The sequence below is a fragment of the Haematobia irritans genome, chromosome 1, assembly GCF_050003625.1.
Source record: "Haematobia irritans isolate KBUSLIRL chromosome 1, ASM5000362v1, whole genome shotgun sequence".
NCBI lineage: Eukaryota > Metazoa > Arthropoda > Insecta > Diptera > Muscidae > Haematobia > Haematobia irritans.
The window spans coordinates 210,304,314-211,434,180 of record NC_134397.1 but is presented as its reverse complement, the minus strand read 5'-3'; the positions used below and the strand labels follow the sequence as shown (position 1 = coordinate 211,434,180).

Sequence of the window (1,129,867 nt, the reverse complement as noted above, 5' to 3'; positions counted from 1 at the left end):
TAGGTCGCTAAAAATTTTTTTTATTTTAAAGAAGCTGCATCTTTGGCTCGGAATCAATACCGAAATCCGAAGGTCGAAATCTTTTGATCGAAGTAACCATTTTTTGAGTGTAATAGTTAAAATTTTGGAAAAAAATTTACATAGACAATTTTGTCAAATTTTTATTTCTATTCAAAATTTTTATTTCTATTATGTTATGCTGTCATTCGGGATCGATTTTTCAAATCCCAGGATTCGGAATTTGAAAATATTGAATCCCGGGATTCTGAAGGTTTCGGGATTCTTTAAATATTTTAAGTAATAACAATCTACAGCGCAAAAAAATTGTTGCACATTTAACCAATTTAGTTTAATTCAATTATAGTTCATCTCAACATTGTGAAGAAAATATTATGACAACAATAAAAAGAAAAGCCATTTTATATCGCTATCTTACTCAGCAAAACATTTTAGGGATTAGTTTGGATTAGGTGAATTTTTGTACACCTGTGGTAATCCTTTTATTCTTTGATTTAAGTAATAATATCAAGGCGTCCAAATTTTTATCAGATAAAACCGAACTTTCCATATTTTCGACTGACCTTTTATTTAGGTATGTATTTATTTATGTATTCAGCTATGGTAAGTCAGATTAAAGATAAATTCATGAATACAATAAGTTTATAATTACATTAGAGTTAAAATAAATACGGACCAGAAAAAAATTATTAAGGATTAAAAAAACTGGGTTTAATGATCAAAACAGATTTGTTTTAATAAATTGGTTCTTATATTGCTTTTTATATTATGAGGCACGAATTCCATTTCACATGAACTCATTATTCAAAGGACATTACCGTTTACTACGATTTTTGATGAAATTGTGCTATTTAGTATACCTTATGTATAATGAATTCTTACTCAAGGTGTACCATAAATGTTTATTAACTCCCGGGGTTTTCAGGGATTTCGGGACGGAATTTATCCCAAGTGACAACCCTAATTTTTCAACATTTTATTTCTATAGAAAATGTTGTTAACATTTTACTTCTATAGAAAATTTTGTTAACATTATATACATTATATATATAAATGTTACTTCTAAAAAAAATTTTGTCTAAATTTTATTTCTATAGAAAATTTCGTCAAAATTATATTTCAATAGAAAATATTGTTAAAATTTTATTTCTACAGAAAATTTTGTCAAAATTTTATTTCTGTAGAAAATTAAGAAAAACCGATTTAATGAAAATGGACCAAATTAAAAATTAATAAACATTGTGGGCCAACTTTGATCCGATCGGACCAAAATGCAACCCTGATCCCCAATATAAAACTATCAAAAACTAAAGAGACTTATATAGGCATTTAATCTGCGTTTTTTGTCTTATATATCGTCATATGAAATCAAAAAAGTAACAAAAAAATCAAAATCGACTTTTTGATTGATTACTATCCACCACATCAAAAAACACCTACCTCCAACGGTTTAAAGTCATACGACTAAAAACGAAAATTTTATTATCAAAATTATAAAAGCCACAACAAGCAAGCGCAAGGAACTGCAAGAAAGTTTTTTGCTTCTCCTGTAAAATGGTTGCAATGTAAGATACGTCTTTTTTGATTTCATATGACGATATACACCATATAGACTAACTTACAATTTAGAAGACGACGTGAAGAAGTTCTAAGATACCTTGCCATCGATAAAAGTTACCACAACCGAAGTAATTCGATTTTGGGTTACAGCCCCAGTAAAAAAAATTGGAAGTTGTTCCACAAACATTTCTTTTAAAGCGCATCCCAAAATCCCCCATCGACTTTTTTAACTTCCGATGAAGTCCTTCTGGACAAGTCCGCAAACATTTCTTTTAAAGCGCTTCCCAGAATACCCCAACGAGTTTTTTCAACTTCCGATGCAGACCTTCTGGTCAAGTCCACAAACATTTCTTCTAAAGCGCATCTTGGGATCCCCAAAGTTTTTTTTTTCCACTTTCGAAGCAGTCCATTTGGATTAGTCCACAAACATTTCTTCTAAAGCTCATCTTGGGACCCCCCAATGATTTTTTTCTACTTCCGATGTAGTCCTTGTGGACAAGTATTAGAAAGAACGCAATCAGGCTATTTTAAAATTTTGGACAGTTAAATTTTACAAAAAAAAAAAAAAAAATAGAAAATTATTAAAAAAAAAAATAAATAAAAAAGCAAAAAAAAAATAATAAAAATAAAAAATTAATTTCATCCCTGCTGTGATTTGAAACTGTGCCGTTTGACTTTTTCACTTCTATGGAAGTTCTTTTAAGAAGGTTTTGCAAATTACGAGAATTTTTATTTTATTTTTTACTTTTTTTTTTTTGATTTTTAATGGAAAAATATATTTAGACGAAAATATATGCCGAAAATAAAAAATAAAAACGATGCATAACATAAAAATATATTTTTTAGAAAAATATTTGATAAAAAAATTGCCGCTGGTGAGATTTGAACATGCGTTTCTAATTTTTTCGTTCATAATAAAGAACATCTGGAGAAGCAATTATAATGTTATTACTGACCGAACTTACGACTAATTGACTTAATGTTTTTAGTCTGAGAAAAAAATACTTCCATCAATTAATTTTTTAATTGAAACACTTTTCAGCTTCAATCAACTTTTTATTTTGATATATTTTTTTTATGCTATTAACTAGACCTGACTTTTACCTCGCATTAAAATTTTTAACACGAATGACCACGAGAAGTAAAACAGTGAAGTTTTAATAATATTTTCACTCAATTTGGATCCGTGCGCCTTCTAGACCCTTAAAGTAGTTAAATCGGGAGACCATATCAGGATTATGTATATCAAACCCTTTTCGATATAAACGAACTTTGAGATATCTTATTATTATATTTCAGCTCTTAAACAGTCCTAAAAATTACGTTTTCTGGAAGACCCAGATGTTAAATCCGGAGGTGGTCCTTTATGGGGACTATACCACTAAATGGATCGATGCACATCACCATTCTGACCATTGGAGGGTACAACATACCTCCAGATTTCCAATTTCATACAAATCGGATACAAATTGAGGTGTCTGGAAGCCAAGGAAGTCAAATCGGGGGATCAATCCATATGTGGTCTATACTAAACCATGGACCGATATAAACCATATTTCGTCCATCTATTTGTGGACCTAAAATACCCCGTATATTTCCAATTTCAGGCAATTTAGGTTTATATGGGTGCTATATCAAAACATTAACCGACATACCCCGTATTTGGCCTTGATCTCCAAGTAGATAAAAATCAAGAATATATGAACTTTACACCGAGAAAAAACATGTTCGGTTCCAAATTTTAACTAATAGAAAATAATCTTTGCTTTAAAACATTTTTCTTTAAATTTAGGGCAGGAAATTTTGGAATTCGCATACGCCCGCATAGCGGGCTACTTGAATTATATGTTGTTTATGTCTAAATCTTGACTGATTTCAATCAAATTTGATACATACTATCAATTGTACTTCTTGTGTAAAATTTAAAGAAAATCACGGCAAAAACCTACCTTTTGTGGCCATATAAGTGCATATCGGGCGAAAGATATATGGGAGATACATTGAGGCGATTTCTTTCAAAATCAATAGGGTTCTATTCTGACCCAAACTTATACGAAATTTTAAGTCGATTGGAATAAATGTCGATTGGAAAAAACTTTGATCACAAAAATGTGTTTATAGGCAGACGATCTAGCCATCGACTCAGTGGCTGAACATTATTGCCACAGCTTTGTTAAGATATCAAAAACGAGAAATACAATTTTGGTAGCGTTCCATGCTTTGGCAAATCTTCCATATAGATCGATCTCCCGATTTGTTAATGCTGCAAAAAACTTAAAATAAATTTAAGATGAAAACTATATTTGAAGAGTTTTCATCTTAAATTTAAAAAAAATCAATACGTCAGTTGAGTTAAAGACGATCTTTAAATTAAAAATGTTTTTCTTATTTGTTGTTTTGGATTTCGGCTTTAAACCATTGTGTTGACTAAACTACAAGAGTAGCCTAATCAATAGAGGAATGGACGCGCGTTTCGGAATGACCACATTCCTCTTCAGCATCCTTTACTTGCAGTAAAACTATCAACCAATTATCAGAATAAATTCAGGCAGTTCATTAAATCAATACTGAACCACACTTGAACCTCCCGAAAAAAGGTTTTTTATGATAGTCGACTTAGCCGAAATAAATTACAAACATTTTTCTTTTCCTTTGCCACCCTCAAATCATCGATTTGAATGCAGTTGGCTGGGTTAAATAATAAAATCCCAGCAAAAAATAGGTAACATCTCATTACAATTGACATTACCAGGAGTAAAGCTGTCATTACACGTTGCATTACATTGCGGTGAGTTATAATGACTAACTTCACTGAAAAAAAAGCATACTCGGTTCCAAAGATTTTGTCTTTACTTTAAAAAATTTGGTATTGATTCCGAGCCAAAGAAGCGGAGAATACAAGTAAGGATACTTTTAAGACACAATTCTCTTTCAAATTTAGGTTTTGTGTACTTGCTTCTAGGAAGCAAATTTTAATTTTTCGCTTTCTCAGCTTTTTTCTTCATATGCTATCAAAGTCCTTTAAAAACGAGTTAACGGCAACTTTATTTTCCAAATTAGGACTCGACTTCCAGTAGAAATTATGCTATGTTTGAAGTAAAAAACTTCTTTAAAATAAAGTTTTGAAAAACATGTCCTATATTTGAACAATTTTTTGCTTTGTAGTCAAGATGCAAAAAGACAACAAATTTAAAGACAATTTCATTAAATTTAAAGAATTTTTCTGAATTAATAAAGTCAAGTTGACCTTAGCCTATAAATATTTTCTTTCATGTTAAGATACCAATTTTTAAGTCAAATCACTTTATTATAAGGACAATACGACTTCATTGAAAAGTTTATCGACTTTTGGACAAGGAAAATAACTTTATTTTAGAGAAATGCGTCTTCTATGCTAAGCAAAATTTGTATTCGTATTTTAAAGACATGAAATCTTTGACCTCACGACAATATTTTTTTCAGTGTTGTAATGACAAAAATAACTACTTCTCGGTAATTTTCGAATTGTTATTCTCAAATTTTTAGGCAGTTGTCTGTTAGTGACTAAAGGTCTGCACAAGCATATTTGAATTTTCAAATTTCAAAATGTTCTGCAACATGAATAGAACTTTCAAAACATAGCTACAAGCAAAACATTCAAACATCAAATAAAACAAATATCAGAACATAACCTACCCATATTTGGTTGCAAACGAACGATGTTCTGAAGGTTCTATTCGAAACCAAGCATCAAAGTTGCAAGCATTATAGAACCTGTATGCATGTTCTGAAGTATTTGCAACATTTTGTTATGCTTGAAACATCTTCTAAAAGAGCTGAAAGCAAAAAATTAAATGCTGGGACAGTTGGTGCGTGCGTTTTGGTGAAGATTTAGCATTTTTGGTTTACATTATTTTTTTGGAATTAAGAAAACATCTTTACTTTGTAGTATACGCTATAATTTGAATTTTTAAACTGGCATTTATTTGTACGTGAAAAGCTTTATTAATCTACCGCGAAAATGAAATGAAAGATCTAAATCCTAATTTTAATTTTATTGATCCCAGATTTAAGGCCATATAGGTTTATTTTAAAGAAGCCGCATCTTTGGCTTGGAATCAATACCAAAATCCTTAAGGGAAGGTCAAAATCTTTGGATCCAAGTAAACTTTTTTTTGAATGTAAAATCCATGTGATTATTTTTTTTATATTGTTATAAATAGACTAACAAAAGGTATAATTTTAGACATCCAATCAATCAGATTCTCAATATTCAGAAATTAAACAAATTTATTTCAAATCTAAAAAGACAAAACAATTGTCTTTTTTTAAGAATTGATAGTTTTATTAAATGAAACGGTATTGAAATGGTATTTTATTTTCCTTTATTTTAAATGAAATAACTATATTTTTTACTATAAACTTATAAATAAAATTAAAAATTATTTTATGTTAAAATTGAAAGTCAATGTAATTTATTTTCATTTTTAATCCTAAAAGTTCGACTCTAGAAATAAACAAAATTAAATCACACCAATGTGCTGTGCTGCTTGAGGTTCTGTAGAACATGCATAACCCAAGTAGCAACATGTTCTATGCTACATGTATTTGATATTTGTTATGCTTGCTTTTGTTTTGATTGCCTTTTGTTGTGCTTGTGTTTTCAAGCCATGCTGCCGTCGAACGATGTATTTGTTCGGTTTGTTTTGCGAAGCTCTGATGTTTTGAATGTTCTATAAAAATTCAAGCCATTTGAAATCGCTTTCAAGCATACTTGTGCAGACCTTTATTAGTGACTTAATAAAATAGAATAAATGATGGTACCATTTGGTATAATCATTCACATAATTGAGCATTTACATAAAAAATCAAAAAGAATATGTAATGCAACGGTAATTCTGAAGATTTTTTTGTTAAGAAATTTTTATCACAAATATTTCATAATAATTGGGTTTAAATTAATGGCATTATCATATTATTTTTAAATAAATGATTTCTTATATCTCATTCACATTACACTTCCAAAATGCACTTAAACTAAATTTCAAATGCCGTTTGCCTTATACAAAAGGGACTTAAAATCCACTTTTAGTAGATTTCGAACCTAATGTGAATTGGCTATTGGATGTATTATAACGTAATTCACGAATCCCTCCCATAAACAACCTACATTTATTTCTATTTTAAGTGTGAAAGTGATTTGCGTGTAATCTTATTTAGATGATTTAATAGAGTTTTTGTTTATTTATACAATATTCGTTTCTATTCAAGTAGTGCTCCTATTACAGCATTAATTGCCATATTTTGATCCATTGTAATCGGCGATAGAAATCAATATTTTCGAGATTGGGTTCCCTGACTATTTGTTGTATCTACGAATAAGTCATTACATATTAGGTGATTATATGCTTTAAAAGCACTACTTATTTCATGGCCGAAGGTATGCCTGGGGTGAAGTACTTTCCTCATAGGGCATGTGTATGTAAATGTAATCCGAAGCGATGCCAATTTTAAATAGGCTTACCTACAAGATTACCGGGTAATGAGAGCTTTTGCTGGAATAAGATTAAAGCAAAAACCAACCAAATAAGACTAAAGCAAAAACCAACAATAAAAAAACAAAACACGAAATGTTTTTCTTTATTTTAAAGAATACTTGCCTTACTTCAAAGATGTACAGCCTCAGCAGACAGACTCAAAATTTCAAGATTTTTGTCCTAAATTTAATGAAAAATTTTTTGCAACAAGGATTATAAACTTTCTTTTAATTAAAATATCATTGTTTAAAAAAATGTTGCCCTTAACATTGCGTAAATTTCGAGTCCTAAAATTTAAGTTGCATAATCTTCCATATTAGATGAATATTTTTTTCAGTGTAGGTTCCTTTAGCCAGATTTGGCTTCTTGACATAAAAGCCGCAAAATCTATTCCATTTGCCTGAAACTTGAGATGTAGAGTTGCAAATTGATATGCCAAATATGGTATGTATGGGTCCATATTCCGATGTAGCACCCAAATAAACCGATCTCTCGATTTGACTTCTTAAGAGAACAAATACGGTATATGTTTTTGTACTACCCCATATAGCCAAATTTCCCGATTTGATGACATAAACGTCGCAACTTTTATGCGATTTGCCTAAATTTGGAAATCTAAAATCATTTTGTTAGTCCATAACAAGTAAGTAAAGTCTATATTATACACACCACTTTGTGGATCCATATTTTCGATACCATCTCAAATCCTTAGTTGCGTTATATACCTAAAGGAATATACTCCCAATTGGAAAGTTTTTAAATCTACAGACATTTGTGTGCAATTTCGAAAAACTTCATTTACGATTTATTAATCGAAAGATATGTATTAGAGGTATAGGAAAATTTGATTTTTACTCATTTTTACATTTGCATTGCCGATTTCATAAGGAAAATTTCAAGTAAAACTGTAGCTTCTGGGGCCATATAAATAAGTCCATATCGGGTGAAAGATATATATGGGAACTATATTTAAAGCTGAACCGATCACTAGTGTTCTATTCTGATCCAAAAGAGAAACTTGTGCCAGTCGATTGGAATAAAACTGCGACCTGGACTTTTATTACAAAAATGTGTTCACAGACAGACACACGGACAGAGGGACATCGACGCAGGGACCGATGTGTCTATCTCGCTACCATGTGGGTGTTACAAAAATATGCACTACCTTACACACAAAAAATAAAATATGAATTTGTACATAAATGTGTACATTTTTGAAAATCTATGGACTCTTTCATGAAATAGATGTACGTTTACGTTATTTTTTATTCGTAAATACTTGTTATTAAATTAAGAAATTTTTAATAATACGCATGGATTCTTTCATAAAATTAATGTAACTTTACATAATATATCCAAAAATACTGGTTTTCTCTTTGCATGAGAGAGCCACAACATAGTTACTCTCATATGTATACAATACAAGCATATAATACAAGTCAAAAAACCAAACATAACGTTTTTGTAGGCAACACGTGGCTTTGCTTTGTTTGGTTTTTTCTATTCAGTTTGGGTCGTCGTCGCGATTCAAAGATTATTTATTTCTGAAAAAGGTTGACGAAATAAAACAATTTTATTACTCAACTGGAAGCATTGGTGCTCATATTTATAAGTAATAAAATGTTTTATACTCGCAGGACTTTAATGCGGTTTTAATAAATGGGTTCATACAGTTTGACCAATTATGCAGGCATTAGAAATTAGGGAAAAAATCAAAAAGAAATGAAAAATACATTTAATGCATGACGATTTTAGTATATATTATGTAAAAATACATATTTTTCAATGTCGAAAATTATTTATATTTCATTTATAATATTAAACATTTCATCAATATTATGTATACATTCGTAGTCTATGAAAACCTGTATTTTTTAATTTATGAACTTTTTTCACTATTCATAAAAAAAATTAATTATTTTTTTGTGGGTATAATAGTCTGTTCCATAGTGTAAGGCTGGGTATAAAAGCCTGTTCTTTGTTATATCGACTGCTTCATTCCAAAGTACGCTAAGTCGACTTAGTGTGTTTTGAAGGAGTTCGCTGTGTTTTCTTCGGATTTTTGTGAATTACATCCTGTCAAAATCTCTAATTTATTGGACACTTCTACCAAAAGTTATGATTAATATTGTACTTAGTCTGTGACTAAAGTTTTAAATAATATTCAATGTAAAAAGATCAATAGGCTTTGATCGGTTAAAGTGGTCTAAGTAATTTTTAGCCATGTTCTATTATCATTATTTTGAGAAAAACTATAATAAATATGATTTTAAGACCTAAAACAAGGGAATTTCTATCTTATACGTGTTTTGAGAAATTTCAAAAACAAAACTTTGAACTTGTTTCATGTCAAATTCACTTTTTAGACTTAGCAGTCAATATATCAGTCTATACACGGACGGAAAAGACTGCTTGAGTGTAAAAATTACATGTTTCGAACTCAAATTTGTTAACACAATATTTTTAGGTGAAAGCATATAATGTTAATAAACTAGCATAACATGTTTGGGACATATATTTTAATATGTTGGAACATATTACGATTGGAACTTGTTTATGCTAAAATTCATTATTTCAATTTGAACGCTGTGCTTAAATACTTTTGTAAAAATCCCCATATTTCAGTCCCTTCAAATCGGTTTGAAATACCTAATCGATTACTAGAAAACGATATCTATATTGAAGATCAACTTTTAACGAATCTATCGACTGCCAGTCATACCACAACACAACTTCCGCCAAAAAAAATCTACTTGTTCTGTTACAACATTCCTACTGGTAAGATCGACAATCTAGAGAAAATAAAATCTGAAGTTGTCAACAAAATCCTAATATTTTGTTTTCATTTGTTTTTCTCCTTTAATTGTCTGATCTACACTTCACCAATATAAACCCGTCTGGAGAGAAAGATCCACTATCGTGGCTGTGATCTATTTTTCGCTTTCCTCACTCATAGAGATTCTTGGCCCTTCTCCAAATCAAAGACGCTGCCGTTCTTCATAATCAGGACTTAAAATGTTTGTAAATATAATATGCTTGGATGCAAACATATATTAATTTAGAAATAGCCTATAAACATATATGTGTTTAGAAAGAGAGACCTAGAGAGTATGCTACAAGTAAAATAATGGAAGAAACCAATTGGCGCCTTAAAGACAATTTCATTAATTTAAGACAATTTCATTAATTTTTGTACCAGTGTATGCCTGAAGTGAAACGTAATTTGTTTTAACAATACAAACAATATTTTGTTTGGACCAATTCTGAAATTATATATGCTTGCAGCAAAATGTGTTTGGGGCATATGTTACAAAAGCTAGTTTCTTGAGCGTACGTTTGATGAGAATTTTACGATTTCCGTAGAAAAATGCTTCTTATAGATTATATTTGCAAATTTTAAATTCAGCTTCGTTAGCCATACAATTTTAACTGTACTTTTGGATGAAATATGTCTCACTATATGAAAATAAGTTATTATATTTGATCGTTGGCTGTTGGTATGATCCAGAATAAAAATGAACCAATACCAGTTTTTTAACAAAAGAAAAGTAATTTCCACCGCGTATAGAGGGGAAGAAGATTTGCGACATTTTGTATCTGCATAACCTTTTTTGCACTTTATCTTCTACAATATACAAACAATTTAGAAATATTTATTAGAATTCATAATTTCAAAAAAAATTACTCTGCATCTCCCGGACGGAGGATCGAACCACGTACCATCAGTTTTCAAGCCGAGCGTATTATGCATTGAGCCACATAGCCATCATACGCTCTATTAACCAAATGTGGCTTTGTTCACCATTCATACATAATATGTGTATTTGTATACAAACACATACAAGCATGTGTTCTATTTATAGAATAGTTTCAAAAACAAAAGCTAACACATATTTCCAAGAAGTAGATTTAAAATCACCTAACTACAGGGTGAATCATGTTTAATTAATTAATAATAAAAATGTGGTTTTCGAAATAATGCACATTAAAAGTTTAGTATGGACATATATTAAAGAATTAAATTACGTAGTTAAACTAACGCTAAATTTAACTTATTTTTATTGCACAAAAATATTTGTTTGTAATTAAATTGTTTATTTTTCTTCAAAATTTTCTACAGCCCAATGAAATTTTCCGTTTTTGTCTCAAGCTTTATGAACTAAACGTAGGTATTTAGTTCATTGACCGTATACATAAGTTCAATATGAACTAACTCAGAAGAAAATTTTCATATGATTCCCGCAAAAATAGTAAGAACGAACTACATAATGGTTAAAAGGTCATGGTTTTTGTTCGATAATTTTAGTTCATTTTACTTCTATGAGAGGATGTAATTTCGTGAAGAGCAGTTAAAAAGTACTCCAGGTTATTAAACTCTACCTATAATACAGTTTACCTTTTTCCGTGTATATATAAACTGTATATATACTATAGTATTATCGAGAATTTACGTATCCTTGTTAAATTTGGACACAAACGCACGCATCAATTGAGTAAAATTTAGTTTAGAATTAATTATTTTAAAAACGAAAATTAAATGCAGAAAGCGAACAAACAATCTGACTATTGAAATAAAATTTTCTACGCTGGTGTTTCGCAGGTGAAAATAAAAAAAATCGTTGTTACTTTTGTTTACTGTACTAAAAAAGTCGTAATGTTTACAATTGGTGTTCAAAGAGTAAAGGTTGTATTAACGAATTTGTACATCGGTTCATTGGTTTTGTATTACGAAATTAAGAGAAATTGAAAAATAGTTAATAGCTCGACTATTTTTCGCTTAGTGTATGTTATGCTTTGGACTTGATAGATTGGACGATTTCTTCGATGTTATATTTCGATTAGAAAATATTTATTGTTGTTTTACACCTGTAATTTAGGTTTGGAAACACGATCTTAGTACCAACCAGAGATGGTCCGAGTAGCAACTTGTTGGGCTTTCTACTGTCAAAAAGTTGTAAACGTCGAAAACGTCATATACCTGTATAAAACGTGAAAAACGTAGTAAATGTCAAAAACACCTACAGGATCCTTGGATTTGATTTCAAAAACCATTTTTTATATTTTAAGTCATGAAAACATCAAATTGAAGTATTTTAGAATTTTTTTATAATAACATTTTGAAATTTTTAGTCAAAAGCAATTTGCACAATTTTCAGACATAAACGTTTGAATTCAACGCGTTTACAAATTGCTGAAACAGTGAAGATTGTTGTGGCAAAAATCGGATTTGATACAACGTGTACGCCTATATTTACTATATTTTATAAGGAAAAGGCCTTCTCCAATCAAGTAAGACATAATGGTACAAAAAACGAAGTATTTTACGAAGTTTAGCATTTTCTTTTAGCGAAAAGGTATTTTTTTTATAATGAAAAGGCATTCGTAAATAAAAAATTTTTAAAACAAGTGTGAAATAAACGGTTCTAAAAAAGTATATTGTACAAATTCTTATATTGTCAAAAACTAAGTATTTTACGAAGGTTTACGACGTTTTTGACGTATAGTAAAATACGTCGTAAATGTATGTCAAATACCTTACAGTTTATGACAGACCATCTCTGGGACCGACCTTATGTTTGGTACTACATTAATAGAACAAATTACGTTCCACGTTCGTGGACGAACGGTGACAAAATGAAACGGAAACGTGCACAAAAAAATCAAAACAGAATGTCCCCAATATCGTCCACGGGCGTTCATGATTTCATGAACGGCATTTGTTTTTCTTTGTCTATGAAAAGTCTTAAAATAATCGTTAGACGTTATTGTGACAACTCCCTCTGTGGTGCAATGTGCTAAGGCGGCTGTTAACGTAACCAAAACGTCTTCAGATCATGAACGCTGGTTGTTGTTCCGTCATTTTATCATTGTCTGATTGACACCGCCCGATCTCAGTTTGACACCACATGTGTTTTGATTCACTTTCATGAACGAATCGTTTTGAAATGAGCTCGCCGTGCACGATTTTTTTATGAGTGTAAAAATATCACCAAAATTTGTCCAATAAAAATGAGTAGCAGTTTAAAATTTCAATTAATAAATTGATTGAAACAATTAACTTTTCAATCAAAATAGAAACATTAAGTTAATTATGCCACTGTTTGAAAATGTTTTAAATTTTTAATTAAAAAGGTAATTTATACAATTAAATTAAAAAAACTGGCAAGAAAAAGTAATGGAACATTTTTTTAATTTAAAATTTATTTAAAACAATGAGTTTAATATTATCTTGATTACAGACATTTCAATTCAAAAAATTACTTGATCAATTAATTTCCTGATATAATCAGAAAAAATTATTGCATATGTTCGATTTTTTTCACCAAAACTCGTAAATAACCCTGCAAAAATATGCATGGTAATGAGGGTATTTTTAGCATAGCTTGCAAATTGAAAGGTAATCTTTGAAAAACGATCCAAAACAGGACATAGTACCACCGTATAACTAAAAAATGTAGTATAAATACATATTTTATATAATTTTAGACGATATTTTCTTAATGGAGACAAGTACTTGATGTTTTCTCAATAAAAAAAACTGACGTCGAAATTCATTACTTCCCATCAATCCAACATGAAATTATGTGAAATTATCGATACATGGAATTTGTAAACTATAAAGGAACGTATGAACCGTCCTGTATAGAAAGTGGAATAAAAAGTATGAAACACCCTGTAAAAACGGTGAAAATAAAGAACGAAATGTGAACATGTGGCAACATAGCCAAGTAACGGCTAGTCGCCAAAATATACGCGAAACATACTATGTGGTTCAAAGTATACGTTCCATATAAGAAATAGAATATATGTAAGAAAATAATGTAAATCGGATGAAAATCGGATATACATATATGATAGATATTCTTGCCAACGCATGTATGCAAAAAAAATGTAGCATTTTTACTGTCGCCAAAGTATGCGTTTCACATACATATATATATATATATATATATATATATATATATATATATATATATATATATATATATATATATATATATATATATATATATATATATATATATATATATATATATATATATATATATATATATATATATATATATATATATATATATATATATATATATATATATATATATATATATATATATATATATATATATATATATATATATATATATATATATATATATATATATATATATATATATATATATATATATATATATATATATTAGACCTGTCCAGATTTCCAAAGTTCAAATTTTTTAATGAGCACTTACAGTTTTTGAATCTCTCAATGATTGTAATAAGATCTATGAAAAAAGATTTTGGAAAAACTTTTGCCAAAAAGTTGCTCAACGCGGTTGGTTTCAGAATTACCACATTCCTCATCAGCATCCTCTACATGCAGCAAAACTATCAACCAATTATCAGAATAAATTCAGGCAGTTCACTAAACCCAAAAGTAAACCACACTTGAACCTTCCGAAAAGGTTTCTAAATTCGTACAAACATATCTCTTTTCCTTTGCCACCGTGGAATCATCGATTTGAGTGCAATTGCTTGGGTTTATTTTGAGTGTGATTCCTCTTTTTATACCCTCCACCATAGGATTGGGGTATATTAACTTTGTCAATCCGTTTGTAACACATCGAAATATTACTCTAAGACCCCATAAAGTATATATATTCTGGGTCGTGGTGATATCCTGAGTCGATCTAAGTATGTCCGTCCGTCCGTCTGTTGAAATCACGCTAACTTCCGAACGAAACAAGCTATCGACTTGAAACTTGGCACAAGTAGTTGCTATTGATGTAGGTCGGATGGTATTGCAAATGGGCCATATCGGTCCACTTTTACGTATAGCCCCCATATAAACGTACCCCCAGATTTGGCTTGCGGAGCCTCTAAGAGAAGCACATTTCATCCGATGAAACTTAGTACATGGCTGAAACTTAGTACATGGTGTAAGTATATGGTCTCTAACAACTATGTAAAAATTGGTTCACATCGGTTCATAATTATATATAGCCCCCATATAAACCAATCCCCCGATTTGGCTTACAGAGCCTCTGAAATTTGGTACATGGTATTAGCATATGGTTTCTAATAACCATGCAAACATTGGTCCATATCGGTCCATAATTATATATAGCCCCCATATAAACCGATCCCCAGATTTGACCTCCGGAGCCTCTTGGAAGACCAAAATTCATCTGATTCAGTTGAAATTTGGTACGTACACACACAAAAAAAAAATTTCTGACTCAATCACGAAATTAATTGATCCAATTAATTTTTTAATTGAAATGTCTTCAATCACGAAAATGATAATATCAATCACAGTTTTAATTGGGCATAGAAAAAATTCTTGATTAAAAAAATAATTGATGTCACTAGCAATTTTCAATTAATTTTTTAATTGATTCAATTAAAAATTTAATTGATTTTGAATGCAAACCCCAATTAATTTTTTATTTAAAAAGGTAACCATTTTCAATTACTTTCTGAATTGGCTTAGAGTTTTTATTTGGATTAAGAAATGTTCATCACTTTTTTTTAACTAACTTAGTCTTCCGAATTTGATTAAAACGTTAATTGTATCATTTAATTTTTTAATTAAAAATTTTAAAATTTTCAATCATTGACTTAATTAACTTAATGTTTCTATCTTTATTAGAAAGTTAATTGTATCAATTAATTTATTAATTGAAAAAACATTCAACTTCAATTAACTTTTTAATTGGAAATATTTTGGTGATATTTTTTTCTGTGTAATGTTAGTATATGGTATCCAACAACCATGCAGGAATCGGTTCATATCAGTCCATAGTTTTATATAGCCCCCATATAAACCGATCCCCAGATTTGACATCCGGTGCCTTTTGGAGAGACAAAATTAATCCGATCCGACTGAAATTTGGTACGTGGTGTTAGTATATGATATTTAACAATCATGCTAAAAGTTGTCCATATCAGTCCATAATCCTACTCGTATATAGCCCCCATATAAACCGATCCTGAGATTTGGTTTTGGAGCCTCTTGGAGGAGCAAATTTCATCCGAGTCAGTTGAAATTTGGTACATTGTGCTAGTATATGGCCGTTAACAACACTGAAAAAACAGTGAACCCTTTTCCATTGCAAAATGAACTAAACTGTAGTAATATTGACCATGATTTAGCCCTTAAGATTTTTTTCAATTTGTCTAGTTTATAATTCTCTTAAATTTTAGTTAATCTATAACATTGTATTTTAGTTCATTTTTACAACACCATAAGATTTATATACCCCTACCAAGTTAAAAGGTCAGTATTATTTTGGTTTACCTGCTTATTTTTTGGGAAACCCGATAATAAAAAGTGGTTAACAGTCTCTTTAAAATGTCGACGACTAAACTATTTTTAAATCAATCATTCCACAGTACAGAGAAATTAAATAATTAAAGGAACAACAACCCGTTTTACTATTATGAAAATTTTCATACATTAAAATTCAACTTTCTTTAAGCAAAAGTACTTTATTATAAAAACTTATGATGAGAGTTCTTAATACAATGTTTTTGTGAATAAAAATTATGACCACGTGGAACAAGAAAGTAGTTTATTTTAACTCGCTATTTGGACATTTTGACTTTTCCTTAGTTTTTTATTCATCGTTACATATCTTGCTGAAAAAAAAATGGAAGGAACAATGAAAATTGTTAAAAATTAACATGTAATAAAATATAATTTTTAATCTCTTTAAATTAGCTTGTAACTTACCATATTTGGGGGCATTTTATTAAATGGTGTAAGGAATTCAACTTTTCTTAGATAAAAGTACTTCATAAAGTTTGTACCTGAAACAATTAGAGAAATAATGAATTAAGTAATATATTAACTCATAAAACTGTGTTGTTATCGATGTGAAGGACATAATACAATAAATATTCTTGTCAAAAGAAAGCCAAAGTTTTAATATAAAGCTTACCAATTCTCTATTAAATTGTACGCTGAGGTTAAAAAGTTATCGAAATTCATTTGGGGATACTCTGAAATTAAATATTTATTTTTTACATTAAATAGAAAACATTAAATTGGTTTCCAAAAAATCTAATTAAAGAAATAATATGCATAAAAAACTACATATTCTGGTTAAAAGAATGTTAAAGAAAGCTTACCAATTCATAAAAATGTTTCCAAATTGTTATTCTGAAATTAAATATTTGTTTTTTACAATAAAAATATTAAATTGCTTTCCAAAAATATTTGATTAATGTAATACTAAAATAAGGTATTAAAACATGTAATTTTGGTCATAAAAAGGTCATAAAAATTTAAATATTGTAGTGAAAAGAAAGCCAAATTTTAAAAGAAAACTTACCACTTCTCTATTAATTTATACGCTGAGGAGGAATATAAAAATATGCCCGAATCCATCTTGGGGTTGCTCTGAAATTAAATATTTGTTTTACAACAAAGAAAAACATTAAATTAGTTTCAAAAAAAAAAAAAAGAAAAATAATAATAATTAGCAAATAATGATATAAATAAAAAATGTCCTTTTACAAATTTATGATTAAACTATATGCTGAGGTGTAACAAAAATTTTCCAAAAATATTTGATTAAAGTAATACCAAAACAAGGTATTAAAAACCTGTCATTTTTGACAATAAAAATGTCATTAAAACGTAAATATTCTAGTGAGAAGAAAGCCAATATTTAAAAGAAAACTTACCACTTCTCTATTAAATTATACGCTGAGGAGAAATATAAAAATTTGCCCGAATCCATCTGGGTTTGCTATTAACTTAGATATTTTTTACAACAAAGAAAAACATGAAGCTTGTTAAAAAAAATAATAATAATAATTAGCAAATAATACTATACATAAAGAATATTATTAAAAAAAAACACATTGAAAAAGAACTCTTACCTATTTATCATTAAACTATACGCTGAGGTGTAACAAACAATTTTCCAAATTCATCTGGAGTTATTCTGAAATTGAATATTTATTTTTTACATTGAATAATAAAAATTAAATTAGATAAAACAATTTCAATATACTTTCCATTTCAGCATTTTTCCTAAATATTGAACATTCTTAATAACTTTTTTCTAAGCTACCGATCATCACTTCGCCATCGTACATCTCATCGCAAAAATATTAATAACTTTCATTTCAAAGTTTTAATAAACAAACACCAATATATGTCGCAAAAAACCAAAATATTCCATACCTTTATATTCCCTTGTTACATACTTGCTAAAAAGATGCAACAGCCCACGCCAACGCCAACTATACAACTGAAGCATGCCAAACAAAACCAAGCAAAACCAAAACATTCCTACAACAACAAAAACACATGTGCCTTCATTGAAAACAACACCTCATCCAGACAAATAAACAATTCGCGAATAATAAACACACACACAGAAACCACTGAAAGAACAAAAACAACCCCACGCTCAGATATACACAACATCCCCATCATTCGCTACGATTTCTCATTATTGCATTGCATGCTCTCACTCTCAAAAAAATTTCAAGTAACATCATCTTTACATTAAACATATTCCACTTTGCCGAGAAAGATATCTGTACTATGCATTAGTTCATCGCATCTGTCCATAATTTACTCTAAAAACAATACTCTTAAATGCATATCAGTATAAGAACGATGAAACGTTTAACTTAAAATTAGCAAAAACTTCATGAAATGATATCTACCCATTTTTGACGAAAATGTCTATAAATTTAATTACATGTGAACTAAAAATATTTCATCGGGTATTTTTTTACCAACAATTATTAACTATAGGAATTGTCAGTAAGAAATTGCTATCCACTTTCAAGTTCATTTTTCGTAAAAAAATATTTTCCCATACAAAAAAATCTTATGGTAAATTGCACTTATTATTTAGAAAATACTTTACATTTCACAAGTAGTTTTATAGCATGACAAACGAATTTTTAACTACCAGTTAAGAAATTTTTTAAGGAAATTTCCATCGTATTTTGTAGGCCATGAACTAAACGATTGCTACTTAGAATTTGTAAAATTTCCTTTCGAGTAGTTAATTTTCGTTGAAGATACGAAAAATGAACTAAAATTCTGGAAAATTCTTGTAATAAATTATTGTAAAAATCTTCTTAAATTTACGAGACACTTTTTTTTCTGTGAACCATTCCTACCTAGCTCAATATCGATCTATAGTTATATATATAGCCATCATATAAATCGATCCCCAATCACACAAAAATTGGTCCATATCAAATTCATAATTATATATAGCCCCCATATAAGCGACCCTCATATTTCAATTCTGTCTCTCTACGTACCGTGCAAAAGTCCGTATCGATTAGTAATTATTTGTAGATTTACCTATACATACCTTTTTTGTCTAATATATACCACTTATGGACTAACTCACAATTTAGAAAATGATGTTAAGAAGTTTTAAGATACCTTGCCATCGGTAAGTACTACCACAACACAAGTAATTCTCCACAGTCGAATTACTTGGGTTGTGGTAATACTTACCGATGGCAAGGTATCGTAAAACTTCTTAACAGTCTTTCGTAGAAGTTTCTACGCAATCCATGGTAAGATAAGATTCGGCCTGGCCGAACTTACGGCCGTATATACTTGTTTTGTTTTATCGATTTGTACCCACGATTGCAACTCATGCCAAAAATAATATACAAAAATTTTAAGAAAATTTTACCAAAAATCTACCAATTTTCAAAAACCTTATTTTTAAATTTTTTGGTTATTATGAAACAAATATTTTTTTTCGAAAGATTATGATCTCCCCTATTAACAACAATTTTGTTGCGCATGGACTTTGATAGTATGACCTTACACGAAAATTAACATTTTTAAACGATATTGAAATTATATCCATAGAGAATTTTCTCAGAATTTAATTTCTATAGAAAATTTTTTCAAAATTTTATTTCCGTAGAAAATATAGTCAAAATTTTATTTCTATATAAAATTTAGTCAAATTTTTTTTTTTTATAGAAAATTTTGTCAAAATTTTATTTCTATAGAAAATTTTGTCAAAATTTTATTTCTATACAAAATTTAGTCAAAATTTTATTTCTATAGAAATTCTTATCAAAATTTTATTTCTATAGACAAATTTGTCAAAATTTTATTTCCATAGACAATTTTGTCAAAATTTAATTTCTATAGAAAATTTTGTAAAAATTTTATTTGTATAAAAAATTTTGTCAAAATTTTATTTATATAGAAAATTTTGTCACAAATTTTTAAAAACAAAAATACAATAAAGCAATTTTCGACAATTAATATTTGTTTTTGTTCTCTAACTCTCGAATTGCAGAAAATTTCCAGACACATATGAATAAAACTGATAACTTGCTCACATATAGAACGTGCTCATTATTTGTTTATATAAATTAGAAAAGAAACACACACTTATTATTCACTCAATAAAGCATATTGGGCTTTATCTTATTTCCTTCTAATGAACATTTCGCATGTTGTGAAAGAAATTCCTTCAAGTGCAGAATAATGGAATATACCTATCAGCTCTTAATGTTTTCTTACTGTTAATCAAATGCACTCAGGGTTGCCTTTGTTAGCATGTGTGCGTGAATTTTAACTAAGTCTTCGGATTTTTTATTCCTTTTAACATTGAGGGTATATAAACACATACAAAAGAATTTGATAACCATCGAAAAATTTACTCGACAAGACAAATATTTTGGTTCTTCTATAAATCAAAGATTTTTATCTGCTATAGGTAAGGGTATAGAATTCTTGGTATTACTTGAAAAAATTCCAATAGATAGGGTTGTCAATTTAGTGAATATTTTTTAACTCTACTTTGACTTAAACCCGCTTAGAAAATATACAACAAAAGAGAATATGTATTAAGATATTGAATTCCAATAAGAGAGAATTTATCATCTTGCTAAATTTTATACTGAGATTAAGTGATCGATATATTCGCTTACCATCTTCGTAGGGAACTTACCTGAAAAGAGAAAATAAAATAATATGAAATTTTACTGTCATTGGATTAATAATAATTACATTTTTTTTTTTTTAATTTTCTGAATTTTTTATTATTCAGAAATTAAATTTCAATACTACATTGAAAAAATATGTACGTGATATTAAAAATTACCCAACGTAAATTTTATGATGCACAATTTACACAATATTACGGACAAATTTCTTTAAAGTATTGAAATTTCAATTAAAAGAAAGTTTATCATCATTGTTTCAAAACAAAAAAAAAATATAGAATTTAGGACAGAACTTTTGTAAGTTGATGTCCCTCCGTTAAAGTCGTATCTTTGGTTTAAATTCCAAAATGGAATTAAAAAACCATTTGTTACTTTGAAGTGTCTGCTATAATTTGAATTTTTAAACTGGTGATTAGCTTTATTAAAGTACTAGGAAAATAGAACGTAAATTCGATAAATGGAATCTGTATCCTAATTTTAATTTTATTAATCCTAGATTTAAAGCTAGATAGGTCGCTTAAAAATATCTTTGTTTTACAAAAAAAAAAACCGCATCTTTGGTTCGGAATCAATTGATTCAACTAAACTTTTTTTGAGTCTTCTGCGAAAACAGGAAGTCTACAACTTTTTGAATTTTCTAATCGAGCAAATAAAAAGCTTGAGAAGCGAGTGTAGGCCTATGAAGGTGTGGACCTATCATAACTAAACCACGCATTTTTCTTAGTTATGCACTGAAAAAAAAATATTATCGTAAGACTGAAGATTTCAAGACCTTAAAATACCTAGCAAAAAAATAAATGGAAGTAATTTTAAAGGCACAACTTTAAAAGCACTTCGAAAAATGTCCTCCAAAAATTGTGTTTTATTTTAACTACACAGGAAGTTCGTTTAAATAACTTTTTTACAACTGTCTTTTTCATATTTTTAATGAGTAATTTTAAATATTTTTTTTTTTTTGTAAGAAGGTACAAATTATTAAAATTTTGTCAAAAAAAATGCTAAATCCTTTCTAGAAAAATTGAGTATTTTTAAAACGATTTTATTTCGACAAGCGTTACGATGCATTAACCCTTAAATGCGCACTGTCTCTTTTAAGATACGACCAGAAATCATGTTTGAAATCAAGTTTGTTGCATTTAAGACATCCTAACGCTATTTCTAAAAATATACTTTTCCGGAAATTTTGTGGTACTTCTGAGTAATCTGCAGTCAAAACTGAAAATCAAATTTTGACCCAAAATTCAAAAAACTACAAAATTTCAAGTTCAATAATATGTACCAGAAATGAAGGAAAAAACTCTGTGGTGTAAAAATTTCTCTATTCTCTACTAAAATCAAATTGTTTATTTGTAAATAAAAACTTAGTTTAGTACGCACTGTATTTTTTAAGATACAAGAAGCACTATTAAAAAAAAACACATAATTTTTGAAAAATTTTGGGAAAAAATGTAGTATGCATATGTTCTTTTTTTTACCATTTCGCATATTATATATTTTATATATTAAGGGTTAAAAATCATAAAAAATATGAACCTTACTTATTCGTATCATATTACAAAATATGACAAAAATTTTTAATTCACATCCACAACACTGATTTCGGATCACACCATAAGAAGTGATTCAAATTCAGTGCAACGGCTTTTGAAATGGTGGACATCTGTCCTATGACAAGCCCATGTTAAATTCATCGCTTATGCACCAATTTTTCACCACTTCCGTATCCAAAAAGAAAATTTTCATTACTTTTTTGGCGACGCTTTTTTGCTGGTTACGAATGCGAATTTTTCTTAATATAGAAGACGCATTTCTCTGATATAAAGTTTTACTTCCTTGTCTAAAAATCGATCAACTTTTCGTTTGGTTCTTACAGTTAAGAGATTTAACTTAAAATTGGATATCCTAATATGAAAGAAAATTTAGTTTTACAAAATCCAGCTAATGAAATCGTCTTTAAATTTGTTGACTTTTTGCATCTTCCCTACACAGCTAAAAAACGTTTAAAAATGAGAGATGTTTTTAACATAAAGACGTTTTTTACTTAAAACATAGCATCATTTTTACCTGTAGTCGAGTCTGAATTTAGACAATAAATTTGTTGTCAACACACGTTGGTGGACTTTGATAGCTCATGAAGAATATAGTTTCCTAGGATCAAGTACGCAAAACTCAAATTAAAATAAAAGAGGATTATGTCTTAAATGTGTTCTTACTTCAATTCTCCGTTTCTTTGGCTCAATATAAAAATCATAACCATAAAAACAAAATCTTTAGAAGCGGCCATGTTTTTTTGAATAAGGGCATCAACAAGACTGTGCAAAGTTTTGACTTCCTAAGATGCCTCCCTCTAATTTAGTTCACTCGTTGTATAGGATCACATCCACGGATGGTAGAATTCTACCACAAATGGTAGATTTTTTACTGTTTGGTAGATTCGTAGAATTCTTTATGTTTCGGTACATTCTTTTAATAAAAATTTGACAAAATTTTCTATAGAAATAACATTTTGATAAAATTTTTTATAGAAATAAAATTTTGACAAAGTTTTCTATAGAAATACCATTTTGACAAAATTTTCTATAGGAATAAAATGTTAACAACTTTTTCTAAAGAAAATTTTCTATAGAAATACAATTTTGACAAAATTTTCTATAGAAATAAAATTTTTACAAAATTTTCTATAGAAATAAAATTTTTTTTTTTTATAGAAATGAAATTTTGACAAAATTTCCTATAGAAATAAAATTTTTACAACATTTTCTTTGGAATACAATTTTGACAAAATTTTCTATAGAAATAAAATTTTGACAAAATTTTCTATAGAAAAAAAATTTTGACAAAATTTTCTATAGAAATAAAATGTTGACAAAATTTTCTATAGAAATAAAATTTTGAAAAAATTTTCTATAGAAATAAAATTTTGACAAATTTTTCTATAGAAATAAAATTTTGACAAAATATTCTATAGAAATAAAATTTTGACAAAATTTTCTATAGAAATAAAATTTTTACAAAATTTTCTATAGAAATACAATTTTGACAAAATTTTCTATAGAAATAAAATTTTGACAAAATTTTCTATAGAAATAAAATTTTGACAAAATTTTCTATAGAAATAACATTTCGAAAAAAATTTCTATAGAAATAAAATTTTGGCTAAATTTTCTAAAAAACAAACATTTTGACAAAATTTCTTATAGAAATAAAATTTTGACAAAATTTCCTATAGAAATAAAATTTTAACAACATTTTCTATACAAATAAAATTTTTAAAAAATTTTCTATAGAAATAAAATTTTAACAAAAATTTTTGTGGTAGATTATTTTTGTCTCGAGCGGCAACCGTGATCACAGCATTAGGACGCATATCAGAATTTGCACCCACTTTTCAAAACGCCTACAAATTTAATTTAAAAAATCTTTACCGACATCCCTAATTTTCATGAATGAATCCTGATTCTTTTTCCCCTAACTCTCTCGCTCAGTAAAGATAAACAGACCATATTTTACATACAAAAGAATTTTTTGTTGACACAATTTTTTTTTATGATTTTCATTTTTTTCGCCTTGCTCAGCGTAATGATGTTGATGGTTGGTAAAGAATGAGAATGGCGATGACGACGATATGACTGCCAATGACGCTGACGAGGCTATGTTTGAATGCCATGACTTGGCCATATATAAATATGGCTAAGAAAATGGAATGACAAAATGAGATGTCTAGAATACCGGTGAATGTCATGTCTGCACTGTGGGTGATGAAGGTTGAGTTGATTGTAAGAACCAAAGTGTGAGAATGATGATAAAGTAGGGCTTTATCATAGCAGCTGGATAAGAAACCCATTGAGAATCCTTCATTTTTATGTAAAGTAAAATTAAAATCATTAGACAAACAAAAGGTTTTTGTTTATTGAGTTATTTGTATAGAAAATATATTTTTGTTTGTTTTAGAAAAAGTCAAAAAATTTGCCGAGGCTAGAGCATGGGAAATAGGGCTGAAAATAGATGACTTTTTATGCAAAATCTTTCTTTCGTATTCCAAACGACAAAAATGATTTTAGATCTTCTCCATAACTTCATGTAACCATTCTGCCGCAGGCACTTCTTAAGGGCACATACTATATATTTCAAATTCTACCAAATTATAGTTCCATTGAACGATTTGCATGTGGTTGCATAAAATTTGGTAAAATTGTACTTTTTTATCTCAGATCCTGGCTATGTAGGCATTGAGAGAACATCTTCGAAGAAGATAAAACAAATCATTTAATAACCTAACCGGAGACACCAATAGAGTGAAAATCCAGGTGTAAGCGAAGACGGTAAACGATGAAAACATTATATGATCATATATTTTGTTTTTAATAGTCTACCTTTTTTATACCCTTCACCACTACTGTGGTACAGGGTATAATAAGTTTGTGCATTTGTATGTAACGCCAAGAAGGAGTAATCATAGACCAACCTTTTAGTATACGGATCGGCTTAGAATTAAATTCTGAGTCGATTTAGCGATGTCCGTCTGTCTGTCTGTCCGTCTGTCTGTCCGTCTGTCTGTCCGTCTGTCTGTCTGTCTGTCTGTCTGTCTGTTGATGTATTTTTGTGTGCAAAGTACAGCTCGCAGTTTTAGTCCGATTGTCCTAAAATTTGGTATTGGGTCCTGTTTCGGCTCAAAGACGATCCCTATTGATTTTGGAAAAAATCGGTTCAGATTTAGATATAGCTGCCATATATATTTTTCGCCGATCTGGTCATAATTGGCGTGTATATCAACCGATCTTCCTCAAATTCCGTACATCCGAATATTTTATGGGTCTCGAAAAACTTGCAAAATACCAGCCAAATCGGTTCAGATTTAGATATAGCTCTCATATATAGATTTCGCCCGATTTACACTCATTTGCCCAAAAAGGCCAATTTTTAACTCCGATTTGGTTGAAATTTTGCACAGGGAGTAGAATTAGCAGTGTAACTATGCGTGCCAAATTTGGTTGAAATCGGTTCAGATTTGGATATATCTCCCATATATAGCTTTCGCCCGATTTACACTCATATGACCACAGAGGCCAATTTTTTGCTCCGATTTAGTTGAAATTTTGCACAGGGAGTAGAATTAGCATTCTAGCTACGCGTGCCAAATTTGCTTGAAATCGGTTCAGATTTGGATATATCTCCCATATAAAGCTTTCGCCCGATTTACACTCATATGACCACAGAGGCCAATTTTTAACTCCGATTTAGTTGAAATTTTGCACAGGGAGTAGAATTAGCATTGTAACTATGCGTGCCAAATTTGGTTGAAATCGGTTCAGATTTAGATATAGCTCCCATATATATGTTTTTCTGATTTCGACAAAAATGGTCAAAATACCAACATTTTCCTTGTAAAATCGCCACTGCTTAGTCGAAAAGTTGTACAAATGAATCTAATTTTCCTAAACTTCTAATACATATATATCGAGCGATAAATCATAAATAAACTTTTTCGAAGTTTCCTTAAAATTGCTTCAGATTTAAACGTTTCCCATATTTTTATACCCTTCACCACTACTGTGGTACAGGGTATAATAAGTTTGTGCATTTGTATGTAACGCCAAGAAGGAGTAATCATAGACCAACCTTTTAGTATACGGATTGGCTTAGAATTAAATTCTGAGTCGATTTAGCGATGTCCGTCTGTCTGTCTGTCCGTCTGTCTGTCCGTCTGTCTGTCCGTCTGTCTGTCTGTCTGTCTGTCTGTCTGTCTGTTGATGTATTTTTGTGTGCAAAGTACAGCTCGCAGTTTTATTCCGATTGTCCTAAAATTTGGTATAGGGTCCTGTTTCGGCTCAAAGACGATCCCTATTGATTTTGGAAAAAATCGGTTCAGATTTAGATATAGCTGCCATATATATTTTTCGCCGATCTGGTCATAATTGGCGTGTATATCAACCGATCTTCCTCAAATTCCGTACATCCGAATATTTTATGGGTCTCAAAAAACTTGCAAAATACCAGCTAAATCGGTTCAGATTTAGATATAGCTGTCATATATAGCTTTCGCCCGATTTACACTCATTTGCCCAAAGAGGCGAATTTTTAACTCCGATTTGGTTGAAATTTTGCACAGGTAGTAGAATTAGCATTGTAACTATGCGTGCCAAATTTGGTTGAAATCGGTTCAGATTTGGATATATCTCCCATATATAGCTTTCGCCCGATTTACACTCATATGACCACAGAGGCCAATTTTTAACTCCGATTTAGTTGAAATTTTGCACAGGGAGTAGAATTAGCATTGAAACTATGCGTGCCAAATTTGGTTGAAATCGGTTCAGATTTGGATATATCTCCCATATATAGCTTTCGCCCGATTTACACTCATATGACCACAGAGGCCAATTTTTTGCTCCGATTTAGTTGAAATTTTGCACAGGGAGTAGAATTAGCATTGTAGCTATGCGTGCCAAATTTGGTTGAAATCGGTTCAGATTTAGATATATCTCCCATATATAGCTTTCGCCCGATTTACACTCATATGACCACAGAGGCCAATTTTTAACTCCGATTTAGTTGAAATTTTGCACAGAGAGTAGAATTAGCATTGTTGCTATGCGTGCCAAATTTGGTTGAAATCGGTTCAGATTTAGATATAGCTCCCATATATATGTTTTTCTGATTTCGACAAAAATGGTCAAAATACCAACAATTTCCTTGTAAAATCGCCACTGCTTAGTCGCATAGTTGTAAAATGACTCTAATTTTCCTAAACTTCTAATACATATATATCGAGCGATAAATCATAAATAAACTTTTGCAAAGTTTCCTTAAAATTGCTTCAGATTTAAATGTTTCCCATATTTATACCCTTCACCACTACTGTGGTACAGGGTATAATAAGTTTGTGCATTTGTATGTAACGCCAAGAAGGAGTAATCATAGACCAACCTTTTAGTATACGGATCGGCTTAGAATTAAATTCTGAGTCGATTTAGCGATGTCCGTCTGTCTGTCTGTCCGTCTGTCTGTCCGTCTGTCTGTCCGTCTGTCTGTCTGTCTGTCTGTCTGTCTGTTGATGTATTTTTGTGTGCAAAGTACAGCTCGCAGTTTTAGTCCGATTGTCCTAAAATTTGGTATTGGGTCCTGTTTCGGCTCAAAGACGATCCCTATTGATTTTGGAAAAAATCGGTTCAGATTTAGATATAGCTGCCATATATATTTTTCGCCGATCTGGTCATAATTGGCGTGTATATCAACCGATCTTCCTCAAATTCCGTACATCCGAATATTTTATGGGTCTCGAAAAACTTGCAAAATACCAGCCAAATCGGTTCAGATTTAGATATAGCTCTCATATATAGATTTCGCCCGATTTACACTCATTTGCCCAAAAAGGCCAATTTTTAACTCCGATTTGGTTGAAATTTTGCACAGGGAGTAGAATTAGCAGTGTAACTATGCGTGCCAAATTTGGTTGAAATCGGTTCAGATTTGGATATATCTCCCATATATAGCTTTCGCCCGATTTACACTCATATGACCACAGAGGCCAATTTTTTGCTCCGATTTAGTTGAAATTTTGCACAGGGAGTAGAATTAGCATTCTAGCTACGCGTGCCAAATTTGCTTGAAATCGGTTCAGATTTGGATATATCTCCCATATAAAGCTTTCGCCCGATTTACACTCATATGACCACAGAGGCCAATTTTTAACTCCGATTTAGTTGAAATTTTGCACAGGGAGTAGAATTAGCAGTGTAACTATGCGTGCCAAATTTGGTTGAAATCGGTTCAGATTTGGATATATCTCCCATATATAGCTTTCGCCCGATTTACACTCATATGACCACAGAGGCCAATTTTTTGCTCCGATTTAGTTGAAATTTTGCACAGGGAGTAGAATTAGCATTCTAGCTACGCGTGCCAAATTTGCTTGAAATCGGTTCAGATTTGGATATATCTCCCATATAAAGCTTTCGCCCGATTTACACTCATATGACCACAGAGGCCAATTTTTAACTCCGATTTAGTTGAAATTTTGCACAGGGAGTAGAATTAGCATTGTAACTATGCGTGCCAAATTTGGTTGAAATCGGTTCAGATTTAGATATAGCTCCCATATATATGTTTTTCTGATTTCGACAAAAATGGTCAAAATACCAACATTTTCCTTGTAAAATCGCCACTGCTTAGTCGAAAAGTTGTACAAATGAATCTAATTTTCCTAAACTTCTAATACATATATATCGAGCGATAAATCATAAATAAACTTTTTCGAAGTTTCCTTAAAATTGCTTCAGATTTAAACGTTTCCCATATTTTTTTTACTAACATTGTGTTCCACCCTAGTGCATTAGCCGACTTAAATTTTGAGTCTATAGATTTTGTAGAAGTCTATCAAATTCTGTCCAAATCGAGTGATATTTAAATGTATGTATTTGGGACAAACCTTTATATATAGCACCCAACATATTTGACGGATGTGATATGGTATCGAAAATTTAGATCTACAAAGTGGTGCAGGGTATAATATAGTCGGCCCCGCCCGACTTTAGACTTTCCTTACTGGTTTTTACTAACATTGTGTTCCACCCTAGTGCATTAGCCGACTTAAATTTTGAGTCTATAGATTTTGTAGAAGTCTATCAAATTCTGTCCAAATCGAGTGATATTTAAATGTATGTATTTGGGACAAACCTTTATATATAGCACCCAACATATTTGACGGATGTGATATGGTATCGAAAATTTAGATCTACAAAGTGGTGCAGGGTATAATATAGTCGGCCCCGCCCGACTTTAGACTTTCCTTACTGGTTTTAATATATGGATTTTTTGGTCGAAAATTCGGCATAATTACGTGAATGGTATAAAATAACGAGTGACACGATTTTCGTCCAGTTAAAACAAGTATATACGGCCGTAAGTTCGGACAGGCCGAAGGTTATGTACCCTCCACCATGGATTGCGTAGAAACTTCTACTGAAGACTGTCATCCACAATCGAATTACTTGGGTTGCGGTAACACTTGCCAATGGTAAAACTTCCTAACACCGTAATATATACCACATAGTCCATACGTGGTATATATTAAACTATTAAATTAAATACGTATATAAGCAAGTTTAAAGTTTCTATAGAAATAAAATTTTAACAAAATAAAATTTTGACAACATTTTCTAAAAAAGTAAAAAAAAAGTGATTTACACATGAAGTAAAATTTGGAAAAAATTTTCTATAGAAATAAAATTTGGAAAAAATTTTCTATAGAAATAAAATTTGGAAAAAAAATTTATAGAAATAAAATTTTGACAAAATTTTCTATAGAAATAAAATTTGGAAAAAAATGTTCTATAGAAATAAAATTTTGACAAAATTTTCTATAGAAAGTACATTTTGACAATGTTTTCTATAAAAATAAAATTTTGGTAGATTATTTTTGGCTTGAGTGGCAACCATGATTATGAACCGATATGGACCAATTTTGGTGTGATTGGGGATCGGCTATATATAACTATAGACCGATACGGACCAATTTTGGCATGGTTATGAGCGGCCTTATACTAACACCACGTTGCAAATTTCAACCGGATCGGATGAATTTTGCTCCTCCAAGAGGCTCCGGAGATCAAATCGGGGGATCGGTTTATATGGGGGCTATATATAATTATGGACCGATATGGACCAATTTTGGCATGGTTGTTAGAGACAATATACTAACACCACGTACCAAATTTCAATCGGATCGGATGACTTTTTCTCCTCTAAGAGGCTCCGGAGGTCAAATCTGGGGATCGGTTTATATGGGGGCTATATATAATTATGGGCCGATGTGGACCAATTTTTGCATGGTTGTTAGATACCATATAGTAACAACACGTACCCAATTTCAGCCGGATCGGATGAAATTTGCTTCTCTTAGAGCAATCGCAAGCCAAATTTGGGGGTCCGTTGATATGGGGGCTATACTTAAAAGTGGACCGATATGGACCGATTTTTGCATGGTTGTTAGAGACCATATACTAACACCATGTACCAAATTTCAGCCGGATCGGATGAAATTTGCTTCTCTTAGAGCAATCGCAAGCCAAATTTGGGGGTACGTTTATATGTGCCTCTTAGAGGAGCAAAAGTCATCCGATCCGATTGAAATTTGGTACGTGGTGTTAGTATATGGTATCCAATAACCATGCAGGAATTGGTCCATATCGGTCCATAAATATATATAGCCCCCATATAAATCGATCCCCAGATTTGGCTTGAGGAGCCTCTTGTTGAAGCAAATTTCATCCGATCCGGTTGAAATTTGGTACGTGGTATCAGCATATGATACCACGTACCAAATCATGGTTGCCACTCGAGCCAAAAATAATTTACCAAAATTTTATTTCTATAGAAAATTTTGTTAAAATTTTATTTCTTTAGATTTTTTTTGTTCCAAATTTTACTTGTATAGAAAATGTTGTCAAAATTTTATTTCTATAGAAAATTTTTGTTAAAATTTTATTTCTATAGAAAATCTTGTCAAAATTTTATTTCTATAGAAAATTTAGTCAATATTTTATTTCTATAAAAATTTTTGTTAAAATTTTATTTCTATAGAAAAGTTTGTTAAAATTTTATTTCTGTCGAAAATTTTATCAAAATTTTCTTTCTATAGAAAATTTTGTGAAAATTTTGTTTCTATAGAAAATTTTGTTAAAAATTTTTTATGTCTATAGAAAATTTTGTCAAACTGAATTATAGACGTATTTGATCGATCTTTTTTGATATAATATAACCACGTATGGACTTACATACAATTTAGAAGACGGTGTTAGGAGGTTTTAAGATACCTTGCCATCGGCAAGCGTTACCGCAACTTAAGTAATTCGATTGTGGATGGCAGTGTTTAGAAGAAGTTTCTACGCAATCCATGGTGGAGGGTACATGAGGTTCGGCCTGGCCGAACTTACGGCCGTACATACTTGTTTTACTTGAAAGCTTATAAATTAAAAGACATCATTTTTTTTTTTTTGTTACAAGCCACTATGTGCCACCAAAATGGCCTAAGAATATAAATGTTTTAATATTTTTTGAAAATTATGTATAATTTAAAAAAAAAAAATTAGCAGAATTGTAGTTTTTATTTGATTAATACAAAAATAAAACAAAATTGAAGACTTGATCCACAAGTCCAAGATGAAATAAGGAGCCGCATCAGGGATGATTGGATCTGGCAACAATATAATACAACAACAACTGTAATGGGGTTTTCTCGTCGGCTGAGGCAAGCTCAATCGCCTTCAGGGTCTCCATAAAGACCCCCTAAACCTTCCGGAATAAGAACAAAATTGTTTACCTATTTCGAGTTAAATATTAATTAATTCGGGTTTATTGATAAAAAAAAAATTACAATCTACTTGTGTGATATTTGACAATCTCTCTAATATGATTGGAATCTTATGGGAGCAGGCATTCGGGATGTCTTCGATATGGCAACTGGTGTCTTGGTGAGATGAAGAAGGAATTCGATTCGTAGATAATCGCAAGTATTTCGATTATTTTTTGGTTGCTTGATAATCGGGATTTGATGAGAGATTCGGTTCGTTGATGAGTGCATCGATTTCTTGATGGTCAGTGGTCGTTGATTATTCGGCTTGTTGATGAATGGAGATATATGGGGACGTCGGCTTTTAAAGCTTCGGTAATTGATGAGGTATTTGGTTCGTATGTAATCGGTAGTGGAGGAGAATATCGTTTCGTCTATGCTGCGTAGTTTATGATTCGTTGACAATCGAAGGCGATTGAATTCGTTGAGACGTGGAAGTTTGGTCTTTGCTAAGTAGTTCAATGCCTATTGGGACGTTCGGCATTCGTCGATTTGTAGTTGATCGAGAACTTAAAGGTTGGTTAAATTGTAAGGGCCTATGTTGAATGTGAACCACACCTAAACGCCAAGTTTGTTTCCGAATTTTATTTGACATTTCTCTATTTCAGACTTACTCAATTTGAACCATGGACGTCGTGAATGGGCAGAATGGTTCCAACAAATGGCAACAGTTGATGATCAATTTTCGAAGAAAATCATCTTCAGTGATGAGGCACATTTTCACCTCAGTGGATTCGTCAATAAACAGAATTGCCGCATTTGGGCGAATGAGAATCCAAGAGTGATTGTCGAAAACCAATACACCTACAAAGAGTGACTGTCAGATGCGGTTTATGGGCTGGCGGCATCATCGGGCCGTATTTTTTTCCAAAATGAGGCCGGTCAGGCAGTTACTGTGAATGGTGTTCGCTATCGTGAGATAATAACGAAATTCTTTTTTGTCCCGAATTGGAAGATGTCGATGTGGACGATATGTGGTTTCAGCAGGACGGTGCCACTTGCCACACAGCTAACGAAACAATGACTCTTTTGCGCAACAAATTCAATGGCGGTGTTATCTCACATAATGGCGATGTCAATTGGCCGTCAAGATCATGTGATTTGACACCGTTGGACTTTTTTCTTTGGGGTTATTTGAAAGAAAAGGTATACGTCGATAAGCCAGCAACAATTCAAGAGCTAAAGGATGAGATAATTCGGCACATTAACGGCATAGAACCTCCATTATGCCTCAGTGCCATCGAAAATTTGAACCATCAGATGAAGGTGTGCCACCGAGGTCGCGGCGCCCATTTGGTCGATATTTTGTTCCATATATAATTGAGTAATACCAATATATCATAATAAAATAAAATTACATTAATTTCCTAAATAGTTTGTGTTTTATTCAAAATCAACATAGGCCCTTGAAATTTTAACCACCCTTTACTTGTTTGTCGATTTGTAGATGATCGGGCATTGCCGATGAGATCTTTGGCCTTCAGACGGTTGCTAGAGTTGCTGCAGTTGATTGTTGTAGAGACGGTGTGGCAGTGGTGATCAGGTACAGGTCGGTAATCGGTCAAGGTCGGCGTTTAGTAATGCAGTAGGCCCGAAGGTCTCTGTGTAATATTTATTTCGCATCTGGGAATAAATTCCTCAGACGACGCAAAGAAAATATCATCGAACTTCGATCGGAACGATGTGCAATGAGCCACTCTTAGCACGATCCGCACATAGCTGTATAAAGTAGATCCAGATGTTTATCCAGATGTTTATGACTGAGAATTATCCCTCCTTGAATCAAGTATTTAATTAATTTTTGTCACCAAGAATCATTCATATGCAGTAAAAAACAGCTACTAAGCTGTTCATCAAATACATAGTGGCGGTTTGTGTATGAGTGTGTGTTGGTCGGTTGACTTTTTGGTAACGTAGGTTAGATTGATAATGTATGGCAAATTAACTAAATTAATTTTGTCACGTTACACAACATTTTTATACCCTCCACCATAGGATGGGGGTATATTAACTTTGTCATTCCGTTTGTAGCACATCGAAATGTTGCCCTAAGATCCCATAAAGTATAAATATTCTGCGTCGTGGTGAAATTCTGAGTCGATCTGAGCATGTCCGTCCGTCTGTTGAAATCACGCTAACTTCCGAACGAAACAAGCTATCGACTTGAAACTAGGTACAAGTAGTTGTTATTGATGTAGGTTGGATGGTATTGCAAATGGGCCATATCGGTCCACTTTTACGTATAGCCCCCATATAAACGGACCCCCAAATTTGGCTTTCAGACCCTCTAAGAGAAGCAAATTTCATCCGATCCGGCTGAAATTTGGTACATGGTGTTAGTATATGGTCTTTAATAACCATGCAAAAATTGGTCCACAGTGGTCCATAAATATATATAGCCCCCATATAAACCGATCCCCCGATTTGGCTTTCGGAGCCTCTAAGAGAAACAAATTTCATCCAATCTGGCTAAAATTTGGTACATGGTGTTAGTATATGGTCTTTAATAACCATGCAAAAATTTGTCCACATCGGTCCATAATTATATATAGCCCCCATATAACCCGATCCCCCGATTTGGCTTGCGGAGCCTCTAAGAGAAACAAATTTCATCCGATCCGGCTGAAATTTGGTACATGTTGTTCGTATATGGTCTCTAACAACCATGCAAAAATTTGTCCACATCGGTCCATAATTATATATAGCCCCCATATAACCCGATCCCCAGATTTGGCTTGCGGAGCCTCTAAGAGAAACAAATTTCATCCGATCCGGCTGAAATTTAGTACAATGGTGTTAGTATATCGTCTCTAACAACCATGCAAAAATTGGTCCACATCGGTTCATAATTATATATAGCCCCCATATAAACCGATCCCCAGATTTGACCTCCGGAGAAATTTGGTCTGTGGTGTTAATATATGGCCTCAAACATCCATGCAAAAATTGGTCGAAATCGGTCCATAATTATATATAGCCCCCACATAAACCGATCCCCAGATTTGACCTCCGGAGCCCCTTGGAAGAGCAAAATTCATCCGATACGGTTGAAATTTGGTACGTGATGTTAGTACATGATATTTAACTACCATGCCACAAGTGGTCCATATCAGTCCATAACCATATATAGCCCCCAAATAAACCGATCCCGAGTCAGTTGCAATTTGGTACATTGTGCTAGTATATGGCCGTTAACAACCACGTCTAATTATGTCCATATCGGTCTATAGTTATATATAGCCCCAATCACACAAAAATTGGTTCATACCAAGTTCATCATTGTATATCGCCCACATATAAGCGACCCCCATATTTCAATTCTGGCTCTCTACGTACCGTGCAAAAGTCCATATCGATTCGTAATTACCTTACCACGTATGGACTAACTCACAATTTAGAAAACGATGTTAAGAAGTTTTAAGATACCACAACCTAATTAATTCGATTGGGGATGACAGTCTTTCGTAGAAGTTTCTACGCAATCCATGGTGGAGGATACATAAGATAAAAACTTCGACTTTTTCTTAGTTTTCATCATCCACAAAGCCATGCAAAGTTTCCTTTTCTTACGACGCATCCTTCTATGTTTGTACATTCGTTGCATAGGATTGAAGCACTATAGTGCTATATATGAGTAGCTCACGGATACAGTTCTAGTACCAATATTTCCCTTCTATTGAAATATTGATTAGCGAACATGAAAGAGAATAATGCCCAGAGAAATCATATAGGGTCTGTCTCAATTGCGACTCGTTTCCTCGAACTGGATGTAGAAAATTTAATATTTCATTTTCTTTAATAATGATGAAGAATTTTTACTAGAAATTTAGCTAAATAAAACATTGAAATCCTTGTCCTTCAGAATCCTGGGGAATTTCTCAACAATAATAATCGAATTGCACATAATATTCATTCCTTCTCAATCGATTGAAGCCGTTTTACCTGTTCATTGAAACGGTAGGTAAAATTTAATGTTAAAGTCCTGTTTACAATCATGTAATCGAATGTGAATATGCTGAATATCGTTTTATTTTTTTTTTTTTTTTTGGTGATTTTTCCCTTTTGTTGAACATGAAAAATTACTTGTTGTTCGCAATTAAATTAATTAAAAACAACATCAGTGTTACAATGTGAACAAAGGAATTGCATGGCATTACTATCCAACACATAACCGAATCATGTTTTTGTGTCCACATTAAAATACAATACTGGGTGCCTTTTATTCCCCCCGTAATTATTAATGTGTTATTTTTTGTTTTTCTTTGTTAAAATATTCGTGAAAATGTAAATGACACAAAGGACCTTTTCTGTGACCACTTTTTTCTTTGAAGTTCGGTAATTAGTCTGAAGATTTAAATTAAAAATAAATTAGGTTTCTTTACTAACAATTTAAATTTAATTGATTAGCCAAAAATTAGAGAAATCATGTGCTTATAATGGGAGGAAGGGTGTTGGTACAATGGTAGCCTTTAGCTAAGGCAATTTTCTAAAAAGTTTTCATAATTTTAATTTAAATTATTTTTTTGTTTTTAATTCCTTAAATTTGTGCGTTGTCTGCACAAAATAGGAACGCTTTTCCTACAATTTCTTCTATTTGTCTAAACTGTGTTACTGCATCATTTGCATTTTTCAGTCGGAAAACTTTTTGTGGGTCTAAAAACCCCCTCCAACCATATCATTCTCGTATAAAAAGTTCAATGTTTTTCATTTAATCACTTTACAATACAGCGTCGTCGCTTTCTAATTATAACTTGGTTTATTGTATTCATTTGCATTAAATTAAGAATAAAGTGATTTTCATTGTCTGCCTTTGAGTTTTCCTCATACCAATGCCAAAATTTGATTTCTATAAAACATTTCATTAAAATTAATTTTTATATTAAAAGAAATCAAAATTTTATTTCTATAAAAAATTTTGTCAAAATTTTATTTCTATAGAAAATTTTATCACAATTTTATTTCTAAAGAAAATTTTGTCAAATTTTATTACTATAAGAAATTTTGTCAAAATTTTATTTTTATGGAAAATTTTGTAAAAATTTTATCTCTATAGAAAATTTTGTCTAAATTTTATCTCTATAGAAAATTTTGTTAAAATTTTATTTCTATGGAAAATTTTGTCAAAATTTCTTTTTGGTATAAAAATTTTGTCAAAATTTTATTTCTATAAGAAATTCTGTCAAAATTTTATTCCTATAAGAAATTTTGTCAAAATTTTATTTCTATAAAATTTTGTCAAAGTGTCATTGCTATAGAAAATTTTGTCAAAGTTTAATTTTTATTGAAATGTTTTCATTATTTTATTTCTATAGAAAATTTTATCAAAATTTTATTTCTTGTGAATATTTTGTCAAAATTTTATTCCTTCAGAAAATTTTGTAAAACTTTTATTTCTATAAAAAATTTGTCAAAATGTTGATTCTATAGAAAATTTTGTCAAAATTATATTTCTATGGTAAATTGTATCAAAATTTTACTTCTATAGAAAATTTTGTCAAAATTTTATTTCTATAGAAAATTTTGTCATTTTTATATTTCTATAGAAAATTTAGTCAAAGTTTTATTTTTATAGAAAATTTTATTTCTATAGAAAATTTTGTCAAAATTTTATTTCAATAGAAAATTTTTCAAAATTTTATGTCTATAGAAAATTTTGTCAAAATATTATTTCTATAGAAAATTTTGTTAAAATTTTATTTCTATGGAAAATTTTGTCAAATTTTTTTGGTTTAAGAAATTTTGTCAAAATTTTATTTCTATAAGAAATTTTGTCAAAATTTTATTTCTATAAGAAATTCTGTCAAAATCATATTTCTATAAGAAATTTTCTCGAAATTTTATTTCTATAGAAAATTTTATCAAAATTTTATTGCTATAGAAAATTTTATCAAAATTTTATTTCTATTGAAAATTTTGTCAAAATTTTATTTCTATAGAAAATTTTGTAAAACTTTTATTTCTATAGAAAATTTTATCAAAATTTTATTTCTATAGAAAATTTTATTTCTATAGAGAATTTTTTTAAGATTTTATTTCTATAAAAAATTTTACCAAAATTTTATTTTTGTTGTTGTTTTTGATTTCAGCTTAAAACCATGCATTGACTTAACTACAAGTGTAGCTTAACCAACAGATGAAACGAATGTTTGTCAAATTTATTTGGACAAAGCCCTATAGACTGCAAGATAGTTGATTGATCAGCATCCTCTACTTGCAGCAAAACCATTAACCAATTATCAGAATAAATTCGGGCAGTTCACTAAACCCAAAAGTAAACCACACTTGAATCTTCCGAAAAAAGGTTTTACATGATAGCCGGCTTATGCCGAAATAAATTCGTACAAATATATCTCTTTTCCTTTGCCACCGTCAAATCATCGATTTGAGTGCAGTTGGCTGGGTTTATTTTGAACGTGCTTCCTTTTTTTCATTCGTTTTGTATTGATATTGTTGGTTGTTTTCTTTCAATCATTGATGTTGTTTTTTTGTCTTCAGCTTTAAACCATTTTTATTGACAACTTTGCCAAAGTTTTATTTTTATTGGAAATTTTGTAAAAATTTAATTTTTATAGAAAATTTTATTTCTATAGATTTTTTTCAAAATTTCAGTTCTATAAAAAAATTTGCCAAAATTTTATTTCTATAGAAAATCTTGTAAAATTCTATTTCTATAAAAAATTTTTGTCAAGATTTTATTTCCATATAAAATTTAGTCACAATTTTATTTCTTTAGGAAATTTTGTCAATATTTTATTTCCATCGAAAATTTTGATAAATTTTTTTGGTGTAAGAAATTTTGTCAAAATTTTATTTCTATAGAAAATTTTGTCAAAATTTCTATAGAAAACTTTATTTGTATAGAAAATTTTATCAGAATTTTATTTCTATACAATGTATTGTCAAAATTTTATTTCCATTGAAAATTTTGTCAAATTTTTTTTCTATAGAAAATTTTGTCAAAGTGTCATTGCTATAGAAAATTTTGTCAAAATTTTATTTCTTGTGAAAATTTTGTCAAAATTTTATTTGTATAGAAAATTTTATCAAAATTTTATTGCTATACAAAATTTTATCAAAATTTTATTTCTTGTGAAAATTTTGTCAAAATTTTATTTCTTTAGAAAATTTTGTAAAACTTTTATTTCTATAGAAAATTTTGTCTTTATTTTATTTGTATGGCAAATTGTCTCAACATTTGAAAATTAAGCACTATATTATAATAACATACAAAAAATTACTGTTTCCCATCCAATAAATCGGAAAAAGCAAAAATAGTAAAAAATTTTACCACATTAGCATTTGCTAAAATGTTGGAAAATGATGCACCCTCTACGTTGGCTGCCAATTTCATGTAAATTTAAGTTCTTTACTAAAAAGAAGTCTGGCAGAAGCCTGTGCAAAAATCATAAAATTATGTACCGAGTTCTCATTTACGGCCAGCCCTCTACTTTCAATTTAAGAAAAAAAAGAACAAAAGGGAACCCTCTCCCCACCATCACTCCATTGCGACCTGATATCGTTCTATCACATACCCTATATTAATTTCAAAAACTACTCAATGGTCCCTATAAATTCTATCGAAGTAAATCGACAAAGTTTATTTCAATTTTCCCCTTCCCCAACCAGATATCGAAAAATCATATACTAATTTAAAAATCATGTATAAATTTAATCACCTCCTCCCACGTTCCCTGTAAATTTCAAGTAGATCGGCGATGTTTACATTTTGCTCTACTTTTTTTAAAGGGACGTCACTTTCCCCGATACAATATCAACAAACACCGTAGTGAATAGCACCCCTAACCTTCCCTGAAAATTCTTGAAACTTTCCTTCAAGTGTGGGGGGGGGAGGGAAGGAAGTGTCCTCTTCGTTCATAACCTTCCCCCACTGCCTATGTAAATTTCAAGAAAACTTAAGAATTGTTTTTTTCCAGTTTTAGAGGAGGACCTCCTCCCCGACTAAATATCGAAAAGTGATGTAGCGTATCTTTTGTAAACGTCCCAGAAAATGTCAAGCAACTTATAAGCCTAAAAGGGCGGCCTCTCTTTCGTCCAAATATCACAAAATCAGGTATCAACTATTAATATCGTAACCTCTCCTCAGTCCTCTGTAAATTTCAAGTAACTCGGTAAAAGTTTAATTGTTTCTCTGTATGTACTTAAGAGAAGCGGATGTCTCCCTATGCCCTTTTATTTTTATTAAAAAATCAAGAACCTGATATAAATTTCATAACCCATTTTTTCCGTAAAATTTCAGTCGGGGAGTTTAGTTTTGTTTGTACTTTCAAAAAAAAAAAACGGGCAAAGGAGTGGTCCCCCTCCCCGACCAAATATCGAAAAATAATGTAGCGGATTTTTGTCTAGATGCCAACCCCAACATTCAATGAAAATTTCAAGCAAATCGCATAATTTTGTTCCAAGTTTCAAAAAGTAGGGCAAGGGGGAGGTCCCCTCCCCATCCACATATGACATCATCGGGTAACCCATATTAATTCCATAACCGCACCGCATGTTCTCTGTAAATCTCAGATAATTTAGAGAATTTTAGTTTTTTTACTGTACTTTAAAAAAAGTCGAACAAAGGGGAGGTCCCCCTCCGTCACCAAATATCGAAATATAAAGTAGCGGATCTTTGTCTAGATGCCAACCCCAACCTTCAATGAAAATTACAAGTAAATCGGTCAACTTTGGTCCAATTTTCAAAAAGTCCGACAAAGGGGAGGTCCCCCTCCGCGACCAGATGTCAAAAAATGAGGTACCCTATTTTCAACACACGAACGCCCCTTACGATCTCTGAAAGTTTCAAGTAAATCGGTTCAGACGTTTCGGAGCCAACTCGGAACATACAAACAAACACAGATTGAATTTTATATATATATATATATAGATTTTGTAAAATTTTATTTTTATAGAATGTTTTATAAAATTTTATTTCTATAGAAAATTTTGTCAAAATTTTATTTCTATAGAATATTTTGTAAAATTTTATTTCTATAGAAAATTTTTTCAAAATTTTGTTGCCGTGGAAAATTGACTCAAAATTTTTTTCTATTGAAAAATTTGTCAAAATTACTCTAATTGAGAAGAAGTTGCGTCCTTTGCTCTTAACTATAGTAAATTTTTTACATGTCTGCATATATTCTACAAATTATATTAAACTTTGTATATTTTACAAAGTTTCATAATATTTATTCAAAACGTCCAATATAAAGGCAACGTTGAGAAAAAATAATTACACCACATCCTTAGCATCCATTTAAAGTTTCGCATATAACTAATACTAGCCCATATTTTCCTCTCTAACAGGAACTCCTTTACATAAAATGTGCCAAGGGATAAGAAACCCTAGTAACTCGTATCACTTTTTTATTTCACAAAGAAGAAACACAAACGTCATACTTTAATCTCATTATGTAGTAAAACATATCCAGTGAATTTTTTTTACAACTGTAACTTATAAATAAAATAACTTTCGTAATTCCATAATAGTAAGAGTAACGAGAAAATCGTTTTTGTAGCAGGCAGATTAAAAAGCATCACTACAACATCAACCAGGAAAACTGATGGCCAACATTGCGATGGTAGGAAAAAAGTGTAGAACTTTCTTCCTATTCGACGTACATATGGTATTAACAGATGCCATGGAATAGAGAAAAGAAAATATGATATGGACAGTGGGATTAAATGGGATTTATTTTATATCACGACAATTGCCGTACCAAGACAATTTTAGCCATGGATGGCTACAGCCCCTCTACCTATACTACAGTATAACAATATATTCTAGGGGGGCTAACATTTTTCTGGAGCGGTCTAAGCCCTCCCCCCAGAGGCCTTTCTACGCTTATGATGCGAATGCATGAGAATGAAGCCGCCGAGTCACGTTGCCGATTTCTGTCGCCACCGACCATTTTTTGCCAGTATACGCCGCCGCCGCCGAATATGTCGACTCATCTCGGCTCAAATTTAGCCGGCAATTAATCAAAAATCTCGATTTAAATCAGAAAAATGTATTTATAATTGTCATATTTTTTTCCAAATTTCTATACCTTCCACCAACAATTGATCATTTTCAAGCTGCTATAATAATTTTGCAAAAATTTAGCTCAGAAAATTTGAATAAAATGTAAATTTGTTTGTAAGATTGGTTGTACAACTAATCTCAATACCATTCGAATAACTTTAAATTGATTTTATAGTGGATAATTGTTCGCCGCCAAATGGGCAAATTTATATCGACTTAGTCGGCAAGCCGCCGCCGCAAGAGGCAAAAATTTGGTGTCAGCTGCCGGCGGCAAAAATGCGTCGGCATCATTCTCGACCGAACACCAAAAGTTTTTCAGCGGTGGATTTTCACCTTTCAGTAGGTAGCCACCTTGGCGCATGTCCGACTTGCTTACAAAGTGTCATAAATTCACTCCCAGTTTCGACCGAACACCAAAACGTGGTGCACCCAAAGAAAAATAGAAATAACGAAACTCCCCTTTGTTTTGAAGTATTTTCGTTTGGAGCAAATACAACCGAATTTATGACAATCGTTGCAACACTTGTCACAAATATTTTTTATTTGTTTCTAAAGAATTATGTTTCACGTCAAATAAAAACTTCATTTTTTTTTTTCAAATATCATTCCCCAAGAGGCAAAACTCTTCTTGCCGTGTGGTTTTACCGCATTGTGAAACCCTCTCCCATCAGATGGGGTCTCTGGAGTAGCAAATATATCATACAGGCCTGAAAATGAAGACACTGTATCTTAAATAGGTGAAGGAATAAAAGGTTATTCTTTTTTCCCCCAAGAAATTTCAAGGTATAAGTCTGGTCTGGTTAGGATTCATGTGTTCTCATAAATCCTAATCAGACCAGACTCCTCAAAAAAAAAAAAAAAAAAAACAAGTATATACGGCCGTAAGTTCGGCCAGGCCGAAGCTTATGTACCCTCCACCATGGATTGCGTAGAAACTTCTACTGAAGCCGATGGCAAGGTATCTTAAAACTTCCTAACACCGTAATATATATACCACATAGTCCATACGTGGTATATATTAAACTTAAAAAGGCCGATTAAATACGTATATAATTAAGTTTAAAGTTTCTATAGAAATAAAATTTTGACAAAATAATATGTTGACAACATTTTCTATAGAAGTAAAATTGTGACAAAATTTTCTATAGAAATAAAATTTGGAAAAAATTTCCTATAGAAATAAAATTTGGAAAAAATTTTCTATAGAAATAAATTTTTGACAAAATTTTCTATAGAAATAAAATTTTGTCAAAATTTTCTATAGAAATAAAATTTTTACAAAAATTTCTATAGAAACAAAATTTTGACAAAATTTTCTATAGAAATAACATTTTGACAATGTTTTCTATAAAAATAAGATTTTGGTAGATTATTTTTGGCTAGAGTGGCAACCATGATTATGGACCGATGTGGACCAATTTTTGCGTGGTTGTTAGAGACCATATACAAATACCATGTCCCAAATTTCAGACGCGTCGGATGAAATTTACTTCTCTTAGAGCAATCGCAAGCCATTTGGGGGGTCCGTTTATATGGGGGCTATACGTAAAAGTGGACTGATATGGACATGCTCAGATCGACTCAGAATTTCACCACGACCCAGAATATATAAAGGGTGATACTGTCAAAATTTGGTCAAGGGATAACTCGTGTAAATCGGTGAAATTGTTTATTTAAAAAAATCAAATTAAATTTCTTTTTCAAGTTCAATTAGTATAAAATTCAGGAAAAATATTCAGTTAGGCTTTCGCTTTTCCAAATCCGAATTGCCGGGCCTCACGCTTGACACCTGCCATCAGATTTTGTACAGCCACCTTGTCCACCTTCTTCGCCGCAGAAAGCCAGTTTGCCTTGAACTGCTGCTCGTCCTTAGCAGTTTTTTTGGTCTTCTTTAGGTTCCGCTTGACAATAGCCCAGTATTTCTCAATTGGGCGGAGCTCTGGCGTGTTGGGAGGGTTCTTGTCCTTGGGAACCACCTGCACGTTGTTGGCGGCGTACCACTCCATGGCCTTTTTACCGTAATGGCAAGATGCCAAATCCGGCCAAAACAGTACGGAACAACCGTGTTTCTTCAGGAAAGGCAGCAGACGTTTATTCAAACACTCTTTCACGTAAATTTCTTGGTTGACAGTCCCGGAAGCTATGAAAATGCTGCTTTTCAAGCCACAGGTACAGATGGCTTGCCAAACCAGATATTTCTTTGCGAACTTTGACAGTTTTATGTGCTTGAAAATATCTGGTACTTTCCCCTTCCTTTTGCCGTATAAAACTCCTGTCCCGGAAGCTGCTTGTAGTCGGCTTTGACGTAGGTTTCGTCGTCCATTACCACGCAGTCAAACTTCGTCAGCATCGTCGTATACATGGACTGAATATCACAATGGACTGAATAGTCTAAGTGAGCCTGAAATTTAATCGGGCTGCCACTTTAACCTAACCTAACCATCGTCGTATACAGCCTCCGGGATCGCGCTTTGGCCGTCGTATTTTGTTTATCATCGCGGTTTGGAGTCACTACCTTCTTGTAAGTCGATAGTCCGGCTCGTTTTTTGGCTCAATGCACGGTTGTAGACGATACACCCAGCTTATTTGCGGCATCTCGGAGAGAGAGGTTAGGGTTTCGCTTGAAACTACCGGCAACTCTCTTTGTCGTCTCAGCGGCTTCCGGTTTTCGATCCAGATCCAGACTTCCTGGCTGTCGACAAACGTTCCCCAAACACTTTAATTACATTTGTAACGGTTGATTTGGCAACTTTTAGCGATTTTGCCAGCTTTGCGGGCGAGTAGCTCGGATTTTCGCGATGCGCGATCAAAATTTTGATACGCTGCTCTTCTTGCTTGGACGGCATTTTGACAACTGAAGAGTGAATTCCAAAATCAAAATAGGAGCAACATTCTACACACACACACACCTTCAAAATGAGGGGTGTTCAGGTTTTTTAAATGCAAAATTGAAAGAAATACGTCAAGTTTATATTGACCAAATTTTGACCGTATCACCCTTTATACTTTATGGGGTCTTAGAGCAATATTTCGATGTGTTACAAACGGAATGACAAAGTCAATATACCCCCATCCTATGGTGGAGGGTCTAAAAATGATTTGAATCTCCAACCTGTGATCTTAAAACGGTACGAATTTTGATCGTCTAAAGTTAAGTTTACGTGGAATTATCATAGGACGGAAGTATTGCATTTTCGGATCGTTTGCAATGCTTCAGGAGGTATGTCAGTACTACAACGCCCGGCCACATGTTGAAAAGCCCTACAAATTTATTTGGAAAGCCTAAAATAGGATGTTCTACACGCAAAAAAAATTCTTTCCTCCCAAACCAAATTTTAGAGAAACAAACATCGGTTCCTATTTGCTTTTCGCTGTAAGGAACTTTGTTTGGAAGAGTTTTTTTCTTTTCTGGCTAATTGCGACCCATACAGTTTGTAAAATAGGATGTTCTACACGCAAAAAAAATTCTTTCCTCCCAAACCAAATTTTAGAGAAACAAACATCGGTTCCTATTTGCTTTTCGCTGTAAGGAACTTTGTTTGGAAGAGTTTTTTCCTTTTCTGGCTAATTGCGACCCATACAGTTTGTAAGCCAACACACTACTTACTGGGCTACGTAGCTTTTATTGTCATCAAGAGACAATTATCACTATAGCCATCTACGCGAACAGTCAAGCAGTCACATTTATGAAGCATATTTTTCGGCGCTCTCGAGCCGATGTAAAGAAAGTTTTTTTGACAGAAACATACCTTTAGTTGGCCACCTTGGAGCAATGGTAAGCATGTCCACGGTCGTGCGTTCAATCTCTGCTCCGACCGAACACCAAAAAGTTTTTTTTTTCGACATTCGTTTTGTACTTTTTCTTTTGCACAAAATACTCTTTAAAATTGTAAACCAAAAATCCCACTATGTGGAAATCCTTCTCGGACAAACTGAAAAACCCTCGTTGACGAAGAAAATTTCTTTGACATTTTACTAATGAAACTCCCTCATACACAATCAAATTGACTTACGTTATCACAAAAAACACAAATCCATAATCTCCAGAAGACATGCTGCACAAACTAAAATGTCAATCAAAAAGTTTCATGTCTCTTAATTATCGTCTAAATCCATTTCATGTCGTTTTGCGCATTGCGAAAAAAAAACAAGAGAACAAAACGAAACTAGAAAGAACATCAGATTACGAGTATTGTTAACAAAGATCATGACACTTACAAGTTTGCCAAAAAAATTAATTCATGTCGCAAACAAACTTCAACAAAATAATGGAATGAAAAATAATTAAATATTTACAAAAAATATTGATAGTTTGACAGCTAGAAATGTAGCATATAAAAATGTCCCTAAGAAAATTAAATATTCAGGAAATACATGACGTGGAATCTATTTCATGGGGAAAGTTTTATAAAACTTCTTGGCGCATAGAGGATATAATTGCCTGAGATGGATGGGCAAATGGGAAATTCAAATATTCGAATGAAGAAATCGTGAAGAATAGATCAAATTCATTTAAGTTGTAGATTTCATTTGAATATACAGTACTGTTCAAAACATTTGCAACTAGCCCTACCATGAACTTATTTAATCTTGGTATATCTCCCATAATAATAACTTTATTGTTTCGCTTCCACTTAAAAAATAATCGTTATGGAGCGGCATTTCCAAATTCTAATTGGGAAAATAAATGGGCTGTTATAAAAAATTGATATTTACCGAGGTAAAGAATTTACATTCCGTTTGTAAAACATCGAAATATTGCTCTAAGACCCCATAAAGTATATTATTCTGGGTCGTGTTGAAATTCTGAGTCGATCTGAGCATGTCCGTCCGTCCGTCTGTTGAAATCACGTTAACTTCCGAACGAAACGAGCTATCAATTTGAAACTTGGCACAAGTAGTTGTTATTGATGTTGGTCGGATGGTATTGCAAATGGGCCATATCGGTCCACTTGTACGTATGGCCCCCATATAAACGGACCCCCAAATTTGGCTTGCGATTGCTCTAAGAGAAGCAAATTTCATCCGATCCGGCAGAAATGTGGTACATGGTGTTAGTATATGGTCTCTAACAACCATGCAGAAATTGGTCCATTTCGGTCCACTTTTACGTATAGCCCCCATATAAACGGACACCTAAATTTGGCTTGCGATTGCTCTAAGAGAACCAAATTTCATCCGATCCAGCTGAAATTTGGTACATGGTGCTAGTATATGGTCTCTAACAACCATGCAAAAATTGGTCCACATCGGTTCATAATTATATATAGCCCCCATATAAACCGATCCCCCGCTTTGGCTTGCGGAGCCTCTAAGAGAAACAAATTTCATCCGATCCGGCTGAAATTTGGTACATGGTGCTAGTATATGGTCTCTAATGACCATGCAAAAATTGGTCCACATCGGCTCATAATTATATATAGCCCCATATAAACCTATCCCCAGATTTGACCTCCGGAGCCTCTTAGAGGAGCAAAATTCATCCGATCCGGTTGAATTTTGGTACGTGGTGTTAGTATATGGTCTCTAACAACCATGCAAGAATTGGTCCATATCGGTCTATAGTTATATATAGCCGATCCCCAATCACACAAAACTTGGACCATATCGGTTCATAATCATGGTTGCCACTCGAGCCAAAAATAATCTACTAAAATTTTATTTCTATAGAAAATTTTTTCAAAATTTTATTTCTATAGAAAATTTTGTCAAAATTTTACTTCTATAGAAAATTTTGTCAAAATTGCATTTCAATAGAAACTTTTTTTTCCAAATTTTACTTCTATAGAAAATGTTGTCAAAATTTTATTTTGTCAAAATTTTATTTCTATAGAAACTTTAAACTTAATTATATACGTATTTAATCTGCCTTTTTTAGTTTAATATATACCACGTATGGACTATGTGGTATATATTACGGTGTTAGGAAGTTTTAAGATACCTTGCCATCGGCAAGTGTTACCGCAACCCAAGTAATTCGATTGTGGATGACAGTCTTCAGTAGAAGTTTCTACGCAATCCATGGTGGAGGTTACATAAGCTTCGGTCTGGCCGAACTTACGGCCGTATATACTTATTTTAACCTGAAATAGTTATAACGACCTATGTGAAGATGGATTAAATATATAAAAAGGGCATTGCAGTAATATCGTTAAGTTCATTGCCAAATTTGGTCGTCATAAACTAGGTTAGCGCGTCTTCAATTTTCACAAAAATACCTTAAATGGCCTCAGGAGCAGTGGATATGTGCTATATTTTCCTACGATTCAAAATTTAACTTGCATGGATCGGATGGTAGCAATTTAATACGAAGGCTGCAAGGAAAGCCTTAATCCAAGAAATACAAAAAGTTACGTCAATCATGGGAGCCACCGTGGTGCAATGGTTAGCATGCCCGCCTTGCATACACAAGGTCGTGGGTTCGATTCCTGCTACGACCGAACACCAAAAAGTTTTTCAGCGGTGGATTATCCCACCTCAGTAATGCTGGTGACATTTCTGAGGGTTTCAAAGCTTCTCTAAGTGGTTTCACTGCAATGTGGAATGCCGTTCGGACTCGGCTATAAAAAGTAGGTCCCTTATCATTGAGCTTAACATGTAATCGGGCAGCACTCAGCGATAAGAGAGAAGTTCACCAATGTGGTATCACAATGGACTGAATAGTCTAAGTGAGCCTGATGCATCGGGCTGCCACATAACCTAACCTAACCTAACCTACGTCAATCATGGTGGGGCCAATATTATGGTCTGGGGGTATTTTTCTGGACAAGTTATTGGCCCGATTTATAGAGTCGTGGGTATTATGCTGTCGGAAGTCTACAAAAAAAGTTTATCTAATGTGATATTGCCGTAAGCATTCCGAGAAATGCCATCTGCATGGATTATTCAGCGCGATCATGACCTCAAGGACACGTGTAACGGGGTAAAACAATGGATTTCCGATAAAAATTTGCGGGTGCTTGACTAGCCTGATCAGTCGTCTAAAGTAAAAGTCATAAAACAAGCTTTGGAAAGCTGTGAAATGAAAAATTGGTACGAAATTTTTGCAAAAGACTTACGAAATCTATTTGAACCTGAACCATAGGATATCATTGACCATTTAATCCTAACCAATGGCAAAAAGTTGGGCAGAAGTAATCAAACGGCATGGCTATAGTATTAACTATTAACATTTATCGTTAAAAGTTACAAATACTTTCTCATAAAAAAAAATTTATAAATTATCAAAAAACCTTTATCGTTAGTTCCGTTATTTCCTTGAATCTTTAAAACTGATATATAAGCAACAATATTGCATTAAAATTTGTATTTTAATATTTTTATTTTCATTATAATTACGGTTTGTTTTCAACAGGGAATGTGGTTGCAAATGTTTTGAACAGCACTGTTTGTATGTATTAGTTAGTTGAAATGGAGAGCGAAACATTTATAGTGATAAGTGAGTGAGTGAGAAAAATTTATAGTGAACAAGTAAACAGAAACTGAGGGTAATGGTAATAAATTTGAATTAATCAAGAATATCTCAATTTCACGGACGAGAAAGACAATTTTTCATATGTTTCTGTGTAAAAATAATATAGTTGGAATTGGGACATATATGTTAATATGGGACATTGGGACATATATGTTAATATGTTAGGGACATAACGTTGTTTTAAATATAATGCCTCTAGATCAGAAATGGTATTTGACACACATTTACGACGTATGGTGACAAAAATGTCGTAAACCTTGGTAAAATAATTCGGTTTTAACAATATAAGGCTTTGTAAAGTATACGTTTTTTAGAACCATTTATTTTTACATTTTTATACCCTGCGCCACACTGTGCAACAGGGTATATATATTTCGAGCGATAAACCATAAATAAACTTTTGCGAAGTTTCCTTAAAATTGCTTTTGATTTAAATGTTTCCCATATGTTTTACTTACATTGTGTTCCACCGTAGTGCATTAGCCGACTTAAATTTTGTGTCTATATATTTTGTAGAAGTCTATCAAATTCTGTCCAGATCGAGAGATATTTAAATGTATGTATTTGAGACAAACCTTTATATATAGCCCCCAACACATTTGACGGATGTGATATGGTATGGTATCGAAAATAATAATTTACATAATACATAATTTACTGACAATTTATTGCTCTTGAATTCACCTACTTGGACATATTGAAATCGATTTCTCAAACAATCTTTACGAAGGACCACTGTACCCTGCCAGCTACTCCAATATAACTTAGCTTTTTTAGCAATATGTCCTACTGTACCAAGTCGAAAGCCTTTGAATAGTCGAAAAATACTCCAGCCATTCCTTTATATACAGAGTCTAATCCAGCACAAATATATTTTATTACATACCCCGAAGCTTCATCCACAATCTTTAGTGAAACCAAACTGATTTTCATTTAAAAAATGAGAAAACTGATTGCATATGATTTTTTCAACAATTTTGTCAATAATTGGTAAGACTGCTACTGGCCTAAAATCTGCAACTCATCTCGAACCTGCAACTTTAGGTACAGGAATAAGTTTATGAATTTTCTGCACGTCTGGATTTTTGTCAATATTTCACCAACCAATTCCTTTCTCATACAAATCATTCTCACTGTTAAGCTCATGTTTAGAGCTTCGATAACAGTCATTATATCCGATCCACAAATCCCAACTAAGTCCCACGTAGTAAACTCCTGTACTTATGTACCAAACATATTTATGTCATCATCTTGGTAAAGATGAATACCATTTTTTAGATCAATAATCGTTTTAATAAAATATTCATTTAAGGTTGTAGCTTTCTCCACATCATCACTAATTGATCTTCCATTTTCATTAAAAAGTTCTAACGTTTGATTTTTCTGCCTCGCCACTTCATTATTTAAAAACTGCCATGTTCGTTTTAAATCTGTGCCAAAAAATCCAAAATTTCGTTGGTATTAATCATCCATCAGTTTTTTAGTACATACCCTACGGCAAATTGGTGCAAATTGCCACTGACGGACCTATCACTGGACTGGTACCGGTGATCCAGTTTGTCGCAGTTTTTAAATAGTGATTATTGGAACTACACATTTAGTGAAGTAGAATTACCAGATTTCTAAGAGTTTGTCCGAGACTGGTTCATGAGGACCTGTCTATGGAATGCTACTACTAAAATCTCCCAGGACGTGTCCTTAGAACCGAGTTCAAGGCGTGTCCTAAAGTGTAAATTTACCCCGTCAATGACAAACCCATGTTAAAGTGACCGAACCCTTTCATACGTCTTGACCAGAACTAGGACTGGTCCATGCACACCAGGGACTAGTCCTGTACCAGTCCTGTGTTGGATTCATTTCCCGTAGGGTAACTTGATTATTTTGCTTATTCTTTTCAGTTGCTCATTCAAACTATAAACAGTTCTCTTTCTCATTCTCTTGTTTAATAAATATTCCTTAAGACATTGCAAGTTATATAAAGCTTCATTAATCCAGGAGGCCATTTTCATTCTCATATTTATTCGTTTCGTGGATGTTTCGGTACTACGACTTGCAGTAGTTGATAGTAACTGAAGATAAATCAGAAGAAGGAGTCCGATTATGTAATGAGGAAAAAATAGGATCTATAAGTTGACCAAATTTTGTACAATTTATTTTCTCTTGATATTCCGTAAGATATTCATTCTTATCCGAATGTAATGCCACATCACAAAAAAAAACAAAATTATGATCAGAGAGTGTGTTTTCAACATTGTAAACCAAAAATTTCGAAGGGTTGTTGAAAATCATCAGATTTCCAACAAATTCAGTGACCGATTAGGTACCATCAAGTCTACGTTAACATCACCAACAACCAAAATATAACAAGATCGAAATTCCTTTAAGGCCATCTCCAACTGAGGAATAAAATTAGTGACAACGCATCGTTGGGATTTATATATTGATAGTATCGTAATTTTCAAATGTTCTAATTTTATCTCAGGTAATTCAATCGTAACAATATCCAAATTATTTTCGTTTTTATTTATAACAGTATTCTGTTTTAAAGTTCCATTTGTTGGTATGTTACGTGTATGGCTTTAATAATATTCAGCGCAAAGAGAATGAATATTCGACAAATGAGATCTGTATCTTAATTTTAATTTTATCGATCCTAGATTTAAAGCCAGATAGGTCTGTAAAAAAATGTCTTTATTTTAAAGAAGACCCATCTTTGGCTCGGAATCAATACCAAAATCCTTAAGCGAAGGTCAAAATCTTTGGATCCAACTAAACTTTTTTTGTGTGTGCCGTTCAGAAAACAAACTCGATGCAAATTTCTTAAAAATATTGTTATGCACTGAAATTTAAGTGGATCGAAAATACAATGACAGTCATAAAATCTAGCAAACCAAGTAATATTACTGATGGACATCGTGTAACACATAAAGTATACTCTCTAGCTTAGGAGACACATTTTATATAGACTATGATATTTTTGATATAAACATTATATTTATTCTCTTTTGACATGAAAATACAACTAAACACAATTATTGTATTTTTGTGTGTGTGCAAATGTGTCTCTTCTTTATGTGCATAAACACAAACAAAAACAGTATCTTGCACGTAAATCCCTATCTCTTTTTCATTCTTAATGAATTCTCTCACAAAATATTCTATCGATAATGAAGTTTATAATAGTAAACCTCTGTGTATATATGCATGAGTGCGTGTGTGTCTATGCTTCATTACCAGTCGATATGCTTGAGGCTAAGTTAAGACTCATCTATCCTCTGCTACTGTGAGCCTAAAGCGAATATGTATCAAAGCTAACGAGCAGATAATCGCTCTTAATACACATACACATGGTTGGTCACCCTGGTAGTTACCGGACCCCAACCGCCCCTTGACCATTGTATATGAATAGGGTATATTTATTTCCTAAATTTAGCATCCCAAACTACCACCCATAACGATTGGAAATCGATACTTTGTGTAGTGACAATGTCGATATTGTTTCTACATGCCTGCGCTTTTTTATTTAAATGACAATAGTAAATGTGGATAATACCTCCAAAATGCACAAAGGTATGGGCAACGTATTTTCAACATAAATATTTAATACGTTTACAATACACAATTCTGGCATATAATACTCTACGTGCTTGTACATAAATGTGCTTAAAATATATATTACGATAATGGACGGGGTCGAAATGGTAGTTTTTTACTAGGTTTATCTACTATAGAAAAGACATGCATACTTTTAGGCGGAAAAATTTCGACAAAATTTTCTTTAGAAATAAAATTTTGACAAAATTTTCTATAGAAATAAAATTTTGACAAAATTTTCTATAGAAATAAAATTTTGACAAAATTTTCTATAGAAATAAAAAAAAAAATCCATAAAAATAAAATTTTCTATAGAAATAAAAGGTTGATAAAATTTTCTATGAAAATAAAATTTTGAAAAAATTTTCTACAGAAATAAAATTTTGAAAATATTTCCTATAGAAATAAAATTTGGCAAAAATTTCTATATAAATAAATTTTTGACAAAATTTTCTATAAAAATTCTTAAAAATAAAAATTTTCTATAGAAATAAAATTTTGACAAAATTTTCTATAGAAATAAAATTTTGACAAAATTTTCTATAGAAATAAAATTTTGACGAAATTTTCTATAGAAATAAAATCTTGACAAAATTTTCTATAGAAATAAAATTTTGACAAAATTTACTATAGAATTAAAAAAAAATCTATAAAAATAAAATTTTCTATAGAAATAAAAGGTTGATAAAATTTTCTATGAAAATAAAATTTTGACAAAATTTTCTACAGAAATAAAATTTTGACAATATTTCCTATAAAAATAAAATTTGGCAAAAATTTCTATATAAATAAATTTTTGACAAAATTTTCTATAAAATTCTTAAAAAATAAAATTTTCTATAGAAATAAAATTTTGACAAAATTTTCTATAGAAATAAAATTTTGACAAAATTTTCTATAGAAATAAAATTTTGACAAAATTTTCTATAGAAATAAAATTTTGACGAAATTTTCTATAGAAATAAAATCTTGACAAAATTTTCTATAGAAATAAAATTTCGACAAGATTTTCTATAGAAATAAAATCTTGACAAAATTTTCTATAGAAATAAAATTTTGACAAAATTTTCTGAAGAAATAAAATTTTGACAAACTTTTCTATAGAAATAAAATTTTGACACAATTTTCTGTAGAAATAAAATTTTGACAAAATTTTCTGTAGAAATAAAATTTTGACAAAATTTTCTATAGAAATAAAATTTTGACAAAATTTTCTATAGAAATAAAATTTTGACAAAATTTTCTATAGAAATAAAATTTTGACAAAATTTTCTATAGAAATAAAATTTTGACAAAATTTTCTATAGAAATAAAATTTTAAAAAAATTTTCTATAGAAATAAAAAAAAATTCTATAACAATAAAATTTTCTGGAAAAATAAACTTTTGACAAAATTTTCTATAAAAATAAAATTTTGAAACATTTTCTATAGAAATAAAAAAATTTCTATAGAAATAAAATTTTGAAACATTTTCTATAGAAATAAAAAAATTTCTATAGAAATAAAATTTTGACAAAATTTCTATAGACATAAACTTGTGGCAAAAAAATAAAGTTTTGACAAAATTTTCAATAGATATGAAATTTTGACAACATTTTCGATAAAAATAACATTTTGACAAATTTTCTTTATGAATAAAATTTTGACAAAATTTTCTTTATTAATAAAACTTTGACAAATTTTTCTATAGAAATAAAATTTGACAAAATTTTCTATAGAAATAAAATTTTGACAAAATTTTCTACAGAAATAAAATTTTGTTAAAATTCCATAGAAAAAAATTTAGAAAAAAATTTCTATAGAAAGTAAATTTTGACCAAATTTTTTTTATAAATAAAATTTGACAAAATTTTTTATAGAAATAAAATTTTGTATAGACATAAAATTGTGGAAAAAAATAAAATTTTGACAAAATCTTCCATAAAAATAAAATTTTGACAAAATTTTCTATAGAAATAATTTTGACAAAATTTTCTATAGAAATAAAATTTGACAAAATTTTCTATAGAAATAAAATATTGACAAAATTTTCTACAGAAATAAAATTTTGTCAAAATTCTATAGAAACAAAATTTAGAAAAAAATTTCTATAGAAATAAAATTTTGACAAATTTTCGTTATGAATAAAATTTTGACAAAATTTTCTCTAGAAATAAAATTTTGACAAAATTTTCTATAGACATAAAATTGTGGCTAAAAAATAAAATTTTGACAAAATTTTCAATAGAAATAAAATTTTGAGAACATTTTCGATAAAAATAAAATTTTGACAAATTTTCTATATGCATAAAATTTTGAAAAAATTTTTTTAGGAAATAAAATTTGATAAAATTTTCTATAGAATTAAAATGTTGACAACATTTTCTATAGAAATAAAATTTTAACAACATTTTCTATAGAAATAAAATGTTGACAACATTTTCTATAAAAATAACATTTTGTCAAATTTTCTTTATGAATAAAATTTTGACAAAATTTTCTTTATGAATAAAACTTTGACAAAATTTTCTATAGAAATAAAATTTTGACAAAATTTTGTATATGAATAAAATTTTGACAAAATGTTCTATAGAAATAAAATATTGACAAAAGTTTATATAAAAATAAAATTTTGACAACATTTTCTATAAAAATAAAATGTTGACCAAATTTTCTTTATGCATGAAATTTTGAAAAAAATTTTTTTATTCATAAAATTTTGATAAAAATTTTCTTTATGCATAGGTTAGGTTAGGTTAGGTTAGGTGGCAGCCCGATGTATCAGGCTCACTTAGACTATTCAGTCCTTTGTGATACCACATTGATGAACTTCTCTCTTATCACTGAGTGCTGCCCGATTCCATGTTAAGCTCAACGACAAGGGACATCCTTTTTATAGCCGAGTCCGAACGGCGTTCCAAATTGCACTGAAACCACTTAGAGAAGCTTTGAAACCTTCAGAAACGTCACCAGCATTACTGAGGTAGGATAATCCACCGCTGAAAAACTTGTTGGTGTTCGGTCGAAGCAGGAATCGAACCCACGATCTTGTGTATGCAAGGCGGGCATGCTAACCATTGCACCAATGTGGCTCTTTATGCATATTATTTTGACAACATTTTCTTTATCCATAAAATTTTGACAAAATTTTCTATCGGAAAATTTGCTCCAAATTTTGGTAGCTTAGTTTTGGCTGGAGTGGCAACCGTAATTGCGGTACAAAAAAAGAAAAATTGCTCAAAAATATAATAATCGTCTCGTGAACTCGATTAGTTTTTAAGCATCCTAACGGATCTGTAATCCTCACGCTATTTTGATATATATCGGTCAATATTTTGATATAGCACCCCTATATTATTTAATATCCCAGCAAAAAAAGCGTCGCCAAAAAAGTAATGAAAATGTTCTGTTTGGATCCGGAAGTGGTGCAAAATTGACGCAGAAGCAATGAATTTAACATGGGCTTGTCATAGGGCAGAAGTCCTCCATTTCAGCAGCCGTTGCACTGAGTTTGCATCACTTCTTTAGGTGTGATCCGAATTCAATGCTTTGGATGTAAATAAAAAAATTCTATGATATTTTGTCAAATAAATCATTTTTAAATTTTTTTATAATTTTTAATGGATTCTAACGCTTGTCGGAAACGTTTGACTTCAAATATTTTCAAAAATGCACAATTTTTTCAGGTTGGATTTTGCTTTTTTTTCGACAAAATTTAAGTGATTGGTAGCATTTTATGAATTCTTACTCTGTTTTTAACCTATTTGAAACAAAAAAAGTTAAAATTTCCCATTAAAAGTATAAAAAAACAAGATATAAAAAATTGAATTAAAGGAACTTCCTGGGTAGTTAAAATAAAGAACATCATTGAGAGTGCATCTTCTGGAAGTGCTTTTAAAGTTGTGCCTTTGGAAGAACTTCCAATTTTTTTTTGCTGGGATATTACATTATATATTGCAATTTTTATCCGATTTGCTTGAAAATCCAGAGGTATTTTAAATCCCTAAAAAGCTGAGCTAAATTTAGAATATATCGATGTAGTACTAAAATTTTCTTCTGCTTTACGTAGACTTATTTGTTCAGTCATTGAATTTACGACAATAAAGAAAATTGCATTGCACTTTGGAAAATTAAAAAAAGCATAATGATAATAAAATTAAACTAAAACCTAGCAAATTTACCATCATTTTAACAATTGACGAGTTTTTCTGTATACGTCATTGAATCTGCACAAAGTCGACCTAACCCAGTATATGGTTAATCCAAATCTGAGGTAACAACAAAAGCAAAATAACTGGAAGCAATGCATTGGATTGCTTTATTGCTTCTCGAGCACATCTGAACTATTGTTTCGTAAAGAAACCTAAAACATTTCGGTATTTGTTCTCATGTTCGATGGGTAGATGAATTAAGTTCAGGTGTACTACACAAATATCGATATTTTATACCATATATTTAAATTATTAGGTGTAATACGGAAATTAAATATTCATACGTGAATATGAGGAATTTTATTTAGAAGCGTCAGTCAAGTTTGTTTTTATAGAAGAAGAAACTAAGTTGAATTTCGTAATATATATTATATTAAAAACTTCGAATATTTAAAACAAAAACACATTGGAAAAATTTATTGAGAACACGCAGATTTCTTGCCCTTAAAAAAAATGATCAAAATTTTATTTCTATAGAAAATTTTGTCAAAATTTTATTTCTATAAAAAATGTTGTCAAAATTTTATTTCTATAGAAAATTTTGTCAAAATTTTATTTCTATAGAAATATTTTGTCAAAATTTTATTTTTATAGAAAACTTTATCAAAATTTTAATTCTATACAAAATTTTGACAAAACTTTATTTCTAGAAAATTCTATCAAAATTTTATTTCTATAGAAAATTTTATTTCAAAAATTTATTTCTATAAAAAATTTTATTTCAAAAATTTATTTCTGTAGAATTGTAAACAGTTTATTTCTATAGAAGATTTTGTCAACATTTTATTCTTATAGAAAATTTTTGAAAATTTTGTCAAAATTTTCTCCCTACAGAGAATGTTGTCAAACATTTGTTTCTCTAGAAAAATTTTCACAATTTTATTTCTATTTTTGTCAAAATTTTATTTCTATAGAAAATTTTGTCAAAATTTTATTTCTATAGAAAATTTTCTCAAAATTTTATTTCTATAGAAAATTTTTTCAAAATTTTATTTCTATAGAAATATTTTGTCAAAATTTTATTTCTATAGAAAACTTTATCAAAATTGTAATTCTATAGAAAACTTTATCAATTTTTTTTTTCTATACAAAATTTTGTCAAAATTGTATTTCTATATAAAAAAAGTCAAAATTTTATTTCTATAGAAAATTTTATCAAAAATGTATTTTAAAATTTTATTTCTATAGAAAATGTTGTCAGCATTTTATTTCTATAGAAAATTTTATAAAAATTTTATTTTAAAATCTTATTCCTATTGAAAATTGTGCCCAAATTTATATAGGCAATTTTTTCAAAATTCTATTTCTATAGAAAATTTTGTCAAAACTTTATTTCTATAGACAATTTTTTCAAAATTTTATTTCTATAGAAAATTTTTTCAAAATTTTATTTCTATAGAAATATTTTGTCAAAATTTTATTTCTATTGAAATGTTTTGTTAAAATTTTATTTCTATAAAAAACTTTATCAAAATTTTATTTCTAAAAAAAATTTAGTCAAAATTTTATTTCTATAGAAATATTTTGTCAAAATTTTATTTCTATAGAAAATTTTGTCAAAATTTTATTTCTATAAAAAATTTTGTCAAAATTTTATTTCTATAGAAAATTTTCTCAAAATTTTATTTCTATAGAAAATTTTTTCAAAATTTTATTTCTATAGAAATATTTTGTCAAAATTTTATTTCTATAGAAAACTTTATCAAAATTTTAATTCTATAGAAATCTTTATCAAAATTTTTTTTCTATAGAAAATTTTGTCAAAATTGTATTTCTATAGAAAATTTAGTCAAAATTTTATACCTATACAAATATTTTGTCAAAATTGTATTTCTATAAAAAAAAGTCAAAATTTTTTTTTTATAGAAAATTTTATAAAAAATTATTTTAAAATTTTATTTCTATAGAAAATTTTTTAAATTTTTTCTTAAAATTTTATTCCTATAGAAAACTTTGTCAACAGTTTACTATAGAAAATGTTGTCTAAATTTTATTTCTATAGAAAATTTTGTCAGCATTTCTTTTCTATAGAAAATTGTGCCCAAATTTAATTTCGATAGACAATTTTTTTCAAAAATTTATTTCTATAGAAATTTGTGTCAAAATTTTATTTCTATAATAAATTTTGTCAAAATTTTACTTCTATTTCTATAGATTTTTATTTTTTTTCTATATTTTACTTTTATTTCTATAAAAAATTTTGTCAACATTTTATTTCTATAGAAAATTTTGTCAAAATTCTGTTTCTATAGAAAATTTTGTCAAAATTTTATTTCTATCAAAATTTTGTCAAAATTTTATTTCCATAGAAACTTTTGTCAGAATTTTATTTCTATAGAAAATTTTGTCAAAATTTTATATCTAAGAAAATTTTGTCAAAAATTTATTTATATAGAAAATTTTGTCAACATTTTATTTCGGTGAAACCACTTCAATAAGTTTTGAAATGTTAAGAAATGTAAGCATCATTTCTGAGAAAGGATAATCCAACATAATATAAACTAGGACCCTTGGTATGCAAGGATGGCGTGCTAAAAACCTCTTTCGACCGCAGACCATGGACATTCTAGCAGGACTTAGCAACATCGCACTCAGCACGCATCAACAATGAATGACTTAAAATGGAAGTTCCTCGCATCATTTCTACCTCAGAATGGTCACCAAAGTTTCGGTGTCTCAATCCGTTGGAGTGTAGCGTCTGGATTATTTTGGAGAGCAAGGTTGGCACTATAAAAGTACTGATCAACTTAAGATGTCGGTTTGCTGGGAATGGAGCAAGATACCGCTGAGCCACTTTGGCGAAAATTAAAAGATAGGGATTTCATCGCTAAATTTCTCAAAATTGGGCGATACACATATATGGCAGTTATATATAATTGTGAATCGATTTCGATGATTTTTTTGTCGGTATAGTCGGTACCATAGAAGAGTACAATGGGTAAAGATATTAGGGTATTATGACCGAATTTGGGGAAATCGGCCGATATATGAATGTATGGGAGCTATATCTAAATATGAACCGTTTTTATGATTTTTTTGCAGGTATACCACAGGTAGTACCACAGCGCAATATAATGTGTCAACAGTCGAACACCAAGAGCTAGATCCACTCAGGAGGTGATTTTTAGTCGATTAGTATATATTTTACGGGGTCTAAAATCAATATTTCTGTTAGTTATTATAAAAATGAACAATTATAGCGCTTTACATTGTTGCATTACATAGCACACACACTGTATATATTTCCCTCACAATTTTTCTCCCCACCATCATATTTTTAACATGCATTATCTCTTCATGCGATTGTCATACGGGCGCGCTATGTCTTGAGATGCTCTTTCAATTCGCGAAATTTAATCTGTGATTGTCAGTTTGTTCCGTTTTATTCTTGCGCATTCTGTTTTTTTGTTTTGCCTTTTGTCAGCCGCAACTGACACATGTCATATACAATCTAACACTTGGTGATATTTGTTCCATCATCTGTCATTTGCATTGAGGACCAAATAGATTTTCCATTTTATCTTTTTGCTATTTTGTATGCAGCAGCTTAAAGGAGAAAATAGAATATCTCAATCAATTACAATTAAGTCAATGTCAGTTAGCGATAGGCCGACAAAATAATAAATTTCAATTACAACACATTGAACGGAATTTTTTATTTTCTGTTGGAAAAGTGTTCAAGCATGCTGCGATTAAAATCGTTTTTAAATTCAATATCTATGTGAGTTATATCGCATGGGGAAATTGTGGAATAAATAAGTATTAAAGACCCATCTCCCGACCAGTTATAATAACAAGAGGTCGCTGGTCGTTGATCCTAATATAGAATAGGGCAGTTCTCAATGATGAGAGAAAAATAACCGCTACAGGTATAACAATGGACTTGGCCATAAATATATGGTAAGTTCAAAATTAACTTATTTCTATAGAAAATTTTGTCAAAATTTTATTGATAGAGAAAATTTTGTCAAAATTTTATTTCTATAGAAAATTTTGTTAATATTTTATTTCTGATTATTTTGGTCAAAACTTTATTTCTATAGAAAATTTTGTCAAAATTTTATTTTTGTAGCAAATTTTGTCAATAATCGATTTCTATAGAAAATTTTGTCAAAATTTTATTTCTATAGAAAATTTTGTCAAAATTTTATTGCTATAGAAAATGTTGTCAACATTTTTTTCTGTAGAACATTTTATCAAAAGTTTATTTCTATAGAAAATTTTATTTCTTTAGAAATTTTATTTCTATAGAAAATTTAGTCAAAATTTTATTTCTACAGAAAATGTTGTCCAAATTTTATTTTATTTCTACAGAAAATTTTATCAAAATTTTATTGCTATAGAAAAATTTATTTCTTTAGAAAATTTTGTCAAAAATTGATTTCTTTAGAAAATTTTGTCAAAATTTTATTTCTATAGAAAATTTTGTCAAAATTTTATTTCTATAGAAAATTTTATCCAAATTTTATTTTATTTCTACAGAAAATTTTATCAAAATTTTATTGCTATAGAAAAATTTTGTCAAAAATTTATTTCTTTAGAAAATTTTGTCAAAAATTGATTTCTTTAGAAAATTTTATCAAAATTTTATTTCTATCGAAAATTTTGTCAAAAATTTATTTCTATAAAAAATTTTGTCAAAAATTATTTCTATAGAAAATTTTGTCAAAATTTTATTTCTCTTAAAATTTTGTTAAAATTTTATTTATATTGAAAATATTTTCAAAATTTTATTGCTATAGAAAATGTTGTCAACATTTTTTCTGTAGCACAATTTATTAAAATTTTATTTCTATAGAAAATTGTGTCCAAATTTTATTTCTGTAGAAAATTTTGTTAAAATTTTATTTCTATAGAAAATTTTGTCAATTTTATTTCTATAGAAAATTTTGTCAAACATTTATTTCTATAGAAAATTTTGTCAAAAAATTTTTTTATAGAAAATTTTGTCAAAATCTTATTTCTGTAGAAAATTTTGTCAAAAATTATTTCTATAGAAAATTTTGTCAAAATTTTATTTCTCTAAAAATTTTTTTTAAAATTTTATTTCTATTGAAAATTTTTTCAAAATTTTATTGCTATAGAAAATGTTGTCAACATTTTTTCTGTAGCACATTTTATCAAAATTTTATTTCTATAGAAAATATTGTTAAAATTTTATTTCTATAGAACATTTTGTCAAAATTTTATTTCTATAGAAAATTTTGTCAAAAAATTATTTCTATAGAAAATTTTGTCAAAAAATTATTTCTATAGAAAATTTTGTCAAAAATTTATTTCTATAGAAAATTTTGTCAAAAATTTATTTCTATAGAAAATTTTGTCAAAAATTTATTTCTATAGAAAATTTTGTCAACAATTTATTTTTATAGAAAATTTTGGCAAAAAATTATTTTTATAGAAAATTTTGTCAAAAAATTATTTCTATAGAAAATTTTGACAAAATTTTATTTCTATAGACAATTTTGTCAATATTTTATTTCTACAGAAAATTCTGTCAAAAATTTATTTCTATAGAAAATTTTGTCAAAAATGTTTTTCTGTAGAAAATTTTGTCAACAATTTATTTTTATAGAAAATTTTGTCAAAAAATTATTTTTATAGAAAATTTTGTCAAAAAAATTATTTCTATAGAAAATTTTGTCAAAAAATTATTTCTATAGAAAATTTTGACAAAATTTTATTTCTATAGACAATTTTGTCAAAATTTTATTTCTACAGAAAATTCTGTCAAAAATTTATTTCTATAGAAAATTTTGTCAAAAATGTTTTTCTGTAGAAAATTTTGTCAACAAGTTATTTTTATAGAAAATTTTCTCAAAAAATTATTTTTATAGAAAATTTTGTCAAAAAATTATTTCTATAGAAATATTTGTCAAAATTTTTATTTTTATAGAAAATTTTGTCAAAAATTTATTTTTATAGAAAATTTTGTCAAAAAATTATTTCTATAAAAAATTTTGTCAAAATTTTACTTCTATAGAAAATGTTGTCAAAATTTACTTCTATAGAAATTTTTTTCAAAATTTTATTTCTATTTAAAATTTATTTCCAATTAAAGCGAGACCTTAAGAGTAAAAGATAAGTTTTGTACAACTTTTAAAAAAATATTCTTTGTAACGTTAGAAGGTGAATAAGGTTCGACCTGGCCAAACCTTCGTTCTTGTTTACTTGTTATTGTGAAATAAATAATTCACTTAAAGTATATTTATAAAAAAAATTAAATACAATTGTTTCCTAACATCTCATGTAAATATAGAGCTGTTAATGAATAACAAATATGATCTCTAGAGAAATAAATGGAACAATGGCACCATCATCCATGTGTTGTTGATAAAAATCTAAAATGTATGGCCTTTAGTTCAAACTCTGTGAAAATGTGCATTTGTGATGAGACGCTAAATGTAAACTTAATGTTTGGGATAACAAAAGTCATTTAAAACAAATTGCTGAATATTTTTACAAAAACAGATAATCGTTTCTTTTTTTTTTGTTTTTTGTAAAGCAGGTTTGAAGGAATGAAAATCCGACTTTTTAATGTCATACACTAGCGTTTGTTCAGGTACACTCAACCAAATGTGAACCCACCATGAAAGATGACGATGAACAAACACAGGAACCACTGTGCTCCCTTATAGGAAATAATGCTGCATCCTTCTTTCGATTTAGATATCAATAAATTTGTGAATCCTTAGGGTGTCCGGGGGCTGTCCTTTTTGCTGATATGTAATGCAATAACGTAGGTTAGGTTTTTGTATAGAGGCAGCCCGATATTTCAGGCTCACTTAGACTATTCCGTCCATTCTGATAACACAGTGATGAACTTATCAACTCTTATCACTAAGTGCTGCTCGATTGTATGTTAAGCTCCTCCTTTTTATAGCCGAGACCGAACGGCATTCCACATTGTGGTGAAACCGCTTAAAGAAGCTTTAAAACACGCATAAATGTCACCAGCAATATAGAGGTGGGATAATCCGCCGAAAAACTTTTTGGTGTTTGGCTGAAACTGTGTTTGAACCCACGACCATGTGTATGCAAGGTGGGGATGCTAACCATTGCACCACTGTGGCTCCCATTGCGCTGTTATAGTGGAAGGTGCTAATTTTTATTAAATATTTTCTATTCCCAAATTGTAATTAACCCATTAGATGGACAGGCAAAAACTACCTAGTTTGTGTCTCGGATAGTTAAATTTACTATTTATCTTCACGCACATGATTATCCCTTCTCAGTAATGCATGTGTCATTTCTAAGTGCTTCAAAGCTTTCCCCAGTTCTTTCACTGCAATGTCAAACGCTAAACATAAAATCGGCCAGCACTCACTGATAAAAGTAAAATTCATCACGTGTGGTATCACAATGGACCTATAACTAACTTAACCCAATTGAATTTTTGGTGACACTCTTTTTTGATGGCATATGGCATAATGACTCTATCGTAACACGGTTGCCACAGTTGGTAGAATTCTACCAAAGATGGTAGACTTCATTTAATGCGTGGTACAATTCTTGATATTGTGGTAGATTTTGCAAATCATTGCTCTCCAACAAATTTTCTTAGAAACAAAATTTTGATAAAATTTTCTATAGAAGTAAAATTTTGACAAAATTTTCTATAGAAATAAAATTTTGACAAAATTGTCTATAGAAATAAAATTTTGACCAAATGTTCTATAGAAAGAAAACTTTGACAAAATTTTCTATAGAAATAAACTTTTGCCAAAATTTTCTATAGAAATAAAATTTTGACAAAATTTTCTATCGAAACAAAATTTTGACAAAGTTGTCTATCGAAATAAAAGTTTAATCAAATTTTCTGTAGAAATAAAAATTTAATAAAATTTTCTATAGAAAAAAAATTGACAAAATTTTCTATGGAAATAACATTTTGACAAAATTTTCTATGGAATAAAATTTTGACAAAATTTTCTATAGAATAAAATTTTGACAAAATTTTCTATAGAAATAAAATTTTGATAAAATTTCTTATAGAAATAAAATTTTGACCAAAAATTTTTATAGAAATGAAATTTTGAAAAAAAATTCTATAGAAATTGTTCTTGTTCTTTATTTCAGCTTAAAACCATACATTGACTAAACTACAAGAGTAGCTTAACCAACAGAGGAAAAGAATGTTTGTCAAATTTATTTGGGCAAAGCCCTATAGACTGCAAGATGGTTGGATGGACGCACGTTTCGGAATTACCACATTCCTCATCAGCATCCTCTACTTGCAGCAAAACTATCAACCAATTATCAGAATAAATTCAGGCAGTTTATTAAACCCAACAAAAACTATAGAAATAAAATTTTCATAAAATTTTCTATAAGTAATTGGTACAATTCTACCAAAAATGGTGGCTTTTTTACTGTATGGTAAATTAGTAGAATTCTTTCTCAAAATTTTCTATAGAAATAAAATGTTGAGAAAATTTTCTATAGAAATAAAATTTTGTCAAAATTTTCTATAAAAATAAAAATTTGACGAAATTTTCTATAGAAATAAAATTTTGACAAAATTTTCTATAGGAATTTTCTATACAAAATTTTCTATAGAAATACAATTTTGACAAAATTTTCGGTAGAAATAAAATTTTTGCCAAATTTTCTATAGAAATAAAATTTTGACAAAATTTTTTATAAAAATAAAATTTTGACGCAATTTTCTATAGAGATTGAATTTTGACGAAATTTTCTTTAGAAATACAATTTTGACAAAATTATCTTTAAAAATAAAATTTGGATTTGGATTCTATAGAAATAGAAATAAAATTTTGACAAAATTTTCTATGGAGATAAAACTTTGACAAAATTTTCTACAGAAATAAAATTTTGATAAAATTTCTTATAGAAATACAATTTTGACAAAGTTTTCTATGGAAATAAAAATTTAATAAAATTTTCTATAGAAACAAAATTTTGACAAAATGTTCTAGAGCAATAAAACTTTGACAAAATTTTCTATGGAAATAAAATTTTGAAGAACATGTTCTATAGAAATAAAAGTTTGACAAAAATTTCTATAGAAATAAACGTTTGACAACATTTTCTATAGAAATAAAATCTTGACAAAATTTTCTATAGAAATTGAATTTTGACGAAATTTTCTTTAGAAATAAAATTTGGACAAAATTATCTATAAAAATAAAATTTGGAAATTTTTTTCTATAGCATAAAATTTTGACAAATTTTTCTACAGAAATAAAATTTTACCAAAATTTTCAATAGAAATAAAATGGCAAAATTTTTTATAGAAATGAAATTTTGAAAAAAAGTTATATAGAAATGAAAGTTTGAAAAAATTTTCTATAGAAATAAAATGTTGACAAAATTTTCTATAGAAATGAAATTTTGATAAAATTTCTTATAGAAATAAAATTTTGACAAAGTTTTCTATGGAAATAAAAATCTAATAAAATTTTCTATAGCCAGCCAACTACATTCAAATCGATGATTTGAGTTTGGCAAAGGAAAAGAGATATACTTGCAAATTTGTTTAGGCAGTAGCCGACTATCAAACCTTTTTTCGGAAGGTTCAAGTGTAGTTCCCTTTGGCTTGAGTGAATTACCCAAATTTATTCTGGTAATTGGTTGATAGTTTTGCAGCAAGTAGAGGATGCTGATGAGGAATGTGGTAATTCCGAAACCGCTGTACATCCAATTGTAGTCTATAGGGCTTTGCCCAAATAAATTTGACAAGCATACTTTTCCTCTGTTGGTTAAGCTACACTTGTAGTTTAGTCAATGCATGGTTTTAAGCTGAAATCAAAAACAACAATAATGATTGAAGAGAAATCAACAATAACAAACAAAACGAAATAAAATATTGGCAAACTTTTGTGTAGAAATAAAACTTTGACAAAATATATAAATAAAACTTTGTATAGAAAATTTTGTCAAAACTTTATTTCTCTAAAAATTTTGTTAAAATTTTATTTCCATAGAAAATTTTGTCAAAATGTTATTGCTATAGAAAATGTTGTCAACATTTTACTTCTATAGAAAATTTTGTTAAAATTTTATTTCTATAGACAATTTTGTCAAAATGTTATTTTTATAGAAAATTTTGTAAAAATTTTATTTCTATAGGAAATTTTGTCAAAATTGCATTTCTTTAGAAATTTTTTCAAAATTTTATTTCTATAGAAAATTTTGTCGAAATTTTATTTCTATAGAAAATTTGTTCAAAATTTTATTTCTATAGAAAATTTTGTCAAAATTTTATTTCTACAGAACATTTTGTCAAAATTTTATTTCTATAGATCATTTTGTCAAAATTTTATTTCTATAGAAAATTTTGTCAAAATTTTGATTCTATAGAAAATTTTGTCAAAAATTTATTTCTATAGGAAATTTTGTCAAAATTTTATTTCCATAGAAAATTTTATCAAAATTTTATTGCTATAAAAAAAATTTTGAAATACATGTTCTGCAGAAATAAAATTTTGACAAAATTATCTATAAAAATAAAATTGGGATTTGGATTCTATAGAAATAGAAATAAAATTTTGACAAAATTTTCTATGGAATAAAATTTTAACAAAATTTTCTATGGAAATAAAATTTTGATAAAATTTCTTATAGAAATAAAATTTTGATAAAATTTCTTATGGAAATAAAATTTTGACAAAAGCTTTCTATGGAAATAAAAATTTAATACAATTTTCTATAGAAATAAAATTTTGAAAAAATTTTCTATAAAAATAATTTTTGTTGTTGTTTTGATTTCAGCTTAAAAACAACAAATATGATCGAAGAACAAACCGACAATAAAAAAACAAAAGAAATGAATTTTTGACAAAATTTTAAATAGAAATAAAATTTTCGCAATATTTTCTATAGAAATAAAATTTGAAAAAAAATGTTCTATAGAAATAAAATTTAGACAAATATTTTTTTTAAAAATAAAATTTTGCAAAATAAGATTTTTTGTTTTCAGGTAAAAATTTCTCCATATTTTGGTAGATTATTTTGTGCTTGAGTGGCAACCGTGATTTCGAACAGAATTTTTTCAACTCTCCTTTACATTTCTACTTATCGTCTTCACTTGTAGACAACGATAGTACAAAAAAATCTAACTTGTATCTTGAGAATAACAATCAAGCGAAAGGACGAACAGACAACCATACACCATTGAATCAGCTAATTCTGATTATGAGTTGGATTCTAGAAATAATAAATAACTTTACCAAACTAAATAATTCCTTGGGGTTTGTAAAGAAGCGAATTATAATACAGCTATATACTCACTCCCCCTTACGCCAGCAGCAAGGACATTCGTTCACCATTTTAATTATATGGACATTAATAAAAGATGACCACAAGTTATGAAATCTCCATTTATTTTTGGATAATTAACAGTTAATAGATGACCATTATGAGAATATCAGTGTAATGGTAAATTTCGATTAGACACCTAATTACACGTTGCTAGTAAAGATATCGGTTTCTCATATCCTTCTTAGAAACCCACCACAAATTTCCCTTTCTCTCTCTCTGTGCAAATCATTGATCATTATTGGAGTTAATGGCAAAATGTTTACGTTGATTTGGTATCGCTTTAATGAATACCTGTCATAATATCCGCCTACATCAACATCATTGCCGTCGAAATCCATCACAAACATTTTGTAAATTTGGATTTTCATCTCGTGTGAATTTTTGCTGAATTCTGTTGAACGCTTGAACAGCTTCTGTTTTCTTAAAGCCATCGTGGGCGGGGGAGCTACATAGCCAACTTTATCCAACCATCCATTGGTGAAAAGAAAACAAAACTCAATGCAGTAAAATGGAACAATGAGTCAAGGAAATTGTGTGGCGACATGAACTACAAACAAAAAAAAAAAAAGAATTGTTTTGTTTCGTGTTTTTTTTTTATTTATTTCATAAAAGTTTGATGTCTGTGCCTGTGAGAGCTGTTTTACTGTTTAGATAAGATTTTCATTATTGTAAGGAAAATATTGAAAAATCTAAAAAAAACGAAGATCCATTATCGGTTTGCGTTAAATAGGGTTTATGGATTATTACGACATTGAAGAGGTAGATAACCTTATGCCCAGAGGTATTTGGAATATATACCGGATAAGTGAAACAATGCTCTCAGGATAGGTATCTACTGATGAATTCTTAATTAAGTATGTATCTAATCGTATATATGTATCGTATATATGTATGGCTAGAAAATAATATTTTACGACAAAAATATTCCCATTCCCATATGTTGGAGTATTCTAAAAGACCCCTGAATGTTTCAGGAACATATTATTTTTTTTCACTGGGAACATCTAACAATTTTTCGCAACGTCGTTATTTTCTTGGGAATTATGTATCTGATTACGTCAAGAATGTATAAGTTTGGTAAGAAAACAATATTTTTGCGACAAAAATGTTCCATATACTCCGTGAAATAGTAACATTATACACTGGCAACATATCAGATGTGATCATATTATATCTGTGTGTGTAGTACACACACGGGTAGAGAATCTGATTCCGGTTCAGATGTAAACGAAAGCATTTATGTGGCGAACCCAACATAGGACGGGGACCATGACGTGAAATAGAAGAAATTATCTGGGGCACAACGAGGAAAGTTAACAAGTATATACGGCCGTAAGTTCGGCCAGGCCGAATCTTATGTACCATCCACCATGGATTGCATAGAAATTTGTACTAAAGACTGGCATCCACAATCGAATTACTTAGCTTGCAGTAACACTTGCCGATGGCAAGGTATCTTAAAACTTCTTAACACCGTCATCTCAATTGTAAGTTAGTCCATACGGTCCATAAGTATATACGGCCGTAAGTTCGGCCAGGCCGAAGCTTATGTACCCTCCACCATGGATTGCGTAGAAACTTCTACTGAAGCCGTTGGTAAGGTATTTTAAAACTTCCTAACACCATAATATATACCACATAGTCCATACGTGGTATATATTTAACTAAAAAAGGCCGATTAAATACGTATATAATTAAGTTAAAATTTCTATAGAAATAAAATTTTGACAACATTTTCTATAGAATTAAAATTTTGACAAAATTTGCTATAGAAATAAAAATTGGAAAAAATTTTCTATAGAAATAAAATTTTGACAAAATTTTCTATAGATATAACATTTTGACAATGTTTTCTATAACAAGTAAGAAAAGTCTAAAGTCGGGCGGGGCCGACTATATTATACCCTGCACCACTTTGTAGATCTAAATTTTCGATACCACATCACATCCGTCAAATGTGTTGGGGGCTATATATAAAGGTTTGTCCCAAATACATACATTTAAATATCACTCAATCTGGAAGAATTTGATAGACTTCTAAAAAATCTATAGACTCAAAATTTAAGTCGGCTAATGCACTAGGGTGGAAAACAATGTTAGTAAAAAATATGGGAAACGTTTAACGGCCATTTTCATGTAGCTCCGTTAGGCTTTAACTGCCAGTTAACAGAAAGTAAATTGCAAATATCTTCTCTCCAGTTAACTTTAACTGAAAAATTTTTGTCAGTTAAGTTCCTAACTGGCATATGGAATATATATGCAAGATGACAGCTTTGTCCATAATAGAGTTTAAAAGTTGGTTAGTTAACGGAACACTAACGGAGCTTTATGAAAATGGGGGTAAATCTGAAACAATTTTTAGGAAACTTCGAAAAAGTTTATTTATGATTTATCGCTCGATATATATGTATTAGAAGTTTAGGAAAATTAGAGTCATTTTTACAACTTTTCGACTAAGCAGTGGCGATTTTACAAGGAAAATGTTGGTATTTTGACCATTTTTGTCGAAATCAGAAAAACATATATATGGGAGCTATATCTAAATCTGAACCGATTTCAACCAAATTTGGCACGCATAGCTACAATGCTAATTCTACTGCCTGTGCAAAATTTCAACCAAATTAGGCTAAAACTCTGGCTTCTGGGACCGTATTAGTCCATATCGGGCGAAAGATATATATGGGAGCTATATCTAAATCTGAACCGATTTCAATAAAATTTGGCACACTTGACTATAGTACTAATTGTTCTTCTTGTGCAAAATTTTAAGTAAATTAGGGTAAAACTCTGGCTTCTGGGACCATATAAGTCCATATCGGGCGAAATATATATATGGGAGCTATATCTAAATCTGAACCGATTTCTTCCAAAATCAATAGGGATCTACAAAACACATACTTGTGCCAAATTTGAAGTCGATTGGACTAAAACTGCGACCTAGACTTTGATTACAAAAATGTGTTCACGGACAGACGGACATCGCTATATCGACTCAAGAGCCCACCCTGAGCATTTTTGCCAAAGACACCATGTGTCTATTTCGTCTCCTTCTGGGTGTTGCAAACATATGCACTAACTTATAATACCCTGTTCCACAGTGTGGAGCAGGGTATAAAAATAAAATTTTGGTTCGAGGGCCAACCATGATTATGAACCGATATGGACCAATTTTTGTGTGATAGGGGATCGGCTATATATAACTATAAAGCCGATATGGACCAATTTTGGCATGGTTATTAGCGGCCTTACACAAACACCACGTTGCAAATTTCAACCGGATCGGATGAATTTTGCTCCTCCAAGAGGCTCCGGAGGTCAAATCTGGGGATCGATTTATATGGGGGCTATATATAATTATGGACCGATGTGGACCAATTTTTGCATGGTTGTTAGAGACCATATACTAACACCATGCACCAAATTTCAGCCGGATCGGATGAAATTTGCTTCTCTTAGAGCAATCGCAAGCCAAATTTGGGGGTCCGTTTATATGGTGGCTATATGTAAAAGTGGACCGATATGGCCAATTTTCAATACCATCCGACCTACATCAATAACAAGTACTTGTGCCAAGTTTCAAGTCGATAGCTTGTTTCGTTCGGAAGTTAGCGTGATTTCAACAGACGGACGGACATGCTCAGATCGACTCAGAATTTCACCACGACCCAGAATATATATACTTTATGGGGTCTTAGATCAATATTTCGATGTGTTACAAACGAAATGACAAAGTTAATATACTCCCATCCTATGGTGGAGGGTATAAAAATTACAAACTACATGCACTGAAGGAGCACTTTAAATGTACTCTCAATCCCACGGTATAGAGGTTAAGAAAAGCATAACATTGGAACGCCCGGGAAGAAATCAAAATCGGGTATATTGGGAATACCAAGTACTACTCCCAAGACAGCCTCTACTAATCAAAATTCGATGGAGGGCGCCAAGATCGGTCCGAATACAAATCAAATTCATCCACCAAATCACTTGCGAAGAAGAGGAGGACAACTATCACTCCAGAAGAGCAATATATTGAAACACCGAAGAAGGAACAAGAAATTACACCGCTTTCAGGTATATTAGAAAGACCAAGTACTGCTCCAATCAGAAATTCAAATAAGAAGAATCCTATGGAAGACCACAAGATTTACCCGACCACGAAGCGAGCCCATCCTCCGAAATTATTGCAAAGAAGAGACTAACAATGGCTAAACCATGTTCACAGAAGAGGTAACAGTTTTATGACATGTTGCTAAGGACGCTATTGAAAGGAGTTCAGATATCTTTTGATCAACAGAAATAGCAGACATCGAGCACGTGGTCGTGTGTAACCCTACAGCAAAAAGTCAAAGCAATTCTCTCGCATGGCAAAGGAGTCAAATTGAAACCAGTACGGCATGGCGATGTCCCAAAGCTGGCGAAGACTTCGGTCTATGTAAAAGAATTGGATTGCAAGCTTTCGACCTACTGAAGAGCATAACATTGAAAAACTGGAAAGGAACGATAAAAAACTGTTCCTAAGAGAGACTCAAACATACAAAATTCTGTGGAGGGCGGTAAGGTCCTTCCGAATACGAAACGAGCGCATCCATTGAATTGAAGAAGGGTACGGTGCTACCTTCCTAACTGGTGACTACATTTTAGTCCAGATAAGTCGGCTTAATCGTCGGAGGTCTCGACTCGCCAATAATAGTCGGCGTTGGTTTAATTAAGCGGTGCTACTGGGAGGCTTCCTGATCGGGGCTTATAAACTCATAGAGATATATACTAAATATGGTTTAATTCCCTTGTCTCTCATTAATTACTGTTAATTTTTAGGGATGCAAATATTTTATAAAGCATGGAACTTCTCTCGGGAAGCGGAATCTGATTCCATCTGTGTCGATAAGTCGAAGAAATTATCTGTGGGACAACCATATGCTAAATAAAAGGGTTTTGGCGTAAGATGCTCCGAAGCAGAACCTTAAATTTCCTCTCAATCCCACGGAATAGAGGTTCAGATCTCCGGAAAAGCGTAACATTGGAATGCCGAGAGAGAAACCAAAAAAGAGCCCTGCATCCAAGTATATTGGAAAGACTAGGTAAGGTTCCCAAGAGAGATACCAATAAACAAATCCGATGTAGGATGGCAGAATTGGTTCGAATACAAAGCCAAAATATCCACCGAATCAATCGCGAAGAAGAAAAGCCCAACTGTTGCCGCAGAAGAGCATACCATTGAAGAATAAACAAAGAAGAAAAACGCTTCCAGCTGTATTGGGAATACCAAGTAATGCTAACGAAAGGAAGTTCAAAATAAGCAAAATCCGATGGAGGGAGACTAAATCGCTCCGAATATGAAACGAGTGCATCCACCGAATCAATCACGAATAAGAGAAGATCAACTATTACCAAACCAATAATGGCAAATGAAGACGATTCACCGGTCTAGATAACACCTTTTAAATTCAAATAGGTTTCCCCATGTTGAGGCATGCAGACGTGTGTCAAGACTCCACTGCAAAAAGTAAATGCATTTCTTCCCATAGCGAAGGAGCCACTCTGAAATCGGTAAAGCATGGCGATATCCTACAGCCGTCGAAGGCTTAGATCTACGCAAAAGAATTGGGTAACATGTTGACGTCCTCCGGAAGAGCATAAAATTGATACGACGAGAAATGAATAAACTACAAAACATCCTTCATGTATATTGGAAAAACTAAATACTATTTCCAAGAGAGATTGAAATATGCAGAATTCCATGAAACCAGTGAAGCATGCAGATATCCCACAGCTGACGAAGACTTCGGTCTTTGTACTGCATCCAAGGGAGACTCAAATATGAAGAATCCGATAGTGGATGACAAGGTCGTTACAAATACGAAACGAGCGCATCTATTGAATTAATCGGGTAGAAGAGAAGGCCAACTATGACCCCCCATCCTATGGTGGAGGGTATAATAATAGGAAAATTGAAATATTTGTTTGAGTTTTCTGGTGAATTCACGAAATTTATTTTAATTATGGGGTTGATTGTGTCGCTGCAATCGTCCATCTAACCGTCTTGCTGTCTAAAGGGTTTTGCTCCAATCACTTTGACACACATATTTTTCTTCTTTTGATCCTGATACTTTTGTAGTTGCCTTAAAGCTTAAATTTCATTTATTTTCTTGAAAATAAATGCAAAGAATTGTAAAACGAAAATTTATGCTCCTTTTCTCCCTAATAAAAAACAAGCAGAATTAATGAAGTGAATAAGTTGTAGAAATACTTGTCGGGGAAGGGGAATTTTGTGGGAAGAGAAGAGGAGAGTGAGGAAGAGAGTTAAGTAAGTAAGTACAATGCTTTCAATTTTCCCAAAGAAAACATTTAATACACTGAAAAAAGGATGCCTGGTTCCAAATATTTTGTCTTTACTTTAAAATTTGTTGGTATTGATTCCGAGCCAAAGAAGCGGAGAATACAAGAAAGGATACTTTTAAGACACAATTCTCTTTTAAGTTTGGGTTTTGTGTACTTGCTTCTAGGAAGCACATTTTAATTTTTCGCCTTTTTTCTTCATATGCTATTAAATTCCTTCAAAATAAGTCTTAGTCTATATTTTTGAAGCATTTTTATACCCTCCACCATAGGAAACACATCGAAATATTGCCCCATATAGTATATATTCTGGGTCGTGGTGAAATTCTGAGTCGATCTGAGCATGTCCGTCCGTCCGTCCGTCTGTTGAAATCAACGAACGAACGAAACAAGCTATCGACTTGAAACTTGGCACAAGTAGTTGTTATTGATGTAGGTCGGATCGTATTGCAAATGGGCCATATCGGTCCACTTTTACGTATAGCCCCCATTTAAACGGACCCCCAAATTTGGCTTGCGATTGCTCTGAGAGAAGCCAATTTCATCCGATCCGCCTGAAATTTGGTACATGGTGTTAGTATATGGTATCTAACAACCATGCAAAAATTAGTCCACATCGGTCCATAATTATATATAGCCCCCATATAAACCGATCCCCCGATTTGGCTTGCGGAGCCTCTAAGAGAAGCAAATTTCATCCGATCCGACTGAAATTTGGTACATGGTGTTAGTATATGGTCTCTAATGACCATGCACAAATTGGTCCACTTCGGTCCATAATTATATATAGCCCCCATATAAACCGATCACCAGATTTGATCTCCGGAGCCTCTTGGAAGACCAAAATTCATCTGATTCAGTTGAAATTTGGTACGTGGTGTTAATATATGGCCTCAAACACCCATGCAAAAATTGGTCGAAATCGGTCCATAATTATATATAGCCCCCATATAAACCGATCCCCAGATTTGTCCTCCGGAGCCCCTTGGAAGAGCAAAATTCATCCGATCCGGTTGAAATTTGGTACGTGATGTTAGTATATGGTATCCAACAACCATGCAGGAATTGGTTCATATCAGTCCATAATTATATATAGCGCACATATAAACCGATCCCCAGATTTGACCTCTGGTTCCTTTTGGAGAAGCAAAATTATTCCGATCTGTTTGAAATTTGGTACGTGGTGGTAGTATATGATATTTAACAACCGTGACAAAAGTGGTCCATATCAGTCCATAATCATATATAGCCCCCATATAAACCGATCCCGAGATTTGGTTTTGGAGCCTCTAGGAGGAGCAAATTTCATCCGAGTCATTTGAAATTTTTCTAGTATATGGCCGTTAACAACCATGCCTAACTAAGTCCATATCGGTCTATAGTTATATATAGCCTACTGATAAATCGATCCCCAATCACACAAAAATTGGTCCATATCAAGTTCATAATTCTATATATAGCCCCGATATAAGCGACCCCAATATTTCAATTCTGGCTCTCTACGTACCGTGCAAAAGTCCAAGTCGATTCGTAATTATTTGTAGACTTACACGCAAAAAAATAATTCTTTCCTCACAAACGAAATTTTAGACAAACAAAGTTCGTTTATCATTTGTTTTTCGCTGTAAGGAAGTTTAGTTGGAAGAAAAGTATAGACTTTTTGTGATAAACGTTTATTCTTTTCCAGGATGTAAAAACAATTTCATAAAGTCTAACTCAAAAAACAATCTTTTCTGGCTAATTGCATTTTCCCTCAAATCTTTCTCACTTCCACGAGGTTTTTTAAGTTCTTAGCACATTTTTCTGTAACACAAACAATGTAGAAGAAATTATTCGATTTTATAATTTTTTTTAAATTTTACCTTTCGCCTGGACGGAGAATCGAACCGCGGATCATGCAATTTGTAAGCCAACATACTATCCACTGAGCTATGTAGCTGTTATTGTCATCAATAGAAAATTGTCTATATAAGATATATTTATGTAGCATAGCTTGCGGCGCCCACGAGCCGATTAAACAAAGTTTATTTAACAGAAACATACATTTAGTTGGACACGGTGGAGCTGTGGTTGCTACGTCCGCCTTGCTTGCCAAGGGTCGTGGGTTCGATCCCTGCTTCGACCGAAAAAAGTTTTTTTTTTTTCATATATTCCAGATATGTTCGAAAGATTCCGAAAAGATGTTCCACATTACATACTATTATATTAAATTTTTACTAGAAACTGTAAAATGTGTCTTATTAAAGACTTAAAGTCAGAAAAGAACAGTGCTTGATATAAACGTAATGGACTGTGTTGTTGTTTCAAAAATAATTTTTTTATTGAAAAAATAAAAATTTTGTAACAAACGATTTTTTTTTTGGTGATAAAAGTTTAAAATTTTCGAAGCAATTCAAAAAAAACTCTAACAAAAGAAAAACGTTTTCGGTACACGTTTTCCAAACGTTTTTTTTTCTTTGCGTGTAACTAGGTCCATATCGGTCTATAGTTATATATAGCCCTCAGATAAATCGAACCCCAATCACACAAAAATTGGTCCATATCAAGTTCATAATTTTATATAGCCCACATATAAGCGACCCCCATATTTCAATTCTGGCTCTCTACGTACCGTGCAAAAGTCCATATCGATTCGTAATTATTTGTAGACTTACCTATACATAACTTTTTTGTCTGATATATACCACGTATGGACTAACTCACAATTTAGAAAAAGATGTTAAGAAGCTTTAAGATACCACAACCCAAGTAATTCGATTGTGGATGATAGTCTTTCGTAGAAGTTTCTACGCAATCCATGGTGGAGGGTACATAAGATTTGGCCTGGCCGAACTTACGCCCGTATATACTTGTTTTTTAATTGAGTTTTTACTTTTAAGTATCCATTATAATTTAGAAAATTTTAACCTTCATTTGTTGGTACATGAATAGCTTTATTAATATACCGCGAAAAGAGAACGAAAATTCGATAGATGAGATCTGTATCCTAATTTTAATTTTATTGATTTTAGATTTAAAGCCAGATAGGTCGCTAAAAAATGTCTTTATTTTAAAGAAACTGCATGTGTGGCTCGCAATCAATACCAAAATCCTTAAAGGAAGGTCAAAATCTTTGGATCCAAGTAAACTTGTTTTTAAGTATTCTCCAAGTTTCGTTCGAAAGTAAGCTTGATTTCAAGAGACGGACGGATGGACAGATATCACTAGAGCGACTCAGAATTTCATCAAACCACAGAATTTATATAGATTACTAGCGTAACCCGGCCCGCTTCGCTGCGCCTTCCGAAGCATATTTGGAGGAATATTTTGCGTTAACTTAGTCAACTATATCCTTCGTGCTGAAAACAAATTCGAAAAGATTTGAACTCTTTTAAACAAATCGGACTACTTGATTTTTCGTTTATAGGTACAAATACGGCGGGAGAGGGTGTACCTTCTTCTATATTTCTTGTGAATTTTAAGTGTGGTTTGTCAAGGAAAGGTATCCTTCTCCTCAACATATCTGAAAATTAAGCACAATATTATAATAAAAATTACTATTTCCCATCCAATAAATCGGAAAAAGCAAAAATAGTAAACAATTTTACCACATTAACATTTGCTAAAATGTTGGAAAATGATGCACCCTCTACGTTGGCTGCCAATTTCATGTAAATTTAAGTTCTTTACTAAAAAGAAGTCTGGCAGAAGCTTGTTCAAAAATCATAAAATTATGTACCGAGTTCCCATTTACGGACAACCCTCTACTTTCAATTTAAGAAAAAAAAAACGAACAAAAGGGAACCCTCTCCCCACCTTCACTCCACTGCGACCTGATATCGTTCTATCACATACCCTATATTAATTTCAAAAACTACTCAGTGGTCCCTATAAATTCTATCGATGTAAATCGACAAAGTTTATTTCAATTTTCCCCTTCCCCAATCAGATATCGAAAAATCATATACAAATTTAAAAATCATGTACAAATTTAATCACCTCCTCCCACGTTCCCTGTAAATTTCAAGTAGATCGGCTATGTTTAAATTTTGCTCTATTGTTTTAAAGGGACGTCACTTTCCCCGATACAATATCGACAAACACCGTAGTGAATAGCACCCCTAACCTTCCCTGAAAATTCTTGAAACTTTCCTTCAAGTGTGGGGCAAGGAAGGTTGCCTCTTCGTTCATAACCTTCCCCCACTGCCTATGTAAATTTCAAGAAAACTTAAGAGTTGTTGTTTTTTTGCAGTTTTAGAGGAGGACCTCCTCCCCGACTAAATATCGAAAAGTGATGTAGCGTATCTTTTGTAAACGTCCCACAAAATGTCAAGCAAATTATAAGCCTAAAGGGGCGGCCTCTCTTCCGTCCAAATATCACAAAATCAGGTATCAACTATTAATATCGTAACCTCTCCCCAGTCCTCTGTAAATTTCAAGTTACTCGGTAAAAGTTTAATTGTTTCTCTGTATGTACTTAAGAGAAGCGGATGTCTCCCTATGCCCTTTTATTTTTATTAAAAAATCGAGAACCTGATATAAATTTCATAACCCATTTTTTCCGTAAAATTTCAGTCGGGGGAATTTAGTTTTGTTTGTACTTTCAAACAAAAAAGTTCGGGCAAAGGGGTGGTCCCCCTCCCCGACCAAATATCGAAAAATAATGTAGCGGATTTTTGTCTAGATGCCAACCCCAACATTCAATGAAAATTTCAAGCAAATCGCATAATTTTGTTCCAAGTTTCAAAAAGTAGGGCAAGGGGAAGGTCCCCCTCCCCATCCACATATGAAATCATCGGGTACCCCATATTAATTCCATAACCGCACCGCATGTTCTCTGTAAATCTCAGATAATTTAGAGAATTTTAGTTTTTTCACTGTACTTTAAAAAAAGTCGAACAAAGGGGAGGTCCCCCTCCGTCACCAAATATCGATGCCAACCCCAACCTTCAATGAAAATTTCAAGCAAATCGGTCAACTTTGGTCCAATTTTCAAAAAGTCCGACAAAGGGGAGGTCCCCCTCCGCGACCAGGTGTCAAAAAATGAGGTACCCTATTTTCACCACATGAACGCCCCCTACGATCTCTGAAAGTTTCAAGTAAATCGGTTCAGCCGTTTCGGAACCAACTCGGAACATACAAACAAACAAACAAACAAACATAGATTGAATTTTATATATATAGATTCACCCATAGAAGGAATATGATCACCTCAAACATGTTTTAAGGGCAAAATGTTATTTTTGGGTGGTGACCATGTAACATGGTTTTCGCAACCATGTTAGTTTCTCGGAAATCATGTATCTGATTTCGGCAAGCATGTTATATTTGACGAGAAAATAACATTTTAGTGACAAACATGTTACATGGTCACCATACAAAAATAACATTTTGCTCTTGAGACATGTTTGAGGTGATCATATTCCTTCTCTGCGTGTTTCTTTAACTCAAAAATGTTATTCTTTATTTTAAGGAGTGTTTGTTTATTTCAAGGACATATGAGTTTATCTGAGGAACGCAAATTTTAAAAATTCTTTAAATTCCCTACACCCAGAGAAGGAATATCTCAAACATGTTTCAAGAGGAAACTATAATTGTTTGTCGGGGAACATGTAATATGTTCGTCTCAACCATGTTATTTTCCCAGAAATTATGTATCACATTTCGACAACCATGAATATTTTTTGTCGATAAAATGACATTTTTGGGAAAAACATGTTGCATATTCTCCGTCAAAAAAATAACATGTTGCTCTTTTGGGGTGATCATATTCCTTGTCTGCATGTAAATTAACTTTCTTTTAATTAAAAATTCTTTATTTTAAAGAAATTTGCCCTTGGTATTTAATATTTAAAATTTCGTCAATACTATGTTATCGTATGTATATAATATAGCTATTTTAAGAAATAGGTAACATTTTGGTAAAATATAAAATCTAGGTCAAACCTATCTGGGCTGTGACCCAGTATAAAACGATTTTTTTTTTCAAATGTATATACAAATTTTGAAAATAAAAAAACACAGATGTACTTACCGTTGAATGTTCATCGCAATTCAACAGGCCATAGAAATCCTCATTGGGATCACGTTTAAAATTTATAATGGAATCGACAGCACTCATTTTGATGGGTTATAGATTTGTTTTGAGATTAAAATATCTGTTTTTTTTTAATTTTATTTTATAGCAGATGATTCGGATATGTGAGTCGTTTTATTTTATGATTTTCTCAGCACACGCTCGAAACACTAAAATTTGCAAATTGAAGGATTTTTCTTAAATTAAAAATTTCACAAAAAAAAAAAAAAAAAAAAAACTAAAATGAACTCATAAATAGAAAAATATGGAAATTGTGGGAAAATAGCAATATTGCTATTCAGAAGTGTTGTAAACACATTTGAAGAATGAAATAAATAATTTGATTAGATTTGCTGTAATTGAAAATACAGTGACATCCTCTATGAAAAAGATAAAAATAGTTGAACAGCTAAAGTGGGTGATAGCATCATCAATTATCTATTGCCACTTCCGATAGCAATTGACGTATTTAGGAGATAGTGATGATAAAAAATTCAGATCCCTATGGATGATTGATATTTAGGTAGATATTTATAATAGATTCCCGGATGGATTGCGAAGCTCTGTTTTTCTATTTTATTTGTTTTTTATTTATTTTTGAATAGTTTTGTTTACTTCTGTCTTATCAGTGTTTTTTTTTTTTTTTGCACATGCTTTAAAAATACCAACAAGTGGCAACCACGCTTACAGTAATTATACACCAAACGATTTCCGACACGATTTTGAATTTCAATACTCGCTTGAATTTATTGCATTCGATTTCCTACAGACGGTGGTGAGTGACTTAAAAACAGATATTTATTGACCTTAGTAAATTAAAGCTTAATTCCATGAAATTCAACAGAGCTAAGAAACTCACACATTTTATATTAAAAAAAAAACAAAAACATTAACAAAAAAAAAATCTGGTTTTCTAAAAACCAGACTTTCACTTAAGAATAACCCTGAAAGCGGAATAAATTCACTTGAAAAAAAAAATATCTTTTAAATTCTTTGGAAATTACAATCATTTATTTTTAATGTTTTCAAAAATATTTCTTTAATTTTCCATTGTTTTCGTATTTTTTTCTTAAAACCATTAATAATCAATATATAGAGAGTAAACAATGAACAAAACAACACAACACTTCTTTTTTTTATTAAACCAACCGTATTTATTTATTTAACTAAAAGGTTTCGCGTTGTTGTCTTGGCCGCCTTGTTGCTGGCAATAAGTCAAAATTATTACTGCCACAGCCACTTGTTCGTTTGTTGTTTTGTTGTGAGTAAAATCATAACAGAATACCAACCAAAATAAGCTTCTCTCAATAATAGTAGAGTTGCCAACTCTATTTTAGTCTGTGGATGGAAAGAGAAACACTCTTGATGGCTAAGAATAAAGCTGCTCTCTGCCCAGTGTTGTTGTTAGCAATGGTAATGATGACGTTAATGAAATGAAGCACTTACCTTTGTGGTCTATAAGAAAAAAACTATGTATTGCATTTAACTATAGATCTATCGAATATTACAACAGCTTCACCACCAAACATATGAAAATGAGAGGAGAGAAAAAGGGAAGTTTTGTTATCTTTGAGCCACTCACTTGACATAGTAAACCAATTGTTGTGTATGTCAAACATACTCTCGCTTTTCCTCTTTTTTTATCCCATGACATGCATTTAAGTAACTCAGAGCTTTAAGCCTTTATTATGTCGAGGGTTGGTATGAAAGTTTTGAGAAAGTAATTATCGGTTTCAAAAAATAATTATAGGTTATTTTCTTACGATAAATACACCGAAAGAATTCTCTTCGTTAATTTTACGAAGAATTCTTCATTAACTATTCTTCCTGAATTCTTCATTAAAATAACGAAATTTTCATTCATTTTCGTAAATTTTACGAAGAACATTTTACGAATATACGAAATTTCTACGAAACATTCTACATTAACTTTTCTTCGTAAAAAGTTCGTACTTTTAACGAAACTTTATTCACATTTCATGAATTTTGTGAAGAAGTTTTTACGAATATTTTACGAAACCTTCTGCGTTAAAATTTCTTCATAAAAAGTACGAAACATTTTCTTTGAAATAACGAAGAAGTTTCATTGAAGTTGTAAAATTTCCGTTCGCGGCATTAAATTGTCTTTTATAACGTGCTTGAGTGTATTCCTTTATTCTATTTTTTTATGCAAGTCTATGCTACTTCTCATTTGGGTGATAGCGCGCTATGAATAAAAGTGAAGCAATGAAACTAAAAATTATTCAAAAACATAAGATGTAAAGTAGTGATGTCATTTTTCACACTTGCAACTACAACCAAATGCGCTTTCGACCATAATTTTTTTTTTTTCTAAAAGTTCGAACATTTTTCAGAAAAAAGTACGAAAGTTTTTCATAAAAAGTACGAACATATTTCATAAAAACTACGAAAATTTTTCATAAAAAGTACGAAACATTTTCATAAAAGGAACGAAATTGTTTCATAAAAAGTACGAAGATTTTTCATAAAAAGTACGAAGATTCTTCATAAAAAGTACGAATTTTTTTCATACAAACTACGAAAATTTTGGAAGAACTTTTCTTCGTAAAAAGTACGAAATATTTCGTACTTTTAATGAAAAGTTTCTTTGGTTGTAAAACAACGACAAATTTCGTACTTTTAACGAAATTTTTCGTTCTTTTTACGAAGAAAATTCTTTCGGTGTATGTAACATTTTCATTACAATTATGTTTGTCCACACTGAAAAAAAAGTGTGAACGGTTCCAAAAAGATTTTGGCAATACACTAATGATTTTTATATTGATACCGAGCCAAAGAAGTGGAGAATTGAAGTATTGATATTTTTAGGATACAATTTTCTTTTAAATTTATGCTTCGCTTACTTGATACTAGGAAATTTGAATTTATTAATTTTTTTCTGATTTTTTTGCTGTGCTAGAAAAGTCATTCAAAACGTGACATCGAAAACTTAAATTTCCGTATTTAGACTGGTCTTCAAGTAGAAATTATATTATGCTATTTGTCATGTAGGTTAAGGTTAGGTTAAAGTGGCAGCCCGATCAAGATGCAGGCTCACTTAGACTATTCAGTCCATTTGTCATGTAAAAACCATCTTTAAAATAAAGCCTTGAAAAACATCTCCTATTTTGGAATGCATTTTATTTGTAGTCGCGATGCAAAAAGTCAAGAAATGTAAAGACTATTTCATTAATTTTCAAGAATTTTTAGAATTAATAAAAACAAATTGGCCTTAGTCCAACAAAATTTTCTTTCATGTAAAAATACACATTTAAAAGTCGAATCAACTTTTACTATAAGGACAAAACGTCTTCATTATTCCCTCCACCATAGGATGGATGGCATATTATTCCGCTTGTCACACATCGAAATATTGGTCTCAGACCCTACAAAGTATATATAGTCTGGGTCGTGGTAAAATTCTGAGTCGATCTAGCGATGTCCGCTCGACCATCCGTCTTTTTAAATCACGCTAACTTCTGAACGATACAACACGCAGAGAAGGAATTTGATCACCTCAATCATATTTCAAGAGCAAAATATCATTTTTGAACGGTGAGCATGGAACATTTTCTTTTAAATTTGGGTTTTGTACTTGCTTCCAGTAAGCAAATTTTAATTTTTCGCCTTTTCAGCTTTTTTTCTTCATATGTTATTAAAGTCCTTTAAAAACGAGTTCAAGACAACTTTATTTTCCAAATTCAGGCTCGACTTTCAGTAGAAATTATGCTATGCTTCAAGTAAAAAACATCTTTAAAATAAAGAGTTGAAAAACATGTCCTATATTTGAATGATTTTTTGCTTTGAAGTCAAGATGCAAAAAGACAACAAATTTAGAGACAATTTCATTAAATTTAAAGAATTTTTTGAATTATTAAAGTCAAGTTGACCTTAGCCCAAACATTTTTTCTTTCATGTTATGATACCCATTTTTAAGTGAAATCACTTAATTATAAGGACAACACGACTTCATTGAAAAGTTTATCGACTTTTGGACAAGGAAAAAACTTTATATTAGAGAAATGCGTCTTCTATGCTAAGCAAATTTGCATTCGTATTTTAATGACATGAAATTTTTGACCTCACGACAATATTTTTTTCAGTGCGGATTTGGCAAATTTCATCCGGTCAGGTTCCTCACTATCCCAGCAAAAAAAAAGCGTTGTCAAAAAAGTAGTGAAAGTGGTGCCAAATTGACGCAGAAGCGATGCATTTAACATGGGCTTGTCATAGGACGGATGGATATCAACAGCCGCTGCACTGAATTTGCATCACTTCTTAAGGTGTGAGGTGAATTCAGTGTGTTGGATGTGAATTAAGAATTTTTGTGATATTTCGACAAATAAATAATTTTTATTTTTTTATGATTTTTAATGCATTATAACGCTTCTCTGGAACGGTTTTACAAATATTAAAATATTTTAGTAAACATTTTTTTTAAACAAACCTAAATTCACTTTTTTCTGCTGATACCCATTTTAAAGTTGAATCTTTCCTAAGTACAAAATGCTAATGACAAAATGCTTTCATTAAAAATGTATCGGCTTCTGGTCAAGGAAACAACTTTGCGTCGGAAATATGCGTTTTTATGGTAAGAAAAATACATTTGCATTCGTCGACATATTCAGCTGCGGCGCCGACTGGCAAAAAATTGTCTGCGGCGACTGAAATCGGCGGCGTGACTCTGCGGCTTCATTCTCTGTTCCGAATCTTAAATTTAATCGCCAACCACTTTTTGGAAGCTATTGTTTTTCTGGCAAGTAATATTTTAACTCCATATCGAACGTTGACAGCTTATGTTATGTAAAAATAAAAAAATGCTGCTAAATAATATTTCGTAAACTTTGAAGTCGTACCTCGTTCCACCTTTAACTCGAATTTACTTTCAATCAAAGCAAAACAAAAATTACACTGGGGATTTTTTATCTCCACACACTCTCTGCCTCTCCTGTTGGTTACTGGTCCAACTACACTGAGATGATAGCTTGCCCATTCTAAACTTGTTTGCTTTACTTTTGAGTATTTGTTTATTAAAATAATTTCAATCACGAAACTGATAACATCTAGCAGAAACTAATTACAAATGAAGAATTCAAGCACTTTCTTAAATTTATTAAATGTATCAATTATTTTTTAATTGATTACGTTTTCGCCTTCAATCAACTCATTAATTGGACTATTTTAATGATATTTTTGATGTGTATGCTACCAAACAATTCGTATTTTTATACCCTCCATCATAGGATGGGGGTATATTAACTTTGTCATTCCGTTTGTAACACATCGAAATATTGCTCTAAGACCCCATAAAGTATATATATTCTGGGTCGTGGTGAAATTCTGAGTCGATCTAAGCATGTCAGTCCGTCCGTCTGTTGAAATCACGCTAACTTCCGAACGAAACCAGCTATCGACTTGAAACTTGGCACAAGTAGTTGTTAACGATGTAGGTCGGATGGTATTGAAAATGGGCTATATCGGTCCACATTTACGTATAGCCCCCATATAAAGGGACCCTCAGATTTGGCTTGTGGAGCTTCTAACAGCATGTTTCATCCGATCCGGCTGAAATTTGGTATATGGTGTTGGTATATGGTCTCTAACAACCATGCAAAAATTGGTCCACATCGGTCCATAATTATATATAGCCCCCATATAAACCGATCCCCAGGTTTGGCTTGCGGAGCCTAAAAGAGAAGCATATTTCATCCGATCCGGCTGAAATTTGGTACATGATGTTGGTATATGGTCTCTAATAACCATGCAAAAATTGGTCCACATCGGTTCATAATTATGTATACCCCATATAAACCGATCCCCATATTTGGCTTGCGAAGTCTCCAAGAGAAGCAAATTTCATCCAATCCGGTTGTAACTTGGAACATGGTGTTAGATCTTTAACAACCGTGCCAGAATTGGCCCATATCGGTCCATAATTATAATTATAGCCCCCATATAAAACGTTCTCCAGATTTGACCTCCGGAGCCTCTTGGAGGAGCAAAATTCATCCGATCCGGTTCAAATTAGGAACGTGGTGTTAGTATATGGTCTCTAACAACCATACCAAAATTGGTCCAATCACACAAAAATTGGTCCATATCGGTTCATAATCATGGTTGCCACTAGAGCCAAAAATAATCTACCAAAATTTTATTTCTATAGAAAATTTTGTCGAAATTTTATTTCTAGATAAAATTTTGTTAAATTTTTATTCGGTTCATAATAAAATTTTCATCATTGTCAAAATTTTATTCCTATAGAAAATTTTGTCAAAATTTTATTTCTGTAGAAAATTTTGTTCAAATTTTATTCGGTTCATAATCATGGTTGCCACTCGAGCCAAAAATAATCTACCAAGATTTTATTTCTATAGAAAATTTTGTCAAAAGTTTATTTCTATAGAAAATTTTGTTAAAATTTTATTTCCGTAGAAATCTTTCTCAAAATTTTCTTTCTATAGCAAATTTTGTCAAAATTTTTATTTCTATAGAAAATTTTGTGAAAATTTTATTTCTATAGAAAATTTTGTTAAAATTTTATTTCTGTAGAAAATTTTGTCAAAATGTTATGTCTACTTTGTCAAACTGAATTATATACGTATTGGATCGATCTTTTTTGATATAATATATACTACGTATGGACTTACATACAATTTAGAAGATGGTGTTAGGAGGTTTTAAGATACCTTGCCATCGGCAAGCGTTACCGCAACTTAAGTAATTCGATTCTGGATGGCAGTGTTTAGAAGAAGTTTCTACGCAATCCATGATGGAGGGTACATAAGCTTCGGCCTGGCCGAACTTACGGCCGTATATACTTGTTAGTATATTAAATCTTTGAACTTACAGCAATATTTTTTTAGTGTAGTTTCTCTTGTCAGGGAAATTCCCAGTAACCTATAAAATAAAAGTAACAACTACATTGTACCTCCCCCCTCCCCATAACCACCCACCACATACATAACAACAAATCATCAGAGCATCAATAAATCCGTAGACCAACTCATTTCTTGTTTTTCAAACTGTTGCTTGTATTGGCGCAGTCTGAATCAGTGCTGCCGCTACTACTTCAATCGAAGTATTTTGCTTCATTTTCACAAAATTTACTTCGTCACTCCTTCTTCCAAAAATCTGCTTCACTTTTTGTTCTGCTTCAAATTTTTAAATTTTTTCCAATATTACGTAATTGTTCTTCCTATTCCTTTAATCATTGAATTATTAACCGATGTGGACCAATTTTTGCATAGTTGTTAGAGACCATATAGTTACACCATGTACCAAATTTCAGCCGGATCGGATGAAATTTGGTTCTCTTAGAGGTTCCGCAAGCCAAATCGGGGGATCGGTTTATATGGGGGCTATATATAATTATTGACCGATGTGGACCAATTTTAGCATAGTTGTTAGAGACCATATACTAATACCATGTACCAAATTTCAGCCGGATCGGATGAAATTTGCTTCTTTTAGAGGCTCCGCAAGCCAAATCGGGGGATCGGTTTATATGGGGGCTATATAATTATTATTGACCGATGTAGACCAATTTTTGCACAGTTGTTAGAGACCATATACTAACACCATGTACCAAATTTCAGCCGGATCGGATGAAATTTTCTTCTCTTAGAGGCTCCGCAAGCCAAATCTGGGGATCGGTTTATATGGGGGCTATATATAATTATGGACCGATGTGGACCAATTTTTGCATGGTTGTTAGAGATCATATACTTACACCATGTACCAAATTTCAGCCGGATCGGATGAAATTTGCTTCTCTTAGAGGCCTCGCAAGCCAAATTTGGGGGTCCGTTTATATGGGGGCTATACGAAAAAGTGGACCGATATGGCCCATTTGCAATACCATCCGACCTACATCAATAACAACTACTTGTGCCAAGTTTCAAGTCGATAGCTTCTTTCGTTCGGAAGTTAGCGTTTTTCAACAGACGGACGGACGGACGGACATGCTCAGATCGACTCAGAATTTCACCACGACCCAGAATATATATACTTTATGGGGTCTTAGAGCAATATTTCGATGTGTTACAAACGGAATGACAAAGTTAATATACCCCCATCCTATGATGGAGGGTATAAAAATACGAATTGTTTGGTAATTAAACCAAAAAAAAAAAATCCAGTCTTTAGGAAAAATGATTCTTTTATTTCGCACTTTCTGATTAATCGATTTCTTAAGATTTTTTATACACTCACAAAAAGTTTACTTGGATCCAAACGGATTTTGACGATCCCTTAAAAATTGGAGGAAAATATTATATTTTAATTAAAACTTAAAGAAAACAAGTAAAGAAAAGTCTCAAATCGGGAGGGGCCGACTATATTACCCTCTGCACCACTTTGTAAATCCACATTTTCGATACTATATCAAAGCCGTCAATGGTATGAATGATACTCTATGTTAGTAAAAAACAAGTAAGGAAAGTCTAAAGTCGGGCGGGGCCGACTATATTATACCCTGCACCACTTTGTAGATCTAAATTTTCGATACCATTTCACGTCCGTTAAATGTGTTGGGGGCTATATATAAAGGTTTGTCCCAAATACTTAAATTTTCTGCAAAATCTATAGACTTAGAATTTAAGTCGGCTAATGCACGTTTAAATCAGAAGCAATTTTAAGGAAACTTCGCAAAAGTTAATTTATGATTTATCGCTCGATATATATGTATTAGAAGTTTAGGAAAATTAGAGTCATTTTTACAACTTTTCGACTGAGCAGCGGCGATTTTACAAGGAAAATGTTGGTATTTTGGCCATTTTTGTCGAAATCAGAAAAACATATATATGGGAGCTATCTCTAAATCTGAACCGATTTCAACCAAATTTGGCACACATGGCGACAATGCTAATTCTACTCCCTGTGCAAAATGTCAACTAAATCGCAGTTAAAAGTTTGCCTCTGTGGTCATATGAGTATAAATCGGGCGAAAGCTATATATGGGAGCTATATCTAAATCTGAACCGATTTCAACCAAATTTGGCACGCATAGCTACAATGCTAATTCTATTCCCTGTGCAAAATTTCAATTTAATCGGAGTAAAAGATTGGCCACTGTGGTCATATGAGTGTAAATCGGGCGAACGATATATATGGGAGCTATATCTAAATCTGAACCGATTTCAATAAAATTCGGCACACTTGACTACACTACTAATTGTACTCCTAGTGCAAAGTTTCAACCAAATTGAGCTAAAACTCTGGCTTCTGGGGCCATATAAGTCCATATCGGGCGAAAGATATATATGGGAGATATATATAAATCTGAACCGATTTCTTCCAAAATCAATAGGGTTCCAACTTTGAAGGCGATTGGACTTAAACTGCGACCTAGACTTTGATCACAAAAATGTGTTCACAGACAGACGGACATGGCTAGATCGACTCAGCGACCCACCTTGAGCATTATTGCCAACGACACCTTGTGTCTATCTCGTCTCCTTCTGGGTGTTGCAAACATATGCACTAACTTATAATACCCCGTTCCACAGTCTGGCGCAGGATACAGAAAATGTCCTTAATATTTTGTAAATTGCATATCCTGAAATTTAGGTTGCGTAATCCTTAATATCACGTAAATATTTTTTTTCAGTGTAGGTTTGAGCTTAAAATTATTTAAATAAAATATCGTGGGTCATTATAGTCATGTCAGTCCTTCTGTCTGTTTGACTTATGAAATTGTTCTAACTTGGGAATGAGTGAATGAGAAGATGTAGCCTTCAAATTATGCTATTCATATTGGCCCATATTTGCTTTGAGTTTTGTATGTTTTATTTATATGTGTCCTCCAATTATGCCAAAAGTATTGGCATTGCTGAGAAGGACTTTGCCCCCGACCGAAGGCCGCCAAGCAAAAACCAACCTTGCTTCAGTTCATTGTGTGGAGCTCATTTTCAAGGAGCCCATATTCATTACGGATCATCGCTCTATATTTCGGGCCCTAACTTAGTATTTCGTGCTTCATTTCCGTGTAATGGATATGGACCTCAAAATCTAAATGAAGTAGAACTCCAAAACAAATAATATGGAGAAGAACAGCAACACCTCATTTGTAAGTTTTTGGGGTGCAACTTCATTTAATTTTTTGGGCCCGTTTGCATTTATAAAATTAATCCTAAATTTCTAAATGAAAACGAACCCCAATTTACTTTGTGGGATTATGCTTCGTTTTCAAGGGGATCGATTTTCTAGGGTTTGATAAGTGAGGTTGATTTTCTAGGATTTAATTTTTGCTTCTCCGGCATTCGACCGAAACCTCAAAATGAAAAAACCGATACGGACCTTTTTCGACACACCTCTTTATGGTCCTAAGATACGTCTATATTTCTAATTTCCGGCAAATTGGATAAAAACTACGGATTCTAGAAGCCCAAGAATAAAAATCGGGAGATCGGTCTGTATGGCGACTATACCAAAACATTGACCGACACGGAGCATTTTCGGCACACCTCTTTATGGTCCTAATTTTAGCCAAATCGGATTTCTAGAAGAAGCGAAATCGGGAGATCGGTCTAACAGGTTGGCTGATAAGTCCCCGGTCTGACACATAGATGGCTTCGCTAGTATTAAATGCATATAATTTTTATATAGTACCAACCTTAAAATGATTCGTATGAAAATTTGACGTCTGTAAGTCAATTACTTTGTGAGATAGAGCGTCTTTTGTGAAGCAACTTTTGTTATTGTGACAAAAAAAATTGAAAAAAAGGAATTTCGTGTTTTGATAAAATACTGTTTTCTGAAGGGGAAAAATACGGTGGAAGCAAAAACTTGGCTTGATAATGAGTTTCAGGACTCTGCCCCAGGGAAATCAACAATAATTGATTGGTATGCAAAATTCAAGCGTGGTGAAATTAGCACGGAGGTCGGTGAACGCAGTGGACGCCCGAAAGAGGTGGTTACCGACGAAAACATCAAAAAAAATCCACAAAATGATTTTGAATGACCGTAAAGTGAAGTTGATCGAGATAGCAGAGACCTTAAAGATATCAAAGGAACGTGTTGGTCATATCATTATTCAATATTTGGATATGCGGAAGCTCTGTGCAAAATGGGTGCCGCGCGAGCTCACATTTGACCAAAAACAACAACGTGTTGATGATTCTGAGCGGTGTTTGCAGCTGTTAACTCGTAATACACCCGAGTTTTTCCGTCGATATGTGACAATGGATGAAACATGGCTCCATCACTACACTCCTGAGCCCAATCGACAGTCGGCTGAGTGGACAGCGACCGGTGAACCGTCTCCGAAGCGTGGAAAGACTCAAAAGTCCGCTGGCAAAGTAATGGCTTTTGTTTTTTTGGGATGCGCATGGAATAATTTTTATCGATTATCTTGAGAAGGGAAAAACCATCAACAGTGACTATTATATGGCGTTATTGGAGCGTTTGAAGGTCGAAATCGCAGCAAAATGGCGCCATATGAAGAAGAAAAAAGTGTTGTTCCACCAAGACAACGCACCGTGCCACAAGTCATTGAGAACGATGGCAAAATTCATGAATTTGGCTTCGAATTGCTTCCTCACCCACCGTATTCTCCAGATCTGGCCCCCAGCGACTTTTTCTTGTTCTCTGACATCTAAAGGATGCTCGCAGGGAAAAAATTTGACTGCAATGAAGAGGTGATCGCCGAAAATGAGGCCTATTTTGAGGCAAAACCGAAGGAGTACTACCAAAATGGTATCAAAAAAATTGGAAGGTCGTTATAATCGTTGTATCGCTCTTGAACACAAAAAAATATGTTTTTCTTTGTTAGACCGGGGACTTATCAGCCAACCTGTTATGTAAAAATAAAAAAAAATGCTGCTAAATAATATTTCGTAAACTTTGAAGTCGTACCTCGTTCCACCTTTAACTCGAATTTACTTTCAATCAAAGCAAAACAAAAATTACACTGGGGATTTTTTATCTCTACACACTCTCTGCCTCTCCTGTTGGTTATTGGTCCAACTACACTGAGATGATAGCTTGCCCATTCTAAACTTTTTTGATTTACTTTTGATTATTTGTTTATTAAAATAATTTCAATCATGAAACCGATAACATGTAGCAGAAAATTAATTACAAACGAAGAATTCAAGCACTTTCTTAAATTTATAAAAGGTATCAATTACAGTGAAACCTCTCAAACTTGGACACTCTGAAAACCGAACACCTCCCAAACGTGGACAGTTGTCTATGGACGTCTGCTATATTAACACATTAAAATTAACCTCTCATAAGTGAACACCTCCCAAATGTGGTCAAAATTTAGGCGACCGTGAGTGTCCACCTTTCAGAGGTTTCACTGTATTTTGATAATTGATTACGTTTTCGTCTTCAATCAACTCATTAATGATATTTTTGATGTGTATGCTACTAAACAATTTCATTCGTATTTTTAGTATATTAAATCTTTGAACTTACAGCAATATTTTTTCAGTGTAGTTTCTCTTGTCAGGGAAATTCCCAGTAACCTATAAAATAAAAGTAACAACTACATTGTACCTTCCCCCCTCCCCCTTAAGCACCCATCACATATATAACAACAAATCATCAGAGCATCAATAAATCCGTAGACCAACTCATTTCTGGTTTTTCAAACTGTTGCTTGTATTGGCGCAGTCTGAATGAATGGAGAAACAAACGTTTGTTGGATGTTGGCTCTCTCTCTCTCGTCCTCTGCATTACAGACAAGTGAAAGTAATCTAGATTCTATGGTTAGGGCGCCACCTCTCGTGAAGAGTTGTTTTTGTCAATGTTTAAACATCTCATATGCTCTCTGTTAAATATGCAACATGCGCATTAGATCTAACTCGAAAGCTTTTTCTATGCATTTAATTTGATTGTAGGGTTGCCATTACATTTATTTTTAACCAACATTTTAAAAAGTGCTAAAATCATTTTAAAGCGAAAACCCTGAGTACCGCTGTAGACGAATTCCTACAAATTTATCTTTTTTTATTCTATTGCATATTTTTGTATTTCAGCCCTCAAAAACAGTGAACGAAAAATTTTATACCAAATTTAACTTTAGTTCATGTTGATTTTAGTTACATTTTGCAAATGTGAGAAATTTTTTTCATATCTTAATTTTCCATAATTAATTATACCCTTCACCACTACTGTGGTACAGGGTATAATAAGTTTGTGCATTTGTATGTAACGCCAAGAAATAATTGTCATAGACCCATCTTTTAGTATACCGATCGGCTTAGAATTAAATTCTGAGTCGATTTAGTGATGTCCGTCTGTCTGTCTGTCCGTCTGTCTGTCTGTCTGTTGATGTATTTTTGTGTGCAACGTACAGCTCGCAGTTTTAGTCCGATTGTCCTAAAATTTGGTATAGGGTCCTGTTTCGGCCCAAAGACGATCCCTATTGATTTTGGAAAAAATCGGCTCAGATTTAGATATAGCTGGCATATATATTTTTCACCGATCTGGTCAAAATTGGCGTGTATATCAACCGATCTTCCTCAAATTCCGTACATCCGAATATTTTATGAGTCTCGAAAAACCTGCAAAATATCAGCACAATCGGTTCAGATTTAGATATAGCTCCCATATATAGCTTTCGCCCGATTTACACTCATTTGCCCACAGAGGCCAATTTTTTGCTCCGATTTAGTTGAAATTTTGCACAGGGAGTATAATTAGCGTTGTAACTATGCGTGCAAAATTTGCTTGAAATCGGTTCAGATTTGGATATATCTCCCATATAAAGCTTTCGCCCGATTTACACTCATATGACCACAGAGGCCAATTTTTAACTCCGATTTAGTTGAAATTTTGCACAGGGAGTAGAATTAGCATTGTAGCTATGCGTGCCAAATTTGGTTGAGATCGGTTCAGATTTAGATATAGCTCCCATATATATGTTTTTCTGATTTCGACAAAAATGGTCAAAATACCAACATTTTCCTTGTAAAATCGCCACTACTTAGTCGAAAAGTTGTAAAAATTACTCTAATTTTCCTAAACTTCTAATACATATATATCGAGCGATAAATCATAAATAAAGTTTTGAGAAGTTTCCTTAAAACTGCTTCAGATTTAAACGTTTCCCATATTTTTTTACTAACATTGTGTTCCACCCTAGTGCATTAGCCGACTTAAATTTTGAGTCTGTAGATTTTGTAGAAGTCTATCAAATTCTTCCAGATCGAGTGATATGTAAATGTATGTATTTGGGACAAACCTTTATATATAGCCCCCAACACATTTGACGGATGTGATATGGTATCGAAAATTTAGATCTACAAAGTGGTGCAGGGTATAATATAGTCGGCCCCGCCCGACTTTAGACTTTCCTTACTGGTTTTTTACTTACAATAATGGCGTGAACAAAAAAATGGGGACAAAATTGTAAACAAATGAGTACACAATTTTACTAAATATCGAAATAGTTCACATTTTTCTAAAATAGGTGAAGTTTACTTAAATTGCATTCATAAGTTTCTGATGTGCAGAGTTTCAAAATGCTCAGAAAAAATATTTACGTGACATTAAAGATTTCGCAACCTAAATTTTAGGTGCGAAATTTTCAAAATATTAAGGACAAATTTCTTTATAATAATGAAATTTTAATTGAAATAAAATTTATAATCTTTGCTTCAAATTTTTTTTTTATTAAATTTAGGACACAAATTGTGTAAATTTGCGTCCCTCCGTTAAAGTTTAAACTAAGGCTAATTTTCCTTAAAGTAAAGAAACACATTTTTGATTTAAGAAAATTGTCCTTAAATTAACTGAAATATTGAAACTTTAGATTTAAGATAAAAACGCTTCAAATATAGGCTAAGACTTATTTTGAGGATTTAGCGTCTTTGGTTTAAAGTTTTTTTGGAATTAAGAAAACGTTGTTTTACTTTGAAGTATCCGTTATATTCGTTATTTGATAAATGAGATCCTAATTTTAATTTTATTGGTCCTAGATATAAAGCCAGATAGTTCTTTATCTTTATTGTCTTTAAAGAAGCCGCATTTTTGGCTCAGAATCAATACCAAAATCCTTAAAAGAATGTCAAAATCTTTGGATCCAAGTAAACTTTTGTTTTGAGTGTGTGCACAGTCAATTTACCGGGCGTGGCCCCGTCACTCATTTTACACAGTAGCTAGTGCAGATGGTAACACTTTCAAACAGCTCTTGAAAACGCTTTTATTGTTTAAACTAAATAATAGCGTGGATGAAAATACAAAAGAAAGTTTATTACGCATTCGTTTTCAAACGCAAAAAATGTACCATTTGTATGCCACACTTTTTTGCAAAATGAAATCAGTTTTCTTTTTAACATAGTATATTTTTAGGATGGTGACGGGGGTATAATAAGTTTGTAATTCCGTTTGTAACACATCGAAATATCGATTTCCGACTATATAAAGTGTATATATACTTGATCTGGGAGAAATTCTAAGACGATATAACCATGTCTGTCTGTCTGTCGTAATCACGCTACAGCCTTCAATAATGAAGGTTAGGTTAGGTTAGGTGGCAGCCCGATGTATCAGGCTCATTTAGACTATTCACTCCATTGTGATACCATATTGGTGAACTTCTCTCTTATCACTGCGTGCTGCCCGATTCCATGTTAAGCTCAATGACAAGGGGCCTCCTTTTTATAGCCAAGTCCGAACGGCGTTCCACATTGCAGTGAAACCACTTAGAGAAGCTTTGAAACCCTCAGAAATGTCACCAGCATTACTGAGGTGGGATAATCCACCGCTGAAAAACTTTTTGGTGTTCGGTCGATTCCTGCAATCGAACCCACGACCTTGTGTATGCAAGGCGGGCATGCTAACCATTGCACCACGGTGGCTCCGAATAATGAAGCAATCGTGCTAAAATTTTGCACTAACTCGTCTTTTGTCTGCAGGCAGGTCAAGTTCGAAGATGGGCTAAAGGGTGATACGGTCAAAATTTGGTCAATATAAACTTGACGTATTTCTTTCAATTTTGCATTTAAAAAACCTGAACACCCCTCATTTTGAAGGTGTGTGTGTGTAGAATGTTTCTCCTATTTTGATTTTGGAATTCACTCTTCAGTTGTCAAAATGCCGTCCAAGCAAGAAGAGCAGCGTATCAAAATCGCGAAAATCCGAGCTACTCGCACGCAAAGCTGGCAAAATCGCTAAAAGTTGCCAAATCAACCGTTACAAATGTAATTAAAGTGTTTGGGGAACGTTCGTCGACAGCCAGGAAGTCTGCATTGGTGGGAAATCGAAAACCGGAAGCCGCTGAGACGACAAAGAGAGTTGCCGGTAGTTTCAAGCGAAACCCTAACCTCTCTCTCCGAGATGCCGCAAATAAGTTGGGTGTATCGTCTACAACCGTGCATCGAGCCAAAAAACGAGCCGGACTATCGACCTACAAGAAGATAGTGACTCCAAATCGCGATGATAAACAAAATACGACGGCCAAAGCGCGATCCCGGAGGACGACGATGCTGACGAAGTTTGACTGCGTAATGGACGACGAAACCTACGTCAAAGCCGACTACAAGCAGCTTCCGGGACAGGAGTTTTATACGGCAAAAGGAAGGGGAAAGGTAGCAGATATTTTCAAGCACATAAAACTGTCAAAGTTCGCAAAGAAATATCTGGTTTGGCAAGCCATCTGTACCTGTGGCTTCAAAAGCAGCATTTTCATAGCTTCCGGGACTGTCAACCAAGAAATTTACGTGAAAGAGTATTTGAATAAACGTCTGCTGCCTTTCCTGAAGAAACACGATTGTTCCGTACTGTTTTGGCCGGATTTGGCATCTTGCCATTACGGTAAAAGGGTCAAGGAGTGGTACGCCGCCAACAACGTGCACACGGATGAAAAAGACTGTTTTTCATATGTTTGGCTATAAACATTATATGTTTGGAACACAAATTTTTAAACACAATATTTTTGAGTGCAAGCATATAATGTTCATAAACTAGCATAACATGTTTGGGACATATATGTTAATATGTTAGAACATATTATGTTTGGGACATAAAATGTTTGTAAATATAATATGCTTGGATGCAAACATATATTAATTTAGAAATAGCCTATAAACATATATGTGTTTAGTAGCTTGGAGCGCTATTTAACAGGGAGCTATATTGAATTAAAAAAATTAACATTTTATTTTCCCTTGGGCAATTGATCAGCTACTTCTTTGATCCTTACAAACTGTGTGGTCCGCTGTTCAATCCCCGTCCGGCAAAAGGTAAAATTAAAATAAAAAAAAATCATACAATTGAATAATTTCTTCTACAATGTTGTATTACAGAAAAAGGTGCTAAGAACTAAAAAATCTCGTGGAAGTGAGAAAGATGTGGGGGAATATACAATTGGGCAGAAACAAAATTTTGAACATTCAGGTCGAAAACCTATGTTGTTAGCACCTATATTACCTGTTTTTTCATAATTCATTAGGATTGTAAATATATAAATAAATAAATAAAATTTTGAGCACAATATTGTTTGGGAGAATTTTTTTTAAGCATATAATATTTTTGGGTGCAAAATGCTTCCAAACATATTATATGTTCACATAATAACATATTGTTTTTTGGAAGACAACATTATTGAATTTGGATGCAAAAATACACTTAGACTACCCAAACATATATTGTTTAGACCAATATGCTTTCAAACATATTATATATTGGAAGAGATCAAACATATAAATGTTTGGGCAATACCCAAAAATATATATGCTTGAAGCAAAATATGTTTGGGAGTATATGTTACAGAAGCGATTTTTTGTGAGCGTGCAGGTGGTTCCCAAGGACAAGAACCCTCCCAACACGCCAGAGCTCCGCCCAATTGAGAAATACTGGGCTATTGTCAAGCGGAACCTAAAGAAGACCAAAAAACTGCTAAGGACGAGCAGCAGCTCAAGGCAAACTGGCTCTCTGCGGCGAAGAAGGTGGACAAGGTGGCTGTACAGAATCTGATGGCAGGTGTCAAGCGTGAGACCCGGCAATTCGGATTTGGAAAAGCGAAAGCCTAACTGAATATTTTTCCTGAATTTTATACTAATTGAACTTGAAAATATATTTAATTTGATTTTTTAAATAAATGATTTCACCGTTTTACACGCGTTTTCCCTTGACCAAATTTTGACCGTATCATCCTTTATATTGGTCCAGGTTTTCATATAGTCCCATATAAACCGGCCTCCCGATTTGGGGTCTTGGGCTTAATCGTAGTTTTTATCCAATTTGCCTAAAATTGGAAATCTAGAGGAATCTATTTTAGGACCACAAAGAGGTGTGCCGAAAATTGGGAGTATCGGTCCATGTTTTGGTATAGCCCCCATATAGACCGATCTCCATATTTTACTACTCGGCCTTCTAGAATCCGCAGTTTTTATCCAATTTGCCTGAAATTGGAAATCTAGAGGTATTTCAAATCAAGTCGTTATTTTATAATATTCTTGCACACTTACAAGAAATGTTAATGATTCCTCTAAAACTCAAACAAAAATGATCCAGAATCTGATATAGTCTTCATAGGTAAAATCTTTAAATTTATCTACTGGTTGAACTTCTCTGCTTGATCTGTCATCAAACCCCCCTGAAATTTCAAAGGAACCCATAATATTTGATTCATGGTTGTGGTTATTTAAGATTCTGCCGGGCCGAACTTACTGCTGTACATATTTGTTCTTGGTTAGTTTAGGGTATGCTATATTAGTCTTGGCCAATACTTTTTTATTTGGAAAATGCACAATAATTTAATGTAAGGTGATATGTAACATCACTCAAACTTTTGTAGAATTGTGTTATTTGACGACACTACTTATTAGTATTGCCACTCTCCATTGTCAAAAATGTGGGTTAAAAATCGGATATTCGTTTTTATCCCAACAGCGAAGTATTGTCGGAGACAACCACCACTGTTTTTAGTACATGTCTTGGTTTGTGCCTCCGCTAAAGTTGTCAACCTTGCCAACGAAAACAATATTTGATATAGTGTTGAATTCACACCAAATAACAAATCAATAATACTAACGGCCAGCACTAGCATATTAAACGGCTTTTGCTTAATATTCGTCTGAATATAGGTAAACCGAATTATCCGGTTTTAGTTAAAAATTTATATCATATGATGTATGTATATATTAAACTGTTACGTTAACTAAAATGTATGGCATGTGTAAAAGGCGCTTGTTATTGAAAATCATTATTTCTTCTATGAATGTTCTACACTCTTAATAAAATGAACCTTCCCCTTTAAACAAACCGAAACATTGTGTATAAATATTGGAAAATGTAACCACTTGAGAGTGAACCAAATACAATAGAAGCGAAGAAGATGGGAAATTTGGCTACTGAGAACATCAAACCATTGACGTCGCTAGATCCCTACTTGTCATTGACGCGTTTGGCTCGACACATTAAAATACAAATAAAAAGAAATTAAGAGTTGGAAACATCTTGAAACAAGCGGGAAAAATATATTTTTTTTTTATTTATTGCTCAAAATCTAACATTGTTTAATTTAAAAAAAAATAAGTTTTTCATTAAAAAAGAAATTCATATAAAAAAATTACAAACATTTATGGGCCTAGCGCCGTCAATGCAACATTTGGTATGACGCAAGCCAATTTCCCATCTTATAAAGTGTATTGTCTTTGGAGTGAACTCATCACCTCTTCTTCCACCAACTAGTTCATCAATTCATACGAGTATATCAATGTTGATATTTGTATTTATGTTTACAAATATCCTCTCAGAATATAGCCATAATCAACTGACACTACACCATTTCTTAACAAATTTTCAAAAAACAGTCAATAGATAGTGAAGGAATATGTTTTTTTTTTTTCAAATATTGGCATTGTTCTTTTAGTTTGATAGGCTGTTGTTTAGTTGGTTCTCTGTGTGTTTGTGTTCGACGTTTATTATTCTAGAATGTAAAAACAGTTCGACAGTCATTGGGAGAGCATTGATAGCAAGAGAGTGAGTAAACGAATTTGGTATGCACAATAAAAGTAACAGACGAACGTAGTGATACTACTCTAGTTTTATACCCATATTCATAATAATTTACTGACAGTTTATCGAATGAATTTGTATGGTAACAGTAGGTTTAAAGTGTACGTTAACTTTTATGAATATGGGGGTTAGGCTTTATGTATTGATGTTGTTGTTTTCCACTTGAATGTTTTGTATACATCTACTCCTGATGATGCAATTCAATGTAATTGCGAAATATTGAAGAATAAAGAAACCAATACATACAAAACAAGTAAGAAAAGTCTAAAGTCGGGCGGGGCCGACTATATTATACCCTGCACCACTTTGTAGATTTAAATTTTCGATAACACATCATATCTGTCAAATATGTTGGGGGCTATATATAAAGGTTTGTCCCAAATACATACATTTAAATATCACTCGATCTGGACAGAATTTGATAGACTTCTACAAAATCTATAGACTCAAAATTTAAGTCGGCTAATGCACTAGGGTGGAACACAATGTTAGTAAAAAAATATGTGAAACATTTAAATCTGAAGCAATTTTAAGGAAACTTCGCAAAAGTTTATTTATGATTTATCGCTCGATATATATGTATTAGAAGATTAGGAAAATTAGAGTCATTTTTACAACTTTTCGAATAAGCAGTGGCGATTTTACAAGGAAAATGTTGGTATTTTGACCATTTTTGTCGAAATCAGAAAAACATATATATGGGAGCTATATCCAAATCTGAACCGATTTCAACCAAATTGTCACGCATAGCTACAATGCTAATTCTACTCCCTGTGCAAAATTTCAACTAAATCGGAGTTAATAATTGGCCTCTTTGGTCATATGAGTGTAAATCGGGCGAAAGCTATATATGGGAGATATATCCAAATCTGAACCGATTTCAATCAAATTTGGCGCGCAATGCTAATTCTACTCCCTATGCAAAATTTCAACTAAATCGGAGCAAAAAATTTGCTTCTGTGGGCAAATGAGTGTAAATCGGGCGAAAGCTATATATGGGAGCTATATCTAAATCTGAACCGATTTGGCTGATATTTTGCAAGTTTTTCGAGACTCATAAAATATTCGAATGTACGGAATTTGAGGAAGATCGGTTGATATACACGCCAATTATGACCAGATCGGTGAAAAATATATCTAAATCTGAACCGATTTTTTCCAAAATCAATAGGGATCTCTCTGAGCCGAAACATGACCCTATACCAAATTTTAGGACAATCGGACCAAAACTGCGAGCTGTACTTTGCACACAATAATACATCAACAGACAGAAAGACAGACGGACATCGCTAAATCGACTCAGAATTTAATTCTAAGCCGATACGTATACTAAAAGGTTGGTCTATGATTACTCCTTCTTGGCGTTACATACAAATGCACAAACTTATTATACCCTGTGACACAGTAGTGGTGAAGGATATAAAAACGATCTCAAGCTTGAATAATTATTTTCTATTGAATAAAACAAAGATCGAAAAAAATCAAAATTTCTAAGTTAATATTTTACTGTTTTGTAGACTGGTAGAATTCTTGATTTTGGTAGATTTTGCAACGAGGTACTTCTTCATATTTTTTTTGAAATAAACTTTTGACAAGGTTTTCTATAGAAATAAACTATAGAAATAAAATTTTGCCAAAATTTTCTATAGAAATAAAAATTTAACAAAATATTCTATAGAAATAAAATTTTGACAATATTTTGTATAGAAATAAAAATTTGCCAAAACTTTTTATAGAAATAAATTTTTCTGCAGAAATGAAATTTTGACAAAATTTTCTCTAGGAATAAAATAACTCAAGGGAGTTAATAAAACTCCCTTGAGCTAGACGTTGGTTGGGAGATAAAATTTTTCTATAGGAATAAAATTTTGACAAAATTTTCTATAGGAATAAAATTTTGACAAAATTTTCTATTGAAATAAAATTTTGATAAAATTTTCTATAGAAATAAAATTTTTACAAAATATTCTATAAAAATAACATTTTTACAAAATTTTCTATGAAAATAAATTTTTTACAAAATTTTCTATAAAACTAAAATTTTGACCAAATTTTCTATAGAATTAAAATGTTGACCAAATTTTCTATAGAAAAAAACTTTTGACAAATTTTTCTCTAGAAATAAACGTTTGACAAAATTTTCTCTAGAAATAAACTTTTGACAAAATTTTCAATAAAACTAAAATTTTGAAAAATTTTTCTATAAAACTAAAATTTTCTATAAAACTAAAATTTTGACAAAAAAATATAAAACTAAAAAACTATAAAATTAAAATTTTGACAAAATTTTCTATAAAACTAAAATTTTGACAATTTTTCTATAGAAATAAAATTTTGACAAAATTCTCTATAGAAATAAACTGTTGACAAAAGTTTCTATAAAAATAAAATTTTGACAAAATTTTCTATAGAAATAAAATTTTGATAAAATTTTCTATAGAAGTAAAATTTTTACAAAATATTCTATAAAAATAACATTTTTACAAAATTTTCTATAAAAATAAATTTTTTACAAAATTTTCTATAAAACTAAAATTTTGACCAAATTTTCTATAGAATTAAAATGTTGACCAAATTTTCTATAGAAAAAAACTTTTGACAAATTTTTCTCTAGAAATAAACTTTTGACAAAATTTTCTCTAGAAATAAACTTTTGACAAAATTTTCAATAAAACTAAAATTTTGACAAATTTTTCTATAAAACTAAAATTTTCTATAAAACTAAAATTTTGACAAAAAAATATAAAACTAAAAAAATATAAAATTAAAATTTTGACAAAATTTTCTATAAAACTAAAATTTTGACAAAAAATATAAAACTAAAAAACTATAAAATTAAAATTTTGACAAAATTTTCTATAAAACTAAAATTTTGACAATTTTTTCTATAGAAATAAAATTTTGACAAAATTCTCTATAGAAATAAACTGTTGACAAAAGTTTCTATAAAAATAAAATTTTGACAAAATTTTCTATAAAAATAAAATTTTGACAAAATTTTCTATAAAAATAAAATGTTGATGAAATTATCTATAAAAATAAAATTTTGTCAAAATTTTCTATAGAAATAAAATTTTGACAAAAATTTTCTATAAAAATAAAATTTTGACAAAATTTTCTATAGAAAAATTTGGATAAAATTTTTTATCCAAATAAAATTTTGACAAATTTTTCTGTAGAAATAAAATTTACAAAAAATTTTCTATAGAAATAAATTGTTGACAAAAATTTCTACAGAAATAAAATTTTGATAAAATTTCCTATATAAATAAAATTTTGACAATTTTGACAGAAATAAAATTTTGACAAAATTTTCGTAGAAATAAAATTTTGACAAAATTACCTATTGAAATAAAATTTTGCAAAATAAGATTTTTTTTAGAAAATCTAAAAATAAGTCGGAATCGGCCTACATTTATATATACATATACTTTTACAATAGTTTTTAAATTTAATATTATGTAATTTTAGCACGTTTTGGCTTTGAATAGCACATTGTTATTACATTTTTAGTACTTATTCGTTAACATCCTTTATCATCCCTGATAGTATACATCGACCGTGGGATCAATATAAATACCGAATATTATGGGGAAATATCCTACATAAAAAAGAAATAATTTCTGATTTAATCACGAAATTAATTGATCCAATTAATGTTTTAATTGAAATGTCTGCAATCACAGCAATGAAATTATCAATTAAAAAATTAATTGATCCAATAAAAAAGTAATTGATACTATTAATTTTTGTGGTTGATTTTTGTTTCAATTAAAAAATTTGTTGATTCAATTAAATTTTTAATTGAATATTTTTTAAAACTCAATTAAGGCTTTAATTGGAAAAATTTCAGTGAAATTTTTTTTTATGTGTAAAGACAGTATTGAAGCCTTGGACAGTCAAACATTTCGTCGGCAGAGCATGGACGATCAGCATCACTGCACTCAGGAGGAGAACTTCGCTTCAATGGATTTCAATCCGTTGGACTTTAACTCCTGCGGCATTTTGGAGGGTAAGGTTGGCACTAAAAAACATGAAAGGCTTGATCATCTCAAGACCGTTCTTCACCGGGAATGGGTCAAAATACCGTAGAGCTACTTTCGTACAGCGTATGCTGGCGTTTAAAGGCCATAATTCGTGCTAAAGGTAGCCAACTGGAACAAATCTAAATTTATTCTACAATTTGATATTGTTACCCGCTTTTTCTCCGTCATTATTGTTGAATAAAGAACAACTAGAAAATAATAAAATGCCATATTAGCTAAGACCTTCATTTTAACGCACTGGAGTTTCGAGTAATGGGTAGGCTGTAACTAATTAGCAGAGTGCCCCACACTGTGGTAAGGGGTACGAAAATGTAGATATCCTGTGAACATATAGCAACATTTCCACTGCTCGCATTGATTTTAAACTCAAATAACAAATGTCCTTAGCATCTAGTTTAAAGGAAAATTAATTTCCGCATATGCTAACCTACGAAACAGTGTAGTATCTTCTAATAAATGTTATTGTAAGATATCATATTTGATGATGGGAAAATCCATTAAAAGTATTTTCAAATGTTTAAGCACGACGCATGGCAATCCGACAGACAGACGTATTCATTGAACTACACTCATGCAAAATTAATGGGATTCCCCTTAAGCGAATACGCAATGGAGAGAGTTTCGTTTGTGTGTGTGTGTGTAAAAATTATGTACACATAGAGCATAACCCCGCTGTCATTGTATGTTACGGAATTCGAGTTGAATCCATTTGAATTTCTTATAAATTATCTTATCTTCGAATACACGCACTGAATGAGGAAAAAATATGAGATCTAAAAAAAGACTAAAGGTCAATTGAGTGCATCGTTGAATTCATTTTCATTTAGTTTTTGTAGATCCTTCTCAGTCGATGGGGGCAATAAAAAATTATGTTTTTTTATTTATGACTACAAAATATTTTCTATTAAAATGTTTGTGTGTGTGTTTTTTTTTTGTTTTTTTTTTTGATTGAAGAAGTAGGAGGGTCGGCGATTATTTAGCATACACATGTAATTCATTCACATTTCTCTAGTATTGTATCTGAAGTGTTGAAAATATGTCTAATGATATGATTTGAATTTTTTATTGGTATTCAAAACTAAAACAAAAGATAATATTTATGTTATTCTTTCATCATATTTCAGACGAGGTCATAGAATAGACTCAAAAAAAAATTAACAAGAAAATCTCTAATCATTGATTTACAAATTATCATGCACACAAACATTTTTTTTTGGATTCAATCACGAAATTTATTGATTCAATTAATTTTTAATTGAAATGTCAGAAATGATAGTATCAATTAAAAAATTAATTGAAAGTCAATTAAAAAGATTTATTAATCCAATTAAAAAACTAATGGATACTATAAATTTTTGTTTCAATTAAAAAAAATTGTTGAATCAATTAAATTTTTATTTTAATATTTTTATACCCTCCACCATAGGATGGGTGTATATTAACTTTGTCATTCCGTTTGTAACACATCGAAATATTGCTCTAAGACCCCATAAAGTATATATATTCTGGGTCGTGGTGAAATTCTGAGTCGATCTAAACATGTCCGTCCGTCCGTCTGTTGAAATCACGCTAACTTCCGAACGAAACAAGCTATCGACTTGAAACTTGGCACAAGTAGTTGTTATTGATGTAGGTCGAATGGTATTGAAAATGGGCCATATCGGTCCACTTTTACGTATAGCCCCCATATAAAGAGACCCTCAGATTTGGCTTGTGGAGCCTCTAACAGAAGCATATTTCATCCGATCCGGCTGAAATTTGGTACATGGTGTTGGTATATGGTCTCTAAGAACCATGCAAAAATTGGTCCACATCGGTCAATAATTATATATAGCCCCCATATAAACCGATCCCCAGATTTGGCTTGTGGGGCCTCTAACAGAAGCATATTTCATCCGATCTGGCTGAAATTTTGTAAATGGTGTTGGTATATGGTCTCTAACAACCATGCAAAAATTGGTCCACATCGGTTCATAATTATATATAGCCCCCATATAAATCGATCCCCAGATTTGGCTTGCGAAATCTCCAAGAGAAGCAAATTTCATCCGATCCGGCTGAAATTTGGTACATGATGTTGGTATGTGGTTTCTAACAACCATGCAAAAATTGGTCCACATCGGTTCATAATTATATATAGCCCCCATATAAACCGATCCCCATATTTGGGTTGCGGAGCCTCAAAGAGAAGCAAATATCATCCAATCCGATTGTAATTTGGAACATGGTGTTAGTATATGATCTTTAACAAACGTGCCAGTATTGGTCCATATCGGTCCATAATTATATATAGCCCCTATAAAAAAACGTTCTCCAGATTTGACCTCCGGAGCCTCTTGGAGGAGCAAAATTCATCCGATCCGGTTCAAATTTGGAACGTGGTGTTAGTATATGGCCGCTAACAACCATACCAAAATTGGTCCATATCGGTCTATAGTTATATATAGCCGATCTCCAATCACACAAAAATTGGTCCATATCGGTTCATAATCATGGTTGCCACTCGAGCCAAAAATAATCTACCAAAATTATATTTCTATAGAAAATTTTGTTGAAATTTTATTTCTATAGAACATTTTGTCAAAATTTTATTTCTATAGAAAATTTTGTTAAAATTTTATTCGGTTCATTATCAAATTTTCATCATTGTCAAAATTTTATTTGTCAAAATTTTTATTTCTATAGCAAATTTTGTGGAAATTTTATTTCTATATAAAATGTTGTCAAAATTGTATGTCTATTTTGTCAAACTGAATTACATACGTATTTGATCGATATATTTTGATTAAATATATACCACGTATGGACTTACATACAATGTAGAAGATGGTGTTAGGAGGTTTTAAGATACCTTGCCATCGGCAAGCGTTACCGCAACTTAAGTAATTCGATTGTGGATGGTGGAGGGTACAAAAGCTTCGAACTTACGGCCGTATATACTTGTTTAAAACTCAATTGAGACTTTAATTGGAAAAAGTTTCGTGAAATTGTTTCTAGGTGATGAACATTGTCCAAGAGTATCAAAGAGAATCAAAGAGTTTATTAAAATTTTTTCCCAAATATGAACAATCCTAAAGCCTGAGCCTCCCGAAATTTTTTCCAGAATAAATTTTCTCTAACACCTTTGCGAGGAATCCTCTCAAGCTTGGCAAAAGGGTCGATGTGATGGGTACGTCGTAGGAAATTTAGGGTGCACCAGGAGGAGTTAGACTATGCATGGTTACCAATAAATCGAAGACAGCAAAATATAACAAACCGAATTATTTTTTTGCAAGGTTTAGTTTGATGCCAACGAGAACATACTGGATATACGAGAGCATATCCAGCAAAAAAGCGTAGCCAAAAAAAGAATGAAAATGTTCTTTTTGGATCCGGAAGTAGTGCAAGCATGGCTCAGAAGCAATGAATTTTACATGAGCGAGTCATAGGGTGGAAGGTATATATTTTAGGTATATATAGATATGATTCTATTTCAGTATTTCGGAGTTTATTTAAAAAAGGAAAAACTTGAAAAATATACATATTTTTAACTTTTTTCGACTTTTATCTCTACGTACAGATGTTTTGAATACTGCTGGCAAATATTTTTCACGTTTACCGAGAAATGGATCGGCACATTTTTCACTTATTTTTTTAGGAAATCGCCATTATATTATTTATTCGTACACACAAAAAATATCAATTAATTTGATTGTCAATACAATTAAAATTATGTTTAAATTTGAGCTAACAACGCAATTTGTAAATACAATTACGATTTTAGTCACTTTAGCAACCAATTTTATTATATGAACAAACATTTTGTTATATCAACAAAAATTTTGTTGAACTTAAAAATTTTCTGTTTATTGTTAGCTCAAAAATTTTAATATTATTTTCTGTGTAGTATATTTTATACACGCCAATCTTAAGTAAATTAAAATTTATTGCAGAAATCGCCCAAAACAGAAAATTTTTATATAACACTTTCAAAGAAGTTCTTGTGAATAGTGTAACATAAGAATTTTGTAAAAATGTCAAATTGACCAGGACTATGAAGGCGACGTTAGCTGGAACCTAGAAAAGGGTACTGGACTTTAAATCTATAGATATACAGATCCAAATCGCAATGTCCATAAGTGAAACAATGTGTGGAAAAAAGACAAGGAAAAAATGCGGTGATTCAGAACTTAGTCCTTCCGGAGGAGGACCTCTGTCATTGGACTAAACTGTGGTATCACAATGGACTAAATATATCGGATGGGAATTAGGACTTTGCGTTTTTTCTTTAACGTTTACTTAAACATTGCAAAATTAGGCGATGCTATGAAAAGAGAGCAAAGATTATCTAAGTTTTTATAGAAATAAAATTTTGACAAAATGTTAAATAGAAATACAATTTTTTGAAAATTCTATATAGAAATACAATTCTGACAAAATTTTCTAAAGAAATAAAAGTAAAAAAAAATCTATAGAAATAAAATTTTCAGAAAATTTTCTGAAGGAATACAATTTTGAGAAAATTTTCTATGGAAATAAAATTTTGACAAACATTTTTTTTTTAAATAAAATTTTGACCAAATTATCTATAGAAATAAATTTTTGACAAAATTTTCTATAGAAATACAAATTGGAGAAAATTTCCTTTAGAAGAAAATTAAAAAAAAAATTATAGAAATACAATTTTGGAAAAGTTTCTATAGAAATTTGGAAAAACTTTTCTATAGGAATAAAATATTGACAAATTTTCTATAGAATAAAATATTGACAAATTAAAAAAAAAAAAATTTACCATATTTTCTATACAAATAAAATTTTTCTATGGAAATAAAATTTGGAGAAACATTGCTATAGAAATAATTTTGTTTGGAAATAAAATTTTGACCAAATTTTCTATAGAAATAAAATTTTGAAAAAATTTAGAAAAAAAAAATCTATAAGAATAAAATTTTCGGAAGGAATAAATTTTTAAGAAAATCTTCTATAGAAATAAAAGTTTCGGAAAATTCTCCATAGAAAAAAGTTTTGAAAAAGTTTTCTATAGAAATAAAATTTTGGGAACATTTTCTATAGGAATAAAATTTTGAGAAAATTTTCTGTATGAATAAAATTTTGAGAAAATTTTCTATAGAAATAAAATTTTGACAAATTTTCTTTTTGAAATAAAATTTTGACCAAATTTTCTATAGAAATAAAATTTTGAAAAATTTTTTTTTGAAATAAAATTTTGACCAAATTTTCCATAAAAAATTTTTCTAAAGATATAAAATTTTGAAAAAAAAATTTAGAAGAAAAATGTTGACAAAATGTTCTATAGAAATAAAATTTTTTATAGAAATAAAATTTTGAAAAAATGTTAAATAGAAATACAATTTTTTGAAAATTCTATATACAAATACAATTCTGATAAAATTTTCTAAAGAAATAAAAGTAAAAAAAAATCTATAGAAATAAAATTTTCAGAAAATTTTCTGAAGGAATATAATTTTGAGAAAATTTTCTATGGAAATAAAATTTTGACAAACATTTTTTTTTAAATAAAATTTTGACCAAATTATCTATAGAAATAAATTTTTGACAAAATTTTCTATAGAAATACAATTTGGAGAAATTTTTCTTTAGAAGAAAATTTAAAAAAAAATTTATAGAAATAAAATTTTGAGAAAAGTTTCTATAGGAATTTGGAAAGACTAAAATATTGATAAATTTTTCTTAATAAAATAAAATTTTGAGAAAATTTTTTATAGCAATAACATTTTGATAAACATTTCTATAGAAATAAAATTTCGACCAAATTTTCTATAGACATAAAATTTTTAGAAACATTGCTATAGAAATAATTTTTTTGGAAATAAAATTTTGACCAAATTTTCTATAGAAATAAAATTTTGACAAATTTTTCTATAGAAATAAAATTTTGAAAAAAATCTATAGAAATACAATTTTCTGAATGAATAAAATTGTAAGAACTTTTTCTATAGAAATAAAAGTTTCGGAAAATTCTCCATGGAAATAAAGTTTTGATAAAGTTTTCTATAGAAATAAAATTTTGAGAAAAATTTCTACAGGAATAAAATTTTGAGAAAATTTTCTATAGAAATAAAATTTTGACAAACTTTTCTATAGAACTAAGATTTGGAAAATTTTTCTATGGAAATAAAATTTCGAGAAATATTGCTATAGAAATAAAATTGTGACAATTTTTTTTTTGAAATAAAATTTTGACCAAATTTTCCATAGAAATAAAATTTTGATAAAATTTTCTTTAGAAGAAAAATTTTGAAAAAATTTTCTTTAGAAGAAAAATTTTGAAAAAAAAATCTTTAGAAGAAAAATTTTTAAAAAATAAATCTATAGAAATAACATTTTCAGAAAATTTTCGGAAGAAAAAAACTTTAAGAAAATTTTCTATAGAAATAAAAGTTTCGGAAAATTCTCCATAGAAATAAAATTTTGAGAAAGTTTTCTATAGAAATAAAATTTTGACAAAATTTTCTATAGGAATAAAATTTTGACAAATTTTTTTTTGAAATAAAATTTTGACAATTTTTTTTTGAAATAAAATTTTGACCAAATTTTCTATTGAAAAAAAATTTTACAAAATTTTCTATAGAAATACAATTTGGAGAACATTTTCTTTAGAAGAAAATTAAAAAAAAAATCTATAGAAATAAAATTTTGAGAAACATTGCTATAAAAATAAAATTTTGACAAAAATTTTTTTGAAATAAAATTTTGACCAAATTTTCCATAGAAGTAAAATTTTGATAAAATTTTCTTTAGAAGAAAAATTTTGAAAATTTTCTTTAGAAGAAAAATTTTGAAAATTTTCTTTAGAAGAAAATTAAAAAAAAAAAATCTATAGAAATAAAATTTTGAGAGAAGTTTCTATAGAAATTTGGAAAGACTTTTCTATTGAAATAAAATATTAGAAAATTTTCTTTAGAATAAAATTTTGACAAAATTTTCTACAGAAATAAAATTTTGAAAAAAAAGATCTATAGAAATAAAATTTTCTGAAGGAATAACATTTTAAGAAAATTTTCTATAGAAATAAAAGTTTCGGAAAATTCTCCATGGAAATAAAGTTTTGAGAAAGTTTTCTATAGAAATAAAATTTTGAGAAAAAATTCTACAGGAATAAAATTTTGAGAAAATTGTCTACAGAAATAAAATTTTGACAAACTTTTCTATAGAACTAAGATTTGGAAAATTTTTATATGGAAATAAAATTTTGAGAAACATTGCTATAGAAATAAAATTTTGACAAAAATTTTTTTTGAAATAAAATTTTGACCACATTTTCCATAGATATAAAATTTTGATAAAATTTTCTTTAGAAGAAAAATTTTGAAAAAATTTTCTTTAGACGAAAAATTTTGAAAAAAATTTTCAGAAAATGTTCTATAGAAATAAAATTTTCAGAAAAATTTCTGAAGGAATAAAATTTTAAGAAAATTTTCTGAAGGAATAAAATTTTAAGAAAATTTTCTATAGAAATAAAATTTTCGGAAAATTCTCCATAGAAGTAAAATTTTGAAAAAGTTTTCTACAATATGGAAAAAATTTTCTTTAGAAGAAAATTTAAAAAAAAAATCTATAGAAATAAAATTTTGAGAAAATTTTCTATAGGAATAAAATTTTGAGAAAATTTTCTACAGAAATAAAATTTTGACAAAAATTTTTTCGAAATTAAATTTTGACCAAATTTTCTATAGAAATAAAATTTTGACAAAATTTTCGATAGAAACACAATTTGGAGAAAATTTTCTTTAGAATAAAATTTAAAAAAACATCTATAGAAATAAAATTTTGAGAAAAGTTTCTATAGAAATTTACAGAATTCTACAGAAATAAAATTTTGACAAAAATTTTTTCGAAATTAAATTTTGACCAAATTTGCTATAGAAATAAAATTTTGACAAAATTTTCGATAGAAACACAATTTGGAGAAAATGTTCTTTAGAATAAAATTAAAAAAAAAATCTATAGAAATAAAATTTTGAGAAAAGTTTCCATAGAAATTTGGAAAAACCTTTCTATTGAAATAAAATATTGACAAATTTTCTATAGAATAAAATTTGACAAATTTTTCTTAAAAAATTAAATTTTGACAAAGTTTTCTATAGCAATAACATTTTGATAAACATTTCTATAGAAATAAAATTTTGACAACATTTGCTATAGAAATACAATTTGGAGAAAATTTTCTTTAGAAGAAAATTTGAAAAAAAAAATTCTATAGAAATAAAATGTTGAGTAAAATTTCTACAAAAATAGACATAGACATTAGACAATAGACATTAAAGTTTGAGGAACATTTTTATAATTCAATATCTGAAAAAATTTAATTTCATACTATAAAGGTCATTGCGAATAAATTCTCCCTTTTTGTAGAAGTAGCAATTTTCAAGGTAAAATCGTTAAAACATTTAAAAGTTAATACATTAACGATTCAGGGGTATTTATACACCCAACAAATTTTAGCTAGTAGGAGGGATCATTCATTCATTCGAAGAAACAAAACAATCCTACTAATCATAAAGATTAAAAAAAAAGACTATTTTAATTTGGTAGATTGTGGTAAAAATTTCTCCAAAATTTGATAGATTATTATTAGCACCAGTGCTCAGGGCCGCCCCTAAGCAATCTTGCCAAAATCCACTATGCGTTTATGTCGTCTCCTTCTGGGTGTTGCAAATATATGCACTGACTTATAATAACTTGCTCTACAGGGTATAACAATTCCCAGTTCCACAGGGTATAAAAATCTGGTATAACAATTCCCAGTTCCACAGGGTATAATAATTCCCTGTTCCACAGAGAGATAACAATCTACCTCTTGTCTGACATTTTAATAAATCTAACTAAGTTATAATTTTTCGAAATATTCGGAGTTTGTAGAAGTTTTTGTCTCATGATACCATAAAGTCTCATGGGGAAAATCTGGGGAATATGGTATATGGTGTAGAAATTCGTTATTTAAATAGACCAATTTTAGCTTTACCACGTAAAAGGTGTAAGCCTTCTTCAAATATACATTTCATCTTTCTCCGATTGTGCTTTATATCATGTAAATTAACGAAAATCTTTCCTTTCCAGACTATTCTTCAGTATAAGATGTCGACTGACCGAAATTTCGACCATATTTATTTGTTAATATTAAATTTTTCTCAATTCTATACTCACAGCCTGTACTGTTTATTTTATCTTTCAAAACCACACACACGCACATAGACTCACCAACATATACATAGAAACATCGTTATTGTTTATTTAGAAATGCCACTTGTAAGGCATTTGTTTAGACGACTTACTGAGATTTTTGTGAAAATAAATATAAACAATATTTCGGCCGTAGCTTAAGTGTTCAATAGAAATGCCACAATTCAATGGAAAATAAATAACAAGGCATTTAAGAGTAACCCCAACATACACACACGCACAGACAAATAGAAAACATTTTTGGTAAAAAGTCCTTAAAACTTGATTTTCTTTGGATTAAAATGCTATTGTCCAGAGACATAATTTTTTTTCTCTCCCCAGGGAGGAAAGAACTGTAGTGAAATAATGCTCAGAACTTTACTTTACTTTTACTGGAACGCACACACACACACACAAGCAAAATGTCCTTGACAGAATTTTGGGTCCCCTCTTGGCCATAGTAAATCCTCTTAAGAAGGACATCAAATTTACATTTATTGATGGTAAGTCCTGGCCATCAAAATGACTGACTGGCTTAAGAATACCAGAAGTGGAAGTATTTCTCTACCACGTATCCTACGTAGAATGAGGATGCGTGTATGTGTAACTTGGTATACTTGGTATTAGCAAATGTTGTCCTTAATTCCTTTGGTTGCTTCTCCACCCCAACGATGACTATGACTAGGATGTTGATATGGTTGGTAATTTCAAATACTCCTGGTATTTGTACTCGATTCTATTCTCCGAAACTCCCTCTTATCCCTCTGTGTCCCCGATACGTTAAAAACGGCAACACAAAACAAATCTTTATTGGCAATAGAGTTCATAAAACTGTTACAAACCAAATTATGGCAATTTGCACTAGAACGAAAACGACGTTGTTGCACATCAAATTGAAAAAGGAAATGGAAAATGATTTTTTTTTTTAGAATCGTATTTACCGCAGGAAATTCTATGAAAGAAAATAAAATGAAAAGTAATGTCGTATTGAATTAACACCGTAAATACTATTAAGGGAAAATATCAAAGGACTAACAAGTGAATCAGAGAATTTGAAAGAAAGCACCACTTAGATACACTCGAAAAAACACACACACATACAGTACACATGTATTTTTACCCTCTGCGCTTCCCAGGGTGGTGAAGCTGACACTGCAAAACATATAGACCTAACATGAAAGATTATGTAGCCTAAATTTTTGGATCCGCAATTTTCACGATTTTAAAGAAAATTTTCTTAATTAAAGAAATTTAAATTAAAAGAAATTTCTTGATCTTTTCTTTAATATTGATTTCATTATCGGAAAACTTTTACGTATAGCCCCCATATAAACCGACGCTCAGATTTGGCTTGCGAAGCCTCTTGAAGGAGCAAAATTAATCCAATCCGGTTGAAATTTGGTACATGGTGTAAGTATATGGTCGCTAACTACCATGCAAAAATTGGTCCACATCGGTCCATAATTATATATAGCCCCCATATAAACCGATACCCAGATTTGGCTTGCGGAGCCTCTAAGAGAAGCAAATTTCATTCGATCCTGCTGAAATTTGATACATGGTGCAAGTATATGGTCTCTAACAACTACTCAAAAATTGGTCCACATCGGTCCATAATTATATATAGTCCCCATATAAACCGGTCCCCCGATTTGGCTTGCGGAGCCTCTAAGAGAAGCAAATTTCATCCGATCCGGTTGAAATTTGGCACATGGTGCAAGTATATGATCTCTAACAAGCACGCAAAAATTGGTCCACATCGGGCCATAGTTATATATAGCCCCCATATAAACTGATCCTCAGATTTGACCAACGGAGCCTCATGGATGAGCAAAATTCATCCGATCCGTTTGAAATTTGGTACATTGCGCTAGTATATGGCCTCTAACAACCATGCCAAAATTGGTCTATATCGGTGTATAGTTATATATAGCCGATCCCCACAAATAATCAGATAAAATTTTATTTCTGTAGAAAATGTTGTCCAAATTTTATTAGTATAGAAAATTTTGTCAATATTTTATTTCTATAGAAAACTTTGTCAAACTGAATTATATACGTATATAACCGGCCTTTTTTATACCCTCCACCATAGGATGGGGGTATATTAACTTTGTCATTCCGTTTGGAACACATCGAAATATTGATCTAAGACCCCATAAAGTATATATATTCTGGGTCGTGGTTCATTCTGAGTCGATCTGAGCATGTCCGTCCGTCTGTTGAAATCACGCTAACTTCCGAACGAAACAAGCTATCGACTTGAAACTTGGTACAAGTAGTTGTTATTGATGTAGGTCGGATGGTATTGCAAATGGGCCATATCGGTCCACTTTTACGTATAGCCCCTATATAAATGGACCCCCAAATTTGGCTTGCGATTCCTCTAAGAGAAGCAAATTTCATCCGATACGGCTGAAATTTGGTACATGGTGTTAGTATATGGTCTCTAACACCCATGCAAAAATTGGTCCATATCGGTCCACTTTTACGTATAGCCCCGATATAAACGGACCCCCAAATTTGGCTTGCGATTGCTCTAAGAGAAGCTAATTTTATCCGATCCTGCTGAAATTTGGTACAGGGTGCAAGTATATGGTCTCTAACAACTACTCAAAAATTGGTCCACACCGGTCCATAATTATATACAGCCCCATATAAACCGATCCCCAGATTTGGCTTGCGGAGCCTCTAAGAGAAGCAAATTTCATCCGATCCGCCTGAAATTTAGTACATGGTATAAGTATATGGTCTCTAACAAACATGCAAAAATTGGTCCACATCGGTCCATAATTACATATAGACCCCATATAAACCGATCTCCAGATTTGGCTTGCGGAGCCTCAAAGAGAAGCAAATTTCATCGGATCCGCCTGAAATTTGGTACATGGTGTAAGTATATGGTCTCTAACAACTACTCAAAAATTGGTCCACACCGGTCCATAATTATATACAGCCCCATATAAACCGATCCCCAGATTTGGCTTGCGGAGCCTCTAAGAGAAGCAAATTTCATCCGATCCGCCTGAAATTTAGTACATGGTATAAGTATATGGTCTCTAACAAAAATGCAAAAATTGGTCCACATCGGTCCATAATTATATATAGCCCCCATATAAACCGATACCCAGATTTGGCTTGCGGAGCCTCTAAGAGAAGCAAATTTCTTCCAATCCGGTTGTAATTTGGAACATGGTGTTAGTATATGATCTTTAACAACCGTGCCAGAATTGGTCCATATCGGTCCATAATTATATATAGCCGCTATATAAAACGTTCTCCAGATTTGACCTACGGAGCTTCTTGGAGGAACAAAATTCATCCGATCCGGTTCAAATTTGGAACGTGGTGTTAGTATATGGCCGCTAACAACCATACCAAAATTGGTCCATATCGGTCTATTGTTATATATAGCCGACTCCAATCACACAAAAATTGGTTCATAATCATGGTTGCCCCTCGAGCAAAAAATAATCTACCAAAATTTTCTTTCTATAGAAAATTTTGTCAAAATTTTATATCTATAGAAAATTTTGTGAAAATTTTATTTCTATAGAAAATTTTGTTAAAATTTTATTTTTATAGAAAATTTTGCAAAAATTTTATGTCTATGGAAAATTTTGTCAAACTGAATTACATACGTATTTGATCGATCTTTTTTGATTTAATATATACCACGTATGGACTTACATACAATTTAGAAGACGGTGTTAGGAGGTTTTAAGATACCTTGCCATCGGCAAGCGTTACCGCAACTTAAGTAATTCGATTGTGGATGGCAGTGTTAGAAGAAGTTTCTACGCAATCCATGGTGGAGGGTACATAAACTTCGGCCTGGCCGAACTTACGGCCGTATATACTTGTTTTGTTTAATATATATCACATATGTACTATTTTAAAAGCGAATTTTTTAGAGCCTAGATTTATAGCTAGATAACATCAATAATAGGTTGCAAAATTTGCCTTTATTATAGAAGAGTGTATCCTATGACTGAAAGATCAGCCAGGCCGAATTTCATTTACCCTCAAAATTGTGGTAACAATTTCCGATGGCAAGGTTTAGTTGTATTTTTAATATGTTCTTCAAAAGTCAGTTGACATGGAGATAAAAAAAGGCAGATTATGTATAGAGGAGTGTAAAAATAATAATTATGAACGGATATGAACCAATTTTCGCATGGTGAGTAGAGAGCCAAATTCCACACGTATCGGATGAAATTTGTTCCACCATGAGGCTCCAAAAGTCAAATTCGGGGTTCGGTTCATATCTGGGTTATACATGGGTTAGGGTAATTAGGTTTAGTGGCAGCCCGATATATCAGGCTCACTTAGACTATTCAGTCCATTGTGATACCACAGTGGTGAACTTCTCTCTTGTCACTGAGTGCTGCCCGATTCTATATTACGAGTATGTAATGTCAAACATATTTTCGGTATCTTCCGAAAATATTTGGAATATATGTTGGTTTTCGGTTGGAGCAGGGATTGAACCCACGACCCTTTGTATGCACGGCGAACATGCTAACCATTGCTCCACGGTGGCCAACTAAAGGTATGTTTCTGTCAAATAAAGATTCTTTACATCGGCTCGTGGGCACCGAAAACTATGCTTTATAAATATAACTGTGTGACTGTTTGCGTTGCCTGTGCGTTGATGGCTATAGCGATAATTTTCTGTTGGTGACAATAACAGCTATGTAGCCCAGTGGATAGTATGTTGGCTTATAGATCGTATGGTCGGCGATTCGATTCTCCATTCAGGCGAAAGGTACATTTAACAAGTATATACGGCCGTAAGTTCGGCTAGGTCGAATCTTATGTACCCTCCACCATGGATTGCATAGAAACTTGTACTAAAGACTGTCATCCACAATCGAATTAGTTGGGTTGCGGTAACACTTGCCGATGGCAAGGTATCTTAAAACTTCTTAACACCGTCTTCTCAATTGTAAGTCAGTCCATAAGGGGTATATATTAAAAAAAAAAACAAAAACAAAAAAGGCCGACTAAATTAGTATATAATTCAGTTTGACAAAATTTTCTATGAAAATAAAATTTTGACAAAATTTTCTATAGAAATAAAATTTTGACAAAATTTTCTATAGAAATCAAATCTTGACAAAATTTTGTATAATAATAAAGTTTTAAAAAAAATTTCTATAGAAATAAAATTTTGGTAGATTATTTTTGGGGATCGGCTTTATATAACTATAGACCGATATGTACCAATTTTGGCAAGTTTGTTAGCGGCCATATACTAGCGCAATGTACCAAATTTCAACCGGGTCGATGAATTTTGCTCCTCCTATAGCTCCGGAGGTCAAATCTGGGGATCGGTTTAAATGGGGGTGATATATAATTAAGGCCGGTATGCACCAATTTTTGCGTGGTTGTTAGGGACCATACACTAACACCACGTACCAAATTTCAGCCGGATCGGAAGAAATTTGGTTTTCTTAGAGGCTCCGCAAGCCAAATCGGGGGATCGGTTTATATGGGGGCTATACGTAAAAGTGAAACGATGTGGACCAATTTTTGCATGGTTGTTAGAGACCATATACTAACACAATGTACCAAATTTCAGCCGGTTCGGATGAAATTTGCTTCTCTTAGAGCAAACGCAAGCCAAATTTGGGGGTCCGTTTATATGGGGGCTATACGTAAAAGTGTACCGAAATGAACCAATTTTTGCATGGTTGTTAGACACCATATACTAACACCATGTACCAAATTTCAGCCGGATCGGATGAAATTTGCTTCTCTTAGAGCAATCGCAAGCCAAATTTGGGGGTCCTTTTATATGGGGGCTATACGTAAAAGTGGAACGATGTGGACCAATTTTTGCATGGTTGTTAGACACCATATACTAACACCATGTACCAAATTTCAGCCGGATCGGATGAAATTTGCTTCTCTTAGAGCAATCGCAAGCCAAATTTGGGGGTCCTTTTATATGGGGGCTATACGTAAAAGTGGACCGATATGGACCAATTTTTGCATGGTTGTTAGAGACCATATACTAACACCATGTACCAAATTTCAGCAGGTTCGGATGAAATTTGCTTCTCTTAGAGCAAACGCAAGCCAAATTTGGGGGTCCGTTTATATGGGGGCTATACGTAAAAGTGGACCGAAATGAACCAATTTTTGCATGGTTGTTAGACACCATATACTAACACCATGTACCAAATTTCAGCCGGATCGGATGAAATTTGCTTCTCTTAGAGCAATCGCAAGCCAAATTTGGGGGTCCGTTTATATAGGGGCTATACGTAAAAGTGGACCGATATGGTCCATTTGCAATACCATCCGACCTACATCAATAACAAGTACTTGTGCCAAGTTTCAAGTTGATAGCTTGTTTCGTTCGGAAGTTAGTGTGATTTCAACAGACGGACGGACGGACATGCTCAGATCTACTCAGAATTTCACCACGACCCAGAATATATATACTTTATGGGGTCTTAGAGCAATATTTCGATGTGTTACAAATGGAATGACAAAGTTAATATACCCCCCATCCTATGGTGGAGGGTATAAAAAATTATAAAAATTATATAATCTTTGTATTACAGAAAAATATGCTAAGAACTAAAAAAGTGAGAAAGGTGGAAGTGAGAAAGATGTGAAGGAAGATGCACTCAGCACTCAGAAAGTATTTTTTTATTGAGTTATCATTTATGAAATTGTTTTTACATCCTGTAAAATAATAAACGTTTATCACAAAAAGTATATACTCTTCTTCCAAATAAACTTCCACACAGCGAAAAGCAATATTTGTTTGTCTAAGATTTGTTTTGGGAGGAAAGAATTATTTTTTTGTGTAGATCAAAGACATAGAATTTTAACGGAGGAAAGCAAATTTCCAAAATTTTTATCTTAAATTTAACAATTTTTTTTGCAACAATGATTATAAACTTTCTTTTAACTGAAACTTCATTATTTTAAAGAAATTTTCCTTAATATTACGAAAACTGCGCAAACTAAATTTTAGATTGAGTAATCTATAATACCATGTAAATATGTTTTTCAGTGTGGGAGATATACACAACAATTAGATATTCCCAATTTTTATTGTTGATATTTGATAAATGTATTTTCTTAAAACTATTAATTGTTGTATGGATCATTAAATTCATGTCAATTGGAATAGAGTCAATATTCTCAGAAATTTAATCTTTTGATTGATAGGGCATCCAAAAACCGTAACGTCGCTAAATACTGCCAATAAACAACATTCACCCAATATTATCATCCAGAAGAATTCCAAAGGTCTGTCTGTCTTTGACAGTCTTTTTTGCTCTGACTCTTTTAATTACTCCTAAAGGTCAAATAAACATGAAAACTTTTTTTGCTTCGTTTGTTTTTTTTTTGTATATTTCTCTGGCTGTTAAAATGTTATCAATTATTTAAGTCTGTACATAAGTTTTGGGCTATTCTTAGTTACATCCTTTTGTTTATTCTTTGAACAGATCCTGATTTATGGTGGCGCTAAAAGTCATTAAGTTGCCAATGAAAGTTGAATGAAAATAAATAATGGACACTTGGCAGCAATTACAACAGTCTCCTCCAGTCATTGTCCAAGGCTATTCTTGTCTGGGAAAAGTCATTGCAGTCTTTAGCTTTTTGGACATTATTTGTAGATAGAGTAAATGCAGTGGCAGTATAGAGAATGAGTTAAATACGAAATATCTATATCACTTGGGGTATAATTTACATTGCAAATGCCATGAATTAAAGATTTAAAGGGCTATTAAGCTCCCGGAAGGTTAAATTCCCAGAAAAAATTGGAAATAGTTGCAACAATTGGTGGCTCTTAAGTAAAAATGTCTTACAGAAATGTTTCACCAGAAAATATACCAACATATCTTCATCTTCTTTCACGATTTTTTTGTCTAGTCATGTCAAGAATATCTCAACTGTTACTGATATCTTTATAGCCTTAGACAGCAGAACTTAATCCTCCCAACCAATGTCTAGCTCAAGAGAGCTTTATTAACCAGCCACCTACCTATCCACCCAGTCAACCATCAGCCATAATTAAGAGGCAAAATAGAAACCCAATGAGTAGAACCCCACAAAATCAACATTTTATTTCTGTAGAAAATTTTGTCAATATTTTATTTCTATAGAAAATTTTGTCAATATTTTTTTTATATTCTTAGTTTTATTTCTATAGAAAATTTTGACACAATTTTATTTCTATAGAAAATTTTGACACAATTTTATTTCCATAGAAATTTTTTTCAATATTTTATTTATATAGAAAATTTTGTCAATATTTTATTTATATTCTTATTTTTAATTCTATAGAAAATTTTGACAAAATTTCATTTCTATAGAAAATTTTGTCAAAATTTTATTCCTATAGAAAACTCTGTCAAAATTTCATTTCTGCAGAAAATTTTATTTCTATAGAAAATTTTGTCAATATTTTATTTATATAGTAAATTTTGTCAAAATTTTATTTCTATAGAAAATTTTGTCAACGTTTTTTTTATAGAAAATTTTGTCAAAATTGTATTTTTATAGTAAATTTTGTCAAAATTTTATTTCTATAGAAAATTTTGTTAAAATTTTATTTCTATAGAAAATTTTGTCAAAATTTTATTTCTATAGAAAATTTTGTCAAAATTTTATTTCTATAGAACATTTTGTCAAAATGTTATTTCTATAGAACATTTTGTCAAAATTTTATTTCTATAGAAAATTTTGTTAAAATTTTATTTCTATAGAACATTTTGTCAAAATTTTATCTAATTATACAATTATTTTTTTTCTTTTATTTCTATAGAACTTTTTTTCCAAATTTTATTTCTATAGAAAATTTTGTCAAAATGTTATTTCTATAGAAAATTTTGTCAAAATTTTATTTCTATAGAAAATTTTGTCAATATTTTATTTATATAGAAAATTTTGTCAAAATTTTATTTCTATAGAAAATTTTGTCAAAATTTTATTCCTATAGAAAAATGTGACAACATTTTATTTCTATAGAAAAATTTGCCAAAATTTTATTTCTAAAGAAAATGTTATTAATATTTTATTTCTATAGAAAATTTTGGCAATATTTTATTTATATTCTTATTTTTATTTCTATAGAAAATTTTGACAAAATTTTATTTCTATAGAAAATTTTGGCAATATTTTATTTATATTCTTATTTTTATTTCTATAGAAAATTTTGACAAAATTTTATTTCTATAGAAAATTTTGTCAAAAATTTAATCCTATAGAAAACTCTGTCAAAATTTCATTTCTGCAGAAAATTTTATTTCTATAGAAAATTTTGTTATTTTATTTTATTTATATAGAAAATTTTGTCAAAATTTTATTTCTATAGAAAATTTTGTCAACGTTTTATTTTTATAGAAAATTTTTTCAAAATTTTATTTCTATAGAAAATTTTGTCAAAATTTTCTTCCTATAGAAAATGTTGACAAAATTTAATTTCTATAGAAAATTTTGTCAAAATTTTATTTCCATAGAAAATTTTGTCAATATTTTAGTTCTATAGAAAATTTTGTCAATATTTTATTTATATAGAAAACTTTTTCAAAATTTTATTCCTATAGAAAATGTTGACAAAATTTAATTTCTATAGAAAATTTTGTCAAAATTTTATTTCCATAGAAAATTTTGTCAAAATTTTATTTCTATAGAAAATTTGGTCAACATTTTATTCCTATAGAAAAATGTGACAACATTTTATTTCTATAGAAAAATTTGCCAAAATTTTATTTCTAAAGAATATGTTATTAATATTTTATTTCTATAGAAAATTTTGGCAATATTTTATTTATATTCTTATTTTTATTTCTATAGAAAATTTTGACAAAATTTTATTTCTATAGAAAATTTTGTCAAAAATTTAATCCTATAGAAAACTCTGTCAAAATTTCATTTCTGCAGATAATTTTATTTCTATAGAAAATTTTGTTATTTTATTTTATTTATATAGAAAATTTTGTCAAAATTTTATTTCTATAGAAAATTTTGTCAACGTTTTATTTTTATAGAAAATTTTTTCAAAATTTTATTTCTATAGAAAATTTTGTCAAAATTTTCTTCCTATAGAAAATGTTGACAAAATTTAATTTCTATAGAAAATTTTGTCAAAATTTTATTTCCATAGAAAATTTTGTCAATATTTTAGTTCTATAGAAAATTTTGTCAATATTTTATTTATATAGAAAACTTTTTCAAAATTTTATTCCTATAGAAAATGTTGACAAAATTTAATTTCTATAGAAAATTTTGTCAAAATTTTATTTCCATAGAAAATTTTGTCAAAATTTTATTTCTATAGAAAATTTGGTCAACATTTTATTCCTATAGAAAAATGTGACAACATTTTATTTCTATAGAAAAATTTGCCAAAATTTTATTTCTAAACAATATGTTATTAATATTTTATTTCTATAGAAAATTTTGGCAATATTTTATTTATATTCTTATTTTTATTTCTATAGAAAATTTTGACAAAATTTTATTTCTATAGAAAATTTTGTCAAAAATTTATTCCTATAGAAAACTCTGTCAAAATTTAGTTTCTGCAGAAAATTTTGTTATTTTATTTCATTTCTATAGAACATTTTGTCAAAATTTTATTTCTATAGAAAATTTTGTCAAAATTTTATTTCTATAGAAAATTTTTTCAAAATTTTATTCTTATAGAAAATGTTGACAAAATTTAATTTCTATAGAAAATTTTGTCAAAATTTTATTTCTATAGAAAATTAGGTCAGCATTTTATTTCTATAGAAAAATTTGTCAACATTTTATTTCTAAAGAAAATGTTATCAATATTTTATTTCTATAGAAAATTTTGTCAAAACTTTATTTCTATGGAAAATTTTGTCAAAACTTTATTTCTATGGAAAATTTTGTCAAAATTGTATTTCTATAGAAAATTTTGTCAAAATTTTATTTCTACAGAAAATTTTGTCAAAATTGTATTTCCGTAGAAAATTTTGTCAAAATTTTATTTCTATAGAAAATTTGGTCAAAATTTTATTTCTATAGCCCATTTTGACAAAATTTTATTTCTATAGAAAATTTTGTCAAAATTTTATTCCTATAGAAAATTCTGTCAAAATTTCATATCTGCAGAAAATTTTATTTCTATAAAAATTTTTGTCAAAATTTCATTTCTATAGAAAATTTTGCCAAAATTTTATTTTTATAGAAAATTTTGTAAAAATTTTATTTCTATAGAATATTTAGTAAAAATTTTATTTCTATAGAAAATTTTGTAAAAATTTAATTCCTATAGAAAATTTTGTAAAAATTTGATATCTATAGAAAATTTTATCAACATTTTATTTTTATGGAAAATTTTGTCAAAAATTTTTTTATACATAGTTTTGCAAAAATTTTTTTTAATAGAAAATTTTGTAAAAATTTTATTTCTATGGAAAATTTTGTAAAAATTTGATATCTATAGAAAATTTTTTTTTAATATTTGATTTATATAGAAAATTTTTTCAACATTTTATTTCTGCAGAAAATTTTATTTGTATAAACTTTTGTCAATATTTTATTTCTATAGAAAATTTTATAAAAAGTTCTGTAAAAATTCTAGTCCTATAGAAAAATTTTATCTCCCAACCAATGTCTAGCTCAAGTGAGTTTTATTAACCAGCCAGCCCACTACCCACCCAGTCAGCCATCAGCCATAATTAAGAGGCAAAATAGAAATCCAATGAGTAGAACGCCACTAAATCACAGAAAAGACGATATGGCCGACACCAGAGGGTGTGAGTGACATAGAAACAAAAGATGAACATTTCCACTTTTGATGTTCATTTAAGGAAAACTCTTACGAATCTCTATAGAGCGTAAGACAAGGAGGATGAAGATTCGAGGAGATGTCATAAAAACGACATTAACGCTGTGTTTATGGCATTATCCCATTGAAAATGTTATAAATAAATCATTTTAAACAAAATGTCTGAAGTGTGAAATTAACAGAGACCTCATAATTTCGATGTCAGACGAGTCAAACAAAAAAGCTAAAAAACAAATATTTGCAAAGAAAAATTTCCAAATTATCAACTGACCATGTTTTTCTTTACTTAATTGTTTTTATTTTTCTTTTTGCGGAGGAAAGGTCAGGGTCTTTGGCCTTTTGTGAAAAGTGAATGCATAGCAGCGTATGGCGCAAATGCATTCAATGTTATTTAATTAATTATGTCGGTTGTGCGTTTTGTATTTTCCGCTATTATTTTATTATTTTAAAAAGGAAAAAAACTATAAATTTTTAATTTCACAAACATAGTAGATGATGATCACACACACACTCCCATACAAAAATACCCATTTATTCATTATTTTTGATATGTAGGTGCCTGTGTGTTCAAAACATTTCCATTTATTCATTGTTTGAGGCGTTTCGGGCACTGACTTTTTCAAGATTTTTCCGTTGAAAATCATGCGAGCTGAGAAAACCATTAAAGGTCTGCGCTACAGTGATTTCAATCGAGTGATTATTATTCATATAAAGAACTTAAATACAAATTTTACCACAAAATTTGTTTTCACAATTACAGGATGGCTAATGGAATTTTTAAACTTATTGAATTTATAGAAAATTTTGCCAAAATTTTATTTCTATAGAAAATGTTGTCAAAATTTTATTTCTGTATAAAGTTTTTTTCAATTTTTTTTCTGTATTTTGTCAAATGTTATTCCTATAGAAACGTTTGTCAAAATTTAATTTATATAGAAATTTTTTTCAAAATTTTATTACTTTAGAAAATTTTATCAAGATTTTATTTCTATAGAAAATTTTGTCAATATTTTATTCCTATAGAAAATTTTGTCAAAATTTAAGTTATATAGAAAATTTTTTAAAAATTTTATTTCTTTATAAAGTTTTATAAAAATTTTATTTCTATAGAAAATTTTATGAAAATGTTATTTCTATAAAATATTTGCAAAAATTTTATTTCTATAAAAATTTTGTCAACATTTTATTTCTATAGAAAATTTTGTCAAATTTTTTTTCTATAGCCAATGTTAACAAAATTTTATTTTTATAGAAAATTTTGTCAAAATTTTATTCCTATAGAAATTTTTTTGTCAAAATTTTTGTTTATAGAAAATTTTGTCAAAATTTTATTTCTATAGAAAATTTTGTCAACATTTTAGTTTTATAGAAAATTTTGTCAAAATTTTATTTCTGTAGAATGGTTTTTTTTTTTGGATTTTTTTTTAAAGAAAATTTTGTTAAAATTTTATTTGTATAGAAAATTTTGTCAACATTTTATCCCTATAGAAAATGTTGTCAAAATTTTATTTCTATAGAAAATTTTGTCAAAATTTTATTTCTACAGAAAATTGTGTCAAAATTTTATTTCTATAGAAAATTTTGTCAGAATTTTAGCTGTACAGAAAATGTTTTCAAAATTTTATTTCTGTAGAAAGTTTTTTCAAAATTTTTTCCTATAGAAATTTTTGTCAATATTTTATTCCTATAGAAAATTTTGTCAAAATTTAATTTATATAGAAAATTTTTTCAAAGTTTTATTTCTTTAGAAAGTTTTATCAAAATTTTATTTCTATAGAAAATTTTATTTCTATAAGATATTTCGCCAAAATTTTATTTCTATAGAAAATGTTGTCAAAATTTTATTCCTATAGAACATTTTGTCAAAATTTTATTTTTATAGAAAATTTTGTCAAAATTGTATTTCTATAGAAAATTTTGTCAAAATTGTAGTTCTATAGAAAATTTTGACAATATTTTATTTAAATGGAAAATTTTTTCAAAATTTTATTTCTGTAGAAAGTTTTTTCAAATTTTTTTCTATAGAAAATTTTGTCAAAATTTTATTTCTATAGAAATTTTTTTCAATATTTGATTTCTATAGAAAATTTTTCAATATTTTATCTCTGTAGAAAATTTTTTCATTTTTTTTCTATAGAAAGTTTTGTAACAATGTTATTCCTATTAAAAATTTTGCCAAGATTTTATTTCTATTGAAAATTTTATCAAAAATTTATTTCTATTGAAAATTTTGTAAAAATTTTATTTCTATAGAAAATTTTATAAAAATTTTATTTCTATAGAAAATTTTATTTCTATAGAATATTTTGCCAAAATTTAATTCTATAGAAAATTTTGTCAAAATTTTACTTCTGTAGAACATTTTGTCAAAATTTTATATCTATTGAAAATTTTGTCAAAATTTTATTACTATAGAAAATTTTGTTAATTTTTTTTGTAAAAATGTTATTTCTATAGAAAATTTTGTCAAAATTGTAGTTCTGTAGAAAATTTTAACAATATTTTTTTTTAATCATTGTTGTTGTTTTTGATTTCAGCTTAAAACCATGCATTGACTAAACTACAAGTGTAGCTTAACCAACAGAGGAAAATAATGTTTGTCCCTATAGACTGCCCTATAGACTGCAAGATGGTTGAATGGACGCACGTTTCGGAATTACCACATTCCTCATCAGCATCCTCTACTTGCAGCAAAACTATCAACCAATTATCAGAATAAATTCAGGCAGTTCACTAAACCCAAAAGTGAACCACACTTGAACCTTCCGAAAAAAGGTTTATACGATAGCCGGCTTATGCCGAAATAAATTCGTACAAACATATCCTTTTTTCTTTGCCACCGTCAAATCATCGATTTGAGTGCAGTTGGCTGGGTTTATTTTGAGAGTGCTTCCTCTTTTTTCATTCGTTTTGTTTTGTTATTGTTGTTTTTTTTTTCTTTAATCATTGTTGTTGTTTTTGATTTCAGCTTAAAACAATGATTTGACTAAACTACAACTGTAGCTTAACCAACAGAGGAATATTTTATTTATATAGAAATTTTTTCAAAATTTTATTTCAATCGAAATTTTTTTCAATATTTTATTTCTATAGAAAATTTTTCAATATTTTATTTCTGTAGAAAATTTTTTCAAAAATTTTTTTTCTATAGAAAATTTTTTCAATATTTTGTTTCTATAGAAAAATTTTTCAATATTTTAATTCTGTAGAAAAATTTTTCAAACTTTAGAAAATTTTGTCAAAATTTAATTTCTGTTTTTTGTTGATATTGTTGACCTTTTATTTTAATTTTTATGATTTTTATCTCATAATCTCGGCTGTAGGTCTATAAATTAAACTCGAAATTGTTGGTTTCTAGTTTTTTATTTTCCGATATTTCGGTTGACTTCGTCAGACCGTTTTCAAGGCTACAAATTACAAAATTAAACAAAAGTTAATTACAAAATTCACAAATTAAAGTCAAACTATTGTCATTTACATTTTATCCGATGTCTTGTTACTTCGCTGTCTGGTTTTCTACTGGTGATCACTTTCTCCTGTGTTTTTGTATCGTATGTCGATATATTCTCGCGCAGTTCTCAATATCTTTTTTATAGTTTATTCTCTCGTTAGTGGGAGTGTTAATTATGTGTAACATTTCCAGAGTAAATCTTCGTCTGTAGTTGTTTTCCTTGCATAGGATTTCTACGTTATTAAAGTTAGGTTTGTGACCAGTCAATGTACAGTGGGCCGCAAGTGCTGTTTTTTGTTCCATTGGTTTGTCTGTTGTTTTTATATCCGATTTATGTGAAGACAATCTTGTTTTTAATTTTGTCATTGTCGTACCAATATATGTCTTTTGGCATAAGTTGGATTTGTCACCGTTGCATTTTATCTTATATACTACGTTGTGTTGGTCTTCATTCTTAATTTTTGTTTTTGTTTTACTAAATAATCCGTTGACAGTGTTTTGTAGTTTTTAACGCGAGTTGATATTTTTCTTTATTGTATATGTCAGACTTGGACAGTCTCTCGGAGAAGTTTGGTATATATGTCACTGGTTTGTATACTTTTGAATCCTTTTTCTTGGTCAATTCTCGGTTGTTGTGTAGGTTGGCTTTTTACTTTCGATAAGAGTTGATATATCGTTCGTTGTGGGAAATTGTTGCCTTGGAGAATTCGTTTAATTTTATTTTCATTTTCGGAATGAAATTCTGGATCACTAATATTAAATATCCTTCGTATGAAATTTGTCGCTGTATTGATTATTATACGTTTACTGTGCTTAGAGTAAAAATTGAGCAGTCTCCCAGAAGCCGTTGGTTTTTGGTACCAATTTAGTCTCAGTTGGTTTCCTTGTCTATGTATTATTACGTCAAGATATGGTAGTTTATTGTCCTGTTCTAATTCCTTTGTAAATTGAATTTGTCTATTAAATGAGTTTAAGGCCTTTAGTGTTTCGTCGACTTCTGATGCCTTTATGATTGCGAAGATGTCATCTACGTATTTTGTTAATATCGGTGGTTTAGTAATATTTTTAAATACTTCGTCTAAAAGTTCCTCCATAATAATGTCTGCTACAATTGGTGAAGCAGGGGAACCCATTGGCATACCTTTTAATTGCTCATAAATCTTGTCCTCAAATTTAAAATATCTGGTGTCCTTGATACAAAATGTAATTAAATCTATGAATAAATCCTTCGTCATGTTCGTATACTGCTCAATTATGGTCCATTTTCTTTCAATCGTCTGAATTGCTAGCTTTACCGGAATGCTTGGAAATAATGACACCACGTCAAAGGATATTAAAACTTCATCATCTTCAATCGTCATATTTTCCAATCTTGTCTTAAAATCCGCAGAGTCCTTAACATTATATTTAGAGTCAAGTGTTATATTTCTTAATATACCTACTATGTATTTACATAAATTGTACGATGGCGAGTCTATCGAAGAACAAATAGGTCTTAATGGTGTGCTCTCCTTATGTATTTTTGGAAGTCCGTAAATCCTTGGAGCTACTGCGGTCCTATAAAAAACAACAGACAAACCAATGGAACAAAAAACAGCACTTGCGGCCCACTGTACATTGACTGGTCACAAACCTAACTTTAATAACGTAGAAATCCTATGCAAGGAAAACAACTACAGACGAAGATTTACTCTGGAAATGTTACACATAATTAACACTCCCACTAACGAGAGAATAAACTATAAAAAAGATATTGAGAACTGCGCGAGAATATATCGACATACGATACAAAAACACAGGAGAAAGTGATCACCAGTAGAAAACCAGACAGCGAAGTAACAAGACATCGGATAAAATGTAAATGACAATAGTTGTTTAATTTTGTAATTTGTAGCCTTGAAAACGGTCTGACGAAGTCAACCGAAATATCGGAAAATAAAAAACTAGAAACCAACAATTTCGAGTTTAATTTATAGACCTACAGCCGAGATTATGAGATAAAAATCATAAAAATTTAATTTCTGTACAAAATTTTTTTTGAAAATTTTATCTCTATAAAATTTTGTTCCAAAATTTTTGTCAAAATTGTAGTTCTATAGAAAATTTTTACAATATCTTATTTATATAAAAAATTTTGACAATATTTTATTTATATAGAAAGTTTTTCCAAATTTTTTTTATAGAAAAATTTGTCAAAATGTTATTTCTATAAAAAATTTTGCCAAAATTTTATTTCTATAGAAAATTTTGTAAAAATTTTATTTCTATAGAAAATTTTGTAAAAATTTTATTTCTATAGAAAATTTTGCCAAAATTTTATTTCTATAGAAAATTTTGTCAAAATTTTATTTCTATAGAAAATTTTGTCAAAATTTTATTTCTGCAGAATGTTTTTTGGATTTATTTCTATAGAAAATTTTGTCAAAATTTTATATCCACAGAAAATTGTGTCAAAAATTTATTTTTATAGAAAATTTTGTCAGAATTTTATTTCTACAGATAATTTTTTTTAAATTTTATTTCTGTAGAATTGTTTATCAAAATTTTATTTCTATAGAAACTTTTGTCAAATTTGTATGAAAATTGTATTCCTATAGAATATTTTGCCAAAATTTTATTTCTATAGAAAATTTTGTCAAAATTTTATTCCTATAGAAAATTTTGTCAAAATTTTATTTCTATTTATTATTGTAGAAAATTTTGTTAAAATTTTTTTTTGTCAAAATTTTATTTTTATAGAAAATTTTCTCAAAATGTTATTTCTATAGAAAATTTTGTAAAAATTGTAGTTCAATAGAAAATTTTAACAATATTTTATTTATATAGAAAATTTTTCAAAAATTTTTTCTATAGAAAATTTTGTCAAAATTTTATTTCTATAGAAAATTTTGTCAAAATTGTATTTCAATAGAAATTTGTCAAAATATTATTTCTGTAGATGGTTTTTAAATTTTATTTCTATATAAAGTGTTGTCTATCGCCTGTAATGTTCTATGGTGGTGATTCCTTTTGGAATGCCCATGGTCATGTTTGTCTGGCCAGGGCTTCAATACAGACTTTAAGACATTTTCCCGATAATATTTGGCATTTATTTTGACCCGACCCTGGGGTACGAGCGCTCTGTTGCATTACATATCAATCACATTGTATACAATATTGTATATTCTTAATTTATTTCGAATGTTTTGTACATGCCGCATTTTCGTTAATTTTATTTTCACTGAAATTCCACTGTTCCTCAACACTCACATCGATATAGCAGTACCTTCTGTGTTCGTTGCTCTTTTGCTGCTGCTCGACAAATAGTCGTTGTCGATTAAAAGTGCATTAAATGCATCGATGTGGAAATATGTGTCTGACAAAAAGAATTTGTGAATTGTCTGTCTTCTAGTTGGAGTGCGTCATATGCGGCAGGTCCCTATAATCACCCGCTCTTGTGAATTCACATTGGGGAACGAATGTCGGTCGTAAGTTTGTTGTGTTGGGCCAATGCTCTGGGCCAACCTAGAAAGCCAAACCAGCGGAATTGTATGTGTATATATGTGTGTGTTGATATATTCGTTGCCTTCATTATTGGCCATAAGAAAACTATAGACATTGGGTCATGTCACTCACTTAACAATGTCGCAAGGGGAAGAGGAAAGCTAGGGTCGGTTTGATGGCTAGAGGATGTGTGGATGTATAGTCGATTGTTTCCTTTTTGCTGTGCTCCTTTGCCTTGTGGCGGGATTTTAATGAAGCCTTTTGTTTTTGCGTATTGACGCCATACTCGCGAAACGATGACATGTATTTACCAAGAACAACAACACAACAGAAATAACAACGAAGTCAATGAACGCCATACTGACCAAACCTATTTGGTTTATGTCATCTCTGTTCCAATGGTTGGCGGTTGTTATCACTGTTAAATTGCAGTGAAAATCCGCCTTCAGAATGTGGCATATGGCAAAATGCGTCGTTGTGGTGAAATGTACATCGAACTATGGATCTTCGACCATCCTCATTAACACACTCAAAAAGAAGAATGGTTAAGCAATCCTTCAAAGGATTTACTTTTATCCTCAAAGGAGTTTTAACTTTTTCCTTCGTTGCCTTCATGATTGGTAAGTGAGATTTCAACAAAACCCAATGGTTTCAGAAAGCCTTCAAGTTTTTGCTTTTAATCAAGTTAACCACACCATGAATGTAAATGTGGTTTATAAGAAAATTTGGCAATTTGTGGCTCGTTTTTAGGATAGTATTTTTTTCTGGGGCTTAAACGGCCCCAGCAGAAAAAAAACTATTTTTGGAAGTTCTTCCTAAGACATTACATTTAGCGTAGTTTTAAAAATGATCTTTGTTTTAACTTCACAAGAAGTTCTTTTGAGTTGATATATAAAAATCCATTTTAAGCAGGATTTGCAATAAAACAAAATTTTCTGGGTTTTACTGGAATCGGGCTCAAATTTTGGCTATCCCAATATCTGGAAAGGGGATTCGTTTTGTAGGGTTGAGGCGAATGCTCCTAGAAATTCCTCCCAAAAACCCATTATACATGTTTGACATCTATTTGTAACAAAAAAATGTTTGACATCTATTTGTAGCGAAAAAAAACAAGTATATACGGCCGTAAGTTCGGCCAGGCCGAATCTTATGTACACACCACCATGGATTGCGTAGAAACTTCTACGAAAGACTGTCATCGACAATCGAATTACTTGGGTTGTGGTATCTTAAAACTTCTTAACATCGTTTTCTAAATTGAGAGTTAGTCCATACGTGGTATGTATTAGACAATACATAGAGAGCCAGAATTGAAATATGGGGGTCGCTTATATGGGGGCTACAATTATGAACTTGATATGGACCAATTTTTGTGTGATTGGGGATCGATTTATCTGATGGCTATATATAACGATTGACCGATATTGACCTAGTTAGGCATGGTTATTAATGGCCATATGCTAGCACAATGTACCAAATTTCAACTGACTCGTATGAAATTTGCTCCTCCAAGAGGCTCCAAAACCAAATCTCGGGATCGATTTATATGGGGGCTATAAATGATTATGGACTGATATGGACCACTTTTGGCATGGTTGTTAAATATCATATACAACCACCACGTACCAAATTTCAACCAGATCGATGAATTTTGCTTCTCCAAAAGGCACCGGAGGTCAAATCTGGCGATCGGTTTATATGGGAGCTATATATAATTATGGACTGATAGGAACCAATTCCTGCATGGTTGTTGGATACTATATTCTAACATCACGTACCAAATTTCATTTGAATAGGAAGAACTTTGTTCTTCCAAGATGCTCCGGAGGTCAAATCTGGGGATCGGTTTATATGGGGCCTATATATAATTGTGGACCGATATCGACCAATTTTTGCTTGGGTGTTTGCGGCCATATATTAACACCACGTACCAAATTTCAACTGTATCAGATGAATTTTGGTCTTCCAAGAGGCTCCGGAGATCAAATCTGGTGATCGGTTTATATGGAGGCTATATATAATTATGGGCCGATATGGACCAATTTTTGCATGGTCATTAGAGACCATATACTAACATCATGTATCAAATTTCAGCCGGATCGGATGAAATTTGTTTCTGTTAGAGGCTCTGCAAACCAAATCGGGGGATCAGTTTATATGGGGGCTATATATAATTATGGACCGATGTGGACCAATTTTTGCATGGTTGTTAGAGATCATATACTAACACCATGTACCAAATTCCAGCCGGATCGGATGAAATTTGCTTCTCTTAGAGGCCTCGCAAGCCAAATTTGGGGGTCCGTTTATATGGGGGCTATACGTAAAGGTGGACCGATATGGCCCATTTGCAATACCATCCGACCTAAATCAATAACAACTACTTGTGCCAAGTTTCAAGTCGAGAGCTTGTTTCGTTCGGAAGTTAGCGTGATTTCAACAGACGGACGGACGGACGGACATGCTCAGATCGACTCAGAATTTCACCACGACCAAGAATATATATACTTTATGGGGTCTTAGAGCAATATTTTGATGTGCTACAAACGGAATGACAAAGTTAATACCCCCATCCTATGGTGGAGGGTATAAAAACAAAATAAATAAAAATTTATTGATTTACTTATAGAAATTAAAATTTATAGAAAAATCAATTTTTATCGAATAGGGCTTTCTTTTTCTCTGACTTTTTTCATTCCAGGCACATCGGGAACCCGCTCAAAGAAAAACTTCCTTTGATATGGTTAATTTAATTTTAGACATTTGAAAAATTAACAAGTATATACGGCCGTAAGTTCGGCCAGGCCGAATCTTATGTACCCCCCACCATGGATTGCGTAGAAACTTCTATGAAAGACTAACATTCACAATCGAATTACTTGGGTTGTGGTATCTTAAAACTTCTTAACATCGTTTTCTAAATTGTGAGTTAGTCCATACGTGGTATATATTAGACAAAAAAGTTATGTATAGTTAAGTCTACAAATAATTGGGAATCGATATGGACTTTTTGCACGGTACGTAGGGAGCCAGAATTGAAATATGGGGGTCGCTTATATGGGGGCTATATAAAATTATGAACTTGATATGGACCAATTTTTGTGTGATTGGGGATCGATTTATCTGAGGGCCATATATAACTATAGACCGATATGAACCTAGTTAGGCATAGTTGTTAACGACAATATACTAGCACAATGTACCAAATTTCAACTCACTCGGATGAAATTTGCTCCTCCAAGAGGCTCCAAAACCAAATCTCGGGATCGGTTTATATGAGGCTATGTATGATTATGGACTGATATGAACCACTTTTGGCATGGTTGTTAAATATCATATACTTCCACCACGTACCAAATTTTAAGCAGATCGGATGAATTTTGCTTCTCCAAAAGGCACCGGAGGTCAAATCTGGGGATCGGTTTATATGGGAGCTATATATAATTATGGACTGATAGGAACCAATTCCTGCATGGTTGTTGGATACCATATACTAACATCACGTACCAAATTTCAACCGAATGGGAAGAATTTTGCTCTTCCAAGGGGCTTTGGAGGTCAAATCTGAGGATCGGTTTATATGAGGCCTATATATAATTATGGACCGATATCGACCAATTTTTGCATGGGAGTTTGAGGCCATATATTAACACCACGTACCAAAGTTCAACTGAACCAGATGAATTTTGGTCTTCCATGAGGCTCCGGAGGTCAAATCTGGTGATCGTTTTATATGGGGGCTATATATAAATATGGACCGATGTGGACTAATTTTTGCATGGTTGTTAGAGACCATATACTGAAATTTGCTTCTCTTAGCGGCCTCGCAATCCAAATCGGGGGATCGGTTTATATGGGGGCTATATATAATTATGGACCGATATGGACCAATTTGTGCATGGTTGTTACAGACCATATGCTAACACCATGTACCAAATTTCAGCCGGATCGGATGAAATTTGCTTCTCTTATAGGCCTCGCAAGCCAAATTTGGGGGTACGTTTATATGGGGGCTATACGTAAAAATGGACCGATATGGCCCATTTGCTATACCATCCGACCTACATCAATAACAACTACTTGTGCCAAGTTTCAAGTCGATAGCTTGTTTCGTTCGGAAGTTATCGTGATTTCAACAGACGGACGGACGGACGGACATGCTCAGATCGACTCAGAATTTCACCACGACCCAGAATATATATACTTTATGGGCTCTTAGAGCAATATTTCGATGTGTTACAAGCGGAATGACAAAGTTAATATACCCCCCATCCTATGGTGGAGGGTATAAAAGTAGCCAAAAGAGTATATTCTAAGGGGCTATGTGGAAACCAGGGCTGTGGCCCCGACACCGACACCAGCATTTCTTATTAACCTCGACTCCGACTCCGGAGTCGACTCCAGGTCTCATTTTAACAGTATTCCAGTTGTAATTGTGATGAGTAGTATTCCAAAAATAGACCGATATAAGTATTTTATTTTGCCATATGTGTTTGTATGTCCTAAAGAACCCTAATTTTAAATTTTGATACGACTCGACGACAAATCTCACCATTTTAGGGATGTAAAGAACTCTACATTTTTATGTCAGGCCAATAAATTAAAATACGACACAAGACTATATAGAGACCACATCAAAATATGGGTTGATAACAACAATCTCCAGAATATGTATTTATAAAAACAAAAAATTTCAAAAAATAATTAAGCTTCCAGAATTTTAAGACTCCGGCTCCGACTCCGAATCCAGCAAAATCTTCAGACTCCGACTCCTACTCTACCCAAGCATATATTTGATTTGAAAACCTTAAATCAATGAATTATCCAATGATTAGGACAGTCTCAGTAGAGGTTTCATTGTCAATGGAACAAGAGATGTTTTGTTTTGTACAATTCAAAAATTAAAAAAAGGTGTTTCAGTAATATGATCGTAAAACGGAGTCAGATGTAATGACGCCATGAAAATTAGTTTTATAGAATTGAACGTAATGTGTTGTTAATATTACTCAAAAACTATGAAATCGTTTCAAATTGACTCTAAAAATAATGTTATCACAAAGGATGTCATTTTAATATATAATAAATACTTCCTTGCAATAATTTTGCAGATATTTTGAAATTTTGTAATCATGAAATTAGTCGAAATGCGAGTTCATTGAGGTAACACTGTAGTAACTCAGGAGGATAAACCTTCATTGAAAAGTATTGGGAGTCCGTTACAATTTGGACTAGGACACGATAAAAATGGTAAATTTTTTACCGCTTGGTGAATTGCTAGAATTTTTCATGCTTTGGTAGATTTTGCACAATATTCCTCTCCAACTAAGACGTACAAAATTTTCTTACAAATAAAATGTTGACAAAATTTTCTATAGAAATAAAATTTTTATACCCTCCACCATAGGATGGGGGTATATTAACTTTGTCATTCCGTTTGTAACACATCGAAATATTGCTTTAAAACCACATAAAGTATATATATATACATTCTGGGTTGTGGTGAAATTCTGAGTCGATCTAATCATGTACGTCCGTCCGTCCGTCCGTCTGTTGAAATCACGCTAACTTCCGAACGAAACAAGCTATCGACTTGAAACTTGGCACAAGTAGTTGTTATTGATATATGTCGGATGGTATTGCAAATGGCCTATATCGGTCAACTTTTACGTATAGCCCCCATATAAACGGTCCCCCAAATTTGGCTTGCGGGGTCTCTAAGAGAAGCAAATTTCATCCGATCCGCCTGAAATTTGGTAAATGGTGTCACCATATGACCTCTAACAACCATGCAAAAATTAGTCCACATCGGTCCATAATTATATATAGCCCCCATATAAACCGATCACCAGATTTGACCTCCGGAACCTCTTGGAAGACCAAAATTCATTTGATTCAGTTGAAATTTGGTACGTGGTGTTCATATATGGCCTCAAACACCCATGCAAAAATTGGTCGAAATCGGTCCATAATTATATATAGCCCCCATATAAACCGATCCCCAGATTTGACCTCCGGAGCCCCTTGGAAGAGCAAAATTCATCCGATGCGGTTGAAATTTGGCACGAGATGTCAATATATGGTAGCCAACAACCATGCACGAATTGGTTCATAGCAATCCATAATTATATATAGCCCCCATATAAACCGATCCCCAGATTTGACCACTGGTGCCTTTTGGAGAAGCAAAATTCATCCGATCTGGTTGAAATTTGGTACGTGGTGTTAATATATGGTATCCAACAACCAGGCAGGAATTGGTTCATATCAGTCCATAATAAATATATAGCCCCCATATAAACCGATCCCTAGATTTGGTTTAGAAGTCTCTTGGAGGAGCAAATTTCGGGCGAGTCAGTTGAAATTTGATACATTGTGGTAGTATATGGCCGTTAACAATCATGCCTAACTAGGTCCATATCCGTCTATAGTTATATATATATATATATATATATATATATATATAATATATATATATATATATATAATATATATATATATATATATATATTATATATATATATATATATATATATATATATATATATATATATATATATATATATATATATATATATATATATATATATATATATATATATATATATATATATATATATATATATATATATATATATATATATATATAATATATATATATATATATATATATATATATATATATATATATATATATATATATATATATATATATATATATATAATATATATATATATATATATATATATATATATATATATATATATATATATATAGCCCTCAGATAAATCGATCCCCAATCACACAAAAATTGGTCCATATCAAGTTCATAATTGTAATATAGCCCCCATATAAGCGACCCCATATTTCAATTCTGGCTCTCTACCACGTATGGACTAACTCACAATTTTGAAAACGATGTTAAGAAGTTTTAAGATACCACAACCCAATTAATTCTATTGTGGATGACAGTCTTTCGTAGAAGTTTCTACGCAAGCCATGGTGGAGGGTACATAAGATTCGGCCTGGCCGAACTTACGGCCGTATATACTTGTTTTGGTTTTGTTATTGTTAGTTTCTCTTTAATCATTATTGTTGTTTTTGATCTTAGATTAAAACCATGCATTGACTAAACAACAAGTGTAGCTTAACCAACAGAGGAAAAGTATGCTGTTCAAATTTATTCGGGCAAAGCCCTATAGACTGCAGGATGGTTGGATGTACAGCTGTTGCGGAATTACCACATTCCTCATCAGCAGCAAAACTATCAACCAATTACCAGAATAAATTCGGGTAATTCACTCAACCCAAAGTGAACTACACTTGAACCTTCCGAAAAAAGGTTTGATAGTCGGCTACTGCCTAAACAAATTTGCAAGCATATCACTTTTCCTTTGCCAAACTCAAATCATCGATTGAATGTCGTTGGTTGGGTTTGTTTTTGAGCGTGCTTCCTCTATCTTCATTCGTTTTGTTTGTTAAAATACAATTTTGACAAAACTATCTATAGAAATAAAATTTTGACAAAATTTTCTATAGAAATAAAATTTTAACCAAATTTTCTATAAAAATAAAATTTTGCCAAAATTTTCTATAAAAATAAAATTTTGACAAAATTTTCTATAAAACTAAAATTTTAACAAAATTTTCTATAGTAATAAAATTTTGACAAAATTTTCTATAGATATAAAAATTTTGACCAAATTTTCTTCAGAAATAAAATTTTGACACAATTTTCTATAGAACAAAATGTTGACAAAATTTTCTATAAAAATTAAATTTTGACCAAATTTTCAACAGTAATAAAATTTTGACAAAATTTTATATAAAATTAAAATTTTGACCAAATTTTCAATAGGAATAAATTTTTGACAAAATTTTTTATATAAATTAAATTTTGACAAATTTTCTATAAAAATAAAATTTTGACATCAGTTTTCATGGTACAATAATTTTGACATCAGTTTTCGTGGTACAATTATTTTGACAAAATATTTAAATTTTTGGAGATACGATTAATTATTGTTTTGTGTGTAAAAATTTTGCGAAAGAATAACATTTGGATAAAATTTTCTATAGGAATAAAATTTTGACCAAATTTTATATAGAAGTAACATTTTGACCAAATCTATAAAAATAAAATTTTAACAAAATTTTCTATAGTAATAAGATTTTGACAAAATTTTCTATAGATATAAAATTTTGACCAAATTTTCTTCAGAAATAAAATTTTGACACAATTTTCTATAGAACAAAATGTTGACAAAATTTTCTATAAAAATTAATTTTTGACCAAATTTTCAATGGTAATAAATTTTGACAAAATTTTCTATAACCATAAATTTTTGACCAAATTTTCAATAGGAATAAAATTTTGACAAAATTTTCTATAGAAATACAATTTTTACAAGATTTCCTATAGAAATAAAATTTTGAAAAAATTTTCCATAGAAATAAAATTTTAACAAAATTTTCTTAGAAATAAAATTTTGACCAAATTTTTTTTTGAATAAAATTTTGACACAATTTTCTATAGAATAAAATTTTGACAAAATTTTCTATAAAAATAAAATTTTGACTAAATTTTCAATAGGAATAAAATGTTGACAAAATTTTCTATAAACATAAATTTTTGACCAAATTTTCTATAGAAGTATAATTTTGACAAAATTTTCTATAGATATAAAATTTTGACCAAATTTTCTACAGAAATAAAATTTTGACACAATTTTCTATAGAACAAAATGTTGACAAAATTTTCTATAAAAATAAAATTTTGACCAAATTTTCAATAGTAATAAAATTTCGACAAAATTTTCTATAACCATAAATTTTTGACCAAATTTTCTATAGAAGTACAATTTTAACAAAATTTTCTATAGAAATCAAATGTTGACCAAATTTTCTATAGAAATAAACTTTTGACAAAATTATCTCTAGAAATAAACTTTTGACAAAATTATCTCTAGAAATAAACTTTTGAAAAAAATTTTCATAGAAATAAAATTTTGACAAAATTTTCTGTAGAAATAAAATTTTGACAAAATTTTCTATAAAAATAAAATTTTGACCAAATTTTCAATAAAATTTTGACAACATTTTCTATAAAAATACAATTTTAACAAAATTATCTATAAAAATAAAATTTTGACAAAATTTTCTATAGAAATAAAATTTTGACAAAATTTTCTATAGAAATAAAATTTTGACAAAATGTTCTATAGAAATAAAATTTTGACAAAATTTTCTGTAGAAATAAAATTTTGACCAAATTTTCTATAAAAATAACATTTTGACAAAATTTTCTATAGGAATAAACTTTTGACCAAATTTTCTATAAAAATAAAATCTTGACCAAATTTTCAATAGTACTAAAATTTTGACAAAATTTTCTATAACCATAAATTTTTGACCAAATTTTCTATAGAAATCAAATGTTGACCAAATTTTCTATAGAAATAAACTTTTGACAAAATTTTCTCTAGAAATAAACTTAAAAAAAAAAATTCATAGAAATAAAATTTTGACAAAGATTTCCACAGAAATAAAATTTTGACAAAATTTTTTATAGAAATAAAATTTTGACCAAATTTTCAATAAAATTTTGACAAAATTTTCTATAAAAATATAATTTTAACAAAATTATCTATAAAAATAAAATTTTGACAAAATTTTCTATAGAAATAAAATTTTGACAAAATTTTCTATAGAAATAAAATTTTGAGAAAATGTTCTGTAGAAATAAAATTTTGACAAAATTTTCTGTAGAAATAAAATTTTGACAAAATTTTCTATAGAAATAAAATTTTGACAAAATGTTCTATAGAAATAAAATTTTGACAAAATTTTCTGTAGAAATAAAAGTTTGAAAAAATTTTCTATAGAAATAAAATTTTGACCAAATTTTCTAGAAATAAAATTTTGACAAAATTTTCTATTGAAATAAAATTTTTACAAAATTTTCTATAGAATAAAATTTTGACAAAATTTTCTATGAAAATAAAATCTTGACCAAATTTTCAATAGGGATAAAATTTTGACAACATTTTCTATAAACATAAATTTTTGACAAAAATTTTTATATAAATTAAATTTTGACAAATTTTCTATAAAAATAAAATTTTGACATCAGTTTTCATGGTACAATAATTTTGACATCAGTTTTCGTGGTACAATTATTTTGACAAAATATTTAAATTTATGGAGATACGATTAATTTTTGTTTTTTTGTGTAAAAATTTTGCGTAAGAATAACATTTGGACAAAATTTTCTATAGGAATAAAATGTTGACCAAATTTTCTATAGAAATAAAATTTTGACCAAATTTTCTATGGAAATAAAATTTTAACAAAATTTTCTATTGAAATAAAATTTTTACAAAGTTTTCTATAGAATAAAATTTTGACAAATTTTCTATAGAATGAAATTTTGACAAAATTTTCTATAAAAATAAAATTTTGATCAAATTTTCAATAGGAATAAAATTTTGACAAAATTTTTTATATAAATTAAATATTGACAAATTTTCTATAAAAATAAAATTTTGACATCAGTTTTCATGGTACAATTATTTTGACAAAATATTTTAATTTTTTGAGATACGATTAATTTTGAGGTATTTTTACTTGCTGTGACGTGGGCTTTTGTAGAGTAAGCATTTATACTTGATTCATGTCGGTGGGTATTTTATACTTGATTCATGTCGGTGGGTATTTAATATTCGAACCACCAGAACTTACGGCTTCACATACTTGTTAATACCAAGATGTCCACAGCATTGAACGACCCACCTTAATATTTTGACTGTGTTCTTACGGAAATATATGTATGAGCATAGCGTATTGAACGTATGCTGCAATACGATTTTAATCCGTTTTGACAAACGAAAAAATGTTGTTGTCAATTTTGTCTTTCTCTTTGTCGCCATAGCGAATAAACGAATGACACCAAGACTAACAGCTTGCAGTGCAAATCTTAGGATATTCATACTCACTCTACATCTCTCTTTTTCGTTCTCTTTATCATAAATGCATAGATACTTCATGGGAAATTTATTAAACTGACACCAAAGGAAGTGATTGTATGCGTATGATACGACTACACAAAACCGGATTTTACAATGAAAATATGAGAAACAAAGAAAGCAAAACGAGAAAATTGTTTTATGGGAAGAAATAACTAACTCGTGCAACAATTGAAATAAATAGTACTCCATTTTTTGAGAAAGTAAGGAAAAAATCATTTGCGCCAAACCATTACCACGCCGTAGTTCATTCTTAATCTATAGTGAAAACAATATTGTCGTGAGCCGAAAAATTTCTTATCCTCAATATACGAATTCGAATTTTGCTGCATAGAAGACGCATTTCGCTGACATAAAGTTTTTTTTCTTGTCAATAAACAAAAAGCTTTTCAATGAAGTCGTTTTTTCCTTATAGTTAAGCAGTTCGTCTCAGAAATGGGTATCATTACATAGAAGAAAATTTTGTAAGGACAACTTGGCTTTAATAATTATCAAAAATTGTTCAAAATTAATTAAATCGTCTTTTAATTCCTTTACTTTTAGTATCTAGACAAAGCAAAACAGCGTTTAAAAGTAAATGTTTTTCAATACTTTATTTTAAAGACTTTTTTACTTAAAAAAGAACATAATTACTACCTGAAGTCGAGTTCGAACTTGGACATTTAAATTGTGTTGTAAAGCCGGAAAAACGAAGGAATTCAACATTGTTTCCTAGAAGCAAGTACACAAAACTCGAATTTAAAAGTGAATGGTGTCTTAAATGCATCCTTATTTCAATTCTCCGCTTCTTTGGCTCAGAATCAATACCAAAATCATTTGTGTAAAGGCAAAGTCTTTGGAAACGGACATATTCTGAAAATTGAAATGTATACCCACGTTTAGTGCATACATTTTTTGAGACTTGCTTGGAATAAAAAATTCTATTGGGATGGGGAAATTTTCTGAAAAAAAAAAAAAAATAAAAACAAAAAAAAAGAATATTTATTTTCTACAATAAAGAAGATTTTTTTTTATTTTTCATTGCATTCACAACTCAGCTTGTTACATTTGATTTTAATTTTGGACTAGAATCTAGTTTTTACACTAAAACAAGCAAGGAAAGTTTAAAGTCGGGCGGGGCCGACTATATTATACCCTGCACCACTTTGTAGATCTAAATTTTCGATACCATATCACATGCGTCAAATTTGTTGGGGGCTATACATAAAGATTTGTCCCAAATACATACATTTAAATATCACTCGATTTGGACAGAATTTGATAGACTTTTACAAAATCTATAGACTCAAAATTTAAGTTGGCTAATGCACTAGGGTGGAACACAATTTTAGTTAAAAAATATGGGAGACATTTAAATCTGAAGCAATTTTAAGGAAACTTCGCAAAAGTTTATTTATGATTTATCGCTCGATATATATGCATTAGAAGCTTAAGAAATTTGTACAACTTTTCGACTAAGCAGTGGCGATTTAACAAGTAAAATGTTGGTATTTTGATCATTTTTGTCGAAATCAGAAAAACATATATATGGGAGCTATATTTAAATCTGAACCGATTTCAATCAAATTTGGCACACATGACTATTTTACTAATTGTACTCCTAGTGCAAAATTTCAACCAAATTGGGCCAAAACTCTGGCTTCCATATTGGGCGAAAAATATATATGGAAGCTATATCTAAATCTAAACCAATTTCAACCAAATTTGGCACACATGTTCCACAGTGTGGCGCAGGGTAGATACAGCTCCCATATATATCTTTCGCCCGATATGCACTTATATGGACCCAGAAGCCAGAGTTTTACCCGGATTTGCTTGAAATTTTGCACAAACATAACACTTGATCGTATAGTCAAGTGTGCAAAATTTTACTGAAATCGGTTCAGATGTAGATATAGCTCCCATATATATCTTTTGCCCGATTTTCCGTCATATGACCACAGAGTTCAAAGTTGTAGTCCGATTTACGTGAAATTTTGCACAGGGAGTAGAATTAAAATACTAAGTATTCATGTCGAATTTGGTTGAAAACGGTTCAGTTTTCTATATAGCTTCCATATATATGTTTTTCCGATTTGGGCAAAAATGACCAAAATACCCACATTTTCCTTATAAAATCGCCACTGCTAAGTCGAAAACTTGTAAAAGTGACTCCAATTTTCCTTTATTTCTAATACATATCTACATTGTTAGAAAAATATTTTTTTCATATGTTCCGATATGAACAAAATGTGTTTCGGGCATAATTTTTGAACACAATATATTTAAGTGCAAACATTTAATGTTCCTAAACTAACACTAAATGTTTGGAACACATATGTTGGAATATATTATGTTTGGGGCATGAATATTTCATAAAAATAATATGTGTGAATGTAAACATATATAAATTTACAAATTTCGAGTAGAAATATATATGTTGTGATATTTTATTCAGAGAGCGACAGAGAGAGAGAGAGAGAGAGTATAGAGAAAGAAATAGAGATGGAAACCGGGAGGGTTAACGAAAGATATCAACATAACACATCGAGATAATCAAAAGGGAGCAATTTCTGTGAATCCGCTTGTATGTGGTTTCGGAAAACTGTTTTATGATAAGGCCATAAATGTAATATGCTTAAGTCTAAATATTATTTAATTTGAATATTAGAATGAGTATTCGGAGTAAAGAGAATAGACATTCGGAACCAAGAGAATAGACCAAGAGGAGTTGACGGACACCTTCAAGTAGAAAAGCGGACATTAAGTTTTAGGGAGCCACCGTCTTGCATACACAAGGTCGTGGGCTCGATTCCTGCTTCGACCGAACACCAAACAGTTTTTCAGCGCTGGATTATCCCACCTCATTAATGCTGGTGACATTTCTGAGGGTTTCAAAACTTCTCTAAGTGGTTTCACTGCAATGTGGAACGCCGTATAAAAAGGAGGTCCCCTGTCATTGAGCTTAACATCGAATCGGGCAGCACTCAGTGATAAGGGAGAAGTTCATCAATGTGGTATCACAATGGACTGAATAGTCTAAGTGAGCCCGATGTCTGCCACCTAACCTAACCTAAGTTCGAGTTTTGCAGCTAAAACAATTGAAAAAGTTTATTTTCTTTAAAATAAATTATTAAAGAAAAGTAAAAGGCAAAACATTTCCATTTTATAGTGATAATGACAACTTAATACCGGCCTTAAAGGTAAAAATGAAATTAAGTACAAATGTGTAAATTAAAAAAAAAATGGTTTTCGGTCGGAGCAGGGATTGAACCCACGACCCATTGCATGCAAGGCAGACATACTAACCACTGATCCACGTGGCCATGTTTCTGTTAAATAATGTTATGTTTGCATGGGCTCGTGGGCGCTGCAAACTATGCTATATAAATGTAACTTATAACGATATTTGTCTACACGTGACTATAACAGCTACGTAGCCCAGTGGATAGTGTGTCGGCTTACAAACTGTATGGTCCTCGGTTCGATTCTCCGTCCAAGCGAAAGGTAAAATTTAAAAAATTAAAAATTGAATAATTTCTTCAACATTATTTGTATTACACAAAAAGGTGCCAAGAACTAAAAAATTTCGTGGAAGTGAAAATTATGCGAGGCAATGAGCACAATCTTCTTTGGGGAAAATTCTTCCAAGCATATAATATTTTTGGGCTCAAAATGCTTCCAAACATATAATATGTTCAAATATTATATATCCAAACATATAATATGTTCACATAAAACAAACATTAATGTTTCGGCAGTATCCAATAATATATTTGCTTCCTGCTAAATATGTTTGGAACATGTGTTAGAGAAGCAATTTTTTTGAGGGTGTATCGACCGATAAATCATAAATACACTTTTGCGAAGTTGCCTCAAAATTGGTTGAAATTAAAATGTTTCCCATATTTTTTTACTAACTAGTGTACTATCCCAGGGCATTAGCCGACATAAATTTTAAATCTATAGACTAAAAATTTTGTTCAGATGGAGTCAGATTTAAATGTATGTATTTGGAACAAAGACCTTTCTATAACACCCAACACATTTGACGGATTTGATATAGTATCGAAAATGTGGATTTACAAAGTGGTGCAGGATATAATACAGTCGGCCCCGCCCGATTTTCCTTACTTGTTTTTTGTTAAATTTAGGACATAACACGTGGATATTTGCGTCCCTATGTTAAAGCTGTATATTGTATAAAGAACAAGTATATACGGCCGTAAGTTCGGCCAGGCCGAAGCTTATGTACCCTCCATCATGGATTGCGTAGAAACTTCTTCTAAACACTGCCATCCACAATCGAATTACTTAAGTTGCGGTAACGCTTGCCGATGGCAAGGTATCTTAAAACCTCCTAACACCATCTTCTAAATTGTATGTAAGTCCATACGTGGTATATATTAAATCAAAAAAGATCGATCCAATACGTATATAATTCAGTTTGACAAAGTAGACATAAAATTTGACAAAATTTTCTACAGAAATAAAATTTTAACAAAATTTTCTATAGAAATAAAATTTTCACTAAATTTTCTATAGAAATAAAAATGTTGACAAAATTTTCTATAGAAAGAAAATTTTGACAAAAGTTTCTACAGAAATAAAATTTTAACAAAATTTTCTATAGAAATAAACATTTGACAAAATTTTCTATAGAAATAAAATCTTGGTAGATTATTTTTGGCTCGAGTGGCAACCATGATTATGAACCGAATAAAATTTGAACAAAATTTTCTATAGAAATAAAATTTTGACAAAATTTTCTATAGAAATAAAATTTTGACAATGATGAAAATTTTATTATGAACCGAATAAAATTTTAACAAAATTTTCTCTAGAAATAAAATGTTGACAAAATTTTCTATAGAAATAAAATTTTGACAAAATTTTCTTTAGAAATAAAATTTTGACAAAATTTTCTATAGAAATAAAATTTTGACAAAATTTTCTATAGAAATAAAATTTTAATAGATTATTTTTGGCTCTAGTGGCAACCATGATTATGAACCGATATGGACCAATTTTTGTGTGATTGGACCAATTTTGGTATGGTTGTTAGCGACCATATACTAACACCACGTTCCTAATTTTAACCGGATCGGATGAATTTTGCTCCTCCAAGAGGCTCCGGAGGTCAAATCTGGAGAACGTTTTATATGGGGCCTATATATAATTATAGACCGATATGGACCAATTGTGGCACGGTTGTTCAAGATCATATACTAACACCATGTTCCAAATTACAACCAGATTGGATGAAATTTGCTTCTCTTGGAGACTTCGCAAGCCAAATCTGGGGATAGGTTTATATGGGGGCTATATGTAATTATGAACCGATGTGGACCAATTTTTGCATGGTTGTTAGAGACCATATACCAATACCATGTACCAAATTTCAGCCGGATCGGATGCAATGTGCTTCTCTTTGAGGCTTCGTAAGCCAAATCTGGAGATCGGTTTATATGGGGTCTATATATAATTATGGACCGATGTGGACCAATTTTTGCATGGTTGTTAGAGACCATATACCAACATCATGTACCAAATTTCAGCCGGATCGGATGAAATTTGCTTCTCTGTGAGGCTCCGCAAGCCAAATGTGGGGATCGGTTTATATGTGGGCTATATATAATTATGGACCGATGTGGACCAATTTTTGTATGATTGTTAGAGACCATATACCAACATCATGTACCAGATTTCAGCCGTATCGGATGAAATTTTCTTCTCTTTTAGGCTCCGCAAGCCAAATCTGGGGATCGGTTTATATGGGGGCTATATATAATTATGGACCGATGTGGACCAATTTTTGCATGGTTGTTAGAGACCATATACCAACACCATGTATCAAATTTCAGGCGGATCGGATGCAATGTGCTTCTCTTTGAGGCTTCGCAAGCCAAATCTGGAGATCGGTTTATATGGGGTCTATATATAATTATGGACCGATGTGGACCAATTTTTGCATGGTTGTTAGAGACCGTATACCAACATCATGTTCCAAATTTCAGCCGGATCGGATGAAATTTGCTTCTCTGTGAGTCTCCGCAAGCCAAATCTGAGGGTCCCTTTATATGGGGGCTATACGTAAAAGTGGACCGATATGGCCCATTTTCAATACCATCCGACCTGCATCAATAACAACTACTTGTGCCAAGTTTCAAGTCGATAGCTTGTTTCGTTCGGAAGTTAGCGTGATTTCAACAGACGGACGGACGGACGGACATGCTTAGATCGACTCAGAATTTCACCACGACCCAGAATATATATATACATTATGGGGTCTTACAGCAATATTTCCTTGTGTTACAAACGGAATGACAAAGTTAATATACCCCCATCCTATGATGGGGGGTATAATATACTGAAATATTGAATCTTTTTTCAGTGTATCATGCAAATCAGAAATATTTTTTTGATTTCGGCAACCACGTATATGTTTACTGAGAAAACAATATTTTTCCAAGAAAAACTTTCCATGTTCACCGTCCAAACATATCAATTTGTTCTTGAAACATGTTTGGGATGATCATATTCTCACCCTGCGTATACACTCAAAAAAAAGTGTGCTTGCATCCAAAGATTTTGCCTTTCCTTTAAGGATTTTGGTATTGATTCGGAGCCAATGGCGCAGTATCTTTAAAATAAGAAAAATTTTTTGCGACCTATCTGGCTGGATCTATAAAATTAAAATCAGGATACAGGATACATTTATCGAATCTTCATTATATTTTTCCGGTATATAAATAAAGCTATTCACGTACAAACAAATGCCAGTTTAAAAATCCGAATTATGAAGGATACTTCGAAGTAAACAATATTTTCTTAATTCCAAAAAAAACTTTAAAACAAAGATGCTAAATCCTCAAAATAAGTCTTAGCCTATATTTGAAGCGTTTTTATCTTAAATCTAAAGATTCAATATTAAAGTTAATTTAAGGACGATTTCTTTAAATCAAAAAAGTGTTTCCTTACTTTAAGGAAAATTTGCCTTAGTTTAAGGACATGTCCTAAATTTGATGAAAAAAAATTTGAAGCAAAGACTATAAACTTTCTTTTAATTAAAATTTCATTATTTTAAAGAAATTTGTCCTTATTAGTGTGTAAATTGTGCATCCTAAAATTGAGGTTGCATAATTTTTAATATCACGTTAATATTTTTTTCAGTGTAGGTATTAAAATGAGTAAAATTTTCTTATTAAAAAAATTTCGCCACTGTGCGTAGTATAATTGATCAACACTTTGTTTTGTGGCTTAGAAGAAAGACATCTCACAAAATCCTAAATTTAATTATTTCTATACTCCTTCTTTGCCTTGAATACTAATGGCTCAAATGTATATGTTTTTTTTGTTTGTTTGTGGTTTAAATGAATCACAGGCTGCTCCACTGATAGCCACATATTTTGAAACAATGACAACATTTTTTTCTTCCCAAATTGGAAAAGTCAAGACAGACTAAATGGACATGAAACAAATGAGCATTCGTTGTGATTATCGTAACAAACAGCATACATGGCAAGCCTTTAACAGATTCAACATCCAAATAGGAAGTAACAACATATTCATTTAGGTGACATTGGTGCACAGTGTCTATAGACACTGAAACTGAAACGGTGATGAAACTAACAATGTATTAGAATGCGTTTTAACCCATAAATGCACAAGATCACCGATTCCTCCGAAAAACATTATTTAATATGCGAAACTGTATGTTAAAAAAGAATGTCTGTAAGCAAACTAAGTTTTTATTTTCAAATAAAAAATTTGATTTTAGTAAAGAGTGATACAGTCAAAATTTGGTCAAGGGAAATCGCGTGTAAATCGGTGAAATCGTTTATTTAAAAAATCAAATTAAATTTCTGTTTCAAGTTCAATTAGTATAAAATTCAGGAAAAATATTCAGTTAGGCTTTCGCTTTTCCAAATCCGAATTGCCGGTCCTCACGCTTGACACCTGCCGTCAGATTTTGTACAGCCACCTTGTCCACCTTCTTCGCCGCAGAAAGCCAGTTTGCCTTGAAATGTTGCTCGTCCTTAGCAGTTTTTTTGGTCTTCTTTAGGTTCCGCTTGACAATAGCCCAGTATTTCTCAATTGGGCGGAGCTTTGGCGTGTTGGGAGGGTTCTTGTCCTTGGGAACCACCTGCACGTTGTTGGCGGCGTACCACTCCATGGCCTTTTTACCGTAATGGCAAGATGCCAAATCCGGCCAAAACAGTACGGAACAACCGTGTTTCTTCAGGAAAGGCAGCAGACGTTTATTCAAACACTCTTTCACGTAAATTTCTTGGTTGACAGTTCCGGAAGCTATGAAAATGCTGCTTTTCAAGCCACAGGTACAGATGGCTTGGCAAACCAGATATTTCTTTGCGAACTTTGACAGTTTTATGTGCTTGAAAATATCTGCTACCTTTCCCCTTTCTTTTGCCGTATAAAACTCCTGTCCCGGAAGCTGCTTGTAGTCGGCTTTGACGTAGGTTTCGTCGTCCATTACCACGCAGTCAAACTTCGTTAGCATCGTCGTGTACAGCCTCCGGGATCGCGCTTTGGCCGTCGTATTTTGTTTATCATCGCGATTTGGAGTCACTACCTTCTTGTATGTCGATAGTCCGGCTCGTTTTTTGGCTCGGTGCACGGTTGTAGACGATACACCCAGCTTATTTGCGTCATCTCGGAGAGGTTAGGGTTTCGCTTGAAACTACCGACAACTCTCTTCGCGTGTCAGCTGCTTCCGGTTTTCGATTTCCCGCCGATCCAGACTTCCTGGCTGTCGACAAACGTGTTGGGAGGGTTCTTGTCCTTGGGAACCACCTGCACGTTGTTGGCGGCGTACCACTCCATGGCCTTTTTACCGTAATGACAAGATGCCAAATCCGGGCAAAACAGTACGGAACAACCGTGTTTCTTCAGGAAAGGCAGCAGACGTTTACTCAAACACTCTTTCACGTAAATTTCTTTGTTGACAGTCTTGGGAGCTATGAAAATGCTGCTTTTCAAGCCACAGGTACAGATGGCTTGTCAAACCAGATATTTCTTTGCGAACTTTGACAGTTTTATGTGCTTCAAAATATCTGCTGCCTTTCCCCTTCTTTTGCCGTATAAAACTCCTGTCCCGGAAGCTGCTTGTAGTCGGCTTTGATGTAGGTTTCGTCGTCCATTACCACGCAGTCAAACTTCGTCAGCATCGTCGTGTACAGCCTCCGGGATCGCGCGTTGGCCGTTGTATTTTGTTTATCATCGCGATTTGGAGTCACTACCTTCTTGTAAGTCGATAGTCTGGCTCGTTTTTTGGCTCGATGTACGGTTATAGACGATACACCCAGCTTATTTGCGGCATCTCGGAGAGAGAGGTTAGGGTCGAAAACGTTCCCCAAACACTTTAATTACATTTGTAACGGTTGATTTGGCAACTTTTAGCGATTTTGCCAGCTTTGCGTGCGAGTAGCTCGGATTTTCGCGATGCGCGAGCAAAATTTTGATACGCTGCTCTTCTTGCTTGGACGGCATTTTGACAACTGAAGAGTGAATTCCAAAATCAAAATAGGAGCAACATTCTACACACACACCTTCAAAATGAGGGGTGTTCAGGTTTTTTAAATGCAAAATTAAAAGAAATACGTCAAGTTTATATTGACCAAATTTTGACCGTATCACCCTTTAGAATACCTCTAGATTTTCGATTTGAGGCACATTGGGTAAAAATTACGGATTCTAGAAGACCAAGAAATAAAATCGAGAGATCCGTCCATATGGGGGCTATACCAAAATATGGACACTCTGTGATAAGAGAAGTTTACCAATGTGGTACCACAATGGACTGAATAGTCTAAGTGAGCCTGATACATCGGGCTGCCATATAACCTAACCTAACCTACTATAGCAGTGAACTAAACATTTTTTCAATATTTTCTTATGGGCTTTAGACATTTGAGTCTTCGATTTGAAAATAAATTCCAAATAATTTCCCTATAGAAAATCTAAATTGGCTATTCCCAATGTGTATAAAACCGACTACGTTCCATAGTTTTTTAAACATAGTGCCTTGGTGGCAATCAATTTGAACATTTGTATATTTAATTGTTGTTGGTGGTCGTAGTGTAGAACGAACAAAAGTCCGTACGTTGTATCCATATATATATATATATATATATATATATGTGTATGTGTGTGTATGTATACGACTCTGGCCATGTTTATATATCAACATGAACATGAGCATTCGTTTTAATTTCATTATTTTCTTCGACTTGGCTTGCAGAGCAACAAGAGTGAAATTATAAAAGACGGAAAAATGAAATGAAAAAATCTCAAAAAAAAAAAAACACTTACGGCCGTCCAGGCCGAATTTTATGTACCCTCCACCATGGATTGCATATAAACTTGTACTTAAGACTGACATCCACAATCGAATTACTTGGGTTGCGGTAACTCTTGCCGATGGCAAGGTATCTTAAAACTTCTTAACACCGTGTTCTCAATTGTAAGTTCCCGTATAGACTAACTTACAATTGAGAACACGGTGTTAAGAAGTTTTAAGATACCTTGCCATCGGCAAGAGTTACCGCAACCCAAGTAATTCGAATATTAAACAACAAAAAAAGCCGATTAAATACGTAAATAATTCAGTTTGAAAAAATTTTCTATAAATATAACATTTTTTATAGAAATAAAATTTTGACAAAATTTTCTATAGAAATAAAATCGTGACACAATTTTGTATACCCGTGTAAAAATTGGAGGATCAAATCCTATCTAATAATATCAAATTTTATCTAATTGGATCTGTTCAGATATTGGTTCAGATATAATTAGATCTGCACAGATATGCTATGTATGGCGCTAGATCTGGTTAAATATAATCGCAGATCTCATCATATATAGTGTAATATCTAATTATATCTCCCATATCTAATAATATATGCTTGGATAGACCCATGTATAGCACTATATCTAATAAGATATGGTATATATAACATCATATCTGACTATATATGGGGTTAAATACGGTCCAAAAGGTAAAAAAAAAATTTTGATGGAGTTCGTTGTTTTTTATTCGCATTGATGTGAATTTCATCCTTTCAAATGTTCGAATTTATTGGACACTTCTATCAAAAGTTATTGTTAATATTGACGCAGTCTGTGACTAAAGTTTTACAAATTTCCAATCCAAAAAGAGCAAAACAATTTGTTCGGTCTAAAGTGGTCTAAGTTCCAAAAAAAAAACTTTTAACTTGTTTCCTGTAAAATTCACTTTTTAGACTTTTTAGCGTACTTTGGAATAGAGACATCGATATTTTCTAATAAATGGGTTTTATACATTATAAGAGTCCTTCATGTTTCCATTAAATTCGACAAACCAATTCGGCCTTTAGTGTGAACGGCCCATCAGTCTCAACAAAAACCCATTAATAACACAAAGATAACACAAGAAAGGCGAGAAAATTAAGAAATACTTAATTGTTTTAATTTGGTAAATTGTAGTTTCTTTTATTGCGGAGATTATGTAGGTAAGTAGATTGTATTTGTCATTTCCTTCGTAGTCCTTTTCATATATTGTTTTAATACTTTCTAGATTAGGAAAAAGGAAACCACGGTGGTATTGGTTACCATGCCCGCTTTGCATTCAAAAAGTCATGCGTTCAATCCCAGTTCCGACCAAAAATTATCTCGGCGGTGGAGCGGTGGATTATCTCCTCACAGTAATGTGACATTTCTTACTGCTTCAAAGATTCTCTAAGTTTTCTCAACCCAACGTGATTTGCCGTTCAGACTCGATTATAAGAAAGATGTCCCATGTTATTGAACTAAACATTGAATCGCACATCACTCGATATGTTGATCACTGTTCACGAATTCTCTTTAAATGTGAGTATTAAAAGCAACATAAAATTATAACCTTTTTAGCAACTTTTATTGCAACTTAAAGAAGAAAACAATCCTTATACTAGCTTACATAGTTCAATTTAATTCCTAATACTATTTACTAAATTTCATTACAGATTGCCTTAAAGAAAAAACAAACGAAAAAACCCCTGGACAACAATACCTCCTTAATTGACTTTGATGGAATTCAATTTATATTAAATTTTTTTTTGATTATGGTTAGGTTATGGAGTGTTTGCATATACTTTTTGTATTTTTAAATAAATTAATTGATCTCATATTATATACAAATTATGGGCTTTTATTATGAGCAGGTATCCTATGCTGTTGACAGATCTCGAAAGATACAAATGTATCAAATAATATACAATTATATCAAATTAGATCTGATTAGATGTGTCTCATTTTTGAGATCTGATCAGATCCAATTTCATAGTATTTAGATCTGAGCAGATATAACCATTTTTCGGATCTGCTCAGATCTGACCATATCTTGGCACAGATCTAACCATATCAAATCAGATCCCCCAATTTTTACACGGGTAGTAATAAAATTTTGACAACATTTTTTATAGAAATAAAATTTTGACCAAATTTTCTATAGAAATAAAATGTTGGTAGATTATTTTTGGGAATCGGCTATATATAACTATAGACCGATATGGACCAATTCTGGCATGGTTTTTAGCGGCCATATGTTAGCGCAATGTACCAAATTTCACCACGTACCAAATTTCAACCGGGTCGGATGAATTTTGCTCCCCCAATAGCTCCGGAGATCAAATCTGGGGATTGGTTTATATGGGGGCTACATATAATTATGGACCGATATGAACCAATTCCTGCATGGTTGTCAGAGACCATATACTAACACCACGTACCAAATTTCAACCGCATCGGATGAATTTTGCTCATCCATGAGGCTCCGGAGGTCAAATCTGGGGATCGGTTTATATGAGGGCTATATATAATTATGTACTGATGTGAACCAATTTTTGCATGGTTGTTAGAGACCATATACCAAATTTCAGCCGGATCGGATGAAATGTGCTTCTCTTAGAGGATCCGCAAGCCAAATCGGGGGATCGGTTTATATGGGGGCTCTATATAATTATGGACCGATGTGGACCAATTTTTGCATAGTTTTTAGGGACCGTATACTTAAACCATGTACCAAATTTCAGCCGGATTGGCTGAAATTTGCTTCTCTTAGATGCTCCACAAGCCAAATCTGGGGATCGGTTTATATGGGGGCTATATATGATTATGGACCGATATGGACCAATTTTTTCCTGTTTGTTAAATACCATACACTAACACAATGTACCAAATTTCAGCCGGATCGGATGAAATTTGCTTCTCTTAGAGGCTCCGCAAGCCAAATCTGGGGATCGGTTCATATGGGGGCTATATATAATTATGGACCGATATGGACCAATTTTTTCCTGTTTGTTAAATACCATATACTAACACCATGTACCAAATTTCAACCGGATCGGATGAATTTGGCTCCTCCAAGAGGTTCCGCAAGTCAAATCTGAGCGTCGGTTTATATGGGGACTATACGTAAAAGTGGTCCGATATGACCCATTTGCAATACCATCCGACCTACATCAATAACAACTACTTGTGCCAAGTTTCAAGTCGATAGCTTGTTTCGTTCGGAAGTTAGCGTGATTTCAACAGACGGACGGACGGACATGCTCTGATCGACTCAGAATTTCACCACGACCCAGAATATAACATATATTCTTTATGGGGGTCTTAGAGCAATATTTCGATGTGTTACAAACGGAATGACAAAGTTAATATACCCCCACATCCTATGGTGGAGGGTATAAAAATAATAATTTTAGAAAATTCATGCCTTGTGCGTGCCCATATAGACCCAAATGTCGGTTTGCTAGTCAGTATGCCGTTTAGTCGTACAGAGTATATGTACGTACACTGAGTGTTGTGCTATATGAATGGATCGATGGATGGATGTATGCTCCTCTATGGTAGATTTTCTCTGAGTGGTGTTGTTGTTGTTGTTGCTGTTTGTGGTGCTCTTGTGGTTGCCCCGATGCCTGTAAAATTCGTTCGTCTTATTCTTCTTCTAGGTCTTCGTTCTCTCGGTTATTACGACTATTATTATTATTATTATTGCCTGTTTGCTGGCTGGCTGGCTGACTTGCCTGTTTGGTCTTTGGTCTTTAGCCAAACTAACATTAATGTGTATTTGTAAAATTTTGATGATGTGTGGTTGTTGTTGATGCGCTGCACAAATTTATAATGGATCATGGTGTTTGTTGTCGTTGTATTTAGTGTCTCGTACAAACTAGAGGTGTGCGCGTGACACGAAATTTTCGTGACACGCGTGATTCACGCGTGAGTCACGTGATTCGTGAATGAAATTTTGACCAAATCACGTGAATGTGCGTGAATGGGACTGAACAAAAATGTGTCGTGCGTGATCGTGCGTGAACATCAAATTCTGTTCGTGAATGTGCGTGAGTAAATTTTTTTCAAAATCACGCTCACGACAAAATTCACGTTCACGAAAAAATTCACATTCACGAAAAATTCACGCTCACGACAAAATTCACCCTCACGAAGAAATTCACGTTCACGAAGAAATTCACATTCACGAAAACTTCACACTCACGATGACATTCACGTTCACGAAAAAATTCACGTTCACGAAAAATTCACGTTCACGAGAAAATTCACGCTCACGAAGAAACTCACATTCACGAAAAATTCACGCTCACGATGAAATTCACGTTCACGAAAAAATTCACATTCACGAAATAATTCACCCTCACGAGAAATGACACGTTCACGAGCCTATTTACGCTCACGACAAATATTATATTTACAAAAACGTCTTGCTCACGATAAAAATTATGTATGAACAAGTAAGTAAAGTCTAAAGTCGGGCGGAGCCGACTATATTATACCCTTCACCACTATGTAGACTCTCAACCACTTCAAATTTGCTGGGAGCTATATAAAGTTTTGCATTTCAATATACAAATACTTTTAATGGAGACAATTTTTTGTACTTTTACAAAAACTCTAGAATTACAATTTAAATCGGCTAACGCCCTGGGATGAAACACAATGTTAACATAGTAAAAAAATATGAGAAATATGAAGCGAGAGAAATTTTAATGCAATTATACAAAAGAGCATTTATGATTGATCAGGTGATACATATGTATTCCAGATATAGGGTAATTTTAGTAATATTTACAATTTTTGATACTTAGCAGTGGCGACTTTACAGGGATATTGGTAAGATCCCGCCAAGATATATAGTCAAGTATGGGTTATGATATATTATTTGGTCAAGTCGGGCGACTTGGAGCCTTATTTAAAACTCAACCGTTCTGTGGAAATTCTGGCATTACAGTGTTTAGAATATGACTAAGATATGGGGAAATCATCACAGAATTTTGTGTCAAGTGTGGGAATTTTTGCCATATTTATATAAACCGGAAAAACGAATATATTGAGGCTTTATCTAAATCTGAACCAAATTAGATCAAACTTGACACACTTAAATATCATATTAAATATATTCTCTGAGGAAACTATCCAGTCAATTAGAGGAATATCTCATTGAAAATAGGTCTAAAATATGAAACAGTCTACCATATTTCCCCAACTCTGGTGTACATATAATGGGAGCTATATATAATCTGAACCGATTTCGACTAAATTTGACATGCATAGTTAGAATAATAATTGTTATCTCTTCACGTAAATGGGTGTTTAACTTTGGCCCCCGTAGTCATTTGAGTATAAATCGGGCGAAAGATATATATGGGAGCTATATCTAAATTTGAGCCAATTTCAACCAAATTTGGTACACTTATCGATACTATTAAACGTACTCCCTGTGCAAAATTTGAACTAAATCACGGCAAAACTCTGGCTTTTGAGGGCATATAAGTGCAAATCGGACGAAAGATATATATGGGAGCTATATCAAAATCTGAACCGATTTCAATCAAATTTACCAAGCATTGGTAGAATGTCAATTCTACTCTTTATGCAAAATTTCACGAAAATCGGTAGTAACCTTTGGCCTCTTTGTTCATATGAGTCTAAATCGGACGAAAGATATATATGGGAGCTATATCTAAATCTGAACCGATTTAGCTGATATTTTGCAAGTTTTTCGAGACTCATAAAATATTCGAAATATTGAAATATAAAATATTGAAGAACATCGGTTGATAAATACGCCAATTATGGCCAGATCGGGGATAAATATATATGGCAGCTATATCTAAATCTGAACCGATTTTTTCCAAAATCAATAGCGATTGTCTTTGTCCCAAAAAACGACCCTATGCCAAATTTGAGGACGATCGGACTTAAACTGCGACCTGTACTTTGCGCACAAAAATACATGAACAGACAGACAGACGGACGGACAGACAGACAGACAGACAGACAGACGGACATCGCTAAATCGACTCAGAATTTAATTCTAAGACGATCGGTATACTAAACGATGGGTCTCAGACTTTTCCTTCTTGGCGTTACATACAAATGCACAAACTTATTATACCCTGTACCACAGTAGTGGTGAAGGGTATAATAATGATTGAACATTTTTACATTTTTAAATTGAAAACATACTTCCAAATAAAAAATTAATAATTTTCGGAAATAATTGGTTTCATTGGTTGCCTCAATTAAAAATTAATTAAGTTTTTTTAAAAAATTAATAATTTTCGGAAATAATTGGTTTCATTGGTTGCCTCAATTAAAAATTAATTAAGTTTTTCGGCCAAAATCAATCCAAATTTTAATTGAATTTATATTTTGATTTGATTAAAATGTTAATTGTATCTGTTAATTTTTTAATTGAGTACGTTTTCAACTTCAGATTTTTAATTAGAAATATTTTGGCGAATTTGTTTGGGTAGCTCATTTGTATCACGAGCGAGAGTGAGTAAGTTTTTAAGTTCGCACTCATTCGTGAATTACATTTTTTCGTTTGTTTTGTAAGTATAATAGTCGTGAACCTTCGTGAGTTGCATTTTACATCGTGAGCGTGCGTGAATAGTTTTTTTATGAATCGTGAGTGTGTGGATGTACGTTTCCTTGTTCGTGAACGTGCGTGAGTAGTTTTTTTTTCGAATCGTGAGTGTGCGTGAATAAGTTTGTTGTTCGTGAACGTGCGTGAGTTGATATATCCCGTCGTGAGCGTGCGGTAGTCACTATTCTGCAATCGTGAGTGTTTATCTTTGCAGGATTTTGGTTCGTGAACGTGAGTGAGCGTGAATCAATAAAAACCTTCGTGCGTGAATGTTACGAATTCATTCGTGAGCGTGCGTGAGTGTGAGCAATCCAAAAACGGGCGTGCGTGATCGTGCGTGAATGTTATGAATTCATTCGTGAGCGTTCGTGAGTGTGAGCAATTCAAAAACGGGCGTGCGTGATCGTGCGTGAATGACATTTTGAATTTGTGAGCGTGCGTGAGTGTACGTGAAAAATCCCTCACGCGCACACCTCTAGTACAAACTGTTGTTGATGTACACATTGAGTCTATGAGTGCGTATGAATGTTGTTACTTGAATAGCTTAAAAACGTGAAACAGCACACTTGCCTCTCATATATTTTAAATGAATTATGAAATGTCATACAGGGTGCTAAACACCATTTGCAGAATCTCAAATTTGATTGAATTTGCAATGAATTATGAATAAAATATATTCGATAACATTTTTTTTTTTTAATTTATATTGGCAATATATTAGAAGCTAAGTTTGCTACATCCCAGCAAAACCTGAGTAACCTCATGTTATTCCTTTAGCATTATAAGTATCCTAGTAATTGAGCTCAAGTACAAGAGTTTTAAAAATAAAATTATCACTCACAATAAATATCAATTACAAGTGGCCGACTACGAAACACATAATAATTTGGGGTGCAGTTTCGAATCTTGGCACAATACTTCCTTTTTAAAACGATTCTATTATACCCTGCGCCACACTGTAGAACAGGGTATTATAAGTTAGTGCATATGTTTGCAACACCAGAGTTTTACCCTAATTTGCTTAAAATTTTGTACAAGAAGAACAATTAGTACTATAGTCAAGTGTGCCAAATTTTATTGAAATCGGTTCAGATTTAGATATAGCTCCCATATATATATATATATATATATATATATATATATATATATATATATATACCGTTCGCCCGATTTACACTCATATGACCACAGAGGCCAATTTTTTGCTCCGATTTAGTTGAAATTTTGCACAGGGAGTAGAATTAGCATTGTAGCTATGCGTACCAAATTTGGTTGAAATCGGTTCAGATTTAGATATAGCTCCCATATATATGTTTTTCTGATTACGACAAAAATGGTCAATTACCAAAATTTTCCTTGTAAAATCGCCAGTGCTTAGTCGAAAAATGACTCTAATGTTCCTAAACTTCTAATACACATATATCGAGCGATAAATCATAAATAAACTTTTGCGAAGTTTCCTTAAAATTGCTTCAGATTTAAATTTTTCCCATATTTATACCCTGCGCCACACTGTGGAACAGGGTATTATAAGTTAGTGCATATGTTTGTAACACCCAGAAGGAGACGAGATAGACACATGGTGTCTTTGGCAATAATGCTCATGGTGGGTCCCTGAGTCGATATAACCATGTCCATCTGTCCGTCCGTCCGTTCGTCTGTCTGTGAACACATTTTTGTGATCAAAGTCTAGGTCGCAATTTAAGTCCAATCGCCTTCAAACTTGGCACATGTTCCTAATTTGCGTCAGAATAGAACCCTATTGATTTTGGAAGAAATCGGTTCAGATTTAGGTATAGCTCCCATATATATCTTTCGCCCGATATGCACTAATATGGACCCAGCAGCCAGAGTTTTATACCAATTTCTTGAAATTTTGTACAAACATAACACTTAGTCGTATAGTCAAGTGTGCACAATTTGATTGATATCGGTTCAGATTTATATATATAGCTCCCATATATATCTTTCGCCCGATATGGACTTATATGGCCCCAGAAGGCAGATTTGTGGCCGAATTTGGTTGAAATTTTGCACTAGGAGTACAATTAATAGTATAGTCAAGTGTACAAAATTTGATTGAAATCGGTTCAGATTTAGATATAGCTCCCATATATATCTTTTGCCCGATATGGACTAATATGGTCCTAAAAGCCAGAGTTTTGGCCCAATTTGGTTGAAGTTTTGCACAGGGAATAGATTTAGCATTGTAGCTATGAGTGCCAAATTTGGTTGAAATCGATTCAGATTTAGATATAGCTCCCATATATATCTTTCGCCCGATATGCACTTATATGGATCCAGAAGCCAGAGTTTTATCCCGATTAGCTTGCAATTTTGCGCAAGGAGTACAATTGGTGGTATAGTCATGTGCGTCAAATTTGATTGAAATCGGTTCAGATTTAGATATAGCTCCCATATATATATGTTTTTCTGATTTCGACAAAAATGGTCAAAATACCAACATTTTCCTTGTAAAATCGCCACTGCGTAGTCGAAAAGTTGTAAAAATGACTAATTTTCCTAAACTTCTAATACATATATATCGAGCGATAAATCGTAAATAAACTTTTGCGAAGTTTCCTTAAAATTACTTCAGATTTAAATGTTTCCCATATTTTTATACCCACCACCATGGAATGGTGACGGGCGTATAATATGTTTGTCATTCCGTTTGTAACACATCGAAATATCGATTTCCGACTATACAAAGTATATATATTATTGATCAGGGAGAAATTCTAAGACGATATAACGATGTCCGTCTGTCTGTTGTAATCACGCTACAGTCTTCAATAATGAAGCAATCGTGCTGAAATTTTGCACAAACTCGTCTTTTGTCTGCAGGCAGGTCAAGTTCGAAGATGGGCTATATCGGTCCAGGTTTTGATATAGACCCCATATAAACCGATCTTCCGATTTGGAGTCTTGGGCTTATAGAAATCTTTATTTTTAACGAATTTGCCTGAAATTTGAAATCTACAGGTATTTTATGACCGTAAAGAGGTGTGCCAAAAATGGTGAGTATCGGTCCATGTTTTGGTATAGCCCCCATATAGACCGATCTCCCGATTTTACTTCTTGGGCTTATAGAAACCGCAGTTTTTATTCAATTTACCTGAAATTGGAAATCTACAGGTATTGTAGGACCACAAATACGTGTGCCAAAAATTGTGAGTATCGGTCCATGTTTTGGTATGGTCCCCATATAAAACGACCTCCCGATTTGTGGTATTGGGCTTATAGAAACCGTAGTTTTTATCCAATTTGTCTGAAATTGAAAATCTAGAGGTATTTTAGGACCATAAAGAGGTGTGGCGAAAATGGTGAGTATCGGTCCATATTTTAGTATAGCCCCCATTTTGACCGATTTCAAGAGTTTACTTATTGGGCTTCTAGAATCCGAAGTTTTTATCCTATTTGCCTGAAATTGGAAATTTAGAGGTATTTTCGGGTCATAAAGAGGTGTGCCGAAAACGGTGAGTATCGGTCCATATTTTAGTATAGCCCCCATATGGACCGATTTCCCGATTTTACTTCTTGGGCTTCTAGAATCCGAAGTTTTTATCTTATTTGCCTGAAATTGGAAATTTAGAGGTATTTTCGGGTCATAAAGAGGTGTGCCGAAAACGGTGAGTATCGGTCCATATTTTAGTATAGCCCCCATAAGAACGATCTCCCGATTTAACTCCGTAGTTTTTATCTGATTTGCCTGAAATTGTAAATATTCTGGTATTTTAGGCTCACAAAAACGTGTATCGGATTAAGTTTTTATCGGTCCATTTGGTAATGCCTCCATATAGACCGACTTCACTTCTTGAGGGTGTAGAAGGCGAACTGATCATGAAAATTGCTTGAAACTCAATGTAAAATTTCCAGATTTTACTTCTACAGATTTAAGATTTCAAATCAAGACGTTATTTTATAATTTTCTTGCACACTTACAAGAGATGTTAATGATTCCTCTAAAACTCAAACAAAAATGGTTCTTATAAATCCAGAATCTGATATAGTCCTCATAGGTGAAATCTTTAAATTTATCTTCGGGAAGTGTCCTCAAGTCCTAAAGCCCTCCTGAAATTTCAAAGGAAACCCTAATATTTGGTTCATGGTGGTGGGTACTTAAGATTCGGCCCGACCGAACTTAGTGCTGTATATACTTGTTTTTTTACTAACATTGTGTTCCACTTTAGTGCATTAGCCGACTTAAATTTTGAGTCTATAGATTTTGTAGAAGTCTATCAAATTCTGTCCAGATCGAGTGATATTTAAATGTATGTATTTGGGACAAGCCTTTATATATAGCCCCCAACACATGTGACGGATGTGATATGGTATCGAAAATTTATATCTACACGCAAAAAAAAAAAAAACGTTTTGAAAACGTGTACCGAAAACGTTTTTCTTTTTTTAGAGTTCTTGAATTGGTTCGAAAAGTATACACTTTTATCACCAAAAAATTCGTTTATTACAAAATTTTTATTTTTTCGATAAACAAAGTTATTTTTTAACCAACAACACAGTCCATTTCGTTTATATCAAACACTGTTCTTTTCTGACTTTAGGTTTTTAATAAGACACATTTTACAGTTAATAGTAAAAATTTAATATAGTAGAATGTAATGTTGAACATTTTTTCGGAATCTTCCGACCATATCTGGAATATACGTAAAAAAATAAAAAAACACTGTGGTCGAAGCCGGGATCGAACCCACGATCCTTGGCATGCAAGTCGGACGTAGCAACCACTGCTCCACGGTGCCCAACTAAATGTATTTTTCTGTCAAATATGCTATATAAATATAACTTATATGGGTAATTGTCTATTGATGACAATAACGGCTACATAGCTCAGTAGATAGTGTGTTGGCTTACAAATTGCATGGTCCGCGGTTCGATTCTCCGTCCAGGCGAAAGGTAAAAAAAAAATTTAAAATTTATAAAATCGTATAATTTCTTCTACATTGTTTGTAACATATTACAGAAAAAGGTGCTAAGAACTAAAAAAACTTCGTGGAAGTGAGAAAGATGTGAGGGAAAATGCAATTACCTCGAAAAATTTTTTTTGTGAGTTTGTCTTAATGAAATTGTTTTTACATCCTGGAAAAGACTAAACGTTTATCACAAAAAGTATATACTTTTCTTCCAAATACACTTCCTTTCAACGAAAAGCAAATGAGAAACGAACTTTGTTTGTCTAAAATTTCGTTTGGGAGGAAAGAATTATTTTTTTGCGTGTATATAGAAATCTTAACCGATTTCAACTAAATTTGACATGCATACATACACAGTCTCACATAAGTTTACATACCCTTGAGGTTTTTACCTTAGAACTAAACATGTTTCTTGTTGTTGTTTATAATCCAGACTAAAAACATCTTCTTGAAAATGGACAAATACTTTGTTTTTCAAATTAATTTACAAAATCTAAAGCATATATATGCATATTTTATTATATTTTAATAATTAAGGAAAATACAATTTCTTAAACCGTATGTAAACTTGTGTAAGACTGTGTAGTATTTTAATTCTACTCCCTGTGCAAAATTTCACGTAAATCAGACTACAACTTTGAATTCTGTGGTCATATGATGGAAAATCGGGCAAAAGATATATATGGGAGCTATATCTAAATCTGAACCGATTTCAATAAAATTTAACACATTTGACTACACTACTAATTGGACTCCTAGTGCAAAATTTCAACCAAATTGGGCTAAAACTCTGGCTTCTGGGGCCATATAAGTCTGTATCGAGCGAAAGATGTATATGAGAGCTATATCTCAATCTGAACCGATTTCAATCAAATTTGGCACACCTGACTATAGTACTTATTGTTCTCCTGGTGCAAAATTTCAAGCACATTAGGGTAAAACTCTGGCTTCTGGGGCCATATAAGTCCATATAGGTCGATAAATATATATGGGAGCTATATCTAAATCTGAACCGATTTCAATCAAATTTTGCACACTTGACTATACGATGTTTGTGCAAAATTTCAAGCAAATCAGGGTAAAACTCTGGCTTCTGGGTCCATATAAGTGCACATCGGGCTAAAGATATATATGGAAGCTATATCTAAATCTGAACCTATTTCTTCCAAAATCAAAAGGGTTCCATTCTGACCAAAAACAGGAACTTGTGCCAAATGTGAAGGCGATTGGACTTCAACTGCGACCTAGACTTTGATCACAAAAATGTGTTCACAGACAGACGGACGGACATGGCTAGCTAGACTCAGGGACCCACCCTGAGCTTTATTGCCAAAGACACCATGTGTCTATCTCGTCTCCTTCTGGGTGTTGCAAACATATGCACTAACTTATAATTCCCTGTTCCACAGTGTGGCACCGAGTATAAAAATGTCACCATAGCGATGATTTGAAGTTGTGCCGTTTAGCTTTTTCACCTCAATTGAACTTCTTATGACAAAGTTTTCCACATTAGTCAAATTACTTAATTTTCATTGAATTTTAAATATACTTGTATTTCAAAAACGGGCAAACCTGATTGCCCTCACATTGTACCAAATTTTAGTCAAGGGGACACCTTACAACTGCAACAAAAATTTCGTGGAAATCGTGGAAAATTCGAATTAAAAGAACCTCCCTTATTTACCATCTGTTACATGATATTGAAGTCTATTTAGTGAAAGATTGTAAATAATGCCAGCCATACACTAGAATATTTAATAAATGCTGAAAACACCCTGTATATTCTAGAACGTATCGGCTTAATAATATTGTAGATTTTCTTGTGTGGAAAAACTATTAACTAAACGCAACCACATAGTGTGTTTTATAAATATAAAACAGCCATACAAATCATAACATTATCAAGAAAGGGCATTGTTTTTCTCATTTTCTCTGAGCATCCAACAATATGTCCTACGTGGTAGAGATCAACTCAGAGAGAGATAGAGAGAGAATGATATCATTCTTTGTTTTGATTTACCCGCGCATTTGTCCTCTTACACATACATCTATAGCCAATTGGAAAATCCAAATTATAAAAAAAATGGGAAATTACAATCTATCCCTTTCTTACATATGGGTTTGTATAAAGAAAATAAAATTAAATGTTTCTTTCTCCATTTGTATTCATAAAATGAGAGAAGAAAGCATTGCAATTTTCCTTTAGGGTGAGTAAATCTATTGAGTTGTCAGTGGTAAGGAGAGTGAGCAGGGGGGTGCATACACTTGTCGCCTGTTTTTAGTTTTGTTTAGTATGATTGCGTCTTCGCATAGTTAGTCTCATTTTGTCGGCATGTAAATTTTATTCCTATGGATTTTCTCTCTCGCACTCTCTCTCTCTCAAATTTAGATGATCATGAATATTTAATGTTGGGAATATATTGGTGTGTTAAGGCAAATGGAAATTCTCTGCTTGTCATCCTCATATGAGTATGAATTCTTTGTTATTTTATGAGGACTATGGGAGAGTATTTATACAGTTGTGTATATATATATATGTGTGAGTCTGTGTGTGTATAGATGAGTTTTCCTGTCTATTCTTTATGCAGCGGCAGATTTAGCATATGATTGAAGTGTGCTTTTGTACATGGTGTACAAATTATTTAAACATTTCAATCGTTTTGTTCAGATTCTCGCAGCGACGTCGTTAGATCCGCCCAGGAAACCTGTCAAATAAATTCAAAAGGTTTTATTTAAAATCGTATAGTTTACATGTGTGAACTGTTTTTTTTTTTCTTTCTTGAAAACGATATTAAAATATTTTGGAATTTAAAAGATTAAAAACAAACCCACATTTTTTTTTTCAATTAAAACAAGTTTAAAAACTTAATTTCCAAAAAAAATTAATAGAAGTTTTATATACAAAATTATATGACACATATGTGCCCGTGGAGTAGAACTCCATTTAACAAAACAAAAATTAATTAGTTTATACATTTCTTTGGATTAACAAAATTTCGCCATCTGTTTACTGTGTGTGTGTGTTTGGCTTGGTGTCCATTGGTATTTGTGCTTTGAAAAATTGTGACCAAATCTTCTTTAATGTTGAGAAATCTGCCCATGTGTTTTTGATGGTGATAGTGTTAAAGATACATGATTTTTTTTTTTAGCCATAACAAAAGTGTTGACATTGTTTCTAAAAATTTTAGTAAAATTTTAAGATTGCAAAAATTCTTAATAATTAAGACAAAAAATTGATACAAATTAACAAAAAGCATATGCAAATTTAAATTATAAATCAATATTTCTAAAAATACAAAAATCCCTTACATTTTCTAAGCACGAAACAACCTCTCGAAAAGTTTATATAATTCAAAATGTTATGTGTTTGAAAAGGAAAAAAAACTAAAAAAAACTAAAAAAACATAAAAAATCCGTATATACTAATTCCTCTCGTGAACTATATCATAGAAGAAAATAATAATAAATAACCAGAACACCCAAAAGTAAAAACTATTGTCCGTGTTTTTTTTTTGTTTTCTTTGCCTTCCATTCCAGTTGATTGAAGGCAATTTCCATTTCATTCATTTGAAAATCTCAAACAGAGCAAAAATCAAACGAAATAATTTCAATTCAAAATTTTCCAAAACCCCCACAATTTCTTAATGTTTTTCTCCAAAATATTTTTTTTTTTAATTTTTTCACATTTAGTTTTCTCTTTAGTATTTAAAAAAAAAAATCTGCGTGTGTGTTTTTATATGAATTTTTCTAATTTTTTTCTCCAACATTTTTTTTTGTTTCTTAGTGCCCCCAAAAGAAATAAGCATATACATAATAACATAACGTAATAACCGAATAGAAAAAATAAAAAATACAAAAAAACCTGACAAGTAAATATTTATATACCCCATCAAAGGTTAAAAATATATACGAGTCTCCATCTCTCTATACATATATATATATACAACAAAGAAATATCCAAATACATACTAAAGAAATATTTAAGAAAAATAATCTAAATAGAAAGAAAAAAAATATAGTGCGTTTATATTTTTTTACGATTTGCCGCTTTTGTGTTTTGTTTTGGTGTTTTGACAAGAAAAGTTTTTCAAAAAACAAGAAATCAGAAACATAATCATGTCTGAAGTAGAAGAAGTTATGGCCACCGAGGAGCAAACCTCTCCCGATACTACCGAAGTCAATAATGATACTTCCTCCAAAAAGGAGGAGTTAGTTGATGAGACCATGGAGTATTTACCACCCGAAGAAATTGTCACCGATGCCATTGATGAAGATGGTGATGAGGTCGAGGAAATTACTCAAATCACCAAGAAAGTCGTCAAGAGGACTATGAAAATTACTGAGGTAAGTTTTTGTTGATTTTAAGATAATATTAAAAAAAAAATATTATTTTTTTATTTTATTGCTATTTTCATTTCCCTCCTATTTCATATTTTCATTTCCCTCCTATTTCATATTTTCATTTCCCTCCTATTTCATAGTGAAAAACATATTAGGGTTTCTTCTGTCTGTAGTATAAAATATCTCAAAAGTAAACTAAAATTGTTCTATTTTTATACACACTTTGTGGTGTTCACTTCACTTCAGGGTTAACAACCTCTTTAAGAAATTATTCTTTAAGATTTGAATATGTTGCACAGTGGTTAAATAATGGAATTTATTATACCCTCCATCATAGGATGGGGGTATATTAACTTTGTCATTCCGTTTGTAACACATCGAAATATTGCTCTAAGACCCCATAAAGTATATATATTCTGGGTCGTGGTGAAATTCTGAGTCGATCTAAGCATGTCCGTCCGTCCGTCCGTCTGTTGAAATCACGCTAACTTCCGAACCAAACAAGCTATCGACTTTAAACTTGGCACAAGTACTTGTTATCGATGTAGGTCGGATGTTATTGAAAATGGGCCATATCGGTTCACTTTTACGTATAGCCCCCATATAAAGGGACCCTCAGATTTGGCTTGTGGAGCCTCTAACAGAAGCATATTTCATCCGATCCGGCTGAAATTTGTTACATGGTGTTGGTATATGGTCTCTAACAACCATGCAAAAATTGGTCCACATCGGTCCATAATTATATAGAGCCCCCATATAAACCGATCCCCAGATTTGGCTTGTGGAGCCTCTAAGAGAAGCATATTTCATCCGATCCGGCTGAAATTTGGTACATGATGTTGGTATATGGTCTCTAACAACCATGCAAAAATTGGTCCACATCGGTCCATAATTATATAGAGCCCCCATATAAACCGATCCCCAGATTTGGCTTGTGGAGCCTCTAAGAGAAGCATATTTCATCCGATCCGGCTGAAATTTGGTACATGGTGTTGGTATATGGTCTCTAACAACCATGCAAATATTGGTCCATATCAGTCCTTAATTATATATAGCCCCCATATAAACCGATCCCCACATTTGGCTTGTGGAGCCTCTAAGAGAAGCATATTTCATCCGATCCGGCTGAAATTTAGTACATAGTGTTGGTATATGGTCTCTAACAATCATGCCAAAAGTGGTCCACATCGCTCCATAATTATATATAGCCCCCATATAAACCGATCTCCAGATTTGGCTTGCGAAGCCTCAAAGAGAAGCAAATTGCATCCGATCCGGCTGAAATTTGGTACATGGTATTGGTATAGGGTCTCTAACAACCGTGCAAAAATTGGTCCACATCGGTCCATAATTATTTATAGCGCCCATATAAACCGATCTCCAGATTTGGCTTGCGAAGCCTCAAAGAGAAGCAAATTGCATCCGATCCGGCTGAAATTTGGTACATGGTATTGGTATAGGGTCTCTAACAACCGTGCAAAAATTGGTCCACATCGGTCCATAATTATGTATAGCCCCCATATAAACCGATCCCCAGATTTGGCTTGCGCAGCCTCAAAGAGAAGCAAATTTCATCCGATCCGGCTGAAATTTGGTACATGGTTTTGGTATATGGTCTCTAACAACCATCCAGAAAGTGGTTCACATCGGTTCATAATTATATATAGCCCCCATATAAACCGATCCCCAGATTTGGCTTGCGGAGCCTCTAAGTGAAGCAAATTTCATCCGATCCGGTTGAAGTTTTGAACATGGTGTTAGTATATGGTCTCTAACAACTGTGCCAGAATTGGTCCATATCGGTCCATAATTATATATAGCCCCCATATAAACCGATCCCCAGGTTTGGCTTGCGGAGCCTCTAAGTGAAGCAAGTTTCATCCGATCCGGTTGAAATTTTGAACATGGTGTTAGTATATGGTCTCTAACAACCGTGCCAGAATTGGTCCATATCGGTTAATAATTATATATAGCCCCCATATAAACCGATCCCCAGGTTTGGCTTGCGGAGCCTCTAAGAGAAGCAAAATTCATCCGATCCGGTTCAAATTTGGAAAGTGGTGTTAGTATATGGCGGCTAACAACCGTACGAAAACTGGTCCATATCGGTCTATAGTTATATATAGCCGATCCCAAATCACACAAAAATTGGTCCATAATCATGGTTACCACTCGAACCAAAAATAATCAACCAAAATTTTATTTCTATAGAAAATGTTGTCAAAATTTTATTTCTATAGAAAATTTTGTCAAAATTTTATTTCTATAGAAAATTTTGTCAAAACTTTATTTCTATAGAAAATGTTGTAAAAATTTTATTTCTATAGATTTTTTTTTCAAAATTTTATTTCTATAGAATTTTTTTTTCAAAATTTTATTTCTATAGAAAATTTTGTTAATATTTTATTTCAATAGAAAATTTTGTTAATTTAATATATACTACGCATTGACTTACTTACAATTTAGAAGACGGTATCAGTAAGATTTAAGATACCTTGCCATCGGCAAGCGTTACCGCAACCCAAGTAATTCGATTGTGGATGGCAGTGTTTAGAAGAAGTTTCTACACAATCCATAATTGTACTCATACCTGGTAATACGAGTTTTGCTGTGCAATTTAAATTAATCCCATGAATTTCTCGTAACTAATTCGTAATTATGTGTGGTAAAATGTTCATGATAATAAATATTTTCAATTTATTCCAATGAACATCATTAATCGGCCAATAATGTACATTTTGCGTTAATTAAATCGATTCTACGTAAGCCTAGCACATTTTCCCAATATGCATTTGGCTTTTTATGTGAATTTAACATCTATAAATTATTTATATATTTATTTTTATTGATTTGGATGTTAACGAATGTGTATGACATGAAATTAATCCATTGGCTCGCTTGCTAATGAGTGAGTAAGAAACCCCATCGCCACCACCAACATTATGCGATTGTGTGAATAAATCACACAGGAGACATTAATCAAATATGCAATAAATAACAAAAATGGTGGGTAGCATGTGTAATTGCAAATAGCTGAAAATAGGATTTAAATCGAATAGCAGCAATTGGATACGATTTATATCTAATGATACTCAAAGGAAAATTGAAAATATTGGAAGAGGTAATAGGAAACGGTATTGTAATTGTAACATAACGTACATGGTTATGGGAAACATATACTGCTTATATCTGATTTTATACACCCTCAAAAAATCGCTTCAGTAACATATACTCCCAAACACATTATGCAACACATATTCCTCCAACATTTATGTTTTTAGCATTGGTCCAAACATACTATTGTTTGTATTGTTCAAACATATTATGTTTCATCTTAGGCATACACTGATAGAAATAATTTTTACTGAAATTTTCTTTGTGTGCACAGAAAAAAATATCACCAAAATATTTCCAATTAAAAAGTTAATTGAAGTTGAAAATTTTTTCAATTAATAAATTAATTGATACAATTAACTTTTTAATGATTGAAAATTTTAAAATTTGTAATTAAAAAATTAATTGATACAATTAACTTTTTAATCTAATTCGGAAGACTAATTAAAAATGTATTTCAAACAATCATTTGTTAATCCAAATAAAAACCCTAAGCCAATTCAGAAAGTAATTAAAAATAGTTACCTTTTTTAATTAATAAATTAATTGAGTTTTGCAATCAACATCAATTAAATTTTTAATTGAATCAATTAAAAAATTAATTGAAATTTGCTGAAAAAATCAATTAATTTTTTAATCAAGATTTTTTTCTATGCCCAATTAAAACTGTGATTGATACTATCATTTTCGTGATTGAAGACATTTCAATTAAAAAATTAATTGGATCAATTAATTTGGTGATTGAATCAGAAAAAAAATTTTTTGTGTGTGTGTGTATATAATTTAAAGACGCCAATTGGTTAGTTACATTTGTATACCCTCCCAGCAAAAAAATTTGGAAGTTCTTCCAGAAGCAGAAGTTCTTCCAAAGGCACAACTTCAAAAGCACTTCCAGACGATGCACTCCCAATGATGTTATTTATTTTAACTACCCAGGAAGTTCTTTTCATTCAATTTTTTTAAACTTGTTTTTTTTCATAATTTTAATGGGTAATTTTAACTTTTTTGTTTCAAATAGGTTAAAAACAGAGTAAGAATTCATAAAGTGGTACAAATCATTTAAATTTTGTCGAAAAAATGCTAAATCCAATCTGAAAAAATTGTGAATTTTTGAAAATATTAGAGGTCAAACGTTTCCGACAAGCGTTAGAATCCATTAAAAATTATAAAAATTATTTATTTGACAAAATATCACAGAATGTTTTAATTTACATCCAAAACATTGAATTCGGATCACACCTAAAGAAGTAATGCAAATTCAGTGCAACGGCTGTAGAAATGGAGGACTTCCGTCCTATGACAAGCCCATGTTAAATTCATCGCTTCTGCGTCAATTTTGCACCACTTCCGGATCCAAAAAGAACATTTTCATTACTTTTTTGGATACGCTTTTTTGCTGGGCTGCGCCACACTGTGGAACAGGGTATTATAAGTTAGTGCATATGTTTGCAACACCCAGAAGGAGACAAGATAGACACCTGGTGTCTTTGGCAAAAATGCCCAGGGTGGGCCCCTTAGTCGATATAGCCATGTCCGTCTGTCAGTGAGCACATTTTTGTAATCAAAGTCTAGGTCGCAGTTTTAGTTCAATCGACTTCAAATTTGGCACACGTATGTGTTTTGGCTCAGAATAGAACCCTATTGATTTTGTAAGAAATCGGTTCAGATTTAGATATAGCTCCCATATATATATTTCGCCCGATATGGACTTATATGGCCCCAGAAGCCAGAGTTTTACCCCAATTTGGTTGAAATTTTGCACTAGGAGTACTATTAGTAGTGTAGTTAAGTGTGCCAAATTTGATTGAAATCGGTTCAGATTTAGATATAGCTCCCATATACATCGTTCGCCCGATTTACACTCATATGACTACAGTGGCCAATCTTTTACTCCGATTTAATTGAAATTTTGCACAGGGAGTAGAATTAGCATTGTAGCTAAGCGTGCCACATTTGGTTGAAATCGGTTCACATTTAGATATAGATCCCATATATATCGTTCCCCCGATTTACACTCATATGACCACAGTGCCCAATCTTTTACTCCGATTTAATTGAAATTTTGCACAGGGAGTAGAATTAGCATTGTAGCTATGCGTGCCACATTTGGTTGAAATCGGTTTAGATTTAGATATAGATCCCATATATAGCTTTCGCCCGATTTACACTCATATGACCACAGAGGCCAATTTTTTGTTCCGATTTAGTTGAAATTTTGCATAGGGAGTAGAATTAGCATTGTAGCTATGCGTGCCACATTTGGTTGAAATCGGTTCAGAGTTAGATATAGCTCCCATATATATCGTTCGCCCGATTTACACTCATATGACCACAGAGGCTAATTTTTTGCTCCGATTTAGTTGAAATTTTGCACTGGGAGTAGAATTAGCATTATAGCTATGCGTGCCACATTTGGATGACATCGGTTCAGATTTAGATATAGATCCCATATATATGTTTTTCTGATTTCGACAAAAATGGTCAAAATGCCAACATTTTCTGTTTAAAACGCCACTGCTTAGTCGAAAAGTTGTAAAAATTACTCTAATTTCCCTAAACTTATAATACATATAACAGGTTGGCTGATAAGTCCCCGGTCTAACACAGAAAAACACATTTTGTTTGTCAAAATTCGTTTTTATTATTCAACATAGTTCCCTTCAAGAGCGATACAACGATTATAACGACCTTCCAATTTTTTGATACCATTTTGGTAGTATTCCTTCGGTTTTGCCTCAAAATAGGCCTCAGTTTCGGCGATCACCTCTTCATTGCAGCCAATTTTTTCCCTGCGAGCATCCTTTTCAGGTCTGAAAGCAAGAAAAAGTCGCTGGGGGCCAGATCTTGAGAATACGGTGGTTGGGGAAGCAATTCGAAGCCCAATTCATGAATTTTTGTCATCGTTCTCAATGACTTGTGGCACGTTGTGTTGTCTTGGTGGAACAACACTTTTTTCTTCTTCATATGGGGCCGTTTTGCCGCGATTTCGACCTTCAAACGCTCCAATAACGCCATATAATAGTCACTGTTGATGGTTATTCCCTTCTCAAGATAATCGATAAAAATTATTCCATGCGCATCCCAAAAAAACAGATACCATTACTTTGCCAGCGGACTTTTGAGTCTTTTCACGCTTCGGAGACTGTTCACCGGTCGCTGTCCACTCAGCCGACTGTCGATTGGACTCAGGAGTGTAGTGATGGAGCCATATTTCATTCATTGTCACATATCGACGGAAAAACTCGGGTGTATTATGAGTTAACAGCTGCAAACACCGCTCAGAATCATCAACACGTTGTTGTTTTTGGTGAAATGTGAGCTCGCGCGGCACCCATTTTGCACAGAGCTTCCGCATATCCAAATATTGATAAATGATATGACCAACACGTTCCTTTAATATCTTTAAGGCCTCTGCTATCTCGATCAACTTCATTTTACGGTCATTCCAAATCATTTTGTGGCGTCCACTGCGTTCACCGTCCTCTGTGCTCATTTCACCACGCTTGAATTTTGCATACCAATAAATTATTGTTGATTTCCCTGGGGCAGAGTCCGGAAACTCATTATCAAGCCAAGTTTTTGCTTCCACCGTATTTTTTCCACTTCAGAAAACAGTATTTTTTATCAAAATACGAAAACAGTATTTTTATCAAAACACAAAAGTTGCTTCACAAAAGACGCTCTATCTCACAAACTAGTTGACGTCAAATTTTGACAAGAATCATTTGAAGGCCGGTACTATATAAAAATAATATGCATTTAATACTAGCGACGCCATCTATGTGTCAGACCGGGGACTTATCAGCCAACCTGTTATATCGAGCGATAAATCATAAATAAACTTTTGCGAAGTTTCCTTAAAATTGCTTCAGATTTAAATGTTTCCCATATTTTTTTACTAAAATTGTGTTCCACCCTAGTGCGTTAGCCAACTTAAATTTTGAGTCTATAGATTTTGTAAAAGTCTATCAAATTCTGTCCAAATCGAGTAATATTTAAATGTATGTATTTGGGACAAACCTTTATATATAGCCCCCAACAAATTTGACGCATGTGATATGGTATCGAAAATTTAGATCTACGAAGTGGTACAGGGTATAATATAGTCGGCCCCGCCCGACTTTAGACTTTCCTTACTTGTTTTTTTTTTTTTTTTGGGAATTAGGAAGAAAAAAAATTTAATTTAAAGTATCCGTTATGAATTTGAATTTTTTAATTGGCATTTGTTTGTAAGTGAAAAGCTTTATTAATAATCGGAAAAAAGAATCAAAATTCAACAAATGAGATTGTTATCTCAATAGCAAAAGCCTTAATAGAATGTCAAAATCTTTGGATCCAAGTAAACTTTTTTTTGAGTGTAGGCTAAAAAAGAGGATCAAAATAATAAATATTGCTTACATTATATTTATCAAATCATAAAATTTTAAAATTAGCCACATAATATATATGGATCGATTGCTTACATTAAAATGGATTTTCATTAATGAAGTTTCTTATTTTTATAGTTCCATAAATTGACCCTATTACGCCCCCACACTTAATCTCAGGCACTATAAAAGCGCATAGCCTACGGAATTAGTGCATTTGCCATAGTCTCTCATAGACACAAGCAATTGCAATTAATTAAAAAACAATGTTAACATATTTTTTAAATTCACCCCCACCGAAACTACAGACTTAGAAACTCAAGCAATTATGGCAAATAAACGCACGCAAAAGATGAGTAACGCATTTCGAATTAAATCAAAACGGATATTTGTCCTCTTCTTATATGCAAAAAAAAAAAAAAAAACACAAGTCCGAAATAGAAAAAATAACCAAAATGGCCAAATGTTGAACATGAATTTCCGGTTGGTAGAACATTTCAAAACCCAGCCAAGCATACAATACTCATTCATCTCTTTTTGAGTGTGGGGGCTCATCCTTCCCGCCCTACCCATTGTCCAACACCATCATCATCACTACCATACTGTATCGATGCATTTGAAATGAAACAGTGCCCAGTAAACATTTGGGAACCCATAAAATAAAATTCAAAGTTCTTCCCAACTCATACTTTTAATGTAGATCCAAAAATGATTTTTCAGAGATGGACTTTTTATTTTGCATTTGAGGTGATATATTAAAATTAATTGTTTTCCTATTCAAGCAATGAATTTAAATTTTATAAATTTTATAAAATATGGACAAATAAAAAACTTTAAATTAAAAAAAAAAAATATATAATTTAAAACTGAAATTTATATAAAGATTCAAAAACATTCGACTTAAGCGAAATAACGCAAATTTCAAAGATAAGTGTCCTAAAGTTAATTCAAGATTATGAACCTTCTTTTCTTCCATGGCAAAATTATTTCCATATACCCATTCAATAGAAATTGTTTGCTGGGTAATCATATACATTATGTTTATAGATTTGTATGTGTACGTATGTATGTACTTGTGGCACCAGTTTTGGTTTTTATAGGCAAAAAAATCGCTATCATTTTTATTTGCAATCGACGCAAATTTGAAATTATGATGGCGTATACATTTGCGTAGTGATCCTAATTCGATTTATTTATATTAAACAAATACGCCAATGAAGATATTTTATTCACACACATCCATTTATGAACATGCAATCATCTGAAAAGTGTTGGAAATAGAATAATTTTTTAGTAGCAAGTTTTAATTTTTGTGTTTTTTGTTAAATAGGCTATGAAATCTAATTTGTATATGTCAGAGAACCACTATGGCACAGTGGTTTTTATACCCCTCTAGTAGTGTGTGGAACAGGGTATACAAAGTTAGTTCATATTTTTAAAGCTTCCAGAAGAAGATTTAATGACAGATACAAACCTATATAACATCAGGAGACTTAAAACATGGGGGTTATATCAAACCTTAGACCGATCCACACCATATTCGCTACACCTACTTACGGACCTAAAATTCCTATAAATTTTGAATTTCAATAAATTGAATAAAATTTTGCCGATTTACCTGCTTTATCATCCAAATTTATTACTCGTTAGAGTAATGGGGTTAAATAAGGCACGCTTGGTGAGATGGTAAAGATTGCTCTAAAAATCAAACGAACATAGAAATATTATCTTGTCAAAATATTCCATAGAAGTATAATTTTCTATAGAAATAAAATTTCCACAAAAATTTCCATAGAAATAAAATTTGGACAAAATGTTTTATAGAAATAAAATTTCCACAAAATTTTCTAAAGAAATAAAATTTCGACAAAATTTTCTATAGAAATAAAATTTTGACAAAATGTTCTATAGAAATAAAATTTCGACAAAACATTCTATAGAAATAAATTTTTGACAAAATTTTCTCTAGAAATGAAATTTTGACAAAATTTTCTATAGAAATAAAATTTCGACAAAATTTTCTATAGAAATAAAATTTTGACAAAATATTTTATACAAATAAAATTTTCACAAAATTTTCTATAGAAATAAAATTTTGACAAAATATTGTGTAGGAATAAAATTTCGAAAAACATTCTATAGAAATAAAATTTTGATAAAATAAAATTTCCACAAAATTTTCTACAGAAATAAAATTTTGACAAAAAAATGTTTAATAAAAATGTTTAAAGAACTACAATTTTGACCAAAATTTCTATAGAAATAAAATTTCGACAACATTTCTATAGAAATAAAAATTGACAAAATTTTCTATAGAAATATAATTCTGACAATTTTTTTTATAGAAATAAAAAAAATATATATAGAAATTATATATTGACAAAAATTTTCTACAGAAATAAAATTTTAAGAAAATTTTCTATAGAAATAAAATTATGATATAATTTTCTATAGAAATGAAATCTAGACAAAATAAATAAAATTTTGACAAAATTTTCTATAGAAATGAAATTTTACATAATTTTCTATTGAAATAAAATTTTTACATAATTTCCTCTAGAACTAAAAATCTTTCACAAAACTACAATTTTGACCCAAATGTCTATAGAAATACAATTTTGGAAACATATTGTATAGGAATACCATTCCGACAAAATTTTCTATAGAAATAAAAATTTTATAATATATTCTACAGAAATAAAATTTTGACAAAATTTTCTGTAGAAATAAAATTTTGACAAAATTTTCTATAAAAATAAAATTTTGAGAAAATTTTCAGTGGAATAAAATTTTGACAATCTTTTCTATAGAAATCAAATCATGACAACATTTTCTATAGAAATAAACTTTTTACAATATTTGCTATAATAGGTTGGCTGATAAGTCCCGGTCTAAACACATTTTTTTGTCAAAATTCGTTTTTATTATTCAATATAGTTCCTTTCTAGAGCGATACAACGATTATAACGACCCTCCAATTTTTTGATACCATTTTGGTAGTACTCCTTCGGTTTTGCCTCAAAATAGGCCTCAGTTTCGGCGGTCACCTCTTCATTGCAGTCAAATTTTATACCTGCGAGGTCTGAAAACAAGAAAAAGTCGCTGGGGCCAGATCTGGAGAACACTGTGGGTGGGGAAGCATTTCGAAGCCCAATTCATGAATTTTTGCCATCGTTTTTGCCAGACCGGGGACTTATCAGCCAACCTGTTACAAATACAATTTTGGCAAAATGTTCTATAGAAATTTTCTATAGAAATAAAATTTGGACAAAATTTTCTATAGAAATAAAATGTTGACAAACTTTTTTTATAGAAATCACATTTTGACAAAATTGTCTATAGAAATAAAATTTTGACAATATTTTCTACAGTTTGTGATGCTCTTTACTACAGCTAGTGTGTTAAGTGTTCTCGATTTATTTGAAAATGAAATGTGCTACAATTGACAAAATTTTCTATAGAAATAAAATTTTGACAACATTTTCTATAGAAATAAAATGTTGACAAAATTTTCTATAGAAATAAAATTTGGAAAAAATTTTCTATAGAAATAAAATTTGATAAAATTTCCTATAGAAATAAAATTTTGACAAAATTTTCTATAGAAATAAAATTTCGATAAAAATTTCTATACAAATACAATTTTTACCAAATGTTTTATAGAAATAAAATTTTCACAAAATTGTCTATAGAAATAAAATTTTTACAAAATGTTCTGTAGAAATAAAATTTCGACAAAATATTCGATAGGAATAAAATTTTGATAAAATTTTCTATAGAAATAAAATTTTGACAAAATTTTCTATACAAATAAAATTTTGACAAAATTTTCTATAGAAATAAAATTTGGACAAAATTTTCTATAGAAATAAAATTTGATGAAATTTCCTATAGAAATAAAATTTTGACAAATTTTTTTTTATGGAAATAAAATTTGGCAACATTTTCTATTTCTTTCTATTTTCTCAAAATTTTCTATAGAAATAAAATTTTGACAAAATTTTCTATAGAAATAAAATTTTGACAAAATTTTTCTATAGAAATAAAATTTGGACAAAATTTTCTATAGAAATAAAACTTTGACAAAATTTCCTATAGAAATAAAATTTTGACAAAATTGTATATAGAAATAAAATTTGATAAAATTTCCTATAGAAATAAAATTTTGACAAAATTTTCTATAGAAATAAAATTTCGACTAAATTTTTTATACAAATAAAATTTTGACCAAATGTTTTATAGAAATAAGATTTTCACAAAATTGTCTATAGAAATAAAATTTTTACAAAATGTTCTGTAGAAATAAAATTTTGACAAAATTTTCTATAGAAATAAAATTTTGACAAAATTTTCTATAGAAATAAAATTTTGACAAAATTTTCCATACAAATAAAATTTCGGCAAAATTTTCTATACAAATAAAATTTTGACAAAATGTTTTATAGAAATAAAATTTTCACAAAATTTTCTATAGAAATAAATTTTTTACAAAATGTTCTGTAGAAATAAATTTTTACATAATTTTCTATTGAAATAAAAACGTTTTAAAGAACTACAATTTTGACTAAAATTTATAGATAAATAAAATTTCGATAAAATTTTCTATGGAAATAAAAATTGTACAAAATTTTCTATAGAAATACAATTTTGACAAATTTTTTTTTATAAAAATAAGAAAAAATTGTAGAAATTATATATTGACAAAAATTTTCTATATAAATAAAATTTTGAGAAAAATTTCTCTAAAAATAAAATTTTGACAAAATTTTCTATAGAAATAAAAGTTTGATAAAATTTCCTATAGAAATAAAATTTTGACAAAAAACTCTATAGAAATAAAATTTTGAAAAAATTTTCTATTGAAAATTTATTTTTGAAAAATTTTCTACCGAAATAAAATTTTGACAAAATTTTCTATAAAAAAAAACAATTTTTGACACAAGTTTTTATAGAAATAAAATTTTGACAAAATTTTCATAGAAATAAAATTTTGACTAAATTTTCTGTAGAAATAAAATTTTGGCAAAATTTTCTATAGAAATAAAAGTTTGATAAAATTTTCTATGGAAATAAAAATTTTCTATAAATTCAATAGTTTTAAAAGTTCAAAAACTGCAAAATAGGTTTTTTTAATTTGGTATATTTTTGGTAAAATTTTCTTAGAATTTTGGTAGATTAATTTTGGCACGAGTGGCAACGGTGGTTTCAAGTGTAACCATTATATTTAATTCATATGTTAGTGTTAGGTTAGGTGGCAGCCCGATATTTCAGGCTCACTTAGACTATTCAGTCCATTGTGATACCACATTGGTGAATAGTTGATCCATGGTGGGATATTTAAAGTTCGGCCTTGCCGAAGTTATGAACCTATATTCTTTTTAATATTTAAATTCAATTAATATATTAATTGGACAAATATATGTAATATTTTTCTATGTAATAATTATTGTGCCTTAAAATGTTGTTTTGTAATGGAAACATTTTATATCTTCTCTCTAGTTATATTGGCCCATATAAAATGGTTTTTGTTTAAGTAAATATCTTCACACCATTCATTCGAACACAATTAAAAATTTCTGCAAAATTTCCTTTCGACATTTTAAAGTGTTCTACATTCAAATCCAACAGAGTACAAATTAAGTGAAACAAAAATTCTAGGAAATTGTTGTTGGTCATTTATACCACTTTGCAATAATCCATATAGCATTAATGATCATATAATCCTTTAAGCACTCAATTTTGTATGGTAAATCATTTTTTTTGTGGTGATTTTTTTCTTTTGCTTTTTTTTTGTATTGTACACCCACACATTGGCAAACTGAACAACAGTGATGGATAAACAAATACGCTTTTACGCTTTGCAGTTTAAGCACAATGACAATCATTTTTTCCGCAATTAAATTTAATTAAAATTGATACAAATTGCAGTTGTGCGCACTTTGTTAAAAAAATACGAAAAAAATAAAAACAATGCTGTTTATTTATATCACAAATAAAGTCTCAGATTAATATCTCTCCACACCTCTCCCACCACTCATTGCTGTTCTGTGGTAACAGTTTGTGATGCTCTTTACTACAGCTAGTGTGTTAAGTGTTCTCGATTTATTTGAAAATGAGAAGTGCTACAATATCCGCACACACACAAACACATACCCATTCACAATTATACACATTTTCTATGGCTCTTTAGGCGAAAATAAGAAATTATCATTACTTGTTTTATGCAAAAGAAATATATTCTGTTTTTTTAATAGACCGTTTTGGTGGGGGAGGGAGGTGGGTTTTGAGTTGGCGTTAATATGACAAGACGCCCCAAGAGAAAACAAATTTCACCACATGAATATATGCACCCAACCATCAATCGCATCATGTCTTATATTCATTCATTTATTTATGCATTTCACATAGTCACAATGTATTAAAATTTAAATGTAGTTGCTGTAATTAAATTTAAATTATTTCTTTATTTGTAAGTCATATATTCAATTTAAAAACAGAAGTCTCAACCCAAAAAAAAAATGGAAGTTCCCTCCAAAACATTGCGTTTCAAGTGCATCCCAGGATCTTCTACCACTTTTTAATCGCTTCACCATATGATGGATTCTGAGTAGAGTTTTTTCCCGGATGGCGGGAAGGTGTTTTCGAATTTCTTGGTTCCCGATTAAAGCTATCTTTCTTTCGATATGGCATGCATGTTAGACTTTGAAACAAATTAGAAAAAGCCTAAAGAAAGGTTCTAAGGCGCTGTGTGGAAACCTTGAATCTTGGCATAGGTAGTTGTTATTCATGTAGGTCGGATGGTATTTCAAATGGGCCATATTGGACCACTTTTACGTATAGCCCCCATATAAACCGGCAAATTTGGCTTGTGGAGCCTCTTAGAGAAGCAAATTTCATCCGATCCGGTTGAAATTTGGTACGTGGTGTAAATATATAATAACCATGCAAAAATTGGTCCATATTAGAGGTGTGCACGCGAGTAATAGTTTACTCATGCTCACGCACACTCAAGACGGAAATATCTTACTCACTCACACTCACGCACATACCGTTTGGTAGGTCTCACGCACACTCACGAAAAGAAAACTTGTACTCACACACGAAAATGTCGCGACTCACGAAAAATATCGTGACTCGCGAATAATTTTATGAGTAATTTACCTGTGGGACGTGTCTGAAATCATGAGCATGATTAAAATCGAGAGCGTTATTAAACTCTTAACATCGTAGATGTCACTAAAATTGCAAATTAATTTAACTTTTAAGCGCGGGATTATTTTCGTGAGCGTAATTCGTTACTAACGCACACTCACGAAGATATTGTTTCCGTAACTCACACTCACGCACGACATTTTGATTTGTTAATCACGCTCACGCATACTCACGCCGTTGACGTTGACGTGACGAAAATTTTCGTGACTCACGACAATTTCGTGTCACGTGCACACCTCTAGTCCATATAGGTCCATAATTATATATAGCCCCCATACAAGCCGGTCTCCAGATTTGACCTTCGGAGCCTTTTGGAGCAACAAAATTCATCCGATCCGGTTGAAATTTGGTACGTGGTTTCAGTATATGGTCTTTAACAACCACGCCATAATCGGTCGATACCGGTCCATAATGCCCCATATAAACGGATCCCCAGATTTGGTTTTGGAGCCTCTTGGAGGAGCCAATTTCATCCGACTTGGTTGAAATTTGGTACATTGTGTTAGTATATGGTCGCTAAAAACCATGCCAAACTTGGTCCATATCGGTCTATAGTTATAAATAGCCCTCAGATAAACGGATCCCCAATCACACAAATATTGCCACTAGAGTCAAAAATAACCTACCCAAATTTTATTTCGATAGAAAATTTTATCAAAATTTTATTTATATAAATATTTTATCAAAATTTTATTTCTTAGGAAATTCTATTTCTATAGAAAATTCTATCAACATTTTATTTCTATAGAAAATTTTGTCAAAATTTTATTTCTATAAAAAATTTTGTCAAAATTTTATTTCTATAGAAAATTTTGTCAAAATTTTATTTCTAAAGGGTGATTCTTTTGAGGTTAGGATTTTCATGCATTAGTATTTGACAGATCACGTGGGATTTCAGACATGGTGTCAAAGAGAAAGATGCTCAGTATGCTTTGACATTTCATCATGAATAGCCGAACGATCTGCCACAACGTCGAATTTTCAGTGAATGGGCCCTAGAAAAGTTGGCAGAAAATCCGCTTTTTTATCGACAAATTTTGTTCAGCGATGAGGCTCATTTCTCATTTCTGGTTGAATGGCTACGTAAATAAGCAAAATTGCCGCATTTGGAGTGAAGAGCAACCAGAAGCCGTTCAAGAACTGCCCATGCATCCCGAAAAATGCACTGTTTGGTGTGGTTTGTACGCTGGTGGAATCATTGGACCGTATTTTTTCAAAGATGCTGTTGGACGCAACGTTACGGTGAATGGCGATCGCTATCGTTCGATGCTAACAAACTTTTTGTTGCCAAAAATGGAAGAACTGAACTTGGTTGACATGTGGTTTCAACAAGATGGCGCTACATGCCACACAGCTCGCGATTCTATGGCCATTTTGAGGGAAAACTTCGGAGAACAATTCATCTCAAGAAATGGACCGGTAAGTTGGCCACCAAGATCATGCGATTTGACGCCTTTAGACTATTTTTTGTCGGGCTACGTCAAGTCTAAAGTCTACAGAAATAAGCCAGCAACTATTCCAGCTTTGGAAGACAACATTTCCGAAGAAATTCGGGCTATTCCGGCCGAAATGCTCGAAAAAGTTGCCCAAAATTGGACTTTCCGAATGGACCACCTAAGACGCAGCCGCGGTCAACATTTAAATGAAATTATCTTCAAAAAGTAAATGTCATGGACCAATCTAACGTTTCAAATAAAGAACCGATGAGATTTTGCAAATTTTATGCGTTTTTTTTTAAAAAAAAGTTATCAAGCTCTTAACAAATCACCCTTTATAAAAATTTTTGTCAAAATTTTATTTCTATAGAAAATTTTGTTAAAATTTTATTTCTATAGAAAATTATGTCAAAATTTTATTTCTATAGAAAATTTTGTCAAAATTTTATTTCTATAGAAAATGTTGTCAAAATTGTATTTATTGGGGAGGAATATTTTGCAAAATCTACCAAAACATAAAGAACTCTATCAATCTACCAAACAGTAAAAAATTTGGCATTTTTGGTAGATTCTTCCAACTGTGGCAACTGTGCTCATAAGATACCTTGCTATCGGCAAGTGTTACCGCAACCCAACTAATTCGATCCAATTATCACAGATCCAATTATAAACGATTATTCGTCATGTTAATACCTTTTATTTAAGTACCAACAACGATATAATCGGACATATCTAACTCGAGATATAATTTGTTTAGTAAAAAAAAGAGCGAACAAGTGAGTAAAGTAGAAAGTCGGGCGGGGCCGACTATATCATACCCTAAACCACCCCTACTGAATTAGTAAACATAAGCATTTGTGGGGTATCATTGGTATAGGTTTTGGTGAACATAAAGGGGGGTACATGTTTATGGGTGTCTTGTCACAATCTGAGCAGAAATGTATAATATTCGGAGCTATAGATTATTTTGCACCAAAAGAGTTAGTATGCCACTAATATTGAGTCCATTATTAAAAAAAGAGGAAATCGGTCAATTAGTTGTGGGTAATAAATCCAAATTTCTGCAAATAGGGCAATAGATTTATGTAAGAGCTACATATAAGTCTAAATACGATCAGCTGGTACATCAAAATTTGAAATTTGAATAACATATGTTATGTTAATAAATAAGAGTATTATGGCCAAATATGACAAAATCGAGCGATGCATATATAACATATGGTACCTATATCTAAATCTGAACCAATTTGTATAATATTTTGCAGGTATGATTGATACCACAGAAGGTCACTTGGTGTAAAATTTGAGTACGATCAGTTAATAAATGAGGCCCCTATGGTCAAAAATAAGGTTATTAGGGGCAAATTTTTCAAAATCGGGCGATACATATATATGGGAGCTATATCTAAATTTGAACCGATTTCGATGAAATTTTGCACATACAGTTAGAGCTATAGAAGATTACACATAGCCAACCTTGAGTACGATCGGTTGATAAATAAGGGTTTTACGGCCAAATTTGACCAAATCGGCGATACATATATATGGGAGCTATATCTAAATCTGAACCGATTTCAATGAAATTGCGCACATACAGTTAGAGGTATAGAAGATTATATTTAGCCAACTTTGAGCACTATCGGTTGATAAATAAGGGTTTTACGGCCAAATTTGGGAAAATCGGGCGATACATATATATGGGAGCTATATCAAAATCTGAACCGATTTCGATTATATTTGGCACATATTGTCAGTACCATAAAAGATTAGAGTAAGCCAAGTTTGAGTAAGATCGCTTAATAAATAAGGTTTTTATGACCAAATTTGGGAAAATCGGGCGATACATATATATGGGAGCTATATCTAAATGTGAACCGATTTCGATGAAATTTTGCAGACGTAAAAGGTGATGAACAAGTTTATTATGTGCAAAATTTGATGACGATCGGTTAGTAAAAAACCGCAACGTGACTCCATTTGTCGAAACCGGGCGATACATATATATGGGAGCTATATCTAAATTTGATCCGATTTATTCCAAACTCAATAGCATTCGTCCTTGTGCCCAAAAAACACCCTGTACCAAATTTCATCAAAATCGGTTACTAATTGCGACCGGAATCCTGTGAACAACAAATACATGGACAGACGGACGGACACCAAGCGCTAGATCGACTCAGGAGGTGATTCTGAGTCGATCGGTATATATTTTATGGGGTCTAAAATCAATATTTCTGGTAGGCACATTTTTTGGCCGATCAAACTTATTATACCCTGACCACTATGTGGTTTAGGGTATAATAAAAATAATGGGATTTCGCAAAAACTGTTCCATATATATTTTTTTTTTTTGAATTCAGAGTTGCCTCTCATCAAGTGTACATAATTTTTTTTTTGTAAACTAGTGTTATTTGATAAAGCTTCAAACGAATTATTTCCAAATTCTATGACCATAGAGGGAATTTTTGAGACGAGGACAAATAATATCTGGAGAGGGACGTACCACATTGCTTTATAGAAGCCCCATCGAGAGAAGTTCTTGCGGCCATTGTCACTCTTTCGCACCTTTTTCAATCCTTCACAATTTCTGCGGTACGGCAGTATTATAAGTTTGTGAGTTTTTATTTAAATCTCAAAAGCTGAAGTCTAAAACCGACAATGTAGCATATTAATTGCTTCAGAGGTAATTTCTGAGCCCATGTAGCGATGTTTGTATGACAGTCTATGCAGTTTTGTTTTCAGCTTGCTTAGCATTAATACTGTTACTAACATGGGCAAAATTGAGAATTTCATAGGTGATATTATATGATAATATCATTGATTTGCTAGCTATAATAATTAACTCCGTACCACACTAAATGGATTCGAATAATCTTAAATAATTAGGTTTAAAATATAAAACGAGATTCTATAATCAAAAGTGCACATATTCTTCTACCCCAGAGTGTATATAAAATTTGCTCTATATGTTATATTCAATAAAAACAAAAAAAAAAAAACTAAATAAAATAAAATCAAAAATGTTTCCATTTAATTGCTTTATTTTGAAATGCCAAGATTAATTTCTGTGAAACATCTGTATGGACATCGTAAACAATTTGTCGGCATAATAAACAAATGTCGTCTTTCAGTTTTACAAAATGTGTAAAATTTATAAATATCTTTTTTTATTCGGATTTTATTCTATGGAAAATTTAAATTTGATTTACTTATTTGAAGATTTTTAATTTTTGATTACAGTAATCCCTCGATTTACGTCGTCTCGGTTTACGTTGTTTCGATTTACGTCGTCAAATTTTTTGTTCCATTAAACTTCGATTTACGTCGCAATTCGATTTACGTCGTCGATTTGTTTGCCAACTTTATCGGAAACGCCTTCCATACGTAAAATATGTATCAACGATGATGACATCGAAACATTTTTTTTTTTTGAAATTCTTACCGAAAATACTGAATTACCTTTATTTTTGAAGTTTTTTATTATGTACACGCACATACATACATAAGTGGACTTAGGAGTAAGTAAGAGCAATTGTTAATTCGGTTTACGTCGTTTCGATAACGTCGTCAAATTCCGGAACCAATCACGACGTAAATCGAGGGATTACTGTACATTATTGTTATGACATTCACCTACATGCAAGAATAAAAGAAATGTATCTTTATATTGGATTGAAATAACAATTAGGAAATTTCATACCTACATAACATATGTGCACAATTAGTCAATCATAATTTATGATTGACAAACATTTACCAATAAAAGGGAGAAGTGATTAAATTAACCACACACCATTGAGAGTAGAAATTAAACAAACCCAGGGATATGTTGAATGTCTTTAGTCTTTATTTGGATTTAGAAGGAGTCCTTCTTTCTACTAGTTTTTTAAGGATAGTCCAATAATTAAATTATGCGATTTATTTAAAAATTGTAGGTAAATTTTGCAGGGAAGAAAAAATAAAGACTTGCACAGATTGGTTACTGATTCAATCTTGAATATGATCAATATAAGGTTAAATATATAGCAATAAAAGTATATTAGTCTTTTAATTAAATGTACAATTAGTTTTTGACATATGATACTAAAATAAATTTTATTTTATTTTTATTTCCAGGTGAGTTTGATAAATAAGCTAAAGTAAAAAATGGTTGTAAATGTAAGTTAAAGTTATACAAATTAAATTGCTTATTTAAATTATGAATTTATAACATTGGGAAGAATAGGTATTCTTGAGGGTCCATCCTACGTGGGTTGTGCAATAAATAGGATAAGTACTTTTTAGACCATCTTTGTACCACGCAAACATATAAGTTCCCAGCAAAAAAAGCGTCGCCAAAAAAGTAATGAAAATGTTCTTTTTGGATCCGGAAGTGGTGCAAAATTGACGCAGAAGCGATGAATTTAACATGGGCTTGTCATAGGACGGAAGTCCTCCATTTCAACAGCCGTTACACTGAATTTGCATCACATCTTTAGGTGTGATCCGAATTCAATATTTTGGATGTAAATTAAAAAATTCTGTCATATTTTGTCAAATAAATAATTTTTATATTTTTTTATAATTTTTAATGGATTCTAACGCTTGTCGGAAACGTTTGATCTCAAATATTTTCAAAAATTCACAATTTTTTAAGATTGGATTTAGCATTTTTGTCGACAAAATTTAAATGATTTGTAAAATTTTATGAATTCTTACTCTGTTTTTACCCTATTTGAAACAAAACAAGTAAAAGCAGAGTTATGTTCGGCCCGGCCGAACCTTAAATACCCACCACCATGAAAATGCACTGAGATCTAAATGCCAGCATATTTTCAATTTGTGGCAAATCGGACAAAAACTACAATTTCTGGAAACCCTAGGAGTTTAATAGGAAGATCGAGACATAATATCTTCGGTTATGGTACTAGATCCAATTTCTGCCAAATTAGATAATAACTACGGATTATAAAAGCCCAACAATAAAAATCGTCAGATTGGTCTATATGAGGGTTATATTAAACCATGGTTGAATAATTACCATTTTCGGTACACCTCTTTATGGTCCTAGAATACCTCTGGATTTCCATTTTCAGGCAAATTGGGTAAAAACTACGGATTCTAGAAGCCCAAAAACTAAATCGGGAGCTCGGTCTATATGGGGGCTATACCAAAACATGGACCGATACTCTCCATTTTTGGCACACCTCTTCACAGTTCTAAAATACCTAAAGATTTCCAGTTTCAGGCAAATTGGATAAAAACTACGAATTCTATAAGCCCAAAAAGAAAAATCGGGAGATCGGTTTATATGGGGACTATACCAAAACATGGACCGACACTCACTATTTTTGGCACACCTCTTTATGGTTCTAAAATACCTCTAGAATTTGAAATTGAGGCAAATTGGATAAAAACTACGGATTCTATAAGCCCAAGAAGTAAAGTCGGGAGATCGGTCTATATGGGGGCTATACCAAAACATGCACTGACACTCACCATTTTTGGCACACCTCTTCAAGGTTCCAAAATACCTCTAGATTTTCAATTTCGCGCAAATTGGATGAAAACTACGGTTTCTATAAGCGAAAGACCCCAAATCGGGAGGTCGGTTTATATGGGGGCTATACCAAAAGATGGACCGACACTCACCATTTTTGGCACACCTCTTCAAGGTTCCAAAATACCTCTAGATTTTCAATTTCGCGCAAATTGGATGAAAACTACGGTTTCTATAAGCGAAAGACCCCAAATCGGGAGGTCGGTTTATATGGGGGCTATACCAAAACATGGACCGACACTCACCATTTTTGGCACACCTCTTCAAGGTCCCAAAATATCTCTAGATTTTCAATTTCGCGCAAATTGGATGAAAACTACGGTTTCTATAAGCGAAAGACCCCAAATCGGGAGGTCGGTTTATATGGGGGCTATACCAAAACATGGCCCGATATAGCCCATCTTCGAACTTGACCTGCGCGCAGACGATTCTGTGCCAAATTTCAGGACGATAGCTCCATTATTGAATGCTGTAGCGTGATTACAACAGACAGCCAGACAGACAGACAGACGGACAGACGGACATGCTTATATCGTCTTAGAATTTCTCCCTGATCAAGAATATATATACTTTATATAGTCGGAAATCGATATTTCGATGCGTTACAAACGGAATGACAAACTTATTATACCCCGTCACCATTCTATGGTGGTGGGTATAAAAAGTTAAAATTATCCATTAAAAGTATGAAAAAACCACGTTATAAAAAATTGAATTAAAAGAACTTCCTGGCTAGTTAAACTAAATAACATCATTGGGAGTTCACCTCTGGAAGTGCTTTTAAAGTTATGGTTTTGGAAGAACTTCCAAAATTTTTTTGCTGGGTTATTATGTCAATCTCTCTTTCGACGAAAAGAAATTACTGTCAACAAGTATTTGTTTAGTGTAGTAAGGCATACAAAAAGATATTTGCTAATAAAAACATTTGACAATCTTCATGGTTTCTGAGACAACATTCAAGTTCATCAAATGCACCATTATCAATTTTGATTTTAAAAACAAATATATTTTTTCGCTTGCTTGACTTCATATATCTCATACCAAATTAATTTAGACAGTATTTATTTCTTTTCAATCATATCATTTTCTGCTTCGATGCGACAAAATTTGTTTATTTTGGCCAGTGACTATTGGAAATGAGCATATGAATGACGAATTCTTTGATGCTATATGCATAAACAATTCTACCTTTTGAATTTTTTTCAATAGACACTACCGTTTGCTGATGGTCTACAGCAGGTGTTACTGAAAATATTCGAGGATGACTGCATTGATGAGTAGGTAAAATAAAATTCAACTTTTTTATTTAAGAACAAGTTTCTGGGAGGAACTTTTGGCAAGTAGGAAAAATAAAAAAACGCACGTATAATGCAAAATATACTAGTACAGGTGCAACCAGAGAAGACTTTGGTTTGTAGGGACGTTTTGTGGTAGCACCTTTATAGGTAGTAGAAGGGGACAGTAGGAATCTCGTTTATCATTCACCTTGGTGCAATCCTAGTTTCATTATAAAATGTTTCAGTTTCTCACCTCTATCATAAAGCTCAAGATTGATTTGAGTAGCACTCATTGATAAGAGGAATCTAGGTAATGACTCGTCAAACAACAAATGTTGTATTGATTACTGCAGAGTATTTCCGTTCAGAACATACGGATATAACCACACCCAGATCAGGAATATGATCACCTCAAACATGTTTCAAGAGCAAAATGTTATTTTTGGATGTTGACCATGTAACATGTTTGTCGCAAAAATGTTATTTTCTCGCCAAACATAACATGCTTTCCGAAAACACATACATAATTTCTGAGAAAATAACATGATTGCGGTGAACATGTTATATGGTCACCATCCAAAAATAACATTTTGCTCTTGAAACATGTTTGAGGTGATCATATTCCTGCTCTGGGTGTGGTTATATCCGTATGTTCTGAACGGAAATACTCTGCAGTGTTGATTGACGAGTCATTACCTAGATTCCTCTTATCAATGAGTGCTACTCAAATCATTCTTGAGCTTTATGATAGAGGTGAGAAACTGAAACATTTTGTAATGAAACTAGAATTGCACCAAGGTGAATGATAAACGAGATTCCTACTGTCCCTATCTACTATCTGCAAAGGTGCTCCCACAACACGACCCTACAAACCACGAACATACATTGTGCACCAGTGGTGATTTATATTTCAAAATATTATCCTTTTAAATCAGAATAATTCGAATAGCAATACTCCAACTTTTTAATCCGACTAGGTATTCCAATAAAAATTAACAATTTGACTTTTGGAATTTTTTCCACTTTTTGAAATGTTGACTGTAGACGATGTGTGTTTTTCTATTGTCGAGATTTTTCAACTCGGGAAAAGTTGATTTTTTAGGAAATGTCAATATAATAAGATCTATTACCATGCAATTTCGATTTTTTTCGTTATTTTTGCTTTAAATTTTAGTTCTCATCAAAAGTCATTCGACTGTTGGCTAACACAAAAGTTCGATTGGATGATTTAAATAAAAAAAAAATCAAAAGGTGATTAGTCGATTTTGTTGACTTTTTTGGACAAATACCATTCCAAAAATATAAAAAAAGGATTGAGATAATAAAACTGGTCAATACCCTTCCAAAAATATATAAAAATGTATTGAGATAATAAAACTGAATTAACTGTTTATTGGAGGCATTAACAACATTCATTTTTTTGGCCATTTTAAAGATTCAATTAACAAGATAACTGCTGCCCCTATCTACGAATTAACGAACATTTAGCTAAGTGAAGGCTCTAATGCGGCGGTACGCCAATGGCCCAAGGCAAACCTCAGAGCCTCAAATATGACATAGTCATCCATGCATCCAATGCAATAAAATGATATTCGGAAACAAATTGGTATAGTGTCCACCATTCTCATAAGCCAAAAAGCAAAACTATGTCCCATTTCAAAACGAAGGACAATGCCAAAATGGAATAGGTTAATTTTGGTTTTAAATATTGGGGTTTATTTTCAAAATTCAAACGGCCCAAAAATAAAATGAAATTGCCATCCAAAAAAACATGACAATTTTATGTTGTTTTTTTATAAAAATTTTGGGGTACCACCCATACTCATAACGCCCTCTATTGAGCTTAGCTTTAAATTTTATCAAAACCCAATTATTCGCGTCATTCACTTGGGATTGTTAATTTAAAGTAGCTCCTACACTCCTGTGATAGAACGACCCTTTTCACTCAAGTTGGATTTGCACACATTTGTACTATGAAAATTATATGTTGACAAAATTTTATATAGAAAATAAATTTTGAGAATATTTTCTATATAAATAAAAATTTAAGAAAATTTTATATAGAAATAAAATTATGACAAAATTAAAAAAAGTTCTTTAAAAAAATTTTTTGACAATATTTTCTATAGAAATAACATTTTTGACAAAATTATGATTACAAACTTCAAAATAATTTTTTTTTTTAATTTGGTAGATTTTTGGTAAAATTCGACAAAGTTTTCTATAGAAATTAAATTTTTTGACAAAATTTTCTATAGAAATAAAATTTTGACAAAATTTTCTATAGAAATAAAATTTTGACAAAATTTTCTATAGAAAGAAATTTTGACAAAATTTTCTATAGAAATAAAATTTTGACTAAATTTTCTATAGAAATAAAATTTTGACTAAATTTTCTATAGAAATAAAATTTTGAACAAATTTTCTACAGAAGCAAAATTTTCAATAGAAATAAGGTTTTCGCAAAATTTTCAATAGAAATAAAATGTCTATGGAAATAAAATTTTGACAAAATTTTCTATAGAAATAAAATTGTGACAACATTTTTTATAGAAATGAAATTTTGACAAAATTGTCTATGAAATAAAATTTTGAAAAAAATGTCTATAGAAATCAAGTCTAGAGAAAATCTTCAATAGAAAATCTTCTAAAATTTGTACAAAATTTTCTATAGAAATAAAATTGTGACTAACTTTTGACAGAATGTTCCATAAAATAAAATTTGACAAAATTTTCTATAGAAATGAAATTTTAACAAAATTTTTTATAGAAATGAAATTTTCAAAAAAAAATCCATGCAAATACAGTTTTTATAAAAACAAAATGAAAATTTTGACAAAATTTTCTATAGAAATAAAATTGTGACTAACTTTTCTATAGAAATAAAACGTTGACAAAATGTTCTATAAAACAACATTTTGACAAAATTTTCTATAGAAATAAAATTTTGACAAAATTTTCTATAGAAATAAAATTTTGACAAAATTTTCTATAAAAATAAAATTCTGCCAAAATTTCCTATAGAAGCCAAATTATAATAAAAATTTTTTTTCGTGAAATCAAATTTCGACAAAATTTTCCATTGAAATAAAATTTTTATAAAATTTTTTATAGAAATAAAATATTGACATAATTTATAGAAAAAAATTGACAAAATTTTCTCTAGAAATAAAATTTTGGCAAAATTACATATTGATAAACATTTTCTATACAAATAAAATTTTGACAAAATTTTACGTAGAAACAAGTATAAACAGCACTAAGTTCGGCCGGGCCGAATCTTAAATACCCACCACCATGAACCAAATATTAGGGTTTCCTTTGAAATTTCAGGAGGGCTTGAGGACTTGAGGACACTTCCCGAAGATAAATTTAATTATTTCACCTATGAGAACTATATCATATTCTGGATTTATAAGAACCATTTTTGTTTGAGTTTTAGAGGAATCATTAACATCTCTTGTAAGTGTGCAAGAAAATTATAAAATAACGTCTTGATTTAAAATCTTAAATCTGTAGAAGTAAAATCTGGAAATTTTACATTGAGTTTCAAGCAATTTTCATGATCAGTGCACCTTTTACACCCTCAAGAAGTGAAGTCGGTCTATATGGAGGCATTACCAAATGGACCGATAAAAACTTAATCCGATACACGTTTTTGTGAGCCTAAAATACCAGAATATTTACAATTTCAGGCAAATCAGATAAAAACTACGGTTTCTAGAAACCCAAGGAGTTAAATCGGGAGATCGTTCTTATGGGGGCTACACTAAAATATGGACCAATACTCACCGTCTTCGGCACACCTCTTTATGACCCGAAAATACCTCAAGATTTCCAATTTCAGGCAAATAGGATAAGAACTTCGGATTCTAGAAGCCCAAGAAGAAAAATCGGGAAATGGGTCTATATGGGGGCTATACCAAAATTTGGACCGATACTCACCATTTTCGCCACACCTCTTTATGGTCCTAAAATACCTCTAGATTTTCAATTTCAGACAAATTGGATAAAAACTACGGTTTCTATAAGCCCAAGATCCCAAATCGGGAGGTCGTTTTATATGGGGACCATACCAAAACATGGACCGATACTCACAATTTTTGGCACACGTATTTGTGGTCCTACAATACCTCTAGATTTCCAATTTCAGGTAAATTGACTAAAACCTGCGGTTTCTATAAGCCCAAGAAGTAAAATCGGGAGATCGGTCTATATGGGGGCTATACCAAAACATGTACCGATACTCACCATTTTTGGCACACCTCTTTATGGTCATAAAATACCTCCCGATTTAAAATTTCAGGCACATTGGATAAAAACTACGATTTCTATAAGCCCAAGACCCCAAATCGGGAGGTCGGTTTATATGGGGACTATATCAAAACCTGGACCGATATAGCCCATCTTCTAACTCGACCTACCTGCAGACAAAAGACGAGTTTGTGCAAAATTTCAGCACGATCGCTTCATTATTGAATACTGTAGCGTGATTACAACAGACAGACAGACGGACATCGTTATATCGTCTTAGAATTTCCCCCTGATCAAGAATATATACTTTATATATTCGGAAATCGATATTTCGATGTGTTACAAACGGAATGACAAACTTATTATACCCCCGTCACCATTGTATGGTGGTGGGTATAAAAATTATCTATTGAAATAAAATTTTGACAAGTTTTTCTATAGAAATAAGGTTAGGGCGCCACCGAGGTGCAATGGTTAGCATGCCCGCCTTGCATACACAAGGGTTCGATTCCTGCTTCGACCGAACACCAAAAAGTTTTTCAGCGGTGGATTATCCCACCTCAGTAATGCTGGTGACATTTCTGAGGGTTTCAAAGCTTCTCTAAGTGGTTTCACTGCAATGTGGAACGGCGTTCGGACTCGGCTATAAAAAGGATGTCCCTTGTCATTGAGCTTAACATGGAATCGGGCAGCACTCAGTGATAAGAGAAAAGTTCACCAATGTGGTATCACAATGGACTGAATAGTCTAAGTGAGCCTGATACATCGGGCTGGCACCTAACCTAACCTAACCTAACCTTCTATAGAAATAAAGTTTTGATAAAATTCTCCATAGAATTAAAATTTTGACAAAATTTTCTATAAAAATAAAATTTAGAAAAAATTTTCTACAGATATAAAATTTAGAGAAACATTTATATAGAAATAAAATGTTGACAAAATTGTCTATAGAAATAAAATTTTGATAAAATTTTATATAAAAATAAAATTTTGACAAAATTTTCTATAGAAATAAAATTTTGACAAAATTTTCTATAGAAATAAATTTTTATTCGTTTTGTTTGTTATTGTTGGCTTCTCTTCAATCGTTGTTGTTGTTTTTGATCTCAGCTTAAAGCCATGCATTGACTAAACTACAGCTTAACCAACAGAGGAAATGTATGCTTGTCAAATTTATTTGGGCAAAGCCCTATAGACAGCAAGATGGTTGGATGTACAGCTGTTTCGGAATTACCACATTCCTCATCAGCATCCTCTACTTGCAGCAAAACTATCAACCAATTATCAGAATAAATTCGGGTAATTCACTCAACCCAAAGTGAACTACACTTGAACCTCCTAAACAATTTTTTTTTTTTTTTTACCAGCATATCTCTTTTCCTTTTCCAAACTCAAATCATCGATTTGAATGTATTTGGCTGGGTTTGTTTTTGAGCGTGCTTCCTCTATCTTCATTCGTTTTGTTTGTTATTGTTGGCTTCTCTTCAATCTTTGGGTTGAGTGAATTACCCGAATTTATTCTAATAAATTTTTTCCAAAATTTTCTATAGAAATAGAATTTTGACAACTTCTGATGTTTTCTTTTTGGATTTCAGCCAAAACTCCAATAGAATCCATGATTTTTTTGTGAAAGACTGTCTTTCTTACATCACATTGGATGAGTGAACCAGATTCCTACTGTCCCTTTCTACTATATATAAAAACCACAGCCTGTGACATGCCTTATTTTAATTAGTTTCTAAAATCTTTTGATAATACATTACTATTATATACATTGCTCGTCATTGTTGTACAATAAAATATGTGTAATAGAACATTTAATAAATTTATTCGATTGTTTTTCTTTTGTCTATCAACAAGTCCATTGTCGGCTTGGTTTCCCCACATTGTTTTGCAAATAAATTCAAATCATGATCATGAATATGTTATGTATTTCATTTTCTATACAGTTTCGTTTGTTGTTGCTATTTTATGTTCGTTTTTTTTTTTGTGCGGAAATTCTTTTCTAGTCTAGGCCATCGTCATCGCCTTTTTGTTGTTGGCTTAGTTCTCGAGTGAGATGTTTATGAGACAAAGTTATTTATTTTATTGAAATATGACGTCTATTATATTAGGGTTTTGCTTTGCATTAAATATCTATATAAGTTTCACATATGTATGTATGTGTAACATATATTGTATTTTCCCCCCGTTTATTTACCACAATAAATCTCATGAGAAAACAGAAGAAATACAGATTAACAACGAATGAGAAATTGAAAAAGAAAAAAGATGAACAAATAAAGACCACAGACCTATAAAGACAAAAATTGCACATAAAAAAACTCGTAAATGTGGTATGGAACCATTGGGTTAATGTGGTAGTTTAATGTAATACAGACCCATTGTAATCCTTTCAATAAACCAACAATGTCACGAAGAAATAAGGCAACGATGACAATCGCATTCAGACAAAGACCAATCCCATATAGGCAATGCAAATCATTGATAATGACCAAGGAATACGTATAAACCAGAAAATAATCAAACCGCATCAAAAGTAATGAAATAAAATGAGGGGACCATAAAATGGTCAGCAAAAAAGTAAACGGAAAATGTAAAGAAAACGAAAAAGTGTATATATGCCATTGAAAAGAGGAGATTATTGAATTGTAAAGGGGAAAGTAGTAAATTAAACCAAAAAAAAAATCCAGTCTTTAGGAAAAATGATTCTTTTATTTCACACTTTCTGATTAATCGATTTCTTAAGATTTTTTATACACTCACAAAAAGTTTACTTGGATCCAAACGGATTTTGACGATCCCTTAAAAATTGGAAGAAAATATTATATTTTAATTAAAACTTAAAGAAAACAAGTAAAGAAAAGACTAAAATCGGGCGGAGCCGACTATATTACCCTCTGCACCACTTTGTAAATCCACATTTTCGATACTATATCAAAGCCGTCAATGGTATGAATGGTACTCTATGTTAGTAAAAAACAAGTAAGGAAAGTCTAAAGTCGGGCGGTGCCGACTATTTTATACCCTGCACCACTTTGTAGATCTAAATTTTCGATATCATATCACATCCGTCAAATGTGTTGGGGGCTATATATAAAGGTTTGTCCCAAATACATACATTTAAATATCACTCGATCTGGACAGAATTTGATTGACTTCTACAAAATCTATAGACTCAAAATTTAAGTTGGCTAATACACTAGGGAGGAACACAATGTTAGCAAAAAAACCTTTATATATAGCAAGGGTATAATAAAATATGGGTATAAATATGGGAAACATTTAAATTTGAAGCAATTTTAGGGAAACTTCGCAAAAGTTTATTTAGTTATGATTTATCGCTCGACATCTATGTGTTAGAAGTTTAGGAAAATTAGAATCATTTTTACAACTTTTCGACGCAGCATTGTCGATTTTACAAGGAAAATGTTGGTATTTTGACCATTTTTGTCGAAATCAGAAAAACATATATATGGGAGCTATATCTAAATCCGAACCGATTTCAACCAAATTTGGCATACATAGCAACAATGCTAATTATACTCCCTGTGCAAAATTTTAACTAAATCGGAGTTAAAAATTGGCCTCTGTGGTCATATGAGTGTAAATCGGGTGAAAGCTATATATGGGAGATATATCTAAATCTGAACCGATTTCAACCAAATTTGGCACGCATAGCTACAATGCTAATTCTACTCCCTGTGCAAAATTTCAACTAAATCTGAGCAAAAAATTGGCCTCTGTGGTCATATGAGTGTAAATCGGGCGAAAGCTATATATGGGAGCTATATCTAAATCTGAACCGATTTCAACCAAATTTGGCACGCTTAGCTACAATGCTATTTCTACTCCCTGTGCAAAATTTCAAATAAATCGGAGTAAATGATTGGCCACTGTGGTCATATGAGTGTAAATCGGGTGAAAGCTATATATGGGAGATATATCTAAATCTGAACCGATTTCAACCAAATTTGGCACGCATAGCTACAATGCTAATTCTATTCCCTGTGCAAAATTTCAATTTAATCGGAGTAAAAGATTGGCCACTGTGGTCATATGAGTGTAAATCGGCTGAAAGCTATATATGGGAGATATATCTAAATCTGAACCGATTTCAACCAAATTTGGCACGCTTAGCTACAATGCTAATTCTACTCCCTGTGCAAAATTTCAAATAAATCGGAGTAAAAGATTGGCCACTGCGGTCATATGAGTGTAAATCGGGCGAACGATATATATGGGAGCTATATCTAAATCTGAACCGATTTCAATAAAATTTGGCACACTTGACAACACTACTAATTGTACTCCTAGTACAAAATTTCAACCAAATTGGGGTGAAACTCTGGCTTCTGGGACCGTATTAGTCGATATCGGGCGAAAGATATATATGGGAGCTATATCTAAATCGGAACCGATTTCAATAAAATTTGGTACACTTGACTATAGTACCAATTGTTCTTCTTGTGCAAAATTTTAAGCAAATTAGGTTAAAACTCTGGCTTCTGGGGCCATATAAGTCCATATGGGGCGAAATATATATATGGGAGCTATATCTAAATCTTAACCGATTTCTTCCAAAATCAATAGGGTTCTATTCTGACCCAAAACACATACTTGTGCCAAATTTAAATCGATTGGACTAAAACTGCGACCTAGACTTCGATTACAAAAATGTGTTCACGGACAGACGGACATGGCTATATCGGCTCAGGAGCCCACCCTGAGCACTTTTGCCAAAGATACCATGTGCCTATCTTGTCTCCTTCTGGGTGTTGCAAACATATGCACTAACTTATAATACCCTGTTTCACAGTGTGGCGCAGGGTATAATAATTGGAAGAAAATATTATATTTTAATTAAAACTTAAAGAAAACAGGTAAGGATGGTCTAAAGTCGGGCGGGACCGACTATATTACCCCCTACACCACTTTGTAAATCCACATTTTCGATACTATATCAAAGCTGGCAATGGTATGGATGGTACTCTATGTTAGTAAAAAAATATGGGAAACATTTTAATCTGAACCAAAGATTAATAATTAATAAAATGGTACAAATTATTTAAATTTTGCCGAAAAAAATACTAAATCCTTTGTAGAAAAATTGCGAATTTTTGATAATATTTGATGTCAAACGTTCCAGACTATAACGCTTGTCTGGAACGTTTGACATCAAATATTATGCATTTATGCATGCATTTAAAATTATAGAAAATTTTAAAAATTGTTTATTTGTCAAAATATCACAAATTTTCTTAATTCACATACAAAACACTGAATTCGCATCATACTTTAAGAAGTGATGCAAATTCAGTGCAACTGCTTTTGAAATGGTGGACATCCTTCCTATGTCTAGCCCATGTAAAATTCATCGCTTCTGCGTCAATTTGGCACCACTTCCGGATCCAAAAAGAACATTTTCACTACTTTTTTGGCGACGCTTTTTTTGCTGGGAAATAAAGGAAATTTTGAGTCACTTTTACAAGTTTTCGACTTAGCAGTGGCGATTTTATAAGGAAAATTTGAGTATTTTGCCCAAATCGGAAAGAGATATATTTGAAAGCTATATAGAAATCTTAACCGATTTCAACCAAATTTAACATGCATACTTAGTATTTTAATTCTACTCCCTGAGCAAAATTTCACGTAAATCGGACTATAAATTTGAACTATTTGGTCATATGACGGAAAATCGGGCGAAAGATATATATGGGAGATATATCTAAATCTGAACCGATTTCATTAAAATTTGGCACACTTGACTACACTACTAATTGTACTCCTAGTGCAAAGTTTCAACCAAATTGAGCTAAAACTCTGGCTTCTGGGAGCTATATCTAAATCTGAATCTGAATCGATTTCAATAAAATTTAGCACACTTAACTATAGTTCCAATTGTTCTCCTTGTGCAAAATTTCTAGCAAATTAGAATAAAACTCTGGCTTCTGGGTCCATATAAGTCCATATCAGGCGAAAGATATATATGGGAGCTATATCTAAATCTGAACCGATTTCTTTCAAAATCAATAGGGTTCCAACTTTGAAGGCGATTGGACTTAAACTGCGACCTAGACCTTGATCACAAAAATGTGTGCACAGACAGACGGACATGGCTAGATCGACTCAGGGACCCACCTTGAGCATTATTGCCAAAGACACCATGTATCTATCTCGTCTCTTTCTGGGTGTTATAATACCCCGTTCCACAGTGTGGAGCAGGGTATACAAAATTTCCTTAATATTTTGTAAATTGTGTATCCTCAAATTTAGGGTGCATAATCTTTAATATCACGTAAATATTTTTTTTGTCAGTGTAGGTTTGAGCTTAAAATTATTTAAATAAAATGTCGTGGGTCATTATAGTCATGTCAGTCCTTCTGTCTGTTTGACTTATGAAATTGTTCTAACTTGGGAATGAGTGAATGAGAATATGTAGCCTTCAAATGGATATGGGCCTCAAAATCTAAATGAAGTAGAACTCCAAAACAAATAATATGGAGAACAGCAACACTTCATTTGTAAGTTTTTGGGGTGCAACTTCATTGAATTCTTTGGGCCCGTTTGCATTTATAATATTAATCCTAAATTTCTAAATGAAAACGAACCCCAATTTACTTTTTGGGATTATGCTTCGTTTTCAAGTGGGGTCGATTTTCTAGGGTTGGACAAATGAGGTCGATTTTCTAGGATTTAATTTTTGCTTCTCCAGCATTCGACCGCGGTTTCAGACTTGCACCTATGGACGGAGTCCAAAGTGGGGCTATCCCAGTGAAAGGAATGGTGAGCTCAAAGTGGGCTACCGCAACCTCAAAATGAAAAAAACAGATACGGACCATTTTCGACACACCTCTTTATGGTCCTAAGATACGTCTATATTTCTAATTTCCGGCAAATTGGATAAAAACTACGGATTCTAGAAGCCCGAGAATAAAAATCGGGAGATCGGTTTATATGGCGACTATACCAATAAATAGAGTTTCTAGAAGCCCAAGAAGCGAAATCGGGAGATCGGTCTATATGGCTACTATACCAAAACATTGACCGATACGGAGCATTTTCGGCACACCTCTTTATGGTCCTAAAATACCACTAGATTTTCAATTTCAGGCAAATCGGATTGTAAATAGAGTTTCTTGAAGCCCAAGAAGCGAAATCGGGAGATCGGTCTATTTGGGGCTATACCAAAACATGGACCAATATGGACTATTTTCGGCACACCTCTTTATGGTCCTTAAGTACCTCTAGATATTTTAATTTCAGGCAAATCGGACAGAAAATACAGTTTCTAGACGCCCAAGAAGCAAAATCGGGAGATCGGCCTATATGGGGGCTATACCAAAACATGGACCAATAGGCACCATTTTCGACACCTTTTAATGGTCCTCATGTTCCTTTAGATTTTCAATTTCAGGCAAATTGGATAAAAACTACGGTTTTTATAAGTCCAAGACCCCAAATCGGGAAATCGGTATATATGGGGACTATATCAAAACTTGGACCGATATAGCTCATCTTCGAACTTGACCTGCCTGCAAACGAAAAACGAAGCTGTGCCAAATTTCAGGACTATAGCGCCATTATTGAAAGCTGTAGCGTGATTACATCAGACAGACAGACGGACATGCTTATATCGTCTTAGAATTTCTCCCTGATCAAGAATATATATATATATATATATATATATATATATATATATATATATATATATATATATATATATATATATATATATATATATATATATATATATATATATATATATATATATATATATATATATATATATATATATATATATATATATATATATATATATATATATATATATATATATATATATATATATATATATATATATATATATATATATATATTTTATATAGTCGGAAATCGATATTTCTTTGCGTTACACACGGAATGACAACTTATTATACCCCCATCACCATTCTATGGTGGTGGGTATAAATAATAAGAATATAACGCACTGAATATGATACTTGTTTATCAAATGCCACCAAGTGTCTTTGATTATAGATCAGATGCAGTATAAAGATATCATACGTGTATTTAAAATTACAAAAATAACGTGTAGCTCATAGTTGTTTGACTTTAAACGAGGTGTCCTCATATGGGGACAGATTAAATCATAGCGTTTTATTCTTAGTGCTTTTCGATTTTTATTTTCAAATAAAAATTCTATATTTTTCGAGCTTGAGATGTATATGTTGTATCTTCAAATAATTCCCCTTGATAAAATTTTTATATATTATGTTAAAGGGTCTAGAAGCAACATTGGTAGTAGGTAAATTTTCGATGCAGATAACTCATTTTTTGGTCAAACTTTGAATATACATATGTATATATATCTCCAAAATATAGTGTAAGTAATAAATATATGTTTTTTGTTAAAATTAAAATTTTTAAAATTTGTTTTTTGTTAAAATTTGTTGCCTTGTCATCGAAAATAATTTTAAAATGAAAGTCAATGATCCAAAACAAAAAAAAAAAAAATAAAATAAAAAAGGCTAGTGTCACATAAAGAACAACAAACCCGACCATAAAGGCCATTGTATGATGCAAATTGAGTCATTGCTTTGTTTGCAATCCAATGCAATGCAAGGTATTCCATCAAGGTGTTTTCGAAAGCTCATCCATCCTGAACTGCCACGCAATGTGAGGCAGGTCTCAGGGTTTTTTTTATTTTTCTTCGCGATATTTTCTGTCTCTCTCTGTTTCCATTGTTTTATGCAATCACTGATGATCCATCACGGGTAACATATATGTTATACGGTATATATGGAAACACATATATTAGAGTGTAACGAATAAAAATATAAATTTTAATAATAATAAAAACAAATATAAACGACCGTAAGTTCGGCCCCGAATCTTATGTACCCTCCACCATGGATTGCGTAGAAACTTCTACGAAAGACTGTTATATACAATCGAATTACATGGGTTGTGGTATCTTAAATCGTTTTCTAAATTGTGAGTTAGTCCACACGTGGTATATATTAGAAAAAAATGTATGTAAGTCTACAAATAAATACGAATCGATATGGACTTTTGCACGGTATGTAGGGAGCCAGAATTGAAATATGGGTGTCGCTTATATGGGGGGTATATACAATTATGAACTTGAAATGGACCAATTTTTGTGTGATTGGGGATCGATTTATCTGAGAGCTATATATAACTATAGACCGATATGGACCTAGTTAGGCATGTTTGTTAACGGCCATATACTAGCACAATGTACCAAATTTCAACTGACTCGGATGAAATTTGCTCATCCAAGAGGTTCCAAAACCAAATCTCGGGATCGGTTTATATGGGGGCTATATATGATTATGGACTGATATGGACCACTTTTGACATGGTTGTTAAATATCATATAGTAAAACCGCGTACCAAATTTCAATCAGATCGGATGAATTTTGCTTCTCCAAAAGGCACCGGAGGTCAAATCTGGGGATCGGTTTATATGGGGGCTATATAATTATGGACTGATATGAACCAATTCATGCATGGTTGTTGGATACCATATACTAACACCATGTACCAAATTTAAACTGAATCAGATGAATTTTGCTCTTCCAAGAGGCTCCGGAGGTCAAATCTGGTGATATGTGGACCAATTTCTGCATGGTCATTAGAGACCATATACTAATACCATGTACCAAATTTGAGCCAAATCGGATGAAATTTGCTTCCCTTAGAGGCTCCGCAAGCCAAATCGGGGGATCGGTTTATATGGGGGCTATATATAATTATTGACCGATGTGGACCAATTTTTGCATAGTTGTTTGAGACCATATACTCACACCATGTACCAAATTTCAGCCGGATCGGATGAAATTTGCTTCTCTTAGAGGGTCTGAAAGCCAAATTTGGGGGTCCGTTTATATGGGGGCTATACGTAAAAATGGACCGATATGGCCCATTTGCAATACCATCTGACCTACATCAATAACAACTACTTGTGCCAAGTTTCAAGTCGATAGCTCTTTTCGTTCGGAAGTTAGCGTGATTTCAACAGACGGACGGACGGACATGCTCAGATCAACTCAGAATTTCACCACGACCCAGAATATATACACTTTATGGGGTCTTAGAGCAATATTTCGATGTGTTACAAACGGAATGACAAAGTTAATATACCCCCATCCTATGGTGGAGGGTATAAAAATAATGAAATATTCTTTTTATCGGATATATTTTTATACCCACCACCATAGGATGGGGGTATATTAACTTTGTCATTCCGTTTGTAACACATCGAAATATTGCTCTAAGACCCCATAAAGTATATATATTTTGGGTCGTGGTGAAATTCTGAGTTGATCTGAGCATATCCGTCCGTCCGTCTGTTGAAATCACGCTAACTTCCGAACGAAACAAGCTATCGTCTTGAAACTTGGCACAAGTAGTTGTTATTGATGTAGGTCAGATGGTATTGCAAATGGGCCATATCGGTCCACTTTTACGTATAGCCCCCATATAAACGGACCCCCAAATTTAGTTTGCAGATCCTCTGAGAGAATCAAATTTCATCCGATCCCGCTTAAATTTGGTACATGGTGTTAGTATATGGTCCCTAACAACCATGCAAAAATTGGTCCACATCGATCCATAATTATATATAGCCGCCATATAAACCGATCCCCAGATTTGGCTTGCAAATTTCATCCGGTCCGGCTGAAATTTGGTACATGGTGTCAGCATATGATCTCTAACAACCATGCAAAAATTGGTCCACATCGGTCCATAATTATATAAAGCCGCCATATAAACCGATCACCAGATTTGACCTCCGGAGCCTCTTGAAGGAGCATAATTCATCCGATCCGGTTCAAACACGCAGAGAAGGAATATGATCACTTCAAACATGTTTCAAGAGCAAAATTTTATTTTTGTATGGTGACCATGTAACATGTTTGTCACTAAAATGTTATTTTCTCGTCAAATATGACCTGCTTGCCGAAATCAGATACATGATTTTCGAGAAAATAACATGGTTGCGAAAACCATGTTACATGGTCACCACCCAAAAATAACATTTTGATCTTAAAACATGTTTGAGTTGATCATATTCCTTCTCTGGGTGAATTTGGAACGTGGTGTTAGTATATGGCCGCTAACAACCATACCAAAATTGGTCCATATCGGTCTATAGTTATATATAGCCGATCTACAATCACACAAAAATTTGTCCATATCGGTTCATAATCATGGTTGCCACTCGAGCCAAAAATAATCTACCAAAATTTTATTTCTATAGAAAATTTTGTTAAAATTTTATTTCTATAGAAAATTTTGTTAAAATTTTATTTCTATAGAAAATTTTGTTAAAATTTTATTTCTATAGAAAATTTTGTTAAAATTTTATTTCTATAGAAAATTTTGTTAAAATTTCATTTCTATAGAATATTTTTTCAAAACTTTATTTCTATAGAAAATTTTATCAAAATTTTATTTCTATGGAAAATTTTGTAAAATTTTATTTCTATAGAAAATTTTGCCAGAACTTTATTTCTATAGATAATTTTGGCAAAATTTTATTTCTATAGAAAATTTTAGTTCCATAGAAAATTTTGTAAAATCTTATTTCTATAGAAAATTTTGTCAAACTGAATTATATACGTATTTAATCGATCTTTTTTTATTTAATATATACCACGTATGGACTTACATACAATTTAGAAGACGGTGTTGGGAGGTTTAAGATACCTTGCCATCGGCAAGCGTTACTGCAACTTAATTAATTCGATTGTGGATGACAGTGTTTAGAAGAAGTTTCTACGCAATCCATGGTGGAGGGTACATAAGCTTCAGCCTGGCCGAACTTACGGCCGTATATACTTGTTCAGATTTAATTAAATTAGACCCAACTAATTTTTTAATATAGTATATATAGTATCAATCATAGAATTATTTAGGCTCAAAGCAAATACCAAATATCTTCTTCGTGATCAAAAAAAGGTTTACCTGGATCCAAAGTTTTTGACCTTCCCTTAAGGATTTTAGTATTGATTCCGAGCCAAAGGTGTGGCTTCTTTAAAATAAAGACAGACCTACTTGGCTTTTAATTTAGGATCACTAAAATGCTAAATCCTCAAAATATTTAGAAGCGTTTATATCTTAAATCTAAAGATTCAATATTTCAACGAATTTAAGGACGATATCTTTAAATAAAAAATGTTATTGTTTACTTTAAAGACATTTTGCTTTAGGTCAAAGACATGCGTCTTTAACGGACGGACACAAATTTACAAAATTTCTGTCCTAAATTTAATGAAAAAACTTTTTGAAGTAAATATTATAAATTTTGTTGTAATTAAAATCTTATTATTTTAAAGAAATTTGTCCTTAATATTTTGTAAATTGCGCATCCTAAAATTTAGGTTAGGTAATCTTTAATATCACGTAAATATTTTTTTTTAGTAGAGACTCCTATTTTTTAGTACACACAAATAATTTTTTTTCAGATTCAATCACAAAATTAATTGATCCAATTAATTGTTTAATTGAAGAAATCTTCAATCACGAAAATGGTAGTATTCAATCACAGTTTTAATTGAGAATCAAAAAAGTACTTGATTAAAAATTAATTGATTTCATTAGCAAATTTAAATTAATTTTTTAATTGATTCAATTGAATTTTTAATTGATGCTGATTGCAAAATTCAATTATTTTTTTAATTACAAACGAAACTATTTTCAATCGCTATACTATATTTCAATCACTTTCTATAACTTAAACTTTATAAGTTTGATTCAAAAATGTTTGGTTTCAAAAATTTTTTAATTAATAATTTTGAAAAAAATGCATAATATTATAACTGTCTTACTCTTCCAAGTTTGATTAAAAAGTTACTTGTATCAATCAAAATAAAAAATCAATTAAAATTTTAAAAATTTCAACCATTGACATAGATGACTTAATGTTTCTAGTTTGATTAAAAAATTAATTAATGTCAATAAATTTTTTAATTGAAAATCTTTTAATTGGGAATATTTTGGTGATATTTTTTTCTGTGTATAAAGACACCGAACTATACTTTGACACACCCTAACATATATAGGCAAGTACTCTTGAAACTTGCTACAACTTTATACTCGTGGCCATATATTTTAATGGCAATGCATTACAATTCTCCATGGCCAGATGGTGCGTTTACAAATTTCCCCATATGGCCATTTTTGGCTTACTTCGATGAATTTTTGTATGTTCTTTATAAATGGGGTTAAAACATTACAATATACATTTTTTTTTTTCAAAAGAGAGAAATTCTGATGTTTAATTAAAGATACTGCAGTCTCTTCATTGTTTTTTCTCCCTATGTTAAAAAAAAATTTTTCGCATTTGAAACACAGTGTTTAAAGACGAAAAAATAGTTTATTCAATAAGTAATAGTTTTAAATAGTTTTTGATGTCACAATATATTACACTGTAGGCAACAAAATATATAACTATCCCAGCAAAAAAAATTGGAAGTTGTTTCACAAACATTTCATTTAAAGTGCATCTCAGAATCCTTCACCAATTTTCTTCCACTTCCGATGCAGACCTTTTGGACAAGTCTACAAACATTTCTTTTAAAGCGCATCCCGGGTTCCTTTCGATTTTTTCCCACTTCCGATGCAGTGCTTTTGGACAAGTCTTAGAAAGGTATGGAATTAGGTCGTATTAAGTGAAAATTTATGTTTTGGATTTATGTTTGTTTGAAATAATAAAAACAAGTATATACGGCCGTAAGTTCGGCCAGACCGAAGCTTATGTACCCTCCACCATGGATTGCGTAGAAACTTCTACTGAAGATTGTCATCCACAAACGAATTACTTGGGTTGCGATAACACTTGTCGATGGCAAGGTATCTTAAAACTTCCTAACACCGTCTTCTAAATTGCAAGGTAAACCATACGGGATATATCATCAACTAAAAAAGGCCGATTAAATACGTATATAATTAAGTTTGACAAAATTTTCTATAGAAATAAAATTTTGACAAAATAAAATCTTGACAACATTTTCTATAGTAGTAAAATTTGGACAAAATTTTCTATAGAAATAAAATTTTGACAAAATTTTCTATAGATTAAAATCTTGACAAAATTTTTCTATAGAAATAAAATTTTGACAAAATTTTCTATAGAAATAACATTTTGACAAAATTTTCTACAGAAATATAATTTTGACAAAATTTTCAATAGAATTAAAATGTTGACAACATTCTCTATAGAATTAAAATTTTGACAACATTTTCTATAGAAATAAAATTTTGGCAAAATTTTCTATGGAAATAAAATTTGACAAAATTTTTTTTTGTAGGAATAAAATTTTGACAAACCAACCATCTTGCAGTCTATAGGGCTTTGCCCAAATAAATTTGACAAACATTCTTTTCCTCTGTTGGTTAAGCTACACTTGTAGTTTAGTCAATGTATGGTTTTAAGCTGCAATAAAAACAACAACAAAATTTTCTATAGAAATAAAATTTTGACAAAATTTTCTATAGAAACAAAATTTTGATAGATTATTTGTGGCTCGAGTGGCAACCATGATTATGTGATTGGGGATCGGCTTTATATAACTATAGACCGATATGGACCAATTTTGGCATGGTTATTAGCGTTCCAAATTTCAACCGGATCGAATGAATTTTGCTCCTCCAAGAGGCTTCGGAGATAAAATCTGGGAAACGGTTTATATGGGGGCTATATATAATTATGGACCGATATTTACCAATTTTTGCATGGTTGTTAGAGACCATATACTAACACCACGTACCAATATTCAACCGGATCAGGTGAATTTTGGTCTTCCAAGGGGCTTCGAAGGTCAAATCTGGGGATCGGTTTATATGGGGGCTTCATGTAATTATGGACCGATATGGACCAATTCCTGCACGGTTGTTGGATACCATATACTAACATCACGTACCATATTTCAACCAAATCAGATGAATTTTGCTCATCCATGAGGCTCCGAAGGTCAAATCTGGGGATCGGTTTAAATGGGGGTAATATATAATTAAGACCGGTAAGGACCAATTTTTGCATGGTTGTTAGAGACCATATACTAACACAACGTACAAAATTTCAACCGGAATCGGTGAATTTTGCCCTTCTAAGGGGATTCGGAGGTCAAATCTGGGGATCGGTTTATATGGGGGCTACATATAATTATGGACAGATATGGACCAATTCCTGCATGGTTGTTAGAGACCATAAACTAACACCACATACCAAATTTCAACCAAATCGTATGAATTTTGCTTGTCCATGAGGTTACGGAGGTTAAATCTGGGGATCGGTTTATATGGGGGCTATATATAGTTATGGACCGATGTGGACCAATTTTTGCATGGTTGTTATAGACCATATACTAACACTATGTACCAAACTTCAGCCGGATCGGATGAAATTTGCTGCTCTAAGAGGCTCCGCAAGCCAAAACGGGGGAACGGTTTATATGGGGGCTAGATATAGTTATAGACCGATGTGGACCAATTTTTGCTAGTTATTACAGACCGTATATTAGCACCATGTACCAAATTTCAGCCAGATCGGATGAAATTTGCTTCTCTTAGAGGTTCCGCAAGCCATATCTGGGGATCGGTTTATATCGGGGCTATATATAGTTATAGACCGATGTGGACCAATTTTTGCATGGTAGCACCATGTGCCAAATTTCAGCCAGATCGGACGAAATTTGCTTCTCTTATAGGCTCCGCAAGCTAAATCTGAGGATCGGTTTATATGAGGGCTATATATAAAGGGTGATTCTTTTGAGGTTAGGATTTTCATGCATTAGTATTTGACAGATCACGTGGGATTTCAGACATGGTGTCAAAGAGAAAGATGCTCAGTATGCTTTGACATTTCATCATGAATAGACTTACGATCTGCCACAACGTCGAATTTTCAGTGAATGGGCCCTAGAAAAGTTGGCAGAAAATCCGCTTTTTTATCGACAAATTTTGTTCAGCGATGAGGCTCATTTCTGGTTGAATGGCTACGTAAATAAGCAAAATTGCCGCATTTGGAGTTAAGAGCAACCAGAAGCCGTTCAAGAACTGCCCATGCATCCCGAAAAATGCACTGTTTGGTGTGGTTTGTACGCTGGTGGAATCATTGGACCGTATTTTTTCAAAGATGCTGTTGGACGCAACGTTACGGTGAATGGCGATCGCTATCGTTCGATGCTAACAAACTTTTTGTTGCCAAAAATGGAAGAACTGAACTTGGTTGATATGTGGTTTCAACAAGATGGCGCTACATGCCACACAGCTCGCGATTCTATGTCCATTTTGAGGGAAAACTTCGGAGAACAATTCATCTCAAGAAATGGACCGGTAAGTTGGCCACCAAGATCATGCGATTTGACGCCTTTAGACTATTTTTTGTGGGGCTACGTCAAGTCTAAAGTCTACAGAAATAAGCCAGCAACTATTCCAGCTTTGGAAGACAATATTTCCGAAGAAATTCGGGCTATTCCGGCCGAAATGCTCGAAAAAGTTGCCCAAAATTGGACTTTCCGAATGGACCACCTAAGACGCAGCCGCGGTCAACATTTAAATGAAATTATCTTCAAAAAGTAAATGTCATGGACCAATCTAACGTTTCAAATAAAGAACCGATGAGATTTTGCAAATTTTATGCGTTTTTTTAAAAAAAAAAAGTTATCAAGCTCTTAACAAATCACCCTTTAGTTATGGATCAATGTGGACCAATTTTTGCATGATTGTTAGAGACCATATACTTACACCATGTACCAAATTTCAGCCGGATCGGATGAATTTTGCTCCTCGAAGAGGCTCCGCAATCCAAATCTGAGTGTCGGTTTATATGGGGGCTATACGTAAAAGTGGCCCGATATGGTCAATTGTCATACCGTCCGACCTACATCAATAACAATTACTTGTGCCAAGTTTCAAGTCGATAGCTTGTTTCGTTCGGAAGTTAGCGTGATTTCAACAGACGGGCGGGCGGACATGCTTAGATCGACTCAGAATTTCACTACGACCCAGAATATATATACTTTATGGGGTCTTAGAGCAATATTTCGAAGTGTTACATACGGAATGACAAAGTTAATATACCCTATGGTGGAGGGTATAAAAATTACCGCTGGTGAGATTTGAACCAGCATTCTTTATTTTTTCATTCATAATAATAAAGAACATCTCACAAAGTAGTTAGAATGACATGCCGAGTTGAATAGTTTGTGTAGGTATTTGTGGTGGTTTTTAAACTAAAGCCAAAAAAAAAAAAATAGCCATTTTAAAATATTAATTTCAATTAAAACATTAATTTAATTTATTTAAAATATTTTCAATGATTTGGGATTTTTCTAATTTACAAAGGACGAAAAAAAAATATATATGTTATAGATATAACTCGCTATTTTATATATTATTGAATAAAAAATAAAATTCCGCTATTTTTGATTTATATGAAATATTTTTTAAATATTTTTACTTTCGGAGTATATTTTCGGTAAAACCACCTCATTCATAACAACGAAGGATGATGAACAAGTTTTTGTCATGTATGGCGTTTAACGTTAATTTTATTAGGTTTGAGTTTTCGAGGGGACCAATTTTAGTGGCCTGTAAGTACACACAAAAAAATTTCACGAAAATTTTTCCAATAAAAATTTTAATTGAGTTTTAAAAAATATTCAATTAAAAATTTAATTGATTCAACTAATTTTTTAATTGAAACAAAAATCAAACACAAAAATAATAGTATCAATTAATTTTTTAATTGGATCAATTAACTTTTTATCTGACCTTCAATTAATTTTTTAATTGATACTATCATTTCTGTGATTGAAGACATTTTAATTAAAAATTAATTGGATCAATTAATTTCGTGATTGAATCAGAAAAAAATTTTTTTTGTGTAGGGTTCCTGTTCAAAATTTGACTCAATATCTCGGATCTAACCATACAAAATTTCGAAGAGGGATCTGAAACCGTTACCAAATGACGGTCATTTTGCCTCACCCTTTTATGCAATCAGATATTTTTGATCCCTTTGTAAGGGTGGTACGTGCAGGGGCTGTGCGGTCCAAACTTTTTTCAAATTTTTCTGAGTTTTGACCATCAACAAGGCCCTTCAAAGTTTCACTTTTCTACGATGCCCTCTTCTACTTTTGTCCATTCGTTGTATGGGATCGAAACACTTTGCTCCGTTTTGAGGTGATCCACACTTTTGTATTTTTTAGTGCCAACCATATGCTCCAAGATGCAGCAGCAGGCGCAAAAGTCTAACGACCATTGTGGCCATTGTGTGGTAGAAATGAAGCGAGAAACCCCTTATTTAAGCTATTCTTAGTTGACGCGTGTTGTGTGAGATAGTGCTGAACCAGGTTGGAAAGTCCATGGTCTGTGTTCGAAATATTTTTCTGTCTTTGGGACATTTTGTGGATAATATTCGCCTATATTGATTTTCCCTCCACGGTCGATGTATACGAGGCGGGGGAGAACATCGGCATTTACAGCTGCCTACTACGATAAGGGAGGCTTTTAAGTTGGTTGCCATACATATCAGCTACCCCTACTAAATCTTAGTAAAAATCTAAGGCAATTTAATGATGTCCTCCCGTTTGTATATTAATGGTGAACTATCAGGTATTTTCTGATCTTCCTTATAATAAAACATTTATTCGGTCCATCAAGGGACAATGCTGAACTAAAAATCAGTGGATTGTTTTGTTTGTTTTTCCCAACTTTTATTTGTTTCTATTTTTCTATGCCGAAAATTTTATTTACTACAATGTAAAGTTTAATGATGCATTCAAGTTGCATATGCTAAAATTAAAAAGAAAAAAAAACGAAATTAATAAAACTAGACCAATTTGTTATTCTACGAAATTTCCTTCAAATGTATGTGTGTATTCGTTTGTGTATGTGATCAAAATAAATAAACATATTGAACAGTCAGCCCCACACAGATACGCTAAAAACACAAATCATCATTGTATCTACCATGAATAATGAAAACATGCAATATTTCCTCGCATCTAAAGATAAACAATAACTCGGAAAATATATAGCCAGCTGTATATATTGTATTCCAAATTTTATAGGGCTATTAAATGTACATATGAAGAAAAAAATTACAAAAATTATACAATACAATTTTAGTGAGCATTACATGTTTTAATGTATTAGTGTATAATTATTTGAGTAATGACAGAAAATCTATTCTAAAATTTTCGAAATCTTACCGGAGCTTGGCATGGTTCTTAGAATTTGAAATATTTAAAATTTATTTATTTACTCTGGATTAACATTTTATTAATCTTACAAATACTTATTTGTTCCTAAGAAACAAACCGAACTTTCGATAAAGAGGAGAGAATGAGTTTTTTCGGTTAACGGATTTACGAATGGAAAAATTCAAAAATAGGTTAAATTTTATTAAATAAATTTTTAATAGAAATGCTATAATATTAATCACCGAAGTAAACTAAAAAATAATTAATAGGAAAACTTTAGGAAAACCTAGGCTACTTCTTCTATAACCCTATGCAGTAATACAAAAATACAGAAATTACGTTATTCTATACAAAATTCATTCAATGTGATAAACTAAAATTAGACTTTCAAAATCGTATAACCATTCATGGAAATATGGTTATATGAAAATCGAAACTTATAGACTTCCCAACAAAACAAACATAGGAAAAAAATAAACAATGAAAGTGTTCTTTGTGGATCTAGAAATGGTGCAAAATCGGAGCATAATCAATGGTTTTTACATGGGCTTGTCATAGGGAGAAAGTCATCATTGTAACCATCCACTGCATTGATTTCGCATTAGTTCTTCAAAATTTTATTTTTTAGAATATTTTGTCAATTTTTTTTTTATAGAAACTATTGTCTAATTTTATTTCTATAGAAAATTTTGTCAAATTTTATTTCTATAGAAAATATTGTCGAATTTTATTTCAATAAAAAACATTGTCAAAACTTTATTTCTATAGAAAATTTTGTCAAAATTTTATTTCTATAAAAAATATTGTCAAATTTTACTTCTATAGAAAATTTTTTCGAATTTTATTTCTATAGAAAATTTTGTCAAAATTTTATTTCTAAAGAAAATGTTGTCAAAATTTTATTTCTATAGAAAAATTTGTGAAAAATTTTATTTCTATAGAAAATATTGTCAAGATTTTATTTCTATAGAAAATATTGTCAATATTTTATTTTTATAAAAAAAAACATTGTCAAAATTTTATTTCTATAGAAAATTTTGTCAAAATTTTATTTCTATATAAAATATTGTCAAATTTTATTTCTATAGAAAATTTTGTCGAATTTTATTTCTATAGGAAATTTTGCCAAAATTTTATTTCTATAGAAAATTTTTTCAAAATTTTATTTCTATAGAATATTTTGTCAAAATTTTATTTCTATAGATAATATTGTCATTTTAGTTCTATAAATAATTTTGTCAAATTTTATTTCTATAGGAAATTTTATCAAAATTTTAATTCTTTAGAAAATTTTGTTAAAATTTTATTTCATAGAAAATATTATCAACATTTTATTTATATAGAAAATTTTGTCAAATTTTTATTTCTATAGAAAACTTTGTCAAAATTTTATTTCCATAAAAAAATTTGTCAAAATTTTATTTCGATAGAAAATATTGTCAAAATTGTATTTCTAGAGAAACATTTTTCAAAATTGTATTCCATAGAAAAATTTGTCAAAATTTCATTTCTATAGAGAATTTGGTCACAATTTTGTCTAATTTTTTTTTTTTTTAAGAATATCTTGTCAAAATTTTATGTCTATAGAAATAATGTCAAAATTTTATTTCTAAAAAAAATATTGTCCAAATTTTATTTCTATAGAAAATTTTGTCAAAATTTTATTTCTATAGAACATTATGTCAATTTTAATTTCTAAAGAGAATGTTGTGAAAGTTTTGTCAAAATTTTATTTCTAAGAATATTTTGTCAAAATTTTATTTCTATAGAAAATATTGTCAAAATTTTATTTCTATATAAAATATTGTCAAAATTTTATTCTATATTGAATTTTGACAAAATTTTATTTCTATAGAACAGTTTGTCAAAATTTTAATTCTATAGAAAATTTGTCGAAATTTTAATTCTATAGAAAATTATGTTAAAATTTAATTTTTGTAGAAAATTTTGTCAAATTTTTAATTCTATAGAAAATTTGTTAAAATTTGATGTCTATAGAAAAATTTGTCAAAATTTTAATTCTTTAGAAAATTTTGTTAAAATTTTATTTCATAGAAAATATTATCAACATTTTATTTATATAGAAAATTTTGTCAAATTTTTATTTCTATAGAAAACTTTGTCAAAATTTTATTTCCATAAAAAAATTTGTCAAAATTTTATTTCGATAGAAAATATTGTCAAAATTGTATTTCTATAGAAACATTTTTCAAGATTGTATTCCATAGAGAAATTTGTCAAAATTTCATTTCTATAGAGAATTTGGTCACAATTTTGTTTCTATAAAAAAATTTGTCAAAAATTTTTTTTAAGAATATCTTGTGAAAATTTTATTTCTATAGAAAAATTTGTCAAAATTTTATTTCTATAGAAAATATTGTCAAAATTTTATTTCTATAAAAAATATTGTTCAAATTTTATTTCTATAGAAAATTTTGTCAAAATTTTATTTCTATAGAACATTATGTCAATTTTCATTTCTAAAGAGAATGTTGTGAAAGTTTTGTCAAAATTTTATTTCTAAGAATATTTTGTCAAAATTTTATTTCTATAGAAAATATTGTCAAAATTTTATTTGTATAGAAAATATTGTCAAAATTTTATTCTATATAGAATTTTGACAAAATTTTATTTCTATAGAACATTTTGTCAAAATTTTAATTCTATAGAAAATTTTGTCGAAATTTTAATTCTATAGAAAATTTTGTCAATATTTTATTTCTACAGAAAATTTGTCAAAATGTTATTTCTATAGAAAATTTTGTTAAAATTTTATTTTTGTAGAAAATATTTTCAAATTTTTAATTCTATAGAAAATTTGTCAAAATTTTATTTTTATTGAAAATGTTTTCAAAATTTTATTTCTATAGAAAAGTTATCAAAATTTTATTTTTATTGAAAATGATGTCAAAATTTTCTTTCTACAGAAAAATTTGTCAAAATTTTACTTCTATAGAAAATTCAACGTTTTGTTACTATTGAAAATTTTGTCAGAATTTTTTTTTATAGAGAAAATTTTGTCAACATTTTATTGCTGAGAATATTTTGTCTAAATTTTATTTCTATAGAAAATATTGTCAACATTTTATTCCAAAGAAAATTTTTTCAACATTTTTGTTCCATAGAAAATTTTGTCAAAATTTAATTTCTATAGAAAATTTTATTTCTGTAGAATATTTGGTCAAAATTTTAATTCTATAGAAAATTTTGTCATAACTTTATGTTGGTAGACCTTTTTTAAGTTTTTTTCTATAGTAAATTTTGTCAAAATTTTATTTCTAAGATTATTTTGTCAAAATATAGAGAAAATTTTATTTCTATTGAAAATATTGTCAAAATTTTATTTCTATAGAAAATATTCCATAGAGAATTTTGTAAAAATTTCATTTCTATAGAGAAATTTTTCAGCATTTGATTTCTATAGAAAATATTGTCAAAATTTAATTTCTATAGAAAATTTTGTCAAAATTTGATTTCTATAGAAAATATTGTCAACATTTTATTTCTATAGAAAATGTTGTCAAAATTTTATTGCTATAGGCAATTTTGTCGAAATTTTATTGCTATAGAACAATTTTGTCAAATTTTTATTTCTACATAAAATTTTGTCAGCATTTTATTTCTATAGAAAATGTTGTCAAAATTTTATTGCTGTAGACAATTTTGTCGAAATTTTATTTCTATTGAAAATTTTGTCAAAATTTTAATTCTCTAAAAAAATTTGTCAATATTTTATTTGTTTTAAAAAGTTTAAGTTCCTTTTAGGTGGAGAAGAATATTTTGCAAAATCTACCAGAACATCAAAAAGTCTATCAAACGGTAAAAAATCTACCAATTTTAGCGAATTCTAACAACTGTGGCAACTGTGCATTCTACCCTAGAAAAAGATCGCCCCCAAAAAATTAAAAATTTTTATAGAAAAAAAAAACAAACAAATTTCTATGATAATCCTAAACAAAATTCACATTATGGAGATTTCAATTGTGCAACATTTACGTTTGTTTGCAAAATGTCAAAAACTGCACTGTGTGCTTAGGCTGGCCATATCATCCCAAATACGCGTCCTGGATCAAAAGTCAACATCAAAAAATTTGAATATTTTGAATATTTCTTACAAAAAAACTAAAATTACTTACTAAATTACCCCTCTCAGTAATGCTCGTTATATTTTCTAGTGTTTCAAAGTAGAGGTGTGCGCGTGACACGAAATTGTCGTGGCACGCGTGAATCGCATGAGTCGTAAATAAAATCTGAATCAACTCTCGTGAATGTGCGTGAATGGGACTAAAAAAAATATGTCGTGCGTGAGTAATAAAATCGGCTCGTGAATGTGCGTGAATAAAATTTCTGCAAAATCACACTCACGAAAAAATCTAGATTTAAGTCTTACTCGTATGTTAACTGAAATTGATTTAGTTGTCGAACTATATTTTATTTATGAATTTTGTTACCTTTGCTCATTCTCGGTTGGAAAATGTCGTGAGTCTCGTGAATTTGTCGTGAGTCACGTGAATTGTCGTGAATCGTGCGTGAGCGTGAGTCTGTAAAAGTAGTTTGTGCGTGCGTGAGTACAGCTTTTCATTTCGTGAATGTGCGTGAGTGTGAGTGGCTAAGACACTTATCGTGCGTGAGCGTGCGAGAATAAATTATTGGGTTCGTGAATGTGCGTGAGTGTGATTGAAATTTCACTCACGCGCACATCTCTATTTCAAAGCTTCTCTATGTAATTTGGTTTCGTCTAAAAGAAGGACGTCCCTTTTCAATGAGCTTTACGTAGAATCGAGCGTACCCATTGATAAGAGAGGAATTCCCCATATGTTGTATGACAATTGTCTGAATAGTCTAAGTCAGCCGAATATAATGGACTACCACTATACCTATCCTAATCTATTCCTATATCCTGGTTCCGGGAAATAGACTTGTCGATAGTCTTAAAACAACAGCACTTGCGGATTTTTACATATTTATCAGTTTGCTTCGTTGAACAAACTAATCGATTTTCAAAAATTAAAAAAAATAACATACATCAATATTTTCTTGTTTCCCTTTTACACACCTGTTGACATACGTATTCATTTAAATGGAAAATTATCGAATTGACAATTATTGTCCACTTTTACAATATTTAATATTTACTTGACAAATAATTAAATATACACAAAATGTCATTTTATAGAATATATTTAAAATAGGAAATGACTAAGTAATAATAAATTGGCAATTTAATCCAAGGATGCAAAACAATGCAAACTTGTTGCTTTGATTAAAATTTTAGTTCATTTCTATTGTGGTGGCAAATTCGGTAGAAGACAGTCTCTCTTTGTCATTGTTCAATGGTAGGATACGTAGGCAAATCCGTATATAATCTTTTGGCATCAGTCATAGGCATTTTTAAATATTTAAATAAATGTATATTTGCATAATGTAAGAACAAAAAAAAACAATTAAATTAATTCAAATCATATACTAACACACATATACACTCACGTAGCCCCAAGCTGTAATAGGCTTTACATTGTTTGTCACATTTAGGAAGTACTCATACGATGATGATGATGACTTTGTTGTTTATTTGTGTGCGTGTGTCTGGGTTTGTGTGTTTGTGGCATTTGGTTTTGTTTGATTTCAATTGAGGCCATTAAAATTACAAAATTTTGCTTGACATGTATTTCCGATATGTAACAAAACAACAACAAAATTAATCCTCTACATGAAATAAATAAATTTAAAATTACATCAACTACAGATTGTGTCACGATATTTAAATCAAAAGAAAACAAAACACAAAAAAAAAACGGAAAGTCCCTCAAACAAAAAGCCCAGATACCAACCCCGTACTGACATATTTACCCATAGTAATGAATTTTTTAAATTTTCCAAATGATGCGGTGAAGGTGTAATTGTCAAACATGCTATTGACATTTGTATTTGCATAAAATTTATTCTCAATGAATGTTTAATTAAGTGGATTTATCGTTGAATGCCGCTTTTCGAAATCATTTATAAATTAAATGTGGAATTTTTAATTTTGTTTAATAGGACGAAAACAAAATGACTTTAAAGTCCTACCGGATTATGTTTTCAATTTAAATTAAGTTTTAATTTAAATGCAAATCCCCTAGAATTGTTGTCAGTAATTGATGAAAATGTTAAATCTTTAAATTATGAAAGTCAAAGCAAATAAAATACTACATTACCCTGATAGTATTTTACTGGGTCTTATCCCCAAATTGGGACACTTTCATCCCCAAAAAAATTTATTAAAATTTCTCAGAAAAAGTTTTATGAAAAAATGAATTAGACTATCAGTACTAATTTTAAAATTAAACACCAGCTGCAATAAAATCAAAATTTCAAATCATAAAACCACATTCAAAAAAATTTTAAATAGATTCAAATGTTTTGACCTTCCCTAAATGATTTTTGAGGTATTGATTTCGAGGCAAAGATGCGGCCTATCTGGCTTTAAATTTAGGAACCCCAAAATTAAAGTTGTATACATATCTCTTTTATCAAATTATCGTTCTCTTTTCGGGGTATATTAATAGATTTATTCACGCACAAACCAATTAGTTCAAAGACATACGACTTTAATGGAGGGACGCAAATTTCCAAAAGTTGTGTCCCAAATTTAATAAAAACAAGTATATACAGCAGTAAGTTCGGCCGGGCCGAATCTTAAATACCCGCCACCATGAACCAAATATTAGGGATTCCTTTGATATTTCAGGAGGGCTTGAGGACTTGAGGACACTTCCCGAAGATAAATTTAAAGATTTCACCTATGAGGACTATATCAGATTCTGGATTTATAAGAACCATTTTTGTTTGAGTTTTAGAGGAATCATTAATATCTCTTGTAAGTGTCCAAGAAAATTATAAAATAACGTCTTGATTTGAAATCTTAAATCTGTAGAAGTAAAATCTGGAAATTTTACATTGAGTTTCAAGCAATTTTCATGATCAGTGCGCCTTCTACACCCTCAAGAAGTCGGTCTATATGAAACCATTACCAAATGGACCGATAAAAACTTAATCCGATACACATTACTGTGAGCCTAAAATACCAGAATATTTACAATTTCAGGCAAATCGGATGAAAACTACGATTTCTAGAAACCCAAGGAGTTAAATCGGGAGATCGTTCTTATGGGAGCTATACTAAAATATGGACCGATACTCACCGTTTTCAGCTCACCTCTTTATGGCCCGAAAATACCTTTAGATTTCCAATTTCAGGCAAATTGGATAAAACTTCGGATTCTAGAAAAAATTTTCTATAGAAATAAAATTTTGACAAAATTTTCTAAAGAAATAAAATTTTGACAAAATTTTCTAGAAATACAATTTTGACAAAATTTCCTAAAGAAATAAAAGTTTGACAAAATTTTCTATAGAACTAAAATTTTGACAACATTTTCTATAGAAATAAAATTTTGACAAAATTTTCCATAGAAATAAAATTTTGATAACATTATCTATAGAAATAAAATTTTGACAAAATTTTCTAAAGAAATAAAATTTTGACAAAATTTTCTAAAGAAATAAAATTTTGACAAAATTTTCTATAGAAATAAAATTTTGACAAAATTTTCTACAGAAATAAAATTTTGACAACATTTTCTATAGAAATAAAATTTTGACAAAATTTTCTATAGAAATAAAATTTTGTATAGAAATAAAATTTTGACAACTTTTTCTATAGAAATAAAATTTTGACAAAATTTTCTAAGGAAATAAAATTTGGACAACATTTTCTATAGAAATAAAATTTTGACAACATTTTCTATAGAAATAAAATTTTGACAAAATTTTCTATAGAAATAAAATTTTGACAACATTTTCTATAGAAATAAAATTTTGACAACATTTTCTATAGAAATAAAATTTTGGCCAAATATTCTATAGAAATAAAATGTTGACCAAATTTTCTTTGGAAATAAAATTTTGAGAAAAATTTCTATAGAAATAAAATTTTTACAAAATTTTCTATAGAAATAAAATTTTGACAAAATTTTCTAAAGAAATACAATTTTGACAAAATTTTCTATAGAAATAAAATTTTGACAAAATTTTCTATAGAAATAAAATTTTGACAACATTTTCTATAGAAATAAAATTTTGACAAAATTTTTAAAGGAAATAAAATTTTGACAACATTTTCTATAGAAATAAAATTTTGACAAAATTTTCTAAAGAAATAAAATTTTGACAAAATTTTCTAAAGAAATAAAATTTTGACAAAATTTTCTATAGAAATAAAATTTTGACAAAATTTTCTATAGAAATAAAATTTTGACAACATTTTCTATAGAAATAAAATTTTGACAAAATTTTCTATAGAAATAAAATTTTGACAACTTTTTCTATAGAAATAAAATTTTGACAAAATTTTCTAAGGAAATAAAATTTTGACAACATTTTCGATAGAAATAAAATTTTGACAACATTTTCTATAGAAATAAAATTTTGACAAAATTTTCTATAGAAATAAAATTTTGACAACATTTTCTATAGAAATAAAATTTTGACAAAATTTTCTATAGAAATAAAATTTTGACAACTTTTTCTATAGAAATAAAATTTTGACAAAATTTTCTAAGGAAATAAAATTTTGACAACATTTTCGATAGAAATAAAATTTTGACAACATTTTCTATAGAAATAAAATTTTGACAAAATTTTCTATAGAAATAAAATTTTGACAACATTTTCTATAGAAATAAAATTTTGTCAAAATTTTCTATAGAAATAAAATTTTGGCCAAATATTCTATAGAAATAAAATGTTGACCAAATTTTCTTTGGAAATAAAATCTTGAGAAAAATTTCTATAGAAATAACATTTTGACAAAATTTTCTATAGAAATAAAATTTTGACAAAATTTTCTAAAGAAATAAAATTTTGACAAAATTTTCTAGAAATAAAATTTTGACAAAATTTCCTAAAGAAATAAAAGTTTGACAAAATTTTCTATAGAACTAAAATTTTGACATTTTCTATAGAAATAAAATTTTGACAAAATTTTTAAAGGAAATAAAATTTTGACAACATTTTCTATAGAAATAAAATTTTGCCAAATTTTCTAAAGAAATAAAATTTTGACAAAATTTTCCATAGAAATAAAAGTATGACAAAATTTTCTAAGGAAATAAAATGTTGACAAAATTTGCTAAAGAAATAAAACGTTGACAAAATTTTCTATAGAAATAAAATTTTGACAAAATTTTCTATAGAAATAAAATTTTGACAAAATTTTCTATAGAAATAAAATTTTGACAAAATTTTCTATAGAAATAAAATTTTGACAAAATTTTCTAAAGAAATAAAATTTTGACCAAATTTTCTATAGAAATAAAATTGTGACAAAATTATCTAAAGAAATAAAATTTTGACAAAATTTTCTAAAGAAATAAAATTTTGACAAAATTTTCTACAGAAATAAAATTTTGACAAAATTTTCTATAGAAATAAAATTTTGACAAAATTTTCTTTAGAAATAAAATTTTGACAAAATTTTCTAAAGAAATAAAATTTTGACCAAATTTTCTATAGAAATAAAATTGTGACAAAATTTTCTAAAAAAATAAAATTTTGACAAAATTTTCTAAAGAAATAAAATTTTGACAAAATTTTCTACAGAAATAAAATTTTGACAAAATTTTGTATAGAAATAAAATTTCGACATTATTTTCTATAGAAATAAAATTTTGACAAAATTGTCGAAAAAAATAAAATTTTGTGTGGTAACCGTGGTTACCACACATTGTTAAAGATCAAGTCTTGTCAAATTTCTATAGAAATAAAAGTTTGACAAAATTTTCTATAGAAATAAAAGTTTGACAAAATCTTCTTTAGAAATAGAATTTTGAACAAATTGTCTATAGTAATAATATTTTGACAAAATTTTCTATAGAAATAAAATTGTTACCAAATTTGCTATAGAAATAAAGCTCTGACAAAATTTATGATAAGATTTTCTTCACATTTTGGTAGATTTTTTGGCACGAGTGGTAACCGTGCTTACAACACATCGTTAAAGATCAAGCCTTGCCGGCTTTCAATTTCCTCCTCCAGAGCCACCAAAATGTAAATTTATTAAAAATAATGTTGAGTGAAAATGTCCCCACATTGTGCCCCTACGTTCCCACGCTAAATATTAATAAAAATGTCCCCTACTTCTGACAACGCTGTATTGAGGAAACTGTAGACCAAAAGTTTCAATGTTGAAACTGAGGCCCGAAGGCCTCAGAGAAACATTTTCGAAATTGGCTATAACATATAAACGACTTCGACAAGGGTTTGGACCTAGACATACCCAACATATCCTTAATCCATGTTTCTCGTTAGAAAACCAATAAGAATAATTCGTGTGGTAGAATCACATGAAATATTCCCTCAGTGGCGGTTATTTGTATAAACGAAATCTTTTCTTTAATAAAAAATATATACATGCTAGCTTCTCAATGGACACGCTAGCACGGTTGAGGGGCTAGCAGACTTGTGATGCCTTTATTATTTTGCTTCCTGGAGTCCCAGTTAGCACTCCAATGTATGTGTGTGTTCGTCATCATTGAACTTTCACTTCTCCAAATTGAAATTGTCCCATTACATACTGAGAGGACCTTACGTCCCTGAACTATTGAAAAAAAACTGTAAAAAAATTAAATTAACATATTATCAAAACCTATTATAGAGTATTAGCACAACTTATTACACAGTAATACATTTTTATTATAAGAGGCAAGGAAATGTTCCATATCGTTGGGGTATTGCAAGTCTATTCACCCTTATTCGAATAGTGGATCTCCACATGCATTCCCAAACATTTAAACCAATTTCAGACACACAACCCTAAGCTACGTCTATAACCTTTCTTCGGTGGAAATTATAAGAAACATAAATAATAAAAAAATTATATCTATATATATAACATACATAACAATAATTAATATAACAACATTTTGTTAAAACATGGATATAAACTATTAATATGGATATAAACTATTAATATCTATTTTCTCTTTTATTCCAGGTAAGTGACAGTCTCTATAATTTCAAAACTGTAAGTTGTTTCAAAATCCCAAAATTGAATTCTATTAGCCTAATGGATTTAGCTAAAATGGTCCACCACATAAAATTAATGTAACCCATTTGCAATCATTTCATCAATCTTCATTTTTTTTTGTATCAAATCGTTTGTAAACAAAGTTCATTCATTGATTACATAGCTGGTTGGTTGATTTGTGGGTGAAATTGAAAGCAATGATAGATAAAACCACAAAATAGCAATAACAATAGACGAATAACATTCAAAAAGAAAATTTTGATAAAATCTACAATTAACTAATTGCCAATTTTTGCGAGAAAATTAAATTCGCCAGTAGTTTAATAAAATTCAAAAAGATACGTTGTACGAGCTCGTAGATAAAAATACGCGGCGTCAGCGGTTTTATGACAAAACAAAACAACAACAAAAACAAAGAGAATTCAAAATTAATAGTGAATTATATGAGTTTAATAAATATAATAAATAATAATTAAACAATATTATAAAATTCTTCTTTGACAACTATAACAAAAATTAAAAAAAAAAATTATACAAATTCTAATATTAAAATTAAAAAAAAAAATATATATATATATATATATATATATATATATATATATATAAAAATTCCGAAATTTAAATTGTTAATTATTTTGACTTAAAAATTAATTGACAAGGCAACCACAGTGTTAAAAATTAAAAAATAATTATAATAAAATACTATTGATCTTTGTATTTTCATGTGGCATTTCTAAAATATTCCTCATTTTCGGCGACTAAATTTAACTAATTGTGAAAATTTATTTGTATCATTAGAAACGAGTTTATTTACTTATAGGGTCCATAAATAAATTCTAATTTCATTGTGTAATTTTAGACAGTCATAATTCGATTTATTTTAAAATAAAACGCAATTTATATCTGGAAATTTGTCAGAGAAAAAACAATAACACAAAGCAGATTCAATAGAGAAATTTTGACAATAAAAAAAGTTGATTGTAATTGAAAATAATTTTGCGCATTTACTTTGAACATTTTACAAAAAGAAAAATCGTATCAAAAGTTTTTGCGCCTAATTTCTAATTAAAGAAAAATAATTACAAATTTTAAAAAATATTGAATTTGATATATTCAAAACTAAATACAAGATAACAAATATTGGAGTAGAGCCAGACTATTTGGAAAATTTAAAAGTAATATCTCATTTTAAAAATGGCTATAATTGATGAAGAGGTGAGTTGTAATTTAAGTTTAATCTTACAGTATCGAAAACTTCAAACAAAATCTTTGATAATTAATATTGTAATAAAAAAATGTATTAAAAAGTTGGGTACGCTAGATTGTTTCAAACTAGATTTAAAATTTTTGTTACATTTTTTTGGTCCTGAGCTCGATTCCAACTTCACCCGAAACCCAGAAATGTGCCCAGAAATTCTGGTGACATGAATTAATGCCAAGAAACCCATTTTTAATTAAAAGAATTAATTTATAGAAGACACATTTCACTGATATAATTTTTTTTTCTTGTCCAAAAGTAAAACTTTTAAATGAAGTCGTTTTGTCCTTATAGTTAAGTGATTCGACATAAAATTGGGTATCCTAAAAAAAGTACACTCAAAAAAAAGTTTACTTGGATCCATTTTGATCTTCCCTTAAAGGTTTTGGTATTGATTGCGACCCAAAGATGAGGCTTCTTTAATATAAAACAAGTATATACGACCGTAAGTTCGGCCAGGCCGAATCTTATGTACCCTCCACCATGGATTGCGTAGAAACTTCTACGAAAGACTGTCATCCATAATCGAATTAATTGGGTTGTGGTATCTTAAAACTTCTTAACGTCGTTTTCTAAATTGTTAGTCCATTCGCGGTATATATTAGACAAAAAAGGTATGTATAGGTAAGTCTAAAAATAATTAAAAATCGATATGGACTTTTTGCACGATACGTAGAGTCAGAATGGAAATATGGGGGTCGATTATATGGGGGCTATATACAATTATGAACTTGATATGGACCAATTTTTGTGTGATTGGGGATCGATTTATCTGAGGGCTATATATAACTACAGACCGATATGGACCTACTTAAGCATGGTTGTTAACGGTCATATACTAGCAAAAATTTCAACTAACTCGGATGAAATTTGCTCTTCCAAGAGGCTCCAAAACCAAATCTCGCGATCGGTTTATATGTGGGCTATATATGATTATGGACTGATATGGACCACTTTTGGCATGGTTCTTAAATATCATATACTACCACCACGTACCAAATTTCAATCAGATCGGATGAATTTTGCTTTTCCAAAAGGCACCGGAGGTCAAATCTGGGTATCGGTTTATATGGGGGCTATATATAATTATGGGCTGATATGAACCAATTCCTACTTGGTTGTTGGATACCATATACTAACATCACGTACCAAATTTAAACCGAATCGGATGAATTTTGCTCTTCCAATGGGCTCCGGAGGTCAAATCTGGGGATCGGTTTATATGGGGCCTATATATAATTATGGACCGATTTCTACCAATTTTTGCATGGGTGTTTGAGGCCATATATTAGCACCATGTACCAAATTTCAACTGAATCAGATTAATTTTAATCTTCCAAGAGGCTCCGGAGGTCAAATCTGGGGATCGGTTTATATGGGGGCTATATATAATTATGAACCGATGTGAACCACTTTCTGCATGGTTGTTAGAGACCATATACCAAAACCATGTACCAAATTTCAGCCGGATCGGATGAAATTTGCTTCTCTTTGAGGCTGCGCAAGCCAAATCTGGGGATCGATTTATAAGCAGACTATATATAATTATGGACCGATGTGGACCAATTTTTGCATAGTTATTAGAGACCATATACTAACACCAAGTACCAAATTTCAGGCTGATCGGATGACATTTGCTTCTCTTAAAGGCTTCGCAAGCCAAATCGGGGGATCGGTTTATATGGGGGCTATATATAATTATGGACCGATGTGGACCAATTTTCGCATAGATGTTAGAGACTATATACTAACACCATGTACCAAATTTCAGCCGGATCGGATCTACATCTATAACAACTACTTGTGCAAAGTTTCAAGTCGATAGCCTGTTTCGTTCGGAAGTTAGCGTGATTTCAACAGACGGACGGACGGACGGACATGCTCAGATCGACTCAGAATTTCACCACGACTCCGAATATATATACTTTATGGGGTCTTAGAGCAATATTTCGATGTGTTACAAACGGAATGCCAAATTTAATATACCCCCCATCCTATGGTGGAGGGTATAAAAATTGACACAATATGGCAAACAACGGCACAAAAATATATAAAGTATGAAATTTAGTGGGACAACAAGAAAGTGACATAACAGTATCACCGCTTGAAAAATGTGGCACAACGGTACCACCAGAGATGGTCTGTATCAAGCTTTTTTGGGTTTGCGACTGTCGCAAAGTTGTAAACGTCGTAAACGTCACATACGCGTCGTAAATGTAGAAAAAGTACCAAACATCGCAAACTCAAAATACTTCAGTCCCTTCAGCTAGGAAGCGAATGATATACAAGATGATGATATGTGCGAAGAAGTTTCAATTCTCAGGAATGTTCATAAAGTTATTGTTTAGTTGACTACTTGTCTTTAATATAAGTAGACTATAATTTATAAATTTGAACTTAGGTTCAGACGTATACCGAAGTACACGTATGGCAAAATGGAGCTTATGTTCCGAGAGATTTGTAAGAGAGTGGAAATCTGTGAAGGTTTCCAACTCTGCTTCAATTTTGTGTCCAACAAACCGGCAACCCAAAGACAATATCAACACAACAAAGTTTCGTTGAACTTACATTTATTATATATAGGGATATGTGTGTATGTATGCAACGAGAGTACAGAACGCAAAAGGGTGGCTGTTCGATCTGGTCGCACTGATGGTTAATAACTGTTCAAAAGTAAGTTGAACAGTTATTAACTTTTTTAACACGTTCAATTGGAGACTCCAAACCAAAATTACTATGACCTACTTGATGGCGCTGTAAACGAGACGGTAGTTATTTGCTCATCCTTTCTTTCCAAAAATTCTGCAGAAACTGGAAGGAAGGAAAACTACTTAAGTCTTGCATAAGTGAATTTTTTTTAGAGAGAATTTTATAAAATCATTTTTTGGCTTATTAGAGCCAATTTCCATACTAATTAAAATTTTTCAAAATTTTAGCTAGTCATGCGCTGATGCAATTAAGGCTTGATTTGAAGTTGCGAATGAGAGATGTAAAACTAGTAGAGGTTTGAATAAATACAATATAAAGCATGTTTTGCATTCTTTTTTCGGGGAACCTAACTAAATTAAATTAAAAAATATTCACAGTTTCTTTATTTCAAAATTAGGTTTTTTACATTAGGTTTATGACTTTTGCAACATACGTATTATATCGTCGTAAACGTATATCGCAAAAGTCACAGTTTGCGAAAGGCCAACCCTGGGTACCACTTAGGACAACACGCCCTCAAAAAAGCTTATCAACTTTTGGTTAAGTAAAAAATCTTTGTATCAGAAGAACGCATCTTCTATGCCAGGCAAAAATTATATTCGAATTTCAAGGGCACAAAGAAAAATATTCCCAAAATATTTCCAATTCAATAGTTGATTGAAGTTGAAAATTTTTTCATTTAATAAATTAATTAATGAAATTAAATTTTTAATCAAATTTTTAATCATTAATTAACTCAATGATAAAAGATTTCAAATTGTTAATCAAAAAACCTTACTTGATATATAAGTAAAACTCGGAAGACTAAGTCAATTAAAAAAGCGATGGAAAATTTTTAAATTTTTTACTAAAAATTTATTTGAAACAATCAATCAAAATCAATTAAATTTTTAATTGAATCAATTAAAAAATTAATTGAAATATGCCAATGAAATCAATTGTTTAATCAAATATTTTTTAATGTCCAATTAAAACTGTAAACTCAGAAAAAAAATTTTGTGTACATGCAAGCTTTGTGCTTACTACAATTTCTGGTTTTCATTAGGGTATATGTTAGAATATTTCATTGCAATAAAATTTTCACCGAAATAGATACTTAACATATTTATATTTTTCCTTAATTTTTGGAATCTTTCTAGCAAATAAGCTAATTTTGTATCATAGTTATAAGCCTTCGATAGTAAGGGCATCAAACCTTTTCCACACAAATTTACCCAAATAAATCAGTGACGTCAATTTTTTACAACCACTTATTAAATACGTATAAACATATAAGCGAAAATTAGATCAACAGACTAAAATAATTTATCAAACTAAATATTTATTTTAACCCTTTTCTATGCCTTAAGCTAACGAAAATACCTCAAACATATTCTCGAAATTTATTCTGGCAAAAATGTTACAAAAAAAAACTAAATACAACAAAGCCCGAAAAACCGAAAAGAGTTTTGTAAGAAAAATTCCTCCATTACAAATGCCAATAAATCAATGTGACCTTTTCACGTTCTAGGTAGTCACTCAACATTGCTATTGCCTCCTCAATTCTCTATTGATGCGATTGTTTGACTACCTCAAGGTCTATGCCCTACATTTGCCCATAGACATAATTCCCCAGACGCAGAAGGGCATGCAATGGAATGTGATGTGATGTGACGTGAACAAAACATAGGATATTAATAAATTTAGCATAGTCTTAGAGATATGTTGCTTTCAAGAGACCACACATAATAAAATGCCAATGAAAATCAAAAGAAAACCCCCCACAAAATACAATGATCAAATATGAGAAGACACTACAACGATGAGGAAGGTGATGCTATGAATGTGACTTTGATGTGAAAATGTCACACCAAATGGCTTCTAAACAAGAAACATAATAAAATACTGGTTAATTCTGTAGCCACCAACACCACGGATACCACAGTTGGTTGAATTCTACCACAAAAAGAAAATTTTTATTGTTTGGTAGATTGGTAGGATTCTTGATGTTTTGATAGATTTTGCAAAATATTCCTCTCCAAAAATTTTTGTAGGAATAAAATTTCAAAAAAAAAATTCTATAGAAATAGAATTTTGACAAAATTTTCTATGCAAATAAAATTTCGACGAAATTCTATAGAAATGAAATCTTGAAAAAATTTATTTTCAACAGAAACAAAATTTTGGAAAATTTTCTATACAAAAAAAAATTTGACAAAATTTTCTAAAGAAATAAAATTTTAACTAAACTTTCTATAGAAATAAAATTTTAACTAAATTTTCTATAAAAATAAAATTTTGACAAATATTTTTTTATAGATATAAAATTTCGACAAAATTTATTTTCTATATAAATAAAATTTTGCTATAGAAATAATTTTTTTACAAAATTTTCTATAGAAATAAAATTTTGAAAAAATTTATTTTCTATAGAAATAGAAAATTTTCTATCGAAATACATTTTTTACAAAATTTTCTATAGAAATAAAATTACGACGAAATTTTCTATAGAAATAATATTTTGACAAAATTTTCTATAGAAATAAAATTTTGAATAAAATTTTGACCAAATTTTCTATAGAAATAAAATTTTGACTAAATTTTCTATGGAAATAAAATTGTGACCAAATTTTCTATGGAAATAAAATTTTGACAAGATTTTCTATAGAAATAAAATCTTGATAAAATTTTCTATAGAAATAAAATCTTGATAAAATTTTCTATAGAAATAAAATCTTGATAAAATTTTCTATTGAAACAAAATTTTGACAAAATTTTCTATAGGAATAAAATTTTGACAAAATATTCTAAAGAAATAACATTTTGACAAAATTTTCTATAGAAATAAAATGTTGGCAAAGTTTTCTATGGAAATAAATTGTGGCAAAATTTTCTATAGAAATAAAATTTTGATAAAATTTTCTATAGAAATAAAATTTTGGTAAAATTTTCTATAGAAATTAAATTTTGAAAAAATTTTCTATAGAAATAAAATTGTGGCAAATTTTTCTATAGAAATAAAAGTGTGATAACATTTGCAATAGAGAAAAAGAATGTTGACAACATTGTTCTATAGAAATAAAATTTCGACAAAATTTATAAAAATATAAAACTTGGACAGAATTTTCTATAGAAATAAAATGTTAACAAAATTTATATTCTATAGAAATAAAATATTTACAAAATTTATTTGTTATAGAAATAATATTTTGACAAAATTTTCTACAGAAATAAAATTTTGGCAGCATTTTCTATAAGAATAAAATTTTACAAAATTTTCAATTGAAATAAAATGTTGACAAAAATTTTTATAGAAATACAATTTTAACAAAATTTTTTATAAAAATAAAACTTCACATAATTTTCTATTGAAATAAAATTTTGACAAAATTTTCTATAGAAATAAAATTTTGACAAAATTTTCTATAGAAATATTTTTTTTGCTGCAAGTAGAGGATGCTGATGAGGAATGTGGTAATTTCGAAACGTGCGTTCATCCAACCATCTTGCAGACTATAGGGCTTTTCCGAAATAAATTTGACAAACATTATTTTCCTCTGTTGGTTAAGCTACACTCGTAGTTTAGTCAATGCATGGTTTTAAGCCGAAATCAAAAACAACAACAACGAAATAAAATTTTGACAAAATTTTCTATTGAAATAAAATTTTGACAAAATTTTCTATATAAATAAAATTTTGACAAAATTTTTCTATAGAAATATATTTTTTTTTTTTGAACACATGACAGATAAGGTTATTGATTTTCTTGGTTTTTTATTTGAACCTTACGTTTTGTCGCGGAGATTAATGTTTTTCTATAGGATGAAAAGAAATGGGTTGTTACATGAACTTCTTCAGGGATTTGTTTTTTCCAGATCGGTGAGAAATCCGCAGATAATTATACCACGAATAAATTGTTCCCTTTTTGAGAGGGGGTTTATTGTTACTACTGCTAGGGTTTGGAACAATCTTCCTGTAGCAGTAAGGGATTTTGGGTTTCCTGAGAATCAATTTAGGAACTTGCTACTGACTAGTTTGAATGAATATATTTAATGTTGACTGTTATTTACCAATGGTAGGTGTTAGTTTACCTTTATTAATATTAGTTTCTATGTGACTTTGGCCAAAGTGAGGATGGTGGAGTGGTAGGCATAGTAGGGTAATTTAAGTATTAATGATTAGGATTGATAAATTTACAATTACTATTAATGTATTTTTTTTAAGAACAATACGATTTATTGGCCACGAAGGCTTACTGTATTGTTAAATAAATGAAATGAAATGAAATAAAATTTTGACAAAATTTTCTATGGAAATACAATTTTGACAAAATTTTCTATAGAAATAAAATTCCGACAAAATTTTCTCTAGAAATAAAATTTTGACAAAATTTTCTATAGAAATAAACTTTGACAAAATTTTCTATAGAAATAAAATGTTAACAAAATTTTCTACAGAAATAAAATTTTGACAACAAATTTTCTATAAAAATAAGATTTTGACAAAATTTTCTATAGAAGTAAAATTTTGACAACAAATTTTCTATAAAAATAAGATTTTGACAAAATTTTCTATAGAAATAAAATTTTGACAACAAATTTTCTATAGAAGATTTTTTTGTATGGTAGTTTTTTTGTAGAATTTTCTTCAAGTTTTGCTAGATTATTTTTGGTGCTATTGGCAACCGTAATCAATACCCTTGTGGTGGTGCTTTAAGGGCCAAAAACCGTTTGCTTTTGCAAACCTCTGTTCTGTAAAACTGGCTTTCATTTTGCTATACCAGCCAGTCTAGAAAAATATTTTTGGAGGTTTTTTTTGGCGGAAACGGATATATACAAAGAGCTGAAAATTCCTTTGTTTATTTTAAGAAGCTTAACACAATGCGATAGAGGGTTCTTCTTGGGTCACACTGATGAATTTTTCTGCCTATTCATTGAATGTCTTCATAGCAAGCGTGGGATGCTTTATGAAATCCCTTGTATGGTATCTAACATTTTAATAAACCTACAAGTCAGACAAAAATCTTTAAATATTTTAAAGGTTAACAAACAATTTTTTCACATTTTAGGCAATTTAATGCTTTTCGATTTTTTAGCTGTTGAAAAAAAACATACATTGTAATATATACGCTTAAGTTCAAAATAAAATCCCCTCAAAAGACTGTTAAAAAGAATTGAAATATTTTTGTAAAAAATCGTAGGTGCCAATTTCCTGTCTCTCTGATTTTCGCACATACTAGAATCGCATGTGTGTATATGTGTATTTATGTTTACACTTAATATACACATATGTATTGACAGTTGAGTTGTTTTTTTGTGAATGTTATCACACATTTAACATCTTTCAATCAGTGTTAAAAAGTTCACCAAACTGTATTGACAATTCCACTATAACAAACGATGATATTGCCGACAGAATGATGATAGCTTACATTGGCTCAAAGGGATTGAGAAACAAAACAAATAGGATACGTATAATTTTCATACAAACAATTAACTAATGAAAATTGTTCAATTTAAAAACAAAATGATATTAAAATCCCCTAGTTTTGATATATTTGTCAGTTATTCCATAGTTTGTCACCAGATGCCGATGGTGTCGTATATTTATTTATTTATTTACAAAATTAGACTTATAGTATAATATAAGAATAATATTACAATAGTAGCATTGGCTACAGAGGCCATCAGCTAATGGTGTCGTATATCTGCAATGTTTCTAATAACATTGCTAATAAAAGTAATAAAAAAAAGTTGGAAGTTGTTTCAAAGGCACAAATTAAAAAGCTCTTCCAAAAAGAGTAATGGACATTTTTAAATTTAACACAGTGATAGATACTATCACTTTGGCGATTGAATTAAAAAATTAATTGGATTAATTAATTTCGTGATTGAATATGTGTGCACAGGAAATTATTTTGATTCAAATTTTTATAATGAGCAAGCAAGGAATGTCTAAAGTCGGGAGTGCAGACTATGTTATACCACACACCATTCTGTAGATCAACATTTTCGATACCATATCAAATCCGTCAAATGTGTTGGGTGCCACATATATAAATATCTTTGTCCCAAATACATACATTTAAATCTGACTCAATCTGGACAAAATTTGTTAGACTTATGCAAAATCTATATTCTTAAAATTTTAATTTTGAATTTTAAAATTTAAATCTAAACCAATTTTGAGGCAGCTTCGCAAAAGTGTATTTATGATTTATCGGTCGATATATATTTATTAGAAGTACAGTAAAATTGGATTCAATTTTGTAAGTTTTCGACTTAGCAGTGGCGATTTTACAAAAAAAATGTTGGTATTTTGCCGAAAAAAGAAAAGCATATCTATGGAAGCTATATCTAAATCTGAACCGATTTCAATCAAATTTGGCATGCATAGTTACAATATTAATTCTACTCCGTGTACAAAATTTCACTTAAATCGGATTACAAATTTGACCTCTGTTGTCATATGAGTATAAATCGGATGAAAGCTATATTTGGGATCTATATCTAAATCTGAACCGATTTCAATCAAATTGGGCACACTTGACGAGAGTACTAATTGTGCTCCTTGTGCAAAATTTCAAGCACATCAGGGTAAAACTATGGGTTCTGGGGCCATATAAGTCCATATCAGGCGAAAGATATATATGGGAGCTATATCTATATATCTGAACCGATTTCTTCCAAAATCAATAAGGTCCTATTTTGACCAAAAACGGAAACTTGTGCCAAATTTGAAGTCGATTGGGCTGAAACTGCGATCTTTGATTACAAAAATGCATTCACAGACAGACGGACGGACGGACACAAGGACATGGCTATATCGACTCAGGGACTGATCCTGAGCAATATTGACAAAGACACCATGTGTCTATCTTGTCTCTTTCTTAGTGTTGCAAACATAATAGCACACATTCATTTACGAGTATAATACCCTGTTCCACAGTGTGGCGCAGGGCCAATTATTCACGACTTCCGGATCCAAAAGGAACATTTTCACCATTTTTGGCGATGCTTTTTTTTTTTTTTGCTGGGCAGTTATGTTGAAGTCCGATTTTTTTATTCATTTAAAAAAACATTAAGTGAACCTATAACTACATTTGTGCGGCAATTATAGAGCCAGAATTGAAATATGGGGGCTATATACAATTATGAACACGAGTCTACCAAAAATGGCAGATTTTTTACTGTTTGGTAGATTGGTAGAAATCTTGATATTTTGGAAGCTTTTGCAAAATATTCCTCTCCAACTAAGATGTGCTTCGTACATTTTGTATAGAAATAACATTTTGACAAAATTTTCTACAGAAATAAAATTTTGACAAAGTTTTCTAAAGAAATAAAATTTTGACAAAATTTTCTATAGAAATATCATTTTGACAAAATTTTCTACAAAAATAAAATTTTGACAAAATTTTCTAAAGAAATAAAACTTGAACAATATTTTCTAAAGAAATAAAATGTTAACAAAATTTTCTATAGAAAGAAAATTTTGACAACATTTTTTTATAGAAGTAAAATTTTTGACAAAATTTTCTATAGAAATAAAATTTTGACCAAATTTTCAATAGAAATAAAATGTTGACAACATCTTGAATAGAAATAAAATTTTGAAAACATTTTCTATTGAACTAAAATTTTGTCAAATTTTCTATAAAAATAAAATGTTGAAAAAATTTTGCTATAGAAATAAAATTTTGACAAAATTTTCTATAAAACTAAAATTTTCACAAAATTTTGTATAAAACTAAAATATTGACAAAATTTTCTATAAAACTAAAATTTTGACAAAATTTTCTATAAAACTAAAAAACTAAAATTTTGACAAAATTTTCTATAAAACTAAAATTTTTGACAAAATTTTCTATAAAACTAAAATTTTGACAAAATTTTCTATAAAACTAAAATTTTGACCAAATTTTTTATAGAACCATTTGACAACAGTTTCCATACGAATAAAATGTTTACAAATTTTCAATAGGAATGCAATTTTGACACAATTTACTATAGTTATAATTTTTCTAGAATTAAAAATTTTACAAAATTTTCTCGAGGAATAAGATGTTTACAAAATTTACTATAGAAAACAATTTGTTGACAACATTTTCCATAGTAGTTAAATTTGTACAAAATTTTCCTCTGGTCGGTTGAATTTTTTTTTTGAGTGTTGCCAATTTATTTCAGAAATGTTCAAAACTTTTTTGTGACCCATAGTTTGGAAAATATCTTGTAATTTTTTTTTTCAATAAATTGTTATTATTTTTATAAGGCTTCGCATCATCAGAGTTGTTGATAATGATAAAATAGCGTCATTGTGAAAAATGCAGACACACTCAGTAATGCAAACAATGCTGAAAAAACCATGAACATTTTGTTTCCCATAGATGTGTTCCCGCATATAACTTAAAATGTATATTCACACATTGGCTCGCCTATGCTGAACCCACAAAAACCCTCAAAGTCCACACGTGCTGATGCTCGCAGACCACCATAGTGATTGGCATTTGGTGATAATGAGCTCACCGACGACTTTTGAAATTGATGAGATTGTTGTCTGAAATGAAAAACCAAAAAAAAAAAAAAAAAAAAAAACAGAGGATGAAGAACAAACAACAGAGCAACAGTAATAGAATCAGCAACAACAACAGCACGATATACATATATAATAAAATTGAATTTTTTTCTTGCGTTTTGTTTTATTTTATATACTGGTATTCATTCGTGTTTTTGCTTTAGGGGCTATGGGTGGTGGATAAATTCAATTCAACTTTCTATAGATCATTGCCAAGGATTTTGTTTTGCCTACAGCTGTTTGCTTTGGTTGCTGTTATCGATTGTCATTGGTGGTCTCTCTTTGCAATGGGATGCTTAAAAGTTTTTATTTTATTTTATTTTATTTGTTTTATTTACTTCCCTCTTTTTTATTGGGTTTTCTTTAAAATTTAGTTGAAATTCTTTTTTTTTTATAATTTTATTTTGTTCTAGTTTTAGTTGTTGATATTCTTAGAAACTTTTGTTGGGGGAAAAATTAAATAATATTACAAACAGGATGCTACTTGGAAGTTGTTTGGGCGACATAAAATATAACTTCAAAGGGTGATTGGTATGGGAAATATTTATATCATCAACGATATGAAATCTCTATATAGGGGCATTTATATTTAGAATTCTCTAAGTGAAATATACTACGAAATAAATACTTTTTTGCATGTATCATCATTTTGGAGAACTTATTTATGTATTCGTACATGGTGACGTATGAGTGACAGCTGCTTTAATGTCGATAAAGTATACGCATCATGGTACGAAACCTAGTTTCTACTGCTTGTCTTAAGCACAGACTAGACCTGCTCTCTAGGGTTTTTCCCCGGGATCACGTTCCCGGGAATTCGCTGTTTTTTCGCTCCCGCTTTCAAAGAAATTAAGTGCTGGATTTCCCTGGAAGTTTTCTTTGCAGTATTTTATATAAAATCGAGGGATAAATACCACAAAATATTATTTTTAGTACCATTGGGTAAATCATCATTCTCAGTACAATTCCAAAATCTAATTTAACTATTTTCAACTGTCATTTTCCTTGTAAATAAGGGACTTCAAATCCATTTTGAGTCTCATGTGAATGGGTACAATTTAGCCGAAGTAGAGAATAATATTTTTATACCCTGCGCCACACTGTGGAACAGGGTATTATAAGTTAGTGCATATGTTTGTAACACCCAGAAGGAGACGAGATAGACACATGGTGTCTTTGGCAATAATGCTCAGGGTGGGTCCCTGAGTCGATATAACCATGTCCGTCCGTCTGTCCGTCCGTCTGTCCGTCCGTCTGTCCGTCCGTCTGTCCGTCCGTCTGTCCGTCCGTCCGTCTGTCTGTGAACACATTTTTGTGATCAAAGTCTAGGTCGCAATTTAACTCCAATCGCCTTCAAATTTGGTACATGTTCCTAGTTTGGGTCAGAATAGAACCCTATTGATTTTGGAAGAAATCCGTTCAGATTTAGACATAGCTCCCATATATATCTTTCGCCCGATATGCACTAATATGGACCCAGCAGCCAGAGTTTTATACCGATTTGCTTGAAATTTTGTACAAACATAACACTTAGTCGTATAGTCAAGTGTGCAAAATTTGATTGAAATCGGTTCAGATTTAGATATAGCTCCCATATATATCTTTCGCCCGATATGGACTAATATGGTCCTAAAAGCCAGAGTTTTGGCGCAATTTGGTTGAAATTGCACAGGGAGTAGATTTAGCATTGTAGCTATGCGTGCCAAATTTGGTTGAAATCGATTCAGATTTAGATATAGCTCCCATATATATCTTTCGCCCGATATGCACTTATATGGACCCAGAAGCCAGAATTTTATCCCGATTAGCTTGAAATTTTGCACAAGGAGTACAATTGGTAGTATAGTCATGTGTGCCAAATTTAATTGAAATCGGTTCAGATTTAGATATAGCTTCCATATATATTTTTCGCCCGATATGGACTTATATGGCCCCAGAAGCCAGAGTTTTGGCCCAATTTGGTTGAAATTTTGCACTAGGAGTACAATTAGTAATATAGTCATGTGTGCCAAATTTGATTGAAATCGGTTCAGATTTAGATATAGCTCCCATATATATCATTCGCCCGATTTACACTCATATGACCACTTTGGCCAATAGTTTAATCCGATTTAATTGAAATTTTGCACAGGGTGTAGAATTACCGTTGTAGCTATGCGTGCAAAATTTGGTTGAAATCGGTTCAGATTTAGATATAGCTCCCATATATATGTTTTTCTGATTTCGACAAAAATGGTAAAAATACCAACATTTTCCTTGTAAAATTGCCACTGCTTAGTCTAAAAGTTGTAAAAAGACTCTAATTTTCCTAAACTTCTAATACATATATATCGAGCTATAAATCATAAATAAACTTTTGCGAAGTTTCCTTAAAATTGCTTCAGATTTAAATGTTTCCCATATTTTTATACCCACCACCATAAATGGTGACGGGGGTATAATAAGTTTGTCATTCCGTTTGTAACACATCGAAAAATCGATTTCCGACTATATAAAGTATATATATTCTTGATCAGGGAGAAATTCTAAGACGATATAAGCATGTCCGTCTGTCCGTCTGTCTGTCTCTCTGTTGTAATCACGCTACAGCTTTCAATAATGGCACTATCGTCCCGAAATTTGGCACAGATTAGTTTTTTGTTTGCAGGCAGGTCAAGTTCGAAGATGGGCTATATCGGTCCAAGTTTTGATATAGTCCCCATATAAACCTACCTCCCGATTTGGGGTCTTGGGCCTATAAAAACCGTAGTTTTTATCAGATTTGCCTGAAATTGGAAATCTAGAGGTATTGTGGGACCCTAAAGAGGAGTGTCGAAAATGGTCCGTATCGGTCCATGTGTTAGTATAGCCCCCATATAGACCGATCTCCCGATTTTGCTTCTTAGGCGTCTAGAAACAGTATTTTCTATCTGATTTGTCTGAAATTGAAAATCTAGAGGTATTTTAGGACCATAAGGAGTTTTGTCGAAAATCGTTCGTATCGGTCCATGTTTTGATATAGCCCCCTTATAGACCGATCTCCCGATTTTGCTTCTTGGGCGTCTAGAAACTATATTTACCATCCGATTTGCCTGAAATTGGAAATCTAGAGGTATTGTGGGACCATAAAAAGGTGTGTCGAAAATTGTCCGCATCGCTCCATGTTTTGATGTAGCCCCTATGTAAACCAACCTCCCGATTTGGAGTCTTGGAGTCTATAAAACCCGTAGTTTTTATCCAATTTGCCTGAAATTGGAAATATAGAAGTATTTGGGGACCATAAAAAGGTGCTCATCGGTACATGTTTCGGTATAGCTCCCATATAGACCGATATACTGATTTTGCTTTTAGGGCTTTTAGAATATTTACCATCCGATTTGCCTGAAATTGGAAATATAGAAGTATTTGGGGACCATAAAAAGGTGTGCCGAAAATGGTGCTCATCGGTCCATGTTTTCATATAGCCCCATAGAGACTGATTTCCCGACTTTGCTTATTGGGCTTCTAGAAACTATATTTACCATCCGCTTTGCCTGAAATTCTTGAGCTACAATAACTGTATTTAGTACATAATTTGCCTGAAATTCGAAATCTAGAGGTATTTTTAGACCACAAATAAAAGTGCCGAAATTGAGGTATATAGGTCCATTTTTTGGTATAACCCCCATATAGACTGATCTCTCGATTTTTACTTCTTGGGCGTCTAGACACTATATTTTCTGGCCGATTTGTTTGAAATTTAAAATGTGGAGGTATTTTAAGATCACAAATATGTGAGTAGCAAATGATGCCTATCGGTCCATGTTTTGGTATATCCCCCATATACACCGATCTCCCGGCTTTATTTCTTGGGCTTCTAGAATCCGTAGTTTTATCCGATTTGCTGGAAATTAGTAATCTATAATAAAATTTTAGACAAACGAAATTTCTTTTTCTTATAAAGTGTTTTCGTTTATTCAACGATTGTATCTAAAATTTGTGTCAAAAGAAAACTTTGCTTGTCTAAAATTACGTTTCTCAAAAAAGAAAACACTTCTTTCAGGGTATAGCAGGCGCACTGATCATGAAAATTGCTTCAAACTGAAAGTAAAACTTCCAGATTTTACTTATCGTATTTAAATAAATGTGGAAAAATCTACAGATTTAAGATTTTAAATCAAGGCGTAATTTCAACATATACACGATATGTTTATATTTTCTCTAAAACTCAAACAAATTTGGTTCTCCTAAATCCAGAATCTTATCTGGTCTTCGTAGGTAGAATCTTTAAAGTTTGTCTTCGGGAGCTGGCTCGTTTGGGAGAAGATTTGTCGTCAAACCCCCAACAATTCTATATATTATCACATAACCCACTACGACGAAGAGTTTTCATAGTAAACTATTATACTTGATTCATAGTGGTGGGTATTTAAAATTCGGCCCGGCCGAATTTACTGCTGTATATACTTGTTTTTTACTAATATTGTGTTCCAACCTAGTGCATTAGGTTAGGTTAGGTGGCAGCCCGAAGTATCAGGCTCACTTAGACTATTCAGTCCATTGTGATACCACATTGGTGAACTTCTCTCTTATCACTGAGTGATGCCCGATTCGATGTTAAGCTCAATTACAAAGGACCTCCATTTTATAGCCGAGTCCGAACGGCGTTCCACATTGCAGTAAAACCACTTAGAGAAGCTTTGAAACCCTCAGAAATGTCACCAGCATTACTGAAGTGGGATAATCCACCGATGAAAACCTTGTTGGTGTTCGGTCGAAGCAGGAATCGAAGCAGGAACCATTGTACCACGGTGTCTCCCCATTAGCCGACTTAAATTTTGAGTCTATAGATTTTGTAGAAGTCTATCAAATTCGGTCCAAATCGAGTGATATTTAAATGTATGTATGTGGGACAAACCTTTATATATAGCACCCAACACATTTGACGGATGTGATATGGTATCGAAAATTTAGATCTACAAAGTGGTGCGGGGTATAATATACTTTCCTTACTTGTTTTTTATTGCAAAAATAACAATTTTGTAACCAAAAACTGTTTTTGGTATAAACGTTTGAAATTTTGGAAGGAATTCAAAAACTCTAACAAAATAAGAACGTGGAGTCGAGTATAAACATACATAAATACATACATACATACTTTATGGGGTCTTAGACCAATATTTCGATGTGTTACACACGGAATGACAATGTTAATATATCCTCCATCCTATGCTGGAAGCTCCCAACTACCTACACATATATCGAGAATACTAACACACATGTGATCATATCGATAATATTCCATATATGTGTAAAACGTATGTTTTGTTTCGGTGATTTCTTATTCCCCTATCGGCTGTCTATTCCGGCTTATTTCCATGTTTCTGTGTCATTTTGTGGCTCCTTTCATGGGCTCAAAGAGATTTGCGGATTGTATTATTTTGAGATAAATACGCATTATGCGTAGGCCCTTTATAAGAAAATACAAGTTAGAATGGGTGTGTGTGTGTGTGTGTTTGTAAGAACCTTAAATATTTGTAGAGTTTATGCATCAATACATAGAACACAGGGACATATTCTCTCTAGCTCTCTATCATTCTCTTGTAAGGTTAGGACTCTTTGTATGAGAATGAAGGTCTCATGTACATATGTGCATATGTAGTAGTCATCTGTTGTACTCGATGGTTCGTTTATTACCAAATTTTATATTCATAGGCTTCTAAGAGTCAATTTAAAACTTGTGTTTCATTGATTCTTCCGTCTTCCTGCCGTTAGAGTGTTTACCGTGTGTGTGCGTGTGTGTATGTGGGAGCATCTTTATAGACTGAAATCATTTGTAAACGAATACCCCAAATAGGCATATAAATATGTACGTGCTTATTTGAAGAGATTACTCGGATGTATGTAACAATAGACACTTGCGAATGTGTTTGCATATAATTTTTTGCCACTTTGTGTTTGTGCGTATGTGATCCTTTTGTGTTTATTTGATTTTGTTGTATGTAATAAATTTTATTTACGACCTCCACCAATAAAATTATATGTTTACATCACTAAGTAGAGACAGACATATGCCAAAGTCTAAATAATGGGATATATTTCATTTTTCCGATTGTTTTGTTGCATGAAATTTAATGGTGTTTTAATGTCTTTGGGAAATCACCTCGCATTATATGAAAATAATAAGGGAAAACAGGAAGAAAGAAAGAAAGTCATACATGACTGTTATTTCTCTATGGCGATTTACATTTGCTTTTTAGAAATCAATCGTTTAAGTCCCGGAGGCACAAATACAGAATTAAAGACGAAACAACATTGGTAGAGGATTTTAATGTCGAAACAATGAACTTAAATTCTTTAATGTTTGATTATGTTTTTAGAATCTACGGGATAAATTGAATGATTGATACAATAGAATATTAAACTAAACAAATATATACGGCCATAAGTTCGGCCAGGCCGCAGCTTATGTACCCTCCAGCATTTATTGCGTAGAAACTTCTACTAAAGACTGTCATCCAGAATCGAATTACTAGGGTTGCGCTAACACTTGCCAATGGAACGGTATCTCAAAACTTCTTAACACCGTCTTCTAAATTGTAAGTTACTCCATACGTGGAATAGGTAAGTTTGCAAATAATTAGGAACCGATATGGACTTTAGCGCGGTAATTAGAGAGCCAGAATCGAAATATAGGGGTCCTTTATATGGAGGCTCTGTACAATTATGAACCGATACACGCAAAGAAAAAAAACGTTTGGAAAACGTGTACTGAAAACGTTTTTCTTTTGTTAGAGTTTTTCGAATTGCTTCGAATATTTTAAACTTTTATTACCAAAAAAATTCGTTTGTTATAAAACTTTTATTTTTTCAATAAAAAAAGTTATTTTTGAAACAACAACACAGTCCATTTCGTTTATATCAAACACTGTTTTTTTCTGACTTTAGGTCTTTAATAAGACACATTTTACAGTTCAAAATTTAATATGCTACAATGTAATGTTGAATATTTTGTTCGGAATCTTCCGAACATATCTGGAATATATGTAAAAAAAAAAACAAAAAAAAACTTTGGTCGAAGCAGGGATCGAACCCATGACCCTTGGCATGCAAGTCGGACGTAGCAACCACTGTTCCACGGTGCCAAACTAAATGTTTGTTTCTGTTAAATAAACTTTGTTTATTCGGTTCGTGGGCGCCGCAAGCTATGCTATATAAATATAACTTATATGGAAAATTATCTATTGATGACCATAACAGGTACATAGCTCAGTGGTTAGTGTGTTGGCTTAGAAAGTGCATGGTCCGCGGTTCGATTCTCCGTCCAGGCGAAAGGTAAAAAAGAAAATTAAAATTTATAAAATCGTATAATTTCTTCTACATTGTTGGTATTAAAGGAAAAGGTGAACTAAAAATCCTCGTGGATGTGAAAAAATGTGAGGGCCAATGCAATCAGCAAGAAAACAATGTTTTTTTGAGCTAGTCTTTATGAAATTGTTTTTACATCCTGGAAAAGAATAAACGTTTATCACAAAAAGTATATACTTTTCTTCCAAATACACTTCCTTACAGCGAAAAGCAAATGAGAAACGAACTTTGTTTGTCTAAAATTTCGTTTGGGAGGAAATAATTATTTTTTTGCGTGTATGGACCAATTTTTGTGTGATTGGGGAACGGTTGGTTGGTTAATCACGTTCATGCACACTCACTCCGTTTCCCTTAGCATGACTCACGACTCACGCGTGAGTCACGAAAATTTTCGTGAGTCACAACAATTTCGTGTCACGTGCACACCTCTACTATATACCGATATGGACCTAGTTTGGCATGGATGTTAACGGCCATATACCAGCACAATGTGCCAAATTTCAACTACATCGAATGAATTTTGCTCTTCCAAGAGGCTCCGGAGCTCAAATCTGGGGATCGGTTTATATGGGAGCTATATACTCGTATAACTATGGATCGATATGGACCAATTCCTGCATGGTTGTTAGAGACCATATACTTACACCACGTACCAAATTTCAACTGAATCGGATGAATTTTGCTCTTCCAAGAGGCTCCCGAGGACAATTCTGTAATCGATTTATATGGGGGCTATATATAATTATGGACCGATGTGGAGCAATTTTTTGCATGATTATTAGATGCCATATACTCGTACTTACACCATGTACCAAATTTCGGCAGGATCGGATGAACTTTGCTCTTCCAAGAGGCTCCGGAGGGTTAAGTTTATATGGGGGCTATATATAATTATGGACCGATGTGGACCAATTTTTGCATGGTTGTTAGAGACCATATACTTACACCATGTACCAAATTTCAGCCGAATCGGATGAATTTTTCCATTCCATTAGGCTCCGGAACTCAAATCTGGGGATCGGTTTATATGGGGGCTATATATAATTATGGACCGATATGGACCAATTTTGTCATGGTTGCTAGAGATCATATACTGACACCATGTACCAAATTTCAGCCGGATCCGATGAAATTTGCTTCTCTTAGAGGATCCGCAAGCTAAATCTGGCGATCGGTTTATATGGGGCTAATTATAGACCGATATGGACTGATATTTGCATGGTTTTTAGAGACCATATACTAACACCATGTACCAAATTTCAGCTAAATCGGATGAAAGATGCTTCTTTTAGAGGCTCCGCAAGCCAAATCTGGGGGTCCGTTTAAATGGGGGGCTATATGTAAAAGTGGACCGATATGGCCCATTTGCAATACCATCCGACCTACATCAATAACAACTACTTGTGCCAAGTTTCAAGTCGATAGCATGTTTCGTTCGGAAGTTAGCGTGATTTCAACAGACGGGCGGACGGACGGACATGCTTAGATCGACTCAGAATTTCACCACGACCCAGAATATATACTTTATGGGGTCTTAGAGCAATATTTCAATGTGTTACAAAAGGAATGAAAAGTTAATATACCCCCCATCCTATCATGGAGGGTATAAAAATTATCTGTTTTACTTTGATTGTTATCGAGGGGGGATTCTCTTTGATACCTTTTGAAAAATCAATTGAACTTAACTGATTTTTCAGTACCAGAACACTATCAAGTACCAGATATTTTATACCTTATTCTCCAATATAATACGACTCTTTCATACTCTTCTCGAAAATAATGATTTTGGTTTTTCTATTGCGAAAAGCACTCTGGAAAATTTTGAATTCAAAATTTTAATGAGTTTTCAGACCACAAATTTGAAAAATCTTCTTTTTTGATTATGAATGTATTGCCATACAAAGAAAAGAATTTTCAAAAACATTGGGAGAGCAAAAAATAAATAAAATAAAGGAAGGAAGTAAAATGGAATTTAAGAATTTATTCCGAAAAATATCTAATTATACGAAAAATATTGCAACGTAGTATTGTCTACTACAAGGGTGGGTACTATGCCAAAAACATGGACCGATACACAACAAATACAGCACACTTAATTGTGGTTCTGAATCTAAAACCTACAGAATCTACATCCCGTGTTTATAAGGGGGATATATCAAAATCTGTACCGATATACAATATATTCGGAACACCTATTTATGGTCCTAAAAACCAGGGCTGTGGAGTAGAGTCAATTTTGCTCGACTCCGACTCCAGTATTTTTTATTAGCCTCGACTCCGACTCCGGAGTCGACTCCAGGTAGTGTACCTAAATCTCATTTTAACAGTATTCCAATTGTATTTTTAAGGTTCCACAAATAGACCGATATATGTATTGAATTTTGCTATATGTGGTTATATGTCCAAAAGAACTCTAATTTTCACAAAATTGTCCGGTATGACCTATTTTCGAACTCAACATGCCTGCCAAAAGGTTGTACTGTTATATTGCCTTAAAATTGTACCTTTATCAAGAGTATATATAGGGTCAAAAATTGATATTTTAATATGTTAAAAATTGACAATGCAATCGACCAATTGATTCCATATTCTAGTCAAACTTAATTTTTACACGACCGTGAAATTTCACCCGTATAAATACACTTTGAGTGGACTGGAATCCAGTATTTCGTTTTTCGTTGTTCGATGGAAAACCCTAATGGAATCTAATTTGTCGAAATATCTCTTTAGTTAGAAAGATATGAAGTGTTTTTTTCAAATTTTCGCCGGAGTCGGAATCGAGCAAAACTTCTACGACTCCGACTCCGGCTCCGACTCCACAGCCCTGCTAAAAACCCTCAGATATCAAATTTCAGGTAAATTGGATAAAATCTTCGGTTTATAGCAAACCATAGACCGATACACACCATATCCAGTATATCTATTTGTGGTCCTCAAATACTTCTAGATTTCCAATTTCAGGCAAATCGGGTAGAAAATATGGTTTGAAGACACCCAAAAAGTAAAATCGGGAGATCGGTCAACATGGCGGCTATACCAAACCATGAACCGATACCATAAACCGATACCGATTTAAATTTTGAGTCTATAGATTTTGTAAAAGTCTATCAAATTCTGTCCAAATCGAGTGATATTTAAATGTATGTATTTGGGACAAACCTTTATATATAGCACCCAACACATTTGACGGATGTGATATGGTATCGAAAATTTAGATCTACAAAGTGGTGCAGGGTATAATATAGTCGGCCCCGCCCGACTTTAGACTTTCCTTACTTGTTTTAATTAAATTTAGGACACAAACCTTGAAATGTTGCGTCTCCCTGCTGAAGTTGTAGATCTTTGAAGGAAGGCAAATTTTCCTTAAAATAAAGAAAAACATTTTTAATTTAAAGAAACTCATCTGACATATTGAATTTTTAAATTTAAGATAAAAACGCTTCAAATATAGGCTAAGACTTATTTTAAGTATTTGCATCTTTGGTTTACAGTTTTTTTTTTAGCCACCGTGGTGCAATGGTTAGCATGCCCGCCTTGCATACACAAGGTCGTGGGTTCGATTCCTGCTACGACCGAACACCAAAAAGTTTTTCAGCGGTGGATTATCCCACCTCAGTAATGCTGGTGACATTTCTGAGGGTTTCAAAGCTTCTCTAAGTGGTTTCACTGGAATGTGGAACGCCGTTCGGACTCGGCTGTAAAAAGGAGGTCCCTTGTCATTGAGCTTAACATGGAATCGGGCAGCACTCAGTGATAAGAGAGAAGTTCACCACTGTGGTATCACAATGGACTGAATAGTCTAAGTGAGCCTGATACATCGGGCTGCCACATAACCTAACCTAACCTTATATTATTTTGAAGTAGCTGTCATAAAGTTTTTTTATTTTTATTTTGAAGTATATGGCATAAATTGGATTTTGAAATTGGAATTTGTTTCTACATTAATACCTTTATTAATATATCGCAAAAAGAGAATAAACATTCGATGAATGAGATCTTTATCCAATTTTAATTTTATTGATCCTAGAATTAACACAAGTATACACGGCCGTAAGTTCGGCCAGGCCGAAGCTTATGTACCCTCCACCATGGATTGCGTAGAAACTTCTACTGAAGACTGTCATCCACAATCGAATTACTTGGGTTGCCGTAACACTTGCCGATGGCAAGGTATCTTAAAACTTCGTAACACCGTCTTCTTACAAGGTAGTCCATACGTAGTATATATTAAACTAAAAAAGGCCGATTAAATACGTATATAATTAAGTTTAAAGTTTCTATAGAAATAAAATTTTGACAACATTTTCTATTGAAGTAAAATTTGGAAAAAATTTTCTATAGAAATAAAATGTTGACAAAATTTTCTATAGAAATAAAATTTTTACAAAATTTTCTATAGAAATAAAATTTTGACAAAATTTTCTATTGAAATAACATTTTGACAATGTTTTCCATAAAAATAAAATTTTGGTAGATTATTTTTGTCTCGAGTGGCAACCATGAATATGAACCGATATGGACCAATTTTTGTGTGATTGGGGATCGGCTATATATAACTATAGACGATATTGACCAATTTTGGCATGGATATTAGCGGCCTTATACTAACACCACGTTGCAAATTTCAACAGGATCGGATGAATTTTGCTCCTCCAAGGGGCTCCGGAGATCAAATCTGGGGAACGGTTTATATGGGGGCTATATATAATTATGGACCGATATGGACCAATTCTTGCGTGTTTGTTAGAGACCACATTCTAACACCATGTTCCAAATTTCAACCGGATCGGATGAATTTTGCTCATCCAAGAGGCTCCGGAGGACAAATCTGGGAATCGATTTATATGGGGGCTATATATAATTATGGACCGATATGGACCAATTTTTGCATGGTGATTAGAAAACATATACCAACACCATGTACCAAATTTCAGTCGGATAGGATGAAATTTTCCTTTCATAGAGGCTCCGCCAGCCAAATCGGGGGATCGGTTTATATGGGGGCTATATGTAATTATGGACCGATATGGACCAATTTTAGCATGGTTGTTAGAGATCATATACTAACACCATGTACCAAATTTCAGCCGGATCGGATGAAATTTGCTTCTCTTAGAGCAATCGCAAGCCAAATTTGGGGGTCCATTTATATGGGGGCTATACGTAAAAGTGGACCGATATGGCCCATTTGCAATACCATCTGACCTACATCAATAACAACTACTTGTGCCAAGTTTCAAGTCGATAGCTTGTTTCGTTCGGAAGTTAGCGTGACTTCAACAGACGTACGGACGGACGGACATGCTTAGATCGACTCTGAATTTCACCACGACACAGAATATGTATATATACTTTATGGGGTCTTAGAGCAATATTTCGATATGTTACAAACGGAATGACTAAGTTAATATACCCCTCCCCCCATCCTATGGTGGAGGGTATAAAAATAATGACATTTTAATTAAAATAAAATTTATAATCCTTGCTTCAAAATTTGTTTTTTAATTAAATTTAGGACACAAATCTTGAAATTCTGCGTCTCTCTGCTGAAGTTGTATATCTTTGAAGTAAGGCAAATTTTCCTTAAAATAAAGAAAAACATTTTTAATTTAAAGAAATATTCTTTAACTTATCTGACATATTGAATTTTTAAATTTAAGATAAAAACGCTTCAAATATAGGCTAAGACTTTTTTTAAGGATTTGCATATTTGCATTTTAAAGTTTTTTTTAGCATTCAGAAAAATATTTTTATTTTGAAGTACCTGACATAATTTGGATTTTGAAATTGGAATTTGTTTCTACATAAATAGCTTTATTAATATATCGCAAAAAGAGAATAAAAATTCGATAAATGAGATCTTTAAACAATTTTAATTTTATTGAGCCTAGATTTAAAGCCAGGGAGGTTCGTAGAAAAAATCTTTATTTTAAAGAAGCCGCATCTTTGGCTCGAAATCAATGCCAAACTCCTTGAGGGAAGGTCAATATCTTGGACCCAAGTAAACTTTTTCTAAGACTACTTTTTTGTAGTCTTAGAATTTCTCCCTGATCATATATTCTTGATACTTTATGTAGCCAGAAATCGATATTTCGATGTCTTACAAACGGAATGACAAATTTATTATATCCCCATCACCATTCTATGGTGGTGAGTCTAATGAATTTAATTCATAAATTTATTATTATTGATTTTACGAAATTGTCCCCAAAATATTGGCGATATATTGAATTTTGTATTTTAGGAATTTATTTAATTTATTTGGGGTATAATTTAGTAAAATATTTAGAGGATTTGATATGACAAAGAAATAAGTCCCCAATTTTGGAAACTTTTTTTCATTTCTGCTTTTGGGGATTTTTTCCAGAGAGTCGTTAGTGTTTTATGTGATTATGAAAATGTTTCCGTGGCCTAGAGTTTTTGTGGTTCATATCCTGTGCTTTTATATTGTACACATTTGTCGATTTACTCTCGTATTTTATTATGCTGAACCCAGTAATGTACACTTAACGACTTTAAATATAAAATTGCATCTAAGTGAATTATGGCCTTGAGTTGCGCTCTCATCATGTCCTGAAATATAACTGATGCTGTCCTCCAAAGTCATTAGAGTGAAATATCAATCTCACACAACTTCAGTTAAGGGTGGTAACATTTCCAAAATTATGATGACAACGACAAATGGTAAAGAAAATTTTTTGAATGTTACCAGAGCAATTACAGCACACTCATAAAATAAATCGTTAAAGTTTTGAAAGTTAGTAAATAGCTCAGATACAGACATATTTCGGGCTTAATTACTTAAATATAATATTTGCTTAGTGCTTCCATTTTGTATATTAATTTCGATATTATTTTAAGATGAACTTTACTGTTTCCTCTGTAAAAGAGTTAACAGAGCTCTGCTAAAGCTATGCTAAGTAGAAAGACGGTATTAATATTAATTTTAAAGAGAAATTTATATTCAAGTAACTTCCGAGATACATAATCTTCTAGTACATTTGGAATCGTTACAAAATGTGTACATCTTCTGATTTTTAAGCGTGTATTGAAATCTTGCTACAAAACAAACCAAAAAAATTAACATTCATGTCATTCTATGAGTGTGCCTGATATTTGCTGTATATGGAGTAATTTCTATGGGGATGTTGGTGTCTCTACATCCCATATAACCCCCATCATCACACTTTCAAAATCCATCCCAAAACTAACGAAGGAATCATTAGAGAAATGCATCGCATTTCCCTCAAATTTGTGGTGGTCTAAATGTGGGGTTTTTTTTTAAAGGCAAACGAAATATGAGGAAAAAGAGCTGCGACAAAAAAAAAACTGCGATCGCCACACGTCATGTCGAAAAGTGATGTTTTGTGAACATGTGCCGGCTGCCATTTGGTGAATGGTTTAGGGCTATATTAAATGCAATGGCCACTGCATCATCAGAGCATCTTCTGAATTTTCTTCTTTTTCGCTTAGACACGACAACAACTACTCAGTCGTTGGAGGATGGCGGTAAGGGTGGGGGGTGGTGCTGTAATGTTCTACTATGTTCTGAACTTATAGGCTAATTAGCCTTTCCTAAATGCAATTTTGATGTTCCTCCACACACTGCTGGTGACGTCTGTTGCCACTGCCAGCACTATTGAAAATCATTTATTTTAGTAGTCGTAGTAGTCCTCCTGTAAAGCTCATGTAATGTCATTAGGATTGTCTATAGCATTTCGTTAAGTTTTTTTTTTGTGTAGATGTTATCTTTTCTTTTTTTCCTTTTGGTATAAAATTTGATATGTTGGGACATTTGGTTTTTTTTTTTTTGATTTTGTTTTATGGCCGTTCTGTATTTCATTAAATTACATTTAAAATCGTTTTTCGATTTCTAATGATTTTTTTTTTTTCATATGCCACAGTGTGTCAATATGTATGTATTAGTGTGAATTCTATATCCTATTAATTAATGGATTATAAACTAATGGTTGATTATAAAAGATTTTTTAAGGGGAGAATAAGAAAATAAAATATTCATACGACCTATTTTATATGATATTAAGGATGTATTTCTGATGGTTGATTATAAAGATTTTGTTAAAGGGAGAATAAAAAAAAACTATTCATATGGCCTATTTTATATGATATTAAGGATGTATTGCAGACTGATTGATGTAAAAGTGGAAGTGGTAGAATATAAAACAAGCGGTATGTTCAAGTTGTAAGAGAGAAAAAGAATTTAATAGAAAATAATTTTCAGTATATAAATCAATGCCTACTATATACTATTTATTATATTTCAGTACAAGTACAAATATTACAGGTTCATTTCAACACCGCCCCTGAACATGTAATATCATTGCTTTTTGTTATTATATATATTGAGAATAAAACAGTGAATGAAATTACTGTAAGCCAAACTCCTTCGTAAACTTGATTAACTTGTCATAAATAACGCCTTTTGTAAGCATGTCAGCAACCATTTCATTAGTGGATATATATTGCAATTTTATAGTATCATCATTTAAATGTTCACGAATAAATTTGACTTTTATGTCAATGTGTTTGGTTCTGGACGAGTATGCATTATTATAAGCAACATGTATAGCACTTTTGTTATCGCAGTTCAAAATTAAGGTCTTTGGGGGATTGACTTCAAGCTCTTTTTCTAAGCGTTTTAACCAAATAGCTTCTTGAATTGCGGCCACCATGGACATAAATTCGGCCTCGGTTGAGGACAAAGCGACAGTTTTTTGCCTTTTAGTTGCCCATGAAATTGCGCCAGCTTGGTGTATAAAAATGTACCCAGTAGTTGAACGTCTTTCATCAACTTCACTGGCCCAATCCGCATCGCAATAACCGGATAGTTCTTGTCCACTATTTTTGTACACAATTCCCTTGTCCATTGTTCCTTTTAGATAACGCATCACTCGTTTACACGCTTCCCAGTGACCCTTCCCTGGATTGTCACAATATCTACTTAAAACGTTAACAATGTAGCAAATATCAGGTCGAGTGACATTTGCAGCAAAAAGCAAACAACCAATTGCTTCCATGTATGGTACTGTTGACATTTGCTCTTCGTCCTCGCCTGTTTTGGGACAAAAATCTTTTGAAATTTTTTTGATTACAATCAACTGGAGTCTTCGTTGGATTACAATCGAGCATTTGAAATCGGTTGAGAACATTCTGAATATATTGGGATTGATCAATCTTTATTGAATTTTTTGGTCGAGTTATTCGAATTCCCAAAATTGAAGAAGCTTCACCCATATCTTTCATTTCAAAATTCTTCATTAGTGATAACTTAATGCGATTAATATTATTAAGTTCATTTGATAAGATTAACACATCATCTACGTAAATCGAAACATATGTAATTTCCCCATTCTGAGTTCTATAGTAAATACACTGGTCAGTATCACATCGGGTAAGACCCATTTTCAACAATACGCAGTTCAATGTTTCGTTCCAAACTCGACTAGATTGTTTCAGCCCATATATAGATTTCTTGAGTTTACAAACTCTGCCAGTTCCATCATCCATTCCTTCGGGTTGTTGCATATAGATTTCTTCTTTGAGATTTCCATTTAAGAATGCTGTAACCGCGTCCATTTGATGTACACAGTCTCACATATGTTTACATACCCTTGAGGTTTTTACCTTATAACTAAACATGTTTCTTGTTGTTGTTTATAATCCAGACTAAAAACATCTTCTTGAAAATGGACAAATACTTTGTTTTTCACATTAATTTACAAAATCTAAAGCATATATATGCATATTTTATTATATTTTAATAATTAAAGAAAATACATTTTCTTAAACCGTATGTAAACTTGTGTAAGACTGTGTATATGCAGATTATGTTTGGCTGCTAAAGAAATTAGATATCTTATGGACTCGTATCTAACTACTGGTGCAAAAGTTTCGTTGTAGTCTATACCTTTTTCTTGACTGTAACCTTTTGCTACCAGTCTTGCTTTTCGACGCACCACCTCACCATTCGTACCAATTTTTGTCTTATATACCCATTTGGCAGGAATTGGTTTCTTATTTGGTGGTAAATCAGTAAGGATCCATGTTTTGTTACTCATCAGAGAATCATACTCTTGTTTCATAGCTTTCTTCCAGTCGTTACCATAGGAAGAAGAAATAGCTTCATTAAAATTTTGCGGATCATTTGACACGAACTCTAAAGCACTGAAGTTGTACGAAGTTTTAGGCCTGTTAGATATTCTCTCAGAACGTCGTAGTTGCCCATTTTCATTAACAGATTCAGGAGTTGGTCTTGGTGGAATTTCCTCACCATGTCCTACTACATTTTCTACCATTATGCTGTCATAAAAATCTTCGTCACTACTTGCTAAATCGTTCTCGGTATTCGACGGTGCATCCAGAATCTCACAGTCTAAATCCCGGTTCGTTGGCAATTCTCCATCAGTATTTCCCTCCGAATTGGCATTATACGAATTCAAATTATTACTCCATTCAGGAAAATAACAAATCTGTTTATTACGAGGGGTTGCTTCAACAAACTCATTTTCAAAAAATTCCACATCTCTACTTGTAATAATTTCTTTAGTGGCTGGGTAAAAGAGACGGTAAGCTTTCGACTGTAAACTGTAACCAACTAATATGCACTGGATGGACTTCTTTGACAATTTAGTTCGTTTCTGCTTCGGTACATGAACCATAGCTTTGCAGCCGAATACTCTCAAATGCTTTAACGTAGGTTTTTTATTTGACCAAATTTCCTCAGGAGTTTTCTCATTTCCTCTGCATGGAACACGGTTTATTAGATAGGCAGCAGTTACGGCTGATTCTGCCCAAAATTTTTCACTTAGGCCACTATCGAATAACATGCAACGCATTCTGTCAACCACAGTCCGATTCATCCTTTCTGCTACTCCGTTCTGTTCTGGAGTATATGGACAGGTTTTCTGATGGATTATCCCATGATCTCTTAGGAATGAAGAAAGTCGGTTGTTGACGTATTCTGTTCCATTATCCGTACGCAATATCTGTATTTTTGAAGAACATTGATTTTCGACAAAAGTTTTAAATTCACAAAATTTTTCGAAAACCTCTGATTTACGCTTCATGGGATAGACGAACACTTTTCGTGAAAAGTCGTCAACAAATGTTAATAAATAACAATTTCCCGAAAAAGACTTTTCTTTAAAAGGACCCATTAAATCAGAATGTATTACTTGAAGAAGTTTTGTAGCTCTTTCACCAACATCTTTAAATGGCTTTCGAGTTTGCTTTCCTTCAAAGCAAATTTCGCATTGATCATTTAAATTTATTTCGCAATTTAAGCCAAAACAAGCTAATTTCACTTTCCGAAGATTGTCATTGCATATGTGACCTAGCCGACGATGCCATAAATTTGAATTTTCCTTTACAATGAGAGATTTTCCTTCAGGAAAAACAATGTCACATTTCAAACGGTACAACCCATTAGACAAACAAGCTTTTCCAATTAAATCTCCTTGTTTGTTAAAAATTTTGCATGTTTTCTTTTCGAATACAACCTTATTGCCATTCTGGGTTAATTGGCAAACCGAAAGTAAATTTGCACAAAGGTTTGGAACATATTCAACATTTTTAACCACTGCATTCCGTGTGCTTTTTTCAAGTTTCAGAGACAATTGGACATCTCCCAAGGACGAAACTCCCATTTTGTCATTGTTAGCTGCAATTATTTCTTTATTGTAAACTTGAGTCTTGTTATAAAGGATATCCCGATTATTAGTCATATGCGACGTCGCACCCGAGTCTACGTACCAATCATTTGATTTTTCTGTACTCGACATAAGAGCAGCGTATAAAACTTCACCACTGTTTTTCGTGGGTTTCTTCGAATTATTGTAATTCTTTTTTGGGCAATTTTTACTAAAGTGACCAATTTCGTTGCACGAGTGACATCTAAATTTCCCGTTTTTGAACTTCTTTTTTGAAACCAAAGCACTATCTTTCTTACCATTATCGAATTTTGCATCTTGTAATAACAAATTCTTCACAGAATCGACTGTTAGTTTTGCTTTTGAATTTTCCACTGCCATTACCAATGATTGAAATTCTTCAGGCAGACCGGCCAACATTAATGACGCCGTTACCTCTTCGTCAATATTTAGGCCTGCATTATTTACCTTAATTGAAGTAAGAACCATCGCGTTGACATATTCTTCCATCGACGAAAAATCAGAAAGTTTAAGTTGCACCAATTGCTTCAGTAACTCAACTTTCCTGGTCAATCCTGTGTCTTCATAAGCACGTACCAGTGAATCCCAAGCCTCTTTAGCTGTTGTTGCTGTTGCAATGTGACCGAAATTGCTGGGTTCTATCATGAGTGTTATCTCAGCCAAAGCAAGTTCATTCGCTTCATTGTCCCCGGCATCTTTGACTCCGTTTTGTACAACTTTCCAACATTTTTTTATTACCAAGCAGGACTTCGCATGTCTTCGCCACACATCGAAATTTTCTCGTCCACGCAATCTTTCAAATGGAAAATTAATGCTTGAAGCCATCTCGTTTTATTGAAACTATTTGATTTACGGTTTAATATATATCGCGAAACAATTCTACCAATCAGTACAAAAGGCCAATAACCTGATGTAAAAGTGGAAGTGGTAGAATATAAAACAAGCGGTATGTTCAAGTTGTAAGAGAGAAAAAGAATTTAATAGAAAATAATTTTCAGTATATAAATCAATGCCTACTATATACTATTTATTATATTTCAGTACAAGTACAAATATTACAGGTTCATTTCAACACTGATAAAATAACAGTTTTGGACGTCATGGACGACATGTCAAGGGTATCAGAGGAGCAATTAAATATTTTTCCTAGGCTAGGTAAGGTAAGGTGGCAGCCCGATGTATCAGGCTCACTTAGACTATTCAGTCCATTGTGATAACACATTGGTGAACTTCTCTTTTATCACTGAGTACTGCCAGATTCCATGTTAAGCTCAATGACAAGGGACCTCCTTTTTATAGCCGAGTCCGAACGGCATTCCACATTGCAGTGAAACCACTTAGAGAAGCATTGAATCCCTCAGAAATGTCACCAGCATTACAGAGGTGGGATAATCCACCGCTGAAAAATTTTTTGGTTTTCGGTCGAAGCAGGAATCGAACCCACGACCTTGTGGGTGCAAGGCGGGCATTCTAACCATTGCACCACGGTGGCTCCCAAAATATTTTTACTAAATTCCAAATGAACGAAATTTCGACAATATTGGAGTCATTTTTCATATGAAAGCCCCCATTGCTACGATGCCATTGTCATTCAACTGATATTTATACTGAAAAAGTGATTTTTCTAGATTTTAAAAGAAGTCGTACGAGGCTAAGTGGGGAGAATGTCATTGTTAAAAAGTACTGTTTTCACCATGTGAACACTGACTGTAATTATTATATGTAGCCAAGTTAGATAACGTATATTGAGTCCTTTTCAGGACACATTTACCGGAGACAATATTACGGTTGTCACAGTTGGTAGAATTTTACCAAAAATTTGCGAGTTTTTACTGTTTGGTGGAATTCTTGTTGCTTTGCTAAATTTTGCCAAAATATTTCTCTCAACCTAAGAACTACTACACAAATTTTCAATAGGAATAAAATTTTGACAAAATTTTCTAAAGGAATATAATTTTAAAAAAATTTTCAATAGGAATAAAATTTTGACAAAATTTTCTATAGGAGTATAATTTTGACAAAATTTTCTGTAAAATAAAATCTTGACAAAATTTTCTATACGAAATTTTTTGTTTTTGATTTATAGACTGCCAGACGGTTCGGTGGACAGCTGTTTCGGAATTGCCACATTTCCCATCAGCATCCTCTACTTTCAGCAAAACTATCAACCAATTATCAGAATAAATTCGGGTAATTCACTAAACCCAAAGTGAACTACACTTGAACCTCCCGAAAAAAGTGCTGTTTCGGAATTGCCACATTTCCCATCAGCATCCTCTACTTTCAGCAAAACTATCAACCAATTATCAGAATAAATTCGGGTAATTCACTAAACCCAAAGTGAACTACACTTGAACCTCCCGAAAAAGTTTTTCGATGCCTAAACAAATTTGCAATCATAAAGGGTGATACGGTCAAAATTTGGTCAAGGGAAAACGCGTGTAAATCGGTGAAATCGTTTATTTAAAAAATCAAATTAAATTTCTTTTTCAAGTTCAATTAATATAAAATTCAGGAAAAATACTCAGTTCGGCGTTCGCTTTTCCAAATCCGAATTGCCGGGCCTCACGCTTGACACCTGCCATCAGATTTTGTACAGCCAACTTGTCCACCTTCTTCGCCGCAGAAAGCCAGTTTGCCTTGAGCTACTGCTCGTCCTTAGCAGTTTTTTTTTTGGTCTTGTTTAGGTTCCGCTTGACAATAGCCCAGTATTTCTCAAATGGGCGGAGCTCTGGCGTGTTGGGAGGGTTCTTGTCCTTGGGAACCACCTGCACGTTGTTGGCGGCCTTTTACCGTAATGGAAAGATGCCAAATCCGGCCAAAACAGTACGGAAACAACCGTGTTTCTTCAGGAAAGGCAGCAGACGTTTATTCAAACACTCTTTCACGTAAATTTCTTGGTTGACAGTCCCGGAAGCTATGGAAATGCTGCTTTTCAAGCCACAGGAACAGATGGCTTGCCAAACCAGATTTTTCTTTGCGAACTTTGACAGTTTTATGTGATTGAAAATATCTGGTACCTTTCCCCTTCCTTTTGCCGTATAAAACTCCTGTCCCGGAAGCTGCTTGTAGTCGGCTTTGACGTAGGTTTCGTCGTCCATTACCACGCAGTCAAACTTCGTCAGCATCGTCGTGTACAGCCTCCGGGATCGCGCTTTGGCCGTCGTATTTTGTTTATCATCGCGATTTGGAGTCACCACCTTCTTGTATGTCGATAGTACGGCTCGTTTTTTGGCTCGATGCACGGTTGTAGACGATACATCAAGCTTATTTGCGGCATCTCGGAGAGAGAGGTTAGGGTTTCGCTTGAAACTACCGGCAACTCTCTTTGTCGTCTCAGCGGCTTCCCGTTTTCGATTTCCCTCCGATCCAGACTTCCTGGCTGTCGCAAACGTTCCCCAGGGGTGTTCAGGTTTTTTAAATGCAAAGTTGAAAGAAATACGTCAAGTTTATATTGACCAAATTTTGACCGTATCACCCTTTATCTCTTTTCCTTTGTTTAAGCAAAGTCTTTTCTCGGCAGGTTCAATGTTGATAACATTTTCTATTGGAATAAAATCTTGACAAAATTTTCCACAGGAAAACAATTTTGAGAAAATTTTCTATAGGAATACAATTTTGAGAAATTTTTCTAGTATTAAAATTTTGACAAAATTTTCTTTTTCTATAGAAAAAAAGTTTTTGACAACATTTTCCATAAAAATAAAATTTTTACAAAATTCTCAGTGAATACAATTTTGACAAAATTTCCCATAGGAAAAAAATTTTGACAATAATATATCTAGGAGTAAAAATTAGAAAAAATTTTTCCATAGGAATAACATTTTTACAAAATTTTCTATAGATATAAAATTTTGACAAAATTTTCTATAGAAATACAATTATGACAAAATTTTCTATAGAGATACCATTTTTGGCAAAATTTTCCATAGAAATACAATTTTGACAAAATTTTCTATAGAAATACAATTTTGACAAAATTTTCTATAGATATACAATTTTGACAAAACTTTCCAAAGAAATACAATTTTGACAAAATTTTCTATGGAAATAAAACTTTGACAAAATTTTCTATAGAAATACATTTTGACAAAATTTTCTATAGAAATACATTTGGACAAAATTTTCTATAGATATACAAGTTTGACAAAATTTTCTATGGAAATAAAACTTTGACAAAATTTTCTACCGATATAAAATTTTCACACAATTTTCTATAGAAATAAAATTTTGACAAAATTTTCTATGGAAATAAAATTCCGACAAAATTTTCTATAAAAATATAATTTTGACAAAATTTTCTATAAAAATATAATTTTGACAAAATTTTCTATAGAAATGAATTTTTGACAAAACTTTCTATAGAAATACAATTTTGACAAAATTTTCTATAGAGATAAAACTTTGACAAAATTTTCTACAGAAATAAAATTTTGACAAAATTTTCTATAAAAATAAAATTCCGAAAAAATTTTCTTTAGAAATAAAATTTTGACAAAATTTTCTATAGAAATAAAATTTTGACATTTTCCATAGGAATAATGTTTTCACAAATTTTCTATGGGAATACAATTTTGACACAATTTTCTATAAGAATAATTTTTCTAGAAATAAAAATTTGACAAAATTTTCTCCAGGTATAAAATGTTTACAAAAATTTCTATAGAAAAAAAAATTTTGACGAAATTTTCCATAGGAAGAAAATTTTTACAAAATTTTCTATAGAAAAAAAATTGAGCAAAACTTGTATAGAAAGAATGTTGACAATAAAATTTTGATTGATAAAATTCTTTGTGTTTTGGTTGATTTTGAAAAATATTCCTCTCCACCTAAGAGGTATTTCACAAATTTTCTATAGGAATAAAATTTTGACAAAATTTTCCACAGAAATAAATGTTTTGCAAAATTTTCGATAGGTATACAATTTCGAGAACATTTTCTTTAGGTAAAAAATGTTGACAGCAATTTTTCTAGGCATAAACTTTTGACAAAATTTTCTCTAGGAATAAAATGTTGAAAAAAAAAATTCTCTAGGAATAGAATTTTGACAAAATTTGCTTTAGGAATAAAATGTTGACAAAATTTTTTATCGAAAAAAAAATAGTTTTGACAAAATTTTCCATAGGAATAAAATTTCACTTTTATATTATTACTAGCGTAACCCGGCCCGCTTCGCTGCGCCTTCCGAAGCGTATTTGGAGGAACATTTTGCATTAACTTAGTCAACTATATCCTTCGTGCTGAAAACAAATTCGAAAAGATTTCAATTCTTTTAAACAAATCGGACTACTTGATTTTTCGTTTATAGGTACAAATATGGCGGGAGAGGGTGTACCCTTTCCTCCAAATTTTTTTAATAATGTTCTGTATTCAAGTAGTTGGACAATCTTCTATATTTCTTGTGAATTTTAAGTGGGGTTTGTCAAGGAAAGGTATCCTTCTCCTCAACATATCTGAAAATTAAGCACTATATTATAATAACATACAAAGAATTACTGTTTCCCATCCAATAAATCGGAAAAAGCAAAAGTAGTAAAAAAATTTACCACATTAGCATTTGCTAAAATGTTGGAAAATGATGTACCCTCTACGTTGGCTGCCAATTTCATGTAAATTTAAGTTCTGTACAAAAATCATAAAATTATGTACCGAGTTCTCATTTACGGACAACCCTCTACTTTCAACTTAAGAAAAAAAAACGGACAAAAGGGAACCCTCTCTTTACTAAAATGAAGACTAAAAAGAAGTCTGGCAGAAGCCTGTACAAAAATCATAAAATTATGTACCGAGTTCCCATTTACGGACAATCCTCTACTTTCAATTTAAGAAAAAAAAAAAACGGACAAAACGGAACCTTCTCCCCACCTTCGCTCCACACCGACCTGATATCGGACTATCACGTACCCTATATTAATTTTGCAACTACTCAATGGTCCCTATAAATTCTATCGAAGTAAATCGATAAAGTTTATTTCAATTTTCCCCTTCCCCAACCAGATATCGAAAAATCATATACTAATTTAAAAATTATGTATAAATTTAATCACCTCCTGCCACGTCCCTGTAAATTTCAAGTAGATCGGAGATGTTTAAATTTTGCTCTATTGTTTTAAAGGGACGTCACTTTCCCCGATACAATATCGACACCCCTAACCTTCCCTGAAAATTCTTGAAACTTTCCTTCAAGTGTGGGGCAAGGAAGGTTGCCTCTTCGTTCGTAACCTTCCCCCACTGCTTTTGTAAATTTCAAGAAAACTTAAATTTTTTTGTAGTTTTAGAGGAGAACCTCCTCCCCGACCAAATGTCGAAAAGCGTATCTTTTGTAAACGTCCCAGAAAATGTCAAGCAAATTATAAGCCTAAAGGGGCGGCCTCTCTTCCGTCCAAATATCACAAAATCAGGTAGCAACTACTACGGTTGACGGAGGTTACGATCTCTCCCCAGTCCTCTGTAAATTTCAAGTAACTCGGTAAAGTTTAATTGTTTCTCTGTATGTACTTAAGAGAAGCGGATGTCTCCCTATGTCCTTTAATTTTTATTAAAAAATCAGGAACCTGATATAAATTTCGTAACCCATTTTTTCTGTAAAATTTCAGTCGGGGGAGTTTAGTTTTGTTTGAACTTTCAAAATTTGGGCAAAGGGGTGGTCCCCCTCCCCAACCAAATATCGGAAAATAATGTAGCGGATTTTTGTCTACATGCCAACCCCAACATTCAATGAAAATTTCAAGCAAATCGCATAATTTTGTTCCAAGTTTCAAAAAGTAGGGCAAGGGGGAGATCCCCCTTCCCATCCACATATGAAATCATCGGGTACCCCATATTAATTCCATAACCTCACCACATATTCTCTGTAAATCTCAGATAATTTAGAGAATTTTAGTTTTTTCACTGTACTTTAAAAAAAGTCGAACAAAGGAGAGGCCCCCCTCCGCCACCAAATATCGAAATAAAAAGTAGCGGATCTTTGTCTAGATGCCAACCCCAATCTTCAACGAAAATTTCAACCAAATCGGTCAACTTTGGTCCAATTTTCAAAAAGTCCGACAAAGGGGAGGTCCCCCTCCGCGACCAGGTGTCAAAAAATGAGGTACCCTATTTTCACCACATGAACGCCCCCTACGATCTCTGAAAATTTCAAGTAAATCGGTTCAGCCGTTTCGGAGCCAACTCGGTACATACAAACAAACAAACAAATAAACAAACATAAATTGAATTTTATATATATAAATTATCTACTAATTACAATTTTAAAATGTTTATATTACCCCCGAACGCCATGGAGCACAAATCATTGTAACTTCAATTTGATATAATCGTAATCGTGACACCAAGGTATAACATTCTAACTTCTTCAAGAGATGGTATGTAGTATTACGAATAAAAATTAAAGCCGTCAAAGTCGTATGTCTTTGAACTAAGTCACATTTTCTTTAAAGTAATGAAAACCATTTTAGATTAAATATATTGTCCTCAAATGTACTTAAATGTTGAATTTTATATTTAAAATGAAAACGCTTGAAATATAGGTTAAAATTATTTCGAGGATTTTGTATCTTTGGTTTAAATTTTGTTGTTGTTTTAAATAACAAAACATTTTTTATTTGAAATTGCTTTATTAATTTATCGCAAAAAGAGAATGAAAATTCCATAAACGATATGTATCCTAATTTAATTTTTTTAAGGTACAAAGGTCCCTAAAATTGTCCTTATTTGAAAGATGCCGCATCTTTGGATCGGAATAAATACCAAAACCGTTAATGGAAGGTTAAAATCTTTGGATACAAGTAAATTTTTTTGTTTTTGTGCAGGGTCAATTTTTAAATTTTATTTTTATTTATTTATTTTTTTTTTAATTTTTTAATAACACCAAAAAGAGGAATTTCGAAAACTTGTTCAAAGGAATATCATTGCAAGAGAAAAAAAAATTATAGGGGACCCAGGGAAGCAAAGTTTAAATTTACAAAACGAATCTGACATAATTATGTAGGACTTACAACGAATGTTAAAATTCTCTTCAGTTTGTGTGAAAACTTTAGGATTATCGATTTGAATATTTACAGTAAATACGAAATTTAATTAAAGATAAAAACAATTTTCATATGCGAAATATTGACAATTCAGTAATCAATATTTATAAAATAACATATTCAACTTTTAATAAAAAAAAAGTAAAATTAATTACCATATTTCAACCATTTATTTATTCATGATATTTTGTTTACTTACAGGTATGTGATGATTACCATATATTCATAACCATTATAAAAGTAAGTTTGTCTTTTATTAATTTGTGATTTATAATGTAAAATAATAATAGATATCATAGATCTTTTTGAAATTGATCAGTTTTTTTAGATTAAGATTTTCTTGTATTTTTAAACAAAAAAATCTCGTATCTTCCTTGTCTTATTAAACTCCATCAGACTGGCCGTTGAACATGCCACTAGTGATGTGATTGATATTCTTATGTTATTTGGTCCATTTACCCGTCTGCTCACACTCTCGACTAACATCAGCACATGTACAAAGCAATTCTTAGAGCACATTGCACAAAAAAATATTTCATTCCCTTTCAACATTCAAAATGTTTACCAATCTCCCTTCCCTTATCACTATCATTCTTGATTTGCGAGTTGTGTGCCATTGTGTGTATTTGTGAGAGAGTGAGATTTTTTTCGTAATGTAAATATTTTGATGTAAAATTCCGCGTTCCTTTCAAATTGTTCTACATCAAATAATCTTCTTCATCATCAGCAGAAGCAGCAGCCGTAGCACTAAGAAGCATCCTAACACCAGTGCTTGTCAGTTTTATAGGGCATCAGTACAACCGCATAGTGCAAAGCAATACTGAAGACCGCAGGCAGAGGCGTTTTAAGTTTCCTTATGTACATTAGTGAAATGGATACAGTTTATGGGCATTACATCGAATATAATATACATTTTCTTTTAATAATAAATCTATCAATTTAAAAATTAATTGAAAGTCAATTAAAAATTAATTGATACTATTAATTTTTGTGATAGATTTTTGTTTGAATTTGAAGAAATGAATAAAATTTTAAGAAAGATTTCTACACAGCAATAAAAATTTTGACAAAATTTTCTATAGAAATAACATTTTGACAAAATTTTCTATAGAAAAAAATTTTAACAAAATCATAAACCAATTATCACAATAAATACGGATAATTCACTAAACACCAAGTGAAGTGGAAGCTACACTTGAAGGTTAGGCAGCACATTGATTTAAGCGTAAATCAAAACAACAAAAAATAAAATTTGGAGAAAGATTTCTACAGCAATACAATTTTGATAAAAATTTCTATATAAACAAAATTTTGACAAATTTTTCTATAGAAATAAAATTTTCCATTCTTTTTGTTTTGTTATTGTTGGTTTTGTTCTTTAAGCATTGTTGTTGTTTTTTATTGCAGCTTAAAACCATACATTCACTAAACTACAAGTGTAGCTTAACCAACAGAAGAAAAGAAAAATAATGTTTGTCAAATTTATTTGGGCAAAGCCCTATAGACTGCATGATGGTTGGATGGACGCACGTTTCGGAATTACCACATTCCTCATCAGCATCCTCTACTTGCTGCAAAACTATCAACCAATTATCAGAATAAATTCATGCAGTTAATTAAACCCAACAATAAACCACACTTGAACCCTCCGAAAAAAGGCTTTCCATTGATAGCCGGCTTATGCCGAAATAAATTCAAAACAAACATATCTCTTTTCCTATGCCCAAATAAATTTGACAAACATTCTTTTCGTCTGTTGGTTAAGCTTCACTTGTAGTTTAGTCAATGTATGGTTTTAAGCTGCAATAAAAACACAACAACAATGCAGAAATAAAATTTAAAAAAAAAATTTTATAGACATAACATTAAAAAAAATTGTCCTTAGAAATAAAATTTTTACAAAATGTTCCATAGAAATATAATTTTGACAAATTTGTCTATAGAAATAAAAATTTGACAAAAATTTCTATAGAAATAAAATGTTGACAAAATTTTCTATAGAACTACAATTTTAACAAAATGTTCTATAGAAATATAATTTTGACAAATTTTTTTATAGAAATAAAATGTTTGCTAAATTTTCTATAGAAATAAAATATTAACAAAATTTTCTATAGCAATAAAATTTTGACAACATTTTCTATAGAAATAAAATTTTGACAAAATATTCTATAGAAATAAAAATTTGACAACATTTTCTATAGAAATAAAATTTTGTCAAAGTTCTCTATAGAAATACAATTTTGACAAAATGTTCTATAGAAATATAATTTTGACAAAATATTCTATAAAAATAAAATGTAGACAAAATGTTCTGCAGAAATAAAATTTTGACAAAAATTTCTATAGAAATAACATTTTGACAAAATTTTCTTCAGAAATAAAATTTTGACAACATTTTCTATAGAAATAAAACTTTGACAAAATTTCCTATAGAAATAAAATTTTGCCAAAATTTTCTATAGATATAAAATTTTGACAAAATTTTCTATAGAACTACAATTTTAACAAAATGTTCTACAGAAATATAATATTGACAAAATTTTCTATAGCAATAAAATTTTGACAAAATTTTCTATAGAAATAAAATATTGACAAAATTTTCTATAGCAATAAAAGTTTGTCAACATTTTCTATGGAAATACAATTTTGAGAAAATTTCCTATAGAAATAAAATTTTGCCAAAATTTTCTATAGCAATAAAATTTTGACAACATTTTCTATAGAAATAAAATTTTGACAAAATATTCTATAGAAATAAAAATTTGACAACATTTTCTATAGAAATAAAATTTGGTCAAAGTTCTCTATAGAAATACAATTTTGACAAAATGTTCTATAGAAATATAATTTTGACAAAATGTTCTATAAAAATAAAATGTAGACAAAATGTTCTACAGAAATATAATTTTGACAAAAATTTCTATAGAAATAACATTTTGACAAAATTTTCTTCAGAAATAAAATTTTGACAACATTTTCTATAGAAATAAAACTTTGACAAAATTTCCTATAGAAATAAAATTTTGCCAAAATTTTCTACAGAAATAAAATTTTGACAAAATTTTATATAGAAATAAAATTTTCTACAGAAATAAAATGTTGACGAAATTTTATATAGAAATAAAATTTTGACAAAATTTTTGATAAAAGTGCAAGTTTGATAAAATTTTCAATAGAAATAAAATTTCGACAAAATTTTCAATAGAAATAAAATTTTGACAAAATTTTCTATAGCAATAAAATTTTAACAAAATTTTCTATAAAAATAAAATTTTTGCAAAATTTTCTAAAGGAATAAAATGTTGACAAAATTGTCTGTAGAAATAAAATTCGGACAAAAATTTCTGTAGAAATAAAATTTTGACAACATTTTTTATAGAAATATAGGTCTGACAAAATTTTCTATGGAAATAAAATTTTGATAAAATTTTCTAAAGGAATAAAATGTTGACAACATTTGCTATAGAAAAAAAAATTTCGACAAAATTTTCTGTGGAAATAAAATTTTGACAAAATTTGTATAGAAATAAAATTTTGACATAATTTTCTATAGAAATAAAATTTTCACAAAATTTTCTATAGAAATATCTTTTGATAAAATGTTCTATGAAAATAAAATGTTGACAAATTCTTCTATAGAAAAAAATTGTAACAAAATTTTCTATAGAAATTAAATTTTGACAAAACTTTCTATAAAAATAAAAGTTTGTCACAATTTTCTATGGAAATACAATTTTGAAAAAATTTCCTATAGAAATAAAAATTTGTCAAAATTTTCTATAGAAATAAAATGAAATAAGAGGAAGCACGTTCAAAATAAACTCAGCTAACTGAACTCAACTCATTGATTTGATGGTGGCAAAGGAAAATAAATTTTCTATAGAATAAAATTTTGACAACATTTTTTAGAAATAAAATTACAAAATTTTTTATAGAAATAAAATTTTGACAAAATTTTCTATAGACATAGAATTTTGACATAATTTTCTATAGAAATAAAATTTTCACAAAATTTTCGATAGGAATAACTTTTGACAAAATTTTCTATGAAAATAAAATGTTGACAAATTTTTTATTGAAATACAATTTTGACTAAATATTCTATAGAAATAAAATTTTGAAAAAATTTTTTATAGAAAAAAAATTTAACAAAATTTTCTATGGAAATTAAATTTTGACAAAATTTTCTATGAAAATAAAATGTTGACAAATTTTTTTATAGAAATAAAATGTTCACAAAATTTTCTATAGAAATAACTTTTGACAAAATTTTCTATGAAAATAAAATGTTGACAAATTTTTTTATAGAAATAAAATTTTGCCAAAAATTTTTATAGAAATAGAATTTTGACAAAATTTTCTACGAAAATAAAAGTTTGTCAGTCTTTTCTATGGAAATAAAATTTTTACAAAATTTTCTATAAAAATAAAAGTTTGTCAAAATTTTCTATGGAAATAAAATTTTGACAAAATTTCCTATAGAAATAAAAATTTGCCAAAATTTTCTATAGAAATAAAATTTGGCAAAATTTTCTATAGAAAGAAAATGAAATAAGAGGAAGCAGTCTCAAAATAAACCCAGATAACTAAACTCAAATCGATGATTTGATGGTGGCAAAGGAAAATAGATTTCCTATAGAAATAAAATGTTGACAAAATATTTTTTAGAAATAAAATTACAAAATTTTTTATTGAAATAAAATTTTGACAAAATTTTCTACGGTATAAAATGTTGACAAAATTTTCTATAGACATAGAATTTTGACATAATTTTCTATAGAAATAAAATTTTCACAAAATTTTCGATAGAAATAACTTTTGACAAAATTTTCTATGAAAATAAAATGTTGACAAATTTTTTATTGAAATACAATTTTGACTAAATTTTCTATAGAAATAAAATGTTGACAAATTTTTTTATAGAAAAAAAATTTAACAAAATCTTCTATAGAAATTAAATTTTGACAAAATTTTCTATAAAAATAAAAGTTTGTCAAAATTTTCTATGGAAATACAATTTTGACAAAATTTTCTATGAAAATTTCTTTCTCTCTTGCCGTCTATAGGGCTTTGCCCAAATAAATTTGACAAACATTCTTTTCCTCTATTGGTTAAGCTACTCTTGTAGTTTAGTCAACGCAATGGTTTTTAAGCTGAGATCAAAACAACAAAATATAACCAACAATAACAAAACACAACGAACAACAATTTTGACAAAATTTTCTTTAGAAATAAAATTTTTACAAATTTTTCTATAAGAATAAAATTTTGACGAACTTTTCTATAAGAACAAAATTTTGACAAAATTTTCTATAGAAATAAAATTTTAACAAAATGTTCTATGGAAATAAAATTTTGACAATATTTTCTATTGAAATAAAATTTTCTATAGAAATAAAATTTTGACAAAATTATCTATAGAAACAAAAAGTTTGACAAAATTTTCTATAGAAATAAAATTTTGACAAAATTTTCTACAGAAAAAATTGGAAATTTTTCTACAGAAAAAAATTGGAAATTTTTCTAAAGAAATAAATTTTTGGAAAATTTTTCTACAGAAATAAAATTTTGACAAATTTTTCGATGGGATACAATTTTAACAAAAATTTATATAGAAATAAATTTGTGGGAAATTTTTCTACAGAAATAAAAGTTTGAAAAATAAGATATTTTTGTTTGTTAAAAGTTGCTCCAAATTTTGGTAGATTATTTTTGGCTAAAGTGGCAACCGTGATTGTAGTATGAATTTCCTCGTAGCTACGTTTGCCTACGAAATTTTCGGTAGGTTCAATAAACTTCGTACCACAAAATCTTGAATTCGCATTATACGAGTAGATAATAAATGCATTTTGATTTAAACATTAGGTCTTCACGCATATCTTCATCAATTTTACCACAGTGACTCTTTAATGGATTGAAACATTCCGTTGTACTACTAAAATCATACTAAATGATCTAATTCATATTAACAACACGATTGCATTAAATAAAAATAGAGAACAAGTATATACGGCCGTAAGTTCGGCCAGGCCGAAGCTTATGTACCCTCCATCATGGATTGCGTAGAAACTTCATCTAAACACTGCCATCCACAATCGAATTACTTAAGTTGCGGTAACGCTTACCGATGGCAAGGTATCTTAAAACCTCCTAACACCATCTTCTAAATTGTATGTAAGTCCATACGTGGTATATATTAAATCAAAAAAGATCGATCCAATACGTATATAATTCAGTTTGAAAAGTAGACATAAAATTTTGACAAAATTTTCTACAGAAATAAAATTTTAACAAAATTTTCTATAGAAATAAAATTTTCACAAAATTTGCTATCGAAATAAACTTTTGACAAAATTTTCTATAGAAATAAAATCTTGGTAGGTTATTTTTGGCTCGAGTGGCAACCATGATTATGCACCGAATAAAATTTGAACAAAATTTTCTATAGAAATAAAATTTTGATAAAATTTTCTATAGAAATAAAATTTCGACAATGATGAAAATTTTATTATGAACCGAATAAAATTTTAACAAAATTTTCTCTAGAAATAAAATTTTGACAAAATTTTCTATAGAAATAAAATTTTGACAAAACTTTCTATAGAAATAAAATTTGGTAGATTATTTTTGGCTCTAGTGGCAACCATGATTATGAACCGATGTGGACCAATTTTTGTGTGATTGGACCAATTTTGGTATGGTTGTTAGCGACCATATACTAACACCACGTGCCTAATTTGAACCGGATCGGATGAATTTTGCTCCTCCAAGAGGCTCCGGAGGTCAAATCTGGAGAATGTTTTATATGGGGGCTATATATAATTATGGACCGATATGGACCAATTCTGGCACGGTTGTTAAAGATCATATACTAACACCATGTTCTAAATTACAACCGGATTGGATGAAATTTGCTTCTCTTGGAGACTTCGCAAGCCAAATCTGGGGATCGGTTTATATGGGGGCTATATATAATTATGAACCGATGTGGACCAATTTTTGCATGATTGTTGGAGACCAAATACCGATATCATATACCAAATTTCAGGCGGATCGGACGAAATTTGCTTCTCTTTGAGGCTCCGCAACCCAAATCTGGGGTTCGGTTTATATGGGCGCCATATATAATTATGGACCGATGTGGACCAATTTTTGCACGGTTGTTAGAGACCATATACCAATACCATGTACCAAATTTCAGCCGGATCGGATGCAATTTGCTCCTCTTTGAGGCTTCGCAAGCCAAATCTGGAGATCGGTTTATATGGGGTCTATATATAAATATGGACCGATGTGGACCAATTTGTGCATGGTTGTTAGAGGCCATATACCAACATCATGTACCAAATTCCAGCCGGATCGGATGAAATTTATTTCTCTTTGAGGCTCCGCAAGCCAAATCTGGGGATCGGTTTATATGGGGGCTATATATAATTATGGACCGATGTGGCCAAATTTTTGCATGATTGTTAGAGACCATATACCAACACTATATACCAAATTTCACCCGGATCGGATGAAATATGCTTCTGTTAGAGGCTCCACATGCCAAATCTGAGGGTCCCTTTATATGGGGGCTATACGTAAAAGTGGACCGATATGGCCCATTTTCAATACCATCCGACCTACATCGATAACAACTACTTGTGCCAAGTTTCAAGTCGATAGCTTGTTTCGTTCGGAAGTTAGCGTGATTTCAACAGACGGACGGACATGCTTAGATCGACTCAGAATTTCACCACGACCTAGAATATATATACTTTATGGGGTCTTAGAGCAATATTTCGATGTGTTACAAACGGAATGACAAAGTTAATATACCCCCATCCTATGATGGAGGGTATAAAAACACCTTTTTATACAAAAAAATGGTTTTATTTATATCCCGACATCCATTAATTTTATAATATCGCTCTTGTAATTTATGAACCTAAATCGACATTCTATCCTGATGCTGTAGGGCATTATTCATGCAGAAAAACAAACTAAATCTCTGATTGACGTATATTTGTATGAGCATGTATGTGTGTGTGTCTTTGCACAGAGATCACATGATGAATCTTCACAAATGTGCATTCAAAGATACTCACATGCATCCACAAACGTATATCATTTTACCATGCATACTTGGGGGATTTAAATGCTGGTATGTCTCTTCTCTGGACTTGGACTCAATGGATGTGTGTTGCATGCATTGATGAGAACAACAATAACGACACGACGCACACATACATTCACTTTTACTCGAAATGAAATTGATATGAAAGCATTTCGAAGAGCCATGTGGAATATGTGTGTGTGTGTGTGTTTCTATGCACGGCATTTGTTGAATGCTTTTGAAAAATCATTTTAATGATTTCAACATGATTGATTACAGATACGAAAGAAATATTTAGACGTATGTTTCATTCAGATATGTGAGTTGGTCTAAGAGAGAGAGAGGGAAAGATTTGTTTACCCCTGATATTTTCCGTGGGATTTCCATTTTCATCATCATCTTCCCGGTAACATCGTCATCTTTTATTGACTTCCAAATGGATATTTTTCTTCTTGTTGTTTTCTTTTCTCTGGTGTTTTTGTTTGTTTAGCTTCTAGTTTTTCATTTGCTTTGTTTCATCGGATGTTTGTTTTGTTGCCAGCATCCGTTCATCTGTCTTTATTTGGATATTGCAACATGTTGCATATCGTCATAGGTCTTAGCCAGTATTGCTACTGAATTTTAATTTAAATAATGCATATGTCCAAATTGATGATGTGAAATTGTGTGAGAATTCTTTCTTCTCACCGTAAGAAGGATTATGCTTTGCTGTAGTGTCTTGTCAAAAGGATAGAAAATAGCTTTCAGCATGAATAGATTTTGAAGAATCAATTAAAATGTTATCGAAAGTGTGTAGGAAAGATTGAATATGGGCATAGTTATTTGAAAATTTACAAAGTATTTATTTATGATAAATGGGAGACTTGTATACCCTACAACATAGAGAGGGCTATGCAAACATGGTGACTGCACAGAAAAAAAAATATCACCAAACTATTTTCCAATTACAAATTTGATAGAAGATGCACATTTTTTTACATTAATATATTAACTAATACAATTAACTTTTTTAAAAAATTAGAAACATTAAGCTAATTAAATTGTTGATTGAAAACTTCAAAATGTTTGATTAAAAATGAATTGAACTTTTTAATCAAACTTGGAAGACTAAGTCAGTTAAAACAAATATATACGGCCGTTAAAACAAGTACATGTACCCTATACCATGGATTGCATAAAAAGACTACCATCCACAATCAAATTGCTTGAGTGGTGGTAACACTTGCCCATAGCAAGGCATCATAAAGTATTTTAACATCGACTTCTAAATTGTAAGTTAGCCCATACTTGGTATATATTAGAACAAAACAAGTATAAATGGCCGTAAGTTCGGCCAGGCCCAATCTTGTTTACCCTCCACCATGGATTGCGTAGAAACTTCTACGAAAGACTGTCATCCACAATCGAATTACTTGGGTTGTTGTATCTTAAATCGTTTTCTAAATTGTGAGTTAGTCCATACGTGGTATATATTAGACAAAAAAGGTATGTGTAGGTAAGTCTACAAATAATTACGAATCGATATGCACGGTACGTAGGAAGCCAGAATTGAAATATGGGGGTCGCTTATATGGGGGCTGTATACAATTATGAACTTGATATGGACCTATTTTTGTGTGATTGGGGATCGATTTATCTGAGGGCTATATATAACTATAGACCGATATGGACCTAGTTAGGCATGGTTGTTAACGGACATATACTAGCACAATGTACCAAATTTCAACTGACTCGGATGAAATTTGCTCCTCCAAGAGGTTCCAAAACCAAATCTCGGGATCCGTTTATATGGGGCTATATATGATTATGGACTGATATGGACTACTTTTGGCATGGTTGTTAAATATCATATACTACCACTACGTATCAAATTTCAACCAGATCGGATGAATTTTGCTCTTCCAAAAGGCACCGGAGGTCAACTCTGGGGATCGGTTTATATGGGTGTTATATATAATTATGGACTGATATGAACCAATTCCTGCATGGTTGTTGGATACCATATACTAATATCACGTACCAAATTTCAACCGAATGGGATGAACTTTGCTCTTCCAAGGGGCACCGGAGGTCAAATCTGGGGATCGGTTTATATGGGGGCTATATATAATTATGGACTGATATGAACCAATTCATGCATGGTTGTTGGCTACCATATAGTAGCATCACGTACCAAATTTAGACCGAATCGGATGAATTTTGCTCTTCTAAGGGGCTCCGGAGTTCAAATGTGGGGATCGGTTTATATGGGGGCTATATACAATTATGGGCCGATTTCGACCAATTTTTGCATGGGTCTTTGAGGCCATAAACTAACACCATGTACCAAATTTCAGCCGGATAGGATAAAATACCGTCTGACCTACATGAATAACAACTAATTGTGCCAAGTTTCAAGTCGAAATCTTATTTTGTTTGGAAGTTAGTCTGATTTCGACAGACGGACGGGCGGACATGGGTAGATCGACTCAGAATTTCACCACGTCCCGGAATATATATATATATATATATATATATATATATATATATATATATATATATATATATATATATATATATATATATATATATATATATATATATATATATATATATATATATATATATATATATATATATATACTTTATTGGGTCTTAAACAATATTTTGATGTGTTACAAACGCTAAAGGGTGATAGGTCAAAATTTGGTCAAGGGAAAACACGTGTAAATCGGTGATATCGTTTATTTAAAAAATCAAAGTAAATTTCTTTTTCAAGTTCAATTAGTATAAAATTCAGGAAAAATATTCAGTTAGGATTTCGCTTTTCCAAATCCGAATTGCCGGTCCTCACGCATGACACCTGCCATAAGATTTTGTGCAGCCACCTTGTCCACCTTCTTCGCCGGAGAAAGCCATTTTGCCTTGAACTGCTGCACGTCCTTAGCAGTTTTTTTGGTCTTCTTTAGGTTCCGCTTGACAATAGCCCAGTATTTCTCAATTGGGCGGAGCTCTGGCGTTTTAGGAGGGTTCTTGTCCTTGGGAACCACCTGCACGTTGTTGGCGGCGTACGACTCCATGGCCTTTTTACCGTAATGGCAAAATGCCAAATCCGGCCAAAACAGTACGGAACAACCGTGTTTCTTCAGGAAAGGCAGCAGACGTTTATTCAAACACTCTTTCACGTAAATTTCTTGGTCGACGCTATGAAAATGCGGAAGCTATGAAAATGCTGCTTTTCAAGCCACAGGTACAGATGGCTTGCTAAACCAGATATTTCTTTGCGAACTTTGACAGTTTTATATGCTTGAAAATATCTGCTACCTTTCCCCTTCCTTTTGCCGTATAAAACTCCTGTCCCGGAAGCTGCTTGTAGTCGGCTTTGACGTAGGTTTCGTCGTCCATTACCACGCGGTCAAACTTCGTCAGCATCGTCGTGTACAGCCTCCGGGATCGCGCTTTGGCCGTCGTATTTTGTTTATCATCGCGATTTGGAGTCACTACCTTCTTGTAAGTCGATAGTCCGGCTCGTTTTTTTGGCTCGATGCACGGTTGTAGACGATACACCCAGCTTATTTGCGGCATCTCGGAGAGAGAGGTTATGGTTGCGCTTGAAACTACCGGCATCTCTCTTTGTCGTCTCAGCGGCTTCCGGTTTTCGATTTTCCCCCGATCCAGACTTCCTGGCTGTCGACAAACGTTCCCCAAACACTTTAATTACATTTGCAACGGTTGATTTGGCAACTTTTAGCGATTTTGCCAGCTTTGCGTGCGAGTAGCTCTGATTTTTGCGATGCGCGAGCAAAATTTTGATACGCTGCTCTTCTTGCTTGGACGGCATTTTGACAACTGAAGAGTTAATTCCAAAATCAAAATAGGAGCAACATTCTACACACACACACCTTCAAAATGAGGGGTGTTCAGGTTTTTTAAATGCAAAATTCAAAGAAATATGTCAAGTTTATATTGACCAAATTTTGACCGTATCACCCTTTATTACAAAGCTAATATACCCCCAACCTATCGGTTCATTTTTAGTTATAGCCGCCATATAAACCGACCCCCAGATTTGGCTCCTCTTATAGAAGCAAATTTTTTCCGATCCGGTAGAAAGATTTGATTTCCGCAGCTTTCTGAAGATGCACATTTCATCTGATTCGGTAGCAGTTTGGTACGTGGTCTTAGTATATGGCCTCTAACAACCATGGACATTTTTTTCCATGTCGGCGCAGAATTATATATAGCCCTCAAATAAAGCGAACCACAGAGTTGACTTCTGAAGTCAATCGGTGTAAGAAGATAAACCGGTCCACCGGTGGTTCCACAGTGGAGAACTTCTCTTATCTTATCACCGAGTGCTGCCCGATTCCATGTTTAACTCAAGATATCACCTTTTAATAGGCGAGTCCGAACGACATTTCAAGTTGCAGTGAAGAAGCTTTAGAACACATTGGAAATGTCACCAACATTACTGAGGGGTGGATAATCCACCGCTTGGATTGAAGCCACATCCCAACACCATGTACCAAATTTCAGCCAGATCGGATGAAATTTGCTTCTCTTAGAGGCTCCGCAAGCCAAATCGGGCGATTGGGGGCTATATATAATTATGGACCGATGTGGACCAATTTTTGTATGATTGTTAGAGACCATATACCATACCATGTACCAAATTTCAGCCAGATCGGATGAAATTTGCTTCTCTTAGAGGCTCCGCAAGCCAAATCGGGGGATCGATTTATATGGGGGCTATATATAATTATGTACCGATGTGGACCAATTTTTGCATGGTTGTTAGAGACCATATACTAACACCATGTATCAAATTTCAGCCGGATCGGATGAAATTTGGTTCTCTTAGAGGCTCCGCAAGCCAAATCGGGGGATCGGTTTATATGGGGGCTATATGTAATTATGGACCGATATAGACCAATTTTTGCATGGTTGTTAGAGACCATATACTAACACCATGTACCAAATTTCAGCCGGATCGGATGAAATTTGCTTCTCTTAGAGCAATCGCAAGCCAAATTTGGGGGTCCGTTTATATGGGGGCTATACGTAAAAGTGGACCGATATGGCCCATTTGCAATACCGTCTGACCTACATCAATAACAACTACTTGTGACAAGTTTCAAGTCGATAGCTTGTTTCGTTCGGAAGTTAGCGTGATTTCAACAGACAGACGGACGGACATGCTCAGATCGACTTAGAATTTCACCACGACCCAGAATATATATACTTTATGGGGTCTTAGAGCAATATTTCGATGTGTTACAAACGGAATGACAAAGTTAATATACCCCCCATCCTATGTTGGAGGGTATAAAAATTTAATAAGGACTGTTTATTAAAAATTTTAAAATAAAAGTTATTTATTTATTAAAAATAATTCAAAATTTTGAAAACAAATTTTACTAAGAGTAATACATAAAAAAAGGTTAAGTGAATTCTACCCCCTCTATTAACTGGGTTAAAGAGAGAGTCGAATTTTGTGAATTGTGTGAAAGCAAAATACATAATTAATGCTACACTGAAAAAAAATATTGGTTTGATCCCAAAGATTCCATGTCCTTTAAATACGAATTTTGTTAGCATAGAAGACGCATTTCTCTAACAAAAAAAAGGGTTTCTTCTTGTCCAAAAGTCGGTACAGTTAAGTAAGTCGACTTAACTAAGGTCAAATAAACTTCAATAACTCCGAAAAAATCTTCAAAATTATGAAATCGGAAATTGAAGTTGTCGTTAACACGTTTTAAACGACTTGATAGTACATGAACAAAAAAGCTGTAAAAAAACGATTCAAAAAAATTTGTGAGCATGTTTTTTCAGTGCATTCAGAAATGGTAAAAGTCAGTTACAAAAAAAACTAAAGTACATCAAAGCTTGTGAAAATTAGAAGATTTGACTTATTTTAATTATATATGACTTTTAAATAAGGACAATGACTAAAATCGTGACACCTCCTATTAATAATAAAGAATTTGTACAATTGCAATTTTTTTAACAAATGTATCCCTAACCCTGAAATGGCATCCTTATACGATAACATGTTGCAAACCCGGTTGCCACTCGAACCAAAAAAATCTACCAAAATTTGAATTTTGTAAAAATTTTATTTCTATGGAAAATGTCAATATTTTATTTCTATAGAAAATTTTCTCAAAATTTTATTTCTATAGAAAATTTTGTCACAATTTTGTTTCTAACGAAAATTATGTACCTTTTAGTAGGAGAGGAATATTTCGCAAAAACTACCAAAACATCAAGAATTCTTCCAAACAGTAAAAAATCTATCAATCTTGGTAGAATTGTACCAACTGTGGCAACCATGGTTGCAAATATTCTCACACAAATTATAGAAGTTCTAACTCACTTAACTATTCCGAATGTAAAAATCAATGTGTGTATGACATTTTCCGATATCATTGTAACAACATAAACTATTCATTTTATAATATACAGTCATATTTATAAACCTTTTAATATTGAAACTAAAATCGCTTTTAATATTCCCATGCTCACTCGCTGTTAATCAGTCTGAGCCATAAAATGTGTCAAAAACATTTAAAATTACGAGCAGTAAAAATTATTTCAGATTAACAGATGCGAAAAAAATAAATAGAAAAACTTTAGCCATAATTAAAACATAAATTATAAAATCATAAGAAAGCAATAATAAATCGGACCAAAAGCATATATGAGCAATGCATTTTATGATGGGATAAAAAAAAATAGGAGACAGAGCGAGATGTTGTTGACATGCAGCAAGAAAATTTGGGGAGAAAAAAGAGCAAGAATTTTAGGGTATTTTATTGAGAATATCATAATCATTTGGGTATTTGAGAAGATGCTCACACAATAACTCAAATCACAAAACAAAGAATCTCAAGAGAGAGGCAGTTTGAGAACAATTATAAACTCAAGAGTATGCTAATTTATTTTTGAAGAGTATAATATTAAGTCCTCTAAGAGATGCTAAAATTGCAATGCAAGAGATTAGAAAAATTCTCTTATATCAAAGAAAATTTAAAGAGATAGATCTCTGGTAACTCTTCTTAAGAGATGAATTCATTTTCTGGTTAGATCAGTGAAAGTCTCTTAATATTGATCTCTTCACCACTCTTAGCTCTTCAACTCCACAATATCATGATTTCCCACTTTGCTTATTTAATCAAGACGCGAGAGTAACCACAAAAAAAAAATCCAAACGAAAATTCTAAACAAAGCAGAAATGGAAAGACGCGTGGGTGCTTTATTTTTTGAAAATACCTCCTATTGAATATACACATTCGTATATATAAATAAATGAACGAAACAAAAAAATATATAGAGAAAAAAGCATAAACGCAAAGATATTGAAATCTTTAATTTTCACAAAACAATTGGTATATTTTCATACATATTTCAATGTCTTTTAGTGTCGTATATGCACTTGAATATTTTTGGGAAAATGAATAAGCATTTAAAAAAATTAAAAGTTTTAAACTGGATAAAAGATGTATTCAATATGTTTTAGGGAAATCTTTACTTTTGTTACAAACGTCCTATCTGAGAATTTAGGAATATCAGCTGTTGACATTTCAAAATATTTTAAAACTCCTATAAATGCTAAGACTAGGCTAAAACCCCCCAGTCACTTGATTAACTATATAGTTCAACTCATTTAATACGAGTAATTGCAAAATATTGGGCAATATATGAAAGACAGTGTGACACTCCACAGTTGTACAAAACTTGCTCATGGGAAAAGATGCAACAAATTTTCAAACGTAAACTTGAACTAAAACCATAAAAGTTTCAAAAACCCAGCAAAAAATTTGCAAATTATTCTAAAAGCACTTCCAGAGTAAATAATAATGAAATGGTACACATTATTAAAATTTGGTCGAAAAAATGCTAAATACATTCTAGAAAAATTCCTAAGTTTTGAAAATATTTAAATTTAAACTTTTCAGAATAATATAAACATAAATATAAATTCGCATCACAAATTAAGTAGAGAAGCAAATTCAGTGCAACGTCTGTTGAAATGGTGGACATCTGTCCACGCTTTGTTTTCTGGGAAGTGCAAGGTGCACTGAAAACAATATTGTCGTGAGGTCAAAGATTTCATGTCTTTAAAATATGAATGCAAATTTTGATTAGCATAAAAGACGCATTTCTTTAGTATAAAGTTTTTTTCCTTGACCAAAAGTCGATAAACTTTTCATTGAAGTCGTATTGTCCTTATAATTAAGTGATTTGATTTAAAAATGGATATCATAACATGAAAGAAAAAATATTTGGGCTAAGGTCAACTTGACTTTAATAATTCAGAAAAAATCTTTAAATTTAATGAAATTGTCCTTAAATTTGTTGTCTTTTTGCATCTTGACTACAAAGCAAAAAATCGTTCAAATATAGGACATGTTTTTCAACACTTTATTTTAAAGACGTTTTTTACTTGAAACACAGCATAATTCCTGCTGGAAGTCGAGTCTTAATTTGGAAAATAAAGTGGTCGTTATTTCGTTTTTAAAGGACTTTGATAGCATATGAAGAAAAAAAGCTGAAAGAGCGAAAAATTAAAATTTGTTTCCTAGAAGCAAGTACACAAAACCCGAATTTAAAAGAGAATTGTGTCTTAAAAGTATCCTTATTTGTATTCTCCGCTTCTTTGGCTCGGAATCAATACCAAAATTTTTAAAGTAAAGACAAAATCTTTGGAACCGGGTATGTTTTTTTTTTCAGTGTGACCAAAAAAATTTAGAATAAAACAAGTAAGGAAAGTCTAAAGTCGGGCGGGGTCGACTATATTATACCCTGCACCACTTTGTAGGTCTAAATTTTCGATACCATATCACATCCGTCAAATATGTTGGGGCCTATATATAAAGGTTTGTCCCAAATACACACATTTAAATATCACTCGATCTGGACAGAATTTGATAGACTTCTACAAAATCTGTAGACTTAAAATTTAAGTCGTCTAATGCACTAGGGTTGAACACAATGTTATTAAAAAAATATGGGAAACATATAAATCTGAAGCAATTTAAAGGAAACTTCTTCAAAGTTTATTTATGATTTATCGCTCGATATATATGTATTAGAAGTTTAGGAAAATTAGAGTCATTTTTACAACTTTTCGACTAAGCAGTGGCGATTTTACAAGGAAAATTTTGGTATTTTGACCATTTTTGTCGAATTCGGAAAAACATATATATGGGAGCTATATCTAAATCTGAACCGATTTCAATCAAATTTGGCACACATGACTATATTACTAATTGTACTCCTAGTGCAAAATTTCAACCATATTGGGCTAAAACTCTGGCTTCTGGGGACATATAAGTCCATATCGGGCGAAAAATGTATATGGAAGCTATATCTAAATCTGAACAGATTTCAATGAAATTTGACACACATGGCTATACTACCAATTGTACTCCTTTTGCAAAATTTCAAGCTAATCGGGATAAAACTCTGGCTTCTGGGTCCATATAAGTGCATATCGGGCGAAAGATATATATGGGAGCTATATATAAATCTGAATCGATTTCAATCAAATTTGGCACGCATAGCTACAATGCCAATTCTACTCCTTGTGCAAAATTTCAACCAAATTGGGCCAAAACTCTGGCTTTTAGGGCCATATTAGTCCATATCGGGCGAAAGATATATATGGGAGCTATATATAAATCTGAATCGATTTCATCCAAATTTGGCACACATAGCTACAATGCTAAATCTACTCTCTGTGCAAAATTTCAACCGAATTGGGCAACAACTTTGGCTTTTATGACCATATTAGTCCATATCGCGCGAAAGATATATATGGGAGCTATATCTAAATCTGAACCGATTTCAATCAAATTTTTCGCACTTGACTATACGACTAAGTGTTATGTTTGTACAAAATTTCAAGCAAATCGGTATAAAACTCTGGCTGCTGGGTCCATATTAGTGCATATCGGGCGAAAGATATATATGGGAGCTATATCTAACTCTGAACCGATTTCTTCCAAAATCAATAGGGTTCTATTCTGACCCAAATTAGGAACATGTGCCAAATTTGAAGGCGATTGGACTTAAATTGCGACCTAGACTTTGATCACAAAAATGTGTTCACAGACAGACGGACGGACGGACATAGTTATATCGACTCAGGGACCCACCCTGAGCATTATTGCCAAAGACACCATGTGTCTATCTCGTCTCCTTCTGGGTGTTACAAACATATGCACTAACTTATAATACCCTGTTCCACAGTGTGGCGCAGGGTATAAATATGGGAAACATATAAATCTGAAGCAATTTTAAGGAAACTTCGCAAAAGTTTATTTATGATTTATCGCTCGATATATATGTCATAGAAGTTTAGGAAAATTAGGAAAGCTATATATGGGAGATATATCTAAATCTGAACCGATTTCATCCAAATTTGGCACACATAGCTACAACGCTAATTCTACACCCTGTGCAAAATTTCAACTAAATCGTAGCCAAAAATTGGCCTCTGGGGCCATATAAGTCCATATCGGGCGAAAATATATATGGGAGCTATATCTAAATCTGAACCGATTTCTTCCAAAATCAATAGGGTTCTATTCTGAGCCAAAACACATACTTGTGCCAAATTTTAAGTCGATTTGACTAAAACTGCGACCTAGACTTTGATTACAAAATGTGTTCACGGACAGACGGACATGGCTATATCGACTCAGGAGCCCACCCTGAGCATTTTTGCCAAAAACACCATGTGTCTATCTCGTCCCCTTCTGGGTGTTGCAAACATATGCACTAACTTATAATAACTTATAATAATTCAAATGCTTATTGCAACCATACATTTTTCTCAGCTCTAAAACTATATTTACAAAGACAAAATACATGGTTTTTGCGGCAATTACATGCTCTAGATAAGCATTAAATGGATGCGACAACCATTTCCTGTGCATGCAGAAAGTTGCAGTTTGAAATCTGGTGCGCTGAACATGGTCGGTATGGGTTCTCTTTTTATGGATATCAAGAAATGTTTTAAAGCGATAATTTAATTAATATGTATAGGTCTTTGGTCGTGAGTAACATTTATTTCTGTGCGTTGACGACTATAATACAGTAATGTATTACACCTATAATGGTTTTTGGATACCGTATTCCGCGAGACAGGTAAAAAATACTGATGGATTCCAAGTTACCAGCGGTTCAATCTGCATTGCCCGTTCATTCGACAATCCTGCTGTAGGCTACATGAGCTTCATCTAAAACCGTCGCGGATACTTAAATGTTTAAAGAGGAATCGTTTATTTTCATTTATATTAATATATAGATCTATAATATTTTCATCATAAAATAGAATATTTTTGGGAAGCACATTAATTTGCAATTCGGTTGTGGGTGCTATTTAGGTTGGGTAATGCAACCGAATGAAGAAGGTAGTTACGACCAATTGCATAGATTAACACAATCAATATCACATGGAGTATTAAAGGGTGATACGGTAAAAATTTGGTCAAGGGAAAACGCGTGTAAATCGGTTAAATAGTTTATTTAAAAAATCAAATTAAATTTCTTTTTCAAGTTCAATTAGCATAAAATTCAGGAAAAATATTCAGTTAGGCTTTCGATTTTCCAAATCCGAATTGCCGGGCCTCACGCTTGACACCTGCCATCAGACTTTGTACAGCCACCTTGTCCACCTTCTTCGCCGCAGGAAGCCAGTTTGCCTTGAACTGCTGCTCGTCCTTAGCAGTTGTTTTGGTCTTCTTTAGGTTCCGCTTGACAATAGCCCAGTATTTCTCAATTGGGCGGAGCTCTGGCGTGTTGGGGGGGTTCTTGTCCTTGGGAACCACCTGCACGTTGTTGGCGGCGTACCACTCCATGGCCTTTTTACCGTAATGGCAAGATGACAAATCCGGCCAAAACAGTACGGAACAACCGTGTTTCTTCAGGAAAGGCAGCAGACGTTTATTCAAACACTCTTTCACGTAAATTTCTTGGTTCACAGTCGCGGAAGCTATGAAAATGCTGATTTTCAAGCCACAGGAAAAGATGGCTTGCCAAACCAGATATTTCTTTGCGAACTTGGACAGTTTTATGTGCTTCCTTTTGCCGTATAAAACTCCTATCCCGGAAGCTGCTTGTAGTTGGCTTTGACGTAGGTTTCGTCGTCCATTACCACGCAGTCAAACTTCGTCAGCATCGTCGTGTACAGCCTCCGGGATCGCGCTTTGGCAATCGTATTTTGTTTATCATCGCGATTTGGAGTCACTACCTTCTTGTAAGTCGATAGTCCGGCTCGTTTTTTGGCTCGATGCACGGTTGTAGGCAATGCACCTTATTTGCGGCATGCTTATTTGCGGCATCTCGGACAGAGAGGTTAGGGTTTCGCTTGAAACTACCGGCAACTCTATTTGTCGTCTCAGCGGCTTCCGGTTTTCGATTTCACCCCGATCCAGACTTCCTGGCTGTCGACAAACGTTCCCCAAACACTTTAATTACATTTGTAACGGTTGATTTGGCATATATTTGGCCATAATTCGATTGAATCGACCGAGTTAGTCAGGTGACCAACAGATAGTTTCTACAACACCCAAAATGAGGTTGGCAATAAATTCGGTTATCACAACCAATCTGTATTCTCTGTGTAACATGCCGCAACACACCATTATGAATATTGTACACATATAAAAACCCGAATTCTATTACCCAGCAAAAAAAGCGTCGCCAAAAAAGTAATGAAAATGTTCTTTTTGGATCCGGAAGTGGTGCAAAATTGACGCAGAAGCGATGAATTTAACATGGGCTTGTCATAGGACGGAAGTCCTCCATTTCAACAGTCGTTTGCAGTGAATTTGCATCACTTCTTTAGGTGTGAACCGAATTCAATGTTTTGGATGTAAATAAAAAAATTCTGTGATATTTTGTCAAATAAATAATTTTTATAATTTTTTATAATTTTTAATGGATTCTAATGCTTGTCGGAAACGTTTGACCTCAAATATTTTCAATAATTCACAATTTTTCCAGATTGGATTTAGCGTTTTTGTCAACAAAATTTAAATGATTTGTACCATTTTATGAATTCTTACTCTGTTTTTAATCTATTTGAAACAAAAAAAGTTAAAATTATCCATTAAAAGTATTAAAAAACCAAGTTATAAAAAATTGAATTAAAAGAACTTCCTGGGTAGTTAAAATAAAGAACATCATTGGAAGTTCATCTTCTGGAAGTGCTTTTAAAGTTGTGCCTTTGGAAGAACTTCCAAATTTTTTTTGCTGGGTAGTTTTGTTGATTTTACTCTTACTCTTATTTTCCGAGTAACTCTTACACTTATATATCCATTCCAGCATACCAAAAGCAATATTACTCGTACTTTGCAATATTACTATTGATCATTTTAACACGTAACAAACCCACCACACTCCCCCACCCACTCTAACTATTTCCATCGTTTACATATACAAAATACATTCGTATTACTCCCATTGCTTTAACTCACTGTCCTCTCCCTATAAATATTCTCTCAATGACATTTCGCTAGTGTGGGTTCTCAGCATCGTCAGGAGAGTGTAGTTATTTGAATTTTCTATCAAACATGCAATATACATATATTAACTTATTTTTTGGAATTTATATATTTAGTTTAGACTTACGATTCGGTTTACATATTGAAGCATATTCTCTTTTATTTATAAAATTCCTATTTAGAGGAAAACCTCAAAAGTTGCGAAAATTCTCTTCTAGCCATTCGGTTATCCGTGGATATATTAACCATCTTTAGCCTTATCTTCCTACATAGCCATTTGACACTTTAACTTCCGCCTCTTCTTGTTGATTCTCTTCTACATGTAAAAAAATGTTTTTATTTGTATTTAAATACAAAAAACATAAAAATTTAAATACTTACAATGAAATCTTTTGCTAAATCCCTTTCAAAAGATGCTACAATTTAAAAATAAATCAATTTAAAGCGCCTCAATTTGCTTTACTGTTGGGTTAAACCACCCACAGTATTCGCAAATGTTTTTCATGAAGTGTTTCCTGGAATCTCTCCCACTCTCGCGCGCGCTCCATATATTTACCTGTTCAGCCATAATTCAAAACGTTTACCTTTTTGACAGCTTACTGTCCCTGCCACGCTGCCACGATATCATGAACAAAGTCAGCACCCTAAAGGTAGGCACTGTCTGTACAAAATTGGGGTTAAAGTTCTTTTGACTTATTCCTACGATTTATTTTGTTTACAAGAGAATTTTTGGTAGAAGGTTGAAAACAAAAGCGAGAAATAAAAACGACCATTCAAGCAAGGCAAGGGGTTAACACCCCCTACGAAGAGTTTTTTGTCTGGACATAATAAACTGTTTGCCTGTATGGGGCTGATTCATGCTGCCTCTAGTGAGGCGATGTTCCTGCTATCTGACACATTACACCCAAAAACAAAAAAAAAACTAGGGGAAATGCACTCTGGCAGTAAAACAGGAAGTGTTGCCACAACAACGGTAGTCGCGTCAAAAAGTCAATAAAAACATAAACATTTTAAAGTTTTCGGTGTTGTAAGAATCCAACTAAAATGCTTCCTTAAATAGCATGAGGTGTTATTCTTGTATGGAGTTGACTATAATGAATAGCTGATGAAATTTTCGCATGGAAGCAACAGGAATGCCCAGGAAATTTAGGAATTTAATAACCGACATAAAAAACTATAGTACTGAAAAAATGCATAGTCAATTCAAAACATTCGGACGAATTCACGAATCGACCCAATTTTTGGGTTTCTCAAAAGAATGAAAATGATGAAAAGATCCGAAGAAGTCGTAATCAGAAGGTGTGTCTTCCAATACCCATACGCTCTTTTCACTTGGGATTATCGTAGTGGATCCACACTTCATCACCAGTAACGATGCGATGTAAAAAACCTCCCTTTGGAGCAGCTGTTCTTGGTTTCAAGTCCTGTGGTACCTCATTCCCATGATTTTGAATCATTCCCAATAGTTTCAATAATGTCTCCGATTCAGATCCACACTTCATCACCAGTAACGATGCGATGTAAAAAACCTCCCTTTGAAGCAGCTGTTCTTTGTTTCAAGTCCTATGGTACCTCATTTCCATGATTTTGAATCATTCCCAATAGTTTCAATAATGTCTCCGAATCAGTATTTTCAAACTTCAGTTTTGATTTGTTCGAACTGACTTCTTTGGCGCGAGTTTAGGTAAGGTTAGGTTAGGTTAGGTTAGGTGGCAGCCTGATGTATCATGCTCACTTAGACTATTCAGTCCATTGTGATACCACATTGGTGAACTTCTCTCTTATCACTGAGTGCTGCCCGATTCCATGTTAAGCTCAATGACATGGGCCCTCCTTTTTATAGCCGAGTCCGAACGGCGTTCCACATTGCAGTGAAACCACTTAGAGAAGTTTTGAAACCCTCAGAAATGTCTTTAGAGTTTAAATCTTCAAATTACCGTCAAGACAGTGGCTCTGAGGTATTTTGATCCATAATTTTGAGCAAATTTTCTACACTGAAAAAAAAGCATACTCGGTTCCAATGATTTTGTCTTTACTTTAAAAAATTTGGTATCGATTCCGAGCCAAAGAAGCGGAGAATACAAGTAAGGATACTTTTAAGACACAATTCTCTTTTAAATTTAGGTTTTGTGTACTTGCTTCTAGGAAGCAAATTTTAATTGTTCGCTATCTCAGCTTTTTTTCTTTATATGCTATCATAGTCCTTTAAAAACGAGTTAACGGCAACTTTATTTTCCAAATTAGGACTCGGCTTCCAGTAGAAATTATGCTATGTTTGAAGTAAAAAACTTCTTTAAAATAAAGTTTTGAAAAACATGTCCTATATTTGAACGATTTTTTGCTTTGTAGTCAAGATGCAAAAAGACAACAAATTTAAAGACAATTTCATTAAATTTAAAGAATTTTTCTGAATTATTAAAGTCAAGTTGACCTTAGCCCATAAATTTTTTCTTTCATGTTAAGATACCCATTTTTAAGTCAAATCACTTAATTATAAGGACAATACGACTTCATTGAAAAGTTTATCGACTTTTGGACAAGGAAAATAACTTTATTTTAGAGAAATGCGTCTTCTATGCTAAGCAAAATTTGTATTCGTATTTTAAAGGCATGAAATCTTTGACCTCACGACAATATTTTTTTCAGTGTATAGAAATAAATAATTGATAAAATTTTTTATAAAAAAATGAAAAAATTTTTCATAGAAATAAAATGTTGACAAAATTTTCCATAGAAATAAAATTATGACAAAATTTTCTATAAAAATAAAATTTTGACAAAAATTCCTATAGAAATAAAATTTTTGGCAAAATTTTCTACAGAAATAAATTTTTAACAAAATTTTCTATGTAAATAAAATTTTTACAAAATGTTCTATAGAAAAAAATTTTGACAAAATTTTCTATAGAAATAAAATTTTTACAAAATTTTCTATAGAAATAAAATTACGACAAAATATTCTATAAAAATAAAATTTTGACAAAATTTCATATAAAAATAAAATGTTGACACAATATTCTATAAAAATAAAATTTAAAAAAAACTTCATTAGAAATACAATTTTGACAAAATTCTTATAGAAATAAAATTTTAACAAAATTTTCCATACAAACAAAATTTTGACAAAATTTTCCGCACAAACAAAATTTTGTCAATATTTTCCACACAAACAAAATTTTGAAAAAATTTCTATAGAAATAAAATTTTGACAAAATCTTCAACAGAAATAAAATGTTGACAAAATTTTCCATACAAATAAAATTTCGACAAAATTTTCTATAAAAATAAAATTTTGAAAACATTTTCTACAGAAATAAAATTTTGACACAATTTTCTATAGCAATAAAATTTTGAAAAAAAAACCTACAGAAATATAATTTTAACAAAACTTTCTATAAGAATAAAATTTTGACAATGTTTTTTATAGAAATACAATTTTGACGAAATTTTCCATAGAAATATAATTTTAACAAAATTTTCTATAAAAATAAAATTTTGACAATATTTTTTATAGAAATAAAATTTTGATAAAAATTTTCCACAGAAATAAGATTTTGACAAAATTTTCTATAGAAATAAAATTTTGACAAAACTCTTTTTTAATAATTTTTTGGTAAAATTATTTTTGGCAACCGTGCGCCATATATGAGCCATCACTGGATCTAGCAGTCCCCAAACCCAGGCAACGAATCCTCCTCTGCCATTGCTTAATCCACTCCATCTGGTATGACGAAATGTCAAGCCTGGCTGGGAAGGCGGAGCAAACCAGCACATGTGAAATAGTGTACCTTAGCCCCAGCTGAAACCCTATCCACATGACCGACAAAATCTAATCTCCCGCCAAAATTTACACCCAAATAAATGATGGAGGACTAGACACTAACGCTATCCTCACCAACGAGCAAATCCGGCATGAAACCCGATTTCCATCTACAATAGTAATGGCGCAATACCCCCAGATGAGTTTTCATCCACCCAACAGTAGTCATCGTAGGTCCTGAGAAGGCCAAAGGCACATCGCCGGCATATGCGAGGAGCAGAAACCCAAGCTGGGGAACCGGCACATCACTGACGAAAATATTAAATAACATCGGCCCAAGCAAAGAGCCTTGAGGGACACCCATCAGGACCGGCCTTTCGTCGGAGAGACTTTCGCTAACTCGCTAAACCTCGGCACCATCCTATAAACCTACTGGTCAAACCTCAGATACCTCTGCTTCCACAATAAACCGCTGGTTCTACAATAATCCGTCGTGTCAAACGCCCTGGCGAAGACAAACTTAAAAGCAATCACAGCATGCCTCCTAGCCAACACCCCGACAACGTAACCCGTCAATGAAAAAGAACACCTGCGAAACAGAGTGGCCACACCTAAACCTGAACTGAAAGTCCCGCAAAATGTGCCCATGCTCAACAAAATCCCTAATCTGGTCCATAAGTAACGACTCGAGAAACTTCCCAACAGAAGAGAAATCGGTGTGTAGCTACCAAACTGAGAGGAGTCAGAATCCTTCTTCAACACCGGTACCATCATCGCGGGTGGAAAATAGCCCAAACTCAAACAGTGATTGAAGAGAATCGCAAAGATGCACCACACCATATCTCCCGCCCTCTTCAAAGACACATCTGGAGTCCCATTAGAAGCGCAACACCTACTGGCAGGCCTGGATGCAATCTCACCACCCACCCAATCAGCACGAAAAAAGTCACCTCTCCACAGAGCGATTTATCATCCATCGCAGAACCGTCTGCACTGAAGGCAGGAGAAAATTCTACCAAAGGAGAATTGTCCCTGATCTCCTCAGAAACAAGTGTACACAAATCATCATTAGAAATAGCACAATCAGCCACTTCACTTTTAGCCCGTTCATAAGTCCTGTAATCCTCCCAAATATCAGAAGATAATGACAGACAATATGCCAAGCAACGACGCTCTCCTTTTATAGGCAACAGCTACATAACGCATGCACACTCACATAATGGACATCAACTGGCATTCAGCTGACCACCGAAACATAACTGTATGTACAGTTGATGTCCGACAGATGGCGTTCCCAGATGGTTCCCATAAGGTTCGTGTTGATTCGTCAAAAGAAATGCTCCAAAAATACGATCGCGGTGCCTCGACACACGTTTATGACAACATGACAGGTAATGCATCGCGGATGTACACTTACGAGCCCGAGAGTTAACAGCATTCTTTGGTACTTGAACTTGTATCCAGATTAAGGAACTCTGCGACTAAGGTAACATAGGCGCAGGGACAAGTAAGTAGTGGTCAACAGTGAGAGCCTTCTCGAATCCCACTACTAGAGATGATGGGATTTCAGTCACCTTTGGCGACATGACAGTGACTGATCTGAAGAGGTGCGCGAGGTTTTTCAACAAACATTTGGCACATGGCACAAACAGGAGTGCCATTCTTGACCAGATTCATCAATTTGTCCTTGGAATCGCTCATCATAATCGATGTCTGGAAAATGGATTGGATAATTCCACTATTGAAGCAAGGCCAAGACTCGAGTAAGGGTGAATCGTATAGATCGATTTCCCTTCTCTCACAAGTAGCAAAGATACTTGAAGCACTATTCCTCCCTAGGTTAGATTAGTTATATTGGCAGCCCGATTTTTCAGGCTCACTTAGACTATTCAGTCCATTGTGATACCACAGTGGTAAATTTTTCTCTTATCACTGAGTGCTGCTCGATTCTATGTTAAGCTCAATGACAAGGGACCTCCTTTTTATAGCCGAGTCCACATAGCGGTGAAACCACTTAGAGAAGCTTTGAAACACTCAGAAATGTCACCAGCGTTGCTGAGGTGCGATAATCCAGCGCTGAAAAAAATTTTTGGTGTTTGGTTGAAACTGGGTTTGAACCCACGACCCTACGTATACATGGCGGGCATACTAGCGATTGCACCACGTTGACTACTCCCTAGCCAACATGGTTTTCGCGAAATACATAGTTTGCTGAAATGGCTTTACTTGCCATTTCAGCTTACATAAAATCGAAGGCATTCGTCAACCATGCCAGACCACGAGTATTCGAGGACAGCGAGAACACGTCCCTACCGGCATGAACCAAGCGTTGAGTTACTAATTATCTGTGCGAGCGATAGTTGTACATGTAATTTAGGGAGACCACGTAGAGTGAAAAAGGGAACATGGAAGACCCCGTAGGGTGAAAGTGTGAGGTGTAAGCAAATTTTAGGGGCTTTATATTACTGGTTGTCCTAGAAAATGTTAACTAAGCAGCCTGCTAAAGTTTTTTGGAAAAATTAGCTTGGTTCATATAATCGGGTGGTTACAACGGTAACAACTAGAAGTTCCTGTACGTAATTGGTATTTTTATATAATTTGGTATCACAAGGGATTGAATAGTCTAACGGTTGGCTGATAAGTCCCCGGTCTAACAAAGAAAAACACATTTTTTTTTGTCAAAATTATTTTTTATTATTCAACATAGTTCCCTTCAAGAGCGATACAACGATTATAACGACCTTCCAATTTTTTGATACCATTTTGGTAGTACTCCTTGGGTTTTGCCTCAAAATAGGCCTCAGTTTCGTCGATCACCTCTTCATTGCAGCCAAATTTTTTCCCTGCGAGCATCCTTTCGCTGGGGGCCAGATCTGGACAATACGGTGGGTGGGGAAGCAATTCAAAGCCCAATTCATGAATTTTTGCCATCGTTCTCAGTGACTTGTGGCACGGTGCGTTGTCTTGGTGGAACAACACTTTTTTCTTCTTCATATGCGGCCGTTTTGCCGCGATTTCGACCTTCAAACGCTCCAATAACGCCATATAATAGTCACTGTTGATGGTTTTTCCCTTCTCAAGATAATCGATAAAAATTAATCCATGAGCATCACAAAAAACAGAGGCCATTACTTTGCTAGCAAACTTTTGAGTCTTTCCACGCTTCGGTCGCTGTCCCCGCAGCCGACTGTCGATTGGACTCAGGAGTGTAGTGATGGAGCCATGTTCAGATATCGACGGAAAAACTCGTGTGTATTACGAGTTAACAGCTGCAAACACCGATCAGAATCATCAACAAGTTGTTGTTTTTGGTCAAATGTGAGCTCGCGCGGCACCCATTTTGCACAGAGCTTCCGCATATCCAAATATTGATGAATGATATGACCAACACGTTCCTTTGATATCTTTAAGGCCTCTGCTATCTCGAACAACTTCATTTTACGGTCATTCAAAATCATTTTGTGAATTTTTTGGATGTTTTCGTCGGTAACCACCTGTTTCGGGCGTCCACTGCGTTCACCGTCCTCCGTGCTCATTTCACCATGCTTGAATTTTGCATACCAATCAATGGAAATAATGAGTTTCCGGGCAGAGTCCGGAAACTCATTATCAAGCCAAGTTTTTGCTTCCACCGTATTTTTTCCCTTCAGAAAACAGTATTTTATCAAAACACGAAATTCCTTTTTTCCATTTTTTTCACAATAACAAAAGTTGCTTCACAAAAGACGCTCTATCTCACAAACTAATTGACTTACAGACGTCAAATTTTGACACGAATCATTTGAAGGTTAGTACTATATAAAAATAATATGCATTTAATACCAGCGACACCATCTATGTGTCAGACCGGGGACTTATCAGCCAACCTGTTAAGTGGGCCTAAAAAAACGAAACAAAACGGGTTGCCACTTAAACCTAAACTACTGTAACCATCATCCAAAAAGAAGATCATAAACGATGCTTTGATACTTCTTTCAGAATTTTTGAACTCAAAGACGCTCACTTCAATTTTCAGCTGTAACTTCGATATACACAATGATAGGATCCTCTCTAATTGTTTCCTTTGAAAATTTTGCTACATATCTTAAACAGTTTTCATGCCTAGCTCCATTTTGGGGGGTTTCAATAAAATTCAACCCAAAATTGTAATAATAAATTCAAAAAATCTATAAACACAGCAATCAATTACATTGTACACAAAAATAAAAATTTTGCAAGTTTCCCATCATCATCATCATCATCGTCATCATAGAATCCTCAGCCCATCTAATCCAAATAAATGTTCACACCAATCGATGCATATCATTTAGCCATATTTCAGAAGATTTCACAATATTTTTTACATTGGGATCAATTATTGTTTCATTTTTGGCTGCATAACCAAAAAATTGCATAGACCAGCGAACAAAACATTCACGGGCTATATGCCCGCTTGTAAAGGCTATTAAAGACCACCCCCATGACAATAGCAGATAATTGCGTTGCAGTTACAAAACAGCAGCTGCAACCCATTGCATTTGGATAGTCAAACATCAACACCCTAGATTTTAAGCTTATAGGCTCACTTCGTCTTCACCTCCCTTCCTCCCTTCCTCTCTGTCTCTCGATCTGATGGTAGAAGACAAAACAAAAAATGCATTATTCGAAAATCATTTAAAAACTGCCGTTTTTCCAAATCGTTGGATATTTTTGGCATACCCCTAAATGAATTCGAAAATAAATTCAGTGGCTATATGGTGGTCAGGCTGTAATTTTTGGTGCGTTTATTATGTCCGATGTCGAGACTCCCTGCGTCTGACATATCAGCAGGCTATGTGCGTATATGGGATGAATGAATACGTCTGTCTAGTGGCATCGTCTGCTGGCGATGGCGGCAGGCGATTATCCAAAATTAGTTTTTCATACATTTTCATTTGTGAAATGGTTTTTCATTCAGCCCCATTGAGTTGCGTTCAACGAATATAATTGCGAATATTGTTCTTGCAATTGTTTGTTTTGCTATTTTTGCCAACCAAAAATTATAAACAATATTCCAACAATCACAACAACACCAATACTAGTCATACATAAATATCACCCCATACCCGGAGAGCCAAAAACGATGAAAAACAATTTGCCAATTTACGCAAAACTGACCACTTTTGGCTAAAGAAAATAAAACCAAATGCAAATTTGTGGGCCAACATTTACGCATATGCTTATTCGGTTCAATGAGTTCCGTTTTGTGTTGGTCCAGATTTGCCCACTTGTAAATCGTCATTCAATCGTGTAAACAATGTATTAAAGTGTACATTAGGGTGGTTTGTGGTTAAAAGTAAGTTTACTTTATAATTTGATTATTAAATTCATTTAGTCCAAATATTCATTAAAAAAAGTTTACTCGGATCCAAAGATTTTGTCCTTATTTAAAATAAAGATATTATTTAACGACTTATCCCGGCCTTAAAACTAGGATCAATAAAATTAATATTAGGATACAGATTTCATTTATCGAATTTTCATTCTCAATTTGCGGTATAAAATTCAAATTGTAACAGATACTTCAAAATAAAAAAAAATTTAGCATCAAAGATGCTAAATCCTCAAAATAAATATTGGCCTATAGTTGAAGCATTTTTATTTTAAATCTAAATATTCCATATCTCAGTTAATTTAAGGACGATTTCTTTAAATCAAAACTGGTTTTCTTTACTTTAAGTAAAATTTGACTCAGTTCAAAGACATGCGATTTTAACGGAGAGACGCTCGAACTAAATCTAATGGAATAAGTTCTTGAAATAAAAATATAAACTAAAAATATAAAATTATAAACTTCTGATGTGATTCGTGCCAAAAAGGAAACAAATTCCAAATAGTTTATCCTAGACTGGTTCATGTCTATGAGGTGCTCCTACTCAATTGTCGCAGGACGTGCCCTTTTGAATGAGTCCAAACGTGCCCTAGAGTGTAAATTTACCCCGTCAATGACAAAGTTAAAGTGACCGGTCCCCTCCATACGTTTTGACCAGAACTGGGTCTGGTCCATATACACCAGGGACTAGTCCTGTACCGATCCTGTGGATGATCCATTTCCCATAGGGAATTTGTAAATGGGACATCCTAAAATTTAGGTTGGGTAATCTTTAATATCACGTAAATATTTTTGCAGTGTAGGATGGTTGTTATACAAGCTTACAAAAGCAATTTGGTCTATTGCATTCTGAAATCACTTGTGCGTTATAGTGTAATTGCTTTATATTTTGCTGGGAACCCTCAAGTGGCTATCGTTAAAGACCTCTCATTAATCTTTCATTTCTCATACCACAGGTTAGCTTAGGTAGATAAGCAGCCAGGTATTTCAGGCACAATTAGGCTATGCAGTCCATTGTGATACTACAATGGTGAACTTCTCTCTTATCACAATGGACCTCTTTTTCATAGCCGACTCCGAGCGCTTTGCATTGCGGTGAAATCACTTAGAGAAGCTTTGAGACACCCAGAAATGGAACCAATGCTATACATAAATCTGAACCGATTTCAATCAAATTTGGCACACATGACTATACTACCAATTGTACTCCTTGTGTAAAATTTCAAGCTAATCGGGATAAAACTGTGGCTTCTGGGTCCATATAAGTGCATATCGGGCGAAAGATATATATGGGAGCTATATCAAAATCTGAATCGATTTCAACCAAATTTGGCACGCATAGCTACAATGCTAAATCTACACCCTGTGCAAAATTTCAACCAAATTGGGCCAAAACTCTGGCTTTTAGGACCATATTAGTCCATATCGGGCGAAAGATATATATGGGAGCTATATTTCAATCAGAACCGATTTCAATCAAATTTTGCACACTTGACTATACTACTAATTGTACTCCTAGTGCAAAATTTCAACCAAAATCGGCAAAAATCTGGCTTCTGCGGCCATATAAGTCGATATCGGGCGAAAGATATATGTAGGAGCTATATCTAAATCTGAACCGCTTTTAATCAAATTTTGCACACTTGACTACACGACTAAGTGTTATGTTTGTACAAAATTTTAAGCAAATCGGTATAAAACTCTGGCTATTGGGTCCATATTAGTGCATATCGGGCGAAAGATATATATGGGAGCTATATCTAAATCGGAACCGATTTCTTCCAAAATCAATATGGTTCTATCCTGACCCAAATTAGGAACATGTGCCAAATTTGAAGGCGGTTGGATTTCAAATGCGACCTAGACTTTGATCACAAAAATGTGTTCGCAGACCGACGGACGGACGGACAGACGGACATGGTTATATCGACTCAGGGACCCACCCTGAGCATTATTGCCAAAGACACCATGTGTCTATCTCGTCTCGTTCTGAGTGTTACAAACATATGCACTAACTTACAATACCCTCTTCCACAGTGTGGCGCAGGGTATAATAAAATTTTCTATATAAATAAAATTTTGACAAAATTTTCAATAGAAATAAAATTTGCAAAAAATTTTCTATAGAAATAAAATTTGAACAAAATTCTCTATAGAAATAAAATTTGGAAAAAATTTTATATAAAAATAAAATTTTTACAAAATTTTTTGTAGAAATAAAATTTTGAAAAATGTTTCTATAGAAATAAAGTTTTGACAATTTTTTTTTATAGAAATAAAATTTTGACAAACTTTTCTATAGATATAAAATTTTGACAAAATTTTCTATAGAAGTAACTCACTTTGAGTTTGGTGCACTACCAGAATTTGTTCTGATAATTGGTTGATAGTTTTGCTGCAAGTAGAGGATGCTGATTAGGAATGTGGTAATTCCGAAACGTGCTTCCATCTTGCAGTCTGTAGGGCTTTGCCAAAACAATTTTGACAACCCATTCTTTTCCTCTGTTGGTTAAGCTACTCTTGTAGTTTAGGCAACGCAATGGTTTTTAAGCTGATATCAAAACAACAAATATGAAATAAAATTTTGACAAAAATTTTTATAGAATAAAATTTTAACAAAATTTTTTATAGAAATGAAATTTTGACAACATATTTTATAGAAATAAAATTTTTACAAAATTTCCTATAGAAATAAAATTTTGACAAAATTTTAAATTTTGTAAATTAAGATTTCGTTGTATGGCGGGAGCAATGGTTTCGTTGTATGGCGTGGTTCAATGGTTAGCATGCCCGCCTTGCATACACAAGGTCGTGGGTTCGATTCCTGCTTCGACCGAACACCGAAAAGTTTTTCAGCGGTGGATTATCCCACCTCAGTAATGCTGGTGACATTTCTGAGGGTTTCAAAGCTTCTCTAAGTGGTTTCACTGTAATGTGGAACGCCGTTCGGACTCGGCTATAAAAAGGAGGTCCCTTGTAATTGAGCTTAACATGGAATCGGGCAGCACTCAGTGATAAGAGAGAAGTTCACCAATGTGGTATCACAATGGACTGAATAGTCTAAGTGAGCATGATACATCGGGCTGCCACCTAACCTAACCTTTGTATGGTAGTTTTTTTGGTAAAGTTTTCTTAAAATTTTGGTAGATTATTTTTGGTTCGAGTGGCAACCGTGATGACCACCCACGGTGTTAGAAAATAAAACTATTATAAAATCTTTTATTATTTTATTTTAATGGACAGAGACCAATATCATGATTAGCTCTTCTCATCGATCCCCTCCCTTAACCATTATTTTGTACAAAACATCCATTTGAATAATTTCATTTGCTTGTAAAATTTCTTTGATTGCTTAGATGTTGCAACTTTGTTGCATGCACTTATATTTAAAGCTAAAGAAATTTGCACAACAGCCTCATTATTATTACATGGAAGAAATATAGAGCACAATAAAAACTTGCATGCGATAAAAAACATAATTCACAACTTGTTGGTATATGCTTACATTATGTGTTGTGGTAATAATAATAATAATAAAGAAGATATAATAAAGTCCATATAAATTTTTAGTTTTGAAAATGTTAATAAATATAAAAGTAAGAAGTTATTATCCGATACCTTTGGTGGTATAATAAATCACGCTACAGCCTTCAATAACGGACCTTTCGTTCTGAAAGTTAGCATAGATTCCTTTTGTGTCATCAATCGGTCCATAAACTAAATAAAAACGCTCCCACGATTTGGTTCACATTGAGCATATGTGGGGGCTATATCGAAACATGGTCCGATAATCACCATTTTCAGCACATCTCTTTATTTTCCTAGAATACTTCTAGGTTTCCAATTTCAGGCAAATTGGATAAAAACTACGGATTCTAGAAGCTCAAAAAGTAAAATCGGGTATCGCTTTATATGGGGGATATATCAAAACATGGGCCGATAATCACCATTCACATCTCTTTATGGCCCAAGAAGTAAAATCGGGAGATCGGTCTATATGGGGGTTATATGAAAACATGGTCCGATACTCATCATTATCGATTTCGATACTCACCTCTAGATTTCAAATTTCAGGTAAATTGGATTAAAACTACGGATTCTAGAAGCCCAAGAAGTAAAACCGGGAGATCGGTCTATATGGGGGCTATATCAAAACATGGACCGATACTCAACATTTTCGGTACACTTTTTGATGGTCCTAAAATAACAGGTTGGCTGATAAGTCCCCGATCTGACACATAGATGGCGTCGCTAGTATTAAATGCATATTATTTTTATATAGTACCAACCTTCAAATGATTTGTGTCAAAATTTGACGTCTTGTGCAGTAACTTTTGTTATTGTTAAAAAAATGAAAAAAAAGGAATTTCGTGTTTTGATAAAATACTGTTTTCTGAAGGAAAAAAATACGGTGGAAGCAAAAACTTGGCTTGATAATGAGTTTCCGGACTCTGCCCCAGGGAAATCAACAATAATTGATTGGTATGAAAAATTAAAGTGTGGTGAAATGAGCACGGAGGACGGTGAACGCAGTGGACGCCCGACGAAAACATCAAAAAAATCCACAAAATGATTTTGAATGACCGTAAAATGAAGTTGATCGAGATAGCAGAGGTCTTAACGATATCAACGGAATGTGTTGGCCATATCATTCAGCAATATTTGGATATGCGGAAGCTCTGTGCAAAATGGGTGCCGCGCGAGCTCACATTTGACCAAAAACAACAACGTGTTGATGATTCTGAGCGGTGTTTGCAGGTGTTAACTCGTAATACACCCGAGTTTTTCCGTCGATATGTGACAATGGATGAAACATGGCTCCATCACTACTCTCCTGAGTCCAATCGACCGTCGGCTGAGTGGACAGCGACCGGTGAACCGTCTCCGAAGCGTGGAAAGACTCAAAAGTTCGCTGGCAAAGTAATGGCCTCTGTTTTTTGGGATGCGCATGGAATAATTTTTATCGATTATCTTGAGAATGGAAAGACCATCAACAGTGACTAGTGTATGGCGTTATTGGAGCGTTTAAAGGTCGAAATCGCGGCAAAACGGCCCCATATGAAGAAGAAAAAAGTGTTGTTCCACCAAGACAACGCACCGTGCCACAAGTCACTGAGAACGATGGCAAAAATTCATGAATTGGGCTTTGAATTGCTTCCCCACCCACCCACCGTATTGTCCAGATCTGGCCCCCAGGGTCTTTTTCTTGTTCTCAGACCTCAAAAGGATGCTCGCAGGAAAAAAATTTGGCTACAATGAAGAGGTGATCGCCGAAACTGAGGTCTATTTTGTGGCAAAACCGAAGGAGTACTACCAAAATGGTATCAAAAAATTGGAAGGTCGTTATAATCGTTGTATCGCTCTTGAAGGGTACTATGTTGAATAATAAAAACGATTTTTGACAAAAAAAATGTGTTTTTCTTTGTTAGATCGGGGACTTATCAGCCAACCTGTTACCTCTAGATTTCCAAATTGGCAAATTGGATAAAAACTACAGTTTTTATAAGCCCAAGACCCCAAATCGGAAGGTCGGTTTATATGGGGACTATATCAAAACTTGGACCGATATAGCCCATATTCGAACTTGACCTGCCTACAAACAAAAGACGAATCTGTGCCAAATTTCAGGACGATAGCGCCATTATTGAAGGCTGTAGCGTGATTACAACAGACAGACAGGCAGACGGACATGCTTATATCGTCTTAGAATTGCTCCCTGATCAAGAATATATATACTTTATATAGTGGGAGATCGATATTTCGAATATCAAACTTATTATACCCCCTTCATCATTCTATAAAAATAATAATTTATAATTACGCAACTATTGCTTGCCTAAACTTTTACTAATTATGTTTAACTCTTCTGATTTCAGGTAAGATATATCAACTTTAATAGCCAGCCGGTTTCAAGTATGTATACAAACAAACAAAAATCCTAATGCAATCACGAAATTAATTGATCCAATTAATTTTTTAATTGAAATGTCTTCAATCACAGAAATTATAATATCAATTAAAAAATTAATTGAAGGTCAATTAAAAAATTAATTGATACTATTAATTTTTGTGATTGATTTTTGTTTCAATTTAAAAATTTGTTGAATCAATAAAATTTTTAATTGAATATTTTTTAAAACTCAATTAAAATTTTAATTGAAAAAATTTTCGTGAAATTTTTTTCTGTGTAACATTCATAAATGGATAATTTCTTAAGTCATTGTTTTTTTTATTGGGTATAGTTTTATTTCCGTACTATTACACTTACGGGAATAGGACCAATACAATGCCAGTCCCAGATGTGTACAGACCGGACACGTGGTGGACTCATCCTAACTTTGTACACCCTCAAAAAAAATCGCTTCTTTAACATATGTTCCAAACATATTTTGCAGGAAGCACATATATTATTGGATACTGCCGAAACATTAATATGTTTGTTTTATGTGAACATATGATATGTTTGGAAGCATTTTGAGCCCAAAAATATTATATGCTTGGAAGAATTTTTCCCAAAGACGATTGTGCTCATTCCCTAACATTATCGTAATTTTCACTTCCACGAAATTTTTAGTTCTTGGCACCTTTTTCTGTAATACAAATAATGTTGAAGAAATTATTCACTTTTATAAATTTTTTTAAATTTTACCTTTCGCCTGCACGGAGAATCGAACCGAGGACCATACTGTTTGTAAACCAACACACTATCCACTGGGCTACGTAGCTGTTATGGTCACCAGCAGATAATTATCGTTATAAGTTACATTTATATAGCATAGTTTGCAGCGCCCACGAGCCCATGCAAACATAACATTATTTAACAGGAACATACATTTGTTTGCCACGTGGAGCAGTGGTTAGCATGTCTGCCTTGCATGCAAAGGATCGTGGGTTCAATCCCTGGTCCGACCGAACATTTTTTTTGTTTTTTTTTAATTTACACATTTATATTTATACTATATTAAATTTTTATTATGAAACTTCGAAATGTGGGTTATTAAAGATTTATAGTCAGTAACAGTGCTTGATATAAACGAAATTGGCTGATTTTTGGATAAAATATTATTTTTTTATTGCAAAAATAACAATTTTGTAACAAAAAACTGTTTTTGGTACAAAACTTTAAAATTTGGAAGGAATTCAAAAACTCTAACAAAAGAAGAACGTGGAGTCGAGTATAAACATACATAAATAATTTTATAATATAAACATAAATTTATTTAGGCGTGAACAGTTTTTTACTAGCATTTAATACCATCGCTCTAAAATGCCTTTTATTTTTCTTTAATAATTCATTTTAAAGAAAATAAACTTTTTAAATTGTTTTAGCAGCAAAACTCGAACTTAATGCCCGCTTTTATATTTGAAGGTGTCCGTCAACTCCTCGTGGACTACTTATTAATAAAGAGGAACTAAACTTTGTTTTATACATTTTACTGCGTAATTTTTCACTATTTCCTCCTTATTTCATTTTACTGTCCCAACTCTAAAAAGAGTATAGTGCCCTCTTTGTTATTTTTATGAAGACCACTGATTTCTTTTAACGAACCAAGAAAAAAATTGTGCCCATAATGCCAAAATGATAAACAAAACACATGTCCACACATACATAAAATGCTGCTCTCAAGGCGAAAACGTATGCTGTTTGTTTTTCAAATGTCTATTCTCTTGGTTCGGAATGTCCATTCTCTTTATTCAAATTAAATAATATTTAGACTTAAGCATATCAAATTTTTGGCCTTATCATAAAACAGTTTTCCGAAACAACATGCAAGCGGTTTCACAGAAATTGTTCTCTTTTGATTCTTTCGGTGTGTTATGTTGATATCTTTCGTCAACTCTCCCGGTTTCCATCTCTATTTCTTTCTCTATACTCTCTCTCTGTCGCTTTGAATAAAATATCACAACATATGTATGTTTAGTCGAAATTTGTAAATTCATATATGTTGGCATTCACACATATGATTTTTATGAAACATTCATGCCCCAAACATAATATATTCTAACATATTAACATAGATGCCCCAAACATTTAGTGTTAGTTTAGGAACATTACATGTTTGCACTTAAATAAATTGTGTTTAAAAATTGTACCCGAAACACATTTTGTTTATATCGGAACATATGAAAAACATATTTTTCTAACAGTGTAGGATTACCCTATAGACAGATCCTGAAACTCTCGACCAGAAAGGAAAAACTTTTGGAATATATCAAACAAAAGATTATTCTGGTAATTGTAATTAAAAAAATATGCAGGTCCGATAAGATTTGAATATTAAGAGAGTATACAAATCAATAAATTATGTAGAAAGTTAAAAATTGCGAAAAACTGGAACCTATAGTCATGAACCCATAGTCAGGAATTTTCATCAAATAAAGACAAATGCAAAAATAATACCCTATTAAATCGAATTCAATCACAATAACTATATTGGCTATATAATCTATGTAAAATTGCATTTAAATTGGTATACAAATGTTCTCTCTTGATATTATTTCCTAACAAATATAAAATAATATACAATGACTAATATAGGTAATATCCATATATTTACTATCTACATCGCTATGTAAGATGTCAACACATTCCGGAATCAACAGATTTCATATCTCATTAAATTAAATTAATTCACTTTAAAGGCCAAATATATCGAACAAAGACAATGAACTTTTTTTGGTGTGAACAATAAATTTTTTATCAATGCATTACACCTTCCTTCAAAATACGTAGAGGTCAATAAAATGTTGCAATCCATCAATGGTGAACAATGAATTGAGTTCATATTCAATGGACTTAAATCGTTTGCATGTATTTGTGATTACATTTTTGCATATGAATGAGAGTGTAAGAGTGAGTGCAAGAGAGTGTTGTGTTGATAGGCAATAAAAATCAAATGTCATATATTTACTGTTGTTTATTACTGAGAGTGTTGATGCGATTTTATATGGAAAGAGAGAGAGAGAGAGAGAGAGAAGGAGAGAGAAGTTATGTTACAAGTACTTTCGAATAAACGTTTCCTTATACTGTGACGTTACTTGGATATAAATAACAAAAGCTATGTCATCCTTAAATTGCAAAAAAAAAATAATAATGAAGGATAAAGATGGAAAAGTTCATTTGCATGGGCCATAAACAACGACATTAAGTGTGTGTAAAAATGTATGAATTTCTCCCACACATTTATATTCAATCAAAATCATTTATACGCATTCATCTCATTGAATCATGCCTGCTGCAATACGCATTGCGAACAATAACAATCATACAAACACTTATCTTATGAAGAGCCTAATGAAGTGTGATGGTATGAATGGATCATCACAATTATCAACATCATCATCATCATCATTATTATCAGCTGCAGCAGAAGCAACAACTTGAGAAAACATTTTGTTCCAAACACTTTCTGTTTACAATCCAAAACAGTATTGCTTTGAATACAACGGAGTTCAGAGAGTCTGATTAAAATCGTACAACAAAATAACTCAACTCGAAAAACGGAAAAAAACCCCGAATTTCCTTGTGTATTTTTTTTTTTTTGTATAAAGGAAAAAATAAAACGGAAAATCGATTTCGAAAGGAAATTACTACTGAAAATGTAAATGAAAAATTGTGCACAAAATCAAATTTATAAAATTTTAAAAAGGCAAATGCAATTCAAACGAAATTTAAATATAGATTTTCTTCTATGAAAGCAAACCACATATAAAACGATCGAAAGCCAAACCGAATAAAGTACATATCAAAGTAAAACAAATTATATTAAATGGAATTATCGATTATAATTCTGTACAAGATTTTTGCAAAATAAAACAAAGTTGTGTATTTATTTCAGTGCAACGTAATTAATTTTAGCAACATGTGATGAGTGATTTTATTCAGTATTACAAACTACATTGTGCATATTTTCTGCCTCCTCAAATTGTTTGATGGTAGACCAGCTTTCATTCTTCTCGCAACGAATTATCGTTTCATCATCAAAGCATTAAATATCGAAGCTATTGACTAAATATCTTAAAACGTGTGAAGTTCGATGATTACCAGCAAAGTATATATTCGATTAACCGAACAAAATTCAAGTGCCTTTGTTGCTTAATAATTGAGCTATATAATCTAGAATCTTTAATATCTGTACACGGTGGTTCGTAGGCATATTCCAAAAACTCTGCTCAATAGACACATTTCCAGGAAACCAATCAGAATTTCGCATATATGGTATTTTAACATTTCCTAGAAATCAGATAAAAAATTCGTTTTCTAGATGTTCATGAAAGCAAATTAAAAAATCGATATATGACGGATTTATCATATTATTGATATTTTGAGAAGATGATGAGTCCTTAGGAAATTAACATATAATACCCAAATTAAATCATCTCACCCCGCCGGATCTACACTAACGACTATGGAAACTTGCATTATATCTAATTATACAATTATTTTTCGAGCTTTATGGCAGATATAGATTAAGGAACATGGTTAATAGAGCCATTGAAAAGAAAACGCCAGATACCAATCTATACACGCCTGGACTGTACATGTTTCGGTTCGGGCGAAACATAAAATAAAAATAAGATTAAGGGACTTGTAAGTTATATGAAAAGATGATGTACAGTGGGAGAAAAGATGATTCAATTTGTAAGAGGAAATTTCCCAAATGTTTTCTCCATAAGGACTTAGCATAAAGGTCCCAAAATTGAGTTATCTCTCCCAGCCAGATCTATACTAAAGGCTGTGGAAAGGTTCATTCGCCCGAAACGAAACATGTACAGTCCAGGCGTGTATAGATTGGTATCTGGCGTTTTCTTTTCAATGGCTCTATTAACCATGTTCCTTAATCTATATATGTCCATATAGCTCGAAAAATAATTGTATAATTAGATATAATGCATTTGGACGTCAATTGCCTGTTTCATTATCAGGCTAACATGAAATATAATAAGCAACGATGAGCCCGTCGTAAAACTAGGAAAAACACGACTAATGTACGGGTTAGAATTGTTGTTGTATCCTGGAAACCACTTTCTGTTAATTGTCATATGTTGTAGTTGACTGTAGAAACAATAAGCATTGTTCGACTGTTCACCACTTAGGTGAATTCTAACAAATTAGCTTTCTAAAAATAAATTTCGTGTTGTTGCATTACTATGTAACAAAACGAAATAAAAATAAGATAAAGGACTTGTAAGTTATATGAAAAGATGATGTACAGTGGGAGAAAAGATGATTCAATTTGTAAGAGGAAATTTCCCAAATGTTTTCTCCATAAGGAGTTAGCAAAAAGGGCCCAAAATTGAGTTATCTCTCCCAGCCAGATATATACTAAAAGGCTGTGGAAAGGTTCATTCGCCCGAACCGAAACATGTACAGTCCAGGCGTGTATAGATTGGTATCTGGCGTTTTCTTTTCAATGGCTCTATTAACCATGTTCCTTAATCTATATCTGTCCATAAAGCTCGAAAAATAATTGTATAATTAGATATAATGCATTTGGACGTCAATTGCCTGTTTCATTATCAGGCTAACATGAAATATAACTTGCATTAGCTAACATACAAATATATGCCTAGTTAGGCTCGTGGTATTGGTATCTGGAGTTTTATTTTCAATAGCTTCATAATCAATCAATTCCTCAATCTTTCATGTCCAACCAGGGATCCGGAGCGGAGCGTGGAGCGGAGCGGAGCAAGCCCTTTTTTTGCCGGAGCGGGAGCGGAGCGGGAGCGGAGCGGGAGCGGAGCGGGAGCGGAGCGGGAGCGGAGCGGGAGCGGCATTTCTAAAATCCGGAGCGGAGCGGGAGCGGAGCGGTTTCCAAATGAAAAACCGCTCCGCTCCGAATAAAATATTACTTGAATGAAATGTGTAACTTTGAAATTACACTGTGTAGGTAATTTCAAATTTAGCTAGTACTTAGCGTAGTGTGAGTAAACGTTTAAAATGTACGATATGTATTTTTGTACGTACGTACATTGGGGAAAACACAACGTGTTTTTTAGTAATTGTTTTCAAAAACGGCAAATGTCAAAATATATATCTAGTATGTGTTGTAAAAGTAACAACAGTACTTTCGATCAATTTCATCCCGTATTACTACAAAGATGTTTGTAATGAACGTCAAATAAATGCAATTAAACGATCTTATATATATTTATTTTTTTAGTTTTCTACACTGAAAAAAATATTGTCGTGAAGTCAAAGATTCCATGTCCTTAGAATAAGAATGCAAATTTTGCTTAACATGGAAGACGCATTTCTCTAAAATAAAGTTTTTTATACCCATCACCATAGAATGGTGACGGGGGTATAATAAGTTTGTCATTCCGTTTATAACACATCGAAATATCGATTTCCGACTATATAAAGTATATATATTCTTGATCAGGGAGAAATTCTAAGACGATATAACGATGTCCCTCTGTCCGTCTGTCTGTCTGTCTGTTGTAATCACGCTACAGTCTTCAATAATGAAGCAATCGTGCTGAAATTTTGCACAAAATCGTCTTTTGTCTGCAGGCGGGTCAAGTTCGAAGATGGGTTATATCGGTCCAGGTTTTGATATAGTCCCCATATAAACCGACCTCCTGATTTGGGGTCTTGGGCTTGTATAAATCGTATTTTTTATCCAATTTGCCTGAAATTTGAAATCTGGAGGTATTTTATGACCGTAAAGAGGTGTGCCAAAAATGGTGAGTATCGGTCCATGTTTTGGTATAGCCCCCATATAGACCGATCTCCCGATTTTACTTCTTGGGCTTATAGAAACCGCAGTTTTTATTCAATTTACCTGAAATTGGAAAACTAGAGGTATTGTAGGACCACAAATACGTGTGCCAAAAATTGTGAGTATCGGTCCATGTTTTGGTATGGCCCCCATATAAAACGACCTCCCGATTTGGGGTCTTGGGCTTATAGAAATCGAAGTTTTTATACAATTTACCTGAAATTGGAGATCTAGAGTTATTGTAGGACCTCAAATACGTGTGCCAAAAATTTTGAATATCGGTCCATGTTTTGGTATAGCCCCCATATAGACCGATCTTCCGATTTTACTTCTTGGGCTTATAGAAACCGCAGTTTTTATTCAATTTACCTGAAATTGGAAATCTAGAGGTATTGTAGGACCACAAATACGTGTGCCAAAAATTTGAGTATCGGTCCATGTTTTGGTATGGTCCCCATATAAAACGACCTCCCGATTTGGGGTCTTGGGCTTATAGAAAGCGTATTTTTTATCCAATTTGTCTGAAATTGGAAATCTAGGGGTATTTTCGGACCATAACGAGGTGTGCTGAAAATGGTGAGTATCGGTCCATATTTTGGTATAGCCCCCATATAGACCGATTTCCCGATTTTACTTCTTGGGCTTCTAGAATCCGAAGTTTTTATCCTATTTGCCTGAAATTGGAAATCTAGAGGTATTTTCGGGTCATAAAGAGGTGTGCCGAAAACGGTGAGTAGCGGTCCATGTTTTAGTATATCCCCCATAAGAACGATCTCCCGATTTAACTCCTTGGGTTTCTAGAAACCGTAATTTTTATCTGATTTGCCTGAAATTGTAAATATTCTGGTATTTTAGGCTCGGTCCATTTGGTAATGCCTCCATATAGACCGACTTCACTTGAATTGCTTGAAACTCAATGTAAAATTTCCGGATTTTACTTCTACATATTTAAGATTTCAAATCAAGACGCTATTTTATAATTTTCTTGCACACTTACAAGAGATGTTAATGATTCCTCTAAAACTCAAACAAAAATGGTTCTTATAAATCCAGAATCTGATATAGTCCTCATAGGTGAAATCTTTAAATTTATCTTCGGGAAGTGTCCTCAAGTCCTCAAGCCCTCCTAAAATTTCAAAGGAAACCCTAATATTTGGTTCATGGTGGTGGGTATTTAAGGTTCGGCCCGGCCGAACTTAGTGCTGTATATACTTGTTTTCTTGTCCAAAAGGCAATAAACTTTTGAATGAAGTTGCAATGTCCTTATAATTAAGTGATTTTACTTAAGAATGTGTATCATAACATGAAAGATAAAATTTTTGAGGTAAGGTCAACGTGACTTTAATAATAAGAAAAATTCTTTAAAATTAATAAAATTGTCTTTAAATTTGTTTCCTTTTTGCATCTTGCCTACAAAGCAAAAAATCGTTAAAAAATAAGACATGTTTTTCAACACTTTATTTTAAAGACGCTTTTTACTTGAAACATAGCATAATTTCTACTGGAAGTCGAGTCTTAATATGGAAAAAAATAACTCGTTAACTCGTTTTTAAAGGATTTTGATAACAACTGACGAAAAAATCTAAAAAAATGAAAAATTAACATATGCTTCCTAGAATGCTTCCTTTAATGAAGTCAAAATGGATTTAATATTTCTGAAAAAATCTTCAAAATTAATAAAATATTTCAACACATTGTTTTAAAGTCATTATACCCTAAACCACATAGTGGTTAGGGTATAACAAGTTTGATCTGCCAAAAAATGTGCCTACAAGAAATATTGATTTTAGACCCCATAAAATATATACCGATCGACTCAGAATCACCTCCTGAGTCGATCTAGCGCTTGGCGTCCGTCCGTCTGTCCATGTATTTGTTGTTCATAGGATTTCGGTCGCAATTATTAACCGATTTTGGTGAAATTTGGTACAGGGAGTTTTTTTGGGCACAAGGACGAACGTTATTGAATTTGGAAGAAATCGGATCAAATTTAGATATAGCTCCCATATATATGTATTGCCCGATTTCGACAAATGGGGTCACGTTGCACTTTTTTTACTAACCGATCGTCGTCAAATTTAGCACAAAATAATCTTCTGTATCACCCTTTAAGTCTGACAATTTCATCGAAATCGGTTCAGATTTAGATATAGGTCCCATATATATGTATCGCCCGATTTTGTCAAATTAGGTCATAAAACCCTTATTTATCAACCGATCTTACTCAAAGTTGGTTAAATATAATCTTCTATAGCACTAACTATATGTGCAAAAAATCATCGAAATCGGTTCAGATTTAGCTATAGCTCCCATATATATGTACCGCCCGATTTTTCTTCATTTGGCTATAAAACCCTTATTTATCAACCGATCTTACCCAAATTTGGCTAAATGTAGTCTTCTATAGCACTAACTATATGTGCAAAAAATCATCGAAATCGGTTCAGATTTAGCTATAGCTCCCATATATATGTATCGCCCGATTTTGTCAAATTAGGTCATAAAACCCTTATTTATCAACCGATCTTACTCAAAGTTGGCGAAATGTAATCTTCTATAGCACTAACTATATGTGCAAAAAATCATCGAAATCGGTTCAGATTTAGCTATAGCTCCCATATATGTACCGCCCGATTTTTCTAAATAAAATAAAACTCAATTGAACAAATAATACAATGTTTGTACTATAATTTTCTCGAAGAGGAGCGGAGCGGAGCGTGGAGCGGAGCGGAGCGATTTTTTTTTTCTCGGAGCGGAGCGAGGAGCGGAGCGGTTTTTTTTTCTCCGGAGCGGGAGCGGAGCGGAGCGAAAAAAATGGACCGCTCCGGATCCCTCTGTCCAACAAACTCATGTCCAAATCCAATAAGCTCGTATTAAAATTGTAATAATAATATGTAATATTTTTGTTCTGTATAAAACTATATCAATTTTTTTTGATAAGCATTACGAATGTCTTACTTAAAGGAATAAGTCTTCTCAATTGGAAAAAATTACGCCAAATTAAATCTAAAACCATTATGAATGAAAAGGCTGGTCTTTCGATATTGATATTGGTAAAAAAACACTCCAACAAAAAATTATGTTTGCTGATGAGTTCCATTTTCCCCTCAATTGATATGCAAGCAAAAGTTTCGTATTCGACAAATTTTTGAAAACCACAAGAGTTATGGTTGAGAAGTCTGTTCATCCTCAACGTGTGACAGCTTGGTGAGGTTTATTGTCCGGCGGGGTTATTGAATCATGGACCATCAGTCAGAGTGAATGAATTGCGCTATCAAAAGCTTATTATTGATTTTTTATGGTCTGAATTGGTTGGTATTAATCTGGACTAAGCAGATCAGATCAATTGTAAGCTTCCTGAAATAAATTTTAGATGAATTTCCGATGAAACAACGCCTTTCATATAATTTGAAATCATATTTCTATGGAGTTAGAATACCCCTACATCAAACATGGACCGCTATACACCATGATCGTAAACTTATTTACGCATCTAAAAACCTCTAGATACTCAATTTAAGGAAAATCAGATGAAAATTGGGGTTTCAAGAAGCACAAAGAAATAGCACCCTTGACAAATCAGTCATGGGTGCTATATCAAAACATGGACCGATACACACCATACTGAACACACATAACCGATTGCCACAGTTGGTAGAATTCTACCTCAAAGTGTAAATTTTTTTATTGTTTAGAAGATTGGTAGAATTCTTGATGTTTTAGTAGATTTTGAGAAACATTCATCTCTCACTAAGTGGTACTTCAATTCTCTACAGAAATAAAATGTTGACAAAATTTTCTATAGAAATAAAATGTTGTCAAAAATTCCTATAGAAATAAAATTTTATCAAAAATTTCTATAGTAATAATATTTTGGCAAAATTTTCTATAGAAATAAAATTTTGAAAAAATTTTCTATAGAACTAAAATTTTGACAAAATTTTTTTTAGAGATAAAATTTTTACAAAATTTTCTTTAGAAATAAAAAAAATTGATAAAATTTTCTGTAGAAATAAAATAGTCATAAAATTTTCTACAGAAATAAACTGTTGACATAAATTTCTATAAAAATTAATTTTTGACAAAATTTTCTATACAAATAATATTTAGTGAAAAATGTCTATAGAAATAACATTTTGGAAAAATTTTCTATAGAAATAAAATTTTCTTTAGAAATAAAATTTTAACAAAATTTGATAAAAATATCTGTAGAAATAAAATTTTGACAAAATTTTCTATCCAAATAAAATTTAGTCAAAAATATTGGAAAAATTTTCTATAGAAATAAAATTTTGACAAAATTTTCTTTAGAAATAAAATTTGAACAAAATTTGATAAAATTTTCTGTAGAAATAATTTTTATGGAAATAAAATTTTGAAAAATTTGTTTATAGAAATAAAATTTTGACAAATTTTTTTTATATAGAAAAATTTTCTATAGAAATAAAATTTTGACAAAATTTTCTTTAGAAATAAAATTTGAACAAAATTTGATAAAATTTTCTGTAGAAATAAAATTTTGACAAAATTTTCTATCCAAACAAAATTTAATCAAAAATTTCTATAGAAATAAAATTTTGGAAAAATTTTCTATAGAAATAAAATTTTGATAATTTTTTTATGGAAATAAAATTTTGAAAATTATTTTTATAGAAATAAAATTTTGAAAAAATTTTTTTATCAAAATAAAATTGTGACAATATTTTCTATAGAAATAAAATTTTGACAAAATTTTCTATGGAAAAGAAATTTGACAAAAATTTCTATAGAAATAAAATGTTGACAAAATTTTCTATGGAAATAAAATATTAAAAAAAATTCTGTAGAAATAAAATTTTGACAAAATTTTCTTTAGAAATGAAATTATGACATTTTTTATAGAAATAAGATTTGACAAAATTTTCTATGGAAATAAAATTTTGACAAAATGTTCTATAAAAATAAAATTTTGACAAAATTGAATTTAGAAAAAAACGAAATTCTCTATAGATATAAAATTCTGACCCAATTTTCTGCAGAAATAAATTTTGACAAAATTGCATTTAGAAATAAAATGTTGACAAAATTTTCTATGGAAATAAAATTTTGAAATTTTCTATAGAAATCAAATATTTAAGACATTCTTTAGAAATAAAATTTTGACAAAATTTTCTTTAGAAATGAAATGATGACATTTTTTATAGAAATAAGATTTGACAAAATTTTCTATGGAAATAAAATTTTGACAAAATGTTCTATAAAAATAAAATTTTGACAAAATTGAATTTAGAAATAAAATGTTGACAAAATATTCCATAGAAATAAAATTTTGACAAAATTTTCTCTAAAAGCAAAATTTTGAAAAATTTCCTATAGAAATAATTGTTTGGCAAAGTTTGCTACGGAAATAAAATTTAAACACAATTTTCAATAGAAATAAAATTATAACAACATTTTCAATAGAAATAAAATTTTGACAAAATTTCATACAGAAATAAATTAAAAAAAAAAACATCTATAGAAAAAAATTTGCACAAAATTTTCTATAGAAATAAAATTTTGACAAATTTTTCTATGGAAATAAAATTTGAACACAAATTTCAATAGAAATAAAATTTTGGTAAAATTTTCTACAGAAATAAAATTTTGCCAAAATTTTCTACAGAAATAAAATTTTGCCAAAATTTTCTATAGATATAACATTTTTGACAAATTTTATCTATAGAACTAAAATGTTGACAAAACGCTTGTCCGAAACGTTTGACCTCAATTTTTTTCAATAATTCACAATTTTTCCAGATTGGATTTAGCATTTTTGTCAACAAAATTTAAATGATTTGTACCATTTTATAAATTCTTACTCTGTTTTTAACCTATTTGAAACAAAAAAAGTTAAAATTTTCCATTAAAAGTATTAAAAAACAAATTATAAAAAATTTAAATAAAAGAACTTCCTGGGTAGTTAAAATAAAGAACATCATTGGGAGTTCATCTTCTGGAAGTGCTTTTAAAGTTGTGCCTTTGGAAGAACTTCCAAATTTTTTTGCTGGGTAACGATAACATTGTAACCCTTTCAGTTGTTTTATGCCATGGTATATGATATAGCCAGTTTTTGAAGCCATTTTTAAAGCAAAATATTTATGGGATAATTTTATTAATAAATCCAAATTTTTTTATTTTTGTGAATATGGCTCATATATTTATAAATTAAAAAAATATATATATTTTTTTTTTACTAAAAAAGATAAGATTTAACCAAGATAGCTCCAAATACCTTACTGACATATTGCATGTACTGTCAACAAATGTTATGGACAACCAGTGCACCGCATCAACCGTCTTATGGTTACAAGAGCGAGTGCTTGGAAACTGAACACTGTTAAAAAATCAATAATCAAAACTTTTGGCAGAAGCAGGTTTTTTGCATATACGAAGGGTAGGTAATATTTTTTGTAAATCTTAATTTAAATGAAAATATAAATTTTATATATTAATATAAATTTTATCTGGCGAATTGGAAACTGATGCACATATAGTCAGGACTAAATTCGATTGATGAATATGCTTGACCGATTTTTTTCGGCACATTTATGTTCTGCTATTACACTTTTAATTAGGGTCCTCTATAAATCCTTGGAAAAGCGAGTTTGCATTATAATCTATATAAGCTTATAGGAGTGATCATAAAGGCTTTAGCCTTATCAATCTCACTTAGAAAATATGCCATTAAAAAAATTAATTGCAAAATTGATTTAGTCACTTTTTGTTTTCTTTCGCGGCAATGGCCAAACCTCAATTGCATGATTAAGATATAATTAATGGAAAAATTCTGTGTGCAAAAAAATTGCAAAATAAAATTAAGACATTTAACATGGGACATAAATATTTCAACGTTTCACCTTTGTTTTAAAACAAATTACAATGGAAATTTATGATCGTCTCGAAAGAGTTTTATCCCCCACAATGAATGGCGAAAAATGCTTGAATGAGAAAAGGTGCATTGTTAATGGACCGACTGAAATTTTCGGGTAGCATAGACTATACAAAGAAATCAGACCATATGACCATATTTTAGTGCCTCCCCCAAATACGAGACTGTGAGACATTCTCACCCCCCCCCCTGATTTCTTCCTGATTATGCCTTTTTACAACGTCTAAGGATTTATATTTTGAGGGTAGACAACATTAATTGTTAGTCATAACCATAAGCAGAAAATGTGGAGGTGAGTCCACTTAGGTATTCATCATAGCACATGAGACCAATTTGTTTTCTATCTTCATAATCAAATCATCAAGCCAGTGATAATGATCTTGTTAATAATGAGGATGATGATGGCGGTGACGATGACTTTGATGATAATGATAATGATGAGGATGGTCATGGCGTTGAATTTGATGATTATCGTTTTTGATGTCCCATCTCCATGGGAGATAGATCTTCAAAAGCACACACACACACACAGATGGCTATAAACAAAAATCACTCGAAATTCACTTTGGTCTATAATTCGGAAAATAGCTCTTAATATTGGAAATATATCTCTTAAATTATTTGTCTATCATCTTCACCAACGAAAAAACAAAAAAGGGTGCCAGGCATATGAAAAATACTTTGGCTGCCTCTGCATACTTGTGGAGAAGTGTCAGCAATTGTGGCATTAGCCAGTAAATTTGTTTTGGATGATTTCTGGCCGATAGAAAAATAGAACTCTTGATAAAGTGGTAGTGGTGGTCGAGGATGAATTGGAAGAGGCCAAGGCGGAAGTGTTGCTATTTTCTTGGGGGTTTCGCAAAAAAATATAAACACATTCGAAACATACGTTCGCAGTTCTTGAGTGAGTGAGCGTTAAAGGCAAGAAAGCGAAAATAAAGCTAATTTGCGCGTGGCAAATTTGGAAAGAAAAAAAATATAACGGGAAAAATGGAAAAATTTAAATTTTGAAATACACAAAAATTACATATGGGTATATTAGTAAATAATAAACAAAACAACAACACAACACAAAATAAAACAGTGCAAAATGAAAATTCATCATAAATATACACAAAAAAACGAAAACAAACAAATAAACCAAAAAATATAACAACATCACAAATTTAACAAAAAAAAAAAAAAATAAATCAATTTCAATTAAAACCAAGCAAATGTCAATTTAAAATTTGACACCTTCAACAGCAACTATCTATCATACAGTGACACAAACCATAGTGCTATACCAAATTAAAATACACAAATTACACATGAAAATCATAAAAATTCTAAAGAAACAAAAATATTATATTTGTTGATTTTATTTCAAGCGTAACACGAAACACGAATACAAAAAAAAGAATCCATAAAATCATCATCACATTGTAAAAGTGCCTTATTGGAAAGTGAAAAAAAATAAACCACATATATGTAATACAAAATACATTTCACTCAATAAATTCCCACACAAAATACACACACAGTATAACTGGAAATTAAATTAAAGAATATGTAAAAATATTTGTTTGTAAAAATTATTGAAATACTTTAAATAATCGCCTACAGATTTACGATGGAAAAGTTCAATGGAGCATTTTAATTGTATTTATTTTGTATATGATACAGTCGAGAAGATGTATAAATAAAATTGCCTTTTATGACTGATTTTCTATAGGAATTCAATACGAAAATATGTCAATTTGTCATTGGTTCAATGGGACGTATGACTATTATTAATTTCGAACATACATCAAAGCACAATGGTGCGTATGATGTATATTAATATAAATGACAGTGACGCAAAGACTTGTAAATGTTGAATGAGCCATGAAAAAAAAATAAAATAAAAATAAAAAATAAAAAAAAATTAATAAATACAAAATCTTTACACTATCGAAGAATTAATCCCGTCAGTTTTAACTTAGTCGACGATTTGAAATATTTTTTTTTAATTGAAGAAGTTTTAAACCAAATTAATTTGCACCACTTTATTCAATGGCTACATCTACTGTTCATGGCTCTGCAAACGAAATTTTGGGTTATTGATGAAATTAAAAAAAAAAATTGTGAAAAATTAAGTAAAGCTCAATAAAAATAAAAAAAATAAAAAAAAATTAATAAATACAAAATCTTTACACTATCGAAGAATTAATCCCGTCAGTTTTAACTTAGTCGACGATTTGAAATATTTTTTTTTAATTGAAGAAGTTTTAAACCAAATTAATTTGCACCACTTTATTCAATGGCTACATCTACTGTTCATGGCTCTGCAAACGAAATTTAGGGTTATTGATGAAATTAAAAAAAAAAAAAATTGTGAAAAATTAAGTAAAGCTCAATAAGTGCCCTTTAAATATCCATGTAATAATTGGATTAAATAATGATTTAATTTTTAAATTAAATAATGCATTTATTATTAAAATATGTGTAATGCCATTGTATAAAAGAATTTTGGTTGCATTAAATTTTTTTACAACTATCACAGATTAATCATAAGTATATTTTTTTTTTTTATTAATTTTTTTAAAGAAATTCTGTACTAGGATGTATGCCTATTGCCAACTGCCAATTACAGACATAAATCACTGTATATAGATACGCCCTTATATACATATAAATATGAATGCGCCACAAAACCAACCAAATATGTAAAAATGAAAATAAGAAATCTCATAAAAAACTCAAGAATACGTGGAAATTTTACAAAGAAAACTTTTAAAAAAATATTTATTTGATGTTTTAAATTTTCGTAAAAACAAGTTAAATAATCACCTACAGATTTACGATGGAAAAGTTCAGCCGAGTATTTTATTATTTATTTTTTTTTTATTTTATTTATTTTCTATATAATACAATTGAGAAGATATACAAATAAAATTGACTGTTGATCTGTATGAATTCACTACGAAAATATGCCCATTTATCTTGGGTCCAATGGGACGTATGACTATTATTAATTCCGAAAATACATCAATGTCTAAGGGTGCGTATGATGTCTCGTAATAGAAATGACAGTGACGCAGAGAATTGTAAATGTTAATTGACCCACGAATAAAAAAATAAATACATAAATAAACAAGTAAGGAAAGTCTAAAGTCGGGCGGGTCCGACTATATTATACCCTGCACCACTTTGTAGATCTAAATTTTCGATACCATATCACATCTGTCAAATGTGTTGGGGGCTATATATAAAGGTTTGTCCCAAATACATACATTTAAATATCAGTCGATCTGGACAGAATTTGATAGACTTCTACAAAATCTATAGACTCAAATTTTAAGTCGGCTAATGCACTAGGGTGGAACACAATGTTATTAAAAAAATATGGGAAACATTTAAATCTGAAGCAATTTTAAGGAAACTTCGCAAAAGTTTATTTATGATTTATCGCTCGATATACATGTATTAGAAGTTTAGGAAAATTAGAGTCATTTTTACAACTTTTCGACTAAGCAGTGGCGATTTTACAAGGAAACTGTTGGTATTTTGACCATTTTTGTCGAAATCAGAAAAAACATATATATAGTAGCTATATCTAAATCTGAACCGATTTCAACCAAATTTGGCACGCATAGCTACAATGCTAATTCTACTCCCTGTGCAAAATTTCAACTAAATCGGAGTAAAAAATTGGCGTCTGTGGTCATATGAGTGTAAATCGGGCGAACGATATATATGGGAGCTATATCTAAATCTGAACCGGTTTCAATAAAATTTGGCACACTTGACTATAGTACTAATTGTTCTTCTTGTGCAAAATGTTAAGCAAATTATGGTAAAACTCTGGCTTCTGGGGCCATATAAGTCTATATCGGGCGAAAGATATATATGGGAGCTATATCTAAATCTGAACCGATTTCTTCCAAAATCAATAGGGTTCTATTCTGAGCCAAAACACATAGTTGTGCCAAATTCGAAGTCTATTGTGCTAAAACTACGACCTAGACTTTGATCACAAAAATGTGTTCACAGACAGACGACCATGGCTATATCGACTCAGGAGCCCACCCTGAGCATTTTTGCCAAAGACACCATGTGCCTATCTCGTCTCCTTCTGGGTGTTACAAACATATGCACTAACTTATAATGCCCTGTTCCACAGTGTGGCGCAGGCTTTGATCACAAAAATTTGTTCACAGACAAATGCACATGGCTATATCGACTCTGGAGCCCACCCTGAGCATTTTTGCCAATTACACCATGTGCCCATCTCGTCTCCTTCTGGGTGTTGCAAACATATGCACTAACATATAATACCCTGTTCCACAGTGTGGCGCAGGGCATAAAAAGTATTTCATGTAAACCTGATTTATTATGCTGAACTGAGTTCGATATTATCTTCAAAAAAATTCCAAAATATTTTGTGTTCACAGACAGAGGGACACCAAATCCCTAAGTCGCAAACTTAAAAATGTCGTCCCCATCCATGATAATATATTTCCGATTTGGTGAAAAATTTCTAAACTGGTAATACTGATATGACTACATATGTATATATTTACGGTTCTATGGGACGTATGACTGTTATTAATTACATATCATTGTGTAAGGGTGCGTATGATGTATGTTATTATTACTATTGAAATGGTTTTGTACTACGGAAATGAAGAATTAATTTTAATTATTAAAAAAAAAATAAAATAAAATACCACAAATAATCAATTAAAAGTGGATTTCACAGTTAAAATCAAGTTAAAGTGGATTTTGGAAGTGTAATGTGAATGAGGTACTAGATTTTTCCAAATTGTCTTCGTCCTTATGAAAAAAATATGTTGACCACTCAATTTCACTAAACTTTAATTCGATAGACAATTGTGATTTCTATCTTTTAATAAGAACAGAGATAAACGGACAATTACCACACACTACACTAAAAAAACAGTGAACCTACCAGGAAGAAAACTTTTTGTTAACTTTAGAAAATTTTTTATAATTTATAGAAAATGTTAACTTAACATTATTACAATCGCTAGGATCACGCCGATATCACAAAAATATGTAAATATTTTTCGACAAATTCAAGAAAATTTATTAGACATAATTAATTTTTTTTCACTTGTTAAATAAAAATTTTGTAGTTTGAAGGAAAAAATTGAAATTCCAAAATGCCAGAATGTCTTTAGTGACATACGAAGTTCATGATGGTCGCATTTTTAGGTAAAATTTACAAAGTTAAAGAAATTCTGAACTATTTTGAGAGAAGTACGAATTTAGTAAATTTTTTTGCTTAATTTGTATATAATTTTTTCCGGTTTTTTAGTTTATTTAACTTTCGTACGCAAAAAATTATTATTATCCATGAGCTAAACTAAAGTTAAATTGGCTTTAGTGAAATAGAGAGCTCACTTTTTTTGAGTGTAGCTATACTCAGAAGGACCCATAATGTACTGATCAAAATATTATGGAATTTAGCACATTTCCCACAGACCAAATTTATACTCTAACCACATAGTGATTTGCCATAGAAGAAATATGCATTCGGCATGAATTTTTTTCCACGACAACGTAAATTTTTTATTATTTTCAAATACATACACTTAATATATATTTCCTATTGTTTCAATCGCAAATATGCCAATATATTCCTTATGAATTTTAATAATAAATTTACAAATTTTATTAGATTTTTCTCACATTGATATAAATTAATTATCAATATATACTATATACGAGATAATCATCATTAAATATGTGACAGGTGATTCATAATGGATTTAAATGGTGTCGCTTTATTCTTTTGTTCGTATTAGTCATATTAATCCATGACGTATTAATTTATATTCTTAGCACAGTGACTCCAAGAATGTTCAAACAAAAACACAAAATTATAAAGCCCCTGTGGATATCAGTGCGAGAAGATTTGTTTTTAACATATATTATAAAAAAAAATATATTTACAATAGATTATGAATATATGGTAAATAAAATATAACAAAGGTTCTGTGTGTGTTGAGTGGAAGAGCAATAAGATATGACCTTTAAATAATTTTCTTTTTGTTGTAAACATATTCAATTTTATTTAAAGAAAAAAAGTAATAATATATATTTTTCAAAAATTATAACATAAAGGAAAAATTACAAATATTTTTAGTATCTACATTTTTCAAAACAATTTATATAGTAATTAAAAAGAGATTCTCTATTGATAATTATTCTATTTTCTTTTTACGGACGGACGGACCAAACTCTCTGACAAATCTATCTGACCCAAGAACCATTTTTACTTAGCTTCATTAAGCGTAATCTGTCAGTTAATAGAAATTCCCAGCAGAAAAAGCGTCGCCAAAAAAGTAGTGAAAATGTTCTTTTTGGATCCGGAAGTGATGCAAAATTGCCGCAGAAGCGATGAATTTTACATGGGCTTCTTAAGGTGTAGGTGTAAGGTAGGATTTTTCTTTCGGCAAAATTTAAATAATTTTTACCATTTTATTAATTCTTAACCTATTTTTAACCTATTTGAAACAAAAAATTTAAAATTTTCCATTAAAAATATGGAAAAAGCATGTTATAAAAAATTGACTTAAATGAACTTCCTGTGCAACTAAAATAAAGAACTTCTTTGGGAGGTCATTTTTGGAAGTGCTTTTAAAGTTGTGGCTTCAGTTCTTCTGAAAATTTTTTTGCTGCGTTGTAGATAAATTTTCGTCACTTTTCTCACTAAAAAAAGTGAACACTTTTTTCACGAAAGCCAATTTAACCTTATTTTAGTTCATGGAATTATTATGTTTGTAGAATATTTCCTTGAGTTTTATAATATTTTGCGTACGTTAGTTAAATTAACTAAACAACGGGAAAAAATTATATTGAAGCATAAAGATTTACTAAATTCGTGATTCTCACAAAAAAGTTCGTCATCTCTTTCAATTTGTAAACAAAAAAATAATTAAAACAAGTAAGGAAAGTCTACATCTGACCAGATCTGGACAAAAATTGTCAGAGTTCTACAAACTGTACAAACTTTAAATTTAAGTCGGCTAATGTCCTGTTGTAGAACACAATGTTAATAAAAACAAGTAAGGAAAGTCTAAAGTCGGGCGGGGCCGACTATATTATACCCTGCACCACTTTGCAGATATAAATTTTCGATACCATATCACATCCGTTAAATGTGTTGGGGCTATATATAAAGGTTTGTCCCAAATAAATATATTTAAATATCACTCGATCTGGATAGAATTTGATAGACTTCTACAAAAGCTATAGACTCAAAATTTAAGTCGACTAATGCACTAGGGTGAAACACAATGTAAGTAAAAACAAGTATACACGGCCGTAAGTTCGGCCAGGCCGAATCTTATGTACCCTCCACCAAGGATTGCGTAGAAACTTCTACGAAAGACTGTCATCGACAATCGAATTACTTGGGTTGTGGTATCTTAAAACTTCTTAACACCGTTTTCTAAATTGTGAGTTAGTCCATACGTGGTATGTACTAGACAATACGTAGAGAGCCAGAATTGAAATATGGGGGTTGCATATATGGGGGCTATATACAATTATGCACTTGATATGGACCAATTTTTGTGTGATTGGGGATCGATTTATCTGATGGCTATATATAACTACAGACCGATATGGACCTAGTTAGGAATGGTTGTTGTCATTAGGCTTAACATGGAATCGGGCAGCACTAGTGATAAGAGAGAAGTTCACCAATGTGGTGTCACAATGGACTGAATAGTCTGCTCCTCCAAGAGGCTCCAAAACCAAATCTCGGGATCGGTTTATATGGGGGTTATATATGATTATGGACTGATATGGACCACTTTTGGCATAGTTGTTAAATATCATATACTACCACCACATACCAAATTTCAACCATATCGGATGAATTTTGCTTATCCAAAAGGCACCGCTCTTCCAAGAGGCTCCGGAGGTCAAATCTGGGGATCGGTTGATATAAGGCCTATATATATAATTATGGACCGATTTCAACCAATTTTTGCATGGGTGTTTGAGGTCATATATTAACACCATGTACAAAATTTCAACTGAATCCGATGAATTTTGGTCTTCCAAGAGGCTCCGGAGGTCAAATCTGGTGATCGGTTTATATGGGGGCTATATATAATTATGGACCGATGTGAACCAATTTTTGCATGGTTATTAGAGACCATATACTAACACCATGTACAAAATTTCAGCCGGATGGGATGAAATTTGCTTCTCTTAGAGGCTCAGCAAGCCAAATCGGGGGATCGGTTTATATGGGGGCTATATGTAATTATGGACCGATGTGGACCAATTTTTGCATGGTTGTTAGAGACTACATACTAACACCATGTTCCAAATTTCAGCCGGATCGGATCAAATTTGCTTCTCTTAAAGCAATCGCAAGCCAAATTTGGTGGTCCGTTTATATGGGGGCTATACGTAAAAGTGGACCGATATGGCCCATTTGCAATACCATTTTACCTACATCAATAACAACTACTTGTGCCAAGTTTCAAGTCGATAGCTTGTTTCGTTCGGAAGTTAGGGTGATTTCAACAAACGGACGGACGGACAGACATGCTCAGATCGACTCAGAATTTCACCACAATCCAGAATATATATACGTTAAGGGTCTTAGAGCAATATTTCGATGTGTTACAAACGGAATGACAAAGTTAATATACCCCCATCCTATGGTGGAGGGTATAAAAAGAGATTATATATTGATAATTATTACATTTTCTTTCTACGTCGGACGGACCAAAAAACTAAATTCAAGAACCGAATTTATCTGACACTAAGAACTATTTTTACTTAGCTTCATTGCGCATAATATGTCAGTTAATAGAAATGAAATTGTAGAAAAATTTTCGCCACTTTTCTCACTAAAAAAAGTGAACACTTTATTTCACGAAAGCCAATTTAACTTTATTTTAGTTCATGGAATTATTATGTTTGGAGAACATTTCCTTGAGTTTTATAATTTTTTGCGTACGTTAGTTAAATTAACTAAACAACGGGACAAATTTTATTCAAGCATAAATATTTACTAAATTCGTACTTCGCACAAAATAGTTCGTCATCTCTTGAAATTTGTAAATTTTATAATATATTTTATTACAAATGTGCCCATCTTGAACTTCGTTTGGCACTAAAGACATTCTTACATTTTTGAACTCCAAGTTTTACCTTCACACTACAAAATTTTCTTAAAAAAAAAAATTAATAAAAACATATATATGGAATCTATATCGAAACCTGAACCGATTTCAAGCAAATTTGACATGGATAGTTATACTACGTTAATTCTTTTTCCTGTGTACAATTCACATAAAAAAATGTTCACGTAAATCGGACTACAACTTTGACCTCTGGGGTCATATGACGGAAAATCGGGCGAAAGATATATACTCGTATATGGGAACTATATCTAAATCTGAACCGATTTCAATCAAATTTCGCAGACTTGACTATACCACCAAGTTTTATGTTTGTGCAAAATTTGAAGCAAATCAGGGTTAAACTCTGGCTTCTGGGCCCATATAAGTCCATATCGGGCGAAATATATATGTAGTAGCTATATCAGATTTAGATTTCTTCCAAAATCAGTAGGGTTCTATTCTGACCCAAAACACTGGACTAAAACTGCGACCCAGACCTTGATCACAAAAATGTGTTCACAGATAGACGGACGGACAGACGGACATGGCTAGATCGATTCAGAGACCCACCCTGAGCATTTTTGACAAAGACACTATGTGTCTTTCTCGTCTCCTTCTGGGTGATGCAAACATATACACGAACTTATAATACACTGTTCCACAGTGTGACGCAGGGTATAAAAATTAGTGAAAAACAAGTAACGAAAGTCTAAAGTCGGGCGGGGCCGACTATATTATACCCTGCACCACTTTGTAGATCTAAATGTTCGATACCATATCACATCCGTTAAATGTGTTGGGAGCTATATATAAAGGTTTGTCCCAAATACATACATTTAAATATCACTCGATCTGGACAGAATTTGATAGACTTCTACAAAATCTATAGACTCAAGATTTAAGTCGGCTAATGCACTAGGGTGGAACACAATGTTAGTAAAAAAATATGGGAAACGTTTAAATCTGAAGCAATTTTAAGGAAACTTCGAAAAAGTTTATTTATGATTTATCGCTCGATATATATGTATTAGAAGTTTAGGAAAATTAGAGTCATTTTTACAATTTTTCGACTAAGCAGTGGAGATTTTACAAGGAAAATGTTGGTATTTTGACCATTTTTGTCGAAATCAGAAAAACATATATATGGGAGCTATATCTAAATCTGAACCGATTTCAACGAAATTTGGCACGCATAGCAACAATGCTAATTCTACTCCCTGTGCAAAATTTCACCTAAATCGGAGTTAAAAATTGGCCTCTGTGGTCATATGAGTGTAAATCGGGCGAAAGCTATATATGGGAGATATATCTAAATCTGAACCGATTTCAACCAAATTGGGCACGCATAGCAACAATGGTAATTCTACTCCCTGTGCAAAATTTCAACAATATCGGATTTAAAAATTGGCCTCTGTGGTCATATGAGTGTAAATCGGGCGAAAACTATATATGGGAGATATATCTAAATCTGCACCGATTTCAACCAAATTTGGCACGCATAGCTACAATGCTAATTCTACTCCCTGTTCAAAATCTCAACTAAATCGGAGCGAAAAATTGGCCTCTGTGGTCATATGAGTATAAATCGGACGAATGATATATATGGGAGCTATATCTAAATCTGAACCGATTTAGCTGATATTTTGCAAGTTTTTCGAGCCTCATAAAATATTCAGATGTACTGATTTTGAAGAACATCGGTTGATAAACACGGCAATTATGACCAGATCGGGGATAAATATATATAGCAGCTATATCTAAATCAGAACTGATTTTTCCAAAATCAATAGCGATTGTCTTTGTTAAAAAAAAAAAACGACCTTATGCCAAATTTGAGGACGATCGGACTTAAACTGCGACCTGTACTTTGCGCACAAAAATACATGAACAGACGGACAGACAGACAGACAGACAGACAGACAGACGGACAGACAGACAGACAGACAGACAGACAGACAGACAGACAGACAGACAGACAGACAGACAGACAGACAGACGGACAGACAGACAGACGGACGGACGGACGGACGGCAAATCGGAAAAACATATATGTATATGGAAGCTATATCGAAATCTGAACCGATTTCAAGCAAATTTGACGTGCATAGTTATACTACGTTAATTATTTTTCCTTTGTACAATTCACATAAAAAATCTTCACGTAAATCGGACTACAACTTTGACCTCTGGGGTCATATGACGGAAAATCGGGCGAAAGATATATATTCGTATATGGGAACTATATCTAAATCTGAACCAAGTTTTATGTTTGTGCAAAATTGCAAGCCCATATAAGTCAGATTCAGATTTAGATTTCTTCCAAAATCAGTAGGGTTCTTTCTGACCCAAACCACTGGACTAAAACTGCAACCTAGACCTTGATCACAAAAATGTGTTCACAGACAGACGGACGGACATGACTAGATCGATTCAGAGACCCACCCTGAACATTTTTGACAAAGACACCATGTGTCTTTCTCGTCTCCTTCTGGGCGATGCAAACATATACACAAACTTATAATACCCTGTTCCACAGTGTGGCGCAGAGTATAAAAATTAGTAAACACATATTAGGGACATTTTTATACCCACCACCATTGAATGGTGACGGGGGTATAATAGGTTTGTCATTTCGTATGTAACACATCGAAATATTGCTCTAAGACCCCAAATAATATATATTCTGGGTCGTGTTGAAATTCTGAGTCGATCTAAGCATGTCCGTCCGTCCGTGTGTTGAAATCACGCTAACTTCCGAACGAAACAAGCTATCGACTTCAAACTTGGCATAAGTAGTTGTTATTGATGTAGGCCGGATGGTATTGCCAATGGGCCATATCGGTCCACTTTTACGTATAGCCCCCATATAAACCGATCCCCAGATTTGGGTTGTGGAGCCTCAAAAAGAAGAAAATCTCATCCGATCTGGCTGAAATTTGGTACATGGTGCTGGTATACGGTCTCTGACAACCTTGCAAAAATTGGTCCACATCGGTTCATAATTATATATAGCCTTCATATAAACCGATCCCAAAGATTTGGCTTGCGGAGCCTCAAAGGGAAGCAAATTTCATCCGATCCGGCTGAAATTTGGTGCATGATGTTAGTATATGGTCTCTAAAAACCATGCCAAAATTGATCCAAATCGGTACATAATTATATATAGCCCCCCATATAAACCGATCCCCAGATTTGGCTTGCGGAGCCTCTAAGAGAAGCAAATTTCATCCGATCCGGTTGAAATTTGGTACGTGGTGTTAGTATATGATCTCTAACAACCATGCCAGAATTGGTCCATATCGGTTCATAATTATATATAGCCCCCATAGAAATCGATCCCCAGATTTGGCTTGCGGAGCCTCTAAGAGAAGCAACTTTCATCCGATTCGGTTGAAATTTGATACGTGGTGCTAGTATATCATCTCTAACAACCATGCCAGGATTGGTCCATATCGGTCCATAATTATATATAGCTGCCATAGAAACCGATCCCCAAATTTGACCTCCGGAGCCTCTTGGAGGAGCATCCGATCAGATTGAACTTAGTACGTGGTGTTAGTATTTAACAACCATACCAAAATTGGTCGATATCAGTCTATAGTTATATATAGTCGATCCCCAATCACACAAAAATTGGTCCATATCGGTTCATAATCATTGTTGCCACTAGAGCCAAAAATAATCTACCAAAATTTTATTTCTATAGAAAATTTTGTCAAAATTTTATTTCTATAGAAAATTTTGTCAAGATTTTATATCTATAAAAAATTTGTCAAAATTTTTTTCTATAGAAAATTTTGTCAAAATTGTATTTCTATAGAAAATGTTATCAAAATTTTATTTCTATAGAAAATTTTATCAAAATTTTATTTCTATAGAAAATTTTGTCAAAACTTTATTTTTATAGACAATTTTGTAAAAAAATTTATATCTATATAAAATTTTGTTAAAATTTTATTTGTATAGAAAGTTTTGTCAAAATTTTATTTCTATAGGAAATTTTGTAAAAAAAATTATATCTATATAAAATTTTGTTAAAATATTATTTGTATAGAAAGTTTTGCCAAAATTTTATTTCCATAGAAAATGTTGTCAAACTGAATTATATAAGCATTTAATCGGCCTTTTTTTGTTGAATATATACCACGTATGGACGAACTTACAATTTAGAAGACGGTGTTAGGAAGTTTTAAGATACCTTGATATCGACAAGTGTTACCGCAACCCAAGTAATTCGATTGTGGATAACAGTCTTTAGTAGAAGTGTCTGCGCAATCCATGGTGGAGGGTACATAAGCTTCGGACTGGCCGAACTTACGGCCGTATATATTTGTTTTTAACTAAAACATTAAAATTTCCATGAAATAAAATAATGTTATATGGAATTTGGTCACCCCGTTTTTTGAGTGTATACATTTTTTTAATATACGATTATAGTTTTTACCATGTGAACCTAACACGTGCGTAAACAACCGCCACTTAAAAATTTGCTATGTTTTTTGTTTCCAATTTTCCATTTGGTATTCTCACAGTTCTATAGATGTCTTAAATATATATTTTTTGTTAAATCGTAAAATTATATGTACATTTTCATATCTTATTCTGTTGTTTTAGGGATTATATATGCGTTTTATTAAAATTTTCTTTTGCTTGTTCTGTTCTGTTCTGTTTTTTTTTTTTTGGTTTTTTTTTAAGTACTAGAAATGTGAAACAATAGAGAAAAAGTAGATTTAAAGCAAATAAATTAAATTTATTTTCTTCTAGAATATCGTGATAGCATATTTCAAGGATTTTTTTGTTTCGTACTAGCATGAGGAAATAATTCGCTTAAAGTGCAAGGAAATTCATAATACGGCCAATATCCTACGAAAATCCCAAATCTAACTGCTCTGTATTACCAGTTTTTGGATAGATTGGAAATTTTGAAATAAGAGATGAATATGAAAAAAAAAATATAAATTGTTTTTTATATAATTCCTATGGCCAAAATTTTCTTTGCTAATAGATATTGTGATGGTTATTTCATATTTCACATTTTTGAACCTAAATCATTTTAATTTATTGAATACATCATCATACGCATCTCAATGATATTTTTGTTTAAATAAATTTCAAATATGCATCAATGACCCAGAAAGAAAACGATTATTTGTTTATTTGTTTGCCACTTATAATAAAATGTGTTATATGGTTTATGGATTCTTTTTTAGAAAAACAACAAAAAATAATAAAATAAATAAATAAATAAAAAACAAATTGAAAGCAATATAAACAAATCTTGTGAAACTAAACAAAAGAATATTTCACAGCAAAATGTGTACAAGAGATAAAACCTCAAAAAAGAAGTAAATGCAATTGTTTGTGTTTTCATGAAAGCCACTCAAACTAAAAGAGTTAAAGTGGAAACATATTTTTCAATATTTAAAAATATATAGAAAAAAAATCACTTATTATAAATATACAAAAAATCAAATATTTATTACAAAAAATATATAACAAATATAAATAATATTTATGAAATAAATTTAGTAAAGGGTTACAAAACAATATAAAATTCTTAATGTGTAAAAAAAGTGAAAATTAATTCTAATGTTCATCGTTTGAATTGTGTTCCAAAAAATAAAGTAATCATTTCAAAATTCCCCTGATGAAAAATCCATTGAAGCCATAAACCATTTAATCATTCTTTCCTATTATTTGTTTCGTTTCACGCTTTGTTAAACATCCAACTACTTTTTACAAAAAAAAATAAAAAAAAAAAAACAAAATATATATATTAAAAAAAAAACACAACAACAAAAAATTCATCTACCTTGCAACCAACAGTAAAAATTGATCGCTATAAATCACATATCAAATACAGTTGCAAAAGAAATAAATAAACAAAAAATACGGAGACACACATACTCATACACTTTGTGTAGTTGCCAGTAACTTGGAGCAGGAGTAGAAGGATAACAACACACTTACATATGTGTCGGTATATGTTGTGCTAAAAACGAAAAAAAAAGACAACAACAAACCTACATTCATTTGTACACAACAGCGTTATCCATAGCATAAAGGATATCAACGAACGCATACACATTCAATCACACAGCTCAATTAAAGCACACATTCTCACACATACACGCACATCTCTAACTATGGCCGATACCGAAGAAATTGTTGAGGAGCAGGAGACCACTACTACTTCGAAATCAACATGGAAGAAAACTAAAACAACAGTAACGGTGGGTTTTTATTTATTGCAAAATTTTTTTTTTAATTTAGTTTCTATTTTTTTTATTTGGTTAACATAAAAACTATAAAATCGTATTGAAGTGTATTTTTTTTCTCTCAAATAATTAAAAATCACCTCTTTATATATTTTTATGAATAAACCCAAAAATGATTCAAAAGAAATAGCTCTAAATATGGGAGGTATTACGAAATTGAGATTTTAAATTATTTTCTCCGAGCCTTTTTGGGGATTGCTTAACCATTAAATAAATAGATAATTTTTTGCATACACATACCATTGGAAAAAATACAATACAAGTAAAACGGGTCTTCCAGTTCACTGCAAGCTCCACCATACTTAAAACTAACACTGGTAGACCGGTGTAAACAAGTCTCCAAAATGCCAATTTGTAGATCTATGAGAACATCATATTAATATCTTAGGAAATTAAATCAACAGATTGTTGAGAGTGATTCCGATAAATAATAAACATTAAAAAAGCCAAATTTTATACCTTTAGGTATCCTAGCAAAAAGAGCTTCACCAATAAAGTGGTGGAAATGTTCTTTTTGGATCCGGAAGTGGCGAAAAATGAAGCAGAAACGATAAATGGGCCTGTCATATGACGCAAGTCCACCATTTCAACAACACTTGCACTAAATTTGCATTACTTCTTAACCCTTAAATGCACAAGACCACTGTTTCTTCCGAAAAAAATATATAATAAGCAAAATGTTAAAACAGGCTCATCAGCAAGCCACATTGATAAAAAAAAATATGTGTGTATGGTTTTTGTTTTTGTTTTTTTTTTTTTTTTGCAAAATAATGGTTGTATCTTAAAAAAAGTACAGTGCTCATTAAACTAAGTTTTTATTTACAAATAAACAATTTCAGTTTACTAGAGAATAGATAATTACACTACACAACTTTTTTACCAATATTACAATCATCTCTGGTTAATTTTATTTAACTTCCAATTTGTAGTTTTTTGAATTTTTGATTAAAATTGCATTTTCAATTTTGACTGCAGGTTACTCAGAAGTACTACAAATTTTCCGGAAAAATATATTTTTAAAAATAGCGTTATGATGCTTTTTAATGCAGTAAACCTAATTTCATAGAATTCGGTCAAAATTTTAAGACGTAAAAATTATTTTCTGGTTGTATCTTATACATTGTGCATTTAAGGGTTAAGGTGTCATTCGCATTCAGTGTTTTGGATATAATTTTTAATTTCAATTAATATTATTGGCACCCGAGCCAATAATAATCTACCAAAAAATTTAAAAAAAAATTACCAAAAAACTACCAAACCAAAATATTTTATTTTGTCACGATTTTATTTCTCAAACTTTTATTTGATTTATTTTTATCTATGTTTTGAAGATTTTGTCAAAATGTTATTTCTATAGAAAATTTTGTCAAAATTGTATTTCTACAAAAAAATTTTCAAAATTCTATTTTTATATGAAACTTTGTCAAAATGTTCTATAGAAAATTTTATCAAAATTGTATTTCTATGGAAACTTTGTTAAGATGTTATTTCTATAAAAAATTTTGTCAAATTTTATTTCTATAGAAATTTTGTCAAAATTTTATTTTTATACGAAACTTTGTCAAAATGTTCTATAGAAAATTTTATCAAAATTGTATTTCTATGGAAACTTTGTTAAGATGTAATTTCTATAAAAAAATGTTGTCAAATTTTATTTCTATAGAAATTTTGTCAAAATTTTATTTTTGTAGAAAATTTGGTCAAAATTTTATTTCTATAGAAATTATGTCAGAATTTTATTTCTGTAGAAAATTTTGCCAACTGCACTCAATTCGATGATTTGATGGTGGCAAAGGAAAAGAGAAATGTTTGTATGAATTTATTTCGGCATCAGCCGGCTATCATAAACCTTTTTTCGGAAGGGTCAAGTGTGGTTCACCTGGGGTTTATTGAACTGCCTGAATTTATTCTGATAATTGGTTGATAGTTTTGCTGCAAGTAGAGGATGCTGATGAGGAATGTGGTAATGCCGAAACGTGCGTCCATCCAACCATCTTGCAGTCTATAGGGCTTTGCCCAAATAAATTTGACTAACATTATTTTCCTCTGTTGGCTAAGCTACACTTGTAGTTTAGTCAATGCATGGTTTTAAGCTGAAATAAAAAAATACAATTTTTTTTTAAATTTTACTTCTACAAACATTTTTTTTTTTTTAAATTTTATCTCTATAGAAAATTTTGTCAAAATTTTATTTCTACAGAAAATTTTGTAAAATTTTATTTCTATTGAAAATTTTGTCAAACTTTTATTTTTATACGAAATTTTACCAATATGTTATTTCTATAGAAAATTTTGTCTAAATTTTATTTCTATACAAAATTTTGTCAAAATTTTATATCCATAGAAAATTTTGTCAAAACTTTATTGCTACAGAAAATTCTTCCAAATTTTATTTCTAAAGAAAATTTTTTTGTCCATATTTTATTTCTATAGAAAATTTGTCAAAACTGTCTTTCTAACGGAAATTTTATTTCTATAGAAAATTTTGTCAAAATTTTATTTCTATAGAAAATGTCGTCAAAATTTTATTTCTATAAAAAATTTTGTAAAAATTTCATTTCTATAGAAAATTTTGTCAAAATTTTATTTCTATAGAAAATTTTATCAAAATTGTCTTTCTAAAGAAAATTTTGTCAATATTTTATTTCTATAGGAAACTTTGTTAAAATTTTTCTTCTATAGAAAATTTTGTCATACTTTTATTTCTATAGAAAATTTTGCCGAAATTATAATTCTATAGGAAACTTTGTCAATATTTAATTTCTACAGAAAATTTTATCAAAATTGTCTTTCTAAAGAAAATTTTGTCAAAATTTTATTTCTATAGGAAACTTTGTTAGAATTTTACTTTTATAGAAAATTTTGTCACAATTTTATTTCTATAGAAAATTTTGTTAAAATTTTATTTTTACAGAAAATCTTGTCAAAATTTTATTTCTATAGAAAATTTTGTCAAAATTTTATTTCTATAGAAAATTTTTTCAAAATTTTATTTCTATGGCAAACTTTGTAAAAATTTTATTTGTATAGAAAATTTTGTCAAAATTTTATTTCGTTTTGTTTTGTTATTTTTTTTTTTTTTGGTTCTGTAAGCATTGTTCTTGTTTTTTTATTTCAGCTTAAAACCATGCATTGACTAAACTACAAGTGTAGCTTAACCAACAGAGAAAAATAATGTTTGTCAAATTTATTTGGGTAAAGCCCTATAGACTGCAAGATGGTTGGATGGACGAATGTTTCGGCATTATCACATTCCTCATCAGCATCCTCTGCTTGCAGCAAAACTATCAACCAATTATCAGAATAAATTCAGGCAGTTCAATAAACCCAAAGTGAACCACACTTGAACCTTCCGAAAAAAGGTTTATGATAGCCGGCTTATGCCGAAATATTTGATGGTGGCAAAGGAAAAGAGAAATGTTTGTATGAATTTATTTCGGCATAAGCCGGATATCATAAAAAACAACAACAAATTTTATTTCTATAGAAAATTTTGTCAAAATTATATTTCTATAGGAAACTTTGTCAAAATTTTACTTCTACAATTTTTATTTTTATTCAATTTTATTTCTATAGAAATTTTTGTCAAAATTTTATTTCTACAGAAAATGTCAAAATTTTGAAAATTTTGTCAAAATTTTATTTTTTTAGGAAATTTTGCCAATTTATTATTTCTATAGAAAATGTTGTCAAAATTTTATTTCTATAGAAAATTTTGTCAAAATTTTATTTCCATAGAAAATTTTGTCAAAATTTTATTTCTACAGAAAATTTTTTCAAAATTTTATTTCTAAAGAAAATTTTGTCAACATTCTATAGAAAATTTTGCAAAATTATATTTCTTATATTTCATGTTAGCCTGATACCGAAACAGGCAATTGACGTCCATATGCTATATGTCTAATTTTACAATTATTTTTCGAGCTTTATGGACAGATATAGTTTAAGGAACATGGTTAATAGAGCCATTGAAAAGAAAACGCCAGATACTGTCCATAAAGCTCGAAAAATAATTGTAATTTTATTTCTATAGAAAATTTTGTCAAAATATTATTTTTGTAGAAAATTTTGTCAAAATGTTATTTTTGTAGAAAATCTTGTCAAAATTTTATTTCTATAAAAAATTTTGTCAGAATTTTATTTCTATAGAAAATCTTGTCAAAATTTTTTTTTTATGGAAAATTTTGTCAAAATTTTATTTCTGTAGAAATTTTTTTTAAAATTTTGTCCAAATTTTATTTCGATAGAAAATTCTTTCAAATTTTTATTTCTATAGAAAATTTTGTCAAAATTTTATTTTTATAGAAAATTTTTTCAAAATTTTATTCCATAGAAAATTTCGTCAAAATTTTCTTTCTAAAAAAAATTTGCCAAAAATTTATTTCTATAGGAAACTTTGTTAAAACTTTACTTCTATAGAAAGTTTTGTCAAAATGTTATTTCTATAGAAACTTTTTTCAAATTTTTTTTCTAAAGAAAATTTTGTGAAAATTTTATTTTTATAGGAAACTTTGTTAAAATTTTACTTCTATAGAAAATTTTGTAAAAATTTTATTTCTATAGAAAATTTTGTCAAAATTTTATTTTTTAGAAAATCTTGTCAAAATTTTATTTCTATAGAAAATTTTATCAAAATGTTATTTCTATAGAAAATTTTGTAAAATTTTATTTTTATAGAAAATTTTATCAAAGTTTTATTTCTATAGAAAATTTTGTCAAAATTATTTCTATAGAAAAATTTGTCAAAATTTTATTTCTATAGAAAGTTTTGTCAAAATTTTATTTCTATAGAAACTTTTGTCAAAATTTTATTTTTATAGAAAATTTTGTCAAAATATTATTTCTATGGAAACAAATAGAAAGCAATTTACACTGCCGGTTGAATATTTGTTTTGAATGGGATACACCCTCAAATTGCTATAGTGTTGCATATAAAGGATGAGCATCATCCTTCTGGTTATTGGGATGATATAAAAAAATTTTCGTTTTATTTTTCTAGACCTAAGAAATTGTCTCTGAAATCTTATGAAAAGTCTATTTGCAATAATACATTAAAGTTATAAACTAAAATCTCTAATATAAATCTATACAAAAACTTTCTTTGTTTTGTTTTTGTTTTTGTTTTTTTTTTTTTTTTTTTTGAATGAAGCTCTTTTAAATGTTTCAATTATGATGTCCTTTATTTCATATTCAAAACTATTTGCATATTTGCTCTTTATAAAAACAACCCAACATGAATGATGTACACATTGTTCACAAAATAACCCAATACTCTGAAAAAATAGACGAAGAGAAAAGCACAACCACAATGTTTATTTTGTAAATGAAGTGCAAAAAGGGAACGAGTACGAATATTTGATATCATATGAAACGCAATGTGTATGAGAGACAATTTATTCTTGACATTTGAAAAAATGTCTTTATTATTTATGAAAAATATTTGCATTATGTTTTTTTTCTGCTCCAAAATCTCCATGGTGTGAATGAAAAAAATAAATGAAAATTTTAAATTTTGGTTTACATGGCCGATGAAATACAATTGAGTCTAAGAAATATTTGTAATAATCTGTCTAAGATATTTAAGAAAAGCCTTAACGTTAGCTGGGACCAAAATTCATAAGACCCATACGGTTTTTAGATTCAACAAATGAAAATTCCCTTTATTGAATGATTTCGTTTTTTTTAGATGACATTTAGGAAAGGAGACACCAGCATTACTGAGGAAAGGAGACACCAGCATTACCGCTGAAAAACTTTTTGGTGTTCGGTCGTAGCAGGAATCGAACACACGACCTTGTGTATGCATGGTTAGCATGCCCGCCTTGCATACACAAGGTCGTGGGTTCGATTCCTGCTACGACCGAACACCAAAAAGTTTTTCAGCGGTGGATTATCCCACCTCAGTAATGCTGGTGACATTTCTGAGGGTTTCAAAGCTTCTCTAAGTGGTCTCACTGGAATGTGGAACGCCATTCGGACTCGGCTATAAAAAGGAGGTCCCTTGTCTTTGAGCTTAACGTGGAATCGGGCAACACTTAGTAATAAGAGAGAAGTTCTCCACTGTGGTATCACAATGGACTGAATAGTCTAAGTGAGCCTGATTCATCGTGCTGCCACAAAACATAACCATATAACCATAGGAAAGGAGATTTATAAATTAAGACCAAGTTAATGGTAGACCACCCTAAGGTCATATCCAATATGAATTGGATCACCTCTCTTGTTATACAAGTTATAAAAATGTTGTATATTTGTATGTTACACCAAGAATTAAGAGTCTGAGATTCATATACACACAAAAAAATTTCACGAAAATTTTTCCAATAAAAATTTTAATTGAGTTTTAAAAAATATTCAATTAAAAATTTAATTGATTCAACTAATTTTTTAATTGAAACAAAAATCAATCACAAAAATAATAGTACCAATTAATTTTTTAATTGGATCAATTAACTTTTTAATTGACCTTCAATTAATTTTTTAATTGATACTATCATTTCTGTGATTGAAGACTGGCTTCAATGCTCATACTTTATAATAAAATTTCATTAGCATCGGTTTGTAATCAGCAAATATAAACTGGCTCATTTTTTCAGGCATATTTTTATGCAGATCAAAGATAAAAAAGAAATTCTGTAATTGTAACGATTTGCATTTTATGACTCTTTCACTTTAACTTCGTTTTTTTTTTAAGACAGACAACAAAATCACCATGTTATCTTATTCGTTTGTATGTGTATACATTTGTAAATATGCAAATTCGGATAAATTATATGTTTCCCCAGAATGTAGAGAAAAATGAAAAAAAAAAATTAAGCAAATCACAATACTGATGAAATGAAATTCAAAAATAAAGAAATGACAAAGAGAAATCAAAACATATACAAAAAAAAATAAATAATATGTTCTAATACTTAAGTTAATTTCTGTTAATTTTTCATGTCTTTTTTTTTTTGTTTTATTTTTCATTTTGAAATTAAGCAAACAGAAAATCCATATAGATATTTTCTTTTTTAATAAATCTCAGACTAGTGGGTGTCAATTTTTGTCTGACAACAAAACAAAATAGATTCTCTATAGAAAAAAACATCGAAAGCAAAAAAAAACAAAATGAAAATCTTTTCTGAGAGTCCATTAGAATCTTTTCTATGCCATGGAGACCAAGGGGTTTGATCGGTCTCCAAGGGATGACCACACGAAGTACATATGTATAAGCAATGATTTGATGTTCTCAACATATTAGAAAATAATTAGTAATTGCTTTAAAAATAAATATTTCGAAAAAAATAGAAAATACTCGATTTTTAATCATCTGCCATAACAATTTGAATTCAAAGGAAATTTAAGAACATGAAAAATGTTGTGACATTTAGTGAATTAAGAATAATAAGCACAAGTGTGCAAAAAAAAACTATTTCATATATCAAATGAATTAGGTCAGTTATGGCGCAAAAAAAAATTAAATGCACATGGCTTAAAAATGTCATTAGAATTTCTGCATAGATGGATTCAAATATGGATAACTCCTACTTGGGTGAAAATGCCTATTGGACCTGAATCCACATTAAATGTAGTGCAAGTCCTTGGATCGCCTCCTAAATCGATATCCGTGTGTCTATCCATATTTTAATGACCAACATTTTTAACCGATTTTTATGAAATCTAGTACAGATCCTTTTTTATACACAGCGAGCCAAAAAAACGGAGAATTGAAGTAAGAATACCTTTAAGAAACAATTCTCTTTTAAATTTAAGATATATGTACTTCACAAGGTCGTGGGTTCGATTCCAGCTTAGACCGAACACCAAAATGTTTTTTCAGCGGTGGATTATCCCACCTCAGTAATGCTGGTGACATTTCTGAGGGTTTCAGAGCTTCTCCAAGTGGTTTCACTGCAAGGTGGAACGCCGTTCGGACACGGCTATAAAAAGGAGGTCCCTTGTCATTGAGGTTAACATGGAATGGGGCAGCACTCAGTGATAAGGGAGAAGTTCATCAATGTGGTATCACAATGGACTGAATAGTCTAAGTGAGCCTGAAATATCGGGCTGCCACCTAACCGAACCTAACCTAGGTACTTCACTGAAAAAACAGTGAACCCTCCAGGAAGAAAACTTTTGGTTAATTTTGGAATATTTTAATTATTTTTAGAAAATTTTAATTAAACTGTATAACAAACGCTGACATCACGCTGTTGTCATAAAAATAAGAAAAAAACAAATTCACACTGAAAAAAAATATTGTCGTGAGACCAAAAATTTCATGTCCTTAAAAAACGAATACGAATTTTGCCTAGCATTTCTCTGATATAAAGTTTTTTTTTTTTGCCTTCTCCAAAAGTCGATAAACTTTTCAATGAAGTCGTTTTGTCCTTATAAATAAGTGATTCAACCTAAAACTGGTTATCATAACATGAAAGAAAACGTTTTTGGACTAAGGTCTACTTGACTTTAATAATTCAGAAAAATCCTTTAAAATTAATGAAATTGTCTTTAAATTTTTTGCCTTTTTGCATCTTGACTACAAAGCAAAAAAGTGTTCAAAAATAGGACATTTTTTTTCAAAACTTTATTTTAAAGACGTTTTTACTTGAAACATTGCATAATTTCTACTGGAAGCCGAGTCTGAATTTAAAAATTTATGTTGTTGTTAACACGTTTGTATAGCATATGAAGAAAACTACTTCAAGACACGAACAATTAAAACCCAAATCATTAGGGTAAATACATAATCTACACTGTTAGAAAAATATGTTTTTCATATGTTCCGATATAAAGAAAATGTGTTTCGGGCACAATTTTAAAACACAATATATTTAAGTGCAAACATGTAATGTTCCTAAACTAACATAAAATGTTTGGGACATCTATATTAATATGTTAGAATATATTATGTTTGGGGCATGAATGTTTCATAAAAATCATATGTGTGAATGCAAACATATATAAATTTACAAATTTCGACTAAACATACATATGTTGTGATATTTTATTCCAAGCGACAGAGAGAGAGAGAGAGGGAGTATAGAGAAAGAAATAGAGATGGAAACCGGGAGAGTTGACGAAATATATCAACATAACACAGCAAAAGAATCAAAAGAGATCATTGTCTGTGAAACCACTTGTATGTTGTTTCGGAAAACTGTTTTAAATATTAAATATTAAAATAAGTTTAAATATTATTTAATTTGAATAAAGAGAATGGACATTCGGAACCAAGAGAATAGACATTTGAAAAACAAACAGCATATGTTTTCGCCTTGAGAGCAACATTTTATATATGTGTGGACATGTGTTTTGTTTATCATTTCGGCATTATGGGCACAATTTTTTTCTCGGTTCGTTAAAAGAAATCAGAGGTCTTCAGAAAAATAACGAAAGGGCACTATACTCTTTCTAGAGTTAGGACAATAAAATAAAAAAAGGAGGAAATAGTGGAAAATTAAACATTAAAATGTATAAAAACAAAGTTTAGTTCCTCTTTATTAATAAGCAGTCCACGAGGAGTTTACGCACACCTTCAAATATAAAAGCGGGCATTAAGTTCGAGTTTTGCAGCTAAAACAATTTAAAAAGTTTATTTTCTTTAAAATGAATTATTAAAGAAAAATAAAAGTCATTTTAGAGCGATGGTTTTAAATGCTAGTAAAAAACTGTTCACGCCTAAATAAATTTATGTTTGTATTATAAAATTATTTATATATTATACTCGACTCCACGTTCATCTTTTGTTAGAGTTTTTGAATTCCTTCCAAATTTTAAAGTTTTAAAGTTAAATTAAAAAAAAGTGTTCGTTCGGAGCAGGGCTTGTGGGCGCTGCAAACTATGCTATATAAATGAAATTTATAACGATAATTATCTACTGGTGACTATAACAGCTACGTAGCCTAGTGGATAGTGTGTTGGCTTACAAACTGTGTTGTCCTCGGTTCGATTCTCCGTGCAGGCGAAAGGTAAAATTTAAAAAATTTATAAAAGTGAATAATTTCTTCAACATTATTTGTATTACAGAAAAAGGTGCCAAGAACTAAAAAATTTCGTGGAAGTGAAAATTACGAGTATGTTAGGGAATGAGCACAATCGTCTTTGGGAAAAATTCTTCAAAGCATATAATATTTTTGGGCTCAAAATGCTTCCAAACATATAATATGTTCACATAAAACAAACATATTAATGTTTCGGCAGTATCCAATAATATATGTGCTTCCTGCAAAATATGTTTGGAACATATGTTAAAGAAGCGATTTTTTTTGCGGGTGTATGGAAACGAGTATGTGTTTTTTCAGTGCAAGAAAATTTATTTCACATAATACTTTTTTTTTACTTGTTTAATAAAATTTTGTAGTTTGAAGGAAAAACTTGGATTTCAAAATTGCAAAAATGTTTTTAGTGCCACACGAAGTTCAAGATGGACTGTTTGTAGTAAATTTTAAAAATTTTAGAGAAATTATAAAATATTTTGTGAGAAGTACTAATTTAGTAAATTTGTACACACAGAAAACAAATTTGTTGTGCCAACCAATTTTTTTGCCAACCAAATTATTTGGTCCCATCTACTATCAGAATATAACCAACAAAATTTATTGAAGCAACCAATTGTTGTCTGACACAACAGTATGTAAAATAGTTTGAAGAACTACAGTTTGGGCACATTAACAGTCTAATTGGCAATCACAACCAATAAAATTGAATTCGTTTGGTAAAGCAACTAACTATTTGCCCGATAACCAATGCTTGCGAATTTAAAGAAAAAATCCGTTGAATTCATTTTAGTTTTTATTTTATTATAACATATATTAATGTATATTGTAGTTATTGACCAAAAAGGATAAACCCATGAAATAGCTAAGGTGGAGATTTGCAAAATCTTCAAAAGCACAATCAAATATTTCCAGTTGTTGTTGTAGTAGCATATTATCATCATTGGAAGCGTCCCATAGCAAATTAATAACATGGATTTTCCCAACTTCCGCCAATACTCACGCCCATACATTAACTTTGTTAGTTCGACCACTCACAATCACGTGATCAATTTTCAGTGTGACTTGGGATTCAATCAGGCTCATGAAATTTTTCTTATATATCGGCAGCAGGGGAATGTTGAGATTTTGAGACCGATGATGAGGCAGACAAACCCTATATATACCTTTCCCAACATCTGTAATGGTCACATTTGCTAAGATATATCTACATATTTTATGGAAATTAAGAGAAATGGTGAAGAGTGAGTTGTAATTTGATGTTTATCTTACTTACCTTGAAAAAAAATCTAACTTGATTTTTAAAATTTTATGTAATTAATGAAACAAAAGATTATTTGTTGTCATAACACATATGTAGTCCATAGCAACAAGTTTCCTTTATAAATCTGTTAACACAACCAACTTATTGGCCAGACAGACTTTCTGTTGGGTTTGGTGACACATTGGCAAAACAAATTAGTTATCGCAACAATATGGAATATATTGAAATGGTTGCTTACTTCAATATATAAATAACGACCAATATTTGGTCGGGTGTACGAACTTTTAGTCACACAGCTATTATATTGGTTATAGAAATCGTTAAACAAGGGAAGTAACTAACATTTATTCCAAACAACTAAAAATTGTAGGTCTCCACTATCTATTTGTTGTCGTACTCGAATTCCAACCAATCATTTCTCTGGGTGTATGCATCATGTGCGTCTCCCGTACGTAAAAAATTATAAGAGTATAGGAAACTTTCCCCAAACATAATAAATCCATGAAATAAAATAATCGAATTACTTGGGTTGCGGTAACACTTGTCGATGGCAAGGTATCTTCAAACTTCTTAACATCGCCTTCACAATTGAAAGTTAGTCAATACAGGGTATATATTTGGCAAAAAAAAACGTACATTTCTAAAGCAATAAAATTTTGACAAAATTTTCAACAGCAATAAAGTTTTGACAAAATTTTCCATAGCAATAAAATTTTGACAAAATCGTCTATAGAAACAAAATGTTGACAAAATTTTCTATAGAAATAAAATTTTGACAAAATTTTCTATAGTAATAAAATTTTGACAAAATTTTCTATAGAAATAAAAATTTTGACAAAATATATAATAAATAAAACAAATATATAGAAATAAAATTTTGGTAGATTATTTTTGGGGATCGGCTATATATAACTATAGACCGATAATTTTGGCACGTTTGTTAGCGGCCATATACTAGCGCAATGTACCAAATTTCACCACGTACCAAATTTCAAGCGGATCGAATGAATTTTGCTCCTCCAAGAGCTCCGGAGGTCAAATCTGGGGATCGGTTTTAATGGGTTAGCTTAGGTTAGGTTATGTGGCAGCCCGATGTATCAGGCTCACTTAGACTATTCAGTCCATTGTGATACCACAGTGGTGAACTTCTCTCTTATCACTGAGTGCTGCCCGATTCCATGTTAAGCTCAATGACAAGGGACCTCCTTTTTATAGCCGATTCTGAACGGCGTTCCACATTCCAGTGCAACCACTTAGTGAAGCTTTGAAACACTCAGAAATGTCACCAGCATTACTGAGGTGGGATAATCCACCGCTGAAAAACTTTTTGGTGTTCGGTCGTAGCAGGAATCGAACCCACAACCTTGTGTATGCACGGCGGGCATGCTAACCACTGCACCACGGTTTAAATGGGGTTATATATAATTAAGCCCGGTATGGGCCAATTCCTACATGGTTACTAGAGACCATATACTAACACCACGTACCAAATTTCAACCGGATCGGGTGAATTTTGCTCTTCCAAGGGGCTCCACTATGGATTGCATAGAAACTTGTACTAAAGACTGTCATCCACAATCGAATTACTTGGGTTGCGGTAACACTTGCCGTTGGCAAGGTATCTTAAAACTTCTTAACATCGTCTTCTCAATTGTAAGTTAGTCCATACAGGGTATATATTTGGTACATTAGAGACCTATATAATTCAGTTTGACAACATTTTCTATAGCTACAAAATTTTGACAAAATTTTGTATAATAATAAAATTTTGACAAAATTTCCTATAGCAATAAAATTTTGACAAAATCTTCTATAGAAATAAAATTTTGCTACAATTTTCTATAGAAATAAAAGTTTGACAAAATTTTCTATAGTAATAAAATTTCGACAAAATTTTCTATAGTAATAATATTTTGACAAAATTTTCTATAGTAATAAAATTTTGACACAATTTTCTATAGTAATAAAATTTTGACAAAATTTTCTATTGTAATAAAATTTTGACAAAATTTTCTATAGAAATAAAATTTTGTAGATTATTTTTGGGGATCGGCTATATATAACTATAGACCGACATAGACCAATTTTGGCATGGTTTTTAGCGGCCGTATATTAGCGCAATGTATCTAATTTCACCACGTACCAAATTTCAACCGGATCGGATGAATTTTGCTCCTCCAAGAGCTCCGGAGGTCAAATCTGGGGATCGGTTTACATGGGGGTTATATATAATTAAAACCGGTATGCACCAATTTTTGCATGGTTGTTAGAGACCATATACTAACACCACGTACCAAATTTCAACAGGATCGGGGGAATTTTACTGTTCCACGGGGCTCCGGAGGTGAAATCTGGGGATCGGTTTTTGTATGCGGGCTACATATAATTATAGACCGATATGGACCACTTCATGCATGGTTGTTAGATACCATATACTAACACTACGTACCAAATTTCAACCGAATCGGATGAACTTTGCTCATCCATGAGGCTCCGGAGGTCAAAACTGGGGATCGATTTATATGCCGGCTATATCTAATTATGGACCGATGTGGACCAATTTTTGCACGGTTGTTATATACCATATACTAACACCATGTACCAAATTTCAGCCGGATCGGATGAAATTTGTTTCTCTTAGAAGCTCCGCAAGCCAAATCGGGGGATCGGTTTATATGGGGGCTATATATAATTATGAACCGATGTGGACCAATTTCTGCATGGTTGTTGAATACCATATGCAATACCATCCGACCGACAGAATGACAAATTTAAATGTTTTTATACCCTCCACCATAGAATGGGGGGTATATCCTATGGTGGAGGGTATAAAAACATTTAAGAAAAATTTCTCTTTTAAATTTGAGTTTCGCGTACTTGATACTAGGAAACAAATTTGAATTTATTCGTCTTCTTTGTTTTTTTTTTCTTCGTGTGCCATCAAAGTCCTTTAAAAACGTGTTAACGAAAAATTAAATTTCCAAATTCAAACACGACTTCATCTAGAAATTTTGGTATATTTCAAGTAAAAATCGTCTTTAAAATAAAGTGCTAAAATACATGTCCCAGCCACTTTGAACTTAGTCAAACACTATTTTATTTCATGTTGGAATACCCACTTTTAAGTCGAATCACTCAACTATAAGGACAAAACGACTTCATTGACAAGTTTATCGACAAAGGAAAAAAACTTAAATTTCACAGAAATGCGTCTTCTATGATAAGCAAAATTCGCATTCGTATTTTAAGGACATGAAATATTTGTGAGTGAAACCAAAATTGCACGTAATTTGTCCAGTTATTTTTTAAATGGATAATTTAAAAAATATATGCGACTGGGTGAGTTCGCATTTGAGAAGTTTCACTGTCTTCTGTATCTTGGGATTTTGACAAATATGGTCTACTACTCTCACACAGAAAAAAAAATATCTACGTGATATTAAAGATAATGCATCTAAATTTTAGGATGCGTAATTTATAAATTATTAAGGACAAATTTTTTTAAAACAATGCAATTTTAATTAGAATAAAGTTTACAATCTTTGCTTTAAATTTTTTTTCATTAAATTTAGGACACGTATTTTAGAAATTTGTGTCCCTCCGTTAAAGTCGCATGCCTTTGAACTAAGGCCAAATTTCCTTAAATTAAACAAATACATTTTTGATTTAAAGAAATCGTCCCTAAATTATCTGAAATATAGAATCTTTAGATTTAAGAAAGAAACCTTTCAAATATAGGCTAAGACTTATTTTGAAGATTAAAAAAATATTTTTTACTTTGAAGTATCCGTTATAATTTAGAGTTTTAAATTGGCATTTGTTTGTACTTAAATAGTTCTATTAATATACCGCGAAAAAATAATGAAAATTCCATAATTGAGACCTGTATCCTAATTGTAATTTTATGGATCCTATATTCAAAGCCAGATAGGTCGTTAAAATTGTCTTTATTTTAAAGTAACTGCATCTTTGGCTCAGAATCAATACCATAATTTTTAAACAATCTTAGTCACATTTGAAAACAAGTTTTCCTTTGTAACATTCCTTATATCTGTACTTTGGATTAAACTTTTAAAATATTTTTCTAAATTTTTAAATATTAACTAAAAACAAAATATTTTTTTGTTTTTGCAATTAATTTTAGCATTAGTTTTACAACGGACTTTTCTTGTATAACATATGGCCAGTTTCTGAGGTTGTAAATTTTACAATCTTAAAAAAAAAATTCATTTTGACAATACCTAAATGAAACATGTCAGCGTGAACTAGCATTTATCTACAAAAGTATTCACATAAAACCCTATAATTTAAATTGTTTTGTAATATGCCCCAAAAACATTTTCGCATATAAAAATAAATACCATTTACAGCAGTTTACGCTATACCATTGGACATTTTTTTCTGTTATAAAATTTCTCCTAAAACTAAAAAACGATTATGTTTTATTTTCAACATAGTTTTAATTTCATTTACCAAAAAAAATTAAAACTAAGCTTTTACCAAAATTAAAAAAAAATACAGTTTTAGTTATGTCTGTTAACAGAGTTCCTGCTGTTCTATGAAAATTGTTTATATTAGAAAAACAAATATTTTTTTTATCAGAATCCATCATGCAATTCAATAGCTTTTAGCCATAACGAAATACATATCGAAACAATACTGCACATGGTAGTTTTAGATAGAGATTTTTTTGTCATTTCTTTCGCAAATGAATAAATCCTTACTACAAAAACCCTGCTATTGGGATCAGAGTTCATGACAATGTTGGTCGGAGATCAAAGCACACATAAATGCTGAGATGGCCAGTGGGAAACTACATAGGGCCTTCTTGTGTTCAAGCTATTCCAAAAAAATTTATATTTTAGAAAATTTATATTCTTATATACTAAAATGTGCCTTAAAATACTTCCGCTAATATATTAAGATAAGGTGGAAGTATATATATAAAAAAACAACAACAATATATATATGCCTAATTAGTTCTGTCCTTTCAACTAAAAATGTGAGCAAAAGAAATATACAACAAGTATATACAGCAGTAAGTTCGGCCGGGCCGAACCTTAAATACCCACCACCATGAACCAAATATTAGGGTTTCCTTTGAAATTTCAGGAGGGTTTGAGGACTTGGGGATACTTCCCGAAGATAAATTTAAAGATTTCACTTATGAGGACTATATCAGATTCTGGATTTATAAGAACCATTTTTGCTTGAGTTTTAGAGGAATCATTAACAAGAAAATAAGTGTGCAAGAAAATTATAAAATAACGTCTTGATTTGAAATCTTAAATCTTTAGAAGTAAAATCTGGAAATTTTACATAGAGTTTCAAGCAATTTTCATGATCAGTGCGCCTTCTACATCCTCAAGAAGTGAAGTCGGTTTATATGGAGGCATTACCAAATGGACCGATAGAAACTTAATCCGATACACGTTTTTGTGAGTCTAAAATACCAGAATATTTACAATTTCAGGCAAATCGGATAAAAACTACGGTTTCTACAAACCCAAGGAGTTAATCGGGAGATCTTTCTTATGGGGGCTATACTAAAATATGGACCGATACTCACCGTTTTCGGCACACTTCTTTATGGCCCGAAAATACCTCTAGATTTCCTATTTCAGGCAAATTGGATAAAAACTTCAGATTCTAGAAGCCCAAGAAGTAAAATCGGGATATCGGTCTATATGGGGGTTATACCAAAACATGGACCGATACTCACCATTTGTGGCACACCTCTTTATAGTCCTAAAATACCTATAAATTTCCAATTTCAGGCAAATTGTATATAAACTACGTATTCTAGAAGCCCAAGAAGAAGTAAATTCTAATTTTGGACAAATTGGATAAAAACTACGATTTCTATAAGCCCAAGACTCCAAATCGGGAGGTCGTTTTATATGGGGACCATATCAAAACATAGGCCGATACTCACAATTTTTGGCACACGTATTTGTGGTCCTACAATACCTCTAGGTTTCCAATTTCAGGTAAATTGAATAAAAACTGCGGTTTCTATAAGCCCAAGAAGTAAAATCGGGAGATCGGTCTATATGGGGGCTATACCAAAATATGGACCGCTACTCACTATTTTTGGCACACATATTTGTGGTCCTACAATACCTCTAGATTTCCAATTTCAGACAAATTGGATAAAAACTACGGTTTCTATAAGCCCAAGACCCCAAATCGGGAGGTCGTTTTATATGGGGACCATACCAAAACATGGACCGATACTCACAATTTTTGGCACACGTATTTGTGATCCTACAATACTTCCAGATTTCCAATTTCAGGTAAATTGAATAAAAACTGCGGTTTCTATAAGCCCAAGAAGTAAAATCGGGAAATCGGTCTATATGGGGGCTATACCAAAATGTGGACCGATACTCACCATTTTCGGCACACCTCTTTATGGTCCTAAAATACCTTTAGATTTCTAATTTTGGACAAATTGGATAAAAACTACGATTTCTATAAGCCCAAGACCCCAAATCGGGAGGTCGTTTTATATGGGGACCATACCAAAACATAGGCCGATACTCACAATTTTTGGCACACGTATTTGTGGTCCTACAATACCTCTAGATTTCGAATTTCAGGTAAATTGAATAAAAACTGCGGTTTCTATAAGCCCAAGAAGTAAAATCGGGAGATCGGTCTATATGGGGGCTATACCAAAATATGGACCGATACTCACAATTTTCGGCAGACGTATTTGTGGTCCTACAATACCTCTAAATTTCCAATTTCAAGTAAATTGAATAAAAACTGCGGTTTCTATAAGCCCAAGAAGTAAAATCGGGAGATCGGTCTATATGGGGGCTATACCAAAACATGGACCGATACTCACCATTTTTGGCACACCTCTTTATGGTCATAAAATACCTCTAGATTTCAAATTTCAGGCAAATTGGATAAAAACTACGATTTCTATAAGCCCAAGACCCCAAATCGGGAGGTCGGTTTATATGGGGACTATATCAAAACCTGGACCGATGTAGCCCATCTTCGAACTTGACCTGCCTGCAGACAAAAGACGAGTTTGTGCAAAATTTCAGCACGATTGCTTCATTATTGAAGACTGTAGCGTGATTACAACAGACAGACAGACAGACAGACAGACGGACATCGTTATATCGTCTTAGAATTTCTCCCTGATCAAGAATATATATACTTTATATAGTCGGAAATCGATATTTCGATGTGTTACAAACGGAATGACAAACTTATTATACCCCAATCACCATTCTATGGTGGTGGGTATAAAAATTGGGTATCGTATTCAAAACAAAAATTTACCAAAATTTAAATTTCAATTTAATTTCAAAAATCATATCACAAAAAAATCAGCTGCCTGCCACTTGTCAAACCTTTAATATCCCATTAAACTTGAATCATATACTATCTTGCTTCAAAATCCATAAGAACTCAACACAGGAAATCAATTACTCCCACCTTAAATCCCATATACCAGATAGCATTCTTAGAAATATATAATGTTTTAAAATTTTCCTTATTCCAATAAATAAATTATTAGATATTATAAGTGATCCTGTCAACCATTCCTAATGTTATTTTTTTATTTTTTTGTAAGTTAATTTTGCACTAAATAAATAAGTAAAAATTTCAAGAATATTATGGATATAAATTGAATCTATTTAATATTGTGAGGAAAATTTTTATTTTTTCAGTGTATGTTAATTCAACCTCAATAACAGGAGCTCCAAGACTTGATAGTGAAGGAGAACGGTCAAAGACTAGGTCTCCGTCTCCTTACAAACGTCCCAAAAAGGGGTTTCCTATTCTCCGTCCTACTTCACCCAAATAATGGTTTATCTATATTAATTTAAGAAAGGAGCTATAATGAATAGGACAAAATGGGTCATGTCTTACTAAAAACGATACCTACCTACACTGAAAAAATTTGTATGCAACCTAAATTTTAGGGCCTGCAATTTACACAATATTATTAAAGAAAAATTTCTTTAATATAATGAAATTTTAATATTCAAAAATTTATAATCTGCGTTTCAAATGTATTTTTTATTAAATGTTTACCACATGCTCAATTTTAACTTATCCTCTAAATTTAAAGAAAATCGTATGTGATTCTGTGTTTATGTATTCGTGGAAAAAGTGGGAATAAAGTCGGCAAGAGCGACCACCTTTTAGTATTTGAAAGTTTGCAAGGGGGAAATGTCCCTTCTCGACAGGGTATCCCAGTTTCACATAATGGTCTTTCACTCGCTGGACCAATATCCACTTTACTGATAAATTTTAAAATTTTATTTTTATGTTCCGTGTTAAGGCTGCAATTATACCCAAAATAATTATACATTGCGCCACACTGTGGAACAGGGTGTTATCAGTTAGACACATGATGTATTTGGCAATAATGCTCAGGGTGGATCTCTGAGTAGAGTTGTCTGTCCGTCCGTCTGTCTGTGAACACATTTTTGTGATCAACGTATAGGTCGCAGTTTTAGTCCAATCGACTTCAATTTTGGTACAAGTTTCTGTTTTGGGTCAGAATAGAACCCTCTTGATTTTGGAAGAAATCGGTTCAGATTTAGATATAGCTCCCATATATATCTTTCGCACGATATGCACTTATATGGGTCCAGAAGCCAGAGTTTTATCCTAATTTGATAGAAATTTTGCACAAGGAGAAAAATTAGTACTATAGTCAAGTGCGCCAATTTTTATTGAAATCGGTTCAGATTTAGATATAGCTCCCATATATATCTTTCGCCCGATTTACACTAATATGATCACAGAGGCCAAATTTGTACTCTGATTTACTGTGAAATTTTGCACAGGGAATATAATTTACATTCTAACTATGCTTGCTAAATTTGGTTCAAATCGGTTCAGAGTTAGATATAGCTCCCATATATCATTCGCCAGATATAGACACGTATAACCATAGAGACCAAAGTTTTGCCCCGATTTACTTGAAACTTTGCACAGGAAATAGAATTAAGGTTCTGGATATACATGCCAATGGTAGTTGAAATCAATTCAGATTTAGATATAGCTTCCATATATATCTTTCGCCCAATTTTGCGTCATACGACCGCAGAGGTCAAAGTTGTAGTCCGATTTACGTGAAATTTTTCACGGGGAGTAGAATTAACATAATAACTATGCATGTCAAATTTAGTTGTTACCGGTTCAGATTTCCATATAGCTTCCATATATATGTTTTTCCGATTTGGGTAAAAATGGGCAAAATACCCACATTTCCTTATAAAATCGTCACTGCTAAGTCAAAAACTTGAAAAAATTACTAAAATTTTCCTTTATTTCTAATATATACCCAGAAAAAAATGGAGCACTATTTCAGCAGGATTGCAAGGGAGAGAGGCAGTACCAACTGCTTACAAAACAAACGAATCAGCGTTGATTTTTGTGGGCGATATACAAAATATACTCAAACGAAGCATAAAGATTAACTAAATTCGTGCCTTCCACAAAATAGTTCAGAATTTCTTTAAATTTGTAAATTTTACCAAAAATGCGTCCATCATGAACTTTGTACGTCACTAAAGACATTCTTGCAATTTTTAACTCCAAGTTTTTCCTTCAAACTACAAAATTTTCTTTAACAAGTGAAAAAACTTAGTTATGTCTAATAAATTTTCTTGAATTTGTCGAAAAATATTTACTTATTTTTATGACCTCGGCGTGATGCCAACGTTTGTAATACTTGTAAAAAATTTTTTTTTCTACAAATATTCAAAATTTTCTAAAATTAACCAAAAGTTTTCTTCCTAGTGGGTTCACTGCTTTTTCAGTGTGGGTATCTATCTACCGATAAATCATAAATACACTTTTGCGAAGTTGCCTCAAAATGGGTGCAGAATTAAATGTTTCCCAAATTTTGTTTTGCTAACATTGTGTTCCCACTGCCCAGGACGTTAGCCAACTTAAATTTAAAGCCTTTAAATTTTTTAGAACTCTGACAAATTTTGTCCAGATCTGGTTAGATTTAAATATGGGTTAGGTTAGGTGGCAGCCCGATGTATCAGGCTCACTTAGACTATTCAGTGCATTGTGATGCCACATTGGTGAACTTTTCTCTTATCACTGAGTGCTGCCCGATTCCGATGTTAAGTTCAATGACAAGGGACCTCCTTTTTATAGCCGAGTCCGTACGGCTTTACACTTAGAGAAGCTTTGAAATCCTTAGAAATGTCACCAGCATTACTGAGGTGGGATAATCCACAGCTGAAAAACTTTTTGGTGTTCGGACGAATCAGGAATCGAACCCACGACCTTGTGTATGCAACGCGGGCATGTTAACCATTGTACCACGGTGGCTCCCAATTTAAATATATGTATATGGAAACATAAACCTTGTGACGAACCCCCTTACGGTTTCTACCTCTTTGAACTTGGCTATCTTCTTGTTCTCGGCCATGCTCAGTCTTGGGAGAGTTCTTGTTCAAGAGGAAGAGATTCGGATCGGTCATCATAAAAGAAAATTTTAAGATAGCTCTTTTATAAAAAAAATAAATCGAATATAGATAGTTCTATTTTTATGCTTATAGATCGACTTGGCATCAGATGGAATTTAGCCAATAAGTCCCTTTATCGTTGCCTCATTATGTCATTGTTACCTTTCGTAAATTAAAATTTCCGGATTTATAGGAAAAACATGATGGTAAATTATATTAAAATCATGAAATGTTTAACAGAATTGATCAATTAATTAATGTTTAAATAAAAAAAAAAAACAAAAAAATCTATGTATTAATGCTGTGTTAATGTGAATTAAAGTGATAATATGAATAACTAAAATAGTAATATATATATGGGGGAATGTTTGTATATGACTAGGTGTGGATTTAATATACAATAGATGACTCACCAATTTCCTCGTAATCTTCGGGCCCGCTGATGTTGAGGTCTGGATCGCAAATATTATTAAAACTATATGACATTGAAAATAAATATATGTTTTGGAAATATTTAATTCCTAGTGTTCAATCGTGTAATTCAAGATTAGATAAAAAAGTTCTTATAATCCTTTAGTTGTAGCATCTTTATCAGTAGGTAATATTTAGTAAATAATTTTGTATTTCTTCTTAATATAATTTATCCGCTAATTTCCTTCCATCCTTTAAGTTCATATTGCGTTTTCTTTTATGATTAATTAATTCAATTTATAATGTTTGATGTACCAAATGTTCTACAAAACGATTTACTTCCAAAGGTACAGCTGATGTGGCCTGTGGGATCCCCTTGGGTCCCAGACCTATAACAAGATTAGTAATAAGTCCTATAACTTACCACACCAAATTGTAAATAAATTTATTATTATTATAATGTTTTCCTTTTTCCCTCTTTTGTTAATCGGAATTTTCGCTAAAATTTGTTGATATTCTTGATTTTCTTTAGCGATGCTGATAATACCAAGGATCGAATTCCCGGCGATGTAAATGTATTTTAATTCTTTTTTTGCTTCCCCAAATTTAATAAGGAATTTATCTTCAACTCAAATTTCTTACTTATATTTCAATGAAATATTTTTTTCTTTTTGTCAGATTTTTTTTTTTTATGAAAGCTTTTGAAATAAAATACTTGGGGTTCCTTTTTTATTTAGATATTTGTACAAATATTTTTTCCAGTCACTTACAACCTTTATATATAGCACCCAACACATTGGACGGATTTGATATGATATCGTAAATGTGGATCTACAAAAAGGGTGCAGATTATTATATAGTCGACCCCGCCTGATTTTTGACTTTCCTTACTTGTTTTGAATTATAAGATCTGTCATATCGTCTTTTTACAATGTCTCTTATTCCTACTGGGTATGAATAGCCAAAACACATACTCAAATTCACACACACACTCACAAACATACCGACACACAATTCCCAAAAACAAAATCTCTGCAATATCCGGTTAACTGTCATTTCAAAGCATATCCTGCCACAAAGCTTTAGACCAACTAAATTATTATTTCTCTTATGAATATTCACATACACATATACACAGAAACATATGAGTGCTTTTTGGGATGAATATTTGAAGCCTATAGATTATGCCTCTCACATCAATATGTCAAGCATACAAAAATTGATTAATAAATTGAACAAAATACGAACAACATCGATTTCTAGGGTCATCATATAAAAGCAAAAGAGGCCAAGTACACACAAATACATTAAGGTCTTTATAGCAAATCTCTTAGTCATTCGATGTTGTCTCAATGTGTCCGTGTGTGTGTGTGCGTATGTGTGCATTTATGTACGATAATAAATAGGAAAGTTTACCACCCCCTACATACATAGATCCATTATAGACGACATAATCAACCTCTTATACACTAAGGTTAACTAGATCGACGGACGGACGGACAGCACACATAGCCAGAAAATTAACATCATAGCCAATGTGACAGATAAGAAGACCAGAATTGAAAATGGAATTCATATCCATTATAGCTAACAGTTATGGTAGTAAATGGATAATGGGCAATGGGTAACAAGTGTAGGCGACGAGAAGATTCAAAGAGGATATAAATACTAACATTAATATTCTTTAGCAGCATATGCTAACAGTGTCAGTGTATTATGGCTTGCGTTGTATGTTTCTATGTGTTTGGGTGTGCTGGTTTTTCATTAGTGATTTCATATCCTTTGGATACTATGACGATGATGATGATGATGAAAAGGGTTAGGCTTCTTCTGGCTTAACGATATCTGTACCAATTAATTATTGTGTCTGTTACATGTAAGACCTGCATATTTAGATACTTGTCTAATTTTCTATGTATATAAGCTAATATAGAAGGTACAACAGTGATAGTAATGCTTATTAATATACCCTACCTTCTTACTAAGCTATTATGAATATCAAATGTTAATGATTGTGGTAAAGGAAATTAATTTCGTCTTGTATACATTTCAAATATTAGAAATTATTGAAGAATTCCATGGGTGTTGTACTAAATAAAAGTTTAGAAATTCAATATGACATGTAGAAGAGTTAAAGTTGAAATTATGATAGCATTTTCACACAGACAAAACTATATCTCCAAAGTTAAGTAAAAAATTAACTGATACAATTAAATTTTTAATCACATTACCAAATGAAGTCCATAAAGAACAAGTAAGGAAAGTCTAAAGTCGGGCGGGGCCGACTATATTATACCCTGCACCACTTTGTGGATCTAAATTTTCGATACCATATCACATCCGTCAAATGTGTTGGGTGCTATATATAAAGGTTTGTCCCAAATACATACATTTAAATATCACTCGATTTGGACAGAATTTGATAGACTTTTACAAAATATATGGACTCAAAATTTAAGTTGGCTAATGCACTAGAGTGGAACACAATTTTAGTAAAAAATGTGGGAAACATTTAAATCTGAAGCAATTTTAAGAAAACTTCGCAACAGTTTATTTATGATTTATCGCTCGATATGTATGTATTAGAAGTTTAGGAATATTAGAGTCATTTTTAAAACTTTTCGAGTAACCAGTGGCGATTTAACAAGGAAAATGTTGGTATTTTGACCATTTTTGTCGAAATCAGAAAAGCATATATATGGGAGCTATATCTAAATCTGAACCGATTTCAATCAAATTTGGCACACATGACTATATTACTAATTGTAATACTAGTTCAAAATTTCAACCAAATTGGGCCAAAACTCTGGCCTCTGGAGCCATATAAGTCCATATCATATATATGGCACGCATAGCTACAATGCTAAATCTACTCCCTGTGAAAAATTATATCTAAATTGGGCCAAAACTCTGGCTTTTAGGACCATATTAGTCCATATCGGGCGAAAGATATATATGAGAGCTATATCTAAATCTGAACCGATTTCAATCAAATTTTTCACACTTGACTATACGACTAAGTGTTGTGTTTGTACAAAATTTCAAGCAAATCGATGTAAAACTCTGGCTGCTGAGTCCATATTAGTGCATATCGGGCGAAAGATATATATGGGAGCTATATCTAAATCTGAACCGATTCTGACCGAAATTAGGAACATGGGCCAAACTTGACGGACAGACGGACATGGTTATATCGACTCAGGGACCCACCCTGAGCATTATTGCCAAAGACACCCTAGATTTTTTGGTATCAAATGAAAGCTCTTGACGAGTACTATAAACGCAAGTGGTTCTCATGTTCGAAAGCATCATAGAAATATCGATTTTTATCAAAAATATAATTAATATGTCAGAATTTAAAATATAGTGCACGCGTGCCCACTGTGCAAAACCTGCTTTATAGTACTCGTCAAGAGCTTTCATTTGATACCAAAAAATCTAGAGCAGGTTTTGCACAGTGGGCGCTGGTGCGATATTTTCTAAAATTTCGCAAATTAATTTTACTTTTGCTTAAAACAATTTTTTTTGGGAAACTTTCGAAAATAAAAACCACTTGGATTTATAGTACTCATCAAGAGCTTTCATTTGATACCAAAAAATCTAGAGCAGGTATTGCACAGTGGGCGCATTTCAGTTTTATTTCAAATTGTGGCGATTAAATTTAAAAAAAATTAACAAAAACCTACATTTCTGGGATGTTTTAGAAAATAAAAAATACTTGCATTTGTAGTACTCGTCAAGAGCTTTCATTTGATACCAAAAAATCTAGAGCAGGTTTTGCACAGTGGGCACGGGTGTCCTATATTGTAACTTCGTGCAAACTAAGTTTCTTTTTGATAAAAATCGATATTTCTGTGATGCTTTCGAATATAACAACCACTTGGATTTATAGTACTCATCAAGAGCTTTTATTTGATACCAAAAAATCTAGAGCAGGTATTGCACCGTGGGCCCGCGTGCACTATATTTTAAATTCTGACATATTAATTATATTTTTGATAAAAATCGATATTTCTATGATGCTTTCAAACATGAGACCCACTTGCGTTTATAGTACTCGTGAAGAGCTTTCATTTGATACCAAAAAATCTAGAGCAGGTTTTGCACAGTGGGCGCTGGTGCGATATTTTCTAAAATTTCGCAAATTAATTTTACTTTTGCTTAAAACAATTTTTTTGGGAAACTTTCGAAAATAACACACCACATCGGTGCATAATTATATATAGTCCCCATATAAACCGATCCCCAGATTTGACCTCCGGAGCCCCTTGGAAAAGCAAAATTCATCCGATCGGGTTGAAATTTGGAACGTGGTGTTAGAATGTGGTCTCCAACAAACACGCAAGAATTGGTCCATATGGGTCCATACTTATATATAGCCCCCATATAAACCGTTCCCCAGATTTGATCTCCGAACCCTCTTAGAGGAGCAAAATTCATCCGATCCGGTTGAAATTTGCAACGTGGTGTTAGTATAAGGCCGCTAATAACCATGCCAAAATTGATCCATATTGGTCTATAGTTATATGTAGGCGATCCCCAATCACACCAAAATTGGTCCTTATCGGTTCATAATCATGGTTGCCACTCGAGCCAAAAATAATATACCAAAATTTTATTTTTATAGAAAACATTGTCAAAATGTTATTTCTATAGAAAATTTTGTCAAAATTTTATTTCTATAGAACATTTTGTCAAAATTGTATTTCTATAGAAAATTTGTTCAAAATTTTGTTTCTATAGAAAATTTTGTCAGAATTTTATTTCTATAGAAAATTGTATCCAAATGTTATTTCTATAGAAAATTTTTTTCAAATTTTACTTCTATAGAAAATGTTGTCAAAATTTTATTTCTATAGAAACTTTAAACTATGGACTATGTGGTATATATTACGGTGTTAGGAAGTTTGAAGATACCTTGCCATCGGCAAGTGTTACCGCAACCCAAGTAATTCGATTGTGGATGACAGTCTTCAGTAGAAGTTTCTACGCAATCCATGGTGGAGGGTACATAAGCTTCAGCCTGGCCGAACTTACGGCCGTATATACTAGTTTTTTTTACAAAATTCAAATAAATTGTTCCATGTTATTAATTCTTACTCTGTTTTTAACCTTTCATGAAAAAAATCGAGTTATAAAGAATTAAATTAAAAGAACTTCCTGTGTAGTTAAAATAAAGGACATCTTTTGGGAGGAAATTTTTTGAAGTACTTTTAAAGTTGTGCCTTTAGAACAAGTTCCGATTTTTTTTGCTGGGAGACTTACAAAAACGCTAAATTGCCTTTAGTGCCCCCTTTTTCTCAGTATACCTTTTATGGAAGGCTTTCATACCAATCAACCACATGATTCTTAATCAATGTCATCGTAACCCACGTCCATATTACGAAATTGCTTTTATATGCTGTCCGTCCAAAATTTAATGACTTCAATTTTTGGTCAATTTTGCGTCACAACCATCCCACACACTCTGGATGCCATCGGAAGACTACGGTACATGGGTTTTAACACCAATTTATTTAGCATATGGTGTTACTTTCCCAAAAAATCACCACAGAACCCACCATAACTATAGCGACCCAAAGGGATCATCAAAGAGACCATGGTGCTGGTTCATTGCAGGAATTTTTTCTACTGAAACCATAACCTGTGTCTGTGTATGTCCGTATGTAATATGCATATTGGTTTGTTATGGTGTTGGTATTTGGTGGCTAGATTACAACCCCATATGGTTGAATGACCAAACTTTAAGGGTCGATCTGAAAACTTTTCATTTTAGTTTTTTTTTCTGTTTTGTTGGTTATTTTATCAATTCATTTAAAATTTTCCTAGCCATTGGCTATAAAAAGTCCTTTAACTAATATTTAAGCTTATGTTTTTGTTTGTCTGGTTGATGTTTAAAATAACATAGAAAATTACATTTTCTGTAAAAGGGAAATTTTCCAATAGACTATTTATTGGACATTGATTATCATAGGAGAATATTCCTATAGACTTTTATCCCTTATAGGAAAGCCTATAAGCAATTTTGAGTTTGTAATTTTCCTTTTTATTGACAAACTTTCTACGGGTGGAGGTTTATTTTTGAATGTCTAATAAGAAATTTACTTGGTAAATTTCCAATGAGAGTAAATAGAAAAAAAACATGAAAAGCATCTGTTGGTGTCTGTTTCCTAATAAACTTTGGTATTCATTAGTCTGAGAATTTTTGTAAGGGTTTTGGAAGAATGGATATGAAATTCCATACCCATTAAGAACAAAGAATAAAAATTATTCTAGACTATACCTAAGGTATATAACATAATTCAATTTTTATACCCTGCGCCACACTGTGGAACAGGGTATTATAAGTTAGTGCATATGTTTGCAACACCCAGAAGGAGACGAGATAGACACATGGTGTCTTTGGCAAAAATGCTCAGGGTGGGCTCCTGAATCGCTATAGCAGTGTCCGTCTGTCCGTGAACACATTTTTGTAGTCAAAGTCTAGGTCGCAGTTTTAGTCCAAAAGACTTCAAATTTGGCACAAGTATGTGTTTTGGCTCAGAATAGATCCCCATTGATTTTGGCAGACATCGGTTCAGATTTAGATATAGCTCCCATATATATCTTTCGCCCGATATGGACTAATACGGTCCCAGAAGCCAGAGTTTTACCCCAATTTGGTTGAAATTTTGCACAGGTAGTATAATTATCATTGTAGATATGCGTGCCAAATTTGGTTGAAATCGGTTCAGATTTAGATATAGCTCCCATATATAGCTTTCGCCCGATTTACACTCATATGACCACAGAGGCCAATTTTTAACTCCGATTTTGTTGAAATTTTGCACAGAGAGTAGAATTAGCATTGTAGCTAAACGTGCCAAATTTGGTTGAAATCGGTTCAGATTTAGATATATCTCCCATATATAGCTTTCGCCCGATTTACACTCATATGACCACAGAGGCCAATTTTTAACTCCGATTTAGTTGAAATTTTGCTCAAGGAGTAGAATTAGCATTGTAGCTATGCGTGCCAAATTTGGTTGAGATCGGTCCAGATTTAGATATATCTCCCATATATAGCTTTCGCACGATTTACACTCATATGACAACAGAGGCCAATTTTTAACTCCGATTTTGTTGAAATTTTGCGCAGGGAGTAGAATTAGCAAATTTGGTTGAAGTCGATTCAGATTTAGATATAGCTCCCATATACAGCTTTCGCCCGATTTACACTCATATGACCACAGAGGCCAATTTTTAACTCAGATTTAGTTGAAATTTTGCACAGGGAGTAGAATTAGCATTGTTGCTATGCGTGCCAAATTTGGTTGAAATCGGTTCAGATTTAGATATAGCTCCCATATATATGTTTTTCTGATTTCGACGAAAATGGTCAAAATACCAACATTTTCGTTGTAAAATCGCCACTGCTTAGTCGAAAAGTTGTAAAAATGACTCTAATTTTCCTAAACTTCTAATACATATATATCGAGCGGTAAATCATAAATAAACTTGTTCGAAGTTTCCTTAAAACTGCTTCAGCTTTAAACGTTTCCCATATTTATACCCTTCACCACTACTGTGGTACAGGGTATAATTAGTTTGTGCATTTGTATGTAACGCCAAGAAGGAAAAGTGTGAGACCCATCGTTTAGTATAGCGATGGTCTTAGAATTAAATTCTGAGTCGATTTAGCGATGTCCGTCTCTCTGTCTATCTGTCTGTCTGTCCGTCTGTCTGTTGATGTATTTTTGTGTGCAAAGTACAGCTCGCAGTTTTAAGTTTTAGTCCGATTGTCCTAAAATTTGATATAGGGTCCTGTTTCGGCTCAAAGACGATCCCTATTGATTTTGGAAAAAATCGGTTCAGATTTAGATATAGCTGCCATATATATTTTTTACCGATCTGGTCATAATTGGCGTGTATATCAACCGATCTTCCTCAAATTCCGTACATCCATATATTTTATGAGTCTCGAAAAACTTGCAAAATATCATCCAAATCGGTTCAGATTTAGATATAGCTCCCATATATATGTTTTTCTGATTTGGACAAAAATTGTCAAAATACCAACATTTTCCTTGTAAAATCGCCACTGCTTAGTCGAAAAGTTGTAAAAATGACTCTAATTTGCCAAAACTTCTAATACATATATATCGAGCAATAAATCATAAATAAACTTTTGCGAAGTTTCCTCAAAATTGCTTCAGATTTCAATGTTTCCCATATTTTTATTTTTTACTAACATTGTGTTCCACCCTAGTCCATTAGCCGACTTAAATTTTGAGTCTATAGTTTTTGTAGAAGTCTATCACATTCTGTCCAGATCGAGTGATAGTTAAATATATGTATTTGGGACAAACCTTTATATATAGCCCCAAACACATTTGACGGATGTGGTATGGTATCGAAAATTTAGATCTACAAAGTGGTGCAGGGTATAATATAGTCGGCCCCGCCCGACTTTAGACTTTCCTTACTTGTTTTTTACTAAAATTGTGTTCCACCCAGGGCTGTGGAGTCGGAGTCGGAGTCGTAAAAATTTTGCTCGACTCCGACTCCGGCTAAACCAAATTTTTTAAAATACTTAACTAAGCAAGTTTTTACGCAAATTAGTTTCCATTGCGTTATTCATTCGATCAATGTACAGCATGATTGTAAATGAAAATCAACTTCCAATTACGGCTATCTTTTTATGTTTCCTAGAATGCTAGACTAGCAGATGGGCTGGATCGATCAATTTTAATGCCCATATCAATTTATTTGAAATATTTCGAACAATCGAAATTATTTTGTTTAATTTTATCTTAAGGCCATATACATATGTGGAATATTGACAGAAAATATTTTCAAAGTTGTTTTTTTATAGAAAAATTGTCAAAATGTTATTTCTATAAAAAGTTTTGTCAAAATTTTATTTCTATAGCAAATTTTGTCAAAATTTTAGTTCTATAAAAAATTTATTCAAAATTTTATTACTATAGAAATATTTTTTTCTGTGGGAAATTTAGTCAAAATTTTATATCTATAGAAAATTGAGTCAAAATTTTGTTTCTATAGAAAATTTTGCAAAATTTAGTTTGTTACACATTTTTTTTTTCAAAATTTTATTTCTATTGATAAGTTTATTTCTATAAAAATTTAAATCAAAATTTTATTTTTTTGAAAATTTTGCCAAAATTTTATAATAATAGATTTTTTTATTAGAAAATTTGATAGGAAATTTAGTCAAAATTTTGTTTCTGTAGAATATTTTGCAGAATTTTATTTTCTACACAAAATTTTTTCTTAAATCATATTTTTATTAAACATTTTATTAAAATTTTATTTCTATAAGAAAAAATTGTCAAATTTTATTTCTATAGCAAATTTTCTCAAAATTTTTTTTCTTACTGATGCTCACTGAAACTCACTGCTATAAAAAATGTATTCAAAATTTTATTACTATAGAAATATTTTCTTCTATAGAAAATATAGTCAAAATTTTATTTCTATAGAAAATTTAGTCAAAATTTTGTTTCTATAGAATATTTTGCAAAATTTTATTTCTATACAAAATTTTGTAAAATTAATACACAATTTTTTTTTAATTGTATTTCTATTAATAATTTTTTCAAACTTTTATTTCTATAAAAAATTTAGCCAAATTTTATTCTAAATTTTATTTCTATATATTTGGTCAAAATTGGATTTCTATAGAAAATTTTGCCAAAATTTTATTTCTATAGAAAATTTAGTCAAAATTTTATTTACTAGACAAAAATTTTTCCAAAATTGTATGCTTACTGATACTCACTGCTAAGTCGAAAACTTGTAGAAATGACTCAAATTTTCAAATTTTTCAATGAATGAATCATAAATGCATTTTTGCGAATTTGTCTAAACAATTATAAATATTTCCCAAATATTGCCCGTGATTTTGTAGAAGTCTGATTTGAGATTTTATCAAAATGTACACAGAAAAAAATATCACCAAAATATTTCCAATTAAAAAGTTAATTGAAGTTGAAAATTTTTTCAATTAATAAATTAATTGATACAATTAACTTTTTAATCATGATAGAAACATTAAGTTAATTAAGTCAATTATTGAAATTTTTAAAATGTTTAATTAAAAAATTAATTGATACAATTAACTTTTTAATCAAATTCGGAAGACTAATTCAGTTAAAAAAGTGCTGATTTTTTTTTTAGTTTTTTAATTAAAAATGTATTTCAAACAATCATTTGTTAATCCAAATAAAAACTCTAAGCCAATCTAACTAAGTAATTAAAAATAGTTGCCTTTTTTAATTAATAAATTAATTGCGTTTTGCAATCAACATCAATTACATTTTTAATTGAATCAATTAAAAAATTAATTGAATTTTGCTGAAAAAATCAATTAATTTTTTAATCAAGAATTTTTTCTATGCCCAATTAAAACTGTGATTGATACTATCATTTTCGTGATTGAAGACATTTCAATTAAAAAATTAATTGGATCAATTAATTTGGTGATTGAATCAGAGAAAAAAAATTTTTGTGTGTAGATCTAAATACAAAGTTGTGCAGAGTATATTATAATCGGCCCGCCCGACTTTAGACTTTCCTTAAATTTTTATTTTTTGTTAAAATTGTGTTACGTCCCATAACGTTAGTTTTAAATTTTAAGTACATAGATTTTGTAGAAGTATATACAATTTTGCCTAAATAGATTCAGATTCAAATTCATGCATATAGTTCGCAACAAATTTAAAGGATTTGAGATAGTATCAATAATTTTGGTCCACAAATACATATACTGTTGGTATCTTCTCATATTATGATGGGTATTTATATCATTATTTGATTTATTAAACATTGCCCTAAATTTGAAATATAGAGTTCAATTGGCATCTAAAGTGAAATTAAGACCTTTTTTGCACACATAAATAAATACGATACTTTATATCGATCCACTTACGGCACCCCCACAATAGAACTACAAATTTGTGGTATTAAAATGAGATTTAGTTATATTACCCGGAGTCGACTCCGGAGTCGGAGTCGAGCTGATGAAAAATGCTGGAGTCGGAGTCGAGCAAAATTGGCTCGACTCCACAGCCCTGGTTCCACCTAGTGCATTAGGCAACTTAAATTTTGAGTCTACAGATTTTGTAAAAGTCTATCAAATTCTGTCCAAATCGAGTGATATTTAAATGTCTGTATTTGGGACAGACCTTTATATATAGCACCCAACACATTTGACGGATGTGATATGGTATCGAAAATTTAGATTTACAAAGTGGTGCAGGGTATAATATAGTCGGCCCGCCCGACTTTAGACTTTCCTTACTTGTTTTTATTACCACAATATTAAATTTATGAAAGTGTTTTTCATTTTTATTTTAGTTAGTCATCGAAATCCTCTTCACATTTAATTTGAACTATTTTTTGATGTTGACATTTCAAATGACATTATTTATAATCAGCAGTCAACGTCAGTGTAGTTGTATTTTTTTTTGTACTACGTAATAAGCTTGTTAGCTACAAATATGGGGCAATGTGACATATTGCACCATTTGTCAATAATTTGTCAATTACCAATACGCTAATTATGCAAGTACATGCAATGCAGATTTCCATTATTTATTAGAATATAGAAAATCAAAAAAAAAAAAAAAAACACACCGTACAAAATGAATTATGAATTTTATTAATGAATTTTTAATATTTCTTCTTCTCATTTTAGGTATGTTCATTAATGAAATAAATTTGTACATGTATATGTATATGTATATGTACATAGATCCTTACAATTGTGAGTATGTATTGATGTATCGGAACTTAGAAATAGATGTAAAAAAATATATAAATAAAATTCTTATACGCATATAAACGAAAATACGCAAATTCGAATAAGGATTAAAATTGTTGATTGGAGGATCCTTCGTTATTTAATATAAGGAAGGAAGAAGACTAATGTTTATATTATATCGAAAAAAAGTAAATATTCATGGTCGCCTATTTTCTTCAATTTATTAATTTATTAATTAATTTGTAGCATGTTTTAATTATTAAAATATTTTTTAAATAAACCTACGTTTTCTTTTGTGGAGCATTGCCTTTTTTTTTTTTGGATAAAACCTTCAAAGAAAACTGAATTTAATTTTTTTACTTACCCTCTTTTTCCCCAAAAATCTCCATCGAGTAAGAACCAATTCAAATACCCTCACAAATACATTTTGTATTAATTTCTCACATTGTCCATTACAATTGTGAAGTTAAAGGATTTTTCTCATTTGACATTTCCTTTTGATATATGCATACATACCAACACAAACCAGTTGAGGGTGTTATAATTTTGTTTTCTTTTTCCAATTTTCAATTCGTTTGAAGCACCAATAAAACAATTTTGCCAAATTGTCTATCAATCAATTAAATCATGTTCTTAATGATCAATAATAAAAATGAATCACATGGGAAAATGAAAATATCTTCGATGGACTATAAATTTCCATTATCGTTAAATAAATTTTCACACAAACAAGAAACAGAGCATTTAAATATACAGCAAAACAAAAGAGGCAAAATATAAAAATCGAGACATATAGAAAAATACCAACATTGTGTTGAATTTTTTTTTCCTTTAGACAAATTTTATTCGTTGTGATTTTTGCATTGAAAAGAGAATTTAAAAAAAAAGTTCATTATTTAAGAGTTGCCATACTTTTGCTAGTCATATATTTATAGGATACACTTAAACTCTAATTTTATTCAAATACAAAAATTTTCTTGAACCAGAAAAAATATATATTTTACATTAAAAATCAACAAAAAAATTAAAAATTATCGTAATTTGCAAAACCTTCTCAAAAGAACTTCCATGGAAGTGAAAATGTGAAACGGCACAGGTTCAAATCCCAAATCCGGGGGATGATTTTTTTTTATAATTTTTTTCTTTTATATTGAAAAATGTTATTTTGAAGTACCTGTTATAATTTTGAATATTTTAATTGGCATTTGTTTGTACGTGAACAGCTCTATTAATATATCGCAAAAGGAAATGAAAATTTCATAAATGAGATCTGTATCCTAAATTTAGTTTTATTGGTCCTAGACTTACAGCTACATAGGTCCCTAAACCTCCTTTTTATAGCCGAGTCCGAACGGCGTTCCACATTGCAGTAAACCACTTAGAGAAGCTTTGAAACCCTCAGAAATATCACCAGCATTACTGAGGTGGGATAATCCACCGCTGAAAAACATTTTGGTGTTCGGTCGAAGCAGGAATCGAACCCACGACCTTGTGTATGCAAGGCGGGCATGCTAACCATATAGAAAAAAAATTTGCAAAATTTTATTTCCATAGTAAATTTTGTCAAAGTTTCATTTCTATACAAATAATTTTTTTTAATTAAAAAAAAAAATAAATTTTGATAAAATTTTCTATAGAAATACAATTTTGACAAAATTTTCTAAAGAAATAAAATTTTGACAAAATTTTTTACAGAAATAAAATTTTGACAAAATTTTCTGCAGAAATAAAATTTTTACAAAATTTTCTAAAGAAATGAAATTTTGACTAAATTTTCTAAAGAAATTAAATTTTGACAAAATTTTCTAAAGAAATAAAATTTTGACAAAATATTCTATAGAAAAAAAATTAGACAAAATTTTCTATAGAAATAATATTTTGACAAAATATTCTATAGAAAAAAAAATTGACAAAATTTTTGTCGAATTAAAATTTTGACAAAATTTCCTATAGAAATGAATTTTTGACTAAATTTTCTATAGAAATAAAATTTTGACAAATTTTTTTTTTTTGAAATAAACTTTCGAGAAGAATTTCTATAGAAATAAAATTTTGACAAAATTTTCTATAGAAATAAACTTTTGAGAAGAATTTCTATAGAAATAAAATTTTGACAAAATTTCCTATAATTTTGACAAAACAAACTTTGACAAAATTTCCTATAGAAATAAAATTTTGACAAAATTTCCTATAGAAATAAATTTTTAACAAAATTTTTTCCATAGGAATTGCGTCACAATCTTATTTCTATCGATTCTTGTCAAAATTTTTTTATATAGAAATTCTTGTCGAAATTTCATTTCTATAGAAAACTTCGTCCACATTTTATTTCTATAGTAAATTTTGTCAAAATTTTATTTCTATAGAAAAATTTTTCAAAAGTTTATTTCTATAAAAAACTTTGACAAAATTTTATTTCTAGAGAAAATTTTGATAAAACTTTATTTCTACAGAAAAATTTGCAAAATTTTATTTCTATAGAAAATTTTGCAAAATTTTATTTTGTCAAAGTTTCATTTCTATAGAAATATTTTTTTTTTAATTTTTAAAGAAATAAAATTTTGACAAAATTTTCTAAAAAAATTAAATTTCGACAAAATTTTCTACAGTAATAAAATTTTTACAAAATTTTCTAAAAAAATTAAATTTCGACAAAATTTTCTACAGTAATAAAATTTTTACAAAATTTTCTAACGAAATGAAATTTTGACTAAATTTTCTAACGAACAAAATTTTCTAAAGAAATAAAATTTTGACAAAATTTTCTACAGAAATAAAATTTTGACAAAATTTTCTGCAGAAATAAAATTTTTACAAAATTTTCTAAAGAAATGAAATTTTGACTAAATTTTCTAAAGAAATTAAATTTTGACAAAATTTTCTAAAGAAATAAAATTTTGACAAAATATTCTATAGAAAAAAATTAGACAAAATTTTCTAGAGAAATAATATTTTGACAAAATATTCTATAGAAAAAAAATTGACAAACTTTTTGTCGTATTAAAATTTTGACAAACTTTCCTATAGAAATGAAATTTTGACTAAATTTTCTATAGAAATAAAATTTTGACAAAATTTTCTATAGAAATAAACTTTCGAGAAGAATTTCTATAGAAATAAAATTTTGACAAAATTTTCTATAGAAATAAACTTTTGAGAAGAATTTCTATAGAAATAAAATTTTGACAAAATTTCCTATAATTTTGACAAAACAAACTTTGACAAAATTTCCTATAGAAATAAAATTTTGACAAAATTTCCTATAGAAATAAATTTTTGACAAAATTTTTTCCATAGGAATTGCGTCACAATCATATTTCTATCGATTCTTGTCAAAATTTTTTTATATAGAAATTCTTGTCGAAATTTCATTTCTATAGAAAATTTCGTCCACATTTTATTTCTATAGTATATTTTGTCAAAATTTTATTTCTATAGAAAAATTTTTCAAAAGTTTATTTCTATAAAAAACTTTGACAAAATTTTATTTCTAGAGAAAATTTTGATAAAACTTTATTTCTACAGAAAAATTTGCAAAATTTTATTTCTATAGAAAATTTTGCAAAATTTTATTTTGTCAAAGTTTCATTTCTATAGAAATATTTTTTTTTTAATTTTTAAAGAAATAAAATTTTTACAAAATTTTCTAAAAAAATTAAATTTCGACAACATTTTCTACAGTAATAAAATTTTTACAAAATTTTCTAACGAAATGAAATTTTGACTAAATTTTCTAACGAACAAAATTTTCTGTAGAAATTAAATTTTGACAAAATATTCTATAGAAAAAAAATTAGACGAAATTTTCTATAGAAATAAAATTTTGACAAAATATTCTATAGCAAAAAAAAAAAAATTGACAAAATTTTTTCGAATTAAAATTTTGACAAAATTTCCTATATAAATAAAATTTTGACAAAATTTCCTATAGAAATAAAATTTTGACAAAGTTTTCTAAAGAAATGAAATTTTGACTAACTTTTCTAACGAAATGAAGTTTTGACTAAGTTTTCTAACGAAATGAAACTTTGACAAAATATTCTACAGAAAAAAATTACACAAAACTTTTATCGAAATAAAATTTTGATAAAATTTCCTATAGAAATAAAATTTTGATAAAATTTCCTATAGAAATAAAATTTTGACAAAATTCTTTCCATATGGAATTTTTTCACAATTTTGACAAAATTTTCTAATGAAATGAAATCTTGATTAAATTTTCTAAAGAAATGAAATTTTGACAAAATTTTCTATAGAAATTAAATTTTGACAAAATGTTCTATAGAAAAAAATTAGACAAAATTTTCTATAGAAATAAAATTTTGACAAAATATTTTATAGAAATAAAATTTTGACAAAATATTTTATAGAAAAAAAAATTGACAAAATTTTTGTCGACTTAAAATTTTGACAAAATTTCCTATCGAAATAGAATTTTGACAAAATTTCCTATAGAAATACAAGTTTGACAAAATTTCCTATAGAAATAAAATTTTTCTAAAGAAATGATATGTTGACTAAATTTTCTAAAGAAATGAAATTTTGACAACATTTTCTATATAAATTAAAATTTGACAAAATATTCTACAGAAAAAAAAAATTACACAAAATTTTTATCGAAATAAATTTTTGACAAAATTTCCTATAGAAATAAATTTTTGACTAAATTTTTTCCATAGGGAATTTTGTCACAATTTGATTTCTATAGATTTTTGTCAAAATTTTATTTCTATAGAAATTTTTGTCAAAATTTCATTTCTATAGAAAATTTTGTCCACATTTTATTTCTATAGTAAATTTTTTCAAAATGTTATTTCATAGGAAATTTTGTCAAAATTTTATTTCTATAGGAAATTTCGTCAAAATTTTAGTTCTATAGAAATTCTTGTCGAAATCTTATTTCTATAGAAAATTTTGTCGAAATTTCATTTCTTTAGAAAATTTTGTCAAAATTTCATTTCTTTAGAAAATTTTGTCAAAATTCCATTTCTGTAGAAAATTTTCTCAAAATTTTATTTCTGTAGAAAATTTTCTCAAAATTTTATTTCTTTATAAAATTTTATTAAAATTTTATTTCTTTATTAAATTGTGTCAAAATTTTATTTCTATAGAAAATTTTGTTAAAAGTTTATTTCTATAAACAATTTTGTTAACATTTTGTTCATATAGATAATTTTTACAAAGTTTTATTTTTAGAGAAAATATTGTCAAAATTTTATTTCTATAGAAAACTTTGTGAAAATTTGTTGTATAGAAAATTTTATCAAAATTTAATTTTTATAGAAAATTTAACATTTTTTTTGTAAAAATTTTGTACAGTTAGTAAGGTGTATTAAAACAGTAAACTTCAATTTACTCTTTTTTTATTTAATTACCTGGCCCTGATGAAGATTGACGATGTCAATTCGAAATATTGGCTTCAATAAATTAAATTAAAGCTCAAATAAAAAACATCTGGATTTTTTTCATTAATGACCTCGAGCTGTATTAAAACCAAAAATATAATAAAATTTTATACCTATAGAAAATTTTGTCAAAATTTTATTTCTATAGAAAATTTTGCCACAATCTATCACTTTTGAGAAGTTCACCAATGTGGTATCACAATGGACTGAATAGTCTAAGTGAGCCTGATACATCGGGCTGCCACCTAACCTAACCTACCACTTTTGGTAGAACTGTGGCAACCGCGATACCCATAAAAAAAACAAATCCCCCATCATATGTAATAGCCAACGGCCAAAAATCAACACTCATACTCACCATTGTCATTATTTTGTTTGTGTTGTGATGTATTCATTGGGAGTCGGACACTTTTGTTGTTATTATATTGAGAGGAAAAAGCTGATGGGGGAAAACTCTTTGAGAAATGTATATCTATCACAGGCTGGCAGTCAGGCTGTTTGAAGCAGACACCAATACAAAATTCAAATAAAAATTTTCTATATATCTTCTGTTAGTCTTTGGTTTTTTTTTTGTTCTCGAGACTGTGATCCATGTTGTCATTGTTGTTGTTGTTTTTGGAAAAATACACTCATATACAAATGCGTTCACATTCGTATTCATATACACATAGATTTTCAAGCATTTCTTGCTTGTTTTTTCCAATGTTTGTGTGTATTTGTGTTTTGTTTCAGTGTGAACATTTTTCGTTTATAAATAATTCTGGCAAAAACTCAGCAAATTTATTTTTTTTCTTTTTTGTTCATTTTGGTTTATCTTTTTCGTTTTTTTTTTTTTTTTGTTTCTTCGTTTTGTTCGATGATCTCCAAGTATAGAGCTTTGGCTATGGGCCAAATGAAATACAAAAATTATTCGTTGTTTATTTTTTTGTTTTCTTTATTTTTTATTTCTTTAGATGTTAGTGTTTTTGTTGTTGTTGTTACATTTGAAGTTATTGTATGTGTCGTCGCACTTGTACTGAACAATGATCAGATGAAGCAATGCAAAGAGTGGGGGCATTCACTTTTTTTTTTTGTTTGTTTTCTTCTTCCTCATGTGATGCTAGTAATGGATGATGGCTACAATTTTAATTAATTGGAAGATTTGGAGGAAGAATGATCAATAGTGGATTATATTTTACTGGCTTCTAATCCAATTCCAGGCATGCATTGATAAATCTGGATTTTATGCATCCACATTAGGTGAAAATTGAACTCCTCAGCCATCTAATTGAGCGATTTGAGTAAGCACACCCAGAAAAAAAATATGATCAACCCAAACATGTTGCAACAACAATGTTGCTTTTTCACAAGGAACATTTATTATTGTAGCCACAAAAACATCCTTGCCGAAATCAGCTACATAATTCGCCCGGTCATCTTCCTTATCCAAGATCATTACCACAGGTGAGAAAGCAGAGAAGATAAAATTCTAAGGGCTTTATACTAAATTTAGTGACAGAAAAGTAATGATTATAGTCCAAATATGTAATTGAAGCCCATTATAATTTTTGTTTTTATACCCTGCGCCACACTGTGGAACATGGTATTATAAGTTAGTGCATATGTTTGTAACACCCAGAAGGAGACGAGATAGACACATGGTGTCTTTGGCAATAATGCTCAGGGTGGGTCCCTGAGTCGATATAACCATGTCCGTCTGTCCGTCCGTCCATCCGTCCGTCCGTCTGTCTGTGAACACATTTTTGTGATCAAAGTCTAGGTCGCAATTTAAGTCCAATCGCCTTCAAATTTGGCACATGTTCCTAATTTGGGTCAGAATAGAACCCCATTGATTGTGAAAGAAATCGGTTCAGATTTAGATATAGCTCCCATATATATCTTTTGCCCGATATGGACTTATATGGCCCCAGAAGCCAGATTTTTTTACGAATTTGGTTGAAATTTTGCACTAGGAGTACAATTAGTAGTATAGCCAAGTGTGCAAAATTTTATTGAAATCGGTTCAGATTTAGATATAGCTCCCATATATATTTTTCGCCCGATATGGACTAATATGGTCCTAAAAGCCAGAGTTTTGGCCCAATTTGGTTGAAATTTTGCGCAGGGAGTAGATTTAGCATTGTAGCTATGCGTGCTAAATTTGATTCAAATCGATTCAGATTCAGATATAGCTCCCATATATATCTTTCGCCCGATATGCACTTATATGGACCCAGAAGACAGAGTTTAATCCCGATTAGCTTGAAATTTTTCACAAGGAGTACAATTGGTAGTATAGTAATGTGCGCCAAATTTGATTGAAATCGGTTCAGATTTAGATATAGCTTCCATATATATGTTTTTCTGATTTCAACAAAAATGGTCAAAATACCAACATTTTCCTTGTAAAATCGCCACTGCTTAGTCGAAAAGTTGTAAAAACGACTCTAATTTTCCTAAACTTCTAATACATATATATCGAGCGATAAATCATAAATAAACTTTTGCGAAGTTTCCTTAAAATTGTTTCCCATATTTTTTTACTAAAATTGTGTTCCACCCTAGTGCATTAGCCAACTTAAATTTTGAGTCTATAGATTTTGTAAACGTCTATCAAATTCTGTCCAAATCGAGTGATATTTAAATGTATGTATTTGGGACAAACCTTTATATATAGCACCCAACACACTTGACGGATGTGATATGGTATCGAAAATTTAGATCCACAAAGTGGTGCAGGGTATAATATAGTCGGCCCCGCCCGACTTTAGACTTTCCTTACTTTTTTTTTTTTTTATAAAATTGGTAAGCGATAAAAGAATTTTCGTACCAATTTGTAGATTTCGAAATAGTAAAAATATCGAGCCTATGTTGGATCGAAATTAGGGCTAAGTTTAGTTACATGAATGAGCATAGCAGTTCAAATGTTTTCCTTAATGGATGTTTAACCCTTTGACTACCGATTTCCACTTAGGAGGACATTCGAAAACGACACCAAACTCTAATTCCAAAATTAGTTTCGATTTATTTCTCGACGTGACGGTGTCTTTTTTTCGACAACAACTAGCGTACTCTTACTGTCATTACTAAAGCTGACTGCTTAGCCAATATATCTAATGGCAATAGATGCAACACGACATTAAGGGAATATGGATGGCGTATCCACATTTGAATTGCCACAGTGGTGAACTTCTCTGAGTTCTGCCCGATTCCAGGTTTAGCTCAATCCAAATGGTCTTTCACATTGCGTTGAAAACACTTAGAAATGTCACCAGCACTGCTGTGAGGGGATAATCAACCGTTGAAAATTTATTGGAGTTCGGTCAAAACTGAGTCCATATCCAAGATATAAGTCCAAGAAGTCAAATCGGGAGACTGATAGTCTATATGGGGATTATGCCAAAATACGGAACGATACAAACCATACTCCGCACACCCATTTGTAGATCTATATGACCTCCGAATATCAGCCATTTCAAAGAAAACTTGGGATGGCTAGAGCCCAAGAGTCAAATCGGGAGATTAGTATATATGGGGAACTATACCAAAACATGAACCGATACGCACCATATTCGGCACACTTTGCTGTGGACCTAAGTTATCCATAGATTTTCCATTTTCGGCAAATCGGATAAAAATTTCGGTGTCTAGATGCTCAAGACTCCAAGTCGGGAGCTATCTTAAAACCAGGACCGCTATAGTATATCTTCGAACTTGCCCTGCGTTCAGATGAAATATGTATCTCTACTAAAGTTCAGAACGATTGTGTGATTATTGAAGGCTATAGCGTGATTACAACGGGCAGACGGACATGGCCATATAGTCTTAAAGGCACCGGAGGTCAAATCTGGGGATCGGTTTATATGGGAGCTATATATTATTATGGACTGATAGGAACCAATTTCTGCATGGTTGTTGGATACCCTATACTAACATCACGTACCAAATTTCAACCGAATGGGAAGAATTTTGCTCTTCCAAAGTGCTCCGGAGGTCAAATCTGGGGATCGGTTTAGATGGGGCCTATATATACTTATGGACCGATATCGACCAATTTTTGCATGGGTGTTTGAGGCCATATATTAACATCACGTACCAAATTTCAACTGAATCAGATGATTTTTGGTCTTCCCAGAGGCTCCAGAGGTCAAATCTGGTGATCGGTTTATATGGGGCTATATATAATTATGGACCGATATGGACCAATTTTTGCATGGTTGTTAGAGACCATATACTAACATTATGTACCAAATTTCAGCCGGATCCGATGAAATTTGCTTCTCTTAAAGACTCCAAGCCAAATCGGGGGATCGGTTTATATGGGGGCTATATATAATTATGGACCTATGTGAACCAATTTTTGCATGGTTGTTGGAGACCATATACTAACACCATGTACCAAATTTCAGCCGGATCGGATGAAATTTGCTTCTCTTAGAGGCTCACCAAGCCAAATCGGGGGATCGGTTTATATGGGGGCTATATATAATTATGGACCGATATGGACCAATTTTTGCATGGTTGTTAGAGACCATATACTAACACCATGTACCAAATTTCAGCTGGATCGGATGAAATTCTCTTCTCTTAGAGGCTCCGCAAGCCAAATCTGGGGATCGGTTTATATGGGGGCTAGATATAATTACGGACCAATTTTTGCATTGTTGTTAGAGACCATATACTAACACCATGTACCAAATTTCAGCCGGATCGGATGAAAATTGTTTCTCTTAGAGGTTCTGCAAGCCAAATCGGGGGATCGGTTTATATGGGGGCTATATATAATTATGGACCGATATGGACCAATTTTTGCATGGTTGTTAGAGACCATATACTAACACCATGTACCAAATTTCAGCCGGATCGGATGAAATTTGCTTCTCTTAGAGGCTCCCCAAGCCAAATCGGGGGATCGGTTTATATGGGGGCTATATATAATTATGGACCTATGTGAACCAATTTTTGCATGGTTGTTAGAGACCATATACTAACACCACGTACCAAATTTCAGCCGGATCGGATGAAAATTGTTGCTCTTAGAGGCTCTGCAAGCCAAATCGGGGGATCGGTTTATATGGGGGCTATATGTAATTATGGACCGATATGGACCAATTTTTGCATGGTTGTTAGAGACCATATACTAACACCATGTACCAAATTTCAGCCGGATCGGATGAAAATTGTTGCTCTTAGAGGCTCTGCAAGCCAAATCGGGGGATCGGTTTATATGGGGGCTATATATAATTATGGACCGATATGGACCAATTTTTGCATTGTTGTTAGGGACCATATACTAACACCATGTACCAAATTTCAGCCGGATCGGATGAAATTTGCTTCTCTTAGAGGCCTCGCAAGCCCAATCTGGGGGTCCGTTTATATGGGGGCTATTCGTAAAAGTGGACCGATACGGCCCATTTGCAATACCATCCGACCTACATCAATAACAACTACTTGTGCCAAGTTTCAAGTCGATAGCTTGTTTCGTTCGGAAGTTAGCGTAATTTCAACAGACGGACGGACGGACGGACATGCTCAGATCGACTCAGAATTTCACCATGACCCAGAATATATATACTTTATGGGGTCTTAGAGCAATATTTCGATGTGTTACAAACGGAATGACAAAGTTAATATACCCCCCATCCTATGGTGGGGGGTATAAAAACGGAATGTTCACGATTTCGTCCACGGGCGTTCACGATCTCATGAACGGCATTCATTTTTCTTTGGTCATGAAAAATCTTAAAATAATCGTTAGACGTTGTTATGGCAACTCCACAGGCGTTGCGTGTTAAGGTGACTGTTAACTCATTTGGTGCAGACAACACAGGCTTATAAACTCGTAACCATAACATTTTCAGATCATGAACTCTGGTTGTTATTTTGACAACGCATGGTGTCATCTAAACGCCTGTTCTCCGTTTGATACCACATGTGTGTTTATTCACCTTCATGAACGGATCGTTTTGAAATGAGCACGCCGTTCATAATTTTATCTATATATTCTGGGTAGTGATTCTGAGTCGATTTAACGATGTTCGTTCACCCGTCTGTTGAAATCATGCAAACTTCCGAACGAAACAACCTATTCTCTCCAAACTTGGATTAATTCGATGTTATTGATGTAGGCCGGATGGTATTGCAAATGATCCATATCGGGCTTTTAGGCTTTGCGTAGCCCCTTGGAGGAGAAAATTTCATCAGATTAGAAAGATTTCATTTCGGAGCTTCCTGGAGGTGAAATTTGAAATTTGGTAAGTGATTTCAACATTTGACATCTAACCACCAAGTAAAAATTGTTAATATCGGTGTATAATTATATATAGCACCCATATAAACCGAACCTCCCATTGAAATTTGGTACGTGATGTCAATATATGTTTTCTACTAATCATGCAAAAATTTGTCCGACCCTCATGGAGGAATAAATTTCATCGGATCCAGTTGAAATTTGTCTCTTTAATACCGTGCTAAAATTTTGCACCACAACCGGATCCGTTTTTCACTACTCCTGATCATGAATTGAATTGGCTTATATTGGTATTTCTGCCATTTTTTGTCTATCATAGACTCCATATGGACTATAAATGTCAACGTAGGATTCAGATTTTATTTGTCGAACTTTTGTTCTTTATTTGCGTTATGTATCCAAAGGTCAGTTTAGAACCCAAAATTACAACAGATGTTCAAGGCGAATCTCTAAAATAAATATTAGCCTATTTTTGACGTTTTTATTTTTAAAGGGTGATACGGTCAAAATTTGGCCAATATAAACTTGACGTATTTCTTTCAATTTTGCACTTAAAAAACCTGAACACCCCTTATTTTGAAGGTGTGTGTGTGTAGAATGTTGGTCCTATTTTGATTTTGGAATTCACTCTTCAGTTGTCAAAATGCCGTCCAAGCAAGAAGAGCAGCGTATCAAAATTTTGCTCGCGCATCGCGAAAATCCGAGCTACTCGCACGCAAAGCTAGCAAAATCGCTAAAAGTTACCAAATCAACCGTTACAAATGTAATTAAAGTGTTTGGGGAACGTTTGTCGACAGCCAGGAAGTCTGGATCGGGGGGAAGCCGCTGAGACGACAAAGAGAGTTGCCGGTAGTTTCAAGCGAAACCCTAACCTCTCTCTCCGAGATGCTGCAAATAAGCTGGGTATATCGTCTACAACCGTGCATCGAGCCAAAAAACGAGCCGGACTATCGACTTACAAGAAGGTAGTGACTCCAAATCGCGATGATAAACAAAATACGACGTCCAAAGCGCGATCCCGGAGGCTGTACACGACGATGCTGACGAAGTTTGACTGCGTGGTAATGGACGACGAAACCTACGTCAAAGACGACTACAAGCAACTTCCGGGACAGAAGTTTTATACGACAAGAGGAAGGGGAAAGGTAGCAGATATTTTAAAGCACATAAAACTGTCAAAGTTCGCAAAGAAATATCTGGTTTGGCAAGCCATCTGTACCTGTGGCTTGAAAAGCAGCATTTTCATAGCTTCCGGGACTGTCAACCAAGAAATTTACGTGAAAGAGTGTTTGAATAAACGTCTGCTGCCTTTCCTGAAGAAACACGGTTGTTCCGTACTGTTTTGGCCGGATTTGGCATCTTGCCATTACGGTAAAAAGGCCATGGAGTGGTACGCCGCCAACAACGTGCAGGTGGTTCCCAAGGACACGCCAGAGCTCCGCCCAATTGAGAAATACTGGGCTATTGTCAAGCGGAACCTAAAGAAGACCAAAAAAACTGCTAAGGACGAGCAGCAGTTCAAGGCAAACTGGCTTTCTGCGGCGAAGAAGGTGGACAAGGTGGCTGTACAAAATCTGATGGCAGGTGTCAAGCGTGAGGCCCGGCAATTCGGATTTGGAAAAGCGAAAGCCTAACTGAATATATTTCCTGAATTTTATACTAATTGAACTTGAAAAAGAAATTTAATTTGATTTTTTAAATAAACGATTTCACCGATTTACACGCGTTTTCCCTTGACCAAATTTTGACCGTATCACCCTTTAATCGAAAGCGTCAATATCACAGTTTATTTAAATTTGATATCTTCTAAACAAAAATGTTTTTCTTTTCTTTTTTCTTTACATTATTGAAAATTTGGGTACTTCTACAATTTAAATAAAATTTTCTTCAGATTTCTACTACTTGATATTACTTCAATAAAACTGTGTATAATACAAAAAAAACACGCTAAGATAAATAAATTAAATTTACTAAAGCTTCATCATATTTAAGTATTTTTACTTCGTACATAAATAAACGTTATTTCAAAATTTAAGGAGGAAAACACTTTGTTAGATTATTTTTCTTTTGATTAAATATATCAAATATGGCATCCCTTAGAATTAGAAGAGAAGTGAGATTCATTTTAAAAACTCTTATATTTACCTAAAACGATCCATCTAAAAATTGCTTTCAAATAAAAAATCTCTCCAAAATCGAAATACGAATTCTCTTAATACAACAATGTATCTTGAGAGACCTAGTAAAGATCTTTTATTTATAAACAAACAAAAAAATCATGAGAAGAAAAAATTCGGAAAATTAGGCTAAATTTAGATTTCTCCATATTCAGAAAAAGAAATGTAAATAAAGGGTGATTTGTTAAGAGATTGATAACTTTTTTTTAAGAAAAAAAGCATAAAATTTGCAAAATCTCATCGGTTCTTTATTTGAAACGTTAGATTGGTCCATGACATTTACTTTTTGAAGATAATTTCATTTAAATGTTGACCGCGGCTGCGTCTTAGGTGGTCCATTCGGAAAGTCCAATTTTGGGCAACTTTTTCGAGCATTTCGGCCGGAATAGCCCGAATTTCTTCGGAAATGTTGTCTTCCAAAGCTGGAATAGTTGCTGGCTTATTTCTGTAGACTTTAGACTTGACGTAGCCCCACAAAAAATAGTCTAAAGGCGTCAAATCGCATGATCTTGGTGGCCAACTTACCGGTCCGTTTCTTGAGATGAATTGTTCTCCGAAGTTTTCCCTCAAAATGGCCATAGAATCGCGAGCTGTGTGGCATGTAGCGCCATCTTGTTGAAACCACATGTCAACCAAGTTCAGTTCTTCCATTTTTGGCAACAAAAAGTTTGTTAGCATCGAACGATAGCGATCGCCATTCACCGTAACGTTGCGTCCAACAGCATCTTTGAAAAAATACGGTCCAATGATTCCACCAGCGTACAAACCACACCAAACAGTGCATTTTTCGGGATGCATGGGCAGTTCTTGAACGGCTTCTGGTTGCTCTTCACTCCAAATGCGGCAATTTTGCTTATTTACGTAGCCATTCAACCAGAAATGAGCCTCATCGCTGAACAAAATTTGTCGATAAAAAAACGGATTTTCTGCCAACTTTTCTAGGGCCCATTCACTGAAAATTCGACGTTGTGGCTCGTTAGTAAGTCTATTCATGATGAAATGTCAAAGCATACTGAGCATCTTTCTCTTTGACACCATGTCTGAAATCCCACGTGATCTGTCAAATACTAATGCATGAAAATCCTAACCTCAAAAGAATCACCCTTTATAAATGAATTTTTGTTAGATCAAATATAATATAGAGTATGGATCTCTGTTAGCCATTGTGACCAACTGACTAAATAGTTTTCGATTTGTGTCTGTTTTTGTGTTTTCTTCGCTATTTTGTTTTGTGTTTATGATTTTAGTGTAAAAAATATTATGCCACCAAAAAGGTGAAGGATAAATTTTGTTGTATGATTTCTCGTTGTTATACACTTCTATTGGATGCAAGCAAAAAATAATAATAAAAAAATTATAAAAAAATATTACAACAACATTGGCATCACCTCCAACACCGATAGCGGGGAACAGACAGACAAAAAGACAAACATAAATGTATTATGACTTGTCACCGTGTATGAAATGCCACCGGACATCACTCAACAGATTTTCCATCGTTTTCAGTAGCGCTTCATTTGTGGCATATCTTTCACTACTTATGAATCTGCAACAGTGAGTTGTTCATGGACATTAGGCCTCTATTTATATGGGGCCATCTTAATGAGTTGACTTTCTAGGTGTTGCGGTGATATTTGAGGGGATTGCTCAGTGTTGAACTTGGTGTTCATTCACTTTTCATATTTCTGTTGATTCCACTCTCCTTGTTAAAAATAAATGAAAATTAGTTTTCACTTGTTTTTACCTGTGTTTTTTTTTTATTTCTTTCTATGTTGCTTTTATGTGCTTGGTATTTTGTTTTGTCAACTTTTTTGATTTTTTTTTACGATGATATTTGCTCTTGAAAATCATTTTGTTGACATTTTTTGTATATGCTTATGTGTTGTTATTGGCTTTAAAGGTGTTTAGTGGTTCGGTAGGTGAATATTTGTGTATGTTTGTATGTGTGTGTTCGATCATTTTGGTCATATTAATTTACATGTAGGAGTGAGCGAGTAGAGTGGGTGATGTTTGTTGTCATTTCAATATCACCTGCTGCGTTTCGTGTTGTCTGTAAATGCATGGGAGTGTATTTCGATGTGTGTGAGTAAAAATATCCTCTCTGTCTTTCTCTCTCTCTCATACAATGTTGACAAATTAATATTTACATGTGTTTTCTTCATTTGTCACACAGGTGGAACAAATTAATTGGGGACCTTCAACCACATCATACAGTTTTTGATTTATAGACCTCTTATATATACAAAAAAAAAATATTTCAATAGAAAAACTTTTGTTGTAGAATATAAAGATAGAAAAAGGAAATAAAATTATTCTTTACGATTTAAATATTTCAATGGTAAAAGCTGTCGATCAAACACATTGAAATACATTTTAGGGTGTCTTTCGTCAAATGAAATATATTTGGCTACCAATGAAAGATGCAATTTAATTGGTGTTCTGTATTGTGTTTGTCCAAATGCGTTAGTAACCCAGCAAACAAATTCAAAGCAATTTCCATAGCTTGTTTTTTTTTTTTAATTTAATTTTATTAATGCCTTCTATCGCTATTTTGATACAGTCGAAGCTCGGTTAAACGAACGATGTATTGTCAGGCCCTTTCGTTATTAGAAAAATTCGTTAAATCGAACGGGAATAGTTCATGTACTTTGGAATGAATCCAAGCCGTGTCCTGCAGTGTAAATTTACCCCCGTCAATGACAAACCCGTGTTAAAGCGATCGGTCCCTTCCATACGTTTCGACCAGAACTAGGATTGGTCTATTCACACCAGGGAGTAGTCCTGTACTGGTTCTGGGGCAGATGCCACTCTATCTAATCTAACTTTACCTAGTTACCCGGCCATTGAATATGTGTTTCCAAACTTTTGATGGAATCTAAATATCTTGGGAAAGCCATGTTTTGTGGACATTTCCTAAGGACTTAAGCCATTCGCACAATCATCAAATATTGGTAATTTTTTGTTGTTAATTTTCTTAAGAGTAAAAACATTTTCGTTTCGTGAATTTTGGTCAATCGTTCGTTATTTAGAATACTCAATGTTAAGAATTTGGACGTTCGTTAAATTGGATTTTTGCTAAATGGGATATTCGTTAAACAGAGCTTACACTGTATTTACGTTATTCTGGATGTTATTCCTATAATATATCTTTACCATGGTGCTCACCCATTGGTGAGCCCACATTCACCTATTTACGGATTAAATTTATTAATTTAGTAAAACAAAATAGATTTAAAGTTCAAACGAGATCCTGTGGTGCTCTTCTTCGGAGCCGTGTAAAAGTTGCCGGATTTGCCATTAGGCCTGCTGCAAGTGAATTTATATGTGCTTCTATTCTTAATTTGTAGTTTTGTAATTGGTGTACTATTTCTTCCTTAACCGTTCTCATATTCAGCTCCTCCGGTAGTCGCTTGTTTCTTATGTATTGAGGTGCTCCGGATATTTTCCTCAGAGTTTTTGACTGAAATTTTCCCAGTACTTTTATTATAGTATTTGAAACAGTTCCCCATAATTGGATTACATGCGTCCAAACAGGTTTTATGATACATTTGTATATTCAAATGAAATTTTGGATGCCGGCCCAATAAGAAACTGCATCTTATTGACCTGAATATCGAAAGCTTTCCTTTTTGTTTTAATGTGGGTAGTCCATTTCATTTTTTTTTTAAGTGGAAACAAAGATATTTGACATCATCCTTCATAGGTTTCTCTATTTAATTCATGCCAACTGGGAGACAATTTCCTTGATTCAGTGTGAATGTTAGGTTGGGTGGCAGCCCAATGTAACAGGCTCAGACTTAGACTATTCAGTCCATTGTGATACCATATTGGTGAACTTCTCTCTTATCACTGAGTGCTGCCCGATTCAATTTTATGCTCAATGACAAGGGACCTCCTTGTTTAGCCGAGTCCGACCGGAGTTCCACATTGCAGTGAAACCACTTAGAGAAGCTTTGAAACCCTCAGACATGTCACCAGCATTACTGAGGTGGGATAATCCACCGCTGAAAAACTTGTTGGTGTTCGGTCGAAGCAGGAATCGAACCCATAACCTTATGTATGCAAGGCGGGTATGCTAACCATTTCACCACGGTGGCTCCCAATGGGTGTTTGTTACATGGGTAGATTTTTATTCATTTGCTTTAATGCGCCAGTATTTATCGCCAGTATTTATTTCAAATAGTTTTGCAGCAAATTGCAAAAGTACAGTTTTTATTTGTGGCTAAAACAGCTGTGTAGCGTCAGCAAATAAGTATTTCAATGACAGCTGTTTCTGTTTGGGGAAGGTCGGACATGAACAGAAGTTATAAGATCAGTCCCATTACTACCCTGGAGGACGCCAGCTCTTATTCTTTTCAAGTCACTAATTTCACCAGATTCATGAACATAAAACAGTCTATTTTCTAGGTATGCTTTAATAAATAGGAAATAATTTGTTGGAAGGAGCCATCATGCCAAATTTTATCAAAAGCCTGACAAATATCTAGGAATGCCGAAGTGCAATAGCTTTTAGATTCAAAACCTATATTAATTGTCTCGACGAGGCGATGTATCTGTTCTATTGTTCCATGTTTTTTCCTGAAACCAAATTGGTGATAGGGAATAATGTGTTCAGTTTCAATAGTAGACATTAACCAACTAATAAAAAGTTTTTCCCGAAGTTTGGATAGTATTGGTAATAGACTCTCTACGATTTCACTTGATCTAGCGGTTTTCCAGGTTCTTGTATCATTATAATTTGTGCGATTTTCCACTGTGGAGGGATAAAATTTCGAGTTAAACAAGCATTAAAGATAAAAGTGTTGCAGTCTATGCCTTCAGTGCCTACAAGGTTTACGACGTTTTTGACGTATGGTAAAATGCGTCGTATATATATATATATATATATATATATATATATATATATATATATATATATATATATATATATATATATATATATATATATATATATATATATATATATATATATATATATATAAATATATATATATATATATATATATATATATATATAATATATATATATATATATATATATATATATATATATATATATATATATATATATATATATATATATATGTCAAATACCTTACGGTTTACGACAGACCATCTCTGACCACGACCCAGAATTATATACTTTATTTGGTCTGTTTGTAATATTTCGATATTAGTATGGGGGGTATACTAATATCGAAATATGGTGGAGGGTATAAACAATGAAAGTGTCCAGCTTACGAATTTAGTTTTCTCCAATGAGAAACCATTCCAAATTGAGCAGTATGTGAACAAACAACTTGATCGGGTTTATTTGCCAAAGGGGTCAGCTGAAAATTTACAACTTCGATTGGCCACCAGAACTCCAGAGCCGTCTATGGTAATAGTGTGAGCCGCCACCGAACGACAGCCCCTGCCCGCTCGTATTGATCGACTATGGTTTCAAATTATACGGCCAATATTATCTGGAAAATATCCTAAATACAGTATTGAATTCCTTGGCAGACAAAGAAACATTTCGGTCGCAGACATTTCAACAGGACTCGGCACCATCACACTCAGCACTCTTCAACCAAAAATGGCTTGAGTATTTTAAGCTCATTTTGACTATTAAGTCCATTGTGATACCACAAGTGGTGAGTTCCCCTCTTATCAATGAGTGCTGCCCGATTCTATGCTAGTTACTCTATGACCTGGGACTTTCTCCTATAGCCGAGTCCGAAATACGTTTCACATTGTCACCAGCATTAATGAGAGGGGATAAACAATTGCTTAAAAACATTTTGGTGAGTGGGATTGAACCATGATCCCTTGTATATACACGCGGAGAAGGAATATGATCACCTTCTAGCGCAAAATTTTATTTTTGAATGGGGAGAAAGCAAAATGTGTATTATTTCTCGCCAAACATACAATTGTTGTCGAAATCAGATACCCAATTTCATACAAAATAACATGATTGCGAAAAACATATTACATATTCATCGTCCTAACCAAACCTAGGAGGTGATCATATTCCTTCTCTAGGTGTATGGCAACACGCTAACCATTGATCTATTCAGACTCCCCAGAATAGCTTAAAAAGGAAGATTCTGGCTTCATTGCTACCACTGTATGTCCCTCAAAATCTACGGATCTCAACTTAATAATACCAAAGTGTCAAGACGGCATTTTGCCGGGAATGGGCCAAATTAACGCAGAGCGATATTCGTGCAGCGTGTAATGGTTTCGTCGGCCATTAAATGCCATAATTCATGCCGAAGCTTAAGCCTAATAGCCTAATTACCCCTTGGAGGTATCTAAGAGAGCATGAATGCATGCTTTAATCCGATAATTACCCAAAAGATTGGAAATTTTCGCATAATTAATTAAGTAATACTTATAATTCTGTACTTCTCCAAATCAAATACTCATCCAAAAATCCTGAACTGCACTCTGCAAAATTTTGAAAAAATTTAATTAACCATTTTCATTTCCAAAAATCAAAGACCGTAAATCATTTTCCAGTTTTTTGTACACTAATTTTTATATCCTTCACCATAGGAGCTATATTAACTTTGTCATTCCGTTTGTAACACATCGCAATGTTGTTCTAAGACCCATTAAATTATATATATTCTGGGTCGTGGTGAAATTCTGAGTCGATCTAAGCATGTCCGTCCGTCTGTTGAAATCACGCTAACTTCCGAACGAAACAAGCTATCGACTTGAAACTTGGCACAAGTAGTTGTTATTGAAGTAGGCCAGACAATATTGCAAATGGACCATATCCGTCCACTTTTACGTATAGCCCCCATATAAACGGACCCTCAGATTTGGCTTGCGAAGCTTCTAAGAGAAGCATATTTCTTCCGATCCGGCTGAAATTTGGTACATAGTGTTGGTATATAGTCTCTAACAACCATGAATTGGACCAAAAATTGGTCCACATCGGTCCATTTTTATATATGCACCCATATAAACCGATCCCTAGATTTGGCTTGCGGAACTTCAAAGAGAAGCAAATTTCATCCGATCCAGCTGAAATTTGGTAACTTTGGCAACCGTGCAAAAATTTGTCCATATCGGTCCATAATTATATATAGCCCTCATATAAACCGATCCCCAGATTTGGCTTGCGGAGCCTCAAAGAGAAGCAAATTTCATCCGATCCGGCTGAAATTGAAATTTGGAACACGATGTAGTATATGGTCTCTAACAACCGTGCGAGAATTGGTCCATATCAGTCCATAACTATATATAGCCCCCATATAAACCGTTCTCCAGATTTGAACTCCGGCGCATCTTGGAGGAGATAATCATAATAGGGGCTCTTCTATACATCCAAACGGTTATACAAAGGGGAACCCTTTATTTTATTTTAGGACGATTGTATTTTTTTTTACATAGAATTAAAATCCGAGCTTTTCACTCGTAGATCCAATAAAGGTTCCCATGTTATTTTAAACCTGGATATTAAGGGAGTCCTATGAGTCCAAAATAAAATCTAAATTTGTAATGTAAAATTTTTCCAATATTGTGGACAACATCGGTGTCGGTCCTTAGAGAAATTAATTGTAACAAAAGAAATTTAACAGAATTTTAAAATTTACCCATCCGAGATTAAATACATTTATAACAAAAAATTTTACAAAAAAAAAACTATGACATTTACATTTCTAAATAAAGGGACAAGCTCGTCACTAGCACATAACCCATTTATAAAATTCTTAAATGATTCCTCAATTTAATTAATTGACATTGTCTCTAATTCTCTCATTTCCTACTCTCAACATAAAAAATTACAATTTCTACTGGACTTCTATTCAAATAGAATAGGAAAAAAATTCAATTAATGAAAATTCATTTAAAATGCCAAACGACTAATTGAGAAGTCGAAAATCTCAACAAAATAATTAGCTAATTCTAATAAATGATTCTTTGTTGTTGGACATTGGGAAAAAAAGAACATTGACTTTGATGCCAATTACGATGGTAAATTTTCTACCTCTGTGTTTTGTCTTTGCCCGGTAGTCCAGCATTCAGGAAATCCCTCTGTATTTTGGTTTTTCTTCTACCCTTTCATTTGTTCTTCTACCCTTCGTTTGTCAACTCCTATTCACAGTCTAGTTTGAATTTCAAATAAAATTGAAATTAATATTATCATCGTCCAGTTGGGCAAATAGAAGCGAGTCCAATGCCATAAAAACTCCACTCAAAAACAGGCAAATGAGAAGATAAAAAAAAACAATGATGAAAAATTACTTTTCCTACAGTGTACAAAAAACTTAAAAAAGAATACCTTTTGAACAAGGAACAAGAATGACATTTACGAAAAATAAGCAAAAAAGAAAAGGGTAGATTACATAGGAGAGATCAAATATTGGTTTTGTAAGTTCTTTAAATTGGGTTTGTAAGTTCTTTAAATTTCTGCATATACCCTAAAAAAATGTTGACCTAATATGAATGATAATGTAACGCTTTTACACAATACTAACCGAACTCGGCCCGCTTCGCTGCGCCTTGCCAATTTTTTTAAAACTGAGATACTAGTAAGTACATTTTTAATGAACATTTTGAGCTAACTAAGTCAACCAGATCTTTCAGAGGTAATTGACAAGGATAAAATCATAACACAATCGTTCTGAAAAAAGTCGAAGGGGGTGGTCTCTCCCCAACAAAATATTTATAAACTATATATCGTTGGATTATCCTCCACAATTTTCTGCGAATTTCGGGTCAAGTAGCCTATTTTTCAACATAAAAAACTATTTTCCTGTAAATTAAATCGAAGGACTGGTGCAACTATCAAAAAGTAAAATTCAGAGCTCCCATTTAAAGCCCACCTTCTGCCTTCTTTAAAAATGCGGGCCACATATGGAAAAATCAGGTATCCCGAAATAATTTCCAGATTAAATTCCAAAATACCTTACCCAGATTAAATTTCAACTAAATCGTAGACGTTTAGATATTTCACAATTCTTTCAAAAAGAAAGTCGGGCAAGGGAAGATCCAATTTCCCGAACAGATATCGACAAATCAGGTATGTTGTATTAATTTCGTAAACTCCCCCCAAAAATCGGTGACCAAGTATCAGAAAGTATAGTAGAGAATTTTTTGTCTCGACCATCCTAAACAATCTCTGAAAATATAAAGGAAATTGTAGAACTTTTCTTAAATGGGGAAGACCCTCAACACATCCAAAAACCAAAAAATTAAATACCCCAAATTAAGTTGCTAACCTCACCGACCAACTACGGAAAACTAACATAAAGCGGTGGATCTGTGAGTACGTCCCCAACATCAACATTAAGCAAATCGGAGAACTTAAGTCCAATTTACAAAAAGCCTTGCAAGGAGCAGATCCTCGACCCGACCAGTTCAAAATCAAAAATGTCGGAAGAAATAGAACTGACAACCTTCGAATTATGGCCTTGAAATGGCCGATAAAGCTGTACGAAAGTTGCTCTATGGTTTTTCGACCCATTCCCGGCGAAGCGTTTTGAGATGATCGACACTTTGATATTTTTATACCTTCCACCAATCGATGGCCGGTGTATTAAGTTTTTAATTCCGTTTGTAACAGAATGGAATATTGATCTCAGACCCCATCAAGTATAAACATTCTGAGACGTGGTGAAATTCTGAATCGATCTATCGATGTCCGTCCGTCCGTTGAAATCTATTGAAATCGCGCTAATTTCCGAACGAAACAATCTATCGAAAAATGGCACAAATAGTTATTATCGATGTGGGTCGGATACTATTGCTAACGGGCCATATTAAACGGCTTTTAAGTATAGCCCCCATATAAACCGACACTGCAACGAACAACCTTTAAATAATCCAACATATCCAAGAATTTTCACAAAATTTTTTATTGAAAAAAAAAAAATTATCCAAATTTTCTATCGAAAAAAATTTTGACAAAATTTTCTATTAAAAAAATTGTAACAAATTTGATAAAATTTGCTATAGAAAAAAATTGGGTGAGTTTTTTATACACAAGGTAGCTGCCACAAAATGTTAAGAAATAAATGTTTTTTGTATGAGAATATTTTTGTTGCTACAAAACACATATCTAAATTTTAGAACGACCACAAGGGACCGATTAATTTATTTTGTAAAATATATCTCTCCAAATAAGAGGTAAATAAATTTTCTATAGAAATCCACTGTTGAGCAACTTTTTTTATAAAATAAAAATTAACAAAATTTTCTATACAAATCCAATTTTGATAAAAATTTCTACAGAAATAAAATCTTTATAAAATTGTCTATACAAATAAAATTTTCTTTAGAAATACAATTTTGACAAAATTTTCTATAAAATAACATTTTGACAAAATTTTCTATAAAATAACATTTTGACAAAATTTTCTATAGAAACAAACTTATGACAAAATTATCTACAGAAATAAAAATTTGACAAAATTTCCATAGAAATAAAAATTTGAAAAAATTGTATATATATAAAAAAAAATTGCAAAAATTTTCTATAGAAACAAAATTTAGACAAAACTTTCTATAGAAATAAAATTTTGATTAAAATTCAATAGAAATTTTCTACAGAAATTAAATTTTGACAAAATTTTCTATAGAAATAAAATTTGTTAAAAATTTTCTATAGAAATAAAATTTTGACAAATTTTTCTATAGAAAAAAATTTTTGAAAAAAAATTCTATAGAGATAAAATTTGGCAAAAATTTTCTATAGAAGTAAAATTTGTTCAAAAATTTCTATAAAGATAAAATTTGGCAAAAATTTTCTATAGAAGTAAAATTTGTTCAAAATTTTCTATAGAAATAAAATTAGAAATAGAAAGAAAATTTCCATAGAAATAAAAATTTGAAAAAATTGTATATATATAAAAAAAAATTGCACAAATTTTCTATAGAAACAAAATTTTGACAAAACTTTCTATAGAAATAAAATTTTGATTAAAATTCAATAGAAATTTTCTACAGAAATTAAATTTTGACAAAATTTTCTACAGAAATAAAATTTGTTAAAAATTTTCTATATAAATAAAATTTTGACAAATATTTCTATAGAAAAAAAATCTTTGAAAAAAAACTTCTATAGAGATAAAATTTGGCAAAAATTTTCTATAGAAGTAAAATTTGTTCAAAAATTTCTATAAAGGTAAAATTTGGCAAAAATTTTCTATAGAAGTAAAATTTGTTCAAAATTTTCTATAGAAATAAAATCTTCACAAAATTTTCCATAAAAATAAAATTTGTTAAAAATTTTCTATAGAAATAAAATTTGTTAAAAATTCTCTATAGAAATATATTTTTTTTCAAAATTTTTTATAGAAATAAAATTTTGACAACAATTTTGACCAAATTTTCTAAAGAAATAACATTTTGACAAAATTTTCAATAGAAATAAAATAATGACAAAATTTTCAGTAGAAATCAAGTTCTGATATAAATTTCTATGGAATTAAAATATTGACAAAATTTTCTATAAAAATAAAATGTTGACAAATTTTTCTATAGAAATAAAATTTTTCATAGAAATAAAATTTTGATAAAATTTTCCATAGAAACAGACATTGCAAATAACAAGCTTTAAATAATCCAACATGTCCACAAATTTTCACAAAATTTTCTATTTAAAAAAAAAAATTGACAAAATTTTTTATTGGAAAAAGTTTTGACAAAATTTTCTCTTGAAAAATATTTTAAAAAATTTGATAAAATTTGCTATTGAAAAAAAATAGGTGAGGTTTTTGTACACGAGGTAGATGCCACAAAATGTGAAATGTGGAGTGAATTTTTTTTTTGTACGAAAATATTTTTGTCGCTACAAAACACATATCTAAATTTTTGCAAAATATATCTCTCCAAATAAGAGGTAAATAAATTTTCTATAGAAATCCACTGTTGAGCAACTTTTTTATAAAATAAAAATTTTAACACAATTTTCTATAGAAAAAAAAATAATAAAAATTCTATTGAAAACGAAAATTGACAAAATTTTCTATAGAAATAAAATCTTTATAAAATTTTGTATAAAAATAAAAAAAAAATAGAAATACAATTTTAACAAAATTTTCTATAAAATAAAATTTTGACAAAATTTTCCAAAGAAACTAAATTTTGACAAAATTATCTATAGAAATAAAAATTTGACAAAATTTTCTATATAAAAAAATGCAAAAAATTTTCAATAGAAACAAAATTTTGACAAACTTTCTATAGAAATAAAATTTTGATAAAAATTTCTATAGAAAAAAATATTGAAAAAAAATTCTATAGAGATAAAATTTGGCAAAAATTTTCTATAAAGATAAAATTTTGATAAAATTTTGGCAAAATTTTCTATACATTTCTATAGAAAATTTTGATAAAATTTTTCTATAAAAATAAAATTTTTACAATATAGAAATAAAATTTTGACAAAATTTATATAGAAATAAAATCTTCACAAAATTTTCCATAGAAATAAAATTTGTTCAAAATTTTCTATAGAAATAAAATTTGTTAAAAAATTTCCATAGCAATATTTTTTTTCAAAATTTTTTATAGAAATAAAATTTTGACAAAATTTTCTAAAGAAATAAAATTTTGATAAAATTTTTTATAGAAATGAAATTTTGACAATTAAAATATTGACAAAATTTTCTATAAAAATAAAATGTTGACAAATTTTTCTATAGAAATAAAATTTATCATAGAAATAAAATTTTGATAAAATTTTCCATAGAAACAGACATTGCAAATAACAAGCTTTAAATAATCCAACATGTCCACAAATTTTCACAAAATTTTCTATTGAAAAAAAAAAATTGACAAAATTTTTTATTGAAAAAAGTTTTGACAAAATTTTCTATTGAAAAATATTTTAAAAAATTTGATAAAATTTGCTATTGAAAAAAATAGGTGAGGTTTTTGTACACGAGGTAGATGCCACAAAATGTGAAATGTGGAGTGAATTTTTTTTTTGTACGAAAATATTTTTGTCGCTGCAAAACACATATCTAAATTTTTGCAAAATATATCTCTCCAAATAAGAGGTAAATAAATTTTCTATAGAAATCCACTGTTGAGCAACTTTTTTATAAAATAAAAATTTTAACACAATTTTCTATAGAAAAAAAAATAATAAAAATTCTATTGAAAACGAAAATTGACAAAATTTTCTATAGAAATAAAATCTTTATAAAATTTTGTATAAAAATAAAAAAATAGAAATACAATTTTAACAAAATTTTCTATAAAATAAAATTTTGACAAAATTTTCCACATAAACTAAATTTTGACCAAATTATCTATAGAAATAAAAATTTGACAAAATTTTCTATATAAAAAAAATGCAAAAATTTTCAATAGAAACAAAATTTTGACAAACTTTCTATAGAAATAAAATTTTGATAAAAATTTCTATAGAAAAAAAATATTGAAAAAAAATTCTATAGAGATAAAATTTGGCAAAAATTTTCTATAAAGATAAAATGTTGATAAAATTTTGGCAAAATTTTCTATACATTTATATAGAAAATTTTGATAAAATTTTTCTATAAAAATAAAATTTTTACAATATAGAAATAAAATTTTGACAAAATCTATATAGAAATAAAAATCTTCACAAAATTTTCCATAGAAATAAAATTTGTTCAAAATTTTCTATAGAAATAAAATTTGTTAAAAATTTTCCATAGCAATATTTTTTTTTTCAAATTTTTTTATAGAAATAAAATTTTGACAAAATTTTCTAAAGAAATAAAATTTTGATAAAATTTTTTATAGAAATGAAATTTTGACAAAATTTTCTAAAGAAATAACATTTTGACAAAATTTTCAATAGAAACAAAAGTTGGCTAAAGTTATCTATAGAGATAATATTTTGAAATACAGAAATAAAATGTTGACCAAATTTTCTATAGAAATAAAATTTTGACAAAACTTTCTATAGAAATACAATTTTGGCAAAATTTTCTATAGAAATAAAATGTTGACAAAATTTCCATAGAAATAAAAATTTGACAAAATTTCCATTGAAATAATAATTTAACAACATTTTCCATAGAAATAAAATTTTGACAAAATTTTCTATAGAAAAACAAATTTTGCAAAAATATTCTATAGAAATAATATTTTGACAAAATTTCCTAGAAATAACAATTTGACAACATTTTCGATAGAAATAAAATTTTGGCAAAATTTTCTATAGAAAAACAAATTTTGCAAAAATTTTCTATAGAAATACAATTTTGACAAAATTTTCTATAGAAATAAAATTTTGACAAAATTTTCTATAGACAAATTTTTGACAATTTTTTCTATAGAAATAAAACTTTGATAAAAATTTCTATAGAAATAAAATTTTTAAAAAATTTTCTATAGAGATAGAATTTGGCAAAAATTTTCTTTTTAACATTTTGACAAAATTTTCTATAGAAATAAAATTTTGACAAAATTTTCCATAGAAATAAAATTAATTTTTTATGTTTGGTAGATTTTTAGTAACATTTTTTTCAAATTATGGCACACTCTTTTTGGCACGAGTGGCAACTGTGATGCTGAGTCCCGTAGGAATGGCCCATGGCCGAAATATTTGTCTTCAATAGCTTCAATGCATCTTTAGGTAATTTTCCCGATAGTATTCGACTTCAATTTTGACACAACGAACGAGAAATACCAAAGGAAGTGATCGTCGGCCAACACGGCAGACTGAATCCTATATATTACAAACCGGAATGCCAATCCTATTATACCCTCCATCCTATGGTGGAGGATCTGAAAAACATCAACTCAAATAACAATGAATCAATGTACATAAAAAGTCAACCAATTGTGTATATCAGATTGTATCACCATTCAAGCAAAAACAAGACAGTAACAAAAAAAAATCGATTAATCTTCCATTGAATTTCTGGATAGAAATAGAAAAAGGAAACCAGAAATGAATCCTTTTCATCCCAGTACAAACAAGTAAAGCATAACAATAAAAGAAGAAAAAACCAAACGAAACGAAACACAATTAAAAGTCCAATTATTGAAATAAACCCTGACCGAAATAAAGTCCCCTTGGGGAAAATGTATGTATATAAATAAATTTGGTTAATTAACTTTGATGATTTTTATCTGTCAAAAACACGAATCTTTAATTATGTCAAAAAAATTTGTATTATTATTTTTTCTATTAGCATATAATTACAAAATGTTTAAAACACACATTTGCCTCAAGTCATAAACAGTTAAATAATTTGCCAATTTTCCATAGATAATATAGATGTTTTCCATACAAATAATAAAGAGAAATAATTAAATTCATAATAACCAGCTACTATAGTTAGTGGTTGTTGCTTTTTGTTCCATCCACATGGCCATGGACAATGGATATGGATGCTTATGTGTGTTCTCTCTAAGAGTCCATTTATGGTCATTTGTTTTATTGCGTTTCATTGTGTTTGTTTATTGTTAACATATTATTATCTATAATTGAAATTATTTTTCAACAATTAAATTTTTGGGGGCAATCATTCCCCAAACGGTAATTTTGGCCTACCGTAGAATATTTTGCACACATTCATGTGTCTATGAGTGTGCATGTGTTTGTGTGCGAGAGAATCAGAGATTGTATCAGCAAGGACTCATATAATGAGCACTACAATTGTTTTTATTTTCACTCACACACACACATACACTCACATGCTTGTTGACCATATGACATACTGATCTCTGAGTGTTAAGAGTATTGCGCACATTGGGTCCCATTGCCATTGTTTAAATCAGGAAATGTAAACAAAACTATTTTGATTGGCATTAATCCAACCAAAAAGAATTTGTTCGATATTTATTTTCAGACATTGTGCCGGTCAATGAACAATGACATGCAATGGTTTTTGTCTTTTTTTAATTGTAATCTTGCGAAAAATCCTATCCCAAAAAAAAAATACGTTTACTTCCACGTTCAAATATCAAGAGTTTACTTAAAGTTTATGTAGTGAAACCGTTTTTACTATACCTTAATATAAAACTTGCCTATGGGAAATTGGTGGAAATTGCCACTGACTGACCTATTACAGGACTAAAATCCAATTGGATCTAATTTAACAAATTATCAGAATGAGATACTGTTCAACATATTCCAAAACTTTTTCCCTTTTGAAGCCCACGGGATGCTCAAAATTAACAAGATACCTAAGTTACCAAAAAACTACCAAACAAAAAAATTTTATTTCTCTAGAAAAATTTGTCAAAATTTTATTTCTATAGAAAATGTTGTCAAAATTTTATTTGTATAGAAATTTTTGTCAACATTTTATTTCTATAGAAAATTTTGTCAAAATTGTATTTCTATAGAAAATTTATTAACATTTTATTTCTATAGCAAATTTTGTCAAAATTTTCTTTCTCTAGATAATTTTGTCAACATTTTATTTCTATAGAAAATGATGTCAAAATTGTGGTTCTATAGAAAATTTTGTCAAAATTTTATTTCAATAGAAAAATTTTCAAAGTTTTATATCTATAGAAAATTTTGTCAAAAAGTTGTTTCTATAGAAAATTTTCTCAAGATTTTATTTGCATAGAAAATTTTGTCAAAATTTTATTTCCATAGAAATTTGGTCAACATTTTATTTCTGTAGAAAATGTTGTCAAAATTGTGTTTCTATAGAAAATTTTGTCAAAATTTTATTTCTGTAGAAGATTTTGTCAAAATTGTGTTTCTATAGAAAATTTTATCTCTATAGAAAATTTTATCACAATATTATTTCTATAGAAAATTTTGTCAAAAATTTATTTCTCTAGAAAATTTTGTTAACATATTATTTCTATAAACAAATTTTTGCACAGTTTTATGTCCCTATGGAAAATTTTGTCAAAACTTTATTTCAATAGGAAAAGAGATATGTTTGTACAAATTTATTTCGGCAATGGCCGGCTATCATAAACCTTTTTTCGGAAGGTTCAAGTGCGGTTCACTTTGGGTTTAGTGAACTGCCTGAATTTATTCTGATAATTGGTTGATAGTTTTGGTTGATAGTAGAGGATGCTGATGAGGAATGCGGTAATTCCGAAACGTGCGTCCATCCAACCATCTTGCAGTCTATAGGGCTTTGTCCAAATAAATTTGACAAACATTCTTTTCCTCTGTTGGTTAAGCTACTCTTGTAGTTTAGTCAACTCAATGGTTTTAAAGCTGAGATCAAACCAACAAATATGATTAAAGTACAAACCAACAATAAAAAAAAACGAAAGAAAATATTGTCAACATTTTATTTCTATAGAAAATTTTGTCAAAGTTTTATTTCTATAGATAATTTTGTCAAAATTTGATTTCTTAGAAAATGTTGTCAAAATTGTGGTTTTATAGAAAATGTTGTCAAAATTTTATTTCAATATAAAATTTTTGCAAAATTTTATCTCTATAGAAAATGTTGTCTAAATTTTATCTCTATAGAAAATTTTGTCTAAATTTTATTTCTGTAGAAAATTTTGTCAAAATTTGATTTCTATAGAAAATGTTGTCAAAATTGTGGATTTATAGAAAATGTTGTCAAAATTTTATTTCAATAGAAAATTTTTGCAAAATTTTATCTCTATATAAAATTTAGTCTAAATTTTATCTCTATAGAAAATTTTGTCTAAATTTTATTTCTATAAAAAAATTTGTCAAAAATTTGTTTCTATAGAAATTTTGTCAAAATTTTATTTCTGTAGAAAATTTTGTCAAAATTTTATTTCTATGGAAAATTTTTGACAAAATTTTATTCCTATAGAAAATTTTGTCAACATTTTATTTCTATAGTAAATATTTGCACAGCTTTATTTTTCTATGGAAAATTTTGTCAAAATTTTATTTTAATAGAAAATATTGTCAACATTTTATTTCTCTAGAAAATGTTGTCAGAACTTTATTTCTATAGAAATTTTTTTCAATATATTATTTCTATATAAACATTTAGTAAATTTTTTTTTTTCTATAAAAAATATTGTCAACATTTTATTTCTATAGAAAATTTTGTAAAAATTTTATTTCTATAGAAAAATTTGTAAAAATTTTATTTCTATAGAAAATTTGTCAAAATTTTATTTCTATAGCAAATTTTGTCAAAATTTTAATTCTCTAGAAAATTTTGTCAAAATTTTATTTCTATAGAAAATTTTGTCAAAATTTTATTTCTATAGAAAATTTTGTCAAAATTTTATTTCTATAGAAAATTTTAACAAAATTGTGGTTCTATAGAAAATTATGTCAAAATTTAATTTCAATAGAAAATTTTTCAAAATTTTATCTCTATAGAAAATTTTGTCAAAAAGTTGTTTCCATAGAAAATTTTCTCAAGATTTTATTTGCATAGAAAATTTTGTCAAAATTTTATTTGCATAGAAATTTGGTCAACATTTTATTTCTGTAGAAAATGTTGTCAAAATTGTGTTTCTATAGAAAATTTTGTCAAAATTTTATTTCTGTAGAAGATTTTGTCAAAATTGTGTTTCTATAGAAAATTGTATCTCTATAGAAAATTTTATCACAATATTATTTCTATAGAAAATTTTGTCAAAAATTTATTTCTTATTATGTCAAAATTTTATTTCAATAGAAAATTTTTCAAAATTTTATCTCTATAGAAAATTTTCTCAAAATGTTCTTTCTATAGAAAATTTTGTCAAGATTTTATTTGCATAGAAAATTTTGTCAAAATTTTATTTCTATAGAAATTAGGTCAAAATTTTATTTCTGTAGAAAATGTTGTCAAACTTGTGTTTCAATAGAAAATTTTGTCAAAATTTTATTTCTGTAGAAAATTTTGTCAAAATTGTGTTTCTATAGAAAATTTTATCTGTATAGAAAATTTTATCAAAATATTTTTTCTACAGAAAATTTTGTCAAAAATTTATTTCTCTAGAAAATTTTGTTAACATTTTATTTCTATGAAAAAAATTTGCACAGTTTTATTTCTCTGTGGAAAATTTCGTCAAAACTTTATTTCTATAGAAAATTTTCTTTTTGGGAAAAGATATATGTTTGTACAACTTTATTTCGGCAATGGCCGGCTATCATAAACCTTTTTTCGTCAAAACTTTATTTCTATAGAAAATTTTCTTTTTGGGAAAATATATATGTTTGTACAAATTTATTTCGGCAATGGCCGGCTATCATAAACCTTTTTTCGGAAGCTTCAAGTGCTGTTCACTTTGGGTTTAGTAAACTGCCTGAATTTATTCTGTTAATTGGTTGATAGTTTTGGTTGATAGTACAGGATGCTGATGAGGAATGCGGTAATTCCGAAACGTGCGTCCATGCAACCATCATGCATTCCATTTGGGCTTTGCCCAAATAAATTTGACAAACATTTTTTTCCTCTGTTGGTTAAGCTACTCTTGCAGTTTAGTCAACTCAATGGTTTTAAAGCTGAGATCAAAACAACAAATATGATTAAAGTACAAACCAACAATAAAAACAAAAACGAAAGAAAATATTGTTAACATTTTATTTCTATAGAAAATTTTGTCAAAATTTTATTTCAATAGAAATTTTTTGCAAACTTTAATCTCTATAGAAAATTTTGTCAAAATTGTTGTTCTTTAGAAAATTTAGTCAAAATTTTATATAGAAAATTTTTGCAAAATTTTATTTCAATAGAAAATTTAGTCAAAATTTTATATAGAAAATTTTTGCAAAATTTTATTTCAATAGAAAATTTTGTCAAAATTTTATTTCTATAGAAAATTTGTCAAAATTTTATTTCTATAGAAAATGTAGTCAAAATTTTATTTCTCTAGAAAATTTTTGCAAAAGTTTATGTGTATAGAGAATGTTAGCAAAATTGTTGTTCTATAGAAAATTTTGTCAAAATTTTATTTATATAGAAAATTTTGTCAAAATTTTATTTCTATAGAAAATGTAGTCAAAATTTTATTTCTCTAGAAAATTTTTGCAAAAGTTTATGTGTATAGAGAATGTTAGCAAAATTGTTGTTCTATAGGAAATTTTGTCAAAATTTTATTTATATAGAAAATTTTGTCAAAATTTTATTTCTATAGAAAAGTTTTGCAAAAGTTTACTACTATAGAAAATGTTGTCAAAATTTTATATAGAACATTTTTGCAAAATTTTATTTCAATTAAAATTTTTTTGAAAAATTTTATTCTCTATAGAAAATTTTGCCAACATTTTGTTTCTATACAAAGTTTTTGCACAGTTTTATTTCTCCATGAAAAATTTTTTTAATTTTTTTTTTAAATAGAAAATATTGTCAACATTTTACTTCTCTAGAAAATTTTGTGAAAATTTTATTTTTAATGAAAAATGTTCCCAAATTTTATTTCTATAGAAAATTTTAGCAAAATTTTATTTCAATAGAAAATTTTGTCAAAATTTTGTTTCTATAGAAAATGTTGTCAAAATTTTATTTATATAGAAAATTTGTCAAAATTTTATTTCTATAGAAAATTTTTGCAAAATTTTATTTCAATAGAAAATTTTGTCAAAATATTATTTTTTTAGAAAATGTTGCCAAAATTTCTTTTCTACAGAATATTTTATCACAATTTTGTTGTTTTTTTTTTGTAGAAAATATGTGGTGAAAATTTTTATTTCTCCATAAAAATGTTGTCAAAATTTTATTTCTCTTTATGAAATACATCTTAGTTGAAAAAAAATATTTTGCAAAATCTAGAAAAATAAAGAATTCTACCAATCAATTAAACAGTAATCTACATTACCACAATGTACTGAATAGTCTAAGTGAGCCTGAAACTTAATCGGGCTGCAACTTTAACCTACCAACTGTGGTCCTAAAGTATAACTTTACCTCGTGAATGACAAACCCATGTTTAAGTGGCCAGTCCCTTCCATACGTTTTGATCAGAACTGGGACTCATCCATACACATCATGGACTTTTCTTTAGGGTACTAAATTGTTACACAGTTTTAAACCGGACCCTACGAAAAATGGATAAACCGTTGGACGGTGCCAAACATTGCGGCCACAAACCATGGACACTCCAAGATAACTCAGTACCATGGTAGGATGTTGAAATCGTTTACAGTTAATTAGTGTATATTTTGGGCTTTTTGGAAAACAGATCGGCTTAGCAATCGGTTTGCCATTTGAGAATTTTGTAAAATATTATTGTTGTTTTTATTTCTGCTTGAAACCATCCCAGCAAAAACTCTCATTACCTGGTAATCTTGTAGGTAAGCCTATTTAAAAATTAATAACCACTTATTAATTGGCATCGCTTCAGATTACATTTACATAGGCATGTCCTAGAAGGAAAGTACTTCTCCCCAGGCATACTTTAGGCCATAAAATAAGTAGTGCATTTAAAGCATATAATCCCCTAATATGTAATGACTTATTCGTAGATACACCAAAGCTAGCAAAATAGCCACTTATTGTCTGAGACAACCAAATCTCGAAAATATTGATTTCTATCGCCGATTACAATGGATCAAAATATGGCGAGTGATGATGTAATTGAAGAACTACTAGACTAGAAACGAATATTGTATAAACAAAAAATCTAATAAATAATCTAAATAAGATGCAAATTAATTTCACACTTAAAATAGAAATAAATGTAGGTTGTTTAAGGGAGTTGGATTCGTGAATTACGTTATAAATATGCAATAGCCAATTCACATAAGGTTCGAAATCTACTAAAAGTGGATTTTAAGTCTCTTTTTCATTTGAAATTTAGTTTAAGCGCATTTTGGAAGTGTAATGTGAATGAGGTATAAAAAAGCATTTATTTAAAACCTAATATGATAATGTTATTAAACACAATTATTATGAAATATTTGTGACAAAAATTTCTTAAGAAAAAATTTTCAGAATTACCGTTACATTACATATTCTTTTTGATTTCTTATGTAAGTGCTCGATTATGTGAATAATTATACCTAATGGTACCATCATTTATTCTATTTTATTAATTCGTTAACTACAACTGCCTAAAAATTTGAGAATAACAATTCGAAAATTAGCGAGAAGTATTTATTTTTGTCATTACAAGTTAGTCATTATAACTCGCCGCAATGTAATGCAACGTGTAATGACAGCTTTACTCCTGGTAATGTCAATTGTAATGAGATGTGGTTACCTAGTTTTTGCTGGGATACACTGATTTAACTACAAGAGTAGAAATGATATTCTACTTGACCAACATGACCTAACATACATAAATCGTAAAATATTATTAGCTAATGTTCTGTAAGAAACAAGCTTAAAAAATGGTCAAAAATCGGTATTTTTAGAAATTCCAAATTAAAGAGTCTATAACTTTTAATTTAAATCAAATAGGTGCACAATTGTTTTGTGTACCTATTTTTGTTCAAACAAAAATCCACCCAAAAATATTGTAAATATTTTGAAAAAAAAGGCTCATATCTCACGAACTATTAGAAATATTCGCACACCAGCCATAAAGTGGCAAACTTCGAGAAAAATACCTCAGCAAACAAAAGATTATATTGATATCTTTATCCATTCAAAAGTTGCAGATTTAAAAAAAAAAAATATTTTGAACTTTCAATTCAAACAAATATAAACTGATTCTAAAATTTGATATTATTTCCGCCATCTTCTGCATTTGGACAATTAAATCGATTTATTATATATTTGAGAATTTACATCCCAGTAATATATCGATTAAAGATTTAAAAATGTGTCTATTTTATTCATGAAATTCTTATTTTCTATGGCATCAATATTAAAAAGCATGTACAATTTCCAAACATCGTATGGGCGTTAAACTTAAGTGCCCACTTCCAAACATCGCATACGATAAATTTCCCTGAAGACTCTAGATCTGGAGCCATGTAGGAAAATTAGGGTTGCTAGAGCCAACCAATATCGGCACATGACCCATTATAACTGATTTCCATACTCAAAATGAATGTAAAAAAAATAGTGAACATGTGTCAACACTCATGGCAAAATCTCTCACATAACTACAAGAAGAAAATATAATGGCATAATTCAATTTTATCAGAATTTCATCTTATAGAAAAATTTATTCAAGTCTATTTTTTTCACGATATTCTAACTGGCTTATTAATATCATCATTCTTATAAATATAATCAAGAATTGTTTTTGATTTCCTCGAATTTAATAAATAACATCAAACATCCTTAACACAAGCAAACAATATCCCTGCGAAGAAACATCATTAAATGACACTCATATAGAATGTAAGCCATCCTTAAATACTTACATACATTTTCATATGTATGCATGTGATAGTATAGTAGGTATTTTGGAATTTACATCCCGGTAATATATCTTGAGCTGTTTTTCTTATTAAGTGAAATCTACTTTAAATTGGAAAAACACAAATAAAATATAAGAACGTGTTTTTTTTTGCCATTGCCATGCCCTAATATGTATGCTATCTTTCTTTCTACTTCTTCTTCGAATATGTGGGAATGTTTGTTTTTCATTCAAGTTCCCATTGTACAAACTCACATGCCATACACACACAAAAACACTCTTACATGAAGATACTCCTCATTCCGTAATAACATGAAATTATACAGAAGTAGATTTTGTAGGAAGATTGACATTGAAGTGATTTAAGCTCTGCATAACAAAAAAATATCTAAACCAGCATTTCACATACATTCAAATTACACCCATTCTCAGTATTCTCAGAGGCTATATCCCCATGCTATCATTTTCTCCCTCCTTCTCACACTCTCTCCCTTTCTCTTTGGCATGTTTTTGCTAACATTTTGCTAAATGTTCTTGAGGGTGAGCTTATCATGTAAAATGGAATATCATTTGCAAAAAAGACGAATGCTTATATATTCAAGCACTCTCTCACACAGAGGACACTCACACACAAACACATGAGAGTGGATTTCTACACTTGCAAATCTCTTCTCAACAACAATCGTCGTAAGATAAATGTTTAGATACTTAGCCCTACTACAGTGGCAAATTGTGAGTTCATCCATCACATTATTCAAATACTCACACTTGAACTTGTGCTCTTTACGCTGCTGCATTCCAGGAACAGCGTTGGGAGCCCATCACCATGAAAAGTATAAACATCATTCTGAGGATTTTCTGGTATTCAATTTACATGTAATAAACTGTAAAGCACATGTTATTATTCGGGTGCCCTTGCCGAAAAATTAATGTTTAATATTTGAGAAAAGTTTTCGCTAATTAAATTTAATATATTTTTGAAATTAGTTACTGCAACAACGGGAGAAAATTTTGCCAAGGAGATCATATACAATACACGGCAAAACATTTTGCTTTTCTCTGGTAAACCCAATATAGTTTTTATTTCGGAAGAACCATATCAAAAATATCCTTAGATCCCCTTGACAATAATGTATTATATGTATCTAAATACAGTGCAGTGTTATCATGTTCCCCTAGAAATAAATTATTGATAAAAGTTGCTATAGAAAAAAAATTATGACTAAATCTTCTGTAGAAATAAAATTTTGACAAAATTTTCTACAGAAATAAAATTTTGACAAAATTTTCTAAAGAAATTAAATTTCGACAAAATTTTCTAAAGAAATTAAATTTTGACAAAATATTCATAAGAATAAAATTTTACAAAATGTTCTATAGATATTCATTTTGACAACATTTTCTAAAAAAATAAAATGGACAATTTTTTTTATAGAAATAAACTTTTCTATAGAAATAAATTTTTGACAAAATTTTCTATAGAAATAAAATTTTGAAAAAAAAATGTTCATAATTACGGATCAAACGCTGCAAAATAAATTTTTTATTTGATAGTTTTTTGGTAAAATTTTCTTAAAATTTCGGTAGATTATTTGTATCTCGAGTTGCAACCGCGGCTGCCTCTCAAGTCAAAAATAATCTACAAAAATTTGGAGATTATTTTAACAAACAAAACAAATTTATTTTGCAAAATTTTATTTCTACAGAAATTTTCAAAATTTTATTTTATAGTGGCAGTCGGGGTTGCAACTCGAGCCAAAAAAAAAATCAACCGAAATTTTAAGAAAATTTTAGCAGAATAAAAAATTTTGCCAACATTTTATTTTCTACAGAAAATTTTGTCAACATTTTATTTTCTATAGAAAATTTTGCCAAAATTTTATTTTCTATAGAAAATTTTGCCAAAATTTTATTTCTATAAAAAATTTTGTCACAATTTTATTTTCTATAGAAAATTTTGTAAAATTTTATTTTGTATAGGAAATTTTGGCAAAATTTAATTATTTATAGAAAGATTTGCCAAATTTCTTTTCTATACAAAATTTTGTCAAAATTTCATGTCTATATAAAATTTTGTCAAAATTTTATTTTTATAGACAAATTTACCTAAATTGTATTTCTATAGTAAATTTTGTCAAAATTTTACATCCATAGAAAATTTAGCTAAGATTTTATTTCTATAGAAAAATTTGTCAAAATTTTATTTCTATAGAAAATTTTGTCAAAATTTTGTGTCTATAGCAAATTTTGTCAAAAGTTTACTTTCTATAGAGAAATTTTGTCAAAATTTTATTTCTGTAGAATTTTTTCAAATTTTATTTCTATAGAAAATTTTGTCAAAATTTTATTTCCATAGAAAATTTTGCCAAATTTTTATTTCTATAGAAAATTTTGTAAAATTTTATTTTCTATAGAAAATTTTGTAAAATTTTATTTTCTATACAAAATTTTGTAAAATTTTATTTTCTATAGAAAATTTTGTCAAAATTTAATTATTTATAGAAAATTTTGTCAAAATTTCATGTCTATATAAAATTTTGTCAACATTTTATTTCTGTAGAAAATTTTGTCAAAATTTTATTTCCATAGAAAATTTTGCCAAATTTTTATTTCTATAGAAAATTTTGTAAAATTTTATTTTCTATAGAAAATTTTGTAAAATTTTATTTTCTATACAAAATTTTGTAAAATTTTATTTTCTATAGAAAATTTTGTCAAAATTTAATTATTTATAGAAAATTTTGTCAAAATTTCATGTCTATATAAAATTTTGTCAACATTTTATTTCTGTAGAAAAATTTGCCAAAATTGTATTTTTATAGAAATTTGGCAAAATTTTATTTCTGTAGAAAATTTTTTAAAAATTTTATTTCTATATAAAATTTTGTCGAAATTTTATTTCTATAGACAATTTTTTCAAAACTGTATTTCTATAGTAAATTTTGTCAAAATTTTATCTCCATAGAAAATTTAGCTAAGATTTTATTACTATAGAAAAATTTATCAAAATTGTATTTCTTTAGAATTGTGTCAAAATCTTATTTCTATAGAAAATTTTGTCAAATTTTATTTCTGTAGAAAATTTTGTCAAAATTTTATTTCTATCGAAAATTTTGTCAAAATTTTATTTCTATAGACAATTTTGTAAAATTTTATTTTCTATAGAAAATTTTGTAAAATTTTAGTTTCTTTACAAAATTTTGTAAAATTTTATTTTCTATAGAAAATTTTGCCAAAATTGTATTTCTACAGAAATTTGCCAAAATTTTATTTCTGTAGAAAATTTTGTAAAAATTTTATTTCTATAGAAGATTTTGTCAAAATTTTATTTCATATTTGTTGTTTTTATCTCAGCTTTAAAACCATTGTGTTGACTAAACTACAAGAGTAGCTTATGATTGAAGTACAAACCCACAATAAAAATCAAAACACGAATGAAGTAAGAGGAAGAACTCTCAAAATAAACCTAACCAACCTCTCTTAAATCGATGATTTGATGGTGGCAAAGGAAAAGAGAAATGTTTGTATGAATTCATTTCGGCATAAGCCGGCTTTCATAAACCTTTTTATCGGAAGGTTCAAGTGTGGTTCACCATGGGTTTAGTGAACTGCCTGAATTTATTTTGATAATTGGTTGATAGTTTTGCTGCAAGTAGAGGATGCTGATGAGGAATGTGGTAATTCCGAAACGTGCGTTCATCCAACCATCTTGCAGTCTATAAGGCTTTGCCCAAATAAATTTGACAAACATTCTTTTCCTCTGTTGGTTAAGCTACTCTTGTAGTTAGCCAACACAATGGTTTTAAAGCTGAGATCAAAACAACAAATATGATTGAAGTACAAACCCACAATAAAAATCAAAACACAAAATTTTATTTCTCTAGAAAATTTTGTCAAAAATTTATTTCTATAGAAATTTGGCAAAATTTTATTTCTATCGAAAATTTTGTCAAAGTTTTATTTCTATATAAATTTTTGTCAAAATTGTATTTCTATAGTAATTTTTCACTTTAATTTCGATAACAAATTTTGTCTAAACTTTACTTTCTATAGAAAAATTTTGTCAAAATTTTATATCTATAGAAATTTGGCAAAATTTTATTTTTATCGAAAATTTTGTCAAAATTGTATTTCTATAGTAAATTTTGTCAACATTTTATTTCCATAGAAAATTTAGCTAAGATTTTATTTCTATATACAATTTTCTCAAAATTTTATTTCTATAAAAATGTTTGTCAACATTTTATTTGCATGGAAAATTTTGCAAAAATTTTATTTTTTTAGAAAATTTTGACAACATTTTATTTTCATAGAAAATTTAGTCAAAATTTTATTCCAATAGAAAATTTAGTCAAATTCTTATTTCTATAGAGAATTTTGTCACAATTTTATTTCTATAGAAAATTTTGTCAAAATTTTATTTCTATAGACAATCTTCTCAAAATTGTATTTATATAGAAAATTTTGTCAAAATTGTATTTCTATAGTAAATTTTGTCGAAATTTTATTTAAAAATTTAAATTTAAATTTTATTTCTATAGAAAATTTTGTCAAAATTTTATTTCTATAGAAAATGTTGTCAAAATTTTATTTCTATATAAAATTTTGTCAACATTTTATTTCCATAGAAAATTTAGCAAAAATTTATTTTTATATAAAATTTAGCCAAAATTTATTTTTATAGAAAATTTTGTTAAAATTTTATTCCAATAGGAAATTAAGTCAGAGTTTTATTTCTATGGAGAATTTTGTCAAAATTTTATATCTATAGAAAATTTTGTCAAAATTCTATTTCTATTCTATTCTATCTTTCCAAAATTTTATTTATATAGAAAATTTGGTCAAAATTTTATTTATATAGAAAATTTGGTCAAAATTTAATATCTATCAATCTAGTCATGTCACATTTTTCCTCACCTGACCTATCAATAATAGCCACCCTAATATTGCTGAAATATTTATTTTTATGCAAAATGTTGGCAACATGTTATTTTCATAGAAAATTTAGTCTAAAATATTGACTAAATTTTCTATGAAAATAACATGAATCCAATAGAAAATTTATTCAGATTTTTATTTATATAGAGAATTTTTTCAATATTTTATTTCTATAGACAATCTTCTCAAAATTTTATTTCTATAGAAAATTTGGTCAAAATTTAATTTCTATCAATCGAGTCATGTCTGTCCGTCTGACTGTGAACACATTTTGGTAATCAAAGTTTAGGTCGCATGTTTAGACCAATGGACTTTACAAATGTATATATGACATAGCCTTACGAAATAACATTTCTATCAAAATTCAAAATCCTTGATCCTCTATATCACATTTTTCCTCGCCTGACCTATCAATAATAGCCAACCTAATATTACTGAAATACAGCTAGTATTTATTTGGGTATCAACAAATCCACAGGTTTTATTTTGATTCCAGTTAAAGAAGATTTGTTTCCTCTAAGACCATACCACAACATTAATATTAGTGTCGACCAGTAATCGTAACATTATTATTCATGGAGGTATCTACCATATAAGTACGTACGCACATGTATATATAAGAATATGTGTATGACATAGAATCTCACATCCCCATAATATATAGATTATCACTTACCCTGTTGGTATTAGAAAGCAGACATACCAATCATCATCATCATCATCATAGACGATTTGTTTAAATGTGAGTCCTTGAAGAGAGTATTAACCTCTCCAAAGACAACGTATGCCTATTTTTGATGAGACTTTGCCATAGGCTTTCCATTTATAAATACAAACAACAAAAAAACACTTACCATGATTTCCTTTCGATTTTTATGCCTGGAAATAACTTGACTATACTTGGCCATTTAAAGGAAATAATACGAGATTTGAGGGATGTTGTTTTTTTTTGTTAATTTATTTATTCTCTTTTTAGTCTTTCAATGTTTTTGTGGTTATTTTTATTTTTTTAATAAAGATTAGTACTATTATTATTATTATTTTTGTTTTTTGTATTTGGTGGTATGTAAAAGTGGGAGTAAATGTTTAAATAATATATAATTGTTGGTTAGAGGGTGATTCCACAACACTTAGACTTAAACGGGATGATGGAATTCTTATTGACCACTAAAAGTAAATAATATGAATATTAGCTATAAAAATGATCTCCGTATATTTAAAGATAAAAACATTAATTTTAAATACTAAATTTCTACAGCCAAATATTTTTTATTATTACTATTTTTTTAATTTTATATAATCTGAATCATAATAGACCTCAATTAAAAAATACAATATAGGTTCTATTTTAAAAGGACAAAGATATTTAATTAATTTAATCTTGGATAGTCGGTGTAACGTTGCATATGATTTATATTAATAGAATCTGTCTTTATTACATTTTCTTTTTAATTTAAACTAAAGTCTTGGAATAAAAAATTTCTAATCCTAAATATTAAACACAAAATTCAATTTAATATTATGGAAAAATAAAAAGCCATAAATCGTATTGTCGAAATCGCCTAGTTGATTCCCTCGTGCATAGGTCAATAAAAAGGAAATATGATTTTTCGAGCATTCAGAGACGTAGTCTTCAACCGTTCTGCTTATTACTACACGAATATTTGTCCAGACCCATAATTATATGTAGCATAAACACATTTTTTAAATTTGTTTCAATTGGTGTTCTGAAGGCATATTACAACTGGTCCTTTTCAGATTTTCAGAAGCCTTTGAATATTCACATATATTAAGATACCAACACAGAAAAAAATTTCACGAAAATTTTTCCAATTAAAATTTTAATTGAGTTTTAAAAAATATTCAATTAAAAATTTAATCGATTCAACAAATTTTTTAATTGAAACAAAAATCAATCACAAAAATTAATAGTATCAATTAATTTTTAAATTGGATCAATTAATTTTTAATTGACTTTCAATTAATTTTTAATTGACTTTCAATTAATTTTTTAATTGATACTATAATTTCTGTGATTGAAGACATTTCAATTAAATAATTAATTGGATCAATTAATTTCGGGATTGAATCAAACATTTTTGTTTGTGTTCAGGCCTAACTTGCATTCTTTTTATACCCATTGTTATCTAGAAGCCTTTTTTGCATCACATAGATAATTTCAAATCTTGGGAAAAAAGGGAGATTTCGAAGATGACTGATCATCATGCCGTATTAGTTATATTTATAACCCATCTGTTTATCATACGCCTACAGGGCTTAATTCCATGGATTAATAATAATCATTCGCAACACGGTACTTGTAATTCCAAACTCTGGAGTGAGATTTAAATGGATCAATAATGAATAATTGTGTGATTGAAACTAATTTTTTATGCCCTTGTATATGGGTTGGTAGAATTCTTGATATTTTAGTAGATTTTACAAAATATACCTCTCTAAAAATGTTCTGTAGAAATAAAATTTCGACGAAATTTTCTATACAAATAAAAATTCGACAAAATTTTCTTTAGAAATAAAATTCTGACAAAATTTTCTATAGCAATAAAAGTTTGACAAAATTTTCTATAGAAATAAAATTTTTGGCAAAATTTTCTATAGAAATAAAATTTTGACAAAATTTTCTAAAAAAATAAAATTTCGAAATTTCGACGAAATTTTCTATACAAATAAAAATTCTACAAATTTTCTATAGAAATAAAATTTTGGCAAAATTTACTATAGAAATACAATTTTGACAAAATTTACTATAGAAATACAATTTTGACAAAATTGTCTAAAGAAATACATTTTTTGGCAAAATTTTCTATAGAAATAACATTTTGACAAAAATTTCTAAAGAAATAAAATTTTGACAAAATTTTCTAAAGAAATAAAATTTCGAAAACAAAAATTCTGAAGAAATCAACTTTTGACAAATTTTCTTTGACAAATTTTCTATAAAAACAAATTTTGGCTAAATTTTCTATGGAAATAAAATTTTGGCTAAATTTTCTATGGAAATAAAATGTTGACAAAATTTTATATATAAATAAAATGTTTACAAATTTTCCATAGAAATAAAATTATAGCTAAATTTTCTATAGAAAAAAAATTTCGACAAAATTTACTATAGAAATAAAATTTTGACAAAATTTTCTATAGAAACAAAATTTTGTCTAAATTTTCTATGGAAATAAAATGTTGACAAAATTTTCTATAGAAATAAAATTTTGACAACATTTTTTATAGAAATAAAATTTTTGGCAAAATTTTCTATAGAAATTAAATTGTGACACAATTTTCTAAAAAAAATAAAATTTCGAAATTTCGACGAAATTTTTTATACAAATAAAAATTCGACAAAATTTTCTATAGAAATAAAATTTTTGGCAAAATTTTCTATAGAAATAAAATTTTGACAAAAATTTCTAAAAAAATAAAATTTCGAAAAAAAATTTCTAAAGAGATCAACTTTTTATATTCCATGTTAGCCTGATATCGAAACAGGCAATTGACGTCTCTCCCAGGCAGATCTATACTAAAGGCTGTGGAAAGGTTCATTCGCCCGAACCGAAACATGTACAGTCCAGGCGTGTATAGATTTGTATCTGGCATTTTCTTTTCAATGGCTCTATTGACCATGTTCCTTAATCTATATCTGTCCACAAAGCTTGAAAAATAATTGTATAATTAGAAATCAACTTTTGACAAATTTTCTATAGAAATAAAATGTTGGCAAAATTTTCTATAGACAAGCAGAGGAGTTACCTTACACAACGACTTAGTGCTCTTATACTTTGCTGACCAAGGTTAGGTTAGGTGGCATCCCGATGTATCAGGCTCACTTGGACTATTCAGTCCATTGTGACCACAGTGGTGAACTTCTCTCTTATCACTGAGTGCTGCCCGATTCCATGTTAAGCTCAATGACAAGGGACCTCCTTTTTATAGCCGAGTCCGAACGGCGTTCCACATTGCAGTGAAACCACTTAGAGAAGCTTTGAAACCCTCAGAAATGTCACCAGCATTACTGAGGTGGGATAATCCACCGTTGAAAAACTTTTTGGTGTTCGGTCGTAGCAGGAATTGAACCCAAGACCTAGTGTATGCAAGGCGGGCATGCTAATCATTGCACCACGGTGGCTCCCTTGGCACTTTCCAAGAATCCAATCACCAACCGATATTGCTCTTTTCGATTTCTAAAGGATCCCCGACAATCCTGCTGCCACATAGGGTGAAAACACAAATAAGGATCCGATCTGGCAGGCTGTTATCCAGCTACCCCAAAGAAGTTTACTGAAGAGGATCTAGTCATATATGATGTTAGATATTAACCTCAGAGAAAACGCCAACTTGCTTCAATTAGCCCGAAACTTTAACGCACAACCATATAATAGTAAAATTTTGGGAAAAAAATTCTTTAGTAGATTTATGCCCATATTATAACAAGTAATATACGGCCGCAAGTTCGGCCAGGCCAAAACCTATGTACCCTCCACCATGGAAGACCGTCATCCACAATCGAATTACTTGGGTTGCGGCAACACTTGCCGATGGCAAGGTATCTTAAAACTTCCTAACATCGTTTTCTAAATTACAAGGTAGTCCATACGTAGTATATATTAAACTAAAAAAGGCCGATAAAATACGTATATAATTAAGTTTAAAGTTTCTATAGAAATAAAATTTTGACAAAATAAAATTTTGACAACATTTTCTATAGAAATAAAATTTGGAAAAAATTTTCTATAGAAATAAAATTTGGAAAAAATTTCTATAGAAATAAAATTTTGACAAAATTTTCTATAGAAATAAAATTTGTACAAAATTTTCCATAGAAATTAAATTTTTACAAAATTTTCTATAGAAATAAAATTTTGACAAAATTTTCTATAGAAATAACATTTTGACAATGTTTTCCATAAAAACAAAATTTTGGTAGATTATTTTTGGCTCGAGTGGTACCCATGAATATGAACCGATATGGACAAATTTTTGTGTGATTGGGGATCGGCTATATATAACTATAGACCGGTATGGACCAATTTTGGCATGGATATTAGCGGCCTTATACTAACACCACGTTGCAAATTTCAACCGGATCGGATGAATTTTGCTCCTCCAAGGAGATCAGAATCTCCGGATCGGTTTATATGGGGGCTATATATAATTATGGACCGATGTGGACCAATTTTTGCATGGTTGTTAGAGACCTAACACCATGTACCAAATTTCAGCCGGATCGGATGAAATTTGCTTCTCTTAGAGCAATCGCAAGCCAAATTTAGGGGTCCGTTTATATGGGGGCTATATGTAAAAGTGGACCGATATGGACCAATTTTTGCATGGTTGTTAGAGACCTAACACCATGTACCAAATTTCAGCCGGATCGGATGAAATTTGCTTCTCTTAGAGCGATCGCAAGCCAAATTTGGGGGTCCGTTTATATGGGGGCTATACGTAAAAGTGGACCGATATGGCCCATTTGCAATACCATCCGACCTACATCAATAACAACTACTTGTGCCAAGTTTCAAGTCAATAGCTTATTTCGTTCGGAAGTCGGAATTTCACCACGACCCAGAATATATATACTTTATTGGGTCTTAGAGCAATATTTCGATGTGTTACAAACGGAATGACAAAGTTAATATACCCCCATCCTATGGTGGAGGGTATAAAAAAATACTGACAGGTTATCGAAGGATTTTATTATAGAAAAAAATAGGATTAAAGTTAAATGTTTTGAATATGGGGATTAGGATGTATATGCTGCATTAAGTTACCACACCACAATCAAAAAACAACCAACCGACAATATTTTAGCTTTTACATCGATGCGTATACGTTATATTAATATGTCATCTGTCAAGTATACGCCTAAAACGCCACTATATTTCCATTTATATAAATCATACGCCATCTGTTACAACAAATAAAATTCAATCAATACATTTCCATGCCTATTTTCCCTATTTTCTCCTCATTTTTCAAACGTGTTATCATGGAATTACCCTCATTTTGAATATGTATTTGTTTTGCAATTTGCAAATGCTTGGGGTTTTCTGGTATTAAATTTTAGAGAGTTTTTCTTTTTTTTTGTTACTTTCACTCTCTCTCTCTGCGATATGCGGTATATATGAGTGAATGAGTTTATGGTGAATATTTATTTTTCATGTTTTGGGTTTTTTTTTCGTACGTCTCGTCTTTTTTTCTGTGTTTTCTTCCAAGAGCATTAAATGTAATGTTATTGTAATCGTTATAATAATAATAATCGTAAAATTTTATTTCAGTTTGATTCTTCTTTTTATACTGTTGCTGCTGCTATTTTGTGGTAGCTTTTTTCATATTTATTGATTTTGTATTCTTGTATACATTTGAATGTCTTTTTTTGTTTGGTTTTGTTATGTATTTGAATATTATTGCTAAAAATAGATATACAAATAATAATAATAATCGGAATGTTATGACAAGGCTGGGAAACACTTGAAAATATTGAAAGTTAATCTTTGAAAAGGTTTGGTCGAAGATACCTGACAATTTAATACAAATAAAAGATCCCTAAAAAAATTTTCTCAAGATGCTATTGAAATTTTGGAAAATTGAAGAAACTGTTAAAGTTAATATTTTGAAAGCATCTTTATGGCTCTTCAAGTCTTCAAAAAGTTAGATATGGGACAATAAACTTAATTGAAATGGATAAAAATAGATAAAAGCCAAGATATTCCAATTCCAAGGAATTTTACAATAAGGTAATAAGAAATTGGACTTACCGAATTAGCAAAAAATTCTGTCCTTTAATTTTAGATTTTTTTTTTTAAGTTTTAATTTTAATTAATATCTTTTGAAAAATCTTCAAAATTTTTGTAAGTTTCCCTCAGCCATTTTAGTTTACAAATAAAAATTTCTCAGTTTTTTTCTATATTTTCTTTAAGATGTTTGATTATTTTTAATGTTATTTCTAACTACTCCAATTTTTTTTGTTTTTTTTTTATTTTGATATTTACAATAATTTGGAATTTCTGTTAACATTTATTGTTTACCATTTTGCATTGATATTTTCTTGTTCTCTTTTCTTGTGTTGTATAATATATTATATCATAGTTTAATAAATACGATTATAATGATCTTCTCTAAAATTATTATTGTTTCATTGTTTGGTGTATGTATAATATAGTATATAAGTATTAATTAAATATTTATTATTTTATTTATTAAAAACAAAAGCATTAAATCACATATTCATTTAATATTATTTTTAATTATATTTTAATTCTATGAAAGAACATTGATATACATATCATTGTTTACCAAAGAAACGTATAGAAAATATGGATGACCAATGGTAATAATGTGATATGGTTATGGCATTTATTTAATATATTTTCAATAAAATTTGTTTTATTTATTATTATTATTATTTTCTTCATAAAGAATAAATAACAAGCGCAACCATTTCTTCCATCCATATAGTGATAATTTTTGCTACAAATATAATAGAGCACCTTTAGGTTGAGCTGATATTGAATTCAAAATTTTATATTAAAAAAACTTATTTAATTAAAAATCAAAATAATTTATTAAATAAATATAAAGAGTATCAAATGAAGGGAAAAACGTATGTTAAAAATCCCCATAAAAATTTACAAAACATATAAAAAAATCATTTCAATATAGAACACATATTTCAGTATTTATATAATTTTAAAATATATATTAACATTATAGCTTGATACATAAATTATTATAATTTTCTTTCTTTTATTTCAGGTAAGTTCATAATTTTTGTTCAATTTTGATTACTTACAAAGTAAGTACAAATGTGATAAAGTTTTTGAAACAAAATAACATTTCTTTGAAGGTACCTAGCCAATATTCTATTTTTTAAACCTACTTCAAAAATTGAGCATAGCTTATTTATTTGAAATTTACAGAAAACGTAGTGGGAGGCCTTGAAACAACAAAATGTGTACCTCAACAAATATGACCTAACAATAAAATTTTTGAAGATGTTGAAGTGATGGAATTTTGTCAACATTTTATTTCTACAGAAAATTTTGTCAAAATTTTATTTCTACAGAAAATTTTGTCAACATTTTATTTCTACAGAAAATTTTGTCAAAATTTTATTTCTGTAGAATATTTTATCAAAATTTTATTTCTATAGAAAATTTTGTCAAACTTTTATTTCTATAGAAAATTTTGTTTTTTTTTTTTTTTTTTTTTTATACTATTTTTATTGTTTGAATGAATTCATTTTACACAATAATTTAATAATTCTATTTTAAGAGTTCAGTTACATAACACAACTTTTCAACTTAAACATAATTTTTAAACTTTGAATAATTTATGGTATCTAAATAACAAATGAAACGGGGAATATTAATGAAGGAAAAAACCCCGTGAATCTTTAGAAAATTTTGTAAAAATTTTATTTCTACAGAAAGTTTTGTCAAAATTTTATTTCTGCAAAAAATTGTGTTTTTATCGAAAATTTTATGTCTATAAAAATTTTTGTCAAAAATTTATTTCTACAGAAAGTTTGTCAAAATTTTATTTCTATAGAAAATTTTGTCAACGTTTTATTTCGCAAGAAAATTGATTTTCTATAGAACATTTTATTTATTTCTATTGAAAATTTTGCTAAAATTTTATTTATATAGAAAATTTTGTTAAATTTTTTCCATAGAAAATTTTGTCAAAAATTTATTTCTACAGAAAGTTTTGTCAAAATTTTATTTCTATAGAAAATGTTGTCAAAGTTTTATTTCCTCAGAAAATTGCGTTTCTATAGGAAATTTTGTAAAAGTTTTATTTCTATAGAAAATTCTGTTCAAATTTATTTCTATTTTGTCAAAAATTTAGTTCTCCAGAAAGTTTTGTCAAAATGTTATATGTATAGAAAATTTTATTTCAATAGAAAATTTTGGCAACATTTTTTTCCATAGAACATTTGTCAACATTTTGTTTCTATAGAAAATTTTGTCAAAATGTTATGTCTATAGAAAATTTTGTCAAAAATTTATTTCTACAGAAAGTTTTGTCAAAATTTTATTTCTATAGAAAATGTTGTCAAAGTTTTATTTCCGCAGAAAATTGCGTTTCTATAGAATGTTTTGTAAAAATTTTATTTCTAGAGAAAATTCTGTTCACATTTATTTCTATTTTGTCCAAAATTTATTTCTCCAGAAAGTTTTGTCAAAATGTTATATGTTAACTATAGAAAATTTTATTTCAATAAAAAATTTTGTCAAAATTTTTTTCCATAGAACATTTGTCAAAATTTTATTTCTATAGAAAATGTTGTCAAAATTTTATTGCTATAAAAAATTTTGTCAAAATTTTATTTCTGCTGAAATTTGTGTTTCTATAGAAAATTTATGTCTATAGAAAATTTTGTCAAAAATTTATTTCATCTGTGTTGTTGTTTTTGATTTCAGCTTAAAACCATGAATTGACTAAACTACAAGTGTAGCTTAACCAACAGAGGAAAATAATGTTTGTCAAATTTATTTGGACAAAATCCTATAGTTCTAAGCTGAAATAAAAAAACAACAAAAAAGATTAAAGAAAAAAACCAACAATAGCAAACCAAAACGAATCAAAAAAAGTATTTCTATAGAAAGTTTTGTTAAAATTTTATTTCTATAGAAAATTGTGTCAAAGTTTTATTTCCGCAAAAAATTGCGTTTCTATAGAAAATTTTGCAAAAATTTTATTTCTATTTTTTCAAAAATTTTTTTCTCCAGAAAAATTTGTGTATATAGAAGATTTTATCAAAATTTTATTTCTATAGAAAATGTTGTCAAAAATTTATTTTCCATAGGAAGTTTTTTCAAAATTTTATAGCTATAGAAAATTTTGTCAAAATTTTATTTCTGCAGAAAATTGTGTTTCTATAGAAACATTTATGGCTATAGAAAATTTTGTCAAATATTTATTTCTATAGAAAGCTTTGTCAAAATTTTATTTCTTTAGAAAATTGCGTTTCTATGGAAAATTTTATGCCTATAGAAAATTTAATTCTATAGACAATTTTACTTCTATAAAAAATTGCATTAAAATTTTATTTCTATAAAAAATTGTATTAAAATTTTATTTCTATAAAAAATGTTGTTAAACTTTTATTTCTAAAAAAATTTTGTCAAAAATTCATTTCTCTAGAAAGTCTTGTCAAAATGTTATTTCTACAAAAAATTGTATTTCTATAGAAAATTTTGTCAATTTTTTCCCCACGAAAATTTGTCAAAACTTTCTTTCTATTGAAATTTTTGTCAAAATTTTATTCCTATAGAAAATTTTGTCAAAATTTTATTTCTGTAGAAAATTGTGTTTCTATAGAAAATTTTATGTCTTTAGGAAAAAAAATTATTCCTATAGAAAAATTTGTCAAAATTGTATTTCTGAAGAAAATTGTGTTTCTATAGAAAATTTTATGCCTATAGAAAATTTTGTCAAAAATGTATTTCTATAGAAAGTTTTGTCAAAATTTTATTTCCATAGAAAATGTTGTCAAAATCGTATTTCTGTGGAAAATTGTGTTTCTATAGAAAATGTTGTCAAAATTTTATTTCTGTAGAAAATTGTGTTTCTATAGAATATTTTATGCCTTTAGGAAAAAATTTTATTCCTATTGAAAAATTTGTCTAAATTTTATTTCTGCAGAAATTGTGTTTCTGTAGAAAGTTTTATGCCTATAGGAAATTTTGTCAAAAATATATTTATACAGAAAGGTTTGTCAAAATTTTATTTCTATAGAAAGGCTTTGTTTCTATAGAAAATTTTGTAAAAAATTTAATTTCTATAGAAAATTTTGTTAAAATTTTATTTCTATTGAAAATTCTGTTCAAATTTTATTTCGGGAAAAAATTTTGTCAAAAATTTAAAAAAATTTAGAATCTTTTATTTCTATAGAAAATTGTATTTCTAGGGAAAATTTTGTCAAAATTTTATTTCTATAGAAAATTTTGTAAACATTTTATTTCCATAGAAAATGTTGTCAAAATTTTATTTTTGTAAAAAATTGTGTTTCTATAGAAAATTTTATGCCTTTAGGAAAAAATTTTATTCCTACTGAAAATTTTGTCAAAATTTTATTTTTGCAGAAATTGTGTTTCTGTAGAAAATTTTATGCCTATAGGAAATTTTGGAAAAAATATATTTATTTTGAAAGGTTTGTCAAAATTTTATTTCTATAGAAAGACTTTGTTTCTATAGAAAATTTTGTAAAAAATTTAATTTCTATAGAAAATTTTGTTAAAATTTTATTTCTATTGAAAATTCTGTTCGAATTTTATTTCTATAAAAATTTTTTTCAAAAATTTATTTCGCTAGAAACTTTTGTCAAAATTTTATTTCTATAGAAAATTTTATTTCTAGTGAAAATTTTGTAAAATTTTTTTTTCCATAGAAAATTTTGTCAAAATTTTATTTCTATAGAAAATTTTGTCAAAATGTTATTTCCATAGAAAATTTTGTAAAAATTTTATTACAATAGAAAATTTTATTTCTGATTGATTATCGTTGACCTTTTTATTTTATTTTTAAGCAATACATATTATACTTTCGGCTATAGGTCGATTAAAAAACATAAAATTGATGGTTTTATTTCAATTTTATTTTCAATATTTCGGTTGAGTTCGTCAAAACCGTTTTCAAGGATTTATTCTGGTGTGCACAGCTTCACACTCTGTTTTACACTGTAAAATAGAAAATTTTGGCAAAATTTTATTTTCCATAGAAAATTTTGTCAAAATTGTATTTCCATAGAAAATTTTGTTAAAATTTTATTTTCCATAGAAAATTGAAGTACCTCTTCATTGGAAAGGAATATTTTGAAAAATCTAACAAAACATCAAAAATTCCACTAATTTACCAAACAGTAAACAAAATCTACCATTTTTGGTAAAATTCTTTCAACTGTGGCAACCGTGCTTACAGTTCCACAACTAAGATCTTCGGACCAAAAGCTATCCTAATGAGACATTCGAGTCTACAGTTCCTACACTTGCAGTTCCCACACGTGGGTTCTAAGTAACTTCAGAAAGAAATTTGGGCTTAATCAGGAAGATGTATACTTGACTATGTTTGGTCAAGATATTTTTCTATGGATAGGATTTTAGTAGAAAAAAAAACATGGAAATGATAAAATTTAAAGCCATTTTTATGGCATTTGACAAAAGGATATTTATGATTTAGTGAAAGCACGTATTTTTAATACACTGTTTATTTTAGGATTATGAAAAGCTCTTTCAAGATTTTAGTGGTGAAGGTTTGTTTTTTTATTATTTTTTTTTTTTTAACTTCAACAATTTTTAAATATTTAATGAGTAGCCAAAATAAAACCTATACATTCGATAAGTATTCTAACATAGCAAAAATAAAGAAATGTATTGGAAAATAGGTTTGCATTGGTCATCCCAATTGAACTGAAATGTCCCATATGTATATGATTATGTCTAACATTTTGATCCTTTACAGACACTTATAGCTTCTAAATTATTTTTTTAATATATTTATATTTATAATTTTTATTACATTTTTTGTTTATACTATATTATACGAATATGCAATTGGATATGTTAGTCTATATATGATAATTATACATATATTCAAAATATAATATAACACTTACATATGTATGTCTGTGTTTGTGTATATTTGTATAATATTAATAATTAATCAAGAAAATCAACTTATATATTAATGCATGGTGGTTTTTCTCTTTAAAATATTTTTTTATGGAAGACTCAACTACATACAAATATATATATTTTTTTTTCTAAAATACAATATTACATTTACAAAGCAAATGAAATTTTAATAAAAAACAATAATTTATATGATATCTAAGTAACTTCATATCAAAAAGAGGGAATGCAAAAAATTCAAAATGTTTTTTATCTCACTTTCTGCATGGCTCGTATGTTGTGCTTTGGCATAATTTCCTATGTTTTCACCAATTTCGTACGCGTGTGTGTGTATTTTTTGTATCATTTCCCTAGCACTGGGGGGCACGTATGAGTGATATTAATATGGTCTAACCAAACAAAATTAATCATACGCTCCCCCTAGCATCCTTATGATTTTACTTTGCTTTGCTTATGGAAATTAGCAAATATCCTGATGATGTTTCTTGGGAAATTAGGCAAAACATTTTACAAATTATCCCTCCATAGCTTGTATGGTTTTTGGACAAAAAAAAAACATGTCTGGTAGAGATTTCATTTTTGTAAATTATGCCAAGCATTAAGATAATAAAGGAGATTGCAAGGAAACAGAATTTTTGGAAAAAAAGCAAAACAACAACGAAAAAAAAAATACATCAACAACCACAAACATATCAGCACGATAGTCGTTATGGGATTAGGTGAAATGTGAAAGGCCTCCATACTACAACGAAACAAGAGAATAATGATGATGAAGACTCAAATGGAATATTTCATAGGTAGATATGAGAAACTAGGATATGGTTAACAGGTGCAAGGAAAATTACCAAATTTCCTGGATTTCTTATTTCCTTTAATTTGAACTTTAACATAAAATTTTCTCACCACACAATTTTCCCAAATTTTAGTAATTATTTCCCTCTTGTTTTTTTGTCACTGGCATTACAAAATTTTCAATTTCCGTCACATGAAAATTGTTTACATCTTGAATATTAATTGCTCATCAATGATATTACATTTTTGCCGCACTCTTCCGTATGTCATGGGCATTTGCTGAATAAATTTTCAATTTATTTTTGCATTCACGCAAATGTGATAATTTCCAACCAAACCACATATTCGGTGTACACAAAATTTCCTTCGGGCTTTTCCTGAGCCTTATGTCGTTTGGCAAGTCAACTGAATTTTAATTTTGGTAGTCACAACAAAATGAAAAAAAACACACATTTAAATATATAGTATGCATATTATTTTATATTTGCTCATTGCTTTAATAAAGGTAAGAGTTTATTTAATTTTCAGAGAAAACGCAATATATAAATTATTTGTTTAAAATGCAGCTTTTGGGAATTTCAAATATTCCCATAGTAATGTGAATGGAATTTTCTTTGGAATAAAATATAACACACAAAAATAATGCAAATAATCTTTTTGGGTTCCACATAAGCGTTAACTTGAATTAGAAGAAATACATTAGAATTTGCCAAGGGCACCACATTTACCAACAGAAATGCCACAGGCACCCCTGTGGCATCGGATCACATAGCCTATGCAATAAACGTACTGCAGGCAATTGGAGAAATCAGTATCAAACTCGCGATCATGGCGCCACTCGTGCCAAAATTAAAATCTACCAAATTTGTCAACATTTCTTTTCTATACAAAATTTTGTCAAAATTTTATTTCTATAGAAAATTTTTTCAAAATTTTATTTCTATAGAAAATTTTTTCAAAATTTTATTTCTATAGAAAATTTTGTCAAAATTTTATTTCTATAGAAAATTTTTTCAAAATTTTATTTCTATAGAAAATTTTTTCAAAATTTTATTTCTATAGAAAATTTTTTCAAAATTTTATTTCTATAGAAAAATTTTTTAACTTTTTATTTCTATAAAAAAAATTTTGTCAAAATTTTAATCCTATAGATAATTTTGTCAACATTTTATTTTTATAGAAAACTGTTGTCAAAATTTGATTTCTATAGAAAATTTTATCAAAACCTTATTTCTATAAAAAAAAATTACAATATTTTATTTCAGTAGAAAATGTTGTCAAAATTTTATTTCTATCGAAACTTTTCTCAAAATTTTATTTCTATAGAAAATTTTGTGAAAATTTTATTTCCATAGAAAATTTTGTCAAAATTTTATTTCTATCAAAAATTGTGTCAAAATGTTATTTCTGTAGAAAATTTTAACAAAATTTCATTTCTATAGAGAATTTTATCAAAATTTTTTTCTATAGAAAATTTTGGGAACATTTTATTTCTATAGCAAAATTTTGCGTAAATTTTATTTCTAAAGAAACTTTTCCAAAATTTTATTTCTATAGAAAATTTTGTCAAAATTTTATTTCTATAGAAATTTTTTTCACAATTATATTTCTATACAAAATTTTGTCAAAGTTTTATTTTTATGGAAAATTTTGTCAAAAATGTTGTCAGAATTTTATTTTTATATAAAATTTTGTCACAATATTATTTCTATAGAAAATTTTGTTAAAAATTTACATCCACAGAAACAATGTTGCCAAAATTTTATTTCTATAGAAAATGTTGTCAAAATTTTATCTCTATAGAAAATTTTCTCAATATTTTATTTCTATAGAAAAATTTTTCAAAATTTTATCTCTATAGAAAATTTTCTCAAATTTTATTTCTATAGAAAAGTATCTCAAAATATTATTTCTGTAAAAATTTTTTTTAAAATGTTATGGCTATAGAAAATTTTGTCAAAATTTTATTTCTATGGCAAAAATTTGGCCAAAATTTTATTTCTATAGAATATTTTGTCAAAATTTTATTTCTATAGAAAATTTAATCAAAATTTTTATTTCTGTAGAAAGTTTTGTCATAATTTTATTTCTGTAGAAAATTTTGCCAACATTTTTTTTTATAAAAAATTTTCGACAAAATTCTATTTCTATAGAAAGGTTAGGTTAGTTATAGTGGCAGCCCGATATTTCAGTCTCACTTAGACTATTCAGTTCATTGTGATACCACAGTAGAAAACTTATTTCTTATCACTGGGACCTCCTTTTTATAGCCGAGACCGAACGGCATTCCACATGGCAGTGAAACCACTTAGAGAACCTTTGAAACCCTCAGAAATGTCACCAGCATTACTGAGGTGGGATAATCGACCGCTGAAAAATTTTTGGTGTTTGGTTGAAACTGGGTTTGAACCCACGACCCTGTGTATGCAAGGCAGGTATGCTAACCATTGCACCACGGTGTATCCCATTTCTATAAATATTTTTGTCAAAGTTTTATTTCTGTAAAAAATATGTCAACGTTTTATTTCTATGAAAAAATTTTGTCAAAATTTTATTTCTATCGAAAATTTTGTCAAAATTTTTATTTCTACAGAAAATTTGTCAAAATTTGATTTCTATAGAAAATTATGTAAAAATGTTATTACTCTAGAAACTTTTGCAAAAATTTTATTTCTATAGAAAATTTTGTCAAAATTTTATTTCTATAGAAAATTGTGTCAAAATTTTATCTCTATAGAAAATTTTCTCAAATTTTATTTCTATATAAAATTTTATCAAGATTTATTTCTATAGAAAATTATCTCAAAATATTATCTCTGTAAAAATTTTTCTTAAAATGTTATGGCTATAGAAAATTTTGTCAAAATTTTATTTCTATGGCAAAAATTTGGCCAAAATTTTATTTCTATAGAATATTTTGTCGACATTTTATTTCTATAAAAAATTTTGTCGAAATTTTACATCTGTCGAAAAAATTTTGGAAATATTTTATTTCAATACAAAATGTTGCCAAATTTTATTTCTATAGAAAATTTAGTCAACATTTGTATTTCTGTACAAAGTTTTGTCATAATTTTATTTTTGTAGAAAATTTTGCCAACATTTTTTGTTTTTAAATATAAAATTTCGACAAAATTCTATTTCTATAGAAAGGTTAGGTTAGATATAGTGGCAGCCCCATATTTCAGTCTCACTTAGACTATTCAACCCATTGTGATACCGCAGTAGTAAACTTATCTCTTATCACTGAGTGCTGCCCGAATCTATGTTAGGCTCAATGACAAGGGACCTCCTTTTTATAGCCGAGTGGGAACGGCGTTCCAGATTGCAGTGAAACCACTTAGAAAAGCTTTGAAACACTCAGAAATGTCACCAGCATTACTGAGGTGGGATAATCCACCGCTGAAAAACTTTTTGGTGCTTAGATGAAACTGGGTTTGAACCCACGACCCTGTGTTTGCTAGGCGGATATGCTAACCATTGCTTCACGGTGGATCCCATTTCTATAAAAAAAAAAGTTGTCAAAATTTTATTTCTGTAGAAACTATGTCAAAGTTTTATATCTATAAAAAATGTTTGTCAAAAGTTTATTCCTGTGGAATATTTTGTCAAATTTTTATTTCTATAGAAAATTTTGTCAAAATTTTATTACTATAGAAAATTTTGCAAAATTTTTATTTCTATAGAAAATTTTGTCAAAATTTTGACAAAATTTTATTTCTATAGACAATTTTGTCATAATTTTATTTCTATATATAATTTTGTCAAAATTTTTATTTCTATGGAAATTTTGTAAAAAAATTATTTCTATAGAAAATTTTGTCAAAATTTTTATTTCTATAGAAAATTTTGTCAAAATTTTTATTTCTATAGAAAATTTTGTTAAAATTTTTATTTCTATAGAAAATTTAGTTAAAATTTTTATTTCTATAGAAAATTTAGTCAACGTTTTATTTCTATAGAAAATTTTGTCAAAATTTTATTTCTATAGAAAATGTTGTCAAAACTTTATTTCTATGTGTAATTTTGTCAACAGTTTTATTTCCATGGAAATTTTGTCAAAATTTTGCTTTTATAGAAAATTTTGTCAAAAATTTGCTTTTATAGAAAATTTTGTCAAAATTTATTTCTATAGAAAATGTTGTCAAAATTTTATTTCTATACACAATTTTGTCAAAATTTTATTTCTATATATAATTTTGTCAAAATTTTTATTTCTATGGAAATTTTGTTAAAATTGTATTTCTATAGAAAATTTTGTCAAAATTTATTTCTATAGAAAATTTTGTCAAAATTTTACATTTATAGAAACAATTTTTTCAGCATTTTATTGTTATTGAAAACTTTATCAAAATTTTATATCTATAGAAAATTTTGCCAAAATTTTATTTCTATAGAAAATTTTGCAAAAATTTTATTTCTATAGAAAATTTTGTCAAAATTTATTTCTATAGAAAATTTTGTCAAAATTTTACATTTATAGAAACAATTTTTTCAGCATTTTATTGTTATTGAAAACTTTATCAAAATTTTATATCTATAGAAAATTTTGCCAAAATTTTATTTCTATAGAAAATTTTGCAAAAATTTTATTTCTATAGAACATTTTGTCAAAATTTTGTCAAAATTTTTTTACAATTTTGTCAAAATTTTATTTCTATATATAATTTTGTCAAAATTTTTATTTCTATGGAAATTTTGTTAAAATTTTATTTCTATAGAAAATTTTGTCAAAATTTATTTCTATAGAAAATTTTGTCAAAATTTTACATTTATAGAAACAATTTTTTCAGCATTTTATTGTTATTGAAAACTTTATCAAAATTTTATATCTATAGAAAATTTTGCCAAAATTTTATTTCTATAGAAAATTTTGCAAAAATTTTATTTCTATAGAACATTTTGTCAAAATTTTATTTCTATAGAAAATTTTGTCAAAATTTTATTTCTATAGAAAATTTTGTTAAAATTTTATTTCTATAGAAAATTTTGTTAAAATTTTATTTCTATAGAAAATTTTGTCAACATTTTATTTCTATAGGCAATTTTGTCAAAATTTTATTTCTATATATAATTTTTTCAAAATTTTTATTTCTATGGAAATTTTGTCAAAAATTTATTTCTATAGAAAATTTTGTCAAAATTTTGCTTTTATGAAAAGTTTGTCAAAATTTTGCATTTATAGAAAATTTTGTCAAAATTTTTATTCCTATAGAAAATTTTGTTAAAATTTTTATTTCTATAGAAAATGTTGTTAAAACTTTTATTTCTATAGAAAATTTTGTCAACGTTTTATTTCTATAGAAAATTTTGTCAAAATTTTATTTCTATATATAATTTTGTCAATATTTTTATTTCTATGGAAATTTTGTTAAAATTTTATTTCTATAGAAAATTTTGTCAAAATTTATTTCTATAGAAAATTTTGTCAAAATTTTACATTTATAGAAACAATTTTTTCAGCATTTTATTGTTATTGAAAACTTTATCAAAATTTTATATCTATAGAAAATTTTGCCAAAATTTTATTTCTATAGAAAATTTTGAAAAAATTTTATTTCTATAGAACATTTTGTCAAAATTTTATTTCTATAGAAAATTTTGTCAACATTTTATTTCTATAGAAAATTTTGTTAACATTTTATTTCTATAGAAAATTTTGTTAAAATTTTATTTCTATAGAAACTTTTGTCAACATTTTATTTCTATAGACAATTTTGTCAAAATTTTATTTCTATAGAAAATTTTGTTAACATTTTATTTCTATAGAAAATTTTGTTAAAATTTTATTTCTATAGAAAATTTTGTCAACATTTTATTTCTATAGACAATTTTGTCAAAATTTTATTTCTATATATAATTTTTTCAAAATTTTATTTCTATGGAAATTTTGTCAAAAATTTATTTCTATAGAAAATTTTGTCAAAATTTTGCTTTTATGAAAAGTTTGTCAAAGTTTTGCATTTATAGAAAATTTTGTCAAAATTTTTATTTCTATAGAAAATTTTGTTAAAATTTTTATTTCTATAGAAAATGTTGTTAAAACTTTTATTTCTATAGAAAATTTTGTCAACGTTTTATTTCTATAGAAAATTTTGTCAAAATTTTACATTTTATTTTATTACTATAGCAAATTTTATTTCTAGAGAAATAGACTCCATAAGTGTCATTTTTATATTAAACTTCTGCAAACAAAATGTTTAATGTATGGCTCTACCATATTATATATGTAGAGAAAAAAATTAAACGTAAGACCAAATGACGTGCTATTAAAAAAAATTTTAAAAATCGGAATAAATTTTATCACTAAAATTATATATATAAATCCAAAACACTTTAAATAGCCCCTATAATGTTTTGAATCAAAATTGGGAAATTGTATCCATATTGAAAATGTTGAATATTCAAAACAAAATTTAGTTACTTTAAATGTTAAATACAAATCCTCTTTTTGTTTGAAAAATTACAAAATTATGTATTAAAAAAACTATATCTAAAGGTGGGTATTAAGTTCGAGTTTAGCCGCTAAAATCGCCATTTTTGCACGATTTCTTTTCTTAATTGATCCACCATAAGGAATACAAACTTTGTGAAAATTTGCTTTGGGGTATTCCCCATCAAGTTATAATAAAATTTGCAACAAATGCCGTTTTTTTACTGATTTAGTTTTCACTTTAGCGATTTTGCGGCTAAACTCGAATTTAATACGCACCCTCAACTTAAAAAAAAAAACAAAAACATTGAACTCAAATGAAAAAAAAATTATTTTTTTATCTAGAACCTAAAACAAAAATAAAATCATAAAAAAATGCTCATATTTTTCATTAAGATGGCACCTATGCGTACATTTCCTTTTTTGCCTTACTTACAGTTACCTTCATATATTTTTTTTTTTTTTTTGTTACAAATATTCGATTTCTTTATGAAATATGGTTTCTTAATGTCTTAATTTTATTCTAAATTATTGCTAAAAAATATACACAATTTTATTGTGATATATATATTTATATTGTTGTTGTTTTTTTTTAATCTACATTTGTCGTTTCACGTTACGATATCATTTTTATTATTTATATTTAACATAATTATCCTTTTCAACTTCCGTTTGACATTTTTTGGTGTGACATAAATTATCATAAAATGCTTGGCAGAGATGATGATGGGAAGAAGAAGAAGAAGCCGAATGATGACAATGGTGTTGGTGGTATTGGTAGAGATGGTAGTGGTAATGGTGATGGCAATGACACCGCTGTCGTTGTAGTAAAAAAAGAAGATTCGTTGGTTGTAGGTTCAACATCCGTTTCCGCTGCTAGCGAAAGCCAAATGTTACCAACATCAGCCATAGTCATAAACATCATGATTGCGTGGTGAAGATGAAAAAAACAACAACAAGCACACACACTGACACACTCAGGCAAATAAATGAACTTCTTTTACATTAAGGCTGATTCAATTGTCGCTCTCTCTCTTGCTCACGCTCTTTGTCTCTCTGTTGCTATTGCTTTTGTCAGCACACACAGACAAACAATCTCTCACACTTTTAATTAGCCATTTGAAAAGGAAACAACTTGAGTCTGTTCCATTTTATTTTACTTGTTGTTGTTGTTTTGCATTGCAAATCATATCGTTAGTTAAAATGAGATGGAAGAGGAGGAATGAGGGAGAGAATAGCTTGCTGCTGTGAGTTTACATTTTTATAAGGACTTTATGAAATAATAATTTCTAATGGGCCTCATCGAAAGTCCGGAAAATTGTGGACCAAGGTTGAAGACTCTTTGACAGTTTAGTCAAAATGTTGACAAACTTTGCACACCTTTTGAGTAAATCAAGTTACCGCGACTACCTTCTGCTCTTCCTTCATTATTTTTCGTTTTTTTCAGATGCTTAGGCCTGTGTATTTTTGAAACTTTTTTTTTCCTTTTTTTCATCTTTATTGTGAATTTTTTTTTTTTTTTTTTTGGTTTTGTTTAAAGTCTGACCAACTGTGGTTTTCTTTTGTTTACCATTTGATGGCCTTAAACGAAAATTATATCATTACGCTCTGAATTAGGCTTAGGCACCGGTGGTTGTCGTTGAAATGCATAAACATTGACGATTAACTGGGCCAGGAAAATAAAGAAAAATAAAACGATGAGTGTTAAATATAAAAATATGTCGCGCCACATTACAAACTAAATGGAAAGGTGCATATAGATTTAGGTGATATGGAGATTTATAATTGTTCTCCTAAGTGAAGGATTTTTCGGAAATTTTCTCAGAAATTCTTTTTTCTTTATATTTTTTTCCAGTTTTCTGTTTTTTTTTTTTCTTTTATTTTACTTCACTTTTCTTTGCTTTTCTGATAGAAGCTAAGTGTCATAAAATTGCTATGCTGCAAATTAGATTTTCTTCATTCTTTTGTTATTTAATAACTGTTGTGCCACTGCCACTGCCTCTGGCCCTATGGAATCTTGATACCAGAGCTGAGTTTGATCCTTGCCTCGGTAGTGTAAGTCTGCAGATGACAATGATGATTGTTATTAATGCAACCGCAACATTATGCCCTTAGGAGATGTTTCCGGACCAAAATGTAACCACTCTCTCCCCACCCTGTGCTGGATATAAGTCAAACACACTTATCCAATAAGGCTCCTTGCGACCAAGGCTCTATTATTCCGTTTGATAGAGTGAGAATTGCTGCTGCAGTTAGAAAATGCCTTAGCAGTCACTTTTGCTTCAGTGGTTAGTTGGATTAACGGTAATTGCACTTAAACACTTCGATGGTCCTCTCTCTTGTTGTTCATTCACAAAACACTCAACTAGAGCAGCTAATGGTTTCCTATGGGTTTTACTATAACTGTATTAGATCCGTTTCCGTTTCCTTTTACACACTCTTGCTCTCTCTCGCTATCGTTGATATACTTCAAATTGTCATATTTATTGCCATTATAGGAGTGTCGATTTTTTTCTTCCTTAGTGCATGAACTTCTTTTTGTAAACTCTTTAGACCATTGTTGGAATTCCTTTGGAATTTGGTTGTAGATTTTTTCCAAAGCTTGTTTCTCTTGTTCTGTTTTTTTTTAAGCAATGAACACTATTTTTCTGCCAATCTCTTTTGTGTTGACTTTATATTTTTACATCGTTCATACTTTGAGAGTTCTTCGTAGAAGTTCATCATTTTAGAGTTATTGTTAATAATAATCATTTTTATTTGTTGTGTAATTATGTTATGCATTGCCTTGATGGGGTTTTTATGAACTTCTTCATGAGGTAATAAATGTTTTTAGTTTTTATTATGGTTTTAGATTTCCGGTCTGAAAAAGAAGAAGAAAAAAAAAGAAATGCTTAGAAAAATAGAAATAGAACAAGTATATACGGCCGTAAGTTCGGCCAGGCCGAATCTTATGTACCCTCCACCATGGATTGCATAGAAACTTCTACGAAAGACTGTCATCCACAATCGAATTACTTGGGTTGTGATATCTTAAAACTTCTTAACATCGTTTTCTAAATTGTGAGTTAGTCCATAGGTGGTATATATCAGACAAAAAAGTTATATATAGCTAAGTCTACAAATAATTACGAATCGATATGGACTTTTTGCACGATACGTAGAGAGCCAGAATTAAAATATGGGGGTCCCTTATATGGGGGCTATAAAATTATGAACTTGATATGGACCAATTTTTGTGTGATTGGGGATCAATTTATCTGAGGGCTATATATAACTATAGACCGATATGGACCTAGTTAGGCATGGTTGTTAACGGCCATATACAGCACAATGTACCAAATTTCAACTGACTCGGAAGAAATTTGCTCCTCCAAGAGGCTCCAAAACCAAATCTCGGGATCGGTTTGTATGGGGGCTATATATGATTATGGACTGATATGGACCACTTTTGGCATGGTTGTTAAATATCATATACTACCACCACGTACCAAATTTCAACCAGATCGGATTAATTTTGCTTCTAAAAAAAGGCACCGGAAGTCAAATCTGGGGACCGATTTATAGAGGAGCTATATATATTTATGGACTGGTATAAACCAATTCCTGCATGGTTGTTGGATACCATATACTAACATCACGTACCAAATTTCAACCGAATCGGATGAATTTAGCTCTTCCAACGGACTACGGAGGTCAAATCTGGGGATCGGTTTATATGGGGCCTATATATAATTATGGACCGATTTCGACCAATTTTTGAATGGGTGTTTGAGGCCATATATTAACATCACGTACAATATTTCAACTGAATCAGATGAATTTTGGTCTTCCAAGAGGCTCCGTAGGTCAAATCTGGTGATCGGTTTATATGGGGGCAATATATAATTATGGACCGATTTCGACCAATTTTTGCATGGGCGTTTGAGGCCATATATTAACACCACGTACCAAATTTCAACTGAATCAGATGAATTTTTGTCTTCCAAGAGGCTCCGCAAGCCAAATCGGGGGATCGGTTTATATGGGGGCTATATATAATTATGAACCGATGTGGACCATTTTTTGCATGGTTGTTAGAGATCATATACTAACACCATGTACCAAATTTCAGCCAGATCGGATGAAATTTGCTTTTCTTAGAGTGCCCGCAAGCCAAATTTTGGGGTCCGTTTATATGGGGGCTATACGTAAAAGTGGATCAATATGGCCCATTTGCAATACCATCCGACCTACATCAATAATAACTACTTGTGCCAAGTTTCAAGTCGATAGCTTGTTTCGTTCGGATGTTAGCGTGATTTCAACAGACGGACGGACGGACAGACGGACGGACGGACTTGCACAGATCGACTCAGAATTTCACCACGACCAAGAATATATATACTTTATGGGGTCGTAGAGCAATATTTCGATGTGTTACAAACGGAATGACAAAGTTAATATACTCCATACTATGGTGGAGGGTATAATTAAATGGATCAATTAATTTCGTAATTAAAGACAAGAGATATATTTTTTCAAAAGAAACACCAACTTGAGTGAAATATAGAGTATAATGAAATACATCGACATATCTTAGATATAACAAAAAATGAGAGACCGGGGCCAGTGTGAGATAGTGAATCAGTGCCCAGCAAAAAAAGCGTCGCCAAAAAAGCAGTGAAGATGTTCTTTTTGGATCCGGAAGTGGTGCAAAATTGGCGCAGAAGCGATGATTTTAACATGTGCTTGTCATAGGACGGATGTCCACCATTTCAACAGACGTGTCACTGAATTTGCACCACTTCTTAAGGTAAGATGCGAATCCATGATTTGGATGTGAATAAAGAAATTTTGTGATATTTTGACGAATAAATAATTTTTAAAATTTTTTAAGATTTTTAATGCATTATAACGCTTGTCTGGAACGTTTGACATGCAATATTTTCAAAAAATTAGCAATTTTTCTTGAAAAGATTTAGCATTTTTTTCGGCAAAATTTAAATAATTTGCACTATTTTATTAATTTTTAATCTGTTTTTAACTTATTTGAAACAATAAAAATTTAAATTTCCCATTAAAAATATAAAAAATTTACTCAAAAGAACTTCCTGTGCAGTTAAAATAAAGAACATCTTAGGGAGGACATTTTTGGAATTGCTTTTAAAGTTGTGCCTTAAGAAGAACTTCCAAATTTTTTTGCTGGGTGAATTTTACCAATCGCCGATATATCGAAAGGTTACACTCATATATAAAATTGTGTCAAAAATAAAATGTAAAATTCCCACCATTGTTGTTGTTATTGCAAATTTAAATTTAAAAAAAAAAATATCTCAAACAACGACGAATTTACCCCTTGAGCATATAGACACCGCTATTTTTATCCGATTTTAATGAAATTGGAAATCTAGAGTTATTGTAAGTACATAAAGAGATATGCAACCAACTTCAGGTTGATATCTAATCCGCCCATCTGTGCTGACAGATTTATTCCACTGACAATTCATTTTATTGTTTACAAGCTTACTAAAAGATTTTATTGCACAAACCTTTCGTTTCTCGAACCATTGCTCATGATACTTGCAATGTTGCATTGCCTTCACAATGAGGATGAAAAAAAAAATTAAAATGGACTGAACGGTCTAAGTGAGCCTGAAATAAATCAGGCTGCTACTTTAACCTTAACTCTAGAAAAGATCAGAAAAGTCATATGTGATAGAAATCTACCCTGCAGTTGTAGAAAATACGTGATCGTGAGCTGAACATATTACTAAAATGGATGCTATACATATTGAAAAATGAATCAAAGCCATCTAAGTTCCATGAAGTTCAAGACCTCACCGATGCAGAACAATAAGGAAGACTGAAAAGAGGCAAGTTGCTTCCCTTGCATGAAAGTGGCCAATTGCAGAAATTAGTTTTCTTCCACAGAAGCCATTCGAAACTGAGCAAAAATTCCAAATTGTGAACAACCAAAATGGTCAGGTTTACATGCCAAAACTGTCAGCTGAAAATGTACACTTTCGATTGGCCAACAGAATTCAATCGCCACCGGCAATAATGATGTAGGCCGCCGTAACGGACGAAGGTCATTCCCCTCTCGTACTCATCGAACGTGGGGTAAAAATAAATAACGAATATAATCGCAGAAATGTCGTAAAGACAGTATTGAAGTACTTAAGAGATGCACATTTCGGCCTCACATCATGGATATGGACATGGGTGCTGGGAATGGGCAAAATACCGCAGATCCACCTGCGTGCTACGTGTGATGACTTTGTAGTTCATTCCTAGGCCATAATACAAACTTCTTAACATTTTCTAAATTGTGGGTTAGTCCATACGTGGTATATATTAAACAAAAAAGGTACATGGACGATATTGACTTTTGCACGATACGTAGAGAGCCAGAATTAAAATATGGGGATCGCTTATACGGGGGCTATAGACAATTATGAAATTGGTCCATAGCAATTTTTGTGTCATTGGGGATCGATTTATCTGAGGGCTATATATAACTATAAACCGATATGGAGTACTTAGGTATAGTTGTTAAATCTGGGGACCGGTTTATATGGGGGCTATATATAATTATGGACCGATATCGACCAATTTTTGCATGGATGTTAGGGACAATATACTACCACCACGTACCACATTTCAACCGAATCGGATGAATTTTGCTCTTCCAAGGTGCTCCGGAGGTCAAATCTGGGGATCGGTTTGTATGGGGGCTATATATAATTATGGACCGATCTCGACCAATTTTTGCATAGGTGTTAGGGACAATATACTACCACCACGTACCAAATTTCAGCCGGATCGGATAAAATTTGTTTCTCTTAGAGGCTCCGCAAGCCAAATCGGGGGATCGGTTTATATGGGGGCTATATATAATTATGGACCGATGTGGACCAATTTTTGCATGGTTGTAAGAGACCATATACTAACACCATGTACCAAATTTCAGCTGGATCGGATGATATTTGCTTCTCTTAGAGGCTCCGCAAGCCAAATCCGGGGGATCGGTTTATATGGAGGCTATATATAATTATGGACCGATGTGGACCAATTTCGTTCGGAAGTTAGCGTGATGTCAACAGACGGACGACGGACGGACAAAAAATGTTTCGATGTCATCATCGTTGATACTTATTTTACATATGGAAGGCGTTTCTGATGAAGTAGGCAAAAAAATCGACGACGTAAATCGATGGAACAAAATATTTGACGACGTTAATCGAAACAACGTAAAGCGAGACGACATAAATCAAGGGATTACTGTTTATACTTTATTGCATTATATATCTGCTATTCTGTATATTCTTGATCAAGAAAATTCCAAGATGGTTAGGTTAGGTTAGGTGGCAGTCCGATGTATCAGGCACACTTAGACTATTCAGTCCATTGTGATACCACATTGGTGAACTTCTCTCTTATCACTGAGTGCTGCCCGATTCCATGTTAAGCTCAATGACAAGGGACCTCCTTTTTATAGCCGAGTCCGAACGGCGTTCCATATTGCAGTGAAACCACTTAGAGAAGCTTTGAAACCCTCAGCCAGCATTACTGAGGTGGGATAATCCACCGCTGAAAAACTTTCTGGTGTTCGGTCGAAGCAGGAATCGAACCCACGACCTTGTGTATGCAAGGCGGGCATGCTAACCATTGCACCACGGTGGCTCCCAAGATGATCTAAATATTTCCGTTTGTCTATTGTAATCGCTACAGTCTTCAATAACAGAGCTAACAATCTGAAAATTTTCAGATTCGTATTTTCTCTGCAAGCACGTCAAGTTCAAGAATATGTCTCCCTGTTCTGGTTTTGATATGACCCCCACATAAACGGAACCCCCGATTTAATTTTTTGAGCATCTATATACTGCAATTTTTATCCAAATTGTCTGAAATTAGAATTCTGAGTCCATAAATAGGTGTGCCGAACATGGTGGATATGGGCCAGTGTTTTTTAAGTATTGAAAAAAAACGAGTTTTAAAAAATTTAATCAATCTTCCTGTGTTATTAAAATAAAGAACATCTTTGGGAGGGCATTTTTGGAAGTTTTTTTAGAAGAAATTAAAATTATTTTGCTGGGTACATATTTTTTTTTTATACCCTCCACCATAGGATGGGGGTATATTAACTTTGTCATTCCGTTTGTAACACATCGAAATATTGCTCTAAGACCCCATAAAGTATATATATTCTGGGTCGTGGTGAAATTCTGAGTCGATCTGAGCATGTCCGTCCGTCCGTCCGTCTGTTGAAATCAAGCTAACTTCCGAACGAAATAAGCTATCGACTTGAGACTTGGCACAAGTAGTTGTTATTGATGTAGGTCGGATGGTATTGAAAATGGGCCATATCGATCCACTTTTACGTACAGCCCCCATATAAACGGACCCCCAAATTTGGCTTGCGATTGCTCTAAGAGAAGCAAATTTCATCCAATCCGGCTGAAATTTAGTACATGGTGTTAGTATATGGTCTCTAACAACCATGCAAAAGCTGGTCCATATTGGGCCACTTTTACGTATAGCCCCCACACAGAAAAAAATATCACCAAAATATTTCCAATTAAAAAGTAAATTGAAATTGAAAAAATTCAATTAATAAATTAATTGATACAATTAACTTTTTAATCAAGATAGAAATATTAAGTCAATTAAGTCGATGATTGAAAATTTCAAAATTTTTAATTAAAACATTAATTGCTACAATTAACTTTTTAATGAAATTCGGAAGACTAAGTCAGTTAAAGAAAGTGATGCATATTTTTTAATTTTTAATTAAAAATGTATTTCAAACAATCAATTGTTAATCCAAATAAAAACCAATTCAGAAAATAAATGAAAATAGTTACATTTCTTAATTAAAAATTAATTGAGTTTTGCAATCAACATCAATTAAATTTTTAATTAAATCAATTAAAAAATTAATTAAAATTTGCTAATGAAATCAATTAATATTTTAATCAAAAATTTTTTCTATGACCAATTAAAACTGTGATTGATACTATAATTTTCGTGATTGAAGACATTTCAATTAAAAAATTAATTGGGTCGATTAATTTAGTGATTGAATCAGAAAAAAACATTTTTGTGTGCATATAAACGGACCCCCAAATTTGGCTTGCGATTGCTCTAAAAGAAGCAAATTTCATCCGATCAGGCTGAAATTTCGTACATGGTGTAAGAGTGTCTCTAACAACCATGCAAGAATTGGTCCATATCGGTCCATAATTATATATAGCCCCCATATAAACCATTCCACAGATTTGATCTCCGGAGCCTCTTGGAGGAGCAAAATTCATTCGATCCGGTTGAAATTTGCAACGTGGTGTTAGTATAACGCCGCTAATAACCATGCAAAAATTGGTCCATATCGGTCTATAGTCATATATAGCCGACCCCCAATCACACGAAAATTGGTCCATATCGGTTCATAATCATGGTTGCCACTCGAGCCAAAAATAATCTACCAAAATTTTATTTTTATAGAAAACATTGTCAAAATGTTATTTCTACAGAAAATTTTGTCAACATTTTATTTCTATAGTAAATTTTGTCAAAATTTTATTTCTATAGAACATTTTTTCCAAATTCTATTTCTATAGAAAATTTTGTCAAAATTTTACTTCTATAGAAAATGTTGTCAAAATTTTATTTTGTCAAAATTTTATTTTTATAGAAGCTTTAAACTTAATTATATACGTATTTAATCGGCCTTTTTTAGTTTAATATATACCACGTATGGACTATGTGGTATATATTACGGTGTTAGGAAGTTTTAAGATACCTTGCCATCGGCTTCAGTAGAAGTTTCTACGCAATCCATGGTGGAGGGTACATAAGCTTCGGCCTGGCCGAACTTAAGGCCGTATATACTTGTTTGTATTTAATTTTGTTATGATGTTAATTAATTAGAAAATTCACCACCATTTGAAACCAATTCAATTATCTTTACTAGTAAAAAACAAAACCATAATCCTGCTATGGCAATTCACTCTGAGCTAGGTACCTATTAAAGCATTCGCAAAACTTTTTTATCTTTAACCAAGTCCACTGAAATATAAAATCGCATAAAAATTCCACAAAATTCCCCACAGGCAATGTGACTTGTAAAACTTTTAATGCATTTTACCAAGTAAAGCAGAAATTCTTTTAAATCACTCTCTTAGTGCAAACTTCAATTAAAATTATCCAAATCAAGTGGTAACTTGGAATGAGCAACAATTCAAAAGGGAAAACGGATATTGTGAATAAAAGAGAGGAAAACAACAACAACAACTTGTAGGAAAAAAATAAAAAACAACAACAACCAGAAACGATGACAGGCATTAACACCAACAGCTTTAGTCAAAACATTTTTATTTCTACACACACAATCGCACATATTCGTACATGTATGCATTTATCTTTCAAAATCATTTGCCCCTATAGGTTTGCCTTTACACAAACAAATACACACACACGCACATATATACACTCTCATTCACTTCATTGAGAAGAACTTTGAAGGAAATGAAAACAACTTTGGGCATAAATACTCCCAGTGTGGCTGAAAACGAATAGCGAGATTTATGTGTTGGTTGCCTTGATGTTTGCGATTTCGAGTAAAAGTTCTATAAGAGTTTACATGTGTGTGTGTGTGTTTGTGTATGAGAGTATGTATGGTTATGGGAATGCGAATGTTTTGCTATTGTAGTATGTTTGTGACAAGTACTACAGGCAACATTTACTTTATCACACATGGATTCAGTTCACTTCATCCTAAAAATTCCAAGCAAATTCTCCCAAATGCTATGCGATGCAGTGGACTAGAGAAACTCCTCCTTCAATTTCTTCGTGTTTTTTTAGAAATCGCATAACAACTTTTCTACTTAAAAATTTTGTGAAGTGTGAATATGATTTCGTGCATGGGTATTTTTTTTCTTTGCCACAGTTGTTTTTGTTGTTCTTTTTACTCTAGTCCACCGAGAAAAAAAAGACCAAAAACTGAAGAAGTTTCTTTGTAGTGTTTACAGAATTCTTACGTCTTCTACTCTCTTGGACCATCAACAATAGGAATAGCACTGATAAGGAACACAAGCAATTTTTTTTTTTTTTTTGAGAAATGAAGGTAATATCAACAAAAAAATTACAAAATACACTTCAAGAGTTGTAAACGCGACATTTTTTTCTTCAAACAGAATTTTATTTTATTTCCCTTGATGTTATTTGCTAAGAGGGAATTCTCTATGTTGAAAACTATTACACCATTTCCATTTAAAATATTGGAGAAGTAGTAGAACTGTATTAAACATGAATTTTGAAGTACACTTGACAAAAAAAAACTTAGAATTTAAGCGTGTAAAAAAATCTAACGAGGAGGAAATAGAAAATGATTAATAATTACATCTTCTAAGTTAAACCGAGAGATCGGTCTATGTGGGAGCTATACCACAACACATAATATGCGACACACCTATATATATGGTCCTAAAATAACTTCGAGGGTTGGCATTCCAATATCGGGAAAATCGGATAAAAAATTGTGGTGCCTAGAGGTCAAATCTGTAGATCTGTCTATATGGGGGCTATAAACTTTTGACCAATACACACTTATGGACTTCTAATTTGAAGCAAATCGCATAAAAATTAAGGTGTATAGATACTACACCCAAAAAAAAAATAATTATTTCCCCAAACAAAATTTTAGACAAAACAAGTAAGGAAAGTCTAAAGTCAGGCGGGGCCGACTATATTATACCCTGCACCACATTGTAGATCCACATTTTCGATATCCGTCAAATGTGTTGGATTCTATATATAAAGGATTTTGTTCCCCTATTACATACGTAAATCTGATTCGATCTGGACAAAATTTGTTAGACTTAAAAAAAAAACTGTTGACTTAAAATTTCAGTCGGCTAATCCCTTGGGGTGCAACAATGTTAGTAAAAACAAGTAAGTCTAAATTCAGGCGGGGCCGACTATATTATACCATGCACCACTTTGTAAATCCACATTTTCGACACTATATCAAATCCGTCAAATGTGTTGGGTTCTATATATAAATATATAATCTATAGACTTAAAATTTAAGTCGGCTAATGCCCTGGGATGATACACTATGTTAGTAAACAACAAGTATATACGGCCGTAAGTTCGGCCATGCCGAATCTTATGTACCCTCCACCATGGATTGCGTAGAAACGAAACGAAAGACTGTCATCCACAACCGAATTACTTGGGTTGTGATATCTTAAAACTTCTTAACATCGTTTTCTAAATTAGTCCATAAATGGTATATATTAGACAAAAAAGTTATGTATAGTTAAGTCTACAAATAATTATTAAAAATTGACATGGACTTTTGCACGGTACGTAGAGAGCCAGAATTGAAATATGGGGGTCGCTTATATGGGGGCTATATAGAATTATGAACTTGATATGGACCAATTTTTGTGTGGTTGGGGATCGATTTATCTGAGGGCTATATATAACTATAGACCGATATGGACCTAGTTAGGCATATTTATTAACGGCCATATACTAACACTATGTACCAAATTTCAACTGACTCGGATAAAATTTGCTCCTCCAAGAGGCTCCAAAACCAAATCTCGGGATCAGTTTATATGGGGGCTATATATGATTAAGGACTGATATGGACCACTTTTGGCATGGCTGTTAAATATCATATACTACCACCACGTACCAAATTTCAACCAGATCGGATGAATTTTGCTTCTCCAAAAGGCACCGGAGGTCAAATCTGGGGATCGGTTTATATGGGGGCTATATATAATTATGGACTGATATGAACCCATTCCTGCATGGTTGGTGGATACCATATACTAACATCACGTTCCAAATTTCAATTGAATCAGATGAATTTTGGTCTTCCAAGAGGCTCCGGAGGTCAAATCTGGTGATCGGTTTATATGGGGGCTATATATAATAATGGACCGATGTGAACCAATTTTTGCATGCTTGTTAGAGACCATATACTAACACCATGCACCTAATTTCAGCCGGATCGGGTGAAATTTGCTTCTCTTAGAGGCTCCGCAAGCCAAATCGGGGGATCGGTTTATATGGGCGCTATATGTAATTATGGACCGATGTGGACCAATTTTTTCAAGGTTGTTAGAGACCATATACTTACACCATGTACCAAATTTTAACCGGATCGGATGAAATTTGCTTCTATTAAAGGCTCCGCAAGCCAAATCGGGGGATCGGTTTATATGGGGGCTAATGTAATTATGGACCGATGTGGACCAATTTTTGCATGGTTGTTAGAGACCATATAGTAACACCATGTACCAAATTTCAGCCGGATCGGATGAAATTTGCGTCTGCAAGCCAAATTTGGGTGTCCGTTTATATGGGGGATATACGTAAAAGTGGACCGATATGGCCCATTTGCAATACCATCCGACCTACATCAATAACAACTACTTGTGCCAAGTTTCAAGTCGATAGTTTGCTTCGTTCGGAAGTTAGCGTGATTTCAACAGAAGGACGGATGGACATGCTCAGATCGACTTAGAATTTCACCACGACCCAGAATATATATACTTTATGGGGTCTTAGAGCAATATTTCGATGTGTTACAAACGGAATGACAAGTCGATAGTTTGCTTCGTTCGGAAGTTAGCGTGATTTCAACAGAAGGACGGATGGACATGCTCAGATCGACTCAGAATTTCACCACGACCCAGAATAGATATACTTTATGGGGTCTTAGAGCAATATTTCGATGTGTTACAAACGGAATGACAAAGTTAATATACCCCCCATCCTATGGTGGAGGGTATAACAAGTAAGGAAAGTCTAAAGTTGGGCAGGGCCGACAATATTATACCCTGCACCACTTTGTAGATCTAAATTTTCGATACCATATCACATCCGTCAAATGTGTTGATAGACTTCTACAAAATCTATAGACTCAAAACTTAAGTCGGCTAATGCACTAGGGTGGAACACAAAAAATATGGGAAACATTTAAATCTGAAGCAATTTTAAGGAAACTTCGCAAAAGTGTATTTATTTATTTATCGCTCGATATATATGTATTAGATGTTTAGGAAAATTAGAGTCATCTTTACAACTTTTCGACTAAGCAGTGGCGATTTTACAAGGAAAATATATATGGGAGCTATATCTAAATCTGAACCGATTTCAATACAATTTGGCACACTGGACTATAGTACTACTTGTTCTTCTTGTGCAAAATTTTAAGCAAATTAGGGTAAAACTCTGGCTTCTGGGGCCATATAAGTCCATATCGGCCGAACTATAACATATATAAAGGGTGGTTAGATTGTAAGGGCCGATGTTTAATGTGAACCACACCTAAACGCCAAGTTTTTTTTCCGAATTTTATTTGACATTTCCCTATTTCAGACTTACTCAATTTGATCCATGGACGTCGTGAATGGGCAGAATTCCAAGAAATGGCAACAGTGGATGATCAATTTTCGAAGAAAATCATCTTCAGTGATGAGGCACATTTTCATCTCAGTGGATTCGTCAATAAACAGAATTGCCGCATTTGGGCGAATGAGAATCCAAGAGTGATTGTCGAAAAACCAATGCACACACAAAGAGTGACTGCTTGGTGCGGTTTATGGGCTGGCGGCATCATCGGGCCGTATTTTTTCAGGCAGTTACTGTGAATGGTGTTCGCTATAGTGAGATGATAACGAACTTTTTATGGCCCGAGTTGGAAGATATGGATGTGGACAATATGTGGTTTCAGCAGGACGGTGCCACTTGCCACACAGCTAACGAAACAACGGCTCTTTTGCTCAACAAATTCAATGGTCGTGTTATCTCACGTAATGGCGATGTCAATTGGCCGCCAAGATCATGTGATTTGACACCGTTGGACTTTTTTCTTTGGGGTTATTTGAAAGAAAAGGTGTACGTCGATAAGCCAGCAACAATTCAAGAGCTAATGGATGAGATAATTCGGCACATTAACGGCATAGAACCTCCATTATGCCTCAGCGTCATCGAAAATTTAGACCATCGGATGAAGGTGTGCCACCGAGGTCGCGGCGCCCATTTGGCCGATATTTTGTTCCATACATAATTGAGTAATACCAACATATCATAATAAAAAAAATTACAATAATTTTCTAAATATTTTGTGTTTTATTCAAAATCAACATCGGCCCTTGAAATATTAACCATCCTTTATATGGGAGCTATATCTAAACCTGAACCGATTTCTTCCAAAATCAATAGGGTGCAATTCTGAGCCAAGACACATACGTGTGCCAAATTTGAAGTCGATTGGACTAAAACTGCGACCTAGGTTAGGTTAGGTTAGGTAAGGTGGCAGCCCGATGTATCAGGCTCATTTAGTCTATTCAGTCCATTGTGATACCACATTGGAGAACTTCTCTCTTATCACTGAGTGCTGCCCGATTCCATGTTAAGCTCAATGACAAGGGACCTCCTTTTTATAGCCGAGTCCGAACGGCGTTCCACATTGCGGTGAAACCATTTAGAGAAGCTTTGAAACCTCAGAAATGTCAAAACTTTTTGGTGTTCGGTCGAAGCAGGAATCGAACCCACGACCTTGTGTATGCAAGCCGGGCATACTAACCGTTGCATTTTGAACCTTATTTGAATAATTTTAATTTTTTAAGAAATTCGTCCTTAATGGAATGTAAATGGCGGTTACCTACATTTTAGGTGGGTACTCTTTCATATTAGATCGACAATTTTCTCAGTGTAGAATTGCATATGCATAAATGACTTTAGGCATTTAGGGATTATCATTTGAAATGCATCTCTCACTGTAGCATTACATTGCCTTACTTAGCTACTAACTAAACTATGGCATTCCAAAGACTTTTGACATCTTCTGGAGATTTTATTCGTATTTTGCTTTTACTGCTATTCATTGCTTTCCATCCATTCTGTAAATGGAGAAATGTTAAAAGGAGTGAGTGCATCATTTGTTTGCCATTTGCATGAACTCAACTTACACATCCATACTCAGCTTCAAGAACACAATTAAACACACATCCACACACTCAGAGCTCATTTTGAATATACGCATGTATTAGCATGACCAGAATCAGAATTAAAAGTTTCTACATCATTGTAACTATTAATGCCATACAACGAAGCTTTCAACTAAACTCCCCTATTCACAAATGTCTGAAGGATTTTTCCAACTCAGTGGAAATGAAAGTTGGCTACATAATACACTCATGTAAATGTATGCGCGTGTGTGTGTGTGTTTCCTCAATTTCCTTGTGAGATATTATGCTATGGAAAAAAAATACAACTCTATACAATGTTCTACATATCTTCCTATTTCTCTTGTTTCCTCTCATGCACTCCCTCTTTCCCACTCTCTCTCTCTCTTTCTGTGTGTATAATTTGAACTAGCTCAAAGTATAACGTTCATATGTCGTATTTAAGGATATAGTTAGACAAATTATCACAGAGTATTTCGTAGAATTTTTCTTGTGTTTTACATTCAATTAAACCCAAGAGCCCAACTTTAATATGGCAAAAATGTGTGGCAAACGGTGCTCTGCTATGCTGTGCTTCTCGTTACTGTAGTAGGCCTATTTCATTCTACTTCCTATTCTTGAAACTTTTTTGGTCTTTGCATGCAAACAAGTTTCCTTTGCGTCAGTAGAGTTGGGTATGTAGTACGGGTGGAATGCGCGTATGCGTAATTAATTGAATATTACTCATACGCTTATGGTAGAACTTATGTCAGGTTTCATTTTGATTAAAATTAATTGAATTTAATTATTTTCGTCAAGTAGTTAAATGTACTTATATGTAATATAAGAAGAGTTCTTCAACTCATACATACATAAAAACGCACAAAAATATTCGTATTAATAAACACCAATACACATACATAAATATGTTTTTTATACGCATTACTATCATAAATGGCTTCATGCAATATAGTTAGCAATTAAAGTACATTTTTATAGATCAACATAATTAAGTGGTAACTTAGCTGTATTTTACTATGATCTCAATATACAATAATATAGACCGAATCTTATGTATCCTCCACAATAGATTATATGGGCAAAATTTTAAACAAATACCGTATATCAAAACTGGGGATCAGTATATATGAAGGCTATATGTAATTATGGACATGGACCTCTTTTGCATGGTTAATAGAGAACGTATACTTACATCACATACCAATAAAACCAAGAATCCTCTAGCAAATGAACAACGCGTTTGGTGTTCAGCTACGAAGCTAATTTTTTGCTCAATGAATTCGAACACAATGCATCCTGAAAATGTTACAGTTCGGTTCGGTTTATGGGCCGATGGCATCATTGTACCGTACTTCTTCAAAGATTATGCGAATTGTAACGTAACTGTTAATGGCGAGTGCTACCATGAAATGAGAGCTATCTAACTTATTTGCCCAAAATACAAGAGATTGAATTGCGTGCACGGTTGCCACAGTTGGTAGAATTCTACCAAAACTGGTCGATTTTTTAGTGCTTATTCTACCGGTAGAATTCTTGATGTTTAGGTATATTTTACAAAACAAACAAAATTTCCTATTAACAACGAAGTTTCGACAAAGTTTTCTATAGAAATGAAATTTTAACAAAAATTTCTATAGAAACAAAATTTTGACAAAATTTTCTACAGAAAGAAAATTTTATTTGTTGTTTTGCTATTAACAATGAAGTTTTGACAAAATTTTCTTAAAAACAAAAAATTTTTTGACAAAATTTTATAAAGAAATAAAATCTTGACAACATTTTCTATAGAAATGAAATTTTAACAAAAAATTCTATAGAAATAAAATTTTGACAAAATTTTCTATAGGAATAAAATTTTGACAAAATTTTCTATAGAAATATAATTTTGACAAAAAATTCTATAGAAATAAAATTTTGACAAAATTTTCTATAGAAATAAAATTTTGACAAAATTTTCTATAGAAATATAATTTTGACTAAATTTTCTATATAAATAAAATTTTGACAAAATTTTCTGTAGAAATAAAATTTTAACAAAATTTTCTATAGGAATGAAATAAAGTTTTCAATAGAAATAAAATTTTGACAAAAATTTCCTTCGAAATACAATTTTGATAAAATTTTCTGTAGAAATAAAATTTTTACAATATTTTCTATAGAAATTAAATTTTAACAAAAAATTCTATAGAAATAGAATTTTGACAAAATTTTCTATAGAAATAAAATTTTGACAAAATTTTCTGTAGAAATAAAATTGTGAAAAAGTTTTCTATAGAAATAAAATTTTGACCACATTTTCTATAGAAACTAAATTTTGATAAAATTTTCTGTAGAATCGAAATTTTGAAAAATTTTTCTTTAGAAATAAATTTTGACAACATTTTCAATAAAAATAAAATTTTGACAACATTTTCTATAGAAATAAAATTTTTGACAAAAAATTCTATTAAAATAAAATTTTGACAACATTTTCTATAGAAATAAAATGTTGATAAAAATTTCGGTATAATTGAAATTTTGACAAATTTTTCTTTAGAAATAAAATTTTGACAACATTTTCTTTAGAAATAAAATTTTGACAACATTTTCAATAGAAATAAAATTTTGACAACATTTTCTATAGAAATAAAATTATTGACAAACATTTCTATTAAAATAAAATTTTGAAAAAATTTTCTATAGAAAAAAATTTAATAAAATTTTCTATAGAAATAATATTTTGACAACTGTTTAGCATAGTGCTATAATTTTGGTCATTTTTGTATATACACTGGTTGTGCTAAAATTTTAACCAATGATGTCTCTAACGGTTGCTCTCATTTGCATTCATGTATGCGTATGTGATCAACCACCTGATGCATTCTCATTGCTGTTGATGTTGTAGTTTGCTGAATGTCAAAAAAGAGGACTGAAAAGACAATCAACAAAAGATCAATAGGGCAGTTAATTGTCATCGCTCTTCAACCGTGTACGTAACCCCCCGTGGCTAGTAAAAAGTATACAAAAAAGGGAAAATATATAAATAAATAGACATTTACCAATAAGAAAATAAAAGTTTTTAAACAAAATAACTAAATAAAATTGCCCTATACTTACCTCAGTGTAACCTTATACTTACCTGTGAAAAACCATCATACTTACCCGCTTGTACATATTTTATACTTACCCTAAACTGAATTTACATGAAAAAGAAAACATTTACAAGCTAAAATTGTGAAATAAAATATAACTTAAAAACTAATATTGCACTTTACGTTCATTAAATCTAGTTTTATTGCACATTACATTGCACATTGTAATTAACTTAAACTACTTACCACCTTTGAATTCAAACCTAATTCAATACTTACCTATCCATGAACTTGTGAAAGCTTTGCTATACCTAGTGATACTTACCAATAAATGAAATTGAACTCAATTTAAAGTGTTTTTACAATTGGAAAATCAAATTAATAAACAAAAAAAAGGTTCGTAAGTAAACATTTTGGTCCTTCGAACCGGATGGTGTAAAAAAAAAACACGAATTGGCAAACTTTGGTGAAGTTTTTTGTGAAAAGCAAAGTGAGAAAGTCAGTGTGTTAAAACAAAAAAAGGTCAAAAAAAATCTGAATTTTCGGTTCGATTTACAAAACAACAACAAAAACAAAAGACGTTTGTTAAACACATAACATAAAGTTCACAAACATTTAAAGAAGAACATTCGAGAAAAAAATTGTGAATTCAGTGAATCCGTTGTAACGGAAAAACAAAAAAGGAAAAAACATATTCAACCACCAGACACATCAACACACACGGCTGCTGAGATTTTCGACACACACAAACAAATCCACACAGCAAAGTGAGTACCCCTTTTTGTGTTTTAAATCAATAACTGGCAAACAAGTTAAGGATACCGGGTGAAGCATCTATTGACCCAACTTTCTGGCAAAATCGAGAAAGTTTTGTCCATTTACGCCTGAACCCGTATGTTGCACTTGTTACTTGGAGAAAAATCTTTTTGGCGGTTTTTTGATAGCGTCTGTTGGTTCGCCATATTAATTTATGACACGTATACATAAACCCTTTTTATTGAGACACATACAATCTAGCGACCGGTACATATCAGTGTTTTTTTCTTTTCGTGTATATGTTCGTTGGGAATAAAGTGACTTAAATCGAACTACGTGAAAGAGACGGTAATACAGTTCCAAAGTTTTGAAATCTATCTCGTGTTCCAGAACCGATTTCATAGTGTGCTTGTGCGAGATACATTCTTGGTACACGCAAAAAAGTTTTTCTACATTTTGAGATCCGGAAATAGCGAGTTTTTAATGCTGACCCTAATGTTTTTTCGTCTCTTGTAATGTTACATAGTGGTCCCAGTACATTAAGCCTTCGTTTACCTCCATTTGCGTATGAACTCAAACTTAACTCGGAATTGAAGATTCAATAGAGATCCGTAGACAGCAGTTGTTGGGGATTAATCGACATTTTATAATTTTCACTGTCTTCTTTTTGTTTATACCTGTCGTTTGGAATAATATCAGTAATTTGTGGGAAAGAATTATATATATAGTCGTGTGATACAGGGGTTCTAAACTACGGCTCCCTTTGCAGTGGTTCCCAACCTCAGTTGATTTCAGACCCCATGTGTTCAAGTTGCAGTGGTTCCAACTAGCAGGGACTCTTGTTTACAGGGATATCCCAATTCGGAAACTGTTCGAAATTTCCATTTCTTTGTTCAGCTTCAATTGGCTTTTCGGGTTTGATTTTCACCGCGAGTTGTGGGCTTGTATATTGAGGAAAGTTTCGCCATAATAAAAATCTGTGTGGTTTTTTGATAACTTTCGATTGCCTCTACTCAAGTACAATATATTCGAGATTTGTAAATTGTTCGCTTGAATCAATTTTCACCATTGGGAAATTAACCCTTCCAAAAAATTAGCTTTTGGTAGCAAAGAGGTTTCAGACCCAATTTTACGGCGTTTTTTTTTTTTTTTTTTTTTTGCTTCGTCTTGGCAACGTTTGCTCTCAAACTTTGACGCAAGACATTACCATATACGATGGAGAAAGCAAAAAGTGAAAAGTTCGCAAATAGTTTGAATGATTTAAATGACTATGAAAGTACTTATGCAGTCTCAAAAACAGCAGTTGATATTCATGCTCTTGAGTCAATTCGGGTAGAGGCCACTACTTTATGGTCGAACGTTAAAAAGACCTATTTCAATTGTCGAGATCACGTCCAACAAGAGGGAGAACAACCTATCGACAAGGTAAAACTTCGGACCCTCTATAGTGAAGCTATGGAAACTTACAAGCGTATAATGGCCGCGGTCAATGATGATATATTGGCGTTGAAAGAACAAATTGACACAGACAAGAAAGAAAGGGAATCTCTTGAATCTCAGTCCACTAGTTTGGAGTTTTCGCCAGCACTGAAGCTTCCTCCAGTTGACACCGACACTTTTAAAGGGGGATATACTGCGTGGCCCACATTTCGTGATCTTTTCTCTGCTATTTATATTAAAAATTCGCGACTTAGTAATGTGGAGAAACTTTTTCATCTGACCCAGAAGACTACAGGTGAAGCAAGGGAAGTCATTAGTAATGTGCCTCTTACGAACGAGGGATTTGCGTTAGCGTGGAAGAACTTGACCGACAGGTATGAAAATAGAAGGATGCAAGTCAATGAACAGTTGCATGTTCTCTTTAACTTACCCCATGTCACATTAGACTCCACTGAAACCATACAGAGGTTACAGCGGACAGTTAATAGTAGCATTCAGACCCTTGAGACACTTGGAGTTGAAGTGAAGGAATGGGACCCGATTTTAGTTTACATTTGTTCATCCAAATTACCAAGACCTTTTCTGGAAGAGTTTGAGAGTTCATTGGATGATTGTAAATCTCTTCCGAAATGGACAACATTTGATACGTTTTTGACACACAAATTCAAAACGTTGGAATCGGTTGGCAACATCAAACCACATTTTAAAAAGCCAACTCAGAATAAACCCGAAAACAATCGTTTTAAATTAGGTCCAAATAAATTCGTCAACAGTTTCCAGACCAATATTTCACAAAGGTCACAAGGTAGAGTTGGAAGAAATAAAGCTAGCTCAAGACCCGCGACAATAAGCCCTGACCCGAATATTCTAAATTGCCAACTCTGTAAAGCGGTCCACTTTATTCGAGATTGTCCACGGTTTATTGAAAAGAATGTTAATGATCGTATACACATTGTTAAAGTTTCACATCTTTGTTATAATTGTTTATCGTCGAGCCACGGGGTAAAAGAATGTAAAAGTAAATACGGTTGTAGGGAATGCAAGATGCGTCATCACACGATGTTACACAAGGGTACCGAGACCCAAACAAGTTCTTCAGACACAAGAGATGTAGCACGACCTAGTACTAGTGCTGCAGCACTTAGTACACAGATACAGTCCGCTCCTCCTGTAGAGAACAATATAACTTCGTTGACCCTTCAGGATAATCAGCATCCTTGTGGAACGGTACTTTTTACTGCCTTGGTACTAATTGAACATCGTGGACAATTATTTGAGGCCAGAGCTATAATTGATTCTAGATCTCAGTCCACATTCATTTCAGAGAAAGTTAAGAATAAATTAAATCTGCCAACTAAAAGAAATTTAATACACGTCACGGGAATTAGTCAAGAGGTGGCAGAAACATCCACAAAGTCTTGTCTTTTCACTTTACGATCACGTTTCGACCCCAATTTTGCCTTAGACGTTTGGGCACCAGTTTTGAAAACCCTCCCTTCACATTTACCGCCACGAAACTTAGCTGTAACAGGGCTAAATGAAGTAGCTAACCTTGATTTAGCCGACCCTAGATTTCACATTAGCCAACCGGTGGATATGCTTATAGGCATGGACATTGGTCCTTTAATTTTCGAGATGGGGACCCCTATGAGATCCATCGGTACACTGATCGCTCAAAAAACAATTTTCGGGTGGATCGTTGGAGGGCCAATAGTACATCGAGCCTTCAACGATAACCGAATTGTATTACATAACACAGTTTCAATTGAAAACATTATCACGCGCTTTTGGGAGGTGGAGGAAATTCCAAAAAAGATCTTAAGGTCAGAGGAAGACACATTCTGCGAAACGAATTTTAGACGCACTACTAGGCGTAATGAGTTTGGAAGATACATCGTGACCCTACCTTTTAAAAGTTGTGAAGAGCTGGGAAGCTCTCGTAACATCGCAATGGCACAATTCTACAGAATGGAACGAAAATTGTTGAGAACCCCCGACATAAAAGAACAGTACGACAAAACCATATTAGAATATTTGGAGCTTGGTCATATGAGGAAAATTGCAGCCCATGAATTTGCTAAAACTCCAAACTATTATTTGCCACATCATGCAGTGATCAAACCTGATCGTCTTACAACGAAACTGCGTGTGGTTTTCAATGCCTCTAGTCCCTCTTCTAATAGGCGCAGTCTTAATGATAACTTGTTTGCTGGACCTATTCTTCAGCAAGATCTTGTTCTTCAAATTTTGAAATGGAGGTTTTTTAAGTATGTTTACAATGCCGATGTTACAAAAATGTACAGACAGATTCTTCTGGACCCTTCTCAGACACAATTCCAGCGCATACTCTTTAGGAAATCACCCACGGACCCACTGGAGGAATTTGAACTCCTAACGGTTACCTTTGGAGTAAATTGCGCTCCATTTCTTGCAATCCGAACACTTCTTCAACTTGCGGAAGATGTGTTGGACTCATACCCCTTGGCTTCCAAAATCATTCGTGAAAATCTTTATGTTGACGACGTTTTAGCTGGTGCACATACTATCGAAGACGCTATTAGATCACGAGAGGAATTGATTTCGGCTTTAGACTCGGCTGGGTTTCAACTTATGAAATGGACGGCCAATCACCAAAAAATTATCCAAGGGTTACCTACGGAACATTTACTTCCAGTGAATTGGTTAGACTTGTCGGAGGATTCATCCACAAAGACTCTGGGTGTTAGGTGGAATATTTCGGGAGATTATTTCACTTTTAATCAGCCTACAATCGAGATTAGGAAAAATTATACGAAACGAGATGTTCTGTCCACTATTGCCAAATTATTTGACCCTTGTGGTTGGTTAGCACCGGTAGTTGTCGTAGCCAAGTTAGTAATGCAGCAGGTATGGCTTGACAAAATCGACTGGGATGACCCACTAAAAGCCATCACCTTAATGAATTGGAACAAGTTCGTAAAAACCAGTAGCCATATAGAAACTGTAAAAATTCCAAGATGGATTCATTATGTACCCTCTTCACTAGTACAGATTCACGGTTTTTGCGATGCATCTGAGATTGCGTATGCTGCTACATTGTACATTAGGGTGGAACATAGTACAAACCAAGTTGACACTCATTTATTGGCCGCCAAGACACGAATAGCACCTATTAAAAAACTTTCCCTACCAAGACTCGAATTGTGCGGGGCGGTGTTATTATCAAAATTAGCCTCTTCCATTATTTCCAATCTCCAGATTTCAGACTTTACGACACACTTCTGGACTGATTCAACTATTGTATTAGCCTGGTTGAAGAAGCCTCCTTGCTCTTGGAGCACTTTTGTGGGAAATCGAGTTTCCGAAATCCAAGATACGTTTGCGAATAGTCAATGGAGTCACATAGATTCCGAAAACAATCCGGCTGATTTAGCTAGCCGGGGTTGCACACCACAGGAACTTCAACGTCACAATTTGTGGTGGCATGGACCAGAGTGGCTGAAATGGCCAAAAGAGCGATGGCCTATTTGTGAAGGCATCAATGATACAAACTTAGAAGCCAAAGCAGTAAAAGTCCTAACGACCACCACATTTGAAGATCCATTGTATAGATTTTCATCGTTGTCGCGAGCTTACCGCGTCCTGAGTTATGCTTTAAGGTGGTGGAGAAACACAGGCTCAAACCGACAGCATCTGAGGCTACCATCAGTTGAAATAACGCCGGAAGAAATTCACGAGGTAAAACGACGCTTGCTCAGAATGACACAGAGACAATATTTTCCCAAAGAATATAATGATTTAGAACAAAAAATTAGGATTTCACCCGACAGTGCGTTGCTTACAATGAACCCTTTTTTAGATCAACATGGTATTATGCGAGCTAATGGGCGCCTTGTTCAGTCACCCGTTTTAACGTATAGTGAGAGACATCCTATTCTGTTGCCATATGAGGCACGGTTAACTCAACTTCTAGTCGAATTCACACATAACATAACTATGCATGGGGGAAATCAGCTTATGACCCGAGTTTTGAGATCTGAATTTTGGATCTTTCGTCTAAAGCCACTTGTAAAGAAGATAATTCATAATTGCAAAATATGCATCTTGTTTAAACGACGTAACCAATCTCAAATTATGGCCTCGTTGCCTCCACAACGTTCACTACTTTCGCGACCCTTCACAAATACCGGGGTAGATTTTGCCGGTCCGGTCGACATTAAAAACTATAAGTCCCGTGGGTGCCTAATTACGAAGGGCTACATTTGTATTTTTGTGTGTTTTGCGACAAAAGCGATCCACTTGGAAGCGACGACTGATCTGTCCTCTCAATCGTTTCTTGCGGCTTTTGCACGTTTTATTGCTCGTCGAGGTTGTCCTTCATGCGTCTATTCAGATAATGGAAAGAATTTTGTAGGAGCGGTGGAGCTCCTCAAAAAGGATCGTCTTGAATTTCTTAAAACCATACAGACCCAAACTCTTAGCCAATACTCTCACCAAGATCTCGCATGGCAATTTATACCTCCTGGAGCTCCGCATATGGGAGGCTTGTGGGAGGCGGGAGTGAAGTCTCTAAAATCCCATTTGCGCAAATCTATTCCGAAAATGAGTTTCACATTTGAGGAACTCACCACAGTGTTGGCTCGTATTGAAGCCTGTTTAAATTCCAGACCCTTGTGCAGGTCTAGTGAAGATCCAAACGATTTCTCGGCATTGACCCCAGGCCACTTTTTGATTGGCACGTCAATGCTGGCGCCATCTGAGCCCAATTTTTCGGATCAAGAAGTAACATTAGCAAATAGATGGAAACGGCTTAAAATAATTTCGCAGTATTTTTGTTTGAGGTGGAAAAATGAATATTTAAATGAATTACATCGTAGGACAAAGTGGAAATACCAGCAGGAGAATCTTAAGGAAAACGACCTTGTTGTGATACGTGATGACAGATTTCCTCCAACAGACTGGTTAATGGGTCGCATTGAAAAAACATACCATGGGGTTGACGGCAATGTACGGGTCGTCGATATACGAACGTCGAACGGAACAGTAAACAGACCCATCACAAAAATTGTCAAATTGTTTTCCTCCTGACTAGGGTACTTTTCTCTAAACAAACAAACTTGGTACTCGCAGCGGTTTTTAATTACAGATATGGCAGCCTACTTACCACGACCAGAGTCTCGCGATGAGCGCCGCGGTCGCGAGCGGGGAGGTAGATCTGATGAAAGGCCACATACCTTAAACAGACAACGTTCGGTCAGTCGTCGAAATGGGCATGTGGACTGGAGAGGAAGACCCACGTCATGGCAATATTCATGCGGCATCTGCCAGGAAGATCACGCTCTGAACACATGCCCTCGGTTCCGTGAAAAGAATCCGTCGCAAAGGTACGAGACGGTAGAGCGTCGTGGATATTGCCGGAACTGTTTGGCACGGAGCCACTTGGCCCCGGACTGCCCCTCACTCACCGGCTGCCGTCACTGTAACCGGCGTCATCACTCTCTACTACATGGAGCCCCTCAGTTTGAAGACCCTTTGCGGCCGGCTCATCTCTTTGAGGATAATGTCATCGCTGCCGCCGCTCCGCCGGCTAATCCAGTCCCATTCAGGTGGGACCTGGTCTTTGTACCAACAGCCATGGTACGGGTATCTGAGGACGAGGTTGACCGGTATACCACCATACGCGCCGTTGTCAGTCAATCGGCAACTATGACACGAATAGCGTATTCAACTTTACGTCGAATTGGACTGAGGTCGTTCAACCATCGAGGGCAGCGGTTCACTACATTCAGGTTGATGCCTCGTAGTACTAGTGGAACGTGGGCTTTGAGGGTTAATGCCCTTATTACAGATGAATTGCCTACTAGACCCTACTCTGACCCTATCTTAGAAGACCCGACCCGAGACCTCGCCCAGGATACTTTAGCCGACATGGACCCTCGATCAAATTCACCTATCGATCTGGAACTTGGTGCTGATGTTTACCCCGCTCTTCGAAGAGATGGACACGTATTTACGGGCCTTGGCGACGTTCATGCATACCTCACAACACTCGGCTATGTCTTTGCGGGGCCTATTAGAAATATGCCGAGGGACTGAAGCTGTCACCAACATCTTTTCAAATAACACTGGTCACGGGGGGGCGGGATGTTTAGCATAGTGCTATAATTTTGGTCATTTTTGTATATACACTGGTTGTGCTAAAATTTTAACCAATGATGTCTCTAACGGTTGCTCTCATTTGCATTCATGTATGCGTATGTGATCAACCACCTGATGCATTCTCATTGCTGTTGATGTTGTAGTTTGCTGAATGTCAAAAAAGAGGACTGAAAAGACAATCAACAAAAGATCAATAGGGCAGTTAATTGTCATCGCTCTTCAACCGTGTACGTAACCCCCCGTGGCTAGTAAAAAGTATACAAAAAAGGGAAAATATATAAATAAATAGACATTTACCAATAAGAAAATAAAAGTTTTTAAACAAAATAACTAAATAAAATTGCCCTATACTTACCTCAGTGTAACCTTATACTTACCTGTGAAAAACCATCATACTTACCCGCTTGTACATATTTTATACTTACCCTAAACTGAATTTACATGAAAAAGAAAACATTTACAAGCTAAAATTGTGAAATAAAATATAACTTAAAAACTAATATTGCACTTTACGTTCATTAAATCTAGTTTTATTGCACATTACATTGCACATTGTAATTAACTTAAACTACTTACCACCTTTGAATTCAAACCTAATTCAATACTTACCTATCCATGAACTTGTGAAAGCTTTGCTATACCTAGTGATACTTACCAATAAATGAAATTGAACTCAATTTAAAGTGTTTTTACAATTGGAAAATCAAATTAATAAACAAAAAAAAGGTTCGTAAGTAAACAACAACATTTTCTATAGAAATAAAATTTGGACAAATTTTTCTATAGAAATATAATTTTGACAAAATTTTCTATAGAAATAAAATTTTGACAAAATTTTCTATAGAAATAAAATTTTCTGTAGAATTGAAATAAATTTTTTGACAAAATAGAATTTTGACAAAATTTTCTATAGAAATAAAATTTTGACAACATTTTCTATAGAAATAAAATTTTGACAAAATTTTCTTTAGAAATAAAATTTAGATAAAATTTTCTGTAGAATTGAAATAAATTTTTTGACAAAAAATTCCATTGAAATAAAATTTTGGCAAAAAAATTTAGAAAAAAATTTGATAAAACTTTCTATAAATATAAAATTTTGACAAAATCTTGTCAAAATGTTCTATAGAAATAAAATATTGACAAAATTTTCTATAGAAATAAAATTTTGACAAATTTTTTTACAGAAATAAAATTTTGACAAAATTTTCTATAGAAATAAAATTTTTTGATAAAATTCTTTTTGACAATCTTCAAAATATTTTCTATAGAAATTAAATTTTAACAAAAATTCTATAGAAATAAAATTTTGACAAAATTTTCTACAGAAATAAAATTTTTACAATATTTCCTATAGAAATAAAATTGTGATAAAATTTTCTACAGAAATAAAATTTTATTTGCTGTTTTGATTTCAGCTTAAAACCATGCGTTGACTAAGCTACAAGAGTAGCTTAACCAAGAGAGGAAAAGTATATTTGTCAAATTTATGTTGGCAAAGCCTCACCAGTATCCCTTACTTGCAGCGCAAACTCAGAATAAATTCGAATAATTCACAAAACGCAAAGTGAATTATACTTGAACTTCCCGGAAAGGGTATCGATAGCCGGCTTTGTACAAATATTTATGCAAATATTACAGTTTTTCTTACACTATTTTGGACAATATTTTCTATAGAAATTAAATTTTAACAAAAAATTCTATAGAAATAAAATTTTGACAACATTTTCTATAGATATAAATTTTTGACAAAATTTTCTATAGAAATAAAATTTTGACAAAATTTTCTATAGAAATAAAATTTTGACAAAATTTTCTATAGAAATAAAATTTTGACAAAATTTTCTACAGAAATAAAATTTTGACAAAAATTTCTATAGAAATAAAATTTTGACAACATTTTCTATAGAAATAAAATTTTCACAAAATTTTCTATAGAAATATAATTTTGACAAAATTTTCTATAGAAATAAAATTTTGACAAAATTTTCTGTAGAAATAAAATTTTGACAAAATTTTCTATAGAAAAATAATTTAAAAAAATTTTCTATAGAAATAAAATTTTGATAAAATTTTCTATAGAAATAAAATTTTGACAAAAATTTCTATAGAAATAAAATTTTGACAAAATTGTCTACAGAAATAAAATTTTTACAAAATAAAATTCTAAAGAAATAACATTTTAGCTGTTGTTTTGATTTCAGCTTAAAACCATGCGTTGACTAAACTAAAAGAGTAGCTTAACCAATAGAGGAAAAGTATATTTGTCAAATTTATTTGGGCAAAGCCTCACCAGTATCCCTTACTTGCAGCGCAAACTCAGAATAAATTCGGATAATTCACAAAACGCAAAGTGAATTACAATTGAACTTCCCGAAAAGAGTATTTCGATAGTCGGCTTTGTACAAATATTACACTTTTCCATTTTTCTTACACTATTTTTGACAAAATTTTCTATACAAATAAATATTTTGACAAAATTTTCTATAGAAAAAAATTTTGACAAAATTTTCTATAGAAATACAATTTTGACAAAATTTTCTATAGAAATAGAATTTTGACAAAATTTTCTATAGAAATCAAATTTTGACAATTTTTTCAAAATTTTGACAACATTTTCTATAGAAATACAATTTTTGGCAAAAATTTCTATTAAAATAAAATTTTGACAAAATTTTCTATAGAAATAAAATTTTTTGATAAAATCCTTTTCGACAATCTTGAAAATATTTTTTATAGAAATTAAATTTTAACAAAAATTCTATAGAAATAAAATTTTGACAAAATTATCTACAGAAATAAAATTTTTACAATATTTCCTATAGAAATAAAATTTTGATAAAATTTTCTACAGAAATAAAATTTTATTTGCTGTTTTGATTTCAGCTTAAAACCATGCGTTGACTAAGCTACAAGAGTAGCTTAACCAAGAGAGGAAAAGTATATTTGTCAAATTTATGTTGGCAAAGCCTCATCAGTATCCCTTACTTGCAGCGCAAACTCAGAATAAATTCGGATAATTCACAAAATGCAAAGTGAATTATACTTGAACTTCCCGAAAAGAGTATCGATAGCCGGCTTTGTACAAATATTTATGCAAATATTACAGTTTTTCTTACACTATTTTGGACAATATTTTCTATAAAAATTAAATTTTAACAAAAAATTCTATAGAAATAAAATTTTGACAACATTTTCTATAGATATAAATTTTTGACAAAATTTTCTATAGAAATAAAATTTTGACAAAATTTTCTATAGAAATAAAATTGTGACAAAATTTTCCATAGAAATAAAATTTTGACAAAATTTTCTATAGAAATAAAATTTTGACAAAATTTTCTATAGAAATAAAATTTTCACAAAATTTTGACAAAATTTTCTATAGAAATAAAATTTTGACAAAATTTTCTATAAAAATAAAATTTTGACAAAATTGTCTATAAAAATAAAATTTTGACAAAATTTTCTATAGAAATAAAATTTTGACAACATTTTCTATAGAAATAAAATTTTGACAAAATTTTCTATAGAAATAAATTTTTGACAAACTTTTCTATAGAAATAAAATTTTGACAAAATTTTCCATGACTATAAAATTTTTTTAAAAATTTTAATTTTTGTTTTATTCATACGATATCGGCAGAAATGTTGTAAAGGACATGCGAATATTTGTGTAGGCGGATGAACCATTTAAGGCGCAATCGCGGTCAACATATGCCTGAAATAAATTTCGAACATTAAATTATATGGACCGTAATCTCGATTCAAATAAAGTTTTCATGCATTTCGCTGAGTTTTATATTTTTCTCTTTAATTCTTTGTAGCTCTTAAAAATCCACTGTTACTTGTACAAATTCGATAGTTTTTTTGGAAGTTAGCGTGATTTTAACAGAAGAAAGGACATTGCATTTACATTACATTTTCTTTATGGGGCCTAAGACTAATAATTCGATGTGTTACAAATGGAATAACAATATTAGTTTAACACCGTATGGTGGAGGGTATAAAAGGCATAATGCTTTCGTGAAATTAGAAGTTCTTTATATCATTTAAATGTTTATAATGAAACCGAACTAATTTATATTTATTTTTCTTTATTTCAGGTAAGCAACACTTATATGTTACAGCAGACACACTGGTTACAGGCCACATGTTAAGTAAGATAATAATTGGTTTCCTTTGATAACTCCTTCCGCGGTAGGTCTGATATAGATCAAAATGTGTATGGTTTAGAGAAATTGTATCGATCAATCGATATTTTGGTGATTGATACATATATAAAACACGTCTTCGCTAGAAATGAAAAGTTTGACGCTTTGACAATGCATTGAAATCGTCAAAATTCACTTCAAACAGATGAGAATCTTGCAATTACAGTTAATTAAATTCCATCGAATAATAACCTTAATTGTTGAAGCCCATTTCCACTTCACTGGACATGCCGTCAAGTTTAGGCTATTAAAAACATAGGATAGTCACTTTGCAATTTAGTCAGGTATGAGTGATCGTGGTGACATTTGGCTTATATAGTTTTTAATTATTAACGACATAACATAATAATCATTAGTACACCCCCGATTATTTAGCTTTAAAGATTACATATTTTTGTTTGAAACTAAAATAAAACCTGTCAGTGGAAATTCCTTTATATTAGGTTGCTAGTCGATGAGAGAAGAAACCCTGTAAAACATGTTTTTTTTTGCTAATGTCTTCGCTCGAATAAAACAGAAATCAATCCTTTTTTCTATACACAATTTCATATATTGGAAAATTAATTATTTTTTTACTACGTAGATTCGCGCTAGTTTCTGATCTGATTCCATATCATTGCAATACGTCATATTATGCATTCTTTTTTATTTTTAAAAAAAAATTAATAAAAACTAATTTTTAGTGTTACTCAATACTCATGCCAACCCAATTAATTTCCCTCTGATGATAATTTCCAGTTCAATAAATGGATTTAAATGATATAGAAAATATTCTGGCGGTATGCTAATATAGCCAATTACATGATATCAAAGTGTAGATTAGTTATATTTTGAAATTCACTTAATTAGAATGCATTGCATTTTATAGAACTTCATTAGATGTGGCCACAAAACCACATCATTTGCACCACCACGACAACATATCCACACCATGTTGGCTATGTTATATTTACCACACAAAGAGAATGCTAATGTTGGTCTACTATGAGCTACAAAAGAAAATCTATGAAATTATATAAAATTAAGATATACATGGACTAAATGATTAACAGTGTGTTTGTAGGCGTAGGTACACTACTCAAGTAAGATGTTTGGTATACCAAAACCATATTAACTCAGTAATCTAAGGAATCTTCAAACTAACCGATATATTTAAAAGACCACAGGCCCAAGTAGAATTTTCAATGATCACAAATTTAAAACTTTTCAAAAACTATGAAGTGCAACAAAAACAATTTTTATTAAGGTATAGGAGAAAAATTCTAACCGTATAGGATACTGCACTGAAGATTGCATACCAGAATCTACAATCCAAATGAAATCAAGTACCTCTATTACATCCAAAAATAATCTAGGAAAATTTGAAAAAAAAAATTACCAAAAAACTACCAAACAAAACAACATTATCTTCCAAAATTTTATTTCTTTAGAATATTATGTCAACAGTTTTGTTTTATAGAAAATTTAGTCAAAATTTTATTAAAAAAAAAAAATGTCAAAATGTTATTCCTATAGAAAATGTTGTCAATATTTTATTTCCAGAGAAATTTTTGACACAATTTTATTTCTATAGAAAACTTTGACACAATTTTATTTCTACAGGAAATTTTGTCAAAATTATATTTCCACAGAAAATTTTGTCAAAATTTTATTTCTTAAAAAAAGCAAAGTTTACCAAACAAAGCACTATTATCTTGCAAAATTTTATTTCCACAGAAAATTTTGTCACAATTATATTTCTAAAGAAAATGTTGTCAAAATTATATTTCTATAGAAAATTTTGTCAAAATTTTATTTCTATAGAAAATTTTGTCAAAAATTTTATTTCTGTAGAAAATTTTGTGAAAACTGTATGTCTACAGGAAATTTTGTGAAAATTTTATGTCTACAGCAAATTTTGTCAAAATTTTATTTCTATAGAAAATTTTGTCAAAATTTTATTTCTATAGAAAATTTTGTCAAAATTTTATTTCTATAGAAAATTTTATCAAAATTTTATTTCTAAAGAAAATTTTGTCAAAATTTTATTTCTATAGAAAACTTTGTCAAAATTTTATTTCTATAGAAAATTTTGTCAAAATTTTATTTCTATAGAAAATTTTGTCAAAATTTTATTTCTATAGAAAATTTTGTCAAAATTTTATTTCTATAGAAAACTTTGTCAAAATTTTATTTCTATAGAAAATTTTGTCAAAATGTTATTTCTATGGAAAGTTTTATCAAAATTTTATTTCCGTAGAAAATTTTGTCGAAATTTTATTTCTACAGGAAATTTTCTCAAATTCTAAATTCCATAGAAAAATTTGGAACAATTTTATTTTTATAGAAAATTATGTCAAAATTTTATTTCTATGGAAAATTTTGACACAATTTTATTTCTATGGAAAATTTTGACACAATTTTATTTCTATAGAAAATCATGTCAACATTTTATTTCTATAGAAAATTTTGTCAAAATTTTATTTCTATAGAAAATTTTGTCAAAATTTTATTTCTATGGAAAATTATGTCAAAATGTTATTTCTATGGAAAATTTTGACACAATTTTATTTCTATGGAAAATATTGTCAACATTTTATTTTTATTGAAAATTTTGTCAAAATTTTATTTTTATAAAAAGTTTTATCTAAATTTTATTTCTACAAAGAGGAAAAGTTTACCACAGAAAAAAATATTATCTTGTAAAATTTTATTTCCATAGAAAAATTTGTCAAAATTTTATTTCCAAAGAAAATTTTGACAAAATTTTATTTCCATTGAAAATTTTGTCAAAATTTTATTTCTATGAAAAGTTTTATCAAAATTTTATTTCCGTAGAAAATGTTGTCAAAATTTTATTTCTAAAGAAAATTTTGTCAAAATTTTATTTCTATAGAAAATTTTGTCAACATTTTATTTCTATAGAAAATTTTGTCAAAATTCGAATTCTATAGAAAATATTGTCAAAATGTCATTTCCATAGAAAATTTTGTCAAAATTTGATTTCTATAGAACATTTTTATTTCTATGGAAAATTTTGTCAAAATTTTATTTTTATAGAAAATTTTGTCAAAATTTTATTTCTATAAAAAATTTTGTCAAAATTGTATTTCTACAGAAAATGTCACAAATTGATTTATACACGAAATTTTATTTCTATAGAAATTTTTGTTAAAAATTTTATTTTTATGGAAAATTTTGTCAAAATTTTATTTTTATAGAAAATTTTATCAAAATTTTATTTCTATGGAAAATTTTGACACAATTTTATTTCTATATAAAATTTTGTCAAAATTTTATTTCTATAGAAAATTTTGTCAAAATGTTATTTCTATGGAAAGTTTTATCAAAATTTTATTTCCGTAGAAAATTTTGTCGAAATTTTATTTCTACAGGAAATTTTGTCAAATTCTTAATTCCATAGAAAAATTTGAAACAATTTTATTTTTATAGAAAATTTTGACACAATTTTATTTATATGGAAAATTTTGACACAATTTTATTTCTATAGAAAATTATGTCAACATTTTATTTTTTTAGAAAATTTTGTCAAAATTTTATTTCTATGGAAAATTTTGTCAAAATGTTATTTCTATGGAAAATTTTGACACAATTTTATTTCTATGGAAAATTTTGTCAAAATTTTATTTTTATTGAAAATTTGGTCGAAATTTTATTTCTATAGAAAATTTTGTCGAAATTTTGTTTCTACAGTAAATTTTCTCAAAATGTTATTTCTATAGAAAATTTTGTCAAAATTTGATTTCTACAGGAAATTTTATCAAAATTTTATTTCTATGGAAAATTTTGACACAATTTTATTTCTATGGAAATTTTTGACACAATTTTATTTCTTTAGAAAATTTTGTCAAAATTTTATTTCTATAGAAAATTTTGTCAAAATGTTATTTCTATGGAAAGTTTTATCAAAATTTTATTTCCGTAGAAAATTTTGTCGAAATTTTATTTCTACAGGAAATTTTGTCAAATTCCTAATTCCATAGAAAAGTTTGAAACAATTTTATTTTTATAGAAAATTATGTCAAAATTTTATTTCTATGGAAAATTTTGACACAGTTTTATTTCTATGGAAAATTTTGACACAATTTTATTTCTATAGAAAATTATGTCAACATTTTATTTTTATAGAAAATTTTGTCAAAATTTTATTTCTATAAAAAATTTTGTCAAAATTTTATTTCTATAGAAAATTTTGTCAAAATTTGAATTCTATAGAAAATATTGTCAAAATTTCATTTCCATAGAAAATTTTGTCAAAATTTGATTTCTATAGAACAATTTTATTTCTATGGAAAATTTTGTCAAAATTTTATTTCTATGGAAAATTTTGTCAAAATTTTATTTTTATAGAAAATTTTGTCAAAATTTTATTTCTATAAAGAATTTGTCAAAATTTTATTTCTACAGAAAATGTTGTCACAAATTGATTTCTACACGAAATTTTATCAAAATTTTATTTCTATAGAAATTTTTGTTAAAAATTTTATTTCTATGGAAAATTTTGTCGAAATTTTATTTCTATAGAAAATTTTGTCGAAATTTTGTTTCTACAGTAAATTTTCTCAAAATGTTATTTCTATAGAAAATTTTGTCAAAATTTGATTTCTACAGGAAATTTTATCAAAATTTTATTTCTATGGAAAATTTTGACACAATTTTATTTCTATGGAAATTTTTGACACAATTTTATTTCTTTAGAAAATTTTGTCAAAATTTTATTTCTATAGAAAATTTTGTCAAAATGTTATTTCTATGGAAAGTTTTATCAAAATTTTATTTCCGTAGAAAATTTTGTCGAAATTTTATTTCTACAGGAAATTTTGTCAAATTCCTAATTCCATAGAAAAGTTTGAAACAATTTTATTTTTATAGAAAATTATGTCAAAATTTTATTTCTATGGAAAATTTTGACACAGTTTTATTTCTATGGAAAATTTTGACACAATTTTATTTCTATAGAAAATTATGTCAACATTTTATTTTTATAGAAAATTTTGTCAAAATTTTATTTCTATTAAAAATTTTGTCAAAATTTTATTTCTATAGAAAATTTTGTCAAAATTTGAATTCTATAGAAAATATTGTCAAAATTTCATTTCCATAGAAAATTTTGTCAAAATTTGATTTCTATAGAACAATTTTATTTCTATGGAAAATTTTGTCAAAATTTTATTTCTATGGAAAATTTTGTCAAAATTTTATTTTTATAGAAAATTTTGTCAAAATTTTATTTCTATAAAGAATTTGTCAAAATTTTATTTCTACAGAAAATGTTGTCACAAATTGATTTCTACACGAAATTTTATTAAAATTTTATTTCTATAGAAATTTTTGTTAAAAATTTTATTTCTATGGAAAATTTTGTCGAAATTTTATTTCTATAGAAAATTTTGTCGAAATTTTATTTCTACAGTAAATTTTCTCAAAATGTTATTTCTATAGAAAATTTTGTCAAAATTTGATTTCTACAGGAAATTTTATCAAAATTTTATTTCTATGGAAAATTTTGACACAATTTTATTTCTATGGAAATTTTTGACACAATTTTATTTCTATAGAAAATTTTGTCAAAATTTTATTTCTATAGAAAATTTTGTCAAAATTTTATTTCTATAGAAAATTTTGTCAAAATGTTATTTCTATGGAAAGATTTATCAAAATTTTATTTCCGTAGAAAATTTTGTCGAAATTTTATTTCTACAGGAAATTTTGTCAATTTCTTAATTCCATAGAAAAATTTGAAACAATTTTATGTTTATAGAAAATTATGTCAAAATTTTATTTCTATGGAAAATTTTGACACAATTTTATTTCTATGGAAAATTTTGACACAAAATAGAAATAAACTATAGAAAATTATGTCAACATTTTATTTTTATAGAAAATTTAGTCAAAATTTTATTTCTATGGAAAATTTTGTCAAAATATTATTTCTATGGAATATTTTGACACAATTTTATTTCTATGGAAAATTTTGTCAAAATTTTATTTTTATTGAAAATTTTGTCAAAATTTAGTTTTATAAAAAGTTTTGTCTAAATTTTATTTCTACAAAGAGGAAACGTTTACCACAGAAAACAATATTATCTTGTAAAATTTTATTTCCATAGAAAAATTTGTCAAAATTTTATTTCCAAAGAAAATTTTGACAAAATTTTATTTCCATTGAAAATTTTGTCAACATTTTATTTCTATGAAAAGTTTTATCAAAATTTTATTTCCGTAGAAAATGTCGTCAAAATTTTATTTCTAAAGAAAATTTTGTCAAAATTTTATTTCTGTAGAAAATTTTGTCAACATTTTATTTCTATAGAAAATATTGTCAAAATTTTATTTCTATAGAACAATTTTATTTCTATGGAAAATTTTGTCAAAATTTTATTTCTATGGAAAATTTTGTATTTTATTTTATTTTTATAGAAAATTTTGTCAAAATTTTATTTCTACAGAAAATGTTGTCACAAATTGATTTCTACACGAAATTTTATCAAAATTTTATTTCTATAGAAATTTTTGTTAAAAATTTTGTTTCTATGGAAAATTTTATCGAAATTTTATTTCTATAGAAAATTTTGTCGAAATTTTATTTCTACAGTAAATTTTCTCAAAATATTATTTCTATAGAAAATTTTGTCAAAATTTGATTTCTACAGGAAATTTTATCAAAATTTTATTTCTATGGAAATTTTTGACACAATTTTATTTCTATAGAATATTTTGTCTAAATTTTATTTCTATAGAAAATTTTGTCAAAATGTTATTTCTATAGAAAGTTTTATCAAAATTTTATTTCCGCAGAAAATTTTGTCAAAATTTTATTTCTACAGGAAATTTGCTCAAAAATTCCATTGAAAAACTTCATTTCTATAGACAATTTTGACACAATTTTATTTCTATAGAAAATTATGTCAAAATTTTATTTTTAGAGAAAATTTTGTCAACATTTTATTTCTATAGAAAATTTTGTCCAGATTTTATTTCTATAGAAAATGTTGTCAATGTTTTATTTCTACAGAAATTTTTGTCAAAATTTTATTTCTATAGGAAATTTTGTCAAAATGTTATTTCTATAGAAAATTTTATCAACATTTTATTTCTGTAGAAAATTTGTGCCTCTTAGTTGAAAAGGAATATGCTGCAAAATTTATCAAAACATTAATAATTCTACCAATCTACCAAACTGTAAATAATATACCATTTTTGCTAGAACTCTACCAACTGTGACAACCGTGATTACATATATTCTGACCAAAATTTTCTATATCAAATAAAATCAAATTTAAATCATAATAGATTTTCATAAATCCACCATTCTGAAATAAAATGCAATCTAATCATAATAATACACATGTGCTAGGTCAAATACATTTATTTTAAACTCATATTCCAGTGACTAAAGGTTCCACATATGCAAAATGTGTATTAGATTTTTCAGCAACAACAACACCTAATTTAATTTCATAAACAAATCAAATTAAATTGTTACACACATAAATCACATTTAAAAATTTTTCGCAATTTGAAGCATCCTATGAATCCTGTTTATAACTAAACACGCACTCACATAAACCATATCACACAAAAGAAAACAAATACCCATACATATGAGAAATTTCAGGAAATAGTGTAAAGAAGAGATTAAATATGAATATATTGAAGATTCAAAATTAATTTCATAAATACAATGAACATTTTTGTTGTAATGAAATTTCTATTTAATAATGAAACTTTTCATACTATTAATGAACAGTAACATTGTCTCAATGCAACATTTTCATTATACTAATGCAAAAGTTTCATGCGGGAAATTATAAATAAATATACAAAGAATATATAATGGTATATACTGTCAGCACCATTAAAAAGTATCTAAATATTCTATAGAATTTTTTTTTAATTTTTTTTCATAAAATTATTAAAAAGCATTTTAATATCAATGTTTTTCTTTCGAAAGAATTAATTCCATCAATAGGTTTTTATTTATTTTTTTATATATATTTTATATCCTTTTTAGGGATCGTAATTGTATTCCCAAACAATTTAGTTTCGCTTCAATACTATCTAAAAACCTAAACAATTATCTGCATACATTTGCCATGTATTTGGGTTAGCAAATGAGAGGTTTGCATTAAGCGTAACGAAAATACAAACTTTCATAGGAAAATAAAAAGTCAATAAGATTGCACTGACTACTGTATAGCCTGTTTAAACGTTCTATTATTCCTGACACAACAATGTCAGGAATGGCACAAAACCACATACACATACATGAATATGGAAATGGAAAATATGAAAATCTAATAGGATATCCCGCAAAAATTAACTTGATTTCTCCAAATTAATTTCCCCTGTATGGGTCTGGCCAGCAAAAGTATATTATAGTGGGTCAGGGATTTTAATATTCCGTCTATATTTCAAAAAATTATGACCAACTTGCAATCTGGAAATACTATAAGTTTTTATAATTTTCCATAAAATTTGTTCGTCATATGAATTGAAATTTAAAAATAAAATGCCTTTCATAATTTTTCTTCTTTGATTATCATATATCTCACCATCCTTCATTTCAGGCTTTGGCATATACTGAACATCTGTTAAGGGGGTTTTTCAATTCACAACACAAATATCTGTATCTTAATGAAATTTTGACAAAATTTTCTATAGAAATAAAATATTGATAACATTTTCTATAGAAATAAAAAAAATTTTTATAGCAATAAAATTTTGACAAATTTTTTTTTTAGAAAAAAATTGGCAAACATTTTTATAGAAATAAAATTTTGAGAAAATTTTCTATAGAAATATAAAATTTTGATAAAATTTTTTATACAAATAAACTTTTACAAAAATTTTTATAGAAATAAAATTTTTACAAAATTTTTTATAGAAATAAAATTTTCTGTAGAAATAAAATTTTGACAAAATTTTCTATAGAAATAAAATTTTGACAAAATTTTCTATAGAAATAAAACTTTGACAAAATTTTCTATAGAAATAAAATTTTGACAAAATTTTCTAAAGAAATAAAATTTTGACAAAATTTTCTATGGAAATAAAATTTTGAGAAATTTTTTTATAGAAATAAACTTTTACAAAAATTTCTATTTCCATAGAAAAAATGTGGCAAACATTTTTATGAAAACAAAATTTTAAAAAAATTTTCTATAGAAATAAAATTTTGATAAAATTTTGTATAGCAATAAAATTTTGAGAAAAATTTCTATAGAAATAAAAGTTTGACAAAATTTTGAGAAAAGTTTCTATATAAATAAAATGTTAACAAAATTTTTTATAGAAATAAACTTTTACAAAAATTTCTATTTCTATAGAAAAAATTTGGCAAAAATTTTTATGAAAACAAAATTTTGACAAAAGTTTCTACTAAAATAAAATTTTGACAAAATTTTTTTATAGAAATAAACTTTTACAAAAATTTCTATTTCTATAGAAAAAAATTGGCAAACATTTTTATAGAAATAAAATTTTGAGAAAATTTTCTATAGAAATAAAATTTTGATAAAATTTTTTATAGAAATAAACTTTTACAAAAATTTTTATAGAAATAAAATTTTTACAAAATTTTTTATAGAAATAAAATTTTTACAAAATTTTCTGTAGAAATAAAACTTTGACAAAATTTTCTATAGAAATAAAATTTTAACAAAATATTGTAAAGAAATAAAATTTTGACAAAATTTTCTATGGAAATAAAATTTTGAGAAATTTTTTTATAGAAATAAACTTTTACAAAAATTTCTATTTCCATAGAAAAAATGTGGCAAACATTTTTATGAAAACAAAATTTTAAAAAAATTTTCTATAGAAATAAAATTTTGATAAAATTTTGTATAGCAATAAAATTTTGAGAAAAATTTCTATAGAAATAAAAGTTTGACAAAATTTTGAGAAAAGTTTCTATAGAAATAAAATGTTGACAAAATTTTTTATAGAAATAAACTTTTACAAAAATTTCTATTTCTATAGAAAAAATGTGGCAAACATTTTTATGGAAACAAAATTTAAAAAAAATGTTCTATAGAAATAAAATTTTGACAAAATATAGCAATAAAATTTTGAGAAAAGTTTCTATAGAAATAAAATGTTGACAAATTTTTTTATAGAAATAAACTTTTACAAAAATTTCTATTTCTATAGAAAAAAATTGGCAAAAATTTTTACAGAAACAAAATTTTGACAAAAGTTTCCACAAAATTTCTATAAAAATTAAATGTTGAAAAAATTTTCTATACAAATAAAATTTTGACAATTTTTTTTTTATAAAAATAAAATTTTGACAAATTTTTCTATAGAAATAAAATTTTGATAAATATTTCTATAATGCTACTATTGTAATATTATTCTTATATTATACTATAAGTCTAATTTTGTAAATAAATAAATAAATATTTCTATAGAAATAAAATTTTGACAATATTTTGTATAGAAATAAAATTTTGACAAAAATTTCTCTAGCACTAAATTTTAACAAAATTTAATATAGAAATAAAATTTTGACAAATTTTTCTGTGGAAATAACATTTTGACAAAATTTTTTATAGAATACCATGCATTGACTAAACTACAAGTGTAGCTTAACCAACAGAGGAAAAGAATGTTTGTCAAATTTATTTGGGCAAAGCCCTATAGACTGCAAGATGGTTTCGGAATTACCACATTCCTCATCAGCATCCTCTACTTGCAGCAAAACTATCAACCAATTATCGGAATAAATTCAGGCAGTTTACTAAACCCAAAGTAAACCACACTTGAACCTTCCGAAAAAAGGTTTATGATAGGCCTTTGTCGAAATAAATTTGTACAAACATATCTCTTTTCCTTTGCCACCGTCAAATCATCGATTTGAGTGTAGTTGGTTGGGTTTATTTTGAGCGTGCTTCCTCTTCTTTCTTTCATTCGTTTTGTTTTTTTATTGCTGAAAATACAATTTTGAAAAAAATTCTATATATTCAATATATGTATTTAACAATTTTAATTTTAATGGGTCTGGAAGATGGAAGAAGTCCCATATTCTTAACGAATACTTGCTATACAACACCAAAAAAAAAGTATTACCTCACCATCCGCAGAGTCCGCACATGATTCTTATTCAACACCTGTGGACATATATGAAAACAAAGCTGAAGAACTATTATTATATTTTTAGCAAATTTTAATATTTCATCATATCAATGAAAAAGTTCATTGGCTCATGACATTGTTTTTCTCGTCTACAAAGCATGGCTATTCATCGAGCCACCCTACAAAATAAAGTGCATGTCGACATTAAAGTGTTTCATAAATCAAAAAATCTAAATTCATACAATTCTCACAAACGCTCTCACACCCATGCCCATACACATACACAAAACAACTCTAAAATAAAACCAACGCATTTATTTGAGAGCTGTTTGTGAAGATTGCTGCTGATAGGTGTCGTAGGTTCCTGCAATATTCATTGTCATAGAAATGGCCAAAGGGGGGGGGAGTAAGGTACGGTGAGTGAGTGAGAGAATAAAAGTAGGGAATCAATAGCAAAGCTCTAATCTAAGCATGGCCATAAAATGAATAGCGGTGCATACTATATGTGGGCTTGCATATCAAGCAAATGCATTTAAACACGCACTACTATGTGGCATATAAATGAACGAACGAATGAATTGGATGTCTGAACATGCCTCTATGCGAACATGCAAAAATGCCCCCTAGGTAGGTGGAAGGATAGATTTTCATTCCATTATATCCTTGTTGATATTCAACAGCATTCAGCCTTTTCACTGTAATCGTTGCAGTCAGTATTGCAATATTACTAAGGTCTCCTTTGCATACTCGGCTATGCAGTAAGCTACAATTGTAGGGATTCAACGATAATATGGAGATGGATGCATGCATAACAATTTGAGATTATGTTCGTTCCCTATAAATTTATAAAAATAAATTTTTGTTGATATGTTGAACATCAGCTCTTGAATATTGCTGCTCAAGAGAGAGAGAGATCAAATGTATGTTATGGTGTTGGCATAGTTTGTGCTATAAATAAAATATTTTGCCCACAACCTATTTCATCACAACAAGTCCTACATATAATTGAAATATGCCCTTTTCAAATGAATACAATGCAAAATGAATTCATTGGATTCATGCAAACGCACAAATCGTTAATTTCATATGTGTATGACTGGAAATGGGAATTCGTGTTCTCGAATATTATTATCTTCCTGTTTTTGAATTGAAAGGATATGATTAGACCTTATGAAAATTTATATTACAAATTATAAAATGTGAATTGTAATGCAATATTAATGCCTTGCGTTTTCTCTCTCAAAATACTTTAGAAATCCAGAATAAAATTTAATCAAAAAATATTTGAAAAAATTTTATAACGCAACTTCGAGTTACTCGAAAGTCTTCTGAGCAACTTTAGAAAAATTGAATATCAGGTCACGCCAGGATAATAATTAAACTTTTAGAAAAACAATATGTAAACATTTTGCTACTTTTGCATATCCAAAAATTTATAAAAAAATATATAAAAAACCGATATGCGGCCAGACCGTATCTTATGTGCCCTCCACCATGGATGGCTTAGAAATTTATATTAAAAACAATCGTATTACAGTTGCCGATGGCAAGACATCTTAAAATTTCATAACAAGAATTTACTGCCGTAAGTTCGACCGGGTCGTATCTTAAATACCCACAACCATGAATCAAATATAATGGTTTCCACTGAAAGTCTCTCATCCTAGCGGGTTACTTGAAAATATATAGAATTTCAAATGGATGTTAAGAAACATACTACCTCAAGAAGATCGGTTCAAATGATACACTTCCCCAAGTTAAAGTAAAAGTTTCTACATATGGAGACTATATCAGATTATGGATTTAACATATAAAAAAAAACTATTTTTGTTTGAGTTTTAGAGAAATCTTAAATATCAGTCTTTGTGAATCTAAAATAACAAACCATGGACCGATATACATAATACTCGGTACAACTACTTGTGGATCTAAAACACCTCTAGATTTAAATTTTCTGGCAAATTGGGTAAAAATGCGGTATCTAGAAGGTTAAGAACCAAAACTTGGAAAGACACACCTATTTTCTGATCTAAAATACTTCCAGATAAATATTTTCATTAAAATCGAAAAAGTCAAATCGAGAGATCGGTCTATATAGAGGTTATTCCAAAATATGGACCGTTACACACCATATTCGGTGCAGCTATTTGCAGGAACACAAATAGAAAATACCTTTTTAGATTTCCACTTTCAAACCAATTGATTAAAAACTATGTTTTCTGGAAGCGGGAGATTGGTCTATATGGTGGCCATAACAACGCATGGACCGACATACACCGTATTCGGCACACCTATTGAAAAGTACAGAGTTTTTTTACAATTTTTTTTTTTAGAAATAAAATTTGGAAAAAATGTTCTATAGAAATAACATTTTGACAATATTTTCTCTAAAAATAAAATTTTAACAAAATTTTCTATAGAAATAACATTTTGACAAAATTTTCTATGGAAATAAAATTATAACAAAACTTTCTATAGAAATAAAATTTTAACAAAACTTTCTATAGAAATAAAATTTTGACGAAATTTTCAATAGAAATAAAATTTTTACAAAATTTTCTATAGAAATAAAATTTTTACAAAATTTTCTATAGAAATAAAATTTTTACAAAATTTTCTATAGAAATAAAATTTTTACAAAATTTTCTATAGAAATAAAATTTTTACAAAATTTTCTACAGAAATAAAATTTTGACAAAATTTAGTCAAACTTTTATTTTTGTAAAAAATTTTCTCAATTTTTTTTTATAAAAAATTTTCTCAATTTTTTTTATAAAAAAATTTCTCAATTTTTTTTTATAAAAAATTTTCTCAATTTTTTTTATAAAAATTTTCTCAATTTTATTTCTATTGAAAATTTCGTCAAAATTTTATTTCTATAGAAAATTTCGGCAAAATTTTAGTTCCATAAACATAGAAAATGTTGTCAAAATTTTAGTTCATAGAAAATTTTGACACCTCTCGATTTCAATTTTCTGGCAAATGGGGTAAAAATACGTGGAAAGACACGCCTATTTTCGGATCTAAAATACTTCCAGATATCTATTTTCATTAAAATCGAAAAAGTCCAATCGAGAGATCGGTGTATATTGGGGTTATTCAAAAATATGGACCGTTACACACCATATTCGGTGCAGCTATTTGCAGGACCACAAATAGAAAATATCTTTTTAGATTTCCACTTTCAAACCAATTGATTAAAAACTATGGTTTCTGGAAGCTCAAAAAATCAAATCGGGAGATTGGTCTATATGGTGGCCATAATAAACCACATTCGGCACACCTATTAAAAATAAATAGTACATAGTTTTTTACAAAATTTTCTTTAGAAATAAAATGTTGACAAAAATTTCTATAGAAATAACATTTTGACAAAATTTTCTATAGAAATAAAATTATAACAAAACTTTCTATAGAAATAAAATTTTAACAAAACTTTCTATAGAAATACAATTTTGACACAATTTTCTATAGAAATAAAATTTTTACAAAATTTTCTATAGAAATAAATTTTATAGAACTAAAATTTTGCCGAAATTTTCTATACAAATAAAATTTTAACAAAACTTTCTATAGAAATAAAATTTTGGCACACTTTTCTATAGAAATAAAATTTTGACAAAATTTAGTCAAACTTTTATTTTTATAAAAAATTTTCTCAATTTTTTTTATAAAAACTTTTCTCTATTTTTTTATAAAAAATTTTCTCAATTTTTATAAGAAAAATTTTGTCAAAATTTTTCTTATATAGAAAATTATGTCAAAATTTTATTTCTATTGAAAATTTCATCAAAATTTTATTTGTATAGAAAATTTCGGCAAAATTTTAGTTCTATAAACATAGAAAATTTTGTCAAAATTTTAGTTCATAGAAATTTTTTTCAAAATTTTACTTCTATAGAAATTTTTGTCAAAATTTTATTTATATAGAAAATTTTGTAAAAATTTTATTTCTATAGAAAATTTTGTCAAAATTTTAGTTCTATAGACATAGAAAATTTTTTCAAAATTTTGTTTTTATAGAATATTTTGTCAAAATTTTATTTCAAAATTGTATTTCTTTAGAAAAATTTGTCAAAATTCTATTTCTATAGAATATTTTGTCAAAATTTTGTTTCTATAGAAAATTTTTTCAAAATTTTATTTCTATAGAAAACTTTGTCACAATTTTATTTCTTTCTATAGAAAACTTTACCACAATTTTATTTCTATAGAAAATTTTTTCAAAATTGTATTTCAATAAAAAATTTTGTCAATTTTTTATTTCTATAGAACATTTTGTCAAAATTTTATTTCCATAGAAGATTTTGCCAAATTTTTATTTCTATAGAAAATTTTGCCAAATTTTTATTTCTATAGAAAATTTTGTCAAAATTTTATTTCTATAGAAATTTTTGTCAAAATTTTATTTATATAGACAATTTTGTAAAAATTTTATTTCTATAGACATAGAAAATTTTTTCAAAATTTCATTTCTATAGAAAATTTTGTCAAAATTGTATTTCTATAGAAAAATTTGTTAAAATTTTATTTCCTTAGAAAATTTTGCCAAATTTTTATTTCTACAGAAATTTTTGTCAAAATTTTATTTATATAGAAATTTTGTCAAAATTTTATTTATATACAAATTTCGTCAAAATTTTATTTTTATAGAAAATTTCGCCAAAATTTTATTTTTATAGAAAATTTCGCCAAAATTTTACTTCTATAGAAAATTTTGTCATAATTTTATTTTGATAGAAAATTTTATAACTATAGAGTGAATTACCCGAATTTATTCTGATAATTGGTTGACAGTTTTGCTGCAAGTAGAGGATGCTGATGAGGAATGTGGTAATTCCGAAACAGCTGTACATCCAACCATCTTGCAGTCTATAGGGCTTTGCGCAAATAAATTTGACAAGCATACTTTTCCTCTTTTGGTTAAACTACACTTGTAGTTTAGTCAATGCATGGCTTTAAGCTGAGATCAAAAACAAACATAACGAAATAAAATTTTGACAAAATTTAATTCTATAGAAATAAAGAAATACATTTTTGACAAAATTTTCTATAGCAATAAGATTTTGACGAAATTTTTTATAGAAATAAAATTTTGACAAAATTTCTATATAAATAAAATTTTTACGAAATTGTCTATATAACTAAAATTTTGACAAAATTTCTATATAAATAACATTTTTACGAAATTGTCTATATAAATAAAATTTTGACAAAATTTTCTATAGAAATAAAATTTTGACAAAATGTTCTATAGAAATAAAAATTTTACAAAATTTTCTATAGAAATAAAATTTAGACAAAATTTTTTATTGAAATACAATTTTGAAAGAATTTTCTATAGAAATAAAATTGTGATAAAGTTTTCTATAGAAAGAAATAAAATTTTGACAAAATTTTCTATAGAAACAAAATTTTGACAAAATTTTCTATAGAAATAAAATTTTGACAACATTTTCTATAGAAGTAGAATTTTAACAGAATTTTCTATAAATATAAAATTTTCTATAAAAATAAAACTTTGACAAAATTTTCTATAGAAATGAAATTTTGACAAATTTTTCTAAAGAAATACAATTTTGAAATAAAATTTTGACAAAATTTTCTATAGAAACAAAATTTTCTATAGAAATACAATTTTTACAAAATTTTTTATATAAATAAAATTTTGACAAAATTTTCTATATAAATAAAATTTTTACAAAATTTTCTTTAGAAATAAAATTTTGGCAAAATTTTTCTTTAAAAAAAAATTTAGAAAATTTTTTTTTTAAATAAAAGTTTGACTAAATTTTCTATAGAACTAAAATTGCTGCGAACAGCGACGAATGAATGGTTTATGGTCATCATTTACACTAGCCGATTAAGTTAGCACTTGAGATGTTTAAAAAAAAACGCTACTGAAAGTAGATAAACTTAAATTAAACTAATACTTATTCTTTCATTATTGTAATTGCCAGTTCAGAAGAGTAAACCTGTTTACCTATTGTATACAAATGTTCTCTAATGCATACATTTAGGCTGTGAACGAGACCGCATTCAAGTGATATGATAAGAGAACAAAAAAGTAGATCTCTAGGGCAAAATGTCGAATTTTCGAAATTTGAAAAAGTCGAGTTTTCTACTCGATTTTTAAAAATATAAAAATTTGATTTTCTAGCTTTGAATAAGTCTAGTTCCATTTTTGTATCGCTAACACAAAATTCACAATTCGAAAAAGTGGCACTCAAATTTAAATTCTATGGCATTTAATGACACAAAAATAAACGATCGAACGACGAAATGAAGGCAGTATTGAACCAGAATTTTATATAGTTGACGATTATATAGATTTAAAAGGAAATAGTGGGTTTTAGATATTTTTTATAACACTATAAAAAAGGGATCAATAAATTCTGAAAAAATTTTCATTCATCTACTGTTGTATTCTAGAACTTAAAATGATTGAAATTAAATTGTTCGAATCGCTCGAATCAAATATTCATTGCTCACTATGAATATGTCAACCCATTCATAAATCTTACACTGTGCATTGATGATCCGATTAGTCTTTGGTTTTTTTCTAGGCTATTTTTAGGTTACAGTCAGTGAAATAGAAGCAATGATGGAATTACGGTCTAGTAGAATGATTGTGTGGTGATAAAATAAATGTGTATGTGTAGAGTTGAGTAGAGCTGTGTAGGTGTTTCTACTTCAGATGTCAATGTATTTGTTACATACTCCAGGGGATATTCCAGTTTTTATTTGCGTTGTTGTTTTTGTTTTTGTTGTTTTTTTTTTTTGTCATACAGAAGAATGTCAGAGTTTCAAGTATGACTATAAATGAATGCTTCACTGACAAACTGAATGACTGACTGAGTGACTTAATGTCGGTCTATCTTTCTATCTGGATGTCCTTTTATATTTGAATGGAAATGGGTTTTTGAAGGAAAGGAATTTCTACTGTAACTTCTTTTCATAGTTTCTGAGGATTTTTTTTGTTTGTTTTGTTTTGCCATTGGTATTTTCTCTGGCTTTGACGTTGCCATATGCCTTATCACATAACTTGCACACATTTCTCCAGTAAAAATGAAATTTATTTTATTTTGTGTGTGCTTTTTTTGTCTATTAAGAATTTCATTGGGGAATGCAAAAAATTAAAAGTAATGGAGAATTCCATAGTGGCACATATGCCTAGGGATAATTTTTGTACACTTGGAAAAACTATAGAAAAAAAGTTGATAATTTGTTTTCCTATTAAAATATAGCATACTTTGGGGAGGCAATTGAAGTTTATAAATAATGCATTTGGTCTTTATAAAGGAGAAAAATTAAGTTAAGATATATATATGTATAAATTTATACAAATGCCGATATATTTTAACGTTTTTTTTTCTTAGAATTGCTAAACTATATCTTAGAAATTTATATGAGCCACGGTTGCCACAGTTGGTAGAATTCTATAAAAAATGTTAAATTTTTTATTGTTCGATAGATTGATAGAATTCTTGATGTTTTCGTAGATTTTGCAAAATATTCCACTCCAACTAAGAGGGTGCAATGGTTAGCATGCCCGCCTTGCATACACAAGGTCGTGGGTTCGATCCCTGCTACGACCGAACACCAAAAAGTTTTTCAGCGGTGGATTATCCCACCTCAGTAATGCTGGTGACATTTCTGAGGGTTTCAAAGCTTCTCTAAGTGGTTTCTATAGAAAAGGAGGTCCCTTGTCATTGAGCTTGACATGGAAGCGGGCAGCACTCAGTGATAAGAGAGAAGTTCACCAATGTGTGGTATCACAATGGACTGAATAGTCTAAGTGAGCCTGCTACATCGGGCTGCCACATAACCTAACCTAACCTAACTTAAGAGGTACTTGAATTTTCAATATAGAAATAAAATTTTGACAAAATTTTCTATAGAAATAAAATTTTGACAACATTTTCTATAGAAATATAATTTTGACAAAATTTTCTATTGAAATAAAATTTTGACAAATTCTTTTATAAAAATAAAATTTTTAACAAAATTTTCTATGGAAATAAAATTTTGACAAAATTTTCTATAGAAATAAAATTTTGACAAAATTTTCTATAGTAATAAAATTTTGACAAAATTTTCTATGGGAATAAAATTTCGACCAAATTTCTTTATAGAAATAAATTGTTGACAAAATTTTCTATAGAATTAAAATTTTGACAAAAATTTCTATAGAAATAAAATTTTCTACAGAAACAAAATTTTGCCAACATTTTCGATAGAAATAAAATTTTGACAAAAATGAACTGTTGCAACAATTTTCTGTAGAAATAAAATTTTTGCAAATATTTGATGCAAAGCTCAAGTTAAGATTAATTTTTATTTGGTAAAAATAAATAGAAATACAAATTTGACAAAAACTTGATGCGAAGCTTCAAGTTTAGATTATTTTTAATTTAGTAAAATTGTCTCCAAATTTTGGTAGATTTTTTTGGCATGAGTGGCAACCGTGATGCGAGTCTGCAACGAGTTTCACTTTTTGTTTGTCTTTTATTTAAAAGGGTTTTACGTTAGTTATCGTTGTAAATGGCAACCACTAGTAGTTTATATTTTTTAGAAAAACAAACACCACAACTTTAAAGCAATCAAAAATATTTAATGTTACGATTAGGAGGATTACTACTGTGTGATGGGGGAGGGCTATAAATATATTTTTTGACAAAATTTTCTATATAAATAAAATTTTGAAAAAATTTTCTATAGAAAAAAATTTTGACAAAATTCTCAATAGAAATAGAATTTTGACAAAGAAATCAAATTTTGACAAAATTTTCTATAGAGAAAAAGTTTCGAAAAAATTGTCTGTAGAAATAAAATAATGACAAAATTTTCTATAAAAAAGTTAAAAAATTTTCATAATAATGAAATTTTGACAAAATTTTCATTAGAAATTAAATTTTCTAAACAAAAAATAAATTACCAAATTTTCATTAGAATGAAATTTTGACAAAATTTTCATTAGAATGAAATTTTTACAAAATTTTCATTAGAAATTAAATTTGGAAAAATTTTCAACAGAAATAAAATATTAACAAAACTTCCTATAGATATAAAAATTTGACAAAATTTTCTATAGAAACAAAATTTTAACAAAATTTTCTATAGAAATAAAATTTTAACAAACTTTTCTTTAGAAATAAAATGTTAACACAATTTTCTATAGAAATAAAATTTTGACAAAATTTTCTATAACAATAAAATTTTGACAAAATTTTCTATAGAAATAAAATTTTAACAAAATTTTCTGTAGAAATAAAATTTTAACAAAATTTTCTATAGGAATAAAATTTTGTCAAAATTTTCTATCGAAATAAATTTTTAACAAAATTTTCTATAGAAATAAAATTCTAACAAAATTTTCTGTAGAAGTAAAATTTTAACAAAATTTTCTATTGAAATAAAATTCTGACAAAATTTTCTATAGAAATAAAATTTTGACAAAATTGTCTATAGAAATAAAGTTTTGACAAAATTTTCTATAGAAATAAAATTTTGACAAAATTTTTTATAGAAATAAAATTGTGACAAAATTTTCTATAGAAATAAAATTTTGACATAATTTTCTATAGAAATAAAATTTTCACAAATTTTCTGAAGAAAGAAAAGTTTGACAAAATTTTTTACAAAAACAAAATTTTGATAAAATTTTCTATAGAAATAAAATTCTATAGAAATACAATTTTGTCAAAATTTTCTATAGAAAAAAAGTAGAAATACAATGTCGACAAAATTTTCTATAAAAGAAAAATTTTAACTTGAATGAAATTTAGACAAAATTTTCATAAGAAATTAAATTTTCTATAAAAAAAAAAAATGACAAAATTTTCATTAGAATGAAATTTTGACAAAATTTCATTAGAAATTAAATTTGGAAAAATTTTCTACAGAAATAAAATATTGATTTATTTTATTTCTATAGAAATTTTTCTATAGAAATAAAATTGTGACAAAATTTTCTATAGAAATAAAACTTTGACTAAGTTTTCTATAGAAATAAAATTTTGACAAAATTTTCTAAGAAATAAAATTTTGACAAAATTTTCTATAAAAATAAAATTCTATAGAAATAAAATTTTGACAAAATTTTCTATAAAAAAAGAGTTTCGACAAAATTGTCTGTTGAAATAAAATATTGACAAAATTTTCTAAAAAAAAATAAAAATTTTCATTAGAATGAAATTTAGACAAAATTTTCATTAGAAATTAAATTTTCTATAAAAAAATTACAAAATTTTCATTAGAATGAAATTTTGACAAAATTTTCATTAGAAATTAAATTTGGAAAATTTTTCTACAGAAATAAAATATTGATTTATTTTATTTCTATACAAAGTTTTCTATAGACATAAAATTTTGACAAAACTTTCTATAGAAATAAAATTTTGACAAAATTTTCTATAGAAATAAAGTTTTGACAAAATTTTCTATAGAAATAAAATTTTGACAAAATTTTCTATAGAAATAAAATTTTGACAAAATTTTCTATAGAAATAAAATTTTGACAAAATTTTCTATAGAAATAAAATTTTGACAAATTTTTCTATAGAAATAAAGTTTTGACAAAGTTTTCTATAGAAATAGAATTTTGACAAAATTTTCTATAGAAATAAAATTTTAACAAAATTTTCTGTAGAAGTAAAATTTTAACAAAATTTTCTATTTAAATAAAATTTTGACAAAATTTTCTATAGAAATAAAATTTTGACAAAATTGTCTATAGAAATAAAATTTTGACAACATTTTCTACAGAAATAAAATTTTTACACAATTTTCTATAGAAATAAAACTGTGACAAAATTTTCTATAGAAATAAAATTTTGACATAATTTTCTATAGAAATAAAATTTTCACAAATTTTCTGAAGAAATAAAAGTTTGACAAAATTTTTTACAAAAACAAAATTTTGATAAAATTTTCTATAGAAATAAAATTTAGACAAAATTTTCATAAGAAATTAAATTTTCTCTAAAAAAATGACAAAATTTTCATTAGAATGAAATTTTGACAAAATTTCATTAGAAATTAAATTTGGAAAAAATTTCTACTGAAATAAAATATTGATTTATTTTATTTCTATAGAAATAAAATTGTGACAATATTTTCTATAGAAATAAAATTTTGACTAAATTTTCTATAGAAATAAAATTTCGACAAAATTTTCTATAGAAAAAAAGTTTCGACAAAAGTGTCTGTTGAAATAAAATGTTGACAAAATTTTCTATAAAAAAAAATTAAAAATTTTCATTAGAATGAAATTTTGACAAAATTTTCATTAGAGATTAAATTTTTAAAAATTTTCTACAGAAATAAAATATTTATTTATTTTATTTCTATAGAAAGTTTTCTATAGAAATAAAATTTTGACAAAACTTTCTATAGAAATAAAATTTTGACAAAATATTCCGAACAAATAATATTTTTACAAAATTTTCTGAAGAAATAAAATTTTGACAAATTTGATTCTATTAGTTTTAAGGGCGTTGAATACGATTCTTAAAATTGCATGTGCTTAGCTGGGTTTTAAGTCTGGGAGAGTGTAAATTATATTTAGACCACGTTTGTGGGTCGATTTGCTGGCATTTCTAGGAAGAGATAAAAGGTAAAAGTTTGTATAGCATATTAGACCCAAGCTAACAGAATATCCCTTTAAAATGCAAGAGGCGTAGATCATATAGTTAATGAAATAAAAGTGGGGGTATTAATTTACTTTCTACCAACTAAGAAACATAGCTGTGGCATAATCAAATACAAATATTAATTTGTTCGATTAGCCTTAAGGTCGTAGAATACGATTTTAAGTCTAGGAGGAGGTCAATTATATTCAGACCACTTTTACTATTAACATTTGGATGAAAAATATGTATAAATCAATACCGTACTCATCGTATTTTTCCTTGGAACTTCCCCAAACAAATTTATGCTTTATATTATTTGAATTCATCCTTGTTTTTCTTTCTCTCCATGTAGTAGAGGTAATACCACCATGGTATTCCATTAACCCTATATGCCATTTATAAAGTCCTCCCACGTATCTTACATTACTATGGTATAATTGGGTTATCATCACTCCATCTAAAAGGAGCTTGAGTATTGCTAACCACCTCAGGTCCATTGTCATACTCCTTTATTGATGCATACACATACAGCGAACGTCATTATTAAGTGTGCATAAGCCTTTATTTAAAAATATCTTTTATTGCAGGCTTTATATTTACAAGTTTGTTTAATTATTTTTTTAGTTTACCAAAAGCATATGTAAATCTAAAAGTAAAAACCACTTCTAGAGAACTCAAAACACTTTGTAAACTTTATTTCGACGCTTGCTGTAAATATATTGTCGCATACTACATTACTTCCTGTTTCCTTTTCTACCACAAATTGTGTGGTTGCTAATGAAAAGTTTTTCAATGGAAATAAACTTAGTTGGACATTCTAATGCATGTGAAGTCATGAATTAAATATATTAAGTTGACCAATGTGGCACACATTTGCCATTAATAAAAACTCATTCGTTTGCTGATGTTGTATAAGAAAATTAAAATTTTCATTTAAATTGAAAAAATAATAGATTAATTTAGGATGTGTTGTGTGGCCAACAGCACTTAATATAAATTTCATAATAAAAAACAGATAAATTAAGAGTATAGCTTTTAATTACCCATAATTTTTTCTGATTTTTCATTTTTGTTATGAATAAAATTCCTAGAAAATGACAATTCGGTTCAGTTTACTATAACTAAAAAAATTTAATAATTGAACAAAACTAATTAGCTTTTTGTTGAACCTAAATGACTTCAATTACCAGATACAAAATCCCAATTGATTACTAATTACTGCGATACATGGTATATATTTGTAACTTACAAAAAAAAAACGAAACCGTTGGCTGCCAACTAAGCAAAAGCAATAAAAGTTGCATGAAATTACCAAAGCAAAAATATCAAAATTTATTTGGAAAAAATCTATATTAGTCTTGTTCCATTATTGAAAAAGGACAATACCAATAATTTAATAGAAATTTTCCATGTACATTAAAACTACTTATGTGTACCTAAAAGTATGCCACATTTCTACGAGAGTTTTTTCCAAGAAGGCCTACTTAATCATGTGACCACACAATTACAAATTACAAGTCTAAATAGAAAAAACAACACAAAACTGTTTTGGGAAAAATAAATTGTGCATAAAATTTTTAACACATATTTGAGATGATAAAAATTGCAAGGATTGTAAAATAAAAATAAAAAAGAAACACTCAGAAATATCACCAGAATTACTGAGAGGGGATAATCCACCACTGAAAAACTTTTTGGGTTTAATCGAGACCGTCTTCGAACCCACGATCCATTGTATGCAAGGCGGCTATGCTACCACGGTGAATCTCTTACTATATGTGCCACTTTTTAAAAATAAGTGTTCTGCTTTTTGTGCCATTTTTTTCAAAATTTTCAAAGGTAATATTGGCTCTCATACATAAATATTGAATATTATCCTAAATATCCGCCTAAAAGTGTGCCAATTTTCTAAACAGAAATATTTACATACTTTCATAAATTAGGGAAAATAATAGGGTTGTTGTATCAAGCAGTCTGAAGAGACTTTTTGTGTCACCTTCTTATAATACACGGTTTTTAATGCCACAAAGTATAGCGCTATATTTTTTACTTTTATTCAAAATGGCCCCGGCCCCCGGTCCAACGAATTGAGATCCGGCGATTTCGGTGGTCATTGTACTGTAGAAATGAAGCTAGAAACCTTTCCTTAAAGTCATTATGAAAATTTTGTCAAAATTTTATTTCTGTAGAAAATTTTGTCAAAATTTCATTTCTATAGAATATTTTGTCAAAATTCTATTAATATAGAAAATGTTGTCAAAATTTTATTTCTTTTGTCGAAATTTTATTTCTATAGAAAATTGTGTAAAAATTTTATTTCTGTAGAAAATTTTGTCGAAGTTTTATTTCTATAGAAAATTTTGTCAAAACTTTATTTCTATAGAAAATTTTGTCAAAATTTTATTTCTATAGAAAGTTTTGTCAAAATTTTATGTCTATAGAAAACTTTCTATAGAAATAAAATAAATCAATATTTTATTTCTGTAGAAAATTTTTCCAAATTTAATTTCTAATGAAAATTTTGTCAAAATTTCATTCTAATGAAAATTTTGTAATTTTTTTATAGAAAATTTAATTTCTAATGAAAATTTTGTCTAAATTTCATTCTAATGAAAATTTTTATTTTTTTTTAGAAAATTTTGTCAATATTTTATTTCAACAGACAATTTTGTCGAAACTTTTTTTCTATAGAAAATTTTGTCAAAATTTTATTTCTATAGAATTTTTTGTTCTATAGAAAATTTTGTCAAAATTTCATTTTTAAAGAAAATTTTGTCAAAATTTTATTTCTATAGAAAATTTAGTCAAAATTTTATTTCTATAGAAAGTTTTGTCAAAATTTTATGTCTATAGAAAACTTTCTATAGAAATAAAATAAATCAATATTTTATTTCTGTAGAAAATTTTTCCAAATTTAATTTCTAATGAAAATTTTGTCAAAATTTCATTCTAATGAAAATTTTGTAATTTTTTTATAGAAAATTTAATTTCTAATGAAAATTTTGTCTTAATTTCATTCAAATTAAAATTTTTCTTTTATAGAAAATTTTGTCAACATTGTATTTCTACTTTTTTTTCTATAGAAAATTTTGTCAAATTTGTATTTCTATAGAATTTTATTTCTATAGAAAATTTTATCAAAATTTTGTTTTTGTAAAAAATTTTGTCAAACTTTTCTTTCTTCAGAAAATTTGTGAAAATTTTATTTCTATAGAAAATTATGTCAAAATTTTATTTCTATAGAAAATTTTGTCACAATTTTATTTCTATAAAAAATTTTGTCAAAATTTTATTTCTATAGAAAATTTTGTCAAAATTTTATTTCTGTAGAAAATTTTGTCAAAATTTTATTTCTATAGAAAATTTTGTCAAAATTTTATTTCTGTAGAAAATTTTGTCAAAATTTTATTTATATAGAAAATTTTGTCAAAATTTTATTTCTATAGAAAATTTCGTCAAAATTTTATTTCTATAGAAAATTTTGTCAAAATTTTATTTCTATAGAAAATTATGTAAAAATTTTATTTCTATAGAAAATTTTGTCAAAATTTTATTTCTATAGAAAATTTTGTCAAAATTTTATTTCTATAGAAAATTTTGTCAAAATTATATTTCTATAGAAAATTTTGTCAAAATTTTATTTCTATAGAAAATTTTGTCAAAATTTTATTTCTATAGAAAATTGTGTAAAAATTTTTGTTTCTAGAGAAAATTTTGACAAAATTTTATTTCTATAGAAAATTTTGTCAAAATTTTATTTCTATAGAAAATTTTGTCAAAATTTTATTTCTATAGAAAATTATATAAAAATTTTATTTCTATAGAAAATGCTGTCAAAATTTTATTTCTGTGGAAAATTTTGTCAAAATTTCATTTCTATAGAATATTTTGTCAAAATTCTATTTCTATAGAAAATTTTGTCAACATTTTATTTCTATAGAAAATTTTGTCAAAATTTTATTTCTATAGAAAATTTTGTCAAAATTTTATTTCTATAGAAAAGTTTGTCAAAATTTTATTTCTATAGAAAATTGTGTAAAAATTTTTGTTTCTAGAGAAAATTTTGACAAAATTTTATTTCTATAGAAAATTTAGTCAAAATTTTATATCTATAGAAATTGTTTTCAAAATTTTATTTATTTAGAAAATTTTATCTAAATTTTATTTCTATAGAAAATGTTGTCATCATTTTTTTTCTAAAAAAAAATTTGTTAAAATATAATTCCTATAAAAGTTTTGTTTTATTTATTTCTGTAGAACATTTTTCCAAATTATTGTTGTTTTTTGATTTCAGCTTAAAACCATGCATTGACTAAACTACATGTGTAGCTTAACCAACAGAGGAAAAGTATGCTTGTCAAATTTATTTGGGCAAAGCCCTATAGACTGCAAGATGGTTGGATGTACAGCTGTTTCGGAATTACCACATTCCTCATCAGCATCCTCTACTTGCAGCAAAACTATCAACCAATTATCAGAATAAATTCGGGTAATTCACTCAACCCAAAGTGAACTACACTTGAAGCTTCCGAAAAAAGGTTTGATAGCCGGCTACTGCCTAAACAAAGTGTGAATAATAAAATTTTGACAAAATTTTCATACAAATAAATTTTTAGACAAAATTTTCATACAAATAAAATTTTGACAAAGTTTTCATACAAATAAAATTTTGACAAAATTTTCTATAGAAATAAAACTTTGGCAAAAATTTTAACAAAATTTTCGATATAAATAAAATGTTGACAAAATTTTGTATAGAAATAAAATTTTGACATAATTCTATATATAAATAAAATGTTGGCAAAATTGTATATAGAAATAAAATTTTAACAAAGTTTTCTATAGAAATAAAATTTTGAAAAAAAATTATATAGAAATATAATTTTGAAAAAAAAAAAATCTCTTGCAATAAAATTTACAAATTTTCTATAGGAATATACTATCAAAGACTATTATGGATAAATTCTCCCTTTTCGTAGAAGTAGCAAATTTCAGGTGCAAGTTAAAAATATTTAAAACTTCGATACATTTATAATTCAAAAATATTTATACACCCAAATAAATTGTCGCTTATAGGAGTTATCATAAAATAAAAAAAGCATCACAAGTATATGGGTTTAAATTTAAATATAACTCCCAAAGCGGTTATAGGTTATCCCGACTTTAACTCTTTCTTACTTCGTTAAAATTAATTTCCTTTATTTTTTGTCTTTTCTTTTTCAGGTGAGTCTACTTAATTTATTTTAAAATGTACACTCTCTTTAAATCTGTGAATCAATTGTATCTTTTCACAAGGTAAGGTTTTTGTTATTCTGAAATGTATAATTCTTAATTGTTTTTTTTATTTATATAAAATGTAAAACCATAATAAATTATGATAGTAAATGGGAAGGTACTAAAATAAATAAATTTTTTGCTCAAATATATTTACAATTTAAATAAATTAAAAGTCAATTGCATAATTATTCACGAGTAAAATAATTTTCTCAGCGTTATAAATAAATTTACTAAATAACTATCCTTGATCTTAAAGATAATCGAAAAAACTTTTTTTTTTAATTTTCCATTTACTCTTTAATTTTCTTAAAATATTTCGAAGATTAAAAAAATACGAAACTAAATTGTTTTGTAGCAAAAATCTAAACAAACTCTCTTTCTAGAGTTCTCCCACACAAATAGAACTTTATTTCATTTCCTTAACATCCGTTTGCCTTATAACAACAATCCAACACAATCCAAAAAAAAAGAAATAAAAATACATCATTAAAGCCATCAACTATAAACGAATGTGAAAAAGGCAGAATCAAATACAATGATAGCAACGAAAAAAAAAAACTGCGTAGCTTCATATCAGAACGAAGTAACAAGTGGTATGATGGTGAATTTTGGGATTATGACGTTAGTCTTGCTATCGCGTCGTTCACAGTACAGATGTTAGACTAAAGAACAAAAACAAAAAAAAAAAACAAAAAGCAGAGCCTGCTATAAAAATTTGCTACCAACCGGTAATATAGGCATCGTCATACCACAAAAACTGAAAATTTATGACTACGAAAAAGGGGGTTTTTTGAAACTCTCACCATTGTTTTGTAATTGTATGGTATACATGTGTAATAGTTATGGGGTATTCTATAAAGCAATATTTCTTAAATATATAAAAATTTAATATGAGCCTACTTTTAGGCAAAATTTGAAATTTGATACTATAATCAGGGTTTCCATTTTGGTCCGATCGGACCAACATTCATCCAAAAAATTCTTAAATTTTAAATGGAATTTGGTTGATTTTGGTTCATTTTCGTCAATTTTTCTATAGAATTAAAATGTCGACACACATTTCCATAGAAATAAATTTTTTTTTTCAAAATTTTGTACAGAAACAAACTTTAACAAAATTTTGTATAGATACAAAATTATGCAAAAATTTTGTATAGATAGAAAATTATGGAAAAAATTTGTAAAAAATTTATATTGAAATACAATTTTGCGATAAATTTCTATAGAAATAAAATTTTTGCTAAATTTTCTATAGAAATGAAATTTTTACAAAATTTTCTAAAGAAATGAAAAATTGACAAAATTTTCTAAAGAAATAAAATTTGGAAAAATTTTCTAGTGAACTAAAATTTGGACTAAATTTTCGATAGTAATAAAGGTTGGACAAAATTTTCTAATCAACTAAAATTTGGACAAACAGAAATAAACTCAAAAAAATTTTTGTATAGATAAAGAATTATGCAAAAATTTTGTAAAAATTTTATATAGAAATAAAACTTTACGATAACTTCCTGTAAAAATAAAGTTTTGGCTAAATTTTCTATAGAAATAAAATTTTATTATATTTGTTTAGTTTGGCTTGAGGTCATGTAAATAAAAATATATGGTGTTGTTTTATTGAGTTGCAATTTTTATTTGAAAATATCGAATATTTCGAGACATCTCCAATGCTCGTCTTCAGGGAAATTAATTTAAATTGAAAAAACAGTAAACTTGCTCAGCTGTAAATATTCTCTCTTCTGAACAAGTTCACTGTTTTTTCAATTTAAATTAATTTCCCTGAAGACGAGCATCGGAGATGTCTCGAAATCTATATATATATAAAATTCAATCTATGTCTATTTATTTCTTTGTTAGTTTGTTTGTATGTTCCGAGTTGGCTCCGAAACGGCTGAACCGATTTACTTGAAACTTTCAGAGATCGTAGGGGGGGTTCATGTGGTGAAAATAGGGTACTTCATTTTTTGACACCTGGTCGCGGAGGGGGACCTCCCCTCGTCGGACTTTTTGAAAATTGGACCAAAGCTGACCGATTTGCTTGAAATTTTCATTGAAGATTGGGGTTGGCATCTAGACAAAGTCCGCTACTTTTTATTTCGATATTTGGCGGCGGAGGGGGGCCTCCCCTTTGTTCGACTTTTTTTAAGTACAGTGAAAAAACTAAAATTCTCTAAATGATCTGAGATTTACTGAGACCATGCGGTGAGGTTATGGAAATAAAATGGGTACCTGACGATTTCATATGCGGACGGGGTGGGGGACCTCCCCCTTGCCCTACTTTTTGAAAATTGGAACAAAATTATGCGATTTGCTTGAAATTTTCATTGAATGTTGGGGTTGGCATCTAGACAAAAATCCGCTACATTATTTTTCGATATTTGGTCGGGGACGGGTACCACCCCTTTGCCCGAATTTTTTTGTTTGAAAGTACAAACAAAACTAAACTCCCCCGACTGACATTTTACGGAAAAAATGGGTTATGAAATTTATATCAGGTTCTTGATTTTTTAATAAAAATAAAAGGACATAGGGAGACATCCGCTTCTCTTAAGTACATACAGAGAAACAATTAAACTTTTACCGAGTTACTTGAAATTTACAGAGGACTGGGGAGAGGTTACGATATTAATAGTTGATACTTGATTTTGTGATATTTGGACGAAAGAGAGGCCGCCCTTTTAGGCTTATAATTTGCTTGACATTTTCTGGGACGTTTACAAAAGATACGCTACATCACTTTTCGATATTTAGTCGGGGAGGAGGTCCTCCTCTAAAACTGGAAAAAAAAACAATTCTTAAGTTTTCTTGAAATTTACATAGGCAGTGGGGGAAGGTTATGAACGAAGAGGACACTTCATTCCCCCCCCCCCCCTCACACTTGAAGGAAAGTTTCAAGAATTTTCAGGGAAGGTTAGGGGTGCTATTCACTACGGTGTTTGTCGATATTGTATCGGGGAAAGTGACGTCCCTTTAAAACAATAGAGCAAAATTCAAACATCGCCGATCTACTTGAAATTTACAGGGAACGTGGGAGGAGGTGATTAAATTTATACATGATTTTTAAATTAGTATATGATTTTTCGATATCTGGTTGGGGAAGGGGAAAATTGAAATAAACTTTGTCGATTTACTTCGATAGAATTTATAGGGACCATTGAGTAGTTGCGAAATTAATATAGGGTACGTGATAGTCCGATATCAAGTCGGAGTGGAGCGAAGGTGGGGGGAGGGTTCACTTTAGTCCGTTTTTTTATTTCTTAAATTGAAAGTAGAGGGTTGTCCGTAAATGGGAACTCGGTACATAATTTTATGATTTTTGCACAGGCTCCTGCCAGACTTTTTTTAGTAAAGAACTTAAATTTACATGAAATTGGCAGCCAACGTAGAGGGTGCATCATTTTCCAACATTTTAGCAAATGTTAATGTGGTAAAATTGTTTACCATTTTTGCTTTTTCCGATTTATTGGATGGGAAACAGTAATTCTTTGTATGTTATTATAATATAATGCTTAATTTTCAGATATGTTGAGGAGAAGGATACCTTTCCTTGACAAACCACACTTAAAATTCACAAGAAATATAGAAGAAGGTACACCCTCTCCCGCCGTATTTGTACCTATAAACGAAAAATCAAGTAGTCCGATTTGTTTAAAAGAATTCAAATCTTTTCGAATTTGTTTTCAGCACGAAGCATATAGTTGACTAAGTTAATGCAAAATGTTTCTCCAAATACGCTTCGGAAGGCGCAGCGAAGCGGGCCGGGTTACGCTAGTATTGAATATTTTCAAATAAAACTTACAACTCAATAAAACAACAACATCTGTTTTTATTTACATGACCTCAAGCAGAACTAAACAAATATAATTAATAGTTTAAGGGTCAACTATCAAACAAAAACAAATAAAATGTTGACAAAATTTTCTATGAAAATAAAATTTTGGCAAAATTTTCTATAGCAATAAAATTTGACAATATTTTCTATAGAAATTGAATTTTGACAAAATTTTCGATAGAAATAAAATTTTGGCTAAATTTTCTATAGAAATAAAGTTATGACAAGATTTTCTATAGAAATCAAATTTTGACAAAATTTTCTGTAGAAATACAATTTTAACAACATTTTCTATAGAAATGAAATTTTTACAAAATTTCCTAAAGAAATGAAATTATGACAAATTTTTATAGAAATAAAATTTGGACAAAATTTTCTAATGAACTAAAATTTGGAAATAAAATTTCGGCTAAATTTTCAATAGAAATGGAATTTTGACAAAATTTCCTAAAGAAATGAAATTTTGGCATAATTTTCTATAGAAATAAAATTTTGACAAAATTTTCCAAATTAATGTTGGCTAAATTTGCTATAGAAATAAAATTTTGGCTGAATTTTCGATAGAAATGTAATTTTGACAAAATTTTCTATAGAAATAAAATTTTGACAACATTTTCTATAGAAGTAAAATTTTGACAAAATTTTCTATAGAAATAAAATTTTGGCATAATTTTCTATAGAAATAAAATTATGACAAATTTCAATAGAAATAAAATTTGGACAAAATTTCCTAATGAAACAAAATTTGTACAGAAATAAACTTTTTTGGCTAAATTTTCTATAGAAATTAAATTTTGGCTAAATTTTCTATAGAAATAAAATTTTGGCTAAATTTTCTACAGAAATAAAATTTTGTCTAAAATTTCTATAGAAATAAAATTTTGCCTAAATTTTCTATAGGAATAAAATGTTGGCTAAATTTTCTATAGAAATGGAATTTTGACAAAATTTCCTAAATAAATGAAATTTTGGTAAAATTTTCAATGAAAATTAAATTTTAACAAAATTTTCTAGAGAAATAAATTTTTGCCAAATTTGCTACAGAAATAAAATTTGGGCTAAAACTTCGATAGAAATTGAATTTTGACAAAATTTTCTATAGAAATAAAATGTATAATAAATAAATGACGTAATTTTCTATAAAAATAAAATTATGACAAATTTCTACAGAAATAAAATTTGGACAAAATTTCCTAATGAAACAAAATTTGTACAGAAATAAACTTTAAAAATTTTTTGTATAGATACAAAATTATTTAAAAATTTTGTAAACATTTTATAAAGAAATAAAACTTTGCGATAACTTTCTACAGAAATAAAATTTTGGCTAAATTTTCTATAGAAACAAATTTTGACAAAATTTTCTATAGAAATAAAATTTTGGCTAAATTTTCTGTAGGAAAAAAAATTTTGGCTAAATTTTCTATAGAAATGGAATTTTGACAAAATTTTCTATAGAAATAAAATTTTGACAAAATTTTCTATAGAAATAAAATTTTTACACAATTTTCTATAGAAATAAAATTTTAACAAAATTCTCTATAGAAATAAAATTTTGACAAAATTTTCTATAGAAATAAAATTTTGACAAAATTTTCTATAGAAATAAAATTTTGACAAAATTTTCTATAGAAATAAAATTTTGACAAAATTTTCTATAGAAATAAAATTTTGACAAAATTTTCTATAGAAATAAAATTATGACAAAATTTTCTATAGAAATAGAATTATGACAAAATTTTCTATAGAAATTAAATTTTGATAAAATTTGCTATAGAAATTAAATTTTGACAAAATTTCCTATGAAAATAAAATTTTGACAAAATTTTCCAGAGAAATAAAGTAAAATTTTGGAAAATTTTTAACTTTTAAATTATATTAATTTAATTTGGGAAAAATGGACCGCTGGTTCGAATTTCGGTCCAATTTTAGAAAAATTTTGGTACAAAATAAAAATTGATTTTGGCAACGCTGACCATATAGTGCCAGACAGATTTACCCTGGTGCTTCTTTAGTGGAAAATATTTATTTTTCCCAATGTCCAAAGATTCTTTTGTGTCACAAAAATATATTTTTTTTTTAATTTTTTTAAATTTTCTGACAATTTGCGATATTTTAAAATCACAAAATACCGATTTTGAATTTCTGCAAATTTAACCAATTATCATGGAATATCCCATATACTTTCTGAACAAAATAAAGCTGTTTAAACATCATAACCTAAAGTAGGAACAAGTCAACGGATGTTGCCTACTAAACAGATGGATTTAGGTGGTGGTGGCGTAATTTAGCCTATTGCTAAGGGCAGAAGTAAAAGGAAATTTTCCGGTCTTAAGTGGCAAGACTTTAAACCTCATACACACATACACGCACACACGAACATGACTATGAAATTTTGTTACAAAGTTTAAGGCTTCCGTTTCATTACATTTTATGCCACTTCATGGTATTATAAATGCCATGGCCTAAGTGTTGCTAACTCTTTTCTACAAGAAAATTATTCTGTTCCTTCAACACCACTCCCCTCTCTCTCTCTCTGCCCCTCATTCCCTTCAAAGTTTCCGCCTTTACTTTATGAATTAATACCATTCTCTTTTATTTTTGGGTCTCATTATTACCACCACCACTACCACCAGCAGCACCACTGGCATGAAGAGAAACTCATTAAAAAAGTTTTGCATTTTTCTGGGCCCTTTCAGTCATCCTCTTTCTGCAATTGTTAGTTGGTTTTTTGTTTGTCTCCTATTTGCCATATTCCTTAAGTCCAGAGAAATAAAACAACACCAAACACGAAAAGAAAAACTTCAACATTGAAGAAGGCAAATAATAAAAAAAATAGAAAAATCATCATCGACATCAGTGGCAAATGGGCGACGGAATAGAGAAAACGTGGAAATGTCGGCTCAAGTGGTGCAAGAAAAAATTTCAATTATTATTGAAATCTTTACGATAATAAATTGTCAAAGTTCATAATTTGTTATAGAACAAAGAACTCCCTCGAAAATGCTAAAACTTTTTTGTTTCATTATGATTTGCTATTTTTACTTTGTTTCGATCGGGATTGCTTAGGGGGGAAAAATCACAAAGGCCAGAGCAGATTGTAGGTGGTATAAAAAGATTTAGGGGAAGGATAGCAGAGAGTTGAAGAGGGAAGGTACGTATAAGAAACCAAAGGCAAATTAATGGTTCCTATTTTTAGAGAGCTTCGAATGATTTAGAATTAATTGTCAATGCCAGTTATATGGCTGCATATTAAATTTCTCGCTTCGTCGTGAGGCCACAACTTATGTGTTCAACAAAAAAAAAAAAAAAACAAAAAAGTTTGTGTCGATAAGTTGAAATAAATGAAACACGTATACACTAAAAAAAAATATTAACCTAATTTTAAAGATTATGTATCCTACATTTTAGGTCACGCAATTTCCACAATATTAAGGTAAAATTTCTTTAGAATGAATACATTTTAATTAAATTTGGGACAACGACCTTTAAAATTCGAGTCCCTATGTTAAAGTCGAATGTCTTTGAAATAAAGCAAAATTTCCTTAAAGTAAAGAGAAATATTTTTTTATTTTTAGATTTAAGATAAAAACGCTTCAAATATAGGGTAAGACCTATTTTGAGGATTTTGCTTCTTTGGTTTAAAGATTTTTTGTTATACCCTGCGCCACACTGTGGAACAGGGTATTATAAGTTAGTGCATATGTCTGCAACACCCAGTAGGAGACGAGATAGACACATGGTGTCTTTGGCAAAAATGCTCAGGGTGGGCTCCTGAGTCGATATAGCCATGCCCGTCTGTCCGTGAACACATTTTTATAATCAAAGTCTAGGTCGCAGTTTTAGACCAATCGACTTCAAATTTGGCACAAGTATATGTTTTGGCTCAGAATAGAATCCTATTGATTTTGGAAGAAATCGGTTCAGATTTAGATATAGCTCCCATATATATATTTCGCCCGATATGGACTTATATGGCCCCATATGCAAGAGTTTTACCCTAATTTTCTTGAAATTTTGCAAAAGAAGAACAATTAGTACTATAGTCAAGTGTCCGAAATTTTATTGAAATCGGTTCAGAGATAGGTATAACTCCCATATATATCTTTCGCCCGATATGAACTTATATGGTCCCAGAAGCCAGAGTTTTACCCCAATTTAGGTGAAATTTTGCACTAAAAGGACGATTAGTTGTATAGTCAAGTGTGCTAAATTTTATTGAAATCGGTTCAGATTTAGATATAGCTACCATATATATCTTTCGTCCGATTTCGTCCGATCCGGCTGCAATTTGGTACATGGTGTTAGTATATGGTCCCTACCAACCATGCAAAAATTGGTCCACATCGGTCCCTAATTATATATAGCCCCCATATAAACCGATCCCCAGATTTGGCTTGCGGAGGCTCTAAGAGAAGAAAATTTCATCCGATCCGGCTGAAATTTGGTACATGGTGTCAGCGTATGATCTCTAACAACCATACAAAAAGTGTTCCACATCGGTCCATAATTATATATAGCCCCCATATAAACCGATCCCCCGATTTGGATTGGGGAGCCTCTAAAAGAAGCAAATTGTATCCGATCGGGCTGAAATTTGGTACATGGTGTCAGCGTATGATCTCTAACAACCGTACAAAAAGTGGTCCACATCAGTCCATAATTATATATAGCCCCCATATAAACTCATCCCCCGATTTGGCTTGCGGAACCTCTAGGAGAAGCAAATTTCATCCGATCCGGCTGAAATTTGGTACATGGTGTTAGTATATGGTCTCTAAGAACTATGCAAAAATTGGTCCACATCGGTCAATAATTATATATAGCACCCATATAAACCGATCACCAGATTTGACCTCCGGAGCCTCTTGGAAGACCAAAATTCATCTGATTCAGTTGAAATTTGGTACGTGGTGTAAATATATGGCCTCAAACAGCAATGCAAAAATTGGTCGAAATCGGTCCATAATTATATATAGGCCCCCATCGGGAGCCACCGTGGTGCAATGGTTAGCATGCCCGCATTGCATATGTTACACAAATTCGTGGGTTCGATTCCTGCTTCGACCGAATACCAAAAAGTTTTTCAGCGGGGGATTATCCCACCTCAGTAATGCTGGTGACATTTCTGAGGGTTCAAAGCTTCTCTAGGTTAAAGTGGCAGCCTGATTAAGATTCAGGCTCACTTAGACTATTCAGTCCATAGTCTTCCATAGTCAGTCCAAGCTTCTCTAAGTAGTTCCACTGCAATGTGGAACGCCGTTTGGACTCAGCTATAAAAAGGAGGTCCCTTGTCATTGAGCTTAACATGGAATCGGGCAGCACTCAGTGATAATAGAGAAGCTCACCAATGTGGTATTACAATGGACCGAATAGTCTAAGTGAGCCTGATACATCGGGCTGCCACCTAACCTAACCTATATATAGGCCCCATATAAACCGAAACCCCATATTTCAATTCTGGCTCTCTACGTACCGTGCAAAAGTCCATATCGATTCGTAATTATTTGTAGACTTACCTATACATACCTTTTTTGTCTAATATATACCACGTATGGACTAACTCACAATTTAGAAAACGATGTTACGGCCATATATACATGTTTGGTCTGTTTTTACCCTACACAAAAAATTAATTGGGTGATTGAATCAGAAAGAATTTTTTTTTTTGTGTATTTGAAATAAAAAAAATTAAAATACCCATTAAAAATATGAAAACATCGTATTATAAAAAATTTAATTAAAAGCACTTCCTGTGCAGGTAAAATAAAGAACAAAGTCGGAGTTTCATAGGAACTTCCAAATTATACCCAAAAAAATATTAAATTCTAATTGTACCTTCAATTCGAGCCGGCTGAACTTACCGCCTTTTTTACTTGTTTTTTTTTTTATTATTTAGTGGAACTCAAATCATTTGTATTGCTTACTTACAAATATAAAATTCAAATCAGACTTATTTATAGACTCCATGAAAATCAGGTGCATAAATTAATTACACAAAAGAACGAAAAGTAATCCACTCACTCTTTTGTAACTTCTTTTCTAAAAGATATAAAACAAAACAAATGATGATAATTAATCGTAACCTTAAACCAAATTCTAGGAAAATATTTTATGAATATAAAATATTTTCAGTTTATTTAAATTAATAATTAATTTTCATAAATATCGAATTTTTTACTTGGGATAGCAATTAAAACAAAACCCCTAAATCCTTCAAATGAAGCTTATCAATTTCCCAAAGGTTATTAGGGGACAAAACAACAATTATTTTCATTTCATGGAATTTCTTTGATTTGGGATTTCAAGCAGATCAAAAAAAATCCTTCTACTCTCTATTTTTCCTTTTATCCCCAAAACCCCCTTCCCTCTATCAGAGCACAAAAAAAAACAATATTTTTTTCATTATAGATATTGTGCAATGTTTTATATTCGAATAAACGAACGATGACCCATCATTTGATTAATTCAATAGAGCTTAAAAAGGATTTCAATTTTGTGCGAAATATTTATGACAATTGAGATTAAGAGAGCTGTTGTTGTTATTTTTTGCAACATCACTATCACAATTGCAATACAATACAATACAAAAATGTCCACTTGTCCACATAGCTTCAATGGTATCAGTAACGGCCACAATTGTCAAATGTCCAATATCCCCCCTTAGGCTTCATTATAACAGGATTTATTTTGTCATTATTATTTATGTATTCCTCGGTTTGGGTTTTTCTTCCCCTTTGCATTGCCCCGACAAAAATGTAGGGAAAACTGAAAACAAACGAAACAAAAAAAAATAATCGCCTTCAATAGGGTGTTTTATGAGTGGCTGTGTGATTTGACTGTGATTAAATCTGAATAGCCATTACTAGGATATTTCTAGCGTGTTTTGTCTTCATTTCCCCGTCCTATTCAATTTATTTTATTTATGAATAAATTTAATAATATGAATAAATAAGATTTTCTTGGGGCTAAGGACCCACAGAGAAAAGGGATGAAAAGAAAACTTAAGGAAGTTTCATGTAGATTAATTCAATATTTTCTTTCAATTAAATTTCTGCACCCAGAGAAAGGTTTGGTTGAAATTCGATCACGACAATAAAAAGCTCAACTATCTTTTTATTGTCGTGTTGTATGAATTTATTAGTTTTAGTTGTATGAACCATATGTCAGTTATTTCTTTTATTTAATATTTGGTATAACCAATAAAATATCAATACAGTCAAATGCTAGTACTCACGACCAAATATTGGTTGTTATAAATCTATTAATTAAAATCAACTTTCATTCTGTTCCGTACTGTTGTGTTACCAGATTTATTTTTTAAAATTGTCTCGGAAACCGACAGAAAGTTTGTACTACAAATAAATTGGTTGTGATAACAAATTTGGTGGTTATTAGTGGGACATGTTGCTGCAACATTTATTTGGATAAAGTGTCATGTCTCGAATATTTATTGAAGACAAGGAAAATTCCCAATAGTTTATTGCTTGAGAAAGTTGGGAAATTATGGAAAATCCAGGAGTTTGCGCACAGTTATGACCAACTTTATTAAAAGGATTGAAGGTCAATTCTTTAGATGGTCCTTCCTATACCAAAGGTAATGCTCATCAAAAAGTTAGTCTCACTCTGACTTTGTGAGAGAGTCCAACTTTTAAGCAACGCCAAGATTATTAACGCTTTCGTACCTCAAGTTCGGACACCAATAATAGTCTGTTTCAAAGGGAAGGAAAAATAATTATTCAAAACGTTTGTAATATGAACAAATTATTGAATTTCAGTTCACCCATCATGTAATGGCCGGTAAAAATCCGAAATTTGATAATAGGAACAGTCAACAAGACCACTTTCTTTAGTTGGAGCATATTATTCTAGAAAACACGAATATTTGCAAATGAAAATACAGGTAAGTTTTCGACGGGAGAAACTGTTATAAACTTTTCATGGTTCTTAGTTATAGGAACAACCCCAAAATTGAATCCTTGTTCCGAACATCATTAGAATGGATGGAGAAATGCGACTTCTGTCTTATGCGCTTTACAGACTATCAGTTATTCCGGACGACAGTGCTCGTGTCAAACATATCCCATATATTGTGCACAGTATAAGTTAAGTCCGAATGCATAATCGATACTGCTGCATGTTTATGGGATCGATAACACATTTACCGATTATTTAGTCATCGCCGACAAGTCGTATCGATCCGACACACTGTAAGATTCTTTACAAACACCGACATTCCGTCCGGAATAACTGATAGTCTGTAAAGCGCATTACGAGAAACAAATATACGGCCAGCTAAAGCCAGTCAACTCAGGGTGTGAATCAAAACCGATGAGTGAATTCAACCTGGAACCAAGAACTAATAATTCAAGTAGGCACGCAAACTGAAATTATTATCGTCTGACCAAAGAGTGGTTCAGGGTAAAAAACGTGGGTAAATTTATTTCACGAATTATATAATTAGTTGCAAATAAACAATAAATATATTAACGAAAAATGTATTGCATTTAATTTTTGGTGTAAAGTAAATTGTAAAATATTGGTTGTTCCAATAATCTAACAGACTGCTATGCCAGACAATTGTTGGTTGTCCTAACTAACAACAAAATGTAATGGTTGTGATACCCAATTTCAGTTGGTTGTACGCACAAAAAAAAATTTTGATTTCAATCACGAAAATCGCGGATTCAATCATTTTTTTAATTGAAATGTCTTCAATCACGAAAATGATAGTATCAATCACCCATTTTGATTGAAAACCAACACGATTTTCAATTAAAAATTTAATTGACTTTTGTCACGGAATCAATTAATTGTGTGATTGAATCAATTAAAAACGTGATTGATTTTTAACATAAAATTCAATCACAGTTTTAATTGAATCAATTAAAATTTTAATTAATTTCGCGACAAAAATCAATCAACTTTTTGATTGATTCAATTAAATAATTAATTGAAATTGGCTATAAATTTCGATCAAAAAATTTATATATTGCGACCCCAAAATCGTATTTAGTTTTATTTAAAATTAAAGAAAATATGTGTTTCTTATAAAACATATTTAATATTTTATTATTTTTTGAATTATGCAATAGACAAATAAATTTGGTTGTTGTCATTTGTGTTTTGTTCTAACATAACTTACAAATACAATTAGTATCAATAACAACTATAGGGTGAAAAAATAAATTATATAAATCATTATCTTCCTTATAATAATAACCATGTTAGCATGTTCCTTCTAATATGTAGATGCGCCTAGATTTCCAATAAATCAGCAGCCTGTAAGCTAAATCAGTTTTTCTGAAAGTAAACAGAATAATTCGATTTTAATTTTGTTCAATTAAAAGTTAATTTGTTAAACATTACCTGCATAGAATATCAAGTTCAATTCTTAGTTCCAGGTTGTAGATTAATCTTCTTTTGCAGTTGTAGTCTTTTAGCATAAAAAGGTGTATTAAGGAGCTCGGTAATTTAATTTTACTAACAATTCCTTTCCAAAATTTCCACACATTGAAATCGTCTATTAAAATTTGAACCAATCAAAGACAAAAATAATGGGAAAGCAATGTAATATTTGGTATTATATTGATGATACATTGCAAATTCTGGAAATAGAAAAAAATATAAATGGAAAATACATATTTTTATTATTTTCGGATATTTTTCATATTTTTAAATCCAAAAGAAAGAACTTGTTTACCATTACATAATTCAGCGCATTAGTTTATATATCAGATATATTGCTCTCTACTTGGGTTCAAACTGAAAAAGGCAGGTAAAACAAAAATGAAATTTAATGCCAACGCCACTTCGCAACTTCAAGGTGAATCTTACAACAAACCCATACCGCTCTTGGTTTTAAGAAAACTAGGAGTGAAAAAAATTTATAATTTTAAAAGATCAATACGGCACTCACTTTTTTATTGCAAACATATTCTTATATATTTGATAAAATGATGGAGTTGATGGGATTGATTGGACAATTTCACGAAATAAAATTGGTCACTAAAAGAAATGAATAAAAAATATATTATTTTAGTCCGTTTAATGTAAACAGGCTTCAATGGAAAACGGTATTCACATTTCACAATTTCTTACCTTCAATAAACGTAGATTGTTTTCCATTTTTACTACCACAAAACACAGGTAATTTCAAATGCGTTCTCTCATATATTTTTTTCAAACCTTTACCACGTGGTCGTTTGTTGTTGCACACTTTATTTATTTCAACCCTTTGCTATGATTTGTTGTTGCGTTCAAAATATTTATGCACACATTTTGAATGCAGCAGACAGAATGTCGCCAATCATGTTTTTCAATTTACGCGAAAAACAAAAACCCAACCGTTCGTTACGAGTTACTTCCACAGACTGATCTCTCCATCATACATTGTTGAATAAATTCTCTTGTTCTCTTTTCGCTCTTTCCATTGCTCAAAATTATTCAATTTCAATCACAAAGGTGATTGGATCAATCACATGTGTAATTGGAAACGGAAAAAATTTGAATCACGTTTGTAATTGAACATTTTTTCAGAATTGATTAACAAATTGATTGAATCAATTAATATTTTTATTGGAAACGTAACAAATATCAATCATTTTTTTAATTGGTTTTTATTCGGATTTGATTAAATAATTAATTGAATCAATTAACATATTAATTGAATCCGTTTCCAAATTCAATTAAGTGTTTAATTGAAAAAATGTTGGTGATAATTTTTTGTGTGTAGTAACAAATAATGTAGGTTAAATTCTGATAGTAGACGGAACCAAATAATTTGGTTGGCAAAAAAATTGGTTGCCACAACAAATTTGTTTTCTGTGTGTGGGGGTAGAAATACAAAAAAATCAAAATATAGGGAAAACCAAGTCAAAGCATTCAAGTGTCAAAACAAGTGGAGAAAATGATTTATTTGGATCCGGTAGTAGTGAAAAATTTATATAGATTAATTTTAGAAAATTTTAACTAACACGTATTACAAACGGCGATATCACAAAAATAAGTAAATATTACAATAAATTAACAAATTAAAAAAAAAAAAAAAAACAAGTATATACGGCCGTAAATTCGGCCAGGACGAATCTTATGTACCCTCCACCATGGTTGCGTAGAAACTTCTACGAAAGACTGTCATCCACAAATTTCAACTCACATGGTTGTTAAATATCATATACTACCACCACGTACCAAATTTCAACCAGATCGGATGAATTTTGCTTCTCCAAAAAACACCAGAGGTCAAATCTGGGGATCGGTTCATATGGGGGCTATATATAATTATGGACTGATATGAACCAATTCCTGCATGGTTGTTGGATACCATATACTAACATCACGTACCAAATTTCAACCGAATCGGATGAATTTTGCTCTTCCAAGGGGCTCCGGCGGTCAAATCTGGGGATCGGTTTATATGGGGCCTATATATAATTATGGACCGATATCGACCAATTTTTGCACGGGTGTTTGAGGCCATATATTAACATCACGTACCAAATTTCAATTGAATCAGATAAATTGTGGTCTTCCAAGAGGCTCCGGAGGTCAAATCTGGGGATCGGTTTATATGGGGGCTATATATAATTATAGACCGATATGGACCAATTTTTGCATAGTTGTTAGAGACCATATACTAACACCATGTACCAAATATCAGCCGGATCGGATGAAATTTGCTTCTATTAGAGACTACGAAAGCCAAATCGGGGGTTCGGTTTATATGGGGGCTATATATAATTATTAACCGATGAGGACCAATTTTTGCAAGGTTGATAGTGACAATATACTAACATCATGTACCAAATTTCAGCCGGATCGGATGAAATTTGCTTCTCTTAGAGGCTCCGCAAGCCAAATCGGGGATCGGTTTATATGGGGGCTATATATAATTATGGACCGATAAGGACCAATTTTTGCATGGTTGTTAGAGACCATATACTAACACCATGTACCAAATTTCAGCCGGATCGGATGAAATTTGCTTCTCTTAGAGGCTCCGCAAGCCAAATCGGGGATCGGTTTATATGGGGGCTATATATAATTATGGACCGATATGGACCAATTTTTGCATGGTTGTTAGAGACCATATACTAACACCATGTAACAAATTTCAGCCGAATCGGATGAAAATTGTTTCTCATAAAGGCTCTGCAAGCCAAATCGGGGGATCGGTTTATATGGGGGCTATATATAATTATGAACCGATGTGGACCAATTTTTGCATGGTTGTTAGAGACCATATACTAACACCATGTACCAAATTTCAGCCGGATCGGATGAAATTTGCTTCTCTTAGAGGCCTCGCAAGCCAAATTTGGGGGTCCGTTTATATGGGGGCTATACGTAAAAGTGGACCGATATGGCCCATTTGCAATAACATCCGACCTACATCAATAACAACTACTTGTTCCAAGTTTCAAGTCGATAGCTTGTTTCGTTCGGAAGTTAGCGTGATTTAAACAGACGGACGGACGGACATGCTCAGATCGACTCAGAATTTCACCACGACCCAGAATATATATACTTTATGGGGTCTTAGAGCAATATTTCGATGTGTTACAAACGGAATGACAAAGTTAATATACCCCCTATCCTATGGTGGAGGGTATAAAAACAAGTATATATAATTATGGACCGATATGGACCAATTTTTGCATGGGCGTTAGAGGTCATAAACTAACATCACGTACCGAATTTCATCCGGATCGAATGAAATTTGCTTCCCTAAGAGGCTCCGCAAGCCATATCTGGGTGTCGGTTTATATGGGGGCTATACGTAAAAATGGTCCGATATGGTTCATTTGCAATACCATCCGACCTACATCAATAGCAACTACTTATGTCAAGTTTCAAGTCGATAGCTTGTTTCGTTCGGAAGTTAGCGTGATTTCAGTAGACATGCTTAGATCGACTCAGAATTTCACCACGACTCAGAATATATACTTTATGGGGTCTTAGAGCAATATTTCGATGTGTTACAAACGGAATGACATAGTTAATATACCTCCCATCCTATAGTGTAAGGTATAAAAAAAACAGAAGGACTATCTTCAATTATTTTCCTTCCCCGATAATTGAATTAAAGTAGAAGTTGCACATGCTAACAATTTCAGCTTTATTTTAGTCAGCCAATGTTCTCTACGTTTTAATTTTACTTTTGAAGAAATTTTATTAGACCAACAAAACTATACGAACATTTTATAATTCCCAGCCCTAGCAAAATTCTATTATAATCCCCACAATGACTATGTGTATCATTAGCATGTTTGAATGTAAATTAATCCTTGTAATCCCACATTATCCTGTAGCAATAAATATTTGAGTGTGGTAGTTATTTAAGTAAACATTTTAAAAATACATAAGGGATAACATTGCCATTGGATTAATGATACACACAGCAAGGGATGGGTATTTAAAACCATTTACATAATTCCCTTTTGTTTCTTTTTTTTTTTTTTTTGACTCTATAATGACAACTTATTTTTGGGCTTTTGATAGACCTTTCATGTCTAAAGTATACATTTCAATATTAATGTTTTTAATTTTTTTTGGGTTAAGTCCTAATAGCCCAATACTGTGGCATGACAAGAAGTTCACAGTCATCTTGGGTTTGTGGTGACAAAATGGTAAAATAAATAGTTCTGTTCCACAGTTCCTCTGTTCAATAATCAAATGTTTTATGCAAACAATTTATTATCGTTTAGCACAAAAGTGTCCTCTTGTTGAGCCTTTTTTTTTGGCAGGCTATTCCATTCTATCGGACATTAGAATTTTCATACAACCCAACTCAGCAATATAGAAAATTCATTTTAGGGGAATTTTTCTCTTTTGGGACAGAAGATAATTTTTATTAAATTTACACCTTTTTTCTTTGCACGAAAAGAGAAAAAAAAACAGCAAACATCATTAATTTTGTCTTGGGTTATGTTAAGCCTCATAAATAAGAGCTAAGAAAGTGAGTAAGAACCTTATGGAAGAGGAAAACCAATAGTCTTCATCAATTTTTCATTTGTTTATGTTTATCTTTGGCATTGAAGTCAACTTATGCACCATGGGTTCGATGAATAAACATGGCACAAAGTGTTCATATAAATCTCGTAAAGACAAATTTTCATCGAAATTTTTCTATGTTAAAAAAAATGTTTACTTGGATCCAAAGATTTTAATTTTCCTTTGAGGACTTTGATAGTGATTCCGAGTCATAGATGTGGCTTTTTTAAAATAAAAAAAGTATATACAGCAGTAAGTTCGGCCGGGCCGAATCTTAAATACCCACCACCCTGAATCAAATATTAGGGTTTCCTTTGAAATTTCGGTGGGGGGGGGGATTTTGATGATATATCAAGCAAAGCAGTTCAACCAGTACACTTCCCGAAAATTTAAATTTAAATTTAAAGATTTTACCTATGAAGACTATATCAGATGCTGGATTTATAAGAACCATTTTTGTTTGAGTTTTAGAGGAATCATTAACATCTCTTGTACATACAAAAAAAAATTTCTGGTTCAATTACGAAATTAATTGATCCAATTATTTTTTTAATTGAAATGTCTTCAATCAGAAAAATGATAGTATCAATTAAAAACTTAATTGAAGGTCAATTAAAAAATTAATTGATCCAATTAAAAATTAATTGATACTATTAATTTTTGTGATTGATTTTTGTTTCAATTAAAAAATTTGTTGAATCAATTAAATTTTTAATTGAATATTTTTTAAAACTCAATTAAAATTTTAATTGGAAAAATTTTCGTGAATTTTTTTCTGTGTAAAGGTGAGTATTAAGTTTGAGTTTAGCCGCTAATTTTCACTAAAGTGAAAACTAAATCAGTAAAAAAAGTTATAAAATTATACATATTTGTTGCAGATTACATTATAACTTGATGGGGAATATCCCAAAGCAAAATTTCACAAAGTTTATATTCCTTAAAATGGATTATTAAAGAAAAGTAATCGTGAAAAAATGACAATTTTAGCGGCTAAACTCGAACTTAATACCCACCTTAAGTGTGCAAGAAAATTGTAAAACAACGTTTTGACTTGAAATCTTAAATCTGCATATTTTCACCCGAGGAATATAATCTGGAAATTTTACATTGAGTTTCAAGCAAATTTCATGATCAGTGCGCCTTCTATACCCTCAAGAAGTGAAATCGGTCTATATGGAGGCCTTACCAAATGGACCGATAAATACTTAATCCGATACACGTTTTTGTGAGCCTAAAATACCAGAATATTTACAATTTCAGGCAAATCGGATAAAAACTACGGTTTCTATAAGCCCAAGACCCCAAATCGGGAGGTCGGTTTATATGGGGACCATACCAAAACATGGACCGGTACTCACCATTTTCGACACACGTCTTTATGGTCATAAAATACCTCTAGATTTCCAATTTCAGGTAAATTGAAAAAAAAACTGTGGATTCTAGAAGCCCAAGAAGTAAAACCGGGAGATCGGTCTATATGGGGGATATACCAAAACATGGACCGATACTCACCATTTTCAGCACACCTCTTTATGACCCTAAAATTCCTTTAGATTTCAAATTTCAGGCAAATTGGATATAAACTACGGATTCTAGAAGCCCAAGAAGTAAAATCAGGAGATCGATCTATATGGGGGCTATACCAAAATGGTCCTAAAACACCTTTAGATTTCTAATTTCAGGCAAATTGAATAAAAACTACGGTTTCTATAAGCCCAAGACCCCAAATCGGGAGGTCGATTTATATGGGGACTATATCAAACCCTGGACCGATACTCACTATTTTTGACACACCTCTTTATGGTCATAAAATACCCCTAGATTTCCAATTTCAGGCAAATTGGGTAAAAACTACGATTTCTATAAGCCCAAGACCCCAAATCGGGAGGTCGGTTTATATGGGGACTATATCAAACCCTGGACCAATATAGCCCATCTTCGCACTTGACCTGCCTGCAGACAAAAGACGAGTTTAGTGTAGTCAAGTGTGCCAAATTTTATTGAAATCGGTTCAGATTTAGCTCCCATATATATCGCTCCCATATATAGCTCCCATATATATCGTTCGCCCGATTTACACTCATATGACCACAGTGGCCAATCTTTTACTCCGATTTAGTTGAAATTTTGCACAGGGAGTAGAACTAGCACTGTAGCTATGCGTGCCAAATTTGGTTGAAATCGGTTCAGATTTAGATATAGCTCCCATATATATATATGCTTTTCCGATTTCGACAAAAATGGTAAAAATACCAACATTTTCCTTGTAAAATCGCCACTGCTTAGTCGAAAAGTTGTAAAAATGACTCTAATTTTCCTAAACTTCTAATACATATATATGGGAGTTACCGTGGTGCAATGATTATCATGCCCGCCTTGCATACACAAGGTCGTGGGTTCGATTCCTGCTTCGACCGAACACCAAAAAATTTTTCAGCGGTGGATTATCCCACCTCAGTAATGCTGGTGACATTTCTGAGGGTTTCAAAGCTTCTCTAAGTGGTTTCACTGCAATGTGGAACGCCGTTCGGACTCGGCTATAAAAAGGAGGTCCCTTGTCATTGAGCTTAACATGGAATCGGGCAGCATTCAGTGATAAGAGAGAAGTTCACCAATGTGGTATCACAATGGACTGAATAGTCTATGTGAGCCTGATACATCGGGCTGCCACCTAACCTAACCTAATACATATATATCGAGCGATAAATCATAAATAAACTTTTGCGAAGTTTCCTTGAAATTGCTTCAGATTTAAATCTTTCCCATATTTTATACCCTCCACCATACGATGGGGGTATATTAACTTTGTCATTCCATTTGTAACACATCGAAATATTACTCTAACACCCCATAAGGTATATATATTCTGGGTCGTGGTGAAATTCTGAGTCGATCTGAGCATGTCCGTCCGTCCGTCCGTCTGTTGAAATCACGCTAACTTCCGAACGAAACAAGCTATCGACTTGAAACTTCGCACAAGTAGTTGTTATTGATATAGGTCGGATGGTATTGCAAATGGGCCATATCGGTCCACTTTTACGTATAGCCCCCATATAAACGGACCCCCCAAATTTGGCTTGCGAAGCCTCTAAGAGAAGCATATTTCATCCGATCTGGCTGAAATTTGGTACATGGCGATAGTATGTGGTCTCATATCGCCATGTACCAAATTTCCATATCGGTCCACTTTTACGTATAGCCCCCATATAAACGGACCCCCCAAATTTGGCTTGCGAAGCCTCTAAGAGAAGCATATTTCATCCGATCTGGCTGAAATTTGGTACATGGTGTTAGTATATGGTCTCTAACAACCATGCAAAAATTGGTCCACAACGGTCTATAATTATATACAACCCCCATATAAACCGATCCCCCGATTTGGCTTGCGGAGCCTCTAAGAGAAGCAAATTTCATCCGATCCGGCTGAAATTTGGTACATGATGTTGGTATATGTTCTCTAATGACCATGCAAAAATTGGTCCATATCGGCCCATAATTATATATAGCCCCCATATAAACCGATCCCCAGATTTACCTCCGGAGCCTCTTAGAGGAGCAAAAGTCATCCGATCCGATTGAAATTTGGTACGTGGTGTTAGTATATTGTCTCTAACAACCATGCCAAAATTGGTCCATATCGGTCCATAATTATATATAGCCCCCATATAAGCCGATCCCCAGATTTGACTTCCGGAGCCTCTTAGAGGAGCAAAATTCATCCGATCCGGTTGAAATTTGGAACATGGTGTTAGAATGTGGTCTCTAACAAACACGCTAGTATTGGTCCCAGATTTGACCTCCGGAGCCTCTTAGAGGAGCAAAATTCATCCGATTGGTCCATAATTATATATAGCTCCCATATAAGCCGATCCCCAGATTTGACCTCCGGAGCCTCTTAGAGGAGCAAAATTCATCCGATCCGGTTGAAATTTGGAACATGGTGTTAGAATGTGGTCTCTAACAAACACGCTAGTATTGGTCCATATCGGCCCCTAATTATATATAGCCTCCATATAAACCGTTCCCAGATTTGATCTCCTGAGCCTCTTGGAGGAGCAAAATTCATCCGATCCGGTTGAAATTTGCAACGTGGTGTTAGTAGAAGGCCGCTAATAACCATGCCAAAATTGGTCCATATCGGTCTATAGCTATATATAGCCGAGCCCCAATCACACAAAAATTGGCCCATATCGGTTCATAATCATGGTTGCCACTCGAACTAAAAATAATCTACCAAAATTTCATTTTTATAGAAAACATTGTCAACATGTTATTTCTATAGAAAATGTTGTCAAAATTTTATTTCTATAGAAAATTTTGTCAAAATTTTATTTCTATAATAAATTTTGTCAAAATTTTATTTCTAAAAAAAATTGTCAAAATTTTATTTCCATAGAAAATTTTGTCAAAATTTTATTTCTAAAGAAAATGTTGTCATAATTTTATTTCTATAGAAAATTTTGGCAAAATTTTAATTCTATAGAAATTTTTTTCCAAATTTTACTTCTATAGAAAATGTTGTCAAAATTTTATTTTGTCAAAATTTTATTTCTATAGAAACTTTAAACTTAATTATATACGTATTTAATCGGCCTTTTTTTAGTTTAATATATACCACGTATGGACCATGTGGTATATATTACGGTGTTAGGAAGTTTTAAGATACCTTGCCTTCGGCAAGTGTTACCGCAACCCAAGTTTCGATTGTGGATGACAGTCTTCAGTAGAAGTTTCTACGCAATCCATGGTGGAGGGTACATAAGCTTCGGCCTGGCCGAACTTATGGCCGTACATACTTGTTTTTACTAACATTGTGTTCCACCCTAGTACTTTAGCCAACTTAAATTTTGAGTCTATAGATTTTGTAGAAGTCTATCAAATTCTGTCCAGATCGAGTGATATGTAAATGTATGTATTTGGGACAAACCTTTATATATAGCCCCCAACACATTTGACGGATGTGATATTGTATCGAAAATTTAGATCTACAAAGTGGTGCAGGGTATAATATAGTCGGCCCTGCCCGACTTCGGACTTTCCTTACTTGTTTCGGATCATTTCTGGTGTTCTTACAGTTTTCGTCCACTTTGTGGATGCTATGACAAATCTAAAAATGTCCTTATTAAAAATTAAACATAAATAAAATCATTCTAAACCTTAGATAAATAAAATCATTCTAAACCTTAGATTTCATTGAGAAAAACAATGTTCAACAAATCCAGCTATGACAAATTAAATTCTCCACTTCATCAAGACATCGAAAGGTTACAAATAATACCAATTTTTGCCTATTTCCAAGCCATTGTTGTCTAGTTAAGAAAATAACTCTTGCACCGCAGGAAAATCCCCAACTCTTATATTTGAACTACAACATATCAACAATAAAAACAACAATCTGTAGCATGTAGAGAAAACGAAGGCGACAAAACTCTACTCAAAAGCAACTAAATTGAAATGTTCACAAGTGTATCCTAACACTAGAAGAACAAACTCAAACGTACAAATAGAAATCCTAAATTTCCTTTTAGCCAAAATAAAGCAAATACCCCCCAAAAAAGGGAAATAAACTTAAGGCAAAAGAAGAAAAAAACCGGTCATATTCATAAATTAAAAGCCAAAAGGACTTTAACAAAAAAGCCCAAGCAATGTTTGTGTGTCACCTACACACACACACTCCCATATGTAATGGTCAGACACACACGTGTAGGCTCCTTAAAATATGCAATGTAGTTATAACAAAAGGAATCTTTTGCCAAAGGAATGCAATAAAAACAAATTCAACAAAAAAAATACAAACAATTGGGAGGACAACGAGAAAAAAAAACACATTTCAGGATAGCCGCCAGAAATCCGGATTACAAATGATGGCCAGCTAGCCAACCTAAGCAAAAAAAAGGAAAAAAGGTCATCAACCCAAACATATGTCCATATGCTCGTTAAGAAAACCTTATGCAGAGCATATAAATATGTGTGTGTGTTGGAATGAAAAGGTAAATATGTGAGGTTATGTGCAAGGTGTCCTTTATTCCTTTATTTTTTATTATCCCCACCCATACCATTAGGCATTTCCGACTTTTCGACAAATAAGCCAGAGCAACAACTGTAATGGCAATTGAAAATCGCAGACCGTAAAGTCAATGAAGTGCTAAATGTCCTGCGGCATCAATAATGTCTCGAAATAAAAACAACAAAATAAAACCTGATATCTCTCAGACAAGAGAAATCACGGAAATTGGAAAAATTCATTGCGAGACGTTGGTGGGGGCGGGGCGAATATTGCATCAAGCCAACAAACTTTAAATTCCGTTATTGCATTTGACTTTGGAGTAAACAGCAAAAATAAAAAGATTCTTTGATAGAAGTTAATTTTAGATTGTGAAAAGAATTTAAAAACATTTTGTAATTTTATTAATTTTACATATTTTTATTTTATTTATATTAAAAAAAAAAGTTTTATGGTGGCCAATATTGGACAAAAGAAACGGCAAAAATAAAACGATTCCTTGTTGGAAGTTAATTTTAGATTGAGAAAATAGTTTAAAAAAATCTTTCGTAATATTATTAATTTTACATATTTTCGTTTTATTTACATTAAATTGAAAATAAACAAGTATATACGGCCGTAAGTTCGGCCAGGCCGAAGCTTATGGATTGCGTAGAAACTTCTACTGAAGACGGTTATCCACGATCGAATTACTTGGGTTGCGGTAACACTTGCTGATGGCAAGGTATCTTAAAACTTCCTAACACCGTAATATATACCACATAGTCCATACGTGGTATATATTAAACTAAAAAAGCAGATTAAATACGTATATAATTAAGTTTAAAGTTTCTATAGAAATAAAATTTTGACAAAATACAATTTTGACAACATTTTCTATAGAAGTAAAATTTGGAAAAAAATTTCTATAGAAATAAAATTTTGACAAAATTTTCTATAGAAATAAAATTTTGACAAAATTTTCTATAGAAATAAAATTTTGACAAAATTTTCTATAGAAATAAAATTTTGACAAAATTTTCTATAGAAATAAAATTTTGACAAAATTTTCTATAGAAATAAAATTTTGACAAAATTTTCTATAGAAATAAAATTTTGACAAAATTTTCTATAGAAATAAAATTTTGACAAAATTTTCTATAGAAATAAAATTTGGAAAAAATTTTCTATAGAAATAAAATTTGGAAAAAATTTTCTATAGAAATAAAATTTTGACAAATTTTTCTATAGAAATAAAATTTTGACAAAATTTTCTATAGAAATAAAATTTTGACAAAATTTTCTACAGAAATAAAATTTTGACAAAATTTTCTATAGAAATAACATTTTGACAATGTTTTCTATAAAAATGAAATTTTGGTAGATTATTTTTGGCTCGAATGGCAAACAGGATTATGAACCGATATGGACCAATTTTTGTGTAATTGGGGATCGGCTATATATAACTATAGACCGATATGGACCAATTTTGGCATGGTTGTTAGCGGCCTTATACTAACATCACGTTGCAAATTTCAACCGGATCGGATGAATTTTGCTCCTCCAAGAGGCTCCGGAGATCAAATCTGAGGAACGGTTTACATGGGGGCTATATATAATTGTGGACCGATATGGACCAATTCTTGCGTGTTTGTTAGAGACCACATTCTAACACCATGTTCCAAATTTCAACCGGATCGGATGAATTTTGCTCCTCCAAGAGGCTCCGGAGGGCAAATCTGGGAATCGAATTATATGGGGGCTATGGATCGATAAGGACCAATTTATTCATGGCCATTAGAGAACATATACCAATACCATGTACCAAATTTCAGCCGGATCGGATGAAATTTGCTTTTCTTAGAGGCTCGGCAAGCCAAATAGGGGGATCGGTTTATATGGGGGCTATATATAATTATGGACCGATGTGGACCAATTTTTGCATGGTTATTAGAGAACATATACCAATACCATGTACCAAATTTCAGCCGGATCGGATAAAATTTGCTTCTCTTAGAGGCTCCGCAAGCCAAATCGGGTGATCGGTTTATATGGGGGCTATATAAAGGGTGATTTGTTAAGAGCTTGATAACTTTTTTTTTAAAAAAAACGCATAAAATTTGCAAAATCTCATCGGTTCTTTATTTGAAACGTTAGATTGGTCCATGACATTTACTTTTTGAAGATAATTTCATTTAAATGTTGACCGCGGCTGCGTCTTAGGTGGTCCATTCGGAAAGTCCAATTTTGGGCAACTTTTTCGAGCATTTCGGCCGGAATAGCCCGAATTTCTTCGGAAATGTTGTCTTCCAAAGCTGGAATAGTTGCTGGCTTATTTCTGTAGACTTTAGACTTGACGTAGCCCCACAAAAAATAGTCTAAAGGCGTCAAATCGCATGATCTTGGTGGCCAACTTACCGGTCCATTTCTTGAGATGAATTGTTCTCCGAAGTTTTCCCTCAAAATGGCCATAGAATCGCGAGCTGTGTGGCATGTAGCGCCATCTTGTTGAAACCACATGTCAACCAAGTTCAGTTCTTCCATTTTTGGCAACAAAAAGTTTGTTAGCATCGAACGATAGCGATCGCCATTCACCGTAACGTTGCGTCCAACAGCATCTTTGAAAAAATACGGTCCAATGATTCCACCAGCGTACAAACCACACCAAACAGTGCATTTTTCGGGATGCATGGGCAGTTCTTGAACGGCTTCTGGTTGCTCTTCACTCCAAATGCGGCAATTTTGCTTATTTACGTAGCCATTCAACCAGAAATGAGCCTCATCGCTGAACAAAATTTGTCGATAAAAAAGCGGATTTTCTGCCACTGATTTTGGTAATAAAATTCAATGATTTGCAAGCGTTGCTCGTTAGTAAGTCTATTCATGATGAAATGTCAAAGCATACTGAGCATCTTTCTCTTTGACACCATGTCTGAAATCCCACGTGATCTGTCAAATACTAATGCATGAAAATCCTAACCTCAAAAGAATCACCCTTTATAATTATGGACCGATGTGGACCAATTTTTTCATGGTTGTTAGAGACTATATACTAACACAATGTACCAAATTTCAGCCGGATCGAATGAAATTTGGTTCTCGGATGAAATTTGGTTCTCTTAGAGGCTCCGCAAGCCAAATCGGGTGATCGGTTTATATGGGGGCTATATATAATTATGGACCGATATGGATCAATTTTGCATGGTTGTTAGAGACCATATACTAACACCATGTACCAAATTTCAGCCGGATCGGATAAAATTTGCTTCTCTTAGAGGCTCCGCAAGCCAAATCGGGTGATCGGTTTATATGGGGGCTATATATAATTATGGACCGATATGGGCCAATTTTTGCATGGTTGTTAGAGACCATATACTAACACCATGTACCAAATTTCAGTCGGATGGGATGAAATTTGCTTCTCTTAGAGCAATCGCAAGCCAAATTTGGGGGTCGGTTTATATGGGGGCTATACGTAAAAGTGGACCGATATGGCCCATTTGCAATAACATCCGACCTACATCAATAGCAACTACTTGTTCCAAGTTTCAAGTCGATAGCTTTTTTCGTTCGGAATTTAGCGTGATTTCAACAGACGGACGGACGGACGGACATGCTCAGATCGACTCAGAATTTCACCACGACCCAGAATATATATATACTTTATGGGGTCTTAGAGCAATATTTCGATGTGTTACAAACGGAATGACAAAGTTAATAGACCCCCATCCTATGGTGGAGGGTATAAAAACGTTTTGTGGAGATCAATATTAAAAGGTTGAAGGGGGCGTCTAGGCAAAGAACAGCTTCTTTATTTTTCGAAATTTGGTCGAGGAGGGGGCATCCCCTTTGTCCCACTTTTTTTAAAAGTACAGTGAAAAAACTAAAATTTGTCGACTTACTGAAATTTTACGGAGAATATAAGATTTTTTAATATTTGCTCGGGGAAAAATAAAAGGGCACATGGAGACCTCCTTTCTACTCAAGTCCATACCGTGAAAAATTAAATTTTTCCAATTTACTTGAAATTTACAAAGGCCGTAGGGGAAGGGTATGCAATCAATGTGGTGTACTTGATTTTTGGGTATTTGGACGGGAACCTTCTCCTTGTCCTACACTATGAAACTTGAAGGAAAGTTTACAGATTTTGTTGGAATTTACAAAGAAAGTGGCGTTCCTTTACAAAAACTAAAGCAAAATCTAACCTTCTCCGATTTACTTGAAATTGGGAGAAGATGATTAAATTTATACTGGGTATATGATTTTTCGATGTCTGGTTGGATATGGGGAATAGTGAAGTTGGGTAGTTTGTGAAATGAATATAGAGTACGTAAATTTACGATATCTGGTCGGGGAGTAGCGAAGGAGGGGAGTTCTCTTTTGCCCGATGATAGGCAACGTAGAGGGTGCTTCTTTTTCCGGTATATGTTTGGGAAAGGCATGTTCTCCGTGTCCAACACAAATGTTAATATGGTGAATTTTTAAATACTATTACTTTTTTCCGATTTATTGGACGGTATGTTGAGGAGAAGTATACCACCCCTTGACAAACCAAGCTTGAAATTCACAGAAAATGTAGAAGATTGTCCAACGATTTGAATACAGAACAATTAACAAACTAAAAATTGGTTGAAAGGGAACAACCCCTACCCGACGTTTGTTAAGCCGGTCCGTTTTACATCTGCATAACCATCCTATTTCTCTATATGAACGAAAAAACAAGTGGTCAGATTTTTTTAAATGTACGGAAACCATGGAGAGATTAATCAATACTTCAGTTTTTGTGCAAGACTTCCCCTGACCCTACTCTTTAAAAGAGTTCAAATCTTTTCGAATTTGCTTTCAGATCGAAGGATATGGTTGACTAAGTTAACGAAAATGAGCTTCGGGAGGCGCAGCGAATCGGGCCGGGTTACACTAGTTTTATTAATAATATATATGTATTATTATTTTAATTATATTGAATTTATATTAAACTTTAAATTCAGTAGTTGAATTTGACTTTGGAGTAAACAATTAAATTAAAAAGTTTCCTGGAGAAAACAATTTCAGATTGTGAAAATAATTTTAAAAACCTTTACTAGTATATTTATTTATTTATTTACAAAATAATATTATAAGAATAATATTACAATAGTAGCATTGGCTACAGAGGCCATCAGCTAACCTTTAGTAGTTTTATATATATATATTTTTTTTTTTAAGTTATGAATGGAAAACAAACAATATATACATTTTTTTTTAATTTTAATCTGCACTGAAAAAACTATTTACTTGGTATTAAAGATTACGCAACCTAAATTTTAGGATGCCAAATGTACAAAATATTAAGGACAAATTTATTTAAAATAATGAAATTTTAATTAAAATAAAGTTTATAATCTTTGCTTCAAAAAATTTTTTTCATTAAATTTAGGACACATATATTGTAAATGTGCGTCCTTCCATTAAAGTCGCATGTCTTTGATCTAAGGCTAATATTCCTTAAAATAAAGAAACACATTTTTGATTAGAAGAAATTGTCGTTTACTTTAGATTTAAGATAAAAACGTTTCAAATATAGGCTAAGACTTATATTGAGGATTTACCGTCTTTGGTTTAAATTTTTTTTTTTTTTTGGAATTGAGAAAACATTTTTTACTTTTGAAGTATCCGATATAATTTGGATTTTTAAACTGGCATTTGTTTGTACGTGAGTTCTTTTAGTAATAAACCTAATTTTGATTTTATTGGTCCTAGATTTAAAGCCAGATAGGTAGCTAAAAACTTTATTTATTTTAAAATAAATCCTTAAGGGAAGGTCTAAATCTTTGAATCCAAGTAAAATCAAGGCATTTTTAGGATAGCTACTTTTAAATCTACTTTATTTTTATACCCTCCACCATAGGATGGAGGTATATTAACTTTGTCATTCCGTTTGTAACACAACGAAATATTGTTCTAAGACCCCATAAATATATATATTCTGGGTCGTGGTGAAATTCTGAGTCGATCTGAGCATGTCCGTCCGTCCGTCCGTCTTTTGAAATCACGCTAACTTCCGAACGAAACAAGCTATCGACTTGAAACTTGGCACGAGTAGTTGTTATTGATGTAGGTCGGATGGTATTGCAAATGGGCCATATCGGTCCACTTTTACGTATAGCCCCCATATAAACGGACCCCCAAATTTGGCTTACGATTGCTCTAAGAGAATAAAATTTCATCCGATCCGGCTGAAATTTGGTACATGGTGTTAGTATATGGTATCTAAAAACCATGCAAAAATTGGTCCATATCGGTCCACTTTTACGTATAGCCCCCATATAAACGGACCCCCAAATTTGGCTTATTTACGATTGCTCTACGAGAATCAAATTTCATCCGATCTGGCTGAAATTTGGGACATGGTGTTAGTATATGGTCTCTAACAACCATGCAAAAATTGGTCTATATCGGTCCATAATTACATATAGCCCCCATATAAACCGATCCCCCGATTTGGCTTGCGGAGCCTCTAAGAGAAGCAAATTTCATCCGATCGGGCTGAAATTTGGTACATGGTGTTAGTATATGGTCACTAACAACCATGCAAAAATTGGTCCACATCGGTCCATAATTATATATAGTCCCCATATAAACCGATCCCCCGATTTGGCTTGCGGAGCCTCTAAGAAAAGCAAATTTCATCCGATCCGGCTGAAATTTGGTACATGGTGTTGGTATATGTTCTCTAATGACCATGCAAAAATTAGTCCATATCGATCCATAATTATATATAGCCCCCATATAAATCGATTCCCAGATTTGCCCTCCGGAGCCTCTTGGAGGAGCAAAATTCATCCGATCCGGTTGAAATTTGGAACATGGTGTTAGAATGTGGTCTCTAACAAACACGCAAGAATTGGTCCATATCGGTATATAATTATATATAGCCCTCACATAAACCGTTCCCAAGATTTGATTTCCGGAGCCTCTTGGAGAAGCAAAATTCGTCAGATCCGGTTGAAATTTGAAACGTGGTGTTAGTATAAGGCCGCTATTATCCATGCCAAAAATTGGTCCATATCGGTCTATAGTTATATATAGCCGATCCCCAAACACACAAAAATTGATCCATATCGGTTCATATTCATGGTTGCCACTCGAGCCAAAAAAATCTACCAAAATTTTATTTTTATAGAAAACATTGTCAAAATTTTATTTCTATAGAAAATTTTGTCAAAATTTTATTTCTATAGAAAATTTTGTCAAAATTTTATTTCTATAGAAAATTTTGTCAAAATTTTATTTATATAGAAATTTTTGTCAAAATTTTATTTCTATAGAAAATTTTGTCAAAATTTTATTTCCATAGAAAATTTTGTCAAAATTTTATTTCTGGATGACAGTCTTCAGTAGAAGTTTCTACGCAATCCATGGTGGAGGGTACATAAGCTTCGGCCTGGCCGTACATACTTGTTTTTATTTAAAAATTTTGACTAAACCTTAAAGATTTTGGTATTGACTCCGAAGAAAACATGTGGCTTCATCAAATACACAGACATTTTGTTGGGGAGCTATCTAATTTTGAAAATATACTCTATAAATTTAAAATAAGGGTACAGTTCTAATTCATCGAATTTTTATTCTCGTTTTGCGATATAAAAAAAATCCAGCAATCGAACCCACGACCCTGTGTATGCAAGGCGGGTATGCTAACCATTGCACCACGCTGGCTTTGAGTATAGCCTTACGACCACTGTTACAGTCAACTTTGGCGTTAGTCAAATCTGTACACAGAAAAAAAATTGTTTCTAATGCAATCACGAAATTAATTTATCAAATTAATTTTTTAATTGAAATTGCTTCAATCATGGAAATCATGGATCATAAAAATGTAATTGATTAAAAAATTAATTAATTTCTTCCGGCACTTTTAATTATTATTATTATTTATTTTTTTTTAATTGGCTCAATTAAAGATTTCATTGACTAATTAAAATTTTTAGTTGATGCAATAATTTAATAACCTTTGTAAGTTTCTTAAGATGGTTTTCTTTTCCATTTGAGTCAAAACTTAATGAACCAATGAATAGTATAGAAAATAAAAAAAAAAAACAATTATATTTTCAATTGTAAATAGAATTTTATTTAATTCAATTGTTAATTGAAATAATTAACAATTAATAATTTAATTAATGTCGTAAAATTTTTTATTCCCTTTCTTAACTGATTTTAATTTTTAAAAATGGATTAAAAAGCTAATTGTATCAGTTAATTATTTAATGGAAATCGTTTTCAACTTCATTAAAATTTTTTATTGAAATTGTTTTCATTTGTTTAACAAATACTATCCACATATAAAAATTTCGTATTAAATACGTTTATTATTTATTGTTATTACTTTCTTAAATCTACTCTTAGGCGCAAACATATAAACCAATTTGACCCAATGAAAATAAAAAGAAAATTATGATTTTGCCACGTTCATGGTCTTTAAGCTAATAAACGCAATTAGGGAAGATCGTTTTTGGGTAATCAACATAAATATTTGTGTATAGAGGAGACCTAAAACACAATTGCTATACATATATACCAGTCTAGCATTAAAATACAAAAGAACTCATAAAGAATAAGGCTCAATCATCAGAGCGTCCACACAAATACACACTCATCCACACTCATAACACAAATACAAAGGCCATAGACTAATATTTCTGTCAAAACTTTTGGTTTTTGCTTGCTTAATGCTTTTCTTCATGGCCATTGTTTGGCGGGCAATTTTTTGGATAAAGAAATTAATATCATTCATACGCACCATAGGACCAAATGCTGGGCATGCACAGACACACACACGAGTATAGGTATACACAGCGTTGTAATTCCCAAAAGTGATGGGCATTTAAACAGGAACAGCTGTTGCCAAAAGGGAGCCTGTTGGCATTTTACTCAGCCTACACAAACTGGTTAATATGAAGGACGTTTTTCCTTTAATTGTTATTAGAAATTCGCACTCATTAGGAAATCCAAAAATTTCATTTCTTTAATTTAAATTTTCCTTAGGTTATCCTTGTGGGATATTTTTGTATGAAATATTTTAATGCTTGCTCTCTTGCTCATGGGTATGAGAAAGCGATCATATCAAGGTTATATTTTTATATTAAAATACTTTTGTTACATTTGAATGCTACACTTTCTTGTACTCCGGCGTATTTCATGTAAGAATTTCTTTTATTTCCATTTTTTTCACTCACACTTTTGTTTTTTGAAAGAATTTTACAATTGTTCTCTTTCTCCACACAATGCACACATTACTAAGAATTGTTACACATTCTTTGTTTCAATTATTTTCTTGTAATTACTACTTTTTTTCTCACATTACTTTACATTTAATTGAAATGAGTTTCCTTTGCCATTTTATTATTGTCGTACATTATGATTTTCCGTATCCGTTCACCATTTATTTTTTGGTGTCATTGAATTCTACCGTCGTGGCTATTGTGTTTACCATGCACTGGCTAAAACAAGACTCTGTTTGATTTTGTATCCGACATTCGTACTTATATGATTGTTATTTAACATAACCGCCTCTTACAAGAATAACACAACACAACATTAACAGCAATGCTAGAGCATAGCAGCAAACTCTAACATTTGCTCTAACATCAACAATGTTTTGAAGAGTAAGGCAAACACCATCGCCAGTGATGTTGTTTACATTATACGGCTTAACAGTAACAGTATTTTCGGCTTTCGTATTTCAGCGCTGTAATAAATTTGTGTATGAGTATGAGTGTAAAAGTTGTTGCAATTGCTTTCGTCATCGTTTCGAATTTCACGAATTCCACACAAACACACACTCTATCCTTTTAATGCCGGATCTTTATTCACACCCACATCAACGACGCCGGTAAGGCAACACATGTTCTTCAACACGCTTTATGCAATGTGGACAAATGTAACCATCCTAAACGAATGAATTTTGGTTAGCGTTTTTCTTGCTGTTGTTGTTGAACTCTTTGCTATCTTGCTAGCAGTGTTGCCAGTATTTTTCTGGCTCTTGTTCCCAAATTAGGATGTTTTTGTCCCCAAAAACCCCAATTTTAATTTAAATTCCTCACAAAAATCCCCATCACATTTTTGACAATTTTTTTAACAAAAATCTATATGGAAATAAAATTTTGACAAAATTTTCTGTAGGAATAAAATTTTGACTAAATTTTCCATAGAAATAAAATTTTGACAAAACTTTCTATAGAAATAATTTTTTTTTTCATTCGTTTTGTCTTTTTATTGTTGGTTTTTTCTTTAATCATTGCTTAAGCTGAAATGAAAAAAAAAACAACAGAAATAAAATGTTAAAAAAATTTTCTATAGGAATAAAATATTCACAAAATTGTCTATAGAAATAAAATTTTCTCTAGAAATAAAATTTTGGCAAATTTGTCTATATAGAAACAAAATTTTGAAAAAATTGTCTATAGAAATAAAACATTGTTAAAAAAGATTAAACAGATTTCTCGAAAAATCCCCATCACATTTTTGACATTTTTTTTTTTTTGAAAAAAATTTCTATATAGAAATAAAATTTTGACTAAATTTTCTATAGAAATAAAATTTTGAAAAAATTTTCTATAGAAATAAAATTGTGACAACATTTTCTATAGAAATAAAGTTTTAACAAAATTTTATATAGGAATAAAATTTTGACAAAATTTTCTATAGAAATAAAATTTTCACAAAATTTTCTATAGAAATACAATTTTATCAAATTTGTCTATATAGAAATAAAATTTTGACAAAATTTTCTATAGAAATAAAATTTTAACAAAATTTTCTACAGAAATAAAGTTTTGACAAAATTTTCCATAGAAATAAAGTTTTAACAAAATTTTATATAGGAATAAAATTTTGACAACATTTTCTATAGGATTAAAATTTAATAAAATTTTCTATAGAAATAAAATTTTCACAAAACTTTCTATAGAAAGAAAATTTTGGAAAATTTGTCTATATAGAAATTAAACTTTGACAAAATTTTCTATAGAAATAAAATTGTGACAAAATTTTGTATAGAAATAAAATTTTGACAAAATTTTCTATAGGAACAAAATTTAAACAAAATTTTCTATAGAAATAAAATTTTAACAAAGTTTTCCATAGAAATAAAGTTTTAACAAAATTTTATATAGGAATAAAATTTTGACAACATTTTCTATAGGATTAAAATTTAATAAAATTTTCTATAGAAATAAAATTTTCACAAAACTTTCTATAGAAATAAAATTTTGGCAAATTTGTCTATATAGAAATAAAATTTTGACAAAATTTTCTATAGAAATAAAATTTTAACAAAATTTTCTATAGAAATAAAATTTTAACAAAATTTTCTATAGAAATAAAATTTTGACAAAATTTTCTATAGAAATAAAATTTTAACAAAATATTATATAGGAATAAAATTTTGAAAAAATTTTCTATAGAAATAAAATTGTGACAAATTTTTTTATAGAAATACAATTTTGACAAAATTGTCTATAGAAATAAAAATTTGACTAAATTTTCTATAGAAATAAAAATTTATCAAAATTTTCTATAGAAATAAAATTTTGTCAAAATTTTCTATAGAAATAAAGTTTTAACAAAATATTATATAGGAATAAAATTTGAAAAAAAAATTCTATAGAAATAAAATTTTGACAAAATTTTGGCAAAATTGTCTATAGAAATAAAATTTTGACAAAATTTTCCATATAATATATTTTTTTTTTTGTTTTGAGAAAATTGTATATAGAAATAAAATTTTGATAAAAATTTCTATAAAACTAAAATTTTGACAAAATCTTCTATAGAAATAGAATTTTGACAAAATTTTCTATAGAAGTAAATTTTGACAAAATTTTCTATTAGAATAAAATTTTGACAAAATTTTCTACAGAAATAAAATTTTGACAAAATTTTCTATAGATATAAAATTTTGAGAAAATTTTCTGTAGAAATAAAATTTTGACCAAATTATCTATAGAAATTAAATTGTGACAAATTTTTTTATAGAAATAAAATTTTGATAAAATTTTCTATAGAAATAAAATTTTGACAACATTTTCTATAGAAATAAAATTTTTACAAAATTTTCTATTGAAATAAAAATTTATCAAAAGTTTCTATAGAAATAAAATTTTTACAAAATTTTCTATAGAAATAAAAATTTTGAAAAAATTGTCTATAGAATTAAAATTTAATTAAATGTTCTATAGAAAAAAATTTTCACAAAACTTTCTATAGAAATAAAATTTTGGCAAATTTTCTATAGAAATTAAATTGTGACAAATTTTTTATAGAAATAAAATTTTAACAAAATTTTCTATAGAAATAAAATTTTGTCAACATTTTCTATAGAAATAAAATTTTTACAAAATTTTCTATAGAAATAAAAATTTATCAAAAGTTTCTATAGAAATAAAATTTTGACAAAATTTTCTATAGAAATAAAATTTTGACAAAATTTTCTATAGAAATAAAATTTTAACAAAATTTTCTATAGAAATAAAATTTTAACAAAATTTTCTATAGAAATAAAATTTTGACAAAATTTTCTATAGAAATAAAATTTTGACAAAATTTTCTATAGAAATAAAATTTTGACAAAATTTTCTATAGAAATAAAATTTTAACAAAATATTATATAGGAATAAAATTTTGAAAAAAATTTCTATAGAAATAAAATTTTAACAAAATTTTCTATAGAAATAAAATTTTGACAAAATTTTCTATAGAAATAAAATTTTGACAAAATTTTCTATAGAAATAAAATTTTAACAAAATATTATATAGGAATAAAATTTTGAAAAAATTTTCTATAGAAATAAAATTGTGACAAATTTTTTTATAGAAATAAAATTTTGACAAGATTTTCTATAGAAATAAAATTTTGACAAAATTTTCTACAGAAATAAAATTTTGACAAAATTTTCTATAGATATAAAACTTTGAGAAAATTTTCTGTAGAAATAAAATTTTGACCAAATTTTCTATAGAATTTAAATTGTGACAAATTTTTTTAGAAATAAAATTTTGACAAAATTTTCTATAGGAATAAAATTTTGACAACATTTTCTATAGAAATAAAAATTTATCAAACGTTTCTATAGAAATAAAATTTTCTCAAAATTTTCTATAGAAATAAAATTTTAACAAAATATTATATAGGAATAAAATTTTGAAAAAAATTTCTATAGAATTAAAATTTAATTAAATGTTCTATAGAAATAAAAATTTCACAAAACTTTCTACAGAAATAAAATTTTGGCAAATTTGTCTATACAGAAATAAAATTTTGACAAAATTTTCTATAGAAATAAAATTTTGACAAAATTTTCTGTAGGAATAAAATTTTGGCAAAATTGTCTATAGAAATAAAATTTTGACAAAATTTTCAATATAAGTTTTTTTTTTGAGAAAATTTTCTATAGAAATAAAATTTTGATAAAGATTTCTATAAAACTAAAATTTTGACAAAATTTTCTATAGAAATAGAATTTTGATAAAATTTCTATAGAAATAAAAATTTGACAAAATTTTCTAAAGAAATAAAATTTAAAAAAAAAATTTCTATAAAGTTTTAAGAAAAATTATATAGGAATAAAATTTTGACAACATTTTCTATAGAAATAAAATTTTAATAGAATTTTCTATAGAAATAAAATTTTCACAAAACTTTCTATAGAAGTAAATTTTTGGCAAATTTGTCTATATGGAAATAAAATTTTGACAACATTTTCTACAGAAATAAATTTTGACAAACTTTTCTATAGGAATAAAAATTTGACAAAATTTTGGCAAGATTGTCTATAAAAATAAAATTTTGACAAAATTTTCTATAGAAATAATATTTTGACAAACTTTTCTATAGGAATAAACTTTTGACAAAATTTTGGCAAAATTGTCTATAAAAATAAAATTTTCACAAAATTTTTTATAACTATAAAAAAATATTTTGAGAAAATTTTCTATAGAAATAAAATTTTGATAAAAATTTATATATAACTAAAATTTTACAAAATTTTCTATAGAAATAAAATTTTGACAAAATTTTATATAGAAATAAAATTCACGAAAAATATCCCCAATTTGGGGGAAAATCCCCAATACTGCCAACACTGCTTGCTAGCATTGTTAGTGCTATTGTCGAATTTCGCTAACAGGATATTTGGCCCACTAACAAGATTTACCATCACAGACAGGGATTTCTAAGGAGGTTTTCTTTTACTAATGGAGTTAATAAAGCTATAGGGATATGAATTGAGTTAAAGTTGTTCCACATTTATGGAAACTGAAAATTTCATTTCAAGTTGTTGAAATAATTTGGGTACAGCAATTTATCTAAGTGGGAGTAATCTAATATAGTCTATTATTTTTGAAATTTAATTTGCCAAAATTTAATGTATGCAGATTAACTTAAATGGAAGCATAGTAGAGTTAAAAATATTATTTGGCTTCAAAAATTTTGACCTTCTCTTAAAGATTTTGTTATTGATTCAGAGCATTCGAAAGGTAAAGAATCGTATGATTTCACCTGTTCAAAACATTTGCAACTACCTAGAACCCTGTAATATTTTATTCTTTAAGGGCATTATTTTCTGTTTTTTTTTACCCGTAATAGTTATAACGACCTATAAGAAGGATTAAATGTATAAAAAGGGTATTACAGAAATATCGTTAAGTTCATTGCTTAATTTGGTCATAATTTGATCGTCATAGGCCTTTATGACCTATTTTTTAATAATTACCGACAATAAGCATAATCAACATACAAAAAGCAAATTATCGATGATTTTAAAGTTGGGGTATCACAAAAACGAATTCCGGAAGAGTACAATATGCAAAAACCAACTGCGTCTCGAGTTATATACAGTGGATGCACCAAAACTGTACACTAGGGTAGAAGAAAACCTAAGACTACGCCAAAAGAGGATCATATAATCAAAAGAACTATGCAACAATTCAATCAAATATCATCCAAAGAAGTCAACAATTAAATTCAAATTGGGTATATTAGCCATAACGATCAGATGTAGAGCATTAGAAGTCGGAGTGCAATTATACAAAAATTTCAAAAATCATTTATTTCAAAGAAGACTAGGTTAGCGCGCCTTCAGTTTTCACAAAAATAACCTTAAATGGTCTCAGGAGCAGTGGATATGTGCTATACTTTCCTACGACTCAACATTTAACTGGCATGGATCGGATGGTGGACATTTAGTACGAAGGCTGCAAGGAAAGCCTTAATCCAAGAAATGCAAAAAGTTACGTCAATCATGGTGGGGCCAATATTATGGTCTGGGGTTTTTTTTCTGGACAAGTTATTGGCCCGATTTTTAGAGTCGAAGGCATTATGCTGTCGGAAGTCTACAAAAACAGTTTGTCTAATGTGATATTGCCATAAGCATTCCGGGAAATGTCATCTGCATGGATTATTCAGCGCGATCATGACCTCTAGGACACGTGTAATGTGGTAAAACAATGGATTTCCGATGAAAAATTGCGGGTGCTTGACTAGCCTGTTCAGCTCTGGAAAGCTGTAAAATGAACAAGTATATATGTCCTTAAGTTCGACCAGGCCGAATCTTATGTACCCTCCACCATGGATTGCGTAGAAACTTCTACGAAAGACCATCATCCACAATCGAATTACTTGGGTTGTGGTATCCTAAAACTTCCTAACATCTTTTTCTAAATTGTGAGTTAGTCCATACGTGGTATATATTAGCCAAAACAGGTATGTATAGGTAAGTCCACAAATAATTGCGAATCGATATGGACTTTTGCACGGTACGTAGGGAGCCAGAATTGAAATATGGGGGCTGTATACAATTATGAACTTTATATGGACCAATTTTTGTGTAATTGGGGATCGATTTATCTGAGGCTATATATACCTATGGACCGATATGGACCTAGTTAGGCATGGTTGTTAACGGCCATATACTAGTACCAAATGTACCAAATTTCAACTGACTCGGATGAAATTTGCTCCTCCAAAAGTCTCAAAAACCAAATCTCGGGATCGGTTTATATGGGGGCTATGTATGATTATGGACTGATATGGACCACTTTTGGCACGGTTGTTAAATATCATATACTACCACCACGTACCAAATTTCAACCAGATCGGATGAATTTTGCATCTCCAAAAGGCACCGGAGGTCAACTCTGGGGATCGGTTTATATGGGGGCTATATATAATTATGGACTGATATGAACCAATTCCTGCATGGTTGTTGGATACCATATATATTTCAACCGAATCGGATGAATTTTGCTCTTCCAAGGGGCTCCGGAAGTCAAATCTGGGGATCGGTTTATATGGGGGCTATATATATAATTATGGACCGATTTCGACCAATTTTTGCGTGGGTATTTGAGGCCATATATTAACGCCAAATCTCGGGATCGGTTTATATTGGGGCTATATATGATTATGGACTGATATGGACCACTTTTGGCAAGGTTGTTAAATATCATATACTACCACCACGTACCAAATTTCAACCAGATCGGATGAATTTTGCTTCTCCAAGAGGCACCGGAGGTCAACTCTGGAGATCGGTTTATATGGGGGCTATATATAATTATGGGCTGATATGAACCAATTCCTGCATGGTTGTTGGATACCATATACTAACCTCACGTACCAAATATCAACTGAATCAGATGAATTTTGCCAAGGGGCTCCGGAAGTCAAATATGGGGACCGGTTTATATGGGGGCTATATATAATTATGGGCCGATTTCGACCAATTTTGCATGGGTATTTGAGGCCATATATTAACACCACGTACCAAATATCAACTGAATCAGATGAATTTTGGTTTTGCAAGAGGCTCCGGAGGTCAAATCTGGTGATCGGTTTATATGGGGGATATATATAATTATGTACCGATGTGGACCAATTTTTGCATAGTTGTTAGAGACCATATACTAACACCATGTACCAAATTTCAACCGGATCGGATGAAATTTGCTTCTCTTAGAGGCTCCGCAAGTCAAATCTGAGGATCGGTTTATATGGGGGCTATATATAATTATGGACCGATGTGAACCAATTTTTGCATGGACATTAGAGACCATATACTAACACCATGTACCAAATTTCAGCTGGATCGAATGAAATTTGCTGCTCTTAGAGGCTCCGCAAGTCAAATCGGGGGATCGGTTTATATGGGGGCTATATATAATTATTGACCGATGTGTTCCAATTTTTGCATGGTCATTAGAGACCATATACTAACACCATGTACCAAATTTCAACCGGATCGGATGAAATTTGCTTCTCTTAGAGGCTCCGCAAGTCAAATCGGGGGATCGGTTTATATGGGGGCTACATATAATTATGGACCGATGTGGACCAATTTTTGCATGGTCATTAGAGACCATATGCTAACACCATGTACCAAATTTCAGCCGGATCGGATGAAATTTGCTTTTCTTAGAGCAATCGCAAGCCAAATTTTGGGGGTCCGTTTATATGGGGGCTATACGTAAAAGTGGACCGATATGGCCCATTTAGAATGCCATCCGACCTACATCAATGACAACTACTTGTGACAAGTTTCAAGTCGATAGCTGGTTTCGTTCGGAAGTTAGCGTGATTTCAACAGACGGACAGACGGACGGGCAGGCTCAGATCGACTCAGAATTTCACCACGACCCAGAATATATATACTTTATGGGGTCTTAGAACAATATTTCGATGTGTTACGAACGGAATGCAAAGTTAATATATCCCCCATCCTATGGTGGAGGTTATAAAAATGTTAAAATTACCATTAAAAAGTATGAAACAAGCGAGTTATAAAAAATTCAATTAAAAGAACTTCCTGAGTAGTTAAAGTAAAGAGCATCTTTTTGAAGCGCTTTCAAAGTTGTGCCCATAGAAGTACTTGTTGGGATTTGAACCGATCTTATTGATGTAGTCATCAAATACGACGAGAAGGTTTTCGAAGAAAAATGGTGATGCGGCCATATATAATATATTTACAAAACTATGATATTTTCACTGCTAAATGCAATATGACTTGTATACTTCATATATATATTGAACATTTATTATACCCTGCTCCACACTGTGGAACAGGGTATTATAAGTTAGTGCATATGTTTGCAACACCCAGAAGGAGACGAGATAGACACATGGTGTCTTTGGCAAAAATGCTCAGGGTGGGCTCCTGAGTCGATATAGCCATGTCCGTCTGTCCGTGAACACATTTTTGTAATCAAAGTCTAGGTCGCAGTTTTAGTCCAATCGACTTCAAATTTGGCACAAGTATGTGTTTTGGCTCAGAATAGATCCCTATTGATTTTGGAAGAAATCGGTTCAGATTTAGATATAGCTCCCATATATATTTCGCCCAATATAGACTTATATGGCCCCAGAAGCCAGAGTTTGACCCTAATTTACTTAAAGTTTTGCACAAGAAGAACAATTTGTACTATAGTCAAGTGTGCCAAATTTTATTGAAATCGGTTCAGATTTAGATATAGCTCCCATATATATCTTTCGCCCGATATGGACTAATACGGTCCCAGAAGCCAGAGTTTTATCCCAATTTGGTTGAAATTTTGCACAGAGAGTAGAATTAGCATTGTAGCTATGCGTGCCAAATTTGGTTGAAATCGGTTCAGATTTAGATATATCTCCCATATATAGCTTTCGCCCGATTTACACTCATATGACCACAGAGGCCAATTTTTAACTCCGATTTAGTTGAAATTTTGCACAGGGAGTAGTGTTAGCATTGTTGCTATGCGTGCCAAATTTGGTTGAAATCGGTTCAGATTTAGATATAGCTCCCATATATAGCTTTCGCCCGATTTACACTCATATGACCACAGAGGCCAATTTTTAACTCCGATTTAGTTGCAATTTTGCACAGCGAGGAGAATAAGCATTGTTGCTATGCGTGCCAAATTTGGTTGAAATCGGTTCAGATTTAGATATAGCTCCCATATAAAGGGTGATTTGTTAAGAGCTTGATAACTTTTTAAAAAAAAAAACGCATAAAATTTGGAAAATCTCATCGGTTCTTTATTTGAAACGTTAGTTTGGTCCATGACATTTACTTTTTGAAGATAATTTCATTTAAATGTTGACCGCGGCTGCGTCTTAGGTGGTCCATTCGGAAAGTCCAATTTTGGGCAACTTTTTCGAGCATTTCGGCCGGAATAGCCCGAATTTCTTCGGAAATGTTGTCTTCCAAAGCTGGAATAGTTGCTGGCTTATTTCTGTAGACTTTAGACTTGACGTAGCCCCACATAAAATAGTCTAAAGGCGTCAAATCGCATGATCTTGGTGGCCAACTTACCGGTCCATTTCTTGAGATGAATTGTTCTCCGAAGTTTTCCCTCAAAATGGCCATAGAATCGCGAGCTGTGTGGCATGTAGCGCCATCTTGTTGAAACCACATGTCAACCAAGTTCAGTTCTTCCATTTTTGGCAACAAAAAGTTTGTTAGCATCGAACGATAGCGATCGCCATTCACCGTAACGTTGCGTCCAACAGCATCTTTGAAAAAATACGGTCCAATGATTCCACCAGCGTACAAACCACACCAAACAGTGCATTTTTCGGGATGCATGGGCAGTTCTTGAACGGCTTCTGGTTGCTCTTCACTCCAAATGCGGCAATTTTGCTTATTTACGTAGCCATTCAACCAGAAATGAGCCTCATCGCTGAACAAAATTTGTCGATAAAAAAGCGGATTTTCTGCCAACTTTTCTAGGGCCCATTCACTGAAAATTCGACGTTGTGGCAGATCGTAAGTCTATTCATGATGAAATGTCAAAGCATACTGAGCATCTTTCTCTTTGACACCATGTCTGAAATCCCACGTGATCTGTCAAATACTAATGCATGAAAATCCTAACCTCAAAAGAATCACCCTTCAGATTCAGATTTAGATATAGCTTCCATATATATGTTTTTCTGATTTCGACAAAAATTGTCAAAATACCAACATTTCTCTAGTAAAATCGCCACTGCTTAGTCGAAAGGTTGTAAAAATGAGTCTAATTTTCCTAAACTTCAAATACATATATATCGAGCGATAAATCATAAATAAATTTTTTCGAAGTTTCCTTAAATTGGCTTCAGATTTAAACGTTTCCCATATTTTTTTACTAACATTGTGTTCCACCCTAGTGCATTAGCCGACTTAAATTTTGTGTCTAAGGATTTTGTAGAAGTCTATCAAATTCTTCCAGATCCAGTGATATTTAAATGTATGTATTTGGGACAAACCTTTATATATAGCCCCCAACACATTTGACGGATGTGATATGGTATCGAAAATTTAGATCCACAAAGTGGTGCAGGGTATAATATAGTCGGCCCCGCCCGACTTTAGACTTTCCTTACTTGTTTTATTTTACTTTGCATATTTCATTGAAATATTACACCTTTTCAAGCACATGACTCAAAAAAAAAGCAAAAAAAATGTCCTCCAACCCATAGTGCCATGAACAGAAAGTTTCATAACCACCAGACATTGGTGAACGTGATCTACCTGCCAATATAGTACATTGAGTGTTTGACGGCATTAAATAATCGACATTATTTCATATTGAACCACATTATTTTTTTTTTGTTTTGTTATCTAAACGAAAGTTTTTTTATATGTATACGAGAGTATATCTTTTCGCAAGTAGGTGAATGAACGTGTTTACTGTATCGGACTATGTGAGAGAGGTAGTCAGGAGTATGTAGAGTGCGTGTGTTGGTGTGTTGCTGTGTATTAGTGAGTTAGTGGGTATTATTTTTATATGGCTATATAATAGCTTAAACGCCTCGGAAAGGAAGCCATTGTTTTTTCGCCTACAATATTTGTTGGACCTTTTTGTTGTCGTTCCCGCTTTGGTGAAATTCCCTTAGATTTTACTTTTTTCATTGAAATTTCATACATTTTTCGTTGTGCAAGTACTTTTGACAAATTTCAAAGAGAAAAAATGTCCGTTATCGACATTTACATAAATGATATAAAAACACTGGCTCCCACACACACACACACACAAACATACGTACATTATACATAAAAAATTCTCTTGTTGCTTCGCTCCTTAAAGTATGCAACATAAAACAAATTAACAAAACACCAGCAGCGGTAGCAGTAGTACCATACCCCCTTTGTTTAACTTCGTACAACGAACATCAACAGCAATGACAACAATGGGAGAAAAAATCCTTTCGTTGTTTTTCCAAGTCACAAATTTCTTAAGCTTGTTTGTTTGTCTCATATTTTTTCCGCTGCTCACATTGCATGGCATGGCAATACCAGCAATAACTACCAGCCAAGAAGCCACTCTTGCTGCCCTTGTTTTTGCTGTTGTTGTTGTTTTTATGCTAAAAAGCATGTTGTTAGCGTTTTTTGTAAAAGCATTTTTACAAATTTTCAAGTCCTCGTTTCGGGGAGCTTTGTTCGATGTTCTGTTGTTCGCTTTTTCCGTTGATTTCTCTAGTTGATGCCGGCAGCTCTTTTTTTTATTCATCTGGGAGTGTGAGGGTTGGCTTGGATGGAAACAAAAACCGAAGCTATCTACTAGCATCCAACTCTTTATCCATATTTGCCACATGTTTCAAAGCAGCTTATGGATTGATGCACTAACTACATGTTGCTGTTGCTTTCTGTTTTCGCCTCTTTTATGTAGCCCGTTTTTTGTTTGTGTGTATTTGGAAGGAGTGTTAAATGTAAATACTTTCGTGTCAGAGTCATTCTCGCATAGAGACACATTGTGTTAATGTTCATAAAAAGGATTTTCTCCTTTGGAGGACATATTTTTCTTTCACAAAAGTTTTGGCCTTGTCGCTACATAGGGTTAAAGCATAACCCAATGGTATATTTCGAAAGGAAATTTTAAGAATTTATTCTGTTTATTTTTTTAAAAAATTTTTTTTAAAAATTTTTTTTTAAATTTTTTTTTTAAATCAAATACTAAACGAAGTTTTTAAAGAATGACAAAATTTTGTATACGATAAAATAAAAATTACATTTTGCAACAAAAATCAAATTGTGATAAAACTATAACAAAAAACGACAAAATTATTTAATTGAAATAAATAAATTTAAAAAAAATTAAATTTCGACAAAATTATTTGTAACAATAAAATTTAGAAAAAAAAAACTTTCTATTAAAAGAAATTGCGATAAAATTTTCTTAAAAACATATTTCAAAAAACAAACATCTATAAAACATAATTTTGATGAAATTTTTTATATAACGAAAATATCGAAAATGTAGAAATCAAATTTCATTTTCTATAAATATAAATATTTAACAATATTACAAAAAAAACACATATTTGACATTTTTTTATAAAAACAAAGTTTAATGAAATAATTTTATACGAACAAATTTTCAAAGAAATTTTCTACAAACACAAAAGTTCTTATGAAAACAAAATTTTAACCAAATTTTCTATGAAAACAAAATTTCGAGAAAATTTTAAATATAAAGATATTTTCGACAAAATTTTCTATAAAAATAAAATTTCCACAAAATTTTCTATAAAAATAAAATTTCGACGAAATTTTATATGGAAACATAAATTCGACGAAATTTCGTAACAAACAAAGTTACACGAAATTTTTTTATGAAAACAAAACTTTTTATAAAAACCACAATTCGGAGAAAATTTCCATGAAAACAAAATCTCAATGAAAATTTCCATGAAAACAAAATGTTGACGATATTTTCTATGAAATCAAATCAAATCAAAATGTCGACGAAGTTTTCAAAGAAAACAAACAAACTTTTCTATAAAATCAAAATATCAACAAAATTTTGCATAAAAACCAAATTTTGACAAAAACAAAATTTATCCGAAATTTTATATAAAAACAAAGTTTCGACGAAATTTTCTATAAAAACAACATTTTGAGGAAATTTCTATGCAGACAAAGCTTCAATGAAATTTTCTATAGAAACAAAATTTCCAAGAAATTTTCTATAGAAGAAATTTTCTATAGAATTTCCAAGACATTTTCTATAAAAACAAAATTTCGACGAAAGTTTTTACAGAGACAAAATTTCCACGGAATTTTCTATAAAAATAAAATTATCTATAAAGCAAAATTTTCTATAGAAACAACATTTTCACGAAATTTTCTGTAGAAACAATATATCCACCAAATTTTCTGTAGAAAAAAAAATGTCCACGAAATTTTCAATAGAATTAAAACTTCGACGAAATTTTCCATAGAGTTACATTTTCGACTATATTTTGTATAGAACTAAAATTTCAAAAAATTTTTCTCTGCAAACAACGATAAAATGTTCTATACAATTAAAATTTCTACAAAATTTTCTATACAAACAAAATTTCTACGAAAGTTTCTATAGAAACCAAAAATTTCCAAGAAAATTTCTACAGAAACACTATTTCCACGAAATATTCTATAAAAACAAAATTTCGACGAAATTTTCAACAGAATCAAAATTTCCACAAAATATTCTATAGAAGCAAAATTTTCACGAAATTTTTCACAGAAACCAAATTTTCTATAAAAAATAAAATTCCGACGAAATTTTCTAAAGAAACAAAATTTTCTGTAGAAACCAAATTTCCACGAAATTTTCTATAGAATTAAAATTTCGTCGAAATTGTCCATAGAATTACATTTTCGACTACATTTTGTATACAATTAAAATTTCAACAAAATTTTCTGTGGAAACAAACTTTTGACGAAAAAACTTTATTTCAACAAAATGTTCTATAAAAACAAAATTTTCATGAAATTTTCTGTAGAAAATTTTCCTCGAAATTTTCTATACAAAAAACATTTTCACAAAATTTCCTATAAAAACTAAATTTTCATGCAAATTTCTATAAAAATAAAATTTCGACTAAATTTTTTATAGAATTAAGATTTCGACGAAATTTTTTATAGAAACAAACAAAATTTTCTATAAAAATAAATTTTGATGACATTTTCTATAATAACAAAATTTTCACGAAATTTTCTATAGAAACAATATTTATATGCAATTTTCTGTAAAAACAAAACGAAATTTTTTATAATAGAATTCTATAGAATTAAAATTTCGAAGGAATTTTCTATAGAATTAAAATTTCGAAGACATTTTCTGTAAAATTAAAATTTCGAAGATATTTTCTATAGAATTAAAATTTCGAAGAAATTTTCTATAGAATTAAAATATTTATATGCAATTTTCTATAAAAACAAAACTTCGACGAAATTTTTCACAGAATTTTCTATAGAAAGAAAATGTTCACGAAATTTTTTATAGAAAGAAAATGTTCATGAAATTTTCTATAGAATTAAAATTTCGAAGAAATTTTCTATAGAATTAAAATTTCGAAGAAATTTTCTATAGAATTAAAATTTCGAAGAAATTTTCTATAGAAACAACATTTCCTGTAGAAACCAAATTTTCTCGGAATTTTCTATAGAATTAAAATTTCCACGAAATTTTCCATAGAGTTACATTTTGACTACATTTTGTATAGAATTAAAATTACGACAAAATTTATCATGTAAATAAAATATCGTAGAACATTTCCTCGAAATTTTCTATAAAAACAAAATTTCTACAAAATTTTCTACACAGACAAAATTTTGACGAAATTTTCCATAGAAACAAAATTTCACCAAAATATTCTATTGAAACAAAATGTTCACGAAACAAACATAATGTTCAAGAAATTTTCTATAGAAACAATATATACACTCAATTTTCTATAAAAACAAAGCTTTGACAAAATTTTTCACAGAAACAAAATTACGACGACATTTTCTATAGAAACAAACAAATTTCTACGAAATATTCTATAAAAACAAAATTTTCACGAAATTTTCTATAAAAACTAAATTTCGAGGAAATTTTCTATAAAAACAACAATTTCTATAGAATTAAAACAAACAATGGAAATAAAATTTCGACAAAATTTTCTATGAAAAAAATTCTATAGAATTAAAATTTTGATTAAATATTCTATAAAACAAAATTTTGACGAGATTTTCTACAGAAACCAAATTTTCTATGGAAACAAAATTTAAACAAAATTTTCTACAGAAACAAAATTCCGAAGAAATTTTCTATAAAAACGAAATTTTCCATAAAAAAAAAAACTTTTTGACGCAACTTTTTTATAGAAACAAAATTTTCTATAAAACAAAATTTTCACGAATTTTTCTATACAAATAAAATTTCGACGAAATTTTCTATAGAAACAAACAAAATTTTCAAGAAATTTTCTATAAAAACAAAATATCATGAAATTTTATATAAAAAATTTTTTGACGAAATTTCCCATATAGACACAATTTCGACAAAATTTTCTATATAAACAAAATTTCCAAGAAATTTTCTATAGAAACAATATTTACATGCAATTTTCTATAAAAACAAAATTTCGACGAAATTTTTCACAGAAACAAAATGTCCACAAAATTTTCACGAAGTTTTATAAGAAATAAAATTACGACGAAATTTTCTATAGAAACAAACAAAATTTCTACGAAATATTCTATAAAAACAAAATTTTCACGAAATTTTCTATAAAAACTAAATTTCGAGGAAATTTTCTATAAAAATTTCTATAGAATTAAAACAAACAATGGAAATAAAATTTCGACGAAATTTTCTAAAAAAAAAATTTCTATAGAATTAAAATTTTGATAAAATTTTCTATAAAACAAAATTTTGACGAGATTTTCTACAGAAACAAAATTTTCTATGAAAACAAAATTTAGACAAAATTTTCTACAGAAACAAACTCCCTAAGTAATTTTCTATAAAAACGAAATTTTCCATAAAAAAAAAACTTTTTGACGCAACTTTTTTATAGAAACAAAATTTTCACGAATTTGTCTATACAAAAAAAATTCGACGAAATTTTCTATAGAAACAAAAAAAAAATTCAAGAAATTTTCTATAAAAACAAATTATGATGAAATTTTATATAAAAAAATTTTTGACGAAATTTCCCATATAGACATAATTTCGACAAAATTTTCTATATAAACAAAATTTCCAAGAAATTTTCTATAGAAACAATATTTACACACAATTTTCTATAAAAACAAAATTTCGACGAAATTTTTCACAGAAACAAAATTTCTACGAAATATTCTATAAAAACAAAATTTTCACGAAATTTTCAATAAAAACTAAATTTCGAGGAAATTTTCTATAAAAACTAAATTTTGAGGAAATTTTCTATAAAAACAACAATTTCTATAGTATTAAAACAAACAATGGAAATAAAATTTCGACGAAATTTTCTATAAAAAAAATTCTATAGAATTTAAATTTTGATAAAATTTTCTATAAAACAAAATTTTGACGAGATTTTCTACAGAAACAAAATTTTCTATGGAAACGAAATTTAGACGAAATTTTCTACAGAAACAAAATATCGAAGAAATTTTCTCTAAAAACGAAATTTTCCATAAAAAAACTTTTTGACGCAACTTTTTTATAGAAACAAAATTTTCTATGAAACAAAATTTTCAGGAATTTTTCTATACAAATAAAATTTCGACGAAACTTTCTATAGAAACAAACAAAATTTTCAAGAAATTTTCTATAAAAACAAATTATGATGAAATTTTATATAAAAAAATTTTTGACAAAATTTCTCATATAGACACAATTTCGACAAAAATTTCTATATAAACAAAATTTCCAAGAAATTTTCTATAGAAACAATATTTACATGCAATTTTCTATAAAACAAAATTTCGACGAAATTTTTCACAGAAACAAAATGTCCACAAAATTTTCACGAAGTTTTATAAGAAATAAAATTGCGACGAAATTTTCTAAAGAATCAAACAAAATTTCTACGAAATATTCTATAAAAACAAAATTTTCACGAAATTTTCTATAAAAACTAAATTTCGAGGAAATTTTCTATCAAAATTTCTATAGAATTAAAACAAACAATGGAAATAAAATTTCGACGAAATTTTCTATAAAAAAAGATTCTATAGAATTAAAATTTTGATTAAATATTCTATAAAACAAAATTTTGACGGGATTTTCTACATAAACCAAATTTTCTATGGAAACAAAATTTAGACGAAATTTTCTAAGAAACAAAATTCCGAAGAAATTTTCTATAAAACCGAAATTTTCCATAAAAAAAAAAAACTTTTTGACGCACCATTTTTATAGAAACAAAAATTTCTATGAAACTACATTATTTCTATAAAAATAAAATTTCGACGAAATTTTCTATAGAAAAAAACAAAATTTTCAAGAAATTTTTTATAAAAACAAATTATGATGAAATTTTATATAAAAAAAAAATTAGGACGAAATTTCCCATATAGACAAAATTTCGACAAAATTTTATACAGAAACAAAATTTCCAAGAAATTTTCTATAGAAACAAAATTTCCAAGGAATTTTCTATAGAAACAATATTTACACGCAATTTTCTATAAAAACAAAATTTCGACGACATTTTTCACAGAAACAAAATTCCACGAAGTTTTATAAGAAATAAAATTACGACGAAATTTTCTTTAGAAACAAACGAAATATTCTATAAAAACAAAATTTTCACTAAAAACTAAATTTCGAGGAAATTTTTCTATAAAAACAGCAATTTCTATAGAATTAAAGCAAACAATGGAAAAAAATTTTGAAAAAAATTTTCTATAAAAACAAAAATTCTATAGAATTAAAATTTTGATAAAATTTTCTATAGAAACAAAATTTTTACGAGATTTTCTACAGAAACCAAATTTTCTATGGAAACAAAATTTAGACAAAATTTTCTACAGAAACAAAAATCCGAAGAAATTTCGTTTTTATAGAATAAAAACGAAATTTTCCATAAAAAAACTTTTTGACGCAAATTTTTAATAGAAACAAAATTTTCTATGAATCAAAATTTTCACGAATTTTTCTATAAAAATAAAATTTCGACGAAATTTTCTATAGAAAAAAACAAAATTTTCAAGAAATTTTCTATAAAAACAAATTATGATGAAATTTTATATAAATTTTTTTTTTTAGACAAAATTTCGAAAAAAAAATTCTATAGAAAAAACATTTCCAAGAAATTTTCTATAGAAACAGTATTTACACACAATTTTCTATAAAAACAAAATTTCAACGAAATTTTTCACAGAAACAAACTTTCCACAAAATTTTCACGAAATTTTATAAGAAATAAAATTACGACGAAATTTTCTATAGAAACAAACAAAATTTCTACGAAATATTCTTTAAAAACTAAATTTCGAGGAAATTTTCTATAAAAATAACAATTTCTCTAGAATTAAATCAAACAATAGAAATAAAATTTCGACGAAATTTTCTATAAAAACAAGAATTCTATAGAATAAAATTTTGATAAAATTTTCTATAGAAACAAAATTTCGACGAGATTTTCTACAGAAACAAAATTTTCTATGGAAACAAAATTTAGACGAAATTTTCTACAGAAACAAAATTCCGGAGAAATTCTCTATAGAAACGAATTGTCCCCAAAAAATTCTATTAAAAAACGTTTTGACGCAACTTTTTTATAAAAACAAAATTTTCTAAGAAATTTTCTATAAAAACAAAATGTCAACCAAATTTTTTTTTATAATTTATCTATATAGACCAAATGTCGATAATTTTTTCATTACAGACATAATTTTGACGAAACTTTCTATGAAAACAAAATTTTCTAAAAAAAAAAAAATTTGACGAAATTTTCTACACAGACAAATTTTGTATACAGGCAAAATTTTAGAAAATCTATAACAGCAAAATTTCGGAATCTTCTACAAAAGTAAATTTTCGACTAAGTAACAAACCAATTTTTTCTAATTGCAACCTAAGGTTTTCAAAAGTTTATTGTTTTTTTGAAATCCATTTTATTTGTACCCATAAACACCTCCTCTAGTTGATGCAATGATAACCACCTCCACTAGTGCATTGCCATGATAATAATGATTCTCAAATATTCTTGAATGTATACGAGTTCTTCTAAGAAGGAGATTCGCCTTTCATACCGCATTTCTTTTGTAAAGTCTTTCCCCAATATCCCATTTTTATGATTTTATAAACATCAGTCAGTTGATGGAGTAGTTGTAGTCTTTGGCAAATAGGATTTTCCTAAAAGATTAATTTTTCTCACACCCTTAAGCTATAGAGAAGGCCAAAAGCTGCGTAAACATTATGGCAACGGCAACAACATCAAATAGGATTGTGCCAAAGGAAGGATGAAGGATACTTTGGACCAACTACTAACTAAAAACTATTGAAGGGGAAGAATTTTTCATTTTAAGTTGAAAATTTCCAACGTCCCGTTAGTCTTCCATATCTTTGGAAATTTGTAATGAACATATTTTGATTTTTTTTTTCGAGAGAAAGATAACAACATCATGAAACACAAAATCGTTAGGGCTACTAGTCAAAAAGTTAATTGAGTCATAAATTATTTTAGTCATAACCATTAAATTTTGCGTCATACTTAACGTGCATAATGAATGAATCTGTTTTTGTATGCAAATAAATTGAGGCGTTTACTTTAATTATAGACACCGACAACGAATAGGAAAAACTGGCATTATTTTTTTCTTATAACATAGTACTGGAGTATCAAATAAAATTTATTGATTTTGATCTTCGCAGAATATTTGTAGAATATATAGAAAATATTAAATTAGAAATTTGTTAAAAAAAATTAAAAATACCAAAAATTTAATAGATAATCTAATTTTCACCGAAATTTTGTTTCTATAGATTTTTTTTCAAAAATTTAAAAAAGATTGTTTAACGTTGGCAAAAGGTATTTATAGCAAAATGTTTTTTAAGTGTTTTTTTTTTTATGTATTGTTTGTTCAAATTTTGTTTTGTTATAAAAAATTAAACTATCAATCACCGATACCGACAATTACAAACAATTTACAATTTAACTGATTCACTTATAGATTTTTATTTGGATTAAAAAATTGGTTGTATTTTTTCCTGTGTAGATAGTTGCGTGCCTTCGTCACATCGTAATCACATCACCCATTCATGGCCATAAAATATTTCATATTTAAAATATATTTGCGACCATTTGCTTTTGTCATATCAACCAAAAAAAGAAAATACATTTCACAAAATTCCATTTCACAGGTTTGTGCCTGCTTCGTCGTTATTGTTGCTGCTGCTGCTGCTATAGCACTCCATGTCATATGCAAGACAAAAAAAGAAAATAAAGGATGGAACTCTAGATAATCAACATTGACATTATCCTGTATATTACCATTGATGCTTTAAAGAAGGATATATCCTTCTTTAAAGCATCAACACACATCACAACAGGGTGGAATAAATTGAAATGGTTAGTTACTTCAATGTATAAATAACGACCAATATTTGGTCGTGTGTACCAAATTTTGGTCACACTGCCGTTATATTGATTTTATAAACAATTAAACAAGAGAAATAACTAATAATTATTGCACACAATTAAAAATTGTGGGTCTCCACTATCAAACTGTTGTCGTAATCGAATTCCAACCAATCATTTCTCTGGGTGTACACTGAAAGCTAGGTTCAATGTGGGAATTTTCATATTATGATTTACATTGAAATGCTGGAGGGCTCTAAGAATAGCAACCTTTGGTTTTCCAGCAAACTATAAAGCAATCACGCTTGAATTCCATTCACGGTTGCCAACGTTGATGGAATTCTACCAAAAATGACAGATTTTTTACTGTTTGGTATATAGGTAGACTTCTTGATTTTTGGTAGATTTTGCAAAAAATCCTCTCCAGGTAAAAAGCACTTCACAAGTTTTCCATAGAACATTTTTTCATAGAAATAAAATTTTGACAAAATGTTCTAGAGAAACAAAGTTTTGAGAAATTTTTCTATAGAAATAAAATTTTGAGAAAATTTTATATAGAACTGAAATATTGAGCAAATTTTCTATAAAACTAAAATTTTTACAAAATTTTCTACAGAAATAAAATTTTGTATGGAAATAAAATTATGCGAACATTTTCTGTAGAAATACAATTTTGAGAAAATTTTCTATAGAAATAAAATTTTGAGAAAATTTTTTGTAAAATTTAAATTTTAAGAAAATTTTCTATAGAAATAAAATCTTGATAAAATTTTCTATAGAAATAAAATGATGACAAAATTTTATATAGAAATAACATTTTGAAAAAATTTGTATAGATATAACATTTTGAAAAAATTTTCTATGGAAATAACATTTTGAAAAAATTTTCTATAGAAATAACATTTTGAAAAAAATTCTTATAGAAGTAAAATGTTTACAAGATTTTCTATAGAAATAAAATGTTAACAAAATTTCTTATAGAAATAAAATTTTTACAAAATTTTCTATAGAAATAAAATTTTGACAACATTTTTTATGGAAATACAATTTTGAGGAAATTTTCTATAGGAATAAAAATTTGACAAAATTTTCTATAAAAATAAATTTTTCCAAAATTTTCTACAGAAATAAAATTTTGACAAACTTTCCTACAGTAATAAATTAAAAAAAAAAATCAATAGAAATAAAATTTTTGCAAAATTTTCTATAGAAATGAAATCTTGACAAAATTTTCTATAGAAATAAAATGTTAACAAAATTTCCTATAGAAATAAAATTTTGAGAAAATTTTATATCGAACTGAAATATTGAGAAAATTTTCTATAGAAATAAAATTTTTACAAAATTTTCTATAGAAATAAAGTTTTTACACAATTTTCTATAGAAATAAAATATTGACAAAGTTTTCTATAGAAATAAAATTTTGACAAAATTTTTTATATAAATAAAATTTTGAAAAAAATGTTCAATAGAAATAAAATTTTTACAAAATTTTCTATAAAAATATTTTTGAAAAATTTTGACAAAATTTTCCATAAAAATAAAAACTTTAAAAATATTTCTATAGAAATAAAATTTTGACACAATTTTCGACGGAAATAAAATTTTCACAAAATTTTCGATAGAAATAAAATTTTGAAAAAATTTCCCATAGAAATAAAATGTTCACAAAATTTTCTACAGAAATAAAACTTTGAGAAAATTTTCTATAGAAATAAAACTTTGACAAAATTTCTACAAAAATACATTTTTTACAAAATTTCTACAGAAATAAAACTTTGAGAAAATTTTCTATAAAAATAAAATTTTGAGAAAATTGTCTATAGAAATAAAATTTTTACATAATTTTCGACGGAAATAAAATTTTCACAAAATTTTCTATATAAATAAAATTTTGACAAAATTTCCAATTGAAATAAAATATTCACAAAATTTTCTATAGAAATAGAATTTTGACAAAATTTCCTATAAAAATAAAATTTTGAGAAAATTTTCTATAGAAATAAAATTTTGACATAATTTTCGACGGAAATAAAATTTTACAAAATTTTCTATAGAAATAAAATTTCGACAAAATTTTCAAAAAAATTTTCTACAGAAATAAAACTTTGAGAAAATTTTCTATAGAAATAGGATATTGACAAAATTTTCTACAGAAATAAAATTTTAAGAATATGGACGTCGTGAATGGGTAGAATGGTAGAAATGGCCACAGTGGATGATCAATTTTCGAAGAAAATCATCTTCAGTGATGAGGCACATTTTCACCTCAGTGGACTCGTCAATAAATAGAATTGCCGCATTTGGGCGAATGAGAATCCAAGAGTGATTGTCGAAAAACCAATGCACCCAAAAAGAATGACTGTTTGGTGCGGTTTATGGGCTGGCGGCATCATCGGGCCGTATTTTTTCCAAAATGATGCCGGTCAGGCAGTTACTGTGAATGGTGTTCGTTCTCGTGCGATGATAACGAACTTTTTATGGCCCGAATTGGAAGATATGGATGTGGACGATATGTGGTTTCAGCAGGACGGTCCCAAAATAATATTTTGATAAAATTTTCTATAAAAATAAAATTTTCTAAAGAAATAAAATTTTTACAAAATTTTCTATAGAAATAAAATTTTGACAAAGTTTTCTATAGAAATAAAATCTTGACAAAGTTTTCTACAGAAATAAAATTTTGACAAAATTTCTATAGAAATAAAATTTTTACAAAATTTTCTATCAAAATATTTTTGAAAAATTTTGACCAAAGTTCTTATAAAAATAAAATTTGAGAAAATTTTCTATAGATATAAAATTTTGACACAATTTTCGACGAAAATAAAATTTTCACAAAATTTTCTATAGAAATAAAATATTGACAAAATTTCCCATAGAAATAAAGTTTTCACAAAATTTTCTACAGAAATAAAACTTTGAGAAAATTTTCAATAGAAATAAAATTTTCACAAAATTTCTATAGAAATAAAATTTTGAAAAAATTTCTATAGAAATAAAATTTTGACAAAATTTCCTACAGGAATAAATTTAAAAAAAAAAAATTCTATAGAAATAAAATTTTTACAAAATTTTCTATAGAAATGAAATCTTGACAACATTTTTTATAGAAATAAAATGTTAACAAAATTTCCTATAGAAATAAAATTTTTACAACATTTTTTATAGAAATAAAATTTTGATAAAATTTTCTATAAAAATATAACTTTTACAAATTTTTCTATAGAAATTAAATTTTTACAAAATTTCTATAAAAATAAAATTTTTACAAAATTTTTTATAGAAATAAAATTTTTACAAAATTTTGTATAGAAATAAAATCTTGACAAAATTTTCTATAAAAATAAAATTTTTACAAAGTTTTCTATGGAAATAAAATTTTGACAAAATTTTCTATAAACATAAAATTTTTAAAAAATTTTCTATAAACATATAATTTTAACAAAATTTTCTATAGAAATAATATTTTGACAAAATTGTTTATATAAATAAAATTTTGAAAAAAAAAATGTTCAATAGAAATAAAATTTTTACAAAATTTTCTATAAAAATATTTTTGAACATTTTTGACAAAATTTCTTATAAAAATAAAATTTTGAGAAAATTTTCTATAGAAATAAAATTTTGACACAATTTTCGACGGAAATAAAATTTTCACAAAATTTTCTATAGAAATTAAATTTTTACAAAATTTTCTATAGAAATAAATTTTTTACAAAATTTTCTATAGAAATAAAATTTTTACAAAATTTTGTATAGAAATAAAATCTTGACAAAATTTTCTATAAAAATAAAATTTTTACAAAGTTTTCTATAGAAATAAAATTTTGACAAAATTTTCTATAAACATAAAACTTTTAAAAAATTTTCTATAAACATAAAATTTTATCAAAATTTTCTATAGAAATAATATTTTGACAAAACTGTTTATATAAATAAAATTTTGAAAAAATGTTCAATAGAAATAAAATTTTTACAAAATTTTCTATAAAAATACTTTTGAAAATTTTTGACAAAATTTCCTATAAAAATAAAATTTTGAGAAAATTTTCTATAGAAATAAAATTTTGACACAATTTGCGACGGAAATAAAATTTTCTACAGAAATAAAGCTTTGAGAAAATTTTCTATAGAAATAAAATTTTGACAAAATGTCTATAGAAATAAAATTTTGACAAAATTTCTATAGAAATGAAATTTTGACAAAATTTTCTATAGGGATAAAATGTTAGAAATAAAATTTTGACAAAATTTTCTATAGAAATACAATTTTGACAAAATTTTCTATAGAAATGAAATTTTGAAAAAATGTTCAATAAAAATAAAATGTTTACAAAATTTTGTATAAAAATATTTTTGAAAAATTTTTTTAACGAAGTAAAATTTTTACAAAATTTCCTATAAAAATAAAATTTTGGGAAAATTTTCCATAGAAATAAAATGTTGACACAATTTTCGATGGAAATAAAATTTTGACATAATTTCCTATAGAAATAAAATTTTCACAAACTTTTCTACAGAAATAAAACTTTGAGAAAATTTTCTATAGAAATAGGATATTGACAAAATTTTCTACAAAAATAAAATTTTAAGAAAATTTTCTACAGAAATTTTAAGACAATTTTCTATAGAAATAAAATTTGTACAAAATTTTTTATAGAAATAAAAATTTGAAGTAAAATTTTTTTGTTTTGTATTTTTTTTTTTTTTCGTTTTTGCTAAAATTTTCCCCTAGTTTTCGCAAATTATTTTTGGCTGGAGTGGCAACAGTGATTCCATCACGAATAATATATTCGTATACAACAGACCAAAATGCTTTTGTAAGCTTGTAAACAATAAAATGAACTGTCACTGGAATATATCTGCCAGTGGTCAGGCGAGTTGTTTGAAAAATGTAGGAAGCTGAAGTTGGTTGGAATACATACCAGCCGCCCGGTACGCCAGTGCTAAATTAATCTATGCCTCTTCTTTAGACTCACGGATCATTTATTAGAGACTCTATGTATTCTAATTGGTGTAAAGTATACAAAATCTTATATTTATGATTTTTTCCAAAGTTTTCAATTTTTAAAAAAATTTTCAATTCAACACCATCTATTGATTGGTAATATTATCATATATATCATTGTTATAAGAGATAGAGAAAGAGAAGGTAGAAGTGTCTGCATCAGTGTGTATAGAACCAGGGCTGTGGAGTCGATCCAATTTTGCTCGACTCCGACTCCGACTCCAGCATTTTTCATCAGCTCGACTCCGACTCCGACTCCGGAGTCGACTCCGGGTAATATAACTAAATCTCATTTTAGTACCACTAATTTGTAGTTCTATTGAGGGGATATATATGGGGTATATCCCCTCAAGTATCGTATTTATTTATGTGTGCAAGAAAGGTCTTAATTTCGCATTTATACCAATTAAACTCTTTATTTCAAATTTAGGGCAATGTTTAATAAATAAAATAATGATATAAATACCCATCATAATATGAGAAGATACCGACAGTATATGTATTAGTGGACGAAAATTATTATAAAGGGTTATATTCCCATATGCATGAATTTGAATCTGAATCGATTGAGACAAAATTGTATATACTTCTAGAAAATCTCTGTACCTAAAATTTAAATCTAACGTTATGGGACGTAACACAATTATAGCAAAAAATAAAAATGCAAAGAAAGTCTAAAGTCGGGCGGGCCGATTGTAACATACTCTGCACAACTTTGTATTTAGATCTGCATTTTGATAAAATCTGAAATCAGACTTCTACAAAATCTCGTGCAGTATTTGGGAAACATTCATAATTTTTTATATAGCAAAATTTGAGTCACTTTTATCAGTTTTCGACTTAGCAGTGAGTATCAGTAAGAAAAAAATTTGAGAAAATTTGCTATATAAATAAAATTTTGACAAATTGTTTTATAGAAATAAAATTTTGAAAAAAAATATAAATAGAAATTTTGGAAAAATTTTTGTGTAGTAAATAAAGGTTTGCAAAATTTTCTATAGAAACAAAATTTGAACTAAATTCTCTATATAAATTAATGTTTGAGACAATTTTCTATATAAATAAATTGTTTCCAAATTTTTTATAAAAAAAACTATAGTAAACAAATTTTGACAAAATTTTCAATAGAAATAAAATTTTGAAAATATATCAATAGAAATTTTTGGAAAATTTTTTGTGTAGTAAATAAAATTTTGCAAAATAATCTAAAGAAATAAAATGCTGCAAAATTTTCTATAGAAAGAAAATTTAGACTAAATTTTCTATAAAAATAAAATGTAAAATTTTGTATAAAAAAAATCTATAGTAACAAAATTTTGGCACAATTTTCTATAGAAAAAAATTTGAAAAAATTATTAATAGAAATTTTGGAAAATTTTTTGTGTAAATAAAATTTTGCACAATTTTCTATAGAAGCAAAATTTTGGCTAAATTTTCTATAGAAATAAATTTTTGACAAAATTTTCTACATAAAAATATTTTTATACCCACCACCATAGAATGGTGACAGGGGTATAATAAGTTTGTCATGTCGAAGATGAGCTAGATCGGTCCAGGTTTTGATATAGCTCCCATATCAACCGATCGCCCGATTTGGGGTCTTGGGCTATAAAAACCGTAGTTTTTATCCAATTTGCCAGAAATTGGAAACCTAGAGGTATTCTAAGGCTATAAGGAGGAGTGCTGAAAATGGTGATTATCGGAACATGTTTTAATATAGCTCCCATATAGACAGAACTCCCGATTTTATTTCTTGAGCTTCTAGAATCCGTAGTTTTTATCCAATTTGTCTGAAGTTGGAAATCTAGAGGTATTATAGGACCATTACAAGGCGTGCCGAAGATGGTCACTATCGGACGAAGTTTTGATATAGCCCCCTTTTAGACCGATGTTACGAGTTTACTTCTTGGACTTCTAAAATCCGTAGTTTTTATCCAATTTGCCTGAAATTTGAAATCTGGAGGTATTCTAGGACCATTAAGAGGTGTGCCGAATATATTGTGTATCGGTCCAGTTTTTGATATAGTCCCCTTATAAACCGGCCCTCCGTTTTGGGGTCTATATTCTAGAACTACAATAGATGTGCTGAATACTGTACGTATCCTTCCATGTTTTTGGCGTAGCCCCATTAGTCCGATTGACCAAAATAGACCCAAAAAATTATTGAAGTTGGTCCGATGTTCAGACCAAATGGAATTTTTCTGCAGAAATAACATTTGGACAAAAATTTCTATAGAAATAAAATTTTAACAAAATTTTCATAGAAATAAAATTTTAACAAATTTTTCATAGAAATAAAATTTTAACAAAATTTTGTATAGAAATAAGCTTCTTAAAAAATTTTGGGATACAATATTATGCAAAAATTTTGTACAAATTTCTGCTAAATATGTAATAGAAATAAAATTTTGGCTAAATTTTTTACAGAAATTAAATTTTGGCTAAATTTTCAATAGAATTAAACTTTTGCTACATTTTCTATAGAAATTAAATTTTGGCTAAATTGAAATTTTGGCTAAAATGAAATCTATTGAAATAAAATTTGGACCAAATTTTCTATAGAAATAAAACATGGACAAAATTTTCGATAGAAATAGAATGAGGTCAACATTTTATATAGAAATAAAATTTTGAAAAAATTTTCTTTCGAAGAAAAATTTTAGAAAAATTGTAACTTTTAAATTATTTTAATTTAAATTAGAAAACTGGTCCCCTGGTACGAATTTTGGAAAAATTTGGTCCAAAATAAAAATTCGTTGTTGCAACGCTGGTAAGGCCTCCATATAGACCGATTTCAGAAATTGAGGGTACAGAAGGTGCATTTACCATAAATGTAAATTTGCCAGATATTACTTCTCGTAATCATAAAACAGTTGGTGTACTATAGATTTTAGATTTCAAATCAAGGTATTTTTTCTTAATTTTCTTGCACATTTACAGGATATGTTTATGATTCCTTTAAAACTCAAACAAAAATAGTTCTTATAAATCCGGAATCTGATAGGTAAAATCTTTGCATTTATTTTCGGGATGCGAACTGGTTAAACTGATCTGTCATCAAACCCCCATGAAATTTTCTAAGGAAATTAGTATATTTGATTCATGGTGGTGGGTATTTATGATTTGGACCGGACGAACATACTGCTGTATATACTTGTTTTATTTTTTATTTTCTATAGAAATAAATGTTGACTTAATTTTCTATAGGAAAAAAATTTTCTATAGTAATAATATTTCGAATAATTTTTTTATAGAAATTAAATTTTGACAAAACATTCCATATAAATACAATAGTGACAACATTTTCTATAAAAAACAGCTTTGACAATTTTTTCTGTCATATGTGTGTAGGTATATAGCCTTAAAATAAAATTAAAAACAATAAATTCGAATTATTGTTCGAATTATTTCAAATAAATTGATATGGGGATTAAAATGGATCGATCCAGCCCATTTGCTAGTCTAACATTCTAGGAAACATAAAATGATAGCCGTAATTGGAAGTTGATTTTTATTTCCAATCGTGGTGTACATTGATCGAATGCAGAACGCATTGGAAACTAATTTGCGTAAAAACTTTTTTAGTTACAAAAATGTGAAGTGTTTTAAAAAATTTGGTTTAGCCGGAGTCGGAGTCGAGCAAAATTTTTACGACTCCGACTCCGACTCCGACTCCAGCCAAATCTTCAGACTCCGACTCCAAGACTCCGACTCCGACTCCACAGCCCTGTATAGAACTATGAAAATGGCTCTAAGAGCAAGTCTGTGTGAATAATTGGTGTAATATTCGATCGACCGAATAGCTATTGGATTTTTTTTTTTTTTTTTGTTAATTAGCCAAAAAAAAATTTACAACTTTATAAAATAATTTTCCATTAGAAACCATATCAGTAGACTACGGCTAAAATGATCATTACCTTTGTTCAATGACATATATTTTTGTATATACCATTATTAGCAGAGTGAGAGAGGGAGAGAGAGCATAACTGGGTATATCAGTGTATGTAGAAATATGTAAATGACTCCAAGCCTGCGTGATTAATTTGTGTAGGCTTAACAATATCTGATCGGCCGAATTGTTATTGCAGTTTGTTTTTTTTTTATTAATTTACCATAAATTTTACAACTCTCAAAAATAATTTCATACAAATTTCTGTAGTACGACTTCATCTCAGTGTACTACGACAAAAATGGCCCTTACCTTTGTTCACTGGTTATAAAGGGTGATTCTTTTGAGGTTAGGATTTTCATGCATTAGTATTTGACAGATCACGTGGGATTTCAGACATGGTGTCAAAGAGAAAGATGCTCAGTATGCTTTGACATTTCATCATGAATAGACTTACTAACGAGCCACAACGTCGAATTTTCAGTGAATGGGCCCTAGAAAAGTTGGCAGAAAATCCGCTTTTTTATCGACAAATTTTGTTCAGCGATGAGGCTCATTTCTGGTTGAATGGCTACGTAAATAAGCAAAATTGCCGCATTTGGAGTGAAGAGCAACCAGAAGCCGTTCAAGAACTGCCCATGCATCCCGAAAAATGCACTGTTTGGTGTGGTTTGTACGCTGGTGGAATCATTGGACCGTATTTTTTCAAAGATGCCGTTGGACGCAACGTTACGGTGAATGGCGATCGCTATCGTTCGATGCTAACAAACTTTTTGTTGCCAAAAATGGAAGAACTGAACTTGGTTGACATGTGATTTCAACAAGATGGCGCTACATGCCACACAGCTCGCGATTCTATGGCCATTTTGAGGGAAAACTTCGGAGAACAATTCATCTCAAGAAATGAACCGGTAAGTTGGCCACCAAGATCATGCGATTTGACGCCTTTAGACTATTTTTTGTGGGGCTACGTCAAGTCTAAAGTCTACAGAAATAAGCCAGCAACTATTCCAGCTTTGGAAGACAACATTTCCGAAGAAATTCGGGCTATTCCGGCCGAAATGCTCGAAAAAGTTGCCCAAAATTGGACTTTCCGAATGGACCACCTAAGACGCAGCCGCGGTCAACATTTAAATGAAATTATCTTCAAAAAGTAAATGTCATGGACCAATCTAACGTTTCGAATAAAGAACCGATGAGATTTTGCAAATTTTATGCGTTTTTTTTTTTTTAAAAAGTTATCAAGCTCTTAACAAATCACCCTTTATTACCGTAACATATCATTGTTATCAGAAAGAGAGGGAGAGAGAGAGTATCTGTGTCTGCGTTGGTGTATGTTGAAAAATGTAAATGGGCCCAAGAGTATGTCTGCATGAATATGGCAGGAATCTGTCAGGATGTTGTGCTGATATTGCTGCTGTTGCTGCATATGAACGAATTTTGTGCTGACACACAATAATTCTTCCTTCTTTTTTATTTTGTTGAGTTTTGCTCATTTTACTCGCAATGACAGACACAGCACAATGTTAAGTCCATCCGGTCGCATATAAGAAAGGACAAAGAACAGCTGACTGAAAAGAGAGATCTACCAACTCAATGTCCCTCATCATGAACATATTCTACTTACTCCACATCACATTGCTTCCGCTTCATTGGCATTTACAAGTAATTCAACCATATTTCATACTTTCCACACAACCGACCATACATTTAATGTGACTGTGGCCATGGCATGAAGAAGCGACTAGTATTAGTTCTGAAGTGGAATTGATAACAAGCATGGATGTATAGAGAGAATTTCAAATTGCAGAGTTAGTGAATGGTAAGGAAACAAGTATAGCAATTTTTTCTAAATCATTGAAATCGTTTTATGGGTGGATGTCCACTTTCCATGCATTTTTGAAACTAGTCATACCATAAACTGTCATCGATTCAAATAATGGCAAAATGAACATGTAACATTGAACGTGCTTGTAAAAATCCAATTTGCTATGACAAATTTAGTTCACTTTTTTTTTTGGGGCGGGGTTAGGTGTTAATCAAATTTTCAGAGGGTTGCAACATGAATGGACAGATTCCTGCATTACACCCTCGACATGAATTCATGGGAATCATGTGCTTCTATTTTGTTTGGTTAATTGTTTCCAATGATTCAGTGCATACAAATATAAATACTAAAAGAAAAGTATGTTATTTTACTCAATCGTTTATTCGCTTCTTTATTTTATTTTACAACCGGAAGTTAAAGAAATTTCCTTTTTTCATTAGAATGCCAGTCATAACATTTATCTTGCCATTTTATTTCTTTACGAGTTTCTTGTTTGAATGACGTGAAAACGAATCGTCCTATTTCCTCCTGCATTAGCAACTGCCTTACCCACCTATTACATAGTAAATTCCGTTTAAATTCTTTTCTAATGGGACGACACTAAATGGTGACTTAATGTAATTTTAACTTAAGCCTAAGAAAGATGGTAGTGACAGGGCCACAGTACAATGGCTAAGAAAGGTGACATCAAAAATATATAAGAACGATTATACTTGTATGTATGTAAGATGCCCTAAATAAAACATATAATTATACCCTTCGCCACTACTGTGGTACAGGGTATAATAAGTTTGTGCATTTGTATATAACGCCAAGAAGGAGTAATCATAGACCAACCTTTTAGTATACGGATCGGCTTAGAATTAAATTCTGAGTCGATTTAGCGATGTCCGTCTGTATGTCTGTCTGTATGTCCATCTGTCTGTCTATCTGTTGATGTATTTTTGTGTGCAAAGTACAGCTCGCAGTTTTAGTCCGATTGTCCTAAAATTTGGTATAGGGTCCTGTTTCGGCTCAAAGACGATCCCTATTGATTTTGGAAAAAATCGGTTCAGATTTAGATATAGCTGCCATATATATTTTTCACCGATCTGGTCATAATTGGCGTGTATATCAACCGATCTTCCTCAAATTCCGTACATCCGAATATTTTATGAGTCTTGAAAAACTTGCAAAATATCAGCCAAATCGGTTCTGATTTAGATATAGCTCCCATATATATCGTTCGCCCGATTTACACTCATATGACCACAGAGGCCAATTGTTTGCTCCGATGTAGTTGAAATTTTGCATAGGGAGTAGAATTAGCATAGTAACTATGCGTGCCAAATTTGGTTGAAATCGATTCAGATTTGGATATATCTCCCATATATAGCTTTCGCCCGATTTACACTCATATGACCACAGAGGCCAATTTTTAACTCCGATTTAGTTGAAATTTTGCACAGGTAGTAGAATTAGCATTGTAGCTATTCGTGCCAAATTTGGTTGACATCGGTTCAGATTTAGATATATCTCCCATATATATGTTTTTCTGATTTCGACAAAAATGGTCAAAATACACACAAAAAATTTTTTTTCTGATTCAATCACGAAATTAATTGATCACATTAATTTTTTAATTGAAATGTCTTCAATCACGAAAATGATAGTATCAATCACAGTTTTAATTGGGCATAGAAAAAATTCTTGATTAAAAAATTAATTGATTTCATTACAAAATTTCAATTAAGTTTTTAATTGATTCAATTAAAAACTTAATTGATGTTGATTGCAAAACTCAATTAATTTAGTAATTAAACAAAGGTAACTATTTTCAATTACATTCTGAATTGGCTTAGAATTTTTAGTTGGATTAACAATTGATTGTTTGAAAAAAAAAATTAATCAAAAATTTAATCACTTTTATAACTGACTTAGTCTTCCGAATTTGATTAAAAGTTAATTGTATCAATTAACTTTTTAATTAAAAATTTTAAAATTTTCAATCATTGACTAAATTAACTTAATGTTTCTATCTTGATTAAAAAGTTAATTGTACCAATTAATTTATTAATTGAAAAAAATTTCAACTTCCATTAACTTTTTAATTGGAAATATTTTGGTGATATTTTTTTCTGTGTACCAACATTTTCCTTGTAAAATCGCTTCCGCTTAGTCGAAAAGTTGTAAAAATGACTCTAATTTTCCTAAAATTCAAATATATATAAATCGAGCGATAAATCATAAATAAACTTTTGCGAAGATTTTGTAAAAGTCTATCAAATTCTGACCAAATCGAGTGATATTTAAATGTATGTATTTGGGACAAACATTTGTATATAACACCAAACACATTTGACGGATGTGATATGGTATCGAAAATTTAGATCTACAAAGTGGTGCAGGGTATAATATAGTCGGCCCCGCCCGACTTTAGACTTTCCTTACTTGTTTTTTTTTTTTTTTTTTTTTTGTAAATTTTGTTTAAATATTTTTTTTTTTGTTTTTGTGTGTTTTTCAATTAAAGTTATAGTTTTCCTTGGAAGTGAGTCAATGAGCCTATAAATATAATAGTATATATACTTAAATTATTTACGAGAAAATATTTTAAATTAATTATATATTTGATTGGAAAATTTCTGTTTTATTTAATTAAAAATTTAATTAGATTTATTAAAATTTTTAATAAAAACTTAATCATTTTCAATTTCTTTTTCTTAACTGACTATATTTTTAAATAATTAAATTAAAAATATATTTCTAATTAAAAATATATTCGGAAAAAATTAGTTTCTATGTAACTGCTATTAATTGTTTAAGAAAACTGTGACTCAAAATTTAAGAAAAATCCAATTGTAATTATACTTGAAAAGAGAAAGTATAGACTTCTAAATATGATATTACAATAATTATAAATAAATAATAAAACAATTGATTGATTAAAAAATTAATTATTGTTATCAACACATAATTGTCGCTAGCCATCAGCGCACAAGCAAGGCATAAAATCAAACAATTCTATTTATAGAACAGATTGTTGGGCATACACAAGCCGATGTAAAAAAACTTTATTTAAAGACAACAAAGCACCCTTTCTAGCAACTGGCATACGCCATTAATTTTTTTCTGAATTAATTTTGTTTTCTTTTTTACTTTATTTCAGGTGAGTGCGCTTTTTTGAAGTAAAGGGAAAATAGTGTAAGTAAACTTAAATAAAATCAGAATTTTATCCATCAAAGTCATTTAATATTAAAAGTTGATTTGCATCTTTGGTTTAAAGTTTTTTTTAGCATTAAGAAAACAGTTTTTATTTTAAAGTATTTGGAATAATTTGGATTTTGAAACTGGAATTTGTTGAATACCTTTATTAATATATCGCAAACAGAGAATAAAAATTCGATGAATGAGATCTGTATCCAATTTTAATTTTATCAATCCTATATTTAAAGCCGGGGAGGCTTCTAAAAAATGTCTTTATTTTAAAGAAGCCGCATCTTTGGCTCGGAATCAATACCAAAATTCTTAAAGGAAGGTCAAAATCTTTGGATCCAAGTAAACTTTTTTTGAGTGCACACATATGAGTGATATATATGAACATATTTATATTGACCACAATAGTTCGTCCCTATTATTTAAAAGCCTTTTTCAGTTTCTTAGCTACCAAGAACAAGGGACACTCAATCTCTTCTAAAACTCCAAAAAAATGGTTTTTATAAATACAGAATCTGATAGAGTCTTCATAGATAGAATTTTGAATAGTTTTTACAATGTTCATTTAAGTAACTGTATAAGGCCTTTGTAAGGCTTGATTGCATACGATAATAAATATAAATTTATCTTCGGGAAGCGTTCCGGTTGAACTGCCTGGGAGAATGTCTGTCATAAAATACCGCTGAAATTCTATATATTATCAAGTAACCCGCTACGACGAAGAGTTTTCCAAGGAAGCTATTATATTTGATTCATGGTTGTGGGTATTTAAGATTCGGCCCGGCCGTACTTACTGCTGTATATAATTGTTTTTATATTTTTATGGGATATATTTTCCAAATCAGTGAGGAACACTGAAGAGAGTGCAATATTTAGGTACGAGTCCTCCCGAAAGATTTCACAATTGTAGAATAATGTCAAAGCAAAGCTGAGTAAAATTATAAATTAGAGCTTGGACCCCAAAATAAAGTCCTGTATCCGCTTCTAGCCCAAATGCTCCATTTGCAGTCTATTATATGCCATAGAATAACAATGCTTCTCTTTATCTTGCTTCTTTTTTAATAATGTAAAAATAAAAAGAATTGAATGTAAACCGTATTTATTATACCAAACCGATTTCTAAAAAAATCCCCAAATTTATGGAAATTCCTCATAAGTCTCCAACTTAAAAATTTCAGTCCCCATCCGCGAAAAAATATCTCCAATACTGGCAAAACTGGTTTCAACTCTTGCAAATTGTAGCATTTCTCAAAATTCTGAGTCCAATTATGCTTTTCGTGAGTAACCATCAATATGGCTTTGTTGGAATATATCGTCTATGTAAATTTTTAACATCACAATGAAAGGAACACAAAATCTAAGTTTTAAGAAGATCGAGAAAATATTCCGGTTGTTTCATTTCTCGGTAGGAACATAAACATCAACATCAATGATATCGATGAATGAGATATGTATCCAATTTTAATTTTATCGATCCTATATTTAAAGCCGTGGAGGCTTCTAAAAAATGTCTTTATTTTAAAGAAGCCGCATCTTTGGCTCGGAATCAATACCAAAATCCTTAAAGGAAGGTCAATATCTTTGGATCCAAGTAAACTTTTTTTGAGTGCACACATATGAGTGATATATATGAACATATTTATATTGACCACAATAGTTCGTCCCTATTTTAAAGACATTTCTCTAAAAAAAAAAACTGAAAATAAAATAAATTGCCAAATTTGTTCCAAAACACAGGTCAATATTTTTCAGTACATATCCACGCATATGCGTGATATATATGAACATATTTATATTGGCCACAATAATTCGTCCCTATTATTTAAAAGCCTTTTTCAGTTTCTTAGCTACCAAGAACAAGGGACCCTCAATCTCTTTAAAAAGGCCTTTAAGTTCTGTCGTTTGCTTTTCACTATAGCCCCACTTAACCCAGTAACTTTATGGCCCAGTTAAAATAACAAGTCCTCCAATACTTGGGAAATGAACGCTATTACTCTACATCGAATGGTTGATACATAAACACACACACCCACACGATTAAACAGGCAGTGTGCGGGTGTATATGTGTATGTGTGTGTGGTTGGTAAATCATTCCACATACACCTGTCGCTGTGTCAGTCTGTTATTCTAAAACAGGAAACGATGTCAAACTTCCTTCCGTTTGATTTTTTTTGCGTTGTTCTTGTTGTTGCTTTTTTTTTCATTTTACATCACCAACGATGATGATTCAAGTGGAAGAAATGTAATTTCTGACATTTCAATTGGTACACAAGTGTTTCAATGATAATGAAGCAATGCCATCTATGCTAACGAATCTATCTCTCTCCCCTATCACAACTCCTTATTCTGAAAAAAAAACAAAATAATTAACATTTTTCTATTCGTTGGTGTTGGTAAATTACCTCCTGACATGATTAACTCAGCCAACAAAATCGCATTTCAATTGGTAATTTCAAATAAATCGAAATCGCGAATGGAGTAATCAATTGTCGATCAATGAGCAGGCTCATCAACTTTTTGTTGGCTGGATGATGAAGATGGTGCGATTTTAATTCGATGGCATTTTTAAATTAAGTGGTCTTTTAAGAGGAAATCATTCAGGCATATAGGCTCGAATGTGAGCAATAACACGTACACTTGTTCGAGCGACTTATTTGTAGACTTTTGTGTGATTAACAAAGGAATATAGGATTTCATGCCGATTTGAACAGGCCGATAAAGCAAATAAGAAAGACTAAAGTTGAGCGGAAGAGATTATATCATATACACTCAAAAAAAAAGAGGAGAATCAAAGCCAATCTAACATTATTTTAGTTTATAGAAATTATGATAGTACCAATTGACAACACTACACTCAACAAAAAGTTTACTTGGTTCAAACAATTTTGACTTTCTCTTAAGAATTTTGGTATTGATTCCGAGCCAAAAATCAGATGCCATTAAAATAAAGACATTATTTAGGGTCCTATGTAGCTTTGAATTAGGGATGGGTATCGGACTGTAAAACATCGATTAATGTAATCGATTATTATTTTCAAGGCAATAATCGATTCATAGATTAATCGCCGATGAAAACATCGATTAATCGGCGTTTTCGATTAATCGACAGCGAGTAGGCATTGTGGATAGTAGAGCAGTAGTCTTCAGAACTTTCTGAAATCCTACATGCTCTACTACAGATAGAGGTTGTAAGTCCTTACAAATCATATAAACAATACTTTGAGTAATTTTGAAACTCAAATTACCACCCTCTTTATGATCAGCTTCGTTCTCTAATGCACAGTTTATCAGAGGTTGACTCCCAGCACATGATGAACTGGATGATGGTTTTTGTGGGTTTGCTTCAACAATTTCTGTAGCTTTCTGTGCAGGCCTTTTCAACCCGATTTTAGGATGCTTGTGCTCGAGATGGTTTTTCAAATTTGTCGTGTTCCCACTTGTTGTTATTTTAACTCCACAATGTCGACATTTAGCACAGTTGTTTGGTTGTTTATCAAAATGTTTCCAAACAGCACTTTTTGGAGGCATCTTGTAACAATCTCAGGAAAAACTAAGAATAAATATGTAAATAAATATTTTGTAATAGTAATTAACAAAATTCACACTAACTGAAATCACAACACAAATTAATCAACTTTCAACTGAACAACTAGAATTTTTTGACAAATGACAACTTTACTAATACCACATTTGCCAACTTCTAAAATTTGTTCTCCATTAGTGTTACCATATGACTATATTTTTGCTGAATGGTATCACGAAAATATAATAATATTTCTACGTATAAACAGTGAGTTAAGCTGAAAACACAATGGGGTCGACCGTTTTTGATGGTGGTCACAATGGGAGTGACAAAAAATATCGATTTATTTAAATATTAAACATCGATTATTCGATTAATCGAACATAGAACACATCGATTAAAAAAACATCGATCACTCTTTTGCAATATATTAATAAAGCTATGCACGTAAAAAAATTCAAATTATAACAGATGCTTCAAAATCAAAAACATGTACCGGATTTACTTTTCATCGGTCCATTTGGCAAGACCTTCATATAGACAGATTTTACTACTTTAAGATATAGCAGGCGCTCTGATCATGAAAATTGCTTGAAACTTAAAGTAAAATTTCCAGATTTTACTTCTCGTAATCATTTAAATAATGGCGGGACAAAACTATAGATTTTAGATTTCAAATCAAAGCCTTATTTCATCATTTACTTGCAGATTTACATGAGATGTTTATAATTCTTCTAAAACTCAAAAAAATGGTTATTATAAATCCAGAATCTGATAGAGTCTTCATAGGTAGAATTTTGAATAGTTTTTAAAATGTTCATTTAAGTCACTGTATAAGCCCTTTGTAAGGCTTGATTGCATACGATAATAAATATAAATTTATCTTCGGGTAGCGTTCCGGTTGAACTGTTTGGGAGAATGTCTGTCATAAATACCGCTGAAATTCTACCCAGCAAAAAATAGGTAACCACATCTCATTACAAGTTACATTACCAGGAGTAAAGCTGTCATTACACATTGCATTACATTGCGGTGAGTTATAATGACTAATTTGTAATGACAATAATAAATACTTCTCGGTAATTTTTAAATTTATATTCTCAGAATGTAATGCATTTGGCCGTTAATGACTTAATAAAATAGAATAAATGACGGTGCCATTAGGTATAATTATTCACATAATTGAGCATTTAACTCAAAAAGAATATGTTATGTAACGGTAATTCTGAAGATTTTTCCGTTAAGGAATATTCTTCACGAATATTTCATAATAATTGTGTTTTAAATTAATGATATTACCATTTTAAAAAAATGCTTTATTATACCTCATTCACATTACACTTTCAAAATCGACTTCACACTTCCAAAATCGACTTCAACTGTCATTTGCCTTATAAAAAAGGATATATAAAATCCACTTTTAGTAGATTTCGAACATAATGTGAATCTAACTCCCTTAAACGACAACATTTATTTATATTTTAACTGCGAAAATAATTTGCCTGTAATCTTATTTAGATGATTTGTTACATTTTTGTTATACCCTCCACCATAGGATGGGGGTATATTAACTTTGTCATTCCGTTTGTAACACATCGAAATATTGCTCTAAGACCCCATATTCTGGGTCGTGGTGAAATTCTGAGTCGATTGAGCATGTTCGTCCGTTCGCTAACTTCCGAACGAAACAAGCTATCGATTTGAAACTTGGCACATGTAGTTGTTATTGATGTAGGTCGGATGGTATTGTAAATGGGCCATATCGGCCCACTTTTACGTATAGCCCCTATATAAACGGACCCCCAAATTTGGCTTGAGATTGCTCTAAGAGAAGCAAATTTCATTCGATCCGGCTGAAATTTGGTACATGGTGTTAGTATATGGTCTCTAACAACCATGCACAAATTAGTCCACATCGGTTCATAATTACATATAGCCCCCATATAAACCGATCCCCCGATTTGGCTTGTGGAGTCTCCAAGAGAAGCAAATTTCATCCGATCCGGTTGAAATTCGGTACATGGTGTTAGTATATGGTCTCTAACAACCATGCAAAAATTAGTCCACATCGGTTCATAATTACATATTGCCCCCAAATAAATAGATCCCCCGATTTGGCTTGCGGAGTCTCTAAGAGAAGCAAATTTCATCCGATCCGGTTGAAATGTGGTACATGGTGTTGGTATATGGTCTTCAATAACCATGCAAAAATTGGTCCACATCGGTCTATAATTATATATAGGCCCCATATAAACCGATCCCCCGATTTGGGTTGCGGAGCCGTCCGTCTGTTGAAATCACGCTAACTTCCGAACGAAACAAGCTATCGACTTGAAACTTGGCACAATTAGTTGTTATTGATGTAGGTCGGATCGTATTGCAAATGGGCCATATCGGTCCACTTTTACGTATAGCCCCCATATAAACGGACCCCCAAATTTGGCTTGCGAATCCTCTAAGAGAAGCAAATTTCATCCGATCCGGCTGAAATTTGGTACATGGTGTTAGTATATGGTCTCTACACGCAAAGAAAAAAAACGTTTGGAAAACGTGTACCGAAAACGTTTTTCTTTTGTTAGAGTTTTTTGAATTGCTCCGAAAATTTTAAACTTTTATCACCAAAAACATTCGTTTCTTACAAAATTTTTATTTTTTCAATAAAAAAAGTTATTTTTGAAACAACAACACAGTCCATTTCGTTTATATCAAACACTGTTCTTTTCTGACTTTAGGTCTTTAATAAGACACATTTTGCAGTTCAAAATTTAATATACTACAATGAAATGTTGAACATTTTTTCGGAATCTTCCGAACATATCTGGAATATATGTAAAAAAAAAAAACAAAACAAAAAAAAAAACTTTGGTCGAGGCAGGGATCGAACCCACGACCCTTGGCATGCAAGTCGGACGTAGCAACCACTGCACCACGGTGCCAAACTAAATGTTTGTTTCTGTTAAATAAACGTTGTTTATTCGGTTCGTGGGCGCCGCAAGCTATGCTATATAAATGTAACTTATATAGATATTTATCTATTGATGACCATAACAGGTACATAGCTCAGTGGTTAGTGTGTTGGCGTACAAAGTGCATGGTCCGCGGTTCGATTCTCCGTCCAGGCGAAAGGTAAACAAAATTTTAAAAATTTATAAAATCGTATAATTTCTTCTACATTGTTGGTATTACAGGAAAAGGTGTTAAGAACTAAAAAACGTCGTGGATGTGAGAAAGATGTGAGGGAAAATGCAATTAGCAAGAAAACAATGTTTTTTTTTTTTGAGTTTGTCCTTATGAAATTGTTTCTACATCCTGGAAAAGAATAAACGGTTATCACAAAAAGTATATACTTTTCTCCCAAATACACTTCCTTACATCGAAAAGCAAATGAGAAACGAACTTTGTTTGTCTAAAATTTCGTTTGGGAGGAAAGAATTATTTTTTTGCGTGTAACAACCATGCAAAAATTGGTCCACATCGGTCCACTTTTACGTATAGCCCCCATATAAACGGACCCCCAAATTTGGCTTGAGATTGCTCTAAGAGAAGCAAATTTCATTCGATCCGGTTGAAATTTGGTACATGGTGTTAGTATATGGTCTCTAACAACCATGCAAAAATTGGTCCACATCGGTCCATAATTACATATAGCCCCCATATAAACCGATCCCCCGATTTGGCTTGCGGAGTCTCTAAGAGAAGCAAATTTCATCCGATCCGGCTAAAATTTGGTACATGGTGTTAGTATATAGTGTCTAACAACCATGTAAAAATTGCTTCATATGGGTCCATATATAGCCCCCATAAAAACCGATCACCAGATTTGACCTCCGGAGCCTCTTGGAAGACCAAAATTCATCTGATTCAGTTGAAATTTGGTACGTGGTGTTAATATATGGCCTCAAAAACACATACAAAAATTGGTCGAAATCGGTCAATAATTATATATAGGGCCCATATAAACCGATCCCCAGATTTGACCTCCGGAGCACCTTGGAAGAGCAAAATTGTTCCCATTCGGTTGAAATTTGGTACGTGATGTTAGTATATGGTATCCAACAACCATGCTGGAATTGGTTCATATCAGTCCATAATTATATATAGCCCCCATATAAACCGATCCCCAGACTTGACCTCTGGTGCCTTTTGGAGAAGCAAAATTCATCCCATCTGGTTGAAATTTGGTACGTGGTGGTAGTATATGACATTTAACAACCATGCCAAAAGTGGTCCATATCAGTCCATACTCATATATAGCCCCCATATAAACCGAACCCGAGATTTGGTTTTGGAGCCTCTTGGAGGAGCAAATTTCATCCGAGTCAGTTGAAATTTGGTACATTGTGGTCCATATCGGTCTATAGTTATATATAGCCCTCAGATAAATCGATCCCCAATCACACAAAAATTGGTCCATATCAAGTTCATAATTGTATATAGCCCCCATATTTCAATTCTGGCTCCCTACATACCGTGCAAAAGTCCATATCGATTCGTAATTATTTGTAGACTTATATACCTTTTTGTCTAATATATACCACGTGCGGACTAACTCACAATTTAGAAAACGATTTAAGATACCACAACCCAAGTAATTCGATTGTGGATGACAGTCTTTCGTAGAAGTTTCTACGCAATCCATGGTGGAGGGTACATAAGATTCGGCTTGGCCGAACTTACGACCGTATGTACTTGTTTATTTCTACAATATTCGTTTCTATTCAAGTAATGTTAATGTAATGTAATGCTGTAATACATTACTCGCCATATTTTGATCCATTGTAATCGGCTAGAGAAGTCAATATTTTCAATATCTTCGAGATTTGGTTGCCTGAGACAATAAGTGGTTATTTTGCAAACTTTGGTATATCTACCAATAAGTGATCACATATTAGGTGATTATATGCTTTAAAAGCACTAATTATTTCATGGTCAAAGGTACACGCAAAGAAAAAAAAAACGTTTGGAAAACGTGTACCGAGAACGTTTTTAGAATTGCCTCGAAAAGTATACAAAAATTCGTTTGTTACAAAATGTTTATTTTTTTAATAAAAACAAGTTATTTTTGAACCAACAACACAGTCCATTTCATTTATATCAAACACTGTTCTTTTCTGACTTTAGGTTTTTAATAATACACATTTTACAGTTCATAGTAAAAATTTAATATAGTAGAATGTAATGTTGAACATTTTTTCGGAATCTTCCGCCCCTATGTGGAATATATGTAAAAAAAAAAAACTTTGGTCGAAGCATGGATCGAACCCACGACCCTTGGCATGCAAGTCGGACGTAGCAACCACTGCTCCACGGTGCCCAACTAAATGTATTTTTCTGTTAAATAAACTTTGTTTAATCGGCTCGTGGGCGCCGCAAGCTATGCTATATAAATATAACTTATATGGATAGTTAGCTATAGATGACAATAACGGCTACATATTATTTATTGTTTTGCGTGTATGCCTGGAGAGTACTTTCCTCCTAGGACATGCTTATGTAAATGTAATCCGGAGCGATGACAATTAATAAGTGGTTATTAATTTTTAAACAGGCTTGCCTACAAGATTACCGGGTAATGAGAGTTTTTGCTGGGTATATATTAACCCGCTACGACGAAGAGTTTTCCAAAGAAACTATTATATTTGATTCATGGTTGCGGGTATTTATTTAATTCGGCCCGGCCGTACTTACTGCTGTATATACTTGTTTTTATATTTTTATGGGATATATTTTCCAAATAAGTGAGGAACACTGAAGAGAGTGCAATATTTAGGTACGAGTCCTCCCGAATGATTTCACAATTGTAGAATCATCATGTCATAGCAAAGCTGTCATAGCAAAGCTGTGTATCCGCTTCTAGCCAAAATGCTCCATTTGCAGTCTATTATATGCCATAGAATAACAATGCTTCTTTTTTTCTTGCTTCTTTTTTAATAATGTAAAAATAAAAAGAATTGAATGTAAACCGTATTTATTATACCAAACCGATTTCTAAAAAAATCCCCAAATATATGGAAATTCCTCACAAGTCCCCAACTTAAAAATTTCAGTCCCCATCCGCGAAAAAATATTTCCAATGCTGGCAAAACTGGTTTCAACTCTTGCAAATTGTAGCATTTCTCCAAATTCTGAGTCCTATTATGCTTTTCGTGAGTAACCATCAATATGGCTTTGTTGGAATATATCGTCTATGTAGGTTTTTAACATCACAATGAAAGGAACACAAAATCTAAGTTTTAAGAAGAACGAGAAAATATTCCGGTTGTTTTAACTCTCGGTAGGAACATAAACATCAACATCAATGATATCGTCCCTTCAACACTTCATCTCCATATCCATTCTCATGCTTGTGTTATTACCACTAAAGTATTTTGCCACATCCCATTATTCAAGAAACATTTGCAACAGCGACATAATAATCATCAATAGGTATGCCTGAATACAATTTTCCAGAGACTTTACGAATTTAGTTATTTTTCCAAAAAAAAAAAAAAAATCCCATACTGAAAGGATATAATCCACCGCACAGAAAAAATATCACAAAAAATTTTCCAATTAAAATTTTGATTGAGTTATAAAAAATATTCAATTAAAATTGAATTGATTCATTTAATTGAAACAAAAATCAATCACAAAAATTTGTTGTATCAATTAATTTTTTAATTGACTTTGGTGATTGATAATTGAAGACATTTCAATTAAAATTAAAATAATAAAAAAAAAAATTTTTGTGTGCGCTGAACAACTTTTTGGCCCTTTGTAAGTAAGGCGGGCAAAACGAATTCACAAAATTACATTTTTAATATATGAAGCACTCAAATAGAAGTAACAGGTTGGCTGATAAGTTCCCGGTCTAACAAAGAAAAACACATTTTTTTGACAAAATTCGTTTTTATTATTCAACATAGTTCCCTTCAAGAGCGATACAACGATTGTAACGACCTTCCAATTTTTTGATACCATTTTGGTAGTACTCCTTCGGATTTGCCTCAAAGTTATTTACTGGTATGATTATTTGAAGTTCATGTGTTTTTGTCAAATTAATCACAATTAATTTCTATAGAAGAAACTTCACTTTATCAATCTGGCAACACCGACCCGACTTGCACTGATGACATTTTCTGGATAGATAACCATTGCAACGATGTTCTGGGTAGCTCATGCAAATGTAGCATCGAGTGCTAAAAGAAAACAGACCTAATGTTCAATGTAATTTAAAAAACTATTTCAATGCATACTTTTTCCGTTTATAAGCTAAAAACAGCTGTTAAATCCGTAAATGAATGAAATCTCAATTTTTTCCAGTGGAAATACTTAAGATTTGTGATGAGATTTTGATTTATTGCCTAGTGTATGTAGTGTCATCCTTTAATGGGATCTCAGCTGAACTAATTCTTTCCGATATGGATTTTGTTTTTTTTTTGTTTTTTTTTTTTGTAGATCCAAAAATTTTCCCTCTCCTGTTACTTTTCTCAAACGACATCCCTGACCATTATTTCCCCCGTTACCTTTAATTCACCATCAAAGCGCGTAATACTACCAACAACACAATTCGCTGACTCTTTACCGTACTTTAGGTATTTTTATGATGTTGTTGTTTTTTTTTTTTTTTGAGCCATTTACAAAATGCCTCTTTAGCCCACCTTTTACACTCTTCGCCATTGGCGCCAGCAACGCACAAGTAATTTTGCACTTGAAAGACCAACACCTTTTTTCCCTGTTTTCAATATAAACCAAAGAAGTAAACCGTAAAGAGTATCAAATAATTCACGGTGTGGTCTATATCACGGAGAAGTAAGGAGGGGGCTCTTGTAATACAAAACGAATAATTCTAAGGAGTGTGTGTGCGTTTTCTTTTATATTCGTCTGTCAATATAGCTCTTCAAGTGTCTGCCAAGAATATGATGACTCTTTCTACTCTCCCTCTCATCACTAACATTCATTCATTCACAAGCAATGCTCAAAATCTCATTATTAAATGGAATGCTCGGCAGTTAAGTTTTAGTACAAGTTTGTCATGTCCTCTTCATAGTCATCACCAACCATCATCTTGTGGAGTATGTCCTTGGCCAACATCTGGCTTTTTTTAGTGGCCTGATGTTGCCGTTACTTTATGTTCGCAGATCGTATAGCTCTTTGTGTTGCGTATGTAGGTGGGGGCAATAAAGGTTTTAAAACCATCGTTTTATTTGTTCTTGATGTCTTTCAGGTAAATTGTTTTATTATTATTTTCATCTCTGTTGTATCTTCCTATGTATGCCTCCTCCAACTCCCCCTTTTGAGTTTCTAAATATGTATTTTAGAGCTTCTATTGCTATCGGTAATATTATGCTGTTGCTATTGCTGTTGGTTTTATTACTTCAAATGGTTTTTCGTTGGCATTTCTTAATGACTTTTAATTAATTTTAATAAATCGTTTTAATGGCCCATAATTTAATTTTATAACTTATTTTCAAATTATAATTGTCTTAAGAGTTTAATTAGACTTTTCAAATAATTGAGGATTGCATTTTATGTCAATTATAATAAAACAGACACTTTAGGCCAATGGCGAATCTTGTTAAATTCCTCGTTTAAAGAAATCGGTTACGTTGTTAACCAAATAGACGGATGTGAGTAAGAAAAAAATCACGGATTTCCACATTGTATGTAATTCCTCTTTTAATTTATCATACTTTGAAAGACCCATATTTTGAAAGTACGATCAGCGATATCTATAAGAAAACGAAGCCTTATAAACGGAACTCACTCGGTCAATTCTTTCTTTACGAGGTTTTTGTCTAAGCTTCACATCAACTTAGTAGCATCAAACCCCGCTAACAGTACGCTGTTATACACTGATGAAACTGTAATAAAGTTAATAAAATGTGCAAATACAAGGAATGTAGCGTACTCAATCGATGTTAGCCAAGACAACAACACACCAACGATAAGTGCTGATAAACGTTCGGTGTTGCCAATCTAGCCAAAATTTCCATTATGAGAATCAATGGCTAATAATAGTTATTAACCCTGGAAATTCATCCTAATTTTTTGTACATTAACTTCATCCTTCGTCATTTTGACTACGGCTTATTTCAAGACGCTATAATTTGCATCGTGAGCAAAACTGTGAGCCAAAATTGAGTTTATTTTCTCATTCGATTTGTTTTTAATTAGTAAAACATAAAAATTCATAAAAATTTTTAAATTGGTATAACTTAAATTTATCATTTCCCAATCGACCAAAATGTATTTTAAATCGAAAATTAAATTACTCGTCGTCATTTTGACGAAGGATGACTGTCCAGGGTTAAGCGTGTTCCCGTTCTTTTTCAACAATTATTTGGAAGGGAGCTAAACAGAACTTAATACTACGTTGACTTTATGCTTGAAATCTCCTTCTTTGGCTATAAATCCCACCTTTAATAAAAAGGCGATTGGCAAAACCCGAAAAAGCAAGATTTTGAGCATAATGTAAACGTAGTATTACACCCATTGTGTTATATCATGAAAAAATAATAGTCACAGATACAAAAACATCAAAAACACATATACCCTGTCAACATTTTTTTTAACCCTCTAATGCCCCATTTTTTTTTTGCCAGCTGAATACATTTTCAATGTTAACGACACAAAAGCAAGAGAACTAAGCAAGAAAAATGTATACGGTAAAATTCAGCATATGCTGCAAAGCCTCTTAAATAGTTTCAAATAAGTTTTCTTCTTATTTTGCCCATTTTTGTTGTCTTAAGGTGTATTTTACTAAAAGCTTTCTTATTAAAAGAAGCCCGCCTAAAGGCGGGCTTGGGCATTAGAGGGTTAATTTGACGGCACTTCTGAGAATCCCCACCACGTCGAAAACATTCGTATACGATATCAAAAACTCGTCGCAAAAGTGCCGTCACTATTGAGAAATTGTACCACGCCAAGTTACTACAAACAAGTATATACAGCACTAAGTTCGGCCGGGCCGAATCTTAAATACCCACCACCATGAACCAAATATTAGGGTTTCCTTTGAAATTTCAGGAGGGCTTGAGGACACTTCCCGAAGATAAATTTAAAGATTTCACCTATGAGGACTATATCAGATTCTGGATTTATAAGAACCATTTTTGTTTGAGGTTTAGAGGAATCATTAACATATCTTGTAAGTGTGCAAGGAAATTATAAAATAACGTCTTGATTTGAAATCTTAAATCTGTCGAAGTAAAATCTGGAAACTTTACATTGAGTTTCAAGCAATTTTCATGATCAGTGCGCCTTCTACACCTGCAAGAAGTGAAGTCGGTCTATATGGAGGCATTACCAAATGGACCGATAAAAACTTAATCCGATACACGTTTTTGTGAGCCTAAAATACCAGAATATTTACAATTTCAGACAAATCAGATAAAAACTACGGTTTCTAGAAACCCAAGGAGTTAAATCGGGAGATCATTCTTATATGGGCTATACTAAAATATGGACCGATACTCACCGTTTTCGGCACACCTCTTTATGACCCGAAAATACCTCTAGATTTCCAATTTCAGGCAAATAGGATAAAAACTTCGGATTCTAGAAGCACGAGAAGTAAAACCGGGAAATCGGTCTATATGGGGGCTATACCAACATATGGACCGATACTCACCATTTTCGGCACACCTCTTTACGGTCCTAAAATACCTCTAGATTTCCAATTTCAGACAAATTGGATAAAAACTACGGTTTCTATAAGCCCAAGACCCCAAATCGAGAGGTCGTTTTATATGGGGACCATACCAAAACATGGACCGATACTCACAATTTTTGGCACACGTCTTTATGGTCATAAAATGCCTCTAGATTTCAAATTTCAGGCAAATTGGATAAAAACTACGATTTCTATAAGCCCAAGACCCCAAATCGGGAGGTCGGTTTATATGGGGACTATATCAAAACCTGGACCGATATAGCCCATCTTCGAACTTGACCTGCCTGCAGACAAAAGACGAGTTTGTGCAAAATTTTAGCACGATTGCTTCATTATTGAAGACTGTAGCGTGATTACAACAGACAGACAGACAGACAGACGGACATCGTTATATCGTCTTAAAATTTCTCCCTGATCAAGAATATATATATACTTTATATAGTCGGAAATCGATATTTCGATGTGTTACAAACGGAATGACAAACTTATTATACCCCCGTCACCATTCTATGGTGGTGGGTATAAAAAGTATATCATGAGTGCTATTATTAGGTGCTTTTTTAGAATAAATTTAAAACGACGCCAATAATAGCCCCTTCAAACTATTAGGAAAAAAACAATTGTGGCCAAGTAAAATACGATTGCTTAGATGTATATTAATTTGAATACAAATTTATAAATTATTCCATTATACGAATAAAAACACATTGAACATTGTCTTAACAAAGGAATTATGTTGATTTATAAGGGGCAATTCTCCTATATTCGGCCGATGCTGCAGCGTCTACCATTGTTTATTCTTGATGGAGAAACTATCACTTTATTCCATTTAGAAAGTCGAAAATTTTTCACCAATATACCTTTCACAATTTTAATCATAATTACTATTTTTTCACTTTTTTTTATTTACATAATTTATAATAAGCTAGTTGCGCTTGGTGTTTCACACAATATAAAAAGGCTCTTGCAACAATAGTGATGGCAAAATACTTGAATGTACATTTCGTACTTTTTGATACGTTTCCCCATCACCGATTGTTGTAGTGTCACTTACGAGTCTGTGGTAACGATGATGATGAAGTGGAAATTTGAAATGCTGCCCGGGAATAACAAAAAAAAAATATTAATAAAAATCCTAAAAAACCCGGGACCCCGGGATTTGAGATAAATATCGTCCCAAAAATTCCGAGATTTCGGGACGGGATTACTTACATACATATGTAAGTTTTAGCACGGCGCTGTTTTTTCTGCACACTGTAGATGAGGTCTTTCTGTCTGTACAATAATATTTTTTTATTCATTTTTCCCTTTCATTTCTTCCCATTTTCTTAAATCGCCATTTTTCACCATAACTTTTCTTTAATAAATCATTTTAAAGAACATAAACTGTATGAAAAGTTGCTTTGGGCTATTCTCATTTGGATCAATTTTATACTTTTTTTTTACTGATTTAAGGCCGGTACTATGTTCATTCTTGCGAAAAATTTTTATGGAAACCATTATTTCGCACATAGAAGCGGCGTTTTTTTAGGTAGCTTGGAGCGCTATTTTACAGGGAGCGATATTAGATTAAGTTGGTGGTGTTGCTTGTTTTTACAAAATAACATTTTATTTTTCCTTGGGCAATTGATCTGCTATTCCGTTGTTCCTTTGTATAGTTTCGGAACAAAAATATGGTCCGTGTTTGATTTATAAGAGTACCGGCCTTAAAGGCCGGTACTCTGTTCGGTTTTCGCGTTGAAACTCCATACAAAACCAAAAAATGCGAAAAATTTGCGAAATTTTTTCCATTTGTGATACTTTGTTTTTTCGTGTTGAAAAACTGACGTTTATAGCACGGCGCCATTTGCAATGTGAATTAAGAAATAATTTATTTATTAAAAACTATTTGTGCGGGTTTATAAATCAAACACGGACCATATTTTTGTTCCGAAACTATACAAAGGATCAAAGGAATAGCAGATCAATTGCCCAAGGAAAAATAAAATGTTATTTTGTAAAAACAAGCAACAACCACCAACTTACTCCAATATCGCTCCCTGTAAAATAGCGCTCCAAGCTACCTAAAAAAACGCCGCTTTCTATGTGCGAAATAATGGTTTCCATAAAAATTTTTCGCAAGAATGAACATAGTACCGGCCTTTAGTTTTGATTTTAGCGGCTAAAGGCCGGTACTCTGTTTGGTTTTCGCGTTGAAACTCCATACAAAACCAAAAAATGCGAAAAACTAGCGAAATTTTTTCCATTTGTGGTACTTTATTTTTTTTCGAGTTGAAGAACTGATGTTTATAGCACGGCGCCATTTGCAATGCGAATTAAGAAATATTTTTTTTATTAAAACTATTTGTGTGGGTTTATAACGCAAACACGGATCATATTTTTGTTCCGAAAATATACAAAGGAATAGCAGATCAATTGCCCAAGGAAAAATAAAATGTTAAGTTTGTAATAGCAAGCAGCAACCACTCCCATTTACCTAAATAAACTCCGCTTTCTATGTGCGAAATAATGGTTACTATAATTTTTTTTGCAAGAATAAACATAGTACCGGCCTTAAACTCAAGCTTGTACCCACCTTAATCAAGCAAATTTGTCTAATTTCTGCAAACAATTTAGCTATGAACACAAATGAAACATATTGATTTACTTAATCCGTATCCCCACAAAATAGTTCAGAATTTCTTAAAGATTATAAATTGTATCAGTAATGCGCCCATCTTGAATTTCGTATTGCACTAAAGACATTTTTGCAATGTTGAACTCGAATTTTTTTCTTCAAACTACGAAATTTTCTTTAAAGCCTAGTACTAATATCACGTTTTCGCACGAAAATCTGTTATACTCCATATAAAAAACGTTAGCGCGGAATAAATGCGAAATCTTTGTTTTGAGCATTTACAAGCACATATTTATACAACCCTGGATTTTTCGCACGAAAAAATAGACAGGCATAATATTTCGCATAAATAAGCTAACATCCCTGGGTTTGAGACCCTATTTACGGAGATATATGAAAATATTCGTTTTTCGCAGAAACGAACTTAGTACTAAGCATAACAATTAAAAAAAAATAACATTTTTTGAATTTGACGGCGCTTCTGAGAATCCCCACCACGTCGAAAACAATCGTATACGACATCCAAAACTCGTTGGAAAGGCGCCGTCACTATTGAGAAGTTGTAATACGCCAAGTTACTACAAAAAAGTATCGCATGAGTTCAATTATTAGGTGCCCTTCTGGATACATTTAGAAGGATGCCAATAAGAGCCCCTTCAAACAATCAGACAAAGTGCATTTTAAGATAGTTGTAAAAGAATCATTATCGTATACGACTGTTTTCGACGTTGTGGGGATTCTCAGAAGCGCTCCAAATTCAAAAAATGTTGGCAGGGATATATTATGTATTTTTGGTTTTCGCATTGAAATTCTCACTACCCTGCCAGCATTTCAAAGTTCCATTTCAACCTCATCGTTACCACAGACTCGTAAATGTCACTTCAACCATCATGAAAAGGTACATCAAAAAGTACATGCAAGTAATTTGCCATCCCTACTGTTAAAAAAGCCATTTTTTTTGTGAAACGCCAAGCGCAACCAGCTTGTTATATTTTAATTAAATAAAAACGAAAATAAAGTTCTGAAAACATAGATTATACGCTTAAAATTGTGAAAGGTATATTGGTGAACAATTTGGTGATTTTCCAAATGGAATAAAGTGATTGTTTTTCAGATATTTTACAGACACGCTGCCTCCATGGAATAAAAACACTGGTTGATAGACGCAGCAACATGTAACTCGCTACTTGTAACTCAACATCATCATTAATGCCAAAAATTATGTTAAATGTAATGTGATAGTGGTATAAATGTTATATTTTTAAGAATTAGTAATTGTTTAATCAAATTAATAAATATCTAAACAAACGTGTTTTACTCGACCACAATGATTCTTTTACAACTATCTTAAAATGCACTTTTTCTGATTGTTTGGAGGGTCCCTTATTGGCGTCGTTCTAAATTGATCTATAAAGGCACCTAATAATTGCACTCATGCGAAACATTTTTGTAGTAACTTGGCGTGGTACAACTTCTCAATAGTGACGGCGCTTTTCCGACGAGTTTTTGATGTCGTATATGATTGTTTTCGACGTAGTGGGGATTCTCAAAAGAGTCCCCAAATTCAAAAAATGTTGGCAGGGTAAATGTAGATTTTTTTACAATACAACGGGAATATAAAGTGATTTTTTATGTTCTAAAAACGAACATAGAACCGCTTTTTAATGTAACAAAACCTACAATCGAATTTCGGTTTGGTTTCCCTACTAAGAAAAGTTTTTCCCTACGTGTATACGATACTGTTGCTGTGTGTTGCAATAACCGCTTCCATCATCCATGGCTTTAAACCGTCTGCCGTTTGGACAAATATGACGGCGTTAACTTATGACAAATCAACTCCGTTCTCTGTCACATAAAACAACAAAAAAGCCAACAGATACAATAAGAAAAAATCAGGCGCAGAATCGAATACTTCATCATTCCGGGAGTACGACGAGGAAATAACAGAAAAACACAAAGAAATCATCGCATTTATTAATTTATTAGTGAATTTAATAAAGTGAATTAAGCATTCCGTTTTAAATTAAACCGTAGTGTGTTCAGCTCGAAAGAAAGGCACAAAAACGAATACTTGGTGACCGAGTAGAAATACGAGAAAACGCGTCAACGCCCAATAAATTTAATACACAAATTTAAAGTGCAATATTTATTCCATTAATTTATTTAAAATCGAAAACATTCCAAATCCTAGTTGAGATATCCATTAAGAAAAAAAAAAACTTGGAAGTTGTGTCATTACATCGCGTCAAGAAACGAAAAAAGGTCAACAAAACTAGTAAGACGAGATATTCTCTACTATTCTCTCTGGTGAAACAAAAGAACAAACAGTAAAAACAACCGTAGATATGGAGGTTAGTTGACACCTTATCATTTGACTACATGCATCATTTAGTTTGTGAAATACAATATAAAGTTATGAATATGTTTTGTATAGTCGAAAAAATTCTATAAAAATCTTCATTGATTTTTTCTTCAAGAGGTTTTCTTCGAAGTGTTCTCATTCAACGCGAACGACGGCGACACAATGTCCCAATAAGCATTAATTTTTTTATTATGATTACGTCAGTTTTTGTTTTGTTGTAATGATGAGGGTTGGTTGGTCGGTCGGTATGGAATGTATATGGTGAGGAATGAACGGAATGAAACGACACCCCATATTTGTTTACGAAAAAGGAAAATGACAGAAATGATGGTACCGGGAAAATGGAAGGAAAATTTATGGAGTCTTTCACCGTTTGCGAGTCGGAGTTGCTAACATTAAACAAAAGAAATTATTCGTAATATGTTTTAGAATTATTTGCAATGGCTAAGGCACAATTAATGGTTTAGTTTGTGAATAAATATATTTTCCTTTGTTTTACCTAGTATCCTCAATAAGGAGATTGTCATCGTCCATCAGTTGATGTGAAACGCCATTGCAAAATATGTACACATAACATGAATCCTCCAAAATACACTGTGTGGACCTAACAATATGCTTGAATCACGGAGATTTTCGTGAGTCACGACATTTTTGTTAAAGTAAGTTTAGCTAACCAACGTTTAAACCGCTCTACGGCTAGGAAATGTGAAATACTTTTCAGTTGAACCGTCCGACAGTTGTTAAGATCCCTGTGGATTTTTTTTTTGCTTGCATAAACGATTACAAATATGATGGTTCATCACTTCATAAACAATTATGTTTGATATCAGATCCATCGGGACCTTACCACCCATCGGAGGGTTAGGTTAACAGGAGAGAAGTTATCTGCAATATACATTTTAGAGCTTCAACAACACGTACACTGATGTGGCAGCCGCTGGCCAATGGATGGGGTCCATCGGGTCGATCCGGTACACAGAACCCGCCGCCGTGGGATCGATTTTAGAGCTTCTATTGCTATCGGTTATGTTATATGCTGTTGGTTTTATTACTTCATCGGAGGGTTAGGTTAACAGGAGAGAAGTTATCTGCAATATACATTTGGTTAACTGGTGAAATTTCTGAGTTTTTGAAAGCTTCTTTAAGTGGTTTCACCATTATCCGGAACGCATTTCGGAATCGGCTATAAAAATTGAGATTCTTGTCATTGAGCAAAACAAAGACACGGACATCACTCTGTGAAGAGGGCAGTTCACCACTGTAATATCACTATGAACTAAAATATCGGACTGTCTCTATACCTACCCTAACATCACCATAAGTAGTTTTCAACGATCCGATTATTGTATGTGTTCCATGGAGTTGGGAATTTATGTATTCGAACTGGCCGAACTTTTTGTTTGGATATAGCCCGCATATACCCCCTATTCCGGTTTACAAACATGGTTGCCACTACCAAAACTGGTAGATTTTTACTGTTTGGTAAATTAGTAGAATTCTTGATGTTTTGGTAGATTTTGTAAAACATTACTTTCCACCTAAGAGGAATTTCAAATTTCTATAGAAATAAAATTTTGGCAAGACTTTCTATAGAAATAAAATTTTAACAAAATTTTCTATTGAAAAAAAAATTTGACAAAAATTTTGTATATAATTAAAATTTTGACAAAATTTTCTATAGAAATAAAATTTTGACAAAATTTTCTATAAAAATAAAATTTTGACAAAATTTTCTATTGAAATAAAATTTTGACAAAAATTTTATATCGAAATAAAATTTTAACAAAATGTTTTATAGAAATAAAATTTTGGCAAAACTTTCTATAGAAATATAATTTTAACAAAATTTTGTTAAAATAAAAAGAAATAAAATTTTGGCAAAACTTTCTATAGAAATAAAATTTTTAAAAAATTGTCTATAGAAATAAAATTTTGACAAAACTTTCTATAGAAATAAAATTTGGCAAAATTTTCTATAGAAATAGAGTTTTAATAAAATTTTTTATAGAAATAAAATTTTGACAAAATTTTTTATAGAAATAAAATTTTGACAAAATTTTCTATAGAAATAAAATTTTGAAAAAAATTTTCTTTACAAATAAAATTTTAACGAAATTTTCCATTGAAATAAAATTTTGTCAAAATTTTCTATAGAAGTAAAATTTTGTCAAAATTTTCTATAGAAATAAACTTTTGACAAAATTTTCTATAGAATTGAAATTTTGACAAAATTTTCTATAGTATTGAAATTTTGATAAAATTTTCTATAGAAATAAAAATTGACAAAATTTTCTGTAGAAATAAAATGTTGACAAAATTTTCTATAGATATATAATTTTAACAAAATTTCCCATAGAAATAAAATTTAGACCAAATTTCTATAGAAATAATATTTTGACAAAATATTTTGTATAAAAATAAAGTTTTGACAAATTATTGTGTATAGAAATAAAATGTTGACAACATTTTCTATAGAAATAAAATTTTGACACAATTTTCTATAAAAATAAAATGTTGACAAAATTTTCTATAGAAATAAAATTTTGACAAAATTTTCTATAGGAATAAAATTTTGACAAAATTTTCTATAGAAATAAAATGTTGACAAAATTTTCTATAGAAATAAAATATTGAGAAAATTTTCTATAGAAATAAAATTATGACAAAATTTTCTATAGAAATAAAAAGTCAAAAAAAAATTTCTATAGAAATAATTTTTGACAAAATTTTCTATAGAAATAAAATTTTGACAAAATTTTCTATAGAAATAAAAATTTGGCAAAATTTCTATAGAAATAAAATTTTGACGAAATTTTCTATAGAAATAATATTTTGCAAAATTTTCTATAGAAATAATATGTTGACGAAATTTTCTATAGAAATAAAATGTTGACAAAATGTTCGATAGAAATATAATTTTAACAAAATTTTCTATAGAAATAAAATTTAGAACAAATTTCTATAGAAATAATATTTTGACAAAATATTTTGTATAAATATAAAGTTTTGACAAAATATTTTGTATAGAAATAAAACGACGACAAAATTTTCTAAAGAACTAAAATTTTGACAAAATTTTCTATAGATATAAAATTTTGCCAGAATTTTCTATAGAGATAAAATTTAGACCAAATTTTTCTATAGAAATACAATTTTGGCAAAGTTTTCTATAGAAATAAAATGTTGACAAAATTTTCTATAGAAATAAAATATTGAGAAAATTTTCTATAGAAATAAAATGTTGACAAAATTTTCTATAGAAATAAAAAGTCAACAAAATTTTCTATAGAAATAAATTTTGACACAATTTTCTATAAAAATACAATTTTGACAAAATTTTCTATAGAAATAAAATTTTGACAAAATTTTCTATAGGAATAAAATTTTGACAAAATTTTCTATAGAAATAAAATGTTGACAAAATTTTCTATAGAAATAAAATTATGACAAAATTTTCTATAGAAATAAAATTATGACAAAATTTTCTATATAAATAAAATTTTGACAAAATTTTCTATAGAAATAAAATTTTGCAAAATTTTCTATAGAAATAATATGTTGACGAAATTTTCTATAGAAATAAAATGTTGACAAAATGTTCGATAGAAATATAATTTTAACAAAATTTTCTATAGAAATAAAATTTAGAACAAATTTCTATAGAAATAATATTTTGACAAAATATTTTGTATAAATATAAAGTTTTGACAAAATATTTTGTATAGAAATAAAACGACGACAAAATTTTCTATAGAACTAAAATTTTGACAAAATTTTCTATAGATATAAAATTTTGCCAGAATTTTCTATAGAAATAAAATTTAGACCAAATTTTTCTATAGAAATACAATTTTGACAAAATTTTCTATAGAAATAAAATGTTGACAAAATTTTCTATAGAAATAAAATATTGAGAAAATTTTCTATAGAAATAAAATTTTGACAAAATTTTCTATAGAAATAAAAAGTCAACAAAATTTTCTATAGAAATAAATTTTGACAAAATTTTCTATAGAAATAAAATTTTCACAAAATTTTCTATAGAAATAAAATTTTGACAAAATTTTTTATAGAAATAAAATGTTGACAAAATTTTCTATAGAAATAAAATTTTGACAAAATTTTTTATTGAAAAAAAAAATTGACAAATTTTCCATAGTATTGAAATTTTGACGAAAAGATTTATGGTAGAATTTTCTTTAAATTTTGGTAGATTATTTTTGGCACTAGTGGCGACCGTGTTTACAAATCTCCATTTAAATCCAACTACAAGGAATTATAATTCAAAAATTTGTGATGCTCTTAAGGCTGGCGAAAATTTCTAATTCCAATAAAGTTTACCATGAGAGAATGGCAGCATTATGAGTTGCTGGCAAACCAAAATTTTGCTTTTTGGGTATTGGTAAATCAGAGCACTTTATATCATATACATTAACTCAGAATATTATTTTTTTAATTAACCCCCTGTAGGCCAATAGCCTCTATATATTTTTTATGGATCCAGAATCTGAAATTATTGGCAGCGAGATTTTTACATATAACATTCTAGATACCTGAGCTTTTAGAAGTCGTACTCTTTATCCAATACCCACATTTGGAAAATCGGTATGTGTCAAATAGATAAAATATTTTTTTAGTGCAATTTAATTATAAAACATAACAGAACGAGTTTATAATCTGAATTTTGTGGATAATATAGCAAGTACAGATTTCTGAATAACATTCATGAACTCACTGTATTGAAAAGTTAATCTTCCCTGCAGTAAAATTAATAGGAAATATATAAATCTGATATATTTTCCTTTAAACCAGTTTTCATCGGCATAAAAATTCATCTTTTGGGCTGTTACAAAAAAATTCTTAATTTTCTACTGCATTGTTTTTCATTATTAACCAAATCAAATCCAATAAAAAAAAACTTTCATCAACTATCTCTGGAATACCGAATCACCGGTAGCTGTTATGTTATAGTTATTACTTATTCAAAATTTTAATTACCATTATTAGTACAAAACAAAAAATTATGAAATTCATATTTTTATGAGTACTAGCTAAAGTTTAGCCATCACCGCTAACATTTCACTGGATAATAGCCAATTTTATAGTGTTGGGTGTTTTCTCAAATTGCATAATCCCCCCAAATTAATGACTATGGAAATTAATCAATTGAGTGTTTATAGTAAGAGAGCAAAAAAAAAAAAAACGGACTGATATAAAAATCTTAAGCTTGTATATAAAACTAAAGTCATAATTTATGACTTTCTTTATTCATGCGAGCAAAGATTTAGTCAAGTTGTTTTAACACCAATGAGTGGTGGTGTTTAGGAATGAAAACAAAAATCAAACTGTAAACACCATGCACGCATTTATATCGCTGCTGGTTATGTGACATAATAACACCAGCACCACCGGTTATAACGATAGATAAACTTCCAATATTCGAAATGATAAAATCTCATGTGCTGAGTTGTCTTCGAAATACTCGTACAGACTCGGTCAGTAGGGGAAATTATTTATTAAGTAATGTTTGGAGAATGTCGGTTAGGTGATCTTGTTTTCATGTAATGAAACAGTAGGATTTTATGGATTTGTTTTTAACAACTAAACAGGATATTTGGTTATAACCGAGGAAGGTAACGAACAGACTAGAAACGAGATATACGATAGCTTTTTAAATGTTGAAATTCACCGAAGAAGCTAAAGAAACTATGAAGAAGCCTGAAAGTAGGCTAAAGATCTTCTTGAGAGCCATCAATGGTTAGCATACCAGTCTTGCATAAAAAGTGCCTAGGGTTCAATCCCAGTTTCAACCGAACATTGTTATAAAAGTTTTCTTTTCCCGAGGAACGATATTTTAGACACCTAGTTTTCAGTGGTGGATTATCTTCTTGCTGTAATGCTGGTGACATTTCTTCCAGAGAATGAAGCCGACCCATTTTTGTCGGCGGCGGCTTACACTACATTTTTGCCGAAATAAAATTGTCCATTCGGCGGTACATTGTGCACCATTATAAAATATCCATTATAAAATCAATTTGAAGTTTTCCGAATTGTAATGAGATTGGTTGTACAACAAATCTTGCAATCAAATTTACATTTCATTAAAATTTTCTGAGCAAAATTTTTGTAAACCTATTATTGCAATTTGATACTAATGGATTGAAGGTAGAAAGTACATACATTTGGCGAAAAATTTAGCAATTATTAATAAATTTTTCTGATATAAATCAATATTTTTGATTAATTCGCGGCTAAATTTGAGTCGAGATGAGTCGACATTTTCGACGGCGCCGTCGACTGCAAAAAACTGGTCGGCGCGACTCGGCGTCTTCATTCTCTGTATTATTCTCTCTAACTGCTTTCAACTTTTTATACCCGGACTTGGGTTTACGGTCCCTTGTCATTGAGCTAAATATGGAATCTGGAAGCACTCATTCGTAACAGCGAAGTTCATCACAATGGACTGATTAGTAAAAATTAGCCTAAAATAACGGTGTGCCACTATACCTAACCTTACCTATTATTATTAACAGGCCGAAAGGATTTAATTCAGAAGAAAATCAAAAATAATAAATAATCAAAACAAAAATAAAACTGATGAAAATTTTAAAAGAAAAATTACCTTAGTTAATGAGGCGATGATATCGTAAGAAGCTCCATCTGGCGCTCGTAGTATCAGGGGCTAGATAGTCCAAAGAGTTATTATTGCTGCTCCATCCTCATATCCATTGTAATGCGGTTTATGGTCCGGCGGTATCAATGGACCATAACTTTCTTGAAGCTGGATGTGCCCCAATGAGTTGTCTGCATTACCGATCGATCCTCAGAGTTCGCCCTTTAAACATATTGACAATGTTCTCCTTCCGTTTGGAACAAAATTGAAAAAAATGAAGCTCTCCAGCCAGCGCTAATTTTGGCAGTGCATAATTATGGTCTTCCAAAAGCATCATCAAAAACCCAAAAATTTCCTGTATCGGGTAAGGTTGTGCTCTTATTTCTCAAGTTCCTGTGGGTGAGAAGGGGAAGTGCTACATACTTCACTGTAGTGTGAGGTTAGGTTAGGTGTAGTGGCTGCCTGATTTTTTCAGGCTCACTTAGACTATTCAGTTTATTGTGATAGCACAGTGGTGAACTTATCTCTTAACACTGAGTGCTCAATGACGGTGAATTATCCCACCTCAGTAATGCTGGTGACATTTCTGAGGGTATCAAAGCTTCTCTATGTGGTTTCACTGCAATGTGGAACGCCGTTCGGACTCGGCTATAAAAAGGAGGTCCCTTGTCATTGAGCTTAACATGGAATCGGGCAGCACTAAGTGATAAGAGAGAAGTTCACCAATGTGGTATCACAATGGACTGAATAGTCAAAGTGAGTCTGATACATCGGGCTGCCACCTAACCTAACCTACAGTCTTCAATAATGAAGCAATCGTGCTGAAATTTGGCTGCAGGCAGGTCAAGTTCGAAGATGAACTATATCGGTCCAGGTTTTGATATAGTCCCCATATAAACCGACCTCCCGATTTTGGGTCCTGGGCTTATAAAAACCGTAGTTTGATCCAATTTGCCTGATATTGGAAATCAAAAGGTATTTTAGGACCATAAATGGTGAGTATCGGTCCAGCTTTGATATAGTCCCCATATACACCGACCTCCCGTTTTGGGGTCCTGGGCTTATAGAAACCGTAGTTTTTATCCAATTTGCCTGAAATTGGAAATCTAAAGGTATTTTAGGACCATAAAGAAGTGTGCAAAAAATGGTGAGTATCGGTTTTGGTATAGCCCACCCCCCCTCATATAGACCGATCTCCCGATTTTACTTCTTGGGCTTCCGGAATCCGTAGTTTTTTTTTCAATATGCCTTAAATTGGAAATATAGACGTATTTTAGCACCATAAAGCGGTGTGTCAAAAATGGTGAGTATCGGTCCATGTTTTGGTATAGCCCCCAAATAGACCGACCTTCCGATTTTATTTCTTGGGCTTATAGAATTCGTAGTTATTATCCAATTTGCCTGAAATTGGAAATATAGACGTATTTTAGGACCATAAAGTGGTGTGCCAAAAATTGTGATTATGGACCAATGTTTTGGTATAGCCCAGCCCCCATATAGACCGACATCCCGATTTTACTTCTTGGGCTTATAGAAATCGTTGTTTTTTCCAATTTGCCTTAAATTGGAAATATAGACGTATTTTAGCACCATAAAGCGGTGTGTCAAAAATGGTGAGTATCGGTCCATGTTTTGGTATAGCACCCCATATAGACCGATCTTCCGATTTTACATCTTGGGCTTATAGAATTCGTAGTTTTTCCAATTAGCCTGAAATTGGAAATCTAGAGGTATTTTAGGACCATAAAGTGGTGTGCCAAAAATGGTGATTATGGGCCAGTGTTTTGGTATATCCCCCATATAGACCGATCTCCCGATTTCATTTCTTGGGCTTCTGGAATACGTAGTTTTTATCCAAATTGCTTGAAATTGGAAATCTAGACGTATTTTAGAGCCATATGGACTGATCTCCTGATTTTATTTCTTGGACTTATAGAATGCGTAGTTCTTAATTAATTTGTCTGAAATGGGTCTTGTGATGTAATATATCCGGCTAATGAGACCTTCTGTGTAGCAGGTTACATCCCTCTGCCTCTGCCTCGCCCCACCATGGTCCAGATCATGGTGTGTACGCTGTCCCTACGTTATGGAGACGAGGCCCTCACGGTCGAAAGGCGCGGGAAAGTGGGCGATGGGAGCGTTCGATTAAAAGCACTTCTGACCTTTTTATCCGCCTCGGCTTAATTTTAAACAAATATTCAAAAATTTTTGAATTAGTATAAAGACAAAAATACAGTTCAGAATGATAAAAAAAATATTAAAATGAAGCATCGTCGTTTTGACGAAGGGGATCATTGTCTAAGGTTAAAATTTTAGTAATACAGAAAATTTTTGTTAAAATTGTATGTACACAGGAAAATATGTTAAAATCTAAATGATTATATCGAAAAAAAAAATTCTAAAATCTCCCAAAACCCAAACATTAAACTCTATCCACTGCCAACCTACCATAAAAAAACTAAACGTTTAAATTACTGTAGATTTATTTATCTGTTCATTCATAAGAAAACAATAATTTAGCACAAAATGTAGTTCATACATATTTCACTTTCCCAGCGATAAAGAAATGTGTAAAGGCCAAGAAAAATAAGCTAAATACCAGAGTTTTACTACAAAAGCGAAATTATAAGCCATAAAAATCCACATACATATACGAAACAAACCACATAAAAGACCATATTCTGAACTAAAATATAATCCAAGAATATGAGACCTTGTCCAATAATCATTAAACGTGGTATGATGATTCATTATTTTCCTACTTTTTGTGCACACAGAGAAAAAAGAAAATTATTTAGGTGTTACTACTACTTCCATCCGGTAGTTAAATACAACAAACGATAGTGTAGACCTTATCACAAAACCCATTAAAATCTATTCTGGTAATAACAACAACAAAATCGTTCATTGCAAAACATGAAAAACTTATGAAGTGATTACAATAATGCAACCAACCAAGAAAGATAAAATAGTATCGCCTTCTCATACTGCTGATTAATCCAATTGGAAGTTTGTAAGGGGGGGTGATATTTTTTTTTTCATCAACTACCTACGATAACAGGCCAAGACATAGGGCTCAGAAGTAACATGGAGATATGACATCAACTAACTTAGACCATATACGAATATCATGAGAAAAGTGTATATAGGAAACGATAACAAAAGATAATACACCAAGAAAGTAAGCACAAAATAAAATAGAAAAACCACAAAAAATAACTCAAATTCAATTCCTATTGTATTGACGATTAAACATAAACAATTAATGTATAAAATGGGGTGGTGGGGCGGACAACGTTATTAGGCAAGAAAAGCTGTTTTGTTATGATGAGTAAACCATGGCTACAATGTTTGGTTGAAGGAACTAAGCATTTGGATAAATAATATGAAAAAAGATATTGATATTATACCCAACTTTTGTGATATTAGCTATTAGAACAAAGTATAATCGTAATATCTGGAAAAAATTAAGAAGAGAGTAGAGGAGCGATTATGCTACCCATTGTGATTTTATTCGAAATGACTTTGCTAACTCAGCTCATAGGGAAATTTAAAATTTTCATTCGATTTCAGGAAAATCAGGTTAAGCAATTGTCATCACGGCGCGTAATTTTCAAGGGAATCCATAACAGGTTGGCTGATAAGTCCCCGGTCTAACAAAGAAAAACACATTTTTTTTGTCAAAATTCGTTTTTATTATTCAACTTAGTTCGATTTCAGGAAAATCAGGTTAAGCAATTGTCATCACGGCGCGTAAATTTCATGGGAATCCATAATAGGTTGGCTGATAAGTCCCCGGTCTAAGAAAGAAAACACATTTTTTTTGTCAAAATTCGTTTTTATTATTCAACATAGTTCCCTTCAAGAGCGATACAACGATTATAACGATCTTCCAATTTTTTTTTGATACCATTTTGGTAGTACTCCTTCGGTTTTGCCACTAAATAGGCCTCAGTTTCGGCGATAACCTCTTCATTGCAGCCAAATTTTTTCCCTGCGAGCATCCTTTTGAGGTCTGAGAACAAGAAAAAGTCGCTGGGGGCCAGATCTGGAGAATACGGTGGGTGGGGAAGCAATTCGAAGCCCAATTCATGAATTTTTGCCATCGTTCTCAATGACTTGTGGCACGGTGCGTTGTCTTGGTGGAACAACACTTTTTTCTTCTTCATATGGGGCCGTTTTCCCGCGATTTAGACCTTCAAACGATGGTTTTCCCTTCTCAAGATAATCGATAAATATTATTCCAAGCGCATCCCAAAAAACAGAGGCCATTACTTTGTCAGCGGACTTTTGAGTCTTTCCACGGAGACGGTTCACAGGTCGCTGTCCACTCAGCCGACTGTCGATTGGACTCAGGAGTGTAGTGATGGAGCCATGTTTCATCCATTGTCACATATCGAAGGCAAGACTCAGCTGCAAACACCGCTTAGAATCATCAACACGTTGTTGTTTTTGGTCAAATGTGAGCTAGCGCGGCACCCATTTTGCACAGATCTTCCGCATATCTAAATATTGATTAATGATATGACCAACACATTCCTTTGATATCTTTAAGGCCTCTGCTATCTCGATCAACTTCATTTTAGGTCATTCAAAATAATTTTGTGGATTTTTTTTGATGTTTTCGTCGGTAACCACCTCTTTTGGGCGTCCACTGCGTTCACCGTCCTCGGTGCTCATTTCACCACGCTTGAATTTTGCATACCAATCAATTATTGTTGATTTCCCTGGGGCAGAGATCGGAAACTCATTATCAAGCCAAGTTTTTGCTTCCACCGTATTTTTTCCCTTCAGAAAACAGTATTTTATCAAAACACGAAATTTCTTTTTTTCCATTTTTTCACAATAACAAAAGTTGCTTCACAAAATACGCTCTATCTCACAAACTAATTGACTTACAGACGTCAAATTTTGACACGAATCATTTGAAGGTTGGTTTTATATAAAAATAATATGCATTTAATACTAGCGACGCCATCTATGTGTCAGACCGGGGACTTATCAGCCAACTGTTAGGTAAATATTTTTTTCAGTGTAGGGCAGACAATTATTTCTGGCCATGGATATTTCAATGGGACTCAGCATGTGTCAACCAAGAATGTCTTAAAAACAAGAGGTTCCTCGCATTGCATTTATACCGCACAATGGCCAATAAAATCTCCGGATCTAAATCACGGTTGAATCTGAATTCTACCAAACATGGTACATTTTTTACTGTTTGGTAGGTTGGTAGGATTCTTAATATTTTCGTAAAATGCAAAATGTTTTTCTCCAAGTAAGTGTTGTTTCCACGGAATTTCCATAGAATTTTCCATAGAAATCAAATTTCGACAAAATTTTCTGTAGGAATCAAATTTTGTAAAAATAATCTATAGAAATAGAATTTTGCAAAAATTTTCCATAGAAATAAAATTTTGCAAAAATTTTCTATAGAAATAAACTTTTGCAAAAATTTTCCATGAAATATAATTTTGGCAGCAATTCTTATAGAAATAAAATTTTGACAAAATTTCTTATAGAAATAAAATTTTACAAAAATTTCTTATAGAAATAAAATTTTACAAAAATTTTCTATAGAAATAAAATTTTACAAAAATTTTATATAGAAATAAAAATTTGCAAAAATTTTCTATAGAAATAAAATTTTACAAAAATTTTCTATAGATATAAAATTTTATAAAAATTTTCTATAGTAATAAAAGTTTGACAAAATTTTCTATCGAAATAAAATTTTGACAAAATTTTCTATAGAAATAAAATTTTGACAAAATTTTCCAAAGAAATAAAATTTTGACAAAATTTTCTAAAGAAATAAAATTTTGACAAAATTTTCTATAGAAATAAAATTTTGACAAAAATTTTCTATAGAAATAAAATTTTGACAAAATTTTCTATAGAAGTAAAATTTTGACAAAATTTTCTATAGAAATAATATTTTGAGAAAATTTTCTATAGAAATAAAATTTTGAAAAAATTTTCTATAGAAATAAAAATTTGACAAAATTTTCTATAGAAATAAAATTTTGACAAAATTTTCCATAGAAATAAAATTTTGGCAAAATTTTCTATAGAAATAAAATTTTGATAACATTTTCTATAGAAATAAAATTTTGATAACATTTTCTATAGAAATAAAATTTTGACAAATTTTTCTATGGAAATAAAATTTTGAGAAAATTTTCTATAGAAATACAATTTTGACAAAATTTTCCATAGAAATAAAATTTTGACAATTTTTTCTATAGAAATAAAATTTTTCGCTAAATTGTCTATAGAAATGAAATTTTGACAAAATTTTCTATAGAAATAAAATTTTGACAAAATTTTCTATAGAAATAAAATTTTGACAAAATTTTCTATAGAAATAAAATTTTGACAAAATTTTCTATAGAAGTAAAATTTTGACACAATTTTCTATAGAAATAAAATTTTGACAAAATTTTCTATGGAAATAAAATTTTGACAAAATTTTCTATAGAAATAAAATTTTGACAACATTTTCCATAGAAATAAAATTTTGACAAAAATTTCTATAGAATTAAAATTTTGACAAAATTTTCTAAAGAAATAAAATTTTGATAAAATTTTCTATAGAAATAAAATGTTTCGCTAAATTGTCTTTAGAAATAAAATTTTGAAATACAATTTTAGGCAGTGCCCCGCTGGGAATGGGCCAAAATACGGCATAGCTACTTTCGTTCAACGTGTGATGGCTTTGTCGGCCGTTTGAAAGCCATAATTCGGGCTAAAGCTTGCAAATTCGAACAAATCTAACTCGAATAAAATCTGAAAAAGATTATTTTAAGGAACGAACGTTTATGTCTAAATTTTTGTTGAAATTTTCCTTTTTATATAAAAAATGTTCTTAAGATCAAATAAAGACGACTTAGTGACAAGCGATGCAACCATTGCCTCTAATTGTCTTTTTATTAGATTTTAAAGATCGTTCAATAGCGTCAAATGAAAACCTTTGCTTGTTTAAAATTTCCTTCCTCCGAAAGGAAAACTTTTCTTTCAGTTTATCTCTTCCTCCTACTACTATGATTCCCAAACACAGATAATTCTCTGCAATTTCAAACTGGGTTAATTTGATGTCATTATATATGATAATCTCTCAAATAAATTTCGCATTTGTTTTAAACAACTTCGGGACCTTGCTTCTCCATCCTCTACTAAAACAATTGACTAATTAAAATAAGCAACACCATAGAGGCGTTAAATTTCACGGAAATTGTTTTAATCTTCCACAAATGAAGAAGACAAATCCCCAGTCATTGGACTAGAATTTATCCATGGAGAGACCACATGTGGCGATAGTTGTTGATTTAGTTGCCACACTGAGCTTTTGGGTAACCAAGTCAGCTCATTTCTATTCTATACAGCCACTATTATTTATGCCCTTTTGCTGGGTATTTACAACAACAAAAAAAGACAACGAGAAACGACATGAATAGAACGGAAAGACGCACACACAACTGAACAAGAAATATTGTAAATAGGAAAACTCATTTGCACTACTTTCACTGTAGATTCGCTGTGCCAGTAGGACGCCCATTTCTAGTTCTTTTCTAGAGAAATTGCAAAAAAAAACGCAGAATGTACCATTAAAGTGTCACTTTAATATTGTCGACATGGTTTTTCATTTTGCTGAAGCAGTTTTATCAACTGGCTGTTTTAGAACAACCACACACCATCCATCTATCTAATCTACCATCAATGTCACCAAGAGAAAATCTTTTTGAATTCAACAAGTTACAAATAATGTAATTATTCCAGGGCTCATGTTGAGTTTGTCACACTTTTCATTGGCAGAAAAGAACATGGAAACAAACGCCTTTCTTGGGTTTTAATTACTCTAATGCTGTTTTTGCCACGACTCTTTTATTTATATTTATTAAGTGAAGAAATTTCGAGATCTTGTTGAACATTTTGACAATATTTTCTATAGAAATAAAATTTTGACAATATTTTCTATAGAAATAAAATTTTGACAAAAATTTCCATAGAAATAAAATTTTGAAAAATTTTTCTATAGAAATAAAATTTTGAAAAAATTTTCAATAGAACTAAATTTTGCCAAAAATTGCATACGTATAAAATATTGACAAATTTTTCCATACAAATAAAATGTTGACAAAATTTTCTATAGAAATAAAATTTTGATAAAATTTTCTATAGAAATAAAATTTTGACAAAATTTTCTATAGAAATAAAATGTTGACAACATTTTTTTTTAGAAATAAAATTTTAACAAAATTTTCTATAGTACTAAAATTTTAACAAAATTTCCTATGGAAATAAAATATTTACAAAATTTTCTATAGAAATAAAATTTTTACAAAATTTTCTATAGAAATAATATTTTGACAAAATTTCCTATAGAAATAAAATTTTTACATAATTTTCTATAGAAATAAAACTTTGACAACATTTTCTATAGCAATAAAATTTTTACAAAATTTTCTATAGAAATAAAATTTTGACAAAATTTTCTATAGAAATAAGATTTTGACAAAATTTTCTATAGAAATAAAATTGTGAAAGAAAAATTTCTATAGAAATAAAATTAAAAAAAAATTCTATAGAAATAAACATTTTTACAAAACTTTCCATAGAAATAAAATTTTGACAAAACTTTCCATAGAAATAAAATTTTGAACAAATTTTCTATAGAAATAAAATGTTGACAAAATCTTCTATAGAACTAAATTTTTAACAAAATTTCCTATGGAAATAAAATATGTACACAATTTTCTATAGAAATAAAATTTTGACAAAATTTTCTATAGAAATAAAATTTTGACAAAATTTTCTATAGAAATAATATTTTGACAAAATTTCCTATAGAAATAAAATTTTGACAAAATTTTCTATAGAAATAACATTTTGACAAAATTTTCTATAGAAATAAAATATTTATAAAATTTTCTATAGAAATAAAATTTTGACAACATTTGCTATAGAAATAAAATTTTTTGTTGCTAAAGAACAAAACCAACAAAAACAAAACAAAACGAATGAAATAAAATTTTTACAACATTTTCTATAGAAATAAAATTTTGACATAATTTGCTATAGAAATAAAATTTTAAAAAAATTTCTTATGGAAATAAAATTTCCTATGGAAATAAAATTTTGTAAAATTTCCTATCTATAAAATTTTGTAAAAATTGTATATAGAAATAAAATTTTGAAAAAAAAAAAATTTTCTATAGAAATAGAATTTTGAAAAAAAAATTTCTATAGAAATAAAAATTTTGACAAAACTTTCCACAGAAATGAAATTTTGAAAAAAAAAATTCTATAGAAATAAAATGCTGACAAAATTTTCTATAGAAATAAAATTTTGAAAAAATTTTCTATAGCAATAAAATTGTTACAAGATTTTATATAGAAATAAAATTTTGAAAAAAAAAAATCTATAGAAATAAAATTTTGAAAAAAAAATCTATAGAAATAAAAATTTTGACAAAACTTTCCATAGAAATAAAATTTCGAAAAAATTTTCTATAGAAATAAAATGTTGACAAAATTTTCTATAGAAATAAAATTTTGACATAATTTTCTACAGAAATAAAATTTTGACAAAATTTTCTATAGAAATACAATTTTGACAAAATTTTCTATAGAAATAAAATTTTGACAAAATTTTCAATAGAAATAAAATGTTGGCAAAATTTCCTATGGAAATAAAATTTTGACAAAATTTCCTATGGAAATAATATTTTGACAAAATTTTCTCTGGAAATAAAATTTTGACAAAATTACCTATAGTAATAAAATTTTGACAAAATTTTCTATAGAAATTAAATTTTGACAAAATTTTCTATAGAAATAATATTTTGACAAAATGTCCTATAGAAATAAAATTTTAACAAAATTTTCTATAGAAATAAAATTTTAACAAAATTTTCTATAGAAATAAAATTTTAACAAAATTTTCTATAGAAATAAAATTTTGACGGAATTTTCTATAGAAATAAAATTTTGAAAAAAAAAAATTTCTATAGAAATAAAAATTTTGACAAACCATTCCATAGAAATAAAATTTTGAAAAAATTTTCTATGCAAATAAAATATTGATAAGATGGAAATAAAATATGTACACAATTTTCTATAGAAATAAAATTTTGACAAAATTTTCTATAGAAATAAAATTTTGACAAAATTTTTTATAGAAATAATATTTTGACAAAATTTCCTGTGGAAATAAAATTTTCACAAAATTTCCTATTTAAATAAAATTTTGACAAAATTTATTATGGAAATAAAATTTTGACAAAATTTCCTATAGAAATAATATTTTGACAAAATTTCCTATAGAAATAATATTTTGACAAAATTTCCTATAGAAATAAAATGTTCACATAATTTTCTTTAGAAATAAAATTTTGACAAAATTTTCTATAGAAATAAAATTTTCACAAAATTTCCTATGGAAATAAAAATTTTTACAAACCATTCCATAGAAATAAAATTTTGAAAAAGTTTTCTATGGAAATAAAATATTGATAAGATGGAAATAAAATATGTGCACAATTTTCTATATAAATAAAATTTTGACAAAATTTCCTATGGAAATAAAATTTTCACAAAATTTCCTATGGAAATAAAATTTTGACAAAATTTCTTATGGAAATAAAATTTTGACAAAATTTTCTATGGAAATAATAATTTGACAAAATTTCCTATAGAAATAATATTTTGACAAAATTTCCTATAGAAATAAAATGTTCACATAATTTTCTTTAGAAATAAAATTTTGACAAAATTTTCGATAGAAATAAAATTTTGACAACATTTTATATAGAAATAAAATTTTGACAAAATTTCTTATGGAAATAAAATTTTGACAAAATTTTCTATAGAAATAAAATTTTCACAAAATTTCCTATGGAAATAAAATGTTCAAAAAATTTCCTATGGAAATAAAATTTTGACAAAATTTCCTATAGAAATAAAACTTTGACAAAATTTTCTATAGAAATACAATTTTGAAAAAAAAAAAAAATTCTATAGAAATAAAAATTTTGACAACATTTTCTATAGAAATAAATTTTTGACAAAATTTTCTATAGAAATATAAGTTGACGACCTTTTCTATAGAAATAAAATTTTTACAAAAGAACTAAAATTTAGACAAAGTTTTCTATAGAGATAAAATTTTGAAAAATTTCCTATAGAAATAAAATTTTGACAAAATTTTCTATAGAAATAAAATTTTGGCAAAATTTTCAATAGAAATAAAATTTTGACAAAATTTTCAATAGAAATAAAATTTTGACAAAAAATCCTATGGAAATAATATTTTGACAAAATTTCCTATGGAAATAAAATTTTGACAAAATTTCCTATGGAAATAATATTTTGAAAAAACTTTCTATGGAAATAAAATTTTGAAAAATTTCCTATAGAAATAAAATTTTGACAAAATTTTCTATAGCAATAAAATTTTTACAATATTTTCTATAGAAATAATATTTTGACAAAATTTTCTATATTAATAAAATGTTTACAAAATTTTCTATAGAAATAAAATTTTGACAAAATATTCTATATATTCTATATATAAAATTGTTGTTTTTTTACAGAAAATTAAATGAACATTTTCGTGTGTTTATGTTTTACAACTTTCGACGTGGATTAACTCAAAAACAGTGCATCGATGATCTTAATTCAATTTTTGAGCTACGATGCTCCGTCAAGGAACAGTGTTTTTCGATGGTGTGGGGTGAATTCAATTCAGGTCGTAGTCCACTCCATGAAGAATATCGTAAAGGTCGTCCAAACGCATTTGTTGTTCCGGAAACCATTGATGCTGTGAGCCAACTGATATTGCACCAATATATATTCACCAATGTGGTATCACAATGGACTGAATAGTCTAAGTGAGCCTGATACATCTAACCTAACCTAACTGATATTGCAAGATTGTCATGTGACCTAAGGGTGTGAAGAATAAGTCGCGAGTTAAGTTCGTGCTTTATGTCTCGACTTAGAAAAATTCAAATTTGTGGGAAGTTTTGCTTAAAAAGAGCCAATTTTGTCTTGGAAACACTGCATACCATACAAATCGGAAAATGGTTTTTTTATACACTGAAAGAAAGGGAACGAAATTTTAGACCGGCGAAGTTTTCTTTTGACGGTAAAAATTTTTCTTTTAAGGTAAATGAAAGAGATTAGGGACAATCATTGCATCGCAGGTCAAAAAATCAATTTTATTTGCTATTACAGAAAATACTTTTTTAAGAAAGGGCAATTTCGCTTGTCTAAAATTTCGTTGCAGAGGAAAGTTTTTTTTCTTTGAGTGTAAAAAGCTTGGTTACAGCTTGCAAAACTGTATTTCCATTATATTTTACTTCATATATTTTAACTTTTAATTTGTACCTGTCCTTCCTGTACTTCCCTAAAGTAATGATAATTTTAATAGATTTTAATCACAATCTGCAAGAAAAAACTGAAATAAATGCAACATTAATGTAAGGAAATGACAAGACAAAAACAAAGAAATAACTTAGCATCGCAAATCATATTTAAGAGGCTTTTATTGTATTGCCGCCGGGAGAAGACAACAGAAATTCTCATTAATTCAATATGACAGTCTAATGTCATCTCGGCCAGGACCAGAGACACGAACCAAAGCAGACGATAATGGGTGGAAATTCCAAAGTAAGCGACATCGAAGCCTAGGTGGCAGGCTTCTACATGAGTGTCAACAAATCTCTTGTGCTAATATTTTGATGTAATTAACAACTTAGAGAATTTTGCTGATGTTGGTGGTACTCGAGAAACTTTGGCAAGAATAAAAAACATCCATAGGGCGGAAATTTGTTGGCTTGCTGCCTTTGTAAGAACCTAAAAGATTAGTGTCTGTGGTTTTTGTGTGACGTGCTGCAAAAGCAAATAATTTCATTATCATTAAATATTAAGTGGATATCAAGTACCATCTGACTGACGACTTAATGCTTTTCTTAGTACAAGGATGTACAAATTTTCAAATATCATAACGCAAAGGAAATTTCTATGGTATTGTTATTCAAAATATTCACGGCATTAAAATTCCATAGACATTGCTTAGAATGTTCTTCTATTTACCTTAGAAGAAAAAAAAAATATTACGAAAAATAGAAAGATTTTTCAAATTTCTTTCATTGCCCATGAAAACGAATGAAATGAAATGAAAAAAAAAATCCTAAAGCGTAGCCACGGGCACGGACACAAATGATCTCATTGGACCATTGTCAAGTTCATAATCATTTGACTAATTAACATTACGAAATGAAATTGTGAATGTGATAATGATCAGCAGCATCAATGATTGCAGAGTAGAAAAGAAGAGAGAGGGTGGGGAATATATCCCCCCCCCTTCTCCCTCTCCCTATACCAAAGGAAACTGCGAAAGAATTTATTTTTCGTTGTTAGAAAACAAACAAAGAAGAAATGAATCTGCCAAATTACCAAATGTTAAATTAATTTAAATTAAATTAGACTAGGAAAAAAGGCAGAAAAAAAAGCGTTGAACGTTGAAAGCAACATATCGCCAAAGTACCCTAAAACAAATAACACTGACACTGATGGCAGCATAAACAAAGTGGTCCTATTTTTGTTGTTGTTGTTGTTGGGAATGTCGATTGTGATGATAATTGACGCGAGAAAGAACCCGGTGCCGAATATCATTATTGGAGGAAACCCTGTATGGCAATTGTTTGGTTTTTTGTTTTTAATTATTAATAAAATGGGCTAAATGTAAGAGTCTCCCTACCGGTGGAAAAATATCTCACAAATATACAATTATTGATTAGAGCATTGCGGTTTCTATCAAAAAATTAATTGATTTAAAAAATTTTTAATGACATACATTTAACTTAAAGGTAAATAATTTTCTGGGAAAGACAAGTGAAATCAAAAACTAATCCAAATAAGGCAAAGTAAGAGTCAAAAATGAATGGACAAAATTATAAGTATATTTTCTAAATTGTGAAATATACAGGTCTACTTGATTTTTTTTAGTTTAAATTGAACATAATTTTGTTACATTATCAATAACCAGTGTATCCAACTTTATTTTGATAACATTTTATACTCGCTTTGACATACTGCTTACAAGCTTCCGACTGGTTTCATCTGAGGTTACGTACCATGTAATCTGCACAAAATTCCAAAATTGTTGTTTACTTTTAAATGTTTCATTTCCAATTCTGTGTTTTAACTCTCCCCCAAAGGTTTTCAATGGGTTTAGGGTGTGGTGACTACGTAGGTCAATATAGAAGGGTTATGTCATTGTCTTGGAACCAAGTTTTAATAAAGCGAGAAGTGTGTTTAGGATCGTTGTCTTGTTGAAACACCCAACTTATAGATATGTTTTCTTCCGCCTACGGCAGTCTATGTTCTCCAATATATTTCTATATTCGAACAGGGTCACTTTATAAGTAATGCGATAAATTCGACCTAGGCCATACCAGAAAAAACAGCCTCAGACCACTATGTTCCCGCTCCCATGCTTGACCGTCGTTTTTGTGAAGCGCATATTATGAAATTATTTTCCTTGGGATCGACGATCATTACGACTAAAGGGTGATACGGTCAAAATTTGGTCAAGGGAAAACGCGTGTAAATCGGTGAAATCGTTTATATAAAAAAATCAAATTAAATTTGTTTTTCAAGTTCAATTAGTATAAAATTCAGGAAAAATATTCAGTTAGGCTTTCGCTTTTCCAAATCCGAATTGCTGGGCCTCACTGGGAACCACCTGCACGTTGTTGGCGGCGTACCACTCCATGGCCTTTTTACCGTAATGGCAAGATGCCAAATCCGGCCAAAACAGTACGGAACAACCGTGTTTCTTCAGGAAAAGCAGCAGACGTTTGTTCAAACACTCTTTCACGTAAATTTCTTGGTTGACAGTCCCGGAAGCTATGAAAATGATGCTTTTCAAGCCACAGGTACAGATGGCTTGCCAAACCAGATATTTCTTTGCGAACTTTGACAGTTTTATGTGCTTGAAAATATCTGCTACCTTTCCTTCCTTTTGCCGTATAAAACTCCTATCCCGGAAGCTGCTTGTAATCTGCTTTGACGTAGGTTTCGTCGTCCATTACCACGCAGTCAAACTTCGTCAGCATCGTCGTGTACAGCCTCCGGGATCGCGCTTTGGCCGTCGTATTTTGTTTATCATCGCGATTTGGAGTCACTACCTTCTTGTAAGTCGATAGTCCGGCTCGTTTTTTGGCTCGATGCACGGTTGTAGACGATACACCTAGCTTATTTGCGGCATCTCGGAGAGAGAGGTTAGGGTTTCGCTTGAAACTACCGGCAACTCTCTTTGTCGTCTCAGCGGCTTCCGGTTTTCGTTTTCCCCCCGATCCAGACTTCCTGGCTGTCGACAAACGTTCCCCAAACACTTTAATTACATTTGTAACGGTTGATTTGGCAACTTTTAGCGATTTTGCCAGCTTTGCGTGCGAGTAGCTCGGATTTTCGCGATGCGCGAGCAAAATTTTGATACGCTGCTCTTCTTGCTTGGACGGCATTTTGACAACTGAATAGTGAATTCCAAAATCAAAATAGGAGCAACATTCTACACACACACACCTTCAAAATGAGGGGTGTTCAGGTTTTTTAAATGCAAAATTGAAAGAAATACGTCAAGTTTATATTGGCCAAATTTTGACCGTATCACCCTTTATGCTAGTTTATCTACACGAAGACTATCTTCCTTTTTACAAAAGGTTACCTATTTTAAAATTTTAGTTTATGATAATGTATCCAAAACTATCTTCTCTGACCCAAAACTGACCAAGACTGAGCACGGCCGGGGTTATTAGGTAGCCAAGGTCATAGGGGATGAGACCAAGAAAGGGGAATCGTTACAACTTGAACATTTTGTTCGGAATTACTTTCGGAATAACTTACGAATACGGAAATACTAGTTTCACTCTATTCATTGGTTCATTGAATTTTGATTCAAATCTAAAGAATATTCCCACTATAAATATAATCGGAAATTATTACGTTTTTTCGATTTTCATTGACGTTTTTTTGTTACAATAATAAATTAATATTTTTCAAGCTCGAATTCGGAAAATTCATAAGAATGTATAAACTAAGTTTTTAATTGAACCAATTAAAATATTAATTGAAAGTGTCATAGAAATCAATTAATTTTTAATCGTTTATTTCCAATTAGTTCTGTGATTAATGCAACCATTCTCGTGATTGAAGAAATTTTAAATTTATTTCATTATTAAATAGAAAAATATTTTTTCTTTGTATGGAGCATCAACTTCAACCCTTAACCCTAGAATGCTAAACATAGCCTGTGAGGCGAAGCGAAAAGACCTCTGTATACCACAAATTATAATATGTGATGTGCCCGTATTATATCTAATCTATTTAAAAATTAATTGTTTTTAGTTATTTTTGTTACTTAATAAGTAATAAACTTGTTTTTGCTTTGATATATTTTTTTTGCTTTTCTAAGTGAAATATGTTTTTGTTTATAAAAGTTTTTTTTTACCATTATAGCGTTAAAAAATATGTTTAGCATTCTAGGGTTAATTGAAACATTATTTTTTTCTTTTTATTTATTTCAATTAAATTAAATAAAATTAGTTGTATAAAAGGTCCCAATGGATGTACACAGAAAACAATTTGAAGTCTTAATTGAGGTTTAAAAAATATTCAATTAAAATTTTAATTTATAAAAAAAACTCAATTGAAACAAAAATTAATAGTATCAATTAATTTTTTAATTGACTTTGAATGAATTATTTCTGTGATTGAAGACATTTCAATTAAAAATTAATTGGATCAATTAATTTCGTCATTGAAGACAACAAATATTTTTTGTGTGTAGACAGAAAAAATTAAATCGTATCGCAAGACATAATAAACATATTTCTTATTAAAAATGTAGGTGAAAATGGTTCAAAAATATTTTACACTGTACAAATTCTTCTACGTGTTTACATGCGATTACGGCGTTTTTAATGTTTATTAAAATACGTCGTAAATGTATGCCAAATACCACCGACCTTCTCTGCTCAGAAAAAAATATCAGCAAAATATTTCCAATTAAAAATTTGATTGAAGTTGAAAATTTTTTTTAATTAATAAATTAATTGATACAATTCACTTTTTAGTAAAAATAGAAATCTTAAGTTAATTAAGTCAATGAGTGAAAACTTTTTAAATTTTTAATTAAAAAGTCAAAAACGAAGCCAATTAAAAAAGTGATGCATTTTATTTAAAATTTGTAACTATACATTTATTTCAACCAATCAATTTTTTAATCAAACATTCTCATTTAATCAAACACTCTCAGTGAAGAAAGTAAATGAAAATAGTCAAGTTTTTAATGAAAAAATTAATTGAATATTGCTGAATATTGCATCCATTAAATTTTTGATTGAATCGATTACATTTTGTAATCAAGTATTTTTAATGTCCAATTAAAACTGTGATTAATACTATCATTTTCAAGACATTTCAAATAAAAAAAAAATAATTGGATCAATTAATTTCGTGATTGGATCAGCATTTTTTTTGTGTGTGGTTACCACAGTGAACTGAATAGTCTAAGTGAACCTAAAACAACCGCCAGCCATTATTTACATTGTAGCAACCATATTTCATTATTTGGCTTTAGAAATTAAACTTCTCCATGTTTGTATGATTATTTAAAAATAATAAAATGATTGATGAGAATAAAACCTTCCCAAACTTACACTATAGAATTTATCTTTTTTCTACCCAGATGACCCTAATTGCCTTTTTAATTGTTACCATTGTTGTAACGGTGCTACTGGCCAATGTTACCTTTCGGTCACAATCCACATAATCCACGCTCTGGTGATTTTCCCCAAAACAATGTTGCCCCCCCCCATAAAACACCTCTAGCCAATATGATTTAAATAAAATTTAAATAATATCTCAAGATATTTATTTTACCATTACAACTTGAGGTTTTGAGCTCTTTTAAGCTTAAGGAAAAGCTACACATTTATTTCTTTCCATCCATTAATGGACCTCCTCAAAAATAGAAACAAATAGCCCTGGAGAATAATAATAATAAGAAAATCTTGTTTTTTTTGTGGGGAATTTCGGTATATTTGCTTAGTGGTCTGCAATTCCCAACCATCCATCTGCAGCTACTGTTACAGGAAGTGACCGTAGGAAAATATAACAACCAACAAAATATTTTATCTTCTTATTTTAATCTTTATTTCATAATTGTTTAAAGTTTTGTTGTGTGTTTTTCTCACAATATGACCATCCTCCCCGGGAGACAGCCACTGCTGCACACCACATTTAATCATTGTTGATTTAGATAGCAATCATAATTTTGTTTGTGTAGAAAAAGAGAAGAAAATAACAACTTCCCAAAAAATGTTTTCTTATACTCTACATTATAGTGGTTTTGTATTAATTTCTCAATTAATACAAGAGTCGGACTTTCTTCAACACAAAATATGAAGAAATTTCATTCTTTTGAAAATATTGGATTCAAAGCTATACACGCTAGCTACACATGTTTCAACACTGGCGAAATTCCATTCCATTTCTATAGCCTTTTAGTATAGATCTGGAGATGGTATTTGAAAGTGTACCGGTCAATTTCTCAAGAGACGTGGGTTTTGCGATAAAATATTGGCTAGTTTTATGGAAAACGTCTAAATGAGATAAAAGTCGAAAATCATACGAACAAAACAATATTTTAAAATTTTAAATTTAAATTAATTTATAAAGCGGAAGTAATATTTTTATTTCCGCCCTATAACAAACGCATTGCTAAATTTATTGCTTCTTAAGAAAACAATGCACCATGTATCCAAAAAGGAAATTTGTTTGGCTATACAGAAAAAAATGCATGAAAATGTTTCCAATTAAAATCTTAATTGAATTTTAAAAAATATTCAACTTAAAATTAAATTGATTCAACAAATTTTTTAATTGAAACAAAAATCAATCACAAAAATTAATAGTATCGATTAATTTTTTAATTCGATCAATAAATTTTTTAATTGATTTTCAACTAATTTTATTGGATCAATTAATTTTTTAATTGACTTTCAATTAATTTTTATTGGATCAATTAATTTTTTAATTGACTTTCAATTAATTTTTTAATTGATACTATCGTTTCTGTGATTGAAGACATTTCAATTAAAAATTAATTGGTTCAATTAATTTTTTGATTCAAAACAAAAAATATTTTTTTGTGTGTAAGCTTTTTTTCCTGGGATATTTTCAATTAAACTTTTGATAGAATTTGACACAATGTTCTAATAAATAATTTTTTAAAGTAAAAAAATTACATTAAGCAATTAAACTTTAAATATATTTTTAAATTGGTGACGGTGATTGATGTTATAAATTCCGCGATTGAAGAAATTTCTGTTACAAATTAATTGGATCAATTAATTTCGTAATTGAAATTAAAAAAAAAAAAACTTTTTTCTGTGTAGGTTTTGGGCGCGTCTAACTTGCTGTGTTATTTATATTTTTTTTTGCTTGCTTTTGACCAAAATTGTTTTCCCCATTTTAAAATGATTTCTATTTGAACTTGATTCCCCCAGTGGTTTTTCTATTGCAGCCACATACCAAGTAGCTATTGAAGAAAGGTAATTTCTTTCCCATTTTTTATACCCACCACCATAGGATGGGGGGTATATTAACTTTGTCATTCCGTTTGTAACACATCGAAATATTGCTCTAAGACCCCATAAAGTATATATATTCTGGGTCGTGGTGAAATTCTGAGTCGATCTGAGCATGTCCGTCCGTCCGTCCGTCCGTCCGTCTGTTGAAATCACGCTAACTTCCGAACGAAACAAGCTATCGACTTGAAACTTGGCACAAGTAGTTGTTATTGATGTAGGTCGGATGGTATTGCAAATGGGCCATATCGGTCCACTTTTACGTATAGCCCCCATATAAACGGACCCAAAAATTTGGCTTGCGAGGCCTCTAAGAGAAGCAAATTTCATCCGATCCGGCTGAAATTTGGTACATGGTGTTAGTATATGGTCTCTAACAACCATGCAAAAATTGGTCCACATCGGTCCATAATTATATATAGCCCCCATATAAACCGATCCCCCGATTTGGCTTGCGAGGCCCCTAAGAGAAGCAAATTTCATCCGATCCGGCTGAAATTTGGTACATGGTGTCAGTATATGGTCTCTAACAACCATGCAAAAATTGGTCCACATCGGTCCATAATTATATATAGCCCCCATATAAACCGATCCCCCGCTTTGGCTTGCGAGGCCTCTAAGAGAAGCAAATTTCATCCGATCCGGCTGAAATTTGGTGCATGGTGTTAGTATATGGTCTCGAACAACCATGCAAAAATTGGTCCACATCGGTCCATAATTATATATAGCCCCCATATAAACCGATCCCCCGATTTGGCTTGCGAGGCCTCTAGAGAAGCAAATTTAATCCGATATGGCTGAAATTTGGTACGTGATGTTAGTATATGGTCTCTAACAACCATGCAAAAATTGGTATACATCGTTTCATAATTATATATAGCCCCCATATAAACCGATCACCAGATTTGACCTCCGGAACCTCTTGGAAGACCAAAATTCATCTGATTCAGTTGAAATTTGGTACGTGGTGTTAATATATGGCCTCAAACTCCCATGCAAAAATTGGTCGATATCGGTCCATAATTATATATAGGCCCCATATAAACCGATCCCCAGATTTGACCTCCAGAGCCCCTTGGAAGAGCAAAATACTTCCCATTCGGTTGAAATTTGGTACGTGATGTTAGTATATGGTATCCAACAACCATGCAGGAATAAGAAGTTTTAAGATACCACAACCCAAGTAATTCGATTGTGGATGACAGTCTTTCGTAGAAGTTTCTACGCAATCCATGGTAGTGGGTACATAAGATTCGGCCTGGCCGAACTTGCGGCCGTATATACTTGTTTATAAAAAAAATTGAAATGATTGTTTACTTAATGCCACCAAAAAGGAAGTAGATTTTGTCCATGATGGCTACTTAATACCCAGTCTCCAGGATGTCTATTGAACAATTAGGTTTATTTTTAGGATTTCTTATTATTTACCCTGAATCTGATTTTCATCTCGTTTTTTTAATAGGCTTTCCTTTTGATTTGGAAAATATAATAAAAATCTTGTTTTTTTGTTTCAAATTTTCCCAATGAATCTCAATTTTCAATTTACTAAATTGTTTTCCTTTTTCTCTTTGTTCCGTATTCCAGGTAAGTTCCAAGGATGGAAGAAGGAATTTGTACTTCCTTTACGTTTTGCCGGTCACTTGAGCATCATTTATTTTAATGATGGATTTTGGTTAGCTGTGATTGAGGTCAGACGGTGGTAGAAAAGAATCTCCGAAACAAGGTAAAAGTGTCTAATTTAGCGTGGATAAATTCGAAATAGGATTTTCCGGGAAATATTTTTTTTATTAAAGACAAAAGTAGCTAAAAAAGGAAGAGGAAAGGAAGGAAGAGAAGCATCTTAAAAATCTTGAATTCATTCATGACATATAATGATTGCCAAAAATTAATTTATAATAATATGAATATTAAACTTTATATAATATAAAGTATAATATATAATATAATAACAAATAAAATAAACGTTTATTAAAAAGAAATCACACAAAAAAAAAATTTTTTTAGATTCAATCACAAAATTAATTGATCCAATTAATTTTTTAATTGAAATATCTTCAATCATTGAAATGTTTTCAAAACTAAAATGATAGTATCAATGACAATTTTAATTGAGCATCAAAAAAAAAAACAATCTTGATTAAATAATTAATTGATTTCATTAGCAAATTTCAATTAATTTTTTATTTGATTCAATTAACCTTTAATTGATGTTGATTGCCAAAAATTAAATTATAATAATATGAATATTAAACTTGATATAATATAAAGTTTTGTTTTATTATTGCGATATTAATAACAAATAAAATAAACGTTTATTAAATGGAAATGACACAAACAAATTTTTTTTAGATTCAATCACAAAATTAATTGATCCAATTAATTTTTTAATTGAAATATCTTCAATCATTGAAATGTTTTCAAAACTGAAATGATAGTATCAATGACAATTTTAATTGAGCATCAAAAAAAAAAACAATCTTGATTAAAAAATTAATTGATTTCATTAGCAAATTTCAATTAATTTTTTATTTGATTCAATTAATCTTTAATCGATGTTGATTGCAAAATTCAATTAATTCTTTAATTAAAAACGAAACTATTTTTAATCGCTATACTACACAGAAAAAAAAATCACAAACATTTTTCCTATTAAAGTCCTAATTGAGTTTTAAACAAGTATATACGGCCGTAAGTTAAGGCCAGGCCGAATCTTATGTACCCTCCACCATGGATTGCGTAGAAACTTCAACGAAAGACTGTCATCCACAATCGAATTAATTGGGTTGTGGTATCTTAAAACTTCTTAACATCGTTTTCTAAATTGTGAGTTAGTCCATACGTGGTATATATTAGACAAAAAAGTTATGAAATATGCTCCTCCAAGTGGCTCCAAAACCAAATCTCGGGATCGGTTTATATGGGGCTATATATGATTATGGACTGATATGGACCACTTTTGGCATGGTTGTTAAATATCATGTACTAACATCACGTACCAAATTTCAACCGAATCGGATGAATTTTGCCCTTCCAAAGGGCTCCGGAGATCAAATCTGTGGATCGGTTTATATGGGGGCTATATATAATTATAGATCGATTTCGACCAATTTTTGCATGGGTGTTTGAAACCATATATTAACACCACATACCAAATTTCAACCGAATCGGTTGAATTTTGCTCTTCCACGAGGCTCCGGAGGTCAAATCTGAGGATCGGTTTATATGGGGGCTATATATAATTATGGACCGATTTCGACCAATTTTTGCATGGGTATTTGAAGCCATATATTAACACCACATACCAAATTTCAACCGAATCGGTTGAATTTTGCTCTTCCACGAGGCTCCGGAGTCAAATCTGGGGATCGGTTTATATGGGGGCTATATATAATTATGGACCGATGTGGACCAATTTTTGCATGGTTGTTAGAGACCATATACTAACACCATGTACCAAATTTCAGCCTGATCGGATGAACTTTTCTTTTCTATTGGGGCTAAATATAATTATGGACCGATGTGGACCAATTTTTGCAAGGTTGTTAGAGACCATATTCCAATACCATGTACCAAATTTCAGCCGGATCGGATGAAATTTGCTAATCTTAGAGGATCGGCAAGCCAAATTTGGGGGTCCGTTTATATGGGGCCTATACGTAAAAGTGGACGCATATTACCCATTTGCAATACCATCCGACCTACATCAATAACAACTACTTGTGCCAAGTTTCAAGTCGATAGCTTGTTTAGTTCGGAAGTTAGCAGACGAACGGACGGACATGCTCAGATCGACTCAGAATTTCACCACGACCCAGAATATATATACTTTATGGGGTCTTAGAGCAATATTTCGATGTGTTACAAACGGAATGACAAAGTTAATATACCCCCATCCTATGGTGGAGGGTATAAAAATATTTAATTAAAAATTTAATTGATTCAACAAATTTTTTAATTGAAACAAAAATCAATCACAAAAATTAATAGTATCAATTAATTTTTTTAATTAATTTTTATTGGATCAATCAATTTTTTAAATGACTTTCAATTAATTTTTTAATTCACACTAGCATTTCTGTGATTGAAAACATTTCAATGAAAAAATTAATTGGATTAATTAATTTCGTGATTAAATCAGAAAAAAAAATGTTGTCACTTTCTATAACTATTTTTTAAACTTTTAGTTTGATTTAAAAATTCATAGTTTTAAAAAAAAATTTAATTAGGAATTTAAAAAAAAATCAAAATTGTTTTAACTGTCTTACTATTCCGAGTTTGATTAAAAAGTTTATTGTATCAATTAATTTTTTAATTGAAAATTTAAAAAATTTCAATCTTTGACTTAATTGAATTAATGTTTCTAGTTTGATTAAAAGGTTAATAGTATCAATTATTTTTTAATTGAAAATGTTTTCAACTTCAATGACCTTTTTAATTGGGAATATTTTGGAGATATTTCTTTACTATGATAGATAAAAAGTGAAAAATGTTGATAAATTTTGGCCTAGTATAAAATTTAATTAATAAAATAAAATAAAAATTAAAATTAAAATTATAATTAAAATTATAATTAAAATTAAAATTATAATTATTTTAATTTTAATTTTAATTTTAATTTTAATTTTAATTTTAATTTAAATTTTAATTTTACTTTTAATTTTATTTTATTTATAATTATAGTTATAATTATAATTATAATTATAATTGAAATAATTATAATTATAATTATAATTAATTAATTATATTATAATTATAATTATAATTATATTATAATTATAATTATAATTATAATTATAATTATAATTATAATTATAATTATATTATAATTATAATTATAATTATAATTATAATTATAATTATAATTATAATTATAATTATAATTATAATTATAATTATAATTATAATTATAATTATAATTATAATTATAATTATAATTATAATATAATTATAATTATATATTATAATTATATATTATAATTATAATTATAATTATAATTATAATTATAATTATAATTATAATTATAATTATAATTATAATTATAATTATAATTATAATTATAATTATAATTATAATTATAATTATAATTATAATTATAATTATAATTATAATTATAATTATAATTATAATTATAATTATAATTATAATTATAATTATAATTATAATTATAGTTATAATTATAATTATAATTATAATTATAATTATAATTATAATTATAATTATAATTATAATTATAATTATAATTATAATTATAATTATAATTATAATTATGAAAATAATTTAAAAAATGTCAACATTTAATGTATCCTGAAAATCCCCACAAAACTTCTAACAATTATTCCTGCCTTTTGCATGGGGACCTTTGTTAATTCTTTTACTGCATTTATGTGCATTCTTTGAAGGAACTTTAAAGTTTAATGAAGTCATAACATGAAATGTTTAATTCTCCTTTTTGCGCATCATTGAAATGCCTCCTTGTTTCATTATCTTTTTATGTTCATGGATTTGTGGTAACAAAAAACCAACCAAAGAGTAATTACAAAAATTGTTTTGCTGCAATTATGTAGACTTTTTAGTATTTCTTTTTTCTACTTCTTCTATAAGGCGTAGAGCATAAATGGTATCTACAATACATCCAACTTTATGGCCACAAAACTAAGTTGTGATGGCGTTAATTCACGCCATGAAAATAGTAGAAGAACCAAAGCCGCATTCAGTAGTAAAACTTAAGGTCTCAACTCAACTCAATTTTCTACTCCATTATTTTGCTATTATCCCCATTCTTTTTGCAGTATCGATGGTCAAAGGCCTATAGTTCTGTGGTAGAAGTTTTAGTGTGCTCATAGGGATGATGTTCGGTGAAGAGTTTTATTATGCTTTCCTTTTGGTTTTGTTTACACTTAAAGAAAACATACATGGCTTCAGTGATATTGTTTGTCCTAAGGGAAAAGAAAAAAGAAGTTTTAACACATATTTTATAAGCTAATATTACTTAGAAAAATGACCAGCGAAGTAGGTGGGGAGCCACCGTGGTGCAATGGTTAGCCTGCCCGGCTTGCATACACAAGGTCGTGGGTTCGATTCCTGCTTCGACCGAACACCAAAAAGTTTTTCAGCGGTGGATTATCCTACCTCAGTAATGCTGGTGACATTTCTGAGGGTTTCAAAGCTTCTCTAAGTGGTTTCACTGCAATGTGGAACGCCGTTCGGACTCGGCTATAAAAATGAGGTCCCTTGTCATTGAGCTTAACATGGAATCGGGCAGCACTCAGTGATAAGAGAGAAGTTCACCAATGTGGTATCACAATGGACTGAATAGTCTAAGTGAGCCTGATACATCGGGCTGCCACCTAACCTAACCTAACCTAGGTGACCACGTCTCATTACAATTTGCATTAAACGAGTCATTACATTTTGCATTACATTGCGGTGAGTTATACACAGGAAAAATTCACGAAATTTTTTGCAATTAAAGTCTTAATTAAGTTTTAAAAAATATTCAATTAAAAATTTAATCGATTCAACAAATTTTTTATTTAAAACAAAAATCAAACTCAAAAATTAAAAATAATTAATTGGATCAATTAATTTCTTAATTGACCTTCAATTAATTTTGTAATTGATACTATCATTTCTGTAATTGAAGATATTTCAATTAAAAAATTAGTTGGATCAATTAATTTCATGATTAAATCAGAATTTTTTTATGTGTAAGGACTACCATATAATCACAATAATAAATACTTTCGATATAAAAACCATTTAATGAGTGAGTACAAAACATTCCTAATAATATATTTCTACAATATTCGTTCCTACACAGAAAAAAATTTCACGAAAATTTTTCCAATTAAAATCTTAATTGAGTTTTAAAAAATATTCAATAAAAAATTTAATTGATTCAACAAATTTTTTAATTGAAATAAAAGTCAATCACACAAATTAATGGTATCAATTAAATATTTAATTGGATCAATTAATTTTTTGACTGTCAATTAGTTTTTTAATTGATGCTATCATTTCTCTCATTGAAGACATTTCAATTAAAAAATTAATTGGATCAATTAATTTTGTGATTGAATCAGATTTTTTTTTGTGTGTATTCAAGTAGTGAAATTTCCCGGCATATTTTGATCCATTAGAAGGGTATTCTTCTTCCCTCTCACTCTTCCGTATTTGCTCTAGAGTCTAGAGTTCCACATTAATACGATTTTCGTTTAAAAAGGTTTGGTGTTATTTTTTTGTCTGTGTAGTACATTGTATCATTGAATAATTTTGTCATGTTTTCAAGTAATAGCTTAACTTAAACAATTATGACGGAAAGAAACCAAAACGAAAACATCATCAATGCCTTCCAAATCGTTTACCATAAAAACTATGAACAAAAAATCTTAAACTTCGTTTAAGAAATGTGGTTTATGTTTCTTGTACAGCCCATATTCATAAAAATTTACTGGTAGTTTATCGAAGGAATTTTTATGGTTATTTTCTATAGAAATAAAATTTTGACAAAATTTTCTATAGAAATGAAACTTTGACAAAATTTTGTATAGAAATAAAGTTTTTACCACATTTTCTAAAGAAATAAAGTTTTTACCAAATATAGAAATAAAACTTTATAGAAATAAAACTTTTACAAAATTTTCTATAGAAATAAAATTTTGAAAAATTATTAATAGACATAAAATTTTGAAAAAAAAATTATCAATAGAAAAAAAATTTTGCAACATTTTCTATAGAAATAAAATTTTGCAAAATTTTCTATAGAAAAAGTTTTTACCAAATTTTCTAAAGAAATAAAATTTTGACCAAATAGTTTATAGAAATAAAACTTTTACAAAATTTTCTATAAAAATAAAACTTTTACAAAATTTTTTATAGAAATAAAATTTTGCAAAATTTTCTATAGAAATAAAATTTTGCAAAATTATCAATAGACATAAAATTAAAAAAAAAAAAAAATTATCAATAGAAATAACTCTTTGCAACATTTTCTAGAGAAATTTTCTATAGAAATAAAATTTTGCAAAATTGTCTATAGAAATAAAATTTTGACAAAATATTTCTATAGAAATAAAATTATGACAAAATATTTCTATAGAAATATATTTTTAAAAAAATTATCAATAGAAATAAAATTTTGCAAAAATTTCTATATAAATTTTCCAAAATTTTATATAGAAATAAAATTTTAACCAAAATATCTATAGAAATAAAATTTTTACAAAATTTTCTGTAGCAATAAAATTTTGGCAACATTTTCTATAGCAATAAAATTTTAGCAAAATTTTCTATAGCAATAAAATTTTGGCAACATTTTCTATTGAACTAAAATCTTTACCAAATATTCTATAGAAATAAAATTTTACAAAATTTTCTTTAGAAATAAAGTTTTGCAACATTTTCTACAACACAATTTTAGTTAAAAACAAATAAGGAAAGTCTGAAGTCGATCGGGGCCGACTATAATAATCTCTGCTTTCAACTTTGTACTTAGATCTACATTTCGATAAAATCTCAAATTCTTCAAATTTTGAGAAAATATTTTATAGAAATAAAATTTTGAGAAAATTTTTTATAGAAATACAATTTTGCAAAATTTTCTATAGAAATAAAATTTTGCAAAATTGTCTATAGATATAAAATTTTGACAAAATTTTCTATAGAAATAAAATTTTGACAAAATTTTCTATAGAAATAAAATTTTGTAAAATTTTCTATAGAAATAAAGTTTTTACCAATTTTTTTAAAGAAATAAAATTTTGACCAAATTTTTTATAGAAATAAAACTTTTACAAAATTTTCTATAGAAATAAAACTTTTACAAAATTTTTTATAGAAATAAAATTTTGCAAAATTATCAATAGACATAAAATTTTGAAAAAACTTATCAATAGAAATAACATTTTGCAACATTTTCTAGAGAAATAAAATTTTGACAAAATATTTCTATAGAAATATATTTTTGAAAAAATTTTCTATAGAAATAAAATTTTGCAAAAATTTCTATAGAAATAAAATTTTCCAAAATTTTATATAGAAATAAAATTTTCCAAAATTTTATATAGAAATACAATTTTGCAAAATTTTCTATAGAAATAAAATTTTCCAAAATTTTATATAGAAATAAAATTTTGACCAAAATTTTCCATAGAAATAAAATTTTGACAAAATTTTCTATAGAAATAAATTTTTGAAAAAATTATCAATAGAAATAAAATTTTGCAAAATTTTTTATAGAAATAAAATTTTGACCAAAATATCTTTAGAAATAAAATTTTTGCAAAATTTTCTTTAGCAATAAAATTTTGACAAAATTTTCTATAGAAATAAAATTTTGACCAAATTTTTTATAGAAATAAAATTTTTAACAAATTTTCTAAAGAAATAAAATTTTGACCAAATTTTTTATGGAAATAAAATTTTGCAAAATTTTCTATAGAAATAAAATTTTGCAAAATTTTCTACAGAAATAAAATTTTGCAAAATTTTCTATAGAAATAAAATTTTTACCAAATTTTCTAAAGAAATAAAATTTTGATAAAATTTTTTATAGAAATAAAATTTTTACCAAATTTTCTAAAAAAATAAAATTTTGCAAAATTTTCTATAGAGAGTTTTGCAAAATTTTCTATAGAAATAAAATTTTTGAAAAAAAAATTTCAGCCAATATTCGACATATGTATATAGGTATATTAAAATAAAATTAAAAAAATAAAATCGATTGTTCGAAATATTTCAAATAAATTGTTATGGTGGTGGGCATTAAAATGGATCAATTCAGCCCCTCTGCTAGTCTAACATTCTAGGAAAAATAAAATGATCTCCGTAATTGGAAGTTGCTTTTCATTGACAGTCATACCGTACATTGATCGAATGAATAACGCAATGGAAACTAATTTTCGTAAAAACTTGTTTAGTTACAAAAATGTGAAGTGTTCTAAACATTTTCGTTTATCCGGAGTCGAGCAAAATATTTACGACTCTAACTCTGATTCCGACTCCAGCAAAATCTTCAGACTCCGATTCCAAGACTCCGACTCGACAGCCCCGATATATACACGGTATTGATGCTATTTACAGCATCAATACCGTGTATATCTAGTAGACCAAAAAACGATTTATCAAACGAAATTTGTAGGCAATGGTGTAGCAAAATATTCACTCCAAAAAAAAGTGAACCCCCTGGTGCACTAAAGCCAATTCTACTCTATTTTAGTTTATGGAATTGTTATGTTTTGAGAAACTTTTCTTGACTTCAATAGTTTTTTGAGTATGTTAGTTAAATTATCTAATAAATTGGAAAAAATTATACACAGATGAAGCATAAATATTTACTAAATTCGTATTTCCCATAAAATTGTTCAGAATTTTTTTTTTTATAAATTTCTAAATTTTGCCCATGTTGAACTTCGTATATTTATTATTGCCTACACGAAATAAGTCCCGAAAATATTGGCGATATATTTCATATTACGTTTTGGCGATTTATTTAATTTTTTGGGGTATAATTTCATAAGACATTTAGGGGATTTATTTCATAATGAAATAATTCCCCGATTTTGGAAACTTATTTCATTTTGGGGAGGTATTGCGTAAGGAATTATTTCCTGGAGCTGTCGTTTTTATGTAGTTCACATTTCCATATCCCCATTCGTTCCTTTTTATTAGGCGACTAATTATTGCAATCATTAGACAATATTGGCAAAATATAGATTGAAAGTTGAGTTTTTTCTTCTGCTTTTTTTTGTCCTACATTGACTGTATAATTAAAATTAATAAATATGATCCATCTTTTCGGATTCCAATTTGCATCACTCTCGAATCCAAACAGAACATTTTCGTTGTTTTTTTTGGCTGGGGATTTTATCAAAATTGCTTAACACTAAATTGTGTTAATAGAGTCCCAAAATGATAATATAGTATATAGTATAGTAAAAGTTGCTAGCTGTCATAAATGTTTAACTTATTGAGGAAAAAACGCTTTATCAATTCCCACAATATGCAATATATCACGTTGCCTGTTGAACGCTTTTTGTTTTGTTTGTTAAAAGTTGACAAAAGCGGAACACAAAACAAACAAAAAACCAAAAACGAGGAAGACAAATTGTCTGATATGTACTCGAAACAGAAATAAATTTAAGTTCCGTTGTTGTTATTTTTTAAATTAGTTTTCAATGAAATTTGAGTGGTTTTGTAATTCTTTCGCTGAGATTGCAATTTAGTTCTGGGAAAGTTTTTTTTTCAGTTTTTTGAGAGAGGTACAATAAGAACAATAACAAAAAAATAGGAAACATTTTCCTTCAAAAATTAAAACTACATGAGAAAATTTGAATGTAAACCTAAAATAGGGAATTTGTTTATAAGTGAATTACACTGAAAAAAACCGAATCCACACAGTAAAATTTACAAATTTAAAGAAATAACATAATGAACTATTTTTTTGAGAAATACGAATTTAGTAAGTCTTTAGGCTTAATTTGCGTATAATTTTTCCCCGTTTTTGAGTTCATTTAACTAACGTACGCAAAAAATTATTAAAGTAAAGTAAACCTTCTCCAAACATAATAATTCCATGAACTAAAATAAAGTTAAATTGGCTTTAGTTAAATAGAGAGTTCACTTTTTTTTTTTTGGACTAGAGAAAAAAATACAAATGTTAATCATAGAAAATAGCTTTATCGTTTTTCAAAATGTTTCCCATTAAGGTCTAGACACTTTTGCCACTCTGATTGAGGTATTTCCAAAACATGGATTCCGAAAGCATCAACCGCTCCTTCATGTGACGAATATCTTCACTGAAAAAACAGTGAACCCACCAGGAAGAAAACTTTCGGTTAAGTTTAGAAAATTTTGAATATTTATAGAAAATTTTAACTAAACAGTATTACAAACGTTTGCATCGCGCCGAGGTCATAAAAATAAGTAAATATTTTTAGACAAATTCAAGAAAATTTATTAGACATAACTAAGTTTTTTCACTTGTTAAAGAAAATTTTTTAGTTTGAAGGAAAAACTTGGATTTCAAAATTGCAAGAATGTCTTTAGTGACATACGAAGTTCATGATGGATGCATTTTTGGTAAAATTTACAAATTAAAAGAAATTCTGAACTATTTTGTGGAAGGCACGAATTTAGTTAATCTTTATGCTTCATTTGAGTATATTTTTTTCCTCGGTTTTAGTTAATTTAACTAACGTACACAAAAAATTATTAGAGTAAAGGAAACTTTCTCCACACATAATAATTCCATGAACTAAAATAAAGTTAAATTGGCTTTAGTGAAATAGAGAGTTCACTTTTTTTTGAGTGTTTGACCTCTCATTTTGCGGTAATAAAAAGAAGTAATTTGGTGCCAAGTCAGGACTATACGGCTGATGACCCATCAAATCGTTGTTGTGAGTGTTCAAAAATGAAGGTGTTTGAGTCGATGTGTAAGAAGAATGATGGTGAAGAATGATCCGTCTTTTGCGGCTGGGTTTCCTGATTTTTTTGGAAGACAACTGGCAAACAATTATAAAATTTGTTTGTAAGGTTTTTGCGCTTTTTCCTTCGATCGTTTATTCGTTTATAAATTATAGATTGTAATATCAAACTTTTTTGTAAATATTCAAGTTGCAAATTCGCTCAGACTAATCTCTTTAAATTTGTATACATCCTAGTATTGTATTGTACACAAGCTTATATTAATTGTCAATAAATAAAATAAATAAATAAAAAACTGGCAAACAAATGGTTGTGTACCAATCAGAATTGACTGAGTGGTACAAATACACATCCAACAAAAAAATTTGGAAGTTGTTCCAAAGGCTCACTTCCAAATATGTACTCCCAAAGATGTTCTTTATTTTAACTATACAGGAAGTTCTTTTGATTTTTTTTATAACTCGCCTCATATTTTTAATGGGTAATTTTAACTTTTTTTTTTGTTTCAAATAAGTTAAAAACAGGGTGAGAACTAATAAAATGGTACAATTTGTTTAAACTTTTTTCGAAAAAAAAAATGCTAAATCCATTCTAGAAAAATTGTGAATTTTTGAAACTATTTGAGATCAAATGTTTTAGACATGCGTTAGAATGCTTTTGAAAATCTTAAAAAATAATAAAAACTATTTATTTGGCAAAATATCTGAAAAATTCTTAATTCACATCCGGAACACTGAATTTGGATAACACTTTAAGAAGTGATTCAAATTCAGTGCAACGGCTGTTGAAATGGTGGACATTCATCGCTTCTGCGCCTATTTTTCACCACTTCCTGATCCAAAAAGGACATTTTCACTACTTTTTTGGCGACACTTTTTTTGCTGGGCGATTCATCACTTGTAACAATGTCATAGACCTATTTCGAAGCACCACGATCGTATTTATTTATGGAGCACTTCTTTCGACCAATCGACATGAGCCTTTTTTGATTGTGTGGTATCCAACGCGAACATATTTTTTTGACGGTTAAATGTTGATGCAATATTGAATGTATGCCGATCCCACTAACGCTTAAGGTGTCCACCATACAAAAAGCTTCCAAAAGAGTAGCTATGGAAGTTGTGCCTTGGAAGTTCATTTGAATATAGAAATAAAATTTTGACAACATTTCCATAGAAGTAAAATTTTGACAACATTTCTATAGAAATAAAATTTTGACAAAATTTTCTATAGAAATAAAATTTTGACAAAATTTTCTATAGAAATGAAATTTTGACAAAATTTTCTATAGAAATAAAATTTTGACAAAATTTTCTATAGAAATAAAATTTTGACAAAATTTTCTATAGAAATAACATTTTGACAAAATTTTCTATAGAAATAACATTTTGACAAAATTTTCTATAGAAATAAAATTCTGACAAAATTTTCTATAGAAATAAAATTTTGACAAAATTTTCTATAGAAGTAAAATTTGGACAAAATTTTCCATAGAAATAAAATTTTGACAAAATTTTGACAAATTTTCTATAGAAATAAAATTTTGACAAATTTTCTATAGAAATAAAATTTTGACAAATTTTCCATAGAAATAAAATTTTGACAACATTTCTATAGAAGTAAAATTTGGACAAAATTTTCTATAGAAGTAAAATTTGGACAGAATGTTCTATAGAAATAAAATTTTGACAAAATTTTCTATAGAAATAAAACTTTGACAAATTTTCTATAGAAATAAAATTTTGACAAAATTTTCAATAGAACTAAAATTTTGACAGCATTTTCTATAGAAATAAAATTTTGGTAGATTATTTTTGGCTCGAGTGGCAACCATGATTATGAACCGATATGGACCAATTTTTTTGTGATGGGGGATCGGCTATATATAACTATAGACCGATATGTACCAATTTTGGCATGGTTATTACCTGCCATATATTAACACCACGTTCAAATTTCAACCGGATCGGATGAATTTTGCCCCTCCAAGAGGCTGCGGAGATCAATACTGGGGAACTTTTTTTTTTGATTGTAACCATTTATTTTCATTTCATTTTCTTATTACATATATAGAGCAATAGGTCTAACTCTATAACTTAAAAGATAAATATACATATGCAACACTTTACGGTTCTCTGCATCAGCTACTTAAATTCTGGGGAACGGTTTATATGGGGGCTATATATAATTATGGACCGATGTGGACCAGTTTGTGCATAGTTGTTAGAGACCATATACTAACACCACGTACCAAATTTCAACCGGATCAGATGAATTTTGCTCCTGCAAGAGGCTCCGGAGGTCAAATCTGGGGATCGGTTTATATGGGGGCTATATATAATTATGGACCGATGTGAACCAATTTTTGCATGGTCATTAGAGACCATATACTAACACCATGTACCAAATTTCATCCGGATCGGATGAAATTTGCTTCTCTTAGAGCAATCGCAAGCCAAATTTGGGGGTCCGTTAATAGGGGGGCTATACGTAAAAGTGGACCTATATGGCCCATTTGCAATATCGTCCAACCTACATCAGTAGCAACTACCTGTGCCAAGTTTCAAGTCGATAGCTTGTTTCGTTCGGAAGTTAGCGTGATTTCAACAGACGGACGGACTGACGGACATGCTTAGATCGACTCAGAATTTCACCACGACCCAGAATATATATACTTTACGGGGTCTTAGAGCAATATTTCTATGTGTTACAAACGGAGTGACAAAGTTAATATACCCCCATCCTATGGTGGAGGGTATAAAAGCAAAAAGACAAAAATTAAATAAAATAAATTGAATAAGTTTGAGGTTAATTTACATTAAATTGAAATATATTAAGCTTTATTAATATTTTTAATTTATTGGATATAATATAATTTATTTAAATTAATTTAAAATAAATGGAATTAATCAAAATGTATCCATTGAAACACATTCAAATTCAAAATTAATATAACTACAATCCCCTTAAATAAATAGTTAATGTAATATTATAATATTACTGCCACTACCTAAAAAGGAAGAGAAATTAAAATTGCTTATTGATTTTCTCCCACTTCAGCCATTTTTGACCGCCATCAACACCTGCCATTTAGAGCAAACAATTTTTTTTTCTCAAATTCAACATTTATGGTTTGTTATACATCACAAGGAATGAGTGAAAACAAAGAAATTGATATGGAGAAAATCAAATGTATTTCTTTATAGTTTTTTTTTGTCATTTTGTAGCAGTTAATTAATTACGATAAACAAAAAAAAATATTTCTTTATAAATGCTTTAGATTCCTCCGTTTAATTTTTCTTTCTTTGTTCATCATCTCTAGGAAACCGCAAACAAAGCCAATCATCCCAGCCTATGCATTAGTTATGTTTATCGGAAGGGGTCGTCTCCATGTTCAGCTAGCTAGTTTCCAATATTATTAGGCCGGGGAAGGGAGGCAAAAAAAAAAAGCATCAGGTGTTCCAATACTGCCTCATTTTAAGACTACATTTATGGAGTGAATTTAGTTGACGTGTTTTACAGTTAAAATCCCTCATCTGTGACGTGCAACCTTAGACTAGAAGATGTTTTTTTTTCTCCATATTATGACCACAATACATCTTACTTCAGAGGAGGGTTACATAAAGCTCGAATAACATTGTAGAGAAAAAAAAAAAACAAAAACTTTGAAGAAAATTCTCATGGAAATTTACGATAGTATGACACAACAATAAATTCTCAACAAACTATTGACAAATAATTCTCACAAATTGTAACAGAATATCTTTGTGGGAATGGTAAATGGAATGCATGACAAATGTAAAATTACTTTGTGAAAATGTGTATGGACAGGGTTGCCGTCAGAGTAAAAAAAAAACGTATAGGACTTTACCAAAAATAGGGGGAAAGACTGTGGTCAGTAACCGAATTTGGTTTTTTCCGATGAGAAGCCCATTCAAATCGATCAGTTTGTGAACAAACAAAATGATCGAATTTACTTGCCGAAAAGGTCAGCTGAAAATGTACGCCTTCGATTGACCCCAAGAATTCAAGCGACGCCGATGGTCGTTTCTGGCTAGTTCTCATCCACCATGCGATCTAAATAAATGACGAAAATTATTGGGGAAAATGTCCTAAGCACAGTATTGAAGCACTGAATAGAGCATGGACATTCCAACAAGACTCGGCATTATTACGAACAAATGGGAATGAGCCAAAATACCACAGATCCACTTTCATGCAGCGCATAATGCCGGCCTTTGAAGATCATAATTCGTGCAAAAGGTAGCCAATTCGAACGAATCTAAAATTTTATGTTGTTTCCGAATTTTTTGCTTATGAAAAATACAATTTACCCCCATTTTCATGAAACTCCGTTAGTGCTCCGTTAGTTAACGAACTTTTAAACCGTACCATGGATATATCTGTCATCTTGCGTATATATTCCACATGCCAGTTAGAAATTTAACTGCTGAAAATTTTTCAGTTAAAGTTAACCGGAGAGAAGATATTTGCAATTTAATTTCTATTAACTGGCAGTTAAAGCCTAACGGAGCTACAAGAAAATGGCCGTTAAATAATTAAGTAATAAGGCGCTTTAATTTGTTGCATTACATATCTGGCATATATATAAAAAAAAATTATGACAAAATTTTCTAGTGAACTAAAATTTTCATAAAAATTTTTACAAAAATAAAATTTTGTCAACATTTTCTATAGAAATAAAATTTTGAGGACATTTTCTATAGAAAAACAATTTTGACGATATTTTCTAAATTGTAACAAAATTTTCCATAGACATACAATTTTTTATAGAAATAAAATTTTTACAAATTTTTCTAAAGAAATAAAAATTTGACAAAATTTTCTATAAAAATAAAATTTTGACAACATTTTCTATTGAAGTAAAATTTTGGAAATTTTTTAACTTTTATTATTTTTAAATTTGGTCCGATGGTCGGACCAAATGAAATTTGCTTGATTTTGGTCCATTTTCGTCAAATCGGTATTTTTTTTGCAAAATTTTCTAAAGAAATAAAATTTTGACCAAATTATCTGTAGAAATAAACTTTTAACAAAATTTTCTATAAAAATAAAATTTTGACAAAATTTCTATAGAAATAAAATTTTGGTTAAATTTTCTATAGACGTGAAATTTTGACATAATTTCCTAAAGAAATGAAATTTTGAAAAATTTTTCTATAAAAATAAAATTTTGACCAAATTATCTGTAGAAATAAACTTTTAACAAAATTTTCTATAAAAATAAAATTTTGACAAAATTTCTATAGAAATAAAATTTTGGTTAAATTTTCTATAGACGTGAAATTTTGACATAATTTCCTAAAGAAATGAAATTTTGAAAAATTTTTCTATAAAAATAAAATTATGACAAAATGTTCTAATGAACTAAAATTTTAATAAAAATTTTTACAGAAATAAAATTTTGTCAACATTTTCTATAGAAATAAAATTTTGAAGACATTTTCTATAGAAAAACTATTTTGACGATATTTTCTAAATTGTAACAAAATTTTCCATAGACATACAATTTTTTATAGAAATACAATTTTTACAAATTTTTCTGAAGAAATAAAAATTTGACAAAATTTTCTATAGAAATAAAATTTTGACAACATTTTCTATCGAAGTAAAATTTTGGAAAATTTTTAACTTTTATTATTTTTAAATTTGGTCCGATGGTCGGACCAAATGAAATTTGCTTGATGCTGGTCCATTTTCGTCAAATCGGTATTTTTTTGCAAAATTTTCTGTAGAAATAAAATTTTGACAAAATTTTCTGTAGAATTATAATTTTAACAAAATTTTCTATAGAAATAAAATTTTTATTTTATTTAATTTTATTATATTTATAAGAAGAAAAATTTGTAAAAAATTTGTATAGAAATAAAATTTTGCGATAACTATCTATAGAAATAAAATTTCGACAAATTCCCTATAGAAATAAAATATTGACAACATTTTCCGTTCAAATAAAATTTTGGCTAAATTTTCTATAGAAATAAAATTTTGGGTTAAATTTTTTATAGACGTGAAATTTTGACAAAATTTCCTAAAGAAATTAAATTTTGGCCAAATATTCTACAGAAATAAAATTTTGAAAAAATTTTCTAATGAACTAAATTTTAATAACGTTTTTTACAGAAATAAAATTTTGACAAAATTTTTTACAGAAATAAAATTTTGTATAGAAATAAAATTTTGAGTACATTTTCTATAGAAATAAAATGTTGACGATATATTCTAAACTGTTAAAAAAAAATTCTATAGAAATAAAATTTTTTCTAAATTTTCTAACGAACTAAAATTTTGACAAAATTTTCTATAGAAATAAAATTTTGACAAAATTTTTTATCGAATTAAAATTTTGACAAAATTTTTTATGGAATTAAAATTCTGGAAAAGGTTTAACTTTTAAATGATATTTTTTTAATTTGGATAAAAGGTCCACTGGTACGAATTTTGGTGCAATTTTGGAAAAATGTTGTTCCAAAATAAGAATTCATTGTGGCAAGTTAAAGATTTCATGTCTTTAAAATACCCAGAAAAAAAATTGGAAGTTATACCGGAAACATTCCTTTATAAGAGCATCCCAGGATCCTCCATAAATTTTTTTCCATTTCAAATGAAGTTCTTATGGAACAATTTTGGACAATTAAATGTCACAAAAAAAAAATAGAAAATCAAAAAAAAAAAGTAAAAAAATGTTACCCTGCGGGGATTCGAACCAGTGCCTATTAACATGGAAATTTATTTGAGAAGTTTTTAAAAATACTAGAATTTTCATTTTTTTTATTGAGTTCAATGGAAAAAAATATATTTTTAGAAACTGGACTCTTCGTGTTCGATGGAATTTGTGGTTCTGTTATGGTTCCAACATACCGTCGGATCGACCAGGGGTTGAACCTGGTTAATTAGAATATAAAAGTGTAAAAATGTTGATAAAAATAAAAAGTGAAATTGGCGAATTTTATTTTTTCGCTTGTTAAATTTCTTCATTCAAATGAACTTCTAACACCCAAATTTCATTACAATTGAGCCAACGAAAAAATTAATCGTGATCCAAATCCAGATACAAATTGAAATTTTTATACAAAAAACTTGTGGGTTCAAAAGCATTGTTTTAATACCTGGAGGTTCTGAGACGTCAACGATCTCTCTTTAGGCCATCATCTTCACAAAAAAATCGTTTGAAAGGAAGAAAGTTTCATTCGAAATTTAAAAGCTTGCCACCAATAGACTTACGCCCCCCTTAAAAACTTTGTTGGCCATTTCAGATACTCCTGTGCTGCCACCAACTATTGAATCATTGTGCCATTGTATTTTATAGCATATTTGACAAAATGTTAAACATGTTGCTTACTACTGCCATTAAAATTTGCTGAAGATTTTAAGATTAATATTGAATGACATTTTTCTAAAATGAATATTTCTTAAGACAAATAATTTTCCAAAGTTTATATTGTTACGAGACAATCAAATGAAAAATTCCGAAAACTTTAGTACAAAGTTTCAAAAGAGGATTCCATAATTCTAAAGTATGATACAACACAATATACTATGCGATGTAGGAGTATAATTCAAGTATTAACTTGGGTGACATTTATAATCTGACACTTTACAATAAATTATTCATTTCTTCTTATATAAGATATAAATGCTTTTTTTTGTTTTTGCAAATTTTTGAGGAGGCTAAACAAATAAAAATAATATTTCATAATTTTGTTTGGTGGAATCAGTTTTTCAGCTTAGTTGTAGTTATTTAATTTTAATTTTTGTTTCAATTTAAATTTAAATTTTATCTTTAATTTTGATTTTAATTTTAATTTTAATTTTAATTTTAATTTTAATTTTAATTTTAATTTTAATTTTAATTTTAATTTTAATTTTAATTTTAATTTTAATTTTAATTTTAATTTTAATTTTAATTTTAATTTTAATTTTAATTTTAATTTTAATTTTAATTTTAATTTTAATTTTAATTTTAATTTTAATTTTAATTTTAATTTTAATTTTAATTTTAATTTTAATTTTAATTTTAATTTTAATTTTAATTTTAATTTAAATTTAAATTTTAATTTAAATTTAAATTTAAATTTAAATTTAAATTTAAATTTAAACTTAAATTTAAATTTAAATTTAAATTTTAATTTTGATTTTAATTTTAATATTAATTTTAATTTTGATTTTAATTTTAATATTAATTTTAATTTTAATTTTAATTTAATTTAATTTAACTCAATATAAAAGAAAAAAAAAATAAAAATATTACTGTGTACGATCAGTACTCAAACAATTGTTTGCTGCTGTCCCGCCTCTTCATTTGGTTCCATTTCTTTTCATGTGACTGAGATTGAACAATTTCAATGTCATGAAAATATAAATTTCGACATTGTTAAATATGCTTGCATCACACGAATATTAATTATAATTTGCGACATAAACGCATATAACAAAAAAAATTTCTTCGATTGCTTATGAAATTTTGCAAAATTTTGTACCGTATACACGAAAAAACCAGCCAAATATTTTTACGAATAATTTAGAATAAATTAAACATGTGATGCTAAAATCATCATCATCTCGGACATGCAATTTAATATGACCTTAGGCTGAATGAGTGATGATGGAACATGAGAGAATAATGTTTGCGAATAATGCCTAAATGACTTTGACCAAAACTTTTTGGTGGGGGAGAGCTTACATTGCAACAGTGCATGTTATTCACGACCCTGAACTATTTTTCTCTTTTTCTAAACATGTGCATTAAAGCATTTCATGTTTTTTTTTGTTAAATACAATAAAACAACTTTGACTTTTTCTCCTTTCATTTTGGGCTAAACATACTAAGGGATTTTATGAGGATTATCCTTGAAACTTTTTAACAAAATTCGTGTACGTGAAATTAAATTGTGTAATTATGAATTTCAATCCATATAAAAACAATAAAAATATATGCAGTGAAACCTTTGAAAGGTGGGCAGTCGCCTCAATTTTGTCCATATTTGAGAAATGACCAGATATGAGAGGTTAATGTTTATGTGTTAATATTGAAAACGTCCCCAGACAACTGTGCACTTTTGGGAGGTGTCCGAGTTTGAGAGGTTTCACTGTATGTCTGATTTGTAAGATATTTCATATCTAAGAAAAGATATGGAATTAAAAAATTCTCGTCTTGTTTTTCCCTTTCCATTATCCACCGTGGGTGTCCATTTCTGAGAGGTTTCTCTGTAGTTTCTTGTCCCAATTCGGGCGCCAGTATGATTTTTATATATGGTCATATTTTGAACAATATATTTTTCTCTATATGCATGGAATAAATTCGTCAATTATATATCTTATTTAATCATTATATATTTAAGCAAATATATATTGCTTTTATGCTCTTATACCCTGAGTTGGGCTCCATTATGATCTTCAAATGTATTTGTCTCTATGTGACTTGAATAAAATCCTTCAATTATGTGTCTTATTTAATTATGATATATTTAAGCATTTGTATTTTGTTTTTATGCTCTTATGCCCCAAATTGGGCGCCAGTATGGTTTTTAAATACGGTCATATTTTGTACAACATATTTATCTCTATGTGAATTGAATAAAATCATTCAATTATGTATCTTATTTAGCCAATATATATTGCTCTTATATCCCACGTTGGGCGCCAGTATGATATTCAAATATGGCCATATGGTTGTACAATATATTCGTCTATATCACTCAATTATTTATTTAACACTAATATATATTTAAACAAATATATATTGCTTTTATACTCTTAAAAATCCCCCCTTGTAGAAACTTTTGAAATTTTTTGTTTTCAATTCATCTGATGTTTCTGTTTTATCCCTGCGTTGCCTGGCATCCATCCATTTGTATGTTCTAGGCAATAAATTGTTGACATATTTTCAATTTCATTTTTCTCTGGAAATTCAAATATTTAAATAACATTAATTTTATTTAACATCAGTAGCAGGGATGTCCTTTCATTTCAATCATTTTCCTAAATTGTTTTCTCTTCTTTGTTTTGCGGAAAGAAGTAGGTGAAAATCTTTCCTCCACAAAAAAAAAAAACAAATCGTAACCAATAAAATATAATTTCTTTACCATCTTGACCTTATGTATGACTTTTTGTTGGCCCTTATTTTTTGTCTCGTCGTGCCTTCCTTATGATGGTATATTTAAGTAAATGTTAATATAAGTGACAATATCGCCAAGACCGAAAGACAATTTATCTCTATGATCTAACTACAAACATAAATAATTTGAGTTTTTCGTTTTTGCTTTAGTTTTTGCCTATGCTTATGCCGCCTGATGCTGCTGTTGTGGCCTCAGCCTTTAGCTTGCAAAATAAATAAACAGAAGCAATATCATCAAAAGACGTGACATCGTTTCATCATTCTGAGATGAAAATATTTTGGCAACGCCTACATAAAAATAGGAATCAACTTTTTTTTTGTCTTTTACTTCGTTTTGTGCAAATATTTGGAAAATTACACTCGAAATTTTTTAGGGTGCTAATTTATAATTTATATTTTATTTTCTTCGAAAGAAATGTTTTATTATTTTATTGTAGACGTTAATTTCACTATTTGCAATATAATATATACGACAAATTTTTGGGTGTATAAATATATTAGTGCGATATCAACCAACAAAACTTTTACTTATAATGGACTTTGTCAAAATGTTATTTCTTTAGAAAAGTTGTCCAAATTTTATTTCTAAAGAAGATTTTGTCAAAATTTTATTTCGATAGAAAATTTTGTCAACATTTGATTTCTATAGAAAATTTTGTTTAAAAATTTGTTTCTATAGAAAATGTTGTCAAAATTTGATTTCTATAGAAAATTTTGTCAAAATTTGATTTCTATAGAATATTTCATGAAGATTTTATTTATATAGAAAATGTTGTCAAAAAAATTATTTCTATAGAAAATTTTGTCAAAATTTTATTTCTATAGAAAATTTCATCAAAATTTTATTTCTATCGAAAATTTCATCAAAATTTTATTTCTATAGAAAATTACGTCACAATTTTATTCTATAGAAAATTTTGTCCAAATTTTATTTCTCTAAAAAACTTTTGTCAAAATTTTATTTCTATAGAAAATTTTGTCAACATTTTATTTCTATAGAAAATTTTGTCAAAATTTTATTTCTATAGAAAAATTTGTCAAAATTTTATTTCTATAGAAAATTTTGTCAACATTTTATTTCTATAGAAAATGTTGTTAACATTTTATTTCTATAGAAATTTTTGTCAAAATTTTTTTTCTATAGAAAATTTTGTCAAAATGTTATTTCTATAGAAAATTTCGTCAAAATTTTATTCTATAGAAAATTTTGTCAAAATTTTATTTCTGTAAAAAAACTTTTGTCAAAATTTTATTTCTATGGAACATTTTGTCAAAATTTTATTTTTATAGAAATATTTCTATCTAAAATTTTATTTCTATAGAAAATTTTGTCAAAATTTTATTTCTATAGAAAATTTTGTCAAAATTTTATTTCTATAGAAAATTTTGTCAAAATTTTATTTCTATAGAAAATTTTGTTAAAATTTTATTTCAATAGAAAATTTCATCAAAATTTTATTTCTATTGAAAATTTTGTCAAAATTTTATTCTATAGAAAATGTTGTCAAAAAATTTATTTCTATAGAAAATTTTGTCAAAATTTTATTTCTATAGAAAATTTCATCAAAATTTTATTTCTATAGAAAATTTCGTCAAAATTTTATTCTATAGAAAATTTTGTCAAAATTTTATTTCTGTAAAAAACTTTTGTCAAAATTTTATTTCTATAGAACATTTTGTCAAGATTTTATTTCTATCGGAAATGTTAGTTCTATAGAAAATTTTGTCAAAATTTTATTTCTATAGAAAATTTTGTTAAAATTTTATTTCTATAGAAAATTTTGTTGAAATTTTATTTCTATAGAAAATTTTGTCAAAATTTTATTTCTATAGAAAATTTTGTCAAAATTTTATTTCTATAGAAAATGTTGTTAACATTTTATTTCTATAGACAATTTTGTCAAAATTTTATATCTATGGAAAATTTTGTCAAAAAAATTGTATATATATGGAAAATTTTGTCAAAATTTTATTTCTATAGAAAAGTTTGTCAAAATTTTATTTCTAAAGAAAATTTTGTAAAATTTTATTTCTATAGAAAATGTCAAAAAAATTATTTATTGCCCGTATGCCCCACGTTGGGCGCCAGTATGATATTCAAATATGGCCATATGTTTGTACAACATATGGAATAAAATCACTCAATTATTTATTTAACACTAACATATATTTAAACAAATATATATATTTAAACAAATTTTGTAAAAATTTTTTTCTATAGAAAATTTTGTCAAAATTTTATTTCTATAGAAAATTTTTCCAAAATTTTATTTCTATAGAAAATGTTGTCAAAAAATTTATTTCTATAGAAAAATTTGTCAAAATTTTATTTCTATAGAAAATTTCATCAAGATTTTATTTCTATAGAAAATGTTGTCAAAAAATTTATTTATATAGAAAATTTTGTCAAAATTTTTGTTTCTATAGAAAGTTTTGTCAAAATTTTATTTCTATAGAAATTTTTGTCAAAATTTTATTTCTATAGAAAATTTGTCAAAATTTTATTTCTATAGAAAATTTTGTCAAAATTTTATTTCTATAGAAAATTTGTCAAAATTTTATTTCTATAGAAAATTTTGTCAAAATTTTATTTAAAATTTTGTCAAAATTTTATTTCTATAGAAAATTTTGTCAAAATTTTATCGCTATAGAAAATTTGGTCACAATTTTATTTTTATAGGATATTTTGTCAAAATTAAAAAAAATAAAATTCATTTGAAAAAAAAGATTCATTTGATTTGAAAATTTTATTTAGTTTGAAAAAGATTTTTTAATTGTAAAAATTTCATTTACCCCAATTTTCATGAAGCTCAGTTAGAGCTACTTTAGCTAACGAACTTTTAAACCGCACTATGGACATATCTGTCACCTTGCCTATATATTCCATATGCCAGTTAAGAATTTAACTGCTGAAATTTTTTCAGTTAATGTTAACCGGAAAGAAGATATTGACAGTTCATTTTCTGTTAACTGGAAGTTAAAGCCTAACGGAGCTACATGAAATTGGTCGTTAAAGTGAATATGTTTGTATATCATATTAAAGTTAAAATTAGTTTTCATATTTGGAGATTTAAAAGTCCTATTCCTTTCCTTGAGTGTAAAGACCACCATTCAGATCTCTAGGGTTTATGAATATTTGTCATATAATTCTCTAAGACACAACCTACTCAATTCAAAGTAATGCCACATTATATATTTTCTGGGCGTAGTTTTTCTATATTCTATTTCATATTGTCGTTATATTTTGTCCTTCTTTTGTTGCATCTTCGTATGGTGACATATTTCTTACACTTCATTAAATATACATTTGTTGTCTTGGGGTTAGCAATACAAGTAAATGAATGGAGTATTTTTCTTTCAGTTAATATTCTCGGTGAATACTTGAAATTTCTTTTTATTTCAACTTAAAAACATATTCAATGTTAAGGCTGTCGTCAAAATGAATGGCACATCGAAATAATGCACAGTGAATGGAAAAAATTATAACGCTTTATTCTTGTTCCTTTAAGTGAAGCAAATTTTACGAAATTTTTTCCAATTAAAGTCTTAATTGAGTTTTAAAAAATGTTCAATTAAAAATTTAATTGATTCAACAAATTTTGTCATTGAAACAAAAATCAATCATAAAAATTAATAGTATAAGTTATTTTTTTAATTAGATCAATTAATTTTTTAATTGACTTTAAATTAATTTTTTTATTGATACTATCATTTCAGTGATAGAATACAATTCAATTAAAAATTAATTGAATCAATTAATTTCGTGATTGAAGACAAGAAATATTTATTTGTGTGTAGTTGTTTTCTTGCTTCAGAATATCTACGTATCGAAAGTATCCGAGTCTGTTTCCATAGCGTTTAATTTTTTGTTGAACTTATCATCTTTCTTGATTTTGGATTTGGTCTTGTTTTAATTTATTTTTATTATAATCCCTTATTTTACATTTCGACCCACTGTTGTTGTTGATAAAGCATGATAAATTATAATAAATAGCCGCGACAAATCCAATTGTTGCTTGGCCCATCAAAAATACTATGCCGAGCACGTAAACCAATTTTAACTAATAATTCAAATTGTTCCAAGCATCAACAAAAGCTGTTTGGGGAAAATATAAATAGTAGACAAAAGTCCCCTTTGGGATTGTACATTTAAAGACAGAGAGAAATTATATTTTTTTCTTTTTCTACTGTACAACGAAAAACCATTGGAGATTATTCATACAAATATGAAAATGGAATGAAGTTAAAAATAAATAAATAAAAAAACAAACCAAAACATTACATTCAAGAAAAAATCATATTTATGGTAAGCCGAACTCGGTTGTTACCACAAACCGAGTTGGTCTCTTTGGGGGTATGAAATTTAGTTTTAGCTGTAAAATCCGTAATTATGAACCGATTTCGATCGTTTCTTCTTTTTTTGGTAGAATTTGTAAAATTTTGCAAAATAAAATTATTTATTTCTCTAGAAAATGTTGTCAAATTTTATTTCAAAATTTTCTATACATTGAAAATTTTGTCAAAAATTTATTTCTATAGATAGTTTTGTAAAAATTTTATTTTTATAGAAAATTTTGTACAAATTTTATTTTTATAGAAAATGTTGTCAACATTTTATTTGTATAGAAAATTTTGTCAAAATTTTATTTTTATAGAAAATTCAGTCAAAATTTTATTTCTATAGAAAATTTTGTCAAAATTTTATTTCTATAGAAAATTTTGTCAAAAATTTGATTTCTATAGAAAATTTTGTCAAAAATTTTATTTCTATAGAGAATTTTGTCAAAATTTTATTTCTGGAGAAAAAATTTTCAACATCTTATTTCTATAGAAATTTTGTCAAGTTTTCAAATCTAAAAAAAATTTTGTCAAAATTTTATTTCTATAGAAAAATTTGTCAAATTTTTTTTCTATAGAAAATTTTGTCAAAATTGTTATTCTATAGAAAATTTTGTCAAAATGTTATTTCTATAGAAAATTTTGTCAAAATTTTATTTCTATAGAAAATGTTTTCAAAATTTTATTTCTATAGAAAATTTTATCAAAATTTTATTTCTATAGAAAATTTTGTTAAAATTTTATTTCTATATAAAATTTTATTTCTATATAAAATTTTATTTCTATAGAAAATTATGTCAACTTTTTATTTCTATAGAAAATGTTGTCAAAATTTTATTCGTTAAACTATACTTGTAGTTTAGTCAATGCATGATTTTAAGCTGAAATCAAAAACAACAACAATGATTAAAGAAAAAAAACAACAATAACAAAATAAAACGAATGAAAAAAAAAATTATTTCTATAGAAAATTTTGTAAAAATGTTATTTCTATAGAAAATTTTGTCAAAATTTTATTTCCATAAAAAATTTTGTCAACATTTTATTTCTATAGATAATTTTGTCAAAATTTTATTTCTATAGAAAATGTCAAAATTTTAGTTCTATAGAAAATTTTGTCAAAGTTTTATTTTCTATAGAAAATTATGTCAACATTTTATTTCTATAGAAAATTTTGTCAAGTTTTCATATCTAAAGAAAATTTTGTCAAAATTTTATTTCTATAGAAAAATTTGTCAAAATTTTATTTCTATAGAATATTTTGTCAAAATTTTATTTCTTTAGAAAATTTTGTCAAAATTTTATTTCTACAGAAAATTTTGTCAAAACTTTATTTCTATAGAAAATTTTGTCAAAATTTTATTTCTATAGATTTTTTTTTTTTTTAAATTTTATTTATTCTATAGAAAATTTTTTCAAAAATTTTATTTCTATAGAGAATTTTGTCAAAATTTTATTTCTATAGATAATTTTGTCAAAATTTTATTTCTGGAGAAAACATTTCAACATTTTATTTCTATAGAAAATTTTGTCAAAATTGTATTTCTATAGAGAATCTTGTCAAAATTTTATTTCTATAGAAAATTTTGTCAAAATTTTATTTCTATAGAAAATTTTGTCAAAATTTTATTTATATAGAAAATTGTGTCAAAATTGTATTTCTATAGAGAATCTTGTCAAAATTTTATTTCTATAGAAAATTTTGTCAAGTTTTCATATCTAAAGAAAATTTTGTTAAAATTTTATTTCTATAGAAAATTTTGTCAAAATTTTTTTTTCTATAGAAAATTTTGTCAAAATTTTATTTCTATAAAAAATTTTGTCAAAATTTTATTTCTATAGAAAATTTTGTCAAAATTTTATTTCTATAGAAAATTTTGTCAAGTTTTCATATCTAAAGAAAATTTTTTTAAAAATTTTATTTCTATAGAAAATTTTGTCAAAATTTTATTTCTACAGAAAATTTCAAAAGTCAGAATTTTTTTTTCTATAGAAAATTTTGTCAAAATTTTATTTCTATAAAAAATTTTGTCAAAATTTTATTTCTATAGAAAATTTTGTCAAAATTTTATTTCTATAGAAAATTTTGTCAAAATTTTATTTCATATCTAAAGAACATTTTGTTAAAATTTTATTTCTATAGAAAATTTTGTCAGAATTTTATTTCTATTGAAAATTTTGTCAAAATTTTATTTCTATATAAAATTTTGTCAAAATTTTATTTCTATAGAAAATTTTGTCAAAATTTTATTTCTATAGAAAAATTTGTCAAAATTTTAGAAAATTTTGTAAAAATTGTTATTCTATAGAAAATTTTGTCAATATTTTATTTCGATAGAAATTTTTTTCAAAGTTTTATTTCTATAGAAAATGTTGTCAAAATTTTATTTCTATAGAAAATGTTGTCAAAATTTTATTTTTATAGAAAATTTTATTGAGCATAATTAATGCTTATTACGTTTATCACAAAAAGTCTATACTTTTCTTTCAAACAAATTTAATTTGGAGGCAATTGTTTTTCTTTTGTGCATTGTTTCTGAAATTATATACTCTAAAAATGAGTTTTCTGTACGTGTAGATGCCTTTTAAAAATCTTTCATGTTTGGTGCTTGCCAATATTTTCTATTTCTGTTTATTGACTATTTGGAGAGACCAAACATATTTATTCATGTTGTGCTGTAAATGGAGGATGGCTATGGATGTTGAACTACATATCTCACGTCTTCCAACACAAGGGTTTCCAATCAATTTTTATTAATTGAAAACAAATGGAGAAATTCATTTATTTCTTTCTATTGATATTCTTCTGTTCTATGCGTGCTGAATGCGTATTTGCAAAAATTCATTTGGACCGTACCGGACTCCTTCTCCTCCTCCTCTCCCTCCCTCCTATATTGAATACTGCATAAATGTTTGAAATATACAAAATATGCTGGTTGTTGGTCATGCTGATTGTTTTAGGAACATTTTTGTTTTACATAATTGTTTTAGATTTTTTTAGATATGATGGCTGTAGCCTTTAATACACTTAAAAAATGTTTTATATTTTAAATATAAAAAACGTATTTAATCGCTGGCATTATAATAAATAAATATTCAGCGTAAATAAAATGTATTTTCCCTCAAACACGGAAAAAAAGAAAGAATGAAACATTTTTCCAATTAAAATCTTAATTGAGTTTTAAAAACAAAAATTTAATTTATTCAACAAATTTTTTAATTGGAATAAAAATCAATCACAAATACTACTAGTATGAATTAATTTATTAATTAACTTTCAATTTATTTTTAATTGACTTTCAATTAATTTTTTAATTAATACTATCCATTCTGTGATTGAAGACATTTCAATTAAATAATTAATTGTGTGTATGGATAACTTTTTTGGTCTGAGATATTCTGAACTGCGTGTTAACTTTGTGTGAAACATTTACTTATAAGCACTAGATAGTCCAATAAAGAATGTGAATGTCCGAAGCTAATGTTCTCTCCATACTTTGAACATTATTTTTATATTTTTTTTTTCATAATAACCTTTTTCCATAAACTACTGATACAAGAAAATGTAGAGTAAAAACATTGCGGAAGAAAATAATGTTTTATATTAAAGAAAATCTTTGATGACTACTTTAAATTACGTTTTTTATATAATAAATAAAATTAATTTTCAATAAGATTTAAAATATTTTATTTTAATTTTTTTTTCAGGTGAGTGTCGAAATTTAACAAAATATGAAGAGTGATGAACAACTGTAAGTGTAAGTTATTTGTGAAAAGTATTGAAATTATTGGTATACCCTGATGTGCAACGTATATTTAGAGATTCCACACCCAGAGAAGAAATGTGACCACCTGAATCATGTTTAAAGATCATTGGGCTGGCTGTATTTCATGAATATTGAACTCTTGAACCATCTCATTGAGAGATTTGAGGCACATGGCTTATAATCGGAATCGGAATATGGACTTTTCCACATATGGACTTATTCATAACTGTTTGCAATTGTTACGACAAAGAAAAAATATTTCCTCCGAAACGAAATTTTAGACCAACTAATTTTCCCTTTATTATATGGCATTGCCTTTAAGAAAAGAATTCTATTTGTCTTTATTTGCGTCAAAAAAGAACTTCTTTGTCTAAAAAGTCGTTCCTCAGAAAAGAAATCTCTTCTTTCATTGTGAGGGGTACACAAATCTTTTGATGAGCTAGGTGTAAAGACGAAATCTCGATTCTTGTCTGTATTACTACTGTATAATAAGCCAAACACACTTTTCAACACTTTTCTTAAAAAGTCGATTAGTAGATTTTGTTCGACTTCAAAAGTCGATTAGTCCACTTTGGTCAACACCAGAGTCGATTAGCCGATTTTCAAACATATCTAAGGTCAATAAGCGGAATTTGAAGATTTGAGTTTGAAAGACCGATTTTTAGCCGATAAGTCGATTTTCGACCTATTGCGGCGGCTTATGCCGGTTGCCACTCGAGCCAAACATAACCTACCAAAATTTGAAGAAAATTCTGCCAAAAAACTAGCAATTAAAAACATCTTATTTTGCAAAATTTTATTTCTATAAAAAGTTTTTTCAAAATTTTATTTCTAAACAAAATTTTAATAGTTTGATCAAAATTTTATTTCTATAGAAAATTTTATCAAAATTTTATTTCTATAGAAAATTTTTTCAAAATTTTATTTCCATAGAATATTTTGTCAACATTTCATTTCTATAGAAAATTTTATCAAAATTTTATTTTTATAGAAAATTTTGCCAAAATTTTATTTCTATAGAAAATTTTGTCAAAATTTTATTTTTTTTAGAAAATTTTGTCAACATCTTATTTCTATAGAAAATTTTGTCAACATTTTATTTCTATAGAAAATTTTGCAAAAATTTTATTCATATAGAAAATTTGGTCAAAATTTCATTTCTATAGAAAATGTTGTCAAAATTTTATTTCTATAGAAAATTTTGTCAAAATTTTATTCATATCGAAAATTTTGTCAAAATTTTATTTCTATAGAAAATTTTGTTAAAATGTTATTTTGTCAAAATTATTTCTATTGAATATTCCATAGAAATAAAATTTTGACAAAATTTTCTATAGAAATAAAATTTTGTCAAAATTTTATTTCTATGGAATTTTTTTTTCAAAATTTTATCTCTATAGAAAATTTTGTTAAAATTTTATTTCTATAGAAAATTTTGTCAACATTTTATTTCTATAGAAAATTTTGTCAAAATTTTATTTCTATAGAAAATTTTGTTAAAATGTTATTTTGTCAAAATTTTATTTCTATTGAATATTTTGACAAAACTTTATTTCTATAGAAAATTTTGTCAAAATTTTATTTCCATAGAAAATTTTGTCAACATTTTGTTTCTATAGAAAATTTTGTCAAGATTTTATTTCTATAGAAAATTTTGTCAAAATTTTATTCCTATGGAATTTTTTTTTTCAAAATTTTATCTCTATAGAAAATTTTGTTAAAATTTTATTTCTATAGAAAATTTTGTCAAAATTTTATTTCTATAGAAAATTTTGTCAAAATTTTATTTCTATAGAAAAGTTTGTCAAAATTTTATTTCTATAGAAAATTTTGTTAAAATTGTATATCTAAAGAAAATTTTATCTCTATAGAAATTTTTGTCAAAATTTTATTTCTATAGAAAATTTTGTCAAAATTTTATTTCTATAGAAAATATCAAAATTTTATTTCTATAGAAAATTTTGTCAAAATTTTATTTCTATAGAAAATGTTGTCAAAATTTTATTTCTATAGAAAATGTTGTCAAAATGTTATTTTCATAGAATATTTTTTCCAAATTTTTTTTCTATAGAAAATTTTGTCAAAATTTTATTTCTTTAGAAAATTTTGTCAAAATTTTATTTCTATCGAAAATTTTGTCAACGTTTTATTTCTATAGAAATTTTTGTCAAAATTTTATTACTATAGAATATTTTGTCAAAATTTTATTTCTATAGAAAATTTTGTCACAATTTTATGTCTATAAAATATTTTGTCAAAATTTTATTTCTATAGAAAATTTTGTTTCTAAAGAAAATTTTATTACTATAGAATATTTTGTCAAAATTTTATTTCTATAGAAAATTTTATCAAAATTTCCACAGTGAAATACAATTTACAATGGAGTTAGAGAAGGATAACAAGCTACCATATTTAGACTGTAACATACTGAGAGATGATAATTGTTTGAGGCTGAATTGGTATCAAAAACCAGCAGCAACTGGACGACTAATAAATTATAATTCAAAACACAATAAAAGTATAATCAATTTTATAGATCGAATCTTAAGGATAAGTGATGCAGAATTCCACAAGGAGAATGAAATAAAGATAAGACAAATATTGACCACAAACGATTTTCCAAATAGAATAATAAGCACATCGCGTTAAAAATAAATCACTTGACGAAAACATTAAAAATAAGACAATTGAAGAGCCGGAACATAAAAACGATAAGTCATACAAACCCATGACTTACGTGGAAGGATTCTCAGAGCGTTTTTTCAAATCGGACGTATATAACAAGGACAAGATTCAAATTGCTTCACGCACATCGAGAACAGTAAAGGAATTATTCAGCAACACAAAGTCAAAAATAAAGAATGAGAACAGGAGTAATATAGTGTACAAAATTAAATGTAATGGAGACAAGTCCAGCATATGCCCAATGGTATATGTTGGCACTACAATGACCAAACTTAAGACAAGACTTTCGTCGCATAAATCAGACCTTAAAGCTGTAGACAAATCAGTAGAGCAAAAAACAGCACTTGCAGCTCACTGTGCAACAACAGGACACAAGCCCAACTTCACAGACGTCGAGATACTTGCTCAAGAGAATAATCACAGGCGTAGATACACTCTTGAGATGCTTAATATAATAGATCTCTCTCCTGACAAGAGAATGAATTTCAAAAAAGACACGGAAGAATGCGCGAGAATGTATCGACACATCATAAACAAGCATCGACACAAACGAAGCTTAGTGTACGGTGACTTGCAGAACGAACAGCATCACACGAACTCACGTTAGTTATTTTCAATATATTATATCTAAAATAATATTGTGATTTGTGAACATTAAAAGTAATTTAATTTTTGTATTTTATGTAGATACAAAATCCCAGAAGATGGTTAGTGGCACTAACCGAAATATTGGAAATAAATATTAAAACAAATCAATAATCGATTGTTTCTATGACCTCAAGCCGAACAAATTAATAATCAGAATAAACATAAAATAGGTCAACAACACTCAAAAATATTTAAAAAAAAAATTTATTTCTATAGAAAATTTTGTCAAAAATTTATTTCTATAGAAAATTTTGTCAAAAATTTATTTCTATAGAACATTTTTTCAAAAATTTATTTCTATAGAATTTTTTTCGGAACTCCCATATCAGCATCCAATTATCAGAGCAAATTCGGATAATTCACTAAAATCAATGTTACTTACACTTGAACCTCCAGAAAAATGGGGTTTGCTTGGATTTTTAAGAACATGCATGTTCTTAAAAATCGTTATCATGATTATGCTCCCAATTATAATTTTTGCTCCCTGAGTATTGTTACCACTAGCGTTAAACTTTTTTTTACATTTCCAGTTGATAGTTTCGAGTTGCACTGATGAAACGATTTTCTCCAACTCAAAAAAGATATGCTCTTTGAAATTTTCTGTGGTACACATATTATTTTTTACCAGTAAACTTACATGCTTAACTTCTGCCAAACAAAACTATATGGTTGTAAATTAAACTAAGCAATGGTAAAAAAAAGAAATGCGAAGCAAAAACCATTTAAAAGGGCGTACTCTAGTCATACGGTTCAACTACTGGTCCTACTCTCCCCTCACCAGCGTCCAATATGCTTTTCTGCCTCTTTCCAATCCTGACCATCATTGTCGGCCTACGTCCGAAAAGGAAATACATGTAATTATGTGGTAATTTAGGTTCAGCTTTATAATTTAGTCATTTCAAAAAAAGGGCTTCTTTTAGCCTTCCTTTCTTTATTCAGCATTGTTGGAAACTGGTGGGAGAAAATCACGTTTTCTATGTTAACTTTTGACTTTAATCGTGTTTGTTTTTTTTTTTTTTTAATATGAAGAGGAACCCTTTATGGCTAAATGAAATGATAAATGAAAGAAGAGAGGAAAAGGAACAATGTAGGTTACCCATCATTTAGCCAAGCATGACGACATGCATGGTTTCAGTTGAAATGAATAAATTTAAAAAAAAATCGAAACTTCTTTAGTTTTGGAATACAATAAAAGTCTGATGACATGAAGCACAAATGCACTATAATTTTTCTTATGGTCGCCAGGGCAAGAGATATGATCCTTTTATTGAAAATTAAATTATGATAGTGGTACTATTATCAATATTTCCCATTTCCATATTTTCTTTATTCAAAATTTTAAAAATTTTCCCTTGTCACTGTCTTAACTGTTTGCCGCCAGTATTTTTCTCTTTTGTTGCAGATTTAAATTTTAGTGTTTTTAACTGTCCATTTGGCTGCCTCATAAATTAACAATCAAGATAATTTTGCATAATATTTTTTTTTCCATAAAAAGAACGTTTGCAAAAATTAACAGCAGCTGTTGTGAGACCATAATTGTCTTACGCTACCATTCCCTACCAATGTTGTTGCAGCACAACATCATTCTCGCCAAAAATATTTAATTATGTTTTCTAGATACATTTACATGAAACTACTACAGATTTTCGAAAAGATTTCCTTTTTCTGTTTTGTAACATCTTTGCTTGAATATATTAAAGCAAGAATAATTTAAGTTTAATGTTTTCTCTTGCGGAAGCTATATAAAAGTGGCGCAGATAAATGAAATTAAGTAGGCGTAAATGGTTTGTTTGTCGAAACAAAGAAAAGGTGGCGTTTTAGTCAAAAGAAGAATTAATGTTATGTATACATTGAAATATTTAAAAATTATAATGAGATTTAAATCTGTGAGTCCTTCAATTTTAAATTGAAGATGTGGAGTATATATACTTTAAAGGCAAAACATTTATATCATGTCCCCGGAACTAACAGGTTGGCTGATAAGTCCCCGGTCTAACAAAGGTTAGGTTAGGTGGCAGCCCGATGTATCAGGCTCACTTAGACTATTCAGTCCATTGTGATACCACATTGGTGAACTTCTCTCTTATCACTGAGTGCTGCCCGATTCCATGTTAAGCTCAATGACAAGGGACCTCCTTTTTATAGCCGAGTCCGAACGGCGTTCCACATTGCAGTGAAACCACTTAGAGAAGCTTTGAAACCCTTAGAAATGTCACCAGCATTACTGAGGTGGGATAATCCACCGCTGAAAAACTTTTAGGTGTTCGGTCGAAGCAGGAATCGAACCCACGACCTTGTGTATGCAAGGCGGGCATGCTAACCATTGCACCACGGTGGCTCTAACAAAGAAAAACACACTTTTTTGTCAAAATTCGTTTTTATTTTTCAATATAGTTCCCTTCAAGAGCGATACAACGATTATAACGACCTTCTAATTTTTTGATACCATTTTGGTAGTACTCTTTCGGTTTTGCCTCAAAATAAAGGGTGATACGGTCAAAATTTGGTCAAGAGAAAACGCGTGTAAATCGGTGAAATCGTTTATTTAAAAAATCAAATTAAATTTCTTTTTCAAGTTCAATTAGTATAAAATTCAGGAAAAATATTCAGTTAGGCTTTCGCTTTTCCAAATCCGAATTGCCGGGCCTCACGCTTGACACCTGCCATCAGATTTTGTACAGCCACCTTGTCCACCTTCTTCGCCGCAGAAAGCCAGTTTGCCTTGAACTGCTGCTCGTCCTTAGCAGTTTTTTTGGTCTTCTTTAGGTTCCGCTTGAGAATAGCCCAGTATTTCTCAATTGGGCGGAGCTCTGGCGTGTTGGGAGCGTTCTTGTCCTTGGGAACCACCTGCACGTTGTTGGCGGCGTACCACTCCGTGGCCTTTTTACCGTTATGGCAAGATGCCAAACCCGGCCAAAACAGTACGGAACAACCGTGTTTCTTCAGGAAAGGCAGCAGACGTTTATTCAAACACTCTTTCACGTAAATTTCTTGGTTGACAGTCCCGGAAGCTATGAAAATGCTGCTTTTCAAGCCACAGGTACAGATGGCTTGCCAAACCAGATATTTCTTTGCGAACTTTGGCAGTTTTATGTGCTTGAAAATATGTGCTACCTTTCCCCATCCTTTTGCCGTATAAAACTCCTGTCCCGGAAGCTGCTTGTAGTCGGCTTTGACGTAGGTTTCGTCGTCCATTACCACGCAGTCAGCATCGTCGTGTACAGCCTCCGGGATCGCGCTTTGGCCGTCGTATTTTGTTTATCATCGCGATTTGGAGTCACTACCTTCTTGTAAGTCGATAGTCCGGCTCGTTTTTTGGCTCGATGCACGGTTGTAGACGATACACCCAGCTTATTTGCGGCATCTCGGAGAGAGAGGTTAGGGTTTCGCTTGAAACTACCGGCAACTCTCTTTGTCGTCTCAGCCACTTCCGGTTTTCGATTTCCCCCCGATCCAGACTTCCTGGCTGTTGACAAACGTTCCCCAAACACTTTAATTACATTTGTAACGGTTGATTTGGCAACTTTTAGCGATTTTGCCAGATTTGCGTGCGAGTAGCTCGGATTTTCGCGATGCGCGAGCAAAATTTTGATACGCTGCTCTTTTTGCTTGTACGGCATTTTGACAATTGAAGAGTGAATTCCAAAATTAAAATAGGAGCAACATTCTACACATACACACCTTCAAAATGAGGGGTGTTTAGGTTTTTTAAATGCAAAATTGAAAGAAATACGTCAAGTTTATATTGACGAAATTTTGACCGTATCGTTCTCAATGACTTGTGGCACGGTGCGTTGTCTTGGTGGAACAACACTTTTTTCTTCTTCATATGGGGCCGTTTTGCTGCGATTTCGACCTTCAAACGCTCCAATAACGCCATATAATAGTCACTGTTGATGGTTTTTCCCTTCACAAGATAATCGATAAAAATTATCCCATGCGCATCCCAAAAAACACAGGCCATTACTTTGCCAGCGGACTTTTGAGTCTTTCCACGCTTCGGAGACGGTTCAGCGGTCGCTGTCCACTCAGCCGACTGTCGATTGGACTCAGGAGTGTAGTGATGGAGCCATGTTTCATCCATTGTCACATATTGACGGAAAAACTCGGGTGTATTACGAGTTAACAGCTGCAAACACCGCTCAGAATCATCAACACGTTGTTGTTTTTGGTCAAATGTGAGCTCGCGCGGCACCCATTTTGAACAGAGCTTCCGCATATCCAAATATTAATGAATGATATGACCAATACGTTCCTTTGATATCTTTAAGGCCTCTGCTATCTCGATCAACTTCATTTTACGGCCATTCAAAATCATTTTGTGGATTTTTTTGATGTTTTCGTCGGTAACCACCAGAGAACGGCTGCGATCTACCGCAACCGACCAGTGTATTTAGTAAACACCAACATTTGCAATCTTAAAACACCAATTGGTAAAAAAAATGTTCAACCACCAATATCCACTGCAACCGACGACTGTCGGTGTTTGTTAGTATGAGTGTTGGTCTCTCGAAAACACCGTAGTAAAGCAATCACACAAATTGGTTACCCATATCTCAGCAGTTTGGTGTTCTCTTATTTGGTACTCTCTCAATTCTCTTGAGCTAATGCCAACTGCTAGTAATTGTTGTTGTTGAGTGCAATCACACTTAAGTGCCAACCTCGTTTGTTGTTTACCGAGCGTTGTTACGATGTCGATTGGTTTAAGATTGCAAGACACTGCATACGAACATTGTTATATACTATTGGTGTTTTTATTCTCGCATTAGTATCAATGTAAACGATCGCATGGTAATTGGTGTCCTACTTACTGCCACCGACATTTTGTGGGTAAAATTGCAATACGAAAAAAAGCCACCGGTTGCAGTTCTCTGGTAACCACCTTTTTCGGGCGTTCACCATCCTCCGTGCTCATTTCACCACGCTTGAATTTTGCATACCAATCAATTATTGTTGATTTCCCTGGGGCAGAGTCCGGAAGAGCCAAGTTTTTGCTTCCACCGTATTTTTTCCCTTCAGAAAACAGTATTTTAACAAAACACGAAATTCCTTTTTTTCCATTTTTTTCACAGTAACAAAAGTTGCTTCACAAAAGACGCTCTATCTCACAAACTAATTGACTTACAGACGTCAAATTTTGACACGAATCATTTGAAGGTTGGTACTATAAAAATAATATGCATTTAATACTAGCGACGCTATCTATGTGTCAGACCGGGGACTTATCAGCCAACCTGTTAATTTGAAGAGAAAAAGTAGTCTAACACCAAGGGAATATATTTTTTCCCAACCGAAAACGCCCTTAGGATGTTCAGTCCATTTATGACTCCACAGTGATGAACTTCTCTGTTATCACTAATAGCTGTCCGATCCTATATTAAGATCAATGACCAGAGACCTCCCGATTATATCAGTCCATGTTTTGGTATAGCTCTCATATAGCTCGAAGAGGAGTTTTAAAAGATTCGGGCCGACCAAACATATGCCTTTGTATACGTGCTTAAAATTAAAAAAGTCGATTTCGACATTGTTTTGCCAATAAGTCGATTAGCCGAAATATCGATTTTTTTTGATCCATAGCTTATGCCACCGTATCCCTACCACATACCACCATAATCTCAAATTCTAGTGTTTTAAGTGAAGGCGATCGTTTTTGGGAAAAAAATTTTCATCAAAAAACACGACTTTCGGAAGTTCTGTCCTTTCATACTAGTGTGACAATTCCTTTCGAGTCCAACTTTTAGAAGTTTTAAACCCATTTTTAAATATATCTGATATCCTTTCACCGGATATTTTGAGAATATTACCCGTTTGATTGTGGACTTTATTGAATTTCAGATAATGCTGCAGTTTTGTGGACTTTCACCATGGCGATTGGATTGATTTACCAGTATCTGTATAACGAGTTCTGGTGCGATACATAAGCTCACTTTGATCACACTATTAACTCTACTCTTACCCCCATGAAACTCCGTTAGATCAAAGTTAGGTAACGAACTTCTAAATCGGTCTATGGACATATCTGACATCTTGCCTTTACATTCCATATGCCAGTTAGGAACTTAACTGCTGAAAATTTTTCGGTTAAAGATTACCGGAGGGAAAATTTTTGCAATTTACTTTCTGTTAACTGACAGTTAAAGCCTAACGGAGCTAAATGAAAATGACCGTTAGTTGTATTAGAATTTCAAATTAATATTTTTATATTTATATTTATATTTATATTTATATTTATATTTATATTTATATTTATATTTATATTTATATTTATATTTATATTTATATTTATATTTATATTTATATTTATATTTATATTTATATTTATATTTATATTTATATTTATATTTATATTTATATTTAAATTTATATTTATATTTATAATTATATTTATATTTATATTTATATTTATATTTATATTTATATTTATATTTATATTTATATTTATATTTATATTTATATTTATATTTATATTTATATTTATATTTATATTTATATTTATATTTATATTTATATTTATATTTATATTTATATTTATATTTATATTTATATTTATATTTATATTTATATTTATATTTATATTTATATTTATATTTATATTTATATTTATATTTATATTTATATTTATATTTATATTTATATTTATATTTATATTTATATTTATATTTATATTTATATTTATATTTATATTTATATTTATATTTATATTTATATTTATGTTTATATTTATATTTATATTTTTATTTATATTTATATTAATTAAATTTTGTTTTAATGTAGGCATACTTTCATGCTTTTTAAAGCTTTAATATCTTGACCACAGATTTATGTGGGAGTTTAATTTATTTGATCAATTAATGATTGAAGGCAAAAACATATTTGTATTTTAAAAAATGTTCTTCTTCTTTGCACATAACTTTGTATTTCTTCTTTGCCATTTGTAATTCTCTGATGGACATCACCATAATAAAGGTGTCTTTCTAAATTGTATTTCGCAGCATTTTCATCTATGTGTCATTAATAAATTTTTCCCCATCAGATGAGGTCATAAACTATTACGTGTTTTTCTATCCATCTCTAATATTTTTGGTGTTTTCATATTCATATCTAAAGATCAATTTAGTCACGCATCTCCAGAGGGGGCAGGCAAGAGCAGGCCTCCCCCCCAACTGTGTAACTGTGGGGGTATTTTTCGAACGTGTTTGCATAAATAAAACGCAAAACGAATCCAAACCAAATTCAGACAGTGGATGGAGGCCAAATGAGAGTGTACCAGATGAAATAAATGCTGCTTGTTTGATAGTTTCATTCACCATGAACTCAATTGGTATTCATAGTCGCCCCACTCAATTACATTCAAACTGAAATTCAATTGTAAAATGATTTCTATTCGTTTTCGTTTTTTTTTATTGTATCGACAACATAAATTTAATGCGATGCAAATAGATCTCATAAAATGTAATCGAACTCGTTATCATTTTTCTTTTTCTGATTTTTTTTTGTTTTCCTTTAGCTTTGAACAAGCTTTAAGCCAAGCCTTAAACCTTTTAAAGGTGTGTTCTTGTTAGAATTAAAAGTAAAGGCAAGAAGCTAAATATAACATGAACGTGTTTAAATTACCAAATGAGAAAATAATGATTAGTTTCATACCTAAAGTTATATAACTAATCACAGCATTTTTATACCCTCCACCATAGGATGGGGGGTATATTAACTTTGTCATTCCGTTTGTAACACATATTGAAATATTGCTCCAAGACCCCATAAAGTTATGGGGTCTTAGAGCAATGTCCGTCCATCCGTCTGTTGAAATCACACTAACTTCCGAACGAAACAAGCTATCAACTTGAAACTTGGCACAAGTAGTTCTTATTGATGTAGGTCGGATGGTATTGCAAATGGGCCCTATCGGTCCACTTTCACGGTCCCTCAGATTTGGCTTGCGGAGCCTCAAAGAGAAGCAAATTTCATCCGATGCTGCTGAAATTTGGTACATGGTGTTGGTATATGATCTCTAACAACCATGCTAAAATTGGACCACATCGGTCAATAATTACCCAGCAAAAAAAAGCGTCGCCAAAAAAGTATAGAAAATGTTCTTTTTGGATCCGGAAGTGGTGCAAAATTGACGCAGAAGCGATGAATTTAACATGGGCTTGTCATAGGACGGAAGTCCTTCATTTCAATAGCCGGTGCACTGAATTTGCATCACTTCTTTAGGTGTGATCCGAATTCAATGTTTTGGATGTAAATTAAACAAGTAAGTAAAGTCTAAAGTCGGGCGGGGCCGACTATATTATACCCTGCACCACTTTGTAGATCTAAATTTTCGATACCATATCACATCCGTCAAATGTATTGGTGGCTATTAGAGGTGTGCACGTGAGTAATAGTTTACTCACGCTCACGCACACTCACGACTGAAAAATCATACTCACGCACACTCACGCACGATATTTTTTGGTAGGACTCACGCTCACGCACACTCACGAAAAGAAAATTTGTACTCACGCACACTCACGCACGAAAACGTCGTGACTTACGAAAAATACCGTGACTCACGAAAAATATCGTGACTCACGAATAATTTTATGATCAATTTACCTTACCGAAGTGTCTGAAAACATGAGCATTATTAAAATCGAGAGTGTTATTAAACTCTTAACATCCCAGGTGTCACTAACATTGTAATTGAATTTAACTCTTAAGCGTTTTATGTTGGTGAGCAGGAATATTTTCGTGAGTGTAATTCGTTACTCACGCACACTCACGAAGATATTATTTTCGTGACTCTATATATGGGAGCTATATCTAAATCTGAACCGATTTGGATGATTTGCAAGTTTTTCGAGACTCATAAAATATTCGGATGTACGGAATTTGCGGAAGATCGGTTGATACACACGCCAATTATGACCAGATCGGTAAAAAATATATATGGCAGCTATATCTAAATCTGAACCGATTTTTTCCAAAATCAATAGGGATCGTCTTTGAGCCGAAACCGGACCCTATACCAAATTTTAGGATACTCGGACTAAAACTGTGAGCTGTACTTTGCACACAAAAATACATCAACAGACACACAGACAGACGGACAGACAGACATACAGACAGACAGACAGACAGACGGACATCGCTAAATCGACTCAGAATTTAATTCTAAGGCGATCGGTCTCAGATGGGTCTCAGACTTTTCCTTCTTGGCGTTACATACAAATGCACAAACTTATTATACCCTGTACCACAGTAGTGGTGAAAGGTATAAATACCAACATTTATGTTAGCATTACCTGGAACCACTCAGATCGATAATTACTTTAAAAAAAATGTATGTATATGCAAAAAATATTGTTCGCTTCATGCTTTGTATAAATGTAAAAAATGTAAAAAAAAAATAACAGATATCAGCATCCCAGTCATTTGCTCAAAAACAATTTAATCTAAAATTGTGGTAAGAATTTGTGTTTTGGTGTTTTTTTCCCTATAGTAATAACAACTATCTGCAAAAAAAAAAAAACATAAACATAAACATAAACATAAACATAAAATTATAATACGTGAATACAGTAACTAAAATAGTTTTATTGTTGTAATACTTTGGTACTTTTGTTTTTTTGGTGTGACTTTTTGTTCGGCTATTACATTATTGTTGGAATAGTGGTTGATGCTATTGTGGCTTTACTTTTCATTTAGGCCATGTAAGGCATCCAGTAACGCCTTTGTTCCACAAAAACCTCAAAAAACAACACAACACAAAACCCAACAAGACCCACTCACGAGAGCTTCTCTTTTACAAATCTATGACAAAAAAAAAACTAATTGTGGTTTGACATAATTTTTGTCGTTTTGTTGTTCTTTTGTATCTGTGCAACTCGTATGTGATGTCATGTGACAAAGTGTTCCACTTATTACTTTGGAAAACTTAAACACTCGATGGGAGATGGGAAAGGGTGTTCTAACAAAGATGATTGATTTTGATAACCATAGATTGGCCATGGTATTTTTGTAGAAAATTTCACGGCCACATAATTTTGATGGATTTTTTTAGATAATTTCATGGCCATGGATTTTTTTTTTTTAGAAAATTTCATAGCCATGGAATTTTTATAGAAAATTGCATGGCCATGGAAATTTTATTGAATATTTCATGGCCATGGAATTTTTATAGAAAATTTCAAGGCCATTGAATTTTTATAGAAAATTTCATGGCCATGGAATTTTTATAGAAAATTTCATGACCATGGAATTTTTATAGTAAATTTCATGGCCATGGAATTTTTATAGAAAATTTCATGGCCATGGAATTTTTATAGAAAATTTTATGTCAATGGAATTCTTATAGAACATTTCAAGTCAATGGAATTTTTTATAGAAAATTTCATGTCAATGGAATTTTTATAGAAAATTTCATGTCAATGGAATTTTTATAACAAATTTCATGTCAAAGGAATTTTTTGTAGAAAATGTCATGTCAATGGAATTTTTTATAGAAAATTTCAAGTCATTGGATTTTTTTATAAAAAATTTCATGACAACGGATTGATTTTGATAGTCATAGATTGGTCATGGAATTTTTATAGAAAATTTCACGGCCATGGAATTTTTATGGATTTTTTTTTAGAAAATTTCATGGCCATGGAATTTTTTATAAAAAATTTCATGGCCATGGAAATTTTATAAAAAATTTCATGGCCATGGAAATTTTATAGAAAATTTCATGGCCATGGAATTTTTATAGAAAATTTCATGGCCATGGAATTTTTATGGGTTATTTCATGGCCATGGAATTTTTATAGAAAATTTCATGGCCATGGAATTTTTAGAGAAAATTTCATGACCATGGAATTTTTATAGAAAATTTCATGTCAAATGGATTTTTTATAGAAAATTTCATGTCAAAGGGATTTTTTATAGAAAATTTTATGTCAATGAAATTTTTTATAGAAAATTTCATGTCAATGGAATTTCTATAGAAAATTTCATGTCAATGGAATTTTTTATAGAAAATTTCAAGTCAATAGATTTTTTATAGAAAATTCCAATTCAATGGATTTTTTAAAGAAAGTTTCATGTCGGACGAATTTTTATAGAAAATTACATGTCAATGGAATTTTAAAGAGAATTTAATGTCAATGGAATTTTTATAGAGAATTTCATGTCCATGGAATTTTTTATAGAAAACTTCATGTCAATGGAATTTTTTATAGAAAATTTCATGTCAATGGAATTTTTTATAGAAAATTTCATGTCAATGGAATTTTTTATAGAAAATTTCATGTCAATGGAATTTTTTATGGAAAATTTCATGTCAATAGAATTTTTATAGGAAATTCCCTGTCAATGGAATTTTTTATAGAAAATTTCAAGTCAATAGATTTTTTATAAAAAATTTCAATTCAACGGATGTTTTAAAGAAAATTTCATGTCGGACGAATTTTTATAGAAAATTACATGTCAATGGAATTTTTCTAGTAAATTTCATGTCGAACGAATTTTTATAGAAAATTACATGTAAATGGAAATTTTATAGAAAATTACATGTCAATGGAATATTTTATAGAAAACTTCATGTCAATGGAATTTTTTATAGAAAATTTCAAATTAGTGGAATTTTTTTATAGAAAATTTCATGTCAATGGAATTTTTATAGAAAATTTCATGTCAGTGGAATTTTTTATAGAAAACTTCATGTCAATGGAATTTTTTATAGAAAATTTCAAGTCAGTAGAATTTTTTTATAGAAAATTTCACGGTCATGATTTTTTTTCATAACATTTCATGTCCATGGCATATTTATAGAAAATTTCATGTCAATGGAATTTTTATAGAAAATGTCATGTCAATGGAATTTTCTATACAAAATGTCAAGTTAGTGGAATTTTTATAGAAATTTCATGTCGAAGGAATTTTTATAGAAAATTTCATGTCACTGGAATTTTTTATAGAAAATTTTATATCAATGGAATTTTTTTATAGAAAATTTCAAGTCATTGGATTTTTTAAAGCAAATTTCATGTCCATGGCATATTTATAGAAAATTTCATGTCAATGGAATTTTTATAGAAAATGTCATGTCGGTGGAATTTTCTATAGAAAATTTCAAGTCAGTGGAATTTTTATGGAAAATATCATGTCAATGGAATTTTTTTAAAGCAAACTTTATAACGAGTTTTTATTGAAAATTTTATAACAATGGACTTTTTATACAAAATATTATGCCCATTAATTTTTAAGAAAATTTCATGTCCATGGAATTTTTATAGAAAATTTCATGTCAATATATATATATATTTTTTTAATTTTAAGGTCGTTAAATTTTTTTATAGAAAATCTCAAATCAATAAAATTTTTGATTGAAAATTTTATAGCAATGGATTCGTTGTTTTTTAGAAAATTTTTATAGAAAATTTCATTCCAATGGAATTTTTATAAAAATTTCATTCCAATCGAAAAAGTCGATGAAACAAAAATTTGAAAAAAAAAATGAAAAGTCGATTTGACTCGATTTAAAAAAAAGTCGATTAGTCGGTTTTAATTTACAAAAGGGCGAATTCGAGTCTTCAATTGTTTTTTACAAAAAGTCGATTAGTCGCAAATTCGATTCTCGACATTCTTATCTAAAAGATATTCATTTCAATGGATTTTTCGTATCAAACTTTATGTCAGTAATAATTTGACATGAATCAAATTTTTATCGAAAATTTGAAGTTAACCGAATTCATATCGAAATATAAGTTAATTCGATTTATTATTGAAAATTTGGCCTTAATCAAAATCATTAAAAACTAAAAATTTACATAAATCAAACTTTTATCGAAAATTTTAGGTTAATCAAACTCATATCGAAATGTGAGTTAAATCGATCTATTATCGAAAAGTTGACTTAAATCAAAAAAAAAAAAAAAAATGCCAATGGAATTGTACATATCAAACATTATATTATTGAAAATTTTACATAAATCGAATTATTATCGAAAATTTTACGTTAATTGAATTCATATAGAAATTTCGGTAAATCGGTTTACTATCGCAAAATTTAACATAAATAAAAAGTAAAACTTCATGTCAATGGAATATTCATATAAAACTTCATGTCGTTGAAATCTTGACGTACATCGAATTGTTATCGTAAATATTACATTAATCGAATGTAAATCGATTTATTATCGAAAAACTGTTTTAAATCGAATTCATATCAAACTTTCAGTTAAATAGATTTATTATCGAAAATTTTGACTTAAATTTGATTTTTTTTTTTTAACTTTCATTATCGATTATTGTTAAATATCTTTCATTTCATTTGGAATTACTCTTTCTTCCATATCAAATGTCATCGTATTGAGTACTACTTTTAGCAAACGAATAAAAGACATCTAGTCATTGAACGATTTGACAAAAGAAACCCGTTTTTAAGTTTTCAAGTAGTACTTCGTTTTTCCGTAGGAACTAAACAAAACTTGTTAGTGTGCTAAAATAATATAAAATATTGAGCAAAAAAGAAAATATCACATAAAAGAATAAGTGACTTGCTTTTTAGAATGATTTTTGCCAATAGCAATCCGAATCAAGCATTTTGATGCTCAATTGAACATTCTCAATGGATTATTTTCATTCTCACTTTTTTCCAAGTCAGTTCAAGACCTATTTTCACAACACACTTCACTTGACATTTTCTAATAGGAGTAACGAAAATGGTAAATCTGCAAACGATTTGTCAAATGATGAGGGAAAGATTTTTATGAAAAAAAACAAACGCCAAACAAAATGCATCCATCCTCGTCAATAAAATCTGTCGGATTGATGACGGTGGTGGTGGTGGTCGTGGACTCATTCAATTTGTGTTAATACCTCGTTTAGAGGTGTTTGGCATGTTTGCCAAAATGTCAAGTATGGACACATGATGCTCATGATGATTATAAATGGTTTTGCAAGTGAAATCTTGGCAGTTACTATATGTACTCGTATTCGTTGAGCCCACTTAAACCTTGATATTAATGTTGAATGTGAAAATGGAGTTACTTTTCTGATGTCAATCTTTGAGAAAAATCCAAAACAAATTGATGGCTTTTGGCGGTGAGCGGTGGGGACATTTCGGTGGATACGTGGGTTAAATTATATGTGTCCCTTTCATACCTATGTAGCCTTCATTTTGAAGAAATACGCGTGTAAATTATTGCATTATTGCAAATAAGAAGAACTATTTTTGAGTGAAGATCAGCCAGAAGCATTGCAAAAGCTATCATTGAAAAAGCCTTTTGACAAAATTTTCTATAGAAATAAAATTTTGAAAAAATTTTCTATAGAAATAAAATTTTAAAAAAATTTCCTATAGAAATAAAATTTTGACAAAATTTTCTATAGAAATAAAATTTTGAAAACTTTTTCTATAGAAATAAAATGTTGACAAAATATTCTATAGAAATAAAACTTTGACAAAATTTTCTATAGAAATAAAATGTTAATACAATTTTCTACAGAAATAAAATTTTGAGAAAATTTTCTATAGAAAAAAAAATTGACAAAATTTTCTGTAGACATAAAATTTTTGAAAAAATTTTTCTATAGAAATAAAATTTTGACAAAATTTTTTATAGAAATAAAATTTTGACAAATTTTTCTATAGAAATAACATTTTGACAAAATTTTCTATAGAAATAAAATTTTGACAAAATTTTCTATAAAAATAAATTTTTGACAAAATTTCTGTAGACATAAAATTTTGACAAAATTTCCTACAGAAATAAAATTTTGACTAAATTTTCTATAGAAATAAAATTTTTCAAAACATTTTCTATAGAAATAAAATTTTAATACAATTTTCTATAGAAATAAAATTATGACAAAATTTTCTATAGAAATAAAATTATGAAAAAATTTTCTATAGAAATAATATTTTAAAAAAATTTTCTACAGAAATAAAATATTGAAAACATTTTCTATAGAAATAAAATTTTGACAAAATTTTCTATGGAAATAAAATTTTGAAAAAAAAAATTCTATAGAAATAAAATTTTGAAAAAATTTTCTATAGAAATAAAATTTTGACAAAATTTTCTATAGAAATAAAATGATGATTATAAATGGTTTTGCAAGTGAAATCTTGGCAGTTACTATATGTACTCGTATTCGTTGAGCCCACTTAATCCTTGATATTAATGTTGAATGTGAAAATGGAGTCACTTTTCTGATGTCAATCTTTGAGAAAAATCCAAAACAAATTGATGGCTTTTGGCAGTGAGCGGTGGGGACATTTCGGTGGATACGTGGCACAGTGGGGTTTTTGATGTCAAAAGCGGGAATTAATTCGAAGTAGCTTTCCCTGTTTATAGTTATAACTTTTTTCGGCCAAATTCACTAAAAGACATAAAACCAATCAAATTTTAAATATTTTTTAGTCCACATTTTATTTGTTTTCCATTAGTTAATTTGCAACAAAAAAAAAAGAGAATGAATATCTGCTTTTTGATCTGATTCTTAACAATTATTATCATCATCACAATCATCATCGTCAGTAAAATTACTATATGGATCATTATCATCAACACTGGCATTTTGATCACCATCAAGATTTGACTCAATTATCAACATTTGAATTGCTTCCATAGGCAAATTGTGGGGTTTCTTCTCTTTTAATTTCTCATTTCTGATATAACTGGATCCGAAGTATGTTAATTAACAGTCTTTTAAATATCTCTTCATTTGATTTTTCCATAGAACATTTTCGCAAAAAATGCTCTCTAAAATTTTTAAAATCTTTGTTTCGAGCTTCTTGCGCTTCTTCCGACAACTGTCCAATTGGAAGTAAAGCGTGGTTAATTATTTCTGCTCCAAGTAATAAAATAATATCGCACGCAAGGAAAACGTAAAATAACTCCAACTTCAAACATATATAGTGACACAACGGTACTTGTCAAAGACACAATTTTTGCGCTAGTGATGTGGAATTTTGTGTACTTTTACCGACTATAAAAATTTTTTCGGTTCTCCTAAATTTCATTTTTCAATTAATTCCCATTTTTGGTATCAAAACCCCCAATGTGCGTGGGTTAAATTATATGTGTCCCTTTAAGACCTATGTAGCCTTCATTTTGAATAAATACGCGTGTAAATTATTGCATTATTGCAAATAAGAAGAACTATTTTTGAGTGAAGATCAGCCAGAAGCATTGCAAAAGCTATCATTGCTTTCAGAAAAAGCCTTTTGACAAAATTTTCTGTAGAAATAAAATTTTCTCAAAATTTTCTATAGAAATAAAATTTTGACAAATTTTTCGATATAAATAAAATTTTGACAACATTTTCTATAGAAATAAAATTTTGAAAAAATTTTCTATAGAAATAAAATTTTTACAAAATTTTTCTATAGAAATACCATTTTGACAAAACATTCTATAGAAATAAAATTTTGAAAAAATTTTCTATAGAAATAAAAATGTTGACAAAATGTCTATAGAAATAAAATTTTGACAAAATGTCTATAGAAATAAAATTTTGACAAAAATTTCTATAAAAATAAAATTTTGACAAAATTTTCTATAGAAATAAAATTTTGACAAAATTTTCTATAGAAATAAAATTTTGACAAAATTTTCTATAGAAATAAATTTTTGACAAAATGTTCTATAGAAATAAAATTTTGACAAAATTTTCTATGAAAATAAAGTTTTGACAAAATTTTTTATAGAAATAAATTTTTGACAAATGTTCTATAGAAATAAAATTTTGACAAAATTTTCTATGAAAATAAAGTTTTGACAAAATTTTCTACGAAAATAAAATTTTGACAAAATTTTCTATAGAAATAAAATTTTGAAAAAATTTTCTATAGAAATAAAATTTTGACAAATTTTTCTATAGAAATAAAATTTTGACAAAATTTGCGATAGAAATAAAATGTTGACAAAATTTCCTACAGAAATAACATTTTGACAAAAATTCATATAGAATTATAATATTAACTAAATTTCCTATAGAAATAAAAATATTGACAAAAATTTTCTATAAAAATAAAATTTTGAAAAAATTTTCTATAGAAATAAAATTTTGACAAAATTTTCTATAGAAATAAAATTTTGAAAAAATTTCCTATAGAAATAAAATTTTGACAAAATTTTCTATGGAAATAAAATTTTGACAAATTTTTCTATAGAAATAAAATTTTGACAAAATATTCTATAGAAATAAAATTTTGACAAAATTTTTTATAGAAATAAAATTTTGACAAATGTTTCTACAGAAATAAAATTTTGACAAAATATTCTATGAAAATAAAGTTTTGACAAACTTTTCTATGAAAATAAAACTATGGCAAAATTTTCTATAGAAATAAATTTTTGACAAAATTTACTGTAGAATTATAATATTGACAAAATTTCCTACAGAAATAAAATTGTGACAAAAATTCCTATAGAATTATAATATTAACTAAATTTTCTATAGAAATAAAAATATTGACAAAATTTTCTATAGAAATAAAATTTTGTCAAAATTTTCGATAGAAATAAAATTTTGTCAAAATTTTCGATAGAAAAACAATTTTGTCAAAAATTTCTATAGAAATAAAAATATTGACAAAATTTTCTATAGAAATAAAATTTTGACAAAATTTTCTATAGAAATAAAAATGTTGACAAAATTTTCTATAGAAATTAAATTGTGACAAAATTTTCTATAGATTTATTTTTCTCTTCATGTAGCGTAGTGATCCCTATTAATTCTCTCTTGCATTCTGGTAGTAACTTTCAATTGGCCGTATAATTTTAAAGTAATACCATTGCCCTTATACTGACTTTACTCATCTTCTCTCCAACTTGACTTTTTATTATTTTCTACTTTATTTTTTTTTTTTGTTGAAATTGCTTTTGCTGAGCTTTTTTTTTTGGACATCTGCTCTGTTTTTTCTGTCTGTCTGTCTGTCTGTCTTTGTTTATGCCCTTACCAAATTTATTGCTATCTGTGTTGAGCTGCTTACCTAGTAAATGGGTCTGAAGATTTGTTAGCCACAGATTTCCGTTAAAAAAGCGAATGCTTAAGACGATATTGTGGTGACCACTTAGATGGATGGATGGACGGAAGGTTAGTAATATAATTGGCTACAGCCAGCCATTCGTGTAGTACATGAAACAGATGGGGAGCATGTTTATGGTACGACCATTGTTGTTGTTGTAGTTGTTGTTGTTTATAGTTGTTCTTTTTGGGCTTGACCAACTGACATCAGTTTGAACAACAGCGGCAACGACGACAATGACAGCAAAGAGACTCGGGAAATCTTTACCCTTTCAGTGGTTGCTGTTACTGCTGCTTTTATTTTATGGGTCTTTGTTTTGCTTTATTATTTCGACAAGCTTTGTTGTTGTTGTTTGCGTTCTCCAAATGCATTTTGCCGTTTACTTTAAGGTTTAAAAGTCTCAACCCTCCTATCATCGTTAACGAAGGAACAGTTGTCGTTACCATATTCAGTCCGTCCGGTAATCAAACAGTGGGTACAAATCAATCGAGATTTCAGCCGAAATCTATACGCAAAGAAAAAAACCTTTGGAAAACGGGTATCGCAAACGTTGTTTGTTTGTTGCAGTTTTTTGATGTCTTTCAAAAAATTCAAACTTTTGTCACCAAAATTTTTTTTTGTCATAAAAATTTTAATTTTGAACTATAGGAGGGTGCATAATAACCTCTCAATCAGTTTCTGCGGAGTCATTATCGATGTGTGTGGCCTGGCGTCCTAGGTTGATTGCTTCTGGGTGATTCTTCTTTCAGATGGTCCAAAAGTTCCAAGTTAAGTAGCTAATTCTCTTCCGATTCCACAAACATATACTGCCTGTCTGGCTGTCAAACCTGGCTTGGTCCCCGTATTTGTAAAACGATCGTTTTCTTTTGACGTTGTTGCATCGCCAACCGCTTCAGAAATCGATAGATTTTGTTGCAATTCACAGATGGAAATTCTAAGAGAATTTTTTTGGCACCCCCACCCAGAAAAAAAGTGTCTTCGAAACTAAAGGAAAAAATGTTCATCAATTTAGTTTAGCCATTTTATTTCCATTCAGTTAAATTTTTGTGTGAAATAATAAAATTTACTTGTTTCAGCAAAAAAATCCTAAACTGAAAGCAGTTAGGAATAGTTCATTAACTAGAATAAAGCATGGTATTTTACTAATACTGTTTTCTTCGCTGGGTATAAGAATTTACTATTGGAAAAGAAAATTTTATTCACTGATAACAAAGCATTCGTAAAAATAAAAAAACCCGAACTAAAACCAAGTTTCCTCAAATTTAGTAAGATTTCCTATAAAATGATAATTCTGACTTCCTTTATTATAGAAAGCTTATCATACATACGAATAACACTTGGCATAGAAAAATATTTTAGTTCACACTTGTTAGAATATAGGAAAATTTCCTACATTTCTTTTATCTACCTGTAATCGATACCTGTCATCGATGTAATCGATGTGTTTGCGCGTGGGTTGTTTTTTTTTTTAAGTTGGAATATAGTAAAATAATATTATAAAACAAATAAAATATATAAAATATTTGTTATTTTAAATTAGTGAGAAAAATATTCGTTTTTTTTTTATAAAAAAGAAACCACCAGCAGAATAACAACCCCTTCATTCGACTTCATTTTGGAATCTTCAATTATCAGTTAATATTCAGTGACGCTAACCTTTTGTGAAAAAATTGGTTTTGGATTTTTTGTACGATTGTCCAAATGAATGAAAAAAGTTCAATAAAATCATTCCATATATGAATTCAATTCAGTTAAATTTTTTCATTTTGTAGTATAGTGGTACATAAATATAGAAAAATTATATCTAATATATGGAATGCATTCTACCTAATTTCTACGAAAATCACATCATTCAAACAAATAAAAATGTCTTTGGCGCTATACGAAGTTCAACTTTCTTCACAATGAGTTCATTTTAACTTAAGGAAGGGATCACTTTTTTCTGGGTGCCCTTGCTTCTTTTCGTATTCAGCAAAAATCAATCACAAATATTAATAGATCGATTATTTTTTAATTGGATCAATTAATTTTTTAATTTATACTACCATTTCTGTGATTGAAGCCATTTAATATCTTATTCGGATCCGACAAGACAATTTTCATGATTTCATCGATATTTTCGAAATTTCTATACTGACTTAACCAAAATTGCGGACAATTGGATGTTACTGTATAAGGACCATAAACGTTCTTCATATTTTCAGTTCGATTTGATTTGAGGGGAAAATCCTTGTTGCTACAGAAAGAGTTCTGAATCCCATTCAGGAATTCTGTTAAATTTTTCTATCGAGGACAAGTCTTCAAGTCCAGAATAGCTATATGACAAGGTTCCTCTTTTTTTAGAGCCGAGTGGACTACTTTTCCCATTACGGTGAAAACTCTTAGCACCAGCATTACTTAGAGGGGATAAAAAAACCCCTTTTAAACAATTTTTGATATTCGATCGAAACTCCGGTTGAACTCATGAACCTCTGCATGCAAGGCAGGAATGCTAACTATAGCGTATTTTCTTAGTGATAATTTTTCAATCACACTCAAACAAAACTGACTCAACCTAACATATCACTAAACTGTGAGAAAAGCTTTTTTAGTAGCAAATTTCATCTTTTAAGGACAACCCGAACCAAATTATATAACGCAAAATGAGCCAAATTATATAGCGAAATTTATATAACGCCAAATTGTCTATGCAAATAAAATTTTGACAAAATGTTCTATAGAAATAGAATTTTTACAAAATGTTCTATAGAAATAGAATTTTTACAAAATTTTCTATAGAAATAGATTTTTTACAAAATTTTCTATAGAAATAAAATTTTGACAAAATTTTCTATAGAAATAAATTTTTGACAAAATTTTCTATTGAAATGAAATTTTCACAAAATTTTCTATAGAAATAAAATTTTGACAAAATTTTCTATAGAAATACAATTTTGACAAAATTTTCTATAGAAATAAAATCTTGACAAAATTTTCTATAGAAATAAAAATTTGACAAAATTTTCTATAGAAATAAAATTTGACAAAATTTTCTATAGAAATAAAATTTTGACAAAATTTTCTATAGAAATAAAATGTTGACAAAATTTTCTATAGAACTAAAATTTTGCCAAAATTTTCTATAGAAATAAAATGCTGACAACAATTTTCTTTAGAAATAAAATTTTGACAACAATTTTCTATAGAAATAAACTTTTGACAACAATTTTCTTTAGAAATAAAATTTTGACAACAATTTTCTATAGAAATAAACGTTTGACAACAATTTTCTATAGAAATATAATTTTTACAAAATTTTATATACACATAAATTTTTTTTTCCGATTCAATCACGAAATTAATTGATCCAATTAATTTTTTAATTGAAATGTCTTCAATCACGAAAATGATAGTATCAAACACTGTTTTAATTGGGCATAGAAAAAATTCTTGATTAAAAAATTAATTGATTTCATTACCAAATTTCAATTAATTTTTTAATTGATTCAATTAAAAATTTAATTGATTAACAAATGAATTGATCAATTAATTTATTAATTAAAAAAAGGTAACTATTTTCAACTACATTCTGAATTGCCTTAGAATTTTTATTTGGATTAACAATTGATTGTTGGAAAAAAAATTTTAATTAAAAATTTAAAAAAATGTTCATCACTTTTTTAACTGACTTATAAGTCTATATAAGACTATAGTCTTCCGAATTTGATTAAAAGTCAATTGTATCAATTAACTTTTTAAATAAAAATGTTAAAATTTTCAATCATTGACTTAATTAACTTAATGTTTCTATCATGATTAAAAAGTTAATTGTACCAATTAATTTATTAATTGAAAAAAAAAAAATCAACTTCAATTGACTTTTTAATTGGAAATATTTTGGTGATATTTTTTTCTGTGTAGAAATAATAATAAAAATAAAAGTTTGACAAAATTTTCTATAAAAATAAAATTTTGACAAAATTTTTTATAGAAATAAAATTTTGACAAAATTTTCTATTGAAATAAAATTTTGACAAATTTTTGTATGGAAATAAAATTTTGACAAAATTGTGTATTGACATAAAATTTTGACAAAATTTTCTTCAGAAATAAAATTTATACAAAATTTTCTATAGAAATAAAATTTTGACATAATATGCTATAGAAATAAAATGTTGACAAAATTTTCTATAGAAATAAAATTTTGACAAAATTTTCTATAGAAATAAAATTTTAACAAAATTTTCTATAGAAATAAAATATTGACAAAATTTTCTATAGAATTAAAATTATGACAAAAATTTCTATAGAAGAAAAAAATTGACAAAATTTTCTATAGAAATTAAATTTTGACAAAATTTTGTATAGAAATAAAAATTTTATAAAATTTTCTGTAAAAATAAAAGTTTGACAAAAATTTTGTATAAAAATAAAATTTTGACAAAATTTTCTATAGAAATAAAATTTTGACTAAATGTTCTATAGCAATATAATTTTTAAAAAATTTTATATTGAAAGAATAATAACAATAAAAGTTTGACAAAATTTTCTATAGAAATGAAATTTTGACAAAAATTTTTATAGAAATTAAATTTTGACAAAAATTTTTATAGAAATTAAATTTTGACAAAACTTTCTATTGAAATAAAATTTTGACAAAATTTTTTTTAGAAATAAAATAGAATTTTTAAAAAATTTTCTATATAAATAAAATTTTAACAAAATTTTTTATAGGAATAAAATTTTAACAAAATTTTCTATAGAAATAAAAGTTTAACAAAATTTTCTATAGAAATAAAATTTTGCCAAAAGTTTCTGTACAAATAAAATTTTGACAAAATTATCTATAGAAATAAAATTTTGACATAATTTTCTATAGAAATAATATTTTGACATAATGTTCTATGGAAATAAAATATTGAAAATTTTTCTATAAAAATAAAAGTTTGACAAATTTTTCTATAAAAATAAAATTTTGATAAATTTTCCTATGAAAATAAAATTTTGCAAAGTAATACTATTTTTGGCTCGAGCAACCGTGCATCTTTTCCAAAAATAATAAATAAATAATGCATTTTTTAGCAACGCCTAATATTCTATAAATTAGGTTAGGTAAGGTGGCAGCCCGATATATCAAGCTCACTTAGACTATTCAGTCCATTGTGATACCACATTGGTGAACTTCCCTCTTATCACTGAGTGCTGCCCGATTCCATGTTAAGCTCAATGATAAGGGACCTCCTTTTTATAGCCGACCGGCGTTCCACATTACAGTGAAACCACTTAGAGAAGCTTTGAAACCCTCAGAAATGTCACCAGCATTACTGAGGTCAGAGATGGTCTGTATCAAACTTTTTTAGGTTTGCGACTGTCGCAAAGTTGTAAACGTCGTAAACGTCACATACGCGTCGTAAATGTAGAAAAAGTAACAAAAGTCGCAAACTCCAAATACTTTAGTCGCGTCAGCTAAGCAGCGAATTCGATGATATCCAAGACGATGGTATGTGCGAAGAAGTTTCAATTCTTAGGAATGTTCATAATTTTCGGTTTTAGTCCCCACATTTTTCCTATGGCCTTTTTGCACGAGTACAGGATAACCGTGGATTTTCTCGTCCTTTCTTAGCTTTAAGTTCAGTGTCCTGTCCAATATAACCCCAAGGTATTTTGCACACTCACCAACGGGAATTTCGATACCACCTAAGAAAATAGGCTTGACCATGGGAAAACTTTCAGAAATTTCTGCAGAAACTCACAGCGAATTTTGTCAAACTAAATTAAAAAATGTTCTGGATTTCTTCTATTCAAAATTTGGTTTTCTACAGTAGGTTTACGACTTTTGCGACATACGTATTATACCGTCGCAAATGTATGTCGCAATAGTCACAGTTTGTGACAGGCCAACCTTGACTGAGGTGGGATAATCCACCGCTGAAAAACTTTTAGGTGTTCGGTCGAAGCAGGAATCGAACCCACGACCTTGTGGGTTCGATTCCTGCTTCTATAAATTAATTTTTGTTTTAATTAATTATTTTTGAATAATATTTAATTTAATTTATTGCTAATTTATTAATCCAAGAGTAGGTGTCCGGCATTTATATATTTTTTATTAAATTAACCCACTGTGACTATCCCCATCCGTAGTTCATGGGTATGTCTCTTAACGTTTTTGTTTTAAATTTTTCATTTCTGTTTTGATTTCGATGTTTTTTTTTTTTTTTGTGTTGTTGGTTTGGCCAACGAGTTTGAGACTCCAGCCAGGTTTGAGTATGACTTCACTGATCATTTGCAGTTGTAAAGCTTAAACAGAAACACACAAACAAATACGGTCGCCGTGCAAGAAGCTAAAGATCAAAAAGTCACTAATAAACTTGGAGTTGTTTTCATTTGGGATTTTTGGTCGCATATAGTTTTTGTTTAAGAGAAACTTTAGTTTGTGTTTCTTTGGCGGTTATTTGGCCATAATGGTAAGAATTTTAGATAGTACTTGTGGTGACAGTATTGGAGGCGGCCAAACCACTTCCATTTAATAAACAAGAAAACAAATGAAATTCTGGTCATGCATTTTGTTTTGCTAACATTTTTCTGCAATAATTGGATTTAGTGGAAAATAAACACATACACAAAAAATATTGATATTGATTTTCATTGAGGATTAAAAAGGAAAAAAAAACAAAGCTACGCCTTGATGTTGCGTTATTGTTTTTTTTTTTTTTTGTCCACAATTATGAATATGCTGGTTTTGCTGACATGTCTAGAGGGTTCACTATTGACCTTTAGTTATTGAAATGTTTTAGTCATAGATTTCTAGTGCTTTTATTCAAAACAATAGTGATTGTTAGAGGGTCTTGAAACTACTATTGTATTGCAAGTTTTTTCAAATAAAAATTGTTAAAATCTAACAAATTGTGTAAATCTTCTTCAACATGGCTGAAAAACCTTCACAGGCAAAATCAACAATTTCAAGTGATATACCCGAATTTCAAAGAATCAAACTGAGACATGTACCCCATGTGAAAAGAAGAGCTCCACAGCCACCACAAACATTGCCCATAACAAGAGTACAGTGTTCTTTATTGTTGTTTAATATTTCTTTATTTGTTTTGAAACAAAAATTCTAATCAATTTTTTATTTTATTTTCGTCTCTTTCAGACTTCATCTACTACAAAAACCTCGTCTTTAACTAATCCGGCTAAACTTTATGGCAAGGATTTGAGTGAATATGATGATGTAGATGTTGAAACATTATTGGCTCAATTGTCACCCGAAGAAATTAATATATTGGCCAAGGAAGTTGATCCCGATGTAAGTATTTTTAGCTTCATATATACTTAAAAAAAAAAACGATGACGTTTCTAGTATAGATTTTCAATGAGAATATTGAGTAATTTCTCGTATTAAATAGTATTAAAAACGATTCCGCAAAATTTCCAATAGATTCATCTCCCTATAATTTTTCTGGAATACGCGGACACTACAGCTCTTAAACCGAACCGTCTGTCATTTCCGCTGTAGTCGTGTTTTAAATTACCCTTTCTATACTCTTGCTTTAGGTGGTCAGGCTAAGTACTTTTAGGACCATTCTCGTAAAACAATTCCTAGAATCCAAAGATAATTAATTTGTGCCTTCCTAGATTCTGTTGCCAGGCACTCATATTGGGTGTACTCCAACTCAATCCCTTTTGCTAGTGTACCCAGATCGATTGAGTATACACGATTAACTTGAGGATACAATACCAACTTGAGGATACATACCCACAAAAAAAAAAGTAGTGAAAAAGTTATTTTCCGAACTGGAAGCACCATTGCTACAATTGGCAGAATTCTAAAAAATTGGTAGAGAAGAGAGAAGTTCACCAATGTGGTATCAGAAGTTCACCAATGTGGAGAGAAGTTCACCAATGTGCACTGAATAGTCTAAGTGAGTCTGATACTTCGGGCTGCCACCTAACCTAACCTAACCTACTGTTTGGTAAATTGGTGGAATTCTTGATAGTTTGATAGATTTTGCAAAATATTCCTCTCCAACTAAGATGTTCTTCATTTTTTATAGAAATACAATTTTGACAAAATATTCTATGGAAAATATGTAAAAAAAATTATAGACATAAATTTTTTCTATCGAAATAACATTTTGGCAAAATGGTCTATAGGAATAAAATTTTGACAAAATTTTCTATAGTAGTAAAATTTTGACAACATTTTCTATAGAACTAAAATGTTGACAAAATTTTCTATAGAAATAACATTTTGGCAAAATTGTAGAAATAAAATTTTGGCAAAATTTTCTAAAGAAATAAAATTTTGGCAAGATTTTCTATAGAAGTAAAATTTTGACAACATTTTATATAGAAATGAAATGTTGACAAAATTTTCTATAGAAATAAAATTTTGGCAAAATTTTCTATAGCAATAAAATTTTGGCAAAATTTTCTATAGCAATAAAATTTTGGCAAAATTTTCTATAGCAATAAAATTTTGGCAAAATTTTCTACACAAGTAAAATATTGACAAAATTTTCTATAGAAATAAAATGTTGACAAAAATTTCTACAGAAATAAAATTTTGGCAAAATTTTCTGTAGAAATAAAATTTTGGCAAAATTTTCTGTAGAAATAAAATTTTGGCAAAATTTTCTATAGAATTAAAATTTTAAAATTTTTTCTATAGAAATAAAATTTTTACAAAATTTTTTAAAGAATTAAAATTTTAAGAAAATGTTCTATGCAAACAAAATGTTTGCAAATTTTTCTATAGAAAATGAAGAAATAAAATTTTGGCAATTTCTATAGAAATAAAATTTTGACAAAATTTTCTATAGAAATAAAATTTTGGCAAAATTTTCTACACAAGTAAAATATTGACAACATTTTCTATAGAAATAAAATGTTGACAAAAATTTCTACAGAAATAAAATTTTGGCAAAATTTTCTGTAGAAATAAAATTTTGGCAAAATTTGCTGTAGAAGTAAAATTTTGGCAAAATTTACTATAGAAATAAAATTTTGACAACATTTTCTATAGAAATTAAATTTTGGCAAAATTTTCTATAGCAATACAATTTTGACAAAGTTTTCTATAAAAATAAAATTTTGACAAAATCCTCTATAGAAATAAAAATTTGACAAAATTTTCTATATAAATAAAATTTTGACAAAATTTTCTATAGAATTAAAATTTTAAAATTTTTTCTATAGAAATAAAATTTTTACAAAATTTTTTAAAGAATTAAAATTTTAAGAAAATTTTCTATGCAAACAAAATGTTTGCAAATTTTTCTATAGAAAATGAGGAAATAAAATGTTGGCAATTTCTATAGAAATAAAATTTTGACAAAATTTTCTATATAAATAAAATTTTGACAAAATTTTCTAAATAAATAAAATTTTGACTAAATTTTCTGTAGAAATAAAATGTTTACAAAATTTTCTATAGAAATTTTGACAAAATTTTGTATAGAAATACAACTTTGGCAAAAATTTTTATGGAAATAAAATTTTTCACAAAATTTTCTATAGAAATAAAATTTTGGCAAAACTTTCTGTAGAAATAAAATTTTGGCAAAATTATCTGTAGAAATAGAATTTTGGCAAAATTTACTATAGAAATAAAATTTTGACATTTTCTATAGCAATAAAATTTTGGCAAAATTTTTCTATAGCAATAAAATTTTAGCAAAATTTTCTATAGCAATAAAATTTTGACAAAGTTTTCTATAAAAATAAAATTTTGACAAAATTCTGTATAGAAACAAAATTTTGACAACATTTTGTATAGAAACAAAATTTTGACAAAATTTTTTATAGAAATAAAATTTTTGCAAAATTTTCTATGGAAATAAGATTTAACAAACTGGTCATAGGAATAAATTTTTGACAAAATTTCCTATAGAAGTAAAATTTTGAGAACATTTTCTATAGAAATAAAATGTCGACAAAATTTTCTATAGAAATAAAATTTTGGCAAAACTTTCCGTAGAAATAAAATTTTGGCAAAATTTCCTATAGAAATAAAATTTTGGCAAAATTTTCTATAGAAATAAAATTTTGACAAAGTTTTCTATAAAAATAAAATTTTGACAAAGTTTTCTATAGAAATAAAATTTTGACAAAATTTTGTATAGAAATAAAATTTTGACAAAATTTTCTATAGAAATAAAATTTTGACAAAATTTTCTATAAATACAATTTTTGCAAAAATTTTTAAGGAAACAACATTTAACAAAATGGTCATAGGAATAGGAATAGAAATAAAATGTTGACCAAATTTTCTGTAGAAATAAAATTTTTACAAAATTTTCTATAGAAATACAACTTTGGCAAAAATTTTTATGGAAATAAAATTTTGACAAAATTTTCTATAGAAATAAAATTGTGGCAAAATTTTCTGTAGAAATAAAATTTTGGCAAAATTTACAATAGAAATAACATTTTGACATTTTCTATAGAAATACAATTTTGGCAAAATTTTTCTATAGCAATAAAATTTTAGCAAAATTTTCTATAGCAATAAAATTTTGACAAAGTTTTCTATAAAAATAAAATTTTGACAAAATTCTCTATAGGAATAAACTTTTGACAAAATTTTCTATAGAAATACAATTTTGACAAAATTTTCCATAGAAATAAAATTTTGATAAAATTTTCCATAAAAAAAAAAAATTGGATAAAATTTTCCATAGAAATAAAATTTTGACAAAATTTTCTATATAAATTAAATTTTTACAAAATTTTCTATATAAATAAAATTTTGACAAAATTTTGTATAGAAGTAAAATTTTGACAAAATTTTCTATAGAAATAAAATTTTGACAAAATTTTCTATAGTAGTACAATTTTGGCAAAATTGTCTATGGAAATAACATTTTGGCAAAATGGTATATAACATAGGAATAAAAATTTGGTAAAAATTTTTATAGAAATACAATTTTGCCATAATTTTAATCGAATTCTTCTAAATAATTTTTTGTTTTAAATTTGATAGTTTGTAGGTAAAATTTTCTTTCATATGTTGGTAGATGGCACGTGTGGCAACTGTGTCCGGTAATGGAGCAGAATTGGCACAGAAGTGATGAGTTGAACATGGGCTTGTCATAGGACAAATGTGCAACATTTCAACAGCCATTGCACTGAATTTGCATCACTTCTAAAGGTGTGATCCGAACTCAGTGTTTTGGATGTGAATTAACAAATTTTGTGATATTTACCAAAATATTTTTATTTGTATATTTTTATGATTTTTTTTAATGCATTCTAACGCTTGTCTGATAAGAGAGAAGCTCACCACTGTGGCATCACAATGGGCTGAATAGTCTAAGTGGGCCTGATACATACAGAATGTAATGATCCTTACAGAGCAGATCGTTAGTTCGAATCATTTTTTTCTATGAATATGACTAGGTGATTATTACTAAACGCAATTAGCTTCCAACTAGAATTTCGTACAAATTTTGTATCATTTTCATACCTCTTTTTTATATAGAATCGATGTTGGCACTGTTAGTTTCTTCACTTTTTTAATTTACGCATAGATTTGTCAGGTCCTCCTAGCCAGTTTGATCAGGGTCGAGATGTACTCTGTATAAATTTTAATGGAATTAAGATATTATGAATTTTTGTAATTACCTCTTTATTTTCTTTCTATTTAGGATAACTTCTTGCCACCCGATCAACGTTGCAGCTATGAATGCACCAAGGAATCTACCGGTCCCTTAAATCGTAAAAAATTGATTGAACACATTAACAAACAGGCCATTGAAGCTCCAGATGAGCCGGAATTTGAACCCTTCGTAAAGGGTACCATACGTGGCAAGAAATGGGTACCACCACCACGTGATCAACGTGAAATCGATGCTGAAGAAAAGATTGGCATTGATTTGGGTGATGAATACGAGAGTGCTTTGACCGATGCCACACAAGAAGAAATTATTGATTTGGCTGCCATTTTGGGTTTCCATTCAATGATGAACCAAGATCAATATCATGCATCTCTATTGAACAAAGGTCAACCCGTTGGTTTGGGTTGGGATGGTATCACAAAGTCGACACAACAGAAAGTCTATCCCATGGATCCACCCAATAATACCGATGTTGAGGAATCGATCAAACGCATTAAAGAAGATGATTCAAAATTGATTGATTTGAATTTGAATAATATCAAGGTATGAGAGTTTGTAATTATTTTTTCTTTAAATATAATGTTTTGTTTTATTTCGTGTAGAATATCTCCGAAGAGAAATTGGAACAATTGATTGCTGCACTGCCTAATAATGAACATTTGGAAGTATTGTCCCTTACAAATGTGGGCTTGACCGATAAGTTAGCTTTAATGTTGGCCGAAGCCATTGAGAAGAGCAAAACCTTGAGAGTATTAAATGTCGAAACAAATTTCATTAGTCCGCCTGTCATAGTAAAATTAGTTGAAGCCCTTCTTAAGTGTCGCACCATTGAGGAATTCAGAGCCTCCAATCAGGTAAGTTATGGAAAAAACAAAATAATTGCAATCAACTCTACGCCAAGTTAAGCACAGGTCCAAGCTTTAAGAGATTGCCTTTTCAATTAAAACGGGAGAGCTATTTTCCATTTTGTTTTGCATTTTAAAACTTGAAGCAGGGATACGAAGGTCGAAAATCTACTTTTTTAAAAAAAAAATAATTCGGAATGTAGAAATCGTCTTTTTGTCTTAAAAAATTTTTGATATTTTTGAAAATCGCATGTAAAAATTGTATTTAAAAGAAACATGACGTAGATTTTTATTTGCCGGAAGTCCAGTTTTTTTTTTTAAATTAAAAAAAAAAAAAAACACTTTTTGGAATGGTTAGCATGTCCGCCTTGCATGCAAAGGGTCATGGGATCAATCCAAGTTTTGACCGAACACCAAAAAGTTTTTCGGCGGAGTATTATCCCTTCTCAGTAATGCTGATGACATAGTTGAGTTCTACGAAGCTCGAAGACTCGGCTATATAAAAGTTTCTCTGCCATTGGACTAAACGCAGAATCGGGCAGCACTCATTGATAAATGAGAAGTCTAAAACCTGTGGTACTACAATGGACTGAATAGTCTATAAGTGAAACTAGCGTACTGCCTCTATACCAAACCTAGCCTGGGGAAATGATTCGAGCTTTAAGCAGTGTTGCCAGAAGTAGGGGAAATTCCCTACATGTAGGTTATTTTCCAATATTTAGCGTCTTGTAGGGACATATGAACGCAATGTAGGAACTTTTTCACTCAACACAATTTTTAATAATTTTTACATTTTGGTTGCTCTAGAGCAGGATTAGAAATTTTTTCAAAATTCTATTTCTGTAGAAAATTTTGTCAAAATTTTATTTCTATAGAAAATTGTGTCAAAATTTTATTTATATAGAAAATTTTGTCAAAATTTTATTTCTATAAAAATTTTGTCAAAATTTAATTTCTATAGAAAATTTTGTCAAAAGTTTATTTCTATAGAAAATTTTGTCAAACGTTTATTTCTATAGAAAATTTTGTCAAAATTTTATTTCTAAGATTTTGTCAAAATATTATTTTTTTTTAGAAAATTTTGTCAAAGTTTTATTTCTATAGAAAATTTTGTCAAAATTTTTTTTTTCTATAGAAAATTTTGTCAAACTTTTATTTCTATAGAAAATTTTGTCAAAATTTTATTTGTAAGAAAATCTTGTCAAAGTTTTATTTTTTAGAAAATTTTGTCAAAATTATATTTCCATAGAAAATTTTGTCAAAATATTAGTTTTATAAAAAATTTTCTCAATTTTTTTTTATTGAAAGTTTTGTCAAAATTTTATTTCTATAGAAAATTTTGTCAAAATTTTATTTTTTTTAGAAAATTTTGTCAATATTTTATTTCTATAGAAAATTTTGTCAAAATTTTATTTTTTTAGAAAATTTTGTCAATATTTTATTTCTATAGAAAATTTTGTCAAAATATTAGTTTTATAGAAAATTTTGCAAAATTTTATTTTACAGAACGAAAAGCATTGTAAGGGAATTTGTAGGGAAAATTTTTTGGGAATGTGGGGGAAAGTAGGGAACTTTCGTGGTCTTTGTAGGGTATCTTGAAAATTTCTCTGGCAACACTGGCTTTAACAGTTACAGAGAAAATAAATACACAAGAGAACGAAATTGTGAAGCGAAACTGCGTCAGTAGGTGGCAGTAATGAGGAAAATTTCGCAAATATCAAGCAGTTTTTGTCGGCACTTCTCGCAAATATCATAGGTTAGGTTAGGTTATGGAGGATGACACGAATCCGAGCTAGCGGATTTGTGTCCACTTATACCATAGTTGATCCATTGCAAATATCATACAGTTTGCGTCGGCATCACCCAGTTCAGTCCTCTGCCGACTTTATGGAACGTAAAGAAAATAGGATTGACATTTGTTGTTTTTGTAGAAGAGAAATTTTCGTCCTCTTGCGTTTTTATTCTATCTGACAGTTATTCAACAACAGGCTTACATCTTAAGATTTTAAGTTCACCTAAGTCATCAAAAATTGAAAAGTTGGGTATTCAAACCAAAAAATAATAATTTTCAAAAAGATCGTCTTCCTACTATCCATATTTTGGAAAAGTCGTTTTTTCAAAATTTTGAGTAGGTCGAAATCTTGAATTTTTGACTTTACGAAATTTTGAAAATGTTGGAACACCCAGAAGGAGACGAGATAGATACATGGTGTCTTTGGCAAAAATGCTCAGGGTGGGCTCCTGAGTCGATATAGCCATGTAGGTCTGTCCGTCTGTCCGTGAACACATTTTGTAATCAAAGTCTAGGTCGCAGTTTTAGTCCAATCGACTTCAAATTTGGCACAAGTATGTGTTTTGGCTCAGAATAGAACCCCATTGATTTTGGAAGAAATCGGTTACGATTTATATATAGCTCCCATATATATATTTCGCCCGATATGGACTTACATGGCGCCAGAAGCCAGAGTTTTACCGCAATTTGCTTAAAATTTTGCACAAGAAGAACAATTAGTACTATAGTCAAGTGTGCCAAAATTTTTTGAAATCGGTTCAGATTTAGATACATCTCCCATATATAGCTTTCGCTCGATTTACACTCATATGACCACAGTGGCCAATCTTTTACTCCGATTTAATTGAAATTTTGCATAGGGAGTAGAATTAGGATTGTAGATATGCGTGCCAAATTTGGTTGAAATAGGTTCAGATTTAGATATAGCTCCCATATATAGCTTTCGCCCGATTTACTCTCATATGACCACAGTGGCCAATCTTTTACTCCGATTTAATTGAAATTTTGCATAGGGAGTAATTTTAGCATTGGAGCTATGCGTGCCAAATTTGGTTTAGATTTAGATATAGCTACCATATGTATGTTTTTCTGATTTCGACAAAAATGGTCAAAATACCAACATTTTCCTTGTAAAATCGCCACTGCTTAGTCGAAAAGTTGTACAAATGACTCTAATTTTCCTAAACTTCTAATACATATATATCGAGCGATAAATCATAAATAAACTTTTGCGAAGTTTCCTTAAAATTGCTTCAGATTTCATGCACTAGGGTGGAACACAAGGTTAGTAAAACCTTGTGCATTAGCCGACTTAAAATTTTGAGTGATATGGTATCGAAAATTTAGATCTACAAAGTGGTGCAGGGTATAATATAGTCGGCCCCGCCCGACTTTAGACTTTCCTTACTTGTTTTCTAATACAAAATTTATAATTAGAGATGTTTGGCGTGTTTTACTTCAATATTGGCATATTTTTTCGGACAAAAGCATAATTAACAAAAATAAAAAGTAAATCAACTCAAGTCTTATATTCTTTTAGAATTTACTTTTTAGTATAAAAAAAAAATCATCAGTTTTTGTACATTATCTCCATGCAAACTCAATCGTCGTTCGGAAAAGGACGCTGCAAAGAACAATTGTTCGCTGACCACGCTTGTCGGTGGAGTGCTTTATTTATGGCCGACGCTCTTACATGTTCAAATGGAGAAATCTCCCAATATTCAAATGTGTTACCGGTGCGTAGCACAGTAGGCTCCGAACACAGAAAAAAACGTTTTGCCTATAATCACGAAATGAATGGAGCCAATTAAAAAATTAATTGATACAATTAATTTTGTGATTTATTTTTGTTTTAATTAAAAAATTTTTGAACCAATTAAATTTTTAATTGAATATTATTTTAAAATTCAATTAAAGGTTTAATTGGAAGAATTTTGTTGATATTTTTCTCTGTCATTCATTCTAAATGAATAAAATTTACTTTTCTAAATTTTATTGGGCATGGAGTCCTGTTTTCCCCATACGTCGGACTTCTTATACCCTTCACCACTATTGTGGTACAGGGTATAATAAGTTTGTGCATTTGTATGTAACGCCAAGAAGGAGTAATCATAGACCAACCTTTTAGTATACGGATCGGCTTAGAATTAAATTCTGAGTCGATTTAGCGATGTCCGTCTGTCTGTCCGTCTGTCTGTTGATGTATTTTTGTGTGCAAAGTACAGTTCGCAGTTTTAGTCCGATTGTCCTAAAATTTGGTATAGGGTCCTGTTTCGGCTCAAAGACAATCCCTATTGATTTTGGAAAAAATCGGTTCAGATTTAGATATAGCTGCCATATATATTTTTCACCGATCTGGTCATAATTGGCGTGTATATCAACCGATCTTCCTCAAATTCCGTACATCCGAATATTTTATGGGTCTCGAAAAACTTGCAAAATATCAGCCAAATCGGTTCAGATTTAGATATAGCTCCCATATATAGCTTTCGCCCGATTTACACACATTTGCCCACAGAGTCCAATTTTTTGCTCCGACTTAGTTGAAATTTTGCACAGGGAGTAGAATTAGCATTGTAGCTATGCGTGCCAAATTTGGTTGAAATCGGTTCAGATTTAGATATATCTCCCACATATAGCTTTCGCCCGATTAACAGTCATATGACCACATAGGCCAATTTTTAACTCCGATTTAGTTGAAATTTTGCACAGGGAGTAGAATTAGCATTGTAACTATGCGTGCCAAATTTGGTTGAAATCGATTCAGATTTGGATATATCTCCCATATATAGCTTTCGCCAGATTTACACTCATATGACCACAGAGGCCAATTTTTAACTCCGATTTAGTTGAAATTTTGCACAGGGAGTAGAATTAGCATTGTTGCTATGCGTGCCAAATTTGTGCATTAGCCGACTTAAATTTTGAGTCTTCTACAAGTCTATCAAATTCTGTCCAGATCGAGTGATATTTAAATGTATGTATTTGGGACAAACCTTTATATATAGCCCCCAACACATTTGACGGATGTGATATGGTATCGAAAATTTAGATCTAAAGGGTGATTTGTTAAGAGCGTGATAACTTTTTTTTTTTTTTTTTATTTTTATTTTATTTTCATTATGTAATTTGAAGCCACATAGCGGCCAATTTATGTAAATTACAATGGACTACTAACCGTGACTAAAGTATAATTGAAGTTATGACAATGTGAAAATATATGCGAGTATATAAAAAGTATAATTACATATATAAGGTATAAAATAGATTAATTAATAATATGACAAAAAATGAAATATGACAATTATAATTAATAATATGATAAAAAAAATATAAAGAAAATGAAATATGACAAAACATTTTTAGTTCCCATTATGATTGAAAAAAGACAAAATAAGAAAATATTATTTACTCAACCAAGCACAACAAAGCAGCACTACTAACTCGAGTTTGGATAAGCTTCATGCAGGTGATCCAAGATGATCGAGTAATCTTTTACGATATGTCGAATCAGAAATCGAGAAGTCCTTTAAATTAGTAGGGAGACAGTTATAAGATCTGGCGATTCTAGCCTGAAATGACTTGTCCATATGACCTCTGGCAAGAGGTACAACAATCTGATTTCGCCGCGATCGGCCAAATGAAAATAAGTCCACGAGAAATCGAGGTGACTGAGCACTGAAAATTTTGTGGAAAAGAACAAGTGATCTGAAGTCAATAAAACTCGAAAATGGGCACCCCAGGAAATCCTGGACATGAGGAGATATGTGGTCATATCGACGCAATGAATGTAGATAACGGACTATTCTATGAATTGCTAGTTTAACTTTCCTTATGTTACCAGCATTTGTGCCACAAAAAACCTCAATGCCGTATAGAATATTGGGCATTGCCAAAGCATGTACAAGTCTCTTTTTGAATGAAAAAGGCAGCATCAAATCAGAGTTGTACAATTGGCGTAGAGTCAAATTCGTTTGACTAATAACATTGTCTATATGTAGATCAAATGAAAGTCTATCGTCAGTGGTAACCCCCAAACATTTTAAATGGTGGACGACTTCAATATCACACCCATTATAAGAAAGAGTTAGTCCAATATCAGGATGAGATGACAAAATTAATGCTTTTGTATTAGAACCATTGACGGAAAGATTATTGAGACACATCCAACTGTATAAACTATTAGTTACAAAATCAATCTTAGCTTGTAAGACATCTAAATTATTAACATCCCCCCGAAAAAGCAACTGAACATCATCGGCGTACGAAAAAGTGGAGCAAAACATATCAAGATTCGCAAATAAATCATTAAGAAAAAGTATGAAAAGCATAGGCCCAAGAATTGAGCCTTGTGGGACTCCACTCCTTACCGACAAAATATTTGATCTTTCTCCATTGATCTGCACATATTGCTTTCTACCTGTAAGGTATGAAGCAATAAGTTTGCAGGCACTAAAGCCGAAGCCGAAGTATTGGTGAAGCTTTTTTTTTTTTTAAAAAACGCATAAAATTTGCAAAATCACATCGGTTCTTTATTTGAAACGTTAGATTGGTCCATGACATTTACTTTTTGAAGATAATTTCATTTAAATGTTGACCGCGGCTGCGTCTTAGGTGGTCCATTCGGAAAGTCCAATTTTGGGCAACTTTTTCGAGCATTTCGGCCGGAATAGCCCGAATTTCTTCGGAAATGTTGTCTTCCAAAGCTGGAATAGTTGCTGGCTTATTTCTGTAGACTTTAGACTTGACGTAGCCCCACAAAAAATAGTCTAAAGGCGTCAAATCGCATGATCTTGGTGGCCAACTTACCGGTCCATTTCTTGAGATGAATTGTTCTCCGAAGTTTTCCCTCAAAATGGCCATAGAATCGCGAGCTGTGTGGCATGTAGCGCCATCTTGTTGAAACCACATGTCAACCAAGTTCAGTTCTTCCATTTTTGGCAACAAAAAGTTTGTTAGCATCGAACGATAGCGATCGCCATTCACCGTAACGTTGCGTCCAACAGCATCTTTGAAAAAATACGGTCCAATGATTCCACCAGCGTACAAACCACACCAAACAGTGCATTTTTCGGGATGCATGGGCAGTTCTTGAACGGCTTCTGGTTGCTCTTCACTCCAAATGCGGCAATTTTGCTTATTTACGTAGCCATTCAACCAGAAATGAGCCTCATCGCTGAACAAAATTTGTCGATAAAAAAAGCGGATTTTCTGCCAACTTTTCTAGGGCCCATTCACTGAAAATTCGACGTTGTGGCAGATCGTTCGGCTTCAGTTCTTGCACGAGCTGTATTTTATACGGTTTTACACCAAGATCTTTGCGTAAAATCTTCCATGTGGTCGAATAACACAAACCCAATTGCTGCGAACGGCGACGAATCGACATTTCACGGTCTTCAGCAACACTCTCAGAAACAGACGCAATATTCTCTTCTGTACGCACTGTACGCATTCGTGTGGTTGGTTTAATGTCCAATAAAGTAAACTGAGTGCGAAACTTGGTCACAATCGCATTAATTGTTTGCTCACTTGGTCGATTATGTAGACCATAAATCGGACGTAAAGCGCGAAACACATTTCGAACCGAACATTGATTTTGGTAATAAAATTCAATGATTTGCAAGCGTTGCTCGTTAGTAAGTCTATTCATGATGAAATGTCAAAGCATACTGAGCATCTTTCTCTTTGACACCATGTCTGAAATCCCACGTGATCTGTCAAATACTAATGCATGAAAATCCTAACCTCAAAAGAATCACCCTTTACAAAGTGGTGCAGGGTATAATATAGTCGGCCCCGCCCGACTTTAGACTTTCCTTACTTGTTTCTTTTAGTGGAAGTTTTGACTAGGACAAATTCGATTTCGACGCTGATTCTTTCGTCGAGCTCTACTCTATATACATTATTTATTTATTTATTTATTCATTATAATACAAAAGCCAATTGGCCATTAATCTTTAGTTTTGACATCTTGAACATTTCTGCAGGATAACTGAATTGTACGAATTTGTTTTGTCTAGTTAACTTTTTACCTTCTTGGTCTGTGCTAACTTGATATATTTATTGACTTTAATAATATCTCCTCACTATGTTCAAAATTTTTTTTAGCGATCACAAGTTTTGGGTAATAAGATTGAAATGGAAATTACCGATTTAGTGGAGAAGAACACATCACTGCTTAGGTTGGGCTTACATCTTGAATTTAACGATGCCCGTCATAGAGTTGCAGCACATTTACAGCGTAATATTGACAGAAGTAAGTACCGTTTACTATTAAACAAAAATTTCCATGTCACAAAAAGGATGTCCCATCGACTCCCTTATATTGAAGATAAGGTCAATTTTAACTTCAATAAATTTAACAGGAAAACAACGTTGGTTTTCTCCAAAAAAAAAAAAAAAAAAAACTTATAGATTTACAAAACCAAATTCTGGGTTGACTTTTTCTCATTTTCTTATACATATTCTTGCTCTTACTTTTCATTCATATATTTTTTTTCGTTTTCATTAAATATTCTTTAAGGTTTAGTAAGTTTAAGAATTTTATTTGTGTTATTTTGTTGAAACAAAATTCTTATAATTTTGTATATTTCTTCACAAACCCCCTTCCAATAAAAAAAAAAAAAAAAACGAAACACCCTCCGTATCCATCTATCTAGGTGATGATGAAACAGATGATAATAGTTTAGTTTCTACTCGTATGTCACCATTTAAATCAACACCACCACCGCCATTGCCTATGCCACCACAACAATCATCATTATTATTATTAGCACCATCATCATCTTCATTATTGTCACCAGCAATAGCAGGCGTTAATGTGGTAGCTGCTCCATCAGCTAATAGCAATGATTTGACAAATGATAAATCATCATCTGCAAAAATAACATCATCGATTTCATTAGTAGATCAAATTGGAACGAATGTAAATTCTGATAATCGTTCTTCTGCTTCTTCTATCACCTCCTTGATGAATTCAATTCCATCTACATTTGGAAATGAAAATATTTCAACTGTTGCTATCAATGCAAATAATAATAATAATCCATCATTGTCACAATCACAACTAGAACAGAGGACATTATCATCGTCATCACCATCGTCGAATGCATATGTTGTGGAGGAATATGGGGTTACTACCAATGCAAAGTCAGTGAAAACCCAAAATGTCATAACAACAACCACTGATAATGATATGATGACTAAACGGTTCAATAATTTATCATTGAATCGCCATGATACCAACAAAACTAAGGCCTCTGATTTTCCTAATATGAATATTATTGATGATATTCTTGTATCGGATGAAAGCAAACCAAACAACAATGACAATAATAATGACGTCGATGTTGGAATGTTAATGTGCTCAAATTCGCGTACAGTTGCAGAAACTTTAAATATTGCTAAGGATGCCGACGAAAAGGAAATTTAAAATGATGCAGGTTTTTCCTTCCCCTTTTCCATATCTTTTTGTGTTTTATGAGATTTTTACCCCAGTTCCGAAATTTTCATATCTATGGCATAACAAATAGCAAATTATTTATAATTTGTAGTTAAAGCTCATCCTTGATAAAATTTGATGTCTCATACTGTCTAGTTTGTTATTCTAACTTGGGTATTAAAGGACACTTCCTCCATTAATATGCCAAAAGAAAAGTACCATGTTTTCTCTTGTGCTATGTTCAGATGTATTAATCATCCGAGGATATTCAACATTAGCTCCACTTCTATTGTCTGCCATTACCCTTATAATTCATTGCGCTAGTAGAGAATGAAAAATGAAGGCTTAACATCTCTCCCTCTTTTTTCTCCTTGTAAATTTTTAAGTAGGTATCAATAATTCCCCAAATCAACGGCATGAGTATGTCAGAAAAGCCACGAAGCAGCACTTTGAGACACCTTGGAGCAATGGTTAGCATGTCCGCCTTGCATATAAAGGTCCAATCCCAGTTTCGACCAAATACTAAAAAGTTTTTTCCAGCGCTGAATTAACTTCTCTCAATAATGCTGGTGACATTTCTGAGTGTCTCAAAGCTTTTTTAAGTGGTATCATCACAATGTGAAGCGCCGTTCGAACTCGGCTATAAAAAAGGAGGTCCCGTATGATTTCATATCAAATTCGTTTGATTAACAACATTGTCAATATGTAGATCAAATGAAAGTCTATCATCAATGGTAAGCGCCAAACATTTTAAATGTTGAACAACTTGAAGATCATACACATTGTAAGAGAGAGAGAGAGAGAGAGAGAGTTAGTCAAATATCAGCATGAAATGAAAAAAAAATTAATGCCTTTGTCTTAGAGCCATTCACGGAAAGATTCTTGAGACACATCCAACTGTATAAGTTACGTAATCAATTTTAACTTGTAAGACATCTATGTTCTTAACATCCCCCCCGGAAAAGCAACTGAACATCATCGCCGTACAAAAAAGGGGAACAAAACATATCAAGACTTGTAAATAAATCATTTGGAAAAAGTATAAAAGGCATTGGCCCAAGATTTGAGCCCTGGGGTACCCCACTTCCTACCGACAAAATATTGGATCTTTTCCCATTGATTTGGACATATTGCTTCCTACATATATGGTATGAAGCAAGAAGTTTTCAGGCACTAAAACCGAAGTATTGGTGGAGCTTCTTTGTCTACCAATATTAGATAATCCACGTGATGGAAAACCTTTTCCAAGTCTAGCGAAAATAAAACGCATAATTTATCATTCGTAAAATTCCTCCTTATAGTGTCAGTTAGGCTGAGCTGAGCAGTAACATTGCTCTGCTCCTATGACTTATGAAGTCACATTGACAATCAGAAAGCAAATTATTAAATTCCAAATAATCATTAAGATGCTTATTTAAAATGTATTAAAAACATGCATTATGCGTCGTCCAGACTATAAGTTATGCCGGACGGAATGTCTGTGTATGAAAAGAATCTTACAGTGTGGCCAATTGATACGAATTGTCGGCGATGACTAAATAATCGACAAATGTGTTAGGGATCCCATAAACAAGCAGCAATATCGATTATGTCTGCGAGCATAACTTATTGTGTAGCCAACATTTGGGATATGTGACAAAATTTTATTTCTATAGAAAATTTTGTCAAAATTTTATTTCTATAGAAAATTTTGTCAAAACTTTATTTCTATAGAAAATTTTATCAAAATTTTATTTCTATAGAAAATTTTATCAAAATTTTATTTCTATAGAAAATGTTGCCAAAATTTTATTTCTATAGAAAATTTTGTCAAAATTTTATTTCTATAGAAAAATTTGTCAAAATTTTATTTCTATAGAAAATTTTGTCAAAATTTTATTTCTATACAAAATTTTGTCAAAATTTTATTTCTATAGAAAATGTTGTAAAAATTTTATTTCTATAGAAAATGTTGTCAAAATTTTATTTCTATAGAAAATTTTGTTAAAATTTTATTTCTATAGAAAATTTTGTCAAAATTTTATTTCTATAGAAAATTTTGTCAAAATTTTATTTCTATAGAAAATTTTGTCAAAATTTTATTTCTATAGAAAATTTTGTCAAAATTTTATTTCTATAGAACATTTTGTCAAAATTTTATTTCTATAGAAAATTTTTTAAAAATTTTATTTTTAAGGAAATTTTGTCAAAATTTTATTTCTAAAGAAAATTTTGTCAAAATTTTATTTCTAAAGAAAATTTTGTCAAAATTTTATTTTTATAGAAAATTTTGTCAAAATTTTATTTCTATAGAAAATTTTGTCAAAATTTTAATTCTATAGAAAATTTTGTAAAATTTTATTTCTATAGAAAAATTTTTCAAAATTTTATTTCTAAAGAAAATTTTGTCAAAACTTTATTTCTATAGAAAATTTTGTCAAAAATTTTATTTCTATCGACAATTTGGTAAAAAATTTATTTCTATAGAAAATTTTGTCAAAATTTTAATTCTATAGAAAATTTTGTAAAATTTTATTTCTATAGAAAAATTTTTCAAAATTTTATTTCTAAAGAAAATTTTGTCAAAATTTTATTTCTATAGAAAATTTTATCAAAATTTTATTTCTATAGAAAATTTTATCAAAATTTTATTTCTATAGAAAATGTTGCCAAAATTTTATTTCTATAGAAAATTTTGTCAAAATTTTATTTCTATAGAAAAATTTGTCAAAATTTTATTTCTATAGAAAATTTTGTCAAAATTTTATTTCTATACAAAATTTTGTCAAAATTTTATTTCTATAGAAAATGTTGTAAAAATTTTATTTCTATAGAAAATGTTGTCAAAATTTTATTTCTATAGAAAATTTTGTTAAAATTTTATTTCTATAAAAAATTTTGTCAAAATTTTATTTCTATAGAAAATTTTGTCAAAATTTTATTTCTATAGAAAATTTTGTCAAAATTTTATTTCTATGGAAAATTTTGTCAAAATTTTATTTCTATAGAAAATTTGGCAAAATTTTATTTCAATAGAAAATTTTGTCAAAATTTTATTTCTATAGAAAAATTTGTCAAAATTTTATTTCTATAGAAAATTTTGTCAAAATTTTATTTCTATGGAAAATTTTGTCAAAATTTTATTTCTATAGAAAATTTGGCAAAATTTTATTTCAATAGAAAATTTTGTCAAAATTTTATTTCTATAGAAAAATTTGTCAAAATTTTATTTCTATAGAAAATTTAGTCAAAATTTTACTTCTATAGAAAATTTTGTAAAAATTTTATTTCTATAGAAAATTTTGTCAAAATTTTATTTCTATACAAAATTTTGTCAATTTTTTTTATTTCTACAGAAAATTTTGTTAAAATTTTATTTCTATAGAAAATTTTGTTAAAATTTTATTTCTATAGAAAATTTTGTCAAAATTTTATTTCTATAGGAAATTTTGTCAAAATTTGATTTCTATAGGAAATTTTGTCGAAATTTTATTTCTATAGAAAATTTCGTCAAAATTTTATTTCTATAGGAAATTTTATCAAAATATTTTTTGTATAGAAAATTTTGTCAAAATTTTATTTCTATAGGAAATTTTGTCAAAATTTGATTTCTATAGGAAATTTTGTCGAAATTTTATTTCTATAGAAAATTTTGTCAAAATTTTATTTCTATAGAAAATTTTGTCAACATTTTATTTCTATAGAAAATTTTGTCAAAATTTTATTTCTATAGAAAATTTTGTCAAAATTTTATTTCTATCGAAAATTTTGTCAAAACTTTATTTCTATAGAAAATTTTGTCAAAATTTTATTTCTATAGAAAATTTTGTCAAAATTTTATTTCTATAGAAAATTTTGTCAAAATTTTATTTCTATAGAAAATTTTGTCAAAATTTTATTTCTATAGAAAATTTTGTCAAAATTTTATTTCTATAGAACATTTTGTCAAAATTTTATTTCTATAGAAAATTTTTTAAAAATTTTATTTTTAAGGAAATTTTGTCAAAATTTTATTTCTAAAGAAAATTTTGTCAAAATTTTATTTCTAAAGAAAATTTTGTCAAAATTTTATTTCTATAGAAAATTTTGTCAAAATTTTATTTCTATAGAAAATTTTGTCAAAATTTTAATTCTATAGAAAATTTTGTAAAATTTTATTTCTATAGAAAAATTTTTCAAAATTTTATTTCTAAAGAAAATTTTGTCAAAACTTTATTTCTATAGAAAATTTTGTCAAAAATTTTATTTCTATCGACAATTTGGTAAAAAATTTATTTCTATAGAAAATTTTGTCAAAATTTTATTTCTATAGAAAATTTTGTCAAATTTTTATTTCTATAGACAATTTTGTCAAAATTTTATTTCTATAGAAAATTTTGTCAAAATCTTATTTCTATAGAAAATTTTGTCAACATTTTATTTTTATAGAAAATTTTGTCAACATTTTATTTCTATAGAAAATTCTGTCAAAATTTGTTTCTATAGAAAATTTAAAAAAAAAATTTACTTCTAAAGAAAATTTTGTCAAAATTTTATTTCTATAGAAAATTTTGTCAAAATTTTATTTCTATAGAAAATTTTGTCAAAATTTTATTTCCATAAAAAATTTTGTCAACATTTTATTTCTATTGAAAATTTTTGTCAAAATATTATTTCTATAGAAAATTTTGTCAAAATTTTATTTGTATAGAAAATTTTGTCAAAATTTTATTTCTATAGAAAATTTTGTCAAAATTTTATTTCTATAGAAAATTTTGTCAAAATGTTATTTCTATAGAAAAATTTGTAAAATTTTATTTGTATAAAAAATTTTGTAAAAATTTTATTTCTATAGAAAATTTTGTAAAATTTTATTTCTATAGAAAATTTGTCAAAATTTTATTTCTAAAGAAAATTTTGTCAAAACTTTATTTCTATAGAAAATTTTGTCAAAATTTTTCTATAGAAAATTTTGTCAAGATGTTTATTCTATAGAAAATTTTGTCAAAATTTTATTTCTATAGACAATTTTGTCAAAATCTTATTTCTATAGAAAATGTTGTCTAAATTTTATTTCTATAGAAAATTTCGTCAAAATTTTATTTCTATAGAAAATTTTGTCAAAATTTTATTTCTATAGAAAATTTTGTCACAATTTTATTTCTATAGAAAATTTTATCAAAATTTTATTTCTATAGGAAATTTTGTCAAAATTTTATTTCTATAGAAAATTTGGCAAAATTTCATTTCAATAGAAAATTTTGTCAAAATTTTATTTCTATAGAAAAATTTGTCAAAATTTTATTTCTATAGAAAATTTAGTCAAAATGTTACTTCTATAGAAAATTTTGTAAAAATTTTATTTCTATAGAAAATTTTGTCAATTTTTTTTTTATTTCTACAGAAAATTTTGTTAAAATTTTATTTCTATAGAAAATTTTGTTAAAATTTTATTTCTATAGAAAATTTTGTCAAAATTTTATTTCTATATGAAATTTTGTCAAAATTTGATTTCTATAAAAAATTTTGTCGAAATTTTATTTCTATAGAAAATTTCGTCAAAATTTTATTTCTATAGGAAATTTTGTCAAAATTTTATTTCTATAGAAAATTTTGTCAAAATTTTATTTCTATAGGAAATTTTGTCAAAATTTGATTTCTATAGGAAATTTTGTCGAAATTTTCTTCCTATAGAAAATTTTGTCAAAATTTTATTTCTATAGAAAATTTTGTCAAAATTTTATTTCTTTAGAAAATTTTGTCAAAACTTTATTTCTATAGAAAATTTTGTCAACATTTTATTTCTAAAGAAAATTTTGTCAAAATTTTATTTCTATAGAAAATGTTGTCAAAATTTGAATTCTGTAGAAAATTTCGTCAAAATATTAATTCTATAGAAAATTTTGTCATTATTTTATTTCTATTGAAAATTTTGTCAAAATTTTATTTCTATTGAAAATTTTGCCAAAATTTTATTTCTATAGAACATTTTGTCAAAATTTTATTTCTATAGAAAATTTTGTCAAAATTTTATTTCTAAAGAAAATTTTGTCAAAATTTTATTTCTATAGAAAATTTTGTCAAAATTTGAATTCTATAGAAAATTTCGTCAAAATATTAATTCTATAGAAAATTTTGTCATTATTTTATTTTTAAAGAAAATTTTTGTCAAAATTTTATTTCTAAAGAAAATTTTGTCAAAATTTTATTTCTATAGAAAATATTGTCACAATTTTACTTCTATAGAAAATTTTGTCATAATTTTATTTCTATAGAAAATGTTGTCAAAATTTTATTTCTATCTTATTTTGACAAAATTTTCTATATTGCCCATAGAAATAAAATTTTGACAAAATTTTCTATAGAAATAAAATTTTGACAAAATTTTTTTCCCACAACATTTAATTTGTTACTTACAAATTCCTCATTCAAGTCATCAACGCTACTAAGATTAGCAGGAGATATTCCACCACCAATTATACTATACCTTTATCCCTAATTATGTTCCAAAAAGCTTTTGGAATTTATTGTGTTTAAATATTTTCCCAACAAAGAAAACATTTTAAATTTCCTTCAAGTCTATTTGAAGCATCCATAACTAGCATATGATTTTAGGTAAAGCACAGGTAATATAAAATTTACCTTCCGTTTTTTTGACATCCCATCAATGTTGAAACACCCATCAAACTGTAAACGTTCAACATGTCGCATCAACATAATTTGTCTTCGTCTCACAAACAGTGAATTGTGAATTGTTGTTAACGTAATCTTCTGAATCATAAACTAGAAGATTATTTATTTGTTATTTTATTAAACAAATGAGTTATAGTTCTTTGTTAATTTATTGTTGAAATAAAACAAAATGTTATTATTAAATTACAAAAAACAAAATTAATGTTTATTAGCTTTTTATATAAATTTAGTATTATAATATACATAGGGGACTTTTCCTATATACAATTCAAAAGTGAATACGACTTTCTGATACCCCTTTTTTAATACTGATACGAATGTTTTTCTGACCCTATTCATATAATTGTTGTTGTTCCTCCAAATATTATGTTGTTGATCCTTGTCTCCCTAGGTGTTCATTTTAAATCATTTTCCTGCTTGATCTTCAACGTTGATCCTATTCATATTAATCGTTCGTGTGTCTTTCTTCTCTTCAATATAATCATCAGATCATAATTGTCAATTGTCATTTTTGTTTACAATGTAGATTGTAGAAGTAGTTGACCCTTTTGTTAAAACACGTTTTCACTTCGCTGGCTCATGGTGTATAAGAAGTTTTTTTTTATGGCGTTTTTAACTATAGTAACCATTTGTTTAATATTCACCATCAATTTATTTGTAAATTTAGCTACAGCATGTCAAGAATGTCTTTACACATAAATAATAATTTACATGTTTTTAGTATATTTAATTACATATATATTCGTATACGGATAAATACCCTTTTTCTGTAAATCGTACGAAAACCCATTCGAAAAACAGTAGTCACTCGAATTCAAATTAATTTGAAAGTTAGTTTCGTTTGTATGAGAATAATTTTCAAATTTATTCATTTTACATTATATTTAGATTTATTTATTGAATAATACCCGCACAAAAAGAATACAAGATTCTTAAAATTATAGTACGAGAAAGAATGTCCTATAATCTGTTTTTAAAATAATATAACTAATAAAATTATATAAAGCTAATTAAAATAACAAACTTTATATAATTAAAAAAAAATGTTTTTACTTTTTTCCCGACAACTATTCGAAATAAAATAAAAAAAGTGATTTGGTGTCTGAAATAGAAGAACCAAAATCAATTTTTTTTAATACGATATAGAGTTTTCGTATGAGATATTGGAACAGGGCATAAATTGTAAAATGAGTAAATTCAGTGACTAGGATGGGAAAGTAAAACAATTATATACAGTATGGCTGATATGTAATGCAACAAAGTAAGACGCTATATTTTTCTTCACTTTTGTTTTTTAATGCGCTTAAAAGCAAAGATTTTAAGAAATAACATCAAACTTTAGAATATCGTTAGACTTTTTGAATTGGCTACCTTTGGCACGAATTATGGCCTTCAAACGGCCGACAAATCCACGAAAGTGGCCCATTATCGGCGAAGCGGCAATGTTTTGATCGTCACTTTCATATTTTTATACCTTTGACCATAGGAATGACTAACTTTGTCATTCCGTTTGTAATACATTGAAATATTGGTCTGAGACCCCATATTCTAAGTCGGTTTCCGGCAGCCGGTCCATCGGTCTGGTGGCTATTGACAACATTTCCTATAGAAATAAAATTTTTACAAAATTTTTTGTATGGAAATTAAATTTTGACAAAATTTTCTATAGAAATAAATTTTTGACAAAATTTTCTATAGAAATAAAATTTTGACTAAATTTTCTATAGAAATAAAATTTTGACAAAGTTTTCTATAGAAATAAAATTTTAACAAAAATTTGTTGACAAATTTTCCTATAGAACTAAAATTTTGACAAAATTTTGACAAAATTTTCTATAGAAATAAAATTTTGACAAAATTTTCTATATGACTAAAATTTTGACAAAATTTTCTATAGAAATAAAATTGTGACAAAATTTTCTATAGAAATAAAATGTTGACAAAATTTTCTATAGAAATAAAATTTTGACAAAATTTTCTATAGAAATAAAATTTTGACAAAATGTTCTATAGGAATAAAATTTTGACAAAATTTTCTATAGAAATAAAATTTTGACAAAAATTTCTATAGAAATAAAATTTTGACAAAATTTTCTATTGAAATAAAATTTTGACAAAATTTTCTATGGAAATGAAATCTTGAAAAAATTTTCTATAGAAATAAAATTATGACAAAATTTTCTATAAAAATAAAATTTTGACAAAATTGTCTATAGAAATAAAATATTGAAAAAATTTTCTATAGAACTAAAATGTTGACAAAATTTTCTATAGAACTAAAATTTTGACAAAATTTTCTTTAGAAATAAAATTTTGATAAAATTTTCTATAGAAATAAAATTTTGACAAAATTTTCTATAGAAATAAAATTTTGACAAAATTTTCTATAGAAATAAAATTTTGACAAAATTGTCTATAGAAATAAAATGTTGACAAAATTTTCTATAGAAATAAAATGTTGACAAAATTTTCTATAGAAATAAAATTTTGACAAAAATTTCTATAGAAATAAAATTTTGACAAAATTTTCTATTGAAATAAAATTTTGACAAAAATTTCTATAGAAATAAAATTTTGACAAAATTTTCTATTGAAATAAAATTTTGACAAAATTATCTATAGAACTAAAATGTTGACAAAATTTTCTACAGAAATAAAATTTTGACAAAATTATCTATAGAAATAAAATTTTAACAAAATTTTATATAGAAATAAAATTTTTACAAAATTTTTTTATGGATATAAAATGTTGACAAAATTTTCTATAGAAATAAAATTTTGAAAATTTTTTTTTTGGAAATAAAAGTTTGACAAAATTTTGTATAGAAATATAATTTTGAAAAAAAAAATCGATAGAAATAAAATTTAAAAAAAAATTTCGCTAGAAATAAAATTTTGAAAAAAAATTTAATAAAAATTTTTATAGAAATAAAATTTTGACTAAATTTTCTATAGAAATAAAATTTTGACAAAATTTTCTATAGAAATAAAATTTTGACAAAATTTTCTATAGAAATAAAATTTTGACAAAATTTTCTATAGAAATAAAATGTTGACAAAATTTTCTATAGAAATAAAATTTTGACACATTTTTTTTTTTTGAAATAAAATTTGGACACAATTTTTTCCTTTGGAAATAAAAGTTTGACAAAAGTTTCTATAGAAATAAAATTTAGACAACAGTTTCTATAAAAATAAAATTTAGACAACGGTTTCTATAGAAATAAAATTTTGACAAAATTTTCTATAGAAATAAAATTTTTACTAAATTTTCTATACAAAAAATTTTTTGAAAAAATTTCTTATAGAAATAAAGTTTTGACAAAATTTTCTATAGAAATAAAATATTGACAAAAGTTTCTATAGAAATAAAATTTTGACAAAATTTTCTATAGAATTAAAATTTTGACAAAAATTTCTATAGAAACAAAATTTTGATAAAATTTTCTATAGAAATAAAATTTTGACAAAATTTTCTATAAAAATATAATTTTGAAAAAAAAATCGATTGAAATAAAATTTTGAAAAAAATTTCGATAGAAATAAAATTTTGAAAACAATTTTAATAAAATTTTTATAGAAATAAAATTTTGACTAAATTTTTCTATAAAAATATAATTTTGAAAAAAAAAATCGATAGAAATAAAATTTTGAAAAAAATTTCGATAGAAATAAAATTTTGAAAACAATTTTAATAAAAATTTTATAGAAATAAAATTTTGACATTTTCTATAGAAATAAAATTTTGACACAATTTTTGTCGAAATAACATTTTGACAAAATTTTCTATAGAAATAAAATTTTAACAAATTTCCCTATAGAAATAAAATTGTAACAAATTTTCCTATAGAAATAAAATTTTGACAAAATTTTCGATAGAAATAAAATTTTGAGAAAATTTTCTATAGAAATAAAATTTTGAGAAAATTTTCTATAGAAATAAAATTTTCTATAGAAAAAAAATTTTAACAAAATTTTCTATAGAAATAAAATTTTGACAAAATTCTCTATAGAAATAACATTTTGACATTTTCTATAGAAATAAAATTTTCTATACATATTTTCTATAGAAATAAAATTTTGACAAAATTTTGTATATTTAGAAATAACAACCTGAAGTTGCTTACAGTACATATCAGCCAATATCTAATTTATAAATAGGTTAGGTACTGAAACAAAAAAAAAAAAAACTTATGATAAAAATAATGAAAATTTTAATTAAGTTTCCTTGTGCAAAGTGATTCTTGACATACTGTACATTTTCTACAGATACACAGGGAAATATCGTTAAAATTAATATTAAAGTATTTTGACACATAACAGACAATAATTTTAATTGAATCGAAAAATTATTACAACAAGTAATTCATTAAAAAAAATTGGTCTAACAATTTAAATTTATTTAAATTATTTCTGGTATTAATTTGAATTAATTATTAATTTAATTAAAATTTATTTTTTATTGAATTACGAAACTTAATTAATGTTTGCATTGATTTTAATTAAATCGATTGTAATTAAATTGCAAAAATTATTCAATCAATCAATGTGTTCATGAATGATGGTGATTAATTATTTCGTCATTAAAATTTAATTAATTGAATTTTTTAATATATATTTATGTGGGTTGATTTCACAAATTTTTTATTTTTAAAATTTCTAATATTTATGACCCTTTCAATATTGTTTTTTCCTCTTACCCTCCTCCTTTTGTCTCCCCCCCATACCATTTTGTAAATTCCTTAATAAAAAAATATATATTTGTAATTATTTTTCTTTAATTTTCTATTAATATTTGTTTTTTCTACTTTTGTTATATTTTTGGTTTGGTTTTCACTTTTGTAATATAAAACAAACAAAAAATCAACATAAATTCTGTAAAACACCTTGTGTAAATTAACCAAAACAAAATCGTATCATAAAAATTCCAATAAAATTAAAAAAAAATATCAACAAACCAATTGGCAGTTGTTCGTGTACAAAAACTCAAGCCAAATTTGCCCAAACTTCTTATGCCACCGGGCAATCAGGGTATGCAGTATATTGCTCCTCCTCGCATGGAGATATCGCCCTCACCTTCACCTATTCCTCGTGATGAGTATGAGGTTGAGGTGGATCCGGATAATATGGTTACCCGTGGCAGTCCCCTAACGCCATCGCCTTCACCATCACCTCAGCCCCGTCATGATTATGAGGTGGAGGTAGATCCTGATAATATGGTTATAAGGGGTGGCGGTAATTGCGTTTTCGATTTTGATACGATCTCTTATGAAGATCGTCATGGATCGAGAAGAATGTCATCTGCTTCTGTGTCGTCCATGTCATCTATATCTACTACTACTACTACTGCTGCTGCTGTCAATTTAGCCAATGATATGCCGGCTTATAATGAAGATCTTACCAGCTATAAATCCCATACGTGAGTTAGTTTGTACAAAAAAAAAAAGAAATGATAAACAGACACCAAGAAAATCCCCCAACAACAGCAACAACAAATAAGAGTTTATGGATAAACTCTTTGCTTTTGTTCATTTTTTTGTACAGAAACGTCATGTTTTAGCATACACTACACGAAATCTCTACACTTCCTTCAGCAAACGAATGCCAAACTCTTACACTCTACAGTCTTGACAACTTTTATACAGCAATAGTGTTAATTTACTCCATCACTCTTCCACACTGTACAAATGCTTTTAAGAGAACACCACACCTTGGATAATATACTCATCATCAGAAGAAGCCTCAATGTTGCCATTTTCTTTGTGTTTCTTTAATATTCTGTGTGTTTTATGTTTCTCCCCCATCAACCACTTTTCACTCTATATCTCCATTATTTGCTGACCAAAGTACTTATTTTTCGTGATTTCGTGTACATATCCTCTATGATATTTTCCCCGCAAATGTCTTTTTAACGAATTTTGAATGTCTATGTTTCTTTGGATCTTCATTAAATAAATGTCACAAAATCATCTGCAACGTTGCATCTTCATTCATCAGTGCCTGCAAAAATCATCGTCATCATCGTTGTCATTTTTATCGTCTTCATCACTTGGGTATCGATCCATTCTTTGTTTCTTAACCAATTGGCTTGTAATTCATTTAATTTTTTTTTTGTGTATTGTATTTAACCTTCTTTTATTTTTTTTTTTTTTCATCTATTAGATGAATTTTCGATTACTTCATTTGGAACAAGTTTCTATCGAAAATCAATTGGTTTTCCTTCCTGTCAGTACAAGTTCGTGTTTCACCAGAGTTTGACCTTTTTTTTGGTGTGAGAAAATTAAGCATGTTTGGATTCATTTTATCGTCATTTCATCGAAAATCAATCTTTCACATTAACAGTTCATACGATAACCCGGTTTACAAACTAAAAATGTCCCTTGCCTATTTTTAGGCGTCACAATTGTTCGCTTGAAAAAGTGCTCAAAAAATGTTGGGCATATGAATTCGATTTTTTTTAAAGGGACCTGTGATCAATATTTACAAAAACTATTGCCTTAAAAAAGAAATTAAAAAGGTGGCATAAAAATTTAAATAGTATTGTACTTTTAACCATAATAATGTGCCTCTTTTATGCCAAAATCAATAATCAGTCAATGGTACTTTGTCTTTTTTTATAGAAGAGAAAACATTATTAAATACTCACGATTTCTTAAAACGAATCTAAAACCTCATTTGATAGTTCCACCCAAACATTTATGGACCCTCGAAAATTTAAATAATTTTTTTTATATGATTTAAGCAATGACGCCATTATGTTTCGAGAAGGCATCTTGATGCAATAGTATGCCTGCCTTGCATATGTATAACAATTCATGGGTTCCACCCTAGTTTAAGGATGAACACCAAAGAAATTTCCGCTGTGGGTTTTCTGTCATTTAGTGTGAGACGTCATTCGGACATGGCTCATGGATCAGCGTTAGAAGTTCACCATCTGTGGTATACCCTTGCACTGAACTCTAAATCGGCCTGAGTTTACAGACTGTCAATATATCCTAGTTTAATAGGCTGCTACTATATCCTAGCCTAAAAAATATTAAAAAAAAAAAAAAAACAAAAAATTGGCTTGGGACTTTTAGAAAAATTGCAAGTAAATACACTGAAAAAAGAGTTTTCTTTTCTGAGGAACGAAATTTTAGACAAACGAAGAATTCATTTGGCGCTAAACAATTTTCTTTAGAAGCAAATAAAAAATATTAGATACCATTGTTACAACGTTTGTCATGAATTCGGGTTTATTTGTTCTCAATGAAAATACTTTATGTTAAAGGGAAATTTCGTTTGTATAAAATGTCGTTCCTTAGGAAAGTATTTTTTCTTTGGGTGTAGCAGCGTGAAAGCACTCAGTTTTTAACCCCCATTAAAATGGAAATAGTTGTGTATCTTTTTCACTTAAAAATTAAAGAAATCGAAGTTGATTTTCTAGAAAGTCATCATACTTCTTTGGGGTTGGTCTAGCTCCTCGTCTTGTCGGAGTAACAAGTTTTTGTGTCGGATAAAAAAAACATAGAAAATCAACTTTATAATCTTCATAAAGTCGAGAATTTGACTTTTTGTAATCTTCAACGTTGTCTAATCGACTTTGTTTTATTCGGGTCAAATCGACTAATTTGCTTTTGATATTGGTCAAAATGGTTTTAGTGACCAAAATCGAGTAATCGACCTTTACCGAAAATCAAATTCGAGTTCAAAGAGGAAGCTCTTCTTAAGCTTAAAATTCATCCAAATGCCGAAAGACGCAATTTTAAAAGTCGACTTCAACAATTTGATGCAAAAGTCGATTTTACAAAAGAAAGTAGACTTTTTCAACTCTCTGATATTCCAAAATATAGACGCCTTCTTATAACGGCCTTTATGTTTCCTATAAGTTTCGAGTTGAACATAGAGATTAAGTTTTTAAAGTACCTTTAAAAAGTCATGCCTAAGGAGGGGACACCCCTTCTATCCAAAATATCTCTTATCAAGCAGTAAACAATGTTGGGCAGTGTTGGTAAATTAAAAATAGATCAAGTCGCAGACGAGATATTCTCTACGGGAAGATGGGAGCCACCGTTGTGCAATGGTTCGCATGCCCGCCTTGCATACACAAGGTCGTGGTGTCGATTCCTGCTTCGACCGAACACCAAAAAGTTTTTCAGCGGTAGACTATCCCACCTCAGTAATGCTGGTGACATTTCTGAGTGTTTCAAAGCTTCTCTAAGTGGTTTCACTCGAATGTGGAAGGCCGTGCGGTCTCGGCTATAAAAAGGAGAACCCTTGTAATTGAGCTTAACATGGAATCGGGCAGCACTCAGTGATAAGAATGAAAGTTCACCAGTGTGGTATCACAATGGACTAAATAGTCTTAAGTGAGCCTGATACATCGGGCTGCCACTTAACCTACGGGAAGATGGGACAAATTGTTACTAACGGACCTATCACATGACTGGTCCTAGTTCTATAATTTATTGGCCTCCATATAATTTATTAGTCTGGATTAGTAAAATCTTTTACTACACTTATATTGAAATCCAATTACTGTGAAACCTCTGAACTTTGTCCACATTTTCGAGGTGTCCGGGCATGAGAGTTTAATTTTAATGTGTTAATTGTGCAAACGTCCCCAGACAACTGTCCATGTTTGGAAGGTGTCCGGTTTTCACAGTGTCCAAGTTTGAACATCAGAATAATATATTGTTCAACATACTCCAAAAGTTTGTTCAAATCAAATCAGTCCTTAAGAATTTGTCGCAGACTGGGTCATGAAGATGTGCCTGTGAGGTAGTCCAGCTAAGTTGTCCCAGGACGAGTCCTATGGAATGAGCCCAATTCGTGTTAGGTTAGGTCAGGTTAAAGTGGCAGCCCGATTAAGATTCAGGCTCACTTATACTATTACATATTGGCACTTCTAGTTTTAACCGCTGAACCTTCTCGATTATTTTTCTTCGCTGAACCAATCAGATTGTTCCAAAAACATTAGCAGACTGCTTAAGTTAACGTTTTCCAGATCCGCCAGTAATCTGAAGCTATATGCTCCTAAAAGTTGCTTGCGCTTTATACAAAATGCAGGACACTCAATTGATTCTTTTTCCTCCGCATCATGACAGCTTATACAATAGTCATTATACTTCGCGTCAATAGTTTTTGCAAAATCGCCTATCAGGCAGCGACCCGTTATAGCAGATATCAGGAGTGATATCTGACGTCTCGAGAACATGAGCATATCTAGTGTGCGGTTTAAGTTGAAATGGGGCCATATTTGCTTGGTGTCGTTACAACCCTTGCGATTCTCCTATCGAACATTTGCCATCATAACAGCCTTCTCACGCAGTATGAGCTTGCAGGTAGCTAGGGGCATATCAACAAATTCTAGTTCCCCTGGGATATGTAAGGTAGTCCCTAGCCTTGCCAACTCATCCGCTTGCTTTTGTGTCGTTAACATTGAAAATTTTATCAGCTGGCAAAAAAATTGGGGCATTAGAGGGTTAATGCCCACATTTTTTGGAACATTACATCTCAGCAAATTAGCCACCTCTCTTATTGCTAATATTTCATCCTGAAAAACACTACAGTGATTAGGTAATCTTTTCGCTATTCGAAGTTCCAGATCATTAGAATATACTCCGAACCCCACTTGTCCATCCAATTTGGAGCCATCAGTGTAGAAATCTATATATTCTTTATTCCCCGGGGTCTGTGTGCACAACGCCTCACTGTTGGGGATTAGAGTCTCAAACTTTTTGTCGAAAAGTGGACTCGCCAAAGTGTAATCCACTACGTTAGGCACATCTGGCATTATTTTGAGGACGGAACTGTGACCGTAACTTTTTTTCCGACCACAGCGATAGCTCGCGCAACCGCACAGCCGTTGTTGCAGCTGACTGTTTGGCTAAAATGTCTAAAGGCAATAGATGCAATATGACATTAAGGGAATTTGTTCCTGTCTTGCTGAATGCGCCTGAAATACACAAACACGCCATACGCTGAACTTTATCTAAACAAGTCGATTTCTGAAGTGCCGGCCACCAGACTACAACACCATATAGCATTATAGGTCTAACCACTGCCGTGTATAGCCAATGCACAATTTTTGGTTTTAGTCCCCACTTTTTTCCTATTGCCTTTTTGCACGAGTACAAAGCTACAGTTGCTTTTCTCGCCCTTTCTTCAATATTAAGCTTAAAGTTCAGCTTCCCCCTAAGGAAATGGGCCTAACCGTGGGAGTTTTGCGATCTTTGCAGTACATGACTAATTCTGTCTTTGCAGGAATTACCCCAAGACCATTGTCTTTCGCCCATTTCTCAGTCATCCGGAGGGCCCTCTGAATAGTATCTCTGATTGTGGATGGGAATTTTCCCCTGACTGCCAGAGCCACATCATCTGCGTATGCCACCACTTTTATCCTTCCTTTTTCTAGAGTAACCAGAAGGTTATTTATAGCAAGATTCCAAAGAAGAGGTGATAGAACTCATCCTTGGGGAGTGCCTCTGTTCACATACTTTTGTATGTTTGCTTGTCCTAGTGTGGCTCAAATACGTCTCTTCATTAGCAGTTCGTCTAACAGCCTGAGTATACATGGATCAACATTCAGAGTTGTCAGTCCATTTAATATCGAGCTCGGATGGACATTATTGAACGCCCCTTCGATGTCTAGAAACGCCACGATTGTGTATTCTTTCAATAAAGCTGACTAGTTCATGGAGTGCGGTCTCAGTAGACCTGCCCTTCGAGTATGCATGCTGTCGTTTCGAGAGCAAACTTGAATCGATGCTAGTTCTAAGATAAATATCTATCATCCTCTCCAGAGTCTTAAGTAGGAATGAGGATAAGCTGATTGGTCGGAAATCCTTCGCCCTCGAGTGAGAGGCTTTTCCCGCTTTAGGTATGAAAACGACTTTTGTTTCCCTCCACTTTCCTGGGATATATGATAAGTTGATACATCCTTTATATATCGCCGACAACCAGGGTATAAATTTGTCAGTTACTGCTTGTAACTCCGCCGGAGTAATTCCATCAGGTCCGGGGGATTTGAATGGTCCAAAGCTATTTAGCGCCCATCTTATTCTAGTTTCCGATACAATTTCCTCGACAGGAAACGACCGCTGAGCAACTGTGGCACCGCCAGTACATGGTTCAACCGTCTGATTTCCAGGAAAATGTGTGTCCAATAGTACCTCCAGCGTCTCCTCACTGGACGTTGTCCAATTGCCCTCCGATGTTTTAATGAAACCTGGAGGGGAGTTGGTGGATGCTAGAACCTTCCGTAGTCTGGAAGCCTCGGACGTATTCTCAATACTGCTGCAGTAATCATTCCAAGAGTTATGCTGAGCCTTTCTCAGTTCTCGCTTGTATTCGTGTCTTAGTGTGTTAATTTATTGTTTAATGTTTAATCCCATGTTAAAAGATCCTTGAATAAGTTCAATACTAGAACTGGGACTGGTTCATAAACAGCAGGGAGTAGTCCTATACCGATGCGTAGGGTTGAAAATGACCATTTGCTGAATTTTCATTGAGTCGTCCAAGTGGGAAGCGTACCTCTCACAAACATTTTAATCAATCAAAGACCAAAATTGGAGTCAGACCTCCGTGTCCAAAATGTCAAAAATGATGTACCGAATTTTCTATCTAGAGACCATTTTCCACCCTCCTCAAAATGTCTCGTGAAAGATAACTACAAAGCATTTTCCTTGCAATATATTAGTAAAAAAAATGACGGGCAAGTCAGAGCTCCCTCATGAAGTGCAAAAAAAAAATTATCTTCGAGTCGCCGATGAGATAGTGAAACTGACCATAAGCTAAACCCATGGAATCGCTCAAGGATCGCTTATGGATCATTCTCTACATATCCTGAATCGAGTAAATAATAGAATAACTGAAGTTGATTTTCAAAAAGTCTGACAAGGGGAGGTACTCTGATGACCCATATATGGTATATGTCCCATTACCATATGGCGTTTCTCTACGTTTTCTGTAAATTGCAAATATCTCGGAAAAGAGAACATCACATAAATTAAAAAAAAAATCGGTCAAATGAAAGTCACTTTAATCGTCAAAATGTCAAATGAGGTTACAATTTTTTATTAAGCGATGATTGTTAAAAATTTTAAGTAATGAAAGACAAAAGTTTAAGACTATCAAATAGGAGATGAACTCCAAACATTTGCCTCAACTCGAAATAAAACTTGAGTTCAACCAAATATCATGAAAATAATCATTTTCATACTTTTATTTTTCATTTATTTTATTTTATAATTATATACTAAGATAAGCTTACTTTTCTCTATACCTTGAAAAACTCTGGTTATTTTCCATTTTCATATTTCCTTATTTACTTTTTTGGTTTGTTTATTCAGGCGTCTTCTCTGTCCCTTTTGCTGTGATAGCACATTAATAACAAGAGACAATTTTTACAACAACACCCTCTTGATATTATTTTTATGTATCCTACTTTTCTGGTTTTTTTTTTTTTTATTGTTGTGGCTCTTTATGTTGTATTGTAGCCGTCCGTACCTTTACCTATTTGCGATTTTACCACCACAAATGTTTTTTTGTTGTTCCCTCTTTATTTGTATACAACAAAGAAAAATCCTTTCATATCAAAACAAAGAAATTTTCTTTACCTTATTTACGTTATTAGTTTTACTTTTCTTCAATTTTCGTTAAATGTTGTTTAATATGATATGAATGATTATTATTTTTATTTAAAATTTTATGTTTGATTTGTTCTTTTTATTTTTCTTCTCTCTCTCTCGATTACAGTAAGAAAAGATCTTGAGTTACGTCTGCAGTTCAGATTTTTCAATAATCTTCACAGAAATCCAACAAGAGTTCAGTAAAGAAATGAAAAATAAAATCTATATGAAGAAAAACAAAAACTATATAAAATCTCTATATACATAAATACTACACAATATCAATAACTCAATCGCTTTGAAAGAACAAAACAAATGAATATAAATACATAATAAATTTTTAATATAATTTTCAAAAAAAAATGCAAAATAAAGAAAAATTAAACGAGCCTCATTTCATGCAATTAAAGAGAGTTTTCTTTTTTTTCACGAAGAAGATACAAATAAAAATATTTGTGTTAAAAAAAAAAGAAAACTTTTTATGGATTAAAAACTAAAAAAGATATGGAAGAAATGAAATGAGAGAAATCTTTAAACTCGTTTAAAAACAATGATTATAAAATAAATTATATTGTATAAGTTTAAGTAAAATTAAACATATAAAAAGAAATCATAATTAATACTCCCATCAACCCAAACCAACTTCAAACTTAAACTATATCAATGCTTTATATTCTAACTTTAATTTTATATAAAACAAAAAAAAAATAAAATAAAGTAAAACAAACTCACACTAATAAAAATAAGTTGTTGTGCAAAATGAAAAGCTAATTATGAAAACTTTTCATTACCATATATCTTTGCAAACAAAAATGAATCTCAACATTATTTAATACTCATATATAAAAAAACTATGAACGGGATTTCAAATTTCGGAGTAATAAATAAAAAAAAAATCATAATAACCATCCAACCATAAATGAAATTCGCATAAGAAAATATTAGTAGAAGACTTAAGGACTAAACAAAAATAAAAAGAAAAGCTGTTAAAATTTTATAATGACTACGATATTGAGATTGTTATGCTGCATAATGTGTGACAATAGATCTCCATATATGCACCATCTTATTGAGGAGCTGCTGCTAATTAGCATAACATCCAACAAAAACATGAAAACTTAAAAAAAATCGGAAAGCAAATTTCGAATTTTCGTTTTCATTTAAGAAATTATATCTGATTGAAAAAAGAACTATAAGAGGTAGTTATTTTATTCATCTACAACTTCAGTTTTGTTATTTCTTCTACATGCATTGTGTTGTCATGCTCTAGCCGCTGACTGATTGTTTCTACACCATAATAATAATATAAATATTTTTTTTTATAAATTCCGCAAATGCAACAAAATTCAAGCGATAGCTTGGCAATCGCATTTTTCAAAATTTTTTTCTCTAGCTTTCTTTATCTGATCTCTGACTCTTCGTTGCCTTAAAACTAAATGCTAATTGAACTCTGAAAATTTACAAATTGGATTTTTCCACAAAACTGACTGCATTATGATATTGCTTTTGTTTTACAATTGGATAGCCAATAGAAAAATGTTAAATATTCAAGTGTTTATTTATTCAAATTCTTTTTATTTTGTTCCAAAAATTATTGGTTTTTTATATGCATGTTTTCTGTTTGCGCCTAATCGCCAACATTTTTATATTTCTTAAGTGTTCGTTTGTTTGTTTGTTTGTATTATCCCTAATCATCCTAACTACCTTGCATTATTTAATATTAATTGTTTTACTCATATAACATAACATTTTTGTATTTAAATTTACTATATTCTGTGTTAGAAAAAATACAATCACTCTTAAAACACTCAAATACACCTATATCCCAACATCCCCCCAAATTTCATATATGTCTTTTGTATGAACCCATATCATTAAAAGTTTGTTTTTTCGCATTTTTTTCCTTCTAGAAACTAAACTGCGATTTACATTTTTGAATAATTTTTAGAAAAAGATAACAAAAAAAAAAAAGAAAAACTTTGGGAAAATTTTTAGGATTTAGTTTAACCATTTCATCTTTAAAATAATAACTTCTTCTAAAAAAAAAAAAAAAAAAAAAAACCAGTACTTTAATATAAAATATCAACCGCAATGGAAATACATACATAATCAAATCGAGTACCTACGTGAATTTAAAACCGACAAATTTGAAACCTTACCCAGAAAAACTACGGCAACCCATCGTCGAAGCCGAGAAAAGTTTGTACATTATGAACTATATTTTTTTTATAAATATATTGTATACGTTTTAAATGTTGTTAAAAGTATATAACACATAAGCCACGCTATAAACTCCGAAAATTGTGCATTATTTGTATCTACTACATATCATTAAGGTTTGAAGTTTTTAGTTAGAATTTTTAACTTTTTAGTAATAACTATTTATTATATTGAGATCAGGATTTGAACGAAAGGGTTCAAATCTTGGCAATGAGTTGATTTCTTTATTAACATTACGAAGCTAATTTTTAATTTATGTCATAGAGTTAAATAATAGAATCCAAAGTGTTGAGAAGATCTCGATTTGCATAAAATCCTAATTTTCAAAAGAAAAAACGACAAATTCTAAAGTTGATTGACTTCGACAATCGTGTAACTGCAAATAGTTTCACAATTATGACACATAAAGGGTGATTTTTTAAAAGCTATAGGGAAATGTTTTTTTTTTTTTTAAGTTGAAAATTATTTCATGGAAATGTTGACAAATGAAACAGAATAGAGGTATCGTTACACTTATATTGGATTTATTTGCTCTTACAACTATTTTTCAACAAAAAAAAAATTTAATAAAATTTCGAGAGGAAAGTTTTTTTTTTATACCCTTCACCATAGGATGGGGGATACCCCCATTGTCATTCCGTTTGTAACACATCGAAATATTGCTCTAAGACCCCATAAAGTATATATATTCTGGGTCGTGGTGAAATTCTGAGTCGATCTAAGAATGTCCGTCTGTTGAAATCACGCTAACTTCGGAACGAAACAAGATATCGACTTGGAACTCGGCACAAGTAGTTGTTATTGATGTAGGTCGGATGGTATTGCAAATGGGGCATATCGGTCCACTTTTACGTATAGCCCCCATATAAACGGACCCTCCGATTTGGTTTGCGGAGCCTCTAAGAGAAGCATATTTCATCCGATCCGGTGCATGATGTTGGTATATGGTCTCTTACCACCGTACCAGAATTGGTCCACATTGGTCCATAATTATATAGAGCCCCCATATAAACCGATCCCCAAATTTAGCTTGCGGAGCCTCTAAGAGAAGCTAACTTCATCCGATTCGGCTGAAATTTGGTACATGGTGTTAGTATATGGTCTCTAACAACTATGCAAAAATTGGTCGACATCGGTCCATAATTATATAGAGCCCCTATATAAACCGATCCCCAGATTTGGCTTGCGGAGCCTCTAAGAGAAGCGAATTTCATCCGATCAGGCTGAAATTTGGTACGTGGTCTTAGTATATGGTCTCTGACAACTATGCAAAAATTGCTCCACATCGGTCCATAATTATATAGAGCCCCCATATAAACCGATCCCCAAATTTAGCTTGCGGAGCCTCTAAGAGAACCTAACTTCATCCGATTCGGCTGAAATTTGGTACATGGTGTTAGTATATGGTCTCTAACAACTATGCAAAAATTGGTCGACATCGGTCCATAATTATATAGAGCCCCCATATAAACCGATCCCCAGATTTGGCTTGCGGAGCCTCTAACAGAAGCGAATTTCATCCGATCAGGCTGAAATTTAGTACATGGTGTAAGTATATGGTCTCTGACAACTATGCAAAAATTGGTCGACATCGGTCCATAATTATATAGAGACCCTATATAAACCGATCCCCAGATTTGGCTTGCGGAGCCTCTAAGAGAAGCAAATTTCATCCGATCAGGCTGAAATTTGGTACGTGGTCTTAGTATATGGCGTCTGACAACTATGCAAAAATTGCTCCACATCGGTCCATAATTATATGTAGCCCCCATTTAAACCGATCCCCAGATTTGACCTCCGGAGCCCCTTGGAAGAGCAAAATTCACCCGGTCCGTTTGAAGTTTGGTACGTGGTGTTAGTATATGGACTCTAACAACCATGTAGGAATTGGTCCATATCGGTCCATAATTATATGTAGCCCCCATATAAACCGATCCCCAGATTTGACCTCCGGAACCCCTTGGAAGAGCAAAATTCACCCGGCCCGGTTGAAATTTGGTACGTGGTGTTAGTATATGATCTCTAACAACCATTCAAAAATTGGTCCATGCCGGTCTTAATTATACATAACCCCCATTTAAAGCGATCCCCAGATTTGACTTCCGGAGCTCTTGGAGGGGCAAAATTCATCCCATCCGATTGAAATTTGCTCTTGGAGGAGCAAAATTCATCCGACCCGGTTGAAATTTGGTACGTGGTGAAATTTGGTACATTGCGCTGGTATATGGTCGCTAACAACCATGCCAAAATTGGTCCATATCGGTCTATAGTTATATATATAGCCGATCCCCAAAAATAATCTACCAAATTTTTATTTCTATAGAACATTTTGTCAAAATTTTATTACTATACAAAATGTCAAGATTTTATTTTTATAGAAAATTTTGTCAAAATGTTATTTCTATAGAAAATTTTGTCAAAATTTTATTACTATACAAAATTTTGTCAAGATTTTATTTCTATAGAAATTTTTTGTCAAAATTTCATTACTATACGAAATTTTGTCAAGCTTTGATTTCTATAGAAATTTTTTGTCAAAATTTTATTTCTATAGAAAATTTTGTCAAAATTTTATTGTTTAGAAAATTTTGGCAAAATTTTATTTCTATAGAAAATGTTGACAAAATTTTATTTCTATAGAAAAATCTTGTAAAAAATTAATTTTAATAGAAAAAGTTATGAAAATTTTAATAATATTGATTTTAATAATATGTTAACATTTTAAATAATATTGATTTTATACTAAATTTTCAATAGAAAACTTTTTTAAAATTTTATTTCTATAGAATATTTTGTCAAAATTTTATTTCTATAGAAAATTTTGTAAATTTTTTTATTTCTATAGAAAATTTTGACAAAATTTTATTTCTATAGAAAAATCATGTAAAAAATTTTTCAAAATTTTATTTCTATAGAAAATGTTGTAAAAATTTTATTACTATACAAAATTTTGTCAAAATTTTATTTCTATAGAAAATTTTGTCAAAATTTTATGTCCATAGAAAATTTTGTCAATATCTTATTACTATACAAAATTTTGCCAAAATTTTATTTGTATAGAAAATTTTGTCAAAATTTTATGTCCATAGAAAATTTTGTCAATATTTTATTACTATACAAAAAGTTGTCAAGATTTTATTTCTGGAGAAAATTTTTGTCAAAATTTTATTTCTATAGAAAATTTTGTCAAAATTTTATTACTATACAAAATTTTGTCAAGATTTGATTTCTATAGAAAATTTTTGTCAAAATTTTATTTCTGTAGAAAATTTTGTCAAAATTTTATGTCCATAGAAAATTTTGTCAAAATTTTATTTCTATAGAAAATTTTGTCAAAATTTTATTACTATACAAAATTTTGTCAAGATTTGATTTCTATAGAAAATTTTTGTCAAAATTTTATTTCTATAGAAAATTTTGTCAAAATTTTATTTCTGTAGAAAATTTTGTCAAAATTTTATTTCTATAGAAAATTTTGTCAAAATTTTATTTCTATAGAAAATTTTGTCAAAATTTTATTTCTATTGAAGATTTTGTGGAACTAAATCATATACGTATTTAATCGGCTTTTTATTGTTTAATATATGTATATCCCGTATGGACTAACTTACAATTGAGAAGACGGTGTTAAGAAGTTCTAAGATATCTTGCCATCGGCAAGTGTTACTGCAACCCAAGTAATTTGATTGTGGATGACAGTCTTTAGTTGAAGTTTCTATGCAATCCATGGTGGAGGGTACATAAGATTCGGCCTGGCCGAACTTACGGCCGTATATACTTATTTTTTTAATGTTAAGGAAATCAGAAGTTCAATTATTTCCATACATGGATTAATTCCGTTGCTTCTAAAAGGAATGCTTATGTGAAATACCCTACGTTAAAGTAAAATTAAAATTAAAGTTATTCTATAGAGGCCAATAAAACCCGTTGTCCAAAAGAATTCATCATTTTTCTAAAATTTCATTTGACAGAAAAAAAAAATTTTTATTTCAATCACGAAACTAATGATCCAATTGTTGAAATTTCTTTAATCACAGAAATGATAGTATCAATCAAATTGAAAAATTAATTTATCCCATTAAAGTTTTAATTGATTCTGTGATTTGGTTTCAATTAAAAAATTGGTTGAACCATTTAAATTTTTAATTGAAGTTTTTTTAATTGAATTCTAATCTAATTCAATTAAAATTTTAATTGGAAACATTTTGGTGATATTTTTTTGAGCGTTCGTTGGATCGAACATGATTTTTTTTATTTTTATAATTAGGGTTATGTATAAAATAAGGCTTTTATTGTTAAAATAACTAACATTATATTGTATTTATTATCATACTATTGTTTGTAGTAAACATAACTGATACTCTTGAGCGTTTTAAGGGAATGGAAACAAATGTAATTCTGTTCCCCAGCCACATTTATTTAAAGCTTTTTAGAAAATTTTCAGCCAATGCGTTAAAAAAACGACCATTCAACTCGACTCAATTCTATTTATAACAGCAAAGTGAATTGAATGTGTATATGATGGCCCCTTTTACTGAACTTTTAAAACTGCTATACTTACAACCACCCCCTTAAAAGAAAAACGTAACATTTCTCTTTTCCTTATGGATTTCTGTTAATACAAAAATCCATTTTTTCTACTGGAATGTTTTTGTTGTACCCCGTTGTTGTTTTTTTTTTATCCCTAACACCTTTTCTCAAGAAACCTTTGTTAAAAAAACATCTTTGATTGAGAATTGTTTTTTCTGTTTTTATTTTTATTTATTTGTAAATTTTGTTCTTTTTTTCTGTTATTCCTTTTCTTTGTACTAAAACATAATGCATATCCTTTTAGTATGATACCAATAATAATGTGATTTTGACTAATCCATGTTTGTATTTTCTTGTCCTGTCTTTTTTTTGTACCTCTCTTTTTCCAGTACGTGTGCAACGCCTGAATCAACGTAAATAAGCAACCTGACGTTCTATAGAAAAAGAAAGCATCCCAAAAGAACCACAACCAATCAAAAAACCATTTTATAATTTTGATAAAAACAAAAAAATCCTATGAATTAATGTTTGTTTGTTCAATGTGCGCAAGAAAAACAATAAGAAAACCCAACCTACCACACCTCTAAATTTAAAGAATAATCATCATAAAATGTGTCCTTTCTCCAATTAATCCCCTTAATGTAATCACCTGTTTTATGTCAACGCCATCTTTATGTGAGAAACAACGAAAAACCTCCTAATATAACAACAACTACTACTACTACACACTATGGATACCAATGTAAGAGGACCTCTCAAGCCATACATCTACACCGACCACCCACCATCAATTTTGGTTCTGATTGTGACAAAACTAAAACCAAGAAAAGTCCCCTTAATACGATTTTTGTAAAATCTGTACGTATATATATTTTTATACATTTAATTTTTCAAAATATTTTAAGAGTGACATTTTTATTTTTTTTGTTTTTTATAAATATTTTAAGATATTTTTGAGATTTTAAAATCTTTCGAAAATTACGTAATTTAAGTGCATCTATTTTATACAATTTATATATTTATAATTAAATATTTATTTTATATTATTACGAGCTTATTGGACATCAAGATTAAGGAATTGGATTATTAAGTTATTGAAAAGAAAACTCAACATACCAATCTTCAGAAGCCTAATCTAAACAAACTTAGAAATAATATGTTGAAAAAAATTTTCTATAGAAATAAAATTTTGACAAAATTTTCTATAGAAATAAAATTTTGACAAAATTTTCTATAGAAATAAAATTTTGACAACATTTTCTATAGAAATAAAATTTTGATAAAATTTTCTATAGAAATAAAATTTTGAAAAAGTTTTTTATAGAAAATTTAGCATAAAATCAATATTATTTAAAATGTTAACATATTATTAAAAATCAATATTATTAAAATTTTTACAACTTTTTCTATGGAAATGAATTTTTTACAAGATTTTTCTATAGAAATAAAATTTTGACAAGATTTTCTATAGAAATAAAATTTTGACAAAATTTTCTGTAGAAATAAAATTTTGACAAAATTTTCTATAGAAATAAAATTTTGACAAAATTTTCTATAGAAAGAAAATTTCGACAAAATTTTCTATAGAAATAAAATTTTGACATTTTCTATAGAAATAACATAAAATTTAACTTTTTCTATGGAAATGATTTTTTACAAGATTTTTCTATAGAAATAAAATTTTGACAAAATTTTCTATAGAAATAAAATTTTGACAAAATTTTCTATAGAAATAAAATTTTGATAAAATTTTCTATAGAAATAAAATTTTGACAAATTTTTCTATAGAATTTTGACAACATTTTCTATAGAAATAAAATTTTCTATAGAAATAAAATTTTGACAAAATTTTCTATAGAAATAAAATTTTGACATAAGTTTCTATAGAAGTAAAATTTTGTCAAAATGTGCTATAGAAATGTTGACAAAATTTTATATAGAAATAAAATTTTGACAAAATTTTCTATAGAAATAAAATTTTGACAAAATTTTCTATACAAATAAAATTTTGACAAAATTTTCTATACAAATAAAATTTTGACAAAATTTTCTATAGAAATAAAATTTTGACAAAATTTTCTATAGAAATAAAATTTTTACAAAATTTTCCATAAAAATAAGATTTCGACAAAATTTTCTATAAAAATAAAATTTTGACAAAATTTTCTATAGAAATAAAATTTTGACAAAATTTTCTATAGAAATAAAATTTTGACAAAATTTTCTATAGAAATAAATTTTTTGACAACATTTTCTATAGAAATAATTTTTTAAACAAAATTTTCTATAGAATAAAATTTTGACGAAATTTTCTATAGAAATAAAATTTTGATTAAATTTTCTATAGAAATCAAATTTTGACAAAATTTTCTATAGAAATCAAATTTTGACAAAATTTTCTTTAGAAATAAAATTTTGACAAACTTTTCTAAAGAAATAAAGTTTTGATAAACTTTTCTAAAGAAATAAAATTTTAACAAAATTTTCTATAGAAATAAAATTTTGAAACAGTTTTCTATAGAAAATTTAGCATAAAATCAATATTATTTAAAATGTTAACATATTATTAAAAATCAATATTATTAAAATTTTCACAACTTTTTCTATGGAAATGAATTTTTACAAGATTTTTCTATAGAAATAAAATTTTGACAAGATTTTCTATAGAAATAAAATTTTGACAAAATTTTCTGTAGAAATAAAATTTTGACAAAATTTTCTATAGAAATAAAATTTTGACAAAATGTTCTATAGAAAGAAAATTTCGACAAAATTTTCTATAGAAATAAAATTTTGACATTTTCTATAGAAATAACATAAAATTTTGATAAAATTTTCTATAGAAATAAAATTTTGACAAATTTTTCTACAGAAATAATATTTTGACAAAATTTTCTTAGAAATAAAATTTTGACAAAATTTTCTATAGAAATAAAAATTTGACAAATTTCTCTATAGAAATAAAATTTTGACAAAATATTCTATAAAAATAAAATTTTGACAAAATTTTCTATAGAAATAAAATATTGACAAAATTTTCTATAGAAATAACATTTTGACAACATTTTCTATAGAAATAACATAAAATTTTGAAAAATTTTCTATAGAAATAAAATTGTGACAAATTTTTCTATAGAATTTTGACAACATTTTCTATAGAAATAAAATTTTCTATAGAAATAAAATTTTGACAAAATTATCTATAGAAATAAAATTTTGTCAAAATGTGCTATAGAAATAAAATTTTCTATAGAAATAAAATTTTGACAAAATTATCTATAGAAATAAAATTTTGTCAAAATGTGCTATAGAAATAAAATTTCGACCAAATAAAATTTTGACAAAATTTTCTATAGGAATAAAATTTTAACAAAATTTTCTATACAAATAAAATTTTGACAAAGTTTTCTATAGAAATAAAATTTTGACAAAATGTTCGATAGAAATAAAATGTTGACAAAATTTTCTATAGAAATAAAATTTTGACAAAAATTTCTATAGAGAAAAAATTTTGACAAAATTTTCTATAGAAAGAAAATTTTGACAAAATTTTCTATATAAATAAAATTATGACATAATTTTCTATAGAAATAAAATTTTGGCAAAATTTTCTATAGAAATAAAATTTTGACAAAATTTTCTATAGAAATAAAATTTTTACAAAATTTGGTATAGAAATAAAATTTTTACAAAATTTTCTATAGAAATAAATTTTTCACAAAATTTTCTACAGAAATAAAATTTTGACAAAATTTTCTATACAAATAAAATTGTGACAAAATTTTCTATTGAAATAAAATTTTGACTAAATTTTCTATAGAAATAAAATTTTGACAAAATTTTCTATAGAAATAAAATATTGACAAATTTTTCTATAGAAATAAAATTTTTGACTAATTTCACAACTTTTTCTATAGAAATAAAATTTTGACAAATTTTTCTATAGAAATAAAATTTTTACAAAATTTTCTATAGAAATAAAATTTTGACAAAATTTTCTCTAGAAATAAAATTTTGACAAAATTTTCTATAGAAATAAAATTTTGACAAAATTTTCTATAGAAATAAAATTTTGACAAAATTTTCTATAGAAATAAAATTTTGAGAAAATTTTCTATAGAAATAAAATATTTCTATAGATGTTTTGGTAGGTTATCGTGGGCACGAGTGGTAATCGTGAGTATGCCCCGTTTTTTTCGGTAAATTGTTGTTAGTCTCCTAGAATCTAATAATTAATATCAACGAATGAGTAATATAGAAACAATATGTTTACTACTCGTGTTTGCTTGTCTCGTGAAATTTAAATGTCAATGACTATCATAAACAATTTGCCTATATGCGTCTTGAAAAAATAATCTCGTGTTTATTATAGTCTGGTAGTTTTCATAAGTTCAAAAGGTGATCACGTGTAATTTCTTTACTCGCGATTAGTCTTTCTCCTTTATTCATTCATGTCGCACTGACATCTTATTTCAAATTAATTTTCTTCATAAATATTCTATAAGATATTTTCGAAGGTTCTAAATAAACGGGGTTCTGCTGTTTTTAATAGGTCATTGATATTTTTATTATGAATTTTTCTTACTATGGTTACATCGCAGAACTCTTGACCTCCTTTTTTAAATATTGCGTTTTGGGCGTTTCTACTTGGGAATTTTTTGTTTTGAGTCATCTTTTGTAGTAGTTGGATGGGGCCCTACTGTCATATGTATGAATGACTAATTAAGGAATTTAATAGTTTGTTCTACTATGCACTTTACTTAATATTAATTCAATACACAGAAATCTAGAATTATAAAACTAAATACATTTGCAGTAAATTCATTTTCTCTATATTCGCAAATTCCTATAATTATTGTCGAGTCTCTTACAGTTCATCGCTCTGAAATGCATTTAAAACCTGTTGAAGGACAAATCAGAATCGTAGAGTCGAGTGGGAGAAACTTTGAAGAATGTAGTAAAAATATTTATATATTAATAAGTAGGAAAAACCCTAAGACGATCGTTATGTTTGACTACTAATTTGTTTTTTTACGATTATTAAAGTCAACTTATAGTGTGGATCGAAAATTGTGCCCACTGTAAATATCAGTTCCGAACACTTCCTTCCTATAATCGGCACAAAATCTACCTACAAAACCCGTGTATAGAAAGGGTTACGGGTTCATGGGTGTCCGCTTTGCATACGAGGGGACCTGGGTTCTATCCAAATTACGTTCGAACGCCAAAAGTGATTCCCATCTTCAACATTAATTCAAATGGCTTTGTAAATAGCTTGCCTTCAACAAATCTTCCAATAGGTTTAAAGCATTAAAATTAAATTTAGTTTGAAAAGTAGTTGCTAATATGTTGAGAAATTGTTGCTAACGTGTTGAATTCTACTGTTGAGGGTAATGTCTGTTTTTTGCTGAGAACGCGATTTTCTCAACAATTTCTCAAATTGAATTTTAAGTTAATTCTTTGAAAAAATGTTTGAAAGCTTATTGAATATAAGCATTTCTCCAGTGCTTGTGTTTATTGGGATGTGCCTATCTCGTCTCCATACCCTTTCCAAAGCGTAGTGCAGGGTATAAAAAAAAACACTTATGGCCTCAAAAGTCCATAATCAAGTCCCTAAGTTCTTATAATTTTCTACAGACCCAGACAGAAGAGAATTCACACCATTTTTATACCCTCCACCATAGGATGGGGGTATATTAACTTTGTCATTCCGTTTGTAACACATCGGAAATATTGCTCTAAGACCCCATAAAGTATATATATTCTGGGTCGTGGTGAAATTCTGAGTCGATCTGAGCATGTCCATCCGTCCGTCCGTCCGTCTGTTGAAATCACGCTAACTTCCGAACGAAACAAGCTATCGACTTGAAACTTGGCACAAGTAGTTGTTATTGGCGTAGGTGGGATGGTATTGCAAATGGGCCATATCGGTCCACTTTTACGTATAGCCTCAATAAAAACGGACCCCCAAATTTGGCTTGCGATTGCTCTAAGAGAAGCAAATTTCATCCCATCCGGCTGAAATTTGGTACATGGTGGTAGTATATGGTCTCTAACAACCATGCAAAAATTGGTCCACATCGGTCCATAATTATATATAGCCCCCATATAAACCGATCACCAGATTTGACCTCCGGAGCCTCTTGGAAGACGAAAATTCATCTGATTCAGTTGAAATTTGATACGTGGTGTTAATATATGGCCTCAAACACCCATGCAAAAATTGTTCGAAATCGGTCCATAATTATATATAGCCCCCATATAAACCGATCACCAGATTTGACCTCCGGAGTCCCTTGGAAGAGCAAAATTCATCCGATTCGGTTGAAATTTTGTACGTGATGTTAGTATGTGGTATCCACCAACCATGCAGGAATTGGTTTATATCAGTCCATAATTATATATAGCCCCCATATAAACCGATCCCCACATTTGACCTGCGTTGCCTTTTGGAGAAGCAAAATTCATCCGATCTGGTTGAAATTTGGTACGTGGTGGTAGTATATGGTATCTAACAACCATGCCAAAAGTGGTCCAGATCAGTCCATAATCATATATAGCCCCCATATAGGTTAAGTTAAGTTAAAGTGGCAGCCCGATTAAATTTCAGGCTCACTTAGACTATTCAGTCCATTGTGATACCACATATAACTAAAAGTACCTATTACATATGGGCACTTCTAGTCTTAACCACTGAACCTTCTCTATTATTTACTTTTGTGGAACGAACCAGATTGCTCCAAAAACATTAACAAACTGCTTAAGTTAACGTTTTCCAGGTCCGCCAGTAATCTAAAGCTATATGCTCCTAAAATTCGCTTATACTTCGCACCTATAGACACTCAATTGATTCTGTTTCCTCCGCATCATGACAGCTCATACAATAGTCATTATACTTCGCGTCAATAGTTTTTGCAAAATCGCCTATCAGGCAGCGACCCGTTATAGCAGATATCAGGAGTGATATCTGACGTCTCGAGAACACTAGCCTATCTAGTGTGCGGTTTAAGTTTAAATGGGGCCATATTTGCTTGGTGTCGTTACAACCCTTGCAATTCTCCCATCGAATATTGGCCATCATAACAGCCTTCTCACACAGTAAGAGCTTGCAGGTGGCCAGAGGCATACCAACAGATTCTAGTTCCCCTGGAATATGTAAGGTAGTTCCTAGCCTTGCTAACACATCTGCTTCGCAGTTCCCCGGTATGTTCCTATGGCCAGGCACCCATATTAGGTGAATATTGTACTGCTCAGCCATCTCGTTGAGAGATTTGCGGCAGTCTTTGGCCGTTTTCGAGTTAAGGAACACAGAGTTCAAGGATTTTATTGCAGGTTGACTGTCTGAGTATATATTAATGCCAATATTTGTTGGAACATTACTTCTCAGCCAATTCACCACCTCTCTTATTGCCAATATTTCAGTCTGAAAAACACTACAGTGATTAGGTAATCTTTTCGCAATTCGAATTTCCAGATCTTTAGAATATACTCCGAACCCCACTTGTCTATTCAATTTGGAGCCATCAGTATAGAAATCTATATATCTTTTATTCCCCGGGGTCTGTGTACACCACGCCTCACTGTTGGGAATTAGAGTTTCAAACTTTTTGTCGAAAAGTGGTTTTGCCAGAGTGTAATCCACTACGTTAGGCACATCTGGCATTACTTTGAGGACCGAACTATGACCGTACATTTTTTCCGACCACAGCGATAGCTCGCGCAACCGCACAGCCGTTGTTGCAGCTGACTGTTTGGCCAAAATGTCTAAAGGCAATAGATGTAGCATGACATTAAGGGAGTCTGTTCCTGTCTTACTAAATGCGCCTGAGATAAGCTCGCCATACGCTGAACTTTATCTAAACAAGTCGGTTTATGAAGTGCCGGCCACCAGACTACAACACCATATAGCATTATAGGTCTAACTACTGCCGTGTATAGCCAATGCACAATTTTTGGTTTTAGTCCCCACTTTTTCCCTATTGCCTTTTTGCACGAGCGAGAAAAGCCACGAGCTACCGTGGCTTTTCTCGCTCTCTCTTCAATATTAAGCCTAAAATTCAGCTTCCTGTCCAAAATAACGCCAAGGTTTTTGCACACTCACTAAAGGGAATTTCAATACCCCCTAAGGAAATGGGCCTAACCGTGGGAGTTTTGCGATCTTTGCAGTACATGACTAGTTCTGTCTTTGTTGGATTTACATCAAGACCATTATCTTTCGCCCATTTCTCAGTCATCCGGAGAGCTCTCTGTATAATATCTCTGATTGTGGATGGGAATTTTCCCCTGACTGCTAGCGTCACATCATCTGCGTATGCCACCACTTTTATCCTTTCATTTTCTAGGGAAACCAGAAGGTTGTTTATAGCAACACTCCAAAGAAGAGGTGATAGAATTCCTCCTTGGGGAGTGCCTCTGTTCACATACCTTTGTATGTTTGCTTGACCTAGTGTGGCTGAAATACGTCTCTTTATTAGAAGTTCGTCTAACAGCCTAAGTATACCTGGATCAACATTCAGAGTTGTCAGTCCATTTAATATCGAGCTCGGATGGACATTATTGAACGCCCCTTCGATGTCTAGAAACGCCACGACTGTGTATTCTTTGACAGATAGTGAGCTTTCAATAAAGCTGACTAGTTCATGCAATGCGGTCTCAGTAGACCTGCCCTTCGAGTATGCATGCTGTCGTTTCGAGAGCAAACTTGAATCCACGCTAGGTCTAATGGTGTTTTCTTTTCTAAAAAAAAAGTGCTTTGCCTTCATTTTGTCTGTACAGAATGCGCATTTTTAAAATGTTACCAGAAACCTAAAAAAATGCTATCATTTCAGCGGGCAGAAAAGAATTCAAAGAAGGAAACAGGGCAATCGCAGCACTCTCGTTTGTTGGCAGTGCTGAAAATGCCCGTAATTTGCCTCTATGCGTGGCGCTATTTTCACAACAGAATTCGAAGCCTTTTCGCACTTTTGCCTGTTTTTTATAGAAAAGAACCTAAAGAGTACATTTTCCGGGCAAAATGCAAAAAATGTGTGCATTTTTTACAAGAAAAGAAAACGCCATAAGATACATGTTTATCATCCTCTCCAGGGTCTTAAGTAGGAATGAGGACAAGTTGATTGGTCGGAAATCCTTCGCACTCGAGTGAGAGGCTTTTCCTGCTTAGGTATGAAGACGACTTTTGTTTCCCTCCACGTTTCTGGAATAAATGCTAAGTTTACACATCGTTTATATATCACCGTCAACCAGGAGCGGGACCCCATATAAACCGATCCCGATTGAAGGAGCAAATTTCATCAGAGTCAGTTGAAATTTGATACATTGTGTATATGGCCGTTAACAACCATGCCTAATTAGGTCCATATCGGTCTATAGTTATATATAGCCCTCAGATAAATCGATCCCCAATCATACAAAAATTGGTCCATATCAAATTCATAATTCTATATTGCCCCCATATAAGCGACCCCCATATTTCAATTTCCATGTCGATTCGTAATTATTATTATTTTTGTCTAATATATACCACGTATGGACTAACTCACAATTTAGAAAACAATGTTAAGAAGTTTTATGATACCACAACCCAAGTAATTCGATTGTGGATGTCAGTCTTTCGTAGAAGTTTCTACGCTATCCATGGTGGAGGGTACATAAGATTCGGCCTGGCCGAACTTACGGCCGTATATACTTGTTTATCCTCAGTCAGTTGGGATGTTATATATGACTATCCATTGCAAAGATATGTTTTCAAAAAAAAATTATTGTATAGGTACCAGATTCGGCCAGGCCGATCTTTGGCTATATATACTTGTTTATATAATATAATATAATATAAATATACATATATCTTACATAACATAAAAATTATAGTAATGAAAATATTTTTCAATGTTCCTGTAATATTTTTTTTTTAATATATCAAATATTTTTAATTCTTTTTTATATCACTCTTTCTAATCCTTTGATTTGTTTTTAGTTCAACAACCCTATGTGTTATTTTATATTAGAGTTTTCCTATGATAATATTTACTGTATAATATGATTCAATTAATTAATAATATATATTTTTTTAAAATTTATTTCTCATTTAGCTGGACGTCAGCGACGCATGGGACATTTCGGCAGAAATTATACCATTGGCTTTTATCAATAAAGTTAGAAGCTAGAGTTGATACAATAAAGAAATTCACACACACACACAATTTTCACATTTCAACAAATTATATAGATTTTACATATGAAATTATGTATTTTATATATGAAATAAATTGCACATATGTATTTTGTGTATGTAGTTTAGTATATATAAGAAACAACAAAGGAAAATTGTTGTGAAAAAATTTGAAAGAATTTTATCAATTTTCCATGGTTCAGATGGATTTGTAAACTTTCGTGTTATAATATTACAATGGTATAATTTATATTTGTTGCAATTTTTCATACATAGGCAAACAAAAGCTTTGTTTTTTATTGAAAATTTGAAGAGAATAGATACTTTTTTTTTTGTTTTAATATTTATTTTTTCAAAATGTATTCATTGTTCATTTATATGTTGATACGATTTAAAACTAAATCCAATCATTTTATATGGCAATGAATAATATTTAATTTTTAAATGTTAAAACGAATCATATAAAATTAAAATGATATTAATTGTATAAGAAATTTTATATATTTTTACTGTTAATAATTTGAAATTTTCTTTAAAATATTAGATCGCTACTTTCACAATGTTGTATATTAACCCATAATTTTTAAACTTCCATTTTCCATAAAAAAATGAAAGAACAGCAAAATCTGTATCATTTGAAGGAAAAATGTTTTAAGTCTCCATAGTAGAGCACCATGCATTTTTTCCAAATTGAAATCGATTACTATTAAAATTAAATTAAAAGTAGATTGATTTATAATATTGGAAAAAAATATTGAGATGGAAATACTTAAATATTTGAGTTACTATACAATGGCGTAATGCGAGCCCTATACTAATTTCTTTCAAAATTTTTAAAATTTTATTACACATTAATTTATTTATTAAAAAATTTAAAACCATAATAAATTATGATATTAAATGAGATAGGTACTAACAACAAAGGTTTTCGACCTAAGAGTTTTTTTTTTCTATTGTTCTTCAAATTTTTCAAAAATATCTATAAAAGTGTGAATCTTGTTGTTGTTATTTGTTTCTCTTGTAATTTCAAAAACCACTTGCAAACAAAACAAAAAAAAAATATAATTTTTCAGTAGGAAAAGAATATTATGAACAAACAAAACAAATTAAGAAAAAGACATTTGCTTATAAATTTCACTTATAAATGGTAACTACTTAGAATTTTCCTTAATTGTTGTAAGTTTCTTTTCATTAGGATAATTTTCTAACAAGGCATGCTTTAGAAAATAAAATACAAAAAAAAACGTAAGTGGTAAAATCAATCACCCAACAACAGGCTTCATTTCACAACAAAGCTCTCACACGTATTTAATAAACAAAAAATTAAAAAAAGTTAAATTATCAGAATAAAAAATATACAAGAAATACAGCTTTTATAATATCAATAAAAAAAATTCACATAGTTGTAATACAAATCACCAACCAGCAAACACTCAATCAATTATATTTATATATGCTTTTTTCATAAAACTATAATTTTATTTAGTTTTTTTTTTTTTTTGGTTTGAATTTTTTAAATAATCTAAGTTGAAATATAATTTTTTGAATTTTTTTTATACGCCACCTAATGTTTTTCATTTCCCCTCTATTTTGATTGAATTTTGCTTTGTCATTATATATATTTTTTTGTATATTTTATTACAAAATACATTTATTTTTTGTTTATATTTTGCAATATATATATTTTTTTGAATTATTTCTTTTTATGATATTTGCAAAATAATATAAAGAAAATGTTTATCACAAGCCCTTAATGTAATATTTTTTTTTATTTTTAATTAAAAATCATCAAACAATTGTATAATTTAAATTAAAAAACACAACCATGGTAAAACACAACAACAATTATATATAAATAAATAATTACACTTTATATATTAAAACACAAACAAAAAAAACAAAAAGAAAAACCAACATAAATAATGAATAATAAATGCTTATAAATTATGTAAAATGTAAACAAAGAAAAAATTTAAGAAAAAAATTACAAAAAAAATCAATAAAAAAATTAAAAAAAAATATCAATTGTTTTCGTTTCATTTGGAATTTAAAAATAAAGGTAAATATACATATATTTCTATGCCCTCCACCATAGGACGGGCGGTCACTTTGTCATTCCGTTTGTAACACATCGAAATATTGCTCTTAAGTATATATAGTCTGGGTCGTGGTGAAATCGGTGAGATCGACTCAGATCTAAGCATGTCCGTCCCGTCTGTTGAAATCACGAAACAAGCTATCGACTTGAAACTTGGCACAAGTTGTTGCTGTTGTAACAGTTTTTAATGTAGTTTCATCCATTTTGTTCTATGCTTGTGTAGTTCAGCTGGTAGCCAGATCAAGGAACTCTGCGACAAGGATGGGGTGTGTCCAGAGTGATCTGGTAGTGAGACGGATAGGCTTAGCTGGGCAAGCAAAAAGGTGACGAGTGTCATGTGGCCCTTTATTACATATGAGATACACGTCAACTACGCTGCTATCAATCATTGATAAGTATGAATTGAGGCGTCTGCACTTGCCTGATCTTGGTTGGGCTTGTCTGTCGTGGGAGGTCTCTCTCCTCCAGCGCAATGGGCGGCGGTCGGACTCCGAGAACAGGATTAACCTTGTAGCTTCTCACCGCTTCAGCTACAGTATCCTCATGAATCCTGTTCAGACCTGTCTCGTATGCTGCCCGATCTAGAGGCTCTCTTTTGTAACGCTGGATCTCTGGCTCTAGAAGGTGAAGATCAACCCTTACATTCCTTGGTGGGGGTTGTCTATCCACAAGACGGTGATTCGGATGACAACTTCGATGGCAACCCAAGAGGTACTGCTTTGACAACATGTAGTTGTGTCGACGCACTGGGATGATCTTGGTCTCCGCATAAAGGTGATCCAGGGGTGTACTGCGGAGACATCCTGTTGCGGTTCTAAGTGCAGTGTTCTGACAGGTCTGTATGTTATTCCACTGCGTATCGCTCGTTTGAGGTGTCCACACTGGCGCTGCATAGTTTACCACGGACCGGCCAATTGCCTTATATGTAGTTAACAAGGTTTCTTTGTCCGCACCCCAAGTTCTGCCGGCAAGCGACTTGAGGACCTTGTTTCTACCGCCGAGCTTATCACAAATTGCAGTGGCATGGGCGGACGACTTATAAAGGCTGTCGAATGTGATCCCGAGAATCTTGGGGTAATTTGTTGTCGGAATTGTTACTCCATCGACTCTGACATTCAACTGCCTGTGTACTTCCGCCGTCCATGTAGTGAAAAGCGGCGGCGGGTTCTGTGTACCGGATTGACCCGATGGACCCCATCCATTGGCCAGCGGCTGCCACATCAGTGTACGTGTTGTTTCGTCCGTCTTGGCACAAGTAAAGGGTGATTCTTTTGAGGTTAGGATTTTCATGCATTAGTATTTGACAGATCACGTGGGATTTCAGACATGGTGTCAAAGAGAAAGATGCTCAGTATGCTTTGACATTTCATCATGAATAGCCGAACGATCTGCCACAACGTCGAATTTTCAGTGAATGGGCCCTAGAAAAGTTGGCAGAAAATCCGCTTTTTTATCGACAAATTTTGTTCAGCGATGAGGCTCATTTCTGGTTGAATGGCTACGTAAATAAGCAAAATTGCCGCATTTGGAGTGAAGAGCAACCAGAAGCCGTTCAAGAACTGCCCATGCATCCCGAAAAATGCACTGTTTGGTGTGGTTTGTACGCTGGTGGAATCATTGGACCGTATTTTTTCAAAGATGCTGTTGGACGCAACGTTACGGTGAATGGCGATCGCTATCGTTCGATGCTAACAAACTTTTTGTTGCCAAAAATGGAAGAACTGAACTTGGTTGACATGTGGTTTCAACAAGATGGCGCTACATGCCACACAGCTCGCGATTCTATGGCCATTTTGAGGGAAAACTTCGGAGAACAATTCATCTCAAGAAATGGACCGGTAAGTTGGCCACCAAGATCATGCGATTTGACGCCTTTAGACTATTTTTTGTGGGGCTACGTCAAGTCTAAAGTCTACAGAAATAAGCCAGCAACTATTCCAGCTTTAGAAGACAACATTTCCGAAGAAATTCGGGCTATTCCGGCCGAAATGCTCGAAAAAGTTGCCCAAAATTGGACTTTCCGAATGGACCACCTAAGACGCAGCCGCGGTCAACATTTAAATGAAATTATCTTCAAAAAGTAAATGTCATGGACCAATCTAACGTTTCAAATAAAGAACCGATGAGATTTTGCAAATTTTATGCGTTTTTTTTTTTAAAAAAGTTATCAAGCTCTTAACAAATCACCCTTTAGTTGTTATTGATGCAGGTCGGATGGTATTGCAAATGGGCCATATCGGACCAATTTTACGTATAGCCTCCATATAAACGGACCTCCAGATTTGGCTTGCAAAGCCTCTAAGAGAAGCATATTTCATCCGATCTGGCTGAAATTTGGTACATGGTGTTAGTATATGGTCTCTAACAACCATGCACAATTGGTCCACATCGGTCCATAATTATATATAGCCCCCATATAAACCGTTCCCCAGATTTGGCTTGTGGAGCCTCTAAGAGAAGCTAATTTAATCCGATCCGGATGAAATTTGGTAAGTGGTGTTAGTATATGATCTCTAACAACCATGCAGGAATTGGTCCACATTGGTCCATAATTATATACAGCCCCCAAATAAACCGATCCCCAGATTTGGCTTGCGGTACCTCTAAGAGAAACAAATTTTATCCGATCCGGCTGAAATTTGGTACATGGTGTATGTCTCTAACGTACATGCAAAAATTGGTCCACATCGTCCATAATTATTTATAGACCCCATATAAACCGATCCCTAGATATTACTTTTGGTGCCTTTTGGAGATACAAAATTCATCCGATCCGGTTGAAATTTGGTACGTGGTGTTAGTATATGGTCTTTAACAAACATGCCAAAATTAATCCATATCGGTCCATAATCATATATAGCCCCCATATAAATCGATCCCCAGATTTGACCTCCGGAACCTCTTGGAAGAGCAAAATTCATCCGATTCGGTTGAAATTTGGTATGTGGTGTTATATGGTCTCTAAGGACCATGCAAAAATCGGTCCATATCGGTCCATAATTATATATAGCCCCCATATAAACCGTTCCCCAGATTTGATCTACGGAGCCTCTTGGAGAAGCAAAATTCATCCGATCCGGGGCCAAATCACCGCATTCGTCATCGAGTTCTGTTTCGTATCGAGAAACATTTCGATCGCTGTAAAATTTTGGATCACCGCATTCGATCGTAATTTATTTTGTCTACTACTTTTTTTTACATTGCTGTAAACATATGGTAATAAGAAATTGGAAGCAAAAGATGATTTCAAAATAACTTTTTGTGATCAAAATATGTATATGTGTAAAAATTATTATGAATCCATCTGTTTTTGTTTTCCTCGTCTTCGGATTCAGAGGATGAGTACAAAGTGGCATTAATAAGGAAAAATATTCGAGACAAAAGCAGTCGTTTAGCATTACCTGTAAGTGATTCTATTTTGAAGTGAGTGCTTTTAACTAATTGTGTTTTAACATCCATAGAGTTAAAAGACGCTTTCGTCTGTCAAAAGAAGCTTTTAAAAACGTTCTTGGAAAATGAGCTTTTTGAAGCGGCTACTGAGCTCCTTTCTTTGTTCCGTTTCCCTAAATGCAAGTAAAATTACATTTTCTTAAATGTATTTCGCCAAAATATATAAATAATACTTTCATTTTCACCAACTACTTGTTTCTTTTTGTTCACCTTTTTATACCCACCACCATAGGATGGGGGGTATATTAACTTTGTCATTCCGTTTGTAACACATCGAAATATTGCTCTAAGACCCCATAAAGTATATATATTCTGGGTCGTGGTGAAATTCTGAGTCGATCTGAGCCTGTCCGTCCGTCCGTCCGTCTGTTGAAATCACGCTAACTTCCGAACGAAACAAGCTATCGACTTGAAACTTGGCACAAGTAGTTGTTATTGATGTAGGTCGGATGGTATTGCAAATGGGCCATATCGGTCCACTTTTACGTATAGCCCCCATATAAACGGACCCTAAAATTTGGCTTGCGAGGCCTCTAAGAGAAGCAAATTTCATCCGATCCGGCTGAAATTTGGTACATGGTGTTAGTATATGGTCTCTAACAACCATGCAAAAATTGGTCTACATCGGTCCATAATTATATATAGCCCCCATATAAACCGATCCCCCGATTTGGTTTGCGAGGCCCCTAAGAGAAGCAAATTTCATGCGATCCGGCTGAAATTTGGTACATAGTGTTAGTATATGGTCTCTAACAACCATGCAAAAATTGGTCCACATCGGTCCATAATTATATATAGCCCCCATATAAACCCATCCCCATATTTGAACTCTGTAGCCTCTTCGTGGAGCAAACTTCATCCGATTCGGTTGAAACTTGGTACGTGGTGTTAGTATATGGTCTCTAACAACCATGTAAAAATTGGTCCATATCGGTTCATAATTATATATATAGCCTCCATATAAACCGATCCCTAGATTTGACTTCCGGTGCCTTTTGGAGATGCAAAAATTTAATTAAATTTATTTAAATTTAATTTATTTTATGTTTATGCAAATACTGAATTGTACACCCAGAAAAAAGTGACCCCTTCTTTAAGTTAAAATGAACTCATTGTGAAGAAAGTTGAACTTCGTATAGCGCCAAAGACATTTTTATTTGTTTGAACGATGTGATTTTCGTAGAAATTAGGAATAATGCATTCCATATATTAGTTAACATTTTCCTATATTTATATACCACTATACTACAGAATGAAAAAATTTAACTAATTTGAATTCATATATGGAATGATTTTATTGAAATTTTTTCATTCATTTCGACAAATCTTACACATTTGTGGTAAAACTTTTACTTCATAATTAGAACTGCTTACCTTCGTTTTTAAATACAATTTTATTTATTTCTATAAGCAATTTTATCTTCAATAAAAGACATGTTTTATTAATATATTGAATATATTTATTAAGAATCAACAGCATCGAATCTCTTTGAAATATTAGTTTATTATTCCACTATTTCCAATTTCCGTGTGATATTATCAACTGTAAAACGCACTTTTTCTTCTTCTTGTACTTTTCACTTTTAATAAGTTGCTGCCTAACGATTTTGTCCTCCTTTTACAATTTCAATACCTACAAATATAAAAAATCATAAAACATTTTTGTTGCAAAAGGTTAGCGTCACTGAATATTACCTGATAATTGAATATTCCAAAATGAAGACAAATGAAAGGGTTATTATTCTGCTGGTGTTTTCTTTCTTTATACACTATCACGAACATTGATAGATTTATTTAAAAAAAAACGAACATTTTTCTCACTAATTTAAAATAACAAATATTTTATATATTTTATTTGTTATTTATTATATTATTTTACCATATTATTTTTTAACAATCTCTCCGTATACCAAAACAACGCGATTCCAACTAAAAAAAACAACCGACGCGCAAATATATCGATTACACCCACGCGCAAACACATCGATTACGATGACAGGTATCGATTACAGGTAGACAATAGAAATTTAGGAAAATTTCCTATATTCTAACAAGTGTGTTTCCTTAAGTTTTGAAAGGATTGCATACTTCTTAGTACGAATGAACTAAAATATTTTTCTATGCCAAGTGTTGTTCGTATGTATGAAAAACTTTCTATTATAAAGGAAGTCGCAATTATCATTTTATAAGAAATTTTACTAATTTTGAGGAAACTTGGTTTTAGTTCGGTTTTTGTTTATTTTTACGAATGCTTTGTTATCGGTGAATAAAATTTTCTTTTTCAGTAGTAAATTCTTATACCCAGCGAAGAAAATAGTATGAGTAAAATTCCATGCCTTATTCTAGTTAATGAACTATTCCTAACTGCTTACAGTTTAGGATTTTTTTACTGAAACGAGTAAATTTTATTATTTTTCACAAAAATTTACCTTAATGGAAATAAAATGGATAAACTATATTGATGAAAATTTTTTCCTTTAGTTTCGAAGGCACTTTTTTCTGGGTGTAGATATTTTGCTGTGTTTTTATTATTTATTTCAATATTTTAATAAATACATAGTTTTATTTCTCATATTTGGGGATTTACGAAATCCAGATTTTTTTAAATCCAGCCAATTTTTTTCCAAAATTCCAGACAATAGGCCATTTGAATCCGGCAACCCTAATTTAAGTAATACTAAAACCGATTGTAACCGATGCTATTACCAACCCTGGAACGACTACCGCATCTCGGCTTATACCACACCGCTTCACCAATAATTAAAGGGGTGGTTATGCATCTAAAAATGTAGCGTAGCCGTAACATAACGGCAACATTTTAAATGAATTTCACGTAAAATATTAATTTCTCATCATCCATTTTAACCGAAAACAACACAATATCACATTTTTAATTGAATATATGTATTTTCAGGCTAATCGCATTTTCATCGATCACGCTTGTTTTTTGATCAGTTGATACGACAACGACACGTAAATTTTTGTTTTTTTTCTGATTCTTACGACACGCTTACGTTGTGCAAACGTTGGATAATCGTTTGTATGGGCTGTCGTATATAGAGGTGTGCACGTGAGTAATATTTTACTCACGCACACTCACGACGGAGAAATCTTATTCACACACTCACGCACGATATTTTTTGGTAGGACTCACGCTCACGAAAAGAAAATTTGTACTCACTCACACTCACGCACGAAAATCTTTTAAATGTCGTGACTCACGAATAATTTTATGAGTAATTTACCTATAGAACCTGATTAAAAACATGAGTATGATTAAAATCGATAGCGTTATAAAACTCTTAACACCCAGGATGTTACTAAAATTATAAATGAATTGAACTCGTAAAAATTTTATGTTCGTACGCGGAATTATTTTTGTGAGTATGTTTTTCCGAAATTCGTTACTCACGCACACTCACGAATATATTATTTTCGTGACTCACGCACACTCACGCCGTTGCCGTCAGCGTGAATCACGACTCAAGCGTGAGTCACGACAATTTCGTGTCACATTCACACCTCTTGTCGTATATCAAAAACAAACAGCTGACACGCCACGCCACGCCACGCTACGCTTACGACCCGTTTTTGGATGCATAACCTGGCCTTAACTCTATCAACACTAGCAATTCCCGAACACCTACAAAACTACAAATCGAAGAATACGCAACTTCACAATGGTGAACCGACCTAAATACCCAGCAGCAAATAATCATCTACATTTCAACGAATACAACAGTGTCCGATCATCAATGAACCATCAATTATCGATCACTCACGAACCAAAGTTTTCATCAATTACCGATCATCAAAGAAGCCAATTTCTCATCAACTTCCGATAATGGACGAACCGACCGTTTCATCCACTATCGAACATCAGCGAACCAAATTCTCATAAACTACCTATCGTCAAGGCACCCACATCCGCATCTCTACCTAAATACCGATCATCATCAGACGATGACTCTGAGTTCTCACAACCAACCGATCATAAACTAGTTTTAATCAATAAAACCAAATTAATTATTATTTTACTCGAGAGAGATCAAAATTTGTGTTTTAGTTCCGAAAAGTTTAGTGGGTCCTAGAAATAAAATTTTGACAGAATTTTCTATAGAAATAAAATGTTGACAAAATTTTCTATAGAAATAAAATTTTGACAAAATTTTCTATAGAAATAAAATTTTGACAAATATGTTATAGAAATAAAATTTTGACGAAATTTTCAATAGAAATAAATTTTGAAAAAAAAAATTCTGTAAAAATAAAATTTAAAACAAAAAAGTTCTATAGAAAAAAAATTTTGAAAAATTTTCTATAGAAGTAAAATTGTGACACATTTTATTTCTATTTATTTCTATATAACAGGTTGGCTGTAAGTCCCCGGTCTGACACATAGATGGCGTCGCTAGTATTAAATGCATATCATTTTTATATAGTACCAACCTTCAAATGATTCGTGTCAAAATTTGACGTCTGTAAGTCAATTAGTTTGTGAGATAGAACGTCTTTTGTGAAGCAACTTTTGTTATTGTGAAAAAAATGGAAAAAAAGGAATTTCGTGTTTTGATTTGATTAAATACTGTTTTCTGATGCTTGATAATGAGTTTCCGGACTCTACCCCAGGGAAATCAACAATAATTGATTTTTATGCAAAATTCAAGCGTGGTAAAATGAGCACGGAGTGGTTACTGCGGAAAACATAAAAAAAATCCACAAAATGATTTTGAATGACCGTAAAATGAAGTTGATCGAGATAGCAGAGGCCTTAAAGTTATCAAAGGAACGTGTTGGTCATATCATTCATCAATATTTGGATATGCTCTGTGCAAAATGGGTGCCGCGCGAGCTCACATTTGACCAAAACCAACAACGTGTTGATGATTCTGAGCGGTGTTTGCAGCTGTTAACTCGTAATACACCCGAGTTTTTCCGTCGATATGTGACAATGGATGAAACATGGCTCCATCACTACACTCCTGAGTCCAATCGACAGTCGGCTGAGTGGACAGCGACCGGTGAACCGTCTCTTAAGCGTGGAAAGACTCAAAAATCCGATGGCAAAGTAATGGCCTCTGTTTTTTGGGATGCGCATGGAATAATTTTTATCGATTATCTTGAGAAGGGAATAACCATCAATAGTGACTATTATATGGCGTTATTGGAGCGTTTGAAGGTCGAAATCGCGGCAAAACGGCCCCATATGAAGAAGAAAAAAGTGTTGTTCCACCAAGACAACGCACCGTGCCACAGGTCATTGAGAACGATGGCAAAAATTCATGAATTGGGCTTCGAATTGCTTCCCCACCCTCCGTATTCTCCAGATCTGGCCCCAGCGAATTTTTTATGTATTCAGACCTCAAAAGGATGCTCGCAGGGAAAAAATTTGGCTGCAATGAAGAGGTGATCGCCGAAACTGAGGCCTATTTTGAGGCAAAACCGAAGGAAGGTCGTTATAATCGTTGTATCGCTCTTGAAGGGAACCATGTTGAATAATAAAAACGAATTTTGACAAAAAAATGTGTTTTTCTTTGTTAGACCGGGGTTATCAGCCAACCTGTTAAAATATAGAAATAAAATTTTGAAAAAAATTTGTATTGAACTAAAATTTGGAAAAAAAAAATTTCTACAGAAATAAAATTTTGAAAAAATTTCTATAGCAAGAAAATTTTGACAAAATTTTCAATACCAAAAAAATTTTGACAAAATTTTCTATAGAAATAAATTTTTTTCAAAATTTTCTATAGAAATAAAATTTTGACACAATTTTCTATAGAAATAAAATTTTGACTAAATTTTTCTCTATAAATAAAATTTTGACAAAATATTTTATAGATATAAAATTTTTACAAAATTTTCTATAGAAATAAAATTTTGACAAAATTTTCTATAGAAATAAATGTTTTTTCAAAATTTTCTATAGAAATAAAATTTAGACAAAATATATTATAGAAATAAAATGTTGACAAAATTTTCAATAGAAATAAAATTTTGGGAAAATTTTCTAAAGAAATAAAATTTTGACACAATTTTCTATAGGAATAAAATTTTTACAAAATTTTCTATAGAAATAAAGTGTTGACAAAATTTTCTATAGAAATAAAATGTTGAAAAAATTTTCTATAGAAATAAAATTTTGACAAAATTTCTATAGAAATAAAATTTTGCCAAATTTTCTCTAGAAATAAAATTTTGACAAAATTTTCTATAGAAATAAAATTTTGACAAAATTTTCTATAGAAATAAAATTTTGACAAAATTTCTATAGAAATAAAATTTTGCCAAATTTTCTCTAGAAATAAAATTTTGACAAAATTTTTTATAGAAATAAAATTTTGACAAAATTTTCTATAGAAATAAAATTTTGCCAAATTTTCTCTAGAAATAAAATTTTGACAAAATTTTTTATAGAAATAAAATTTTGACAAAATTTTGACAAAATTTTCTATAGAAAATAAATTTTGACAAAATTTTCTATAGAAATAAAATTTTGACAAATTTTTCTATAGAAATAAAATGCTGACAAAATATTTTATAGAAATAAAATGTTGACAAAATTTTCAATAGAAATAAAATTTTGGGAAATTTTTCTATAGAAATAAAATTTTGACAAATTTTTCTATAGAAATAAAATGTTGACAAAATATTTTATAGAAATAAAATTTTGACAAAATTTTTATAGAAATAAAATTTTGATAAAGTTTTCTCTAGAAATAAAATTTTTACAAAATTTTCTATAGAAATAACATTTTGACAAAATTTTCTCTAGAAATAAAATTTTTACCAAATTTTCTCTAGAAATAAAATGTTGACAAAGTTTTCTATAGAAATAAAATTTTGACAAAATTTTCTCTAGAAATAAAATGTTGACAAAATTTTCTAAAGGGATAAAATTTTGACAAAATTTTCTCTAGAAATAAAATTTTTACAAAATTTTCTATAGAAATAACATTTTGACAAAATTTTCTCTAGAAATGAAATGTTGACAAAATTTTCTATAGAAATAAAATTTTTACCAAATTTTCTCTAGAAATAAAATGTTGACAAAATTTTCTATAGAAATAAAATTTTTACCAAATTTTCTCTAGAAATAAAATTTTGACAAAATTTTCTATAGAAACAACATTTTGACAAAATTTTCTATAGAAATAATCAACTAGCATACAGACTAAGACTTGTCCAAAGAACTTCATTGGATGTGGAAAAAATGAGTAGGGCCTAAAAGGAAATATTAGGGGAACAACTTCTATGTTTTTGTTGGATATAAAATCATATACACGTGTTTTATAGTTATATATTATTATTTGTATTTAGTTAACATAATAATGGCTAACGTTTTATAAAACATTCTAAAAATAGAAAACTTTTAGAAAACTTGGCAAAATTTATCTTAGTATCATAGAATTGCAAATGCGATAAGAAGCTCGCCAAAACATTTCCACGGAAACTACGGAATTTTTTCTAACACACATCGACCGCTAAAAAAAATTCCACCTACATCCAATAAGATATGGAAATATTTTGGATACACCAAAAAATAATACGATAGCAAAGCGCACATACAAAAAAAAAAAACAAAAACAGTGGAAAATGCCGCTATTATTTTGGTCTCTGACATGGAGGACATACAAACATTGGTACACATCACAATAATTGTTTGAATGAACCATTAGTTTAGTCATTAATTCAGTCATTATTGTCAAATGCTTATACATAAATAAAATGTGATAATTTTTTAGGTATTCATTTGCAAACAATAGAAATTTGGTTATTACATATGTATCTGCATAGAAACATCAACGTCAAAATATTTGATTAATACATTTTTTTTGGAAGAAGAGCAGGTGGTTTTTATTTTGTTTACATTTTAGTAAACTATTTATTAATTAACCAAATATATCTAGGAAAATATTCCACGCTAAGATTAATAAGAAATATTTTCCGCAATATTCCATATTATTTATACAATGATTTATTAAAGGAAAACATTAATAAGATGTCGTTAAACAATGTCTAATATTTTGTTGTGTGTTCATGATATTTGTCAGAAATGTTACTCATATTAGCGACGGCCTATAATTTATATGAAAAATAACAACAAGAAAATTACAGTTTAAAAAATATGTTTCTTAGAAAAATTCAATATTGAAAATAAATAAATAATTATTTCCTCCCAAACGAAATTTTAGACAAGCAACCATCGTTTACTATTTTACAGTCTTAAAGACTAACTCGAAAACTTTTTTTAATTTTTTTTTGGCTACCCAGCAAAAAAGATTGGAAGTTCTACTAATGGCACAGCTTTAAAAGTACTTCCAAAAATGGCATCCCAAATTTGTTCTTTATTTTCACTAAATAGGAAGTTCTTTTAATTCGATTTTTTTAACTTGCTTTATTCATATTTTTAATGGCTAATTTTAATTTGTTGAAAACAGAGTAAAAATTAATAAAATGGTAAACATTATTTAAATTTAGTCGAAACAAATGGTAATTTCATTGTAGAAAAATTGCGAAATTTTGAAATTAATTAACAGTTAACGTTTCAGACAATCTTTAGAATGCATTAAAAATCATAAAAAATTATAAAAATTACTTATTTGGCAAAGTATCACAATTTTTTAAATTCACATCCAAAATACCGAATTCGCATTACATCTAAAGAAGTGATGCAAATTCAGTGTAACGGCTGTTGAAATGGTGGACATCCGTCCTATGATAAGCCCCTGTTAAATTCATCGCTTCTGTGTCAATTTTGCACCACTTCCGGATCCAAAAAGAACATTTACTCTACTTTTTTGGCGACGCTTTTTTTTATAGGGTAATTGCATCTTCCCCCACATTTTTCTCACTTCCATGAGGTTTATTTCATCCGTAGCATCTTTTTCTGTAATAATACAAACAATGTACAAGTAATTATGCGATTTTATAATTTTTATACCCTCCACCATAGGATGGGGGGTATATTAACTTTGTCATTCCGTTTGTAACACATCGAAATATTGCTCGAAGACCCCATAAAGTATATATATTCTGGGTCGTGGTGAAATTCTGAGTCGATCTGAGCATGTCCGTCCATGCGTCCGTCTGTTGAAATCACTCTAACTTCCGAACGAAACAAGCTATCGACTTGAAACTTGGCACAAGTAGTTGTTATTGATGTAGGTCGGATGGTATTGCAACTGGGCCATATCGGTCCGCTTTTACGTATAGCCCCCATATAAATGGACCCCCAAATTTGGCTTGCGATCGCTCATATTCATGGTTGCCACTCGAGCTCATATTCATGGTTGCCACTCGAGCCAAAAAATAATCTACGAAAATTTTATTTTTATGGAAAACATTTTCAAAATGTTATTCTATGGAAAATTTTGTCAAAATTATTTTTCTATAGACAATTTTGTAAACTTTTTATTTCTATAGAAAATTTTGTAAAAATTTTATTTCTATATAAAATTTTGTCAAAATTTTATTTCTATAGAAATTTTTATCCAACGATGAGCCCGTCGTAAAATAGGAAAAACACGACTAATGTACGCGTTAGAATTGTTGTTGTATCCTGGAAACCAGTTTCTGTTTATTGTCATATGTTGTAGTTGACTGTAGAAACAATAAGCATTGTTCGACTGTTCACCACTTAGGTGAATTCTAACAAATTAGCTTTCTAAAAATAAATTTCGTGTTGTTGCATTACTATGTAACAAAACGAAATAAAAATAAGATTAAGGGACTTGTAAGTTATATGAAAAGATGATGTACAGTGGGAGAAAAGATGATTCAATTTGTAAGAGGAAATTTCCCAAATGTTTTCTCCATAAGGAGTTAGCATAAAGGGCCCAAAATTGAGTCATCTCTCCCAGCCAGATCTATACTAAAGGCTGTGGAAAGGTTCATTCGCCCGAACCGAAACATGTACAGTCCAGGCGTGTATAGATTGGTATCTGGCGTTTTCTTTTCAATGGCTCTATTAATCATGTTCCTTAATCTATATTTGTCCATAAAGCTCGAAAAATAATTGTATAATTAGATATAATGCATTTGGACGTCAATTGCCTGTTTCATTATCAGGCTAACATGAAATATAATAAGCAACGATGAGCCCGTCGTAAAATAGGAAAAACACGACTAATGTACGCGTTAGAATTGTTGTTGTATCCTGGAAACCAGTTTCTGTTTATTGTCATATGTTGTAGTTGACTGTAGAAACAATAAGCATTGTTCGACTGTTCACCACTTAGGTGAATTCTAACAAATTAGCTTTCTAAAAATAAATTTCGTGTTGTTGCATTACTATGTAACAAAACGAAATAAAAATAAGATTAAGGGACTTGTAAGTTATATGAAAAGATGATGTACAGTGGGAGAAAAGATGATTCAATTTGTAAGAGGAAATTTCCCAAATGTTTTCTCCATAAGGAGTTAGCATAAAGGGCCCAAAATTGAGTCATCTCTCCCAGCCAGATCTATACTAAAGGCTGTGGAAAGGTTCATTCGCCCGAACCGAAACATGTACAGTCCAGGCGTGTATAGATTGGTATCTGGCGTTTTCTTTTCAATGGCTCTATTAATCATGTTCCTTAATCTATATTTGTCCATAAAGCTCGAAAAATAATTGTATAATTAGATATAATGCATTTGGACGTCAATTGCCTGTTTCATTATCAGGCTAACATGAAATATAATAAGCAACGATGAGCCCGTCGTAAAATAGGAAAAACACGACTAATGTACGCGTTAGAATTGTTGTTGTATCCTGGAAACCAGTTTCTGTTTATTGTCATATGTTGTAGTTGACTGTAGAAACAATAAGCATTGTTCGACTGTTCACCACTTAGGTGAATTCTAACAAATTAGCTTTCTAAAAATAAATTTCGTGTTGTTGCATTACTATGTAACAAAACGAAATAAAAATAAGATTAAGGGACTTGTAAGTTATATGAAAAGATGATGTACAGTGGGAGAAAAGATGATTCAATTTGTAAGAGGAAATTTCCCAAATGTTTTCTCCATAAGGAGTTAGCATAAAGGGCCCAAAATTGAGTCATCTCTCCCAGCCAGATCTATACTAAAGGCTGTGGAAAGGTTCATTCGCCCGAACCGAAACATGTACAGTCCAGGCGTGTATAGATTGGTATCTGGCGTTTTCTTTTCAATGGCTCTATTAATCATGTTCCTTAATCTATATTTGTCCATAAAGCTCGAAAAATAATTGTATAATTAGATACAAATTTTATTTCTTTAAAAAATTTTTTTCCAAATTTTACTTCTATAGAAAATGTTGTCAACATTTTATTTCTATAGAAACTTTAAACTTAATTATATACGTATTTAATCGGTTTTTTTTAGTTTAATATATACTACGTATGGACTACCTTGTAATTTAGAAGACGATGTTAGGAAGTTTTAAGATATCTTGCCATCGGCAAGTGTTACCGCAACCCAAGTAATTCAATTGTGGATGACAGTCTTCAGTAGAAGTTTCTTCGCAGGAGGGTACATAAGCTTCGGCCTGGCCGAACTTACGGCCGTATATACTTTTTTTTTTTAATTTTACCTTTCGAATCGTAGTTTGTCAACCAACATATTACCATCCACGAGGCTACACAACTGTTATTGTCATCAACAGATAATTATCGCTATAGCCATCAACGCACAAGCAACGCATACTGTCAAGCTGTTCTTTATATAGCATAGTTTTGGGCGCCCACAAGCCGATGTAAACATACTTTATTAACCAGAATTATACCGTTTAGTTGACCACTTTCTTAAAAATATAACTTACGGAAACGGAAATAATGTAATTTTACACATATTCCATAAATGTTCGCAAGATTTCAAAGAACAGTGCTTGATATAAACGAAATGGGTTGTGATTCCGGAATAAAAAGTATTTTTTGTATTGAAAAAATTTAGATTTTGTAACAAAAGGATTTAAAGGGTGATACGGTCAAAATTTGGTCAAGGGAAAACGCGTGTGAATCGGTGAAATCGTTTATTTAAAAAATCAAATTAAATTTCTTTTTCAAGTTCAATTAGTATAAAATTCAGGAAAAATATTCAGTTAGGCTTTCGCTTTTCCAAATCCGAATTGCCGGGCCTCACGCTTGACACCTGCCATCAGATTTTGTACAGCCACCTTGTCCACCTTCTTCGCCGCAGAAAGCCAGTTTGCCTTGAACTGCTGCTCGTCCTTAGCAGTTTTTTGGTCTTCTTTAGGTTCCGCTTTACAATAGCCCAGTATTTCTCAATTGGGCGGAGCTCTGGCGTGTTGGGAGGGTTCTTGTCCTTGGGAACCACCTGCACGTTGTTGGCGGCGTACCACTACATGGCCTTTTTATCGTAATGGCAAGATGCCAAATCCGGCCAAAACAGTACGGAACAACCATGTTTCTTCAGGAAAGGCAGCAGACGTTTATTCAAACACTCTTTCGCGTAAATTTCTTGGTTGACAGTCCCGGAAGCTATGAAAATGCTGCTTTTCAAGCCACAGGTACAGATGGCTTGCCAAACCAGATATTTCTTTGCGAACTTTGACAGTTTTATGTGCTTGAAAATATCTGCTACCTTTCCCATTCCTTTTGCCGTAGAAAACTCCTGTCCCGGAAGCTGCTTGTAGTCGGCTTTGACGTAGGTTTCGTCGCCCATTACCACGCAGTCAAACTTCGTCAGCATCGTCGGGGATCGCGCTTTGGCCGTCGTATTTTGTTTATCATCGCGATTTGGAGTCACTACCTTCTTGTAAGTCGATAGTCCGGCTCGTTTTTTGGCTCGATGCACGGTTGTAGACGATACACCCAGCTTATTTGCGGCATCTCGGAGAGGGAGGTTAGGGTTTCGCTTGAAACTACCGGCAACTCTCTTTGTCGTCTCAGCGGCTTCCGATTTTCGATTTCCCCCCGATCCAGACTTCCTGGCTGTCGACAAACGTTCCCCAAACACTTTAATTACATTTGTAACGGTTGATTTGGCAACTTTTAGCAATTTTGCCAGCTTTGCGTGCGAGTAGCTCGGATTTTCGCGATGCGCGAGCAAAATTTTGATACGCTGCTCTTCTTGCTTGGACGGCATTTTGACAACTGAAGAGTGAATTCCAAAATCAAAATAGGAGCAACATTCTACACACACACACCTTCAAAATGAGGGGTGTTCAGGTTTTTTAAATGCAAAATTGAAAGAAATACGTCAAGTTTATATTGACCAAATTTTGACCGATACCCTTTATTGGTTATAAAAGTTTACAATTTTCGAAGATATTAAAAAAAAAAACGCATGAATAACGATTGCAGTATACGTTTTCGCTTTTTTTCTTTGCGTGTGATATTTCAGAAAAAGTTTTTCCAACGATTTCGCAGGTTTTTTTAGTGTCCATCGAAATTGGCCTTATTGTGCTATTTATAACTATTTGCATACATAAAAATGGAAACAATAAATTTCTTTGCCAAAGGAAGGCATTATCAAAGATGTAAGTTCCGTTATTTTGAGAAGAAATTAACGTCATTGTACGGAGACTTTGTAGAAAACCTTTTTCGCTACAGGGTTGTTCAATTAATTTGCAATAAAAGTTTTTCTCAAGTTCTATGTAGTCAATATAACGTTTTTTTCTGTTATATCCACTACCATAGAATGGTGACGGGGGTATAATAAGTTTGTCATTCCGTTTGTAACTTATCGGAAATCTATATTTCGATGGTATGACAAACTTATTATACCCCCGTCACCATTTTTGGTATAGTCCTCATGTTAGGTTAGGTTAGGTTAGGTGGCAGCCCGATGTATCAGGCTCACTTAGACTATTCAGTCCATTGTGATACCACATTGGTGAACTTCCCCATATAAACCGACCTCCCGATTTGAGGTCTTGGGCTTATAGAAACAGTAGTTTTTATCCAATTTGCCTGAAATTTGAAATCTAGAGGCATTTTAGGACCATAAAGAATTGTGCCAAAATGGTGAGTATCGGTCCATGTTTTGGTATAGCCTCCATAAAGACCTATCTCCGATTTTACTTCTTGGGCTTCTAGAATCCGTAATTTTTTTCCAATTTGCCTGAAATTGGAAATCTAGAGGTATTTTAGGACCACAAATACGTGTGCCGAAAATGGCGTGTATTGGTCTATGTTTTTGTATAGTCCATATAGGTCCCTAGTTTATATATAACATAGCCTCTACGAGAAGAAAATTTCAACCGATCCAGCTGAAATTTGGTACATGGTGCTGTATATGGTGTCTAACAACCATTCAAAAATTGGTCCACATCGGTCCATAATTATATATAGCCCCCATATAAACCCATCCCCAGATTTGATTTCCGGTGCTCTTGGAGGAGGAAAATTCATCCGATCCGGTTGAAATTTGGTACATGGTGTTAGTATATGGTCTCTAACAACCATGGACCACATCGGCCCATAATTGTATATAGCCCCCATATAAAAATAATCTACCAAAATTTTATTTCTATAGAAAATTTTGTCAAAATTTTACTTCTATAGAAAACTTTATCAAAATTTTATTTCTCTAGAAAATTTTGTCAAAATTTTATTTCTCTAGAAAATTTTGTCAAAATTTTATTTCTATAGAAAATTTTGTCAAAATTGTATTTCTATAGAAAATTTTATCACAATTTTATTTCTATAGAAAATTTTATCAAAATTTTATTTCTATAGAAAATTTTATCAAAATTTTATTTCTATAGAAAATTTTATCAAAATTTTATTTCTATAGAAAATTGTGTCAAAATTTTATTTCTATAGAAAATTTTGTTAAAATTTTAGTTCTATAGAAAATTTTATCAAAATTTTATTTTTATAGAAAATTTTTGTCAAAATTGTATTTCTATCGAAAATTTTGTCAAAATTTTATTTCTATAGAAAATTTTATCAAAATTTTATTTCTATAGAAAATTTTATCAAAATTTTATTTCTATAGAAAATTTTGTCAAAATTTTATTACTATAGAAAATTTTGTTAAAATTTTATTTCTATAGAAAATTTCGTCAAAATTTTATTTCTATAGAAAATTTTGTTAAAATTTTATTTCTATGGAAAATTTTATCAAAATTTTATTTCTATAGAAAATTTTATCAAAATTTTATTTCTATAGAAAATTTTATCAAAATTTTATTTCTATGGAAAATTTTTGTCAAAATTGGTCCACATTGGTCAATAATTATATAGAAAATTTTGTCAAAATTTTACTGCTGTAGAAAATTTTGTCAACATTTTATTTCTATCGAAAATTTTGTCAAAATTTTATTTCTATAGAAAATTTTATCAAAATTTTATTTCTATAGAAAATTTTATCAAAATTTTATTTCTATAAAAATTTTTTTCAAAATTGGTCCACATCGGTCAATAATTATATATAGCGCCAATATAAACCCATCCCCAGATTTGACCTCCGGAACTCTTGGAGGAACTTTGGTACATTGCGCTAGTATATGGCCGCTAACAACCATGCCAAAATTGGTCCATATGGGTCTATAGTTATATATAGCCGATCCCCAAAAAATAATCTACCAAAATTTTATTTCTATAGAAAATTTTGTCAAAATTTTATTTATATAGAAAACTTTATCAATATTTTATTTCTCTAGAAAATTTTGTCAAAATTTTATTTCTCTAGAAAATTTTGTCAAAATTTTATTTCTATAGAAAATTTTGTCAAAATTTTATTTCTATAGAAAATTTTATTTCTATAGAAAATTTTATCAATATTTTATTTCTATAGAAAATTTTATCAAAATTTTATTTCTATAGAAAATTTTATCAAAATTTTATTTCTATAGAAAATTGTGTCAAAATTTTATTTCTATAGAAAATTTTGTTAAAATTTTAGTTCTATAGAAAATTTTATCAAAATTTTATTTCTATAGAAAATTTTTGTCAAAATTGTATTTCTATCGAAAATTTTGTCAAAATTTTATTTCTATAGAAAATTTTTTCAAAATTTTATTACTATAGAAAATTTTGTTAAAATTTTATTTCTATAGAAAAATTTTGTCAAAATTTTATTTCTATAGAAAATTTTTGTCAAAATTTTATTGCTTAGAAAATTTTGTCAAAATTTTATTTCTATAGAAAATTTTGTCAAAATTTTATTGCTATAGAAAATTTATTCAAAATTTTATTGCTGTAGAAAATTTTGTCAAAATTTTATTGCTATAGAAAATTTTGTCAAACTGAATTATATACATATTTAATCGGCCTTTTTTGTTTAATATATGCCCCGTGTGGACTAACTTACAATTGAGAAGACGTTGTTAAGAAGTTGTACGATACCTTGCCATCGGTAAGTGCTACCGCAACCCAAGTAATTCGATTGTGGATGACAGTCTTTTGTAGGAGTTGCTATGCAATCCATGGTGGAGGGTATATAAGATTCGGCCTGGCCGAACTTACGGCCGTATATACTTGTTATTCATTGTTTTTTGTTAAACAAATAAAATATATTGTTAGAGTTCATACCTCACCAAAAAAATTAATTTTGGAAATGCATGTTTTATTTGTATTTTATTTTTAACGCCTACAAATTTTATATATTTGATCTAATTGGTTCAATGCCATTTTAAAACGAAGAATAATATAGAAAAGTGTAAAATATAGACCATTGACATTTTTTATGTTTATAGCTTCTAATCTAAATAATCAATAAGACAAATATAATGAGGTCTGTTATTATTGCTCATATCTAAAGAAATGAAATATTTTAATTATTGTTTAATTATTAAATACAAGTCAAAGTCCCTAATTAGTCATATGATTAATTAAGTCTTTTTTTTTATTCCGACATTAGTATGTGCGCTAGTATTCTTCAAATAAAAATATCCAATAATCTTGTATGTTTATTAATAAAAAGTAAATTCAATATTTGACATAATTATGTCTTTACGAATATAACAATTGAATTAAAAATACCCATATATGTGTACATAAAAAATATATATATGACGTCAGTGTATGGCACCTGATATTCAAAAGGAAGCAGAAACGTCTGAGTTGGATCCATAAAAAGTCGTTGATATATTAGAAAAAAAAACACGGGCTTTAGGTTAAAGTGGCAGCCCGATTTATTCTCAGGCTCACTTAGACTATTCAGTCCATTGTAATAGTTAGTTCAAGACTGTATATACTTATGTTTTAGGATTCCGATCGGGTGTTTTTCAATAATTTTGTGATATAATAACAAAACGATTCACGAACTGATATATATCAGTTCAAATTTTTTTCAGTGTATAGGTTTAATGAGTTAACGCTGGGTTAACATCTTAAATGTTACATACAAAAAAATTTTAAAATTATAACAACATTTCGGTCTTAAATGAAATTCTGCTTAGTGATTATTGATTTAACCCAATATCCGTTATGGAAATAACAAAAAAACACGTGTTGCCGCTGATGATGTTAGAGTCTTAATTAAATGAGATTTATTTAGGCTTCTGACAGCCTTAAAACAAGTTAATTATATATTACATAATAACTGTCACAACGGTGTGAATAATAATAATAATATATTTTTTTTATTTTCCAGAATTTTACGATATTTAAATGTAAACTAAAAATGAACTAAAACCGGAATATCCTAAACCACACACTCAAAAAAAGTTTATTGCGAGCCAAAGATCTTTAAAATAAAGACAGTTTTTAGCGACCTAACTGGTTTTAAATATACACTGAAAAAACTATTTAAGTGATATTAAACATTACGCAACCTAAATTTTAGGATGCGAAATTTATAAAATATTAAGGAAAAATTTCTTTAAAATAATGAAATTTTAATTAAAATAAAGTTTATAATCTTTGCTTCAAAAATTTTTTTTCATTAAATTTAGAACACAAATTTTATAAATTTGCGTCCCTCCGTTAAAATCCCATGTATTTGAACTAAGGCTAATTTTCCTTAAAGTAAAGAAAGACATTTTTGATTTAAAGAAATTGTCCTAAAATTAAGTGAAATATTGAAACTTTAGATTTAAGATAAAAACGCTTTATATATAGGCTAAGACTTATTTTGAGGATTTAGCGTCTTTGGTTTAAAGTTTTTCGTTTTTTTGTTTCGCGGTTTTTATGCCCTCCACCATAGGATGGGGGTATATTAACTTTGTCATTCGGTTTGTAACACATCGAAATATTGCTCTAAGACCCCATAAAGTATATATATTCTGGGTCGTGGTAAAATTGTGAGTCGATCTGAACATGTCCGTCCGTCCATCCGTCCGTCTGTTGAAATCACGAAACAAGCTATCGATTTGAAAATTGGCACAAGTAGTTGTTATTGATGTAGGTCGGATGGTATTGCAAATGGGCCATATCGGTCCACTTTTACGTATAGTCCCCATATAAACGGACCCCCAAATTTGGCTTGCGATTGCTCTAAGAGAAGCAAATTTCATCCGATCCGGCTGAAATTTGGTACATGGTGTTAGTATATGGTCTCTAATAACCTTGAAAAAATTGGTCGACATCGGTCCATAATTCCATATGGCCCCCATATAAACCGATCACCAGATTTGACCTCCGGAGCCTCTTGGAAGACCAAAATTCATCTGATTCAGTTGAAATTTGGTACATGGTATTAGTATATGGTCTCTAACAATCATGCAAAAATTGGTCCACATCGGTCCATAATTATATATAGCCCCCATATAAACCGATCCTCCGATTTGGCTTGCGGAGTTTCTAAGAGAAGCAAATTTCATCAGATTCGGCTGAAATTTGGTATATGATGTTAGTATATAGTCTCTAATGACCATGCAAAAATTGGTCCACATCGGTCCATAATTATATATAGCCCCCATATAAACCGATCACCAGATTTGACCTCCGGAGCCTCTTGGAAGACCACAATTTATCTGATTCAGTTGAAATTTGGTACATGATGTTAATATATGGCCTCAAACACGCATGCCAAAATTGGTCGAAATCGGTCCATAATTATATATAGCCCCCATATAAACCGATCCCCAGATTTGACCTCAGGAGCCCCTTGGAAGAGCAAAATTCATCCGATTCGGTTGGAATTTGGTGATGTTAGTATATGGTATCCAACAACCATGCAGGAATTGGTTCATATCAGTCCATAATTATATATAGCCCGAATATAAACCGATCCCCAGATTTGTCCTCCGGTGCCTTTTGGAGAAGCAAAATGCATCCCATCTGGTTGAAATTTGGTACGTGGTGGTAGTATATGATATTTAACAACCATGCCAAAAGTGGTCCATATCAGTCCATAATCATACATAGCCCCCATATAAACCGATCACGAGATTTGGTTTTGGAGCCTCCTGGAGGAGCAAATTTCATCCGAGTCAGTTGAAATTTGGTACATTGTGCTAGTATATAGCCGTTAACAACCATGCCTAACTAGGTCCATATCGGTCTATAGTTATATATAGCCATCAGATAAATCGATCCCCAATCACACAAAAATTGGTCCATATGAAGTTCATAATTCTATATAGCCCCCATATAAGCGACCCCCATATTTCAATTCTGGCTCTCTACGTACCGTGCAAAAGTCCATATCGATTCGTAATTATTTGTAGACTTACCTATACATACCTTTTTTGTCTAATATATACCATGTATGGACTAACTCACGATTTAGAAAACGATGTTAAGAAGTTTCAAGATACCACAACCCAAGTAATTCGATTGTGGATGACAGTTTTTCGTAGAAGTTTCTACGCAATCCGTGGTGAAGGGTACATAAGATTCGGCCTGGCCGAACTTACGGCCGTATATACTTGTTTGTTAAAAAACCGGGAAAAGAGAATGAAAATTTGATAAATGAAATGTGTATCCTAATTTTAATTTTCTGTAACAATTCCTGGACGGTTCCTGCTAATACTTTTCGAAACTGGAATGACACTTCTATGAAAACCGGCCCCAGGAAAATCAGCCCCAACAGTTGTAACTGCAATAATAAGGATTTAAATTTGAGAATAGGATACTCTCCTGCCGAAAAAAAAACAACGTTAATCCAATTGAATCTGAACACCTTGTAACTGTTCGAAATATATTTCGCCCGTACATACTATTTCGCACCACCACATGATACTCAGATATACGTATTTTACTTTCATACCATTACATATTACGATTAGTGTAATAATCACTTTACACCTCTACTTATATTTACTGTGATTCACGATACCTACCACTATAGCCCTTTATCACTCAACGACTACTATGTTTTAACTACTGGGTGTTGCCAGTTACAGAGTGATTTCTGACTACAATTTTTTTTATTATTTTTTGGTCGCTATAGAGATAATTCCCATTCACATCATTGTTACCCCCACTTATAAGGGCAGCCTTTTTAGTGAGTAAGCAGAATTGGCATAGATCCGTCTAATAAAAAGTAGTTCACCCCCATATGCTTTCGCTTGCTTCCGTACGAGTATGTTAATGGCCTCTGTTTTTTGGGATGCGCATGGAATAAATTTTATTGATTATCTTGAGAAGGGAAAAACCATCAACAGTGACTATTATATTGAAGGTCGTAAGGTCAATTGTAAGTTAGTCCACACGGGGTATATATTAAACTAAAAAGGCCGATTAAATACGTGTATTATTCAGATTGACAAAATTTTCTATAGAAATAAAATTTTTACAAAATTTTCTATAGAAACAACATTTTAACAAAATTTTCTATAGAAATAAAATTTTGACAACATTTTTTATAGAAATAAAATTTTGACAAAATTTTCTATAGAAATAAAATTTTTACAAAATTTTCTATAGAAATAAAATGTTGACAAAATTTTCTATAGAAAAAAAATGTTGACAAAATTTTCTATGGAAAAAAAATTTTGACAAAATTTTCTATAGCAATAAAATTTTGACAAAAATTTTCTAAAGAAATAAAATTTTTACAAAATGTTCTATAGAAATAAAATGTTGACAAAATTTTCTATGGAAAAAAAATTTGGTGGATTATTTTTGGGTATCGGCTATATATACAACTATAGACATATAGAAATAAAATTTTGACAAAATTTTCTATAGAAATAAAATTTTGACAAAATTTTCTATAGAAATAAAATTTTGACAAAATTTTCTATGAAAAAAAAAAAAATTTGGTAGATTATTTTTGGGGATCGGCTATATATATAACTATAGACCGATATGGACCAATTTTGGCATGGTTGTTAGCGGCCATGTACTAGCGCAATGTACCAAATTTCACCACGTACCAAATTTCAACCGGATCGGATAAATTTTCCTCCTCCAAGAGCTCCGATGTGGACCAATTGCTGCATGGTTGTTAGATACCATATACTAACACCATGTACCAAATTTCAGCTGGATCGGATGTAATTTGCTTCTCTTAGAGGCTCCGCAAGCCAAACCTGGGGATGGCTTTATATGGAGGCTATATACAATTATGGACCGATGTGGACCAAATTTTGCATGGTTGTTAAATACCATATACTAACACCATGTACCAAATTTCAACCGGATCGGATGAATTTTCCTCCTCCAAGAGGCTCCGCAAGCCAAATCTGATCGTCGGTTTATATGGGGGCTATACGTATAAGTGGTCCGATATGGCCCATATGCAATACCATCCGACCTACATTAATAACAACTACTTGTGCCAAGTTTCAAGTCAATAGCTTGTTTCGTTCGGAAGTTAGCGTGATTTCAACAGACGGACGGACGGACATGTTCAGATCGACTCAGAATTTCTCCACGACCCAGAATATATATACTTTATCGGGTCTTAGAGCAATGTTTCGATGTGTTATAAACGTAATGACAAAGTTAATATACCCCCCGTCCTATGGTGGAGGGTACAAAAATCTATATGAGACAATTATATTTTTATAAAGTCTTGTGAAATAATTAATGGAAAAGAACTAAGGAATTGATTGTGAAACATTTACCCCCATATTCATAAAAGTTAACATGAACTTTAAACCTACTATTACCATACAAATTCGTTCGTTAACTATCAGTAAATTATTATGAATATGGGCATTAATATTTATAATTTAATTAATTTAAAAAAGTAACCGTGAAAACAAGCTGGTTTTCAGCTTGTTTTTCTTTTTATTTTTAAGGTTTGTGCGTCCTTAAAGGTAATCTTGGACGACTCCTGGTCTATCTCAGCCTACGACAAAACCACCTTATAACCTAGTGCTTAAAAATTTAGTCACAATCAGAAATATTGTTTCTAGTCATATCTTAAAAATTAATCTACGTTAAAAAAAACTGGAAACTAAATGTCTGAATTAGAGAATTAAACGGTACTAATAATGTAATTAAAATGAATTAGAGCCTTTTCTTATATTTTTGTTTCAATAAAACTTTTATTTTCCTCCTAAATTTTGGTTTTCGGTTGTTTTATGGATGACAATTTTTTTGGGATTTCGACGGAAAATATTTTAAAAATTTATGATTTTTAGCCTAAAACTGTTGGCACTACTGGAAACAAGGTTTTGAATAATGCAAAAAATTTTATAATTAAAATATATATGCTTGAAGCAGAAATGTATGAGTTTGAGAGTATATGTATGCTAGAGAGGTAAGTTTTTTTACAGGCTGTAGATATCTTTGGACCACATTATAAACTGGTTGTTTCAAATTCCTCAAATGATCAGTTTAAACCAAAGAGTAACCAGATCAAATATGATCATAATTAAATATAAATATGTATAAATATATATTTTTTTATTACATCAAACTGTAAGCTCTTGAACTTTAAACTTAAAAGTTCACTATGCAACTGTAATAAGATCATGAAAAAGGTGTTTATTTCGGCTTTTTCTGTACACATGTAACGGTTCCTTGCTTTGATGTTCTTATACCCTTCACCACTACTGTGGTAAAGGGTATAATAAATTTGTGCATTTGTATGTTTTTTTTTTTTTTTTTTTTTTTTTTTTTTTTTGCATAGCTCTCCTCAAATGAAAACAAAAGCAACAACAAAATGCCTCATAGATAGATATCTAAGTGACATTGTTTTGTAGAAAGGACCACATAACTGTAAATTGGCATCACCTTGACATTGATTTTGAATCAGTTTGGCGAATTGTTAATAATTTCATAAAGTAGTATAAAACAGGAATATTTAACCACTGAAGTGAAAGTGCGAATAGCGTAGAAAAATGGGCAAATTGCCACCCAAAATCTAAAAGGGATATGAACCAATTTTCGCATAGTAAACTGAAAAAAAAAATTATTTTACTTAACCGTAGAAAATTTCTTTAAAATTGGTAGAAATTTCGTGCAATATAGCGCCGAAAATTAACTTACTGACGGTAAAACGATCTTGTGGGTCAAATCATTTTTACTACCATCTAGGAAAAAAATTCTAATTTCAAACTATATCAGAGTAACAGTTTGGCTGATAAGTCCCCTGTCTGACACATAAATGGCGTCGCTAGTATTAAATGCATATTATTTTTATATAGTACCAACCTTCAAATGATTCGTGTCAAAATGTGACGTCTGTAAGTCAATTAGTTTGTGAGATAGAGCGTCTTTTGTGAAGCAACTTTTGTTATTGTGAAATATATGGGAACAAATTAATTTCGTGTTTTGATAAAATACTGTTTCCTGAAGGGAAAAAATACGGTGGAAGCAAAACTTGGCTTGATAATGAGTTTCCGGACTCTGCCCCAGGGAAATCAACAATAATTTATTGGTACGCCCGAAAGAGGTGGTTCCCGACGAAAACATCAAAAAAATCCACACAAATGATTTTGAATGACCGTAAAATGAAGTTGATCGAGATAGCAGAGGCCTTAAAGATATCAAAGGAACGTGTTGGTCATATCATTCATGAATATTTGGATATGCGGAAGGTCTGTGCAAAATGGGTGCCGCGCAAGCTCACATTTGACCAAGAACAACAACGTGTTGATGATTCTGAGCGGTGCAGCTATTAACTCGTAATACACCCGAGTTTTTCCGTCGATATGTGACAGTGGATGAAACATGGCTCCATCACTACACTCCTGAGTCCAATCGACAGTCGGCTGAGTGGACAGCGACCGGTGAACCGTCTCCGATGGAATAATTTTTATCGATTATCTTGAGAAGGGAAAAACCATCAACAGTGACTATTATATGGCTTTATTATATGGTCTATTATATGGTCCCATATGAAGAAGAACAAGTATATACGGCCGTAAGTTCGGCCAGGCCGAATCTTATGTACCTTCCACCATGGATTGCGTAGATACTTCTACGAAAGACTGTCATCCACAAATTTCAACTCACATGGTTGTTAAATATCATATACTACCACCACGTACCAAATTTCAACCAGATCGGATGAATTTTGCTTCTCCAAAAGGCACCGGAGGTCAAATCTGGGAGCTATATATTATTATGGACTGATAGGAACCAATTCTTGCATGGTTGTTGGATACCCTATACTAACATCACGTACCAAATTTCAACCGAATGGGAAGAATTTTGCTCTTCCAAGGTGCTCCGGAGGTCAATTCTGGGGATCGGTTTATATGGGGCCTATATATAATTATGGACCGATATCGATCAATTTTTGCACGGGTGTTTGAGGCCATATATTAACATCATGTACCATATTTCAACTGAATCAGATAAATTTTGGTCTTCCAAGAGGCTCCGGAGGTCAAATCTGGGGATCGGTTTATATGGGGGCTATATATAATTATGGACCGATGTGAACCTATTTTTGCATGGTTGTTAGAGACCATATACTAACACCATGTACCAAATTTCAGCCGGATCGGATGAAATTTGCTTCTCTTAGAGGCTCTGCAAGCCAAATCGGGGGATCGGTTTATATGGGGGCTATATATAATTATGGACCGATATGGACCAATTTTTGCACGGTTGTTAGAGACCATATACTAACATCATGTACCGAATTTCAGCCGGATCGGATGAAAATTGTTTCTCGTAGAGGCTCTGCAAGCCAAATCGTGGGATTGGTTTATATGGGGGCTATATATAATTATGGACCGATGTGGACCAATTTTTGCATGGTTGTTATAGACCATATACTAACACCATGTACCAAATTTCAGCCGGATCGGATGAAATTTGCTTCTCTTAGAGGCCTCGCAAGTCAAATCGGGGGATCGGTTTATATGGGGGCTATATATAATTATAAACCGATGTGAACCAATTTTTGCATGGTTGTTAGAGACCATATACTAACGCCATGTACCAAATTTCAGCCGGATCGGATGAAATTTGCTTCTCTTAGAGGCCTCGCAAGTCAAATCGGGGGATCGGTTTATATGGGGGCTATATATAATTATGGATCGATGTGAACCAATTTTTGCATGGTTGTTAGAGACCATATACTAACGCCATGTACCAAATTTCAGCCGGATCGGATGAAATTTGCTTCTCTTAGAGGCCTCGCAAGCCAAATTTGGAGGTTGGTTTATATGGGAGCTATACGTAAAAGTGGACCGATATGGCACATTTGCAATACCATCCGACCTACATCAATAACAACTACTTGTGCCAAGTTTCAAGTCGATAGCTTGTTTCGTGCGGAAGTTAGCGTGATTTCAACAGACGGACGGACGGACGGACGGACATGCTCAGATCGACTCAGAATTTCACCACGACCCAGAATATATATTCTTTAGGGGCTCTTAGAGCAATATTTCGATGTGTTACAAACGGAATGACAAAGTTAATATCCTATGGTGGAGGGTATAAAAAAGTGTTGTTCCACCAAGACAACGCACCGTGCCACAAGTCATTGAGAACGATGGCAAAAATTCATGAATTGGGCTTCGAATTGCTTCCCCACCCACCGTATTCTCCAGATCTGGCCCCCAGCGACTTTTTCGTGTTCTCAGACCTCAAAAGGATGCTCGCAGGGAAAAAATTTGGCTGCAATGAAGAGGTGATCGCCGAAACTGAGGCCTATTTTGAGACAAAACCGAAGGAGTACTACCAAAATGGTATCAAAAACTTGGAAGGCTGTTATAATCGTTGTATCGCTCCTGAAGGGAACTATGTTGAATAATAAAAACGAATTTTGACAAAAAAAAGTGTTTTTTTGCTAGACCGGGGACTTATCAGCCAAACAGTTATACCCGAAATTAAAGCTTGAGATGCGAGCTTTAATTTAAGGTAAAAAATATATATTCCCTTCATATTTTCCACATCGTTTCAGAATTTATTTCATTTTGCCAGCTAAAAAAATGCATACACCGGATGTGACCAACTGTCAATGCCTACAGGTCAGTCCGTGGACTTACAAGGAATGGAATCACCTCAGTTTTAACACACAGAAAAAAATATGTTGATATCATTATCCGTTCAAATATGACAGAATTATTTCCAAAAAAGCGATTTGGAATCACAGTGCATCCTATGGTGAAGGGTATAAAAATCCTTGATTATGTTATTAACTAATTCCTCTCCAAAGTGTGACTATGCTACGCATCTGTTCTGTTCTACTATGACTAAAATAATATCAATCCCTAAACTCTGCTAACTTGCACATTTATATACATAATTTGTTATCAAAAGTAAATATGCGAAAAAAAAACCGAAGTTGGCATCTGATCTTATTTTACCTCTAATTTTCCAGTCAACAAACTACAACAATAACAATAACAAGGTATGTACTTAATAAAAAAAAAAAAACAAAACAAACACAAAAAATACGTCTAAACAGAAAAAAATTAAGTTATCACACTTTTCATGTAGGTAGCTAGGTAGGCTGACAGAAATCTATTCCAAGATTGTCGTCTATCATCAAGAAATCTCATTCTCAAGCTCAAGAGGCAATGACAACGCAATCACCTGAAACAGATATTGAGTGGAGTTCCAAACGTTAAGACGTGTGCATTAAACGGCTACGGATCAATAATCGAAACTCAAATACGCACATACGCATACAGAGACAAATGTAGTTCTTTGGACTTGTGAAAAAATTGAAAGTGAATTTATTTAATTAAATAAAAGAATTACAAAAAAAAAAAACGAAAAAATTATCTGAAAAATTATCTAAAAAATTACCTAAAAAAAAATAACAAAAATGTCCTCATTGGAAAATCAAACAGAATTTCATAAGAAATCCGAAATGGATGCTATACCTCATGAGACACAATTCAAAGGTTCCACCGATTTCGTCCTTATTACCGATCATCGTACTTCAAAATATCGTAGTGAAGAACAATTGCTATCGGAGAAGCCAGTGGAAAATACATGTATGCGAAAAATATTTCGCAAGAAAATCCTATACAAACGATTACCAATACTGCAATGGTTACCGAAATACACATTAGCCGATGCTATTGGAGATTTGATAGCCGGCATAACAGTTGGTCTCACGGTAATCCCTCAAGGTTTGGCCTATTCTAATGTCGCCGGACTTCCAACACAGGTTAGTTAGTAGTAAAAGTGTGTGTCAGTATCTATGAAATGACCTTAGCAATGAAAATGAAGAATGAACAATAGAATAAAAACGGTTATTCAAATAAATAATTGTGTCGAGTCTTGATAAAACTGATGACTGATCTTGAATGATAAGATGTTGATGGAAATATTATTCTATACTTTTCTAAATATTATTACAAATGGCGTAAATTTATGACATGTAATAACATTTGTTTGTCTAAGCTGAAATGTTTATAAACCGGAATGGAAATATAAATAGAAAAATATTTCACTTGTGATTATGAATGGTGGTAATACGATGCAAGGAAACAACATGAAATATTTTTTTGTAAATAAACGATACCGGGAAAGATGAGATTAATATAACTGAAATTAAAAAAAAAAACTTATAACGACAAATTTTGTTAAAATATTCTTTAGAAATAAAATTTCGACAAAACTTTCTATAGAAATAAAATTTTGACAAAATTTTCTATATAAAAAAATTTTGAAACATTTTCTATAGGAATAAAATTTTGACAAAATTTTCTATAGAAATAAAATTTTAACAAAATTTTCGATGAAAAGAATTTTTTTATAAATCTTTCTATAGAAATAAAATTGTAACAAAATTTTCTATAGAAATAAAATTTTGACAAAATTTTCTATAGAAATAAAATTTTGACAAAATTTTCTATAGAAATAAAATTTTGACAAAATTTTCTATAGAAATAAAATTTTGACAAAATTCTCTATAGAAATAAAATTTTGACTAAATTTTCTATAGAAATAAAATTTTGACAAAATATTCAATAGAAACAAACTTTTGACAAAATTTTCTATAGAAATAAAGTTTTGACAAAATTTTCTATTGAAAAAAATGTTTGACAACATCTTCTATAGAAATAAAATTTTGACAAAATTCTCTATAGAAATAAAATTTTGACAAAATTTTCTATAGAAATAAAATTTTGACAAAATTTTGTATAGAAATAAAATTTTAACAAAATATTCTATAGAAATAAAATTTTGACAAAATACTCTATAGAAATAAAAAATTTAACAAAATTTTCTATAAAAATAAACTTTTGTCAAAATTTTCTACAGAAATAAAATTTTGACAAAATTTTCTACAGAAATAAAATTTTGACAAAATTTTCTATAGAAATAAAATTTTGACAAAATTTTCTATAGAAATAAAATTTTGACAACATTTGCTGTAGAAATAAAATTTTGACAAAATTTTCTATAGAAATTAAATGTTGACAAAATTTTCTATAGAAATAAAATTTTGACAAAATTTTCTATAGAAATAAAATTTTGACAAAATTTTCTATAGAAATAAAATTTTGACAAAATTTTCTATAGAAATAAAATTTTGACAAAATTCTCTATAGAAATAAAACTTTTAACAAAATTTTCTATAGAAATAAACTTTTGACAAAATTTTCTATAGAACTAAATTTTAACAAAATTTTCTATAGAAATAAAATTTTGACAAAATTTTCTATAGAAATAAAATTTTGACAAAGTTTTCTATAGAAATAAACTATTGACAAAATTTTCTATAGAAATAAAATTTTGACAAAATTTTCTATAGAAATAAAATTTTGACAAAATTCTCTATAGAAATAAAATTTTGACTAAATTTTCTATAGAAATAAAATTTTGACAAAATATTCAATAGAAACAAACTTTTGACAAAATTTTCTATAGAAATAAAGTTTTGACAAAATTTTCTATTGAAAAAAATGTTTGACAACATCTTCTATAGAAATAAAATTTTGACAAAATTCTCTATAGAAATAAAATTTTGACAAAATTTTCTATAGAAATAAAATTTTGACAAAATTTTGTATAGAAATAAAATTTTAACAAAATATTCTATAGAAATAAAATTTTGACAAAATACTCTATAGAAATAAAAAATTTAACAAAATTTTCTATAAAAATAAACTTTTGTCAAAATTTTCTACAGAAATAAAATTTTGACAAAATTTTCTACAGAAATAAAATTTTGACAAAATTTTCTATAGAAATAAAATTTTGACAAAATTTTCTATAGAAATAAAATTTTGACAACATTTGCTGTAGAAATAAAATTTTGACAAAATTTTCTATAGAAATTAAATGTTGACAAAATTTTCTATAGAAATAAAATTTTGACAAAATTTTCTATAGAAATAAAATTTTGACAAAATTTTCTATAGAAATAAAATTTTGACAAAATTTTCTATAGAAATAAAATTTTGACAAAATTCTCTATAGAAATAAAACTTTTAACAAAATTTTCTATAGAAATAAACTTTTGACAAAATTTTCTATAGAACTAAATTTTAACAAAATTTTCTATAGAAATAAAATTTTGACAAAATTTTCTATAGAAATAAAATTTTGACAAAGTTTTCTATAGAAATAAACTATTGACAAAATTTTCTATAGAAATAAAATTTTGACAAAATTTTCTATAGAAATAAAGTTTCGACAAAATTTTCCATAGAAAAAAAAATTTACAAAATTTTCTATAGATATAAAATTTCGACAAAATTTTCCATAGAAAAAAAAATTGGCAATATTTTCTATAGAAATAAAATGTTGACAAAATTTGCTACAGTAATAAAATTTTAACAAAATTTTCGATAAACATAAATTTTTTACAAATTTTTGTATAGAAATAAAATTTTAACAAAATTTTCTATCGAAATAAAATTTTCTATAGAAATAAAATTTTGACAAAATTTTCAATAGAAATAAAATTTTAACAAAATTTTCTATCGAAATAAAATTTTGACAAAATTTTCTATAGAAATAAAATTTTGACAAAATTTTCTAAAGAAATAAAATGTTGACAAAATTTTCTATAGAAATAACATTTTGACAAAATATTCTATAGAAATAAACTTTTGATAAAATTTTCTATAGAAATAAAGTTGTGACAAAATTTTCTATAGAAAAAAACATTTTTTGTAGAAATAAAATTTTTGACAAAATTTGCTATAGAAAAAAAATTTGACAAAATGCTACAGAAATGAAATTATGAGGTAAAATTTTGTCAAAATTTATTTTCCTTCAACCCAATAATTTGACAGATTTTGTTATTTGGTATAAAAGTTGTAAGGCGAAAAGATTCGTTGTATTTACGATAATGTTTTATTGGCTCAATTTGAATTAATTAAATTCATTAATATAACGAAAATTTGTTTACAAGTGTAGTCTTTTTTTACGTTATGTGGTTTATAATATTTAATGTTTTATGAAACTGAAATACTTGTTTACTGAAGGGAGATGTCGGACTAGAAGTCATCAGTGCATGTACGAGACACATAATTTATCGGCCTTCCTTTCAGTTTTATGAACGAGTCATCCTATTTTTTTGTGCTATAAAATGTTTTTTGTGCTATGAAAGAAAAAGCTTGTCAAATTGAGCCACTGAAAGAATTTCGCAAATACAATGCAACCAACCCAATTTTAGGATGCACAGTTAACACTATTTTAAGGAAAAATGTCTTTATAATAATAACATTTTAATTGAAAGAAAGTTTATAATCTTTGCTTCCATTTTTTTTTATTAAATTTATGTCAACAATTTCGGAAATTTGAAATAAACTAAGGGTCATTTTCCTTTAAGTAAAGAAACAAATTTTGAGTTCAAGAAATCGTCCTTAAATTCGCTGAAATACTGAATCTTTAGATTGAAGATAAAAACGCTTCAAATGTAGGCTAAGACTTATTTTGAAGATTTACCATCTTTGATTTAAAGTTTTTTTTTTTGGAATTAAGAAGTATAAGTTATGATTTGGATTTTAAACTGACATTTGTTTTTACGTGAATAGCTTTATTAATATACCGCGAAAATATAAAAAAAAATCGATAAATGATATCTGTATCACGGTTGCCACAGTTGGTAGAATTCTAAGAAAAATTGTACATTTTTTACTCTTTGGTACATTGGTAGAATTGTTGATGTTTTGGTAGATTTTGCAAAATATTCTTTTCACAAATTTTCTATAGAAAAAAATTTGACTAAATTTTCTATAAAGTAAAAATTTGACAAAATGTTCTTTAGAAATAAAAGTTTGACTAAATTTTCTATAGAAATAAAAAAAATTGTGTGGAAATAAAATTTTGACAAAATTTGCTATAGAAATAATATGTTGACAAAATTTTCAATACAAAAGAAATTTTGAGAAAATTTTCTATGGAAATAAAATTTTGACAAAGTTTTCTACAGAAATAAAAATTTCACAACATATAGAACTAAAACTTAGGCAAAAATTTCTGTAGAAATAAAATTTTGATAAAAATTCCTATAAAGTCAAAAATTTACAAAATTTTCTTTACAAATAAAATTTTGACTAAATTTTCTATAGAAATAATATTTTGACAAAATTTTCAATAGAAAGGAAATTTTGAAAAAATTTTGTATAGAAATAAAATTTTGACAAAATTTTCTGTAGAAATAAAATTTTGTCAAAATTTTCTACAGAAATAAAAATTTCACAGCATTTTCTTTAACAAAAAAAAAAATGACAAAATTTTTTACAGAAATAAAATTTTGGCAAAATTTTCTATAGAAATAAAATTTTGATAAAAATTTCAATAAAGTCAAAATTTGACAAAATTTTCTTTACAAATAAAATTTTGACTAAATTTTCTATAGAAATAATATGTTGACAAAATTTTCAATAGAAAAGAAATTTTGAAAAAAAAATTTTATAGAAATAAAATTTTGACAAAATTTTCTGTAGAAATAGAATTTTGTAAAAATTTTCTACAGAAATAAAAATTTCACAACATTTTCTTTAACAAAAAAATTTACAAAATTTTCTATAGAAATAAAATTTTGGCAAAATTTTCTAAAGAAATAAAATTTTGACAAAATTTTCGATAGAAATAAAACTTTGACAAAATTTTATATAGAAATAAAATTTTGACAAAATTCTCAATAGAAATAAAATTTTGACAAAATTTTCTATAGAACCAACATTTTGACAAAATTTTCTATAGAAAAAGTTGTGACAAAATTTTCTACAGAAATAATATTTTCTTTAGAAATAAAATTTTCTATAAAGAAAAATTTTGACAAAATTTTGTATAGAAATAAAATTTTGACAAAATTTTCTATAGAAATAAAATTTTGACAAAATTTTCTATAGAAATAAAATTTTGACAATGATGCAAATTTTATTATGAACCGAATAAAATTTTAACAATATTTTCTTTACAAATAAAATTTTGACTAAATTTTCTATAGAAATAATATGTTGACAAAATTTTCAATAGAAAAAAAATTTTGAAATATTTTTTATAGAAATAAAATTTTGACAAAATTTTCTGTAGAAATAAAATTTTGTCAAAATTTTCTATAGAAATAAAATTTTGGCAAAATTTTCTTTAGAAATAAAATTTTGGAAAAATTTTCTATAGAAATAAAATTTTGATAAAAATTTCAATAAAGTCAAAATTTTACAAAATTTTCTTTAGAAATAAAATTTTGACTAAATTTTCTATAGAATTAAAAAAAAACTGTAGAAATAAAATTTTGACAAAATTTTCTATAGAAATAAAAGTTTGACAAAATTTCCTATTGAAATAAAATTTTAACAAAATTTTCGATAGAAACAAAATTTCGAGAAAATTTTCTATGGAAATAAAATTTTGAGAAAATTTTCTATGGAAATAAAATTTTGAGAAAATTTTCTATAGAAATAAAATTTTTGACAAAATTTTGTATAGAAATAAAATTTTGTTGTGAAATAAAATTTTCACAATATTTTCTTTAAAAAAATTGTTGACAAAATTTTCGATAGAAATAAAATTGTGATAAAATTTTATATAAAAATAAAATTTTTCGATAGAAAGGAAATTTTGACAATATTTTCTATATAAATAAAATTCTCACAAAATGTTCTATAGTAATAAAATTGTGACAAAATTTTCTATTGAAATAAAATTTTGACAAAGTTTTCTATAGAAATAAAATTTTGAGAAAATTTTCTATAGAAATAAAATTTTGACAAAGTTTTCTACAGAAATAAAAATTTCACAATATTTTCTTAAAAAAACAAATTGTTGACAAAATTTTCTATTGAAATAAAATTGTGATAAAATTTTATCTAAAAATAAAATTTTTCTATAGAAATAAATTTTTGACAAAATTTTCTATGGTAATAAAATTGTGACAAAATTTTCTATAGAAATAAAATTTTGACAAAATTTTCTATAGAAATAAAATTTTTGACAAAATTTTGTACAGAAATAAAATTTTGACAAAATTTTCTACAGACATAAAAATTTCACAACATTTTATTTAAAACAAAATTGTTGACAAAATTTTCTATAGAAATAAAATTGTGATAAAATTTTATATAAAAATAAAATTGTGTTTTCTATAGAAATAAAATTTTGATACAATTTGCCATAGAAATACAATTTGTGTTTCTACAGAAAAATATATTCCATCGTGGTGCAATGGTTAGCATGCCCGCCTTGCATACACAAGGTCGTAGGTTCGATTCCTGCTACGACCGAACACAAAAAAGTTTTTCAGCGGTGGATTATCCCAACTCAGTAATGCTGTTGACATTTCTGAGGGTTTCAAAGCTTCTCTAAGTGGTTTCACTGGAATGTGGAACGCCGTTCGGACTCGGCTATAAAAAGGAGGTCCCTTGTCATTGAGCTTAACATGGAATCGGGCAGCACTCAGTGATAAGAGAGAAGTTCACCACTGTGGTATCACAATGGACTGAATAGTCTAAGTGAGCCTGATACATCGGGCTGCCACATAACCTAACCTAACCTTCTACAGAAAAATACAATTTGTGTTTCTACAGAAAAATAAAAAACAAAATTGTTAACATTTGAATGAATTCTCAGGCCAAAAATTTAAAAATATTAATTTTTTAATAATCAATGCTTTCTCATATAAACGAAATGGACCCAAATTGATTCGAATTCGAGTTACTGCTCTTCTTTGGACAGGGGTTTCATTCTACATACAGAAACAGGGCATGAGACATAAAAAAATATAGTTTTTCTCCGTGGAATCATTACCAGTGAACGCCAATTGAAAACTAAACCTGAAATGTTTGCTTCATGAAAATTGTAATTATTTAATATTTTTGTAAATATTTTTCTATGTAAAATCCAATCCTAAAACAAGTTTTATCTGCACATCTTAACGTATATGTATGTATATGTTGTATGTTATTTTTTTTAATTCTTAAATTTTTTTTTCTACCTTACGGTAGAATAATAATAATAAACAAAAAATAGAAAACGTTTGTAATATTAGCATTAAATATTAACGTCTCTTTGACCTTATGTTGAGCGATTGTCTTACGTTACATTTTATGGATGGATATTTAATTATAGATATAAATTCATATTTTTATGCAATACAATATCCATTTATACTGACTTATTGATTGTTTCCGTAGCAGACTATGCCAATATTTACTTTTGAAATAAAGTAAATATGAAGAACAATGATAAGAAATTTTATTTATTTTAAATAATTAATATCACAATATATGTATTGAATTTGTATTTTTTTAATGTACTATAAGAATAATGTCAGTTAATAATGTGTATCCATTCTTTACAATACTAATTTTATTGAAAGAAAATCATGAAACCGAGTCGCAATAATAAAATATGTCCTTTTGTATTATTTCCAGTATGGTCTATATGGCTCCTTCATGGGTTGCTTCGTGTATGTTTTATTGGGAACATGTAAAGATAACACCATTGGATCCACAGCTATAGCATCACTTCTCACCTATCAAGTAGCCAAAGGAGTATGGCAGAGAGCGGTATTACTTACGTTCATCACCGGTATCATAGAGATTTGTATGTCAATATTTCGTTTGGGATTTTTGGTGGATTTCGTATCGGGTCCTGTAAGTGCAGGTTTTACAAGTGCTGTGGCATTAATTATCTCCACATCCCAAGTGAAAAATATCCTTGGTGTTAAGAGTGAAGGATCATCATTTCTACAACGTTGGATTACCATGATAAATGATATTCATAATGTGCGTTTTAATGATGCCATGTTAGGTTGTAGCTGTGTTGTGATATTGATTGCCCTACGATTTGTTGGCCGTATTAAAATCGGTCCCAAAGAGTCAAGCGAATCGAAATGGCATCATAAAATGTTCAATAAACTATTCTGGTTTATGGGTATTATGCGTAATGCAACTGTGGTTATAGTATGTGGGGCGGTCAGTATGTATTTGGAGTCACATGGAAAACATTATTTCCGTTTAACTGGTATTGTGCCTCAGGGTTTGCCGAAACCTTCATTACCGCCCTTTTCCATAGAGGCAAGGCCGGGTAATGTTACTCTGGGTATATCTGAGGTGCAAGGTGAATCTTTCTTCGATATGATCGGCAATTTGGGATATGGTCTGATAATTGTTCCAATGATTGCTATGCTCGAGAATGTATCGGTGTGTAAAGCTTTTGGTGAGTAAACAAAAATTTAATATTTAATTCTATTAAATAAATTCAAATTTAAAATACATACCAATTTATTATATTAAGAAAACACTAAGCCTAAATCAGTTAGATAAATGGCTAATTTTATTGCATTCCAGTTCATTTCAATTCATTCCATATCACTGAATTTCAAATAAATCCCCATCTATTAAATCAATAGACTGTAACCTTGTTTTGTAATCGGCTGATATAGACCAGTGGTCATCCAGGATCACATTTAAGAACCCACGAACCTTAAATTAAAAACAGCTGGACAGCTTGCGGCTTTATTGTTCGAATATTAGTCGGAGTTGTCGACAGTTCGTTTGTTGACGGTGATAGATTTTTGTTCGTTTGGCATTATTAGATCAGGAAATGTGGTTTCAGTTCGTTACTTTATCTTGGTCGTTTGCGTTGACTCGTTGATTTTGTGGTTTGACTCATCGGTTGTCGAGGTTCGGGTTGATTCAGATCATTGGAATTTCGTTTATTTGACTTTATAAGTTCGGGAAATGTGGTTTCGGTTTTGTTCATTCGGTTCATTGCACCACCTTGGCGTTGATTCATTGATTTAGATCAGGTTTGGTTTCGTTGGTTCGGCAGGAATTTCGTTTATTTGACGTTATAAGTTCGGAAAATATGGTTTCGGTTTTGTTCATTCGGTTCATTGCACCACCTTGGCGTTGATTCATTGATTTAGATTAGGTTTGGTTTCGTTGGTTCGGCAGGAATTTCGTTTATTTGACGTTATAAGTTCGGAAAATATGGTTTCGGTTTTGTTCATTCGGTTCATTGCACCACCTTGGTCACATGCGTTGATTCATTGATTTAGATCAGGTTTGGTTTCGTTGGTTCGGCAGGGTTTATGCGGATGGCGGTTAGGAGAAGCGGATGCGTTCGTTTGGCATTATCAGGAAATGTGGTTTTGGTTCGTTACTTTACCTTGGTCGTTTGCGTTGACTCGTTGATTTTGTGGTTTAACTCATCGGTTGTCGAGGTTCGGCTGGGTTGATTCAGATCGTTGGAATTTCGTTTATTTGACGTCATAAGTTCGGAAAATGTGGTTTCGGGTTTGTTCATTCGGTTCATTGCACCACCTTGGCGTTGATTCATTGATTTAGATCAGGTTTGGTTTCGTTGGTTCGGCAGGAATTTCGTTTATTTGACGTTATAAGTTCGGGAAATTTGGTTTCGGTTTTGTTCATTCGGTTCATTGCACCACCTTGGCGTTGATTCATTGATTTAGATCAGGTTTGGTTTCGTTGGTTCGGCAGGAATTTCGTTTATTTGACGTTATAAGTTCGGGAAATGTGTTTTCGGTTTTGTTCATTCGGTTCATTGCACCACCTTGGCGTTGATTCATTGATTTAGATCAGGTTTGGTTTCGTTGGTTCGGCAGGAATTTCGTTTATTTAACGTTATAAGTTCGGGAAATGTGGTTTCGGTTTTGTTCATTCAGTTTATTACCCTACCTTTGTCACATGCGTTGTTTCGTTGATTTAGATCAGCTTTTGTTTCGTTGTTTCGGCAGGGATTTAGTTTATTTGACATTATAAGTTCGGAAAGTGTGGTTTCGGTTTTGTTCATTCGGTTCATTGCACCACCTTGGCGTTGATTCATTCATTTAGATCAGGTTTGGTTTCGTTGGTTCGGCAGGAATTTCGTTTGTTTTACGTTATAAGTTCGGGAAAGGTGGTTTCGGTTTTGTTCATTCGGTTCATTGCACTACCTTTGTCACATGCGTTGATTCATTGATTTAGATCAGGTTTGGTTTCGTTGGTTCGGCAGGAATTTCGTTTATTTAACGTTATAAGTTCGGGAAATGTGGTTTCGGTTTTGTTCATTCGGTTCATTGCACCACCTTGGCGTTGATTCATTGATTTAGATCAGGTTTGGTTTCGTTGGTTCGGCAGGAATTTCGTTTATTTGACGTTATAAGTTCGGGAAATGTGGTTTCGGTTTTGTTCATTCGGTTCATTGCACCACCTTGGCGTTGATTCATTGATTTAGATCAGGTTTGGTTTCGTTGGTTCGGCAGGGTTTATGCGGATAGCGGTTAGGAGAAGCAGATGCTGGCGGATAAGGGTACAGGTCAATAGGGGGGCTAATGAAAGAAACTAAAACGGTGAGGAAGCCAACTAGGATGTGTTGCCAGCCTGTATGGGGGCTTTTCCTCAAATTGGGAATATTTTTTTGTGGATGAAGACGAACATTTTGAGTTGGGGTCTTAGGGATTTGATGGAGAAATCCCATAAATTTGGGGATTTTTTTCCCGTAATCGGTTCAGCATAATAAATCAGGTTTACAATCTTAGTTAACATGAAATTCTTTTTATTTCTACATTATTAAAAAAGAAGGACAGTGAATCGTTAAAATTTAAAAATAAAACTTTACTCCTCCGTAGTGCAATGGTTAGCGTGCCAGCCTTGCATACACAAGGTCGTGGGTTCTATTCCTGCTTCGACCGAACACCAAAAAGTTTTTCATCTTTGGATTATCCCACCTCAGTAATGCTGGTGACATTTTTGAAGGTTTCAAAGCTTCTCGAAGTGGTTTCACTGCAATATGGAACGCCGTTCGGACTCGGCTATAAAAAGGAGGTCCCTTGTCATTGAGCTTAACATGGAATCGGGCAGCACTCAGTGATAAGAGAGAAGTTTCACAATGGACTGAATAGTCTAAGTGAGCCTGAAACATCGGGCTGCCACCTAAACTAACCTTAAGTTAGGTTAGGTTAGGTGGCAGCCCGATGTATCAGGCTCACTTAGACTATTCAGTCCATTGTGATACCACATCGATGAACTTCTCTTTTATCACTGACCCAGCAAAAAAAGCGTCGCCAAAAAAGTAATGAAAATGTTCTTTTTTGGATCCGGAAATGGTGCAAAATTGACGCAGAAGCGATGAATTTAACATGGGCTTGTCATAGGACGGAAGTCCTCCATTTCAACAGCCGTTGCACTGAATTTGCATCACTTCTTCAGGTGTGATCCGAATTCAATGTTTTGAATGTAAATTAAGAAATTCTGTAATATTTTGTCAAATAAATAATTTTTATAATTTTTTATAATTTTTAATGGATTCTAACGCTTGTCGGAAACGTTTGACCTCAAATATTTTCAAAAATTCACAGTTTTTTCAGATTGGATTTAGCATTTTTTTAGATAAAATTTAAATGATTTGTACCATTTCATAAATTCTTACTCTGTTTTTAACCTATTTGAAACAAAAAAGTTAAAATTACCCATTAAAAGTATGAAAAAACAAAGTTATACAAAATTGAATTAAAAGAACTTCCTGGGTAGTTAAAATAAAGAACATCATTGGGAGTGCATCTACTGGAAGCGCTTTTAAAGTTGTGCCTTTGGAAGAACTTCCAAATTTTTTTGCTGGGGAGTGCTACCCGATTCCATGTTTAGCTCAATGACAAGGGACCTCCGTTTTAGAGCCGAGTCCGAACGGCGTTCCACATTGCAGTGAGAGAAGCTTTGAAACCCTCATAAATGTCACCAGCATTACTGAGGTGGGATAATCCACCGCTGAAAAACTGTTTGATGTTCGGACGAAGCAGGAATCGAACCCACGACCTTGTGTATGCAAGGCGGGCATGCTAACCATTGCACCACGGTGGCTCCCTAACCTTACTCCTCTTTATTTTACGGTATACAAAAATGTGCCTATGGAGCAATTGGACTAGAAACGGGCAAAACATTTTTTCTACAATAGTGAAATCATTTCGTGAGAATTCGGGCCTAAATGTTAGAAATTATGAAGATGCACAGAAGAAATTTCACGAAAAATTTTCCAGTTAAAATTTTAATTGAGTTTTAAAAAACATTCATTTAAAAATTTAATTGAATCAACAAATTTTTTAATTGAATCAAAAATCAATCACGAAAATTAATAGTATCAATTAATTTTTTAATTGGATCAATTAATTTTTTAATTGACCTTCAATTAATTTTTTAGTTGATACTATCATTTCTGTGAATGAAGACATTTCAATTAAAAATTAATTGGAATTTCGTGATTGAATCAGAAAATTTTTTTTGTGTGTGGTTAACATTCATATTTAACAGGTTGTCTGATAAGTCCCCGGTCTAACAAAGAAAAACACATTTTTTTGTCAAAATTCGTTTTTATTATTCAACATAGTTCCCTTCAAGAGCGATACAACGATTATAACGACCTTCCAATTTTTGATACCATTTTGGTAGTACTCCTTCGGTTTTGCCTCAAAATAGGCCTCAGTTTCGGCAAGCACCTCTTCATTGCAGCCATTTTTTTCCCCTGCGAGCATCCTTTTGAGGTCTGAGAATAACAAAAAGCCGCTGGGGGCCAGATCTGGTGAATACGGTGGGTGGGGAAGCAATTCGAAGCCCAATTCATGAATTTTTGCTATCGTTCTCAATGACTTGTGGCACGGTGCGTTGTCTTGGTGGAACAACACTTTTTTCCTTCTTCATATGGGGCCGTTTTGCCGCGATTTCCACCTTCAAACGCTCCAAACACGCCATATAATAGTCACTGTTGATGGTTTTTCTCTTCTCAAGATAATCGATAAAAATCATTCCATGCGCATCCCAAAAAACAGAGGCCATTACTTTGCCAGCGGACTTTTGAGTCTTTCCACGCTTCGGAGACGGTTCACCGGTCGCTGTCCACTCAGCCGACTGTCGATTGGACTCAGGAGTGTAGTGATGGAGCCATGTATCATCTATTGTCACATATCGACGGAAAAATTCGGGTGTATTACGAGTCAACACCTGCAAACACCGCTCAGAATCATCAACACGTTGTTGTTTTTGGTCAAATGTGAGCTCGCGCGGCACCCAATTTGCACAGAGCTTCCGCATATCCAAATATTGATGAATGCTATCTCGATCAACTTCATTTTACGGTCATTCAAAATCATCTTGTGGATTTTTTTGATGTTTTCGTCGGTAACCACCTCTTTCGGGCGTCCACTGCGTTCACCGTCCTCCGTGCTCATTTCATCACGCTTGAATTTTGCATACCAATCAATTATTGTTGATTTCCCTGGGGCAGAGTCCGGAAACTCATTAACAAGCCAAGCTTTTTGCTTCCACCGTATTTTTCCCCTTCAGAAAACAGTATTTTATCAAAACACGAAATTCCATTTTTTCTCCATTTTATTCACAATAACAAAAGTTGCTTCACAAAAGACGCTCTATCTCACAAACTAATTGACTTACAGACGTCAAATTTTGACACGAATCATTTGAAGGTTTGGTACTATATAAAAATAACATCCATTTAATACTAGCGACGCCATCTATGTGTCAGACGGGGACTTATCAGCCAACCTGTTATCTACAACCCAATGTTATTACTTGAGTAAAATTAAAAAAATAATTTTCCATAGTAGAGCCATTTTTTTTTATTTATAAAAAATTGTCAACAAATTATTGGATATTTTCGTGACGAACTTTATTTCGAATTTGGGATTTTTGGGGAGAAAAACTTCCTAGTTTGGAGACAAGAGCAAGGAAATATTTGGCAACACTTCAACACGGTGTTGAAGCTACTAGTGCGAAAGCAAGCTACGAGCCAATGCGATTAGTGCGGAAGCAAGCTAATTGCCGAAGTAATTAGTGCGGAAGCAATCTAGTTGCCGAAGCTACTAGTGCGGAAGCAAGCTAACAGCCCATGTGAATAGTGTGGAAGCAAGTTAATTGCCGAAGCAATTATTGCGGAAGCAAGTTAATTGCCGAAGCTACTAGTTCGGTATGGTTGAATTCCTGTCTTCCTACAAGGAGAACATTTGAAGAAAAACTGATGGATCTGCAAAAACTGCTTATTTTAAAAGTCTTCAAATGATAGCTTTTAATAGTTTTTTTTTGCAAATTATTACTGGAAAGATCTATAAGTATGTGCCTACTTTGCGGTAAATTTGTCATACCCGAAATTAATGCTTTTATTCAAGTATGATGTCCAAATATCTGAATTTATAAAAAAACTCAAAAACTGACCGAAATCGTTGCTTTGCGGTTATGAGAAGTTGGCTTTTAATTCGTTTCACTACACTTAATCACATTTTATTGTAATATTTTATATTATTTTAATATATTTATAATTATTAGAAATTTCTATGATGTTCTTCGATCTTTTTTCTTATAATAATAAATTAATATTTTTTCAAGCTCGAGGTCTTTTGAATATTTTATTTATTTTCCCAATATTTCGCGATTGATATATTGAATCGCTTCTTCAGGGGGTTTATGTTAAATAGATTTTAGATATTACATTTCATAAATATCACAGTATTAAAAAAATTATAAAATTTTAAATTTAAATTTTAAAGTCTACAAATTATTTTCTTTTAGTCAATAATTGTCAATAGTCTTATTTTTTAATACTGTGATATTTATGAAATGTAATTTCTAAAATCTATTATAGACGCCCTGAAGAAGTGATTCAATATATCAATCGTGACATATTGGGAAAAATAAATAAAATATTCAAAAGACCTCGAGCTTGAAAAAAAAAATAATTTATTATTATATAAAATTAATTTAATAAATTTAAAATCTATATCGTATAATTATTATTTTTTTTTAATTTTGTTTATTTTTTTTTAATATTCAGCTAAAGGCAATCCCATTGATGCTACCCAAGAACTTTTTGCCATTGGTGTGGCCAATGTGGCAAATTCTATATTCCAAGGCTATCGCGGCAATAGTGGACTTGCTCGTTCTGCTGTAAATAATGCCAGTGGTGTTCGAACTCCTTTGGCAAACTTGTACATTGGCATAGTTGTAATGTTGGCATTGATGTATTTAACCAAGTACTTCTACTATATTCCATTGGCAGTTTTAGGCGCTATCATCATATCGGCTGTTATATTCCAATTGCAGTATCATGTAATTAAGCCAATGTGGCGTAGCAAACGTAAGTATGAAACCGGTTCTAAAAAAAAATTTTCGAATTATGAAATCTGAAATATTTGTGCGCAAACGTATGCATAGTATACGTTTCCGCATAAACTTATGTTTTCACCAGGTTCATGAGCTAAATTACTCGGAGAATTCTAAGAATTCTCATATATTTAATAACGCCTACGCCTATTACTCTCGCTGACGGACATTTTTACTCACGCTCTCTCCTTAATATGTAGATTTCAAAAATAGCCACGACTTGTTGCTGAAACACGAAAGTTTTCGTGATTCAAAAACATCTATGGAAGTCATAGGGATTTTTGCGAGTCAGAAGAAGATGTTTTGAAAATCGCGAAAATATTCATACGTCAACAGAGCTTTCACGAGTCAAGACAATTTCTTGGCATGTGTGTGCGTGAGTCTTTAAAATGTTTTCGTTATAGAGTACCGAATTTCATTACTACCAAATATCTACCTAAATGGGATGTTTCCATAGTGATATGCGAAAACAAACCAGACTATAATGATGTAGCAACACGTAGTTCATGTTTTCGCACGCACTGAATCATAGTATCAGGACACACCCTGCTACAATCCAGAGAGGAGATTCTGTTTGTGAATTCTACTGCGTGTTGCTTTTTTGTTTTTGTAGAGTTTATAGTTCACCAATGTTCGGTCAATTGCCTTATAAGTAGTCAAAAACAGGTTTCTTTGTCTGTATCTTAAGAGCTATCAGCAAGTGAATTGGGTACCTTTTCTTAGCAATGTCGAATGTGAGCTCAAAAATCGTGGAGTTGTACATTGTGGAAATAGCAACGACATTATCAGTGACACTCAAGACAGATCACCCTTACCCGAGTCGTTGCTTGGCTTCAGAATTGATATAATCTTAAGACATTGAGTGAATCCAAAGAAAACTTGAGGTGTCCGGCCAAATACTCAACTCTCGTTATACTTTGTCTAAACTCATTTAGAAAAATATTTTTTGTATATTTTTAAATTTGAATCATTTATAATGAAAAATTCAAATTTGATTTTTTTTAAATACAAACCGTTACAAAATGTAATCAGTTTTGTATAAACATTAATTTTTGTATATAAAAATGCATTTGTATATGATAATTGTGAATTATAATCGATAAAAAAAATAATATGTAAAAACGAATAGCGATACATCCTTTGCAGACCCAAGAATTACTTGACTTGCACTTCGACTACCAATTGGTGAGCCACTTACACTGGCACTCAAAACTGTGTGCATGTTCTTAAATGTTTACTAACATAATAATGGTACAACTTCCCCCATATTTGCCAGATTTGGCTGAAATTGTCAGCGATTAAATTTTGATATGTACACCCAGAGAAGGAATATGATCACCCCAAACATGTTTCAAAAGCACCATGTTACTTTTTCACAGGAAAAATGTTAAATTTTTGTCGCAAAAATTTTCTTTTCTTGTCAAACATAACATGCTTGCCGAAATCAGATATATAATTTTCGAGAGCATAACATTGTTACATGTTGCCCATGAAAAAGTAAAATGGTGCTCTGGAAATATGTTTGGGGTGATCATATTCCTTCTCTATGTATAACTAACACGGTGTACACTCCAAAAAAGTGAACCCTATATGGTATTAAATTTAATTCTTTTTAGTTCATTATTATATTTTGAGAAAGTTTTCTTGATTGTAATAAATTTTACCAATAATGCGCCCATCATAAAAATCGTATGGTACTAAAGACACTTTTGAAATTTTTAACCCTTCAAAATTTTCTCTAATGCCTAGTACTAAGTTCGTTTCTGCGAAAAACGAATATATTCAGCTATCTCTGTAAATAGAGTCTCCAACCCAGGGATGTTAAATTATTTATGCCTGCCTATTTTTTCGTGCGAAAAATCTAGGGTTGTATAAGTATGTATCTGAAAATACTCAAAACAAAGATTTCGCATTTATTCCGCGCTAACGTTTTTTAAATGGAGTATAAGAGTTTTTCATACGAAAACGTGATCTTAGTACTAGGCTTAACAAGTGAAAAACAAGTATATACGGCCGTAAGTTCGGCCAGGCCGAATCTTATGTACCCTCCACCATGGATTGCGTAGAAACTTCTACGATAGACTGTCATCCACAAATTTCAACTCACATGGTTGTTAAATATCATATGCTACCACCACGTACCAAATTTCAACCAGATCGGATGAATTTTGCTTCTCCAAAAGGCACCGAAGGTCAAATCTGGGGATTCGGTTTATATGGGAGCTATATATTATTATGGACTGATAGGAACCAATTCCTGCATGGTTGTTGGATACCTATACTAACATCACGTACCAAATTTCAACCGAAAGGGAAGAATTTTGCTCTTTCAAGGTGCTCCGGATGTCAAATCTGGGGATCGGTTTATATGGGGCCTATATATAAATATGGACCGATATCGACCAATTTTTGCATGGGTGTTTGAGGCCATATATTAACATCACGTACCAAATTTCAACTGAATCAGATGAATTTTGGTCTACTAAGAGGCTCCGGAGGTCAAATCTGGAGATCGGTTTATATGGGGGCTATATATAATTATGGAACGATATGGACCAATTTTTGCATGGTTGTTAGAGACCATATACTAACACAGCCACCGTGGTGCAATGGTTAGCATGCCCGCCTTGCATACACAAGGTCGTGGGTTCGATTCCTGCTACGACCGAACACCAAAAAGTTCTTTCAGCGGTGGATCATCCCACCTCAGTAATGCTGGTGACATTTCTGAGGGTTTCAAAGCTTCTCTAAGTGGTTTCACTGGAATGTGGAACGCCGTTCGGACTCGGCTATAAAAAGGAGGTCCCTTGTCATTGAGTTTAACATGGAATCGGGCAGCACTCAGTGATAAGAGAGAAGTTCACCACTGTGGTATCACAATGGACTGAATAGTCTAAGTGAGCCCGATACATCGGGCTGCCACATAACCTAACCTAACCTAACCTAACACCATATACCAAATTTCAGCCGGATCGGATGAAATTTGGTTCTCTTAGAGGCTCCGCAAGCCAAATCGGGGGATCGGTTTATATGGGGGCTATATATAATTATGGACCGATCTGGACCCATTTTTGCATGGTTGTTGGAGACCATATACTAACACCATGTACCAAATTACAGCCAGATCGGATGAAATTTGCTTCTCTTAGAGGCCTCGCAAGCCAAATTTGGGGGTCCGTTTATATGGGGGCTATACGTAAAAGTGGACCGATATGGCCCATTTGCAATACCATCCGACCTACATCAATAACAACTACTTGTGCCAAGTTTCAAGTCAATAGCTTGTTTCGTTCGGAAGTTAGCGTGATTTCAACGGACGGACGGACGGACATGCTCAGATCGACTCAGAATTTCACCACGACCCAGAATATATATACTTTATGGGGTCTTAGAGCAACATTTCGATGTGTTACAAACGGAATTAGGGTATAAAAATAATTATGTTTAATAAATTTTTCGAAAAAATTTCCTTGTTATACCCTGCGCCACACTGTGGAACAGGATATTATAAGTTAGTGCATATGTTTGCAACACCCAGAAGGAGACAAGATAGACACATGGTGTCTTTGGCAAAAATGCTCAGGGTGGGCTCCTGAGTCGATATAGCCATGTCCGTCTGTCCGTGAACACATTTTTGCAATCAAAGTGTAGGTCGCAGTTTTAGTCCAATCGACTTCAAATTTGGCACAAGTATGTGTTTTGGTTCAGAATAGAACTTTATTGATTTTGGAAGAAATCGGTTCAGATTTAGATATAGCTCCCATATATATATTTTGCACGATATGGACTTATATGTCCCCAGAAGCCAGAGTTTTACCCTAATTTGCTTAAAATTTTGCACAAGAAGAACAATTAGTACTATAGTCAAGTGTGCCAACGTTTATTGAAAACGGTTCAGATTTAGATATAGCTCCCATATATATATTTCGCCCGATATGGTCTTATATGGCCCCAGAAGCCAGAGTTTTACCGTAATTTGCTTAAAATTTTGCACAAGAAGAACAATTAGTACTATAGTCAAGTGTGCCAAATTTTATTGAAATCGGTTCAGATTTAGATATAGCTCCCATATATATCGTTTGCCCGATTTACACTCATATGATCACAGAGGCCAAATTTTTGCTCCGATTTAGTTGAAATTTTGCACAGGGAGTAGAATTAGTATTATAGCTATGCGTGCCAAATTTGGTTGAAATCGGTTCAGATTTAGATATAGCTCCCATATATATGTTTTTCTGATTTCGACAAAAATTGTCAAAATACCAACATTTTCCTCGTAAAATTGCCACAGCTTAGTTGAAAAGTTATAAAAATGACTCTAATTTTCCTAAACTTCTAATACATATATATCGAGCATTAAATCATAAATAAATTTTGGCGAATTTCCTTAAAATTGCTTCAGATTTAAATGTTTCAAATATTTTTTTTACTAACATTGTGTTCCACCCTAATGCATTAGCCGACTTAAATTTTGAGTCTATAGATTTTGTAGAATTCTATCAAATTCTGTCCAGATCGAGTGATATTTAAATGTATGTATTTGGGACAAACCTTTACATATAGCCTCCAACACATTTGACGGATGTGATATGGTATCGAAAATTTAGATCTACAAAGTGGTGCAGGGTATAATATAGTCGGCCCCGCCCGACTTTAGACTTTCCTTACTTGTTTTTTGTTTTTGTTGTGAAATTGGTGTGACTCTACATTTATAATAGAGTTTGGTTAAAATTTTATAAAATTAAGCTGCATTTTCCCAAAATAACCAAAATTTTCCTTTTTGATGGGTTCATTGTTTTTTGAGTGTAGTTGATGGGTACTACACCTAATGAATTTTCTTCGTAAAATAAAACGAAAAATTTCGTTAAAAGTTCGAAATTTGTCATTGTTTAAAAACCAAAGAAACTTTTCATTAATATTATGAAATATTTCGTTCTTTTTACGAATAAAATTTCTTCCAAATTTTTCATAGTTTGTAAAAAACAGCTTCGTCTTTTTTATGAACATTTTTCATACTGTTTAGGAAAAACTTTCACATTTTTTGTGAAAAAGGTTCGAACTTTTGGAAAAAAGTTTATAGTGCATTTGTTCCTAAAAGTTCTAAGTGCATTTGGTTGTTGTAACAAGTTTGAAAAATGTCACCACTACTTTACATCTTAAGTTTTTGAATAAAGGTGCACAGAAAAAAATTTCTCGAAAATTTTTCCAATTAAAATCTTAATTGAGTTTTAAAAAAATATTCAATTAAAAATTTAATTGTAACGAAAATTAATCATTCACAGAAAAAAATTTCACGAAAATTTTTCCCATTAAAATTTTAATTGAGTTTTAAAAAATATTCTATTAAAAATTTAATTGATTCAACAAATGTTTTAATTGAAACAAAAATCAATCACAAAAATTAATAGTATCAATTTATTTTTTAATTGGATCAATTAACTTTTTAATTGACCTTCAATTAATTTTTTTATTGATACTATCATTTCTGTGATTGAAGACATTTCAATTATTGGGTGTAGGTATTAAGTTTGAGTTTAGCCGCTAAAATCGATTACTTTTCTTTAATAATCCATTTTAAGGAACACAAACTTTATGAAAATTTGCTTTGAACTATTGCCCCATCAAATTGTAATAAAATTTTGCAACAAATATGTATAATTTTATGCCTTTTTTTGCTGATTTAGTTTTCACTAAACTCGAACTTAGTACTCACCTTAACTATTAGTTTGGTTGCTTCACTTTTATTTATGCGTAGCATGCTGTCACCCAAATGGGAAGTAGCATAGGCATGTATTAAAAAATTGAATAAAGGAATACACTCAAGCACATTAGACAACTTTTTGTCGCCAACGGAAATTTTACAAATTCAATGAAACTTCTTCGTTATTTCAAAGAAACTTTTTTGTACTTTTTATGAAGAAATTTTAACGCAGAATGTTTCGTAAAATATTCCTAAATTCGTAAAAACTTCTTTACACAAAGAAGTTTTGTTAAAAGTACGAAAGTTTTGCTAAAAGTACGAACTTTTTACGAAGAAAAGTTAATGTCGAATATTTCGTATATTCGTAAAATGTTTTTCGTAAAATTTAAGAAAATGAATGAAAATTTCGTTTTTTAATGAAGAATTCACGAAGAAATAGTTAATGAAGAATTCTTCGTAATATTAACGAAGAGTTGAAAATCACTTTATTTTCGCGATTACGGCTTGGCAAAAAACAAGAAATCCAGATAGCGCTATATGACAAAAAAATAAAATTGATATTGAAATTATGTCAAAGTCACCGAAATAGACGGTGAAACATTGGAAACAGGTAATTTTGTCTGACGCAACGAAAATGAATCGTTTCCAATCTTTCACCGCCGAATTCCGGCTTTTTCAGAATTTTAAACTAGATTTTCAGATAGGGTTATTTTTTTTAACTGCTAATATTCATCCACTTCTGTGAAGTGACCTACGACTTGTTTATTGCTAAGACAAGCTGTTTAGGTGTTCTGAAAGTTTTGATTCGTAAAATTAAACGGGCATCTGAGTCATTTATATTTCGTCGTTTTTGTACTGCTAGTACTCTACGTTGACTTGTGTTCAGGTTTTGGGCAATTACACGTGACGATGTATCATTTCCAGTCATTGCGACTATACTATTTTCTAAATCTATTACGATTTTTCTCATATTTTAAATTGGTGTAATTATGCGCGAATTTACACAAAAAAAAAAATTACGAAAATTTTTCCAATTAAAATCTTAATTGAGTTTTAAAAAATATTCAATTAAAAATTTAATTGATTCAACAAGTTTTTTAATTGAAATAAAAATCAATCACACAAATTAATAGTATCAATTAAGTTTTTAATTGTATCAATTAATTTTTTAATTGACTGTCAATTAATTTTTTAATTGATACTATCATTTCTGTGATTGAAGACATTTCAATTAAAAAATTAATTGGATCAATTAATTTCGTGATTGAATCAGAAAAATATTTTTTTGTGTGTATGTTCAAAATTGCCTTTCAGAACCTTGCCGATATGCACAGAAGTTTTCATAAATTTTTGCTGGTAATAGCTTGAGTTGCAGTGCTCATATATTATCTGCTTGCTACTATCTGCAAAAAAAGTAGTGAAAATGTTCTTTTTGGATCGGAAAGTGGTGCGAAATTGGCACAGAAGCGATGAATTTAACATTGGCTTGTCATAAGACGGATGTCCGCCATTTCAACAGCCGTTGCACTGAATATGCATCACTTTTTAAGGCGCGGTCCGAATTCAGAGTTTTGGATGTGAATTAAAAAATTTTGTGATATTTTAATAAATAAATAAATTTTAAAAATTTTTATGGTTTTAAATGCATTCTAACACATACAGGAGCCACCGTGGTGCAATGGTTAGCATGCCCGCCTTGCATACACAAGGTCGTGGGTTCGATTCCTGCTTCGACCGAACACCAAAAAGTTTTTCAGCGGTGGATTATCCCACCTCAGTAATGCTGGTGACATTTCTGAGGGTTTCAAAGCTTCTCTAAGTGGTTTCACTGCAACGTGGAACGCCGTTCGGACTCGGCTATAAAAAGGATGTCCCTTGTCATTGAGCTTAACATGGAATCGGGCAGCACTCAGTGATAAGAGAGAAGTTCACCAATGTGGTATCACAATGGACTGAATAGTCTAAGTGAGCCTGATACATCGGGCTGCCACCTAACCTAACCTAACCTAACACATACATGAAATGCTTGATCTCAAATATTTTCCAAAATTCGCAAATTTTCTAGCATTTACCATTTTTTTCGAAAAAAAAATTTTAAATTTGTACCATTTTATTAATCTTTATTTTTTAACTTATTTGAAACAAAACAAGTATATACGGCCGTAAGTTCGGCCAGCCCGAATCTTATGTACCCTCCACCATGGATTGAGTAGAAACTTCTACTAAAGACTGTCATCCACAATCGAATTACTTGGGTTGTGGTAATACTTGCCGATGAACTTCGTCTTTTAAATTGTAAGTTAGTCCATACCTGGTTGGCTGACAATACCCCGGTCTGACACATAGATGGCGTCGCTAGTATTAAATGCATATTATTTTTATATAGTACCAACCTTCAAATGATTCGTGTCAAAATTTGATGTCTGTAAGTCAATTAGTTTGTGACATAGAGCGTCTTTTGTGAAGCAACTTTTGTTATTGTGAAAAACAAGCAAAAAAAGGAATTTCGTGTTTTGGTGAAGTACTGTTTTCTGAAGGGAAAAAATACGGTGGAAGCAAAAACTTGGCTTGATAATGAGTTTCCGGACTCTGCCGCAGAGAAATCAATAATAATTGATTGGTATGCAAAATTCAAGCGTGGTGAAATGAGCACGGATGACGGTGAACGCAGTGGACGCCCGAAAGAGGTGGTTACCAGACGAAAACATCAACAAAAATCCACAAAATGATAATCACTACACTCCTGAGTCCAATCGACAGTCGGCTGAGTGGACAGCGACCGGTGATCCGTCTCCGAAGCGTGGAAAGACTCAAAAGTCCGCTAGCAAAGCAATAGCCTCTGTTTTTTTGGGTGCGCATGGAATAATTTTTATCGATTATCTTGAGAAGGGAAAAACCATCAACAGTGACTATTATATTGCGTTATTAGAGCGTTTGAAGGTCGAAATCGAGGCAAAACGGTCCCATATGAAGAAGAAAAAAGTGTTGTTCCACCAAGACAACGCACCGTGCCACAAGTCATTGAGAACGATGGCAAAAAATCATGAATTGGGCTTCGAATTGCTTCCCCACACACCGTATTCTCCAGATCTGGCCCCCAGCGACTTTTTTTGTTCTCAGGCCTCAAAAGGATGCTCGCAGGGAAAAAATTTTGCTGCAATGAAGAGGTGATCGCCGAAACTGAAGCCTATTTTAAGGCCAAAACGAAGGAGTACTACCAAAATGGTATCAAAAAACTCGAAGGTCGTTATAATCGTTGTATAGCTCTTGAAGGGAACTATGTTGAATAATAAAAACGAATTTTGACAAAAAAATATGTTTTTCTTTGTTAGACCGGGGACTTATTAGCCAACATGTTATTTGACAAAAAAAAAAAAAAAAAAAAAAAAAAACAGATTAAATACGTACGTACAGTTGTGCTCAAAATAATAGTAGTGCTGTGCTGAATTTTTTTCTGCATCTTCTATTCCTTCCACTAAAGGTTTATTTTATCTTTGTTTTTTACTATATCATTGTTTGGAGTGTGCATAATAAAAAAATACCGTTGGTTTAACGTCTGATGCTATTGTTGTTGTAAAAAAATCGACATAAGAAGAATCCCTTTGCAAGCTCCAAAACAAAAAAAAAAAAAAGGTTATAAGCTAGCTTACAAACAATTAAAAGACGAAAATAATTTAGCTGTCCATAGTCCAAGAAAAGTCACTCTCCTTTCAAAAAAAAAACATGTATCGAAAAGAATAAAGTATGTCCAAGAGGATTTCCATTGGTCAGTACAGAAATGGAGGAACATTCCCCAGTACAGAAATGGAGGAACATTGGATGGATGAGTCAAAAATGGTGCTTTATGATTGAAGAGGATCCCGTCTATATGTTCGGCAACCTAAAAACACTGAGTACAGTACCAATTTTACGACAAAAACTGTAAATCACGATGGTGCTTTAATTTATTTGCTACTACTATTATTTTGAGCGCAGCTGTATATAATTCAGTTCTTGACCCGGTATATGGTATATAGGGAAGTGTATAAATAAGTACCAACGGATGTGAAGTTTTGAGCGGTAGAGAGCCGAATTGAAATATGGGGGCGCTTTATAAGGGGGCTATATACAATTACGAACCGATATGGACCAATTTTTGATTGATTGGGGATAGGTTTATCTAACTATAGACCGACATGGACCAATTTTTGTATGGTTGTTAGCAGCCATATACGAGGGCAGTTCGGAAACTTTTTAGCCTAGCACAAAAAGCGCGGTATAAACAGAAAAAAGTTAAGTGTTTTGGAAACTTCAATCTATGCTATCAACACATGTTAAATTTTGTTTCGATCTGGCAACTCCTTCATATAGAAACAGGTGTTCAAAAAAGACGCATCCGCATTTTTTTTTACAATGGAAAAATTAGAAATGCGTGCTGTCATTAAATATTTACAAAAAAGTTTATCGGGACAAGATATTCATAATGATAATGTGTTAGGTGAAAGTGCTCCTTCATATGCAATTGAGTTGCTAAATTTAAACGTGGTCGTACAAGCATTGAAGGTGAACCACGTAGTGGACGTCCAGAAACAGCAACAACAACAGAAATTGTAGCCAAAGTGCATGATATGGTATTAAAAGATCGATGAATAAAAGTGCGTGAAATTGCTAATATCATGGGCATCTCAAATGATCGAGTCCACTTAATTTTGCATGAAGAACTACAGATGAAAAAGCTTTCTGCAAGATGGGTGCCGCATTTGTTAACAGTCGATCAAAAACGCATAAGAATGAACATTTCTCAAGCTTGTTTGGATCGTTTTAAGCGAAATAAAATGGATTTTAAGCGTCGTTTCATAACTGTTGATGAGACATGGATCCACCACTATACTCCAGAGACAAAAGAACAATCCAAACAATGGACTGAAGCTGGAGGAAGTTCCCCAAAAAAGGCAAAAACAATTCAATCGGCTGGTAAGGTTATGGCAACGGGTTTTTGAGACTTCGAAGGTATTTCATTGATTGACTATCTGCAAAAGGGTAAAACAATAAATTCGGAGTACTATTGCAACCTTTTGGATCAATTAAATGTACAAATTCGAGAAAAACGTCCTGGCTTACAACACAAAAAAAATTCATCAAGACCCTGGTGCCCTGGTGCACAAGAGTGTTTTAACAATGGCTAAAATCAACGAATTAAATTACGAGTTGCTTGACCACCCACCTTATTCTCCCGATTTAGCTCCCATTGACTTTTACTTGTTCCCAAATCTAAAAAAAATTCCTTGATGGCAAGCGTTTTACCTCAAACGAAGATGCAATTACAGTTGTAAACCACTATTTTGAAGACCTTGAGGAAAACTATTTTAATCAAGGGATAGTATTGCTAGAAAGGCGTTGGACTAGGTGTATTGAAGAGTTTCAGGAGATTATATTGAAAAATAAAAATATTTTTGAAAAACTAACTATTCTCTTTCATTGATAAGCTAAGAAGTTTCTGAACCGCCTAGTACGAGGCACAATATAAAAATTTCAACCGAATCTTATGAATTTTGCTCCTCCATGAGGCTCTGGAGGTCACATCTGCACCCAGAGAAGGAACATGATCACCTCAAACATGTTTTAAGAGCAAAATGTTATTTTTGGTTGGTGACCATGTAACATGGTTTTCGCAACCATGTTATTTTCTCGGAAATCATGTATCTGATTTCGGCAAGCAGGTTATATTTGACGAGAAAATAACATTTTAGTGACAAACTGATACATGGTCACCATACAAAAATAACATTTTGCTCTTAAAACATGTTTGAGGTGATCATATTCCTTCTCTGGGTGCAGATGTGACCTCCAGAGCCTCATGGAGGAGCAAAATTCATAAGATTCGGTTGAATCTTATGAATTTTGGAACCATAATGGACGAATTTTTGCACGGTTTTTAAAGACTAAAAACGTACTTAATTTCAACCATAACGGATGAAATTTTCTACTCCAAGAGGTTCCGGAGGTCAAATCTGGGGATCGGTTTATATGGGGACTATATATAATTATGGGCCGATAAGGACCAATTTTTGCTTGGTTGTTAGAGCCCATATATTAACTCCATGTACTCAATTGTAGCCGGATAGGGTGACATTTGATTTTCTTAGAGGATCCGCAAGCCAAATCTGGGGATCGGTTTATATGGGGGCTATATATAATTACCGATATGGACCAATTTTGCATGGTTCTTAGAGACCATATACTAACACCATGTACTAAATTTCAGCCGGATCGTATGACATTTGCTTCTCTTAGAGGATCCGCAAGCCAAATCTGGGGATCGGTTTATAGGGGGCTATATATAATTATAAACCGATATGGACCAATTTTTGCATGGTTGTTAGAGACCGTATACTAACACCATGTACTAAATTTCAGCCGGATGGTGTGACATTTGCTTCTCTTAGAGGATCCGCAAGCCAAATCTGGGGGCCAGTTTATATGGGGGGCTATACGTAAAAGTGGACCGATATGGCCTATTTGCAATACCATCCGACCTACATCAATAACAACTACTTGGGCCAAGTTTCAAGTCGATAGCTTATTTCGTTTGGAATTTAGCGTGATTTCAATAGACGGACGGACGGACATGCTTAGATCGACTCAGACTTTCATCACGACCCAGAATATATATACTTTATGGGGTCTTAAAGCAATATTTCAATGTGTTACAAACGGAATGACAAAGTTAATATACCCCCCATCCTATGGTGGAGGGTATAAAAAGTAAAAATTACCCTTTAAAAATATGAAAAAAGGCAAGTTATAAAAAATTGAATCAAAAGAACGTGCTGAGTAGTTAAAATAAAGAACATCTTTGGGGGGACATTTTTGGAAGTCCTTTTAAAGCTGTTATAAAAAAATTGAATCAAAAGAACTTCCTGAATAGTTAAAATAAATATCATCCTTGGGAGGACATTTTTGGAAGTACCTTTAAAGCTGTTCCTTTAGAAGTACTTCCAAATTTTTTTGCTGGAACATTGTGTGTATTTAGTTTTATTTATATAATATATTTAATGTTTACATACACAACAATACAAGGTCTTGTAAGATTTTCATAACATAAAGTGTAAGGTTTTCATAACATACAATTTCCCGGTTAATCGTTCTACCACTAGAGATAATTAGTTTGTTATATTACATGTTAGCCTGATACCGAAACAGGCAATTGACGTCCAAATGCATTATATCTAATTATACAATTATTTTTCGAGCTTCATGGACAGATATAGATTAAGGAACATGGTTAATAGAGCCATTGAAAAGAAAACGCCAGATACAAATCTATACACGCCTGGACTGTACATGTTTCGGTTCGGGCGAATGAACCTTTCCACAGCCTTTTAGTATAGATCTGGCTGGGAGAGATAACTCAATTTTGGGCCCTTTATGCTAACTCCTTATGGAGAAAACATTTGGGAAATTTCCTCTTACAAATTGAATCATCTTTTCTCCCACTGTACATCATCTTTTCATATAACTTACAAGTCCCTTAATCTTATTTTTATTTCGTTTTGTTACATAGTAATGCAACAAATAAATAAATTTCGTGTTGTTGCTAAAAATAAATTTCGTGTTGTTGCATTACTATGTAACAAAACGAAATAAAAATAAGATTAAGGGACTTGTAAGTTATATGAAAAGATGATGTACAGTGGGAGAAAAGATGATTCAATTTGTAAGAGGAAATTTCCCAAATGTTTTCTCCATAAGGAGTTAGCATAAAGGGCCCAAAATTGAGTTATCTCTCCCAGCCAGATCTATACTAAAAGGCTGTGGAAAGGTTCATTCGCCCGAACCGAAACATGTACAGTCCAGGCGTGTATAGATTTGTATCTGGCGTTTTCTTTTCAATGGCTCTATTAACCATGTTCCTTAATCTATATCTGTCCATGAAGCTCGAAAAATAATTGTATAATTAGATAATTAGTTTGTAAATCAACACGATGGATTTTCATGAGAAAGCTCTTTTTACATCTGATCCATACGAATATGCTCCTTAGAGAATTGTAGAAAAAATATGTGCTCTTAGATTATGTTCTCCTACAATCTTAGCGAATAAGTCCCAGAAGAAAGATTTCCAGAGAATCACCAGAAGTAGGGATGATCCCTCTGCGGGCTAATCCATGCAAACAAGCTCCAAGGTAGTAGGAAAACTACTAGAGTACATCAGAACCTTTCTACGCCCAGTCAGTCCAACAAAGTCAAAGGAGAAAGTTTCGAATGAATGTTTCCAAAACTTAACACTAAGGTGTAAAGGATAATCACAACAAATCTCTTTAAATCTGAGCCATGCCAATAAGCTCCTAAGAGAAATTTGGAATGATAGGTGCTCTTAGATGATGTTATCCTATAATCATAGAAGTAAGGATGATCGCCCTGCCCTCCGATCTATGCGAACAAGCGCCAAATTAGGTAGTAGGAAAACCACTAGCCCATCTCAAAACCTTTCTACGCCCATCCAGGTGAACAAGCTCAAAGGAGAATTGTAAAGAAAGCTTCGAACAAACATTTCCTAATCATTATACATTAGGAAAAAGGAAAATATTATAAGTAATAATAACAATAATAAAATTGATGTCTAATCAAGTAAAATTTAAACAAAATATTATACATTAAATATTATATTAAGAAAAGATAACAATAAGGAATAGTAATTATAAAAGCCGATAGCTTTAATTATTGTAATTTTAATTATAATAAATATGTAAATAAATAATAGTAATTATAAAAAGAAATAATTACAAATGAATGGTATAAGTTGTGACATATAAAATATGTAACTAACGTCTTATATGTCACAACTCGAATCGAATCGAAATTTAATCGCTGAAAATTTCAGCCAAATGCGGCAAATATAGGGGAAGTTATACCACTACTAGTAAAAATGTTAAATACATGCCCTCGGTTTTTATAGTCAGTGTATATTTAATAAAGGATTACTTGCACTTGAATTATCTCGTGTTTTTCTTTTACCAGCGTATAATATTACTCCGTCCCAGGAAGGCGTTTTATACACAAATAGTACTAAGTGCTAAATATTGCATCAGCTGTGCTCTTCTATCAAAAAATATGAAGAGATGCTAATCGATAACGACAGATAGCACACAGACCGCATGAACTAACTAATAACACATGTTAACACATTCTACAACCGGTAAACAACTCTGTCATTTGCACTGGTATCCTAAAAGTATGCTAATAATTGAGTAATAAACGATCGTTATTTTCAATATCTCCCGAACACAACCAATTAACAAGTAAGAAACATTGCAAAAAATGAAGTAATGTACCGATCGATTTCTATCGTATATTTGTGGATTTGTAAAAATTTTCGCAAAAAAAATCCACTTTTGCCCGTGGTGTTTATTAAGAAGACGTGTTTGATCTTCCGAAACCCGTATTAAAAATGATTGTACAGTTTCAGTAGTACCCAGCAAAAAAAAAAAAGCGTCGCCAAAAAAGTAGTGAAAATGCTCTTTTTGGATACGGAAGTGGTGCAAAATTGGCACATAAGCGATGAATTTGACATGGTCTTGTCATAGGACGGATGTCCACCATTTCAACAGCCGTTCTACTGAATATGCATCACTTCTTTAGATGTGATCCGAATTCAGTGTTTTGGATGTGAATTAAACAATTTTGTGGTATTTTGACAAATAATTCATTTTTATAATGTTTAATGCAATCTACCGTTTGTCTGAAAATTTTTTTTATAATAAATTTAGAAATTTTTTCGACAAAATTTAAATAGTTTAAATTTAAATAGTTTATTTTATGAATCCTTACCCTGTTTTTAACATATATGAAACAAAAAGTGTTAAAATAGCCCTTTAAAAGTATGAGTAGTTAAAATAAAGAATATCCCTGGAAGGACATTTTTGAAAGTGCTTTTAAATTTGTGCCTTTAGAAGTACTTCCAAATTTTTTTACTGGGTAGTTCCACAATTTTTTCGATAGATATAAAATTTTCTATAAATATTATTTATATTTTGACAAAAATTTCTATAGAAATAAAAAATTTTTTAATAGAAATAAAATTTTGTCAAAATTTTGATAAAATTTTCAATGGAAATATAAGTTCGACATAATTTTCTATAGAAATAAAATTTTGACAAAATTTGCTATAGAAATAACATTTTAAAAAAATTTTCTATAGAAATAAAATTTTTGACAAAATTTTCTATAGAAATAAAATTTTGACAAAATTTTCTATAGAAATACAATTTTGACAAAATTTTCAATGGAAATAAAATTTTTGACAACATTTTCTATAGAAATAAAATTTTGACAAAATTTTCTATAGAAATAAAATTTAGACGAAATTTTTTGTAAAAATAAAATTTTGACAAAATTTTCTATAGAAATAAAATTTAGACGAAATTTTTTGTAAAAATAAAATTTTGACAAAATTTTCTATAGAAATAAAATTTTGATAAAATTTTCAATGGAAATATAAGTTTGACATAATTTTCTATAGAAATAAAATTTTGACAAAATTTTCTATAGAAATAAAATTCTGCCAAAAGTTTCTATAGAAATAAAATTTTGACAAATTTTTCAATAGAAATAAAATTTTGATACATTTTCAATAGAAATAAAATTTTTGACAACATTTTCTATAGAAATAAAATTTTGACAAAATTTTCTATAGAAATAAAATTTTGATAAAATTTTCAATGGAAATATAAGTTTGACATAATTTTCTATAGAAATAAAATTTTGACAACATTTTCTATAGAAATAAAATTTTGACATAATTTTCCATAGAAATAAAATTTTGACAAAATTTTCTATAGAAATAAAATTTTGACAAAATTTTCTTTAGAAATAAAATTCTGCCAAAAGTTTCTATAGAAATAAAATTTTTCAATAGAAATAAAATTTTGACAAATTTTCAATAGAAATTAAAATTTTGACAAAATTTTGTATAGAAATAAAATTTAAACAAAATTTTTCAATAGAAATAAAATTTTGACAAATTTTCAATAGAAATAAAATTTTTACAACAATTTTTGTAGAAATAAAATTTTGACAAAATTTTCCATAGAACTAAAATTTTGACAAAATTTTCTTTAGGAATAAAATTCTGCCAAAAGTTTCTATAGAAATAAAATTTTGACAAATTTTCAATAGAAATTAAAATGTTGACAATTTTTTTCAATATAAATAAAATTTTTCTATTTAATAAATTATTGATAAAAACGAGCTCGAGTTCTGTGTTTTAATTTATTTTTATTCAATATTCGTCTTTTCATTGAAAGACTTCATGGCGAAAATTTTTCTGAGTTTACAAAAAGAAAATACGAGGACAGTTCGGAAACTTCTTAGACTAGCACAAAAAGCGCGGTATAAACAGAAAAAAGTTAAGTGTTTTTGAAACGTCCATCTCTGTTATGAACACATGTTAATTTTTATTTCGATCTGGCAACTCCTTCATATAGAAACAGGTGTTCAAAAAAGACGCATCCGCAATTTTTTTACAATGGAAAAATTAGAAATGCGTGCTATCATTAAATATTTACATAAAAAAGGTTTATCGGGATAAGAAATTCATAATGATATGGTGAATGTGTTAGATGAAAGTGCTCCTTCATATGCAACAGCAAAAAATTGGGTTGCTGAATTTAAACGTGGTCGTACAAGCATTGAAAATGAACCACGTAGTGGACGACCAAAAAAAGCGTTGGACTAAGCGGAGATTATATTGAAAAATAAAAATATTTTTGAAAAACTAACTATTCTCTTTCATTGATATGCTAAGAAGTTTCCGAACCGCCCTCGTATGTACACAAACATTGAAATACGTACAAATTTGATGTTACATTAAAAACACTTACGAAAACAACAAAAATATTACACCCACTATTGAGTAGAACCTCGGAGTACGTTGTCATACTAACTATTGGTCTTCCGCGCCTTTGTTTTTCTGATCGGAATCCCGTTGCTTTGCGCCGAATTGTCAGTGTCTGTCTTATAGTTCATTCGCTTCTCTGTTGGTGTATTGAGAATGTGTAACATCTCCAGTGTTAGTCTCTTATTGTAATTACTCTCACACTGTAGCACACGCGCTCTCTCTCTCTATATCAGGGTGGTGATGTTCTGCTGCACAGTGTGTTGATAGTGTCGTTTTCGTATAGGTCGCCAGATAAACGAGTTTTTAATTTATTCTTCGTAGTTCCTATGTAAAACTTGTCACATCCGTCTTTTTCATTCCCATTGTACTTTATTTCGTATATTATGGTGTGTTCTGTGTTCGGTTTTCGAGTTGAAAATCACTTTATTTTCGCGATTACTTTTCCTGAAATAATCAAAATTATAAATGAAAACAGACATATTCCTGTAAAATCTTGCCAAAGTCTAGAGGAACAAGAAACTTCGGATTATAAGAGTTAATTGATCTGCTTGTTATTGAACTGTTTTAATAAAGTAACCACAAAAATTTCAATGCGAAAAGCGAACATAGAACTTACATTTACATTTTGATTTTAGACTAGTAAATAATTTTTGTATTGTGTTATTAGTTTTTGGAGCTATTGCGAAATTATTCTTATCGCTTAACTTGGCATTACAGAATCTTTCATGTAATTCTGGTATGTATACGACAGATCTATAAAAAAGTTTTTGTTTTTCTTTGGAGGGTTGTAATTTGTTTTGTTGATTAGTTTATCAATTGTGGATAAAAGGAAGCTGTTTTTTGGAGTATTTTCCTTATTTTTTTCGATGTTTATCGCCTTATCGGTTGAATGTGAACTGGTGTTACTAAAGGTTTAGCTGGAATAAAATTATCATGATCTCCTAATAAATTAGGACTAATTAATACTAATAAAATTAAAATTATTGTTATAATTATCGCTAGTAACCTGTTCACAAAATTTTGGGCCGTATTTTGTATAATTCTCCTGGGGTGGTTAGACTAAAAGTTAACCAATCTGCCGGAAGACTTTGGCTTTTGGTGCCAATTGGTTTTTATATTTTTATCTTCTCTAATGATTAGTACGTCCAGATAGGGAATTTGTTTACATTTTTCATATTGTGAATTTTATGCTAGGATTAAAGCTATTGAATAACAAAATTTTCTAGAGAGATAAAATTTTGAAAAAATTTTCAATAGAAATAAAATTTGGACAAAATTTCGACATAAGTAAAATATATTTGTAATCAGTGTGCGTGATTTTAACTTTCTTTTTGTGTAGTTAACAGCAGTACTGAGAATATACAGATTATTATGCGAATAGATAATGATTCTGAAACTTAATTTTTGTTGCCATATATGTGACTTTACAGAATTTAAACCACAACGCAAACTTTAGATTTGAATAATAATCTGCTCACTTACCGAAGTCGTTTATCCAACTAATGCGTAGTTGTCATTATCTCATGTTTTATGCTGTGATTTTTTGATTGACTGGTATTACTCTCTTCCCTGGAGGACCATGAACACGTCAGCCGAAGCAGTAACATCACATCAATGATTCAATAAGGGCCATGTAGTGATTTGTCATCGGGAATATTTGAGACTGAATTCGCCCGTTTCTTTGGCAGATGGGAGCTCCCGCAAAGGATAATCTCTGATAATGGACGGAATTTTATAGGGGCTAGTCGACATGGACGGACTATGCGAGGCAGCCGTAAAAAAGTATTACAAGTATCATCTAAAAAAGATTGTCGACTCCCATAGTTTTATATTCGAACAGTTTACATCTGTTCATACTCGGATAGAAGCTGTATTAATTTCCCAGCCGGTTTCTGCTATATCAGAGGACCCTTCTGATTTAACTGCGTTGACCCACGGTGATTTCATTAAGGGCGCGCTCATTATGTCTCTTCCTGAATCCGTTTCTACAAATTTATCACTTATAAACTGGTGGCTAAAACAGTTTACCCCTGTTCATACTCGGATAGAAGCTGTATTAATTTCCCAGCCGGTTTCTGCTATATCAGAGGACCCTTTTGATTTAACTGCGTTGACCCCCGGTGATTTCATTAAGGGCGCGCTCATTATGTCTCTTCCTGAATACGTTTCTACAAATTTATCACTTATAAACTGGTGGCTAAAACTTTAAACATTTCACCATAAAGTTTACCTTGAGATAGAAAGAAGACTATCTCAAGGCCCTCCAAAAGCGCTGCAAGTGAAAAAAAAGAGGACATGTAAATCATCTCAATCATCTTTACAACAATAGTCACCTTTACAACAAAAATCATCTTTACAACCACAATCATCTTTACAACCACAATCATCTTTACAACAACAGTCACCTTTACAACAAAAATCATCTTTACAACCACAATCATCTTTACAACAACAACAACAACAAAAATAAAATACTCTGCTTTTCACACTTGTGAGGGCAAAATTTTCAATAATTGAACTATTGTCTCTTAAATAATTTCAGAAGCACATGGGAACATAAAGCATCTAGCATACGCCGACGAAATCGTTATCTCTGCAAGTGTGAGCATTGTCGAGCTTTTCAACCAATTCGCTTCTGCAATGAATCCCGCGACATGGATGCACGACTGTGTTGAATTGTTATTAGAACCCATAATTACGGCGAAAATTGTTTGGCCAAGTGCCATACAACCATTGCTTGCCTATCAACGGATTCCTGTTGAAAGTGTAAAACGCGTCATCCTACGCTGTTGCATGGCCAGTACTCACGAAATCAAACTACCACTTCTTCAAGAAACCACTGAACAAGATCTCAAGAAAAAAACCACAAGACTATCAAGAAGGCGTCGAGGCCTAAAAACTCACTCAAATATTCGACTCGTAGAGACGAAAAGAAGGCCAAAGAAATCTAACAGCCCCTGGTGATGCCAAAGCACTTGATTCTTTCTGAGGCTATTCGTACGCTAGCGGCCGTCTTATGTTCCTCATAATCTTTTGCACAACTGCATGGCCAGCGGAATGTCTAAACTAATGTTTAGACAATATTTTTTGTATCTTTTTTTTATATATATTTTTAGATTTAAATTATTAATAATGAAATAATGATCCATTATAAAATGGATATAGGTTTTGCGTAAAAGTTCAAAAATGAATTTGTATCTGTTAAGTGTGAATTACAATCGATAAAAAATAATGTGTAAAAAAAACGAAAAAGCGACAACGACAAAATCCTTATGTCTCTACAAATGTGCAACAAATCCCTCGACATAAATGCCCACCAACGAGAACTGTTATTAGAAGCCCTAATTGGTGCAAAAATTGCTTGGTCAAGGCCCATACTACCAATGCTTGTCCATCAAAATATTCCTGTAGAAAGTGTAAGGCTTGTCATCATGCGCTGTTGCAGTACCCATCAAATCAAACTACCACTTCTTCACGAAGCCACTCAAGGAGACCTCAAGAAAACCAAAAGCCCATCAAAAAGGCGTCAAGGCCTAGACACTCACTCCAACAACCGGCTCGTTAAGAAACGCAGCAACCCCTGGTGACGCCAAATCACTCGATTTATTCTGAGGCTATTCGTTCCCTAGCAGCCGTCTTATGTCTACACAAAATCATTTGCACAATTCTAAGACCGGCTGCATGTCTATACAAATGTTTAGACAATATTGTTTATATATACACTTTGTTTTATATACACTGAAAAAAAATATTGTCACAAGGCCAAAGATTTCATGTCCTTAAAATACGAATACGAATTTTGCTTAGCAAAGAAGACACATTTCTCAGATATATTTTTTCCTTATCCGAAAGTCCATAAACTTTTCAATGAAGTAGTTTTTTCCTTATAATTAAGCAGGGACCGTAAATAATTGTTATCCATAAAATTTAAACTCAAAAACTCTTCATGTTAAAGTCAACGGAGACCTATACTGTCATAGACCAATAGATTTATCTCGGAAAGCTCTTTCAGAATTTACGGTGATATTAAAAAAAAAACGCTACCAACTCCAAAGTTAACGGTTATTTTTCAACGTAAAAATAAAAGGTCATAAATAAAACTCTTTTTATGAGTTTTATTTATGAATTATTTTTATTATTTTTTCCTTAAGAAAATAATACTCTTTGGAGTTTTATTTTTTTCTTCGGAAAATAAAGGGTGGTTAAAATTTCAAGGGCCGATGTTGATTTTGAATAAAACACAAACTATTTAGGAATTTATTGTAATTTTATTTTATTATGATATATTGGTATTACTCAATTATGTATGGCACAAAATATCGGCCAAATGGGCGCCGCGACCTCGGTTGCACACCTTCATCCGATGGTCCAAATTTTCGATGACGCTGAGGCATAATGGAGGTTCTATGCCGTTAATGTGCCGAATTATCTTATCCTTTAGCTCTTGAATTGTTGCTGGTTTATCGACATACACCTTTTCTTTCAAATAAACCCAAAGAAAAAAGTCCAACGGTGTCAAGTCACATGATCTTGGCGGCCAATTGACATCGCCATTACGTGAGATAACACGGTCATTGAATTTGTTGCGCAAAAGATCCATTGTTTCGTTAGCTGTGTGGCAAGTGGCACCGTCCTGCATACCGTCTACATCCATATCTTCCAATTCGGGCCATAAAAAGTTCGTTAACATCTCACGATAGCGAACACCATTCACAGTAACTGCTTAACCGGCCTCATTTTGGAAAAAATACGGCCCATGATGCCGCCAGCCCATAAACCGCACCAAACAGTCACTCTTTGTGGGTGCATTGGTTTTTCGACAATTACTCTTCGATTCTCATTCGCCCAAATGCGGCAATTCTGTTTATTGACGAATCCACTGAGGTGAAAATGTACCTCATCACTGAAGATGATTTTCTTCGAAAATTGATCATCCACTGTTGCCATTTCTTGGAACCATTTAACACCTTGTTCGATTGTGTATCTCTACATGGTTCAAATTGAGTAAGTCTGATATAGAGAAATGTCAAATAAAATTCGGAAAAAAACTTGGCGTTTAGGTGTGGTTCACATTCATCATCAGCCCTTACAATTTAACCACCATTTAAATTTCTTTTCAGGAGTTTTATTTTTTTTCCGTCTTAAATAAAACTCATATTAATTTTTTTTCTTTTTTGTACAGTTTCTCGTTTTATATCTCACAAAAAGTTTGTATTAATTTATTTGTTTAATTTAACGAACATAATTTTTTCCAAATTTTCAACGGAATGATTTGAACGCTCAGTACCAATTTAAGAGCAGATAATGCTCTTACCACGCTTACTTGGGTTGCAGGAACACACTGCAATATATACAAATACGGATAATTTACTTTTTTTTTGCTTTCCAGAACTCAAAAAGACAAGGGCCTTGGCGAAAAGTTATCGATATCAAGCTTTTTTTTTCTTCCTCATTATCAGTTTCTTCGCTTTCTTGTTCCCTGTCAACATTTAGGGTGTTCAAAAATTGACTCAAAAGCGATGTATTCGATTGTGATGTATCGCAAACATCCGGTCAATCATCGCATTGGCTATTATTTATCTACAAAGAGAAAAACAAATAAATAGCATTTTTAGAAAAAGAATTAATAAATATGTTTACAACTTACTTGATTCTCAAACTGCAAAATCCGTATCATCACTTCTTTAAGTGTTTTCAATAGAGTGACCGCAACTTATATGGGGCAAAGGGAGCCACCGTGGTACAATGGTTAGCATGCCCGCCTTGCATACACAAGGTCGTGGGTTCGATTCCTGCTACGACCGAACACCAAAATGTTTTTCAGCGGCGGATTATCCCACCTCAGTAATGCTGGTGACATTTCTGAGGGTTTCAAAGCTTCTCTAAGTGATTTCACTGCAATGTGGAACGCCGTTCGGACTCGGCTATAAAAAGGAGGTCCCTTGTAATTGAGCTTAACATGGAATCGGGCAGCACTCAGTGATAAGAGGGAAGTTCACCAATGTGGTATCACAATGGACTGAATAGTCTAAGTGAGCCTGATACATCGGGCTGGCACCTAACTTAACCTAACCTATATGGGGTAAAAAAATGTCGAAATCTTTTGTTGCCTTAATCCCACAAAACGAATCCCCTTTCCAGATATTGGGATAGCCAAAATTTGAGCCCGATTAAACGACGTTAACACGCAAAAAAAGTTTTATTTTCTGAAGAAAGAAATAAAACTCCAAAAAAGAGTATCATTTTCTGAAGAAAAAAATAAAACTCATAAAAAGAGTTTTATTTATTACGGATAAATAAAACTCTCTTTTTAATAGTTTCATTCGAGTTTTTATTTTTTTTTATTACAAAATAACAATTAAAAAAAATTTTTTGATAGTTCTTATAACCGTTACGGTCCCTGTAATTAAGTGATTCGAATTAAAAATGGGTATCATAACATGAAAGAAAATTTTCTTGGAATAAAGTCACCTTGACTTTAATTATTCAGAAAAATTCCTTAAAATTAATGAAATTGTCTTTAAACTTGTTGTCTTTTTGCACTTGTTGAAATTGTCTTTAAACTTGTTGTATTTTTGACTACAAAGCAAAAATGTGTTCAAATGTGTTGATAGGACATATTTTTCAACACTTTATTTTAACCCTCTAATGCCCCAATATTTTGTCAGCTGATTAAATATTCAATGTTAACGACACAAAAGCAAGGAATCTAATCAAGAAAAATTTATACGGTAAAATTCAGTAGATGCTGCAAAGGCTCTTGAACAGGTTCAACTAAGTTTTCTTTTTATTTTATTCATTTTTGTTGTCTTAAGGTATGTTTTACTAAAAGCTTCCTCATCTAATGAAGCCCGCCTAAAGGCGGGATTGGATATTAGAGGGTTAAAGACATTTTAAACTTGTAACATAGCATAATTTCTACTGGAAATCGGATCTGAATTTCAAAATTTATGTTGTCGTTAACACGTTCGTACACTGAAAAACATATTTACGTGATATTAAAGATTACGCAACCTAAATTTTTAAATGCGAAACATATAAAATATTAAGGACAAATTTCTTTAAAATAACGAGATTTTAATTAAAATAAAATTTGTAATCTTTGCTTCAAAAATTTCAAATTTTGTAAATTTACGTCCCTCCGTTAAAGTGTCCCATGTCTTTGAATTTGGGCTAATTTTCCTTAAGGTAAAGAAACCCATTTTTGATTTAAAGAAATTGTCCTTAAATTAACTGAAATATTGAATGTTTAGATTTAAGAAAAAACACTTCAAATATAGGCTAAGAATTATTTTGAGGATTTAGCGTCTTTGGTTTAAAGTTGTTTTTTTTTGTTTGGAATTAAGAAAACATTTTTTACTTTGAAATATCCGTTATAATTTGGATTTTTAAACTGGCATTTGTTTGTACGTGAGTACCTTTATTAATAAACTGCGAAAAGAGAATGAAAATTTGTTAAATGAGATCTGTATCCCAATTTTAATTTTATTGGTTCTAGATTTAAAGCCACATAGGTCGATAAAAAATTTCTTTATTTTACACATAGGTCGATAAAAAATTTCTTTATTTTAAAGAAGCCACATCTTTGGCTCGGAATCAGTACCAAAATCCTTAAGGGGGAAGGTCAAAATATTTGAATCCAATTAAACTTTTTTTTGAGTATAAAGGACTTTGATAGCATAGCGTGAAGAAAAAAAATCGGAAAAAACGAACAATTAAAATTTGCTTCCTTAAATCAAGTACGCAAAACTCAAAATTGAAGGAGAATAGTGTCTTAAATTTGTCCTTACTTGAATTCTCCGCTTCTTTAGCTCGGAATCAATACCAAAATCCTTAAGGGAAGGTCAAAGTCTTTGAATCGAATTAAACTTTTTTTTGAGTGTAAAGGACTTTGATAGCATAGCGTGAAGAAAAAAACGAACAATTAAAATTTACTTCCTTGAATCAAGTACGCAAAACTCAAAATTAAAAGAGAATAGTGTATTAAATTTGTCCTTAATTGAATTCTCCGCTTCTTTAGCTCGGAATCAATACCAAAATCTTTAAGGCAAGGTCAAAATCTTTGAATCCAATTAAATTTTTTTTTTGAGTGTAAAGGACTTTGATAGCATAGCGTGAAGAAAAAAACTCTAAAAAACGAACAATTAAAATTTACTTCCTTGAATCAAGTACGCAAAACTCAAAATTAAAAGAGAATAGTGTCTTAAATTTGTCCTTACTTGAATTCTCCGCTTCTTTAGCTCGGAACCACTACCAAAATCCCTAGAGTAAAGACAAAATCTTTGGAACTGGGCATGCTTTTTTTCAGTGTACTTTTGATGAAATAAATATTATATAAGAGGTTAAAAATGAATTTGTAGCTGTTAAGTGTGAATTATAATCGATAAAAAATAATGTGTAAAAACGAATAGCGATCCTGTGAATTACCCACGAAACACTTCACCTGCATTTCGACCAGTGTTGCCAGGTGATTTCTGAACCTTCGACCCCTCATATATATTACGAAAATAAAAACGATTAGCGGTACATCCTGTGAAGAAAAACACAAGAATCACTACACTTGCTTTGCGGCCAGTGTTGCCAGGTCGTTTTTGCCTCTACCCCCAAAATTAAGAAAAATTCCCCCAAAACGTGAAAAAACCATAAAAAGGAGGGAGGGGGCAATCACCAACTTGGCAACACTGACTACCGACTACCAACTGGTGAGTCACCCATATTTAATATCTTGTGTTTTTCTGTTACTCGCGTACAATCTTATACGGAGGTGTTATACCACCCACATATGCATTCAAGTCTTCTTTCCCGCAACTTCAAGTTGATATACACCCACCAATATCATTCCTCCTGTGATTACAACAACATCGCAATGCAGTCCACAATTTAATTTCCATTCGTGTATGGCAGAATACAAGCCGCAAGCAGCAAGGTGATAGTGACGAAATCCATCCAAGCGTTTACCTGCCGGGTTCCATTTGCTCTTCCATACGTTATTTTAACAACATCAGCGTTGAGATTTTGATGGGGCCAAGCTTTGGCGGCACCATATCTTTGACTCGGAGACCACGAATATGATAAATGGCTCTATTTTCCAGAACTGATGGTTGATAAACTCTGCACACCTCTTCGAATCAGTCACCGCCACGTCGTTACATGTGATTGAAATCTCATCGTTCCTTCAACGGAGATTTAAGGGGAACTTTTTCACATTTTATCAGTACATGAGTATCCCCACGACAGTATTAGCTGGCAAAAGTCTTATAAATGTCATCAGGCTCCTTTGGGAGTCTTGCTGCTTTTGCTGAGAAGTTAGGTCTCACCAAAATAATTCGACCATTCGACCGCTACGTTAATAATGTCTCGGAACAACTCCTCGGCAGCATGAACACGAAGGCGTAATATATTTGATAGCTAAAGGTGGCCGAATCGGCCCTCTATGATTGATAAACGTGCAACTGTCAGAGATTATGAAATTAAAAGGTCCCTCAATTGTTTACACAAAGAAAAATACTTTCCTTCATCTGACGAACTACTATAGCGTAGCTGATATGTATTGCAATCAACTTCAGGTTGCTATCATTTTTAACCAGCTGACAGATATTTCAGAAATAAAGATATTCGTGACGCAATTCAAGCGTGATAGTCATAGTGAAAGGCAGTCTTGCATCGCGTCAAAAACACGATAACAACACAAGAAATTATATGAAAAGTGAATTCCAAATTTCATCGACATTGGTAGAAAAACTTCCTCGTGAGTTGAACATATCGCAAGAACAGATGCAACACACGTTCCAAAAAAAAAATGCAAGAGCTCATCGCTGCTCAAAAAAAGTTTGCGTGGAATGTGCTAAGAGTGGCCACGAATTTAACGAATTTGATTTTCTCCGAAGATAAGTCATTTCAAATTGAGCAGTTTGTGAACAAATAAAATTATGGGGAATCTTGCCAAGGAAGTCAACTGAAAATTTCCCCCTTCATTTGACCACCAGAACTCTAGCGCAGCTGATGAAAATGTTGTAGAACGCCGTAATGGTTGACTTTAGTTCCCTGCTTGTATTCATCGACCATAGGGTCAAAATGAATGCAAATTATTATGGGGGAAATGTACAATAGACAGTTGAAGCCTTAGGCAGATGAATATTTCGACCGCATGCCATGGACAGTACCATCGCACTCTGCATGCGTCAATCAAGAATGGCTTATATAGGAGCTTCCTCGTTTCATTTCTACCCCACAATACACACCAATATCTCCAGGTCTCAATCACGGTTGCCAGTCGTGCCATAAATAATCTACCAAAATTTTATGAAAAATCTACCAACATTACACCCGTGTTTTGAACGTTGTCCAAATTTTATTTCTATAGAAAAATTTGCCAAAATTTTATTTCTATAAAAACTTTTGTCAAAATTTTATTTCTATATTTTTTTTTTTTTTATTTTTAGGTAAAATTTTGTCAAAAATGTTATTCGTATAGAAAATTTTGTCAACATTTTATTTCTATGAAAATTTTATTTCTATCGAAAATTTTGCCCAAATGTCATTCCTATCGAGACTTTTGTGAGAATTTTATGTCTATCGACAATCTTGTAAAATTTTTATTTCTATCGAAATTTTGTCAACATTTTATTTCTATACAAAATCTTGTCAAAATTTTATTTCTAACGAGAATTCTTTTGATAATTTTATTTCTATCGACAGTTTTTTTCAAATTTTTATTTCTATAAAAAGTTTTGTCAAAATTACATTTCTATGAAAAATTTTATTTCTATAAAAATTTTTTTCAAAAATTTATTTCTATTGAAAATTTTCTCAAAATGTTATTCCTATCGAGAGTTTTGTGAGAATTTTATGTCTATCGACAGTTTTGTCAAATTTTTATTTCTATCGAAATTTTGTCAACATTTTATTACTATCGAAAATTTGATTTCTATACAAAATCTTATCAATATCTTATTTCTATCGAGAGTTTTGTGATAATTATATTTCTATCGACTGTTTTGTCAAATTTTTATTTCTTCAAAAATTTGATTTCTATACAAAATCTTTTCAAAATTTTATTTCTAACTAGAGTTTGGTGATAATTTTATTTCTATCGACTTTTTTTCAAATTTTTATTTCTATAAAAAATTTTGTCAAAATTTTATTTCTATGGACAATTTTGTCCAAATTTTATTTCTATAGAAAATTTTGTCAAAATTATATTTCTATATAAAATTATGTCAAAATTTTATTCCTATAGAAAGTTTTATTTCTATAGAAAATTTTGTCAAAATGCTATTCCTATCGAGAGTTTTGTGAGAATTTTATGTCTATCGACCGTTTTGTAAAATTTTTATTTCTATCGAAATTTTGTCAACATTTTATTACTATCGAAAATTTGATTTCTATACAAAATCTTATCAACATTTTATTTCTATCGAGAGTTTTGTGATAATTATATTTCTATCGACAGTTTTTTTTTTTAATTTTTATTTCTATAAAAAATTTGATTTCTATCGAAAATTTTGTCAAAATGGTATTCCTATCGAGAGTTTTGTGAGAATTTTATGTCTATCGACAGTTTTGTCAATTTTTATTTCTATCGGAATTTTGTCAACATTTTATTATTATCGAAAATTTGATTTCTATACAAAATCTTATCAACATTTTATTTCTATCGAGAGTTTTGTGATAATTATATTTCTATCGACTGTTTTGTCAAATTTTTATTTCTTCAAAACTTTGATTTCTATACAAAATCTTGTCAAAATTTTATTTCTACATAGAGTTTTGTGATAATTTTATTTCTATCGAGTTTTTTTTTCAAATATTTTTTCTATAAAAAATTTTGTCAAAATTTTATTTCTATAGAAAATTTTGTCAAAATTTTATTTCTATAGAAAATTTTGTCAAAATTTTATTTGTTTATTTTATATAGAAATAAAATTTCAAAATTTTATTCCTATAGAAAATTTTGTCAAAATTATATTTCTATATAAAATTATGTCAAAATTTTATTCCTATATAAAATTTTATTTCTATTGAAAATTTTGTCAAAATTTTATTTCTATAGAAAAATTTGTCAAAATTCTATTCCTATCGAGAGTTTTGTGGGAATATTATGTCTATCGACAGTTTTGTAAAATTTTTATTTCTATCGAAATTTTGTCAACATTTTATTTCTATCAAAATTTTTTTCTATACAAAATCTAGTCAACATTTTATTTCTATCGAGAGTTTTGTGATAAATATATTTCTATCGACAGTTTTGTCAAACTTTTATTTCTATGGAAAATTTGATTTCTATACAAAATTTTGTCAACATTTTATTTTTAACGAGAGTTTTGTAATAATTTTATTTCTATCGAAAATTTTGTCAAAATTATATTTCTATATAAAGTTATGTCAAAATTGTATTCCTAAGAAAATATTGTCAAAATTTTATTTCTATAGAAAATTTTGTCAAAATTTTATTTCTATGAAAAATGTTATTTCTATAGAAAATTTTGTGAAAATTTTATTTCTATAGACAATTTTATGGAAATTTTGTTTCTATTGAAAATTTTGTCAAAATTTTATTTCTATCGAGAGTTTTGTGAGAATTTTATGTCTATCGACAATTTTGTGAAATTTTTATTTCTATAGAAATTTTGTCAAAATTTTATTTCTATTGAAAATTTTATTTCTATAGAACATTTTGTCAAAATTTTATTTCTATAGAAAATTTTGTCAAAATTTTATTCCTATAGAAAATTTTGTCAAAATTTTATTCCTATAGAAAATTTTGTCAAAATTCTATTTATATAGAAAAATTTTCAAAATTTTATTTCTATAAAAAATTTTATTTCTAAAGAAAATTTTATTTCTATTGAAAATTTTGTCAAAATTTTATTTCTGTGAAAAATTTTATTTCTATAGAAAATTTTGTGAAAATTTTATTTCTATTGACAATTTTGTCAAAATTTTATTTCTATAAAAAATTTTATTTCTAAAGAAAATTTTATTTCTATTGAAAATTTTGTCAAAATTTTATTTCTATGAAAAATTTTATTTCTATAGAACATTTTGTGAAAATATTATTTCTATTGAAAATTTTGTCAAAATTTTATTTCTATAGAAAATTCAATTGCTATAGAAAATTTTGGCAAAATTTTATTTCTATTGAAAATTTTGTCAAAATTTTATTCCTATCGAAAGTTTTGTGAGAATTTTATGTCTATCGAGAATTTAGTCAAATTTTTATTTCTATCAGAATTTAGTCAACATTTTATTTCTATCGAAAATTTGATTTCTATACAAAATCTTGTCAACATTTTATTTCTATCGAGAGTTTTGTGATAATTATATTTCGATCGACAGTTTTGTCAAACTTTTATTTCTACGGAAAATTTGATTTCTATACAAAATCTTGTCAACATTTTATTTTTAACGAGAGTTTTGTGATAATTTTATTTCTATTGAAAATTTTGTTAAAATTTTATTTCTATCGAGAGTTTTGTGATAAAAATTTTATCAAAATTATATTTCTATATAATTATATTTTTATGAAAAATTTTTTTTCTAAAGAAAATTTTATTTCTATTGAAAATTTTGTCAAAATTTTATTTCTACAGAAAATTTTGTAAAAATTATATTTCTATATAAAATTATGTCAAAATTTTATTCCTATAGAAAATTTTATTTCTATTGAAAATTTTTTCAAAATTCTATTTCTATAGAAAATTTTGTCAAAATGCTATTCCTATCGAGAGTTTTGTGAGACTTTAAGTCTATCGACAATTTAGTCAAATTTTTATTTCTATCGAAATTTTGTCAAATTTTTATTTCTATCGAAATTTTGTCAAAATTTTATTTCTATAGAAAATTTTGTCAACATTTTATTTCTATGGAAAAATTAATTTCTATAGAAAATTTTGTCAACATTTTATTTCTATTGAAAATTTTGTCAAAATTTTATTCCTATCGAGAGTTTTGTGAGTATTTTATATCCATCGACAATTTTGTCGAAATTTTATATCTATCGAAATTTTGTCATTTTATTTCTATTGAAGATTTGATTTCTATAGAACATTTCGTCAAAATTTTGTTTCTATCGAGAGTTTTGTGATAAAAATTTTATCAAAATTATATTTCTATATAATTATATTTCTATGAAAAATTTTATTTCTAAAGAAAATTTTATTTCTATTGAAAATTTTGTCAAAATTTTATTTCTATAGAAAATTTTGTCAAAATTTTATTTCTATTGAAAATTTTGTCAAAATTTTATTTCTATTGAAAATTTTGTCGAAATTTTATTCCTATCCAAAATTTCTGAGAATTTGATGTCTATCGACAATTTTGTAAAATTTTTATTTCTATCAAAATTTTGTTAAGATTTTATTTCTATCGAAAATTTTATTTCTATAGAACATTTCGTCAAAATTTTATTTCTATCGAGAGTTTTGTGAGAAATATATTTCTATTGACAGTTTTGTAAAATTTTTATTTCTTTGTCAAAATTTTATTTATATCGAAAATTTGATTTCTATACAAAATCTTGTCAAAATTTTGTTTCTATAAAAAATTTTGTCAACATTTTATTTCAGTAGAAAAATTTGTCAAAATCTTATTTTATTTCTACCGCACAAAACCCACTAATAAAAATACTTCGTAAAGAATTGACCATTTTGGTGCAGTGCTATAAATTGTGCCAAACGTAGCCAATTCGATCAAATTTAAATTTTTTTCGACATATTTTGCTTTCGAATAATAAAATTAAAAAAATATATATATATATATAGCGCTTTGCTTTATTGCTTTACATATCAGTTACCTAATATAGTCACCCATAATTTTCAGGTCATTGTTTACTGATAAATTTTTTTATATAGTCCCATATAATTCCATTGACTAAAAAGTCGGTTCTTGGTTATCATGTCATATTAAATTTTTAATTAAAAATTTATCTAAATTTTATATTATTTTAAATATTAAAAATTATTTAAGAAAATTTATAAATTCTACATATATTTTAAAATCTTTTCTATAGAATTTATAATAATTCGAATAAAGACAAATTTTTCTTTTTCAGGATCCGATTTAATACCTGGTGTTGTGGCCTTTATAACGTGCCTGGTAATGCCTTTGGAAATTGGAATATTGATTGCAATTGGAGTGAATTTATTATTCATACTCTATCATTCGGCAAGGCCCAAGGTTTCATTGGAGACTATAGAGGTAAGTGGGGATAGGGGCAAATCACGACAACAAAATTTCATAAATTTTTTTTTTGTTTTTTTTTTTTACAGACAACGGAAGGATACAAATTTTTAAAATTAACACCGGATCGTTGTTTGATATTCCCTTCGGTGGAATTTGTGCGGAATTTGGTATTGAAATCAGGCATTAAAACCCATCTGCCCGTTGTCATAGATTGCACCTATATCTATGGTGCTGATTTCACAGCTGCCAAAGTGGTCTCATCCATGATCGATGACTTCAAGAGACGTAATCAAAAGTTGATATTTTTCAATTTGAAACCGAGTGTTGTGCAAATTTTCGAAGGACTCAAATGTAAATTGATCCTCTGCTATAATACCGAAAGTTTAATCGAAGAGCTAAGGAATCCCAACGTAACTGCAATGCGTGGTGATTGTGATGTACCACCGTCTTTGAAATTTGATGTTGGTAATGGTGATGATCATAGTACGGCTAGTACAATAACCTTAACGAAATATCATCAAAGTAAATAGAATATTCATATATATAGGATTAATTAATTTAAGTTTTAATTTAATTGAATGAATCCAAAAAAATAGTATTTAGACTTATGAGAATGTAATAAATGTTAATATGTGATAATTTATCCCAATGTTTGCTATTGATTATGAGCCAAAAACGGGGAATACTTGTAACTAAACCTATTTTAAATAAGTGAGTAAAGTGAAAAGTCATGGATGATGAAGTGGGGGGGGGGGGGGGGGGGCGGGCTACTATGTTATACCCTTCATCACAGTGTAGACCAAAAATTTTCATACCTTCTAAAATCTTTAAGTTTTTTGGGGAACTATACCCCATGTTCTGAACCGATTTGGAGAATAGACTTAACATTTGAACCCAAGTAATGTTCTAGGATGGAGAAAAACGTTAGTAAAATAAATAAACTAAAACTGTCTTTCATTTTCATGCAATTTTGCAAAAGCGCATTTATGATTTATCGGGAGATACGTACAATCAAAAACAAGTGAACTCTCTATTTCACTAAACCAATTTAACTTTATTTTAGTTCAAGGAATTATTAGGTTTGGAGAAAGTTTCCATTACTCTAATATTTTTTCGGTACGTTATTTAAATGAACTAAAAAACGGGGAAAAAATTATACACAAATTAATATAAAGATTTTACTAAATTCACCGATTCTGTGGAAAGTAAGCAATTGTGCACAATATGGGTAGATGTTGAAATTGCCAAAATCGAAAAAAAAAATTTATGTAATTTTTGGCAAACTTGAATAGAATGTAAAATTTACTCTTTATGTTAAATATTAAGTGGGGTAAAATGTGGCCATATTTCTAGTTATTGCAAAAGTGGCACAAAATTGTAAAAAGTATCACAATTAGTCGCACAAAGTCGTACCGACCAAAAAAGTGGCAAATTTGCCACTAAAGTGGCACAATCGTAAAGCTGCTTTGGTGGATTTAGGTCGCCCACGAGCCGATTAAAAAAGCTTTGTTTAACAGAAGCATACCTTTAGTTGACCACCGTGGAGCAATGGTTAGCATGCCCGCCTTGCATACCAAGGTGATATATAAAGGAAATAGACTGTGGAGATGGGGGTCTATAAATAGAAAATCGATTAATCGATTATTCGAATTTTGGCATGAAAATCTAAAAAAGTGGAAATCGATTATTAACCTAAAAATAATCGCAAAATCGATTTTAGATTTTAAACTAATTTTTAATTTTAAATTTTTATTATCAAAATTGGTTTTAATGTTTTATTCATTAGTTTCAATTGAATTGAAATGTACCTATATGTAAGGAAACGAAAATATATTTCTTAATTTTTATTTATAGAATTCTATTACCAATAAAGGGTGATACGCTCAAAATTTGGTCAATATAAACTTGACGTATTTCTTTCAATTTTGCATTTAAAAAACCTGAACACCCCTCATTTTGAAGGTGTGTGTGTGTAGAATGTTGCTCCTATTTGGATTTTGGAATTCACTCTTCAGTTGTCAAAATGCCGTCCAAACAAGAAGAGCAGCGTATTAAAATTTTGTTCGCGCAACGCGAAAATCCGAGCAACTCGCACGCAAAGCTGGCAAAATCGCTAAAAGGTGCCAAATCAACCGTTACAAATGTAATTAAAGTGTTTGGGGAACGTTTGTTGACAGCCAGGAAGTCTGGATCGGGGGGAAATCGAAAACCGGAAGCCGCTGAGACGACAAAGAGAGTTGCCGGTAGTTTCAAGCGAAACCCTAACCTCTCTCTCCGAGATGCCGCAAATAAGCTGGGTGGGTGTATCGTCTACAACCGTGCATCGAGCCAAAAAACGAGCCGGACTATCGACTTACAAGAAGGTAGTGACTCCAAATCGCGATGATAAACAAAATACGACGGCCAAAGCGCGATCCCGGAGGTAATGGACGACGAAATCAAGCGTGAGGCCCGGCAATTCCGATTTGGAAAAGCGAAAGCCTAACTGAATATTTTTCCTGAATTTTATACTAATTGAATTTAAAAAAGAAATTTAATTTGATTTTTTAAATAAACGATTTCACCGATTTACACGCGTTTTCCCTTGACCAAATTTTGACCGTATCACCCTTTAAAAGTTAATAATCACGCTACAGCTTTCAATAATGGCGCTATCGTACTGCCATATGGCACAGATTCCGCTTTTGTTCGTGAAGTTCCAAGATGGGCTATATCAGTCCAAGCTATGATAAAATAAAATAAAAATTTAATATTTTTTAGGATTTGGATGGAATTTTCAATTTTTTTTGGGGTAGTCACGAATTAACCCCCTTTTCGCTTAGTTTAGGAGATATGATCAAAAGAAGTTTTTCATATAAAAATTTATTTTTTTTTTTAGGATTTGGCTCGAATTTTAAATTTTTTTAAGGTGTTGTCACTGATTAACGTCCTTTTGGCTCTAGGACGCTTAGTTTAGAAGGTATGAGCAAAAGAGGTTTTTCATAGAAAATTTTAATTTTTTAGCATCTCGATGGAATTTTCGATTTTTTGGGAGTGGTCACGAATTAACCTCCTTTTCGATTTAGGACGCCTAATTTAGGAGATATGAGCAACAAAGGTTTTTCATATAAAAATTCCATTTTTTAGGATTTGGATGGAATTTTTGATTTTTTTGCGGTAGTCACGAATTAACCTCCTTTTCGCTCTAGGACGCTTAGTTAAGGAGATATGAGCAAAAGAAGTTTTTCATATAAAAATTTCATTTTTTTAGGATTTCGATGGAATTTTAAATTTTTTAGGGGTGGTCACGAATTAGCATCCTTTTCGCTCTAGGACGCTTAGTTTAGGAGATATGAGCAAAAGAAATTTTTAATATAAAAGCTTCAATTTTTTAGTATTTGGATGGTATTTTCAATTTTTTGGGGGTGTCACGAATTAACCTCCTTTTCGCTCTAGGACGCTTAGTTTAGGAGACATGAGCAAAAGAAATTTTTCATATAAAAATTTCAATTTTTTAATATTTGGATGGAATTTTCAATTTTTTGGGGGTGTCACGAATTAACCTCCTTTTCGCTCTAGGACGCTTAGTTTAGGAGATATGAGCAAAAGAAGTTTTTATATAAAAATTTTTGTTTAATATGAGCAAAAGAAGTTTTTCATATAAAGATTTAATTTTTTTTAGGATTTGGATGAAATTTTAAATTTTTTGTGGGTGGTCACGGATTAACCTCCTTTTCGCTCTAGGACGCTTAGTTTTAGAGATATAAGCAAAAGAAGTTTTTATATAAAAATTAAATTTTTTTAGGATTTGGATGAAATTTTCAATTTTTTGGGGGTGGACACGGATTAACCTCCTTTTCGCTCTAGGACGCTTAGTTTTAGAGATATGAGCAAAAGAAGTTTTTTCATATAAAAATTTAACATTTTATTAAATTTCGATGGAATTTTAAATTTTTTGGGGGTGGTCACGGATTAACCTCCTTTTCGCTGTAGGACGCTTAGTTTAAGAGATATGAGCAAAAGAAGTTTTTCGTATAAAAATTTAACATTTTTTAGGATTTCGATGGAATTTTAATTTTTTTGGGGGTGGTCATGGATTAACCTCCTTTTCGCTCTAGGACGCTTAGTTTAGGAGATATGAGCAAAAGAAGTTTTTCATATAAAAATTTAACATTTTTTAGGATTTCGATGGAATTTTAAATTTTTTGGGGGTGGTCACGGATTAACCTCCTTTTCGCTGTAGGACGCTTAGTTTAAGAGATATGAGCAAAAGAAGTTTTTCATATAAAAAATTATTTTTTTTAGGATTTGGATGAAATTTTCAATTTTGTGGGGGTGGACACGGATTAACCTCCTTTTCGCTCTAGGACGCTTAGTTTTAGAGATATGAGCAAAAGAAGTTTTTTCATATAAAAATTTAACATTTTTTAGGATTTCGATGGAATTTTCAATTTTTTGGGGGTGGTCATGGATTAACCTCCTTTTCGCTCTTGGACGCTTAGGTAAGGAAATATGAGCAAAAGAAGTTTTTCATATAAAAATTTAATTTTTTTTAAGATTTGGATGGAATTTTTGATCTTTTGGGGGTGGTCACGAATTAACGTCCTTTTGGCTCTAGGACGCTTAGTTTAGGATATATGGGCAAAAGAAGTTTTTCATATAAAAATTTCAATTTTTTTAGGATTTGGATGAAAATTTCAACTTTTGAGGGTGGTCACGGATTAGAGCCCTTTTCGCTCTAGGACGCTTAGTTTAGGAGATATGGGCAAAAGAAGTTTTTCATATAAAAATTTCAATTTTTTTAGGATTTGGATGAAAATTTCAATTTTTGAGTGTGGTCACGGATTAAAGCCCCTTTCGCTCTAGGACGCTTAGTTTAGGAGATATGGGCAAAAGAAGTTTTTCATATAAAAATGTCAATTTTTTTAGGATGTGGATGAAAATTTCAATTTTTGAGGGTGGTCACGGATTAAAGCCCTTTTCGCTCTAGGGCGCTTAGTTTAGGAGATATGGGCAAAAGAAGTTTTTCATATAAATATTTCAATTTTCTTAGGATTTGGATGAAAATTTCAATTTTTGAGGGTGGTCACGGATTAAAGCCCTTTTCGCTCTAGGACGCTTAGTTTAGGAGATATGGGCAAAAGAAGGTTTTCATTAAAAAATTTCAATTTTTTTAGGATTTGGATGAAAATTTCAATTTTTTGGGGTGGTCACGAATTAAAGCCCTTTTCGCTCTAGGACGCTTAGTTTAGGAGATATGGGCAAAATAAGTTTTTCATATAAAAATTTCAATTTTTTTAGGATTTGAATGAAAATTTCAATTTTTGAGGGTGGTCACGGATTAAAGCCCTTTTCGCTCTAGGGCGCTTAGTTTAGGAGATATCGGCAAAAGAAGTTTTTCATATAAAAATTTCAATTTTTTTAGGATTTGGATGAAAATTTCAATTTTTGAGGGTGGTCACGGATTAAAGCCCTTTTCGCTCTAGGGCGCTTAGTTTAGGAGATATCGGCAAAAGAAGTTTTCATATAAAAATTTCAATTTTTTTAGGATTTGGATGAAAATTTCAATTTTTGAGGGTGGTCACGGATTAAAGCCCTTTTCGCTGTAGGACGTTTAGTTTAGGAGATATGGGCAAAAGAAGTTTTTCATATAAAAATTTAAATTTTTTTAGGATTTGGATGAAAATTTCAATTTTTGAGGGTGGTCACGAATTAAAGCCCTTTTCGCTCTAGGACGTTTAGTTTAGGAGATATGGGCAAAAGAAGTTTTTCATATAAAAATTTCAATTTTTTTTAGGATTTGGATGAAAATTTCAATATCTCCTAAACTAAGCGCTCTAGGACGCTTAGTTTAGGAGATATGGGCAAAAGAAGTTTTTCATATAAATTTCAATTTTTTTAGGATTTGGATGAAAATTTCAATTTTTGAGGGTGGTCACGGATTAAAGCCCTTTTCGCTCTACGACGCTTAGTTTAGGAGATATGGGCAAAAGAAGTTTTTCATATAAAAATTTCAATTTTTTTTAGGATTTGGATGAAAATTTCAGTTTTTGAGGGTGGTCAAGGATTAAAGCCCTTTTCGCTCTAGGACGCTTAGTTTAGGAGATATGGGCAAAAGAAGTTTTTCATATAAAAATTTCAATTTTTTTAGAATTTGGATGAAAATTTCAATTTTTGAGGGTGGTCACGGATTAAAGCCATTTTCGCTCTAGGACGTTTAGTTTAGGAGATATCGGCAAAAGAAGTTTTTCATATAAAAATTTCAATTTTTTTTAGGATTTGGATGAAAATTTCAATTTTTGAGGGTGGTCACGGATTAAAGCCATTTTCGCTCTAGGACGTTTAGTTTAGGAGATATCGGCAAAAGAAGTTTTTCATATAAAAATTTCAATTTTTTTAGGATTTGGATGAAAATTTCAATTTTTGAGGGTGGTCACGGATTAAAGCCCTTTTCGCTCTAGGACGCTTAGTTTAGGAGATATGGGCAAAAGAAGGTTTTCATTAAAAAATTTCAATTTTTTTAGGATTTGGATGAAAATTTCAATTTTTTGGGGTGGTCACGAATTAAAGCCCTTTTCGCTCTAGGACGCTTAGTTTAGGAGATATGGGCAAAATAAGTTTTTCATATAAAAATTTCAATTTTTTTAGGATTTGAATGAAAATTTCAATTTTTGAGGGTGGTCACGGATTAAAGCCCTTTTCGCTCTAGGGCGCTTAGTTTAGGAGATATCGGCAAAAGAAGTTTTTCATATAAAAATTTCAATTTTTTTAGGATTTGGATGAAAATTTCAATTTTTGAGGGTGGTCACGGATTAAAGCCCTTTTCGCTCTAGGGCGCTTAGTTTAGGAGATATCGGCAAAAGAAGTTTTCATATAAAAATTTCAATTTTTTTAGGATTTGGATGAAAACTTCAATTTTTTAGGGTGGTCACGGATTAAAGCCCTTTTCGCTGTAGGACGTTTAGTTTAGGAGATATGGGCAAAAGAAGTTTTTCATATAAAAATGTCAATTTTTTTAGGATGTGGATGAAAATTTCAATTTTTGAGGGTGGTCACGGATTAAAGCCCTTTTCGCTCTAGGGCGCTTAGTTTAGGAGATATGGGCAAAAGAAGTTTTTCATATAAATATTTCAATTTTCTTAGGATTTGGATGAAAATTTCAATTTTTGAGGGTGGTCACGGATTAAAGCCCTTTTCGCTCTAGGACGCTTAGTTTAGGAGATATGGGCAAAAGAAGGTTTTCATTAAAAAATTTCAATTTTTTTAGGATTTGGATGAAAATTTCAATTTTTTGGGGTGGTCACGAATTAAAGCCCTTTTCGCTCTAGGACGCTTAGTTTAGGAGATATGGGCAAAATAAGATTTTCATATAAAAATTTCAATTTTTTTAGGATTTGAATGAAAATTTCAATTTTTGAGGGTGGTCACGGATTAAAGCCCTTTTCGCTCTAGGGCGCTTAGTTTAGGAGATATCGGCAAAAGAAGTTTTTCATATAAAAATTTCAATTTTTTTAGGATTTGGATGAAAATTTCAATTTTTGAGGGTGGTCACGGATTAAAGCCCTTTTCGCTCTAGGGCGCTTAGTTTAGGAGATATCGGCAAAAGAAGTTTTCATATAAAAATTTCAATTTTTTTAGGATTTGGATGAAAATTTCAATTTTTGAGGGTGGTCACGGATTAAAGCCCTTTTCGCTGTAGGACGTTTAGTTTAGGAGATATGGGCAAAAGAAGTTTTTCATATAAAAATTTAAATTTTTTTAGGATTTGGATGAAAATTTCAATTTTTGAGGGTGGTCACGAATTAAAGCCCTTTTCGCTCTAGGACGTTTAGTTTAGGAGATATGGGCAAAAGAAGTTTTTCATATAAAAATTTCAAATTTTTTTAGGATTTGGATGAAAATTTCAATATCTCCTAAACTAAGCGCTCTAGGACGCTTAGTTTAGGAGATATGGGCAAAAGAAGTTTTTCATATAAATTTCAATTTTTTTAGGATTTGGATGAAAATTTCAATTTTTGAGGGTGGTCACGGATTAAAGCCCTTTTCGCTCTACGACGCTTAGTTTAGGAGATATGGGCAAAAGAAGTTTTTCATATAAAAATTTCAATTTTTTTTAGGATTTGGATGAAAATTTCAGTTTTTGAGGGTGGTCAAGGATTAAAGCCCTTTTCGCTCTAGGACGCTTAGTTTAGGAGATATGGGCAAAAGAAGTTTTTCATATAAAAATTTCAATTTTTTTAGGATTTGGATGAGAATTTCAATTTTTGAGGGTGGTCACGAATTAAAGCCCTTTTCGCTCTAGGGCGCTTAGTTTAGGAGATATGGGCAAAAGAAGGTTTTCATATAAAAATTTCAATTTTTTTAGAATTTGGATCAAAATTTCAATTTTTGAGGGTGGTCACGGATTAAAGCCCTTTTCGCTCTAGGGCGCTTAGTTTAGGAGATATGGGCAAAAGAAGTTTTTCATATAAATATTTCAATTTTCTTAGGATTTGGATGAAAATTTCAATTTTTGAGGGTGGTCACGGATTAAAGCCCTTTTCGCTCTAGGACGCTTAGTTTAGGAGATATGGGCAAAAGAAGGTTTTCATTAAAAAATTTCAATTTTTTTAGGATTTGGATGAAAATTTCAATTTTTTGGGGTGGTCACGAATTAATGCCCTTTTCGCTCTAGGACGCTTAGTTTAGGAGATATGGGCAAAATAAGTTTTTCATATAAAAATTTCAATTTTTTTAGGATTTGAATGAAAATTTCAATTTTTGAGGGTGGTCACGGATTAAAGCCCTTTTCGCTCTAGGGCGCTTAGTTTAGGAGATATCGGCAAAAGAAGTTTTTCATATAAAAATTTCAATTTTTTTAGGATTTGGATGAAAATTTCAATTTTTGAGGGTGGTCACGGATTAAAGCCCTTTTCGCTCTAGGGCGCTTAGTTTAGGAGATATCGGCAAAAGAAGTTTTCATATAAAAATTTCAATTTTTTTAGGATTTGGATGAAAACTTCAATTTTTGAGGGTGGTCACGGATTAAAGCCCTTTTCGCTCTACGACGCTTAGTTTAGGAGATATGGGCAAAAGAAGTTTTTCTTATAAATTTCAATTTTTTTAGGATTTGGATGAAAATTTCAATTTTTGAGGGTGGTCACGAATTAAAGCCCTTTTCGCTCTAGGACGTTTAGTTTAGGAGATATGGGCAAAAGAAGTTTTTCATATAAAAATTTCAATTTTTTTTAGGATTTGGATGAAAATTTCAATATCTCCTAAACTAAGCGCTCTAGGACGCTTAGTTTAGGAGATATGGGCAAAAGAAGTTTTTCATATAACTTTCAATTTTTTTAGGATTTGGATGAAAATTTCAATTTTTGAGGGTGGTCACGGATTAAAGCCCTTTTCGCTCTACGACGCTTAGTTTAGGAGATATGGGCAAAAGAAGTTTTTCTTATAAAAATTTAAATTTTTTTAGGATTTGGATGAAAATTTCAATTTTTGAGGGTGGTCACGGATTAAAGCCCTTTTCGCTCTAGGGCGCTTAGTTTAGGAGATATGGGCAAAAGAAGTTTTTCATATAAATATTTCAATTTTCTTAGGATTTGGATGAAAATTTCAATTTTTGAGGGTGGTCACGGATTAAAGCCCTTTTCGCTCTACGACGCTTAGTTTAGGAGATATCGGTAAAAGAAGTTTTTCATATAAAAATTTCAATTTTTTTAGGATTTGGATGAAAATTTCAATTTTTGAGGGTGGTCACGGATTAAAGCCCTTTTCGCTCTAGGGCGCTTAGTTTAGGAGATATCGGCAAAAGAAGTTTTCATATAAAAATTTAAATTTTTTTAGGATTTGGATGAAAATTTCAATTTTTGAGGGTGGTCACGAATTAAAGCCCTTTTCGCTCTAGGACGTTTAGTTTAGGAGATATGGGCAAAAGAAGTTTTTCATATAAAAATTTCAATTTTTTTTAGGATTTGGATGAAAATTTCAATATCTCCTAAACTAAGCGCTCTAGGACGTTTAGTTTAGGAGATATGGGCAAAAGAAGTTTTTCATATAAAAATTTCAATTTTTTTTAGGATTTGGATGAAAATTTCAATATCTCCTAAACTAAGCGCTCTAGGACGCTTAGTTTAGAAGATATGGGCAAAAGAAGTTTTTCATATAAATTTCAATTTTTTTAGGATTTGGATGAAAATTTCAATTTGTGAGGGTGGTCATGGATTAAAGCCCTTTTCGCTCTACGACGCTTAGTTTAGGAGATATGGGCAAAAGAAGTTTTTCTTATAAATTTCAATTTTTTTAGGATTTGGATGAAAATTTCAATTTTTGAGGGTGGTCACGGATTAAAGCCCTTTTCGCTCTAGGACGCTTAGTTTAGGAGATATGGGCAAAAGAAGTTTTTCATATAAATTTCAATTTTTTAGGATTTGGATGAAAATTTCAATTTTTGAGGGTGGTCACGGATTAAAGCCATTTTTGCTCTAGGACGCTTAGTTTAGGAGATATGGGCAAAAGAAGTTTTTCATATAAATTTCAATTTTTTTAGGATTTGGATGAAAATTTCAATTTGTGAGGGTGGTCACGGATTAAAGCCCTTTTCGCTCTAGGACGCTTAGTTTAGGAGATATGGGCAAAAGAAGTTTTTCATATAAATTTCAATTTTTTAGGATTTGGATGAAAATTTCAATTTTTGAGGGTGGTCACGGATTAAAGCCCTTTTCGCTCTAGGACGCTTAGTTTAGAAGATATGGGCAAAAGAAGTTTTTCATATAAAAATTTAAATTTTTTTAGGATTTGGATGAAAATTTCAATTTTTGAGGGTGGTCACGAATTAAAGCCCTTTTCGCTCTAGGACCCTCAGTTTAGGAGATATGGGCAAAATAAGTTTTTCATATAAACATTTCAATTATTTTAGGATTTGGATGAAAATTTCAATTTTTGAGGGTGGTCACGGATTAAAGCCCTTTTCGCTCTAGGGCGCTTAGTTTAGGAGATATGGGCAAAAGAAGTTTTTCATATAAAAATTTCAATTTTTTTAGGATTTGGATGAAAATTTCAATTGTTTGTGGGTGGTCACGAATTAAAGCCCTTTTCGCTCTAGGGCGCTTAGTTTAGAAGATATGGGCAAAAGAAGTTTTTCATATAAAAATTTAAATTTTTTTAGGATTTGAATGGAGATGTCAATTTTTGAGGGTGGTCACGGATTAAAGCCCTTTTCGCTCTAGGACGCTTAATTTAGGAGATATGGGCAAAAGAAGTTTTTCATATCAAAATTTCAATTTTTTTAGGATTTGGATGAAATTTCAATTTTTTTGGGGCGGTCACGAATTAAAGCCCTTTTCGCTCTAGGACGCCTAGTTTAGGAGATATGGGCAAAAGAAGTTTTTCATATAAAAATTTAAATTTTTTTAGGATTTGGATGAAAATTTCAATTTTTGAGGGTGGTCACGGATTAAAGCCCTTTTCGCTCTAGGACGCTTAGTTTAGGAGATATGGGCAAAAGAAGTTTTTCGTATAAAAATTGAATTTTTTTGGGGTTTGGGTGGATTTTTCAATTTTTTGTGGGTGGTCACGGGTTAAAGCCCTTTTCGCTCTAGGACGCTTAGTTTAGGAGATATGGGCAAAAGAAGTTTTTCATATAAAAATTTCAATTTTTTTAGGATTTGGACCACCCCAAAAAATTGAAATTTTCAAATTTTTTGGGGTGGTCACGGATTAAAGCCCTTTTCGCTCTAGGGCGCTTAGTTTAGGAGATATGGGCAAAAGAAGTTTTTCATATAAAAATTTAAATTTTTTTAGGATTTGGATGAAAATTTCAATTTTTGAGGGTGGTCACGAATTAAAGCCCTTTTCGCTCTAGGACGCTTAGTTTAGGAGATATGGGCAAAAGAAGTTTTTCATATAAAAATTTCAATTTTTTTAGGATTTGGACCACCCCAAAAAATTGAAATTTTCAAATTTTTTGGGGTGGTCACGGATTAAAGCCCTTTTCGCTCTAGGGCGCTTAGTTTAGGAGATATGGGCAAAAGAAGTTTTTCATATAAAAATTTAAATTTTTTTAGGATTTGGATGAAAATTTCAATTTTTGAGGGTGGAGATATGTGCAAAAGAAGTTTTTCATATAAAAATGTCAATTTTTTTGCGGTTTGGGTGGATTTTTCAATTTTTTGTGGGTGGTCACGAATTAAAGACCTTTTCGCTCTAGGACGCTTAGTTTAGGAGATATGGGCAAAATAAGTTTTTCATATAAAAATTTAAATTTTTTTAGGATTTGGATGAAAATTTCAATTTTTGAGGGTGGAGATATGTGCAAAAGAAGTTTTTCATATAAAAATGTCAATTTTTTTGCGGTTTGGGTGGATTTTTCAATTTGTTGTGGGTGGTCACGGATTAAAGCCCTTTTCGCTCTAGGACGCTTTGTTTAGGAGATATGGGCAAAAGAAGGTTTTCATATAAAAATTTAAATTTTTTTAGGATTTGGATGAAAATTTCAATTTTTGAGGGTGGTCACGGATTAAAGCCCTTTTCGCTCTAGGACGCTTAGTTTAGGAGATATGGGCAAAAGAAGTTTTTCATATAAATATTTCAATTTTTTTAGGATTTGGATGAAAATTTCAATTTTTGAGGGTGGTCACGGATTAAAGTCCTTTTCGCACTAGGACGCTTAGTTTAGTTAGAGATATGGGCAAAATAAGTTTTTCATATAAAAATTTAAATTTTTTTAGGACTTGGATGAAAATTTCAATTTTTTGGGGTGGTCACGGATTAAAGCCCCTTTCGCTCTAGGACGCTTAGTTTAGGAGATATGGGCAAAAGAAGGTTTTCATATAAAAATTTAAATTTTTTTAGGATTTGGATGAAAATTTCAATTTTTGAGGGTGGTCACGGATTAAAGCCCTTTTCGCTCTAGGACGCTTAGTTTAGGAGATATGGGCAAAAGAAGTTTTTCATATAAAAATTTCAATTTTTTTAGGATTTGGATGAAAATTTCAATTTTTGGGGGTGGTCACGGATTAAAGCCCTTTTCGCTCTAGGACGCTTAGTTTGGGAGATATGGGCAAAAGAAGTTTTTCATATAAAAATGTCAATTTTTTTGCGGTTTGGGTGGATTTTTCAATTTTTTGTGGGTGGTCACGGATTAAAGCCCTTTTCGCTCTAGGACGCTTTGTTTAGGAGATATGGGCAAAATAAGTTTTTCATATAAAAATTTAAATTTTTTTAGGATTTGGATGAAAATTTCAATTTTTGAGGGTGGTCACGGACTAGAGCCCTTTTCGCTCTAGGACGCTCAGTTTAGGAGATATGTGCAAAAGAAGTTTTTCATATAAAAATTTAAATTTTTTTGGGGTTTGGTGGATTTTTCAATTTTTTGTGGGTGGTCACGGATTAGAGCCCTTTTCGCTCTAGGACGCTTAGTTTAGGAGATATGGGCAAAAGAAGTTTTTCATATAAAAATTTAAATTTTTTTAGGATTTGGATGAAAATTTCAATTTTTGAGGGTGGTCACGGACTAGAGCCCTTTTCGCTCTAGGACGCTCAGTTTAGGAGATATGTGCAAAAGAAGTTTTTCATATAAAAATTTAAATTTTTTTGGGGTTTGGTGGATTTTTCAATTTTTTGTGGGTGGTCACGGATTAGAGCCCTTTTCGCTCTAGGACGCTTAGTTTAGGAGATATGGGCAAAAGAAGGTTTTCATATAAAAATTCCAATTTTTTTAGGATTTGGATGAAAATTTCAATTTTTTGGGGTGGTCACGAATTAAAGCCCTTTTCGCTCTAGGGCGCTTAGTTTAGGAGATATGGGCAAAAGAAGTTTTTCATATAAATTTCAATTTTTTAGGATTTGGATGAAAATTTCAATTTTTGAGGGTGGTCACGGATTAAAGCCATTTTCGCTCTAGGACGCTTAGTTTAGGAGATATGGGCAAAATAAGTTTTTCATATAAAAATTTCAATTTTTTTAGGTTGGATGAAAATCTCAATTTTTGAGGGTGGTCACGGATTAAAGTCCTTTAGAACGCTTAGTTTAGGAGATATGGGCAAAAGAAGTTTTTCATATAAAAATTTCATTTTTTTAGGATTTGGATGAAAATTTCAATTTTTTGGAGTGGTCACGAATTAAAGCCCTTTTCGCTATAGGACGCTTAGTTTAGGAGATATGGGCAAAAGAAGTTTTTCATATAAAAATTTCACTTTTTTTAGGATATAGATGAAAATTTCAATTTTTGAGGGTGGTCACGGATTAACGCCGTTTTCGCTCTAGGACGCTTACTTTAGGAGATATGGGCAAAAGAAGTTTTTCATACAAAAAATTTAAATTTTTTGGGGGTTTGGGTGGATTTTTCAATTTTTTGTGGGTGGTCACGAATTAAAGCCCTTTTCGCTCTAGGACGCTTAGTTTAGGAGATATGGGCAAAAGAAGTTTTTCATATAAAAATTTCAATTTTTTTAGGATTTAGATGAAAATTTCAATTTTTGAGGGTGGTCACGAATTAAAGCCCTTTTCGCTCTAGGACGCCTAGTTTAGGAGATATGGGAAAAGAAGTTTTTCTTATAAAAATTTCAATTTTTTTAGGATTTGGATGAAAATTTCAATATTTGAGGGTGGTCAAGGATTAGAGCCCTTTTCGCTCTAGGACGCTTAGTTTAGGAGATATGGGCAAAAGAAGTTTTTCATATAAAAATTTCATTTTTTTAGGATTTGAATGGAAATTTCAATTTTTGAGGGTGGTCACGAATTAAAGCCCTTTTCGCTCTAGGGCGCCTAGTTTAGGAGATATGGGAAAAGAAGTTTTTCATATAAAAATTTCAATTTTTTTAGGATTTGGATGAAAATTTCAATATTTGAGGGTGGTCAAGGATTAGAGCCCTTTTCGCTCTAGGACGCTTAGTTTAGGAGATATGGGCAAAAGAAGTTTTTCATATAAAAATTTCATTTTTTTAGGATTTGGATGAAAATTTCAATTTTTGAGGGTGGTCACGGATTAAAGTCCTTTTCACTCTAGGACGCTTAGTTTAGAAGATATGGGCAAAAGAAGTTTTTCATATAAAAATTTAATTTTTTTTTTTGGGTTTGGGTGGATTTTTCAATTTTTTGTGGGTGGTCACGAATTAAAGCCCTTTTCGCTCTAGGACGCTTAGTTTAGGAGATATGGGCAAAAGAAGTTTTTCATATAAAAATTTCAATTTTTTTAGGATTTGGATGAAAATTTCAATTTTTGAAGGTGGTCACGGATTAAAGCCCTTTTCGCTCTAGGACGCTTAGTTTAGGAGATATGGGCAAAAGAAGTTTTTCATATAAAAATTTCTTTTTTTTAGGATTGGGATGAAAATTTCCATTTTTGAGGGTGGTCACGGATTAAATCCCGTTTCGCTCTTGGACGTTTAGTTTAGGAGATATGGGCAAAAGAAGTTTTTCATATAAAAATTTCTTTTTTTTAGGATTTGGATGAAAATTTCAATTTTTGAGGGTGGTCACGGATTAAAGTCCTTTTCACTCTAGGACGCTTAGTTTAGAAGATATGGGCAAAAGAAGTTTTTCATATAAAAATTTAAATTGTTTTAGGATTTGGATGAAAATTTCAATTTTTGAGGGTGGTCACGGATTAAATCCCGTTTCGCTCTTGGACGCTTAGTTTAGGAGATATGGGCAAAAGAAGTTTTTCTTATAAAATTTCAATTTTTTAGGATTTGGATGAAAATTTCAATTTTTGAGGGTGGTCACGAATTAAAGCCCTTTTCGCTCTAGGACGCTTAGTTTAGGAGATATGGACATAAGAAGTTTTTCATACAAAAATTTCAATTTTTTTAGGATTTGGATGAAAATTTCAATTTTTGAGGGTGCTCACGAATTAAAGCCCTTTTCGCTCTAGGACGCTTAGTTTAGGAGATATGGGCAAAAGAAGTGTTTCATATAAAAATTTAAATTTTTTTAGGATTTGGATGAAAATTTCAATTTTTGAGGGTGGTCACGAATTAAAGCTCTTTTCGCTCTAGGACGCTTAGTTTAGGAGATATGGGAAAAAGAAGTTTTTCATACAAAAATTTCAATTTTTTTAGGATTTGGATGAAAATTTAAATTTTTTGTGGGTGGTCACGAATTAAAGCCCTTTTCGCTCTAGGACGCTTAGTTTAGGAGATATGGGCAAAAGAAGTGTTTCATATAAAAATTTAAATTTTTTTTAGGATTTGGATGAAAATTTCAATTTTTGAAGGTGGTCACGGATTAACCTCCTTTTCGCTCTAAGACGCTTAGTTTACGAGATATGGGCAAAAGAAGTTTTTCATATAAAAATTTAATTTGTTTTAGGATTTGGATGAAAATTTAAATTTTTTGGGGAGGTCACGGATTAAAGCCCTTTTCGCTCTAGGACGCTTAGTTTAGGAGATATGGGCAAAAGAAGTTTTTCATATAAAAATTTCAATTTTTTTTAGGATTTGGATGAAAATTTCAGTTTTTGAGGGTGGTCAAGGATTAAAGCCCTTTTCGCTCTAGGACGCTTAGTTTAGGAGATATGGGCAAAAGAAGTTTTTCATATAAAAATTTCAATTTTTTTAGGATTTGGATGAGAATTTCAATTTTTGAGGGTGGTCACGAATTAAAGCCCTTTTCGCTCTAGGGCGCTTAGTTTAGGAGATATGGGCAAAAGAAGGTTTTCATATAAAAATTTCAATTTTTTTAGAATTTGGATCAAAATTTCAATTTTTGAGGGTGGTCACGGATTAAAGCCCTTTTCGCTCTAGGGCGCTTAGTTTAGGAGATATGGGCAAAAGAAGTTTTTCATATAAATATTTCAATTTTCTTAGGATTTGGATGAAAATTTCAATTTTTGAGGGTGGTCACGGATTAAAGCCCTTTTCGCTCTAGGACGCTTAGTTTAGGAGATATGGGCAAAAGAAGGTTTTCATTAAAAAATTTCAATTTTTTTAGGATTTGGATGAAAATTTCAATTTTTTGGGGTGGTCACGAATTAAAGCCCTTTTCGCTCTAGGACGCTTAGTTTAGGAGATATGGGCAAAATAAGTTTTTCATATAAAAATTTCAATTTTTTTAGGATTTGAATGAAAATTTCAATTTTTGAGGGTGGTCACGGATTAAAGCCCTTTTCGCTCTAGGGCGCTTAGTTTAGGAGATATCGGCAAAAGAAGTTTTTCATATAAAAATTTCAATTTTTTTAGGATTTGGATGAAAATTTCAATTTTTGAGGGTGGTCACGGATTAAAGCCCTTTTCGCTCTAGGGCGCTTAGTTTAGGAGATATCGGCAAAAGAAGTTTTCATATAAAAATTTCAATTTTTTTAGGATTTGGATGAAAATTTCAATTTTTGAGGGTGGTCACGGATTAAAGCCCTTTTCGCTGTAGGACGTTTAGTTTAGGAGATATGGGCAAAAGAAGTTTTTCATATAAAAATTTAAATTTTTTTAGGATTTGGATGAAAATTTCAATTTTTGAGGGTGGTCACGAATTAAAGCCCTTTTCGCTCTAGGACGTTTAGTTTAGGAGATATGGGCAAAAGAAGTTTTTCATATAAAAATTTCAATTTTTTTTAGGATTTGGATGAAAATTTCAATATCTCCTAAACTAAGCGCTCTAGGACGCTTAGTTTAGGAGATATGGGCAAAAGAAGTTTTTCATATAAATTTCAATTTTTTTAGGATTTGGATGAAAATTTCAATTTTTGAGGGTGGTCACGGATTAAAGCCCTTTTCGCTCTACGACGCTTAGTTTAGGAGATATGGGCAAAAGAAGTTTTTCTTATAAAAATTTAAATTTTTTTAGGATTTGGATGAAAATTTCAATTTTTGAGGGTGGTCACGGATTAAAGCCCTTTTCGCTCTAGGGCGCTTAGTTTAGGAGATATGGGCAAAAGAAGTTTTTCATATAAATATTTAAATTTTCTTAGGATTTTGATGAAAATTTCAATTTATGAGGGTGGTCACGGATTAAAGCCCTTTTCGCTCTACGACGCTTAGTTTAGGAGATATCGGCAAAAGAAGTTTTTCATATAAAAATTTCAATTTTTTTTAGGATTTGGATGAAAATTTCAATATCTCCTAAACTAAGCGCTCTAGGACGCTTAGTTTAGGAGATATGGGCAAAAGAAGTTTTTCATATAAATTTCAATTTTTTTAGGATTTGGATGAAAATTTCAATTTGTGAGGGTGGTCATGGATTAAAGCCCTTTTCGCTCTACGACGCTTAGTTTAGGAGATATGGGCAAAAGAAGTTTTTCTTATAAATTTCAATTTTTTTAGGATTTGGATGAAAATTTCAAATTTTGAGAGTGGTCACGGATTAAAGCCCTTTTCGCTCTAGGACGCTTAGTTTAGAAGATATGGGCAAAAGAAGTTTTTCATATAAAAATTTAAATTTTTTTAGGGTTTGGATGAAAATTTCAATTTTTGAGGGTGGTTACGGATTAAAGCCATTTTCGCTCTAGGACGCTTAGTTTAGGAGATATGGGCAAAAGAAGTTTTTCATATAAATTTAAATTTTTTTAGGATTTGGATGAAAATTTCAATTTGTGAGGGTGGTCACGGATTAAAGCCCTTTTCGCTCTACGACGCTTAGTTTAGGAGATATGGGCAAAAGAAGTTTTTCATATAAAAATTTCAATTTTTTTTAGGATTTGGATGAAAATTTCAATTTTTGAGGGTGGTCACGGATTAAAGCCATTTTCGCTCTAGGACGTTTAGTTTAGGAGATATCGGCAAAAGAAGTTTTTCATATAAAAATTTCAATTTTTTTAGGATTTGGATGAAAATTTCAATTTTTGAGGGTGGTCACGGATTAAAGCCCTTTTCGCTCTAAGGCGCTTAGTTTAGGAGATATCGGCAAAAGAAGTTTTCATATAAACATTTTAATTTTTTTAGAATTTGGATGAAAATTTCAATTTTTGAGGGTGGTCACGGATTAAAGCCCTTTTCGCTCTAGGACGCTTAGTTTAGGAGATATGGGCAACAGAAGTTTTTCATATAAATTTCAATTTTTTAGGATTTGGATGAAAATTTCAATTTTTGAGGGTGGTCACGGATTAAAGCCATTTTCGCTCTAGGACGCTTAGTTTAGGAGATATGGGCAAAAGAAGTTTTTCATATAAATTTCAATTTTTTTAGGATTTGGATGAAAATTTCAATTTGTGAGGGTGGTCACGGATTAAAGCCCTTTTCGCTCTACGACGCTTAGTTTAGGAGATATGGGCAAAAGAAGTTTTTCTTGTAAATTTCAATTTTTTTAGGATTTGGATGAAAATTTCAATTTTTGAGGGTGGTCACGGATTAAAGCCCTTTTCGCTCTAGGACGCTTAGTTTAGAAGATATGGGCAAAAGAAGTTTTTCATATAAAAATTTAAATTTTTTTAGGATTTGGATGAAAATTTCAATTTTTGAGGGTGGTCACGAATTAAAGCCCTTTTCGCTCTAGGACCCTCAGTTTAGGAGATATGGGCAAAATAAGTTTTTCATATAAACATTTCAATTTTTTTAGGATTTGGATGAAAATTTCAATTTTTGAGGGTGGTCACGGATTAAAGCCCTTTTCGCTCTAGGGCGCTTAGTTTAGGAAATATGGGCAAAAGAAGTTTTTCATATAAAAATTTCAATTTTTTTAGGATTTGGATGAAAATTTCAATTTTTTGTGGGTGGTCACGAATTAAAGCCCTTTTCGCTCTAGGGCGCTTAGTTTAGAAGATATGGGCAAAAGAAGTTTTTCATATAAAAATTTAAATTTTTTTAGGATTTGGATAAAAATTTCAACTTTTGAGGGCGGATTAGAGCCCTTTTCGCTCTAAGACGCTTAGTTTAGGAGATATGGGCAAAAGAAGTTTTTCATATAAAAATTTCAATTTTTTTAGGATTTGAATGGAAATGTCAATTTTTGAGGGTGGTCACGGATTAAAGCCCTTTTCGCTCTAGGACGCTTAATTTAGGAGATATGGGCAAAAGAAGTTTTTCATATCAAAATTTCAATTTTTTTAGGATTTGGATGAAATTTCAATTTTTTTGGGGTGGTCACGAATTAAAGCCCTTTTCGCTCTAGGACGCTTAGTTTAGGAGATATGGGCAAAAGAAGTTTTTCATATAAAAATTTAAATTTTTTTAGGATTTGGATGAAAATTTCAATTTTTGAGGGTGGTCACGGATTAAAGCCCTTTTCGCTCTAGGACGCTTAGTTTAGGAGATATGGGCAAAAGAAGTTTTTCGTATAAAAATTTAATTTTTTTGGGGTTTGGGTGGATTTTTCAATTTTTTGTGGGTGGTCACGGGTTAAAGCCCTTTTCGCTCTAGGACGCTTAGTTTAGGAGATATGGGCAAAAGAAGTTTTTCATATAAAAATTTCAATTTTTTTAGGATTTGGACCACCCCAAAAAATTGAAATTTTCAAATTTTTTGGGGTGGTCACGGATTAAAGCCCTTTTCGCTCTAGGGCGCTTAGTTTAGGAGATATGGGCAAAAGAAGTTTTTCATATAAAAATTTAAATTTTTTTAGGATTTGGATGAAAATTTCAATTTTTGAGGGTGGAGATATGTGCAAAAGAAGTTTTTCATATAAAAATGTCAATTTTTTTGCGGTTTGGGTGGATTTTTCAATTTTTTGTGGGTGGTCACGAATTAAAGACCTTTTCGCTCTAGGACGCTTAGTTTAGGAGATATGGGCAAAATAAGTTTTTCATATAAAAATTTAAATTTTTTTAGGATTTGGATGAAAATTTCAATTTTTGAGGGTGGAGATATGTGCAAAAGAAGTTTTTCATATAAAAATGTCAATTTTTTTGCGGTTTGGGTGGATTTTTCAATTTTTTGTGGGTGGTCACGGATTAAAGCCCTTTTCGCTCTAGGACGCTTTGTTTAGGAGATATGGGCAAAAGAAGGTTTTCATATAAAAATTTCAATTTTTTTAGGATTTGGATGAAAATTTCAATTTTTGAGGGTGGTCACGGATTAAAGCCCTTTTCGCTCTAGGACGCTTAGTTTAGGAGATATGGGCAAAAGAAGTTTTTCATATAAAAATTTCAATTTTTTTAGGATTTGGATGAAAATTTCAATTTTTGAGGGTGGTCACGGATTAAAGTCCTTTTCGCACTAGGACGCTTAGTTTAGTTAGAGATATGGGCAAAATAAGTTTTTCATATAAAAATTTAAATTTTTTTAGGATTTGGATGAAAATTTCAATTTTTTGGGGTGGTCACGGATTAAAGCCCCTTTCGCTCTAGGACGCTTAGTTTAGGAGATATGGGCAAAAGAAGGTTTTCATATAAAAATTTAAATTTTTTTAGGATTTGGATGAAAATTTCAATTTTTGAGGGTGGTCACGGATTAAAGCCCTTTTCGCTCTAGGACGCTTAGTTTAGGAGATATGGGCAAAAGAAGTTTTTCATATACAAATTTCAATTTTTTTAGGATTTGGATGAAAATTTCAATTTTTGGGGGTGGTCACGGATTAAAGCCCTTTTCGCTCTAGGACGCTTAGTTTGGGAGATATGGGCAAAAGAAGTTTTTCATATAAAAATGTCAATTTTTTTGCGGTTTGGGTGGATTTTTCAATTTTTTGTGGGTGGTCACGGATTAAAGCCCTTTTCGCTCTAGGACGCTTTGTTTAGGAGATATGGGCAAAATAAGTTTTTCATATAAAAATTTAAATTTTTTTAGGATTTGGATGAAAATTTCAATTTTTGAGGGTGGTCACGGACTAGAGCCCTTTTCGCTCTAGGACGCTCAGTTTAGGAGATATGTGCAAAAGAAGTTTTTCATATAAAAATTTAAATTTTTTTGGGGTTTGGTGGATTTTTCAATTTTTTGTGGGTGGTCACGGATTAGAGCCCTTTTCGCTCTAGGACGCTTAGTTTAGGAGATATGGGCAAAAGAAGGTTTTCATATAAAAATTCCAATTTTTTTAGGATTTGGATGAAAATTTCAATTTTTTGGGGTGGTCACGAATTAAAGCCCTTTTCGCTCTAGGGCGCTTAGTTTAGGAGATATGGGCAAAAAAAGTTTTTCATATAAAAATTTCAATTTTTTTAGGATTTGGATGAAAATTTCAACTTTTGAGGGTGGTCACGGATTAGAGCCCTTTTCGCTCTAGGACGCTTAGTTTAGGAGATATGGGCAAAAGAAGTTTTTCATATAAAAATTTCAATTTTTTTAGGTTGGATGAAAATCTCAATTTTTGAGGGTGGTCACGGATTAAAGTCCTTTAGAACGCTTAGTTTAGGAGATATGGGCAAAAGAAGTTTTTCATATAAAAATTTCAATTTTTTTAGGATTTGGATGAAAATTTCAATTTTTGGGGGTGGTCACGGATTAAAGCCCTTTTCGCTCTAGGACGCTTAGTTTAGGAGATATGGGCAAAAGAAGTTTTTCATATAAAAATGTCAATTTTTTTGCGGTTTGGGTGGATTTTTCAATTTTTTGTGGGTGGTCACGGATTAAAGCCCTTTTCGCTCTAGGACGCTTTGTTTAGGAGATATGGGCAAAATAAGTTTTTCATATAAAAATTTCAATTTTTTTAGGATTTGGATGAAAATTTCAATTTTTGAGGGTGGTCACGGATTAAAGTCCTTTTCGCACTAGGACGCTTAGTTTAGTTAGAGATATGGGCAAAATAAGTTTTTCATATAAAAATTTAAATTTTTTTAGGATTTGGATGAAAATTTCAATTTTTTGGGGTGGTCACGGATTAAAGCCCCTTTCGCTCTAGGACGCTTAGTTTAGGAGATATGGGCAAAAGAAGTTTTTCTTATAAATTTCAATTTTTTTAGGATTTGGATGAAAATTTCAATTTGTAAGGGTGGTCATGGATTAAAGCCCTTTTCGCTCTACGACGCTTAGTTTAGGAGATATGGGCAAAAGAAGTTTTTCTTATAAATTTCAATTTTTTTAGGATTTGGATGAAAATTTCAATTTTTGAGAGTGGTCACGGATTAAACCCCTTTTCGCTCTAGGACGCCTAGTTTAGGAGATATGGGCAAAAGAAGTTTTTCATATAAAAATTTTCGCTCTAGGACGCTTAAGAAGGTTTTCATATAAAAATTTCAATTTTTTTAGAATTTGGATGAAAATTTCAATTTTTGAGGGTGGTCACGGATTAAAGCCATTTTCGATCTAGGACGCTTAGTTTAGGAGATATGGGCAAAAGAAGTTTTTCATATAAATTTCAATTTTTTTAGGATTTGGATGAAAATTTCAATTTGTGAGGGTGGTCACGGATTAAAGCCCTTTTCGCTCTACGACGCTTAGTTTAGGAGATATGGGCAAAAGAAGTTTTTCATATAAAAATTTCAATTTTTTTTAGGATTTGGATGAAAATTTAAATTTTTGAGGGTGGTCACGGATTAAAGCCATTTTCGCTCTAGGACGTTTAGTTTAGGAGATATGGGCAAAAGAAGTTTTTCATATAAAAATTTCAATTTTTTTAGGATTTGGATGAAAATTTCAATTTGTGAGGGTGGTCACGGATTAAAGCCCTTTTCGCTCTACGACGCTTAGTTTAGGAGATATGGGCAAAAGAAGTTTTTCATATAAAAATTTAAATTTTTTTAGGATTTGGATGAAAATTTCAATTTTTGAGGGTGGTCACGAATTAAACCCCTTTTCGCTCTAGGACGCCTAGTTTAGGAGATATGGGCAAAAGAAGTTTTTCATATAAAAATTTAAATTTTTTTAGGATTTGGATGAAAATTTCAATTTTTGAGGGTGGTCACGAATTAAACCCCTTTTCGCTCTAGGACGCCTAGTTTAGGAGATATGGGCAAAAGAAGTTTTTCATATAAAAATTTAAATTTTTTAGGATTTGGATGAAAATTTCAATTTTTGAGGGTGGTCACGGATTAAAGCCCTTTTCGCTCTAGGGCGCTTAGTTTAGGAGATATGGGCAAAAGAAGTTTTTCATATAAAAATTTAAATTTTTTTAGGATTTGGATGAAAATTTCAATTTTTTGTGGGTGGTCACGAATTAAAGCCCTTTTCGCTCTAGGGCGCTTAGTTTAGAAGATATGGGCAAAAGAAGTTTTTCATATAAAAATTTAAATTTTTTTAGGATTTGGATAAAAATTTCAACTTTTGAGGGCGGATTAGAGCCCTTTTCGCTCTAAGACGCTTAGTTTAGGAGATATGGGCAAAAGAAGTTTTTCATATAAAAATTTCAATTTTTTTAGGATTTGAATGGAAATGTCAATTTTTGAGGGTGGTCACGGATTAAAGCACTTTTCGCTCTAGGACGCTTAATTTAGGAGATATGGGCAAAAGAAGTTTTTCATATCAAAATTTCAATTTTTTTAGGATTTGGATGAAATTTCAATTTTTTTGGGGTGGTCACGGATTAAAGCCCTTTTCGCTCTAGGACGCCTAGTTTAGGAGATATGGGCAAAAGAAGTTTTTCATATAAAAATTTAAATTTTTTTAGGATTTGGATGAAAATTTCAATTTTTGTGGGTGGTCACGGGTTAAAGCCCTTTTCGCTCTAGGACGCTTAGTTTAGGAGATATGGGCAAAAGAAGTTTTTCATATAAAAATTTCAATTTTTTTAGGATTTGGACCACCCCAAAAAATTGAAATTTTCAAATTTTTTGGGGTGGTCACGGATTAAAGCCCTTTTCGCTCTAGGGCGCTTAGTTTAGGAGATATGGGCAAAAGAAGTTTTTCATATAAAAATTTCAATTTTTTTAGAATTTGGATGAAAACTTCAATTTGTGAGGGTGGTAACGGATTAGAGCCCTTTTCGCTCTAGGACGCTTAGTTTAGGAGATATGGGCAAACGAAGTTTTTCATATAAAAATTTCAATTTTTTTAGGATTTGGATGAAAATTTCAATTTTTGAAGGTGGTCACGGATTAAAGCCCTTTTCGCTCTAGGACGCTTAGTTTAGGAAATATGGCCAATAGAAGTTTTTCATACAAAAATTTCATTTTTTTAGGATTTGGATGAAAATTTCAATTTTTGTGGGTGGTCACGAATTAAAGCCCTTTTTGCTCTAGGACGCTTAGTTTAGGAGATATGGGCAAAAGAAGTTTTTCATATAAAAATTTAATTTTTTTAGGATTTGGATGAAAATTTCAATTTTTGAGGACGCTTAGTTTAGGAAATATGGCCAATAGAAGTTTTTCATATAAAAATTTCATTTTTTTAGGATTGGGATGAAAATTTCAATTTTTGAGGGTGGTCACGAATTAAAGCCCTTTTTGCTCTAGGACGCTTAGTTTAGGAGATATGGGCAAAAAAAGTTTTTCATATAAAAATTTCAATTTTTTTAGGATGTGGATGAAAATTTCAATTTTTGAGGGTGGTCACGGATTAAAGCCCTTTTCGCTCTACGACGCTTAGTTTAGGAGATATGGGCAAAAGAAGTTTTTCTTATAAAATTTCAATTTTTTTAGGATTTGGATGAAAATTTCAATTTTTGAGGGTGGTCACGGATTAAAGCCCTTTTTGCTCTAGGACGTTTAGTTTAGGAGATATGGGCAAAAGAAGTTTTTCATATAAAAATTTCAATTTTTTTAGGATTTGGATGAAAATTTCAATTTTTGAGGGTGGTCACGAATTAAAGCCCTTTTTGCTCTAGGACGCTTAGTTTAGGAGATATGGGCAAAAGAAGTTTTTCATATAGAAATTTAATTTTTTTAGGAATTTGATGAAAATTTCTATTTTTGGGGTGGTCACGAATTAAAGCCCTTTTCGCTCTAGGACGCTTAGTTTAGGAGATATGGGCAAAAAAAGTTTTTCATATAAAAATTTCAATTTTTTTAGGATGTGGATGAAAATTTCAATTTTTGAGGGTGGTCAAGGATTAAAGCCCTTTTCGCTCTAGGACGCTTAGTTTAGGAGATATGGGCAAAAAAAGTTTTTCATATAAAAATTTCAATTTTTTTAGGATGTGGATGAAAATTTCAATTTTTGAGGGTGGTCACGGATTAAAGCCCTTTTCGCTCTACGACGCTTAGTTTAGGAGATATGGGCAAAAGAAGTTTTTCTTATAAAATTTCAATTTTTTTAGGATTTGGATGAAAATTTCAATTTTTGAGGGTGGTCAAGGATTAAAGCCCTTTTCGCTCTAGGACGCTTAGTTTAGGAGATATGGGCAAAAGAAGTGTTTCATACAAAAATTTAATTTTTTTAGGATTTGGATGAAATTTCAATTTTTTTGGGGTGGTCACGAATTAAAGCCCTTTTCGCTCTAGGACGCTTAGTTTAGGAGATATGGGCAAAAGAAGTTTTTCATATAAAATTTTAATTTTTTTTAGGATTTGGATGAAAATTTCAATTTTTGAGGGTGGTCACGAATTAAAGCCCTTTTCGCTCTAGGACGCTTAGTTTAGGAGATATGGGCAAAAGAAGTTTTTCATATAAAAATTTCAATTTTTGAGGGTGGTCACGGATTAGAGCCCTTTTCGCTCTAGGACGCTTAGTTTAGAAGATATGGGCAAAAGAAGTTTTTCATATAAAAATTTAATTTTTTTAGGATTTGGATGAAAATTTCAATTTTTGAGGACGCTTAGTTTAGGAAATATGGCCAATAGAAGTTTTTCATATAAAAATTTCAATTTTTTTAGGATTTGGATGAAAATTTCAATTTTTTGGGGTGGTCACGAATTAAAGCCCTTTTCGCTCTAGGACGCTTAGTTTAGGAGATATGGGCAAAAGAAGGTTTTCATATAAAAATTTAATTTTTTTTAGGATTTGGATGAAAATTTCAATTTTTGAGGGTGGTCACGAATAAAAGCCCTTTTCGCTCTAGGACGCTTAGTTTAGAAGATATGGGCAAAAGAAATTTTTCATATAAAAATTTAAATTTTTTTGGGGTTTGGGTGGATTTTTAAATTTTTTGTGGGTGGTCACGAATTAAAGCCCCTTTCGCTGTAGGACGCTTAGTTTAGGAGATATGGGCAAAAGAAGTTTTTCATATAAAAATTTCAATTTTTTTAGGATTTGGATGAAAATTTCAATTTTTGAGGGTGGTCACGAATAAAAGCCCTTTTCGCTCTAGGACGCTTAGTTTAGAAGATATGGGCAAAAGAAGTTTTTCATATAAAAATTTAATTTTTTTAGGATTTGGATGAAAATTTCAATTTTTTGGGTGGTCACGAATTAAAGCCCTTTTCGCTGTAGGACGCTTAGTTTAGGAGATATGGGCAAAAGAAGTTTTTCATACAAAAATTTCATTTTTTTAGGATTTGGATGAAAATTTCAATTTTTGTGGGTGGTCACGAATTAAAGCCCTTTTTGCTCTAGGACGCTTAGTTTAGGAGATATGGGCAAAAGAAGTTTTTCATATAAAAATTTAATTTTTTTAGGATTTGGATGAAAATTTCAATTTTTGAGGACGCTTAGTTTAGGAAATATAGCCAATAGAAGTTTTTCATATAAAAATTTCAATTTTTTTAGGATTTGGATGAAAATTTCAATTTTTGAGGGTGGTCACGAATTAAAGCCCCTTTCGCTGTAGGACGCTTAGTTTAGGAGATATGGGCAAAAGAAGTTTTTCATATAAAAATTTCAATTTTTTTAGGATTTGGATGAAAATTTAAATTTTTGAGGGTGGTCACGGATTAAAGCCCTTTTCGCTTTAGGACTCTTAGTTTAGAAGATATGGGCAAAAGAAGTTTTTCATATAAAAATTTCAATTTTTTTGGGGTTTGGGTGGATTTTTAAATTTTTTGTGGGTGGTCACGAATTAAAGCCCCTTTCGCTGTAGGACGCTTAGTTTAGGAGATATGGGCAAAAGAAGTTTTTCATACAAAAATTTCATTTTTTTAGGATTTGGATGAAAATTTCAATTTTTGTGGGTGGTCACGAATTAAAGCCCTTTTTGCTCTAGGACGCTTAGTTTAGGAGATATGGGCAAAAGAAGTTTTTCATATAAAAATTTAATTTTTTTAGGATTTGGATGAAAATTTCAATTTTTGAGGACGCTTAGTTTAGGAAATATAGCCAATAGAAGTTTTTCATATAAAAATTTCAATTTTTTTAGGATTTGGATGAAAATTTCAATTTTTGAGGGTGGTCACGGATTAAAGCCCTTTTCGCTCTAGGACGCTTAGTTTAGGAGATATGGGCAAAAGAAGTTTTTCATATAAAAATTTCAATTTTTTTAGGATTTGGATGAAAATTTCAATTTTTGAGGGTGGTCACGGATTAAAGTCCTTTTCGCACTAGGACGCTTAGTTTAGTTAGAGATATGGGCAAAATAAGTTTTTCATATAAAAATTTAAATTTTTTTAGGATTTGGATGAAAATTTCAATTTTTTGGGGTGGTCACGGATTAAAGCCCCTTTCGCTCTAGGACGCTTAGTTTAGGAGATATGGGCAAAAGAAGGTTTTCATATAAAAATTTAAATTTTTTTAGGATTTGGATGAAAATTTCAATTTTTGAGGGTGGTCACGGATTAAAGCCCTTTTCGCTCTAGGACGCTTAGTTTAGGAGATATGGGCAAAAGAAGTTTTTCATATAAAAATTTCAATTTTTTTAGGATTTGGATGAAAATTTCAATTTTTGGGGGTGGTCACGGATTAAAGCCCTTTTCGCTCTAGGACGCTTAGTTTGGGAGATATGGGCAAAAGAAGTTTTTCATATAAAAATGTCAATTTTTTTGCGGTTTGGGTGGATTTTTCAATTTTTTGTGGGTGGTCACGGATTAAAGCCCCTTTCGCTCTAGGACGCTTAGTTTAGGAGATATGGGCAAAATAAGTTTTTCATATAAAAATTTAAATTTTTTTAGGATTTGGATGAAAATTTCAATTTTTGAGGGTGGTCACGGACTAGAGCCCTTTTCGCTCTAGGACGCTCAGTTTAGGAGATATGTGCAAAAGAAGTTTTTCATATAAAAATTTAAATTTTTTTGGGGTTTGGTGGATTTTTCAATTTTTTGTGGGTGGTCACGGATTAGAGCCCTTTTCGCTCTAGGACGCTTAGTTTAGGAGATATGGGCAAAAGAAGGTTTTCATATAAAAATTCCAATTTTTTTAGGATTTGGATGAAAATTTCAATTTTTTGGGGTGGTCACGAATTAAAGCCCTTTTCGCTCTAGGGCGCTTAGTTTAGGAGATATGGGCAAAAAAAGTTTTTCATATAAAAATTTCAATTTTTTTAGGATTTGGATGAAAATTTCAACTTTTGAGGGTGGTCACGGATTAGAGCCCTTTTCGCTCTAGGACGCTTAGTTTAGGAGATATGGGCAAAAGAAGTTTTTCATATAAAAATTTCAATTTTTTTAGGTTGGATGAAAATCTCAATTTTTGAGGGTGGTCACGGATTAAAGTCCTTTTCGCACTAGGACGCTTAGTTTAGTTAGAGATATGGGCAAAATAAGTTTTTCATATAAAAATTTAAATTTCTTTAGGATTTGGATGAAAATTTCAATTTTTTGGGGTGGTCACGGATTAAAGCCCTTTTCGCTCTAGGGCGCTTAGTTTAGGAGATATGGGCAAAAGAAGTTTTTCATATAAAAATTTAAATTTTTTTAGGATTTGGATGAAAATTTCAATTTTTTGTGGGTGGTCACGAATTAAAGCCCTTTTCGCTCTAGGGCGCTTAGTTTAGAAGATATGGGCAAAAGAAGTTTTTCATATAAAAATTTAAATTTTTTTAGGATTTGGATAAAAATTTCAACTTTTGAGGGCGGATTAGAGCCCTTTTCGCTCTAAGACGCTTAGTTTAGGAGATATGGGCAAAAGAAGTTTTTCATATAAAAATTTCAATTTTTTTAGGATTTGAATGGAAATGTCAATTTTTGAGGGTGGTCACGGATTAAAGCCCTTTTCGCTCTACGACGCTTAGTTTAGGAGATATGGGCAAAAGAAGTTTTTCTTGTAAATTTCAATTTTTTTAGGATTTGGATGAAAATTTCAATTTTTGAGGGTGGTCACGGATTAAAGCCCTTTTCGCTCTAGGACGCTTAGTTTAGGAGATATGGGCAAAAGAAGTTTTTCATATAAAAATTTCAATTTTTTTAGGATTTGGACCACCCCAAAAAATTGAAATTTTCAAATTTTTTGGGGTGGTCACGGATTAAAGCCCTTTTCGCTCTAGGGCGCTTAGTTTAGGAGATATGGGCAAAAGAAGTTTTTCTTGTAAATTTCAATTTTTTTAGGATTTGGATGAAAATTTCAATTTTTGAGAGTGGTCACGGATTAAAGCCCTTTTCGCTCTAGGACGCTTAGTTTAGGAGATATGGGCAAAAGAAGTTTTTCGTATAAAAATTTAATTTTTTTGGGGTTTGGGTGGATTTTTCAATTTTTTGTGGGTGGTCACGGGTTAAAGCCCTTTTCGCTCTAGGACGCTTAGTTTAGGAGATATGGGCAAAAGAAGTTTTTCATATAAAAATTTCAATTTTTTTAGGATTTGGACCACCCCAAAAAATTGAAATTTTCAAATTTTTTGGGGTGGTCACGGATTAAAGCCCTTTTCGCTCTAGGGCGCTTAGTTTAGGAGATATGGGCAAAAGAAGTTTTTCATATAAAAATTTCAATTTTTTTAGAATTTGGATGAAAACTTCAATTTGTGAGGGTGGTAACGGATTAGAGCCCTTTTCGCTCTAGGACGCTTAGTTTAGGAGATATGGGCAAAAGAAGTTTTTCATATAAAAATTTCAATTTTTTTAGGATTTGGATGAAAATTTCAATTTTTGAAGGTGGTCACGGATTAAAGCCCTTTTCGCTCTAGGACGCTTAGTTTAGGAAATATGGCCAATAGAAGTTTTTCATACAAAAATTTCATTTTTTTAGGATTTGGATGAAAATTTCAATTTTTGTGGGTGGTCACGAATTAAAGCCCTTTTTGCTCTAGGACGCTTAGTTTAGGAGATATGGGCAAAAGAAGTTTTTCACATAAAAATTTAATTTTTTTAGGATTTGGATGAAAATTTCAATTTTTGAGGACGCTTAGTTTAGGAAATATGGCCAATAGAAGTTTTTCATATAAAAATTTCATTTTTTTAGGATTTGGATGAAAATTTCAATTTTTGAGGGTGGTCACGAATTAAAGCCCTTTTTGCTCTAGGATGCTTAGTTTAGGAGATATGGGCAAAAAAAGTTTTTCATATAAAAATTTCAATTTTTTTAGGATGTGGATGAAAATTTCAATTTTTGAGGGTGGTCACGGATTAAAGCCCTTTTCGCTCTACGACGCTTAGTTTAGGAGATATGGGCAAAAGAAGTTTTTCTTATAAAATTTCAATTTTTTTAGGATTTGGATGAAAATTTCAATTTTTGAGGGTGGTCACGGATTAAAGCCCTTTTTGCTCTAGGACGTTTAGTTTAGGAGATATGGGCAAAAGAAGTTTTTCATATAAAAATTTCAATTTTTTTAGGATTTGGATGAAAATTTCAATTTTTGAGGGTGGTCACGGATTAAAGCCCTTTTCGCTCTAGGACGCTTAGTTTAGGAGATATGGGCAAAAGAAGTTTTTCATATAAAAATTTCATTTTTTTTAGGATTTGGATGAAAATTTCAATTTTTGAGGGTGGTCACGAATTAAAGCCCTTTTCGCTCTAGGACGCTTAGTTTAGGAGATATGGGCAAAAGAAGTTTTTCATATAAAAATTTCAATTTTTGAGGGTGGTCACGGATTAGAGCCCTTTTCGCTCTAGGACGCTTAGTTTAGGAGATATGGGCAAAAGAAGTTTTTCATATAAAAATTTCAATTTTTTTAGGATTTGGATGAAAATTTCAATTTTTTGGGGTGGTCACGAATTAAAGCCCTTTTCGCTCTAGGACGCTTAGTTTAGGAGATATGGGCAAAAGAAGTTTTTCATATAAAAATTTAATTTTTTTTAGGATTTGGATGAAAATTTCAATTTTTGAGGGTGGTCACGAATAAAAGCCCTTTTCGCTCTAGGACGCTTAGTTTAGAAGATATGGGCAAAAGAAATTTTTCATATAAAAATTTAAATTTTTTTGGGGTTTGGGTGGATTTTTAAATTTTTTGTGGGTGGTCACGAATTAAAGCCCCTTTCGCTGTAGGACGCTTAGTTTAGGAGATATGAGCAAAAGAAGTTTTTCATATAAAAATTTCAATTTTTTTAGGATTTGGATGAAAATTTAAATTTTTGAGGGTGGTCACGGATTAAAGCCCTTTTCGCTTTAGGACTCTTAGTTTAGAAGATATGGGCAAAAGAAGTTTTTCATATAAAAATTTCAATTTTGTTGGGGTTTGGGTGGATTTTTCAATTTTTTGTGGGTGGTCACGAATTAAAGCCCTTTTCGCTCTAGGACGCTTAGCTTAGGAGATATGGCAAAAGAAGTTTTTCATATAAAAATTTCAATTTTTTTAGGATTTGGATGAAAATTTCAATTTTTGAGGGTGGTCACGGATTAAAGCCCTTTTCGCCCTAGGACGCTTAGTTTAGGAGATATGGGCTAAAGAAATTTTTCATATAAAAATTTCAATTTTTTTAGGACGCTCTAGGACGCTTTTTTTAGGATTTGGATGAAAATTTCAATTTTTGAGGGTGGTTACGGATTAAAGCTCTTTTCGCTCTAGGACGCTTAGTTTAGGAGATATGGGCAAAAGAAGTTTTTCATATAAAAATTTCAATTATTTTAGGATTTGGATGAAAATTTCAACTTTTGATGGTGGTCACGGATTAGAGCCCCTTTCGCTCTAGGACGCTTAGTTTAGGAGATATGGGCAAAAGAAGTTTTTCATATACAAATGTCAATTTTTTTAGGATTTGGATGAAAATTTCAATTTTTGAGGGTGGTCACGGATTAAAGCCCTTTTCGCTCTAGGACGCCTAGTTTAGGAGATATGGGCAAAAGAAGTTTTTCATATAAAAATTTCATTTTTTTTAGGATTTGGATGAAAATTTCAATTTTTGAGGGTGGTCACGGATTAAAGCCCCTTTCGCTCTAGGACGCTTAGTTTAGGAGATATGGGCAAAAGAAGTTTTTCATATACAAATGTCAATTTTTTTAGGATTTGGATGAAAATTTCAATTTTTGAGGGTGGTCACGGATTAAAGCCCTTTTCGCTCTAGGACGCCTAGTTTAGGAGATATGGGCAAAAGAAGTTTTTCATATAAAAATTTAAATTTTTTTAGGATTTGGATGAAAATTTCAATTTTTGAAGGTGGTCACGGATTAAAGCCCCTTTCGCTCTAGGACGCTTAGGAGATATGGGCAAAAGAAGGTTTTCATATAAAAATTTCAATTTTTTAGGATTTGGACCACCCCAAAAAATTGAAATTTTCAAATTTTTTGGGGTGGTCACGGATTAAAGCCCTTTTCGCTCTAGGGCGCTTAGTTTAGGAGATTTGGGCAAAAGAAGTTTTTCATATAAAAATTTAAATTTTTTTAGGATTTGGATGAAAACTTCAATTTTTGAGGGTGGTCACGGATTAGAGCCCTTTTCGCTCTAGGACGCTTAGTTTAGGAGATATGGGCAAAAGAAGTTTTTCATATAAAAATTTCATTTTTTTTAGGATTTGGATGAAAATTTCAATTTTTGAGGGTGGTCACGGATTAAAGCCCGTTTCGCTCTAGGACGCTTAGTTTAGGAGATATGGGCAAAAGAAGTTTTTCATATACAAATGTCAATTTTTTTAGGATTTGGATGAAAATTTCAATTTTTGAAGGTGGTCACGGATTAAAGCCCCTTTCGCTCTAGGACGCTTAGGAGATATGGGCAAAAGAAGGTTTTCATATAAAAATTTCAATTTTTTAGGATTTGGACCACCCCAAAAAATTGAAATTTTCAAATTTTTTGGGGTGGTCACGGATTAAAGCCCTTTTCGCTCTAGGGCGCTTAGTTTAGGAGATTTGGGCAAAAGAAGTTTTTCATATAAAAATTTAAATTTTTTTAAGATTTGGATGAAAACTTCAATTTTTGAGGGTGGTCACGGATTAGAGCCCTTTTCGCTCTAGGACGCTTAGTTTAGGAGATATGGGCAAAAGAAGTTTTTCATATAAAAATTTAAATTTTTTTAGGATTTGGATCAAAATTTCAATTTTTGAAGGTGGTCACGGATTAAAGCCCTTTTCGCTCTAGGACGCTTAGTTTAGGAAATATGGCCAATAGAAGTTTTTCATATAAAAATTTCATTTTTTAGGATTTGGATGAAAATTTCAATTTTTGAGGGTGGTCACGAATTAAAGCCCTTTTTGCTCTAGGACGCTTAGTTTAGGAGATATGGGCAAAAGAAGTTTTTCATATAAAAATTTACTTTTTTTTAGGATTTGGATGAAAATTTCAACTTTTGATGGTGGTCACGGATTAAAGCCCTTTTCGCTCTAGGACGCTTAGTTTAGGAGATATGGGCAAAAGAAGTTTTTCATATAAAAATTTCAATTTTGTTGGGGTTTGGGTGGATTTTTCAATTTTTTGTGGGTGGTCACGAATTAAAGCCCTTTTCGCTCTAGGACGCTCAGTTTAGGAGATATGGGCAAAAGAAGTTTTTCATATAAAAATTTAAATTTTTTTGGGGTTTGGGTGGATTTTTCAATTTTGTGTGGGTGGTCACGAATTAAAGCCCTTTTCGCTCTAGGACGCTTAGCTTAGGAGATATGGCAAAAGAAGTTTTTCATATAAAAATTTCAATTGTTTTAGGATTTGGATGAAAATTTCAATTTTTGAGGGTGGTAACGGATTAAATCCCTTTTCGCTCTAGGACGCTTAGTTTAGGAGATATGGGCTAAAGAAGTTTTTCATATAAAAATTTCAATTTTTTTAGGACGCTCTAGGACGCTTTTTTTAGGATTTGGATGAAAATTTCAATTTTTGAGGGTGGTCACGGATTAAAGCTCTTTTCGCTCTAGGACGCTTAGTTTAGGAGATATGGGCAAAAGAAGTTTTTCATATAAAAATTTCAATTTTTTTAGGATTTGGATGAAAATTTCAATTTTTGAGGGTGGTCACGGATTAGAGCCCTTTTCGCTCTAGGACGCTTAGTTTAGGAGATATGGGCAAAAGAAGTTTTTCATATACAAATGTCAATTTTTTTAGGATTTGGATGAAAATTTCAATTTTTGAGGGTGGTCACGGATTAAAGCCCTTTTCGTTCTAGGACGCCTAGTTTAGGAGATATGGGCAAAAGAAGTTTTTCATATAAAAATTTAAATTTTTTTAGGATTTGGATGAAAATTTCAATTTTTGAAGGTGGTCACGGATTAAAGCCCTTTTCGCTCTAGGACGCTTAGTTTAGGAAATATGGCCAATAGAAGTTTTTCATATAAAAATTTCATTTTTTAGGATTTGGATGAAAATTTCAATTTTTGAGGGTGGTCACGAATTAAAGCCCTTTTTGCTCTAGGACGCTTAGTTTAGGAGATATGGGCAAAAGAAGTTTTTCATATAAAAATTTAATTTTTTTTAGGATTTGGATGAAAATTTCAACTTTTGATGGTGGTCACGGATTAAAGCCCTTTTCGCTCTAGGACGCTTAGTTTAGGAGATATGGGCAAAAGAAGTTTTTCATATAAAAATTTCAATTTTTTTAGGATTTGGATGAAAATTTCAATTTTTTGTGGGTGGTCACGGATTAAAGCCCTTTTCATATAAAAATTTCAATTTTTTTAGGATTTGGATGAAAATTTCAATTTTTAAGGGTGGTCACGGATTAAAGCCCTTTTCGCTCTAGGACGCTTAGTTTAGGAGATATGGGCAAAAGAAGGTTTTCATATAAAAATTTAAATTTTTTTAGGATTTGGATGAAAATTTACATTTGTTGGGGTGGTCACGGATTAAAGCCCTTTTCGCTCTAGGACGCTTAGTTTAGGAGATATGGACAAAAGAAGTTTTTCATATAAAAATTTAAATTTTTTTAGGATTTGGATGAAAATTTCAATTTTTAAGGGTGGTCACGGATTAAAGCCGTTTTCGCTTTAGGACTCTTAGTTTAGAAGATATGGGCAAAAGAAGTTTTTCATATAAAAATTTAAATTTTTTTGGGGTTTGGGTGGATTTTTCAATTTTGTGTGGGTGGTCACGAATTAAAGCCCTTTTCGCTCTAGGACGCTTAGCTTAGGAGATATGGCAAAAGAAGTTTTTCATATAAAAATTTCAATTGTTTTAGGATTTGGATGAAAATTTCAATTTTTGAGGGTGGTAACGGATTAAATCCCTTTTCGCTCTAGGACGCTTAGTTTAGGAGATATGGGCTAAAGAAGTTTTTCATATAAAAATTTCAATTTTTTTAGGACGCTCTAGGACGCTTTTTTTAGGATTTGGATGAAAATTTCAATTTTTGAGGGTGGTCACGGATTAAAGCTCTTTTCGCTCTAGGACGCTTAGTTTAGGAGATATGGGCAAAAGAAGTTTTTCATATAAAAATTTCAATTTTTTTAGGATTTGGATGAAAATTTCAATTTTTGAGGGTGGTCACGGATTAGAGCCCTTTTCGCTCTAGGACGCTTAGTTTAGGAGATATGGGCAAAAGAAGTTTTTCATATACAAATGTCAATTTTTTTAGGATTTGGATGAAAATTTCAATTTTTGAGGGTGGTCACGGATTAAAGCCCTTTTCGCTCTAGGACGCTTAGTTTAGGAGATATGGGCTAAAGAAGTTTTTCATATAAATATTTCAATTTTTTTAGGACGCTCTAGGACGCTTTTTTTAGGATTTGGATGAAAATTTCAATTTTTGAGGGTGGTCACGGATTAAAGCTCTTTTCGCTCTAGGACGCTTAGTTTAGGAGATATGGGCAAAAGAAGGTTTTCATATAAAAATTTAAATTTTTTTAGGATTTGGATGAAAATTTCAATTTTTGAGGGTGGTCACGGATTAAAGCCCTTTTCGCTCTAGGACGCCTAGTTTAGGAGATATGGGCAAAAGAAGTTTTTCATATAAAAATTTAAATTTTTTTAGGATTTGGATGAAAATTTCAATTTTTGAGGGTGGTCACGGATTAAAGCCCCTTTCGCTCTAGGACGCTTAGTTTAGGAGATATGGGCAAAAGAAGGTTTTCATATAAAAATTTCAATTTTTTTAGGATTTGGATGAAAATTTCAATTTTTGAGGGTGGTCACGGATTAAAGCCCTTTTCGCTCTAGGACGCTTAGTTTAGGAGATATGGGCAAAAGAAGTTTTTCATATAAAAATGTCAATTTTTTTAGGATTTGGATGAAAATTTCAATTTTTGAGGGTGGTCACGAATTAAAGCCCTTTTCGCTCTAGGACGCTTAGTTTAGGAGTTATGGGCAAAAGAAGTTTTTCATATAAAAAATTCAATTTTTTTAGGATTTGGATGAAAATTTAAATTTGTTGGGGTGGTCACGGAGTAAAGCCCTTTTCGCTCTAGGACGCTTAGTTTAGGAGATATGGGCAAAAGAAGTTTTTCATATCAAAATTTCAATTTTTTTAGGATTTGGATGAAGTTTCAATTTTTTGGGGTGGTCACGAATTAAAGCCATTTTCGCTCTAGGACGCTTAGTTTAGGAGATATGGGCAAAACAAGTTTTTCATATAAAAATTTCAATTTTTTTTAGAATTTGGATGAAAATTTCAACTTTTGAGGGTGGTCACGGATTAGACCCTTTTCGCTCTAGGACGCTTAGTTTAGGAGATATGGGCAAAAGAAGTTTTTCATATAAAAATTTCAATTTTTTTAGGATTTGGATGAAAATTTCAATTTTTGAGGGTGGTCACGGATTAAAGCCCTTTTCGCTCTAGGACGCTTAGTTTAGGAGATATGGGCAAAAGAAGTGTTTCATATAAAAATTTCAATTTTTTTAGGATTTGGATGAAAATTTCAATTTTTGAGGGTGGTCACGGATTAAAGTCCTTTTCGCTCTAGGACGCTTAGTTTAGGAGATATGGGCAAAAGAAGTTTTTCATATCAAAATTTCAATTTTTTTAGGATTTGGATGAAATTTAAATTTTTTGGGGTGGTCACGAATTAAAGCCATTTTCGCTCTAGGACGCTTAGTTTAGGAGATATGGGCAAAAGAAGTTTTTCATATAAAAATTTAAATTTTTTTTAGGATTTGGATGAAAATTTCAACTTTTGAGGGTGGTCACGGATTAGAGCCCTTTTCGCTCTAGGACGCTTAGTTTAGGAGATATGGGCAAAAGAAGTTTTTCATATAAAAATTTCAATTTTTTTAGGATTTGGATGAAAATTTCAATTTTTGAGGGTGGTCACGGATTAAAGCCCTTTTCGCGCTAGGACGCTTAGTTTAGGAGATATGGGCAAAAGAAGTTTTTCATATAAAAATTTCAATTTTTTTAGGATTTGGATGAAAATTTCAATTTTTGAGGGTGTTTAGGAGATATGGGCAAAAGAAGTTTTTCGTATACAAATTTAATTTTTTTGGGGTTTGGGTGGATTTTTCAATTTTTTATGGGTGGTCACGAATTAAAGCCCTTTTCGCTCTAGGACGCGTAGTTTAGGAGATATGGGCAAAAGAAGTTTTCATATAAAAATTTCAATTTTTTTAGGATTTGGATGAAAATTTCAATTTTTGAGGGTGGTCACGGATTAAAGCCCTTTTCGCTCTAGGACGCCTAGTTTAGGAGATATGGGCAAAACAAGTTTTTCATATCAAAATTTCAATTTTTTTAGGATTTGGATGAAAATTTCAATTTTTTGGGGTGGTCACGGATTAAAGCCCTTTTCGCTCTAGGACGCTTAGTTTAGGAGTTATGGGCAAAAGAAGTTTTTCATATAAAAAATTCAATTTTGTTGGGGTTTGGGTGGATTTTTCAATTTTTTGTGGGTGGTCACGAATTAAAGCCCTTTTCGCTCTAGGACGCTTAGTTTAGGAGATATGGGCAAAAGAAGGTTTTCATATCAAAATTTCAATTTTTTTAGGATTTGGATGAAATTTAAATTTTTTGGGGTGGTCACGAATTAAAGCCATTTTCGCTCTAGGACGCTTAGTTTAGGAGATATGGGCAAAAGAAGTTTTTCATATAAAAATTTAAATTTTTTTTAGGATTTGGATGAAAATTTCAACTTTTGAGGGTGGTCACGGATTAGAGCCCTTTTCGCTCTAGGACGCTTAGTTTAGGAGATATGGGCAAAAGAAGTTTTTCATATAAAAATTTCAATTTTTTTAGGATTTGGATGAAAATTTCAATTTTTGAGGGTGGTCACGGATTAAAGCCCTTTTCGCTCTAGGACGCTTAGTTTAGGAGATATGGGCAAAAGAAGTTGTTCATATAAAAATTTCAATTTTTTTAGGATTTGGATGAAAATTTAAATTTTTGAGGGTGGTCACGGATTAAAGCCCTTTTCGCTCTAGGACGCTTAGTTTAGGAGATATGGGAAAAAGAAGGTTTTCATATAAAAATTTAATTTTTTTTTAGGATTTGGATGAAAATTTAAATTTGTTGGGGTGGTCACGGATTAAAGCCCTTTTCGCTCTAGGACCAGAGATGGTCTGTATCAAACTTTTTTAGGTTTGCGACTGTCGCAAAGTTGTAAACGTCGTAAACGTCACATACGTGTCGTAAATGTAGGAAAAGTAACAAAAGTCGCAAACTCAAAATACTTCAGTCGCGTCAGCTAGGCAGCAAATTCGATGATATCCAAGACGATGGTATGTGCGAAGAGAAGGTTTTAGTCCCCACATTTTCCCTATTGCCTTTTGCACGAGTACAGGTAACCGTGGATTTTCTCGTCCTTTCTTAGCTTTAAGTTCAGTCTCCTGTCCAATATAACCCCAAGGTATTTTGCACACTCACCAACGGGAATTTCGATACCACGTAAGAAAATAGGCTTGACGGTGGAAAAACTTTCACAAATTTCTGCAGAAACTCACAGCGAATGCTGTCATGCTAAATTAAAAAATGTTCAGGATTTCTTCTATTCAAAATTAGGGTTTCTACAGTAGGTTTACGACTTTTGCGACATACGTATTATACCGTCGCAAATGTATGTCGCAAAAGTCACAGTTTGTGACAGGCCAACCCTGTCTAGGACGCTTAGTTTAGGAGATATGAGCAAAAGAAGTTTTTCATATAAAAATTTCAATTTTTTTAGGATTTGGATGAAAATTTCAATTTTTGAGGGTGGTCACGGATTAAAGCCCTTTTCGCTCTAGGACGCCTAGTTTAGGAGATATGGGCAAAACAAGTTTTTCATATCAAAATTTCAATTTTTTTAGGATTTGGATGAAAATTTCAATTTTTGAGGGTGGTCACGGATTAAAGCCCTTTTCGCTCTAGGACGCTTAGTTTAGGAGATATGGGCAAAAGAAGGTTTTCATATAAAAATTTAAATTTTTTTAGGATTTGGATGAAAATTTAAATTTGTTGGGGTGGTCACGGAGTAAAGCCCTTTTCGCTCTAGGACGCTTAGCTTAGGAGATATGGGCAAAAGAAGTTTTTCATATCAAAATTTCAATTTTTTTAGGATTTGGATGAAATTTAAATTTTTTGGGGTGGTCACGAATTAAAGCCATTTTCGCTCTAGGACGCTTAGTTTAGGAGATATGGTCAAAATAAGTTTTTCATATAAAAATTGCAATTTTTTTAGGAGTTGGATGAAAATTTCAATTTTTGAGGGTGGTCACGGATTAAAGCCATTTTCGCTCTAGGACGCTTAGTTTAGGAGATATGGGCAAAAGAAGTTTTTCATATAAAAATTTCAATTTTTTTTAGGATTTGGATGAAAATTTCAACTTTTGAGGGTGGTCACGGATTAGAGCCCTTTTCGCTCTAGGACGCTTAGTTTAGGAGATATGGGCAAAACAAGTTTTTCATATCAAAATTTCAATTTTTTTAGGATTTGGATGAAAATTTCAATTTTTGAGGGTGGTCACGGATTAAAGCCCTTTTCGCTCTAGGACGCTTAGTTTAGGAGATATGGGCAAAACAAGTTTTTCATATAAAAATTTAAATTTTTTTAGGATTTGGATGAAAATTTCAATTTTTGAGGGTGGTCACGGATTAAAGCCCTTTTCGCTCTAGGACGCTTAGTTTAGGAGATATGGGCAAAAGAAGTTTTTCATATCAAAATTTCAATTTTTTTAGGATTTGGATGAAATTTAAATTTTTTGGGGTGGTTACGAATTAAAGTCCTTTTCGCTCTAGGACGCTTAGTTTAGGAGATATGGGCAAAAGAAGTTTTTCATATAAAAATTTCAATTTTTTTAGGATTTGAATGAAAATTTCAATTTTTGAGGGTGGTCACGGATTAAAGCCCTTTTCGCTCTAGGACGCTTAGTTTAGGAGATATGGGCAAAAGAAGTTTTTCGTATAAAAATTTCAATTTTTTTAGGATTTGGATGAAAATTTCAATTTGAGGGTGGTCACGGATTAGAGCCCTTTTCGCTCTAGGACGCTTAGTTTAGGAGATATGGGCAAAACAAGTTTTTCATATCAAAATTTCAATTTTTTTAGGATTTGGATGAAAATTTCAATTTTTGAGGGTGGTCACGGATTAAAGCCCTTTTCGCTCTAGGACGCTTAGTTTAGGAGATATGGGCAAAAGAAGTTTTTCATATAAAAATTTCAATTTTTTGGGGTGGTCACGAATTAAAGCCCTTTTCGCTCTAGGACGCTTAGTTTAGGAGATATGGGCAAAAGAAGTTTTTCATATAAAAAATTCAATTTTTTTAGGATTTGGATGAAAATTTCAATTTTTGATTTTTTTTTAGGATTTGGATGAAAATTTCAATTTTTGAGGGTGGTCACGGATTAAAGCCCTTTTCGCTGTAGGACGCTTAGTTTAGGAGATATGGGCAAAAGAAGTTTTTCATATAAAAATGTCAATTTTTTTAGGATTTGGATGAAAATTTCAAATTTTGAGGGTGGTCACGGATTAAAGCCCCTTTCGCTTAGGACGCTTAGTTTAGGAGATATGGGCAAAAGAAGTTTTTCATATAAAAATTTAAATTTTTTAGGATTTGGATGAAAATTTCAATTTGTGAGGGTGGTCACGGATTAAAGCCCTTTTCGCTCTAGGACGCTTAGTTTAGGAGATATGGGCAAAAGAAGTTTTTCATATAAAAATTTCAATTTTTTTAGGATTTGGATGAAAATTTCAATTTTTGAGGGTGGTCACGAATTAAAGCCCTTTTCGCTCTAGGACCCTCAGTTTAGGAGATATGGGCAAAATAAGTTTTTCATATAAAAATTTAATTTTTTTTAGGATTTGGATGAAAATTTCAATTTTTGAGGGTGGTCACGGATTAAAGCCCTTTTCGCTCTAGGACGCTTAGTTTAGGAGATATGGGCAAAAGAAGTTTTTCGTATAAAAATTTAATTTTTTGGGGGTTTGGGTGGATTTTTCAATTTTTTGTGGGTGGTCACGAATTAAAGCCCTTTTCGCTCTACGACGCTTAGTTTAGGAGATATGGGCAAAAGAAGTTTTTCATATAAAAATTTCAATTTTTTTAGGATTTGGATGAAAATTTCAATTTTTGAGGGTGGTCACGGATTAAAGCCCTTTTCGCTCTAGGACGATTAGTTTAGGAGATATGGGCAAAAGAAGTTTTTCATATAAAAAATTCAATTTTTTTAGGATTTGGATGAAAATTTCAATTTTTGATGGTGGTCACGAATTAAAGCCCTTTTCGCTCTGGGACGCTTAGTTTAGGAGATACGGGCAAAAGAAGTTTTTCATATAAAAATTTCAATTTTTTAGGATTTGGATGAAAATTTCAATTTTTTTGGGGTGGTCACGGATTAAAGCCCTTTTCGCTCTAGGACGCTTAGTTTAGGAGATATGGGCAAAAGAAGTTTTTCATATAAAAATTTCATTTTTATTGGGGTTTGGGTGGATTTTTCAATTTTTTGTGGGTGGTCACGAATTAAAGCCCTTTTCGCTCTAGGACGCTTAGTTTAGGAGATATGGGCAAAAGAAGGAAAATTTCAATTTTTGAGGGTGGTCACGGATTAAAGCCCTTTTCGCTCTAGGACGCTTAGTTTAGGAGATATGGGCAAAAGAAGTTTTTCATATAAAAATTTCATTTTTTTTGCGGTTTGGGTGGATTTTTCAATTTTTTGTGGGTGGTCACGGATTAAAGCCCTTTTCGTTCTAGGACGCTTTGTTTAGGAGATATGGGCAAAAGAAGGTTTTCATATAAAAATTTCAATTTTTTTAGGATTTGGATGAAAATTTCAATTTTTGAGGGTGGTCACGGATTAAAGCCCTTTTCGCTCTAGGACGCTTTGTTTAAGAGATATGGGCAAAAGAAGTTTTTCATATAAAAATTTCAATTTTTTAGGATTTGGATGAAGATTTCAATATTTGAGGGTGGTCACGGATTAAAGCCCTTTTCGCTCTAGGACGCTTAGTTTAGGAGATATGGGCAAAAGAAGGAAAATTTCAATTTTTGAGGGTGGTCACGGATTAAAGCCCTTTTCGCTCTAGGACGCTTAGTTTAGGAGATATGGGCAAAAGAAGTTTTTCATATAAAAATTTCATTTTTTTTGCGGTTTGGGTGGATTTTTCAATTTTTTGTGGGTGGTCACGGATTAAAGCCCTTTTCGTTCTAGGACGCTTTGTTTAGGAGATATGGGCAAAAGAAGGTTTTCATATAAAAATTTCAATTTTTTTAGGATTTGGATGAAAATTTCAATTTTTGAGGGTGGTCACGGATTAAAGCCCTTTTCGCTCTAGGACGCTTTGTTTAGGAGATATGGGCAAAAGAAGGTTTTCATATAAAAATTTCAATTTTTTTAGGATTTGGATGAAAATTTCAACTTTTGATGGTGGTCACGGATTAGAGCCCTTTTCGCTCTAGGACGCTTAGTTTAGGAGATATGGGCAAAAGAAGTTTTTCATATAAAAATTTCAATTTTTTTAGGATTTGGATGAAAATTTCAATTTTTGAGGGTGGTCACGGATTAAAGCCCTTTTCGCTCTAGGACGCTTAGTTTAGGAGATATGGGCAAAAGAAGTTTTCCATATAAAAATTTCAATTTTTTAGGATTTGGATGAAAATTTCAACTTTTGAGGGTGGTCACGGATTAGAGCCCTTTTCGCTCTAGGACGCTTAGTTTAGGAGATATGGGCAAAAGAAGTTTTTAATATAAAAATGTAAATTTTTTTAGGATTTGGATGAAAATTTCAATTTTTGGGGGTGGTCACGGATTAAAGCCCTTTTCGCTCTAGGACGCTTAGTTTAGGAGATATGAGCAAAAGAAGTTTTTCATATAAAAATTCATTTTTTTTAGGATTTGGATGAAAATTTCAATCACGTATTAAAGCCCTTTTCGCTCTAGGACGCTTTGTTTAGGAGATATGGGCAAAAGAAGTTTTTCATATAAAAATTTAAATTTTTTTAGGATTTGGATGAAATTTTCAATTCTTGGGGGTGGTCACGGATTAAAGCCCTTTTCGTTCTAGGACGCTTTGTTTAGGAGATATGGGCAAAAGAAGGTTTTCATATAAAAATTTCAATTTTTTTAGGATTTGGATGAAAATTTCAATTTTTGAGGGTGGTCACGGATTAAAGCCCTTTTCGCTCTAGGACGCTTTGTTTAGGAGATATGGGCAAAAGAAGGTTTTCATATAAAAATTTCAATTTTTTTAGGATTTGGATGAAAATTTCAACTTTTGATGGTGGTCACGGATTAGAGCCCTTTTCGCTCTAGGACGCTTAGTTTAGGAGATATGGGCAAAAGAAGTTTTTCATATAAAAATTTCAATTTTTTTAGGATTTGGATGAAAATTTCAATTTTTGAGGGTGGTCACGGATTAAAGCCCTTTTCGCTCTAGGACGCTTAGTTTAGGAGATATGGGCAAAAGAAGTTTTCCATATAAAAATTTCAATTTTTTAGGATTTGGATGAAAATTTCAACTTTTGAGGGTGGTCACGGATTAGAGCCCTTTTCGCTCTAGGACGCTTAGTTTAGGAGATATGGGCAAAAGAAGTTTTTAATATAAAAATGTAAATTTTTTTAGGATTTGGATGAAAATTTCAATTTTTGGGGGTGGTCACGGATTAAAGCCCTTTTCGCTCTAGGACGCTTAGTTTAGGAGATATGAGCAAAAGAAGTTTTTCATATAAAAATTCATTTTTTTTAGGATTTGGATGAAAATTTCAATCACGTATTAAAGCCCTTTTCGCTCTAGGACGCTTTGTTTAGGAGATATGGGCAAAAGAAGTTTTTCATATAAAAATTTAAATTTTTTTAGGATTTGGATGAAATTTTCAATTCTTGGGGGTGGTCACGGATTAAAGCCCTTTTCGCTCTAGGACGCTTAGTTTAGGAGATATGGGCAAAAGAAGTTTTTCATATAAAAATGTCAATTTTTTTAGGATTTGGATGAAAATTTCAATTTTTGAGGGTGGTCACGGATTAAAGCCCCTTTCGCTCTAGGACGCTTAGTTTAGGAGATATGGGCAAAAGAAGTTTTTCATATAAAAATTTCAATTTTTTAGGATTTGGATGAAAATTTCAATTTTTGAGGGTGGTCACGGATTAAAGTCCTTTTCGCTCTAGGACGCTTAGTTTAGGAGATATGGGCAAAAGAAGTTTTTCATATAAAAATTTCAATTTTTTTTTGGATTTGGATGAAAATTTCAATTTTTGAGGGTGGTCACGGATTAAAGTCCTTTTCGCTCTAGGACGCTTAGTTTAGGAGATATGGGCAAAAGAAGTTTTTCATATAAAAATTTAATTTTTTTGGGGTTTGGGTGGATTTTTCAATTTTTTGTGGATGGTCACGAATTAAAGCCCTTTTCGCTCTACGACGCTTAGTTTAGGAGATATGGGCAAAAGAATTTTTTCATATAAAAATTTCAATTTTTTTAGGATTTGGATGAAAATTTCAATTTTTGAGGGTGGTCACGGATTAAAGCCCTTTTCGCTCTAGGACGCTTAGTTTAGGAGATATGGGCAAAAGAAGTTTTTCATATAAAAATTTCAATTTTTTTAGGATTTGGATGAAAATTTCAATTTTTGAGGGTGGTCACGGATTAAAGCCCTTTTCGCTCTAGGAAGATTAGTTTAGGAGATATGGGCAAAAGAAGTTTTCCATATAAAAAAATCAATTTTTTTAGGATTTGGATGAAAATTTCAACTTTTGAGGGTGGTCACGGATTAAAGCCCTTTTCGCTCTAGGACGCTTAGTTTAGGAGATATGGGCAAAAGAAGTTTTTCATATAAAAATTTCAATTTTTTAGGATTTGGATGAAAATTTCAATTTTTGAGGGTGGTCACGGATTAAAGCCCTTTTCGCTCTAGGACGCTTAGTTTAGGAGATATGGGCAAAAGAAGTTTTTCATATAAAAATTTCAATTTTTTTGGGGTTTGGGTGGATTTTTCAATTTTTTGTGGGTGGTCACGAATTAAAGCCCTTTTCGCTCTAGGACGCTTAGTTTAGGAGATATGGGCAAAAGAAGGTTTTCATATAAAAATTTAATTTTTTTTAGGATTTGGATGAAAATTTCAACTTTTGAGGGTGGTCACGGATTAAAGCCCTTTTCGCTCTAGGACGCTTAGTTTAGGAGATATGGGCAAAAGAAGTTTTTCATATAAAAATTTCAATTTTTTAGGATTTGGATGAAAATTTCAATTTTTGAGGGTGGTCACGGATTAAAGCCCTTTTCGCTCTAGGACGCTTAGTTTAGGAGATATGGGCAAAAGAAGTTTTTCATATAAAAATTTCAATTTTTTTAGGATTTGGATGAAAATTTCAATTTTTGGGGGTGGTCGCGGATTAAAGTCCTTTTCGCTCTAGGACGCTTAGTTTAGGAGATATGGGCAAAAGAAGTTTTTCGTATAAAAATTTAATTTTTTTGGGGTTTGGGTGGATTTTTCAATTTTTTGTGGGTGGTCACGAATTAAAGCCCTTTTCGCTCTACGACGCTTAGTTTAGGAGATATGGGCAAAAGAATTTTTTCATATAAAAATTTCAATTTTTTTAGGATTTGGATGAAGATTTCAATATTTGAGGGTGGTCACGGATTAAAGCCCTTTTCGCTCTAGGACGCTTAGTTTAGGAGATATGGGCAAAAGAAGTTTTTCATATAAAAATTTAATTTTTTTGGGGTTTGGATGAAAATTTCAACTTTTGAGGGTGGTCACGGATTAGAGCCCTTTTCGCTCTAGGACGCTTAGTTTAGGAGATATGGGCAAAAGAAGTTTTCCATATAAAAATTTCAATTTTTTAGGATTTGGATGAAAATTTCAACTTTTGAGGGTGGTCACGGATTAGAGCCCTTTTCGCTCTAGGACGCTTAGTTTAGGAGATATGGGCAAAAGAAGTTTTTAATATAAAAATGTAAATTTTTTTAGGATTTGGATGAAAATTTCAATTTTTGGGGGTGGTCACGGATTAAAGCCCTTTTCGCTCTAGGACGCTTAGTTTAGGAGATATGAGCAAAAGAAGTTTTTCATATAAAAATTCATTTTTTTTAGGATTTGGATGAAAATTTCAATCACGTATTAAAGCCCTTTTCGCTCTAGGACGCTTTGTTTAGGAGATATGGGCAAAAGAAGTTTTTCATATAAAAATTTAAATTTTTTTAGGATTTGGATGAAATTTTCAATTCTTGGGGGTGGTCACGGATTAAAGCCCTTTTCGTTCTAGGACGCTTTGTTTAGGAGATATGGGCAAAAGAAGGTTTTCATATAAAAATTTCAATTTTTTTAGGATTTGGATGAAAATTTCAATTTTTGAGGGTGGTCACGGATTAAAGCCCTTTTCGCTCTAGGACGCTTTGTTTAGGAGATATGGGCAAAAGAAGGTTTTCATATAAAAATTTCAATTTTTTTAGGATTTGGATGAAAATTTCAACTTTTGATGGTGGTCACGGATTAGAGCCCTTTTCGCTCTAGGACGCTTAGTTTAGGAGATATGGGCAAAAGAAGTTTTTCATATAAAAATTTCAATTTTTTTAGGATTTGGATGAAAATTTCAATTTTTGAGGGTGGTCACGGATTAAAGCCCTTTTCGCTCTAGGACGCTTAGTTTAGGAGATATGGGCAAAAGAAGTTTTCCATATAAAAATTTCAATTTTTTAGGATTTGGATGAAAATTTCAACTTTTGAGGGTGGTCACGGATTAGAGCCCTTTTCGCTCTAGGACGCTTAGTTTAGGAGATATGGGCAAAAGAAGTTTTTAATATAAAAATGTAAATTTTTTTAGGATTTGGATGAAAATTTCAATTTTTGGGGGTGGTCACGGATTAAAGCCCTTTTCGCTCTAGGACGCTTAGTTTAGGAGATATGAGCAAAAGAAGTTTTTCATATAAAAATTCATTTTTTTTAGGATTTGGATGAAAATTTCAATCACGTATTAAAGCCCTTTTCGCTCTAGGACGCTTTGTTTAGGAGATATGGGCAAAAGAAGTTTTTCATATAAAAATTTAAATTTTTTTAGGATTTGGATGAAATTTTCAATTCTTGGGGGTGGTCACGGATTAAAGCCCTTTTCGCTCTAGGACGCTTAGTTTAGGAGATATGGGCAAAAGAAGTTTTTCATATAAAAATGTCAATTTTTTTAGGATTTGGATGAAAATTTCAATTTTTGAGGGTGGTCACGGATTAAAGCCCCTTTCGCTCTAGGACGCTTAGTTTAGGAGATATGGGCAAAAGAAGTTTTTCATATAAAAATTTCAATTTTTTAGGATTTGGATGAAAATTTCAATTTTTGAGGGTGGTCACGGATTAAAGTCCTTTTCGCTCTAGGACGCTTAGTTTAGGAGATATGGGCAAAAGAAGTTTTTCATATAAAAATTTCAATTTTTTTTTTGGATTTGGATGAAAATTTCAATTTTTGAGGGTGGTCACGGATTAAAGTCCTTTTCGCTCTAGGACGCTTAGTTTAGGAGATATGGGCAAAAGAAGTTTTTCATATAAAAATTTAATTTTTTTGGGGTTTGGGTGGATTTTTCAATTTTTTGTGGATGGTCACGAATTAAAGCCCTTTTCGCTCTACGACGCTTAGTTTAGGAGATATGGGCAAAAGAATTTTTTCATATAAAAATTTCAATTTTTTTAGGATTTGGATGAAAATTTCAATTTTTGAGGGTGGTCACGGATTAAAGCCCTTTTCGCTCTAGGACGCTTAGTTTAGGAGATATGGGCAAAAGAAGTTTTTCATATAAAAATTTCAATTTTTTTAGGATTTGGATGAAAATTTCAATTTTTGAGGGTGGTCACGGATTAAAGCCCTTTTCGCTCTAGGAAGATTAGTTTAGGAGATATGGGCAAAAGAAGTTTTCCATATAAAAAAATCAATTTTTTTAGGATTTGGATGAAAATTTCAACTTTTGAGGGTGGTCACGGATTAAAGCCCTTTTCGCTCTAGGACGCTTAGTTTAGGAGATATGGGCAAAAGAAGTTTTTCATATAAAAATTTCAATTTTTTAGGATTTGGATGAAAATTTCAATTTTTGAGGGTGGTCACGGATTCAAGCCCTTTTCGCTCTAGGACGCTTAGTTTAGGAGATATGGGCAAAAGAAGTTTTTCATATAAAAATTTCAATTTTTTTGGGGTTTGGGTGGATTTTTCAATTTTTTGTGGGTGGTCACGAATTAAAGCCCTTTTCGCTCTAGGACGCTTAGTTTAGGAGATATGGGCAAAAGAAGGTTTTCATATAAAAATTTAATTTTTTTTAGGATTTGGATGAAAATTTCAACTTTTGAGGGTGGTCACGGATTAAAGCCCTTTTCGCTCTAGGACGCTTAGTTTAGGAGATATGGGCAAAAGAAGTTTTTCATATAAAAATTTCAATTTTTTAGGATTTGGATGAAAATTTCAATTTTTGAGGGTGGTCACGGATTAAAGCCCTTTTCGCTCTAGGACGCTTAGTTTAGGAGATATGGGCAAAAGAAGTTTTTCATATAAAAATTTCAATTTTTTTAGGATTTGGATGAAAATTTCAATTTTTGGGGGTGGTCGCGGATTAAAGTCCTTTTCGCTCTAGGACGCTTAGTTTAGGAGATATGGGCAAAAGAAGTTTTTCGTATAAAAATTTAATTTTTTTGGGGTTTGGGTGGATTTTTCAATTTTTTGTGGGTGGTCACGAATTAAAGCCCTTTTCGCTCTACGACGCTTAGTTTAGGAGATATGGGCAAAAGAATTTTTTCATATAAAAATTTCAATTTTTTTAGGATTTGGATGAAGATTTCAATATTTGAGGGTGGTCACGGATTAAAGCCCTTTTCGCTCTAGGACGCTTAGTTTAGGAGATATGGGCAAAAGAAGTTTTTCATATAAAAATGTCAATATTTTTAGGATTTGGATGAAAATTTCAATTTTTGAGGGTGGTCATGGATTAAAGCCCCTTTCGCTCTAGGACGCTTAGTTTAGGAGATATGGGCAAAAGAAGTTTTTCATATAAAAATTTCAATTTTTTAGGATTTGGATGAAAATTTCAATTTTTGAGGGTGGTCACTGATTAAAGTCCTTTTCGCTCTAGGACGCTTAGTTTAGGAGATATGGGCAAAAGAAGTTTTTCATATAAAAATTTCAATTTTTTTTTGGATTTGGATGAAAATTTCAATTTTTGAGGGTGGTCACTGATTAAAGTCCTTTTCGCTCTAGGACGCTTAGTTTAGGAGATATGGGCAAAAGAAGTTTTTCGTATAAAAATTTAATTTTTTTGGGGTTTTGGGTGGATTTTTCAGTTTTTTGTGGGTGGTCACGAATTAAAGTCCTTTTCGCTCTAGGACGCTTAGTTTAGGAGATATGGGCAAAAGAAGTTTTTCATATAAAAATTTCAATTTTTTTTTGGATTTGGATGAAAATTTCAATTTTTGAGGGTGGTCACGGATTAAAGTCCTTTTCGCTCTAGGACGCTTAGTTTAGGAGATATGGGCAAAAGAAGTTTTTCGTATAAAAATTTAATTTTTTTGGGGTTTGGGTGGATTTTTCAATTTTTTGTGGATGGTCACGAATTAAAGCCCTTTTCGCTCTACGACGCTTAGTTTAGGAGATATGGGCAAAAGAATTTTTTCATATAAAAATTTCAATTTTTTTAGGATTTGGATGAAAATTTCAATTTTTGAGGGTGGTCACGGATTAAAGCCCTTTTCGCTCTAGGGCGCTTAGTTTAGGAGATATGGGCAAAAGAAGTTTTTCATATAAAAATTTCAATTTTTTTGGGGTTTGGGTGGATTTTTCAATTTTTTGTGGGTGGTCACGAATTAAAGCCCTTTTCGCTCTAGGACGCTTAGTTTAGGAGATATGGGCAAAAGAAGGTTTTCATATAAAAATTTAATTTTTTTTAGGATTTGGATGAAAATTTCAACTTTTGAGGGTGGTCATGGATTAAAGCCCTTTTCGCTCTAGGACGCTTAGTTTAGGAGATATGGGCAAAAGAATTTTTTCATATAAAAATTTAATTTTTTTTAGGATTTGGATGAAAATTTAAATTTGTTGGGGTGGTCACGGATTAAAGCCCTTTTCGCTCTAGGACGCTTAGTTTAGGAGATATGGGCAAAAGAAGTTTTTCATATAAAAATTTCAATTTTTTAGGATTTGGATGAAAATTTCAATTTTTGAGGGTGGTCACGGATTAAAGCCCTTTTCGCTCTAGGACGCTTAGTTTAGGAGATATGGGCAAAAGAAGTTTTTCATATAAAAATTTCAATTTTTTTAGGATTTGGATGAAAATTTCAATTTTTGGGGGTGGTCGCGGATTAAAGTCCTTTTCGCTCTAGGACGCTTAGTTTAGGAGATATGGGCAAAAGAAGTTTTTCGTATAAAAATTTAATTTTTTTGGGGTTTGGGTGGATTTTTCAATTTTTTGTGGGTGGTCACGAATTAAAGCCCTTTTCGCTCTACGACGCTTAGTTTAGGAGATATGGGCAAAAGAATTTTTTCATATAAAAATTTCAATTTTTTTAGGATTTGGATGAAGATTTCAATATTTGAGGGTGGTCACGGATTAAAGCCCTTTTCGCTCTAGGACGCTTAGTTTAGGAGATATGGGCAAAAGAAGTTTTTCATATAAAAATGTCAATATTTTTAGGATTTGGATGAAAATTTCAATTTTTGAGGGTGGTCATGGATTAAAGCCCCTTGCGCTCTAGGACGCTTAGTTTAGGAGATATGGGCAAAAGAAGTTTTTCATATAAAAATTTCAATTTTTTAGGATTTGGATGAAAATTTCAATTTTTGAGGGTGGTCACGGATTAAAGTCCTTTTCGCTCTAGGACGCTTAGTTTAGGAGATATGGGCAAAAGAAGTTTTTCGTATAAAAATTTAATTTTTTTGGGGTTTGGGTGGATTTTTCAGTTTTTTGTGGGTGGTCACGAATTAAAGCCCTTTTCGCTCTACGACGCTTAGTTTAGGAGATATGGGCAAAAGAATTTTTTCATATAAAAATTTCAATTTTTTTAGGATTTGGATGAAAATTTCAATTTTTGAGGGTGGTCACGGATTAAAGCCCTTTTCGCTCTAGGGCGCTTAGTTTAGGAGATATGGGCAAAAGAAGTTTTTCATATAAAAATTTCAATTTTTTTGGGGTTTGGGTGGATTTTTCAATTTTTTGTGGGTGGTCACGAATTAAAGCCCTTTTCGCTCTAGGACGCTTAGTTTAGGAGATATGGGCAAAAGAAGGTTTTCATATAAAAATTTAATTTTTTTTAGGATTTGGATGAAAATTTCAACTTTTGAGGGTGGTCACGGATTAAAGCCCTTTTCGCTCTAGGACGCTTAGTTTAGGAGATATGGGCAAAAGAAGGTTTTCATATAAAAATTTCAATTTTTTTGGGGTTTGGATGAAAATTTCAATTTTTGAGGGTGGTCACGGATTAAAGCCCTTTTCGCTCTAGGACGCTTTGTTTAGGAGATATGGGCAAAAGAAGTTTTTCATATAAAAATTTAAATTTTTTTAGGATTTGGATGAAAATTTAAATTTGTTGGGGTGGTCACGGATTAAAGCCCTTTTCGCTCTAGGACGCTTAGTTTAGGAGATATGGGCAAAAGAAGTTTTTCATATAAAAATTTCAATTTTTTAGGATTTGGATGAAAATTTCAATTTTTGAGGGTGGTCACGGATTAAAGCCCTTTTCGCTCTAGGACGCTTAGTTTAGGAGATATGGGCAAAAGAAGTTTTTCATATAAAAATTTCAATTTTTTTAGGATTTGGATGAAAATTTCAATTTTTGGGGGTGGTCACGGATTAAAGCAGTTTTCGCTCTAGGACGCTTAGTTTAGGAGATATGGGCAAAAGAAGTTTTTCATATAAAAATTTAATTTTTTTTAGGATTTGGATGAAAATTTCAATTTTTGAGGGTGGTCACGGATTAAAGCCCTTTTCGCTCTAGGACGCTTAGTTTAGGAGATATGGGCAAAAAAAGTTTTTCATATAAAAATGTCAATTTTTTTGCGGTTTGGGTGGATTTTTCAATTTTTTGTGGGTGGTCACGGATTGAAGCCCTTTTCGCTCTAGGACGCTTTGTTTAGGAGATATGGGCAAAAGAAGGTTTTCATATAAAAATTTCAATTTTTGAGGGTGGTCACGGATTAAAGCCCTTTTCGCTCTAGGACGCTTAGTTTAGGAGATATGGGCAAAAGAAGTTTTCCATATAAAAATGTCAATTTTTTTGCGGTTTGGGTGGATTTTTCAATTTTTTTGTGGGTGGTCACGGATTAAAGCCCTTTTCGCTCTAGGACGCTTTGTTTAGGAGATATGGGCAAAAGAAGGTTTTCATATAAAAATGTCAATTTTTTTAGGATTTGGATGAAAATTTCAATTTTTGAGGGTGGTCACGGATTAAAGCCCTTTTCGCTCTAGGACGCTTAGTTTAGGAGATATGGGCAAAAGAAGTTTTTCATATAAAAATTTCAATTTTTTAGGATTTGGATGAAAATTTCAATTTTTGAGGGTGGTCACGGATTAAAGTCCTTTTCGCTCTAGGACGCTTAGTTTAGGAGATATGGGCAAAAGAAGTTTTTCATATAAAAATTTCAATTTTTTTAGGATTTGGATGAAAATTTCAATTCTTGGGGGTGGTCACGGATTAAAGCCCTTTTCGCTCTAGGACGCTTAGTTTAGGAGATATGGGCAAAAGAAGTTTTTCATATACAAATTTCAATTTTTTTAGGATTTGGATGAAAATTTCAATTTTTGAGGGTGGTCACGAATTAAAGCCCTTTTCGCTCTAGGACCCTCAGTTTAGGAGATATGGGCAAAATAAGTTTTTCATATAAAAATTCAATTTTTTTTAGGATTTGGATGAAAATTTCAATTTTTGAGGGTGGTCACGAATTAAAGCCCTTTTCGCTCTAGGACCCTCAGTTTAGGAGATATGGGCAAAATAAGTTTTTCATATAAAAATTTAATTTTTTTTAGGATTTGGATGAAAATTTCAATTTTTGATGGTGGTCACGAATTAAAGCCCTTTTCGCTCTGGGACGCTTAGTTTAGGAGATATGGGCAAAAGAAGGTTTTCATATAAAAATTTAAATTTTGTTAGGATTTGGATGAAAATTTAAATTTGTTGGGGTGGTCACGGATTAAAGCCCTTTTCGCTCTAGGACGCTTAGTTTAGGAGATATGGGCAAAAGAAGTTTTCCATATAGAAAATTCAATTTTTTTAGGATTTGGATGAAAATTTCAATTTTTGAGGGTGGTCACGAATTAAAGCCCTTTTCGCTCTAGGACGCTTAGTTTAGGAGATATGGGCAAAAGAAGGTTTTCATATAAAAATTTAAATTTTTTTAGGATTTGGATGAAAATTTAAATTTGTTGGGGTGGTCACGGATTAAAGCCCCTTTCGCTCTAGGACGCTTAGTTTAGGAGATATGGGCAAAAGAAGTTTTTCATATAAAAATTTCAATTTTTTAGGATTTGGATGAAAATTTCAATTTTTGAGGGTGGTCACGGATTAAAGTCCTTTTCGCTCTAGGACGCTTAGTTTAGGAGATATGGGCAAAAGAAGTTTTTCGTATAAAAATTTAATTTTTTTGGGGTTTGGGTGGATTTTTCAATTTTTTGTGGATGGTCACGAATTAAAGCCCTTTTCGCTCTACGACGCTTAGTTTAGGAGATATGGGCAAAAGAATTTTTTCATATAAAAATTTCAATTTTTTTAGGATTTGGATGAAAATTTCAATTTTTGAGGGTGGTCACGGATTAAAGCCCTTTTCGCTCTAGGGCGCTTAGTTTAGGAGATATGGGCAAAAGAAGTTTTTCATATAAAAATTTCAATTTTTTTGGGGTTTGGGTGGATTTTTCAATTTTTTGTGGGTGGTCACGAATTAAAGCCCTTTTCGCTCTAGGACGCTTAGTTTAGGAGATATGGGCAAAAGAAGGTTTTCATATAAAAATTTAATTTTTTTTAGGATTTGGATGAAAATTTCAACTTTTGAGGGTGGTCATGGATTAAAGCCCTTTTCGCTCTAGGACGCTTAGTTTAGGAGATATGGGCAAAAGAATTTTTTCATATAAAAATTTAATTTTTTTTAGGATTTGGATGAAAATTTAAATTTGTTGGGGTGGTCACGGATTAAAGCCCTTTTCGCTCTAGGACGCTTAGTTTAGGAGATATGGGCAAAAGAAGTTTTTCATATAAAAATTTCAATTTTTTAGGATTTGGATGAAAATTTCAATTTTTGAGGGTGGTCACGGATTAAAGCCCTTTTCGCTCTAGGACGCTTAGTTTAGGAGATATGGGCAAAAGAAGTTTTTCATATAAAAATTTCAATTTTTTTAGGATTTGGATGAAAATTTCAATTTTTGGGGGTGGTCGCGGATTAAAGTCCTTTTCGCTCTAGGACGCTTAGTTTAGGAGATATGGGCAAAAGAAGTTTTTCGTATAAAAATTTAATTTTTTTGGGGTTTGGGTGGATTTTTCAATTTTTTGTGGGTGGTCACGAATTAAAGCCCTTTTCGCTCTACGACGCTTAGTTTAGGAGATATGGGCAAAAGAATTTTTTCATATAAAAATTTCAATTTTTTTAGGATTTGGATGAAGATTTCAATATTTGAGGGTGGTCACGGATTAAAGCCCTTTTCGCTCTAGGACGCTTAGTTTAGGAGATATGGGCAAAAGAAGTTTTTCATATAAAAATGTCAATATTTTTAGGATTTGGATGAAAATTTCAATTTTTGAGGGTGGTCATGGATTAAAGCCCCTTGCGCTCTAGGACGCTTAGTTTAGGAGATATGGGCAAAAGAAGTTTTTCATATAAAAATTTCAATTTTTTAGGATTTGGATGAAAATTTCAATTTTTGAGGGTGGTCACGGATTAAAGTCCTTTTCGCTCTAGGACGCTTAGTTTAGGAGATATGGGCAAAAGAAGTTTTTCGTATAAAAATTTAATTTTTTTGGGGTTTGGGTGGATTTTTCAGTTTTTTGTGGGTGGTCACGAATTAAAGCCCTTTTCGCTCTACGACGCTTAGTTTAGGAGATATGGGCAAAAGAATTTTTTCATATAAAAATTTCAATTTTTTTAGGATTTGGATGAAAATTTCAATTTTTGAGGGTGGTCACGGATTAAAGCCCTTTTCGCTCTAGGGCGCTTAGTTTAGGAGATATGGGCAAAAGAAGTTTTTCATATAAAAATTTCAATTTTTTTGGGGTTTGGGTGGATTTTTCAATTTTTTGTGGGTGGTCACGAATTAAAGCCCTTTTCGCTCTAGGACGCTTAGTTTAGGAGATATGGGCAAAAGAAGGTTTTCATATAAAAATTTAATTTTTTTTAGGATTTGGATGAAAATTTCAACTTTTGAGGGTGGTCACGGATTAAAGCCCTTTTCGCTCTAGGACGCTTAGTTTAGGAGATATGGGCAAAAGAAGGTTTTCATATAAAAATTTCAATTTTTTTGGGGTTTGGATGAAAATTTCAATTTTTGAGGGTGGTCACGGATTAAAGCCCTTTTCGCTCTAGGACGCTTTGTTTAGGAGATATGGGCAAAAGAAGTTTTTCATATAAAAATTTAAATTTTTTTAGGATTTGGATGAAAATTTAAATTTGTTGGGGTGGTCACGGATTAAAGCCCTTTTCGCTCTAGGACGCTTAGTTTAGGAGATATGGGCAAAAGAAGTTTTTCATATAAAAATTTCAATTTTTTAGGATTTGGATGAAAATTTCAATTTTTGAGGGTGGTCACGGATTAAAGCCCTTTTCGCTCTAGGACGCTTAGTTTAGGAGATATGGGCAAAAGAAGTTTTTCATATAAAAATTTCAATTTTTTTAGGATTTGGATGAAAATTTCAATTTTTGGGGGTGGTCACGGATTAAAGCAGTTTTCGCTCTAGGACGCTTAGTTTAGGAGATATGGGCAAAAGAAGTTTTTCATATAAAAATTTAATTTTTTTTAGGATTTGGATGAAAATTTCAATTTTTGAGGGTGGTCACGGATTAAAGCCCTTTTCGCTCTAGGACGCTTAGTTTAGGAGATATGGGCAAAAAAAGTTTTTCATATAAAAATGTCAATTTTTTTGCGGTTTGGGTGGATTTTTCAATTTTTTGTGGGTGGTCACGGATTGAAGCCCTTTTCGCTCTAGGACGCTTTGTTTAGGAGATATGGGCAAAAGAAGGTTTTCATATAAAAATTTCAATTTTTGAGGGTGGTCACGGATTAAAGCCCTTTTCGCTCTAGGACGCTTAGTTTAGGAGATATGGGCAAAAGAAGTTTTCCATATAAAAATGTCAATTTTTTTGCGGTTTGGGTGGATTTTTCAATTTTTTTGTGGGTGGTCACGGATTAAAGCCCTTTTCGCTCTAGGACGCTTTGTTTAGGAGATATGGGCAAAAGAAGGTTTTCATATAAAAATGTCAATTTTTTTAGGATTTGGATGAAAATTTCAATTTTTGAGGGTGGTCACGGATTAAAGCCCTTTTCGCTCTAGGACGCTTAGTTTAGGAGATATGGGCAAAAGAAGTTTTTCATATAAAAATTTCAATTTTTTAGGATTTGGATGAAAATTTCAATTTTTGAGGGTGGTCACGGATTAAAGTCCTTTTCGCTCTAGGACGCTTAGTTTAGGAGATATGGGCAAAAGAAGTTTTTCATATAAAAATTTCAATTTTTTTAGGATTTGGATGAAAATTTCAATTCTTGGGGGTGGTCACGGATTAAAGCCCTTTTCGCTCTAGGACGCTTAGTTTAGGAGATATGGGCAAAAGAAGTTTTTCATATACAAATTTCAATTTTTTTAGGATTTGGATGAAAATTTCAATTTTTGAGGGTGGTCACGAATTAAAGCCCTTTTCGCTCTAGGACCCTCAGTTTAGGAGATATGGGCAAAATAAGTTTTTCATATAAAAATTCAATTTTTTTTAGGATTTGGATGAAAATTTCAATTTTTGAGGGTGGTCACGAATTAAAGCCCTTTTCGCTCTAGGACCCTCAGTTTAGGAGATATGGGCAAAATAAGTTTTTCATATAAAAATTTAATTTTTTTTAGGATTTGGATGAAAATTTCAATTTTTGATGGTGGTCACGAATTAAAGCCCTTTTCGCTCTGGGACGCTTAGTTTAGGAGATATGGGCAAAAGAAGGTTTTCATATAAAAATTTAAATTTTGTTAGGATTTGGATGAAAATTTAAATTTGTTGGGGTGGTCACGGATTAAAGCCCTTTTCGCTCTAGGACGCTTAGTTTAGGAGATATGGGCAAAAGAAGTTTTCCATATAGAAAATTCAATTTTTTTAGGATTTGGATGAAAATTTCAATTTTTGAGGGTGGTCACGAATTAAAGCCCTTTTCGCTCTAGGACGCTTAGTTTAGGAGATATGGGCAAAAGAAGGTTTTCATATAAAAATTTAAATTTTTTTAGGATTTGGATGAAAATTTAAATTTGTTGGGGTGGTCACGGATTAAAGCCCCTTTCGCTCTAGGACGCTTAGTTTAGGAGATATGGGCAAAAGAAGTTTTTCATATAAAAATTTCAATTTTTTAGGATTTGGATGAAAATTTCAATTTTTGAGGGTGGTCACGGATTAAAGTCCTTTTCGCTCTAGGACGCTTAGTTTAGGAGATATGGGCAAAAGAAGTTTTTCATATAAAAATTTCAATTTTTTTAGGATTTGGATGAAAATTTCAATTCTTGGGGGTGGTCACGGATTAAAGCCCTTTTCGCTCTAGGACGCTTAGTTTAGGAGATATGGGCAAAAGAAGTTTTTCATATAAATATTTCAATTTTCTTAGGATTTGGATGAAAATTTCAATTTTTGAGGGTGGTCACGGATTAAAGCCCTTTTCGCTCTAGGACGCTTAGTTTAGGAGATATGGGCAAAAGAAGGTTTTCATTAAAAAATTTCAATTTTTTTAGGATTTGGATGAAAATTTCAATTTTTTGGGGTGGTCACGGATTAAAGCCCTTTTCGCTCTAGGACGCTTAGTTTAGGAGATATGGGCAAAAGAAGTTTTCATATAAAAATTTCAATTTTTTTAGGATTTGGATGAAAACTTCAATTTTTGAGGGTGGTCACGGATTAAAGCCCTTTTCGCTGTAGGACGTTTAGTTTAGGAGATATGGGCAAAAGAAGTTTTTCATATAAAAATTTAAATTTTTTTAGGATTTGGATGAAAATTTCAATTTTTGAGGGTGGTCACGAATTAAAGCCCTTTTCGCTCTAGGACGTTTAGTTTAGGAGATATGGGCAAAAGAAGTTTTTCATATAAAAATTTCAATTTTTTTTAGGATTTGGATGAAAACTTCAATTTTTGAGGGTGGTCACGGATTAAAGCCCTTTTCGCTGTAGGACGTTTAGTTTAGGAGATATGGGCAAAAGAAGTTTTTCATATAAAAATTTCAATTTTTTAGGATTTGGATGAAAATTTCAAGTTTTTGGGGTGGTCACGAATTCAAGCCCTTTTCGCTCTAGGACGCTTAGTTTAGGAGATATGGGCAAAAGAAGTTTTTGATATAAAAATTTCAATTTTTTTATGATTTGGATGCAAATTTCAATTTTTTTATGATTTGGATGCAAATTTCAATTTTTGAGGGTGGTCACGGATTAAAGCCCTTTTCGCTCTAGGACGCTTAGTTTAGGAGATATGGGCAAAAGAAGTTTTTGATATAAAAATTTAAATTTTTTTAGGATTTGGATGAAAATTTCAATTTTTGAGGGTGGTCACGGATTAAAGCCCTTTTCGCTCTAGGGCGCTTAGTTTAGGAGATATGGGCAAAAGAAGTTTTCCATATAAAAAATTCAATTTTTTTAGGATTTGGATGAAAATTTCAATTTTTGAGGGTGGTCACGGATTAAAGCCCTTTTCGCTCTATGACGCTTAGTTTAGGAGATATGGGCAAAAGAAGTTTTTCATATAAATTTCAATTTTTTTAGGATTTGGATGAAAATTTCAATTTTTGAGGGTGGTCACGGATTAAAGCCCTTTTCGCTCTACGACGCTTAGTTTAGGAGATATGGGCAAAAGAAGTTTTTCTTATAAAAATTTAAATTTTTTTAGGATTTGGATGAAAATTTCAATTTTTGAGGGTGGTCACGGATTAAAGCCCTTTTCGCTCTAGGGCGCTTAGTTTAGGAGATATGGGCAAAAGAAGTTTTTCATATAAATATTTCAATTTTCTTAGGATTTGGATGAAAATTTCAATTTTTGAGGGTGGTCACGGATTAAAGCCCTTTTCGCTCTACGACGCTTAGTTTAGGAGATATCGGTAAAAGAAGTTTTTCATATAAAAATTTCAATTTTTTTAGGATTTGGATGAAAATTTCAATTTTTGAGGGTGGTCACGGATTAAAGCCCTTTTCGCTCTAGGGCGCTTAGTTTAGGAGATATCGGCAAAAGAAGTTTTCATATAAAAATTTAAATTTTTTTAGGATTTGGATGAAAATTTCAATTTTTGAGGGTGGTCACGAATTAAAGCCCTTTTCGCTCTAGGACGTTTAGTTTAGGAGATATGGGCAAAAGAAGTTTTTCATATAAAAATTTCAATTTTTTTTAGGATTTGGATGAAAATTTCAATATCTCCTAAACTAAGCGCTCTAGGACGTTTAGTTTAGGAGATATGGGCAAAAGAAGTTTTTCATATAAAAATTTCAATTTTTTTAGGATTTGGATGAAAATTTCAATATCTCCTAAACTAAGCGCTCTAGGACGCTTAGTTTAGGAGATATGGGCAAAAGAAGTTTTTCATATAAATTTCAATTTTTTTAGGATTTGGATGAAAATTTCAATTTGTGAGGGTGGTCATGGATTAAAGCCCTTTTCGCTCTACGACGCTTAGTTTAGGAGATATGGGCAAAAGAAGTTTTTCTTATAAATTTCAATTTTTTTAGGATTTGGATGAAAATTTCAATTTTTGAGAGTGGTCACGGATTAAAGCCCTTTTCGCTCTAGGACGCTTAGTTTAGAAGATATGGGCAAAAGAAGTTTTTCATATAAAAATTTAAATTTTATTAGGATTTGGATGAAAATTTCAATTTTTGAGGGTGGTCACGAATTAAACCCCTTTTCGCTCTAGGACGCCTAGTTTAGGAGATATGGGCAAAAGAAGTTTTTCATATAAAAATTTTCGCTCTAGGACGCTTAAGAAGGTTTTCATATAAAAATTTCAATTTTTTTAGAATTTGGATGAAAATTTCAATTTTTGAGGGTGGTCACGGATTAAAGCCATTTTCGCTCTAGGACGTTTAGTTTAGGAGATATCGGCAAAAGAAGTTTTTCATATAAAAATTTCAATTTTTTTTAGGATTTGGATGAAAATTTCAATTTTTGAGGGTGGTCACGGATTAAAGCCATTTTCGCTCTAGGACGTTTAGTTTAGGAGATATCGGCAAAAGAAGTTTTTCATATAAAAATTTCAATTTTTTTTAGGATTTGGATGAAAATTTAAATTTTTGAGGGTGGTCACGGATTAAAGCCCTTTTCGCTCTAGGGCGCTTAGTTTAGGAGATATCGGCAAAAGAAGTTTTCATATAAACATTTCAATTTTTTTAGAATTTGGATGAAAATTTCAATTTTTGAGGGTGGTCACGGATTAAAGCCCTTTTCGCTCTAGGACGCTTAGTTTAGGAGATATGGGCAAAAGAAGTTTTTCATATAAATTTCAATTTTTTAGGATTTGGATGAAAATTTCAATTTTTGAGGGTGGTCACGGATTAAAGCCATTTTCGCTCTAGGACGCTTAGTTTAGGAGATATGGGCAAAAGAAGTTTTTCATATAAATTTCAATTTTTTTAGGATTTGGATGAAAATTTCAATTTGTGAGGGTGGTCACGGATTAAAGCTCTTTTCGCTCTACGACGCTTAGTTTAGGAGATATGGGCAAAAGAAGTTTTTCTTGTAAATTTCAATTTTTTTAGGATTTGGATGAAAATTTCAATTTTTGAGGGTGGTCACGGATTAAAGCCCTTTTCGCTCTAGGACGCTTAGTTTAGAAGATATGGGCAAAAGAAGTTTTTCATATAAAAATTTAAATTTTTTTAGGATTTGGATGAAAATTTCAATTTTTGAGGGTGGTCACGAATTAAAGCCCTTTTCGCTCTAGGACCCTCAGTTTAGGAGATATGGGCAAAATAAGTTTTTCATATAAACATTTCAATTATTTTAGGATTTGGATGAAAATTTCAATTTTTGAGGGTGGTCACGGATTAAAGCCCTTTTCGCTCTAGGGCGCTTAGTTTAGGAGATATGGGCAAAAGAAGTTTTTCATATAAAAATTTCAATTTTTTTAGGATTTGGATGAAAATTTCAATTTTTGAGGGTGGTCACGAATTACAGCCCTTTCCGCTCTAGGACCCTCAGGTTAGGACCCTCAATTTTTGAGGGTGGTCACGGATTAAAGCCCTCTTCGCTCTAGGACGCTTAGTTTAGGAGATATGGGCAAAAGAAGTTTTTCGTATAAAAATTTAATTTTTTTGGGGTTTGGGTGGATTTTTCAATTTTTTGTGGGTGGTCACGAATTAAAGCCCTTTTCGCTCTACGACGCTTAGTTTAGGAGATATGGGCAAAAGAAGTTTTTCATATAAAAATTTCAATTTTTTTAGGATTTGGATGAAAATTTCAAGTTTTTGGGGTGGTCACGAATTAAAGCCCTTTTCGCTCTAGGACGCTTAGTTTAGGAGATATGGGCAAAAGAAGTTTTTGATATAAAAATTTCAATTTTTTTATGATTTGGATGAAAATTTCAATTTTTGAGGGTGGTCACGGATTAAAGCCCTTTTCGCTCTAGGACGCTTAGTTTAGGAGATATGGGCAAAAGAAGTTTTTGATATAAAAATTTAAATTTTTTTAGGATTTGGATGAAAATTTCAATTTTTGAGGGTGGTCACGGATTAAAGCCCTTTTCGCTCTAGGGCGCTTAGTTTAGGAGATATGGGCAAAAGAAGTTTTCCATATAAAAAATTCAATTTTTTTAGGATTTGGATGAAAATTTCAATTTTTGAGGGTGGTCACGGATTAAAGCCCTTTTCGCTCTATGACGCTTAGTTTAGGAGATATGGGCAAAATAAGTTTTTCATATCAAAATGTCAATTTTTTTGCGGTTTGGGTGGATTTTTCAATTTTTTGTGGGTGGTCACGAATTAGAGCCTTTTTCGCTCTAGGACGCTTTGTTTAGGAGATATGGGCAAACAAAGTTTTTCATATAAAAATTTCAATTTTTTTGGGGTTTGGGTGGATTTTTCAATTTTTTGTGGGTGGTCACGAATTAAAGCCCTTTTCGCTCTAGGACGCTTAGTTTAGGAGATATGGGCAAAAGAAGTTTTTCATATAAAAATTTACATTTTTTTGGGGTTTGGGTGGATTTTTCAATTTTTTGGGGTGGTCACGAATTAAAGCCCTTTTCGCTCTAGGACGCTTAGTTTAGGAGATATGGGCAAAAGAAGTTTTTCATATAAAAATTTCAATTTTTTTAGGATTTGGATGAAAATTTCAATTTTTTGGGTTGGTCACGGATTAAAGCCATTTTCGCTCTAGGACGCTTAGTTTAGGAGATATGGGCAAAAGAAGTTTTTGATATAAAAATTTAAATTTTTTTTAGGATTTGGATGAAAATTTCAATTTTTGAGGGTGGTCACGGATTAAAGCCCTTTTCGCTCTAGGACGCTTAGTTTAGGAGATATGGGCAAAAGAAGTTTTTCATATAAAAATTTCAATTTTTTTAGGATTTGGATGAAAATTTCAATTTTTTGGGGTGGTCACGAATTAAAGCCCTTTTCGCTCTAGGACGCTTAGTTTAGGAGATATGGGCAAAAGAAGTTTTTCATATAAAAATTTCAATTTTTTGGGGTTTGGGTGGATTTTTCAATTTTTTGTGGGTGGTCACGAATTAAAGCCCTTTTCGCTCTAGGTCGCTTAGTTTAGGAGATATGGGCAAAAGAAGTTTTTCATATAAAAATTTCAATTTTTTGGGGTTTGGGTGGATTTTTCAATTTTTGAGGGTGGTCACGGATTAAAGCCCCTTTCGCACTAGGACACTTAGTTTAGGAGATATGGGCAAAAGAAGTTTTCCATATAAAAAATTCAATTTTTTTAGGATTTGGATGCAAATTTCAATTTTTGAGGGTGGTCACGGATTAGAGCCCTTTTCGCTCTGGGACGCTTAGTTTAGGAGATATGGGCAAAAGAAGTTTTTCATATAAAAATTTCAATTTTTTAGGATTTGGATGAAAATTTCAAGTTTTTGGGGTGGTCACGAATTAAAGCCCTTTTCGCTCTAGGACGCTTAGTTTAGGAGATATGGGCAAAAGAAGTTTTTGATATAAAAATTTCAATTTTTTTATGATTTGGATGAAAATTTCAATTTTTGAGGGTGGTCACGGATTAAAGCCCTTTTCGCTCTAGGACGCTTAGTTTAGGAGATATGGGCAAAAGAAGTTTTTGATATAAAAATTTAAATTTTTTTAGGATTTGGATGAAAATTTCAATTTTTGAGGGTGGTCACGGATTAAAGCCCTTTTCGCTCTAGGGCGCTTAGTTTAGGAGATATGGGCAAAAGAAGTTTTCCATATAAAAAATTCAATTTTTTTAGGATTTGGATGAAAATTTCAATTTTTGAGGGTGGTCACGGATTAAAGCCCTTTTCGCTCTATGACGCTTAGTTTAGGAGATATGGGCAAAAGAAGTTTTTCATATCAAAATGTCAATTTTTTTGCGGTTTGGGTGGATTTTTCAATTTTTTGTGGGTGGTCACGAATTAGAGCCTTTTTCGCTCTAGGACGCTTTGTTTAGGAGATATGGGCAAACAAAGTTTTTCATATAAAAATTTCAATTTTTTTGGGGTTTGGGTGGATTTTTCAATTTTTTGTGGGTGGTCACGAATTAAAGCCCTTTTCGCTCTAGGACGCTTAGTTTAGGAGATATGGGCAAAAGAAGTTTTTCATATAAAAATTTAAATATTTTTAGGATTTGGATGAAAATTTCAATTTTTTGGGGTGGTCACGAATTAAAGCCCTTTTCGCTCTAGGACGCTTAGTTTAGGAGATATGGGCAAAAGAAGTTTTTCATATAAAAATTTCAATTTTTTTAGGATTTGGATGAAAATTTCAATTTTTGAGGGTGGTCACGGATTAAAGCCCTTTTCGCTCTAGGAAGATTAGTTTAGGAGATATGGGCAAAAGAAGTTTTCCATATAAAAAATTCAATTTTTTTAGGATTTGGATGATAATTTCAATTTTTGAGGGTGGTCACGAATTAAAGCCCTTTTCGCTCTAGGACGCTTAGTTTAGGAGATATGGGCAAAAGAATTTTTTCATATAAAAATTTCAATTTTTTTAGGATTTGGATGAAAATTTCAATTTTTGAGGGTGGTCACGGATTAAAGCCCTTTTCGCTCTAGGAAGATTAGTTTAGGAGATATGGGCAAAAGAAGTTTTTTCATATAAAAATTTCAATTTTTTTGGGGTTTGGGTGGATTTTTCAATTTTTGGGAGCCCTTTTCGCTCTAGGACGCTTAGTTTAGGAGATATGGGCAAAAGAAGTTTTTCATATAAAAATTTAAATTTTTTTGGGGTTTGGGTGGATTTTTCAATTTTTTGGGGTGGTCACGAATTAAAGCCCTTTTCGCTCTAGGACGCTTAGTTTAGGAGATATGGGCAAAAGAAGTTTTTCATATAAAAATTTCAATTTTTTTAGGATTTGGATGAAAATTTCAATTTTTTGGGTTGGTCACGGATTAAAGCCCTTTTCGCTCTAGGACGCTTAGTTTAGGAGATAGGGGCAAAAGAAGTTTTTGATATAAAAATTTAAATTTTTTTAGGATTTGGATGAAAATTTCAATTTTTGAGGGTGGTCACGGATTAAAGCCCTTTTCGCTCTAGGACGCTTAGTTTAGGAGATATGGGCAAAAGAAGTTTTTGATATAAAAATTTAAATTTTTTTAGGATTTGGATGAAAATTTCAATTTTTGAGGGTGGTCACGGATTAAAGCCCTTTTCGCTCTAGGGCGCTTAGTTTAGGAGATATGGGCAAAAGAAGTTTTCCATATAAAAAATTCAATTTTTTTAGGATTTGGATGAAAATTTCAATTTTTGAGGGTGGTCACGGATTAAAGCCCTTTTCGCTCTATGACGCTTAGTTTAGGAGATATGGGCAAAAGAAGTTTTTCATATCAAAATGTCAATTTTTTTGCGGTTTGGGTGGATTTTTCAATTTTTTGTGGGTGGTCACGAATTAGAGCCTTTTTCGCTCTAGGACGCTTTGTTTAGGAGATATGGGCAAACAAAGTTTTTCATATAAAAATTTCAATTTTTTTGGGGTTTGGGTGGATTTTTCAATTTTTTGTGGGTGGTCACGAATTAAAGCCCTTTTCGCTCTAGGACGCTTAGTTTAGGAGATATGGGCAAAAGAAATTTTTCATATAAAAATTTCAATTTTTTGGGGTTTGGGTGGATTTTTCAATTTTTTGTGGGTGGTCACGAATTAAAGCCCTTTTCGCTCTAGGACGCTTAGTTTAGGAGATATGGGCAAAAGAAGTTTTTCATATAAAAATTTCAATTTTTTTAGGATTTGGATGAAAATTTCAATTTTTGAGGGTGGTCACGGATTAAAGCCCCTTTCGCACTAGGACACTTAGTTTAGGAGATATGGGCAAAAGAAGTTTTCCATATAAAAAATTCAATTTTTTTAGGATTTGGATGCAAATTTCAATTTTTGAGGGTGGTCACGGATTAGAGCCCTTTTCGCTCTGGGACGCTTAGTTTAGGAGATATGGGCAAAAGAAGTTTTTCATATAAAAATTTCAATTTTTTAGGATTTGGATGAAAATTTCAAGTTTTTGGGGTGGTCACGGATTAAAGCCCCTTTCGCTCTAGGACGCTTAGTTTAGGAGATATGGGCAAAAGAAGTTTTTGATATAAAAATTTCAATTTTTTTATGATTTGGATGAAAATTTCAATTTTTGAGGGTGGTCACGGATTAAAGCCCTTTTCGCTCTAGGACGCTTAGTTTAGGAGATATGGGCAAAAGAAGTTTTTCATATAAAAATTTCAATTTTTTTTAGGATTTGGATGAAAATTTCAATTTTTGAGGGTGGTCACGTATTAAAGCCCTTTTCGCTCTAGGGCGCTTAGTTTAGGAGATATGGGCAAAAGAAGTTTTCCATATAAAAAATTCAATTTTTTTAGGATTTGGATGAAAATTTCAATTTTTGAGGGTGGTCACGGATTAAAGCCCAAGGAGATATGGGCAAAAGAAGTTTTTCATATCAAAATGTCAATTTTTTTGCGGTTTGGGTGGATTTTTCAATTTTTTGTGGGTGGTCACGAATTAGAGCCTTTTTCGCTCTAGGACGCTTTGTTTAGGAGATATGGGCAAACAAAGTTTTTCATATAAAAATTTCAATTTTTTTGGGGTTTGGGTGGATTTTTCAATTTTTTGTGGGTGGTCACGAATTAAAGCCCTTTTCGCTCTAGGACGCTTAGTTTAGGAGATATGGGCAAAAGAAGTTTTTCATATAAAAATTTAAATATTTTTAGGATTTGGATGAAAATTTCAATTTTTTGGGGTGGTCACGAATTAAAGCCCTTTTCGCTCTAGGACGCTTAGTTTAGGAGATATGGGCAAAAGAAGTTTTTCATATAAAAATTTCAATTTTTTTAGGATTTGGATGAAAATTTCAATTTTTGAGGGTGGTCACGGATTAAAGCCCTTTTCGCTCTAGGAAGATTAGTTTAGGAGATATGGGCAAAAGAAGTTTTCCATATAAAAAATTCAATTTTTTTAGGATTTGGATGAAAATTTCAATTTTTGAGGGTGGTCACGAATTAAAGCCCTTTTCGCTCTAGGACGCTTAGTTTAGGAGATATGGGCAAAAGAAGTTTTTCATATAAAAATTTCAATTTTTTTAGGATTTGGATGAAAATTTCAATTTTTGAGGGTGGTCACGGATTAAAGCCCTTTTCGCTCTAGGAAGATTAGTTTAGGAGATATGGGCAAAAGAAGTTTTTCATATAAAAATTTCAATTTTTTTGGGGTTTGGGTGGATTTTTCAATTTTTGGGGGTGGTCACGAATTAAAGCCCTTTTCGCTCTAGGACGCTTAGTTTAGGAGATATGGGCAAAAGAAGTTTTTCATATAAAAATTTAAATTTTTTTGGGGTTTGGGTGGATTTTTCAATTTTTTGGGGTGGTCACGAATTAAAGCCCTTTTCGCTCTAGGACGCTTAGTTTAGGAGATATGGGCAAAAGAAGTTTTTCATATAAAAATTTCAATTTTTTTAGGATTTGGATGAAAATTTCAATTTTTTGGGTTGGTCACGGATTAAAGCCCTTTTCGCTCTAGGACGCTTAGTTTAGGAGATATGGGCAAAAGAAGTTTTTGATATAAAAATTTAAATTTTTTTAGGATTTGGATGAAAATTTCAATTTTTGAGGGTGGTCACGGATTAAAGCCCTTTTCGCTCTAGGGCGCTTAGTTTAGGAGATATGGGCAAAAGAAGTTTTCCATATAAAAAATTCATTTTTTTTAGGATTTGGATGAAAATTTCAATTTTTGAGGGTGGTCACGGATTAAAGCCCTTTTCGCTCTATGACGCTTAGTTTAGGAGATATGGGCAAAAGAAGTTTTTCATATCAAAATGTCAATTTTTTTGCGGTTTGGGTGGATTTTTCAATTTTTTGTGGGTGGTCACGAATTAGAGCCTTTTTCGCTCTAGGACGCTTTGTTTAGGAGATATGGGCAAACAAAGTTTTTCATATAAAAATTTCAATTTTTTTGGGGTTTGGGTGGATTTTTCAATTTTTTGTGGGTGGTCACGAATTAAAGCCCTTTTCGCTCTAGGACGCTTAGTTTAGGAGATATGGGCAAAAGAAGTTTTTCATATAAAAATTTCAATTTTTTGGGGTTTGGGTGGATTTTTCAATTTTTTGTGGGTGGTCACGAATTAAAGCCCTTTTCGCTCTAGGACGCTTAGTTTAGGAGATATGGGCAAAAGAAGTTTTTCATATAAAAATTTCAATTTTTTTAGGATTTGGATGAAAATTTCAATTTTTGAGGGTGGTCACGGATTAAAGCCCCTTTCGCACTAGGACACTTAGTTTAGGAGATATGGGCAAAAGAAGTTTTCCATATAAAAAATTCAATTTTTTTAGGATTTGGATGCAAATTTCAATTTTTGAGGGTGGTCACGGATTAGAGCCCTTTTCGCTCTGGGACGCTTAGTTTAGGAGATATGGGCAAAAGAAGTTTTTCATATAAAAATTTCAATTTTTTAGGATTTGGATGAAAATTTCAAGTTTTTGGGGTGGTCACGGATTAAAGCCCCTTTCGCTCTAGGACGCTTAGTTTAGGAGATATGGGCAAAAGAAGTTTTTGATATAAAAATTTCAATTTTTTTATGATTTGGATGAAAATTTCAATTTTTGAGGGTGGTCACGGATTAAAGCCCTTTTCGCTCTAGGACGCTTAGTTTAGGAGATATGGGCAAAAGAAGTTTTTGATATAAAAATTTAAATTTTTTTTAGGATTTGGATGAAAATTTCAATTTTTGAGGGTGGTCACGTATTAAAGCCCTTTTCGCTCTAGGGCGCTTAGTTTAGGAGATATGGGCAAAAGAAGTTTTCCATATAAAAAATTCAATTTTTTTAGGATTTGGATGAAAATTTCAATTTTTGAGGGTGGTCACGGATTAAAGCCCAAGGAGATATGGGCAAAAGAAGTTTTTCATATCAAAATGTCAATTTTTTTGCGGTTTGGGTGGATTTTTCAATTTTTTGTGGGTGGTCACGAATTAGAGCCTTTTTCGCTCTAGGACGCTTTGTTTAGGAGATATGGGCAAACAAAGTTTTTCATATAAACATTTCAATTTTTTTGGGGTTTGGGTGGATTTTTCAATTTTTTGTGGGTGGTCACGAATTAAAGCCCTTTTCGCTCTAGGACGCTTAGTTTAGGAGATATGGGCAAAAGAAGTTTTTCATATAAAAATTTAAATATTTTTAGGATTTGGATGAAAATTTCAATTTTTTGGGGTGGTCACGAATTAAAGCCCTTTTTGCTCTAGGACGCTTAGTTTAGGAGATATGGGCAAAAGAAGTTTTTCATATAAAAATTTCAATTTTTTTAGGATTTGGATGAAAATTTCAATTTTTGAGGGTGGTCACGGATTAAAGCCCTTTTCGCTCTAGGAAGATTAGTTTAGGAGATATGGGCAAAAGAAGTTTTTCATATAAAAATTTCAATTTTTTTGGGGTTTGGGTGGATTTTTCAATTTTTGGGGGTGGTCACGAATTAAAGCCCTTTTCGCTCTAGGACGCTTAGTTTAGGAGATATGGGCAAAAGAAGTTTTTCATATAAAAATTTAAATTTTTTTGGGGTTTGGGTGGATTTTTCAATTTTTTGGGGTGGTCACGAATTAAAGCCCTTTTCGCTCTAGGACGCTTAGTTTAGGAGATATGGGCAAAAGAAGTTTTTCATATAAAAATTTCAATTTTTTTAGGATTTGGATGAAAATTTCAATTTTTTGGGTTGGTCACGGATTAAAGCCCTTTTCGCTCTAGGACGCTTAGTTTATTAGATATGGGCAAAAGAAGTTTTTGATATAAAAATTTAAATTTTTTTAGGATTTGGATGAAAATTTCAATTTTTGAGGGTGGTCACGGATTAAAGCCCTTTTCGCTCTAGGACGCTTAGTTTAGGAGATATGGGCAAAAGAAGTTTTTCATATAAAAATTTCAATTTTTTTAGGATTTGGATGAAAATTTCAATTTTTGAGGGTGGTCACGGATTAAAGCCCCTTTCGCACTAGCACACTTAGTTTAGGAGATATGGGCAAAAGAAGTTTTCCATATAAAAATTTCAATTTTTTTAGGATTTGGATGCAAATTTCAATTTTTGAGGGTGGTCACGGATTAGAGCCCTTTTCGCTCTGGGACGCTTAGTTTAGGAGATATGGGCAAAAGAAGTTTTTCATATAAAAATTTCAATTTTTTAGGATTTGGATCAAAATTTCAAGTTTTTGGGGTGGTCACGAATTAAAGCCCTTTTCGCTCTAGGACGCTTAGTTTAGGAGATATGGGCAAAAGAAGTTTTTCATATAAAAATTTCATTTTTTTTGCGGTTTGGGTGGATTTTTCAATTTTTTGTGGGTGGTCACGGATTAAAGCCCTTTTCGTTCTAGGACGCTTTGTTTAGGAGATATGGGCAAAAGAAGGTTTTCATATAAAAATTTCAATTTTTTTAGGATTTGGATGAAAATTTCAATTTTTGAGGGTGGTCACGGATTAAAGCCCTTTTCGCTCTAGGAAGATTAGTTTAGGAGATATGGGCAAAAGAAGTTTTTCATATAAAAATTTCAATTTTTTTGGGGTTTGGGTGGATTTTTAAATTTTTGGGGGTGGTCACGAATTAAAGCCCTTTTCGCTCTAGGACGCTTAGTTTAGGAGATATGGGCAAAAGAAGTTTTTCATATAAAAATTTAAATTTTTTTGGGGTTTGGGTGGATTTTTCAATTTTTTGGGGTGGTCACGAATTAAAGCCCTTTTCGCTCTAGGACGCTTAGTTTAGGAGATATGGGCAAAAGAAGTTTTTCATATAAAAATTTCAATTTTTTTAGGATTTGGATGAAAATTTCAATTCTTGGGGGTGGTCACGGATTAAAGCCCTTTTCGCTCTAGGACGCTTAGTTTAGGAGATATGGGCAAAAGAAGTTTTTGATGTAAAAATTTAAATTTTTTTAGGATTTGGATGAAAATTTCAATTTTTGAGGGTGGTCACGGATTAAAGCCCTTTTCGCTCTAGGACGCTTAGTTTAGGAGATATGGGCAAAAGAAGTTTTTGATATAAAAATTTCAATTTTTTTAGGATTTGGATGAAAATTTCAATTTTTTGGGGTGGTCACGAATTAAAGCCCTTTTCGCTCTAGGACGCTTAGTTTAGGAGATATGGGCAAAAGAAGTTTTTCATATAAAAATTTCAATTTTTTGGGGTTTGGGTGGATTTTTCAATTTTTTGTGGGTGGTCACGAATTAAAGCCCTTTTCGCTCTAGGACGCTTAGTTTAGGAGATATGGGCAAAAGAAGTTTTTCATATAAAAATTTCAATTTTTTTAGGATTTGGATGAAAATTTCAATTTTTGAGGGTGGTCACGGATTAAAGCCCCTTTCGCACTAGGACACTTAGTTTAGGAGATATGGGCAAAAGAAGTTTTCCATATAAAAAATTCAATTTTTTTAGGATTTGGATGCAAATTTCAATTTTTGAGGGTGGTCACGGATTAGAGCCCTTTTCGCTCTGGGACGCTTAGTTTAGGAGATATGGGCAAAAGAAGTTTTTCATATAAAAATTTCAATTTTTTAGGATTTGGATGAAAATTTCAAGTTTTTGGGGTGGTCACGAATTAAAGCCCTTTTCGCTCTAGGACGCTTAGTTTAGGAGATATAGGCAAAAGAAGTTTTTGATATAAAAATTTCAATTTTTTTATGATTTGGATGAAAATTTCAATTTTTGAGGGTGGTCACGGATTAAAGCCCTTTTCGCTCTAGGACGCTTAGTTTAGGAGATATGGGCAAAAGAAGTTTTTGATATAAAAATTTAAATTTTTTTAGGATTTGGATGAAAATTTCAATTTTTGAGGGTGGTCACGGATTAAAGCCCTTTTCGCTCTAGGGCGCTTAGTTTAGGAGATATGGGCAAAAGAAGTTTTCCATATAAAAAATTCAATTTTTTTAGGATTTGGATGAAAATTTCAATTTTTGAGGGTGGTCACGGATTAAAGCCCTTTTCGCTCTATGACGCTTAGTTTAGGAGATATGGGCAAAAGAAGTTTTTCATATCAAAATGTCAATTTTTTTGCGGTTTGGGTGGATTTTTCAATTTTTTGTGGGTGGTCACGAATTAGAGCCTTTTTCGCTCTAGGACGCTTTGTTTAGGAGATATGGGCAAACAAAGTTTTTCATATAAAAATTTCAATTTTTTTGGGGTTTGGGTGGATTTTTCAATTTTTTGTGGGTGGTCACGAATTAAAGCCCTTTTCGCTCTAGGACGCTTAGTTTAGGAGATATGGGCAAAAGAAGTTTTTCATATAAAAATTTAAATATTTTTAGGATTTGGATGAAAATTTCAATTTTTTGGGGTGGTCACGAATTAAAGCCCTTTTCGCTCTAGGACGCTTAGTTTAGGAGATATGGGCAAAAGAAGTTTTTCATATAAAAATTTCAATTTTTTTAGGATTTGGATGAAAATTTCAATTTTTGAGGGTGGTCACGGATTAAAGCCCTTTTCGCTCTAGGAAGATTAGTTTAGGAGATATGGGCAAAAGAAGTTTTCCATATAAAAAAATCAATTTTTTTAGGATTTGGATGAAAATTTCAATTTTTGAGGGTGGTCACGAATTAAAGCCCTTTTCGCTCTAGGACGCTTAGTTTAGGAGATATGGGCAAAAGAAGTTTTTCATATAAAAATTTCAATTTTTTTAGGATTTGGATGAAAATTTCAATTTTTGAGGGTGGTCACGGATTAAAGCCCTTTTCGCTCTAGGAAGATTAGTTTAGGAGATATGGGCAAAAGAAGTTTTTCATATAAACATTTCAATTTTTTTGGGGTTTGGGTGGATTTTTCAATTTTTGGGGGTGGTCACGAATTAAAGCCCTTTTCGCTCTAGGACGCTTAGTTTAGGAGATATGGGCAAAAGAAGTTTTTCATATAAAAATTTAAATTTTTTTTGGGGTTTGGGTGGATTTTTCAATTTTTTGGGGTGGTCACGAATTAAAGCCCTTTTCGCTCTAGGACGCTTAGTTTAGGAGATATGGGCAAAAGAAGTTTTTCATATAAAAATTTCAATTTTTTTTAGGATTTGGATGAAAATTTCAACTTTTGAGGGTGGTCACGGATTAGAGCCCTTTTCGCTCTAGGACGCTTAGTTTAGGAGATATGGGCAAAACAAGTTTTTCATATCAAAATTTCAATTTTTTTAGGATTTGGATGAAAATTTCAATTTTTGAGGGTGGTCACGGATTAAAGCCCTTTTCGCTCTAGGACGCTTAGTTTAGGAGATATGGGCAAAACAAGTTTTTCATATAAAAATTTCAATTTTTTTAGGATTTGGATGAAAATTTCAATTTTTGAGGGTGGTCACGGATTAAAGCCCTTTTCGCTCTAGGACGCTTAGTTTAGGAGATATGGGCAAAAGAAGTTTTTCATATCAAAATTTCAATTTTTTTAGGATTTGGATGAAATTTAAATTTTTTGGGGTGGTTACGAATTAAAGTCCTTTTCGCTCTAGGACGCTTAGTTTAGGAGATATGGGCAAAAGAAGTTTTTCATATAAAAATTTCAATTTTTTTAGGATTTGAATGAAAATTTCAATTTTTGAGGGTGGTCACGGATTAAAGCCCTTTTCGCTCTAGGACGCTTAGTTTAGGAGATATGGGCAAAAGAAGTTTTTCGTATACAAATTTAATTTTTTTGGGGTTTGGGTGGATTTTTCAATTTTTTGTGGGTGGTCACGAATTAAAGCCCTTTTCGCTCTAGGACGCCTAGTTTAGGAGATATGGGCAAAATAAGTTTTTCATATAAAAATTTCAATTTTTTTAGGATTTGGATGAAAATTTCAATTTTTGAGGGTGGTCACGGATTAAAGCCCTTTTCGCTCTAGGACGATTAGTTTAGGAGATATGGGCAAAAGAAGTTTTTGATGTAAAAATTTAAATTTTTTTAGGATTTGGATGAAAATTTCAATTTTTGAGGGTGGTCACGGATTAAAGCCCTTTTCGCTCTAGGACGCTTAGTTTAGGAGATATGGGCAAAAGAAGTTTTTCATATAAAAATTTCAATTTTTTTTAGGATTTGGATGAAAATTTCAACTTTTGAGGGTGGTCACGGATTAGAGCCCTTTTCGCTCTAGGACGCTTAGTTTAGGAGATATGGGCAAAACAAGTTTTTCATATCAAAATTTCAATTTTTTTAGGATTTGGATGAAAATTTCAATTTTTGAGGGTGGTCACGGATTAAAGCCCTTTTCGCTCTAGGACGCTTAGTTTAGGAGATATGGGCAAAAGAAGTTTTTCATATAAAAATTTCAATTTTTTGGGGTGGTCACGAATTAAAGCCCTTTTCGCTCTAGGACGCTTAGTTTAGGAGATATGGGCAAAAGAAGTTTTTCATATAAAAAATTCAATTTTTTTAGGATTTGGATGAAAATTTCAATTTTTGATTTTTTTTTAGGATTTGGATGAAAATTTCAATTTTTGAGGGTGGTCACGGATTAAAGCCCTTTTCGCTGTAGGACGCTTAGTTTAGGAGATATGGGCAAAAGAAGTTTTTCATATAAAAATGTCAATTTTTTTAGGATTTGGATGAAAATTTCAAATTTTGAGGGTGGTCACGGATTAAAGTCCCTTTCGCTCTAGGACGCTTAGTTTAGGAGATATGGGCAAAAGAAGTTTTTCATATAAAAATTTAAATTTTTTAGGATTTGGATGAAAATTTCAATTTGTGAGGGTGGTCACGGATTAAAGCCCTTTTCGCTCTAGGACGCTTAGTTTAGGAGATATGGGCAAAAGAAGTTTTTCATATAAAAATTTCAATTTTTTTAGGATTTGGATGAAAATTTCAATTTTTGAGGGTGGTCACGAATTAAAGCCCTTTTCGCTCTAGGACCCTCAGTTTAGAAGATATGGGCAAAATAAGTTTTTCATATAAAAATTTAATTTTTTTTAGGATTTGGATGAAAATTTCAATTTTTGAGGGTGGTCACGGATTAAAGCCCTTTTCGCTCTAGGACGCTTAGTTTAGGAGATATGGGCAAAAGAAGTTTTTCGTATAAAAAATTCAATTTTTTTAGGATTTGGATGAAAATTTCAATTTTTGATGGTGGTCACGAATTAAAGCCCTTTTCGCTCTGGGACGCTTAGTTTAGGAGATACGGGCAAAAGAAGTTTTTCATATAAAAATTTCAATTTTTTAGGATTTGGGTGGATTTTTCAATTTTTTGTGGGTGGTCACGAATTAAAGCCCTTTTCGCTCTACGACGCTTAGTTTAGGAGATATGGGCAAAAGAAGTTTTTCATATAAAAATTTCAATTTTTTTAGGATTTGGATGAAAATTTCAATTTTTGAGGGTGGTCACGGATTAAAGCCCTTTTCGCTCTAGGACGATTAGTTTAGGAGATATGGGCAAAAGAAGTTTTTCATATAAAAAATTCAATTTTTTTAGGATTTGGATGAAAATTTCAATTTTTGATGGTGGTCACGAATTAAAGCCCTTTTCGCTCTGGGACGCTTAGTTTAGGAGATATGGGCAAAAGAAGTTTTTCGTATAAAAATTTAATTTTTTTGGGGTTTGGGTGGATTTTTCAATTTTTTGTGGGTGGTCACGAATTAAAGCCCTTTTCGCTCTACGACGCTTAGTTTAGGAGATATGGGCAAAAGAAGTTTTTCATATAAAAATTTCAATTTTTTTAGGATTTGGATGAAAATTTCAATTTTTGAGGGTGGTCACGGATTAAAGCCCTTTTCGCTCTAGGACGATTAGTTTAGGAGATATGGGCAAAAGAAGTTTTTCATATAAAAAATTCAATTTTTTTAGGATTTGGATGAAAATTTCAATTTTTGAGGGTGGTCACGGATTAAAGCCCTTTTCGCTCTAGGACGCTTAGTTTAGGAGATATGGGCAAAAGAAGTTTTTCATATAAAAATTTCATTTTTATTGGGGTTTGGGTGGATTTTTCAATTTTTTGTGGGTGGTCACGAATTAAAGCCCTTTTCGCTCTAGGACGCTTAGTTTAGGAGATATGGGCAAAAGAAGGAAAATTTCAATTTTTGAGGGTGGTCACGGATTAAAGCCCTTTTCGCTCTAGGACGCTTAGTTTAGGAGATATGGGCAAAAGAAGTTTTTCATATAAAAATTTCATTTTTTTTGCGGTTTGGGTGAATTTTTCAATTTTTTGTGGGTGGTCACGGATTAAAGCCCTTTTCGTTCTAGGACGCTTTGTTTAGGAGATATGGGCAAAAGAAGGTTTTCATATAAAAATTTCAATTTTTTTAGGATTTGGATGAAAATTTCAATTTTTGAGGGTGGTCACGGATTAAAGCCCTTTTCGCTCTAGGACGCTTTGTTTAGGAGATATGGGCAAAAGAAGGTTTTCATATAAAAATTTCAATTTTTTTAGGATTTGGATGAAAATTTCAACTTTTGATGGTGGTCACGGATTAGAGCCCTTTTCGCTCTAGGACGCTTAGTTTAGGAGATATGGGCAAAAGAAGTTTTTCATATAAAAATTTCAATTTTTTTAGGATTTGGATGAAAATTTCAATTTTTGAGGGTGGTCACGGATTAAAGCCCTTTTCGCTCTAGGACGCTTAGTTTAGGAGATATGGGCAAAAGAAGTTTTCCATATAAAAATTTCAATTTTTTAGGATTTGGATGAAAATTTCAACTTTTGAGGGTGGTCACGGATTAGAGCCCTTTTCGCTCTAGGACGCTTAGTTTAGGAGATATGGGCAAAAGAAGTTTTTAATATAAAAATGTAAATTTTTTTAGGATTTGGATGAAAATTTAAATTTTTGGGGGTGGTCACGGATTAAAGCCCTTTTCGCTCTAGGACGCTTAGTTTAGGAGATATGGGCAAAAGAAGTTTTTCATATAAAAATTCATTTTTTTTAGGATTTGGATGAAAATTTCAATCACGTATTAAAGCCCTTTTCGCTCTAGGACGCTTTGTTTAGGAGATATGGGCAAAAGAAGTTTTTCATATAAAAATTTAAATTTTTTTAGGATTTGGATGAAATTTTCAATTCTTGGGGGTGGTCACGGATTAAAGCCCTTTTCGCTCTAGGACGCTTAGTTTAGGAGATATGGGCAAAAGAAGTTTTTCATATAAAAATGTCAATTTTTTTAGGATTTGGATGAAAATTTCAATTTTTGAGGGTGGTCACGGATTAAAGCCCCTTTCGCTCTAGGACGCTTAGTTTAGGAGATATGGGCAAAAGAAGTTTTTCATATAAAAATTTCAATTTTTTTAGGATTTGGATGAAAATTTCAATTTTTGAGGGTGGTCACGAATTAAAGCCCTTTTCGCTCTAGGACCCTCAGTTTAGAAGATATGGGCAAAATAAGTTTTTCATATAAAAATTTAATTTTTTTTAGGATTTGGATGAAAATTTCAATTTTTGAGGGTGGTCACGGATTAAAGCCCTTTTCGCTCTAGGACGCTTAGTTTAGGAGATATGGGCAAAAGAAGTTTTTCGTATAAAAATTTAATTTTTTTGGGGTTTGGGTGGATTTTTAAATTTTTTGTGGGTGGTCACGAATTAAAGCCCTTTTCGCTCTACGACGCTTAGTTTAGGAGATATGGGCAAAAGAAGTTTTTCATATAAAAATTTCAATTTTTTTAGGATTTGGATGAAAATTTCAATTTTTGAGGGTGGTCACGGATTAAAGCCCTTTTCGCTCTAGGACGATTAGTTTAGGAGATATGGGCAAAAGAAGTTTTTCATATAAAAAATTCAATTTTTTTAGGATTTGGATGAAAATTTCAATTTTTGATGGTGGTCACGAATTAAAGCCCTTTTCGCTCTGGGACGCTTAGTTTAGGAGATATGGGCAAAAGAAGTTTTTCATATAAAAATTTCAATTTTTTAGGATTTGGATGAAAATTTCAATTTTTGAGGGTGGTCACGGATTAAAGCCCTTTTCGCTCTAGGACGCTTAGTTTAGGAGATATGGGCAAAAGAAGTTTTTCATATAAAAATTTCATTTTTATTGGGGTTTGGGTGGATTTTTCAATTTTTTGTGGGTGGTCACGAATTAAAGCCCTTTTCGCTCTAGGACGCTTAGTTTAGGAGATATGGGCAAAAGAAGGAAAATTTCAATTTTTGAGGGTGGTCACGGATTAAAGCCCTTTTCGCTCTAGGACGCTTAGTTTAGGAGATATGGGCAAAAGAAGTTTTTCATATAAAAATTTCATTTTTTTTGCGGTTTGGGTGGATTTTTCAATTTTTTGTGGGTGGTCACGGATTAAAGCCCTTTTCGTTCTAGGACGCTTTGTTTAGGAGATATGGGCAAAAGAAGGTTTTCATATAAAAATTTCAATTTTTTTAGGATTTGGATGAAAATTTCAATTTTTGAGGGTGGTCACGGATTAAAGCCCTTTTCGCTCTAGGACGCTTTGTTTAGGAGATATGGGCAAAAGAAGGTTTTCATATAAAAATTTCAATTTTTTTAGGATTTGGATGAAAATTTCAACTTTTGATGGTGGTCACGGATTAGAGCCCTTTTCGCTCTAGGACGCTTAGTTTAGGAGATATGGGCAAAAGAAGTTTTTCATATAAAAATTTCAATTTTTTTAGGATTTGGATGAAAATTTCAATTTTTGAGGGTGGTCACGGATTAAAGCCCTTTTCGCTCTAGGACGCTTAGTTTAGGAGATATGGGCAAAAGAAGTTTTCCATATAAAAATTTCAATTTTTTAGGATTTGGATGAAAATTTCAACTTTTGAGGGTGGTCACGGATTAGAGCCCTTTTCGCTCTAGGACGCTTAGTTTAGGAGATATGGGCAAAAGAAGTTTTTAATATAAAAATGTAAATTTTTTTAGGATTTGGATGAAAATTTCAATTTTTGGGGGTGGTCACGGATTAAAGCCCTTTTCGCTCTAGGACGCTTAGTTTAGGAGATATGGGCAAAAGAAGTTTTTCATATAAAAATTCATTTTTTTTAGGATTTGGATGAAAATTTCAATCACGTATTAAAGCCCTTTTCGCTCTAGGACGCTTTGTTTAGGAGATATGGGCAAAAGAAGTTTTTCATATAAAAATTTAAATTTTTTTAGGATTTGGATGAAATTTTCTATTCTTGGGGGTGGTCACGGATTAAAGCCCTTTTCGCTCTAGGACGCTTAGTTTAGGAGATATGGGCAAAAGAAGTTTTTCATATAAAAATGTCAATTTTTTTAGGATTTGGATGAAAATTTCAATTTTTGAGGGTGGTCACGGATTAAAGCCCCTTTCGCTCTAGGACGCTTAGTTTAGGAGATATGGGCAAAAGAAGTTTTTCATATAAAAATTTCAATTTTTTAGGATTTGGATGAAAATTTCAATTTTTGAGGGTGGTCACGGATTAAAGTCCTTTCCGCTCTAGGACGCTTAGTTTAGGAGATATGGGCAAAAGAAGTTTTTCATATAAAAATTTCAATTTTTTTTTGGATTTGGATGAAAATTTCAATTTTTGAGGGTGGTCACGGATTAAAGTCCTTTTCGCTCTAGGACGCTTAGTTTAGGAGATATGGGCAAAAGAAGTTTTTCGTATAAAAATTTAATTTTTTTGGGGTTTGGGTGGATTTTTCAATTTTTTGTGGATGGTCACGAATTAAAGCCCTTTTCGCTCTACGACGCTTAGTTTAGGAGATATGGGCAAAAGAATTTTTTCATATAAAAATTTCAATTTTTTTAGGATTTGGATGAAAATTTCAATTTTTGAGGGTGGTCACGGATTAAAGCCCTTTTCGCTCTAGGGCGCTTAGTTTAGGAGATATGGGCAAAAGAAGTTTTTCATATAAAAATTTCAATTTTTTTGGGGTTTGGGTGGATTTTTCAATTTTTTGTGGGTGGTCACGAATTAAAGCCCTTTTCGCTCTAGGACGCTTAGTTTAGGAGATATGGGCAAAAGAAGGTTTTCATATAAAAATTTAATTTTTTTTAGGATTTGGATGAAAATTTCAACTTTTGAGGGTGGTCATGGATTAAAGCCCTTTTCGCTCTAGGACGCTTAGTTTAGGAGATATGGGCAAAAGAATTTTTTCATATAAAAATTTAATTTTTTTTAGGATTTGGATGAAAATTTAAATTTGTTGGGGTGGTCACGGATTAAAGCCCTTTTCGCTCTAGGACGCTTAGTTTAGGAGATATGGGCAAAAGAAGTTTTTCATATAAAAATTTCAATTTTTTAGGATTTGGATGAAAATTTCAATTTTTGAGGGTGGTCACGGATTAAAGCCCTTTTCGCTCTAGGACGCTTAGTTTAGGAGATATGGGCAAAAGAAGTTTTTAATATAAAAATGTAAATTTTTTTAGGATTTGGATGAAAATTTCAATTTTTGGGGGTGGTCACGGATTAAAGCCCTTTTCGCTCTAGGACGCTTAGTTTAGGAGATATGGGCAAAAGAAGTTTTTCATATAAAAATTCATTTTTTTTAGGATTTGGATGAAAATTTCAATCACGTATTAAAGCCCTTTTCGCTCTAGGACGCTTTGTTTAGGAGATATGGGCAAAAGAAGTTTTTCATATAAAAATTTAAATTTTTTTAGGATTTGGATGAAATTTTCAATTCTTGGGGGTGGTCACGGATTAAAGCCCTTTTCGCTCTAGGACGCTTAGTTTAGGAGATATGGGCAAAAGAAGTTTTTCATATAAAAATGTCAATTTTTTTAGGATTTGGATGAAAATTTCAATTTTTGAGGGTGGTCACGGATTAAAGCCCCTTTCGCTCTAGGACGCTTAGTTTAGGAGATATGGGCAAAAGAAGTTTTTCATATAAAAATTTCAATTTTTTTAGGATTTGGATGAAAATTTCAATTTTTGAGGGTGGTCACGAATTAAAGCCCTTTTCGCTCTAGGACCCTCAGTTTAGAAGATATGGGCAAAATAAGTTTTTCATATAAAAATTTAATTTTTTTTAGGATTTGGATGAAAATTTCAATTTTTGAGGGTGGTCACGGATTAAAGCCCTTTTCGCTCTAGGACGCTTAGTTTAGGAGATATGGGCAAAAGAAGTTTTTCATATAAAAATTTCAATTTTTTTAGGATTTGGATGAAAATTTCAATTTTTGAGGGTGGTCACGGATTAAAGCCCTTTTCGCTCTAGGAAGATTAGTTTAGGAGATATGGGCAAAAGAAGTTTTTCATATAAAAATTTCAATTTTTTTGGGGTTTGGGTGGATTTTTCAATTTTTGGGGGTGGTCACGAATTAAAGCCCTTTTCGCTCTAGGACGCTTAGTTTAGGAGATATGGGCAAAAGAAGTTTTTCATATAAAAATTTAAATTTTTTTGGGGTTTGGGTGGATTTTTCAATTTTTTGGGGTGGTCACGAATTAAAGCCCTTTTCGCTCTAGGACGCTTAGTTTAGGAGATATGGGCAAAAGAAGTTTTTCATATAAAAATTTCAATTTTTTTAGGATTTGGATGAAAATTTCAATTTTTTGGGTTGGTCACGGATTAAAGCCCTTTTCGCTCTAGGACGCTTAGTTTAGGAGATATGGGCAAAAGAAGTTTTTGATATAAAAATTTAAATTTTTTTAGGATTTGGATGAAAATTTCAATTTTTGAGGGTGGTCACGGATTAAAGCCCTTTTCGCTCTAGGACGCTTAGTTTAGGAGATATGGGCAAAAGAAGTTTTTCATATAAAAATTTCAATTTTTTTAGGATTTGGATGAAAATTTCAATTTTTGAGGGTGGTCACGGATTAAAGCCCCTTTCGCACTAGGACACTTAGTTTAGGAGATATGGGCAAAAGAAGTTTTCCATATAAAAATTTCAATTTTTTTAGGATTTGGATGCAAATTTCAATTTTTGAGGGTGGTCACGGATTAGAGCCCTTTTCGCTCTGGGACGCTTAGTTTAGGAGATATGGGCAAAAGAAGTTTTTCATATAAAAATTTCAATTTTTTAGGATTTGGATGAAAATTTCAAGTTTTTGGGGTGGTCACGAATTAAAGCCCTTTTCGCTCTAGGACGCTTAGTTTAGGAGATATGGGCAAAAGAAGTTTTTGATATAAAAATTTCAATTTTTTTATGATTTGGATGAAAATTTCAATTTTTGAGGGTGGTCACGGATTAAAGCCCTTTTCGCTCTAGGACGCTTAGTTTAGGAGATATGGGCAAAAGAAGTTTTTGATATAAAAATTTCAATTTTTTTAGGATTTGGATGAAAATTTCAATTTTTGAGGGTGGTCACGGATTAAAGCCCTTTTCGCTCTAGGAAGATTAGTTTAGGAGATATGGGCAAAAGAAGTTTTTCATATAAAAATTTCAATTTTTTTGGGGTTTGGGTGGATTTTTCAATTTTTGGGGGTGGTCACGAATTAAAGCCCTTTTCGCTCTAGGACGCTTAGTTTAGGAGATATGGGCAAAAGAAGTTTTTCATATAAAAATTTAAATTTTTTTGGGGTTTGGGTGGATTTTTCAATTTTTTGGGGTGGTCACGAATTAAAGCCCTTTTCGCTCTAGTACGCTTAGTTTAGGAGATATGGGCAAAAGAAGTTTTTCATATAAAAATTTCAATTTTTTTAGGATTTGGATGAAAATTTCAATTTTTTGGGTTGGTCACGGATTAAAGCCCTTTTCGCTCTAGGACGCTTAGTTTAGGAGATATGGGCAAAAGAAGTTTTTGATGTAAAAATTTAAATTTTTTTAGGATTTGGATGAAAATTTCAATTTTTGAGGGTGGTCACGGATTAAAGCCCTTTTCGCTCTAGGACGCTTAGTTTAGGAGATATGGGCAAAAGAAGTTTTTGATATAAAAATTTCAATTTTTTTAGGATTTGGATGAAAATTTCAATTTTTTGGGGTGGTCACGAATTAAAGCCCTTTTCGCTCTAGGACGCTTAGTTTAGGAGATATGGGCAAAAGAAGTTTTTCATATCAAAATTTCAATTTTTTGGGGTTTGGGTGGATTTTTCAATTTTTTGTGGGTGGTCACGAATTAAAGCCCTTTTCGCTCTAGGACGCTTAGTTTAGGAGATATGGGCAAAAGAAGTTTTTCATATAAAAATTTCAATTTTTTTAGGATTTGGATGAAAATTTCAATTTTTGAGGGTGGTCACGGATTAAAGCCCCTTTCGCACTAGGACACTTAGTTTAGGAGATATGGGCAAAAGAAGTTTTCCATATAAAAAATTCAATTTTTTTAGGATTTGGATGCAAATTTCAATTTTTGAGGGTGGTCACGGATTAGAGCCCTTTTCGCTCTGGGACGCTTAGTTTAGGAGATATGGGCAAAAGAAGTTTTTCATATAAAAATTTCAATTTTTTAGGATTTGGATGAAAATTTCAAGTTTTTGGGGTGGTCACGAATTAAAGCCCTTTTCGCTCTAGGACGCTTAGTTTAGGAGATATAGGCAAAAGAAGTTTTTGATATAAAAATTTCAATTTTTTTATGATTTGGATGAAAATTTCAATTTTTGAGGGTGGTCACGGATTAAAGCCCTTTTCGCTCTAGGACGCTTAGTTTAGGAGATATGGGCAAAAGAAGTTTTTGATATAAAAATTTAAATTTTTTTAGGATTTGGATGAAAATTTCAATTTTTGAGGGTGGTCACGGATTAAAGCCCTTTTCGCTCTAGGGCGCTTAGTTTAGGAGATATGGGCAAAAGAAGTTTTCCATATAAAAAATTCAATTTTTTTAGGATTTGGATGAAAATTTCAATTTTTGAGGGTGGTCACGGATTAAAGCCCTTTTCGCTCTATGACGCTTAGTTTAGGAGATATGGGCAAAAGAAGTTTTTCATATCAAAATGTCAATTTTTTTGCGGTTTGGGTGGATTTTTCAATTTTTTGTGGGTGGTCACGAATTAGAGCCTTTTTCGCTCTAGGACGCTTTGTTTAGGAGATATGGGCAAACAAAGTTTTTCATATAAAAATTTCAATTTTTTTGGGGTTTGGGTGGATTTTTCAATTTTTTGTGGGTGGTCACGAATTAAAGCCCTTTTCGCTCTAGGACGCTTAGTTTAGGAGATATGGGCAAAAGAAGTTTTTCATATAAAAATTTAAATATTTTTAGGATTTGGATGAAAATTTCAATTTTTTGGGGTGGTCACGAATTAAAGCCCTTTTCGCTCTAGGACGCTTAGTTTAGGAGATATGGGCAAAAGAAGTTTTTCATATAAAAATTTCAATTTTTTTAGGATTTGGATGAAAATTTCAATTTTTGAGGGTGGTCACGGATTAAAGCCCTTTTCGCTCTAGGAAGATTAGTTTAGGAGATATGGGCAAAAGAAGTTTTCCATATAAAAAAATCAATTTTTTTAGGATTTGGATGAAAATTTCAATTTTTGAGGGTGGTCACGAATTAAAGCCCTTTTCGCTCTAGGACGCTTAGTTTAGGAGATATGGGCAAAAGAAGTTTTTCATATAAAAATTTCAATTTTTTTAGGATTTGGATGAAAATTTCAATTTTTGAGGGTGGTCACGGATTAAAGCCCTTTTCGCTCTAGGAAGATTAGTTTAGGAGATATGGGCAAAAGAAGTTTTTCATATAAACATTTCAATTTTTTTGGGGTTTGGGTGGATTTTTCAATTTTTGGGGGTGGTCACGAATTAAAGCCCTTTTCGCTCTACGACGCTTAGTTTAGGAGATATGGGCAAAAGAAGTTTTTCATATAAAAATTTCAATTTTTTTTAGGATTTGGATGAAAATTTCAACTTTTGAGGGTGGTCACGGATTAGAGCCCTTTTCGCTCTAGGACGCTTAGTTTAGGAGATATGGGCAAAAGAAGTTTTTCATATCAAAATTTCAATTTTTTTAGGATTTGGATGAAAATTTCAATTTTTGAGGGTGGTCACGGATTAAAGCCCTTTTCGCTCTAGGACGCTTAGTTTAGGAGATATGGGCAAAACAAGTTTTTCATATAAAAATTTCAATTTTTTTAGGATTTGGATGAAAATTTCAATTTTTGAGGGTGGTCACGGATTAAAGCCCTTTTCGCTCTAGGACGCTTAGTTTAGGAGATATGGGCAAAAGAAGTTTTTCATATCAAAATTTCAATTTTTTTAGGATTTGGATGAAATTTAAATTTTTTGGGGTGGTTACGAATTAAAGTCCTTTTCGCTCTAGGACGCTTAGTTTAGGAGATATGGGCAAAAGAAGTTTTTCATATAAAAATTTCAATTTTTTTAGGATTTGAATGAAAATTTCAATTTTTGAGGGTGGTCACGGATTAAAGCCCTTTTCGCTCTAGGACGCTTAGTTTAGGAGATATGGGCAAAAGAAGTTTTTCATATAAAAATTTCAATTTTTTTTAGGATTTGGATGAAAATTTCAACTTTTGAGGGTGGTCACGGATTAGAGCCCTTTTCGCTCTAGGACGCTTAGTTTAGGAGATATGGGCAAAACAAGTTTTTCATATCAAAATTTCAATTTTTTTAGGATTTGGATGAAAATTTCAATTTTTGAGGGTGGTCACGGATTAAAGCCCTTTTCGCTCTAGGACGCTTAGTTTAGGAGATATGGGCAAAAGAAGTTTTTCATATAAAAATTTCAATTTTTTGGGGTGGTCACGAATTAAAGCCCTTTTCGCTCTAGGACGCTTAGTTTAGGAGATATGGGCAAAAGAAGTTTTTCATATAAAAAATTCAATTTTTTTAGGATTTGGATGAAAATTTCAATTTTTGATTTTTTTTTAGGATTTGGATGAAAATTTCAATTTTTGAGGGTGGTCACGGATTAAAGCCCTTTTCGCTGTAGGACGCTTAGTTTAGGAGATATGGGCAAAAGAAGTTTTTCATATAAAAATGTCAATTTTTTTAGGATTTGGATGAAAATTTCAAATTTTTAGGGTGGTCACGGATTAAAGTCCCTTTCGCTCTAGGACGCTTAGTTTAGGAGATATGGGCAAAAGAAGTTTTTCATATAAAAATTTAAATTTTTTAGGATTTGGATGAAAATTTCAATTTGTGAGGGTGGTCACGGATTAAAGCCCTTTTCGCTCTAGGACGCTTAGTTTAGGAGATATGGGCAAAAGAAGTTTTTCATATAAAAATTTCAATTTTTTTAGGATTTGGATGAAAATTTCAATTTTTGAGGGTGGTCACGAATTAAAGCCCTTTTCGCTCTAGGACCCTCAGTTTAGAAGATATGGGCAAAATAAGTTTTTCATATAAAAATTTAATTTTTTTTAGGATTTGGATGAAAATTTCAATTTTTGAGGGTGGTCACGGATTAAAGCCCTTTTCGCTCTAGGACGCTTAGTTTAGGAGATATGGGCAAAAGAAGTTTTTCGTATAAAAATTTAATTTTTTTGGGGTTTGGGTGGATTTTTCAATTTTTTGTGGGTGGTCACGAATTAAAGCCCTTTTCGCTCTACGACGCTTAGTTTAGGAGATATGGGCAAAAGAAGTTTTTCATATAAAAATTTCAATTTTTTTAGGATTTGGATGAAAATTTCAATTTTTGAGGGTGGTCACGGATTAAAGCCCTTTTCGCTCTAGGACGATTAGTTTAGGAGATATGGGCAAAAGAAGTTTTTCATATAAAAAATTCAATTTTTTTAGGATTTGGATGAAAATTTCAATTTTTGATGGTGGTCACGAATTAAAGCCCTTTTCGCTCTGGGACGCTTAGTTTAGGAGATATGGGCAAAAGAAGTTTTTCGTATAAAAATTTAATTTTTTTGGGGTTTGGGTGGATTTTTCAATTTTTTGTGGGTGGTCACGAATTAAAGCCCTTTTCGCTCTACGACGCTTAGTTTAGGAGATATGGGCAAAAGAAGTTTTTCATATAAAAATTTCAATTTTTTTAGGATTTGGATGAAAATTTCAATTTTTGAGGGTGGTCACGGATTAAAGCCCTTTTCGCTCTAGGACGATTAGTTTAGGAGATATGGGCAAAAGAAGTTTTTCATATAAAAAATTCAATTTTTTTAGGATTTGGATGAAAATTTCAATTTTTGATGGTGGTCACGAATTAAAGCCCTTTTCGCTCTGGGACGCTTAGTTTAGGAGATATGGGCAAAAGAAGTTTTTCGTATAAAAATTTAATTTTTTTGGGGTTTGGGTGGATTTTTCAATTTTTTGTGGGTGGTCACGAATTAAAGCCCTTTTCGCTCTACGACGCTTAGTTTAGGAGATATGGGCAAAAGAAGTTTTTCATATAAAAATTTCAATTTTTTTAGGATTTGGATGAAAATTTCAATTTTTGAGGGTGGTCACGGATTAAAGCCCTTTTCGCTCTAGGACGATTAGTTTAGGAGATATGGGCAAAAGAAGTTTTTCATATAAAAAATTCAATTTTTTTAGGATTTGGATGAAAATTTCAATTTTTGAGGGTGGTCACGGATTAAAGCCCTTTTCGCTCTAGGACGCTTAGTTTAGGAGATATGGGCAAAAGAAGTTTTTCATATAAAAATTTCATTTTTATTGGGGTTTGGGTGGATTTTTCAATTTTTTGTGGGTGGTCACGAATTAAAGCCCTTTTCGCTCTAGGACGCTTAGTTTAGGAGATATGGGCAAAAGAAGGAAAATTTCAATTTTTGAGGGTGGTCATGGATTAAAGCCCTTTTCGCTCTAGGACGCTTAGTTTAGGAGATATGGGCAAAAGAAGTTTTTCATATAAAAATTTCATTTTTTTGGGGTTTGGGTGGATTTTTCAATTTTTTGTGGGTGGTCACGAATTAAAGCCCTTTTCGCTCTACGACGCTTAGTTTAGGAGATATGGGCAAAAGAAGTTTTTCATATAAAAATTTCAATTTTTTTAGGATTTGGATGAAAATTTCAATTTTTGAGGGTGGTCACGGATTAAAGCCCTTTTCGCTCTAGGACGATTAGTTTAGGAGATATGGGCAAAAGAAGTTTTTCATATAAAAAATTCAATTTTTTTAGGATTTGGATGAAAATTTCAATTTTTGATGGTGGTCACGAATTAAAGCCCTTTTCGCTCTGGGACGCTTAGTTTAGGAGATACGGGCAAAAGAAGTTTTTCATATAAAAATTTCAATTTTTTAGGATTTGGGTGGATTTTTCAATTTTTTGTGGGTGGTCACGAATTAAAGCCCTTTTCGCTCTACGACGCTTAGTTTAGGAGATATGGGCAAAAGAAGTTTTTCATATAAAAATTTCAATTTTTTTAGGATTTGGATGAAAATTTCAATTTTTGAGGGTGGTCACGGATTAAAGCCCTTTTCGCTCTAGGACGATTAGTTTAGGAGATATGGGCAAAAGAAGTTTTTCATATAAAAAATTCAATTTTTTTAGGATTTGGATGAAAATTTCAATTTTTGATGGTGGTCACGAATTAAAGCCCTTTTCGCTCTGGGACGCTTAGTTTAGGAGATATGGGCAAAAGAAGTTTTTCGTATAAAAATTTAATTTTTTTGGGGTTTGGGTGGATTTTTCAATTTTTTGTGGGTGGTCACGAATTAAAGCCCTTTTCGCTCTACGACGCTTAGTTTAGGAGATATGGGCAAAAGAAGTTTTTCATATAAAAATTTCAATTTTTTTAGGATTTGGATGAAAATTTCAATTTTTGAGGGTGGTCACGGATTAAAGCCCTTTTCGCTCTAGGACGATTAGTTTAGGAGATATGGGCAAAAGAAGTTTTTCATATAAAAAATTCAATTTTTTTAGGATTTGGATGAAAATTTCAATTTTTGAGGGTGGTCACGGATTAAAGCCCTTTTCGCTCTAGGACGCTTAGTTTAGGAGATATGGGCAAAAGAAGTTTTTCATATAAAAATTTCATTTTTATTGGGGTTTGGGTGGATTTTTCAATTTTTTGTGGGTGGTCACGAATTAAAGCCCTTTTCGCTCTAGGACGCTTAGTTTAGGAGATATGGGCAAAAGAAGGAAAATTTCAATTTTTGAGGGTGGTCACGGATTAAAGCCCTTTTCGCTCTAGGACGCTTAGTTTAGGAGATATGGGCAAAAGAAGTTTTTCATATAAAAATTTCATTTTTTTTGCGGTTTGGGTGGATTTTTCAATTTTTTGTGGGTGGTCACGGATTAAAGCCCTTTTCGTTCTAGGACGCTTTGTTTAGGAGATATGGGCAAAAGAAGGTTTTCATATAAAAATTTCAATTTTTTTAGGATTTGGATGAAAATTTCAACTTTTGATGGTGGTCACGGATTAGAGCCCTTTTCGCTCTAGGACGCTTAGTTTAGGAGATATGGGCAAAAGAAGTTTTTCATATAAAAATTTCAATTTTTTTAGGATTTGGATGAAAATTTCAATTTTTGAGGGTGGTCACGGATTAAAGCCCTTTTCGCTCTAGGACGCTTAGTTTAGGAGATATGGGCAAAAGAAGTTTTCCATATAAAAATTTCAATTTTTTAGGATTTGGATGAAAATTTCAACTTTTGAGGGTGGTCACGGATTAGAGCCCTTTTCGCTCTAGGACGCTTAGTTTAGGAGATATGGGCAAAAGAAGTTTTTAATATAAAAATGTAAATTTTTTTAGGATTTGGATGAAAATTTCAATTTTTGGGGGTGGTCACGGATTAAAGCCCTTTTCGCTCTAGGACGCTTAGTTTAGGAGATATGGGCAAAAGAAGTTTTTCATATAAAAATTCATTTTTTTTAGGATTTGGATGAAAATTTCAATCACGTATTAAAGCCCTTTTCGCTCTAGGACGCTTAGTTTAGGAGATATGGGCAAAAGAAGTTTTTCATATAAAAATTTAAATATTTTTAGGATTTGGATGAAAATTTCAATTTTTTGGGGTGGTCACGAATTAAAGCCCTTTTCGCTCTAGGACGCTTAGTTTAGGAGATATGGGCAAAAGAAGTTTTTCATATAAAAATTTCAATTTTTTTAGGATTTGGATGAAAATTTCAATTTTTGAGGGTGGTCACGGATTAAAGCCCTTTTCGCTCTAGGAAGATTAGTTTAGGAGATATGGGCAAAAGAAGTTTTTCATATAAACATTTCAATTTTTTTGGGGTTTGGGCGGATTTTTCAATTTTTGGGGGTGGTCACGAATTAAAGCCCTTTTCGCTCTAGGACGCTTAGTTTAGGAGATATGGGCAAAAGAAGTTTTTCATATAAAAATTTAAATTTTTTTGGGGTTTGGGTGGATTTTTCAATTTTTTGGGGTGGTCACGAATTAAAGCCCTTTTCGCTCTAGGACGCTTAGTTTAGGAGATATGGGCAAAAGAAGTTTTTCATATAAAAATTTCAATTTTTTTTAGGATTTGGATGAAAATTTCAACTTTTGAGGGTGGTCACGGATTAGAGCCCTTTTCGCTCTAGGACGCTTAGTTTAGGAGATATGGGCAAAACAAGTTTTTCATATCAAAATTTCAATTTTTTTAGGATTTGGATGAAAATTTCAATTTTTGAGGGTGGTCACGGATTAAAGCCCTTTTCGCTCTAGGACGCTTAGTTTAGGAGATATGGGCAAAACAAGTTTTTCATATAAAAATTTCAATTTTTTTAGGATTTGGATGAAAATTTCAATTTTTGAGGGTGGTCACGGATTAAAGCCCTTTTCGCTCTAGGACGCTTAGTTTAGGAGATATGGGCAAAAGAAGTTTTTCATATCAAAATTTCAATTTTTTTAGGATTTGGATGAAATTTAAATTTTTTGGGGTGGTTACGAATTAAAGTCCTTTTCGCTCTAGGACGCTTAGTTTAGGAGATATGGGCAAAAGAAGTTTTTCATATAAAAATTTCAATTTTTTTAGGATTTGAATGAAAATTTCAATTTTTGAGGGTGGTCACGGATTAAAGCCCTTTTCGCTCTAGGACGCTTAGTTTAGGAGATATGGGCAAAAGAAGTTTTTCGTATACAAATTTAATTTTTTTGGGGTTTGGGTGGATTTTTCAATTTTTTGTGGGTGGTCACGAATTAAAGCCCTTTTCGCTCTAGGACGCCTAGTTTAGGAGATATGGGCAAAATAAGTTTTTCATATAAAAATTTCAATTTTTTTAGGATTTGGATGAAAATTTCAATTTTTGAGGGTGGTCACGGATTAAAGCCCTTTTCGCTCTAGGACGATTAGTTTAGGAGATATGGGCAAAAGAAGTTTTTCATATAAAAAATTCAATTTTTTTAGGATTTGGATGAAAATTTCAATTTTTGAGGGTGGTCACGGATTAAAGCCCTTTTCGCTCTAGGACGCTTAGTTTAGGAGATATGGGCAAAAGAAGTTTTTCATATAAAAATTTCAATTTTTTTTAGGATTTGGATGAAAATTTCAACTTTTGAGGGTGGTCACGGATTAGAGCCCTTTTCGCTCTAGGACGCTTAGTTTAGGAGATATGGGCAAAACAAGTTTTTCATATCAAAATTTCAATTTTTTTAGGATTTGGATGAAAATTTCAATTTTTGAGGGTGGTCACGGATTAAAGCCCTTTTCGCTCTAGGACGCTTAGTTTAGGAGATATGGGCAAAAGAAGTTTTTCATATAAAAATTTCAATTTTTTGGGGTGGTCACGAATTAAAGCCCTTTTCGCTCTAGGACGCTTAGTTTAGGAGATATGGGCAAAAGAAGTTTTTCATATAAAAAATTCAATTTTTTTAGGATTTGGATGAAAATTTCAATTTTTGATTTTTTTTTAGGATTTGGATGAAAATTTCAATTTTTGAGGGTGGTCACGGATTAAAGCCCTTTTCGCTGTAGGACGCTTAGTTTAGGAGATATGGGCAAAAGAAGTTTTTCATATAAAAATTTAAATTTTTTAGGATTTGGATGAAAATTTCAATTTGTGAGGGTGGTCACGGATTAAAGCCCTTTTCGCTCTAGGACGCTTAGTTTAGGAGATATGGGCAAAAGAAGTTTTTCATATAAAAATTTCAATTTTTTTAGGATTTGGATGAAAATTTCAATTTTTGAGGGTGGTCACGAATTAAAGCCCTTTTCGCTCTAGGACCCTCAGTTTAGAAGATATGGGCAAAATAAGTTTTTCATATAAAAATTTAATTTTTTTTAGGATTTGGATGAAAATTTCAATTTTTGAGGGTGGTCACGGATTAAAGCCCTTTTCGCTCTAGGACGCTTAGTTTAGGAGATATGGGCAAAAGAAGTTTTTCGTATAAAAATTTAATTTTTTTGGGGTTTGGGTGGATTTTTCAATTTTTTGTGGGTGGTCACGAATTAAAGCCCTTTTCGCTCTACGACGCTTAGTTTAGGAGATATGGGCAAAAGAAGTTTTTCATATAAAAATTTCAATTTTTTTAGGATTTGGATGAATATTTCAATTTTTGAGGGTGGTCACGGATTAAAGCCCTTTTCGCTCTAGGACGATTAGTTTAGGAGATATGGGCAAAAGAAGTTTTTCATATAAAAAATTCAATTTTTTTAGGATTTGGATGAAAATTTCAATTTTTGATGGTGGTCACGAATTAAAGCCCTTTTCGCTCTGGGACGCTTAGTTTAGGAGATACGGGCAAAAGAAGTTTTTCATATAAAAATTTCAATTTTTTAGGATTTGGGTGGATTTTTCAATTTTTTGTGGGTGGTCACGAATTAAAGCCCTTTTCGCTCTACGACGCTTAGTTTAGGAGATATGGGCAAAAGAAGTTTTTCATATAAAAATTTCAATTTTTTTAGGATTTGGATGAAAATTTCAATTTTTGAGGGTGGTCACGGATTAAAGCCCTTTTCGCTCTAGGACGATTAGTTTAGGAGATATGGGCAAAAGAAGTTTTTCATATAAAAAATTCAATTTTTTTAGGATTTGGATGAAAATTTCAATTTTTGATGGTGGTCACGAATTAAAGCCCTTTTCGCTCTGGGACGCTTAGTTTAGGAGATATGGGCAAAAGAAGTTTTTCGTATAAAAATTTAATTTTTTTGGGGTTTGGGTGGATTTTTCAATTTTTTGTGGGTGGTCACGAATTAAAGCCCTTTTCGCTCTACGACGCTTAGTTTAGGAGATATGGGCAAAAGAAGTTTTTCATATAAAAATTTCAATTTTTTTAGGATTTGGATGAAAATTTCAATTTTTGAGGGTGGTCACGGATTAAAGCCCTTTTCGCTCTAGGACGATTAGTTTAGGAGATATGGGCAAAAGAAGTTTTTCATATAAAAAATTCAATTTTTTTAGGATTTGGATGAAAATTTCAATTTTTGAGGGTGGTCACGGATTAAAGCCCTTTTCGCTCTAGGACGCTTAGTTTAGGAGATATGGGCAAAAGAAGTTTTTCATATAAAAATTTCATTTTTATTGGGGTTTGGGTGGATTTTTCAATTTTTTGTGGGTGGTCACGAATTAAAGCCCTTTTCGCTCTAGGACGCTTAGTTTAGGAGATATGGGCAAAAGAAGGAAAATTTCAATTTTTGAGGGTGGTCACGGATTAAAGCCCTTTTCGCTCTAGGACGCTTAGTTTAGGAGATATGGGCAAAAGAAGTTTTTCATATAAAAATTTCATTTTTTTGGGGTTTGGGTGGATTTTTCAATTTTTTGTGGGTGGTCACGAATTAAAGCCCTTTTCGCTCTACGACGCTTAGTTTAGGAGATATGGGCAAAAGAAGTTTTTCATATAAAAATTTCAATTTTTTTAGGATTTGGATGAAAATTTCAATTTTTGAGGGTGGTCACGGATTAAAGCCCTTTTCGCTCTAGGACGATTAGTTTAGGAGATATGGGCAAAAGAAGTTTTTCATATAAAAAATTCAATTTTTTTAGGATTTGGATGAAAATTTCAATTTTTGATGGTGGTCACGAATTAAAGCCCTTTTCGCTCTGGGACGCTTAGTTTAGGAGATACGGGCAAAAGAAGTTTTTCATATAAAAATTTCAATTTTTTAGGATTTGGGTGGATTTTTCAATTTTTTGTGGGTGGTCACGAATTAAAGCCCTTTTCGCTCTACGACGCTTAGTTTAGGAGATATGGGCAAAAGAAGTTTTTCATATAAAAATTTCAATTTTTTTAGGATTTGGATGAAAATTTCAATTTTTGAGGGTGGTCACGGATTAAAGCCCTTTTCGCTCTAGGACGATTAGTTTAGGAGATATGGGCAAAAGAAGTTTTTCATATAAAAAATTCAATTTTTTTAGGATTTGGATGAAAATTTCAATTTTTGATGGTGGTCACGAATTAAAGCCCTTTTCGCTCTGGGACGCTTAGTTTAGGAGATATGGGCAAAAGAAGTTTTTCGTATAAAAATTTAATTTTTTTGGGGTTTGGGTGGATTTTTCAATTTTTTGTGGGTGGTCACGAATTAAAGCCCTTTTCGCTCTACGACGCTTAGTTTAGGAGATATGGGCAAAAGAAGTTTTTCATATAAAAATTTCAATTTTTTTAGGATTTGGATGAAAATTTCAATTTTTGAGGGTGGTCACGGATTAAAGCCCTTTTCGCTCTAGGACGATTAGTTTAGGAGATATGGGCAAAAGAAGTTTTTCATATAAAAAATTCAATTTTTTTAGGATTTGGATGAAAATTTCAATTTTTGAGGGTGGTCACGGATTAAAGCCCTTTTCGCTCTAGGACGCTTAGTTTAGGAGATATGGGCAAAAGAAGTTTTTCATATAAAAATTTCATTTTTATTGGGGTTTGGGTGGATTTTTCAATTTTTTGTGGGTGGTCACGAATTAAAGCCCTTTTCGCTCTAGGACGCTTAGTTTAGGAGATATGGGCAAAAGAAGGAAAATTTCAATTTTTGAGGGTGGTCACGGATTAAAGCCCTTTTCGCTCTAGGACGCTTAGTTTAGGAGATATGGGCAAAAGAAGTTTTTCATATAAAAATTTCATTTTTTTTGCGGTTTGGGTGGATTTTTCAATTTTTTGTGGGTGGTCACGGATTAAAGCCCTTTTCGTTCTAGGACGCTTTGTTTAGGAGATATGGGCAAAAGAAGGTTTTCATATAAAAATTTCAATTTTTTTAGGATTTGGATGAAAATTTCAATTTTTGAGGGTGGTCACGGATTAAAGCCCTTTTCGCTCTAGGACGCTTTGTTTAGGAGATATGGGCAAAAGAAGGTTTTCATATAAAAATTTCAATTTTTTTAGGATTTGGATGAAAATTTCAACTTTTGATGGTGGTCACGGATTAGAGCCCTTTTCGCTCTAGGACGCTTAGTTTAGGAGATATGGGCAAAAGAAGTTTTTCATATAAAAATTTCAATTTTTTTAGGATTTGGATGAAAATTTCAATTTTTGAGGGTGGTCACGGATTAAAGCCCTTTTCGCTCTAGGACGCTTAGTTTAGGAGATATGGGCAAAAGAAGTTTTCCATATAAAAATTTCAATTTTTTAGGATTTGGATGAAAATTTCAACTTTTGAGGGTGGTCACGGATTAGAGCCCTTTTCGCTCTAGGACGCTTAGTTTAGGAGATATGGGCAAAAGAAGTTTTTAATATAAAAATGTAAATTTTTTTAGGATTTGGATGAAAATTTCAATTTTTGGGGGTGGTCACGGATTAAAGCCCTTTTCGCTCTAGGACGCTTAGTTTAGGAGATATGGGCAAAAGAAGTTTTTCATATAAAAATTCATTTTTTTTAGGATTTGGATGAAAATTTCAATCACGTATTAAAGCCCTTTTCGCTCTAGGACGCTTTGTTTAGGAGATATGGGCAAAAGAAGTTTTTCATATAAAAATTTAAATTTTTTTAGGATTTGGATGAAATTTTCAATTCTTGGGGGTGGTCACGGATTAAAGCCCTTTTCGCTCTAGGACGCTTAGTTTAGGAGATATGGGCAAAAGAAGTTTTTCATATAAAAATGTCAATTTTTTTAGGATTTGGATGAAAATTTCAATTTTTGAGGGTGGTCACGGATTAAAGCCCCTTTCGCTCTAGGACGCTTAGTTTAGGAGATATGGGCAAAAGAAGTTTTTCATATAAAAATTTCAATTTTTTTAGGATTTGGATGAAAATTTCAATTTTTGAGGGTGGTCACGAATTAAAGCCCTTTTCGCTCTAGGACCCTCAGTTTAGAAGATATGGGCAAAATAAGTTTTTCATATAAAAATTTAATTTTTTTTAGGATTTGGATGAAAATTTCAATTTTTGAGGGTGGTCACGGATTAAAGCCCTTTTCGCTCTAGGACGCTTAGTTTAGGAGATATGGGCAAAAGAAGTTTTTCGTATAAAAATTTAATTTTTTTGGGGTTTGGGTGGATTTTTCAATTTTTTGTGGGTGGTCACGAATTAAAGCCCTTTTCGCTCTACGACGCTTAGTTTAGGAGATATGGGCAAAAGAAGTTTTTCATATAAAAATTTCAATTTTTTTAGGATTTGGATGAAAATTTCAATTTTTGAGGGTGGTCACGGATTAAAGCCCTTTTCGCTCTAGGACGATTAGTTTAGGAGATATGGGCAAAAGAAGTTTTTCATATAAAAAATTCAATTTTTTAGGATTTGGATGAAAATTTCAATTTTTGAGGGTGGTCACGGATTAAAGCCCTTTTCGCTCTACGACGCTTAGTTTAGGAGATATGGGCAAAAGAAGTTTTTCATATAAAAATTTCATTTTTATTGGGGTTTGGGTGGATTTTTCAATTTTTTGTGGGTGGTCACGAATTAAAGCCCTTTTCGCTCTAGGACGCTTAGTTTAGGAGATATGGGCAAAAGAAGGAAAATTTCAATTTTTGAGGGTGGTCACGGATTAAAGCCCTTTTCGCTCTAGGACGCTTAGTTTAGGAGATATGGGCAAAAGAAGTTTTTCATATAAAAATTTCATTTTTTTTGCGGTTTGGGTGGATTTTTCAATTTTTTGTGGGTGGTCACGGATTAAAGCCCTTTTCGTTCTAGGACGCTTTGTTTAGGAGATATGGGCAAAAGAAGGTTTTCATATAAAAATTTCAATTTTTTTAGGATTTGGATGAAAATTTCAATTTTTGAGGGTGGTCACGGATTAAAGCCCTTTTCGCTCTAGGACGCTTTGTTTAGGAGATATGGGCAAAAGAAGGTTTTCATATAAAAATTTCAATTTTTTTAGGATTTGGATGAAAATTTCAACTTTTGATGGTGGTCACGGATTAGAGCCCTTTTCGCTCTAGGACGCTTAGTTTAGGAGATATGGGCAAAAGAAGTTTTTCATATAAAAATTTCAATTTTTTTAGGATTTGGATGAAAATTTCAATTTTTGAGGGTGGTCACGGATTAAAGCCCTTTTCGCTCTAGGACGCTTAGTTTAGGAGATATGGGCAAAATAAGTTTTTCATATAAAAATTTCAATTTTTTAGGATTTGGATGAAAATTTCAATTTTTGAGGGTGGTCACGGATTAAAGTCCTTTCCGCTCTAGGACGCTTAGTTTAGGAGATATGGGCAAAAGAAGTTTTTCATATAAAAATTTCAATTTTTTTAGGATTTGAATGAAAATTTCAATTTTTGAGGGTGGTCACGGATTAAAGCCCTTTTCGCTCTAGGACGCTTAGTTTAGGAGATATGGGCAAAAGAAGTTTTTCATATAAAAATTTCAATTTTTTTAGGATTTGGATGAAAATTTCAACTTTTGAGGGTGGTCACGGATTAGAGCCCTTTTCGCTCTAGGACGCTTAGTTTAGGAGATATGGGCAAAACAAGTTTTTCATATCAAAATTTCAATTTTTTTAGGATTTGGATGAAAATTTCAATTTTTGAGGGTGGTCACGGATTAAAGCCCTTTTCGCTCTAGGACGCTTAGTTTAGGAGATATGGGCAAAAGAAGTTTTTCATATAAAAATTTCAATTTTTTGGGGTGGTCACGAATTAAAGCCCTTTTCGCTCTAGGACGCTTAGTTTAGGAGATATGGGCAAAAGAAGTTTTTCATATAAAAAATTCAATTTTTTTAGGATTTGGATGAAAATTTCAATTTTTGATTTTTTTTTAGGATTTGGATGAAAATTTCAATTTTTGAGGGTGGTCACGGATTAAAGCCCTTTTCGCTGTAGGACGCTTAGTTTAGGAGATATGGGCAAAAGAAGTTTTTCATATAAAAATGTCAATTTTTTTAGGATTTGGATGAAAATTTCAAATTTTTAGGGTGGTCACGGATTAAAGTCCCTTTCGCTCTAGGACGCTTAGTTTAGGAGATATGGGCAAAAGAAGTTTTTCATATAAAAATTTAAATTTTTTAGGATTTGGATGAAAATTTCAATTTGTGAGGGTGGTCACGGATTAAAGCCCTTTTCGCTCTAGGACGCTTAGTTTAGGAGATATGGGCAAAAGAAGTTTTTCATATAAAAATTTCAATTTTTTTAGGATTTGGATGAAAATTTCAATTTTTGAGGGTGGTCACGAATTAAAGCCCTTTTCGCTCTAGGACCCTCAGTTTAGAAGATATGGGCAAAATAAGTTTTTCATATAAAAATTTAATTTTTTTTAGGATTTGGATGAAAATTTCAATTTTTGAGGGTGGTCACGGATTAAAGCCCTTTTCGCTCTAGGACGCTTAGTTTAGGAGATATGGGCAAAAGAAGTTTTTCGTATAAAAATTTAATTTTTTTGGGGTTTGGGTGGATTTTTCAATTTTTTGTGGGTGGTCACGAATTAAAGCCCTTTTCGCTCTACGACGCTTAGTTTAGGAGATATGGGCAAAAGAAGTTTTTCATATAAAAATTTCAATTTTTTTAGGATTTGGATGAAAATTTCAATTTTTGAGGGTGGTCACGGATTAAAGCCCTTTTCGCTCTAGGACGATTAGTTTAGGAGATATGGGCAAAAGAAGTTTTTCATATAAAAAATTCAATTTTTTTAGGATTTGGATGAAAATTTCAATTTTTGATGGTGGTCACGAATTAAAGCCCTTTTCGCTCTGGGACGCTTAGTTTAGGAGATATGGGCAAAAGAAGTTTTTCGTATAAAAATTTAATTTTTTTGGGGTTTGGGTGGATTTTTCAATTTTTTGTGGGTGGTCACGAATTAAAGCCCTTTTCGCTCTACGACGCTTAGTTTAGGAGATATGGGCAAAAGAAGTTTTTCATATAAAAATTTCAATTTTTTTAGGATTTGGATGAAAATTTCAATTTTTGAGGGTGGTCACGGATTAAAGCCCTTTTCGCTCTAGGACGATTAGTTTAGGAGATATGGGCAAAAGAAGTTTTTCATATAAAAAATTCAATTTTTTTAGGATTTGGATGAAAATTTCAATTTTTGATGGTGGTCACGAATTAAAGCCCTTTTCGCTCTGGGACGCTTAGTTTAGGAGATATGGGCAAAAGAAGTTTTTCGTATAAAAATTTAATTTTTTTGGGGTTTGGGTGGATTTTTCAATTTTTTGTGGGTGGTCACGAATTAAAGCCCTTTTCGCTCTACGACGCTTAGTTTAGGAGATATGGGCAAAAGAAGTTTTTCATATAAAAATTTCAATTTTTTTAGGATTTGGATGAAAATTTCAATTTTTGAGGGTGGTCACGGATTAAAGCCCTTTTCGCTCTAGGACGATTAGTTTAGGAGATATGGGCAAAAGAAGTTTTTCATATAAAAAATTCAATTTTTTTAGGATTTGGATGAAAATTTCAATTTTTGAGGGTGGTCACGGATTAAAGCCCTTTTCGCTCTAGGACGCTTAGTTTAGGAGATATGGGCAAAAGAAGTTTTTCATATAAAAATTTCATTTTTATTGGGGTTTGGGTGGATTTTTCAATTTTTTGTGGGTGGTCACGAATTAAAGCCCTTTTCGCTCTAGGACGCTTAGTTTAGGAGATATGGGCAAAAGAAGGAAAATTTCAATTTTTGAGGGTGGTCATGGATTAAAGCCCTTTTCGCTCTAGGACGCTTAGTTTAGGAGATATGGGCAAAAGAAGTTTTTCATATAAAAATTTCATTTTTTTGGGGTTTGGGTGGATTTTTCAATTTTTTGTGGGTGGTCACGAATTAAAGCCCTTTTCGCTCTACGACGCTTAGTTTAGGAGATATGGGCAAAAGAAGTTTTTCATATAAAAATTTCAATTTTTTTAGGATTTGGATGAAAATTTCAATTTTTGAGGGTGGTCACGGATTAAAGCCCTTTTCGCTCTAGGACGATTAGTTTAGGAGATATGGGCAAAAGAAGTTTTTCATATAAAAAATTCAATTTTTTTAGGATTTGGATGAAAATTTCAATTTTTGATGGTGGTCACGAATTAAAGCCCTTTTCGCTCTGGGACGCTTAGTTTAGGAGATACGGGCAAAAGAAGTTTTTCATATAAAAATTTCAATTTTTTAGGATTTGGGTGGATTTTTCAATTTTTTGTGGGTGGTCACGAATTAAAGCCCTTTTCGCTCTACGACGCTTAGTTTAGGAGATATGGGCAAAAGAAGTTTTTCATATAAAAATTTCAATTTTTTTAGGATTTGGATGAAAATTTCAATTTTTGAGGGTGGTCACGGATTAAAGCCCTTTTCGCTCTAGGACGATTAGTTTAGGAGATATGGGCAAAAGAAGTTTTTCATATAAAAAATTCAATTTTTTTAGGATTTGGATGAAAATTTCAATTTTTGATGGTGGTCACGAATTAAAGCCCTTTTCGCTCTGGGACGCTTAGTTTAGGAGATATGGGCAAAAGAAGTTTTTCGTATAAAAATTTAATTTTTTTGGGGTTTGGGTGGATTTTTCAATTTTTTGTGGGTGGTCACGAATTAAAGCCCTTTTCGCTCTACGACGCTTAGTTTAGGAGATATGGGCAAAAGAAGTTTTTCATATAAAAATTTCAATTTTTTTAGGATTTGGATGAAAATTTCAATTTTTGAGGGTGGTCACGGATTAAAGCCCTTTTCGCTCTAGGACGATTAGTTTAGGAGATATGGGCAAAAGAAGTTTTTCATATAAAAAATTCAATTTTTTTAGGATTTGGATGAAAATTTCAATTTTTGAGGGTGGTCACGGATTAAAGCCCTTTTCGCTCTAGGACGCTTAGTTTAGGAGATATGGGCAAAAGAAGTTTTTCATATAAAAATTTCATTTTTATTGGGGTTTGGGTGGATTTTTCAATTTTTTGTGGGTGGTCACGAATTAAAGCCCTTTTCGCTCTAGGACGCTTAGTTTAGGAGATATGGGCAAAAGAAGGAAAATTTCAATTTTTGAGGGTGGTCACGGATTAAAGCCCTTTTCGCTCTAGGACGCTTAGTTTAGGAGATATGGGCAAAAGAAGTTTTTCATATAAAAATTTCATTTTTTTTGCGGTTTGGGTGGATTTTTCAATTTTTTGTGGGTGGTCACGGATTAAAGCCCTTTTCGTTCTAGGACGCTTTGTTTAGGAGATATGGGCAAAAGAAGGTTTTCATATAAAAATTTCAATTTTTTTAGGATTTGGATGAAAATTTCAACTTTTGATGGTGGTCACGGATTAGAGCCCTTTTCGCTCTAGGACGCTTAGTTTAGGAGATATGGGCAAAAGAAGTTTTTCATATAAAAATTTCAATTTTTTTAGGATTTGGATGAAAATTTCAATTTTTGAGGGTGGTCACGGATTAAAGCCCTTTTCGCTCTAGGACGCTTAGTTTAGGAGATATGGGCAAAAGAAGTTTTCCATATAAAAATTTCAATTTTTTAGGATTTGGATGAAAATTTCAACTTTTGAGGGTGGTCACGGATTAGAGCCCTTTTCGCTCTAGGACGCTTAGTTTAGGAGATATGGGCAAAAGAAGTTTTTAATATAAAAATGTAAATTTTTTTAGGATTTGGATGAAAATTTCAATTTTTGGGGGTGGTCACGGATTAAAGCCCTTTTCGCTCTAGGACGCTTAGTTTAGGAGATATGGGCAAAAGAAGTTTTTCATATAAAAATTCATTTTTTTTAGGATTTGGATGAAAATTTCAATCACGTATTAAAGCCCTTTTCGCTCTAGGACGCTTAGTTTAGGAGATATGGGCAAAAGAAGTTTTTCATATAAAAATTTAAATATTTTTAGGATTTGGATGAAAATTTCAATTTTTTGGGGTGGTCACGAATTAAAGCCCTTTTCGCTCTAGGACGCTTAGTTTAGGAGATATGGGCAAAAGAAGTTTTTCATATAAAAATTTCAATTTTTTTAGGATTTGGATGAAAATTTCAATTTTTGAGGGTGGTCACGGATTAAAGCCCTTTTCGCTCTAGGAAGATTAGTTTAGGAGATATGGGCAAAAGAAGTTTTTCATATAAACATTTCAATTTTTTTGGGGTTTGGGCGGATTTTTCAATTTTTGGGGGTGGTCACGAATTAAAGCCCTTTTCGCTCTAGGACGCTTAGTTTAGGAGATATGGGCAAAAGAAGTTTTTCATATAAAAATTTAAATTTTTTTGGGGTTTGGGTGGATTTTTCAATTTTTTGGGGTGGTCACGAATTAAAGCCCTTTTCGCTCTAGGACGCTTAGTTTAGGAGATATGGGCAAAAGAAGTTTTTCATATAAAAATTTCAATTTTTTTTAGGATTTGGATGAAAATTTCAACTTTTGAGGGTGGTCACGGATTAGAGCCCTTTTCGCTCTAGGACGCTTAGTTTAGGAGATATGGGCAAAACAAGTTTTTCATATCAAAATTTCAATTTTTTTAGGATTTGGATGAAAATTTCAATTTTTGAGGGTGGTCACGGATTAAAGCCCTTTTCGCTCTAGGACGCTTAGTTTAGGAGATATGGGCAAAACAAGTTTTTCATATAAAAATTTCAATTTTTTTAGGATTTGGATGAAAATTTCAATTTTTGAGGGTGGTCACGGATTAAAGCCCTTTTCGCTCTAGGACGCTTAGTTTAGGAGATATGGGCAAAAGAAGTTTTTCATATCAAAATTTCAATTTTTTTAGGATTTGGATGAAATTTAAATTTTTTGGGGTGGTTACGAATTAAAGTCCTTTTCGCTCTAGGACGCTTAGTTTAGGAGATATGGGCAAAAGAAGTTTTTCATATAAAAATTTCAATTTTTTTAGGATTTGAATGAAAATTTCAATTTTTGAGGGTGGTCACGGATTAAAGCCCTTTTCGCTCTAGGACGCTTAGTTTAGGAGATATGGGCAAAAGAAGTTTTTCGTATACAAATTTAATTTTTTTGGGGTTTGGGTGGATTTTTCAATTTTTTGTGGGTGGTCACGAATTAAAGCCCTTTTCGCTCTAGGACGCCTAGTTTAGGAGATATGGGCAAAATAAGTTTTTCATATAAAAATTTCAATTTTTTTAGGATTTGGATGAAAATTTCAATTTTTGAGGGTGGTCACGGATTAAAGCCCTTTTCGCTCTAGGACGATTAGTTTAGGAGATATGGGCAAAAGAAGTTTTTCATATAAAAAATTCAATTTTTTTAGGATTTGGATGAAAATTTCAATTTTTGAGGGTGGTCACGGATTAAAGCCCTTTTCGCTCTAGGACGCTTAGTTTAGGAGATATGGGCAAAAGAAGTTTTTCATATAAAAATTTCAATTTTTTTTAGGATTTGGATGAAAATTTCAACTTTTGAGGGTGGTCACGGATTAGAGCCCTTTTCGCTCTAGGACGCTTAGTTTAGGAGATATGGGCAAAACAAGTTTTTCATATCAAAATTTCAATTTTTTTAGGATTTGGATGAAAATTTCAATTTTTGAGGGTGGTCACGGATTAAAGCCCTTTTCGCTCTAGGACGCTTAGTTTAGGAGATATGGGCAAAAGAAGTTTTTCATATAAAAATTTCAATTTTTTGGGGTGGTCACGAATTAAAGCCCTTTTCGCTCTAGGACGCTTAGTTTAGGAGATATGGGCAAAAGAAGTTTTTCATATAAAAAATTCAATTTTTTTAGGATTTGGATGAAAATTTCAATTTTTGATTTTTTTTTAGGATTTGGATGAAAATTTCAATTTTTGAGGGTGGTCACGGATTAAAGCCCTTTTCGCTGTAGGACGCTTAGTTTAGGAGATATGGGCAAAAGAAGTTTTTCATATAAAAATTTAAATTTTTTAGGATTTGGATGAAAATTTCAATTTGTGAGGGTGGTCACGGATTAAAGCCCTTTTCGCTCTAGGACGCTTAGTTTAGGAGATATGGGCAAAAGAAGTTTTTCATATAAAAATTTCAATTTTTTTAGGATTTGGATGAAAATTTCAATTTTTGAGGGTGGTCACGAATTAAAGCCCTTTTCGCTCTAGGACCCTCAGTTTAGAAGATATGGGCAAAATAAGTTTTTCATATAAAAATTTAATTTTTTTTAGGATTTGGATGAAAATTTCAATTTTTGAGGGTGGTCACGGATTAAAGCCCTTTTCGCTCTAGGACGCTTAGTTTAGGAGATATGGGCAAAAGAAGTTTTTCGTATAAAAATTTAATTTTTTTGGGGTTTGGGTGGATTTTTCAATTTTTTGTGGGTGGTCACGAATTAAAGCCCTTTTCGCTCTACGACGCTTAGTTTAGGAGATATGGGCAAAAGAAGTTTTTCATATAAAAATTTCAATTTTTTTAGGATTTGGATGAATATTTCAATTTTTGAGGGTGGTCACGGATTAAAGCCCTTTTCGCTCTAGGACGATTAGTTTAGGAGATATGGGCAAAAGAAGTTTTTCATATAAAAAATTCAATTTTTTTAGGATTTGGATGAAAATTTCAATTTTTGATGGTGGTCACGAATTAAAGCCCTTTTCGCTCTGGGACGCTTAGTTTAGGAGATACGGGCAAAAGAAGTTTTTCATATAAAAATTTCAATTTTTTAGGATTTGGGTGGATTTTTCAATTTTTTGTGGGTGGTCACGAATTAAAGCCCTTTTCGCTCTACGACGCTTAGTTTAGGAGATATGGGCAAAAGAAGTTTTTCATATAAAAATTTCAATTTTTTTAGGATTTGGATGAAAATTTCAATTTTTGAGGGTGGTCACGGATTAAAGCCCTTTTCGCTCTAGGACGATTAGTTTAGGAGATATGGGCAAAAGAAGTTTTTCATATAAAAAATTCAATTTTTTTAGGATTTGGATGAAAATTTCAATTTTTGATGGTGGTCACGAATTAAAGCCCTTTTCGCTCTGGGACGCTTAGTTTAGGAGATATGGGCAAAAGAAGTTTTTCGTATAAAAATTTAATTTTTTTGGGGTTTGGGTGGATTTTTCAATTTTTTGTGGGTGGTCACGAATTAAAGCCCTTTTCGCTCTACGACGCTTAGTTTAGGAGATATGGGCAAAAGAAGTTTTTCATATAAAAATTTCAATTTTTTTAGGATTTGGATGAAAATTTCAATTTTTGAGGGTGGTCACGGATTAAAGCCCTTTTCGCTCTAGGACGATTAGTTTAGGAGATATGGGCAAAAGAAGTTTTTCATATAAAAAATTCAATTTTTTTAGGATTTGGATGAAAATTTCAATTTTTGAGGGTGGTCACGGATTAAAGCCCTTTTCGCTCTAGGACGCTTAGTTTAGGAGATATGGGCAAAAGAAGTTTTTCATATAAAAATTTCATTTTTATTGGGGTTTGGGTGGATTTTTCAATTTTTTGTGGGTGGTCACGAATTAAAGCCCTTTTCGCTCTAGGACGCTTAGTTTAGGAGATATGGGCAAAAGAAGGAAAATTTCAATTTTTGAGGGTGGTCACGGATTAAAGCCCTTTTCGCTCTAGGACGCTTAGTTTAGGAGATATGGGCAAAAGAAGTTTTTCATATAAAAATTTCATTTTTTTGGGGTTTGGGTGGATTTTTCAATTTTTTGTGGGTGGTCACGAATTAAAGCCCTTTTCGCTCTACGACGCTTAGTTTAGGAGATATGGGCAAAAGAAGTTTTTCATATAAAAATTTCAATTTTTTTAGGATTTGGATGAAAATTTCAATTTTTGAGGGTGGTCACGGATTAAAGCCCTTTTCGCTCTAGGACGATTAGTTTAGGAGATATGGGCAAAAGAAGTTTTTCATATAAAAAATTCAATTTTTTTAGGATTTGGATGAAAATTTCAATTTTTGATGGTGGTCACGAATTAAAGCCCTTTTCGCTCTGGGACGCTTAGTTTAGGAGATACGGGCAAAAGAAGTTTTTCATATAAAAATTTCAATTTTTTAGGATTTGGGTGGATTTTTCAATTTTTTGTGGGTGGTCACGAATTAAAGCCCTTTTCGCTCTACGACGCTTAGTTTAGGAGATATGGGCAAAAGAAGTTTTTCATATAAAAATTTCAATTTTTTTAGGATTTGGATGAAAATTTCAATTTTTGAGGGTGGTCACGGATTAAAGCCCTTTTCGCTCTAGGACGATTAGTTTAGGAGATATGGGCAAAAGAAGTTTTTCATATAAAAAATTCAATTTTTTTAGGATTTGGATGAAAATTTCAATTTTTGATGGTGGTCACGAATTAAAGCCCTTTTCGCTCTGGGACGCTTAGTTTAGGAGATATGGGCAAAAGAAGTTTTTCGTATAAAAATTTAATTTTTTTGGGGTTTGGGTGGATTTTTCAATTTTTTGTGGGTGGTCACGAATTAAAGCCCTTTTCGCTCTACGACGCTTAGTTTAGGAGATATGGGCAAAAGAAGTTTTTCATATAAAAATTTCAATTTTTTTAGGATTTGGATGAAAATTTCAATTTTTGAGGGTGGTCACGGATTAAAGCCCTTTTCGCTCTAGGACGATTAGTTTAGGAGATATGGGCAAAAGAAGTTTTTCATATAAAAAATTCAATTTTTTTAGGATTTGGATGAAAATTTCAATTTTTGAGGGTGGTCACGGATTAAAGCCCTTTTCGCTCTAGGACGCTTAGTTTAGGAGATATGGGCAAAAGAAGTTTTTCATATAAAAATTTCATTTTTATTGGGGTTTGGGTGGATTTTTCAATTTTTTGTGGGTGGTCACGAATTAAAGCCCTTTTCGCTCTAGGACGCTTAGTTTAGGAGATATGGGCAAAAGAAGGAAAATTTCAATTTTTGAGGGTGGTCACGGATTAAAGCCCTTTTCGCTCTAGGACGCTTAGTTTAGGAGATATGGGCAAAAGAAGTTTTTCATATAAAAATTTCATTTTTTTTGCGGTTTGGGTGGATTTTTCAATTTTTTGTGGGTGGTCACGGATTAAAGCCCTTTTCGTTCTAGGACGCTTTGTTTAGGAGATATGGGCAAAAGAAGGTTTTCATATAAAAATTTCAATTTTTTTAGGATTTGGATGAAAATTTCAATTTTTGAGGGTGGTCACGGATTAAAGCCCTTTTCGCTCTAGGACGCTTTGTTTAGGAGATATGGGCAAAAGAAGGTTTTCATATAAAAATTTCAATTTTTTTAGGATTTGGATGAAAATTTCAACTTTTGATGGTGGTCACGGATTAGAGCCCTTTTCGCTCTAGGACGCTTAGTTTAGGAGATATGGGCAAAAGAAGTTTTTCATATAAAAATTTCAATTTTTTTAGGATTTGGATGAAAATTTCAATTTTTGAGGGTGGTCACGGATTAAAGCCCTTTTCGCTCTAGGACGCTTAGTTTAGGAGATATGGGCAAAAGAAGTTTTCCATATAAAAATTTCAATTTTTTAGGATTTGGATGAAAATTTCAACTTTTGAGGGTGGTCACGGATTAGAGCCCTTTTCGCTCTAGGACGCTTAGTTTAGGAGATATGGGCAAAAGAAGTTTTTAATATAAAAATGTAAATTTTTTTAGGATTTGGATGAAAATTTCAATTTTTGGGGGTGGTCACGGATTAAAGCCCTTTTCGCTCTAGGACGCTTAGTTTAGGAGATATGGGCAAAAGAAGTTTTTCATATAAAAATTCATTTTTTTTAGGATTTGGATGAAAATTTCAATCACGTATTAAAGCCCTTTTCGCTCTAGGACGCTTTGTTTAGGAGATATGGGCAAAAGAAGTTTTTCATATAAAAATTTAAATTTTTTTAGGATTTGGATGAAATTTTCAATTCTTGGGGGTGGTCACGGATTAAAGCCCTTTTCGCTCTAGGACGCTTAGTTTAGGAGATATGGGCAAAAGAAGTTTTTCATATAAAAATGTCAATTTTTTTAGGATTTGGATGAAAATTTCAATTTTTGAGGGTGGTCACGGATTAAAGCCCCTTTCGCTCTAGGACGCTTAGTTTAGGAGATATGGGCAAAAGAAGTTTTTCATATAAAAATTTCAATTTTTTTAGGATTTGGATGAAAATTTCAATTTTTGAGGGTGGTCACGAATTAAAGCCCTTTTCGCTCTAGGACCCTCAGTTTAGAAGATATGGGCAAAATAAGTTTTTCATATAAAAATTTAATTTTTTTTAGGATTTGGATGAAAATTTCAATTTTTGAGGGTGGTCACGGATTAAAGCCCTTTTCGCTCTAGGACGCTTAGTTTAGGAGATATGGGCAAAAGAAGTTTTTCGTATAAAAATTTAATTTTTTTGGGGTTTGGGTGGATTTTTCAATTTTTTGTGGGTGGTCACGAATTAAAGCCCTTTTCGCTCTACGACGCTTAGTTTAGGAGATATGGGCAAAAGAAGTTTTTCATATAAAAATTTCAATTTTTTTAGGATTTGGATGAAAATTTCAATTTTTGAGGGTGGTCACGGATTAAAGCCCTTTTCGCTCTAGGACGATTAGTTTAGGAGATATGGGCAAAAGAAGTTTTTCATATAAAAAATTCAATTTTTTAGGATTTGGATGAAAATTTCAATTTTTGAGGGTGGTCACGGATTAAAGCCCTTTTCGCTCTACGACGCTTAGTTTAGGAGATATGGGCAAAAGAAGTTTTTCATATAAAAATTTCATTTTTATTGGGGTTTGGGTGGATTTTTCAATTTTTTGTGGGTGGTCACGAATTAAAGCCCTTTTCGCTCTAGGACGCTTAGTTTAGGAGATATGGGCAAAAGAAGGAAAATTTCAATTTTTGAGGGTGGTCACGGATTAAAGCCCTTTTCGCTCTAGGACGCCTAGTTTAGGAGATATGGGCAAAAGAAGTTTTTCATATAAAAATTTCATTTTTTTTGCGGTTTGGGTGGATTTTTCAATTTTTTGTGGGTGGTCACGGATTAAAGCCCTTTTCGTTCTAGGACGCTTTGTTTAGGAGATATGGGCAAAAGAAGGTTTTCATATAAAAATTTCAATTTTTTTAGGATTTGGATGAAAATTTCAATTTTTGAGGGTGGTCACGGATTAAAGCCCTTTTCGCTCTAGGACGCTTTGTTTAGGAGATATGGGCAAAAGAAGGTTTTCATATAAAAATTTCAATTTTTTTAGGATTTGGATGAAAATTTCAACTTTTGATGGTGGTCACGGATTAGAGCCCTTTTCGCTCTAGGACGCTTAGTTTAGGAGATATGGGCAAAAGAAGTTTTTCATATAAAAATTTCAATTTTTTTAGGATTTGGATGAAAATTTCAATTTTTGAGGGTGGTCACGGATTAAAGCCCTTTTCGCTCTAGGACGCTTAGTTTAGGAGATATGGGCAAAATAAGTTTTTCATATAAAAATTTCAATTTTTTAGGATTTGGATGAAAATTTCAATTTTTGAGGGTGGTCACGGATTAAAGTCCTTTCCGCTCTAGGACGCTTAGTTTAGGAGATATGGGCAAAAGAAGTTTTTCATATAAAAATTTCAATTTTTTTTTGGATTTGGATGAAAATTTCAATTTTTGAGGGTGGTCACGGATTAAAGTCCTTTTCGCTCTAGGACGCTTAGTTTAGGAGATATGGGCAAAAGAAGTTTTTCGTATAAAAATTTAATTTTTTTGGGGTTTGGGTGGATTAAAAATTTCAATTTTTTTTAGGATTTGGATGAAAATTTCAACTTTTGAGGGTGGTCATGGATTAAAGCCCTTTTCGCTCTAGGACGCTTAGTTTAGGAGATATGGGCAAAAGAATTTTTTCATATAAAAATTTAATTTTTTTAGGATTTGGATGAAAATTTAAATTTGTTGGGGTGGTCACGGATTAAAGCCCTTTTCGCTCTAGGACGCTTAGTTTAGGAGATATGGGCAAAAGAAGTTTTTCATATAAAAATTTCAATTTTTTAGGATTTGGATGAAAATTTCAATTTTTGAGGGTGGTCACGGATTAAAGCCCTTTTCGCTCTAGGACGCTTAGTTTAGGAGATATGGGCAAAATAAGTTTTTAATATAAAAATGTAAATTTTTTTAGGATTTGGATGAAAATTTCAATTTTTGGGGGTGGTCACGGATTAAAGCCCTTTTCGCTCTAGGACGCTTAGTTTAGGAGATATGGGCAAAAGAAGTTTTTCATATAAAAATTCATTTTTTTTAGGATTTGGATGAAAATTTCAATCACGTATTAAAGCCCTTTTCGCTCTAGGACGCTTTGTTTAGGAGATATGGGCAAAAGAAGTTTTTCATATAAAAATTTAAATTTTTTTAGGATTTGGATGAAATTTTCAATTCTTGGGGGTGGTCACGGATTAAAGCCCTTTTCGCTCTAGGACGCTTAGTTTAGGAGATATGGGCAAAAGAAGTTTTTCATATAAAAATGTCAATTTTTTTAGGATTTGGATGAAAATTTCAATTTTTGAGGGTGGTCACGGATTAAAGCCCCTTTCGCTCTAGGACGCTTAGTTTAGGAGATATGGGCAAAAGAAGTTTTTCATATAAAAATTTCAATTTTTTTAGGATTTGGATGAAAATTTCAATTTTTGAGGGTGGTCACGAATTAAAGCCCTTTTCGCTCTAGGACCCTCAGTTTAGAAGATATGGGCAAAATAAGTTTTTCATATAAAAATTTAATTTTTTTTAGGATTTGGATGAAAATTTCAATTTTTGAGGGTGGTCACGGATTAAAGCCCTTTTCGCTCTAGGACGCTTAGTTTAGGAGATATGGGCAAAAGAAGTTTTTCGTATAAAAATTTAATTTTTTTGGGGTTTGGGTGGATTTTTCAATTTTTTGTGGGTGGTCACGAATTAAAGCCCTTTTCGCTCTACGACGCTTAGTTTAGGAGATATGGGCAAAAGAAGTTTTTCATATAAAAATTTCAATTTTTTTAGGATTTGGATGAAAATTTCAATTTTTGAGGGTGGTCACGGATTAAAGCCCTTTTCGCTCTAGGACGATTAGTTTAGGAGATATGGGCAAAAGAAGTTTTTCATATAAAAAATTCAATTTTTTTAGGATTTGGATGAAAATTTCAATTTTTGATGGTGGTCACGAATTAAAGCCCTTTTCGCTCTGGGACGCTTAGTTTAGGAGATATGGGCAAAAGAAGTTTTTCATATAAAAATTTCAATTTTTTAGGATTTGGATGAAAATTTCAATTTTTGAGGGTGGTCACGGATTAAAGCCCTTTTCGCTCTAGGACGCTTAGTTTAGGAGATATGGGCAAAAGAAGTTTTTCATATAAAAATTTCATTTTTATTGGGGTTTGGGTGGATTTTTCAATTTTTTGTGGGTGGTCACGAATTAAAGCCCTTTTCGCTCTAGGACGCTTAGTTTAGGAGATATGGGCAAAAGAAGGAAAATTTCAATTTTTGAGGGTGGTCACGGATTAAAGCCCTTTTCGCTCTAGGACGCTTAGTTTAGGAGATATGGGCAAAAGAAGTTTTTCATATAAAAATTTCATTTTTTTTGCGGTTTGGGTGGATTTTTCAATTTTTTGTGGGTGGTCACGGATTAAAGCCCTTTTCGTTCTAGGACGCTTTGTTTAGGAGATATGGGCAAAAGAAGGTTTTCATATAAAAATTTCAATTTTTTTAGGATTTGGATGAAAATTTCAATTTTTGAGGGTGGTCACGGATTAAAGCCCTTTTCGCTCTAGGACGCTTTGTTTAGGAGATATGGGCAAAAGAAGGTTTTCATATAAAAATTTCAATTTTTTTAGGATTTGGATGAAAATTTCAACTTTTGATGGTGGTCACGGATTAGAGCCCTTTTCGCTCTAGGACGCTTAGTTTAGGAGATATGGGCAAAAGAAGTTTTTCATATAAAAATTTCAATTTTTTTAGGATTTGGATGAAAATTTCAATTTTTGAGGGTGGTCACGGATTAAAGCCCTTTTCGCTCTAGGACGCTTAGTTTAGGAGATATGGGCAAAAGAAGTTTTTCATATAAAAATTTCAATTTTTTAGGATTTGGATGAAAATTTCAATTTTTGAGGGTGGTCACGGATTAAAGTCCTTTCCGCTCTAGGACGCTTAGTTTAGGAGATATGGGCTAAAGAAGTTTTTCATATAAAAATTTCAATTTTTTTTTGGATTTGGATGAAAATTTCAATTTTTGAGGGTGGTCACGGATTAAAGTCCTTTTCGCTCTAGGACGCTTAGTTTAGGAGATATGGGCAAAAGAAGTTTTTCGTATAAAAATTTAATTTTTTTGGGGTTTGGGTGGATTTTTCAATTTTTTGTGGATGGTCACGAATTAAAGCCCTTTTCGCTCTACGACGCTTAGTTTAGGAGATATGGGCAAAAGAATTTTTTCATATAAAAATTTCAATTTTTTTTAGGATTTGGATGAAAATTTCAACTTTTGAGGGTGGTCATGGATTAAAGCCCTTTTCGCTCTAGGACGCTTAGTTTAGGAGATATGGGCAAAAGAATTTTTTCATATAAAAATTTAATTTTTTTTAGGATTTGGATGAAAATTTAAATTTGTTGGGGTGGTCACGGATTAAAGCCCTTTTCGCTCTAGGACGCTTAGTTTAGGAGATATGGGCAAAAGAAGTTTTTCATATAAAAATTTCAATTTTTTAGGATTTGGATGAAAATTTCAATTTTTGAGGGTGGTCACGGATTAAAGCCCTTTTCGCTCTAGGACGCTTAGTTTAGGAGATATGGGCAAAATAAGTTTTTAATATAAAAATGTAAATTTTTTTAGGATTTGGATGAAAATTTCAATTTTTGGGGGTGGTCACGGATTAAAGCCCTTTTCGCTCTAGGACGCTTAGTTTAGGAGATATGGGCAAAAGAAGTTTTTCATATAAAAATTCATTTTTTTTAGGATTTGGATGAAAATTTCAATCACGTATTAAAGCCCTTTTCGCTCTAGGACGCTTTGTTTAGGAGATATGGGCAAAAGAAGTTTTTCATATAAAAATTTAAATTTTTTTAGGATTTGGATGAAATTTTCAAATCTTGGGGGTGGTCACGGATTAAAGCCCTTTTCGCTCTAGGACGCTTAGTTTAGGAGATATGGGCAAAAGAAGTTTTTCATATAAAAATGTCAATTTTTTTAGGATTTGGATGAAAATTTCAATTTTTGGGGGTGGTCACGGATTAAAGCCCCTTTCGCTCTAGGACCCTTAGTTTAGGAGATATGGGCAAAAGAAGTTTTTCATATAAAAATTTCAATTTTTTTAGGATTTGGATGAAAATTTCAATTTTTGAGGGTGGTCACGAATTAAAGCCCTTTTCGCTCTAGGACCCTCAGTTTAGAAGATATGGGCAAAATAAGTTTTTCATATAAAAATTTAATTTTTTTAGGATTTGGATGAAAATTTCAATTTTTGAGGGTGGTCACGGATTAAAGCCCTTTTCGCTCTAGGACGCTTAGTTTAGGAGATATGGGCAAAAGAAGTTTTTCATATAAAAATTTCAATTTTTTTAGGATTTGGATGAAAATTTCAATTTTTGAGGGTGGTCACGGATTAAAGCCCTTTTCGCTCTAGGAAGATTAGTTTAGGAGATATGGGCAAAAGAAGTTTTTCATATAAAAATTTCAATTTTTTTGGGGTTTGGGTGGATTTTTCAATTTTTGGGGGTGGTCACGAATTAAAGCCCTTTTCGCTCTAGAACGCTTAGTTTAGGAGATATGGGCAAAAGAAGTTTTTCATATAAAAATTTAAATTTTTTTGGGGTTTGGGTGGATTTTTCAATTTTTTGGGGTGGTCACGAATTAAAGCCCTTTTCGCTCTAGGACGCTTAGTTTAGGAGATATGGGCAAAAGAAGTTTTTCATATAAAAATTTCAATTTTTTTAGGATTTGGATGAAAATTTCAATTTTTTGGGTTGGTCACGGATTAAAGCCCTTTTCGCTCTAGGACGCTTAGTTTAGGAGATATGGGCAAAAGAAGTTTTTGATATAAAAATTTAAATTTTTTTAGGATTTGGATGAAAATTTCAATTTTTGAGGGTGGTCACGGATTAAAGCCCTTTTCGCTCTAGGACGCTTAGTTTAGGAGATATGGGCAAAAGAAGTTTTTCATATAAAAATTTCAATTTTTTTAGGATTTGGATGAAAATTTCAATTTTTGAGGGTGGTCACGGATTAAAGCCCCTTTCGCACTAGGACACTTAGTTTAGGAGATATGGGCAAAAGAAGTTTTCCATATAAAAATTTCAATTTTTTTAGGATTTGGATGCAAATTTCAATTTTTGAGGGTGGTCACGGATTAGAGCCCTTTTCGCTCTGGGACGCTTAGTTTAGGAGATATGGGCAAAAGAAGTTTTTCATATAAAAATTTCAATTTTTTAGGATTTGGATGAAAATTTCAAGTTTTTGGGGTGGTCACGAATTAAAGCCCTTTTCGCTCTAGGACGCTTAGTTTAGGAGATATGGGCAAAAGAAGTTTTTGATATAAAAATTTCAATTTTTTTATGATTTGGATGAAAATTTCAATTTTTGAGGGTGGTCACGGATTAAAGCCCTTTTCGCTCTAGGACGCTTAGTTTAGGAGATATGGGCAAAAGAAGTTTTTGATATAAAAATTTCAATTTTTTTAGGATTTGGATGAAAATTTCAATTTTTGAGGGTGGTCACGGATTAAAGCCCTTTTCGCTCTAGGAAGATTAGTTTAGGAGATATGGGCAAAAGAAGTTTTTCATATAAAAATTTCAATTTTTTTGGGGTTTGGGTGGATTTTTCAATTTTTGGGGGTGGTCACGAATTAAAGCCCTTTTCGCTCTAGGACGCTTAGTTTAGGAGATATGGGCAAAAGAAGTTTTTCATATAAAAATTTAAATTTTTTTGGGGTTTGGGTGGATTTTTCAATTTTTTGGGGTGGTCACGAATTAAAGCCCTTTTCGCTCTAGGACGCTTAGTTTAGGAGATATGGGCAAAAGAAGTTTTTCATATAAAAATTTCAATTTTTTTAGGATTTGGATGAAAATTTCAATTTTTTGGGTTGGTCACGGATTAAAGCCCTTTTCGCTCTAGGACGCTTAGTTTAGGAGATATGGGCAAAAGAAGTTTTTGATGTAAAAATTTAAATTTTTTTAGGATTTGGATGAAAATTTCAATTTTTGAGGGTGGTCACGGATTAAAGCCCTTTTCGCTCTAGGACGCTTAGTTTAGGAGATATGGGCAAAAGAAGTTTTTGATATAAAAATTTCAATTTTTTTAGGATTTGGATGAAAATTTCAATTTTTTGGGGTGGTCACGAATTAAAGCCCTTTTCGCTCTAGGACGCTTAGTTTAGGAGATATGGGCAAAAGAAGTTTTTCATATAAAAATTTCAATTTTTTGGGGTTTGGGTGGATTTTTCAATTTTTTGTGGGTGGTCACGAATTAAAGCCCTTTTCGCTCTAGGACGCTTAGTTTAGGAGATATGGGCAAAAGAAGTTTTTCATATAAAAATTTCAATTTTTTTAGGATTTGGATGAAAATTTCAATTTTTGAGGGTGGTCACGGATTAAAGCCCCTTTCGCACTAGGACACTTAGTTTAGGAGATATGGGCAAAAGAAGTTTTCCATATAAAAAATTCAATTTTTTTAGGATTTGGATGCAAATTTCAATTTTTGAGGGTGGTCACGGATTAGAGCCCTTTTCGCTCTGGGACGCTTAGTTTAGGAGATATGGGCAAAAGAAGTTTTTCATATAAAAATTTCAATTTTTTAGGATTTGGATGAAAATTTCAAGTTTTTGGGGTGGTCACGAATTAAAGCCCTTTTCGCTCTAGGACGCTTAGTTTAGGAGATATAGGCAAAAGAAGTTTTTGATATAAAAATTTCAATTTTTTTATGATTTGGATGAAAATTTCAATTTTTGAGGGTGGTCACGGATTAAAGCCCTTTTCGCTCTAGGACGCTTAGTTTAGGAGATATGGGCAAAAGAAGTTTTTGATATAAAAATTTAAATTTTTTTAGGATTTGGATGAAAATTTCAATTTTTGAGGGTGGTCACGGATTAAAGCCCTTTTCGCTCTAGGGCGCTTAGTTTAGGAGATATGGGCAAAAGAAGTTTTCCATATAAAAAATTCAATTTTTTTAGGATTTGGATGAAAATTTCAATTTTTGAGGGTGGTCACGGATTAAAGCCCTTTTCGCTCTATGACGCTTAGTTTAGGAGATATGGGCAAAAGAAGTTTTTCATATCAAAATGTCAATTTTTTTGCGGTTTGGGTGGATTTTTCAATTTTTTGTGGGTGGTCACGAATTAGAGCCTTTTTCGCTCTAGGACGCTTTGTTTAGGAGATATGGGCAAACAAAGTTTTTCATATAAAAATTTCAATTTTTTTGGGGTTTGGGTGGATTTTTCAATTTTTTGTGGGTGGTCACGAATTAAAGCCCTTTTCGCTCTAGGACGCTTAGTTTAGGAGATATGGGCAAAAGAAGTTTTTCATATAAAAATTTAAATATTTTTAGGATTTGGATGAAAATTTCAATTTTTTGGGGTGGTCACGAATTAAAGCCCTTTTCGCTCTAGGACGCTTAGTTTAGGAGATATGGGCAAAAGAAGTTTTTCATATAAAAATTTCAATTTTTTTAGGATTTGGATGAAAATTTCAATTTTTGAGGGTGGTCACGGATTAAAGCCCTTTTCGCTCTAGGAAGATTAGTTTAGGAGATATGGGCAAAAGAAGTTTTCCATATAAAAAAATCAATTTTTTTAGGATTTGGATGAAAATTTCAATTTTTGAGGGTGGTCACGAATTAAAGCCCTTTTCGCTCTAGGACGCTTAGTTTAGGAGATATGGGCAAAAGAAGTTTTTCATATAAAAATTTCAATTTTTTTAGGATTTGGATGAAAATTTCAATTTTTGAGGGTGGTCACGGATTAAAGCCCTTTTCGCTCTAGGAAGATTAGTTTAGGAGATATGGGCAAAAGAAGTTTTTCATATAAACATTTCAATTTTTTTGGGGTTTGGGTGGATTTTTCAATTTTTGGGGGTGGTCACGAATTAAAGCCCTTTTCGCTCTAGGACGCTTAGTTTAGGAGATATGGGCAAAAGAAGTTTTTCATATAAAAATTTAAATTTTTTTGGGGTTTGGGTGGATTTTTCAATTTTTTGGGGTGGTCACGAATTAAAGCCCTTTTCGCTCTAGGACGCTTAGTTTAGGAGATATGGGCAAAAGAAGTTTTTCATATAAAAATTTCAATTTTTTTTAGGATTTGGATGAAAATTTCAACTTTTGAGGGTGGTCACGGATTAGAGCCCTTTTCGCTCTAGGACGCTTAGTTTAGGAGATATGGGCAAAACAAGTTTTTCATATCAAAATTTCAATTTTTTTAGGATTTGGATGAAAATTTCAATTTTTGAGGGTGGTCACGGATTAAAGCCCTTTTCGCTCTAGGACGCTTAGTTTAGGAGATATGGGCAAAACAAGTTTTTCATATAAAAATTTCAATTTTTTTAGGATTTGGATGAAAATTTCAATTTTTGAGGGTGGTCACGGATTAAAGCCCTTTTCGCTCTAGGACGCTTAGTTTAGGAGATATGGGCAAAAGAAGTTTTTCATATCAAAATTTCAATTTTTTTAGGATTTGGATGAAATTTAAATTTTTTGGGGTGGTTACGAATTAAAGTCCTTTTCGCTCTAGGACGCTTAGTTTAGGAGATATGGGCAAAAGAAGTTTTTCGTATACAAATTTAATTTTTTTGGGGTTTGGGTGGATTTTTCAATTTTTTTGTGGGTGGTCACGAATTAAAGCCCTTTTCGCTCTAGGACGCCTAGTTTAGGAGATATGGGCAAAATAAGTTTTTCATATAAACATTTCAATTTTTTTAGGATTTGGATGAAAATTTCAATTTTTGAGGGTGGTCACGGATTAAAGCCCTTTTCGCTCTAGGACGATTAGTTTAGGAGATATGGGCAAAAGAAGTTTTTCGTATACAAATTTAATTTTTTTGGGGTTTGGGTGGATTTTTCAATTTTTTTGTGGGTGGTCACGAATTAAAGCCCTTTTCGCTCTAGGACGCCTAGTTTAGGAGATATGGGCAAAATAAGTTTTTCATATAAACATTTCAATTTTTTTAGGATTTGGATGAAAATTTCAATTTTTGAGGGTGGTCACGGATTAAAGCCCTTTTCGCTCTAGGACGCTTAGTTTAGGAGATATGGGCAAAACAAGTTTTTCATATCAAAATTTCAATTTTTTTAGGATTTGGATGAAAATTTCAATTTTTGAGGGTGGTCACGGATTAAAGCCCTTTTCGCTCTAGGACGCTTAGTTTAGGAGATATGGGCAAAAGAAGTTTTTCATATAAAAATTTCAATTTTTTGGGGTGGTCACGAATTAAAGCCCTTTTCGCTCTAGGACGCTTAGTTTAGGAGATATGGGCAAAAGAAGTTTTTCATATAAAAAATTCAATTTTTTTAGGATTTGGATGAAAATTTCAATTTTTGATTTTTTTTTAGAATTTGGATGAAAATTTCAATTTTTGAGGGTGGTCACGGATTAAAGCCCTTTTCGCTGTAGGACGCTTAGTTTAGGAGATATGGGCAAAAGAAGTTTTTCATATAAAAATTTCAATTTTTTTTAGGATTTGGATGAAAATTTCAACTTTTGAGGGTGGTCACGGATTAGAGCCCTTTTCGCTCTAGGACGCTTAGTTTAGGAGATATGGGCAAAACAAGTTTTTCATATCAAAATTTCAATTTTTTTAGGATTTGGATGAAAATTTCAATTTTTGAGGGTGGTCACGGATTAAAGCCCTTTTCGCTCTAGGACGCTTAGTTTAGGAGATATGGGCAAAAGAAGTTTTTCATATAAAAATTTCAATTTTTTTTAGGATTTGGATGAAAATTTCAACTTTTGAGGGTGGTCACGGATTAGAGCCCTTTTCGCTCTAGGACGCTTAGTTTAGGAGATATGGGCAAAACAAGTTTTTCATATCAAAATTTCAATTTTTTTAGGATTTGGATGAAAATTTCAATTTTTGAGGGTGGTCACGGATTAAAGCCCTTTTCGCTCTAGGACGCTTAGTTTAGGAGATATGGGCAAAAGAAGTTTTTCATATAAAAATTTCAATTTTTTGGGGTGGTCACGAATTAAAGCCCTTTTCGCTCTAGGACGCTTAGTTTAGGAGATATGGGCAAAAGAAGTTTTTCATATAAAAAATTCAATTTTTTTAGGATTTGGATGAAAATTTCAATTTTTGATTTTTTTTTAGAATTTGGATGAAAATTTCAATTTTTGAGGGTGGTCACGGATTAAAGCCCTTTTCGCTGTAGGACGCTTAGTTTAGGAGATATGGGCAAAAGAAGTTTTTCATATAAAAATGTCAATTTTTTTAGGATTTGGATGAAAATTTCAAATTTTGAGGGTGGTCACGGATTAAAGTCCCTTTCGCTCTAGGACGCTTAGTTTAGGAGATATGGGCAAAAGAAGTTTTTCATATAAAAATTTAAATTTTTTAGGATTTGGATGAAAATTTCAATTTGTGAGGGTGGTCACGGATTAAAGCCCTTTTCGCTCTAGGACGCTTAGTTTAGGAGATATGGGCAAAAGAAGTTTTTCATATAAAAATTTCAATTTTTTTAGGATTTGGATGAAAATTTCAATTTTTGAGGGTGGTCACGAATTAAAGCCCTTTTCGCTCTAGGACCCTCAGTTTAGAAGATATGGGCAAAATAAGTTTTTCATATAAAAATTTAATTTTTTTTAGGATTTGGATGAAAATTTCAATTTGTGAGGGTGGTCACGGATTAAAGCCCTTTTCGCTCTAGGACGCTTAGTTTAGGAGATATGGGCAAAAGAAGTTTTTCATATAAAAATTTAAATTTTTTAGGATTTGGATGAAAATTTCAATTTGTGAGGGTGGTCACGGATTAAAGCCCTTTTCGCTCTAGGACGCTTAGTTTAGGAGATATGGGCAAAAGAAGTTTTTCGTATAAAAATTTAATTTTTTTGGGGTTTGGGTGGATTTTTCAATTTTTTGTGGGTGGTCACGAATTAAAGCCCTTTTCGCTCTACGACGCTTAGTTTAGGAGATATGGGCAAAAGAAGTTTTTCATATAAAAATTTCAATTTTTTTAGGATTTGGATGAAAATTTCAATTTTTGAGGGTGGTCACGGATTAAAGCCCTTTTCGCTCTAGGACGATTAGTTTAGGAGATATGGGCAAAAGAAGTTTTTCATATAAAAAATTCAATTTTTTTAGGATTTGGATGAAAATTTCAATTTTTGATGGTGGTCACGAATTAAAGCCCTTTTCGCTCTGGGACGCTTAGTTTAGGAGATACGGGCAAAAGAAGTTTTTCATATAAAAATTTCAATTTTTTAGGATTTGGGTGGATTTTTCAATTTTTTGTGGGTGGTCACGAATTAAAGCCCTTTTCGCTCTACGACGCTTAGTTTAGGAGATATGGGCAAAAGAAGTTTTTCATATAAAAATTTCAATTTTTTTAGGATTTGGATGAAAATTTCAATTTTTGAGGGTGGTCACGGATTAAAGCCCTTTTCGCTCTAGGACGATTAGTTTAGGAGATATGGGCAAAAGAAGTTTTTCATATAAAAAATTCAATTTTTTTAGGATTTGGATGAAAATTTCAATTTTTGATGGTGGTCACGAATTAAAGCCCTTTTCGCTCTGGGACGCTTAGTTTAGGAGATATGGGCAAAAGAAGTTTTTCGTATAAAAATTTAATTTTTTTGGGGTTTGGGTGGATTTTTCAATTTTTTGTGGGTGGTCACGAATTAAAGCCCTTTTCGCTCTACGACGCTTAGTTTAGGAGATATGGGCAAAAGAAGTTTTTCATATAAAAATTTCAATTTTTTTAGGATTTGGATGAAAATTTCAATTTTTGAGGGTGGTCACGGATTAAAGCCCTTTTCGCTCTAGGACGATTAGTTTAGGAGATATGGGCAAAAGAAGTTTTTCATATAAAAAATTCAATTTTTTTAGGATTTGGATGAAAATTTCAATTTTTGAGGGTGGTCACGGATTAAAGCCCTTTTCGCTCTAGGACGCTTAGTTTAGGAGATATGGGCAAAAGAAGTTTTTCATATAAAAATTTCATTTTTATTGGGGTTTGGGTGGATTTTTCAATTTTTTGTGGGTGGTCACGAATTAAACCCTTTTCGCTCTAGGACGCTTAGTTTAGGAGATATGGGCAAAAGAAGGAAAATTTCAATTTTTGAGGGTGGTCACGGATTAAAGCCCTTTTCGCTCTAGGACGCTTAGTTTAGGAGATATGGGCAAAAGAAGTTTTTCATATAAAAATTTCATTTTTTTTGCGGTTTGGGTGGATTTTTCAATTTTTTGTGGGTGGTCACGGATTAAAGCCCTTTTCGTTCTAGGACGCTTTGTTTAGGAGATATGGGCAAAAGAAGGTTTTCATATAAAAATTTCAATTTTTTTAGGATTTGGATGAAAATTTCAATTTTTGAGGGTGGTCACGGATTAAAGCCCTTTTCGCTCTAGGACGCTTTGTTTAGGAGATATGGGCAAAAGAAGGTTTTCATATAAAAATTTCAATTTTTTTAGGATTTGGATGAAAATTTCAACTTTTGATGGTGGTCACGGATTAGAGCCCTTTTCGCTCTAGGACGCTTAGTTTAGGAGATATGGGCAAAAGAAGTTTTTCATATAAAAATTTCAATTTTTTTAGGATTTGGATGAAAATTTCAATTTTTGAGGGTGGTCACGGATTAAAGCCCTTTTCGCTCTAGGACGCTTAGTTTAGGAGATATGGGCAAAAGAAGTTTTCCATATAAAAATTTCAATTTTTTAGGATTTGGATGAAAATTTCAACTTTTGAGGGTGGTCACGGATTAGAGCCCTTTTCGCTCTAGGACGCTTAGTTTAGGAGATATGGGCAAAAGAAGTTTTTAATATAAAAATGTAAATTTTTTTAGGATTTGGATGAAAATTTCAATTTTTGTGGGTGGTCACGGATTAAAGCCCTTTTCGCTCTAGGACGCTTAGTTTAGGAGATATGGGCAAAAGAAGTTTTTCATATAAAAATTCATTTTTTTTAGGATTTGGATGAAAATTTCAATCACGTATTAAAGCCCTTTTCGCTCTAGGACGCTTTGTTTAGGAGATATGGGCAAAAGAAGTTTTTCATATAAAAATTTAAATTTTTTTAGGATTTGGATGAAATTTTCAATTCTTGGGGGTGGTCACGGATTAAAGCCCTTTTCGCTCTAGGACGCTTAGTTTAGGAGATATGGGCAAAAGAAGTTTTTCATATAAAAATGTCAATTTTTTTAGGATTTGGATGAAAATTTCAATTTTTGAGGGTGGTCACGGATTAAAGCCCCTTTCGCTCTAGGACGCTTAGTTTAGGAGATATGGGCAAAAGAAGTTTTTCATATAAAAATTTCAATTTTTTAGGATTTGGATGAAAATTTCAATTTTTGAGGGTGGTCACGGATTAAAGTCCTTTCCGCTCTAGGACGCTTAGTTTAGGAGATATGGGCAAAAGAAGTTTTTCATATAAAAATTTCAATTTTTTTTTGGATTTGGATGAAAATTTCAATTTTTGAGGGTGGTCACGGATTAAAGTCCTTTTCGCTCTAGGACGCTTAGTTTAGGAGATATGGGCAAAAGAAGTTTTTCGTATAAAAATTTAATTTTTTTGGGGTTTGGGTGGATTTTTCAATTTTTTGTGGATGGTCACGAATTAAAGCCCTTTTCGCTCTACGACGCTTAGTTTAGGAGATATGGGCAAAAGAATTTTTTCATATAAAAATTTCAATTTTTTTAGGATTTGGATGAAAATTTCATTTTTTGAGGGTGGTCACGGATTAAAGCCCTTTTCGCTCTAGGGCGCTTAGTTTAGGAGATATGGGCAAAAGAAGTTTTTCATATAAAAATTTCAATTTTTTTGGGGTTTGGGTGGATTTTTCAATTTTTTGTGGGTGGTCACGAATTAAAGCCCTTTTCGCTCTAGGACGCTTAGTTTAGGAGATATGGGCAAAAGAAGGTTTTCATATAAAAATTTAATTTTTTTTAGGATTTGGATGAAAATTTCAACTTTTGAGGGTGGTCATGGATTAAAGCCCTTTTCGCTCTAGGACGCTTAGTTTAGGAGATATGGGCAAAAGAATTTTTTCATATAAAAATTTAATTTTTTTTAGGATTTGGATGAAAATTTAAATTTGTTGGGGTGGTCACGGATTAAAGCCCTTTTCGCTCTAGGACGCTTAGTTTAGGAGATATGGGCAAAAGAAGTTTTTCATATAAAAATTTCAATTTTTTAGGATTTGGATGAAAATTTCAATTTTTGAGGGTGGTCACGGATTAAAGCCCTTTTCGCTCTAGGACGCTTAGTTTAGGAGATATGGGCAAAAGAAGTTTTTAATATAAAAATGTAAATTTTTTTAGGATTTGGATGAAAATTTCAATTTTTGGGGGTGGTCACGGATTAAAGCCCTTTTCGCTCTAGGACGCTTAGTTTAGGAGATATGGGCAAAAGAAGTTTTTCATATAAAAATTCATTTTTTTTAGGATTTGGATGAAAATTTCAATCACGTATTAAAGCCCTTTTCGCTCTAGGACGCTTTGTTTAGGAGATATGGGCAAAAGAAGTTTTTCATATAAAAATTTAAATTTTTTTAGGATTTGGATGAAATTTTCAATTCTTGGGGGTGGTCACGGATTAAAGCCCTTTTCGCTCTAGGACGCTTAGTTTAGGAGATATGGGCAAAAGAAGTTTTTCATATAAAAATGTCAATTTTTTTAGGATTTGGATGAAAATTTAAATTTTTGAGGGTGGTCACGGATTAAAGCCCCTTTCGCTCTAGGACGCTTAGTTTAGGAGATATGGGCAAAAGAAGTTTTTCATATAAAAATTTCAATTTTTTTAGGATTTGGATGAAAATTTCAATTTTTGAGGGTGGTCACGAATTAAAGCCCTTTTCGCTCTAGGACCCTCAGTTTAGAAGATATGGGCAAAATAAGTTTTTCATATAAAAATTTAATTTTTTTTAGGATTTGGATGAAAATTTCAATTTTTGAGGGTGGTCACGGATTAAAGCCCTTTTCGCTCTAGGACGCTTAGTTTAGGAGATATGGGCAAAAGAAGTTTTTCGTATAAAAATTTAATTTTTTTGGGGTTTGGGTGGATTTTTCAATTTTTTGTGGGTGGTCACGAATTAAAGCCCTTTTCGCTCTACGACGCTTAGTTTAGGAGATATGGGCAAAAGAAGTTTTTCATATAAAAATTTCAATTTTTTTAGGATTTGGATGAAAATTTCAATTTTTGAGGGTGGTCACGGATTAAAGCCCTTTTCGCTCTAGGACGATTAGTTTAGGAGATATGGGCAAAAGAAGTTTTTCATATAAAAAATTCAATTTTTTTAGGATTTGGATGAAAATTTCAATTTTTGATGGTGGTCACGAATTAAAGCCCTTTTCGCTCTGGGACGCTTAGTTTAGGAGATACGGGCAAAAGAAGTTTTTCATATAAAAATTTCAATTTTTTAGGATTTGGATGAAAATTTCAATTTTTGAGGGTGGTCACGGATTAAAGCCCTTTTCGCTCTAGGACGCTTAGTTTAGGAGATATGGGCAAAATAAGTTTTTCATATAAAAATTTCATTTTTATTGGGGTTTGGGTGGATTTTTCAATTTTTTGTGGGTGGTCACGAATTAAAGCCCTTTTCGCTCTAGGACGCTTAGTTTAGGAGATATGGGCAAAAGAAGGAAAATTTCAATTTTTGAGGGTGGTCACGGATTAAAGCCCTTTTCGCTCTAGGACGCTTAGTTTAGGAGATATGGGCAAAAGAAGTTTTTCATATAAAAATTTCATTTTTTTTGCGGTTTGGGTGGATTTTTCAATTTTTTGTGGGTGGTCACGGATTAAAGCCCTTTTCGTTCTAGGACGCTTTGTTTAGGAGATATGGGCAAAAGAAGGTTTTCATATAAAAATTTCAATTTTTTTAGGATTTGGATGAAAATTTCAATTTTTGAGGGTGTTCACGGATTAAAGCCCTTTTCGCTCTAGGACGCTTTGTTTAGGAGATATGGGCAAAAGAAGGTTTTCATATAAAAATTTCAATTTTTTAGGATTTGGATGAAAATTTCAACTTTTGATGGTGGTCACGGATTAGAGCCCTTTTCGCTCTAGGACGCTTAGTTTAGGAGATATGGGCAAAAGAAGTTTTTCATATAAAAATTTAAATTTTTTTAGGATTTGGATGAAAATTTCAATTTTTGAGGGTGGTCACGGCTTAAAGCCCTTTTCGCTCTAGGACGCTTAGTTTAGGAGATATGGGCAAAAGAAGTTTTCCATATAAAAATTTCAATTTTTTAGGATTTGGATGAAAATTTCAACTTTTGAGGGTGGTCACGGATTAGAGCCCTTTTCGCTCTAGGACGCTTAGTTTAGGAGATATGGGCAAAAGAAGTTTTTAATATAAAAATGTAAATTTTTTTAGGATTTGGATGAAAATTTCAATTTTTGGGGGTGGTCACGGATTAAAGCCCTTTTCGCTCTAGGACGCTTAGTTTAGGAGATATGGGCAAAAGAAGTTTTTCATATAAAAATTCATTTTTTTTAGGATTTGGATGAAAATTTCAATTTTTGAGGGTGGTCACGGATTAAAGTCCTTTTCGCTCTAGGACGCTTAGTTTAGGAGATATGGGCAAAAGAAGTTTTTCGTATAAAAATTTAATTTTTTTGGGGTTTGGGTGGATTTTTCAATTTTTTGTGGATGGTCACGAATTAAAGCCCTTTTCGCTCTACGACGCTTAGTTTAGGAGATATGGGCAAAAGAATTTTTTCATATAAAAATTTCAATTTTTTTAGGATTTGGATGAAAATTTCAATTTTTGAGGGTGGTCACGGATTAAAGCCCTTTTCGCTCTAGGGCGCTTAGTTTAGGAGATATGGGCAAAAGAAGTTTTTCATATAAAAATTTCAATTTTTTTGGGGTTTGGGTGGATTTTTCAATTTTTTGTGGGTGGTCACGAATTAAAGCCCTTTTCGCTCTAGGACGCTTAGTTTAGGAGATATGGGCAAAAGAAGGTTTTCATATAAAAATTTAATTTTTTTTAGGATTTGGATGAAAATTTCAACTTTTGAGGGTGGTCATGGATTAAAGCCCTTTTCGCTCTAGGACGCTTAGTTTAGGAGATATGGGCAAAAGAATTTTTTCATATAAAAATTTAATTTTTTTTACGATTTGGATGAAAATTTAAATTTGTTGGGGTGGTCACGGATTAAAGCCCTTTTCGCTCTAGGACGCTTAGTTTAGGAGATATGGGCAAAAGAAGTTTTTCATATAAAAATTTCAATTTTTTAGGATTTGGATGAAAATTTCAATTTTTGAGGGTGGTCACGGATTAAAGCCCTTTTCGCTCTAGGACGCTTAGTTTAGGAGATATGGGCAAAAGAAGTTTTTCATATAAAAATTTCAATTTTTTTAGGATTTGGATGAAAATTTCAATTTTTGGGGGTGGTCGCGGATTAAAGTCCTTTTCGCTCTAGGACGCTTAGTTTAGGAGATATGGGCAAAAGAAGTTTTTCGTATAAAAATTTAATTTTTTTGGGGTTTGGGTGGATTTTTCAATTTTTTGTGGGTGGTCACGAATTAAAGCCCTTTTCGCTCTACGACGCTTAGTTTAGGAGATATGGGCAAAAGAATTTTTTCATATAAAAATTTCAATTTTTTTAGGATTTGGATGAAGATTTCAATATTTGAGGGTGGTCACGGATTAAAGCCCTTTTCGCTCTAGGACGCTTAGTTTAGGAGATATGGGCAAAAGAAGTTTTTCATATAAAAATGTCAATATTTTTAGGATTTGGATGAAAATTTCAATTTTTGAGGGTGGTCATGGATTAAAGCCCCTTTCGCTCTAGGACGCTTAGTTTAGGAGATATGGGCAAAAGAAGATTTTCATATAAAAATTTCAATTTTTTAGGATTTGGATGAAAATTTCAATTTTTGAGGGTGGTCACTGATTAAAGTCCTTTTCGCTCTAGGACGCTTAGTTTAGGAGATATGGGCAAAAGAAGTTTTTCGTATAAAAATTTAATTTTTTTGGGGTTTTGGGTGGATTTTTCAGTTTTTTGAGGGTGGTCACGAATTAAAGTCCTTTTCGCTCTAGGACGCTTAGTTTAGGAGATATGGGCAAAAGAAGTTTTTCATATAAAAATTTCAATTTTTTTTTGGATTTGGATGAAAATTTCAATTTTTGAGGGTGGTCACGGATTAAAGTCCTTTTCGCTCTAGGACGCTTAGTTTAGGAGATATGGGCAAAAGAAGTTTTTCGTATAAAAATTTAATTTTTTTGGGGTTTGGGTGGATTTTTCAATTTTTTGTGGATGGTCACGAATTAAAGCCCTTTTCGCTCTACGACGCTTAGTTTAGGAGATATGGGCAAAAGAAGGTTTTCATATAAAAATTTAATTTTTTTTAGGATTTGGATGAAAATTTCAACTTTTGAGGGTGGTCATGGATTAAAGCCCTTTTCGCTCTAGGACGCTTAGTTTAGGAGATATGGGCAAAAGAATTTTTTCATATAAAAATTTAATTTTTTTTAGGATTTGGATGAAAATTTAAATTTGTTGGGGTGGTCACGGATTAAAGCCCTTTTCGCTCTAGGACGCTTAGTTTAGGAGATATGGGCAAAAGAAGTTTTTCATATAAAAATTTCAATTTTTTAGGATTTGGATGAAAATTTCAATTTTTGAGGGTGGTCACGGATTAAAGCCCTTTTCGCTCTAGGACGCTTAGTTTAGGAGATATGGGCAAAAGAAGTTTTTCATATAAAAATTTCAATTTTTTTAGGATTTGGATGAAAATTTCAATTTTTGGGGGTGGTCGCGGATTAAAGTCCTTTTCGCTCTAGGACGCTTAGTTTAGGAGATATGGGCAAAAGAAGTTTTTCGTATAAAAATTTAATTTTTTTGGGGTTTGGGTGGATTTTTCAATTTTTTGTGGGTGGTCACGAATTAAAGCCCTTTTCGCTCTACGACGCTTAGTTTAGGAGATATGGGCAAAAGAATTTTTTCATATAAAAATTTAAATTTTTTTAGGATTTGGATGAAGATTTCAATATTTGAGGGTGGTCACGGATTAAAGCCCTTTTCGCTCTAGGACGCTTAGTTTAGGAGATATGGGCAAAAGAAGTTTTTCATATAAAAATGTCAATATTTTTAGGATTTGGATGAAAATTTCAATTTTTGAGGGTGGTCATGGATTAAAGCCCCTTTCGCTCTAGGACGCTTAGTTTAGGAGATATGGGCAAAAGAAGTTTTTCATATAAAAATTTCAATTTTTTAGGATTTGGATGAAAATTTCAATTTTTGAGGGTGGTCACGGATTAAAGTCCTTTTCGCTCTAGGACGTTTAGTTTAGGAGATATGGGCAAAAGAAGTTTTTCATATAAAAATTTCAATTTTTTTTTGGATTTGGATGAAAATTTCAATTTTTGAGGGTGGTCACTGATTAAAGTCCTTTTCGCTCTAGGACGCTTAGTTTAGGAGATATGGGCAAAAGAAGTTTTTCGTATAAAAATTTAATTTTTTTGGGGTTTGGGTGGATTTTTCAGTTTTTTGTGGGTGGTCACGAATTAAAGCCCTTTTCGCTCTACGACGCTTAGTTTAGGAGATATGGGCAAAAGAATTTTTTCATATAAAAATTTCAATTTTTTTAGGATTTGGATGAAAATTTCAATTTTTGAGGGTGGTCACGGATTAAAGCCCTTTTCGCTCTAGGGCGCTTAGTTTAGGAGATATGGGCAAAAGAAGTTTTTCATATAAAAATTTCAATTTTTTTGGGGTTTGGGTGGATTTTTCAATTTTTTGTGGGTGGTCACGAATTAAAGCCCTTTTCGCTCTAGGACGCTTAGTTTAGGAGATATGGGCAAAAGAAGGTTTTCATATAAAAATTTAATTTTTTTTAGGATTTGGATGAAAATTTCAACTTTTGAGGGTGGTCACGGATTAAAGCCCTTTTCGCTCTAGGACGCTTAGTTTAGGAGATATGGGCAAAAGAAGGTTTTCATATAAAAATTTCAATTTTTTTGGGGTTTGGATGAAAATTTCAATTTTTGAGGGTGGTCACGGATTAAAGCCCTTTTCGCTCTAGGACGCTTTGTTTAGGAGATATGGGCAAAAGAAGTTTTTCATATAAAAATTTAAATTTTTTTAGGATTTGGATGAAAATTTAAATTTGTTGGGGTGGTCACGGATTAAAGCCCTTTTCGCTCTAGGACGCTTAGTTTAGGAGATATGGGCAAAAGAAGTTTTTCATATAAAAATTTCAATTTTTTAGGATTTGGATGAAAATTTCAATTTTTGAGGGTGGTCACGGATTAAAGCCCTTTTCGCTCTAGGACGCTTAGTTTAGGAGATATGGGCAAAAGAAGTTTTTCATATAAAAATTTCAATTTTTTTAGGATTTGGATGAAAATTTCAATTTTTGGGGGTGGTCACGGATTAAAGCAGTTTTCGCTCTAGGACGCTTAGTTTAGGAGATATGGGCAAAATAAGTTTTTCATATAAAAATTTAATTTTTTTTAGGATTTGGATGAAAATTTCAATTTTTGAGGGTGGTCACGGATTAAAGCCCTTTTCGCTCTAGGACGCTTAGTTTAGGAGATATGGGCAAAAAAAGTTTTTCATATAAAAATGTCAATTTTTTTGCGGTTTGGGTGGATTTTTCAATTTTTTGTGGGTGGTCACGGATTAAAGCCCTTTTCGCTCTAGGACGCTTTGTTTAGGAGATATGGGCAAAAGAAGGTTTTCATATAAAAATTTCAATTTTTGAGGGTGGTCACGGATTAAAGCCCTTTTCGCTCTAGGACGCTTAGTTTAGGAGATATGGGCAAAAGAAGTTTTCCATATAAAAATGTCAATTTTTTTGCGGTTTGGGTGGATTTTTCAATTTTTTTGTGGGTGGTCACGGATTAAAGCCCTTTTCGCTCTAGGACGCTTTGTTTAGGAGATATGGGCAAAAGAAGGTTTTCATATAAAAATGTCAATTTTTTTAGGATTTGGATGAAAATTTCAATTTTTGAGGGTGGTCACGGATTAAAGCCCTTTTCGCTCTAGGACGCTTAGTTTAGGAGATATGGGCAAAAGAAGTTTTTCATATAAAAATTTCAATTTTTTAGGATTTGGATGAAAATTTCAATTTTTGAGGGTGGTCACGGATTAAAGTCCTTTTCGCTCTAGGACGCTTAGTTTAGGAGATATGGGCAAAAGAAGTTTTTCATATAAAAATTTCAATTTTTTTAGGATTTGGATGAAAATTTCAATTCTTGGGGGTGGTCACGGATTAAAGCCCTTTTCGCTCTAGGACGCTTAGTTTAGGAGATATGGGCAAAAGAAGTTTTTCATATAAAAATTTCAATTTTTTTAGGATTTGGATGAAAATTTCAATTTTTGAGGGTGGTCACGAATTAAAGCCCTTTTCGCTCTAGGACCCTCAGTTTAAGAGATATGGGCAAAATAAGTTTTTCATATAAAAATTCAATTTTTTTTAGGATTTGGATGAAAATTTCAATTTTTGAGGGTGGTCACGAATTAAAGCCCTTTTCGCTCTAGGACCCTCAGTTTAGGAGATATGGGCAAAATAAGTTTTTCATATAAAAATTTAATTTTTTTTAGGATTTGGATGAAAATTTCAATTTTTGATGGTGGTCACGAATTAAAGCCCTTTTCGCTCTGGGACGCTTAGTTTAGGAGATATGGGCAAAAGAAGTTTTTCATATAAAAATTTCAATTTTTTAGGATTTGGATGAAAATTTCAATTTTTGAGGGTGGTCACGGATTAAAGCCCTTTTCGCTCTAGGACGCTTAGTTTAGGAGATATGGGCAAAAGAAGGTTTTCATATAAAAATTTAAATTTTGTTAGGATTTGGATGAAAATTTAAATTTGTTGGGGTGGTCACGGATTAAAGCCCTTTTCGCTCTAGGACGCTTAGTTTAGGAGATATGGGCAAAAGAAGTTTTCCATATAGAAAATTCAATTTTTTTAGGATTTGGATGAAAATTTCAATTTTTGAGGGTGGTCACGAATTAAAGCCCTTTTCGCTCTAGGACGCTTAGTTTAGGAGATATGGGCAAAAGAAGGTTTTTTATATAAAAATTTAAATTTTTTTAGGATTTGGATGAAAATTTAAATTTGTTGGGGTGGTCACGGATTAAAGCCCTTTTCGCTCTAGGACGCTTAGTTTAGGAGATATGGGCAAAAGAAGTTTTCCATATAGAAAATTCAATTTTTTTAGGATTTGGATGAAAATTTCAATTTTTGAGGGTGGTCACGAATTACAGCCCTTTCCGCTCTAGGACCCTCAGTTTAGGACCCTCAATTTTTGAGGGTGGTCACGGATTAAAGCCCTCTTCGCTCTAGGACGCTTAGTTTAGGAGATATGGGCAAAAGAAGTTTTTCGTATAAAAATTTAATTTTTTTGGGGTTTGGGTGGATTTTTCAATTTTTTGTGGGTGGTCACGAATTAAAGCCCTTTTCGCTCTACGACGCTTAGTTTAGGAGATATGGGCAAAAGAAGTTTTTCATATAAAAATTTCAATTTTTTTTAGGATTTGGATGAAAATTTCAAGTTTTTGGGGTGGTCACGAATTAAAGCCCTTTTCGCTCTAGGACGCTTAGTTTAGGAGATATGGGCAAAAGAAGTTTTTGATATAAAAATTTCAATTTTTTTATGATTTGGATGAAAATTTCAATTTTTGAGGGTGGTCACGGATTAAAGCCCTTTTCGCTCTAGGACGCTTAGTTTAGGAGATATGGGCAAAAGAAGTTTTTGATATAAAAATTTAAATTTTTTTAGGATTTGGATGAAAATTTCAATTTTTGAGGGTGGTCACGGATTAAAGCCCTTTTCGCTCTAGGGCGCTTAGTTTAGGAGATATGGGCAAAAGAAGTTTTCCATATAAAAAATTCAATTTTTTTAGGATTTGGATGAAAATTTCAATTTTTGAGGGTGGTCACGGATTAAAGCCCTTTTCGCTCTATGACGCTTAGTTTAGGAGATATGGGCAAAATAAGTTTTTCATATCAAAATGTCAATTTTTTTGCGGTTTGGGTGGATTTTTCAATTTTTTGTGGGTGGTCACGAATTAGAGCCTTTTTCGCTCTAGGACGCTTTGTTTAGGAGATATGGGCAAACAAAGTTTTTCATATAAAAATTTCAATTTTTTTGGGGTTTGGGTGGATTTTTCAATTTTTTGTGGGTGGTCACGAATTAAAGCCCTTTTCGCTCTAGGACGCTTAGTTTAGGAGATATGGGCAAAAGAAGTTTTTCATATAAAAATTTAAATATTTTTAGGATTTGGATGAAAATTTAAATTTTTTGGGGTGGTCACGAATTAAAGCCCTTTTCGCTCTAGGACGCTTAGTTTAGGAGATATGGGCAAAAGAAGTTTTTCATATAAAAATTTCAATTTTTTTAGGATTTGGATGAAAATTTCAATTTTTGAGGGTGGTCACGGATTAAAGCCCTTTTCGCTCTAGGAAGATTAGTTTAGGAGATATGGGCAAAAGAAGTTTTCCATATAAAAAATTCAATTTTTTTAGGATTTGGATGAAAATTTCAATTTTTGAGGGTGGTCACGAATTAAAGCCCTTTTCGCTCTAGGACGCTTAGTTTAGGAGATATGGGCAAAAGAAGTTTTTCATATAAAAATTTCAATTTTTTGGGGTTTGGGTGGATTTTTCAATTTTTTGTGGGTGGTCACGGATTAAAGCCCTTTTCGCTCTAGGAAGATTAGTTTAGGAGATATGGGCAAAAGAAGTTTTTCATATAAAAATTTCAATTTTTTTGGGGTTTGGGTGGATTTTTCAATTTTTGGGGGTGGTCACGAATTAAAGCCCTTTTCGCTCTAGGACGCTTAGTTTAGGAGATATGGGCAAAAGAAGTTTTTCATATAAAAATTTAAATTTTTTTGGGGTTTGGGTGGATTTTTCAATTTTTTGGGGTGGTCACGAATTAAAGCCCTTTTCGCTCTAGGACGCTTAGTTTAGGAGATATGGGCAAAAGAAGTTTTTCATATAAAAATTTCAATTTTTTTAGGATTTGGATGAAAATTTCAATTTTTTGGGTTGGTCACGGATTAAAGCCCTTTTCGCTCTAGGACGCTTAGTTTAGGAGATATGGGCAAAAGAAGTTTTTGATATAAAAATTTAAATTTTTTTTAGGATTTGGATGAAAATTTCAATTTTTGAGGGTGGTCACGGATTAAAGCCCTTTTCGCTCTAGGACGCTTAGTTTAGGAGATATGGGCAAAAGAAGTTTTTCATATAAAAATTTCAATTTTTTTAGGATTTGGATGAAAATTTCAATTTTTTGGGGTGGTCACGAATTAAAGCCCTTTTCGCTCTAGGACGCTTAGTTTAGGAGATATGGGCAAAAGAAGTTTTTCATATAAAAATTTCAATTTTTTGGGGTTTGGGTGGATTTTTCAATTTTTTGTGGGTGGTCACGAATTAAAGCCCTTTTCGCTCTAGGACGCTTAGTTTAGGAGATATGGGCAAAAGAAGTTTTTCATATAAAAATATCAATTTTTTTAGGATTTGGATGAAAATTTCAATTTTTGAGGGTGGTCACGGATTAAAGCCCCTTTCGCACTAGGACACTTAGTTTAGGAGATATGGGCAAAAGAAGTTTTCCATATAAAAAATTCAATTTTTTTAGGATTTGGATGCAAATTTCAATTTTTGAGGGTGGTCACGGATTAGAGCCCTTTTCGCTCTGGGACGCTTAGTTTAGGAGATATGGGCAAAAGAAGTTTTTCATATAAAAATTTCAATTTTTTAGGATTTGGATGAAAATTTCAAGTTTTTGGGGTGGTCACGAATTAAAGCCCTTTTCGCTCTAGGACGCTTAGTTTAGGAGATATGGGCAAAAGAAGTTTTTGATATAAAAATTTCAATTTTTTTATGATTTGGATGAAAATTTCAATTTTTGAGGGTGGTCACGGATTAAATCCCTTTTCGCTCTAGGACGCTTAGTTTAGGAGATATGGGCAAAAGAAGTTTTTGATATAAAAATTTAAATTTTTTTAGGATTTGGATGAAAATTTCAATTTTTGAGGGTGGTCACGGATTAAAGCCCTTTTCGCTCTAGGGCGCTTAGTTTAGGAGATATGGGCAAAAGAAGTTTTCCATATAAAAAATTCAATTTTTTTAGGATTTGGATGAAAATTTCAATTTTTGAGGGTGGTCACGGATTAAAGCCCTTTTCGCTCTATGACGCTTAGTTTAGGAGATATGGGCAAAAGAAGTTTTTCATATCAAAATGTCAATTTTTTTGCGGTTTGGGTGGATTTTTCAATTTTTTGTGGGTGGTCACGAATTAGAGCCTTTTTCGCTCTAGGACGCTTTGTTTAGGAGATATGGGCAAACAAAGTTTTTCATATAAAAATTTCAATTTTTTTGGGGTTTGGGTGGATTTTTCAATTTTTTGTGGGTGGTCACGGATTAAAGCCCTTTTCGCTCTAGGACGCTTAGTTTAGGAGATATGGGCAAAAGAAGTTTTTCATATAAAAATTTCAATTTTTTGGGGTTTGGGTGGATTTTTCAATTTTTTGTGGGTGGTCACGAATTAAAGCCCTTTTCGCTCTAGGACGCTTAGTTTAGGAGATATGGGCAAAAGAAGTTTTTCATATAAAAATTTCAATTTTTTTAGGATTTGGATGAAAATTTCAATTTTTGAGGGTGGTCACGGATTAAAGCCCCTTTCGCACTAGGACACTTAGTTTAGGAGATATGGGCAAAAGAAGTTTTCCATATAAAAAATTCAATTTTTTTAGGATTTGGATGCAAATTTCAATTTTTGAGGGTGGTCACGGATTAGAGCCCTTTTCGCTCTGGGACGCTTAGTTTAGGAGATATGGGCAAAAGAAGTTTTTCATATAAAAATTTCAATTTTTTAGGATTTGGATGAAAATTTCAAGTTTTTGGGGTGGTCACGGATTAAAGCCCCTTTCGCTCTAGGACGCTTAGTTTAGGAGATATGGGCAAAAGAAGTTTTTGATATAAAAATTTCAATTTTTTTATGATTTGGATGAAAATTTCAATTTTTGAGGGTGGTCACGGATTAAAGCCCTTTTCGCTCTAGGACGCTTAGTTTAGGAGATATGGGCAAAAGAAGTTTTTGATATAAAAATTTAAATTTTTTTTAGGATTTGGATGAAAATTTCAATTTTTGAGGGTGGTCACGTATTAAAGCCCTTTTCGCTCTAGGGCGCTTAGTTTAGGAGATATGGGCAAAAGAAGTTTTCCATATAAAAAATTCAATTTTTTTAGGATTTGGATGAAAATTTCAATTTTTGAGGGTGGTCACGGATTAAAGCCCAAGGAGATATGGGCAAAAGAAGTTTTTCATATCAAAATGTCAATTTTTTTGCGGTTTGGGTGGATTTTTCAATTTTTTGTGGGTGGTCACGAATTAGAGCCTTTTTCGCTCTAGGACGCTTTGTTTAGGAGATATGGGCAAACAAAGTTTTTCATATAAAAATTTCAATTTTTTTGGGGTTTGGGTGGATTTTTCAATTTTTTGTGGGTGGTCACGAATTAAAGCCCTTTTCGCTCTAGGACGCTTAGTTTAGGAGATATGGGCAAAAGAAGTTTTTCATATAAAAATTTAAATATTTTTAGGATTTGGATGAAAATTTCAATTTTTTGGGGTGGTCACGAATTAAAGCCCTTTTCGCTCTAGGACGCTTAGTTTAGGAGATATGGGCAAAAGAAGTTTTTCATATAAAAATTTCAATTTTTTTAGGATTTGGATGAAAATTTCAATTTTTGAGGGTGGTCACGGATTAAAGCCCTTTTCGCTCTAGGAAGATTAGTTTAGGAGATATGGGCAAAAGAAGTTTTTCATATAAAAATTTCAATTTTTTTGGGGTTTGGGTGGATTTTTCAATTTTTGGGGGTGGTCACGAATTAAAGCCCTTTTCGCTCTAGGACGCTTAGTTTAGGAGATATGGGCAAAAGAAGTTTTTCATATAAAAAATTCAATTTTTTTGGGGTTTGGGTGGATTTTTCAATTTTTTGGGGTGGTCACGAATTAAAGCCCTTTTCGCTCTAGGACGCTTAGTTTAGGAGATATGGGCAAAAGAAGTTTTTCATATAAAAATTTCAATTTTTTTAGGATTTGGATGAAAATTTCAATTTTTTGGGTTGGTCACGGATTAAAGCCCTTTTCGCTCTAGGACGCTTAGTTTAGGAGGTATGGGCAAAAGAAGTTTTTGATATAAAAATTTAAATTTTTTTAGGATTTGGATGAAAATTTCAATTTTTGAGGGTGGTCACGGATTAAAGCCCTTTTCGCTCTAGGGCGCTTAGTTTAGGAGATATGGGCAAAAGAAGTTTTCCATATAAAAAATTCAATTTTTTTAGGATTTGGATGAAAATTTCAATTTTTGAGGGTGGTCACGGATTAAAGCCCTTTTCGCTCTATGACGCTTAGTTTAGGAGATATGGGCAAAAGAAGTTTTTCATATCAAAATGTCAATTTTTTTGCGGTTTGGGTGGATTTTTCAATTTTTTGTGGGTGGTCACGAATTAGAGCCTTTTTCGCTCTAGGACGCTTTGTTTAGGAGATATGGGCAAACAAAGTTTTTCATATAAAAATTTCAATTTTTTTGGGGTTTGGGTGGATTTTTCAATTTTTTGTGGGTGGTCACGAATTAAAGCCCTTTTCGCTCTAGGACGCTTAGTTTAGGAGATATGGGCAAAAGAAGTTTTTCATATAAAAATTTCAATTTTTTGGGGTTTGGGTGGATTTTTCAATTTTTTGTGGGTGGTCACGAATTAAAGCCCTTTTCGCTCTAGGACGCTTAGTTTAGGAGATATGGGCAAAAGAAGTTTTTCATATAAAAATTTCAATTTTTTTAGGATTTGGATGAAAATTTCAATTTTTGAGGGTGGTCACGGATTAAAGCCCCTTTCGCACTAGGACACTTAGTTTAGGAGATATGGGCAAAAGAAGTTTTCCATATAAAAAATTCAATTTTTTTAGGATTTGGATGCAAATTTCAATTTTTGAGGGTGGTCACGGATTAGAGCCCTTTTCGCTCTGGGACGCTTAGTTTAGGAGATATGGGCAAAAGAAGTTTTTCATATAAAAATTTCAATTTTTTAGGATTTGGATGAAAATTTCAAGTTTTTGGGGTGGTCACGGATTAAAGCCCCTTTCGCTCTAGGACGCTTAGTTTAGGAGATATGGGCAAAAGAAGTTTTTGATATAAAAATTTCAATTTTTTTATGATTTGGATGAAAATTTCAATTTTTGAGGGTGGTCACGGATTAAAGCCCTTTTCGCTCTAGGACGCTTAGTTTAGGAGATATGGGCAAAAGAAATTTTTGATATAAAAATTTAAATTTTTTTTAGGATTTGGATGAAAATTTCAATTTTTGAGGGTGGTCACGTATTAAAGCCCTTTTCGCTCTAGGGCGCTTAGTTTAGGAGATATGGGCAAAAGAAGTTTTCCATATAAAAAATTCAATTTTTTTAGGATTTGGATGAAAATTTCAATTTTTGAGGGTGGTCACGGATTAAAGCCCAAGGAGATATGGGCAAAAGAAGTTTTTCATATCAAAATGTCAATTTTTTTGCGGTTTGGGTGGATTTTTCAATTTTTTGTGGGTGGTCACGAATTAGAGCCTTTTTCGCTCTAGGACGCTTTGTTTAGGAGATATGGGCAAACAAAGTTTTTCATATAAAAATTTCAATTTTTTTGGGGTTTGGGTGGATTTTTCAATTTTTTGTGGGTGGTCACGAATTAAAGCCCTTTTCGCTCTAGGACGCTTAGTTTAGGAGATATGGGCAAAAGAAGTTTTTCATATAAAAATTTAAATATTTTTAGGATTTGGATGAAAATTTCAATTTTTTGGGGTGGTCACGAATTAAAGCCCTTTTCGCTCTAGGACGCTTAGTTTAGGAGATATGGGCAAAAGAAGTTTTTCATATAAAAATTTCAATTTTTTTAGGATTTGGATGAAAATTTCAATTTTTGAGGGTGGTCACGGATTAAAGCCCTTTTCGCTCTAGGAAGATTAGTTTAGGAGATATGGGCAAAAGAAGTTTTCCATATAAAAAATTAAATTTTTTTAGGATTTGGATGAAAATTTCAATTTTTGAGGGTGGTCACGAATTAAAGCCCTTTTCGCTCTAGGACGCTTAGTTTAGGAGATATGGGCAAAAGAAGTTTTTCATATAAAAATTTCAATTTTTTTAGGATTTGGATGAAAATTTCAATTTTTGAGGGTGGTCACGGATTAAAGCCCTTTTCGCTCTAGGAAGATTAGTTTAGGAGATATGGGCAAAAGAAGTTTTTCATATAAAAATTTCAATTTTTTTGGGGTTTGGGTGGATTTTTCAATTTTTGGGGGTGGTCACGAATTAAAGCCCTTTTCGCTCTAGGACGCTTAGTTTAGGAGATATGGGCAAAAGAAGTTTTTCATATAAAAATTTAAATTTTTTTGGGGTTTGGGTGGATTTTTCAATTTTTTGGGGTGGTCACGAATTAAAGCCCTTTTCGCTCTAGGACGCTTAGTTTAGGAGATATGGGCAAAAGAAGTTTTTCATATAAAAATTTCAATTTTTTTAGGATTTGGATGAAAATTTCAATTTTTTGGGTTGGTCACGGATTAAAGCCCTTTTCGCTCTAGGACGCTTAGTTTAGGAGATATGGGCAAAAGAAGTTTTTGATATAAAAATTTAAATTTTTTTAGGATTTGGATGAAAATTTCAATTTTTGAGGGTGGTCACGGATTAAAGCCCTTTTCGCTCTAGGACGCTTAGTTTAGGAGATATGGGCAAAAGAAGTTTTTCATATAAAAATTTCAATTTTTTTAGGATTTGGATGAAAATTTCAATTTTTGAGGGTGGTCACGGATTAAAGCCCCTTTCGCACTAGGACACTTAGTTTAGGAGATATGGGCAAAAGAAGTTTTCCATATAAAAATTTCAATTTTTTTAGGATTTGGATGCAAATTTCAATTTTTGAGGGTGGTCACGGATTAGAGCCCTTTTCGCTCTGGGACGCTTAGTTTAGGAGATATGGGCAAAAGAAGTTTTTCATATAAAAATTTCAATTTTTTAGGATTTGGATGAAAATTTCAAGTTTTTGGGGTGGTCACGAATTAAAGCCCTTTTCGCTCTAGGACGCTTAGTTTAGGAGATATGGGCAAAAGAAGTTTTTGATATAAAAATTTCAATTTTTTTATGATTTGGATGAAAATTTCAATTTTTGAGGGTGGTCACGGATTAAAGCCCTTTTCGCTCTAGGACGCTTAGTTTAGGAGATATGGGCAAAAGAAGTTTTTGATATAAAAATTTAAATTTTTTTAGGATTTGGATGAAAATTTCAATTTTTGAGGGTGGTCACGGATTAAAGTCCTTTTCGCTCTAGGAAGATTAGTTTAGGAGATATGGGCAAAAGAAGTTTTTCATATAAAAATTTCAATTTTTTTGGGGTTTGGGTGGATTTTTCAATTTTTGGGGGTGGTCACGAATTAAAGCCCTTTTCGCTCTAGGACGCTTAGTTTAGGAGATATGGGCAAAAGAAGTTTTTCATATAAAAATTTAAATTTTTTTGGGGTTTGGGTGGATTTTTCAATTTTTTGGGGTGGTCACGAATTAAAGCCCTTTTCGCTCTAGGACGCTTAGTTTAGGAGATATGGGCAAAATAAGTTTTTCATATAAAAATTTCAATTTTTTTAGGATTTGGATGAAAATTTCAATTTTTTGGGTTGGTCACGGATTAAAGCCCTTTTCGCTCTAGGACGCTTAGTTTAGGAGATATGGGCAAAAGAAGTTTTTGATGTAAAAATTTAAATTTTTTTAGGATTTGGATGAAAATTTCAATTTTTGAGGGTGGTCACGGATTAAAGCCCTTTTCGCTCTAGGACGCTTAGTTTAGGAGATATGGGCAAAAGAAGTTTTTCATATAAAAATTTCAATTTTTTTAGGATTTGGATGAAAATTTCAATTTTTTGGGGTGGTCACGAATTAAAGCCCTTTTCGCTCTAGGACGCTTAGTGTAGGAGATATGGGCAAAAGAAGTTTTTCATATAAAAATTTCAATTTTTTGGGGTTTGGGTGGATTTTTCAATTTTTTGTGGGTGGTCACGAATTAAAGCCCTTTTCGCTCTAGGACGCTTAGTTTAGGAGATATGGGCAAAAGAAGTTTTTCATATAAAAATTTAAATTTTTTTAGGATTTGGATGAAAATTTCAATTTTTGAGGGTGGTCACGGATTAAAGCCCCTTTCGCACTAGGACACTTAGTTTAGGAGATATGGGCAAAAGAAGTTTTCCATATAAAAAATTCAATTTTTTTAGGATTTGGATGCAAATTTCAATTTTTGAGGGTGGTCACGGATTAGAGCCCTTTTCGCTCTGGGACGCTTAGTTTAGGAGATATGGGCAAAAGAAGTTTTTCATATAAAAATTTCAATTTTTTAGGATTTGGATGAAAATTTCAAGTTTTTGGGGTGGTCACGAATTAAAGCCCTTTTCGCTCTAGGACGCTTAGTTTAGGAGATATAGGCAAAAGAAGTTTTTGATATAAAAATTTCAATTTTTTTATGATTTGGATGAAAATTTCAATTTTTGAGGGTGGTCACGGATTAAAGCCCTTTTCGCTCTAGGACGCTTAGTTTAGGAGATATGGGCAAAAGAAGTTTTTGATATAAAAATTTAAATTTTTTTAGGATTTGGATGAAAATTTCAATTTTTGAGGGTGGTCACGGATTAAAGCCCTTTTCGCTCTAGGGCGCTTAGTTTAGGAGATATGGGCAAAAGAAGTTTTCCATATAAAAAATTAAATTTTTTTAGGATTTGGATGAAAATTTCAATTTTTGAGGGTGGTCACGGATTAAAGCCCTTTTCGCTCTATGACGCTTAGTTTAGGAGATATGGGCAAAAGAAGTTTTTCATATAAAAATTTCAATTTTTTTGCGGTTTGGGTGGATTTTTCAATTTTTTGTGGGTGGTCACGAATTAGAGCCTTTTTCGCTCTAGGACGCTTTGTTTAGGAGATATGGGCAAACAAAGTTTTTCATATAAAAATTTCAATTTTTTTGGGGTTTGGGTGGATTTTTCAATTTTTTGTGGGTGGTCACGAATTAAAGCCCTTTTCGCTCTAGGACGCTTAGTTTAGGAGATATGGGCAAAAGAAGTTTTTCATATAAAAATTTAAATATTTTTAGGATTTGGATGAAAATTTCAATTTTTTGGGGTGGTCACGAATTAAAGCCCTTTTCGCTCTAGGACGCTTAGTTTAGGAGATATGGGCAAAAGAAGTTTTTCATATAAAAATTTCAATTTTTTTAGGATTTGGATGAAAATATCAATTTTTGAGGGTGGTCACGGATTAAAGCCCTTTTCGCTCTAGGAAGATTAGTTTAGGAGATATGGGCAAAAGAAGTTTTCCATATAAAAAAATCAATTTTTTTAGGATTTGGATGAAAATTTCAATTTTTGAGGGTGGTCACGAATTAAAGCCCTTTTCGCTCTAGGACGCTTAGTTTAGGAGATATGGGCAAAAGAAGTTTTTCATATAAAAATTTCAATTTTTTTAGGATTTGGATGAAAATTTCAATTTTTGAGGGTGGTCACGGATTAAAGCCCTTTTCGCTCTAGGAAGATTAGTTTAGGAGATATGGGCAAAAGAAGTTTTTCATATAAACATTTCAATTTTTTTGGGGTTTGGGTGGATTTTTCAATTTTTGGGGGTGGTCACGAATTAAAGCCCTTTTCGCTCTAGGACGCTTAGTTTAGGAGATATGGGCAAAAGAAGTTTTTCATATAAAAATTTAAATTTTTTTGGGGTTTGGGTGGATTTTTCAATTTTTTGGGGTGGTCACGAATTAAAGCCCTTTTCGCTCTAGGACGCTTAGTTTAGGAGATATGGGCAAAAGAAGTTTTTCATATAAAAATTTCAATTTTTTTAGGATTTGGATGAAAATTTCAATTTTTTGGGGTGGTCACGAATTAAAGCCCTTTTCGCTCTAGGATGCTTAGTTTAGGAGATATGGGCAAAAGAAGTTTTTCATATAAAAATTTCAATTTTTTGGGGTTTGGGTGGATTTTTCAATTTTTTGTGGGTGGTCACGAATTAAAGCCCTTTTCGCTCTAGGACGCTTAGTTTAGGAGATATGGGCAAAAGAAGTTTTTCATATAAAAATTTCAATTTTTTTAGGATTTGGATGAAAATTTCAATTTTTGAGGGTGGTCACGGATTAAAGCCCCTTTCGCACTAGGACACTTAGTTTAGGAGATATGGGCAAAAGAAGTTTTCCATATAAAAAATTCAATTTTTTTAGGATTTGGATGCAAATTTCAATTTTTGAGTGTGGTCACGGATTAGAGCCCTTTTCGCTCTGGGACGCTTAGTTTAGGAGATATGGGCAAAAGAAGTTTTTCATATAAAAATTTCAATTTTTTAGGATTTGGATGAAAATTTCAAGTTTTTGGGGTGGTCACGAATTAAAGCCCTTTTCGCTCTAGGACGCTTAGTTTAGGAGATATGGGCAAAAGAAGTTTTTGATATAAAAATTTCAATTTTTTTATGATTTGGATGAAAATTTCAATTTTTGAGGGTGGTCACGGATTAAAGCCCTTTTCGCTCTAGGACGCTTAGTTTAGGAGATATGGGCAAAAGAAGTTTTTGATATAAAAATTTAAATTTTTTTAGGATTTGGATGAAAATTTCAATTTTTGAGGGTGGTCACGGCTTAAAGCCCTTTTCGCTCTAGGGCGCTTAGTTTAGGAGATATGGGCAAAAGAAGTTTTCCATATAAAAAATTAAATTTTTTTAGGATTTGGATGAAAATTTCAATTTTTGAGGGTGGTCACGGATTAAAGCCCTTTTCGCTCTATGACGCTTAGTTTAGGAGATATGGGCAAAAGAAGTTTTTCATATCAAAATTTCAATTTTTTGGGGTTTGGGTGGATTTTCCAATTTTTTGTGGGTGGTCACGAATTAGAGCCTTTTTCGCTCTAGGACGCTTTGTTTAGGAGATATGGGCAAACAAAGTTTTTCATATAAAAATTTCAATTTTTTTGGGGTTTGGGTGGATTTTTCAATTTTTTGTGGGTGGTCACGAATTAAAGCCCTTTTCGCTCTTGGACGCTTAGTTTAGGAGATATGGGCAAAAGAAGTTTTTCATATAAAAATTTAAATATTTTTAGGATTTGGATGAAAATTTCAATTTTTTGGGGTGGTCACGAATTAAAGCCCTTTTCGCTCTAGGACGCTTAGTTTAGGAGATATGGGCAAAAGAAGTTTTTCATATAAAAATTTCAATTTTTTTAGGATTTGGATGAAAATTTCAATTTTTGAGGGTGGTCACAGATTAAAGCCCTTTTCGCTCTAGGAAGATTAGTTTAGGAGATATGGGCAAAAGAAGTTTTCCATATAAAAAATTCAATTTTTTTAGGATTTGGATGAAAATTTCAATTTTTGAGGGTGGTCACGAATTAAAGCCCTTTTCGCTCTAGGACGCTTAGTTTAGGAGATATGGGCAAAAGAAGTTTTTCATATAAAAATTTCAATTTTTTTAGGATTTGGATGAAAATTTCAATTTTTGAGGGTGGTCACGGATTAAAGCCCTTTTCGCTCTAGGAAGATTAGTTTAGGAGATATGGGCAAAAGAAGTTTTTCATATAAAAATTTCAATTTTTTTGGGGTTTGGGTGGATTTTTCAATTTTTGGGGGTGGTCACGAATTAAAGCCCTTTTCGCTCTAGGACGCTTAGTTTAGGAGATATGGGCAAAAGAAGTTTTTCATATAAAAATTTAAATTTTTTTGGGGTTTGGGTGGATTTTTCAATTTTTTGGGGTGGTCACGAATTAAAGCCCTCTTCGCTCTAGGACGCTTAGTTTAGGAGATATGGGCAAAAGAAATTTTTCATATAAAAATTTCAATTTTTTTAAGATTTGGATGAAAATTTCAATTTTTTGGGTTGGTCACGGATTAAAGCCCTTTTCGCTCTAGGACGCTTAGTTTAGGAGATATGGGCAAAAGAAGTTTTTGATATAAAAATTTAAATTTTTTTAGGATTTGGATGAAAATTTCAATTTTTGAGGGTGGTCACGGATTAAAGCCCTTTTCGCTCTAGGACGCTTAGTTTAGGAGATATGGGCAAAAGAAGTTTTTCATATAAAAATTTCAATTTTTTTAGGATTTGGATGAAAATTTCAATTTTTTGGTGTGGTCACGAATTAAAGCCCTTTTCGCTCTAGGACGCTTAGTTTAGGAGATATGGGCAAAAGAAGTTTTTCATATAAAAATTTCAATTTTTTGGGGTTTGGGTGGATTTTTCAATTTTTTGTGGGTTGTCACGAATTAAAGCCCTTTTCGCTCTAGGACGCTTAGTTTAGGAGATATGGGCAAAAGAAGTTTTTCATATAAAAATTTCAAATTTTTTAGGATTTGGATGAAAATTTCAATTTTTGAGGGTGGTCACGGATTAAAGCCCCTTTCGCACTAGGACACTTAGTTTAGTAGATATGGGCAAAAGAAGTTTTCCATATAAAAAATTCAATTTTTTTAGGATTTGGATGCAAATTTCAATTTTTGAGGGTGGTCACGGATTAGAGCCCTTTTCGCTCTGGGACGCTTAGTTTAGGAGATATGGGCAAAAGAAGTTTTTGATATAAAAATTTCAATTTTTTTATGATTTGGATGAAAATTTCAATTTTTGAGGGTGGTCACGGATTAAAGCCCTTTTCGCTCTAGGACGCTTAGTTTAGGAGATATGGGCAAAAGAAGTTTTTGATATAAAAATTTAAATTTTTTTAGGATTTGGATGAAAATTTCAATTTTTGAGGGTGGTCACGGATTAAAGCCCTTTTCGCTCTAGGGCGCTTAGTTTAGGAGATATGGGCAAAAGAAGTTTTCCATATAAAAAATTCAATTTTTTAGGATTTGGATGAAAATTTCAATTTTTGAGGGTGGTCACGGATTAAAGCCCTTTTCGCTCTATGACGCTTAGTTTAGGAGATATGGGCAAAAGAAGTTTTTCATATCAAAATGTCAATTTTTTTGCGGTTTGGGTGGATTTTTCAATTTTTTGTGGGTGGTCACGAATTAGAGCCCTTTTCGCTCTAGGACGCTTTGTTTAGGAGATATGGGCAAACAAAGTTTTTCATATAAAAATTTCAATTTTTTTGGGGTTTGGGTGGATTTTTCAATTTTTTGTGGGTGGTCACGAATTAAAGCCCTTTTCGCTCTAGGACGCTTAGTTTAGGAGATATGGGCAAAAGAAGTTTTTCATATAAAAATTTAAATATTTTTAGGATTTGGATGAAAATTTCAATTTTTTGGGGTGGTCACGAATTAAAGCCCTTTTCGCTCTAGGACGCTTAGTTTAGGAGATATGGGCAAACGAAGTTTTTCATATAAAAATTTCAATTTTTTGGGGTTTGGGTGGATTTTTCAATTTTTTGTGGGTGGTCACGAATTAAAGCCCTTTTCGCTCTAGGACGCTTAGTTTAGGAGATATGGGCAAAAGAAGTTTTTCATATAAAAATTTCAATTTTTTTAGGATTTGGATGCAAATTTCAATTTTTGAGGGTGGTCACGGATTAGAGCCCTTTTCGCTCTGGGACGCTTAGTTTAGGAGATATGGGCAAAAGAAGTTTTCCATATAAAAATTTCAATTTTTTAGGATTTGGATGAAAATTTCAATTTTTGAGGGTGGTCACGGATTAAAGCCCTTTTCGCTCTATGACGCTTAGTTTAGGAGATATGGGCAAAAGAAGTTTTTCATATAAAAATGTCAATTTTTTTGGGGTTTGGGTGGATTTTTCAATTTGTTGTGGGTGGTCACGAATTAAAGCCCTTTTCGCTCTAGGACGCTTTGTTTAGGAGATATGGGCAAACAAAGTTTTTCATATAAAAATTTCAATTTTTTTGGGGTTTGGGTGGATTTTTCAATTTTTTGTGGGTGGTCACGAATTAAAGCCCTTTTCGCTCTAGGACGCTTTGTTTAGGAGATATGGGCAAACAAAGTTTTTCATATAAAAATTTCAATTTTTTTGGTGTTTGGGTGGATTTTTCAATTTTTTGTGGGTGGTCACGAATTAAAGCCCTTTTCGCTCTAGAACGCTTAGTTTAGGAGATATGGGCAAAAGAAGTTTTTCATATAAAAATTTAAATTTTTTTAGGATTTGGATGAAAATTTCAATTTTTGAGGGTGGTCACGGATTAAAGCCCTTTTCGCTCTAGGACGATTAGTTTAGGAGATATGGGCAAAAGAAGTTTTTCATATAAAAATTTAAATTTTTTTAGGATTTGGATGAAAATTTCAATTTTTGAGGGTGGTCACGGATTAAAGCCCTTTTCGCTCTAGGACGATTAGTTTAGGAGATATGGGCAAAAGAAGTTTTCCATATAAAAAATTCAATTTTTTTAGGATTTGGATGAAAATTTCAATTTTTGAGGGTGGTCACGGATTAAAGCCCTTTTCGCTCTAGGACGCTTAGTTTAGGAGATATGGGCAAAATAAGTTTTTCATATAAAAATTTCATTTTTTTTGGGGTTTGGGTGGATTTTTCAATTTTTTGGGGTGGTCACGAATTAAAGCCCTTTTCGCTCTAGGACGCTTAGTTTAGGAGATATGGGCAAAAGAAGTTTTCCATATAAAAAATTCAATTTTTTTAGGATTTGGATGAAAATTTCAATTTTTGAGGGTGGTCACGGATTAAAGCCCTTTTCGCTCTAGGACGATTAGTTTAGGAGATATGGGCAAAAGAAGTTTTTCATATAAAAATTTCAATTTTTTTAGGATTTGGATGAAAATTTCAATTTTTGAGGGTGGTCACGGATTAAAGCCCTTTTCGCTCTAGGACGCTTAGTTTAGGAGATATGGGCAAAAGAAGTTTTTCATATAAAAATTTCAATTTTTTTAGGATTTGGATGAAAATTTCAATTTTTTGGGTTGGTCACGGATTAAAGCCCTTTTCGCTCTAGGACGCTTAGTTTAGGAGATATGGGCAAAAGAAGTTTTTCATATAAAAATTTAAATTTTTTTAGGATTTGGATGAAAATTTCAATTTTTGAGGGTGGTCACGGATTAAAGCCCTTTTCGCTCTAGGACGCTTAGTTTAGGAGATATGGGCAAAAGAAGTTTTTCATATAAAAATTTCAATTTTTTTAGGATTTGGATGAAAATTTCAATTTTTTGGGGTGGTCACGAATTAAAGCCCTTTTCGCTCTAGGACGCTTAGTTTAGGAGATATGGGCAAAAGAAGTTTTTCATATAAAAATTTCAATTTTTTGGGGTTTGGGTGGATTTTTCAATTTTTTGTCGGTGGTCACGAATTAAAGCCCTTTTCGCTCTAGGACGCTTAGTTTAGGAGATATGGGCAAAAGAAGTTTTTCATATAAAAATTTCAATTTTTTTAGGATTTGGATGAAAATTTCAATTTTTGAGGGTGGTCACGGATTAAAGCCCCTTTCGCACTAGGACACTTAGTTTAGGAGATATGGGCAAAAGAAGTTTCCCATATAAAAAATTCAATTTTTTTAGGATTTGGATGCAAATTTCAATTTTTGAGGGTGGTCACGAATTAAAGCCCTTTTCGCTCTAGGACGCTTAGTTTAGGAGATATGGGCAAAAGAAGTTTTCCATATAAAAAATTCAATTTTTTTAGGATTTGGATGAAAATTTCAATTTTTGAGGGTGGTCACGGATTAAAGCCCTTTTCGCTCTAGGACGATTAGTTTAGGAGATATGGGCAAAAGAAGTTTTTCATATAAAAATTTCAATTTTTTTAGGATTTGGATGAAAATTTCAATTTTTGAGGGTGGTCACGGATTAAAGCCCTTTTCGCTCTAGGACGCTTAGTTTAGGAGATATGGGCAAAAGAAGTTTTTCATATAAAAATTTCAATTTTTTTAGGATTTGGATGAAAATTTCAATTTTTTGGGTTGGTCACGGATTAAAGCCCTTTTCGCTCTAGGACGCTTAGTTTAGGAGATATGGGCAAAAGAAGTTTTTCATATAAAAATTTCAATTTTTTTAGGATTTGGATGAAAATTTCAATTTTTGAGGGTGGTCACGGATTAAAGCCCTTTTCGCTCTAGGACGCTTAGTTTAGGAGATATGGGCAAAAGAAGTTTTTCATATAAAAATTTCAATTTTTTTAGGATTTGGATGAAAATTTCAATTTTTTGTGGGTGGTCACGAATTAGAGCCTTTTTCGCTCTAGGACGCTTTGTTTAGGAGATATGGGCAAACAAAGTTTTTCATATAAAAATTTCAATTTTTTTGGGGTTTGGGTGGATTTTTCAATTTTTTGTGGGTGGTCACGAATTAAAGCCCTTTTCGCTCTAGGACGCTTAGTTTAGGAGATATGGGCAAAAGAAGTTTTTCATATAAAAATTTAAATATTTTTAGGATTTGGATGAAAATTTCAATTTTTTGGGGTGGTCACGAATTAAAGCCCTTTTCGCTCTAGGACGCTTAGTTTAGGAGATATGGGCAAAAGAAGTTTTTCATATAAAAATTTCAATTTTTTTAGGATTTGGATGAAAATTTCAATTTTTGAGGGTGGTCACGGATTAAAGCCCTTTTCGCTCTAGGAAGATTAGTTTAGGAGATATGGGCAAAAGAAGTTTTCCATATAAAAAATTCAATTTTTTTAGGATTTGGATGAAAATTTCAATTTTTGAGGGTGGTCACGAATTAAAGCCCTTTTCGCTCTAGGACGCTTAGTTTAGGAGATATGGGCAAAAGAAGTTTTTCATATAAAAATTTCAATTTTTTTAGGATTTGGATGAAAATTTAAATTTTTGAGGGTGGTCACGGATTAAAGCCCTTTTCGCTCTAGGAAGATTAGTTTAGGAGATATGGGCAAAAGAAGTTTTTCATATAAAAATTTCAATTTTTTTGGGGTTTGGGTGGATTTTTCAATTTTTGGGGGTGGTCACGAATTAAAGCCCTTTTCGCTCTAGGACGCTTAGTTTAGGAGATATGGGCAAAAGAAGTTTTTCATATAAAAATTTAAATTTTTTTGGGGTTTGGGTGGATTTTTCAATTTTTTGTGGTGGTCACGAATTAAAGCCCTTTTCGCTCTAGGACGCTTAGTTTAGGAGATATGGGCAAAAGAAATTTTTCATATAAAAATTTCAATTTTTTTAGGATTTGGATGAAAATTTCAATTTTTGAGGGTGGTCACGGATTAAAGCCCTTTTCGCTCTAGGACGATTAGTTTAGGAGATATGGGCAAAAGAAGTTTTTCATATAAAAATTTAAATTTTTTTGGGTTTTGGGTGGATTTTTCAATTTTTTGTGGGTGGTCACGAATTAAAGCCCTTTTCGCTCTAGGACGCTTAGTTTAGGAGATATGGGCAAAAGAAGTTTTTCATATAAAAATTTAAATTTTTTTAGGATTTGGATGAAAATTTCAATTTTTGAGGGTGGTCACGGATTAAAGCCCTTTTCGCTCTAGGACGCTTAGTTTAGGAGATATGGGCAAAAGAAGTTTTTCATATAAAAATGTCAATTTTTTTGCGGTTTGGGTGGATTTTTTAGGAGATATGGACAAAAGAAGTTTTTCATATAAAAATTTCAATTTTTTTAGGATTTGAATGAAAATTTCAATTTTTTGGGGTGGTCACGAATTAAAGTCCTTTTCGCTCTAGGACGCTTAGTTTAGGAGATATGGGCAAAAGAAGTTTTTCATATAAAAAATTCAATTTTTTTAGGATTTGGATGAAAATTTCAATTTTTGAGGGTGGTCACGAATTAAAGCCCTTTTCGCTCTAGGACGCTTAGTTTAGGAGATATGGGCAAAAGAAGTTTTTCATATCAAAATGCCAATTTTTTTGCGGTTTGGGTGGATTTTTCAATTTTTTGTGGGTGGTCACGAATTAGAGCCTTTTTCGCTCTAGGACGCTTTGTTTAGGAGATATGGGCAAACAAAGTTTTTCATATAAAAATTTCAATTTTTTGGGGTTTGGGTGGATTTTTCAATTTTTTGTGGGTGGTCACGAATTAAAGCCCTTTTCGCTCTAGGACGCTTAGTTTAGGAGATATGGGCAAAAGAAGTTTTTCATATAAAAATTTAAATATTTTTAGGATTTGGATGAAAATTTCAATTTTTTGGGGTGGTCACGAATTAAAGCCCTTTTCGCTCTAGGACGCTTAGTTTAGGAGATATGGGCAAAAGAAGTTTTTCATATAAAAATTTCAATTTTTTTAGGATTTGGATGAAAATTTCAATTTTTGAGGGTGGTCACGGATTAAAGCCCTTTTCGCTCTAGGAAGATTAGTTTAGGAGATATGGGCAAAAGAAGTTTTCCATATAAAAAATTCAATTTTTTTAGGATTTGGATGAAAATTTCAATTTTTGAGGGTGGTCACGGATTAAAGCCCTTTTCGATCTAGGAAAATTAGTTTAGGAGATATGGGCAAAAGAAGTTTTTCATATAAAAATTTCAATTTTTTTGGGGTTTGGGTGGATTTTTAAATTTTTGGGGGTGGTCACGAATTAAAGCCCTTTTCGCTCTAGGACGCTTAGTTTAGGAGATATGGGCAAAAGAAGTTTTTCATATAAAAATTTAAATTTTTTTGGGGTTTGGGTGGATTTTTCAATTTTTTGTGGTGGTCACGAATTAAAGCCCTTTTCGCTCTAGGACGCTTAGTTTAGGAGATATGGGCAAAAGAAGTTTTTCATATAAAAATTTCAATTTTTTTAGGATTTGGATGAAAATTTCAATTTTTGAGGGTGGTCACGGATTAAAGCCCTTTTCGCTCTAGGACGATTAGTTTAGGAGATATGGGCAAAAGAAGTTTTTCATATAAAAATTTCAATTTTTTTGGGTTTTGGGTGGATTTTTCAATTTTTTGTGGGTGGTCACGAATTAAAGCCCTTTTCGCTCTAGGACGCTTAGTTTAGGAGATATGGGCAAAAGAAGTTTTTCATATAAAAATTTAATTTTTTTTAGGATTTGGATGAAAATTTCAATTTTTGAGGGTGGTCACGGATTAAAGCCCTTTTCGCTCTAGGACGCTTAGTTTAGGAGATATGGGCAAAAGAAGTTTTTCATATAAAAATGTCAATTTTTTTGCGGTTTGGGTGGATTTTTTAGGAGATATGGACAAAAGAAGTTTTTCATATAAAAATTTCAATTTTTTTAGGATTTGAATGAAAATTTCAATTTTTTGGGGTGGTCACGAATTAAAGTCCTTTTCGCTCTAGGACGCTTAGTTTAGGAGATATGGGCAAAAGAAGTTTTTCATATAAAAATTTCAATTTTTTTAGGATTTGGTTGAAAATTTCAGCTTTTGAGGGTGGTCACGGATTAGAGCCCTTTTCGCTCTAGGACGCTTAGTTTAGGAGATATGGGCAAAAGAAGTTTTTCATATAAAAATTTCAATTTTTTTAGGATTTGGATGAAAATTTCAATTTTTTGGGGTGGTCACGAATTAAAGCCCTTTTCGCTCTAGGACGCTTAGTTTAGGAGATATGGGCAAAAGAAGTTTTTCATATAAAAATTTCAATTTTTTTAGGATTTGGATGAAAATTTAAATTTTTGAGGGTGGTCACGGATTAAAGCCCTTTTCGCTCTAGAACGCTTAGTTTAGGAGATACGGGCAAAAGAAGTTTTCCATATAAAAATTTCAATTTTTTAAGGATTTGGATGAAAATTTCAATTTTTTGGGGTGGTCACGAGTTAAAGCCCTTTTCGCTCTAGGACGCTTAGTTTAGGAGATATGGGCAAAAGAAGTTTTTGATATAAAAATTTCAATTTTTTTAGGATTTGGATGAAAATTTCAATTTTTGAGGGTGGTCACGGATTAAAGCCCTTTTCGCTCTAGGACGATTAGTTTAGGAGATATGGGCAAAAGAAGTTTTCCATATAAAAAATTAAATTTTTTTAGGATTTGGATGAAAATTTCAATTTTTGAGGGTGGTCACGGATTAAAGCCCTTTTCGCTCTAGGACGCTTAGTTTAGGAGATATGGGCAAAAGAAGTTTTTCATATAAAAATTTCAATTTTTTTGGGGTTTGGGTGGATTTTTCAATTTTTTGTGGGTGGTCACGAATTAAAGCCCTTTTCGCTCTAGGACGCTTAGTTTAGGAGATATGGGCAAAAGAAGTTTTTCATATAAAAATTTCAATTTTTTTGCGGTTTGGGTGGATTTTTTAGGAGATATGGGCAAAAGAAGTTTTTCATATAAAAATTTCAATTTTTTTAGGATTTGGATGAAAATTTCATTTTTTGAGTGTGGTCACGGATTAAAGCCCTTTTCGCTCTAGGACGCTTAGTTTAGGAGATATGGGCAAAAGAAGTTTTTCATATAAAAATTTCAATTTTTTTAGGATTTGGATGAAAATTTCAATTTTTGAGGGTGGTCACGGATTAAAGCCCTTTTCGCTCTAGGACGCTTAGTTTAGGAGATATGGGCAAAAGAAGTTTTTCATATAAAAATTTCAATTTTTTTAGGATTTGGATGAAAATTTCAATTTTTGAGGGTGGCCACGGATTAGAGCCCTTTTCGCTCTAGGACGCTTAGTTTAGGAGATATGGGCAAAAGAAGTTTTTCATATAAAAATGTCAATTTTTTTAGGATTTGGATGAAAATTTCAATTTTTTGGGGTGGTCACGAATTAAAGCCCTTTTCGCTCTAGGACGCTTAGTTTAGGAGATATGGACAAAAGAAGTTTTTCATATAAAAATTTCAATTTTTTTAGGATTTGGTTGAAAATTTCAGCTTTTGAGGGTGGTCACGGATTAGAGCCCTTTTCGCTCTAGGACGCTTAGTTTAGGAGATATGGGCAAAAGAAGTTTTTCATATAAAAATTTCAATTTTTTTAGGATTTGGATGAAAATTTAAATTTTTGAGGGTGGTCACGGATTAAAGCCCTTTTCGCTCTAGAATGCTTAGTTTAGGAGATACGGGCAAAAGAAGTTTTCCATATAAAAATTTCAATTTTTTAAGGATTTGGATGAAAATTTCAATTTTTTGGGGTGGTCACGAATTAAAGCCCTTTTCGCTCTAGGACGCTTAGTTTAGGAGATATGGGCAAAAGAAGTTTTTCATATAAAAATTTAAATTTTTTTGGGGTTTGGGTGGATTTTTCAATTTTTGTGGTGGTCACGAATTAAAGCCCTTTTCGCTCTAGGACGCTTAGTTTAGGAGATATGGGCAAAAGAAGTTTTTCATATAAAAATTTCAATTTTTTTAGGATTTGGATGAAAATTTCAATTTTTGAGGGTGGTCACGGATTAAAGCCCTTTTCGCTCTAGGACGATTAGTTTAGGAGATATGGGCAAAAGAAGTTTTTCATATAAAAATTTCAATTTTTTTGGGTTTTGGGTGGATTTTTCAATTTTTTGTGGGTGGTCACGAATTAAAGCCCTTTTCGCTCTAGGACGCTTAGTTTAGGAGATATGGGCAAAAGAAGTTTTTCATATAAAAATTTAATTTTTTTTAGGATTTGGATGAAAATTTCAATTTTTTGTGTGTGGTCACGAATTAAAGCCCTTTTCGCTCTAGGACGCTTAATTTAGGAGATATGGGCAAAAGAAGTTTTTCATATAAAAATTTCAATTTTTTTGGGGTTTGGGTGGATTTTTCAATTTTGTGTGGGTGGTCACGAATTAAAGCCCTTTTCGCTCTACGACGCTAAGTTTAGGAGATATGGGCAAAAGAAGTTTTTCAAAAAAAATTTCAATTTTTTTGGGATTTGGAAGAAAATTTCACTTTTTGAGGGTGGTCACGGATTAAAGCCCTTTTCGCTCTAGGACGCTTAGTTTAGGAGTTATGGGCAAAATAAATTTTTCATATAAAAATTTAAATTTTTTTAGGATTTGGATGAAAATTTAAATTTTTTGTGTGTGGTCACGAATTAAAGCCCTTTTCGCTCTAGGACGCTTAATTTAGGAGATATGGGCAAAAGAAGTTTTTCATATAAAAATTTCAATTTTTTTGGGGTTTGGGTGGATTTTTCAATTTTGTGTGGGTGGTCACGAATTAAAGCCCTTTTCGCTCTAGGACGCTTAGTTTAGGAGATATGGGCAAAAGAAATTTTTCATATAAAAATTTCAATTTTTTAGGATTTGGATGAAAATTTCAATTTTTTGGGTTGGTCACGGATTAAAGCCCTTTTCGCTCTAGGACGCTTAGTTTAGGAGATATGGGCAAAAGAAGTTTTTCATATAAAAATTTCAATTTTTTTGGGGTTTGGGTGGATTTTTCAATTTGTTGTGGGTGGTCACGAATTAAAGCCCTTTTCGCTCTAGGACGCTTAGTTTAGGAGATATGGGCAAAAGAAGTTTTTGATATAAAAATTTCAATTTTTTTAGGATTTGGATGAAAATTTCAATTTTTGAGGGTGGTCACGGATTAAAGCCCTTTTCGCTCTAGGACGATTAGTTTAGGAGATATGGGCAAAAGAAGTTTTCCATATAAAAAATTCAATTTTTTTAGGATTTGGATGAAAATTTCAATTTTTTAGGGTGGTCACGGATTAAAGCCCTTTTCGCTCTAGGACGCTTAGTTTAGGAGATATGGGCAAAAGAAGTTTTTCATATAAAAATTTCAATTTTTTTGGGGTTTGGGTGGATTTTTCAATTTTTTGTGGGTGGTCACGAATTAAAGCCCTTTTCGCTCTAGGACGCTTTGTTTAGGAGATATGGGCAAACAAAGTTTATCATATAAAAATTTCAATTTTTTTGGGGTTTGGGTGGATTTTTCAATTTTTTGTGGGTGGTCACGAATTAAAGCCCTTTTCGCTCTAGGACGCTTTGTTTAGGAGATATTGGCAAAAGAAGTTTTTCATATAAAAATTTCAATTTTTTTAGGATTTGGATGAAAATTTCAATTTTTTGGGGTGGTCTGGATTAAAGCCCTTTTCGCTCTAGGACACTTAGTTTAGGAGATATGGGCAAAAGAAGTTTTTCATATAAAAATTTCAATTTTTTTGGGGTTTGGGTGGATTTTTCAATTTTTTGTGGGTGGTCACGAATTAAAGCCCTTTTCGCTCTAGGACGCTTAGTTTAGGAGATATGGGCAAAAGAAGTTTTTCATATAAAAATTTCAATTTTTTTAGGATTTGGATGAAAATTTAAATTTTTGAGGGTGTTCACGGATTAAAGCCCTTTTCGCTCTAGGACGCTTAGTTTAGGAGATATGGGCAAAAGAAGTTTTTCATATAAGCATTTTTTATAGGATTTGGATGAAAATTTCAATTTTTGAGGGTGGTCACGGATTAAAGCCCTTTTCGCTCTAGGACGCTTAGTTTAGGAGATATGGGCAAAAGAAGTTTTTCATATAAAAATTTCAATTTTTTTGGGGTTTGGGTGGATTTTTCAATTTTTTGTGGGTGGTCGCGAATTAAAGCCCTTTTCGCTCTAGGACGCTTAGTTTAGGAGATATGGGCAAAAGAAGTTTTCCATATAAAAATTTCAATTTTTTTAGGATTTGGATGAAAATTTCAATTTTTGAGGGTGGTCACGGATTAGAGCCCCTTTCGCTCTAGGACGCTTAGTTTAGGAGATATGGGCAAAAGAAGTTTTCCATATAAAAAATTCAATTTTTTTAGGATTTGGATCCAAATTTCAATTTTTGAGGGTGGTCACGGATTAGAGCCCTTTTCGCTCTAGGACGCTTAGTTTAGGAGATATGGGCAAAAGAAGTTTTTCATATAAAAATTTCAATTTTTTTAGGATTTGGATGAAAATTTCAATTTTTTGGGGTGGTCACGAATTAAAGCCCTTTTCGCTCTAGGACGCTTAGTTTAGGAGATATGGGCAAAAGAAGTTTTTCATATAAAAATTTCAATTTTTTTAGGATTTGGATGAAATTTTAAATTTTTGAGGGTGGTCACGGATTAAAGCCCTTTTCGCTCTAGGACGCTTAGTTTAGGAGATATGGGCAAAAGAAGTTTTCCATATAAAAATTTCAATTTTTTTAGGATTTGGATGAAAATTTCAACTTTTGAGGGTGGTCACGGATTAAAGCCCTTTTCGCTCTAGGACGCTTAGTTTAGGAGATATGGGCAAAAGAAGTTTTTCATATAAAAATTTCAATTTTTTTAGGATTTGGATGAAAATTTCAACTTTTGAGGGTGGTCACGGATTAGAGCCCTTTTCGCTCTAGGACGCTTAGTTTAGGAGATATGGGCAAAAGAAGTTTTTCATATAAAAATTTCATTTTTTTTAGGATTTGGATGAAAATTTCAATTTTTGAGGGTGGTCACGGATTAAAGCCCTTTTCGCTCTAGGACGCTTAGTTTAGGAGATATGGGCAAAAGAAGTTTTTCATATAAAAATTTCAATTTTTTTAGGATTTGGATGAAAATTTCAATTTTTGAGGGTGGTCACGGATTAAAGCTCTTTTCGCTCTAGGACGCTTAGTTTAGGAGATATGGGCAAAAGAAGTTTTTCATATAAAAATTTCAATTTTTTTAGGATTTGGATGAAAATTTCAATTTTTGAGGGTGGTCACGGATTAAAGTCCTTTTCGCTCTAGGACGCTTAGTTTAGGAGATATGGGCAAAAGAAGTTTTTCATATCAAAATGTCAATTTTTTTGCGGTTTGGGTGGATTTTTCAATTTTTTGAGGGTGGTCACGAATTAAAGTCCTTTTCGCTCTAGGACGCTTAGTTTAGGAGATTTGGGCAAAAGAAGTTTTTCATATAAAAATGTCAATTTTTTGCGGTTTGGGTGGATTTTTTAGGAGATATGGGCAAAAGAAGTTTTTCATATAAAAATTTCAATTTTTTTAGGATTTGGATGAAAATTTCAATTTTTGAGGGTGGTCACGGATTAAAGCCCTTTTCGCTCTAGGACGCTTAGTTTAGGAGATATGGGCAAAAGAAGTTTTTCATATAAAAAATTAAATTTTTTTAGGATTTGGATGAAAATTTCAATTTTTTGGGGTGGTCACGGATTAAATCCCTTTTCGCTCCAGGACGCTTAGTTTAGGAGATATGGGCAAAAGAAGTTTTTCATATAAAAATTTCAATTTTTTTAGGATTTGGATGAAAATTTCAGCTTTGGAGGGTGGTCACGGATTAGAGCCCTTTTCGCTCTAGGACGCTTAGTTTAGGAGATATGGGCAAAAGAAGTTTTTCATATAAAAATGTCAATTTTTTTGCGGTTTGGGTGGATTTTTTAGGAGATATGGGCAAAAGAAGTTTTTCATATAAAAATTTCATTTTTTTTAGGATTTGGATGAAAATTTCAATTTTTGAGGGTGGTCACGGATTAAAGCCCTTTTCGCTCTAGGACGCTTAGTTTAGGAGATATGGGCAAAAGAAGTTTTTCATATAATTTCAATTTTTGAGGGTGGTCACGGATTAAAGCCCCTTTCGCTCTAGGACGCTTAGTTTAGGAGATATGGGCAAAATAAGTTTTTCATATAAAAATGTCAATTTTTTTAGGATTTGGATGAAAATTTCAATTTTTGAGGGTGGTCACGGATTAAAGCCCTTTTCGCTCTAGGACGCTTAGTTTAGGAGATATGGGCAAAAGAAGTTTTTCATATAAAAATTTCAATTTTTTTAGGATTTGGATGAAAATTTCAATTTTTGAGGGTGGTCACGGATTAAAGCCCGTTTCGCTCTAGGTCGCTTAGTTTAGGAGATATGGGCAAAAGAAGTTTTTCATATAAAAATTTCAATTTTTTTAGGATTTGGATGAAAATTTCAATTTTTTGGGGTGGTCACGAATTAAAGCCCTTTTCGCTCTAGGACGATTAGTTTAGGAGATATGGGCAAAAGAAGTTTTCCATATAAAAAATTCAATTTTTTTAGGATGTGGATGAAAATTTCAATTTTTGAGGGTGGTCACGGATTAAAGCCCTTTTCGCTCTAGGACGCTTAGTTTAGGAGATATGGGCAAAAGAAGTTTTTCATATAAAAATGTCAATTTTTTTAGGATTTGGATGAAAATTTCAATTTTTTGGGGTGGTCACGAATTAAAGCCCTTTTCGCTCTAGGACGCTTAGTTTAGGAGATATGGGCAAAAGAAGTTTTTCATATCAAAATGTCAATTTTTTGCGGTTTGGGTGGATTTTTCAATTTTTTGTGGGTGGTCACGAATTAAAGTCCTTTTCGCTCTAGGACGCTTAGTTTAGGAGATATGGGCAAAAGAAGTTGTTCATATAAAAATTTCAATTTTTTTAGGATTTGGATGAAAATTTCAATTTTTGAGGGTGGTCACGGATTAAAGCCCTTTTGGGTCTATCACGCTTAGTTTAGGAGATATGGGCAAAAGAAGTTTTTCATATAAAAATTTCAATTTTTTTAGGATTTGGATGAAAATTTCAATTTTTGAGGGTGGTCACGGATTAAAGCCCTTTTCGCTCCAGGACGCTTAGTTTAGGAGATATGGGCAAAAGAAGTTTTTCATATAAAAATTTCAATTTTTTTAGGATTTGGATGAAAATTTCAATTTTTTGGGTTGGTCACGGATTAAAGCCCTTTTCGCTCTAGGACGCTTAGTTTAGGAGATATGGGCAAAAGAAGTTTTTCATATAAAAATTTCAATTTTTTTAGGATTTGGATGAAATTTTAAATTTTTGAGGGTGGTCACGGATTAAAGCCCTTTTCGCTCTAGGACGCTTAGTTTAGGAGATATGGGCAAAAGAAGTTTTCCATATAAAAATTTCAATTTTTTTAGGATTTGGATGAAAATTTCAATTTTTTGGGGTGGTCACGAATTAAAGCCCTTTTCGCTCTAGGACGCTTAGTTTAGGAGATATGGGCAAAAGAAGTTTTTGATATAAAAATTTCAATTTTTTTAGGATTTGGATGAAAATTTCAATTTTTGAGGGTGGTCACGGATTAAAGCCCTTTTCGCTCTAGCACGATTAGTTTAGGAGATATGGGCAAAAGAAGTTTTCCATATAAAAAATTCAATTTTTTTAGGATTTGGATGAAAATTTCAATTTTTTAGGGTGGTCACGGATTAAAGCCCTTTTCGCTCTAGGACGATTAGTTTAGGAGATATGGGCAAAAGAAGTTTTCCATATAAAAAATTCAATTTTTTTAGGATTTGGATGAAAATTTCAATTTTTGAGGGTGGTCACGGATTAAAGCCCTTTTCGCTCTAGGACGCTTAGTTTAGGAGATATGGGCAAAAGAAGTTTTTCATATAAAAATTACAATTTTTTTGGGGTTTGGGTGGATTATTAAATTTTTTGTGGGTGGTCACGAATTAAAGCCCTTTTCGCTCTAGGACGCTTTGTTTAGGAGATATGGGCAAACAACGTTTTTCATATAAAAATTTCAATTTTTTTGGGGTTTGGGTGGATTTTTCAATTTTTTGAGGGTGGTCACGGATTAAAGCCCTTTTCGCTCTAGGACGATTAGTTTAGGAGATATGGGCAAAAGAAGTTTTCCATATAAAAAATTCAATTTTTTTAGGATTTGGATGAAAATTTCAATTTTTGAGGGTGGTCACGGATTAAAGCCCTTTTCGCTCTAGGACGCTTAGTTTAGGAGATATGGGCAAAAGAAGTTTTTCATATAAAAATTTCAATTTTTTTGGGGTTTGGGTGGTTTTTTAAATTTTTTGTGGGTGGTCACGAATTAAAGCCCTTTCGCTCTAGGACGCTTAGTTTAGGAGATATGGGCAAAAGAAGTTTTTCATATAAAAATTTCAATTTTTTTAGGATTTGGATGAAAATTTAAATTTTTGAGGGTGGTCACGGATTAAAGCCCTTTTCGCTCTAGGACGCTTAGTTTAGGAGATATGGGCAAAAGAAGTTTTCCATATAAAAACTTCAATTTTTTTAGGTTTTGGATGAAAATTTCAATTTTGTGGGGTGGTCACGAATTAAAGCCCTTTTCGCTCTAGGACGCTTAGTTTAGGAGATATTGGCAAAAGAAGTTTTTGATATAAAAATTTATATTTTTTTAGGATTTGGATGAAAATTTCAATTTTTGAGGGTGGTCACGGATTAAAGCCCTTTTCGCTCTAGGACGCTTAGTTTAGGAGATATGGGCAAAAGAAGTTTTTCATATAAAAATTTCAATTTTTTTTGGGGTTTGGGTGGATTTTTCAATTAAAGCCCTTTTCGCTCTAGGACGCTTAGTTTAGGAGATATGGGCAAAATAAGTTTTTCATATAAAAATGTCAATTTTTTTGGGGTTTGGGTGGATTTTTCAATTTTTGAGGGTGGTCACGAATTAAAGCCCTTTTCGCTCTAGGACGCTTAGTTTTGGAGATATGGGCAAAAGAAGTTTTCCATATAAAAATTTCAATTTTTTTAGGATTTGGTTGAAAATTTCAGCTTTTGAGGGTGGTCACGGATTAGAGCCCTTTTCGCTCTAGGACGCTTAGTTTAGGAGATATGGGCAAAAGAAGTTTTTCATATAAAAATTTCAATTTTTTTGGGGTTTGGGTGGATTTTTCAATTTGTTGTGGGTGGTCACGAATTAAAGCCCTTTTCGCTCTAGGACGCTTTGTTTAGGAGATATGGGCAAACAAAGTTTTTCATATAAAAATTTCAATTTTTTTGGGGTTTGGGTGGATTTTTCAATTTTTTGTGGGTGGTCACGAATTAAAGCCCTTTTCGCTCTAGGACGCTTTGTTTAGGAGATATGGGCAAACAAAGTTTTTCATATAAAAATTTCAATTTTTTTGGTGTTTGGGTGGATTTTTCAATTTTTTGTGGGTGGTCACGAATTAAAGCCCTTTTCGCTCTAGGACGCTTAGTTTAGGAGATATGGGCAAAAGAAGTTTTTCATATAAAAATTTAAATTTTTTTAGGATTTGGATGAAAATTTCAATTTTTTGGGGTGGTCACGAATTAAAGCCCTTTTCGCTCTAGGACGCTTAGTTTAGGAGATATGGGCAAAAGAAGTTTTTCATATAAAAATTTAAATTTTTTTAGGATTTGGATGAAAATTTCAATTTTTGAGGGTGGTCACGGATTAAAGCCCTTTTCGTTCTAGGACTATTAGTTTAGGAGATATGGGCAAAAGAAGTTTTTCATATAAAAATTTCAATTTTTTTAGGATTTGGATGAAAATTTCAATTTTTGAGGGTGGTCACGGATTAAAGCCCTTTTCGCTCTAGGACACTTAGTTTAGGAGATATGGGCAAAAGAAGTTTTTCATATAAAAATTTCAATTTTTTTGGGGTTTGGGTGGATATTTCAATTTTTTGTGGGTGGTCACGAATTAAAGCCCTTTTCGCTCTAGGACGCTTAGTTTAGGAGATATGGGCAAAAGAAGTTTTTCATATAAAAATTAAAGCCCTTTTCGCTCTAGGACGATTAGTTTAGGAGATATGGGCAAAAGAAGTTTTTCATATAAAAATTTCAATTTTTTTAGGATTTGGATGAAAATTTCAATTTTTGAGGGTGGTCACGGATTAAAGCCCTTTTCGCTCTAGGACGCTTAGTTTAGGAGATATGGGCAAAAGAAGTTTTTCATATAAAAATTTAAATTTTTTTAGGATTTGGATGAAAATTTCAATTTTTTGGGTTGGTCACGGATTAAAGCCCTTTTCGCTCTAGGACGCTTAGTTTAGGAGATATGGGCAAAAGAAGTTTTTCATATAAAAATAGTTTAGGAGATATGGGCAAAAGAAGTTTTTCATATAAAAATTTCAATTTTTTTAGGATTTGGATGAAAATTTCAATTTTTTGGGGTGGTCACGAATTAAAGCCCTTTTCGCTCTAGGACGCTTAGTTTAGGAGATATGGGTAAAAGAAGTTTTTCATATAAAAATGTAAATTTTTTTGCGGTTTGGATGCAAATTTCAATTTTTGAGGGTGGTCACGGATTAGAGCCCTTTTCGCTCTGGGACGCTTAGTTTAGGAGATATGGGCAAAAGAAGTTTTTCATATAAAAATTTCAATTTTTTAGGATTTGGATGAAAATTTCAAGTTTTTGGGGTGGTCACGAATTCAAGCCCTTTTCGCTCTAGGACGCTTAGTTTAGGAGATATGGGCAAAAGAAGTTTTTGATATAAAAATTTCAATTTTTTTATGATTTGGATGAAAATTTCAATTTTTGAGGGTGGTCACGGATTAAAGCCCTTTTCGCTATAGGACGCTTAGTTTAGGAGATATGGGCAAAAGAAGTTTTTGATATAAAAATTTAAATTTTTTTTAGGATTTGGATGAAAATTTCAATTTTTGAGGGTGGTCACGGATTAAAGCCCTTTTCGCTCTAGGGCGCTTAGTTTAGGAGATATGGGCAAAAGAAGTTTTCCATATAAAAAATTCAATTTTTTTAGGATTTGGATGAAAATTTCAATTTTTGAGGGTGGTCACGGATTAAAGCCCTTTTCGCTCTATGACGCTTAGTTTAGGAGATATGGGCAAAAGAAGTTTTTCATATAAAAATTTCAATTTTTTTGGGTTTTGGGTGGATTTTTCAATTTTTTGTGGGTGGTCACGAATTAGAGCCTTTTTCGCTCTAGGACGCTTTGTTTAGGAGATATGGGCAAACAAAGTTTTTCATATAAAAATTTCAATTTTTTTGGGGTTTGGGTGGATTTTTCAATTTTTTGTGGGTGGTCACGAATTAAAGCCCTTTTCGCTCTAGGACGCTTAGTTTAGGAGATATGGGCAAAAGAAGTTTTTCATATAAAAATTTCAATTTTTTTAGGATTTGGATGAAAATTTCAATTTTTGAGGGTGGTCACGGATTAAAGCCCTTTTCGCTCTAGGACGATTAGTTTAGGAGATATGGGCAAAAGAAGTTTTTCATATAAAAATTTCAATTTTTTTGGGTTTTGGGTGGATTTTTCAATTTTTTGTGGGTGGTCACGAATTAAAGCCCTTTTCGCTCTAGGACGCTTAGTTTAGGAGATATGGGCAAAAGAAGTTTTTCATATAAAAATTTAAATTTTTTTAGGATTTGGATGAAAATTTCAATTTTTGAGGGTGGTCACGGATTAAAGCCCTTTTCGCTCTAGGACGCTTAGTTTAGGAGATATGGGCAAAAGAAGTTTTTCATATAAAAATGTCAATTTTTTTGCGGTTTGGGTGGATTTTTTAGGAGATATGGGCAAAAGAAGCTTTTCATATAAAAATTTCAATTTTTTTAGGATTTGAATGAAAATTTCAATTTTTTGGGGTGGTCACGAATTAAAGCCCTTTTCGCTCTAGGACGCTTAGCTTAGGAGATATGGGCAAAAGAAGTTTTTCATATAAAAATTTCAATTTTTTTAGGATTTGGATGAAAATTTCAGCTTTTGAGGGTGATCACGGATTAGAGCCCTTTTCGCTCTAGGACGCTTAGTTTAGGAGATATGGGCAAAAGAAGTTTTTCATATAAAAATTTCAATTTTTTTAGGATTTGGATGAAAATTTCAATTTTTTGGGGTGGTCACGAATTAAAGCCCTTTTCGCTCTAGGACGCTTAGTTTAGGAGATATGGGCAAAAGAAGTTTTTCATATAAAAATTTCAATTTTTTTAGGATTTGGTTGAAAATTTCAGCTTTTGGGGGTGGTCACGGATTAGAGCCCTTTTCGCTCTAGGACGCTTAGTTTAGGAGATATGGGCAAAAGAAGTTTTTCATATAAAAATTTCAATTTTTTTAGGATTTGGATGAAAATTTCAATTTTTTGGGGTGGTCACGTATTAAAGCCCTTTTCGCTCTAGGACGCTTAGTTTAGGAGATATGGGCAAAAGAAGTTTTTCATATAAAAAAATAAATTTTTTTAGGATTTGGATGAAAATTTCAATTTTTGAGGGTGGTCACGGATTAAAGCCCTTTTCGCTCTAGGGCGCTTAGTTTAGGAGATATGGGCAAAAGAAGTTTTCCATATAAAAAATTCAATTTTTTTAGGATTTGGATGAAAATTTCAATTTTTGAGGGTGGTCACGGATTAAAGCCCTTTTCGCTCTATGACGCTTAGTTTAGGAGATATGGGCAAAAGAAGTTTTTCATATCAAAATGTCAATTTTTTTGCGGTTTGGGTGGATTTTTCAATTTTTTGTGGGTGGTCACGAATTAGAGCCTTTTTCGCTCTAGGACGCTTTGTTTAGGAGATATGGGCAAACAAAGTTTTTCATATAAAAATTTCAATTTTTTTGGGGTTTGGGTGGATTTTTCAATTTTTTGTGGGTGGTCACGAATTAAAGCCCTTTTCGCTCTAGGACGCTTAGTTTAGGAGATATGGGCAAAAGAAGTTTTTCATATAAAAATTTCAATTTTTTTAGGATTTGGATGAAAATTTCAATTTTTGAGGGTGGTCACGGATTAAAGCCCTTTTCGCTCTAGGAAGATTAGTTTAGGAGATATGGGCAAAAGAAGTTTTCCATATAAAAAATTCAATTTTTTAGGATTTTGATGAAATTTCAATTTTTGAGGGTGGTCACGAATTAAAGCCCTTTTCGCTCTAGGACGCTTAGTTTAGGAGATATGGGCAAAATAAGTTTTTCATATAAAAATTTCAATTTTTTTAGGATTTGGATGAAAATTTCAATTTTTGAGGGTGGTCACGGATTAAAGCCCTTTTCGCTCTAGGAAGATTAGTTTAGGAGATATGGGCAAAAGAAGTTTTTCATATAAAAATTTCAATTTTTTTGGGGTTTGGGTGGATTTTTCAATTTTTGAGGGTGGTCACGAATTAAAGCCCTTTTCGCTCTAGGACGCTTAGTTTAGGAGATATGGGCAAAAGAAGTTTTTCATATAAAAATTTAAATTTTTTTGGGGTTTGGGTGGATTTTTCAATTTTTTGGGGTGGTCACGAATTAAAGCCCTTTTCGCTCTAGGACGCTTAGTTTAGGAGATATGGGCAAAAGAAGTTTTTCATATAAAAATTTCAATTTTTTTAGGATTTGGATGAAAATTTCAATTTTTGAGGGTGGTCACGGATTAAAGCCCTTTTCGCTCTAGGACGATTAGTTTAGGAGATATGGGCAAAAGAAGTTTTTCATATAAAAATTTCAATTTTTTTGGGTTTTGGGTGGATTTTTCAATTTTTTGTGGGTGGTCACGAATTAAAGCCCTTTTCGCTCTAGGACGCTTAGTTTAGGAGATATGGGCAAAAGAAGTTTTTCATATAAAAATTTAAATTTTTTTAGGATTTGGATGAAAATTTCAATTTTTGGGGGTGGTCACGGATTAAAGCCCTTTTCGCTCTAGGACGCTTAGTTTAGGAGATATGGGCAAAAGAAGTTTTTCATATAAAAATGTCAATTTTTTTGCGGTTTGGGTGGATTTTTTAGGAGATATGGGCAAAAGAAGTTTTTCATATAAAAATTTCAATTTTTTTAGGATTTGGATGAAAATTTCAACTTTTGAGGGTGGTCACGAATTAAAGCCCTTTTCGCTCTAGGACGCTTAGCTTAGGAGATATGGGCAAAAGAAGTTTTTCATATAAAAATTTCAATTTTTTTAGGATTTGGATGAAAATTTCAGCTTTTGAGGGTGATCACGGATTAGAGCCCTTTTCGCTCTAGGACGCTTAGTTTAGGAGATATGGGCAAAAGAAGTTTTTCATATAAAAATTTCAATTTTTTTAGGATTTGGATGAAAATTTCAATTTTTTGGGGTGGTCACGAATTAAAGCCCTTTTCGCTCTAGGACGCTTAATTTAGGAGATATGGGCAAAAGAAGTTTTTCATATAAAAATTTCAATTTTTTTAGGATTTGGTTGAAAATTTCAGCTTTTGAGGGTGGTCACGGATTAGAGCCCTTTTCGCTCTAGGACGCTTAGTTTTGGAGATATGGGCAAAAGAAGTTTTTCATATAAAATTTTCAATTTTTTTAGGATTTGGATGAAAATTTCAATTTTTTGGGGTGGTCACGAATTAAAGCCCTTTTCGCTCTAGGACGCTTAGTTTAGGAGATATGGGCAAAAGAAGTTTTTCATATAAAAATTTCAATTTTTTTAGGATTTGGATGAAAATTTAAATTTTTGAGGGTGGTCACGGATTAAAGCCCTTTTCGCTCTAGAACGCTTAGTTTAGGAGATACGGGCAAAAGAAGTTTTCCATATAAAAATTTCAATTTTTTTAGGATTTGGATGAAAATTTCAATTTTTTGGGGTGGTCACGAATTAAAGCCCTTTTCGCTCTAGGACGCTTAGTTTAGGAGATATGGGCAAAAGAAGTTTTTGATATAAAAATTTAAATTTTTTTAGGATTTGGATGAAAATTTCAATTTTTGAGGGTGGTCACGGATTAAAGCCCTTTTCGCTCTAGGACGATTAGTTTAGGAGATATGGGCAAAAGAAGTTTTCCATATAAAAAAATAAATTTTTTTAGGATTTGGATGAAAATTTCAATTTTTGAGGGTGGTCACGGATTAAAGCCCTTTTCGCTCTAGGACGCTTAGTTTAGGAGATATGGGCAAAAGAAGTTTTTCATATAAAAATTTCAATTTTTTTGGGGTTTGGGTGGATTTTTCAATTTTTTGTGGGTGGTCACGAATTAAAGCCCTTTTCGCTCTAGGACGCTTAGTTTAGGAGATATGGGCAAAAGAAGTTTTTCATATAAAAATTTCAATTTTTTTAGGATTTGGATGAAAATTTCAATTTTTTGGGGTGGTCACGTATTAAAGCCCTTTTCGCTCTAGGACGCTTAGTTTAGGAGATATGGGCAAAAGAAGTTTTTCATATAAAAAAATAAATTTTTTTAGGATTTGGATGAAAATTTCAATTTTTGAGGGTGGTCACGAATTAAAGCCCTTTTCGCTCTAGGGCGCTTAGTTTAGGAGATATGGGCAAAAGAAGTTTTCCATATAAAAAAATTCAATTTTTTTAGGATTTGGATGAAAATTTCAATTTTTGAGGGTGGTCACGGATTAAAGCCCTTTTCGCTCTATGACGCTTAGTTTAGGAGATATGGGCAAAAGAAGTTTTTCATATCAAAATGTCAATTTTTTTGCGGTTTGGGTGGATTTTTCAATTTTTTGTGGGTGGTCACGAATTAGAGCCTTTTTCGCTCTAGGACGCTTTGTTTAGGAGATATGGGCAAACAAAGTTTTTCATATAAAAATTTCAATTTTTTTGGGGTTTGGGTGGATTTTTCAATTTTTTGTGGGTGGTCACGAATTAAAGCCCTTTTCGCTCTAGGACGCTTAGTTTAGGAGATATGGGCAAAAGAAGTTTTTCATATAAAAATTTCAATTTTTTTAGGATTTGGATGAAAATTTCAATTTTTGAGGGTGGTCACGGATTAAAGCCCTTTTCGCTCTAGGAAGATTAGTTTAGGAGATATGGGCAAAAGAAGTTTTCCATATAAAAAATTCAATTTTTTAGGATTTGGATGAAAATTTCAATTTTTGAGGGTGGTTCGCTCTAGGACGCTTAGTTTAGGAGATATGGGCAAAAGAAGTTTTTCATATAAAAATTTCAATTTTTTTAGGATTTGGATGAAAATTTCAATTTTTTTGGGGTGGTCACGTATTAAAGCCCTTTTCGCTCTAGGACGCTTAGTTTAGGAGATATGGGCAAAAGAAGTTTTTCATATAAAAAAATAAATTTTTTTAGGATTTGGATGAAAATTTCAATTTTTGAGGGTGGTCACGGATTAAAGCCCTTTTCGCTCTAGGGCGCTTAGTTTAGGAGATATGGGCAAAAGAAGTTTTCCATATAAAAAATTCAATTTTTTTAGGATTTGGATGAAAATTTCAATTTTTGAGGGTGGTCACGGATTAAAGCCCTTTTCGCTCTATGACGCTTAGTTTAGGAGATATGGGCAAAAGAAGTTTTTCATATCAAAATGTCAATTTTTTTGCGGTTTGGGTGGATTTTTCAATTTTTTGTGGGTGGTCACGAATTAGAGCCTTTTTCGCTCTAGGACGCTTTGTTTAGGAGATATGGGCAAACAAAGTTTTTCATATAAAAATTTCAATTTTTTTGGGGTTTGGGTGGATTTTTCAATTTTTTGTGGGTGGTCACGAATTAAAGCCCTTTTCGCTCTAGGACGCTTAGTTTAGGAGATATGGGCAAAAGAAGTTTTTCATATAAAAATTTCAATTTTTTTAGGATTTGGATGAAAATTTCAATTTTTGAGGGTGGTCACGGATTAAAGCCCTTTTCGCTCTAGGAAGATTAGTTTAGGAGATATGGGCAAAAGAAGTTTTCCATATAAAAAATTCAATTTTTTAGGATTTGGATGAAAATTTCAATTTTTGAGGGTGGTCACGAATTAAAGCCCTTTTCGCTCTAGGACGCTTAGTTTAGGAGATATGGGCAAAAGAAGTTTTTCATATAAAAATTTCAATTTTTTTAGGATTTGGATGAAAATTTCAATTTTTGAGGGTGGTCACGGATTAAAGCCCTTTTCGCTCTAGGAAGATTAGTTTAGGAGATATGGGCAAAAGAAGTTTTTCATATAAAAATTTCAATTTTTTTGGGGTTTGGGTGGATTTTTCAATTTTTGAGGGTGGTCACGAATTAAAGCCCTTTTCGCTCTAGGACGCTTAGTTTAGGAGATATGGGCAAAAGAAGTTTTTCATATAAAAATTTAAATTTTTTTGGGGTTTGGGTGGATTTTTCAATTTTTTGGGGTGGTCACGAATTAAAGCCCTTTTCGCTCTAGGACGCTTAGTTTAGGAGATATGGGCAAAAGAAGTTTTTCATATAAAAATTTCAATTTTTTTAGGATTTGGATGAAAATTTCAATTTTTGAGGGTGGTCACGGATTAAAGCCCTTTTCGCTCTAGGACGATTAGTTTAGGAGATATGGGCAAAAGAAGTTTTTCATATAAAAATTTCAATTTTTTTGGGTTTTGGGTGGATTTTTCAATTTTTTGTGGGTGGTCACGAATTAAAGCCCTTTTCGCTCTAGGACGCTTAGTTTAGGAGATATGGGCAAAAGAAGTTTTTCATATATAAATTTAAATTTTTTTAGGATTTGGATGAAAATTTCAATTTTTGAGGGTGGTCACGGATTAAAGCCCTTTTCGCTCTAGGACGCTTAGTTTAGGAGATATGGGCAAAAGAAGTTTTTCATATAAAAATGTCAATTTTTTTGCGGTTTGGGTGGATTTTTTAGGAGATATGGGCAAAAGAAGTTTTTCATATAAAAATTTCAATTTTTTTAGGATTTGGATGAAAATTTCAACTTTTGAGGGTGGTCACGAATTAAAGCCCTTTTCGCTCTAGGACGCTTAGCTTAGGAGATATGGGCAAAAGAAGTTTTTCATATAAAAATTTCAATTTTTTTAGGATTTGGATGAAAATTTCAGCTTTTGAGGGTGATCACGGATTAGAGCCCTTTTCGCTCTAGGACGCTTAGTTTAGGAGATATGGGCAAAAGAAGTTTTTCATATAAAAATTTCAATTTTTTTAGGATTTGGATGAAAATTTCAATTTTTTGGGGTGGTCACGAATTAAAGCCCTTTTCGCTCTAGGACGCTTAATTTAGGAGATATGGGCAAAAGAAGTTTTTCATATAAAAATTTCAATTTTTTTAGGATTTGGTTGAAAATTTCAGCTTTTGAGGGTGGTCACGGATTAGAGCCCTTTTCGCTCTAGGACGCTTAGTTTAGGAAATATGGGCAAAAGAAGTTTTTCATATAAAATTTTCAATTTTTTTAGGATTTGGATGAAAATTTCAATTTTTTGGGGTGGTCACGAATTAAAGCCCTTTTCGCTCTAGGACGCTTAGTTTAGGAGATATGGGCAAAAGAAGTTTTTCATATAAAAATTTCAATTTTTTTAGGATTTGGATGAAAATTTAAATTTTTGAGGGTGGTCACGGATTAAAGCCCTTTTCGCTCTAGAACGCTTAGTTTAGGAGATACGGGCAAAAGAAGTTTTCCATATAAAAATTTCAATTTTTTTAGGATTTGGATGAAAATTTCAATTTTTTGGGGTGGTCACGAATTAAAGCCCTTTTCGCTCTAGGACGCTTAGTTTAGGAGATATGGGCAAAAGAAGTTTTTGATATAAAAATTTAAATTTTTTTAGGATTTGGATGAAAATTTCAATTTTTGAGGGTGGTCACGGATTAAAGCCCTTTTCGCTCTAGGACGATTAGTTTAGGAGATATGGGCAAAAGAAGTTTTCCATATAAAAAAATAAATTTTTTTAGGATTTGGATGAAAATTTCAATTTTTGAGGGTGGTCACGGATTAAAGCCCTTTTCGCTCTAGGACGCTTAGTTTAGGAGATATGGGCAAAAGAAGTTTTTCATATAAAAATTTCAATTTTTTTGGGGTTTGGGTGGATTTTTCAATTTTTTGTGGGTGGTCACGAATTAAAGCCCTTTTCGCTCTAGGACGCTTAGTTTAGGAGATATGGGCAAAAGAAGTTTTTCATATAAAAATTTCAATTTTTTTTGCGGTTTGGGTGGATTTTTTAGGAGATATGGGCAAAAGAAGTTTTTCATATAAAAATTTCAATTTTTTTAGGATTTGGATGAAAATTTCATTTTTTGAGTGTGGTCACGGATTAAAGCCCTTTTCGCTCTAGGACGCTTAGTTTAGGAGATATGGGCAAAAGAAGTTTTTCATATAAAAATTTAAATTTTTTAGGATTTGGATGAAAATTTCAATTTTTTGGGTTGGTCACGGATTAAAGCCCTTTTCGCTATAGGTCGCTTAGTTTAGGAGATATGGGCAAAAGAAGTTTTTCATATAAAAATTTCAATTTTTTTAGGATTTGGATGAAAATTTCAATTTTTGAGGGTGGTCACGGATTAAAGCCCTTTTCGCTCTAGGACGCTTAGTTTAGTAGATATGGGCAAAAGAAGTTTTTCATATAAAAACGTAAATTTTTTTGCGGTTTGGGTGGATTTTTTTAGGAGATATGGGCAAAAGAAGTTTTTCATATAAAAATGTCAATTTTTTGCGGTTTGGGTGGATTTTTTAGGAGATATAGGCAAAAGAAGTTTTTCATATAAAAATTTCAATTTTTTTAGGATTTGGATGAAAATTTCAATTTTTGAGGGTGGTCACGGATTAGAGCCCTTTTCGCTCTAGGACGCTTAGTTTAGGAGATATGGGCAAAAGAAGTTTTTCATATAAAAATTTCAATTTTTTTAGGATTTGGATGAAAATTTCAATTTTTTGGGTTGGTCACGGATTAAAGCCCTTTTCGCTCAAGGACGCTTAGTTTAGGAGATATGGGCAAAAGAAGTTTTTCATATAAAAATGTCAATTTTTTTAGGATTTGGATGAAAATTTCAATTTTTTGGGGTGGTCACGAATTAAAGCCCTTTTCGCTCTAGGACGCTTAGTTTAGGAGATATGGGCAAAAGAAGTTTTTCATATAAAAATTTCAATTTTTTTAGGATTTGGTTGAAAATTTCAGCTTTTGAGGGTGGTCACGGATTAGAGCCCTTTTCGCTCTAGGACGCTTAGTTTAGGAGATATGGGCAAAAGAAGTTTTTCATATAAAAATTTCAATTTTTTTAGGATTTGGATGAAAATTTCAATTTTTTGGGGTGGTCACGAATTAAAGCCCTTTTCGCTCTAGGACGCTTAGTTTAGGAGATATGGGCAAAAGAAGTTTTTCATATAAAAATTTCAATTTTTTTAGGATTTGGATGAAAATTTCAATTTTTGAGGGTGGTCACGGATTAAAGCCCTTTTCGCTCTAAGACGATTAGTTTAGGAGATATGGGCAAAAGAAGTTTTCCATATAAAAAATTAAATTTTTTTAGGATTTGGATGAAAATTTCAATTTTTGAGGGTGGTCACGGATTAAAGCCCTTTTCGCTCTAGGACGCTTAGTTTAGGAGATATGGGCAAAAGAAGTTTTTCATATAAAAATTTCAATTTTTTTGGGGTTTGGGTGGATTTTTCAATTTTTTGTGGGTGGTCACGAATTAAAGCCCTTTTCGCTCTAGGACGCTTAGTTTAGGAGATATGGGCAAAAGAAGTTTTTCATATAAAAATTTCAATTTTTTGCGGTTTGGGTGGATTTTTTAGGAGATATGGGCAAAAGAAGTTTTTCATATAAAAATTTAAATTTTTTTAGGATTTGGATGAAAATTTCATTTTTTGAGTGTGGTCACGGATTAAAGCCCTTTCGCTCTAGGACGCTTAGTTTAGGAGATATGGGCAAAAGAAATTTTTCATATAAAAATTTAAATTTTTTTAGGATTTGGATGAAAATTTCAATTTTTTGGGTTGGTCACGGATTAAAGCCCTTTTCGCTATAGGACGCTTAGTTTAGGAGATATGGGCAAAAGAAGTTTTTCATATAAAAATTTCAATTTTTTTAGGATTTGGATGAAAATTTCAATTTTTGAGGGTGGTCACGGATTAAAGCCCTTTTCGCTCTAGGACGCTTAGTTTAGTAGATATGGGCAAAAGAAGTTTTTCATATAAAAATGTCAATTTTTTTGCGGTTTGGGTGGATTTTTTAGGAGATATGGGCAAAAGAAGTTTTTCATATAAAAATGTCAATTTTTTTGCGGTTTGGGTGGATTTTTTAGGAGATATAGGCAAAAGAAATTTTTCATATAAAATTTTCAATTTTTTTAGGATTTGGATGAAAATTTCAATTTTTTGGGTTGGTCACGGATTAAAGCCCTTTTCGCTCAAGGACGCTTAGTTTAGGAGATATGGGCAAAAGAAGTTTTTCATATAAAAATTTTAATTTTTTTAGGATTTGGATGAAAATTTCAATTTTTGAGGGTGGTCACGGATTAAAGCCCTTTTCGCTCTAGGACGCTTAGTTTAGGAGATATGGGCAAAAGAAGTTTCAAATTTCAATTTTTTTAGGATTTGGATGAAAATTTCAATTTTTGAGGGTGGTCACGGATTAAATCCCTTTTCGCTCTAGGACGCTTAGTTTAGGAGATATGGGCAAAAGAAGTTTTTCATATAAAAATTTCAATTTTTTTAGGATTTGGATGAAAATTTCAATTTTTTGGGGTGGTCACGAATTAAAGCCCTTTTCGCTCTAGGGCGCTTAGTTTAGGAGATATGGCAAAATAAGTTTTTCATATAAAAATTTCAATTTTTTTAGGATTTGGATGAAAATTTCAATTTTTGAGGGTGGTCACGGATTAGAGCCCTTTTCGCTCTAGGACGCTTAGTTTAGGAGATATGGGCAAAAGAAGTTTTTCATATAAAAATGTCAATTTTTTTAGGATTTGGATGAAAATTTCAATTTTTGAGGGTGGTCACGGATTAAAGCCCCTTTCGCTCTAATGACGCTTAGTTTAGGAGATATGGGCAAAAGAAGTTTTCCATATAAAAAATTCAATTTTTTTAGGATTTGGATGCAAATTTCAATTTTTGACGGTGGTCACGGATTAAAGCCCTTTTCGCTCTAGGACGCTTAGTTTAGGAGATATGGGCAAAAGAAATTTTTCATATAAAAATTTCAAATTTTTTAGGATTTGGATGAAAATTTCAATTTTTGAGGGTGTTCACGGATTAAAGCCCTTTTCGCTCTAGGACGATTAGTTTAGGAGATATGGGCAAAAGAAGTTTTCCATATCAAAAATGCAATTTTTTAGGATTTGGATGAAAATTTCAATTTTTGAGGGTGTTCACGGATTAAAGCCCTTTTCGCTCTAGGACGATTAGTTTAGGAGATATGGGCAAAAGAAGTTTTCCATATAAAAAATTCAATTTTTTTAGGATTTGGATGAAAATTTCAATTTTTTGGGGTGGTCACGAATTAAAGCCCTTTTCGCTCTAGGACGCTTAGTTTAGGAGATATGGGCAAAAGAAGTTTTTGATATAAAAATTTCAATTTTTTTAGGATTTGGATGAAAATTTCAATTTTTGAGGGTGTTCACGGATTAAAGCCCTTTTCGCTCTAGGACGATTAGTTTAGGAGATATGGGCAAAAGAAGTTTTCCATATCAAAAATGCAATTTTTTAGGATTTGGATGAAAATTTCACTTTTTGAGGGTGGTCACGGATTAAAGCCCTTTTCGCTCTAGGACGCTTAGTTTAGGAGTTATGGGCAAAATAAGTTTTCCATATCAAAAATGCAATTTTTTAGGATTTGGATGAAAATTTCACTTTTTGAGGGTGGTCACGGATTAAAGCCCTTTTCGATCTAGGACGCTTAGTTTAGGAGTTATGGGCAAAAGAAATTTTTCATATAAAAAATTCAATTTTTTTAGGATTTGGATGAAAATTTAAATTTTTGAGGGTGGTCACGGATTAAAGCCCTTTTCGCTCTAGGACGCTTAGTTTAGGAGATATGGGCAAAAGAAGTTTTTCATATAAAAATTTTTTATAGGATTTGGATGAAAATTTCAATTTTTTGGAGTGGTCACGAATTAAAGCCCTTTTCGCTCTAGGACGCTTAGTTTAGGAGATATGGGCAAAAGAAGTTTTTCATATAAAAATGTCAATTTTTTTAGGATTTGGATGAAAATTTCAATTTTTGAGGGTGGTCACGGATTAAAGCCCTTTTCGCTCTAGGATGCTTAGTTTAGGAGATATGGGCAAAAGAAGTTTTTGATATAAAAATTTCAATTTTTTTAGGATTTGGATGAAAATTTCAATTTTTGAGGGTGGTCACGGATTAAAGCCCTTTTCGCTCTAGGACGCTTAGTTTAGGAGATATGGGCAAAAGAAGTTTTTTATATAAAAATTTCAATTTTTTTAGGATTTGGATGAAAATTTAAATTTTTTGGGTTGGTCACGGATTAAAGCCCTTTTCGCTCTAGGACGCTTAGTTTAGGAGATATGGGCAAAAGAAGTTTTTCATATAAAAATTTCAATTTTTTTGGGGTTTGGGTGGATTTTTCAAATTTTTGTGGGTGGTCACGAATTAAAGCCCTTTTCGCTCTAGGACGCTTAGTTTAGGAGATATGGGCAAAAGAAGTTTTTGATATAAAAATTTCATTTTTTTTAGGATTTGGATGAAAATTTCAATTTTTGAGGGTGGTCACGGATTAAAGCCCCTTTCGCTCTAGGACGCTTAGTTTAGGAGATATGGGCAAAAGAAGTTTTTCATATAAAAATGTCAATTTTTTTAGGATTTGGGTGGATTTTTTAGGAGATATGGACAAAAGAAGTTTTTCATATAAAAATTTCAATTTTTTTTGGGTTTGGGTGGATTTTTCAATTTTTTGTGGGTGGTAACGAATTAAAGCCCTTTTCGCTCTAGGACGCTAAGTTTAGGAGATATGGGCAAAAGAAGTTTTTCATATAAAAATTTCAATTTTTTTAGGATTTGGAAGAAAATTTTAATTTTTGAGGGTGGTCACGGATTAAAGCCCTTTCCGCTCTAGGACGCTTAGTTTAGGAGATATGGGCAAAAGAAGTTTTTTATATAAAAATTTCAATTTTTTTAGGATTTGGATGAAAATTTCAATTTTTTGGGTTGGTCACGGATTAAAGCCCTTTTCGCTCTAGGACGCTTAGTTTAGGAGATATGGGCAAAAGAAGTTTTTCATATAAAAATTTCATTTTTTTTGGGGTTTGGGTGGATTTTTCAATTTTTTGTGGGTGGTCACGAATTAAAGCCCTTTTCGCTCTAGGACGCTTAGTTTAGGAGATATGGGCAAAAGAAGTTTTTCATATAAAAATGTCAATTTTTTTAGGATTTGGATGAAAATTTCAATTTTTGAGGGTGGTCACGGATTAAAGCCCCTTTCGCTCTAGGACGCTTAGTTTAGGAGATATGGGCAAAATAAGTTTTTCATATAAAAATTTCAATTTTTTTAGGATTTGGATGAAAATTTCAATTTTTGAGGGTGGTCACGGATTAAAGGATTTGGATGAAAATTTCAATTTTTTGGGGTGGTCACGAATTTAAGCCCTTTTCGCTCTAGGACGCTTAGTTTAGGAGATATGGGCAAAAGAAGTTTTTCATATAAAAATTTCAATTTTTTTAGGATTTGGATGAAAATTTCAATTTTTTGGGGTGGTCACGGATTAGAGCCCTTTTCGCTCTAGGACGCTTAGTTTAGGAGATATGGGCAAAAGAAGTTTTTCATATAAAAATGTCAATTTTTTAGGATTTGGATGAAAATTTCAATTTTTGAGGGTGGTCACGGATTAAAGCCCTTTTCGCTCTAGGACGCTTAGTTTAGGAGTTATGGGCAAAAGAAGTTTTTCATATAAAAATTTAAATTTTTTTAGGATTTGGATGAAAATTTCAATTTTTGAGGGTGGTCACGGATTAAAGCCCTTTTCGCTCTAGGACGCTTAGTTTAGGAGATATGGGCAAAAGAAGTTTTTCATATAAAAATTTCAATTTTTTTAGGATTTGGATGAAAATTTCAATATTTTGGGTTGGTCACGGATTAAAGCCCTTTTCGCTCTAGGACGCTTAGTTTAGGAGATATGGGCAAAAGAAGTTTTTCATATAAAAATTTCAATTTTTTTAAGATTTGGATGAAAATTTCAATTTTTGAGGGTGGTCACGGATTAAAGCCCTTTTCGCTCTAGGACGCTTAGTTTAGGAGATATGGGCAAAAGAAGTTTTTCATACAAAAATGTCCATTTTTTTAGGATTTGGATGAAAATTTCAATTTTTGAGGGTGGTCACGGATTAAAGCCCTTTTCGCTCTAGGACGCTTAGTTTAGGAGTTATGGGCAAAAGAAGTTTTTCATATAAAAATTTCAATTTTTTGGGGTTTGGGTGGATTTTTCAATTTTTTGTGGGTGGTCACGAATTAAAGCCCTTTTCACTCTAGGACGCTTAGTTTAGGAGACATGGGCAAAAGAAGTTTTTCATATGAAAATGTCAATTTTTTTGCGGTTTGGTTGGATTTTTTAGGAGATATGGACAAAAGAAGTTTTTCATATAAAAATTTCAATTTTTTTAGGATTTGGATGAAAATTTCAATTTTTTGGGTTGGTCACGGATTAAAGCCCTTTTCGCTCTAGGACGCTTAGTTTAGGAGATATGGGCAAAAGAAGTTTTTGATATAAAAATTTCAATTTTTTTAGGATTTGGATGAAAATTTCAATTTTTGAGGGTGGTCACGGATTAAAGCCCTTTTCGCTCTAGGACGCTTAGTTTAGGAGATATGGGCAAAAGAAGTTTTTCATATAAAAATTTAAATTTTTTTAGGATTTGGATGAAAATTTCAATTTTTTGGGTTGGTCACGGATTAAAGCCCTTTTCGCTCTAGGACGCTTAGTTTAGGAGATATGGGCAAAAGAAGTTTTTCATATCAAAATGTCAATTTTTTTGCGGTTTGGGTGGATTTTTCAATTTTTTGTGGGTGGTCACGAATTAAAGTCCTTTTCGCTCTAGGACGCTTAGTTTAGGAGATATGGGCAAAAGAAGTTTTTCATATAAAAATTTCAATTTTTTTAAGATTTGGATGAAAATTTCAATTTTTGAGGGTGGTCACGGATTAAAGCCCTTTTCGCTCTAGGACGCTTAGTTTAGGAGATATGGGCAAAAGAAGTTTTTCATATAAAAATTTCAATTTTTTGGGGTTTGGGTGGATTTTTCAATTTTTTGTGGGTGGTCACGAATTAAAGCCCTTTTCGCTCTAGGACGCTTAGTTTAGGAGATATGGGCAAAAGAAGTTTTTCATATATAATTTCAATTTTTTTAGGATTTGGATGAAAATTTCAATTTTTGAGGGTGGTCACGGATTAAAGCCCTTTTCGCTCTAGGACGCTTAGTTTAGGAGATATGGGCAAAAGAAGTTTTTTATATAAAAATTTCAATTTTTTTAGGATTTGGATGAAAATTTCAATTTTTTGGGTTGGTCACGGATTAAAGCCCTTTTCGCTCTAGGACGCTTAGTTTAGGAGATATGGGCAAAAGAAGTTTTTCATATAAAAATTTCAATTTTTTTGGGGTTTGGGTGGATTTTTCAATTTTTTGTGGGTGGTCACGAATTAAAGCCCTTTTCGCTCTAGGACGCTTAGTTTAGGAGATATGGGCAAAAGAAGTTTTTCATATAAAAATGTCAATTTTTTTAGGATTTGGATGAAAATTTAAATTTTTGAGGGTGGTCACGGATTAAAGCCCTTTTCGCTCTAGGACGCTTAGTTTAGGAGATATGGGCAAAAGAAGTTTTTCATATAAAAATGTCAATTTTTTTAGGATTTGGATGAAAATTTCAATTTTTGAGGGTGGTCACGGATTAAAGCCCTTTTCGCTCTAGGACGCTTAGTTTAGGAGTTATGGGCAAAAGAAGTTTTTCATATAAAAATTTCAATTTTTTTAGGATTTGGATGAAAATTTCAATTTTTGAGGGTGGTCACGGATTAAAGCCCTTTTCGCTCTAGGACGCTTAGTTTAGGAGATATGGGCAAAAGAAGTTTTTCATATAAAAATTTCAATTTTTTTAGGATTTGGATGAAAATTTCAATTTTTTGGGTTGGTCACGGATTAAAGCCCTTTTCGCTCTAGGACGCTTAGTTTAGGAGATATGGGCAAAAGAAGTTTTTCATATAAAAATTTCAATTTTTTGGGGTTTGGGTGGATTTTTCAATTTTTTGTGGGTGGTCACGAATTAAAGCCCTTTTCGCTCTAGGACGCTTAGTTTAGGAGATATGGGCAAAAGAAGTTTTTCATATATAATTTCAATTTTTTTAGGATTCAATTTTTGAGGGTGGTCACGGATTAAAGCCCTTTTCGCTCTAGGACGCTTAGTTTAGGAGATATGGGCAAAAGAAGTTTTTTATATAAAAATTTCAATTTTTTTAGGATTTGGATGAAAATTTCAATTTTTTGGGTTGGTCACGGATTAAAGCCCTTTTCGCTCTAGGACGCTTAGTTTAGGAGATATGGGCAAAAGAAGTTTTTCATATAAAAATTTCAATTTTTTTGGGGTTTGGGTGGATTTTTCAATTTTTTGTGGGTGGTCACGAATTAAAGCCCTTTTCGCTCTAGGACGCTTAGTTTAGGAGATATGGGCAAAAGAAGTTTTTCATATAAAAATGTCAATTTTTTTAGGATTTGGATGAAAATTTAAATTTTTGAGGGTGGTCACGGATTAAAGCCCTTTTCGCTCTAGGACGCTTAGTTTAGGAGATATGGGCAAAATAAGTTTTTCATATAAAAATTTCAATTTTTTTAGGATTTGGATGAAAATTTCAATTTTTGAGGGTGGTCACGGATTAAAGCCCTTTTCGCTCTAGGACGCTTAGTTTAGGAGATATGGGCAAAAGAAGTTTTTCATATAAAAATTTCAATTTTTTTGGGGTTTGGGTGGATTTTTCAATTTTTTGTGGGTGGTCACGAATTAAAGCCCTTTTCGCTCTAGGACGCTAAGTTTAGGAGATATGGACAAAAGAAGTTTTTCATATAAAAATTTCAATTTTTTTAGGATTTGGATGAAAATTTCAATTTTTGAGGGTGGTCACGGATTAAAGCCCTTTTCGCTCTAGGACGCTTAGTTTAGGAGATATGGGCAAAAGAAGTTTTTTATATAAAAATTTCAATTTTTTTAGGATTTGGATGAAAATTTCAATTTTTTGGGTTGGTCACGGATTAAAGCCCTTTTCGCTCTAGGACGCTTAGTTTAGGAGATATGGGCAAAAGAAGTTTTTCATATAAAAATGTCAATTTTTTTAGGATTTGGATGAAAATTTCAATTTTTGAGGGTGGTCACGGATTAAAGCCCTTTTCGCTCTAGGACGCTTAGTTTAGGAGTTATGGGCAAAAGAAGTTTTTCATATAAAAATTTCAATTTTTTTAGGATTTGGATGAAAATTTCAATTTTTGAGGGTGGTCACGGATTAAAGCCCTTTTCGCTCTAGGACGCTTAGTTTAGGAGATATGGGCAAAAGAAGTTTTTCATATAAAAATTTCAATTTTTTTAGGATTTGGATGAAAATTTCAATTTTTTGGGTTGGTCACGGATTAAAGCCCTTTTTGCTCTAGGACGCTTAGTTTAGGAGATATGGGCAAAAGAAGTTTTTCATATAAAAATTTAAATTTTTTCAGGATTTGGATGAAAATTTCAATTTTTGAGGGTGGTCACGGATTAAAGCCCCTTTCGCTCTAGGACGCTTAGTTTAGGAGATATGGGCAAAAGAAGTTTTTCATATAAAAATTTCAATTTTTTTAGGATTTGTATGAAAATTTCAATTTTTTGGGGTGGTCACGAATTAAAGCCCTTTTCGCTCTAGGACGCTTAGTTTAGAAGATATGGGCAAAAGAAGTTTTTCATATAAAAATGTCAATTTTTTTAGGATTTGGATGAAAATTTCAATTTTTGAGGGTGGTCACGGATTAGAGCCCTTTTCGCTCTAGGACGCTTAGTTTAGGAGATATGGGCAAAAGAAGTTTTTCATATAAAAATGTCAATTTTTTTAGGATTTGGATGAAAAGAAGTTTTCCATATAAAAAATTCAATTTTTTTAGGATTTGGATGCAAATTTCAATTTTTTGGGGTGGTCACGAATTAAAGCCCTTTTCGCTCTAGGACACTTAGTTTAGGAGATATGGGCAAAAGAAGTTTTCCATATCAAAAATTCAATTTTTTTAGGATTTGGATGAAAATTTAAATTTTTGAGGGTGGTCACGGATTAAAGCCCTTTTCGCTCTAGGACGCTTAGTTTAGGAGATATGGGCAAAAGAAGTTTTTCATATAAAAATGTCAATTTTTTTAGGATTTGGATGAAAATTTCAATTTTTGAGGGTGGTCACGGATTAAAGCCCCTTTCGCTCTAGGACGCTTAGTTTAGGAGATATGGGCAAAAGAAGTTTTCCATATAAAAAATTCAATTTTTTTAGGATTTGGATCCAAATTTCAATTTTTGAGGGTGGTCACGGATTAGAGCCCTTTTCGCTCTAGGACGCTTAGTTTAGGAGATATGGGCAAAAGAAGTTTTTCATATAAAAATTTCAATTTTTTTAGGATTTGGATGAAAATTTCAATTTTTGAGGGTGGTCACGGATTAAAGCCCTTTTCGCTCTAGGACGCTTAGTTTAGGAGATATGGGCAAAAGAAGTTTTTCATATAAAAATTTCAATTTTTTTAGGATTTGGATGCAAATTTCAATTTTTTGAGATGGTCACGAATTAAAGCCCTTTTCGCTCTAGGACGCTTAGTTTAGGAGATATGGGCAAAAGAAGTTTTCCATATAAAAAATTCAATTTTTTTAGGATTTGGATGAAAATTTCAATTTTTGAGGGTGGTCACGGATTAAAGCCCTTTTCGCTCTAGGACGATTAGTTTAGGAGATATGGGCAAAAGAAGTTTTTCATATCAAAATGTCAATTTTTTGGCGGTTTGGGTGGATTTTTCAATTTTTTGTGGGTGGTCACGAATTAAAGTCCTTTTCGCTCTAGGACGCTTAGTTTAGGAGATATGGGCAAAAGAAGTTTTTCATATAAAAATTTCAATTTTTTAGGATTTGGATGAAAATTTCAATTTTTGAGGGTGGTCACGGATTAAAGCCCTTTTCGCTCTAGGACGCTTAGTTTAGGAGATATGGGCAAAAGAAGTTTTTCATATAAAAATTTCAATTTTTTTGGGGTTTGGGTGGATTTTTCAATTTTTTGTGGGTGGTCACGAATTAAAGCCCTTTTCGCTCTAGGACGCTTAGTTTAGGAGATATGGGCAAAAGAAGTTTTTCATATAAAAATGTCAATTTTTTTAGGATTTGGATGAAAATTTCAATTTTTGAGGGTGGTCACGGATTAAAGCCCCTTTCGCTCTAGGACGCTTAGTTTAGGAGATATGGGCAAAAGAAGTTTTCCATATAAAAAATTCAATTTTTTTAGGATTTGGATCCAAATTTCAATTTTTGAGGGTGGTCACGGATTAGAGCCCTTTTCGCTCTAGGACGCTTAGTTTAGGATATATGGGCAAAAGAAGTTTTTCATATAAAAATTTCAATTTTTTTAGGATTTGGATGAAAATTTCAATTTTTTGGGGTGGTCACGAATTAAAGCCCTTTTCGCTCTAGGACGCTTAGTTTAGGAGATATGGGCAAAAGAAGTTTTTGATATAAAAATTTCAATTTTTTAGGATTTGGATGAAAATTTCAATTTTTGAGGGTGGTCACGGATTAAAGCCCTTTTCGCTCTAGGACGCTTAGTTTAGGAGATATGGGCAAAAGAAGTTTTTGATATAAAAATTTCAATTTTTTTAGGATTTGGATGAAAATTTCAATTTTTGAGGGTGGTCACGGATTAAAGCCCTTTTCGCTCTAGGACGATTAGTTTAGGAGATATGGGCAAAAGAAGTTTTCCATAAAAAAAATGCAATTTTTTTAGGATTTGGATGAAAATTTCAATTTTTGAGGGTGGTCACGGATTAAAGCCCTTTTCGCTCTAGGACGCTTAGTTTAGGAGATATGGGCAAAAGAAGTTTTTCATATAAAATTTTTTTATAGGATTTGGATGAAAATTTCAATTTTTGAGGGTGGTCACGGATTAAAGCCCTTTTCGCTCTATGACGCTTAGTTTAGGAGATATGGGCAAAAGAAGTTTTTCATATCAAAATGTCAATTTTTTTGCGGTTTGGGTGGATTTTTCAATTTTTTGTGGGTGGTCACGAATTAAAGTCCTTTTCGCTCTAGGACGCTTAGTTTAGGAGATATGGGCAAAAGAAGTTTTTCATATAAAAATTTCAATTTTTTAGGATTTGGATGAAAATTTCAATTTTTGAGGGTGGTCACGGATTAAAGCCCTTTTCGCTCTAGGACGCTTAGTTTAGGAGATATGGGCAAAAGAAGTTTTTCATATAAAAATTTCAATTTTTTTGGGGTTTGGGTGGATTTTTCAATTTTTTGTGGGTGGTCACGAATTAAAGCCCTTTTCGCTCTAGGACGCTTAGTTTAGGAGATATGGGCAAAAGAAGATTTTCATATAAAAATGTCAATTTTTTTAGGATTTGGATGAAAATTTCAATTTTTGAGGGTGGTCACGGATTAAAGCCCCTTTCGCTCTAGGACGCTTAGTTTAGGAGATATGGGCAAAAGAAGTTTTCCATATAAAAAATTCAATTTATTTAGGATTTGGATCCAATTTTCAATTTTTGAGGGTGGTCACGGATTAGAGCCCTTTTCGCTCTAGGACGCTTAGTTTAGGAGATATGGGCAAAAGAAGTTTTTCATATAAAAATTTCAATTTTTTTAGGATTTGGATGAAAATTTCAATTTTTTGGGGTGGTCACGAATTAAAGCCCTTTTTGCTCTAGGACGCTTAGTTTAGGAGATATGGGCAAAAGAAGTTTTTGATATAAAAATTTCAATTTTTTTAGGATTTGGATGAAAATTTCAATTTTTGAGGGTGGTCACGGATTAAAGCCCTTTTCGCTCTAGGACGCTTAGTTTAGGAGATATGGGCAAAAGAAGTTTTTGATATAAAAATTTCAATTTTTTTAGGATTTGGATGAAAATTTCAATTTTTGAGGGTGGTCACGGATTAAAGCCCTTTTCGCTCTAGGACGATTAGTTTAGGAGATATGGGCAAAAGAAGTTTTCCATAAAAAAATGCAATTTTTTTAGGATTTGGATGAAAATTTCAATTTTTGAGGGTGGTCACGGATTAAAGCCCTTTTCGCTCTATGACGCTTAGTTTAGGAGATATGGGCAAAAGAAGTTTTTCATATCAAAATGTCAATTTTTTGCGGTTTGGGTGGATTTTTCACTTTTTTGTGGGTGGTCACGAATTAAAGCCCTTTTCGCTCTAGGACGCTTAGTTTAGGAGATATGGGCAAAAGAAGTTTTTCATATAAAAATTTCAATTTTTTTAGGATTTGGATGAAAATTTCAATTTTTGAGGGTGGTCACGGATTAAAGCCCTTTTCGCTCTAGGACGCTTAGTTTAGGAGATATGGGCAAAAGAAGTTTTTCATATAAAAATTTCAATTTTTTTGGGGTTTGGGTGGATTTTTAAATTTTTTGTGTGTGGTCACGAATTAAAGCCCTTTTCGCTCTAGGACGCTTAGTTTAGGAGTTATGGGCAAAAGAAGTTTTTCATATAAAAATTTCATTTTTTTTTAGGATTTGGATGAAAATTTCAATTTTTGAGGGTGGTCACGGATTAAAGCCCTTTTCGCTCTATGACGCTTAGTTTAGGAGATATGGGCAAAAGAAGTTTTTCATATAAAAATGTCAATTTTTTTAGGATTTGGATGAAAATTTCAATTTTTGAGGGTGGTCACGGATTAAAGCCCTTTTCGCTCTAGGACGCTTAGTTTAGGAGTTATGGGCAAAAGAAGTTTTTCATATAAAAATTTCAATTTTTTTAGGATTTGGATGAAAATTTCAATTTTTAAGGGTGGTCACGGATTAAAGAAGTTTTTCATATAAAAATTTCAATTTTTTTAGGATTTGGATGAAAATTTCAATTTTTAAGGGTGGTCACGGATTAAAGCCCTTTTCGCTCTAGGACGCTTAGTTTAGGAGATATGGGCAAAAGAAGTTTTTCATATAAAAATTTCAATTTTTTTGGGGTTTGGGTGGATTTTTCAATTTTTTGTGGGTGGTCACTAATTAAAGCCCTTTTCGCTCTAGGACGCTTAGTTTAGGAGATATGGGCAAAAGAAGTTTTTCATATAAAAATTTCAATTTTTTTAGGATTTGGATGAAAATTTCAATTTTTGAGGGTGGTCACGGATTAAAGCCCTTTTCGCTCTAGGACGCTTAGTTTAGGAGATATGGGCAAAATAAGTTTTTCATATAAAAATTTCAATTTTTTTAGGTTTTGGATGAAAATTTCAATTTTTGAGGGTGGCCACGGATTAAAGCCCTTTTCGCTCTAGGACGCTTAGTTTAGGAGATATGGGCAAAAGAAGTTTTTCATATAAAAATTTCAATTTTTTTAGGATTTGGATCAAAATTTAAATTTTTTGGGGTGGTCACGAATTTAAGCCCTTTTCGCTCTAGGACGCTTAGTTTAGGAGATATGGGCAAAAGAAGTTTTTCATATAAAAATTTCAATTTTTTTAGGATTTGGATGAAAATTTCAATTTTTTGGGGTGGTCATGGATTAGAGCCCTTTTCGCTCTAGGACCCTTAGTTTAGGAGATATGGGCAAAAGAAGTTTTTCATATAAAAATGTCAATTTTTTTAGGATTTGGATGAAAATTTCAATTTTTGAGGGTGGTCACGGATTAAAGCCCTTTTCGCTCTAGGACGCTTAGTTTAGGAGTTATGGGCAAAAGAAGTTTTTCATATAAAAATTTCAAATTTTTTGTGGTTTGGGTGGATTTTTCAATTTTTTGTGGGTGGTCACGAATTAAAGCCCTTTTCACTCTAGGACGCTTAGTTTAGGAGATATGGGCAAAAGAATTTTTTCATATAAAAATGTCAATTTTTTTGCGGTTTGGGTGGATTTTTTAGGAGATATGGACAAAAGAAGTTTTTCATATAAAAATGTCAATTTTTTTAGGATTTGGATGAAAATTTAAATTTTTGAGGGTGGTCACGGATTAAAGCCCCTTTCGCTCTAGGACGCTTAGTTTAGGAGATATGGGCAAAAGAAGTTTTTCATATAAAAATTTCAATTTTTTTAGGATTTGGATGAAAATTTCAATTTTTGAGGGTGGTCACGGATTAAAGCCCTTTTCGCTCTAGGACGCTTAGTTTAGGAGATATGGGCAAAAGAAGTTTTTCATATAAAAATTTAAATTTTTTTGGGGTTTGGGTGGATTTTTCAATTTTTTGTGGGTGGTCACGAATTAAAGCCCTTTTCGCTCTAGGACGCTAAGTTTAGGAGATATGGACAAAAGAAGTTTTTCATATAAAAATTTCAATTTTTTTAGGATTTGGATGAAAATTTCAATTTTTGAGGGTGGTCACGGATTAAAGCCCTTTTCGCTCTAGGACGCTTAGTTTAGGAGATATGGGCAAAAGAAGTTTTTTATATAAAAATTTCAATTTTTTTAGGATTTGGATGAAAATTTCAATTTTTTGGGTTGGTCACGGATTAAAGCCCTTTTCGCTCTAGGACGCTTAGTTTAGGAGATATGGGCAAAAGAAGTTTTTCATATAAAAATGTCAATTTTTTTAGGATTTGGATGAAAATTTCAATTTTTGAGGGTGGTCACGGATTAAAGCCCTTTTCGCTCTAGGACGCTTAGTTTAGGAGTTATGGGCAAAAGAAGTTTTTCATATAAAAATTTCAATTTTTTTAGGATTTGGATGAAAATTTCAATTTTTGAGGGTGGTCACGGATTAAAGCCCTTTTCGCTCTAGGACGCTTAGTTTAGGAGATATGGGCAAAAGAAGTTTTTCATATAAAAATTTAAATTTTTTTAGGATTTGGATGAAAATTTCAATTTTTTGGGTTGGTCACGGATTAAAGCCCTTTTTGCTCTAGGACGCTTAGTTTAGGAGATATGGGCAAAAGAAGTTTTTCATATAAAAATTTAAATTTTTTCAGGATTTGGATGAAAATTTCAATTTTTGAGGGTGGTCGCGAATTAAAGCCCTTTTCGCTCTAGGACGCTTAGTTTAGAAGATATGGGCAAAAGAAGTTTTTCATATAAAAATGTCAATTTTTTTAGGATTTGGATGAAAATTTCAATTTTTGAGGGTGGTCACGGATTAGAGCCCTTTTCGCTCTAAGACGCTTAGTTTAGGAGATATGGGCAAAAGAAGTTTTTCATATAAAAATGTCAATTTTTTTAGGATTTGGATGAAAATTTCAATTTTTGAGGGTGGTCACGGATTAAAGCCCCTTTCGCTCTAGGACGCTTAGTTTAGGAGATATGGGCAAAAGAAGTTTTCCATATAAAAAATTCAATTTTTTTAGGATTTGGATGCAAATTTCAATTTTTTGGGATGGTCACGAATTAAAGCCCTTTTCGCTCTAGGACGCTTAGTTTAGGAGATATGGGCAAAAGAAGTTTTCCATATAAAAAATTCAATTTTTTTAGGATTTGGATGAAAATTTCAATTTTTGAGGGTGGTCACGGATTAAAGCCCTTTTCGCTCTAGGACGATTAGTTTAGGAGATATGGGCAAAAGAAGTTTTCCATATAAAAAATTCAATTTTTTTAGGATTTGGATGAAAATTTAAATTTTTGAGGGTGGTCACGGATAAAAGCCCTTCTCGCTCTAGGACGCTTAGTTTAGGAGATATGGGCAAAAGAAGTTTTTCATATAAAAATTTTTTATAGGATCTGGATGAAAATTTCAATTTTTGAGGGTGGTCACGGATTAAAGCCCTTTTCGCTCTATGACGCTTAGTTTAGGAGATATGGGCAAAAGAAGTTTTTCATATCAAAATGTCAATTTTTTTGCGGTTTGGGTGGATTTTTCAATTTTTTGTGGGTGGTCACGAATTAAAGTCCTTTTCGCTCTAGGACGCTTAGTTTAGGAGATATGGGCAAAAGAAGTTTTTCATATAAAAATTTCAATTTTTTAGGATTTGGATGAAAATTTCAATTTTTGAGGGTGGTCACGGATTAAAGCCCTTTTCGCTCTAGGACGCTTAGTTTAGGAGATATGGGCAAAAGAAGTTTTTCATATAAAAATTTTTTATAGGATTTGGATGAAAATTTCAATTTTTGAGGGTGGTCACGGATTAAAGCCCTTTTCGCTCTATGACGCTTAGTTTAGGAGATATGGGCAAAAGAAGTTTTTCATATCAAAATGTAAATTTTTTTGCGGTTTGGGTGGATTTTTCAATTTTTTGTGGGTGGTCACGAATTAAAGTCCTTTTCGCTCTAGGACGCTTAGTTTAGGAGATATGGGCAAAAGAAGTTTTTCATATAAAAATTTCAATTTTTTAGGATTTGGATGAAAATTTCAATTTTTGAGGGTGGTCACGGATTAAAGCCCTTTTCGCTCTAGGACGCTTAGTTTAGGAGATATGGGCAAAAGAAGTTTTTCATATAAAAATTTCAATTTTTTTGGGGTTTGGGTGGATTTTTCAATTTTTTGTGGGTGGTCACGAATTAAAGCCCTTTTCGCTCTAGGACGCTTAGTTTAGGAGATATGGGCAAAAGAAGTTTTTCATATAAAAATGTCAATTTTTTTAGGATTTGGATGAAAATTTCAATTTTTGAGGGTGGTCACGGATTAAAGCCCCTTTCGCTCTAGGACGCTTAGTTTAGGAGATATGGGCAAAAGAAGTTTTCCATATAAAAAATTCAATTTTTTTAGGATTTGGATCCAAATTTCAATTTTTGAGGGTGGTCACGGATTAGAGCCCTTTTCGCTCTAGGACGCTTAGTTTAGGAGATATGGGCAAAAGAAGTTTTTCATATAAAAATTTCAATTTTTTTAGGATTTGGATGAAAATTTCAATTTTTTGGGGTGGTCACGAATTAAAGCCCTTTTCGCTCTAGGACGCTTAGTTTAGGAGATATGGGCAAAAGAAGTTTTTGATATAAAAATTTCAATTTTTTAGGATTTGGATGAAAATTTCAATTTTTGAGGGTGGTCACGGATTAAAGCCCTTTTCGCTCTATGACGCTTAGTTTAGGAGATATGGGCAAAAGAAGTTTTTCATATCAAAATGTCAATTTTTTTGCGGTTTGGGTGGATTTTTCAATTTTTTGTGGGTGGTCACGAATTAAAGTCCTTTTCGCTCTAGGACGCTTAGTTTAGGAGATATGGGCAAAAGAAGTTTTTCATATAAAAATTTCAATTTTTTAGGATTTGGATGAAAATTTCAATTTTTGAGGGTGGTCACGAATTAAAGCCCTTTTCGCTCTAGGACGCTTAGTTTAGGAGATATGGGCAAAAGAAGTTTTTCATATAAAAATTTCAATTTTTTTGGGGTTTGGGTGGATTTTTCAATTTTTTGTGGGTGGTCACGAATTAAAGCCCTTTTCGCTCTAGGACGCTTAGTTTAGGAGATATGGGCAAAAGAAGATTTTCATATAAAAATTTAAATTTTTTTAGGATTTGGATGAAAATTTCAATTTTTGAGGGTGGTCACGGATTAAAGCCCCTTTCGCTCTAGGACGCTTAGTTTAGGAGATATGGGCAAAAGAAGTTTTCCATATAAAAAATTCAATTTATTAAGGATTTGGATCCAATTTTCAATTTTTGAGGGTGGTCACGGATTAGAGCCCTTTTCGCTCTAGGACGCTTAGTTTAGGAGATATGGGCAAAAGAAGTTTTTCATATAAAAATTTAAATTTTTTTAGGATTTGGATGAAAATTTCAATTTTTTGGGGTGGTCACGAATTAAAGCCCTTTTTGCTCTAGGACGCTTAGTTTAGGAGATATGGGCAAAAGAAGTTTTTGATATAAAAATTTCAATTTTTTTAGGATTTGGATGAAAATTTCAATTTTTGAGGGTGGTCACGGATTAAAGCCCTTTTCGCTCTAGGACGATTAGTTTAGGAGATATGGGCAAAAGAAGTTTTCCATAAAAAAATGCAATTTTTTTTGGATTTGGATGAAAATTTCAATTTTTGAGGGTGGTCACGGATTAAAGCCCTTTTCGCTCTATGACGCTTAGTTTAGGAGATATGGGCAAAAGAAGTTTTTCATATCAAAATGTCAATTTTTTGCGGTTTGGGTGGATTTTTCAATTTTTTGTGGGTGGTCACGAATTAAAGCCCTTTTCGCTCTAGGACGCTTAGTTTAGGAGATATGGGCAAAAGAAGTTTTTCATATAAAAATTTCAATTTTTTTAGGATTTGGATGAAAATTTCAATTTTTGAGGGTGGTCACGGATTAAAGCCCTTTTCGCTCTAGGACGCTTAGTTTAGGAGATATGGGCAAAAGAAGTTTTTCATATAAAAATTTCAATTTTTTTGGGGTTTGGGTGGATTTTTAAATTTTTTGTGTGTGGTCACGAATTAAAGCCCTTTTCGCTCTAGGACGCTTAGTTTAGGAGTTATGGGCAAAAGAAGTTTTTCATATAAAAATTTCATTTTTTTTAGGATTTGGATGAAAATTTCAATTTTTGAGGGTGGTCACGGATTAAAGCCCTTTTCGCTCTATGACGCTTAGTTTAGGAGATATGGGCAAAAGAAGTTTTTCATATCAAAATGTCAATTTTTTTGCGGTTTGGGTGGATTTTTCAATTTTTTGTGGGTGGTCACGAATTAAAGTCCTTTTCGCTCTAGGACGCTTAGTTTAGGAGATAGGGGCAAAAGAAGTTTTTCATATAAAAATTTCAATTTTTTTAGGATTTGGATGAAAATTTCAATTTTTAAGGGTGGTCACGGATTAAAGCCCTCTTCGCTCTAGGACGCTTAGTTTAGGAGATATGGGCAAAAGAAGTTTTTCATATAAAAATTTCAATTTTTTTGGGGTTTGGGTGGATTTTTCAATTTTTTGTGGGTGGTCACGAATTAAAGCCCTTTTCGCTCTAGGACGCTTAGTTTAGGAGATATGGGCAAAAGAAGTTTTTCATATAAAAATTTCAATTTTTTTAGGATTTGGATGAAAATTTCAATTTTTGAGGGTGGTCACGGATTAAAGCCCTTTTCGCTCTAGGACGCTTAGTTTAGGAGATATGGGCAAAATAAGTTTTTCATATAAAAATTTCAATTTTTTTAGGTTTTGGATGAAAATTTCAATTTTTGAGGGTGGCCACGGATTAAAGCCCTTTTCGCTCTAGGACGCTTAGTTTAGGAGATATGGGCAAAAGAAGTTTTTCATATAAAAATTTCAATTTTTTTAGGATTTGGATCAAAATTTAAATTTTTTGGGGTGGTCACGAATTTAAGCCCTTTTCGCTCTAGGACACTTAGTTTAGGAGATATGGGCAAAAGAAGTTTTTCATATAAAAAATTCAATTTTTTTAGGATTTGGATGAAAATTTCAATTTTTTGGGGTGGTCACGGATTAGAGCCCTTTTCGCTCTAGGACCCTTAGTTTAGGAGATATGGGCAAAAGAAGTTTTTCATATAAAAATGTCAATTTTTTTAGGATTTGGATGAAAATTTCAATTTTTGAGGGTGGTCACGGATTAAAGCACTTTTCGCTCTAGGACACTTAGTTTAGGAGTTATGGGCAAAAGAAGTTTTTCATATAAAAATTTCAAATTTTTTGTGGTTTGGGTGGATTTTTCAATTTTTTGTGGGTGGTCACGAATTAAAGCCCTTTTCACTCTAGGACGCTTAGTTTAGGAGATATGGGCAAAAGAATTTTTTCATATAAAAATGTCAATTTTTTTGCGGTTTGGGTGGATTTTTTAGGAGATATGGACAAAAGAAGTCTTTCATATAAAAATTTCAATTTTTTTAGGATTTGAATGAAAATTTCAATTTTTGAGGGTGGTCACGGATTAAAGCCCTTTTCGCTCTAGGACGCTTAGTTTAGGAGATATGGGCAAAAGAAATTTTTCATATATAATTTCAATTTTTTTAGGATTTGGATGAAAATTTCAATTTTTGAGGGTGGTCACGGATTAAAGCCCTTTTCGCTCTAGGACGCTTAGTTTAGGAGATATGGGCAAAAGAAGTTTTTTATATAAAAATTTCAATTTTTTTAGGATTTGGATGAAAATTTCAATTTTTTGGGTTGGTCACGGATTAAAGCCCTTTTCGCTCTAGGACGCTTAGTTTAGGAGATATGGGCAAAAGAAGTTTTTCATATAAAAATTTCAATTTTTTTGGGGTTTGGGTGGATTTTTCAATTTTTTATGGGTGGTCACGAATTAAAGCCCTTTTCGCTCTAGGACGCTTAGTTTAGGAGATATGGGCAAAAGAAGTTTTTCATATAAAAATGTCAATTTTTTTAGGATTTGGATGAAAATTTAAATTTTTGAGGGTGGTCACGGATTAAAGCCCCTTTCGCTCTAGGACGCTTAGTTTAGGAGATATGGGCAAAATAAGTTTTTCATATAAAAATTTCAATTTTTTTAGGATTTGGATGAAAATTTCAATTTTTGAGGGTGGTCACGGATTAAAGCCCTTTTCGCTCTAGGACGCTTAGTTTAGGAGATATGGGCAAAAGAAGTTTTTCATATAAAAATTTCAATTTTTTTGGGGTTTGGGTGGATTTTTCAATTTTTTGTGGGTGGTCACGAATTAAAGCCCTTTTCGCTCTAGGACGCTAAGTTTAGGAGATATGGGCAAAAGAAGTTTTTCATATAAAAATTTCAATTTTTTTAGGATTTGGATGAAAATTTCAATTTTTGAGGGTGGTCACGGATTAAAGCCCTTTTCGCTCTAGGACGCTTAGTTTAGGAGATATGGGCAAAAGAAGTTTTTCATATAAAAATTTCAATTTTTTTAGGATTTGGATGAAAATTTCAATTTTTTGGGTTGGTTACGGATTAAAGCCCTTTTCGCTCTAGGACGCTTAGTTTAGGAGATATGGGCAAAAGAAGTTTTTCATATAAAAATGTCAATTTTTTTAGGATTTGGATGAAAATTTCAATTTTTGAGGGTGGTCACGGATTAAAGCCCTTTTCGCTCTAGGACGCTTAGTTTAGGAGTTATGGGCAAAAGAAGTTTTTCATATAAAAATTTCAATTTTTTTAGGATTTGGATGAAAATTTCAATTTTTGAGGGTGGTCACGGATTAAAGCCCTTTTCGCTCTAGGACGCTTAGTTTAGGAGATATGGACAAAAGAAGTTTTTCATATAAAAATTTCAATTTTTTTAGGATTTGGATGAAAATTTCAATTTTTGGGGTTGGTCACGAATTAAAGCCCTTTTCGCTCTAGGACGCTTAGTTTAGGAGATATGGGCAAAAGAAGTTTTTCATATAAAAATTTCAATTTTTTTAGGATTTGGATGAAAATTTCAATTTTTGAGGGTGGTCACGGATTAAAGCCCTTTTCGCTCTAGGACGCTTAGTTTAGGAGATATGGGCAAAAGAAGTTTTTCATATAAAAATTTCAATTTTTTTAGGATTTGGATGAAAATTTCAATTTTTTGGGTTGGTCACGGATTAAAGCCCTTTTCGCTCTAGGACGCTTAGTTTAGGAGATATGGGCAAAAGAAGTTTTTCATATAAAAATTTCAATTTTTTTAGGATTTGGATGAAAATTTAAATTTTTGAGGGTGGTCACGGATTAAAGCCCCTTTCGCTCTAGGACGCTTAGTTTAGGAGATATGGGCAAAAGAAGTTTTTCATATAAAAATGTCAATTTTTTTAGGATTTGGATGAAAAGAAGTTTTCCATATAAAAAATTCAATTTTTTTAGGATTTGGATGAAAATTTAAATTTTTGAGGGTGGTCGCGAATTAAAGCCCTTTTCGCTCTAGGACGCTTAGTTTAGAAGATATGGGCAAAAGAAGTTTTTCATATAAAAATGTCAATTTTTTTAGGATTTGGATGAAAATTTCAATTTTTGAGGGTGGTCGCGAATTAAAGCCCTTTTCGCTCTAGGACGCTTAGTTTAGAAGATATGGGCAAAAGAAGTTTTTCATATAAAAATGTCAATTTTTTTAGGATTTGGATGAAAATTTCAATTTTTGAGGGTGGTCACGGATTAGAGCCCTTTTCGCTCTAAGACGCTTAGTTTAGGAGATATGGGCAAAAGAAGTTTTTCATATAAAAATGTCAATTTTTTTAGGATTTGGATGAAAATTTCAATTTTTGAGGGTGGTCACGGATTAAAGCCCCTTTCGCTCTAGGACGCTTAGTTTAGGAGATATGGGCAAAAGAAATTTTTCATATAAAAATTTCAATTTTTTTAGGATTTGGATGAAAATTTCAACTTTTGAGGGTGGTCACGGATTAGAGCCCTTTTCGCTCTAGGACGATTAGTTTAGGAGATATGGGCAAAAGAAGTTTTCCATATAAAAAATTCAATTTTTTTAGGATTTGGATGAAAATTTAAATTTTTGAGGGTGGTCACGGATAAAAGCCCTTCTCGCTCTAGGACGCTTAGTTTAGGAGATATGGGCAAAAGAAGTTTTTCATATAAAAATTTTTTATAGGATCTGGATGAAAATTTCAATTTTTGAGGGTGGTCACGGATTAAAGCCCTTTTCGCTCTATGACGCTTAGTTTAGGAGATATGGGCAAAAGAAGTTTTTCATATCAAAATGTCAATTTTTTTGCGGTTTGGGTGGATTTTTCAATTTTTTGTGGGTGGTCACGAATTAAAGCCCTTTTCGCTCTAGGACGCTTAGTTTAGGAGATATGGGCAAAAGAAGTTTTTCATATAAAAATGTCAATTTTTTTAGGATTTGGATGAAAATTTCAATTTTTGAGGGTGGTTACGGATTAAAGCCCCTTTCGCTCTAGGACGCTTAGTTTAGGAGATATGGGCAAAAGAAGTTTTCCATATAAAAAATTCAATTTTTTTAGGATTTGGATCCAAATTTCAATTTTTGAGGGTGGTCACGGATTAGAGCCCTTTTCGCTCTAGGACGCTTAGTTTAGGAGATATGGGCAAAAGAAGTTTTTCATATAAAAATTTCAATTTTTTTAGGATTTGGATGAAAATTTCAATTTTTTGGGGTGGTCACGAATTAAAGCCCTTTTCGCTCTAGGACGCTTAGTTTAGGAGATATGGGCAAAAGAAGTTTTTGATATAAAAATTTCAATTTTTTAGGATTTGGATGAAAATTTCAATTTTTGAGGGTGGTCACGGATTAAAGCCCTTTTCGCTCTAGGACGCTTAGTTTAGGAGATATGGGCAAAAGAAGTTTTTGATATAAAAATTTCAATTTTTTTAGGATTTGGATGAAAATTTCAATTTTTGAGGGTGGTCACGGATTAAAGCCCTTTTCGCTCTAGGACGATTAGTTTAGGAGATATGGGCAAAAGAAGTTTTCCATAAAAAAAATGCAATTTTTTTAGGATTTGGATGAAAATTTCAATTTTTGAGGGTGGTCACGGATTAAAGCCCTTTTCGCTCTAGGACGCTTAGTTTAGGAGATATGGGCAAAAGAAGTTTTTCATATAAAAATTTTTTATAGGATTTGGATGAAAATTTCAATTTTTGAGGGTGGTCACGGATTAAAGCCCTTTTCGCTCTATGACGCTTAGTTTAGGAGATATGGGCAAAAGAAGTTTTTCATATCAAAATGTCAATTTTTTTGCGGTTTGGGTGGATTTTTCAATTTTTTGTGGGTGGTCACGAATTAAAGTCCTTTTCGCTCTAGGACGCTTAGTTTAGGAGATATGGGCAAAAGAAGTTTTTCATATAAAAATTTCAATTTTTTTAGGATTTGGATGAAAATTTCAATTTTTGAGGGTGGTCACGGATTAAAGCCCTTTTCGCTCTAGGACGCTTAGTTTAGGAGATATGGGCAAAAGAAGTTTTTCATATAAAAATTTCAATTTTTTTGGGGTTTGGGTGGATTTTTCAATTTTTTGTGGGTGGTCACGAATTAAAGCCCTTTTCGCTCTAGGACGCTTAGTTTAGGAGATATGGGCAAAAGAAGATTTTCATATAAAAATGTCAATTTTTTTAGGATTTGGATGAAAATTTCAATTTTTGAGGGTGGTCACGGATTAAAGCCCCTTTCGCTCTAGGACGCTTAGTTTAGGAGATATGGGCAAAAGAAGTTTTTGATATAAAAATTTCAATTTTTTTAGGATTTGGATGAAAATTTCAATTTTTGAGGGTGGTCACGGATTAAAGCCCTTTTCGCTCTAGGACGCTTAGTTTAGGAGATATGGGCAAAAGAAGTTTTTCATATAAAAATTTCAATTTTTTTAGGATTTGGATGAAAATTTAAATTTTTGAGGGTGGTCACGGATTAAAGCCCTTTTCGCTCTAGGACGATTAGTTTAGGAGATATGGGCAAAAGAAGTTTTCCATAAAAAAATGCAATTTTTTTAGGATTTGGATGAAAATTTCAATTTTTGAGGGTGGTCACGGATTAAAGCCCTTTTCGCTCTATGACGCTTAGTTTAGGAGATATGGGCAACAGAAGTTTTTCATATAAAAATTTCAATTTTTTTGGGGTTTGGGTGGATTTTTAAATTTTTTGTGTGTGGTCACGAATTAAAGCCCTTTTCGCTCTAGGACGCTTAGTTTAGGAGTTATGGGCAAAAGAAGTTTTTCATATAAAAATTTCATTTTTTTTAGGATTTGGATGAAAATTTCAATTTTTGAGGGTGGTCACGGATTAAAGCCCTTTTCGCTCTATGACGCTTAGTTTAGGAGATATGGGCAAAAGAAGTTTTTCATATCAAAATGTCAATTTTTTTGCGGTTTGGGTGGATTTTTCAATTTTTTGTGGGTGGTCACGAATTAAAGTCCTTTTCGCTCTAGGACGCTTAGTTTAGGAGATAGGGGCAAAAGAAGTTTTTCATATAAAAATTTCAATTTTTTTAGGATTTGGATGAAAATTTCAATTTTTAAGGGTGGTCACGGATTAAAGCCCTTTTCGCTCTAGGACGCTTAGTTTAGGAGATATGGGCAAAAGAAGTTTTTCATATAAAAATTTCAATTTTTTTGGGGTTTGGGTGGATTTTTCAATTTTTTGTGGGTGGTCACGAATTAAAGCCCTTTTCGCTCTAGGACGCTTAGTTTAGGAGATATGGGCAAAAGAAGTTTTTCATATAAAAATTTCAATTTTTTTAGGATTTGGATGAAAATTTCAATTTTTGAGGGTGGTCACGGATTAAAGCCCTTTTCGCTCTAGAACGCTTAGTTTAGGAGATATGGGCAAAATAAGTTTTTCATATAAAAATTTCAATTTTTTTAGGTTTTGGATGAAAATTTCAATTTTTGAGGGTGGCCACGGATTAAAGCCCTTTTCGCTCTAGGACGCTTAGTTTAGGAGATATGGGCAAAAGAAGTTTTTCATATAAAAATTTCAATTTTTTTAGGATTTGGATCAAAATTTAAATTTTTTGGGGTGGTCACGAATTTAAGCCCTTTTCGCTCTAGGACGCTTAGTTTAGGAGATATGGGCAAAAGAAGTTTTTCATATAAAAATTTCAATTTTTTTAGGATTTGGATGAAAATTTCAATTTTTTGGGTTGGTCACGGATTAAAGCCCTTTTCGCTCTAGGACGCTTAGTTTATGAGATATGGGCAAAAGAAGTTTTTCATATAAAAATTTCAATTTTTTTGCGGTTTGGGTGGATTTTTTAGGAGATATGGACAAAAGAAGTTTTTCATATAAAAATTTCAATTTTTTTAGGATTTGAATGAAAATTTCAATTTTTGAGGGTGGTCACGGATTAAAGCCCTTTTCGCTCTAGGACGCTTAGTTTAGGAGATATGGGCAAAAGAAGTTTTTCATATAAAAATTTCAATTTTTTTAGGATTTGGATGAAAATTTCAATTTTTTGGGTTGGTCACGGATTAAACCCCTTTTCGCTCTAGGACGCTTAGTTTATGAGATATGGGCAAAAGAAGTTTTTCATATAAAAATTTCAATTTTTTTAGGATTTGGATGAAAATTTCACTTTTTGAGGGTGGTCACGGATTAAAGCCCTTTTCGCTCTAGGGCGCTTAGTTTAGGAGATATGGGCAAAAGAAGTTTTTCATATAAAAATTTCAATTTTTTTAGGATTTGGATGAAAATTTCCATTTTTGAGGGTGGTCACGGATTAAAGCCCTTTTCGCTCTAGGACGCTTAGTTTAGGAGATATGGGCAAAAGAAGTTTTTCATATAAAAATTTCAATTTTTTTGGGGTTTGGGTGGATTTTTCAATTTTTTGTGGGTGGTCACGAATTAAAGCCTTTTTCGCTCTAGGACGCTTAGTTTAGGAGATATGGGCAAAAGAAATTTTTCATATAAAAATTTCAATTTTTTTAGGATTTGGATGAAAATTTCAATTTTTGAGGGTGGTCACGGATTAAAGCCCCTTTCGCTCTAGGACGCTTAGTTTAGGAGATATGGGCAAAAGAAGTTTTTGATATAAAAATTTCAATTTTTTTAGGATTTGGATGAAAATTTAAATTTTTTGGGTTGGTCACGGATTAAAGCCCTTTTCGCTCTAGGACGCTTAGTTTAGGAGATATGGGCAAAAGAAGTTTTTCATATAAAAATTTCAATTTTTTTGGGGTTTGGGTGGATTTTTCAATTTTTTGTGGGTGGTCACGAATTAAAGCCCTTTTCGCTCTATGACGCTTAGTTTAGGAGATATGGGCAAAAGAAGTTTTTCATATAAAAATGTCAATTTTTTTAGGATTTGGATGAAAATTTCAATTTTTGAGGGTGGTCACGGATTAAAGCCCTTTTCGCTCTAGAACGCTTAGTTTAGGAGATATGGGCAAAAGAAGTTTTTCATATAAAAATTTCAATTTTTTTGGGGTTTGGGTGGATTTTTCAATTTTTTTGTGTGTGGTCACGAATTAAAGCCCTTTTTGCTCTAGGACGCTTAGTTTAGGAGTTAAGGGCAAACGTAGTTTTTCATATAAAAATTTCATTTTTTTTTTAGGATTTGGATGAAAATTTCAATTTTTGAGGGTGGTCACGGATTAAAGCCCTTTTCGCTCTATGACGCTTAGTTTAGGAGATATGGGCAAAAGAAGTTTTTCATATCAAAATGTCAATTTTTTTGCGGTTTGGGTGGATTTTTCAATTTTTTGTGGGTGGTCACGAATTAAAGTCCTTTTCGCTGTAGGACGCTTAGTTTAGGAGATATGGGCAAAAGAAGTTTTTCATATAAAAATTTCAATTTTTTTAGGATTTGGATGAAAATTTCAATTTTTGAGGGTGGTCACGGATTAAAGCCCTTTTCGCTCTAGGACGCTTAGTTTAGGAGATATGGGCAAAAGAAGTTTTTCATATAAAAATTTCAATTTTTTTGGGGTTTGGGTGGATTTTTCAATTTTTTGTGGGTGGTCACGAATTAAAGCCCTTTTTACTCTAGGACGCTTAGTTTAGGAGATATGGGCAAAAGAAGTTTTTCATATAAAAATTTCAATTTTTTTAGGATTTGGATGAAAATTTCAATTTTTTGGGGTGGTCACGGATTAGAGCCCTTTTCGCTCTAGGACGCTTAGTTTAGGAGATATGGGCAAAAGAAGTTTTTCATATAAAAATGTCAATTTTTTTAGGATTTGGATGAAAATTTCAATTTTTGAGGGTGGTCACGGATTAAAGCCCTTTTCGCTCTAGGACGCTTAGTTTAGGAGTTATGGGCAAAAGAAGTTTTTCATATAAAAATTTCAAATTTTTTGTGGTTTGGGTGGATTTTTCAATTTTTTGTGGGTGGTCACGAATTAAAGCCCTTTTCACTCTAGGACGCTTAGTTTAGGAGATATGGGCAAAAGAATTTTTTCATATAAAAATGTCAATTTTTTTGCGGTTTGGGTGGATTTTTTAGGAGATATGGACAAAAGAAGTTTTTCATATAAAAATTTCAATTTTTTTAGGATTTGAATGAAAATTTCAATTTTTGAGGGTGGTCACGGATTAAAGCCCTTTTCGCTCTAGGACGCTTAGTTTAGGAGATATGGGCAAAAGAAGTTTTTTATATAAAAATTTCAATTTTTTTAGGATTTGGATGAAAATTTCAATTTTTTTGTGGGTGGTCACGAATTAAAGCCCTTTTCGCTCTAGGACGCTTAGTTTAGGAGTTATGGGCAAAAGAAGTTTTTCATATAAAAATTTCATTTTTTTTTAGGATTTGGATGAAAATTTCAATTTTTGAGGGTGGTCACGGATTAAAGCCCTTTTCGCTCTATGACGCTTAGTTTAGGAGATATGGGCAAAAGAAGTTTTTCATATCAAAATGTCAATTTTTTTGCGGTTTGGGTGGATTTTTCAATTTTTTGTGGGTGGTCACGACTTAAAGTCCTTTTCGCTCTAGGACGCTTAGTTTAGGAGATAGGGGCAAAAGAAGTTTTTCATATAAAAATTTCAATTTTTTTAGGATTTGGATGAAAATTTCAATTTTTAAGGGTGGTCACGGATTAAAGCCCTTTTCGCTCTAGGACGCTTAGTTTAGGAGATATGGGCAAAAGAAGTTTTTCATATAAAAATTTCAATTTTTTTGGGGTTTGGGTGGATTTTTAAATTTTTTGTGGGTGGTCACGAATTAAAGCCCTTTTCGCTCTAGGACGCTTAGTTTAGGAGATATGGGCAAAAGAAGTTTTTCATATAAAAATTTCAATTTTTTTAGGATTTGGATGAAAATTTCAATTTTTGAGGGTGGTCACGGATTAAAGCCCTTTTCGCTCTAGGACGCTTAGTTTAGGAGATATGGGCAAAATAAGTTTTTCATATAAAAATTTCAATTTTTTTAGGTTTTGGATGAAAATTTCAATTTTTGAGGGTGGCCACGGATTAAAGCCCTTTTCGCTCTAGGACGCTTAGTTTAGGAGATATGGGCAAAAGAAGTTTTTCATATAAAAATTTCAATTTTTTTGGGGTTTGGGTGGATTTTTCAATTTTTTGTGGGTGGTCACGAATTAAAGCCCTTTTCGCTCTATGACGCTTAGTTTAGGAGATATGGGCAAAAGAAGTTTTTCATATAAAAATGTCAATTTTTTTAGGATTTGGATGAAAATTTCAATTTTTGAGGGTGGTCACGGATTAAAGCCCTTTTCGCTCTAGGACGCTTAGTTTAGGAGATATGGGCAAAAGAAGTTTTTCATATAAAAATTTCAATTTTTTTGGGGTTTGGGTGGATTTTTCAATTTTTTGTGTGTGGTCACGAATTAAAGCCCTTTTTGCTCTAGGACGCTTAGTTTAGGAGTTAAGGGCAAACGAAGTTTTTCATATAAAAATTTCATTTTTTTTTTAGGATTTGGATGAAAATTTCAATTTTTGAGGGTGGTCACGGATTAAAGCCCTTTTCGCTCTATGACGCTTAGTTTAGGAGATATGGGCAAAAGAAGTTTTTCATATCAAAATGTCAATTTTTTTGCGGTTTGGGTGGATTTTTCAATTTTTTGTGGGTGGTCACGAATTAAAGTCCTTTTCGCTGTAGGACGCTTAGTTTAGGAGATATGGGCAAAAGAAGTTTTTCATATAAAAATTTCAATTTTTTTAGGATTTGGATGAAAATTTCAATTTTTTGGGGTGGTCACGGATTAGAGCCCTTTTCGCTCTAGGACGCTTAGTTTAGGAGATATGGGCAAAAGAAGTTTTTCATATAAACATGTCAATTTTTTTAGGATTTGGATGAAAATTTCAATTTTTGAGGGTGGTCACGGATTAAAGCCCTTTTCGCTCTAGGACGCTTAGTTTAGGAGTTATGGGCAAAAGAAGTTTTTCATATAAAAATTTCAAATTTTTTGTGGTTTGGGTGGATTTTTCAATTTTTTGTGGGTGGTCACGAATTAAAGCCCTTTTCACTCTAGGACGCTTAGTTTAGGAGATATGGGCAAAAGAATTTTTTCATATAAAAATGTCAATTTTTTTGCGGTTTGGGTGGATTTTTTAGGAGATATGGACAAAAGAAGTTTTTCATATAAAAATTTCAATTTTTTTAGGATTTGAATGAAAATTTCAATTTTTGAGGGTGGTCACGGATTAAAGCCCTTTTCGCTCTAGGACGCTTAGTTTAGGAGATATGGGCAAAAGAAGTTTTTTATATAAAAATTTCAATTTTTTTAGGATTTGGATGAAAATTTCAATTTTTTGGGTTGGTCACGGATTAAAGCCCTTTTCGCTCTAGGACGCTTAGTTTAGGAGATATGGGCAAAAGAAGTTTTTCATATAAAAATTTCAATTTTTTTGGGGTTTGGGTGGATTTTTAAATTTTTTTGTGGGTGGTCACGAATTAAAGCCCTTTTCGCTCTAGGACGCTTAGTTTAGAAGATATGGGCAAAAGAAGTTTTTCATATAAAAATTTCAATTTTTTTAGGATTTGGATGAAAATTTCAATTTTTGAGGGTGGTCACGGATTAAAGTCCTTTTCGCTCTAGGACGCTTAGTTTAGGAGTTATGGGCAAAAGAAGTTTTTCATATAAAAATGTCAATTTTTTTGCGGTTTGGGTGGATTTTTTAGGAGATATGGACAAAAGAAGTTTTTCATATAAAAATTTCAATTTTTTTAGGATTTGGATGAAAATTTCAATTTTTGAGGGTGGTCACGGATTAAAGCCCTTTTCGCTCTAGGACGCTTAGTTTAGGAGATATGGGCAAAAGAAGTTTTTCATATAAAAATTTCAATTTTTTTAGGATTTGGATGAAAATTTCAACTTTTGAGGGTGGTCACGGATTAGAGCCCTTTTCGCTCTAGGACGCTTAGTTTAGGAGATATGGGCAAAAGAAGTTTTTCATATAAAAATTTCAATTTTTTTAGGATTTGGATGAAAATTTCAGCTTTTGAGGGTGGTCACGGATTAGAGCCCTTTTCGCTCTAGGACGCTTAGTTTAGGAGATGTGGACAAAAGAAGTTTTTCATATAAAAATTTCAATTTTTTTAGGATTTGGATGAAAATTTCAATTTTCGAGGGTGGTCACGGATTAAAGCCCTTTTCGCTCTAGGACGCTTAGTTTAGGAGATATGGGCAAAAGAAGTTTTTCATATAAAAATTTCAATTTTTTTAGGATTTGGATGAAAATTTCCATTTTCGAGGGTGGTCACGGATTAAATTTTTTGGGGTTTGGGTGGATTTTTCAATTTTTTGTGGGTGGTCACGAATTAAAGCCCTTTTCGCTCTAGGACGCTTAGTTTAGGAGATATGGGCAAAAGAAGTTTTTCATATAAAAATTTCAATTTTTTTAGGATTTGGATGAAAATTTCAATTTTTGAGGGTGGTCACGGATTAAAGCCATTTTCGCTCTAGGACGCTTAGTTTAGGAGATATGGGCAAAAGAAGTTTTTTATATAAAAATTTCAATTTTTTTAGGATTTGGATGAAAATTTCAATTTTTTGGGTTGGTCACGGATTAAAGCCCTTTTCGCTCTAGGACGCTTAGTTTAGGAGATATGGGCAAAAGAAGTTTTTCATATAAAAATTTCAATTTTTTTGGGGTTTGGGTGGATTTTTCAATTTTTTGTGGGTGGTCACGAATTAAGGCCCTTTTTGCTCTAGGGCGCTTAGTTTAGGAGATATGGGCAAAAGAAGTTTTTCATATAAAAATTTCAATTTTTTTGGGGTTTGGGTGGATTTTTCAATTTTTTGTGGGTGGTCACGAATTAAAGCCCTTTTCGCTCTAGGACGCTTAGTTTAGGAGATATGGGCAAAAGAAGTTTTTCATATAAAAATTTCAATTTTTTTAGGATTTGGATGAAAATTTCCATTTTCGAGGGTGGTCACGGATTAAAGCCCTTTTCGTTCTAGGACGCTTAGTTTAGGAGATATGGGCAAAAGAAGTTTTTCATATAAAAATTTCAATTTTTTTGGGGTTTGGGTGGATTTTTCAATTTTTTGTGGGTGGTCACGAATTAAAGCCCTTTTCGCTCTAGGACGCTTAGTTTAGGAGATATGGGCAAAATAAGTTTTTCATATAAAAATTTCAATTTTTTTAGGTTTTGGATGAAAATTTCAATTTTTGAGGGTGGCCACGGATTAAAGCCCTTTTCGCTCTAGGACGCTTAGTTTAGGAGATATGGGCAAAAGAAGTTTTTCATATAAAAATTTCAATTTTTTTAGGATTTGGATCAAAATTTAAATTTTTTGGGGTGGTCACGAATTTAAGCCCTTTTCGCTCTAGGACGCTTAGTTTAGGAGATATGGGCAAAAGAAGTTTTTCATATAAAAATTTCAATTTTTTTAGGATTTGGATGAAAATTTCAATTTTTTGGGTTGGTCACGGATTAAAGCCCTTTTCGCTCTAGGACGCTTAGTTTATGAGATATGGGCAAAAGAAGTTTTTCATATAAAAATTTCAATTTTTTTGCGGTTTGGGTGGATTTTTTAGGAGATATGGACAAAAGAAGTTTTTCATATAAAAATTTCAATTTTTTTAGGATTTGAATGAAAATTTCAATTTTTGAGGGTGGTCACGGATTAAAGCCCTTTTCGCTCTAGGACGCTTAGTTTAGGAGATATGGGCAAAAGAAGTTTTTCATATAAAAATTTCAATTTTTTTAGGATTTGGATGAAAATTTCAATTTTTTGGGTTGGTCACGGATTAAACCCCTTTTCGCTCTAGGACGCTTAGTTTATGAGATATGGGCAAAAGAAGTTTTTCATATAAAAATTTCAATTTTTTTAGGATTTGGATGAAAATTTCACTTTTTGAGGGTGGTCACGGATTAAAGCCCTTTTCGCTCTAGGGCGCTTAGTTTAGGAGATATGGGCAAAAGAAGTTTTTCATATAAAAATTTCAATTTTTTTAGGATTTGGATGAAAATTTCCATTTTTGAGGGTGGTCACGGATTAAAGCCCTTTTCGCTCTAGGACGCTTAGTTTAGGAGATATGGGCAAAAGAAGTTTTTCATATAAAAATTTCAATTTTTTTGGGGTTTGGGTGGATTTTTCAATTTTTTGTGGGTGGTCACGAATTAAAGCCTTTTTCGCTCTAGGACGCTTAGTTTAGGAGATATGGGCAAAAGAAATTTTTCATATAAAAATTTCAATTTTTTTAGGATTTGGATGAAAATTTCAATTTTTGAGGGTGGTCACGGATTAAAGCCCCTTTCGCTCTAGGACGCTTAGTTTAGGAGATATGGGCAAAAGAAGTTTTTGATATAAAAATTTCAATTTTTTTAGGATTTGGATGAAAATTTAAATTTTTTGGGTTGGTCACGGATTAAAGCCCTTTTCGCTCTAGGACGCTTAGTTTAGGAGATATGGGCAAAAGAAGTTTTTCATATAAAAATTTCAATTTTTTTGGGGTTTGGGTGGATTTTTCAATTTTTTGTGGGTGGTCACGAATTAAAGCCCTTTTCGCTCTATGACGCTTAGTTTAGGAGATATGGGCAAAAGAAGTTTTTCATATAAAAATGTCAATTTTTTTAGGATTTGGATGAAAATTTCAATTTTTGAGGGTGGTCACGGATTAAAGCCCTTTTCGCTCTAGAACGCTTAGTTTAGGAGATATGGGCAAAAGAAGTTTTTCATATAAAAATTTCAATTTTTTTGGGGTTTGGGTGGATTTTTCAATTTTTTTGTGTGTGGTCACGAATTAAAGCCCTTTTTGCTCTAGGACGCTTAGTTTAGGAGTTAAGGGCAAACGTAGTTTTTCATATAAAAATTTCATTTTTTTTTTAGGATTTGGATGAAAATTTCAATTTTTGAGGGTGGTCACGGATTAAAGCCCTTTTCGCTCTATGACGCTTAGTTTAGGAGATATGGGCAAAAGAAGTTTTTCATATCAAAATGTCAATTTTTTTGCGGTTTGGGTGGATTTTTCAATTTTTTGTGGGTGGTCACGAATTAAAGTCCTTTTCGCTGTAGGACGCTTAGTTTAGGAGATATGGGCAAAAGAAGTTTTTCATATAAAAATTTCAATTTTTTTAGGATTTGGATGAAAATTTCAATTTTTGAGGGTGGTCACGGATTAAAGCCCTTTTCGCTCTAGGACGCTTAGTTTAGGAGATATGGGCAAAAGAAGTTTTTTATATAAAAATTTCAATTTTTTTGGGGTTTGGGTGGATTTTTCAATTTTTTGTGGGTGGTCACGAATTAAAGCCCTTTTCGCTCTAGGACGCTTAGTTTAGGAGATATGGGCAAAAGAAGTTTTTCATATAAAAATTTCAATTTTTTTGCGGTTTGGGTGGATTTTTCAATTTTTTGTGTGTGGTCACGAATTGAAGCCCTTTTTACTCTAGGACGCTTAGTTTAGGAGATATGGGCAAAAGAAGTTTTTCATATAAAAATTTCAATTTTTTTAGGATTTGGATGAAAATTTCAATTTTTTGGGGTGGTCACGGATTAGAGCCCTTTTCGCTCTAGGACGCTTAGTTTAGGAGATATGGGCAAAAGAAGTTTTTCATATAAAAATGTCAATTTTTTTAGGATTTGGATGAAAATTTCAATTTTTGAGGGTGGTCACGGATTAAAGCCCTTTTCGCTCTAGGACGCTTAGTTTAGGAGTTATGGGCAAAAGAAGTTTTTCATATAAAAATTTCAAATTTTTTGTGGTTTGGGTGGATTTTTCAATTTTTTGTGGGTGGTCACGAATTAAAGCCCTTTTCACTCTAGGACGCTTAGTTTAGGAGATATGGGCAAAAGAATTTTTTCATATAAAAATGTCAATTTTTTTGCGGTTTGGGTGGATTTTTTAGGAGATATGGACAAAAGAAGTTTTTCATATAAAAATTTCAATTTTTTTAGGATTTGAATGAAAATTTCAATTTTTGAGGGTGGTCACGGATTAAAGCCCTTTTCGCTCTAGGACGCTTAGTTTAGGAGATATGGGCAAAAGAAGTTTTTTATATAAAAATTTCAATTTTTTTAGGATTTGGATGAAAATTTCAATTTTTTTGTGGGTGGTCACGAATTAAAGCCCTTTTCGCTCTAGGACGCTTAGTTTAGGAGTTATGGGCAAAAGAAGTTTTTCATATAAAAATTTCATTTTTTTTTAGGATTTGGATGAAAATTTCAATTTTTGAGGGTGGTCACGGATTAAAGCCCTTTTCGCTCTATGACGCTTAGTTTAGGAGATATGGGCAAAAGAAGTTTTTCATATCAAAATGTCAATTTTTTTGCGGTTTGGGTGGATTTTTCAATTTTTTGTGGGTGGTCACGACTTAAAGTCCTTTTCGCTCTAGGACGCTTAGTTTAGGAGATAGGGGCAAAAGAAGTTTTTCATATAAAAATTTCAATTTTTTTAGGATTTGGATGAAAATTTCAATTTTTAAGGGTGGTCACGGATTAAAGCCCTTTTCGCTCTAGGACGCTTAGTTTAGGAGATATGGGCAAAAGAAGTTTTTCATATAAAAATTTCAATTTTTTTGGGGTTTGGGTGGATTTTTAAATTTTTTGTGGGTGGTCACGAATTAAAGCCCTTTTCGCTCTAGGACGCTTAGTTTAGGAGATATGGGCAAAAGAAGTTTTTCATATAAAAATTTCAATTTTTTTAGGATTTGGATGAAAATTTCAATTTTTGAGGGTGGTCACGGATTAAAGCCCTTTTCGCTCTAGGACGCTTAGTTTAGGAGATATGGGCAAAATAAGTTTTTCATATAAAAATTTCAATTTTTTTAGGTTTTGGATGAAAATTTCAATTTTTGAGGGTGGCCACGGATTAAAGCCCTTTTCGCTCTAGGACGCTTAGTTTAGGAGATATGGGCAAAAGAAGTTTTTCATATAAAAATTTCAATTTTTTTGGGGTTTGGGTGGATTTTTCAATTTTTTGTGGGTGGTCACGAATTAAAGCCCTTTTCGCTCTATGACGCTTAGTTTAGGAGATATGGGCAAAAGAAGTTTTTCATATAAAAATGTCAATTTTTTTAGGATTTGGATGAAAATTTCAATTTTTGAGGGTGGTCACGGATTAAAGCCCTTTTCGCTCTAGGACGCTTAGTTTAGGAGATATGGGCAAAAGAAGTTTTTCATATAAAAATTTCAATTTTTTTGGGGTTTGGGTGGATTTTTCAATTTTTTGTGTGTGGTCACGAATTAAAGCCCTTTTTGCTCTAGGACGCTTAGTTTAGGAGTTAAGGGCAAACGAAGTTTTTCATATAAAAATTTCATTTTTTTTTTAGGATTTGGATGAAAATTTCAATTTTTGAGGGTGGTCACGGATTAAAGCCCTTTTCGCTCTATGACGCTTAGTTTAGGAGATATGGGCAAAAGAAGTTTTTCATATCAAAATGTCAATTTTTTTGCGGTTTGGGTGGATTTTTCAATTTTTTGTGGGTGGTCACGAATTAAAGTCCTTTTCGCTGTAGGACGCTTAGTTTAGGAGATATGGGCAAAAGAAGTTTTTCATATAAAAATTTCAATTTTTTTAGGATTTGGATGAAAATTTCAATTTTTTGGGGTGGTCACGGATTAGAGCCCTTTTCGCTCTAGGACGCTTAGTTTAGGAGATATGGGCAAAAGAAGTTTTTCATATAAACATGTCAATTTTTTTAGGATTTGGATGAAAATTTCAATTTTTGAGGGTGGTCACGGATTAAAGCCCTTTTCGCTCTAGGACGCTTAGTTTAGGAGTTATGGGCAAAAGAAGTTTTTCATATAAAAATTTCAAATTTTTTGTGGTTTGGGTGGATTTTTCAATTTTTTGTGGGTGGTCACGAATTAAAGCCCTTTTCACTCTAGGACGCTTAGTTTAGGAGATATGGGCAAAAGAATTTTTTCATATAAAAATGTCAATTTTTTTGCGGTTTGGGTGGATTTTTTAGGAGATATGGACAAAAGAAGTTTTTCATATAAAAATTTCAATTTTTTTAGGATTTGAATGAAAATTTCAATTTTTGAGGGTGGTCACGGATTAAAGCCCTTTTCGCTCTAGGACGCTTAGTTTAGGAGATATGGGCAAAAGAAGTTTTTTATATAAAAATTTCAATTTTTTTAGGATTTGGATGAAAATTTCAATTTTTTGGGTTGGTCACGGATTAAAGCCCTTTTCGCTCTAGGACGCTTAGTTTAGGAGATATGGGCAAAAGAAGTTTTTCATATAAAAATTTCAATTTTTTTGGGGTTTGGGTGGATTTTTAAATTTTTTTGTGGGTGGTCACGAATTAAAGCCCTTTTCGCTCTAGGACGCTTAGTTTAGAAGATATGGGCAAAAGAAGTTTTTCATATAAAAATTTCAATTTTTTTAGGATTTGGATGAAAATTTCAATTTTTGAGGGTGGTCACGGATTAAAGTCCTTTTCGCTCTAGGACGCTTAGTTTAGGAGTTATGGGCAAAAGAAGTTTTTCATATAAAAATGTCAATTTTTTTGCGGTTTGGGTGGATTTTTTAGGAGATATGGACAAAAGAAGTTTTTCATATAAAAATTTCAATTTTTTTAGGATTTGGATGAAAATTTCAATTTTTGAGGGTGGTCACGGATTAAAGCCCTTTTCGCTCTAGGACGCTTAGTTTAGGAGATATGGGCAAAAGAAGTTTTTCATATAAAAATTTCAATTTTTTTAGGATTTGGATGAAAATTTCAACTTTTGAGGGTGGTCACGGATTAGAGCCCTTTTCGCTCTAGGACGCTTAGTTTAGGAGATATGGGCAAAAGAAGTTTTTCATATAAAAATTTCAATTTTTTTAGGATTTGGATGAAAATTTCAGCTTTTGAGGGTGGTCACGGATTAGAGCCCTTTTCGCTCTAGGACGCTTAGTTTAGGAGATGTGGACAAAAGAAGTTTTTCATATAAAAATTTCAATTTTTTTAGGATTTGGATGAAAATTTCAATTTTCGAGGGTGGTCACGGATTAAAGCCCTTTTCGCTCTAGGACGCTTAGTTTAGGAGATATGGGCAAAAGAAGTTTTTCATATAAAAATTTCAATTTTTTTAGGATTTGGATGAAAATTTCCATTTTCGAGGGTGGTCACGGATTAAAGCCCTTTTCGTTCTAGGACGCTTAGTTTAGGAGATATGGGCAAAAGAAGTTTTTCATATAAAAATTTCAATTTTTTTGGGGTTTGGGTGGATTTTTCAATTTTTTGTGGGTGGTCACGAATTAAAGCCCTTTTCGCTCTAGGACGCTTAGTTTAGGAGATATGGGCAAAAGAAGTTTTTCATATAAAAATTTCAATTTTTTTAGGATTTGGATGAAAATTTCAATTTTTGAGGGTGGTCACGGATTAAAGCCATTTTCGCTCTAGGACGCTTAGTTTAGGAGATATGGGCAAAAGAAGTTTTTTATATAAAAATTTCAATTTTTTTAGGATTTGGATGAAAATTTCAATTTTTTGGGTTGGTCACGGATTAAAGCCCTTTTCGCTCTAGGACGCTTAGTTTAGGAGATATGGGCAAAAGAAGTTTTTCATATAAAAATTTCAATTTTTTTGGGGTTTGGGTGGATTTTTCAATTTTTTGTGGGTGGTCACGAATTAAGGCCCTTTTTGCTCTAGGGCGCTTAGTTTAGGAGTTATGGGCAAAAGAAGTTTTTTATATAAAAATTTCAATTTTTTTAGGATTTGGATGAAAATTTCAATTTTTTGGGTTGGTCACGGATTAAAGCCCTTTTCGCTCTAGGATGCTTAGTTTAGGAGATATGGGCAAAAGAAGTTTTTCATATAAAAATGTCAATTTTTTTGCGGTTTGGGTGGATTTTTTAGGAGATATGGACAAAAGAAGTTTTTTATATAAAAATTTCAATTTTTTTAGGATTTGGATGAAAATTTCAATTTTTGAGGGTGGTCACGGATTAAAGCCCTTTTCGCTCTAGGACGCTTAGTTTAGGAGATATGGGCAAAAGAAGTTTTTCATATAAAAATTTCAATTTTTTTAGGATTTGGATGAAAATTTCAATTTTTTGGGTTGGTCACGGATTAAAGCCCTTTTCGCTCTAGGACGCTTAGTTTAGGAGATATGGGCAAAAGAAGTTTTTCATATAAAAATTTCAATTTTTTTAGGATTTGGATGAAAATTTCAATTTTTGAGGGTGGTCACGGATTAAAACCCTTTTCGCTCTAGGACGCTTAGTTTAGGAGATATGGACAAAAGAAGTTTTTCATATAAAAATGTCAATTTTTTTAGGATTTGGGTGGATTTTTTAGGAGATATGGACAAAAGAAGTTTTTCATATAAAAATTTCAATTTTTTAGGATTTGGATGAAAATTTCAATTTTTGAGGGTGGTCACGGATTAAAGCCCTTTTCGCTCTAGGACGCGTAGTTTAGGAGATATGGGTAAAAGAAGTTTTTCATATAAAAATTTCAATTTTTTTAGGATTTGGATGAAAATTTCAATTTTTTGGGTTGGTCACGGATTAAAGCCCTTTTCGCTCTAGGACGCTTAGTTTAGGAGATATGGGCAAAAGAAGTTTTTCATATAAAAATTTCAATTTTTTTAGGATTTGGATGAAAACTTCCATTTTCGAGGGTGGTCACGGATTAAAGCCCTTTTCGCTCTAGGACGCTTAGTTTAGGAGATATGGGCAAAAGAAGTTTTTCATATAAAAATTTCAATTTTTTTAGGATTTGGATGAAAATTTCAATTTTTGAGGGTGGTCACGGATTAAAGCCCTTTTCGCTCTAGAACGCTTAGTTTAGGAGATATGGGCAAAAGAAGTTTTTCATATAAAAATTTCAATTTTTTTGGGGTTTGGGTGGATTTTTCAATTTTTTGTGGGTGGTCACGAATTAAAGTCCTTTTCGCTCTAGGACGCTTAGTTTAGGAGATATGGGCAAAAGAAGTTTTTCATATAAAAATTTCAATTTTTTTTAGGATTTGGATGGAAATTTCAATTTTTGAGGGTGGTCACGGATTAAAGCCCTTTTCGCTCTAGGACGCTTAGTTTAGGAGATATGGGCAAAAGAAGTTTTTCATATAAAAATTTAAATTTTTTTGAGGTTTGGGTGGATTTTTCAATTTTTTGTGGGTTGTCACGAATTAAAGCCCTTTTCGCTCTAGGACGCTTAGTTTAGGAGATATGGGCAAAAGAAGTTTTTCATATAAAAATTTCAATTTTTTTAGGATTTGGATGAAAATTTCAATTTTTGAGGGTGGTCACGGATTAAAGCCATTTTCGCTCTAGGACGCTTAGTTTAGGAGATATGGGCAAAAGAAGTTTTTTATATAAAAATTTCAATTTTTTTAGGATTTGGATGAAAATTTCAATTTTTTTGGGTTGGTCACGGATTAAAGCCCTTTTCGCTCTAGGACGCTTAGTTTAGGAGATATGGGCAAAAGAAGTTTTTCATATAAAAATTTCAATTTTTTTGGGGTTTGGGTGGATTTTTCAATTTTTTTCAATTTCACGAATTAAAGCCCTTTTCGCTCTAGGACGCTTAGTTTAGGAGATATGGGCAAAAGAAGTTTTTCATATAAAAATGTCAATTTTTTAGGATTTGGATGAAAATTTCAATTTTTGAGGGTGGTCACGGATTAAAGCCCCTTTTGCTCTAGGACGCTTAGTTTAGGAGATATGGGCAAAATAAGTTTTTCATATAAAAATTTCAATTTTTTTAGGATTTGGATGAAAATTTCAATTTTTTGGGGTGGTCACGAATTTAAGCCCTTTTCGCTCTAGGACGCTTAGTTTAGGAGATATGGGCAAAAGAAGTTTTTCATATAAAAATTTCAATTTTTTTAGGATTTGGATGAAAATTTCAATTTTTTGGGGTGGTCACGGATTAGAGCTCTTTCTCTCTAGGACGCTTAGTTTAGGAGATATGGGCAAAAGAAGTTTTTCATATAAAAATGTCAATTTTTTTAGGATTTTGATGAAAATTTCAATTTTTGAGGGTGGTCACGGATTAAAGCCCTTTTCGCTCTAGGACGCTTAGTTTAGGAGATATGGGCAAAAGAAGTTTTTCATATAAAAATTTCAATTTTTTTGGGGTTTGGGTGGATTTTTCAATTTTTTGTGTGTGGTCACGAATTAAAGCCCTTTTTGCTCTAGGACGCTTAGTTTAGGAGTTATGGGCAAAAGAAGTTTTTCATATAAAAATTTAATTTTTTTTTTTTAGGATTTGGATGAAAATTTCAATTTTTGAGGGTGGTCACGGATTAAAGCCCTTTTCGCTCTATGACGCTTAGTTTAGGAGATATGGGCAAAAGAAGTTTTTCATATCAAAATGTCAATTTTTTTGCGGTTTGGGTAGATTTTTCAATTTTTTGTGGGTGGTCACGAATTAAAGCCCTTTTCGCTCTAGGACGCTTAGTTTAGGAGATATGGGCAAAAGAAGTTTTTCATATAAAAATTTCAATTTTTTTAGGATTTGGATGAAAATTTAAATTTTTGAGGGTGGTCACGGATTAAAGCCCTTTTCGCTCTAGGACGCTTAGTTTAGGAGATATGGGCAAAAGAAGTTTTTTATATAAAAATTTCAATTTTTTTAGGATTTGGATGAAAATTTCAATTTTTTGGGTTGGTCACGGATTAAAGCCCTTTTCGCTCTAGGACGCTTAGTTTAGGAGATATGGGCAAAAGAAGTTTTTCATATAAAAATTTCAATTTTTTTAGGATTTGGATGAAAATTTCAATTTTTGAGGGTGGTCACGGATTAAAGCCATTTTCGCTCTAGGACGCTTAGTTTAGGAGATATGGGCAAAAGAAGTTTTTTATATAAAAATTTCAATTTTTTTAGGATTTGGATGAAAATTTCAATTTTTGAGGGTGGTCACGGATTAAAGCCCTTTTCGCTCTAGGACGCTTAGTTTAGGAGATATGGGCAAAAGAAGTTTTTCATATAAAAATTTCAATTTTTTTGGGGTTTGGGTGGATTTTTCAATTTTTTGTGGGTGGTCACGAATTAAAGCCCTTTTCGCTCTAGGACGCTTAGTTTAGGAGATATGGGCAAAAGAAGTTTTTCATATAAAAATTTCAATTTTTTTAGGATTTGGATGAAAATTTCAATTTTTGAGGGTGGTCACGGATTAAAGTCCTTTTCGCTCTAGGACGCTTAGTTTAGGAGATATGGGCAAAAGAAGTTTTTCATATAAAAATTTCAATTTTTTAGGATTTGGATGAAAATTTCAATTTTTGAGGGTGGTCACGGATTAAAGCCCTTTTCGCTCTAGGACGCTTAGTTTAGGAGATATGGGCAAAAGAAGTTTTTCATATAAAAATTTCAATTTTTTTGGGGTTTGGGTGGATTTTTCAATTTTTTGTGGGTGGTCACGAATTAAAGCCCTTTTCGCTCTAGGACGCTTAGTTTAGGAGATATGGGCAAAAGAAGTTTTTCATATAAAAATTTCAATTTTTTTAGGATTTGGATGAAAATTTCAATTTTTGAGGGTGGTCACGGATTAAAGCCATTTTCGCTCTAGGACGCTTAGTTTAGGAGATATGGGCAAAAGAAGTTTTTTATATAAAAATTTCAATTTTTTTAGGATTTGGATGAAAATTTCAATTTTTTGGGTTGGTCACGGATTAAAGCCCTTTTCGCTCTAGGACGCTTAGTTTAGGAGATATGGGCAAAAGAAGTTTTTCATATAAAAATTTCAATTTTTTTGGGGTTTGGGTGGATTTTTCAATTTTTTGTGGGTGGTCACGAATTAAAGCCCTTTTCGCTCTAGGACGCTTAGTTTAGGAGATATGGGCAAAAGAAGTTTTTCATATAAAAATGTCAATTTTTTTAGGATTTGGATGAACATTTCAATTTTTGAGGGTGGTCACGGATTAAAGCCCTTTTCGCTCTAGGACGCTTAGTTTAGGAGATATGGGCAAAAGAAGTTTTTCATATAAAAATTTCAATTTTTTTGGGGTTTGGGTGGATTTTTCAATTTTTTGTGTGTGGTCACGAATTAAAGCCCTTTTTGCTCTAGGACGCTTAGTTTAGGAGTTATGGGCAAAAGAAGTTTTTCATATAAAAATTTCATTTTTTTTTAGGATTTGGATGAAAATTTCATATTTTGAGGGTGGTCACGGATTAAAGCCCTTTTCGCTCTATGACGCTTAGTTTAGGAGATATGGGCAAAAGAAGTTTTTCATATCAAAATGTCAATTTTTTTGCGGTTTGGGTGGATTTTTCAATTTTTTGTGGGTGGTCACGAATTAAAGTCCTGTTCGCTCTAGGACGCTTAGTTTAGGAGATATGGGCAAAAGAAGTTTTTCATATAAAAATTTCAATTTTTTTAGGATTTGGATGAAAATTTCAATTTTTGAGTGTGGTCACGGATTAAAGCCCTTTTCGCTCTAGGACGCTTAGTTTAGGAGATATGGGCAAAAGAAGTTTTTTATATAAAAATTTCAATTTTTTTAGGATTTGGATGAAAATTTCAATTTTTTGGGTTGGTCACGGATTAAAGCCCTTTTCGCTCTAGGATGCTTAGTTTAGGAGATATGGGCAAAAGAAGTTTTTCATATAAAAATGTCAATTTTTTTGCGGTTTGGGTGGATTTTTTAGGAGATATGGACAAAAGAAGTTTTTCATATAAAAATTTCAATTTTTTTAGGATTTGGATGAAAATTTCAATTTTTGAGGGTGGTCACGGATTAAAGCCCTTTTCGCTCTAGGACGCTTAGTTTAGGAGATATGGGCAAAAGAAGTTTTTCATATAAAAATTTCAATTTTTTTAGGATTTGGATGAAAATTTCAATTTTTTGGGTTGGTCACGGATTAAAGCCCTTTTCGCTCTAGGACGCTTAGTTTAGGAGATATGGGCAAAAGAAGTTTTTCATATAAAAATTTCAATTTTTTTAGGATTTGGATGAAAATTTCAATTTTTGAGGGTGGTCACGGATTAAAACCCTTTTCGCTCTAGGACGCTTAGTTTAGGAGATATGGGCAAAAGAAGTTTTTCATATAAAAATGTCAATTTTTTTAGGATTTGGGTGGATTTTTTAGGAGATATGGACAAAAGAAGTTTTTCATATAAAAATTTCAATTTTTTAGGATTTGGATGAAAATTTCAATTTTTGAGGGTGATCACGGATTAAAGCCCTTTTCGCTCTAGGACGCTTAGTTTAGGAGATATGGGTAAAAGAAGTTTTTCATATAAAAATTTCAATTTTTTTAGGATTTGGATGAAAATTTCAATTTTTTGGGTTGGTCACGGATTAAAGCCCTTTTCGCTCTAGGACGCTTAGTTTAGGAGATATGGGCAAAAGAAGTTTTTCATATAAAAATTTAAATTTTTTTAGGATTTGGATGAAAACTTCCATTTTCGAGGGTGGTCACGGATTAAAGCCCTTTTCGCTCTAGGACGCTTAGTTTAGGAGATATGGGCAAAAGAAGTTTTTCATATAAAAATTTCAATTTTTTTGGGGTTTGGGTGGATTTTTCAATTTTTTGTGGGTGGTCACGAATTAAAGCCCTTTTCGCTCTAGGACGCTTAGTTTAGGAGATATGGGCAAAAGAAGTTTTTCATATAAAAATTTCAATTTTTTTAGGATTTGGATGAAAATTTCAATTTTTGAGGGTGGTCACGGATTAAAGCCATTTTCGCTCTAGGACGCTTAGTTTAGGAGATATGGGCAAAAGAAGTTTTTTATATAAAAATTTCAATTTTTTTAGGATTTGGATGAAAATTTCAATTTTTTGGGTTGGTCACGGATTAAAGCCCTTTTCGCTCTAGGACGCTTAGTTTAGGAGATATGGGCAAAAGAAGTTTTTCATATAAAAATTTCAATTTTTTTGGGGTTTGGATGAAAATTTCAATTTTTGAGGGTGGTCACGGATTAAAGCCCTTTTCGCTCTAGGACGCTTAGTTTAGGAGATATGGGCAAAAGAAGTTTTTCATATAAAAATGTCAATTTTTTTAGGATTTGGATGAAAATTTCAATTTTTGAGGGTGGTCACGGATTAAAGCCCTTTTCGCTCTAGGACGCTTAGTTTAGGAGATATGGGCAAAAGAAGTTTTTCATATAAAAATTTCAATTTTTTTGGGGTTTGGGTGGATTTTTCAATTTTTTGTGTGTGGTCACGAATTAAAGCCCTTTTTGCTCTAGGACGCTTAGTTTAGGAGTTATGGGCAAAAGAAGTTTTTCATATAAAAATTTCATTTTTTTTTAGGATTTGGATGAAAATTTCATATTTTGAGGGTGGTCACGGATTAAAGCCCTTTTCGCTCTATGACGCTTAGTTTAGGAGATATGGGCAAAAGAAGTTTTTCATATCAAAATGTCAATTTTTTTGCGGTTTGGGTGGATTTTTCAATTTTTTGTGGGTGGTCACGAATTAAAGTCCTTTTCGCTCTAGGACGCTTAGTTTAGGAGATATGGGCAAAAGAAGTTTTTCATATAAAAATTTCAATTTTTTTAGGATTTGGATGAAAATTTCAATTTTTGAGGGTGGTCACGGATTAAAGCCCTTTTCGCTCTAGGACGCTTAGTTTAGGAGATATGGGCAAAAGAGTTTTTTATATAAAAATTTCAATTTTTTTAGGATTTGGATGAAAATTTCAATTTTTGAGGGTGGTCACGGATTAAAGCCCTTTTCGCTCTAGGACGCTTAGTTTAGGAGATATGGGCAAAAGAAGTTTTTCATATAAAAATTTCAATTTTTTTGGGGTTTGGGTGGATTTTTCAATTTTTTGTGGGTGGTCACGAATTAAAGTCCTTTTCGCTCTAGGACGCTTAGTTTAGGAGATATGGGCAAAAGAAGTTTTTCATATAAAAATTTCAATTTTTTTTAGGATTTGGATGGAAATTTCAATTTTTGAGGGTGGTCACGGATTAAAGCCCTTTTCGCTCTAGGACGCTTAGTTTAGGAGATATGGGCAAAAGAAGTTTTTCATATAAAAATTTCAATTTTTTGAGGTTTGGGTGGATTTTTCAATTTTTTGTGGGTGGTCACGAATTAAAGCCCTTTTCGCTCTAGGACGCTTAGTTTAGGAGATATGGGCAAAAGAAGTTTTTCATATAAAAATTTCAATTTTTTTAGGATTTGGATGAAAATTTCAATTTTTGAGGGTGGTCACGGATTAAAGCCATTTTCGCTCTAGGACGCTTAGTTTAGGAGATATGGGCAAAAGAAGTTTTTTATATAAAAATTTCAATTTTTTTAGGATTTGGATGAAAATTTCAATTTTTTTGGGTTGGTCACGGATTAAAGCCCTTTTCGCTCTAGGACGCTTAGTTTAGGAGATATGGGCAAAAGAAGTTTTTCATATAAAAATTTAAATTTTTTTGGGGTTTGGGTGGATTTTTCAATTTTTTGTGGGTGGTCACGAATTAAAGCCCTTTTCGCTCTAGGACGCTTAGTTTAGGAGATATGGGCAAAAGAAGTTTTTCATATAAAAATTTCAATTTTTTTAGGATTTGGATGAAAATTTCAATTTTTGAGGGTGGTCACGGATTAAAGCCCCTTTTGCTCTAGGACGCTTAGTTTAGGAGATATGGGCAAAATAAGTTTTTCATATAAAAATTTCAATTTTTTTAGGATTTGGATGAAAATTTCAATTTTTTGGGGTGGTCACGAATTTAAGCCCTTTTCGCTCTAGGACGCTTAGTTTAGGAGATATGGGCAAAAGAAGTTTTTCATATAAAAATTTCAATTTTTTTAGGATTTGGATGAAAATTTCAATTTTTTGGGGTGGTCACGGATTAGAGCTCTTTTCTCTCTAGGACGCTTAGTTTAGGAGATATGGGCAAAAGAAGTTTTTCATATAAAAATGTCAATTTTTTTAGGATTTTGATGAAAATTTCAATTTTTGAGGGTGGTCACGGATTAAAGCCCCTTTTGCTCTAGGACGCTTAGTTTAGGAGATATGGGCAAAATAAGTTTTTCATATAAAAATTTCAATTTTTTTAGGATTTGGATGAAAATTTCAATTTTTTGGGGTGGTCACGAATTTAAGCCCTTTTCGATCTAGGACGCTTAGTTTAGGAGATATGGGCAAAAGAAGTTTTTTATATAAAAATTTCAATTTTTTTAGGATTTGGATGAAAATTTCAATTTTTTTGGGTTGGTCACGGATTAAAGCCCTTTTCGCTCTAGGACGCTTAGTTTAGGAGATATGGGCAAAAGAAGTTTTTCATATAAAAATTTAAATTTTTTTGGGGTTTGGGTGGATTTTTCAATTTTTTGTGTGTGGTCACGAATTAAAGCCCTTTTTGCTCTAGGACGCTTAGTTTAGGAGTTATGGGCAAAAGAAGTTTTTCATATAAAAATTTAATTTTTTTTTTAGGATTTGGATGAAAATTTCAATTTTTGAGGGTGGTCACGGATTAAAGCCCTTTTCGCTCTATGACGCTTAGTTTAGGAGATATGGGCAAAAGAAGTTTTTCATATCAAAATGTCAATTTTTTTGCGGTTTGGGTAGATTTTTCAATTTTTTGTGGGTGGTCACGAATTAAAGCCCTTTTCGCTCTAGGACGCTTAGTTTAGGAGATATGGGCAAAAGAAGTTTTTGATATAAAAATTTCAATTTTTTTAGGATTTGGATGAAAATTTCAATTTTTGAGGGTGGTCACGGATTAAAGCCCTTTTCGCTCTAGGACGCTTAGTTTAGGAGATATGGGCAAAAGAAGTTTTTGATATAAAAATTTCAATTTTTTTAGGATTTGGATGAAAATTTCAATTTTTGAGTGTGGTCACGGATTAAAGCCCTTTTCGCTCTAGGACGCTTAGTTTAGGAGATATGGGCAAAAGAAGTTTTTCATATAAAAATTTCAATTTTTTTGGGGTTTGGGTGGATTTTTCAATTTTTTGTGGGTGGTCACGAATTAAAGCCCTTTTCGCTCTAGGACGCTTAGTTTAGGAGATATGGGCAAAAGAAGTTTTTCATATAAAAATGTCAATTTTTTTAGGATTTGGATGAAAATTTCAATTTTTGAGGGTGGTCACGGATTAAAGCCCTTTTCGCTCTAGGACGCTTAGTTTAGGAGATATGGGCAAAAGAAGTTTTTCATATAAAAATTTCAATTTTTTTGGGGTTTGGGTGGATTTTTCAATTTTTTGTGTGTGGTCACGAATTAAAGCCCTTTTTGCTCTAGGACGCTTAGTTTAGGAGTTATGGGCAAAAGAAGTTTTTCATATAAAAATTTCATTTTTTTTTAGGATTTGGATGAAAATTTCATATTTTGAGGGTGGTCACGGATTAAAGCCCTTTTCGCTCTATGACGCTTAGTTTAGGAGATATGGGCAAAAGAAGTTTTTCATATCAAAATGTCAATTTTTTTGCGGTTTGGGTGGATTTTTCAATTTTTTGTGGGTGGTCACGAATTAAAGTCCTTTTCGCTCTAGGACGCTTAGTTTAGGAGATATGGGCAAAAGAAGTTTTTCATATAAAAATTTCAATTTTTTTAGGATTTGGATGAAAATTTCAATTTTTGAGGGTGGTCACGGATTAAAGCCCTTTTCGCTCTAGGACGCTTAGTTTAGGAGATATGGGCAAAAGAAGTTTTTTATATAAAAATTTCAATTTTTTTAGGATTTGGATGAAAATTTCAATTTTTGAGGGTGGTCACGGATTAAAGCCCTTTTCGCTCTAGGACGCTTAGTTTAGGAGATATGGGCAAAAGAAGTTTTTCATATAAAAATTTCAATTTTTTTGGGGTTTGGGTGGATTTTTCAATTTTTTGTGGGTGGTCACGAATTAAAGTCCTTTTCGCTCTAGGACGCTTAGTTTAGGAGATATGGGCAAAAGAAGTTTTTCATATAAAAATTTCAATTTTTTTTAGGATTTGGATGGAAATTTCAATTTTTGAGGGTGGTCACGGATTAAAGCCCTTTTCGCTCTAGGACGCTTAGTTTAGGAGATATGGGCAAAAGAAGTTTTTCATATAAAAATTTCAATTTTTTTGAGGTTTGGGTGGATTTTTCAATTTTTTGTGGGTTGTCACGAATTAAAGCCCTTTTCGCTATAGGACGCTTAGTTTAGGAGATATGGGCAAAAGAAGTTTTTCATATAAAAATTTCAATTTTTTTAGGATTTGGATGAAAATTTCAATTTTTGAGGGTGGTCACGGATTAAAGCCATTTTCGCTCTAGGACGCTTAGTTTAGGAGATATGGGCAAAAGAAGTTTTTTATATAAAAATTTCAATTTTTTTAGGATTTGGATGAAAATTTCAATTTTTTTGGGTTGGTCACGGATTAAAGCCCTTTTCGCTCTAGGACGCTTAGTTTAGGAGATATGGGCAAAAGAAGTTTTTCATATAAAAATTTAAATTTTTTTGGGGTTTGGGTGGATTTTTCAATTTTTTGTGGGTGGTCACGAATTAAAGCCCTTTTCGCTCTAGGACGCTTAGTTTAGGAGATATGGGCAAAAGAAGTTTTTCATATAAAAATTTCAATTTTTTTAGGATTTGGATGAAAATTTCAATTTTTGAGGGTGGTCACGGATTAAAGCCCCTTTTGCTCTAGGACGCTTAGTTTAGGAGATATGGGCAAAATAAGTTTTTCATATAAAAATTTCAATTTTTTTAGGATTTGGATGAAAATTTCAATTTTTTGGGGTGGTCACGAATTTAAGCCCTTTTCGCTCTAGGACGCTTAGTTTAGGAGATATGGGCAAAAGAAGTTTTTCATATAAAAATTTCAATTTTTTTAGGATTTGGATGAAAATTTCAATTTTTGAGGGTGGTCACGGATTAGAGCTCTTTTCTCTCTAGGACGCTTAGTTTAGGAGATATGGGCAAAAGAAGTTTTTCATATAAAAATGTCAATTTTTTTAGGATTTTGATGAAAATTTCAATTTTTGAGGGTGGTCACGGATTAAAGCCCCTTTTGCTCTAGGACGCTTAGTTTAGGAGATATGGGCAAAATAAGTTTTTCATATAAAAATTTCAATTTTTTTAGGATTTGGATGAAAATTTCAATTTTTTGGGGTGGTCACGAATTTAAGCCCTTTTCGCTCTAGGACGCTTAGTTTAGGAGATATGGGCAAAAGAAGTTTTTTATATAAAAATTTCAATTTTTTTAGGATTTGGATGAAAATTTCAATTTTTTGGGTTGGTCACGGATTAAAGCCCTTTTCGCTCTAGGACGCTTAGTTTAGGAGATATGGGCAAAAGAAGTTTTTCATATAAAAATTTAAATTTTTTTGGGGTTTGGGTGGATTTTTCAATTTTTTGTGTGTGGTCACGAATTAAAGCCCTTTTTGCTCTAGGACGCTTAGTTTAGGAGTTATGGGCAAAAGAAGTTTTTCATATAAAAATTTAATTTTTTTTTAGGATTTGGATGAAAATTTCAATTTTTGAGGGTGGTCACGGATTAAAGCCCTTTTCGCTCTATGACGCTTAGTTTAGGAGATATGGGCAAAAGAAGTTTTTCATATCAAAATGTCAATTTTTTTGCGGTTTGGGTAGATTTTTCAATTTTTTGTGGGTGGTCACGAATTAAAGCCCTTTTCGCTCTAGGACGCTTAGTTTAGGAGATATGGGCAAAAGAAGTTTTTGATATAAAAATTTCAATTTTTTTAGGATTTGGATGAAAATTTCAATTTTTGAGGGTGGTCACGGATTAAAGCCCTTTTCGCTCTAGGACGCTTAGTTTAGGAGATATGGGCAAAAGAAGTTTTTCATATAAAAATTTCAATTTTTTTAGGATTTGGATGAAAATTTCAATTTTTTGGGGTGGTCACGGATTAGAGCCCTTTTCGCTCTAGGACGCTTAGTTTAGGAGATATGGGCAAAAGAAGTTTTTCATATAAAAATTTCAATTTTTTTGGGGTTTGGGTGGATTTTTCAATTTTTTGTGGGTGGTCACGAATTAAAGCCCTTTTCGCTCTAGGACGCTTAGTTTAGGAGATATGGGCAAAAGAAGTTTTTCATATAAAAATGTCAATTTTTTTAGGATTTGGATGAAAATTTCAATTTTTGAGGGTGGTCACGGATTAAAGCCCCTTTCGCTCTAGGACGCTTAGTTTAGGAGTTATGGGCAAAATAAGTTTTTCATATAAAAATTTCAATTTTTTTAGGATTTGGATGAAAATTTCAATTTTTTGGGGTGGTCACGAATTTAAGCCCTTTTCGCTCAAGGACGCTTAGTTTAGGAGATATGGGCAAAAGAAGTCTTTCATATAAAAATTTCAATTTTTTTAGGATTTGGATGAAAATTTCAATTTTTTGGGGTGGTATGGGCAAAAGAAGTTTTTCATAAAAAATTTCAATTTTTTTAGGATTTGGATGAAAATTTCAAATTTTGAGGGTGGTCACGGATTAAAGCCCTTTTCGCTCTAGGACGCTTAGTTTAGGAGTTATGGGCAAAAGAAGTTTTTCATATAAAAATTTCAATTTTTTTAGGATTTGGATGAAAATTTCAATTTTTGAGGGTGGTCACGGATTAAAGCCCTTTTCGCTCTAGGACGCTTAGTTTAGGAGTTATGGGCAAAAGAAGTTTTTCATATAAAAATTTCAATTTTTTTGGGGTTTGGGTGGATTTTTCAATTGTTTGTGGGTGGTCACGAATTAAAGCCCTTTTCACTCTAGGAGATATGGGCAAAAGAAGTTTTTCATATAAAAATTTCAATTTTTTTAGGATTTGGATGAAAATTTCAATTTTTGAGGGTGGTCACGGATTAAAGCCCCTTTCGCTCTAGGACGCGTAGTTTAGGAGATATGGGCAAAAGAAGTTTTCCATATAAAAAATTCAATTTTTTAGGATTTGGATGCAAATTTCAATTTTTTGGGGTGGTCACGAATTAAAGCCCTTTTCGCTCTAGGACGTTTAGTTTAGGAGATATGGGCAAAAGAAGTTTTCCATATAAAAAATTCAATTTTTTTAGGATTTGGATGAAAATTTCAATTTTTGAGGGTGGTCACGGATTAAAGCCCTTTTCGCTCTAGGACGCTTAGTTTAGGAGATATGGGCAAAAGAAGTTTTTTATATAAAAATTTCAATTTTTTTAGGATTTGGATGAAAATTTCAATTTTTTGGGTTGGTCACGGATTAAAGCCCTTTTCGCTCTAGGACGCTTAGTTTAGGAGATATGGGCAAAAGAAGTTTTTCATATAAAAATTTCAATTTTTTTGGGGTTTGGGTGGATTTTTCAATTTTTTGTGGGTGGTCACGAATTAAAGCCCTTTTCGCTCTAGGACGCTTAGTTTAGGAGATATGGGCAAAAGAAGTTTTTCATATAAAAATGTCAATTTTTTTAGGATTTGGATGAAAATTTCAATTTTTGAGGGTGGTCACGGATTAAAGCCCCTTTCGCTCTAGGACGCTTAGTTTAGGAGTTATGGGCAAAATAAGTTTTTCATATAAAAATTTCAATTTTTTTAGGATTTGGATGAAAATTTCAATTTTTTGGGGTGGTCACGAATTTAAGCCCTTTTCGCTCAAGGACGCTTAGTTTAGGAGATATGGGCAAAAGAAGTCTTTCATATAAAAATTTCAATTTTTTTAGGATTTGGATGAAAATTTCAATTTTTTGGGGTGGTATGGGCAAAAGAAGTTTTTCATAAAAAATTTCAATTTTTTTAGGATTTGGATGAAAATTTCAATTTTTGAGGGTGGTCACGGATTAAAGCCCTTTTCGCTCTAGGACGCTTAGTTTAGGAGTTATGGGCAAAAGAAGTTTTTCATATAAAAATTTCAATTTTTTTAGGATTTGGATGAAAATTTCAATTTTTGAGTGTGGTCACGGATTAAAGCCCTTTTCGCTCTAGGACGCTTAGTTTAGGAGTTATGGGCAAAAGAAGTTTTTCATATAAAAATTTCAATTTTTTTGGGGTTTGGGTGGATTTTTCAATTGTTTGTGGGTGGTCACGAATTAAAGCCCTTTTCACTCTAGGAGATATGGGCAAAAGAAGTTTTTCATATAAAAATTTCAATTTTTTTAGGATTTGGATGAAAATTTCAATTTTTGAGGGTGGTCACGGATTAAAGCCCCTTTCGCTCTAGGACGCTTAGTTTAGGAGATATGGGCAAAAGAAGTTTTCCATATAAAAAATTCAATTTTTTAGGATTTGGATGCAAATTTCAATTTTTTGGGGTGGTCACGAATTAAAGCCCTTTTCGCTCTAGGACGTTTAGTTTAGGAGATATGGGCAAAAGAAGTTTTCCATATAAAAAATTCAATTTTTTTAGGATTTGGATGAAAATTTCAATTTTTGAGGGTGGTCACGGATTAAAGCCCTTTTCGCTCTAGGACGATTAGTTTAGGAGATATGGGCAAAAGAAGTTTTCCATATAAAAAATTCAATTTTTTTAGGATTTGGATGAAAATTTAAATTTTGAGTGTGGTCACGGATTAAAGCCCCTTTCGCTCTATGACGCTTAGTTTAGGAGATATGGGCAAAAGAAGTTTTTCATATAAAAATTTCAATTTTTTTGCGGTTTGGGTGGATTTTTCAATTTTTTGTGGGTGGTCACGAATAAAGTCCTTTTCGCTCTAGGACGCTTAGTTTAGGAGATATGGGCAAAAGAAGTTTTTCATATAAAAATTTCAATTTTTTTTGGGTTTGGGTGGATTTTTCAATTTTTTGTGGGTGGTCACGAATTAAAGCCCTTTTCGCTCTAGGACGCTTAGTTTAGGAGATATGGGCAAAAGAAGTTTTTCATATAAAAATGTCAATTTTTTTAGGATTTGGATGAAAATTTCAATTTTTGAGGGTGGTCACGGATTAAAGCCCCTTTCGCTCTAGGACGCTTAGTTTAGGAGATATGGGCAAAATAAGTTTTTCATATAAAAATTTCAATTTTTTTAGGATTTGGATGAAAATTTCAATTTTTGAGGGTGGTCACGGATTAAAGCCCTTTTCGCTCTAGGACGCTTAGTTTAGGAGATATGGGCAAAAGAAGTTTTTCATATGAAAATTTAAATTTTTTTAGGATTTGGATGAAAATTTCAATTTTTTGGGGTGGTCACGAATTTAAGCCCTTTTCGCTCAAGGACGCTTAGTTTAGGAGATATGGGCAAAAGAAGTCTTTCATATAAAAATTTCAATTTTTTTAGGATTTGGATGAAAATTTCAATTTTTTGGGGTGGTATGGGCAAAAGAAGTTTTTCATAAAAAATTTCAATTTTTTAGGATTTGGATGAAAATTTCAATTTTTGAGGGTGGTCACGGATTAAAGCCCTTTTCGCTCTAGGACGCTTAGTTTAGGAGTTATGGGCAAAAGAAGTTTTTCATATAAAAATTTCAATTTTTTTAGGATTTGGATGAAAATTTCAATTTTTGAGGGTGGTCACGAATTAAAGCCCTTTTCACTCTAGAACGCTTAGTTTAGGAGATATGGGCAAAAGAAGTTTTCCATATAAAAAATTCAATTTTTTTAGGATTTGGATGAAAATTTAAATTTTTGAGGGTGGTCACGGATTAAAGCCCTTTTCGCTCTAGGACGATTAGTTTAGGAGATATGGGCAAAAGAAGTTTTCCATATAAAAAATTCAATTTTTTTAGGATTTGGATGAAAATTTAAATTTTGAGTGTGGTCACGGATTAAAGCCCCTTTCGCTCTAGGACGCTTAGTTTAGGAGATATGGGCAAAAGAAGTTTTTCATATAAAAATTTAAATTTTTTTAGGATGTGGATGAAAATTTAAATTTTTGAGGGTGGTCACGGATTAAAGCCATTTTCGCTCTAGGACGCTTAGTTTAGGAGATATGGGCAAAATAAGTTTTTGATATAAAAATTTAAATTTTTTTAGGATGTGGATGAAAATTTAAATTTTTGAGGGTGGTCACGGATTAAAGCCATTTTCGCTCTAGGACGCTTAGTTTAGGAGATATGGGCAAAAGAAGTTTTTCATATAAAAATTTCAATTTTTTTAGGATTTGGATGAAAATTTCAATTTTTTGGGGTGGTCACGGATTAAAGCCCTTTTCGCTCTAGGACGCTTAGTTTAGGAGATATGGGCAAAAGAAGTTTTTCATATAAAAATTTCAATTTTTTTAGGATTTGGATGAAAATTAAAATTTTTTGGGGTGGTCACGGATTAGAGCCCTTTTCGCTCTAGGACGCTTAGTTTAGGAGATATGGGCAAAAGAAGTTTTTCATATAAAAATGTCAATTTTTTTAGGATTTGGATGAAAATTTCAATTTTTGAGGGTGGTCACGGATTAAAGCCCTTTTCGCTCTAGGACGCTTAGTTTAGGAGATATGGGCAAAAGAAGTTTTTCATATAAAAATGTCAATTTTTTTAGGATTTGGATGAAAATTTCAATTTTTTGGGGTGGTCACGAATTAAAGCCCTTTTCGCTCTAGGACGCTTAGTTTAGGAGTTATGGGCAAAAGAAGTTTTTCATATAAAAATTTCAATTTTTTTGGGGTTTGGATGGATTTTTCAATTGTTTGTGGGTGGTCACGAATTAAAGCCCTTTTCACTCTAGAACGCTTAGTTTAGGAGATATGGACAAAAGAAGTTTTTCATATAAAAATTTCAATTTTTTTGCGGTTTGGGTGGATTTTTTCATATAAAAATTTCAATTTTTTTAGGATTTGGATGAAAATTTCATTTTTTGAGTGTGGTCACGGATTAAAGCCCTTTTCGCTCTAGGACGCTTAGTGTAGGAGATATGGGCAAAAGAAGTTTTTCATATAAAAATTTAAATTTTTTTAGGATTTGGATGAAAATTTCAATTTTTTGGGTTGGTCACGGATTAAAGCCCTTTTCGCTATAGGACGCTTAGTTTAGGAGATATGGGCAAAAGAAGGTTTTCATATAAAAATTTCAATTTTTTTAGGATTTGGATGAAAATTTCAATTTTTTGGGTTGGTCACGGATTAGAGCCCTTTTCGCTCTAGGACGCTTAGTTTAGAAGATATGGGCAAAAGAAGTTTTTCATATAAAAATGTCAATTTTTTTAGGATTTGGATGAAAATTTCAATTTTTGAGGGTGGTCACGGATTAAAGCCCCTTTCGCTCTAGGACGCTTAGTTTAGGAGATATGGGCAAAAGAAGTTTTTCATATAAAAATTTCAATTTTTTTAGGATTTGGATGAAAATTTCAATTTTTTGGGGTGGTCACGAATTAAAGCCCTTTTCGCTCTAGGACGCTTAGTTTAGGAGATATGGGCAAAAGAAGTTTTCCATATAAAAAATTCAATTTTTTTAGGATTTGGATGAAAATTTCAATTTTTGAGGGTGGTCACGGATTAAAGCCCTTTTCGCTCTATGACGCTTAGTTTAGGAGATATGGGCAAAAGAAGTTTTTCATATCAAAATGTAAATTTTTTTGGGGTTTGGGTGGATTTTTCAATTTTTTGTGGGTGGTCACGAATTAAAGTCATTTTCGCTCTAGGACGCTTAGTTTAGGAGATATGGGCAAAAGAAGTTTTTCATATAAAAATTTCAATTTTTTTAGGATTTGGATGAAAATTTCAATTTTTTGGGGTGGTCACGAATTAAAGCCCTTTTCGCTCTAGGACGCTTAGTTTAGGAGTTATGGGCAAAAGAAGTTTTTCATATAAAAATTTCAATTTTTTTGGGGTTTGGATGGATTTTTCAATTGTTTGTGGGTGGTCACGAATTAAAGCCCTTTTCACTCTAGAACGCTTAGTTTAGGAGATATGGACAAAAGAAGTTTTTCATATAAAAATTTCAATTTTTTTGCGGTTTGGGTGGATTTTTTCATATAAAAATTTCAATTTTTTTAGGATTTGGATGAAAATTTCATTTTTTGAGTGTGGTCACGGATTAAAGCCCTTTTCGCTCTAGGACGCTTAGTGTAGGAGATATGGGCAAAAGAAGTTTTTCATATAAAAATTTAAATTTTTTTAGGATTTGGATGAAAATTTCAATTTTTTGGGTTGGTCACGGATTAAAGCCCTTTTCGCTATAGGACGCTTAGTTTAGGAGATATGGGCAAAAGAAGGTTTTCATATAAAAATTTCAATTTTTTTAGGATTTGGATGAAAATTTCAATTTTTTGGGTTGGTCACGGATTAGAGCCCTTTTCGCTCTAGGACGCTTAGTTTAGAAGATATGGGCAAAAGAAGTTTTTCATATAAAAATGTCAATTTTTTTAGGATTTGGATGAAAATTTCAATTTTTGAGGGTGGTCACGGATTAAAGCCCCTTTCGCTCTAGGACGCTTAGTTTAGGAGATATGGGCAAAAGAAGTTTTTCATATAAAAATTTCAATTTTTTTAGGATTTGGATGAAAATTTCAATTTTTTGGGGTGGTCACGAATTAAAGCCCTTTTCGCTCTAGGACGCTTAGTTTAGGAGATATGGGCAAAAGAAGTTTTCCATATAAAAAATTCAATTTTTTTAGGATTTGGATGAAAATTTCAATTTTTGAGGGTGGTCACGGATTAAAGCCCTTTTCGCTCTATGACGCTTAGTTTAGGAGATATGGGCAAAAGAAGTTTTTCATATCAAAATGTAAATTTTTTTGGGGTTTGGGTGGATTTTTCAATTTTTTGTGGGTGGTCACGAATTAAAGTCATTTTCGCTCTAGGACGCTTAGTTTAGGAGATATGGGCAAAAGAAGTTTTTCATATAAAAATTTCAATTTTTTTAGGATTTGGATGAAAATTTCAATTTTTTGGGGTGGTCACGAATTAAAGCCCTTTTCGCTCTAGGACGCTTAGTTTAGGAGATATGGGCAAAAGAAGGTTTTCATATAAAAATTTCAATTTTTTTAGGATTTGGATGAAAATTTCAATTTTTTGGGTTGGTCACGGATTAGAGCCCTTTTCGCTCTAGGACGCTTAGTTTAGAAGATATGGGCAAAAGAAGTTTTTCATATAAAAATGTCAATTTTTTTAGGATTTGGATGAAAATTTCAATTTTTGAGGGTGGTCACGGATTAAAGCCCCTTTCGCTCTAGGACGCTTAGTTTAGGAGATATGGGCAAAAGAAGTTTTTCATATAAAAATTTAAATTTTTTTAGGATTTGGATGAAAATTCCAATTTTTGAGGGTGGTCACGGATTAAAGCCCTTTTCGCTCTAGGACGCTTAGTTTAGGAGATATGGACAAAAGAAGTTTTTCATATAAAAATTTCAATTTTTTTGGGGTTTGGGTGGATTTTTCAATTTTTTGTGTGTGGTCACGAATTAAAGCCCTTTTCGCTCTAGGACGCTTAGTTTAGGAGATATGGGCCAAAGAAGTTTTTCATATAAAAATTTCAATTTTTTTAGGATTTGGATGAAAATTTCAATTTTTGAGGGTGGTCACGGATTAAAGCCCTTTTCGCTCTAGGACGCTTAGTTTAGGAGATATGGGCAAAAGAAGTTTTTCATATAAAAATTTCAATTTTTTTAGGATTTGGATGAAAATTTCAATTTTTTGGGGTGGTCACGAATTAAAGCCCTTTTCGCTCTAGGACGCTTAGTTTAGGAGATATGGGCAAAAGAAGTTTTTCATATAAAAATTTAAATTTTTTTAGGATTTGGATGAAAATTCCAATTTTTAAGGGTGGTCACGGATTAGAGCCCTTTTCGCTCTAGGACGCTTAGTTTAGGAGATATGGGCAAAAGAAGTTGTTCATATAAAAATGTCAATTTTTTAGGATTTGGATGAAAATTTCAATTTTTGAGGGTGGTCACGGATTAAAGCCCCTTTCGCTCTAGGACGCTTAGTTTAGGAGATATGGGCAAAAGAAGTTTTCCATATAAAAATTTCAATTTTTTTAGGATTTGGATGAAAATTTCAATTTTTGAGGGTGGTCACGGATTAAAGCCCTTTTCGCTCTAGGACGCTTAGTTTAGGAGATATGGGCAAAAGAAGTTTTCCATATAAAAAATTCAATTTTTTTAGGATTTGGATGAAAATTTCAATTTTTGAGGGTGGTCACGGATTAAAGCCCTTTTCGCTCTAGGACGCTTAGTTTAGGAGATATGGGCAAAAGAAGTTTTTCATATAAAAATTTCAATTTTTTTGGGGTTTGGGTGGATTTTTCAATTTTTTGTGGGTGGTCACGAATTAAAGTCATTTTCGCTCTAGGACGCTTAGTTTAGGAGATATGGGCAAAAGAAGTTTTTCATATAAAAATTTCAATTTTTTTAGGATTTGGATGAAAATTTCAATTTTTTGGGGTGGTCACGAATTAAAGCCCTTTTCGCTCTAGGACGCTTAGTTTAGGAGATATGGGCAAAAGAAGTTTTCCATATAAAAAATTCAATTTTTTTAGGATTTGGATGAAAATTTCAATTTTTGAGGGTGGTCACGGATTAAAGCCCTTTTCGATCTAGGACGATTAGTTTAGGAGATATGGGCAAAAGAAGTTTTCCATATAAAAAATTCAATTTTTTTAGGATTTGGATGAAAATTTCAATTTTTGAAGGTGGTCACGGATTAAAGCCCTTTTCGCTCTAGGACGCTTAGTTTAGGAGGTATGGGCAAAAGAAGTTTTTCATATAAAAATTTCAATTTTTTTGGGGTTTGGGTGGATTTTTCAATTTTTTGTGTGTGGTCACGAATTAAAGCCCTTTTCGCTCTAGGACGCTTAGTTTAGGAGATATGGGCCAAAGAAGTTTTTCATATAAAAATTTCAATTTTTTTAGGATTTGGATGAAAATTTCAATTTTTGAGGGTGGTCACGGATTAAAGCCCTTTTCGCTCTAGGACGCTTAGTTTAGGAGATATGGGCAAAAGAAGTTTTCCATATAAAAAATTCAATTTTTTTAGGATTTGGATGCAAATTTCAATTTTTGAGGGTGGTCACGGATTAGAGCCCTTTTCGCTCTAGGACGCTTAGTTTAGGAGATATGGGCAAAAGAAGTTTTTCATATTAAAATTTAAATTTTTTTAGGATTTGGATGAAAATTTCAATTTTTTGGGTGGTCACGAATTAAAGCCCTTTTCGCTCTAGGACGCTTAGTTTAGGAGATATGGGCAAAAGAAGTTTTTGATATAAAAATTTCAATTTTTTTAGGATTTGGATGAAAATTTCAATTTTTGAGGGTGGTCACGGATTAAAGCCCTTTTCGCTCTAGGACGATTAGTTTAGGAGATATGGGCAAAAGAAGTTTTTCATATAAAAATTTCATTTTTTTTTTAGGATTTGGATGAAAATTTCAATTTTTGAGGGTGGTCACGGATTAAAGCCCTTTTCGCTCTAGGACGCTTAGTTTAGGAGATATGGGCAAAAGAAGTTTTTCATATCAAAATGTCAATTTTTTTGCGGTTTGGGTGGATTTTTCAATTTTTTGTGGGTGGTCACGAATTAAAGTCCTTTTCGCTCTAGGACGCTTAGTTTAGGAGATATGGGCAAAAGAAGTTTTTCATATCAAAATTTCAATTTTTTTAGGATTTGGATGAAAATTTCAGCTTTTGAGGGTGGTCACGGATTAAAGCCCTTTTCGCTCTAGGACGCTTAGTTTAGGAGATATGGGCAAAAGAAATTTTTCATATAAAAATTTCAATTTTTTTGGGGTTTGGGTGAATTTTTCAATTTTTTGTGGGTGGTCACGAATTAAAGCCCTTTTCGCTCTAGGACGCTTAGTTTAGGAGATATGGGCAAAAGAAGTTTTTCATATAAAAATTTCAATTTTTTTAGGATTTGGATGAAAATTTCAATTTTTGAGGGTGGTCACGGATTAAAGCCCTTTTCGCTCTAGGACGCTTAGTTTAGGAGATATGGGCAAAAGAAGTTTTTCATATAAAAATTTCAATTTTTTTAGGATTGTGATGAAAATTTCAATTTTTTGGGTTGGTCACGGATTAAAGCCCTTTTCGCTCTAGGACGCTTAGTTTAGGAGATATGGGCAAAAGAAGTTTTTCATATAAAAATTTCAATTTTTTTAGGATTTGGATGAAAATTTCAACTTTTGAGGGTGGTCACGGATTAGAGCCCTTTTCGCTCTAGGACGCTTAGTTTAGGAGATATGGGCAAAAGAGTTTTTCATATAAAAATGTCAATTTTTTTAGGATTTGGATGAAAATTTCACTTTTTGAGTGTGGTCACGGATTAAAGCCCCTTTCGCTCTAGGACGCTTAGTTTAGGAGATATGGGCAAAATAAGTTTTTCATATAAAAATTTCAATTTTTTTAGGATTTGGATGAAAATTTAAATTTTTGAGGGTGGTCACGGATTAAAGCCCTTTTCGCTCTAGGACGCTTAGTTTAGGAGATATGGGCAAAAGAAGTTTTTCATATAAAATTTCAATTTTTTTAGGATTTGGATGAAAATTTCAATTGTTTGGGGTGGTCACGAATTAAAGCCCTTTTCGCTCTAGGACGCTTAGTTTAGGAGATATGGGCAAAAGAAGTTTTTCATATAAAAATTTCAATTTTTTTAGGATTTGGATGAAAATTTCAGCTTTTGAGGGTGGTCACGGATTAGAGCCCTTTTCGCTTTAGGACGCTTAGTTTAGGAGATATGGGCAAAATAAATTTTTCATATAAAAATTTCAATTTTTTTAGGATTTGGATGAAAATTTTAGCTTTTGAGGGTGGTCACGGATTAGAGCCCTTTTCGCTCTAGGACGATTAGTTTAGGAGATATGGGCAAAAGAAGTTTTCCATATAAAAAATTCAATTTTTTTAGGATTTGGATGAAAATTTCAATTTTTGAGGGTGGTCACGGATTAAAGCCCTTTTCGCTCTAGGACGCTTAGTTTAGGAGATATGGGCAAAAGAAGTTTTTCAAATAAAAATTTCAATTTTTTTAGGATTTGGATGAAAATTTCAATTTTTGAGGATGGTCACGGATTAAAGCCCTTTTCGCTCTAGGACGCTTAGTTTAGGAGATATGGGCAAAAGAAGTTTTTCATATAAAAATTTCAATTTTTTTGGGGTTTGGGTGGATTTTTCAATTTTTTGTGGGTGGTCACGAATTAAAGCCCTTTTCGCTCTAGGACGCTTAGTTTAGGAGATATGGGCAAAAGAAGTTTTCCATATAAAAATTTCAATTTTTTTGGGGTTTGGGTGGATTTTTCAAATTTTTGTGGGTGGTCACGAATTAAAGCCCTTTTCGCTCTAGGACGCTTAGTTTAGGAGATATGGGCAAAAGAAGTTTTTCATATAAAAATTTCAATTTTTTTAGAATTTGGATGAAAATTTCAATTTTTGAGGGTGGTCACGGATTAAAGCCCTTTTCGCTCTAGGACGCTTAGTTTAGGAGATATGGGCAAAAGAAGTTTTTCATATAAAAATTTCAATTTTTTTGGGGTTTGGGTGGATTTTTCAAATTTTTGTGGGTGGTCACGAATTAAAGCCCTTTTCGCTCTAGGACGCTTAGTTTAGGAGATATGGGCAAAAGAAGTTTTTCATATAAAAATTTCAATTTTTTTAGGATTTGGATGAAAATTTAAATTTTTTGGGTTGGTCACGGATTAAAGCCCTTTTCGCTCTAGGACGCTTAGTTTAGGAGATATGGGCAAAAGAAGTTTTTCATATAAAAATTTCAATTTTTTTAGGATTTGGATGAAAATTTCAACTTTTGAGGGTGGTCACGGATTAGAGCCCTTTTCGCTCTAGGACGCTTAGTTTAGGAGATATGGGCAAAAGAAGTTTTTCATATAAAAATGTCAATTTTTTTAGGATTTGGATGAAAATTTCAATTTTTGAGTGTGGTCACGGATTAAAGCCCCTTTCGCTCTAGGACGCTTAGTTTAGGAGATATGGGCAAAATAAGTTTTTCATATAAAAATTGCAATTTTTTTAGGATTTGGATGAAAATTTCAATTTTTTGGGGTGGTCACGAATTAAAGCCCTTTTCGCTCTAGGACGCTTAGTTTAGGAGATATGGGCAAAAGAAGTTTTTCATATAAAAATTTCAATTTTTTAGGATTTGGATGAAAATTTCAGCTTTTGAGGGTTATCACGGATTAGAGCCCTTTTCGCTCTAGGACGCTTAGTTTAGGAGATATGGGCAAAAGAAGTTTTTCATATAAAAATGTCAATTTTTTTAGGATTTGGATGAAAATTTCAATTTTTGAGGGTGGTCACGGATTAAAGCCCCTTTCGCTCTAGGACGCTTAGTTTAGGAGATATGGGCAAAAGAAGTTTTCCATATAAAAAATTCAATTTTTTTAGGATTTGGATGAAAATTTCAATTTTTGAGGGTGGTCACGGATTAAAGCCCTTTTCGCTCTATGACGCTTAGTTTAGGAGATATGGGCAAAAGAAGTTTTTCATATCAAAATGTAAATTTTTTTGCGGTTTGGGTGGATTTTTCAATTTTTTGTGGGAGGTCACGAATTAAAGTCATTTTCGCTCTAGGACGCTTAGTTTAGGAGATATGGGCAAAAGAAGTTTTTCATATAAAAATTTCAATTTTTTTAGGATTTGGATGAAAATTTCAATTTTTTGGGGTGGTCACGAATTAAAACCCTTTTCGCTCTAGGACGCTTAGTTTAGGAGATATGGGCAAAAGAAGTTTTCCATATAAAAAATTCAATTTTTTTAGGATTTGGATGAAAATTTCAATTTTTGAGGGTGGTCTCGGATTGAAGCCCTTTTCGCTCTAGGACGATTAGTTTAGGAGATATGGGCAAAAGAAGTTTTCCATATAAAAATTTAATTTTTTTAGGATTTGGATGAAAATTTCAATTTTTGAGGGTGGTCACGGATTAAAGCCCTTTTCGCTCTAGGACGCTTAGTTTAGGAGATATGGGCAAAAGAAGTTTTTCATATAAAAATTTAAATTTTTTTGGGGTTTGGGTGGATTTTTCAATTTTTTGTGTGTGGTCACGAATTAAAGCCCTTTTCGCTCTAGGACGCTTAGTTTAGGAGATGTGGGCCAAAGAAGTTTTTCATATAAAAATTTCATTTTTTTTAGGATTTGGATGAAAATTTCAATTTTTGAGGGTGGTCACGGATTAAAGCCCCTTTCGCTCTAGGACGCTTAGTTTAGGAGATATGGGCAAAATAAGTTTTTCATATAAAAATGTCAATTTTTTTAGGATTTGGATGAAAATTTCAATTTTTGAGTGTGGTCAGGGATTAAAGCCCCTTTCGCTCTAGGACGCTTAGTTTAGGAGATATGGGCAAAATAAGTTTTTCATATAAAAATTTCAATTTTTTTAGGATTTGGATGAAAATTTCAATTTTTTGGGGTGGTCACGAATTAAAGCCCTTTTCGCTCTAGGACGCTTAGTTTAGGAGATATGGGCAAAAGAAGTTTTTCATATAAAAAATTCAATTTTTTTAGGATTTGGATGCAAATTTCAATTTTTGAGGGTGGTCACGGATTAGAGCCCTTTTCGCTCTAGGACGCTTAGTTTAGGAGATATGGGCAAAAGAAGTTTTTCATATAAAAATTTCAATTTTTTTAGGATTTGGATGAAAATTTCACTTTTTTGGGTGGTCACGAATTAAAGCCCTTTTCGCTCTAGGACGCTTAGTTTAGGAGATATGGGCAAAAGAAGTTTTTCATATAAAAATTGCAATTTTTTTAGGATTTGGATGAAAATTTCAACTTTTGAGGGTGGTCACGGATTAGAGCCCTTTTCGCTCTAGGACGCTTAGTTTAGGAGATATGGGCAAAAGAAGTTTTTAATATAAAAATGTAAATTTTTTTAGGATTTGGATGAAAATTTCAATTTTTTGGGTTGGTCACGGATTAGAGCCCTTTTCGCTCTAGGACGCTTAGTTTAGAAGATATGGGCAAAAGAAGTTTTTCATATAAAAATTTAAATTTTTTTAGGATTTGGATGAAAATTTAAATTTTTTGGGTTGGTCACGGATTAAAGCCCTTTTCGCTCTAGGACGCTTAGTTTAGGAGATATGGGCAAAAGAAGTTTTTCATATAAAAATTTCATTTTTTTTTTTAGGATTTGGATGAAAATTTGAATTTTTGAGGGTGGTCACGGATTAAAGCCCTTTTCACTCTAGGACGCTTAGTTTAGGAGATATGGGCAAAAGAAGTTTTTCATATAAAAATTTCAATTTTTTTAGGATTTGGATGAAAATTTCAATTTTTGAGGGTGGTCACGGATTAAAGCCCTTTTCGCTCTAGGACGCTTAGTTTAGGAGATATGGGCAAAAGAAGTTTTTCATATAAAAATTTCAATTTTTTTGGGGTTTGGGTGGATTTTTCAATTTTTTGTGGGTGGTCACGAATTAAAGCCCTTTTCGCTCTAGGACGCTTAGTTTAGGAGATATGGGCAAAAGAAGTTTTTCATATAAAAATTTCAATTTTTTTAGGATTTGGATGAAAATATCAATTTTTGAGGGTGGTCACGGATTAAAGCCCTTTTCGCTCTAGGACGCTTAGTTTAGGAGATATGGGCAAAAGAAGTTTTTCATATAAAATTTTCAATTTTTTTGGGGTTTGGGTGGATTTTTCAATTTTTTGTGGGTGGTCACGAATTAAAGCCCTTTTCGCTCTAGGACGCTTAGTTTAGGAGATATGGGCAAAAGAAGTTTTTCATATAAAAATTTCAATTTTTTTAGGATTTGGATGAAAATTTCAATTTTTTGGGTTGGTCACGGATTAAAGCCCTTTTCGCTCTAGGACGCTTAGTTTAGGAGATATGGGCAAAAGAAGTTTTTCATATAAAAATTTCAATTTTTTTAGGATTTGGATGAAAATTTCAACTTTTGAGGGTGGTCACGGATTAGAGCCCTTTTCGCTCTAGGACGCTTAGTTTAGGAGATATGGGCAAAAGAAGTTTTTCATATAAAAATGTCAATTTTTTTAGGATTTGGATGAAAATTTCAATTTTTGAGTGTGGTCACGGATTAAAGCCCCTTTCGCTCTAGGACGCTTAGTTTAAGAGATGTGGGCAAAATAAGTTTTTCATATAAAAATTTCAATTTTTTTAAGATTTGGATGAAAATTTCAATTTTTGAGGGTGGTCACGGATTAAAGCCCTTTTCGCTCTAGGACGCTTTGTTTAGGAGATATGGGCAAAAGAAGTTTTTCATATAAAAATTTAAATTTTTTTAGGATTTGGATGAAAATTTCAATTTTTTGGGGTGGTCACGATTTAAAGCCCTTTTCGCTCTAGGACGCTTAGTTTAGGAGATATGGGCAAAAGAAGTTTTTCATATAAAAATTTCAATTTTTTTAGGATTTGGATGAAAATTTTAATTTTTGAGGGTGGTCACGGATTAAAGCCCTTTTCGCTCTAGGACGCTTAGTTTAGGAGATATGGGCAAAAGAAGTTTTCCATATAAAAATTTCAATTTTTTTAGGATTTGGATGAAAATTTCAATTTTTGAGGGTGGTCACGGATTAAAGCCCTTTTCGCTCTAGGACGATTAGTTTAGGAGATATGGGCAAAAGAAGTTTTCCATATAAAAAATTCAATTTTTTTAGGATTTGGATGAAAATTTCAATTTTTTAGGGTGGTCACGGATTAAAGCCCTTTTCGCTCTAGGACGCTTAGTTTAGGAGATATGGGCAAAAGAAGTTTTTCATATAAAAATTTAAATTTTTTTAGGATTTGGATGAAAATTTCAATTTTTGAGGGTGGTCACGGAATAAAGCCCTTTTCGCTCTAGGACGCTTAGTTTAGGAGATATGGGCAAAAGAATGTTTTCATATAAAAATTTAAATTTTTTTAGGATTTGGATGAAAATTTAAATTTGTTGGGGTGGTCACGGATTAAAGCCCTTTTCGCTCTAGGACGCTTAGTTTAGGAGATATGGGCAAAAGAAGTTTTTCATATAAAATTTTCAATTTTTTTGGGGTTTGGGTGGATTTTTCAATTTTTTGTGGGTGGTCACGAATTAAAGCCCTTTTCGCTCTAGGACGCTTAGTTTAGGAGATGTGGGCAAAAGAAGTTTTTCATATAAAAATTTCAATTTTTTTAGGATTTGGATGAAAATTTCAATTTTTTGGGTTGGTCACGGATTAAAGCCCTTTTCGCTCTAGGACGCTTAGTTTAGGAGATATGGGCAAAAGAAGTTTTTCATATAAAAATTTCATTTTTTTTAGGATTTGGATGAAAATTTCAACTTTTGAGGTTGGTCACGGATTAGAGCCCTTTTCGCTCTAGGACGCTTAGTTTAGGAGATATGGGCAAAAGAAGTTTTTCATATAAAAATGTCAATTTTTTTAGGATTTGGATGAAAATTTCAATTTTTGAGTGTGGTCACGGATTAAAGCCCCTTTCGCTCTAGGACGCTTAGTTTAAGAGATGTGGGCAAAATAAGTTTTTCATATAAAAATTTCAATTTTTTTAAGATTTGGATGAAAATTTCAATTTTTGAGGGTGGTCACGGATTAAAGCCCTTTTCGCTCTAGGACGCTTTGTTTAGGAGATATGGGCAAAAGAAGTTTTTCATATAAAAATTTAAATTTTTTAGGATTTGGATGAAAATTTCAATTTTTTGGGGTGGTCACGATTTAAAGCCCTTTTCGCTCTAGGACGCTTAGTTTAGGAGATATGGGCAAAAGAAGTTTTTCATATAAAAATTTCAATTTTTTTAGGATTTGGATGAAAATTTTAATTTTTGAGGGTGGTCACGGATTAAAGCCCTTTTCGCTCTAGGACGCTTAGTTTAGGAGATATGGGCAAAAGAAGTTTTCCATATAAAAATTTCAATTTTTTTAGGATTTGGATGAAAATTTCAATTTTTGAGGGTGGTCACGGATTAAAGCCCTTTTCGCTCTAGGACGATTAGTTTAGGAGATATGGGCAAAAGAAGTTTTCCATATAAAAAATTCAATTTTTTTAGGATTTGGATGAAAATTTCAATTTTTTAGGGTGGTCACGGATTAAAGCCCTTTTCGCTCTAGGACGCTTAGTTTAGGAGATATGGGCAAAAGAAGTTTTTCATATAAAAATTTCAATTTTTTTAGGATTTGGATGAAAATTTCAATTTTTGAGGGTGGTCACGGATTAAAGCCCTTTTCGCTCTAGGACGCTTAGTTTAGGAGATATGGGCAAAAGAATGTTTTCATATAAAAATTTAAATTTTTTTAGGATTTGGATGAAAATTTAAATTTGTTGGGGTGGTCACGGATTAAAGCCCTTTTCGCTCTAGGACGCTTAGTTTAGGAGATATGGGCAAAAGAAGTTTTTCATATAAAATTTTCAATTTTTTTGGGGTTTGGGTGGATTTTTCAATTTTTTGTGGGTGGTCACGAATTAAAGCCCTTTTCGCTCTAGGACGCTTAGTTTAGGAGATGTGGGCAAAAGAAGTTTTTCATATAAAAATTTCAATTTTTTTAGGATTTGGATGAAAATTTAAATTTTTTGGGTTGGTCACGGATTAAAGCCCTTTTCGCTCTAGGACGCTTAGTTTAGGAGATATGGGCAAAAGAAGTTTTTCATATAAAAATTTCAATTTTTTTAGGATTTGGATGAAAATTTCAACTTTTGAGGGTGGTCACGGATTAGAGCCCTTTTCGCTCTAGGACGCTTAGTTTAGGAGATATGGGCAAAAGAAGTTTTTCATATAAAAATGTCAATTTTTTTAAGATTTGGATGAAAATTTCAATTTTTGAGGGTGGTCACGGATTAAAGCCCTTTTCGCTCTAGGACGCTTTGTTTAGGAGATATGGGCAAAAGAAGTTTTTCATATAAAAATTTAAATTTTTTTAGGATTTGGATGAAAATTTCAATTTTTTGGGGTGGTCACGATTTAAAGCCCTTTTCGCTCTAGGACGCTTAGTTTAGGAGATATGGGCAAAAGAAGTTTTTCATATAAAAATTTCAATTTTTTTAGGATTTGGATGAAAATTTTAATTTTTGAGGGTGGTCACGGATTAAAGCCCTTTTCGCTCTAGGACGCTTAGTTTAGGAGATATGGGCAAAAGAAGTTTTCCATATAAAAATTTCAATTTTTTTAGGATTTGGATGAAAATTTCAATTTTTGAGGGTGGTCACGGATTAAAGCCCTTTTCGCTCTAGGACGATTAGTTTAGGAGATATGGGCAAAAGAAGTTTTCCATATAAAAAATTCAATTTTTTTAGGATTTGGATGAAAATTTCAATTTTTTAGGGTGGTCACGGATTAAAGCCCTTTTCGCTCTAGGACGCTTAGTTTAGGAGATATGGGCAAAAGAAGTTTTTCATATAAAAATTTCAATTTTTTTAGGATTTGGATGAAAATTTCAATTTTTGAGGGTGGTCACGGATTAAAGCCCTTTTCGCTCTAGGACGCTTAGTTTAGGAGATATGGGCAAAAGAATGTTTTCATATAAAAATTTAAATTTTTTTAGGATTTGGATGAAAATTTAAATTTGTTGGGGTGGTCACGGATTAAAGCCCTTTTCGCTCTAGGACGCTTAGTTTAGGAGATATGGGCAAAAGAAGTTTTTCATATAAAAATTTCAATTTTTTTAGGATTTGGATGAAAATTTAAATTTTGTGGGTTGGTCACGGATTAAAGCCCTTTTCGCTCTAGGACGCTTAGTTTAGGAGATATGGGCAAAAGAAGTTTTTCATATAAAAATTTCAATTTTTTTGGGGTTTGGGTGGATTTTTCAATTTTTTGTGGGTGGTCACGAATTAAAGCCCTTTTCGCTCTAGGACGCTTTGTTTAGGAGATATGGGCAAACAAAGTTTTTCATATAAAAATTTCAATTTTTTTGGGGTTTGGGTGGACTTTTCAATTTTTTGTGGGTGGTCACGAATTAAAGCCCTTTTCGCTCTAGGACGCTTTGTTTAGGAGATATGGGCAAAAGAAGTTTTTCATATAAAAATTTCAATTTTTTTAGGATTTGGATGAAAATTTCAATTTTTTGGGGTGGTCATGGGTTAAAGCCCTTTTCGCTCTAGGACGCTTAGTTTAGGAGATATGGGCAAAAGAAGTTTTTCATATAAAAATGTCAATTTTTTTGCGGTTTGGGTGGATTTTTTAGGAGATATGGGCAAAAGAAGTTTTTGATATAAAAATTTCAATTTTTTTAGGATTTGGATGAAAATTTCAATTTTTGAGGGTGGTCACGGATTAAAGCCCTTTTCGCTCTAGGACGCTTAGTTTAGGAGATTTGGGCAAAATAAGTTTTTCGTATAAAAATTTAATTTTTTTGGGGTTTGGGTGGATTTTTCAATTTTTTGTGGGTGGTCACGAATTAAAGCCCTTTTCGCTCTAGGATGCTTAGCTTAGGAGATATGGGCAAAAGAAGTTTTTCATATAAAAATTTAAATTTTTTTAGGATTTGGATGAAAATTTAAATTTGTTGGGGTGGTCACGGATTAAAGCCCTTTTCGCTCTAGGACGCTTAGTTTAGGAGATATGGGCAAAAGAATGTTTTCATATAAAAATTTAAATTTTTTTAGGATTTGGATGAAAATTTAAATTTGTTGGGGTGGTCACGGATTAAAGCCCTTTTCGCTCTAGGACGCTTAGTTTAGGAGATATGGGCAAAAGAAGTTTTTCATATAAAAATTTCAATTTTTTTAGGATTTGGATGAAAATTTAAATTTTGTGGGTTGGTCACGGATTAAAGCCCTTTTCGCTCTAGGACGCTTAGTTTAGGAGAAATGGACAAAAGAAGTTTTTTATATAAAAATTTCAATTTTTTTAGGATTTGGATGAAAATTTCAACTTTTGAGGGTGGTCACGGATTAAAGCCCTTTTCGCTCTAGGACACTTAGTTTAGGAGATATGGGCAAAAGAAGCTTTTCATATAAAAATTTCAATTTTTTTAGGATTTGGATGAAAATTTCAATTTTTGGGGGTGGTCATGGATTAAAGCCCTTTTCGCTCTAGGACACTTAGTTTAGGAGATATGGGCAAAAGAAGTTTTCCATATAAAAAATTCAATTTTTTTAGGATTTGGATGAAAATTTCAATTTTTGAGGGTGGTCACGGATTAAAGCCCTTTTCGCTCTAGGACGCTTAGTTTAGGAGATATGGGCAAAAGAAGTATTTCATATAAAAATTTCAATTTTTTTGGGGTTTGGGTGGATTTTTCAATTTTTTGTGGGTGGTCACGAATTAAAGCCCTTTTCGCTCTAGGACGCTTAGTTTAGGAGATATGGGCAAAAGAAGTTTTTCATATAAAAATTTAAATTTTTTTAGGATTTGGATGAAAATTTAAATTTTTGAGGGTGGTCACGGATTAAAGCCCTTTTCGCTCTAGGACGCTTAGTTTAGGAGATATGGGCAAAAGAAGTTTTTCATATAAAAATTTCAATTTTTTTAAGATTTGGTTGAAAATTTCAGCTTTTGAGGGTGGTCACGGATTAGAGCCCTTTTCGCTCTAGGACGCTTAGTTTAGGAGATATGGGCAAAAGAAGTTTTTCATATAAAAATTTCAATTTTTTTAGGATTTGGATGAAAATTTAAATTTTTGAGGGTGGTCACGGATTAAAGCCCTTTTCGCTCTAGGACGCTTAGTTTAGGAGATATGGGCAAAAGAAGTTTTCCATATAAAAAATTCAATTTTTTTGGGGTTTGGGTGGATTTTTCACTTTTTTTTGGGTGGTCACGAATTAAAGCCCTTTTCGCTCTAGGGCGCTTAGTTTAGGAGATATGGGCAAAAGAAGTTTTTCATATAAAAATGTCAATTATTTTGGGGTTTGGGTGGATTTTTCAATTTTTGAGGGTGGTCACGAATTAAAGCCCTTTTCGCTCTAGAACGCTTAGTTTTGGAGATATGGGCAAAAGAAGTTTTTCATATAAAAATGTCAATTTTTTGCGGTTTGGGTGGATTTTTTAGGAGATATGGGCAAAAGAAGTTTTTGATATAAAAATTTCAATTTTTTTAGGATTTGGATGAAAATTTCAATTTTTGAGGGTGGTCACGGATTAAAGCCCTTTTCGCTCTAGGACGCTTAGTTTAGGAGATATGGGCAAAAGAAGTTTTTCGTATAAAAATTTAATTTTTTTGGGGTTTGGGTGGATTTTTCAATTTTTTGTGGGTGGTCACGAATTAAAGCCCTTTTCGCTCTAGGACGCTTAGTTTAGGAGATATGGGCAAAAGAAGTTTTTCATATAAAAATTTAAATTTTTTTAGGATTTGGATGAAAATTTCAATTTTTGAGGGTGGTCACGGATTAAAGCCCTTTTCGCTCTAGGACGCTTAGTTTAGGAGATATGGGCAAAAGAAGGTTTTCATATAAAAATTTCAATTTTTTTAGGATTTGGATGAAAATTTAAATTTTGTGGGTTGGTCACGGATTAAAGCCCTTTTCGCTCTAGGACGCTTAGTTTAGGAGATATGGACAAAAGAAGTTTTTCATATAAAAATTTCAATTTTTTTAGGATTTGGATGAAAATTTCAACTTTTGAGGGTGGTCACGGATTAGAGCCCTTTTCGCTCTAGGGCTCTAAGAAGTTTTTCATATAAAACGAAGTTTTTCATATAAAAATGTCAATTTTTTTTAGGATTTGGATGAAAATTTCAATTTTTGAGGGTGGTCACGGATTAAAGCCCTTTTCGCTCTAGGACGCTTAGTTTAGGAGATATGGGCAAAAGAAGTTTTTCATATAAAAATTTCAATTTTTTTAGGATTTGGATGAAAATTTCAGCTTTTGAGGGTGGTCACGGATTAGAGCCCGTTTCGCTCTAGGACGCTTAGTTTAGGAGATACGGGCAAAAGAAGTTTTTCATATAAAAATGTCAATTTTTTTAGGATTTGGATGAAAATTTCAATTTTTTGGGGTGGTAACGAATTAAAGTCCTTTTCGCTCTAGGACGCTTAGTTTAGGAGATATGGGCAAAAGCTGTTTTTCATATAAAAATTTCAATTTTTTTAGGATTTGGTTGAAAATTTCAGTTTTTGAGGGTGGTCACGGATTAAAGCCCTTTTCGCTCTAGGACGCTTAGTTTAGGAGATATGGGCAAAAGAAGTTTTTCATATAAAAATTTCTTTTTTTTTAGGATTTGGATGAAAATTTAAATTTTTGAGGGTGGTCACGGATTAAAGCCCTTTTCGCTCTAGGACGCTTAGTTTAGGAGATATGGGCAAAAGAAGTTTTCCATATAAAAAATTCAATTTTTTTAGGATTTGGATGAAAATTTCAATTTTTGAGGGTGGTCACGGATTAAAGCCCTTTTCGCTTTAGGACGATTAGTTTAGGAGATATGGGCAAAAGAAGTTTTCCATATAAAAAATTCCATTTTTTTAGGATTTGGATGAAAATTTCAATTTTTGAGGGTGGTCACGGATTAAAGCCCTTTTCGCTCTAGGACGCTTAGTTTAGGAGATATGGGCAAAAGAAGTTTTTCATATAAAAATTTCAATTTTTTTGGGGTTTGGGTGGATTTTTCAATTTTTTGTGTGTGGTCACGAATTAAAGCCCTTTTCGCCCTAGGACGCTTAGTTTAGGAGATATGGGCAAAAGAAGTTTTTCATATAAAAATTTAAATTTTTTTAGGATTTGGATGAAAATTTCAATTTTTGAGGGTGGTCACGGATTAAAGCCCTTTTCGCTCTATGACGCTTAGTTTAGGAGATATGGGCAAAAGAAGTTTTTCATATAAAAATTTCAATTTTTTTAGGATTTGGATGAAAATTTCAATTTTTTGGGGTGGTCACGAATTAAAGCCCTTTTCGCTCTAGGACGCTTAGTTAAGGAGATATGGGCAAAAGAAGTTTTTGATATAAAAATTTCAATTTTTTTAGGATTTGGATGAAAATTTCAATTTTTGAGGGTGGTCACGGATTAAAGCCCTTTTCGCTCTAGGACGATTAGTTTAGGAGATATGGGCAAAAGAAGTTTTCCATATAAAAAAATTCAATTTTTTTTAGGATTTGGATGAAAATTTCAATTTTTTAGGGTGGTCACGGATTAAAGCCCTTTTCGCTCTAGGACGATTAGTTTAGGAGATATGGGCAAAAGAAGTTTTCCATATAAAAAATTCAATTTTTTTAGGATTTGGATGAAAATTTCAATTTTTGAGGGTGGTCACGGATTAAAGCCCTTTTCGCTCTAGGACGCTGAGTTTAGGAAATATGGGCAAACAAAGTTTTTCGTATAAAAATTTCAATTTTTTTGGGGTTTGGGTGGATTTTTCAATTTTTTGTGGGTGGTCACGAATTAAAGCCCTTTTCGCTCTAGGACGCTTTGTTTAGGAGATATGGGCAAACAAAGTTTTTCATATAAAAATTTCAATTTTTTTGGGGTTTGGGTGGATTTTTCAATTTTTTGTGGGTGGTCACGAATTAAAGCCCTTTTCGCTCTAGGACGCTTAGTTTAGGAGATATGGGCAAAAGAAGTTTTTCATATAAAAATTTAAATTTTTTTAGGATTTGGATGAAAATTTCAATTTTTTGGGGTGGTCACGAATTAGAGCCCTTTTCGCTCTAGGACGCTTAGTTTAGGAGATATGGGCAAAAGAAGTTTTTCATATAAAAATTTCAATTTTTTTAGGATTTGGATGAAAATTTCAATTTTTGAGGGTGGTCACGGATTAAAGCCCTTTTCGCTCTAGGACGATTAGTTTAGGAAATATGGGAAAAAGAAGTTTTCCATATAAAAAATTCAATATTTTTAGGATTTGGATGAAAATTTCAATTTTTGAGGGTGGTCACGGATTAAAGCCCTTTTCGCTCTAGGACGCTTAGTTTAGGAGATATGGGCAAAAGAAGTTTTTCATATAAAAATTTCAATTTTTTTGGGGTTTGGGTGGATTTTTCAATTTTTTGGGGTGGTCACGAATTAAAGCCCTTTTCGCCCTAGGACGCTTAGTTTAGGAGATATGGGCAAAAGAAGTTTTCCATATAAAAAATTCAATTTTTTTAGGATTTGGATGAAAATTTCAATTTTTGAGGGTGGTCACGGATTAAAGCCCTTTTCGCTCTAGGACGATTAGTTTAGGAAATATGGGCAAAAGAAGAAAAATTTCAATTTTTTTAGGATTTTGATGAAAATTTCAATTTTTGAGAGTGGTCACGGATTAAAGCCCTTTTCGCTCTAGGACACTTAGTTTAGGAGATATGGGCAAAAGAAGTTTTTCATATAAAAATTTCAATTTTTTTGGGGTTTGGGTGGATTTTTAAATTTTTTGTGGGTGGTCACGAATTAAAGCCCTTTTCGCTCTAGGACGCTTAGTTTAGGAGATATGGGCAAAAGAAGTTTTTCATATAAAAATTTAAATTTTTTTAGGATTTGGATGAAAATTTAAATTTTGTGGGTTGGTCACGGATTAAAGCCTTTTTCGCTCTAGGACGCTTAGTTTAGGAGATATGGGCAAAAGAAGTTTTTCATATAAAAATATCATTTTTTTTAGGATTTGGATGAAAATTTCAATTTTTTGGGGTGGCCACGAATTAAAGCCCTTTTCGCTCTAGGACGCTTAGTTTAGGAGATATGGACAAAAGGAGTTTTTCATATAAAAATTTCAATTTTTTTAGGATTTGGATGAAAATTTAAATTTTTGAGGGTGGTCACGGATTAAAGCCCTTTTCGCTCTAGGACGCTTAGTTTAGGAGATATGGGCAAAAGAAGTTTTCCATATAAAAATTTCAATTTTTTTAGGATTTGGATGAAAATTTCAATTTTTTGGGGTGGTCACGAATTAAAGCCCTTTTCGCTCTAGGACGCTTAGTTTAGGAGATATGGGCAAAAGAAGTTTTTGATATAAAAATTTCAATTTTTTTAGGATTTGGATGAAAATTTCAATTTTTGAGGGTGGTCACGGATTAAAGCCCTTTTCGCTCTAGGACGATTAGTTTAGGAGATATGGGCAAAAGAAGTTTTCCATATAAAAAATTCAATTTTTTTAGGATTTGGATGAAAATTTCAATTTTTTAGGGTGGTCACGGATTAAAGCCCTTTTCGCTCTAGGACGCTTAGTTTAGGAGATATGGGCAAAAGAAGTCTTTCATATAAAAATTTCAATTTTTTTGGGGTTTGGGTGGATTTTTCAATTTTTTGTGGGTGGTCACGAATTAAAGCCCTTTTCGCTCTAGGACGCTTTGTTTAGGAGATATGGGCAAACAAAGTTTTTCATATAAAAATTTCAATTTTTTTGGGGTTTGGGTGGATTTTTCAATTTTTTGTGGGTGGTCACGAATTAAAGCCCTTTTCGCTCTAGGACGCTTAGTTTAGAAGATATGGGCAAAAGAAGTTTTTCATATAAAAATTTCAATTTTTTTAGGATTTTGATGAAAATTTCAATTTTTGAGAGTGGTCACGGATTAAAGCCCTTTTCGCTCTAGGACACTTAGTTTAGGAGATATGGGCAAAAGAAGTTTTTCATATATAAATTTCAATTTTTTTGGAGTTTGGGTGGATTTTTAAATTTTTTGTGGGTGGTCACGAATTAAAGCCCTTTTCGCTCTAGGACGCTTAATTTAGGAGATATGGGCAAAAGAAGTTTTTCATATAAAAATTTAAATTTTTTTAGGATTTGGATGAAAATTTCAATTTTTGAGGGTGGTCACGGATTAAAGCCCTTTTCGCTCTAGGACGCTTAGTTTAGGAGATATGGGCAAAAGAAGTTTTTCATATAAAAATGTCAATTTTTTTGCGGTTTGGGTGGATTTTTTAGGAGATATGGGCAAAAGAAGTTTTTCATATAAAAATTTCAATTTTTTTGGGGTTTGGGTGGATTTTTCAATTTTTTGTGGGTGGTCACGAATTAAAGCCCTTTTCGCTCTAGGACGCTTAGTTTAGGAGATATGGGCAAAAGAAGTTTTTGATATAAAAATTTCAATTTTTTTAGGATTTGGATGAAAATTTCAATTTTTGAGGGTGGTCACGGATTAAAGCCCTTTTCGCTCTAGGACGCTTAGTTTAGGAGATATGGGCAAAAGAAGGTTTTCATATAAAAATTTAAATTTTTTAGGATTTGGATGAAAATTTAAATTTGTTGGGGTGGTCACGGATTAAAGCCCTTTTCGCTCTAGGACGCTTAGTTTAGGAGATATGGGCAAAAGAAGTTTTTCATATAAAAATTTAAATTTTTTTAGGATTTGGATGAAAATTTAAATTTTGTGGGTTGGTCACGGATTAAAGCCTTTTTCGCTCTAGGACGCTTAGTTTAGGAGATATGGGCAAAAGAAGTTTTTCATATAAAAATATCAATTTTTTTAGGATTTGGATGAAAATTTCAATTTTTTGGGGTGGTCACGAATTAAAGCCCTTTTCGCTCTAGGACGCTTAGTTTAGGAGATATGGGCAAAAGAAGTTTTTCATATAAAAATTTCAATTTTTTTAGGATTTGGATGAAAATTTAAATTTTTGAGGGTGGTCACGGATTAAAGCCCTTTTCGCTCTAGGACGATTAGTTTAGGAGATATGGGAAAAAGAAGTTTTCCATATAAAAAATTCAATTTTTTTAGGATTTGGATGAAAATTTCAATTTTTGAGGGTGGTCACGGATTAAAGCCCTTTTCGCTCTAGGACGCTTAGTTTAGGAGATATGGGCAAAAGAAGTTTTTCATATAAAAATTTCAATTTTTTTGGGGTTTGGGTGGATTTTTCAATTTTTTGTGGGTGGTCACGAATTAAAGCCCTTTTCGCTCTAGGGCGCTTAGTTTAGAAGATATGGGCAAAAGAAGTTTTCCATATAAAAAATTCAATTTTTTTAGGATTTGGATGAAAATTTCAATTTTTGAGGGTGGTCACGGATTAAAGCCCTTTTCGCTCTAGGACGATTAGTTTAGGAGATATGGGCAAAAGAAGTTTTTCATATAAAAATTTCAATTTTTTTAGGATTTTGATGAAAATTTCAATTTTTGAGAGTGGTCACGGATTAAAGCCCTTTTCGCTCTAGGACACTTAGTTTAGGAGATATGGGCAAAAGAAGTTTTTCATATATAAATTTCAATTTTTTTGCGGTTTGGGTGGATTTTTCAATTTTTGAGGGTGGTCACGAATTAAAACCCTTTTCGCTCTAGGACGCTTAGTTTTGGAGATATGGGCAAAAGAAGTTTTTCATATAAAAATGTCAATTTTTTTAGGATTTGGATGAAAATTTCAATTTTTGAGGGTGGTCACGAATTAAAGCCCTTTTCGCTCTAGGACGCTTAGTTTAGGAGATATGGGCAAAAGAAGTTTTTCATATAAAAATTTAAATTTTTTTAGGATTTGGATGAAAATTTCAATTTTTGAGGGTGGTCACGGATTAAAGCCCTTTTCGCTCTAGGACGCTTAGTTTAGGAGATATGGGCAAAAGAAGTTTTTCATATAAAAATGTCAATTTTTTTGCGGTTTGGGTGGATTTTTCAATTTTTGAGGGTGGTCACGAATTAAAACCCTTTTCGCTCTAGGACGCTTAGTTTTGGAGATATGGGCAAAAGAAGTTTTTCATATAAAAATGTCAATTTTTTTGCGGTTTGGGTGGATTTTTTAGGAGATATGGGCAAAAGAAGTTTTTGATATAAAAATTTCAATTTTTTTAGGATTTGGATGAAAATTTCAATTTTTGAGGGTGGTCACGGATTAAAGCCCTTTTCGCTCTAGGACGCTTAGTTTAGGAGATATGGGCAAAAGAAGTTTTTCGTATAAAAATTTAATTTTTTTGGGGTTTGGGTGGAGTTTTAAATTTTTTGTGGGTGGTCACGAATTAAAGCCCTTTTCGCTTTAGGACACTTAGTTTAGGAGATATGGGCAAAAGAAGTTTTTCATATAAAAATTTCAATTTTTTTGGGGTTTGGGTGGATTTTTCAATTTTTTGTGGGTGGTCACGAATTAAAGCCCTTTTCGCTCTAGGACGCTTAGTTTAGGAGATATGGGCAAAAGAAGTTTTTGATATAAAAATTTCAATTTTTGTAGGATTTGGATGAAAATTTCAATTTTTGAGGGTGGTCACGGATTAGAGCCCTTTTCGCTCTAGGACGCTTAGCTTAGGAGATATGGGCAAAAGAAGTTTTTCATATAAAAATTTCAATTTTTTTAGGATTTGAATGAAAATTTCAGCTTTTGAGGGTGGTCACGGATTAGAGCCCTTTTCGCTCTAGGACGCTTAGTTTAGGAGATATGGGCAAAAGAAGTTTTTCATATAAAAATTTCAATTTTTTTAGGATTTGAATGAAAATTTAAATCTTTTGGGGTGGTCACGAATTAAAGCCCTTTTCGCTCTAGGACGCTTAGTTTAGGAGATATGGGCAAAAGAAGTTTTTCATATAAAAATTTCAATTTTTTTAGGATTTGGATGAAAATTTCAGCTTTTGAGGGTGGTCACGGATTAGAGCCCTTTTCGCTCTAGGACGCTTAGTTTAGGAGATATGGGCAAAAGAAGTTTTTCGTATAAAAATTTAATTTTTTTGGGGTTTGGGCGGATTTTTCAATTTTTTGTGGGTGGTCACGAATTTAAGCCCTTTTCGCTCTACGACGCTTAGTTTAGGAGATATGGTCAAAAGAAGTTTTTCATATAAAAATTTCAATTTTTTTAGGATTTGGATGAAAATTTCAATTTTTGAGGGTGGTCACGGATTAAAGCCCTTTTCGCTCTAGGACGCTTAGTTTAGGAGATATGGGCAAAAGAAGTTTTTCATATAAAAATTTCAATTTTTTTAGGATTTGGATGAAAATTTCAATTTTTTGGGGTGGTCATGGATTAAAGCCCTTTTCGCTTTAGGACACTTAGTTTAGGAGATATGGGCAAAAGAAGTTTTTCATATAAAAATTTCAATTTTTTTGGGGTTTGGGTGGATTTTTCAATTTTTTGTGGGTGGTCACGAATTAAAGCCCTTTTCGCTCTAGGACGCTTAGTTTAGGAGATATGGGCAAAAGAAGTTTTTGATATAAAAATTTCAATTTTTGTAGGATTTGGATGAAAATTTCAATTTTTGAGGGTGGTCACGGATTAAAGCCCTTTTCGCTCTAGGACGCTTACTTTAGGAGATATGGGCAAAAGAAGGTTTTCATATAAAAATTTAAATTTTTTTAGGATTTGAATGAAAATTTAAATTTGTTGGGGTGGTCACGGATTAAAGCCCATTTCGCTCCAGGACGCTTAGTTTAGGAGATATGGGCAAAAGAAGTTTTTCATATAAAAATTTCAATTTTTTTGGGGTTTGGGTGGATTTTTCAATTTTTTGTGGGTGGTCACGAATTAAAGCCCTTTTCGCTCTAGGACGCTTAGTTTAGGAGATATGGGCAAAAGAAGTTTTTCATATAAAAATGTCAATTTTTTTAGGATTTGGATGAAAATTTAAATTTTTGAGGGTGGTCACGGATTAAAGCCCTTTTCGCTCTAGGACGCTTAGTTTAGGAGATATGGGCAAAAGAAGTTTTTCATATAAAAATTTCAATTTTTTTAGGATTTGGATGAAAATTTCAATTTTTTGGGGTGGTCATGGATTAAAGCCCTTTTCGCTTTAGGACACTTAGTTTAGGAGATATGGGCAAAAGAAGTTTTTCATATAAAAATTTCAATTTTTTTGGGGTTTGGGTGGATTTTTCAATTTTTTGTGGGTGGTCACGAATTAAAGCCCTTTTCGCTCTAGGACGCTTAGTTTAGGAGATATGGGCAAAAGAAGTTTTTGATATAAAAATTTCAATTTTTGTAGGATTTGGATGAAAATTTCAATTTTTGAGGGTGGTCACGGATTAAAGCCCTTTTCGCTCTAGGACGCTTACTTTAGGAGATATGGGCAAAAGAAGGTTTTCATATAAAAATTTAAATTTTTTTAGGATTTGAATGAAAATTTAAATTTGTTGGGGTGGTCACGGATTAAAGCCCATTTCGCTCCAGGACGCTTAGTTTAGGAGATATGGGCAAAAGAAGTTTTTCATATAAAAATTTCAATTTTTTTGGGGTTTGGGTGGATTTTTCAATTTTTTGTGGGTGGTCACGAATTAAAGCCCTTTTCGCTCTAGGACGCTTAGTTTAGGAGATATGGGCAAAAGAAGTTTTTCATATAAAAATGTCAATTTTTTTAGGATTTGGATGAAAATTTAAATTTTTGAGGGTGGTCACGGATTAAAGCCCTTTTCGCTCTAGGACGCTTAGTTTAGGAGATATGGGCAAAAGAAGTTTTTGATATAAAAATTTCAATTTTTTTAGGATTTGGATGAAAATTTCAATTTTTTGGGGTGGTCACGAATTAAAGCCCTTTTCGCTCTAGGACGCTTAGTTTAGGAGATATGGGCAAAAGAAGTTTTTGATATAAAAATTTCAATTTTTTTAGGATTTGGATGAAATTTTCAATTTTTGAGGGTGGTCACGGATTAAAGCCCTTTTCGCTCTAGGACGATTAGTTTAGGAGATATGGGCAAAAGAAGTTTTCCATATAAAAAATTCAATTTTTTTAGGATTTGGATGAAAATTTCAATTTTTTAGGGTGGTCACGGATTAAAGCCCTTTTCGCTCTAGGACGCTTAGTTTAGGAGATATGGGCAAAAGAAGTTTTTCATATAAAAATTTCAATTTTTTTGGGGTTTGGTGGATTTTTCAATTTTTTGTGGGTGGTCACGAATTAAAGCCCTTTTCGCTCTAGGACGCTTTGTTTAGGAGATATGGGCAAACAAAGTTTTTCATATAAAAATTTCAATTTTTTTGGGGTTTGGGTGGATTTTTCAATTTTTTGTGGGTGGTCACGAATTAAAGCCCTTTTCGCTCTAGGGCGCTTTGTTTAGGAGATATGGGCAAAAGAAGTTTTTCATATAAAAATTTCAATTTTTTTAGGATTTGGATGAAAATTTCAATTTTTTGTGGTGGTCTGGATTAAAGCCCTTTTCGCTCTAGGACACTTAGTTTAGGAGATATGGGCAAAAGAAGTTTTTCATATAAAAATTTCAATTTTTTTGGGGTTTGGGTGGATTTTTCAATTTTTTGTGGGTGGTCACGAATTAAAGCCCTTTTCGCTCTAGGACGCTTAGTTTAGGAGATATGGGCAAAAGAAGTTTTTCATATAAAAATTTCAATTTTTTAAGGATTTGGATGAAAATTTCTATTTTTGAGGGTGGTCACGGATTAAAGCCCTTTTCGCTCTAGGACGATTAGTTTAGGAGATATGGGCAAAAGAAGTTTTCCATATAAAAAATTCAATTTTTTTAGGATTTGGATGAAAGTTTCAATTTTTGAGGGTGGTCACGGATTAAAGCCCTTTTCGCTCTAGGACGCTTAGTTTAGGAGATATGGGCAAAAGAAGTTTTTCATATAAAAATTTCAATTTTTTGGGGGTTTGGGTGGATTTTTCACTTTTTTTTTGGGTGGTCACGAATTAAAGCCCTTTTCGCTCTAGGACGCTTAGTTTAGGAGATATGGGCAAAAGAAGTTTTTCATATAAAAATGTCAATTTTTTTGGGGTTTGGGTGGATTTTTCAATTTTTGAGGGTGGTCACGAATTAAAGCCCTTTTCGCTCTAGGACGCTTAGTTTTGGAGATATGGGCAAAAGAAGTTTTTCATATAAAAATGTCAATTTTTTTGCGGTTTTAGTGGATTTTTTAGGAGATATGGGCAAAAGAAGTTTTTGATATAAAAATTTCAATTTTTTTAGGATTTGGATGAAAATTTCAATTTTTGAGGGTGGTCACGGATTAAAGCCCTTTTCGCTCTAGGACGCTTAGTTTAGGAGATATGGGCAAAAGAAGTTTTTCGTATAAAAATTTAATTTTTTTGGGGTTTGGGTGGAGTTTTAAATTTTTTGTGGGTGGTCACGAATTAAAGCCCTTTTCGCTCTAGGACGCTTAGCTTAGGAGATATGGGCAAAAGAAGTTTTTCATATAAAAATTTCAATTTTTTTAGGATTTGGATGAAAATTTCGATTTTTGAGGGTGGTCACGGATTAAAGCCCTTTTCGCTCTAGGACGCTTAGTTTAGGAGATATGGGCAAAAGAAGGTTTTCATATAAAAATTTAAATTTTTTTAGGATTTGGATGAAAATTTAAATTTTGTGGGTTGGTCACGGATTAAAGCCCTTTTCGCTCTAGGACGCTTAGTTTAGGAGATATGGGCAAAAGAAGTTTTTCATATAAAAATTTCAATTTTTTTAGGATTTGGATGAAAATTTCAATTTTTGAGGGTGGTCACGGATTAAAGCCCTTTTCGCTCTAGGACGCTTAGTTTAGGAGATATGGGCAAAAGAAAGTTTTCATATAAAAATTTAAATTTTTTTAGGATTTGGATGAAAATTTAAATTTGTTGGGGTGGTCACGGATTAAAGCCCATTTCGCTCTAGGACGCTTAGTTTAGGAGATATGGGCAAAAGAAGTTTTTGATATAAAAATTTCAATTTTTTTAGGATTTGGATGAAAATTTCAATTTTTGAGGGTGGTCACGGATTAAAGCCCTTTTCGCTCTAGGACGATTAGTTTAGGAGATATGGGCAAAAGAAGTTTTTCATATAAAAATTTCAATTTTTTTGGGGTTTGGGTGGATTTTTCAATTTTTTGTGGGTGGTCACGAATTAAAGCCCTTTTCGCTCTAGGACGCTTTGTTTAGGAGATATGGGCAAACAAAGTTTTTCATATAAAAATTTCATTTTTTTTGGGGTTTGGGTGGATTTTTCAATTTTTTGTGGGTGGTCACGAATTAAAGCCCTTTTCGCTCTAGGACGCTTTGTTTAGGAGATATGGACAAAAGAAGTTTTTCATATAAAAATTTCAATTTTTTTAGGATTTGGATGAAAATTTCAATTTTTTGGGGTGGTCTGGATTAAAGCCCTTTTCGCTCTAGGACACTTAGTTTAGGAGATATGGGCAAAAGAAGTTTTTCATATAAAAATTTCAATTTTTTTGGGGTTTGGGTGGATTTTTCAATTTTTTGTGGGTGGTCACGAATTAAAGCCCTTTTCGCTCTAGGACGCTTAGTTTAGGAGATATGGGCAAAAGAAGTTTTTCATATAAAAATTTCAATTTTTTAAGGATTTGGATGAAAATTTCTATTTTTGAGGGTGGTCACGGATTAAAGCCCTTTTCGCTCTAGGACGATTAGTTTAGGAGATATGGGCAAAAGAAGTTTTCCATATAAAAAATTCAATTTTTTTAGGATTTGGATGAAAATTTCAATTTTTGAGGGTGGTCACGGATTAAAGCCCTTTTCGCTCTAGGACGCTTAGTTTTGGAGATATGGGCAAAAGAAGTTTTTCATATAAAAATTTCAATTTTTTAAGGATTTGGATGAAAATTTCTATTTTTTGTGGGTGGTCACGAATTAAAGCCCTTTTCGCTCTAGGACGCTTAGTTTAGGAGATATGGGCAAAAGAAGTTTTTCATATAAAAATTTCAATTTTTTAGGATTTGGATGAAAATTTCAATTTTTGAGGATGGTCACGGATTAAAGCCCTTTTCGCTCTAGGACGCTTAGTTTAGGAGATATGGGCAAAAGAAGTTTTTCATATAAAAATTTCAATTTTTTTGGGGTTTTGGTGGATTTTTCAATTTTTTGTGGGTGGTCACGGATTAAAGCCCTTTTCGCTCTAGGACGCTTAGTTTAGGAGATATGGGCAAAAGAAGTTTTTCATATAAAAATTTCAATTTTTTTAGGATTTGGATGAAAATTTAAATTTTTTGGGTTGGTCACGGATTAAAGCCCTTTTCGCTCTAGGACGCTTAGTTTAGGAGATATGGGCAAAAGAAGTTTTTGATATAAAAATTTCAATTTTTTTAGGATTTGGTTGAAAATTTCAGCTTTTGAGGGTGGTCACGGATTAGAGCCCTTTTCGCTCTAGGACGCTTAGTTTAGGAGATGTGGGCTAAAGAAGTTTTTCATATAAAAATTTCATTTTTTTTGGGATTTGGATGAAAATTTCAATTTTTTGGGGTGGTCACGAATTAAAGCCCTTTTCGCTCTAGGACGCTTAGTTTAGGAGATATGGGCAAAAGAAGTTTTTCATATAAAAATTTCAATTTTTTTGGGGTTTGGGTGGATTTTTCACTTTTTTTTGGGTGGTCACGAATTAAAGCCCTTTTCGCTCTAGGACGCTTAGTTTAGGAGATATGGGCAAAAGAAGTTTTTCATATAAAAATGTCAATTTTTTTGGGGTTTGGGTGGATTTTTCAATTTTTGAGGGTGGTCACGAATTAAAGCCCTTTTCGCTCTAGGACGCTTAGTTTTGGAGATATGGGCAAAAGAAGTTTTTCATATAAAAATGTCAATTTTTTTGCGGTTTGGGTGGATTTTTTAGGAGATATGGGCAAAAGAAGTTTTTGATATAAAAATTTCAATTTTTTAGGATTTGGATGAAAATTTCAATTTTTGAGGGTGGTCACGGATTAAAGCCCTTTTCGCTCTAGGACGCTTAGTTTAGGAGATATGGGCAAAAGAAGTTTTTCGTATAAAAATTTAATTTTTTTGGGGTTTGGGTGGAGTTTTCAATTTTTTGTGGGTGGTCACGAATTAAAGCCCTTTTCGCTCTAGGACGCTTAGTTTAGGAGATATGGGCAAAAGAAGTTTTTCATATAAAAATGTCAATTTTTTTAGGATTTGGATGAAAATTTCAATTTTTTGGGCTGTTTTTCATATAAAAATTTCAATTTTTTTTAGGATTTGGTTGAAAATTTCAGCTTTTGAGGGTGGTCACGGATTAGAGCCCTTTTCGCTCTAGGACGCTTAGTTTAGGAGATATGGGCAAAAGAAGTTTTTCATATAAAAATTTAAATTTTTTTAGGATTTGGATGAAAATTTCAATTTTTGAGGGTGGTCACGGATTAAAGCCCTTTTCGCTCTAGGACGCTTAGTTTAGGAGATATGGGCAAAAGAAGTTTTTCATATAAAAATGTCAATTTTTTTAGGATTTGGATGAAAATTTCAATTTTTGAGGGTGGTCACGGATTAAAGCCCCTTTCGCTCTAGGACGCTTAGTTTAGGAGATATGGGCAAAAGAAGTTTTCCATATAAAAAATTCAATTTTTTTAGGATTTGGATGCAAATTTCAATTTTTTGGGGTGGTCACGAATTAAAGCCCTTTTCGCTCTAGGACGCTTAGTTTAGGAGATATGGGCAAAAGAAGTTTTCCATATAAAAAATTCAATTTTTTTAGGATTTGGATGAAAATTTCAATTTTTGAGGGTGGTCACGGATTAAAGCCCTTTTCGCTTTAGGACGATTAGTTTAGGAGATATGGGCAAAAGAAGTTTTCCATATAAAAAATTCCATTTTTTTAGGATTTGGATGAAAATTTCAATTTTTGAGGGTGGTCACGGATTAAAGCCCTTTTCGCTCTAGGACGCTTAGTTTAGGAGATATGGGCAAAAGAAGTTTTTCATATAAAAATTTCAATTTTTTTGGGGTTTGGGTGGATTTTTCAATTTTTTGTGTGTGGTCACGAATTAAAGCCCTTTTCGCCCTAGGACGCTTAGTTTAGGAGATATGGGCAAAAGAAGTTTTTCATATAAAAATTTAAATTTTTTTAGGATTTGGATGAAAATTTCAATTTTTGAGGGTGGTCACGGATTAAAGCCCTTTTCGCTCTATGACGCTTAGTTTAGGAGATATGGGCAAAAGAAGTTTTTCATATAAAAATTTCAATTTTTTTAGGATTTGGATGAAAATTTCAATTTTTTGGGGTGGTCACGAATTAAAGCCCTTTTCGCTCTAGGACGCTTAGTTTAGGAGATATGGGCAAAAGAAGTTTTTCATATAAAAATTTCAATTTTTTTAGGATTTGGATGAAAATTTCAATTTGTGAGGGTGGTCACGGATTAAAGCCCCTTTCGCTCTAGGACGCTTAGTTTAGGAGATATGGGCAAAATAAGTTTTTCATATAAAAATTTCAATTTTTTTAGGATTTGGATGAAAATTTCAATTTTTGAGGATGGTCACGGATTAAAGCCCTTTTCGCTCTAGGACGCTTAGTTTAGGAGATATGGGCAAAAGAAGTTTTTCATATAAAAATTTCAATTTTTTTAGGATTTGGATGAAAATTTCAATTTTTTGGGGTGGTCACGAATTAAAGCCCTTTTCGCTCTAGGACGCTTAGTTTAGGAGATATGGGCAAAAGAAGTTTTTCATATAAAAATTTCAATTTTTTTAGGATTTGGATGAAAATTTCAATTTTTTGGGGTGGTCACGGATTAGAGCCCTTTTCGCTCTAGGACGCTTAGTTTAGGAGATATGGGCAAAAGAAGTTTTTCATATAAAAATTTCAATTTTTTTAGGATTTGGATGAAAATTTAAATTTTTGAGGGTGGTCACGGATTAAAGCCCTTTTCGCTCTAGGACGCTTAGTTTAGGAGATATGGGCAAAAGAAGTTTTTCATATAAAAATTTCAATTTTTTTGGGGTTTGGGTGGATTTTTCAATTTTTTTGTGGGTGGTCACGAATTAAAGCCCTTTTCGCTCTAGGACGCTTAGTTTAGGAGATATGGGCAAAAGAAGTTTTTCATATAAAAATTTCAATTTTTTTGCGGTTTGGGTGGATTTTTTAGGAGATAAGGCCAAAGGAGTTTTTCATATAAAAATTTCAATTTTTTTAGGATTTGGATGAAAATTTCATTTTTTGAGTGTGGTCACGGATTAAAGCCCTTTTCGCTCTAGGACGCTTAGTTTAGGAGATATGGGCAAAAGAAGTTTTTCATATAAAAATTTAAATTTTTTTAGGATTTGGATGAAAATTTCAATTTTTTGGGTTGGTCACGGATTAAAGCCCTTTTCGCTATAGGACGCTTAGTTTAGGAGATATGGGCAAAAGAAGTTTTCCATATAAAAAATTCAATTTTTTTAGGATTTGGATGAAAATTTCAATTTTTGAGGGTGGTCACGGATTAAAGCCCTTTTCGCTCTAGGACGCTTAGTTTAGGAGATATGGGCAAAATAAGTTTTCCATATAAAAAATTCCATTTTTTTAGGATTTGGATGAAAATTTCAATTTTTGAGGGTGGTCACGGATTAAAGCCCTTTTCGCTCTAGGACGCTTAGTTTAGGAGATATGGGCAAAAGAAGTTTTTCATATAAAAATTTCAATTTTTTTGGGGTTTGGGTGGATTTTTCAATTTTTTGTGTGTGGTCACGAATTAAAGCCCTTTTCGCCCTAGGACGCTTAGTTTAGGAGATATGGGCAAAAGAAGTTTTTCATATAAAAATTTAAATTTTTTTAGGATTTGGATGAAAATTTCAATTTTTGAGGGTGGTCACGGATTAAAGCCCTTTTCGCTCTATGACGCTTAGTTTAGGAGATATGGGCAAAAGAAGTTTTTCATATAAAAATTTCAATTTTTTTAGGATTTGGATGAAAATTTCAATTTGTTGGGGTGTTCACGAATTAAAGCCCTTTTCGCTCTAGGACGCTTAGTTTAGGAGATATGGGCAAAAGAAGTTTTTCATATAAAAATTTCAATTTTTTTAGGATTTGGATGAAAATTTCAATTTGTGAGGGTGGTCACGGATTAAAGCCCCTTTCGCTCTAGGACGCTTAGTTTATGAGATATGGGCAAAATAAGTTTTTCATATAAAAATTTAAATTTTTTTAGGATTTGGATGAAAATTTCAATTTTTGAGGGTGGTCACGGATTAAAGCCCTTTTCGCTCTAGGACGCTTAGTTTAGGAGATATGGGCAAAAGAAGTTTTTCATATAAAAATTTCAATTTTTTTAGGATTTGGATGAAAATTTCAATTTTTTGGGGTGGTCACGAATTAAAGCCCTTTTCGCTCTAGGACGCTTAGTTTAGGAGATATGGGCAAAAGAAGTTTTTCATATAAAAATTTCAATTTTTTTAGGATTTGGATGAAAATTTCAATTTTTTGGGGTGGTCACGGATTAGAGCCCTTTTCGCTCTAGGACGCTTAGTTTAGGAGATATGGGCAAAAGAAGTTTTTCATATAAAAATTTCAATTTTTTTGGGGTTTGGGTGGATTTTTCAATTTTTTGTGGGTGGTCACGAATTAAAGCCCTTTTCGCTCTAGGACGCTTAGTTTAGGAGATATGGGCAAAAGAAGTTTTTCATATAAAAATTTCAATTTTTTTGCGGTTTGGGTGGATTTTTTAGGAGATAAGGCCAAAGGAGTTTTTCATATAAAAATTTCAATTTTTTTAGGATTTGGATGAAAATTTCATTTTTTGAGTGTGGTCACGGATTAAAGCCCTTTTCGCTCTAGGACGCTTAGTTTAGGAGATATGGGCAAAAGAAGTTTTTCATATAAAAATTTAAATTTTTTTAGGATTTGGATGAAAATTTCAATTTTTTGGGTTGGTCACGGATTAAAGCCCTTTTCGCTATAGGACGCTTAGTTTAGGAGATATGGGCAAAAGAAGTTTTTCATATAAAAATTTCAATTTTTTTAGGATTTGGATGAAAATTTCAATTTTTGAGGGTGGTCACGGATTAAAGCCCTTTTCGCTCTAGGACGCTTAGTTTAGGAGATATGGGCAAAAGAAGTTTTTCATATAAAAATTTAAATTTTTTTAGGATTTGGATGAAAATTTCAATTTTTTGGGTTGGTCACGGATTAAAGCCCTTTTCGCTCTAGGACGCTTAGTTTAGGAGATATGGGCAAAAGAAGTTTTTCATATAAAAATTTCAATTTTTTTAGGATTTGGTTGAAAATTTCAGCTTTAGAGGGTGGTCACGGATTAGAGCCCTTTTCGCTCTAGGACGCTTAGTTTAGGAAATATGGGCTAAAGAAGTTTTTCATATAAAAATTTCAATTTTTTTGGGGTTTGGGTGGATTTTTCACTTTTTTTTTGGGTGGTCACGAATTAAAGCCCTTTTCGCTCTAGGACGCTTAGTTTAGAAGATATGGGCAAAAGAAGTTTTTCATACAAAAATGTCAATTTTTTTGGGGTTTGGGTGGATTTTTCAATTTTTGAGGGTGGTCACGAATTAAAGCCCTTTTCGCTCTAGGACGCTTAGTTTTGGAGATATGGGCAAAAGAAGTTTTTCATATAAAAATGTCAATTTTTTTGCGGTTTGGGTGGATTTTTTAGGAGATATGGGCAAAAGAAGTTTTTGATATAAAAATTTCAATTTTTTTAGGATTTGGATGAAAATTTCAATTTTTGAGGGTGGTCACGGATTAGAGCCCGTTTCGCTCTAGGACGCTTAGTTTAGGAGATATGGGCAAAAGAAGTTTTTCATATAAAAATGTCAATTTTTTTAGGATTTGGATGAAAATTTCAATTTTTTGGGCTGTTTTTCATATAAAAATTTCAATTTTTTTAGGATTTGGTTGAAAATTTCAGCTTTTGAGGGTGGTCACGGATTAGAGCCCTTTTCGCTCTAGGACGCTTAGTTTAGGAGATATGGGCAAAAGAAGTTTTTCATATAAAAATTTAAATTTTTTTAGGATTTGGATGAAAATTTCAATTTTTGAGGGTGGTCACGGCTTAAAGCCCTTTTCGCTCTAGGACGCTTAGTTTAGGATATATGGGCGAAAGAAGTTTTTCATATAAAAATGTCAATTTTTTTGCGGTTTGGGTGGATTTTTTAGGAGATATGGGCAAAAGAAGTTTTTCATATAAAAATGTCAATTTTTTTGCGGTTTGGGTGGATTTTTTAGGAGATATGGGCAAAAGAAGTTTTTCATATAAAAATTTCAATTTTTTTAGGATTTGAATGAAAATTTAAATTTTTTGGGGTGGTCACGAATTAAAGCCCTTTTCGCTCTAGGACGCTTAGTTTAGGAGATATGGGCAAAAGAAGTTTTTCATATAAAAATTTCAATTTTTTAGGATTTGGATGAAAATTTCAATTTTTGAGGGTGGTCACGGATTAAAGCCCTTTTCGCTCTAGGACGCTTAGTTTAGGAGATATGGGCAAAAGAAGTTTTTCATATAAAAATTTCAATTTTTTTAGGATTTGGATGAAAATTTCAATTTTTTGGGGTGGTCACGAATTAAAGCCCTTTTCGCTCTAGGACGCTTAGTTTAGGAGATATGGGCAAAAGAAGTTTTTCATATAAAAATTTCAATTTTTTTAGGATTTGGATGAAAATTTCAATTTTTTGGGGTGGTCACGGATTAGAGCCCTTTTCGCTCTAGGACGCTTAGTTTAGGAGATATGGGCAAAAGAAGTTTTTCATATAAAAATTTCAATTTTTTTAGGATTTGGATGAAAATTTCAGCTTTTGAGGGTGGTCACGGATTAAAGCCCTTTTCGCTCTAGGACGCTTAGTTTAGGAGATATGGGCAAAAGAAGTTTTTCATATAAAAATTTCAATTTTTTTGGGGTTTGGGTGGATTTTTCAATTTTTTTGTGGGTGGTCACGAATTAAAGCCCTTTTCGCTCTAGGACGCTTAGTTTAGGAGATATGGGCAAAAGAAGTTTTTCATATAAAAATTTCAATTTTTTTGCGGTTTGGGTGGATTTTTTAGGAGATAAGGCCAAAGGAGTTTTTCATATAAAAATTTCAATTTTTTTAGGATTTGGATGAAAATTTCATTTTTTGAGTGTGGTCACGGATTAAAGCCCTTTTCGCTCTAGGACGCTTAGTTTAGGAGATATGGGCAAAAGAAGTTTTTCATATAAAAATTTAAATTTTTTTAGGATTTGGATGAAAATTTCAATTTTTTGGGTTGGTCACGGATTAAAGCCCTTTTCGCTATAGGACGCTTAGTTTAGGAGATATGGGCAAAAGAAGTTTTCCATATAAAAAATTCAATTTTTTTAGGATTTGGATGAAAATTTCAATTTTTGAGGGTGGTCACGGATTAAAGCCCTTTTCGCTTTAGGACGATTAGTTTAGGAGATATGGGCAAAAGAAGTTTTCCATATAAAAAATTCCATTTTTTTAGGATTTGGATGAAAATTTCAATTTTTGAGGGTGGTCACGGATTAAAGCCCTTTTCGCTCTAGGACGCTTAGTTTAGGAGATATGGGCAAAAGAAGTTTTTCATATAAAAATTTCAATTTTTTTGGGGTTTGGGTGGATTTTTCAATTTTTTGTGTGTGGTCACGAATTAAAGCCCTTTTCGCCCTAGGACGCTTAGTTTAGGAGATATGGGCAAAAGAAGTTTTTCATATAAAAATTTAAATTTTTTTAGGATTTGGATGAAAATTTAAATTTGTGAGGGTGGTCACGGATTAAAGCCCCTTTCGCTCTAGGACGCTTAGTTTAGGAGATATGGGCAAAATAAGTTTTTCATATAAAAATTTCAATTTTTTTAGGATTTGGATGAAAATTTCAATTTGTGAGGGTGGTCACGGATTAAAGCCCCTTTCGCTCTAGGACGCTTAGTTTAGGAGATATGGGCAAAATAAGTTTTTCATATAAAAATTTCAATTTTTTTAGGATTTGGATGAAAATTTCAATTTTTGAGGGTGGTCACGGATTAAAGCCCTTTTCGCTCTAGGACGCTTAGTTTAGGAGATATGGGCAAAAGAAGTTTTTCATATAAAAATTTCAATTTTTTTAGGATTTGGATGAAAATTTCAATTTTTTGGGGTGGTCACGAATTAAAGCCCTTTTCGCTCTAGGACGCTTAGTTTAGGAGATATGGGCAAAAGAAGTTTTTCATATAAAAATTTCAATTTTTTTAGGATTTGGATGAAAATTTCAATTTTTTGGGGTGGTCACGGATTAGAGCCCTTTTCGCTCTAGGACGCTTAGTTTAGGAGATATGGGCAAAAGAAGTTTTTCATATAAAAATGTCAATTTTTTTAGGATTTGGATGAAAATTTCAATTTTTGAGGGTGGTCACGGATTAAAGCCCTTTTCGCTCTAGGACGCTTAGTTTAGGAGATATGGGCAAAAGAAGTTTTTCATATAAAAATTTCAATTTTTTTGGGGTTTGGGTGGATTTTTCAATTTTTTGTGGGTGGTCACGAATTAAAGCCCTTTTCGCTCTAGGACGCTTAGTTTAGGAGATATGGGCAAAAGAAGTTTTTCATATAAAAATTTCAATTTTTTTAGGATTTGGTTGAAAATTTCAGCTTTAGAGGGTGGTCACGGATTAGAGCCCTTTTCGCTCTAGGACGCTTAGTTTAGGAAATATGGGCTAAAGAAGTTTTTCATATAAAAATTTAAATTTTTTTAGGATTTGGATGAAAATTTCAATTTTTTGTGTTGGTCACGGATTAAAGCCCTTTTCGCTATAGGACGCTTAGTTTAGGAGATATGGGCAAAAGAAGTTTTTCATATAAAAATTTCAATTTTTTTAGGATTTGGATGAAAATTTCAATTTTTGAGGGTGGTCACGGATTAAAGCCCTTTTCGCTCTAGGACGCTTAGTTTAGGAGATATGGGCAAAAGAAGTTTTTCATATAAAAATTTCAATTTTTTTAGGATTTGGATGAAAATTTCAATTTTTTGAGTGTGGTCACGGATTAAAGCCCTTTTCGCTCTAGGACGCTTAGTTTAGGAGATATGGGCAAAAGAAGTTTTTCATATAAAAATTTAAATTTTTTTAGGATTTGGATGAAAATTTCAATTTTTTGTGTTGGTCACGGATTAAAGCCCTTTTCGCTATAGGACGCTTAGTTTAGGAGATATGGGCAAAAGAAGTTTTTCATATAAAAATTTCAATTTTTTTAGGATTTGGATGAAAATTTCAATTTTTGAGGGTGGTCACGGATTAAAGCCCTTTTCGCTCTAGGACGCTTAGTTTAGGAGATATGGGCAAAAGAAGTTTTTCATATAAAAATTTCAATTTTTTTAGGATTTGGATGAAAATTTCAATTTTTTGGGTTGGTCACGGATTAAAGCCCTTTTCGCTCTAGGACGCTTAGTTTAGGAGATATGGGCAAAAGAAGTTTTTCATATAAAAATTTCAATTTTTTTAGGATTTGGTTGAAAATTTCAGCTTTAGAGGGTGGTCACGGATTAGAGCCGTTTTCGCTCTAGGACGCTTAGTTTAGGAAATATGGGCTAAAGAAGTTTTTCATATAAAAATTTCAATTTTTTTGGGGTTTGGGTGGATTTTTCACTTTTTTTTTGGGTGGTCACGAATTAAAGCCCTTTTCGCTCTAGGACGCTTAGTTTAGAAGATATGGGCAAAAGAAGTTTTTCATACAAAAATGTCAATTTTTTTGGGGTTTGGGTGGATTTTTCAATTTTTGAGGGTGGTCACGAATTAAAGCCCTTTTCGCTCTAGGACGCTTAGTTTTGGAGATATGGGCAAAAGAAGTTTTTCATATAAAAATGTCAATTTTTTTGCGGTTTGGGTGGATTTTTTAGGAGATATGGGCAAAAGAAGTTTTTGATATAAAAATTTCAATTTTTTTAGGATTTGGATGAAAATTTCAATTTTTGAGGGTGGTCACGGATTAGAGCCCGTTTCGCTCTAGGACGCTTAGTTTAGGAGATATGGGCAAAAGAAGTTTTTCATATAAAAATGTCAATTTTTTTAGGATTTGGATGAAAATTTCAATTTTTTGGGCTGTTTTTCATATAAAAATTTCAATTTTTTTAGGATTTGGTTGAAAATTTCAGCTTTTGAGGGTGGTCACGGATTAGAGCCCTTTTCGCTCTAGGACGCTTAGTTTAGGAGATATGGGCAAAAGAAGTTTTTCATATAAAAATTTAAATTTTTTTAGGATTTGGATGAAAATTTCAATTTTTGAGGGTGGTCACGGATTAAAGCCCTTTTCGCTCTAGGACGCTTAGTTTAGGATATATGGGCGAAAGAAGTTTTTCATATAAAAATGTCAATTTTTTTGCGGTTTGGGTGGATTTTTTAGGAGATATGGGCAAAAGAAGTTTTTCATATAAAAATGTCAATTTTTTGCGGTTTGGGTGGATTTTTTAGGAGATATGGGCAAAAGAAGTTTTTCATATAAAAATTTAAATTTTTTTAGGATTTGAATGAAAATTTAAATTTTTTGGGGTGGTCACGAATTAAAGCCCTTTTCGCTCTAGGACGCTTAGTTTAGGAGATATGGGCAAAAGAAGTTTTTCATATAAAAATTTCAATTTTTTAGGATTTGGATGAAAATTTCAATTTTTGAGGGTGGTCACGGATTAAAGCCCTTTTCGCTCTAGGACGCTTAGTTTAGGAGATATGGGCAAAAGAAGTTTTTCATATAAAAATTTCAATTTTTTTAGGATTTGGTTGAAAATTTCAGCTTTTGAGGGTGGTCACGGATTAGAGCCCTTTTCGCTCTAGGACGCTTAGTTTAGGAGATATGGGCAAAAGAAGTTTTTCATATAAAAATTTCAATTTTTTTAGGATTTGGATGAAAATTTAAATTTTTGAGGGTGGTCACGGATTAAAGCCCTTAGTTTAGGAGATATGGGCAAAAGAAGTTTTCCATATAAAAATTTCAATTTTTTTAGGATTTGGATGAAAATTTCAATTTTTTGGGGTGGTCACGAATTAAACCCATTTTCGCTCTAGGACGCTTAGTTTAGGAGATATGGGCAAAAAAGGTTTTGATATAAAAATTTCAATTTTTTTAGGATGAAAATTTCAATTTTTGAGGGTGGTCACGGATTAAAGCCCTTTTCGCTCTAGAACGATTAGTTTAGGAGATATGGGCAAAAGAAGTTTTTCATATAAAAATTTTATTTTTTTTTTAGGATTTGGATGAAAATTTCAATTTTTGAGGGTGGTCACGGATTAAAGCCCTTTTCGCTCTAGGACGATTAGTTTAGGAGGTATGGGCAAACAAAGTTTTTCATATAAAAATTTCAATTTTTTTGGGGTTTGGGTGGATTTTTCAATTTTTTGTGGGTGGTCACGAATTAAAGCCCTTTTCGCTCTAGGACGCTTAGTTTAGGAGATATGGGCAAAAGAAGTTTTTCATATAAAAATTTCAATTTTTTTAGGATTTGGATGAAAATTTCAATTTTTGAGGGTGGTCACGGATTAAAGCCCTTTTCGCTCTAGGACGATTAGTTTAGGAGATATGGGCAAAAGATGTTTTTGATATAAAAATTTCAATTTTTTTAAGATTTGGATGAAAATTTCAATTTTTGAGGGTGGTCACGGATTAAAGCCCTTTTCGCTCTAGGACACTTAGTTTAGGAGATATGGGCAAAAGAAGTTTTTCATATAAAAATTTCAATTTTTCTGGGGTTTGGGTGGATTTTTCAATTTTTTGGGGTGGTCACGAATTAAAGCCCTTTTCGCTCTAGGACGCTTAGTTTAGGAGATATGGGCAAAAGAAGTTTTCCATATAAAAAATTCAATTTTTTTAGGATTTGGATGAAAATTTCAATTTTTGAGGGTGGTCACGGATTAAAGCCCTTTTCGCTCTAGCACGATTAGTTTAGGAGATATGGGCAAAAGAAGTTTTTCATATAAAAATTTCAATTTTTTTAGTATTTGGATGAAAATTTCAATTTTTGAGGTTGGTCACGGATTAAAGCCCTTTTCGCTCTAGGACACTTAGTTTAGGAGATATGGGCAAAAGAAGTTTTTCATATAAAAATTTCAATTTTTTGGGGGTTTGGGTGGATTTTTAAATTTTTTGTGGGTGGTCACGAATTAAAGCCCTTTTCGCTCTAGGACGCTTAGTTTAGGAGATATGGGCAAAAGAAGTTTTTCATATAAAAATTTCAATTTTTTTAGGATTTGGATGAAAATTTAAATTTTTGAGGGTGGTCACGGATTAAAGCCCTTTTCGCTCTAGGACGCTTAGTTTAGGAGATATGGGCAAAAGAAGTTTTCCATATAAATATTTCAATTCTTTTAGGATTTGGATGAAAATTTCAACTTTTTGGGGTGGTCACGAATTAAAGCCCTTTTCGCTCTAGGACGCTTAGTTTAGGAGATATGGACAAAAGAAGTTTTTCATATAAAAATTTCAATTTTTTTAGGATTTGGATGAAAATTTCAACTTTTGAGGGTGGTCACGGATTAGAGCCCTTTTCGCTCTAGGACGCTTAGTTTAGGAGATATGGGCAAAAGAAGGTTTTCATATAAAAATTTAAATTTTTTTAGGATTTGGATGAAAATTTAAATTTGTTGGGGTGGTCACGGATTAAAGCCCTTTTCGCGCTAGGACGCTTAGTTTAGGAGATATGGGCAAAAGAAGTTTTTCATATAAAAATTTCAATTTTTTTAGGATTTGGATGAAAATTTAAATTTTGTGGGTTGGTCACGGATTAAAGCCCTTTTCGCTCTAGGACGCTTAGTTTAGGAGATATGGACAAAAGAAGTTTTTCATATAAAAATTTCAATTTTTTTTAGGATTTGGATGAAAATTTCAATTTTTGAAGGTGGTCACGGATTAAAGCCCCTTTCGCTCTAGGACGCTTAGTTTAGGAGATATGGGCAAAAGAAGTTTTTCGTATAAAAATTTAATTTTTTTGGGGTTTGGGTGGAGTTTTCAATTTTTTGTGGGTGGTCACGGATTAAAGCCCTTTTCGCTCTAGGACGCTTAGTTTAGGAGATATGGGCAAAAGAAGTTTTTCGTATAAAAATTTAATTTTTTTGGGGTTTGGGTGGATTTTTCACTTTTTTTTGGGTGGTCACGAATTAAAGCCCTTTTCGCTCTAGGACGCTTAGTTTAGGAGATATGGGCAAAAGAAGTTTTTCATATAAAAATTTCAATTTTTTTAGGATTTGGATGAAAATTTCAATTTTTGAGGGTGGTCACGGATTAAAGCCCTTTTCGCTCTAGGACGCTTAATTTAGGAGATATGGGCAAAAGATGGTTTTCATATAAAAATTTAAATTTTTTTAGGATTTGGATGAAAATTTAAATTTTGTGGGTTGGTCACGGATTAAAGCCCTTTTCGCTCTAGGACGCTTAGTTTAGGAGATATGGGCAAAAGAAGTTTTTCATATAAAAATTTAAATTTTTTTAGGATTTGGATGAAAATTTCAATATTTGAGGGTGGTCACGGATTAGAGCCCTTTTCGCTCTAGGACGCTTAGTTTAGGATATATGGGCGAAAGAAGTTTTTCATATAAAAATGTCAATTTTTTTGCGGTTTGGGTGGATTTTTTAGGAGATATGGGCAAAAGAAGTTTTTCATATAAAAATGTCAATTTTTTTGCGGTTTGGGTGGATTTTTTAGGAGATATGGGCAAAAGAAGTTTTTCATATAAAAATTTCAATTTTTTTAGGATTTGAATGAACATTTAAATTTTTTGGGGTGGTCACGAATTAAAGCCCTTTTTGCTCTAGGACGCTTAGTTTAGGAGATATGGGCAAAAGAAGTTTTTCATATAAAAATTTCAATTTTTTAGGATTTGGATGAAAATTTCAATTTTTGAGGGTGGTCACGGATTAAAGCCCTTTTCGCTCTAGGACGCTTAGTTTAGGAGATATGGGCAAAAGAAGTTTTTCATATAAAAATTTCAATTTTTTTAGGATTTGGTTGAAAATTTCAGCTTTTGAGGGTGGTCACGGAGTAGAGCCCTTTTCGCTCTAGGACGCTTAGTTTAGGAGATATGGGCAAAAGAAGTTTTTCATATAAAAATTTCAATTTTTTTAGGATTTGGATGAAAATTTCAATTTTTGAGGGTGGTCACGGATTAAAGCCCTTTTCGCTCTATGACACTTAGTTTAGGAGATATGGGCAAAAGAAGTTTTCCATATAAAAATTTCAATTTTTTTAGGATTTGGATGAAAATTTCAATTTTTTGGGGTGGTCACGAATTAAAGCCCTTTTCGCTCTAGGACGCTTAGTTTAGGAGATATGGGCAAAAAAGTTTTTGATATAAAAATTTCAATTTTTTTAGGATTTGGATGAAAATTTCAATTTTTGAGGGTGGTCACGGATTAAAGCCCTTTTCGCTCTAGAACGATTAGTTTAGGAGATATGGGCAAAAGAAGTTTTCCATATAAAAAATTCAATTTTTTTAGGATTTGGAAAGGCCTTTTCGCTCTAGGACACTTAGTTTAGGAGATATGGGCAAAAGAAGTTTTTCATATAAAAATTTCAATTTTTCTGGGGTTTGGGTGGATTTTTCAATTTTTTGGGGTGGTCACGATTAAAGCCCTTTTCGCTCTAGGACGCTTAGTTTAGGAGATATGGGCAAAAGAAGTTTTCCATATAAAAAATTCAATTTTTTTAGGATTTGGATGAAAATTTCAATTTTTGAGGGTGGTCACGGATTAAAGCCCTTTTCGCTCTAGGACGATTAGTTTAGGAGATATGGGCAAAAGAAGTTTTTCATATAAAAATTTCAATTTTTTTAGGATTTGGATGAAAATTTCAATTTTTGAGGTTGGTCACGGATTAAAGCCCTTTTCGCTCTAGGACACTTAGTTTAGGAGATATGGGCAAAAGAAGTTTTTCATATAAAAATTTCAATTTTTTGGGGGTTTGGGTGGATTTTTAAATTTTTTGTGGGTGGTCACGAATTAAAGCCCTTTTCGCTCTAGGACGCTTAGTTTAGGAGATATGGGCAAAAGAAGTTTTTCATATAAAAATTTCAATTTTTTTAGGATTTGGATGAAAATTTCAACTTTTTGGGGTGGTCACGGATTAAAGCCCTTTTCGCTCTAGGACGCTTAGTTTAGGAGATATGGGCAAAAGAAGTTTTTCATATAAAAATTTCAATTTTTTTAGGATTTGGATGAAAATTTCAACTTTTTGGGGTGGTCATTTAAGCCCTTTTCGCTCTAGGACGCTTAGTTTAGGAGATATGGGCAAAAGAAGTTTTCCATATAAAAATTTCAATTTTTTTAGGATTTGGATGAAAATTTCAACTTTTTGGGGTGGTCACGGATTAAAGCCCTTTTCGCTCTAGGACGCTTAGTTTAGGAGATATGGGCAAAAGAAGTTTTTCGTATAAAAATTTAATTTGTTTGGGGTTTGGGTGGATTTTTCAATTTTTTGTGGGTGGTCACGAATTAAAGCCCTTTTCGCTCTAGGACGCTTAGCTTAGGAGATATGGGCAAAAGAAGTTTTTCATATAAAAATTTCAATTTTTTTAGGATTTGGATGAAAATTTCAATTTTTGAGGGTGGTCACGGATTAAAGCCCTTTTCGCTCTAGGACGCTTAGTTTAGGAGATATGGACAAAAGAAGTTTTTCATATAAAAATTTCAATTTTTTTAGGATTTGGATGAAAATTTCAACTTTTGAGGGTGGTCACGGATTAGAGCCCTTTTCGCTCTAGGACGCTTAGTTTAGGAGATATGGGCAAAAGAAGGTTTTCATATAAAAATTTAAATTTTTTTAGGATTTGGATGAAAATTTAAATTTTGTGGGTTGGTCACGGATTAAAGCCCTTTTCGCTCTAGGACGCTTAGTTTAGGAGATATGGGCAAAAGAAGTTTTTCATATAAAAATTTCAATTTTTTTAGGATTTGGATGAAAATTTAAATTTTGTGGGTTGGTCACGGATTAAAGCCCTTTTCGCTCTAGGACGCTTAGTTTAGGAGATATGGACAAAATAAGTTTTTCATATAAAAATTTCAATTTTTTTAGGATTTGGATGAAAATTTCAACTTTTGAGGGTGGTCACGGATTAGAGCCCTTTTCGCTCTAGGACGCTTAGCTTAGGAGATATGGGCAAAAGAAGTTTTTCATATAAAAATTTCAATTTTTTTAGGATTTGGATGAAAATTTCAATTTTTGAGGGTGGTCACGGATTAAAGCCCTTTTCGCTCTAGGACGCTTAGTTTAGGAGATATGGACAAAAGAAGTTTTTCATATAAAAATTTCAATTTTTTTAGGATTTGGATGAAAATTTCAGCTTTTGAGGGTGGTCACGGATTAGAGCCCGTTTCGCTCTAGGACGCTTAGTTTAGGAGATATGGGCAAAAGAAGTTTTTGATATAAAAATTTCAATTTTTTTAGGATTTGGTTGAAAATTTCAGCTTTTGAGGGTGGTCACGGATTAGAGCCCTTTTCGCTCTAGGACGCTTAGTTTAGGAGATATGGGCAAAAGAAGTTTTTCATATAAAAATTTCAATTTTTTTAGGATTTGGATGAAAATTTCAATTTTTGAGGGTGGTCACGGATTAAAGCCCTTTTCGCTCTAGGACGCTTAGTTTAGGAGATATGGGCAAAAGAAGTTTTCCATATAAAAAATTCAATTTTTTTAGGATTAGGATGAAAATTTCAATTTTTGAGGGTGGTCACGGATTAAAGCCCTTTTCGCTCTAGGACGCTGAGTTTAGGAGATATGGGCAAACAAAGTTTTTCATATAAAAATTTCAATTTTTTTGGGGTTTGGGTGGATTTTTCAATTTTTTGTGGGTGGTCACGAATTAAAGCCCTTTTCGCTCTAGGACGCTTTGTTTAGGAGATATGGGCAAACAAAGTTTTTCATATAAAAATTTCAATTTTTTTGGGGTTTTGGGTGGATTTTTCAATTTTTTGTGGGTGGTCACGAATTAAAGCCCTTTTCGCTCTAGGACGCTTAGTTTAGGAGATATGGGCAAAAGAAGTTTTTCATATAAAAATTTAAATTTTTTTAGGGTTTGGATGAAAATTTCAATTTTTTGAGGTGGTCACGAATTAAAGCCCTTTTCGCTCTAGGACGCTTAGTTTAGGAGATATGGGCAAAAGTAGTTTTTTATATAAAAGTTTCAATTTTTTTAGGATTTGGATGAAAATTTCAATTTTTGAGGGTGGTCACGGATTAAAGCCCTTTTCGCTCTAGGACGCTTAGTTTAGGAGATATGGGCAAAAGAAGTTTTTCATATAAAAATTTCAATTTTTTTGGGGTTTGGGTGGATTTTTCAATTTTTTGGGGTGGTCACGAATTAAAGCCCTTTTCTCTCTAGGACGCTTAGTTTAGGAGATATGGGCAAAAGAAGTTTTTGATATAAAAATTTCAATTTTTTTAGGATTTGGATGAAAATTTCAATTTTTGAGGGTGGTCACGGATTAAAGCCCTTTTCGCTCTAGGACGATTAGTTTAGGAGATATGGGCAAAAGAAGTTTTTCATATAAAAATTTCAATTTTTTTAGGATTTGGATGAAAATTTCAATTTTTGAGGGTGGTCACGGATTAAAGCCCTTTTCGCTCTAGGACACTTAGTTTAGGAGATATGGGCAAAAGAAGTTTTTCATATAAAAATGTCAATTTTTGCGGTTTGGGTGGATTTTTTAGGAGATATGGGCAAAAGAAGTTTTTCATATAAAAATGTCAATTTTTTTGCGGTTTGGGTGGATTTTTTAGGAGATATGGGCAAAAGAAGTTTTTCATATAAAAATTTCAATTTTTTTAGGATTTGAATGAAAATTTAAATTTTTTGGGGTGGTCACGAATTAAAGCCCTTTTCGCTCTAGGACGCTTAGTTTAGGAGATATGGGCAAAAGAAGTTTTTCATATAAAAATTTCAATTTTTTTAGGATTTGGATGAAAATTTCAGCTTTTGAGGGTGGTCACGGATTAGAGCCCTTTTCGCTCTAGGACGCTTAGTTTAGGAGATATGGGCAAAAGAAGTTTTTCATATAAAAATGTTAATTTTTTTTGGATTTGGATGAAAATTTCAATTTTTGAGGGTGGTCACGGATTAAAGCCCTTTTCGCTCTAGGACGCTTAGTTTAGGAGATATGGGCAAAAGAAGTTTTTCGTATAAAATTTTAATTTTTTGGGGGTTTGGGTGGATTTTTCGATTTTTTGTGGGTGGTCACGAATTAAAGCCCTTTTCGCTCTACGACGCTTAGTTTAGGAGATATGGGCAAAAGAAGTTTTTCATATAAAAATTTCAATTTTTTTAGGATTTGGATGAAAATTTCAATTTTTGAGGGTGGTCCCGGATTAAAGCCCTTTTCGCTCTAGGACGATTAGTTTAGGAGATATGGGCAAAAGAAGTTTTTCATATAAAAAATTCAATTTTTTTAGGATTTGGATGAAAATTTCAATTTTTGAGGGTGGTCACGAATTAAAGCCCTTTTCGCTCTAGGACGCTTAGTTTAGGAGATATGGGCAAAAGAAGTTTTTCATATAAAAATTTCAATTTTTTTAGGATTTGGATGAAAATTTCAATTTTTTGGGGTGGTCATGGATTAAAGCCCTTTTCGCTCTAGGACACTTAGTTTAGGAGATATGGGCAAAAGAAGTTTTTCATATAAAAATCTCAATTTTTTTGGGGTTTGGATGGATTTTTCAATTTTTTGTGGGTGGTCACGAATTAAAGCCCTTTTCGCTCTAGGACGCTTAGTTTAGGAGATATGGGCAAAAGAAGTTTTCCATATAAAAATTTCAATTTTTTTAGGATTTGGATGAAAATTTCAATTTTTGAGGGTGGTCACGGATTAAAGCCCTTTTCGCTCTAGGACGCTTAGTTTAGGAGATATGGGCAAAAGAAGTTTTTTATATAAAAATTTCAATTTTTTTAGGATTTGGTTGAAAATTTCAGCTTTTGAGGGTGGTCACGGATTAGAGCCCTTTTCGCTCTAGGACGCTTAGTTTAGGAGATATGGGCAAAAGAAGTTTTTCATATAAAAATTTCACTTTTTTTAGGATTTGGATGAAAATTTCAATTTTTTGGGGTGGTCACGAATTAAAGCCCTTTTCGCTCTAGGACGCTTAGTTTAGGAGATATGGGCAAAAGAAGTTTTTCATATAAAAATTTCAATTTTTTTAGGATTTGGATGAAAATTTAAATTTTTGAGGGTGGTCACGGATTAAAGCCCTTTTCGCTCTAGGACGCTTAGTTTAGGAGATATGGGCAAAAGAAGTTTTTCATATAAAAATTTCAATTTTTTTGGGGTTTGGGTGGATTTTTCAATTTTTTTTTGGGTGGTCACGAATTAAAGCCCTTTTCGCTCTAGGACGCTTAGTTTAGGAGATATGGGCAAGAGAAGTTTTTCATATAAAAATTTCAATTTTTTTGGGGTTTGGGTGGATTTTTCAATTTTTTGTGGGTGGTCACGAATTAAAGCCCTTTTCGCTCTAGGACGCTTAGTTTTGGAGATATGGGCAAAAGAAGTTTTTCATATAAAACTGTCATTTTTTTTGGGGTTTGGGTGGATTTTTTAGGAGATATGGGCAAAAGAAGTTTTTCATATAAAAATTTCAATTTTTTTAGGATTTGGATGAAAATTTCAGCGTTTGAGAGTGGTCACGGATTAGAGCCCGTTTCGCTCTAGGACGCTTAGTTTAGGAGATATGGGCAAAAGAAGTTTTTCATATAAAAATGACAATTTTTTTAGGATTTGGATGAAAATTTCAATTTTTTGGGGTGGTCACGAATTAAAGCCCTTTTCGCTCTAGGACGCTTAGTTTAGGAGATATGGGCAAAAGAAGTTTTTGATATAAAAATTTCAATTTTTTTAGGATTTGGATGAAAATTTCAATTTTTGAGTGTGGTCACGGATTAAAGCCCTTTTCGCTCTAGGACGCTTAGTTTAGGAGATATGGGCAAAAGAAGTTTTTGATATAAAAATTTCAATTTTTTTAGGATTTGGATGAAAATTTCAATTTTTGAGGGTGGTCACGGATTAAAGCCCTTTTCGCTCTAGGACGCTTAGTTTAGGAGATATGGACAAAAGAAGTTTTTCATATAAAAATTTCAATTTTTTTAGGATTTGGTTGAAAATTTCAGCTTTTGAGGGTGGTCACGGATTAGAGCCCTTTTCGCTCTAGGACGCTTAGTTTAGGAGATATGGGCAAAAGAAGTTTTTCATATAAAAATGTCAATTTTTTTAGGATGAAAATTTCAACTTTTGAGGGTGGTCACGGATTAAAGCCCTTTTCGCTCCAGGACGCTTAGTTTAGGAGATATGGGCAAAATAAGTTTTTCATATAAAAATTTCAATTTTTTTAGGATTTGGATGAAAATTTCAATTTTTTGGGGTGGTCACGAATTAAAGCCCTTTTCGCTCTAGGACGCTTAGTTTAGGAGATATGGGCAAAATAAGTTTTTGATATAAAAAATTCAATTTTTTTAGGATTTGGATGAAAATTTCAATTTTTGAGGGTGGTCACGGATTAAAGCCCTTTTCGCTCTAGGACGCTTAGTTTAGGAGATATGGGCAAAAGAAGTTTTTCATATAAAAATTTCAATTTTTTTGGGGTTTGGGTGGATTTTTCAATTTTTTGTGGGTGGTCACGAATTAAAGCCCTTTTCGCTCTAGGACGCTTTGTTTAGGAGATATGGGCAAACAAAGTTTTTCATATAAAAATTTCAATTTTTTTGGGGTTTGGGTGGATTTTTCAATTTTTTGTGGGTGGTCACGAATTAAAGCCCTTTTCGCTCTAGGACGCTTAGTTTAGGAGATATGGGCAAAAGAAATTTTTCATATAAAAATGTAAATTTTTTTAGGATTTGGATGAAAATTTCAATTTTTTGGGGTGGTCACGAATTAAAGCCCTTTTCGCTCTAGGACGCTTAGTTTAGGAGATATGGGCAAAAGAAGTTTTTCATATAAAAACTGCCCATATAGATATGGGCAAAAGAAGTTTTTCATATAAAAATTTCAATTTTTTTAGGATTTGAATGAAAATTTAAATTTTTTGAGGGTGGTCACGGATTAGAGCCCTTTTCGCTCTAGGACGCTTAGTTTAGGAGATATGGGCAAAAGAAATTTTTCATATAAAAATGTCAATTTTTTTAGGATTTGGATGAAAATTTCAATTTTTTGGGGTGGTCACGAATTATAGCCCTTTTCGCTCTAGGACGCTTAGTTTAGGAGATATGGGCAAAAGAAGTTTTTCATATAAAAATGTCAATTTTTTTTTAGGATTTGGATGAAAATTTCAATTTTTGAGGGTGGTCACGGATTAAAGCCCTTTTCGCTCTAGGACGCTTAGTTTAGGAGATATGGGCAAAAGAAGTTTTTCATATAAAAATGTCAATTTTTTTAGGATTTGGATGAAAATTTCAATTTTTTGGGGTGGTCACGAATTAAAGCCCTTTTCGCTCTAGGACGCTTAGTTTAGGAGATATGGGCAAAAGAAGTTTTTCATATAAAAATTTCAATTTTTTTAGGATTTGGATGAAAATTTCAGCGTTTGAGAGTGGTCACGGATTAGAGCCCGTTTCGCTCTAGGACGCTTAGTTTAGGAGATATGGGCAAAAGAAGTTTTTCATATAAAAATGTCAATTTTTTTAGGATTTGGATGAAAATTTCAATTTTTTGGGGTGGTCACGAATTAAAGCCCTTTTCGCTCTAGGACGCTTAGTTTAGGAGATATGGGCAAAAGAAGTTTTTGATATAAAAATTTCAATTTTTTTAAGATTTGGATGAAAATTTCAATTTTTGAGGGTGGTCACGGATTAAAGCCCTTTTCGCTCTAGGACGCTTAGTTTAGGAGATATGGGCAAAAGAAGTTTTTGATATAAAAATTTCAATTTTTTTAGGATTTGGATGAAAATTTCAATTTTTGAGGGTGGTCACGGATTAAAGCCCTTTTCGCTCTAGGACGCTTAGTTTAGGAGATATGGACAAAAGACGTTTTTCATATAAAAATTTCAATTTTTTTAGGATTTGGTTGAAAATTTCAGCTTTTGAGGGTGGTCACGGATTAGAGCCCTTTTCGCTCTAGGACGCTTAGTTTAGGAGATATGGGCAAAAGAAGTTTTTCATATAAAAATTTCAATTTTTTTAGGATTTGGATGAAAATTTCAACTTTTGAGGGTGGTCACGAATTAAAGCCCTTTTCGCTCTAGGACGCTTAGTTTAGGAGATATGGGCAAAAGAAGTTTTTCATATAAAAATTTCAATTTTTTTGGGGTTTGTGTGGATTTTTCAATTTTTTTTTGGGTGGTCACGAATTAAAGCCCTTTTCGCTCTAGGACGCTTAGTTTAGGAGATATGGGCAAGAGAAGTTTTTCATATAAAAATTTCAATTTTTTTGGGGTTTGGGTGGACTTTTCAATTTTTTGTGGGTGGTCACAAATTAAAGCCCTTTTCGCTCTAGGACGCTTAGTTTTGGAGATATGGGCAAAAGAAGTTTTTCATATAAAACTGTCATTTTTTTTGGGGTTTGGGTGGATTTTTCAATTTTTGAGGGTGGTCACGAATTAAAGCCCTTTTCGCTCTAGGACGCTTAGTTTTGGAGATATGGGCAAAAGAAGTTTTTCATATAAAAATGTCAATTTTTTTGCGGTTTGGGTGGATTTTTTAGGAGATATGGGCAAAAGAAGTTTTTCATATAAAAATTTCAATTTTTTTAGGATTTGGATGAAAATTTCAATTTTTGAGGGTGGTCACGGATTAAATCCCTTTTCGCTCTAGGACGCTTAGTTTAGGAGATATGGGCAAAAGAAGTTTTTCATATAAAAATTTCAATTTTTTTAGGATTTGGATGAAAATTTCAATTTTTTGGGGTGGTCACGAATTAAAGCCCTTTTCGCTCTAGGACGCTTAGTTTAGGAGATATGGGCAAAATAAGTTTTTGATATAAAAATTTCAATTTTTTTGGGGTTTGGGTGGATTTTTCAATTTTTTGTGGGTGGTCACGAATTAAAGCCCTTTTCGCTCTAGGAAGCTTTGTTTAGGAGATATGGGCAAACAAAGTTTTTCATATAAAAATTTCAATTTTTTTGGGGTTTGGGTGGATTTTTCAATTTTTTGTGGGTGGTCACGAATTAAAGCCCTTTTCGCTCTAGGACGCTTAGTTTAGGAGATATGGGCAAAAGAAATTTTTCATATAAAAATGTAAATTTTTTTAGGATTTGGATGAAAATTTCAATTTTTTGGGGTGGTCACGAATTAAAGCCCTTTTCGCTCTAGGACGCTTAGTTTAGGAGATATGGGCAAAAGAAGTTTTTCATATAAAAACTGCCCATATAGATATGGGCAAAAGAAGTTTTTCATATAAAAATTTCAATTTTTTTAGGATTTGGATGAAAATTTCAACTTTTGAGGGTGGTCACGGATTAGAGCCCTTTTCGCTCTAGGACGCTTAGTTTAGGAGATATGGGCAAAAGAAGTTTTTCATATAAAAATGTCAATTTTTTTTTAGGATTTGGATGAAAATTTCAATTTTTGAGGGTGGTCACGGATTAAAGCCCTTTTCGCTCTAGGACGCTTAGTTTAGGAGATATGGGCAAAAGAAGTTTTTCATATAAAAATTTCAATTTTTTTAGGATTTGGATGAAAATTTCAGCGTTTGAGAGTGGTCACGGATTAGAGCCCGTTTCGCTCTAGGACGCTTAGTTTAGGAGATATGGGCAAAAGAAGTTTTTCATATAAAAATGTCAATTTTTTTAGGATTTGGATGAAAATTTCAATTTTTTGGGGTGGTCACGAATTAAAGCCCTTTTCGCTCTAGGACGCTTAGTTTAGGAGATATGGGCAAAAGAAGTTTTTGATATAAAAATTTCAATTTTTTTAGGATTTGGATGAAAATTTCAATTTTTGAGGGTGGTCACGGATTAAAGCCCTTTTCGCTCTAGGACGCTTAGTTTAGGAGATATGGGCAAAAGAAATTTTTCATATAAAAATGTCCATTTTTTTAGGATTTGGATGAAAATTTCAATTTTTTGGGGTGGTCACGAATTAAAGCCCTTTTCGCTCTAGGACGCTTAGTTTAGGAGATATGGGCAAAAGAAGTTTTTCATATAAAAATTTCAATTTTTTTAGGATTTGAATGAAAATTTAAATTTTTTGAGGGTGGTTACGGATTAGAGCCCTTTTCGCTCTAGGACGCTTAGTTTAGGAGATATGGGCAAAAGAAATTTTTCATATAAAAATGTCAATTTTTTTAGGATTTGGATGGAAATTTCAATTTTTTGGGGTGGTCACGAATTAAAGCCCTTTTCGCTCTAGGACGCTTAGTTTAGGAGATATGGGCAAAAGAAGTTTTTCATATAAAAATTTCAATTTTTTTAGGATTTGAATGAAAATTTAAATTTTTTGAGGGTGGTTACGGATTAGAGCCCTTTTCGCTCTAGGACGCTTAGTTTAGGAGATATGGGCAAAAGAAATTTTTCATATAAAAATGTCAATTTTTTTAGGATTTGGATGAAAATTTCAATTTTTTGGGGTGGTCACGAATTAAAGCCCTTTTCGCTCTAGGACGCTTAGTTTAGGAGATATGGGCAAAAGAAGTTTTTCATATAAAAATTTCAATTTTTTTAGGATTTGGATGAAAATTTCAACTTTTGAGGGTGGTCACGGATTAGAGCCCTTTTCGCTCTAGGACGCTTAGTTTAGAAGATATGGGCAAAAGAAGTTTTTCATATAAAAATGTAAATTTTTTTAGGATTTGGATGAAAATTTCAATTTTTGAGGGTGGTCACGGATTAAAGCCCCTTTCGCTCTAGGACGCTTAGTTTAGGAGATATGGGCAAAATAAGTTTTTCATATAAAAATTTCAATTTATTTAGGATTTGGATGAAAATTTCAATTTTTGAGGGTGGTCACGGATTAAAGCCCTTTTCGCTCTAGGACGCTTAGTTTAGGAGATATGGGCAAAAGAAGTTTTTCATATAAAAATTTCAATTTTTTTAGGATTTGGATGAAAATTTCAATTTTTTGGGGTGGTCACGAATTAAAGCCCTTTTCGCTCTAGGACGCTTAGTTTAGATGGGCAAAAGAAGTTTTTCATATAAAAATTTCAATTTTTTTAGGATTTGGATGAAAATTTCAACTTTTGAGGGTGGTCACGGATTAGAGCCCTTTTCGCTCTAGGACGCTTAGTTTAGGAGATATGGGCAAAAGAAGTTTTTGATATAAAAATTTCAATTTTTTTAGGATTTGGATGAAAATTTCAATTTTTGAGGGTGGTCACGGATTAAAGCCCCTTTCGCTCTAGGACGCTTAGTTTAGGAGATATGGGCAAAAGAAGTTTTCCATATAAAAAATTCAATTTTTTTAGGATTTGGATGAAAATTTCAATTTTTGAGGGTGGTCACGGATTAAAGCCCTTTTCGCTCTATGACGCTTAGTTTAGGAGATATGGGCAAAAGAAGTTTTTCATATAAAAATTTCAATTTTTTTGGGGTTTGGGTGGATTTTTCAATTTTTTGTGGGTGGTCACGAATTAAAGCCCTTTTCGCTCTAGGACGCTTAGTTTAGGAGATATGGGCAAAAGAAGTTTTTCATATAAAAATTTAAATTTTTTTAGGATTTGGATGAAAATTTCAATTTTTTGGGGTGGTCACGAATTAAAGCCCTTTTCGCTCTAGGACGCTTAGTTTAGGAGATATGGGCAAAAGAAGTTTTTCATATAAAAATTTCAATTTTTTTAGGATTTGGATGAAAATTTCAATTTTTGAGGGTGGTCACGGATTAAAGCCCTTTTCGCTCTAGGACGATTAGTTTAGGAGATATGGGCAAAAGAAGTTTTCCATATAAAAAATTCAATTTTTTTAGGATTTAGATGAAAATTTCAATTTTTGAGGGTGGTCACGGATTAAAGCTCTTTTCGCTCTAGGACGCTTAGTTTAGGAGATATGGGCAAAAGAAGTTTTTCATATAAAAATTTAAATTTTTTTAGGATTTGGATGAAAATTTCAATTTTTGAGGGTGGTCACGGATTAAAGCCCTTTTCGCTCTAGGACGCTTAGTTTAGAAGATATGGGCAAAAGAAGTTTTTCATATAAAAATGTCAATTTTTTTGCGGTTTGGGTGGATTTTTTAGGAGATATGGGCAAAAGAAGTTTTTCATATAAAAATTTCAATTTTTTTGCGGTTTGGGTGGATTTTTTAGGAGATATGGGCAAAAGAAGTTTTTGATATAAAAATTTCAATTTTTTTAGGATTTGGATGAAAATTTCAATTTTTGAGGGTGGTCACGGATTAAAGCCCTTTTCGCTCTAGGACGATTAGTTTAGGAGATATGGGCAAAAGAAGTTTTCCATATAAAAAATTCATTTTTTTTAGGATTTGGATGAAAAGTTCAATTTTTGAGGGCGGTCACGGATTAAAGCCCTTTTCGCTCTAGGACGCTTAGTTTAGGAGATATGGGCAAAAGAAGTTTTTCATATACAAATTTCAATTTTTTTTGGGGTTTGGGTGGATTTTTCAATTTTTTGTGGGTGGTCACGAATTAAAGCCCTTTTCGCTCTAGGACGCTTAGTTTAGGAGATATGGGCAAAAGAAGTTTTTCATATACAAATTTCAATTTTTTTGGGGTTTGGGTGGATTTTTCAATTTTTTGTGGGTGGTCACGAATTAAAGCCCTTTTCGCTCTAGGGCGCTTAGTTTAGGAGATATGGGCAAAAGAAGTTTTTCATATAAAAATTTCAATTTTTTGCGGTTTGGGTGGATTTTTTAGGAGATATGGGCAAAAGAAGTTTTTCATATAAAAATTTCAATTTTTTTAGGATTTGGGTGAAAATTTCAATTTTTGAGTGTGGTCACGGATTAAAGCCCTTTTCGCTCTAGGACGCTTAGTTTAGGAGATATGGGCAAAAGAAGTTTTTCATATAAAAATGTCAATTTTTTTGCGGTTTGGGTGGATTTTTTTAGGAGATATGGGCAAAAGAAGTTTTTCATATAAAAATGTCAATTTTTTTGCGGTTTGGGTGGATTTTTTAGGAGATATGGGCAAAAGAAGTTTTTCATATAAAAATTTCAATTTTTTTAAGATTTGGATGAAAATTTCAATTTTTGAGGGTGGTCACGGATTAGAGCCCTTTTCGCTCTAGGACGATTAGTTTAGGAGATATGGGCAAAAGAAGTTTTCCATATAAAAAATTCAATTTTTTTAGGATTTGGATGCAAATTTCAATTTTTGAGATATGAGCAAAAGAAGTTTTTCATATAAAAATTTAAATTTTTTTAGGATTTGGATGAAAATTTCATTTTTTGGGATGGTCACGAATTAAAGCCCTTTTCGCTCTAGGACGCTTAGTTTAGGAGATATGGGCAAAAGAAGTTTTTGATATAAAAATTTCAATTTTTTTAGGATTTGGATGAAAATTTCAATTTTTGAGGGTGGTCACGGATTAAAGCCCTTTTCGCTCTATGACGCTTAGTTTAGGAGATATGGGCAAAAGAAGTTTTTCATATCAAAATGTCATTTTTTTTGCGGTTTGGATGGATTTTTCAATTTTTTGTGGGTGGTCACGAATTAAAGCCCTTTTCGCTCTAGGACGCTTAGTTTAGGAGATATGGGCAAAAGAAGTTTTTCATATAAAAATTTCAATTTTTTTAGGATTTGGATGAAAATTTCAATTTTTGAGGGTGGTCACGGATTAAAGCTCTTTTCGCTCTAGGACGCTTAGTTTAGGAGATATGGGCAAAAGAAGTTTTTCATATAAAAATTTAAATTTTTTTAGGATTTGGATGAAAATTTAAATTTTTGAGGGTGGTCACGGATTAAAGCCCTTTTCGCTCTAGGACGCTTAGTTTAGGAGATATGGGCAAAAGAAGTTTTCCATATAAAAATTTCAATTTTTTTAGGATTTGGATGAAAATTTCAATTTTTGAGGGCGGTCACGAATTAAAGCCCTTTCCGCTCTAGGACGCTTAGTTTAGGAGATATGGGCAAAAGAAGTTTTTCATATAAAAATTTCAATTTTTTTGGGGTTTGGGTGGATTTTTCAATTTTTTGTGGGTGGTCACGAATTAAAGCCCTTTTCGCTCTAGGACGCTTAGTTTAGGAGATATGGGCAAAAGAAGTTTTCCATATAAAAAATTCATTTTTTTTAGGATTTGGATGAAAATTTCAATTTTTGAGGGCGGTCACGGATTAAAGCCCTTTCCGCTCTAGGACGCTTGGTTTAGGAGATATGGGCAAAAGAAGTTTTTCATATAAAAATTTCAATTTTTTTGGGGTTTGGGTGGATTTTTCAATTTTTTGTGGGTGGTCACGAATTAAAGCCCTTTTCGCTCTAGGACGCTTAGTTTAGGAGATATGGGCAAAAGAAGTTTTTCATATAAAAGTTTCAATTTTTTTGCGGTTTGGGTGGATTTTTTAGGAGATATGGGCAAAAGAAGTTTTTCATATAAAAATTTCAATTTTTTTAGGATTTGGGTGAAAATTTCATTTTTTGAGTGTGGTCACGGATTAAAGCCCTTTTCGCTCTAGGACGCTTAGTTTAGGAGATATGGGCAAAAGAAGTTTTTCATATAAAAATTTAAATTTTTTTAGGATTTGGATGAAAATTTCAATTTTTTGGGTTGGTCATGGATTAAAGCCCTTTTCGCTCTAGGACGCTTAGTTTAGGAGATATGGATAAAAGAAGTTTTTCATATAAAAATTTCAATTTTTTTAGGATTTGGTTGAAAATTTCAGCTTTTGAGGGTGGTCACGGATTAGAGCCCTTTTCGCTCTAGGACGCTTAGTTTAGGAGATATGGGCAAAAGAAGTTTTTCATATAAAAATTTAAATTTTTTTAGGATTTGGATGAAAATTTAAATTTTTGAGGGTGGTCACGGATTAAAGCCCTTTTCGCTCTAGGACGCTTAGTTTAGGAGATATGGGCAAAAGAAGTTTTTGATATAAAAATTTTAATTTTTTTAGGATTTGGATGAAAATTTCAATTTTTGAGGGTGGTCACGGATTAAAGCCCTTTTCGCTCTAGGACGACTAGTTTAGGAGATATGGGCAAAAGAAGTTTTCCATATAAAAAATTCATTTTTTTTAGGGTTTGGATGAAAATTTCAATTTTTGAGGGCGGTCACGGATTAAAGCCCTTTCCGCTCTAGGACGCTTAGTTTAGGAGATATGGGCAAAAGAAGTTTTTCATATAAAAATTTCAATTTTTTTGGGGTTTGGGTGGATTTTTCAATTTTTTGTGGGTGGTCACGAATTAAAGCCCTTTTCGCTCTAGGACGCTTAGTTTAGGAGATATGGGCAAAAGAAGTTTTTCATATAAAAGTTTCAATTTTTTTGCGGTTTGGGTGGATTTTTTAGGAGATATGGGCAAAAGAAGTTTTTCATATAAAAATTTCAATTTTTTTAGGATTTGGGTGAAAATTTCATTTTTTGAGTGTGGTCACGGATTAAAGCCCTTTTCGCTCTAGGACGCTTAGTTTAGGAGATATGGGCAAAAGAAGTTTTTCATATAAAAATTTAAATTTTTTTAGGATTTGGATGAAAATTTCAATTTTTTGGGTTGGTCATGGATTAAAGCCCTTTTCGCTCTAGGACGCTTAGTTTAGGAGATATGGATAAAAGAAGTTTTTCATATAAAAATTTCAATTTTTTTAGGATTTGGTTGAAAATTTCAGCTTTTGAGGGTGGTCACGGATTAGAGCCCTTTTCGCTCTAGGACGCTTAGTTTAGGAGATATGGGCAAAAGAAGTTTTTCATATAAAAATTTAAATTTTTTTAGGATTTGGATGAAAATTTAAATTTTTGAGGGTGGTCACGGATTAAAGCCCTTTTCGCTCTAGGACGCTTAGTTTAGGAGATATGGGCAAAAGAAGTTTTTGATATAAAAATTTTAATTTTTTTAGGATTTGGATGAAAATTTCAATTTTTGAGGGTGGTCACGGATTAAAGCCCTTTTCGCTCTAGGACGACTAGTTTAGGAGATATGGGCAAAAGAAGTTTTCCATATAAAAAATTCATTTTTTTTAGGGTTTGGATGAAAATTTCAATTTTTGAGGGCGGTCACGGATTAAAGCCCTTTCCGCTCTAGGACGCTTAGTTTAGGAGATATGGGCAAAAGAAGTTTTTCATATAAAAATTTCAATTTTTTTGGGGTTTGGGTGGATTTTTCAATTTTTTGTGGGTGGTCACGAATTAAAGCCCTTTTCGCTCTAGGACGCTTAGTTTAGGAGATATGGGCAAAAGAAGTTTTTCATATAAAAATTTCAATTTTTTGGGGTTTGGGTGGATTTTTCAATTTTTTGTGGGTGGTCACGAATTAAAGCCCTTTTCGCTCTAGGACGCTTAGTTTAGGAGATATGGGCAAAAGAAGTTTTTCATATAAAAATTTCAATTTTATTAGGATTTGGATGAAAATTTCAATTTTTGAGGGTGGTCACGGATTAGAGCCCTTTTCGCTCTAGGACGCTTAGTTTAGGAGATATGGGCAAAAGAAGTTTTTCATATAAAAATGTCAATTTTTTTAGGATTTGGATGAAAATTTCAATTTTTGAGGGTGGTCACGGATTAAAGCCCCTTTCGCTCTAGGACGCTTAGTTTAGGAGATATGGGCAAAAGAAGTTTTCCATATAAAAAATTCAATTTTTTTAGGATTTGGATGCAAATTTCAATTTTTTGGGGTGGTCACGAATTAAAGCCCTTTTCGCTCTAGGACGCTTAGTTTAGGAGATATGGGCAAAAGAAGTTTTCCATATAAAAAATTCAATTTTTTTAGGATTTGGATGAAAATTTCAATTTTTGAGGGTGGTCACGGATTAAAGCCCTTTTCGCTCTAGGACGCTTAGTTTAGGAGATATGGGCAAAAGAAGTTTTTCATATAAAAATTTCAATTTTTTTGGGGTTTGGGTGGATTTTTCAATTTTTTGTGGGTGGTCACGAATTAAAGCCCTTTTCGCTCTAGGACGCTTAGTTTAGGAGATATGGGCAAAAGAAGTTTTTCATATAAAAATTTCAATTTTTTTGCGGTTTGGGTGGGTTTTTTAGGAGATATGGGCAAAAGAAGTTTTTCATATAAAAATTTCAATTTTTTTAGGATTTGGGTGAAAATTTCATTTTTTGAGTGTGGTCACGGATTAAAGCCCTTTTCGCTCTAGGACGCTTAGTTTAGGAGATATGGGCAGAAGAAGTTTTTCATATAAAAATTTAAATTTTTTTAGGATTTGGATGAAAATTTCAATTTTTTGGGTTGGTCATGGATTAAAGCCCTTTTCGCTATAGGACGCTTAGTTTAGGAGATATGGGCAAAAGAAGTTTTTCATATAAAAATTTCAATTTTTTTAGGATTTGGATGAAAATTTAAATTTTTGAGGGTGGTCACGGATTAAAGCCCTTTTCGCTCTAGGACGCTTAGTTTAGGAGATATGGGCAAAAGAAGTTTTTCATATAAAAATTTCAATTTTTTTAGGATTCGGATGAAAATTTCAATTTTTTGGGGTGGTCACGAATTAAAGCCCTTTTCGCTCTAGGACGCTTAGCTTAGGAGATATGGGCAAAAGAAGTTTTTCATATAAAAATTTCAATTTTTTTAGGATTTGGATGAAAATTTCAATTTTTGAGGGTGGTCACGGATTAGAGCCCTTTTCGCTCTAGGACGCTTAGTTTAGGAGATATGGGCAAAAGAAGTTTTTCATATAAAAATTTAAATTTTTTTAGGATTTGGATGAAAATTTCAATTTTTGAGGGTGGTCCCGAATTAAAGCCCTTTTCGCTCTAGGACGCTTAGTTTAGGAGATATGGGCAAAAGAAGTTTTTCATATAAAAATTTCAATTTTTTGGGGTTTGGGTGGATTTTTCAATTTTTTGTGGGTGGTCACGAATTAAAGCCCTTTTCGCTCTAGGACGCTTAGTTTAGGAGATATGGGCAAAAGAAATTTTTCATATAAAAATTTCAATTTTTTTAGGATTTGGATGAAAATTTCAATTTTTGAGGGTGGTCACGGATTAGAGCCCTTTTCGCTCTAGGACGCTTAGTTTAGGAGATATGGGCAAAAGAAGTTTTTCATATAAAAATGTCAATTTTTTTAGGATTTGGATGAAAATTTCAATTTTTGAGGGTGGTCACGGATTAAAGCCCCTTTCGCTCTAGGACGCTTAGTTTAGGAGATATGGGCAAAAGAAGTTTTCCATATAAAAAATTCAATTTTTTTAGGATTTGGATGCAAATTTCAATTTTTTGGGGTGGTCACGAATTAAAGCCCTTTTCGCTCTAGGACGCTTAGTTTAGGAGATATGGGCAAAAGAAGTTTTCCATATAAAAAATTCAATTTTTTTAGGATTTGGATGAAAATTTCAATTTTTGAGGGTGGTCACGGATTAAAGCCCTTTTCGCTCTAGGACGCTTAGTTTAGGAGATATGGGCAAAAGAAGTTTTTCATATAAAAATTTCAATTTTTTTAGGATTCGGATGAAAATTTCAATTTTTTGGGGTGGTCACGAATTAAAGCCCTTTTCGCTCTAGGACGGTTAGTTTAGGAGATATGGGCAAAAGAAGTTTTTCATATAAAAATTTCAATTTTTTTAGGATTTGGATGAAAATTTCAATTTTTGAGGGTGGTCACGGATTAGAGCCCTTTTCGCTCTAGGACGCTTAGTTTAGGAGATATGGGCAAAAGAAGTTTTTCATATAAAAATTTCAATTTTTTTAGGATTTGGATGAAAATTTCAACTTTTGAGGGTGGTCACGGATTAGAGCCCTTTTCGCTCTAGGACGCTTAGTTTAGGAGATATGGGCAAAAGAAGTTTTTCATATAAAAATTTCAATTTTTTTAGGATTTGGATGAAAATTTCAATTTTTGAGGGTGGTCACGAATTAAAGCCCTTTTCGCTCTAGGACGCTTAGTTTAGGAGATATGGGCAAAAGAAGTTTTTCATATAAAAATTTCAATTTTTTTGGGGTTTGGGTGGATTTTTAAATTTTTTGTGGGTGGTCACGAATTAAAGCCCTTTTCGCTCTAGGACGCTTAGTTTAGGAGATATGGGCAAAAGAAGTTTTTCATATAAAAATTTCAATTTTTTTAGGATTTGGATGAAAATTTCAATTTTTGAGGGTGGTCACGGATTAGAGCCCTTTTCGCTCTAGGACGCTTAGTTTAGGAGATATGGGCAAAAGAATTTTTTCATATAAAAATGTCAATTTTTTTAGGATTTGGATGAAAATTTCAATTTTTGAGGGTGGTCACGGATTAAAGCCCCTTTCGCTCTAGGACGCTTAGTTTAGGAGATATGGGCAAAAGAAGTTTTCCATATAAAAAATTCAATTTTTTTAGGATTTGGATGCAAATTTCAATTTTTTGGGGTGGTCACGAATTAAAGCCCTTTTCGCTCTAGGACGCTTAGTTTAGGAGATATGGGCAAAAGAAGTTTTCCATATAAAAAATTCAATTTTTTTAGGATTTGGATGAAAATTTCAATTTTTGAGGGTGGTCACGGATTAAAGCCCTTTTCGCTTTAGGACGATTAGTTTAGGAGATATGGACAAAAGAAGTTTTCCATATAAAAAATTCAATTTTTTTAGGATTTGCATGAAAATTTCAATTTTTGAGGGTGGTCACGGATTAAAGCCCTTTTCGCTCTAGGACGCTTAGTTTAGGAGATATGGGCAAAAGAAGTTTTTCATATAAAAATTTCAATTTTTTTGGGGTTTGGGTGGATTTTTCAATTTTTTGTGTGTGGTCACGAATTAAAGCCCTTTTCGCCCTAGGACGCTTAGTTTAGGAGATATGGGCAAAAGAAGTTTTTCATATAAAAATTTAAATTTTTTTAGGATCTGGATGAAAATTTCAATTTTTGAGGGTGGTCACGGATTAAAGCCCTTTTCGCTCTATGACGCTTAGTTTAGGAGATATGGGCAAAAGAAGTTTTTCATATAAAAATTTCAATTTTTTTAGGATTTGGATGAAAATTTCAATTTTTTGGGGTGGTCACGAATTAAAGCCCTTTTCGCTCTAGGACGCTTAGTTTAGGAGATATGGGCAAAAGAAGTTTTTCATATAAAAATTTCAATTTTTTTAGGATTTGGATGAAAATTTCAATTTGTGAGGGTGGTCACGGATTAAAGCCCCTTTCGCTCTAGGACGCTTAGTTTAGGAGATATGGGCAAAATAAGTTTTTCATATAAAAATTTCAATTTTTTTAGGATTTGGATGAAAATTTCAATTTTTGAGGGTGGTCACGGATTAAAGCCCTTTTCGCTCTAGGACGCTTAGTTTAGGAGATATGGGCAAAAGAAGTTTTTCATATAAAAATTTCAATTTTTTTAGTATTTGGATGAAAATTTCAATTTTTTGGGGTGGTCACGAATTAAAGCCCTTTTCGCTCTAGGACGCTTAGTTTAGGAGATATGGGCAAAAGAAGTTTTTCATATAAAAATTTCAATTTTTTTAGGATTTGGATGAAAATTTCAATTTTTGGGGTGGTCACGGATTAGAGCCCTTTTCGCTCTAGGACGCTTAGTTTAGGAGATATGGGCAAAAAAAGTTTTTCATATAAAAATGTCAATTTTTTTAGGATTTGGATGAAAATTTCAATTTTTGAGGGTGGTCACGGATTAAAGCCCTTTTCGCTCTAGGACGCTTAGTTTAGGAGATATGGGCAAAAGAAGTTTTTCATATAAAAATTTCAATTTTTTTGGGGTTTGGGTGGATTTTTCAATTTTTTGTGGGTGGTCACGAATTAAAGCCCTTTTCGCTCTAGGACGCTTAGTTTAGGAGATATGGCAAAAGAAGTTTTTCATATAAAAATTTCAATTTTTTTGCGGTTTGGGTGGATTTTTTAGGAGATAAGGCCAAAGGAGTTTTTCATATAAAAATTTCAATTTTTTTAGGATTTGGATGAAAATTTCATTTTTTGAGTGTGGTCACGGATTAAAGCCCTTTTCGCTCTAGGACGCTTAGTTTAGGAGATATGGGCAAAAGAAGTTTTTCATATAAAAATTTAAATTTTTTTAGGATTTGGATGAAAATTTCAATTTTTTGGGGTGGTCACGAATTAAAGCCCTTTTCGCTCTAGGACGCTTAGTTTAGGAGATATGGGCAAAAGAAGTTTTTCATATAAAAATGTCGATTTTTTTAGGATTTGGATGAAAATTTCAATTTTTGAGGGTGGTCACGGATTAAAGCCCTTTTCGCTCTAGGACGCTTAGTTTAGGAGATATGGGCAAAAGAAGTTTTTCATATAAAAATTTCAATTTTTTTAGGATTTGGATGAAAATTTCAATTTTTTGGGTTGGTCACGGATTAAAGCCCTTTTCGCTCTAGGACGCTTAGTTTAGGAGATATGGGCAAAAGAAGTTTTTCATATAAAAATGTCAATTTTTTTAGGATTTGGATGAAAATTTCAATTTTTGAGGGTGGTCACGGATTAGAGCCCTTTTCGCTCTAGGACGCTTAGTTTAGGAGATATGGGCAAAAGAAGTTTTTCATATAAAAATTTCAATTTTTTTGGTGTTTGGGTGGATTTTTCAATTTTTTGTGGGTGGTCACGAATTAAAGCCCTTTTCGCTCTAGGACGCTTAGTTTAGGAGATATGGGCAAAAGAAGTTTTCCATATAAAAAATTCATTTTTTTTTAGGATTTGGATGAAAATTTCAATTTTTGAGGGTGGTCACGGATTAAAGCCCTTTTCGCTCTAGGACGCTTAGTTTAGGAGATATGGGCAAAAGAAGTTTTTCATATCAAAATGTAAATTTTTTTGCGGTTTGGGTGGATTTTTCAATTTTTTGTGGGTGGTCACGAATTAAAGTCCTTTTCGCTCTAGGACGCTTAGTTTAGGAGATATGGGCAAAAGAAGTTTTTCATATAAAAATTTCAATTTTTTTAGGATTTGGATGAAAATTTAAATTTTTGAGGGTGGTCACGGATTAAAGACCTTTTCGCTCTAGGACGCTTAGTTTAGGAGATATGGGCAAAAGAAGTTTTTCATATAATAATTTCAATTTTTTTGGGGTTTGGGTGGATTTTTCAAATTTTTGAGGGTGGTTACGAATTAAAGCCCTTTTCGCTCTAGGACGCTTAGTTTAGGAGATATGGGCAAAAGAAGTTTTTCATATAAAAATTTCAATTTTTTTAGGATTTGGATGAAAATTTCAATTTTTGAGGGTGGTCACGGATTAAAGCCCTTTTCGCTCTAGGACGCTTAGTTTAGGAGATATGGGCAAAAGAAGTTTTTCATATAAAAATTTAAATTTTTTTTAGGATTGGGATGAAAATTTCAATTTTTTGGGTTGGTCACGGATTAAAGCCCTTTTCGCTCTAGGACGCTTAGTTTAGGAGATATGGGCAAAAGAAGTTTTTCATATAAAAATTTCAATTTTTTTAGGATTTGGATGAAAATTTCAACTTTTGAGGGTGGTCACGGATTAGAGCCCTTTTCGCTCTAGGACGCTTAGTTTAGGAGATATGGGCAAAAGAAATTTTTCATATAAAAATGTCAATTTTTTTAGGATTTGGATGAAAATTTCAATTTTTGAGTGTGGTCACGGATTAAAGCCACTTTCGCTCTAGGACGCTTAGTTTAGGAGATATGGGCAAAAGAAGTTTTTCATATAAAAATGTCAATTTTTTTAGGATTTGGATGAAAATTTCAATTTTTTGGGGTGGTCACGAATTAAAGCCCTTTTCGCTCTAGGACGCTTAGTTTAGGAGATATGGGCAAAAGAAGTTTTTCATATAAAAATTTCAATTTTTTTAGGATTTGGATGAAAATTTCAGCTTTTGAGGGTGGTCACGGATTAAAGCCCTTTTCGCTCTAGGACGCTTAGTTTAGGAGATATGGGCAAAAGAAGTTTTTCATATAAAAATGTCAATTTTTTTAGGATTTGGATGAAAATTTCAATTTTTTGGGGTGGTCACGAATTAAAGCCCTTTTCGCTCTAGGACGCTTAGTTTAGGAGATATGGGCAAAAGAAGTTTTTCATATAAAAATGTCAATTTTTTTAGGATTTGGATGAAAATTTCAATTTTTGAGGGTGGTCACGGATTAAAGCCCCTTTCGCTCTAGGACGCTTAGTTTAAGAGATATGGGCAAAATAAGTTTTCCATATAAAAAATTAAATTTTTTTTGGATTTGGATGCAAATTTCAATTTTTGAGGGTGGTCACGAATTAAAGCCCTTTTCGCTCTAGGACGCTTAGTTTAGGAGATATGGGCAAAAGAAGTTTTTCATATAAAAATTTCAATTTTTTTAGGATTTGGATGAAAATTTCAATTTTTGAGGGTGGTCACGGATTAAAGCCCTTTTCGCTCTAGGACGCTTAGTTTAGGAGATATGGGCAAAAGAAGTTTTTCATATCAAAATGTCAATTTTTTTGCGGTTTGGGTGGATTTTTCAATTTTTTGTGGGTGGTCACGAATTAAAGTCCTTTTCGCTCTAGGACGCTTAGTTTAGGAGATATGGGCAAAAGAAGTTTTTCATATCAAAATGTCAATTTTTTTGCGGTTTGGGTGGATTTTTCAATTTTTTGTGGGTGGTCACGAATTAAAGTCCTTTTCGCTCTAGGACGCATAGTTTAGGAGATATGGGCAAAAGAAGTTTTTCATATAAAAATTTCAATTTTTGAGGGTGGTCACGGATTAAAGCCCTTTTCGCTCTAGGACGCTTAGTTTAGGAGATATGGGCAAAAGAAGTTTTTCATATAAAAATTTCAATTTTTTTAGGATTTGGATGAAAATTTCAATTTTTTGGGTTGGTCACGGATTAAAGCCCTTTTCGCTCTAGGACGCTTAGTTTAGGAGATATGGGCAAAAGAAGTTTTTCATATAAAAATGTCAATTTTTTTAGGATTTGGATGAAACTTTCAATTTTTGAGGGTGGTCACGGATTAGAGCCCTTTTCGCTCTAGGACGCTTAGTTTAGGAGATATGGGCAAAAGAAGTTTTTCATATAAAAATTTCAATTTTTTTGGTGTTTGGGTGGATTTTTCAATTTTTTGTGGGTGGTCACGAATTAAAGCCCTTTTCGCTCTAGGACGCTTAGTTTAGGAGATATGGGCAAAAGAAGTTTTCCATATAAAAAATTCATTTTTTTTTAGGATTTGGATGAAAATTTCAATTTTTGAGGGTGGTCACGGATTAAAGCCCTTTTCGCTCTAGGACGCTTAGTTTAGGAGATATGGGCAAAAGAAGTTTTTCATATCAAAATGTAAATTTTTTTGCGGTTTGGGTGGATTTTTCAATTTTTTGTGGGTGGTCACGAATTAAAGTCCTTTTCGCTCTAGGACGCTTAGTTTAGGAGATATGGGCAAAAGAAGTTTTTCATATAAAAATTTCAATTTTTTTAGGATTTGGATGAAAATTTCAATTTTTGAGGGTGGTCACGGATTAAAGACCTTTTCGCTCTAGGACGCTTAGTTTAGGAGATATGGGCAAAAGAAGTTTTTCATATAATAATTTCAATTTTTTTGGGGTTTGGGTGGATTTTTCAAATTTTTGAGGGTGGTTACGAATTAAAGCCCTTTTCGCTCTAGGACGCTTAGTTTAGGAGATATGGGCAAAAGAAGTTTTTCATATAAAAATTTCAATTTTTTTAGGATTTGGATGAAAATTTCAATTTTTGAGGGTGGTCACGGATTAAAGCCCTTTTCGCTCTAGGACGCTTAGTTTAGGAGATATGGGCAAAAGAAGTTTTTCATATAAAAATTTAAATTTTTTTTAGGATTGGGATGAAAATTTCAATTTTTTGGGTTGGTCACGGATTAAAGCCCTTTTCGCTCTAGGACGCTTAGTTTAGGAGATATGGGCAAAAGAAGTTTTTCATATAAAAATTTCAATTTTTTTAGGATTTGGATGAAAATTTCAACTTTTGAGGGTGGTCACGGATTAGAGCCCTTTTCGCTCTAGGACGCTTAGTTTAGGAGATATGGGCAAAAGAAATTTTTCATATAAAAATGTCAATTTTTTTAGGATTTGGATGAAAATTTCAATTTTTGAGTGTGGTCACGGATTAAAGCCACTTTCGCTCTAGGACGCTTAGTTTAGGAGATATGGGCAAAAGAAGTTTTTCATATAAAAATGTCAATTTTTTTAGGATTTGGATGAAAATTTCAATTTTTTGGGGTGGTCACGAATTAAAGCCCTTTTCGCTCTAGGACGCTTAGTTTAGGAGATATGGGCAAAAGAAGTTTTTCATATAAAAATTTCAATTTTTTTAGGATTTGGATGAAAATTTCAGCTTTTGAGGGTGGTCACGGATTAGAGCCCTTTTCGCTCTAGGACGCTTAGTTTAGGAGATATGGGCAAAAGAAGTTTTTCATATAAAAATGTCAATTTTTTTAGGATTTGGATGAAAATTTCAATTTTTGAGGGTGGTCACGGATTAAAGCCCCTTTCGCTCTAGGACGCTTAGTTTAAGAGATATGGGCAAAATAAGTTTTCCATATAAAAAATTAAATTTTTTTTGGATTTGGATGCAAATTTCAATTTTTGAGGGTGGTCACGAATTAAAGTCCTTTTCGCTCTAGGACGCTTAGTTTAGGAGATATGGGCAAAAGAAGTTTTTCATATAAAAATTTCAATTTTTTTAGGATTTGGATGAAAATTTCAATTTTTGAGGGTGGTCACGGATTAAAGCCCTTTTCGCTCTAGGACGCTTAGTTTAGGAGATATGGGCAAAAGAAGTTTTTCATATCAAAATGTCAATTTTTTTGCGGTTTGGGTGGATTTTTCAATTTTTTGTGGGTGGTCACGAATTAAAGTCCTTTTCGCTCTAGGACGCTTAGTTTAGGAGATATGGGCAAAAGAAGTTTTTCATATCAAAATGTCAATTTTTTTGCGGTTTGGGTGGATTTTTCAATTTTTTGTGGGTGGTCACGAATTAAAGTCCTTTTCGCTCTAGGACGCATAGTTTAGGAGATATGGGCAAAAGAAGTTTTTCATATAAAAATTTCAATTTTTTGGGGTTTGGGTGGATTTTTCAATTTTTTGTGGGTGGTCACGAATTAAAGTCCTTTTCGCTCTAGGACGCTTAGTTTAGGAGATATGGGCAAAAGAAGTTTTTCATATAAAAATTTCAATTTTTTTAGGATTTGGATGAAAATTTCAATTTTTGAGGGTGGTCACGGATTAAAGCCCTTTTCGCTCTAGGACGCTTAGTTTAGGAGATATGGGCAAAAGAAGTTTTTCATATAAAAATTTCATTTTTTTTTAGGATTTGGATGAAAATTTCAATTTTTGTGGGTGGTCACGGATTAAAGCCCTTTTCGCTCTAGGACGCTTAGTTTAGGAGATATGGGCAAAAGAAGTTTTTCATATAAAAATTTCAATTTTTTTAGGATTTGGATGAAAATTTCAATTTTTGAGGGTGGTCACGGATTAAAGCCCTTTTCGCTCTAGGACGCTTAGTTTAGGAGATATGGGCAAAAGAAGTTTTTCATATAAAAATTTCAATTTTTTTGGGGTTTGGGTGGATTTTTCAATTTTTTGTGGGTGGTCACGGATTAAAGCCCTTTTCGCTCTAGGACGCTTAGTTTAGAAGATATGGGCAAAAGAAGTTTTTCATATAAAAAATTTCAATTTTTTTAGGATTTGGATGAAAATTTCAATTTTTGAGGGTGGTCACGGATTAAAGCCCTTTTCGCTCTAGGACGCTTAGTTTAGGAGATATGGGCAAAAGAAGTTTTTCATATAAAAATTTCAATTTTTTTAGGATTTGGATGAAAATTTCAACTTTTGAGGGTGGTCACGGATTAGAGCCCTTTTCGCTCTAGGACGCTTAGTTTAGGAGATATGGGCAAAAGAAGTTTTTCATATAAAAATGTCAATTTTTTTAGGATTTGGATGAAAATTTCAATTTTTGAGTGTGGTCACGGATTAAAGCCCCTTTCGCTCTAGGACGCTTAGTTTAGGAGATATGGGCAAAATAAAAATTTCAATTTTTTAGGATTTGGATGAAAATTTCAATTTTTGAGGGTGGTCACGGATTAAAGCCCTTTTCGCTCTAGGACGCTTAGTTTAGGAGATATGGGCAAAAGAAGTTTTTCATATAAAAATTTCAATTTTTTTAGGATTTGGATGAAAATTTCAATTTTTTGGGGTGGTCACGAATTAAAGCCCTTTTCGCTCTAGGACGCTTAGTTTAGGAGATATGGGCAAAAGAAGTTTTTCATATAAAAATTTCAATTTTTTTAGGATTTGGATGAAAATTTCAGCTTTTGAGGGTGGTCACGGACTAGAGCCCTTTTCGCTATAGGACGATTAGTTTAGGAGATATGGGCAAAAGAAGTTTTCCATATAAAAAATTCAATTTTTTTAGGATTTGGATGCAAATTTCAATTTTTGAGGGTGGTCACGGATTAAAGCCCTTTTCGCTCTAGGACGCTTAGTTTAGGAGATATGGGCAAAAGAAGTTTTTCATATAAAAATTTCAATTTTTTTAGGATTTGGATGAAAATTTCAATTTTTGAGGGTGGTCACGGATTAAAGCCCTTTTCGCTCTAGGACGCTTAGTTTAGGAGATATGGGCAAAAGAAGTTTTTCATATAAAAATTTCAATTTTTTTAGGATTTGGATGAAAATTTCAATTTTTGAAGGTGGTCACGGATTAAAGCCCTTTTCGCTCTAGGACGCTTAGTTTAGGAGATATGGGCAAAAGAAGTTTTTCATATGAAAATTTCAATTTTTTTGGGGTTTGGGTGGATTTTTCAATTTTTTGTGGGTGGTCACGAACTAAAGCCCTTTTCGCTCTAGGACGCTTAGTTTAGGAGATATGGGCAAAAGAAGTTTTTCATATAAAAATTTCAATTTTTTTAGGATTTGGATGAAAATTTCAATTTTTTGGGGTGGTCACGAATTAAAGCCCTTTTCGCTCTAGGACGCTTAGTTTAGGAGATATGGGCAAAATAAGTTTTTCATATAAAAATTTCAATTTTTTTAGGATTTGGATGAAAATTTCAATTTTTTGGGGTGGTCACGAATTAAAGCCCTTTTCGCTCTAGGACGCTTAGTTTAGGAGATATGGGCAAAAGAAGTTTTTCATATAAAAATTTCAATTTTTTTAGGATTTGGATGAAAATTTCAGCTTTTGAGGGTGGTCACGGATTAAAGCCCTTTTCGCTCTAGGACGCTTAGTTTAGGAGATATGGGCAAAAGAAGTTTTTCATATCAAAATTTCAATTTTTTTGGGGTTTGGGTGGATTTTTCAATTTTTTGTGGGTGGTCACGAATTAAAGTCCTTTTCGCTCTAGGACGCTTAGCTTAGGAGATATGGGCAAAAGAAGTTTTTCATATAAAAATTTCAATTTTTTTAGGATTTGGATGAAAATTTCAATTTTTGAGGGAGGTCACGGATTAAAGCCCTTTTCGCTCTAGGACGCTTAGTTTAGGAGATATGGGCAAAAGAAGTTTTTCATATAAAAATTTCAATTTTTTTGGGGTTTGGGTGGATTTTTCAATTTTTTGTGGGTGGTCACGAATTAAAGCCCTTTTCGCTCTAAGACGCTTAGTTTAGGAGATATGGGCAAAAGAAGTTTTTCATATAAAAATTTCAATTTTTTAGGATTTGGATGAAAATTTCAATTTTTCAGGGTGATCACGGATTAAAGCCCTTTTCGCTCTAGGACGCTTAGTTTAGGAGATATGGGCAAAAGAAGTTTTTCATATAAAAATTTCAATTTTTTTAGGATTTGGATGAAAATTTCAGCTTTTGAGGGTGGTCACGGAGTAAAGTCCTTTTCGCTCTAGGACGCTTAGTTTAGGAGATATGGGCAAAAGAAGTTTTTCATATAAAAATGTCAATTTTTTTAGGATTTGGATGAAAATTTCAATTTTTGAGGGTGGTCACGGATTAAAGTCCTTTTCGCTTTAGGACGCTTCGTTTAGGAGATATGGGCAAAAGAAGTTCTCCATATAAAAATTTAAATTTTTTTAGGTTTTGGATGAAAATTTCAATTTTTGAGGGTGGTCACGGATTAGAGCCCTTTTCGCTCTAGGACGCTTAGTTTAGGAGATATGGGCAAAAGAAGTTTTTCATATAAAAATTTCAATTTTTTTAGGATTTGGATGAAAATTTCAATTTTTTGGGGCGGTCACGAATTAAAGCCCTTTTCGCTCTAGGACGCTTAGTTTAGGAGATATGGGCAAAAGAAGTTTTTCATATAAAAATTTCAATTTTTTTAGGATTTGGATGAAAATTTCAATTTTTGAGGGTGGTCACGAATTAAAGTCCTTTTCGCTCTAGGACGCTTAGTTTAGGAGATATGGGCAAAAGAAGTTTTTTATATAAAAATTTCAATTTTTTTAGGATTTGGATGAAAATTTTAATTTTTGAGGGAGGTCACGGATTAAAGCCCTTTTCGCTCTAGGACGCTTAGTTTAGGAGGTATGGGCAAAAGAAGTTTTTCATATAAAAATTTCAATTTTTTTAGGATTTGGATGAAAATTTCAATTTTTGAGGGTGGTCACGGATTAAAGCCCTTTTCGCTCTAGGACGCTTAGTTTAGGAGATATGGGCAAAAGAAGTTTTTCATATAAAAATTTCAATTTTTTTAGGATTTGGATGAAAATTTCAATTTTTGAGGGTGGTCACGGATTAAAGCCCTTTTCGCTCTAGGACGCTTAGTTTAGGAGATATGGGCAAAAGAAGTTTTTCATATAAAAATTTCAATTTTTTTAGGATTTGGATGAAAATTTCAATTTTTGAGGGTGGTCACGAATTAAAGCCCTTTTCGTCCTAGGACGATTACGGATTAAAGCCCTTTTCGCTCTAGGACGCTTAGTTTAGGAGATATGGGCAAAAGAAGTTTTTCATATAAAAATTTCAATTTTTTTAGGATTTGGATGAAAATTTCAATTTTTGAGGGTGGTCACGGATTAAAGCCCTTTTCGCTCTAGGACGCTTAGTTTAGGAGATATGGGCAAAAGAAGTTTTTCATATAAAAATTTCAATTTTTTTAGGATTTGGATGAAAATTTCAATTTTTGAGGGTGGTCACGAATTAAAGCCCTTTTCGTCCTAGGACGATTACGGATTAAAGCCCTTTTCGCTCTAGGACGCTTAGTTTAGGAGATATGGGCAAAAGAAGTTTTTCATATAAAAATTTCAATTTTTTTGGGGTTTGGGTGGATTTTTCAATTTTTTGTGGGTGGTCACGAATTAAAGCCCTTTTCGCTCTAGGACGCTTAGTTTAGGAGATATGGGCAAAAGAAGTTTTTCATATAAAAATTTCAATTTTTTTAGGATTTGGATGAAAATTTCAATTTTTGAGGGTGGTCACGGATTAAAGCCCTTTTCGCTCTAGGACGCTTAGTTTAGGAGATATGGGCAAAAGAAGTTTTTCATATCAAAATTTCAATTTTTTTAGGATTTGGATGAAAATTTCAATTTTTTGGGTTGGTCACGGATTAAAGCCCTTTTCGCTCTAGGACGCTTAGTTTAGGAGATATGGGCAAAAGAAGTTTTTGATATAAAAATTTCAATTTTTTAGGATTTGGATGAAAATTTCAATTTTTGAGGGTGGTCACGAATTAAAGCCCTTTTCGTCCTAGGACGATTACGGATTAAAACCCTTTTCGCTCTAGGACGATTAGTTTAGGAGATATGGGCAAAAGAAGTTTTCCATATAAAAAAATCAATTTTTTTAGGATTTGGATGCAAATTTCAAAATTTCATTTTTTTTAGGATTTGGATGAAAATTTCAACTTTTGAGGGTGGTCACGGATTAAAGCCCTTTTCGATCTAGGACGCTTAGTTTAGGAGATATGGGCAAAAGAAGTTTTTCATATAAAAATTTCAATTTTTTTAGGATTTGGATGAAAATTTCAGCTTTTGAGGGTGGTCACGGATTAGAGCCCTTTTCGCTCTAGGACGCTTAGTTTAGGAGATATGGGCAAAATAAGTTTTCCATATAAAAATTTAAATTTTTTTAGGTTTTGGATGAAAATTTCAATTTTTGAGGGTGGTCACGGATTAGAGCCCTTTTCGCTCTAGGACGCTTAGTTTAGGAGATATGGGCAAAAGAAGTTTTTCATATAAAAATTTCAATTTTTTTAGGATTTGGATGAAAATTTCAATTTTTTGGGTTGGTCACGGATTAAAGCCCTTTTCGCTCTAGGACGCTTAGTTTAGGAGATATGGGCAAAAGAAGTTTTTCATATAAAAATTTCAATTTTTTTAGGATTTGGATGAAAATTTCAATTTTTGAGGGTGGTCACGAATTAAAGTCCTTTTCGCTCTAGGACGCTTAGTTTAGGAGATATGGGCAAAAGAAGTTTTTCATATAAAAATTTCAATTTTTTTAGGATTTGGATGAAAATTTTAATTTTTGAGGGAGGTCACGGATTAAAGCCCTTTTCGCTCTAGGACGCTTAGTTTAGGAGGTATGGGCAAAAGAAGTTTTTCATATAAAAATTTCAATTTTTTTGGGGTTTGGGTGGATTTTTCAATTTTTTGTGGGTAGTCACGGATTAAAGCCCTTTTCGCTCTAGGACGCTTAGTTTAGGAGATATGGGCAAAAGAAGTTTTTCATATAAAAATTTCAATTTTTTTAGGATTTGGATGAAAATTTCAACTTTTGAGGGTGGTCACGGATTAAAGCCCTTTTCGCTCTAGGACGCTTAGTTTAGGAGATATGGGCAAAAGAAGTTTTTCATATAAAAATTTCAATTTTTTTAGGATTTGGATGAAAATTTCAGCTTTTGAGGGTGGTCACGGATTAGAGCCCTTTTCGCTCTAGGACGCTTAGTTTAGGAGATATGGGCAAAATAAGTTTTTCATATAAAAATGTAAATTTTTTTAGGATTTGGATGAAAATTTCAATTTTTGAGGGTGGTCACGGATTAAAGCCCTTTTCGCTCTAGGACGCTTAGTTTAGGAGATATGGGCAAAATAAGTTTTTCATATAAAAATTTAAATTTTTTTAGGATTTGGATGAAAATTTCAATTTTTTGGGGTGACGAATTAAAGCCCTTTTCGCTCTAGGACGCTTAGTTTAGGAGATATGGGCAAAAGAAGTTTTTCATATAAAAATTTCAATTTTTTTAGGATTTGGATGAAAATTTCAATTTTTTGGGGTGGTCACGAATTAAAGCCCTTTTCGCTCTAGGACGCTTAGTTTAGGAGATATGGGCAAAAGAAGTTTTTCATATAAAAATTTCAATTTTTTTAGGATTTGGATGAAAATTTCAATTTTTGTGGGTGGTCACGGATTAAAGCCCTTTTCGCTCTAGGACGATTAGTTTAGGAGATATGGGCAAAAGAAGTTTTCCATATAAAAAATTTAATTTTTTTAGGATTTGGATGAAAATTTCAATTTTTTGGGTTGGTCACGGATTAAAGCCCTTTTCGCTCTAGGGCGCTTAGTTTAGGAGATATGGGCAAAAGAAGTTTTTCATATCAAAATGTCAATTTTTTTGCGGTTTGGGTGGATTTTTCAATTTTTTGTGGGTGGTCACGAATTAAAGTCCTTTTCGCTCTAGGACGCTTAGTTTAGGAGATATGGGCAAAAGAAGTTTTTCATATAAAAATGTCAATTTTTTTAGGATTTGGATGAAAATTTCAATTTTTTGGGTTGGTCACGAATTAAAGCCCTTTTCGCTCTAGGACGCTTAGTTTAGGAGATATGGGCAAAAGAAGTTTTTGTATAAAAATCTCAATTTTTTTGGGGTTTGGGTGGATTTTTCAATTTTTTGTGGGTGGTCACGCATTAAAGCCCTTTTCGCTCTAGGACGCTTAGTTTAGGAGATATGGGCAAAATATGTTTTTCATATAAAAATTTCAATTTTTTTAGGATTTGGATGAAAATTTCAATTTTTGAAGGTGGTCGCGGATTAAAGCCCTTTTCGCTCTAGGACGCTTAGTTTAGGAGATATGGGCAAAATAAGTTTTTCATATAAAAATTTCAATTTTTTTAGGTTTTGGATGAAAATTTCAATTTTTTGGGTTGGTCACGGATTAAAGCCCTTTTCGCTCTAGGACGCTTAGTTTAGGAGATATGGGCAAAAGGAGTTTTTCATATAAAAATTTCAATTTTTTTAGGATTTGGATGAAAATTTCAACTTTTGAGGGTGGTCACGGATTAAAGCCCTTTTCGCTCTAGGACGCTTAGTTTAGGAGATATGGGCAAAAGAAGTTTTTCATATAAAAATTTAAATTTTTTAAGGATTTGGATGAAAATTTCAATTTTTTGGGGTGGTCACGAATTAAAGCCCTTTTCGCTCTAGGACGCTTAGTTTAGGAGATATGGGCAAAAGAAGTTTTTCATATAAAAATTTCAATTTTTTTTAGGATTTGGATGAAAATTTCAATTTTTGAGGGTGGTCACGGATTAAAGCCCTTTTCGCTCTAGGACGATTAGTTTAGGAGATATGGGCAAAAGAAGTTTTCCATATAAAAAATTCAATTTTTTAGGATTTGGATGCAAATTTCAATTTTTGAGGGTGGTCACGGATTAAAGCCCTTTTCGCTCTAGGACGCTTAGTTTAGGAGATATGGGCAAAAGAAGTTTTTCATATAAAAATTTCAATTTTTTTAGGATTTGGATGAAAATTTCAATTTTTGAGGGTGGTCACGGATTAAAGCCCTTTTCGCTCTAGGACGATTAGTTTAGGAGATATGGGCAAAAGAAGTTTTCCATATAAAAAATTCAATTTTTTTAGGATTTGGATGAAAATTTCAATTTTTGAGGGTGGTCACGGATTAAAGCCCTTTTCGCTCTAGGACGCTGAGTTTAGGAGATATGGGCAAAAGAAGTTTTTCATATAGAAATTTCAATTTTTTTGGGGTTTGGGTGGATTTTTCAATTTTTGAGGGTGGTCACGGATTAAAGCCCTTTTCGCTCTAGGACGCTGAGTTTAGGAGATATGGGCAAAAGAAGTTTTTCATATAAAAATTTAAATTTTTTTGGGGTTTGGGTGGATTTTTCAATTTTTGAGGGTGGTCACGGATTAAAGCCCTTTTCGCTCTAGGACGATTAGTTTAGGAGATATGGGCAAAAGAAGTTTTCCATATAAAAAATTAAATTTTTTAGGATTTGGAGGCAAATTTCAATTTTTGAGGGTGGTCACGGATTAAAGCCCTTTTCGCTCTAGGACGCTTAGTTTAGGAGATATGGGCAAAAGAAGTTTTTCATATAAAAATTTCATTTTTTTTTTTAGGATTTGGATGAAAATTTCAATTTTTGAGGGTGGTCACGGATTAAAGCCCTTTTCGCTCTAGGACGCTTAGTTTAGGAGATATGGGCAAAAGAAGTTTTTCATATCAAAATGTCAATTTTTTTGCGGTTTAGGTGGATTTTTCAATTTTTTGTGGGTGGTCACGAATTAAAGTCCTTTGCGCTCTAGGACGCTTAGTTTAGGATATATGGGCAAAAGAAGTTTTTCATATAAAAATTTCAATTTTTTTAGGATTTGGATGAAAATTTCAATTTTTGAGGGAGGTCACGCATTAAAGCCCTTTTCGCTCTAGGACGCTTAGTTTAGGAGATATGGGCAAAAGAAGTTTTTCATATAAAAATTTCAATTTTTTTGGGGTTTGGGTGGATTTTTCAATTTTTTGTGGGTGGTCACGAATTAAAGCCCTTTTCGCTCTAGGACGCTTAGTTTAGGAGATATGGGCAAAAGAAGTTTTTCATATAAAAATTTCAATTTTTTTAGGATTTGGATGAAAATTTCAATTTTTGAGGGTGGTCACGGATTAAAGCCATTTTCGCTCTAGGACGCTTAGTTTAGGAGATATGGGCAAAAGAAGTTTTTCATATAAAAATTTCAATTTTTTGCGGTTTGGATGGATTTTTTAGGAGATATGGGCAAAAGAAGTTTTTCATATAAAAATGTCAATTTTTTTAGGATTTGCATGAAAATTTCAATTTTTTGGGTTGGTCACGGATTAAAGCCCTTTTCGCTCTAGGACGCTTAGTTTAGGAGATATGGGCAAAAGAAGTTTTTCATATAAAAATTTCAATTTTTTTAGGATTTGGATGAAAATTTCAATTTTTGAGGGTGGTCAAGGATTAAAGCCCCTTTCGCTCTAGGGCGCTTAGTTTAGGAGATATGGGCAAAATAAGTTTTTCATATAAAAATTTCAATTTTTTTAGGATTTGGATGAAAATTTCAATTTTTGAGGGTGGTCACGGATTAAAGCCCTTTTCGCTCTAGGACGCTTAGTTTAGGAGATATGGGCAAAAGAAGTTTTTCATATAAAAATTTCAATTTTTTTAGGATTTGGATGAAAATTTCAATTTTTGAGGGTGGTCACGGATTAAAGCCCTTTTCGCTCTAGGACGCTTAGTTTAGGAGATATGGGCAAAAGAAGTTTTTCATATAAAAATTTCAATTTTTTTAGGATTTGGATGAAAATTTCAATTTTTGAGGGTGGTCACGAATTAAAGCCCTTTTCGTCCTAGGACGATTACGGATTAAAGCCCTTTTCGCTCTAGGACGCTTAGTTTAGGAGATATGGGCAAAAGAAGTTTTTCATATAAAAATTTCAATTTTTTTAGGATTTGGATGAAAATTTCAATTTTTGAGGGTGGTCACGGATTAAAGCCCTTTTCGCTCTAGGACGCTTAGTTTAGGAGATATGGGCAAAAGAAGTTTTTCATATAAAAATTTCAATTTTTTTAGGATTTGGATGAAAATTTCAATTTTTGAGGGTGGTCACGAATTAAAGCCCTTTTCGTCCTAGGACGATTACGGATTAAAGCCCTTTTCGCTCTAGGACGCTTAGTTTAGGAGATATGGGCAAAAGAAGTTTTTCATATAAAAATTTCAATTTTTTTGGGGTTTGGGTGGATTTTTCAATTTTTTGTGGGTGGTCACGAATTAAAGCCCTTTTCGCTCTAGGACGCTTAGTTTAGGAGATATGGGCAAAAGAAGTTTTTCATATAAAAATTTCAATTTTTTTAGGATTTGGATGAAAATTTCAATTTTTGAGGGTGGTCACGGATTAAAGCCCTTTTCGCTCTAGGACGCTTAGTTTAGGAGATATGGGCAAAAGAAGTTTTTCATATCAAAATTTCAATTTTTTTAGGATTTGGATGAAAATTTCAATTTTTTGGGTTGGTCACGGATTAAAGCCCTTTTCGCTCTAGGACGCTTAGTTTAGGAGATATGGGCAAAAGAAGTTTTTGATATAAAAATTTCAATTTTTTAGGATTTGGATGAAAATTTCAATTTTTGAGGGTGGTCACGAATTAAAGCCCTTTTCGTCCTAGGACGATTACGGATTAAAACCCTTTTCGCTCTAGGACGATTAGTTTAGGAGATATGGGCAAAAGAAGTTTTCCATATAAAAAAATCAATTTTTTTAGGATTTGGATGCAAATTTCAAAATTTCATTTTTTTTAGGATTTGGATGAAAATTTCAACTTTTGAGGGTGGTCACGGATTAAAGCCCTTTTCGATCTAGGACGCTTAGTTTAGGAGATATGGGCAAAAGAAGTTTTTCATATAAAAATTTCAATTTTTTTAGGATTTGGATGAAAATTTCAGCTTTTGAGGGTGGTCACGGATTAGAGCCCTTTTCGCTCTAGGACGCTTAGTTTAGGAGATATGGGCAAAATAAGTTTTCCATATAAAAATTTAAATTTTTTTAGGTTTTGGATGAAAATTTCAATTTTTGAGGGTGGTCACGGATTAGAGCCCTTTTCGCTCTAGGACGCTTAGTTTAGGAGATATGGGCAAAATAAGTTTTTCATATAAAAATTTCAATTTTTTTAGGATTTGGATGAAAATTTCAATTTTTTGGGTTGGTCACGGATTAAAGCCCTTTTCGCTCTAGGACGCTTAGTTTAGGAGATATGGGCAAAAGAAGTTTTTCATATAAAAATTTCAATTTTTTTAGGATTTGGATGAAAATTTCAATTTTTGAGGGTGGTCACGAATTAAAGTCCTTTTCGCTCTAGGACGCTTAGTTTAGGAGATATGGGCAAAAGAAGTTTTTCATATAAAAATTTCAATTTTTTTAGGATTTGGATGAAAATTTTAATTTTTGAGGGAGGTCACGGATTAAAGCCCTTTTCGCTCTAGGACGCTTAGTTTAGGAGGTATGGGCAAAAGAAGTTTTTCATATAAAAATTTCAATTTTTTTGGGGTTTGGGTGGATTTTTCAATTTTTTGTGGGTAGTCACGGATTAAAGCCCTTTTCGCTCTAGGACGCTTAGTTTAGGAGATATGGGCAAAAGAAGTTTTTCATATAAAAATTTCAATTTTTTTAGGATTTGGATGAAAATTTCAACTTTTGAGGGTGGTCACGGATTAAAGCCCTTTTCGCTCTAGGACGCTTAGTTTAGGAGATATGGGCAAAAGAAGTTTTTCATATAAAAATTTCAATTTTTTTAGGATTTGGATGAAAATTTCAGCTTTTGAGGGTGGTCACGGATTAGAGCCCTTTTCGCTCTAGGACGCTTAGTTTAGGAGATATGGGCAAAATAAGTTTTTCATATAAAAATGTAAATTTTTTTAGGATTTGGATGAAAATTTCAATTTTTGAGGGTGGTCACGGATTAAAGCCCTTTTCGCTCTAGGACGCTTAGTTTAGGAGATATGGGCAAAATAAGTTTTTCATATAAAAATTTAAATTTTTTTAGGATTTGGATGAAAATTTCAATTTTTTGGGGTGACGAATTAAAGCCCTTTTCGCTCTAGGACGCTTAGTTTAGGAGATATGGGCAAAAGAAGTTTTTCATATAAAAATTTCAATTTTTTTAGGATTTGGATGAAAATTTCAATTTTTTGGGGTGGTCACGAATTAAAGCCCTTTTCGCTCTAGGACGCTTAGTTTAGGAGATATGGGCAAAAGAAGTTTTTCATATAAAAATTTCAATTTTTTAGGATTTGGATGAAAATTTCAATTTTTGTGGGTGGTCACGGATTAAAGCCCTTTTCGCTCTAGGACGATTAGTTTAGGAGATATGGGCAAAAGAAGTTTTCCATATAAAAAATTTAATTTTTTTAGGATTTGGATGAAAATTTCAATTTTTTGGGTTGGTCACGGATTAAAGCCCTTTTCGCTCTAGGGCGCTTAGTTTAGGAGATATGGGCAAAAGAAGTTTTTCATATCAAAATGTCAATTTTTTTGCGGTTTGGGTGGATTTTTCAATTTTTTGTGGGTGGTCACGAATTAAAGTCCTTTTCGCTCTAGGACGCTTAGTTTAGGAGATATGGGCAAAAGAAGTTTTTCATATAAAAATGTCAATTTTTTTAGGATTTGGATGAAAATTTCAATTTTTTGGGTTGGTCACGAATTAAAGCCCTTTTCGCTCTAGGACGCTTAGTTTAGGAGATATGGGCAAAAGAAGTTTTTGTATAAAAATCTCAATTTTTTTGGGGTTTGGGTGGATTTTTCAATTTTTTGTGGGTGGTCACGCATTAAAGCCCTTTTCGCTCTAGGACGCTTAGTTTAGGAGATATGGGCAAAATATGTTTTTCATATAAAAATTTCAATTTTTTTAGGATTTGGATGAAAATTTCAATTTTTGAAGGTGGTCGCGGATTAAAGCCCTTTTCGCTCTAGGACGCTTAGTTTAGGAGATATGGGCAAAATAAGTTTTTCATATAAAAATTTCAATTTTTTTAGGTTTTGGATGAAAATTTCAATTTTTTGGGTTGGTCACGGATTAAAGCCCTTTTCGCTCTAGGACGCTTAGTTTAGGAGATATGGGCAAAAGAAGTTTTTCATATAAAAATTTCAATTTTTTTAGGATTTGGATGAAAATTTCAACTTTTGAGGGTGGTCACGGATTAAAGCCCTTTTCGCTCTAGGACGCTTAGTTTAGGAGATATGGGCAAAAGAAGTTTTTCATATAAAAATTTAAATTTTTTAAGGATTTGGATGAAAATTTCAATTTTTTGGGGTGGTCACGAATTAAAGCCCTTTTCGCTCTAGGACGCTTAGTTTAGGAGATATGGGCAAAAGAAGTTTTTCATATAAAAATTTCAATTTTTTTAGGATTTGGATGAAAATTTCAATTTTTGAGGGTGGTCACGGATTAAAGCCCTTTTCGCTCTAGGACGATTAGTTTAGGAGATATGGGCAAAAGAAGTTTTCCATATAAAAAATTCAATTTTTTAGGATTTGGATGCAAATTTCAATTTTTGAGGGTGGTCACGGATTAAAGCCCTTTTCGCTCTAGGACGCTTAGTTTAGGAGATATGGGCAAAATAAGTTTTTCATATAAAAATTTCAATTTTTTTAGGATTTGGATGAAAATTTCAATTTTTGAGGGTGGTCACGGATTAAAGCCCTTTTCGCTCTAGGACGATTAGTTTAGGAGATATGGGCAAAAGAAGTTTTCCATATAAAAAATTCAATTTTTTTAGGATTTGGATGAAAATTTCAATTTTTGAGGGTGGTCACGGATTAAAGCCCTTTTCGCTCTAGGACGCTGAGTTTAGGAGATATGGGCAAAAGAAGTTTTTCATATAAAAATTTCAATTTTTTTGGGGTTTGGGTGGATTTTTCAATTTTTGAGGGTGGTCACGGATTAAAGCCCTTTTCGCTCTAGGACGCTGAGTTTAGGAGATATGGGCAAAAGAAGTTTTTCATATAAAAATTTCAATTTTTTTGGGGTTTGGGTGGATTTTTCAATTTTTGAGGGTGGTCACGGATTAAAGCCCTTTTCGCTCTAGGACGATTAGTTTAGGAGATATGGGCAAAAGAAGTTTTCCATATAAAAAATTAAATTTTTTAGGATTTGGAGGCAAATTTCAATTTTTGAGGGTGGTCACGGATTAAAGCCCTTTTCGCTCTAGGACGCTTAGTTTAGGAGATATGGGCAAAAGAAGTTTTTCATATAAACATTTCATTTTTTTTTTAGGATTTGGATGAAAATTTCAATTTTTGAGGGTGGTCACGGATTAAAGCCCTTTTCGCTCTAGGACGCTTAGTTTAGGAGATATGGGCAAAAGAAGTTTTTCATATCAAAATGTCAATTTTTTTGCGGTTTAGGTGGATTTTTCAATTTTTTGTGGGTGGTCACGAATTAAAGTCCTTTGCGCTCTAGGACGCTTAGTTTAGGATATATGGGCAAAAGAAGTTTTTCATATAAAAATTTCAATTTTTTTAGGATTTGGATGAAAATTTCAATTTTTGAGGGAGGTCACGCATTAAAGCCCTTTTCGCTCTAGGACGCTTAGTTTAGGAGATATGGGCAAAAGAAGTTTTTCATATAAAAATTTCAATTTTTTTGGGGTTTGGGTGGATTTTTCAATTTTTTGTGGGTGGTCACGAATTAAAGCCCTTTTCGCTCTAGGACGCTTAGTTTAGGAGATATGGGCAAAAGAAGTTTTTCATATAAAAATTTCAATTTTTTTAGGATTTGGATGAAAATTTCAATTTTTGAGGGTGGTCACGGATTAAAGCCATTTTCGCTCTAGGACGCTTAGTTTAGGAGATATGGGCAAAAGAAGTTTTTCATATAAAAATTTCAATTTTTTGCGGTTTGGATGGATTTTTTAGGAGATATGGGCAAAAGAAGTTTTTCATATAAAAATGTCAATTTTTTTAGGATTTGCATGAAAATTTCAATTTTTTGGGTTGGTCACGGATTAAAGCCCTTTTCGCTCTAGGACGCTTAGTTTAGGAGATATGGGCAAAAGAAGTTTTTCATATAAAAATTTCAATTTTTTTAGGATTTGGATGAAAATTTCAATTTTTGAGGGTGGTCAAGGATTAAAGCCCCTTTCGCTCTAGGGCGCTTAGTTTAGGAGATATGGGCAAAATAAGTTTTCCATATAAAAAATTAAATTTTTTTAGGATTTGGATGAAAATTTCAATTTTTGAGGGTGGTCACGGATTAAAGCCCTTTTCGCTCTAGGACGCTTAGTTTAGGAGATATGGACAAAAGAAGTTTTTCATATAAAAATTTCAATTTTTTTGGGGTTTGGGTGGATTTTTCAATTTTTTGTGGGTGGTCACGAATTAAAGCCCTTTTCGCTCTAGGACGCTTAGTTTAGGAGATATGGGCAAAAGAAGTTTTCCATATAAAAAATTAAATTTTTTTAGGATTTGGATGAAAATTTCAATTTTTGAGGGTGGTCATGAATTAAAGCCCTTTTCGCTCTAGGACGCTTAGTTTAGGAGATATGGGCAAAAGAAGTTTTTCATATAAAAATTTCAATTTTTTTAGGATTTGGATGAAAATTTAAATTTTTGAGGGTGGTCACGGATTAAAGCCCTTTTCGCTCTAGGACGCTGAGTTTAGGAGATATGGGCAAAAGAAGTTTTTCATATAAAAATTTAAATTTTTTTAGGATTTGGATGAAAATTTCAATTTTTGAGGGTGGTCATGAATTAAAGCCCTTTTCGCTCTAGGACGCTTAGTTTAGGAGATATGGGCAAAAGAAGTTTTTCATATAAAAATTTCAATTTTTTTAGGATTTGGATGAAAATTTCAATTTTTGAGGGTGGTCACGGATTAAAGCCCTTTTCGCTCTAGGACGATTAGTTTAGGAGATATGGGCAAAAGAAGTTTTTCATATAAAAATTTCAATTTTTTTAGGATTTGGATGAAAATTTCAACTTTTGAGGGTGGTCACGGATTAAAGCCCTTTTCGCTCTAGGACGCTTAGTTTAGGAGATATGGGCAAAAGAAGTTTTTCATATAAAAATTTAAATTTTTTTAGGATTTGGATGAAAATTTCAATTTTTGAGGGTGGTCACGGATTAAAGCCCTTTTCGCTCTAGGACGATTAGTTTAGGAGATATGGGCAAAAGAAGTTTTTCATATAAAAATTTAAATTTTTTTAGGATTTGGATGAAAATTTCAACTTTTGAGGGTGGTCACGGATTAGAGCCCTTTTCGCTATAGGACGCTTAGTTTAGGAGATATGGGCAAAAGAAGTTTTCCATATAAAAAATTCAATTTTTTAGGATTTGGATGCAAATTTCAATTTTTGAGGGTGGTCACGGATTAACGCCCTTTTCGCTCTAGGACGCTTAGTTTAGGAGATATGGGCAAAAGAAGTTTTTCATATAAAAATTTCAATTTTTTTAGGATTTGGATGAAAATTTCAATTTTTGAGGGTGGTCACGGATTAAAGCCCTTTTCGCTCTAGGACGCTTAGTTTAGGAGATATGGGCAAAAGAAGTTTTTCATATAAAAATTTAAATTTTTTTAGGATTTGGATGAAAATTTAAATTTTTGAGGGTGGTCAAGGATTAAAGCCCCTTTCGCTCTAGGGCGCTTAGTTTAGGAGATATGGGCAAAATAAGTTTTTCATATAAAAATTTCATTTTTTTTAGGATTTGGATGAAAATTTCAATTTTTGAGGGTGGTCACGGATTAAAGCCCTTTTCGCTCTAGGACGCTTAGTTTAGGAGATATGGGCAAAAGAAGTTTTTCATATAAAAAATTCAATTTTTTTAGGATTTGGATGAAAATTTCAATTTTTGAGGGTGGTCACGGATTAAAGCCCTTTTCGCTCTAGGACGCTTAGTTTAGGAGATATGGACAAAAGAAGTTTTTCATATAAAAATTTCCATTTTTTTTGAAATTAGTTTAGGAGATATGGGCAAAAGAAGTTTTTCATATAAAAATTTCAATTTTTTTGGGGTTTGGGTGGATTTTTCAATTTTTTGTGGGTGGTCACGAATTAAAGCCCTTTTCGCTCTAGGACGCTTAGTTTAGGAGATATGGGCAAAATAAGTTTTTCATATAAAAATTTAAATTTTTTTAGGATTTGGATGAAAATTTCAATTTTTGAGGGTGGTCACGGATTAAAGCCCTTTTCGCTCTAGGACGCTTAGTTTAGGAGATATGGGCAAAAGAAGGTTTTCATATAAAAATTTAAATTTTTTTAGGATTTGGATGAAAATTTCAATTTTTTGGGTTGGTCACGGATTAAAGCCCTTTTCGCTCTAGGACGCTTAGTTTAGGAGATATGGGCAAAAGAAGTTCTTCATATAAAAATTTCAATTTTTTTAGGATTTGGATGAAAATTTCAATTTTTGAGGGTGGTCACGGATTAAAGCCCTTTTCGCTCTAGGACGCTTAGTTTAGGAGATATGGGCAAAAGAAGTTTTTCATATAAAAAATTCAATTTTTTTAGGATTTGGATGAAAATTTCAATTTTTGAGGGTGGTCACGGATTAAAGCCCTTTTCGCTCTAGGACGCTTAGTTTAGGAGATATGGACAAAAGAAGTTTTTCATATACAAATTTCAATTTTTTTGGGGTTTGGGTGGATTTTTCAATTTTTTGTGGGTGGTCACGAATTAAAGCCCTTTTCGCTCTAGGACGCTTAGTTTAGGAGATATGGGCAAAAGAAGTTTTCCATATAAAAAATTAAATTTTTTTAGGATTTGGATGAAAATTTCAATTTTTGAGGGTGGTCACGGATTAAAGCCCTTATCGCTCTAGGACGCTTAGTTTAGGAGATATGGGCAAAAGAAGTTTTTCATATCAAAATGTCAATTTTTTTGCGGTTTGGGTGGATTTTTCAATTTTTTGTGGGTGGTCACGAATTAAAGTCTTTTTCGCTCTAGGACGCTTAGTTTAGGAGATATGGGCAAAAGAAGTTTTTCATATAAAAATTTCAATTTTTTTAGGATTTGGATGAAAATTTCAATTTTTGAGGGTGGTCACGGATTAAAGCCCTTTTCGCTCTAGGACGATTAGTTTAGGAGATATGGGCAAAAGAAGTTTTTCATATAAAAATTTCAATTTTTTTAGGATTTGGATGAAAATTTCAACTTTTGAGGGTGGTCACGGATTAAAGCCCTTTTCGCTCTAGGACGCTTAGTTTAGGAGATATGGGCAAAAGAAGTTTTTCATATAAAAATTTAAATTTTTTTAGGATTTGGATGAAAATTTCAATTTTTGAGGGTGGTCACGGATTAAAGCCCTTTTCGCTCTAGGACGATTAGTTTAGGAGATATGGGCAAAAGAAGTTTTTCATATAAAAATTTCAATTTTTTTAGGATTTGGATGAAAATTTCAATTTTTTGGGGTGGTCACGAATTAAAGCCCTTTTCGCTCTAGGACGCTTAGTTTAGGAGATATGGGCAAAAGAAGTTTTTCATATAAAAATTTCAATTTTTTTAGGATTTGGATGAAAATTTCAATTTTTGAGGGTGGTCACGGATTAAAGCCCTTTTCGCTCTAGGACGATTAGTTTAGGAGATATGGGCAAAAGAAGTTTTTCATATAAAAATTTAATTTTTTTTAGGATTTGGATGAAAATTTCAACTTTTGAGGGTGGTCACGGATTAAAGCCCTTTTCGCTCTAGGACGCTTAGTTTAGGAGATATGGGCAAAAGAAGTTTTTCATATAAAAATTTAAATTTTTTTAGAATTTGGATGAAAATTTCAATTTTTTGGGTTGGTCACGAATTAAAGCCCTTTTCGCTCTAGGACGCTTAGTTTAGGAGATATGGGCAAAAGAAGTTTTCCATATAAAAAATTCAATTTTTTTAGGATTTGGATGAAAATTTCAATTTTTGAGGGTGGTCACGGATTAAAGCCCTTTTCGCTCTAGGACGATTAGTTTAGGAGATATGGGCAAAAGAAGTTTTCCATATAAAAAATTCAATTTTTTAGGATTTGGATGCAAATTTCAATTTTTGAGGGTGGTCACGGATTAAAGCCCTTTTCGCTCTAGGACGCTTAGTTTAGGAGATATGGGCAAAAGAAGTTTTTCATATAAAAATTTCAATTTTTTTAGGATTTGGATGAAAATTTCAATTTTTGAGTGTGGTCACGGATTAAAGCCCTTTTCGCTCTAGGACGCTTAGTTTAGGAGATATGGACAAAAGAAGTTTTTCATATAAAAATTTCAATTTTTTTAGGATTTGGATGAAAATTTCAATTTTTGAGGGTGGTCACGGATTAAAGCCCTTTTCGCTCTAGGACGCTTAGTTTAGGAGATATGGGCAAAAGAAGTTTTTCATATAAAAAATTCAATTTTTTTAGGATTTGGATGAAAATTTCAATTTTTGAGGGTGGTCACGGATTAAAGCCCTTTTCGCTCTAGGACGCTTAGTTTAGGAGATATGGGCAAAAGAAGTTTTTCATATAAAAATGTCAATTTTTTTAGGATTTGGATGAAAATTTCAATTTTTGAGGGTGGTCACGGATTAAAGTCCTTTTCGCTCTAGGACGCTTCGTTTAGGAGATATGGGCAAAAGAAGTTTTCCATATAAAAATTTCAATTTTTTTAGGTTTTGGATGAAAATTTCAATTTTTGAGGGTGGTCACGGATTAGAGCCCTTTTCGCTCTAGGACGCTTAGTTTAGGAGATATGGGCAAAAGAAGTTTTTCATATAAAAATTTCAATTTTTTTAGGATTTGGATGAAAATTTCAATTTTTTGGGGTGGTCACGAATTAAAGCCCTTTTCGCTCTAGGACGCTTAGTTTAGGAGATATGGGCAAAAGAAGTTTTTCATATAAAAATTTCAATTTTTTTAGGATTTGGATGAAAATTTCAATTTTTGAGGGTGGTCACGAATTAAAGTCCTTTTCGCTCTAGGACGCTTAGTTTAGGAGATATGGGCAAAAGAAGTTTTTCATATAAAAATTTCAATTTTTTTAGGATTTGGATGAAAATTTTAATTTTTGAGGGAGGTCACGAATTAAAGCCCTTTTCGCTCTAGGATGCTTAGTTTAGGAGGTATGGGCAAAAGAAGTTTTTCATATAAAAATTTCAAATTTTTTGGGGTTTGGGTGGATTTTTCAATTTTTTGTGGGTGGTCACGAATTAAAGCCCTTTTCGCTCTAGGACGCTTAGTTTAGGAGATATGGGCAAAAGAAGTTTTTCATATAAAAATTTCAATTTTTTTAGGATTTGGATGAAAATTTCAATTTTTGAGGGTGGTCACGGATTAAAGCCCTTTTCGCTCTAGGACGCTTAGTTTAGGAGATATGGGCAAAAGAAGTTTTTCATATCAAAATTTCAATTTTTTTAGGATTTGGATGAAAATTTCAATTTTTTGGGTTGGTCACGGATTAAAGCCCTTTTCGCTCTAGGACGCTTAGTTTAGGAGATATGGGCAAAAGAAGTTTTTGATATAAAAATTTCAATTTTTTAGGATTTGGATGAAAATTTCAATTTTTGAGGGTGGTCACGAATTAAAGCCCTTTTCGTCCTAGGACGATTACGGATTAAAGCCCTTTTCGCTCTAGGACGATTAGTTTAGGAGATATGGGCAAAAGAAGTTTTCCATATAAAAAATTCAATTTTTTTAGGATTTGGATGCAAATTTCAATTTTTGAGGGTGGTCACGGATTAAAGCCCTTTTCGCTCTAGGACGCTTAGTTTAGGAGATATGGGCAAAAGAAGTTTTTCATATAAAAATTTCAATTTTTTTAGGATATGGATGAAAATTTCAACTTTTGAGGGTGGTCACGGATTAAAGCCCTTTTCGCTCTAGGACGCTTAGTTTAGGAGATATGGGCAAACGAAGTTTTTCATATAAAAATTTCAATTTTTTTAGGATTTGGATGAAAATTTCAGCTTTTGAGGGTGGTCACGGATTAGAGCCCTTTTCGTCCTAGGACGATTACGGATTAAAGCCCTTTTCGCTCTAGGACGATTAGTTTAGGAGATATGGGCAAAAGAAGTTTTCCATATAAAAAATTCAATTTTTTTAGGATTTGGATGCAAATTTCAATTTTTGAGGGTGGTCACGGATTAAAGCCCTTTTCGCTCTAGGACGCTTAGTTTAGGAGATATGGGCAAAAGAAGTTTTTCATATAAAAATTTCAATTTTTTTAGGATATGGATGAAAATTTCAACTTTTGAGGGTGGTCACGGATTAAAGCCCTTTTCGCTCTAGGACGCTTAGTTTAGGAGATATGGGCAAACGAAGTTTTTCATATAAAAATTTCAATTTTTTTAGGATTTGGATGAAAATTTCAGCTTTTGAGGGTGGTCACGGATTAGAGCCCTTTTCGCTCTAGGACGCTTAGTTTAGGAGATATGGGCAAAAGAAGTTTTTCATATAAAAATGTCAATTTTTTTAGGATTTGGATGAAAATTTCAATTTTTGAGGGTGGTCACGGATTAAAGCCCTTTTCGCTCTAGGACGCTTAGTTTAGGAGATATGGGCAAAAGAAGTTTTTCATATCAAAATGTCAATTTTTTTGCGGTTTGGGTGGATTTTTCAATTTTTTGTGGGTGGTCACGAATTAAAGTCCTTTTCGCTCTAGGACGCTTAGTTTAGGAAATATGGGCAAAAGAAGTTTTTCATATAAAAATTTCAATTTTTTTAGGATTTGGATGAAAATTTCAATTTTTGAGGGAGGTCACGGATTAAAGCCCTTTTCGCTCTAGGACGCTTAGTTTAGGAGATATGGGCAAAAGAAGTTTTTCATATAAAAATTTCAATTTTTTTGGGGTTTGGGTGGATTTTTCAATTTTTTGTGGGTGGTCACGAATTAAAGCCCTTTTCGCTCTAGGACGCTTAGTTTAGGAGATATGGGCAAAAGAAGTTTTTCATATAAAAATTTCAATTTTTTTAGGATTTGGATGAAAATTTCAATTTTTTGGGTTGGTCACGGATTAAAGCCCTTTTCGCTCTAGGACGCTTAGTTTAGGAGATATGGGCAAAAGAAGTTTTTCATATAAAAATTTAAATTTTTTAGGATTTGGATGAAAATTTCAACTTTTGAGGGTGGTCACGGATTAAAGCCCTTTTCGCTCTAGGACGGTTAGTTTAGGAGATATGGGCAAAAGAAGTTTTTCATATAAAAATTTAAATTTTTTTAGGATTTGGATGAAAATTTCAACTTTTGAGGGTGGTCACGGATTAAAGCCCTTTTCGCTCTAGGACGCTTAGTTTAGGAGATATGGGCAAAAGAAGTTTTTCATATAAAAATTTCAATTTTTTTAGGATTTGGATGAAAATTTCAGCTTTTGAGGGTAGTCACGGATTAGAGCCCTTTTCGCTCTAGGACGCTTAGTTTAGGAGATATGGGCAAAAGAAGTTTTTCATATAAAAATTTAAATTTTTTTAGGATTTGGATGAAAATTTCAATTTTTTGGGGTGGTCACGAATTAAAGCCCTTTTCGCTCTAGGACGCTTAGTTTAGGAGATATGGGCAAAAGAAGTTTTTTATATAAAAATTTCAATTTTTTTAGGATTTGGATGAAAATTTCAGCTTTTGAGGGTGGTCACGGATTAGAGCACTTTTCGCTCTAGGACGCTTAGTTTAGGAGATATGGGCAAAATAAGTTTTTCATATAAAAATGTCAATTTTTTTTAGGATTTGGATGAAAATTTCAATTTTTGAGGGTGGTCACGGATTAAAGCCCCTTTCGCTCTAGGACGCTTAGTTTAGGAGATATGGGCAAAAGAAGTTTTTCATATAAAAATTTAAATTTTTGTAGGATTTGGATGAAAATTTCAATTTTTGAGGGAGGTCACGGATTAAAGCCCTTTTCGCTCTAGGACGCTTAGTTTAGGAGATATGGGCAAAAGAAGTTTTTCATATAAAAATTTCAATTTTTTTGGGGTTTGGGTGGATTTTTCAATTTTTTGTGGGTGGTCACGAATTAAAGCCCTTTTCGCTCTAGGACGCTAAGTTTAGGAGATATGGGCAAAAGAAGTTTTCCATATAAAAAATTAAATTTTTTTAGGATTTGGATGAAAATTTCAATTTTTGAGGGTGGTCATGAATTAAAGCCCTTTTCGCTCTAGGACGCTTAGTTTAGGAGATATGGGCAAAAGAAGTTTTTCATATAAAAATTTAAATTTTTTTAGGATTTGGATGAAAATTTCAATTTTTGAGGGTGGTCACGGATTAAAGCCCTTTTCGCTCTAGGACGCTTAGTTTAGGAGATATGGGCAAAAGCAGTTTTTCATATAAAAATTTCAATTTTTTTAGGATTTGGATGAAAATTTAAATTTTTGAGGGTGGTCAAGGATTAAAGCCCCTTTCGCTCTAGGGCGCTTAGTTTAGGAGATATGGGCAAAATAAGTTTTTCATATAAAAATTTCATTTTTTTTAGGATTTGGATGAAAATTTCAATTTTTGAGGGTGGTCACGGGTTAAAGCCCTTTTCGCTCTAGGACGCTTAGTTTAGGAGATATGGGCAAAAGAAGTTTTTCATATAAAAAATTCAATTTTTTTAGGATTTGGATGAAAATTTCAATTTTTGAGGGTGGTCACGGATTAAAGCCCTTTTCGCTCTAGGACGCTTAGTTTAGGAGATATGGACAAAAGAAGTTTTTCATATAAAAATTTCAATTTTTTTGAAATTAGTTTAGGAGATATGGGCAAAAGAAGTTTTTCATATAAAAATTTCAATTTTTTTGGGGTTTGGGTGGATTTTTCAATTTTTTGTGGGTGGTCACGAATTAAAGCTCTTTTCGCTCTAGGACGCTTAGTTTAGGAGATATGGGCAAAATAAGTTTTTCATATAAAAATTTAAATTTTTTTAGGATTTGGATGAAAATTTCAATTTTTGAGGGTGGTCACGGATTAAAGCCCTTTTCGCTCTAGGACGCTTAGTTTAGGAGATATGGGCAAAAGAAGTTTTCCATATAAAAAATTCAATTTTTTAGGATTTGGATGCAAATTTCAATTTTTGAGGGTGGTCACGGATTAGAGCCCTTTTCGCTCTAGGACGCTTAGTTTAGGAGATATGGGCAAAAGAAGTTTTTCATATAAAAATTTCAATTTTTTTAGGATTTGGATGAAAATTTCAATTTTTTGGGGTGGTCACGAATTAAAGCCCTTTTCGCTCTAGGACGCTTAGTTTAGGAGATATGGGCAAAAGAAGTTTTTCATATAAAAATTTCAATTTTTTTAGGATTTCGATGAAAATTTCAATTTTTGAGGGTGGTCACGGATTAAAGCCCTTTTCGCTCTAGGACGATTAGTTTAGGAGATATGGGCAAAAGAAGTTTTCCATATAAAAAATTCAATTTTTTAGGATTTGGATGCAAATTTCAATTTTTGAGGGTGGTCACGGATTAACGCCCTTTTCGCTCTAGGACGCTTAGTTTAGGAGATATGGGCAAAAGAAGTTTTTCATATAAAAATTTCAATTTTTTTAGGATTTGGATGAAAATTTCAATTTTTGAGGGTGGTCACGGATTAAAGCCCTTTTCGCTCTAGGACGCTTAGTTTAGGAGATATGGGCAAAAGCAGTTTTTCATATAAAAATTTCAATTTTTTTAGGATTTGGATGAAAATTTAAATTTTTGAGGGTGGTCAAGGATTAAAGCCCCTTTCGCTCTAGGGCGCTTAGTTTAGGAGATATGGGCAAAATAAGTTTTTCATATAAAAATTTCATTTTTTTTAGGATTTGGATGAAAATTTCAATTTTTGAGGGTGGTCACGGGTTAAAGCCCTTTTCGCTCTAGGACGCTTAGTTTAGGAGATATGGGCAAAAGAAGTTTTTCATATAAAAAATTCAATTTTTTTAGGATTTGGATGAAAATTTCAATTTTTGAGGGTGGTCACGGATTAAAGCCCTTTTCGCTCTAGGACGCTTAGTTTAGGAGATATGGACAAAAGAAGTTTTTCATATAAAAATTTCAATTTTTTTGAAATTAGTTTAGGAGATATGGGCAAAAGAAGTTTTTCATATAAAAATTTCAATTTTTTTGGGGTTTGGGTGGATTTTTCAATTTTTTGTGGGTGGTCACGAATTAAAGCTCTTTTCGCTCTAGGACGCTTAGTTTAGGAGATATGGGCAAAATAAGTTTTTCATATAAAAATTTAAATTTTTTTAGGATTTGGATGAAAATTTCAATTTTTGAGGGTGGTCACGGATTAAAGCCCTTTTCGCTCTAGGACGCTTAGTTTAGGAGATATGGGCAAAAGAAGTTTTTCATATAAAAATTTCAATTTTTTTAGGATTTGGATGAAAATTTCAATTTTTGAGGGTGGTCACGGATTAAAGCCCTTTTCGCTCTAGGACGCTTAGTTTAGGAGATATGGGCAAAAGAAGTTTTTCATATAAAAAATTCAATTTTTTTAGGATTTGGATGAAAATTTCAATTTTTGAGGGTGGTCACGGATTAAAGCCCTTTTCGCTCTAGGACGCTTAGTTTAGGAGATATGGACAAAAGAAGTTTTTCATATACAAATTTCAATTTTTTTGGGGTTTGGGTGGATTTTTCAATTTTTTGTGGGTGGTCACGAATTAAAGCCCTTTTCGCTCTAGGACGCTTAGTTTAGGAGATATGGGCAAAAGAAGTTTTCCATATAAAAAATTAATTTTTTTTAGGATTTGGATGAAAATTTCAATTTTTGAGGGTGGTCACGGATTAAAGCCCTTTTCGCTCTAGGACGCTTAGTTTAGGAGATATGGACAAAAGAAGTTTTTCATATACAAATTTCAATTTTTTTGGGGTTTGGGTGGATTTTTCAATTTTTTGTGGGTGGTCACGGATTAAAGCCCTTATCGCTCTAGGACGCTTAGTTTAGGAGATATGGGCAAAAGAAGTTTTCCATATAAAAAATTAATTTTTTTTAGGATTTGGATGAAAATTTCAATTTTTGAGGGTGGTCACGGATTAGAGCCCTTTTCGCTCTAGGACGCTTAGTTTAGGAGATATGGGCAAAAGAAGTTTTTCATATAAAAATTTAAATTTTTTTAGGATTTGGATGAAAATTTAAATTTTTGAGGGTGGTCACGGATTAAAGCCCTTTTCGCTCTAGGACGCTTAGTTTAGGAGATATGGGCAAAAGAAGTTTTTCATATAAAAATTTCAATTTTTTTAGGATTTGGATGAAAATTTCAATTTTTTGGGTTTGTCACGGATTAAAGCCCTTTTCGCTCTAGGACGCTTAGTTTAGGAGATATGGGCAAAAGAAGTTTTTCATATAAAAATTTCAATTTTTTTAGGATTTGGATGAAAATTTCAACTTTTGAGGGTGGTCACGGATTAAAGCCCTTTTCGCTCTAGGACGCTTAGTTTAGGAGATATGGGCAAAAGAAGTTTTTCATATAAAAATTTCAATTTTTTTAGGATTTGGATGAAAATTTCAATTTTTTGGGGTGGTCACGAATTAAAGCCCTTTTCGCTCTAGGACGCTTAGTTTAGGAGATATGGGCAAAAGAAGTTTTTCATATAAAAATTTCAATTTTTTTAGGATTTGGATGAAAATTTCAATTTTTGAGGGTGGTCACGGATTAAAGCCCTTTTCGCTCTAGGACGCTTAGTTTAGGAGATATGGGCAAAAGAAGTTTTTCATATAAAAATTTCAATTTTTTTAGGATTTGGATGAAAATTTCAACTTTTGATGGTGGTCACGGATTAAAGCCCTTTTCGCTCTAGGACGCTTAGTTTAGGAGATATGGGCAAAAGAAGTTTTTCATATAAAAATTTAAATTTTTTTAGGATTTGGATGAAAATTTCAATTTTTGAGGGTGGTCACGGATTAAAGCCCTTTTCGCTCTAGGACGATTAGTTTAGGAGATATGGGCAAAAGAAGTTTTTCATATAAAAATTTCAATTTTTTTAGGATTTGGATGAAAATTTCAATTTTTTGGGGTGGTCACGAATTAAAGCCCTTTTCGCTCTAGGACGCTTAGTTTAGGAGATATGGGCAAAAGAAGTTTTTGATATAAAAATTTCAATTTTTTTAGGATTTGGATGAAAATTTCAATTTTTGATGGTGGTCACGGATTAAAGCCCTTTTCGCTCTAGGACGATTAGTTTAGGAGATATGGGCAAAAGAAGTTTTTCATATAAAAATTTAAATTTTTTTAGGATTTGGATGAAAATTTCAACTTTTGAGGGTGGTCACGGATTAAAGCCCTTTTCGCTCTAGGACGCTTAGTTTAGGAGATATGGGCAAAAGAAGTTTTTCATATAAAAATTTAAATTTTTTTAGGATTTGGATGAAAATTTCAATTTTTTGGGTTGGTCACGAATTAAAGCCCTTTTCGCTCTAGGACGCTTAGTTTAGGAGATATGGGCAAAAGAAGTTTTCCATATAAAAAATTCAATTTTTTTAGGATTTGGATGAAAATTTCAATTTTTGAGGGTGGTCACGGATTAAAGCCCTTTTCGCTCTAGGACGATTAGTTTAGGATATATGGGCAAAAGAAGTTTTCCATATAAAAAATTCAATTTTTTAGGATTTGGATGCAAATTTCAATTTTTGAGGGTGGTCACGGATTAAAGCCCTTTTCGCTCTAGGACGCTTAGTTTAGGAGATATGGGCAAAAGAAGTTTTTCATATAAAAAATTCAATTTTTTTAGGATTTGGATGAAAATTTAAATTTTTGAGGGTGGTCACGGATTAAAGCCCTTTTCGCTCTAGGACGCTTAGTTTAGGAGATATGGACAAAAGAAGTTTTTCATATAAAAATTTCAATTTTTTTGAAATTAGTTTAGGAGATATGGGCAAAAGAAGTTTTTCATATAAAAATTTCAATTTTTTTGGGTTTGGGTGGATTTTTCAATTTTTTGTGGGTGGTCACGAATTAAAGCCCTTTTCGCTCTAGGACGCTTAGTTTAGGAGATATGGGCAAAATAAGTTTTTCATATAAAAATTTAAATTTTTTTAGGATTTGGATGAAAATTTCAATTTTTGAGGGTGGTCACGGATTAAAGCCCTTTTCGCTCTAGGACGCTTAGTTTAGGAGATATGGGCAAAAGAAGGTTTTCATATAAAAATTAAAATTTTTTTAGGATTTGGATGAAAATTTCAATTTTTTGGGTTGGTCACGGATTAAAGCCCTTTTCGCTCTAGGACGCTTAGTTTAGGAGATATGGGCAAAAGAAGTTTTTCATATAAAAATTTCAATTTTTTTAGGATTTGGATGAAAATTTCAATTTTTGAGGGTGGTCACGGATTAAAGCCCTTTTCGCTCTAGGACGCTTAGTTTAGGAGATATGGACAAAAGAAGTTTTTCATATACAAATTTCAATTTTTTTGGGGTTTGGGTGGATTTTTCAATTTTTTGTGGGTGGTCACGAATTAAAGCCCTTTTCGCTCTAGGACGCTTAGTTTAGGAGATATGGGCAAAAGAAGTTTTTCATATAAAAATTTCAATTTTTTTGGGGTTTGGGTGGATTTTTCAATTTTTTGTGGGTGGTCACGAATTAAAGCCCTTTTCGCTCTAGGACGCTTAGTTTAGGAGATATGGGCAAAAGAAGTTTTTCATATAAAAATTTCAATTTTTTTAGGATTTGGATGAAAATTTCAATTTTTGAGGGTGGTCACGGATTAAAGCCCTTTTCGCTCTAGGACGCTTAGTTTAGGAGATATGGGCAAAAGAAGTTTTTCATATAAAAATTTCAATTTTTTTAGGATTTGCATGAAAATTTCAACTTTTGAGGGTGGTCACGGATTAAAGCCCTTTTCGCTCTAGGACGCTTAGTTTAGGAGATATGGGCAAAAGAAGTTTTTCATATAAAAATTTCAATTTTTTTAGGATTTGGATGAAAATTTCAATTTTTTGGGGTGGTCACGAATTAAAGCCCTTTTCGCTCTAGCACGCTTAGTTTAGGAGATATGGGCAAAAGAAGTTTTTCATATAAAAATTTCAATTTTTTTAGGATTTGGATGAAAATTTCAATTTTTGAGGGTGGTCACGGATTAAAGCCCTTTTCGCTCTAGGACGATTAGTTTAGGAGATATGGGCAAAAGAAGCTTTTCATATAAAAATTTCAATTTTTTTAGGATTTGGATGAAAATTTCAATTTTTGAGGGTGGTCACGGATTAAAGCCCTTTTCGCTCTAGGACGCTGAGTTTAGGAGATATGGGCAAAAGAAGTTTTTCATATAAAAATTTCAATTTTTTTGGGGTTTGGGTGGAGTTTTCACTTTTTTGTGGGTGGTCACGAATTAAAGCCCTTTTCGCTCTAGGACGCTTAGTTTAGGAGATATGGGCAAAAGAAGTTTTTCATATAAAAATTTCAATTTTTTTAGGATTTGGATGAAAATTTCAATTTTTGAGGGTGGTCACGGATTAAAGCCCTTTTCGCTCTAGCACGATTAGTTTAGGAGATATGGGCAAAAGAAGTTTTCCATATAAAAAATTCAATTTTTTTAGGATTTGGATGAAAATTTTAATTTTTGAGGGTGGTCACGGATTAAAGCCCCTTTCGCTCTAGGACGCTTAGTTTAGGAGATATGGGCAAAAGAAGTTTTCCATATAAAAAATTCAATTTTTTAGGATTTGGATGCAAATTTCAATTTTTGAGGGTGGTCACGGATTAGAGCCCTTTTCGCTCTAGGACGATTAGTTTAGGAGATATGGGCAAAATAAGTTTTTCATATAAAAATTTCAATTTTTTTAGGATTTGGATGAAAATTTCAATTTTTGAGGGTGGTCACGGATTAAAGCCCTTTTCGCTCTAGGACGCTTAGTTTAGGAGATATGGACAAAAGAAGTTTTTCATATAAAAATTTCAATTTTTTTGAAATTAGTTTAGGAGATATGGGCAAAAGAAGTTTTTCATATAAAAATTTCAATTTTTTTGGGTTTGGGTGGATTTTTCAATTTTTTGTGGGTGGTCACGAATTAAAGCCCTTTTCGCTCTATGACGCTTAGTTTAGGAGATATGGGCAAAATAAGTTTTTCATATAAAAATTTCAATTTTTTTAGGATTTGGATGAAAATTTCAATTTTTGAGGGTGGTCACGGATTAAAGCCCTTTTCGCTCTAGGACGCTTAGTTTAGGAGATATGGGCAAAAGAAGGTTTTCATATAAAAATTTAAATTTTTTTAGGATTTGGATGAAAATTTCAATTTTTTGGGTTGGTCACGGATTAAAGCCCTTTTCGCTCTAGGACGCTTAGTTTAGGAGATATGGGCAAAAGAAATTTTTCATATAAAAATTTCAATTTTTTTAGGATTTGGATGAAAATTTCAATTTTTGAGGGTGGTCACGGATTAAAGCCCTTTTCGCTCTAGGACGCTTAGTTTAGGAGATATGGACAAAAGAAGTTTTTCATATACAAATTTCAATTTTTTTGGGGTTTGGGTGGATTTTTCAATTTTTTGTGGGTGGTCACGAATTAAAGCCCTTTTCGCTCTAGGACGCTTAGTTTAGGAGATATGGGCAAAAGAAGTTTTCCATATAAAAAATTAAATTTTTTTAGGATTTGGATGAAAATTTCAATTTTTGAGGGTGGTCACGGATTAAAGCCCTTTTCGCTCTAGGACGCTTAGTTTAGGAGATATGGGCAAAAGAAGTTTTTCATATCAAAATGTCAATTTTTTTGCGGTTTGGGTGGATTTTTCAATTTTTTGTGGGTGGTCACGAATTAAAGTCCTTTTCGCTCTAGGACGCTTAGTTTAGGAGATATGGGCAAAAGAAGTTTCCCATATAAAAAATTAAATTTTTTTAGGATTTGGATGAAAATTTCAATTTTTGAGGGTGGTCACGGATTAAAGCCCTTTTCGCTCTAGGACGCTTAGTTTAGGAGATATGGGCAAAAGAAGTTTTTCATATCAAAATGTCAATTTTTTTGGGGTTTGGGTGGATTTTTCAATTTTGTGTGGGTGGTCACGAATTAAAGCCCTTTTCGCTCTAGGACGCTTAGTTTAGGAGATATGGGCAAAAGAAGTTTTTCATATAAAAATTTCAATTTTTTTAGGATTTGGATGAAAATTTCAATTTTTGAGGGTGGTCACGGATTAAAGCCCTTTTCGCTCTAGGACGCTTAGTTTAGGAGATATGGACAAAAGAAGTTTTTCATATACAAATTTCAATTTTTTTGGGGTTTGGGTGGATTTTTCAATTTTTTGTGGGTGGTCACGAATTAAAGCCCTTTTCGCTCTAGGACGCTTAGTTTAGGAGATATGGGCAAAAGAAGTTTTCCATATAAAAAATTAAATTTTTTTAGGATTTGGATGAAAATTTCAATTTTTGAGGGTGGTCACGGATTAAAGCCCTTTTCGCTCTAGGACGCTTAGTTTAGGAGATATGGGCAAAAGAAGTTTTTCATATCAAAATGTCAATTTTTTTGCGGTTTGGGTGGATTTTTCAATTTTTTGTGGGTGGTCACGAATTAAAGTCCTTTTCGCTCTAGTACGCTTAGTTTAGGAGATATGGGCAAAAGAAGTTTTTCATATAAAAATTTCAATTTTTTTAGGATTTGGATGAAAATTTCAATTTTTGAGGGAGGTCACGGATTAAAGCCCTTTTCGCTCTAGGACGGTTAGTTTAGGAGATATGGGCAAAAGAAGTTTTTCATATAAAAATTTCAATTTTTTTAGGATTTGGATGAAAATTTCAATTTTTGAGGGTGGTCACGGATTAAAGCCCTTTTCGCTCTAGGACGCTTAGTTTAGGAGATATGGGCAAAAGAAGTTTTTCATATAAAAATTTCAATTTTTTTAGGATTTGGATGAAAATTTCAATTTTTGAGGGTGGTCACGGATTAAAGCCCTTTTCGCTCTAGGACGCTTAGTTTAGGAGATATGGGCAAAATAAGTTTTTCATATAAAAATTTCAATTTTTTTAGGATTTGGATGAAAATTTCAATTTTTGAGGGTGGTCACGGATTAAAGCCCTTTTCGCTCTAGGACGCTTAGTTTAGGAGATATGGGCAAAAGAAGTTTTTCATATAAAAAATTCAATTTTTTTAGGATTTGGATGAAAATTTAAATTTTTGAGGGTGGTCACGGATTAAAGCCCTTTTCGCTCTAGGACGCTTAGTTTAGGAGATATGGACAAAAGAAGTTTTTCATATAAAAAATTCAATTTTTTTGAAATTAGTTTAGGAGATATGGGCAAAAGAAGTTTTTCATATAAACATTTCAATTTTTTTGGGTTTGGGTGGATTTTTCAATTTTTTGTGGGTGGTCACGAATTAAAGCCCTTTTCGCTCTAGGACGCTTAGTTTAGGAGATATGGGCAAAATAAGTTTTTCATATAAAAATTTCAATTTTTTTAGGATTTGGATGAAAATTTCAATTTTTGAGGGTGGTCACGGATTAAAGCCCTTTTCGCTCTAGGACGCTTAGTTTAGGAGATATGGGCAAAAGAAGGTTTTCATATAAAAATTTAAATTTTTTTAGGATTTGGATGAAAATTTCAATTTTTTGGGTTGGTCACGGATTAAAGCCCTTTTCGCTCTAGGACGCTTAGTTTAGGAGATATGGGCAAAAGAAGTTTTTCATATAAAAAATTCAATTTTTTTAGGATTTGGATGAAAATTTCAATTTTTTGGGTTGGTCACGGATTAAAGCCCTTTTCGCTCTAGGACGCTTAGTTTAGGAGATATGGGCAAAAGAAGTTTTTCATATAAAAATTTCAATTTTTTTAGGATTTGGATGAAAATTTCAACTTTTGAGGGTGGTCACGGATTAAAGCCCTTTTCGCTCTAGGACGCTTAGTTTAGGAGATATGGGCAAAAGAAGTTTTTCATATAAAAATTTCAATTTTTTTAGGATTTGGATGAAAATTTCAATTTTTGAGGGTGGTCACGGATTAAAGCCCTTTTCGCTCTAGGACGATTAGTTTAGGAGATATGGGCAAAAGAAGCTTTTCATATAAAAATTTCAATTTTTTTAGGATTTGGATGAAAATTTCAACTTTTGAGGGTGGTCACGGATTAAAGCCCTTTTCGCTCTAGGACGCTTAGTTTAGGAGATATGGGCAAAAGAAGTTTTTCATATAAAAATTTCAATTTTTTTAGGATTTGGATGAAAATTTCAATTTTTGAGGGTGGTCACGGATTAAAGCCCTTTTCGCTCTAGGACGATTAGTTTAGGAGATATGGGCAAAAGAAGTTTTTCATATAAAAATTTCAATTTTTTGGGGTGGTCACGAATTAAAGCCCTTTTCGCTCTAGGACGCTTAGTTTAGGAGATATGGGCAAAAGAAGTTTTTCATATAAAAATTTAAATTTTTTTAGGATTTGGATGAAAATTTCAATTTTTGAGGGTGGTCACGGATTAAAGCCCTTTTCGCTCTAGGACGATTAGTTTAGGAGATATGGGCAAAAGAAGTTTTTGATATAAAAATTTCAATTTTTTTAGGATTTGGATGAAAATTTCAACTTTTGAGGGTGGTCACGGATTAAAGCCCTTTTCGCTCTAGGACGCTTAGTTTAGGAGATATGGGCAAAAGAAGTTTTTCATATAAAAATTTAAATTTTTTTAGGATTTGGATGAAAATTTCAATTTTTTGGGTTGGTCACGAATTAAAGCCCTTTTCGCTCTAGGACGCTTAGTTTAGGAGATATGGGCAAAAGAAGTTTTCCATATAAAAATTCAATTTTTTTAGGATGTGGATGAAAATTTCAATTTTTGAGGGTGGTCACGGATTAAAGCCCTTTTCGCTCTAGGACGCTGAGTTTAGGAGATATGGGCAAAAGAAGTTTTTCATATAAAAATTTCAATTTTTTTGGGGTTTGGGTGGAGTTTTCAATTTTTTGTGGGTGGTCACGAATTAAAGCCCTTTTCGCTCTAGGACGCTTAGTTTAGGAGATATGGGCAAAAGAAGTTTTTCATATAAAAATTTCAATTTTTTTAGGATTTGGATGAAAATTTCAATTTTTGAGGGTGGTCACGGATTAAAGCCCTTTTCGCTCTAGGACGATTAGTTTAGGAGATATGGGCAAAAGAAGTTTTCCATATAAAAAATTCAATTTTTTTAGGATTTGGATGAAAATTTTAATTTTTGAGGGTGGTCACGGATTAAAGCCCCTTTCGCTCTAGGACGCTTAGTTTAGGAGATATGGGCAAAAGAAGTTTTCCATATAAAAAATTCAATTTTTTAGGATTTGGATGCAAATTTCAATTTTTGAGGGTGGTCACGGATTAGAGCCCTTTTCGCTCTAGGACGATTAGTTTAGGAGATATGGGCAAAAGAAGTTTTCCATATAAAAAATTCAATTTTTTTAGGATTTGGATGAAAATTTCAATTTTTGAGGGTGGTCACGGATTAAAGCCCTTTTCGCTCTAGGACGCTGAGTTTAGGAGATATGGGCAAAAGAAGTTTTTCATATAAAAATTTCAATTTTTTTGGGGTTTGGGTGGAGATATGGGCAAAAGAAGTTTTTCATATAAAAATTTCAATTTTTTTGGGGTTTGGGTGGAGTTTTCAATTTTTTGTGGGTGGTCACGAATTAAAGCCCTTTTCGCTCTAGGACGCTTAGTTTAGGGCAAAAGAAGTTTTTCATATAAAAATTTCAATTGTTTTGGGGTTTGGGTGTATTTTTCAATTTTTTGTGGGTGGTCACGAATTAAAGCCCTTTTCGCTCTAGGACGCTTAGTTTAGGAGATATGGGCAAAAGAAGTTTTTCATATAAAAATTTCAATTTTTTTAGGATTTGGATGAAAATTTCAATTTTTGAGGGTGGTCACGGATTGAAGCCCTTTTCGCTCTAGGACGATTAGTTTAGGAGATATGGGCAAAAGAAGTTTTCCATATAAAAAATTCAATTTTTTTAGGATTTGGATGAAAATTTCAATTTTTGAGGGTGGTCACGGATTAAAGCCCTTTTCGCTCTAGGACGCTGAGTTTAGGAGATATGGGCAAAAGAAGTTTTTCATATAAAAATTTCAATTTTTTTGGGGTTTGGGTGGATTTTTCAATTTTTTGTGGGTGGTCACGAATTAAAGCCCTTTTCGCTCTAGGACGCTTAGTTTAGGAGATATGGGCAAAAGAAGTTTTTCATATAAAAATTTCATTTTTTTTAGGATTTGGATGAAAATTTCAATTTTTGAGGGTGGTCACGGATTAAAGCCCTTTTCGCTCTAGGACGCTTAGTTTAGGAGATATGGACAAAAGAAGTTTTTCATATCAAAATGTCAATTTTTTTGCGGTTTGGGTGGATTTTTCAATTTTTTGTGGGTGGTCACGAATTAAAGTCCTTTTCGCTCTAGGACGCTTAGTTTAGGAGATATGGGCAAAAGAAGTTTTTCATATAAAAATTTCAATTTTTTTAGGATTTGGATGAAAATTTCAATGTTTGAGGGAGGTCACGCATTAAAGCCCTTTTCGCTCTAGGACGCTTAGTTTAGGAGATATGGACAAAAGAAGTTTTTCATATAAAAATGTCAATTTTTTTGCGGTTTGGGCGGATTTTTCAATTTTTTGTGGGTGGTCACGAATTAAAGTCCTTTTCGCTCTAGGACGCTTAGTTTAGGAGATATGGGCAAAAGAAGTTTTTCATATAAAAATTTAAATTTTTTTAGGATTTGGATGAAAATTTCAATTTTTGAGGGTGGTCACGGATTAAAGCCATTTTCGCTCTAGGGCGCTTAGTTTAGGAGATATGGGCAAAAGAAGTTTTTCATATAAAAATTTCAAGTTTTTTGCGGTTTGGGTTGATTTTTTAGGAGATATGGGCAAAAGAAGTTTTTCATATAAAAATTTCAATTTTTTTAGGATTTGGATGAAAATTTCAATTTTTGAGGGTGGTCACGGATTAAAGCCCTTTTCGCTCTAGGACGATTAGTTTAGGAGATATGGGCAAAAGAAGTTTTTGATATAAAAATTTCAATTTTTTTAGGATTTGGATGAAAATTTCAACTTTTGAGGGTGGTCACGGATTAAAGCCCTTTTCGCTCTAGGACGCTTAGTTTAGGAGATATGGGCAAAAGAAGTTTTTCATATAAAAATTTAAATTTTTTTAGGATTTGGATGAAAATTTCAATTTTTTGGGTTGGTCACGAATTAAAGCCCTTTTCGCTCTAGGACGCTTAGTTTAGGAGATATGGGCAAAAGAAGTTTTCCATATAAAAAATTCAATTTTTTTAGGATTTGGATGAAAATTTCAATTTTTGAGGGTGGTCACGGATTAAAGCCCTTTTCGCTCTAGGACGCTGAGTTTAGGAGATATGGGCAAAAGAAGTTTTTCACATAAAAATTTCAATTTTTTTGGGGTTTGGGTGGAGTTTTCAATTTTTTGTGGGTGGTCACGAATTAAAGCCCTTTTCGCTCTAGGACGCTTAGTTTAGGAGATATGGGCAAAAGAAGTTTTTCATATAAAAATTTCAATTTTTTTTAGGATTTGGATGAAAATTTCAATTTTTGAGGGTGGTCACGGATTAAAGCCCTTTTCGCTCTAGGACGATTAGTTTAGGAGATATGGGCAAAAGAAGTTTTCCATATAAAAAATTCAATTTTTTTAGGATTTGGATGAAAATTTTAATTTTTGAGGGTGGTCACGGATTAAAGCCCCTTTCGCTCTAGGACGCTTAGTTTAGGAGATATGGGCAAAAGAAGTTTTCCATATAAAAAATTCAATTTTTTAGGATTTGGATGCAAATTTCAATTTTTGAGGGTGGTCACGGATTAGAGCCCTTTTCGCTCTAGGACGATTAGTTTAGGAGATATGGGCAAAAGAAGTTTTCCATATAAAAAATTCAATTTTTTTAGGATTTGGATGAAAATTTCAATTTTTGAGGGTGGTCACGGATTAAAGCCCTTTTCGCTCTAGGATGCTGAGTTTAGGAGATATGGGCAAAAGAAGTTTTTCATATAAAAATTTCAATTTTTTTGGGGTTTGGGTGGAGATATGGGCAAAAGAAGTTTTTCATATAAAAAGTTCAATTTTTTTGGGGTTTGGGTGGAGTTTTCAATTTTTTGTGGGTGGTCACGAATTAAAGCCCTTTTCGCTCTAGGACGCTTAGTTTAGGAGATATGGGCAAAAGAAGTTTTTCATATAAAAATTTCAATTTTTTTGGGGTTTGGGTGGATTTTTCAATTTTTTGTGGGTGGTCACGAATTAAAGCCCTTTTCGCTCTAGGACGCTTAGTTTAGGAGATATGGGCAAAAGAAGTTTTTCATATAAAAAATTCAATTTTTTTAGGATTTGGATGAAAATTTCAATTTTTGAGGGTGGTCACGGATTAAAGCCCTTTTCGCTCTAGGACGCTTAGTTTAGGAGATATGGACAAAAGAAGTTTTTCATATCAAAATGTCAATTTTTTTGGGGTTTGGGTGGATTTTTCAATTTTTTGTGGGTGGTCACGAATTAAAGCCCTTTTCGCTCTAGGACGCTTAGTTTAGGAGATATGGGCAAAAGAAGTTTTTCATATAAAAATTTCATTTATTTTTAGGATTTGGATGAAAATTTCAATTTTTGAGGGTGGTCACGGATTAAAGCCCTTTTCGCTCTAGGACGCTTAGTTAAGGAGATATGGACAAAAGAAGTTTTTCATATCAAAATGTCAATTTTTTTGCGGTTTGGGTGGATTTTTCAATTTTTTGTGGGTGGTCACGAATTAAAGTCCTTTTCGCTCTAGGACGCTTAGTTTAGGAGATATGGGCAAAAGAAGTTTTTCATATAAAAATTTCAATTTTTTTAGGATTTGGATGAAAATTTCAATGTTTGAGGGAGGTCACGGATTAAAGCCCTTTTCGCTCTAGGACGCTGAGTTTAGGAGATATGGGCAAAAGAAGTTTTTCATATAAAACTTTCAATTTTTTTGGGGTTTGGGTGGAGTTTTCAATTTTTTGTGGGTGGTCACGAATTAAAGCCCTTTTCGCTATAGGACGCTTAGTTTAGGAGATATGGGCAAAAGAAGTTTTTCATATAAAAATTTCAATTTTTTTGGGGTTTGGGTGGATTTTTCAATTTTTTGTGGGTGGTCACGAATTAAAGCCCTTTTCGCTCTAGGACGCTTAGTTTAGGAGATATGGGCAAAAGAAGTTTTTCATATAAAAATTTCAATTTTTTTAGGATTTGGATGAAAATTTCAATTTTTGAGGGTGGTCACGGATTGAAGCCCTTTTCGCTCTAGGACGATTAGTTTAGGAGATATGGGCAAAAGAAGTTTTCCATATAAAAAATTCAATTTTTTTAGGATTTGGATGAAAATTTCAATTTTTGAGGGTGGTCACGGATTAAAGCCCTTTTCGCTCTAGGACGCTGAGTTTAGGAGATATGGGCAAAAGAAGTTTTTCATATAAAAATTTCAATTTTTTTGGGGTTTGGGTGGATTTTTCAATTTTTTGTGGGTGGTCACGAATTAAAGCCCTTTTCGCTCTAGGACGCTTAGTTTAGGAGATATGGGCAAAAGAAGTTTTTCATATAAAAATTTCATTTTTTTTTAGGATTTGGATGAAAATTTCAATTTTTGAGGGTGGTCACGGATTAAAGCCCTTTTCGCTCTAGGACGCTTAGTTTAGGAGATATGGACAAAAGAAGTTTTTCATATCAAAATGTCAATTTTTTTGCGGTTTGGGTGGATTTTTCAATTTTTTGTGGGTGGTCACGAATTAAAGTCCTCTTCGCTCTAGGACGCTTAGTTTAGGAGATATGGGCAAAAGAAGTTTTTCATATAAAAATTTCAATTTTTTTAGGATTTGGATGAAAATTTCAATGTTTGAGGGAGGTCACGGATTAAAGCCCTTTTCGCTCTAGGACGCTTAGTTTAGGAGATATGGACAAAAGAAGTTTTTCATATAAAAATGTCAATTTTTTTGCGGTTTGGGTGGATTTTTCAATTTTTTGTGGGTGGTCACGAATTAAAGTCCTTTTCGCTCTAGGACGCTTAGTTTAGGAGATATGGGCAAAAGAAGATTTTCATATAAAAATTTAAATTTTTTTAGGATTTGGATGAAAATTTCAATTTTTGAGGGTGGTCACGGATTAAAGCCATTTTCGCTCTAGGGCGCTTAGTTTAGGAGATATGGGCAAAAGAAGTTTTTCATATAAAAATTTCAATTTTTTTGCGGTTTGGGTGGAGATATGGGCAAAAGAAGTTTTTCATATAAAAATTTCAATTTTTTTGGGGTTTGGGTGGAGTTTTCAATTTTTTGTGGGTGGTCACGAATTAAAGTCCTTTTCGCTCTAGGACGCTTAGTTTAGGAGATATGGGCAAAAGAAGTTTTTCATATAAAAATTTAAATTTTTTTAGGATTTGGATGAAAATTTCAATTTTTGAGGGTGGTCACGGATTAAAGCCCTTTTCGCTCTAGGACGATTAGTTTAGGAGATATGGGCAAAAGAAGTTTTCCATATAAAAAATTCAATTTTTTTAGGATTTGGATGAAAATTTCAATTTTTGAGGGTGGTCACGGATTAAAGCCCTTTTCGCTCTAGGATGCTGAGTTTAGGAGATATGGGCAAAAGAAGTTTTTCATATAAAAATTTCAATTTTTTTGGGGTTTGGGTGGAGATATGGGCAAAAGAAGTTTTTCATATAAAAATTTCAATTTTTTTGGGGTTTGGGTGGAGTTTTCAATTTTTTGTGGGTGGTCACGAATTAAAGCCCTTTTCGCTCTAGGACGCTTAGTTTAGGAGATATGGGCAAAAGAAGTTTTTCATATAAAAATTTCAATTTTTTTGGGGTTTGGGTGGATTTTTCAATTTTTTGTGGGTGGTCACGAATTAAAGCCCTTTTCGCTCTAGGACGCTTAGTTTAGGAGATATGGGCAAAAGAAGTTTTTCATATAAAAAATTCAATTTTTTTAGGATTTGGATGAAAATTTCAATTTTTGAGGGTGGTCACGGATTAAAGCCCTTTTCGCTCTAGGACGCTGAGTTTAGGAGATATGGGCAAAAGAAGTTTTTCATATAAAAATTTCAATTTTTTTGGGGTTTGGGTGGATTTTTCAATTTTTTGTGGGTGGTCACGAATTAAAGCCCTTTTCGCTCTAGGACGCTTAGTTTAGGAGATATGGGCAAAAGAAGTTTTTCATATAAAAATTTCATTTATTTTTAGGATTTGGATGAAAATTTCAATTTTTGAGGGTGGTCACGGATTAAAGCCCTTTTCGCTCTAGGACGCTTAGTTTAGGAGATATGGACAAAAGAAGTTTTTCATATCAAAATGTCAATTTTTTTGCGGTTTGGGTGGATTTTTCAATTTTTTGTGGGTGGTCACGAATTAAAGTCCTTTTCGCTCTAGGACGCTTAGTTTAGGAGATATGGGCAAAAGAAGTTTTTCATATAAAAATTTCAATTTTTTTAGGATTTGGATGAAAATTTCAATGTTTGAGGGAGGTCACGCATTAAAGCCCTTTTCGCTCTAGGACGCTTAGTTTAGGAGATATGGACAAAAGAAGTTTTTCATATAAAAATGTCAATTTTTTTGCGGTTTGGGTGGATTTTTCAATTTTTTGTGGGTGGTCACGAATTAAAGTCCTTTTCGCTCTAGGACGCTTAGTTTAGGAGATATGGGCAAAAGAAGTTTTTCATATAAAAATTTAAATTTTTTTAGGATTTGGATGAAAATTTCAATTTTTTGGGGTGGTCACGAATTAATGCCCTTTTCGCTCTAGGACGCTTAGTTTAGGAGATATGGGCAAAAGAAGTTTTTCATATAAAAATTTCAATTTTTTTAGGATTTGGATGAAAATTTCAATTTTTGAGGGTGGTCACGGATTAAAGCCCTTTTCGCTCTAGGACGATTAGTTTAGGAGATATGGGCAAAAGAAGCTTTTCATATAAAAATTTCAATTTTTTTAGGATTTGGATGAAAATTTCAACTTTTGAGGGTGGTCACGGATTAAAGCCCTTTTCGCTCTAGGACGCTTAGTTTAGGAGATATGGGCAAAAGAAGTTTTTCATATAAAAATTTAAATTTTTTTAGGATTTGGATGAAAATTTCAATTTTTTGGGTTGGTCACGGATTAAAGCCCTTTTCGCTCTAGGACGCTTAGTTTAGGAGATATGGGCAAAAGAAGTTTTTCATATAAAAATTTCAATTTTTTTGGGGTTTGGGTGGATTTTTCAATTTTTTGTGGGTGGTCACGAATTAAAGCCCTTTTCGCTCTAGGACGCTTAGTTTAGGAGATATGGGCAAAAGAAGTTTTTCATATAAAAAATTCAATTTTTTTAGGATTTGGATGAAAATTTCAATTTTTGAGGGTGGTCACGGATTAAAGCCCTTTTCGCTCTAGGACGCTGAGTTTAGGAGATATGGGCAAAAGAAGTTTTTCATATAAAAATTTCAATTTTTTTGGGGTTTGAATGGATTTTTCAATTTTTTGTGGGTGGTCACGAATTAAAGCCCTTTTCGCTCTAGGACGCTTAGTTTAGGAGATATGGGCAAAAGAAGTTTTTCATATAAAAATTTCATTTATTTTTAGGATTTGGATGAAAATTTCAATTTTTGAGGGTGGTCACGGATTAAAGCCCTTTTCGCTCTAGGACGCTTAGTTTAGGAGATATGGACAAAAGAAGTTTTTCATATCAAAATGTCAATTTTTTTGCGGTTTGGGTGGATTTTTCAATTTTTTGTGGGTGGTCACGAATTAAAGTCCTTTTCGCTGTAGGACGCTTAGTTTAGGAGATATGGGCAAAAGAAGTTTTACATATAAAAATTTCAATTTTTTTAGGATTTGGATGAAAATTTCAATGTTTGAGGGAGGTCACGCATTAAAGCCCTTTTCGCTCTAGGACGCTTAGTTTAGGAGATATGGACAAAAGAAGTTTTTCATATAAAAATGTGAATTTTTTTGCGGTTTGGGTGGATTTTTCAATTTTTTGTGGGTGGTCACGAATTAAAGTCCTTTTCGCTCTAGGACGCTTAGTTTAGGAGATATGGGCAAAAGAAGTTTTTCATATAAAAATTTAAATTTTTTTAGGATTTGGATGAAAATTTCAATTTTTTGGGGTGGTCACGAATTAATGCCCTTTTCGCTCTAGGACGCTTAGTTTAGGAGATATGGGCAAAAGAAGTTTTTCATATAAAAATTTCAATTTTTTTAGGATTTGGATGAAAATTTCAATTTTTGAGGGTGGTCACGGATTAAAGCCCTTTTCGCTCTAGGACGATTAGTTTAGGAGATATGGGCAAAAGAAGCTTTTCATATAAAAATTTCAATTTTTTTAGGATTTGGATGAAAATTTCAACTTTTGAGGGTGGTCACGAATTAAAGCCCTTTTCGCTCTAGGACGCTTAGTTTAGGAGATATGGGCAAAAGAAGTTTTTCATATAAAAATTTAAATTTTTTTAGGAT

At 31.2% G+C, this 1,129,867-nt stretch overlaps 5 protein-coding genes and 3 long non-coding RNA genes across 20 annotated transcripts; 5 read left to right on the top strand and 3 right to left on the bottom strand.

Annotated features, from left to right (window-relative positions):
- Positions 1 to 130,344: 130,344 nt before the first annotated feature.
- Positions 130,345 to 133,373, bottom strand: LOC142234649 (uncharacterized). Its single transcript, XM_075305817.1, has 3 exons — positions 133,249 to 133,373; positions 133,052 to 133,189; positions 130,345 to 131,359 (listed from the first exon to the last, which is right to left on the bottom strand). Exons 1-3 carry the CDS (start codon positions 133,371 to 133,373, stop codon positions 130,345 to 130,347), a joined length of 1,278 nt encoding a protein of 425 aa, XP_075161932.1.
- A 35,377-nt stretch (positions 133,374 to 168,750) lies between these two features.
- Positions 168,751 to 713,921, top strand: tmod (tropomodulin). 12 transcript variants are annotated; one of them, XM_075292721.1, is made up of 11 exons: positions 168,751 to 168,869; positions 169,929 to 170,488; positions 661,174 to 661,326; positions 665,669 to 666,181; positions 666,241 to 666,492; positions 674,384 to 674,531; positions 687,336 to 687,786; positions 695,106 to 696,177; positions 696,889 to 697,177; positions 702,118 to 702,586; positions 711,817 to 713,921. In XM_075292721.1, the coding sequence occupies exons 2-8, from the start codon at positions 170,261 to 170,263 to the stop codon at positions 695,119 to 695,121; spliced, it is 1,761 nt and encodes a 586-aa protein (XP_075148836.1). In that variant the 5' UTR covers positions 168,751 to 168,869; positions 169,929 to 170,260; the 3' UTR covers positions 695,122 to 696,177; positions 696,889 to 697,177; positions 702,118 to 702,586; positions 711,817 to 713,921. The 12 variants fall into 12 exon arrangements, with proteins under 12 accessions (XP_075148836.1, XP_075148837.1, XP_075148835.1 ...); XM_075292722.1 differs by lacking the exon at positions 695,106 to 696,177; XM_075292720.1 differs by lacking the exon at positions 696,889 to 697,177.
- On the bottom strand, positions 430,431 to 521,831 carry LOC142219438 (uncharacterized). Its single transcript, XM_075288424.1, has 2 exons — positions 521,148 to 521,831; positions 430,431 to 431,842 (listed from the first exon to the last, which is right to left on the bottom strand). Exon 2 carries the CDS (start codon positions 430,712 to 430,714, stop codon positions 430,565 to 430,567), a length of 150 nt encoding a protein of 49 aa, XP_075144539.1. The 5' UTR covers positions 430,715 to 431,842; positions 521,148 to 521,831; the 3' UTR covers positions 430,431 to 430,564.
- On the top strand, positions 448,664 to 456,292 carry LOC142219880 (uncharacterized). The gene is made up of 2 exons (XM_075288648.1): positions 448,664 to 448,788; positions 455,343 to 456,292. Exon 2 carries the CDS (start codon positions 455,345 to 455,347, stop codon positions 456,290 to 456,292), a length of 948 nt encoding a protein of 315 aa, XP_075144763.1. The 5' UTR covers positions 448,664 to 448,788; positions 455,343 to 455,344.
- Positions 574,357 to 574,732, top strand: LOC142219437 (uncharacterized). Its single transcript, XR_012717573.1, has 2 exons — positions 574,357 to 574,461; positions 574,519 to 574,732. It is a non-coding gene; the product is annotated as an uncharacterized LOC142219437 (long non-coding RNA).
- A 3,159-nt stretch (positions 713,922 to 717,080) lies between the features above and the next one.
- Positions 717,081 to 717,632, top strand: LOC142222538 (uncharacterized). Its single transcript, XR_012718322.1, has 2 exons — positions 717,081 to 717,397; positions 717,456 to 717,632. It is a non-coding gene; the product is annotated as an uncharacterized LOC142222538 (long non-coding RNA).
- Positions 717,633 to 718,881: 1,249 nt separating this feature from the next.
- On the bottom strand, positions 718,882 to 719,353 carry LOC142222539 (uncharacterized). Its single transcript, XR_012718323.1, has 2 exons — positions 719,140 to 719,353; positions 718,882 to 719,077 (listed from the first exon to the last, which is right to left on the bottom strand). It is a non-coding gene; the product is annotated as an uncharacterized LOC142222539 (long non-coding RNA).
- Positions 719,354 to 744,200: 24,847 nt separating this feature from the next.
- LOC142222537 (sodium-independent sulfate anion transporter-like) lies at positions 744,201 to 793,609 on the top strand. 2 transcript variants are annotated; one of them, XM_075292719.1, is made up of 5 exons: positions 744,201 to 744,798; positions 752,471 to 753,257; positions 759,879 to 760,181; positions 792,817 to 792,981; positions 793,053 to 793,293. In XM_075292719.1, exons 1-5 carry the CDS (start codon positions 744,451 to 744,453, stop codon positions 793,151 to 793,153), a joined length of 1,704 nt encoding a protein of 567 aa, XP_075148834.1. In that variant the 5' UTR covers positions 744,201 to 744,450; the 3' UTR covers positions 793,154 to 793,293. The 2 variants fall into 2 exon arrangements, with proteins under 2 accessions (XP_075148834.1, XP_075148833.1); XM_075292718.1 differs by having other exon boundaries at positions 744,205 to 744,798; positions 792,836 to 792,981; positions 793,053 to 793,609.
- Positions 793,610 to 1,129,867: the final 336,258 nt, after the last annotated feature.

Excerpts from the sequence above, each read along its gene's own strand:
- LOC142222537 (XM_075292718.1), top strand. The coding sequence starts at position 744,451 with ATGTCCTCATTGGAAAATCAAACAGAATTTCATAAGAAATCCGAAATG. Across the intron at positions 744,799-752,470 it reads TCGCCGGACTTCCAACACAG|TATGGTCTATATGGCTCCTT; the intron begins GTTAGTTAGTAG and ends TATTATTTCCAG. Across the intron at positions 753,258-759,878 it reads ATCGGTGTGTAAAGCTTTTG|CTAAAGGCAATCCCATTGAT; the intron begins GTGAGTAAACAA and ends TTTAATATTCAG.
- LOC142234649 (XM_075305817.1), bottom strand. The coding sequence starts at position 133,373 with ATGAAGGCAACGAATATATCAACACACACATATATACACATACAATTC. Across the intron at positions 133,190-133,248 it reads ACCGACATTCGTTCCCCAAT|AAGACAGACAATTCACAAAT; the intron begins GTGAATTCACAA and ends CACTCCAACTAG. Across the intron at positions 131,360-133,051 it reads GAAGGTACTGCTATATCGAT|GACCGCAGTAGCTCCAAGGA; the intron begins GTGAGTGTTGAG and ends TGTTTTTTATAG.
- LOC142219880 (XM_075288648.1), top strand. The coding sequence starts at position 455,345 with ATGGCAGCCTACTTACCACGACCAGAGTCTCGCGATGAGCGCCGCGGT.
- LOC142219438 (XM_075288424.1), bottom strand. The coding sequence starts at position 430,714 with ATGTGGCGCGACATATTTTTATATTTAACACTCATCGTTTTATTTTTC.
- tmod (XM_075292720.1), top strand. The coding sequence starts at position 170,261 with ATGTCTGAAGTAGAAGAAGTTATGGCCACCGAGGAGCAAACCTCTCCC. Across the intron at positions 661,327-665,668 it reads CCAAGGAAGTTGATCCCGAT|GATAACTTCTTGCCACCCGA; the intron begins GTAAGTATTTTT and ends CTTTCTATTTAG. Across the intron at positions 674,532-687,335 it reads ACAGCGTAATATTGACAGAA|TTGTTCGTGTACAAAAACTC; the intron begins GTAAGTACCGTT and ends ACCAATTGGCAG.